The sequence below is a fragment of the Scyliorhinus torazame genome, chromosome 6 (assembly GCF_047496885.1).
Source record: "Scyliorhinus torazame isolate Kashiwa2021f chromosome 6, sScyTor2.1, whole genome shotgun sequence".
Lineage (NCBI taxonomy): Eukaryota > Metazoa > Chordata > Chondrichthyes > Carcharhiniformes > Scyliorhinidae > Scyliorhinus > Scyliorhinus torazame.
In genome coordinates, this window is record NC_092712.1 from 118,445,192 (window position 1) to 119,547,528 (window position 1,102,337).

Below are 1,102,337 nucleotides of genomic sequence, written 5' to 3' on the forward strand. Positions count from 1 at the left end.
CTCACTCCTTGGTTTTATCTGGAAAAGTTGTATCTTTCAACCCTTCACATTCACACAGCAACCATCCTCTGCTACCAATTGTTAGACGTTTTAGTTGCTGTGATATGAAGAGTCTAAAGTTCTGTTCCTTTTTCACAAACACACATTTATTTCATTCCAACAGCCTTTGCACAAAAACTCTAACCATCCATCACCGGACAGAGGCCACCTGAAGCCCCTTTACATATCAATGTCAATTAATGGATACTTAACATAAATGAGACAACTAATTGCAATGTCTCTTAACCCATTACTTAACATCGTCTGCACTCTCCCCGCCAGGGAGAGTGGGAGTGAGCCCCAGCTTTGAAGGTCTCTTCTTACTTCCTCCACCAGGCTGGTCAGGTTCCACTTGTGGATCTGTGTCCAGTCTCTGGCTATCTGGATCCCCCAGGGGGCGGAATCTGTTCTGGGTTGTTTTGAACGGGAGCCCCTCCAGCTCTCTCCCTCTCCTGTTTGGGTTCACTGGGAATGCCTCGCTTTTGCCCAGGTTAAGTTTGTAGCCCGAGAAGGTTCCAAACTCTTTCAGTATTTGTAGTATTGCCTTCAGTCCCTCCTGTGGCTTCGAGACATAGAGGAGCAGGTCATCTGCATAGAGTGAAACTCTGTGCTCTCTGTCTCCTCTCCGGATTCCATTCCAGCTTTTCGAGTCCCGCAGGGCTATCGCCAGGGGTTCGATCGCTAGCACGAACAAGAGTGGGGACAGGGGGCAGCCCTGTCTTGTTCCGCTCTGCAGCTGGAAATATTCAGAGCTGGTGGTGTTAGTTCAGATGCTCGCTTTGGGAGCGTTGTACAGGAGCCTCACCACGGCGGTGAACCCCGCTCCTAGCCCAAACCTTTCCAATACCCCGAGGAGGTATTTCCATTCGACTCAATCAAAGGCCTTTTCTGCGTCCAGGGAGACGATCACCTCTGGTGTTCTCTCCCCGGAGGCAGTCATTATTACGTTCAGCAGCCGCCTGTTGTTCACTGTGAGCTGCCTACCCTTGACAAAGCACGTTTAGTCCTCTGCGACCACCTCTTGTACACCTCCAGCCTTTTGGCCAGGGCCTTTGCAGTATTTTCGCATCCACGTTCAGCAGTGAAATGGGTCTGTATGATCTGCATTCCATCGGGTCTGTATCTTTTTTGGGTATCAGTGAGATTGTGGCCTGCGCTAGCGTGGGGTGCAGGGTGCCCCTTGCCAGTGAGTCCGCGAACATGTCCCTTAAGTGTGGGGCCAGGAGTGGTGCAAATTGTTTGTAGAAGTCCATGGACTGATGCTCTCCATGATTTCTCCCAGGTCTATTGGTGCTTCTAGCTCCCCCTGTCTATCTTCCCCCACAACCGATAGTTCCAGTCCGTCTCGGAACTGTTTCACCCCGCGCCCCCGTTGGGGGGCTCGGAGGCATACAGTCCCCGGTAGAAGCTCTCAAATGCCCGATTGATCTCCTTTGGTTCTGTTACCAGTCTGCCTCTGCTATCCTTTACCTGTGTAATTTCCCTTGTGGTTGCCTGCTTTCTCAGCTGGTGAGCCAATAGGCGGCCAGCCTTGTCTCCGTGTTCATAGAAGGTGCCCCATGTCTGGCGGAGTTGGTTCACTGCTTTCCTAGTGGATAGCAGGTTAAAGTCCATTTGCAGCTTTTTTCTCTCCGCCAGCAGCTCTACAGTCGGGGCCTCGGAGTATTTTCTGTCGACGTCCAGGATGGAGTTGTGGTAGTCACCACTAGTAGTATATTATATGTATGACGGCACTGCCCGTATATTAGAGGTACAAGGGTAAATCCCTGCCTGCTGGCTCCGCCCAGCAGGCAGCGTATAAATGTGTGTGCTCTTCTGTGCTGCAGCCATTCTGGTTCCAGCTACAGGAGGCACAACATCTTGCTCAATAAAGCCTTGATTTTTCCACTATTCTCCTCTTTGTGGTAATTGATAGTGCAGCAATTTATTGAGCAAGATTTTTTAAACAATGGATCCCCGCATCAAGCCTGATTGCCTGCAGCTGAGCCCTCAAGCAGCCACCGCGACGTCCGCCTTTGACCACTGGCTAGCCTGCTTCGAAAGCTACCTCAGGACAGCCGCTGAAGAACCCTCGGACTCGCAGAAGCTCCAAGTCCTCTATTCATGGGTGAACCCTGACATTTTCCCCCTCATCTGGGATGCGCCCACCTACTCCGAAGCGATGGAGCTCCTGAAGGGACATTAAATTCGACCAGTTAATCAAGTATACGCCAGGCACCTCCTGGCCACGAGACAACAACTCTCCGGGGAGTCTCTGGATGATTTCTGGTGTGCCCTGCAGATCCTAGGTAGGAACTGTGACTGCCAGGCAGTTTCAGCAGTCCAGCACACAGAACTTTTAATGAGAGATGCTTACGTCACGGGCATGAAGTCTGTGTACGTCCACCAGCGGCTGCTGGAAGGGGGTACGCTCGATCTTGCGGGAACTAGGCAGCTCGCTAATTCGGTAGAAGTGGCCTCCTGTAACATTCAGTCCTATGCCCCCGACCGTGCAGCACCCTCGTGGGCATCGTGGGCCCCACCAGCTGCCAACACCAGCTCACCGCAAGCCTGCGCCGCGCGGCAGCCAGCCAACTCTGAGGGGCCCAAGTGTTATTTTTGCGGGCAAAAGAAACACCCCAGGCAGCGCTGCCCGGCGCGGAGCGCGACCTGCTACGGGTGTGGGAAGAAATGACACTTCGCTTCTGTTTGCCAGACCCGGTCGGTCGCCGCTGTTTCCAGACCCAGCGTTCCTGCACCAACCACGTGCGACCCAGGGGCGCTGCCATTTTCCCCTTCGCAAGCCACGTGCGGCCCGTGGGCGGCGCCATCTTTGATGCCGCCCGCCATGTGCGCCCCGTGGGCGCCGCCATCTTCGGCGCCATTTTGGACGCCGCCGCCATCTTCTGCGCCATTTTGGACGGCGCCGCAGGACTCCTGCTCGTCTGGCCGTTCATCGCCTGCCACTACCTCCGCCACTGCTGACCAGCCCGGGACCTCACAGCATCTGCCGCAGCTCGCCTCTATCACCCTGGATCAGACCTCGCAACCGCGACGACGATGGTGAAGTTCGATGGGCACGAGACGACCTGCCTTTTTGACTCCAGGAGCACAGAGAGCTTCATCCACCCCCCTACGGTAAGGTGCTGCTCCCTCCCGGTACACCCCGTCACCCAGAAAATCTCCCTGGCCTCCGAATCCCATTCCGTGGAAATCTGGGGGTACTGCATCGCGACCCTCCCCGTCCAAGGCATAGAGTTCAGCAACTTCCGGCTCTACGTCCTCCCTCACCTCTGCGCTGCCCTGTTACTCGGCCTGGATTTTCAGTGCCATCTCCAAAGCCTAACTTTAAAATTCGGCGGAACCCTACCCCCCCTCACCGTCTGCGGCCTCACGACCCTTAAGGTCGATCCACCGCCCCTGTTTGCGAACCTCACCCCGGATCGCAAACCCGTCACCACTAGGAGCAGATGGTACAGTGCCCAGGACGGAGGTCCAACGGCTTCTGCGGGAAGGGGTCATTGAGGCCAGCAACAGCCCCTGGAGAGCTCAAGTGGTGGTAGTGAAGACTGGGGAGAAGCACAGGATGGTCATTGACGACAGTCAGACCATCAACCGGGACACGCAGCTCGACGCGTACCCCCTCCCACGCATATCTGACATGGTCAATCAGATTGCGCAGTATCGAGTCTTTTCCACAGTGGACTTGAAGTCCGCCTACCACCAGCTCCCCATCCGCCCGGAGGACCGCCAATACACTGCGTTCGAAGCAGATGGCCGCCTCTATCACTTCCTTAGGATTCCCTTCGGCGTCACTAATGGGGTCCCGGTCTTCCAGCGAGAGATGGACCGAATGGTTGGCCGGTACGGACTGCGGGCCACCTTCCCGTACCTAGATAACGTCACCATCTGCGGCCACGATCAGCAGGACCACGACGCTAACCTCCAAAAATTAATCCAGACCGTCAAACTCCATAATCTCACATACAATAAGGAGAAATGCGTGTTCCGCACCAACCTCAGCCATGTCGTGGAAAATGGAGTCCTAGGGCCTGACCCCGACCGCATGCGTCCCCTCCTGGAACTCCCTCTCCCCCACTGCCCCAAGGCCCTGAAACGATGCCTGGGGTTTTCCTCCTACTATGCCCAGTGGTCCCTCATTATGTAGACAAGGCCCGCCCACTCATTCAGTCCACAGTTTTCCCCCTGCCGGCTGAGGCCCGCCAGGCCTTCAACCGCATCAAGGCAGACATCGCCAAGACCATGATGCACGTGGTCGACGAGTCCCTCCCCTTTCAGGTGGAGAGCGATGCATCGGACGTAGCTCTGGCCGCCACCCTCAACCAGGCAGGCAGGCCCGTGGCCTTCTTTTCCCGCACCCTCCATGCCTCCGAAATTTGGCACTCCTCTGTCGAAAAGGAGGCCCAAGCCATTGTGGAAGCTGTGCGACATTGGAGGCATTACCTGGCCGGCAGGAGACTCACTCTCCTCACTGACCAACGGCCGGTTGCCTTCATGTTTAATAATACACAGCGGGGCAAGATCAAAAATGACAAGATCTTGAGGTGGAGGATCGAGCTCTCCACCCATAATTACGAGATTTTGTATCGCCCGGGGAAGCTCAACGAGCCCCTGATGCCCTATCCCACGGTACATGTGCCGGCGCACAAGTGGACCGACTCCGGGTCTCCACTATGATCTCTGCCACCCGGGAGTCACCCGGTTCTTCCATTTCATCAAGGCCCGCAATCTGCCCTACTCCATTGAGGAGGTCAGGACCGTCACCAGAGACTGCCAAGTCTGCGCAGAGTGCAAGCCGCACTTCTACCGGCCAGATCGAGCGCACCTGGTGAAGGCCTCCCTCCCCTTTGAACGCCTCAGCGTGGACTTCAAAGGGCCCCTCCCCTCCACCGACCACAACACGTACTTTCTGAACGTGATTGATGAGTACTCCCGGTTCCCTTTCGCCATCCCATGCCCCGACATGATTTCTGCCACAGTAATCAAAGCCCTGCACAGCATCTTCACTCTGTTCAGTTTCCCCACCTACATCCACAGCGATCGGGGATCCTCTTTTATGAGCGATGAGCTGCGTCAGTTCCTGCTCAGCTAGGGCATCGCCTCGAGCAGGACGACCAGCTCGAATCCCCGGGGAAACAGGCAGGTGGAGAGGGAGAACGGGACGGTCTGGAAGGCCGTCCTGCTGGCCCTGTGGTCTAAAAATCTCTTGGTCTCCCGCTGGCAGGAGGTCCTCCCCGTCGCGCTCCACTCCATCCAATCGCTCCTCTGCACCGCGACTAACGAGACCCCTCGCGAACGTGTGTTTGCCTTCCCCAGGAAGTCCACCTCCGGGGTCTCGCTCCCAACATGGCTGACAGTTCCTGGACCCGTCCTCCTCCGGAAGCATGTGCGGACCCATAAGTCGGACCCCTTGGTCGAAAACGTCCACCTCTTACATGCTAACCCGCAGTCCGCCAACGTGGCACACCCCGATGGGCGCCAGGACACAGTCTCCCTCCGGCACCTGGCATCCACTGGATCCCCACCCACGAATCCCGACTTGACACTGTCCCCCCCCCCCCCGGTTGCCTCATTCACCCTTGCGCCACTCCTCCTCCCTCCAGCAAACCTCACCGCAGCCCCCACCCCAGCAGGGTCCGTCCTCCCACTGGATCCATTCAGGGGTGACGAAGACGAAGGCAACACGCTTCCAGAGTCGCAGGTGACCAAGTCGGCGCCCACATCACAACAATGACCGAGGCGATCGCAGAGGAGGGTCAAGGCCCCTGACAGACTTTAACTTGTAATGTTTTCCACCACCACCGCCGGACTCTGTTTTTAACAGGGGGTGAATGTGGTAGTCACCACTAGTAGTACATTATATGTATTACGTCACTGCCCGTTTATTAGAGGTACAAGGGAAAACCCTGTCTGCTGGCTCCACCCAGTAGGCGGAATTCTGTGTCGTCCCAGTTGGGAGCGTACACATTTACCAGTACGACCGGTGCCCCTTCCAGGACACCGCTGACCATGACGTACCGTCCCCCTGGGTCCATAACTATCTTGGTTTCCGTAAACCTCGTCCTCTTGCTAAATAATATTGCCACCCCCCCTAGCCCTCGTCCCACAGCATGAGTGGTATGTCTGTCCCACCCAGCCCTTCCTTACCAGCTGTCAGTCCTTCTCCCTCAGGTGCATCTCTTGTAGGTAGATTATGTCTGCTTTTAGGCTTCTTAGGTGGGTGAAGACTCTGGATCTTTTGACCGGACCGTTGAGTCCCCTTACGTTCCAGGTAACAATTCTGGTGGGGGGGGTTTTCGACCCCCCCGGACCTGCGGGATCACCCATACTTACCTGGTAGACACGCCCCTGCATTCCGGGGTTTCCCTTCGTTAGGGGGCCGTCCCAAATGGCCACGGTCAACGCTCTCGCCATGAGGTCGGGCTCCAGGGTTTCCTTTTGTCCAGGGGGCACCCACCATGGCTGCCAACTGTGTGTATGCCACGTGGCTGCGCCCCTGCACTCCAGGGTCTCCCTCCACCCTGCAGCCCTCCCGAGTGGCTGTTTGTGGCGCCATCTTGGTTCCTCGCCCTGCTCCATGCCCGCCGAGGCCTGTGTTCATGCTGCTTATCTACCTCACCCTTCTCTTTGCTTCTCTTCTGTTCTGCGCTCTCCCCGACTCCCCCCCCCCCCATAGTGCCTGTCCGTCTGCCCCCCCCCCCATGTTCTTCCTCCCCTTCTGTCCTGTTCCCCTGCCCCGTTTTGTGCCAGGCGCTCCCTCTCACCTGAGAGGCGTGCCGCGGCCCTCTTTTCTTCCTGCCCTCCCGTGTTGGCCGTCCTCACTAGCACAGTGGCCCCCCTCCCAGCACTTGCGCTGCTCTGATCCTGTTTTACCTTTTGCTAGCCCTTGTCTCGCCCTCCTGCCTGCCTTTCTCACCCTCGTTCACCTTGCTCCGCCCCCATTGCATTGAAAGATGGAACGAGCCTGGGAACCAGTCAGCACAGTCCCGCACAGTACACTAAACACATGTGTACAGTTCGTGATGGTATTGTCTCTGTTTGCGGTCTGCCCGCTGCTCTTTGTTCCGATTCTTCCTTTCTTTTCCATCCCCGTCGCTTTCATGATGGCCATTGCGGCTGTTCCACCCCCAGTTTGTTCGCTCTAACGAACTCCTCCGCTGCCGCTGGGGTGTTAAAAAACAGCTCCTTCCCCTTGAACGTTACCCAGTTTGTCCAGGAATAACATCCCAAATTTCACATTACTTTTGTAGAGTGCTGGTTTGGCCCTGTTGAATTCAGCCCTTCTTTTGGCCAGGTCCGCCCCAATGTCCCTTATGGTCTTCCCTTCCCACGTGCTCACTTTCGTCTGCCGGGCCCACTTTAGGATTTTTTCCCTGTCTTGGAACCTGTGCAGCTTCACGATAATCGCTCTGGGCTGCTCCCCGGCTTTGGGCCTGGGTCGGAGCGACCTGTGCACCCTGTCGATTTCTGGAGGGTTTGGAAATTTCTCCCTTCCCACTAGCTTGCCCAGCATTTGGGTGACATAGCCTATTGGGTCTCTGCCCTCCATCCCCTCTGGCATACCAACTATTTTAACATTCTGCCGTCTGGACCTATTTCCCTGGTCCTCCACTTTCCCTCTTAGGCTCCCCTGGGTCGTTACCAGCCTTTCCACCTCGGTTTCCCGAGTTACTGTGGTGGTATGCATTAGGGGTATTACGGTACCCTGTGATGCCGAGAGGCAATTGGTGGATAGACGCCGGGTCCCGATTGGATCAGCCGCCTACTGGCTCCACCCAGTAAGGCGGAGTATAAGAGCCTGGGTTCTCCCAGCAGCCGCATTCTTAACTGTGCTGCTGGGGAACAAGTCTGCGTAATAAAGCCATCGATTGACTCCCATCTCATCTTGTCTCGTGAGTGATTGATTGTGCTACAATTTATTACGCAAACTTTAAAGAACATGGAGCTCCGAATCACACCGGAGTGTCTGCGAATCAGCCCCCCACGCGGCAAACTCAGCGGACACTTTTAAACACTGGTTAGCGTGTTTTGAAGGATACCTCCGAACGGCAACCTGCGTACCTACAGAAGACCAGAAAATGCAGGTCCTGCATTCCAGGGTGAGCCTGGAAATCTACACTCTCATAGAGGACATGGACGATTTCCAGTCGGCGATCGCCCTGCTGAGAGGAATCTACGTTCGGCCCATCAACCAGGTCTACGCACGCTACCAGCTCGCGACGAGACAGCAAATCCCCGGGGAATCGCTGGACGAATTCTACAGTGCGCTGTTTCTGCTGGGGAGAAATTGCAACTTCCCACCGGTTTCGGCGAATGAACATACGGAGCTACTAATTCGGGATGCTTTCGTGGCAGGTATGCTCTCATCCCAAATTCGCCAGCGATTGCTGGAAAGAGACTCACTAGGCCTCAAGAAGGCACGGGCCCTCGCTGCCTCGTTCGATGTGGCATCACAGAACGCCCGTGCCTACACCCCCGACTGCGCGGCAGCCCCTTGGGCACCGTGGACCCCCACCGCGACCGACCCCGGGCACCCCCCATCCCCCCGCAGGCCTGTGCTGCCAGAGCGCCAGACCACACGGGTGGGCCCCGCTGCTACTTTTGCAGGCAAACAAAACACCCCCGACTGCGCTGCCCGGCCCGCTCAGCGTTCTGCAAAGGTTGTGGCAAAAAGGGGCACTTTGCAGCGGTGTGCCAGGCCCGGGGGGTCGCCGCAATCTCCGGGGGAGAACCAGGACCCCAACCTCAACCCCCTCCAACGATTCATGTGCGGCCAACGGGTGCCGCCATCTTGGGTCCCGGACTCCATGCTGGAGGGATGGGCGTCGCCATTTTGTGCTCCCCTGGCCATGTGCGATCAATGGGCGGTGCCATCTTGTCCACCCCCGACCGTTTGCGACCCGTGGACGCCGCCATCTTGGCTGACGGCTAAGGACCCTGGAATAGACGGCCCCACGGCGCCTGAGGAAAATGCCCCAATGCAGCAACAGCGACTGGCTTCTGTGACCCTGGACCAGTTGCGGTCCCGAACGCTCCAAACGGCAACAACGACGGTATTCATAAACGGGTACGAGACGCCCTGCCTGATCGACTCTGGGTGCACGGAGAGTTTTATACATCCCAATACGGTAAGACGCTGTTCCCTTCCGATCCACCCGAATAATCAAAAGATTTTCCTGGCAGCAAGATCCCATTCTGTAGAGATCAAAGGGTTCTGCATCGCGAACCTCACGGTGCAGGGGAGGGAGTTCAAGAACTACCGGCTTTACGTCCTCCTACACCTCTGCGCTGCCACACTCCTGGGGTTGGATTTTCAGTGCAACCTCCAGAGTTTAACGTTTAAATTCGGCGGCCCGATACCCCCACTAACTATCTGCTGCCTCGCGACCCTCAAGATCGACCCGCCTTCCCTGTTTGCGAACCTCACCCCGGATTGCAAACCCGTCGCCATCAGGAGCAGACGGTACAGCGCCGAGGACCGAACATTTATCCGGTCAGAAGTCCAGGGGCTGCTGAGGGAAGGCATAATCCAGGTCAGAAATAGTCCCTGGAGAGCTCAGGTGGTGGTTGTAAAGACCGGGGAGAAGCAGAGGATGGTCATAGACTATAGTCAAACCATCAATAGGTACACGCAGCTGGATGCGTACCCTCTCCCCCGCATATCCAACATGGTCAATCGGATTGCACAGTACAGGGTCTTTTCCACGGTGGTACTTAAGTCCGCCTATCACCAGCTCCCCATCCACCCGAGTGACCGCAAATACACTGCTTTTGAAGCAGATGGGCGGCTCTATCACTTCTTAAGCGTTCCATTCGGCGTCACTAACGGAGTCTCGGTCTTCCAACGGGAGATGGACCGAATGGTTGACCGGTACGGTTTGCGGGCCACATTTCCGTACCTCGATAACGTCACCATCTGTGGCCACGACCAGCAGGACCACGATGCCAACCTCCGCAAATTCCTCCAGTCCGCAAATGCCCTGAATCTCACATACAACAGGGAGAAATGCGTGTTTAGCACCGACTGCCTAGCCATCCTCGGCTACGTAGTCGAAATGGAGTAATAGGCCCAGACCGTTGAATAAAAAAAATTATTATTTTGTTTTTGTCTTATCCTCTCCGTGCTCCGACTTTCAGGCAGTTTCTTGTTGCGATCCCCACTCCTCTTCCATGTGCAGCTGCTCCGCTGACCAGGACCAGTCTCACCTCTTTTTCTCTTCAGCTCCGTGGAACGGAACTTTGGCGCCTGGGCAGGGCAAGGGAGGCAGGGCCGATTTCGCGGGGCTTTAATTCTTTTTAAGAACTCGCCAGGAGAACCCCCGAAAAAAGCCACGATTTTGTGGATCTGCGGGAGCCTCTTTGCTGCGGCCGCTCCGTTCGCGAACGCCACTGGAAGTCTGCCTCCTCCCTTTTTGAATAGGGGTGTCACATTGGCAGTTTTTCGATCCTCCAGTACTTCTCCAGAATCCAAGGATTTTAGGAAATTTACAACCAATGTATCCACTATCTCTGTAGCTACTTCTTTTCGGATCCTAGGATGCAAGCCATTCGGTCCAGGGGGCGTACCTGCCTTTAGCCCCATTAGTTTGTCTAATAATCGGTTTCTCTGTTACTTCGGAGCAAGAGTAAGCCATTTGGCCGTTCGAGTCTGCTCTCCCATTCAGTATGATCATGGTTGCTCTAGCCATGGTTTCAGTTCCACCTTCCGATCAGCCTGCCAATCCTTGACTTGTGTTGTCTATCAAAAACCTATCTACCCCGTCTACAATAAATTTAAGCACCTACTTTCTGGGGAAGAGAATGCCACAGACTAATGACCTTTGAGGGAAAAAAATTATTTTCATCTCTGTCTTAAATGGTAGCCTTTTTTCTTTTTTTCAAATAAGGAAACTAAAACTGCACCAGAGTATTCTAGATGTGGTCTCACCAAGGTCTTGTGCAGCTGCAAAAACTTTCCCTACTTTTATATTCCATTCCTCTTGCAAACATTTACCTTCCTAACCACTTGCTGTACCTGCAAACTAACTTTATGTGATTCATGTACCAGGACACCCTGATGCATCTGTACCATCGAGTTCTGGAATCTTTCTCCAATTAACCAGCACACTGCTTTTCTATTCTTCCTGCTAACATGAAGAACTTCACATTTTCCCACAGTATACTCCATCTGTCAAATGTTATAACCTGTCTATATCCCTTTGCAGACTCTCCACCTCTTCTTGACAACTTAATTTCCTACGTTGATGTAATTGGCAGATTTAGCTATGACACAATTGGTCCCGTCATCCAAATCTCTTTGTCCAAGCTCAACACTATCCAGAACAAAGCAGTCCACTTGATTAGCACCCAATCCGCCACCTTCCACATTCACTCCCTCCACCATAGACGAACACTGGCAGCAGTGTGTACCAGCAACAAGATGCACTGCAGCAACTCACCAAGGCTCCTTAGGCAATACCTTCCAAAGCTGCGACTGCTACTATCTAGAATAAGGACAGCAGACACAAAGGAACACCATTACCTGGAAGTTCCACTCCCAACATAAACACCATCCTGACTTTGTGCTGTATTGACGTTCCTTCACTGTGGCTAGGTTGCATAATTGTATGAAGAGCATGGGAATTTTCCTGGTTTCCTTACCAACATTTGATCCGCTATTTTAAAAAGGATTATCTGGTCATTTATCTCAATATTAGTAAGAATGTATTGTGTGAAAATTACCTGCAATGTTTCTTCCTTTACAATAGAGACTGTGGAGTGAATTTTATAGTACCCCACTGACAAATTTGAAGGTGGGGTGGAGGAAGGCATGTAAAACAAAATGGGTAACATGCCTAGAACCTTCCCACCAACCCCCAACCAGTCTCGTATATTAAGGTGAGCGGCTAAGGCAGAGAAGCCCACTCGCCCTTTGTCCAATTGAGCACATTAAGTGGCCAATTAATGGTCACATAAGGACCTCATTCCACGTCCGCCTTTATAATATATGCAGCAGGGGAAGCCAGAAACATGGTGAGCAATCCAATAGATTTCACTGCAAGGCTACTGTTGGGGAGTGAGGTGTAACTCCTTTGGGAGGGGGGGGGGGCTGTAAGTGTCCTCCCCATTGATTTCATTATTTCCCTTCTCTTTATTTTTGCCGTTATTATTTTTGTTCCATGGATGCTTAGTGGGCATGTATCTTTAAGACAAGTAGCAGAAAGAATGAGAAATTCAAGAAGTTGCAACATTTTATTTGGTGTTAGTATTCAAAGAGGAGAACTCAGACTTTGTGGCACCCAAGAGATGGGTGGGACTCGGTTCGATTGGTTGACTGGTGGCCAAGGAATCAGCCAAAAGGCCGTATTCTATTGTACTTTGAGGGGAAGTAGCTGAAGAATTTCTGGAATAGGGGAAGGGGGTGTTGGGTTGCTCACGGTGATCAGGGTTTTTCCTTGTCTCATCTTAAGGGTGGGGCTGGTGGCCATCTTGGGTGGGCCTTGGTATTAGGGATTGGGAAGATGGAGGGGGTAATCCCTCACAGTGGCAATGGCTGACCTGAGGGAGGCAGGGTGGTGAGATCCCTGATCAGACTAGTCACATGAACGTTAGGGGTTTGGGGGGCCCAGTGAATCGAGCAAGAGTTTTTTCTCACTTGAAGAATCTAAGTGTCGATGTGATGCTTTTGCAGGAGACTCACCTGAGGATGAGCATCACACTAGGCTTTGGAAGGGCTGGGTGAGCCGAGTGTTCCACTTGGGCTTTGATAGAGTGCCTGGGGATGGTTTTAATTAATAAAAGAGGCATGTAGGATTGTGGCAGATCAGGGCTGTAGGTATGTCACAGTCATTGGGACACTAGAAGGAAAGTCGGTGGTATTGGTGAATGTGTACGCTCCAAACTGGGATGTTTTAGTATTTATGGTTGGGCACTGCCTTTCATAATCCCAGCTGGCTTTGTCCAATCCCATTAATGTTTTCCAAACATTGTGTTATCACAGTCTTTTATAATAGACTCTAGCATTGTCCCCACTACTGATGCCAGGCTAACTTGTGTGTAATTCTCCATTTTTTCTCTCCCTCCCTTTTTAAATAGTGGGGTTACATATAAATGTTAGTAACACAATAGGTTCTAACTGTTGGTATCAAGTGCTGAAGGGTGCTACAACTCTCTGAGATACATATGCTCCTCTACTGTCCCTTTGAGCATCCCCAATTTTAATTGTTCCATTGTTGGTGCATGGCTATGCCTTCAGGTGCCAGGGCATAAGATGAGGAATTCCCTCTCTAATCCACTCTCTATCTCCTTTTCCTCCTTTGAGACTCTCCTTAAAAGCCACGGGCTGGATTCTCCGATCCCCGACACTGACGAGGCGGATAATTCCCGATGACGCCAAAATCGGAGGCAGTGCTGCTTTTGTGATGCTCTGCCCCCTGAAAAGTATGCCATACACTGTATCTATGGTGTCTGTACGTTGGTGGAGGCCTGCCCCACAAAGCTCCATCCCCGACCAGCCGAGTTCCTGACGGCGTGGGTCACGTGTGGTCTCACCCGTCGGGAACTCAGCGTGGCGGATGCGGACTCCGTCCAGCGGCGCCACAGTCGGAGGATGGCCAATCTGCGGACAGGGATGGACATATTCGGAGCTGGGGGCACTGTGATGGGCCGAAGGGGGGGCGCGCGAGCCGGCCGAAGGGGGGGGCACGATTTTGCAGGCCGGGTCCGTGAGCAGCATCCACCATGAAGTACGGTGCAGCCGCTTAAGGCTGCCGCCGTCGCATGCGCAGCCACGGACCTGTCAATTCTCCAGGCCATATCGGTGGCTAGAGCCTGGTGCTCTACGCTGCCTCCCTGCTAGCCCCCAGCAAAATATGGAATCGGTGACCTTTTTGCACCAGTTTTCTTCACCGTTCCCTCGCTAGCATGGGGACATAGTCTCCAGAATGGAAAACCCAGCCCCTCTTTGTCCGAGCTTTTGGTCATCTGATATAATATCTCCTTATGTGGCTGGGCATCATTTTATTTTAAGAGTTTTGAGTAAGAGTCAAATTGAACTGGAAACGTTAGCTCTCCACAGATGCTGCCAACTCCTGCTGAGTCCCCCCCCCCCCCCACAGCAATTTCTGCTTTCTTACAGATCCCCAGCTTCAGCAGCATTTTGCTCCGATTTCGTTTTATATATTCGATATTATATTCATATTTAATTTCCTGTGAAGCACCTTGTGATGTTTTATTACATGAAAGTCTCTGTAGTTGTTGGGTTATGTTGTTGTTCATTGCCAGCAGCTGATTGTACACAGCATCCTCTCTCCTGCAAGGGCTCCTTGACAACCACACGCGCTGCTGCTCTCACTTCCTGGATACGCAGTGTTGGTTTCGAATGGGACAGGCGAGCGGGCGGGCGCTTGAACCGTTTAATTTTTACATCACAGGCCGTCCCCGGGCTAGGCCGAGCCGTGCGGGCGGTTCTCGGGTGAATAAACAGAGCGGGCCGGGGCCCTGAGCCGGTACCGCCGGCTGCTCCACCGCTGTTCCGATGGCCGACGACGGGCGGCGAGGTGATGAAGGCGAGCGCGGCCCGGGCGCCGCCTATCAAATGTTTGTCACCATGGAGGATCTGCTGGACAAGCTGAAGCTGATGAACTACGAGGAGGATTTGATCCGGAGGAACAACATGAAAGCGCTGTCGAGGTGGGCGCCGGCCCTGGGAGAGGGGAGGCAACTGTACCATGACCATAGGAGGGGGGAGAGAGTCACTCGAAGCTCTCCCTTTGGCCCTGCTTCGTCTCCAAGTCCTCATAACATTCGGAGTCTCACATAGCGAAGCTTTAAATATTAAAAGAAAGCAATCTATATGGGTTAGGCCATAATCTAGTGCATTGTGTCCACCCATTGTAGAAAGGGTCCAGCCAAATAGACTAGGATGAAATGAAATGAAAATCGCTTATTGTCACAAATAGGCTTCAAATGAAGTTACTGTGAAAAGCCCCTAGTCGCCACATTCCGGCGCCTGTTCGGAATGAAAGAAAAGAGATAGCATGTCTTTTTATAACACCTTTAATGTCCTAAAGCCCTTCCCTTTTGAAATGTAAACGAATGCATGAGCCAATTTGTGCACAGCAAAGTTCCACAAATAGCTATTTGTTTTACAATAGCTACAATAGTTTTACGTGTTGGCATTATAGAATTTACAGTGCAGAAGGAAGCCATTTGGCCCATCGTGTCTGCACCGGCCCCTGGGACCCTACCCAAGCCCACACCTTCACTCTGTTGGTTGAGAGATAGATGTGGCCAACTTTGAGAACTCGCCTGCTGTTTGAATGGTGCGTAGGATCTTTTTGCAAAAAAAAAGACAGCTAGGTCTTTTGGTTGAATGTCTCCCCTGGTACCACCCTCAGTGCAACACTCCTAACTGAAGTTTTAGTCTGGAATTATTTGCTGGTGCCTCTGGAGTGAAGCTTGAGTGCACAATCTGCTGGTTTGTACATGAACGCCCATCATTGAGTTAAAACTGACTAGTTGTGGAAAAATAAGTGGGTATCACTGAAATGTTAAAGGAAAATCGAATGGAAGTTTTCAAAGTTGTCAAGATAAATGGTGAAAATATTTGTGGTGGTTCGTAAATCAGTAACAATGGGAATTATCACTAAAATAATAAGGGAATGGGAGAATTATAGACAAATTATTGAGCAATAAAACCATAACTTAAAAAGAATTGGCTAATATTTGTAAAGGCACATAAATTATACTTCAACAAATTAGCTTCGGCTGAAAAACTAGTAGCACAAGTGCAATGGACTGAATGGCCCACTGAATGCTATCCTTGTGTGGACTGAGTTGTCATAATATTACTATAACAATATTATTATCATTATGTTCTTTTTATTTAGTTGTTTGATAGTACAGAACTTGAGTATTGTTGAAAAAATACATTTAGTTGAAGCTTTTCATCTTGCACTCATTGGGACAATTGCAAGAATATCAATGTCAGGGAAGCAACAACTTTATACTGTATGTGATGGAAATGCTGATTGGTTGGCAAGTGGACTCTGATTGATAGAGATGTTGCCATGGAGAATGCTGCAGTGACTGGTAACTGACCGTTAACTGCCAAGCATTGTTTCAAAATTTAAACCAGACAACCTGACTCTGATTGGTAAAGGCATTGCCCTGAGGAATGAATCAAGCTACCTGCTTTAAATTTTCAAACAATGCTTGGCAGTTAACTGTCAGTCACCGTGAACTGGTGCATTCTCCATGACAACACCTCTACCGACCAGAGTCCACTGGCTAACTAATCAGCAGTCTCTTTTTGTACAGTATAAATTTGTTGTTTACATTGACATTGGTATTCTTGCGATTGTCTTGACGAGTCCAGACGAAAGCTTCGATCAAATATCTCTTTTCAGCAATACTCAAGCTCTTTATATTTGCTCTTATCTTTGTTTGACAAGTTCAGTTGAAAATATTTGTGAGGTGATTCCCTGTTTGGTTAAATGCAGGTTTTTCACAATCCGTATTCCAAAAAACAGAAAAACAGTCAACATATTTCAAAAATGCTTGTCATCTTTTATTTCTGTTTATACTTATTTTGAACTTCGAAGCAGCTTCATCTGACTTTATATTTATTTATTTTATTTTAAAAAAATATTTTTTTCAACTTTTTCGGCCATACAAAACTGTACAAAGGTTTTTCCCCTTTTTACAACAGCAAAACAATATAAATAACCGTGACCGTATTTTAACAAATAAATAAATAATATATAAACTAAATGGCAACAGCCATAACAAAAATGATAGCTCTCCCAATTAATAAAATCTGCAATTCAATATACATAACCAAGTACCAATATCTTTACAAAAACACCCCTGAGGACCCACCTGAGCCCTCCACCCCCCCCGCCCCCCCCTTCCCCCTGGGTTGCTGCTGTTACCTTCCCATTTCCTTTATCGTTCTGCGAGGTAGTTAATGAATGGTTGCCACCGCCTGGTGAACCCCTGAGCCGAACCCCTTAGTGCAAACGTTATCCGTTCCAGTTTTATAAACCCTGCCATGTCATTTATCCAGGTCTCCACGCCCGGAGGCTTGGCTTCCTTCCACATAAGCAGTATCCTTCGCCGGGCTACTAGGGACGCAAAGGCCAAAACATCAGCCTCTCTCGCCTCCTGCACTCCCGGCTCTTCTGCAACCCCGAATATAGCCAGCCCCCAGCCTGGCTCGACCCGGACCCCCACCACTTTTGAAAGCACCTTCGCCACCCCCACCCAGAACCCCTGCAGTGCCGGGCATGACCAAAACATGTGGGTGTGGTTTGCTGGGCTTCTCGAGCATCTCCCACACCTATCCTCCACCCCGAAAAATTTACTGAGCCTTGCTCCGGTCATATGTGCCCTGTGCAAAACCTTAAATTGTATTAGGCTAAGCCTGGCGCACGACGACGAAGAGTTTACCCTACGTAGGGCATCTGCCCACAGCCCCTCTTCAATCTCTTCCCCCAGCTCTTCCTCCCATTTTCCCTTCAGCTCATCCACCATGTTCTCCCCCTCGTCTCTCATTTCCCTGTATATATCTGACACCCTACCATCCCCCACCCATGTCCCTGAGATCACTCTATCCTGAATCTCCTGCGTCGGGAGCTGCGGGAATTCCCTCACCTGTTGCCTCGCAAAAGCCCTCAGTTGCATGTATCGAAATTCATTCCCTTGGGGCAACCCATATTTTTCCGTCAGCTATCCCAGACTCGCAAACGTCCCGTCCAAGAACAGATCCCTAAGTTGCACAATCCCAGCTCTCTGCCATGCTCCAAATCCCCCATCTATTCTCCCCGGGACAAACCTATGATTATTTCTTATCAGGGACCGCACCGAGGCTCTTGTCATTCCCCTATGCCGTCTCCACTGCCCCCAAATTTTCAGCGTTGCCACCACCACTGGACTTGTGGTGTATTTCTTCGGGGAGAACGGCAGCAGTGCCGTCACCAGTGCTTGTAGGCTGGTTCCTTTGCAGGACGCCATCTCCAATCTCTTCCACGCCGCTCCCTCCCCTTCTCCCATCCACTTACACACCATTGAAACATTGGCGGCCCAATAGTACTCACTTAAGCTCGGTAGTGCCAGTCCCCCCCCCCCCCCCTCTCCCTGCTACGCTGCAAGAACCCCCTCCTCACTCTCGGGGTCTTCCCAGCCCACACAAAACTCATAACGCTTTTCTCGATCTTCTTAAAAAAAGCCTTCGTGACCATCACCGGGAGGCACTGAAACACAAAAAGGAATCTCGGGAGGACTACCATTTTGACCGCCTGCACCCTCCCCACCAGTGACAGGGGCACCATGTCCCATCTCTTAAAATCCTCCTCCATCTGTTCCACCAATCGTGTTAAATTAAGCCTATGTAAAGTTCCCCAACTCCTGGCTATCTGGATCCCCAAGTACCGGAAATCCCTTGCTACCCTCCTCAGCGGTAAATCCTCTATTCCCCTGCTCTGCTCCCCCGGATGTACCACAAACAACTCACTCTTCCCCATGTTCAATTTGTACCCTGAGAATTCCCCAAACTCCCCGAGCGTCTGCATTATCTCAGGCATCCCCTCCACCGGGTCCGCAACATACAGCAGTAAATCATCTGCATACAATGATACCCGGTGTTCTTCTCCCCTGAGTACTCCCCTCCACTTCCTGGAGCCCCTCAGTGCTATGGCCAGGGGCTCAATTACCAATGCAAACAGTAACGGAGACAGGGGACACCCCTGCTTCGTCCCTCTATAAAGACGGAAGTAGTCAGACCTCTGCCTGTTCGTGATCACACTTGCCACCGGGGCCCTATATAGCAGCTGTACCCATCCAATGAACCCTTCACCGAAACCAAATCGCCTCAACACTTCCCACAAGTAGTCCCACTCGACCCTGTCAAATGCTTTCTCGGCATCCATCGCCACCACTATCTCCACCTCCCCCTCTGGTGGGGGCATCATCATCACCCCTAGCAGCCTCCGTATGTTCGTGTTCAGCTGTCTCCCCTTAACGAACCCAGTTTGATCCTCATGGACCACCCCCGGGACACAATCCTCTATCCTCGTCGCCATTAGCTTGGCCAGGAGCTTAGCATCTACATTCAAAAGGGAAATGGGCCTGTAGGACCCACACTGCAGCGGGTCTTTATCCTTCTTCAAAAGTAACGATATTGTCACCTCCGACATAGTCGGGGGCAACGTCCCCCTTTCCCTGGCCTCATTAAAGGTTCTCGTCAAAAGCGGGGCCAGTAGGTCTATATATTTCCTATAAAATTCCACCGGGAACCCATCCGGTCCCGGGGCCTCCCCGCCTGCATGCTCCCAATCCCCTTTACCACCTCCTCCACATCAATCTGTGCTCCCAGTCCTGCCCTCTCCTGCTCCTCCACCTTCGGGAATTCCAGCTGATCCAGGAAATGCATCATTCTCTCCTTCCCTTCCGGGGGCTGAGCCTTATACAACCTCTCATAGAATGTCTTAAACACCCCATTCACTCTCTCCGCTCCCCGTTCCATCTCTCCCTCCTCATCCCTCACCCCACCTATCTCCCTCGCCGCTCCCCTCTTCCTCAATTGTTGGGCCAGTAACCGACTCGCCTTCTCCATATTCATACTGCACTCCCTGTGCCCTCCACTGTGCCTCTGCCTTACCCGTGGTCAGCATGTCAAATTCCACATGTAACCTTTGTCTTTCCCTGTACAGTCCCTCCTCCAGTGCCTCTGCATATTGCCTGTCCACCCTCAGAAGTTCTCTCAGCAATCGCTCCCTTTCTTTACTGTCTTGCTTCCCTTTGTGTGCCCTTATGGATATCAGTTCCCCTCTGACCACCGCCTTCAACGCCTCCCAGACCACTCCCACCTGAACCTCTCCATTGTCATTAAACTCCAAGTACCTTTCGATACACCCCCTCACCCTTAGACATATCCCCTCATCCGCCAACAGGCCCATATCCATTCTCCAGAGTGGGTGCTGTTCCTTTTCCTCTCCTACGTCCAGATCTACCCAGTGTGGAGCGTGGTCCGAGATGGCTATGGCCGTGTACTCCGTCCCTGTCACCTTCGGATCAGTGCCCTTCCCAGGACAAAAAAGTCTATCCGTGAATATACCTTGTGAACATGGGAGAAGAATGAGAACTCCTTACTCCTAGGTCTGATAAATCTCCAAGTGTCTACTCCTCCCATCTGCTCCATGAAGTCCTTAAGCACCTTGGCCGCTGCCGGCCTCCTCCCGGTCCTGGACCTCGACCGGTCCAGCCCTGGATCAAGCACTATTGAAATCTCCCCCATTACCAACTTTCCCACCTCCAAGTCTGGGATACGCCCCAACATACGCCTCATGAAGTTTGCATCATCCCAGTTCGGGGCGTACATGTTCACCAGAACCACCGCCTCCCCTTGCAGTCTGCCACTCACCATCAAGTATCTACCCCCACTATCCGCCACTATGGTCTTTGCCTCAAACAGTACCCGTTTCCCCACTAAAATAGCCACCCCCCTATTCTTCGCATCCAAACCCGAATGAAACACCTGTCCCACCCATCCTTTACGTAGTCTGACCTGCTCTGTCAATTTCAGGTGCGTCTCCTGCAACATAACCACATCTGCCTTTAATTTCTTGAGGTGTGCGAGTATCCGCGCCCTTTTAATCGGCCCATTCAGCCCTCTCACGTTCCACGTGATCAACCGGGTTGGGGGGCTCTTTACCCCCCCCCCCACTTGTCGACTAGCCATCCCCTTTTTTACCCCAGCTCCTCACCCGGTTCCCACGTGCCCGTATATCCCACCGACGGTGCCCTCCCGCCTCGACCACCCCGCCTCATAACAGCTCCCCCTTTCCCTTAGCAGCAGCAACCCAGTTAGCTCCCTCCCCCCCCCCCCCCCCCTCCGCTAGATCCCCCTCTAGCGTAATTACACCCCCCATGTTGCTCCCGGAAGTCAGCGAACTCTGGCTGACCTCGGCTTCCCCGTTTGCCCTCGGCCTCTCACTGTGCGAGGCCCCCACCTTCCCGCGTCCCCGTTCCCGCCATAATTACCATAGCGCGGGAACGTGGCCCGCGTTTCCCACTCAGCCCCGCTTTCCTACCCACCGGCGCCCACAGTTCCTCATACCCCCCCCCCAAACAAGGGGAAGAGAGAAAATTTACAGGATTAAAGAGTTAACAATTGAAAAATCATTCCCCCCCCCTTCCTCGTCCCACATAGTCACCCCACCACTTTGTCCCAGAAGCTCTTTCTCGCGCCAGACTATTCCAGCTTCTCATCTACTATGAATGTCCACGCCTCTTCTGCCGTCTCAAAGTAGTGGTGCTTCCCTTGGTATGTGACCCACAGTCTTGCCGGTTGCAGCATTCCAAATTTCACCTTTTTGTGAAGCACCGCCTTAGCCCGATTGAAACTTGCCCTCCTTCTCGCCACCTCCGCACTCCAATCCTGGTATACGCGGATCACCGTGTTCTCCCACCTGCATCTCCGAATTTTCTTCGCCCATCTTAGGACCATCTCTCTGTCATTATAGCGGTGAAACCTCACCACTATGGCTCGAGGTATTTCTCCTGCCCTTGGTCTTCGCGCCATAACTCGATAAGCTCCCTCCGATCCCATTAGCGAGTGAAGCATCGTGCTCACATATGCCCCAACGTCCACCCCCTCTGCGCCCTCGGGAAGACCTAAGACTCTTAGATTCTTCCTCCTCGAATTATTCTCCAGGGCTTCCAACCTCTCCACACACCTCTTGTGCTGCGCCTCGTGCGTCTGTCTTCACCACCAGGCCCTGAATTTCATCTTCATTTTCAGCAGCCTTTGCCTTCACGACCCGAAGATCCAGCTCCTGGGTCCTCTGCGCCTCCTTTAGCCCTTCAATCGCCTGTAGCATCGGGGCCAACACCTCCTTCTTCAGCTCTTCCACACAGCGCCGCAGGAACTCTTGTTGCTCCGGGCCCCATATCGAACGGCCATCTGCCAACGCCATCTTGCTTCGAGCTTCCCTTCCTTGCCACTGCTCCGAAGGATCCACTGCAATCCTGCCGCTATCCTCTCCTTTTTCCATCAGTATCCGGGGGGATTCCCTTCTATTTCACCGCACAGTGATTTTGGCCGTTTAAAATTGCCATTGGGGCTCTTATCAAGAGCCCAAAAGTCCGTTCCAACGGGAGCTGCCGACAGGTGCGACTTAGCTGGTCATCACCGCACCCGGAAGTCCTGACTTTATATTTATGCCGTGTAAAGTTTATGTGGTCTGTTGGCAATATTGTGTTTCAGTGGGTTATTACCATTCATTCCATGTTTTATGTTCTCGCATACAGCATTCCCTGCTCCTCCTATCCTCAAATGTTGTCTAAAGCAGATCTGGAGCCGAAGCCATGTACTACCTCCTTGGAATAAACCACTGCAGTAATATACTCAGTTGCTTCCAAAGCTTCAAATGAAATGCTTCATATTTCTGCTTTTGCATAGGTTTGGATCAGGTCGAACAAATTTTCAATGTTCTGGGGAGGGCAGAGGAGATAATAGAGCATATGTGATCTTAAATAGTTGTCATGTTAAATATAATCGATAAGCCTCTGTTGATATATTCTAGTTATCTATTAAATACTTATTTGAACAGACACTACTTTGCTCTCCCCACAAACCCTGGCGAGCAATTCTACATGTTTACATCTCTGGCAGCTTGGTTGTTAAACCAGGCAGGACGCTTTTTTGAACAGCCCCAAGAATATGATGATCCAAATGCAACAATATCAAATATTCTGACAGGACTCCGTGCTTTGGTAAGTGTAAAATATTAAACTCACAATGAGGGCAATGAATTTAACACTGCTTGCTGTAACACTGCTTGCTGTAATAAAATGTTACGCCCACTTTACAAACAACAAATTTGCAAGGAAATATTGTCGTAGAAAGTGCTGAATTTTATTTAACATTACCTCTTATACATGTAATTAAATGTCTAGAACTATCTAAGTCTTTACAATTTTCTGTCAAAAGGAAAAAATGTCCCTTTAGAGAACAACTAAATTAATCTTCTCTTTGATAATCAATAGTGTTACTGTGATGATAAATGGACCAGTTGTAAACTCATGTAGCTTTTGACTTTACTTTCGATCGAACATATGTTTATGTGACCAGAATGTGTATTTTGTTTTTGCAGTAATGTTTCTGAAAAAATATAATTTGGGGGCAGGATTCTCCGGCTTCCTAACCGCATGTTTCCCGGCGGCGGGAGGCGAAGTGTCATTCACTGCCAATGGAATTCTATATTTCTGCCACCGTCAATGGGTTTTCCCAATGAAGCCACCCCATGCCGCCGGAAAACCCGTGGAAGGGGGTGTGCTGCCGGCGGGACCAGAGAGTCCCAGCGAGAGGCCGGAGAATTCAGGCATATATTTAAATTGACTCTTTAGTACTCAAAGTTTATATGTTTCTACTTACTGTTGCTATTTTTCTGAAATTTACAGTTGTACTAAGAATATCAAACAGCAGAAGGTTTTCTCTTAAATACAACAACAACTTGTATTTACGTAGCTTCTTTAACGGAACTGTTTCTCATCTCCACACTGCCCCTCAGCAACATCCAAAAGCACAGTAATAGTTTTCACATGTAAACTGACAACACCCAGCTCCACCTCACCACTACCCCTCTCAACTCCCCCACTGTTGTGAAAATATCATTGCTTATCAGGCTGGATGAGCAGAAATTTCTTCTGATTACATATTGGAGCCTGAAGCCATTGTCTTTGGTCTCTGATCCAAACTCCACACCCCAGGTACTGACTCCATACCTGTCCCTGACAACTGTCCGGAAAGTAACAAAATATTTGGAGAATATGGTAAGAGGAAAAAAAAGGTTGTCAGTAGTCATCATGTCATTAACTAATTCAAATATCGTGGTCTCATAAACTGTAATTAGAAAACATGACTTGAGAATGGGTGTTAGTCTCAATAGATGATGAAAAATTGGGGGAGTTTAGAAGGTTATCTTGCATTGTGACATGAGTAATAATAATCTTGATTGTCACAAGTCAGCTTACATTAACACTGCAATGAAGTTACTGTGAAAATCCTCTGGTCGCCACAATCCGGCGCCTGTTCGGGTACACAGAGGGAGAATTCAGAATGTCCAAATTTCCTAACAGCATGCCTTTCGAGACTTGTGGGAGGAAACCTGAGCACCCGGAGGAACCCCACGCAGACACAGGGAGAACGTGCAGAGTCCACACAGATAGTGACCCAAGCCAGGAATCGAACCTGGGACCCTGGCACTGTGAACAACAGTGCTAACCACTGTGCTACTATGCCGCAATAAGCAGAAATAATAGCAACACAGACTATTCATGACACAGTATAGCAAGCAGGGAGAGGTACTGTGATTTAATTAAACAGCTTAGCATCGAGAGGGAGGTGATGCTGGTGGTTTTAGCGGGCTTAAAAGTGGATAAATCTCCAGGCCCAGATGAGATGTATCCTGGTTGCTGTATGAGACAAGTGAGGAGGTTGCAGGGAATCTGATGCTAATTTTCAAATCCTGTCTGCCACAGATGAGATGCCAGAGCACCAGAGGACAGCTAATATGTTACCATTATTCAAGAAGGGAAATAGGGAAAAAACATGTAATTACAGGTCAGTGGAACTAACATCAGTGGTAGAGAAATTATTGGAAAAAATTCTGAGGAACAGAATTAATCTCCACTTGGAGAGGTAAGGATTAATCTAGGAAAGTCAGCATGGCTTTGTCAAAGAGAGATCATGTCTAACAAATTTTATTGAATTTTTCGAGGAGTTAGCTAGGTATGTAGATGAGGGCAGTGCAGTTGATGTAGTTTACATTCACATGGACTTCACTAAGACATTGGACAAGGTCCCACGTGGGAGACTGGTCAAGAAGACAGAAGACTTGTCAGAACCTATGGGATCCAGGAAAATTTGGCACATTGGATCCAATTTGGCAGGAGGCATAGGATTATGGTTGAAGGTTGATTTGGATTGGATTGGATTTGTTTATTGTCAAGTGTACAGAGGTACAGTGAAAGCAGTTCAAACAGATAATTTAGAACATGAAAATAAAATACATAATAGGGCAACATAAGGTACACAATGTAAATACGTAGACACCGGCATCGGGTGAATTACACCGGAGTGTAGTATTAATCAGGTCAGTCCATAAGAGGGTCGTTACGGAGTCTGATTTTATGACTGGAGACCTGCGTATATGGATCAGCGCTGGGTCCTTTGCTGCTTGAAGTGTACATTAATTTCTTGGCATGAATATGGGAGGTATGGTCAGAAAATTGGTGGTGTGATAAATAACAATGAGGAAAGCCTTAGATTACAGGATGATATTATAAGAGAGGCTAGTCAGTTAGGAAGAATAGCAGTAAATGGAATTTAACCCTGAAAAGTGAGAGGTGATGTATTTTGGGAGGACTAACGAGGCAAAAGATTACAAAATTAATGACAGGATGTTTGGAAGTACAGAGGACCCTTGGGATGCATGTCCAAAGATTCCTGAAGCAGCAGGACTGGAAGATGAGGTGGTTAAGAAGGCATATGCAATAGCTGCGAGTCGGAGCGGAGATTTAAAAAGCGCAGGAGCTGCGAGTCGGAGCGGAGATTTAAAAAGCGCAGGAGCTGCGAGTCGGAGTGGAGATTTAAAAAGAGCGGGAGCTACGAGTCGGAGCGGAGATTTAAAAAGCGCGGGAGCTGCGAGTCGGAGCGGAGATTTAAAAAGCGCAGGAGCTGCGAGTCGGAGCGGAGATTTAAAAAGCGCAGGAGCTGCGAGTCGGAACAGAGATTTACAAAGCGCAGGAGCTGCGAGTCGGAACGGAGATTTAAAAAGCGCGGGAGCTGCGAGTCGGAGCGGAGATTTAAAAAGCGCGGGAGCTGCGAGTCGGAGCGGAGATTTAAAAAGTTCGCGGCCTAGTTTCGGGAGCCGTTCGGAGGAGGAGGAGCAGTCTCTGAGTATAAAAACCTAACAGTAACTTCTTGTTTTCCACTTTTTTTTTTCAAAAGTGACGTCAGAGGGAAGCTGTGATCTGATTGGTTGATAGCAAATCTGCCCCAAATTTTAAAAAAAAACACAGCTAAACTCGTAAACTTAAATTAAACAAATTAATTAATTAGAGATGGCTGGTCAGGTGATGTGCTTGAGCTGTTTGATGTGGGAGCTGGCAGATCCCATTGCGAGCTGCAGCGACCACATCTGCAGTAAGTGTTGGCTGCTCGAAGAGCTCCGAGCTCAGAGTTGATGAGCTGGAGTCTGAGCTTCAAATATCCGGGAGGGGGAGACTTACCTGGACACTGTGTTTCAGGAGGCAGTCACACCTGTCGGAGTAAGTAGTTTAAATCCTGCCAGTAGCCAGGGACAGCAGGGTGTGACTGCAAGCCAGGCAGGTAAAGGGAACCAGCAGTCAGGAACTCCGGAGCATCTGCCCTTGACCCTGTCCAACAGGTACGAGGCACTTGCTCCCTGTGTGGATGGCGAACAGGGCTGCAGGAAGGATGAGTCAGCTGACCAAGGCACCATGGTTCAGCAGGCCATTCAAGGAGAGGGAGTAAATAGGCAAGTTGTAGTTGTAGGGGATTCTATTATCGGGGGATAGATAGTATCCTTTGTAAGCAGGATAAAGAGTCCCGCATAAACTGTTGACTGCCCGGTGCTAGGGTGCGGGACATCTCTGACCGGCTTGAAAGGATACTGGAGAGGGAGGGGGAGGATCCAGTTGTTGTGGTCCATGTCGGTACCAACAACATAGGCAAGTCTAGGAAAGAGGACCTGTTTAGAGATTATAAAGAGCTAGGATTCTAATTAAAAAACAGGTCCTCAAGGGTCATAATCTCTGGATTACTGCCCGAGCCACGTGCAAATTGGCATAGGGAGGCAAGAATAAGAGAAGTTAACACGTGGCTGAAAGAGTAGTGTGGGAAAGCGGGGTTCCTTTTCATGGGACACTGGCATCAGTTTTGGTACAGGGGGGACCTATACCGTTGGGATAGTCTCCACCTGAACCGAGCTGGGACCAGTGTTCTGGCGAAAAGAGTAAATAGGGTGGTCAGTAGGACTTTAAACTAGAGATTGGGGGTGAAAGGAAAGTCAGGGAACCAAGAGGTGAAGTAATCAGTGGGAAGCGTAGCTGCTTAGGAATACAAAAAAGCACAAAAAGACAGAACTCAGGAGAGGTTACGATAGTCCCCATCTCACAAAATATGACACAGTGTATGGAAAGGCTCAGTAAACCAAGGTCCACCACACTAAGAAAACAAAAAGGGACGGTCAATAGAGAATTAAAGGTGCTATATTTAAATGCGCGCAGTGTACGGAACAAGGTAGATGAGTTGTGGCCCAGATTGTGACTGGCAGGTATGGTGTGGTAGGCATCACAGAGACGTGGTTGCAGGGGGTTCAGGACTGGCATTTAAACATCCAGGGATTCACAACCTATCGAAAAGACAGAGGTGGGCAGAGGGGGCGGGGTTGCCTTGTTAATTAGGAATGAAATTAAATCAATAGCACTAAACGACATAGGGTCAGATGATGTGGAGTCTGTGTGGGTAGAGTTGAGGAACCACAAAGGCAAAAAAAACATAATGAGAGTTATGTACAGGCCTCCTAACAGTGGTCAGGATCAGGGGCACAAAATGCACCACAAAATAGAAAGGGCATGTCAGAAAGGCAAGGTCACAGTGATCATGGGGGACTTCAATATGCAGGTGGACTGGGTAAATAATGTTGCCAGTGGACCCAAAGAAAGGGAATTCATTGAATGTTTACAGGAGGGCTTTTTGGAACAGCTTGTGATGGAGCCCACGAGGGAACAGGCCATTCTGGACTTAGTGTTATGTAATGAGCCAGACTTGACAAAATATCTTAAAGTAAGGGAACACTTAGGAGGCAGTGATCATAATATGGTAGAATTCAGTCTGCAATTTGAAAGAAAGAAGGTAGATCAGATGGAAAGGTGTTACAGTTAAATAAAGGTAACTACAGGGGCATGAGGGAGGAACTGACAAAAATCGACTGGGAGCAGAGCCTAGTGGGAAAGACAGTAGAACAGCAATGGCAGGAGTTTCTGGGAGTAATTGAGGACACAGTACAGAGGTTCATCCCAAAGAAAAGAAAGGTTATCAGAGGGGGGATTAGGCAGCCATGGCTGACAAAGGAAGTTAGGGAATGCATCAAAGCAAAACAAAGCCTATAATGTGGCAAAGAGTAGTGGGAAGTCAGAAGATTGGGAAGGCTACAAAAACAAACAGAGGATAACAAAGAGAGAAATAAGGAAGGAGAGGATCAAATATGAAGGTAGGCTAGCCAGTAACATTAAGAATAATAATAAAAGTTTCTTTAAATACATTAAAAACAAACGGGAGGCAAAAGCAGACATTGGGCCGCTCCAAAATGACGCTGGTAATCTAGTGATGGGAGACAAGGAAATAGCTGAAGAACTAAATAAGTACTTTGTGTCAGTCTTCACAGTGGAAGACATGAGTAATATCCCAACAATTCAGGAGAGTCAGGGGGCAGAGTTGAATATGGTAGCCATCACAAAGCAGAAAGTGCTAGAGAAACTAAGAAGTCTAAAAAATTAATAAATCTCCGGGCCCAGATGGGCTATATCCTAGAGTTCTCAAGGAGATAGCTGAAGAAATAGTGGAGGCGTTAGTTATGATCTTTCAAAAGTCACTGGAGTCAGGGAAAGTCCCAGAGGATTGGAAAATTGCTGTTGTAACCCCCCTGTTCAAGAAGGGAACAAGAAAAATGATGGAAATTTATAGGCCAATTAGCCTAACCTCGGTTGTTGGCAAGATTCTAGAATCCATCGTTACGGATGAGATTTCTAAATTCTTGGAAGTGCAGGGTCGAATTAGGACAAGTCAGCATGGATTTAGTAAGGGGAGGTCGTGCCTGACAAACCTGTTAGAGTTCTTTGAAGAGATAAATAGGTTAGACCAAGGAGAGCCAGTGGATGTTATCTATCTTGACTTCCAAAAGGCCTTTGATAAGGTGCCTCACGGGAGACTGCTGAGTTAAATAAGGGCCCATGGTATTCGAGGCAAGGTACTAACCTGGATTGACGATTGGCTGTCAGGCAGAAGACAGAGAGTTGGGATAAAAGGTTCTTTTTCGGAATGGCAACCGGTGAGTGGTGTCCCGCAGGGTTCAGTGTTGGGGCCACAGCTGTTCTCTATATATTAACGATCTAGATGACGGGACTGGGGGCATTCTGGCTAAGTTTGCCGATGATACAAAGATCGGTGGAGGGGCAGGTAGTATTGAGGAGGTGGGGAGGCTGCAGAAAGATTTAGACCGTTTAGGAGAGTGGTCCAAGAAATGGCTGATGAAATTCAACGTGGGCAAGTGCGAGGTCTTGCACTTTGGAAAAAAGAATAGAGGCATGGACTATTTTCTAAACGGTGACAAAATTCATAATGCTGAAGTGCAAAGGGACTTGGGAGTCCTAGTCCAGGATTCTCTAAATTAAACTTGCAGGTTGAGTCCGTAATTAAGAAAGCAAATGCAATATTGTCATTCATCTCAAGAGGCTTGGAATATAAAAGCAGGGATGTACTTCTGAAGTTTTATAAAGCACTAGTTAGGCCCCATTTAGAATACTGTGAGCAATTTTGGGCCCCACATCTCAGGAAGGACATACTGGCACTGGAGCGGGTCCAGCGGAGATTCTCATGGATGATCCCAGGAATGGTAGGCCTAACATACGATGAACGTCTGAGGATCCTGGGATTATATTCATTGGAGTTTAGGAGGTTGAGGGGAGATCTAATAGAAACTTGCAAGATAATGAATGGCTTAGATAGGGTGGTCGTCGGGAAGTTGTTTCCATTAGCAGGGGAGACTAGGACCCGGGGGCACAGCCTTAGAATAGAAGGGAGTTACTTTAGAACAGAGATGAGGAGAAATTTCTTCAGCCCGTGAGTGGTGGGTCTGTGGAATTCATTGCCACAGAGGGCGGTGGAGGCCGGGACGTTGAGTGTCTTTAAGACAGAAGTTGATAAATTCTTGATTTCTCGAGGAATTAAGGGCTATGGAGAGAGAGAGCGGGTAAATGGAGTTGAAATCAGCCATGATTGAATGGTGGAGTGGACTCGATGGGCCGAATGGCCTTACTTCTGCTCCTATGTCTTATGGTCTTATATTCTATGCCTCAACTAATAAAGGTGATGTGGAGATGCTGGCGTTGGATTGGGGTGAGCACAGTAAGAAGTCTTACAACACCAAGTTAAAGTCCAACAGGTTTGTTTTGAATCACTAGCTTTCGGAGCACTGCTCCTTCCTCAGGTGAATCTGATTCACCTGAGGAAGGAGCGGTGCTCCGAAAGCTAGTGATTCAAAACAAACCTGTTGGATTTTAACCTGGTGTTGTAAGACTTCTTACTCAGCTAATAAAGGCAAGAGCAGGGATGTTATGATGGAGTTGTATAAAAGGCTCATTAGGCCACAGCTAAAGTACTGTGTATAGTTCTGGGTACCACACTATAGAAAGGATGTGGTTGCACTAGAAAGGGTGCAGAGGAGATTCACCAGGATGTTGCCGGGCTGGAGCGTTTCAGCTATCGAGAGGCTGGTTAGGCTGGGTTTGTATTTATGCGGGACCTGATTGAGGTGTACAAAATTCTGAGGGACGTAGATACGGAGAAACCTTTCTCTTTAGTAGAGGGGCCAATAACCAGGGGGCATAGATTTAAGGTAAGGGACAGGCGATTTAGATGGGATTTGAGGAAAAACATGTTCAACTAGACGGTGTTGGGAATCTGGAGCTCACTATCCAAAAGGGTGGTAGAGGTGTAAGCCCTCACAACATTTAAGAAACATTTAGATGGGCAGCAATGGATCAAGTACTGGAAAATGCGATTGGAATAGATAGGTGCTTAATGGCTGGCGCAGACACGAAGGGTCTCTTTCTGTGCGGTAAAACTCAAAATGAAAGAAAATATTGACAACATAGAGGGTGTGACTGACACAAAAAGTGGGGAGATATGGATCAACATCCTGGGCACAGTCTCCTTTCAGCAGTGTGTTCTGACAAAGGTTTCGTAATCCAAATCTTAACCTGCCGCCCTCTGTCCAAACGTGTGGCATTGCTTAAAATCTAAATTTATTTGGTTCCCTTAATCGAACTTGAGCAGAGTGCATTTCTGAAAGTAATACACTGCAGATAAATCTGCTAAGTAGCAGAGCACAAATTGATTAATGGGAACTTCTTTTTGTTCTTTGTATCCTGTTTTCCATACAAATGTTTTGCTATTTTCTCCCATATCCTCTACCTCCTGGTGGTATTGATTGCTTGCATTGAGTGTTGACAGGCTATTCAACTATTGAAGCTGCTCTGGCTGAGTACAGTCCTGTATCCCCTCCCCTAACATCCACCTGGCAGTCGGCATCATGTACCCTGCTACTTTTACATTCTTAACCCAAGAGCATTGAAATCAGTTCAAGTGCTTCTACAAATCCCTGAGTGAGATTATCTAACATCACATTTCCAGCATTGAAGCTGGAAACGTCTGCTGCCTATGGCCTTATTACTCACCAGCTAAGACACCTTTGCTATTTTAAAAAAAAATTCTATATTTATGCTTTGAAAGGATTTTCACTTTAATAAATGTTTAAAATTATGGAAATTGTTGTGTGAATTTCTTTCACTATGTTTTTCATTAATGTCAAAAAGATGCTCCAGAATTTAATTCAACAAAATTGGTTAATTTTACTGATTGTGGTTAAACAATCCATAGCAAACATTGATGTATTCTCGGTTGTTGTAAAATTACAGTATTTTTCATTATCCTGGTTATAATCCTCATAATGGCCGCTAATGATCTGCGTTAATTCATATGTTCGTAAAACAACATGTTTCTGTTGAAAGGCCCACTGCACTCTTCAGGAACCTGTTAACAGCTGCAGGCTATAATCAATTTCTGTGTTTCTATTCAAACATTTTAGGGTGGCTCAGTAGATTTCCCTCCCTCCAAACTGAAGCAAGGTTATGGAGAGCAGGTGTGTTATGTTCTGGATCGCTTAGCTGAAGAAGCTCTGAAGCATACTGGCTTTAATTGGAAGAGGTAAGACCTTGATGGAGGTTTGACTTGTGTAGTTCTGTGCAACATGGAGACTGCCACTAAATAAGCATCTAGTTTTCCTTTGCATACTAATTGTTCTCTCCTGGAAATGCATGCTAAGAATCAGGACCAAGTGAAATCTTCAGATCAAACAGTCTTAGAGAGTGTGAATAATTAAGCCATGAAAAGGGTACGATAAGAGAGATGGGGACATGGGAATAGTCTTGGAAGGGAAGTCAAAAAGGATGGGATAGAGCAGAAAGAGAGAAAAAAATTTAATACTGGACTTTCCATCAATGAGGCGTCTAGAGTTGTACTCATGTTGCAGTTCATGTGCATATATTTTATAATGGGAAAGTGCATTGATTTGGCATAAATGTTTTCAATACGTTTCCAAATAGAAGGTGGTGAACCAGATGCATATTATAATATTTCATAGAATTTTGGTGCTCTGGACAAAGCAGCCATTTCCCTGATCTACCCTTATGTTACAGTAAGAAGTCCAACAGGTTTGTTTTGAATCACGCTCGGGGGGTTGCGTAACTATTTAGCATGTGGGAGTCCTGTTCGTTATCAGAATTAACCAGGTGCACAGTTGGTGGAGTGATTCGTGTTATAACCTGCCTGCTTACTATTGGCTGGGGACTAATGACAATCCCACAATCCTGTGGGAGTATGAGCTTCCCCAATGAGGGGGGCGGAAAAATCATTAGCAGACTCCCTGTATAAATAAAGCTAGCCAGTTTGGAACCAGCAGGAAGGAGTAAGCAGCAAGCGAAGTTGCTGCTGCTGTTGTGTATATATGTTATTGTAAATAAATGTTATTTCTTTGTATTATTGAAACTCGTGCTGGATTCTTCGTGGCCCTCACAAAACTGGCGACGAGGGTTAAAGGGAATAGCTGTCTACACTGCTGAAGCCACCTCCTTGGATTTTTGTTGGATACAGGTTGGAAGTTGTTTTCTATTACACCATGCCTCTGTACGGACGTTTGGATGTTTTTGATGCTGCGCTGGAAAGCTGGAACCAGTACGCACAACGGATGCGTTACTAATTCCGGGCAAACAATATCACCGAAAACGAGCGCCAGTTGGTCATATTGCTCACCGCCTGCGGCCCGCATACGTTTGGGTGATTAGGAGCCTTACGTACCCAGCTGCGCCAGACACCAAAACGTTTGATGAACTTGTGAATTTAGTGGTGCAACATTTTAACCCAACCCCATCCACGATAGTCCGTTACCGGTTTAATACCGCTGAGAGGACCCCAGGAGAATCCCTTGCCGACTTTCTATCCAGGCTACGCAGGATTGCGGAGTACTGTGACTATGGTGAGACCTTGTCAGAAATGTTACGCGACCGTTTGGTTTGCAGTATTAACAATGCAGCCACCCAGAGAAAGTTGTTAGCTGAGCCAACATTGACTTTTCAACAGGCCATTCAAATAGTATTGTCCCGATAGAGCGCAGAACGAGGAGTGCAGGAGCTACAGGGAATGGAGGTGCATGCCTTGGGGTGCAACCCCTTCCGTCCGAAAACGTTCTCCGCACTCCTGCGGTACCTTGGGCGAGGCGACGTCCGGATCGACGCCAGTGGCCGTCGAACATTCCTCCCCGAAGGGAACCTTCTTCAGAACCAATGGATGAGGAGCCATGTCCGTGTCAGACTTGTAGGCGCCGACCCCGTTGCGGACGCCGGTCCTGGGGGCGCCAGAGGCGCCGTCGTTCTGACCGGAACTGGGACCAGCCCAGGGGTCGTACCTCCCATGTGGATGAACCTGCGGCGACTACCCCTGAGGACGTGGAGACGGAGGACGACTGCCTGCAGCTGCATTGTGTGGCAGCTCCCCGTGTGGCCCCCATTAAGGTGACAGTATGAGTCAATGGTCACCCGCTCGAGATGGAGTTGGACACTGGCGCAGTGGTCTCCGTGATCGCCCAGACGACATTCGACCGCATCAAGCAGGGTATACAGACCCTTACATTAACCGACACACAGGCCAAGTTGGCCACCTATACGGGGGGAACCATTGGACATTGCAGGAACGACGATGACCCCTGTTGTTTATGGACGCCAGGAGGGGCGTTTCCCACTTATTGTGGTGCACGGCCATGGGCCCAGCCTGTTGGGTCGGGACTGGTTGCGCCATTTACGCTTGCAGTGGCAGCACATCCTCCAAACAGTTTCTGGAGGGTTGACTGAGGTGCTAGGACGATATCCAGATGTATTCCAGCCCGGTTTGGGGAAAATAAAAGTGGCCGTAGCCCGTATCCAAGTCGAACATGGAGCCACGCCACACTATTTCCGGGCGCGCCCGTGCCTTACGCCTTGCTCGAGAAGGTAGAAGGGGAGCTCACTCGTTTGGAGACTTTGGGTATTATCAGGCCCGTCCGTTTCGCTGACTGGGCAGCACTAATTGTACCTGTAATGAAGCCAGATGCCACAGTTCGCTTGTGCGGCGACTATAAACTTCCCGACTCGACCGATATCCAATGCCTCGCATAGAGGATCTCTACGCGAAGCTTGCAGGCGGACTCCCCTTCACAAATTAGAAATGAGTCACGCCTACCTACAGTTGGAGCTGGACCCTGCCTCCCGACCATATGTAACGATTAATACACACCGGGGCCTGTATGAATATACGTTTGCCCTTTGGAGTATCCTCTGCCTGCGCTATTTTTCAACGCGTTATGGAGGGCATTTTGAGAGGTTTACCGCGTGTCGCTGTCTACTTAGATGACGTTTTGATCACAAGGACGTCGGAGCAGGAACATTTGGAAAATCTGGAGGCTGTCCTTAGACGCTTTTCGGAGGCTGGAGTCCGTTTACGTCGCACAAAGTGCATCTTTCAGACGAAGGAAGTAATCTACCTGGGTTATCGGGTGGACCGCGAAGGTTTGCACCCCGTCGCAGAGAAGGTGCGCGCGATTCAACAGGCCCCCGCCCCGACTGACACTTCGCATCTTCGTTCTTTTCTCGGCCTCGTAAACTATTACGGGAAGTTCCTCCCATATCTGGCAACTACGCTGGCCCCGTTGCACCTTCTGCTAAAGAAAAATCACACCTTGGTTTGGGGTCAGCCACAAGAAACCGCTTTCCGGCGGGTAAAACAACAATTGTCGTCGTCTGGGTTACTAACCCACTATGATCCTGGAAAATCTTTGCTCGTCACATGTGATGCATCCCCGTATGGTATTGGGGCTGTCCTGTCCCACAAGATGGAGAACGATAGCTTTCGCCTCCCGCACATTGACTGCAGCGGAAAAAAAGTACGCGCAGATCGAGAAGGAGGGCCTGGCAGTGGTCTTTGCGGTGAAACGTTTCCACCAGTATGTGTATGGCCGCCACTTCACTTTCGTGACTGATCATAAACCTCTGCTGGGACCTTTCAGAGAGGATAAGCCAATACCGCCCATTGCTTCCGCAGGGATCCAGCGCTGGGCTTTGTTGCTCGCTGCATACGAGTATTCTCTGGAGCAACAAACCAGGAACGCAGATAGCGAATGCCGACGCACTGAGCCGATTGCCTTTGTCTATCGGCCCCACGTCGACCCCCACGACCGGTGAGGTGGCTGCAACACTAAATTTTATGGACACCTTGCCTGTCACGGCATCACAGATCCGTGAGTGGACCCAGACGGACCCAAAGGTTCGACACATAGTCCTGTATGGTGGGCAGCACAGACAGCTCCCAGGCGGGTTGCGGGCATTTTCCTCCAAGCTGTCAGAATTCAGCGTGGAAGACGGCATCCTCTTGTGGAGGACGCGTGTGATTGTCCCGGAAAAAGGACAGGAGCTGATACTAAGAGACTTGCACAATGGGCATCCAGGTGTGACCAAAATGAAAATGTTGGCCCGGAGTTATGTTTGGTGGCCAGGCCTCGACGCCGACATTGAGATGGTGGCCCAAAACTGTTCCATTTGCCAGGAGCATCAGAAGCTTCCGCTGGCCGCGCCCCTACATCACTGGGAATGGCCAGGGCGGCCTTGGGCGCGCTTGCATGCGGATTTCGCCGGCCCTTTTCAAGGATCCATGTTCCTTTTATTAATCGACGCCCAGTCTAAACGGCTAGAGGTGCATAAGGTGCTAGGCACAACGTCCTGCGCAACAATTGAGAAGGTGCGTTTGTCTTTTAGTACGCATGGCCTCCCCGAGGTGCTGGTCACGGATAACGGCACTCCATTCACCAGTGAGGAGTTTGCGAGGTTCATGAAGATGAACGGCATAAGCCCATATCCGCACTGCCCCATACCACCCGGCTTCAAATGGGTTGGCGGAGCGAGCAGTGCAGACATTCAAACTAGGCCTAAAGAAGCAGTCTTCCGGGTCACTGGACACGAGACTGGCTCGCTTTTTGTTTTCGTATAGGACCACCCCCCATGCGTTGACTGGGGTAGCTCCCACAGAGCTCCTAATGGGCCGGAGACTTTGCACCCGCCTTAGTATGGTTTTCCCGGATATTGGCGCAAAAGTACGCCGCACACTAGAACGGCAGGGACAGGGTTTTTCTCGGCATCGGCCTAACCGGCAGTTTGCGCCCGGTGACCCAGTGTTCGTTCGCAATTTTGCTGGTGGTGCCCAGTGGGTCCCTGGCGTAATCCTTTGCCAAACGGGCCCTATAACTTACCAGGTGCAAGCCCAGGGTCGTCTCCAGCGCAAACATCTCGACCACGTTCGGTCCAGAAGACGATCCCTTCCAAAGATTCCCCGCCCCCGGAGCTCATTTCTACAGCCACAGAGACCAGAGACAATGGAAAGTAGTCCTCACAATCTTCCTCTGGTGCCTCATGCAACGCCTGCGCAGGTCGTTACAGAACCCCGTGGAGATAGAGACGCCGAGATGACAGAGGCAGCAGACTCCGACTCCGAGATGGAAACACAGGACGCATCAGAAGGGGAATCCTCGGGCCCACGGGCCGTGGATGTTCAACCGTTACGCCGTTCATCGCGGAAGCGCCGGTCTCCGTCTCGTTACACGCCGCCCGATCCAGCGCCTCGTGCAAATGGTGTCTGGCATGCGGCAAAAAGAGTCCGACGCTCTCCTTCACCAGGGTCCTTGGTGGATTCCTTGGACTCTAGGGGGGAGGGATGTTATAACCTGCCTGCTTACTATTGGCTGGGGACTAATGACAATCCCACAATTCTGTGGGAGTATGAGCTTCCCCAATGAGGGGGGCGGAGAAATCATTATCAGACTCCCTGTATAAATAAAGCTGGCCAGTTTGGAACCAGCAGGAGGAGGTAAGCAGCAAGCGAAGTTGCTGCTGCTGCTGTTATGTATATATGTTATTGTAAATAAATGTTATTTCTTTGTATCCTTAAAACTCGTGCTGGATTCTTCGTGGCCCTCACAAAACTTTGTTTGGTTAATTCCGATAACGAACTGAACTCCTACATGCTAAATAGTTACGTGACCCCCGAGCGTGATTCGAAACAAACCTGTTGGACTTTAACCTGGTGAAGACTTCTTACTGTGCCCACCCCAGTCCAACGCCTGCATCGCCACATCTTGCCCTTGTGTTGTACAAGATTACACATTGGGAGCATAGTCATGCCATTTCAGGGCTAATATTCTGAAAGTTGAAAAATCTTTCAGAATTCAGAGAGCTGACATTTGAGTATCAAAGTACAGTTTCTGTACAATTTACAAGTTGTTTTGGAACAGAAATAAGTTACTCTTCAAAACATTTTTGATAAGATTTTATATTGATAAAGCTCACATTCATTATGGGTATATACTGGTTATGCTGTTTGAAAATAGTATAATGTAAAACCTTTGTGGTTAAATGCATAGTATGCGTGACATACTTGGGAATGAGTTCTGTTTTTAATCACAGCTGTATCGATTTAGGCCTGTGTATCCAGCAGAGGAAATGGAAGAGGAAGCATTAATTGAGGATGATGCTGAGTTAACATTGAACAAGCTGGAAGATGAATTGATTGTAAGTTCTGGTAAATAATTTGCAAATTTTCATTATTCTGATGATCCCCACATGGGATCAGAGGTGAGGTGGTAAGATGGATACAGACCTGGCTCGGTCACAGAAGGCAAAGGGTAGCAGAAGAAGGGTGTTTTTCTGAATGGAAGATTGTGACTATGTGATGTTCCACAGGGTTCTGTGCTGGGACTTCTGTTGTTTGTACTATACTTAAACGATTTGGAGGAAAATGTAGCTAGTCTGATTAGTAAGTTCACTGATGACACCAAGGTTGGTGGAGTGGCAGATAGGTGTTGAGGATTGTCAGAGGATACATAGAATTTCATAGAATTTACGGTGCAGAAGGAGGCTGTTCGGTCCATCGGGTCTGCACCGGCCCTTGGAAAGAGCACCCTACAAACCCACACCTCCACCCTAGCCCCATACGAGTAACCCCTCCTAACCTTTTTTGGACACTAAAGGCAATTTTATTAGTGCCAATTCACCTAACCTGCACATCTTTGGACTGTGGGACAGACAGTGACCCAAGCCGGGAATCGAACCTGGGACCCTGGAGCTGTGAAGCAGGACATAGATAGGTTAGAGATAGGTTAGAGACTTGGGCAGAGAAATGGCTAATAGAGTTTAATTCAGACAAATGTGAGGTAATGCATTTTTGTAGGCCTTGCATAGAGGGGAACTTTACAGTAAATGGCAAAGCTCTTAAGAATATAGAAAGTCAGAGCAATCTGGGCATGCAGGTCCGCAGAACTTTGAAAGTGACAACACAAGTGGACAAGGGAGTCAAGAAAGCATACGGAATGCTTGCTTTTTTTTAATAAACATATTTTATTGAGGTATTTTTTGGTTTTACAACAACTACAAAATAAGCAATTTACATAAGGCTATAAACAGAGTGCAAAAAAAGCCTGCTACCTCCCTTGCAGGTCCCACCTTTATTAACCCCCTACTCTAAACTAAACTACCCCCCCCCCCCCCCCCCCCCCCCCTATCTGCTGACGATTAATTTTCCGCGAAGAAGTTGACGAATGGTTGCCACCTCCGGGCGAACCCTAACAGTGACCCTCTCAAGGCGAACTTGATTTTCTCCAGACAGAGAAAGCTAGCCATGTCAGTAAGCCTGGTCTTCGACTTCGGGGGCTTTGAGTCCCTACAAGCTAATAGTAACTGTCTCCGGGCTACCAGGGAAGCAAAGGCCAGAACGTCTCCTTCTTTCTCCTCCTTGATTCCCGGATCTTCCGACACTCGAAAATCGCCACCTCCGGATTCGGTGCCACCCTTGTTTTTAACACCGTGGACATGACGTCTGCAAACCCCTGCCAGAATCCCCTGAGCTTTGGGCATGTCCAGAACATATGGACATGGTTCGCTGGCTACCTTGCACACCTGTCTTCTACACCAAAGAACCTGCTCATCCGGGCTACTGTCATGTGAGCCCGGTGAACGACCTTGAACTGTATCAGGCTGAGCCTGGCACATGTTGTGGACGCATTGATTCTATTCGACGCATCTGCCCAGAGACCATCCTCTATCTCTCCTCCTAACTCCTCCTCCCATTTTCACTTCAGCTCCTCAGTCTGCATGTCCTCTGACCCCATGAGCTCCTTATAGATGTCGGAGACCTTCCGTTCTCCCACCCTCACTCTGGAAAATACCCTATCCCGAATCCCCTTTGGTGGTAGGAGCGGGAAGGTTGAGACCTGTCTATGTAGGAAGTCCCGCGCCTGCAGGTACCTAAATTGTTTCCTCTCGTCAAACCGAATTTCTCCTCCTGCTCCCTCAAGCTAGGAAAGCTCCCTTTTATAAATATATCCACCATCCTCTCAATTCCTGCTCTCTGCCATCTCTGAAATCCCCCGTCCATCTTTCCCAGGGCAAACCGGTGGTTACTGCAGACTGGGGACCAGACCGATGCTCCCTCCGCTCCCACATGCTTCCTCCATTGCCCCCAGAATCTTAGGGCTGCCACCACTACGGGGCTGGTGGAGTACTGTGCCAGCGGGAATGGCAGAGGCACCATTATCAGCGCCCCCAAACTGATGCCCTTACCTGAAGCCGCCTCCATACGCTCCCATGCCGACCCTCCCCCACCACCAACCTCCTGATCATGGCTATATTCGCCGCCCAATAATAGTTACTGAAGTTTGGCAGCGCCAGCCCGCCCTCTCCCCGGCTCCGCTCAATCGTCCCCTTTTTTACTTGTGGGGTCTTGCCCGCCCATACAAAGCCCGTGATAACTTTGTTAATCCGTTTTAAAAAGGAGTGCGGAATAAAGACACTGGAACACAACAGGAATCTCGAAGGACCGTCATTTTCACCGTCTGGACCCTCCCAGCTAGTGACAGCGGGAGCGTGTCCCACCTCCAAAAATCGTCCTTCATTAGATCCACCAGACAGGCCAGATTAAGTTTGTGTAACCGTTCCCAGCCACTTGGATGCCTAGATACCTAAAACCTCCCCCTACCACTCTAAACGGCAGTTCCCCCAATCGCCTCTCCTGTTCCCTTGCCTGGATCACAAGCATTCCGCTTTTCCCCATATTCAGTTTGTACCCCGAGAACCAGCCAAATTCCCCCAGAATCCTCATGATTTCTTCCATCCCACCCCACTGGGTCCGACACAGGAGCGCAGGTTGTCTGCGTAAAGTGCGACTCTGAGTTCCACTCCTCTTCCTCCTCCCCCACCCCTTCCAGCCCCTTGAGGCTCTCAGTGCAATTGCCATCGGCTCTATAGCTGGCGTGAACAACAGTGGGGAGAGGGGGCACCCCTGCCTCGTCCCCCGGTGTAGCCAAAATAGTCGATGTCGTCCTATCCGTCCGTACGCCGTCCTTCTGCTCGCCACAGGAGCCTGATACAGTAACCTGACCCAGTCAATAAAGCCCCGTCCAAATCCGAACCGCCCCAGCACCTCCCACAAATATTCCCATTCAACCCGATCAAATGCCTTCTCTGCGTCCATTGCGACCACGACCTCCACCTCCCTACATTCTGGGGGCATCATGATCGCATTTAGCAACCTTCTTACATTGGACACCAGCTGCCTTCCCTTAACGAGCCCCGTCTGGTCCTCCTCAATCACGTCCGGAACACAATCTTCAATCCTAGAGGACAACATTTTGGCCAGCAGCTTGGCGTCCACATTGAATCGGGATATCAGCCTGGAGGACCCACACAGCTCCGGATCCTTATCCTGCTTCAGAATCGTCAGGGGAAGCACCCCTCTCTCCCTTGCCTCATTGAATGTCCTCATCAACAGCGGCCCCAATAGCCCAGTTTTTGTAGAACTCCGCTGGGTACCCGTCCGGCCCCAGGGCTTTAAGTGACTGCATGGCCTTCAGACCCTCCACTATCTCTTCGATCCCAATTGGGGCCCCCAGCCCTTCTACCAGCTCCCCGTCCACCTTCGGGAAATTCAACCCCCCTAAGAAGTGCCTCATCCCCTCTGGCCCCGGTGGGGGTTCCGACCCATACAGCCTACTATAAAAATCCTTAAATGCCTTATTCACCCCTGCTGAGTCTCCCACCAGGTTCCTGTCTCCATTCTTTACTTTCCCTATCTCCCCGGCTGCCTCCCTCTTTCTAAGCTGCTGTGCAAGCATTCTGCTGGCCTTCTCTCCGTGCTCATAGATCGCCCCCCTGGCCTTTTTGTCAGCTGCTCCACCGCCCTCCCTGTGGTTAACAAGCCGAACTCCGCTTGTAGCCTCCGCCGTTCCCTTAGAAGCCCTGCCTCTGGGATCTCCGCATACCTCCTGTCGACCTGTAGTATCTCCTTTACCAGTCGGTCCATCTCCATCCTGTCTACCTTCTCCCTGTGGGCCCGTATCGAGATCAGCACCCGTCTAACCACCGCCTTCAATGCCTCCCAGACCACTGCTGCTGAAATTTCCCCCGTGTCATTGACCTCCAGGTAATTCTGAATACATTTCCTCAACCGCCCTCACACCTCCTCGTCCGCTAAGAGCCCCACGTCTAACCTCCATGCGGGCGCTGATTACTGTCTTTACTAACCTGTAGGTCAACACAGTGCGGGGCATGGTCTGAGATTGTAATCGCCGAGTACCCCGTGTCCACCACCCCCGTCAGTAAAGCCTTGCTCAGAATGAAGAATTCGATCCGGGAGTACACTTTATGCACGTGTGAGTAGAAGGACCCCCCCCCCCATCTGCTCCATGAACCCTTTTAGCTCCTTAGCCATTGCTGGCACCCTACCCTTTTCTGAGCTTGACCGGTCTAAACCAGGGCCAATAACTGTATTGAAGTCCCCTCCCATGACCAGCTTATGCGAATCCAGGTCCGGTATCTTCCCCGGCATCCTCTTTATAATCTCCACATTGTCCCAGTTTGGCGCGTATACATTTCCTAATACCATTTGCACCCCCTCCAATTTCCCACTGACCATAATGTACCGGCCTCCCCCCATCTGAAACTATTCTACCGCCTCAAACACCACTTGCTTGTTGATCAGGATCGCGACCCCTCTGGCCTTTGAGTCCAGTCCCGAGTGGAAAACCTGTCCGACCCAACTTTTCCTTGACCTAATCTGATCAGCTACTCTGAGGTGCGTCTCCTGCAGCATTACCATGTCCGCCTTCAGTCCCCTCAGATGCGCAAACACGCGTGCCCTCTTGACCGGCCCATTGTGCCCTCTTACATTCCAGTGATCAGTCTAGTTGGGGAGCTCATCGCCCCCCCCCCCCATTCACCGATCAGCCATCCCCTCTCTTGGGCCAGTCACCAGCTCACGCCCCACGCCTCCACTGGTATGCCCCCGACCTCCTCTCTGTCCCTCAGCAACAGTCCCTCCCTCGTCAGCAGAACATTTCCCCTCCCCCCCAGTAACAGCATTAAATAAATCAACCCCTTTGATAAGCCAAACATCTGTTCACCCCCCACTACGCTTCCGGAAGCTAGCCCGCCCAGCTAGCTTGGTGGCCCTGGCGCCAGACAATCTCCCACCTATTGTACCTCCCACCCCCCCCCCACCCCCCCCCGCCCCCTGCTCATACATACATATATAACCAAATGAAAAACAATCCCAACACAAGAGATGAAGAAAAAACCCTAGTTGAACTCAAACAAAGGAAAAGGTCAAGAAAAAGATCCAGCATCTGCACAAACACACCTACATCCCCCAACAGTGCAAATACAAGCTTTTACCTCATTCATCTCTGCAGCTAGTCCGAGATCCATACAGCAGGCATTACAAATAATGTCCGGAAATAAAAATACAAGAAACAAAAAACTTTTTCTTTGCAAAACATAAACGCTACAGCCAAATTCCAAGTTCAAAGTTCTCAGTCCGACGACACCAGTCCTTTTCTTTTCGCGAAGTCCAGCGCTTCCTCTGGCAACTCTAAATAGAAATGTTATTCCTCATATGTGACCCAGAGGCGGGCCGGGTACAACAGCCCGAACTTCACCTTTTTCTTGAAAAGGGTCGACCTGATCTGATTGAATCCCGCTCTTCTCCTGGCCACCTCCGCACTTGGGTCTTGATAGATCCGTAGGATACTGTTGTCCCACTTGCAGCTCCGTGGCTGCTTGGCCCACTGTAAAACACACTCCTAATCCAGATATCTGTGGAATCTCACCACCATTGCCCTCGCAGGGTCTCCCATTCGCAACTTCCTTGCAAGCGCTCTGTGAGCCCTATCCACCTCCAAGGGTCGGGGGAATGCCGCATCCCCCAGCAGCTTCTCGAACATGGCCGCTTTATATGCCCCAGCAACCGCTCCTTCGGATCCCTCCGGGAGCCCAATGATCCTCGGGCTCTGAGGCGGGACCTGTTCTCTAGGTCCTCCACCTTCTCCAGGAGCCTTTTCTGCTTGTCTCTTAACATCCCCACCTCCAACTCCACCGCTGTTTGATGTTCCTCCTGGTCAGCCAGTGCCTTCTCTACTTTCTGGATCGCCCGATCTTGGGCATCCAATCTAAGTTCCAGCCCGAAATTGCCTCTTTAATCGGGTCCAAGCAGTCCTGCTTCTGCTTGGCGAAGCCCTCCTGGATAACTTGCATCAACTGCTCTGTTGACCGCTGGGTCGACAAGCCAGAGATCCTCCGCCATTCTTCCTCCCGGTGCAGCTTCAGCCCAAGCCTTCTCTGACGTTCTGTTCCTGCCTTTGCGAGCACTTCTAGTCCTCCTCTCCATGCACTGATGTGGGAATTCAGTTCACAATTGCCTCTGTCATCAATTTTTCAAATCAAGTCCGGTAAAATCGGGGGGATAAGGGCCAAAAGTCCGACCCGAGCGGGAGCCACCAAATGTGCAACTTGCTCCTTCATAGCTGCCACCGGAAGTCCTCGGAATGCTTGCTTTTATTGAACAGTAGAAAAACTGGCAAGTCATGCTACAGTTGTATTGATACTTGGGAAGGCCGCACTTGGAATATTACGCACAATTCTGGTCGCCACACTACCAGAAGGATGTGGAGGCTTTGGAGAGGGTGCAGAGGGACCACAATGTTGCCTAGTCTGGAGGGTGTTAGCTATGCGGGGAGGCTGAATTGACTCGGACTGTTTTCATTAGAATGACAGAGATTGAGGGGTGACCTGAAAGAGGTCTACAAAATTATGAGGGGCATTAATAGACAAGATTATGAGGAGCATGGATAGGGTGGATGGGCAGGCACTCTTTCCCAGGGTGGAGGGGTCAGTCACAGGGGGCATTGGTTTAAGGTCCGTGGGACAAAGTTTAGAGGAGATGTGCGAGGCAGGTTTTTTACGTAGAGGGTGGTGAGTGCCTGGAACGCGTTGCTAGGGGAAATTGTGGAAGCAGATACAAACATGGCCCTGACATGGTGGACCTCCTGGTGGACCAAGAGGCTAACCCCTTCAGGGAGTTGCCCCCAAAGTCCATTCCCACCACTCCCCCACCATGCAAGATCTGCACACCCTACCAGACACCCTAAATACAAAGACCCAGAAAAGAGACCCTTGCCAGGCAGCCCCCCAAAAAGAGACCCCTGTCAGGCAGCCCCCCCCCACACAATGTAAGACCTGCCCACCCCACCAGAGCCCCACCCCCCAGAAAAGAGACCCTTGTCAGGCAAACCACCCTCCCCCCTCAGAAATGAGGTCCCTCTCTGCCTCAGTCTAGGTTGATCTCTAACTTCCAGACCAGGTGTCTCTATTCTGGGGGGCTGCCTGACAGGGATCCCTTTATTTAGCACAGGGCTAAAGAGCTGGCCTTTAAAGCAGACCAAGGCAGGCCAGCAGCACGGTTCAATTCCGTACCAGCCTCCCCGAACAGGCGCCGGAATGTGGCGACGAGGGGCTTTTCACATTAACTTCATTTGAAGCCTACTTGTGACAATAAGTGATTGCCATTTCATTTTTCATTTCATGTCATTTCTGAGGGGGTCTCGGCAGAGGGGAGGGGTCTCTTTATTTAAGTGGACTCTGTAGGGCGGGGGGTACCCCCGTACTTTGAGAACAGGAAGGGGGGGGACCCAGAACATCTGGAGGTGGGGTGCTAAATTTCAATGTGGGGGAACGGGGGGGGGGGGGGGGGGGGGAGGTTTGGCAGCCGTGGTCCTCGCTATCAGGCCGGCCGCTCGTAATGGCGGCCCAATAGCGCGATTTCCACGTGCATCTGTCACAATTGTCACCATGCATAAATTTGCATGGCTAAGGATTGGGAATCGCTCCCTGATCTGCGCTCCCAGCATGAGAGCAAATCAGTTGCAATTCCACTCTGGCGGGAGAATGTGGGACTGGATTCTCCCAAAATGAGACTATGTCCCCACGCCAGCATAAAAACGCTGAGGTTTTACTCCAGAAATTTCTACCTAAAAGTTGAACGAATTCTCAGCCCTGCAGGGGGCGAGCAGGGACCCAGAGTAAATCTCGCAGCTTTTGCTGCAGATGCGGGCCCCTGAACATCCGGTTCAGAGTCCGCACTTGCGGACGATGGCGACCTCCAGCAGCCACGCTGAGCTCCATGGTGGACTTGGGCAGCGGAGCCAGACAGAAAAAAGAGACCCCACCCCCGCCGATCGGCCTCCCGCCCGAGACTGAAACCGCGCAGATTTATTCTCCGATCGCCTATAAGGGCCGCCGGTCGCCGATAACCCAGCTCCTGACCAGGGCAGCTGCGGACTGAGTCCGCAGCTGCTGTGCCAGCACCCGACTGGCAATAGGTGGTTAGATCCACTCCGTCGGGAATTCGGCCGGTCAGGAGCGGAGGATTGCTGTGCGGGCCTCGGGCAATGACCCAATGACTGCCCGGCCTTGCGGTGTGCTCCGCGGTCACGCCGATTTTCGTGTCCCGGAGAATCGCCAAACCGGTGCCGGGCCGGATTATGATGCGAAATTGGATTCTCCGCCCCCGTAACGGTTGCGATTTAACTGTTCAATAATCAAAAATGGTTACCTTGACAAATAATTATACTATACAACCTTTATATGGCCTGCCTTTTTTGCCATAGTTTTGCAGCCTGTGCTCTTTAATAGATGTGATGGGGGAACGAGAAAAACAGGGTGATGCAGGAGGAGGCTCATTTTCTGAATGACCACAAAACCGCATTTACAAAAAGGCAATAAGGAAAATTGGACAAAAGCAAAATACTATGGATGTGGGAAATCTGAAATAAAAACAGAAAATGCTGATAATATCTCCGTGTCTGGCAGTAATAACAATAATCTTTATTGTCACAAGTAGGCTTACATTAACACTGCAATGAAGTTACTGTGCAAATTCCCTCGTCGCCTCATTATGGCGCCTGTTCGGGTACACGGAGGGAGAATTCAGAATGTCCAAATTATCTAAGAACACATCTTTCAGGACTTTTGGGAGGAAACCGGAGCACCCGGAGGAAACCCATGCAGAGGATGGAAACCGGAGCACCCGGAGGAAACCCGTGCAGACTCTGCACAGACAGTGACCCAAGCCAGGAATCGAACCTGGGAACCTAGCGTTGTGAAGCAACAGTGCTAACCACCGTTCTACCGTGCCACCCACATCTGTGAAGGGGAACATAGATAACGTTTCAAGTCCAATTACTTTTCATCTGGAGATGGGAATGGTGATCCTTTCTCAGTAGGGGCGGGATTCTCCGGCCACATCCTCCCGGCGACTGGAGAATCCTGCCCGAGGTCCATGGACTTCTCCATTGTCCGCAGCTCGCACATGGCATTGTTGCGGCGGGCGGAGTGGAAGAATGCAGCCCAAGCTATTTCAGGGGCCGGGCTTGGTGAATGGAGTCTGCACTCTTTTTGGCCTGTTCTTTCTCCTCTTTCTGATGTAAGGCTACTAACCTGAAACATTGGGGTGGAGTTCTTCCATTTTCAATTGTGGGTGCAGTAATGTGGAGTGTTTCCCGCTGTGGCGGCTGGCGGGAAAACAGGCCAACTCTTCCAACCACAGCCTCATTTATGCACCCGTTTGTTTCATGCTGAATTCTGTTGTCCGGCGGGCCTGGATGGCATGTAGTCTGCCACCATGACCGGGTGCAATATTGAAAAGGCGTCCAATGAAGATAGATCTCTGGGACAACTCTGAGACCGGAAGATGGATTTCCTGAAATATTCTGAGGATGGAAGATGGACCCCCTCCAGGAAACCTAATCTTGAAGTTCCACCAGCAGATGCAACTCTAACCCTGGTGGTCCAGGGTTGCGGGCAGCCGCCATCCTGGTCTCCAGAGGAAGCCCCAGGCATAGTACCGACATCTGCACGCCACGTTGTTCCAACTGTGTTTCACGCTGGCGTTTTTCCTGCTGGCACCATGGATAATCGGGCATGGGTGGGCGAGCCTTTCACATGTATCCATTAACAGGATGCAAATGAGGTTCACGCCATGGCGGGCACCAGCGGAAGATCCGCTCTTAATTCACACTGCAAAACCGATTTATGAAGGTCCCACCACGCCGGGCATTGAACACAGCGGCTGAGGTTTGGGAGAATTCTGCCCATTCTGTTGCTCTTCCTGGGACTGTGGCGCTGAGGACCCGGGTTCGAATCCCGGCCCTGGGTCACTGTCCGTGTGGAGTTTACACATTCTCCCCATGTCTGCATGGGTTTCACCCCCACAACCCAAAGATGTGCAGGATAGGTGGATTGGCCACGCTAAATTGCCCCTTAATTGGAAAAAAAATAATTGGCTACTCTAAATTTAAAAAAAACCTCTGTTGCTCTTCAAGGAAAATTGGAATCCTCTGTGTGACCTTAAATAACTCAGAAATGTTTTTTGCAGAACATTTTTTACAAATTCATTAAGACTTACTGAGGAAAATATCAAGGTAGAAGTACAAAACATCTATCGTTCCCTATCATATTTAATTCTGTAAATATGTGCAATTTTAATTGGTTGTTTAAAACTAAGATAGTTCTAGTTTTATCATGTTTGGTCCAATGCCAGCAATTCTAATTGTTTCGAACAATGTTTGCTTAAAAATCAGGTCTTTCTGTGTTTCGGTCCGATTCTGACCTTGGGTGGCTGTGTAGAGATTGCGCATTCTCCCCGTGACTGCTTGGGTTTCCTCCGGGTGTTCTGGTTTCCTCCCACAGTCCAAAGTTGTACGTGTTAGGTGGATTGGCCATGTGAAATTGCCCTTAAGTGTCCAAAGGTTGGGTGGGGTTACTGGGCCTAGGTTGGGTGGTCTTTTGAAGAGGTGGTGCAGATTTGATGGGCCAAATGGCCTCCCGCACTGTAGAGATTTTGGGATTCTGTTTAAAATCTTCAAATAAAGAAGGAAAAGAACGTTCAAACAACAAAATAGCAACGAATAATAATAATATTTATTAGTTTCACATGTAGGCAATAACACTGCAATGAAGTTACTGTGAAAAACCCCTAGTCACCACAATCCAGCGCCTGTTCGGGTACGCTGGGAGAGAATTCAGAATGTCCAATTCGCCTAACAAGCATGCCTTTCGGGACTTGTGGGACAAAACAGGAGTGCCCAGAGGCAACCCACGCAGACATGGGGAGAACGTGCAGACTCCGCAGACAGTGACCCAAGCCGGGAATTGAACCCCAGTCCCTGGCGCTGTGAAACAACAGTGCTAACCACTGTGCTACTGTGCCACCCAATAGAAAGAGTTGGAACTCACTAATGTCAAAGATCCTGCGCTGGATTCTCCGCCGCGCCATATTTCTGTTTTACCCCGCCGGCGGGATGTTCCGTTACGCCGGCCGGTCAATGGGGTTTCCCATGACGGCAAAACGGAGCATGCCGCCGGCGGAGAATCCAGCCCATTACTTTGGGGGTAAAAGTGCACAGTAAAAATAGCATATTATGTATCCTCTGGATATTCTAATATTCTTCGCAACCTAAGAATTGTATATTCATTTTTCTTCAAACACAGCAGCTGATTAATACAAATTGACAACTGAATGCCATCATTGTCGAATTGTGTGACTACCTAGATGACAAATTTGATACACTTTTTATGTTTACGCCTAGCATTTCTTTGTTCCTGTCTGAAATAGTGTACTACATGAGAAAAATTCAAAAATACATTGAGAAAAACAATTTCAATAACTTTTGACAGAATGTTGAAACTCCATTTTATTGATTTAATTTTTTCCCTGAAATTGGTTTTCAGGAGGAAGCAGAGGACTTTGAAGAAGGTGAGCCTTTCCTAGATCTGGAGGTTTTGAAATCTCAGGGGAAGAAAATGGTGAGTTTTCCTCAGTAAAGATAGGGGCATTATCCATTGAAGAAACAAATATTTTACTGTCAAGCCAGTAAAGTAAATCCTTACTGAAAGTTTTAGTTGTGTTCTGAAAAGTGTGACTTTAAGTGAAACAACTTTAAGCAATGGATTTCTGACATTACAAAGGATTAATCTTAATAATAGGGCCAGTTTTGGTTGTGTCAACAAATTGTTAAATAAAATTAAATCGGTGGTACGATGCAGTGAATCTCCAACACTATATTTTAGAGTGTGGGTTTGCATTCCCATGCGATGAGTAGTTACCACTTGGTGAAGTATTCATTGGAGACCATTCACTTTCCATCCCATAGACAGGAAGCAAAGATCAAACCGAATGTCACTTTGGGCTGTTTTCTCAGATCTTCACAGAATATCACGTGAATGCTTTCGAGTCCAGGTAGAGAAAAATAATTTTATTGTTGCATTTATCAAAATACACATTTAATTTTTAGGAGGGGGTGGAGTCCACAAAACCAGAAGAGATTTTAGAATCAACAACAGATGCTGCTGAGTGGAATCTAGAAGTAGAACGCGTTCTCCCACAGCTTAAAGTTACTATCCGAACTGACAACAAGGTATGTTATTTAAAAGCTAATGTTTTACTATGATAAAAATAAACTAAAATTGGGATTGTTTATACAACAATAATATATCTGGATGTTAGACTATTGAGTGATCAATAAATTTTATGATTTGATGAATCACGTTAGGTTCTTTGCCAATGTAAGGAAAAAATAAAAATTAATTCATGCAATATGTAAAAGTACGAGGCTGGATTCTCCATCCCACCCCGCCACATTTCTGTTTCACCCTGCCGGCGGGATGCTCCGTTACTCAGGCTGGTCAATGGGGTTTCCCATTGTGGGGCAGCCCCACGCCATCAGGAAACCCCCGGCGGGGGCTGCCGACAAAATGGAGCATCCCGCCGGCGGAAAATCCAGCGCATGAAATATGCTGAAAATGAATTTAAGGCAATAATTAAATCTGGGGTCTCTTGCTGTTCTTAACTTGAGAATCACTGTTTCTGTCAGAACCTTTTAACTAATTTTTATATCCTTTAGGTTCCTGCGAGGAACAATCCATTATTGTTCTCTAAATCGATCAAATAGTGTGTCATACAAGTTTAATTTTATATGTAATTGTATAAACTACTTTGCTTTAACAGGATTGGAGAATTCATGTTGACCAAATGCACCAGCATAAAGAGGGAATTGAAACGTCTCTTAAAGAGACAAAGGTACGGCTTTATTCCAACTCAAATATGTCTAAATTCCGAATCCATAAATCACAAATGGCTTTGTTGAATAAACTTCAAGGCTCAAGTTAAGAATCTAAAACATTGTATAGCTCAGTGCTAACGAACTGTTCCACAGTTGGAGAATATTGTGCCCCTGTGTTAAATTCTTCCCATGCTAAATTAGTTGATGTACAATTAAAGCAGATGAAGGGAATAATAATAGGAACTATGACTGTACAATAAATGACTACCTATCCGGTCAAATATATAGTCTCCTAATATCAGGTTCCAGATTGCAACATAGATCCTCCTTGCAATATCACAACTGCAATTTTTCAGCAATATACAGGAGACATCTTACACCAACTCATCAGCAGACCAGTCTAGCCAATGTGACTAGCTTTCTCCATGGAGAATGTTGCCTCCTTACATTGAACTGAATGAGGATGAGCTGCTCTCTAAGAAACACCCCCTTTATCATTCGGCCTGATTAAAGATTATCTGGTTACAAGCGGTCGGACCGTCTTTAGTGGAAGCTCAGTCATTTTAGCTGTGACATGGCAGGGTATACGGCAAATGAACATGTGTGGGGACATTGCAACTTCTGATACTGTAGTTCATTTTGTGAGCTTCATTTTTGAGTCATTCGATCATTTGAACCACTCAGCTAAATTTATATCCCTTTAACTTGCTGCGAATTATCCAGTTTTCTATAAATAATGCATTTAAAATGCTTACTTTCAGGTGAATTCCTCACTATCTTGAAGCAAGCTAGGCTGGCAGCAATGTATTTTGGACTTGTTAAACTTAGTCAGTAGTGATTTTGGAAGTAAAACTAAACAACTTGTCTTTATCAGCACCACATTCTCAGAATGTTCCAAAGCACTTTACAACCAGGTCACTATTTTTATGCTATCAAATGTAATAGACCATTTAGGCACAACAAACATATAGAAATGTATTTAATCAGTTGTCTTTGTGACTCATTTTTGTGAATGTTTGCTGAATTTGTAACATCTTATTCATTTGTCCTCTTCTCCTAACAAGACTGACCTCCTAAAAGGACTGATTTGTACTTGTGTGCATTTTTATACTGTTACAGTATTATTTTGAGCATAGAGTGCTCTTGTAAGCCTTTCTCCTATGTAATTGTTTTACTAGTGTCTGTTGAGGTTCTGAGCATGTGCGGGCTTTGGGCGGACTTCTTTTAGTCTGTAAGAGGGTGACCTATATGCAAGACCTGTTTTACTAGAGCTCCTATTTTCATAGTTATTACTGTTACAACTGTTTGGCTGAGTTACTGTTATTGTTAAACTTCATAATTTATTTATATAAAATTACTTTCAAACACATTCGGCTACCTTCTTTGTGGTCTCAGGTTATCAGATCTGCAGACTTGTATATAGTGTACACTTATTAAAGCTACTCAAGTTCTTGAAAATAATTGTTTCTCAAACTTGACAGAAAATGAAGTCAAACTGTTTCCCCAAATTAGAGTAAAACAAATAAGGTAACTGAATGAATAAATAGAATACTCGTCGATAGCTGTTTTACACAAAAGCACTTGTGTTGCAGCCACCTAATTAGCGAGTAATTTAGTCAAGGTGTGTGGATTCTTTCAAATTATTTTTTGCTTACTAGGATTACACTTGCTTTGTATTTAAGAATTTTTAATCTCTACCTGAGTCATGTTCACCGAATTCTTTTTTTTTTTTGACAGAGTTATTTGGACAAGCTTCAAGATGAGATTAGTCGAACACTAGAAAAGGTCAGCAGCAGAGAGAAATATGTCAACAACCAGTTAGAGAATTTGATTCAGGATTTCCGTGTTGCTCAAGGCCAATTGAATGAGGTAATCTGCTATATTCTTTTTAATGTGGCAGTTCTTGACCTTAATTCTACATAATTTTGTAAATCAGTTTATTTTTGTTGTAGGCCAAAGATCGATACCAGCAAGGAAGTGGGGGTGTAACAGAACGGACTAGACTTCTGTCTGAGGTAGAATTACTGTTAATTGAAAAATTACTTTCAAGTTTATATTTTGATCTAAACATTATTCTCCTCTAGGAAACCGATTCCTAATTGTTTTCATTGATTTAAAAATACCTTATATAGGTCCCCTTCCCTCGTAAGTAAAAAAAATACCCTGGACACGGGATTTTCAAAAATGATAGATTTCATAGAATTTACAGTGCAGAAGGAGGCCATTCGGCCCATCGAGTCTGCGCCGGCTCTTGGAAAGAGCACCATATCCGAGGTCCACACCTCTACCCTATCCCCATAACCCAGTAACCCCACCCAACACTAATGGCAATTTTGGACACTAAGGGCAATTTATCATGGCCAATCCACCTAACCTGCACATCTTTGGACTGTGGGAGGAAACCGGAGCACCCGGAGGAAACCCACGCACACACGGGGAGGATGTGCAGACTCCGCACAGACAGTGACCCAAGCCGGAATCGAACCTGGGACCCTGGAGCTGTGAAGCAATTGTGCTATCCACAAGGCTACCGTGCTGCCCTTGATGGCAAATGATGGCAAAGTGTCAGGTTCTGACTGAAAGCTGGTTGGTTTCTCCCCAGAAACACAGTCAGGTTCTGACTGAAAACCGGTGTGTTTCTCCCCAGAAACAGAGCCAGGTTTTCTGTCCAGATCTTTTGAAATTTTGTCAGAAAAAAAAATCGGTGGCTGTGTTTAACGCTGTCATTCTGGCATGGGAGGCCTCATAGAGTCGGCAAGCCCAGCTACACAGATGGGTGCGCCATGGCGCCATCTTTAAAGGGGACCCCGATCAGCGAAAGCAATGAACTCCCTCCAAACCCCCCATGGTCATAGAAGGCCCCATCCCCCACAAGCTTCAGGGCAAACCACGCCCCCCCACCCCTCCTACCTCCGTTATCGGGACACTCCGTACCCGCTAACATGTGTTCTCCAGTTCACATCCCTCTCCCAGCCCCCACCACACATAAAGGGAAGTCCCCTCCCCCAACGGAGAAGGGTTTGCCCCCTGGCACTACCCAACCTTTGCATTCAAACCCAAGTCGTCCAGGTATCTCCATGCCCAATGTTTGGTCACCATGACTGGTTTTCGATTTCAAAATCTGTAGAGAACATCACATGGAGCTGGAAGGTACAGCATAAAACTGATTATTGACATTGAAATTTCTTTAAATTAATGTAAATCAGGTTCATGCACAAACAGGGCATGAGCCTGATCACTTTACCAGTTGGGGCGGGGAGTGGCGAGGAATATATCAAAGCAAGAACTCACCAACGCAATTCCCATTATGGCCCTCTAGCAATATTTGGTGGCCTTAACGGGCTTTGCATTCAGGTTGAATTGGCCCAGAAACACATGCCCACTGTGGCTGTGGTTTTCAACATTCGTCCGCACATTCGTCGTGGGCACAAACCCCATTATAACCGCTAAATTACGAGAGCGACATAATGGGATTTGTGGTGGTGAGATCTTAGTTTGAAATCTTCTCTGCTGGCGATGTAAAATGGTGTAAAACCGAATACCATGTATTTAAATATCATACAATGGCTTAACACTATTGATTCTTGGATCATTAGATCTCCCCCACAGCTCACTCCCTGCTGTGACGTAAGTCGGCGGGAATCACTACTGATTTTCGAAAACTTAAAACAGTCATGATGGACATGCTGGGAACATGGAGGTACATGGCTGCGCAGTGCCTTGGCACAACCCCCTGAAACTGCCCCCTGGAAGTGCCAATTTAGCACTGCCAGAGGGTGGGGCTTTTAGGGAACCCCACAGGGATTGTTTCTAATATGTGGAGGGGTGATGTTGGGGCAGGAGGTGTTGTGCCTGTTTGGTGGTTGGGGCATGGGCACTAAGCATGGAGGGGAGGGGGGTGCCCCCAATCCTGCCAAGGATGGGGGAGGGGGCCCTGGTCATCCTGTTGCTTGCATGGTGTTTGGGGGAAGGGGTTGACCCGACAATTGAGTCTGGGGTGGACGTTGGCTTTCTGTGTTCGAGGGCAAGGGTTGTTTCCACTTGTCTGCCGATGTTCGGAGGGGGGAAAACGTTAACTTTAGGTACCCCGCTCTCTTAAACTTGCTGATCTCAACGGAACCAGTGGTGTGCGCATCACAAGTTTCTCTCACTGTCCTTAGCTAATGCAAAAAAGAAATCGGATAGGACTTTGAACTCGATCATGACCTAGGCTGGTATTTTCCAGCCCCACCAAGTGCCAGGATCTTCCATGGTGCTGACCTTTGGCTGGCCCACTGCAACCCCGCACGGCGGGTCCTGCATGGCAGGGCTGGAAAAACCTTGCCCTCTTATCACCTGGTGGAAAATGGCTGCATGTGGGATAATACAGTGACAACTGGATTATGTTTGGCTGTATTGTCCCTTATGAAGGACTAGCTGATAGCTTTTCACTTTGTTGCTCATGCGTGAGGAATGGGTGTTATGATGATAACATGAAGAATGCATGATGAATGGATATCTTAAGGAGATGAAGGTGGTAAAAGTAGAGAAAATTGAGGATTTTCATTCCCTCCAGACTAACTAGCATTTTCTACTTCTTCTTTTGATAATTTTGAAAATTAGTCGAGATTTCAGTTATTAAAGATCATTCCATAGGTACCGTTTAAATATTTTGTGTGTAATCCTTTAGATAAGTGAAGAGTTGGAAAAGGTGAAACAAGATATGGAAGAAAAGGGAAGCAGCATGACTGATGGAGGTGAGTAAATGGCAGCAGGATAATCTTTTAAAATGATATCAAAGTTGTGGTAATTCACGGACATGTAATTAATGTGATCACCAAAGGGAGAGGAGAGGTAAGGAGAATTTGTTCCTTTCAGGGGGCTGTTATGTCATGGAATATTTAACAAAAACAAAGGTAAAAGCCAATTTAATTATCTTTAAAAAGTGTAGAAAATAGTTATTTGAGAAAGAAAAAAAATAAAGGTATAAGATATGGCAGTTCAATGGAATTAAATGGATAGCTCTTACAGAGAGCTGATATAGCTCCTGCAAGCAATGTCAGAGAAATTTCTCTTAATTTCTCCTGACATATGAATCAAGAAAACCTTAGACAGGTTGATGATCTTCAGTGTTCAACCCTGACAAATTTGCCTTTCTGCAATCCCATTATCATCTTCAAATGCTCTTTAGCGTATTTTCCCCTTATGTGGGGATTCTTCCTAGCGCATATAGACGAACGTGCCCTCTTATTTCGGCAGGTCTGACAGTGTCTGTGGAGAAAAAAAGGGAGGTAACGTTCGAGTTCGAGACTCAAAACATTAGCTCGCTTTTCTCTCCACAGATGCTGTTAGACCTGCTGAGATTGTCTGGCATTTTCTGTTCTCGTTTCAGATTCCAGCATCTGCAGTAATTTGCTTTTATGCCATCTGCCATATATTAACATTTTGTCTGTTGACATTTATTTGAATGCGCACAATAAATTTATGGTAATGTATGTATACTATATACTTGCATGAAGTTATAAGTCAAATGGATTGACTCAGTATATTGTCACTATTATTTTCAGCTCCATTAGTGAAAATCAAACAAGCATTGACTAAACTGAAGCAAGAGATAACTCAAATGGATATTCGAATTGGAGTTGTGGAGCATACCTTGCTGCAGGCCAAACTCAAAGAGAAGTCAAACATGACAAGAGACATGCATGCTACCAATATTCCCGAAACCACACTAGGTGGTTATTGATACTATGATTGTATTTAAATTATATATTCTTGACCAAATAGTTCCGTATTGAAAGATTACTGAATTCTTGTGATCTAAATGAGGAATCAAAAATTAGCATTTAATAAAAATTTGGATTATTAGAACACTTTCAACAGCAGCAAATCAATAGTTGGATCATTTTCTAGGAGTTATTACAATAAACGTTGGCACACATTTACAGCAAAAATGGATGAGAAACTGATTTAAAGTAGTGCCAGTGCTTCTTTCATTCAAACATAGTATGAGCATTGTGCCGCAATACCTATCACGAGAATCTTGTGCTTCATAATCAATAGGTGTTAAGGCACATAGAAACTCAGAGCAGGAGAAGGTCATTTGGCCCTTCGAGCCTGCTCCTCCATTCAGTATGATCATGGCTGATCTTCTATCTCAATGCCATTTGCGCGCTCCCCATACCTAGTGACTTGGTCTCCACAGCCTTTTGCGGTAAAGGATTCCACAGGTTCACCACCTTCTGTGAAGCGGTTTCTCCTCATGTCAGTCCTAAAATGGCCTAACCTGCATCCTGTGACCCCCTTGTTATAGACCCCCAAGCCAGGGGAAAGAACATACCTGCATCCAGTGTGTCTGTCAGAATTTTATATGTTTAAATGGCATCCCCTCTCATTCTTTTAAACCAGTGAAAACAGACCTAGCCGACCCAATCTCTCCTCATATGACAACCTTGCCATCTTGGGAGTTAGTCTGGGGTTTTTGAATACTAATTTTCCATTTTTATTGAGGGTGGGCCCAATGTTTCTTTGAAGTTTGAAATAGTAAAATATATTTTAACATTTTCAGTAAAGTGTTGCAGCTGTATTAGAAATGTTTATACCTCAAATCTCTTCAATATGTGAGTTATACTTGTATAAAAATCTGTTGCATTTCTAATCACATATGGCTGCACATGCTACCAGCAACCATTAAGAACCAAATCTTAAATACAGTATTTAATGAGTACCGATTTGTTTTGCATAAAATTGAATATCTCAGTGAGTTACAAGGTAGTAATGTAGTCTCTACATTTATTGGCATTAATTCATTGGTCTAGATTTACTCTAATCTTTCTGAGCCTATTGGTACTATTTTTTTCTAACCCACCTAGGGATTGAATGTTCTCTAAAACATATCATTTATATTTACTTTAACACTATCTCTCTGAATTGGTCCTATGAAGTATTCTAAATAGAGTAAATTGTACAATTCATAAGTATGTTGACATATTATTGTGTATAGTTGAATTCCTTGCATGCAATGCAGATATTTTATGTGAGCCTTTTCCAAATGTGCATTTGCAAATTTGTAATTTTGGATAAAATAAACTTTATCGATAATTTTTTGTCCAGTTAAACCGATTCTACATCTGATTTTATACAATAAATTCTGCATTGACATCCTACAAACCAACCTCGCAAAAACATCTTATTAAAATGTGTTTCACTTGTGGAGGAGATCTGCATAATGCTATCATAATTTCATCACTCAAGTTACACAATTGCCTTCATACATGGAATGAACTCCTTTTTTTGTAAGTGACATTGCTTCAATTCTTTGTACCTCTGGATATCCCTCTCACACTTGCCTGCACATCTTACAATGTATCCCTCATGCTGTATGAGTAATTGGATTTTTATGATTCATTACTGCTCACTAGTATATCTGCTTTCTCATTATCTTAAATTCAACAGCTCCGGTTCAGAGATTAATTTTGTCCCTTGCAGAATGAAATTTACACGTGTAATTTTCCTTTGTCGAGGAATGGTAACTTGACTACTCGGTGCTGTAAAGGCTGCTTTACAACAGTGAGTAAGTCATTGCCATCAAATTCGAAGGTTTGTATGGTTCTTTATATTTGTGCGAAGTAGAAATTGATTTTCTCTGCAACCTGCTGAATAGGCTGTGTTCCACCGCTTTGTCCATCTGACAACTCGTGATGGATCTTTGTTATTCCCATTTGTGAGTTACCTTGTTTGTATAAGCACTGATTTCCTTGCAAAGTAGGTTTGAAGAAGTAGAGAGATGGAAGCGAATATAAAATGAGGAAAAAATATTTTTATTGTAGCTAATATGCAATTACACAATTGACATTTTATAAATAACAATTGAAAAGGGATTTGAGAAATGACAGTTTAGTTAGTGGATCAATATCTTTGCTCATTATAGAGGGTATGTAACACAATCGTACAAAATCAAACCATAAAACAAATACAGACTGCATAGCTAATAAAATGTAAGATACAGTACAACTGAATTTAATATTAATCGTAGAGGGTTACAGCCCCAAATTCATTGAGGTTTAACAGGAATTAAGGACGATTATTCTGTGAATGGTTCAAAGCTGGATTTGCTTAGTGTTATAGTGCTTAAGAAAGTACAGGGTGTAGCATATCTAAACATGAAGATATTTAATTTTATTCATCATAATGTATATATAATTTCTTATTTTTTCACCTGGGTTTCTGCATTTTGAATTACTGTAGTACCTGTTTATACAATGAAGACATTTATGAATGCAATTGGGGTGAAATGACATTGATTGTGCTGTTGTGCCCCACCCTACAACTATGACGAAGCGTAACAATATCCAGTCTATTATTCCTTACGAAGTGACCACAGAACCTCATCATTAGCATTTATGTGAAGATAAAGGAAAAGAACCGATTGGAGCAAAATATTTACAGGCATAGCGGATCACGTTGATTTTTGGGTATTTATTTTGAAGAGACGTAATTTGGTCCACTTTATATTATGATATAACTGGAATGAAACTGCAGAACAAAGCAAATCCACAAGAGATGTCAGTCAGAAAACGATGCCAATGTCCATGATAGCCTTACTCCTGCACTCCTCCCAATGCTGTCTCGCCCTGGCGGGAGAACAAAGTGGCTGGCAGTGATAATGCCGTCCGAATTCTCAGAAGGCGTTGCTAGGACACCGAACCACCCAGCGTTCTGAGGAATGTTATTTTTTAAAGAGGAGCAGCAGCTGCTGGAAATGGAGCGAGGCCGGGGCCAGGCGGGATGAAGCGACAGGCCCACCTGGAAAAATGTGGGAGTGGCTCAAATTTATAACCAAGTCGCAGAATGTAACCAGTCAGAAAGTTTTCAAACATGTAATAGCGGTTGTGATAATAGTTGCGGCGCTCGCCTATGTGTCCCTCCTCTCTTCTCAGGTGTCAGGTATGATGTTCGCTGTCAGCATTTTCGTGTTAACCTTTAAGCGTTGTGCTACTGTGGGGACACGCCTCTCGCAGATTTGGGATAGCAAGTGTTGAAAAGGGTACAATGCATGAATTAGAAAGTGCGGGGAGTTTAAACACCGACATAAACCTGCAGAGTATTTCCAGCATTTTCTGTTTTCATTTCAGATTTCCCGCTATATTTTGCCTTTGTACCGACATAAAGATAGGCCTCTGTGTTGTCAAGTTCTGTGTCATTCTGAGGAAAGTTATGTAAAACTGAATGTAACCTGGGAAACAGATATCTGAGTATAAAGAGTCATAACAATTTCATCACAAAGGCTGACTAAATTGTTGGGCATCAATTTTTGGTTGAAAAACCTTCATCAAAATTACATTTTAATCATTTTTTTAAGTACTTCTGAAAAAAGAGAATTGGATGACGGTGTGCCTGAAGGTAACAAGCTCCAGAACAATTACATTTTTGTGGGAGGAAACCAATTTTTAAACTTTTTGTGGGCTACTTATTGTCACTCTCAGCTTTTACTGATAAAGTCCCAGCATTTATACCTAGCAATAATGAAGGAACATATATATATTTCCAAGTCAGGATGGTATCTGAATTGGAAGGTAACTTGCATGTGGTATCTCCCCAAGCATCTGCTTACCTTGTTCATCTAGGTAGTACGTAGAGTATGCAGGTTTGGAAAGTGACGTTGATGGGGCCTTGTGCTGCTGTGCATTTTATCAATCGTACACACTGCTGCTGATGCTACACACCAGTCAGTACTGGAGGGAGTAAATGTTTTAAGGTTGTGGATGGGGTATCAATCAAGCGGGTTGCTTTGTCCTCAATGGTGTTAAGCTTGGTGAATGTTGGAGCTGTGCTTATCCAAGAAAATGGTGAGTATTCCATCACACTCCTGATTTATGCCTTGTAGATGGTGAATCAGTTCTGTGAAATCAGGTGTGTTACTGATGAACACCCAGCCTCAGACCTGCTCTCTGAGCCAAAGTATTTATATGGCTGGTTGAGTTACGTTTCTGATTAATGGCGACCCCATTAATGCTGTTGTTCTGCATTCTGTGTGCATATCCATCAGTCTCTTTCTGTACCATCACACTAACGTCCTCATGTGAGGCATCTATAGCAGAACTTTCTTGTTATCTCAAACTCCTTATGCTGGCACAGTGCTATCCTTGTCTCTGACCCTATCTGCACCCCACTTATGCCCCATGTCTCACGACACGCAGGTCCCACATCTGACCTATCCTCTGAACCATATTCAGTGTCAGTGATGAGCGGTGACTGCAAATGACAAAGTGACGGGGTTGGATTCTCCGCCAGCGGGATGCTACTTTTTGCTGGCAGCCCGGGGGTTTCCTGACGGCGTGGGGCTGCCCCACAATGGGAAATCCCATTGACCAGCTGGTGTAATGGAGCATCCCGCCGGCGTGCTGAAACAGAAATGTGGAGCGGCGGGACAGAGAATCCAGCCCACGATATTTCTTCTTTGTCAGTCAATTATTCTTCCTCCATATCTTGTTCCTACTCCACTGCCAGGGCAGGTAAGAGTTCCTGCTTATTTGAAAAAAGAAAGGTCGAAGGATTGGATGACAGGAATGACCTGGCAATGAAGTGCTGGGTGTTTAGACCATCTGTAGTTTATATATCATAGAATCATTGATCTTTATACCTTGAAAGCAGAGTTAGTGGATGACTTCTTGAAGACGAGCTACCTACTGAAGACATGGGTGATGACATCCAAACTCAAACATTGATGCCTGGGAGAGATATCAAAGCCATCTAACCATTAGAGCTGTTTTCAAACAAGCAATCACAATGATTACGTGCCCAGAGACATCTGGGGATATTATTCAGTGTTCACTGGACCAGATATCTAGAATTACAGTGTTGTACTTCACTTTGAAAATAAAGCAGCAGCGCACACTGGTGATTCAGGAAGAGGATAGGCTGGAGTGCCTCTTTAGAAAAGGAGGGGGAGAGGAATGTGATGTGCCAAAGGTTCCAGCAGCTGCACTCGTAGCTGCCTGGGATGGCCTGATTCTGGTAGAGTGAAGCCGTATAGCTACTTGGCAGCCAAGCTCTGTACATACTTGGCCACTCCCTAACATAAGACAGACCAATCATCAACATTCAACAAATCATCCTTTTCACAGATAACAATTATTCGTGTTTAACTCTTACCTGCCATTTCTTCATGATAGAGAAGGCAACTTGCCAGTCAGCAGGCAAAAATGGGTAAAGGCTCATTCTTGGAGCACAAACTGTCTGTGGATATGGCATGTAACATACAACTGGTAGGTTGTTGATGAAGTGGCAGTCAAAAACGTCGATGTACATTGGCATCTCTGGGGCTTCTCGTTGTAGGGCATGTACTTCTAGGCCAAGTTAAATGAGCCCTAGTGTGATGCTATCTCAAAGCCCCAACTGTGGCTTTACATTCTGATTCACAATGTGGAAATCAAAGTTTCCTTGTACACAAGGGTCGCTACATCCTCGGTATTGATTCTCTGTCCACCATAAGCCACGAGGTCAGACAGCTGGACTGGATCCGGTATCACATCTGGGTCTATCTCCTGTAGATTTTTGTTAGATAGTACATTACACTTTGCCCCAGTATCGATCTTAACCCTAAGCTTGGCTTTATTAGAGACTACATGTAGAGTAGTGAAGATCTTGCCCTTTTCCGTGGCAGATTCCACACCTTCGCAATATAATGATGATGTTGGTGTTGATATTGTTGCTGCTGGTTTCATGACTGTACTGCTTCGGTTGAATTGCAATTGGCCTTAAGCAGGGTGCTCTTTCCAAGGGCCGGTGCAGATTCGATGGGTCGAATAGCCTACTTCTACACTGTAAATTCTATGATTCTATTCTTTTTTTTAAAAATGTATTCTATTACAAACATGTATCAAAACAGGTTACAGCAAATAAACACCCCGGGAAACATACTTCCCAACAACCAACTATACAGTCTATACAGATTTTTCCCCGTTATCACCCTCCCCGCCCCCCCCCCCCTCCCCCACCCCCTGTGATGAACAGCTCCTCAAACACAGTCACAAACATCCCCCATCTTTTCTCAAACCCCCCCTGCTGAGCCCCTTAACTCATACTTTATCTTCTCTAACTGAAGGAAGTCGTACAGGTCACCCAAGCAAGCCGCTACCCCTGGTGGCGATGCCAACCGCCACTCCAGCAAAATTCGCCGCCATGCAATCAGAGAGGTGAAGGCCACAACATCGGCCTTCCTCCTCTCCATGAGCTCCGGCTTCTCTGAAACCCCAAATATTGCCACCAAAGGGTCCAGGTCCACCTCCTCCTCCAGTATCCTGGCTAAGACCGCGAACACTCCTGCCCAGGAACCATCCCAATTTTTTGCAACTCCAAAACACGTGCGTGTGATTGGCTGGCCCCCGCCCACACCTCTCACACTCATCTGCTACCGCCTGAAAGAACCCACTCATTCTCGCCCGAGTCATATGCACCCTGTGCACCACCATTAAACTGTATCAGGCTCATCCTTGCACAAGAGGAGGTCCCGTTTACCCTACGCAGTGCTGCACTCCGTACACCCCAATTGATCTCCCCTCAGGGGCAGCACGGTGGCGCAGTGGGTTAGCACTGCAGCCTCACGGCGCCGAGGTCCCAGGTTCGATCCCGTCTCTGGGTTACTGTCAGTGTGGAGTTTGCACATTCTCCCCCTTTTGCGTGGGTTTCGCCCCCACAACCCAAAAGATGTGCAGTCTAGGTGGATTGGCCACGCTAAATTGCCGCTTAATTGGAAAATTGATCTCCCGTCCCAACTTCTTGATCTTCACCACCCGCTCGCCTCCCTGCTCCCCCAGCCACTTGTATATATCTCCAATTCTTCCCTCCCCTTCCACATCCAGAAGCAGCAGTCGCTCCAGCAGGGTGTATCCCGGTAACCGAGGGAACCCCCTCCAGACCTTTCGCGCAAAGTCCCTAACCTGCAGATACCTGAACTACTCCCCCTCGGCAGCTCTGCCCTCTCTATGATTCTATTCTACTTATGCACCTAGCCCCTGGAGATCGATTAGCAGACGTGCTGCTGTTAACAGGAAAGGGATGTTGTTGCTTGGACCTGCAGCATTTGACAAAGTGGTTCCACTTGCCACATAAATTGGATCTTTTTCAAATACATAGTGTTCTGTCTGGGAGGTGATGGCTGCTGCAGTTGATGTAAGGAGCACCCTTCACTGCAAAAACGTTATTGTCCACCCAAACTGCGCCATTACCTGTCTAAATTCTCTGTTTGATGTTCCAGACTGTTCGCTGAGCATGCACATTTCCACTGCAGACTGTAACGTTAAATCGTTTTGTTGCACTATTTGTTTCCGAACCGCATCAGTTTATTCCACAAACCAACCAACCCCTGGCAAACTCAGCTGTAAAATTTCCAAACCTGCATTTTGTTATTAAGGTTTTCAAAGTGGTAAGATAAGATTGAATAGACTCGTGTTTTTTAGTTGGTGGTACCAAAAATATAGCGATCAAGGATGAGGTTCTTAACTGAAAGACATATGGCTTCAAATTTGTTCAAAATTATCTCAAGGTGTCCTTTCTCATTGTCGGATTGGAAGGGAAATTATCTAAATTTTGCACCTCTTCAGGTCTTGCTAAATTCAGCAACGTATACACCTACACCGCAGAATATGAGCCACTCCTGTTTAAACCTCTTCCAGTTGTCTGCTGCGTTTTCATCGAAGATTAATGAGTCAATAGTTTGAAGTCCTTGCACCATGCTGCCAGCCCTGACACCATGTAATTTTCTCTGGTTCACTGTGGTTCATTGTAACACTGACTGCAACAAGGAAGTAACAGTAAGTTTATTTAACAAATCCTGCAGCTGCAAGAAAACATTTGTGCTTTGCCCAAGGTCCAGGGGAAATCTGGCGTGCTCCCGCCATGTGATGCTAGATGTGACCCCGCCTTCACATAGTCACATGGCGACCCAGCCTGGAGCAGACATGCCCGGAGTGCAGCGTGCGAAGTTGACATTAGAACAGATGCAGCAAAAGTGGAGAATGGGATGCAGTACCAGACTCCACCCCTCTCCACATGACCATCTGTTCCTTGCTGTTCAGTTGCTCCTGTTAACACACTCTGCTATCTTACCTTTTGCCACTATTAGCACTCTTCATCCCTTAATGGCACCATTAACACTCCCCTTCGTCTTACATTCATGACAAATTTGTCAATATCTCCTTTGCCCCAATCTATCCCTGTTCTTCTATTCCGCCCCAACTCCTCAGCCCCTGTCCAACTATATAATTCTGTACATTTCTACCTTTCTTCAGTTCTATAGAAGGGTCATTTTGAACTGAAACGTTAACTTTGTTTGTTTGTCTCGACGGATTGCGCTTAAGTGTTTGGCTTTTCACAGATGCGGGGTGCCATCGACTGCACACCTGTGGCACTCAGATCTCTGGGGCACCAAGCAGGGAACTACATGAACCACAAGTGCTTCCATTCACTGAATGTCCAGCAGGTCTGTGACCACACCAAATGCACGCTTCAAGTGTGTGCTCGATTCCCACGGAGTGTCCACAACTCGTACATTCTGAGCTGCTCCCAGATCCCTGACATGTTTCAGAGTCTGTCATGGGGAGGGGGCGGTTGCCCACAAACCCTACATTCCAGGGGGATGATGACGACTTGCAATGGGGACAGTGCATCAATTCTCACAGAGCTTCTGTGAACACCTGACTCCTGTCTGGCTGATGGCCGTTCGCTTGCTCTCCGTGACTAGGGTCCTATCATGATGAGGCAGCAGGGAAAATTTCACCGCACCTGATCTTACTGTACTCTTGAGGCTCAGTATTACCGGAGGCTGAGGCAGATGGGATGGGGAGTGCAGCTGCACCTGAAGGTTCAGAGAGCGCACATGGACAATGACTGGAATGAGTGATGCTAGCCATAGTTGTGGGAGACATTCTCATTCCCTATGAGATACAGGATGACTGATGCCACCAATGTGCTGGGAAACTTGCACAAAGCACATGGAGGAAGCCCTGGACTGAGCACACTGCCTGTTTCTTGTGCAGGAATCACGTTTTCAGGTCAGAACTACAGGGGCACAGCTCACCAGCGCAAAGAGCGATAGAAAGGGTACAAGTAGTGAGAGCTTATTCACAGAAGTGAACGCTATGTAAAAGTGCTTAACATCTATGCCCATACAGTGCAAAAAGAGCGTCTTAATCTTTCTAACCTTGCTGCTACATCTTGGTGTGTCCCCAACACCCAGAGTGGAGGTCGAGAGAGCGTACTGTCTGTCACGCCCTGTTGTCTGTGATGACCATAAGACCATAAGACATAGGAGCGGAAGTAAGGCCATTCGGCCCATCGAGTCCACTCCACCATTCAATCATGGCTGATTTCAATTCCATTTACCCGCTCTCTCTCCATAGCCCTTAATTCCTCGAGAAATCAAGAATTTATCAACTTCTGTCTTAAAGACACTCAACGTCCCGGCCTTCACCGCCCTCTGTGGCAATGAATTCCACAGACGCACCACTCTCTGGCTGAAGAAATTTCTCCTCATCTCTGTTCTAAAGTGACTCCCTTTTATTCTAAGGCTGTGCCCCCGGGTCCTAGTCTCCCCTGCTAATGGAAACAACTTCCCTACGTCAACCCTATCTAAGCCATTCATTATCTTGTAAGTTTCTATTAGATCTCCCCTCAACCTCCTAAACTCCAATGAATATAATCCCAGGATCCTCAGACGTTCATCGTATGTTAGGCCTACCATTCCTGGGATCATCCGTGTGAATCTCCGCTGGACCCGCTCCAGTGCCAGTATGTCCTTCCTGAGGTGTGGGACCCACAATTGCTCACAGTATTCTAAATGAGGCCTAACTAATGCTTTATAAAGCTTCAGAAGTACATCCCTGCTTTTATATTCCAAGCCTCTTGAGATAAATGACAACATTGCATTTGCTTTCTTAATTACGTACTCAACCTGCAAGTTTACCTTTAGAGAATCCTGGACTAGGACTCCCAAGTCCCTTTGCACTTCAGCATTATGAATTTTGTTACCGTTTAGAAAATAGTCCATGCCTCTATTCTTTTTTCCAAAGTGCAAGACCTCGCATTTGCCCACGTTGAATTTCATCAGCCATTTCTTGGACCACTCTCCTAAACTGTCTAATAAATCTTTCTGCAGCCTCCCCACCTCCTCAATACTATCTGCCCCTCCACCGATCTTTGTATCATCGGCAAACTTAGCCAGAATGCCCCCAGTCCCATCATCTAGATCGTTAATATATAAAGAGAACAGCTGTGGCCCCGACACTGAACCCTGCGGGACACCACTCGTCACCGGTTGCCATTCCGAAAAAGAAAATTTTATCCCAACTCTCTGCCTTCTGCCTGACAGCCAATCGTCAATCCAGGTTAGTACCTTGCCTCGAATACCATGGGCCCTTATTTTACTCAGCAGTCTCCCGTGAGGCACCTTATCAAAGGCATTTTGGAAGTCAAGATAGATAACATCCATTGGCTCTCCTTGGTCTAACCTATTTGTTATCTCTTCAAAGAACTCTAACAGGTTTGTCAGGCATGACCTCCCCTTACTAAATCCATGCTGACTTGTCCTAATCCGACCCTGCACTTCCAAGAATTTAGAAATCTCAACCTTAACAATGGATTCCAGAATCTTGCCAACAACCGAGGTTAGGCTAATTGGCCTATAATTTCCCATCTTTTTCCTTGTTCCCTTCTTGAACAGGGGGGTTACAACAGCAATTTTCCAATCCTCTGGGACTTTCCCTGACTCCAGTGACTTTTGAAAGATCATAACTAACGCCTCCACTATTTCTTCAGCTATCTCCTTTAGAACTCTAGGATGTAGCCCATCTGGGCCCGGAGATTTATACATTTTTAGACCTCTTAGTTGCTCTAGCACTTTCTCCTTTGTGATGGCTACCATATTCAACTCTGCCCCCTGACTCTCCTGAATTGTTGGGATATTACTCATGTCTTCTACTGTGAAGACTGACACAAAGTATTTATTTAGTTCCTCAGCTATTTCCTTGACTCCCATCACTAGATTACCAGCGTCATTATGGAGCGGCCCAATGTCTACTTTTGTCTCCCGTTTGTTTTTAATGTATTTAAACAAACTTTTACTATCATTCCTAATGTTACTGGCTAGCCTACCTTCATATTTGATCCTCTCTTTCCTTATTTCTCTCTTTGTTATCCTCTGTTTGTTTTTGTAGCCTTCCCAATCTTCTAACTTCCCACTACTCTTTGCCACATTATAGGCTTTCTCTTTTGCTTTGATGCATTCCCTAACTTCCTTTGTCAGCCATGGCTGCCTAATCCCCCCTCTGATAACCTTTCTTTTCTTTGGGATGAACCTCTGTACTGTGTCCTCAATTACTCTCAGAAACTCCTGCCATTGCTGTTCTACTGTCTTCCCACTAGGCTCTGCTCCCAGTCAATTTTCGTCAGTTCCTCCCTCATGCCCCTGTAGTTACCTTTATTTAACTGTAACACCTTTACATCTGATTCTACCTTCTTTCTTTCAGATTGCAGATTGAATTCTACCATATTATGATCACTGCCTCCTAAGTGTTCCCTTACTTTAAGATCTTTAATCAAGTCTGGACCTTAGCAGGCGACCTCTGGAGTGTTGAGACCCGGAGGGCCCTGACTTGTTTTCAGTGTCCTGCTACGTGGCAGTGCCGCCTTCCTCGTCCTGTGGAGCTGGAGCTGAAGCGGTCACAGGAAAAGGGGATTCGGTTTGGTGGGACACTCCCGGAGTCACCTGGGTGAATGGTCACTGTGTGTGCACCAGCTAATCTTCTTCCCTGTGGGTGCCCAAAGGCCCCTGGCTTCCTCCTTGAGATAGTGGGGCAGCTGCAGTGAGTTCAAGAAGCCCTGTCGTCCTCTGGTGTTGCCACCAATGGATCCAAACAAGTGCCTGCACCATGGAATCCATGTCCTGGAACAGTGCAGAACAAAATCTTGCACCAAGATCTCCATTCTGGCCACCACCTGAGCTGTGTTGACCTCATTTTATTGCAGTGTCAGCAGAATCACCTCAGACATAAGGTGGATGGACACTTCCATTCTGTCTCTTAATCTGAGGAGTTTAGCTGACAACCGTTCCTGATTTCCCCGAGTTTGCCTTTGGAGCTCCAGCATTTGAAGCATGTCTGAGTGCAGAGGCTCGTCACCTGACTGGGACTCAGCAGATTCCCAGCCTCCACCAATCCTCTGAGTGCCGGCACCCTGGGATGTCCGGTCTCCATCTGCTGTATCTCTGAGAGTGTGATGTGTTCACCAGATTGTGACCCTGAGGCTAGTCTAGAACTAGGTCCCACCAAGTTGTGTGTGTCTGCACTGGTGGATGTGAGCACTGTGATGGTTCTTCAATATTGGGGTCCGTGAATCCCTCCTCTGTGCTGTTGTCAGGGCTGGAGTTGAGGATGTGGCTGGTGGACACCTGGGCTGCTTCCCAGATGTGCCTGTGAAAGAAAGGAGAGGTCATTAGTGCATGGAAAGAGCCTTTAGAAACAGGAGACATGACTCACAGCATTGGTGTCTCATGGGTGTTGCAGTATTGGATCCTCACTTGGTTTATTACTGCCGACCTCACCATCAGCACAGGAGCGGACAATGTCCTCCCCGGCCAGCTGGATGGCTCTGTCCTCGAAGTCCATGAGGACTGGTTCATTCCACTCATCATCCACATCATCAAATGCCTCAACAGCATTGAGAAGTCTCTCCGGGGAGGTGTTAGAGAATTTCAGGATGGATTTCTTGGAAGGCACCTCTTTCTTGTGGCCTGCGAAGTGTGGCTGCTGTGCACTGGGGCGACCTTTGAATGTGGCCCCCCGATGATTGTTGAGGTGGGGCAGGTGATTTACAGGCCCCTCCAGCGACTCGGCGTGAATCCTGTGGCTGAAAATCTTTCGTACCAAGTGCCACGCTATACAGCGGGAATCGCTGCCACTGGCAGGCTCAATGCCGCTTTTCCTGCCCGCCATCTGCAGTTGCCGATTTCTGGGAAAATCTCGCCCCAAGTTTTGAAGTGGAAATTGAGCTGGACTAAGATGGAGCTGCATGAATGGAAATTTGATTTGCAAGGTAAGAGAAGAGCATGAAGTTAACTATTGTATTTCAAAAGGAACATGTACAATTGGAGAAGATCGTAAATTAAATGAAGCAAAGTATTAAGTTTATGTTTATCCAAAAGTGGTGGACATAAAAAAATACAATGAAAGTCTGTACATTCTGAGAAAAAGAATATAAAACAATGGCGTTGAAGGTGAAAGAGTAAAAAAACATTTAAAGAGATGTTGATGACTGCAGGTAGATGTGGTTTGTGGTTATGAGATCCTGAAGTAATGTGTTCTAGAAACAGACCTGTGGAAAATAAGCTGCCATCACCCTCAGAGAAAAATGTTTGTGTCTGCAAAGCTTTGAGACAAGTTTTAGCTTCTCAACATCAGATAAGAGAGAGAGAAAAGCCTGTGTAAGATTTCCCCCATAGCAACAGTGGATTTGTGGTAATACTACTGGAATTTTATAGATTAGAATCTGAGTACTGTTGCCTAAAAGGGATGTTAAACTCTGAGTTAATTAAGTAGAAGTCGTTTTGGGAAATGGTTGTAAAAGTTATGTTAACTGTGTAAATGTATTGTGTCTTTAAGTTTCATTTTTTCTTTTTTTTAAATAAATGTTTACTTTAAAAAAATCTTTACACGTGGCTTGAAATTCTTTCTCCTGACTTCAGATACTTCTCATGAAATACAAATCGCAAATCGTGGTGGTAGATTGTTCAAGTTTCCCTCTGGTATTTGGGCAGCCTGGCACCTACCACCTGATAAAATCAGAATACCACTTCTCAGGAAATGACATGCCATAGGCCACTAAATGTCTACATTACTATTTAATAAGCTGTCTGATCTTTTCTGAATTATACATTTGTGTTCCAATGCGACTTGCTGTATTCAGTAGCTTTTCATTTTTTTAAATTTAAGAAAAGCTAAATGAATCATTCATGCTGTCCATAAATTCTGCTTTAGATGGTAATCTCTATCAGAAAAATTCTGAATGGCATTTACATAAAAGAACGTCAAGATTAAGGAGGGATGATGACAGTATATTACAGGGAATACTCGCCAGTTTACCAGATACATCATCACAAAGTATCTCAACACCCTTTACAGATCAAGTCATTGGTGCAGAAGGAGAAATTGGTAAGGTAAACTTGCATGATAAAGATAATGCTGAATTTTACCACACAGTCTTACCAAAGCATTGAATGAGCAAGTCAAAATATTTGTTATGTTTCTTGTCGGATTCTGGTTACAAATTCACTTAATTCAAATGTACCATAAGTTTGGAACTTCTCAAAGGGACACAACTTGAGAGAATCCTGTAAGACAGGATTGTGTTGAATCATAGAAAGTAGAATCCAGAAGGTTTGCGGCACAGAAGAAGGCTCAGCATGTCTACACTGGCCAAAAATATGAGACAACAAGCCTAATCCCACTTTCCATCATTTGATCCGTAGTCCTGCACGTTACAGCATCTTAAGTTCACATCCATGCATCTTTTGGATGAGATGAGGTTTTCTGCCTCTACCACCCTTTCAGGCAATTAGTTCCAGGCACCCTCCACCCTCTGGGCGAAAAATCTTGGGCAGGACTTTCCGTCCCGCCGCACTCGTTTTCCGGTGCGGTGCGCCCTGCCGGCAGCGGGATTTTCCGTCCCGCCATCCAGCCAATGGGGTTTCCCATTGTGGGCACCCTCACCCCGTCGGGAAATCTGCGGCCGTGAGTGCGCTGCTGGCAAAATGGAAGATCCCGCCGATGGAGAATTCATCCCCTTTCCTCATCTCCCCTCTGAATCCTTCGACCAGACACTTTCAATTTATGTCTCTTTGTCACTGACCTCCCTTTTGCTTAAGCAAACTCTTACTTGTGACAAGTGAACTTCAGGAACCTTGATCTCGGAGCAGACTGAAGAAGCATAAATTAATGATGGACCAAAATGTAATTTTAAAAAAATAGAAAAAATAACTTGCATTAATGTAATAGTTTTTCATATCTTCAGGATACCTTAAAATACTTTGTAACCAATGAAATATTTTTAAAGTGTATTTGTTGTTGTGTAGGTAATTTGCAGTAAGTAACAGGAAATAAAAATAAATGTCAAATACCCTTCAAACTGTACAAGTATCCTTTGGGCGCAATTCTCCCCCAAAATTTCTAAGTTCATTTGTGGCGGGTTTTTCAGGGAGTTTCCCGCCGGTTCTGCCGGCGAATTCCCCACCGCTGTTCAATGACATTTATTCACTTGTTTGGGCCCTGGGGAGTTTCTCACCTGTTTAGACCACACTTAGTGGATGCGATTCTCCGACCTCGTTACGCTCTCGCTCAAGCGAAACGAGGCTGGTGAATAGCGGGGGAGACCAAAAACAAGAACCGCGCCAGGCGCCAAAAAGCTTGCAATGCAACCGGCCCGCTCCCATAGGCGAAATCGGGATCTTGCCGTTGTGTGGCAAGAAACCAATTATCACCACTTAAGCCCAATTTCCATACAATTAACGCCCCATAGGCGTCCTCTGGGGGCCCTGAGGCCGGAGGACGCCGGCACACTTGTCGACGGCATATGCACAGCCGCGCCGGCCTGTCCCGTGTGCTGACTATAAGATGATTAGTATTCCTTTTGAAAAATGTGAACCTGGCAGAAGGGCTTCTGTGTGGAGCCGAGGAGATAAGTTGCCATCTTTGGACAGAGGCAAAGAGCCTGGGGGTGCTGGGATTGACGCCCCTGTGCTCGGTAGGCGGTGGGGGGCCCTCGACAGAGGTAGGCCACCATAAGAGGGTAGGGGGGAGGAGCTGGGGGGAGGGGGTCAGTCGCTTGCTCCACCACCATGCCAACTCATGGATTGTGTCTAACCGTTACGGGGTCTACCCCAATGACCACCCATAACCCCCGCTGACTGCTGAGGCCTCTGGGTGTGTGGCTGAAGGCTATTTCTAATAGGGAATTGGCAGTTGTGATTAAGTGAGGACGTCACACATCCCAAGTGAATTCCCAAGGATGGGCGGGCCATGTAGCATGTGGGAGTCATTGCCGAGCATCTTAATCACACTTTGATGCATGGACACTGCAGCAGCCAACATCCGAACACCCAGGGGATGGGAGTGAGCTCCGGGGACATGTCCACGGCCGGAGGGTGGGTGGGTGCCAAGGAAGAGGGAGATGCCTGGAGAGATGGGCCAAGGTTTGGAGGTTAGCCCGCATTGTGGAAGAAAGTGACAGTGCTTCATAATGGTTGTGCATAAGGGTATTTAATATGTAACACAAGTCCCCACTTGGTGCTGCCCCCACCCTCCCCACTCTCACCTCCCCACCCCCCTAACCCCTAACCTACACCCCCCCCCCCCCCCCCCCCCCCAAACACCTCCCCGGGTGCCCTCAGTGATTCTCAATGTGGTTGGCATACATAGCTCTACCACTAGTTTTGCTCTACCACTATGTCTAGGTGTCTCTCCAGGATGTACGTCTGAGGTGGAGGCAGCCAGCTGCTTACCTCATCCCGTGGCCTTCGATGCCCCTGGCGGACGTCCTCTGGGGGCTCTGAGGCCGGAGGACTCCGGCGCACTTGTCAACGGCATATGCACAGCCGTGCCGGCCTGTCCCATGTGCTGACTATGAGATGCAGCCTCTTCAGAGGGGTGGAACTCGGGGGAGCTGGTGGCCACCGTCGCTACTCCATGGACGCGCCCAGGTTGGCACCCAGCGCCTTTTCCTCCCGTTCGGTGTCCATAGGGCCCTGTGGTTCACCTTGGGATGGAGGGGAAGCTGGTTCGAGCCCCGCCTGCCCCTGCATCATCTGGCTCTGCCAGCCTTGGCGATTCCCATGGTCTGCACCATCGTGTCAATGCCCTCCGCAATGCTCCTCACTGACTGAGCCATGCTCTGCAGTGCCTTGGCAATGCCCACCTGCGCAGTGACTGAGCCATGCTCCGCAGCGGGACATGTCCTGCAGAACCTCATCAAGGTCGGCTTGGTACTGGGTGACATCCCACAGCGAGTTAGACAGGCTGCTGAGACCATGGCCGTCACTGACTGCGCAATGCCTTGGATACCTTCATTAATGGTGCTAACGTCATGCACAGGCTTTCCACTGCAGTAGCAATCCTAGCAGTGTTGGCCTCGGTGCCATGCATTACCAGCGCCATCTCCTGCGCCCGTAGCATTTGGGACTCCTCCAATCGGCTATGGATCTGCTGGAGTGTCGCTGACATCTCCCTCTGAATGTCCCGGATGGTCCCTATCGTCTGCAACAGCTCCAGGAACCTCTGTACCACAGGCTCAGCATCAGGCTGGGACCCAGCTGAGTCCTGGGATCCAGCAACCCCCGACTGCTGTCTCGCCTGGGGGTTCCTGCCTCCATCTGATGTGCATCAGCAGCAGTGTGGTGTTCAGCAGATTGTGCCTCCGAAGCCTGCCCACTAACATTTCCCACTGAGGTGTGTGTATCTGTGCTGGTGGAGGACGGGATGAAAGCTGTACTACGACTATTATGGTGGCATCCTCGGAGCTCTCTTCCAAGTTGGTCTCCTGGGAGACTGGAGTAGGTGCCACCCGAGTTGGGCTGTCGTTGATGGCTGGAGGACCTGCAGGAGAATGGACATGTGGTTAGTGGGAGGGATGGGTCAGTCAGTAAGGCAATAACAACTCACGTTTAACAGGGCGGCATCCGCCAGCCTCCGCGTGGGTGACTGCCCTATCCTCAGCCACCCGTCACTTCCGGGGCACGCTCCTCAAAGGAGGTGAGGATTCCGAAGTCCGGCACCCCTCCACCCGTCTGGGCCCTTTCCTGCTGATTATGGGAGAGCTTTTCCTGAGGAGACACAGAGAGGGCTTCGTTAGCCACACGCGTGGTTCACAGTGGTGGGAGGGTGTGTGTAAATGGATGGTTGGGGGGGTTGAAGGGGAGGGTTGGGATCGCATGGAGAGTTGGGGGATGGATTCTTGTGGGGGTGTACAGGTCTCGGGGGCAGGGGCATTGGTGTCTACTCACTCGTGCTGCCCAGTGTAGGTTCTTGACTTTCTTTTGGCACTGTAGGCCGGGGGCATTGGTGTCTACTCACTCCTGCTGCCCAGTGTAGGTTGCTGGTTTTTTTTTTGGGGCACTGTAGGCCAGTTCTCCTGGTCACATTCCCCGAGCTCACAGCTGCCGCCACCTCATCCCAGGCAGCACTGACTGCCCTATGGCTAACCCTCCTGGACCCTCGGGGGATCACGACATCCCTCCTGGCCTCCACTGCGCCTAGGAGCCTCCCTAGGTCAGCATCCACGAATCTTGGGCCTGGTCTCCTCGGCGCCAATATTGCAAGTTCGCTGGGGTTGGCTGAGTAAGTGCATGATATCTAAGTGCCCTGATATCTAAGTGAGCTTGTTGGTCCCCCACGCCCCCGCCCCCCACACACATGGGCACTACCCAAACCCCCCATGTGAGGACACCCCTCTATGGGGTCCCTGGGGGCCCGCCCTCTTCAGACCACTCCAAGCCCCCTGACAGTACCCCCCCCCCCTTCCAGGACCTCCAGTCTTCAACCCTCCCCCCCAACTTCCCAGAGGCCACTAATTACCTGCCCTGCACACCTCTACCCTTCTAACCCCCCCCCCCCTCCTTTCATGGGCATGGCCACCCCTCAGCGCCTGACCCTTGGCAGTGCCACCTGGGCACCCTTGCTCTGGCATCCAGGCAGTGCTCCAGCCAGCTTGGCAGTGCCACTTGGGCACCTTGTGCCAGATGGGCAGTACCAAGTTGCCCACTTTCCAGGGGAAGGACCGGGTCCACCCTGCACTGTCCCTGACCATCCAGGGGCCTCCAATGGTCCCAATGGCCTCCAGATGTTCTTTTGGACCAGCACTGATCGACGCGAGGAGGCCGGAGAATCGAGGGAGGCTAGTGTATCTCGGGTAGGTAGGTCTTAAGTAAGTTTACAACCTACTTCCGTGAGCGCCGTTCGGTCCACCCTAACCCTTGGATGAGTCTGCACCGGTCCTTACAAAGAGCACCCTACTCAAACCCATGTCTCTACCCTATCCCCATAACCCAGTAACCCCCACTGAACATTTTTAGACACTAAGGGGAATTTAGCATGGCCAATCCACCTAACCCGCACATCTTTGGACTATGGGAGGAAACTGGAGCACTTGGAGGAAACCCATTTTCCAGAGCTTGGTCTGAGGCTTTGTGTGCTGTGGCATTTCAAGTGCTCATCTAAATACTTCTTAAATGTTGTGAGGATTCCCGCTTCTACCACCTTTTCAGGCAGTGAGTTCCAGATTCCAAGCACCCATTGGGTGAAAAAGTTTTCCCTCACACCCCCTCTAAACCTCCTGCCCTTTAACTTAAATCTATACCCCCTGATTATTGGCATCTCTGATAAGGGAAAAGGTTCCTTCTTATCCCCCCTATCTATGTCCCTCATAATTTCAAACATGGCAATCCCCGCTCAGCCTTCTCTCCTCTAAGGAAATTAACCCCAACTTACCCAGTCTCTCTTGATAGCTGAAATACTCCAGCCCAGGCACCATCCTGGTGAATCTCCTATGCACCCTCTTTAGTACAACACTTATTTCCTATAGTGTGCTGTGCAGAACTGCACACTGTACTCTAGCTGTGGCCTAACTTGTGTTTTATACGGCTCCATCATAACCTTCCTGCTCTTGCATTCTATGCCTCGGTTAATAAAGGCAAGTATCACACATGACTTCTTAACCACCTTATCTACCTATCCTGCTGTCTTCAGGGATCTATGGACAAGCACACCAAGGTCTCTCTGGTCGTCTGTACATCCTTGGGTCCTACCATTCATTGTGTAGTCCCTCTAGTGCAGGACGTCTAGTTATTTGTCTGCACTGTTTACCTTGCGAACCCTCAAGGGATTTCAGCCCTTGTAATGCAAGTAGCCTAGGCCTATTTGCAGTATTCAAAAACAAAAATTATCTGAAATGCAAAACAACCCAAGAATTATGTTCTGATGAATTGGTGATCAAGGGTTTTAAACTGAATGTAGTTTTTAATTGGTCTGTGAAGCCTACTTTCTCTGACAAGATCATGAATATATTAAACTAATCATGAATTTAATTTATTTAAATCCTTTATTTCTAGTTGCAGTTTTCTTCCACGTTTACTCTGTAGGCCAGACTCTTCAGTGCCTAACAAAGGAACTCTCATCCCAAAGTCTTGTGGATCCAAAGTTTCAGTGGATTGGTCCAAATGGATTAATTACTAAAGGTATATATTTGTTTTGCAGAAATATCATTCTCATCCTTTATTTTCACTTTCAAATCATCGGCAACTGCTGGAATTGTTTTCCCCAATGTGTAATGGTCAACATTTGCATCCCTGGCTCTTTCTCCAGGATAACTATGTGCATTTTTTGTCAACAGTTTCAAGAAAAGCCTGACAAGTAAAAGCTTTTGGTCGCTTTGTAAATGGAATAAATTAAAGATAGCTGACATTGTGACTCTTTCTGTGCTCAGCGTCAAAGAGGACGGAAAGCCCATCCATCCTTCCCATTTTGCTTCCAAAAGAAAAGTGGTATTAGGTTGAATAAATTATCTGAAATTGCCTTTTTACTATCCAAGTATGCAGCAGCAGCAATGTTTATTTTGGTTTTAAAACTGTACTGGATAAGTAAATGCACCAATTTAAACACTAAAATGCAGCCATCTTCAATTGACAATATTGGCCAGCCAGTCAAGTAGGTTAAATATTACCTTATGGAAATTACACTTTGCCCTAAATATCAGTCAATGAAATCTGTTTCCTCCTGGACTGAATCACCTTTGTACAGACAAATATAGACTATTTGAGGTCACAAAGGTGAAGCTGGCCCTACTATATCTATGTAATTCCATTAGCCAAGCATTGAAGATATCCACAGATCAACTCACTACAGTCATCCCCATAAGAAACAAAGGAGGTTTCAGCTTTGTCATATCTGTACAATACATTAAAATCTTATCTACAGTGCTACATCTTGTTGCCATGCTTTTTCTATACTTCTGTTTCAACTCTTTGCCTGAATAATTCTTACATCCACGTTTATGATTTATACAGCTTTGTGATAGTTATATTGTTGTAGGACCTCAGTTTTTTATCTCCCAACTCCACAGCCTATACTGCAGAAAAATCTTTATGTTCCAACAAACTCTTGTCACTGCTTTCCAAATTGCTATTTTTAAAAAAACATTGAATTATATATAATAAAAAGATACCAAAGTGTGCTATCAAAATAAGGAGAGTGTAATATTTGAAAATGGTTCAATTAACCAGAACCTCAAACCATGCTTGACCTGAAGATTATGTTTCATCTTGAATCCCCATATGCAATTCCACACAGGTTGACGTATTTGCCACGTGATATGTATTTAAGATTTGAATTAAAATGCTACCCCTACAAGATATCTTTAGTAAAACTTATATCTATCGTGCACATAAAAGTACACTTTCAAATTATTTTTATTGTATGAAATGTCTAGTTATCAGCAGAATTTAAAATGCCACTGCTGTAAACTGGGAGGCAGCCATGCAATCCTATCTTGAGGTGGGTATTACACTATTTCATGCTGTATTTGCATTTCACTGTCAAGAATACTTGTAAAGGCATTCAGGGATAAATATTCATCATTGCCAGCTGGGCAGTAATCTGTCACTGGATCACCTGACTGTTGTACAAATTAGCTGATTTTCAAAAATGTAAATGTTGATTCTGTAAAAGACCGACAATCTGCAACCAGGCAATGAAGACTAAAATTTATTCTGTGGCACTAATGTGCTCTGGCAGCATATCTCAGGTGACAGACTTTTAAGTTATTTTAATGTGGATCTCTGCTCTGGTGTTACAGTGTTCTGCTGACTGCAGTCATTGCCAGTCTCTTTTTAAAAATTAAAATCTCATTTCATTTCTGTCTGTTCAAAGATTCAGCAAGTGATGATTTTCCACTTGTTGATTTCTCCATGTCACCGAGTTCCTAATCTTAGCACTGCTGCTATTGGGAAGCATTGCCTACCCACATGAGAGACAATAACACCAGGAGAGTCCATCTGTAGTTATGGTTGCACACTTTCAAGTAACTAGTTCAGGATAGCGTTGGCTGAGGCCTGGAAACCATTCACCTGTTTGTCCTCTGACCCACAGCATGTATGTGGCACAGAGGTACTGGAATCATTGATGAGAAAAATATAATGTTAGTGTAGTTTAGCTGTGATTCATTGCTATAAATCCGAATTCAATTTATAGCGTAGGTTTCTCTGACAAAAAGAATAAGGTACAGAGCGACAATTTTGTTGTATCGCTGCTCATGCACCTGTTATTTCTTCATTGACCATTGTTGATTTAACCGCATGTGTTTGTCTGTTTTGGTTTTATTTAGAATCTCAGCGATTTGTCTTCACAGATAATGGAAACTTGTTGTTTGACACCATTTATGTAGTTGATTCTGGAAATTACACCTGCAACCTCACATACACACTCGATCTGAAACGAATAACAACACTGGTCAGGTATACAGTCTATGGTAGGTTTTTAACTTTTTCATAAATGCAGATATCCTTAATACATTAAACCTTTCTCCCTACTCTACATCACATACTCACTCATGTCTGTTTCAGTCAAATCCAATAGTTTAAATGTTCTGCTGTTTATTTCAGCAGAAGATTGATTTAATTGCTGTAGTCTGACACTTTACTTGAAAACAAGAGTTGAATTACTTCAGGATTGCAATGCAACTTTATACTAATGGCTTAATAACCTCTTGAGAAGTAAATATAAAACTTTTCATGAAATACTTATGTATTGGAAGTCTTGCACTTGCTTGTATGTCCTGTTGCATAATATTCCTGCAACAATCACATCTTTTCTGTTACATTCGTGTTGTGTAATTTCTGATCTTTTTTCCATTGATTTTACTTCCGTTTTGATTGGGTTGTTCACACTTGACCTCACAAATTAGTGGCTGTTGAATCCACGGTAGGCAAAACGCATAGATGAAAGTAGAAATTACAGAACAAGGTTTATTTCAATAGAATAACAATACTCCTACACTCCTCCCCCAGCCTGCAGCTAAGCCAGGGTTTTTATACAATTGGGGCTCTCCTTGTAAAGGGGAAACCCGCCCCCTTAGAGGGGAAGACCTACCTGTCTTAAAGGGGAAGTTCATATTCCGTGGAGGTCACGGGAAATCATATAGTCCTGATCCCGGGACCTCTATTGGGGTTATAACAGTGGCACTGTTGCCTACGTATCTTTGACACCATCCAGCTAAGTCCCTGGTGTAGATAACTAGTCTAGACATTTAACATCATCCAGTAAATAAATGCCTGTTTTGATTTGAAGTTATTTTAAAAATACTTTACAGGCACTTCTTGCAACCACTTGAGTCCTAATCATTACTGTAATTTTTATCATCACCACTTGCTCCATTCACCATCCACCCTTTCTTACCACCTGCTATTCTTCGCCATTCCGTGTGGGATGGATGTAACTCCATGGGCGCGACTCAACAAAAATTTCGAAGTGCCATTTTGGGCATGTTTGGCGGGTGTTTCTCGCTGGCTTTTTGGGTGAGATCCACACCAGAAATCAACCACTCTTTGGGCGCACACTAACGGAAAAGTTTCTAAGTGTCAATTGTGGCAGGTTTTGCTGGGAATTTTCTGTCGGCGAGTTCCTCAGCGCTATCCAAACACACCTAGGGCACTATTCAACTAATTGGGAACAAAGTCCCAAAGCGAGTCGAGAAACACATGGCTAAAAAACGCGACTCGCATTGTATGAGTGGCCTCAGCGGGGAACGCGCGGCTGAAGCTGCACATACCCCCATTTAGTACACTGAAGAGGTACGCTTGCCGGAACGCCCCATGTGTAGCGAGAGCCCAAATGCACTATGGGAGGGACCCTAGACCCCTCCCCCCCCCCCCAAACACCCATGCAGGGCACCCCAGCCTGATCGCGCACATGAACAATTGCCAGCTTGGCAGTGCCAACCTGGCACCCTGGCAGTGCCCATGTCAGCTGGCAGTGCCACCTGGGCACCTAGTCAGTGCCAGGTTGGCACCCAGGCTTGGCAGTGCCAAAGTGCAAGGATGGCACTGCCATGGTGCCATAGAACATAGAACAACACAGCGCAGTACAGGCCCTTCGGCCCACGATGTTGCACCGAAACAAAAGCCATCTAACCTACACTATGCCATAATCATCCATATGTTTATCCAATAAACTTTTAAATGCCCTCGATGTTGGCGATTTCACTACTGTAGCAGGTAGGGCATTCCACGGCCTCACTACTCTTTGCGTAAAGAACCTACCTCTGACCTCTGTCCTATATCTATTACCCCTCAGTTTAAAGTTATGTCCCCTCGTGCCAGCCATATCCATCCGCGGGAGAAGGCTCTCACTGTCCACCCTATCCAACCCCCTGATCATTTTGTATGCCTCTATTAAGTCTCCTCTTAACCTTCTTCTCTCCAACGAAAACAACCTCAAGTCCATCAGCCTTTCCTCATAAGATTTTCCCTCCATACCAGGCAACATCCTGGTAAATCTCCTCTGCACCCGCTCCAAAGCCTCCACGTCCTTCCTATAATGCGGTGACCAGAACTGTACGCAATACTCCAAATGCGGCCGTACCAGAGTTCTGTACAGCTGCAACATGACCTCCCGACTCCGGAACTCAATCCCTCTACCAATAAAGGCCAACACTCCATAGGCCTTCTTCACAACCCTATCAACCTGGGTGGCAACTTTCAGGGATCTATGTACATGGACACCTAGATCCCTCTGCTCATCCACACTTTCAAGAACTTTACCATTAGCCAAATATTCCGCATTCCTGTTATTCCTAACTGGCCATGTTCCAGGAGAAGGGCCAGGGGCTCACCCTGCACTGTTCCTGACCACACAGCGCCCTCCGATGGCCTGCGAGACCTCATGGGTGCCGTTCCACCTGGTCCACATTTGTCTGGACCAGTACTGAATGCTGCCCGGCTTGGGACTCTCTGGGGAGGCCGTTAGATGGCAGTAGATCCCGGGTGAGTAGGCCTCTGTGGGTTTAAAACCTACTTAGGTGTGCACGGTTTGGTCATGCCCATTGTGGACAGGATCCTGATAGCGTTACCTCGTGAGGTCGGGTAGATCTCGCGAGGCATACTGGCTGCCGGGAAGCTGACAGGAGGCTTCTCCCAGCATCCAGAAGCCTCGTTGTGCTCCTGTTTGGGCGTGACGTGGCTGGTAATCGCGCCTAGTCATTTTTCTGGGCCTTGGGGAGTTTATCCCTTGCCAAGCCCACACTTAGTGCGAGATCTAACCAAAAACAAATTAGAGTTCTGGGCTGGATCAGTGGGGTCGTTCCCGACCCGCTATCTAATGGCACTCTTTTGCTATTTCAGGCCCTGGCAGGGACCTCCACCCGAATCCGCACTTCAGTGTCATTTCCGGCAGTGGTACAGGAAGAGATCGGGATGCCATTTTTAAATGGCGCCCGATCTCTCGACCCCCCAACGTCCCAATTCACTTATGAGGGGTTCCTTAGACCCCCTGCCAGTGCCACCTAGGCACCCTGGCAGTGTCAGGCTGGCACCAAGGTGGGACTGTCAGGGTGCCTGAGTGGCACTGCCAGGGTGCCAGGCTGACAGTGCCAAGGTGCCCATGTGGCAACAGCAGTGCCAGGCTGTCTGCAAAGGTGCTGAGTGCATATGTGTGCCCTGACGTATGCCTGACCACTGCTGTTCCAGATTGCAAGAAAGATACATAAATTAAAAAACTGCATTTATAGTGCACCATCACAACCTTAGGATTCCAAAACACTTTACAGCTAATAAACTACCAGTTGAAGTGTAGTTACTGTTGCAGCAGCCAATTTGCAATGGATTGAATGCATTAAATGGTGATAAGGGCAGTATTATCTTGGTTCCCATCCTTTAATCAAGTGGATTAATTATCTTGAGCTGCACATCACATGTATAGCGTTCATGGATGTTTCTCAATATCTAGCAGTGTATTTATGTGATTGACCCTTAAAAGCTGTGTATGTGAATCTTTATTTGTAACATAATGTTCGGGCCCCAAACCATACTTTTGCAGGGGCACCTGCACAGCAAACACCGTCCATTTTCCAAGTCCTGAATCCTGTGGAAAGTGTGTGTCCATGAAGATCAGTAAAAACATAATTGTGCTTGACTGTTGGGTTTGGATTTGTTTTATTGTCACATTTACCGAGGGACAGTGAAAAGTATTATATGGGTAGCACAGTGGTTAGCACTGTTGCTTCACAACGCCAGGATCCCAAGTTCGATTCCCGCTTGGGTCACTGTCTGTGTGGAGTCTGCACGTTCTCCCCGTATCTGCGTGAGTTTCCTCCGGGTGCTCCGGTTTCCTCCCACAAGTCCTGAAAGACGTGCTGTTAGGTAATTTGGACATTCTGAATTCTCCCTCAGAGTACCTGAACAGGCGCCGGAATGTAGCGACTAGAGGCTTTTCCCGATGTGCGGGTTAGGTGAATTGGCCAATGATAAATTGCCCTTAATGTCCAAATTGCCCTTGGTGTTGGGTGGAGGTGTTGAGTTTGGGTAGGGTGCTCTTTCCAAGAGCCGGTGCAGACTCAAAGGGCCGAATGGCCTCCTTCTGCACTGTAAATTCAATGATAATCTATGATTAATCTAGGACAAAGGTTCGGCACAACATCGTGGGCCGAAGGGCCTGTTCTGTGCTGTATTTTCTATGTTCTATGTAATAAAGATTATTATTTTTAAAAATTTAAACGCTGGTCTAGACAGTGACGCCCACATCCCATGAAAGAACTTTTAAAAATCTTCTTTCTGTTTGGTTATGAAAGCCAGTTTACTGTTTGTGCTATGATCAGTTTTTTAACATTTTATTTATTTTGTATTCATTTACGGGAAGCTAGTCTCGCTGGTGGAGTTCTCAGGTATCTGCTGCTCTTGTCCTTCTAGGAGATAGTAGTCGTGGGTTTGGAAGGTGCTGTCTAAGGCGACATTATGTTGCAGCATTGTAATACATTTGTTGTTGCTCATTTGTTTTTCAGTGTATCACAACCCAAAAAAAAGTGTTCGGCTGGAAGCAGATTTCTACACAACTAAATGCAACAATAATGAAATAACCAAGTTTGAGAAACATTTGCAGAAACAGCTTGAAGATGCTGTTCAGGACTTACAGTGTGAAGTGCACCACTGGAATTCAGCCTGTCACAGTATAAAGTCTTTGAAGACACAACTGAGTCATATATTTAATTTCCAATTCATTGGTATGTAAAGTTTATTTAAAATCAATAATCAGACTCACCCATATGCTTTACAAGATTGAACCAAGCCTCAAAGAAATAGATAAATATAGAATTTTTATTGCAATAGTGGCCAGTAATTTTTTCTCATCCAATTTTCTTTTGGTCCCTGTCTCCATCCCTAACATGGGACTCATAAACATTTGTACATACAGTGGCATTGCAGGTTCCTCAATCAATTACCAAACATTACTGTGATCCTTGAGGTTGAACATTAAGCAAGCACTTCAACTTCAGGGTTAGACAGCTGAATTTGTTCATATCCAACATCCACACTCCTCCTCCATCAGGAACGGAACTAATACCAAGTTGGAATTACAAACACTCAATGCAGAGTGGCTTGCAGGTTATTTGGGATATGGAAGGAACAAACAACTCTGGTCTGCAAGTGTATACCTTGCAATGCTGCCTTATTTATATCACAATTCTCCATTTACACCTTTTTTTTAAGAAAAAGGTTAGAATCAAATTTTAGTCATGAGCTTGAAATTTCTGGCGAATTTATTTGGCAATTATTCAGTTAGGGTGAAGAGAGCAATTACATGAAATAAATCATCGTGCAGTGCCAGCAAAACATTGGTTCAATGTGGTTGAATTCCAGCAATTAGTTAACTTTGTGTAAAACAAAATGTGGAGAATGCACTTGTTTCTCAATTTGATACACGGGTAGCGTGAGGACTGAACTGGCATGGATATCCTGTGCCTGCAGTGTCACAGTGCCACTATCATTGAGTAGAAGATTGATCGGGAAGTAATTAAATATTGGAATGGTCTGCATCTTATTTTTGAAATATTTTTTGTATTGTCAATAGTTTATAATATTTGGGATTTGTAATTTTGCAGCTTGTCATAGTCATACAGCATGGAAACAGGCCCTTCGAACCACTGTGTCTATTCTGACCATCAAATATGCCAGCACAGTGGTTAGCACTGTTGCCTCACAGCTCCAGGAGCCAGGGTTCAAATTTGGGTGACTGTGGAGTTTCTCCCCGTCTCCCTGGGTTTCCTCCGGGTGCTCCGGTTTCCTCCCAGTCCAAATATGCAGGCTAGGTGGATTGGCTAAATTGCCCCTTAATGTCCAAAATGTTAGATCTGGGTTATGGGGATAGGGTGGAGGTGTTGACTTAAGTAGGGTGCTCTTTCCAAGGGCAAGTGCAGACTCGATAGGCCGAATGGCCTCCTTCTGCACTGTCGGGATTCAATGATTCTATACTAATCCCATTTCCCCTCCGGTCTTAAACACCTCTGCCATGGGGAATAGATTCTTACAATCCTAGTTATACCTCCCATAATTTTGTATACCTCTATCAGATCTCCCGTCAGCCTCCTCTGCTCCAGGGAAGTCAAACCTACCTATCCAGTCTCTCCACATAGCTGAAACTTTCCAACCCAGGCAACATCCTCGTGCATCCCTTCTGCACCCCCTCCAGCGCAATCACGTCCTTCCGATGGTGTGGCGACCAGAACTGCACACAATATTCCATCTGTGGCTTAACCAATGTTTTATAAAGTTGTACCAAGATTTCCACACTCCTATATTTTATGCCCCAGCTAATGAAGGCAAGCATTCCGTATGGCTTCTTCACCATCCTATCTATCTGTGCTGCCACCTTCAAGGAGCAATGGCCTTGTACATCTAGGTTCATTTGTTCCTCAATACTCCCGCCAGACCTACCGTTCATTGTGTGTATCCTAACCTTATTAGATCACTCAAAATGCATCACCTCACACTTCTCAGTATTACATTCCATCTGCCATTGCTCTGCCCAACTTACCAGCTGATCAATATTAGTCTGAAGCTTAAGACTATCCTCCTCACTATCAACAACATCACCAATTTTTGTGGCATCTGCAAATTACTAATTGTATCTTCTACATTCACATGCAAGTTATTAGTGTATATAACAAACAGCAAGGGTCCGAGCACCGATCCCTGTGTTACACCACTGGTCACAGGCTTCCAATCACAAAAGCAACCCTCCATCTTTGCCTCCTATTAACAAGGCAATTTTGAATCCAATTTGTCAACTTGCCTTAGATCCCATGGGCTCCAACCTTTTGGTAGGATCTTGTCAAAGACCTTACTGAAGTCCATGTAAACCACATCGACTGTGCTCCCCTCATCAATATGTTTAGTTATCTTTTCAAAGTACACAATTAAATTAGTTAGACAGGATCTCCGACCAACAAATCCTTGCTGACTAACCCTGCCTTTTCAAGTGTTGATTAATCCTGTCCCTCAGAATTTTTTCCAATAATTTCCCTTCCGCTGCCATTAGACTAACTGGCCTGTAATTATCTTCCTTATCCCTGCTACGCTTCTAATAATAATAAAAATCTTTATTGTCACAAGTAGGCTTACATTAACACTGCAATGAAGTTATTGTGAAAATCCTCTAGTCGCCACACTCCGGCGCCTGTTCGGATATACTGAGGGAGAATTCAGAACGTCCAATTCACCTAGCAAGCATGTCTCTTGAATAATGGTACCACATTAATTATCCTCCAGTCATCTGGCACTTCACCTGTGGCCAGCGAAGATTTAAATATCTCTGTCAGGGCCCCACCAATCTCCTACCGAATTGGATGACCAGTTTTGAGCTGTTAAATGTTCTGAACCTGACCCATTTTTAAAAATTTAATATATTTTATTCAAATTTTTCGGTCAAACAAAGACAGTACAAACTTTTGCCTTTTTGCAACTTTAAAACAATATGAATAATGATGATGACCGTTTTTTTTTAAAGAATAAATAATATATTAACTAGACGGCAACTGCCAGCAACAAAAATAAAAACTAGCCAATATCCAAAATAATAAAGTCACAAAAACCAATATAAATAACTCGTATACAAACACCTGTACAAAATCCCTGAGGGCCCGGATGGGCCCTTCCATCCCCCCCTCCCCCTCTCCCCCCCTCCCCCCTGGGTTGCTGCTGCTACCTTTCCCAATTCCCTTATCGTTCTGCGAGATAGTCGAGGAACGGTTGCCACCGCCAGGTGAACCCTTGAGCCGAACCTCTTAGTGCGTATTTTATCCGCTCCAATTTTATAAACCCCGCCATGTTGTTTATCCAGGCCTCCACGCCTGGGGGTTTCTTTCCACATAAGTAATATCCTTCGCCGGGCTACTAGGGACGTAAAGGCTAAAACATCAGCCTCTCTCGCCTCCTGCACTCCCGGCTCGTCCGCAACCCCAAATATCGCCAACCCCCAGCCTGGCTCGACCCGGACCCCCACCACCCTTGAAAGCACATTCGCCACCCCCACCCAGAACCCATGCAGTACCGGGCATGACCAAAACATGTGGGTGTGGTTCGCTGGGCTTCCCGCGCATCTCCCGTACCTATCCTCCACTCCAAAAAACCTACTTAACCTTGCTCCAGTCATGTGCGCCCTATGTAGAACCTTGAATTGTATCAGGCTGAGCCTGGCACATGAGGACGAAGAGTTTACCCTACTTAAGGCATCGGCCCACAGCCCCTCCTCAATCTCTTCCCCTAGTTCCTCTTCCCATTTTCCCTTCAGCTCCTCCACCATCGTCTCCCCCTCGTCTCTCATTTCTCTATATATATCTGACACCCTACCATCCCCCACCCATGCCCCCGAAATCACTCTGTCCTGAATCTCTTGTGCCGGGAGCCGCGGAAATTCCCTCACCTGTTGCCTCGCAAAAGCCCTCAGTTGCATATATCGAAATGCATTCCCCGGTGGCAACCCATATTTTTCTGTCAGTGCTCCCAGACTCGCAAACGTCCCGCCTAGGAACAAATCCTTCAATTTCACAATCCCTGCTCTCTGCCAAGCTTTAAATCCCCCAACTATCTTCCCTGGGATGAACCTGTGGTTGTTCCTTATCGGGGACCTGACCGAGGCACCCGTCACTCCCTTATGCCGTCCCCACTGCCTCCAAATTTTCAGCGTTGCCACCACCTCTGGACTTGTGGTGTATTTCTTCGGGGAGAACAGTAAAGGCGCCGTCGCTAATGCTTTTAGGCTGGTTCCCCTACAGGACGCCATCTCTAGTCTTTTCCACGCCACTCCCTCCTCTTCCCCCATCCACTTGCATACCATTGATATGTTGGCGGCCCAATAATAGTCACTTAAACTCGGCAGTGCCAGTCCCCCCCTATCCCTACTACGCTGCAGGAACCCCCTCTTCACTCTTGGGGTCTTCCCAGCCCATACAAAACTCATAATGCTCTTATCCACTTTCTTGAAAAAGGCCTTTGTAATCATCACAGGGAGGCACTGGAACACAAAAAGAAACCGCGGAAGGACCACCATTTTAACCGCCTGCACCCTACCCGCCAGTGACAGGGGCACCATGTCCCATCTCCTAAAGTCCTCTTCCATCTGCTCCACCAATCTTACTAAATTTAGCTTATGCAAGGTTCCCAGTTCCTGGCCATCTGGATCCCTAGGTACCGAAAATCCCTTGTTACTCTCCTCAACGGCAAATCATCTATTCCCCTGCCCTGTTCCCCAGGGTGAATCACAAACAGCTCACTCTTCCCCATATTCAATTTATATCCTGAAAATTCCCCAAACTCCCTGAGTGTCTGCATTATCTCGGGCATCCCCTCCACTGGGTCCGCGACATACAACAACAAATCATCCGCGTATAGTGATACCCGGTGCTCTTCTCCTCCCCTAAGTACTCCCCTCCACTTCCTAGAGCCCCTCAGCGCTATGGCCAGTGGCTCAATTGCCAACGCAAACAGTAACAGGGACAGAGGACATCCCTGTCTTGTCCCTCTGTATAGACGGAAGTGGTCAGATCTCTGCATATTTGTAGTCACACCTGCCACCGGGGCCCTGTATAGAAGCTGAACCCATCCAATAAACCCCTCTCCAAATCCAAATCTCCTCAACACTTCCCACAGGTAATCCCACTCCACTCTATCAAATGCTTTCTCTGCATCCATCGCCACCACTATCTCCGCCTCCCCCTCCGGCGGGGGCATCATCATCACACCCAGCAGCCTCCGTATGTTAGTGTTCAATTGTCTCCCCTTAACAAACCCCGTTTGATCCTCGTGAACCACCCCCGGGACACAATCCTCCATCCTCGTCGCCATCACCTTGGCCAAAAGCTTGGCATCTACATTCAGGAGGGAAATAGGCCTGTAAGACCCGCACTGCAGCGGGTCTTTGTCCCTTTTCAAGAGCAGCGATATCGTCGCCACCGACATCGTCGGGGGCAACGTCCCCCTTTCCCTGGCCTCATTAAAGGTTCTCGTCAGAAGCGGGGCCAGCAGGTCCACGTATTTCCTATAAAATTCCACCGGGAACCCATCCGGTCCCGGGACCTTCCCTGCCTGCATGCTCCCAATCCCTTTTACCACCTCCTCCACCTCAATCTGTGCTCCCAGTCCTGTCCTCTTCTGCTCCTCGACCTTCGGAAATTCCAACTGGTCTAGGAAGTGCATCATCCCCTCCTTCCCTTCCGGGGGCTGAGCCTTATACAGCCTCTCATAAAATGCCTTAAACACCCCGTTCACCCTCTCCGCTCCCCGTTCCATCTCACCCTCCTCGTCCCTAACCCCTCCAATCTCCCTCGCCGCCCCCCTCTTCCTCAGTTGTTGGGCCAGTAACCGGCTCGCCTTCTCTCCGTACTCATACTGCACTCCCTGTGCCTTCCTCCATTGTGCCTCCGCCTTGCCCGTGGTCAACAAATCAAATTCCGTGGGCAACCTTCGTCTTTCCCTGTATAGTCCTTCATCCGGAGCCACCGCATACTGCCTATCCACCCTCAAAATTTCTCTCAACAATCTCTCCCTCTCTTTGCTCTCTTGTTTCCCCTTATGGGCCCTTATGGAAATCAGTTCCCCTCTGACCACCGCCTTCAGTGCTTCCCAGACCACTCCCACCTGAACCTCTCCGTCGTCATTAATCTCCAGATACCTTTCGATACATCTCCTTACCCTTACACACACACCCTCGTCCGCCAACAATCCCATATCTAATCTCCACAGTGGGTGCTGTTCCTTTTCCTCTCCTACTTCCAGATCTACCCAATGTGGGGCATTGTCCGAAATGGCTATAGCCGAGTACTCTGTCCCGGCCACCTTCAGCGCCCTTCCCAGGACAAAGAAGTCTATCCGAGAATACACCTTGTGGACATGGGAGAAGAAGGAGAACTCTTTACTCCTAGGCCTAGTAAATCTCCAGGGATCCACTCCTCCCATCTGCTCCATGAAGTCCTTAAGCACCTTGGCCGCTGCCGGCCTCCTCCCGGTCCTAGACATGGACCGGTCCAGCCCTGGATCCAGCACCGTGTTGAAGTCTCCCCCCATTACCAACTTTCCCGCCTCCAGGTCCGGGATACGCCCCAGCATACGCTTCATGAAGTTGGCATCATCCCAGTTCGGGGCATATACGTTCACCAGAACCACCGCCTCACCTTGCAATCTGCCACTCACCATCACGTATCTACCCCCACTGTCCGCCACTATGGTCCTCGCCTCAAACAATACCCGTTTCCCCACTAATATTGCCACCCCTCTATTTTTCGCATCCAAGCCCGAGTGAAATACCTGTCCCACCCATCCTTTTCGTAATCTGACCTGATCCGCCAGTTTCAGATGCGTCTCCTGCAGCATGACCACATCTGCCTGTAATTTCTTTAGGTGCGCAAGTACCCTTGCCCTCTTAATCAGCCCATTCAGCCCTCTCACGTTCCACGTGATCAACCGGGTTGGGGGGCTCTTTACCGCCCCCCCCCTCGTCGACTAGCCATCCCCTTTTTTAGACCAGCTCCTCACCCGGTTCCCACGCACCCACTTGACCCCCAACGGTGTCCTCCCGTCCCGACCATCCCATCCCGTAGCAGCTCCCCCTTCCCCTTAACAGCAGCAACCCAGTTACCCCCCCCCCCGCTAGATCCCCCTCTAGCGTGATTGCTCCCCCCATGTTGCTTCCAGAAGTCAGCAAAATCTGGCTGACCTCGGCTTCCCCCGTTTATCCTCAGCCTCCCATTGTGTAAGGCCCCCTCCTTCCTGCGCCCCCTTTTCCCGCCACAATTACCATAGCGCGGGAGCAAAGCCCGCGCTTCCCACTCGGCCCCGCCCCTAATGGCGCAGCTCCCTCTCTCCTTCCCCCTCTCCTTCCCCACTGGCGCCCACAGTTCACCATACCCCCCCCCCCCCCCCATCGAGGGGAAAGAGTAAATTTCCCCCCCCCTTCCGATTCCCAGTCCCATGCAATCATACCACTGCTTTATTACAAAAGTTCTTTCTCTCTCCAGTCTTGTCCAGCTTCTCCTCTTCAATGAATGTTCACGCCTCTTCTGCCGTCTCGAAGTAGTGGTGTTTCCCTTGATGTGTAACCCACAGTCTCGCCGGCTGCAGCATACCAAATTTAACTTTCTTTCTATGGAGCACCGCCTTGGCCCGATTGAAACTCGCCCTCCTTCTCGCCACCTCCGCATTCCAATCCTGGTACACGTGGATCACCGCGTTCTCCCACCTGCAGCTCCGTGTCTTTTTCGCCCATCTCAGGACCATCTCCCTGTCTTTATAGCGGTGAAACCTCACCACTATAGCTCGAGGTATTTCTCCAGCCTTCGGTCTTCTCGCAAGGGTTCGATATGCTCCCTCCACTTCCAAGGGGCCCGTCGGGGCCTCCGGTCCCATTAAGGAATGAAGCATCGTGCTCACATATGCCCCGACGTCCACTCCCTCTGCACCTTCGGGAAGACCCAAAACTCTTAGGTTCTTCCTCCTCGAGCTATTTTCCAGGGCTTCCAGCCTCTCCATACACCTCTTATGCAGTGCCTCATGTGTCTCTGTCTTCACCACCAGGCCCTGTATTTCATCCTCATTTTCGGCAGCCTTTGCCTTCACGCCACGAAGCACCAATTCTTGGATCTTCTGCGCCTCCTTTAGCCCCTCAATCGCCTGCAGCATCGGGGCCAGCACCTCCTTCTTTAGCTCCTCAACACATCTCCGAAGGAACTCTTGCTGTTCCGGGCCCCATACCAAACGGCCTCCCTCCGCCGCCATCTTGCTTCGTGCTTCCCTTCCTTGCCGCTGCTCCAGAAGATCCTCTGCAATCCGGCCACTATTATCTCCTTTCTCCATGTACATCCGGGGGGGATTCCCTTCTGTTGCACCGCACAATGGGTTTAGCCGTCAAAAATTGCCGTTGGGGCTCCCAATAAGAGCCCAAAAGTCCGTTCAAACGGGAGGTGCCGAAACGTGCGACCTAGCTGGTCATCGCCGCACCCAGAAGTCGAACCTGACCCATTTAATGTGGTTGTAATTCTGCACAACATTTATGGGGTGCTTGTAGTATCCTCTACAGTAAAGACTGATGCAAAATATATATTTAACTCCTCTGCCATTTCCTTGTTCCCCATAACTGCACCCCCTGTTTCATTCTCTAAAGGGCCAATGATTGCTTTTACTTCTCTCTTCCTTTTAATGTACTAAAGAAAGCCCTTATTATCTGTTCTTATTTTTTTTTTGCTACCTTGTCTTCATAGTTTATTTTTTGCCTCCTGATTATTTTTAGACCATTTTTGCTGCACTCTTCTGGCCTACCATTAACCCTTGCCAGCTTATGTTTCCGCTTTCAATTTAATACCCTCCTTCCTTGTTTATCCATGGTAGGTTCTTCCTCCCCTTTGAGTCTTTCCTCGTCATTGGGATATATTTTTGCTGGGAGTAATGAATTATCTCCCCAAATATCTGCCCTTGTTCATCAATTGTCCAGTGCATTTGACCTGTCCATTTTGGCAATTCCATCCTCATACCTTCATAATTCCCTTTTTTAAGCTTAACACTGATATTTTACTCCCAATATTCTCACACTCAAGCTGAATGCTAAATTCTCTTTTTTGAAGTGTTTTTATTGGTGTTTGCACATTTTGTATTTCACAACTCACATGTTACATTTTACAAAACCGCACTGACCAGAGGGAAACAAAACGAGCAAGAAATAAAAGGAGGTAAAAAGATAGGTAGAAGTCAGTACGGATACTTACATGCAATTGCTTTTCCTTCTGCTGTGGCTGTGACCCCCCCCCCCCCCCTTTGAATGTCCCTCTCGATTTCTTTGAGTGTCCTCGTCCCCTCCTTCCCCCTCCCCCTTATCCTTTGCATCTTTATCCCTCAACTCGCTTGTGTCTCCCCCTCTGCCCCCCCCCCCCCTACTCTAATGGCTGCTGGCTACGAATAGATCTTGGAATTAGTTGGTGAATGGCTTCCACATCCTGTGGAAGACCTCTTCCGACCCTCGGATGACAAATGTTATTTTCTCCAGTTTGGGATATTCCGCCATCTCGACCAGCCAATCTGCAGCCTTGGGTGGTGCTGCTGATCGCCAGCGTAGCAGAATTCTCCAGCAGGCAATCAGGGAGGCAAAGGCCAGGGCGTTGACCCCCCTCCCCAGGAAGAGTACTGGTTGGTTTGAAACCCCGAAGACCGACACTTTTCAGCATGACTCCACCCTCACTCCCACTACCCTGGGCATTGCCTCAAAAAAGGCCGTCCAGTACCCGGCAAGTCTGGGGCAGGCTCAGAACATGTGGGTGTAATTGACCGAGCCTCGCTGGCATCATTCATATTTGTCTTCCACCTCCAGAAAGAACCTACTCATTCAGGTTCTAGTTAGGTGTGCTCTGTGCACCACCTTTAGCTGCGTTAGGGTGAGCCCTGCACATGTGGACAAGTAAGTGAAGCTGAGTCCACAAAAAGATTAGCCTTGATCTTATTGATGGCCTGTGTCTGCTCCTAGTTCTTATATTCTTATTATGTGGAGGTGGAGCTCGCCTTATGTAGTGCTTCGATCCAGAGTCCTCTCTAATTTCTATGCCTCGTTCCTCCTCATATTTTTCCCTTGTCTCGTCCAGGGGGGAGCAAACCTCCTCCAACAGTCGCCCGTATGGGGGTCCCTATAGTTTCCCTTCCCTGGGTTACCCACATCCAGCAGTTCTTCGACTAACAAATGAAATGGGGGTACATCATCGTTTCCTTACGGAGGAAGTTTTTGACCTGTTTGTGTCTTAGCTCATTTCCTTTTGGCAATTGGAATCTCTGTGAGTTCCCCACAGGGTCGCTACTCTGTCATCCATATACATGTCACTAACCGTCAGCGTCCCCATGCCCTTCTCTATCTTTTGAAGGTGGCGTCCATTATTGCGGAAGTAAACCTGTGGTTGTTGCAGATGGGGACCATGGTGGACATTTCGATGAGGCCGAAGTGTTGCTTCATTTGGTACCACGTTCGGAGCGTGGCTACTACCACTGGGCTTCTTGAGTATTTGGTCGGGCAGTGGGGGAAATGCAGTTGTGACTAGGGTTCAGAGGGATGACCCTATGCAGGAACTCTCCTCCATCGTCACCATTCTATTCCTGGTTCCTTCCCCCATCCCCTCACTCTTTCTTCTGTGGCCGCCCGGTGATAGAATGGTAGGTTTGGGAGGGCCAGACCTCCCATGTTTCTTTTCCTTTGTAGGACCTTCTTTTGGATCCTTGGATTGTTTCTCCCCCCGCCCCCCGCCCCCTCAACTCGCCATGGGAGCACTGTACAGTAGTTTCACCCAGGAGGTGAACCCTCATCCGATCCCAAACCGTTTCAGTACCTCTATGAGGTACTTCCACTCGACTCTGTCAAAGGCCTTTTCTGCGTCCAGGGAGATGATTACTTCTGGTGTTCTCTCCTCAGTGGGGTCATTATCATGTTCAGCAGGCGCCTGATGTTCGATGCTAACTGCCCTTGACAAAGCCCATCTGGTTCTGCGACTACCTCTGGCACACAGCTCTCCAGCTGCTTTGCCAGGACCTTTGCCAGGATCTTTGCATCTGCTTTGAGCAGTGAGTTGGGACTTTGGGACCCACATTCCGCGGGTATTTGTCCTTTTTGCGTTTCAGTGAAATTGAGGCTTGTGCCAGTGTCGGTGGCAGGGTGCCCCTAAGTAGCGAGTCTGTGAACATCTCCCGCAGGTGCAGGGCCAATGCGGGCGCAAACCTTTTGCAGAGGTCTGCCCAGAATTCATCTGGCTCAGGTACCTTCCCCGCCTGCATGGAGTTTATACTCTCCATGACTTCTCCCAGTTCTAAAAGTGCTTCCAGGCCCCGTCTCTTCTCTTCCCCACAATCGGCATGTCCAGTCTGTCGAGGAACTGCTTCATCCCCAAGTCCCCCTCCAGGGGCTCGGAGGTATACAGCGCCTGGCAGAAGGTTGCAAAAGCTTTGTCGATATTTTCTGGCGGGTAGCCTGCCGCTTCTGTCTTTGACCTTAGCTATTTCCCTTGTGGCTGCCTGCCTTCTCAGCTGGTAAACCAGCAGATGACTGGCTTTGTCTCCGTGTTCGTAGGAGGTGCCCCGTGTCTGGCGGAGCTGGTGCACTGATTTCCCAGAGGAGAGCAGGTCAGAGGCTATTTGTTGTTTCTTCCTCTCCACCAGTAACTCTACAGCCGGGGTTGAGGAGTACCATTGTTCCACCTCCAGTATGGAGTCGACCAGCTGCTGCCTGGCCCTCTCATTCCTATCCTTGCATGCCTTGTACGCAATAATTTCCCCCCTTTTCACTGCCTTAAGCGCCTCCCAGAAGGTGGAGGGTGGACCTCCCTGTTCTGGTTGTTGGTAACGTCTATGGCCTGTGATACCATTTGGAAATGCCTTGTCGGCAAGGAGGGCCATGTCCAGCCTCCATGGGGGGAGTTGTTCTCGACACATCTCCAACCTCATGTAGTGTGGAGCATGGTCGGATATTACGATTTCTGAGTACTCCTACCACCCCTGGAAGGATAGTTTTCTCCACTACAAGAAGTCAATCCTAGTATATACCCTGTGTACCTCGGAGAAGAAGGAGAACTCCTTTTCCCCTGGGTGTGTGAGCTTCCAAGGGTCCACTGCTCCCATCTGTTCCATGAACACGGCCAATTCCTTTGCCATGTTTGACTTTTTCCCCGATTTGGGGTTTGATCTGCCTGTCCGTGTGTCCTGTAGGCAATTAAACTTCCCCTCCCACCCCATGATAAGTCAGTCTGTGTCTATGGTTTCCTTCATGAATTCTGTATTGTCCCAGTTGGGAGTGGACACATTTACAAGGTCAACTGGTGCAACTTCCAAGACACCACTAACCATGATGTACTGTCCCCCTTGGTCCATAACCGTCTGGGGTTTCCCTTTGCCCAGGGGCCATCCAAGAAGGCCACCACCATTGTGTACACCATGTGGATGTGCTTCTGCACTCCGGGGTTTCCCTTTGTTTGAGTGCCCTCCAAACTGGCTGTTGGGGTGCCTTTGTTTTCCTTGCCGCCATGTGCGATCTGTCTTAGCCAACCGAGTGCCCTTCCCCCCGTCCCTTGGCTTTCCCTCGGACCTTTCTCCAAACCCCTCACCCCAATCCCTAAGAGTTCCCCAGCCTTTCCCCCTCCGTTTACCCCTTTATTACCCCACCATCTAGAATATTCTCTCCCCCGTTGTGCCTTCCCCTCACTCGTATTTCCTTGTGTTAGCTCATCCACTAGCTCGGTGACTCCCAGCCCCCCCTCCCAAGGTCGATCCATACCTCCCCCTGACCGACGCGTGCCTCTTCCCCCCTTTCCTCCTCCTCACCCCCTTCTTCATCCTGTTACTCTCACTCCCTGTTTCCTGGGACTCAATGTCAGACTTGAAGATGAGGTGGTTCAGTCCCGCCCAAATGTTCTCTACTACATTCTTTGTTGTTGGCCGATATGATTAAATGTCTGATTCACTGCTGGTTTTGTTGCCTCCCAGCCCATGCTTGTGCATGGATTTATCTGCTTTTGAGGGTGTGGTGAAATAGTATTCCCTGCCCTGGAAAATCACCCAGAGCTTGGCGGGATACAGCATCCTGAACCACACATTGTTCTTATAAAGGGCTGCTTGGCTTTGTTAAATTCTGCCTGGCACTTGGCCAGGTTGGCCCCAATGTCTTGGCATACCTGGATCGAGTGTCCCTCCTAAGTACAGGACCTTGTGTGTCTTGCTCAGTTCAGGATCTTTTCCCGGTCTTGGTACCGGTGCTTTATCGTAATGATGGCCCACGGCTGCTCCCCGGCCTTAGGCTTTGGCTGGAGTGACCTGTAGGCTCTGTCAATATCTTGAGGTTTGGGGAAGCTTTCCCCTCCAATCATCATCTGGGCCTCTCTAGCATTCCTGCCCTCGGTGCCCTCCGGTAGATCCACAATGTGGAGGTTTTGGCGGTGCAATCAATTTTCTTGGTCTTCAACCTGCCCCCTTAGTGTCCCTTGTGGTGCTACCAACCTTGCCATCTGTTTCCATGAGGCGATCAGATCTCTCTGGTCAGTCGCGGCCTTCTCCAGCTCTCTGATCATCGCCTCCTGCATCTTCAGACACCATCTGTCTTTTCCAGCGCTGCTTGCAAGGTAACCAGTGCTTCTGCTACTGCCACTTTCACCGTCGCCATCATTTCAAGTTTGAGCTCTTGGAGTTCCTGTGTTAGGAATTCCCTCTATTTGTTCATCGAGAGATAGCCCGGCATATGTTCTGGCGGTCCGTCCCGTTCATGTGTGACCAGGACCTTGTCGCCCCGCAAGTTCGACAACACCTCAGTCTCTCCCGGCTTTTACTGCCTCTGCCCTCTCTTTACAAAGAACAACAAAGAACAAAGAAATGTACAGCACAGGAACAGGCCCTTCGGCCCTCCAAGCCCGTGCCGACCATACTGCCCGACTAAACTACAATCTTCTACACTTCCTGGGTCCGTATCCTTCTATTCCCATCCTATTCATATATTTGTCAAGATGCCCCTTAAATGTCCCTATCGTCCCTGCCTCCACTACCTCCTCCGGTAGTGAGTTCCAGGCACCCACTACCCTCTGCGTAAAAAACTTGCCTCGTACATCTACTCTAAACTTTGCCACTCTCACCTTAAACCTATGCCCCCTAGTAATTGACCCCTCTACCCTGGGGAAAAGCCTCTGACTATCCACTCTGTCTATGCCCCTCATAATTTTGTATACCTCTATCAGGTCGCCCCTCAACCTCCTTCGTTCCAGTGAGAACAAACCGAGTTTATTCAATCGCTCCTCATAGCTTATGCCCTCCATACCAGGCAACATTCTGGTAAATCTCTTCTGCACCCTCTCTAAAGCCTCCACATCCTTCTGGTAGTGTGGCGACCAGAATTGAACACTATACTCCAAGTGTGGCCTAACTAAGGTTCTATACAGCTGCAACATGACTTGCCAATTCTTATACTCAATGCCCCGGCCAATGAAGGCAAGCATGCCGTATGCCTTCTTGACTACCTTCTCCACCTGTGTAGCCCCTTTCAGTGATCTGTGGACCTGTACTCCTAGATCTCTTTGACTTTCAATACTCTTGAGGGTTCTACCATTCACTGTATATTCCCTACCTGCATTAGCCCTTCCAAAATGCATTACCTCACATTTGTCCAGGTTAAACTCCATCTGCCATCTCTCCGCCCAAGTCTCCAGACAATCTAAATCCTGCTGTATCCTCAGACAGTCCTCATCGCTATCCGCAATTCCACCAACCTTTGTGTCGTCTGCAAACTTACTAATCAGACCAGTTACATTTTCCTCCAAATCATTTATATATACTACAAAGAGCAAAGGTCCCAGCACTGATCCCTGTGGAACACCACTGGTCACAGCCCTCCAATTAGAAAAGCATCCCTCCATTGCTACCCTCTGCCTTCTATGGCCTAGCCAGTTCTGTATCCACCTTGCCAGTTCACCCCTGATCCCGTGTGACTTCACCTTTTGTACTAGTCTACCATGAGGGACCTTGTCAAAGGCCTTACTGAAGTCCATATAGACAACATCTACTGCCCTACCTGCATCAATCATCTTAGTGACCTCCTCGAAAAACTCGATCAAGTTAGTGAGACACGACCTCCCCTTCACAAAACCGTGCTGCCTCTCACTAATACGTCCATTTGCTTCCAAATGGGAGTAGATCCTGTCTCGAAGAATTCTCTCCAGTAATTTCCCTACCACTGAAGTAAGGCTCACCGGCCTGTAGTTCCCGGGATTATCCCTGCCACCCTTCTTAAACAGAGGAACAACATTGGCTATTCTCCAGTCCTCCGGGACATCCCCTGAAGACAGCGAGGATCCAAAGATTTCTGTCAAGGCCTCAGCAATTTCCTCTCCAGCCTCCTTCAGTATTCTGGGGTAGATCCCATCCGGCCCTGGGGACTTATCTACCTTAATATTTTTTAAGACACCCAACACCTCATCTTTTTGGATCACAATGTGACCCAGGCTATCTACACCCCCTTCTCCAGACTCAACATCTACCAATTCCTTCTCTTTGGTGAATACTGATGCAAAGTATTCATTTAGTACCTCGCCCATTTCCTCTGGCTCCACACATAGATTCCCTTGCCTATCCTTCAGTGGGCCAACCCTTTCCCTGGCTACCCTCTTGCTTTTTATGTAAGTGTAAAAAGCCTTGGGATTTTCCTTAACCCTATTTGCCAATGACTTTTCATGACCCCTTCTAGCCCTCCTGACTCCCTGCTTAAGTTCCTTCCTACTTTCCTTATATGCCACACAGGCTTCGTCTGTTCCCAGCCTTTTAGCCCTGACAAATGCCTCCTTTTTCTTTTTGACGAGGCCTACAATATCATTCGTCATCCAAGGTTCCCGAAAATTGCCGTATTTATCTTTCTTCCTCACAGGAACATGCCTGTCCTGTATTCCTATCAACTGACACTTGAAAGCCTCCCACATGTCAGATGTTGATTTGCCCTCAAACATCCGCCCCCAATCTATGTTCTTCAGTTCCCGCCTAATATTGTTATAATTAGCCTTCCCCTAATTTAGCACATTCATCCTCGGACCACTCTTATCCTTGTCCACCAGTACTTTAAAACTTACTGAATTGTGGTCACAGTTAGCTCCGGTTGTTGTCCTGACATGTTTCTTTCATTGTGGTGGTGTAGGAGGAGGGCGGGGGCGGGGGGGGGGGGGGGGTTCCCTGGGTTTAGTGGGCTAATAGTGGGCTATTTTGGGTTAGAAGTGCCTAATTTCGAGTTTCCAGGAGGAGAGCCCCCTTTTGTGCACCTGCTCAGCACATCCCCGTCACGGGAAGACCTTGCCAAATTTAAATCTGACGGTGTTTTATTAATCTCTCCTGTGAGTACTGTGAAATTCCAGGAGGGATAACTAATTAGTAGTCAGAAGCATGATTTCGAGTTGATTTTTACCCCTCTTCACCTTTCAAAGCCTTTCCTCTGGCAAGAATAGATGTGTGCAAGTTTTTCACTGTTTCTGTTACCTGAATGCAAAATTCAATCATACTGTGATCACTATTCCCCAGGGTATCCTTAACCTTGAGATAATTAATTAAACCTACCTCATTACACATTTCCAGATCCACGATAGCCTGATCCCTAGATGGCTCCATAACATATTGCTCTAAGAAATCACCCGAATGCACTCCATGAATTCATTCTTTTGGCTGCCATTTCCAATTTGTTGAGCCAAACTATTTGAAAATTAAAGTCGCACATTGTTAATGCAGTGCTCTTTTTACATGCATTTGCTATTTATTAATTTAAACTCTTTCCTACACTGTGGCTACTTTTTGTGGGTCTATACAATACAAGCAGCACGGTTGCACAGTGGTAGCACTTGTGCTTCACAGCTCCAGTCCCAGTGTTGTACCCTCAATAATGACGCTTAGAGAGTAAACGGTAAAGAAGGCTTTAATAAGCTAAGAACTAGCCAGATGCGGAGACGGGTGCTTACTGGGTGCCGCCCACAAGGCGGCCCCTTATATACGGCTCCCAGGTGGGCAGAGCCGGAGGCGGAGTCCCCCAGGGTTCCAAGCCCGGTCTTAAAGGGGACATCACCTTACATGATGATAAGGGTACAGTAATACAGTAACCGTTCATCACATTCACCCCCTGTTTTTAAAAAAAAGTCCAGCGGGGGTGAAGTGCCATCATAAGTCCATTCGTTTTGGCGGCCTGATCGTCCTCATCGAATTCCTCAGCTCGAGCGGTGGTGCGGCGGTCATGGGCGTCTTAGTTGAGGGTACGTCCTGGAGCATGGTGGTCGGAGCCTTGGTCCGGGTTGGGGTAAGCGATCGGGGCGCAGGGGGAATAGTTGGGGCTGGGGGTAGCGGTGCGGGCGCCAGCGGCGTGTGTAGAGGGGGTGGCGCGCAAGGGGGCACGTGCAGTAGGTGCCCACCAACGGGGAGTGGGGCCGGGAGGGGGGTGTTGTGGTGGGTGCCGGATCCTGCAGGGGAGCTGTGAGGGAGGGGGCGTCTGTAGTGGAGGAACCAGCGGATGCCAGATCCCGGAGGGAAACCGTATCTTGCCTGCCGTCGGGGTACTCGACGTAGGCGTAACTGGGGTTCGTGTGTAGTAATTGGATCTTCTCGACCAGGGGGTCCGTTTTATGGCTCCTTGCGTGCCTCCGGAGAAGAACAGGTCCCGGAGCCACCAGCCAAGGTGGAAGCGAGACCCCGGAGATGGACCTCCTGGGGAAGATAAACAATCGGTTGTGAGGGGTCTCATTCGTGGCCATGCAGAGGAGCGACCTAATGGAGCGTAGGGCGTTGGGTAGGACCTCCTGCCAGCGGGTGGTTGGGAGACTTCCCGACCGTAGGGCCAGAAAGACAGCCTTCCAAACTGTCGCGTTCTCCCTCTCCAACTGCCCGTTTCCCCGCGGGTTATAACTGGTCGTTCTGCTCGAGGCGATGCCTTTGCTGAGCAGATACTGACGCAGTTCATCACTCGTGAACGATGTACCCCGGTCGCTGTGGATATAAGCGGGGAAACAAAACAGGGTGAAGGTGCTGTGCTGTGCCTTTATCTCGGTGGCTGAGGTCATGTCGGGGCAGGGGATGGCGAATGGGAAAGGGGAGAACTCATCGATAACGGTAAGGAAATAGGCATTGCGGTTGGTGAACAGGAGGGGGCCCTTGAAGTCCACGCTTAGTCGCTCCAAGGGCCCCGAGGCCTTCACCAGCCAAGCCTTGTCTGGCCGGTAGAAGTCCGGTTTGCACTCCACACAGATCTGGCAGGCCCTGGTCATGGTTTTGACCTCCTTGGTTGAGTAAGGTAGGTTGCGGGACTTGATAAAGTGGACGAGCTGGGTAACCCCCGGGTGACAGAGGTCATTGTGGATGGCTTGCAGGCGGTCTTCCTGCGTGTTGGCGCATGTGCCGTGGGACAGGGCATCTGGGGGCTCGTTGAGCTCCCCCGGACGGTACTTGATATTGTACGTGTAGGTGGAGAGTTCGAGCCTCCACCTCAAAATGTTATCGTTTTTTATTTTGCCCCATTGTGCGTTATCGAACATAAAGGCGACCGACCATTGGTCGGCGACGAGGGTGAACCTCCTACCGGCTGGGTAGTGCCTCCAGTGCCGTACAGCTTCCACAATGGCTTGTGCCTCCTTCTCGAATGCAGAGTGCCGAATCTCGGAGGCGGTGAGTGTCCGGGAGAAGAACGCTACTGGTCTGCCTGCCTGGTTGAGGGTAGCAGCCAGGGCGATGTCTGACGCATCGCTCTCTACCTGGAAGGGGATAGTTTCATCCACCGCGCGCATCGCGGTCTTGGTGATGTCAGCCTTGATGTAGTTGAAGGCCGATCGAGCCTCAGCCGACGGGGGAAATATCGTGGTCTTTATGAGTGGGCGGGCTTTGTCCACATATTTGGGGACCCACTGGGTGTAATAGGAGAAGAGCCCCAAGCACCGTTTGAGGGCCTTGAGGCTGCGGGGGGAGGGGGAGTTCCTTTAGGGGGCGCATGCGGTCGGGGTCGGGACCTAGGACCCTGTTTTCCACGAAAAAGCTGAGGATGGCTAGCCGGGTTGTGTGGAAAACGCATTTTTCCTCGTTATAGGTCAGGCTGAGGGCTCGGGAGGTCTGTAGGAACTTTTTGAGGTTTGCGTCATGATCCTGCTGTTCATGGCCACAGATGGTGACATTGTCCAAGTACGGGTATGTCGCGCCGTTGACCTGGACCTTCATCATCGAGTTCTGCAGATGTTTTGGCCGAGTTTGGTCGAGGGTGATCGCTCCCAGTTGCGGGTAGTCCGAGTCCTCAGCTGAGTCTGATTCGTAAAATGGCCGCCGCCATCGGTCGCACGTGTTGGGTCGAGAAGATGGCTGCCGACAAGATGGCCGCCCCCATGATTCGCACGAGGCGGATGACGCGTCAGAAGGGGGTGTGTCGGTTCGATGCGCAGCCGCATTGCGAGGCCTGCGGGCCTGTGAGCCTGGTTTTCGGGCCTGCTGTTCTTTGTGTTTCTGGCCCTTGGGCCTAGCCAGGCAGACCCTCGCAAAATGCCCCTTTTTCCCGCAACTGCTGCAGATGGCGGTGCGGGCTGGGCAGCGTGGGCGTGCATGCTGGCCCTGCCTGCAGAAGTAGCACGGTGTGCCCCCAGTCTGGGCGGGTCGCTGCGCGGCTCAGGCCCGTAACGTTGCCGAGTCTGAGGAAGTCTGAGGGGGGCTCGCAGGGTCCGTGGGGTATGTGCCCAAATTATGTCGGGCCACTTCCAGTGAGGAGGCGAGCGTTCGTGTATCCTGGCGGTCACTTGACTCATTTTCAAGTAGCTGCTGCCGGATGTAGGTCGAGCGGATGCCGGACACGAACACGTCTCTGATGTGCAGGTTCCTAGGGGTTTCCCCTGTCACATCCTGATGGTCACAGTCCCTGGCAAGTGCGGTGAGTTTTTCTACAAATCCGTCTAGCGATTCCCCCGAGCGCTGCCGGCAGGTAGAGAGCAGGTGCCGGGCATGTACCTCGTTGATGGGTTTGACAAACAGCTTGCATAGTAACTCGACCGCCTCTTCATAGGTAGTCGCCTTTTCGAGCATGGCAGAAATTCTGTGACTTACCCGGGCGTGGAGTAGGCGCAACTTGCGTGGCCCCAGGATGGGAGTCTCTGAGGAGTCCAGGTAGGCCTCGAAACATCGGAGCCAGTATTTAAAATGTTCTTTTGCCTCCGGTGTCCGTGCTTCCAGATTGAGCTTCTCTGGTTTTAGGCCTGCGTCCATCCTGATGTAGTTTAGCTTATTAAATTGTTGTACCCTCAATAACGACGCTTAGAGAGTAAACGGTAAAGAAGGCTTTAATAAGCTAAGAACTAGCCTGGTGCCGAGACGGGTGCTTACTGGTGCCGCCCACAAGGCGGCCCCTTATATACGACTCCCAGGTGGGCGGAGCCAGGGGAGGAGTCCCACAGGGTTCCAAGCCCGGTCTTAAAGGGGACATCACCTTACATGATGATAAGGGTACAGTAACCGTTCATCACACCCAGGTTCGATTCCCGGCTTGGGTCACAGTCTGTGTGGAGTCTGAAAGTTCTCCCCGTGTCTGTGAGGGTTTCCTCCCACAGTCCAAAGATGTGGAGGTTAGGTGAATTGGCCATGTTAAATTGCCCTTAGTGTCCAAAAAAAAAGTTAGGTGGGACTATGGAGATAGGATGGAAGCGTGGGCTTGGGCAGGGTACTCTTTCCAAGGGCCGGTGCAGTCTCGATGGGCCGAATAGCCTCCTTCTGTACTGTTTGTTCTATGTTTCTATGATTTCTACCACTCCCTTCCTTTGTCACTTCCACCCGAATCGACTTTACATCCTCTGAGCCCACATCTTCACTCAGAACTGTACTTACTCCCTCTTTTAGTAGCAGTGCTACCCCAGCGTATTTTTCTTCCTACCTGTCTTTTCTAAAACCACATAATCCTGAATATTGATTTCCCAACATTACTCTCTTTTCAACCACATCTCAGTAATGGCTATCATATCAAACCCATTTAACTTTATTTGTGCCGTCAATTTATTTCTCCTGTTTTTCATGCTCCGTGCATTAAGATACAGAATTATTAATTTTGTTTTTCTTTCACTTTTCCTTACACTAAGCCCATCTTTAGGGACAATAGAGCCACTGTTTGTTTTTTGTCTTTTATTTCCATGTCTTCCTCTTTTGCTTTTACTTTTTCTGTCTTTTGTTCCTAACCCAGTTCCAATCTCCTCTAACCCCCCTGCGCAGGTACCCGTCCCTCTGTCATACTAGCTTAAAGCCTCCCCAACAGCACTAACAAACATCCCTGCAAGGATATTGGTCCTGGTCCTCTTGGGGTGTAACCCATCCAGTTTGTATTGGTCCCACCTTCCCCAAAGCCAGTCCCAATGCCTCAGGAATCTGAAACCCATCCTCCTCCACCAACCACCCCTCGAGCCATGCTTTCATCCTGCCTATCCTCCTATTTCTGCTCTCACTACCACTTGGCACTGGGAGTAATCCTGAGGTTGCTGCCTTAGAGGTCCTCTGCTTAATTTATCACCTATCTCCCTGTGGTCATCTTTCAGAACTTAATCCCTTTTTAAAATCCATGTAATTGGTATCAATGTGCACCATCACCGCTGGCCCTTTGCCTCCACCTCCAAAATGTTCTGCAATCACTCTGTGACATACTGGACCCTAGCCCCAGGGAAACAACATACCATCCTGGAATCAATTTTGTGGCCATAGTAATGCCATACAATTGAATCGCTTATCACTATAGCCCTACCCCTCTTTTTCCTCCCTGTCTCTGCAGTTGAGCCACCCGTAGTGTCACAGACTTGGCTTTCACTGCATACCCCTGAGAAGTCATTACCTCCAACAGTATTCAAAGCAGCATACGTGTTTGAGAGGGGTATGACCCAGGGGACTCCTGCATTACCTGCCTCTCTCTACTCTCCTGGCAGTCACCCATTCGCTTTCTGCCTGTGCAGACTTAGTTTTGGGTGTGACCAAATGTCTATCCACGGAAATCTCAGCCTCATGGACGCCAATCCCAGCTGCTGCTCCACGTAGACTGCTCCAAGTTTTCAAGTTGAAGTTAATGGGCACCTGTTCCTGACAGAAACCTGTTGAAAAGGAAGGAGGATCAAATAATCAAGGGCCGCAAGACTGCTGGACACATCCTCTGTACACACTACAAGCCTCAGTATTCCCATTGGACTGGTCATGGCTTAGAAGGCATCATGCCCACAGTCATGACATAAGTACAGGTTAGTCAGTGTCTGGGAGGGTTAAAGTATATGTGTATTGTCTCTAATCAAGACCCTTGTTGTAGATGGTCTCGGAGGTGTAGATGCTCCATCATGGCTGAGGGAGTTGCTCAGCCACCTGTGAACTTCCAGGAAGTTATTAGCCTGCAAAGGGTGGCCTGGGATGCCATGTCTAGTCTCACGGCAGGCCAAGGGCTGGAGATTGGATTCTTGGCTTGGAGAGAGACCATTCAAGGGGAATTAGCAATGATGTCTCAATTCCAGACTCCTACACGACCCTCTTATGAACTGACCTGATTAATACTACACTCCTGTATGCTTCACCTGATGCTGGTGTCTATGTATTTACATTGAAAAGTACTTTTCACTGTACCTTGGTGATAGAAATCAACCTTTTATTATAGGTAAAAGGGGTTAAAGGAAGAAATTATTTCGAGAAATCATATGAACTAAAATTTAAAGCCATATATTAACCATGACAGTAGGAAAAGCTGAGTGCTTGTGAATTGACCGGAAAAGCACATTTTCGCAGACTGTTAGAGTCTGCGCTAGGTCATGCTGAGAAAAGACCCTTTGTCTCACAAAGAACTTGGATGAAATCCTAGTTCCGTTTCAATGGTAACGGTTGGTCAGCTCATAGTGATAATTTCTTGTTGGAAATGTGTTTCACTGGAAAAATACAGACATTTTTTATCTCATAATTTGACAGACACTTCAGCCGAATTAAATGAATTATAGATTAGTTAAACCAATCACAGCTGTAAAAAGGACGAAACTTTAAAGATAATAATCTCCTTAAAAGTTCAGGTATCGGGATGGGAAAGCCATTCCACAATCAATTCAAGCTATCCTCCGAAACCTACTCTATCTGCTTGCTTTGCAAAATTGCTATTTTATTCTATTTTAAACTGCGCAGTCCTTTTGTACTGTGTATCTTGATTTGAAGAAATTACCAGGAGCTATCGTTGTATTTTAAATTCAACAATCTATATTTGTGAAGGACAATCATTCTGATTAGCTTGCTGCAGAGCTAGTTGGAATGTCCTAAATTTTGTACTTGAAAATTGAAGCTTACCATTAGACACTACTAGCTGACAAAATAAAAGTTGCAAATTGCTTTTAACCCAAGAAACCAGTCTTGAATCTCCGTTATTTGATATATGATATGGCGTTACAGGTATACGAATAGACACAGAGATTCTACAATTGGCGTAGTCGAACTGACCTGATTAATACTACACTCCTGTCTGCTTCACCCGGTGCCGGTGTCTCAGTATTTTCATTGTGTACCTTGTGTTGCCCTATTATGGATTTTTTTCTTTTCTTTTCTTTCCATATACTAAATGATCTGTTTGAGCTGTTCGCAGAAAAATACTTTTCACTGTACCTTGGTACACGTGTCAATAAACAAATACAATCCAATCCAATCATCCATTTCCAGCACTCCACTTCTCTGGGTCCCATGAGCGCTAATCACTCCAGCAACCTCCACCCAGGCCAGCATGGAATGTGGTGACTAGGGGCTTTTCACAGTAACTTCATTGCAGTGTTAATGTAAGCCTACTTGTGACAATAAAGATTATTATTATATAGTCAGGTGAGAGGACCTCCTGCTCCCATTCCTTAGAAGGAGGAACTCTTGGGCTGGATTCTCCACCTTGCTGCACCACATTTCTGCCCCAACCCGCCGGCGGGATTCTCCGTTACACCGGCCGCTCAATGGGGTTTCCCATTGTGGGGCAGCCCCACGCCGCAGGGAAACCCCCGGGCGCCGGCATAACAAAGAATCACACTGGCGGAGAATCCCGCCTCTTACTTTTCCTGGATGGCCTGGAGGAAAATATGACCATAAGACATAGGAGCATAATTAGACCACTCGGCCCATCGAGTCTGCTCCGACATTCAATCATGGCTGATATTTTCTCATCCCCATTCTCCTGCCTTCTCCCCATAACCTCTGATCCCCTTATTAATCAAGAACCTATCTATCTCTGTCTTAAAGACACCCAGGGATCACTGAACAAAGGAGCAGAGGGTTTGCTTCACTTTGATGCCACAGTTTTCTTCTTCACCACAACACCTGGCCTGGCATGAGTGAATGTCTGTCTTGATGCCATTTAAATATAGCACCAGGACCTTTAACCCCATGAGGTAATGGCAGGGTAGCTAAGTTCCAGACTGCCCTGCCACAAGATTTGATGAGCTCCTTGCTGATGCATAATTAATAAGCTGAAAAGCGAAGATTCTGCATGTTCAGTCATCCTGTCACGCAGTGGGAATCACGCTGACTTTCCCACCCACCACGAGACTAGTCTCCAGAATGGGAAATTCCACCCAGTAAGTATGACTATGTCAGGTGGTTGCTTGACTAGTCTGTGGGACAGCTCTCCCAATTTTGGCACAAGCCTCAGATGTTAACCAGGAGAAATTTGTAGTGTTGACCATGCTGGGTGTCCCATTGTCATTTCCAGTGCTTGGGCCCATGCTGGCTGGTGGGTCAGGTTCCATTCGTTTTGACTTTCCTGTCGCAATTTGGTACAACTAAGTGGCTTGCATTTCAGAGGACAGATAAGAGTCAACCACATTGGTCTGGAGTACATGTTGGCTAGACTGAATAAGAACAACAAATGTCCTTCCTTTGTGCATTTCTGGAATCCACATTATGTGAGGAATGTGATAGGACACAGAGGAGATTTCCCAGGATGTTGCCAGGGCTGGAAAGTTTTAGTTATGAAGAGAGTTTGGATAGACTTGAATTGTTTTCCTTGGAGCAGAGGAGACTGAGAGGGGAGATAATTGAGACGTATAAAATTATGAGGGGCATACAGTAGACAGGAACAAACTTTTCCCCTTGGTGGAGGGTCAATGACCAGGGGGCGTAGGTGCAAGGAAAGGGACAGGTGATTTAGAGGGGATGTGAGGAAAAACCTTTTCACCCAGAGGGTGGTGTGAGTTTTGAACTCGCTGCCTGAAAGGGTGGTGGAGGCAGAGACTCTCATAACATTTAAGAAGTATTTAGATGTGCACTTGCGATCTCAGGGTATACAAGGCTATGGGCCAAGTGCTGGAAAATGGGATAAGAATGGTTAGGTAGTTTTTGATCAGTGGAGACATAATGGGCCGAAGAGCCTTTTCTGTGCTGTGTGATTCTATGACTCTATGGGCTGGATTCTTTCACCCCGTCCGCCGCAAGATTACCATGGGCGGGTCATGGACAATGTAAAGGTCCATTGATTACGGGTGGGAATTTCCGGTCACCGGGCAGGCGCGAGTGGAGAATCCTGCTCATGACTCTAAAGGGATGTTAGTGAACAAGATGTGTTTTCGTGGCTTTCAATTCTAGATTTATTAACCAGCTTCCGTGAATGAATTTGAAACCATGTGCCCGCAACATTAATAATAATAATAATAATAATAATAATCTTTTTTGTCACAAGTAGACTTGCATTAACACTGCAATTAAGTTACTGTGAAAATTGCCTCGTCGCCACATTCCGGCGTCTGTTCGGGTACACTGAGGAAGAATTCAGATTGCCCAATTCACCTAACAGCACGTCTTTCGGGACTTGTGGGAAGAAACCGGGGCACCCAGAGGAAAACCACGCAGACACGGGAGAACATGCAGACTCCGCACAGACAGTGACCCAAGCGGGAATCGAACCCGGGACCCTGGCGCTTTGAAGCAACAGTGCTAACCACTGTGCTGCTGTTCTGTCCTGGGCCTGGGCCTTTGGATTACAAGTCCAGTAACATTACTACTGTGCCACAGTCCTCCTGTGAAGCACCCTTGGACACTTTAGTATGTTAAAGGTACTATAGAATTGCATGTGAGATATTGAACTAAAGTCCTTTCTGCTTACTCAGGCAGATATAAATGATTCAAAGGTATAAGGAAGAAAATTGGGGAGCTCTCCAAGTGTACTCTCCCATTTTCCTCCCTTAACCAATACCACCAGAATAGATTAGTGCATTTCCTAAGTGCACAAACCTTGCTGCATTTACATTGGTTGCTGTGTTTTCCCCACAAAAATAATGTTGACACTTGTTTCAAAGTACTTCCTGTACTGGAATGTTTTAAGATGCCATAAAATTCAAGTTATTTTAATATTTTCTTTTTTTTTATTAAATATTTTATTGAAAATTTTTGGTCAACCAACACAGTACATTGTGCATCCTTTACACAATATTATAACAACACAAATAACAATGACCTATTTTATAAACAAAAAATGAATAAATAATAAATAACAAAAATGAAAACTAGCCCTAATTGGCAACTGCCTTGTCACAAGTAACACTCTCCAAAAATATAATTTAACTGTCCAATATATAATTATCTGTAGCAACGACCTATACATACTATACAGTATATATTAACAACCCTGAGAGTCCTTCTGGTGCCTCCTCCCCACCCCCCCCCCCCCCCCCACCCCCGATCCTGGGCTGCTGCTGCTGCCTTCTTTTTCCCATTCCGTCTATCTTTCTGCGAGGTATTCGACGAACGGTTGCCACCGCCTGGTGAACCCCTGAGCCGACCCCCTTAGGACGAACTTAATCCGCTCTAGCTTTATAAACCCCGCCATGTCATTTATCCAGGTCTCCACCCCCGGGGGCTTGGCTTCTTTCCACATTAGCAATATCCTGCGCCGGGCTACTAGGGACGCAAAGGCCAAAACATCGGCCTCTCTCGCCTCCTGCACTCCCGGCTCTTGTGCAACCCCAAATATAGCCAACCCCCAGCTTGGTTCGACCCGGACTCCTACTACTTTTGAAAGCACCTTTGTCACCCCCATCCAAAACCCCTGTAGTGCCGGGCATGACCAAAACATATGGGTATGATTCGTTTGGCTTCTCGAGCACCTCGCACACCTATCCTCCACCCCAAAAACTTTACTGAGCCGTGCTCCAGTCATATGTGCCCTGTGTAATACCTTAAACTGAATCAGGCTTAGCCTGGCACACGAGGACGACGAGTTTACCCTGCTTAGGGCATCTGCCCACAGCCCCTCCTCGATCTCCTCCCCCAGCTCTTCTTCCCATTTCCCTTTTAGTTCATCTACCATAGTCTCCCCTTCGTCCCTCATTTCCCTATATATATCTGACACCTTACCATCCCCCACCCATGTCTTTGAGATCACTCAGTCCTGCACCTCTTGTGTCGGGAGCTGCGGGAATTCCCTCACCTGTTTCCTCGCAAAAGCCCTCAGTTGCATATACCTGAATGCATTCCCTTGGGGCAACCCATATTTCTCGGTCAGCGCTCCCAGACTCGCGAACTTCCCATCCACAAACAGATCTTTCAGTTGCGTTATTCCTGCTCTTTGCCACATTCCATATCCCCCATCCATTCCCCCCGGGGCAAACCTATGGTTGTTTCTTATCGGGGACCCCCCCCAAGGCTCCAGTCTTTCCCCTATGCCGTCTCCACTGTCCCCAAATCTTCAGTGTAGCCACCACCACCGGGCTTGTGGTGTAGTTCCTCGGTGAGAACGGCAATGGGGCTGTCACCATAGCCTGTAGGCTAGTCCCCCTACAGGACGCCCTCTCTAATCTCTTCCACGCCGCTCCCTCCTCCTCTCCCATCCACTTACTCACCATTGAAATATTAGCGGCCCAATAATACTCACTTAGGCTCGGTAGTGCCAGCCCCCCCCCTATCCCTGCTACGCTGTAAGAATCCCTTCCTCACTCTCAGGGTCTTCCCGGCCCACACAAAACCCATGATGTTCTTTTCAATCCTTTTAAAAAAAGCCTTCGTGATCACCACCGGGAGGCACTGAAACACAAAGAGGAATCTCGGGAGGACCACCATCTTAACCGCCTGCACCCTCCCTGCCATTGACAGGGATACCATATCCCATCTCTTAAAATCCTCCTCCATCTGTTCCACCAACCGCGTTAAATTTAACCTATGCAATGTGCCCCAATTCTTAGCTAACTGGATCCCCAGGTAACGAAAGTCCCTTGTTACCTTCCTCAACGGTAGGTCCTCTATTTCTCTACTCTGCTCCCCTGGATGCACCACAAACAACTCACTTTTCCCCATGTTCAATTTATACCCTGAAAAATCCCCAAACTCCCCAAGTATCCGCATTATTTCTGGCATCCCCTCCGCCGGGTCCGCCACGTATAGTAGGAAATCGTCCGCATACAAAGATACCCGGTGCTCTTCTCCTCCCCTAAGTACTCCCCTCCACTTCTTGGAACCCCTCAACGCTATCGCCAGGGGCTCAATCGCCAGTGCAAACAATAATGGGGACAGAGGGCATCCCTGCCTTGTCCCTCTATGGAGCCGAAAATATGCAGATCCCCGTCCATTCGTGACCACGCTAGCCACTGGGGCCCTATGCAACAGCTACACCCATCTAACATACCCCTCTCCAAAACCAAATCTCCTCAACACCTCCCACAAATAATCCCACTCCACTCTATCAAATGCTTTCTCGGCATCCATCGCCACTACTATCTCCGTTTCTCCCTCTGGTGGGGCCATCATCATTACCCCTAACAACCTCCGTATATTCGTGTTCAGCTGTCTCCCCTTCACAAACCCAGTTTGGTCCTCGTGGACCACCCCCGGGACACATTCCTCTATTCTCATTGCCATTACCTTGGCCAGGACCTAGGCATCTACATTTAGGAGGGAAATAGGTCTATAGGACCCGCATTGTAGCGGGTCCTTTTCCTTCTTTAAGAGAAGCGATATCGTTGCTTCAGACATAGTCGGGGGCAGTTGTCCCCTTTCCTTTGCCTCATTAAAGGTCCTCGTCAGTACCAGGGCGAGCAAGTCCACATATTTTCTATAGAATTCGACTGGGAATCCATCCGGTCCCGGGGCCTTTCCCGCCTGCATGCTCCTAATTCCTTTCACCACTTCTTCTACCTCGATCTGTGCTCCCAGTCCCACCCTTTCCTGCTCTTCCACCTTGGGAAATTCCAGCCGATCCAAGAAGCCCATCATTCTCTCCCTCCCATCCGGGGGTTGAGCTTCATATAACTTTTTATAAAATGTCTTGAACACTCCATTCACTCTCTCCGCTCCCCGCTCCATCTCTCCTTCCTCATCCCTCACTCCCCCTATTTCCCTCGCTGCTCCCCTTTTCCTCAATTGGTGTGCCAGCAACCTGCTCGCCTTCTCCCCATATTCGTACTGTACACCCTGTGCCTTCCTCCATTGTGCCTCTGCAGTGCCTGTAGTTTGCCACTCACCATCACGTATCTGCCCCCGTTATCCGCCACTATAGTCTTTGCCTCGAACATTACCCGCTTCCCCACTAATATAGTTTTTCGCATCTAGCCCCGAATGGAACACCTGCCCCACCCATCCTTTGCGTAACCTAACCTGGTCTATCAGTTTCAGGTGCGTTTCCTGTAACATAACCACATCTGCCTTAAGTTTCTTAAGGTGTGCGAGTATCCGTGCCCTCTTTATCGGCCCGTTCAGCCCTCTCACGTTCTACGTGATCAGCCGAGTTGGGGGGCTTCCTACCCCCCCCTTGTCGATTAGCCATCACCTTTTTCCAGCTCCTCACCCGGTTCCCACGCAGCTGTATCTCCCCCAGGCGGTGCCCCCCACCGCCCATCCTCTCCCATACCAGCTCCCCCCTCTCCCCAGCAGCAGCAACCCAGTAATTCCCCCCTCCCACCCCCCCCGCTAGATCCCCCGCTAGCGTAATTACTCCCCCCATGTTGCTCCCAGAAGTCAGCAAACTCTGGCTGACCTCGGCTCGCACCGTGCGACGCCCCTTCCTTCCTGCTTCTCTATTCCCGCCATGATTATCATAGCGCGGGAACCAAACCCGCGCTTCTCCCTTGGCCCCGCCCCCAATGGCCAACGCCCCATCTCCTCTACCTCCCCTCCTCCCCCATCACCACCTGTGGGAGAGAGAAAAGTTACCACATCGCAGGATTAGTACATAAAACCCCTCTTTGCCCCCCACATTCGCCCCACCACTTTGTTCGAACGTTCTTTTTAATAACCCGCTCATTCCAGTTTTTCTTCCACAATAAAAGTCCACGCTTCATCCGCCGTCTCAAAGTAGTGGTGCCTCCCTCGATATGTGACCCACAGTCTTGCCGGTTGCAGCATTCCAAATTTTATCTTCTTTTTATGAAGCACCGCCTTGGCCCGATTAAAGCTCGCCCTCCTTCTCGCCACCTCTGCACTCCAGTCTTGATAAACGCGGATCACCGCGTTCTCCCATTTACTGCTCCGAGTTTTCTTCGCCCATCTAAGGACCATTTCTCTATCCTTAAAACGGAGGAATCTCACCACTATGGCTCTGGGAATTTCTCCTGCTCTCGGTCCTCGCGCCATCACTCGGTATGCTCCCTCCACCTCCAACGGACCCGCCGGGGCCTCCGCTCCCATTAACGAGTGCAGCATCGTGCTCACATATGCCCCGACGTCCGCTCCCTCCACACCTTCAGGAAGACCAAGAATCCTCAGGTTGTTCCTCCTTGCGTTGTTTTCCAGTGCCTCCAACCTTTCCACACATCGTTTCTGATGTGCCTCCTGCGTCTCCGTCTTCACCACCAGGCCCTGTATATCGTCCTCATTCTTGGCTGCCTTTGCCTTCACGACCCGAAGCTCCCGCTCCTGGGTCTTTTGTTCCTCCTTTAGCCCTTCGATCGCCTGTAGTATCGGGGCCAACAGCTCTTTCTTCATTTCCTTTTTGATCTCTTCCACACAGCATTTCAAGAACTCTTGTTGTTCAGGGCCCCATGTTAAACTGCCACCTTCCGACGCCATCTTGGTTTTTGCTTGCCTTCCTTGCCGCTGTTCTAAAGGATCCACTGCAATCTGGCCACTCTCTCCTCCTTTTTCCATCCGTATCCAGGGGGGATTCCCTTCTGGTTTACCGCACAGTGGTTTTAGCCGTCAAAATTGCCGTTGGGGCTCCTATCAAGAGCCCAAAAGTCCGTTTCACAGGGAGCTGCCGAAACGTGCGACTCAGCTGGTCATCGCCGCACCCGGAAGTCTTTTAATATTTTCTAATAGTTCTTCTGAAACGTTCTAATAGTTATGGAGCAGAATAACAATATGACTAAATTATTTTTTCCCTGCATGAAACAGCCAAATTTCTGGACTTATTTAAAAGCAGCTGAACATTTCTGGCATCAGCAACTCCTAATAGTAAACTAACTTGAAATGATAGAAGATTTCTAAATGACCATATCTACCAAATGGTTGTTCTTCCATTTTTTTCCCCTCCATTCCGCCCTCACTTGCTGACTTTCCAAAACGTAGCTGAGCTCTGAACTCCCTTTGTGGGAAATGATGGAAACCTGCAACCTCCCATTTAGATCAGTGTTCTTACATTGAATGGTGTCAATGTAATTCAATTGTACTGTTAGATAAAGTAATAGATCTGTGGGAGAAAGTGAAAATATATGGTGAGAGAAACTGTCTTTTCTTTTGCAGTATTTCCATTTGCACTTGGCTGGGCAGATCAGTGTAATGATTCAGAGTGTGACCAACAGTCCGAAGACCGTGTCAAAAAGGTACCATTGTGTCTGGCTGTATTACCATTTAGCACGTTGTACATTCTGAGAATTAGAATGATGTAATTTACCATAATAATCCTATTGTTAATTCGTACACTAAAATCTTTGGATCTAATCCTGGACCTGTACAACGGTAAAAATAACCTGGCTGGGATTCTACCGCAATTGGCAGGACGGCGGCGCCAAGATCGGCATGAACCACTCCGGCGTCGGGCCGCCCGGAAGTTGCGGAATCTTCCGCACTTCCGGGGACTAGGCCAGCGCCGGCGGGGTTGGCGCCGCGCCAACCGGTGCCAAAGGGCCTCCGTGGGCTGGCGCGGGTTGGCGCATGCGCAGAACTGCCGGCGTGTTTCTTGCGCATGCGCAGGGGGTTTCTTCTCCGCACCGGCCTCTGTAAGGCTCTGCCATGGCCGGCGCGGAGGGAAAGAATGCCCCCATGGCACAGGCCCGCCCGCAGATCGGTGGGCCCCGATTGCGGGCCAGGCCACCGGGGCCAGGTACCCCCGCGCCCTCCCGAGGACTCCGGTAGACGGCCTACCAGCCGAGTCCCGCCAGGATGGACCATGTCCATTTCACGCCGGCAGGACTGGCCGAAAACGGGCGGCGCTCGACCCATCGGGGCCCGGATAATTGCCGGGGGGGGCGCTGCCAACGGCCCCCGACCGGCACGCCGTGATCCCCACCCCCACCCAAAAACCGGCGCCGGAGAATTCGGCAGCCGGCGTCGGAGTGGCGGGTTGGGATTCATGCCGCCCCCCCCAGCGATTCTCTGACCCGGCGGGGGGTCGGGAATCCTGCCCTTCAAGAAGCGCCATTGTTACAACTAATAGGCTGTATTTCAACCAATTGTTGTACTCATTCTAAACAAGTTATTTGAAACACAAATGCAGGACAATTGGCGAAAGAAACATTCAAACTTCAAAAGGCTCAGCCTATTCCCTGGAAAGATTAATCAAACAGAATCGGGCAACACAGTGGCGCAGTGGTTAGCACTACTGTATCATGGCACCGAGGTCCCAGGTTCGATCCTGGCCCTGGATCATTATCCGTGTGGAGTTTGCACATTCTCCCTTCTGATAGAGGTCTACAAAATTATGAGGGGCATAGACAGAGTGGATAGTCAGAGACTTTTGCCAGGGTAGAGGGGTCAATTACTAGGGGGCATAGGTTTAAGGTGCGAAGGGCAAGGTTTGAGTAGATGTACAAGGCAAGTTTTTTACACAGAGGGTAGTGGGTGCCTGGAACTCGCTGCCGGAGGAGGTGGTGGAAGCAGGGACGATAGTGACGTTTAAGGGGCATCTTGACAAATACATGAATAGGATGGGAATAGAGAGATATGGACCCCGGAAGTGTAGAAGATTTTAGTTTAGATGGGCAGCATGGTCGGTGCAGGCTTGGAGGGCCGAAGGGCCTGTTCCTGTGCTGTACTTGTCTTTGTTCTTTGTTCTTTGCTTGGGTTTCGCTCCCACAACCCAAAGATGTGCAGGTTAGGTGGATTGGCCACACTAAATTGTCCCTTAATTGGAAAAATGAATTGGGCACTCTAAATTTATTTAAAAAAAGGTTAATCAAGCAGAATCAAAGGATTTAGAAAACAAATGAAGATAAAGTAAAAGGTATAATTCTCCAATTGCATGCTTCTAGCAGGAAGTCATGTCATACTGGTCATACATATTGGAAATTTCCATTTAGATTGGTTATGATTTTCCAGTCAATTAAATTAATGGTCAGAAACAATAATGGTTCTTCGGGACCCAAATTTCCAAAATGCCTCCAAAGCCTGAATTCTGTCAGAGAAGTCTGGCCAAATTTTCATAGAATCACTACAGTGCAGAAGAAGGCCATTCGGCCCATAGAGCCTACAATGTCCCTCTGAAGGAACACTCTACCTAGGACCATGCCCCACCCTATCCCCATAACCCAGTAATCCCAGCTAACCTTTTAGATACTAATTGAAGCTTTCCAAAAGCACTCAAAATATCTTTAGAATGTATTTTTTGCACGTTGCATTAACTTGTAAAGTGGGACGGCACGGTGGCACAGTGGTTAGCACTGCTGCCTCAGGGCGCTGAGGACCCAGGTCTGATCCTGGTCCCATGTCACTGTCCATGTGGAGTTTGCACATTCCCCCCGTTTCTGCGTGGGTCTCACTCCCACAACCTAAAAATGTGAAGGCTAGGTGGATTGACCACACTAAATTTCCCCTCAATTGGATTTTTTACAAAACAAACGTATAAAGATTTGTTAGGAACAGTCTTTCATTCATGTCCCAGTGTTTCTAGATGGGTGAAGTGATATTCCTGCCTGCTATACGGAATCTACAAATCCAATGCAGAAACTGAAAATATGCAGCCTGATAGTACCTTTACAAGATCAACAATTTGCATTTATACCTTAATTTTAACTTGGAAAAATAATCCCAGGTGCTTGACAGTGGCATAACAAACACTGAATCGAAATAAAGTACTTAAGCATAAATAATACAAGTGGCTTAATCTCTAAAGTGGTGCATGTGAAGCTGGACCCGGGCCCTCGGGAGACCATTCGGGATGTCGGACCAGCCGGGGTTGGAAACGGGCAGATGTTGTAGCCTTTGCCTCGTTGATCGCCTGAAAGTGGATCCTGTTGGGATGGAGATCAACCTCTCCATCCTGTGACCTGGCCTGGCAGGGGGAACTGTTGAAATTCTTGACTCTTGAGAAAGCAAAATTTGAACTGAGGGGAAGGATGGAGTGGTTCTACAATTCATGGGCGTTATTCATTCTGCACTTTCGCGAATTGGATTAGATCGAACATTGGGGGGGACGGGGGGGGGGGACGGGGTGGGGGAGTGTATGTGTTAATGGTAAATATGGGTGATTGCTGATTCATAGCACATAGAAAAATACAGCACAGAACAGGCCCTTCGGCCCACGATGATGTGCCGAATCTTTGTCCTAGATTAATCATAGATTATCATAGAATTTACAGTGCAGAAGGAGGCCATTCGGCCCATCGAGTCTGCACCGGCTCTTGGAAAGAGCACCCTACCCAAGGTCAACACCTCCACCCTATCCCCATAACCTAGTAACCCCACCCAACACAAAGGGCAATTTTGGACACGAGGGGCAATTTATCATGGCCAATCCACCTTACCTGCACATCTTTGGACTGTGGGAGGAAATCGGAGCAACCGGAGGAAACCCATGCACACACGGGGAGGATGTGCAGACTCCGCACGGACAGTGACCCAAGCCGAAATCGAACCTGGACCCTGGAGCTGTGAAGCAATTGTGCTATCCACAATGCTACCGTGCTGCCCTTATGAACAAATTAATCTACACTATATCATTCTACCTTAATTCATGTACCTATCCAATAGCTGCTTGAAGGTCCCTAATGTTTCCGACTCAACTACTTCCACAGGCAGTGCATTCCATGCCCCCACAAACTCTCTGGGTAAAGAAACTACCTCTGACATGCCCCCTATATCTTCCACCATTCACCTTAAATTTATGTCCCCTTGTCATGGTTTGTTCCACCCGGGAAAAAGTCTCTGACTGTCTACTCTATCTATTCCCCTGATCATCTAATAAACCTCTATCAAGTCGCCCCTCATCCTTCTCCGTTCTAATGAGAAAAGGCCTAGCACCCTCAACCTTTCCTCGTAAGACCTACTCTCCATTCCAGGCAACATCCTGGTAAATCTCCTTTGCACCTTTTCCAAAGCTTCCACATCCTTCCTAAAATGAGGCAACCAAAACTGTACCTGGTACTCCAAATGTGGCCTTCCCAAGGTTTTGTACAGCTGCATCATCACCTCACGGCTCTTAAATTCGATCCCTCATTTAATGAACTCTAGCACACCATAGGCCTTTTTCGCAGCTCTATCCACTTGATTGGCAACTTTCAAAGATGTATGAACATAGACCCCAAGATCTCTCTGCTCCTCCACATTGCCAAGAACCCTACCGTTAACCCTGTATTCCGCATTCATATTTGTCCTTCCAAAATGGACAACCTCACACTTTTCAGGGTTAAACTCCGTCTGCCACTTCTCAGCCCAGCTCTGCATCCTATCTATGTCTCTTTGCAGCCGACACAGCCCTCCTCACTATCCACAACTCCACCAATCTTCGTATCGTCTGCAAATTTACTAACCCACCCTTCAACTCCCTCATCCAAGTCATTAATGAAAATCACAAACAGCAGAGGACCCAGAACTGATCCCTGTGGTACGCCACTGGTAACTGGGATCCAGGCTGAATATTTGCCATCCACCACCACTCTCTGACTTCTAGCGGTTAGCTAGTTCGTTATCCAACTGGCCAAATTTCCCACTATCCCATGCCTCCTTCCTTTCTGCAGAAGCCTACCATGGGGAACCTTATCAAATGCCTTACTAAAATCCATGTACACTACATCCACTGCTTTACCTTCATCCACATGCTTGGTCACCTCCTCAAAGAATTCAATAAGACTTGTAAGGCAAGACCTACCCCTCACAAATCCGTGCTGACTATCTCTAATCAAGCAGTGTCTTTCCAGATGCTCAGAAATCCTATCCCGCAGTCCCCTTTCCATGACTTTGCCTACCACCGAAGTAAGACTAACTGGCCTGTAATTCCCAGGGTTATCCCTATTCCCTTTTTTGAACAGGGGCATGACATTCGCCACTCTCCAATCCCTTGGTACCCCTGTTGACAGTGAGGACGAAAAGATCATTGCCAACGGCTCTGCAATTTCATCTCTTGCTTCCCATTGAATCCTTGGATATATTCCGTCAGGCCCGGGGGACTTGTCTATCCTCAAGTTTTTCAAAATGCCCACACATCTTCCTTCCCAACAAGTATTTCCTCGAGCTTACCAGTCTGTTTCACACTGTCCTCTCCAACAATATCGCCCCTCTCATTTGTAAATACTTAAGAAAAGTACTCGTTCAAGACCTCTCCTATCTCTTCCGACTCAATCCACAATCTCTTGCTACTATCCTTGATCGGACCTGCCCTTGCTCTATTCATTCTCATATTTCTCACATATGTGTAAAAGGCCTTGGGGGTTTCCTTGATCCTACCCGGCAAAGATTTTTCATGCCCTCTCTTAGCTCTCTAATCCCTTTCTTCAGTTCCCCCCTGGCTATCTTGTATCCCTCCAGCACCCTGTCTGAACCTTGTTTCCTCAGCCTTACATAAGTCTCCTTCGTCCTCTTAACAAGACATTCAACCTCTCTTGTCAACCATGGTTCCCTCACTCGACCATCTCTTCCCTGCCTGACAGGGACATACATATCAAGGACATGTAGTACCTGTTCATTGAACAAGTTCCACATTTCACTTGTGTCCTTCCCTGACAGCATATGTTTCCAACTTATGCACTTCAATTCTTGTCTGACAACATCGTATTTACCCTTCCCCCAATTGTAAACCTTGCCCTGTTGCACGCACCTATCCCTCTCCATTACTGAAGTGAAAGTCACAGAATTGTGGTCACTATCTCCAAAATGCTCCCCCACTAACAAATCTATCACTTGCCCTGGTTCATTACCAAGTACCAAATCCAATATGGCCTCCCCTCTGGTCGGACAATCTACATACTGTGTTGGGGCAGCACGGTAGCCTTGTGGATAGCACAATTGCTTCACAGCTCCAGGGTCCCAGGTTCGATTCCGGCTTGGGTCACTGTCTGTGCGGAGTCTGTACATCCTCCCTGTGTGTGCGTGGGTTTCCTCCGGGTGCTCCGGTTTCCTCCCACAGTCCAAAGATGTGCAGGTTAGGTGGATTGGCCATGATAAATTGCCCTTAGTGTCCAAAATTGCCCTTAGTGTTGGGTGGGGTTACTGGGTTATGGGGATAGGGTGGCGGTGTTGACCTTGGGTAGGGTGCTCTTTCCAAGAGCCGGTGCAGACTCGATGGGCTGAATGGCCTCCTTCTGCACTGTAAATTCTATGAAAAAAGCATCCTGGACACACTGCACAAACACCACCCCATCCAAACTATTTGATCTAAAGAGTTTCCACTCAATGTTTGGAAAGTTGAAGTCACCCATGACGACTACCCTGTGACTTCTACACCTTTCCAAAATCTGTTTCCCAATCTGTTCCTCCACATCTCTGCTACTATTAGGGGGCCTATAGAAAACTCCCCAACAAGGTGACTGCTCCTTTCCTATTACTGACTTCAACCCATACCAACTCAGTAGGCAGATACTCCTTGAACTGCATTTCTGTAGCTGTTATACTATCTCTAATTAACAATGCCACCCCCCCCCCCCCCCCCACCTCTTTTACCACCCTCCCTAATCTTATTGAAACATCTATTACCAGGAACCTCCAACAACCATTTCTGCCCCTCTTCTCTCCAGGTTTCCGGGTGGCCATCACATCGTAGTCCCAAGTACCGATCCATGCCTTAAGTTCACCCACCTTATTCCTGATGCTTCTTGCGTTGAAGTATACACGCTTCAACTCATCTCCGTGCCTGCAAGTACTCTCCTTTGTCAGTGTTCCCTTCCCCACTGCCTCACTACATGCTTTGGCGTCCTGAATATTGGCTACCTTAGTTGCTGGACTACAAATCTGGTTCCCATTCCCCTGCCAAATTACTTTAAACCCTCCCGAAGAGTACTAGAAAACCTCCCTCCCAGGATATTGGTGCCCCTCTGGTTCAGATGCAACCCGTCCTGCTTGTACAGGTCCCACCTTCCCCAGAATGCACTCCAATTATCCAAATACCTGAAGCCCTCCCTCCTACACCATTCCTGCAGCCACGTGTTCAACTGCACTCTCTCCCTATTCCTAGCCTCGCTATCACGTGGCACCGGCAACAAACCAGAGATGACAACTTTGTCTGTCCTGGCTTTAAACTTCCAGTCTAACCCCCTAAACTCGTTTATTACCTCCACACACCTTTTCCTACCTATGTCATTGGTACCAATGTGCACCACGACTTCTGGCTGCTCCCCCTCCCCCTTAAGGATACTGAAGACACGATCAGAGACATCCCTGGCCCTGGCACCCGGGAGGCAACATACCTTCCGGGAGTCTCGCTCGCGACCACAGAATCTCCTATCTATTCCCTAATCATTGAATCACCTATTACTGTTGCTTTTCTATTCTCCCCCCCCTTCCCTTCTGAGCCCCAGAGCCAGACTCAGTGCCAGAGACCTGGCCGCTAGGGCCTTCCCCCGGTATGTCATTCCCCCCAACAGCATTTAAAACGGTATACTTGGACTTCCGGGTGCGGCTATGCAGAGCTAGGTCGCATATTCGGCAGCTCCTGCTTGGAACGGACTTTTGGGCTCTTTTACAGGGCCCCCACGGCATTTGTTTGACATTTCCTGGTGTGGGAAGAAGACTGCAATATTCCCCCGACAGTGTCTCCCAGGAAGGGTATGTCTCTTGGTTGCCAGACACACGCAGAAACAGTAAAAGATTTGGCTGCAACTGCAGGATAAACAGGGCCTCTTCCAGCATGCAGGCGGGGGAAGGGCAAGCTTAAAGCTGCAAGCTGACCTGAGGGCCTGTATCAAAAGTGAATTCTAGCAGCAGAGGGAACAACTGTGAAAAGACCTCATCAAGGCCACTGAAGGGACTTCCGGTTGCGGTGATGCCTAGCTAGCCGCACGCTTCGGCGGCTCCAGCTCCGACGGACCTTCAGGCTCTTTTAAGAGCCCCAACGGGGAATTTTTCGACGACGCAACCCGGTGTGGGGCGTGTGAGAAGGGAGTCCCCCCCAAACGGAGGAGGAAAAAACCGGCGGCGGCGGCTGCAGCGCGAGGAATCGTCGACCAAAGGGTCAGAAAGAGAGAAGTACAAGATGGCGGCGGAGAAAGCGCAGGCGACATGGGGGCCTGAGCATGAAATTGTGAGACGGTGCGTGGAGCTGCTGAAGAGGGAGGTGCTGACCCCGTTGCTACAGGCAATTGAGGGGCTCAAGGAGACATTAAAGACCCAGGAGACAGAGCTCCGTGTGGTGGAGCAGAAGGTGACAGATATTGAGGACGAGATCCTGGGCCTGGCGGTTAAGACACAGACGCACGAGGCACTTCATAAAAAGTGTACTGAAAGGATCGAAGCCCTAGAAAATGGAGCGCGAAGGAAGAACCTTCGGATACTGGGTCTCCCTGAGGGTGTGGAAGGAGTGGACTGTGGAGCGTACGCAAGTACGATGCTGAGCTCACTGATGGGTGCTGAGGCCCCTACGGGCCCCTTGGAGGTGGAGTGGGCAAATCGGATTCCGGCGAGAAGACCAAAAGCGGGAGAACCACCCAGGGCGATAATCGTGCGATTTTACCGCCTTAAGGATAGAGAAGAGGTCCTGAGATGGGCTAAAAAGGTGCAGAGTAGCAGATGGGAGAATGCAGTGGTACGGGTATACCAGGATTGGAGTGCGGAGGTGGCGAGAAGGAGGGCGAGCTTCAACCGAGCCAAAGAGGTGTTGCATAAAAGGAAGGTGAAGTTTGGGATGCTGCAGCCGGCAAGACTATGGGTCACGTATCAGGAGAGACACCATTATTTCGAGACGGCGGAGGAAGCATGGACCTTCATCAAAGAAGAGAAATTGGATTGGAACTGAGGGACTGATGCTGCAGGAAATGTTATTGTTAATGTTACGGTGGAAGTTAATTGAGAAGTAAACAGGGAAGGGGGGAGACATTGGGGAAATGTGGGCGCCGGTGAGGGGGGAAAGACGGGACATAGTTGGAGAATGGGGAAGGGGAGGGGGAGGGGAAAGGGAGCTGCGCCATAAGAGGCGGGTCAGGTAAAGGGATGTTCCCGCACCAGAAAGAATAAGGCGGGAAGACAGGCGCAAGGTGGATGGGAGTTCCCCACATGGGAGGGGTCGAGGAGTGAGCAGGAGTAGCCGGGGTCAGTTGAAGTCAGCTGACTTACGGAAGTAATATGGGGGGAGCAATCATGCTAGAAAGAGATCTAGCGGGGAGGGGGGGAGGGAGGGGAGGGGGGGGGGGGACAACTGGGTTGCTGCTGCGGAAATCCAAAAGGAAATGGCTAAAGAGTGGGTGGGCGGGGATGGTGTGCGACGCTGGGGGAGCGAGCGGGAGCGCGGAGGCGGGATATGGGACTGGCCTAGAGAAGGTAATGGCTAGTCGACACGGGAGGGGGGCAGGTAGCCCCCTAGTGAGGCTGATCACGTGGAACGTGAGAGGCCTGAACGGACCGATAAAAAGGACCAGAGTGCTCGCGCATTTGAAAGGACTAAGGGCAGACGTGGTTATGCTCCAAGAGACGCACCTAAAGGTGGCGGACCAAGTTAGGCTAAGGAAAGGATGGGTGGGACAGGTGTTCCACTCAGGACTGGACGCAAAGAATAGAGGGGTGGCCATTTTGGTGGGGAAACAGGTCGCATTTGAAGCAAAGAACATCGTAGCAGATAGCGGAGGTAGATATGTAATGGTGAGTGGCAGGCTGGAGGGAATGGAGGTCGTGTTGGTTAACGTGTATGCCCCAAACTGGGACGATGCGGGATTTATGAGACGGATGCTGGGGCGTATACCGGACCTGGAGGTAGGAAACTTGATTTTAGGAGGGGACTTTAATACGGTGCTGGACCCGGGGCTAGATAGATCCAGCTCAAGGACCGGAAGAAGGCCGGCAGCGGCCAAGGTACTTAAGGGGTTTATGGACCAAATGGGGGGAGTGGATCCATGGCGATTTCTTAGACCTAGGGCTAGGGAGTTTTCCTTCTTCTCCCATGTCCATAAAGTGTACTCCCGGATAGATTTTTTTGTTTTGGGAAGGTCGTTGATCTCTAGGGTGGAAGAAGCGGAGTACTCAGCCATAGCGGTTTCGGATCATGCCCCACATTGGGTGGACCTGGAATTAGGAGAGGAAAGGGAGCAGAGAACACTCTGGCGATTAGATGTGGGACTGATGGCGGATGAGGGAGTGTGTGCAAGAGTGCGGGGGTGTATTGAGAGATATCTGGAGGTCAATGACGACGGCGAGGTCCCTGTGGGAGTGGTATGGGAAGCACTAAAAGCGGTGGTCAGAGGAGAGCTGATCTCCATTGGGGCCCACAAAAGGAAAACAGAGGCCAAGGAAAGGGAAAGATTACTGGGGGAGATTTTAAGGGTGGATAGGGAATTTGCAGAGACCCCGGAGGAGGAATTGTACAGGGAGAGGAGACGACTCCAGACAGAATTTGACCTTCTGACCACCGGAAAGGCGGAGGTACTGTGGAGGAAGGCACAGGGGAGGAGGTATGAATATGGGGAAAAGGCGAGTCGCCTGTTGGCTCATCAATTGCGAAAGAGGGCAGCAGCGAGGGAGATAGGAGGAATTAGAGACGAAAGGGGAGACACGGTGCGAAGGGCAGGAAAGATAAATGAGGTGTTCAAGACCTTCTATGAGGAACTGTATAGGTCTCAACCCCCAGAGGGAGAGGAGGGGATGCGGCAGTTCCTGGACCAATTGAGGTTCCCGAAAGTGGAGGAGCGGGGGGTGGTAGGCCTGGGGGCACCGATTGGGGTGGACGAGGTTATTAAGGGACTGGGAAGCATGCAAGCAGGGAAGGCCCCAGGACCAGACGGGTTCCCGGTGGAGTATTACAGAAAATATATGGACTTGTTGGCCCCGTTGATGGTGAGGACGTTCAATGAGGCCAGGAAAGGGGGGACTCTACCCCCGACGACGTCGGAGGCGACGATATCGTTAATTTTGAAGAGGGATAAAGATCCGTTGCAGTGCGGGTCCTATAGACCCATTTCATTGTTGAACGTGGACGCCAAATTGTTGGCAAAGGTACTGGCATCGAGGATAGAGGACTGTGTCCCGGGAGTGGTGCACGAAGACCAGACAGGGTTCGTAAAAGGGAGACAACTGAATGTTAACGTGCGACAACTATTAGGGGTGATAATGATGCCCCCAGTGGAGGGGGAGGCAGAGATAGTGGCGGCAATGGACGCAGAGAAGGCATTTGATAGGGTGGAGTGGGAGTATTTATGGGAAGTGTTAAGGAGGTTTGGGTTTGGGAACGGGTTTATTAGCTGGGTTAGACTTCTTTATGGGGCTCCAACGGCAAGCGTAGTTACAGGTCGACATAGATCGGAGTATTTCCGACTATATAGGGGAACAAGACAGGGATGCCCGCTGTCTCCATTGTTGTTCGCATTGGCAATTGAACCTCTGGCCATGGCGTTGAGAGACTCCAGGAAATGGAGAGGGGTGATTAGAGGGGGAGAAGAACACCGAGTCTCGTTATATGCGGATGACCTATTGTTATACGTGTCGGACCCAGCGGGGGGAAATGATAGAGGTTATGCGAATTTTGAGGGGGTTCGGGGATTTCTCGGGGTATAGGCTAAACATGGGGAAGAGTGAATTATTTGTGATACATCCAGGGGACCAGAGTAGAGAGATAGAAGGCTTGCCTCTAAGGAAAGTGGAAAGAAACTTCCGATACCTGGGGATTCAGATCGCTAGGAGCTGGGGAACCTTGCACAGACTTAATCTGACACGGTTGGTAGAACAAATGGAGGAGGACTTCAAGATGTGGGACATGCAGCCTCTATCGCTGGCGGGCAGGGTGCAAGCAATTAAGATGATGGTCCTCCCGAGGTTCTTATTTGTATTTCAATGTCTCCCTATACTAATCACTAAGACCTTTTTTAATAAAATAGACAGGAGCATCACGAGCTTCGTGTGGGCAGGGAAAGTTCCGAGAGTAAGGAGGGGGTTCCTTCAGCGTAGTAGGGACAGAGGAGGATTGGCACTACCGAACTTGGGCGATTACTATTGGGCCGCCAATGTGGCAATGATACGTAAATGGATGATGGAGGGTGAGGGAGCGGCGTGGGAAAGACTGGAGAGAAAGTCCTGTAAAGGGACGAGTTTAGAGGCGCTGGTGACGGCGCCGCTACCGATCTCACCTAAAAAGTTTACCACGAACCCGGTGGTGGCGGCAACATTGAATATCTGGGGACAGTGGAGGCGACAGAGAGGGGTGCGGGGAGCCCTGGTGGGGTCCCCAATCAGGAACAACCATAGGTTCGCCCCAGGAAGAATGGATGGAGGATTTCAGAGCTGGTTCCAGTTGGGAATTAGGAGGGTGGGAGATTTATTTATAGATGGGACTTTTGCGAGCTTGGGAGCATTGGAGGAAAAGTATAAGTTGCCCCGGGGAAATTTCTTGAAATATATGCAGGTGAGGGCATTTACTAGACCACAGGTGAGGGAATTTCCGTTGCTCCCGACACAGGGGATACAGGACAGGGTGCTTTCAGGGGTGTGGGTCGGAGAGGGCAAGGTGTCAGAGATTTACCGAGAGATGAGGGAAGAGGGGGAGGAGTCGGTGGGCGAACTAAAAGGAAAGTGGGAAGAAGAACTAGGGGAGGAGATAGAGGAGGGTATGTGGGCTGATGCCCTAAGCAGGGTAAATTCCTCTTCCTCATGCGCCAGGCTTAGCCTGATTCAATTTAAGGTGCTACATAGAGTACACATAACGGGAGCAAGATTGAGCAGGTTCTTTGGAGTGGAGGACAAATGTGGGAGGTGTGGCGGGAGCCCGGCAAACCACGCACATATGTTTTAGGCATGCCTGGCACTGGAAGGGTATTGGAAGGGAGTGACGGGAGTGATTTCGCGGGTGGTGAAGGCCCGGGTCAAACCAGGCTGGGGGTTAGCTCTATTTGGAGTTGCGGAAGAGCCGGGAGTGCAGGAGGCGAAAGAGGCCGACGTTGTGGCCTTTGCGTCCCTAGTAGCCCGGCGCAGGATCCTACTCGTGTGGAAGGAGGCGAAACCCCCCGGACTGGAGGCCTGGGTAAATGATATGGCGGGGTTCATTAAACTGGAGCAGATAAAGTTTGCCCTGAGAGGATCGGCTCAAGGGTTCACCAGGCGGTGGCAGCCATTTCTCGACTACCTAGGGGAACGTTAGAGGGAAGACAGATGACCAGCAGCAGCAACCCAGGGGGAGGGGGGGGGGGGGTTTAGTTTAGGTCAAAGATAAAGGGGTTTTGTTACTTGTGTATTGTTTAAAATTTCTGTATTGTTATTGTTGCGTTTGCTTTGTAAGAGGGGAAAAATTGTTGTTTGGGAAAAAAATTTCAATAAAATATTTATTAAAAAAAAACAAAAACGGTATACTTGTTTTGAAGGGGAATGGCCACGATGGATCCCTGCACTGTCTGCCTGTTTGTTTTCTTTCCCCTGACTGTAACCCAGCTACTCTTGTCCTGTACCTTGGGTGTGGTTGACTGTAACTCTTCTCTATAACCCCCTCTGCCTCCCGGATGATCCAAAGTTCATCCAGCTCCAGTTCCCTAACACGGTCTCTGAGGAGCTGGAGTTGGGTGTACTTCCCGCAGGTATAGTCAATGGGGACACCGGTGGTATCCCTTACCACCCACATCCTACAGGAGGAGCATGCAACTGGCCTAGCCTCCATCCCCTCTTACCTTACAGAATATAGCTGCCCTATGGACCAACTGGACCTCCGCCTTCCGACTCTGCTCCCAGTCAGCTGCACTCTCTGTAAACTTCTGGCTCCCTTCTCACTCTTTGCGGAAATGTAGGAAACAAAATGAAAGGAGCACCTTACTCCCTCCTCACCTAACTCCCTCAGTCACCAAACTCTCAGTATAGCACTCAAATGCACCAAATTCAGCACTCAGTGCAAACAAAGTCTGCACTGTAGGTGGATCACTTTTATCCTGTGAATCTAGCCTCTGAAAACTGGCCTAATCCAATAAACTAATTAACAAGCTCGAGCTGCAAGTACCTACAAGTAGAACCTTTGTTTAAAGCTGATTGAAAATTCACCTTCTTCTGAAGCAAACAGCAACTTTTAAGTTAATTAACTAACTAAAAGAAAGACTAGACTTTAGATAAAAATGAAGCCTTATACTCCCTCAGTCACCAAACTCTCACTATGGCACTCAAGTGCACCGAATTCAGCACTCTGTGCAAACAAAGTCTGCACTGTATGTGGATCACTTTTATACTGTGAATCTTGCCTCTGAAAACTGGCCTAATCCAATTAACTAATTAACAAGCTCCAGCTGCAAGTACCTACAAGTAGAACCTTTGTTTAAAGCTGATTGAAAATTCACCTTCTTCTAAAGCAAACAGCAACTTTTAAGTTAATTAACTAAATAAAAGAAAGACTAGACTTTAGATAAAAATGAAGCCTTATACTCCCTCAGTCACCAAACTCTCACTATAGCACTCAAATGCACCAAATTCAGCACTCAGTGTTATTTGTTTATATTAACATGCGGGCTGCTGTTTGGGGGTTTAGTGGGAGGATTCCCTGGGGCTCCCTCAACATGTCCAGACTCTCACTCAGGGCACACCCCGACCCAATCACCGCTGCACAAAAAATGCCAGCTTGGCACCTTTGCAGTGCCAGTCTGGCTCCCTGGCTGTGTTATTGATATGGGGATTTACATTGCATTCATTACTGATTATTGTTTACATAAGAACATAAGAACTAGGAACAGGAGTAGGCCATCTGGCCCCTCGAGCCTGCTCTGCCATTTAATGAGATCATGGCTGATCTTTGTGGACTCAGCTCCACTCTCCGGCCCTTACACCACATCCCCGAATCCCTTTATTCTTTAGAAAGGCATCTATCTTTTTCTTAAAAACGTTTAAAGAAGGAGCCTCAACTGCTTCACTGGGCAAGGAATTCCAGAGGTTCACAACCCTTTGGGTGAAGAAGTTCCTCCTACGCTCCGTCCTAAATCTACCTCCCCTTATTTTGAGGCTATGCCCCCTAGTTCTGCTTTCCCCGACCAGTGGAAACAACCTGCCCGCATCTATCCTATCTATTCCCTTCATAATTTTATATGTCTCAATAAGATCCCCCCGCATCCTTCTAAACTCCATTGAGTACAGTCCCAGTCTACTCAACCCCTCGTCATAATCTAATCCCCTCAACTCTGGGATCAACCTAGTGAATCTCCTCTGCACTCCCTCCAGTGCCAATATGTCCTTTCTCAGGTAAGGAGACCAAAACTGAACACAATACTCCAGATGTGGCCTCACCAACACCCTATACAATTGCAGCTTAACCTCCCTAGTCTTGAACTCCATCCCTCTAGCAATGAAAGACAAAACTCGATTAGCCTTTTTAATCACCTGTTGCACCTGCACACCAACTTTTTGCGACTCGTGCACCAGCGCACCCAGGTCCCTCTGCACAGCAGCATGTTTTAACATCCCGTTTAAATAATAATCCATTCTGCTGTTATTCCTCCCAAAATGGATAGCCTCACACTTGGCAACATTGAATTCCATCTGCCAGACCCTAGCCCATTCATCTAACCTATCCAAATCCTTCTGCAGACTTCCGGTATCCTCTGCACTTTTTGCTTTACCACTCATCTTAGTGTCTTTTGTAAAGGCCCCGAAGAATCCAGCACGAGTTTTAAGGATACAAAATAATAAAGTTTATTTACTATAACAATATATACATAGTAGTAGCAGTAACTTCCCTTGCTACCTTCTCCTTCCTCCTGGTTCCTGGACTGGCCAGCTTATTTATAGTAGGAGTTTCTCCGCCCCCCTCATTGGGGAAGTTCATACTCCCATAGGATTGTGGGATAATCATTAGTCCCCAGCCAATCGTCAGTAGGCAGGTTATAACATCCCTCCCCCCCAAAGTCCAAGGAATCCACCGTAGGCCCTGGCGAAGGAAGGCGTCGAACTCGTTTGGCCGCAGGCCGGACACCATTTGCACGCGGCGCTGGATCAGGCGGCGTATAACGAGACGGAGACCGGCGCTTCCGTGATGAACGGCGCGGTTGTACATCCACGGCCTGTGGACCCGAGGATTCCCCCTCTGATTCATCCTGTGTCTCCATCTCGGAGTCAGAGTCTGCTGCCTCCGTCATGTCAGCGTCTCTGTCCCCATTCGGTCCAGTCATGACCTGCGCAGGCTTTGAGTGAGGCACCAGTGGAAGATTTGGAGGACTACCTTCCCTTGTTTCTGGTCTTTGCCGCTGTTGAACTGAGCTCCGGGGGCGGGGAATCTTTTGCGGGGATGATCTTCTGGACCGGACGTGGTCTACATGTTTTCGCTGGAGACGACCCTGGGCTTGCACTTGGTACGATATAGGGCCCGTTTGGCGAAAGATTACCCCAGGAACCCATTGGGCACCACCAGCAAAATTCCGCACGAATACTGGGTCACCGGGTGCAAACTGCCGAATCGGACGATGCTGAGACAATCCCGGTCCCTGCCGTTCTTGTGTGCGGCGTACTTTTGCGCCAATGTCCGGGAAGACCATACTAAGGCGGGTGCGAAGTCTCCGGCCCATTAGGAGTTCTGCGGGAGCTACCCCAGTCACTGTATGGGGGGTGGTCCTGTACGTAAACAAAAACCGAGCCAGTCTCGTGTCCATTGATCCGGAAGACTGCTTCTTTAGGCCTCTTTTGAATGTTTGCACTGCACGCTCTGCCAACCCGTTTGAAGCCGGGTGGTAAGGGGCAGTGCGGATATGGCGGATGCCGTTCATCTTTGTAAACCTAGCAAACTCCTCACTCGTGAATGGAGTGCCATTATCCGTGACCAGCACCTCGGGGAGGCCATGCGTGCTAAATGATAAACGCATTTTTTCAATTGTTGCGCAGGACGTTGTCCCCTGCATCTTATGCACCTCCAGCCATTTGGACTGGGCGTCAATTAGTAGGAGGAACATGGATCCCTGAAAAGGGCCTGCGAAATCTGCATGTAAGCGTGCCCAAGGCCGCCCTGGCCATTCCCAGTGATGTAGGGGCGCGGCCGGCGGAAGCTTCTGATGCTCCTGGCAAATGGAGCATTTTTGGGCCACCTTCTCAGTGTCGGTGTCGAGGCCTGGCCACCAGACATAACTCCGGGCCAACATTTTCATCTTGGTCACGCCCGGATGCCCATTGTGTTGATCTCCAAATTTCTTTCCCTGTCAGTCTGGCCTCAATAAAAGTTGAGACGGATTCGCACGTAAACAGAAGTTATTTATTTAGCTTGCAAGCTTGAATCATCTTACAGAAATGTAACAGGACATCCAGCCTCTTACACTCCAGAAAACGACTGACTAAAAGACAAAGGAATCTCTGCAAAATCAGTTCAAATGGTATCAAGTTTCACATACTCGACAGACATAGGTCAGCCTAGGTCCCTCCTGACCTGTTTAATCTATTCTGATTGGCTCACTTCCAATCCCTTTCTCTGGCCCCTATCAATGCAGCCTCACTCTTATAGACACACCTCTTCCTGCTTTTTCCATGCGGTCTCGAATTCCTTTGTCCCTAACTGCAAGAATCAAAGTGGCTTATTTCTACATTACATTAACTAGTATCTCTAAAGTAACTATTTTATATCACATTCGTCATTCCCTCCTTTTATCATTCCATGATAACCGAACTATCCAATCTATAGCTACGGTTCCTCATCTAAAAAGATTCGTCGCTGCATTTCCAATTACTGTCTTAGCCCCCCTTCATCTGCTTCACCCTCATGGATTTTAACAGTTAAAATTTTTTTTCTCGGTGATTGGGGCGGTGATCTGATCTAGTGCACCCCGCATTCTACCCATCACACATTTAAGGGTGGCCAGGCCCACAAAGATGCAGCCGATAGCTACCACTAGATACATGGCCATATTTATCAACCAGTCCTTCCATCCTCCAGATCCCCAGTTACCCCAAGAGTCAGGATCCTGCATCCCGTCCAAGTGATCCCGTATGCGATCCATAAATGTAGTAATGTTAGCGGTCAAGTCCTGAACACCCATGATCCACTTGCCCTGTACTATGGCGCATACCCCACCCTCACGGGCCAGAAGATAGTCAAGAGCATACCGGTTCTGCATTGCAAACAACCGTAGCTGAGACAACTCCTTGGTTATTGCCCCGAGGGCTCCCAAGGTTTCATTTCCCAAGATGGTAAGGCCGCAAATAAAATAATTCCGATCACTAACAGCCAAGGAACCCCCCACACCTCCCAGTGTCAATACGCTCAGAATGCCCCAACCGGCTGAGTGGCCCCGGTTGGGTGCGAGAACCTGAGGTTTTTTCCAGTTCTCGCAAAATTCAGCAGAGACTGCCCGGCGTGCTAACTGATTATGCAGGTTCCACGCCGAAGGGCAGGGGACTGTGGTAGGGACTAGAGTCCCAATAGCAATTCGGCGGGGAAATGGGGTGACAAAACGTTGGTCGCCGTACCATTAAATAAAAAGTAGTATCCTTGTTCCGTGTGGAGACTAGCATCACAATCAGCATATCGGTTGCGTAAGGACCTCCCAGTAGCCCAGTTTATCCAATTTTGAAATGCCCATTCGGGCCGCCCAGCAATGCGGAAAGCCCTATTCCCGACAGTGATATGAGAGACATTCGCCCAGCCACAAAGGAGCTGGAGGCCAGCGTTCAATGGAACGCAAGTGGTGCTATAACAAACGCATTGGCCAGACGCCTGGGTGATATGGCACCTCCTGTCCGTACAGGTGGGAAACAGACATGTTATATTTGTGTCCACCTCTACCAGCAAACAGCCATATCCTTCACTGCTGAAGCAATTCTCGTACGACCGGGAATCCCTATTGGGAGTGAAGTGGCTAGGTATGTACGCCCTCCACCGTCGCAGCCTATCGTACTGTGAATGGGAATTATCCCGAGGGAGGGGAAGGCAAATAGCCGGTGGTGCTGAATCCGGATCGTAAGGAAGAGTGACGTGCTCGGGCAATGGCTCGGAACGCTGACAATGAACCACCGTTTGGGGAGTGCCCCAAAGCGGTGAAACAGAAAATAACCTAGACACCGCTGCGGGGTTTGGGTAGCAGACAACCCGTCCCTGGCCATACAGACGGTGGTAAATCTGGTAGAAGAGATTCATACTACCAGGGTTTTCCTCAGTTTGGCCTTTAATTAACTTAAGTGCATCTCCCGGTAACCTACGTTCTAGCTGTACTTCCCTTCTCACACGCCCCGTCCTCTCTCTAGTCCCTTTCTCTTTCTCATGGTCTCTTCCTACACTCTTCTGACAGCCTGATGTTACATTTATTGTACCACTTTTAACACATCCAAAATCAAATTTACATGTATTCCAAAAACAAGGCAATGTCCATATAATGTTCCCTTCCCATCGCCGGGACCGGTGCAGCTGCTTCATGACTCCCGCATTCTCCTTAACTTTGATGACCTTCCATGAGTCGATACCATGTCCTCGTATATGGGGGCAGTGAAGAACATCACCTTTGCATAGGTGATGTATCCTTGTAGATTGGTTGGGGCTACACAGATACATAATATTCCCCTTTTCCATGTCCATCGCCAATAACACTCCAAGCGAAGTGAGGCCAAATATCATACAGACGGTGCGTAGCCACTCCATCATGCTCCACACCTGTAAAATAGCACTGGAGAAGGGAGGCAGGTTAGTATCCGACCCTTTACAGTAGTGGAGATGGACTCAATTTACAGTGATGTAGGTGGACCCAAGCACTTCGCCCCTCCACTTTAACTGCTGTGGGGGTGGTAAGGAGAACTTGGAAGGGCCCGTCCCATCGCGGCTCCGACCCCTTCCTAGTCCAATTTTTTGACCATGACATAACTACCGGGCTGGACTGAAAGTGAGCTAGGTACTGGGGGCAATGGCTCGTGAGCCGCGCGGACTTGGCCATGGAGTTCCTTGAGCACTTGCGAAAGGGCTAGAACATAGGTGGTCATTTCTTCAGTCATCTGATGAAACTGAACCCGTCTGGGAACCTGCAGGCTCCAGGGAGTTCTAAGAGGCCTGCCATAGAGAATCTCGGCGGGAGAGAGCCGGGCTGGTCCCGCAGGTGTAACCCGCAGCTGGAAGAGGGCAACGGGGAGCAACTTAAGCCATGTCAGTCCCGTGTCTGCTCTTAAGTTAGCCAATTTAGTTTTGAGGGTCTGATTGTGTCTCTCAACCACCCCGGCTGCCTGCGGTCTGTAAGCACAGTGTAACTGCTGGCGTATGCCCAACTGGGAGCAAAACTCCTTGTTAATTTTTCCAATAAAATGAGGCCCATTATCAGAACTTAACTGAGCTGGTATACCGTACCGGGGAATGATTTCCCTCATCAAGACTTTAACCACAGGAGCAGCTTTACTATAGATAGTCGGATACGCCTCAACCCATCTGCTGAACACATCCACAATGACCAAAACATATTTGTAACATTGACACCTTTCCAACTCAATGTAATCCATTTGGAGCGTCTCAAAGGGACCACTGGGCAACGGGGTTTGCCCCTTCCCACAAGGGATACCTTTTCCGGTGTTATATTGCTGACAAATCAAACACCGATTACTGATACTTTGGGCCAACCCCTGCATTTTAGGGTGCCACCAAGAGTCCAGCAACAAATCACTAGTCCCTCGAGCCCCACAATGAGTTGCAAAGTGTACACATTCGATGACCCATAAAGCCAGTACATCAGACATACAAGTCTGATGTGCAGGCGTGGTCCATAAAGAGGAAACAGAATCATATGTACAACCTAACCGTTTCCACATTTGTTTATCACTCTCAGGAGCGTCCTCCTGTAACCTTATGACGTCTGGCATTGGCTTGTCAGAAGCAGACACATTCATAGTAGATCGTTTAGTCTGACTTAACATTTTAGGCACCATCACTTGCTGAATTTGTGCGGCTGTGCGCGCTGCACAATCTGCTCGTTCATTACCAACGTCAACTGGGGTTGTACCATTCGTGTGGGCAGCGCATTTAATAACGGAAATCTGCGCTGGCAGAAGGAGGGCCTGCAGTAGGTCATTAACTAAACCCCGGTGGGATATTTGACCACACATAATCATGTCAGGTTGTTCTGACGAAATGTCACTCAAATCGCCCCTTTTGTGGTAGTTTCCTGAATCAAGGCTAAACAGTCGTGGCCAGGTGCGTCTTCATGGACAGGGGGACCACTAAGAAAACAGGCTGGATTGATAGTGGTACAGTGTTTAAATGTCAGACGTGGATTGTTCAAAAGGTATATCTCATACCTATTCTGACGAGCTGCGGTAAGATGCTGACCATTCGCCCCATATCCCTGGCATGGTACTGGTCATGGACCTGACGTGTAATATGAGGGCTTACCGAAGCTGACTGTGGCCATAAATGTGGTGATATTGTAACAAAATCGGCTGTACCTTCTTTTCCTGTGACTGTGGCTGTAACCTTGACTGGCCATTCGGTCTCAAGTAATGGCCGGTATTTGTCCTCCAACTCCCTGTTTCGTCCAGTTCTGTCATAGGCCAGGGTAACGTGATGCAGTGATAGTGGCTGTTCAATGTCTAACGTCCACCACTGGGGGGTGATAGAAATATAGCACTGTTGTCTCATCCTCCTCTTCGCTGATCCACCCACCCAAAGTCACTATATTGGAGCTCCTGCTGGTAAACTACCATTTCTGCCGCTTGTTGGGATCGCAGATCATCCTTTTTCATTACATACTCAGTCTTAACCTTTGTAACTGAGCCTCCTTCTTGGCCTACACCCTCCTTCCAGTAAAATCTGACTGCCCTTGCCATCTGGGAAGGGTCGTTCTCTGTCCAATTCATGTTATTACATTTCACAGCAGTAACCACAGAAGGTGGTAGGCAATGCATTAACATAGCACAGTATTGAGGGGAATTCTGACCATTTTGATACAGCAAATCGCCTGACTGCCCCCGGTAGATTTCATTAAAACGCCCCAGACATTCCTATGGCTCGTCAATCTTCCTAGGTTTTAGGTCTAAGATAACAGAAAGATTTATGGGCCTTTGAAATGTGCTATTCAACGCATTCAAGAACTGTGTCCTTCTTTTCTCTATTTGCTCTTTTTTTTTTTAAACTTAAAAATGTTTGAAAATTCAAATTGAATTACTGCAACTTGCAAGCTTAGCTCTGATCTCAACTCAGAACTAAATTTACAATTTGCTTAACACAAACTTGTATAACATTTACAACTTAATTATTTCTTTATCTTAACAATTTTTCTTTTAACAAGTTTTTTTCTGTTACATACACATAAGTATTAGCAAAATCAACTATCATAAGTATTAGCAAAATCAATTATCATCTCCAGATTGACACTTTTTAAAATGGTGTCCATGATCTTCTTTAAGTTTCTATTAATCTCCAGATAAAATGAGATAAACCTTATTTCAAGTAAGTAAAATTTAAGATTCTGGCAATTTCAATCAATTGCTTTCGAAAATAATAACTTTTATCAAAGAGGTGGAGAAACCCACTGGTTTCCTTTAATTAATTCAAAACGTAACTTTGCTGGTGTTCACTGACTCAAAGGAAAGGTATCCGATTACACTGCAGACTGGTGCTGTTATCTCAAGGCCTGAGTGAGAAGCACTGTCTGTTTTCAACTCCGCCTGCTGCTGTTAACCCTTTGAGAGACTTCTGCTTCAACCTCACAATCTCAACTAGACCTCGGAACTTTACAGTCCAAGGAGACAATTTTAGCTTAATCAACTATATATTTAAAACACTCACACATAGAGTTGAACCATCTTCAGATTTAAAAACAGTTATACTGGACTGAACCTTCATTAATTAAGTCACATCAGCCTCTGACCCCTAATAATAGACTGAACCTTTATTATTTAAGTCACATCAGCCTCTGAACCCTAATAATAGACTGAACCTTTATTATTTAAAGTCCCATCAGCCTCTGAACCCTGATAATAGACTGAACCTTTATTATTTAAAGTCCCATCAGCCTCTGAACCCTGATAATAGACTGAACCTTTATTATTTAAAGTCCCATCAGCCCAAAACCCTAACCCAAGCCGAAACAACAATATGAAATCCCATCAATTAAAGTGCTAATCCCCAGACTGACCTGTGATTTCGTCGAGGCGGTCTTTCTGTGCCAACCGCGAGTGACCAGACTAATCAGACGATAAGAAGAGGGGAACAATCAATGCTGGTCGTTTTCCATTTCTACATTGAGGGCCCTTTGTTCCCGTCCTCCTGTTCATAATCAGTCTAATTCTGATTTCGCAGTTGGATCAGGATCGCCCAGAGAAATCCCGGTTTTCGGCACCAAATGTTGATCTCCAAATTTCTTTCCCTGTCAGTCTGGCCTCAATAAAAGTTGAGACGGATTCGCACGTAAACAGAAGTTATTTATTTAGCTTGCAAGCTTGAATCATCTTACAGAAATGTAACAGGACATCCAGCCTCTTACACTCCAGAAAACGACTGACTAAAAGACAAAGGAATCTCTGCAAAATCAGTTCAAATGGTATCAAGTTTCACATACTCGACGGACATAGGTCAGCCTAGGTCCCTCCTGACCTGTTTAATCTATTCTGATTGGCTCACTTCCAATCCCTTTCTCTGGCCCCTATCAATGCAGCCTCACTCTTATAGACACACCTCTTCCTGCTTTTTCCATGCGGTCTCGAATTCCTTTGTCCCTAACTGCAAGAATCAAAGTGGCTTATTTCTACATTACATTAACTAGTATCTCTAAAGTAACTATTTTATATCACATTCGTCAATTGTGCAAGTCTGATAATATCAGCTCCTGGCCTTTTTCCGGGACAACCACACGCGTCCCCCACAAGAGGATGCCGTCTTCCACGCTGAACTCTGACAGCTTGGAGGAAAATGCCCGTAACTCGCCTGGGAGCTGTCTATGCTGCCCACCATACAGGACTATGTGCCGAACCTTTGACAGGACTGGCTCCGTCTGGGTCCACTCACGGATCTGTGATGCCGTGACAGGCAAGGTGTCCATAAAATTTAGGGTTGCGACCACCTCATCGGTCGTGGGGGTCGACATGGGGCCGGTCGATAAAGGCAATCGGCTCAGTGCGTCGGCATTTGCTATCTGCGTACCTGGTTTGTGCTCCAGAGAATACTCATATGCAGCAAGCAACAAAGCCCAGCGCTGGATCCGTGCAGAAGCAATGGGCGGTATCGGCTTATCCTCTCTGAAGAGTCCCAGCAGGGGCTTATGATCAGTCACGATAGTGAAATGGCGGCCGTACACATACTGGTGGAAGCGTTTCACTGCGAAAACCACTGCCAGGCCCTCCTTCTCGATCTGCGCGTACTTCTTCTCCGCTGCAGTCAATGTGCGGGAGGCGAAAGCTATCGGTCGCTCGGCCCCGTTCTCCATCTTGTGGGACAGGACAGCCCCAATACCATACGGGGATGCATCACATGTGACGAGCAAAGGCTTTCCCGGATCATAGTGGGTTAGTAACCCAGACGACGACAATTGTTGCTTTACCCGCCGGAAAGCGGTTTCTTGCGGCTGACCCCAAACCCAGGTGTGATTTTTCTTTAGCAGCAGGTGTAAGGGGGCCAGCGTAGTTGCCAGATTGGGGAGGAACTTCCCGTAATAGTTTACGAGACCGAGAAAAGAACGAAGATGCGAAGTGTCAGTCGGGGTGGGGGCATGTTGAATTGCACGCACCTTCTCTGCGACAGGGTGCAGACCCTCGCGGTCCACCCGATAACCTAGGTAGGCTACTTCTTTTGCCTGAAATACGCACTTTGTGTGACGTAAACGGACTCCAGCCTCCGAAAGGCGTTTAAGGACAGCCTCCAGATTTTCCAAATGCTCTTGCTCCGACGTCCCTGTAATCAACACGTCATCTAGGTAGACAGCCACACGTGGTAAACCTCTCAAAATGCCCTCCATAACACGTTGAAAAATTGCGCAGGCAGAGGATACTCCAAAGGGCAACCGTGTATATTCATACAGGCCCCGGTGTGTGTTAATTGTTACATATAGTCGGGAGGCAGGGTCCAGCTCCAACTGCAGGTAGGCGTGACTCATATCTAATTTTGTGAATGAGAGTCCGCCTGCAAGTTTCGCGTATAGATCCTCTATGCGAGGCATTGGGTATCGGTCGAGTCGGGAAACTGTATTCACTGTAAGTTTATAGTCGCCACACAAGCGAACTGTGGCATCTGGCTTCATTACTGGCACAATTGGTGCTGCCCAGTCAGCAAAACGGACAGGCCTGATAATACCCAAACTCTCCAAACGAGTGAGCTCCCCTTCTACCTTCTCGAGCAAAGCGTAAGGCACTGGGCGCGCCCGGAAATAGCGCGGTGTGGCTCCTGGTTCAACTTGGATACGGGCTACGGCCCCTTTTATTTTCCCCAGACCAGGCTGGAATACCTCTGGGTATCGTCCTAGCACCTCAGTCAACCCTCCAGAAACTGTTTGGAGGATGTGCTGCCATTGCAACCGCAAATGGCGCAACCAGTCCCGACCCAACAGGCTGGGCCCATGGCCACGCACTACGATAAGTGGGAAACGCCCCTCCTGGCGTCCATCGACAACAGGGGTCATTGTAGTTCCTGCAATGTCCAGTGGTTCCCCCGTGTAGGTGGCCAACCTGGCCTGTGAGTCAGTTAGTGTAAGGGTCTGTATACCCTGCTTGATGCGGTCGAATGTCCTCTGGGCGATCACGGAGACCGCTGCGCCAGTATCCAACTCCATCTCAAGCGGGTGACCATTGACCCGTACTGTCACCTTAATGGGGGCCACACGGGGAGCTGCCACACAATGCAGCTGCAGGCAGTCGTCCTCCGTCTCCACGTCCTCAGGAGTGGTCGCCGCAGGTTCATCCACATGGAAGGTACGGCCTCTGGGCTGGTCCCAGTTACGGCCCCTGGGCTGGTCCCAGTTTCGGTCGGAACGACGGCGCCTCTGGCGTCCCCAGGACCGCCGTCCGCGACGGGGTCGGCGCCTACAAGTCTGACACGGACATGGCTCCTCATCCATTGGCTCTGGAGAAGGCTCCCTTCGGGGAGGAATGTCCGATGGCCACTGGCGTCGGTCTGGTCGTTGCCTCGCCCAAGGTACCGCAGGAGTGCGGGGGGACGTTTTTGGGCGGAAAGGGTTTCGCCCCAAGGCATGCACTTCCATTCCCTGTAGCTCCTGTACTCCTCGCTCTGCGCTCTCTCGGGACAAGACAATTTGTATTGCCTGTTGAAAAGTCAATGTTGGCTCCGCTAACAACTTTCTCTGGGTGGCCGCATTGTTAATACCTCAAACCAAACGGTCGCGTAACATTTCTGACAAGGTCTCACCATAGTCACAGTACTCCGCAATCCCGCGTAGCCTGGATAAAAAATCGGCAAGGGATTCTCCAGGGGTCCTCTCAGCGGTATTAAAGCGGTAACGCTGGACTATCGTGGACGGGGTTGGGTTAAAGTGTTGCCCCACTATATTCACAAGTTCGTCAAACGTTTTGGTGTCCGGCGCAGCTGGGTACGTAAGGCTCCTAATCACCCCAAACGTATGCGGCCCGCAGGCGGTGAGCAATATGACCACCTGGCGCTCGTTTTCAGTGATATTGTTTGCCCGGAAATAGTAACGCATCCGTTGCGTGTACTGGTTCCAGCTTTCCAGCGCAGCATCAAAAACATCCAAACGTCCGTACAGAGGCATGGTATAATGGAAAACAACTTCCAACCTGTATCCAACAAAAATCCAGGGAGGTGGCTTCAGCAGTGTAGACAGCTATTCACTTTTACCTTCGTCGCCAGTTTTGTAAAGGCCCCGAAGAATCCAGCACGAGTTTTAAGGATACAAAATAATAAAGTTTATTTACTATAACAATATATACATAGTAGTAGCAGTAACTTCCCTTGCTACCTTCTCCTTCCTCCTGGTTCCTGGACTGGCCAGCTTATTTATAGTAGGAGTTTCTCCGCCCCCCTCATTGGGGAAGTTCATACTCCCATAGGATTGGGGGATAATCATTAGTCCCCAGCCAATCGTCAGTAGGCAGGTTATAACAGTGTCATCTGCAAACTTTGACACATTGCACTTGGTCCCCAACTCCAAATCGTCTATGTAAATTGTGAACAACTGCGGGCCCAACACTGATTCTTGAGGGACCCCACTAGTTACAGGTTGCCGACCAGAGAAACACCCATTTATCCCCACTCTCTGCTTTCTGTTAGTTAACCAATCCTCTACCCATGCTACCACTTTACCCTCAATGCCATGCATCTTTAGTTTATGCAGCAACCTTTTGTGTGGCACCTTGTCAAAAGCTTTCTGGAAATCCAGATATACCACATCCATTGGTTCCCCGTTATCTACTGCACTGGTAACATCCTCAAGAAATTCTACCAAATTAGTCAGACACGACTTACCCTTTGTGAACCCATGCTGCGTCTGCCCAATGGGACAATTTCCCTCCAGGTGCCCTGCTATTTCCTCCTTAATGATAGATTCCAGCATTTCCCTACAACCAAAGTTAAGCTTACCGGTTTATTGTTGGTGGGTGTACATTTGGGAGAAAATGTGAAAAAGGAGAATAAAAATATTTTTTTAAGAAAGCATAATACAAGTGGCTTAATTAAATGTTGCTGGATACCTTGCTACCCAACACTCTAATTACCCAAATAAGGCTTTCCAGTTCACAAAGGAAAATGGATACTAAGTAAGATTGGGAGGAATGGCCAAAATCTTAGCTAAAGACGTGTGCTACAAAGGAAGGACTTAAAAGAAATAGCCCAGAATCAGAAGAATAGAGTGTTGTAGAGGTGATACAGAGATATGAACAAGAGTGTGGCATGGAAAGATTTGAACACCAGGATAAACACCAGCCCCGCTCACTGAAACTCCTCAGTGCAAGGAGAGATCGGGATGCCATTGTTAAATAGCGTCCCGAGCTCTCGAACCTCCCCCCTCCCCCAAGCCCAACTCACTGTAAGGAGTTCCCTGGGGCCCCCTCACCATGCCCCGACTCTCACTCAGGGCACACCCCGACCCAATTACCGCTGCGCAAAAAATGCCAGCTTGGCACCTTTGCAATGCCAATCTGGCACCCTGCCAGTGCCCCGGTCAGCTGGCAGTGCTATCTGGACACCATGGCACCACCAGGGTGCCAGGCTGGCAGTGCCAGGATGCCCATGTGGTACCAGCAGTGCCAGGGTATAACCCTGGCCAGAGGGCATGCACCTGGGGCCCTCCATCCTTTGGGAGACCCCCATGAGTGCTGTTCCATTTGGTTCCTATTTGTGGATACCTGCACTGAATGGCATTCGCCGAGGTCTCCAATGTGAAGGGGATAGATCCCAATGCCTTTGTTACCTCAGGGAACTGCATTTGAGAGTGATACTCACTATCTCACTCTAGTATGCAGATTTGTCAAAACGTGATCCTGCCCACAATGGGTGGGGCTTCACATTGCGACATCGATCTCGCGAAGTATGTTGAGCCGGGTAGATTGCGGATGCGGGGTCTCCCGACATTTACCGACCACGTTGTGTGCTGCTTTTCGGGTGCAGCGTGGCTGGTAAATCGCACCCTTAGAAACTTTTCTGTTAGATTGCATCCTATATGTTTCAATCATTCACCTCTTACTCTTCTAAACTCCAGTGGATACAAGCCTTGCCCGTCCAACCTTTCCTCATAAGACAACCTTCCCAATCAATGCATTAGTTTAGTAAACCTTCTCTGAACTATAGAGCCTGTGGAACAGGCCAAAGATAGCACCTGCAGTCTTCCCATCATTTAGCTGGAAAAAGGTACAGCACACCCAAGGCTAGATGTCAGACAAGCAATCTGATAGCACAGATGCGGTCACAATGTGAGGAGTGAAGAGATAGAATAGAATCATTGAATCCCTACAGCCCGTTGAGTCTGCACCGACCCTCTGAAAGAGCACCCTACCTAGGCCCATTCCCTCATCCTATCCTTGTAATCCACCTAACCTATGGGTCAATTTTATCATGGCCAATCGAACTAACCGGCACATCTTTGGACTGTGGGAGGAAACTGGAGCATCCGGAGAAAACCAACAGAGACAAGGGGAGAAAGTGCAAACTCCGCACAGACAGTCACCCAAGGCTGGAATTGAACCCGTGTCCCTGGCGCTATGAGGCAGCAGTGCTAACCACTGTGGCACCCTGACAGATACAACAGCGTATATGTGGAAGTTGACCCATGACTGCAGACAATGTTGCCAAGTGCCAGCATGTGCATGAGGAAAAGAGAAAGGGCCATGACTGGGTCCTTGGGTAATTCAGAAGTGGTGGTACAGTGGTAGCAAAATAAGCCATTGCTAAGAAGCTCCATTGTGACTGAATAAATAAAATCTGAATTAAATGAGGACAGCTCCATTGACCTGGAAAATTATGAATCGTTAAACAGGCTGGCATGTGAAAGGCTGCCAAGATATCAGATGAGGAGGAAGTGAAGGAGGGTTAATACACCACTGCAATGACAGCAAATGTCATATGTAGTTACATTGTGTACCTTGTGTTGCCCTATTATGTATTTTCTTTTAATGATCTGTTGAGCTGTTCGCAGAAAAATACTTTTCCCTGTACCTTGGTACACGTGACAATAAACAAAACCCAATCCAATCCATTGTCAACTTGGTTAGAACTATTTTGAACCATTTTTGAAAGGATTCAAGCAGGAGGTTGTGGGAGAGATGGGCATGATCTGCTAGGCAATGCATTTTGTGCTAAGAAACCCTTTCATCTCATAGCTGTTAACCATGAGGCAGTAACTACCCTCTTTCCTAGACATCCCTTAATGTGTTGGTCATTATTGTAGTTACTTGAGTCTGCAGTGTCATAATATACACCAGTATACCATGGTGCAGACACACACTGATGGACACGCAGTGGGACCAATCAACGTACACAACACCGCAGCCAATCACCAGTGAGAGCACACGCACTATAAAGACAGGGTTCCCGCTCATTCGAGTAGCAGCTAGCTAGGAGCACAGGGCTCACAGCCTGCAACACAGACATTCACCATGTGCTGAGTGCATCAACTGGTTAGGACAAGGCAAAGATCTTTAGATAAAGCTGGTATCGTATTTACCCACAGTTCAAGTATGTTTAAATAGTTAACCTTTTAATAAAATAGTGTTGCACTACTTCAAGTGTTGGTGACCTGTATGTGATCCAGAATACCCAACACATCATGTAGGACTCTGTTTTGACACTTATGTCATTTAAAGGATATGTTGGATAAAAGCAAATTACTGCGGATGCTGGAATCTGAAACCAAAAGAGAAAATGCTGGAAAATCTCTGCAGGTCTGGCAGCATCTGTAGGGAGAGAAAAGAGCATTTCAAATCCAGATGATCCTTTGTCAAAGCTCCTCAGGATATGTTGGAAATGCCGAAGTAAAGTTTATAATTTACTGCAATAAGACCATAAGACCATAAGACATAGGACGGAAGTAAGGTCATTCGGCCCATCAAGTCCACTCCACCATTCAATCATGGCTGATTTCAACTCCATTTACCCGCTCTCTCTCCATAGCCCTTAATTACTCGAGAAATCAAGAATTTATCAACTTCTGTCTTAAAGACACTCAACGTCCCAGCCTCCACCGCCCTCTGTGGCAATGAATTCCACAGACCCACCACTCTCTGGCTGAAGAAATTTCTCCTCATCTCTGTTCTAAAGTGACTCCCTTCTATTCTAAGGCTGTGCCCCCGGGTCCTAGTCTCCCCTGCTAATGGAAGCAACTTCCCTACGTCCACCTTATCTAAGCCATTCATTATCTTGTAAGTTTCTATTAGATCTCCCCTCAACCTCCTAAACTCCAATGAATATAATCCCAGGATCCTCAGACGTTCATCGTATGTTAGGCCTACCATTCCTGGGATCATCCGTGTGAATCTCCGCTGGACCCGCTCCAGTGCCAGTATGTCCTTCCTGAGGTGTGGGACCCACAATTGCTCACAGTATTCTAAATGAGGCCTAACTAATGCTTTATAAAGCTTCAGAAGTACATCCCTGCTTTTATATTCCAAGCCTCTTGAGATAAATGACAACATTGCATTTGCTTTCTTAATTACGTACTCAACCTGCAAGTTTACCTTTAGAGAATCCTGGACTAGGACTCCCAAGTCTCTTTGCACTTCAGCATTATGAATTTTGTTACCGTTTAGAAAATAGTCCATGCCTCTATTCTTTTTTCCAAAGTGCAAGACCTGGCATTTGCCCACGTTGAATTTCATCAGCCATTTCTTGGACCACTCTCCTAAACTGTCTAATAAATCTTTCTGCAGCCTCCCCACCTCCTCAATACTATCTGCCCCTCCACCGATCTTTGTATCATCGGCAAACTTAGCCAGAATGCCCCCAGTCCCATCATCTAGATCGTTAATATATAAAGAGAACAGCTGTGGCCCCGACACTGAACCCTGCGGGACACCACTCGTCACCGGTTGCCATTCCGAAAAAGCAAATTTTATCCCAACTCTCTGCCTTCTGCCTGACAGCCAATCGTCAATCCAGGTTAGTACCTTGCCTCGAATACCATGGGCCCTTATTTTACTCAGCAGTCTCCCGTGAGGCACCTTATCAAAGGCATTTTGGAAGTCAAGATAGATAACATCCATTGGCTCTCCTTGGTCTAACCTATTTGTTATCTCTTCAAAGAACTCTAACAGGTTTGTCAGGCATGACCTCCCCTTACTAAATCCATGCTGACTTGTCCTAATCCGACCCTGCACTTCCAAGAATTTAGAAATCTCAACCTTAACAATGGATTCCAGAATCTTGCCAACAACCGAGGTTAGGCTAATTGGCCTATAATTTCCCATCTTTTTCCTTGTTCCCTTCTTGAACAGGGGGGTTACAACAGCAATTTTCCAATCCTCTGGGACTTTCCCTGACTCCAGTGACTTTTGAAAGATCATAACTAACGCCTCCACTATTTCTTCAGCTATCTCCTTTAGAACTCTAGGATGTAGCCCATCTGGGCCCGGAGATTTATACATTTTTAGACCTCTTAGTTGCTCTAGCACTTTCTCCTTTGTGATGGCTACCATATTCAACTCTGCCCCCTGACTCTCCTGAATTGTTGGGATATTACTCATGTCTTCTACTGTGAAGACTGACACAAAGTACTTATTTAGTTCCTCAGCTATTTCCTTGACTCCCATCACTAGATTACCAGCGTCATTATGGAGCGGCCCAATGTCTACTTTTGCCTCCCGTTTGTTTTTAATGTATTTAAACAAACTTTTACTATCATTCCTAATGTTACTGGCTAGCCTACCTTCATATTTGATCCTCTCTTTCCTTATTTCTCTCTTTGTTATCCTCTGTTTGTTTTTGTAGCCTTCCCAATCTTCTAACTTCCCACTACTCTTTGCCACATTATAGGCTTTCTCTTTTGCTTTGATGCATTCCCTAACTTCCTTTGTCAGCCATGGCTGCCGAATCCCCCCTCTGATAACCTTTCTTTTCTTTGGGATGAACCTCTGTACTGTGTCCTCAATTGCCTCAGGAAGCCCCTGCCCACGACCCAGGACCCCCGAAACAGCGGAGACTGCGCACGAGGACCCAAACGCGCTGCAAGGTATTCCCGCACCCGCAGAATGCCGGGACCCATCCAGACCGCAAACATGCCCCCCTAGCAACCCCTCTACCTCAACCAGCGCCCGGGACCCTGCCAGACGCGACCCCAGATACGTAAACAGCGCCCTGGTCCTCGCCAGCGCCCTGGACCCCGCCAGACGCAACCACCTACCTTCCACAAGAGCTGACATCTCCCATCAGATCCCAGGATCATCCAGCAGCAGCCGCCGACCGAGGAAGCGAGGGAAATGCAGCGGTCTGCAGGTTAGACTGAAGCAACGCGGTTTCAAGACCCCTCTCCCCAGCATACTCCTGGCAAACGTCCAAGCGATCGAAAACAAGCTGGATGAACTTAACGCCAGACTTACCTCTCAGAGGGAAGTAAGAGACTGCTGTGTGCTCTGTTTCACAGAGACATGGCTCACCCCTGCCTCACCGGACTGTGCCATACAACCTGAAGGCTTCTCAATTCATCGGGCGGACCGCACGGCATCGTCAGGCAAAGCGAAGGGTGGAGGGGTTTGCCTCCTCATCAACTCCTCCTGGTGCTTGGATGTGGCGACTCTGGCGATCTACTGCTCCCAGACCTGGAATACCTGACCGCGAAGTGCCGCCCATATTATCTTCCACACGGGTTCACTTCAGCCATTATCACAGCGGTCTACATCCCACCCCAGGCAGTAGTGAGGAAGGCGCTGAATGAACTATACACAGTAATAAACAACTGTGAAACAGAACACCCGGAGGCCTTGTTCATCATGGCCGGAGACTTCAACAAGGCCAACCTCAAGAGTGTACTGCCAAAATTCCACCAGCACATCTCTGTCCCACCAGGGGCGACAACACTCTTGACCACTGCTACTCAAAAATCAAGGGCGCCTACCGTTCCATCCCCCGACCGCACTTTGGGAAATCAGACCATAAGACGGTGCTCCTTCTCCCGGCATACAAGCAGAAACTCAAGCGGGAGAATCCAGCTAAGAAGGTTGTGCAGTGCTGGTCCGAGGAGACAGAAGAGCTCTTACGTGACTGCTTAGAGACAGTGGACTGGTCCATATTTAAAAACTCAGCGACCAACTTAAATGAGTATGCCACCACCGTCCCAGACTTCATCAGCAAATGTGTGGCTGACTGCGTGCCAAAGGAAGCAGTACGTGCGTTCCCCAACTGGAAACCATGGCTCAATCGTGAGATTGACTCCCTACTGAAGGACAGATCTGAGGCGTTCAAGGCAGACGACCCTGACCTATACAAGAAATCCAGGCACGACCTCCGCAAAGCCATTCGGAATGCCAAGAGAGAATATCAAACCAAGCTAGAGTCACAGACAGACGCTCGGCGGTTGTGGCAAGGACTAAACAACATAACGGGCTACAAAGCGAAGCTGAACAGTATCTCTGGCAGCAGCGCACCACTCCCCGATGAACTCAATGCATTCTATGCTCGGTTCGAGCAGGTAACCAACAATCCGTTGGCGAGTGCCCCAGCAGCCCATAATTCACCCATACCCACCATCACAGCTTCCGAAGTCAGATTGGCCTTCCTGAAAGTGAACCCTCGGAAGGCGACGGGCCCCGACGGGATCCCTGGTCATGCACTCAGAGCCTGCGCAGACCAGCTGGCAGAGGTATTCACGGACATCTTTAACCTGTCCCTACTCCACTCTGAGGTCCCCACCTGCTTCAAGAAGACCACCATCATACCAGTACCAAAGAAGAACCAGGCAACGTGCCTCAATGACTACCGACCAGTGGCCCTGACTTCAGTCGTAATGAAGTGCTTCAAGAGGTTGATCATAAAGCGCATCACCTCCATACTCCCAGAACGCCTTGATCCACTGCAATTCGCATACCGCTGCAACCGGTCCACATCAGACACCATTTCCCTGGCCCTACACTCATCCCTCGAGCATCTCGAAAACAAGGACTCCTACATTAGACTCCTATTTATTGACTACAGCTCCGCCTTCAACACCATAATCCCAACCAAGCTCATATCAAAGCTCCGAAACCTAGCACTTGGCTCCCCACTCTGCAACTGGATCCTCGATTTTCTGACCAACAGGCCACAATCAGTAAGAATGAACAACAACACCTCCTCCACAATAGTCCCAAATCCGGCGCCCCGCAAGGCTGCGTACTTAGCCCCCTACTCTACTCCCTGTACACACACGACTGCGTGGCAAAACTTGGTTCTAACTGACTTCCGGGTGCGGCGATGACCAGCTGAGTCGCACGTTTCGGCAGCTCCCTGTGAAACGGACTTTTGGGCTCTTGATAGGAGCCCCAACGGCAATTTTGACGGCTAAAACCACTGTGCGGTAAACCAGAAGGGAATCCCCCCTGGATACGGATGGAAAAAGGAGGAGAAAGTGGCCAGATTGCAGTGGATCCTTTAGAACAGCGGCAAGGAAGGCAAGCAAAAACCAAGATGGCGTCGGAAGGTGGCAGTTTAACATGGGGCCCTGAACAACAAGAGTTCTTGAAATGCTGTGTGGAAGAGATCAAAAAGGAAATGAAGAAAGAGCTGTTGGCCCCGATACTAAAGGCGATCGAAGGGCTAAAGGAGGAACAAAAGACCCAGGAGCGGGAGCTTCGGGTCGTGAAGGCAAAGGCAGCCGAGAATGAGGACGATATACAGGGCCTGGTGGTGAAGACGGAGACGCAGGAGGCACATCAGAAACGATGTGTGGAAAGGTTGGAGGCACTGGAAAACAACGCAAGGAGGAACAACCTGAGGATTCTTGGTCTTCCTGAAGGTGTGGAGGGAGCGGACGTCGAGGCATATGTGAGCACGATGCTGCACTCGTTAGTGGGAGCGGAGGCCCCGGCGGGTCCGTTGGAGGTGGAGGGAGCATACCGAGTGATGGCGCGAGGACCGAGAGCAGGAGAAATTCCCAGAGCCATAGTGGTGAGATTCCTCCGTTTTAAGGATAGAGAAATGGTCCTTAGATGGGCGAAGAAAACTCGGAGCAGTAAATGGGAGAACGCGGTGATCCGCGTATATCAAGACTGGAGTGCGGAGGTGGCGAGAAGGAGGGCGAGCTTTAATCGGGCCAAGGCGGTGCTTCATAAAAAGAAGATAAAATTTGGAATGCTGCAACCGGCAAGACTGTGGGTCACATATCGAGGGAGGCACCACTACTTTGAGACAGCGGATGAAGCGTGGACTTTTATTGTGGAAGAAAAACTGGAATGAGCGGGTTATTAAAAAGAACGTTCGAACAAAGTGGTGGGGCGAATGTGGGGGGCAAAGAGGGGTTTTATGTACTAATCCTGCGATGTGGTAACTTTTCTCTCTCCCACAGGTGGTGATGGGGGGAGGAGGGGAGGTGGAGGAGATGGGGCGTTGGCCATTGGGGGCGGGGCCAAGGGAGAAGCGCGGGCTTGGTTCCCGCGCTATGATAATCATGGCGGGAATAGAGAAGCAGGAAGGAGGGGGCGTCGCACGGTGCGAGCCAAGGTCACGGGGGGAAGCCGAGGTCAGCCAGAGTTTGCTGACTTCTGGGAGCAACATGGGGGGAGTAATTACGCTAGCGGGGGATCTAGCGGGGGAGGTGGGAGGGGGGAATTACTGGGTTGCTGCTGCTGGGGAGAGGGGGGAGCTGGTATGGGAGAGGATGGGCGGGGGGGCACCGCCTGGGGGAGATACAGCTGCGTGGGAACCGGGTGAGGAGCTGGAAAAAGGTGATGGCTAATCGACAAGGGGGGGGGTAGGAAGCCCCCCAACTCGGCTGATCACGTGGAACGTGAGAGGGCTGAACGGGCCGATAAAGAGGGCACGGGTACTCGCACACCTTAAGAAACTTAAGGCAGATGTGGTTATGTTACAGGAAATGCACCTGAAACTGATAGACCAGGTTAGGCTACGCAAAGGATGGGTGGGGCAGGTGTTCCATTCGGGGCTAGATGCGAAAAACAGGGGGGTTGCTATATTAGTGGGGAAGCGGGTAATGTTCGAGGCAAAGACTATAGTGGCGGATAACGGGGGCAGATACGTGATGGTGAGTGGCAAACTACAGGGGAGACGGTGGTTTTGGTAAACGTATATGCCCCGAACTGGGATGATGCCAATTTTATGAGGCGGATGCTAGGACGCATTCCGGACCTAGAGATGGGAAAGCTGATAATGGGGGGAGATTTTAATACGGTGTTGGAACCAGGGCTGGATAGGTCGAAGTCCAGGACTGGAAGGAGGCCGGCAGCAGCCAAGGTACTTAAAGATTTTATGGAGCAGATGGGAGGTGTAGACCCGTGGAGATTTAGCAGACCTAGGAGTAAGGAGTTCTCGTTTTTCTCCTATGTCCATAAAGTCTACTCGCGAATAGACTTTTTTGTGCTGGGTAGGGCATTGATCCCGAAGGTGAGGGGAACGGAGTATACGGCTATAGCCATTTCGGATCACGCTCCACACTGGGTGGACTTGGAGATAGGGGAGGAAACAGGAGGGCGCCCACCCTGGAGAATGGACATGGGACTAATGGCAGATGAGGGTGTGTGTCTAAGGGTGAGGGGGTGCATTGAAAGGTACTTGGAACTCAATGATAATGGGGAGGTCCAGGTGGGAGTGGTCTGGGAGGCGTTGAAGGCGGTGGTTAGAGGGGAGCTGATATCAATAAGGGCACATAAAGGGAAGCAGGAGAGTAAGGAACGGGAGCGGTTGCTGCAAGAACTTTTGAGGGTGGACAGACAATATGCGGAAGCACCGGAGGAGGGACTGTACAGGGAAAGGCAAAGGCTACATGTAGAATTTGACTTGCTGACTACAGGCACTGCAGAGGCACAATGGAGGAAGGCACAGGGTGTACAGTACGAATATGGGGAGAAGGCGAGCAGGTTGCTGGCACACCAATTGAGGAAAAGGGGAGCAGCGAGGGAAATAGGGGGAGTGAGGGATGAGGAAGGAGAGATGGAGCGTGGAGCGGAGAGAGTGAATGGAGTGTTCAAGACATTTTATAAAAAATTATATGAAGCTCAACCCCCGGATGGGAGGGAGAGAATGATGGGCTTCTTGGATCGGCTGGAAATTCCCAAGGTGGAAGAGCAGGAAAGGGTGGGACTGGGAGCACAGATCGAGGTAGAAGAAGTGGTGAAAGGAATTAGGAGCATGCAGGCGGGAAAGGCCCCGGGACCGGATGGATTCCCAGTCGAATTCTATAGAAAATATGTGGACTTGCTCGCCCTGGTACTGACGAGGACCTTTAATGAGGCAAAGGAAAGGGGACAACTGCCCCCGACTATGTCTGAAGCAACGATATCGCTTCTCTTAAAGAAGGAAAAGGACCCGCTACAATGCGGGTCCGAGAGACCTATTTCCCTCCTAAATGTAGATGCCAAGGTCCTGGCCAAGGTAATGGCAATGAGAATAGAGGAATGTGTCCCGGGGGTGGTCCACGAGGACCAAACTGGGTTTGTGAAGGGGAGACAGCTGAACACGAATATACGGAGGTTGTTAGGAGTAATGATGATGGCCCCACCAGAGGGAGAAATGGAGATAGTAGTGGCGATGGATGCCGAGAAAGCATTTGATAGAGTGGAGTGGGATTATTTGTGGGAGGTGTTGAGATTTGGTTTTGGAGAGGGGTATGTTAGATGGGTGCAGCTGTTGCATAGGGCCCCAGTGGCGAGCGTGGTCACGAATGGACGGGGATCTGCATATTTTCGGCTCCATAGAGGGACAAGGCAGGGATGCCCTCTGTCCCCATTATTGTTTGCACTGGCGATTGAGCCCCTGGCGATTGCGTTGAGGGGTTCCAAGAAGTGGAGGGGAGTACTTAGGGGAGGAGAAGAGCACCGGGTATCTTTGTATGCGGACGATTTGCTACTATACGTGGCGGACCCGGCGGAGGGGATGCCAGAAATAATGCGGATACTTGGGGAGTTTGGGGATTTTTCAGGGTATAAATTGAACATGGGGAAAAGTGAGTTGTTTGTGGTGCATCCAGGGGAGCAGAGTAGAGAAATAGAGGACCTACCGTTGAGGAAGGTAACAAGGGACTTTCGTTACCTGGGGATCCAGATAGCTAAGAATTGGGGCACATTGCATAGGTTAAATTTAACGCGGTTGGTGGAACAGATAGAGGAGGATTTCAAGAGATGGGATATGGTATCCCTGTCAATGGCAGGGAGGGTGCAGGCGGTTAAGATGGTGGTCCTCCCGAGATTCCTCTTTGTGTAATTGTGTTTAAGGTGGTGATCACGAAGGCTTTTTTAAAAAGGATTGAAAAGAGCATCATGGGTTTTGTGTGGGCCGGGAAGACCCCGAGAGTGAGGAAGGGATTCTTACAGCGTAGCAGGGTAGCTGGCACTACCGAGCCTAAGTGAATATTATTGGGCCGCTAATATTTCAATGGTGAGTAAGTGGATGGGAGAGGAGGAGGGAGCGGTGTGGAAGAGATTAGAGAGGGCGTCCTGTAGGGGGACTAGCCTACAGGCTATGGTGACAGCCCCATTGCCGTTCTCACCGAGGAACTACACCACAAGCCCGGTGGTGGTGGCTACACTGAAGATTTGGGGACAGTGGAGACGGCATAGGGGAAAGACTGGAGCCTTGGGGGGGTCCCCGATAAGAAACAACCATAGGTTTGCCCCGGGGGGAATGGATGGGGGTTATGGAATGTGGCAAAGAGCAGGAATAACGCAACTGAAAGATCTGTTTGTGGATGGGAAGTTCGCGAGTCTGGGAGCGCTGACCGAGAAATATGGGTTGCCCCAAGGGAATGCATTCAGGTATATGCAACTGAGGGCTTTTGCGAGGCAACAGGTGAGGGAATTCCCGCAGCTCCCGACACAAGAGGTGCAGGACAGAGTGATCTCAAAGACATGGGTGGGGGATGGTAAGGTGTCAGATATATATAGGGAAATGAGGGACGAAGGGGAGACTATGGTAGATGAACTAAAAGGGAAATGGGAAGAAGAGCTGGGGGAGGAGATCGAGGAGGGGCTGTGGGCAGATGCCCTAAGCAGGGTAAACTCGTCGTCCTCGTGTGCCAGGCTAAGCCTGATTCAGTTTAAGGTATTACACAGGGCACATATGACTGGAGCACGGCTCAGTAAATTTTTTGGGGTGGAGGATAGGTGTGCGAGGTGCTCGAGAAGCCCAGCGAATCATACCCATATGTTTTGGTCATGCCCGGCACTACAGGAGTTTTGGATGGGGGTGACAAAGGTGCTTTCAAAAGTAGTAGGAGTCCGGGTCGAACCAAGCTGGGGGTTGGCTATATTTGGGGTTGCACAAGAGCCGGGAGTGCAGGAGGCGAGAGAGGCCGATGTTTTGGCCTTTGCGTCCCTAGTAGCCCGGCGCAGGATATTGCTAATGTGGAAAGAAGCCAAGCCCCTGGGGGTGGAGACCTGGATAAATGACATGGCGGGGTTTATAAAGCTAGAGCGGATTAAGTTCGTCCTAAGGGAGTCGGCTCAAGGGTTCACCAGGCGGTGGCAACCGTTCGTCGAATACCTCGCAGAAAGATAGACGGAATGGGAAAAAGAAGGCAGCAGCAGCAGCCCAGGATCGGGGGGGGGAGGAGGAACCAGAAGGACTCTCAGGGTTGTTAATATATACTGTATAGTATGTATAGGTCGTTGCTACAGATAATTATATATTGGACTATTAAATTATATTTTTGGAGAGTGTTACTTGTGACAAGGCAGTTGCTAATTAGGGCTAGTTTTCATTTTTGTTATTTATTATTTATTCATTTTTTGTTTATAAAATAGGTCATTGTTATTTGTGTTGTTATAATATTGTGTAAAGGATGCACAATGTACTGTGTTGGTTGACCAAAAATTTTCAATAAAATATTTAATAAAAAAAAATAAAGAAAAATTAAAAAAAAAAAAAAAAAACTTGGTTCCAACTCCATCTACAAGTTTGCTGACGATACGACCATAGTGGGCCGGATCTCAAATAACGATGAATCCGAATACAGGGGGGAGATAGAGAACCTAGTGTAGTGGTGTAGCGACAACAATCTCTCCCTCAATGCCAGCAAAACTAAAGAGCTGGTAATTGACTTCAGGAAGCAAAGTACTGTCCACACCCCTGTCAGCATCAACGGGGCCGAGGTGGAGATGGTTAGCAGTTTCAAATTCCTAGGGGTGCACATCTACAAAAATCTGTCCTGGTCCACCCACGTCGACGCTACCACCAAGAAAGCACAACAGCGCCTATACTTCCTCAGGAAACTAGGGAAATTCGGCATGTCCACATTGACTCTTACCAACTTTTACAGATGCACCATAGAAAGCATCCTATCAGGCTGCATCACAGCCTGGTATGGCAACTGCTCGGCCCAGGACCGCAAGAAACTTCAGAGAGTCGTGAACACCGCCCAGTCCATCACACGAACCTGCCTCCCATCCATTGACTCCATCTACACCTCCCGCTGCCTGGGAAAAGCGGGCAGTATAATCAAAGATCCCTCCCACCCGGCTTACTCACTCTTCCAACTTCTTCTATCGGGCAGGAGATACAGAAGTCTGAGAACACGCACGAACAGACTCAAAAACAGCTTCTTCCCCACTGTCACCAGACTCCTAAATGACCCTCTTATGGACTGATTTCATGAACACTACACCCTGTATGCTTCATCGATGCCAGTGCTTTTGTAGTTACATTGTATATGTTGTGTTGCCCTATTATGTATTTTCTTTTATTCCCTTTTCTTCTCATGTACTTAATAATCTGTTGAGCTGCTCGCAGAAAAATACTTTTCACTGTACCTCGGTACACGTGACAATAAACAATCCAATCCAATCCAAAATTGCTCACAGTATTCTAAATGGGGCCTAACTAATGCTTTATAAAGCTTCAGAAGTACATCCCTGCTTTTATATATTTTATATTTATAATAACGGGTGGGATGCAGGGAAAAGACAAGTTTCTGTTCATCATTGAAGGCTGTACTTCATGGGTGGATTTAAATCAAATAACTGGCAGACTATGAAGATATATCAAAAAATACTGACAAAAATATGTCAAAATCACCTTTTTCATTAACTGATATTCAATGCATCATTGAAAAGGCATGAATTGCAAAAAAGACAAGGAAAATCAGAGGTCTTTTTTAAGAAGATTTAGGCTAGAATCATGTGATCTTTCCTTACCTAGTGTAGAAGACCACAGCTGACTGCATTAATCTGTATTTTTTTGCCCTGTCAAATCAGTTATACTGGGAGCTATTCAGCTAAAGGAGCATTGCCATTACAATGTGTAGTGTTTATGAGTATGTGAATAAACTTGAAATTTGTTGTAATTTACTTATGTTGCCACACCTGAAAATCCTGAAGTGATACAGATTTGTTTAGACTTGGAAATATTTTAGACTTTCCATACTGAACAGAGGAAAAGACCAGAGTGGCTCATAAATGTTACTAACCTTTATTTGCACTTTCTTTGGAAATGAGGGGACAATGACCAAAAGGCAAAAAAACATAACTTCCATACTTAAATATGGAAATATTCTACTATGCTTTCAGGATGATTTAGTGCCAATCCTGCAAGGACTGAGCCACAAAAGATCAGCCATGATCTAATTGAATGGCGGAGCAGGCTCGAAGGACCAGATGGCCTACTCCTGCTCCTAGTTCTTATGTTCTTATGACTCCTTCCAATAAACTCAATACGTACATACAGCAATAATTCATCATGGATCTATGAGCCTATCCTGAATACCAATTGTATCTGGGTAAATAGCTCATGAGTTTGCTGTTTTTTTCTGGGATGAGCATGTCAGCAATGGAGAATGGAATGCTTTTTTAATTTTTGATACTGGCATCAGTGTGAAGCACCTTCAAGTTATGTATAGTTTGCCTAGCAGAGTAACCTTACTGTAAGTTCAACTCTGCACTGTGACATTTCTATGACCCCTCATCGGGCTTTCTTATAACCCCTGAGTAAAACTGCAAAGTAATTTGCAAAAGACAAAGCAAAACCGTGAACCTGCTTATAACAAATAAAGATTTATGATTTTGCTTCACCTACTTCATAAGCATGTTCTTCACCCATGCTAACTTTTGTCTGAGAACTTAAGAGCTCCAGCACTCTAGAAACTGGACAGAGATTGGCTGCTTTACAGAGGATGACTGCAGCTGTTGGAAGAGGAAGGATACTTCATGTCATTCATGTAAATTGAATTCAGACACCGATCTCAGATGTGAAAGTAAACTATACCATGTGATTCCATTACATTTTCATTCCAAACAAAGATATAACAATGAATCATTAATTATAATTGATTTTTCTTACCTGATCTTAAAGTGGATTTAGAAAACAGAGAAAGAACTAGACAACTGAAAAAATGCCAAATCCTTGTAAAACACCAATAAAAAGTATTTAACCAACTGAATCCTGAAACATCCTTGAGGAAAAAGGTAATTTCATGGCCATCTAACACCATAGGCCATAATAGCATGCTGATGCATCATATCTCAACCTCCCCATTTGGAAAACGGTCAAATAATCAGATTACATTCAGTAACTACAGGTAAGTTATAGAATTTAGAATACGTTTTCTCAACTGTCTCAGTCCCCCATGATCTCATCATGAATGGACAAATTTCCTCCAACCAAATATATGGGGACCGAAGCCATTGGGCAGATTCTGGGTCCCGGGATGCCCAGAATGCATCCCCAATGGGATGAAGAGTCAGGCTTCAGGGGGAAATCGGTGCCAGGGGCCGACGCGAATGCGATGCTCCAAACCCCGCCCCCCCCCTCTTCCACCCCCCCCACCGCTGCCGCCGTGCATGAGGTTCACAATGGACGCCGGTGGGGGGGGGGATGCAAAGAAATTAAACTGGGTCTGAATGGCCCATTTGCATCTGTTAAGCATGCCCGGTACCCTATGCTCCGGCCTACCGTGATTCTCTGGTCCCCGGAGCCGGGAATCACGTGGGCGCGGATCACTTATGGTTTTTGCCAGCGTGTCCCTGGCATGATGGACCTCGTAGTGGGCCAAGGGGCCAATGGTTTACGCTTGGCCCACTGTGAGGTCCACCATGCCACAGCCACGCTGGTAGAGATCATCTGAACTCAAACGACGGCCACCCCCCAACAATGCACTGCCTACCCACGCCTCCTCTATTAGACCTCCACCCCACGCATCCCCGACAGGGACTCCAGGAATAAGGGGATCCCCACTCCCCCCAGCACCCCTGTAATAGGGGGACCCCCTACAGGGACTTTTGTGATAGGGGGGATCCCCGCAGGGACCCCTACAATAGGGGGACCCCCCCAGGGAACCCTTTATAGGGAGACTCACCACACGGACCCCCTGCCTAAAGGAACCCCCTCCACAGTCCAGACAGGGGCAGTGGAAAGTATTATAGTTGTACGACTTAACCTTGCAGCTCCACGTCTCCATTCTTCTAAGGAGAGCAACTTGACCTGCATCTGGTTCCCACAGAACCATTAGCATCCAACCATTCATAGCTTTCGCGTAGTGGTCTGTGATTGATAGCTTTTACAAACCATCTGCAGCTTTGATCCATTCATATCCTTTCACACTGCAGTGACCTAATTGGTAAAAAAAAACAATGTTTGTAAACACTGATCACATCAAAGGGAGGTAAGTTCAGTGAAATCGCTTAAGGATTGGAATGCACTTACATCTCTTTGATGTGGTCAGTGCTAGAAGGATCCCTATTGGTGGGTGTCGAGTCACCCCGGTACTTGGAGGTAGAGCGGACACCTAGGCAATCAGGGGGTGGGGGTGCTGCTGTGCAGTGGTGGTGGAGTCAGGGCCAATGAGTGGTGGGGCACGATCGGGGCCGACTTGCAGTGCAGTGGGGGTTGGCCGATCGCGGGACCTCGCTATTGGGCCGCCTGCTCAAGATAGCGGTCCGACAGCGGGATTCCTTGGGAATCCCTCGTATTCCAAGCCATGCGTAAATTTGCATGGCATGGAACACTGAATTGCATCTTGCTTCATGGCCCCAAGGGGATTGTAAAACTGGTGCAATTCAGCTCCAGCAGGACAACATAGTCTCCCAAATGGAACATCCAGCCCATTGCAGTGGGCCAGTGATGCCGACATCTCATGCAATATTTTTAAACCCCCCACCCCCCCCAAATTAGAGATGTTCCCATCTCTGTAATTTCCTCCAGCATTACAACCCTCTAAGAAATCTGTGCTGGCGCAATTCTGGTTCCATGACCACCCCAATTTTAATCATTCAACCATTGCATTTGTGCTTTCAGCTTCCAAGGCTCTAAACTCTGAAGTTCCACCAAACCCATTTACTGCTCTTCCTTTCTTTACTCCGCGAAGATCTTCCTTGAAGCCGACTTCTTTAACCAAGCTTTTTGTCATCTGCCAGGATGTGCACCTCATTGTCAAATGTTGTTTGACACATACTGCTGAGAAGTGTCTGAGGATTCTTTACAATTTTAAAGGCACTATTTAAATACACCTTGTTGTTGTAAGACGTAGTTTACCGCCCAGGACAAAAAAGACGCATAACCTATTACTGTAGGATGTTCAGACTGAGTGACAATTCTATCTAATCACAGAAGTCATAAACATTATTTACCAATATGTAAAAAAAGTTTAATCGTTAAATAGCACAATTTTAGCCTAAGAGATGGCTGCCATACCACATATGGTAAGAAGTTTTACAACACCAGGTTAAAGTCCAACAGGTTTGTTTCGATGTAACTAGCTTTCGGAGCTCTGCTCCTTCACCTGAGGAAGGAGCAGCGCTCCGAAAGCTAGTGACATCGAAACAAACCTGTTGGACTTTAATCTGGTGTTGTAAAACTTCTTACTGTGTTCAACCCAGTCCAACGCCGGCATCTCCACATCATGGATACCACATATGGACAGCCTACCAGGTGCCTAACCACCCGGGGCCTCCGATTGGCTGGGAGACACCCCCACACACATACTGTTACGCCTGGTCGACGTTTGTGGAAACCAGTGCTAAACGGCGCCACGGGGGCGTCTCCTGCGCCTTGGGTAACTCCGGCTAACTACTCACTTGAATATTCAAATCTGGATCACGCCCATTGATGGCAAGATCCAGATCGCGATGCCTCGCAAAATTTCGTTAGATCTCATGAAATGTAACAAGCATTGTAAATCTCGCAAGATACCTCTCGTGAGATTTAATGGCCGGGTTGCTTCCCGAGTTGGGCATGACGAGGTCGATAGATCATGCCCACTGAATTCAAATTAATTATTTTTGATTGCAAGTACATGCACTGCATTCATCCAAGGCCTCACCTCTCCTTGTGTCTGTAACTTCCTTGAGCAGTGTTCCTTTAATGAGTATTGGGTATTCTTATTCTACCCCAGCTACTATTGTATACCCATTTCTTCTACTCCATCTTCCTGCCAGACCTTGAGCTCCATCAGATGCTAAATCTATTCATCTCTCTCTACTCCAACAAAAGCGGTGGAAAATAAAGGAACAACATCATCCATCCACATAAATGATAAACATTATTTGTTCTTCTTTGAACTTGCCTTTGCTCACTTCATCTCAATCCCCTTCTACCACTACACATTCTCCACCCGTGCCTTTATGAAGTGACCTGAGACATATTATCAGATTAAAAGAGCTATACAAAAGCAAGCTGTTATTATTGCCTGACATGTTTAGCTTTGCAGTATTTATCAATAATTTACAGCCCTCCTTCTAAATTTTGTGACTTATGTTTACTGTTTCTTTTACAGTGAACAGAAGTGGTATACAATTGTTTATTACGATTTGTGTTGAAGATTTATTACAGGCAAGGGTTTCTAAGGGAACATGTCTATGGATCTTTTCACAGAATCTTATGTTAGATGCCTACTCTAGTCAACAAGAAAGGAAGAAAATGCGGCAGCAAGGGAATGTCTTATAGAATCAGTAAGGAGAGATCACATGTTTTGGCTTCTAGCAGGAGTCTCAAAGGGACAATCTTCCCTCTGATTTTCCTGGTTGTATATCTGGCCTCTACCCATGATCTGTAGACTCTAATCTTAAATTTGATGAATGATGACTACTATATCTAAAGGTGGGTAATGCATCCTTTTCATTTGTGTTATAAATAATAAAATAGTTATACATCAAGTTTGTTTTGAAGTAATAATGAATCTCCTGTGATGTTACTTGTAAATAAATGATACAGAAAGATTGTGCAGGTAAAGCTGGGCCTCAGGCAAACAGAAGATGTGTGCTTTTATTGTCTTTTTGTCGAATGCTTGTACAATACGTAGACACTAGTGATCTGTACATCTGTACATACATTTGCACATACACCAGGGACTGCAGACAGATGTAACAGCCACAGCATCACTAGAGAGCATCAGAGACTGGTATAAAGGGCCCAGCCCACGGTAGGATCCACCTCTTTCAGAAGCACAGGGCTAGTGAGCAGCAGCACACAGAGAAAGCTCAGCATAGGCAGCTTACCTTAGCTTCGCTGGTCATACCTCTTGACTATTATATCTAGTTAAGCTCTGGAAACAGAACAAACCTACTGAATAAAGTATTTGTGTTAACTGGAAGTCTACAATCTTTATTCAGACTTAGAGAATAACATATGATACCAGGAGTGATTTCAGAAAGCTAGCTAGACACCAGCAAGAGAAGAAAAACTTAAACCGGATATTCAACTGTGGAAGACTTCGCAGCAAATGAATCCTCGACAACTAACTGATTCGATGGAACTTGTTGGAACTCCATGGCAGCTGGAAACAGCCAGTAATTTAAGTTATAACTGGAAAAAGTTTGAACAGCTGTTCCAAATATTTATTACAGCTAATGATTTAAGCACTGCCTCTGACGCAACAAAAATAGCCCTACTACTCTCAACAGGAGGGCATGAAGCTAGAGAAATCTCTAATTGCTTTAATTACTTAGAAGGTGAGGACAACACCAAAATAGAAGTTATGCTCAAAAATTAAATGAACGCTGTAACAGTCTGTCTGGTGAGATGCTGGAAAGTTTTAACTCTTGTCAGAGAAACGGAGGGCCCATCTCTGATTTTATTACAAATCTCAAGTTAATACCACAATGCTGTGATTATACTGATTTCAGAGACACTGTGATAATGCATCAATTAATTTCTGAACTAGCTGATAAAAATTTGAGGGAAGAACTTTCACAAAATAAGTATCTAACTCTAGAAATCGCTATACAAAAATGCCTCGCTTATGAACAAAAGCAAAATCAATACCTTGAGTCTCTACAAACACATAATCATCAGTTAGAAAACAAAATCGGTAAAAATGGCGCGAACACTCACCATGATGCATAGATGGGTTGAATCGGAGGAAGACGGAGGTTCTGAGCGGCGGCTATCTTGAGAAGGGAGCCGCACATGCGCATTTGCACAAAGAGTGCACAGTACAGGAAACTCGGAGTGCGCATGGGCAATCGAGTCCTACACATGATGTCACGAGCGTCATGAAGTCAGAGGACCAGGACTACGCCCACTTAAAAGGGAAATGCACAGAAATTTAAAGCTGCAAAATCCAATTTTCTTGCCTCAAAAGACAGAACAATGCCCAAACTTACACCAGCAATTGAAAATAACTTTCACAGCACCCTGGAACAAGCAGTTAGCACCGCCCTAGAAGATGATATGGTCCTTGTAGACTACGACTCAGACGAAGATTTCATCTTGGGAGATGGCTACCACAGTACCAAATCCGAACCGCAACTAGAGGTGTTGTACCGTGAAGACCCCGACGATGAGTTCTTCGGATTGGGGAATCTTCAGCCCAGCATATATGACATCCCGACTCGTGAGTGCAGGATTGTGCTGCGGCCTGACGCCAAAAAACAGAGAGTGGTCCACGCACCACGAAAGGTCCCAGCCTCCACACAAGAAAATGATTTGTTCATTGAACATGAAGAGAACGATCACAACTCCGAAACAGAAAGCGATGATTTGTCTATCGAACAATACACACAATACTACTCAGACATGGCTGAGTTATTCGGAGATCCTGATCACAGCATCAGCAACACGGTTGAAAAGCTTAATATGACTCTTCTCATGGTAGATGAATCCAATACCATGGTGCCATGGCAGATCGTCTATACATGGGATGACAGCAATACCCAAGATGAAGACGACGCCACACAGAGAGCACAGAACGACTCCGTTGAGAGAGCACAGATCGACTCTACAGTGAGAACACTGCACGACTCCACAAAGAGAGTGATGACAGACTCCACAGAAAGAGCGATGACAGACTCCACAGAGAGAGCGATGAAGGACTCCACAAAGAGAGCGACACAAGTCTCCACAAAGAGAATGACGCAAGCCTCCACAAAGAGAGAGTTGCAAGCCTCCACAGACAGCTCGATGACAGACTCAAAAATGGAAGCAAGCAAACACTCCATAGCGAACGCCATGCATGTACAAGACCATGAAGATCTATCAAGCTTATTTGAGCCACCAGAAGAAGACACTGAATGTCTACCCACTGTATGTGAGACAAGTGACGAAGAAATCACAATTCCCATACAGGATGTGCAGGATCACAGTGAGACTGACGTATCTCAGCTCGTCTGCACAGAAGCACTCAATAATCAGAGGATGGCCACCCATGAGTCCAGAGAGACCACGTCAATAGAAATCTTGAAAATTTTGACTCCAGAAAAGGAGCACCACATCCCACAACAAAATGAAATTGTGAAGATTTTGACTCTAGAAAAGGAGCACAAAGAGATCACAGATGATTCAAATGAACCTGAAATCACTCCAAAAGAGGAGCACGAAGAACTCAATGATAATTCAAGTGAACCTGAAATGACTCCAAAAGAGGAGCACCCAGAAATCAATGATGATTCAAGTGAACCAGAAATGACTCTAGAAGAGGAGCACCAAGTAAGCAAAGAAGAGGAATCGAATCCACCACAAATGACTGATGTCACCAACATCAATGCAACATCAGATCATTCTCACAATTCTCAAGACGAAACGCTCAATGTAGCAGATACCACAAAGGACACTGACACCAACAACTGTGACAATGACTCAAATAATCCACATGGCACACTCAGTGAGCGCAACAAGAACAACAAAAACCACAAGAAGCACAGCAGAAACAAGAACACCAACAAAAACACCATGCAGCGCAACAAGAACGACAAAAGCAACAAGAAGCATCTCAGAAACAACAAGCATGACAAGAAAAAGAACAAGAATAAAAGCGAAAACAACAAAAACAGAATCAACAAGCGTGACAAAATGAACAAGAACGACAACAACAAGAACGCCAACGAAAACAACCAAGACAGAAACAACAAAAACAACAACAAGAATGACAACGAAAACAACAAAGACAGAAACGACAGAAACAATAACAATGAAACAATGACCTGTACAACACGGTACAACTCTGCACGTGAAGGACAATGCCACAGCACACTGCAAAACAATGACAAGACTACAAACATGCCATGGCATGATAAAGAATCTCACGAATTCACATCTGCTCCAGAACAAACTAGCAAAACAGCTTTCACGAACGATGACATACAGAATCAATACCACAAACACAGGAAAAAGTTGAGGTCAGACAACAGTGCGACACAGAATCGCTACCCACAATCAAATGGAACAGGGGAAAAAGGTGTCCACATCATTAAACGGCTCATCAGCAAAGCAGCCGAGTCATGTTCCGACATCAACCTAGCTCTGTTATCGTACCGAGCAACCCCACTGAGCTCAGGACTGTCGCCAGCGCAAATGCTCTTTGGCAGAGGCATCCGGATAACCCCACCGGCAAAGCAATTCCGAGACCCCGGCAACGCACCGGTTCTCGACGACATGCGGGCACTATGTTCCAAACAAAAACTATACTACGATCAACATACAATCCCACTCAAGCCACTGACAATAGGTGACACCATCAGAATCAGGGACCCAGAAGGCAGATGGTCTGAGTCAGCCATGGTGATCAGGCAGGAGGCACCGCGGTCCTACATTGTCAAATCGTCTGCATGAGTACTTTTTCTCCGTAACCGCCGGGATCTATTAGAGATTCGACCTACAGCGCCAGTATTTCCCACACTGGACTTGACCCAGTCCATTTGTCCACAGGACGTTCCTTGCCACACAACACCAGACAGTACTCTTGATGACATAAAACCATCATCCCTACTACCACCATTAAGACGCTCCAGCAGAAGCCGTAAGGCACCCGACCGCTAGATTTGTAACGACACTTCAACACACGCACAAGATGAATATGAACATTTCTCACGATGGACTCACAACACAGTCAATTGTTTCTGTATTACTTTTATCATTTTCACAGTGTGCAGATTTGCATATTCTCACCACTTGTTATGTACAGTTTTATTGAGGCCAGTCTAGAAAACATGTCCAATAAAACGGGAGGGGGGGGGGGAGGATGTAGTGATCTGTACATCTGTACATACATCTGCACACACACCAGTGACTGCAGACAGATGTAACAGCCACAGCATCACTAGAGGGCATCAGAGACGGGTATAAAGGGTCCAGCCCAAGGTAGGATCCGCCTCTTTCAGAAGCACAGGGCTAGTGAGCAGCAGCAGACAGAGACAGCGCAGCATAGGCAGCTTACCTTAGCTTCACTGGTCATACCTCTTGACTGAATTATATCTAGTTAAGCTCTGGAAAGAGAACAAACCTACTGAATAAAGCATTTGTGTTAACTGGAAGTCTACAATCTTTATTCAGACTTAGAGAATAACATAGACACTTACTTTTACACACAATTACAGAGCATACAGAACAGAACAGGCCAACAGTCCATGCTGCCATATATGCTCAACTCAAGCCTCCTTCCATTATTTCTCTAATTCATTCAATCAGCGTACCCCTCTATTATTTTCTCTTGCACATGCTTATCTAGTAAATGCATCTATTTTGTTAGGACTGCAATGTTAGTCCACAGAACAGAGCAGGTTCAGGTGCTGTGTAGGGAACTAGCAGAGAGTCTGGGAGAACGTTGAGGTCTGAGCCTGAAGTCAAGAGATCGATAGTGAGAGTGAGCTGGCACATGGGAAGCTTGTTTCAGAAAGAGAGTGGCTGCAAACATTGTCATTTTCTTTGCTTGCTAACTTGCAGTTCTTCCACTTCAGAATGATAACCTGCCTCCCATCCATTGACTCCATTTATACCTCCCGCTGCCTGGGGAAAGCGGGCAGCATAATCAAAGACCCCTCCCGGCTTATTCACGCTTCCAACTTCTTCCATCGGGCAGGAGATACAAAAATCTGAGAACACGCACGAACAGACTCAAAAACAGCTTCTTCCCCGCTGTACCAGACTCCTAAACGACCCTCTGATGGACTGACCTCATTAACACTACACCCTTGTATGCTTCACCCAATGCCGGTGTTGTGTAGTTACATTGTGTACGTTGTGTTGCCCTATTATGTATTTTCTTTTATTTCCTTTTCTTTTCATGTACTTAATGATCTGTTGAGCTGATCACAGAAAAATACTTTTCACTGTACCTTGGTACACGTGACAATAAACAAAATCCAATCCAAAATCCAAATCAACTCTCTCAAAATTTTTAACTTAATCTTTATTAGGGACAATGTTGTTAATATGGTATTCTTCAAGTGTTCATATTTCATATTTTACAGTGCAGTATTAGCATTTGACTTTTAGATGTTTTGAAATGCCAAGCCCTCTACAATTGGGAGTTTACTAATGTGAAATTTTTTTAAGCTGTTTCCACACACTTGCTAGCATTTGACCATTTTAGAGTAGATTGGCAGTACAAAAAGATATAAAATGACAGATTAGTAAGCTAAATCTTCTGACATAGGACTTGAGCTCTATGTCCAGGTTCTATAAAACGTAGTGGCTATAATTGATTCAGTAATCTAAACAAAAATAAAGCCAGGGCTGCTGTCCAAGTGCAATGAGTGAACCAGACAGAGAATCATTTGAGCAGATGCTCTTAAAGGACTGCTGTGTCATTTTAACTTAGTAGTTCATTTTCTAGATGTAAGAGTAGCTCTGCAAGCATATTAGAACATGCCCCTTCAATGAGAATTACTTTGATAGCCTACTGTAAGAGGGAATCTATACTTGGCATAGAGCATCTTCATTGTAAGATAATACATAAAATAGTGTACAATGTAAAATAACCATTGCAGGAAGTCTATGGGAGACGGTAATGTTGTAGTGCTGTCACTTTATTAATAATCCAGAGACCCATGGTAATGCTCTGGGGACAAGGGTTCGAATCCTACTACAACAAATGCTGAAATTTGAATTCAATAAATATCTGGAATAACATGAAACCATAATTGATTGTCTCAAAACCCATCTGGTTCACTAATGTTCTCTAGTGGCGGGGGGAGGGGGGGATCTGCCATTCTTAACCTGGTCTGGCCTACATGTGATTCCAGACCCACAGCAATGTGGTTGACTCTTAAATGCCCTCTGAAATGGCCTAGCAAGCCAAGTTCATTTCAAGGGCAATTAGGGATGGATATAAATACCAGACAGCGAAGTCCATATCCCATGAAAGAATAAGAAAAGAACAAAAAGCTGGACAAATCCAATGAACACACTATAGAGCTCTATCAATCAACTGCCATCATCAGCACCAGTGACAGAAGGAGTTATTAACAATCACATCACATGATATTTACTCACCAATTGCCTAGTCACCAAAGGTCAATTTGGGTTCTACTTGGGTTGGACCACCCAACTCAGAGCTCATTATAATCTTGGTCCAAACAAGAACTTAAGACTAGGAGAGGGATGAGAGTGACTTCCCTTGAAAACAAAGGGATGCAATGTGTCTTCATGGAACTCTAATAAACTGAAGTCAATGGGGATCGGTGGGACAAACTTTCCACTGACCACACATACATGTCACAAAGGAGATGCATGTGATTGCTGGTAGCTAATAATATCAGTTATGGGAGAATACTGTTGGATTTATTTAGAACAGCATACTAGGATTGGATTGGATATGATTTATTGTCACCGAGGTACAGTGAAAAGTATTGTTCTGCGTATAGTCCAGCCAAATCATTCAGTACATAAAAAAACATAGGACATGGGATAGGTATACAATGTAAATACATAGACACATACATCGGGTGAAGCATATGGAGTGTAGTACTACTCAATAGAGAAAATGTGTGAAAAGATCAGTTCAGTCCAAAAAAGGGTCATTCATGAGTCTGGTAACAGCGGGGAAAAAGCTATTTTTGAACCTATTAGTGCGTGTTCTCAGACTTTTGTATCTCCTGCCCGATGGAAGAAGTTGGAAGAGAGAATAACTCGAGTGGAGGGGTCTTTGATTATGCTGCCCGCTTTCCCAAGGCAGCAGGTGGTGTAGACAGAGTCAATGGATGAGAGGCGGGTTGCATGATGGATTGAGCTATGTTCACGACTCTCTGTAGTGTCTTACGGTCTTGGGCCGAGTAGTTGCCATACCAGGCTGTGATGCAGCCAGATAGGATGCTTTCTATGGTGCATCAGTAAAAATTGGTAAGAGTCAATGTGGACATGCTGGATTTCTTTAGTTTCCTGAGGACATAGAGTCGCTGTTGTGCTTTCTTGGTCGTAGCGTCGATATGGGTGGACCAGGACAGATTGTTGGTGATATACACACCTAGGAATTTGAAGTTGTCAACCATCTCCACCTTGGCACCATTGCTGCAGACAGGGATATGTACGATACTTTGCTTCCTGGAGAAAATGAGCAGCTCCTTAGTTTTGCTGACGTTGAGGGAGAGATTTTTGATGGTAAATCACACCACTTGGTTCTCTATCTCCCTCCTGTACTCTGACTCATCGTTGTTCGAGATCCGACCCACTACAGATAAGTAGTGCAGATAAACTCACTTAACTATGCAAGTCTAGATCCTGCGTGGATCCAGATCGCAATGTTTTGTGGGATCTCATTAGATCTTGCAAGGCGCAACGACCATCGTGAATCCCAGAAGAAGCCTCTTGCGGGATCTATCGCCTGCGTCCCATCCCGATTCTGACGGGACCCGGCTGGTAAATCGCACCCATTAAGTCAAGACATAGTTTTGAAATGTAAACAAAGGAATGCATTGCTGCAGAGTTGACAGCTCACTACTTTTTAAAAAAGGGGCCCTGCCCAGATTCCAAAAGCGCTGGAATATTAAAGACCAGGAAAGTTGACAGAATTCAACTTACACCAGACCTGCAAAAATTAAATAATTGAGAGTTCTTCTCTTAAAAGGTTAGCAAAAGAGTCCCACGATCAGATAACTCAGCTTCCTCTGATGGTTGTAGGAGGAGGGCGGCCCAACCTTTTGGGTCGGGATTGACTACAAAAAATAAACTAGACTGGTCTGAAATATTTCATTTGATGACCGATGGAATTCCAGACCTTTTGAAGAATTATGACAATTATTTTCAGGATGAGTTGGGAAAACTGTTGGGCATGCAAGCTAAAATACACATTGATCCTCAGGCGACACCATGCTTTCTCAAGGCCTGGCCAGTGTCTTACTCCCTCAGAGAAAAAGTGGAAGCAGAGTTGTGTAGGTTGGAAAACCTGGGAATAATTCAGCCTGTTCAGTTTTCTGAGTGGGCCACACCCATCATTCATTGCCCCGCTCTTAAGCGAGAGCAGACCGTACATCTGTGCAGTGACTAAAAGCTGATGATCAACAGAGCAGCAATGTTAGATGAGTACCCCATTGCTCGAATCAATGACTTGTACGGCAAGTTACCAGGAGGCAAGTCATTCACCAAGCTCAATATGAATCATTCCTCTCAACAATTGTAATTGGACAGCACATCAAGGGAGTATGTGACAATCAATACTCAGAGACCTCTATCAGTACATCCACTTGCTTTTTGGAGTTTCATCCACATATGCCATTTTTCAGTGTCCTGCAGGGACTTGCAAATATAGTTGTACACTTAACTGAAGCTGTAGATTTAACCAACCTTGAGGAAATACTGAAAAGATTTATTTGAAGCAAGATAAACACCCCAAACGAGTGTGGCTTAAGACCCTGTGATTGCTGATCTGGAATCTCCCCTGGTAGAGTTACCTTGCTCTCACCTATCCGCAGAGCATCTCACTGACTTCATTTGTAAAAGAGGGGAAGGTAAAGCCGAGAGGCATTGCTAACGTTGTGTAGTTTGTATAAGGAACTTAAGGGAGGAGGAATTGTGGTAATGGGAGTTGTTGCCCATCTCTCCTGTCAATCAACCAGTGGGTGGTCCAGTGCTGTGCTCTGGGTAGTAAGATGACGAAAAGCCTGTAAATATCTCAATGTGTGTTCCCAATAAAGTTTACATTTGTTTGGAGCAAACCAGGTCTTGCTCAAGTTATCACAGAATCTTTCTCTAGTATTACGCACTCCTAACTAAGGTGGGTGGAGGAACATTAGACAGCTAGAGAAGCAGATTGGGAGCGGCCTAAATATTCCAACCAGTTTCCTTTACCTACGCTGGGCATGAGGTTTGCCAAAAGATTGAGCCTGAAAGGGACAGGCAACTAAGTTATAGAAACTTCAAAAGGATCCTCTGGTCTAGAGGTCTTTTGGCTGCTGCTTTTGCACAACTGGCAGACGGTCCTACAGCTGATTACTGTAAGACTCCAGCACCGGCTATATTTGCCCTCCAATTCTAGTTGTAGCTCTCAATTAAGGGGCATATATACGCAGGGGATACATTGGACCTTTAAAAAATGAGCTCAATCCAAAAATCCAGGCATGTCAAAATCATATCAGATCTGCCCCATGTTGGAAGAGCAGAGAGATTGGACACTTTGTGATGTCCATTGTATTTGACAGGTACTTAAAGTACTTATATTGTGTGAATGAATAGAAAATATAGTTTAAAAGCTGGGTTTTAAAAAATCATACAATCCTTTAAAAAATATAGAAAATGTCTTTGACATCAATAGAAACTCTTGTCTTGTTTGCATTGTGTAAATTGATATGTAGTGAAAATTACATATTCATTTTGTACATTGTTCTTCAACAGGCATACACACGAATCAGATCTTTCATTGAGGACTACCCCTTTAAAGGAAAGTTCCAAAATATTCAATACATCGCTAACTCTTTGAATGGTGTGAAAGTAGATCATTGCAAACCAGGATTTGGCAAAAACATCATTACAAGTGATCAATGTGTAGGGTGTTGTGGTAAGTATCAATTCACCAAATACTTGCTACTTATTGTATTCCAACAAGTTATACCTTCCTCAGTTTTCGGCTGAAAATCCAGCATCAGGGATAGTATGTAACTGCTGCTGCTGACTCCACTGAAAGTTGTGATGCCAGGAAAAGGTCATTTCATTTTCATGCGACTAGTGGAGCAGCCTTAGTAGGGAAAGCTCTGAAATTGTGTTGAATTCTGCATATGGTCCCAATCTTTATTGTGTATCTACAGTACTTGGCATTATGACCTTTATATTACTCTGACAAGTACATACTTGATGTGGAGATGCCAGCATTGGACTGGGGTTAGCACTGCAAGAAGTCTTACGACACCAGATCAAAGTCCTATAGGTTTGTATGGAATCACTAGCTTTCGGAGCGCAGCTCCTTCATCAGGTGAGTCGTGATGTAGTATATACTTGGTCAAGTTTGGAGCAGCATACTCATCCTCAAAGCAACGATGCATGCCCAAATATGGTGTGCTGGCTAATAAAAAGGATAGAAATACAATCAGTGTGAGTTGTCTACCTATTTCAAGGCAGGAGACACCTGCATGAGTGATTTAAAATCTATAACCTATTAAAAAAATTCCAGTTTAACAACCTTTGAGAGTAGTAACACAGGCCAGGATTTTCTCTGATATCGACAAAGGCCGATGTTGGGTGTAAAAAGCAGGGTTGTCGGCTTTCTCTGCCATATAGTCTGGCACTTAGAAAAAAAACTTGATGTCACGGGTTCCGTGGTACATCGCTCGGAGGCGGCCTCTGATTCGCCCACCTGACCATCAAATCAGACGTTCGATGATCCAGGCACCATTTTTTAAAGCTGACCCAGCGCACGGCTAGCAAAGCAGGAACAGCCTTCAACAAGGTGCACACTGCCTGAAAACTCATCGTGATATAATGGTTGTGCTGTAATCCACTAGGAGTCTCACTAGTATATAAGTGAATGATAGAGTCAGGTGACCTCAGACTGACAGACTAAGCTAGAGGAATAAAGTATAAATTACTGCACTAGTAATATGGTACATAATTTGGATGGTACTGCTTTTTGAGTATGCTGTTTGGCATAATTTCGGCATCAGAAAATTTTCACCATGCCATGGAGCAGATAGTCGAAGGCATCAAAGGTGTACGTGAGTATGTGTATATGGGGATGATATTACTTGGGGCTCAACCATAGAAGAGCACAATCTGAGGTTGCTTATAGTTCTAACGAGTGTCAGGAAAAATTGGCTGAAGCTCAACAAGCAAAAGTGCCAATTTGGAGTAACTGAGGTTAAATTCCTCGGTGACAAGCTCTCATCACATGGCATTGAACTTGACAAGGACAAAATCCAAGCAATTCTCAACATGTCAAAACTACACGACAAGAAAGCGATCTTAAGAGTGATGGGTATGATCAATTTTATAGGGAAATTCAGTCCAAACTGTCAGCAAAAACAACACATCCATGCGATCTCCTGCACAAGACGACGGATTTCACTTGGACTGAGCAACATGAACAACAGTGGAAGAAGCTCAAGACTTCACTAACTACCGCACCAGTTCTCATATTTTTTGACCCATCTAAGCAGATTAAAATGTCACCAGACACGTCCAAAGATGGTCTGGAAACAATTTTTCTGCAACTCGAGCATAACGATCGGAAACTAGTCGTGTATACATCACGATCCATGACAAAAATGGAGCAGAGGTACGCTCAAATCAAAAAATAATGCCTGGTTTCGTTGTAGGCTTGGAGAAATTCCAAGACTACGTGTATGGGTTTCTAACTTTCACAGCTGAGACAGATCATCATCCTTTGGTTAACATTATCAAGAAAAATCTCAACAAGGTGTCTCCGTGCATTCAAAGGTTGATGATGAAGTTACAATGCTATGACTTCAATCTCATCTACAAGCCAAGCAAATATTTGATCCTCGCAGATGCATTATCGAGAGCACCGATACAAAATATTAGTAGTGTCATGTGAGAGTACTTTTAAGAAATGGGTGTTTAAGAAATGTACCTTTAAGAAATGTTTATCAGTGATGTCAGAGTGTGGATGGAGCTGGGCTGTCTGTCAGCTTTTTACTTTTGTTTTAGGCTGTTTGCTGCAGGGTATGTTTTAGTTTCGTTTTCAGTGTTGGAAATGAAGCCAGACCAAGTAGGGGTACTGCTGTTCTCTCTGCCGTCAAAAGACTATCTCGTGATCATTTGGTGAATTCAGAATTATAGATGTTCTCAGTAGTGAATGTAAACCTAATGTGCTTCTGTTAAAAGGTGTTTCTTGGGTCTTCTGGATGTTGTTTGGGAAGTTATTGAGGATTACTTAGTGTTGTATTCTTTGGGGGTTGTATTTGAATTGATGGTTGCTAAGATGTTCACTGTATGTGTTTAAAAGGTTAACTTGAGTTCATAGAATAAACATTGTTTTGCTTTAAAAAATGCTTTTCCATTTCTGCTGTACCACACCTGTAGAGTGGGCTGTGTGCTCCCCATACCACAATCTATTAAAAGTTGTGGGTCAGGTGAACACCATGATACACTTTGGGGTTCTCTAAACTCAGGCCCATAACAAATTTGAAGCTCGAGGGGGATAAAAGTCTATCTATTGGATTGGCTTAGTGAACTTAAAGACAGTGAGGGGTGAGCATATTGTGGTTGCTTTTCAGGTGTGGTATTTTAGTTTAAGTGGGGAGTGTGTTGTCGACAATGGCTCTTTCAGAGGCTCTGAAGTTTTTGGGGGTGGAGGCAGTCACACGCAGTACCTTACGGACAGAGACTAAAAGCAGACTGTTAGATTTGGCTAAAACATTGCAGTTAACATTACCTGACAATATGCGAAAAGATGAGGTAATTATGGCGGTGGCTAAGCATTTAAAGTTGCCCGAGATACTGTTTGACTCATTGGAAATGGCAAAAATTCAGTTACAAATTAAACAAATGGAACATGAGAAAGAATTAAAGCAGCTTGACTACGAGAAAGAGGAAAAAGAAAGAGAGAAAGAGATGGAGAGGAAAAAGAAAGAGAGAGAGAGGAAAAAGAAAGAGAGCAAAAAGAAAGAGAGAGAGAGGAAAAAGAAAAGGACAGAGAAGAAAGGAGAAAAGAAAGCATAGCCCTAGCAGAACAAAAAGAAAGAGAAAGGGAGATACAGATCAGGAAAAAAGATAAAGAGAGAGAGTTTGAACTTCAGAAAATGGCCATGAAACATAACAGTCAGTTAAAATTGGCAGACGTAAAGGGAAACGTACAGTTGGATGATAGTGAGGAGGATAGTGAGAAAGAGCGTCATAGTCGAAGGCTTGGTGGGGATCTATTTAAATATGTTCAAGCATTGCCAAGATTTGACGAGAAGGAGGTGGAAGCCTTTTTCATTTAATTGAGAAGGTGGCTAAACAAATGAAATGGCCACTGATTCAAACAAAGCTGGTAGGTAGGGCTAGTGAAGTGTTTGCATCACTACCGGAGGAGGTATCTGGGACATATGAGGAGGTGAAAAAATCCATCTTAGGTGCGTATGAACTAGTGCCTGAAGCCCACAGACAAAGTTTTAGAAATTTAAAGAAAGAATTTTGTCAAACATACATGGAATTTGGAAGGCTCAAACAGAGTAATTTTCATCGATGGATAAGGGCTTTGAAAATAGATCAAACCAGAGAAATTATACTTTTGGAGGAGTTTAAAAATTCAATTCCTGATGTAGTGAGAACTTACGTGGAAAAACAGAGGGTTAAAACTGCGAGATTAGCAGCAGAAATGGCAGATGATTATGAATTAGTTCATAAATCAAAGCTTGGTTTCTGACATCAGTTTCAGCCTGTGAGGGATCGAAACTGGGGACATGAGAAATACTCAAGTGGTAGAGGTAAAGGTGATCTGATGGGAAATAATAAGGAGAGTGTACCTCAGATGAAAAAAACAAATCCAGGAGGGTGGAAAAGAAATGAAAAGTTTAAAATGTTTTCACAGTAATAAACTAGGCCATGTAAAGTCACAGTGTTGGTGGTTGAAGAAAAGCACTGGGAAGGCTGATGTGGTAAAACAGGATAAGACAATGGGATTTTTTAAAGTGGTAAAGGAAAGCCCAAGTGAAGAGAAGGAGGTGCAAAAGATTGTACAGCCTGATCAAGAGGTGATTGATAAGAAGGTGCCAGATCTCTTTAAAGAATTTACTTGTGTGGGTAAAGTTTACTCATGTGTATCAGGAGGAGCAGGTAAAGCAGTCACAATTTTAAGAGATACGGGAGCTAGTCAATTTTAATTGTAAGAGATGAGGACTTATGTAGTTTGGGAAGAATGTTGCCAGAAAAGGTGGTAATATGTGGAATTCAGGGTGAGAGGAGTAGTGTTCAATTATATAAGGTAAGGTTGGAAAGTCCAGTGAAGAGTGGTGAAGTGATAATAGGAGTAATAGAGAAACTATCTTGTCCGGGAATACAGTTTATCTTGGGTAATGATATAGCTGGATCGCAGGTGGGAGTGATGCCTACTGTGGTGGATAAGTCAGTAGAGAATCAGACAACTGAAGTGTTGAAGGACGAATACCCTGGGATTTTTCCGGATTGTGTAGTAACAAAGTTGAAAAGTCACAGGTTGAGACAAGAGGAGAAATCAGAGAGTGAAGATGAAGTTGAAGTGCAATTATCAGAAACGATTTGTGATCAGATGTTGAAAAAGAGCAAGAACAGGTGGAGGATGAGGCGGATATTTTTAGTTCAGGAAAATTGGTGGAGTTACAACAGAAAGATGTAGAAATAAAACGGATGTATCAGAAAGCATACACGGAAGAGGAATCTGAGTGGATACCAGAGTGTTATTACCGTAAAGTGATGTCTTGATGAGAAAATGGAGACCTTTACATATGCAGGCGGATGAAAAGTGGGCAGAAGTTCATCAAGTAGTATTGCCGGTAGGGTATAGAAAGGAGGTTTTGCGAGTTGCACATGAGGTACCAGTGGGAGGTAATTTGGGAATAAGGAAAACTCAAGCTAAAATCTAGAAACATTTTTATTGGCCTGGACTACATAAAGATGTAGTTAAATTTTGTCAATCATGTCACACATGCCAAATGGCAGGGAAACCTCAAGCAGTGATAAAACCAGCGCCCTTAATACCCATTCCAGCATTTGAGGAACCTTTTACATGGGTCCTAATTGATTGCATAGGACCGCTTCCTAAAACGAAAAGTGGGAATCAATATCTTTTGACGATAATGGATGTGTCTACTAGGTTTCCAGAGGCCATTCCAGTACATAATATTACAGCTAAAAAGATTGTGGAGTTACTTAAATTCTTTACCAGATATGGACTACCCACAGAAATACAATCGGATCAAGGATCAAATTTTACCTCCAGGTTATTCAAAGAAGTTACGGATAGTTTAGGAATAATACAATTTAAAGCAACTACGTACCATCCAGAATCGCAGGGAGTGTTAGAAAGGTGGCATCAGACATTAAAGACAATGTTGAGGGCTTATTGTCACGATTATCCAGAGGATTGGGATAAAGGAATTCCATTCGTACTGTTTGCAATTAGGGATGCACCTAATGAATCAACCAAATTTAGTCCTTTTGAACTAATTTTGGGTCATGAGGTAAGAGGACCACTTAAATTGATTAAGGAAAAATTGGTGAGTGAGAAATCAGAAATTACATTATTGGATTATGTGTCAAATTTTAGGGAACGATTAAATAGAGCAAGTGAATTGGCTAGTCAACATTTGAAAGTTGCACAAAATGTGATGAAACGGGTAGCGGACAAGAAATCCAAAGTTCATAGTTTTGCCAGTGGAGATAATGTTTTAGTACTGTTACCAGTGGTCGGTGAACCTTTAAAAGCAAGGTTTTGTAGAGCTTATCAGATTGAAAGGAAATTAAGTGAGGTGAATTCTGTGGTAAAAACACCAGATAGAAGGAAGACTCACTGAATGTGTCATGTGAATATGCTTAAAAGGTACTTTGAAAGGGAAGCAGAGAAAAAGGAGGAGGTTTTAATGATTCTAAGTCAAAGTGACGAACCAAATCCAGATGACTGTGAATTTGACATACCTCAAATTAAATTGGAAAACGAGGCTGTTCTTAAAAATTGGGATAAATTGTTGAGTTACCTTCCAGAGGAAAAACGGACTGACCTGAAAGAGTTATTGATATCACATGGGCATATTTGTGGAGATAAATTGGGAAGTACTAAAATGGCTATGCATGATGTAGATGTGGGAAATGCTGTTCCAATCAAACAACATACATATAGACTTAACCCTTTAAAATTGGCACAGGTTAACAAAGAGATTGAGAGTATGCTTAAAAATGGCATAGTGGAAGTGGGTTGCAGCCAATGGAGCTCACCCATAGTGATGATACCAAAACCAGACGGTACCCAATGGTTGTGTATGGACTATAGAAAGGTTAATGCAGTGACAAGAACGGACTCTTATCGTATCCCACGTCTGGAGGATTGCATTGAGAAAGTGGAACAATCAGGTTTTATTTCCAAACTTGGTTTATTTAAAGGTTACTGGCAGGTACCTTTATCCGAAAGGGCGAAGGAGATTTCAGCTTTTGTGACTCCAGATGGTATATACCAATTCAAAGTTATGCCATTTGGCATGAAAAACGCACCAGCCACATTTCAATGGTTAACTAACAAAGTTGTTTCAGGATAACCCAATTGTGCGGTATACATTGACGATCTGGTAATCTTCAGCCAGGCATGGACAGAACATTTGAAACATCTGATGGAGTTATTCGATCGACTTCAGGAGGCTGGTTTGGTGATAAACCTAGCCAAAAGTGAATTTGGAAAAGCCCAAGTCGCTTTCCTTGAGGAGTTTCCGATACCCTCAAGACGAAGGGAAATAATGCGATTTCTTGGCATGAGTGGATTTGATCGAACATTTGTGCAAACGTTTTGCAGCGTGATTGCTCCACTGATAGACTTGCTGAAGAAATGTCGTAAATTTCAATGGACAGCGGAGTTTCAACAGGCATTTGACTGCCTGAAAGCTGTGATAACCAATGCTCATATGTTGGGGAATTACAAGGGACTCTGTGATCAAATTGAACTAATGTATTTGACTTTGAAGAGAAATGCTGAGGCGTAGAGAAATGGATGGATCATGCAGAGACCTTCTTGTCCAAAGAGACTGTCTATCGAGAAGGATTCTAGTTGGAGGAAGAAGAAAAAAAATGGACTATATTATTATACCTGTTTGCGTGTGTTGTTTTTTGAAACGAGAAAGTATATTTACTGTGTGCATTTGTTAAAAGATAGTGAAAAGGTGAAAAATGAATCCATCTTGAAGTTGACGGGTTTTTTTTTCTTGGGGGGAGGTGTCATGTGAGAGTACCTTTAAGAGATGGGTGTTTAAGAAATGTACCTTTAAGAAATGGGTTGTCTGTCAGCTTTTTACTTTCATTTTTGGCTGTTTGCTGCAGGGTGTGTTTTAGTTTTGTTTTCAGTGTTGTAGCTGAAGCCAGACCACGCAGGTGTACTGCTGTTCCCTCTGCCATCAAAAGACTATCTCTTGGACTTCCGGTTGCGGCTATGCGGAGCTAGGTCGCACGTTTGGCAGCTCCCGTCAGAAACAGACTTTTGGGCTCTTTTGAGGGGCCCCAACGGCATTTGTTCGACGGTTCCCAGTGTGGGCAGGTGACAGTACGATTCCCCCGGCACTGTATGGATTGGACCAGGAGTAGAGCGGTGGAAAAAGTGATTTTGGTGCAGCGGAAAGTGCGAGGGTGGAGAAGCAAGATGGCGGCAGATGGCGACCAAGCAGCGTGGGCGCTATGGTCGCAGGAGCAGCAGGAGTTCCTCAAGCGCTGCTTTGCGGTCCTGAAGGCAGAGCTGCTGGAGCTGATGAAGGCGTTGGTTGACAAGCTGGTCGAGACCCAGAAGGCCCAAAGGGCAATGATCCAAGAGGTGCAGCAAAAGGCCTCCGAGAACGAGGATGAGATCTTGGGCCTGGCGGTGAAGGTGGAGGCGCATGAGGCGCTGCACAAGAAGTGGCAGGAAAAGTTTGAGGACATGGAGAATCGGTCGAGGAGGAAGAATCTTCGGATGGGGCTTACCGAGTCCTGGTGAGGAGGCCCAAGGCCAACGAGCCGCCGCGGGCGGTACTGGTGCGGTTCCACCGCTTTGTGGACAGGGAGTGTGTCCTGAGATGGACCAAAAAGGAACGGGGCAGCAGGTGGGAAAACACAGAGATCCGTATATATCAGGACTGGAGCGCGGATGTGGCCAAGAAGAGGGCCGGCTACAACCGGGCTAAGGCGGTTCTGCATCGGAAGGGGGTGAAATTCGGGATGCTGTAGCCGGGGCGATTGTGGGTCATGTTTCAGGATCGGCACCATTACTTCGAGATGCCGGAGGAGGCGTGGACTTTTATCCAAACTGAAAAGTTGGACTTGAACTGAGGGTTTGTTGGGAGGGGGTGCCTAGGGAGGTTACTGTGTTTTGGGGGATGCTCTGTTCTGTTTTTCTTTGATGCTGGGTGTGGTGGGGTGAAATGGTTCGAAGTGGGGGCTGTGTGGGAGTGTGTGCATCGGTTGTTGGAATGATGCGGCCCCGCGGGTCGGGGGTGGGGAGTTGGAGGCCCGGGGTGGGGAAGTTGAGACAAGGCTGCAAAAAGGGAGCTGCGCCAGAGAGGGTGGGGCCAGCATGGTGGGAAAGCGCGGGCTTTTTCCCGCGCAAAGGAAGGAAGGGGGCGGGGCCGGGGCGGAAGGGCGGTGCTGGAGAGGATTGCCAGGAGGATAAGGGGATTCTCACACTGGGGGTCTTTGGAGTGAAGGGAGAAGCCGGGGTCAGCAGGAGTCAACTGACATACGGGAGTGCCATGGGGGGAGCAATACAGCTAGAGGGGGACCCAGCTGGGGGGGGAGTGGGGGGGAGTGGGGCGGGGGGAACTGGGTTGCTGCTGCATTGGCCAAAGGGGAGCTGGTGTTCAGAGAGAGAGTCGGGGCGGGGGTCCGCCGCCTGGGGGAATGGAGGGTGCGGGGGGCGCGGGCACGTGGCTGACCTAGAAAGGGAGATGGCTAGTCGGCGGGGGAGGGGGGGGGATGTTGGGAAGTCCCCTGATCCAGCTGATAACTTGGAATGTGAGAGGCCTGAACAGGCCGGTCAAGAGGGCCCGGGTGTTCGCGCACCTAAAGGGACTGAAGGCAGATGTGGTTATGCTCCAGGAGACGCATTTGAAGGTGGTTGATCAGGTTAGGCTGAGAAAGGGGTGGGTAGGGCAGGTTTTCCATTCGCGGTTGAATGCGAAGAATAGAGGGGTGGCGATTTTGGTGGGGAAGCGGGTGTCGTTGGAGGCGCTGAACATCGTGGCAGATAATGGAGGTCGGTACGTGATGGTGAGTGGTAAGTTGCAGGGGGTGCGTGTGGTACTAGTGCGTGTGGTACTAGTATACGCCCCGAATTGGAACGATGCCGGATTCATGAGGCACATGCTGGGTCGGATTCCGGTCCTGGAGGCAGGGAGCCTGATAATGGGGGGGGACTTCAACACGGTGTTGGACCCAGCACTGGACCGCTCTAGGTCCAGGACGGGTAAGAGGCCGGCGGCCAAGGTGCTTAGGAGGTTTATGGACCAGATGGGGGGAGTGGACTCATGGAGGTTTGCCAGGCCGAGGGCCAGGGAATTTTCCTTTTTTCCCCACGTCCATAAAGCCTACTCCCGGATAGATTTTTTCATTATGAGTAGGGCGCTAATCCCGAGAGTGGAGGGCACGGAATATTCGGCCATAGCTATTTCAGACCATGCCCCGCATTGGATGGAGCTGGAGTTGGGGGAGGAGAGAGACCAGCGCCCGCTGTGGCACCTTGATGTGGGACTGTTGGCGGATGAGGAGGTGTGCGGGCAGATTCGGGGTGTATTGAAAGATACTTAGAGGCCAATGACAATGGGGAGGTGCAGGTGGGGGTAGTCTGGGAGGCGCTGAAGGCGGTGGTCAGGGGAGAGCTAATCTCCACTAGGGCCCATAAGGAGAGGAGAGAGATGGAGAGATTGGTGGGGGAGATATTAAGGGTGGATAGGAGCTATGCAGAGGCCCCCGAGGAGGGACTACTTAAGGAGCGACAAAGCCTCCAGACCGAATTCGACTTGTTGACTACCAGGAAGGCAGAGGTGCAGTGGAGGAAAGCGCAAGGGGCGGTGTACGAGTATGGGAAGAAGGCGAGCCGGATGCTGGCACATCAGCTCCGTAAGCGGGAGGCAGCGAGGGAGATTGGTGGAGTTCGGGATAAAGGGGGGAACACGGTGCGGAGTGCGGTGGGAATAAATGGGGCATTCAGGGACTTTTATGAGGAGCTGTAAAGGTCTGAGCCCCCGATGGGGAGGGGGGATGCGGCGATTTTTAGATTGGCTGAGCTTCCCAAGGGTGGAGGAGGAGCAGGTGGTTGGGTTGGGGGCACCGATTGGGCTGGAGGAGCTGATCAAGGGGCTAGAGAGCATGCAGGTGTGGTGAATGTATAGTGCTAATAATTCACCAGTGCATTTGTATCATTCTGCTGTTGTGTTATGCTGTTAACCCTGTAGGCTCCACCTATGGGCCATTGTGTGGCTTCACCCACAGGGGGATAAGTTGGGGCATATATGGGCCCGCCCATGGCTCCTCCCCTTAAGATGAAGTATAAAGAGCAGCTGACCTGCAGGCAGTTCCCAGTATTGCACCAGTCGCAGGCAGGCACTGTTCTAAGCTGATTAAAACCATGGTTTACTTCTCCTCGTGTCATTGAGTGAATTGATGGTCGCATCAATTTTTTATCAGCTTAAATACAACTATGGAATCAGCCCTCAAACCTGACAGACTGGAACTCGATCCGCAGGCCGCTGAGGCGAAAGACATTTTTTCGCACTGGCTTCGATCCTTCAAGGCCTACCTCGCCATCCGTCACTGATGAACAGAAGCTGAGCCTCCTCCACGCGCGGGTGAGCCAACGCATTTCTGTCCAGTTGTCCTCGCGCTGCTCGATCGCCTCTACATACGGCCTGTGAACGAGGTCTACGTGCGACATGTCTTCACCACTCGCCGCCAGCGCCCCGGGGAGTTGCTAGATGACTACCTACGCAAACTCAAAGCCCTTGCATGCAACTGTAATTACCAGGCCGTTATGGCCACTCAGCACATGGAGCTCGCTGTCCGAGACGTCTACTTGGCGGGAGTCCGGTCGAATTATGTGAGACAGCGCCTGCTCAAAAAAGGGGCCCAGGACCAGGACAAAACGGTAAAGTTGGCCACCTCTCTGGAGGTTTCTTTTCAGAGCCTTACTGCGTTCCCGGCCGACCACGCGACCCCCTCGTGGACCCCCGACCAGAGATTACACCAGGCCTGTGCTGCGCGGCCACCCGCCCATCATGGGGGGCTACCCTGCTATTTTTGCGGCCAGTCCCAACACCCCCGGTAGCACTGCCTGGCCCGCAACGCGAACTGCAACAGCTGCGGGCGAAAAGGACACTTCGCCAAAGTTTGCCTGTCCAGGTCCAAGAACTCTAACTCACAGACCCCGTAGGGTGGCAGCGTGCCTGCATACTCCGCCCCCTGCAGATGCCTCAGCCTCGTGCTATCAGTGGGGCAGCCATCTTCCAGCCCTCACAGCACGTGCGACTCACGGGGGCCGCCATCTTGGCCATCCTCCCCCACGCGGCCGGCCACGTGCAATCCATGGGGGCCGCCATCTTGGATGCCATCTTCCTCACCACCCGCCACGCTCGACCAATGGGGGCCGCCATCTTGGCCACCATCTGCTACGCCACTCGACGCGTACGATCTACACGGACAGTCATCGCGGGGCCGCCGCAGCATCTCCGATCACGCCGCCGGCTACCCGCAACTCAGCGCGGTCACCCTTGTCCAGTCACGACCCAAGCACCTCCGGAGCTCCATGATGGCCGTCCGGGTTAACGGGCACGAGACGCCCTGCCTTTTCGACTCCGGGAGCACAGAGAGCTTCAGTCACCTGGACATGGTAAGATGCTGCTCGCTCCCAATTTTCCCGACGCAACAAACCATCTCCGTCGCCTCTGGGTCACACTAGGTGCAAATCCAAGGGTGCACTACTGCAACCCTAGCGATACAGGGCGTTGAGTACGCTAATTTTAAACTATTTGTGCTCCCAGACCTCTGCGCGCCTCTCCTATTGGGACTCGACTTCCAATGTCACCTCAGGAGCCTTACTCTTAAGTTCAGGGGGCCCCTACCCCCACTCACCATATGCAGCCTTGTGACCCTAAAAGTCGACCCTCCCCCTCTCTTCGCAAACCTCACCGCCGACTGCAAGCCAGTCGCCACCAGAAGCAGGTGGTATAGCATGCAGGACAGGACGTTCATTAGGTCCGAGGTCCAGTGACTGGGACTCGTCGTACATGAGCGACGAACTGCGTCAGTACCTGCTCAGTAAGGGCATTGCCTCGAACAGGATGACCAGTTAAAACCCCAGGGGAAACGGGCAGGTGGAGAGACAGAACGCGACGGTCTGGAAGACCGTCCTACTGACCCTGCGGTCCAGGAATCTCCCAATTTCTCACAGGCAGGAGGTTCTCCCCGATGCGCTCCACTCTATCAGGTCCCTCCTTTGAACGGCCACAAACCAGACTCCCCATGACCGCTTGTTTGTTTTCCCTAGGGGAGGTACCTCAGGGGCCTCGCTTCCGTCCTGGCTGAAGACACCGGGACCAGTCCTCCTCCGAAAACACGTTCGGAGCCGTAAGACCGACCCCCTTTTATAGAGGGTCCAACTCACAATATGCTTATGTCGAACACCCCGATGGCCGACAAGATACCATCTCTCTCCGGGACCTGGCGCCCGCAGGCTCCACCACCACCACCACCACCACCGCAGCCCCCACCTATATCCCGTCCAACCTACCATGTCCAGCGCCCCCACCCCTATGTGTCTCCCGCGCTCCCTCCCACCCACCACACCGGTCCACAGGAACGAAGCTCCAGAAGAGCCGCTCCCGGAGTCCACGCCTGTGCCTGCTCCGGAACCACTTCCACAGCCACCCGGACCGGATGCAACACCAGTGCTTCGACGATAGCAGCGCACGATCCGTGCACCGGACCGGCTGAACCTATGAGCCCGTCACCCCCACTGGACTTCATTTTTTAACAGCGGGTGAATGTGGTGAATGTACAGTGCTAAGAATTCACCAGTGCATTTGTATCATATTCTGCTGTTATGTTGTTAACCCTGTGGACTCCACCTATGGGCCATTGTGTGGCTTCACCCACAGGGGGATATGTTGGGGCATGTACGGGCTCTGCCCATGGCTCCTCCCCTTTAGAGGAAGTATAAAGAGCAGCTGACCTGCAGGCAGTTCTGTACGAGTCGCAGGCAGGCACTGTTCTCAGCTGATTAAAACCATGGTTTACTTCTCCTCATGTCTTTGAGTGAATTGATGGTTGCATCAGCAGGCAGGGAAGGCACCGGGGCCGGATGGGTTCCCGATAGAATTCTATCGGAAGTACATGGACTTGTTGGACCCACTGCTAGTGAGGACTTTCAATGAGGCGAGGGAGGGGGCGGGGCCCTGCCCCCGACAATGTCCAGGGCGCTGATCTCGAAGCGATACAAGGACCCATCACAGTGAGGGTCGTACAGGCCGATCTCGCTCCTCAATGTCGACGCGAAGTTGCTGGCGAAGGTGCTAGCTACAAGAATTGAGGACTGTGTCCCGAGGGTGATTCACGAGGATCAGACAGGATTTGTGAAGGGTAGACAGTTGAACACCAATGTGCGGAGGCTCCTTAATGTAATTATGATGCCTTCAGTGGAGGGGGAAGCAGAGGTAGAGGCGGCTATGGACGCGGAGAAGGCCTTCGATAGGGTGGAGTGGGAGTATCTTTGGGAAGTGCGGTGGAGGTTTGGGTTCGGGGAGGGGTTCATCAGGTGGGTTAGGCTACTTTATAAAGTCCCGGTAGCGAGCGTGGCCACGAACCGGCGGAGGTCGGAGTACTTTTGGCTGTACCGGGGGATGAGGCAGGGGTGTCCCTTATCCCCTTTGTTGTTCGCATTGGCAATTGAGCCTCTGGCCATGGCACTGAGGGAGTCCAGAAACTGGAGGGGATTGGTTCGGGGGGAGAGGAACACCGGGTGTCGCTGTCTGCCGATGACCTGTTATTGTATGTGGCGGACCCAGTGGAGAGGATGTCGGAGGTAATGCGGATCCTCAGGGAGTTTGGGGACCTTTCTGGATATAAGCTTAACGTGGGGAAGAGTGAGCTCTTTGTGGTACACCCAGGGGACCAGGGAAGGGGGACAGACGAGCTTCCACTGAAGAGGGCGGAAAGGAGCTTTCGGTACCTGGGGATCCAGGTGGCTAGGAGTTGGGGGGCCCTGCACAAGCTCAATTTGGCATGGTTGGTGGAGCAGATGGAGGAGGAGTTTAAAAGATGGGATATGTTGCCACTCTCGTTGGCGGGTAGGGTGCAGTCGGTTAAAATGACGGTCCTTCCAAGGTTCCTCTTTGTATTCCAGTGCCTTCCCATTCTGATCCCTAAGGCCTTTTTTAAGCGGGTAAGCAGGAATATAATGGGATTCGTGTGGGCGAATAAGACCCCAGGGGTAAAAAGGGTGTTTCTGGAGCATAGCAGGGACAGAGGAGGGCTGGCGTTTCCGAATCTATGTGTGTACTACTGGGCTGCCAATGTGGCGATGATCCGAAAGTGGGTAATGGAAGGGGAGGGGGTGGCATGGAAGAGGCTGGAGATGGCGTCCTGTGTGGGCACGAGTCTGAGGGCGCTGGTGACGGCACCTTTGCCGCTCCCGCCTACAAGGTACACCATGATTCCGGTGGTGAGAGCGACTCAGAAAATTTGGGGGCAGTGGAGGCGGCACAGGGGCGAGGTGGGGGCCTCGGTTTGGTCCCCGATTCGAGAGAACCATCGGTTCGTCCCGGGAAGAATGTATGGGGGGTTTCTGAGCTGGCTTTGGGCAGGAATGAAAAGAGTGGGGGACCTGTTTATAGATGGGACTTTTGCGAGTCTTGGGGCGCTGGAGGAGAAATTTGGGCTGCCCCCTGGAAACGCCTTCAGGTACATGCAGGTGAGGGTGTTTGTGAGACGGCAGGTGAGGGAATTCCCGCTGCTTCCAGCACGAAGGATTCAGGACAGATGATTTTGGGTATATGGGTTGGAATAGGCAAGGTCTCGGCGATCTATCAGAAGAGGAGGAGGCCTCGGTGGAGGAACTAAAAGGCAAGTGGGAGGAGGAGCTTGGGGAGGAGATGGATGTGGGTCTGTGGGCTGATGCCCTGGGTAGGGTTAATTCTTCCTCCTCTTGCGCCAGGCTCTGCCTGATACAGTTTAAAATTGTTCACAGGGCGCATATGACAGGGGCGAGGTTGAGTAGGTTTTTTGGGGTAGAGGACAGATGTGTGAGGTGCTCGTGGAGCCCGGCAAATCATGGCCATATGTTCTGAGCGTGCCCGGCACTGGAGGGGTTTTGGAGAGGCTGTGCGAGGACTATGTCCAAGGTGGTGGAAACCCGGGTCAAGCCAAGCTGGGGGGTTGGCATTATTTGGGGTATCGGACGAGCCGGGAGTGCAGGAGGCGAAAGAGGCCGGTATGTTTGTTGAAAATCTGTTAAAATTGAAGAAAATTTATTTTTAAAAAAAGACTATCTCTTGATCATTTGGTGAATTCAGAATTATAGATGTTCTCAGTAGTAAATGTAAACCTAATGTGCTTCTGTTAAAGGGTGTTTCTTGGATCTTCTGGATGTTGTTTGGGAAGTTATTAAGGATTACTTAGTGTTGGATTCTTTGGGGGTTGTATTTGAATTGATGGTTGCTAAGATGTTCACTGTATATGTTAAAAAGGTTAACTTGAGTTCATAGAATAAACATTGTTTTGCTTTAATAAATACTTTTCGATTTCTGCTGTACCACACCTGTAGAGTGGGCCGTGTGCTCCCCATACCACAATCTATTAAAAGTTGTGGGTCATGTGAACTCCATGACACACTTTGGGGTTCTCTAAACCCTGGCCCATAACAGTAGTGAGATTGCTGCAGATGTAAATCTGCATGTCAATCTTATTTCCATACTAATACCAGTATTGTCATGATATTCAAGTGAACATCACAGCACCTACACACATACATAATGATGGACAGATCAACGGACCAATTAGCACACACAACACGACAGCCAATCACAGACAAGAGCATACACAGTACAAAACAAGGAACACAACACTTCCTGGGCAGTCCATCAGGAGACGGCTCAGGGCACAGACCTCATTGCCAGCCACTCAGACAGTCACCATGTGCTGAGTACCAGAGTTTACTATATCAATAGTTAAATGAAATAAAACTGTGTTGTACCATTCGCAACCGTGTTGGTCCGTCTATGTCGCAGAGTACCCAACACTTCAAGTATCAGATCGAAACTACGTGAGGAAGGATCAAACTAGTCAAGAGGTGATGAGGAACATCAACTCACACTGGCCCAGAAGTCAATGTATGGAGTCCTACAATATAAGATCTGAACTCAGTATCAAAAATGGAGTGGTACTTCGTTTGAATGCTATAGTTATACCTCAATCTCTCGCAAGGATATACTAAAGAGGATACATGAAGGACATCTCAGAATTGAAAAATGTAAAGGCAGAGCCCGTGACTCTGTTTACTGACCAGGTATAAACCAGGATATTCACAGGATGGTCAGTTGTTGTGACACATGCCAGTCTCATCATTGCAAGCAAACAAGAGAACCTATGCAAGTATCTGATTTACATACGGCACCATGGCTGAAAGTAGTTGTGGATCTCTTTCACCTGCGAGGGAAAGATTATTTAATGATCATAGACTATTTTTCAAACTATCTCGAAATGGCTGTACCGTCAAGCATAACGGCAAGCAGTGTAATACTGCATACCAAGTCAATTGTTGCTGGACACGGAATCCTCAAATCGTCATGAGTGACAACGCACATTGTTTCAGCTGTAAAGAGTGTCAATGCTTCTCAATCACGTATGATTTCAATCACATCACGGCGAGTCTGTTGTGCCTTTAAGCCAATGGAAAAGCCGACAAAGGTGTAAATATTGTTAAGCAATTGTTGAAGAAGGCAATGGACAGCCAATCTGATCTATATCGCGCGCTATTGAGTTACAGAGCATTACCATTGTCACATGATAGATCGCAGCAGAGTTACTCATGAATAGAAGGTTGTGACCACACTTCCATACTTGGAAAAGAAGGAGGAGAATGCAGTGGTACTGAAGGAAATGCAAAACATTAAAGTGAAACAAAAGTAGTTCTGTGATAGAGTGTCCAGAACGTTACCACCTCTGAGTAGTGATGACATTGTGAGAATAGAAGATTCAGGCAATTGGTCGAGAAAAGCCATTGCACTTGAAGAAGAAGCACCTCGTTCCTACAATATACAGACAGAGGGAGGGTTGGTTTTAAGAAGAAATGGTTGCGGGCTCTTGAAATCCAGAGAAGACTTTCACAACAATGTGATGGATGATGAATCTACATCAGAATCAACGTCAGCTACAGTGTCAGATAGTTCAACTGTTCCTGAGCATGAGAATGTTAAAGAGAACATTGAATCTACAAGTTCTGAGCAGCAAGGCCAGACTTGGAGAAGATTAACCAGATTCATAAGAGACCCTGATCGACTCAATTTGTAGATTTAGACTATTTGTACATACTATGCTTGCTGTTCCTATATATATATATTTGTTAAACCAGTTTTTTTAAAAAATAATAATAATACTGTTAGACTCACAGGCTCATGATATCACAAGTAAATATACTGATGATAATGTATTAATTTATTCCTTCAAAGGAAAGGGGATGGAGTGATAACATGGTTGTGTTGTAATTCAACGACTGACCACTAGGAGTCTCACTAATATATAAGTGAATGGTAGAGTCAAGTGACCTCAGACTGGCAGGAGAGCTGGAAAAGAGAGGTTGCTGGTGCATGTTAATACTGCTATCCATTTGTTATTTTGTATATTGTTGACCCATACTTAATGTTAATAAATTGTTTACAACTTTAGCTACAAGTGTTCTTGTTATATAAATCAGGCCATTCGACAAGAACATTACAGCACTATCCTGGCATTAAGCCCGTGCACTACCCCTATCCCCCCGAGCACTGCACTCACCTCCGAGCTCCTACCGGTGTACTGCTCGTCAGGTACATGGCTTCTGAGACCAGACATGCTCCACGCCGTTCTGATATCACGCCGCCGTGGTTAGATTTTTTGACGTGGGAGGATGATTCTGGCGTATGGACCTGATAATTATATGTTGATTTATTATAATTTGGTTCCTGAATATGCAGCCCATCACTGAGCGGGCAATCACTTCCTACTTTGACTTCATTGTGAAATGCAACTTTGTCCTACTCATGATATTTTCCACTTCTGTTGCCAAACCCCCCCCCCCACCCCCCGATCAGAATGGGAGCAGAAAATACCAGCCACGGGTTATATTTGTACTGCTGGAACAAAGAGAGAAGGGAAAGTACATTTCAGCAGCAACTCTCAAGCCTGCAAACTCCACCACCTAGGAACAAGGGCATTGGGTGCAATAGAACTCCATCAGATCCAAGATCCTCTCCAAATCTCACACCTTGGGTTGGATTCTACGGTGGCCGACACCGAAATTGCGTTCAGCCGGCGAATCCAAGTTTTCAACCAAATCGGGACCGGCGCAGCTTTTGCGATACTCGGCCCCCTCCAAAGTGACATACTCAGAGAGTACGCCGCGCCATGTATCGACGGCCTCAGGACATTGCCTGAGGCCCGCCCTCCGATGCTCCGTCCCCGACCGGCCGAGTTCCCGATGACGTGAGTCTCTCATGGTCCCACCCTTCGGGAACTCGGCTTGGCGGTTGCGGACTCAGTCTAGCACTGCCACAGTCGGGGGAGAACTGATCTGCGGCAGGAGGTCATTATTCGAGGCTGGGGGCACTGTGGGGGGGGGGTGGTCCGGGGCACGCGAGGCGGCCAAAGGGCGGGACTATTTTGTGGGCCGGGACCGCGGGCTACGTCCGCCATGAAGCACGGCATGGCCGCTGCAGGCCGCCACTGTACGCATGCGTGGCCACGGACCCGGCAACTCTCCGGGCGCATTGGCAGCTAGAGTGGGTGCTCTACGCTGCCGTCCTGCTAGTTCTCAGCAAAACGGGGAATCGCTGGCTGTTTTGCGCCAGTATTCGTGGCGTACCATTCCCACGCCGGCGTGGGGACATAGCTCCAGAATCGGAGAATCCAGCCCCATATATCACTTATTAACATGACAAAAATCTTACAACTTTCTACATAGGAGTTAGGCGGTGGCATATTGGTATTGTCGCTGGACTAGTAATCCACAGACCCAGGATAATGATCTGGGGACCAGGGTTGGAACCCCACCTCGGCAGGTGATGAAATTTAAACTCACTAAAATATCTGGAATTAAAAGTCTGATGATGACCATGAATCAACTGTCGTAAAAACACATTTGATTCACGAATGCTCTTTAGGGAAGGAAATCTGCCTTCCCTACCTGGTCTGGCCTACATGTGACTCCAGACCAACATCAATGTGGTTGACTCCTAAATGCCCTCTGATATGGCCTAGAAAGCCACTCAGTTGTTTTCAACTGCTACGAAAACACACATAGGAATGACAGACCTCCGGCATCGAACAAGGCACCAGATACAACAACGGCAAACCCAGCCCTGCCGACCCTGTAAGGTCCTCCTTACTAACATCTGGAGGTTGGTACCAAATTTGGGAGAGCTGTCTCACAGACTTGCTAAGCACCAGCCTGACATAGTCATATTCACAGAATCATACCTCCCATGCAATGTTCCAGACAGCACTATCACCATTCATAGGTATGACCTGTCTTACCGTCAGGACTGACCCAGCAGAGGTGGCGGCGGCACAGTGATATACAGTCGGGAGGGAGTTGCCCTGGGAGACCTCAACATCAAGTCTCGACCCCATGAAGTGTCGTGGCTTCAGGTTAAACATGGGCAGGGAAACCGCCTGCTGATTACCACGTACCTGCCACCATCAGCTGATCAATCAGCACTCCTCCTTGTTGAACACCACTTGGAGGAAGAACTGATGGTGGCAAGGGTGAAGAATATTCTCTGGATGGGGGACATCAATGTGCATCATCAAGAGTGGCTCGGTAGTACCACCACTGCCCCGAGCTGGTCAGGTCCGAAAGGATACAGCTGCTAAACTGGGACTGCAGCAGATGGTGAGGGAACCAACAAGAGGGAAACACATACTTGACCTTGTCATATCATGGTGCAGACACACACACTGATGGACACACAGCAAGACCAATCAACACACACAGCACCGCAGCCAATCACCAGTTAGAGCACACTCACTATATAGACAGAGGGCATCAGAGTTCCCGCTCATTCGGGATGCAGCCTCTTAGAAGGACAGAGCTTACAGCGTACAGCACAGATCTTCACCATGTGCTAAGTGCATAGACTGGTTAGGACAGGCATAGGTCTTTAGTTTAATCTAACATCATGTTAACCCACAGTGAAAGTATATTCAATAGTTTCTAACTTAATAAAATAGTGTTGTACTATTCTAAGTGTTGGTGGCCTGTATGTATTCCACGGATCCAGAGCACCCAACACATCATGGTACCAGTAGTTGAGGGATGTTAGAACCTCTTAGGCCTACCTGCAAGTGATCTGCCTTCCACCAGCATACAGCCATCCTGCAAAATGACAGCGCCCGCCCTCCACCGCCGCTCCGCATCACCGGTAACCTAGGGGCCAGCTGGAGGATATTCAAACGCTTCCAGCTCTCCCAAATTTCCAGCTCTCCCAACCTTGAAGCCACAGACCGGGAAGTTGCCTCAGACACCAGGAAGATCGCTCTCTTCCTATCCACGGCCGGGGAACATGCCATTAACATTTTCAATTCTCTCACCTTTGCTGATGGTGAAGATAAATCAAAATTCAAGACGGTCCTCCTTAAGTTTGACAGTCAATGCGACAGCGAGGTGAATGAAAGTTTTGAGCGCCATGTATTCCAACAGCATTTGCAGGGTAAGGATGAACCTTTCCAGTCCTTTCTCACCCACCTCCGCATCCTTGCGCAGTCCTGTAATTACGGGCCCACCTCCGACTCCATGATACGCGACCAGATCGTTTTCGGTGTTCAGCCGAACCCCCTACGCCAGCAGCTCCTCAAGGTAAAGCAGCTCACCCGAGCGATTGCCATCGAGACCTGCATGCCACATGAACACGCTGATGCACGATCAATTACACTCAAGACGAAGTGATTTCATAACTGAAGGCTTTAATCGACTAGAACTTGTTCCCCAGCAGCTTCAATACAGAAAGTGAAGGCTGCTGGGACAGCACCGGTTCGGCGGAGCTACATATCTACAGCCAATGGTAAACTCCTAGGTTTAACCAATGGTCATCAGCCTCTTAGGTACCGCAATACCTGATAATACCACACACGCCACTCGTGGGTATTCCCATATCCAAGTGGCTGAAACGGCGCGGCAAGGTCCCCATGAGGCAGAACGGGTCCAAGCAATCGAGCAACACCAGGGCCTCAGCCTGGATGCAGCACGGTAGCATTGTGGATAGCACAATTGCTTCACAGCGCCAGGGTCCCAGGTTCGATTCCGGCTTGGGTCACTGTCTGTGCGGAGTCTGCACATCCTCCCCGTGTGTGCGTGGGTTTCCTCCGGGTGCTCCGGTTTCCTCCCACAGTCCAAAGATGTGCAGGTTAGGGGGATTGGCCGTGATAAATTGCCTTTAGTGTCCAAAATTGCCCTTAGTGTTGGGTGGGGTTACTGGGTTATGGGGATAGGGTGGAGGTGTTGACCTTAGGTAGGGTGCTCTTTCCAAGAGCTGGTGCAGACTCGATGGGCCGAATGGCCTCCTTCTGCACTGTAAATTCTATGAAATTCTATGAGGGTGGCCATTTCGCGCTTTTCGCGGACTCCCGCGCTTGTGCGCACCGAACGAGGGGACGGCGACGGCGTCGAACGTACTGCGCAGGCGTGCACCACGTACAACCACACCGCGCTTGCGCAGTGGCGCAGCAAACGTACTGACGCTACAACATGCGGCAACTGTGGCTCCGCCCACTTAAAGCGGCAATGTCCTGTCAGATCCCGACAATGCCTGCGATGTGGCAAACTTGGCCACTATGCTGCTTTATGCAGATCAGCTCAGCCTGCCAACTCTCGTCGCTCCAGCTAGCCTTGCAGGAATGTCCGGGCCATTCAACCCACGGTCACCGAACCCGATTCGGACCTGCTACCCGATATTGACACCGAGCACCCGAAGGCGCCTTTTCGAGTCGGTATCATTACAAAAAACAGGGTGTCCCCGAAGCGAAGAATCCAGCCTCTATCGGTATACAGCATCGATCCGGACGATGAGTGGTGTGCCATCCTTACAGTCAACCGGTCCCAATTACAATTCCACCTTGACACTGGTGCCTCCGCCAATCTCATTGTGCGGTCTGACCTCCAAAGCCTTCGTGTCAAACCAGCCATCCTGCCATCAGCCTGCCAGCTGTTAGATTATAATGGCAATGCCATTGCTGCAAGCGGCTCATGTCAACTTGAAGTGACGCACAGGTCACGCAAAGCCATCCTTCCCTTTGAAATTGTGGGCTCCTCGAAAGCCTCCCTGCCTGGCACGCAGGCATGCAAGTTGTTGAACCTAGTTCAGAGAGTTCACTCACTCTCTCCTGCTGACGCATCTGCATTTTAGGACACTGACGTCAGGGCGCAACTAGAAGCCATTATCAACCAGCACCACGGCGTCTTCGAGGGCATGGGCACGCTCCCGTACACCTACAAGATTAAATTAAAACCGAATGCTACGCCTGTGGTGCACGCACCTCGCAGGGTCCCAGCACCCCTTAAGCACCGCTTCAAGCAGCAGCTGCAGGACCTCCAGAACCAAGGAGTGATTTCCCAAGTCACAGAACCGACCGACTGGGTCAGTTCTATGGTATGTGTAAAAATGCCTTCCGGCAAATTGAGAATTTGCATTGATCCCAAGGATCTAAATCATAATATTATGAGAGAGCACGATCCGATTCCCAAGCGCGAAGAACATAAGAACATAAGAACTAGGAACAGGAGTAGGCCATCTGGCCCCTCGAGCCTGCTCCGCCATTTAATGAGATCATGGCTGATCTTTGTGGACTCAGCTCCACTCTCCGGCCCATACACCATATCCCCGAATCCCTTTATTCTTTAGAAAGGTATCTATCTTTTCCTTAAAAACGTTTAAAGAAGGAGCCTCAACTGTTTCACTGGGCAAGGAATTCCAGAGATTCACAACCCTTTGGGTGAAGACATTCCTCCTACACTCCGTCCTAAATCTACTTCCCCTTAGAAAGCCCCCTAGTTCTGCTTTCCCCGACCAGTGGAAACAACCTGCCCGCATCTATCCTATCTATACCCTTCATAATTTTATATGTTTCAATAAGATCCTCCCGCATCCTTCTAACCTCCAATGAGTACAGTCCCAGTCTACTCAACCTCTCGTCATAATCTAATCCCCTCAACTCTGGGATCAACCTAGTGAATCTCCTCTGCACTCCCTCCAGTGCCAATATGTCCTTGGTAAGGAGACCAAAACTGAACACAATACTCCAGATGTGGCCTCACCAACACCCTATACAATTGCAGCATAACCTCCCTAGTCTTGAACTCCATCCCTCTAGCAATGAAAGACAAAACTCGATTAGCCTTCTTAATCACCTGTTGCACCTGCACACCAACATTTTGCGACTCGTGCACCAGCACACCCAGGTCCCTCTGCACAGCAGCATGTTTTAACATCTTACCGTTTAAATAATAATCCATTCTGCTGTTATTCCTCCCAAAATGGATAGCCTCACACTTGGCAACATTGAATTCCATCTGCCAGACCCTAGCCCATTCATCTAACCTATCCAAATCCTTCTGCAGACTTCCGGTATCCTCTGCACTTTTTGCTTTACCACTCATCTTAGTGTCGTCTGCAAACTTTGACACATTGCACTTGGTCCCCAACTCCAAATCGTCTATGTAAATTGTGAACAACTGCGGGCCCAACACTGATCTTTGAGGGACCCCACTAGTTACAGGTTGCCAACCAGAGAAACACCCATTTATCCCCACTCTCTGCTTTCTGTTAGTTAACCAATCCTCTACCTATGCTACCACTTTACCCTCAATGCCATGCATCTTTAGTTTATGCAGCAACCTTTTGTGTGGCACCTTGTCAAAAGCATTCTGGAAATCCAGATATACCACATCCATTGGCTCCCCGTTATCTACTGCACTGGTAACGTCCTCAAAAAATTCTACCAAATTAGTCAGACACGACCTACCCTTTGTGAACCCATGCTGCGTCTGGCCAATGGGACAATTTCCCTCCAGGTGCCCCGCTATTTCCTCCTTAATGATAGATTCCAGCATTTTCCCTACAACCGAAGTTAAGCTTACCGGCCTATAATTACCCGCTTTCTGCCGAACTCCTTTTTTAAACAGTGGTGTCACATTTGCTACTTTCCAATCCTCTGGAACCACCCCAGAGTCTAGTGAATTTTGATAAATTATCACTAGTGCGTTTACAATTTCCCTAGCCATCTCTTTTAACACTCTGGGATGCATCCCATCAGGGCCAGGAGACTTGTCTACTTTTAGCCCCATTAGCTTGCCCAAAACTGCCTCCTTAGTGATTACAATCATCTCAAGGTCCTCACCTATCATATCTTTATTTCCATCAGTCGCTGGCATGTTATTTATGTCCTCCACTGTGAAGACTGACCCAAAAAACCTGTTCAGCTCCTCAGCCATTTCCCCGTCTCCTATTATTAAATCTCCCTTCTCATCTTCCAAAGGACCAATATTTACCTTAGCCACTCTTTTTTGTCATATATTTGTAGAAGCTTTTACTATCTGCTTTTATGTTCTGAGCCAGTTTACTTTCATAGTCTACCTTACTCTTCTTTATAGCTTTTTTAGTAGCTTTCTGTTGTCCCCTAAAGACTTCCCAGTCCTCTAGTCTCCCACTAATTTTTGCCACTTTGTATGTTTTTTCCTTCAATTTGATACTCTCCCTCACCTCCTTAGATATCCACGGTCGATTTTTCCCCTTTCTACCGTCTTTCTTTTTTGTCGGTATGAACCTTTTCTGAACACTGTGAAAGATCGCTCGGAAGGTTCTCCACTGTTCCTCAACTGCTTCACCATGAAGTCTTTGCTCCCAGTCTACCTTAGCTAGTTCTTCTCTCATCCCATTGTAATCGCCTTTGTTGCAGCACAAAACACTTGTGTTTGATTTTACCTTGTCATCCTCCAACTGTATTTTAAATTCCACCATATTGTGGTCGCTCCTTCCAAGAGGATCCCGAACTATGAGATCATTAATCAATCCTGCCTCATTACACAGGACCAGATCTAGGACCGCTTGTTCCCTTGTAGGTTCCATTACATACTGTTCCAGGAAATTATCCCGGGCACATTCTATAAACTCCTCCTCAAGGCTGCCTTTACCAACCTGGTTAAACCAATCGATATGCAGATTAAAATCTCCCATGAAAACCGCTGTACCATTTCTACATGCATCCGTTATCTCTTTGCTTATTGCCTGCCCTACCATCCTGTTACTATTTGGTGGCCTATAGACTACTCCTATCAGTGACCTTTTCGCCTTACTATTCCTGATTTTCACCTAAATTGATTCAACCTTGTCCTCCATAGCACCAATATCATCCCTTACTATTGCCCAGATGCCATCCTTAAACACCAAAGCTACACCACCGCCCTGACCGTCCATTCTATCCTTTCGTATAGTCTGATACCCTTGGATATTTAACTCCCAGTCGTGACCATCTTTTAACCATGTTTCAGTAATGGCCACTAAATCATAGTCATTCATGATGATTTGCGCCATCAACTCATTTACCTTATTTCGTATACTACGAGCATTCAGGTAAAGTACACTTATGCTGTTTTTTATGTCTTTGTTATGAATCCTAACACCTTGATCAGTAACCTTTCGCAATCTATTTTTCCTCTTACCCTTTCTCCTAATTTTCCTTGTCTTTGAACCCATATCTCTACATAATAACCTGTCACATAACCTTCTGCCTTGATCTCCATTAACCATTATACTGTCCATAGCTCTCACATGTGAGATGGCTCGCGCTAAGCTCTTTACCAAACTCAACGCCTCAAAAGGATTCTGGCAAATGCAGCTCGATAAATCCAGCAGGAAACTCTGCACATTTAACACCCCCTTTGGAAGATATTGTTACAACAGGATGCCGTTTGGGATCATCTCTGCATCGGAAGTGTTCCATAGAATTATGGAACAAATTATGGAAGTTATTGAAGGTGTTCGCGTCTATGTCGATGACAATCATTTGGTCCACCACCCTGCAGGAGCATGTTAGTCGCCTCCAGCGCGTATTCAGAAGTATACATGAGCATGGCCTCCGCCTCAACAGGGCCAAATGCTCTTTTGGTCAGACATAACTTAAGTTCCTCGGGGACCACATCTCCCAATTGGATGTGCAGCCGGATGCGGACAAGGTAGCTGCCATCACAGCTATGAAAACACCAGAGGACAAGAAGGCGGTCCTCCGATTTCTGGGCATGGACAATTTTTTAGAGAAATTAATCCCTAACCTCGCCTCTCATACCACGGCTCTCAGGAACCTGGTCAGGAAGACGACAGACTTCCAATGGCTCCCAGCCCACGAGCGCGAATGGAGAGAACTCAAGGCAAAACTGACCATGGCCCCGGCCTTGGCTTTCTTTGATCCAGCAAAGGAGACCAAAATTTCGACCGATGCCAGTCAATCCGGCATTGGGGCAGTGCTCCTTCATCGTGATGAGGCCTCATCATGGGCCCCCGTTGCATATGCGTCACGTGCGATGACCCCCACGGAACAGCGCTACCCGCAGACAGAAAAGGAGTGCCTGGGCCTTCTGGCCGGTGCTGTTAAGTTTCACGATTATGTCTACGGACTTCCTCAATTCACCGTCGAGACCGACCAATGCCCGCTGGTCAATATAATACAGAAAGACTTGAACGACATGACGCCTCGCCTCCAGTGTATTCTTCTCAAGCTCCGGCGATACGACTTCCAGCTGGTATACACCCCAGGCAAGGACCTCATCATTGCTGACGCTCTCTCCAGGGCAGTCAACACTCCATGTGACCCAGCGGGATTTGTCTGCCAGGTTGACGCCCATGTGGCATTCGCGGCCTCCAATCTACCTGCCTCGGATGAACGCCTCGTCCAAATTCGCCGTGAGACGGCGGCTGACCCCTTGCTACAGCATGTCATGCGCCACCTAACGGATGAGTGGCTCAAGGGCCAATGCCCTCAATTCTGTAATGTCAGAGATGATCTGGCAGTAGTAGACGGGTTCTTCTAAAACTGGACCGCATTGTCATCCCGCATAGCATGCGCCAGCTTGTCTTGGAACAACTACACGAGGGCCACCTTGGCGTGGAAAAGTGCCGCTGACGGGTCCGAGAGGCAGTGTACTGGCCCGGCATTAATGAGGACATAGCCAACACAGTACTCAACTGCCCCACTTGTCAGCGCTTTCAGCCGGCCCAACCACGTGAGACCCTGCAGCCCCATGAGTTGGTCACGTCACCATCGACCAAGGTGGGCATCGACCTGTTCCACATGCTGGGTAGAGACTATGTCCTGATCGTGGACTACTTTTCGAATTACCCGGAGGTGATACGGTTGCACGACATCACCTTGTCTGCCGTCATTCGTGCATGTAAAGAAACCTTTGCCCGACATGGCATCCCGCTCATGGTTATGTCGGACAATGGCCCCTGCTTCGCCAGCCAAGAATGGTCCAACTTTGCCAGGCAGTATAATTTTGCCCATGTGACGTCCAGTCCCCTGTACCCACAATCCAATGGCAAAGCAGAGAAGAGAGTACATATCGTCAAACGGCTCCTATGCAAGGCTGCCCGTGCTGGGTCTGATTTCTACCTTACCTTGCTGGCCTATCGCTCCGGTCACTCTGCTATCCCCCTGACTTTGACGCAGTCCAGCCCGCTCCTGAACAGGCGGCTCTCGACCCACCCTTGAGGCAGTCAACCAGAATTCGTCGCCCACCTCAGAGACTAAATATATGAACGTTTCGAATTTATGGACTTTCTGAATTGTTTCGTTGCTTTGTTTGATCGTTTCCCTGGTTTGTATATAGTGTTGATCTCGTTACTCTTTTGCATACTGCTTCTCTGCACCAGGTACCTTCCCATGTAAATAGCTTAGTTCTCATGTACATAGTCCTGTAAATATGCCTTCGCATCCCACACGTAGTTAGGAACATTCTCACCACACATTTTATATTGCCACACGCATACATTTTTTTATAAAAGGGGGGATGTCATAATATACACCAGTATATCATGGTGCAGACACACACACTGATGGACACACAGCAAGACCAATAAACACACACAACACCGCAGCCAATCACCAGTTAGAGCACACTCACTATATAGACAGAGGGCATCAGAGTTCCCGCTCATTCGAGATGCAGCCTCTCAGAAGGACAGAGCTTACAGCTTACAGCACAGATCTTCACCATGTGCTGAGTGCATAGACTGGTTAGGACAGGCATAGGTCTTTAGTTTAATCTAACATTGTGTTAACCCACAGTGAAAGTATGTTCAACAGTTTCTAACTTAATAAAATAGTGTTGCACTATTTTAAGTGTTGGTGGCCTGTGTGTGTTCCACGGATCCAGAGCACCCAACACATCAGACCTCATCCTCACCAATCTGTCTGCTGCAGATGCATCTGCCCATGACAGTATGGTAGAAGTGACCACAGCACAGCCCCTGTGGAGACAAAATCCCATCTTCACATTGAGGATACTCTCCATTGTGTTGTGTGGCACTAACACCGTGTTCAATGGAATAGACATCAAACAGATCTAGTAACCCAAGACGGGGCATCCATGAGCCGCTGTGGGCCATCAGCAGCAGCAGAATTATATTCAGCCATAATCTGCAACCTCATGGTCCGGCATATCCCCCACTCTATCATTACCACCAAGCCAGGGGATCAACCCTGGTTCAATGAAGAGCAGGAGAGCATACCAGGAGCAACACCAGGCATATCGAAAAATTAGGTGTCAAGCTGGTGAAACTACAACACAGGACTACTTGTGTGCCAAACAGCATAATCAGCAAGTAATAGACAGAGCTAAGTGATTCCAAAACAAACACATCAGATCTAAGATCTGCAGTCCTGTCATATCCAGCCGTGAATGGTGGTGGACAATTAAACAACTCACTGGAGGAAGAGGCTCCACAAATATTCCCATCCTCAATGATGGAGGGGCCCAGCACCTATGTGCAAAAGACAAGGCTGAGGCATTCGCAACAACCTTGAGCCAGAAGTGCCGAGTGCAGGTTCCATCTCGGTCTCCTCCGGAGGTCCCCAGCATCACAGATGTCAGTCTTCAGCCAATACGATTCATTTCACGTGATATCAAGAAACGGCTGAAGATACTGGATAGAGCAAACGAATGGGCCCTGACAATATCCAGCTTTGGTACTGAAGACTTGCTCCAGAACGTGCCGCCACTCTGTTTTTGAAAACTCACCACTATTCTTAGAAGTCCCCCTATACCAAAAAGGGCCGACATTCTAAATGGTGAAACAGGGATTCTCACTCCCCGACTCCGGTACAGGCTTCAGTGGGTGCTATTCAGGTCAAACTATATTTTCAAGTTATCCCCCGGTATAACCCGTATCTTCACCAAAGATTTCATCTACTTACCACTTAGTAGCATCGATCCTGGGTCCCGCATTGCTAAGTAAGTAAAGTAGACTAATAACCATCGTTTCAGGTTGAAACTTTAAAGTTTTTTTTTTCTCTTTTTAAAAGATGCAATCACTGTCTTTACGGAAAAGTAAAAAGATCTTGCTTCTGGATCCTTCTGGTTGGTTGAAGGGACCTTCAGGCCCAACTTGACAATCAATCTTCTTTAAAGTCTGGTCTTCTTTAGATGTATTCGCTGATGAGCTTGGTTGCTGTGTCCTATCTTTCCTATGTACAGAGATATGAGAGCGATCTCTCAGCTGACTCTGAGCTGAATCTGCCTACTCTTTAAATTCTAGTCTTCCTTAGATGTATTAGCTATTTTCGCTCTGCTGCTCTGCCCTTTCTCTTTCCCATGGCCAAGCTGACTGTAATATGACTGCTTCTCCCCCTCTCTCTCTCTGAGCTCTGAGTTCTGCTTCTGGTTCTGCCTGCTATCCCCTTTCTTCGGGTTTATATTCTCTTTCTAACAGTTAAGTTTTTATGATGTTATTGTAAAGTAACTCTTTTTTTTTGATTGTAAAAGGTATCTTTGATCTAAACCTTCTAATCCAACTAAGTATTCATTTTGACATGACTTCATCTCATAGATCTGATTACATTGTTTCCTTTGTGATGTTCAAAATGCTTTGACTTCAGGAGGTGTTACTTTTAATTCCTGTCATTTCTAGAGTTTTATTTTCCAATTGTGTCCTCAGCTCAATTTTGACTTTGATTTTGGCTTTGAATTATGTTTCTCGTAGACTGATAGTCTCCAGTTTTCTTTAATTTACCTGGTATTAGCAAATTTTCACACCTAGAATTCTCACCAAATTCAACTGAACCTCATCCTTTCTTTTCCAGATCCTTACTAAGATAGTTAATTTCAATGAAGGTGTGAGCCATTGTTTTTGGCTTCATTCAAAAGCCTGGGCGAAATTCTCCGGAAACGGCGCGATGTCCACCGACTGGCGCCCAAAACGGCGCAAATCAGACGGGCATCGCGCCGCCCCAAAGGTGCGGAATGCTCCGCATCTTTGGGGGCCGAGCCCTAACATTGAGGGGCTGGGCCGGCGCCAGCTGGCGGAAAATGCCTTTGTTGCCCTGCCAGCTGGTGCGGAAATGACATCTCAGGGCGGCGCATGCGCGGGAGCGTCAGCGGCCGCTGACAGCATTCCTGCGCATGCGCAGTGGAAGGAGTCTCTTCCGCCTCCGCCATGGTCTCCACCATGGCGGAGGCGGAAAGGAAAGAGTGCCCCCACGGCACAAGCCCGCCCGCGGATTGGTGGGCCCCAATCGCGGGCCAGGCCACCGTGGGGCACCCCCCGGGATTCACGCCAGCCCCCGGCGATTCTCCGACCCGGCGGGGGGTCGGAGAATCTCGCCCCAGGTTTGTCTTGTTTGCTAAGCCTGCTTGACCAAGGATGTCTGCATTTTACAATCCTTCCCTGGCAGTTGCTGTTAACCCTTTGTGGGATCTTTCCCTGTATCCTCTCATATTTCTCTCAGACCAGATATTGCCAGACTTCCATGTTTCAAATGACACATCTTTCCATATTTTCAATAACAACTCCTAGCCAACTCTTCCAGTATAGCTACAACACTGGCATCTATCCCACAATATAGGAAATTGCCCAGGTATGTCCTGTACACAAGAAACAGGACAAATACAACCCAGCCAATTACCACCCAATCAGTCTGCTCTCCACCATCAATGAAGTGATGGAAGGAGTCATCAACAGTGCTACCAAGCGGCACTTACTCAGCAATAACCTGCTCACGAATGCTTAGTTTGGGTTCCACCAGGGTCACTCAGCTTCTGATATCATTACAACCTTGGTTCAAACATGGACAAAAGTGCTGAATGCTAGAAGTGACATCAAGGCAGCATTTGACAGAGTATGGATCAAGGAGCCCTAGCTAAACTAGAGTCCATGGGAATCAGGGGGAACATTCTCTGTTGGTTGGAGTCATATCTGGCACAAAGGAAAATGGTTGAGATGGTTGGTGGTCAATCATCTCAGCTCCAGGAGTCACATCACTGCAGGAGTTCCTCAAGGTAGTCTCCTTGGCCCAACCGTCATCAGCTGCTTCATCAATGACCTCCCATCCATTATAAGGCCTGAAGTGGGGTTGTTTGCGGATGACTGCCCAATATTCAGTACTATTCACGACTCCTCAGATAATGAAGCAGTCCATGTCCAAATGCAGCAAGACTGGACAATACCGAGACTTAGGATGACAAGTGGCAAGTTACATTCGCGCCACACAAGTGCCAGGCAATGACCATCTACTACAAGAGAGGATCTAATCATCGCCCCCTGATAGTCAATGGCATTACCATCGCTGAATCCCCCATAATCAACATCCTGGGGGTTACTATTGATCAGAAGTTGAACTGGACTAGCCATATTAATATTGTGGCTACCAGGGCAGGGCAAAGGCTAGGAATCCTGCAGCGAGTAACTCACCTCCTGACCCCCCAAAGCCTGTCCACCATCTACAAGGCACATGTCAGGACTGCACTGGCCTGGATGAGTGCAGCTCCAGCAACACTCAAGAAGCTCAACACCATTCAGGACAAAGCAGCCCACTTGATTGCTCCTCCTTCCACAAACATTCAAACCCTCCACCACCGACGAATAGTGGAAGCCGTGTGTACCATCTACAATATGCCCTGCAGTAACTCACCAAGGTTCCTTCGACAGCATCTTCCAAACCCACGGTCACTACCATCTAGAAGGACAAGAGCAGCAGATACCTGGGAAACTCACCCCCTGGATGTTTCCCTCCAAGTCACTCACCACCCTGACTTGGAAATATATAATAATAATCGCTTATTGTCACAAGTAGGCTTCAATTAAGTTACTGTGAAAAGCCCCCAGTCGCCACATTCCGGCGTCTGTTCGGGGAGGCTGTACCCATTCCTTCACTGTCGTTGGAGAAAAATCCTGGAACTCCCTCTCTAACAGCACAGTGGATCTACCTACACCTCAAGGACTGAAGGGGTTCAAGAAGGCAACGCACCACCACCTTCTGAAGGGTGTTCTGTTCTTTGTATTGTTCTTCAGGATGGTAAAGGTGGTAGTGTTGACAAAGAACAGGAAGCAGTGTTAAACAAACAAAGCTAATGTATTACACTGCACTTAATGAGATTTGAACATTTGCTAAGGAATTAGATAAGTAAAGAATATACAATACTAAACTATGCTATCAGCAAACCTATTTCACATCTACTCAGTCTGGCTCACTTCCACTCTCTCACTCTCTCCCAGAAGTCAAGGAGGCATGTGATATTTATATGGTTGCTCTATAGCACCATCTAGTAACTAGAGTAGTAACATTACATTAACACTTTATGTTTGTTACAAGATCCATATATTGTGGCAACTAGGAAAGGGCAATAAATGTTGGTCTAACCAGCGATGCCCACATCCCGTAAATCAATAATAAATAAGTAACAGCTTTATGGAAGTACCTTCATCACATGGACCGTGTGGTTCATAAAGAGGCTGGCTCACTTGCATCTTCTCAAGGGCAACTTGGGATGGGCAGTAAATTCTGGCCTTACATCAATACTGATATTCCGAGATTGAATACAAGCTTTTTGATTTCCTCTTGCAACTGCTTTATTCACAATGACACTGGCATTCTTGTAATTTGAATCTTGAATCAGCATATGAAGAGCAATGCAGTAGTTGAAAATCTAGGGAACTATGTTTTGATGATGATGCCATAAAGATATCCAATATTGTTCATAGCAGTTTCATCAGTACTACAACAGGAACAAATAATCAGACCCAGCATTCATGTGCAGTATTGACTGGAGCTCAATGTGGCACCCTGTATTACATAGGTCTCCTGTATTACTATAGACCAGTGAGCCTTACTTCTGTTGTGGGCAAAATCTTGGAAAGGTTTATGAGAGATAGGATGTATAATCATCTGGAAAGGAATAATTTGATTAGAGATAGTCAACACGGTTTTGTGAAGGGTCGGTCGTGCCTCACAAACCGTATTGAGTTCTTTGAGAAGGTGACCAAACAGGTGGATGAGGGTAAAGCAGTTGATGTGATGTTTATGGATTTCAGTAAAGCGTTTGATAAGGTTCCCCATGATAGGCTACCACAGAAAATACGGAGGCATGGGATTCAGGGTGATTTAGCAGTTTGGATCAGAAATTGGCTAGCTGGAAGAAGACAAAGGGTGGTGGTTGATGGGAAATGTTCAGACTGGAGTCCAGTTACTAGTGGTGTACCACAAGGAAATGTTTTGGGGCCACTGGTGTTTGTCATTTTTATAAATGACTTGGAGCAGGGCGTAGAAGGATGGATGAGTAAATTTGCAGATGACACTAAAGTCGGTGGAGTTGTGGGCAGTGCGGAAGGATGTTACAAGTTACAGAGGGACATAGATAAGCTGCAGCACTGGGCTGAGAGGTGGCAAATGGAGTTTAATGCAGAAAAGTGTGAGGTGATTCATTTTGGAAGGAATAACAGGAAGACAGGGTACTGGGCTAATGTTAAGATTCTTGGCAGTGTGGATGAGCAGAGAGATCTCAGTGTCCATGTACATAGATCCCTGAAAGTTACCACCCAGGTTGAGAGGGTTGTTAAGAAGGCGTACGGTGTGTTACCTTTTATTGGTAGAGGGATGGAGTTTCGGAGCCATGAGGTCATGTTGCAGCTGTACAAAACTCTGGTGCGGCCGCATTTGGAGTATTGCGTGCAATTCTGGTCGCCGCATTATAGGAAGGATGTGGAAGCATTGGAAAGGGTGCAGAGGAGATTTACCAGAATGTTGCCTGGTATGGAGGGAAGATCTTATGAGGAAAGGCTGAGGGACTTGAGGCTGTTTTTGTTAGAGAGAAGAAGGTTAAGAGGTGACTTAATTGAGGCATACAAGATGATCAGAGGATTGGATCGGGTGGACAGTGAGAGCCTTTTTCCTTGGATGGTGATGTCTAGCACGACGGGACATAGCTTTAAATTGAGGGAAGATAGATACAGGACAGATGTCAGAGGTAGGTTCTTTACTCAGAGTAGTAAGGGTGTGGATTGCCCTGCCTGCAACAGTAGTGGACTCGACAACAGTAAGGGCATTCAAATGGTCATTGGATAGACATAAGGGAATAGTGTAGATAGGCTTTAGAGTGGTTTCACAGGTCGGCGCAACATCGAGGGCCGAAGGGCCTGTACTGCGCTGTAATGTTCTATTTTCTATGTTCTCTGTACGAATTGGGAAGACCAAAGCAATTGGACTATTTTGAAATTTACTCCTGTCACTGAAATGGTGGCTTCACACCGTTTTACTTATTTAAACTTGTAGAGTGAAGCACCTGGCCCATGTTAGGCTCCTTTGGTCAATCTGATAACAGTTTTTGTTACCATCAACAGAATCTTATATCTTGCCCTTGCACCTCCCAACCCCATCCTCTTGCAAACAATGTCATTGTATCCGACAGAATACCTCTATTTGAGTTTAATTTGGCTTTGGGCATCAGCATTACCTTATTTTCATTTAATTTTACCATCACCTTACTTTTCTTCCGAGGAACACACATGAGTTTCTTGTCCAAAAATATGGCTTTGAAATCCTTCCATCTGTCATTCATACTTCAGATTTCCCTGCTCAGTATTTCAGCTCTAGTAGTTGCACCCTCCAAGGCAAAGGGTACCCTTTGAGTATTCCAATGAGTCAATCTACAGAACTTGAGACAGGGACACAGGCAACTCATACCCAAGAACAAGTCTCACTGCAGTTCAGTGCCATTAAAAAAGGACACATTTTCTGTCTGTGTTCTTCTTTTGCAATCTTAAGTTCTTAATTTTAGAATGCAAGAATTCTAGTAAGTTCCCATCCATCATCTCAGCATGGGATGACGGGGCGAACTACCACTACTAATGGCGCCACAAAAGAAAACTTTGGCCTGAATCTTAACTGCTAGCAGGTTTCTGGTGGTAACACACATTAATGAGTTAATTGCTCGCCCGTAACAGAATAGACCCTCATATACATGTTGCAGCCAATAGACTAGGTAAACCCTCAGCCTGCTTAGTCTCAATGTTCAAAGGATACTGGCGCGTACTTAAGTGTTGTTTATTTTATTTGAAGTGCCCTATTTGGAAGGACAGTAAAGTGCACAATATTTCAAATGTGATGTTCAACCTATGTGATCGTGCAACTACTACTGCATATTAATATACACTTTTAGGCTGTGATTTCATTACATTAATCAACTGATCATTTTGTCAAATAGTGGCATGTCCACCTGGACATTTCAGTGCGAGACAGGACACAATCTGCACTGCATGTGCCTTTGGGTCATTTAATAAGCATTATGGAATGACTGAATGCACAAACTGCCCACGAGATGAAGCTACTAACAGAAGTGGGGCAACTTCTCAACAGGAATGTCACTGTAAGTTTATTTTGTTAGTATGGTCTCACTGAATGGCAGAACAGATTCAATGGGCTGAATGGCCAACTTCTGCTCTTGTCTTATGGTATTTTTTTCCCTGTGTATCATAATCGTTTGCAACTATCTATGTCAGATATCAGTTGCCATAATGCCCAATTCAGTAATTGCTCAGTTAATAGACATACACATTTTCACGACAAGCAGGCCAATTCTTCCCACTAAAACTTTCATGCACCTTATACCAAGGTTTTGTATTTGAGTCACAGATATGGCATTGTACACATTAAATACACTGCTCTGCCAAAATAATGTTACTGCTGATATGTCCACAGCAGATGTTATTTTCTCAGCAAGCGAGGACAGCACGGTGGCGCAGTGGTTAGCACTGCAGTCTCACCACGCCGGGGTCCCAGGTTCGATGCCGGCTCTGGGTCACTGTCCATGTGGAGTTTGCACATTTTCCCCCACAATACAAAGATGTGCAGGATAGATCGATTTGCCGTGCTAATTTGCCCCTTAATTGGTACTCTAGATTTATTTAAAAAAATAAACAAATACATTTTCTCAGCAAGCCAAATCCCAGTGAGAATCCTTATGGAATCCCTACAGAGCAGAAGGAGGCCAATCGAGTCTACACCGACCCTCTGAAAGAGCACCATACCTAGGGTCAGGCCCCGCCCTATTCCTGTAACCCAGTAACCTCACATAACCTTTTGGATACTAAGGGGCAATCTAGCATGGCCAATCCACCTAACCTGCACATCTTTGGACTGTGGGAGGAGACTGGAGCATTGGGCAGAAACCCACGCAGACACAGGGAGAAAGTGCAAACTCCACACAGGCAGTCACCCGAAGGAGGAATTGAATCCGGGTACCTGGCGCTGTGAGGCAGCAGTGCGAACCATTGCATCGCCAATCCCGAATCTTGTCTTACTGATCATAACCTTATTCTGAAAATGAGGAGAAACCTACTGATTCCAGAAATATAGGGCGGGATTCTCCACTCCCGCGCCGAAGTGGTCGCGCCGTCGTGAACGCCGTCGAGGTTCACGATGGCGCAAAACGGCCCCGATACCGACCGATTCAGGCCCTGACAATGGGTTAGGATCGGGGCCGCGTCATCTACATGCGTAAGTCTACCACGTCAGCCTCTCTCCCCAACTGCACTCCCGGAACCTCCGACACCCCAAATACCGCCACCCTTGGGCTCGGCGTCACCTCCATTCCCATTGACATTACGTTCGCAAACTCTTTCCAGAACCCCTCCAACTTCAGATATTCCCAAAACTTATGAACATGGTGCACCGGGCTCCCTGCACACCGCCCACTCCTATCTTCCACCCCTGGAAAAAAAAATCATCCTAGACCCTATCATTACAGCCCTGTGCACCACAGTATGAGACTCAGTGTTGCACACAATGAAGATGAGTTTATCCTCCGCAGAGCCTCACTACACTTGGGCTTGCATTGCCCCTCACAACTCCTCCCACTTGCACTGGACCTCCTCCATTGGAATGCCCTCCCTCCCCATATATATCTGACACCTTGCACTCGCCTACCTCATCCTTGGACAGAGTTTGTCCATATCGCTGAGGTAGCAGCCGCAGGAACAAACCCAATTCCTTCCTCAAGAAGTCCCTCACCTACAGGTAGCTGAACCCATTCCCCTTTGTCAGCAAGTACACCTCCTCAAGCTCCTCCAATTTCTCAAACTTACCCCCCACAAACAGGACTTGAAAATGCTCTATTCCCAATCGCCCCCACCCCCAAACCCTGCATCCAACCCCGCTGGAACAAACCTGTGGTTACCTCAAATTGGCACCCACAGGGACATGCCTTCCATCCTAGTGCTGCTGACATCCTCATCCTCAACGCTGATATCACCACCTGGCTTATGGAGTACCTGGATGGTGAGAACGGAAGTGGTGCCAACAATAACACCCTCAGACTGGTCACTTTACACAAGGCCACCCTCATCCGTCCCTACACGATCTTTCCTGCACCGCCCACTTCTGTACCATAGCTATGTTCACCACCCAATAATAATTCTGTAGATTCAGCAGCGCCAGCACCCCCCCTCCCGCCTTCCCATCTATTTCCAGAAACACCCCCCTGGTCCGGGGAACCTTGCCTACCCACATGAACCCCAGTACCATCTTAGTCATCCTATGCTGAAAAGACGTGGAAACAAAATTGGGAGATTCTGAAACACGAACAAAATCTTGGGAGCACTGTCATCGTTACCGTTTGGACCCTTCCAGCCAATGAGAAAGACAACACATCTTCATTCCTTCCATCGGTTTTGCCAGATTCAGCTTGTGCAGCAGAGCCCAGCTCTGTGCTACATGTATCGCAAGATACCGAAAGCCCCTCCTACCAACCAAAACGGCAACCTCCCTAAACTTCTCCCCTGTCCCCGGGCATTGATCGGGAATACTTAATTTTCTCCATTCGAGTTTATACCCCGAAAAAAGACTGCACTCCCCCAAGGTCCCCCATAATCCTATCAAAACTTTTAACCGGGTTCGCAACATATAGCAAGAGATCATCAGTGTATCAAGAAACCTGATGCTCCCTGCCCCCCCCCCCCCCCCCCCCCCCCCCCAATGCCCGTCACCACCTCGAAGCCCTTAAGCACCATTGACAATGTTTCAATTGGTAGGGCAAAGAGAAAAGGGGAGAACAGACACTACTGCCTCATCCCCCGATGCAACCCAAAATACTCCGAATTGACACTATTGGTCCGCACATCCGCCTTAGGAGCCCTATACAACAAACTCACCCAGTCGACAAATCCTCCATCCAAACTTGAACTGCCCCAGCACCTCAAATAAGTACGACCACTCCAGACAGTCAAACTCCTTCTCCGTGCCCCGAACATTCCATAAAATCAGCGGGGATGGGGGTTCCGCCCCCCTCATATCTCCGCTTTAACTAGCTTCCCCAAGTCCACACCACGTGCCCCCTTAGGGCCTCCGCAGTATGTCTGCCATCAGCATCCCTTTAGCAACTGCGCCACACCAACTCCGTCCACATCAGCATCCCACTCCTCCTCTCACAATCCCCAACAGAGAACAATACCTCCGCACCCCCCCCCCGCCGTCAACAGATCTATCTCCCATTTCACTCCCATTGACTAGCCTATCCGCTAGCATGGTGGTCCCACTCGAGGCAACTGCATTCCCCAATCCCTCCCCCAATCCCTCACACCCGCTCCTCCACCTTCCCACTTATACCCACAACCCCACATATTCTAAAATATGATACAACATCCAACCAAACTGCAAAACGGCAACACTTCCCCCACTGGTATCACTATAGTCCAAAGTTCTTACAAATCCCCAAGTCTATGGTCTCGCAAAAACCTGCTCGCCTCCTCTAGCGTGTCCATGTAAAATTCTTGGCACAGATACGTGACCCACAACTGGGCTGGGTACAGTTCCCCAAACTTTACTCCTTCCTTGAACAGGACCGCTTTGCACTTTGACCCTGTTAAACCGAGCCCGGCGCTTCGCCAGCTCTGCACCCAGATCCTGGTAGATCTGAATCACATTCCCTTCCCAGCTGCACTTCTTCGTCTCTTCGCCCACTGCAAAATCTTCTCCTTGTCTAGATATCTGTGCAGACTACCACCATCGCCCTCAGCGGCTCATCCGCCTTCAGCCTCCTCCTCAGCGACCTGTGTACTCAATCCACCTCGGGGTCAGTCGAAGGCCCCCTCACCCACCAGCTTCCCAAGCATGTTAGCTACATACTTTGTGAGCTGTGTTCCCTCAATGCCTTCGGGCTATCTCATACTCCGGAGATTTTGACTCCTCGACCAAATCGTCCACTTTCTCCCTCGGCTTTCTTTGGCCCTCCGCCACCAGCATAATCTCTGCCTCCAACGAGGCAAACTGGTCCTCATAGTCCGCCACTGACTCTTCCACTTTTGGAGTAATGCACTATGTGCCTCCAACCTCTGCTCCACTCTCAATAGCTGCCCAAATCGGATCAGCCACCTCAGCAAGGTCTTCTGAGGCCTCCTATCTTTGCTGCCGGAACTTGATCATCAAAAACTCCACCCACTATTCCACGGACCACTAAGCAGGCAACAAAGCCACAGAGCTCTCCGCCATCTTTCCTTCTGTAGCATTCCTCAAAAGCTCCTGGTTTGACTGTTGCTCCTTTACAGTCGCACTCCTTGTTTGATAAGGCTGAGTCATGCCCACCCGAAGGAGAATCCTTTATCTGTTCCTGTACTTTGTACCGGCGGCAATCACCCCCGTGAATGGGTAACAATTCCCCCTCAAGCAGGAGCCACTAAATGTGGGACCACTCGCTCCATGGCCGCCACCAGAGATCCTCTATATTACATTTCATTTGTCATTTACCTGCCCATTCCACCAGCCGGCATATGCCCTCTTAATCTTCCAGATGTTTGAAAAATCTTCACCTGTTTTCTAGAAAGTTGAAAATAGGAATTTGGGCAAATTTCTGTACAATTTTGAAATTTTCAATTTGGCTCGATACTATCGGGCAATCCCATCAAAACAGAAATCGTCAGTCATGGACAATCCAAAATCCTCAGATTTTTACTTGTTTGTTTGATTAATCTTATTCAATATATTGTGCTTTTTAACCTGAATCATTTTTGTCACCCCTAGGGATTGTGTACTCGTGGATATTACCAGTGGCCTCTTCAGTAGGAACTTGCATTTTTTTCATTATCCTTTTGATGTAAGTATCAACCATAACTGATATTGCTAAAATTATTTTTACGGTCTTGACCGCCACCAACACTGCTTTAAAACTGCTGAGTGGAAGTTGCATAAAAACAGACATGGATTGTTTTGCTGATATATCCTACATATGCGTGGAAAGCAACTGTAATAACCCACATGAGGGCCATGGGGCTATACTAATCTATCTTCCCGTGCGACTCGTGAAATATGAGCTTTCCCACTAGTGGGCAGAGGTCCACCCAGCTGGGGCCCATTACCAGACAATGTAAAACTGGTAGTTCCGAAGGGGATGATTGTGTGTATGCAGCTGTGGTTGCCTTTTTCCATGTCTACAATAAACTTGCGATTATTCACCAACAAGAGCCTCCAGGGTCTTCATCAGAACCCATGCAGTGATCCAGCTGATAGTAACTCATTCTGTGATGCTTCATGTTGACGTTACAGTTCATTGTATGTTTTTCTATTCATTTACAGGATCTGGGCGTCACTGATTAGGCCAGCATTTATTGCTCATCCCTATATGCCCTTCAGAAGGTGGTGGTGAGTTGCCTTCTTGAATCCCTGCAGTCCTTGAGGTGGAGGTAGGACTGCAGCGGTTCAAGAAGGCAACTCACTACCACCTTCTGAAGGGCAGCTAGGGATGGGCAATAAATGCTGGCCGAATCAGCGATGCCCACATCCAGTAAATAAATAAAAAATAAAATAACTATCATTGTTAAATAATGCAGCAATGACTTAAATATTTCGTTTATATTAGAAAGTTACACTCTTTGGATTCAAAACCCCAGAGATTCTCAGACTCACAAATTTACAACCTATTTGCCAGCCTTGAGACATAGGAACAGGAACACAGGCCCATTGAACCCCTCAAACCTGTTCAACCATTCAGTGACATAATGATTGATCTGTATCCTGACTCAATTTACCTTTCTTTGGTCCATATTCCAATCCTTAGCTCACAAAAATCTTTTGATATAGATTTTTAATCAAACTACCGCTTAATATTTTGTGGGAGGCAGTTCCACATTTCTACCATCCTTTGTACAAATAAATGTTTCTTAACTTCCCTGCTGAGAACCCTGTGGGTCTGATTTGAAGAGTGTGTCTGCCTGTCCTAGACTGTCCCACAAGAGGAATACATTTCTCCCTACCTACCCTATCAATTCCTTTCAAAATTTTGAACGCGTAAACCAACTCACCCCTTAAACTTCTATATTTCAAAGAATACAAGATATTGGTATGTTACTTATAAACTTGAAAATTAACACCTACCCCCATCAAGGCCAACTACATGAAAGTCAGGGTGCCTTATCTCACTAGTCTGCAAGGACTTTGACTAAGTGCTACTGAAGGATTGGCAACGTCTGTCCAAGACAGGATAGTGTGTAATTGAAAAGGAACTGTGAGGTGTTAGTCTGCTGTCCTTGTCCTTCTATGTCATAGATCTTGGGTTTTGGAGGTGCTGTTCAAGAAAGCTTGTGGAGTTGTGGCAGCACATCTCTTAGATGGTACACATTTCAGTCATAGGGTGCAAGTAGTAGAGGGAATCAATGTGTTTGGTGATGGATGAGGTGCCAACCTAATGTGCTGCTTTGGATGATTGCGAGATTTTTGAGTGTCACTGGAGCTGCACTCATCCACGCAAGTGGAGAGTATTCCATCACACTCCTGATTTGTGCCTTGTAGGTGGTGGAGTCATGAGGTGAGCCACTTTCTGCAAAATACCCGACCTCTGGGTTGATGGGCGAGTGGGACAATGTGAGTTAGGATATGGGCAGCAGAGCTTTTGCCGGGAAGTGTTGGAATAGTCAAGTCTTAGCTGAAGGTTTCAACGGTGGTCGACGATCAGAGTCCGGTGATATTTTGTGGAGATGGAAATAGGTGGGCTCAATTTACATCTGTGTTTGAGGTTGAAAACAGTCTGGTTCAGTGTCAAACAGTTTCCAGGGAAAGAGGTGGAGCATGTAGCTGGGGAACAGAGTTTGTGGTGCAGACTGAAGACAATGACTTCAGTCTTCTCCATATTTGGCTGGAAGCAATCCAGCACTGGATGTTGAAGCAGTACTTTAGCACTGGATGTTGAAGCAGTACTTGAACCAGGATGTGGACAATACACAACTGTGAAACAAAAACAGACCGAGGCGCTTGGTTCAACACAACTCATCAATTTAAAAGTATAAGGAGATATTTGCTTATTTCCCACACGCCTGCTTCACTTCACTTTTTTTTCAATTTTGTAATTTAAATGCCCCAAATTATTTTAGTCTGTGGTAAAGTTTGCACCAGGTGACACGTAGGACAAAAGTATGTGTGAAGTGCAGCCCCGATTACTGCCAGCTGCCATCACCTTATCTTGAGAAGAGAAAATGAAGATATGTTGCAAGAGTTTGATGAGATGTCATCAATGATTGTGTAACATGCTACTGATTTAGAATGTACACCTCTGTGTCATTGAGAGTTAAACCACAACAACTTGTAATTATATGGTGCATTTAACTTTCTAAAATATCCCAAGGCACTTCATAGAAGCATTTTTAAGCAAAATCTAATATGGAGCCAAACAAGGAGACATTAGGGCAAGTGGCCAAAGGAGAAGGAGGTGTTAATAAACATCTTAAAGGAAGAAAGAGAGGTAGTCTATTTATTCACACAAATGTATATATAATTATGTAAATAGATCCAAGATTACCACAAACAGTCCTATAATATGCAATAAAACATTTCACTTACCTAATTACTATAAATCACTAGTACATGGACAAACTCAAAAACAGCTTCTTCCCCGCTGTTACCAGACTCCTGAACGACCCTCTTATGGACTGACCTCATTAACACTACACCCCCGTATGCTTCACCCAATGCCGGTATTATGTAGTTACATTGTGTACCTTGTGTTGCCCTATTATGTATTTAATTTTATTTCCTTTCTTTTCATGTACTTAATGATCTGTTGAGCTGCTCGCAGAAAAATACTTTTCATTGTACCTCGGCACACGTGACAATAAACAAAATCCAATCTAATCCAATCCTAATAATATTTGTCAAGTTTTTGAAGATAAAGTAATCCTCCACACAACATCAAAAGAATGTCCTGTCCAGCATTTGTTTGTCACTCATGCAAGGTGGACTTCACACATTAAAATTGTTGAAACTTATTTCTAAAATAATATCTTTACTGATACAGAGCACAATTCTTGCCAATTTCTATCTGTAAAATGTCAGTATCATTTTCATCCTCTCCTTTCCAAACCACTTGCACCAACAGGGAGGTGTGTAAGTCACTCCTACGCCTATTTATTTATTTATTTAAGCAGTCATAACTTTTCAAGATTAACTGTTCAATACATAGAACATAGAATAGTATAGCACAGTACAGGCCCTTCAATTGTATTGTGAGAATTACAGATATTTGTGTTTTTTGCAGAATATGCCGGAAGTATTGCAAGTCACCAATAAAGGGAAAATACGTTCAGGTGAAAAAGGGAGAAGTAAAACAACAGGTGAAAACACTGGCAAATATTATTACAAGTGTTGACCTACTGGAACAGAAAAGCAAGTTAAGACCATCTGAATGTGTTAGGCATTCACCAAACCACAGAGTTGGATTTTCAGATGATCAATGCATTGGTCTACTTAGTGATACTGACACTGAGACATGTAAGACTTTTGGCTCTTTACAATCTGATGAAACCACATGCCCAGAGAGCAGCTTTGAGGAATGTAGATCTCCATACACATCAGATGAACCTTGCTTTATCTCAAGGAATTCAACTCCACAAAAAGTAGCAACTATCCTCAGGCATGGAAGGTAGCTGTTCTCACTGCTCATTTATTTTGTGCAAAAATCTATATAGATGTGAAATATCACGGTATTAATCTGTAAATTGCAGGCTGTGTTGTATATTAAGCTTCTTTGAGAGTGTTGTTACTGTAGATAATGGTGAAAGAAAAGAAGCTATTTAAGTTTAGTATCATCTTAATGTATTTACTTTAAGACTTTATTTCATCATCATTTAATAAGATAGTTTACATTTTATACATATGGGAACATAAGCATGGAAATAAAGTTTATATGCTCTGGTATAGCAACATTTGTTGTTTGTTAATGTTAACATTATAGTTGATGAGATTTTCCAGTTGCTTAATTGGCGTGAATTAAATTATGGGATGAGGATTGGCAGGAGTGGGGCATCTTGTTTTAAGATTAAAATGTGGACCTTTGATATTCTCAAGAATTTAAGCCATTCTCATTGAAAAAGTCACTGTGAATGTTTGAGCTGGTTATTCCATCGCAGGTTTATAAAACCACCTGTTTTTACAAACCAAAAACGTCTCCTTCTTGGGATGAATGGAAACATCCTGGCCTAAACCATTATAATTAAAAATTCATTAAGTTTCATTATATCATTCACTCGTAATTTCTTATGTAAAACTACTAAGGGCGGCACGGTAGCACAGTGGTTAGCACTGTTGCTTCACAGCGCTCGGGTCCCAGGTTAGATTCCTGGCTTGGGCCACTGTCTGTGTGGAGTCTGCACATTCTCCCGTGTCTGCGTGGGCTTCCTCCGGGTGCTCCAGTTTCCTCCCATAAATCCCGAAAGACGTGCTTGTTAGGTGAATTGAACATTGTGAATTTTCCCTCCGTGTACCCGAACAGGCGCCGGAATGTGGCGACTAGGGGATTTTCACAGTAACTTCATTGCAGTGTTAATGTAAGCCTACTTGTGACACTAATAAAGATTATTATTATTATTATTATTAATATTATTAATGATGACTTCAGTTTACCTAAAGTTTCCAAACCTAATGAAGTATCTTATGAAATATAATACATAATATAACTCTAATCGGCTTGATTTCTTCTCCAAATATATTTGTATGATTTTATGTACAGTGAAACTAATAGAAAAGGAAAATTATGGTATTCATTACATAAACCAAAATAACATCAAAACTGAAAAATGTTTAGGACCTTTCATGCATGATTGAGAACAGACTAATATGGTTAAAAAAAAGGGGCTGGTTTAGCACAGGACTAAATCGCTGGCTTTGAAAGCAGACCAAGGCAGGCCAGCAGCACGGTTCAATTCCTGTACCAGCCTCCCTGAACATGCGCAGGAATGTGGCGACTAGGGTTTTTTCACAGTAACTTCATTTGAAGCCTACTTGTGACAATAAGCGATTTTCATTTCATTTCATTTTCATATGTAACACGGCTGGCCTTGAAAAGTTCAAAGTTTACAAACTAGACATCAATTACTCAGTGCCACACGATAATGAAAAACTACTGTTTTTAATTATTAAAGTTTTTGTCGCCACCACCCGTTAAGCATACCTCTTCCATGTTAAATGAATTCCTGAAAACGGTTGTTTGTTTTCAAGCCTGACAGTACGTCTTGCTCCCAGGTGTATGTGTTGTTCCCTTGGCGGTGGATAAAGTGATGGGTCTGCTGAAAAGATTCCTTGAGAAATAGATTTTAGAAGAGCTTTATTCCTACAACCTTGTTTTCAATTTGCTTCTAAATATGTTTTTAATCTGCAAAATTCAATACTTAATTCTTAAATCAGTATTTTTCTAACACAATTTTACAATGAAATAGCCGTTTATAAACAGTTAAGTATTGCAAATGGAAAGACAATACCTTAATTGAGGTATATACTATTGAAAGTCTTTTATATTGAATAAAAATATTGTATATATATATCTCAGTAATAAATACTTTTTCGTATAGAGTGTTACTCCTTATATAGTGTCAGTATAAATTATTGACATTCTTCAAAGATGGTAGCTTCTTCAATAATTGATATTTTATTAAATGAATTCCATAACTTCAGTCTTTGGCTTTGATTTTTCATTAATTAGGGAACAGTTTAAACAGTATTTGATTATGATGATTATTTTGTAAAGTTATGGGGCCGGGGTATCTGAAAAGTGGCAATGATAGTTGCATTGCTGCTGTGCTCAGAAATTCTGACTCAGTGCTGTTGCGCATTGCTTACGAACCTGGTTTTCACAGAAATGTGCAGCATCCTCGCTCACAGACATTCTCCACCCCCTCAAACAGCCGGCTCATCCTTGATTTTGTCAGATGCGCTCTGTACACAAACTTCAGCTGTCTTTTATATTGGTGACACCTCGCACACAAAGCCGAGGCATTCACCCTCCGCAGCACCTCACCACAATCCCTCCCCCAATGCCGCCCCCATCTTTTCCTCCCACTTAACCGTAACCCCTCCATGGACCCCTTATCTGTCTCAAAATCCTCCCGTAGATCACCAAGACAACTCCCCTCTCCCTGCTACAGCACCACCTCCAGCAACGAGGAGGCAAGCACTATCGGGAATGTCAGGAAGACCTTCCTCGAAAAGCTTCTGCACCTACTTATACTGGACACTCTCCCCCCAACACCAACTACTCATTCAGCTCCTCCAAGCTCGCATACTGCCCTCCCAGAAACAAATCGTTCATTTCCTAATCCCTTTCTCCTCCCAACATCGGAACCTTGCATCCATCCTCCCCGCTCAACTCCAGGATTTCCCCTAAATCACATCACCCCCACCGACCCCGCTCCCAACCTAAAATGCTGCCGAAGCTGCCTCCATATCTTCAGTGTGGCAACCACCAGCAGACTCACCAAATATTTCCTTGGGGCCATTGGGAGCGGTGCCATTGCCAGCACCCGCAACGCCGACCTCAAATGCACCCGCCTCCATCTTTATCCACAAAGCCCCCACTTCCCTAGTCCACCCTTGAACCTTCTCTGGATTCTCCGCCCAACAATAGTACATCAGATTCGGGAGGCCCCACCCACCCCCGGCCGACTGCCATCCCCTTTGCAGCACCACCTTCTTTAGCCTGGCCACCTTGTCGCCCATACAAATGAAGAGATCAGCCTGCCCACCCCCTTAAAAATGCCTGGGCAAAAACACCAGCGGGCACTGAAACAGAAACAAACATCACGGTAAAATGTTTATCTTTACTACCTGTACCCGGCCCGCCAGTGAAATAGTAAGATTAGCCCACCTCAACAAATCTGCCTTCACCCTTGATGCACCGTCAATTACCACAAGACGAGAATGGTGGAACAATCAAGGCTTTATTGAACAAGATGTTGTGTCTCCTGTAGCTGGAACCAGAATGGTTGCAGCACAGAAACCAGAATAGCTGCAGCACAGAAGAGCACACACATTTATACGCCACCTGCTGGGCGGAGCCAGCAGGAAGGGATTTACCCTTGTACCTCTAATATACGGGCAGTGCCATACCACTAGTGGTGACTACCACATTCACCCCCTGATAAAAAAGAGTCCGGCGGGGGTGGTGGAAAGCATTACAAGTTAAGTCTGTCGGGGGCCTTGACCCTCCTCTGCGATCGCCGCTGTCCTGGTGGTAATGTGGGCATCGACTTGGTCACCAGCGACTCTGGGAGTGTGTTGTCCTCGTCTTCGTCACCCCTGAGTGGAACCAGTGGGAGGATGGATCCTGCTGGGGTGGGGGCTGCGGTGAGGTTCGCTGGAGGGAGGGTGGGTGGCAACCGGACGGGGGCGGTGTCAGGTCGGGGGTCGTGGGTGGGGATCCTGCAGGTGCCAGGTCCCGGAGGGAGACTGTGTCTTGGCGCCCGTCGGGGTGTGCCACGTAGGCGGGTTTGTGTGTAAGAGGTGGACTTTTTCGACCAAGGGGTCCGACTTATGGGTCCACGCATGCCTCCGGAGGAGGACGGGGCCAGGACTGTCAGCCATGTTGGGAGCGAGACCCTGGAGGTGGACTTCGTGGGGAAGGCAAACACACGTTTGTGAGGGGTCTCATTAGTCGCGGTGCAGAGGAGCGAACGGATGGAGTGGAGCGCGTCGGGGAAGACGTCCTGCCAGCGGAAGACCGGGAGATTTTTAGACCGCAGGGCCAGCAGGACGTCCTTCCAGACTGTTCCCTTCTCCCTCTCCACCTGGCCGTTTTCCCGGGGGTTGTAGCTGGTCGTCCTGCTCGAGGCGATGCCCTTGCTGAGTAGGAACTGACGCAGCTCATCGCTCATGAAAGAGGATCCCCGATCACTGTGGATATAGGAGGGGAAACTGAACAGAGTAAAGATGCTGTGCAGGGCTTTGGTTACTGTGGCAGAAGTCATTTGGTTTACAGGTGCAACAGGTGATTAAGAAGGCAAATGGAATTTTGTCCTTCATTGCTAGAGGGATGGAGTTTAAGACTAGGGAGGTTATGCTGCAATTGTATAAGGTGTTAGTGAGGACACACCTGGAGTATTGTGTTCAGTTTTGGTCTCCTTACTTGAGAAAGGAAGCACTGGCACTGGAGGGTGTGCAGAGGAGATTCACTAGGTTAATCCCAGAGCTGAAGGGGTTGGATTACGAGGAGAGGTTGAATAGACTGGGACTGTACTCGTAGCAATTTAGACGGGTGAGGGGGGACCTTATAGAAACATATAAAATTATGAAGGGAATAGATAGGATAGATGCGGGCAGGTTGTTTCCACTGGTGGGTGAAAGCAGAACTGGGGGCATAGCCTCAAAATAAGGGGAAGTAGATTTAGGACTGAGTTTAGGAGGAACTTCTTCACCCAAAGGGTTGTGAACCTATGGAATTCCTTGCCCAGTGAAGCAGTAGAGGCTCCTTCATTAAATGTTTTTAAGATAAAGATAGTTTTTTGAAGAATAAAGGGATTAAGGGTTATGGTGTTCGGGCCGGAAAGTGGAGCTGAGTCCACAAAAGATCAGCCATGATCTCATTGAATGGTGGAGCAGGCTCGAGGGGCCAGATGGCCTACTCCTGCTCCTAGTTCTTATGTTCTTATATCGGGGCATGGGATGGCGAAAGGGAACCGGGAGTACTCATCAATCACATTCAGGAAATATGTGTTGCGGTCGGTGGAGGGGAGGGGCCCTTTGAAGTCCATGCTGAGGCATTCAAAGGGGCGGGAGGCCTTCACCAGGTGCGCTCTATCTTGGCCGGTAGAAGTGCGGCTTGCACCCTGCACAGACGGTCCTGACCTCCTCAATGGAGTAGGGCAGGTTGCGGGCCTTGACAAAATGGAAGAACCGGGTGACCCCCCCGGGTGGCAGAGGTCATAGTGGAGAGCCCGGAATCGGTCCACTTGTGCGCTGGCACATGTACCACGGGATAGGGCATCAGGGGGCTCGTTGAGCTTCCCCGGGCGATATAAGATCTCGTAATTATAGGTGGAGAGCTCGATCCTCCACCTCAAAGATCTTGTCATTTTTGATCTTGCCTCGCTATGTATTATTAAACATGAAGGCAACCGGCCGTTGGTCAGTGAGGAGAGTGAATTTCCTGCCGGCCAGGTAATGCCTCCAATGTCGCACAGCTTCCACAATGGCTTGGGCCTCATTTTCGACAGAGGAGTGCCGAATTTCGGAGGCATGGAGGGTGCGGGAAAAGAAGGCCACGGGCCTGCCTGCCTTGTTGAAGGTGGCGGCCAGAGCTACGTTCGATGCATCACTCTCCACCTGAAAGGGGAGGGACTCGACGACCGCGTGCATCGTGGCCTTGGCGATGTCCGCCTTGATGCGGTTGAAGGCCTGGTGGGCCTCAGCCGTCAGGGGAAAAACTGTGGACTGAATGAGTGGACGGACCTTGTCTGCATAATTAGGGACCCACTGGGCGTAATAGGAGAAAAACCCCAGGCATCGTTTCAGGGCCTTGGGGTAGTGGGGGAGAGGGAGTTCCAGGAGGGGGCACATGCGGTCGGGGTCAGGCCCTAGGACTCCATTTTCCACCACATAGCCAAGGATGGCTAAGCGGTTGGTGCGGAACACGCATTTCTCCTTATTGTATGTGAAATTAAGGAGTTTGGCGGTATGGAGGAATTTTTGGAGGTTTGCGTTGTGGTCCTGCTGATCGTGGCCGCAGATGGTGACGTTATCTAGGTACGGGAAGGTGGCCCGTAGTCTGTACCAGTCAGCCATTCAGTCCATCTCTCGCTGGAAGACCGAGACCCCATTAGTGACGGCGAAAGGAACCCTAAGTGATAGAGGCGGCCATCTGCTTCGAACGCAGTGTATTGGCGGTCCTCCGGGTGGATGGGGAGCTGGTGGTAGGCAGACCTCAAGTCCACTGTGGAAAAGACTCGATACTGCGCAATCTGATTGACCATGTCAGATATGCGTGGGAGGGGGTATGCGTCAAGCTGCGTGTACCTGTTGATGGTATGACTGTAGTCAATGACCATCCTGTGCTTCTCCCCAGTCTTCACTACCACTACTTGAGCTTTCCAGGGTCTATTGGTATTCTCAATGACACCCTCTTGCAGAAGGCATTGGACCTCCGACCTGATGAAGGTCCTGCCCTGGGCACTGTACCGTCTGCTTCTTATAGTTCATAGAATTTACAGTGCAGAAGGAGGCCATGCGGCCCATCGAGTCTGCACCGGCTCTGTGGAAAGAGCACCCGACCCAAGCCCACACCTCCACCCCATCCCCGCAACCCCATCCAGGGGTGCCCCACGAAGGACAATAGATTATGGCCAATACACCTAACCCTGCACGTCCTTCGGGACTTGTGGGAGGAAACCAGAGCACCCGGAGGAAACCCACGCGGACACGGGGGAGAACGCGCAGACTCCGCACCGACAGTGACCCCAAGTCGGAAATCGAACCCGGGACCCTGGCGCTGCGAAGCAGCAGTGCCAAGGAGGGGGTAAGAAACAGAGGGGCTGACTGGTCCCTCGGGGGGGGGGGAGGGATCCCATGAGCTCTCGCGATGAGGGGCAAGATGAGCTTTGGTCCCACAAAGAACGAACCGAAAGTGGGCTGACGGGTCACCACCGCGCACCCGGGTCGGGGTAACGCATCGGACCGCTGGAGAAACTCTCAGCTTGCTTCCTGTGAGGGCCAACGTCGGGGTTTCCGAGCGAACCCCACTATAATCAGAGGTTAAGTGGCTCGAAACTGCCGTCCCAACACTCTCCCCAAATGCGTCATTTTAAAACTTTTATAAAAAAATCACAAACTTTCAGACAAATCACAGGGGGCGGAGCGACGGGACAAGTTACCCTGCTATCGTTTAAATAAATACTCAAAAACACTGGTGCAAGAATGTTAAATCAATCTCCCATCTCAGTACCAGGCACAGCAGAATGGAGTGGGGTTTTTTTTCTTTAAAACATTATTTTTATATATATTTCGGCCACCCACGTTAACCGGTCCATCACTGCTAGGCCACAAGACGTCAGTCTCTGTCGCGGGCCTTACTCATTCTCCCCTCTCCACCCTATCCCTATCCGGAGATTCTTACGGCTAAACCCCGGCGGCCGGCTGGGTTTGTGGGCGGGGGGGGGGCGGTGATGTGCGGAGAACTTTGGGAGGCGGCCCAACTTTCTAGTGGCGACAGGTTTGCAGTCCAGGGTGAGATTCGCAAACAGGGAGGGTGGATCGACCTTAAGGGTCCTGAGGCCGCAGACGGTGAGGGGAGGTAGGGGTCCTTACTTTAAAGTAAGGCTTTGGAGGTGGCATTGAAAATCCAGGCCGAGTAACAGGGCAGCGCAGAGGTGGGCGAGGTCGTAGAGCCGGAGGTTGCTGAACTCTACACCTTGGACAGTGAGGGTCGTGATACAGTACCCCCGGATTTCAACAGAATGGGATCCGGAGGCCAGGGAGATTTTCTGGGTGACGGGGTTTACGGGGAGGGAGCAGCGCCTTACCGTAGTGGGGTGGATGAAGCTCTCTGTGCTCCCGGAGTCAAAGAGGCAGGTCGTCTCGTGCCCATTGATCGTCACCGTCGTCGCGCGAGGTTGCAGGGCCGGGACTGATCCAGGGTGATAAGAGGCGAGCTGCGGAAGATGCTGGGAGGTCCCGGGCTGGTCAGCGGTGGTGGAGGTATCAGCAGGCAGAGAATGGCCAGACGAGCAAAGGTCCTGAGGCGCAGTCCAAAATGGTGCCGAAGATGGTGGCGCCCACGGGGCGCACATGGCAGGCGGCACCAAAGATGGCGGCACCCACGGGCCACACGTGGCTTGCGGAGGGGACAATGGCGGCACCCCTGGGTCGCGCGTGGGGGGGGGTGTAGAAACGCCGGGCCTGGAAGCAGCGGCGACCGACCGGGCCTGGCAAACAGAAACAAAGTGCCCGTTCTTCCCACACCTGTTACAGGTCGCGCTCCGCGCCGGGCAGCGCTACCTGGGGTGTTTATTTTGTCCGCAAAAATAACACTTGGGCCCCAGAGTTGGCTGGCTGCCACGCGGCGCAGGCTTGTGGTGAGCTGGAGTTGGCAGCTGGTGGGGCCCACGATGGTGCCGCGTGGTCGGGTGCGTAGGACTGAACGTTACGGATTAGCAAGCTGCCTAGTCATTTTCGACCAAAGATCGACCGTACCCCCTTCCAGTAGCCGCTGGCGGACGTTCGCAGACTTCATGCCTGTGACGTAAGCGTCTCTAGTTAAAAGTTCAGTGTGCTGGACTGCCGAAACTGCCTGGCAGTCACAGTTCCTACCTAGGATCATCAGGGCACGCAGGAAATCATCCAGAGTCTCTCCGGGGAATTGCTGTCTCGTGGCCAGGAGGTGCCTGGTGTACACTTGGTTCACCGGTCTAACGTAATGTCCCTTCAGGAGCTCCATCGCTTCGGAGTTGGTGGGCGCATCCCGGATGAGGGGAAAATGTCAGGGCTCATCTGTGAATAGAGGACTTGGAGCTTCTGCGTGTCCAAGGGTTCTTCAGCGGCTGCTCTGAGGTGGCCTTTGAAGCAGACTAGCCAGTGGTCAAAGGTGGACGTGGCGATGGCTGCTTGAGGGCTCAGCTGCAGGCAATCAGGCTTGAGGCGGAGATCCAGCGTATAAAAAATCTTGTTCAATAAATTGATGCACTGACAATTATCGCAAGACAATTTTTATCGCAAGACGGGAATGGTGGAACAATCGAGGCTTTATTGAACAAGATGTTGTGCCTCCTGTAGCTGGAACCAGAATGGCTGCAGCACAGAAGAGCACACACATTTAGACGCCGCCTACTGGGCGGAGCCAGCTGGCAGGGATTTACCATTGTACCTCTAATATACGGGCAGTGCCGTAATACATATAATATACCACTAGTGGTGACTACCACAACCCTCCCCACCAAGCTAGAGAAATTCAACTTCCAAAGACCTGCCCAGTCCCGGGCCACCTGCACCTTCAGATACATAAAGTGCAATGCTGCCAGGCGGAATGGTAGCCCCCCACCCCAGCTCCCGCCCTTGGAGAAGAAACCACAAAATACTCACTTTTCTCCAAATTCAGCTTATACCTTGAGGACATTCCAAATCTTTGGAGCAAACCCATATATCCCCCACTGAGGAGCTCGGCTCCGAAATGTGTAATAAGTCATCCACGTACAATGACACCTGATGTTCCCCCGTTCCTAACTATCCCCTTCCACAACTCAGCTCCTCAGGCAGTCTACTACTGAACTGCGGGGGAACAGTCACGCTTAATAAAGCCTCATCGACTTCACTCTATTCGTCTCTCGGAGTCTTTGTGCGCTACAATTTATTAAGTGTGACTAAAGGACTATGGAGCTCAGGATCATCCCGGAATGCTTGAGGATCAGCCCCCACGCAGTGAACGCAGCAGCAGCTTTCAAGCATTGGCAGACTTGTTTCGAGGCCTACCTCAGAACGGCCACCGGCCGGGTCACAGAAGACCAAAAACTACAGGTCCTGCACTCGAGGTTAAGCACGGAGATTTTCTCCCTCATCGAAGACGCAGAGGATTTCCAGACGGCGTTCGCAGCACTAAAAGTCTCTATGTTCGCCCAGTAAACCAAATCTACGCTCGCTATCAACTCGCAACGAGACGGCAAAGTCCTGGAGAATCGATAGATGAATTCTACGCCGCGCTACTAATTTTGGGACGGGCCTGCAGCTGCCCGCCGGTGAACACAAATGAACACACGGACATGTTAATGCGCGATGCTTTTGTGGCAGGTATGAACTCCTCCCAAATCCGCCAAAGACTTCTAGAAATAGTCGCTAGGACTCTCAGAGGCACGGGCCCTAGCAGCCTCCCTAGACGTGGCCGCGCGAAATACCCGCGCCTACGGCCCCGACCGCGCGGCAGCCCATTGGGCTCCGTACGCACCCGTCGCGACAAACCCACCCCCCCCCCCAGACACCCCACAGGCTTGCGCGGTTCAAACGCCAAGTCGCACCGGGGGAGCCCGCTGCTATTTCTGCGGCCAGGCGAAACACCCCCAGCAGCGCTGCCCGGCCCGCGCAGCGATCTGTAAGAGCTGCGGGAAAAAGGGCCATTTCGCGGCTGTGTGCTGGTCCCGCAAGGTCGCAGCTGTCCCGGGAGAACAGGGAGCCCTGCACGCCGTTTACGCTCCCCAACCCCCCCCCCCCCCGCGCCCCATGTATGACCCGCCGGCGCTACCACTTTGGGTCCCGGCCACCGCTGTCCCCAAAGAGGGAGCCCTGCGCGTTCCTAACGCTCCCCAACCCCCCCCCAGCGCCCCATGTGCGACCCGCAGGCATTTTGGGTCCCGGCCACCACGAGGGGAGGAAGGGCGCCGCCATCTTGGACCACCCCAGACCTGTGCGACGCATGGGAGTGGCCATTTTGTCCACCCCCGCCGCCATCTTGTGACCCCCCAGCCATGTGCGATGCATGGGGCAGCCATCTTGTTCACCCCCGGCGCCATCTTGCACGGCAACAACGGACACCAGTGTCGACGGCTCCACAGGGTTCGAAGAAGACGCTCAACCATTACAACCACGTCTGGCTTCAATGACGCTGGACCAAGCACGGCCCCGGACGCTCCAGACGACGATGACAACGGTGCTGATAAACGGGCACGAGACATCATGCCTGGTCGACTCCGGGAGCACGGAGAGCTTTATCCACCCCGACACGGTAAGACGCTGTTCTTTGACCATCCGTCCCAGCGCACAAAAGATTTCCCTAGCTGCAGGATCCCACTCCGTACAGATCAAAGGCTTCTGCATAGTTACCCTAACAGTGCAAGGGAGGGAGTTCAAAAACTACAGGCTCTACGTCCTTCCCCAACTCTGCGCCCCCACATTACTGGGATTAGACTTCCAGTGCAATCTACAGAGCCTAACCTTCAAATTTGGCGGCCCAATACCCCCACTCACTATCTGCAGCCTTGCAACCCTCAAGGTGCAACCCCCATCCTTGTTTGCAAACCTCACCCCGGATTGCAAACCCGTCGCCACTAGGAGCAGACGGTACAGCGCCCAGGACCGGACCTTCATTCGGTCCGAAGTCCAGCGGCTACTAAAGGAAGGCATAATCCAGGCCAGCAATAGTCCCTGGAGAGCACAGGTGGTAGTAGTAAAGACAGGGGAGAAGCAAAGGATGGTCATAGACTATAGCCAGACCATCAACAGGTACACACAACTAGACGCATACCCTCTTCCCCGCATATCCGACATGGTCAATCGGATTGCCCAATATAAAGTCTTCTCCACCGTGGACCTCAAGTCCGCCTACCATCAGCTCCCCATCCGCCCAAGTGACCGCAAGTACACAGCCTTCGAGGCAGACGGGCGATTATACCATTTCCTAAGGGTCCCATTTGGCGTCACAAACGGGGTCTCGGTCTTCCACCGAGAGATGGACCGGATGGTTGATCAACACGGGTTACGGGCCACGTTCCCGTATCTCGACAATGTAACCATCTGCGGCCACGATCAGCAGGACCACGACGCCAACCTCCAAAAATTCATCCAGACCGCTAAAGCCTTGAACCTCACGTACAACGAGGACAAGTGCGTTTTTAGCACAAACCGGCTAGCCATCCTGGGCTACGTAGTGCGCAATGGGATAATAGGCCCCGACCCCGAACGTATGCGCGCCCTCATGGAATTTCCCCTCCCGCACTGCTCAAAAGCCCTAAAACGCTGCCTGGGGTTCTTTTCATACTACGCCCAGTGGGTCCCCCAGTACGCAGACAAGGCCCGCCCCCTAATACAGACCACGACCTTCCCTCTGTCGACAGAGGCTTGCCAGGCCTTCAGCCGCATCAAAGCAGATATCGCAAAGGCCACGATGCGCGCCATCGACGAGTCCCTCCCCTTCCAGGTCGAGAGCGACGCCTCCGACGTAGCTCTAGCGGCCACCCTTAACCAAGCGGGCAGACCCGTGGCCTTTTTCTCCCGAACCCTCCACGCTTCAGAAATCCGCCACTCCTCAGTGGAAAAGGAAGCCCAAGCCATAGTGGAAGCTGTGCGACATTGGAGGCATTACCGGGCCGGCAGGAGATTAACTCTCCTCACGGACCAACGGTCGGTAGCCTTCATGTTTGATAATGCACAGCGGGGCAAAATCAAAAACGACAAGATCTTAAGGTGGAGGATCGAGCTCTCCACCTTCAACTACGAGATCTTGTATCGTCCCGGAAAGCTGAACGAGCCGTCCGATGCCCTATCCCGCGGCACATGTGCCAACACACAAATTAACCGCCTCCAAACCCTCCACGAGGACCTCTGCCACCCGGGGGTCACTCGGTTCTACCACTTTATTAAGTCCCGCAACCTCCCATACTCTTTGGAGGAGGTCCGTACAGTCACAAGGAACTGCCACATCTGCACAGAGTGCAAACCGCATTTTTTCAGGCCGGATGGTGCGCACCTGATTAAGGCTTCCCGCCCCTTTGAATGCCTTAGTCTGGATTTCAAAGGACCCCTCCCCTCCACCGACCGCAACATATACTTCCTTAATGTGGTGGACGAGTACTCCCGCTTCCCATTCGCCATCCCCTGCTCTGACATGACCGCGGCCACAGTCATTAAAGCCCTGAACACCATATTCACACTGTTCGGTTGCCCCGCATACGTCCACAGCGACAGGGGGTCCTCCTTCATGAGTGACGAGCTGCGCCAGTTCCTGCTCAGCAACGGTATAGCCTCGAGCAGGACGACCAGCTACAACCCCCGGGGGAACGGGCAAGTAGAGAGGGAGAACGGCACGGTCTGGAAGACCGTCCTACTGGCCCTACGGTCCAGGGACCTCCCAGTTTCACGGTGGCAGGAGGTCCTCCCGGACGCCCTCCACTCCATCCGGTCACTACTCTGTACTAGCACTAACCAAACGCCTCATGAGCGCCTCCTTGTCTTCCCCAGGAAGTCCTCCTCTGGAACGTCGCTGCCGACCTGGCTGGCGGCCCCAGGACCCATCTTGCTCCGAAAACATGTGCGGGCGCACAAGTCGGACCCGTTGGTCAAAAGGGTTCACCTCCTTCACGCGAACCCGCAGTACGCTTACGTGGAGTACCCCGACGGCCGACAGGACACGGTCTCCCTGCGAGACACACACCCCCCCCCGACACCAATCACCCCCTTCCTGCCACCGCCTCACCCCGCGACCGCCCCCTTCCCAGGAGGATCGGTCCTCCTCCCAGGCCTGACCAGGAGTGAAGCCCAAGCTGAAACCGTAAGGCTCCCGGAGACGACAACACCGGAACAAGCACCACCACCACCACCGGGGCCGAGGCGATCGACACGGACGACCAGACCGCCCGACCGACTCGTGGCGTCGATCTAACACTACAATATGTGGACTTTTAACGAGAACATTTTGTCTTTTTTTTCCTGACGATTACTGTAAATAGTTCGAAACAAAAAAAAACCTTGTACATACTGTAATAACATGCGAAAGTTTTCCTCCCAGGACCAGCCTTGTAAACCGTTACCACCATGCAAAGCATCACCCCGCCGGGTTCATTTTTAACAAGGGGTGAATGTGGTAGTATGCATTAGGGGTCATGTGCGACTGTGAAGCCGTGATGTCATTGGCTGACAGATCCCGGGTCCTGGTTGGACGTTGACCTCTAGCTCCGCCCTGAAGGCGGAGTATAAGTACCAGGAGTCCTCCCCCGCAGGCAGTCTACTACTGAACTGCGGGGGAACAGTCACGCTTAATAAAGCCTCATCGACTTCACTCTATTCGTCTCTCGGAGTCTTTGTGCGCTACACGGCCGTACCAAGGTTCTATACAATTGTAGCATGACTTGCCAGCTTTTATACTCGATGCCCCGTCCAATGAAGGCAAGCATTCCATATGCTTTCTTGACTACCTTGTCCACTTGTGTTGTCACTTTCAAAGATCTGTGGATGCCCATATCGCTCTGATTTTCTATATTCCTAAGAGTTTTGCCATATGCTGTATATTTCCCGTTAGACCTGCAAAAATGCAATGTTAGACCTACCTCACATTTGTCCGGATTAAACTCCATTTGCCATTTCTCTGCCCAAGTTGCCAACCTATCTATGTCCTGTTGTATCCTCTGACAATCCTCAACACTATCTACCATTCCACCAACCTTGGTGTCATCCGCAAACTTACTAATCAGACCAGCTACATTTTCCTCCAAATCATTTATGTATACTACAAATAACAGAGGCCCCAACACCTATTTCCTGTGGAACACTACTAGTCACAACCTTCCAATCAGAAAACATCCTTCTACTGCTACCCTCTGCCTTCTATGACCGAGCTAGTTCTGTATCCATCTTGGCACCTCACTTCTGATCCCGTATGACTTCATCTTATGTACCAATCTGCCATGAGGCACCTTGTCAAATACTTTACTGAAGTCCATGTAAACAACATCCACCACCCTTCCCTCATTAATCATCTTAGTCATCTCCTCAGAAAACTCGATCAAGTTAGTGAGCGACGTGACGCTCACCGGCCTATAGTGTCCTGAATTATCCGTGCTACTTCAAGTGAGTGAACTGGTACATGTGTGAGGTGGGTAAGTTGTTAGGTGGGTAGGAGGGCGAGGGGGTAAGGTATGTGGGTGAGCTGGTATGTGTGTGAGTAGATAGTTAAGCTGTGGGATAGTCAGGTTGGGAAGTATTTGGGTGGTCGGGAAGGTGGTGAGGTTGAGTTGTGAGGGTAGTGTGATCGGGTCACGTGTAAAATAGATGGTCGGGTTGGGGAGTAGTCAGGATGGTAGTCAGGTTGTGTGCGAGGGCAGTTGCGTTGGGTTAGGGATTAGCTTGGTGGTTAGGGAGTAGTCGGGTCGGGTCATGGGATAATTGAGCCAGGGTTAATAGGGTCATTGGGGGTCGTGTCAGGTTAGAGAGATAGTTACAGGAGTGCAAAAGGGTGGATTGGTCAGGAAATTGTCAGGTTTGATCAGAAGCTTTATTGGGTGGTCAGGTCAAGGGGTTGTTGGGTCCAGTGGATGGGTAGTCGGGTCTGGTCGGCAGTGTGTTTTGGCACCTGTTAGACTGTGGGGTGGCGGCGGTCTCAACATGCAAGGGGGTGGGGAGGGACGGTTAAAATGGCATTTTGTTGAGTCACAGCATTGGGCTATAACGTCCTGGATCCTCAGCATCACATTAGAGGGCTAATCAATCATGTACTGGGGAATCCAACTGCGCTAGGCTGGGAACCATTTGACAAAGCAATTGAAATCACTAACTTCAGATAGTTCTAGTTTTACTCTCAAACCCTGAAAGTGTTAAAAGGAAAAAAGCACTTCTAACACCAGTGACTATTTTAAAGACCCAGACCAGAGCCACACAGGGCACATCCAGGGGATCCCACAACATCCTCGACCCCATCCTCCTCATGGTCCAACCACCCCTCCCGGGGCTGGTTTAGCTCACTGGGCTAAATCACTGGCTTTTAAAGCAGACCAAGGCAGGCCAGCAGCACGGTTCAATTCCTGTACCAGCCTCCCTGAACAGGCGCCGGAATGTGGTGACTAGGGGCTTTTCACAGTAACTTCATTGAAGCCTACTCCTGACAATAAGTGATTTTCATTTCATTTCGTCACGCCCACCCCAGCAGCTAGTGCCGTACAAATGAGGCATGTCCTCCTTTTCTGTTCTCGATTTACATGATGCTGCTGGAACCGCTTCGCTGTTCCTGTCTCTCTTGGCCTAAGTGAGGAAGGTTGGTTGGGCGAGACAGGGGCTTTGAAATTCCAACGAAGTTAAGTCCTTACGGAGTGACAATCAGCAGGTGATTGCTACTCTGAGGAAGTTATGGGCTATGATCATCTCCGCTAGTTGACTTTCCACTTGCAGTCCTGTTCGAATTACTCAAACACACCCTGGAGTCTCCCAGCAAGTCTCCCAAACTACCCTGGAAATATGGGGCAGCCAACATAAGGGACAATCCCTGAAGATGCAGAACAGTTGGTCACCGTTTGCGAGAGGATTGGGTGCCTGACTGTGTCAAAAACAGCAGAGACACTGGGGAAAACAAGAAGGGATAATACACTATGTTTACAGATAGAGTGTGAGTCCTCAATCGGTGAGGACCGTTTTGGAGCCATGAGCAGGATAGAAGCCGGATGGGAAAGATTCAATCAGTGAGTAGCAGAGCTGTGCATGGGACGCCAGATCACCTAGTCCTGTGTAATCTTTCTGGGACCAAAGGTTGCAATGGCTGCATTATCATCGAGCTGCCAGAAGTTTGAAAGGATCACACTTTCAGACTGGCAGTGCTGGGGTTTGATGGAGTTCCCCGTGTGGCCGCCGCACTGGGACATTACTGCTCAGAGGCTGCAGCAGGAAAACGCGCCCTCAGGATGGACACCGCGCTCCCAGGTGACCGGGTGACCAGTATTGGTGAGCAGTCGGCCAGCTGACCAAGATCCCATCAGCAGCCAGGGGGTGACCGGGGCCGCCGCCATTTCCGGCCTCTTGCTGCGCGCGGCGCTCCCCCAGCTTCCGATGCGGAGGAGGCGGGGAGCCGGCCCCAGCCAGCCATGGTCGATCGTTACTTCAGCCGCTGGTACAAGACAGGTAGGCGGTGCTTCTGGACCGGAGCAGCCGTGCGGTATGGGTTCCGGGTTAGAGACCTCGGGGGAGGGTCTGCGACCCAACAGCGGCCGCCTCAAACTCCGAGGAGGCCGAGAGGGGCAGCGCCTGGGGGGAGGGAGGGAGTGAGGGCAGCGCCTGAGGGAGGGAGGGAGTGAGGGGCAGCGCCTGGGGGGAGGGAGGGAGTGAGGGGCAGCGCCTGGGGGGAGGGAGGGAGTGAGGGGCAGCGACCCTGGGGGGAGGGAGGGAGTGAGGGGCAGCGCCTGGGGGGAGGGAGGGAGTGAGGGGCAGCGCCTGGGGGAGGGAGGGAGGGAGGGAGTGAGGGGCAGCGCCTGGGGGAGGGAGGGAGTGAGGGGCAGCGCCTGGGGGAGGGAGGGAGTGAGGGGCAGCGCCTGGGGGAGGGAGGGAGTGAGGGGCAGCGCCTGGGGGGAGGGAGGGAGTGAGGGGCAGCGCCTGGGGGAGGGAGGGAGTGAGGGCAGCGGCCTGGGGGAGTGAGGGGCAGCGCCTGGGGGAGGGAGGAGTGAGGGGCAGCGCCTGGGGGAGAGGGAGGGAGTGAGGGGCAGCGCCTGGGGGAGGGAGGGAGTGAGGGGCAGCGCCTGGGGGAGGGAGGGAGTGAGGGGCAGCGCCTGGGGGAGGGGAGGGAGTGAGGGGCAGCGCCTGGGGGAGGGAGGGAGTGAGGGGCAGCGCCTGGGGGAGGGAGGGGAGTGAGGGGCAGCGCCTGGGGGAGGGAGGGAGTGAGGGCAGCGCCTGGGGGGAGGGAGGGAGTGAGGGGCAGCGCCTGGGGAGGGAGGGAGTGAGGGGCAGCGCCTGGGGCAGGGAGGAGTGAGGGGCAGCGCCTGGGGCAGGGAGGGAGTGAGGGGCAGCGCCTGGGGCAGGGAGGGAGTGAGGGGCAGCGCCTGGGGCAGGGAGGGAGTGAGGGGCAGCGCCTGGGGCAGGGAGGGAGTGAGGGGCAGCGCCTGGGGCAGGGAGGGAGTGAGGGGCAGCGCCTGGGGCAGGGAGGGAGTGAGGGGCGGCACCTGGGGGAGGGGCAGTGCCTGGGGGGGGGGAGGGAGTGAGTGAGGGGCAGCGCCTGGGAGGTGGGGGTGGGGGGGGAAGGGGGTGAGGGGCAGTGTCTGGGAGGGGTGGGTGGGGGGGGAAGGGGGTGAGGGGCAGTGCCTGGGAGGGGGGGTGGGGGGGAAGGGAGTGAGTGAGGGGCAGCTCCTGGGAGGGGGGGGGAAGGGAGTGAGTGAGGGGCAGCTCCTGGAGGGGGGGCAGCGCCTGGGGGGGGAGAAGGGAGTGAGTGAGGGGGCAGCGCCTGGGAGGGGGGAAGGGGGTGAGGGGCAGTGCCTGGGAGGGGGGGGCGGGGGGGAAGGGGGTGAGGGGCAGCGCCTGGGGGAGGGAGGGAGTGAGGGGCAGCGCCTGGGGGAGGGAGTGAGGGGCAGCGCCTGGGGGAGGGAGGGAGTGAGGGGCAGCGCCTGGGGGAGGGAGGGAGTGAGGGGCAGCGCCTGGGGGAGGGAGGGAGTGAGGGGCAGCGCCTGGGGGAGGGAGGGAGTGAGGGGCAGCGCCTGGGGGAGGGAGGGAGTGAGGGGCAGCGCCTGGGGGAGGGAGGGAGGGAGGGAGTGAGGGGCAGCGCCTGGGGGAGGGAGGAGTGAGGGGCAGCGCCTGGGGCAGGGAGGGAGTGAGGGGCAGCGCCTGGGGCAGGGAGGGAGTGAGGGGCAGCGCCTGGGGCAGGGAGGGGAGTGAGGGGCAGCGCCTGGGCAGGGAGGGAGTGAGGGGGCAGCGCCTGGGCAGGGAGGGAGTGAGGGGCAGTGCCTGGGGCAGGGAGGGAGTGAGGGGCGGCACCTGGGGGAGGGGCAGTGCCTGGGGGGGGGGAGGGGGTGAGGGGCAGTGTCTGGGAGGGGGGGGGTGGGGGGGGAAGGGGGTGAGGGGCAGTGCCTGGGAGGGGGGGGGTGGGGGGGAAGGGAGTGAGTGAGGGGCAGCTCCTGGAGGGGGGGGAAGGGAGTGAGTGAGGGGCAGCTCCTGGGAGGGGGGGGCAGCGCCTGGGGGGGGGGGGGAGAAGGGAGTGAGTGAGGGGCAGTGCCTGGGAGGGGGGGGCAGCGCCTGGGGGGGGGGGGGAGAAGGAGTGAGTGAGGGGCAGCGCCTGGGAGGGGGGGCGGGGGGGGGGAAGGGGTGAGGGGCAGCGCCTGGGAGGGGGGGCGGGGGGGAAGGGGGTGAGGAGCAGCGCCTGGGAGGGGGGGCTGGGGGGGGGGAAGGGGGTGAGGGGCAGCGCCTGGGAGGGGGGGCGGGGGGGGGAAGGGGGTGAGGGGCAGTGCCTGGGAGGGGGGGGTGGGGTGGAAGGGGGTGAGGGGCAGCGCCTGGGAGGGGGTGGGTGGGGGGGAAGGGGGTGAGAGGCAACGCCTGGGAGGGGGGTGGGGGGAAGGGGGTGAGGGGCAGCGCCTGGGAGGGGGGGGGTGAGGGGCAGCGCCTGGGAGGGGGGGAGAAGGGGGTGAGGGGCAGCGCCTGGGGGGTGAGGGGCAGCGCCTGGGGGGTGAGGGGCAGCGCCTGGGGGGAGGGAGGGAGTGAGGGGCAGCGCCTGGGGGAGGGAGGGAGTGAGGGGCAGCGCCTGGGGGAGGGAGGGAGTGAGGGGCAGCGCCTGGGGGAGGGAGGGAGTGAGGGGCAGCGCCTGGGGGAGGGAGGGAGTGAGGGCAGCGCCTGGGGAGGGAGGGAGTGAGGGGCAGCGCCTGGGGGAGGGAGGGAGTGAGGGGCAGCGCCTGGGGGAGGGAGGGAGTGAGGGGCAGCGCCTGGGGGAGGGAGGGAGTGAGGGGCAGCGCCTGGGGGAGGGAGGGAGTGAGGGGCAGCGCCTGGGGGAGGGAGGGAGTGAGGGCAGCGCCTGGGGGAGTGAGGGGCAGCGCCTGGGGGAGGGAGGGAGTGAGGGGCAGCGCCTGGGGGAGGGAGGGAGTGAGGGGCAGCGCCTGGGGGAGGGAGGGAGTGAGGGGCAGCGCCTGGGGAGGGAGGGAGTGAGGGGCAGCGCCTGGGGGAGGGGGGGAGTGAGGGGCAGCGCCTGGGGGAGGGGGGGGAGTGAGGGGCAGCGCCTGGGGGAGGGAGGGAGTGAGGGGCAGCGCCTGGGGGAGGGAGGGAGTGAGGGGCAGCGCCTGGGGGAGGGAGGGGAGTGAGGGGCAGCGCCTGGGGGAGGGAGAGAGTGAGGGGCAGCGCCTGGGGGAGGGAGGGGCAGCCCCTGGGGGCGGCACCTGGGGGAGGGGCAGCGCCTGGGGGGGGGGGGGAGAAGGGAGTGAGTGAGGGGCAGTGCCTGGGAGGGGGGGGGGGAAGGGAGTGAGTGAGGGGCAGCGCCTGGGAGGGGGGCAGCGCCTGGGGGGGGGGGGGGGAGTGAGTGAGGGGCAGCTCCTGGGAGAGGGGGCAGCGCCTGGGGGGGGGGGGGAGAAGGGAGTGAGTGAGGGGCAGCGCCTGGGAGGGGGGGGCGTGGGGGGAAGGGGGTGAGGGGCAGCGCCTGGGAGGCGGGGTGGAAGGGGGTGAGGGACAGCGCCTGGGAGGGGGGGGTGGGGGGGAAGGGGGTGAGGGGCAGCGCCTGGGAAGGGGGGTGGAAGGGGGTGAGGGGCAGCGCCTGGGGGGTGGAAGGGGGTGAGGGCAGCGCCTGGGGGGGAAAGGGGTGAGAGGCAGCGCCTGGGGGGGGAAGGGGGTGAGGGGCAGCGCTGGGGGGGGGGGGGGAGTGAGGGGCAGCGCCATGGGGGAAGGGGGTGAGGGGCAGTGCCTGGGGGGGGGAAGGGGGTGAGGGGCAGCGCCGGGGGGGGGGGGGGGGGGGGAGTGAGGGGCAGCGCCATGGGGGAAGGGGGTGAGGGGCAGTGCCTGGGGGGGGGGAAGGGGGTGAGGGGCAGCGCCTGGGGGGGGGAAGGGGGTGAGGGGCAGCGCCTGGGGGGGGAAGGGGGTGGGGGGCTGCGCCTGGGGGGGGGGCGAAGGGGGGTGAGGGGCAGCGCCTGGGGGGGGGTGGGGAGTGAGGGGCAGCGCCTGGGGGGGAGGGCACGGAGTGAGGGGCAGCGCCTGGGGGGGGGGGAGAAGGGAGTGAGGGGCAGTGCCTGGGGGGGGGGAGGGCGGGGGGGAAGGGGGTGAGGGCAGCGCCTGGGGGGGAAGGGGGTGAGGGGCAGCGCCTGGGGGGGGGGGGGGGGGGAGGGAGAGTGAGGGGCAGCGCCTGGGGGCTGGAGGGCTACTGAGCTTCACTGAGCAGGAATGGGCACGGTCTGAGTGGGGGGGGATGGATGGATGGATTGGGGGGGGGGGGGGTGGCGTTAGGTTTGGCTTAATAATAATATCTTTGAGTGTCACAAGTAGGCTTACATTAACACTGCAATGAAGTTACTGTGCAAAGCCTCTAGTCACCGCTGCCTGTTCAGGTACACGGAGGAGAATTCCGAATGTCCAAATTACCTAACAACACATCTTTCGGGACTTGTGCGAGGAAGCCGGAGCACCCGGAAGAAACCCGTGCAGACACGGGGAGAAAGTGCAGGCTCCGCACAAGACAGTGACCCAAGCCGGGAATTGAATCTGGGACCCTGGTGCTGTGGAGCAACAGTGTTAACCACTGTGCTGCCCCTGTCTTTTGAGTTATGGCACCGCCAGTGTCTGTGATGGTTATCTAATGACCTGAGCGAGGAGATTAGGTTGAGTTTCAATGTCCCCCGTCAGCTCACGGGAAGATTTTAGCTTTGCTTCCTGAAGTGTGTAACCGTAGCCTGAGGAGGATGGATGGAGAAGAAAGGAAAACGTTGAAGAGTAACATTTTAGGAGGGATGCGATTGTCCTGAGTAATAACCAACAAGTTTAATACATTTTTTTAAAAAGCCCTGCCCCCTAAAGGACTTTCTCGCTCTTAAGTGGAAGGACATTTTTTTTGTGGCAATGGTTTCATTGGCTTTAATAGGGTTCTTCATCTGGACATGTCTTGACAAAGCTGAGATTTCCAGACAATGGAGTTTGGATTGGATTGGATTTGTTTATTGTCATGTGTACCGAGGTCCAGTGAAAAGTATCTTTCTGCAAGCAGCTCAACAGATCATTAAGTACATGGGAAGAAAAGAAAATACATAATAGGGCAACACAAGATATACAATGTAATGATATAAGCACCAGCATCGGATGAAGCTGACGGGTGTAGAGTGAGTGAGGTCGGTCCATAAGAGGGTCATTTAGGAGTCTGATAACAGCGGGGAAGAAGCTGTCTTTGAGTCTGTTCGTGTGTGTTCTCAGACTTCTGTATCTCCTGACCGTTGGAAGAGTGAGTAAGCCGTGTGGGAGGGGTCTTTGATTATGCTGCCCGCTTTCCCCAGGCAGCGGAGGTGTAGGTGGAGTCAATGGATGGGAGGCAGGTTCATGTGATGGACTGGGCAGTGTTCACGACTCTCTCAAGTTTCTTGTGGTCCTGGGCCGAGCAGTTGCCATACCAGGCTGCGATGCAGCCAGATAGGATGCTTTCTATGGTGGATCTGTAAAAGTTGGTAACGGTTAATGTGGATATGCCGAATTTCCTTTGTTTCCTGAGGAAGTATAGGTGCTGTTGTGCTTTCTTGGTGGTAGCATTGATGTGGTTGGACCAGGACAAATTTTTGGAGATGTGCAGCCCTAGGAATTTGAAACTGCTAACCATCTCCACCTCGGCCCTGGTGATGCTGACAGGGGTGTGTACAGTACTTTGCTTCCTGAAGTCAATGACCAGCTCTTTAGTTTTGATGGCATTGAGGGAGAGATTGTTGTCGCTGCACCACTCCACTAGGTTCTCTCTCTCCTGTATTCTGACTCGTCGTTATTCGAGATCCGGCCCACTATGGTCGTATTGTCAGCAAACTTGTAAATGGAGTTGGAACCAAATTTTGCCACGCAGTCGTGTGTGTACGAGGTAGTAGAGTAGGGGGCTAAATACGCAGCCTTGCGGGGCCTGGGTATTGAGGACTATTATGGAGGAGGTGGTGGTGTTCATTCTTACTGATTGTGGTATGTTGGTAAGAAAATCGAGGATCCAGTTGCAGAGTGGGGGGCCAAGTCCTAGGTTTTGGAGCTTTCATATGAGCTTGGCTGGGACTATGGTGTTGAAGGCGGAGCTGTAGTCAATAAATAGGAGTCTGATGCAGGAGTCCTTGTTGTCGAGATGCTCTAGGGATGAGTGTAGGGCCAGGGAAATGGCGTCTGCTGTGGACCGGTTGGGACGGTATGTGAAATGAAAAATGAAATGACAATCGTTTATTGTGTTGCTCCTTTTAGCCTTAGTCTATTGCTCTGTTTACATCACCTTTGCTCATGAGTCGCCAGGTATCTTTATGATACAGCCACGTGGTTCAAGTTCAGGTTATGATTAATAATACAGCACACCGCTTAGTAAGGATTAAAACAACGGTCATTTATTATATACAAGCAATATTAATACCCGAATACTACTATTTATATAATAAACCTATCACTACTGGCCAATACTTAACTTAGGAAGAGCCCACCAGGTCAGGGAAATGAATGGCTTGTCCAATCAAATCTGGCCCGCGGGATTCAAAAGGCTGCTACAGGTCGGTGGCTAGGTGTCTCTACCGGATAGCGATCGCTGGATTCAAACTTACTATTGCCGGTGGCTGGTCTTGCGAAGGTCTCAAGCAGGCGAAGAGGAGAGAGAGAGAGAGAGAGAGATCTGAACTTGGATCTTCACTTTTATAGGGCCCAGGGGCTTCCCGCCTCCCGGGGCGGCCCTTGACCCTGAGTCCCAAGTGATTGGATTCTGTCCCCAATCTCTGGGGTTGATGTGTCCAATGGTGAGGCGATTCCTTGATTGGGGGGTGGTCGCTCACCTGTCTTTGTTTCGGCCACTGCAGGCGCCGACAGGTCTGGCCCGGTATTCAATTGCTAATATGTTGCAGTTGTTCCCGGGGATAGCCGATTTAACTGTGGATGTCTGAATAGATGGGCTGCAAACAGTCCTGAATGCAACTGCGAATACCTGGGTTGATGGGCTGTTGATAGCCCTGAGTATCGATCTGGGCTACCTTCCCAGAGCCGAATATGCAAACCTGTCTGCAGCTGCCTGCTTTTCCCAGCAGTCTTTCGGGTTAGCCATTTTAAACTGGGTTTTGGCCAGATTAATCGGAACGCAGCCATTTTACATGGCTACAATTGTCACAAGTCGGCTTCAATGAAGTTACTGTGAAAAGCCCCTAGTCGCCACATTCCGGCGCCTGTTCGGGGAGGCTGGTACGGGAATTGAACCATGCTGCTGGCCTGCCTTGGTCTGCTTTAAAAGCCAGCGATTTAGCCCAGTGAGCTAAACCAGCCCCGATTGTAGTGGATCAAAGCATTCTGGGAGTATGGAGGTGATGCGCTTCACGATCAACCTCTCTAAGCACTTCATTACGACTGAAGTGAGGGTCACTGGACGGTAGTCATTGAGGCACGTTGCCTGGTTCTTCTTTGGCACCAGTATGATGGTGTCTTCTTGAAGCAGGTGGGGACCTCGGAGTGGAGTAGGGATGGATTAAAGATGTCCGCGAACACCTCTGCCAGCTGGTCCGTGCAGGCGTGCACCACCAGGGATCCCGTCCGGGCCCGTCGCCTTCTCAGGGTTCACTTTCAGGAAGGCCGATCTGACTTCTGAAGCTCTGATGGTGGGTATGGGTGAGTTATGGGCTGCTGGGGCACTCTACAGCGGATTGTTGGTTACCTGATTGAACCGAGCATAGAATGCATTGAGTTCATTGGGAGGGATACGCTGCTGCCGGAGATACTGCTCGGCTTTGCTTTGTAGCCCGTTATGTTGTTTAGTCCTTGCCACAACTGCCAAGAGTCTGTCTGTGACTCTAGCTTGTTTTGATATTCTCTCTTGGCATCTCGGATGGCTTTGCGGAGGTCTTACCTGGATTTCTTGTATAGGTCAGGGTCGTCGGACTTAAACGCCTCCGATCTGTCCTTCAGTAGGGAGGCAATCTCGCGATTGAGCCATGGTTTCCGGTTGGGGAACGTACGTACTGCTTTCTTTGGCACACAGTCATCCACACATTTGCTGATCATTTAAGTTGGTCGCTGAGTTCTTAAATATGGACCAGTCCACTGTCTCTAAACAGCTCTTCTGTTTCCTCGGACCAGCACTGCATGACCTTTTTAGCTGGATTCGCCCAGTTGGCTCATGAACAGCTGTTCCTTGTTTTTATTATTGTAAAGAATAACCTTTTTGTATCTGAATGTATGCTTCTACCTCCTTATTGGTTTGGTACCCTTGTGACATTGCTGAATTGGTTAGCAGAAAATAATGGGAAATTTTACAATAAAAGATAGATATTGCAGTCCACCCAAAATTTGAGTGGAAAGAATTCTAACTTTAAAAATTGAAGCTGAAAGTGTAACTAAATGTGATGTAATGAAACACTTCAAAAACAATAAAGTCTTTTGGATACCCCATGAACATGAAAAACACAAAATAAATGAAATTTATTTCTTGTTAACAAAATAGCTAAGTTTCAAATTCTATCTGAAATTTGAACTGAATTTAAAAGCTTTGGCCTGCTCGAGGCCTGGACTAATCTTGCAGAATCAATAGAGTTAACTCAGAAATCTGCTCAATTCCATTGTTCTTAAAAATGTCCGAAGTCTTACAACACCAGGTTAAAGTCCAACAGGTTTGTTTCGATGTCACTAGTTTTCGGAGCGCTGCTCCTTCCTCAGGTGAGGAGGAGCGCTCCGAAACAGGAAGGAGCAGCGCTCCGAAAGCTAGTGACATCGAAACAAACCTGTTGGACTTTAACCTGGTGTTGTAAGACTTCGTACTGTGCTCACCCCAGTCCAACGGCGGCATCTCCACATCATAAAAATGTTAACAGCAGTAAAAGTTCAACTTATACAAAAAACATTTAAGTATTTTTCTTTGAGCTTTTCGCAACACCACGGGAATGGTACAGCTCAGCAAAAATGTCTCAACACACATGGATACAGAGGGGGACAGGCGAACAGCAAGAAGGCTGACTCTTTTCAATTATTAGACTCTACTTGGACACATTAGCACGGTATGCCTTTACAACGAGGATGCAAAGGGAAAGGCTAGTTGCCTCGAGAGACATCAATACTTCCTCTCCAGGGAAGACCCAACTACACAAGGAAAACCACAATGTAAGACCATTGGAGGATGGCGCCTAGCTCCCCCATCAAGCCTATTCCCAAAGAAGGGTTCCAACAAGCAGAGGCATAGCATACAGACTCTCACTTCGACAAATCAAGCCAGGATAAACCAACCACACCCAGGTGCATGCCACCACACATTTCCCCTGTACTCCAATGGCCCAGGAACCCAGTCCTCTCCAGGATCTGTCTGGGCCTTAATAGGAGATGCGCACAGAATCTCAAAATTCTAATTAACAAAAAAGCAAAATAAAATTGAACATGATTAGCTCTAACTGAGGGCTTTCCTCAATCCCAATGCGGGCTTATCTAACCCTACCACCTGCCACTACACCAACTAACCACCCATCACCCTGCCGTGACTCTACTCCTCTTCTCTATAAATGAGATAAGCAGTGTCTAAAATGCACTCTCTCCTCATTAAAAAATGCAAGAATTACAACGCACTTATTTAAAAAGCAAAACTCTGCACAAACCACATCATTTTACCAACTCCCATGGCTCTTGCCAGGACAGAATGGCAGACAACACTCTCCCTCATGCTCCAAGCATCGCACACCCTTGTCAGGAGAAGACAACAATGAGAAATCAACACAATTACAAGGGAATAAGTCCAGGATTATTGATGAACAGCACAAACCACCACTCTCGTCGCTTAGAAAGGTCAAAGCCATGACGGGATCGGCGAGTAACCCTCAGGATCACTGAAAAGTTCCATCGACTGAAGTGGTTGGTGCCTCCAACCTACCCCAAACCTCTGACCAGATCCCTGAAATGCCAACCTTCAAATCGAGATTGTGAAAACATGTCAGGCAATTCTCCAGTTCAGTTGGGTCTCGCCTCCCACTCCTACCAAGAGACCGAGCTCACGAATAGTCCTTGTCTTGACCTTGATCCCGAGTCAGTCAGGATAGATAACACATGATGCAGAAGGATTTCCAAGTATGGAAGGTGGGCACCCACAAGGGAAAGTGCTCTTATTAAATACCAGGATTCTCTTCTGCGCTTCCACCATTTTCTCGAGGACATTTTGCAGTTCATCAAAGTGAGCACCAAAAACCTGCACAACGGAGCCGAGATCATCATCCAAAACATAATTCGCAACATTATTCTGATGCTGACGACACTGCCAAGTGTCGGCTTGCTGTTGCTCTATAATAACGTTGGTGAACCACAAGCCTTCTCTTATATTGATCAAATGACCACACAACCAGTTAGTTCAAAAGATGGTGTATTTATATACACGAGTTATCTTGCAAACACTATCTACTACGAGTTAAACTACACCGATCAGCTACAATAACGTATACTTAACTTCAGGGCGACCAGCAGTAGGCAAATGGATAAGGCCTTTATCTGGATTTCACTTGGCTGGTTCGAAGAAAGTGGCTTTGTCTCTGCTGGGCTCATCCGTGAGGTAGCGATCGTTGGTCTTGAACTTGGTTCGCTGTTCCTGCTACAATTGGGTTGGCACAGGCCGGATACAAAAGAGACTGAACACATGGCTGTGTCCTCTTTTATCCCTCTGGGATTTCGCGCTTTTTGGGGCAGTCCTTAATCTTGGACCCAATAGTTCGACACTCTTCGATTTCGGCCAATAAAGGGATGGGTAGCTGGGCGGGTCCTTAGTGGTCATTGACCTTGGCAGTTGTGCTTTCTGAATAAGGGGAGTGGCGCCGATCAGTCTTTGGCTGTACCGGTTGCTTGATTGGAGTTCTATTGCCCTGGGAAAATGGGCCATTAAAATGCAAACGAGCCGGGGTTTCGATCAGGCCTGGTTACCGGTGTTTCAGATACACATAGGCTCTGAATCTGTCTGAGTCCTGGGTTGGCCATAATTCTCATGGTCCTTTGCAGGTGGCCATCTTAGATGGCTACATCGCTTACTAGCAAAACAGGCATTGCAAGCTCGGCCCCATCCCAGCCCCTCCAACAGCCGCATTCAAATGAAGATTCTCTGATTAAACTCTGCCTATCATCTGGCCAGGATCATCCAGGGCCATGAGACAAGACACATATCCCAAAAAAGGATAATTATGGGATGTGTATTAGGATAAAATAAAGGATTAAGTTCCCTTGCTCCCATCATGTGACCCCCCCCTGCGCAATAATTAAAAAAAAAAAAAAAAAATTTAGAGTACCCAATTCATTTTTTCCAATTAAGGAGCAATTTAGCGTGGCCAATCCACCTACCATGCACATCTTTGCGTTGTGGGGGTGAAACCTACGCAAACACAGGAGAATGTACAAACACCACACGGACAGTGACCCAGAGCCGGGATCGAACTGGGGACCTCTGCGCCATGAGGCAGCAGTGCTATCCACTGCGCCACCGTGTTGCCCCTGCACAATAATTATGAATGCATAGTGACTTCTTCAATGTTTTCTCTTTTAATTATTTCAGTGAGATGAGCAAAAAAACCAACATTTTATTTGATAAACTACACTTTTGATGTCTCTGATAAAGTTCATTAGCTTTCAGCATAATTTCGGGGATACTGCGTGCTTATTGTTGCAAAACCACTCTTGTTACATTAAAGTTAGGAGGGGTGAGCTAACTCCTTTTATACGACACCTGAGCTGAATTTAAAAAAGTGATGTTGCAAATTCATTACATACTTAACTCCTATATCGAGCTATGCTCGGTTAAGCTAACCAGACTCCTTTGGTTATTAAGTAAGGAGTTAGTTCTATGACTGATGTTCGCTCCAGTAAGGATATAGAAACTATTAACTAAAAGGTTGAACATTTTAAACTCTATATAACTCGTTTGACTACTCAACAACCTGATTAGACAGTGCAGAACTTGGCAATCTCACTTATGAAGACCACAACGAAATGGGAAATTGTAAATGTCATATTGATATCATATGGAGTTGTTCTTTTGTGGGAGAGTTTAGTGGCGTAGTTTGAGTGGAGATATCTTTACTCTGGATCTAACTTGTATTATATCTGACCTCAGAATTGTTTTGGTGACATTGGATCCTTAAAATGTGAAATGATCCCTTTCCCAGTGCTAATATTCCTCATCTGTGAGCATCTAAAATAAATAGGAAGGGAACTCCTACGAATCTCTTTGAAAGAGGCGAACTGCATAAAAGACCTAATGAACAATCATAATTTACATATATCTGCCATCTTTTAACGTCGTAAAATGTGCGAAGGAGGAACCGGACACAATTTGAAGACAAGCCACAAAAGATGGCATTAGGATGGGTGGCACAGTGGTTAGCACTGCTGCCTCACAACATCAGGGACCCGGATTCAATTCCAGCCTAGGGTGATTTGGATATGTGGAGGTTGCATTTTCTCCCTCTGCGTGAGTTTCCTCCGGGTGCTCTGGTTTCCTCCCACAGTGCAAAGATGTGCAGGTTAGGTGGATTGGCCATACTAAATTGCCCTTTTAGTTTCCAAAGATGTTCAAGTTAGGTGGGGTTATTGAGCGGAGGGCTTGGGTAGGGTGCTCTAAATGTAAAGAACACATGCACAACTGCCTCGGGCAATACAAAAATAAATAAGCTTTTACAGAGTATAAGAAATTAGGCCAAGTTTTAAAAAAAAAAAAGGTATAGTCAGTATAACTGTTCACGGATTGTTCAAATGCTGGTTCCCAACTAAAGAGAGACTTTCCACAGTGGCTGGTACTTTTGTTTCTCACTGAAGCAATTGCTCCACAATTATGGCTGGAAGATTCTCTTCTCTTGAAGACTGGTACTGAGATGGAATCCACCTAAGTACTCTTGTGTCGTAAACAAATAGATGGGAAGAAACAATCATGATCTCACCTTTTTGCAACTTAATTGCAGCTGTAGCAGGCAGTCTGGATACTTTAACCTAGGTTCTTTAATATTACTACAATAAATACTGGAACATAACTAGGTTGATTCTGGAGTTGAGAGGATTGGCTTATGAGGAGAGACCGAGTAGATTGGAACTGTACTCATTGGAATTAATAATAAGGGGGGGATCTTATTGAAACATATAAAATTATGCAGGAAATAGATGAGATATAAGCAAGGAGGTTGTTTCCACTGGTAGGTGAAACTAGAACTAGGGGCATAGTCCAAAATCTGCTCCCCCTTATTTTGAGGCTGAGTTGAGAAGGAACTTCTTCACCAGTGTTGTGAATCTGTGGAATTCCCTGCCCGTTGAGGCAATCTCATCGAATGTTTTTAAGGCAAAGATAGAGTTTTGAAAAGTAAAGGAATTAAGGGTTATGGTGATCGGGTGAGTAAGTGGAGCTGAGTCCACAAAAAAGATCAGCTATGATATTGAATGGCGGAGCAGGCTCGAGGGGCCAGATGGTTTAGCACACTGGACTAAATAGCTGGCTTGTAATGCAGAACAAGGCAGCAGCGCAATTCCCGTACCAGCCTCCCCTGAACAGGTGCCGGAATGTGGCAAGTAGGGGCTTTTCACAGTAACATCATTGAAGGCTACTTGTGACAAGTGATTTATTATTATTATTACCTTAACCCAAGTGGTGGGGTTTCAAACCACAAACAGGGCTCAGCTTTGTTTTTTAAAAAATATTTCTTTATTCTCCTTCATTTTTTTCACATTTTCTCCCAAATTTACACCCAACAATAATCAGTATTGTCAATCTCCATATCAATAACAACGATCCCATCCTCCCACCCCAAACATTTAGCCCGCATGTTCACATAAACAAATGACAAAAAGGAATCCGGAATCAACCATAGTCACCATCAGCACCCCCCCCCCCCCCCCCCCCCCCCAACTAATGTTCGATATTATCCAGTTTGTGAAAGTGCATGATGAATAATGCCCATGAATTGTACAACCCCTCCATCCTTCCCCTCAGTTCAAACTTAAACCTTCTCAAGAGTCAAGAATTCCAACAAGTCCCCCCGCTACACCAGGGTGGAGAGGTTGCTCTCCATCCCATCAGGATCCGCCTTCGGGCAATCAACGAGGCGAAGGCTACAACATCTGCCTCCGCACCCGTTTCCAACCCTGGCTGGTCTGACTCCCCGAATATGGCCACCCGGGGGCCCGGGTCCAGTTTCACGTGCACCACTTTAGAAATTACCCTAAACACCTCCTTCCAGTAATCCTCTAGGTTTGGATAGGAGCAAAACATATGAACGTGATCAGCGGGTCGTGGCCCCCCGCGACATTCACACCCATTCTTCTACTCCTTCAAAGAATCGGCTCATCCTCACCCTCGTGAGGTGTGCTCTGTCTATCACCTTCAGCTGTATCAGCCCCAACCTCTCTCATGAGTTGGAGGCATTCACTCTCCGGAGCACGTCACACCAGAACCCCTCCTCCATGTCCTCTCCCAACTTTTCCTCCCACTTTGCCTTGATCCCTTCCAGTGGTGCCTTCTCCTCTTCCAAAATAGCTCCGTAAACCGCTGACACTACTCCCTTCTCCAGTCCCCCTGTCGTCAGCACCTCCTCCAGCAACGCGGAGGCCGGTTCCTCCGGGAAGTCCTGTATCTCCTTTCTGGCAAAATCTTGAACCTGCATGTATCTAAACATTTCCCCCTGCTCCAGCCCATGCTTCGCTTCCAGCTCCTTCAATCCTGCAAACCGACCCTTAAGAAATAAATCTTTCAGTGTCTTAATCCCCTTCTCCTCCCATTTCCGCAAATTTCCATCCCACCTCCCTGGCTCAAATCTGTGGTTCCCCGAGTCGGCATTTCCCTTGACCCTGCCCCCAACTCAAAGTGTTGGCGAAACTGCCTCCAAATTCTCAATGAAGCTATTATTACCGGACTCCCTGAATACTTCCCCGGGGATATCTGGAGTGGTGCTGTTTTAGTGCTTTCAATCCCGACCCCCTGCACAAACTCTCCTCCATTCTGACCCACTGGGAATCATCCCCTCTTACCCAGCTCCGCACCTTCTCCACATTCGCCCCCAATAGTAATACATCAGGTTCGGAAGACCCAATCCCCCTGCCTGTCTTCCCCTCTGTAGCAGCACCTTTCTAACTCTGGCCACCTTCCCTCCCCATATGAACGACATAATCCTTCCTTTAATCTGTCTGAAAAAAGCCTTTGGCAGGAAAATCAACAGGCATTGAAAAATAAACAGAAATCGCAGCAACACGTTCATTTTAACCACCTTTACCCAACCAGCCAGTGACAGAGGGAGACCATCCCACCGTGCCAGATCAGCTTTCACTCTCCCCACCAAACTAGAAATGTTGTACTTGCGGAGACCCCCCCCCCCCCCCCACTCCCGGGCAACCTGCACCCCCAGGTACCTAAAGTGAGTCCCTGCCCCCACCCCCGGCCGACACACCACAAAATACTCACTCTTGTCTAGATTTAGTTTGTGCAGATTTAGTTTGTATCCCGAGAAAGACCCAAACACTCGCAGCAGCTCCAATATTCCCCCTATCGACACCCTCTGTTCCGACACGTATAACAGCAAGTCATCGGCATACAAGGACACGCTATGCTCAATCCCCCCCCCCCCCCCCCCTCCCCGCACTATTCCTTTCCATACCCCTGAACCTCTTAATGTGATGGCCAATGGCTCAATCGCGAGTGCAAACAGCAGGGGGGACATAGGACATCCCTGCCTAGTCCCATGGTGGAGAGAAAAGTATCTTGAGTTGATGTTGTTTGTGCGGACACTTTCCTTCGGCTCCTTCTATATTAGCTTTACCCAGTCCACAAATCTTGGTCCAATCCCAAACTGCTCCAGAACTGCCATCAAGTACCCCCATTCTACCCGGTCGAATGCCTTCTCAGCATCCTATGCCATAACCACCTCTGTTTCCTTCCCCTCTGCCGGTGCCATAACGACGTTCAATACCCTTCTAATGTTTGAAAAAAGCTGCCTCCCTCTCACGAACCCCGTCTGATCTTCACCTATCACCTTCGGGACGCACTCCTCCTGAAGACCTTCGCCAATACCTTTGCGCCCACATTCAGAAGGCCTATACAACCCTCACTCCGTCAGATCCTTATCTTTTTTTTTAGCAACAGGGAAATCGATGCCTGCCCCAAAATTTGTGGCAACACCCCCTTCCCTCTTGTTGCTAACTTTTGGTTGGTTCAATTGGCTCTGTTTTATAACCTTTGCTCTAGAGTCGCCAGGTATCTTTATGATACCGCCACGAGGTTCAAGTAATGATCAATAACTCAATACACCAATTAATAAGATTCAAATCAAAGCACATTTATTATACACAGTAAATCACTACTCATGCATAAACTCTACTTTGTAAGCTATTTCTATAACTAACAGGCCTGTACTTAGCTTCGGACTGGCCCACCAGGTCAGGGGAACAAATGGCCTTTTGTTCGGGTTCTGAGTCTGCGGGATCCAAAAGTTGGTATGGACTGGTAGCTAGGAGCGCCTATCTCGTAGCGAGCGTTGACTTGAGACTTACTACTTTGGAGGCAGCAGGACCGGTCACCACTGTCAAGGGTTGGTTCGCGTTGCTGAGTGACCCTGTCAAGAAGGACGATTTGAACTTGGGGGGGCTTTACTTTATAGTCCCCAGGGGCTTCCCGCCTTTCGGGGCGGACCCCGTACCTGATTTCAAGTGATTGGACTTCGTTCCAATCGCTTGGTTTGATTTCTCCAATACTGGAGCTGGTCCCTGATCGTTGGGCGGTCTATATGTGTCCGTTAACCTCTTTTGTGTTGGCTCCTGCTGGCGCCGAGGTGTCTGGCTTGGCCTGGTTTACCTCAAATGTTTCGATTGTTCCCAGGGATCGCTCATTACTATGCAGATGGCTGCTTGTATCGCTGCTGTCTGGGCTTTTGCAGAGTCTAATACACAGTAAACTTGCACCTGCTAGTATTTGCTGGTGTTGGCTGAATTTCCCTTCAGCCTTTGCTGTTCTCCATTTTAAGTCGGGAAGTGGCCAACTCTGGTGGCTACACTCTCGCCTCTTCAAACATCCCCACCATCAGGGGATTCAAGCTTATCCTTGAATTTTTTATAATATTCCACCGGAAACTCATCCTGCCCTGCCACCTTCCCTGACTGCATCTTCCCAACCGCCTATTTATCTCCTGCTCCACTATCACTCCTTCTAATGTAGCCCTGTCCCGCTCCCCTAACCTCGGGCACTCCAACCCATCTAGAAATTCCTGCATCTCACGGTCTCTCCCAGGTGGCTCTGACCTGTACAACCTCTCATAACATTCCTCAAAAACCTTGTTAATCAGATCCGGAGCCACCACCAACTTCCCTGCCCTATCCCTCACCTGCACAATTTCCCTTGCTGCTGCTTCCTTCCGGAACTGACCTGCTAACATACTTATCTCCATGTTCGTAAACTGCACCCCTTACTCGTCTCAGTTGGCGCACTGCCTTCCTGGTAGATAGTCGGTCATAGCTCGCCTGTAGCTCCTTCCTGTTTTCCAGCTTTGCTGGGTCCCCATTCTCTGCGTAACTCCTATCTCCCTCCAACATCTCATCTATTACCCACTGCCGCTCCAACCTCCTCTTTGTCCACCCTGGCCTTAAACTAAATCACCTTCCCCTCACCATCGCCTTCGACACCTCACCCGTACAGTTGAAATCTACATATTCCTTAATTACCTTTTCAATTTTGTCACAGAATACCTGGTCCCCCAAAAGTCCCACATCTAATTTCCACCCCGGCCTCTGCGCTACCCCCTTCTCCACCATATCCACCCAATGCGGAGCATGATCTGACACAGCAATTGCCGAGTATTCCGACCCCTTAACCCCAGCCAGCAAAGCCTTCCCCACCACGAAAAAGTCGATCCGCAAATATACCTTATGGCCTGCTGAGAAAAACGAGTATTCCCGCTCCCTCGGGTGCAGAAACCTCCAAGGGTGCGCCCCTTCCATTTCCACCATTAGCCCAGCCAACGCCTTCGCCGCACCAAGTTCCAGTCTCCTCTCTCCCCCCCCCCCCCCCCCCCCCCCCCCCCCCTATCGGTTTGTGTGTCCAAGTCGGGGATGGCCCCAAACACCTTCTTTGTGAATCCCACATCATCCCAATTGGGGCCATGTACACTTAACAGCACCACTAACCTCCCCTCCAGCGCCACTGTCACAAACACATATCTACCCCCCTGATCTGCCACCACCTTCTCCATCTGGAAGCGTACTCTTTTGCTGACCATTACTGCTACCCGTCGAGCCCTTCTGTCAAGTCCAGAGTGAAATACCTGACTGACCCAGCCCTATTTAAGTCTCACCTGGTCCTTCACCCTCAAGTGAGTCTCCTGCAGCATTGCTACATCAGCTTTCAAACTTTTAAGATGCACAAGCATCCTTGATCCCTTGACTGGACCTCCTAACCCCCTCACGTTCCACGTGACTATCCTAACTGGGGGTCTCTCACTCCCCCCGCCCTTCTTATCCACCATCATTATACCACCGGGCCCTGCCCCATGAGCCTGACCCGCCCTATCCATTATTAACATCAAACTCTTTTCTCCTTTTCCCCCCCCCACACACACACACTTCCTCTCGAAAAAGCATCTTCCCAGCATCAATCCCTCTCCTCCCCCCCCCCCCCCCCCCCCCCCCCCCCCAAACCCCTCGCTCGCCTCGTAGGCCCATCGGAACCTGCTAACCAGGCTCCAATGTCCGCAGCCTTTCTCTCACCTCCCCTCTGTTCAGGTTAGCTAGTGCAGATGGTTTCCCCCCCCCCCAAAGATATACCGTCCCCTCCCACCCAGTCCCAGAGAAAGAAAAAACAAAAACAACAATCAAACCCGTACAATTCACTAAAATAAGATATAACCGTCGCAACACAGAATGCCAATCAACCCAACCAATAACTTGTAACAATGTGAAGAGAAGTAAATTACAATACACGTCAGTGCAAAGAAAGTTATGACATTTATACATTTTCCAGCTCCCCAATCACAGTCCACAGTTTCTCTTCCAGCTCCACGCCTCACCTCTGTCCCAAGCATTCCGCCCTCACGAACGCCACACTGTCTTGAAATAAAAGTCTTTGGCATCATACGTCACCCTCCGCTTCGCCAGGTATACCATACCAGATTGCACCCCACTTTTGTACAGTACCCGCCTTCACTTGCCCGAACGCCGCTCGTCTTTTTGCCAACTCCACCATCAAGTCCTGATAGAAGGGCTCAGCTTTGTTGAGAAACATTTCAGAGCTAGAAGGGTGTACGGTTATTGTCCCTACTTTCCAGTATATTTTACACTCGAGAGTTGGCTATGAACGATGACCTCTGATATCAAACCACCCCTGCAGGCCCATAAACCTTCCCATACATTCCCAACGGATCCGAAACATACAGCAAGAGGTCATCGGCATAAAGCAACACCCGATGCTCCCTCTGTACACTCCTAATCCTTCGCTGACCTCCTGAGAGCCATCATCAACTGCTCTATGGCCAGTGCAAAAAGCAACAGCGAGAGCGGGCAACCCTGCCTTGTACCCCTGTGTAAGTCAAAGCTTCGTTAGCTCATATCATTCGTCTTCCCCCTCGCTCTTGGTGCCACATACAGCAACCGCACCCACAAATCTCAGCCCAAACCCAAAACCTCAACTCTCAGCCCAAACTCCCAAAACCTCGAACAAGTACCGCCACTTCACCCGACCAAATGTCTTCTCCACGTCCATGGACACCACCACCTCTGGTACCAGAGTCCCCGACGGATTCATCACCACATTCAACAGCTGTCTTGTATTATTCGCGAGCTGTCTGCCCTTCACAAAGCCTGTTTGATCTTCTGCAACCACCCGATAGTCCTCCATCCTCCCTGCCAAAAACATAGCCAACACTTTCACACCCGTGTTCAATAGTGATATGGGTCTATACGACTCCCATTCCAGCGGGTCCTTCCCTTTTTCGGGATTAGTGTGATTACTGCCTGCGTCATCATCTCCGGAAACTTCCCCCTTCTCCAGTGCTTCATTAAATGCCCCCAACCGATGTGGTGCCAGGTCCGTCGCGAATTCCTTATAAAATTCCGCCGGGTACCCATCCGGCCCAGGGATCTTCCCCAACTTCATACCCCTGATGCTATCCAGCACCTCCCTCAGCCCCAGGGGCTCCTCCAACACGTGCCTCTTTGCTTCCTCCATCTGGGGAAATTCCAGCTTGTCCAGAAACTGACCCCTGTTCCCCTCCCCCCCACCCCCCCCCCCCCCCCTTCCCGGTCCGCCTCGCAAAGTCCCTGGTAGTACTCCCTAAACGATTATTTTCTCTTCCCTGGCTCCGACACCACATCCCCGGTCTGTATCTTCCAATATTTCCCTGGATGCAGCCTGCTTCCGCAGCTAGTGCACCAGCATGCGGCTCGCCTTCTCCCCATACTCGTATTGCACTCCTCTTGCCCTACGCAGTTGCCCTACTGTCCTCCCTGTTGTCAGCCTGTCAAACTGCCCCTGCTCCGCACGAGCCTTAAACAAAATAATTTACCCCGGATCACTGCCTTCAGTGCTTCCCAAAAATTGGCCGGCAACACCTCCCCATTCTAATTCAACTCCACGTACTCCTTAATAGCCGCCCGCACCCTATCACAAAAACCTCCATCCGCCAACAACCCCGAGTCAAACCTCCACCCCGGCCTCTGCACTCATCCCGTTCTAAACCGAATCTCCAGCCAGTGGGGCGCATAGTCCGAGATAACTAACCCCCGCGTACTTTGCCTCCTCCACTCCAAACAAAATCGCCCGACTCACTACAAAGTAATCAATCCTCGAATACACCTTATGGACATGTGAAAAGAAGGAATACTCCCTTCCCCCTGGGTTCTGAAAACGCCATGGGTCCACCATACACAACCTCTTCGTACCCTACCCATCGACCTGGGGCTTGATCTATCCACCGTTGGCTCCAGTTAAAATCTCCTCCCATGGTCAACTGGTGTGTGGCCAAATCCGGGATCGCTGCCAGAAACCCCCTCATAAAACCCACATCATCCCAAATTGGGGCATATACATTTACCAATACCCCCCGGTGCCCCTTCCAATACACCACTCAGTCACATATCTCCCATCCGGATCCCTCACCTTCGCACACACACATCCCATTTTTTTTTTTTTGCTCGTTAAAATCACCACTCCCATCGATTTCAAATCAAACCCCAAGTGAAAAAACCTACCCGACGCACCCCTTCCTTAACCTAACCTGGTCCTTCACACTGAGGTGCATCTCCTGCAGAAAGACCACCCCCACTTTCAAGCTTCTGAGGTGCGCAAACAGCCGTGACCTTTTAACCGGCCCATTCAGACCCCGGACGTTCCATGTTACCAGCCTTACCAGAGGCTTCCACCTCCAATCCCCTCTACCATCTGTCATCTTCCCCACTTAACTCCCGCCCACTTAATTCCACCCTATACATAGCCCATCCCAGATGGCCCATTCCTCTGCCCCTGACCATGTCATCTGCTCCTCCATCTTTGTCCTCTACGTTTTACACAGGTTCCCTAGGAGCCCCACCTCCGCCTCTAGAGCCACCACATGATCGCTGTGGTCCGAGATCACTCCTTCGATCTCCTGAATCCGTGACCTCTGCACCTCCCAAACACCTCCCCACCCATTCCAGAGAACTCTTCAGGCGTGCCACAGCTCCTTGATGGCTTTTGAGTGATCCTCGAGCATTTCCTTCCTCTGCCGGCAGAATTTGTCTCTAATAAACATCATCAGCTCCAAAACAAAAGGTTAATGCAAATTTTGAAGTGGTGATTACTTCTCACCAGGGCACTTAAAAGACTTGCATCAGCCCTTCCCCTGCCTGCATGCTTATAGTGGCTGCTGCAGCAAAGGCTCCCTCCAACTTTTCAGCCAACTCTCTCACTGTTTTCTGCCGGGTCTGATAGCCAGCAGACCTACCACTCCTCCAACATTCACCTACACCTTTTCATCAAACTTCCACCCATTATCAGGTAAAAAGAGCTCTGTGCCTTTCAGCAGGAGCTGCGATGTGTGACCACTCACTCCATGGTCACAACCGGAAGTCATTAAAGTTTGTTTTTACATAAAATTTACTTTAAAATATGCATCAAATTGGTCAGAGTTGTCATTCCTGGGGTGAAGTATCTTTTCCTCACAGTTTTACAAATTTTTAAAAATTGTTTGGGATTCTTGTTTGGTACCCTAACAAATGTTGGGTCTGGTCCGGTACCCTAACCATTGATACTTTCCTAATCATCATGTTGAGAAAGAGGTCTAAGAATTATTTTTTTTAAGCTGTTAATGCTCATAAACTGCATTTACCTACTTCAAAGCTATTGAATGCAAGTAACTTCGGAATGATTCCTCTGTTGGTGGAAATGCCGTTTCTATCTGCCAATGATAAAATATTTAGAGTAAATATGCTTGTTGGAAGATGTAGACAGGGAATTTTTGAATTATCTTAGATGTGAGTGAGGGGTAAGGAGGGGGAGTTCAGGATTGCACTGAATATATGCAAGCATAATTGATGCAAAGTGTATTATTTATACATGTACACGTTTGCTATTTCTGGTTCTGTGAGAGCAGACTCGTGTACTATGTTTACCTTCTTGCCAAGTCCTAAGACCTCCAGCGTTCTAGGGTTGAAGAGATTGTTGTGTGTGAATAAAGAGCAGATTTTAATAAGGGGAGGAAAAGAAGTAATATTTAGAAGTACTTGGGATCAGATCACAAAGCAGAAGGAATTAGCAAATTTAGCAAGCAGGAAACATCAGTTAAGGAATGGAGAAAAAACTCGACCATGAAATATAGTAATTTTATAGCATGCATTGGTAGGGAGAATGTTTTTTAAATGCAGGTTTCATTAATTCTTTGAAAATAATAAGGACATTTGCAATATTTTTATCTTTGTTCCAGATGTTAAAGGCAAACCCTGTGAAGATCATTGTATTTTACAACATTCTAATAGGTAGGTGCATATGATACATTGTATAAACATTACTACTTTATAATGGAACTTTGAACGCAGTCAGTGTTTTACAGCACAGAAAGCAGCCCTTCGGCCCAATGTATCTCTGGGCCATCAAGCACCTATCTCTGAGCTTACCATAATCATTACAGGCCTCAATAGTGCAAACGTGAAATCAGTAATGACACTTTTTTTGTATCAGTGTTGTTTAATACTAGCCACCTAAATGCTTGTTGGAGTCTTTTATTATCACTAATTTTGAGCCAAATAATAATACGGTGATGTGGTGCCAGATTGCCTGATAGAAAAGCAGTGCAATGTAACCTGATCTTTGAATGCCTTCTTCTTAGGCTGTCCCTCAGGATTGAGGGTGACTTGTTTCCACAATAGGTTGATAGATTCTGAGATGACTGATAAGTCCAATCCGATATCTGTAGTCTCTGCCATGTGGAGAGATGGTGCTTGGCGGGTCAGGTTGGTGAGTTATTTAGAGGTTTGTGCACTCCCTCCATCACCTTGACTTTGCCTGTGCTCATGATGCAGCCTGTCAATGTGTTTAGTGCCTTCCCGAATTAATCTTTTATTGTTGGTCATTAGTCAGAGACTCCCATAAATTGCAGAGATGTCTGACTTGTTGAAGATGTCGCTAAAGCGTTTCCGGTGTCTTGACAGTTGTCTACCGCGATGAGTTCTGAGCAGAGCTGTTGTTTTATGAGTTGGGTGTCAGATATACAAATGACGTGGAACTGGTTTTGAGTGATAAGCGCCTGGATGCTGGGCATGATGGCTTGGGAGGGAACACTGCTTTTGGACCACTTTCTTGATGCCAGATTTGGAGGATCATGCGGAGGCATCACTGGCAGTACTTCCCTAGTGCTTTGAGCTGTAGGTTGTCCAAGTCTCTGAAGAATATAGGAGCTGCGCCCAGTAAGACTCGGGTTGGAGAACAATTACACTTTTCCTCAGTTGATCAAAGTCTGAGCTGGCACAGTGGTGGTGATAAATCTTCTTCTCTTTATCTGCCTCCTTGAAACAGGCTCCCATGAGATGGAAAATAGTCCACATTCTCAGGATCTTGCTTGTTTACCTTTATCTATAGGTAATTGTTGGATTGTGACAGCTGGTTCGAAAAGGACTTTCATTTTTGGGATGTTAAGTGAAAGGCCGATTTAATCAAATTCTTTGGAGAAGTAGTCGACGATGACTGTGTTTCTGAGTGAATGCACACTGGAGCTTAATGACCCAAGTGATTTTGGTTTTGGATTGAAGATGACCCCATCTGTTCTGCAAATTATCATAGGAACACGAGTAGGACATTCAGCCTTTTGAGTGCGCTCCAACATTCAACTAAATCCGTGGCTGTCTACCCTCTCTACCTCCGCCACTCTGTCCTATTATCCCTTGATGTCAGTATCACCATGCTTGAGCGTAGTTAGCTGGGTTGAGGTGTAGGAACGTGGAAAAGAAGTTGGTGTGATGACACCACCTTCTTTGACACCACTCTTCACTGAGGGTCTGTGGTTCCTTTTAGTAAGGATCATGTCCTGCATGTCATCTAGGAGTAGACAGCCAAGGGCGTCACATTTCTGAGGGGAGCAGATTTGAGTATATCCCATATAAGCCTTCATGGTTGGCAGAGTCAAAACCTTCTTAGTAATGTCATCTTTGGCATGCAATAGATGTTGGAGCTGTGTGTTACGGAGGTAGTGGCTAATGTCACCGATTTTAAATGTTGCTTTCTTTTATTTGTAAATCAAGTGGCTGTTGATGTCCCTTGACCTGAAATCAGATTGTTTCACTTAAACTGCTGATTCCCATAAAGATAAATAACAGGGATTTCCTGTAATTTGAGCTAACAGATGTACTTGGTTGGCAATATAGAACATAGAAAAATACAGCACAGAACAGGCCCTTCGGCCCACGATGTTGTGCCAAACCTTTGTCCTAGATTAATCGTAGATTATCATAGAATTTACAGTGCAGAAGGAGGTCATTCGGCCCATTGAGTCTGCACCGGCTCTTGGAAAGAGCACCCTACCCACAGTCAACACCTCCACCCAACACTAAGGGCAATTTATCACGGCCAATCCACCTAACCTGCACATCTTTTGACTGTGGGAGGAAACCGGAGCACCCGGAGGAAACCTACGCAGACACTGGGAGGATGTGCAGACTCCGCACAGACAGTGACCCAAGCCGGAATCGAACCTGGGACCCTGGAGCTGTGAAGCAATTGTGCTATCCACAATGCTACCGTGCTGCCCTGAAGAACAAATAAATCTACACTATATCATTCTACCGTAATCCATGTACCTATCCAATAGCTGCTTGAAGGTCCCTAATGTTTCCGACTCAACTACTTCCACGGGCAGTGCATTCCATGCCCCCACTACTCTCTGGGTAAAGAACCTACCTCTGACATCCCCCCCCCCCCCCCCCATATATCTTTCACCATTCACCTTAAATTTATGTCCCCTTGTAATGGTTTGTTCCACCCGGGGAAAAAGTCTCTGACTGTCTACTCTTATTCCCCTGATCATCTTATAAACCTCTATCAAGTCGCCGCTCATCCTTCTCCGTTCTAATGAGAAAAGGCCTAGCACCCTCAACCTTTCCTCGTAAGACCTACTCTCCATTCCAGGCAACATCCTGGTAAATCTTTGCACCTTTTCCAAAGCTTCCACATCCTTCCTAAAATGAGGCGACCAAAACTGTACATAGTACTCCAACTATGGCCTTACCAAGGTTTTGTACAGCTGCATCATCACCTCACGGCTCTTAAATTCAATCCCTCTGTTAATGAATGCTAGCACACCATAGGCCTACTTCACAGCTCTATCCACTTGAGTGGCAACTTTCAAAGATGTATGAACATAGACCCCAAGATCTCTCTGCTCCTCCACATTGCCAAGAACTCTACCGTTAACCCTGTATTCCGCATTCATATTTGTCCTTCCAAAATGGACAACCTCACACTTTTCAGGGTTAAACTCCATCTGCCACTTCTCAGACCAGCTCTGCATCCTATCTATGTCTCTTTGCAGCCGACAACAGCCCTCCTCACTATCCACAACTCCAATCTTCGTATCGTCTGCAAATTTATTGACCCACCCTTCAACTCCTTCATCCAAGTCATTAATGAAAATCACAAACAGCAGAGGACCCAGAACTGATCCCTGCGGTACGCCACTGGTAACTGGGATCCAGGCTGAATATTTGCCATCAACCACCACTCTCTGACTTCTATCGGTTAGCCAGTTCATTACCCAACTGGCCAAATTTCCCACTATCCCATGCCTCCTTCCTTTCTGCAGAAGCCTACCATGGGGAACCTTATCAAATGCCTTACTAAAATCCATGTACACTACATCCACTGCTTTACCTTCATCCACATGCTTGGTCACCTCCTCAAAGAATTCAATAAGACTTGTAAGGCAAGACCTACCCCTCACAAATCCGTGCTGACTATCCCTAATCAAGCAGTGTCTTTCCAGATGCTCAGAAATCCTATCCTTCAGTACCCTTTCCATGACTTTTCCTACCACGGAAGTAAGACTAACTGGCCTGTAATTCCCAGGGTTATCCCTATTCCCTTTTTTGAACAGGGGCACGACATTCGCCACTCTCCAATCCCCTGGTACCACCCCTGTTGACAGTGAGGACGAAAAGATCATTGCCAACGGCTCTTCAATTTCATCTCTTGCTTCCCATAGAATCCTTGGATATATCCCGTCAGGCCCGGGGGACTTGTCTATCCTCAAGTTATTCAAAATGCCCAACATATCTTCCTTCCTAACAAGTATTTCCTCGAGCTTACCAGTCTGTTTCACACTGTCCTCTCCAACAATATGGCCCCTCTCATTTGTAAATACAGAAGAAAAGTACTTGTTCAAGACCTCTCCTATCTCTTCAGACTCAGTACACAATCTCCCGCTACTGTCCTTGATCGGACCTACCCTCGCTCTAGTCATTCTCATATTTCTCACATATATGTGTAAAAGGCCTTGGGGTTTTCCTTGATCCTACCTGCCAAATATTGTTCATGCCCTCTCTTAGCTCTCCTAATCCCTTTCTTCAGTTCCCTCCTGGCTATCTTGTATCCCTCCAACGCCCTGTCTGAACCTTGTTTCCTCAGCCTTACATAAGTCTCCTTTTTCCTCTTAACAAGACATTCAACCTCTTGTCAACTATGGTTCCCTCACTCGACCATCTCTTGCCTGCCTGACAAGGACATGCATATCAAGGACACGTAGTACCTGTTCCTTGATTCCATTTCACTTGTGTCCTTCCCTGACAGCCTGACAGCCTATGTTCCCAACTTATGCACTTCAATTCTTGTCTGACAACATCGTATTTACCCTTCCCCCAATTGTAAACCTTACCCTGTTGCACGCACCTATCCCTCTCCATTACTAAAGTGAAAGTCACAGAATTGTGGTCACTATCTCCAAAATGCTCCCCCACTTACAAAGCTATCACTTGCCCTGGTTCATTACCAAGTACTAAATCCCCCTCCTCTGGTCAGACAATCTACATACTGTGTTAGAAAAGCTTCCTGGACACACTGCACAAACACCACCCCATCCAAACTATTTGATCTAAAGAGTTTCCACTCCATGTTTGGGAAGTTCAAGTCACCCATGACTACTACCCTGTGACTTCTGCACCTTTCCAAAATCTGTTCCCAATCTGTTCCTCCACATCTCTGCTACTATTGGGGGGCCTATAGAAAACTCCTAACAAGGTGACTGCTCCTTTCCTATTTCTGACTTCAACCCATACTACCTCAGTAGGCTGATACTCTTCGAACTGCCTTTCTGCAGCTGTTATACTATCTCTAATTAACAATGCCACCCACCCACCTCTTTTACCACCCTCCCTAATCTTATTGAAACATCTCTAACCAGGGACCTCCAACAACCATTTTTGTAGATTAGATGAATCCATATCGACAAAATGGAGATTGCTGGGAATGGGTTAATACTGTTTTTCTTTAGTTGTTTGCATGTGTAATATATTTAACTGTATTTATAAAACATGACTTGAAAAGAATTAAGAAGCTTAAAACAGGATTCCAAAATCGCACTGCAGTTATTATGATGTACCGAGATATAAACCAAACGTCAGGCTTACTTTTTTTAATAATCTTTGTATAAATAAGGGAAATCAATCCCACATGAAAATGGTCCAGGAAATTAAAACTAATTAATTTCACATTGTCGGTATGAATTTTAGACCTTCTAAATTAAAAATAAGTTGCAGCTTGGCTTTACCTTTCCAGGGCCTGAGCATATCATTGAAAAAAACACTGCCCTATTGCAATTGTTGTCTTCCAGAGGAGATAGTAAACTGAAGTCATAGCATCATAACAAACAATAGGTTTTCCCAGTGTCCTATTCATGCTTTTCCCACGAACAACACAATCAAGGCAACTGATTAACTAGCCATTCATCTCAGTCATTTTGTGTGAGACCTTGCTGTGTACATTTTTTTGTTAATTTTAGAATACCCAATTCATTTTTTCCAATTAAGGGGCAATTTCGTGTGGCCAATCCACCTAACCTGCACATCTTTTGGGTTGTGTGGGCAGTGCATTCCACGCACCCACCATTCTCTGTGTAAAGAACCTACCTCTGACATCTCCCCTATACCTTCCTCCAATCACCTTAAAATTATGTCCCCTCGTGACAGCCATTTCCGCCCTGGGGAGAAGTCTCTGGCTAAATACTCTATCCATGCCTCTCATCACTTTGTACAATTCTGTCAAGTCACCTCTCTACCTTCTTAGCTCCCTCAACCCTTCTTAATAAGTAATGCCCTCCAGTCCAGGCAGCATCCTGGTAAATCTCTTCTGTACCCTCTCCAAAGCATCCACACACTTCGTATAATGAGGAGACCAGAACTGGACACAATATTCCAAGTGTGGTCTAACCAGGGTTATATAAAGCTGCAGCAAAACCTCGTGGCTCTTAAACTCGATCCCCTGTTAATGAAAGCCAACACACCATACACCTTCTTAACAACCCTATCAACCTGGGTGGAAACCTGAGGGATCTATGTACGTGGACCCCAAGATCCCCCTGTTCCTCCACACTTCCAAGAATCCTGCCTTTAACCCTGTATTCAGCATTCAAGTTCGACCTTCCAAATTGAATTACTTCACATTTATCAAGATTGAACTCCATCTCATCTGGCACTGCTCAGCCCAGCTCTGCAACCTGTCAATGTCCTGTTGTAACCTGCAACAGCCCTCAACATTATCTACAACTCCACCAACCTTCGTGTCATCGGCAAACTTAATAATCCACCCTTCCACTTCCTTATCCAAGTCATTTATAAAAACTACGAAGAGTAGAGGTCCTAGAACAGATCCCTGCGGGACACCACTCGTTGTCACCGACCTCCAGGCAGAATACTTTCCATCCACGACCACTCGCTGTCTTCTTGCGGCCAGCCAATTCTGTATTCAGATAGCCAAATTTCCCTGTATCCCATGCCCCCTAACCTTGAGTTAGCCTACCATGGGGAACCTTATGAAATGCCTTACTGAAATCCATACATCTACTGCCCGACTTTCATCAATGTATCTCGTCACATCTTCAAAGAATTCAATGAGGCTTGTGAGGCATAACCTGCCCCTCAAAGCTATGCTGACTATCTTTAATCAAACTATGATTTTCTAAATAATTGTAAATCATATCTCTCAGAATCCTTTCCAGTATTTTGCTCACCACAGACGTAAGACTGACTGGTCTATAATTTCCAGGGATTTCCCTATTCCCTTCCTTGAACAGGGGAACAACATTCGCATCCCTCCAATCATCCGGTACTCCTCCAGTGGAGAGTGCAGACGCAAAGATCATCGCCAACAGCGCAGCAATCTCCTCCCTCGCATCCCGTAGTAACCTTGGGTATATCCCATCTGGCCCAGGGGACTTGTATATCCTGATGCTTTTCAAAATTTCCAGCACATCCTCCTCAATATCAACCTGTTTGAGTCTTTTAACCTGGTTCATGCTGTTCTCATTAGCAACAAGGTCCCACTCTCTAGTGAATACCGAAGCAAAATATTCATTTAGGGCCTCCCCGATTTCCTCAAACTCTAGGCACAAGTTCTCTCCACTATCCCTGATTGGCCCTACTCTCACTCTGATCATCCTCTTATTTCTCACAAGTGTAGAACACCTTGGGGTTTTCCCTAATCCTTCCCACTGGGGCTTTTTCATGCCCCCTTCTAGCTCTCCTCAGTTCATTTTTGAGTTCCTTCCTGGCTACCTTGTAACCCTCTAGAGCCGTGCCAGATCCTTGCTTCCTCAACCTTACGTAAGCTTCCGTCTTCCTCTTGACTGGAAGCTCCACTTCTCTTGTCATCCAAGGCTCCTTCACCTTACCATTCCTTACTTGTCTCAGTGGGACAAAACTATCCAGCACTTGCAGCAAGTGCTCCTTAAGCAACCCCCACATTACTGTTGTGCATTTCCCAAGAACAACTGTTCCCACTTTATGCTCCTCAGCTCCTGTCTAATAGCAGTATAATTTCCCCTCCCCCAAATAAATACCTTCCCATACTGTCTGTTCCTATCCTTCTCCATGACTATGGTAAAGGTCAAGGAGTTGTGGTCACTATCACCGAAATGCTCCCCCACCGAGACATCTGACACCTGGCCTGTTTCGTTGCCAAGCACCAAATCCAATATGGCCTCCTCCCTAGTCGGCCTATCTAATATTGAGTCAGGAATCCTTCCTGTACACACCTGACAAAATCTGCTCCATCCAAACCATTTGCAGTAAGGAGTTTCCAGTCAATATTGGAGAGATTGAAGTCACCCATGACAACAACTGTTACTTCTACACCTTTCCAAGATCTGCCGGCCAATCTGTTCCTCCATCTCTCTGCTGCTATTGGGGGTGGGGGTGGGGAGAAGGTCTATAGAAAACTCCCAATGATGTGACTGCTCCTTTCTTGTTTCTGACTTCCATCCATACTGACTCTGTAGACAAACCCTCCTCGACTACCTCCTTTTCTGCAGCTGTGGTGCACTCCCTAATTAACAGTGCCCCCACCCCCCCCCCCCTTTCACCTCCCTCCCTATTCTTCTTAAAATATCTAATCCCCGGAACATTTAACAACCGTTCCTGCCCCTGTGAAATCCATGTCTCCGTAATGGCCACAACATCATAGTTCCAAGTACTGATCCATGCTCTTAAGTTCATCTCCCTTATTCCTGACACTCCTTGCATTGAAACAGACACACTTTAACCCATCCCACTGAGTGCATCTTTGCCCCATCAACTGTCTATCCTTCCTCACAGACTTGCTGCATACTATTTCGGCCTGTTCAACAGCTACCCTATCCTCTGATCCATAACTTTGGTTCCCATCCCCCTGCCAAACTAGTTTAAACCCACCCGAAGAGCTCTAGCAAACCTCCCACCCAGAATATTGGTGCCCCTCCAGTTTAGGTGCAATCCGTCCTTCATTGTACAGGTCCCACCTTCCTTCCTCAGAAGGTATCCCAATGATCCACATATCTGAAGCCTTTCTTCCTACACCAGCCCTGTAGCCACATGCTCAGCTGCACTCTCTCTCTGTTCCTTGCCTCACTTGCACGTGGCACCGGTAGCAATGCTGAGATTACTACTCTGCTTGTCCTGCTCTTTAGCTTCCAACCTAACTTCCTAAAATCACTTTTTAGATCCTCATCCCTTTTCTTAGCTATGTCGTTGGTTCCGATGTGCAGAATCCTGTAGACTCGATCCAAGACATCCCGGGAAGCAACATACCGTCCGGGAGTCTCGTTTGCAACCACAGAATCTCCTATCCGTTCCCCTAATATATATATATATATATATTTTTTTTTATATATATTTTTTTATATATATATATATCTGCTACTCTCTCAAGTGAACCCTCTAAAATTGGTGTTTCTGCTTAATGATACAAAGATAGCTTGCTGCCCCCAAAAAACAAAAACAAAAAAAATATGTTGATGCCATGCTTGACTAAATAAATAGCAATAATGACTGCACCTCAGGTTGTGAAGTACTTTGGGACACCCTGAGGACATGGCACGGTGCTAATTAAATGAAAGTTGATTTTCCCTTTTATTTCATAACTATAATGTTTTGCCAAGAATTTATCAGTGATCCATCTTAACCATATTTGATTGGTCCTTATTGATATCTTCAGAGTCCAAGGAATAGTTATGTGATTGCTAATCACACGACTTTAAATGAAAGGTTATCAGCATTCTGACATGTGGTACATGTATTGCTCATGTTGACACTGAAAGTATGGAAGTCTCCCATTTCTTTATGACTTTCTGTAAGGTTCCAATTCAAGCCTTTCTTTTAATTATAATAGGATATGTGTCATCACTCTGGCAGAATCTCACCCTGTGTTACAAAGTGGGAGAAAAATAAAAAACATCAGCTATCAGATCAGTGCCAACTGTAGTCGACTGCAAAACAAGGTCTCCGGAAAATCTAAACGGGTAAGTTTTTTTTTTTTTGGCTCTTTATTTGAACCTCTTACCTCGCCTTCTCTTTCCCCCCTGACTTTGGATATAGAAAATAAAATGAATCCAATAGCTGTCAATGCTGTGTAACTTTACTCTTATTATTCATATTGTTTATGACATTAAAATGGTCATAAGTGTTTTTTGAACATTTTATTTCTTAGATGGAATATTAATTAAGCCCCGACCACGCAATTCAAAAATAACCTGTACGGTAAGCACATGTGCCTATTTCAGATACAGTGGCCTCAATAAGATTCAAAGAAAAGGCTGCTTTATCAATGGTCTCCTGTGTTTCTCAACTTAAACTTGGGATTAAAGGCTGGCTTGTGACAAATGGGAGCAAAGTGACAATTCCATCAAATAAATTTGCAGTCTAATGCAATGTCACTTGGGATCTATGTTGCTTTATACTACAGAAATGCAGCTCCAATTTCCTCCTTTCTGCTTCTGACGGAATGAGTTTTTAAAGATATCTTTTATAGAAAACTTATTTGTTCAAGGAACTGATTCTGTACTTTATCAAACTGTTTTCAGTGTATAGATTAGCTGAAGCTATGTACTAATGGTTTAATTGATCTTTGCACAATAATCCATACACCAATTCCTGACCTATAAATGTTATGAAGTGCATCCATTGTTCAAAGTGCCCTGTTTCTCACCCAATGTTTCTGTGCTAATTATTTTTAAATGATGTATGATTGAAATGAGTTTGATATTTCATCCAGATTCCTCTGAGTTTTTTACATTTCCTGGAATGTGATTTCTGAAATTTGCTGTTCTTTCAATTTTAGCAATACCTTAAGACTCCCAAAAATCTTTTTTTATCAACTTACTTGTCCATTTTAAAAAATCTGCTTTGGGCCATCTAGATGCATATCTTCAGACCCCGTCGGCCACATTTAAATATAAGGAAATTAATTTTAGGATTGGTGCATGCAAAGTAATTTCTAATATTACCAATCAATTAAGCTATCAAATGCTTGAATTTCCTGCTCAATATCTATTTCTGTTTATCTAATGCTTCTTGCTTTGCCTGTTTCTAATTGATATGATTAGTAGTTTCCATAGGTTTGTTCGCGGTGTCTACTCCCTTATTGATGAATTTGAGAATTACTTCCTGTAAAAGCATGCAGCCTTGGCTCACTGGTGGCACGCCAACATCTAAATCAGGAGGTCATAGAACATAGAAAATACAGCACAGAACAGGCCCTTCGGCCCACGATGTTGTGCCGAACCTTTGACCTAGATTAATCATAGATTATCATTGAATCTACAGTGCAGAAGGAGGCCATTCAGAAAGAGCACCCCACCCAAACTCAACACCGCCACCCAACACCAAGGGCAATTTTGGACATTAAGGGCAATTTATCATTGGCCAATTCACCTAACCTGTACATCTTTGGACTGTGGGAGGAAACTGGAGCACCCGGAGGAAACCCACGCAGCCACGGGGAGGACGTGCAGACTCCGCACAGACAGTGACCCAAGCTGGAATCGAACCTGGGACCCTGGATATATATATATATATCTGACACCCTACCATCACCCACCCATGCCCCCAAAATCACTCTGTCCTGGATCTCTTGCGCCGGGAGCTGCGGAAATTCCCTCACCTGTTGCCTCACAAATGCCCTCACTTGCATATAGCGAAATGCATTCCCAGGTGGCAACCCATATTTTTCTGTCAGTGCTCCCAGACTCGCGAACGGCCCATCTAAGAACAAGTCCTTCAATTTCGCAATTCCTGCTTTTTCTGTCAGTGCTCCCAGACTCGCGAATGTCCCATCTAAGAACAAGTCCTTCAATTTCGCAATTCCTGCTCGCAACCAAGATTTAAATCCCCCATCTATCCTTCCCGGGACGAATCTATGGTTGTTCCTTATCGGGGACCACACTGAGGCACCCGTCACTCCCTTATGTCGTCTCCACTGCCCCCAAATTTTCAGAGTTGCCACCACCACTGGGTTTGTGGTGTATTTTTTCGGGGAGAACGGTAACGGCGCCGTCGGCAGTTCTTTTAGACTAGTTCCCCTACAGGACGCCATCTCCAGTCTTTTCCACGCCGCTCCTTCCCCTTCCCTCATCCACTTACATATATCAAAGTCTATAGGAAGATTAAATTATCCCACAATGAGTACATTGCTTTTGTTACAAGCTCCAATAATTCCTTGTTTAAATGCTACTATTAGGGGACCTATAAACTGTTAGATGTTTTAGTTGCTGTGATATGAAAAGTCTAAAGTTCTGTTCCTTTTTCACCAACACGCATTTATTTCAATCCAACAGACTGCACAAAACTCTAACTACACATCACCTAACAGAGGCCACCTGAAGCCCCTTTACATATCAGTGTCAATTAATGGATACTTTACATAAATGAGACAACTAATTGCAATGTCTCTTAACCCATTACTTAAACTACTCCCACCGGTGTTTTTTGAATCTTGCTGAATCTAATTTCTACCCATGCTGATTCTACTTCGGAAGTCAGATCCCTTCCCTTCTGTCTATCTAATGTCATTCTTTGCTTTTTGGGCTACTCCACCGTTGCCATTTCATCTGTCTTTCCAAAATATTATGTACCTTGGAATATTTCTTTCCCAACTTGATTACCTTGTAACCATGTCTCTGTGATGACGATGCAATCTAAATCCTTTACCTCTAATGATTGAAAATGCTTTGTGCATTCAAATAAATAAATTTTTAATTACATTTTCACTTCTGTTCCCTGCAGTAACCTTATTCATTACTGTACAATTTTTGTTAAACTCTCTGTCCCTCTTGTCCCATTCTGCTTGTCTTCACTCACATTGTGAAAATCCTCTGATCCTGGGATCTTTCTCTTTGGACTCCTAAATCTCCCTTCACCCGAACCCCCCCCCCCCCCGCAAACTCCCACTCTACAATTGGACAGGACACTGGTCCCAGCCTGTAGCACATCCCACTACTGAGAGCAGTGCCCTCAAATCAAAATCCCTTCTTTCCACATGTTTCGAGCCATGCATACGTGTGACTCAGGTAACTGCCCAGTCTGCTCATCCAGCATGTCGTCCTTCTCCTCGTCCACACAGGTTGAAAATGCCCCGTACCTGTTGGACAAAGTCAGGCGCCGAGACTCTTCCATCATTACCTGCTGGATCCCATTACCTATCTTCCTGACCCAGACCAGTGATCAACTCCAGATCTGTCTAGCCTCTAGGTTGTGACTGCATCCTGGTACTTACCAGGTAACTTTCCTCCTCCCGGGTGCATCGCAGTATCTACAGCTTGGCCTGAAGATCAATGACTCTGAGCGGAAGCTTATCAAACCACTAATACTTACTCAACGTTTAAGTTCCGAAAGACTTGCTGTTAGGTCATTTGGACATTCTGAATTCTCCCTCCGTGCACCCGAACAGGCACCGGGTGTGGTGACTAGGGGCTTTTCACAGTAACTTCATTGCAGTGTTAATGTAAGCCTACTTGTGACAATAAACGATTATTATTATTATTATATACCTTGCACAGTTTGCATTTGTGACTGTCCTCTGTTGTTAAGCCGATTTCCGAGGAAAATTGATAGAGATAGTTGCTTTGAAAGGTTGACAGCAATAGATTTTTCTTTTCTGGTGAATGCAAATAATTTAATTTTATATGTCTATTTAACTTTGTTTCAGGGTGGACAGTTTCTAACAGAACTTGCCCCATTGTGCAGGATATTGTGTACAGATGGCGAGGAGTACACAATATATAGGCAAGACCGTTCTCTTTATTTTGAAGATTATATATGTAATAATTCTGAATTTCATTAAATGTTGCATTTATTGTAAAGTTTACATAAACTCTGTGCACTCCTGTTGAAATTATGATATTTTTGTGTGCCATATAATCATATTTCCCTTTCACCACTTGTCATGAATCTCTCGCCCTGAAATACCCACTTGTCCATACACATGGTTGAGGTATTGTAATGTCAGATTTAGAGTTGCACGGGTCTCCTGATGGCTTTTAGCCAGGAGTTACAGCAGTATCAGCCATCATCAGTCACAGAGCCTTGATTACCTTTTGTCATGATCTTGTTGCCTAGTCCTAAACGCAGTGTAAATATAGTAAATAGTTATCCATTATCTAGTGGATGGCTCCAGTGAAGGTGATGGTCAGTCTGTAAGCTTCTATGGGTACACTAAGACCTTTTAGTACAATAGTCTGATTGCTACTTCATCTGTACTTGAGGGGTATCTGGCTGCGGTGGGAGTAGATTTGTCAGTGCTTAATTTCCTCATCAAACTTATCTGTTTGTGCTTAGTTCCAGTTTGTTCCCGTGAGGCAAATGGATGGACATCTATAATACTCAACATATATATTTTCAGTGATAACACAGTCAGTGACATGAAATATGTTTTGGGTGCTAGAGAGAGATTCAAATGCCGTTTAAATAACAGAGGTGACAATTTATCATCACAGTGCATCAATGTCCTCCTGTTATGCCAGGTGTGGAACAAGCAGTGTTCATATAGAGTTTGTGCAGGGAATCCTGGAGCAGTAGTGGAAAATAGAAATCATTTAATGGTAGCCACTCATTGCACCAGATAAGTAAAGTGAGCTCCAAAGCAGCATGAATTTTGAAATTGCAAGATAATAGACATTAATTGTGTGGTCTAGGAGATTAAGAAGAATTGTTGGGCGGCCTTATTTCTCACCTGCTATCATTACCCTTATGTATTTGGGTGCCCCTTTCATGGTTTAATTGTACTTTGGTTACTTGGAAGAAGAAATAATCATAGATCATATAATTTACAGTGCAGAAGGAGGCCATTCGGCCCATCGAGTCTGCACCGGCTCTTGGAAAGAGCACCCTACCCAAGGTCCACACCTCCACCCTATCCCCATAACCCAGTAACCCCACCCAACACTAAGGGCAATTTTGGACACTATGGGCAATTTAGTATGGCCAATCCACCTAACCCGCACATCTTTGGACTGTGGGAGGAAACCGGAGCACCCGGAGGAAACCCACGCACACACTGGGAGGGTGTGCAGACTCCGCACAGACAGTAATCCAAGTCAGGAATCGAACCTGGGACCCTGGAGCTGTGAAGCAATTGTGCTATCAACAATGCTACCGTGCTGCCCAAATAATGAACTCTGGGTGTAAGGAAAGTGAGGTATCACAGGAGGGGGCTTCTACCCATGAGCACTTAGCCAATTGAATCTGTTCAACACAACAGGTGTATTTACTCTGTACCAAGTCTTTGTATGCTTTTAGAGACTGGACAGAATTTTCCCAGCCAGGTGGAGGCAGATTCCAGAGTATGTGGGTTGGGAAAATCTCGGAAATTGGCATTAGGTCAGCGTGATCTTGCCCTAGTCTGGTTTTCCATGCGACAGGTTGCAAGTCCACTGGGGAACCTCTGGGTTGATTGGACCACAATTGAGGTCCTTTTAAAAGACAATTGAGAGCCTTTTAAAGCATAGCATCCTTCATTCCCAACAGTGTACAAGTTCCACTCTGTGTCTCCAACTCACCAGCTTGGGGAAGACAACTGCACAGTGGGAACTGATCATAGAATTAAACTAACTTAATGTGAGCAGTATAAAAAGTAAAATTGACAAATCTAGGGTCCACCACAGTGAAAGGTGTCTGCAAATGGGAGCAGCCTAAAATTCACCGATTGTTGGGGGCAGATTCTTTGTGGAACTTGCGTGCTGAATGCCAATTGAGAGTAGTCTCACCTTATTGTGGGTAAAACTTAGACCCCTGGTTACAGGGAACCCCACTTGTTCTGCAGGCATGTTGGACCTCTGAGGAGGAGGAATGACATGCTCCAGCTTAGCAGCTACAGTGATAGGAGTAGCTGCCTTCTCCACCGCCAAATGCAACTGGATGGAACAGAGAGGCTGGTCATAGGGCTGCACTTCAAATGAGATGACACCACCACAGCATCGATAGGCTAATGGGGTCAGCTTCTTGGACATGTCTGAGCAGCATCTGGAAGGTTCTAGATTTGATGGCAGGTGATCACAGGCCTCTGCTGAAGAGGTGCAGTGGCCAGCTGATCGTTCATCCTTTGACAGCTTTGAGTTCAGCAGCTCACTTTCCCTCAGTCACAGCAGGTGGCTCCTGGGAGACGGACTAAATCTAGCTGATCATCCCAGTGAAGGGACCCTGCCACAGTGGAACAGGGAAGAGAAATAGGAGCCATATTATCACCAAGGCTATAATGGAACAAGTAATTGGCTTGCTCAAAATGAGGTTCCACTGCCTTAACGAGTCTGGAAACGCCCTTCGATATACGTGAGAAAAGATGTACAGGATTGTAAAAAAAATACAGTGGATGCTGGAAATTTGAAATCAAATGGAAAGTGCCAGAAAAACTCAGCAGGTCTGGCACACGCGAGAAACAGATTTAACATTTTGAGTCAGATATGACTTCTTCCTTCACCAGCGGCATACACACTCTGGCTTCCAGTTTACACAAAATCGATGAAAACATTGCCTTTGGGTTTGGCATTCAGCCATCAAGGCAGTCAAGTGCACTCCCACTCTTGGTGTTAAGGAAGTACAGGCAGGCCTGAGAGGGAAGAGGGAGATGGAAAGAAGTCAGTGGAGGCTCTTCCCAAGGTGCTCCCATTTCTTGGCCCTTGTTCTCCCCTCTGAAAGAACGTCACCTGGTATGTTCGGCTCCAGTGACTGAGTTTGCTCCTGCACAGATGCAGGAGGTGCAAACTTTGACAGGGTCATGGGCTCCCAAACACCGAGAATGTCCACCGCAGGCATCTTGTGTCATAGCAAGGGAATATATAGCAGAGGCATGAGCAGCCTGCCTGCAGCTCTGTTAAAACCATGGGTAGCACCGAGAATGATGTTCCAGATCTAGAACTAAATTACTGCATTAGCAGTTACAATACTTGTGTGTTCTCTTCCTTTACAATCAATTTTTAATTTTAAAATAGTTCTTTCTCCTCATTCCTGCATTCCTGTTTTGCCATCCTATGTTATCAGTGGCTAGTCATGTCTTCTGAAAGATGCACTCAGGCTGGGGCACTGTTCCTCCCTGTGCAGAAGAGTCAGAATTCCTTGAGAGACGAGCAATGTGCATAATGTTACATCCTAAGAATGGTTCTGCTTGTTTGTGCATGTGCCATATCTTCTATCCCAGCTGCCAGTACTTTTGGGTGCAGCAATAATTTTCAATTTATTTGAGAGACTTTTACTAGAGACTTGAGATGAGACAATGGAACCACCCTGTGGCCATGTGAAAAATATGTCTCTTTGTTACAGTGTTCTGTTTGGAGTAATTTCTTCATCCCAGGCAAAATGGCCAGTACGATACTTTAGGAAATGGGCATAAGTTGTTTGGGAATAGTTCACAAATGATTGACAATGCCAAAAAAAATTGAAGATGGTCCTGGAATGGGATGTAGAGTCATAGAATTCCTGCAGTGGAGAAGGACACCATGTCCATCGAGTCTGCATCAACCCAGGGAAAGAGCACCCTACCTAGGCCCATAATCCCACATAACCGTTGGACACTTCAAGGGCAATTTAGCATGGCCAATCCATCTAAAATGCACATCTTTGGACTGTGGGAGGAAACTGGAGCACCCGGAGGAAACCCACACAGATACGGGGAGAATGTGCAAACACCACACAGTCACCCGAGGTCGAAATCAAACCTAGGTCCCTGGCACTGAGGCAGCAGTGCTAACCGCCATGCCAGGTTAGGTGGATTGGCCATGATAAATTACCCTTAGTGTCCAAAATTGCCCTTAGTGCTGGGTGAGGTTACGGGGATAGGGTGGAGGTGGCTTACCTTGGGTAGGGTGCTCTTTCCAAGAGCCGGTGCAGACTCGATGGGCCGAATGGCTCCTTCTGCACTGTAAATTCTATGATAAACCCTTATTTTTTTTTTTTTTAGATATTGGGAAGTTTAGACCATAAGACATAGCAGAATTGGGCTACTCGGCCCATCGCGTCTGCTCCGCCATTCAATCATAGCTCATATTTTCTCATCCCCATTCTCCTACCTTCTCCCCATAACCCCTGATCCCCTTATTGATCAAAAACCTAGCTATTTCTGTTTTAAAGACACTCAGTGATTTGGCCTCCAGAGCCTTCTGCAACAAAGAGTTCCACAGATTCATCACCCTCTGGCTGAAGAAATTCCTCCTGGAATTTCTTTTACATTTGTTTGAAGCTATTCTTTCTGGTCCCTGCTTCAAAGTCCATTTCATTAGCCACTGATTACTTCCAGAGAACAGGTCGGAGAGGGAAGTTATTTATTTTCATGGTAATATTAACTGTCATGTGTAAAGAAAAGAAATAGGTATTTCACTGTCACCCATTAAGTTCACCCTCCTCTTTTTATAGTTGCATCAGAGGAAGATTATTGGAAGTAAATGAAAGTATTCTACAGGAGCCCAGCCTTCTACAAGAAAAGGTAAAGGAGTATCACAGACTAACTTACTGGGGTTTATTTTATTTCACATACACTAATATGAAATTCTTTCTTTCCCCTCTAGCCCTCTACAGAAGGATATATTGCTGTTGTGTTACCCAAGTTTGAAGAAAGCAAAAGTATAACCCAAGGTTTAATTAACCAGGAGCTGTATCAAGATGTTATTTCAAAGAGACAGAAGGAAGCAGAAGAATTGGGAAATACTGACCTCAAAGGTCTAGGCCCTCCAGCTCTTAACAATTTGAGTAGTCCTTGAGTAGTTGTGAAGGCTCGCTTTTATTTCCAAAAGAAAAGAAAATCAGCAATATGCTTTAAATATAAACTTCTTGTGTTTGGACGGACAGCATACGCAGATGAATCAATGGTGTTTGCCCTTGGATAACTTGGAGTGCTTTTTAAAAGAAAATTTACCTTGCTCAGCCGTTCCTCATTGAAAAGACACTGTTTAAAACATAATTTGAAAAGAAATTGGTGTTGGCCTGTATCACCTGTTTTATTTGCTAGAAATATCAGATTAAAGCTGTTTTTTATATTTAAAACTGACTGGTGGAATCTCTCGCGTGGTTTGAAATAATAAACTCAAGTTTGCAAGTTGTGTGAAGAATTGTTGCTGTTATAGTAGGACATTTAAACGAAAAACACCCATGAAGTAGTAAATATGTCATTCAGAAATAAGGGGCAGGATACCCTGTTTGAGACAAAGTGTTGACGCCAGCACTGAATCGGGAGTATTCCCTGGTCCTGATGGGGGGCGCCAGTCCCGGAGCCATTCAAGACCTGCAAATAGGCCAGCACACTTCCCCACATGAAACTAGTGCAATTCCAACTGACGCCTGATTCGCTGAATGCCACACAAGAGCTTGACAAGCTGGAACTGCATATAAGCACTCCACTCCACACAGTCTCATTCCAGCCAAGAAGATGCAACCCCAAAGAACACCATCCTGCTTTGGGGACGCAGAGCTCCAGATGATGCTGTGGAGGAGAGGTAGGACACCTTGTTCCCCAGGGTGGAAAAGAGGCTGCCACCTGCCGATGTTAACCGGGCCTGGCAGCGGTGGAACAGGCGGTGAGTGCCATGGGCCCCACCGCGAGGACCGGCCAGCAAGGCCACAAGAAGCTGCACGACCTCTTCAGGGCAGCCTGGGTGAGTCACCACCTTTGTGCCCCTGGTGCACCCCTGCCCCCATCAGGCAGAGGGGTAGACAGTGCTTCATGAGGATGGGAAATCCCCCTAGGCCAGTCAGGGTGAGCCACCACCTCTACCTCTGGCACCACTCCTGTCCTGCAATCTGCATGCGCCCCCCCCCCCCCTCCCTTCCCTCCCTCCCCAGGGGACAATCAAACCCCAACTGCCGACAGCCCTTTGCATCCCATCCTGCACCACACGTCAACACCGGGCGGTACAAGTGTTGACGTGTAAAGGGCGGCACATGGCACATTGGGACTGCAGCGCTGAGGACCCGGGTTCGAATCCCAGCCCTGGGTCACTGAAGGATTCCTAATATTATTGGACTACGCCAAATTGAAGGAATTTATAGTATTCCTACTATTCGGTTACCAGCAGCACTTTGCGATTACTGGAACTCAGTAGAAATTTGCAGTTAAAACTTCTCGGGTGCCAAAAGGAATTGTTTTATTTATCTTCTATTGAGTACAATTTGAAAGTCATTTAAAAGGCAATTCGTAGACAATTTGAAGCTTTCAGAGAATCAAAGACATTATCTTCTTGTTTAGGCAGACAGCTCGACAATAACTTTTAAAAGGTCAAAGTCTGAAAATGAAATATGAAAAAGAGAGAGGGAGAACTAAACTAAAACTAAACTCCAACATAACTAAAACACACACACTCCCTAACACAAAACACTCCCTAACACAAAACACTAAAACAAAACAATCCAAAATGGTGGGGTGAAACTTTTCCAGTTATACCCTTTCATGTCTGTCTTAAGTCACCTAATCACACCCCAATATAATCCTAATTGGTTTGGGTTAGACTCAAACACATTTGATTTGACGGCAAGCTGTCCATCTTCAATGTGCAACATTAGTTTTAATAGTTTCATGTTTGAATACTTGTGCATGTTATGGAATGCGATATTCTGCCTTATCTTTTACCAGCAAAATCTGGTCTTCTGCTGACTTGGCTGTTAGCTGCATTGTGAACAATGGTGCCTTCACGTTGCTATGGTGCCTGCTTCGTCCGTTATCTGATTACTGGTACAGCTAATTTCTTAAGGTCAAACTGTCTTTGAAAATATCTTCGTGAAAATGTTGTCTCTATCTCCAATTAGTTTATGCATGTGTCAGGCCTTTTTGTGCCTCTGTTGAAGCTATGTGTTTTGTCATGACCTGAGCTTATGGGTGCTGAAATTCTCATTTTAAATGGGTATTTAAAACTGGGGCTTAATATTTATGCTTAAACAGGTATCTTTTACCTATACTAGTTGTATTAGAAATACCTGGCTTCTACAGTCACTGTCCGTGTGGAGTTTGCAAATTCTCCCTGTCTGCATGGGTTTCACCCCCACAATCCAAAAATGTGCAGATTAGGTGGATTGGCCACGCTAAATTGCTCCTTAATTGGAAAAAAAAATAATTGGGTGCTCTAAATTTAAAAAAAAAAACACTTATACCGTCCTGCACACACAGGCAACCAACCTCCTGTTCAGCTCGCGTCCAAGTGGACCCTGAACTTTGTGGAGCAGAGTGCCTCACATTGTGCATTGTGCATTATCTGTCCCCTCGGGAAATAACAACCTACAACCGCCAGTAGTGGGAAAAGACAGAGGGGCCCACTGGACCTGTGGGCCCTGATCATTGCAGCGCAAAGGGCAATGGACCTGGTTGGGGAGGTGGGAGAGTGGGCAGTCGCCCAGGCGGAGGTTGGCATGGGATAACCAAGTGAGTCCCCAATGAATTGCAATGTCCCTATGGCACATGAGTCACCCCCCACACAATGTCTACCCCAGATCTCATCATGTGTCGCGTCTTTTGTTTTGCAGGATCACCATCAGACATCCATTGTTCACGTGGCGAGACAAAGAGGGACTCCCGTCCGCATCAGGAAGAGAAGGGGGAAAATAATAAATAAATAAAGCGAGGAAGGGAAACCCCCCCCCCCCAAGCAAAAAAAAAAAGGAAACCCGAAGCCTGAGGCAGACCCAGCGAGAGCAGAGGAGAGGGGAAGGAAGAGCAACCTCGGGGTAAGGAACAGCAGTGGGGAGGGACAGACAGATGGCTGGAGGAAAGAAAAACACCAAAGCGAAGGGACAGTGAGACGTAAGCAGCGGCAGCGGTCGCGCAGGCAGGCGGCCCCACCAGGCGAGCTTGAAAGGGAAAACAATAGCACACCAAGCAGCGGAGCGTGAGCAGGACGCAGCGACCAGCAAAAAGGAGGCCCTCTGGTCATAGCTCCAAGCAATGATGAAGGAGACGACGCACAAAATGCAGCAGACCATCGAAGGCCTGGAAAGGGGAGTGAAGGCACAGAAAAAAAGAATTCTGAAAAATACTTGCAAAGGTCCTGGCCAAAAGGGCTGCGTACCAGAGGTGGTCGCAGAGGACCAAACGGGCATTGTCAAGGGTAGGCAGTTCACAGCGAACATCAGGCGGTTGCTGAATGTGATAATGACCCGCCCCCCCCGGGGAGAGAACACCAGAAGTGATTGTCTCGCTGGTCGCAGAAAAGGCCTTCGACAGTCGAATGGAAGTACCTCCTTGAGGTACTGCCACAGTTTGTGCGAGGAGCGGGATTCACCGCCTGGGTGAGGCTCCTGTACAACACTCCCAAAGCGAGTGTCCGAACTAACACCATCAGCTCTGAATACTTTCAGCTACAGAGAGGAACAAGACAGGGCTGCCCCCTGTCCCCACTCTTGTTCGCACTAGCGATCGAACCCCTGACGATAGCCCTGCGGGATGCAAAAAGCTGGAAGGGAATCCGGCGAGGAGACAGAGCACAGAGTTTCACTCTTATTCAGATGACCTGCTCCTCTATGTCTCAAAGCCACAGGAGGGACTGAAGGCAATACTGCAAATACTGAAAGAGTTTGGAACCTTCTCGGGCTACAAATGTAACCTGGGCAAAAGCGAGGCATTCCCAGTGAATGCAAAAGGGGGAGGGACAGAGCAGAAGGGGCTCCCGTTCAAAACCGCCCAGAACAGATTCTGTTACCTGGGGATCCAAATAGCCAGAGACTGAACACAGATCCACAAGTGGAACCTGACCAGCCTGGTGGAGGAAGTACGAAAAGACCTTCAATGGTGGGGCTCACTCCCACTCTCCCTGGCGGGAAGAGTGCAGATGATCATGATGAACGTACTGCCAAGGTTCCTCTTCCTGTTTAGATCCATCCCGATCTTCATCCCCACGGCCTTTTTCCAAAACGTAGACAGTCTAATCATGGCGTTTGTGTGTGTGTGTGTGTGTTGGGGGGTTGGGGGGGTGCGGTGAAGAACGTGAGAATTCCCAAACCGACACTGCAAAGAGGGAAGTCAGAGGAGCCCTGGCTCTACTTAACCTATAATACTACCACTGGGCAGCAACGGCAGAAAGAGTGAGGGGATGGGTACAAGAACCCGACACAGATTGGGTACAAATGGAGGAGGCATCCTGTAAAGGAACAACCCTGCAGGCCCTGGCCACAGCAGCACTCCCATCCTCCTCAACAAGATACACAACAAGCCCAGGGGTAGTGGCCACGCTGAGAACGTGGACCCAGGTGAGACAGCCCTTTGGGATAACCAAAATGTCCCCTATGGCTCCAACCTGCGGCAATCAAAGATTCCCTCCAGCCATGCTAGATACCACCTTCAAAAGATGGAGGTGGGACGGGGGCACACTGACGGTCGGGACTTCTACGTAGGGCACAAGACTGGCAACACTGGACGAACTGACGAGGAAGTGGAAACTAGCAAAACGACAGGAATTGAGACACCTCCACAAAAAGCACTTCCTCTGTAAAGAGACGGAAGGATACCCCAGGGCCCCAGAAAACACGCTACTAGAAGACCTGATAGGCACAAGCAGCGAGAAGGGGGTGCTATGTGGGAAAATAAACGGACAGCTACTGGACAGAGCCTGAACACCACTGGACGGGACCAGACAAAAATGTGAGGACAAGCTGGGGACAGAGGTAGGATGAGGATTCTGGAGCGAAGCACTGAGTAGGGTGAACGCCACCTCTTGCACAAGGCAGCTCAAAGTGGTGCACAGAGCGCACCTGACCAGAATCCAAATGAGCAGGTTCTTCCCGGAGGTGGAGGACAAATGTGAGCGGTGCCAGAGGGGCCCGGCCAACCACACTCATGTTCTGGGCTTGTCCCAAACTTGCTGGGTTCTGGACAGCCTTCTCCGAGGCAATGTCCAAGGTTGTGGGGGTGAGGGTGAAGCCATGCCCAATAGTAACAATCTTCAGGGTATTGGAGCAGCCAGAGTTACACATGGGTAAGGGGGCCAACGCCCTCGCTTTCGCTTCCCTAATCCCACGCTGGAGAATCCTGCTTGGCTGGCAATCGGCAGCACCACCCACAGCTGCAGATTGGCTCGCTGACCTCTTGGAATTTCTCCACCTGGAGAAGATTAAGTACGCCACCTGAGGGTCAGAGGAAGGCTTCCTGGATACTTGGGGCAGTTTGTCGGCCTGCTCCAAAACCTGTTCGAGGCCAGCGATGAGGAGTAAGCCAGGGGGAAAAAAAGATGAAGAACCAAAGGACTGCGCAACCCGGGGGCGTGGGGGAGGGGGTTGAGGGGGGCAGGAAAATGGGGAAACCACAAGAGAAGAGGACGTATGCTGAAACCAGTGGGGTGGGGAGGGAGGGGGGGGGGGGGGGGAAATCATAGACCGCTCCAGAGGGCAGCAAAATATACGTACAGTTAGTCAAATGAAGGACAAAACAAACTTCTCTGTAAAATAAAGCAAATTAGCGCAGGTAAGAAAAATGTAATGTATATAAGCAACAACGGTTTATAAATATGAGAAAAGCCAATAAAAAGATTTTTTTTTTTTTAAAAAAAGGTGTCCATCATTCCCAGCCAAATCCTCGCACCACCCGGAGCAGCAGTCTGGGGAAGACACCAACTTCTCATCACTGCTGTCACCCGCACCCTCCACTATCTCAGAGACTCTCATCTCAGTGGGTAATTATAGTGAAGAAGCTCCCGGGACACAATCTGGTATGCATGTCTCACATGGGGCGGTCGATCTGGTGGAGTTAGGAACACCTGAGGGAGCGGACAGTCGGAGATCGGCCCGACCCGACCCCAGGGACTAGCCACCATCCACACACATCGCGCGCTTCTGGAAAGGACAGCCTCATCCATTCTGGAGATGCAGATGCAGAGCCAGGGACTACAATAGGGGGTGTCCGCAACCTTCCAGCACTTGCAGCTGGACTTGGAGGAGCTCAACCGCCTGCAGGAGCAGGAGGCGTTGTCGCCAATGTGTGCTGCCCAGGCCAACACTGAATGGGTGGCATCCTCAGTGGAAACCTTGGGTATGAGTGTCACGACCATGGATCAGGATGTCCAAAGCCTGGGGCACACTGTGCATGCAGTGCTTGAGGTACAGGACCTGCAGCCCTGTCACAGGCTGCCATGTACCAGGGCCACATGGACATTGCTGCGGCGCTCCAGAGCTTGGCACAATCACAACCACCAATCACCATCATGGCCCAGTCCCTGTGTTTCGTAGCCACGAGCATTGAGACACTGGTTGAGACGAGAGGGCCTCCAGGACCAGCCGCACCCCTGTCCCAAGGAGAAGCCTGCGGCCCATGATGGTGACTCCCACAGGAGAGGTGCTGGAATGCCACAGCGCCTCTGAATTCCCCCCTACCTGTTACTGGTGCATCTGTTGGACAGCAGGCAGACCAAGGTGGCACTCGTCACCAGTGACACCCGAAAGTAGGCCATGTCCATGCAGGTCTGGTCGTTCCAGAGGATAGGTGCCAAAGGGACCCAGGTCACAGGGCAGGATATGCAGCAGACTGCCTCCACATCTGATGTGCCACCTGGTAACCCACCTGGAAGGAGCAAGCATTAGATCATGAATAATTAGAAAGTTAGACACCACACTTCCGGAGGCGGCCATCGAGTGAGTGGTCGCACATTTGGCAGCACCCGCTCGAGACATTTTTTCGGTCCTTTCTCCGTTTGCTGGGCAAATGTTTTTGGTGGAAACAAATATAGAAGAGGTGGAAGAAAGTAAAGCTCCACTGGTGGTGTCATTGGATGGATTCACGGACCAGAAGTGGGTCAAGAAGGAAGGAGCTGTTGGAGCAAGAAATTCTTTGTACGCCCCAGGTGAAGATGGCGGAGGCTAAAGGGTCGACATTACCAGCCAATGGTCTACGGAGGGAAGCCCAGGCGGACCTGGCTACGGTGGTGTAGAACAGCGAAAAGCAGGGCATGATCGGGTGGAGCAGAGGCTGGAGACCCAGAGCTAGGCGATTCAGAAAGTGGAGGAGGTGGTATGGGAGCACGAAGGGCAGCTTACCACCCCCGTCCCCTCCCCAACGTGGCTGGTCATATGGAGCGTGAGGGGGCTGGGACGTGTGTTTGCGCATCTGACGAGCTTGAAGGTGGATGTAGCCTTTTTGTTGCAAGAAATGCACTTGAAGTCTGGGGACCAGACTAGGTTAAAGAAAGGGTGGGTAGAGCAAGTCTTCCACTCAGGATTGATATGAAGATGGGGGGGTGGGGGGGTGCTGATAAACAAGCGGGTAGCATTTGAGGTAGGGAATATAGTGGCAGATTCAGGAGGAGGGTTCGTGATGGTGATTGGGAAACTGGAGGAGATGCCAGTGGTCTTGGTGAATATGCCCCAAACTAGGACGATGTTGAATTCATGGGGCAGGTGCTGGGGAGATCCCGGACCTGGTTACTATGAAAAGCCCCTAGTCGCCACATTCCGGCGCCTGTCCGGGGAGGCTGGTATGGGAATTGAACCATGCTGCTGGCCTGCCTTGGTCTGCTTTCAAAGCCAGCGATTTAGCCCTGTGCTAAACCAGCCCCAGACTGACATGGAGAACCGTTATAACGACACCCATGCAGCATAAGTGAGCGATGGATCGGCATCTTAAAGATGCGGTTCCAATGCCTGGCCTGTTCAAACCAGTTGATTATTGGGGGGACTTTAACATGGTCATTGAACAAGGTTTGGACTGTTCAAGTCCGCGGTTCAGGGAACGCACGGAGGTTTGGGAGACCAATTGGGAAGGACGTTTCGTACTCCCATGTGCACAGGGTGTACCCGCGGATCAAATCCTTTAGTGGATAAGACGCTGCTAGCGGGAGTCATTGACTCGGGTTCTCGGCAACTCTGGTCTCAGACCACGTGCTGCACTGGGTAGGAGGGGGGCAGTGCCCGCAGTGGAGGCTGGATGTGTGGTTGCTAGCAGATAAGGTGGTGGGTGAGGGCCACCATCCGGGAGGTATGTGGAGCTGAATGTGCTGGAGTGGGGGACGGGAGGTGGGTGGCTATTGGTTGGGGGGGGGGGGGGGGGGGTGCGGAGATGGTATGGGTATGGGGAGGTGGGACAGGGTAGCAGGGCTGCCGGGTGGCCAAACCTAGTCGGCGAGCCTGGAGGTGATGAGTTTCCCCCCGACAAATGGAGCCTCCTGTGCCTACCCATGCACGTCTATCCTGGCCACCCTCCTCATCCTCCTCATAGGATGAGGCCTGGCGTGCCTCTTCCTCCTCCTCCTCCAGCATGTCTCCCCTCTGCAGCACGCTGTTGTACAGAACACAGCAGGCCTGCAGGATGTGAGAGACGCTCCTAAGGCTGTCTTGGAGGGCCCCACCAGAACAGTCCAGACATCGGAACCGCATCTTTAAGATGCCGATCCACCGCTCAATTATGCTGCTTGGGTATCGTTATAACGGTTCTCCATGTCAGTCTGGGGCCACCGGACAGGCGTCATTAGTCATGCCCGCAGTGGATAATCCCTGATGCCCAAGAGCCAACCCCTCACCCGGGGGGAGTGTTTCGAAGGTGTCGGGCACCGTTGATTGCACCAGGATAAACGCATTGTGCACGCTGTCTGGCTATCAGGCGCAAACATGCATGATGTGCATCCAGTAGTCACACATCACCTGCAGATTCATAGAATGGCAGCCCTTTCTATTGATGAACGGCACTCCCTCATGTGCCTATGCCTGAGGGGGGCCTTGTGTCCCATCGATAACACCCTGGCCCTAGGGCATGCCAGTGATGGTGGTGAATCCACTGCCAAGGCAACCTGGTGGGCTCGGCCCACATTGAAGTTAATATAGTCCGCTGCCTGGAATAGGGCATCCGTGATGGTGCGGATACACTTGTGTACCAATATCTGCGAGATCCCTGCCAGGTTCCCACAAGGCATCTGGAAGGACCCCGTGGCGAACATGTTCAGGGCAACCGTCACCTTGACAGCCACCCGTAGCAGATGTCCTCCATACCCCTGCAGTTCCAGGTGCGCCATCATTTGGCACAGATGCCACACAGTTTCTCTGGTTAGCCAAAGTCTTTGGCGACACGCTTGGTCCGGGAGGTCCTCCAGGTGTTAATGTGTGGCCTGATATGTCACCTCCTTCTTGGACCATTGGACAGCTGGCCCCTGCTCCATTGGGCAGGTTCCTGTCGTGCAGGGTCTTCCCCAAGTAACACCTGTGCCTGCAGCCTCAGTCGTCCATAAGAACTGCTGTGGCCAGGTAGAAAGCAACCATTCCTAGCTGAACACTGAAGTCCATTCTCCACAGGGGGCAGATATATTAGCATGGTGAGTACTGTGCCCATCATGGTGGCATTCGGTTGCACTGCAGCACCTGCATGCCCCCCACCCCCCTCAATTCCTTGGTTCCATCAGTGTCTGATACTGGGGAGCCTCTAACCCTACCACCCATCCCTGCAGGCAGGGGTACGAGGCTGGCGCTACCCATGTCAGCGATATGCTCTACGTCCTGCAGCCTGCAGTGGGGTCTACTATGGATGTTCTCCTTGGATGGGCCGTGTGATATTCCGCCAGCAGGGTGGTACCGGGTTGGAGTGGAGGGGGTTCATCATGTGCCACCGACAGCCTCCATTCTTGCTGGCATGTCGGCAGGGCCCATGGATGGAGCTGGGCAAGTGGGGGTGGGCACCTGTTTGGACTCTAGCTGTAGTGTGCTGTCAGTCATATGTGCGTCACACAGGTTGTGACATACTGACCTGGGGTAAAGTGGATGGGAGCAGAGGCGCAGGAGGCAGGCATGGCTTGGAGACAGCTGGTGGTCCTGCGGAGTGGGCTAGCTGATACTATCACTGGTGGTATCTCTGCCCTGAGACGGGCAGTGTGCCTGGGAGGGTGCCAATGGCCACGGGGCATGCATCTGCTGTCTGGAGTGCTCATTGCTCATCCCTTGCTTCCCCTGCAATGGGGCTGCACTTCTGATGAGTGAACTAAGGAGCGCTAGCAGCTGGGTAGGCCGCTGGATGTGCATGGTCACGCCCCTCCCATTGATGGGTCCGCTGGGAGTTCCCATGGGGTCGTCGGGTTGGGGTGGGGGCACCCAAACGAGCGGTGGTGCTCTGCACATTTACAGGACACAGTAGGCAGTCGGCGGAGTGCGCAACGAGGTGGCTGCCTTGTAGGCTGCGGCAATGGTGGTCCGTGCCCTGCCACCCCAAACCCATGGCCAGTCTTTGAGTCGATTCCCACCCAGCCAGCACCACGACTGTCAGCCCAATGTTGCAAGTTTGGAAACTTTTCTTACCTCTCTCTCCCCCTGCAGTCACGGCGGCCAACCCCCCCCATTTTTAAATACCACAACTCCACCGGCGTCACTTCTGCCTGGCGGGGGTGGAGCATCGCGGATGCCCGGAGAATACCACATCGACCCGGTAATGATATGCTGACGCATGCAAATACTGGTTTTGCCGACACGGGGCATGGAGCGCGTTGACGCCACCAGTGGGACACCGGAGCGGAAGGTCAGTTTGGCGCCTGGTTCCGAACTCTATTTTTGGCAGACACCCGATTGTGGGGATATTTGTGGAGCCTCCTCCTCCAGTTAATTGTTTAATTGTCCACTACTGATGTGATAAGCTTAGATCTGATTTGTTCATTGTGGAATCACTTGCTGCTTTTGCTGTTTGACATGGGAAGGTGTTGTAGCTGCATTAGTTTGACACCATATTTTTAGGTGTGCTGTGACTGCTTCTGACATGCTGTCCTGCATTCTTCATTGGTTGAGTATAGAACCTCATGGATTCCCAGTTTTGCATTGATCTTTTTGAAATCTATCCCATTTAGTGCGATGGTAATGCCATAACACGAGGGATATTCTCAATGTAAAGACAGGACTTGCTTTCCTCAAGAGCTGTGGTGGTCACTCCTACCAATACTGTCATGAAGAGATACATCTGCGACAAGTAGATTGGCAAAGACAAGATAACGTAGATTTTTCCCACTTAGTTGCCTCACCTTCTGCTGCTGACCTATTCTAGCAGCTACATCCTTTGGGACCCAGCCAGCTGTGGTGTTACAGAACCATTTTTGATCATGGACACTAAAGTCCCCCATCCAGAGTACGTTCTGTGCCCTTACCACCCTCAGTGATTTCTCAGTGTTCAACGTGGAGGAGCTCTCATTCATCAGCTGAGGAAGGGTGGCTCGGTGGTAATCAGCAGGTTTCCTTGCTCATGTTTGACCTGGTGCCATGAGACGTCATGGCATCCAGAGCCCATGTTGAGAACTCCCAGGGCAATTCCTTCCCGACTGTATGGCACTGTGTCTCCATTTTTGGTTGGTCTGTCCTGTCGGTGGGACAGCTCTCCCATTTTTGGCACAAGTGCCCAGAGGACTTTGCAGGGTCGACAGGGCTGGGTTTGCGGTGTCATTTCTGGCGCCTTGGTCAAGGCCCGGTGATCACTCTAGGTTTATTTCTTTTTGTAGACTTTGTAGCAGCTTGCTTGGCCATTTCAGAGGGCAGTTAAGGGATTCCTGCATTGCTGTGGGTCAAAGATGGCAGATTTCCTTCCTCGCAGGGCATTAGTGAACCAGATAGGTCTATTATGACAATCAATAATGGTTTCATGGTCACGATTACCAAGGCTAGCTTTTTAATTCCATATCTAGGGACTGAATTTGAATTCCCCCGACAGCCACGGTGGGATTCAAACCCATGTCCCCAGAGCATTAACTGGTCTCTGGATTACTGGTCCAGGAAGCACAAACTCCATGCGGTAGCTAGTAAGTCTGGTCAGGCTACTACAAGGTCACTAGTCAGATCAGTATAGTGGCGACCCACAGCTGAATATGAACTGCTGTTCATCGAGTTGAATAAAAGTGTTGGATCTTCTCCTGTGTTAGACGTCTGTTTCTAACTTCCCTGCATTGAGTGCGGTCCACATCGAACCAACCTGCCTAACACATCATGATACCAGAGTGATACTGATCTTGACGGACCTACTATTGATCTTGAGTGATCTGATGTGCATTGACAAAGTTTTGTTGTTGAATGCTGGTTTACAAATTAAATTCAAGGGTTGTCACACAAGGTTACTCTACTCGTAATACAGCGACAGTGAATTCAAATCCCACAATAAAAGTTTGAGAATTTGAATTGTTAAAAAATCTGGTATTAGACCATAATTTCGTCAGCAAAACCCCAACTTGTTCATTAATTGAAGCAAAAAAAGAAACCGTCTTGTAATTCCAGACTCATCAACATTGATGACTCTCAGCTGCCCTCTAATGTGGTCTACAAACCATTCTGTTGTATCAAATTAAGAATGTGGACTTTGATGGTGTTAAGTAATGATCAGCTAGAAATGTGATCATGTCATCGATACCAATACCCGAGAATGAAGTTTTGTTCTTAAGATCCAGGCTGAGATTATTGGGCCAGAGCAGTTTTGTTCCAGCCATTCTCTCGCTTTGTTTATGAATAAACTGGGCTGGATTCTCCGAGCCTCCGTGCCAAAAGCGCATTTGGCCCAGGGACGGAGAATGGCCTTTACCCGGAAATCCGGTCCTCGGAGAATCGCTCGGGAATCCCTCGCACGAACTATGCGGCGTGGGTAGGGGGCCATTGACAGAGGTGTCATAATATCCACTCATGTATATAATGAGATGCAGACAGGCAGTGATTGACGCATAGGATGACCAGTAAGCATACAACACAGCGCAGCCAATCACCAGACAGACTCTACCACTATAAAGCCAGAGGGCACTAGGTTTCCCGCTCTCTCGGGACTCAGCTACTGAGACAGTCGGAGTCCACGAGCTAGCAAGCACAAACACCATGCGGTAGGTAGTAAGTCTGGTCAGGCTACTACAAGGTCACTAGTCAGATCAGTATAGTGTTGACCCACAGCTGAAGATGTACAGCAGTTCATAGAGTTGAATAAAACAGTATTGGATCTTCTCCAGTGTTGGACGCCTGCTTCTAACTTCCCTGCATCGAGTGCAGTCCACATCGAACCAGCCTGCCTAACACATCAAGAGCCCCACCCCCCCCCCGATTCTCCACGCAAAACTGGCCAAGTTCCTGACGCCGTGGTTCTAACCGTCTATCGCCCGTTGGGAATGTCGGGTGGCGGCTGCGCACTCAGTCCATGGCCACCCTGGGGGGGGCGGGGAGGTCAATCAGCGGGGGGGGGCTCATGGACGGTCAGGGGAGTGATCGGGCGTCATGGAACCGCGGGTGCGCGTGATCCCGGGGGGGGGGGGCTACAGTTTTGATGCTGCTCCGTGGTCAAGAGTGCGCTACTGGGCGGCCGCTATAGGTCGCTGCCGTACGCATGCGCGGACTCCTGACCGGAAGTGGGGGCCCCCGTATCCTAAGGAATGTCCAGAGTGAAACGCCAGTGTTTTTACGCTGCCGTGGGAACATAGCCCCATTATTGGAGAATCCAGCCCACGGCAACAGCTGGAGAAAGCATTTTTGGAGGGATTTTGGTTTTAGCTTTAAAATACTGTTGGGTGAGATGTGACAGTTAGATGTTCTGTCCAAAATATAACTGTTCTGTGCAAATAATATCAGCTGGATCTTAAGAGCCTCCACTTCTGCAGGGATTCCCACTTTTTGAAATGTGTCAACATCAAGTTCCCTCTTTGCAACCCACACACATGCACACATAGACAGACACCTGCAAGTTATCCATAGATATATACCCACTCCTCTCTCGCACTCTGGTGTGTGCACGCACTCAATACAAGATCTCCGTCAATAAAGTCATCCTTTGAGCTCCCTTCCCACCTTTGTATCCCAAATTAATTTTACTCACCAGTTAAATGCAATATCAGCACTCAAATTCTAATGACTTGTTAATGTTTATTAGAGTACATTACACTAATTTATAAACACAACAGCAGCTAAAGCTACAGTTTGTGTTACATCCTAAACTTCTAATCTTTAACTTTTACATTTTTCACAGCAAAATTGCGCAGCATTGGAATTCTATTTAATGGGACACTGTATCTAACATCTTGCCCATTATTCATAACTGAGCATCTGGGCAGTCAGCACATCCTAAAGCAATATTTAGTTTTACTGTGTATTTAAAGAATGAATTATGCAGATCTTTGCTTGGTCAAAAAATGAAATGACTATGTATTCATATAGGCTTTGATGGCAATCTAGAGGAAAAAGCTTACTTTGAATTTTCTACCAAATTATAATTTACTGATTAGAGATTTGGTCAGATTTATTCCTTATGCTAGTATGAAACACACCAATGCGATGATTTCATTAAAATCTGCTGTGTCGGTTAACACATTGGTATTAACAATAAGTAATTTCGGCCATAAATAGCAATGACCTTTTTAAGTATGACAGATTAAAGCAGAATATGATCATCCATCTTGTAACTTTTTTAATTCTTTGAGGGTTTCACAGAATGAATTGCCCTCGAGCGGGTGGTAGTGAGCCACGTCCTCGAATTGCTGCAGGCCATGTGGTATAGGTACACACCCACATTGCTGTTTGGAAGGGAGTGCCACGATTCTGACCCGTGAAATTGAAGGAATGGAGATTATATTTCCAAGTCAGGGTGGTGTGTGGTTTGCAGGGGAACTTGCAAGGTGGTGGTGTTCCCATGCATCTACTTTCCTCGTCCTGCGAGACAATAGAGATCATGTAATGAGTGTTATGCTGAGCTGGGGCTAATTGATGCTAGCACTGGATAAATTCTGGGCTAGAGCAATACAAATTGAAAAAGTACACGGCCAGTAATTTTATTTGCTATTTCTGATTACATCTTTCACATAATCAAAAGTTACATATTTCAGAATAATTGATTAATATTTAGAAAAAATGAGCTTGTATAAATTTCATATCACGTATGATAAATTACAATTTTTTTTTGCAGCCAGTAATACGTTTGGCCTGAATAGCAGTTGATGCTTATGTTGTAAGTAAGTGTACATGTGTAACAGGCACTGCAGATTGTTTTTTAAAGAAGTTATTAACTTCAAAACTAAATTAACTAAACTGTGGATTAAGCAATTTGAATTGAGCGAGTGAACTCTTCAGGATGTTGTCAGGTAAATTCCTGTAGGTGCAATAAGATTGTGCTAGCACATGGGTGACTTGAGGTGCTGACAGAGGAAAGTTTTGCTGAGAAAAGGGACTGGTTGGACCTGAACAGGAGATAGTTACATGCAAAGTGGGTCAGAATCTTTAGCATTCATGTACTACCTGGTCTTAATGGTGTAGTTTTGAGATGACTTAAGGGGGGCTGTACAAGCACAAAGCAATCAAATGGCAGTCTGTTAAGTACTTGATTGATAAGACTTCTGTAAGGTGAGAGGGGAAGTGAACACAAGGGGCGGGGTTCTCCACTCCCCCGCCGAAATGCCCACGCCGTCGTGAACGCCGGCGGGGTTCACAACGGCGCGAAACGGCCCCAATCCCGAACGTTTCAGGCCCCGACAATGGGCTTGGATCGGGGCAGTGTCATCTACACGCGCAAGCCTTGTCGCCGCGTAAAGGCGGCACCGCATAACTGCTGTGTCACCCGCACATGCACGGGTTGGTCGGCACCAACCCGCGCATGCGTGGTTGCCGTCCTCTCTAAGTCCGCCCCGCAAGAAGATGGCGGACGGATCTTGCGGGGCCGCGGAAGGAAGGAGGTCCTCCTTCAGAGAGGACGGCCCGACGATCGGTGGGCACCGATCGCAGGCCACCCCACATTTGAGGTACCTCCCGGTGCAGGATCCCCCCCCCCCCCGCAGGCCGCCCTAGTGTCTAGTCGTCTTCTATTTCATGGTTTTCCGCTCCAACCCTCACACCCTTTTCACCACAGTATTTATCAGAATTGGACAGCACGGGAATGTGTTGAATGACCATCTTTGCTGCTATATCATAAAATGGTAACATAGAAAGTAGACCACTTGGTACAAAGTCTGTACCAGATCTCTTTCAAAGAGCAAATTAGCCCTACTCCCCTGCTTTTTCACAGACGTATCTATTTCCCTTTTAAAAGCTGCTAATGAAAATCTACATTTACCATCGTACCAAGCAGTGCATTCTACCCTAACCAATTAAAGTACATCATCTCCAGTCTATTAATGTAACATTCTATGAATGATTTTCCTCAAAGTAATTGATGCTATCTTCCACAGCAATCAAGTAGGCATGGATTTCCCAAAGAACTACAGTAGAAAATCTTAGCAGATTTTTGAACTTAACTGCATTTAGAGTCGAGGCGAAAGCTTATTCAGCCACTGCATATTCAATTGGAATGTTATTAGTATCAAACCAAGCAGCACCAACACGTGCTGCATTTCAACACGTTCTGATGTTAAAGATTTTATTGCTTTTAATCTCTCTCCATTCCAATTGTGGGCAGTACCAAGGCAGCTTCAGAACATGTAGCTTGAGCAACGTTCTGCACAATGTACGTACCTCCACAGGATCACGGTATCTTAACTTGAGTAGAAAGTTGCTGAGAGAACTTTCTCCCTCAGTTCAGCCATATTATTTGAGTCATGATTGGATGTTTAATATTAGTACTCTTTTCAACAAATCAAGAATTTTATTGAATGTTGAGGTTTAACATTTCCAAAAATCATGTGATTTAGCAACACAAAGAGGAGGCAGGTGCAAGTGAAGATCCCATAAGACAGATAACTGGAACCAATTCACACAAGGTACATTTAGGTGGTTCACCATAAAAGCAAACATGTGAAAATGAAAAATATCTACCGGCTATAAATATTGCATTGGTAAATTAAAACAAACTTTACAAGGTTACCAAGAACACTGATCAAGTGCAGAAAAACCCTGGAGAAAATTTCAAATATTCTTGTGGCAAACAGTAAATTCTTGCTGACAAGGAAAAAAAATTTTTTTTTACGATTCCTATCCCCTGGTCTTTAATTATAGCTTATATTGAGCGCCTAGATTTTTCAGTGGGTTCAGTAGAACGAAGTAACTCCAATATAGGTTATACCAAATTACACCATGAATGTCAATGAAGCATAAAAGTGGAAACGTTCTGTTGACAAATGAAGATCATGACACATATTAAATCCACATAATTTGTGTTAAGCAAACACAAAGGTGGGCAAAATCCATATAAAATAATTCCTTCATGAGTCAGATGTAAATGTATTAAGGACATCAGAAATTGTGGCATTGGACTGTTATTTATTGGGAGACACATAATGTAAGACAAAGAACAAATCTATTAAAATTTATATTACCAGCATGAAAAGTACTTTGTGTGCAAGAAGTTCATTAAACAATAAACAAAAGTGAAGATTAACGAATTAGAATTTTATTTTAAAAAATATAACTTTACATGTTAATTGTCCGAGAAATGTAAAAAAACTGCCTTTTCAAGTAATACAAATCCAGTAGAAGTTCTCTATACTAAACATTTCCAGTGGTTCATGCACCAACATTCCAACCTCACTGCACTGCATATCAAAATCACCAGAAAAAGAGTGACATTAGGTACAGAGTTCATGGGTGGAGATGGAGGGACAGGACATAATTAAAGATTCTAGTCATTACAACTATCTGCTCTCTTAAATTCTTTGTAGTCTGCTTCATTGCTCTCTCTCTTAAAAGCAAAATACTTAATATTTTCAGAATAAAATATATTCATTATCAAGAACTTTTAATTTGTAGGTAGTAGGGAAAAGACACGAACTTAACATTCTGAATAGGAAAACTTGGAACAAGATCAGTCTCCATTATTCTGGTACAAATTTGACTAGAAGGTAGCCTGGGCTTTTCTCCTGAAAATTACACTTTAGCATTCGGAGGAGCAGGAGGAAGAAGATAGTGATGCACCTCATTTGATTTGAATGCACCCAAGTTATCAAATTTGTTGCAATAGCCTGCCAATATAATAATTTGGTTTAATTACCTTACACAACAATAACATACGCCTGTAATATCCAGTTTATGCTCTTACACATTTTTGACCATAGCAGCATCAAAGGACTAATCGCGTCAGTAAAACATTCACAAATGGATCAAGATAAACAATCAGCAGGCCAAGAAAAAAAAATCCAGCATGAACACATTTCAGAGAAGATATTTAACCAAATTAGCCATTCCATTAGTGTTAATTAAGGTACGACAGAGCTAAAGAAAAAAAACACTGTTTAAAGTAGGAGCCTGAAACCGTCAGATCACTAAGTGGCAGAATCTGTCAGGATAACACTAGTTTTCATCCACATTGAGTACTACAAGTTTTCATCCACATTGAGTACTACAAATGTAACAAACATTAGTTACAGGGACTCTGAGCAGACAACTGAGTTTACAGTACATGTGACAATGATTTTTTTTACATAGTGTTATGCCAACTCTGGGACCTCCTCTGTTATTTGCTTTCCAAGAACGTTAAATTTGCCATGTGCCTTTCCAGAGATTTCACACCAAATGTGTCTGTGTTCTTTCCATCTAAGCTCTCGCCATTGGCAACGGTTTGAAGTTGGTTTCCTCTCCAGCTGTGAGGAGAATCCATAAATGTCTGATCCACTTGACACTGTAAAAGGTTCAAAACAAATTACAGACCCTGGAGGGCCACTAAATGCAAAGAAAACTCCACAATTTACATTATATAAATAAAAACATATTCCGTTAGTTTAACTGCTTTATTATACATTAGTAGGTTTCCTTTTTATAATCAGTTAAATGCCAAATCGATTTAGTGCTGTCAAAGTTCAACTGAATTTTTCAAGTTATAATTCATTTAATCACAAAGTGGAGTTCCTAAAATATCATATATTTGCACAAGGATAGAAAAATTACAGTAGATTTTCCTTAGACCTATACTGGTTGGATCAAGAACAATACCCATTGCTATGTTCACCCAATGCCCTGGGCCAATTTTGTCCTCAAATCGGCACAATAAAAAAACAACAATCGGCTAAATCTTTTGGCCAGCTTTGGAACCAGTAGCCAACGTTGACCAGACAGAAAACTACCGATGGTGTCAAAGCTTCGCAATGCATTAGTGAATAGGTGGCAGGGTGGCAGAGTAGACAGGTGGTCAAGGGGATCAGAGCGGATAGTCAAAGGAGGAATTGGGGGCAGTTATCTTGTTATCCAGCAATTGGACAAGGATTTTTCTTGCTAACATTTCCTAGGTAACTCCATGTAAGTAAGACAGAACTGTCCAAAGTGTGACGAATGGAGGATTTTAGGAATAGTGGCTTCCAATAGTGGGGCAATTTTAAGGGTTAAAAGCCATGGGTTATAGTGTGTTTGACTGCAGTGGGCATGGTTTTTAAAAATAATTATGTTTTGCAGGGCCTGGGAGCTTTTAGGAGTCAGAAAGTAAAATTGACCACAGGAATGTAGTTTTCAGTCTGGACTAATGCACTTTAGTTTGACTGGGGAAAGTCCCTGGGGAGTTAAATGTGCTTTCTGCCTCGAGAGTTAAGTTGTTTTGTAGCTTGGAGGGATGATATCATTGCTGGGTGAAGCTAAAGGTGGCAGAGACATTTTGAAAAAGCTTTGGAGAAGAGTTGAAGTCTGATCTTTCTGAGGCTGAGTCCACAATTCTCTCCCAGTAGGATAGTTAAAAAAAAAAAGAGTAATAATATTTAAAGCAGAGCAGTCTTGTCTGAGGACAAGGAAGAGGGTGAAACACACCAGACATTCAGCCAGAGTCTGAAGGGATTCTAACAGGAGCTAAATCTGTTCTGTAACGCAAATATTACTCTATGCCACACTGATTTTAAGATGGATTGAGAGCTGTATGTTTCTTTTCTTGTTGTTTAATGGGGAATTGAGTAGTAGTGTTTAAGGGGTAAGCTGTTGTTTAATGGGGAATTGAGTAGTAGTGTTTAAGGGGTAAGCTGTTCTTTTTGTAAGTGAAGTTAAAAAGTTTAATACTGTATTCCTAATAAGTTTTGTTTAAAAAAAACAACAAATCCTTATTTCTTCATGCAATTACTCCTGGAGCGAATAATTCTTTCCACACAGTCTTACAAATAAGATAAAATATTGGGGTTTTGGTTCAGTCTCCTAGCCACTGTTGGGGTGTGGGCTGGACTCCGATTATCCAAGACTGGAGGATCTAGGCCAATGAAGTTAATGACCAGCTAATCTGTTTTCTTTGTTATTGGTTGAAGGAGGAAAGGCCACTCCTCACAGCTACCAAATTACATTTGTAGGACACTAATTGTTATGTAGGCAAATGCTGCAGCCAATACATCTATATAACAAGTGACAGCATTTCAAACACACACCAGGTAGCAATGACATGAATGGCCAATGAATCTGTTTTGATGGTGAACAGGTGGTCTGGACTTTGGTTAAAGATAATCTGAATTAAATGGTATTTCTGACAATACGGTACTCCCTCAGCACTGCACTAAAACAATTGGTCATGATTTAGTGCTTAATTCTGTAAAGCAGATTGAACCAACAACATTCTGACACTGAACCAACTTAGTTTCACATAGAATTCCTATTCCAAACAGGTAAATCCTCCCAATTATGAAATAGAAAATGTTGAAAACACTCAACAGATTAGGCATACCTATGGAGAGAAACAGAGTTAATGGGCCAAATTTTCATTCCTACTTTGGGAGTGCACAGTTGGTAAATTTTCCGACTCTGCAAATCTTAATAATCTTTATTATTGTCACAAGTAGGCTTACATTAATAATGCAATGAAGCTACTGTGAAAATCCCCTAGTCGCCACACTCCGGCGCCTGTTCGGGTACACTGAGGGAGAATTCAGAATGACCAATTCACCTAACTGCACGTCTCTCGGGACTTGTGGGAGGAAACTGGAGCACCCGGAGGAATCCCACGCAGTCAAGGGGAGAACATGCAGACTCCACACAGGCAGTGACACAAGACGGGAATTGAACCCAGTTCCCTGGCGCTGTGAAGCAGCAGTGCTAACCACTGTTCTACAGTGACTCAGGAAAAGTGTCTTGCATCTTCGGTTTTATGTTCTGGCGGTGCAGCTGTTAGCACAGGGTTTTGAAAAAATAAATTTAGAGTACCCAATTCTTTTTTTCCAATTAACGGGCAATTTAGTGTGGCCAATCCACCTACCCTGCACACCATTTGGGTTGTGGGGGTGAGACCCACGCAGACATGGGGAGAATGTGCAAACTCCATACGGACAGTAACCCGGGGCCAGGATCTAACCCATAAGACAGCAGTGCTAACCACTACGCCACTGTACCGCCCGAGCCACAGGATTTGCCGTGTGCCAAGGCCGGCTGTTTAAAAGGCCTGCCTTGGTGCTCCAGAACTTAGTCGCAGCTGTAAACAAAAGCAATACAACCAAAATCAACCCTCTAAGCATTCACACCCATAACCCCCTCTGCCCCATCCATGCCAACCCGTATCCCCAACTTCCCATTGAGCCTCATGCCTTCCATTCCAACCTCTGCTCCTTTACCCACCCTCCATGGCCCTTTCCAGCCCGTGCCAACTTAGTGCCAAACTCGAACCAAGTCAAGACTCCCACTCACCATTCTTTAACCTTACACCTACAATTCCATCTAATCCAGTAAGCAACATAGGCATCATGCGAAGATAAAAGTTGTAAGCATCTATTGGTGACTTCCCTGTTTTTAAAAACACCATTCACTCATTAAAGCTCATTCAGTACATTTAAATTACTTCAAGTGAATTTTAATTCAAGTACGTAATCCATTCTGATAAGAAACATTTGTATTCATAGCCCCATATCAAGGAATTTGTAATCACGTGGAGCTGTCAATTAAACTGCAAAGTGACAAGTGGACAGTGATAATGACAGATTATGAAATAAGTCATGTAGCAGTAATCTTATAATGACAAATCTCAGGTTCTCTCAACAGATAGCTGGTTAAATTACAAACATTCTCTTTTGGTCTATAACCCTTCATCAGAATACAGTGTTTCCAGCATTTTCTGTTTTCATTTCAGAATCCAGGACCTACAGGATTTTAACACTTTAGGTGTTGACAACACTGGTTTTGTACAAAGATTCAATCTTTAATTTCTATGTTGAATTGCTTCATTCCTGATAAATAAGCCATGGATCTACCAGAAGCTATTTTTATTTTGTGAAATGATTTGTTTCAAGTTATTATTGTCTTACCTTTTTTAATAGCTTGTAACAAAGAGAAAGAATCTTCATCAGTACAGTCATTACATTCTTCGTTTCTTGAATGGAAGTGTCAACCTAAAAACATACAATAATGTAATACATATTAATTGAAATTGTATTAAAGCTAATATTGGTATTCACTTAATAACTCCTTTACAGAGATTCCTTTGATTGCACATCTACCATATCGAACTGGATTGTAGCTGGAATCAGTACTTTCCTTGGAATTATGAATCAATCCCTTTATCCATAAGTGGTAGAATTTCCTTTGAATTCCCATTAGGGAATGTAAGAAATAGAGGCTAGAGGAGGAATTTGGCCTCTCGGCTCTGCCTTTCAAGAAGGTCAGGGCTGATTTTCTATCTCAACTCCACCTCTTGCATTATCCCTATACTCATTAATTTCTTTAATACCTACAATCAAATTCCCTCTTGAATATTCTCAATGATTTGAGTATACACATCTCTCTGGGATACAGAATTCCAAAGATTCACAACTCATTGAGTGCAGAAAGTTCACTTTATTTCAGTCCTCAATGATCAACCCTTATTGAGACTGTGACCTCATCTTCTACATTCCCCAGCTCGGGAAAACATTTTCTTAGCATCTATCCTGTCAAGTCCCTTAGGTATTTAATATATTACAATTGAATTCCCTCTCATTCCTCTAAATTCCAAGCAATATGGGCAGCACGGTAGCACAGTGGTTAGCACAGTTACTTCACAGTTCCAGGGTCCCAGGTTCAATTCCCAGCTTAGGTCACTGTCTCTGTGGGGTCTGTACGTTCTCCCAGTGTCTTTTCCTTCGGGTGCTCCGGTTTCCTCCCACAGTCCAAAGATGTGCAGGTTAGGTGGATTGGCCATGATAAATTGCCCTTAGTGTCCAAAAAGGTGAGGTGGGGTTACTGGGTTACAGGGATAGGATGGAGGCTTAAGTAGGGTGCTCTTTCTAAGGGCCGGTGCAGACATGATGGGCCGAATGGCCTCCTTCTGCACTGTAAATTCTATGAATATGGGCCTAGTCTATTCAATCTCTCCTCCAAGGCCACTCCCCTCGTCCCAGGAGCCAGTTCAGTTGATCTTACTTGCCCTTTAGGGTGTGCAACACGGTCTTTCTTCAGCTAAGGAGACCAAAACTGCACACAAGACACCAGATGGAGCTTCACCAATTATTTACATAATTGCAAGAATACTTTTTTATTCTTATTGCCTGATCCCTTTCTAACAAAAGCTAGTATCCTATTTGCCTTCCTAATTGCTTGCTGTACTTGCATATTAACTTTGTGATTCATTGTATATTGGCAGCAATGTACTTTTGAGTGTACACATTTCCCAGAGTCACAGCATTCAAATGATATTCTGCTTTTTCATTTACCCTATTGAATTGAATATAATTACACTTGGGTTGCATTGTCTGCCAGGTTCTTGCCACTCACTCAACCTGTCAATATTCCTCTGCAGCCTCTTTTTGTTGTACTTACCATTTACTTTTTAAACTTAACTTTGTACTGTTGGGAAACCTGGATGTGTTGCACCCAATCCCCTCATTCAAATCATTAATATAGATTGTAAATAGCTGATGCCCAAGTAGTGACCCTTGTGGTACCCCACTAGTTACAGCATGTCAACCCAAAGGTGTTCCCTCTCTTTCCTGTCCATTAACCAAATGCCAAGCCATTCTAATATATTACTCAAAGTTTCACAAGCTCTATTTTTGAGCTACAGCTTCTTGTGTGGCACCTTATCAAATGTTTTTTTGAAATTCCAAATGCAAAACATCCACTGGTTCCACTAATCCATCTTCAAAAAAAAAAACAAAAACAGATTGGTCATCAATAAAAACAGAAAATAGTGCAAATCAGCAGCATCTGTGGAGAGAAAAACAGTTAACATTTCAGCTCTGGACTTTCATCTCCACAGATGCTGCCTGACCTGACTATTCCAAACATTGCTGTTTTTCTTTCAGATTTCCAGCATCTGTAGTATTTTGCTTTAACACATTTGTCAATTGCAATTGGTCATACATTTGTGATGGCTTTGCTTGAGAGTTTGGCTGATGATCAATAAATGAGAGTTTGGCTCAAGATGGATTGGAACTTTATAGGAAAAACAAAATGTTAGATAAAGCTTTGTGTGAAGAAATGTCAAGACAGGCTTCCGGTAGCAAAATGTATCACTTGTTTTTGAACCAGACAAATTGCAGTAACGTCCTTGGGAATGGGTGCACTAGGCTTAAAGATAATTATAATTGAGGGGGGCTGAATTATAATTGAGCTGAGAGCACAGATAGGAATGCGAGGGATCTGCCCTCAGAAATTAGCCAAAAACTGTATAAGAACTGCTGTTAGATGTATTGACTTTGGCTTGCTGGTGTAACTCTCAAGGGATACAGTGGTTTTAGTCCCAGCCTAGAAATAAACATGTTAAAGTAACGAGGTGTTCGACTGATCATTTCATCCGGACTGGATGCAAATGAATCCTCATTTGGTGGAGAATGCGGGCATTCAAGGAGCCTCCCTGGAACCTGACGGCGTAACAGATTGATCGCATTCGGACGCTGAGGAGGGAATTGGCCACCAAACGCGAGTACCCTTGTTATCACTTTGGTTTCCCCCTCTGCTGCCCCGAGTGTGGCCACGCCTTGCTGTTCAGCTTCAGTAGAGACTCTGACGAAATCAAAGCAGTCCGGCGAACCCGTTACTAAGAAGGGTTGAAAGGGTTGGAGTCCCAGGAAGGTTGGACCTTCCTAAAGTCCCGGGTTGGAAACCTTGGAAGGTTAGAGTCCTCCCTAAACAGTCCGGGTTGGAGTCCCTGGGAGGTTAAAATCCTTCCTAAAGTCCTGGGTTGGAAACCCTGGGAGGTTAGCGTCCTCCCTAAAAGGTCCAGGGTTGGAGTCCCTGGGAGGTTAAAGTCCTCCCTAAAGTCCCGGGTTGGAAACCTTGGGAGGTTAGAGTCCTCCCTAAACAGTCCGGGTTGGAGTCCCTGGGAGGTTAAAATCCTTCCTAAAGTCCCGGGTTGGAAACCTTGGGAGATTAGAGTCCTCCTTAAATCTCCGGGTAAATGAGTGACGATGATCCTTAGGGTTGCCTAATACCTTAGTGATAAAAGGTGGTTTTCGATAAATAAGTATATCAACCGGTGTCTAGACTTGTTCGACACTTCGGGTTGATCAGATTGAATATTACGGAGAACGGATAACTCTGTCCAAATTATATATTATAAAATTTAAATGGTGGTGCGGATAACACCTAAAGGAAACATAATAAATAGGGCTTGACCGTTGCGTTCCCTGTCGGAACACTCGAACAATTTCTTAAATCTGTTAGTTCTGTCTTTAATTCTCTGAGTCTGTCAGTCTGTTAGTTCTGTCTCTGATTCCCTGAGTCTGTCAGACTGTTTAAATCAGTCCTCTCTCTCTCTCTTTTCATGTTTCATTTCCAGACTTTGACCTTCTAAAAGTCACTTTTGAACAATTTGATTTAGCCTTTTGATTGGGCAATGGGGCAGGATAACCCCGTTTAAATTCTTGATTGAATAGGCGATTTAGGATCGTTACCAAAATTAAGCAGGTAACCACAAGGATCATCTGAGGATAGGAGACGATGGGTAGTACTTCAGATAGCACCTCTGATAGTGGAAGCGCGCTTCAAACTCTTTGTGAACAGTATCCGGAACATTCTCAGCAGCTGCGGCAGTTATCGGGAGAATTGCATAAGAAATTAGGAAAGGGGAAATGGCCCCTGGGAGGATCAAAAGATTTGCCTACGGTTATAGAGGCACAGCAGATTATTTGGCAACATAACCGTAGCTCCACGGCTAAGAAATTGATTGAGTTATGGCGGGAGTACTGCCAAAAATTAAAAGATACAGCTTTATTGGCTAATTGGCAGGCTAACGCTTTAAAATTGGGTATTGAATTAACAGAAGGGGGAATTGTTAAGACTGCGGGGGTTTTGAAAAAGGAATGTGCCCACCATAGAAAAAGACCTAAGTCTGTAAAACCCCCCATTTCTAAATCAGGACCGTATGGTCAAATGGCCGGCCTTGCCTTGACCGAGGGAGACGATGAGGATGACCCTGAAAATTGGCTATATAGGGGACAACCGACCGTTACACCGCCACTACGACCGCCTCCACCTTACATTCCCAGGGTTCTGATTGTAGTTTAAACTGTTCTAAAACAAATGATGTTTCAGACGAAAAAAACCTCTTTATTCCTCTGGTGTGACCATGTTAGAAATTACATTAAAGATGTGTACATTCAAGCCTTTTATCCACCGCTCCCCCCACCACTATCACCACCTCCACTGTCGCAAGGAGGTCCGGCGACTCGCACTCGTTCTAAAACCCATGCTAATCAATTCCCACAGATGAATCAAGAGTTAGTCCCGGGAAAAGAGGGAGCACCAGAGGTAGATTTCCCTGATTACCCAGACGATTATCAACCGCTGTGTCAGTTTCCCGTCCGGCAAGTTCCCAATATAGCATACAACCCTGCCAACCGCAGGGGCCCAACAACAGGCATTTCAAAATAATTATTATAATTAATAAATTAATCAAATTTGATACTACTGATTCAGTATTAATAAATTATACAATATAATACAGTCAAACAGTTGATTGATCAGTAACATTTCAATAATAGTACTTCAGCTCAAATTCATCGATTGGGGGTACAGTTGGAAGATAAATTAGGGTGGATCAAGTTTTTTTGATTTCTTTTTGGATATGTAATGCCAAATCTTTAACTTCTTTAAAGTTATTGGGAATGAAAGTACAACATTCTGCACTTTGACATCTTCTGGATTATACACAAAAGCTTGTTGAAAGGGTTAATTTTCTTGCAGAGACAAAAAGAGGCGTATAGCTTAGAATGATGCCATTCGCATCTCCAAACTAAAAAAAAAAAATAATTGTCACTCGAATGGACTGGGAGTAAAAGTTGGATTGCTGCCAGATTCCCGTTATCAAATGTCCTTGAATGATCTGTTCTTTTTAATCAGAGCTGTTTTGGTTTTTGTAAAACCAGCTTCCATTGTTTGAAGTTTTAATTTCCAGGCTAATTCTAAACATTTATTTTAAAATATCAAACACAATAACTTATTAAACATATAGGTTTTCTGTAGATGAATTTGTCGATTCTATTAAAGAAGGCACTACTAGCAAGATATGTTGGTTTCTTAAAATTAATATAGCAATATTCAGAATAATGACAGTTCTCTTAAGTTGACAGTTCTTGACTATCCCTGTAGAATTCACTAGAGGCACTTATACAGAATCTTATTCGGCAACAAGTTTTGGTTCCGTGTCACTCTCCTTGTAATACTCCAATACTAGCAGTCCCGAAGCCCAGCAAGCCAGATCAATATCGCCTCGTCCAAGATCTGCGCTCAATTAATGCCATTGTGCAACCCCTTCACGCATTGGTCCCAAATCCAGCCCACATTTTAGCCCAAGTCCCAGCGGACGCTACAACATTTTCCCTGGTGGATCTCCAGCATGCCTTTTTCGCCCTCCCCTTGCACCCGGATTCACAGTATCTCTTTGCCTTTACATATCAAAATCAACAATACACATGGACTAGGTTGCCTCAAGGATTTATACACTCGCCTACTCTTTTCTCCCGCTGTCTCCAACAACAATTACAGCCCCTGGAATTAAAAGGGGATCCACCCTCGTACAGTATGTTGACGATTTACTGATCGCAAGCCCGTCAGAACAAAGTTGTAAAGAAGATACGGCTCAATTATTAAATTACCTTTCAATTTTAGGATACGTTTTGTCACCCGCCAAAGTAGTAGTAGCCCAACCAACAGTCCGGTTTCTGGGTATCCTTTTATCCGCCAATGCACGGGCGCTATCACCAAGTCGAGTTCAGCCCATTTGTCAATGCCCTGCATCCACAACGGCTAAGGATGTCCGTAAATGGCTCGGGATGGTTAATTATTGTCGGCAATGGATTTCGAATATCGCCCTAGATACCCGGCTATTGACCCCATACACCAATAACGCTGGAGAGTTCCAGTTAAGTACGGAAGCCCAAGAGGCCTTCCATCGGCTAAAAGACACCTCAATGAGGGCGCCAGCACTAGGACGCCCCCTTTATGATCGACCTTTCCAACTTTATTGTACTGTTTTAGCCGGTTGTGCCACCGCAGTACTTACCCAGAAACATGGGGATCGCCACCGTCCTATAGCTTATTACTCGTCTAAACTTGATCCAGTTGCACTCGGCTATCCTGGATGTACTCAGATTTTAGCCTCTATTTACAACAGTCTCCCGTCAGCGGCTAATCTCACTCGTCAGCAGGATATTGTTATTTATAGTTCACATTCAGTCACAGCCCTGCTCGGTCAACTTCAGACTCAGCACCTAACTATGGCGGTCAAAATAAATATGAGATTTATCTCCTCAATAACCAGAAACTTCAGTTCCGGCACTGCACTACTATTAACCCCGCTAGTTTCCTTTCCGACCCGCCTAACGCCACTGAGTCCCCGACTCATGACTGTCTTTCTCTCTTACAAGACGATGCGTCATTACGCGATGATCTCACTGATTCTCCAATATCAAATGCTGATCTAGACCTATTCACCGATGGTAGTTCATCCATCGGTGAAAGGAGGGATAGATTATCAGGGTATGCAATTGTTAACCAACAAGGAGAAACTCTTGAAGCAGCAGCATTCAAAACTCCCTTTTCCGCCCAACAGGCTGAACTTTTTGCACTTATTCGAGCCTGTGTATTAGGGAAAGATAAAATTGTAAATATCTACACGGATTCCTGATATGCCTTTGGGGTCACACACGATTTTGGTCAATTATGGAAGAACAGGGGATTTCTTACATCTGCAGGCACTCAGATATCCCACAAACAGTTAGTTACACAATTACTACAGGCTTTAATGCTCCCTAAACAAATAGCCGTAATAAAGTGCGCTGCCCATACGACAGGCAAAACCCTGGTGGACGCGGGTAATCGGCAGGCGGACCACCAAGCCAAAGAGGCTTCTCGCTTAAAAGACATGGTGGTACCAAAAATGATGAGCCAGACTAAAAGCTCCAAGGGTCAGTCTCCCTCTGAAAAGCCAATGCCGACCATCACTGACGTCATTCAATTACAGGAGGACGCTCCTGGCTGTGTAAAAAGACTATGGGAAGAATTGGGATGTTGTTATGATCCTGTAAACAAATTGTGGGTCACCCCGGCAGGGCAAACTTGTATGCCCGATGCATTGGCAGCCTGGGTTACCGAATGTGTTCACTTTGCAACTCATTGTGGTGCGCGAGCTACGGGTGATGTATTGCTCAAAACTTGGTGGCATCTGAGACTGCAGGAAATAGCACAAAACATTAGCAGTCGTTGCCTAGTATGTCAGCAGTATAATCCTGGTAAAGCAATACCCTGTGAAATGGGTGAAACCCCGCTACCGGAAGGTCCCTTTGAGACACTCCAGATGGGACTACATTGAGTTGGAAAGATGCCAATGTTATAAACATGTATTGGTTATTGTTGATGTGTTTCGTAAATGGATAGAAGCTTACCCCACTGTAGATAACAAAGCTTCCACGGTAGTAAAAGTTTTGATGCGAGAAATTGTTCCTAGATTTGGAATTCCATATCGATTAAGCTCTGATAATGGACCTCATTTTGTGGGACAGATCAATGAGGAATTTTGTACTCAGCTGGGAATAAAACAACAATTACATTGCGCATACCGACCCCAAGCAGCAGGAATGGTAGAAAGGACTAATCAGACATTAAAAACAAAACTGGCAAAACTACAGACAGAGACTGGAGCCACTTAGCTCAAATTATTGCCTATTGCTCTCTTCCAAATACGAGCAACCCCAGCTGGAAAGACACGACTGAGTCTCGCCGAAATTTTATACGGAAGACCCCTGCGTACTCCTTGGGATCAAGGGAAACATAAGGAAGTACAGTTTCACCACATGACCACGGAAATGGCCAATTACGTTATAGCTCTAACAAAGGTTTTAAAAGGCCTCCACTCGTGGGTCCGAGCAGCCCGTGGGGAGATACCCCCCTTATCCAGTACTGTCACCATTAACTCAGGCGAGTACGTTATGATCCGGAACTGGGTTCGGAAAGGATTAGAACCCCGATGGGAAGGAGCACACCAGGTCCTACTCACTACTCTCACTGCTGTAAAAGTAAAAGGCAGAAATGCCTGGATCCACATCCACCATTGTAAGGTTGTGAAAATGCAATAGAGAATAACCCTCTGTTTCGAGCCCTAGGTAATAACTTCAGCAGCATTCACGGGATGAAGGACAGCCTTATTATCGTAACCCTGCTGGTACTTTTGGAAACTGGAGGAGAGGCCAAGCGAAGAACCTGTGGCCCCAAGGGAAGACGGACTCATCACCTCGGTCGAGGAGACACCTTACAATGCACCAGTCAAGGCCCAGGTGAAGGACCTTGGAACGCGACCCCTGCGAACGGATGTTCAGCCTACGTACAACGATGCAATCGGACCATACTCATCAGCGGAGTGACTAAGGGCAACCTACCCTGTCATCGGGTCAACTGTAAATGGGACTATAGCTGCAGAAACAAAAAAAAAAAAGACTTTACCCTTGGGATGCGTTGACCAAGGGAGGGTAAGGCTGCGGGGAAAAAGGGAATTACATGTAAACACGTATTTGTATATGTCATATGTGTACGCAAAGGATATGAATGTTTCTGGTTGCTGGGTATGTACACATATCCCGACCCATGCTAAGGGAGGGATCCCCCTCAGACCTGTTCCCCTTAACCTGTCAGAAACAGTAGAATGGTATATTTACCAGGATGGTACTCGTCAATCCCCCAGGACTATAAGAATTGCATCAATGGTAAGACACCCAGACGGCGGGGCAGCTTCTAGTTTATCGTTTCTCCCCATATCCCCAAGGCCTTGGAAAGAGGGGGGCTATCCAATGAACAGCTTTGAGATGTGGTACCAACCAAGTTATAACAAATCCCACCAGCCTCCGTTTCTTACCCTCACTAATATCACCAACATGGGAAGACCACTGGGAACAAAATGTTTGGTAAGGAATGTGGTTAAAGGGATATTTGTAGGTGCGAGTCAATGCGAGCACAGATTTGTGGTGGCCAACATATCCGAGGTCTATCCCATATATACGTCTCCTCAGTTTTATGGGTGTACACTGGACGTCCCATACACAAATGGGACAGGTACCTTCAAGTACTCCCTGATGGCCCAAGGGTTTGATGTGGACAAACTCACTTCATACAATGGGACGTATTTTATTTGTGGCCACAAGGCATATCCCTGGCTGCCAGAGAATTGGACGGGATCCTGTTATTTGGGATACGTTGTTCCCTACGTGCACCAGCTCACTAGTTTAAGGAATCACCCTCACCTGAAGCGGCAAAAGAAAGCAGCGATTCTTTGGGATCCTGCTTCCCCTTGTCGGGGATAGCAAAAATCCTGGAAGAGGTAGCAAACGACACCACTGAAACATTGACTAGATAAATAATGAAATGGTGGCAATAAGAACCGCAGCCCTACAAAGCCGAATGGCCCTCGATTACCTCCTTGCAAACAAAGGTGGGACTTGTGCCATGATCGGTTCGGAATGTTGCACCTACATCCCCGATAGTTCGGAGAACATCACCCACCTCGTGGATCATATCCGCAAAGAGGTTAAGAAAATGCATGAAATATCAAGAGATGGGTGGTTAGATTGGTTGTTTGCTGGATCATGGGGGTCTTACCTAGTGCATGGATTGATAATCCTGGTAGTTGTAATATTTGTAATAATTATGCTTAGCTTCCTAATGAAATGCTTGTGTAACAGTGTCAGTGCAGCAGTAATTTCTCAACAGTTAATGCAGCAACATGAAGTGCGCCTTGAAGAGTTAATGGATGTGAAAGAAAGTGCAGAGGAATATGAGGAAATGATCGAAATGTAAATAGAATGGAAAGACTGAGACGATTGACTATGGATTAGAAGTTATCATGAAATGATAAAAGGGGGGAATGAGAGTTTGGCTGATGATCGATAAATGAGAGTTTGGCTCAAGATGGATTGGAACTTTATGGGAAAAACAAAATGTTAGATAAAGCTTTGTGTGAAGAAATGTCAAGACAGGCTTCTGGTAGCAAAATGTATCACTTGTTTTTGAACCAGACAAATTGCAGTAACGTCCTTGGGAATGGGTGTACTAGGCTTAAAGATAATTATAATTGAGGGGGGCTGAATTATAATTGAGCTGAGAGCAGAGCACAGATAGGAATGCGAGGGAGCTGCCCTCAGAAATTAGCCAAAAACTGTATAAGAACTGCTGTTAGATGTATTGACTTTGGCTTGCTGGTGTAACTCTCAAGGGATACAGTGGTTTTAGCCCCGGCTGAGAAATAAACATGTTAAAGTAACGAGGTGTTCGACTGATCATTTCATCCGGACTGGCTGCAAAAGAATCCTCATGCTCAATCAATTTTCTTTAATTCCCATTTTCTCTTTTCCTCCTTTTTTAAGTACAGCAGTTATGTTTGTTATCTTCCAATCCTTGGGAACTGTTCTGGAATTCTGGAAGATCACGGGAGGGGGGGGGGATTCTTTTTTGTCCGACGGCGAAATTGGGAAAGGAGATTGGGCGAGAATCAGTTCCGATGCCAAAATCGCGGTGGGCGGCGATTTCACGCCAAATCGCAATTCTCCGTCGCCTTGACAGCGTTCCAGAACAGAAATACAGAAAAGACCCTTGGCAGATCATTAGTTGGCCCAATCCATCCCCCCCCCCCATGGCCAGCGTAGTCCAGCCCACGCCTCAGCCATCTGACAGAGCACCGAGGCAGGTTGTAACAGTGTTTAATGTGCGCAGATATTTACACGGATACGTACCCTAGCCCTTATAACTAAACTGTGCTCTGCTCCCGTGGCAACTTAACTGGTATCTAACTTTCTGGCCTTAAGGGCCCTAACGCTATGTTCAGGTGGATCCCTAAATGGTGCATCAGGAGTGGAGGCGGCCTGCTGTGATTCCCACCCTGCGACCTGGATCCCTGTTGGCGGGCATCTTCTGTGGAGACCGGGACTGGATGGGCCCGGCTGCTGCCATGGTGTCCCAGGTGGCGTTGTGCCACCCTGTTCTACCCGCTGCCCACCAATGTGCGAAGGACAGGGGAGGGGAGTTCCGAGGCGCTGCGGTGTTTTGGCACCTCCACTGCGGGGGTCACCGGCACTCCCATGCCACATGTGTCAACCCCCCACCCACAAACACTACCCTCACCCCCCCCACCCCATGTACCCCCCTCCGGCCCTATCACCTCCTCCTCCCTCGGAGTGCCCGATGGCCCCCGGGCTATTCCATGGGACAGGGGTGCGAGGGGAGCTATTCCCTGAAGCTGCCCCGCTACCTGATGCTGTCAGTCCTGGAGGCCCACTCTGGTCTCGACCAGGGTCTGCATGCTCACGGCCATAGAGCGCAGGGAGTGGACCATCGCGTGGACTGAGTCACATCACCCATTGACTGTGCCACCACCTTCTGGGTCTGTCACATAATAATAATAATCTTTATTAGTGTCACAAGTAGGCTTACATTAACATTGCAATGAAGTTACTGTGAAAATCCCCTGAAAGCAAATGGGAAAAGGCAGGGGAGTGGCACTAGATGAATTACTCTTGCAGAGAGCGAGAGTAGACATGATAGGTTAAATTACCTCCTCCTGTGCTGTAACCAAAGTGCTGTGGCAGTACTTTGAACAAAGAAAGCCCCTCACAATCGTTGATAATCTCCTGGTTTTTAATGATAGACTAGTCAATCTGAAAGCACTAGCTTGATATTCTTTCAATGACTTCACCAACGTCACTTTTGAGATAACAAAATGTCAAACAAGAGCACAGCAATCAGTTTTGCGGCCAGGCATTAGTTGTTATATTGATTAAATTATTTCAAATTGTCTTACATGTGTGATATGTTGGGTGTTCTGGATCACATACAGGTCACCAACACTTGAAGTAGTGCAACACTATTTTATTAAAAGGTTAACTATTTAAACATACTTCAACAGTGTGTAAATACAATACCAGCTTTATCTAAAGACCTTTGCCTTGTCCGAACCAGTTGATGCACTCAGCACATGGTGAATGTCTGTGTTGCAGGCTGTAAGCTCTGTGCTCCTAGCTAGCTGCTACTCGAATGAGTGGGAACTCTGATGTCCCCTGTCTTTATAGTGCGTGTGCTCTCATTGGTGATTGGCTGTGGTGTTGTATATGTTGATTGGTCCCACTGTGTGTCCATCAGTGTGTGACTGCACCATGATATACTGGTGTATATTATGACAATGTGCGGTGAACAGCCAAGAGCAAAAATAATTAGCGTCACCTTCCACTTTTCCACCAAGGCTGTGGGAATGCTTGGGAATGGATTTATTTGATTTTAAAGGCAAGATATTTCCTACTGTCATTAATTAAGGTGGATTAATGTGACAGATTGCGCAGTAATAGAATGGAAGCAGCTATTCAATCACTGAAGAGAATTTACTCAACACAGCATTTGGACATTACGGTGTCAGACAATGGTCTGCAACTTGCTAATGAATTATTCCAAAATTTGGTGAAGGAATACAGATCAATTCAGGGGACTAATTCATTTCTATATTGTTATGGGCCAGGGTTTAGAGAACTCCAAAGTATATCATGGAGTTCACCTGACCTACAACTGTTTATAGATTTTGGTTATGAGGAGCATAAGGGCCTACCTTTCAGGTGTTATTCAACAGAGGCCTCAAGCACTTTAAATCAAAAACAAAGTTCGATAGTCCTGTCACACATTCAATTGTGAATGATGGTGGCCAATTAAATCACTAACTGGAGGAGGAGGATCCTCAAGTATCCTCAATGATTGGGGATCCCAGCACATCAGTGCAAGAGACAAGGCTGAAGCATTCGAAACAATCTTCAGTCAGAAGTGGTGTGTGAATGATCCATCTCTCCAGATCCGCGACATCACAGATGTCAATTTTATTCACTTCACATAGCATCAAGAAACAGCTGAGCACACTGGATACTGTATAGGCCATGGTCCTGACAACATTCTGGCAATTGTACTGAAGACTTGAGGCTGGATTCTCTGCAGCCCCGCGCCAAAATCACGTTTGGCGTGGGGGTGGAGAATCAACTTTCATGCCAAAATCGGGCCCAGTGATTCTCTGGAACCTGAGAATCACGTGCTCGCAGAGTACTAGCGCGGCTGGGGGCTGATCGCCAGAGGCCCGCCCAGCGATCCTCCGCTCCCAACCGGGCGAGTTCCCGACGGCGTGGTTCTAACCACCTAATGCCGTTCGGGAAGCTTGCGTGGCGGCTGCGGAGTCAGCCCACTGCCACCCTGGTGGTGGGGGGGGGGGGCGGGGGGACTGGACACCAGGGGGGGCTTATGGGCGGCCGGGGGACAGATCAGGCCGGTCGGATCTTCAGGCATGCAGACGATCGGGGAGCGTACATCTTGCAGCTGCCTCCGAGGTCCGAGCCCACCATGGCGCTCGGCGCGGCCGCTGGAGGCCGCCGCCATGCGCATGCGTGGACTCAAAACCAGAAGTGCAGGGGCCCGTATCTGCAGCTAAGGCTGCGTGAATCACTCTGGGTCCCTGCTAGCCTCATGCAAGTGAGAGAATTATCTTCGCTTTTTTAAGGGAACTCCGGAGTGAAACGCCAGCATTTTTACACCGGTGTGGGGACATAGCCCCATTTTGGGAGAATCCATCCCTTGTACTCCAGAACTAGCCCTCCCCCTAACCAAACTGTTACTGTGCGGTTACAACACTGGAAAATTCAAGTATGTTCTGTGCACAAAAAGCAGGGCAAATTCAATCCAGCGAATTACCTCCCATTCAGTCTACTATTGGTTTTCAAAAAGTGCTGAAAGGTTTCGGCAACAGTGCTGTCAACCAGCACTTTGCCAGCAAATACCGTGATCGCTGATGCTCAGTTTGGGTTCTGCCAGGGCCACTTAGCTCCGGACTCTGAAGATTCAAACGGACTGAAAACGCTAATTCTTTCTCTTTCCACAGATGCTGCCAGGCCTGCTAGGTTTTTTTCAGCGTTTTCTATTTTTGTGCCGGACTTCATTACAGTCTTGGTCCAAACATGGACAAAAGAGCTGAACTCAAGAGTCGATGCGAGAGTGACTACCCTTGACATCAAGGCAGCATTTGATCGAGTGTGGCATCAAGGAGTCCTGAAAACTGAAGTCAATGGAAATAATGGAAATGCTCCACTTGTTGGGAGTCATACTTAGCACAAAGGATAGATGATTGTGGTTGTTGGAGGTCATTCATCTCAGCACGAGCTCACTGCAGTAGTTCCTCAGGGCAATGTTCTAGGCCCAACCATCTTCAGTTACATCATCAATGACCTTCCTTCCATTGTAAGGTCAAAGTGAGGATGTTTGCCATTCGCAACTCCTCAGATACTGAAGCAGGCTTGGGATGATAAGTGCAAACAACAATCACGCCAGATAAGTGACAGACAATTGTCACCTCTAATAAGAAAGCGCCTAACCATCTCCCGGTGACATTCAATGGCATTACCATCTCTGAAACCTGTACTAACACACCCTGGATGGACCAACCAACACACACACAACATCACAGCCAATCACCAGTGAGAGCACACGCACTATAAAACAGGGAACACCTCAGTTCCCGCTCATTCTAACAGGAGATAGCTCAGAGCACAGAGCTCACAGCGTGCCACTCAGACATACACCATGTGCTGAGTGCCTCACTAAGATAGTGCTAGGGCTGGGTCCACAGGTTAGCTGGTGAAGTACGAACCACAGCCAGAAGTTAATAGTTATTATTGTACAGAATAATAAAACAGAGTTATACCACCTACAACCATGTTGGTTCGTTTGTGTATCGGAACACCCAACACGACATGGTACCAGGTCTGGAAACTCGCCAGCGACTGTGAGACCTACCTGCACCTCTTCAGAGATCCGCCATCCTGCGCCATGGACACCATCAGCCCGCCGCAGCCGCTCCAAATCACTGGAAATCTCGGCGTCAACTGGAAGCTGTTTAAACAGCGCTTCCAGCTCTTCCTAGAAGCCACAGACAGGGAGAATGCATCGGACACCAGGAAGATCGCCCTCCTCCTCTCCACGTTGGGGCAACACGCCATCCACATCTACAACTCCCTGGCATTCACGGAAGGCGAGGACAAGACAAAGTGCAAGACGGTCCTTCTAAAATTTGAGGAACACTTCAGCGTGTTAATGAGAGCTTCGAGAGGTACCTCTTCCAGCAGCGCCTGCAGGGTAAGGATGAGCCTTTTCAATCTTTCCTGACACACCTCCGTATCCTCGTGCAGTCCTGCGGCTATGAGGCCACCTCCGACTCCATGATTCGGGATCAGATAGTTTTTGGGGTCACCTCGGACACCCTACGCCAGCAGCTCCTCAAAATAAAGCGCCTCACCCTAGCCACTGCAATCGAAACCTGCGTCATTCACGAAAACGCGACCAGCCGGTACTCCCAATTCCAGGCGGCCAAATCGGCACGGCAGGGGTCCTACGAGGCTGAGCGGGTCCAGTCGATCGAGTTCCTCCCGGCCCGCGGCCCGGACGAGGGCGGCCATTTCGCGCGCTTTCCGAGGCCTCCCGCGCTTGTACGCGCCAAAAGAGGGGACGTCGACGCAGAGGGAGGTGATGCGCAGGCGCGCTCTACACAGGACCGCACCGCGCATGCACGGTTGCGCAACGAACGCCATGATGTCACGACATGCGGCAACTGTGGATCCTCACACTTAAAGCGGCAATGTCCAGCTAAAACGCGACAATGCCTCCGCTGTGGCAGGATGGGCCACTACGCTGCCTGTTGTCGAGCAGCTCAACCTACCAACCCTCCGCAATTCAGCCAGCCTCGCAGGGACGTGCAGGCCATTCAGCCCACATACACCGAGTCGTACCCTGACGACGTGCAGACCGGTGACACCGACGACCGGGAACCCTTCCGTGTTGCGGTAATAGACAGGAACTGGATGTCCCTAAGTAGGACCCACCAGCTGATGCCAGTGCACAGCATTAATCCTGGCGATGAATGGTGTGCCACCCTAACGGTCAACCCGAATTCGTCGCCCACCTAATAGACTGGACTTTATGAGCCTGTTTGCACATTGGACTCACTGAATTGTTGTGCAATACTGTTAACGTGTTTCTTTCTTGTCGTTCCAGGAGTTCTCTTTCGATATTTGATGATTGCACTTGTTTTGTTTGTGGTACAACCTCGTTGCTCTGTTGCACCTGACACCTTCCTATGTATATAGTTTAGCCTCATATTGAAGTAAATATTGCACACACATACTCAGATGCACTCAGTACACACCAATATTTATTACCATGTAGGCACATATCGTTGTGAAAGGGGGATGTCATGATATCCACATTAACATATCATGGTGCAATCACAGACACACACTGATGGACAGGTAGATGGACCAACCAACACACACACAACATCACAGCCAATCACCAGTGAGAGCACACACACTATAAAACAGGGAACACCACAGTTCCCGCTCATTCTAACAGGAGATAGCTCAGAGCACAGAGCTCACAGCGTGCCACTCAGACATACACCATATGCTGAGTGCCTCACTAAGATAGTGCTAGGGCTGGGTCCACAGGTTATCTGGTAAAGTACGAACCACAGCCAAAAGTTAATAGTTATTATTTTACAGAATAATAAAACAGAGTTGTACCATCTACAACCGTGTTGGTTCGTTTGTGTATCGGAACACCCAACACGACAGGGACCAGGTTCAATTCCGGCCTCGAGTGACTGTCTGTGTGGAGTCTGCAAGTTCTTCCCGTATGTGTGCGTGGGTTTCCTCTGGGTGCTCCGGTTTCCCCCCCACAGTCCAAAGATGTGAAGATTAGGTGGATTGGCCATGTTAAATTGCCCCTTGTATGCAAAAGGTTAGGTGGATTACTGGGTTATGGGGATGAGTTAGAGGCATGGGCTTAAGTAAGGGTCAGTGCAGACATGATGGGCCGAATGATCACCTTCTACAATGTACATTCTATGATTTAACAGGTCAGAGACCAGGAACACTGTGGCATCTGACTCACTTGACTTCCTCAAAGCCTGTCCACAATCTACAAGGCACAAGTCAGCAGTGTGGTGTTGGAATACTCTCCACTTGCCTGGATGAATGCAACTCCAGCAACACTCAAAAGGCTCTACACCATCCAGGGCAAAGCAGCACTTCATCCACCACCTTCAACATTCACTCCTTCCATCACTGACACACAATAGCAGCAGCTTGGCCCATCTACAAGATGCACTGCAGCAATTCACCAAGCCTCCTTCGACAGCACCTCCCAAACCTGTGTCCTCTACACCTAGGAGGACAGCGCAACACTACCACTCTCACAATTCCCTCCATGCAATACATCATCCTGACTTGGAACCTCATTGCTGTTCCTTCACGATCAATTGGTCAAAATCCTGGAACTCCCTTCTTTTTGTTTTTAATAAACATTTTATTGAGGTATTTCTTTGGCAATGTAACAGCAACAGAATCAACAATGTACAGAACAAGGAAAATATTAATATAGTGCAAATACCACTTCCCTCTCCCACAGGTCCTACCATTATTTACCCCCCTAATCTACGCTAGCCTTACACCCCACTCCCCCTTCTGCTGCCGATTAATTCTCTGCGAAGAAGTCGACGAATGGTTGCCAACTCCGGGCGAATCCTAACAGAGACCCTCTCATGGCAAACTTAATTTTCTCCAGGCAGAGGAAGTCAGAGATATCCGATAGCCAGGTCTCCGATTTTGGGGGCTTCGGGTCCCTCCATGCTAGTAATATTCGCCTCCGGGCTACCAGGGAAGCAATGGCCAGAACATCTGCCTCTTTCTCCTCCTGGATTCCCGGATCCTGCGACACCCCAGAAATCGCCACCTCTGGGCTCATTGTCACCCTTGTATTTAATACCTTGGACATGGTGTCGGCAAACCCCTGGTAAAATCCCCTCAGTTTTGGGCATGCCTAGAACATGGTTCGCTGGGGCCCCCCCCCCCCCCCCCGGCACACTTCGCACACCTGTCCTCCATCCCAAAGAACCTGCTAATCCGGGCCACTGTCATGTGAGCCCGGTGAATGACCTTAAATTGGATCAGGCTGAGCCTGGCGCATGTTGCAGTCGCGTTGACCCTACCCAACGCGTCCGCCCAAAGGCCCTTCTTTATCTCTCCCCTCAACTCCTCCTCCCACTTTTGCTTCAGCTCCTCGGTTTGCGTCTCCTCCGAACCCATAAGCTCTTTATCGATGTCCGAGACGCTCCCCTCTCCTATCCATCCTCTAGAAACCACCCAGTGCTGAATCCCCCTTAGCGCCAGGAGTGGGAAGGTTGGTACCTGCCTCCGCAGAAAGTCCCACACCTGTAGATATCTAAATTCATTTCCCCCCACCAATGCAAACTTCTCCTCCAGAGCCCTCATACTCGGGAAGCTTCCTTCTATAAACATCCTCTCAATCCCTGCTCTCCGCCAAATTTGGAACCTCCCATCCATCCTCCCCGGGGCAAACCGATGGTTATCGCAGATTGGGCACACCACCGACGCCCCCTCTGCTCCCACGTCTCCTCCACTGCCCCCAGACTCTCAGGGCCACCACCACCACTGAACTGGTGGAGTATCGCGCCGGCGGGAACGGCAGGGGTGCTGTTACCAATGCCCCCAGACTGGTACCCTTACAAGAAGCCGCCTCCATGCGCACCCACGCCGGCTCCCCCCCCCCACCAGCCACCTCCTCACCATGGCTATATTAGCCGCCCAGTAATAATTGCTGAAATTCGGCAGCGCCAGCCCACCACCCCACCGGCTCCACTCTAGCATTGCCCTCTTCACTCACGGGGACTTGAACCACTGCAGTCCACATGGTGTAGGTATACCCCAGTGTTGTTAAAAAGGGAGTTCCAGAGTTGGTGGCCAATGTAAGAAGGCTGCTAAATGTGATCATGATGCACCCAGAAGGCAGGGAGATTGAGGTAGTGGTCGCGATGGATGCGGAGAAAGCCTTTGACCGGGTTGAGTGGGATTATTTCTGAACAGCAGTTCCCCCAGTCGCCTCTCCTGACCTCTCGCCTGGACCATAAACATCTCGCTCTTCCCCATATTGAGCTTATACCCCGAAAAACGGGCGAATTCCCCGAAAATTCCCATAGTTTCTTCCATCCCCTCCATTGGGTCGGAGGCATACAGCGAGACCCCGGGCTGCAACCCCCCCCCCCCCAAACCAGCCCCTCCCAGCCCCTATAGGCCCTCAGAGCAATTGCCAGCGGCTCTATCGCCAGCGCAAACAGCAGTGGAGAGAGGGGGCATCCCTGTCTCGTCCCCCGGCGCAGTCTGAAATAGTCCGAAGTTGTCCTGTTTGTCCGTACACTTGCAAACGGAGCCCGGTACAGCAACCTAACCCAGTCAATAAAGCCCCTCCCAAAACCGAACCGCTCCAGCACCTCCCATAAATAATCCCACTCAACCCGGTCAAAGACTTTCTCCGCATCCATCGCGACCACTACCTCAATCTCCCTACCTTCCCGGTGCATCATGATCCCGTTTAGCAGCCTTCTTACATTGGCCACCAACTCTGGAACTCCCTTCTTAACAACACTGGGGTATACCTACACCATGTGGACTGCAGTGGTTCAAAAAGGCAGGTCACCTACCAGCTGCCCAAGGGCAATTAGGGATGGGCAGTAAATTGTGCCCTAGCCAGCAGTGCACACTCCCAGTGAAAAAATACATTTTTAAAAAGTAGCTTTCTGTCAGACTACGATAATATTCATCAGAATATAGTTCCGTTCTTAGTGACCTGGACGCTGAAGTGTTACTTGCCCAATGAAACAAGAAACAGAGTCTGCTCTTTGTTACCTTTTCTGCTCTTGTTTGCTCTGGGTGTTCTGTGAAGTGATGCGAAAACAGGGCCAGCCTTTGGGAGGGCTGCTGCACGATTGTTTTTGAAATTTTCTTGGGGAATCAAATCTGACAGAATGCTAACTGAAGACCTTGGTTTTGCTTAAGAGGAAGTAGGTGATTTTCTCAAAATAACGGAGATGCTGCAAGTCTACCAGTGAGGGTTGAAATGTGCAATCTTGGCTAGCTGGGATGGTGCAGCAACTTCCAAATATGTTCAGCCTTCATCTTAATAAATCTGTTGAAAGAAGGAATTGAAAGAAATGGTGTGTTTTTGGTGCAAAAACAGAAGCTACAGGTGCTTAGTCATAAACCAAAGGTCCATTAAAGGAACTAATGGTTTGTTTGGAAATGGCAGGTGTCAGAGCACGTGCAAGGCAAGAGTCAGCGTGCAGAAGCCAAAGGTAGAGATCTGTCAATTCTTTGCCCTTCCATAGTTTCCAGTCATATCGATTGACAAATTTCTTCAAGAGTAAACTCTCTATTTTTAAAAAAATAAACTGGAGCATGTAGTGATCTGTATATCTGCTGGTATGTAAAGGGTTAACAACTGTATTATAGTGCTGGACAACCACTAGATGGCAGCACCAGATCCAGGTATAAAAACTTTACTCAGAGGATATTCCTGCCTCTTCGTATTAGAAGTGACTAGAGAGCAGAGTGTTAGAGAGATATAGCTGAGTTGGCACGTGTCGTTAAACATTATTTATACTTCTTATTTACTTAATCATCAGTTATAGTTGTAGAAGAATGAACAAACTCATATATATATATTAGTTATTCAATAAATGTGTTTTGCTTAATTTGAAGACTGATAGTTTTATTGAACTACAACCATCAGACCATTCTGGAATTAAGCAAAAGAGTAACAACGTATTACAATCACATAATATAACAGAGCACACTGTCAGAAAAAGAACATTTCAGTTAACAGATTGTCACCACTAAAAGTGTATGCAGCATGCTTCTTTGTGAACAGCTGGATGGCAAAGTCATTTTGAAACTAGTTCCCCTGGCTCTGGCAGCGAATGAGTCAGTCTTGATTGCTGATAGTTTTAAACCTCAAACCTATTTTCAAAGCTTGTGCATCTCTTTTATTAGTACTGCACATATTTAGTATCTTGTGGCAGGTATGGTGAGCTGATCGCCACAAGCTTGGCAAGCATCAGAATCTTATTGGACAACTCTGTCGCTATACATTGAAGTCAAAGACCAGGTTAACCATCAGCCGTAGTGCTGTAAATGCAGTTTACCAGGTTAAACATAGATCAATGACACTTGTGAAGTTTGAATTTACTTGTCCAATGTTAAATTGCAATTTGTAACCCACCCTTCCAACCATCATTCCATAGAAAGAAAGAACAGACCTTGGCAAAAGTTGCAGCTTTTCCATGAACAGGGGTTTTGCTGGTCATCTGCAGCTGCTGACACAACGTAGGAAATCTCTCTGCCTCCACCATCAGAGCTGCTTTTTCATCCTCTTCCAGCTGAGGACAGAAAAAGACATTTGTTTCAGATTTAAATCACTGTCAGAACACATTGCATGGGAATGGTTTAGAAGTGTCCCCATCATTTTTGTAATTAAATATTCTAATATTAAAAATTAAATTAAATGTTCAAGACTTTGAAACATCTTGCCGGTTATTTGTTCACATGGTGTATTTAATGCGTCACAGTCATGCTGAATAAACCTAGCTTCTTCAGATTAGATTTTACACATTAGTTGCATAGCTAATGAAATAAGGCCCAAGAAGATGTCTGTGGTAATTTTATTATTCTTCAACCTTCTGTGGAACATGATGTGCATATAAATAAGAGTGCATCATCAGCACTTTGACCTGCCTCTTGTAGGTATGCTGCGGTAGCGAAAAGAGAAATAACATTGATTTGAAAATAATAGATTGCTATGGATTTAAAATAGAAATTGATGTTCACATGCCACCAAGTGTGTGTGTCTTGTATGAATGCATATGGATGAAATTCCAGAACAAATCAAACTCTCGCCATAGAGAATTAGACCCATAAGGATTTTGAAAAGATGAATAACTTTGCACTGACTTTTATGCCAATTTTCAAGACACACATTTTCTAACATAAAACACCTGAAAAAACTTTTATTGGAAACAGATAGCAGCTGTGTCAGACAAAAGACTGATTAATATTTTGGGCACCGACTCTTCATCAGTAAAGAAAACTTTTGTTTGGTGAAGGGTGCACACCCTTTTTTCTAACTTCAGATTTCCAGCATGTGCATTTATTTATTTTTTTAACAACATTGGATATGAAGCAGACACAAAAATATATTGAAACTCCAAAGCATTGCATAAGTAGTGCGTGTAGTGGTGCAAATCCTGAAGTGTTTTTAGTTCTAGAATGCAAGTCTGGCAATGGTCCTTGGCAGCATACCTGATTTGAGAGAGAATGTAGAGATGCGTGAAATCTAAGACCTTCTTCAGCAAAGATCTGAAACAGAGAAAAGTACAATGAAATAACTACTTCCTTATGCATACAATGTTTCTATTAAATCTGCTCTTCAAATTTGTGGTGTATTCGTACTTCAGTCTGAGAAACACTAAAGGTTACTAAATAGAGGATCCCAGGTATCAAGAGAAACCTTGTTCTTAGGATTTCCTGACAAATGACGATTGGAAAAAAAAAAATCACATAGATTTCACTTTTCATACCAATTTATCATGCTCAGGACTATCACGTGCTATCACGCAGGGAAAGAATGGGTTATTTTAGTCTCATTGCTATTTGTGCTCATAAACTAAACATTGGAGTGGCTGCTCGTCCCACCAGTCCCCATTGCTGCGTTGACATCCATTTCCATTACACATCTCAGTAGCCAGAGCTATCAGAAATAGTCAAGTGTAGTGCCTACTTACAAAAAGAGGGATTTGTGCGGTTGCATTTAGACTCCATTGTCATTTTCATCTCTGCCCAAGTGACTCGCACAAGTTCTTGCTCCCACTCACTGAGCATGGGTGGTACAAGTCAGGAGGCAGCAACTTCATCACAACTTAAAGTGATCCTTGTTATCTGATACATTTTTCCTGGGAAGCTTGGGTACAGCAACTAAAAAAAGAGCCACATTGTGCCACAGAAGAGCAGTATGATGGTGGTCAGATACTCAGTGGCCACTCCTGCTATTTCCGCAGTACTATTACTCCTCACTTAAGTAACAAATCAAATGTGAGTGGCTCAAATCAGATGGACCATAACATTAGTGCAAATATAATATTTTCCTATGCGCACAAAAATTCTACTTCGCCATGACTTACATTCCAAAGCACATCTAAAATTAAATGATTGAGCTAAAATTACATAATCCAAATGCAACAAGGTTATCAGTTTATAAGAAATATCAAACATTGGACAAACACTGCCTGTATAAATAATTAGTCTTCACAACTGTTTCCATTTGAAAAAAAGTCCCATTACTTCAAGCCCATTATGAAGACATAGCAAGCAGTCCACTCACATCTGCCTGGTGAAATAAATCCTGTGTTGTTTTCAAAAGACCTTCTCCTCTGAAATAAAGAGAAAAAGAGTCAAGTTCTTTGGATTCATTTTTGAGTATGATGTTTCAAATTAGATTTTAAAATGACAACGTAGGATGGACAAAATGTACACTCAATACTAACATGGTGAAGCATTGTGTTGCGACATGTGTTATGGGCCAGGGTTTAGAGAACCCCAAAGTGTATCATGGAGTTCACCTGACCCACAACTTTTAATAGATTGTGGTATGGGGAGCACACGGCCCACTCTACAGGTGTGGTGCAGCAGAAATGGAAAAGTATTTTTTAAAGCAAAACAATGTTTATTCTATGAACTCAAGTTAACCTTTTTAAAACATAGTGAACATCTTAGCAACCATTAATTCAATACAACCCCTAAAGAATATAACACTAAGTAATTCTTAAGCTGTCCTTTTAACATCCAGAAGACTTTGAAAAAAACTTTCAGCAGAAGCACATCAGGTTAAAGTCACTACTAAGAGCAGTTATTAGTTTTAAATCACCAAAGGATCGATTTACACTCTTTAGATTAGAGACACACTCTAATACACCTTCTGGCTGTGACTGCAGCTATCCAACTCTGAAAATGAAACTAAAACACACCCTGCAGCAAACAGCCTAAAACGAAAGTAAAAAGCTGACAGACAGCCCAGCTCCACCCACTCGCTGACATCACTGCAGTAATAAACACCCATTTCTTAAAGGTACTCTCACTAGATACTTATGTACTCAGCCATTTATAAACTCCCATTTCTTAAAGGTACCCTCACATGACACATGAATGATGTTATATGACAGTGGTAAGAACAGTCATGGCAAGTTCCCTATCCCAGCTGTTTTCAGGAAGATGCCAAATGAGAGAGAGTCAAGTATTGCCTTGCTGGAGGGGGTTGGGGGTGAATTTGACTTTCTAACGACTGAGGAATGTTGTGTCACACTGGGAGATCCAAACAAAATCTTAAAAAAGAGGCCATCTAGATTTAATGGAAGTACATGAACAGGTAATAAAGATCTTTCTGTTGGGTTCAAATTGAAAAGATTATCCTATTATGTTAGAAATTAAGCTAGATTTTACATTGGGGAAATAAGTATCCTCATTGCATTTTACAATAAATCACAAGATGGGCTATTTAATAACAACAATAACACTATAACATGGGGCACACAAAATATTACTTTACTGCCAGGCTGTAAGTTAAAAGTATTATTTTGTGTAAATGGAACTGTCCTTTTAAGACTCAAGATTTTATCATCCTTTACAGCAATCATAGAGTCAATCAATGACTGCACAGGTCAATTGGACGGCATTTTCTGTTGCTCGAAGTTTCTCAGAAATTAGTAGGAATTAGGTTAAAGTCTTATACATTTTTTTAAAAAGTACAATAAACAAATTTTAAATAAGTGATTAAGCACGATACCTGAAAAGTGTTGGACACATCTTGAAACTTTCTATATATTATATCAACAGAATTCCTGCTTCACTTCTCACCCTAACTCAGGTGATTTGTAAGGAGAGGAATGTTATAGCATGTAGTGCACAGTGTATTATTCTGTGTCATGTGTGTGCATGCTGCATGTCCGAATGAGAGAGACTGACAGAGACCACTGTACAAACATGAGCGTCACAATTTATGGAAAATGCACCTATGTTGAGAAGCTATATTTGGATGCAGGAAGTTTTCTATATTCCAAATACCTTTTTCCACTTAAAAGGCCTGTTGGACAAAATTACATAAAAAATCAAAACAGCTATATGAAATTTGCTTCGGTAAATTTACTTATACTTAATGTGGCAGAGAAATGTGATATAGCAGACAAATGCGATACCAGATTGACCCGAGTGGCTGCTCAGAAAAGGAGAAGAATAGGAAATGCTGCAGGGAGATGGGGGGAGTGGGCTAGGTAATGTGCTCTTTCAGAGTGTTGGTGCAGGCTTGATGGGCCAAATGGCCTTCTCCACCGTAGCGATTCTATAGGCTACACTATAGGAATGTCACAAATTGCACATAGCCTGATGTTTGGGTCAGCTGCTTCGTTCAGCAAGTGATGGATAGCAGGCCACTTGAATCCCTGAATACAAAGCCGAATGGATGACACATTGGGGGTGGGGGCACATCCCCACAGATTGAAGCAATATGTGCTTCTTTTCTGCCAACTCAATAGATTGTGATATCAACATAATGCAGTTGGTTGCCTGATTGGCCAATTCGCACTGACAAATGTATTCAGAGAGCATTGGACTGGTAACCACAGGCCCACAGCCCTAATTGACAATAATTATCTTAAGTAGGCTGAGAATTAGACACAAGTGGGCCTGTGATGTCTGAGTAGTCCCCCCTCTGAACCACACTCCAAGACAGGAGTGCCTGATCTAAGCATCCACCATCTTGTATGGTGTGCCTTGATGTGGCTGTGTAGGTTTTAGGTTTGTACGGCAGGCATTTATGACCACTTAAATTCAAATAGAAAATGTCCAAATTGAGTCATTTCCAACAAAATAATTTTTCCTATATTTACCAGAAGAAATTAACATGAATTTTTTTTAAAGTAAAAAAATCTTTCTGCAAGGTTGATTTTATGGTCACTCTTACCTTGTGAAAAGATACATAGAATACGCCATGCTCGACATGCTCTGTGCTTGACGAAGAATTTCATTGTCTTGGTCCTCCCATCTTTCTGTTTCTGCATCTACATCTGATGTGTGCAAACGCAGTTCCAACCCTAATTTTGCTATCTTTGCCTGTTCCTGTGATAAAAGAAACATTTTCCTTCCAGATGTGATAAGCACAATGCAGGGTGCTTGGGCAGAGCATGTGTAAATATGAAAATAAATTGTCATCTACATCCAACCAGCCAAACTAGCCCATCCCTCCATTATTGTTTACAGAATCATTCAATATAAAAGACAGCCATTTAGCTCATTATGTCTATATTGACTCTTTGAAGTTATCCAATGAGTCTTCCCCACATAGTCTTGCAAATCTATACAAACAATCTTTACAAAGCTCTTACCTCAGCATCTAGTTTGACTGCTTTAACAGTCTTCAAATTTGCAGTGTGTTTCTGTTACAAACCAAAAAAAAAGGACATGCAAGGTAATGAGTTATCCATTTTCACGTAACATGATTCTATTTTACATAACATCATGTTATTTACATAAGAGTTTTTTTATTGCCAATCAGGCATGTAGGAGTCAACCACATTGCTGTGGGTCTGGAGTCACATATAGGCCAGAGCAGGTAAAGGGCATTAGTGAACCAGATGGGCTTTTATGACAATTGACAATGGTTTTGTGGTGATTGTTAGACTTTTAATTCCACATTTCTATTGAATTCCACAGTCCGCCCTGGTGGGATTCGAACCAGGTCCTCAAAGCATTTCCTTGGGTCTCTGGATTTCTAGTCCGATGACAATAATCTTTATTTGTGTCACGAGGAGGCTTACATTAACACTGCATTGAAGTTACTGTGAAAATATCACTACGCCACTTCCTCTCCTTAAGAATGGTAGCTGGTAAGATGTCAAATGGTTTAACCACATTGGAAGAGTTTAAAAAACATCATATTCCTTGTTACATTTAAAATACATTTATTTATGCTAACTTGGTGCAGTGTTATAAACAAAGCTAAAAATGGGTTTATTACATTTTTAATCAGAATGTCCAGCCCACCATCTGTGAGCAACGTAATTTTAAAAAACTGATTTTTTAAAACACACAGAATTAATTTCTAGTCACAACAACATAGTCAGTTTGTTAGCAGAAAACGTTTTAATTTTAAAAAAGTCTACTGGTGTCCTTACGTCTAAACAAACAGCTTGAAAAGCCTCTTTGAAAGCCAACAAACAGGCACAGTTACAAAAATTTGCAATCATGATTAATTTAATCTAGGTCCATGGGCAGTCTTGTGGGTGGGACTCGTTTTCAATGCAATGATTTTTAAATCATGTGCAAATGATTGTGAAATCTCCATTTGCACTGGACACAATTTGCGTTTGGTGTTATTGGTCAATTTTGGGCAACATACACTAAAGGAAAATAGTGCAGCATAGCAGAAAAATAGTGCAGCATAGCAGAAACCCCAGGCCAGTGTGCTTATATTCATTCAAGTTTTCTAAAACTCAGAATCTCCAGTTCTCATCACAACATTTTGTTGTGTGGTTCTACATTACAGGATGCACAGCAGCTCTTTATACCACATTATCTATCCTTCTGTGGCATGGTTCACCTAGTCTGCAGCACAGTTGTAATATTTATCTTCCTTAGGTTCATTGCTCACAAATGCCTTATGGGCAAATGGCATAAATAAATTTGAATTGATTTCAGGACCTAATTATCATTGCTAGAAGCTTCTCTGGTAGGCCATTGTTTTGCGGCCCTCAATAACCTCTCCAGGTTAACACAAGGAACGGAAAAACAGCAGAGTTATTCATTTGTGAATTGCTGCCTTGTTCTAAGTACTACATTTGATGTGCAGCAGATGATCTCAAAATTTATATAAAATGTGTTCTTTGTGCAATGTTGTGTACAATAACAAACTTGAGATATAAAATAAATTTCAGTTTTATTCAGGCTTTTTTAAAAGAATAACAGTTACATTCACATCTGGTTTTTCGGATGGCTGGTGAACATGGTGGGTATCTCACATGATCTCCTGGTGGTCAACATAAATAAGGGCTAACTATTCGTTTTGGACACATTTGACCTCACATGTTGCACATATAAGCACAAAACTGTGCTCACAAATAAATGATTGAACTTGTGGAAATGGTCTCTTCGCTGCAACACAAGATAAAGTGGTTTAGAGGAAAGTCTGAACTCCAAAAGAGGTAATTTTAATTACAATGAGATGTAAAAGGGTTTGCCAATTCATTATCACCCATTTTACATCATTGCATAAAGTCAAAACGAGCCTATAGTTTGTGTTGTTTCAATGTGGGCTTTGAGCTGAAGTTTTAAAATTAAATATATCTGAAAAACTCACCCCTGGTCTAGGTAGGGAAAGGTATGCACGCTTCTCTCCTAGGGGGAACAGATGCAAATAAACCATTTTGAACAAGGGACAAAATGATGAAAGCTGCATTTAAGTGTAATGAATTACAGAAATGTTTCAGTTCTTCTCATTACATCTCAACTTTTAATATCTTAGAATTACTAAGTTACATAGCCACGTATATTGCAATGAGTTATGAGTTTGCAAATATTCTGTATTGACTATCAATATATTTGGGGATAGGAGTTAAATTAATTAAAGTCAAAGCTGCACTAAAATAAATGAGGCAATTTTCACCAAAATTCTTTCAAATATATTTTTCCCATAATCAGGATCTATTTCCTTGAACAATGTGGCTTTGCATACTAACCAAAAATGTAAGTAGCTTTTTTATTAAACATGCCTTGTCAAATATAATCTATCCTCTTAAAATTGCCCTGACATCACCTTACCATATCATAACTTTTGTATCCCTGTTCTTAATTCCTTCCTTCTCACCAAATTGACATGCAACTTCTATGGTCTTGAGTTTGATATATGTGCAAAATTCCTTCCTCGGTTAGTTTAACGGACATGCAAGGCACGATCTAACGGAAAGGTTTTGAAGTGTTATTTGTGGCAGGATTTGCTGGGTGTTTCGCGCCAGCTCTGTCGGCAAGTTCCCCACCCATATCTAACCACACTTAGTCACTTTTATGGGCCCTGGGTAGTATCACCCTGGCCAAGCCCACATTTAAAATTATTTTCATCACTGAGGAGCTGAACTCACTGGCCAGATCGGCTCCTCAGAGATCAGGCTACCATTTTTAAAGAGTGCCCTGATCTCCAAGTGGGCTTGTCGGTCCCATGGGGAATGTCACACCCCACACACACGGGCAGTGCCCCACACCCCGAATGATGGCATGCTGCTATGAGGTGGCTGAAGGCCTTTTTTTAATGTCTTCCCAGGTCCCCTTTGGCCCCACACCCCTTCCAGGACCCCCAACCTTCACCTCCCCAACCTTTCAGAGGTCCATTCATACCCATTCTGACCCCCCCACCCCACAACCCTCCTTTCATGGGCACATCCCCTCAGGCCCCGATCCTTGGCAGTGTCACTCAGGCATCCTGGGAGTGCTCCTACAGGCTTTACGGTGTCAAGGTGCTCATGTTCTAGGGGGAGGTCCAGGGGGCCATCCCACCCCATCCCTGACCACCCATGGGCCTCCAATAGCCCGGGAGACTGCCCAGCTGCCCCGATGCCTGCTCCAAGTTTTTGTGGACCAGTATTAATCGGTGCCCGCGTGACCGCTCACTGGGGAGCCGGTTAGATGATGGGAGGCCCTTAGAAAGGGGGTCCTTCACGTTAATGGTATCGTACCACGCCATGGCGGGATCCAGATCTCGCCAAAGGGAGCGAGCTGATTAGATTGGAAACCAATCAACACATGCACGATTCCTGATTTCGAACTATCTCGCAATGTAACCAGCTCGCTCGGACTCATGCCTGGCACGATTCAGCCGCTAGATGGTGCCCGTAATTAGTTAGATGGGTTCGCACTGTTAAAATTCATCTCAGAGCATACTTTCAAATGGATGAGTTATTGCAGAGCGAATCAATTAACAACGCTCGCCATACTGGACATACAATTGGCTGGCTGCACTTGTTTAAAGTCAGGGGCTGAATTTTCTGTTCCTCAGGCTAAGTGTTGACGCCTGGGCAGCAAAATTGGTGCCGGACCTGGACCGATTAAATTACTGTAGAAGGGCTAGAACCGGCATCACGTGGAACACAATCGATTCCAATGAAAAATGGTGCAGGATTCGCCGGGTCCGTGATTGACATACTCGGGAGGGTGACAAGCTACAGCGGCATATACACATTGCAGACCCCACACACACTCATACCAGCCAATAAAGTGGCACTGGTTGTGCTAGAGCACGCCCATGCAGCTGATGGAGTGGCCTGAGGGGACACCCATACGACCTGTGGCCCTAAGTTCACAGTGCGCTGACAGCGGCGTGCACAGCTGCATGGCTGCCTTTCTGGCTGCAGCAATGGTGTTCCATACCCGCCCACCCCGACCCCACAGCCTACCTCCTGGCCATCCCTTGCCCCCCCCCCCCGGCTAGTGGAACCAACTGTCAGCAAACTATGGCGATGTTGGACACTTTCCGTATCCCCTCTCTTACCCTCAGCAGCCACAGCGTCGGCTTCACGATTTTTAAAAGCACAAGTGATCCACGCCCTCAGGAACTTGGCCCATCGGAGGCAGAGCCTGACGGAGGCCCCGGAGAATACCGGGTCAGGATTGCTAATGATATGCAGACGGTGTATACTGTAGGTGCGTTCTGGACCACATTGATGCCATTATCAAGGTGATGGAGAATTGCGATTTGGCGTCAAATTGGCGCCCGCTGCGATTTTAGCTTCGGAACCTATTCTTCGTTCAATCACATTTCCCGATTTCGGCATCAGCCAATGGAGAATCCCACCCCAGGTCTGTTGAAATTGGAGTTAAAAACATGAGACAGTGGGCAATATACTCCATTTCCAGACAGAAGTGAATCGCACCTGATTTGTGCTCATGGCAAGGATTGCGAAGGAATCCCACCAAAAGATCACCATTTTGGAGCAGCGACCCAGTAGCGAAGCCCCGTGGTTAGCCATCTCCCCCTTCCATTGCAAATCAACCCCCCCCCCCATTCCCTGCTAGAGGGAAGACCAAACTGAGGCAGTGAAACGTATTACTGTTGTGGCACTCACCTGGACATGCACCTGCTAGCTCAGACAGAGGAAGCACCACGTGTCAATCCTGGAAAGAGAAAGCAGTGGCCTGTGTTTGAACCCCTCTGATCCTTGAGCTGCAGCCATTCATTCATTTCCCTTAGTGGGTTATGATTGACAGCTTCCACACATATAGCTTTGACCCTTGTTTCATTCATCTTGTTCATGGTTTAGGAACTCTGAAGTGCTGTAACCACAGTCTTTACAAACATCAACCTCTTCAAAGAGTTAAGTGCATTCCAATCACCTCCCTTCACACTTTGTTTACATAAGTTTAGAGTAGCCAATTATTTTTCTTTTCCATTTAAGGGGCAATTTAGCATGGCCAATCCACCTAGCCAGCTCATCTTTTTGGGGGTGAAACTCCACATGGACAATGACCCAGGGCCGGGATTCAAACCCGGGTTCTCAGCGCCGCAGTCCCAGTGCTAACCACTGCGCCACATGCCGCCCCCCCCTCCCTTCACACTTGAGTGATTTTGAAGTACTGATCTGAAATTGACATCACTTAACCTCGGAGTCAAGTGCTTTCAATTTCCAGCTGAGAATTTCAAAATCACTCAAGTGTGAAGGGAGGTGATTGGAAAGCACTTAATTATGTTTGAAGTGGTCCAGGACCTGTCAATCAAAACTTGATGTTTATAAACATTGTAGTTGGGACACATCAGAGTTACCCAGCCCTGAAGGAAGATGAAGGGAGTAATGCTGGCAACTGTGTGTGTTAAACCTGTCAATCACAGCCAATATCAAAGAGATATAAGTGAATGGCTTGCAGCCCACAGATCTCAAGCATTTAAACAAAGCTGACTGGTTTACTCTTTCCAGGAATTGACACGTGATGCTTCCTGTGTCTGAGTCAGCAGGGGGCAGCACGGTAGCATTGTGGATAGCACAATTGCTTCACAGCTCCAGGGTCCCAGGTTCCATTCCGGCTTGGGACACTATCTGTGCGGAGTCTGCACATCCTCCCCGTGTGTGCGTGGGTTTCCTCCGGGTGCTCCGGTTTCCTCCCAGTCCAAAGATGTGCACGTTAGGTGGATTGGCCATGATAAATTGCTCTTAGTGTCCAAAATTGCCCTTAGTGTTGGGTTGGGTTGGGTGAGGTTACTGGGTTATGGGGATAGGGTGGAGGTGTTGACCGTGGGTAGGGTGCTCTTTCCAAGAGCCGGTGCAGACTCGATGGGCCGAATGGCCTCCTTCTGTACTGTAAATTCTATGTAAACCTCTATGTGTATTGCCCAGGTGAGTGTTAAAATAGTATTTTTTTTCACTGTCGGTCTGTACAGCTCTCTCGCAACCAGATATGTGCCTCTCTTCTGGGGGGCTTCCTGACAGGGATCTCTTTTCTGGTGAGCTTCCTGACAGAGATCTCACTTCTGGGGGTCTCTTTAATTAGGGGGTTGCTGTGGGAGGGTCCTTTTATTTGGGGTCTCTGTGGGGGGCCTTTATTTAGGGGGTCTCTGCACTGCGGGGGTCCCTTTATTTATGGGGTCCCTGTGGGGGCACGTTTATTTTGGGGGGTCTCTTTATTGAGGGTCTCTGGAGGGGTCACTTTATTTAAGGGGTCTCTGATGGGGTTCCTTTTATTTAGGGGTCTCTGGGGTGGTGGGGTACGCACTTTTTACATTGGGAGGGGTGGAGGGTAGCCTTCGATGGACTTTGGGGGAACTCCCTTAATGAATTACCCCCTTTGCCCACCACGAAGTCAACAGCGTCAGGGTCATGTTTGTCAAAAGCAGAAGTCATTCTCGCCTGCATGATTCCTGCCCAGAGGACCTGAGAATTGCGTGGGCCCGGGTAATTGGCACTCGGCCTATTAAATGGGGTGCAAACCCTGATCCCGCAGCCGAAGGGGAGCCGGAGCATCGGAAATGGATTGGCACCCAGCGCCAATCCCGTTTTCTTCACTACTGCGGGATTCTCCGCCTCAGCAGGAATTCCGCAACTGGTGGCGTGAGGTGGAGAATTTCACCCATGATCTCATAGGTAAGATCTCTTGGGAACAGTGAGCAAAACATGATGGAATTTCACATTCCGTTTGAAGGGCCTGAAACTAAATATTTAATAAAGGGAATTACAATGGTATGAAGACTAAATTGACTCAGGTGGACTAGGAAAATAGATTTAAAGATAATATTGTAGATAAGCAGTGACAGACATTTAAGAGGACATTTCATAATTTTCAACAAATAATTTGCATTTAAAATGAAGGACTCTAAGAGAGGAATCAAACTAAAGAAAAAGGAGGAACATAAAAATCATGAAAGTAAACTAGGAGAAGATATAAAAACAGAGTGCAAGAGCTTCTATGAACATATAAAAAGAAAACAATGGCTAAAGTAATTGTTGGTCCCTTAGAAAATGAGACATGAGACTGGGGAATTAATAATGGGAAACAAGGAAATGGCAAAAACCTGGAACAAATATTTTGCAATCATCTTCATAGCAGAAGACACCAAAAGCATCACAATAATAGTAGAAAATCAACAGCCAACCGAGCAGGAGGAACTTGGAACTTTTATCACGGAGGAAAGGTACTATGAAAACTTGTGGGAGCAAAGTTGATGAGGACCCTGGACCTGATGACTTGCAAGCTAATGTCTTTAAAGAAGTAGGGTGCGATTCAACCAAAACATTTCTAAGTGTCATTTTGGGTGGGTTTGGCATGGGTGTTTCTAGTCGGCTTTTTGGATGTGATCCACGCCATTATTCAATCACAGTCATTTTTTGGGGCCTTGGATAGCTTCTTCCAGGTTAAGCCCACAATTAGAAATGTTATCAACACTGGGAAGCTGAACTCGCTGGTGAGACTGGCTCTTCCGAGATCAGGGCACCATGTTGAAAGGATGCCCCGATCTCCAAGTGAGCTTGAGGGTGCCCCACAGCCCCCACACAAAGGCAATGTCACCCCCCACACACATGGGCATTATCCCACACCCCACCAAGTGAGGACCCCGGCTACCAGGTCGCTGAGAGCCCCTCCTTTTTAGGCCTACACACCCACCCCCTTTCGGCCCCCCCTTTCAGGACCCACCCTTCTCTCCCACCCCCCACCCCCAACCTTTTGAAGCCCCTTCATACCCATTCTACACCCATCTGTCCTCCACACCCACTCATCCCTCCTTAAATGGGCATGGCCCCTCAGGCCCAGGGTGGCAGTGCCAAGGTGCTTGGGTGCCAGAGGGAGACCTCGTGTGCTACCCTGCCCTGTCCCCGATCACCCAGGGGTCTCCAATGGCCTGGGAGACCCCCAGGTGCCATTAGGCCTGGTTCACATTTTTTGTGGACCAGTACTAAACGGCACCCTGTCTAGGCCTTGCTGGCAGGCCGTTAGTTCCGGAGTGCTAGGAGAATCTGGCACAGACCAGATCATGGTGTCTCGCACGGTTCGGATGACTCGCGAGGTCCCCGGCCTCGTCACGTCACCAAATCGGGTGCAATGAGGCCAGTAAATCGCACCTGTGGATTCAGATGGCTGCATTGGTTTTAATCTTCCAAACTTCCCTTGATTCTTGAATGGTTCCCGTGGATTCAAATACTGCAAATACAATGCCCCTATTCAAGGAAGGAGGGAGATAGAAAGTGGGGAGCTATAGACCAGTTAGCCTAACTTCTGACTTTGGGAAAATGCTGGAACCCATTACTAAATGAGCAGGAAATTTAGGAAATCATAACGCAATCAAGCAGAGTCAACATGATTTTATGCAAGGGAAATAGTATTTGACATAGATACATAGAACAGTACAGCACAGAACAGGCCCTTCGGCCCTCGATGTTGTGCCGAGCATTGTCCGAAACCAAGATCAAGCTATCCCACTCCCTGTCATTCTGGTGTGCTCCATGTGCCTATCCAATAACCGCTTGAAAGTTCCTAAAGTGTCCGACTCCACTATCACAGCAGGCAGTCCATTCCACACCCTAACCACTCTCTGTGTAAAGAACCTACCTCGGACATCCCTCCTATATCTCCCACCCCGAACCTTATAGTTATGCCTCCTTGTAAAAGCTACATCTACCCGAGGAAATTGTCTCTGAACGTCCACTCTATCTATCCCCCGCATCATCTTATAAGTCGCCTCTATTAAGTCGCCTCTATTCCTCCTTCGCTCCAAAGAGAAAAGCCCTAGCTCCCTCAACCTTTCCTCATAAGACCGATCCTGCAAACCTGGCAGCATCCTGGTAAATCTCCTTTGCACCCTTTCCAATGCTTCCACATCCTTCCTATAATGAGGTGACCAGAACTGCACACAATACTCCAAATGTGGTCTCACCAGGGTCCTGTACAGTTGCAGCTTAACCCCACGGCTCTTAAACTCAAGCCCCCTGTTAATAAACGCGAACATAAATTGACAAATTTATTAGCCTCCTATGAGAATGTAGCAAATAGGGTGGATAAAGATGAACCAACATATTTAGTGTATGAGAATTTCCAAAAGGTATTTGAACAGGTGCCATAATAAAAGGTTAACAAACAAGATAAGCACCCATGTTGGTGGGGGCAATATATTAGCGTGGACAAAGGATTGGTTAATTAACAGGAAACAGAGTTGGGATAAATGGTTGGCAAACTATAAATAGTGGAGTATCACAGGGATCAATGTTGGGGCCTGAACTATTTGCAATCTATATTAGTAACGTGGATGAAACAATGAAATGTATTATAGTCAAATCTGCAGATGTCCAAAAATAGGCAGGAAAGCAAGCTTCAAAGAAGACAGAAGGAGTCTGTAAAAGGGCAGCATGGTGGCACAGTGGTTAGCACTGCTGCCTCACAGCGCCAGGGACCCGGATTCAACTGGAGCCTTGGGCGACTGTCTGTGTGGAGTTTGCCCGTTCTCCCAGTGTCTGCATGGGCTTCTTCCGGGTGCTCCAGTTTCCTCCCACAGTCCAAAAATGTGATTTTGCGGATTGGCCATGTTAAATTGCCCCTTAGTGTCCAGAGATGTGCAGGTGGGGTTACGGGGATTGGGCGGGAGAGTGGACTTGGCTGGAGTGCTCTTATGGAGGGTCAATGCAGACTCGAAGGGGTGAATGGCCCCTTTCTGCGCTGTAGGGGGTCTATGATTCTAGTCAGGTAAAATGAGTGGAAAAAAATCTGTCAGGTGGAGTTTCAAGTGGGAAAATGTGGAGTTATCCACTTCGGCAGGAAGAATGGAAAAGCAGAATGTTATTAAAATGGAACAGGACTACAAAATGCCTACAGTGCAGAGGTATGTCCTGGTTTGGATGTCCTTGAACTTGGCATGCTGGTACAGCAATGAGTCAGGAAGGCAAATGGAATGTTAGGGATGGGGAATAAAAGTAGGAAAGTCTTGCTGCAACTGGCCAGGGCATTGGTGAGATCACACCTCGTGTACGGTTTCAGTGTCTCAAAGAATATACTTGCACTGCAGAAAGTTCAAGAAGACTCACATGGTTGATTCCAGAGATGAAACGAGGAAAAGTTGAACTAATGCTCTTTGGAGTGTAGAAAAGCAAGAGGTGATCTTATTGGAACATACAAGTTTCTGAGGGGGCCTGACAGGATAATGCTGAGAGGATGTTTTCCCTTATGGGACAATCTAGGATTGGGGGCATCATTTCAGAATAAGGGATTGCCCATTTAAGAAAGGAGAGTAATTTCTTCTCTCAAGAGGGCCATGACTCTTTGGTATTGTCTTCAACAGAGAGCTGTGAAGGCTGAATCATTGACTATAAATTCTTGAACTATAGGAAAATCAAGGGTTAGGTGAACAGGCAGGAAAGATCAGCCAAGATCAGAACAGCCACAATATTAAATGGCGGAGCAGGTTCAAGAGGCCATAAGGCCTACTGTTGCTCCTATTTATGCACTCGCATAAATTGTTATGTAGCAGTCAATTTGCATACAGCAAAATCTCACAAACAGCAATGTGACCAGATAATTTGGTTTAATAATGTTGGCTGAGGGATCAATATTGGTCAGTACACAAAGGGAGAAATCTTACTCACCGTCAAAATAATGGGTTATTTTATGTCCACTGGAGGAGGTGGTTTAAATACTTCATCCAAAAAATGGAAATTTCTCCCTTGGTAATGCATGGAAGTATTAGCCTAGTTTCTGTACTAGTCTCTGGAGTGGGACTTGAACCCTCTAACTCAAGAGATGATTAAGCCACCATAGAGCTGCTACTTGAAATGTTAGAAAAGTCTATGAAGACGACAGTTCAGGACAGAAATCATAAAAGCATATAAAATATGAAATAGTATTTGAAATTAGGAAGAACATTTTACAGAGGGATTGGTATTTGACCTTATTTACCAGTTGGGGTAATAGGTTAGGTGGATTGGCCCTTAGTGTCCAAAATTGTCCTTAGTGTTGGGTGGGGTTACTGGGTTATGGGGATAGGGTGGAGGTGTTGACCTTGGGTAGGGTGCTCTTTCCAAGAGCCGGTGCAGACTCGATGGGCCAAATGGCCTCCTTCTGCATTGTAAATTCTATGATAATCTATGATATATGCATTTTAAGGTTGTATAAAATGCAACTGAATGCGGTAGTAGAGGGATCAGTTTTAATGGTCTCAAAGGCTTTCTTTCATACTTGGCTTTTTCATGTTCCTATATTACAACGTTGACCACACTTCAATACTACATTATTGACTGCAAAGCTTTGCAATGCCTTAAGGTCACCAGAGGCGCTGTAGAAATTTAATCTTTCTAATCACCAGGAAAGGCTATTGAAATGGTGCCCAAGGCTACATGATGGCTCCTGGAGAGCGTAGTGATTGAGGTATACAGTCAGAGGTGGTTGCGTGCAGATTAATCAAAAGGGAATTACAGACCTTTGGGGTCTAATGGAGGTAGCCATGTTTGTTAAATGTCTTAATATTCCAAACTGGAAACTCTCAGTTAAGTGATGTTTTTTGTACCAGTAGGTGGAGATGTTGCACCATGAAATATTATTGGTGTTTCAGTCATTTGCTGATCCACTCTTGGCCCCAAGTGTCATCCCTATTTTGTTCACAACAAATGCTGAATCACAGGAAAATATAGCATAACCAGCAGGAGGTTTGTGATGATTACCTTGTTTTTAATCTGGTCACTTTATTCCGTGCCATGTTCAAATGAAACTACGTTAACTGATTAGATTTTAATGAGAGAGAAACACATTTTGGGAGAAGAAAAAATTGTGTGGGGGATGGGGCCCAAATTCAAATTTCTTGTCTTGGTGCACTTGTCTCAGGATGACACGATTTCTGCTATGGGGTGGGAGTTCAGGATGGTTTGGGGCCCACAACCTCCAGACACAGATTAGAGGCTGAGCGACAAGGCAGTCTGGTTTTCTGGGGCTCCGTCCCAATTGTGTTGTTAAATATAAACCCAATCACCTCCAATACTTCCCATACCCAATCCATGCCAACCCATGCTCCCCACCCACCCCAACAGTCCCTTATTGCACCCATGTCAACTTAATGCCAAATCATGTCATCCCATGCCCCCTACCCTTTGCCTTTAAATTCTCCATGCCAACTCATCCAGTATCTAACATGGGCAGACCTCAGGAGCCATGTTGAGATTAAACAAAAGAATGATCCAAGTATCGATTACAGTTTTCATCATAATAAAAACACATTCCCATTCACAAAAATTCATTAAAATCTTTTAAAGGTTCCGTAAATACTTAATCCGTTATCAAAACTCATTTCAAAGACAGCTAATCTTTTAAGAACCGCTTTGAACAGTCAATAAAGCTTCCCCTTCCCTGCTGGGATAGTTAGTAGGGGCTTGGGGAGGGCAGACAGAGTGGAGAGAAATTCAGTTTGTTCTCTTCAAACCCGAGATGCAATCTAAATTCACCTTCGGATCTCAATTAAATGGCATTCAGAGGAGACAGGAATTTGAGAAAATTTTGCATGGAGCTGACAGGTAGGCTAGATCTTCAAAGTTGGGTAGTGGAGAGAGGGCAAGTCGGTCCTCAAATGTGCAGGCAGCATGCCAGGGCTTTTCATAGACCTAAAAGTGCATGCTGTCCTGCTTCTTGAGTCCAAAAAAATAAAGAACAACTTTCTTGGCCCCTATTTTTAAAATTTTTTTTTAAAAAGAGAATTGCTTACAATGGTGCCTTTAAATACAACTGGTTAGACCACAAAGGAGTACATGCACATCCCAGGTTTTCAGGCCTAAATTTGACATTAGGATCCACTACCTGGCATGGAACCCAGATTCATATATTTAAGTTGCCGAATGCTCATTTTAGGCTGGTCCCCTAAGAAATAATTAAACATTTGAGTCAATGGGCGAGATCCTCCATTTGAGAAGCTATGAGCGGAATTCTCCGTCGACCGCGCCGGAATGGGGAAACATGATTGGGCGGAGAATCTCGCATCAGCCAAAAATGGAGGCTGGGGCCGGGTGCCTGACTGAATGCCATGCACCAGTGCCTCGACAGCAGCGTGAATACATTCTGTGCTGCACATACAGTAAACGCTGTTGGTATATCATTAACGGACCTGTTCCAGTATTCTCCGAGGCTCACGCGATGCTCCGCCTCCATCAGGAGGAATTACCGACAGAGAGGTTCACTTGTGGTTTTAATAATCGGGAAACAGGCGCAGTGGCTGTTGAGGGAGAGCGTGGAGGTAGGTCCTGTTCCCAAAGCGAGGCCATGCACTGCCAATACTGCTGCTGGCATGGCTGGCTGAGGAGGCGTCTGCCAGAGCTTGAGCAGCGGAGGTTGGGGGGAAAAGAGTAGCGGAGGTTGACCATGTGATGGGCAGTGGCGTCAGGGTGACCCCTTGCTGCACACTCCATTGACCGCACACCTTGGCCTGTGCTTCGTAGAGGGAAAGCAGCTATATATGTGCACCCACCCCAACCCCTTTCTCCACTCCGCCAACAGCCCTTTCCACCCAGGTGCCACCTGCCAGCAGGCATCACACAGCCGACCCAAAGGCAATTCCCATGATAGCCCCTACAGGAGTGCACTGGTCATGGGCCGCAGGGCCTACGGCGCTCACAGCCTCTGCCACAGTGCACCTGCTGGCAGTAGCCCGTTGGACTTGGTTGGGCACGGGGTACGCACCATGCTTACATGTCTGACTTTGATCCCCTGCAGACAATGGATTTCGGGATCCAACCAGGAATGCCTTGGTGCCGAGCCCTGGAGGATGCATGGAGGCTGTACAAGCAGGCGCTGCTCAGGGAGGATCTTGCAGTAGCAGAGCCTGCTCACCGGAACAGGGACCAGCCGGTGAGGATGGAGAGCCGGCCACCCAACAGAGCGAGGAGGTGGGAAGGAATCGCCGCATTAGGCCTCTTGTGTATCGGCAGCTCCCGTCATTCGAGGACCTGCTGGACCGGGCTAAGACTCTGGCAGAGCAGGAGGACCGTATGGCATATCTGCTGGATTATGGCACAGCTGGAACTATGGGGTATGGGGGAGGACACCCACTCGCGGTGACCTTCAAGGTGACCCCTGAACTTTCTCGCCACGGGGTCCTTCCAGACGCCGAGGGGAGATCAGTACAGGGAACTGGCAAACCTCAGTGCATAGGTGAATCCGTGCTGTCACAAGGCTCTTAATGCCTGGTCGGTACAATATATCAGGTTCAATGTGGACTGAGCCCACCAGGATGCCCGGGCAACAGGGTTTGCAGCCATCGGCGGATGCCCCAGGTCAAAGGGGTGATTGGTGGTATGCATGTCCTCCGACGAGCATCCGCACATGAGCGGGTGGTCTTCACAAACCGAAAGGAGTGCTTCGCAATGAAAATGCAGCTGGTGTGTGACCGTGAGGTACACATCATACATGACTGCGCCCAATACCCGGGTAGTGTGTACGACACCTTCATTCTGGCGCACTCGACGGTTCTCAATATCTTCGAGGCGCAACCCCAGGTGAGAGGTTGGCTCCTCGGTGACAGGGGCTATCCAATGCAGTCGTTGATGCGGCTACAGACGGATGCGGCGACCCTCTGCAATGATGCTTATGCCACGACCAGAGGCGTGATAGAGCGCTGCATCCGCGTCCTGAAGATGCGATTCAGGTGCCTGGAGTGCTCTGGAGGGGCCTTCCTGTGTCAACCCAGGAAGGGTCTCCCACATCGTGGTGACCTGTTGCATCCCCCACAACAGTGTGCAGCAGAGGGGTGACATGCTGGAGGAGGGGGATGAACGCCAGGTCTCGTCCGAAGAGGCGGATGCAGGGGAGGACCAGGATGGGCAGGACATGGGGCCTGGACAGGCACAGGAGCCCGCCAGGATCGGCGCGCAAGGGACACTATGATCGCCTCTAGGTTCGCCAACTGGAAACACTAGCTGATGGCGGCACGAACAGCCCATCCCATCCACACAACCCCCCCCCCCCCCCTCCCCCACTGCCAGCCGAGCACCCCCTCCCATGGCCACTCTCCCTGAACGAACTTCCCCACCCTCTCTACAATTCCTACCTGCCTCACTACGGGGTGCGGGCCCTGGGTTAGCAGTAACAACAGTGGGTCTGGATGGAGGATGATGATAACCTGCTCTGCGATGTGCTCTGGTGCTCTGCATCGTTTGACAATGTCTGACTCCTGGCTATGGTAGCACTTTCCACTGTCCACCTGGGTGATCCCTGCATGCGAGCGGGCCATTCCATTACATGGTCCCACCAAACCCTTAGGGTCACGGAGTTGGGACATCGGTGAGGTGGAGGGCTTGGGGTGGAGAAGGATGGGGTGCGCCGGGTACGGATGCGGAGAGTGGTGGCTGGCCTGGGTGCCCTGGCCTGGGCCCACCTCCAACGGCCACACATCGGTCAAACCCCCCCACCGCCCTCTGCAGCCAGCCCAGCCCACCCCATCCCTCACACCCTCTGACAGAGCACTGAGGCAGGTTGAATCATTTGTGAACAGGTGTTTATTGTGAACAAGTGAAAATGTTTTTACGGGCTTATGCCTTAGCCCCTTACATTATCTTGTGTGCTGCACCTGTGCCAACTTAACTGGTGTCTAACTTTCTGGCCTTACGGGCCCATGTCTAGATGGATCCCAGGTGGTACATCAGGAGTGGAGGTGGCCTGCTGCGAGTTGCGCCCTGAGACCTGGGTCTTCTGGAGCAAACGGACTCAGCAATCACTTGGACGCCCTAGATGGCGTGGTACCACCCTGTACTGCCCGCTGCCCGTCGGATGCATTAGGGGCAGGGGGGAGGGTTCTGAAGTGCTGTGGTGTTCCAGTAACTCACCTGCGGGGGTCACCAGCATGGGCCCCATCACCTCCTCCTCTCTCGGGAAGCGTGAAGGCCCCCGAGCTACTCCTTGGGATGGGATGTGGCTGGAGTAAGCTCTGGGGCCTCCTCTTTCACCTCGCACTGCCAATTCTGGAGGCCCACTCTCGACTCGACCAGGGTCTCAATGCTCAAGGCCATGAAGCACAGGGACTGGGCCACCTCCGTCTGGAACGGTGTCACATCCTCTGTGACTGTGCCCAGTCCATCTGTGACTGTCTAAGGTCATCCAGTGCCAGCCCAATGCTCTCGGCGCCTGCAGCCATGACCCGCTGTGACTGTGACGCCGCTGCAATGCTCAGGTCACTCTGGTATATAGCTGCCTGTGACAGGACAGCCCTGTTGTGGGCCTCAGCCACCATCTGCAAAGAGTGCCCCAGGCCTTGGACATCCTGACCCATGGCTGATACCTTTGCCCCTAGGGGGGCAAGCATGGTCGGCACCACCTCCTGCCCTTGCAGGCGGCTGGACTCCTCCAACTGCACCTCTGGTGCTGGATGGCTGCTGATAACTCCTCCTCATGTAGTCTCAGACTCTGTGTTCGCATCTCCAGCACCGATGGTTCCGCCGCTTCCAGAAGCCCAAGACCCATCTGAACGGCAGCTAGTCCCTGGGGCCCGGGTCGCCCTCTGACCGTCCGCCCTCTCGGGAGTTCCTAACTCAACCTGATGTACCGCAGCATGTGTGTGGATAGTGCCCCAGCATCCTCTTCACTATAGTGGCAATCTAAGGCGAGTGTCTCTGGGATAATGGAGGGCGTTGGAGCCAGCTGTAACGAATAGTCGGAGGCATCACCCGGACTCGTGCTCCGGGGTGTCGCGGGCTGGTGTTTGGAGTCTCGCTTCGCTGTCCGGTCCTGCCGCATCACTCAACATGTCCTGGAGTTGTGGCTGGAGGCGGGGACACCAAATGATCCTGCAAGACACAAGAATTGACGTGCGGTTGGATTGCAGGTTGGGTGGCAGTGTGGAAGTTGTAAAATGTTGTGGTTGGGGTGTGGAGGGGTTGGGGTGTTGTGGTTGGGGTGTGGAGGTGGTGGGGTGTTGTGGTTGGGGTATGGAGGTGATGGGGTGTTGTGGTTGGGGTGTGGAGGTGATGGGGTGTTGTGGTTGGGGTGTGGAGGTGATGGGATGTTGTGGTTGGGGTGTGGAGGTGATGGGGTGTTGTGGTTGGGGTGTGGAGGTGATGGGGTGTTGCGGTTGGGGTGTGGAGGTGGTGGGATGTTGCGGTTGGGGTGTGGAGGTGGTGGGGTGTTGTGGTTGGGGTGTGGAGGTGGTGGGATGTTGCGGTTGGGGTGTGGAGGTGGTGGGGTGTTGTGGTTGGGGTGTGGAGGTGGTGGGATGTTGTGGTTGGGGTGTGGAGGTGGTGGGATGTTGTGGTTGGGGTGTGGAGGTGGTGGGGTGTTGTGGTTGGGGTGTGGAGGTGGTGGGATGTTGTGGTTGGGGTGTGGAGGTGGTGGGATGTTGTGGTTGGGGTGTGGAGGTGGTGGGGTGTTGTGGTTGGGGTGTGGAGGTGGTGGGGTGTTGTGGTTGGGGTGTGGAGGTGGTGGGATGTTGTGGTTGGGGTGTGGAGCTGGTGGGATGTTGTGGTTGGGGTGGTGTGGGGAGGTGGGGTGGAGAGCTGGTGTGGGGGTTGTGCCACACGTGCCATAGGGGCACTACAACTCAGCCAGGGCTCACCTGGTTCCCCGATGTCGACTTCCGCCTTGACAATGGCCCTGTCCCCGGGCCCATGACAATGAGGGTGCACAGGTCTACACTGCCCCCTCCAGTTGTCTCTCTCTCTCCCTGCAGTTGTGAACCGACTTCTCCTGGGCAGTGGGGTGAGGAGACAGAAAATGCAGAGTGTGAGATATTCGGATGCTGGCAGCACACTGGGTGTGCAGCTTGTGGCCTTTGTCAAAGCGGTCGTGGTGGGCAGTAGGGGTGCTGGCATGTGATGCAGGGTGGGTGCGATCAGACTGCTGGCATGTGGGGTTCGGTCACCCTCTGGGTGGGGGGGGGGGGGGGGGGAGACTTACAGGTGTGGGGTGGGGTTGCTGCCAGGCGGCATGGTGCTGGCCTTTCACTTTGGCTGCCCTGAGTAGGTCATGCAGCTTCTTCCAGCACCGCCAACCGGTCCTGGCGGTGGAGCCCATGGAGCTCATGACCTCGCCCAAGGCCTAGTGTACGGCAGTGGGTGTCAGCCTTCTACACATCCCAGGGAACAAGCTGCCCGGCCTCTCCTCCATGGTGTTCAGCAGGGTCTCGAGTTCTGCATCTGCGATCCGGGGTGCCGCTCTTCGGATTGCCATCTTGTTGGCTGGAATGACTGTGTTTGGGGAGTGGAGTGTTTATATGCAGCTGCAGTTTGTCAGCCTCTCGAGTACCAAACCTGACCCCGGCGAATTGGACACCATTTTTCATTGGAATTGCACTAGTTCCACGTGGTGCCGGTGCTAGCCGTTAACTGATTGCTCCGGGACAGACGCCGCCTCTGTGATCGTAGAGCACTAACGATTCAGTCCTGGCATCAGTCTCTGAATCCAGTTTTATGCTCTCCTGCCAGAACGGAATTGCACCTGATTTGTGCTCGCCGATTCCCAACCCTTTTATCCATGGCGAGGTTTGCGTACAAATCACGCTATCGGGCCACCATTTTGAGTCCCGCGGCTGACCACTCTCTCCCCCCCACCCCCCCCTTCCTCACATAGCAATTCACCCCCCACCCCCACAATGCCATTCAGCCCCCCCTCCCATGGATTATCTGGATACGCCCCCCCCACCCCCTGTCTTCACCGTCTTCCCCCCAGTATGGGGGTGGTCCGACAGAATAAAATGCTTTCCATGCACTTCCCTTCACGGTTGAGTGATTTTAATGTGGTCAACTAGAAATTGACATTCTGCTTGAATGGTCCAGATGTCAAAGCTTGATGTTTCTAAACATTGCAGTCAGAGCACTTCAGAATTACTCAACCATGAAGGAAAATTAATGGAACAATGCTGACTGCTGGGTGTGTGTGGAAGCTGTCAATCACAGCCTAGTAAAATCAATATCAAAGAGAAATGAATGAATGACTTGCAGATCAAAGACTGGAGTGCAACATTTACACCATCGAGAAGGAGATCAATTCCAATTTTTCTATTCGCGTTAATGCTAATAGTTATTTAGCTAGGTAAAATATTCACTATTTAGATTCTGCTGTAACACAGTGTCTGCGTCATACCCTTTTTAGTTAATAGAAACCATTCAAATCAAAGTGCCATGCTACAGAAGATGCTTTTATTCTGCCAGGCATCTTAATCCCCTTTATCTTAAACTGACCTGTTCCAATTGTCTCCTAGTCTTTGTTCAATGTATTTGTTCTCTTTTCTGATCCCTGCCCTTCAGGGCAGCGGTTCCCAGCCAGTGTACGACCTTCCAAGTGCACCGTGAAAAACTAACCTTTGTCTTCAGCTCTGTGGTTGGCATCTCCAAGACCTGACAAATCTTGAACCTTCCGCGTATGTGCTGGCTGGGAAGAACGGCACATGCGCGGTTCAGATTTGTTATGTTGGTTAGGCGGATGGGCCTTGGAGCTGAAGACAAAGGCCCATTGCACTCGCACAAAAAGCAAAAACTCAAAAAGGGCACAAAACACCTGGGAGAAGCAGGAGACATAGGGAGAGGTATTTTGTACAGAGGTGTGCCTTGACATACAAAAGGTTGGGAACCACTGCATCAGAGTGTCTATATTCTTGGAATTTCATGCTCTCCAATTGTTTTTTTTTATCCGTTATTTCAGTGTCAATTCTAATCAGCATATAGTATATGGAGAACTCGGTTAATAAGTTTAGAATATGCATGCCTAACAAAAGACCACTGCTGTCCATCTGCCCATTTCTGATGTTCAGAAAATATTATACTATATTTATCTCTTAAACCTCTCAATTTCATATTTTACTAAAATATTTCTTAGCTGCACTCTTTGTCCTCACCTACTTCTTGGGTTCTCTCTGTGAAAGGGGTTATACCTATACAGTCTGTTCATTTTCTCCCTAATGATGTGAGGCCTATGGTCGAAGTTGCACTTTCTTTATGTCAGGTGATTTAGTAGGATTTGGTTTAACTGCAACCCTTCAATCCTTCAATAAATCCCCATAGAGTTTACTTTCCTTCAGTGATAAATCCATAACTGTGTTCTAGCTGTTTCTTGTAGCAATGCTCCAACCTTCCACTTCTGGATAGATTTGTGGCCACTTAAGTCAAAAACTATAATCTTTGACAGGGAGAATTAACTACTTCTTTCTACTGCTCAATTTGTTTGTTGAAGTGGAGAATGGAGATCCCAGACTACCTATATTTGGAATGATGTGAAATATGATACACCCCTGAACACTAAAATGTATCTCTTGTATCAATCTGATTTTTGAGCATGCTTCAAATAAATCGCAGCAGAGAAAAAATATTATTTTTGCGACAGTAAGTGGATAATCTACTGTTCAGAGAAAGTTGTCTGTGCACATCAAAAAAACCTAATATGAATTCCGATAAAACTTACCAACCACAGAAATATCCAAAGGTGTAAGACATCAGGGTGATCCCATTCAAAGGGGAGGACAGCAATTAAAAAATCAAATTGCTACATTCACTATATTATCAAATAAAGTATTCATGACAAGGAAATTAACAGATAAAAGTTGTTTTAAGCTCCTCCTTCTCCACGCCCCCGTAATGGAATTATAATAGTTAACCCATTCAATGCTATATAAAATCAGTGTTTGAACAATATGAACAATTAACTCAAAAATTGTCTGGATCCCTTCTCAGTCTAAGCCTGTCACTCACTTTTGTTTAACTTGTTATTATGTCACCAAATGAGGTAATAAGTTTTCCCTGAATTTCAATGTCTTGTAAATAGATACCCTGGGGCATATTCTTAGATCACTAAAAGGATTTAGCATTTTACAGTTACTATTCCTAACAGCATATTTATTATATGCTATTTGAAATATGTTTCCAGAATTTGTGTGTTTTATGCACTGTAATTTCCTTCTTCGGTTAGAACCCACATATTACACGACCCAACTAACAAGCTATTCTAAATGTAATACAGAGAATACTTAAATCGAAGAGTCAATCTATTCACCTCTTCGCCCTTCAAATACATCATTAATTTCTTTCAGCAGAATGGACATATCGTTTAGTTGTGACTCCCATGCTTCGCAAAAGACATCTAGGTTTTCTTTGGCAATCTTACTGGAAGGGTGAAGAGCCAAGGTCTGTGCGGCAGAAATGATCTGAGAACAAAACAGAATAATTCATGTGGCAATATAAAGGAAGCCTAATATGTACTGGATGTTATTGAAAGTGCACAGATAGGAGACCTTGGAATTGTGAGTATCAAATTTTCTGTGTTTAAAAACGCAGTGAACTGCATTCTAACTGCCATGATATACAAGGGTTATTAAAGACTTGTTTTGTTGCTTGGTACAAAAATTTAAATAAAAGCTAGCACAGTTCCACAATATAATACCATGGAACTATTTGACAAAACCGTCTGTCCCTCCATTGAGTTAATGATTTTAGTCCAATTAGCTAAAAGAAATGTTGAGTGAGTGAGGAAAAAATAGACAATTAAGAAGCTCACCTGCTATTTTGAAGAGAAAAAAACAATTAGTAGGCTATTCAACTTATTAAAAAAGCAGTTGAGTGCAATTTTACATTTCTCACCACATTTTTCGATAGTGAGCTGGGAAAAATATTGGAGGTGATTTACCCTATGTACAAGGAGGTGGCACAAGGGCCGGTGAAAAGGCCTGAAAATGGATCACGGCTGTAAGTAGCAGTAGAGTCTACTGAAGTGGTTGACTGTTGGAAGAATTTATTTCTTCACTGTTTTCAGACTGAGATTACATACAAGGGGAGTGAGGGGAGGCAGGGGCCCTTTCAATGGTGGCTTTAATCGACTTCTGGTTCAAGGCCTAACCCCTCTTGTGCTGGACATTCTGCCGGTTTGGGTGCAGGGACCCTATTCCCAGCACTAATATGTGAGCCTTCTTGCCGAGTGGCTGCTAATTGGTCAGTTGCACTTGATTCATCATGCTGCAAGCAGCGAGTAGACTATATATTAAGTTCTGCCCTGTCATTCTGTCACAAACTGTAAAATCCAGCCCGTTGCGAGTAAAAAGAAATTCTTTTAAAAAAAGATTGAGAGTGAAGTCAATCCATTTCCTTGAAAAATGCTCCATGCACATTTTGGGGGGCTTATTTTTAAAGGTATAACGTATGACAATGAAATACCGTGGGAAAATTATAAGCAGTTCAAAACTTAACCAAACTTCCATACCTGTGGACCAACAACTTGAAATGTTTCTTCTGCATGTAAACAAGTAATCGCTAGGGGTTCTGTTCCTGACACATGTCGCAGTAATCGAGAAGTCTGGAGGGCGGAATAAAACAACACAGGTTTTACAGGGGTCACAAAACATAAATGAGATTTCAATGAACTACAACTGAGACAACCTGAAAATTTTTTCTACTAACTAAAATTTTTCTAGGTTCTATTATTAGTTAAAAACAAAGTAGTTAATTAGCTGATATACACAACATGCATGTTGCAAATGTAATGCAGGCGGTATAATATTGTGGATACAAGACCGGACTGACAAACCTACAAGTCATCATTCAATGCCACAATAGCAGGTTGTGGAATTGAATTTAATAAAGGTCATTTGTGGGTTAGGACCAGAAAAACAATGACTGTGAAAACTGACAGATAACTGTAAATCCCAGTTGATTACAAATGGCTTACACACACGAACAGACTCAAAAACAGCTTCTTCCCCACTGTTACCAGACTTCAAAATGACCCTCTTATGGACTGACCTCATTAACATTACACTCCTGTATGCTTCATCCGATGCTGGTGCTTATGTAGTTACATTATATACCTTGTAGTGCCCTGTTATGTATTTTCTTTAATTCCCTTTTCTTCCCTTGTACTTAATGATCTGTTGAGCTGCTCACAGAAAAATACTTTTCACTGTACCTCGGTACATGTGACAATAAACAAATCCAATCCAATCCAATCCTTACATTAAAGGAACCCATCACTGCAACTCAGCCTGATCTAACAATGGTTGGCACTATGTGGTTTACTCAATACTCTCTCGGTTGGTGCTATATAGTATACTCAATGCCCTCTCAAGTGGCCGAAGCAAGTTGCTCACTTGTGCAAATATTTGTTACAAAGTATAACATGGTATCAATGAGTGGAGGATGCCAATCCCACGGTGGAGTGCCAGTACTTGAGCACCCTGACACCGAAGTTATTGGTGGGCAGAAAAAAGCTGCAAATGGATTTTGAATAGTTATCAATGGGCAAAGTGGTGAGCCTGTTGCGACGCTCAAGGTGGGCATATTATGAGTATGGGGAGAAGGTCAGTTGTTTTTTTTGGCTCACCAGCTGCCCCTTGGGAGATAGTGCAGGTTAGGGATGTGGGTAGTGTCATAATATCCACTCTTGTATATAATGAGATGCAGACAGGCAGTGATTGACACATAGGATGACCAATAAGCATACAACACAGCACAGCCAATCACCAGACAGGACACTACCACTATAAAGCCAGAGGGCACTAGGTTTCCCGCTCTCTCGGGACCCAGCTACTGAGACAGTTGGAGTCCACGAGCTAGCAAGCACAAACACCATGCGGTAGCTAGTAAGTCTGGTCAGGCTACTACAAGGTCACTAGTCAGATCAGTATAGTGTCGACCCACAGCTGAATATGTACAGCAGTTCATCTAGTTGAATAAAACAGTTGGATCTTCTCCAGTGTTAGACGTCTGTTTCTAACTTCCCTGCATCGAGTGCAGTCCACATCGAACCAACCTGCCTAACACATCAGGTAGCAGGTTGATTTCTGCCCCAGAGAAGGTTAATGAGGTGTTTGAGGCCTTCTGTTGTGGGTTGTACGAGTCAGAATCTCCGGAGGAGGGTGCATCAATGAATTAATTTTTGGATGGGTTGATCTTTCCAGAGGGAGAGCAGGAGAGAAGGCAGAAATTGGAGATGCCGAAAGGGCTGGAGGAGATTATAAGCTGTATTCGGTCAATGCAGACGGGTAAAGCTCTGGGTCCGGATGGGTTTCCCATTGAATTTTATGAACAATTTGCGGGTCAGTTGATCCCACTTATGCTGGATATGTTTAATGATTATGTGGGAGTGTTGCTGGCCACATTGGCGCATGCATCGATCAATCTCGATCCTGAAGGAAGACAAGGATCCTAGGGAATGTGGGTCATATTGGCCTATCTCGTTGTTGTACGCTGACGCCAAGTTGCTGGCTAAAGTATTGGCAATGCGTTTGGAGCCCTGCATACCTGGAGCTATCTCTGAGGAGCAGACTGGATTTGTTAAGGGCTGGCAGTTGATGACCAATATTAGCAGATTGTTAAATGTGGTTCTCTCGCCCTCCCTAGGGACGAGCCAGAAGAGATTATTTTGAGGGACGTGGAGTAGGATTTGATAGAGTTGAATGGGTTTCACCTCTCTCAAAGGGGCTTCAGGCCAAAATTTATTTAATGGATTAGGTTTTTGTACAGGGCCCCCACCAAGTGTACGTACTAATTCCCTGAGCTTGGGTTATTCCCAACTGAACTGGGGTACAGGACAAGGGTATCTGTTGTCTCCGCTATTGTTTGCCTTAGCAATTGAGCCGCTGGCCATTGCTCTGAGGTCTCCTACCAGGTGGAGGGGGATAAAGCGCCTGGGGGGGGGGGGGGGGGGGGGGGGGGGGGAAGAGGAGAGAGAGAGAGAGAGAGAGAGAGAGAGCATAGGATGTCTTTATATGCGGACGCATTGTTACTATATGTTACGGACCCACTCTCCAATGTGGGAGAGATAATGGAGTTCTTCAGGAAGTGCCTCCTTTTAGGGGTGCAAGCTGAATCTGGGCAAGAGTGAATATTTTCTGGTGAACCCCCCAGGGAGGGGAGCTGATCTGGGAAGGCTGCCGTTTCATCCGGCTGGGACCATCTGGGAATGCTCCATAATCTTAACTTCTCTGATCTGGTGGAGGGAGTGAAGGCCGATTTGAAAAGCTGGGATGCCCTTCCTCTGACCTGAGCAGGTAGGCTACAGAGAGTGAAGGTGAATATTCCCCGAGGTTTTTTGTTTTTGTTCCAGCGTCTCCCAGTTTTTCTCCCCAAGTCGTTCTTTTGCAGGGTTAATAAATTGATATCTACTTTTGTTTGGGCTGATAAGACTCCTCTGGTTCATAGGACGTTTTTGCAAAGGGATAGGCAGTTAGGGGTAATGTCACTACTAGATAGCAAATATTTATAAGGTGTGGGGATAGTTCGAGCACTCGGACTCTATATGGGGCGGATGGAGGAGGTTTTGTGCATAGGGTCGAGTCGGAGGGCCTTGGTTACTGCAACACTTCCATTTTCCCCTGCTAGATTCTCTTCGAGCCTGGTGGTAATAGCCATTTTGAGGATTTAGAATCAGTTTAGGTAGCATTTTAAACTGGGCTGTGCCACTGCTGGCTTGAATTTTCAGGAACCAAAGGTTTGTGCCATCTGGCTTAGATTCATTATTTAGGGCATGGGAAAGGGAGGGAGTGTAAAGTTTTAGCGACATGTTTCTGAAAGGTAGATTCGCCAGCCTGAACGCGTTGTTAGAGACGTTCCAGCTCCCATGGGGGAATGTATTCAGGTACTTGCAGGTGCGTGAATTTTTAAAGCAAGAACTTCCTTTATTTCCCCTGGGACCATTGTCTTTGCTTTTGGACAGGGTCCTGTCCTTGGAAGAGATAGGGGAGGGCAGGATTTCAAAGGTCTATAAGTAGATGATGGTGACAGAGCAGGCATCATTAGAGGAGGCAAAGATAAAGTGGGAGGGTGAGCTGGATTTGATCTTTGAGGGAGGAATGTGGAGTGAGGCACATCACAGGGTCAACTTCATCTCCATGTGCGAGGTTAAGCCTGATCCAGTTCACAGGGCTCATCTGAGTGGGTTCTTCTCTGGGGTGGAGGATGTGTGAGAGCAGTGCTCTAGGGGCCGGCGGATTACGCACACATGTTTTGGTCTTGCCCCAAGTTCGTTAGTTTTTGGATCTCCTTTTTTGATGCAACGTTGGGATTTTGGGCGTTCAGCTGGTTATGCTGGTTGGTGGCCATTTTTGGAGTTTTGGACTCGCCGGTGCTGCAGATGGCGATGAGGGCAGATGTACTAGCCATCACCTGGCTAATAGCCTGGAGGCAAGTTCTGCTTGGGTGGAGGTGCCCGGTTCCGCCGAAAGCCTCGGTATGGCTGGGGTCCTGATGGAATTTCTGCATCTGGAGAAGATCAAGTGTACCATGAGGGGGTCGGTGGAAGGATTCTAATTCGAGGTGCCAGCCCTTCATCTCCTTGTTCAGGGAACTGGGTATCGTCAGCTGTTCAGGAGGGGGTTCTCTGTATTTTGTTTAAGGTATGGCTTTTTTTTTTCTCATAGGGGGTGAGGTGAGAGGAGGTATGAAGGGATTGAGCGGCTGTTGTATCGTTTTTTGTGTATAATGAAAAGTTTTGTCTGAATAAAATTATTTTAATAATATGGGTACTGTTAGTGTGCACACAGACATTTCACACATGCCCAGACATTCAAGGTGCAAACACATCCACTTTTCTTTCTGCAGTCTGAACACCTATTCAAATCCATGTCAGCCATTGATAAGTTCAATAGAATTCTTATGCTGAGCACTATGGCCACTGCTGAAAGAGCACATTGCTTCACGTGTTGTCTTACAAAAGACCTGTATAACTGCAGCAATACTTTCTTACTCTTATGCTCCAAACCACTTGTAATAAAGGAGAACATACAATATTCCTTCCTCATTACTTGTGGTACATGTGCTGTATGTTAACTTCATGACTTGCACAGGAGGACTGACAATGCCCTCTGCAGCCCACATTTTACAAAACTCTCTTTTTTGAAATCTGCTTTTCCATTTTTCTATTCTACCTCCAAAATTTCACATTTCGTAACATTTGAGACTAAATAGTGCAGCCACTAGATGGCGCAGTAACACACCAAGGCCGTTATGCCCAGTTTTGAAAGCTTATCCTTAAATGGGCAAAATTGCTTAAAATTGAATATTTTGTAAAATTGGTTCGGAGGGTATTACAAAGTGCAATGAAGAATTACAGAATATTTCTTTTTCTGAGTGAGTTCTTCAAATTAACTATAAACTTTGTTCAGAGTAAATTCAAAAAGCCATTCAGGTGGATCAAAATTATCATGGAAACTCCATAAATCTGAAATGTTATCTGAGAACCAAGGACTGAAAAGTATTTTTTTTAAATGAACTGCATTCGCTGATATACACTCTGTTACTTGTACTATGTATTTTATACACAGTAATAACATATGCTCAAATACATACATGACCACACATTTACGACAGCTTTACAATTTCATATCTGTAAAAAGCGTCTTGAAATTTTTAATGTATTAGATGAAGCAAGATGGGAGGTGGCTCATGTGGTGCATATATACCGGCATAGAGCAGTCAAGTCGAATGGTCTGTTTTTAGTGCTGTAAATTTGAAGTAATTCTATGTTGTAAGAGACGCCCTACAATACTTACATCTCTTGAGCACCTGCCACAAACACTGATACACTTCCAGAGCTGTTTTGCAAGTTATCCGACCCTCCTAGAGACCTCCTTGCAAATACTGACAGATCTCCGACACTGTTCATTAACCATTATACACTCAGTCCCAGAGGCCCTTTTAATACTGATTACACTCCCAGGAACCGCTGCTAATATTTACATATGCCTGGAAACCCCTGAAAATATTGACACACTCTGGAAGTATCCCTTACAAATATTTAATCATAGAATTTACAGTGCAGAAGGAAGCCATTCAGCCCATCAAGTCTGCACCAGCTCTTGGAAAGAGCACCCTACTTAAGCCCACACCTCCACCCTATCCCCATAACCCAGTAACGCCAGCTAATTGTTTTTGGACACTAAGGGCAATTTAGCATGGTCAATCCACCTAATCTGCACATCTTTGGACTGTGGGAGGAAACCGGAGCAGCCGGAGGAAACCCACGCAGACACGGAGAGAACGTGCAGACTCCGCACAGACAGTGACCCAAGCTGGAAATCGAACCTGAGACCCTGGAGCTGTGAAGCAACTGTGCTAACCACTGTGCTACCGTGCTGCCCATTCCTCAGGACTGACTATTAATATTAGCATATTTGCAGAGACCTGACCCTGATTTATAAATGTAACAAAGGAAGTCCAAAGAATCCAATGCCATTAGAGCAGAAAATTGTTTCTGCAACATAAGTCAACAATCTATAGAACCCCAAAGATCTAATGAACTGCATGAGATTCCCTTGTAGATTTCCAGAAGAGCAAACACCAGATAGAAGAGTTTCCCACCAAGAGTTAGGTGCTCTTTTGCTCACTTTTAAAGTGTTTCAACCCCTTACCTCAGCCAGTTGTTCCTTATGCTCAGATAATTTACAGGTACACTCAGCTAATGCCTCCAAATTTGCTTCAACCCCAGATACTTTCAGTGCCTTGAGGACCACATGCTCAGTATAGCACCTCAGAAGGTCCCCTGTTGACTCCACCGCTGTATTTTGAAGCTGAAGAACAAAGACAGAAGAATTACTGCACATCACTGCAAGAAAAACACTTTGTATGAATTGGGCCATGAAAGAAGGACTTTTAACTTGTCTGAGATTCCAAAAAGTACTATTCAAATCAGCTCAAACAATCTTTACTGCTGGTGAGAGCAATTACAGATTGCCTAACAGCAAAAGGCTGAGGATGTATCTCATAGAAAGACGTGCGCGAAATTATAATTTTTTAATGCCTTTTGCTTAAATAAAGTTTAAAAAAGTTGCAATTGCTCATTTTTAATTCCAAATGTACATTTGAGTATTGGGTATTGGGGTAGCCCAGAGTGACCTCCATTTGGATTCAGTCTCAAGTTTTGGGACAAAAATCGCTTCTCTCTGTTAGTGGCAAAAGTCTCAAGTGAAATGTGTTGCTGCATGTTTAACCAACTTCAAATCAGATGCAAACCGACAGAATAAAACTGCTGATACTCCAATGCAAATTAGCACTAAATCGTCAATCTTATCCAAAGGAAGATGGGTGGAAAATGAAACACTAAGGTAATAAGCTGAGGGCAAGGAAATTTTTAACCTCTATTTGCATGCTGCAACAGACTGGAAAATACTAGATGCAGATATTTGCGCCTGAACTTTCACAACAGAGAGCCTCTCCATCTTTGTGAAAACAGCAGAAGACGACAAAATATGGTAATTCTGCCCCATGATACCTACCATTCTTGCGAGGACAGGAATAGGCCCGGGTCAGCATTTGCACAAGCATATTTCACGGAGACAGCTGCCCATATAAAACAGCAGCTGCTTCCAGTCGTGTTGGATTTTCATTAGCTATGAGTGGGAAATTTGGCATGTGCATATTAGATTTTGTAGAATAAGGTCTAAACTTTGCTAAGCCATTTGGAGAGATGGGGTATCCTTTGATAAGTAGATTATGCCTCTGGATATGGTGCCAGAATACCTTTGGGGGAAGTCAGGTGCCAAGTGGGATTGTTTTTTTAAATAAATTTAGAGTACCAAATTCATTTCTTTCAAATTAAGGGGAATTTAGCATGTTCAATCCACCTACCTTGCACATCTTTGTATTGTGGGGGCAAAACCCACACAAACACGGGGAGAATGTGCAACTCCACACAGACAGTGATCCAGAGCCGGGATCGAACCTGGGGCCTCGGCACCGTGAGACTTCAGTGCTAACCAAGTGCCACCGTGCTGCCTGTTTTGGGATTGTTAAAAATTAAGAATGTGCATAAAAAGTATTTGAACTCATTGGAACCGTCACAAGGAACCATCAAAAGCAACTGTCAAGCTGCCAGGCAATTAAAACTCCTGCCCTTTAAATCTTTGAAAAAACGGTGTTAACAGAAAACACTACTAGCTATTGCACTCTGTGTACTGACATGGGCATAAGGGTTATCATTACTGTATTTGTGCTGCATGACTAATTTCACAACCTTCCATTATCACAGTGGAGTGCCTTCCACTTCAGAGTTTTATTGACAGTTCCAAATGATTATAGACACTTGGAAGTGGGACTATAAATTCCAATGCTTATTTTCATAAGGGATCAAATACACAAATTGAATATTTGTTCTTAAAAGGCATTATGCTGTTGAAAATTTTTTAATGTAGTGCATGGATTTTTGAGATGGTGTCCTTTTAAAAATTGGTCTGCAATAAACATATAGAACAACATGGCTCCTGAGGTCTGCACATAGTGGATACTGGATATGTTGGTATGGTGGGTGTAAAGTGGGGGAGGGGGAAATGATTTAGCAACAAGTTGACATCGGGGCTATAAAGGACACTGGGAATGGGTAGAGGACCATAGGTTGTCATGCAGGGCATGAGGACGGGGCATGGGGAGTGGGTAAAGGGGTGAAGGGTGTGAGGCGAGAGGGCTGCAGAGCTGTATTTTGTTTTAGTTTAGAAATTATATTTTGGACTTCCGGTGGCTGCTATGTGGTGAGCAGTCGCACACGTGGTGGCTCCCGCCAGGGTACTTTGTTTTTGGCCCTTTTTGCCTGGTTTATGGGTGATTCTTTGGAGGAAATTGGTGTAGTTTGATGGAATAAGATCCCCTCATGAGTAATGTTGGGCAAATATATCACAAGGCAGAAGTTGGGCAAGGGATCATCGTCAGACTCAGAGGTTCTTTGAGGCTCAGCAGGAGGGAACATGACTGAGGCTTCTGCTGTGTTGTTAGCCCCACAGCAGTCGAATGAGATGTCGGTTAGCTTCTTGACCGACAAATTTAAGAAGCAGCGGCAGGCAGTTGCCTTAGGATCTGGAGAAGGTAATGGAGGGCGCTTTGGCCCCAATTTGGGTGGCCATCGACAAGATGGAGGGGCAGATAGAGGTACAAGGGGCGACGATACAGAAGGTGGAAGTGGCATTCTCGGACCATAGTGATCGGATTGTCTCCCTGAAGGGAGAGATGGCGTTGCTGGCTGAGGAGCGTAAAGTACTAATGGCCAAGGTTGACGATCTGGAAAACCGTTCCAGACGCCAAAACATAAGGCTCATTGGGCTGCTGGAGGGCTCAGACTCCACGTTTTTATGTCCACGATGTTCAGAAAGTTGGTGGGGTGAGAGGGTCTTTCCGACCCCTCCCGAGTTGGACCAGGCCCATTGGTCACTGAGACAGAAGTCCAGATCGGAGGAGATACTGCGGGTGATCATAGTCAGGTTTCATGAATACCTGGATAAGAAGCTGGTCTTGAGATGGGCAAAGGACCATCGAGACTGTAAATGGAAGGGCCACACCATCAGAATATACCAAGATGTTGGGGCAGAGCTGGCGAGAAGGTGTGCGGTACAAGAGCAACACAGGTTTGGAGTGGTGTACCCTGTTCATCTTCGGGTAACTTTCAAGGAAAGAGACTATTACTTCAATGCGGTGGAGGATGCAAATGAGTTTGTCAAGAAGCACGGACTGGCGGTGAACTAAACTTTCCAAGGACTATGGAGTTTGTTGTTTTGTTAAGTTAATCTGTATTTGTATTTTTTCTGGGATTTTTGGAATGTGGGGGAGGGCTCGGGGTTGTTTCTGGGCTTGTTGGTGGATGTTTATTCTGGGTGAAGTTGTGGTTTGTATATTGTATTGTTGGAGTATTTCTGGGGAGGAGGGGGGGGGGTTGGGAGTTGATTTTCCTCTAATATTCTGTATTAAAGTTTGGCACAGGCCGGCGGTGGGGCGGGGGTGCGTGTGGCTGGAGCTGATCGCTGATATGCTGTTTAGTTAACACTGATTTCTACCCTGTGTATAGCTAGTTAACAGGAGTGGAGAATGGGAGATGTTTACAGCTTGTTACCATTGGGTGTTATTTTTAGGTTAATGAGGGCAACACGGTGGCGCAGAGGGTTAGCCCTGCAGCATCACGGCGCCAAGGTCCCAGGTCCGATCTGGCTCTGGGTCACTGTCCGTGTGGAGTTTGCATTCTCCCAGTGTTTGTGTGGGTTTCGCCCCCACAACCCAAAGATGTGCAGGCTAGGTAGATTGGCCATGCTAAATTGCCCCTTAATTGGAAAAAATGAATTGGGTATGCTAAATTTATATTAAAAAAACAATTTTTAGGTTTTTTGTTCCTGTTCTGTTTATGTTTGGGGACAGGGAAGGGGGGGGGGGGGGGGGGGGGGGGGGGGATGGAGTTTGTTCTTTTGTTGGTTGATTATTTGGTTCTCAGGGTGGAGTGCAGCTGGGAGGAAGGGAATGGTAGACTGTTGATGGTGAAGATTCCTTTGTTTGTGAACTGGCTCGATGGGGGATGCGGTGGCCATCTTGGGTGGGTCCGGGACTGGTGCAGGTTGGGGCACTGCTGGATATCCTCTAGGTGGGTACAGCTAATCCTTGGTTGGGGTGCGGGTGGTCAGAAGCCCCCTATCCAGTTGATAACTTGGAATGTAATGGGGTTAAATGGCCCAGTAAAAAAGTACAGGGTGTTTGCGCACCTGAGAGGTTTGAAGGTCGATGTGGTTTTTCTACAGGAGACTAATTTGAGAATCAATGATCAAAGAAGGTTGCAGAAAGGATTAGTGGCGCAGGTATATCAGTCATGTTTTATTTGTAGGGCGTGGGGGGACGGTGGCAGCTCTGTTGATTAATAAAAGGGTGTTTTTTTCTGCAGTGAATATATTAGCAGACCCAAGTGGGAGGTACTTAATCATCAGTGGGTCGTTGGCGGGCACACCGGTGGTTTTAGTCAGTGTGTATGCTCCGAACTGGGATGGCACGGCATTCATTAATAAGGTGCTGACATCTAACCCAGATCTTGATTTACATCAGCTAATTATGGGGTGGGGCACTTCAATTGTGTTTTGGATCTTAGGTTGGACAGGTCAAGTCCCAAGTCTCTGAGACCATCGGGATAAGGAGTTTTCTTTTTTTCCCCCCACATCCATAGCGTTTACTCCTGGATTGTTTTATCTGTGGTGGGTAGGTTTCTTCTCCCTGGGGTGAGTGGGGTGAGGGACGGGGTACTCAGCAGATGATCATGGATTAGGCTTTTGTAGAGGGCCCCCACCGTGAGAGTATGTACTAATGCCCTGAGATCGGGTTGAATAGAACATAGAACATACAGTGCAGAAGGAGGCCATTCGGCCCATCGAGCCTGCACCGACCCATTTAAGCCCTCACTTCCATCCTATCCCCGTAACCCAATAATGCCTCCTTTTTGGTCACTAAGGGCAATTTATCATGGCCAATCCACCTAACCTGCACGTCTTTGGACTGTGGGAGGAAACTGGAGCACCCAGAGGAAACCCACGCAGACACAGGGAAAACATGCAGTCTCCGCACAGACAGTGACCCAGTAGGGAATCGAACCTGGGACCCTGGCACTGTGAGGGTGAGGCAGCAGGGCTAACCCACTGCGCCACCGTGCTGCCCGGCAAATTTCGAGACCTGAACACCCAAAGCGACAATCATACCCCTAGACCAACGAGCCCCTTATTATTGGGTTATTTCTACTGGCAGGGGTACAGGACAAGGGTGTTTGTTGTCTCTGCTATTGTTTGCCTTAGCAATTGAGCCGCTGGCCATTCACTAGGTGGAGGAGGATAGGGCGTGGGGGGAGGTGCCATAGGGTGTCCTTATATGAGGATGATTTGTTACTATATGTCATTGACCCACTCTCCAATGTGGGGGAGATAATGGAGTTGCTCAGGAAGTTGGCTCCTTTTCGGGCTATAAACTTAATCTGGGCAAGAGTGAATATTTTACAGTCAACCTCATGGTGAGGGGAGCTGATCTGGGGAGGCTACGGAGAACAAGCTTCCGATATCTGGGAATCCGGGTGGCCCATGACTGGGACCCGTTCCATAAACTTAACTTTTCTAGTCTGTTGGAGGGGGTGAAGGCAGATTTGAAAAGGTGCGATGCTGTCTCTCTGACCTTAGCAGGAAGGGTACAGAGAGTGAAGATGGATATTCTCCCGAGGGTTTTGTTCCAGTGTCTCCCAGTCTCTCTTTTGCAAGGTTAATAAATTGATATCCACTTTTGTTTGGATTGATGAGACTCCTCGGGTTCGTACGATACTTTTGCAAAGGGATAGGCAGTTGGAGGTTTGGCAGTACCTAACCTGTAATGCTAAAACTGAGGGAAAAATATTGATAAGGTGCGGATCCAGACTCTATATGGGACGGATGGAGGAGGTTACATGCATAGGGTCAAGTCTGAGGGCCCTGCTTATTGCACCACTCCCATTTTCCCTGCTGGATTCTCTTCCAGGGGCTGGTTTAGCACAGGGCTAAATCGCTGGCTTTGAAAGCAGACCAAGGCAGGCCAGCAGCACGGTTCAATTCCCATACCAGCCTCCCCGAACAGGCACCGGAATGTGGCGACTAGGGACTTTTCACAGTAACTTCAATTGAAGCCTACTTGTGACAATAAGCGATTTTAATTTCATTCATTTTCATTTTCAAGCCCGGTGGCTTTGGAGATTTGGAATCAGTTTAGGCAGCATTTTAAATTGGGCTCTATGTAACTACTGGCTCCGATTTGCAGGAACCATAGGCTTATGCAGTCTGGCTTAGATTAATTGTTTAGGGCATGGGAGAGGGAGGGGGTGGAGAGGTTTAGGGACATGCTTCTGGAGGGTAGGTTTGCCAGCCTAGATCAGTTGCGAAAGAAGTTCCAGCTCCCAAGAGGATATGTATTCAGGTCCGTTCAGCTGCTCGATTATTTTGCAAGGAGCTTCCATCATTTCCCTTGGTACGGTCGCTTTCGCTTATGGACAGAATCCTGTCAGAGTTAGGGGAAGGTAAGATTTTGATGTCTATGGGAGATGTTGGTGACAGATCAGTCATTGTTGGAGGAAGTGGGAGGGTGAGTTAGGTTTGATCTTTGAGGGGGCAGGCGGGAGAAAAGAGTGTGGAGTGAAGCTCTTCACAGGGTCAACTTCACCTCCTCATGTGTGAGGTTAAGCCTGATCCAATTCAAGGTGGTGGACAGTGTGCACCTGACTAGGGCAAGCCTGAGTGGCTTCTTGTCTGGGGTAGAGGATAGCTTTGAGTGGTGCTCTAGGGGGCCGGTGAATCACATGCACATGTTTTGGTCTTTTCCAAGTTTTTAGTTTCTGGGTCTCCTTTTTTGACACAAAGTCAGGGATTTTGGGTGCTCAGCTGGAGCCGTGTCCATTGGTGGCCATTTTTGGAGTATTGGACTTGCCGGTGCTGCAGACGGGGCGAGGACAGCTGTCACTCACTAATAGCCCGGAGGCAAGCTCTCGTGGAGGTCCCCGGTGTCGCCCAAGGTCTCGGCTTGGTTGGGGGACTTGTTCGAATTTCTGCACCTGGAGAAGATCAAGGACAACATGAGGGAGTCGGTGGAAGGGTTCTACTCGCGTTGACAACCCTTCATCTCCTTGTTCAGTGAACTGAATACCGTCAGCTGTTGCGGGGTGGGGGTTTATTAGAGTTCTGCTTTCTCTATGGGGGGGGGGGGGGTGAGCGGGGAGGGGACTGGGGATTGGGTGAGAGTATCTTTGGTATCTTTAGGGCAGCACGGTAGCATGGTGGTTAGCACAATTGCTTCACAGCTCCAGGGTCCCAGGTTCGATTCCCCGCTGGGTCACTGTCTGTGTGGAGTCTGCACGTTCTCCCTGTGTCTGCGTGGGTTTCCTCCGGGTGCTCCGGTTTCCTCCCACAGTCCAAAGATGTGCAGGTTAGGTGGATTGGCCAAGCTAAATTGCCCTTAGTGTCCAAAATTGCCCTTAGTGCTGGGTGGGGTTACTGGGTTATGGGGATAGGGTGGAGGTGAGGACTTGGGTAGGGTGCTCTTTCCAAGAGCCAGTGCAGATTCGATGGGCCAAATGGCCTCCTTCTGCACTGTAAATTCTAATTCTATGTATAGTATGAGGTCGGCCATTTGTTGTATTGCTGTTGGTTTTTGTTATAATGTAAATCTTGCTTGAATAAACATATTTTAAAAAATGTATCTTTTGTACAGTGCATCAAAATGGGCCTTCCGCCCAGCACCCCCTGCACTCATTCCAGGGTCCCCTGGCTCATTTCCCAGAGGCCCCCGCCACCCTGGAATGAAAATCCCACCTTCTGGGTCACTTCCTCCCAAGTCTGGTTTTGGAGCCGGAAAATGTCCTAATACTGCACTCCCGACTCAGAAGCAAAAACTCAGACCTTGGGTTCCAAAAATTTAATATACTGACTCTTCCTGCCAAACACCCCTCTCTTTAATGAGCACAAAAAGAAAATAAGCAAACAAAAGAAAAACCCACAAAAAATGAAGAGAATTGTCTTCTCTCACACATGGTATTCAAAAAGGTCAATGTGGTATATCCTTATTCCTTGGGGGAGATCTTCCAATTCTTTATACAGCAGGATCCTCTGGCCCCATTGATGGAGGTGTGATCTGCTGCCAATCAACAGCGGCCTCCTGTCCTGCTTTCGAGAAATTTGCTGTAGAGAGGCCAGTGAATTCTGCCCCTTACTTCTATTTTATTTTTAAACAACTAAGAAAGCACTTGCTTAGACAATGGGTCCTGCCTTCACAGGTTAGTTGAAAGTATAGCGTACAAATTGGAAAATGGTACAGATGGATAAGAAAGTGCAGCAACAGTTCATCTGTCTAATTATTAACTGGACAATGCTATAAACAGTAATGTTGAACGATTGTTTACAGCAACGTTTTTAAAAATGCACACGATCAAGCTGATCAAGAAATAAATTTAGCTCAAATTCAAATAGCTAAATGCATAGCTATAAGCCAAAACCCCAACAGTCAGCACCTTTGCATTCTCGTCAACATCTTGATCTCTTTACAACCAATCATTAATTCTGATTGATTTCAGAAATTGGAAAGAACATTTGTTGCTGGCATTTTCAACCACTATCACAAATTGGCTGCAAGGAGGTTACAGCAGAGGCTTTGGATTTATATGCAGAGCTGATTATCTCCCACTGTTTTCAGCTTACACCAGTGATCCAGAACTACATATTACTTACTTCTCTCCTCAGTTCACTCATACATTGCTGAGTCTTAATTATGGCCAGCTCCATATCTTCTGTGGCTTCTTTGGCTTTCAGACATTGCTGTTATGAGAGAATGAGACATGAGAAAAAGCCATAGCAAAAACTAAACTGTACTGCGACACAAAGATTTAGGTACAATGTAAAGGAGGACTCGAAGTTACAAATATTTTATTCACGTGCCAAGTGTTTAGCTGTGAGGAAGTGAACCTATCACAAGTGCTCTATGTTTCCACTTTAGACTTTTCTATGTACGTACTTAGAAGCTCTTTGAACCACTGATAACTTTTCATTCCTTCATTTAAACAATCCAAAACTACTTTGATCACCGAATATGTAATAATTCTCATTCTTCAAACAGAAATCTCACCATAAACAATGATATATAATACAAAGGGTGCACATAAAACATTTTCATGATGCCCCAATTTTAAAAACACGCCCCATTGCTTGGCATTCCAGTTTCCTACACCCTAGCAACATCATTCCACGTCATGTCTGCTTGTTTGACTGGTGGCGGAAACACAACACATTGAGTAACCAAAGATAAATCCTCAGAAATCACAGCAATCTCACGGCAAATCTATATTATTAATAATAATAACCACCTTTTATTGTTACAAGTATGAAGTTACTGTGAAAAGCCCCTAGTCGCCACATTCCGGCGCCTTTTCGGTAAGCTGGTACGGGAATTGAACCCGCGCTGCTGGCCTTGTTCTGCATAACAAACCAGCTGTCTAGCTCACTGAGCTAAACCAGCCCCTGTTGACACAGATTTCAAAATCTTGAACAAAATAGGTAAAACACTTTAAAAACGCAGCCCCAAATTAATGCCTTTGAAAGTTAAAGGCTTCATTTGTTAAATATGCACTTGCAAAATCATAATGATGAATAAACTATCAGCCTACATGCAGAACCTAAATAAACAACGTGCAGAAAAAGCTGGTATTCAATTCCCTGGTGGCGGCATGAAAAAGCACTGCACAAAAAGGGTGAATCATAACAAAACTGACCCACCATTACTTTTTTGCATATCTGAATGACTTTGCCAACAGTTGTACTCTGGCTTTGCGCTTTCTTGCAGACCCATCCAGGAGAAGCACGAGAGCAGGTGGGATCGCGTCAGGTTTGTAACCCAACAGCACTTTTTGGGGACTTAATCCTGCATCTGCACCCAAGCCTACTTCCCCATGGAACCTAAAATTCTGCCCAAAATATAGGAACCTCCATAACTTGAGAATAGTCTGATTTTCCACTTTGCTTATTCTCTTCAAACTTCAAATACTTTCAGTAGAGAGAGAGAAAGAGAGGAAAATTAAGGGTCCAAAGCAACTCTGCCAAGTTGTCTGTACGCAATTGCAACAGGTTTAAAATGAGTCTGCATTGCGGTATAGATCTTGTTGAATGGCCTTTACTTTTTACCGGTAGAAATAGAAAAATTATGCTAATGTTTCTGTTTTCTCAACACGTTTGCCAATATAGCAAAATGATGTATTGGACCTTCTGGAACACAATTCTTTGAGTTATCAAGGCCATCCATGTAACAGAATCTACATTCTCTTTCTGACATTCTGTGGAACAGGATGGAATGATCATCTTTTAAACAGAAATAAATGTGGTGACTAATCTTGGTAGACATTTATGATGAGGCATATATATTGTTCCAATGAGAGTGATAAATGAACAATTTATTGCACTTCAGTGGTCTTTCTTGCAAGGTACAGGCAGAAGAAGAATCTATCACATTAGATAGAGGAGCACTTATGTAAATCTGGTTCAACTCCAAAGTAGAATCAACAAGTGAAGAAATTTTGTTTTCAAGGTTCATTCCATTAACTCCAGATATAAAAGAGTGCACCCTATTAAGCTAAGTAATGACGAGTAAAATCTGGGGACTGAGCCTAATTTGGGACATCCGTCTCACAAATTAGTCAAGCAATAGCCCGACTCAGTTGCACTCCCAGAAACAAGTCTATCAGCCAGCATTCAAAACTCATTCATTGCCATCACTACTCGAGGTCCATCCCAATGATGGAAAGAACAAGTAGTGGGGACATACAATTAGATTGGTGCTGTCCTGGAAGTCCTCAACATAGAATTCAGACATCAAGAGGTCCTGAGGTTTAAGGTTATTCAAAGACCAAGGAAGCCAAGTTACTACCAGACACTGATCCACTCAATAGACAAATCCATACTCCTCCACGTTGAGCACCACTTGAAGAAAGAACAAAGAGTATCAAGGAAGTAAAATGTAGTTTGGATGGGGGTCTTTAACGTAGTACTATTGGCTATATTTCATCCCTTAAGGACATAGCTGCCAGATAGAGTGGAGGAAGAAATGATGAATGTACTTCATCTTGTCTTCATCACCCTGTCAGAGATACATCTATTCTGGTTTGGCATGAGCAATCACCACATAGACCTTCTGAAGACAAAGTCTCACTTTCACATTGAGGACATCCTCCATTGTGTAGTGTGGCACCACTGCTGCCTAAAGGATGGATCCAACCAGCTAAATTTTCCAAGCCAGTATGCCTGATCACTATTCTCTCCTGGTCTCGTTGAAGGAATTATCCAGATACCACTGTTAATGATGCAGTTGCCCAATATTTGAGCCCTCTTTTTTAGTGAGCTGGCTTTGCTGGCTCCGTCAGCATGTTGTCCATCCCTAATTGCCCATCAGAAGGTGGTGGTGAGTTGCCTTCTTGAAATGATGCAGTCCATGTGGTGTAGGTAAACTCTCTGTGCTATTAGGATTTTTATCCAGTGAAGTGAAGGAACAAAGGTACATTTCCAAGTTAGGATGGTGAGTGACTTGGAGAGGAACTACCAGGTGATGATGTTCCCATGTATCTGCTGCCCTTGTCCTTCTAGATGGTAATGGTCATGCTGCCTAAGGAGCCTTTGTGAGTTCCCACGTGCATCTTGTAGATGGTACACACTGCTGCTACTGTCTGTTGAAGGTGGTGGGTGTGAATCTTTGTGGAAGCGGTGCCAATCAAGCGGGATGCTTTACCCTGGATGGTGTCAAGCTTCTCGAATGTGGTTGGAGCTGCACTCATCTAAGGAAGTGGGGAGCATTCCATCACACACCTGACTTGTGCCTTGTAGGTGATGGACAGGCTTTGGGGAATCAGGAGGCGAGTTATTTACCACGGGATTCCTAGCCTCGGATCGGCTCTTGGATGAGAGCACCAAATGATGATGAGGCCAATATTAAATGCGCCTTGGCCAATCCCTTTTCAGGCATAACAGATTATCCCCATCCCTCCCTAGATGTGGTATATAAGACAGTTTTGGAAGAATTTAAGAGTAAACCCAGCACTCCTTGAGCTTAAGTCAGAGCTTTTGTCGAGTTGGCCTCAATCTATGCAAACAACTGGCAATACTGGATAGTTTGTGTTTTCTGATTATTAGTATTCACACCAGAACAAAACAATCCAGAAAATAATCTGCTTCCTTCTCCTGACACTTATACAACTCTATCTTTGTAGAAATAATTGTGATCGATGATGAAAGGATTTTGTATTTTATAAGCCATTTCAGTCTCAGAAGTGGACATTTTCCAAGAACTTTCTTGAGAATTCATCCAAGTTTAACATTGCCTATTAGCCATGATAGAAAGCAAATCCATGTTTTGTACTGCTTTTAAACTGAGAATTAGACAGAAAAATCAAACTACAAAATACATCTTCTATCAACAACAAATTACTGCAACATGCTAAAAATGAATTTAGTACTGATAACAAGAAAGACAATATAAAACAGGTATGTAAGATAATCAATTGCCAATCATATTTAGTGCCTAATTTCTTTATAAATACGATGATAAGGTTTTAAGGATCGATCTTTTGAATAAGGCTTTTTGACCTTGGGAAGACTATAAATTAGACATCATGAGTTAAGAAATATCACTAATTGGCAACAGACAAGTAGGGATTGGGTGGAAATGGAAAGTTGCACTGATTCAGCACTGGCAGTCTTAAGAACATAAGAACTAGGAGCAGGAGTAGGCCACCTGGCCCCTCGAGCCTGCTCCGCCATTCAATGAGATCATGGCTGATCTTTTGTGGACTCAGCTCCACTTTCCGGCCCGAACACCATAACCCTTAATCCTTTTATTCTTCAAAAAACTATCTTTATCTTAAAAACATTTAATGAAGGAGCCTCCACTGCTTCACTGGGCAAGGAATTCCATAGATTCATAACCCTTTGGGTGAAGAAGTTCCTCCTAAACTCAGTCCTAAATCTACTTCCCCTTATTTTGAGGCTATGTCCCCTAGTTCTGCTTTCACCCGCCAGTGGAAACAACCTGCCGCATCTATCCTATCTATTCCCTTCATAATTTTATATGTTTCTATAAGATCCCCCCTCATCCTTCTAAATTCCAACGAGTATAGTCCCAGTCTATTCAACCTCTCCTCGTAATCCAACACCTTCAGCTCTGGGATTAACCTCGTGAATCTCCTCTGCACACCCTCCAGTGCCAGTATGTCCTTTCTCAAGTAAGGAGACCAAAACCGAACACAATACTCCAGGTGTGGCCTCACTAACACCTTATACAATTGCAGCATAACCACCCTCGTCTTGAACTCCATCCCTCTAGCAATTCAGGACAAAATTCCATTTACCTTCTTAATCACCTGTTGCACCTGTAAACTAACTTTTTGCGACTCATGCACTAGCACGCCCAGGTCTCTCTGCACAGCAGCATGTTTTAATATTTTAGCTTTTAAATAATAATCCCTTTTGCTGTTATTCCTACCAAAATGAATAACCTCACATTTGTCAACATTGCATTCCATCTGCCAGACCCCAGCCCATCACTTAGCCGATCCAAATCCCTCTGCAGACTCCCAGTATCCTGTGCACTTTTTGCTTTACCACTCATCTTAGTGTCGTCTGCAAACGTGGACACATTGCCCTTGGTCCCCAACTCCAAATCATCTATGTAAATTGTGAACAATTGTGGGCCCAATACTGATCCCTGAGGGATACCACTAGCTACTGATTGCCAACCAGAGAAACACCCATTAATCCCCACTCTTTGCTTTCTATTAATTAACCAATCCTCTATCCATGCTACTGCTTTACCCTTAATGCCATGCATCTTTATCTTATGCAGCAACCTTTTGTTTGGTACCTTGTTAAAGGCTTTCTGGAAATCCAGATATACCACATCCATTGGCTCCCCGTTATCTACCGCACTGGTAATGTCCTCAAAAAATTCCACTAAATTAGTGAGGCACGACCTGCCCTTTATGAACCCATGTTGCGTCTGCCGTATGGGACAATTTCCATCCAGAAGCCTCGCTATTTCTTCCTTGATGATAGATTCCAGCATCTTCCCTACTACCGATGTTAAGCTTACTGGCCTATAATTACCCACTTTCTGCTTACCTCCTTTTTTAAACAGTGGTGTCACGTTTGCTAATTTCCAATCCGCTGGGACCACCCCAGAGTCTAGTGAATTTTGGTAAATTATCACTGGTGCATTTTCAATTTCCCTAGCCATCTCTTTTAGCACTCTGGGATGCATTTCATCAGGGCCAGGAGACTGGTCTACCTTTAGCACCAATAGCTTGCCCATCACTACCTCCTTAGTGATAACAATCCTCTCAAGGTCCTCACCTGTCACAGCCTAATTTCTATCAGTCACTGGCATGTTATTTGTGTCTTCCACCGTGAAGACCAACCCCAAAAACCCGTTCAGTTCCTCAGCCATTTCTCATCTCCCATTATTAAATGGCCGTGCGGGCAGCACGGTAGCATTGCGGATAGCACAATTGCTTCACAGCTCCAGGGTCCCAGGTTCGATTCCGGCTTGGGTCACTGTCTGTACAGAGTCTGCACGTCCTCCCAGTGTGTGCGTGGGTTTCCTCTGGGTGCACCGGTTTGCTCGCACAGTCCAACTGGGGCTGTTTAGCACAGGGCTAAATCACTGGCTTTGAAAGCAGACCAGGGCAGGCCAGCAGCACGGTTCAATTCCCCTACCAGCCTCCCCGAACAGGCGCCGGAATGTGGCGACTAGGGGCTTTTCACAGTAACTTCATTTGAAGCCTACTTGTGACAATAAGCGATTTTCATTTCATTTTCATTTCAAGATGTGCAGGTTAGATGGATTGGCCGTGATAAATTGCCCTTAGTGTCCAAAAGTACCCTTAGTGTTGGATGGGGTTGCTGGGTTGTGGGGATAGGGTGGAGGTGTTGACCTTGGTGCTCTTTCCAAGAGCCGGTGCAGATTCAATGGGCCGAATGGCCTCCTTCTGCACTGTAAATTCTATGAAAATCTATGATAAATCTCCCTTCTCATCCTCTAAAGGACCAATATTTACTTTAGCCACTCTTTTTTGGTTTATATATTTGTAGAAACTTTTACGATCTGTTTTTATATTCGGAGCAAGTTTACTCTCATAATCTACCTTACTCTTCTTTACAGCTTTTTTAGTAGCTTTCTGTTGCCCCCTAAAGATTTTCCAGTCCTCTAGTCTCCCACTAATCTTTGCCACTTTGTATGCTTTTTCTTTCAATTTGATACTCTCCCTTATTTCCTTAGATATCCATGGTCGATTTTCCCTCTTTCTATCATCCTTTCTTTTTGTTGGTATAAACCTTTGCTGAGCACTGTGAAAAATCGGTTGGAAGGTTCTCCACTGTTCCTGTTTCACCATAAAATCTTTGCTCCCAGTCTACCTTAACTAGTTCTTCTCTCATCCCATTGTAATCTCCTTTGTTTAAGCACAAAACACTAGTGTTTGATATTGCCTTCTCACCCTCCATCTGTATTTTAAATTCCACCATATTGTGATCGCTCCTTCCGAGAGGATCCCTAACTATGAGATCATGAATCAATCTTGTCTCATTACACAGGACCAGATCTAAGACCGCTTGTTCCCTCGTAGGTTCCATTACATACTGTTCTAGGAAACTATTGCGGATACATTCTATAAACTCCTCCTCAAGGCTGCCTTCACCGACCTGGTTAAACCAATCGACATGTAGATTAAAATCCCCCATGATAACTGCTGTACCATTTCTTTTCTTTTTTTAAAATAAATATTTTAATTCAATTTTAGCAAATTTTCAACAAACCCCCTCCCCCCCTACAGAAAAAAAAGCATAAAACACACACTTATATCGCAAATTCCCCCAATGTACAACCCCCCCCCCCCATGAAACGATAATAAACACATACCCGAAACCCCCCCCCCCCCCGGGTTGCTGCTGCTGCTGACCACCTCTTAACGTTCCGCTAGAAAGTCTAGGAACGGTTGCCACAGCCTGAAAAACCCTTGCACAGACCCTCGCAAGGCAAACTTTACCCTCTCCAATTTAATGAACCCTGCCATGTCGCTGATCCAGGCTTCTACGCTTGGGGGCTTCGCATTCTTCCACTGTAGCAGAATCCTCCATGGGCTACCAGGGATGCAAAGGCCAGAATACCGGCCTCTTTCACCTCCTGCACTCCCGGCTCGTCCGATACCCCAAATAATGCTAACCCCCACCTCGGCTTGACCCAGGTGTTCACCACCTTAGACACAGTCTCGCAAAGCCCCTCCAAAACCCATCCAGCGCCGGACATGCCCAGAACATATGGGCGTGGTTTGCTGGGCTCCCCGAGCACCTCACACACCTGTCCTCTACCCCAAAATACCTACTCAACCTCGCCCCTGTCATATGCGCTCTGTGAAGAACCTTAAATTGTATCAGGCTAAGCCTGGCGCAAGAGGAGGAAGAATTAACCCTACCCAAGGCATCAGCCCACAGACCCTCATCTATCAACTCCCCAAGCTCCTCCTCCCATTTACCCTTTAGCTCCTCCACCAAGGTCTCCTCCTCTTCCTGCATCTCCTGATAGACTGCCGAGACCTTGCCTTCTCCAACCCCCCCCCCCCCCCCCCCCCCCGAGAGCACCCTCTCTTGAATCTTACGTGCTGGAAGCAGCGGAAATTCCCTCACCTGCCGTCTCACGAACGCTCTCACCTGCATGTACCTGAAGGCGTTCCCGGGGGCAGCCCAAATTTCTCCTCCAGCGCCCCAAGGCTCGCGAACATCCCATCTATAAACAGGTCCCCCATTCTTTTAATTCCTGCCCGATGCCAGCTCAGAAACCCCCCATCCATTCTTCCCGGGGTGAACTGATGGTTCTCTCGGATCGGGGACCAAACCGAGACCTCTATCTCACCCCTGTGGCGCCTCCACTGCCCCCAAATTTTCAGAGTCGCCGCCACCACCGGACTCGTGGTGTACCTTGTCTACGGGAGTGGCAGCTGTGCCGTCACCAGTGCTCTCAGGCTCGTGCCCACACAGGATGCCATCCCCAGCCTCTTCCACGCCGGTCCCTCCCCCTCCATTATCCACTTACGGATCATCGCCACATTGGCAACCCAGTAGTACCCACATAGATTGGGCAACGCTAGCCCTCCTCTGTCCCTGCTACGCTCCAGAAACACCCTTTTTACCCTCGGGGTACCCTCGCCCACACTAATCCCATGACACTCCTGCTGCCCCATTTAAAAAAGGCCTTAGGGATCAGGATGGGAAGGCACTGGAACACAAAGAGGAACCTCGGAAGGACCGTCATTTTCACCGACTGCACCCTACCCGCCAATGACAGTGGCAACATATCCCACCTTTTAAACTCCTCCCCCATCTGCTCCACCAGCCGTGTCAAATTGAGGTTGTGCAGGGCCCCCCCACCTCCTAGCCACCTGGATCCCCAGGTACCGAAAGCTCCTTTCTGCCCTCTTCAGCGGCAGCTCGTCTATCTCCCTTCCCTGGTGCCCTGGGTGTATCACAAAGAGCTCACTCTTCCCTACGTTAAGCTTATATCCGGAAAAGTTCCCAAATTCCCTGAGGATCTGCATAACCTCCGGCAACCCCACCACTGGGTCCGTCACATACAATAACAGGTCATCGGCATACAGCGACACCCGGTATTCCTCTCCCCCCGAACCAGTCCACTCCAGTTCCTGGACTCCCTCAGTGCCATGGCCAAAGGCTCAATTGCCAATGCGAACAAGGGGGATAGGGGACACCCCTGCCTCGTCCCATGGTACAGCCAAAGGTATTCCGACCTCCGCCGGTTCGTGGCCACACTCGCCACCGGGGCTTCATAAAGTAGCCTAACCCAAACGATGAACCCCTCCCCGAACCCAAACCTCCTCAGCACTTCCCAAAGATACTCCCACTCCACCCTATCGAAGTCCATAGCCGCCACCACTTCCCCCGCCACTGCAGGCATCATAATTACGTTGAGGAGCCTCTGCAAATTTGGTGTTCAACTGCCTACCCTTCACAAATCCCGTCTGGTCCTCGTGAATCACCCCTGGGACACAGTCCTCAATTCTGGTAGCCAGCACCTTCAGCAACAACTTCGCGTCGACGTTGAGGAGCGAGATCGGCCTGTACAAGCCACACTGTAATGGGTCCTTGTCCCGCTTCAGGATCAGCGAGATCAGCGCCCTGGACATTATCTGGGGCAGGGCCCCCCTCCCTCGCCTCATTGAAAGTCCTCACTAGTAGTGGGCCCAACAGGTCCATGTACTTCCGGTAGAATTCCACCGAGAACCCAACCGGCCCCAGGGCCTTCCCTGCCTGCAAGCTCCCCAACCCCTTAACCAGCTCCTCCAGCCCAATCAGTGCCCCTAGCCCAACCACCTGCCCCTCCTCCACCCTCGGGAACCTCAGCCGATCCAAAAATCAGCGCATCCCCCCCCTCCCCGTCAGGGGCTCAGACCTATACAGCTCCTCATAAAAGTCCCTGAATACCCCATTTATTCCCACCGCACTACGCAACGTGTCCCCCCCCTCTATCCCTAACTCCCCCAATCTCCCTCGCTGCCTCCCGCTTCCGAAGCTGATGTGCCAACATCCGGCTCGCCTTCTCCCCATATTCATACACTGCCCCTTGCGCTTTCCTCCACTGCGCCTCTGCCTTCCTGGTAGTCAACAGGTCGAATTCGGCCTGAAGGCTTTGTCGCTCCTTGAGTAATCCCTCCTCGGGGATCTCTGCATACCTCCTATCCACCCTTAATATCTCCCCCACCAATCTCTCCCTCTCTCTGCTCTCCTTATGGGCTCTAGTGGACATTAGCTCTCCCCTGACCACCGCCTTCAGCGCCTCCCAGACCACCCCCACCTGCACCTCCCCATTGTCGTCAGCCTCTAAATATCTTTCAATGCACCCCCAAATCCGCCCACTCACCTCCTCATCCGGCAACAGTCCCACATCGAGGCGCCACAGCGGGCGCTGGTCCTTCTCCTCCCCCAACTCCAGCTCCACCCAATGCGGGGCATGATCTGAGATAGCTATGGCCGAATATTCCGTGCTCTCCACTCTCGGGATTAGTGCCCTACTCATAATGAAGAAATCTATCCGGGAGTAGGCTTTATGGATGTGGGAATTTTTTTCCCACGTCCATAAAGCCTACTCCCGGATAGATTTCTTCATTATGAAAATTCCCTTGCCCCTGGCCTGGCAAACCTCCATGGGTCCACTCCCCCCACCCCCCCCATCTGGTCCATAAACCCCCTAAGCAGCTTGGCTGCCGCCGGCTTTTTACCCGTCCTGGACCTGGAGCGGTCCAATGCTGGGTCCAACACCATGTTGAAGTCATAGAATCATAGAATTCACAGTGCAGAAGGAGGCCATTCGGCCCAGCGAGTCTGCACTGGCTCTTGGAAAGAGCACTCGACCCAAGGTCAACACCTCCACTCTATCCCCACAACCCAGTAACCCCACCCAACACTAAGGGCAATTTTGAACACTAAGGGCAATTTATCATGGCCAATCCACCTAACCTGCACATCTTTGGACTGTGGGAGGAAACCGGAGCACCCGGAGGAAACCCACGCACACACGGGGAGGATGTGCAGACTCCGCACAGACAGTGACCCAACCGGGAATCGAACCTGGGACCCTGGAGCTGTGAAGCAATTGTGCTATCCACAATGCTACCGTGCTGCCCCCCCCCCCCCCCCCCCTCCATTATCAAGCTCCCTGTCTCCAGGTCCGGAATCCGACCCAACATGCGCCTCATGAATCCGGCATCGTCCCAATTCGGGGCGTATACATTCAATGCACCCCCTGCAGCTTACCACTCACCATCACATACCGACCTCCATTATCTGCCACGATGTTCAGCGCCTCAAACGACACACACTTCCCCACCAAGATCGCCACCGCTCAATTTTTGGCGTCCAACCCCGAGTGGAAAACCTGCCCTACCCACCCCTTTCTCAGCCTAACCTGATCTGCCACCTTCAAATGAGTCTCCTGGAGCATAACCACATCTGCCTTCAGTCCCTTCAGGTGCGCGAACACATGGGCCCTCTTGACCGGCCCGTTCAGGCCTCTCACATTCCAAGTTATCAGCCGGATCAGCTCGTCCTCGTTCTCCGAGGCCTTTTGCCGCACCTCCCGGATCGCCGCCCCTTGGGCCTTCTGGGTCTCGACCAGCTTATCAATCGATGCCTTCATCGGCTCCAGCAGCTCTGCCTTCAGGTCTGCAAACAGCGCTTGAGGAACTCCTGATGCTCTTGCGACCATTGCGCCCACGCAGCCTGGTCTCCACCCACCGCCATCTTGTTTCTTCTCCCTCGCACATTTCGCTGCACAAAAATGACTTTTTTCACCACTCCACTCCTGGTCCAATCCATACAGTGCCGGGGGAATCGTACTGTCGCCTTCCCACACTGGGAACCGTCGAACAAATGCCGCTGGGGCCCCTACAAAGAGCCCAGAAGTCAGTTTCTCACGGGAGCTGCCGAATGTGCGACTTAGCTCAGCATAGCCGCAACCGGGCGTCCTGCTGTACCATTTCTACATGCATCCGTTATTTCTTTGTTTATTGCCTGCCCCACCATAATGTTACTATTTGGTGGCCTATAGACTACTCCTTTCAGTGACTTTTTCTCCTTACTATTCCTGATTTCCACCCAAATGGATTCAACCTTTCCTCCATAGCACCGATGTCATCCCTTACTATTGCCCGGATGTCATCCTTAAATAACAGAGCTACACCACCTCCCTTACCATCCACTCTGTCCTTCCGAATAGTTTGATACCTTCGGATATTTAGCTCCCAGTCGTGACCATCCTTTAACCATGTTTCAGTAATGGCCACTAAATCATAGTCATTCACGATGATTTGCGCCATCAACTAATTTACCTTATTCCGAATACTACGAGCATTCAGGTAAAGTACACTAATGTTGGCTTTTTTACCTCTGTTCTGAATCTTAACACCTCGATCAGTGACCTCTCCCAAGTTATATTCTCTCTTAACGTTTCTCCTAATTTTCCTTGTCGTCGAACCCATATCTTCATGTAACAACCTGCCGCGTCGCTTACCATTAATGTTTTCACTTCCAGTTTTATTCCTTTTAGTATTCCTGGTCCTATTCACTGAGCTCCCCTCAGTCACTGTACCTTGTACTGTCGCCCTTTTTGATTTTTGATTATGGCATCTCTGCGTTACACTTTCCCCCTTACTGCCTTTTGTTTCTGTCCCTGTTTTACTAGCTTCAACTTCCTGCATCAGTTCCCATCCCCCTGCCACATTCGTTTAAACCCTCCCCAACAGCTCTAGCAAACCCCCCCCCCCCAGGACATTGGTTCCAGTCCTGCCCAGGTGCAGATCGTCCGGTTTGTACCGGTCCCACCTCCCCCAGAACCGGTTCCAATGCCCCAGGAATTTTGAATCCCTCCCTCTTGCTCCATCTCTTGAGCCATGCATTCATCCTATCTATCCTGACATTCCTACTCGGACTAGCTCGTGGCACTGGTAGCAATCCTGAGATTACTACCTTTGAGGTCCTACTTTTTAGTTTAATTCCTAACTCCCTGAATTCAGCTTGTAGGACCTCGTCCCATTTTTTACCTATATCGTTGGTGCCTATGTGCACCACGACAGCTGGCTGTTCACCCCCCCCCCCCCCAGAATGTCCTGCAGCTGCTCCGAGACATCCTTGACCCTTGCACCAGGGAGGCAACATACCATCCTGGAGTCTCGATTGCGTCCGCAGAACCGCCTGTCTATTCCCCTTACAATTGAGTCCCCTATCACTACAGCCCTGCCATTCTTCTTCCTGCCCAGCTGCGCAGCAGAGCCAGCCATGGTGCCATGAACCTGGCTGCTGCTGCCTTCCCCTGGTGAGCCATCTCCCTCAACAGTATCCAAAGCGGTATATCTGTTTTGCAGGGAGATGACCGCAGGGGACACCTGCACTGCCTTACTACTCTTGCTCTGTCTGTTGTTCACCCATTTTCTATCTCCATCAGTAACTTTCACCTGCGGTGTGACCAACTCGCTAAACGTGCTATCCACGACGTCCTCAGCATCGCGGATGCTACAAAATGAGTCCATCCGTAGCTGCAGAGCCGTCAAGCGGTCTAACAGGAGCTGTAAATGGACACACTTCTTGCACGTGAATGAGACAGGGACAGTGGACGTGTCCCTGAGCTCCCACATCGCACACGAGGAGCATGACGTGTCATAGGCAGCAATGCTAACCACTGTGCCACGTGCCTCCCTAGGTATCTACAATTACGGAACTTCACACGGAAGACGCGGAAAGGCTTCCCCAAGCTGCCAAAGTATGTCCCATTGGAACGGTTGGTGGTTCTGGATGTGAAAGGGGAAGGTAGGATTGGGGACATATATGGATGGTTGGGAGAGCAGGAGGATGTGGGATCAAGGATAAGTGGGAGGAGTTGGAAGGGGAGATACATTGGGGAATGTGGAGTCAGGCATTACGCAGGGTGAACTCGACCTGCTCGTGTGCTAGGATGAGCCTGATGCATAGACGGTGCACAGGGTTCATATGACTCGGGCGACGATGAGTGGGTTCTTTCAGGGGATGGCAGGCGAATGCAAGAAGTGTGATTAATAAGGGGATCAGGGGCTATGGGGAGAAGGCAGGAGAATGGGGATGAGAAAATATCAGCCATGATTGAATGGCGGAGCAGACTCAATGGGCCATGCAGCCTAATTCTGCTCCTATGGACTTACGGGCGAGGAACAGCGAACCACATACCTTTTTGGGGTTGTGAGAAGCTGGAGAGACACTGGGTGGGAGTGTTCGATTGCGGGGGGGGGGGGGGGTAGCTAGATCCTATGGTGGTGATCTTTGAGATATTGGAGAAGCCAGAGCTGACAGAGGGGAGAAAGCCGATGTTATGGCTTTTGCCTCTCTGGTTGTCCGGGGGAGAATTTTATTGGAGAGGTTCATCAGAGGGCTTCGGGACAAGGTGGGGACTGTTCATGGCCATGCTCGTGAAACTGTTCCTTTGGGAGGGGGTGGGCAAAACTGTGAATTGGGGAGAATGTTCCCCGGATTATTTACGTTTTGTAACTGTTTGAATAAGTTTGGACTAAAATACATTTATATTAAAAAAAAAAAAAAAAAGAGTGCCATCCACCAAGCCAGTTGTGCTGGAAAACCTTGCTCTGCACACACTCCCGGCCACAGCAGGAACCCCTGGACCCCAGACCGGGAATTTTAGGTTGTGAGGATATCCCCAGTGCTGAATCCCAGTGTTTGATTGTTGGCTGCTGCCTCTGTGGTGCTGATGCTGCCAGAGTTCAGGCCAAGTGTTCAGGCTTCAAGGTTTGATTGAAGTGCAACACAATAATCATCATCTGAGACACAGCACGTGCACCCACAGGAATCCACTTGAGAATATTTTGTTTATTAAACATTCAACAGTAACAAAGATTTGAAAATAAGTTACGTAACATTCCACATATCACACTAACCATTAAACAACAAGGAAACATCACCGTTCCATATTGGTACCAATACAAAGCTATATCGGCTCACTTCCACAAAAGAAAACAAAAACACAGCATCATCCCTTGCAGGTTCCTCAACAGAAATGGAGGATAAGTCTGAGAAATGTGTCACCATGTTCAAAACTTTGTCGTCATAATTATCTGCCCATCAATGAGTTACTTGTTCCACGTATCAGAGCCATTCTCCATCCAGGAACCGCAGCTGCGCAGGCCCTCCCACACGGCCCAATCTCACCGGAACCAAATCCTACCATTCACATATTGCACCGGTGCTCAAGGTGCAGTTGAACATCTTTGACTTCCAGCGTGTTTAACCCACGGTGACGTGCCAGTTACAAGTAGCACTCACCACACCAGCATCAAAGGCATCAGCAATCTGCAAAAGCATTTCTTCAACAGCCTTAGCAGGTGGACCATTTGGAACAATGTCGGCACACCAGGTCCCGCAGGATCTTCTTGCTTCAAATCGGGTTGCCTTCTGGATTCATACGTCCCCGAGCCCGGCGTTCCAGGACCCAGGTATCAGAGAACAACATTGTCCCTCCTTCCGGCTACAGAAAAGGAAGGAAACAGCAACAGAAGCCTCCAGGTATCTTCAGCCACCAGCAGGAGCAAGCAGCAAATAGAACCTGTGAAGTGTTCTCATAACGAAAAAATCCTTATTAGCAATAGTCTTCAGCTGTGCAGCTGGAGGGTGCTCACAGTCAAAGGGAGTTAAAGTGACCTTCAGCACATAACACTAAAGTGTTTGGTATCATGGACAGGCAGCAGCCGTAGTTGCCACTGTTAGGGGTATCCACAATATTTAAAGATGGTTTGAAAGCCTCACACATGATAAGCTCCTCAGAACCCCTCCCAGTCAAGGGATGACCTCTGACCTGGAACGCTTCAGCCTCCCGACTAAGCCCAACCCCCCTCCCAAGCATTGGGCCAGCAACTCCAGTGTCCTTGAGCTGCATGCCTGAAAATGGAAATGGCTACTCACCTCCTCAGTTCCCCATAGCAGTCATTGCACCAGCTTCACATTTTTAAAAAAGGAGTGCTAAATGATGCCCGCATGATTTCTCGATGGGAGCAAGTTAATTCCCAGGAGGTCATTACATTCGACTTCAATGTCGCTAATGAGATGGGAAATTGGTGCTAATTGCGGTTAACGATGTGCTCGCCACATTCGGGCGAGATCCAGAACTCGCCATCGGGAGCAGGCTGGTTAGGTGGCAAACTAATTTGCGCCCGGAGTGGACCTCAATTTTAGCCTTTCTCATTATTTAACTGGCATGCTCAGATCCCCGCAGGGTGCTTCGCAGTGGTTAAATAAGCTTAAAGAAATATTTTTTCACTCAGCGTTAGGTCTTAGTTTGCGGCTGTTTGTAATTCGGACAGCATGAAAGCAATGAGAACAGAGGAAACGGTTTTCTTGTCGCAGTTGAACTGCTACCAAAAATGAGAGATCATTATGTTCCTTTTAATATTATTCAAGTTGAATACATAAACAGGCAGACCAATACTACTCTCCGTTCATTCGGTACATCAACAGACAAGTACTTGCTTTGCCAAGCATGTACTATAATCTTCAAAGCTGAACGTTGTCGATAAGGTATATTAAGTTGAGCAAAGCTGAGACTATAATGCTACAGTCTTGAACATAATTATGCTAAATTGAATACAATTAATATTTTGTTATGCAAATCATACACCAATGTTCTGTTGGGCTGATTAAGTTGAGCATCACTGTATCCTTGACAACATGGAACTAGCAAAATAAAATGATAGTCAGTGGCATATCAAACTGGGTTACATTAATACCTTACATTTATAAAGATCTTCCATATGAGAAAAGATCACAATGCTTTCCAAAAAGCTTCATTTGGTCCATAGAGCATCATCATTACAAGTTTGTGTCAGAAAATCATTTGTATTTGTGGGTATTAGAAATAAGGCATAGCTTTAACTTTGTTTAATTTTGTGTTTCAATATTTGAAAGGATTAATGACTCCAGGATGGTTCCGATGCCTGCATGATAATGAGGGTTTGCAATGGGAAAGCAAACAGGATTTAAAGAAAAACTAAGCTGCTGCTTAGCAACCAGGGGCCATCCTGGGACAGAAATAATTCTAGCGTTTATTATAAGCTGTAACTAGAAGAAATTGAATGCAGGACAAAGGAGCTGCAGCGATTTTTTCCCCAAATAACAAAAAAGGTCCCAAAAACCAGGGGCGGGATTCTCCTCCACGCCACATTTCTGCCCCGACCTGCCAGCGGGATTCTCCGTTACGCTGGCCGGTCAATTGGGTTTCCCACCCCACAGTCGGGAAATCCCCAGGCGCCAGCAAAATGGAGGATCACGCCGGTGGAGAATCCCGCCCAACGAGTGGGTACAAAAGGAATATCTCAGGAAGATAGTCTAGTCACGGGAACAAAGGATAGGAAGTTGAACAAGATCCTGTTCAGGAGAATTAAAGTAAAAAGGAGAGAAAGGAATTTGACTTAAAGTGACAGTTGCAGGAATCAGATCTGAAGTTGTCAAGGTGAGAAACCAGCCATCAGAGGTAAATCAAAGATTTGGTGACACCTTAACACAGTCTGTGAAGCAGTAGTGTGCTTTTGGCACAGCCGTGTCCCTGAGAGATTGTGTGGAAGCGTGAATGTACTTTGCAATCCGAGGCAAAGGAATACTGATAAGACATTTGAAATCTTGGAAGTGGATCATTGGTGAAGACATCCAAAAGACATAATTGTTTGAGAAAAGATTCCAAGCATGTTTTTCAAGAGTGGAGTTTGGAATCCCGTATGTGGAAGTCAGAGGTCCAGTGAGGCCAGTTCGCTCACAGTGTAATAAGTATCTGGGGGTATTTGATGAGAAGTCCAGAAAAGTTGTTTTGGGTGGCATTTGTCACTTGTTTTCAGAGTTGGCGTGTCAGACCACTTTTCACCTGTTGGCCTTCATGGACTGTGACTTACTTGAGAACATTATAGTACAAGATAAAAGTTGTAGCTTGTTTTCCTGATAAACGTGTATATATATTTGCAAAGGTATAGCTGGGGTGAAGGGGTAATGTATTTTAGTGAATTTTTTCTTGTTTAATAAATGTTTTATTCGTCGTTAAATGTTAATCGGTGGTCCTGCGGCTCTGTTCCTTTATGTCGCTAAACAAAAAGTGAAAGTTACGGTTCCGGGGCCAAAACCGCGGCAGGTGCCGATTTGATGCCACATCGCAATTCTCCGTCACATCGACAGCGGCTACGAAGCGTTCCGGAATGCACATAGCGTAAACACCGTTTGCATGTCATTAGCGGGCCCAACCTGGTATTCTCCAGGCCTCCTCAATTCTCCTCCTCCGATGGGCCGAGTTCCTGACGGCGCAGTTCACCTGTGCCTTTAAACATCATGAAACCGACGTCGTGGCTGAGGAGGAAGAAAGAGGAGGTAGGAGAAAGTGAGGCACTGCCGGGCTGCTGGGCAGGACACTGGCTTGGCTGGCTGGGGTGAGAGGCCCTTGCCAGGACCGGGGGAACGGGCCGAATGGCAGGAATGACCCCCCACCGGATTGAGGCAGTGTCCAGTCATGGACCGCTATTACTGCAGCCTACCATGCAGTCATCTTGCTGCACACCCCACTGCCCACCTTCCAGGCATTGAGTGGGGACCTGTCTGGCATCTCACAGGCCTCGGTATACATATACCTGCCCTAGCCCCTATAACAAAACTGTGCCCTGTACCTGTGCCAACTTTACTGGTGTTAAACTTTCTGGCCTCAAGGGCTCTAACGCTACGTCTAGGTGGTTCGTAAGATGGTACAGTAGGAGTGGAGGTAGCCTGTTGTGATTCCCGCTCTGTGACCTTGGTCCCCCTTGGCGGGTGTCTTCTGGGGGTGACCAAGCCTGGATGGCCCGGCTGCTGCTCGGGTGTCATAGGTGCCGTCGTAGTGCCACCCTGGTCCACCCGCTGCACCAGAGACTTTGGGGGGGGGGGTCCGAGGTGTTGCGGTATTCCACCACCTCCCGTGCGGGAGTCACTGACACGGGCCCCATCACCTCGTCCTCCCTCGGGATGCCCGATGGCCACTAGACTACTCCATAGGATGAGGGTGCGAACTGAGCTATTGCCGGAGGCTCCCCTGCCACCTGGCACTGCCAGTCCCGGAGTCCAATTCTGGTCTCGGCCACCGTCTGCACTCTCGCGGCCTTGGAGCACAGGGAGTGAACCATCTCCATTTGAAACTGCGCTACATTTCGCAGTGACTGTGTCACCACCTTCTGGGTTTCTCTTACATCAGCCAGTGACTGGGCCACCTCCCTCTGGGATTGGGCCATCTCCCTCTGTGTCTGCGTCACATCAGCCAGCACTTGGACAATCCCGTCGACGTTCCCAGTCATGGTCTGCTGTGAGCGCCTCTGCGATTTCCAGGTGGCTCTGGCACATGGCTGCCTGTGAGGTGGCAACCCTGTCCTGGGCCTCGACCAGTGCCTGCACAGAATGCCCCAGGACTTGGACATGCTGATCCATTGCCAAAACCGTCGCCCCCAATGCCTCCACCGCGTATGCCACCCGTGCGGTGTTGGCCTGGGTGGCACGCATTGTCAGCACCACCTCCTGCTGCTGCTCACGGTTGCACCCTTCCACCTCCACCTGCAGGCACTGGATGCTCGCTGCCAACCCCTCATGTAGTCCCTGGTTCTTTGACTGCATCGCCACTATTGATGAGACTGTCCATTCCAGAAGTCTGAAAGCCGTCTGGACGGCAGCTAGCCTCTGGAGTCGGCCTGTCCTCCGACCGTCCTATCTGCATCTGCTGTACCGGATCAGCTGTGTCTTCCACACGAGATCGTGGTCGGGGAGCCTCTTCACTAAAGTGCCCAACTGAGGTGAGTGTCTCTGGGATGGTGGAGAGTGTTGGAGACAGCTGTGACGAGAAATCCGTGTCATTGTCAGACTCGAGCTTCAGGGTCTTCTGAGACTCGGGCGGAGGACTGCCATCCGAGCTGCTCTCGTCACCGCTCAGCTCACGGGAGGCCTCCAGCTGTGGCACTGGCTGGAGGTGGGGGATGCCAGATGGACCCGGCCCATCTCCAGTAGGTCCTGCAAGACTCAAGACAAGACACATGGTTAGACCATGGGCTGGGGGGTGGTGGGTGTGAATGTGTGGGTGGGATTGGTGTAGGGGTGATGTTGGCAGGGAACCGCAACTAAGCGGGGTCTCACTCCCACAGCCGAACTCCACCTCGCCAATCTCCATTTTCTTCAGGCCGCCAACCACATCCAGGGACCTCTGCTCTACTATGGTTAGGGGCTGCAAGTCCGGCGGTCTCTCTCTTGTCTTCCCCCACTCCCAGCGGTTTTGGGCTGCCTTTTCCTAGGGGGAGAGAGGGGCTAGGGTAAAACAGAAAAGGGCAGCATTAAGACAGTCCGATGCCTCAGGGCCAGGGCACCCGGCCATGGCAGCCGGTATGGAGCTGGCACATGGTGCAGGGTAGGGGCTCTGCCACCCTCTGGGTATGTGTGGTGGGGGGGGGGGGGGGGGGTTGGTGCCAGGGGCACAGTGCTGAGGGGGTCATACATTTTGTTTTGGCACTGCTGGCTGGTCCGGACAGTGTTGCCACGGCGCTGACCGCCTCTGCCACCTGCGCCCAGGCACGCGAATGGCTGCGGCTGACAGCCTCCTCCCGGGCCAGGGTACAGGGTCATCTGCCTCTCCTCCATCGCGTCCAGGAGGGTCTCCAACTCAGCGTCAGTGAATCTTGGGGCCGTGCGTCTTTCTGCCAGCTTGTTGGCTGGGATGGCATGCGTGGGACGTGAAGAGTGTATATGCGGCTGCAGCTGGTCAGCCTACTGATTGTCAATCGCAAAACCGGCGAATCCCGCACCGTTTCACATTGGAATCAATTGTGTTCCACCTGCCGCCGATGCTAGCCCCTTAACAGTAGCGGAAGCCAGGTGTGGCGGCAGTTTTGCTGTCGTGGAAATCCACGAATTCTGCGTCGGCGTCAACACTTCTCAGAAACGGAGAATCCCCCCCACGGTCTTCCGAGTGGGAGGTTATCTCTGGGACCTGACTGCCCAGAATTAACATAAGCTGGTATCATAACAACTGGCGAGGACAAATTTGGGTGTAATGAAAAAGGCTAATTAATAATCTGGTTGTAAAAGACTTTTCGGGATCAGTGACCATAATCTGATTGAATTTTATGTGGTGTTTGAAAGTGAGGTAGCTCGCTCTGAAGCTAGGGTGTTAAATTTGAAGAAAGGGAATTATGGAGGTATGAGGGGAAAATTGGCTAAGGTGGATTGGGAAAATACACTAAAAGATAAAGAAGGCAAATGCACATGGGATACAAGCTAACTTCATTGGTGGATTCAAAATTGGCTTAGCTGTAGGAGACAGAGGGTGATGACAGATGGCTGATTTAGGGCTGGATGCCAATGTCCAGTGGCATGCCACAGGGATCTGTGCTGGGTCCCTATTGCTCGTCATTTATATAAGTGGCATAGATGACTATGTGTGGGGTAGGATCAGTAAGTTTGCAGATGACACAAAGATTGGTTGGGTGGTTAACAGTGAGGTTGAGTGTCTTGGGTTATAGGAAGACGGGATGGACAAATGGGCAGAAAAGTGGCTGATGGGATTTAACCCTGAAAAGTGTGAGGTAATACACTTTGGAAGGAGTAATGTGACAAGGAAGTATTCAATGAATGGCCTGACATTGGGAAGTTCCGAGGAACAAAGGGACCTTGGCGTGTCTGCCAACAGACAGGAAAGCAGGAGGGCAGGTTAATAGGGTGGTGAAAACAGCATATTTATCAATCGAGGGATAGATTACAAAAGCATGGAGGTCATGTTGGGCTTGTATAGAACTTTTTAGTGAGTCCACAGCTGGAGTAGTGTGTGCAATTCTAGTTGCAACATTAGAGAAAGGATGTGATTGCACTGGAGGGGGTGAAGTGGCGATTCACCAGGATGTTGCCTGGGATGGAGCATTTAAGTTACGAAGAGAGGTTGGATAGGCTTGGGTTGTTTAATTGGAAAAAAATAATTCGGTACTCCTAAATTTATTTTTTAAAAACCTGTGGCTAACTGTGGGAAGATTGAGGGTAAACAAAAAGGCCCATTATGCTGCCAGAAGTAGTAGTAAACCTGATGATTGAGAGGATTTTAAAATACAACAAAGGAGGACCAAGAAACTGACAGGAAGAATAGAAGATGAATGTAAAAATGGACTGTAAAAGCTTCTCGAAAATATTTGGCCAAGCCAAATGTGGGCCCACCACAAGCAGAGTCAGGAGAATTTATAATGGGGAATAGAGAAATGGCAGAGAAGCTAAATTATTACTTTATGGCTGTCTTCACTGAGGAAGATACAAGAAATCTCCCAGAATTAGATATCCAAGGTACTCGGGAGAATGAGGGACTGAAGGAAATAAGTATCAGTAGAAAGGTTGTATTGGAGAAATTAATGGGGATGAAGGCTGTTAAATCCACGGGACCTGATATTCTACATCCCAGAGTGTTTAAAACGGTTGCTGTGGAGATAGTGGATTCTATAGATTCTGGAATGATTCCCACAGGTTGGAAGATAGCAAATGTCAGTCCACTATTTAAGAAAGGAATCAGAGAGAAAACACCAAACTTACAGGCCCGTTCGCCTTACACAGGTAGTAGGGAAATATTAGAATCTACTATAAAGGATGAGATAAATGATCTGATTAGATATAGTCCGCATGGAGTTATGAATGGGAAATCATGTTTAATGAACCTGTTGTGGTTTTTTGAGGATGCTACTAACAGAGTTGATAAAGGGATGTCAGTGGGAATATTGTACTTGGATTTTTAGAAGGCTTTTGATAAAGTATCGCCCTACAGGAAGTTGGTTAGCAAAATTAAAGCAATGGGATAACAGGTAATATACTAGCATGGATTAAGGATTGATTAACAGGCAGCAAATAGAGTAGGAATAAACGGGCCATACTCACGTTGGCAGGCTGTGACAAGTTGGGAACGGCAGGGATAAGTAGTCAAGGTAAGAACATAGCAGGTGGAATATTATGTGGAAAAATGTGAGGTTATCCACTTTGATATGCGGAACCGATGCACAGAGTATTTCTTAAATGGTATGAGATTCAAAAGTGTAGATGTACAAAAGGATCCAAGTAATCTTATTAATATGTCAATGAAGGCCAACATGTAGGTGCAGCTGACAATTACAAAAGCTAATGGTATGTTGGCATTTATCGAAAGAGGGTTTGAGTACAGAAGTAGCAAAGTCTTGCTTCAGTTCTACAGAACCTTGGTTAGACCGCACCTGGAGTAGTGTGTGCACTTTTGGTCCCCTTACTTTAGGAAGGATATTAATCTCATCGAGGGAGTGCAACAAAGGTTCATCAGACCTGTTCCTGGGATGGCAGGACTGTCTCATGAAGAGAGATTGAGGAATCTGTGCCTGTATTGTCTAGAGCTTCGAAGAATGAGAGGTGATCTCATTGAAGCCTACAAAATAGTCAAAGCGATAGACAGGTATATATGCAGGCAAGATGATTCCCCTGATTGGGGAGTCTAGAACCAGGATACAATTTCAAAATAGGGGGAAAGCCACTTACAACTGAGATGTAGAGAATTGGTTAAAACAGAAACACAGAAAATAGGAGCAGGAGTAGGCTATATGGTGCATCGAGCCAACTAGTGGGTTGTGAATCTGTGGAATTTTCGAACCCAGAAGGCTGTGGAAGCTCAGTACTTGAGTATATTTAGAGCAGAGATTGACAGATTTCTAAATGCCAATGACAAAAGCATATGGGGAGAGTGTGGGAAAGAGGCATTTAAGTGGATGATCAACCATGATCGTATTGAATGGCAGAGCAGATTTGAATGTCGAAACGACCAACTCCTACATCATATTGAGCCAGTCGGGAAGTTCTTCTGGAGTTAACACATTACCATGGAAAATATTCTTCATTTCTTAGCTGAACTGGACATTGAGTGAGAGTGCTTGATGCTCATATCGGGTGCCTGACAAGAAAAGCGATCCATTGTCACCTACAAACTTCCTTTACCACAGATAACACAAAGATGTGTCCAAATATTCCAGGGAACAATTAAGTAAACTGGCCAATCCTATATATGTAGAAATTCGAAGTTAGAATCATGCAATTGATTTCTTATCCTCAACAGCTAATTGATCCATGAATTACTGTAACAAATGTTATGTTCCTATTTAAAAGTTAGACCTTGATGCTAGAGCTTAATTTTTAAAGCAGAGAAAGTGATCATTAATACCATTAAATCTGTGCCTAATATTTGCGAGAGCAATCTATAACTAATCTCGCTGTCCTACTCCGTACTCTATTGCCATGCATTCTCCTCTGCACCAAATATTCATACAACCTTTCTTTAAAAAGACAATAACATTCCTTTCACCCACCCACTCCCTACAGAGAATCATTCCAAGTTCTCCCTAAGATTCCTGCACGAGCAGTTGGGAGACAGCACTTCCTGAGTGAGTCACAATTAGGGTGAATGTGTGTATTTTGGGAACTCAGTGCGGAGGGGAAAGAGATTAAAAAGTTCCTCTTTTACTTTCCAACTCCTTAATCTTCAGAGTGGTCTTTCCCTGTTGTAGGTGTAGGGGCAACAAGGGAGAGAACTGATTGGTAAAGAAAGGTTCAGCATCCCATAGCCGAAATTCCAAAAAATTCTGAATCCCACAAGGCTCTGGGACGTTTCCTGGGCGATCCCAATGCGCGCCGCACATGCACAGTTCCAACGTGCTGATACACATTATATTCCAAAATCCGAAAAATTCCAAAATCCGATACATACTCGGCCCCAAGCATTTCAGATAAGGGATGCTCAACCTGTAGTGGGTAAGTTGCTTTTCTCGCATTTAAAGCTATATTAAGGAATGGTAAGAGTTTTAGCTTTTTTTTAAAATAGCTTAAATAATTTTCTAATTGGCATAAATTTGGGTTGGGGAGCTCAGTCCTGTGTTTTGCACGGCCTGCAGAATATGGAAATTTCTAGACGGTCCGTGCAGGCTTTCGACCACATTTACAGGAAGTGCCACCGGTTTGACCAGGTTTCGGAGCTTGAATGTCAGCTGGAGGCATACCCGTGGCGGAGGAGTTTGCGGATACCATGGTTTTAGATGTTTTCACCCCATAGCTTAACAGATCCTGGACCACTTCAAACAGAATTAAGTGCTTTCCAATCACCTCCCTTCCCCCTTGAATGATTTTGAAGTGATCCATGTTTACAAACATTGTGGTTAGAGCACAGCAGAGTGACTCTCCGTCGGGACTGCTCTCAAGCTTCCAGACAGGGGGTCTCTCTTCTGGACGGTTCCAGACAGGGGGTCTTCTCTTCCGGGGGGCTTCCACACAGGGGGTCTCTCTTTTGGGGGGCTTCCACACAGGAGGGTCTCTCTTCTGGGGGGATTCCAGACAGGGGTCTCTCTTATTAGGGGTCTCTATATGTAGGGGGTCTCTGGTGGTGGGCTCTTTAATTAGGGGGTCTCTGGTGCTGGTGTCTGGTGGGGTGGGAAGGTCTTGCAACATGTGGGGGGGCGGTGGAGGGTGACCCACCGATGGACCTTGGGTCAACTTCCTTAAAGAGTTACCCCCTTGGTCCACCACGAGGCCCACTCCATCAGGGCCAGCCTTGTCAAGATTTGCACCAACTCCTGTCAACATGATTCCTGGCCCAGAGGACCGTAGAATTGCACAGGCGCAGAGAATATGGTGCCCGGCCCATTGATGGGGTGAAAATGGTTCTCAATTACACATTCGCATCATTCCACTGGCGCAAGGCGTGAACCTCACCCCAGATCCCAATGGGGGACCGAAGCATTGAAACAGGATCACCAGTTTTCTGCCGACGCTGGATTCTCCATTGCCCGCAGCGGAGTTCCCGATGTGGCGGAGAATCCAGCCCAAGGATTCTGAATTGGGGGAAGGCCAATTTTAATAGGATAAGAACGAGGTGCTGGTCAAGAGGCTGCTAAATAAGATAAGAGCCCATGATGTTAGGGGTAAGGTACTGGCATGGATAGAGGATTGGCAGGCTAGCACAAAGCAGAGAGTGGGGATAAAGGGCTCCTTTTCAGGATGGCAGCCGGTGACTAGTGGTGTTCCGCAGGAGTCAGTTGGGACCACAGCTATTCACAATACACATTAACGATCTGAAGGAAGGCACTGAGGGCATTGTTGCTAATTTTGAAGATGATACAAAGATATGTAGGGGAAGTTGAGGAAGCAGGCAGGCTGCAGAAGGACCTGGACAGGCTAGAAGAGTGGGTAAAGAAGTGGCAGATGGAATACAATGTAGAAAAATGTCAGGTTGTGCACTTTGGTAGGAAGATTAGAGGCATAGAATACTTTCTAAATGGGAAAAGGCTTTTGAAATCAGAAGCATAAAGGGACTTAGAAGTCCAAGTTCAGGATTATCTTAAGGTTAACGTGCAAGTTCAGTCGGCAGTTTGGAAGGCAAATGCAATGTTAGCATTCATGTCGAGAGGACTGGAATACAAGAGCAGGGATGTACTTCTGAGGCTGTATAAGGCTCTGGTCAGACCCCATTTGGAATACAGTGAGCAGTTTTGGGCCCCGTATCTAAGGAAGGATGTGCTGGCCTTGGAGAGGGTCCACAGAAGGTTCACAAGAATGATCCCTGGAATGAAGGACTTGTCATATGAGGAGCGGTTGAGGACTCTGGATCTGTACTCAATGGAGTTTAGAGGGACAAGATGGGGAATCTCATTGAAACTTACAGAATACCGAGGGGCCTAGATAGAGTGAAAGTGGAGAGGATGTTTTCACTTGTAGGAGAAAATAGAACCCGAGGGCACAGCCTCAGACGATCCTTTAAAACAGATTAGGAGGAATTCCTTCAGCTAGAGGGTGGTGGATCTGTGGAACTCATTGCAGAAGGCTATGGAGGTCAAATCACCGAGTGTTTTTAAGACAGAGATAGATAGTTCTTGATTAATAATGGGATCTGGGTTATGGGGAGAAGGCAGGAGAATGGGGATGAGAAAAATATCAGCCATGATTGAATGGCAGAGCAGACACCTAGAAACCATACCTTTCTCGTAGCGAGCTGTGATCCTAATGTTTACAATCAATCAACCATATCAAAGAGCAGTAAGTGCATTGCAATCACATGTTTGAGTGGTTGGAATGCACCGAGCAGTCGGAATGCACCGAGTGGGCGGAATGCACTTACCTCTCTTTAATGTGGTTGATGTTTGTAAACATTGGGGTTTCATCACTTAAGAGTCATTCATCCATGAAGGGAGATGAATGAATCAAAGCTGCAGCTGGTTTGTGGAAGCTGGCAATCACAGCCCACTACTAGAAAGGAATTAATGTCTTGCAGCTAATGGATGGGAGGGGTTAAAACACTAGTCACAACTGTTCTTCAAGGAATGGACACGTGGAGCTTCCAGCTAAGTGTTACAGCTGTAATCATTTTCACTGCTCTCTAGCTTCCAGGTGGGGTCTCTTTAGTTAAGGGGTCTCTGTGGGGGGGGGGGGGGGGGCTTCTTCAGTTAGGGCATCTCTGTGGGGAGGTTCCTTCAGTTAGGGGGTCAATGGGGGGGGGGTCTCCCTATTAAGGAGGGTCTGGATGAGGGGGGTGTTCTCCCTATTAAACGGGGTGCCTTGGGGATTATGTGGCAGAGGAGGGATATGCAAGTAGTGCATTGTGGGAGGGGGAGGGAGGGTGGCCCTCAGATGGACTTTGGTAGCAACTTCCCTAAGGAGTTACCCTCTTGGCCAATCACGAGGTCCACGACGTCAGGGACATACTGGGAAATATCAGAAGTGATCCGTGCCACGTGATTCCGGCCCAGGGTATTGGAGAACCACAGAAGGCCCGAGAATAGGGTGCCAGGCCCGCTAATGGATGCAAGTGGGTGTCCCGATATGAAGAACCTAGCCCAATGTTTCAAAGTCTCTGCTCATAACTAAAGCTTCCTTTTCATCATCACCATCTTTCTTTTGAATCTAGACTCTAAGCGTTTCTTTTTTTGTCTTTTCTGTAATTGAGTACCCCAAAACGCCACATTTTAATCATTGTACTTTATGGAAGTTATACACCTATTAAATAATAAGTTATATTTAAGACCAAATTATATTTTAAAACATTCTAGATTTATATACAAAACAAACTAAATCTTACTGCTTGTTTCCATACGGTAACCAGCTGCTCCAGTTCTAATTTGGCCTGGCGGGATAGTTCTAAGATACATTCTCGATGTTCATGACTTGTGTATGCAGAATCTGTGAAGTCTTCTGTATGCTCCAGGATTAACTCGAGCATTGTCACGAGGTTATCCTTAGAAATTCCATGCAAGTTGTCTCGTAAGCCTTCAACCTTCATCTGAATTATCAGAAAAGCAATATCAATTCTTAGACAGAATTTTTAATTGGAACTTTCAAGCAATTATCTTATGTCAAGTAATTCACAGAAAACATTGAATCTGTCATATTCACTGGCAATTCAGTGGCAAGTGACTTTGACCAGTTGGAATTCAATGGAATCTCAGCCAGTATGCCAATCAAAGCTCATCGTATTTCAATAATTATCCATGCTTACTTATTTACCTTGACTGTTGTAATTATTCATCATCGTTTTATCATGTTTCCTGTCCATGTACTACTTCCACCATTGACAGTCAAAGAGGTGCGAAACAAAGGTTTAGTGAGAACTAATTTGGCTGCAAAATTGAGCTTCTGATTGCCGCTGATTTCAGGAGCCTGGAGGAGATTTAAAAATGGCGGGGCATCCGCAACCAGCATTTTCCAGCTTGGCCTACACAAACCATCATGCTTAGAAGGACGTTAGTGCAGGCGTGCTGGGCGCGCAACTGAAGCATGCAGATTCGGCAGATTGTGATATTCAGTCAGTGCCTAATGTTATTTTGGCATTAGACCCGTCATTTTGGTCCTTGCAGCCCCGCTAACATAAAAGCAAAAGCAATTCTGATGATTGGATTCAAACCATTGACTGCTTCTCTCCCCATAGACCTGCTGGGTTTTTCCAGCACTTTGTTTTTATTTTGGGTCCTGTTAACGACCCCTCATTTCAACACGCATTTGGCTGCACGAGTGATATTTAAAAGTATCAGTATGGGGCTTTCAGATCTCTGTCATGCAGAGTTAATGGAAGTACTGATTACGGTGTTGTTTCAGGAACTGTACGTCTGTGTGGAGTTTGCACGTTCTTCCCGTGTCTGCGTGATTTCCTCCAGATGCTCCGGTTTCCTCCCACAGATGTGGTTAGTGGACTTGCCATGTTAAATTGCCCCCAAGTATGCCCAAAAAAGGTTCAGTCGGGTTACGGGGGTAGGGCACTCTTTCGGAGGGTCGGTGCAGATTCAATGGCCGAATGGCCTCCATCTGCACTGTTGGATTCTATGATTCTATGAAGCAGGGAGTGGTTCTTGGTCTTTGCAGGAGCTGAGTGAATTTTAAAGATTAATCAGAAAGCTTGCTCTCAGTCATGGGGTCTATAGTGGCAGACAACTTGGGTTGCAACACAACAGGGAGATGGAAAACAGGCATCAGAGAGACTAAATTGTGCAGCGGGGTGGGGGTGGGGGCAGGGAGAGGGAGGGCAGCAATTAATAAAAGCCCATACACCCACCTGGGATCTTCAGAGAGCAATTCTCCTATCTCCACCCGTGTCTGGGGCAGATACAACTTACCAGTGCAAGGGAAGGATGGCACTATTAGTGGCCACCAAAAAAGGACTTGCATTTATATAATGCTTTCATAACCAACCTAATCCCAAAATGCTTTACAGCCCATGAAGGATTTTCAAATGTAGCCAATGTTGTAACATAGGAATGGTCACTGTTACCCTCAGTTTGTACACCTCAGAAAAACTCCAGCCTGAAGCCAGCAACATTGCCAATGCATCAGGGAAGTCACCAACGCACTGTGTGCAGAGATGTGTTGGAGGAGTGGGTAAGTAGCTTTTCAGGGTAGTGGGATTCCCAATGGTGCACAGAGCCATTGACGGTATGCACATGGTTCTGAGGGATCCAGATCTCAATAGGGTGATGGACTGAAATGTTAAAACATTCCATTCCCCAATCATGCACTGCGGGAAGCCCCCTCAACTAAGCTGGAAGGTCCATTCCCCAATCTTGCAGTGCGGGAAGCCCCCTCAACCAAGCTGGAAGGTCCATTCCCCAATCTTGCAGTGCGGGAAGCCCCCTCAACCAAGCTGGAAGGTCCATTCCCCAATCTTGCAGTGGGGGAAGCCCCCTCAACCAAGCTGGAAGGTCCATTCCCCAATCATGCAGTGCGGGATGCCCCCTCAACCAAGCTGGAAGGTCCATTCCCCAATCATGCAGTGGGGGAAGCCCCCTCAACCAAGCTGGAAGGTCCATTCCCCAATTATGCAGTGGGGAAAGCTGCCTCAACCAAGCTGAAAGGTGACTCCAAATTTCTAATGATCTGCTGCATTCTACACACACCTTTGGTAAGCCGCACAGAAAGAGTAAGTAGAGGAGAAAAAGGTAGAAGGGGGGCAGCTGATAGATCATCACTCCAGACGGGCTGTACATGAGCAGTTCATCACACTCCCTGAAACACCCCACATCAACATTGCTGAACAATTACCCACTTTTCCATCTGCCTCCCATCCATTGACTCTATCTACACCTCCCACTGCGGAAAGCAGGCAGCATAATGAAAGACTCTCCCACCCGGGTTATTCTCTCTTCCAACCTCTTCTATCGGGCAGGAGATACAAAAGTCTGAGAACACGCACTAACAGAGCTTCTTCTCTGCTGTAACCAGATTCCTGAATGACCCTCTTATGGACTGAACTGATCTCTTCACACATAGAACATAACAGCGCAGTACAGGCTCTTCGGCCTTCGATGTTGCGCCAACCTGTGAAACCACTCTAAAGCCCATCTACACTATTCCCTTATCGTCCATATGTCTATCCAATGACCATTTGAATGTCCTTAGTGTTGGCGAGTCCACTACTGTTGCAGGCAGGGCATTCCACTCCCTTACTACTTTCTGAGTAAAGAACCTATCTCTGACATCTGTCCTATATCTATCTCCCCTCAATTTAAAGGTATGTCCCCTCGTGCTAGACATCACCATCCGAGGAAAAAGGCTCTCACTGTCCACCCGATCCAATCCACTGATCATCTTGTTTGCCTCAAGTAAGTCACCTCTTAACCTTCTTCTTTCTAACGAAAACAGCCTCCGGTCCCTCAGCCTTTCCTCATAAGATCTTCCCTCGATACCAGGCAACATTCTGGTAAATCTCCTCTGCACCCTTTCCAATGCTTCCACATCCTTCCTATAATGCAGCGACCAGAATTGCACACAATACTCCAAATGCGGCCGCACCAGAGTTTTGTAAGCTGCAACATGACCTCATGGCTCCGAAACTCAATCCCTCTTCCAATAAAAGCTAACACACCGTACGCCTTCTTAACAACCCTCTCAACCTGGGTAGCAACTTTCAGGGATCTATGTACATGGACACCGAGATCTCTCTGCTCATCCACACTGCCAAGAATCTTACCATTAGCTCAGTACTCAGTCTTCCTGTTATTCCTTCCAAAATGAATCACCTCACACTTTTCTGCATTAAACTCCATTTGCCACCTCTCAGCCCAGCGCTGCAGCTTATCTATGTCCCTCTGTAACTTGTAACATCCTTCCACACTGTCCACAACTCCACCGACTTTAGTGTCATCTGCAAATTTACTCACCCATCCTTCTACGCCCTCCTCCAGGTCATTTACAAAAATGACAAAGAGCAGTGGCCCCAAAATAGATCCTTGTGGTGCACCACTAGTAACTGGACTCCAGTCTGAACATTTCCCATCAACCACCACCCTTTGTCTTCTTCCAGCTAGCCAATTTCTGATCCAAACTGCTAAATCAGCATGAATTCCATGCCTCCGTATTTTCTGCAGTAGCCTACCATGGGGAACCTTATCAAACGCTTTACTGAAATCCATATACACCACATCAACTGCTTTACCCTCATCCACCTGTTTGGTCACCTTCTCAAAGAACTCAATAAGGTTTGTGAGGCACGACCTGCTCTTCACAAACCGTGTTGACTATCTCTAATCAAATTATTCCTTTCCAGATGATTATACATCCTATCTCTTATAACCTTTCCAAGATTTTGCCCACAACAGAAGTGAGGCTCACTGGTCTATAGTTACCGGGGTTCTCTCTACTCCCCTTCTTGAACAAGGGGACAACATTTGCTATCCTCCAGTCTTCTGGCAATATTCCTGTGGACAAAGATGACTTAAAGATCAAGGCCAAAGGCTCAGCAATCTCCTCCCTAGCTTCCCAGAGAATCCTAGGATAAATCCCATCCGGCCCAAGTGACTTAGCAATTCTGGAAAGTGTGAAAATAGATAACACCTCCTCCTTATGAACCTCAAGCCCTTCTAGTTTAGTATCCTGAATCTCAGTATTCTCCTCGACAACATTGTCTTTTACCTGTGTGAATACTGATGAAAAATATTCATTTAGCACCTCTCCTATCTCCTCGGACTCCAAGCACAACTTCCCACTACTGTCCTTGACTGGCCCTACTCTTACCCTCGCCATTCTTTTATTCCTGACATATCTATAGATCTATACATCTTCTGTACTGAGTAATACTACAGTCTGTATGCTTCATCCGATGTCTATGTATTGACATTATGTATCTATTGCATGTCCTATGTTTTTCATGTATGGAACAATCTGTCTGGACTGTATGCAGAATACTTTTCACTGTCCCTTGGTACACGTGACAACAAACCCAAACCCAAATCATGCCAGGTGTTGCCCCCCTCCCTGTCAGCAGCACATTGAGCACTGTGCGGCACACCACAATCATAGAGATGAGCAAGTAGCACAAAGTATGCATGTTGCCTGCATCACTTCCATTGGACATGAAACAATAACATATCTGAATTCCCTCCATCCATGAACAGGCCACATGAAATTCACTTGCCCTCATTTTTAACCGTTTCACTGCCATTTGACAATTTTACAAGAATGATCCGGCTAAAAATGGCAATCTCTCAGTGTAGGAATATTAATTGAAAACACAAATCTTTCATTTTGCAGCCATCATCTTAATATACCAAATATATTATGTTGCAAGCTTCCCATAAAAAGTAACAATAATGTTCCATTCTATTCTTAAACAACATAGTACAGTTTTCTGGAAATTGCCTGGGACAATTGTCTTGCATACTACCCTTGCATAACCAGAAGTGCAATCCAGTCTAGGTTTGATAGATTAATCAAATCAATGCATCTTCTCTCAATTACTAAGAGGTCGCTACAAAAATGTTTTTTTTTTACAAATAGATTTGGACAATTTCAACCTAATGTTCTGTGAATATAGACGCGCACATTAAACTGCTGATAATTTGGCATTGAATTAGCAGTTTCAGTCAAAAAAGTCAAAAATTACTGATGTGAGAAATGTAAAAATCTGTATTAATGTAATTGAGAGGTGCTCCTGAGAATGACCGATTCTATGCCTGGCAACCCAGATATGTCATTGATGTTGTTCATGGAAAGTGATAACTGTTCCATGACACCCACCCCCAAACCCCCCCTCAATTGGATGTATATAATATATATTAAAAATTCAGCAAAAATAATTGTGTATCTTGTATATTTCCTCACCGCTTTAGGCCTATCAGCTCACTATCAGTCAGAATTCAGTTACAAAACTAAACCATCAGCATCTCTCATACTTGAATCTTGGACTGCTACAGCACAGGAACACATTGTTCAGCCCATGAAGTGAATGCAATTGTTTTTCTTCATGACTCATTTAATCTAATCCTACGCTTTTGCTCACTCCCCCGTGCAATTTAAAAAAAAACTAGGTCAAATTATTTTTCAAAACAGTTTATCCCCTTTTTAGAAACGTTTTAACAATGGTTTGAGGCAAACAATTCCATTTTCTAACCACTCATTGTGCAATTTTCTTTCCCTTAAATTCCTTTTGCTAATTTTGGTAAACTTGTGACTTCTTAATACTTACATTCTTCACAATCAACTAAAACAATCCATCAGTACTCAACTTTACATCATTAACTTGAAGGTCTCTTGTTTTAAAAGCAACACCACATACCAGCACAAGGAGGCAGGCCTTCCTTGCAATATAACTGAAAGTCAAGATGAAGTGCAGTTGGGAAACAGCACAATGGGTCTCTGAACATTTTCTCCCCGAGCGTCCCAGATCTATGCACACTTTGAAGTGCCCAAAGGCAAATCAAAATATGGCAATTTACCAATAGCAGAAGAAAGACTAACCATCTCATCTCCAGGTCACCAACCTGAAACATTAACTTTGCTTTCACTCTCCATGGATACTGACTGATCTGCTGAGTATTTCCAGCATTTTCTGTTTTTATTGATAATCAAGATCCATTGAGTCACTTAATTTAATAATAATCTTCATTGGCTATGTTATGCTTATCTCCGTGGGTTCCACAATCCCAAATCTACCCACCCTCTGTGGAAACAGAGGCAAAGTACTTATTGAAGTCATTATTACCCCTACCATTTCCTCATACTCCACTGTTCAATCCATTCTAGTGGCTATAGTCTACCTGGGCTATCTTGTTACTGCTATGTGTCTATGTGAAAGCCTTTTTTCTCCATTCATGGACTTTTTTGTCGAACCTTCTCAAACTGCCTCTTAACTTTACGCCATGAGGGAACATAAAATTGGTGCTAGCCCAGTTAAGGGAAAAAGTCAGAAGATACTTATTCACACAAGGTAGTAGAATCCTAGAATTTCCTCCCCCCAAAGGCTGTAACTGGTGGAACAATTGGAGTTTTCAAGGCTGGGATAGTTGGAATTTTGCTGGATAAGGATATCAAAGGATTTGAAGCAAATTTGGGTAAATGGAGTTGCTGAGGAACAGATCAGCCATGATCTAACGGAATGGTAAAGGAAGGTTTAAGGGGCTGCCTGGCCTACTCCTGTTCCTACATTTTTGCGTTATTTATATCTGTGTTAGCTTCCTATTTAATTATCTATCCTGGAATCCTGAAAGTGCAAAATGATTTTTTTTTAAGTTTCAAAATCAATCTCATCTCCCTGAACTCAAAACTTTAGTTATACATTTGTTCCCCATACGGGAACATTTTCTGCCCAGATAATTAGCTTTGCTGATCAAAAAGTCTCTTTCCCAAATTGTCCTTCCATTTAATCTAGATAAATACTCCAATTAATCTTGCTAAATTTTACTCCGTTTCAGACAATCACCTCATTTCATACTCTATCTACCCACTTTCAGTGTATTTCCAAATCATTACATTCTCTTGCAATTATGAGTCTATTGGTTATGCTTATCGCTTGAATTTGTATGTATATTTTATTCACTGTGCCTTTTCATTGCTCAGCAGTCTATATTATACACCCAGTAGCAATATTGAGTGCATGTTCCACTTAACACTACAAAATTAATAAGTAGTAAGAATGTGAATGCGCCATTTTTACTTTGTGACATTTAGTGTGATTATGTTTATGCTTGATAACTCAACTGCTGCATATTCATCACCTGTTGTATCATCTGTTTGGAAAATAGCTTCAAATCAGAATATAAATACAGAATTGATAGCTGATGAAAAAGTTCTAGGTTGCATTTCTAATCAGTGTGTCCTCCCTCCCATGACAAGCGATCCCAGCAGCAATTAGCTGAGCCTATCTCGGAGGTATCCATGTGTTGCCATGAATCAGTGTTTGTAGATTTTACTGTGAAGCAAACCACACACTAAGGGCTATTTATAAATGCAGAGCGGTAGATTAATCTATCAGATCTGTTGCCACAGCAATGTTTAAAACAGAACTGTGGCAGATTTCATGTTTTAACAATTTAAATCAATTTTGGGCAAAACAAAAAGGCTTAATGTCCTCAAATGACATTCAACGTCTGCTATTAGATGAGAGGGTCAACCCCTTTAGGAAGACTGTGTTTACACCTGGTGAAATCAATGCTCAGAAAATAGCCGTACAAATGAAAAATGAAAATCGCTTATTGTCACAAGTAGGCTTCAATGAAGTTACTGTGAAAAGCCCCTAGTTGCCACATTCCGGCGCCTGTTCGGGGAGGCTGATACGGGAATTGAACCGTGCTGCTGGCCTGCCTTGGTCTGCTTTAAAAGCCAGCGATTTAGCCCAGTGTGCTAAACCAGTCCCTGGTATGTAAAATCTTCACCTGGTAAGGCCAGCATCAGGAATCTTTACACTGTTAGAGCTATGGTATATGTAGCTAAAATAACAAACCTGTAATATTTAATTTCTGGTTTACTTAATTCCCCCTCCTCCTTTCTTACTTTAAATTCTTTGATGTCAGCATAGATACTGTTGGGATGGATTTCATTGTCACCGTTTTGTCTCGAATCCGTGACAATCTCTATCACCTGATCTAAAGCCAACCTCATGCGGTGGAAAACGCCTCCCTTGTTTATTCGTGCTGATTCGCAGTCTGGATGCCGAAGACAAGTCTAGAAAACATAACACTGCATTAGTATCATAATATTCATCCCTGTTATTGTGAATAACAGTGCTCCAGATACAATTCAGAATCTAACTGCATGCATCTCCAGACTGCAGGCACAACTGTACGTCTGAACACGGAAATCAGGTTGAAATATTTTCATACAATATTATTTTATAATTCCACTGCGCTCATGTGATTCACACATCAGCTTGAAATGGCAGTGTTCTCTTGTTTAATTTACATTTCTTATGTCTTCTACTTTGTGAAGTGTCTCAGTAATTTTCTATTTTACAGATGTAATTTTGTTTCCATTCTTAATTGCACACAACAAATGAGTGACCCCAATTTGCACCTTTATAGAGGTTGACAAATTCCCCTGTTTTACTCCATGTAGTAGTTGGCTGTGTCATTGGAGGCAGAAAGCGATCTTACCATAAATACTGTGCAAAACATCTCATAGGATTTTAACATCTTTCTGGAAAAAACTGGAGTATCCGGGTTCTGAATGCAGGATGCTTGCAGGTTAAACATCCTAATATAATCACAGAATGGTTACAGGATATCATTGGCCCACCGTGTCACTCTGTAGGAACTTACCTACTCCTAATCTCCTGGCTTTGCCCTGCAGCCCTACAATTTTTTTCTTTACAGGTAATCATCGATCTGTTTTGAAGGCCTTGATTGAATATCTTCACCAAACGTTTAGGTACTACTTTCCAGGTCCTAATCACTGCGCAAGGATGATTTTCCTCATGTCGCCATTGATGTTTTGCAAATCGTCTTAAAACGGTGCCGCATGGTTCCCAATCCTTCCACTAACAGAATCAATTTCTCCCCAGCTACTCTGTCTGGACCCTAAATCGTTTAGTACACTTCAATCAAATCACCTCTTAAATCTTCTCTTCTCCAAAGAGAACAGGCCCAGCTTCTCCTATCTTTCCATGCAGCTGAAGTTCCTCATCACTGGAACCATTTTCCTAAATATTTTCTGCACCCTCTCTAATGTCTTCACATCCTTCTTAAAATGCGGTTCTCAGAAATGGCCAAAAGACTCCAGTTGAGACCAAACCAGAATTTTACACAGATCATAGGTATTGTACTCTGTGTACCTATTGAAAGATCCCAGGATCGTGTATGCTTTATTAACCACTTTCTCAACCTGTCCTGCCACCTTCAATAATTTGAAAACATAGAAATATAGATCTTCCTCACCGTACACAATACTTCCCAAGTTTTGTGTCATTTGCAAATTTTGAATCTGTACCTTGTACACCCAAGCCTGTGACATTAATAGCATAAAGAAGAGCAAAGGTCCTAATACGGACTCCTGGGAAAGCCTCTGTAACTTACAGTCCGAAAAGCAATCGTTCATCACTTCGCGGTTTCCTGTCACTCAGCCAATTTTGTATGCATGCTGCTAAGGTGCCTTTTGTTTCACATGGTCTAACCTTGCTGACAAACCTACTGTGACACTTTCTCAAATGCCTTTTGGTAGTCCATGTACACCATGTCAACTGCAAATTCCTCATAAACCCTCCCTGCTACCTCATCAAAATCTCGATCAGCTTAGTTAAATATATGATCTTACTCTTAGCAAATCTGTGGGAGGAGGGGGGAAGGCGAAATCAAGATATTGAATTTGATGATCAGCCATAATCATAATGAATGATGGAGCAGGCTCGAAGGGCCAAATGGCCTATTCCTACTTCTGTTTTCTATGTATCTTTCTATGTAAACACAAAAACCAGTGAAGAGTTACCACCAGCTTGATACAAAGGCTTCACGCTTGCAAGTGTTTTTTTTCTCAGTGAATTCCTGAGCATTCATGTAATGCTGCTGACCAAACTCAAATCTCTTACCGAGACACCCAAAAACTGTACTCTACCCTCAAAGAGAAATTGTGTTCCCTAAACTTAGTCTTCTAGCAGCAAATCCACTAAACTGATCAGTCTTACAACTGATTATTTAGTTAACTAATGTCCCACCAGCCTTGCAGATTTTCTTGGGGAGCTTAAAACCCCAGTCTTCTCTCTCTGACCCACACTGAACTCTCCCCTTCAATTTGTGCCTTTTCTGTGTCTATGCCACTGGATCACTCTCGCTAAGCAGCAGTAAAGCTTCTCCACTTTGTGTCATTTTTTCCAGAACCACTGACATTTCAACCCCTTATAATCCATCTATTTCAGCAAATTACTGCAGATGCTGGAATCTGAAACAAAAACTGAAAATGTTGGACAAACCCAGCAAGTCTGACAGCAGCTGTGGAAAGGTAATGGAGCTCACGTTTCAGGTCTAGGTGACATTTTGTCAAAGCTGTGCCCTGGAAGACTCTCAAGGGGCCGTTCCAATTGGTTTGCATGCAGGCCAGTAGATACTGGGTAAGTAGGTCTTAAGAAAGTTTAAGGCCTACTTACGCGAGCGCGACTTGATCCCTCCCCATTGTGGGCGGGTTCCTGATCCCGACACCTCATGGGACCTGGGTAGTTCCTGCGAGACATTGTGGCTGCTGGGAAGAGGTGGGAGGTTTCCCCCAGTATCCATCGGCCACGCCGTCCTCCCATTGGGGCGCGACATGGCAGTAGGTCGCGCCTCAAGTGTTGACACCGGGACTGGATCAGTGGTGTTCACCGGTCCCGATGGGGCGCCACTGCCGGAGCCATTCAGGACATGGTAATGGGCCAGCACTCTCACCACGCGAAACCAATGTAATTCAAACTGATGCCGGCGTGGGGTTCGCTGGGGTCTCATTCCAATCAAGAAGATGGCACCTCGAAGAACAGCACCATGCTTCGCGAACGCAGAGCTCGAGACGTTATTGGACCCCGTGGGCAGAGGGGGTGGGGTACTGTGTTCCCCAGGGTGGGAAGGAGGCTGCCACCCGCCGAGGTCAACTGGGCCTGGGCGGAGGTGGCAGAAACGGTGAGGGTCGTGGGCCCCACCGCCAGCAGCTCCAAAAGACACTGCACAACCTCCTCTAGGTGGCCTGGGGGAGTCACCATCTCCATGCACCTGACATCGTTCTCGTCCCACACACCTGCAGCGGATAACCCTGGTCACCCAGGAGCCAACTCCTCACCCAAGGGAGCGCCTCAAAGGTGTTAGGCACTGTCGAGTGCATCAGGACAAATGTGTCATGCACGCTGCCTGACTATCAGGCGCAGATGTGCATGATGTGCAGCCAGTAGTCACACACCAAATGCACATTCATGGAGTGGAAGCCCTTCCTGTTGATGAAGGGCACCCCCTCATGTGCCGGTGGCCATGTGTCCCACCGATCAACCCCGGACTTCGGGCATGCCAGTGATGGCGGCAAATCCCGCCGCCGAGGTAACCTGGTGGGTTCGGTCCGCATTGAAGTTAATATAGTCCGCTGCCCGGTAATACAGGACATCTGTGGTGGTGCGAATGCACCTGTGCACTGACGTCTGAGAGATCCCGGACAGGTCCCCGCTCGCCACCTGGAAGGACCCTGTGGCGAAGAAGTTCAAGGCGACCGTCACATTGATGGCAACCGGGAGCAGTTATCCTGCCCCATATACCCCCAAGGGAGCAGTTATCCTCCCCCATATATCCCCAGGGGAGCAGTTATCCTCCCCCATATATCCCCAAGGTTTCATGTGCACCATTATTTGGGACAGATGCCACATGATCTCCCTGGTCAGCCAGAATCTTCAGTGACACACTCGGTCTGGTAGGTCCTCGAAGTACAGGCGCCGATGGTATACACATGGCCTGGCGAGTCACCTCCTTCACACCTCCTCCTCAGCTGGTTGGATGGCCAGTTCTCAAGCCTCACCGGTTGGCCTCTGCTCCTATTGGGCAGGTTCACGTTCTGCAGGTTCCTGCTCAAGCAGTTCCTGTGTGAGTAGTCTCAGTGCATCTGCAAAGGCTGCTGCGGCCAGGCAGAAGGTAACCATTGCTGGCTGAATACCCAAGTCCATTCTCCGCAGGGGGATAAGGGCAGACGTGTTAGCATGGTGCCCCTCCAGGACCAGTGGCTATACAGTGGCCCTGGGTTGCACCTTAGCTCCAGCCTCCACATATCCCCCCCCTTCAAATCCCACCACCCCATCTGTCGGCCGTACCCCCCGACACTTTGCCTTCCAGACCGCATCCAGAGCCCCATCGGTGCCTTGCATGTGGCCTGGGATGGGGCGTGGGGCACGTTGACGCCACCATCGGTGCACTGGAGCATGGCGGCTGGTTCGACACCCGGCGCCAAACTCGATTTTCAGCTGACGCTCAATTCTCCACCTGATCGCGATTTGGGTGTCGCGAAGCGGAGAATCCAGCCCACAGTCTTTTCACCTTGAAACGATTTAGAAAACAAATGGAAATTGTTAGAATGCAATTCTAATGCAAGATCCTCCCAAATATTTAAACAAGGTGAATATAGATCTTATAAGGATTTGTTCAATGTCAACTGTTATTGTGTTTTCTAATTAAGTTGAAGTAGTTTTCTTTGTGTCAAAAGCATTCCTAGGTCATCTGATATGCAAAAACAATGGCATCAAGTTTAATTCCGTCAATGCTATTTTGATTTCAGTTGGAAAGGTTCCCATCCTCTTTCAAGATCACAAATAAACAGTAACTGTGTCAAGGCCAGCCTCAGGTTTTGAAGAACACATAGCTATCGATACATTTGAAGCAGTGAGCAGTTCCAGGACAAAGAAAATGACTTGCAAGTTTTATCACCACAAAATGTCCCAGAGAATTAAAAAACAATTTTAATTTTTTTTTTTTTTTTTAATAAGAGTACCCAATTCATTTTTTACAATAAGGGGCAATTTAGCGTGGTCAATCCACCTACACTGCACATCTTTGGGTTTGGGGGCGAAACGCACGCAAACACAGGGAGAATGTGCAAACTCCACATGGACAGTGACCCAGGGCCGGGATCAAACCTGGGACCTTGGCGCCATGAGGCAGCAGTGCTACTCAGGGCACCACCGTGCTGCCCTGTCCCAGAGTATTTTACAGTCAAAGTGCTTTTGAAGCCAGTTATTGTGGCAAAGTAGGATATAATTCAATGTTAGAGCCACAAAAGCCGTATCTTGGCTTCCATACCAGTAGTTCCACCTTCTACTCTTGGAAGTAATGGCTAATGCCAGGATGCACTACCACTGCTGTCCAAATATCCTCCTTTGTTTGAAAACTCAGCAGTCTATTCAGATCCCTAGAGCAATTATTAAAAGCAAAATTTGTTGATTTTTCTCTCTCGAACCCAAGAACAATGAGCCAATTATAATGTTAAATGTAAAATCAAGGCTCTCTTTCTTTCGCTGAAACAAGACATTAAGTTAACCCGGGGCAGGAAGTTAGGAAAGTGGATAGATGTACCAAAGACAAAGGCTGCCCCCAACCAAATAATAAATTTGATTACTATATTTGGTTTGGTCTTTAATCATAAAAATAACAGCACAGAAGAGGGCTATTAGACCTCTTGTGCCTGCATCAACTCTGGTAGAGCTACACTATATAATTAGTCCCTTGCTTTTTCTCCATAGGTTTGTATTTCTCCCCCATTCAAGTGTTTATTCAATCCTCTTTTTAAAGTTACTACTACAGCTGCTTCCACCACAGTTTCAGCCTATGCACCCAGATCACAAAACTGGCTGTATAATGAGTATTTTTGCACATCACCTAAGGTTCCTTTTGCGAAACACTTCAAATCTGTGTCCCCTGGTTACAGACCCTTTCTGCCACTGGAAACAATTCTTATTACCCTTTCAAAACTCAATATTTAAACAACTCTATCAAAACGCCTCAACCTCATTAAGCCCGTCTCTCTAGTCTCATCACATAACTGATTTCCCCCATCTTTGTGCCATTCTTGTGAATTTCATCCATACCATTTCCAAAGCCGTGACATCGTTCCTAACCTATGGTGCCCAGAATTGGCCACAATACTCCAACTGAGGCCCAAGCAGTGTTTTATAAAGGTTCAGCATATTTTCCTTGCTTTCGTACAGTACTATATGCCTCTTAATAAGTCTCATATTACTGCTCCTCATTCTTCCTACCAAAATCTATTGTAATAATAATCAAAGCCTAATTTTAAGGCTGATTAAATTGGATATCTTAAATTAAAGAATGGGCACTTTAAAAACCACAGTCTGCAGAAGCCTGCAGAATCCGAATATACAGAACTCAAGACAAGCGGTCAGGGTCTGTCTGAAGCAGCCCCTGAATAGCCCATCAAGTAATTATCATTACTACTTGAGATTCACTGGCCTATTTTCCACAGTTCCTGATATCCCATCAACTGATAGTCAGTCGCTCCTACTTAAGATGTAGTGGCCTATTGTTCACAGTTCCTATAACCCATCAAGCAATCATCGTTCCTCCCAAGACAGGCTCAGGTGCCCTGTCAACAGCTCATCAACCAGACCATTGGGCACTGAGACCCGGCCTCCTGAGACTCCATTGGCTGAAGGCCAAGGGCAAGTGGAGAAAGGAGGTGGGTGGCGACAGGGGGATAAAAAGATAGGCATTTTCCAGACATCTGGAGAGAAAGGCCTGGAAGTTAAGACTGGAAACAAAAGACTGGAAGCAAAAGACTCAAAGCAACAGACTCAAAGCTTGGTGTGTGAGGTGACCTTGACCAGACCAGAAGGAAGGAAGCACGCAAGCAACAGCCAGCAAGGATCACCTTCGCAAAACGAACCAGAGGGACTCAGGGATCGGATCTGTAGCTTACCAAATCACCTTTATGGGAAGTATAGTAGAATACTGGGCGTTTCTTGTATGTATAGTCGGTAATTTATGGGGTAACTATATTTAATAAAGTGTGTTGCATTATATCGGTGTCCTACTTGTTCTCCTCATAAATAAAGGCACCTGGGTAAACTTTAATTAAAGAGCTGTTTGAAGTTCTGAATTGGACAGATACAACACTCTCACTTCACATTTCTCTGGCCAAATTTACATCTGTCATTTTTCAATCTATTTCACCCATGCCCTCCTGAAGTCTGTCAGTATCCTCCTCATTGTTAATACATTCTCATTTTATCTGTAAACTTAGAAATATGCCTGTATACCCAAATCCAGGTCATTAATTATTTCAACTAGTCCAGTAGTTCCAACAATAAATCCTGGGAAACACCACCCTCCAGTCTGACAACCAGCATTCACTACTACTACTCTACTTTCTGAACCTTTGCCAGACTGGTATTTCTGCTGCCACTGTACCTTTAATCCATTGGGCTTTAATTTTGCCAAGTCTGCTAGCAGGTACTTTGTCAGACGTCTTTTGAAATTCGAAATGAACAATATTAACCACACCATCCTCATCGATCCTGTCTGTTGCTTCAAAGGACATGCGAGATCAAGGTCAAGTTTGTCAAATATGATTTGTCTTTAACAAATTTGCACTGGCAGTCATTGATTAGCCCACATTTTTCCAAGTGGTCATTCATTTTGTTCCCTATTTTTGCTTCCTAAAGATCCCCAATTACCAATATTAGGTTGACTGATTTGTGGTCACCTGGATTCTTCTTTTTCATACTTTGGAATAGGGCGTAACATTTGCACTGTTCCAATCTAATGGCACCAGCCCCCATATCCAAGGAGAACTGGAAGATTGTTGGCAGAGACTCGGCAATGATCCCCTTTAATTCTCTTGAGTAATCCAGGATGCATCCCATCCGGAGGAGGTGACTTTTTCCACTTGGAGTACTGCCAACCATTTAAGCACTTTCTCATTATCTATTTTTATCCTCTCAAATATTACCACTGCCTCCTCTTTTCACATAATCACTGTACTCCTTTTCCACGTTGCATTAGCCATTTGAAGCATGTGCTTAAAATAATAGATTAGAAGATTACTTGACAAGCATTGAAGCAATTAACAGAGCAAATCCGGGTGATGGTATATCACAACAGTGTTACAGTCAGTGCTGCCTTTCATGTTCTGATGCATCAAAAGGGCTCTTGTGAACTGGTTAAATGTGAGTGATCAGAGTAACTGAACAGAGCTAATACATTTCAACCACAGCTAAATTCTTATCTGAAGATTCTTGTCGAGGCTGTCTCTCAAGAGCAGACACTCTGAAAATATTTTAGATAAGTCAATTTATACTTTTAAAATTTAACTAGAGTTGCATATAAATAGATTTCATCCTTTCACAATACACAAGGCCAGATATTGCTACGAACTTGTCTGTAAGCATGAAACGCAAAGCATTCCATGCTTTACTGATATACATTATCCATCTACTCTGCACATCTTTGGATTGTGGGGGGGTGGGACCCACGCAGACGAGGGGAAAATGTCCAAACTCCACAAGGACAGTGACCCAGGGCCAGGATCGAACCCGGGTCCTCGGCGCCGTGAGGCACCAGTGCCAACGACTGCGCCAACCTGCCGCCTATACATTAAAGATTTGACAAAATATTTTGATTACATCATGTATATCTGCATCTGTCTAAACTAATTTTAGAGGCAGCACACTTTTATTTCATATTTTCTTCAAAATTATGCTGTCTGATACAGGGAATTGTGCAAACAAAGTCTTTATTCCAAGATATAAACCGTAACCATATAGCTAATATATTAATACCAAAGAAATGTTTGATCAGTTAAGTAAATGTATGCCACAAGCAATGATCCCTCTGACTTCTGTTTGCTACCGCCATAATATTGTCACTTCCTCCTACAAGTACCCATCTCAAATTGAGCATTGTGCACAACCTCTCTGTTCCATATGTATCACATTCCTGATTGCTGCGCAGCTTAGAGGAAACATTAGCCAGAAGTGCAGATAGTGTGCAGGCTAGAGCTATAATGTATATGGTGAAGGCAACAGAAAATAATTCAAATCTCAACATCCAATAATACTAACAAGAGTAATTCAAATCCATTTTCTGCCATTTTTATTTCACCTTGAGAATAAAACTTGTGTCAAGATCATAATTAGATAATTGGTCTCAAAAGCTTGGGGAAATTGCGAGTGGAAGGAAAAAGAGAACAATAGAGCAAACCCAAACCACTATCTGGTGAAGCCGGCTGGAAAGTGTGTGTTAGTGAATTGGGACAGTTAAGAAGTGGAGGCAAAGTACTGGAGGCGTGTTCACACCCATTAAATAACCACCTTCATTTGAGAAAGAAAAGCTGGAAAGGAAATTGAGAGGGGATGGCGGCAGGGGTGATGATCATTAATAACATCAGAAAAGGCTTATAATAACAAGAGCTGTTCAGTGAGTGGATTTTGATGCATCAGTTACGTGGATGTTGGTGACCTAGAATCATTTAACCTATGGCTTGCAGTTCTCAAATTAATTATACAGAGAGCATTCACTCTCTTATTTATATTGTCGGCGTTAGCCCTCACACATCCAGCAATATGATACAATCAACAGTTACAATATGCATAAACAGTATCACTAGGATGTTTTAACTCCAGGAGGGACAGGAAACATAACCCCCAACCTGCAATGTCTACTTTCAATTTAACCAGAACAAATTGGGGATTGGGCGAATAGGTCTGTCGTCAAGAGAAAGGTGAGACAATATAACATTTAAGTGAGATTGCGCAACTTTGTTTTTAGCAAACGTGTGGATTTAACAATTCATGTCAGGTTTCCCATGCTCGGGAAATCTGACAGTTAAAGAGACCCAAGAAGTGGTGGATCCAGCGAGCAAGTGCTTTTCCAGCACGGTTTGTGGGTCAGGAACAGGAGGATTGCTTCTTCCCCGACCCCCAGATCCCAAGCTTACCTTCCGCATTTGGCACTTCACCTTCTCCACAATGCGTAGTTCAACACCTTCCTTCACCCGAGGACGGTCTCCTGCTCCTTTTTCTCCTGAGCCCACCTTTGGCCTTCTAGTACAGGCCTTCCTAGTAGCTAACAGGCCAGCCTCTCAATCTGGCCAGTTGTTGGATGGGCAAGAGAGAGAAAAATTCAAACAAGGTCCAGCTGTTTGCAAACGGTGTGTTCCCCATATATCTGGGTTTCTCAGCACTAAGTGTCACCTCTGTTCCTTCCCCACCTGTCCTTCAAGATGTTTAAAAATAAATGAAACTAACAGCTTTACCTTGGGGCAAAAATGGCACAGTGGTAATATTAGGGCAGGGCAGCACGGTAGCCTTGTGGATAGCACAATTGCTTCACAGCTCCAGGGTCCCAGGTTCGATTCCCGGCTTGGGTCACTGTCTGTGCGGAGTCTGCACATCCTCCCCATGTGTGCGTGGGTTTCCTCCGGTTTCCTCCCACAGTCCAAAGATGTGCAGGTTAGGTGGATTGGCCATGATAAATTGCCCTTGGTGTCCAAAATTGCCCTTAGTGTTGGGTGGGGTTACTGGGTTATGGGGATCGGGTGGAGGTGTTGACCTTGGGTAGGGTGCTCTTTCAAAGAGCTGGTGCAGACTCGATGGGCCGAATGGCCTCCTTCTGCACTGTAAATTCTATGATAATTACTGGACCAGTAATTCCAGGGGTCCAGACTGATGCTCCAGAGACGTGACTTCAAATCTGTAGAGCAATTTTGGTACAATTGAATGGCTTGCTAGGTCACTTCAGAGAACAGTCAAGAATCAATCACATTGTCTGAGTCTGGAGTCGCAAGTAGGCCAGGCCGAGTAACGATGGAAGATTTCCATATATAATGGATATAAAATCCCACCTTCGCATCTAATTAATAAATCTGAAATAAAAGGATAGTCTCAGTAATGGCGATGAATCATAGAATCATAGAATCATAGAATTTACAGTGCAGAAGGAGGCCATTCGGCCCATCGAGTCTGCACCGGCTCTTGGAAAGAGCACCCTACCCAAGGTCAACACCGCCACCCTATCCCCATAACCCAGTAACCCCATAACCCAGTAACCCCACCCAACACTAAGGGCAATTTTGGACACTAAGGGCAATTTATCATGGCCAATCCACCTAACCTGCACATCTTTGGACTGTGGGAGGAAACCGGAGCACCCGGAGGAAACCCACGCACACACGGGGAGGATGTGCAGACTCCGCACAGACAGTGACCCAAGCCGGGAATCGAACCTGGGACCCTGGAGCTGTGAAGCAATTGTGCTATCCACAAGGCTACCGTGCTGCCCTGCCCTAATATTACCACTGTGCCTTTTTTGCCCCAAGGTAAAGCTGTTAGTTTCATTTATTTTTAAACATCTTGAAGGACAGGTGGGGAAGGAACAGAGGTGACACTTAGTGCTGAGACACTTAGTGATGAAGAAACTACCCTCGTGTCATAAAAGAAATTTCTGGTTCACTAACTTCTTTCAGGAGAGGAAATCTATTGTTTTTAGCTAGTCTGACCTACAATGCAACTCCAAACCCACAGAAATATGTTTGACTTTTAACGAGGGTGACCAGATTTTTGGGTCCATGGGTGACCAATCCAGGAGTCGGGGGTGGGGCAGCTGAATGTAGAAAGTCATGTGTTAATCACGCAGAATTCTAGTGCAGCTAGAATTAGCAAACCTAATTAGACCCTAATTACTGAACACAGCAGCCATGAGCCATAGACTTTTATTTCAATTACATTTCTGCCTCATTTTCTTAAACAAACTGAACCAAAGCTATTGGTCACAAGATCCCAGAATCTTCTATTCCATTCTAAATTTACTGCGAAATGCACAATGATCAGACCCTGATTTTATACTGAGTTCTACCAATAGACATTTCCAGTTGGAAGCTGAATTTTAAATGAGCAAACCTGCCTCAAATGTGGAAGATTTTGTTGCACCCAGAGCCACAAGCAGAAAGGTACACAATATTTCAATGCGAAGTTTGGTTGAATGAACTTTGCCTGCCACTTTCCTTATCATGATTGGCAGTTTATCAACGGATGCCATCCAACTATCACTTCAAGTGTGTCTTACAGACTCCGCTGTCAATCTTCTGTTGTCCCCCAAAGGAGATTCCCTCCTCCTGACAGAACTCCTATAAATTCCCCTCTAAATCCCACCAGTAACTCCTATCAAGTAACTGCAAGACCTCCTAGGAATTAACCCAGTGCCTCCTCAAAACACGACCAAAATCTCTACCCCCAATTATTTCACAAATAGTTCACGTCCAGAGTGATTTTCTTTTCAGAGCTTTCCCCCGAATCAGAGAGCGCGATCTTCATACAGGTTGGTAAAAGGCGATTTATTTTTAATCAAACAAATTCTTTCAAACAGGAACCTCCATTCCAAAGCAACACATTGAAACGGAGCACATCCATGGCACATCCCGATTAACCAATTTTGGCATTTTGCCAGCAGGACCACTTCGGGCACTGAAATGCGACCAATCAAGGCAGTGAAAAGCTGTCCCATTGAAGATCATTTTGGGAGAAAAAAAATGCTCCCAGCCAAGTTCTGGATGTAGTCGTGAAGGATTTCTGCACATGCAGAGAGTCTTAGAGCAGCTAGTTAATAGTTAGCCAGTGATTCCCAGAGCATGTGCAAGAGGAGAGTTTTTTCTGGCTTTGCCAACAGTAATTTGGAATGCGGGCGGTGTGGCAAAGCGGAAGGGACTCGGGAGAGGCAGTGAAGAGACACTGATGCCGTGCAAATGGTGAAGTACTGACAGCAATCTCAGATATGGAATGCGATTTGTGGCCTCCTCAGCAAGGCCTGGGCTGGGCGCCATTTAGTACTGGTCCACGCAACCAGACCTAAACAGCACCTGAGGGATTTCCCAGGCTTTTGGAAACCGCTGGGTGGTTGGGCACAGGGCAGGGTGGCCCCCTGGCACTCCTCCTGTCACTCAGGCACCTTAGCACTGCCACCCTGACACTGCCAGGGTGCCCAGGTGCCTGTGCCAGGGGTTGGGACCGAGGGGTCCATGCCCATGAAAGGGGTGATGAGATGGGATATGAAGTTGGAAGGGGTGAAGATCGGGTATGAAATGGCTTCATAAAGGTTGGGTGGGAAGGCGGTGGTATATTGTCACTGGACTAGTAAACCAGAGACACACGGCAGATGGTGACATTTGAATTCAATAAAAATCTGGAATTAAAAGTCTAATGATGACAATGAAACTATTGTCGATTGTCGTAAAAACCCATCTGCTTCACTAATGTCCTTTAGGGAAGGAAATCTGTCATTCTTACCTGGTCTGGTCTACATGTGACTCCAGCACCACAGCAATGTGGTTGACTCTTAAATGCCCCCTCAAGGGCAATTAGGGATGGGCAATAAATGCTGGCACAGACTGTGATGCTCACGTACCATGAACAAATTTCTTAAAAATTGCCAATGCAAAACGTTAAGGTGAAAGTGAGCATCCCTGCCTTGTACCCCTGTGCAAACTAAAATACCCCAAATTTATTGTGTTCATGCGAACAGTAGCCGTGGGGGTCATATACAACAGCCTAATCCCGACAATGACCCCATGTCCAAACCCAAACCACTGCAATACCTTGAAAAGATACTCCCCATTAAACCTGGTCGAACACTTTCTACGTGTCCATGGAAATTATTATCTCCGATGCCGTACCCAATGGGGATGACATCACTACATTCAGTAACCTCCTTATATTGGTCGACAGTTGTTAGCCCTTCACAAACAGTCTGATCCTCAGTTATGACCCCCAACAAACAATCCTCCAAGTGAGTCGCGAATGTCTTAGCCAGTAACCTTGCATGGCATTTAACAGTGATATAGGCCGACGAGACCCATACTCCTCTGTATCCTTAGCCCTTTTTCAGGATTAGAGAGATCGAAGCTTGTGCCAATGTGGGCGACAGTTCCCCTCAGGCCAACGAGTCAGTGAACATTTCCATTAGATGAGGCCCCAGCCCCATTGCAAAATTTTAATAAAATTCCACTGGTAACCCATCTGGGTCTGGAATCCTCCCAGACTGAACAAAGAACAAAGAAAAGTATAGCACAGGAACAGGCCCTTCGGCCCTCCAAGCCTGCGCCGACCATGCTGCCCATCTAAACTAAAATCTTCTACACTTCCGGGGTCCGTATCCCTCTATTCCCATCCAATTCATGTATTTGTCAAGATGCCCCTTAAACGTCACTATCATCCCTGCTTCCACCACCTCCTCCGGCAGCGAGTTCCAGGCACCCACTATCCTCTGTGCAAAACACTTGCCTCGTACATCTCCTCTAAATCTTGCCCCTCGCACCTTAAACCTATGCCCCCTAGTAATTGACCCTCTACCCTGGGAAAAAGTCTCTGACTACCCACTCTGTCTATGCCCCTCATAATTTTGTAGACCTCTGGTCGCCCCTCAACCTCCTTCGTTCCGGGCAGCACGGTGGCGCAGTGGGTTAGCCCTGTTACCTCACAGTGCCGAGGTCCCAGGTTCGATCCCGGCTCTGGGTCACTGTCCGTGTGGAGTTTGCACATCCTCCCCATGTTTGCGTGGGTTTCGCTCCCACAACCCAAAGATGTGCAGGCTAGGTGGATTGGCCATGCTAAAATTGCCCCTTAATTGGAAAAAATGAATTGGGTATTCTCAAATTTAAAAAAAAAAACTCCTTTGTTCCAGTGAGAACAAACCAAGTTTATTCAACCTCCCCTCATATCTAATGCCCTCTATACCAGCATCCTGATAAACCAGGCAACATCCTGGTAAAAGGATGCATGGAACCAACTCACCTTATTTCGTTCCTCCACTATCAGGAAATCTAAATCATCCGGGAACTGTATCATGTCTGAGTCCCACTCCAGGGGCTCAGGTCTCAAACACCTCATTCACCTTACCTGGGTCAGAGACCACCCGCCCCCAAAGTCCTTTATTTGCCCAATCTCTCTCAAAGCCACCTGCTGGCTCAGCTGGTGCGTCAACAACCTATTGGCCTCCTCCCTGTGCTTATAAACACCCCTCATACCCGACGCAACTGGCCAACTGCTTTCCCCATAATCAGTTTGATCGCCATTTGCAGCTTCTTCCTCTATTTCAACTTCTCCTCTGGGGTCGAATACTGCCGATCCTCTGCCAGAAAGGCCTCCACCAACCTCTGACTTTCCATCCTCCCAACCATCTCCTTGTGCGCCTTGATCTAAATCAGTTCCCTAATTACCACCTTTAACCCCTCGTAGAATGTGGAGGGAGAAACCTCCTTGTTATTTCTGAATTCCACGTACGTGCCCATAGCCACACCAATCCTCTCACATGCTCCCTTATCTGCCAACAGTGCCGCATCTAACCTCCATGGCAGTCGCTGGGTGCACCCCTTCTCCACGCACAGATCCACATAGTGCGGCGCATGGTCTGACAATTGTAGAGTATTCCGAGCCTACTGGAAGCAGTGCTTTACCCATATAAAAAAGTCAATATGGGAGTAAACTGTGTACATGCAAGGAAAAGGAAAATCCTTCTCACTCTGCTGCCCGAGCTTCTACGGATCCACACTGCCCATCCGTTCCATGAATCTAAGCAACTCCTTCACCACCCACAAAATCTTCAGGGATTTGGGGCATGACCAATCCAGCCTGGGACAAGCGCACAGTTAAAATCCTGCCCCATAATCAACTGATGTGTATCTAAATCCAGAATCTTCTTAATGAACTCCACATCATCCCAGTTAGGAGCGTACACATTCATTAACACCACAGGAACTCCCTCCCACCTTCCACTCATGATCACATATCTTCCCCTCAGATCCCTCACTATGTTACCTACCAAAATAGCCACCCTCTTATTAATAAGCACTGCGGCTCTCCTCGTCTCTGTATCGAGCCCCGAATGGAACACTTGTCCCACCCAGCCTTTCCGCAACCTCGTTTGATCCCTAATCCTCAGGTGAGTTTCCTGTAAAATGACCATGTCTGCCCTCAAACCTTTTAAATGGGTGAACACCCGAGGTCTTTTAATCGGTCCATTCAGTCCCCTCCCATTCCATGAGAACAGTCTGGTCCTTGGGGGGGTGGGGGGGTCTCCAGTTCAGGACAGAGTAGGTGGGGAGAAACCGTACCCACTCGTGAAAAGATCAAAAGCGAAAGAGCAGATTTAAAGTCATTGGCAAAAGGAGCAAAGGTGATACGAGAAAAACCTTTTCATACAGCGAGTAGTTAGGGTTTGGAATGCATCGTCTGTGAGTGTTAGAGGGTGGTTCGCGGTTGAATCGAGGTATCCAAAAGGAATTAACTGATGATTTAAAAAGAAATGGGGACAAGACAGGAGAATGGCACCTGGTGAAATGCTTGTTTGGAGGGCTGGTGCAGACATGATGGGCCAAATGGCCTCCTTCTGTGCTGTAACTATTGTGTGAGCAACCTACGGACGTACTCTGAAAAAATATCAAAATCGATAAGCATTGAAGTGATATTTGGGTTCTCCTGCCCCTCTAAATTCCACTTCAAGGATATGAGACAGAGGTTATGTCCTTTATTCTGTGGTTAAGGGAGTTTACAGTAGTATTCTACTGCATTGTGATCGCTATGTACTCTTCATGATGATAAAGAAACGTCAGTGGCAATTTATTATCAATAACTAGCATTTCAGCAAACTGCCATAGATTCTTACATGGCAGCCAAACAATGTGACTGAAATTATTAAACCCACCCCATTGGCTCCATCATTCAGAACTTGGTTTGTCAGCAATACCTATCCAAAGGTTGTGTGCCTTTACTCTTTAATAAATTACAAATTTACCCATTCTTCAAAAGCTTTAACCAAATCATTTAGTTATTAAAATAAAAGCAAAATATTGTGGATGCTGGCGATCTGAAATAAAAACAGAAAAATGTTAGAAAAACCTCAGGTTTCGCAGCACCTGTGGACAGAGAAGTAGATGTAATGTTTCAAGTCCAATGTACCAAAATATGACCGGTTCTAAAGAGTCATATTGGACTCAAAACATTAACTTTAGGTTTCTCTCTCCACTGATGCTGTCTGATCAGCTGGGTTTTTACAGCATTTTTCTTTTCTTAATTTAACTCTTTGTTATAGTGGTTCAAAGTCAATTCATAGTTAGGCTCCTGCACAGGTTCAGCTTCAACATGGGTTCAACTCATAGCTTCTTACTCATAGGTTCTTTAATTTACAATGATGTTGCTTCGTTAACCTCTTCCACAAATATTTTCCTATATCCACTGCAATTACTCTTTTATTACCGCAGGTTTTAGGCAAATCCCACACCTAGGGCGGGATTCTCCCCTACCCGGCGGGGCGGGGGGTTCCGGCGCAATGGAATGGCGGGAACCACTCCGGCGTCAGGCCGCCCCAAAGGTGCGGAAGTCTCTGCAACTTGAGGGGCCAAGCCCTCACCTTGAGTGGTTTGCGTTCCATCGGCTGGCGGGAAAGGCGCCTCGCCAGCCGGGCCGAAAGGTCTTCGCCGGGTGACGCATGCGTGGGAGCGTCAGCGGCTGCTGACGTCATCCCCGCGCATGCGTAGGGGAGGGGGTCTCTTCCGCCTCTGCCATAGTGAAGACCATGGCGAAGGTGTAAGAAAAAGAGTGCCCCCACGGCACAGGCCCACCTGCGGATCGGTGGGCCCCGATCGCGGGCCAGGCCACCGTGGAGGCACCCCCCGGGGCCAGATCGCCCCGCACCCCCCCCCCAGGTACCCCGGAGCCTGCCCGCGCCGCCTTGTCCCGCCGTTCAAAAGGTGGTTTAATCCACGCTGGTGGGACAGGCATTCCAGCAGCGGGACTTCGGCCCATCGCGGGCAGGAGAATCGGCGGGGGTGGGCCCGCTGACAGGCGCGGTGCGATTCCCGCCCCCGCCAGCCGGCGGTGCGCGATTCCCGCCCCTGCCGAATCTCTGGTGGCGGGGACTTCGGGACACGGCGGGGGCGGGATTCACGCCAGCCCCCGGCGATTCTCCGACCCGGTGTGGGGTCAGAGAATCCCGCCCCTAATCTTTTATCTAGCAACTTAGCCTTCCTGCATAGCTCACTCATTTTAAAGGCTGATTAATTTTTTAAAGGCTGATTACTTTTTTGTTTCCGATCTAGTATCAAATTATTTTGCAGAAATTACATCAAATACGTGGTTAGTAATGTTTTGTGACGTGTCAATATTTCCTTAGAATTTACACTGATACATTCAGCCATTTATTTGCCTTTGCATCTTCTGCCATGGGCTGAAACAACATTTCAATGTTTTGTAATCTATGACACTCATCTTATTTAACAAGAAACACTGGGTTATATAACCTTATTCACTGTATTTGTTCTGGCACATATCACTTTATATTTCTCAATATTAAATCCCAAGAGTTTCCAGATCTCTGAATGTTAACATTTCCCATTGAATATTTAGCTTTTGCATGAAGCTTTACATCTGTGAACGCAGACATTCTGTTTGTAATACGTTAATTAACGAGGCAAGAGTTTCTCAAATCAGAAGATGATAATGGGATCCAACAAGGTTGTCCCTTGTTATATCAACCCCATCTGCCCAGCCAAATGACATCCTTCAATCCACTTTCTCTCTGGAATCAAACCAACATTTATCTAAACTTTATTGTCCCTTTCACATTTCAGGTGGTAGAGTTCTAGCAGACTTCCAAGACAAATAGCAGAGTTTTCTTATTACTGTTTTTAGGGTTTTCTTTTGGCCTAATATTGGGGGAAGGAAATGCAACAACAACAAATATTTATATAAAACTATATAATACGTCTTGGGAAAAGCTGTGAAGGGATTTGAAAATAGGATGAGAATTTTTAAATGAAAACGGTGCCCGTCAGGGAGACAAATACAAGCGAGCAGAGGGATGATGAGGGAGTGGGACTTACTGCAAATGAAGACACAGACATCCAGGGCACAATTCAGTGGAATTGAGTTAAAGTCCGCTGAAATGTGGGTTTAGCTGGGTGCTTCTCGATGGCTGCGGCACCAAGACCCATCCAGTTATTCAACGGCACTTTGCCGGGTTTTTTTTGGCCTCAGGGAGATTCTCTCTATCAAGGTCATACTTAAGAGGGATTTTCTACCGGCGAGCTTCATCTCGCCAGCAGGAAAGGCTCCTCGCAGATCGGGGCACCATTTTGGAAGACTGCCCCCCCCCCGTTTTAGACCGTCCCCCTAATCTTGGGGAGGCCCTTGGGTACCGCCCCTCTCTACATGGTAAGGCCCTCCCATCGGGCCCGATCCCTGGCACCTGGGAACCCTGACAGTGTCACCCCAGTGTCCAGGCAGCACTACCAAAGTGCCAGGCTGGCAGTGCCAAGGTGCCCGGATGCCAGAGGGAGAACCAGGGTACCACCCCTGCCCTGTTCCTGACCATCCGAGGGTTTCTAATTGTCTGGCAGCCCCCCCCCCCCCATGTTTGTGTGGACTAGTAGCAAATGTTTCCCTGACGAGGTCTCCCAGGCATGGCTGCTCCAGTGGCCGGGTGAATCTGACAAAAGCATATTTAAATTAGCTCTACAGCTCATTTAAAAACACGGATCTAGATTACGCAGAGTGAGGGCATCCCCGCAAAATGGAGATCTGTGCTGTTGCTGATTCGGGCACCATATTCCGGTACCTCGTTGGTGTCAATAACAAGGTTTGCGCCCCATGCCAGTGGCTGCATGCTAAACTGGCATTTGCATGCATTTATCGGTCATTTGCAGGTTGGGCCACGTGCTCCGCCTCTCTCAAGCAGATGTCTCGCAGGCGTGAATTACGACAAGTATTTACAAACGTGGACTGGGCGCCATGGCTGGGGAGCCGAGTATGAGGCTAAAAACAACAGAAAAAAACATGAAAACTGTTGGGCTTGCTGGGGGTGGCTGCCCGGGCTGGGAGCAGTAGCGGGTAGTGATTTGGTGCCAAGTCTGTGGACTTGGGGTGCCCCCCTCTGGATTGGGGTGGTCTGGTTCAGACCACCATTGCTGCAGTCTGTATTTTAAACACAACTCTTTGGTGCTATTTAATGGACCCTGGCTGTTCATACTGCTGAGTATTGCCTGTGGCCTTTTAAATGCTCAGAAAGCCCCATGTCATCTGGGAGCCCACCCAGGCCTTCCCCCTGGACACCCTCATATCCCAGCTGTATCACCAAAGGCCAAGCTCAGTCAGGAGCCCACCAGATGTTGGCACTCAACAGAAGCACTGTCCCATTGCAGAGGAAGCAGGGCATTAGCAGAGCTCACCAGGGGACACCTGTAAGTGGCATTTGAAACCCTCCCCGGTTCTCTGCCCCTCTCAGAGCAGAGCTCCAGTGACCCCCACCTCTCCTGGTCACCAGCCATCCCTCCTGGTGAGACTGGCAGCACTGACTGTGGGGGGGGGGGGGGGGGGGGGGGGGGGGGGGGGAGGGTCCTCCCCAAGGTTGGGGAGGGTATGGGGGGATGGTGTCAAAAATGGGAGTGTGTCTGAAAGGGGGGCGGGGGGCGGGGGGGGGGGGGGGGAGAGAAATGATCAAAAGATCGGGGTATGGTTTCCAATATAACGCCTCAATCTGTGAGGAGCCTTTCCTAAGCTCCCCAGCAGGAAATCCCTCCAAGTGCAGTCATGGCGGAGAGAAACACCTGAGGCTTAAAAAAAGCCAAAGTGTTGTAGAATAGCTGGGTCATCAGGGCCTCTGATCTGGTCAGAGACAGAGTCTTGAAACTGCTGTGGAAAATATGCTGCCCTCCTGGGCATAATTTCTCAACATCAGCAGTTAGATAAAGCAGGGCTGTGTCCTGACACCAACTCTCCCTGGCATATTTTTCTCCATGTTGTTAATGTATGCTTTTGGTGACTCAGATGATGGCATCTCCTTACATGTCAGATTTGATGGCAAGCTGTTCAACTTGGCAAGACTCTGCACCTAGACCAAAGTCTGTATTGTCCAAGTCCGTGAGTTGCTGTTGGCCGATTATGCCGTGCTGGCACCCCATACTGAAGTTCACTTGCAACAGCTTGTAAATCTGTTCTCCCGGGCCTCCAAGAAGTTTGGACTGACAATCAGTGTCTGGAAGGTCAAAGTTATGGGCCAGGATGGAGAAACTCCCCTTTCCATCAAAATTGAGAACTTCACTCTAAAGTTCATCAACAGTCCCATGTATCTTCGATCAACAATTACCAGAGACCTGTCCTTGGTGCCGGAATCATAGTAGCATTTCCAAGGCTTGGTAAAGGTTTGGCAAAGGTGAGAAGTTAAGTGTTTACCAGCAGAGAATAAAAAACTCAGTGTACGTGTGCAGCACGGCATGCAGTGGTTAGCACTGCTGCCTCATGGCGCCGAGGTCCCAGATTCGATCCCGGCTCTGGGTCACTGTCCGTGTGGAGTTTGCATATTCTCCCCGTGTTTGCGTGGGATTCGGCCCCACAACCCAAAGATGTGCAAGGTAGGTGGATTGGTCACGCTAAATTGCTCCTTAATTGGAAAAAAATGAATTGGGTATTCTAAAGTTATTTTTTTAAACCTTCAGTGTACCAGGCTCGTGTTCCAGAACCCTCCTTTACTGTATTGAGGCACGGACAACGTATGCAAGCCCAGAATAATGGCTGAATAGCTTCCACCTCCTAGATAGACAGAGTGCTGAACAGGGAAGTACACCAGCGTGCAGAGATCTCCAGCATGTTCGCCCTCTTGAATCAGCAGTGACTCTATTGGCTGGGTTATGTGAGCTGAATAGATGATGGCTGAATCCCTAAAGACATGCTCGATGGGTGAGCTTGCTATTGGCAAGAGACCAGCAGGTTGCGAGTGTCTACGATACAAGAATGTCGGCAAGTAAGGCCTCAATTTGATCGGCATCAGCATCAACGCAAGGCCAGTCCTCACTGCTGACCAGAGTAGAGACAACAGTCAGGAAGGGTGTGGGATAAACAGAGGATGAAAGAAATGACCAGTTGGTGGAAGAGAGAGCACACTGGAAGAAAAAAATATCCGTTGATCTCAGGCCAACACCATTCACCTCCGCCAGCTGCGGAACGAACGGTCACTCACGAACTGGGCTCTATAGCGACAACAGATGATGCTCAATACAGAAGTGACGTACACCCTGGGCACAGTCCATTATTCTCCAAAACAGATGATGCCTAAAACATCACTTATTTTTCCCAACTCCCACATTCCATTTGGAGTTAATTTCTGAAGGCAGTTTTTAATTTAATCCTAAATCATTTTACAATCTCTCAACTCCATAATTATTTGAATAAACATGCTTCCCTTAGTTTTATTTTTAACTTCCTTCTTTATCCACTAGCCATCCTTACCTCATCTATATTGTATGTAATTAATTTCAACCTTCGCAGATAACGGTCTAAATTCCTTCTATTTTTATATGGTTTTTAATCCTCTAGTACTTGTCAATTTTTTTTGAATTTCACTACCACAACTTTTGAGTCTTGCTCAAACTGGGTCGCCAAAAATAGAGAGTAACACCCATATTATATACCATGATTTAAAGGTCAAATACATACCAGTAGCTCTGAAGGCACCGGATATAGTAACGGTAATGAGCACTGACAACATCCCAGCTAGAATTCTTAAGGACTAGCCAAGTCTTTCACTGAACTGCTCCAGTACAGCTGCAACACCTGCTTCACCCGGACTGTGGAAAATTACCCAGTTATTTCATAGAATTTTACAGAATCATAGAATTTACAGTGCAGAAGGAGGACATTCGGCCCATTGAATCTGCACTGGTCCTTGGAAAGAGCACACTACTTAAGCCCATGCCTCCGTCATATCGCCGTAACCCTTTTGGACACCAAGGGGCAATTTAGCAAGACCAATCCACCTAACCATCACATCTTTGGACTGTGGAAGGAAACCGGAACACCCGGAGGAAACCCACGCAGACACGGGAAGAAAGTGCAAACTCCACAAACAGTGGAGTTGAAACCAGGTCCCTGGAGCTGTAAGTCAGCAGTGATAACCACTGTGCCGTCCCACATGTCATCCTGTCTATAAAATCTGGACAAATCTAAATGCAAAAGTTACCACTCCATCAGCTAAGCGATGGAAATTTTTGTCAATAGTCCTTTCTTACACAGCAACAACTTGTTCACCAAATCTTCAGTGAGGGCCCACGCAGCTTCAGCCCCTAATACAACCTTGGTTCAAACATGTAAAAAAAAAAAGAACTGAACACGTGAAGTGAAGTGAGAGTGATTGTTTTAGACATCAAGACAGCATTCATCAAGGAGCTCTAGAAAAATTGAAGTCAACAGGAATCGGGGGAAAACTCGCCAGTAGTTGGAGTCTAGCCACAACTATCATAAACAAAGATGATTCAGGTCGTTGGACTCCTATCATCTCAATTCCAGGAGTTCATCAGGAGAAGTGCCCTAGGTCTACCATGATCAGCTGTTTCATAAGATCAGAATCTAGGGGAGGCACTGGTGTAATGCTTTTTTACTGGACTAGTAATCTAGAGATCCAAGTATTGCTCTGGGGACCCGGGTTCGAATCCCACCATGGCAGATGGTGGAATTAAAAATCTAATGATAATCATGAAACCATTGACAATTGACATAAATACCCATCTAGTTCACTAACTTTGTTTAGGGAACGTCATCGATGGTCCGAGTGGCCTAATTCTGCTCCGATGTCTTATGGTATTATGGGAAGCAAATATACCATCCTTACCTCATCTGACGTACATGTGACTCCAGATCCACAGCAATGTGGATGACTCTTCTCTGCCCTCTGAAATGGCCAAGCAAGCCACTCAGTTTAAGGGTGATTAGGGATGGGCAACAATTGTTGGTCCAACCAGAGCTGCCCACATCCCAAGAATGAATAAAAAAGTTGGGATGTAAACTGATGATTACACAACTCTCACTACCATTCCCGAGGCCTCAGATATTGAAGCAGTCCATGCCTACATGCAATGGGGCCTGGACAACATTCAGGCTTGGGCTGATAAAAATGGCCACACAAGTGCATGGCAATAATGAGGGAATCTAACCATCTTTCCTTGACATTCACTAGAATTGGAGTCCACTATACCTAAAAGTGGAGCCATCTCGACTTTGGGGGTTTGAGATACCCTCAATTACGACTCAGGAGAGGAGTTCGATAATACAAAGACTTTAATAACCAGAAAACCAGACAGCTGCCGAGAAGTGTGCTCACTGCAGTCCTCCAAGGGCTGTTGCTAGCCTCTATGACCCTTTCTTTTAGGAGCCTCTGACCCTCTGACTTGATGAAAGTCATGTCTTGGGCACTGTACCGCCGACTCCTGGTGGCGACGGGCTTACAGTTGGGAGTGAGTGAGGTTCGCGAAGAGAGGGGGGGGGGGGGGGGGGGGTGGTGCAACTTTGAATGTCGCCACGCTACATACCGTGAGCGGGGACAGTGGTCCGCCGAACTTCAGGGTCAGGCTTCGGTGGCTGCACTGAAAGTCCAGACCGAGCAGCAGGGGGGCGCAGAGGTGAGGGAGGACATAAAGTTTAAAACGGGCGTATGTGGCGTCTTGGATAGCGAAGTTAGCGACACAATACCCCGTGATTTGGACCGAATGAGACCCGGATGCGAGAGCGATAATTTGGGAGGCGGGATAGGTGCACAGGGAGCAGCGTCTTACCATGTCTGGATGGATAAAACCCTCCGTGCTCCCGGAGTCAAAAAGGCAGGGGGGTGTCGCGGCCGTTGATTTGAACCTGCATCATTGAGTTTCGCAGGTGCTTCGGCCGAGATTGATCGAGCGTGATCGCTCCTAGTTGCGGGCAGTCAGAGTCCTCGGTTGAATCGGACTCGCAAAATGGCCGCCACCGTCGGTCGCACGTTTTGAGTTTTGAAGTTGGCCGCCGCCAAGATGGCCGCGCCCATGACTCGCACGAGGCTGATGACGCGTCGGAAGTAGGCATGTCTGGCCGCCACACGGCCGCGCTGCGGGGCCTGTGGTCCCGGGAGTTCGATTTCTGGGCCCGATGAGACTTTTGTTTCTGGCCTTTGGGCCCAGCCAGGCAGACCTTCACGAAGTGCCCCTTCTATCCGCATTCGCCGCAGATAGCGGAGCGGGCCGGGCAAAGCTGGCGTGAGTGCTGGCCTTGCCCACAGAAATAGCATTGGGGGCCCCCGGTGTGAGCGGGTCGTCGCGCGGCGCAGGCCTGAAGCGTGGCTGAGTCTGGAGGGGATCGAGAGGGGTTCGCAAGGTCCGTGGAGATTATGGTGGGCCGCTTCCAGGGAAGAGGCGAGCGTTACCGTGCCTTGGAGGTCCTTCGCTCCGTCTTCTAGGAGCCGCTGCCGGATGTACGTGGATCGGATACCGGACACAAAAGCACCACGAATGTATAAGTTCACGTGGACTTCTGCCGTCACCTCTTTATGGTCGCAGTTCCTGGCGAGCACGGTGAGTCTCTCCAAGTATTCATCTAGCGTTTCCCCGGATCGTTGGCGGCAGGTCGAGAGCAAATGTCTGGCGTGTACCTTGTTTAACGGCTTTACGAAGCGCTTCTGTAGGATTTTGACCGCCGTTCCGTACGTCGTAGCTTTCTCGATCACGGAGGATAGTCGGTGGCCCACCCGGGCATGTAGTAAGCTCAGCTTGCGAGGTCCGTCAACTTCAGTCTCTGAGGAATTCAGATAGGCCTCAAAACACCGGAGCCAGTATTTAAAAATTTCAGTGGCTTCCGGCGACAGAGCGTCCAAATTGAGCTTCTCCGGCTTTAGACCGCTGTCCATCTTGATGTAGTCTGGTTATTAAATTGAGATCTGGTTATTAAATTACAACTCAGGAGAGGAGTTCGATAATACAAAGGCTTTAATAACCAGAAAACCAGACAGCTGCCGAGAAGTGTGTTCACTGCACGCTGCCTACTGAACGTAACCTTATATAGAGCTTCGCCCCCCCAGGGTTCCAAACCCGGTCTCAAAGGGGCCTACGCATTAAGGGTACATATGTATACAGATATCATTCACCACAGGGTTAACAGATAGAAAGGCAAGGGCCATAAAACAACAGGTGGTCTTACATAGGAGAGCTAAAGATGTGATGTCCACACGGCAGTCCAGAGAATGTTTTAAAAGCATTCAGTGAACACTGAAATGCTACGTTGTCATGGAGATGAATGGAGCTTAATGAGGTTCTCAGGTTTCAATTTATCTGTGTTTGCTGGGAGCAGGGAAAGAAACTATACTGAAAGGATGCTGCTGTTAGCAAGCTTCGGGCAGTGAGGGCTCGAAGAAGCCCAGGGAGCCATTTATAGCTTGGTGCTTGCACAAGTCTAGAGTTTGGAGAAGCTCAGGGGGTAGCGCCAACCCGGAATCTAGCAGTCTGCTAATAAATTGGATTTCAGCTTTGTAAATCCCATGGAGCGCAGTCTCAGGGGAAAAGATTTAACCATGGAAAGATGAGCAGCTGTTGAGGCAGTCTGAGTTGGAGCAGCTTTTGAGGAGATTCAGGAGGCTAGATCTTCCAAAGTGAAGAGTTGAAATCTTTCCTGAGGGAGGCAGAGTTAAAGAGATGTTGTGACTCTATGTTTACTGACATCTGGATGAGTTGCTGAGAAATCTGTGGGATCTGTCCTGGCCTGCCATTTCACATACAAGTGTGGTGTGTTCAGCCACAGTTGGCCTGTTAATTCATATTTACCTCATGTTAATTATGAATGTTAGAGTACAAGATATATATCTATATCTATGAATACATGGAGGACAGGATTCTCTGGCCATGTCCACCCGGCGATCAGAGAATTCTGACCAAGATCAACGGAGTTCTCCATTGTCCGCAACTCGCCCGTGGCGTTCTTGCAGCGGGCAGAATCCAGTTATTACACAAATAAATATTGTCTGTTCACCCAAAAATGTTATCATTGATCTTCAAAAGGTCCCCTCAACATTGACGGACATGTGCTGTGTGTGCTCTTGATGAAATTAGTAAATGTCTGGAGATCATTTTTAAAAAATATTCGGTCTTGGGATGTAAACATTACTGGAATTTGTTGTCCACTCCAATTATTTTTTAGAAGTTGGTATTAAGCTGCCTGATGGGCTCTGTGGTGTGTGTGGTGTAGGTACACCTATACTGTTGTTAGGAAAGGAGTTCCAAGATTTTGACCCAGCAATGGTGAAAGAATGGTGATATAATTCTGGCTATCAAGAATCATACTGGTACTAGTGGTTCTTAAAGCAATTATCCAGGCATTTGTAGAGTCTGTGGAGTTCAAGTAAACTAAAAATCTGGTAAGATTACTCTCCAATAAGGTTGCAAATTTCATAATGTTCAAGGAAAACCCACATGTTGTTTGCAGCAACTTTTCAAAGACTTTCAACCTAGTGCTACGCCCATGTCATGTAAAGTTGAAAGCATGTGGGCTACATGACCAAGTCTTGGATACTATCCAGGACATGCACTCCACCTCCAATATAATCACATTCTTTAATGTCTTCAGCAACTGCTCCTTTTCCCAGGCAGTCTCTCTGGTCCAATAATGACTTGTCACCTCTCTGGTTCAATGGACAAATCCAATATGCAGATGTTGTCACATGCTGGACAGATGGTTCTTGAAGGGCGAGGCATTTGGATGTTTTGAGGTTTGTGAACTATCTGATACGTCAATTTTGCCTTTGCATGCTCCTGAAGATGTTGCTCAATGCATTCAGTGCGTTCCTGAATAAATCATCTCTACTTTGGCCGGTCATAAGCCAAGGATTCCCATGAGTCGGTGAGTATGTTTGAACTCTTCAGGAATGCTTTGAGGATACCTCAAAAGTGTTTTCCTCTGTCCTCCAGGGAGTCTATGTGTTGGATTGCAGCATTATGGAGTGTCTGCTACATGCATTTCTAAAAGTATTATAGTGCCCTATTTCAGGTGTGTTGCCATCTGTTCAAATGTAGTTATTTTTTTCTGGAAAATGTTTTATTGAAGCATTTGAAATTTTCAGTTTAACACATTAACATCTCTTAAACAACCGTGCGGGCCGATACACGCAGAGAAAGAAAAAAGAACCAACAGAACACCCCCTACTCCCACCTGGAGGTACCGAAACCCGTTCCCGCCCGGCAACTCAAACTCCTCCTCTAATGCCTCCAAGGTCGGGAAACCCTCCTGAATGAATAGGTCCCAAAATCTCTCAATCCCTGCCCGCCGCCATCCCTTATAGCCCCCATCCAGAAACTGGTGATTGTTACAAATCGGTGACCACACTGACACCCCCATGTGCTGCCTCCATTGCTCCCACACCCCAAGGGCTGCCATCACCCCAGGGTTCGTAGAGTACCGAGCCGGCGAAAACGGCAGGGGCGCCGTCAGTAAAGCCTCCAAACTCGTGCACTTACAGGATGCCGCTTCCACTCGCTCCCACACCGACCCCTCCCCCACTACCCACTTCCTGACCATTCAAATGTAGTTCTAAGTGCTCTACAACCTCATGGAATTAAAACAATTTAAGGGAGAAAATCACACCATAATTGAACAAATACAGGCCATCAATTGTTTAGACAAAGGACAGAATTTTCCCAAAATTGCAGAGTGCTGAATCAGGCGAGCAAAGCTGTGTGAAACTAGTCAGCTTCACAGGCCTTTTCTAGTTTGAGTAAATGGCATGCTGGCACTCCCCACTCCCTACCCCACTCATAGGCATCGCCCCCCCCCTAATATACATCAGTGCGGCTCCCTTCAGTGGCTCTGCCCCCATACCCTTCACACGCTTTGGCCCACGCCCCACTCCCCCTCCCCCCAGCATTGAGGCGCCTGTCCTCACTTCCAGGATCAGGACAACGTACACCAAAACCTCCACCCCACCCCCACAGGATTGGGGCACAGCCTCTCCTTCCCAGGCACCCCGCCCCATACAAGGGGAACCCCCCCCAATGGGGCTCCCCAGAGTGCCCACCGGGGTGTCAGGGGTCAGTCCATGTCCCACATCACCTGGGGGATATACATCACTGAACGCCCTCAATGTTGCCATCAGAACTGGTTTTGTTTTTGAAAACAGCAGTGATTCACGCTGGCTCCAGGTGGGTGGGAGGATTAGGCGTGGGCAGATGTTACGGTGTCAAGGCCAGTAAGTATACGTTAATGTATTAAAAATTATGGAAATCAGTGCGACATGGTGGCACAGTGGCTAGCACTGCTGCCTCACACCACCGAGGACCTGGGTCACTGTCCATGTTGAGTTTGCACATTCTCCCCGTGTCTGCATGGGTCTCACCCCCACAACCCAAAGATGCGCATGGTAAAACATTATGGAAATCAGGTTTATAACCTTTGTGGGCATTAATCTCATAATGTCACTGATGGGGGGGTGGGGGGCAGGGAAGATCTCAAACTGAGACCTTGCCGGGGCAAATCCCCCTTTTGAAGGAGATTTAGCAGCCGTTATAGGATTTGTGCCCACGGCTAACGGAGCTGCTAGATCACGGCCAAAGTATTACTGTTCTTAGAACGGGAATGTGTTAACTTTCATTTGCAAGTAATGATACTTCAGTAACAATAACTGAAAGGTGGGTACTTAAATTGGGTCTATCATTTACTTTCAGATAATGACCAACATTTTTTGCTTGCCAACATTCTTGTTTTTATCTCGTACTGTATTCAAGTAGATTTTCAGCAAGGTAACGTTGAAAGATGGATAGCAAACAAAATTTGGAAGTAATTTTTGTGGGTTTTCAGTATGATTGCCAACGGGACTAGAAGGAAAGGGTTAGTGGACCTGTTACCAGTTCAGAGCAATGCAGTTATGTGGAAACCAGATGGGTGCGATAAATTCAGTGATGCTGCTGAATTGAACAGAACAATTTGAATTGAATAGAACTGTAAATCACGGCAAACTGGTTGAAATCAGTGGAGGCTGACCAAAACCAAACAGGTAATAACAGCAGAACAGGAAGAAATCCATATATGAGCCAATGGAAGACAGCTCAGGAAGACACTGAACAAGGTGTCTTATAGGTTTAAGTTGGAAGGGGCAAGGTTTAGAGGAGATGTACGAGGCAAGTGTTTTGCACAGAGGGTAGTGGGTGCCTGGAACTCGCTGCTGGAGGAGGCGGTGGAAGCAGGGGTGATAGTGACGTTTAAGGAACATCTTGACAAATACATGAATAGGATGGGAATAGAGGGATACGAGCCCCGGAAGTGTAGAAGATTTTAGATTAGACGGGCAGCATGGTCGGCGCAGGCTTGGAGGGCCAAAGGGCCTGTTCCTGTGCTGTACGTTTCTTTGTTCTTTGAGACCCAACTAATCAATCCGCATCCTGAAGAGGCTGGTGCATGGGATTTGGCAGCAACTTTACTCTTATGTAATCTCCTGAAAATGTCCTTCACAGAAGCACCCAAACAGAGACACAGACGGCGCCTACGGATGAGGAACATTCTAAGAAAGAAAACTTTAGATATGTATTGATGGGAAGAATCCTGGTGAACCCAAGCAGGAAGATTTCAGGTAAAGATCACTCCTAAGGAACCTACTGTCATCTCAGATTGGCCACCCGAGGTGGGTAGCTGTGTGATTTAATTGAAATAGTTTTGTTTAAAATTCTGAATAAAGGATTCCGAGAGAGATTGTGTCAATCGTAATTATTGGTCTCTGAATTTCAGGATGAGGTAAAATCACTTACAGACAACAAATTGTGCAATATTGTTGATACATTTTTGCAACGAGGAAAGGTGCCAAGTGAAATGGCACCATAGACTGAGTCACAATTATAGTTACAGGATTGGAAGCTTCCTGCCAAAATGATTTGGATACTGCATTTCATCAGTCTCTTCCATTTTATAACCACAGATTAACAGTGACTTCCGCTACACTTGAAAGCACCAAAATAGTAGAGTGTTAATATTGTTCTGCTATAGACTCTCTAACTATTTAAAAAATAATCAAAAGTATAAAGTAGAAATGAAAACAAAGCTGGAGATGGGCTGATTTTATGCAGTGGATAGTTACCTTTGATGCTGTGAGAAGCATCATAGTGCATTTCTCTAGTATTGCCCTGGCAGCCGCCATCCTCGCCTTCTTCTTTTCATCTTTCAGATCCTATAAAAATAGAACAAAGCAACTTTTACACATCATTACCTCAATTAATTGGTTAGATGCAGCCCTGAGATAGCATCGTGCATTCTGAAAGACATTGCAATATTCTGTTCGGGTCCAATGCTGTGAATCCTTACTCAATAGAACCTTTCTAAGCTCGAATAAAATGACTGAAGTACTTTGATTTACAAAATTGTCAAAAAGTAGAAATGATTCCCTCTATTTTTTGTAAATTACCCATTTGTGGATGCAAGAACCAAGGCAGCATTATTTCCCAATCCGAGATATAATAGGGCAGCTTTCTAGGCCATTTTAGAGGACAATTAAGAGTCAATCATACTGTTGTGGAACAAGAGTCACATACAGGTCAAACTGGGCAAGGACACTGGGTCTCCTTCCCTAAAAGGGCATTCGTGATCATCAAGTTGGTGGTTTCACAGGAATCCAACCACTCATCATCAATTTTTTTAAACCAGCTTCCCCCCCCCCCCCAGTTTTTTGTGTCATAAACTGAATTCAAATTCTCAAAGTGCTAGGGGAGGATTTGAATTCATGTTTCTGTATTAATAGCACAGATATCTAGCATATTAGCCCAGCTACAGAACCAATACATTACCACCCCTTTATTGCACTGTTCAAAATACATTTCTCTCTTCTACATTTCTCTTTTGTACTTCACTCAGTGAAATGTAGCCTTTCATCGGTATTGATGGGCAATAACACAAAACAGTTTGATTGGTCCTTCAGTATATTGATTTTAGATCATTTTCAGCTTAATCCTACTCAAGGTTAAACGTTTGCCAATGAATCCATTAATAAAGCAAGTTTTTTGTAATTGTGAAAGAATACAAGTAGGTTTATTACAGTGTGTGTAAAGAAATTCCAAGTTTCAGAGCAGATGGAAATACTCATCAAGGAGATTTGAAATAAGGAGCAAACCAAGACTGCCATTATTAGGAGTGTATTATGTGTTTGCTTCACCTTCACCAGTTTTCCGCAAATTTATTTTTCTCCCTTGTTGCAGTTTGCACCAGATACCATTTGGTGCCTATGTTAATCATATGTGAACATTGGAACTGAGCTATCTAAACAGCTTAATCACATCAACATGAATGTGCACATCCATGCACACAGACTCCCAGCAAGACTGTAAGTTAATTTACCCCTTCTAACACGCAGCACTGAAACCAGTGACTTTCCTACTTCTGACCTGGCTGAGATGAGCTAAATCTGCAGTGAATAAGGATCAAACCTGGAAAACTACGGCATATAGCTCAGGTACACGTTGGGTTAACTCACTTTATTATTTCAAGTACCTTTTTTTCTGCTTATAGATTTAACAAAATTACAGACTGTGCTGACAAGTAGCTACTTAATTACTTAAGAATCACTCTGGTCTAAATTCAAATACAGCGAATAAAAATTAATTATCTCACCAAATAACACATTAAGAATGATTCTACTTTAAGTAAGTTGCTTGTAGAGCTTCCAGTGGCGGATATGGAGGAGTAAGTCGCACATTTGGTGGCTCCAGCTCGGGTCGGACTTTTGGACCTTTTCCCCCGATTTTCTACCGGACTTGAATTGTAAAACTGAAGACAAGAGGCAATTGTGTACTGAATTCCCACATCAGTGCATGGAGAGAAGGACTAGAAGTGCTCGTAAAGGCAGAAACAGAAAGACAGAGAAGGCTTGGGCTGAAGCTGCAGCGGGAGACAGCATGACGGAGGACCGGACCTCTGGTTTGTCGACCCAGCGGTCAACAGAGCAGCTTATGCAAGTTATTCAGGAAGGCTTTGTTAAGCAGAAACGGGACTGCTTGGACCCGATAAGAGTCAATTGAATGGCTGGGGCTTAGATTAGACGCCCAAGATCGGGCGATCCAGAAGGTAGAGAAGGTGCTGGCTGAGCAGGAGGAACATCAAACTGCGATGGAGTTGGAGGTGGGGATGCTGAGAGACCAGCAGAAGAAGCTCCTGGAGAAGGTGGAGGACCTAGAGAATAGGTCCCACCGGCAGAACTTTTTGTGGAAACTGTTTTTAATGCCTTCTGTATTGATTTGGGACCAGTGGCAGAGCTGAGTGAGTTAAGGTTTTCATTTGCACTGTTGAACTTAGAGCTTGGATTACTACTTGGAACTATGATGTTGTTGCCATTACAGAGACCTGGTTGAGGGAAGGGCAGGATTGGCAGCTAAACGTTCCAGGATTTAGATGTTTCAGGCGGGATAGAGGGGGATGTAAAAGGGGAGGCGGAGTTGCGCTACTTGTTCAGGAGAGTATCACAGCTATACAGCGAGAGGACACCTCAGAGGGCAGTGAGGCTATATGGGTAGAGATCAGGAATAAGAAGGGTGCAGTCACAATGTTGGGGGTATACTACAGGCCTCCCAACAGCCAGCGGGAGATAGAGGAGCAGATAGGTAGACAGATTTTGGAAAAGAGTAAAAACAACAGGGTTGTGGTGATGGGAGACTTCAACTTCCCCAATATTGACTGGGACTCACTTAGTGCCAGGGGCTTAGACGGGGCAGAGTTTGTAAGGAGCATCCAGGAGGGCTTCTTAAAACAATATGTAAACAGTCCAACTAGGGAAGGGGCGGTACTGGACCTGGTATTGGGGAATGAGCCCGGCCAGGTGGTAGATGTTTCAGTAGGGGAGCATTTCGGTAACAGTGACCACAATTCAGTAAGTTTTAAAGTACTGGTGGACAAGGATAAGAGTGGTCCGAGGATGAATGTGCTAAATTGGGGGAAGGCTAATTATAACAATATTAGGCGGGAACTGAAGAACATAGATTGGGGGCGGATGTTTGAGGGCAAATCAACATCTGACATGTGGGAGGCTTTCAAGTGTCAGTTGAAAGGAATACAGGACAGGCATGTTCCTGTGAGGAAGAAAGATAAATACGGCAATTTTCGGGAACCTTGGATGACGAGTGATATTGTAGGCCTCGTCAAAAAGAAAAAGGAGGCATTTGTCAGGGCTAAAAGGCTGGGAACAGACGAAGCCTGTGTGGCATATAAGGAAAGTAGGAAGGAACTTAAGCAAGGAGTCAGGAGGGCTAGAAGGGGTCATGAAAAGTCATTGGCAAATAGGGTTAAGGAAAATCCCAAGGCTTTTTACACTTACATAAAAAGCAAGAGGGTAGCCAGGGAAAGGGTTGGCCCACTGAAGGATAGGCAAGGGAATCTATGTGTGGAGCCAGAGGAAATGGGCGAGGTACTAAATGAATACTTTGCATCAGTATTCACCAAAGAGAAGGAATTGGTAGATGTTGAGTCTGGAGAAGGGGGTGTAGATAGCCTGGGTCACATTGTGACCCAAAAAGACGAGGTGTTGGGTGTCTTAAAAAATATTAAGGTAGATAAGTCCCCAGGGCCGGATGGGATCTACCCCAGAATACTGAAGGAGGCTGGAGAGGAAATTGCTGAGGCCTTGACAGAAATCTTTGGATCCTCGCTGTCTTCAGGGGATGTCCCGGAGGACTGGAGAATAGCCAATGTTGTTCCTCTGTTTAAGAAGGGTGGCAGGGATAATCCCGGGAACTACAGGCCGGTGAGCCTTACTTCAGTGGTAGGGAAATTACTGGAGAGAATTCTTCGAGACAGGATCTACTCCCATTTGGAAGCAAATGGACGTATTAGTGAGAGGCAGCACGGTTTTGTGAAGGGGAGGTCGTGTCTCACTAACTTGATAGAGTTTTTCGAGGAGGTCACTAAGATGATTGATGCAGGTAGGGCAGTAGATGTTGTCTATATGGACTTCAGTAAGGCCTTTGACAAGGTCCCTCATGGTAGACTAATACAAAAGGTGAAGTCACACGGGATCAGGGGTGAACTGGCAAGGTGGATACAGAACTGGCTAGGCCATAGAAGGCAGAGGGTAGCAATGGAGGGATGCTTTTCTAATTGGAGGGCTGTGACCAGTGGTGTTCCACAGGGATCAGTGCTGGGACCTTTGCTCTTTGTAGTATATATAAATGATTTGGAGGAAAATGTAACTGGTCTGATTAGTAAGTTTGCAGACGACACAAAGGTTGGTGGAATTGCGGATAGCGATGAGGACTGTCTGAGGATACAGCAGGATTTAGATTGTCTGGAGACTTGGGCGGAGAGATGGCAGATGGAGTTTAACCTGGACAAATGTGAGGTAATGCATTTTGGAAGGGCTAATGCAGGTAGGGAATATACAGTGAATGGTAGAACCCTCAAGAGTATTGAAAGTCAAAGAGATCTAGGAGTACAGGTCCACAGATCACTGAAAGGGGCTACACAGGTGGAGAAGGTAGTCAAGAAGGCATACGGCATGCTTGCCTTCATTGGCCGGGGCATTGAGTATAAGAATTGGCAAGTCATGTTGCAGCTGTATAGAGCCTTAGTTAGGCCACACTTGGAGTATAGTGTTCAATTCTGGTCGCCACACTACCAGAAGGATGTGGAGGCTTTAGAGAGGGTGCAGAAGAGATTTACCAGAATGTTGCCTGGTATGGAGGGCATAAGCTATGAGGAGCGGTTGAATAAACTCGGTTTGTTCTCACTGGAACGAAGGAGGTTGAGGGGCGACCTGATAGAGGTATACAAAATTATGAGGGGCATAGACAGAGTGGATAGTCAGAGGCTTTTCCCCAGGGTAGAGGGGTCAATTACTAGGGGGCATAGGTTTAAGGTGAGAGGGGCAAAGTTTAGAGTAGATGTACGAGGCAAGTTTTTTACGCAGAGGGTAGTGGGTGCCTGGAACTCACTACCGGAGGAGGTAGTGGAGGCAGGGACGATAGGGACATTTAAGGGGCATCTTGACAAATATATGAATAGGATGGGAATAGAAGGATACGGACCCAGGAAGTGTAGAAGATTGTAGTTTAGTCGGGCAGTATGGTCGTCACGGGCTTGGAGGGCCGAAGGGCCTGTTCCTGTGCTGTACATTTCTTTGTTCTTTGTTTTGTTCTTTTTGTTGGGGGCTGGAGGTGTGCTTGTTTAGATTTTGGTGGTTTTCTGTCGGGCAATTGTGTGGGGACTGTTTGATGTTGGAGTATATTTGTATGTGGGTGGGGAGGGAATAATAGGTGGGAGACTATCCGGCGCCAGGTCTTAGGGGCCACCAAGCTAGCTGGGCGGGCTAGCTCACGGAAGCGTAGTGGGGGTTGTGCATATGTTCGGTTTATTAAAGGGGTTGGGTTACAGAGCGTTGTGACTAGGGGGGAGGGGGGGGGGGAAATGCTCTGCTGACGAGGGAGGGACTTGGACTAAGGGCAGAGAGGAGGTTGGGGGTGGTGGCTGCCTGGGGGCAGGCCAGTGGAGGCACGGAGCATGAGCTGGAGGCGAGCCCAAAAATGGGGATGGTCGATCGGCGAAGGGGGGCAGTGAGCCCCCCCGCAACTAGGCTGATCACCTGGAATGTTCGAGGGTTAAATGTGCCGGTCAAGAGGGCGCGTGTGTTCGCACATCTTAGGGGACTGAAGGTGGACATGGTAATGTTGCAGGAGACACACCTTAGAGGTGCTCTTTCCAAGAGCCGGTGCAGACTCGATGGGCCGAATGGCCTCCTTCTGCACTGTAAAAAAAAAAATCTATGTAACTGACCAGATTAGATTGAGGAAAGGCTGGGTCAGTCAGGTCTTTCACTCGGGACTAGATTCAAACACTAGAGGGGTCGCGATCCTGATCAATAAGCAGGTGGTGTTTGAGGCGGGTAGAATAGTCTCGGATGTGGGAGGTCGGTACATTAAGGTCAGTGGGAAACTGGAGGGGGTGCAGGTGGTATTAGTAAATGTGTATGTGCCAAATTGGGATGATGTGGAGTTTCTAAAGAGGATGCTGGGGAAGATACCGGGCCTGGACTTGCACATGTTGGTCATGGGAGGGGACTTCAACAGAGTTATTGACCCTGGCTTGGACCGGTCAAGCTCAAAAACGGGCAGGATGCCAGCAATGGCAAAGGAAGTAAAAGAGTTCATGGTGTAGATGGGTGGGTGGATCCATGGAGATTTGGGCAGCCGAAGGTGAAGGAGTTCTCCTTCTACTCACACGTGCATAAAGTGTACTCCCGGATTAATTTCTTTATTTTGAGCAGGGCCTTACTGTCAGGGGTGGTGGACACAGGGTATTCGGCGATCACAATCTTTGACCATGCTCCGCACTAGGTTGACCTGCAGGTTAGTAAAGACAGTAACCAGCGCCCGCACTGGAGGTTAAATGGAGGACTTTTGGCTGACGAAGGGCGAGCGGCTGAAGAAATGGATTCAGAGCTACCTGCAGGTCAATGACACGGTAGAAATTTCAGCAGCGGTGGTCTGGGAAGCACTGAAGGCGGTGGTCAGAGGGGAGCTGGTCTCGATACGGGCCAATAAGGAGAAGGTGGACAGGGCAGAGACGGACCGACTGGTAAAGGAGATACTACAGATTGATAGGAGGTATGCGGAGACCCCAGAGGCAGGGCTTCTAAGGGAACGGCGGAGGCTACAGGCGGCGTTCGGTTTGTTAACCACAGGGAGGGTGGCGGAGCAGCTAAGAAAGGCGAGAGGGACGATGTATGAGTATGGAGAGAAGGCCAGCAGAATGCTTGCATAGCAGCTTAGAAAGAGGGAGGCAGCCAGGGAGATAGGGAAAGTAAATGACAGAGATGGGAATCTGGTTGGAGATTCAGCAGGGGTGAATAAGGCATTTAGAGATTTCTACAGTTGGCTGTATAGGTCGGAACCCCCTACGGGGCCGGAGGGGATGAGGCACTTCTTGGAGGGGCTGAATTTCCCCAAAGGTGACGGGGAGCTGGTAGAAGGGCTGGGGGCCCCGATCAGGTTGGAAGAGATAGTGGAGGGGCTGAAGGCCATGCAGTCGGGTACCGGGGCTGGACGGGTACCAAGTGGAGTTTTATAAAAAGTTCTCTGGGATATTGGGGCTGGTGTTGATGAGGATGTTCAATGAGGCAAGGGAAAGAGGGGTGCTGCCCCCCGACGATGTCATAGGCCATGATTTTGCTGATTCTGAAGCGGGACAAGAACCCGGAGCTGTGTGGGTCCTACACGCCGATATCCCTGTTGAATGTGGACGCCAAACTGCTGGCCAAAATTTGTCCTCCAGGAGTGAGGATTGTGTTCCGGACGTTATTGGGGAGGACCAGACGGGGTTTGTTCAGGGTAGGCAGTGGGTGGCCAATATAAGGTGGTTGTTAAACGTGATCATGATGCCCCCGGAAGGTAGGGAGGTGGAGGTAGTGATCGAAATGGATGCAGAAAAGGCTTTTGATCGGGTAGAATGGGATTATCTGTGGGAGGTACTGGGATGGTTCGGATGTGGGCGGGGCTTTATTGACTGGGTCAGGTTGCTGTATCAGGCCCGTGGCAAGCGTGCGGACGAATAGGACAACTTCAGACTGCACCGGGGACGAGACAGGGATGCCCCCTTTCCCCACTGTTGTTCGCACTATCTATAGAGCCGTTGGCAATTGCTCCGAGAGCCTCAAGGGGCTGGTCCGGGGTGGTGGGGGAGGAGGAGGAGGAGGAGAAGAGAGAGCACAGAGTCTCTCTCTATGCAGACGACCTGCTTCTGTATGTATCGGACCCAATAGAGGGGATGGAAGAAATCATGAGGATTCTAGGGAAATTTGGCCAGTTTTCGGGGTATAAGCTAAATATGGGGAAAAGTGAGATGTTTGCGTTCCAGGTGAGGGGACAGGAGAGGCGATTGGGGGAGCTGCTGTTTAGATTAGTAGATGGAAGCTTTAGGTACCTAGGCATTCAAGTGGCGCAGGAATGGGACCGGCTGCATAAATTAAATCTGGCCCGACTAGTGGACCAAATGAAGGACGATTTTCGGAGATGGGACGCTCTCCCGTTGTCATTAGCTGGGAGGGTGCAGACGGTGAAGATGACAGTCCTCCTGAGATTACTGTTCGTGTTTCAATGTCTCCCCATCTTTATTCCTTTTTTAAACTAGTCAACAAAGTGATCACTGGCTTTGTTTGGGCGGGCAAGACCCTGCGAGTAAGGAAGGTAGTGCTTAAGCGGAGTCGGGGAGAGGTCGGGCTGGCGCTGCCAAATTTTAGTAACTATTTCTGAACGGCGAATATAGCCATGATGAGGAAGTGGGTGGTGGGGGAGGGGTCGGCATGGGAGCGTATGGAGGCGGCTTCATGCAAGGGCACCAGTCTGGGGGCATTGGTAACTGCGCCTCTGCCGTTCCCGCCGGCACGGTACTCCACCAGCCCCGTGGTGGTGGCGGCCCTGAGAGTCTGGGGGCAATGGAGGAGACATGTGGGAGCAGAGGGAGCATCGGTCTGGTCCCCAATCTGTAATAATCACCGGATTACCGGGAAGTATGAAGGGGGTTTCCGGATATGGCGGAGAGCAGGAATTGAGAGGATGAGGGATATGTTTATAAAGGGGAGCTTTCCGAGTATGAGGGCGCTGGAGGAGAAGTTTGGGTTGTCGAGGGGAAATGAATTCAGGTATTTGCAGATGCGGGACTTCCTACGTAAACAGGGGATTCAGGACAGGGTAGTTTCCAGAGGGTGGGTAGGAGAAGGGAGCGTCTCTGACATTTACAAGGAACTTATGGGGTCAGAGGAGACTCAGACCGAGGAGCTCAAGCGCAAGTGGGAGGAGGAGCTGGGAGGAGAGATAGAGGATGGTCTAGGGGCGGACGCGTTGAGTAGAGTCAACGCATCCGCAACATGTGCCAGTCTCAGCCTGGTACAATTCAAGGTCGTTCACGGGCTCACATGACAGTGGCCCGGATGAGCAGATTCTTTGGGGTGGAAGGCAGGTGTGCAAAGTGTGCGGACCAGCGAACCATGTCCACATGTTCTGGGCATGTCCGGAGCTTAGGGCATTTTGGCAGGGGTTTGAAGATGTCATGTCCACGGTGTTAAAAACAAGAGTGGCCCTGAGTCCAGAGGTGGCGATATTCGGGGTGTCGGAAGACCCGGGAATCCAGGAGGAGAAAGAGGCAGACGTTCCGGCCTTTGCTTCCCTGGTAGCCCAGTGACGGATACTATTAGTTTGAAAGGACTCAAAGCCCCCGAAGTCAGAGACCTGGCTAGCTTTCTCTGTTTGGAGAAAATCAAGTTCGCCTTGAGAGGGTCATTGTTAGGGTTCACCCGGAGGTGGCAACTGTCGATTTCTTCGCGGAAAATTAATCGTCAGCAGAAGGGGGGGGGGTTTAGTTTAGTTTAGAGTAGGGGGTTAATAAAGGTGGGACCTGTAAGGGAGGGAGACTGCTTTTGCACTATGTTTATAGTTTCATGTACTAGGTTTATTTTGTTGTTGTAATGCCAAAAATACCTCAATAAAATGTTTATTTTTTTTAAAGTGTGTTGCTTGTACACTTCCTATTAATCCAGTGGAGTATGAGAGGGAGAGAGCTGTTCAAATTCATGCCAGGACGTAGCAAAATCCTGAAGTGTGATAGAATCAAGTGTTTTTTCAGTGTCAGACTCGATGCAGTCTCACTAGAGCTGAGCAACCAAATTGCAGTGAAACTAATGGTGGTAATAAATACTGTATGGAAAATCCATGTACAACTTGTCACATGAAGCACCAAGCAGACTGACCATGGAAATCAAAAGATTAGATTTGCATTATGAGCCACATTTAATATAAAATTTACAATTTAAGCTAACATGGCAGTAGACGGTGGAGAGAGGAAAAACAAGGTTCATGGAACACTGGGAGAGACAGCACTAAAGAAAAAATACCAAATTAAGAGGTGGGGTTTGAGTAAGGGAGTAAGTAATAAAGTCTAAATTAGCATGTATGTGAATGCATGGAGAGTGTTAAATTGAATCAGTGAGGTAGAGCTGCAGATTGTCATGTGAAAAAACAATGTTGTGGCAAGAACAAAGACCTGGTTCAAAGGAGGGTAGGACTGGATGTTAAATATTCCGAGATACAAGGGGCGCGATTCTCCGCTCCCGTGCTCGTTTGGAGAATCGCCTGGGTCGCCAAATTTTCCCGCGATGCCGGTCCGACGCCCTCCCGCGATTCACGGAAGCGGCCAGATCGGCACAATCACGTTTTGCGCGGCGCGGTCCAGTGAATCGCCCGAGACAGCCAAAATGGCGATTCACTGGTACCCCTGCGATTCTCAGTGCCGGATGGGCTGTGCGGCCTGCCCAAAACGGCCTGTTCCCCCCGGCGCTGTCCACACCTGGTCGCTGCTGGCGGGAACAGCGCGGGAACGCAGGGGGGGGCGGCCTGCGGGGGGAGGGGGGTCCTGCACCGGAGGGGGCCTCAAATGGGGTCTGGCCCGTAATCGGTGCCCACCGATTGTCAGGCAGTCCTCTCTGAAGGAGGACCTCCTTTCTTCCGCAGCCCCGCAAGATCCGTCGGACATCTTCTTGCGGGGCGAACTCGGGGAGGACGGCAACCACGCATGCGCGGGTTGGTGCCGGCCAACCCGCGCATGCGTGGGTGACGCAAGTGATGCAGCGACGGCCACGTTATGTATGCGGCGCCGCCTTTACGCGGCGCCAAGGCCTGGCGCGTGTAAATGACGCGGCGCCGCTCCTAGCCCATTTTCGGACCCTGAATCGGTCGGGATAGGGGCCGTTTCGTGCCGTCGTGAAACTCGACGGCGCAAACACTCTTGTCTCCATTTCAGAGAATCGAGAATCGCGCCCAAGGTGTTCAGGAAAGATAGGATAAGAAGAATAGGGGGAAGAGGTGTGCGGTATTTGTTAAGGAGAACATTGCAGTACAGGGGCAAGAGGACTCAAGGACAGAATTTGTTTGTTGAGATCCAATGAACAAAAAATGTGCAAATACATTGCTTGGAGGAGTCTCCAGGCCACCAACTAGTGGGAAGGATGTAGAGGAACAAACTTACAAGGAAATCACAGAGACTTTCAACAATTATGGAGTAATTATAATGGGGGACTTTCATTATTCAAATTTAGACTTGGATAAGGGAAAAGGGAAGCAAGAATTGTGTGTGGGTGTTCTGTATAATTTTCTATAGCTGTCTGTTTCCAGTTCAATGAGAAAGGAAGCACTGGTTTTAAGGAAAAGGAAGATTGAATGCATCAAGTGTCATTAGAAATTTTAAAAGGGACTTCTAGTGGTTGCACACAGGGCAGCTCTGACCCAAAGGTGTTGGTTTGAGCTCTTTTTACCTAAAAGTGGGGTAACTTCGATCGAAAAGTGTAGCTGAAGGTGTGGAGAAGATCCCCCCCCCACCGAGTGACATGCCTGTTGGTTACCAGACCCGGCAGAAAAAGGTTAAGGACCTGGCCAAGGAATTGGAGGAGACTTGTGGCGCAGTAGCAATTGTGAAGATGGAGGAGGGGGAAGGGTGATCGCAAGTTGGAAAACCCCAGATGGAGCAGTTGATGACATTTATTAGAGAAGAGTTCTGCCAGCAGCAAAAGAAGATCCACGAGGATCGGTCGAAGGCCATTGAAGGAGCGGTAGCACCTTGAAAGGCTTGATGGAGAGAGTCGATAAGTGCCTGGAGGTACAGGGGCACAGATCCGGGAGATGGAGAAGGTGATGTCCGACCATGGTGATCGGGTAGTGGCACTGGAGGCCTCCAATGCTCCTGCGGGACCTTTGCAAGTCATTAAGGGTGAAAGAGCAGGAGAACAGGTCCCAAAAGCAGAACCTGCGTATCGTCGGCCTGCCTGACAGTGTGGAACGTTCAAGTACCACAAGATATGTCTCAAGGATGCTGGCAGGGCTGGTGGCTGATGGGGTGCTGGTCACAGCCCCAGAGGTGGACAGGGCGCACAGGTGCCTAAGGCAGAAGCCAAGAGACGAGGAGCAGACGGTGATTGTGAGGCTGCACAAGTTTGTGGAGAAGGAGAAGATCCTGCCTTCGGCCAGTGAGAAGCAAAACTGTGAAAAGGAGGGAAACAGGGTCCGAATCTTTCAAGATATCGGAGCAGAGCTGGTGAAGAGGCGTGCCGGATTTAACGAGGCCAAAGCAGTTCTATACCGAAGGCAGATTCAGTTTGGAGTATTATACCCGTCGAAGTTGTGGGTGACTTGTGATGGCCGGCAGTGCTATTTTGAAACACTAGAGGAGGCCAATGACTTCATCAGAGACCATAAATTGGGGAGAACTGAATGTTGATGGGAGACGGAGGAGCTGGACAACAGAGATCGGAAGATGCAGGGAAGGACAGGGGGAGGGGTAAGTAGGAGGAGCCTTCGGGCAGGAGCTGCCACGCTGGCAGGTAATGCTGCTGAATGGAAGTGAGGTGGTGGAGGATGGCCAATTGGGGGTGGAGGGATGTGACATGGCAGTGTTGGAGACTGAGTGTGGTCATGGGTGGAGAAGGGGGTTATCTTGGATGGGCCTGGTTCAGGGTGAAATCAAAAGAGGTAAAATTGGAAGAGGATGATGGTGGACAGTAGAGGTGAGTGGATGTCTAAGCCTCTGGTGAGGTTCATAAAATGGAATGTATGGGGACTGAACGGGCCGGTGAAGAGGTCTCAGGTCTCGGTGCACTTGAGGAGCTTGAAGGCAGAAGTGGTTGTCTTTCTGCAGGAGATGCAGGTGAAGAATCAGGTCAGGTTGAGAAAGGGATGGGTGGGTCAGGTATTCAACTCGGAGTTTGATTCAAAGCTGAGGGAGGTGGCCATCTTGCTGAGCAAAAGGACGGGGTTTGTCGGGGCCAAGGAAGTGTGGGACCCGGGTGGGAGGTATGCGATAGTGAGCTGGGTGTTGGAGGGGGCACTGGTAGTGCTATGAGGCGATGGTGAGGCGATGCTTAGGGTAAATTCAACCTCCTCGTTTGCGAGGATGAGTTTGATTCAATTTAAGGTGGTGCATCGGGTGCATCTGACTCAGGCGAGGATGAGTGGGTTCTTCCGGGGTGACAATGGAGTGTGAGAGGTGTGGACAAGGACTAGCAAATCATGCACATATGTTTTGGAGCTGCGAGAAGTTGGAAAGATACTGGAAGGGGGTATTTGGGACGCTATCGAAGATTGTGGGGGTAAAGGCTGGGCCGGCCCTTATGGTGGCGATCTTTGGGGCATCGGAAATGCCGGAGCCGATGGAGGGGAGGAGGGCAGATGTTGTGGCCTTTGCCTCTCATTTCCCGGCAAAGTATTTTGTTGGATTGGCGATCGGCAATGCCACCGGGGGTGGCGGCCTAGCTGGGAACCTGTACGATTTCCCCCAGCTGAAAAAGATCAACTTCAAGTTGAGGGGATCAGCGGTGGCTTTTGAGACACAGTGGGGACTGTTCCTGACCATGTTTGAGTAACACCTGCCGCTTTACCTCTTCCATGCTTAACATCCCAGGCCCAAAACACTCATTCTAGGTTACGCAGCGTTTCACTTGCACATTTTTCAATTTGGTTTATTGCATTTGTAGCTCCCAACGTGGTCTCTTCTATATCGGAGAGACCAAACGCAGACTGGGCGATCGCTTTACTGAGCACCTTCGGTCTGTGCGCATTCAGGACCCTGACCTTCCCGTTGCCTGCCCACATGTCTGTTTCGCTGTCTCGCTTTAACATGTAGATTTGCTAAAAAGTGATGCCGCCAACAATTGCAATGTCTCGTGAGTTCGTGTTAGATATCACGAGGCGTTGTGAGCCAGGTAGATCCCGGGTGAGGGGTCTGCGTCTTCTATCGGCCACGCTGCGCTGCGGCAAGCTGCTTTTCGGCGCAGCGTGACCGTTGGATCATGCCTGTGGTATTGGACAGGATGCCTGTACTAAGTGGATAACCTTAGGAAGGATATATTGGCCTTGGGAGTGAGTGCAACATAGGTTTACAAAAATGATACCTGGATTACAGGGGTTAAGTTACAAGGGAGATACACAAATTAGGCGTGTTTACACTAGAATTAAGGAGGTTTTAGGCGATCTGATCGATGTATTCAAGATATTAATAGGGAAAGACAGGATAGATAAAGATAAACTATTGGCACTGGTTGATGTTTCTAAAACTAGGGGGCATAAGGCGCGATTATGTCCGGAAAGACTTCCATAAGACATAGGAGCGGAAGTAAGGCCATTCGGCCCATCGAGTCCACTCCACCATTCAATCATGGCTGATTTCAACTCCATTTACCCGCTCTCTCTCCATAGCCCTTAATTCCTCAAGAAATCAAGAATTCATCAACTTCTGTCTTAAAGACACTCAACGTCCCGGCCTCCACCGCCCTCTGTGGCAATGAATTCCACAGACCCACCACTCTCTGGCTGAAGAAATTTCTCCTCATCTCTGTTCTAAAGTGACTCCCTTTTATTCTAAGGCTGTGCCCCTGGGTCCTAGTCTCCCCTGCTAATGGAAACAACTTCCCTACATCCACCTTCGCTAAGCCATTCATTATCTTGTAAGTTTCTATTAGATCTCCCCTCAACCTCCTAAACTCCAATGAATATAATCCCAGGATCCTCAGACGTTCATCGTATATTAGGCCTACCATTCCTGGGATCATCCGTGTGAATCTCCGCTGGACCCGCTCCAGTGCCAGTATGTCCTTCCTGAGGTGTGGGGCCCAAAATTGCTCACAGTATTCTAAATGGGGCCTAACTAATGCTTTATAAAGCTTCAGAAGTACATCCCTGCTTTTATATTCCAAGCCTCTTGAGATGAATGACAACATTGCATTTGCTTTCTTAATTACGGACTCAACCTGCAAGTTTACCTTTAGAGAATCCTGGACTAGGACTCCCAAGTCCCTTTGCACTTCAGCATTATGAATTTTGTCACCGTTTAGAAAATAGTCCATGCCTCTATTCTTTTTTCCAAAGTGCAAGACCTCGCACTTGCCCACGTTGAATTTCAACAGCCATTTCTTGGACCACTCTCCTAAACTGTCTAAATCTTTCTGCAGCCTCCCCACTGTCATGATATTCAAACACACACATCATGATAGACACACCAACAGACAAATCAGAGCACACAACACCACAACCAATCACACACAAGGACACCAACCACATAAAAGCACGACACCTAGTGGACAGTAGGTCTGGGGACAAAGACACGGACAAGACCTGTTACAAGATCACAAACAGGGAATCCCCACGTGCAGAGTATCAAGACAAAACTGTACATAGTAAGTTTAAATAAAATAGCGTTGTACCATATACAACCGTGTTGGCTCATCTGTGTGTCAGAACGCCCAACACCACACCCACCTCCTCCATACTACCTGCCCCTCCACCTATCTTTGTATCATCGGCAAACTTAGCCAGAATGCCCCCAGTCCCGTCATCTAGATCGTTAATATACAAGGAGAACAGCTGTGACCCCAACACTGAACCCTGCGGGACACCACTCGTCACCGGTTGCCATTCCGAAAAAGAACCTTTTATCCCAACTCTCTGCCTTCTGCCTGACAGCCAATCGTCAATCCATGTTAGTACCTTGCCTCGAATACCATGGGCCCTTATTTTACTCAGCAGTCTCCCGTGAGGCACCTTATCAAAGGCCTTTTGGAAGTCAAGATAGATAACATCCATTGGCTCTCCTTGGTCTAACCTAGTGTGAATGTGGAGTGTTCCCCGCTCCTGGTGTGAATGTGGGATGTTCCCCGCTCCTGGTGTGAATGTGGGATGTTCCCCGCTCCTGGTGTGAATGTGGGATGTTCCCCGCTCCTGGTGTAAATGTGGGATGTTCCCCGCTCCTGGTGAATGTGGGGTGTTGCCTGCTCCTGGTGAATGCGGGATGTTGCCCGCTCCTGGTGAATGTGGGGTGTTCCCCGCTCCTGGTGAATGCGGGGTGTTCCCCGCTCCTGGCGAATGCGGGATGTTGCCCGCTCCTGGTGAATGTGGGGTGTTGCCTGCTCCTGGTGAATGTGGGATGTTGCCCGCTCCTGGTGAATATGGGATGTTGCCTGCTCCTGGTGAATGTGGGGTGTTGCCTGCTCCTGGTGAATGTGGGATGTTGCCTGCTCCTGGTGAATGTGGGGTGTTGCCTGCTTACCCGCTTGCTCCAGTTGCCGCACTCTCTGCTGCAGTGAAGATATCTTAACGGAATGAGAACTGCTGCGAGCTTCCCGGCGCTCGGCCCAAGCGAGGCCGGCATCGCTATTCAATATTAATTGGTCCACTTAATGAGGCCTAGGGGCTTCTCGCCGCAAATGAAGGCTCGCCAGCTGATTCACCAGGATCGCGCTCGCCAGCCCTCGGTTAACAAGGTCGAGCAGCACTTAAACAACACTTGCATAGCCAGCCCCACTCAGCTCGCAACCATGACACCAAGATGTCCGGTCCAAGATTCTGCGATGCAGACCCGAGGAGGATCCTCGATGCAGTGGAGGCCAGGAAGGATGTCCTGTTTCCCTCCCCCCCCCCGAGGGTACTGGAGGGTGCACCACAGGGCAGCCAGTGCTGCATGGGATGAGGTGGTGGCGGCTGTAAGCTTGGGGAGTGTGACCAGGAGGACTGGCCTTAAGTGACTAAAGGTCAAGACCTACACCAGGCGATGTCTTTTCTCTCCCTACAGCTGCTGCCAGACCTGCTGAGATTTTCCAGCATTTTCTTTTTCGTTTCACCGCTGCTGTGTCAGGTTGTGGAGAACAGAACGGACCACCACAAAGAAGGCGACTCTCCGGGCGGTATACTGCAGGGCACCACTGGAGCGGTCAAGGCATTAGAACTGCATTCTGAGCAGACCGATGCACCGCTCAATGACAGACCGGTTGGCCACATGGGCCTCGTTGCATTGGGTCTCCGGCCTCCATATTAGCGTCATTAGCCAAGTCCTCAGTAGGTACCCCTTATCCCCCAAGAGCCAGCCACCCATCCTGGGGTTGTCCTCGAAAAGGCTGGGGATGACCAACAGCCCCATGATGTAGCTGCCATGGACACTCTCTGGGACGCGTGCACACATGTGCATGATCTTCATGTGGTGGTCGCACATGAGCTGTATATTTAGGGAGTGGAACCCTTTTCTGTTAACATAGGGAACTCCCAGATGGCCCGGTGAACGCAAGGCAACATGCAGGCAGTCTGTCAGCCCATGGACCTGGTGCATCCTGACGATGGTGGAGAATCCAGCTGCCCGGGCACCTTGTTGGGCTTGGTCCATGTCAAAGTTTATACAAGTTTCCACCCGGGCAAACAGGGCATCCGTGACCTGTCAGCCACACAGATTCCCGCTCGAGCCCTGGAAGGATCCTGAGGTTTTAAAGTTCAGAGCTGCAGTGACCTTGATGGCCCCTGGGAGCGGGTGTCCTCCTCCTCCACATGGTGCCAAGTCTGCAAGGACATGGCATAGGTGCTGCCGCACCATCTCCTTGTTGAGGCGGAGCCTCCTGCGGCACGCGCTGCCCATCATTTGTTCAAACGACCAGCAATGCCTGTACACCCTGGGCAGTCACGTTCCTCCCACCCCGAGTGAGAGCAAGAGCGACACAAGGCCTGAGAATCGCCCTAAAGATTATGGCAAGACCATTCAGGAGAGAGGTTAGGAAGCACATCTTCACGAAAAGGGTCGTGGAAGTTTGCAACTGTCTCCCTCAAACAGCAGTTGAAACTAGAACAGTTGTTGATTTTTGTTAAGCAAAGATATTAAGGGATATGGGCCAAAGGTAGGTATAATAATAACCTTTTATTGTCACAAGTATGAAGTTACTGTGAAAAGCCCCTAGTCGCCATATTCCGGTGCCTGTTTGGGTAAGCTGGTACGGGAATTGAACCGTGCTGCTGGCCTTGTTCTGCATCACAAACCAGCTGTCTAGCCCACTGAGCTAAACCAGCCCTTGGAGTTAGGTCACAGGTCAGCCATTGAATGTTGGACAAGGCTCGAGGGGTTGCATGGCCTCCTCCCGTTCCCATGTTCCTATAAGACACTAGGACTGGATGAGATGCATCCAAAGAAACTGAAGGAAGGTAGAGTGGAAATTGTGGAGGCATGAATTATTATTTTTCAGTTCCCATAAACTCAGAGGCCGTAGAGGACTGGAAAATTGTAAACATGTTCAAAAGTGGGTGTGAAGATGAGCCCAGAAACTTCTAAAACAACAATAATTCTGGACAAAATAGTCACTTGGGCAAAAGCAGATGAATTAAGGAAAGCCAGCATGGATTTCTTCAGGGACAATCATGTTCAACTAACTTTCTGGAGTTTTTGTTTTGAAAAGGTAACAGAGAGGGCTGATGAGGGGAATCCCGTTGATGTGTCATACGTGGACTTCCAAACGGCATCTGAGACAGTGCCGCACAACAGAGCTGTGAGCAAAATTATAGTTCATGGAATTAAAGAGACAGTCAAAACGTGGCCACACAATTTATTGACTGACATGATACAGAGAATAGTGGGTCATGGATGTCTTTTGGGCTTGAGGTAGGTGTATAATGGAATTCCCTGGGGTTGATGTTCCTTGCTTTTCCTGATATATATTAGTGAACTAGACCTTGGTGTACAGGGCACAATTTTGAGATACGAAGCTTGGAAGCATTGTCAAATGTGAGGAGGATAATGTAGAACTTATAAATGACAATTTGGTGAAATGGGTGGACATGTGGCAGATGAAGTTCAATGCAGAAAAGTGTGAAGTGGTTCCTTTTGACATGTATATGTACATAAGTCATTGCATGTAGCAGGATAGATTGAGAGAGCAGTTAATAAAGCATACATTATCTTGGGCTTTATTAATAGAGTTATAGACTACAAGAGCAAGGACGTTATATGTTGAACTTGTACAAGGCACTAGTTCAGCCTTAGCTGGATTATTGTGTCCATTTCTGGGTGCTGTACTTTAGGATATATGTGAAGGCATTGGAGAGAGTGCAGAAAAGATTCAAGAGATTTGTTCCAGGGATTGTGGTGATATGCATCACTGAATACACATGGGGTTAATGTAGGTACTCTACAACTAAATAAACACTAGAAGGAGCACCAGAGACATCATGACACACAGACATTCAACCAATAGGGCAGTAAGATAGGACACGACCAATGGGCAGTCAAGACACACCCAGAGGTGACACTACCACAAGAGTGCTACCCATATAAAAGGACAGGGTACACATGCTCTTTCTCTTTCCATAGGCAACACTTAGAGACACGGGCAGATCAGGAAGCATCACACCCACCACATGGATTAGAGCAGACTGGTTAGTTAGATCGAGTTACTATAGTAAGATTAGCAGGAGAGTCGAACCCAAGGAGGAGAATTGTTAACTGTTCAATAAATGTGTTAAACCTATCTCCAAGTCTGAACCTTCCTTTGTCAAAGTATACATCAAGGAAGCAGCTTATGCTACGTGAAGAAGAATAACACAACATGGTACCAGTTAGTGACCTGTTGAATCCCTATAGTTCAATTCAACAAATCCGTGACAACCAGCAACAGCACCCAGGCAAGATGTTCGAGATTTCGGTTCCACAGCAGCTCAGGTACCAGGGCAATCTCAGTGCAAACTGGCGTGCGTTCAGGCAGAGTTTCAAGATCTAACTGGTAGCGTCTGACCTAGATGGCGTGGCTGATGCAGAGAAAGTACAGCTGCTACTCACCATCGCGGGTGCAAGAGCAGCAGAAATCTTCGAGACGTTCAAGTACTCCAGTGGGCAAGAAAAGAGCGACTTCCAGGCAGTCCATGACAAGTTTCAAGAATTCTGCGAGGAAAGCACAAGAGAGAACGGTAAAAGAGGCGCCAATACTCACCACGAGGCGAAGGTAGGCCTGCAAATGCAGAAAACGGCAATTTTGATTGGCAGCCACCTTGGGAAAGGAGCCGCAGATGCGCAATTCCCCAAAAGAAGCGCACCGGCAAAACAGTGTTTTGCGCATGCGCGAGAAGCCGCACATGCGCAGTTGCGCAAAGAGCACACAGAACAGGAAGGTCCGTTTGCGCATACGCGAGAAACCACACGTGCGCAGTTGCGCAAAGTAAAGGAAAAGCGATCTGCGCATGTGCAATCCATTCCTACGCTATACGTCACAAGCGCCATGGCATGAGTGGCCCCGGACCACGCCCACTTAAAGGGGAAATATCCTAAAACAGTTTTTTTTTTAAAGTAAAGCCGGAAAACACAATTCTTTCACCTGGAGCGACAACAGAATGCCTGAACTTCGACCAGTAGCTGAAAGTAACCTCCGCAGAACCCTGCGACAAGCAGTTAGCACCACCCTAAGAGATGATTTAGTCCTCGACGACTACGACTCAGACGTTGACTACTTCTTTGGACATCGTGAGCACAATGACAGCTCTGACACAAAAAGTGATGATATGATCCTTGAAGACTATGACTCAGATGAAGATTTCATCTTTGGAGATGGCGACCCCAGTACCAAATCCGAACCGCAACGCGATGTGTTGTACAGTGAAGAGTCCGACACAGATATGGACGAGTTCTTCGGATTTGAGGATCGCCAGCCCAGCATATGACATCCCGATTTGTGAGTGCAGGATTATGCCGCGGCCTGATGCCAAGAGACAGAGAGCAGTACAAGCCCACAGAGAGCGGCCTGCTGCCGCACAGAGAGTGGTCCACGCACCACGAAGGGTCCCAGCCTCCACGCAAGAAGTGCTGACAGTCTCCACAGTGAGACCAATGCACGATTCCACACAGGGAACGCTGCAAGAATCCAGAGAGAGAGTGACTGGTATGACATGGTACAACTCTGCACATGCAAGACAATATAACAGCACAGCTCCTAACACTGGCAAGAGTACAGCCATACCATGGCGTGACAGCAAATCTCACCGATCCATCTTTGCTCCACTTTGAACAAGCAAGCCAGCTTTCGACATAGATTACATCCTGCATCGCTACCACAAGCATAGAAAAAAAAAGTCCACATCAGACAACAAAGTGATTTGACCACTTCTTGGTTCCTTAAGCATAGGGACACTGACACCATTCACAAGGACATGCCACCATCAACGTCACCACTTCACCAACAAAACAAGAAAGCCACTCAACCATATTAATGAATGAACTTTGGACTCATACATATTATTTGGACTTATTGTGTCATCATCACTCATCATGATTTGTACATGTGTTCACTTATCTACCTATTTTGTTCAATTTTCTTTAACGTAGTACAGAAAATATGTAACACAAAAAAGGGGGGGATGTGGGGATATGCATCACTGTAAATACACAAGGGTTAATGTAGGTACAGTACAACTAAATAAACACTATAGGGAGCACCAGAGGCATCATGACACACAGACATTCAACCAATAGGGCAGGAAGATAGGACACGACCAATGGGCAGTCAAGACACACCCAGAGGTGACACTACCACAAGGGGGCTACCCATATAAAAGGACAGGGCACACATGCTCTTTCTCTTTCCATAGGCGACACTCAGAGACACAGGGGCAGATCAGGAAGCATCACACCCACCGCATGGATTAGAGCAGTTAGATTGAGTTACTATAGTAAGATTAGCAGGAGAGTCGAACCCAAGTAGGAGAATTGTTAACTGTTCAATAAATGTGTTAAACTTATCTCCAAGTCTGAACCTTCCGTTGTCAGAGTATACAGCAAGGAAGCAGCTTATGCTACGTGAAGAAGCATAACACAACAGGGATAAGTAACTTAAATTGTAAGGTAAATTAGAAAAGCTGGGACTGTTTTACTCAGAGAAAAGAAGACAGAGGAGATTTGATTAAGATATTCAAAATCATGTGGGGTCTGGACAGAGTAGAGGAGGAGAAACTGTGCCCATTCGTGAAAGGGTCAAGAATGAGAGGGCACAGTTTTAAAATAATTGGCAAAAGAAGAAAAAGCCACATCAGAGAAAAACGTATTCATGCAGCGATTGACTAAGGTGTGGTGGAGGCAGGTTCAATCAAAGCATTCAAGAGGGATATATACTGTAATCTGAAAAGGGAGAATGTGCAGGATCCCAGGGAGAAAGCAGGAGAATGGCACTAGATGAATTGCTCATTCTGAGAGCTAGTGCAGATACGGTGGGCAGACTGGCCTTCTGCACTGTAACAGTTCTGTGATATCTGGTTTTCAAATTTTGTAGACTCGACAAAATAAGGTTAAGACTTAAAATGAACAATGTATTATTGAGTATAATTGTTTTAAAATCTTGATAATCGAAAACAAGCTGTCAAAATATTGATGACAGTACTCCTAATAAGATTAAGTTTGCAGCTCAGTATGTGGTCTTACAGCTTGTTATATAAAGGTCAACTTTGGCATTTGAAAATGAAATAAAATGGTACGGCTGACTGAAGTCTGGATATGTGCAAAGTAACACATTCATACTGAAAACACAAACAAATACATCCTTGGCTAAGGTGAGAAAGAATTCGGGCCTAATTACTGTCTTCTCGATAAAATTTGTGTTGCAGTTTCACAAGTGCGAAGCTATAAGCCAAATTTATAAGTACAATTACCACTAGTGGTAATATATTGTACAATTGTGGATACTCTACCTTCAAAATGACATGTATACATTAAAAGAAGTGGGAGAAAAATGAAAAAGGAAACATACTTCAAGCACCGTCTTGAACTGCTTTTCATTTGCAGTTACAACTTTAATATAGTGAAAATATGGATGCAAGATTATTTAATGTGAACTGATTGAAAGACACAAATGCAAAATAAGCTAGCTTTGAAGAATTGACATGATTAAATGGTTTATTTTTTTGCCACACTGCAAGCAGTTCTGATTATTTCTTCTAAAAGTGAGTCAAATATGTTGAATTTAACTGCTAATAGTAGTGATGTGGACTGTAACAATAGATTAATATTCTAAAGGTTGACTAGATTATGTTAAATTTAAGATAAAACAGGATTTTAGCTTGGCAGATATATAGCTATTACTCTATCTCAGGAGGTTAATAAAGTAGAAGAGCGTCCACAATGGTTTGGAAGAATGGGTTATATGGGCTACATTGTAACGATTTATAGCCCAACATTAGATTATATTCCAAAATTGTAGTTATCATCTCGCAAAGCTTGTTAAATGCTAAAAGATAACATCAAATTTGGATACATGCCCAACTGCTGCTTGACCTTTCTATCGATCAAAAGGTGTCTTAAATTGGAAAATTTAACAAGTAAGAAAAAAAATCAATACTTGACAACATAAAAAAAAACTGAATCACTACTTGACTTTGAAAACAGATCAACTCTATTTTTATTCAAAACTTTTCTTTTGTTAACTTTTAATCCAATTGCCTGTTAAATTTGTCTTTGAACTCAGACTTTACCACAGCATGGCGGGGTGGGGTGGGGTGCAGTTGATAGGCAAGCACGAAGGGATAGGCGGAATCCAAGGAAGATCTTTTTCACTTATTTTTCACGGGGTGCGGTCGCCTTTGGCTAGGCTGGTATTTATTGCCCACCCCTAATTGCCGTGAGCAGGAGGTGCTGAGCCACCTTCTTGAACCACTGCAGTGCCTGTGGTGTAGTACACTCACAGTGCCATTAGGAAGTCATCCTCCTAATGCTCTCCTCCTGCATTTCTTTTTACCCCTCAAGCCCGGTGAACAGATTGTTTACAAACCAAGCATGCACATGCAAAGCGGAACAAACATGGAAAGGAGGAAATAAAGACAGAAAACGCTGGATAAACTCAACAGAGAAACAGAGTTAACGTTTCAGGGTCTAAATGACCTTTCTATGGAACTGAAGAAAGGTAGAAATGTAAAGAATTATATAGTTGGAAAGACAGTAAACTTCCCCCTCCCCTATTTGTAGTTTGTTGTTATTTGTTTTCCAGCTCCCTGGCCTGCCAAAGCACAACCTACCCCCTCCTCCACATGGCCTCATGTCCCTAGTTGTTCAATTGCCCCCATTAACACATTCTACTATCTCACCTTTTGCCACGATTAGCACTCTTCATCCCTTAATGCCACTATTAACACTCCCCTTTGTCTCAATGTTTCAATCTCTCCTTTGCTTTGACCTATCCCTGTCCTTCTATTCTGCCCCATCTCCTCCATCCCCTTTCCAACTATATTATTATTTACATCTCCATCTTTCTTCAGTTCAGTAAGGGTCACTTTGACCTGAAATGTTCACTCTGTTTCTCTGCTGAGTTTATCCAACATTTTCTCTCCACAGATGCTGCCATACTGCTGACTTTATCCAACATTTTCGGTTTATATCTCAGATTTCCAGCATGCGCAGTATTTTGCATGTATTACGAAAGGAAGAAAATTGTTTTTTTTTTTAAATATAAAAACCCAACTTGGAGCCGCAAGTACTTGAATTGGTTTACTAAACTACTGTTTATCACACCATCTTTAATCCTCAATATGTTTTTAAGCAGAGCAAAACACATTCCATTTTTATGAGCAGCTATAAACCAAACTCTGGATATCAATTTTCATGATCATTACAAGCCAGGAAATAAATTACTCCACTTGGACCAACTGACACAGCAGCATAAAAATGCGACATGGCTATGTACCTTTTCACTCACAACAGGGTGTTATACCAGTTAAATTTATTCCATTTTGTTTTGTTCTTTATTTCCTTTTTTAAAAATACCCTGAAGAGTAATTTTATAAAGCATTATTGGAAAACAAGCAGTCACGCAGGATACTTCACAACCATGTCAGAGCTGAATGGGCAAATTAATCAATCTGAAGAGTTACAAACAGGACTTTAATTTCCTTTTCCTCGACAAACAGGTGCAGCCAGTTATGAATGAGAGTTTCTTTCTGAAGATGCCAAATCAATCATCTTACAATGTCACAAAATAAATCAGTATCAATACGTTGGAAGCCTTCTAATGCACAATTCATCAATTACTTCAACTGTCCTGGCTTAATAATAGAGGTTTGCACTCATACATAATTCATGATTCTGTATTATTGCACAAGTAACGTTAGTTCCCAAGCATTTTATTTTAAATCTTTTGTCTTTTTTGTAATTTGTCTCTCTGCAATAATTGTTCAAGCAGTTGCCATGCAACGTGTATATTTAGATCTTGTTAAATGAGAATTATAGATACAAATATGAAGCAGGAAATGCAAACATGAGAATGCAGGAAAGAAATGCCAGCTTTTTTGTGTCATGCAAGGTCTGTTTGACAATCTAATATGGTTGTATTGTTTCCCAATTGCCTCCCCATTACACTTTCCTCCATTCTCTCTGAATCAGTGTTCAGTCTAATTATATTTTGAATGCTTTAACAAAGTTAGAAACTTGCCTTTTTTGTCTAAATATTATGCCCAAATATTGTTCTTGAATTTGTGACGAATGTAAGAAATTGCCATATATATTGTATTTTATGCATCCGCTGCAATTTGTTTTAAAAATCCTGGTTTAAAAGAAAGATAGACACTGTGGCTGCAGACGATGCAATTAGGGTGTCCTAAAAGGGTGATCATTCTTATTTCAAACCATGCTTGTGTTTACATGGAAAGACCTAGAGGGTTTTGGTTATGATTTTTGGGGAGTAGATAATTAAAGATATTGGGTGCGATTTAACAGAAACATTTCTAAGTGCCATTTTGGCTGTGATTGGCAGGGTGTTTCTCGACAGCCAGGGTGACAAAATCACAGCCCGTATTTAATTGCACTTAGTGTTGGAAATTAACCCCTTCGGGTTTCTTGCCATTACTGCCTGTATCGCCGTCTGATTCACCAGACTCATGCCTCAGCGCCTCACTGCTAACAAAGGGGAGCTAGGTTTAAGTGTTCTCTCACCACTCACTCTCGGATAACACACAAGCATGGCAGCGCGCAGACCTGCTCCTCGCTTTGGGGATGCCAACCTGGTCAGGATTCTCAATGTCCTCAAAGAGGGAGAGGGCATCCTGATCCCCCGAGGAGTCAGAGGGCCAGCTATAGGGCCACCAATATCACCTGTGAGGCAGTGGCCGGGCAGCAGCTGTCAGTGCGGGCATCATGATCAGGAGGACTGGTGCCCAATGTCGGAACAAGGTCAACAATCTCCACGGAGCTGCTCCAGAAATCATAACAAAAACCCATTAGGTCTTTCCATGAAAACACAAGCATGGTTTGAAACAAGAATAATCTCACTTTTAGGACTCCTTAATTGCATCTTCCTGACATCAGTTTCACCTGCCACCCCTCAAATTCCCAACCTCAACCACCCCTCCCCCCCCCCCAAACCACTGGCTGACACCTTACAAAATCCGATCTTCCTGCTTATCAGAACCCCATGGCACGCATCAGAAATCCCCTTTGTGTCCAATTGAGGTGCCACCTGCTATAGGCCCCCTAATCTATCAAACGCACAGCTCACAAAGCCCTCTCTTTGGAGGAGAAGATAGCCCATAATGAATGGGAAAGGGCCAAGACGGATGATGGAGTACCAGAGATCTGAGTCCTCACCCCCCAATAAAGACCAGGTTGTGGAAATTGCAGGGTTGTCCGAGGAGAGAACACTCACCGACAGTTGGTCTGTGCCGCAGAGGTGAGGATCCACTGCCCCTTCACCCAGATGATCTAACTCAAGTGAGTCATGTCAGGCACAATGATCCTTCCCTTTCACAAACCACATGTCCATAGGATCTCTATGTGATGGGGGCCGGGCCATCCGTAGTCATCCCGTCGCACCACCCAAGCGACCACCTCAGAGGAGAGCTCCAAGAAGATTACCATTGAGGCGTCACAGCTAATACCCCGCCCACCTTCCACCAGTGCAGAGACACAAACACCAGTGGGCGACATTAGTGGACAGACTTCTGGGGCACAAAATGGTCAGCACCACATATTTCCTGTTGCACATCAATTGGAGGCAGGAAATTCCAAGGGAATCAGCAGTCAGAGGTCTGCTGGATCCCATGGCTCTACTGAGTCCCAGTCAGATGCCGAACCTCTGGGCAAGATTCTCCTAGAGCTGATGCAGATGCTAGGACATGGCCGTGAGATTTAGGAGGGGATGTCAGTGACATTCCAGCAAGTGCATAGCCGTTTGGAGGAGTCCCAAAGGCTATGGGCAAAGGAGATGATGCCGACAACGGTTGGCACCGAGGCCAACACGGTTAGGGTGGCAACCGCAGTGGAAAGCCTGGGCAAAAGGTTAGCGGTTTCAGTGGTGGTGTCCAAGGCATGGCACAGTCGGTGATGACCATGGCTGAGGGCCTCGACAGCATGCCCCAGTCAATGAGGGACATGTCACAGACACAGCTGGACATTGGCGAGGCACTCCAGAGCATGGCCCAATTACTGAGGAGCATTGCTGCGGGTGTCGACATCATGGTGCAGACAATGGGGAGCCGCCATGACTGGCAGAGCCAGGTGACGCAGCTGCCTCTGCAGCTCACTCCAATGCCCCCTCCATCCCATGGAGACCCCCTGGGCCCTCTGGGCACCATCAGGGAGGAGGAATGAACCAGTAGCATAGAATTTCAGGCTGCAGTAACCTTCACGGCCACCGGGAGCAGAGTGCCAAGTCCGTGAGGAGGTCTTTGTTCAGATGGAGTGTTCTTATTTTTTTTAAAAAATCTTTTTATTGGCTTTTCTCATATTTATAAACCGTTGTTGCTTATATACATTACGTTTTTCTCGCCCGTGCTAATTTGCTTTATTTTACAGAGAAGTTTGTTTCGTCTTTCATTTGACTAACTATGTACATTTTTCTGCCCTCTGGATCGGTCTATGATATCCCCCCTTTCTTTCCCCCCATTGGTTTCAGCAGCCTTCCTCTTCTCTTGTGGTCTCTCCACCCCCCCCCCCCCCCCCCCCCCGCCGCCGCCGCCGTCGGGTTGCGCAGTCCTTTGGTTCTTCATCTTTTTTTTTTCCTGGTTTACGCCTCGCTGCTGGCCTCGAACAGGTTTTGGAACAGGCCGACGAACTGCCCCAAGTATCCAGGGAGCCTTCCTCTGACCCTCGGATGGCATACTTAATCTTCTCCAGGTGGAGAAACTCCAAAAGGTCAGCGAGCCAGACTGCAGCTGTGGGTGGTGCTGCCGATCGCCAGCCGAGCAGGATTCTCCGGCGTGCGATTAGGGAGCGAAAGCAAGGGCGTTGGCCCCCTTCCCCATGTGTAGCTCTGGCTGCTCCGATACCCCGGAGATTACTACTATTGGGCATGGCTTCACTCTCACCTCCACAACCTTGGACATTGCCTCGGAGAAAGCCTCAGAGAAGACTGTCCAGAACCCAGCAAGCTTGGGGCAAGCACAAAACATGTGGGTGTGGTTGGCCGGGCTCCTCTGGCACCGCTCACATTTGTCCTCCGCTTCCGGGAAGAACCTGCTCATTCGGGTTCTGGTCAGGTGCGCTCTGTGCACCACTTTGAACTGCATTAGGCTTAGCCTTGTGCAGGAGGAGGTGGAGCCCACCCTGCTCAGTGCTTCGCTCCAGAGTCCCCATCCTACCTCTGTCCCCAGCTCGTCCTCACATTTTTGTCTGGTCCTGTCCAGTGGTGTTCAGGCTCTGTCCAGTAGCTGTCCGTATATTTTCCCACATAGCACCCCCTTCTCGCTGCTTGTGCCTATCAGGCTCTCTAGTAGTGTGCGTTCTGGGGCCCCGGGGTACCCCACTGTCTCTTTGCGGAGGAAGTGCTTTATTTGGAGGTGTCCCCATTCCTGTCCTGTTGATAGTTTCCACTTCCTTGTCAGTTCGTCTAGTGTCGCCAGTCTGCGCCCCACGTAGAAGTTCCCGACCGTCAGTGTGCCCCCGTCCCGCCTCCATCTTTTGAAGGTGGTATCTAGCATGGCTGGGGGGAATCTTTGGTTGCCGCAGATGGGGACCATAAGAGACGTTTTGGTTATCCCAAAGTGCTGTCTCAACTGGGTCCACGTTCTCAACGTGGCCGCTACCCCTGGGCTTGTTGTGTATCTTGTTGAGGAGGATGGGAGTGCTGCTGTGGCCAGGGCCTGCAGGGTTGTTCCTTTACAGGATGCCTCCTCCATTTGTACCCAATCTGTGTCGGGTTCTTGTACCCATCCCCTCACTTTTTCTGCTGTTGCTGCCCAGTGGTAGTATTGTAGGTTCGGTAGAGCCAGGCCCCCTCTGACTTTCCCTCTTTGCAGTGTCGGTTTGGGAATTCTCGGGTTCTTGCCCCCCCCCCCACATAAACGCCATGATTAGCCTGTCTACGTTTTGAAAAAAGGCCTTGGGGATGAAGATTGGGATGGATCTAAACAGGAAGAGGAACCTTGGCAGTACGTTCATCTTGATCGTCTGCACTCTCCCCGCCAGGGAGAGTGGGAGTGAGCCCCACCGTTGAAGGTCTTTTCTTACTTCCTCCACCAGGCTGGTCATGTTCCACTTGTGGATCTGTGTCCAGTCTCTGGCTATCTGGATCCCCAAGTAACGGAATCTGTTCTGGGCCGTTTTGAACGGGAGCCCCTTCAGTTCTGTCCCTCCCCCTTTTGGGTTCACTGGGAATGTCTCACTTTTGCCCAGGTTAAGTTTGTAGCCCGAGAAGGTTCCAAACTCTTTCAGTATTTGCAGTATCACCTTCAGTCCCTCCTGTGGCTTCGAGACATAGAGGAGCAAGTCACCTGCATCGAGTGAGACACTTGTGCTCTCGGTCTCCTCTCCGGATTCCCTTCCAGCTTTTTGAGACCCGCAGGGCTATCGCCAGGGCTTCGATCGCTAGCGCGAACAAGAGTGGGGACAGGGGGCAGCCCTGTCTTCTTCCTCTCTGTAGCTGAAAGTATTCAGAGCTTGTGGTGTTAGTTCGGACACTCGCTTTGGGAGCGTTGTACAGGAGCCTCACCCAGGCGGTGAACCCCGTTCCTAGCCGAAACCGTTCCAGCACCTCAAGGAGGTAGCTCCATTCGACTCTGTCGAAGGCCTTTTCTGCATCCAGGGAGATGATCACCTCGGTGTTCTCTCCCCAGGGGGGGTCATTATCACATTCAGCAGCCGCCTGATGTTCGTTGTGAGCTGCCTACCCTTGACAAAGCACGTTTGGTCCTCTGCGACCACCTCTGGTACACAGCCCTCCAGCCTTTTGGCCAGGATCTTTGCGAGTATTTTCGCATCGATGTTCAGCAGTGAAATGGGCCTGTATGATCCACATTTTTTGTGTATTAGCGAGATTGTGGCCTGCGCTAGCTTTGGGGGCAGGGTGGCCCCTGCCAGTGAGTCCGTGAACATGTCCCTTAGATGTGGGGCCAGGACTGGTGCAAATTTTTTGTAGAAGTCCGCCGGGAACCTGTCGGGTCCCGGTGCCTTCCCCGCCTGCATGGAGCTGATGCTTTCCATGATTTCTCCCAGGTCTATTGGTACTTCCAGCTCCCCCCGTCTCTCTTCTCCCACCACTGGCAGTTCCAGTCTGTCTAGAAACTGTTTCATTCCCGCATCCCCGTTGGGGGGCTCGGAGGTGTACAGTCCCCGGTAGAAGGTCTCAAATGCCCGATTGACCTCCTTTGGCTCTGTTACCAGTCTGCCTCTGCTATCCTTTACCTGCGCTATTTCCCTCGTGGCTGCCTGCTTTCTCAGCTGGTGAGCCAATAGGCGGCCAGCCTTGTCTCCGTGTTCGGAGAAGGTCCCCCATGTCTGACGGAGTTGGTACACTGCTTTCCTAGTGGATAGCAGGTTAAAGTCCATTTGCAGCTTGTTCCTCTCCGCCAGCAGCCATACGGTCGGGGCCTCGGAGTATTTTCTGTCGACTTTCAGAATGGAGTCCACTAGTCGCTGCCTGGCCACCCTCTCTTCCCTATCTCTGCTTGCCTTGTAGGCTATGATCTCTCCTCTAATCACGGCCTTCAGTGCCTCCCAGAACGTGGAGGGTGAGACCTCCCCATTTTGGTCGTTACTAACGTAATCGCCGATGGCCTGCGATGTTTTCTGACAGAAGGCCTTGTCGGCCAGGAGGTCAGTGACCAGTCTCCATGTGGGGCGCTGGGCCCGGCCTGTCTCCAACCTCACATCCATATAATGTGGAGCGTGGTCGGAGAGAACGATCGCGGAGTACTCCGCTCCCATGATCCCTGGAAGCACCGATTTCCCCATTGCAAAGAAGTCAATACGAGTGTATACCTTGTGCACCTGCGAGAAGAACGAGAACTCCTTTTCCCCCGGGTGCAGTAACCTCCATGGGTCCACCGCCCACATCTGTTCCATGAAGGCTCCTAGCTCCCTAGCCATGCCAGACTTTTCTCCGTTCTGGGGTTTGATCGATTGGTCAGTGGGTCCAGCACGCAGTTAAAGTCGCCCCCATAATCAGTCAGTGTGTGTCAATGTTGGGGATTTCCGCAATGGTCTTTATGAATTCTGAGTCATCCCAGTTGGGAGTGTACACATTTACCAGTACAACAGGTGCCCCTTCCACGACACCGCTGACCATGACATACCTTCCCCCTGGGTCCGTAACTGCCTTGGTTCCTGTAAACCTTGTCCTTTTGCTAATTAATATTGCTAGCCCTCGACCCATAACATGAGTGGTACGTCTGTCCCACTGAGCCCTTCCTTACCAGCAGTCGGTTCTTCTCCCTCAGGTGCGTCTCTTGTAGGTAGATTATGATTGCTTTTAGGCTTCTTAGGTGGGCGAACACTGTGGATCTTTTCACTGGGCCGTTGAGTCCCCTTACATTCCAGGTAACAATCCTGGTGGGGGGTTTCTGACCCCCCGGTCCTGTGGGGTCACCCATACTTACCTGGTGGACGCGCCCCTGCACTCCGGGGTTTCCCTTTGCTAGGGGGCCGTCCAAAATGGCCAGGGTCACCGCTCTCGCCATGGGGTCGAGCCCCAGCGCTCAGCGGTTTCCCTTTGCCCAGGGGGCACCCAATGTGGCCACGAGCTGTGTGTACGCCACACGGGTGCGCCCCTACGCTCCGGGGTCTCCCTCCGCCCCGATGCCCTCTCGAGTGGCTGTTTGCGGCACCCTCTTAGTTCCTCGCCCTGTTCCCTGCCTGCCGAGGCCCATGTCTGTACTGCTGCGCTATCTCACCCTTCTCTTTTGTTCTGCATTCTCCCCCAGACTCCTCCCCACCCACAGCCCCTGTCCCTTTGTCCCTCGCCCCCACCCACAGCCCCTGTCCCTTTTTCCCTCCCCCCATGCGTTCTCTCCCCCCCCCCCCCTCCTTGTGCCAGATGCTCCCCCTCTCCTGAGAGGAGCGCCGCGGCACTCCTTCCTTCCTGTCCTCCCGTGCTGGCCCTCCTCGCTAGTACAGTGGCCCTCCTCCCAGTATTTGCCCAGTTCTGGCCCTGTTTAACCTTTCTCCTACTGGCCCTTGTCTTGCCCTCCTGTTTGCTTTCCTCACCCTCATTTCCCTCGCTCCACTCCCCCTCCATTGCATTGAGCGAGCAGACACGCTCTGAGACAAGACAGCACACCCCCGCGCAAGGCATAACACAGATGTGCACAGTTCATGAGTTCATTGTCCTTGTTTGCGGTCTGTCCTCCGCTCTTTGTTCTGGTTTTCCCGTCCTTTTCCATCCCCATGTCTTTCATCCCGGTTGCGTGTGCTCCTCCCCCAGTTTGTTCGATCTGACGAACTCATCAGCCACCGCTGGAGTGTTAAAGTACAGCTCTTTCCCCTCAAATGTTACCCAGAGTTTGGCCGGGAATAACATCTCAAATTTTACCTTGCTTTTGTGGCGTGCTGATTTCGCCTTGTTGAATTCAGCCCTTTTTTTGGCCAGGTCCGCCTCAATGTCCTGATACACCCCTATGGTCTTCCCTTCCCACGTGCTCGGTTTAGTTTGCCGGGCCCACTTTAGGATTCTCTCCCGGTCTTGGAACTGGTGCAACTTCGCAACAATTGCTCTGGGCTGGTCCCCGGCTTTGGGCTTGGGTCGGAGCGACCTTTGCGCCCTGTCTATTTCCGGTGGGTTTGGGAACACCTCCTTTCCCACCAGCTTACCCATCATTTGGGTGATGGAGCCGGTTGGGTCTCTGCCCCCTATCCCCTCTGGCAGATCCACTATTTTAATGTTCTTCCGTCTGGACCTATTTTCCTGGTCCTCCACTTTCCCCCTTAGGCTCCCCTGGGCCGTTACTAACCTTTTGACCTCGGCTTCTAGGGTTATCACCCTGTCGCTCTGGTCCGAGGCGGCCCTCTCCAACTCCAGAATTATTTTTTTCTGCGCCTTCACTTCCCTTTCCAGGCCTTCGATGGTCTGCTGCATTTTTGCGTCGTCTCCTTCATCATTGCTTGGAGCTACGACCAGAGCGCCTCCTTTATGCTGGTCGCTGCGTCCTGCTCCCGCTCCGCTGCTTGGTGCGCTATTATTTTCCCTTTCAGGCTCGCCTGATCCTCCGTCTCGGCTTGTGGGGCCGCCTGCCTGCGCGTCCGCCGCTCATGCACCTTACCCTCGCTGCTGCTGCTTGCGTCTCGCTGTCCCTTCGCCTTGGTGTTTTTCTTTCCTCCATCTGTCCGTCGTCTCAAAAAATCAATGACACCTGTACACCTTGGGCCGTCACTGGTGTCCCCTCTGGGTTTCCCCATGACCTGAAGGGCAGCTGGGTCTTCAGGGTGTGCAGCAGCTCCTTGCACATGTGGTGCCGCCTCCAGCCAGCAGAGACGCTGCTGCCTTCTCCGGCATCTGGCCACCTGGGTTTCCACCAGCATTGCGAGGGCATCCTTCACAGGATTGACATCACCAACTATTTTGGTCTCTGTAAGGAATTGACGAAGGAGATAGACTGGCAGTCAGTTAGGGCTTCCACCCCAGGCTGTAAAATCTCACTCTGCGCACTCACCCCCAGCCACAGCCAGAGCCCCTAGGCCGTGGGCAGTTACCCTCCCTGATCCACACACCCTCTTATTGTGTTGATATCCCCAGTGTTGAAGCCCAGTTCTTGAGTGCTTGATTGTTGGTTGCTACCTCTATGGTGCTGACACTTCGAGGTCAGGCAAACTGTTCAGTCTTCACAACTCAATAGAAATGTGATGTAATAATCCTAATCTGAAACATGGTACGTGTACCCATGAGAAGCCACTTAAGAATATTTTGTTTAGTAAACGGTCAACAGTACCTGTATACGAAGAGTTGAAAACCAACTACTTAACAATCCATATATCACACCAACTATTAATCAACAACACCGTGCCATATACACACACACAAAGTACCTTTTTGCTACAGAATATCGGTACAAACACAAAACTACAACAGTTCATTTGTACAAAGAACACCAAACACAATGTATCACACGTCACAGGTCCTCAACAAAATGGAGGATCCTTGCCGTTCAGTCATTTTAAGCATCAGTCTCTGTCCATGAGCCTCCATTGTACAGGCCTTCTTGTACGGCCTCATTTCATCGGAACCAAAGCTCAGTACCCACATGTTCCACTGGCGTTCAAAGTGCCGAAAAACAGCCTCGACATCCAGTGTGTTTGACTCGGAGCAACGTGCTAGTCAACATGCAGCACTCAAAAGTAAAATCACCAGCAATCTGCAAAAGCAATTCTTCAACACCTTCATCAAGTTGCTCATTCGGATCAATCCGCCTCTCTCGCTCTCCCTCCCGTAGCTCCCAGCAGTAGACATCTCAGCAGGGGAAAATCGCACTGACGCAGAGCATGCAAGAAGAGAGGAATAGCTCCACTTCCCTTTCTCCAGCTCTGGCAGCAGGTCATCTTACCATCCTCCCGTTCCTTACTCCAGACCACAAAAGCAAAGAGACGGTAGCAAACGCAGCTCCTGGCCAGCTGCAGCTGCAAGCAGCAACAGGCAGAATATGCAGCTCATTCAGATCAACCTGTCTCTATCCCCCTCTTGCAGCTCCCAGCAGTAGAAAACTCAAATTGGCCCAGAGCAGGCCAGAAGAGAGAAAGAGCTCCCTCTTGCCTTCTCCAGCTCAGGCATCAGATCATCTTCCCATCCTCCCGTTCCTTACTCCCAGCTACAGAAAAGGACGGAAACAGCAGCAGCAGCAGCCTCCAGGAATTAGGTGCCACAAGCAGCAGCAGCAAACATAACCTGCAGCACGACTTGAGAATATTTTGTTTGCTAAATGGTCAACAGGAACAAAGATTTGAAAATCAACAATGTAACATTCCACATATCACACTAACCATGAAACAACAAGGAAACGTCACAGTTCCATATTGATACAAAGCTAAATCAGCTAATTTTCAGAAAGAAAAACCCATACGTATCACGCCTCAACAGAAACGGAGGAGAAGCCAGAGAATGTGTTATCATGTCCAGAACTTTGTTGTAACTTGTTCCACGTATCAGTGCCATTCTCCATCCAGCAGCCACAGTTGTGCAGGCCCTCCCATACGGCCCAATCTCACCAGAACCAAATCCCGACATCCACATTTTCCACCTGCACTCAAAGCGCAGTGATGTGCCAGTTACATGCAGCACTCACCACACCAGCAGCAAAGGTATCAGTAATCAGCGAAAGCATTTTTTCAAAGGCGCCATCACGTGGCCCATTTGGATCAACGTCGCGCACCAGGTCCACCGAGTCTTCTTGCTTCAAAACGGATTGCCTTCTGGACTCAAAAGTGCCCCTGAGTTTGGTGTTTCAGGACCCAGGTATCTTAGAAAGTTTTGTCCTTCTTTACAGCTTCAGAAAAGGAAGGAAACAGCAATTGCAGCCTCCAGGCAGTTGCAGCCACAAGCAGCAAACACAACCTGCCGCTGTGAAGTGCTCTCACAACTAACAAGGCCAATTCCTTATTAGCAATAGCCTTCAGCTGCAAAGCTGCTCACAGTCAAAGGGAGTTCAGCATATAAATAAGCACAGGGCTCTTTTCTAGAAGCCTTTGGCTGTACCGGACAGACAGACAGCAGTAGTTGCCCCTGTTATGGCTGTCTACAATATTTAAAGATGGTTTGAATGCCTCACAGACAAAAAGTCCCTCAGCAGCCATCCCTCGAGTACTGAGCCAACAGCTCCAGTACCCTTGTGCTGCATAGCATACCAAAACTGGAAATGGCTACTCACCTCCTCAGTTCCTCTCAGCAGCCATTGTGCCAGCTTCATGATTTTAAAAAGAAATACCAAACAATGGTAGCGCATTTCTCATTGGGGAGTTGGTTAATTCCTGTGAGCCTAATATATTCAACTTCAATCTCGCTAATGAGATGGAAATTAATACAAATTGGGGTTAATGGTATGTTGCCATATTTGGGCAAGATCCGGAACTCGCTATCGGGAGCAGGCCAGTTAGATGGCAAACTGAAATCGGGCCCATCCCGCTATTTAACCAGCATTCACAGATCCTGGCCAGGTGCAATATGGTGGTTAAATTTTGCCCATTGTGCTTAAACCTAAGTAATTAAGTCCTGGGATTTGTGTCGTATGGGGATGATGTAATTAATAGGAGGAGCCAGGGCCGAAGCAGTCAGGTTTGAGTTGAGACAGTTTTGGCTGGGAGCTGAACGGTAGCTTCTGCACAACACTGTCATGTTAAGCAATAGCCTGACACGGACAAGAATCTGCGGGCTGTTTCCTGACACGATTTCTCTTCAGGTCTTCCAAAGTAATTCTTTATCCAAAGATAGGCAAGTAATCCTATGTTTGCCAACTGTATTTAAAAGGCTTTTTTGAGCGTGATGGATTTTGCTTGATTGGAGATAACAAAAAAGATATCAGCTAATGTTAAAGTGGTTCCTTTTATTGTTCAGCATTATTTAACTGGTTAATGGAAGCTAAATTTCTGTGATGTTAAGGTTGTACAATGCTGTATTAAAGCAAGTGTTCTTCCATTTTATTCCCCTTATTTCACTTTGTTTTATATTGCCACTCTTATTTTGATCCATGGATGATTAATGGACATGTCTCTTTAAGGCAAGCAGCCTGTATCTTTAATTCAAGTGGAAGAATCCAGAAGTTACAGGAGAAATCAGTTTGCTAGCCTGTGCTAGTTTGAACAGGAGACCACAAACGTGTTGACACCAGTGAAAGAGTTGGATTGGGATTTGGTTTGATTGATTGGCTGGTGGCCATTGAATTGGCCCAAAGGGCCATACTCTGCCTTGTAAAAGGTGGCGATTGGATTATATCCCAGTGGAATGCTTTTCTTTTTTAAAATAAATTTAGAGGACCCAATTAATTTTTTCCAATTATGGGGCAATTTTAGCGTGGCCAATCCACCTAGCCTGCACATTTTTGGGTTGTGGGGGCGAAACCCATGCAAACACGGGGCGAATGTGCAAACTCCACATGGACAGTGACCCAGAGCCAGGATCGAACCTGGGACCTCGGCGCCGTGGGGCAACAGAGCTAACCCACTGCGCCACCGTGCTGCGTTCTGGAATGCTTTTCTGGCAGCCCAGGGGCAAGAACCTGCAAACTCTCCTCAGGAAAGCTGCCGTAAGTGCTATCTCTCTCTCTCTCTCCAGAAAGACAGCAAGAAGTCTTACAACACCAGGTTAAAGTCCAACAGGTTTGTTTCGATGTCACTAGCTTTCGGAGCGCTGCTCCTTCTTCAGGTGAATGAAGAGGTATGTTCCAGAAACATATATATATATCAAAGATGCCAGACAATGCTTGGAATACGAGCATTACCAGGTGATTAAATCTTTGCAGATCCAGAGATGGGGTATTCATGTCGCATTACATTCATCTCCCACCATCTGGCCTGCGAAATCCTACCAACTGTCCTGGCTTGACACAATTCACACCTCTTTAACCTGGGGTTACCCCATCTCTGGATCTGTAAAGATTTAATCACCTGCTAATGCTCGTATTCCAAGCATTGTCTGGCATCTTTGAATCTGTCTATTTACATGTTTCTGGAACATACCTCTTCATTCACCTGAGGAAGGAGCAGCGATGCTCCGAAAACTAGTGACATCGAAACAAACCTGTTGGACTTTAACCTGGTGTTGTAAGACTTCTTACTGTGCTCACCCCAGTCCAACGCTGGCATCTCCACATCCAGAAAGACAGAGGAAGAACCAATTATATCTCTCTCCAGAAAGACTGCTGTGAGTGCTGTATTCCTGAAACTACAGAGGACTGAATACAAACCTCGAACTGAAAGCAAAGTTTGAAGAGAAGCAAGGCGTCTCTCCAGAAATGCTGCGAGTACTGCATTTCTAACCTGAACGAATGAATGATTCTACAGAGAAGACCGGTACAGCCTGCAAACTGAGACTTTAACCTGCAAGGTTGCTGTGACGGAAGGTGTGCTGAGAAACCATCATCTGAAACAAAGACTCCTTTTGCTTATTTTTTAAACCCCTTTCCACTCCTCTGTGTTTGTTTGTCTTGTGTGTGTATATAGAGGGTGGGAGGCAAGTTACAGTGGGGAGTTAGGAATTAGTTAATAGTTAACCAGTTGTGTTTGCTGCATAGTTCTTGTTATAAATAAACAGCAATTGTATTTAAACTTACTAACCTGTTGATCGTAATTATTGCGCTGACCATTATTGGTAAATTCAATTGTGTTGTGACTCCGGGACAAGTGGGGCTGGAATTAACCACACACTAGCCCAGGGTGTCATAACAATAATGTTTATTTTAATATATCCCTGTTTTTGAGTAGAATCAGTCCTGGAGCAAGCTATCCTTTCCTCAGTTTTACAAATTAAATTGGGGTTCCTGGCTGGTCAGAGGGAATACAGCAGTACTAAGTTTCAGGAGAGGAAGACAATGCTGAATGGCCTCTACATTAATGCCCGGAGTATTACAGGTAAAACAGAAGTGTTATGGATGAGGGTTGACACGTAGAATTATGATATAGTAGCCATCACGGAGAAGTGGTTGAGGGAGGGACAGGCTTGTCAGCTTAAGATCCCAGGATACAGAATCTTCAGGAGAGAGGGCAAAAGAGGGGAGGGGCATTGCACTATTAGTTAAGGAGTCAATTACTGCAGTAAGGAGAGATGATATCTTGGGGGCAGTGTTAAATGAAGCTGTGTGGATAGAACTTAGGAATACAAAAGGGACAGCCACATTGCTAGGTGTTTATTATAGACCCCCAAATAGTCAGAGGGAAATTGAGGAGCAAATTTGTGTCCAAATTGTATAAATGTGTAGAAATAATAATAGGGTAATAAAAGTTGATGATTTCAACTTTCCCAATATTAACTGGGATAGTTATTGTGTTAGGGCTTAGAGGAGCAGAGTTCATAAAATGTATACAAAAGAACTTTTTGGCTCACGATTTGAAGGGTCCAACAAGGGATGGTGCAGTGCTGGACCTAATTCTGGGGAATGAAGCCGGACAGGTGGTTGATGTGTTGGTGGGGGAGCATTTTAGTGATAGCGACCACAACATGGTACAATTTAAGTTTGTTATGGACAAGGAAAGAGACAAATTGTAGAAAAAGGTTTTGGATTGGGGGAAGAGCAGACTTTAGTAAAATAAGGCAGGATCTGGCCAAGGTAGATTGGAATAAGTTAGTGTTGGGGAGATCTACAGAAGAGCAGTGAGGGGTGTTCAAAGAGGAAATGGGGAGGGTACAGCCCAGGAAGGAGTAACAAGCCCAGAGAACCATGGATGACCAGAGATTTTCAGGATACAATGAGGAGGAAGAGAGAGGTTTTTAATAAGTACAAGGGGAGCAAAATAACCGAGGCATTAGTGGAGTACAGAAAATAATAATCTAATCTTTTTAATATGGTCACAAGTAGGGTTACATTAACACTGCAATGAAGTTACTGTTAAAAGCACCTAGTCGCCACACTCTGGTGCCTGTTCGGGTACATGGAGGGAGAATTCAGAATGTTCAATTCACCTAACAAGCGCGTCTTTCGGGACTTGTGGGAGGAAACCGGAGCACCTGGAGGAAACTCAGGCAGACACGGGGAGAACGTGCAGACTCCGCGCAGACAGTAACTCAAGTGGGAATCAAACTCGGGATCCTAGCGCTGTGAAGCAACAGTGCTACCCACTGTGCTACCGTGCCACTGCAGGATTGAGCTTAAGAAAGCAATTAGGAGAGCAAAGAATGAGGAGGCAGATATGGAATTTGGCGAGAGAGACTGAGGTTATTAAGCAAGTTGTCATAGGGAAGGACAAGGTATTGGAGGTTTTGGCAGGCTGAAAAGTGGAGAAATCTCCAGGTCCGCATGAATTGTGCCCCAGATTGCTCTGGGAGGTGAAGGAGGAGATTGCACGTGCCCTGATCCAAATTAATTACATAGTTACACAGAAGATAGGAGCAGGAGGCGGCGTTTTGGCCATTCGAGCCTGCTCCACCGCCATTCATCACGATCATGGCTGATCATCCAATTCAATAGCCTAATCCTGCTTTCTCCCCATAGCCTTTGATCCCATTCTCCCCAAGTGCTATATCTAGCCGCCTCTTGAGTATATTCTTCTCTGGCCACGGGAGAGGTGCTGGAGGGCTGGAGAACCGCAAATGTGGTACCACTATTTAAGAAAGGCTGTAGGGATAAGCCAGGTAACTACAGACCAGTGAGTCTCACGTCAGTGGTGGGGAAACTAATGGAGAAATTTCTGGAGGAGAGAATCTATCTCCACTTGGAGATGCAAGGTTTGATCAGGAATAGTCAGCATGGGTTTGTCAGAGGGAGGTCATGCCTCACAAATTTGATTGAATTTTTTGAGCACGTGACTAAGTGTGTAAATGAGGGTAGTGCAGTTGATGTAGTTTACATGGATTTCAGCAAAGCATTTGACATGGTCCGAAATGGTAGACTTATAAAGAAGGCAAATGCACAGGGGGTACAGGGAAACTTGATGAGGTGGATTCAAAGCTGGCTGAGCTGTAGGTGAGCTTCAGTGACTGGAAGCCAGGATCCAGTGGCAGACCTCAGGGATCTGTGCTGGGTCCCCTATTATGCGTCATTTATATAAATGACTTAGATGACTATGTAGGGGATAGGATCAGTAAATTTGTGGACTCACACATAGGTAGGCCGGCTGCTGAGAGTCTTGGGTTGCAGGAAGATATAGACGGGATGGCCAAATGGGCAGATGGAATTTAATCCTGAATACTGTGAAGTGTTTCACTTGGAAGGAGCAATTTTACAAGTAAATATTCAATGAATGGCACCACACTGGGAAGTACTGAGGAACAAAGAGACCTTGGTGTGTTTGTAAATAGATCTCTGAAAGTAGAAGGGCAGGTTAACAGGGTGGTGAAAAAGGCATATGGTACACTTGCCTTTAAATCGTGGCATAGATTACAAAAGCAAGGAAGTCAAGTTGGAGTTATACAGAACATTGGTGAGGCCACAGCTGGAGTACTGTGTGCAATTCTGGTCGCCACATTGTAGGAATGATGTGATTGCACTGGAGAGGGTGTAGAGGTGATTCACCAGGATGCTGACTGGGATGGAGCATTTAAATTACGAAGAGAGGTTGGATAGGCTTGGGTTGTTTTCACTGGAGCACCAAAGACTGAGGGGCGACCTGATCGAGATGTACAAGATTATGAGGGGCATGAATAGGGTGGATAGGGAACAGCTGTTCCCCTTAGTTGAAGGGTTGGTTACGAGGGGAAACAAGTTCAAGATCAGGGACAGGAGTTTCAGGGGGGATTTGAGGAAAAACTCTTTTACCCAGAGGGTGGCAGCAGTCTGGAACGCACTGCCTGGGAGGTTAGTAGAGGCAGGTTACCTCACATCTTTTAAAAAACACCTGGAAGAGTACTTGGCACATCATAACATTCGAGGCTATGGGCCACGTGCTGGAAAATGGGATTAAGATTGACAGATCAGGTACCTTTCATGCGGCGGTGCAGACTCGATGGGCTGAGGGGCCTTTTCTGCACTGTATTTTTCTGTGATTCTGTGGTATGCTGGCAAATGTTGCCGCCTGGTCCGGAATCGTAATAAATTACAATGCACAGCTCTCTTTTTAGTATGAGACTAATGACACCAGATGCTCACTGCAATGTTGCTCCTGTGATATCAAATGTGTGTGAGCCCAAATCAGCTCCTGAACATGATGCAAGCCGTTATTTTGAAGTATCCTGAATATATTCTGCAAATCAACCGCTAGAGATTGCATTATAGAGGCACACTGGTTCCTAATTGGTATAAATGCTCACTTAAAAGACTAAACCAATGTGCACTGTTCACCTACTATTAGACTATGGGCAGGAATCCCTGGTTTTCGCACGGCATGTTTCTTGATGGCAGGAGGCGGCCTGCCTTGGGTCGGTGGTGGGATCTTCTGGTCCCACCACTGTCAATGGGATTTCCCATTGACTCCACTCAGCGACAGGCGTTCGCTGTCGGCAGGACCGGAAGATTCAGCCGGCGTGATAAGCTGATCATCTCGCCGTCTCTGTACACATGCATTAGTTGACTAGTATATTGGCATCAGTTTAAAAAGATGCCTCTTAAGAGCAATTCTTGTACAAATCAGCACTGTTTTGGGATACAGTGAATGATTCTGCATGTTCTGTAATGGAAAAAAATCAGAATTAACTAAAGCATGAATCAAGATCTGATTGCTCATTTAGCAGGAGTTCTCAAATGCCAGCATAGACACAAGCAGATAAATCCAGATGAATTTAACGGGAAGGTTAGTTAAGTGTATGAAGGAGAAAGAAATGGAATCTTATTCCAATAAATTGAGATGAAGTAAACAAATTGGGTGAAAGCTCATGTGCATCATATGCAGGCACAGATGGCCTGATTTTGTTTTGTAAATTCTATGTAATCATTACAGTTTTGGTAAGTTGTTTGAAACAACCCAAGGTTCTTTAAATAACATTTTGTGACCCACCTTTTCAATTCCCAACACACAAACTAAGTGCAGGCTTATTGTGGGCCACCAGATCTATAGCAATCTATCTGAATTGTATTCAACATTCAATTTTCTCCCCATCCCCATAAGATGTTGACTCCTTGCTGGGGATTAATTCTGAAGGCATGAGGTATATTTTAATATTTCCGTACAAGTGGCCATTATTAGAACATAGAACATACAGTGCAGAAGGAGGCCATTCGGCCCATCGAGTCTGCACCGACCTATTTAAGCCCTCACTTCCACACTATCCCGTAACCCAATAACCCCTCCTAACCTTTTTGGTCACTAAGGGCAAATTATCATGGCCAATCCACCTAACCTGCGCGTCTTTGGACTGTGGGAAGAAACCGGAGGACCCGGAGGAAACCCACGCAGACACGGGGAGAACGTGCCGACTGCGTACAGACAGCGACCCAGCGGGGAATCGAACCTGGGACCCTAGCGCTGTGAAGCCACAGTGCTATCCACTTGTGCTACCGTGCTGCCCGATTAAGTCATTACAGCATTTACATCATTAACAATGAGTCAGGAGATTCTTCACTTGCAGTTCTCCAAATGAGCCTAATTTCTGCCTTCAATAGACAACCACACTTGCAGGCATTACCATACAGTGAACATTTGCCAAATATTTCCCATCTTGAACTGGTTTCACTACTGGGGAAAGCAAAAATATTAACTATAGGAAAGTTGTTTAAAAAAAAAAATCAACAGATTTAATCACCCAAATCAGATCCTCTTTTTGGAAGAATTGTTAGGAAGGTAGTTTTAAGAGATTTATATTTGTATTGATAAACATGAGAAATAAGGAATAGTTTAGGTGGGTTTAATTTAATGTTTCTGTGCCTGGAAGGGATCGATAGTTAGATTCATGCTAGACAAAGGTATGCGTGTGTGTGTGGGTAGGGGGGGTGGGGGGGAGGCGCGCGCGAGGGGCTTGGTTTCATCTCCAGCTGGGATTCTATTGTGATAGAGAGAGAGATACGGTGTTAAGAATAAATATAGTTGCCGAGCAACTAGAGGCCCGTGTGAGGAAAAACATTGTTCTTTTGTTCTAACTGAAAGCTGCAGCAGGTGGTGATAGGCAGCCGGAGAGGGTACATCTCTCTCAGCTTTGCTAGCAAAAACTCCATAAAATGGAGTCATGGTTTAAAAAAGCTAATATCAGATATCTCAAGGACAGCTACTTAAGGAATTAGAAAAATGAAGAAGAATTTCTAGGGAGCCTGAAGTTAATGGATCAACGAGGAAGTGGGAGCAGAACAGGTACAGTTCATTTTAAGTCACAGAACTGTAAAGGAGCTAGCTTGCGAAAAACCAGAAATATATTTGAAGTGGTTGGAAGGTTTACAAAGAACAAGGAAATGTTCAGCACAGGAACAGGCCCTTCGGCCCTCCAAGCCCGTGCCGACCATGCTGCCCGACTAAACTACAATCTTCTACATTTCCTGGGTCCGTATCCCTCTATTCCCATCCTATTCATGTATTTGTCAAGATTCCCCTTAAATGTCACTATCGTCCCTGCTTCCACCACCTCCTCCGGTAGCGAGTTCCAGGCACCCACTACCCTCTGCGTAAAAAACCTGCCTCGTACATCTACTCTAAACCTTGCCCCTCGCACCTTAAACCTATGCCCCCTAGTAATTGACCCCTCTACCCTGGGGAAAAGCCTCTGACTATCCACTCTGTCTATGCCCCTCATAATTTTGTAGACCTCTATCAGGTCGCCCCTCAACCTCCGTCGTTCCAGTGAGAACAAACCAAGTTTATTCAACCGCTCCTCATAGCTAATGCCCTCCATACCAGGCAACATTCTGGTAAATCTCTTCTGCACCCTCTCTAAAGCCTCCACATCCTTCTGGTAGTGTGGCGACCAGAATTGAACACTATACTCCAAGTGTGGCCCAACTAAGGTTCTATACAGCTGCAACATGACTTGCCAATTCTTATACTCAATGCCCCGGCCAATGAAGGCAAGCATGCCAATGCCTTCTTGACTACCTTCTCCACCTATGTTGCCCCTTTCAGTGACCTGTGGACCTGTACACCTAGATCTCTCTGACTTTCAATACTCTTGAGGGTTCTACCATTCACTGTATATTCCCTACCTGCATTAGACCTTCCAAAATGCATTACCTCACGTTTGTCCGGATTAAACTCCATCTGCCATCTCTCCGCCCAAGTCTCCAAACAATTTAAATCCTGCTGTATCCTCTGACAGACCTCATCGCTATCCGCAATTCCACTAACCTTTGTGTCGTCTGCAAACTTACTAATCAGACCAGTTACATTTTCCTCCAAATCATTTTATATACTACAAACAGCAAAGGTCCCAGCACTGATCCCTGCGGAACACCACTGGTCACAGCCCTCCAATTAGAAAAGCATCTTTCCATCGCTACTCTCTGCCTTCTATGACCTAGCCAGTTCTGTATCCACCTTGCCAGCTCACACCTGATCCCATGTGACTTCACCTTTTGTACTAGTCTACCATGAGGGACCTTGTCAAAGGCCTTACTGAAATCCATATAGACAACATCTATATTTGTGATATCGCACTACAGTTTGAGGGGTGTTAACTGAAATAATTGTCAAACATTCGGTGGCTGGATACTGGAAATTGTTTGTGTAAAAGACATCCTAATGGGCTTGGTGTTAAACCCGAAGTGGATTTTCCAGTTGAAGTGAAGGGGAAGCACTGTTCAAAAAAGTCCTTTGAAAAATATGGCGTTGATTTTGGAATACAACCTGCTAATGGAAAGCCTTATTGCGTGAGAAGGTTTGAAAGTGCATTTTTGGGAGCAGAGTTTGGAAACTCTCTTCTGGGTGAATTCTGAGGAGAAAACCACAGACACCAAATTGAGTTCAAAGTGGAGTATGTGTTTGACCACAGCCAATCTGTGTTTAACAAAAAAGTACATTGTGTGCTAATGAGACCATTATAGTTTCAAATGTACTGTGTCGTCCGTATAAATCTTAAAACCTGTGTGTAATTGGTAACCTAAGGAGGGGGAGGTATTGTATTATAATCAATTTTTCATGTTTAATAAAAAAAAATTTTGTTAAAACTAATTAGCGGTCCTGTGACTCTGTTCCTCCACGTTTGAGAAAGAAAAGCAAGAGTTACAGTCTTTCAAGCCAGGGTTCCATCTGGAATCTTCCCGTTCAGTTACAAAATCAACTGGGATCATAACAGCATGAATACAATCAACTGCAACATTTTTGCCTTTTCATGTACAAGGCCTAAATTGCTCTATACTCTAGAAAACAGGAACTAAATGTTGCAGCCCAATGTCATTGCACTTCCAAAGTTTTTGTTCCATCTGAACATGTTGGTATTCATGAATGGCACGTTTACACTTATGATGTACCTAACTTGCCAAGCAAACAGCAAAGGTTACAAATATTTCACTTATTAACTATGGATTGTAACAAACAATAGGATTTTCCCATCTTGACAGCAGCAGGCAACATGGCAGGCAGGACCGAAAAATTTGGAGTGTGGCCAAAATTCACCTGCCAGCCTTTGTTATTCCACTCCCTACTCCCGCAGCGGGTTGGATAGCCTGCCACGCAATGTTGGGAAATACATTTGCGTACCTTTGAATACCCTGACCCCCCAACACAAGGATGAAATGGTTCCTCTAGCATCAAGTTAGATGGTGTGAATCAGATCTGGATAGAAGTGCATGCACCTGGTGAATTGCACTTCACTCGACCTCAAGGTCTGTGCGCTCCTACCTTTCACTGCACTGCACTATCTGCTGCTCCGACTCCATGTAATGACTGCTCAGGCAAACCCAGTTGGAAGGTGAGGTGGGAGAGGTGCTGCAAGACAAAGGCTTGACTGGAGGGGATAGGGGTTGGAGAACAAGACAGAGGCAAGGGGGGGGGGAGACTGGAAGCCAAAGGTTTGACTGGTAGGGGGAGGAAGGGGGTGGACATACCCACGTGACTGGGAGATTAATTGGGGAAGGGTACACAGAGACACATGGTTGGTGGGTTGGGGGCATGGAAAAAGAGTGGTGGGCAGGGGGAGCGGTTGGAGAAGTTATTCAGGGCCACAAAGCTTAGACTGCCCTGGGCAGGGTCAGGGGAGGCATCTGCAACCTGTGGATGGGGAACAGGTAACAGAGCAGGAGCCACTAAATGGTCTGGGGGTGGGGTCTCAGTATGTCACTGTGCCTCAAGATGGGAGGAGGTCAGATCTCCATTAACATCAAAAGATTTGGGGGTTGGTCAGGGATATCAACCACAATCACGATGGGATCTAGGGTTAGAAGGGGAGGAAGGAGAGTGATTTTTTAAAAAATATTTTAATTTGCCTCCTTTTTCACATTTTCTCCCAAATTTACACCCACCAACAATAAACAGCTACAATTATGTCAATCCCCATATCAATAACAACGATCCCATCCCCCCACCAAACCCCAAACATTAGCCCGCATGTTCACATAAACAAATGACAAAAAGGAATCAGGAATCACCCATAGTCACCGTTAACACACACCGACCCCCCCTCCCCCCAGCCCTCCCAACAACCACCCCCCTTAATGTTCAATGTTATCCAATTCTTGAAAGTGCATAATGAATAACGCCCATGAATTGTAGAACTTCTCCAAGCCTTCCCCTCAGTTCAAACTTGACCTTCTCAAGAGTCAAGAATTCCAACCGGTGCCCCCGCCACGCCAGGGCACAGGGTGGAGAGGTGGCTCTCCATCCCATCAGGATCTGCCTTTGGGCGATCAACGAGGCGAAGACTACAACATCTGCCTCCGCCTCCATTTCCAACCCCGGCTGGTCCAACATCCCGAATATGGCCTCCCGAGGGCCCGGGTCCAGTTTCACGTGCACCACTTCAGAGATTACCCTAAACACCTCCTTCCAATAATCCTCCAGCTTTGGACAGGACCAAAACATATGAACGTGGTTTGCGGGCCCCTCCCCCCCGCAACATTCACACACATCTTCTACCCCTTCAAAGAATCGAGAAGGAGAGTGATTAGAGGGAGAGAATCCTGCACATGATGCTCTTCCAGCACAATGGGAGGGACTTTAAGGGTGGGGTGGTCGGAAGGTGGTCTCATAATAAAACCGAAGTACCACCATTTTATAGGCAACCCAATAACGCAGTTCAAAAATAAGCAATACAAAAAATAAATCACCAGAGGAGGGATCAAAAGGCTTGTGGGAGGAATCGAATAATGCATTTCTGTGCTGAGTGAGGGGGCATCCTACTAATTTGCGCTTCACCAAATGGGAATCACTGCACAGCTGAGACACGCGAGGAAGACAGTTTTCAAGAAGTAGTTTGATATAGCTCTTCAGGCTAAAGGGATCAAACGATATGGAGGGAGAGAGGGAACAGGATACTGCGTTGGATGATCAACGAATGGCGGATCAGGCTCGATGGGCTGAATGGCATACTCCTGCTCCTATTTTCTATGTTTCAATGAAGTCAAATGCCTACTGAAGAGTTTGACACTATAGTCCAAAAACGAGCAGCTTAGGTGGATTGGCCATGCTAAATTGTCCCTTCGGGTGGTGTTGCAGAAATAGGGTGGGCTTTCAAAGGGTCAGTGCAAACTCGATGGGCTGAATGGCCTCCTTCTGCACTTTAGGTATTCTATGATTCTATGAATTTATGCTGCGCCGTCTTGCGAGATAGCATTCCACCCTAGGGCCAGGTTTGGGCTTGGATTGTATTTCCATGACCATTTGTCCCTCTCATCGGAAAATCGCTTCCATTGATGCTCAAGGCTGTGCTGCAGCTGCAAGGGACAACTTGGGAATAGAATGCCTGGAATGAGGACCATTCAAGGGCTTCAGAATAGCTGGAAGGGCTTCACAACAACTGGAAGGTGGTCATTGCAGGACTATGCTCAATCATGTATCTGTTCAATTTATCCGCAGAGATGAGGAGTGGAAAAAGGTTGCAGCAGGCAACATCGCCGCCTAGCACTCAGGTAACGGAGGAGGATAAGAAGGGCCTGTCACAATCAGGCAGGGAAAAGGGAAGAGCCTCACCCTGAGGAGCATGGGCCAGTGGGGCCCCATAACACCCAGATGCCAAGGCTGACAGAGCCATTCCACAGAGGTGTTTGGCACAATCAAAAGTGTACCGAAGACACCTCACATATCCACAGATGAGAGAGAGAAACAGACAGACACAGACAGTGTCTTATGATGCCTTCGCTTGTCAAGGTATGTGATGGATCACATATGCATTGTCAAGAGCAGTATTACGGTGGCGGAGAGAATGCTAGATGGGGACTCTTCTTCCGAGGTAGTATGGGCTGAAGTTAGAAACAGGAAAGGAGAGGTCACCCTGTTGGGAGTTTTTTTATAGGCCTCCTAATAGTTCTAGGGATGTAGAGGAAAGGATGGCGAAGATGATTCTGGATATGAGCGAAAGTAACAGGGTAGTTATTATGGGAGACTTTAACTTTCCAAATATTGACTGGAAAAGATATAGTTAGAGTACAATAGATGGGTCGTTTTTTGTACAGTGTGTGCAGGAGGGTTTCCTGAAACAATATGTTGACAGGCCAACAAGAGGCGAGGCCATGTTGGATTTGGTTTTGGGTAATGAACCAGGCCAGGTGTTGGATTTGGAGGTAGGAGAGCACTTTGGGGACAGTGACCACAATTCGGTGACGTTTACGTTAATGATGGAAAGGGATAAGTATACACCGCAGGGCAAGAGTTACAGCTGGGGGAAGGGCAATTATAATGCCATTAGACGTGACTTGGGGGGTTAAGGTAAAGAAGTAGGCTGCAAGTGTTGGGCACACTGGATAAGTGGGGCTTGTTCAAGGATCAGCTACTGCGTGTTCTTGATAAGTATGTACCGGTCAGACAGGGAGGAAGGCGTCGAGCGAGGGAACCGTGGTTTACCAAGGAAGTGGAATCTCTTGTGAAGAGGAAGAAGGAGGCCTATGTGAAGATGAAGTGTGAAGTTTCGGTTGGGGTGATGGATAGTTACAAGGTAGCGAGGAAGGATCTAAAGAGAGAGCTAAGATGAGCAAGGAGGGGACATGAGAAGTATTTGGCAGGAAGGATCAAGGAAAACCCAAAAGCTTTCTATAGGTATGTCAGGAATAAGCGAATGACTAGGGAAAGAGTAGGACCAGTCAAGGACAGGGATGGGAAATTGTGTGTGGAGTCTGAAGAGATAGGCGAGATACTAAATGAATATTTTTCGTCAGTATTCACTCAGGAAAAAGATAATACATAGATATACATAGAATTTACAGTGCAGAAGGAGGCCATTCGGCCCATCGAGACTGCACCGGCTCTTGGAAAGAGCACCCTACCCAAGGTCAACACCTCCACCCGATTCCCATAACCCAGTAACCCCACCCAACACTAAGGGCAATTTTGGACACTGAGGGCAATTTATCATGGCCAATCCACCTAACCTGCACATCTTTGGACTGTGGGAGGAAACCGGAGCACCCGGAGGAAACCCACGCACACACGGGGAGGATGTGCAGACTCCGCACAGACAGTGACCCAAGCAGGAATCGAACCTGGGACCCTGGAGCTGTGAAGCAATTGTACTAACCACCATGCTACCGTGCTGCCCATGTGTTGTGGAGGAGAATGCTGAGTCCCAGGCTAATAGAATAGATGGCATTGAGGTACGTAGGGAAGAGGTGTTGGCAATTCTGGACAGGCTGAAAATAGATAAGTCCCCGGGACCTGATGGGATTTATCCTAGGATTCTCTGGGAGGCCAGGGAAGAGATTGCTGGACCTTTGGCTTTGATTTTTATGTCATCATTGGCTACAGGAATAGTGCCAGAGGACTGGAGGACAGCAAATGTGGTCCCTTTGTTCAAAAACGGGAGCAGACAACCCCGGCAACTATAGACCGGTGAGCCTCACGTCTGTAGTGGGTAAAGTCTTGGAGGGGATTATAAGAGACAAGATTTATAATCATCTAGATAGGAATAATATGATCAGGGATAGTCAGCATGGCTTTGTGAAGGGTAGGTCATGCCTCACAAACCTTATTGAGTTCTTTGAGAAGGTGACTGAACAGGTAGACGAGGGTAGAGCAGTTGATGTGGTGTATATGGATTTCAGCAAAGCGTTTGATAAGGTTCCCCACGGTAGGCTATTGCAAAAAATACGGAGGCTGGGGATTGAGGGTGATTTAGAGATGTGGATCAGAAATTGGCTAGCTGAAAGAAGACAGAGGGTGGTGGTTGATGGGAAATGTTCAGAATGGAGTACAGTCACAAGTGGAGTACTACAAGGATCTGTTCTGGGGCCGTTGCTGTTTGTCATTTTTATCAATGACCTAGAGGAAGGCGCAGAAGGGTGGGTGAGTAAATTTGCAGACGATACTAAAGTCGGTGGTGTTGTCGATAGTGTGGAAGGATGTAGCAGGTTACAGAGGGATATAGATAAGCTGCAGAGCTGGGCTGAGAGGTGGCAAATGGAGTTTAATGTAGAGAAGTGTGAGGTGATTCACTTTGGAAGGAATAACAGGAATGCGGAATATTTGGCTAATGGTAAAGTTCTTGAAAGTGTGGATGAGCAGAGGGATCTAGGTGTCCATGTACATAGATCCCTGAAAGTTGCCACCCAGGTTGATAGGGTTGTGAAGAAGGCCTATGGAGTGTTGGCCTTTATTGGTAGAGGGATTGAGTTCCGGAGTCGGGAGGTCATGTTGCAGCTGTACAGAACTCTGGTACGGCCGCATTTGGAGTATTGCGTACAGTTCTGGTCACCGCATTATAGGAAGGACGTGGAGGCTTTGGAGCGGGTGCAGGGGAGATTTACCAGGATGTTGCCTGGTATGGAGGGAAAATCTTATGAGGAAAGGCTGATGGACTTGCGGTTGTTTTCGTTGGAGAGAAGAAGGTTAAGAGGAGACTTAATAGAGGCATACAAAATGATCAGGGGGTTGGATAGGGTGGACAGTGAGAGCCTTCTCCCGCGGATGGATATGGCTGGCACGAGGGGACATAACTTTAAACTGAGGGGTAATAGATATAGGACAGAGGTCAGGGGTAGGTTCTTTACGCAAAGAGTAGTGAGGCCGTGGAATGCCCTACCTGCTACAGTAGTGAACTCGCCAACATTGAGGGCATTTAAAAGTTTATTGGATAAACATATGGGTGATAATGGCATAGTGTAGGTTAGATGGCTTTTGTTTCGGTGCAACATCGTGGGCCGAAGGGCCTGTACTGCGCTGTATCGTTCTATGTTCTATGCATTATTCTTTGGAATCGGCTTTCTCCGCAGTGACGAGGAAGCCATCCATGGCCGGTGGCTCTAAAGGTGACCGCCGCACTGAACGTTTTTGTGATTGGCTCATTCCAGGGCTCCACTAGGGAGCTCTGTGGCATATCTTAAGCATCTGCCTGTAAATGCATCCGATAGGTTATCTACGGCCTATTTAGTAAGAGACACAATTACGTCCTGTATGACCTGAATGAAGCTAGCCAGGGTGCTACAGCTGTGGGGTTTGCAATGATCTCTGACTTCACACAGGTGCAAGGTGCTTTCGACTACACACGTTGCTTGAAGAGCTCCTTGGCAACAGCCACTATGATTCACGAACAGAAGAGGCTTCCACTCTCTGTGCTCAGCTGGTCTATAACCACTGGAAGCAGATTATGCAGGTCTGTGCAAGATGCCCTGGAGCTGTCATGACTCATACATCTCGAGTCACTTGCAGATGCCACAGATCTTTTAAGGGCCCTGAGCACATCCAGAGTTGGTTCGCGATTCACAAAAGATATCGCTAATCAAGCCCACTCAGCAGCCAGAGTGCTTCAGCGAAGAAGTCCAATGTGCTCATTCTGCGACACGCTCCTTGATTCAGCACACTATTGGCAGGCTGATGATGTATTTCAGATGTCTGGACCAGTCAGGCAGTGCTCTCCCCCAGAGGGTCTCCCGCATCTGTATGGCTTGATACGCTCTGCACAGCCTAGTGCCACAAAGGGGGGAACGACTTGCTAGATCGCGAGATGGAGGAACTGCACGTCTCCTCCCATGAGGACAACTTTGAGAGGACCGAGCTTGATGATGGCAAGGAAGCTGGGGCTCCAGAAGAGGCCACATCATGGGCCGGGTGTGGCGGACGTGCCTATCAGGTGATTATAGCCACAAGGTTCCAGGGCGATGATGATAGCAAGCTCATATGAGCCTCTTTCAGCCGTGCCCTCCATGCTGCCTCGACATTAACACCTCTGTTGCTAACTTTAGCATCCCAATGGAGGACAAGAATTACACAATTAGTTACAACCTTGCCTCATCCTTGCTAGAAAGTCTCTGAAGCATATGGCCTTTCTGCCATCAGATTGTAACTCGACCAGCAGCACTGTGAACAAAGTAGACATGGTGCTGACTCAGTGTGTCGTGTCAACATTTCACTGCTATGGCAGCCTTGAAGAAGTAGGAGCAGTATTACCATCCTCTGTGCATTTGTGACAGTATGCCTAGAGTGTTGCTAGGCGCCTCAAGGACGACAATCATCACTCACTAGTTCTCATTTTGATGTCTGAGGTCTAATTTGAATTTGGACTGTGGCATCTCTCCACAGGCAATCCCTCATGCAAGATTGATGTTCAAGCCTGTCAGCAAACTGAGTCCACAGCATGAGGTTGTTCTTTAGAATGCAGTGATCTGTCAATCTCAATAATGCAGGCGAGCCTGCAAGTCTGGTCACCTTTGTGTGCACTGAAAGAGCTGCAGCAGCAGCATTGCCTGCCTGCCTGACCATTGACAACCACTCATAACCATGCCTTAGTCTGGAGTATCCCAAATTCCCATGCAACCTAGCCTTTGATATCTCATGCCACAGATGCAAACACTGTATTTCAACGTGAATTAGTGAATTCCTTTATTATAAAGAGCACACATCAGATGTTGTGGATCTTAGCTCTAATTCCATTTGAGGCCTTCACATTTTAATTCCAGATGTCCCAAATATCCACACGGAAAGCAGGCACATTGATGGCATTCTAATGATTTGATAACTAGTTTGATGCCTATGAGAGAGCTGCCTCAGGAATTCAGGCATGCCACATTTGCCAGATCTTCAGGTCCAGAGAAACATCTTCCCATATGATCTGGGGCTGAGAGGCTGGCAGTGTTGCTCCTCCTTTTCTTGCTGCTGCCCCTGATAGAGAGAAAAGTATTGCTTGGCTGGATGGTCACCAACATTAAAGAGCACAATTTAAGTGGGTGGGAAACGATTAGTGAATGAGGCTTCACAGGCTTGTCGGGATGTTGAACTCGCCTTCGATGCAGGCACAATCTTTGTCCTCGCCTCCAGTTTTGCCACAGGCATTTCAAAAGCGGCGAGTCGCCCAGGCTCCAGAAACCACCCTCCGGGCTGGGATCTCTCCCTGTTGCTGTGGTCAAGCTATTCCTGCATAATGACAGATGGACAGACTCTGAGCAGAACAGGTGTCAAAGCAAATGATAAGCTCATTTCGCTTTGGTGTGTGCTGAGCTGAAGGCACAATTTGTGTAGAAGGTGACAAGAGATAACAAAAATGTGGGTGAGAGAGAATCCATGATACCTCTCGTGTGTGGAATCCTTGCGGGCTATGATGCTGTGAATGCCGGATGGCCAAATGAGAGTGACAGCTGAGACTGAGGAGAAGTTTAACTTACCCTGGTGGAGCAGATGAGATCATTCATCCTCCTCCTGCACTGGATAGTGGTCCCTCTTTTGCAGAGCATTGACACAAGCAGCACTGGTGACTTCCTCCCAAGCCTTGGTAGTGAGGTTGATGGACCTCCAGCTCTCATCATGGAGGTTTAGGATCAAGTACTTGACTTTCTGGAGGAATGCCACCAGCACCTTGCTGCTGAACTTGGGTCCACAGGTTTGTCTCTTCTCGAGGCCATCATCTGTCAAGACAAGTCTTGTGCTGCATAGAACGAATGTGCGCCAGTGTTAAATATGGTGCCCAAATATATGAGCTGATGAGAAATGGCGTGCTGCACATTTATGCATACGTAATTGGCTAAAAGACCATGCCACCTTTATCACATACCACCACATTTCGTGTCGGGAGCGGAGAATTCCACCCAAAGGTTTCACAAATCTTATTTTATATTTCGAGAAATAGCAGTCCCTCTTGATGACGTAATTGATATGCAGAGGAAGCCTGTGGGTTGGGGGCCACTTGATAGTTATGTATAATGTTTCAACAAATATTGGTGGATTTCAGGGAGTTGCAACAACTTCCATGATTAATCCTAATCCAACTCTGTCCAGTAGTTATACATTGGAATGAACTCACTTTATAGTCACTCACTCTTATGAGAGAAAGGATAAAAATATGCAAGTGGTGACATTTTAGGTATCAGATATTTTTAAAGATCTGAATGAAATTTATATTAACCGATGTCATGGCCAGGGACAAAGCACGCCATGGTTCTCCCCCCCCCTCCCCCACCCCTAGCAGAGATCTGCTGTGCATTCTAACGTGGGCATAAAGGACAGAAAGATGTAGGACAGGGAATAGAAGTCGCACCCACAGAATGTCAAAACTGACAGAAGATACACCCACAGGTTTTTTTTTTTTTTTTAATTGTCATTTTACAACGTTATATGCATGTGAACAGGACTCAAGTCATATAAATGCAGAGTAAAAATTTGAACATTTTTTAAAAAATGTCAGATAAAAGCAGAATGAATTTAAAAGGCCAACTTTGAAGATAATGTCATGATATTCAGGTAAACATCATGGTGCAAACATACATACATACTGATGGCCAGATCAACGGACCAATCAATACACACACAACACCACAGCCAATCACAGGCAAGAGCATACACACTATAAAACGGGGAACACGACACTTCCCGCGGATTCCAGCAGGACACAGCTCAGGGCACAGAGCTCACAGCAAGCCACTCAGCCATCCGCCATGTGCTGAGTGCCACTCCAAGATAGTGTTAGGAATAGGTCCACAGATTCAAGGGTTTTGATCGAACCACAGTAACCAGTTTACCACTGTAAATATATATTAGTAATAAAACTGAGTTGTACCATCCGCAACCGTGTTGGTTCGTCTGTGTAGCAGAGCACCCAACACATCAGATAACATTTCAAGAAGTCACCTGATCAATGATATCAGGATCATGTTAAATGATTATAGAAATCGTTTAAGAAGTTAGATAGAATCTCAGAATCTTGTCAAGTAGGTTGATACATTTGATGAGTGGACATCCATTTTGAAAGTCAAATCATCCTTGCAGGTGCAGGGACGGGCGAGGAGAGGGGCCGGGGAGGGCGGAAGGAATGTCATAACTTTAGGGCCTAGGCAACTGCAGGCACAGCCACTCATAGTGGAGCAATTGAAATGGAGGATGTGCAAGAGGCCAAATTTAGAGAAGCACATATCTCAAAGGGTTTGGGCTTGGAGGAGATTCTAGAGGGTAGAGTGAGGCTATGGAGGGATTTGAAAACATGGATGAGAATTTTGAAAGCAAGATGCTGCTTCACCCAGAACGAATGTGGGTCAATGAGCACAAAGGTGATCAAGGAATGAGACCTGGGGCACAGATTTTAAATGAGATCAGTTAGCTGACTGCCACTGCAATAGGATTTCAGTGGCAGATCGAGCGAAGGTGGGCGCAAAGTTGAATGATGTCACGGAAGTCTTAGTTTCTTAAAATTAATTTACGGCATTTATTGTACATCCTTAATTGCCCTTGAACTGAGTGGCTTGCTGTGCCATCTCAGGGTCAACCACATTGCTGTGGGGCTGGAGTCTTTTGTACCCCGACCAGGTAAGGACGGCAAATCTCCTCCCCTAAAGGAGGAGAGTGAATCAGAAGGGCTTTTGTGACAATCAACAATGGTTTAATTGCCAGCATTAGTTGGTGGCCATCATTAGACTTCTAATTCCAGATTTTTATTCTGGATTTCACCAGAAAGGCATTGGAGGAGGATGATATGGTCAACTGTGTCAAAGCAGACGTCCGGTGACGGGGATGTACTGAGCAGTCGCACATCAGGTGGCTCTTCTCCATAATACAGTAAATTAGGCACTTTTAGACAAATTTAGCCCGAAAATTCAGACTTATTTCACCCACAAGAAAGAAAGGGAGAGGAAAGGTGCAGTACGCCAGCGAGGAGGTGATGACAGAGGAGATTAAAGTGAAGATCCAGGTGGCGGTGACATTGGTCACCATGCAGATGGTGGTAGACGAAATGGGGAAGAAACTGGAAGCTCGGGGGTAGACAAACCTAGAGTTTAAAAAGGCGACAGGATTGTTGCTCTGGAGGCTGAAATAAAAAAGGTTGATGGCGACCCAGGAGAGCCTGAAGGGGAAAGTCGAGCGTCAGGAGAATCAGTCTCAGCACCAGAATATCCGGATCATGGGCCTGCCAGAGGGGACCGAGGGCAGGGACCCCACAGATTATGTGGTCCAGATACTGGGCAACTTAGTTGGGAGGGACAGCTTCCCCGAGCTGCCGGAGATCGACAGGGCACACAGATTGGTCCGACCGAAGCCCAAGACAGGGCGCAGCCAAGGGCAATAATTGCCAAAAACTACACAGATACCAGGATCGGGAGAAGATCCTGCGGTGGGCGAGGCAGACAAAGACCAGCAGCTGCAAAGGACATAGAATACGAGGACATTGGAGCAGACTTGGCAAAGCGCCAGGCGAATTCTGCCCTGTGCAAAAGTGGAGTAAAATTCGGAATGCTATTCCCAGCCAGGCTATGGGTTACATTCCAAAACAAGGAGCACTATTTTAACACCCCGGCAGAAGCAGACTAGTTCATGCAGACGAATGGGCTGGACAAGGGGCAGACAAGGCAACTTTGAGGATGAAGCAGAGAAAGAAAAGAGAAAAGAACTGTGATGGACTTTTACAATGTTTGCATGGGGCAGTACTTTAAAGGACTCACAAGGACTTTAAACTAGCAAGTTGGGGGGAAGGGAAGGGTAAAGCTATGGACAGTATAATGGTTAATGGAGAGCAAGGCAGCAGGTTACGTGACAGGTTATTATGTAGAGATATGGGTTCAAAGACAAGGAAAATTAGGAGAAAGGGTAAGAGGAAAAATAATTAGCAAAAAGGTACTGATCAAGGTGTTAGGATTCATAACAAAGACATAAAAAACAGCATAAGTGTACGTTACCTGAATGCTCGTAGTATACGGAATAAGGTGAATTAGTTGATGGTGCAAATCATCGTGAATGACTATGATTTAGTGGCCATTACTGAAACATGGTTAAAAGATGGTCACGACTGGGAGTTAAATATCCAAGGGTATCAAACTATACGAAAGGATAGAATGGACGGTAAGGGCGGTGGTGTAGCTTTATTGTTTAAGGATGGCATCCGGACAATAGTAAGGGATGATATTGGTGCTATGGAGGACAAGGTTGAACCAATTTGGGTGGAAATCAGGAATAGGAAGGCGAAAAGGTCATTGATAGGAGTAGTCTATAGGCCACCAAATAGTAACAGGATGGTAGGGCAGGCAATAAGCAAAGAAATAACGGATGCATGTAGAAATGGTACAGCGGTTATCATGGGAGATTTTAATCTGCATGTCGATTGGTTTAACCAGGTTGGTAAAGGCAGCCTTGAGGAGGAGTTTATAGAATGTGTCCGGGATAATTTCCTGGAACAGTATGTAATGGAACCTACAAGGGAACAAGCGGCCCTAGATCTGGTCCTGTGTAATGAGGCAGGATTGATTCAGGATCTCATAGTTCGGGATCCTCTTGGAAGGAGCGACCACAATATGGTGGAATTTAAAATACAGTTGGAGGATGACAAGGTAAAATCAAACACTAGTGTTTTGTGCTTAAACAAAGGCGATTACAATGGGATGAGAGAAGAACTAGCTAAGGTAGACTGGGAGCAAAGACTTCATGGTGAAGCAGTTGAGGAACAGTGGAGAACATTCCGAGCGATCTTTCACAGTGTTCAGAAAAGGTTCATACCGACAAAAAAGATAGACGGTAGCAAAAGGAAAAATCGTCCGTAGATATCTAAGGAGGTGAAGGAGAGTATCAAATTGAAGGAAAAAACATACAAAGTGGCAAAAATTAGTGGGAGACTAGAGGACTGGGAAATCTTTAGGGGACAACAGAAAGCTACTAAAAAAGCCATAAAGAAGAGTAAGGTAGACTATGAAAGTAAACTGGCTCAGAACATAAAAGCAGATAGTAAAAGCTTCTACAAATATATAAGACAAAAAAAGGAGTGGCTAAGGTAAATATTGGTCCTTTGGAAGATGAGAAGGGAGATTTAATAATAGGAGACGGGGAAATGGCTGAGGAGCTGAACAGGCTTTTTGGGTCAGTCTTCACAGTTGAAGACACAAATAACATGCCAGTGACTGATGGAAATAAAGATATGATAGGTGAGGATCTTGCGATGACTGTAATCACTAAGGAGGCAGTATTGGGCAAGCTAATGGGGCTAAAGGTAGACAAGTCTCCTGGCCCTGATGGGATGCATCCCAGAGTGTTAAAAGAGATGGCTAGGGAAATTGTAAACGCACTAGTGATAATTTATCAAAATTCACTAGACTCTGGGGTGGTCCCAGAGGATTGGAAAGTAGCAAACGTGACACCACTGTTTAAAAAAGGTCGGCAGAAAGCGGGTAATTATAGGCCGGTAAGCTTAACTTCGGTTGTAGGGAAAATGCTGGAATCTATCATTAAGGAGGAAATAGCTGGGCACCTGGAGGGAAATTGTCCCATTGGGCAGACACAGCATGGGTTCATAAAGGGTAGGTCGTGTCTGACTAATTTGGTAGAATTTTTTGAGGACGTTACCAGTGCAGTAGATAACGGGGAGCCAACGGGGATGTGGTATATCTGGATTTCCAGAAAGCTTTTGACAAGGTGCCACACAAAAGGTTGCTGCATAAACTAGAGATACATGGCATTGAGGGTAAAGTGGTAGCATGGGTAGAGGATTGGTTAACTAACAGAAAGCAGAGAGTGGGGATAAATGGGTGTTTCTCTGGTTGGCAACCTGTAACTAGTGGGGTCCCTCAAGGATCAGTGTTGGGCCCGCAGTTGTTCACAATCTACATAGATGATTTGGAGTTGGGGACCAAGTGCAGTGTGTCAAAGTTTGCAGACGACACTAAGATGAGTGGTAAAGCAAAAAGTGCAGAGGATCCCGGAAGTCTGCAGAAGGATTTGGATAGGTTAGGTGAATGGGCTAGGGTCTGGCAGATGGAATTCAATGTTGCCAAGTGTGAGGCTATCCATTTTGGGAGGAATAACAGCAGAATGGATTATTATTTAAACGTTAAGATGTTAAAACATGCTGCTGTGCAGAGGGACCTGGGTGTGTTGGTGTACGAGTCGCAAAATGTTGGAGTGCAGGTGCAACAGGTGATTAAGAAGGCTAATCGCGTTTTGTCTTTCATTGCTAGAGGGATGGAGCTCAAGACGAGGGAGGTTAAGCTGCAATTGTATAAGGTGTTGGTGAGGCCACATCTGGAGTATTGTGTTCAGTTTTGGTCTCCTTACCTGAGAAAGGACATATTGGCACTGGAGGGAGTGCAGAGGGGATTCACTAGGTTAATCCCAGAGTTGAGGGGATTAGATTATGACGAGAGGTTGAGTAGACTGGGACTATACTCATTGGAGTTTAGAAGGATGCGGGGGGGATCTTATTGAAACATATAAAATTATGAAGGGAATAGATTAAAGGATAGATGCGGGCAGGTTGTTTCCACTGGTCGGGGAAAGCAAAACTAGGGGGCATAGCCTCAAAATAAGGGGAAGTAGATTTAGGACCGAGTTTAGGAGGAACTTCTTCACCCAAAGGGTTGTGAATCTCTGGAATTCCTTGCCCAGTGAAGCAGTTGAGGCTCCTTCTTTAAACGTTTTTAAGAAAAAGATAGATACCTTTCTAAAGAATAAAGGGATTCGGGGATATGGTGTACGGGCCGGAGAGTGGAGCTGAGTCCACAAAGATCAGTCATGATCTCATTAAATGGCGGAGCAGGCTCGAGTGGCCAGATGGCCTACTCCTGTTCCTTGTTCTTATGTTCTTAAAAACAGCATAACACAGGAATGGAGCACAGGAGAGGGTGAGGTGGAGACAGAGAGAACAGCTATCCATCGGGCATAGGCAAGGGGAAAGATCAGCCCCGGGAGGGGGGCCAACACACTAGTAAGGAAAGCTAACGCCAGGAAGCATGAAAGCAAGGGGGACTGCGCACACCTCCTGGTGGGAAGGGGGAGTCAGGCCGGGGAGGGGGGGGGGGGGGGGGGCACCACAGGGCAGGGATGGGGAATGTAAGGGGGGAAATATGGAGGGGACACAGCCACGAGGGGAATACATGGATAAGGAAGGGATGGGTTTCAGATTGGCTTCAGTAGGTAAGGTGCAGGTGGATGGAACAAGATTGCCCCCCAAGCAGCCACTTTGGAGGGTCTGAAACAACGGAAATGCCGGAGTGCAGGGGTGCACCCACGTGGCAAGCACACAGTTGGCAGCCATGTGGGTGCCCCCTGGACAAGGGGAAACGCCGGAGCGCAGGGGCCTGGCCTTGTGGTGAGAACAGCAACCACAACCATTTTGGATGACCCCCTAACAAAGGGAACCCCCAGAGTGCAGGGGCGTGTCCACCAGGTAGGTATGGTTGATCTTGCAGGAAGGGGGCGGGGGGGTTGACAAAACCCTCCCAACCAGGATTATCACCTTGAACGTCAAGGGACTTAACGGCTCAGTGAAAAGATCCATTTGAGAAGTTTGAAAGCCAAAATAGTCTTTCTCCAAGAGACGCACCTGAGGGAAAAGGACTGATTGTGGGTAAGGAAGTGTTGGATGAGATAGACCAACCATTCCTGCTATGGGATGGGGGCTGGGGGGGGGGTAGCTATTTTAATCAGCAAGAGGACAGTGTTTACAGCAACAAAAACGGTTACGGACCAAGGGGGACGGTACGTCATGGTCAGCAATATTCTGGACGGGGCACCCGTGGTCCTGGTAAATGTGTACGTGCCCAACTGGGACGACATTGATTTTATAAAGAAGACCATGGTGGAAATCACCGACATCAACACACACTGACTGATCATTGGGGCAGGGGACACACACGACACTTCAACTGCTTACATTGATGGACCAATCAAACCCCAGAATGGGGAAAAAGACAGATATGGCTAGGGAATTGGGAACGTTCATGGAGTAGATGGGGGCAGTGGACCCAGGGCGGTTCCTGCATCCAGGTGAGAAGGAATTCTCATTCTTCTCACCAATACACAAGGTATTCACCCGCAATGACTTTGCAGTGGGGCAATCGGTGCTTGCAGAAATAGTCAGAACAGAATACTCTGCGATAGTTATCTCCGACCATGCTCCACACTACATGGATGTGAGGTTGGAGATGGACCATGCCAAACTTCCCACATGGAGGTTGGACACGGACCTCTTGGCCGACGAGGTCTTCTGCCAGAAAACATCACAGGCCATAGGCGAGTACATCACTAACACCCAGAATGGGGAAGTCTCACCTTCCACATTCTGGGAGGCACTGAAGGCTGTGACTAGGAGAGAGATTATAGCCTACAAGGCAGGGAAGAGAGGGCAGCTAGGCAGCAACTGATCAACTCCATCACGGAGGTTGACAGAAGATACTCTGAGGCCCTGACCGTAGAGCTTCTGGAGGAGGAAAAAGCAACAAATGGACTTTAATCTGCTATCCACCAAGAAAGGAGTGCACCAGCTCCGTTAGACACGGGGGACCTTTTATGAGCATGGAGAGAAGGCTAACCGCCTGTTAGCTCACCCGTTGGGAAAGCAGGCAGCCACGAGGGAGATAGCCCAGGTAAAGTACAGCAGAGGTGGACTGGCAGCCGAAGCAAAAAAGATCAACCAAGCATTTGAGGCCTTTTGCCGGGGACTGTACACCTCCAAGCCCCCCGACAGGGACTTGGGGATGAAATGGTTCCTCGATGGACTGGACATATAGGTCTGGGTGAGGTCATGGAGAGTATCAGCTCCCTGCAGGCGGGGAAGGCGCTGGGACAGGATGGGTTCCCGACGGACTTCTACAAAATATTTGCACCATCTCTTGCCCCGCACCTACGGGAGATGTTCTCCGATTCGCTAGCACTGCCTCCTATGCTAACACAGGCCACTATATCGCCGATAACTAAAAAATACAAAGACCCGTCAGAATGCAGACTATACAGACCCATTTTGTTGAACGTTGATGCAAAGATAGTCGCTAACATCCTGGCCAAGAGATTGGAGAACTGCATACCAGTGTTGGTCACAGAGGACCAGATGAGCTTTGTCAAGGGTAGACAGCTATCTGCGAACATCAAATGACTAGTGAATGCAACACTGGCCCCATCCGAGGAGAGAATATCAGAAGTGATAGTCTCCCTGGACACAGAAAAGGTCTCCGACAGATTCGAATGGAAGTACCTCATTGAGGTACTGGAGCGGTTTGCGGTGGGGATGGGGTTCACCTCCTGGGTGAAACTTGTACAATGCCCCAAGGTGAGCTTTCGGACCAATACCACCAGCTCTGAATACTTCCAGCTGCACAGAGGCACAAGGCAGGGATGCCCGCTCTACCCGCTCCTGTTCGCCCTAGCAATTGAACCCCTGGCAATCGCCGTGCGAGGTGCAAGAGGCTGGAAGGGTATCCGAAGAGGAGGCAGAGAGTACAGAGTCTCACTCCATGCAGATGATCTGCTTCTCTACATCTTGGACCCGCAGAATGGCTTAAAGGAAATCATGAAGCCCCTGGAAGATTTTGGGGCCTTCTCGGGCTACAAACTCAACCTGGGCAAAAGTGATGTTTTCCCGGTGCAACCGAACGGAGGAGGGACAGAGCTAGAGGCACTACCATTCAAACTGGACCAAACCAAATTCTTCTACCGGTGGATACAGATAGCCCATGACTGGACATGGATCCACAAGTGGAATCGAACCACTCTGACGGAGGAATTTAAATAGGACCTGCAGAGATAGGGCGCAGACGATCAAGATGAACGTACTGCCAAGGTTCCTCTTCCTGTTTAGATCTATACCTATCTTCATCCCCAAGGCCTTTTTTCAAGGATGATCATTATGGGGCGGAAATCCAAGTACGTCTAAGACAACACTGCAGAGGAGAAGAAGCATGGGCGGCCTTGTCCTTCCGAACTTGTAATACTACCACTGGGCAGCCACAGCCGAGAGTGAGGGGGGGATGGGTAAGGGATCCGAGCATGGAATGGATGAAGTTGGAGGAGTCCACCTGCATGGGAACGACCCTCCGAGCCCTCGCCACGACAGCGCTCCCATCCCTGCCGGCAAAACACACATCCAGTCCAGTGACGGTCGCAACACTAAGTACTTGGAACCAGATGAGACAACACTTTGGTTTAACGGCGATGTCCACCATCTGTGACAACCAGAGGTTCCCACCAGCTGTGCTCGATGCCATCTTTAAGAGTTGGAGAGAAGATGGGGGGACACTAGCAATTAGGGACTTCTACATGGGGGAAACAGGCTTGTAACTTTAGAAGAGCTGATGGGGAGACTGGAACGACCGAACGGACAAGAACTCTGCCATTTACAAGTCAAAACCTTTGTCCGCAAGGAGACGGCGAGGTACCTTAGAGCCCCAAGAGACACAATGTTGGAGGAGCTACTGCACACAGGTTGTATGGAAAAAGGGAGCTGCGGGGTCATATACGGACAACTTTTAAAAAGGGCGAGAGCACCACTGGACGGAGCAAGGCAAATGTGGGAGGATGAACTCAGGGCTGAAGTAAGGTGGGGACTCTGGAGCGAAGCACTCTTAAAGTCCTCTTTCATTTGTTCTACGAGCCGGGACAGGTTTAACTTGTGCAGTGCCTCCCATTCCTGGGCCACCTGGATTCCCAGATAGCGAAAGCTCCTTCCTATCATTCTACACGGCAGCTCTCCCAGTCTCTTCTCCTGCCCTCTTGCCTGGATCGCGAACATCTCACTTTTCCCCATGTTCAATTTATACCCCGAAAAATTACCAAATTCCCCAAGGATCCGCATAACTTCCCCAATGGGTCTGAAATATACAAGAGCGGGTCATCTGCATAAAGTGAGACCCGGTGCTCCACCCCCTCCACTCTCCCTCCAAACCAGCCCTTTCCAGTTCCTAGAGGCTCTTCACGCCATGGCCAGTGGCTCTATGGCCAGAGCAAACAGTAGCGGGTCCCTCGGTGTAGTTTAAAATACCCCGACCTCAGCCGGTTCGTACGCACACTCGCTACTGGTGCCTGATAGAGCAACCGCACCCAGTCAAGGAAGCCCTCGCCAAACAAGCCTTCCCAGCACCTCACACAGGTAATCCCACTCCACTCAATCAAAAGCCTTCTCTGCATCCATCGCTAGCACCACCTCCATCTCCCCTCCTTCTGAGGGCATCATAACAACATTTAAAAGCCTTCGAACATTGGCAGTGAGTTGCCTGCCCTTTTCAAACTCTGTCTGGTCTTCCCCTATCACCCCCGGGACACAATCCATTATCTTTGTGACCAGTATCTTAGCCAGCAGTTTGACGTTCACATTCAGTAGAGAAATTGGACTGTATGACCTGCATTGCTCCGGATCCTTCTCCAGTTTCAGGATCAATGAAATCGAGGCCTGCAACATTGTTGGGGGGAGGACTCCCTTCTCTCTTGCTTCATTAAATGTCCTCACCAGCAGTGGGCTAAATATCTCTGAAAACTTCTTATAGAATTCCACTGGGTAGCCGTCCGGCCCCGGGGCCTTGCCCGACTGCAAGCCCTCCAGCCCTTCAATTATTTCCTCAATTTCAATTGGGGCTCCCAGCCCTTCCACCATATCCTCATCCACCCTCGGGAACCTCAACTGATCCAAAAACTGCCTCAACCCCCCCACCCCAGCCGGGGGTTCCGACTCATAATTTGCTGTAAAAGTCCTTAAACACCTCATTCACCCCCACTGGGTTCAGGACCGTAATCCCATCTCTACTCTTTACTCTCCCTGTGTCCCTGGCCGCCTCCCTTTTTCTGAGCTGATGCGCTAACATTCTGCTTGCCTTTTCCCCATACTCATAAATCGCTTCCCTTGCCTTCCTCAGCTGATCGACCGCTTTCCCTGTAGTCAACAGCCCAAACGCCACCTGTAACCTTCGCCGCTCCCTCAGTAGCCCTGTGTCCGGGCCTCCGAGTATCTCCTGTCCACCTGGAGTGTCTCCTAAACTAACCTATCCCTCCCAGTCCGTTCCGCCTTTTCTCTGTGGGCCCGTATCGAGATTAATTCCACTCTGACCACTGCCTTCAAAGCTTCCCAAACCGTTGCTGCAGAGACCTCCCCCGTATCATTTGTTTCCAGGTAGTTTTGGATGGACTGCTTCACCTACCCACAGATCACTTTGTCCGCTAACAACCCCACATCGAGCCTCCATAGCGGGCGTTGTCCTCTCTCCAAACTAACCCGTAGATCCACGCAATGTGGGGCATGATCCGACACAGCGATTGCCGAGTACTCGGTATCCACCACCCCCGGTATGAGAGCCCTGCTCAGAACAAAAAAAGTCGATGCGAGAGTATACCTTGTGGGCATGGGTGGAAAAAGAAAACTCCTTCGCCCTTGGCCGTGCAAACCTCCATGGGTCTACTCCCTCATGAATCTGTTCCATAAACCTCTTCAATTCCTTTGCCGTGGCCGGCCTCCTCCCTGTCCTGGATTTTGACCGGTCCAATTCCGGATCAATGGCTGTGTTAAAATCTCCCCCATGATCAAGTTATGTGACTCGAAGTCTGGGATCTTAAATTCCACATCGTCCCAATTCGGAGCATATACGTTCACGAGTACCACCCGCACCTCCTCCAGTTTCCCACTCATCAATATGTACCTACCCCTCCCCGCTCCCGTGTCTGACACGATTCTCCCTGCCTCGAATGCCACCCGTTTATTGATCAAAATCGCTACCCCTCTGGTCTTTGAGTCCAGCCCAGAGTGGAATACTTGGCCAACCCACCCCTTTCTCAATCTAGTCTGGTCTATAGCCTTTAGGTGTGTCTCTTGTAACATTGCCACGTCCGCCTTCAGCCCCCTCAAATGTGCAAACACGCGAGCCCTCTTGACCAGCCATATAAAGATGGAACTACAAGAGCAGATCAGAAGCTAGGAATTCTGTAACGAGAAACTCTTATCCAGAGTCCCCAAAGCCTGTCCACCATTTACAAGGCAAGTCAGCAGTATGCTAGAATGATCCTTGTCCCCCTGTTTTTTCCCTCATCTCAATGCTACATCTGCAACAACACCATGGCCAGGATTCTCCGCCGGCGGGATTCTGTATTTTGCCGTCGCCCGGGAGTTTCCGACGGCGTGGGGCTGCCCCACAATAGAAAACCCCATTGACCGGCCGGCATAACGGAGAATCCCACCAACGGGTCGAGGCAGAGATGTGGCGCAGCGGAGAATCCAGCCCCATTTGTCAAGTCATCATTAGTGTTTATATCTACATTGAAGGCTCCCAGCACCATCTCTCCCAAATTCTCCACTGTTAACAAAGAATCTGCTTGTTGACTTCCAGTACAGGATGAATAGAAATTCCCTACAATTAAGATTTAAATCGGTACTTCAGTCCATGTTACAACCTCTATTACCAAACTACTGAATCCGTTCCTTTCCCTGATAACTGTCTGAGGCTGAACCGACCTTGATGTCGGGCGCGATGTAACGCAAAAATTTCAAGTCTCATTTTGGGCGCGATTGGTGGGGTATTTCTCGACGGTTGCACGGCGAGATCGTGACCAGTATTTAACAGCATTTAGTGCTGGAAATGAGCCCCCACGAGCTTCTCATCATTACTGGCTGTCTCACCATCTGATTCGCCAGACTCACATCTCAGCATCTCGCCGCTAACAAGACACAGCTGCTTTTAAATGATCCCTAACCACTCCAATCAACACACAAGCATGGCAGCGCGTGGACCTGCTCCTCGCTTTAGTGGTGCCGACCTGGTCAGGCTTCTGGATACTGTGGATGCGAGGCAGGACATCCTGTTCCCAAAGGGGGTTGGAGCATCAGCAGCAGGGTCACCAATACCACCTGGGAGCAGCTGTCAGTGCAGGCAACCTGACCAGGAGCTCTAACCTCCAATGTTGGAAGACCAACGACCTCCACTGAGCTGCAGAGTCCCAGGCAGATGCCGAGCCTCTGTACAAGGTTATGCCAGAGCTGATGCAGGTGCTAGGACATGGCCGTAAGATTTAGGAGGGGGTGTCAACATGATTCCAACCAGTGCATAGCCGATTGGAGGAGTCTCAAAGGCTACAGGTGCAGGAGATGATGCCGAAAATGTTTGGCATGAGGCCAACACTGCTAGGATGGCGACCGCAGTGGAAAACCTACAGCACAAGGTCAGCGTTTTGAATTGTGGTGTCCAAGGTGTGGCTCAGTCTGTGATGACCATGGGTGAGGGCCTCGACATTATGTCCCAGGTGCAGGTGGACTGTAGAGCGTGGCCCAGTCACAGAGGAGCATCACTGAGGGCATTGACACCATGGTTCAGATAACAGGGAGGTACCAGAACTGGCAGACCCAGATGACGCAGAGGCCTTTGGAGCTCACTCCAGTTGCCCCTCCATCCCACTGGGGTCCCCAGGGCCCTAAGATCACCGTTAGGGAGGAGGAAGCACTGGAGACCAACCCTGGGCCTGCCGGACCGGGTGGTGGTGGGGGGGGGGGGGGGGGGGTCACAATCTGTAGCTCGGGGGAATGGAAATGTACCAATGTTCACTATTAAAACATGTTGCACCAGATACATGTCAAGCCTCTGTAACGGTAACCTTCAGAGTGTGCCTGCCTGTACCCCTACTCAATGTTGCCCTCTACCCCCACCCCTGCCCCCAGGACACAGTGGTCTGAGATCAAACGTCCCCGATGCAGACCCCATTGAGAGGGTAGGTATGAGTACGCTGTCAGCAGAAAAACAGGAATTAAACTTAGCTCACAGAGAGTGATCATCACCCTTGTACATTGACCTGCTAACAGTACCGACACAGGCCCATCACCCTGGGGTGATGTTACATGGACCCCAAGAGGGATGAACAGCATAGTGGGGGTGGAGGGTGGGGAAAGGAGGAGAATAAGGAGGAGGGGTTGGGGGGGGGGTGAATTGACCGTCAAAGCTTCGCCCTATGAGAAGCAGGTGAGGATGATAGCCTCCCTGGCCACTGGGCATACCAGACCCTTGCCGCCGTTGTGCTCCACCCTCCAGCTCCTTCTGCAGCTCCTCCCCAGGCTCGTCCACCATCTCCTCCTTCTCAGACAAAGCCACATGTCCCTCCTCCACCAGCAGAGCGGTCCAGGCATCAGAACCGCATTTTGAACAGCCTGATGCACCTCTCAATGACAGCACAGATGGTAAGATGTGGCTCATTAGAAGGGCTCCAGCCTCTGCAAGGCGTCAACAGCAAGGATCTCAGCGGGCCTGACGTTATCCTGCGGTGGTCCTCGAAGATGCCAGGGATTCCCGAGTGTCCCAGCATATAGCGGTCATGCACTCTCCCTGGGAAGCATGCACACGTCACATTCCACATATCACACTAACCATTAAACAACAAGGAAACATCACCATTCCATATTGGTACCAATACAAATCTATATCAGCTCATCTTCACACACAAAAACCCCACATAGTATCACCCCTCGCAGGTTCCTCAACAGAAATGGGGGATAAGACAGAGAATGTGTTATCATGTCCAGAACCTTGTCGTAGAAATGATCTATCCATTAATGTGTGATTTGTTCCACGTATCAGAGCCATTTTCCGTCCAAGAGCCGCAGCTGTGCAAGTCCCTCCCACAAGGCCCAAATATCACCCGAACCAAATCCTGGCATCCACATATTCCACTGGCGCTCAAGGTGCAGTTGAACATCTTTGACTCCCAGCATGTTTAACCCACAGTGAAGTGCCAGTTACATGCAGCACTCACCACACCAGCACCAAAAGCATCAGCAATCTGCAAAAGCATTTCTTCAACGGCGTCATCAGGTGGTTCACTTGGATTAATGCCGCGCACCAGGTCCAGCAGCGTCTTCTTGCCTCAAACTGCATTGCCTTCCGGACTCGTACATCCCCCACTGAGCCCGGTGTTCCAGGACCCAGGTACCTTTGAAAGAATTGTCCTTCTTTCCGTTTACATAAAAGGAAGGAAACAGCAACAGCAGCCTCCAGGCATCGGCAGCCACAAGCAGCAGAAAGGGGTACTAAACTAATGAGATGGAAATTAATGCAAATTGGGATCAATGATATGCTCGCTATATTTGGGTGAAATCCGAAACTCGGCATCAGGAGCAGGCCGGTTAGATAGCAAACTAATGCACGCCTGGCATGAATATAGATTCTGGCGTTTACCGCTATTTAACCAGTGCACTCAGGTCCATGCCAGCGCTACGCGGTGGTTAAATCGCACCTGCCATATTTGACCAAGATAAGCCTTTGACCAGATAACCACATCATTACTAAGACTGCCTATTTCAGTCTTCATAGTATTTCCTGACTTCATCCTGCCTCAGCTCATCTGCTGCTGAAACTCTCATCCATGTCTTTCTTCTCATTCCTAAGCATTCCTGGGTGGCCCTCCAACCTTCTGTAAAGTTGAGATCAACTCTGGATCTGTAAAGATTTAATCACCTGCTAATGCTCGTATTCCAAGCATTGTCTGGCATCTTTGAATCTGTCTATTTACATGTTTCTGGAACATACCTCTTCATTCACCTGAGGAAGGAGCAGTGCTCCGAAAGCTAGTGACATCGAAACAAACCTGTTGGACTTTAACCTGGTGTTGTAAGACTTCTTACTGAGGTCAACCAAAACACTGCTTTCCCTTTCCTTACTTGCAGTCACCCATCACACACTGTCCGCACCAATCAACATTGTTTCCCAGGCAAGCAATGCCTCCATTTTAAAATACGTATGGACGTTTTCAAGTCCCACCATGGCCTTGCCTGTCCTTATCTTATTAATCTCCTCCAACTCCACAATCCTCATAGAAATCTGCACTCTGGCCTCTGCACTCTGTTATCTGGCCTCTTAAGCACCCCAATTTTAAAGGCAGCACTATTCGTGGCCATGCCTTCAGCTGCCTCGGACCTAAACCTGGGGTGGGATTCTCCGCAAACTGGCGCTATGTCCGCTACCCGGCGCCAAAAACGGCGCGGATCTGTCCGGCGTCGGGCCGCCCCAAAGGTGCGGAGCCAAGCCCTCACCTTGAGGGGCTAGGCCCGCGCCGGAGTAGTTTCCGCTCCGCCGGCTGGCGGGAAAGGCCTTTGGTGCCACGCCAGCCGGCGCCGAAAGAACTTCGCCGGGCGACGCATGCGCGGGAGCGTCAGCGGCTGCTGACTTCATCCCCAAATATGACGTCCCCCCGCCAGCTGGAGGGGGTTGGCAGCGGCGGGACTTCGGCCCATCGCGGGCGGGAGAATCGCCGGGGGTGGGCCCGCCGACCGGCGCGATACCCGCCCCCACCGTGTCCCGAATTCTCTGCCATCAGATTCGGCGTGGGCGGGATTCACGGCAGCCCCCGGCGATTCTCCGACCCAGTGGGGGGTCGGAGAATCGTGCCCCTGGATTTTGATCCCTACACCTCTCCAATTGCCCTTCCTTCATTAAAACATTCATAACATCTACCTTTTTTTAAACAAGTAATATGGCCATGTACCCTGATATTACCTCATGTGGCTCAGTGTCAAATTTTGGTTGAAACTTCTCCTGTAGAGCACTTGAGTGTTTTATTATGTTTAAAGCACCATATAAGTACAAGTTGGTGCTCATCCATAGCAATTTCAACACTATTCTAGGAATGCATGTCATTGTTTTTACTTCTCATGTGTGGCACTTTACATTTGTCTGCATTAAGTTTCATCTGTTGTTGTTCCGCCTACTCTCTTATCCAGCTGGAGCTATAACATCAGCTGGAGCTATAATATCTGCATATTGCCTGGCACAGCTGCCAACATCTTGTGAACTTGAAAAAAAAAATGCTTTACACTTCTGGCTGTTGAGATTTGCTTTTCTTTTTGGGCTTTCAGCTCAACTCCCACAGTTGGCTTGGCGACTGATAGATTGAAACTTAAGGCTTTGGGCTTGGTCCAAGCTTCCCATTTCCCTCAGTCACTTTAGAAGTTGGGGCTCAGGCCCTGCATGCTGCTCCTCACCGTGCTTCCCTGTCACTGGCAGAATATTTACATCAAAAGTGCCAACTTCTTTCCTCAGATGCTATCCCCACTCCTCCCAAGTGTTACCAGCATTTTCTAATTTTGATTCAAGCAAAGTAAGTTTTCACTTATGATAATTTGAATAAAATAAATAACTTGTATTTATGTGGTGTCTTTGGCGTCACGGTGGCAGTGGTTAGCACTTTTGCTTCACAGTGCCAGGGGCCTGGGTTCGATTCCCGGTTTGGGTTATTGTCTGTGCGGAGCCTGCACGTTCTCCCTGTGTCTGTGTGGGTTTCCTCCGGGTGCTCTGGTTTCCTCCCACAAGTCCCGAAAGACGCACTTGTTAGGTGAATTGAGCATTCTGAATTCTCCCTCCGTGTACCTGAACAGGCGCCGGAGTGTGGCGACTAGGGGATTTTCAACTTCATTGCAGTGTAAATGTAAGTCTGCTTGTGACACTAATAAAGATCATCATCTCACAACCTCAAAGCACTTTACAGCCAATTAAATTATTTTAAAGTGCGCCTCTGTTGTAATACACAAATGTCCAATTTGTGGGAAAAAAAATTACTTTTGATAATGCAAATAAGTTCAAACAGAATGTTGGCACAGAAAAGTCCCACAAACAGCCATGTGATAATGACTCGATATTTGTGATGTTGGCTGCAAGATAAATATTGGCCAAATCACCAGGAAGAACTCTCCTGCTCTCATTTAAAATAGTGCATTGGAATCTTCCACAGCTATCAAAGAGGGTAGGTGAGGCTTTTGGTTCAATGTCTCAATCAAAAGAAAGAGTAACAGTGCAGACCTCCCTCAGCAGTGTGTCTAGAATTTGTTGAATAGGATTGGAATAAGGGGATTGGATAGGGGCAGCATGGCGGGACAGTGATTAGCACTGCTGCCTCACAGCGCCAGGGATGCAGGTTCGATTCCCGGCTTGTGTGGAGTCTTCAAGCTCTCCCTGTGCCTGCGTGGGTTTTCACCGGGTGCTCCGGTTTCCTTCCACAGTCCAAAGATGTGCAGGATAGGTGGGTTCTGTAGAATCATGGAATTCGTACAGTGCAGAAGGAGGCCATTCGGCCCATCGAGTCTTGGAAAGAGCACCCTACTTAAGCCCATGCCTCCACCCTATCCCTGTAACTCGGTAACCCCACCTAACCATTTGGACACTAAGGGGCAATTTATCATGGCCAATCCACCTAACCTGCACATCTTTGGACTGTGGGGGGAAACCGGAGCACCCGGAGGAAACCCACGGGGAGAAAGTGCAAACCCAAGGCGAGAATTGAACCCGGGTCCCTGGAGCTGTGAGGCAGTATTGCTAACCACTGTGCCACCATGACGCCCTACAGACAAAATGAGTTACAGTGAGGCAGCTCAAAACAAAGTTCATAAGGTAAAACTATCACGTGACTTCCTATCTCTTGCCGAACGTCTCAACCAGACAACTGGCTTTTCCAGACTTGAGGGGTCTCAGTCTGTAGTAAGGGCAGGTCAATTGGCAGAATCCGAAGAAGGGGCAATACTGAATCCCTTTATACCTTGTCAACTCATTCTGTGACCCCTGATGATTCCCCTTGAGGCTATCTCTGTCCTAATGCCACCGACTCGGAAGGTGGTAACGAGTTGCTGGGATAGGGTCCATCGGCCCAATTGCGGGCGAAAGTTATTATAATAATCTTCATTATTGTCACAAGTAGGCTTACATTAACACTGCAATGAAGTTACTGTGAAAAGCCCCCAGTCGCGACATTCCGGCGCCTGTTCGTGTACACAGAAGGAGAATTCAGAATGTCCAATTCACCTAACAGCACGTCTGTCTCTCCTTCTCAACTGATCAACATTGTTTTCTAGCTTCATGGCCCTGTAGGTCTATGACCAGAGGATACTGGCCCAGTTCTGGCACCAACTCTCCCAGGTAACCATTCTGGAACAAAATGCTTTATTCAGCATTTTCAGAAGTCGCTTGAGCCAACTCAACCACTTTAACCAAGGATATCATGGTTTCTGCCAGCAACGTCTTCAGAATAATGAAGTTGTTGATCCTGCAAATCAACCGGTCACGCAGCATGTTGCTGTGAGGGAGGGACCAAATTCACAATGTTCCGACGTTTGTCAAAGTCTGGCTACAAAAGCAGATACTGTTTCTCCAGAACCTCTAAAGGCTGTATCAAATTTATAGTGCTGCATAATGTAGGAAAGTCAGGGATTATAATGATCCCTCACTAGCTGCACCAATTGATCAGAGGCCTTCCAGGGCCTCCGGAGATGTTAAGCTTCGCATGAGATTATATGTTTGTGGGCCGCAAACTGTAAGTAATATTACTTTGTTTGCCTTCTACTGTGATTTCATTGGCAGCGAAAAAGTATCAAAGTATTTCAAAATATCGGTCCCAACTTTCTACCTCCTGATCAAACGGATCAATTTTCCCAAATGGTTGCATCACTTTTCAACTGCTGACGATCTTTTACCTTTTTGAGATCACTCCCCACACCACCCCCTCCGATTTTCAACAAGTTACTTTCGACTGGATTGATTTATTCTCATCGCTAATGTGCGAGGCAAGCAGCGAGGCAGTGTTAAATCACAATGGTGATGTTTTTTAACGAAGAAGAACTTTATGTACAGAACAGTACAACGACTACACAGATCTAGTCCCCCGACTCACATGCCAACTCTGACCAAACCTCAACAGCCAGGTCCACGCCCAAACACCTGACAGGCTAACGTTTGTTTGCTCCGTCTCTATAGGCTCTGGGCCCTCACGTGGCCCGTGCAGGATCGCCCCTTAAAGGGGCCATGCTACCACAGTTAGTTTGGTCCTCGCTTCTTTCAAGGAAGTCAGATCTAATCTTTTTCTTTTTGGCTGCACTTCTTCTTCTTCCGGCCCAGGTGGACTGTATTTTATCCTGTTGTGGACCGGGGTTTGTTGTGCTCTCCTTCAGGGGAGAATTGGTCATTTAACCTGAATTGTATCTCCCTCTTTGACTGTTCTTCTGCTGTCAGAATGTTTGAGTGAGGTCGGCTTTAATATCATTTACTTTTGGTGGTAGGTGATGTGTTTGGTGGGATGGTTCTTCTCAGGAGTGTTTCTTTAGGTGCTGTGTCTTGGAAGGAAATGGATGGGCCTTGCCTTGCGGGGGGAGCAAGGATATAGGAGGTCATGGTAGTCCTAGAGACCATTATATCAAGTCTTTATTTTTGTGGCAGTGCTGGGCTAGGCCAGGTGCAGTGTTGCGGTCATTATCTTGTTGCTCCCAAGCAATGGCACCTCCTGTTGAGGCTGCCGTGGTTGGTCCAGTCCCGATATGTGTGGTCCACATTCGGAGAGATGTTGAATTGGGGTATGTCTGAGGGTAGGGTAGTCTTTGTCGTTGGTTAAAACTTCCTAAGAGTTAGACAGACCCACTTGGTGGTTGATTGGCGGGTTTTGCAGTAATATGATGGATCCAAGGGGTTGGTTCTGACTGTTCGTACTATTCTTCTTCCTCAGTTGTTTCGGATTTGGCAAGGTGATGGGGCGTTACCGATATACCTTTTATTTTGAAGCCCATAAAGGCTAGTGGTGGTGGTGTTGGACGACGGGTCATGATGGCACGGACAGCAGATATAGATTTTTGTTGGCTAATGGGAGGCCGAATCTTTTCCTTTTTTTGGTGGTCCTACAATTCAAGGAGTGGTGGGGAGGGGGGGGTGGGGGGGGGGGGGGGGGGGAGAAATGGTCTGTCCCTCCCTCCCAGGGCGACCCTCCAATTTGGGGGCTGTTTTGACAGTCCCCCCATCCTGGTGTGGATTTCCACCGTCTCTTCGACTGGGACCAGGGTATTTTTTGTCTCTTGGATCTTGACCTCACGGTTGCCACTTCCCCTTTTGGGGGCAGTTTGGGTGTTGGTGGTTCAATTATCTTTTTTGTCCTTGGACCTGGGGCTGGCAGTTGGGTTTGTGGGAGCTCAGGATTCACTCTCGACTCTGCTTCACTTTTTACTTTTTGTATGAGGCACCCTGGGTTGTTTTTCCACAGAATTCCTACAAGGCAAAGGAGGCCTTTCAGCCCATCGAGTTTGCACTGACCCTCTGAAAGAGCACCCTACCATGGGTTTGGTTGTACCCAGTCCTCTCCTTGAATCTGTCTTTGTCCATCTCAACGTGGCTGCCTGATCTGGTCTGGGACTGGAGAAGAGTTCAAATTCTGCTGCAAGTGTTAGCCAAATTCTCCTTGGTACTGGGGATCTTGGGGCATTGTTTTCTTCTTCTGTCATTCTGGTTTTAAGCTATGGGTGTGATGCAGGTTTAAATTGTTTGCTCCATCTTGTTTGGGTGCAGATTAATCGGAGGGTGGAACGTTTTGTGAATTTCAGTCTTGTTGTTCCTAATACTGTTGAGACTGTTGTTTTCGGCTGAACCCACTCTACATTGACAGCTGTAGCTGTCCTTTTGTTTGTTTTGTGCGAATTTGTCTAAAAATGGAAAAACTCCAATAGTCTAAAAAAAAAACTCAACATACTACCAGGTGCTGCAGTCAGCAAAAAAAAACAAAAAAAAAAAACAGCTTTACCATGTACACAATGGTGATGAGCAATTTGCGCGCAGTGGAAAAGCACAGGTATACTGCCTGAGATGTTGCCCGCTATCAGCATGTAGTCAGGAAATTTTACTCAATATGAAGAGCTCTCCATAGAATAGATGCAGTCCACAACTCACCATCTAAGGACAAATAATACTAGAGACTGGAAATAAATGCATAACAGTTCTGTGCGATATAACAGAACAAATGGGAGCATGGAAAAAAGTGCCAACATTTTCAGTCGCAGAGTTAATTCAATACTATGAGCTAATCTGATGCACAGTTCAAATGGAAGCCATTACATTTCTCAATGCCATGCCACTCTAGAAAGTTTCCGAAGAAGAATTCATGAGCATATTATGCAAAGCATTCTCAATAGCAGCATGCGAAAGAACAATTTATGATGTCATCAAGATACAAGTAATAGAAAGCTAAAAAAACAAGATTAAAAAGCTAAAGGAATATAAAACTACCATCTGTATTAAGTGTAGCATCTGAGCACACATCACAGAACAGGCAGAATTACATGTGCAATAAATTTACATCACAACTGTCATGTGAAAGTACCTTTAAGAAATGGGTGTTTATAAATGGGTGTGTATATAAATATCTGTAGTGAGAGTATCTTTAAGAAATGGGTGTTTACTACTGCAGTGATGTCAGAGAGTGGGTGGAGCTGGGCTGTCTGTCAGCTTTTTACTTTCGTTTTTGAGCAGGCTGCAGTGTGTGTTTTAGTTTTGTTTTCAGTGTTGGAGCTGAAGCCAGACCAAGCAGGTGTACTGCTGTTCTCTCTGCCATCAAAAGACTATCTCTTGATCATTTGGTGAATTCAGAATTATAAATGTTTTCAGTAGTGACTTTAACATGATGTGCTTCTGTTAAAGTTCTTTTTTTTTTTTTTAAAGTTGTATGGATGTTAAAAGGAAAGCTTAAAGGATTACCTAGTGTTGTACTTTTTGGGGGTTGTATTTGAATTAATGGTTGCTAAGATGTTCACTGTATGTTTTAAAAAGGTTAACTTGAGTTCATAGAATAAATATTGTTTTGCTGTTAAAAAATGTTTTTCCATTTCTGCTGTACCACACCTGTAGATTGGGCCGTGTGCTCCCCATACCACAATCTATTAAAAGTAGTGGATCAGGGGAACTCCATGATACACTTTGGGGTTCTCTAAACCCTGGCCCATAACAAATTGGGGGCTCAAGGGGGATAAAAGTCTATCTATTGGATTAGCATAGTGAACTTAAAGACAGTGAGGGGTGAGCATATTGTGGTTGCTTTTCAGGTTTGGTATTCTAGTTTAAGTAGGGAGTGTGTTGTGGACAATGGCTCTTTCAGAGGCTCAGAAGTTTTTGGGGGTGGAGACGGTCACACGCACTACCTTACGGACAGAGACTAAAAGCAGACTGTTAGATTTGGCAAAAACATTGCAGTTACCATTACCTGACAAAATGTGAAAGGATGAGGTAATTATTGCGGTGGCTAAGCATTTAAAGTTGCCTGAGGCAGTTTGACTCATTGGAAATGGCAAAAATTCAGTTGCAAATTAAACAAATGGAACATGAGAAAGAATTAAAGCAGTTTGAATACGAAAGAGATAGAGAGGAAAAAGAGAGAGAGGAAAAAGAAAAGGAGAGAGAAGAAAGAAGAAAAGAATAGCCCTAGCAGAACAGAACAAAAGAGAAAGGGAGATATAGATCAGGGAAAAAGATAAAGAGAGAGTTTGAACTTCAGAAAATGGCCATGAAACTTGACAGGACAGTTAAAATTGGCAGACGTAAAATTGGGAAATGTACAGTTGGATGATAGTGATAAGGATAGTGAGAAAGAGCGTCAAAGTCGAAGGCTTGGTGGGAATCTATTTAAATATGTCCAAGCATTGCCAAGGTTTGATGAGAAGGAGGTCGAAGCCATTTTCATTTCATTTGAGAAGGTAGCTAAACAAATGAAATGGCCACTGGACATGTGGGTATTCCTGATTCAAACAAAGCTGGTAGGTAGAGCTAGTGAAGTGTTTGCATCACTACCGGAGGAGGTATCTGGAACGTATGAGGAGGTGAAGAAATCCACCTTAAGTGCATATGAGCTAGTGCCTGAAGCTTACAGATAAAGGTTTAGAGATTTAAGGAAAGAATTTGGTCAAACATACATGGAGTTTGAAAGGCTCAGAGTAATTTTGATAGGTGGATAAGGGCTTTGAAAATAGACCAAACGTTTGAAACTCTCAGAGAAATTATACTTTTGGAGGAGTTTAAAAATTCAATTCCTGATGTAGTGAGAACTCATGTGGAAGAACATAGGGTTAAAACTTCGAGATTAGCAGCAGAAATGGCAGATGATTATGAATTAGTTCATAAACCAAAGCTTGGTTTCCGACATCAGTTTCAGCCTGTGAGGGATAGAAACTGGGGACATGAGTAATACTCAAGTGGTAGAGGCAAAGGTGATCTGATGGGAGATAATAATGTACCTCAGATTAAAAAAAAAAACCCAGGACGTCCGGGTGCGGCGATGACCAGCTGAGTCGCACGTTTCGGCAACTCCCGGTGAAACGGACTTTTGGGCTCTTGATAGGAGCCCCAACGGCAATTTTGACGGCTAAAAACACTGTGCGGTAAACCAGAAGGGAATCCGCCCTGGATACGGATGAAAAAAGGAGGAGAAAGTGGCCGGATTGCAGTGGATCCTTTAGAACAGTGGCAAGGAAGGCAAGCAAAAACCAAGATGGCGTCGGAAGGTGGCAGTTTAACATGGGGCCCTGAACAACAAGAGTTCTTGAAATGCTGTGTGGAAGAGCTCAAAAAGGAAATGAAGAAAGAGCTGTTGGCCCCGATACTACAGGCGATCGAAGGGCTAAAGGAGGAACAAAAGACCCAGGAGCGGGAGCTTCGGGTCGTGAAGGCAAAGGCAGCCGAGAATGAAGACGACATACAGGGCCTGGTGGTGAAGACGGAGACGCATGAGGCACATCAGAAACGATGTGTGGAAAGGTTGGAGGCACTGGAGAACAACGCAAGGAGGAACAACCTGAGGATTCTTGGTCTTCCTGAAGGTGCGGAGGGAGCGGACGTCGGGGCATATGTGCGCACGATGCTGCACTCGTTAATGGGAGCGGAGGCCCCGGCGGGTCCGTTGGAAGTGGAGGGAGCATACCGAGTGATGGCGCGAGGACCGAGGGCAGGATAAATTCCCAGAGCCATAGTGGTGAGATTCCTCTGTTTTAAGGATAGAGGAATGGTCCTTAGATGGGCAAAGAAAACTCGGAGCAGAAAATGGGAGAACGCGGTGATCCGCGTTTATCAAGACTGGAGTGCGGAGGTGGCGAGAAGGAGGGCGAGCTTTAATCAGGCCAAGGCGGTGCTTCGTAAAAAGAAGATAAAATTTGGAATGCTGCAACCGGCAAGACTTGTGGGTCACATATCGAGGGAGGCACCACTACTTTGAGACGGCGGATGAAGCGTGGACTTTTATTGTGGAAGAGAAACTGGAATGAGCGGGTTATTAAAAAGAACGTTTGAACAAAGTGGTGGGGCGAATGTGGGGGGCGAAGAGGGGGGTTAAAAAGGGGGGAAAAGAGGAGTTTTATGTACTAATCCTGCGATGTGGTAACTTTTCTCTCTTCCACAGGTGGTGATGGTGGGAGGAGGGGAGGTGGAGGAGATGGGGCGTTGGCCATTGGGGGCGGGGCCAAGGGAGAAGCGCGGGCTTGGTTCCCGCGCTATGATAATCATGGCGGGAATAGAGAAGCAGGAAGGAGGGGGCGTCGCACGGTGCGAGCCGAGGTCACGGGGGGAAGCCTAGGGCGGCCAGAGTTTGCTGACTTTTGGGAGCAACATGGGGGGAGTAATTACGCTAGCGGGGGATCTAGCGGGGGGGGGGGGGGGGGGGGGGGGGGGGGGAATTACTGGGTTGCTGCTGCTGGGGAGAGGGGGGAGCTGGTATGGGAGGGGATGGGCGGGGGGGGCACCGCCTGAGGGAGATACAGCTGCGTGGGAACCGGGTGAGGAGCTGGAAAAAGGGGATGGCTAATCGACAAGGGGGGGGGGGGGGTAGGAAGCCCCCCAACTCGGCTGATCACGTGGAACGTGAGAGGGCTGAACGGGCCGATAAAGAGGGCACGGGTACTCGCACACCTTAAGAAACTTAAGGCAGATGTGGTTATGTTACAGGAAACGCACCTGAAACTGATAGACCAGGTTAGGCTACGCAAAGGATGGGTGGGGCAGGTGTTCCATTCGGGGCTAGATGCGAAAAACAGGGGGGTGGCTATATTAGTGGGGAAGCGGGTAATGTTCGAGGCAAAGACTATAGTGGCGGATAACGGGGGCAGATACGTGATGGTGAGTGGCAAACTACAGGGGGAGACGGTGGTTTTGGTAAACGTATATGCCCCGAACTGGGATGATGCCAATTTTATGAGGCGGATGCTAGGACGCATTCCGGACCTAGAGATGGGAAAGCTGATAATGGGGGGAGATTTTAATACGGTGTTGGAACCAGGGCTGGATAGGTCGAAGTCCAGGACTGGAAGGAGGCCGGCAGCAGCCAAGGTACTTAAAGATTTTATGGAGCAGATGGGAGGTGTAGACCCGTGGAGATTTAGCAGACCTAGGAGTAAGGAGTTCTCGTTTTTCTCCTATGTCCATAAAGTCTACTCGCGAATAGGCTTTTTCGTGCTGGGAAGGGCGTTGATCCCGAAGGTGAGGGGAACGGAGTATACGGCTATAGCCATTTCGGATCACGCTCCACACTGGGTAGACTTGGAGATAGGGGAGGAAACAGGAGGGCGCCCACCCTGGAGAATGGACATGGGACTAATGGCAGATGAGGGGGTGTGTCTAAGGGTGAGGGGGTGCATTGAAAAGTACTTGGAACTCAATGATAATGGGGAGGTCCAGGTGGGAGTGGTCTGGGAGGCGTTGAAGGCGGTGGTTAGAGGGGAGCTGATATCAATAAGGGCACATAAAGGGAAGCAGGAGAGTAAGGAACGGGAGCGGTTGCTGCAAGAACTTTTGAGGGTGGACACACAATATGCGGAAGCACCGGAGGAGGGACTGTACAGGGAAAGGCAAAGGCTACATGTAGAATTTGACTTGCTGACTACGGGCACTGCAGAGGCACAATGGAGGAAGGCACAGGGTGTACAGTACGAATATGGGGAGAAGGCGAGCAGGTTGCTGGCACACCAATTGAGGAAAAGGGGAGCAGCGAGGGAAATGGGGGGAGTGAGGGATGAGGAAGGAGAGATGGAGCGGGGAGCGGAGAGAGTGAATGGAGTGTTCAAGACATTTTATAAAAAATTATATGAAGCTCAACCCCCGGATGGGAGGGAGAGAATGATGGGCTTCTTGGATCGGCTGGAATTTCCCAAGGTGGAAGAGCAGGAAAGGGTGGGACTGGGAGCACAGATCGAAGTAGAAGAAGTGGTGAAAGGAATTAGGAGCATGCAGGCGGGAAAGGCCCCGGGACCAGATGGATTCCCAGTCGAATTCTATAGAAAATATGTGGACTTGCTCGCCCCGGTATTGACGAGGACCTTTAATGAGGCAAAGGAAAGGGGACAACTGCCCCCGACTATGTCTGAAGCAATGATATCGCTTCTCTTAAAGAACAAAGAACAAAGAAATGTACAGCACAGGAACAGGCCCTTCGGCCCTCCAAGCCCGTGCCGACCATACTGCTCGACTAAACTACAATCTTCTACACTTCCTGGGTCCGTATCCTTCTATTCCCATCCTATTCATATATTTGTCAAGATGCCCCTTAAATGTCCCTATCGTCCCTGCCTCCACTACCTCCTCCGGTAGTGAGTTCCAGGCACCCACTACCCTCTGCGTAAAAAACTTGCCTCGTACATCTACTCTAAACTTTGCCCCTCTCACCTTAAACCTATGCCCCCTAGTAATTGACCCCTCTACCCTGGGGAAAAGCCTCTGACTATCCACTCTGTCTATGCCCCTCATAATTTTGTATACCTCTATCAGGTCGCCCCTCAACCTCCTTCGTTCCAGTGAGAACAAACCGAGTTTATTCAATCGCTCCTCATAGCTTATGCCCTCCATACCAGGCAACATTCTGGTAAATCTCTTCTGCACCCTCTCTAAAGCCTCCACATCCTTCTGGTAGTGTGGCGACCAGAATTGAACACTATACTCCAAGTGTGGCCTAACTAACTAAGAAGGAAAAGGACCCGCTACAATGCGGGTCCTATAGACCTATTTCCCTCCTAAATGTAGATGCCAAGATCCTGGCCAAGGTAATGGCAATGAAAATAGAGGAATGTGTCCCGGGGGTGGTCCACGAGGACCAAACTGGGTTTGTGAAGGGGAGACAGCTGAACACGAATATACGGAGGCTGTTAGGGGTAATGATGATGGCCCCACCAGAGGGGGAAACGGAGATAGTAGTGGCGATGGATGCCGAGAAAGCATTTGATAGAGTGGAGTGGGATTATTTGTGGGAGGTGCTGAGGAGATTTGGTTTTGGAGAGGGGTATGTTAGATGGGTGCAGCTGTTGTATAGGGCCCCGATGGCGAGCGTGGTCACGAATGGACGGGGATCTGCATATTTTCGGCTCCATAGAGGGACAAGGCAGGGATGCCCTCTGTCCCCATTATTGTTTGCACTGGCGATTGAGCCCCTGGCGATAGCGTTGAGGGGTTCCAAGAAGTGGAGGGGAGTACTTAGAGGAGAAGAACACCGGGTATCTTTGTATGCGGACGATTTGCTACTATACGTGGCAGACCCGGCGGAGGGGATGCCAGAAATAATGCGGATACTTGGGGAGTTTGGGGATTTTTCAGGGTATAAATTGAACATGGGGAAAAGTGAGTTGTTTGTGGTGCATCCAGGGGAGCAGAGTAGAGAAATAGAGGACCTACCGTTGAGGAAGGTAACAAGGGGCTTTCGTTACCTGGGGATCCAGATAGCCAAGAATTGGGGCACATTGCATAGGTTAAATTTAACGCGGTTGGTGGAACAAATGGAGGAGGATTTCAAGAGATGGGATATGGTATCCCTGTCACTGGCAGGGAGGGTGCAGGCGGTTAAGATGGTGGTCCTCCCAAGATTCCACTTTGTGTTTCAGTGCCTCCCGGTGGTGATCACAAAGGCTTTTTTTAAAAAGGATTGAAAAGAGCATCATGGGTTTTGTGTGGGCCGGGAAGACCCCGAGAGTGAGGAAGGGATTCTTACAACGTAGCAGGGATAGGGGGGGGGCTGGCACTACCGAGCCTAAGTGAGTATTATTGGGCCGCTAATATTTCAATGGTGAGTAAGTGGATGGGAGAGGAGGAGGGAGCGGCGTGGAAGAGATTAGAGAGGGCGTCCTGTAGGGGGACTATCCTACAGGCTATGGTGACAGCCCCATTGCCGTTCTCACCGAGGAACTACACCACAAGCCCGGTGGTGGTGGCTACACTGAAGATTTGGGGACAGTGGAGACGGCATAGGGGAAAGACTGGAGCCTTGGGGGGGTCCCCGTTAAGAAACAACCATAGGTTTGCCCCGGGGGGAATGGATGTGGGATATGGAATTTGGCAAAGAGCAGGAATAACGCAACTGAAAGATCTGTTTGTGGATGGGAAGTTCGCGAGTCTGGGAGCGCTGACCGAGAAATCTGGGTTGCCCCAAGGGAATGCATTCAGGTATATGCAACTGAGGGCTTTTGCGAGGCAACAGGTGAGGGAATTCCCGCAGCTCCCGACACAGGAGGTGCAGGACAGAGTGATCTCAAAGACATGGGTGGGGGATGGTAAGGTGTCAGATATATATAGGGAAATGAGGGACGAAGGGGAGACTATGGTAGATGAAGTAAAAGGGAAATGGGAAGAAGAGCTGGGGGAGGAGATCGAGGAGGGGCTGTGGGCAGATGCCCTAAGCAGGGTAAACTCGTCGTCCTTGTGTGCCAGGCTAAGCCTGATTCAGTTTAAGGTATTACACAGGGCGCATATGACTGGAGCACGGCTCAGTAAATTTTTTGGGGTGGAGGATAGGTGTGCGAGGTGCTCGAGAAGCCCAGCGAATCATACCCATATGTTTTGGTCACGCCCGGCACTACAGGGGTTTTGGATGGGGGTGACAAAGGTGCTTTTAAAAGTAGTGGGGGTCCGGGTCGAACCAAGCTGGGGGTTGGCTATATTCGGGGTTGCACAAGAGCCGGGAGTGCAGGAGGCGAGAGAGGCCGATGTTTTGGCCTTTGCGTCCCTAGCAGCCCGGCGCAGGATATTGTTAATGTGGAAAGAAGCCAAGCCCCCGGGGGTGGAGACCTGGATAAATGACATGGCAGGGTTTATAAAGCTAGAGCGGATTAAGTTCGTTCTAAGGGGGTCGGCTCAAGGGTTCACCAGGCGGTGGCAACCGTTCGTCGAATACCTCGCAGAAAGATAGATGGAATGGAAAAAAGAAGGCAGCAGCAGCAGCCCAGGATCGGTGGGGGGGGGGGGGAGGAACCAGAAGGACTCTCAGGGTTGTTAATATATACTGTATAATATGTATAGGTTGTTGCGACAGATAATTATATATTGGACTGTTAAATTATATTTTTGGAGACTGTTACTTGTGATCAGGCAGTTGCCAATTAGGGTTAGTTTTCATTTTTGTTATTTATTATTTATTCATTTTTTGTTTATAAAATAGGTCATTGTTATTTGTGTTGTTATAATATTGTGTAAAGGATGCACAATGTACTGTGTTGGTTGACCAAAAATTTTCAATAAAATATTTATTAAAAAAAAAAGAACCCAGGAGGGTGGAAAAGAAATGAAAAATTTCAAATGTTTTCACTGTAATAAACTGGGCTATGTAAAGTCACAGTGTTGGTGGTTGAAGAAAAGCACTGGGAAGGCTGATGTAGTAAAACAGGATAAGAAAGTGGGGTTTATTAAAGTGGTAATGGAAAGCCCAAGTGAAGCGAAGGAGGTGCAAAAGATTGTACAGCCTGATCAAGAGGTGATTGATAAGAAGGTGCCAGATTTCTTTAAAGAAGTTACTTTTGTGGGTAAAGTTTACTCATGTGTATCAGGAGGAGCAGGTAAAGCAGTCACAATTTTAAGAGATACGGGAGCTAGTCAATTTTAATTGTAAGAGATGAGGAGTTATGTAGTCTGGGAAAAATGTTGCCAGAAAAGGTGGTAATATGTGAAATTCAGGGCGAGAGGAGTAGTGTTCAATTATATAAAGTAAGGTTGGAAAGTCCAGTGAAGCGTGGTGAAGTGGTAGTAGGAGTAATAGAGAAACTATCTTGTCCAGGAATATAGTTTATCTTGGATAATGATATAGCTGGATCGCAGGTGGGAGTGATGCCACCTGTGTTGATAAGCCAGTGAAAATCAGACAACTGAAGTGTTGAAGGACGAATATCCTGGGATTTTTCCGGATTGTGTAGTAACAAGGTCGCAAAGTCACAGGTTAAGACAAGAGGAGAAATCAAAGAGTGAAGATGAAGTTGAAGTACAATTATCAGAAACGATTTTTGATCAGATGGTTGAAAAAGAACAAGAACAGGTGGAGAATGAAGCGGATATTTTTAGTTCAGGAAAATTGGCGGAGTTACAACAGAAAGATGTAGAAATAAAATAAAACAGATGTATCAGAAAGCATACACAGAAGAGGAATCTGAGTGTATACCAGAGTGTTATTACTGTAAAAGTGATGTCTTGATGAGAAAATGGAGACCTTTACATATGCAGGCGGATGAAAAGTGGGCAGAAGTTCATCAAGTAGTATTGCCGGTAGGGTAAAGAAAGGAGGTGTCGCGAGTTGCACATGAGGTACCAGTGGGAGGTCATTTGGGAATAAGGAAAACTCAAGCTAAAATCCAGAAACATTTTTATTGGCCTGGACTCCATAAAGATGTAGTTACATTTTGTCAATCATGTCACACATGTCAAATGATAGGGAAACCTCAAGCAGTGATAAAACCAGCGCCCTTAATACCCATTCCAGCATTTGAGGAACCTTTTACAAGGGTCCTAATTGATTGCATAGGATCGCTTCCGAAAACGAAAAGTGGGAATCAATATCTTTTCACTATAATGGATGTGTCTACTAGGTTTCCAGAGGCATTCCAGTACGTAATATTACAGCTAAAATGATTGTGGATGAGTTACTTAAATTCTTTACTGGATATGGACTACACACAGAAATACAATCGGATCAAGGATCGAATTTTACCTCGAGGTTATTCAAAGAAGTTATGGATAGCTTAGGAATAAAACAATTTAAATCAACTGCGTACCATCCAGAATCGCAGGGAGCATTAGAAAGGTGGCATTAGACATTAAAGGCAATGTGGAGGACTTATTGTCAAGATTATCCAAAGGATTGGGATAAAGGAATTCCATTCGTACGGTTTGCAATTAGGGATGCACCTAATGAGTCAACCAAATTCAGTCCTTTTGAACTAAGTTTTGGTCATGAGGTAAGAGGACCTCTTAAATTGATTAAGGAAAAATTGGTGACTGAGAGATCGGAAATTACGTTATTGGATTACCTGTTAAATTTTAGGGAACGATTAAATAGAGCAGGTGAATTGGCTAGACAACATTTAAAAGTTGCACAAAATGTGATGAAATGGGTAGCGGACAGGAAATCCAAAGTTCGTAGTTTTGCCAGTGGAGATAAAGTTTTAGTGTTGTTACCAGTGGTAGGTGAACCTTTAAAATCTAGGTTTTGTGGACCTTATCAGATTGAAAAGAAATTAAGTGAGGTGAATTATGTGGTAAAAACACCAGATAGAAGGAAAACTCACCGAGTGTGTCATGTGAATATGCTTAAAAGGTACTTTGAAAGGGAAGGAGAAAAAGGAGGTTTTAATGACTCTAACTCAAAGTGACGAACCAAATCCAGATGACTGTGAATTTGACATACCTCAAATTAAATTGGAAGACGAGGGTGTTCTTACAAATTGGGATAAATTATTGAGTTACCTTCCAGAGGAAAAATGGACTGACCTGAAAGAGTTATTGATATCACATGGGCATATTTGTGGAGATAAATTGGGAAGTACTAAAATGGCTATACATGATGTAGATGTGGGAAATGCTGTTCCAATCAAACAACATCTATATAGACTTAACCCTTTAAAATTGGCACAGGTTAACAAAGAGATTGAGAGTATGCTTAAAAATGGCATAATTGAAGTGGGTTGCAGCCAATGGAGCTTACCCATAGTGATCGTATCTAAACCAGATGGTACCCAACGGTTGTGAGTGGACTATAGAAAGGTTAATGCAGTTACAAGAACGGACTCTCATCCTATCCCACGTTTGGAGGATTGCATTGAAAAAAATGGGACAGTCAGCTTTTATTTCCAAATTGGATTTACTTAAAGGTTACTGGCAGGTACCTTTAACCGAAAGGGCGAAGGAGATTTCAGCTTTTGTGACTCCAGATGGTATATACCAATTCAAAGTTATGCCATTTGTCATGAAAAACGCCCCAGCCACATTTCAACGGTTAACTAACAAAGTTGTTTTAGGATTACCCAATTGTGCGGTATACATCAACGATCTGGTAATTTTCAGCCAGACATGGAAAGAACATTTAAAACATCTGATGGAGTTATTTGATTGACTTCAGGAGGCGGGTTTGGTGATAAACCTAGCCAAAAGTGAATTTGGAAAAGCCCAAGTCACTTTCCTTGAGGAGTTTCCGATACCCTCCAGACGAAGGGAAATAATGCGATTTCTTGGCATGAGTGGATTTGATCAAACATTTGTGCAAAGGTTTTGTAGCGTGATTTGTCCACTGATGGACTTACTGAAGAAACGTCGAAAATTTCAATGGGCAGCGGACTTTCAATAGGCATTTGACTGCCTGAAAGCTGTGATAACCAATGCTCCCGTGTTGGAGAATTACAAGGGACTCTGTGATCAGATTGAACTAAAGTATCTGACTTTAAAGAGAAATGCTGAGGCGTAGAGCAATGGACGGATCGTGCAGAGACCTTCTTGTTCAAAGAGACTGTCAATCGAGACGGATTTCAGTTTGAGGAAGAAGAACAAAAATGGTCTATATTATTGTATCTGTTTGCGTGTGTTTTTTTTTTAAACAATAACGTATATTTACTGTGTGCATTTCTTAAAGGATAGTGAAAAGGTAAAAAATGAAACCATCTTGAAGCTGATGGTTTTTTTTTCTTGGGGCGAGGTGTCATGTGAGAGTACCTTTAAGAAATGGGTGTTTACTACTGCAGTGATGTCAGAGAGTGGGTGGAGCTGGGCTGTCTGTCAGCTTTTTACTTTCGTTTTTGAGCAGGCTGCAGGGTGTGTTTTAGTTTTGTTTTGGGTGAGTTGTGGGTCAGGGGAACTCCATGATACACTTTGGGGTTCTCTAAACGGTGGCCCATAACACAACTTCCCCTGAGAATACTGCACTGAAAGCCATTTCTACTTGAAAACTTAATGTCTCCCTGCTTTCATTGCTAGATAAGGTGAGCACGTTTTCGATGTGTCGCAGGTGGGAAAACTACATCTCTCTCAAAAATTGCAATCCAGTTCTGAGATTTTGAGCCGAACAGTGTTAAAAATGAAAACAAGATACATTACGGTGATAAATTGGCCAGTGTCTAAGGCATTTGGCCGTACAGCAAAGGATACAAAAAGCTAATGAAAACAATAGAAATTCTGAATTTTGCCAAGGTTATGGTATAAACAACAATTTTCACTTTCAGAGTGCTTTGAATGCAGTATGTTCGAAAGCAAGTGAAAAAGGACAAAATGACATGCATCAGTGAATTTATTTCCTTTATCTTTGCAGTTCATCTATAACCTACATTTTGTCTGTCTCCTGTCAAATGGGCAAATTCTACCATCTCGTTTCCAAATTGACTGAAGATTTGTACAAACTCCTGAAAGCTGCTGACTTTTTCTAAGTGCTCCAAAGTTGCAAGAACCTAAAAAAAAAAAACAAATTTAAAAAAACACTTTACTGGAAAAAGTCGATACAGCATGATAAAATTAAAGCAAAATCAGAAAATTGCCCAATTACCCAAAGCCGAACTAATAATCCCGTAAAGCGTCAGCTAGTTCTTTTAGCTCCTCGGCTCCAAATCACCACTAAGAAAACAGCCCTACCTTCATAGTGGGGCACCCATTAATGAAAACCACAAGACATTAAAGTTCAATGATCAATTCAATACCTTAATGAAGCGTTGAAAAGCAGTAAACTAACTTTTCTGTTCCCCTTTGCCTTAACATTGAAAAGGAAGCTGGGAGCGAAAAATTGAACGAAATTCTACCTTCCCAAAATTCTACTCAAAGCGTCTGTGGCACAGAGATTGGGAGCCCATACTTCAAACAGGAAGGCAATGTACACTATTTCCCACCATTTTGGCTTGCAGAACATGCATTAAACGTATCCATATGAACTGGACAGTATGGGTTATTAAGTGACAGTAAGCATATGGAGGTTACGGAAAAGACAAAGTACCAGATGTGCTTCAGCTTTGTTAAATATTTTTCTACATGATGGGTTTAAGGTCACCTGAACGTTGTTGAAGGTTTATCTACTTTCCTTTTTTTGCTGCTTGCACCGACTAGCGAAAATGAAAATCCCCCTAACGTGTTTGAACGTGTCTCAAAGGCGGGACAGTAAGAGAAACAGCAAATAAGGCTGGGCAACTGATGCCCTGTTCCCATCCACTGGTAAACAATCTGGAACGGTGAACATGCTTTACTTTGGCAGACGAGTACAGGTTGAAGATCCTCTTTTCCAGAGAAAAGGAGGAAAAACATAATGATAGCAGTAACATATGGTAATGCCTGACTAATAGTAATGTTGGACTAAGAACAAAAAATGCTGGAAACAATCACCACCATGTCAGGTACTGAAAGAGAAAGAAAGAGTTTCAGGTCACCAAAAATTGAAAAAAATATCATTGCTTCGAGCAAGTAGGGAAAAGGTGGGCCAGATTGTGGGAACGATAAGAGGGAAGGTCTGCAATAGGATGGAAGGCAGCAGAGATTAAATGATAAAAATGGATGATGGTGCAAAGCTAAAGGAGATGGTAACTAGACAAGTGAAGGAACAAAAGATGGGTCTAAAGGGGCAAATCTGAAAAAATGTGGGCAGAACTAAAATAATTGAACTTGTTGAAACTGGAAAACTATAAAGTACCTAATTGAAAGAGGTGCTGTTCCCCGAGCATCAGTGGAATAACGTAGGAGACCAAGGACAGAGAGGTCAGATTGGGAGTGGGTAGAAATGAAAACACAAAAGTAATCAATCAGCATTTGATCACAGAGGAGACTGCATCATAAGAGTGTTGTGTTGGGAGCTCTGCTACATAGACAAACCAACACGGTTGCGGATGGTACAACTCAGTTTTATTACTAACAATAACAACATCTGTAAACTGGTTACTGTGGTTCATTCATTACCCTCTAACCTGTGGACCTAGCCCTAACACTATCTTCGAGAAGTACTCAAGCACATGGTGAATGTCTGAGTGGCTTGCTGTGAGCTCTGTGCCCTGAGCTGTCTCCTGCTGGAATCCGCGGGAAGTGTCGTGTTCCCCGTTTTAGTGTGTGTGCTCTTGCCTGTGATTGGCTGTGATGTTATGTGTGTATTGATTGGTCCGTTGATCTGTCCATCAGTGTGTATGTATGTTTGCACCATGATGTTTATCTGAATATCATGACAAAGAGCACAATAAATGCAATGTACAAGTAAATTGCTGTTTCACCCAAGAGGAGTGGCAGGTACGGAGGAGGTGAAAAGGCAGGTGTATATTCACGAGGCGGCTAAATATAGCAATTGGGGAGAATGGGATCAAAGGCTATGGGGAGAAAGCAGGATTAGGCTATTGAGTTGGATGATCAGCCATGATCATGATTTTATTTTTAAAATTTAAAATAAATTTAGAGTACCCAATTCATTTTTTTCAAATTAAGGGGCAATTTAACGTGTTCAATCCACCTACCTTGCACATCTTTGTGTTGTGGGGGCAAAACCCACGCAAACATGGGGAGAATGTGCAAACTCCACACGGACAGTGACCCAGAGCCAGGATCGAACCTGGGACCTCAGAGCCATGATCACGATGAATGGCGGAGCAGGCTTGGAGGGCCAGAAGGCGTCCTCCTGCTCCTATCTTCTATTTATGTGTCTTCTATTTATGTATGCATGTGTCTTCTGGGCATGCATGGGAAGTTGCTGTCAGACGGGGAAAGGATTGTGGACTTGATCGAGTCGTCAACTGGGGTATTGCAGAAGAAATGGTCCCTTCGAAAGGCTGAAAGGGAAGGGGAGGGAATGATTTGTTTAATGGTGTCAACACACGTCAGGTGACAGAAATGGCACAGAATGGATCTGTTGAACTTGAAGGCTGGTGGAGTGGAAAGTGAGGATAAGGCGAACCCTATTATATTTCTGGGGGAGAGGGGAAGGGGTGAGACAGAAGTATGAGAAATAGAACATACAAGTGTATGAGAAGTGTATGAACATAGAACATACAGTGCAGAAGGAGGCCATTCCGCCCATCGAGTCTGCACTGATCCACTTAAGCCCTCACTTCCTCCCTATCCCCGTAACCCAATAACCCCTCCTACCTTTTTGGACACCAAAGGCAATTTAGCATGGCCAATCCACCTAACCTGCACGTCTTTGGACTGTGGGAAGAAACCGGAGCAACCGGAGAACGTGCAGACTCCACACAGACAGTGCGGGGAATCGAACCTGGGACCCTGGTGCTGTGAAGCCACAGTGCTAGCAACTTGTGCTACCGTGCTGCCCGCATGATGGAGATAGTGATGATGGCATAGTGGTATTAGCATTGGACTAGTAAACCAGAGGCCCAGAGTAATGCTCTGGAGACGCAGGTTCAAATCCTGCCTCCACAGGTGGTGAAATTTGAATTTAATAAAAATCTGGAATTACAAGTCTAATGATGACCATGAAACCACTGTCGATTGTCGTAAAAATCTATGGAATTACCGGTATTGAAATTGGCATTGTCAGAACAGATTCAACAGAAGAGGAGAACGTGGCGAATCAGTACCTATTAGGAGCAGGGTGCGAAGAACATAGGAAATTAAATGAAAAGGAAATGAAAATCGCTTATTGTCACAAGTAGGCTTCAAATGAAGTTACTGTGAAAAGCCCCTAGTCGCCACATTCCGGCACCTGTTCAGGGAGGCTGCTACGGGAATTGAACCCGCGCTGCTGGCCTGGTTCTGCTTTACAAGCCAGCTGTTTAGAGGTGATTTACCAGCTGTGTCCCGCTGGAATCGGGACGGGACGGGATACAGCTGATAGATCACGCGAGAGGTCTCCTCCAGTATTCCTGTTGGTCATTGCGCCCGTGAGATCTAACAAATTCTCTCGAGATGTCGCAAACCCATCCATTGTGGACGGGATCCAGACTTGCACAGTTAAGTGAGCTTAACTGCTGGCCCTGGGCACCTGTCTGCTCATAGTTAGGATCAATGGAGATGTACTGCTAAGTTGCCTGCGAGAAGGATACATGACCTGAAACATTCCATGCATGCTGATCTTTGGGGATGGTGATATGAAGTGGTTCGGTGAATGACCTTTCTCACAACTAATTTCATGTAGTATCATCTCCATTTCAGCTGCATGGTTAAGTGTTGAATGCTTCATCACTGGTCCTGTATTTTTAGTCCATTGTACTTTTAACTTTGGAAAAAAACAATGGGTTGCAATGCCTTTTTAGGCGCGGTAAACAATATGTCACCTTATTTCAACGTTGCTCTTTAACTGCTCCTGTCATTTAATTTCTCTTCCACTTAATTTCCTGCCTCCAACTCTTCCGTGCTTCCCACATCCATCCAAATCTACAACTAAAGGAATTTGGTGCAAAGAAAAAGCCCAATTCCAGTCTAAAACATTCCTGTTCTGGCATAAACAAAAGCAAGGACAAACATGTTGGTATCTCTCAAAATATAATTTTACCAGTTTTAAGTAATCTGATTGAATTCTGTAAACTGAAAACAAAACAGTTGTTAAAAAGATAAAAATAACTTGCCAGAATAGTGCATCTAGACCAGTTCTCTGAATCTAATATCTGACACCACGATTCATCAACCAATCCACCCTCAAAACATTAAATCAGTTTCTCTTTTTGCATGGATTTATGGACCAAAATGATGCTTCCCCGTCATCAACCAACAAATCACAGAGTTATTACAGTACAGAAGGAGACCATTTGGGCCATCAAGTCTATGCCAGCTCGAATGAGCAATTTACTTCATGCCATTCCTTTGCCTTCACCACGTAATCCTACACATTCCCTATTGAATGCCTCGATTGAACCTGCCTACCCTACAATGTCAAGCTGTGTATTCCCGATCTTAACCACTCTGTGCGTCTCCATTGTTTCTTTTGCCAGTTACCCTAAATCGGTGTCCTTTTGTTCTCGAAATTTCTACCAATGGGAACAGTTTCTCCCTATTTACTCTCCCGAGACCCTAGACTCTAGACAAAGGGTCACCTGGACTCGAAGCATTAGCTCTTTTCTCTCCTTACAGATGCTGGCAGATCTGCTGAGATTTTCCAGCATTTTCTCTTTTGTTGTTAAAATTTCAAGTGGATGTCACATGTCACCATTTTTTTTAAGAACCTGCACTCTCTGAGCAGTGCAGTCTCTGATATAGAAGTGAAAATTTTAATCCATTGTCTCAAATCATCACAGATAATCACTGGTGATTATCCCGCTCTCCAATTGCTCTGTTTGGACCGGTAAAGACTTAATTACCTGCAAAGACTCGCATTCAAAGTATCGTCTTGCATCTTTGACTTTGTCTATATATATATATATATATATATATATATATATATAAACATTACCTGGACAATCACATTAAATTGTTAGAATAGTTAGGAGAATTTTCTTTCCCTTTCATTTAGCTACTATATCTGCCACTATAATTTACTCATTTTAACAGACAGATGATTGTTTTTATGCTTAATTAGTGACTCGCCACCAAAACAAAAATACGCATCATTTTAAAACAGGGGGATTCTGTCTATAGCCAATTAGCTTCAATCATGACAGGGGAGCAGTGAATCAGAGAAGCTGCAATAATCAGCAGTTCACACTGCTCAAGCAGCTAAACAGGAAATTAAATAGTTTAAATCTTAATTAGCTCAGCAATCCAACTGTTCACTGCACAAACCCAGAGAACAATATCTGAATGTCAAAACATCATGCAGGCAATAATGGAATACACAATAGAGTGTTCCTTTTAGCATCTACACTACAATGGTGAATAGGTGGGAGGTGATGTTAACTGCACACACAAATTCCTAATCTGGGAAACAGTGAGCAAGAAAATGTATATGATCTTAAAAAGCAGCAAGTATTCTACTGTAAAAACAAAAAAGCAATGTAAATGTTCAAGGCAGATAAATGTAATTGCCAGCTGTGATTATGAGGGAACTGTTACTCACAGTGTGAAATGGAAAATCAATGAAGAACATCACAAATGACTACAAATGGCAGATGGAACTTAATTTCAGTAAACGTGAGGCGCTACTTTTTGTTAAAAGAAAATTAGCAATTACAGTCAGACCGGAAGTAGGTTTGGTGCTGTTGTTACATTGAGGGATTTGGGCGCAGGTTGACAGCACATGAAGTGCAGCAACCTTCAAGTTGACTCCTGATACTGGGTGATCATTGTGGTCACCTCGCCTGCTGCTGCCAGGAAACCAGAAACTAAGCAAGGTATGGACATACTTTTAGGGCCCAGAGGAGCAAAAGGGCACTCCCAAGCCTCATAAGATTTTCTGGGTGTCTACTGCCTGGGAACAATAAAGCTCTCCCCCTCACCTCTCCCCACTTGCAAAACCCTAGCTCCCCTCCTCGACTTATCTGGTTCCTGGTTCCAATTTTCACTGTTTCCAACCAGATGGCTGCTTCTTTCTGCTGAAAGAAGCAAAGCAGCCGACATGTTACATTCTAGTTCAGACTCTGCTCCCATGTGAAATCTCCACCACTCCCGCTGGCTACCCACCTGGCATTAAAATCGGTCTGACGTAGTTTCAGGAAGTGACATTTTAAGCAGGTCACATTTTGTGAAGAAAATGTTATAATTTAAGCTTAATCTAAGCTTAAGCAAATAAAGGCTGCATTTTTCTTAATTGAATCTTAGTTTTAATTGGAGTGATTAGTGCTTTTATTTCATTAAATCTGTGAAATAAATTTTGGACAACAGGGCCACCATGTGCTAAAATCTGCTTTAGTGTTTGCTCTACTTCCAGATTTAACCCTAAAATTAGCACCAAAATCTTAACCACATCTGGAAAAATCTTAATTTGAACTGCCTCATGACGGATTTGATTTGACACATGTACCGAAGTACAATGAAAGGCATTTTTCTACGGCCAAGAGAACATACACATTACATACTGAGTAGACAAAAAGAATAATCAACAGAGTACATTGACAAATGGTACATCAACAAATAGTGATTGGTTACAGTGTGGAACAAGGGGCCAAACAAAGCAAATACATGAGCAAGAGCAACATAGGGCGTCGTGAATCGTGTTCTTATAGGGAACAGATCCGTCCGAGGGAGTCATTGAGGAGTCTAGTAGCTGTGGGGAAGAAGCTGTTCCTATGTCTGGATGTGCGGGTCTTAAAACTTTTGTATCTTCTGCTTGATGGAAGGGTCTGGAAGAGGGCAAAGCCTGGGTGGGAGGGGTCTCTGACAATGCTGACTCCCTTCCTGAGGCAGCGGGCGGTGTAGACAGAATAAATGTGTGAATGGAAAGCTTGTGTGATGCATTGGGCTGTTTCTTGCAATCTTGGGCTGGTCAGTTGCCATTCCAAGCTGTGATGCAGCCGGTTAGGATGCTCTCTAATATAATAATAATAATCGTTTATTGTCACAAGTAGGCTTCAATGAAGTTACCGTGAAAAGCCCCTAGTCGCCACATTCCAGTGCCTGTTCGGGGAGCCCGGTAGAGGAATTGAACCCATGCTGCTGGCATTGTTCTGCATTACAAGCCAGCTGTTTAGCCCACTGTGCTAAACCAGCCCCTCTATGGTACATCTGTAGAAGTTTGAGAGAATTGATGCAGACATTCCAAATTTCTTTAGCTTCCATAGAAAGTAGACACATTGTTAGGCTTTCTTTTTTTAAATAAATTTAGTGCACCCAATTCATTTTTTTCCAATTAAGGGGCAATTTCGCATGGCCAATCCACCTACTCTGCACGTCTTTGGGTTGTGGGGGCGAAACCCACGCAAACACGGGGAGAACGTCCAAACTCCACACGGACAGTGACCCAGAGCCGGGATCGAACCTGGGACCTCGGCGCCATGAGGCAACAGGACTAACCCACTGCACCACCGTGCTGCCCTATTGTTGGGCTTTCTTGACTGTTGCATCAACGGAAGTGGACCAAGACAGACTTTCACATTCTTGACCATTAGTGAGTTGCACTGGTGACTGCACTAAGTGGGGATCTATCATTTTGGTTGTTCACTTCAACAGGACATAAGCAGACTGGTGAAATGGACAGACAAATTTAATACGGTTAAGTATGAAGTGATGTACTTTGAGAGAAACAACATGGGAGCTCCAAATGACACTTTTTGAGGGAGTTGTAGGAACCGGGGGGTATGCATATTCACAAGTACTTCAAGCTGACAGGTCAAGTTGACAAGGCAGTTAAGAAAGTGCATCAGTAATCTGGCTTCATAATAGGAGCACCGAATACAAAAACAAGGAAGCCACTGGTTAGGCCTCAGCTGGAAGTATGTACAATTTTGGACATTAGACTTTTAAAAAGATGTCAAGATCTTGGAGAGGATGCAGAGGACATTTTAGGGGATGATGCCATGAATGAGCAATTTCAGTTATATGGAGAGATTAGAGAAGCTACAATTGTTCTCCTTAGAGCAGAGATTAGAGAGAGATCTAGTAGGGATTTTCAAAATCATGAGAAGTTCTGATAGAGCATGCAGGAACAAACAAACTATTTCCTCTGGCTGGTGGGTCTAAAAGCAGAGGTTGTTGGTGAATTGAAGGTGAGAAAAAATAATAGTGAGGGTAGTTAAGATCTGAAAAGCAGGACTTGAAAGTGTGGGGAGGGGATTTCATGGGAACTTTAAAAAGGCAATTGGGCATATACTTAAGGAAGAATAATTTAAGAGCTCTGATGAAAAAGTTGCCCTGTAGGACTAAATTCAACAACTGTTTCAAAGAGTTGGCTACGGTTTGATGGAGCATATATTGAAGATTCTAGTCTTACGATACAAAATGCCAAAGCTGATTTAATGAGTTGAAAATGAAGCACAAATCAGAGTGTGTGTCGGAGTGTAATTTCATGTGCTTCCCTCGCCCATGGATTTTCTAATCTCAACTGTTTTACTGCAAGAGGCACTGAGTGGTGCATGTGAAATGGAGAAATTAATTCAGATACACATATGTGCTCCTCTGCAACAAAAGAGAATGGATGACTGTCATGTTGCTTCTTAGCAGCATGGTTCACATGGAAGCCTGCTGACAAAAGGTCTTTTCACCACAATGTACAATCTCAAGAGTAGCAATGAGATGTGAAAAGATGAGGATACATAAGTTCTCAGAGGTGGTTGCATCCTCAGGAAACTGCCAAAATATAATGTACCAATCATGAATTATTGTATATTCCATTTGTCTTTAGAATCAACAATGACTAACCTTCAAAAGTGATTGGGTCATTCTGTGGTTGTGAAATTCACTATCTAAATGCAAGTCCTTTCTTTCTAATAAATCATTTGGCAGAATGGTAATGAAAAACCCATGAAAAATGCATGTTCTACATATTAGTCTGAATGTCTAAACTCTAGCACTAACATTATTATTGGTTTGCCTCAACAATAAAAGTCAAATGGGTTCCAAACAAAAATCAACTTTCTGCTCTCTATTTTTGACAATAATGTGTCCATATAATTAATATAATTAACTTCCACTGGGAACTTGTCTCAAAGATTTGCAAGTTTCCCCTGACGTTCTTGAAACACAGACTCAGAAAGTAGGCTTGACTGTAAATGAAACAAGATCGGAATTCAGGCACTGCCCTGAATGCATTCAACAGGAGAGCTACAGAAGGTCAACCAGATGTCTTTATGTAACTCACTTGTTGGGATTTACCAATGATGTGCAGCTTTTGTTCCACCAGGGTTACTCAGCACTTGACCTTATTACAACCTTGGTTCAGATATGGACAAAAGAGCCAAATTCCAGAGGCGAGGTGAAAATGACTGACATTGACATCAAGGCAGCAGTTGACTAACTGTAGCATCAAGGAGCCCCAGTAAAACAAAAATCAATGAGAATCGGGGTGGGGGCAGCTCTCCACTGGTTGGAGTCATATCTAGCACAAAAGAAGATGGTTGGAGGTCAGTCATCTCAGTTCCAGGACAGGAGTTCCTCAGGGTAGTATCATAGGCCCAACAATCTTCAGCTGCTTCATCGATGACCTTTCCTCCATCATAAGGTCAGAAGTGGGGAATGTGCGCTAATGATTGAAAAATGTTCAGCTCCATTTGCAACTCTACAAATACGGAGACATTCCATGTCCAAATGTAGCAAGACCTGGACAATATTCAGGCTTGAGCTGACAAGTGGCAAGTGACATTCACACTACACAAGTACCAGGCAATGACTATCTCGAACAAAAGAGAATCTAACCTCTGCCCCTTGACATTTAATGGCATTACCATTGCTGTATCCCTTACTATTAACATTGTGGGGGTTATCTTGACGAGAAACTGACTGGACTGGCCCTATAAATACTGCGGTTACAAGAGTCAAAGGCTAGGAATTCTACAGAGTAACTCATCTCCTGATGCCCTAAGCCAGTTCATCATCTACAAGGCACAAGTCAGGAGTGTAATGGAATACTCTCCATTTGCCTGAATGAGTGAAGCTCCAACAATACTCAAGAAGCTCGACACCATCCAGGAAAAAGCAGTCAGCTGAATGGCACCTCTTCCACAAACATTCCCACTTCCCCCACCACCGACAAACAGTGGCAGTAGGGTGTACAATCTACAAGATGCACTGCAGGAACTCACCAAACCTCCTCCGACAGCACCTTTCAAACCCACAACTATCTAGAAGGACAAGGGAAGCAAATACTCGGGAGAACATCACCACGTTGAAGTTCCTCTCCAAGTCACCCACAACTAGACTTGGAAATATATCACCGTTCCTTCATTGTCTTTGTTCAGCACTTCGGGTGTATCTACACTGGTCTGCATTAGTTCAAGGGGGCAGCTGACCACCACATTGTCAAGAACAATTAAAAATGAGCCAACAAATACTGGCCTAGCTCGTGGCATCCACATCCCATGAGTGAAGTTTTCAAAAATGACTTCTCATGGCTTTGGAGAAATTGAATTTGCCCTTGGATGTTTTCTGAACAAATAATTACTGGTCAAAACTTGGAACAATTAGGCAGAGTATTAATGGCACAAACGCTAGCCATTAGCACATGAATTTCTGTTTGGGTCATACACAGTTTTCAAATCCTCATTTACATACACAGGCACCCTGTGCAATTAAGGTCAGTGGTTTTCAACGTGGCAACAGACAGCTCCAATGTTTAATTTGTTTACCCTTGCTTCATTTTACACATTAAAAGCTGGTGAAATAATGTTGAATTTTTCTAGGTTTCAAATCTGCAGTAGTTAGGAGGAAATGCTTCAGCGTAAGAGTTTAGCCTTTACAATGCCATATCTTTTTATACTATGACACAGAGGGAAGGATTAAGCACTGAATATACAACTTGTCTTTTCATTTAGTTGCGGGCTGTAAAATATTGGAAGGCAGCTGCCCACGGGTTTTTCAGTTCTTATCAGCAGTACCATGCAACTCCAAGAGTTTGTTATTTTGTTCCATCAGCCTTGCTGTGAAGAAAAATCCAGAAAAATTCAACAAATTTTCAAACTCACCATGCTAGTGCAATTCAAAACTGTTTTAATTCCCCAATCATTTACAACATCTGCAACATCACAGAGCAATGACACATTCTTCCCTCGCACACACCTGTCCTAAATTTTCACAAGGACTGGGAGAAACAGAACAACCTGATTAGTAATGGCAATGAAGTGTTCTGGAATGTATTTTGGGCAGATTCTAGAACATGCTTCAGTGTTGAAGGGAACAGATCATGTTAGATTTAGTGATAAGTAATGTACAACAATTAGTTGTCAAGCTGGAAACAATGGAATATTTATTTTGCAAATCATGACCATAATAGGCTTGAGCTTTTGTCAGGTTTCGGACAGAGAAGGGAGATTAAATTCAAGTCAAGGTTTTAAATTGCTGTTACTGATTGATAAAAACAAATCTCCCTGCTGGACTGTGATGACTGACAGGCCAGCCAATGTAGCATCTGTTTGAGAAGTTTCAGAAGAGTTCTTTGTTGATATTTCCTGACTGTCTCTTTATTCTGAATACTTGGCCAAGTTTCAAAAGATCCAATTATCTAGCAGCAGAGTTCACAATTTGATTGATACTTTAAAAAGGCTCTTAAAAAGTGTTAGGTGTATGAAGAAAAGTTGATTTGCTCTGAATAAGAGATTAACCACTTAAGGGTTTTAAAAGCGTTGATGTTTTAAAGAATGGGAGTTTTTTGGCTACTCTCAAGTCTGTATAGTGAGAGCTGCATTATATTTTTTAAAGTTTATTTTATTTTACCTCCACATCGCTCCTGAGGTCTGCCCCTGATGGAGACTGGTTCCAGGATTTACCACACCCTCTCGCAGTGGGCATGTTGGCGATGCAACAGGAAAATATCACAAGACCCTAGATGCGATACCAGTGGCATAAATGCAGGCCGAGATTGTCCCCTCCCAGTCAGTGGCAGGCCATGTTTCATGTAGTCCAATGTTGGGAACTTTCTAATAATAAATTTGCATGTCATTATAGTGCCCTCATGCCAGAAACATTCCCCTACTCAAATTTAAATCCCATGGCAACATGTACGAAATTATGAGGGGAAGTGATAGAAGGAACATGATAAAATTGTTTCCCTTGGTGAAGAATTCTAGAATCGGAGATCTAGATTCTAGAACCAGGGAACATAGATTCGAGATAAGTGGCAGAAGGTGTAGAGGGAACATCAGAAAGAACTTTCTTTTTATACAGATGGTAGTGGGAGTCTGGAATTCGTTGCCCGAGTGGTGGTGGATGCAGAGACCCTAAACTCTTTTAAAAAGTAGCTGGATTTGCACCTTATGGACTGGGAGCAGGAAGGTGTGGTTAGAAAAGGCATGAACAAGATGGGCAAATGGCCTCCTCCTGTGCTACAACGTTTCTAAGATTCTATGCTTTCAAAACAGCAAGAATCACAACTGTCTTTGAAAGGCGTGAACTGACGGGCTGAACCTTGAGAGGAACTCGGAGAGGAATGCACTGAACATAGTTGCACTGACGTCACCATGATTGGAGTTTGGCTTCTGGAGCAATTATGCCCACTCAAGCAACACAAGTTCCTGAGTGTGTCAATGATTGCTCCTGCAGTATTAGCCCTGATTATGCAGACTTCAAAATCAGTATTGAGAGACTGCAAAACCATTCGCGCCTGGACAAGATTGAGGACGTTCTGATGACAGCTGGACAGGGATCACTCACAAAGGGTGACACTCGGAACACCCAGCATTATAGTTATATAGGCAAGGAACATTAACCCGCATGGCCTAAGCCAACCACTTTGTCTGGGAGTGCAAGTTGGGCCAATGCCTACACTTGTGCTGAGAGCACAGGATGCAATTGAGTGGCCAAAGCTGCAACCACTCAGTCATGTGGAGTGAAGCAGATGTTGGTGGGGTTTTTGTCAGGCATCAATCAAACAAAAGACTGGGCATCCATTTGGGAGCCAGGACTATCGGGGAGCTTCCCATCACTTGGAGTGCCAGCTCTGTGTAGCGGCACCTGGGCTATTGAAGCTCTAAGAGCATGGGGGGAGGGGGAGCGAATCAGAAGCAAATCATGCCTCCTAATTTTTCACACTATGCCACACAATATGGTAGAAAAACCTCCTGTTGGCATCGGTGGATTCAATTCCCCATCTGGTATCAGGCTTTGCCGATTTCTGGGACGATTCGGCCCAGGGTGAGTGGTTATAGAGAATATGAGGTGCCATGGGGGAAGATGGCAACATGGTTGGCATTGGGATATGAGGGGACATGGGGAATGGGTGGTGGAGGTGAGGGTTAAGGGTTAAAGCACCTAAAATCTTATAAAATTGGAACGAGGACTCAGAGAATCAAGGTAGGCCTTCTAACCAGCCCATTTCAGCACTTATCTGCCCCTGTGGCCACCTATGCTCTGGTTCTGGGTTCAGCAGACCAGAGTCTGTCCTGCACCTGCCTCCCCAACCCCTGCCCAGAACAAAAAAAAAAACTCAGGATTCAGGACATTTCTACCAAGGCAGATCCAGCAAATTGGGAAATTTCCAGACTCATACTACCTTCCTCGGTAGCCAAAATCCGGTCTAATATCAAGTTAAAAGACAAAGCTCATACAAAGCACAGAAAAGCTTCAATCTTGCAGACTGGAAGAACTAGAAACAATAAAAGGATACAAAGTAATACGGGATGCAAAGTAATATGAAAAAAATGAAAAAATATTAAAGGTAAAAGCATTTAAAAAATATATGAAGAGAAATAGAGTGGCAAAGATAGTTGCGAAGACATTAAAGATGAATGCAATGAAATTATAATCAGTAATTAGGAAACAACAGGCTTGTTAAAGAAATGCTTTGTATTCATTTTCACAGTAGAGGAATACAAGAAAATACCAGTAATACAAGGAAACATGCAAACATACGAATTAAGAGTAAGTAGGCCACTTGCCCCTCGGACTGCTCTACCATTCAATAAGATCATGGCTGATCTGATTCTAACCTAAACTCCACATTCCCACCTAGCCCACATTCCCACCTACCTGCAATAACATTTCATCCCCTTGCTCATCAAGAATCTACCTCCCTTTACCTTAAAAATATTCAAATAAATCTAAAAATAAATCAAGAGAAGGAACCTAACTGCTTTAATGTATTAAATGTATTAAAATTTAATGTATTTAAATTTTTAATGTATTAAAAATTAGTAACAGAGATAATAATGATACTTAAGATACAACAATCGCCAGCATATATTAGTTTTCACCCCTTGTATTAAAATAAATAAGTGTAGAAGTTGCAGATAAGTTCATGATTTTCCCAAACTCTCTAGATTGAAAAACTGTGCTTTTGGATTGGAAATTGCAACTGGTAGTCCATTATTTAAGAAGGGAAAGTGAGAGACACCAAGCAGCTACAGACCCATCAGTTTAACGCCCATGTTTATGAAAAATTACTGAAATCTAAAAGAGGTCAAACGACCAAGTACCTGAGCAAGTATTAGTTAAATCAGAGATTCAGTTTGGATTTTGGAAGGCAATGCATGCCTGGCCTAGTTGATTGTTTAGAGGCAGCCATTAACATGTTAGATAGGGGTATATTACATATCCTGTGTGGACTTCCAGATAGCATTTGTTCAGGTTCTACACGAGATTGTTTACATAAATGAAAGAGCCCTGAATTGCAGGTGATCTTGTATCATTAGCCAGAGGGATGCAACAAGCGTATTCCATAGAGTTCTACAAGAGGACAGGTTCCAGAAATTTAATTTATATCCCTTGAAAAGGTCGATTAATCTAACTGATGGATTGTAAATAATAAAAGGATGATGGGGTATATGGGGAAAAAACTACTTCCTCAATTGGAGAAATCCAGATCAAAGAGGACTTTTGGAGTGAAATCAAGAAGCACTTTCATCCCCACACAAGAACATTAGTGAAACTGCTGAATTATTTCCCATGAAAGTATCCGGAGTCAATTGAAATTTACAGAATTGAGATTGAAGGCTATTTGTTCAACACTGGTTATTAAGGGGTATGGAACAATGTCAAATCCAGTTGTGTTACCTCTGCAATGATATAACTGAATGGCAGAATGAGTTTGAGGTGTTGAATGGTCTGTTTCCAATTGCCAATGTACATTTTCTTTGACTTGCACTTTTTCCAGAGTTTTGTGAAAAGGTACAAGTAGCTGACCTCTGCTGTATTCAGTGATTGGTATTCTATGTATTTTGTCAAACCATTTTCCCATCCAAAAATTGCCACTGAAAACGCAGAATATTGTAACTATCACTTTGTTTTTCTTTGTACATTGTAACCACAATTGAAAATGAAATGAAATGAAAATCGCGTATTGTCACAAGTAGGCTTCAAATGGAGTTACTGTGAAAAGCCCCTAGTCGCCACATTCCGGCGCCTGTTCGGGGAGGCTGTTACGGGAATTGTTGAGCTAAGGTAATTAATGAGGGAAAAATACATCGAGCTTACAGACATTGAAGTTTGCAAGTTCATAATTCCAAAAGGAATTAGGTTAAATGTCTAATTTCATATTCCTTGGCAGCCACATTTCCAAACAAAGTATCCATCCACACTTGTGCTATGTTGCTCTACATTCCAACTATAGAAGAAGCAATTGCTTCTCTTCATTCAACAAGAAAATGCATTATACAAGGCTATAATTATAAAAGCCCATTTATGTTCTTCAATACCAGATTGTATTTTGCAGAATAATCTATTTATGGGGATGTAAAGCAGACTTAGTTACTAGTTTCTCCTAGGTTAATACAAGTACAATGGAATGTTAGTCATCACACTGGTTTTCTGATCTAAAACTTGCTATTTCAGTTTGTGTACGTTTCATACACTGTAATGTTTCTTTTTAATGTATACTTTTTGATGTAAATTTCTTGTTAATTCAAATAGTTACCTACCTTGCTTCTGGAGTTGATGATTTGCTTTATGACTACCCTGTCTGCCAACACCAGTACTTTTGTAACAGAGGACAGTAGTAACCGTGCAGCTTTTATCATTCCAGTTTTATCTGTGTAAACTGTTGCCCTTGTATCTGATTCTGGTTGGTCAAAGGCGCCCACATCAGTCAACTGTGCAATGCACTCTCCTGGATAGCAACACAGATCAATAAAACAAAGCATACATTAAACATGGTTAAATACATTAAGAGTTAGAATAGCAAATTCTGAAAACCTCCAAGGAGAAATACATATTTGCTTAATGCAAAAATTCTCTGATAAACTGAAATGTATTGTCATTTACAAACAAAATTTGTCATTTACAAAGCAAAAACAAAAGATGTGGTGATATATTTGTGACCACCTGGTACTCAGAGGAAAGAAGATAATGTGAATGCAAAGTTACTGTTAAATTATTAAAGTACTGTTTTTATTGCAAGTAAGTTTTAAGGTTATTTCTCATTACCTTTGTACTAAACACAACATTTATCAAAACATTTCCATAGGACAACAGCATTTCTTTCATCCCAAACAATAGATGACACATCAAATAATAAACAGGAAGGTAAAAAATTATGGAAACAACTGGGAGACACAAAACGTGGGCAGCACAGTAGCACAGTGGTTAGCACTGTTGCTTCACTGCGCCAGGGACCCGGGTTCGATTTCCGGCTTGCGGAGTATGAACGTTCTCCCAGTGTCTGCGTGGGTTTCCTCCGGGTGCTCCGGTTTCCTCCCACAAGTCCCGAAAGACATGCTTGTTAGGTGAATTGGACATTCTGAATTCTCCCTCCGTGTACCTGAACAGGCGCCAGGGTGTGGCGACTAGGGGATTTTCACAGTAACTTCATTGCAGTATTAATGTAAGCCGACATGTGACACCAATAAAGATTAGTACAACTCATGGCATAAACATACTTCATTAAGGACAAATATTTATCTGAATTCTGGTAAATTCATTTCTGAATAATTAATTTTCAATGCTATTATTTTTGCGTTGAATGAAGATAACCCACATTTCTCCAGTTTTTATTAAAATAATTGTACTTCCTCATACCAGGCGACAACACACAGATTTTGCACCATATCCTCTCTATCGTATCAAATCCTTCCTATAATTTGGAGTCCAGAATTGCCACAATGTTTAACCTTATAAAAAGGTTTATATAGATTCATTATTACAATCCAGAATTTATATTTTATATCTTAGTACAATTTTTCATTCACCTTTTCTGGCCTGATACATTATGATGATGTTTATGGAAAGCTAAATGGCACAGAAATAGGCCATTTGGCCCAACCAATCCATGCTGCCAATTATGCTCCATTCAGAACTAATTCCATTCTTCCTCCTCCAAATATATCCTCATAGCCCTCTATCCTCCCCTTAAACACATCTATACTATTCATTTTAACCAATGCCCTGTACAACTAATAATAATCTTTTATTGTCACAAGTATGAAGTTACTGTGAAAAGCCCCTGAAGCATAAGCTCCCTACTTATGTAATCAATTTCCTTCACAATAAACAATAACATTCTATTAGCTTTCCTAATTGTTGTAACTCTATATTGGCTTTTAGTGAGTCATACACAAGGACACCCAGATCCCTATGCAATATTTCACCATTTAGATATGATGCTTCTTTTTCATTGTTCCTGCCAAAATGGACAATATCACGATTGCCCACATTATATACCAGATGTTTGCGCACTCACCTAACACACTTTGTAGCATCCTTACACACTCTTCACAATTTAATTTCCTACCTTTGTGCCGTCAGCAAATTTAGCAATAATACCTTCAGTCCCTTCACCCAAGTCATTTATACAAATTGTATAAAGTTAAGGCCCCAGCACTGATCCCTGTGACACACCACTCATCACATTTGCAAACCAGAAAAAGACCCATTTAGGAGTACCTTAGTATGAAGACCACAAGAGGCCCTGGTAAGTTAATAAATGGGAGTTCATGGCAGTCATAGTATACAGCCACAAAGGCGGCATACACACAATTAGTCACTGCCAGAGTGGCTGTCCAGGCTGGCTTTTAATAAAATCCAGTAATGAGCCCCAGCGAGGAGAGCCTCAATTGTCACGGGAAGATAGATTAGGGGAGGTTTTTCAAAGCGCGGGATGCAACCTGCGGGCGGGTGCCGGAACGGTTCCAGAGCAATCAGTCACAGCCTTCCTGCAGTGGTCCCGATTGCAAGAGAAGTGTCTAACGGCCACTACCGACATTCTTATTTTAAAGAAGGAAATGATGCTATGTGGAGTCTTCAGGTCAGAAGCGCAGCAGAGAGCAGGTCATATGCACGTACACATGGCACCAAATCACAGAGGAGAGCTTCTTCCATTTTCTACCTGCTGGCAAGCAAGGCACGAGGACTATGAAGATTAATCATTTTCTTACAAGAGACAGCCAGAGACACAAATAGGCAGTGTACCTACTGGCCATGATCTCACAACTGAATCTGAAGGGGAGAGCTGTTGAGCAAAGTCCAGGGCAAGACAGAGCAATGCTAGTGTTGGCTCTGTCCAGAGCTTCAGACCCTCTGGTTAACAGCCTACAAAGAAACTTAACTCTGGAATAAAGCAGTACAAAAATGATTTGTTGAATTATGGTTTTGTTAATTGTGCCAATGCAAATAAGGATCCAAGTCCCATGTGCGTTGTATGCAAGGAAGCACTGGCCAAGTAAATTTCAGATTTTGAAAGAAAAGTGGTGGGTGAAAAATTCCTTTTGAGGCTGAGACCCCAGAGTCAGTTATTAACTTACAGATGACTCAAAATGAAAAGACTATGCTGTTGTACCTGACCTGCAATAGCAGATTTAAAACATGCCAAAACCCATGCGGTTGTCAGCATTCTGGAGTAGCATCTCCCAGGAGTATCCAGTGGAGTAAAACAAGCATTTCCGTTGCTATTGCCCTTCACAACAACCTACATATGAGGGTTGGATCTTCCATTCTCACAAAGATGAAGACGGCACAAAATTGGCTGAAGTCTGCACTTGATATGCGCATAGCCTTATCCTGCGAACCTGATTGGAGTGAAATTGTGAGGCCCAAAGCAGGCTCCCCTGTCGCATTAACGGTAATCAAATGTGTTGTGGGTCATGAAGGCCGCTAGCATGGGTCGCGAATGTGGGTCCCGGGGAATAAAAAAGTTTGAAAAACACTGGATTAAGAGTATCCCCGAGTATGTCGCAAGGGCTATTAAGCCTAGTTTCCTGTTAGCTAGTCAATCTTCAATCCATGCCAATATGTTACTGCTACATCATGAGCTTTTATATTTCACAATAACCTTTGATGTGGCACCTTATCAAATGCCTTCTGGAAATCCAGTACAATACATCCACTGGTTCTCCTTCACTCACAGCACTCCAATAAATTGGTTACATATAATTCCCTTTCCCAAAACCATGTTGATTCTGCCAAATTGTTTTGAATTTTTCCAAGTGCCCTGCCATTACATCTTTAATAATGGCTTCTAATATATTCCCTCTGACAGATGTTAGGTTAACTGGCCTATTTGCATGCCTGAAGTGCAAAGGCCGCCAAATTGTTGGCTGGCACCTTCCATAGGCCCAAGATCCTGCCTTTCAATATGCCAATCAGAACCCCAAACCCAAATTCAGTGAAGTCTTTTCTTCCAAGAATACAAAAAAAATACCACTGGAGGCCACCAAAAAGAGTAATTTTGTGTCTTTTTATTACACTAATGTGGAGTCAGGAGGAACAAGCGTGGTGTTCCTACCTGGATCAGCCAAATGGCACAAACAGCTAGCAATACCATGCTCTATTGGCATTATGCAAATGAAACCCACTTTCCAACACCCCATGGTTTCTATCTCTAGCTACCAGAATTATATGCAGATACCTATGCATATATCTATGATGGATTTGCGAAGAAAAAGAACTTCCAGGACTGCAAGAATGCGATAATTGGAACCATCTTCAAGAAGGTCGGCAAGTCATGCTGTGGAAAATAACGAGGTATTTCTCCCTTATCCAGACAAAATCCTGACACGCATTCTCCCGAATCTACTTCCTGTAGCTGAGAAAATTCACTCAGAGACAGAATGCGGCTTTAGATCTTCCAGTGGACCCCTGATAGGGTCTTTGTTCCTGTCTGACTAATCCAGAAAGATGTTAAGAACACCAGGTACTCTTCACTGCCTTCTTTGACCCGATCAACACATTTAACTCAGTAAATTATGAGGCTCTGTGGAAAATGCTCCAAAGATTTAGATGTCCAAGAAAGCTCATCCAAGGGCGATGTATGAGGATATGAAACAGATGGTTCACAAATAGGGATCAGGGTCACGCACATCTGTGTGATGGTGCAATACTATTTACAATTGGCTTGACATGGGCTATTCACCTTAAACTTTTGACGTCCCTCTGGTGTCAGTATTAAATACTGCTGAGAAGGAAAACTAATTAAACCAACCAAGTCATGTTGCAGCTGTATAGAACCTTAGTTGGGCCACACTTGGAGTATAGTGTTCAATTCTGGTCGCCACACTACCAGAAGGATGTGGAGGCTTTAGAGAGGGTGCAGAAGAGATTTACCAGGATGTTGCCTGGTATGGAGGGCATTAGCTATGAGGAACGGTTGAATAAACTCTGCTTGTTCTCACTGGAACGAAGGAGGTTGAGGGGAGACCTGATAGAGGTCTACAAAATTATGAGGGGCATAGACAGAGTGGATAGTCAGAGGCTTTTCCCCAAGGTAGAGGGGTCAATTACTAGGGGGCGTAGGTTTAAGGTGAGAGGGGCAAGGTTTAGAGTAGATGCACGAGGCAAGTTTTTTTTAAATTTTTTTACAGAGGGTAGTGGGTGCCTGGAACTCGCCACCGGAGGAGGTGGTGGAAGCAGGGATGATAGTGACATTTAAGGGGCATCTTGACAAATACATGAATAGGATGGGAATAGAGGGATACGGACCCAGGAAGTGTAGAAGATTGTAGTTTAGTCGGGCAGCATGGTCGGCACGGGCTTGGAGGCCGAAGGTCCTGTTCCTGTGCTGTACATTACTTTGTTCTACCATCATAGGCATACATAATCAACGGTTTTCAGATGACCACAGTGTATTTGTCCACTCTGCACCGAATTGCAAGCCACTCCAGATTTCTTCAATTCCGCATACAAAAAAACTTGGCTGTCCTGGAGTTTTGCCAAAACGGAACATCTCAACAGCTCAGCCCTGTACTCCAAATCCCATATTATTTGAAGGAAACACTCTGGAATATTTTAAGGACTTCCCACATCCTGGTAGCCACCTATCTTAAAAGGCCCCCATTGACTAGAAGATCCAACGCAGGATCAACTATGCCAGCTCAAACATATACAGACTACGGCATGAAATGAAAATGAAATGAAAAGAAAATCGCTTATTGTCACAAGTAGGCTTCATTGAAGTTACGGTGAAAAGCCCCTAGTCGCCACATTCCGGTGCGCATGGAGTGCTGGACAACAAAAACTATCAGAGGTCAACAAAACTTGAGTGTGCAATACAGCTGTGATCACCACCCTTCTGCATTGCGGTTGAGACCTGGAGTTCGCATCAGTGACACCCAAAAATAAGAGAAATTCCATCAGCAAAGCTTTCGCTACATCTTCCAAATTCAACGGGAGGACTGCCAGACAACTGCTAGTAGTCCTTCTTGAAGGTAGCTCTACACGCTTTCATCCCAAACTCCTGGAAAATCAACTTTGATGGACAATAAGGGAATAGTGTAGATGGGCTTTAGGGTGGTTTCACAGGTCGGCGCAACATGGAGGGCCGAAGGGCCTGTACTGCGCTGTAATGTTCTATGTTCTCTGGACACTGCATCCGGATAGCTGAAAAGCATCTCCCCCAAGGTCTTGTTTTCTCAACCCTCAAATGGCCAGCCTTCCAGGGCGGGGTCAAAGGCACTGTCATGTGAGAGTACTTTTAAGACATGGATGTTTAAGCAATGTACCTTTAAGAAAACAGTGATGTCAGAGAGTGGGTGGGGCTGAGGTCAGGTCAGCCATTTTGCAGTTTAGTTTTGCAGGTTTAGTTTTCAGTTTTGAAAAGAGCTGGGTGTGTGTCTGTGTTTTGCAGTGAACTGGATATCTGCCATGAAAGACTATCTCTGGATCATTTGTGTGATTTAAACTTATAACAGTGAAGCCGTTAACCTGATGTGATTTTGTTTAAAGGTGTTAAGTCTCTTGGAAGTTTGAAGGAACATTTTAAAGAATTATTTACTATTGCAATATTTTCTGAGTTATCTTTGAAGTAAGGGGTGTTAAGAGATCCAATGTTTATTCAAGATGTTAAGTTGAGTTCATGGAATAAACAGTGTTTTGTGTTTAAAAACCCACGTGTCCATAATTGTAATCCCACACCTAGGGAAAGGCCGTGTGCTAGGAAAAGCGACTAATCCATTAAAGGGAGAGGTTGGTTGAACTCCAGGATACATTTTGGTGTTATGAAAGCGCCTCGCCCATAACAGCACTTTGAAACGTGGCAGCATTGACATTAATGACTGCAAGAACTTGGTACCAATCATTCAAAATGGTGAAAACTCGTCCATCAAGCTTAATCACACATCGGGTTAATGATGAGGCACAACGGCAGCTGAAAAGGAAAGATAAGGAAGGAAATCCTGCTCTCCAGATCCCACTACCTCATGGGACATCCTGCCCCATGTTTCCAACGAACTGCGCCTTGAAAATTGTCCTGCTCAGTATCATGGTGACCCATGGCAAAAGCTGGTGAACCTGAGTACACATCACTCTCGAATCAAGGGACAGCCAATGGTGATGCAGCTTATCTTTTCTCCCAGTTCCCTTCAAAAATGTAATTTGCCCAAAACTCTCCAGACAATTCCCCAAGCAAATGTAAGCTGGTATTTTATAACAAGGGCATCGTCGTTTCTTTGTTCATTGCTTCTCAGAATTTTTCTATTATTAAACGGGTTTATTTTCTATTCTGCTTTAACCTAAATACATAGTTCACATTGGCACTGAAATTCGGGGCGGGATTCTGTGATCCTGAGGCTAAGTGTTGACGCCGTCGGTAACACAGTCGCATTTCTCAACGGCGTCAACATGGCCTCAGGATCGGCAATTCTGGCCCCTACAGGGGGCCAGTACGGCACTGGAGTGGTTCATGCCGCTCCAGCTGCTGATCCCGGCATCAAATGGGCGCCGCAGGATCCGCGCATGCACAGTGGCACTGGAGCCAACGCGTGCATGCGCAGTGGCTTCCTTCAATGCATGGCCGCGGCGCAATATGGCGCAAGACTACAGGGGCCGACGTGGAAGAAAGGAGGCCACCAGCCAGAGAGGCCGGCCCGCCAATCGGTGGGCCCCGATTGCGGGCCAGGCTACATCGGAGGCCCTCCCCAGTGTCGGACCCCCCCCCTTCCCCCGACAGGCCGCTCTCCCGACCCTTCCACGACGAGTACTCGCCGGCTGAGAGCAGGTGTGGACGGCGCCGACGGGACTCTGCGTTTTTACGACGGCCGTTCGGCCCATCCTGGGCCAAGAATCGGCAGGCCGGACACGTAGAGCAGCGCCCAACCGGTGCCACGTCAACCATGCAAATGGCACCGATTCTCCAGCGTCGGTGCGGCGTGGCGCGATTCGCACTGGTCGCGGTGATTCTCTGGCCCGGCCAGAGAGAATCCCGCCCCTGGTGTATGGTAAATAAAGCTTTAGATCCTCAAACTCAAAAATTTCAAGTCATGTGGGGTCTTCACATTGAAAACGCAGATGTTGAGTATTTCTTCTAGTTCACAAAATCAATCTAAAGTTCCCAAAGTTGGATGCCCAAGTCTTCTTAATTGAAAAGAAATTAACATTTTCAAGGACAGCAAAAATGCTTCAGCGGGGATTTGTCATTAAATCAAAGAAACTGTAAAAGGATTACATAATTTAGAGATACTAAGCAGAATAAACTGGTCTGGTTTTCGGCATGATTAATTGTCTCTCAATTGGACAGTAACATAATAAATATTATAGATTAAAAAACCATAACATTGAAATCACATCAGAGAATAAAGGCAAAAAAAGGTTACAATTCTATTGTTCTTACCAACTTTTGTTCTTTTACCCCATATAAAGATACCAAGATGAATTCCTAATGTAGCTCTAAGCTGAAGACAAAACCACATGGGAAGTTTTCACTTGTTTGCACTAATATTAACCATGCAAAATAGGTGAAATTGGCCAAATCACCACAAATGATGGGGAAATTCAAACATACGTTCTGTCAAACATATAGGGTGCGATTCTCCGCTCCCGCGCTGGTTTGGAGAATCGCCTGGGTCGCCAAATTTTCCCGCCACGCCGGTCCGACGCCCTCCCGTGATTCACGGAAGCGGCCAGATCGGCACAAACGCGTTTTGCGCGGCGCGGTCCAGTGAATCGCCCGAGACAGCCAAAATGGCGATTCACCGGTACCCCCGCGATTCTCAGTGCCGGATGGGCCAAGCAGCCTGCCCAAAACGGCGGGTTCCCCATGGCGCCGTCCACACCTGGTCGCTGCCGGCGGGAACAGCGCAGGAATGCTGGGGGGGGGGGGGGGCGGTCTGCGGGGGAGTGCTCAAATGGGGTCTGGCCCACGATCGGTGCCCACCGATCGTCGGGCCGTCCTCTCTGAAGGAGGACCTCCTTTCTTCCGCAGCCCCGCAAGATCCGGACATCTTCTTGTGGGGCGGACTCGGGGAGGATGGCAACCACGCATGCGCGGGTGACGCCAGTTATGCGGCGCCGGCCGCGTCATGTATGCGGCGCCAAGGCCTGGCGCGCGTAAATGGCGCGGTGCCGCTCCTAGCCCATTTTCGGGCCCTGAATCGGTCGGGATAGGGGCCGTTTCACGCCGTCGTGAACCTCAACGGCGTTCACGACGGCACGAACACTCTGTCTCCATTTCAGAGAATCGCGCCCATACTGTTTCTGTTGGTTGTGTCTGTTTGCAGCTATTTTAGTGCTTCACTTCATGCTCAGTTATTTCTTTAGACAAAGTCACTGATAGGTACCTTTTAAATGTTTAAATATTTAATTCACTGAGAAATGTACGAATGTGCACCAATGAAACTAATAAATGGTTCAGTCCATGTTTTTGTAACAGCAATGTGATGTTACTTCAAATCATGTTACTCAGGTGGAGAACTAAACACTCATTAGAAATGCTTATTTTCGGTGACAGTCATTTTAATCTGCAGGAATGAAACTGATCAAAACTGCATCAGGCTACCAATTGTAAATGTATCAGTTTTTCTTCATACAAAAAAGAACGATTACAATGCTACTGTACTGATCAATTGAACTGGTTTACCAAAGATTTTACCATTGTGATTATGCTCAGCAGTTTGGATGGAAACTTGAACCATTAATTCACTTCAAATACAATTTCAAGCACAGTTTGCACTTGTGCAGAACCACTTACATATTTATTGATGGATATGTGCCTAATAACTTTAATGTGCCTCATAATATTTGCAATGGCGTTCTGTAGTTGTGAACTAAGAGCTGTTTAAAAATGCAACGGTAGACAAGATTAAAGGCATTAATGATCATTTGCTTATTTTCAGACTCTTGTACCTTTTTACGTTGTATAACCTCATATTATTCTGGTTTCCAATGGAAAAATTATACTGTAGGGCTGATTCAGCAATAAACTGTATTACTATCACAAGTAGGCTTACATTAACACTGCAATGAAGTTGCTGTGAAAAGCCCCTATTCGCCACACTGTGGCGCTTGTTCAGGTACGCGGAGGGAGAATTCAGAATGTTCAAGTTTCCTTTCGGGATTTGTGGGAGGAAACCGGAGCAGCCGGGGGAAACCCATGCAGACACGGGGAAAATGAGCAGACTCCGCAGACAGAGATCGAAGCCGGGAATCAAACCTGGGACCCTGGTGCTGTGAAGCAATAGTGCTAACCACTATGCTACCGTGCCACCAATCGCAACCATATCGCCCTGCCCAAGAATTCTGGATGAACAGATGCTCCAAAGTCATCAATTTGCTTTTACTGTACTGAGATTGCATGAATATCACATTTTCAGATATCACCCAAAAATCACATTTTCTAGCTTTTTCAGATGATTCAGAGAACAAGATAATAAGACCAACAGAAAATTGTGTCAGTTGGAGCGATTGCTATTTGTTCTTCAGCCACCATTCATCCAATTCAAGGTCCAATTTTATTTATGTCCCCTCCCCGCCAAGTAAATTAAAAGTAGAACGTCATTCACATCTGAACTTCATCTACATGATATTAGAAAAAAGGGCATCTTGCATATTGTACCTAAAAACAAGGCAGTAGTTAGCAGTGTTGCTTCACACCTCCAGGGTCTTAGGGTTCGATTCCCGGCTTGGGTTACTGTCTGTGCAGAGTCTGCATGTTCTCTCCGATGCTGCGTAGGTTTCCTCTGAATGCTCTGGTTTCCTCCCACAAGTCCCGAAAGTTGTGCTGCAAGGTGAATTGGACACTCTGCATTCTCCCTCACTGTACCCGAACAAGTGCCCGAGTGTGGCGACTAGAGGATTTTCACAGTAACTTCATTACAGTGTTAATGTAAGCCTACTTGTGACGCTATATAAAAATTATTATTACTAAAGATTTAGAGAAGGCTGGTTGCGTTGGCTTATTGCTATTTCAGCATCTCTCCCCATTTTCAGATACCGGCATCTGAGCAGCCGGAGTTCGTACTGGAAACAGATGGGAGCCTCAAATGTATGTGTACACTACTGTCATGATACGATTACAATTTCCAATGCTAGTTCTGTCTCTTTCTGCACCCATATTAGCAATATAAAAAGGATGGAGCTTTTGGAAACATCTTTCTGACACCTGCCTGTGGATTTTGCACTAATAAATCGGAAACATTATACAACAAAAAAAGAGAAAACTCTGGAAACACCCAGCAGGTCAGGCAGCCCTTAGTGAGAGAAACAGTGTTAACACTTCAATTCAATGACATTTCATCAGAATTGGAAAATATTATAGACTTAAACAGCTTTGAAGCATGCACAGCCAGGGAAAAGTGGGAAATGGTTGATAAAGAACAAAGGTCTGTGATGGAGTGGACTGATTTAATAACAAAAGGGATGATCGGGCAATAATTATGAGTCCAGGTGACAGTCACACCCCTTAAACTCTAGGTGTTTCAGATTTGGTCCATGGTCAGAAACTGGTGGATTTGATGCCGTGTGGCAGGTATAGGGATCCAGAGTCATTGGAACAGGTTTGTGTATCTTTCCATTTGTGTAGACAAGAGCAGGCACTGCAGGAACCATTAACAAACTGATCACAGCACCGTGTTGTAGGTTTCCTTTCAATAAGGGGGATCACAAATCCCAAAGGCTGCAATGCCAGCAGGTTACTTCATCAGGGCTGGAGAGGAGCTTGGGAGTGGAAAGGAAAGGATCCAGTTGTCATGGTCTACACTGGTACCAACGATATAGGCAGGAGTAAGAAAGAGGTTCTGCTGAGGGAGCAGGTAGGCACTCAATTAAAAAGCAGAACGAAAGGTAATAATCTCTGGATTATTACTGGAGACACAAGGAAATAGGGTAAATAATATCAGCGAGTCGAACGTAGGGCTCAAAGATTGGTGTCGGAGAAATCGGTTTCAAATCATGGGGCACTGACACCAGCATTGGGGGAAAAAAGGAGCTGTATCACTAACAGCCTTCACCTGAACCACACTGGTACTTGTGTATTGGCATATCATCTAACTCGGAATGAAGAGTTGGCTTTAAACTAATAAATTAATGCGTGCACGCACCAAAACTGTCTCAAAAAGGCTTGGTTACTGAAAGGATTGCAGTGAAGTCAAGACTTTTTTCGTCTTCTCTCCCCGAAATCAAATGAACAAAATTAAAATTGGGTTCTGACAATCTTATTGTATTACTGGGAATTAACCATAACTTTTACCTCCCCAAAATAATTGGAGTGTGGTAAAGGAAGATGTTTATTAAAAAATAGACTACCATGTTAAAAGCGTAACATTACACCTTATTTTTGAGAGTGAGAGACTGAGAGAGTGTGTACTCAGTCACCTTCCCCTCCTGTGAGAATAGATGAGTACATGATGGCATGTGGGGGTGAATGAAAACCCTGATACGGGGAGTGTGCCAGATTTATGGACGTTCTTCCTCCCTGCGCCCTCCCCACTCACCTCCACCCCCCTCCGCCCTCACATACACAGACCCCCTATGCCCTCTCCCTCACACCCCCCCCCCACATATACCCAACGCCCCCTCCTTCACACACCCGCACGCACGCACACACGCACACACTCCCATAACAGCCTCCCCGAACAGGTGACGGAATGTGGCGACTAGGGGCTTTTCACAGTAACTTCATTGAAGCCTACTTGTGACAATAAGCGATTTTCATTTCACACACACACCCTCACTCTCCCTCACACACCATCTCCGTCTCCCTCGCACACACTCACCAGTCACTCACTTACTCATATGCCTAATTGTCACCTCTACGGCTGCCTCACACCACTCCACAGCGGGCTTATTAGCAGCAAATCGGGAGAGAACCGGCCTGTGATTGGTAAAGCACCTCTATGCAGAATCGCCCATTCAAATTTACCCATTTGATGGGTACTTTGAAAACTGGCTCCAGGGGTTGCAAAGTGGGGCTTCACAGGCCTGGATCATATGTTGGACATGCGTGATGTGTCTAGTTCATTTAAATAGAGCTATTTGCCAACGTATATACACTCAACCCCCAAGTGCCATCTGTGGGGGGTTTCGCTGGGATCTGGGTAGATCCCGCGAGGCGTAGTGGCTACCAGAAAGATCACAGAGGCTTCACCCAGTATCTACTGACGACACTGCACTCCCAGTCGGGTGTGAGGTGGCTGGTTGATCGCGCCCACAATCTTTGTTACTGAACAGATTTAATAATCCAATTAAAAGATGTTTTACAGTCATTCAAAAACAAATGAGAAAAAAGTATGTTAGGTGTGGATTAAAGCATCACATTGGTTTTTATTAGTTTAAATGAATTTTGAGACTTACAACAGGCTAAAGATGTATAAAGGTCAGTGCTTTAGACCTCACTAGCACAAAGATAGCCAACATTGATCAAAACAACCCAAAAGCAACAGTTGGATGTGCTCGGTGTCATGCTTGGTAAAGACATGTCCTTTTGATAACTTTAACAAAGTCCGTGCTTAAGTTCAAGAATTGTCCTACTGAAAGTGGACACTGATGAACTGTTAAGATGGCTGCCTTGTAGTCATAGGATCTTTGCCCATTCAATACTGACCATCAAGCTTCCAGAAATTTCACACTGGGTGGGGAACTACCCCCATGACAACATATCATGACAACACACCTCTGTGGCATTCATGTTTGCCACTGTTCATAGCTTACTCGAAACAATTGACTCCTGGACGTTATGTCTCCAGTTTAGTAATTAATTAACAAAATAAAATTTACAGGACCAGTTATCCACAAGTGTGAAAAATCACCATATATCTCTTTATTATGTAGTGATAGGCTTCTAAATCACTGGTTGGGCAATGCTATTATTAATCATGTGATCGAAACTGGCTTGAGGTAATGAGTTTTATCCAAAGACTCGAGACCAGGGCAGTTTGCAGAAAATCACTGAAGAGACAGTGATTGTAGAAAACGCAGCATCATCAATCATCAAGCAGCCAAAGTACTTTAAAAACATTTTTTTTTTAAAAAAGAGTACCCAATTCTTTTTTCCCCCCAATTAAGGGGCAATTTAGGAGTCCAATCATCTACCAAGCACATCTTTGGGTTGTGGGAGTTAGAGCCACGCAGACACGGGGCCAGTCAAAGTACTTAACCTGTTCCAGTTTCAAAGTTCACCTGAGAACCAAACCTTCTAGATACTCGACTGACAAAACGTCACAACCTGCTGCGAACCCGTTGCTTTACAAGACCCGCACTTCAACTTTAAATGATCAAATTCACTTAAAGAAACCACAGGCCTGCTATATGGGAGATTATAAATCAGAGACTGAATTAACTGTAATCTGAAAAAATGTACCATCTTTATCTGTATCCACTGCATGCATGCATGCGTGAGACTGTGATGTTGCATTAATTCGGAGGGTGGTGAGAATAAATAACCTTTTATTTAAAAAAACTCATGAAAGCTTGCTGTTAAATTATTTAATTTGAATACACACTCCAAAACGAAGGTACATCCCTTTCCATACAAAACAAGTTGATTATGGGAAGTAAGCCAGCAAATACATTTTGTCTGCGACACAGAGTAAAAATGTATGAAATTTTGCTATTTGCGATTTGAAAAATAACATTTGATTTTTCTACTGCTTGGAACATATGAAGTGTCACAAAATGACATTATGATGCTCATTAGCAGTGAGAATGAACTGCGCATTAGCTGCGGTCCTACAGGGCTGCACTCCCACAAACAGATCACAGTTTGAATCACAATCTTCACTGACATTTGAATGCAGGATTCTTCGAGAAGGATAAAGTCCTGCCAATCTTCGCCAGACCATCTGAAGTAGGGAATGGCCCTTTGTGGCTCACACAAGCATGCCTACTGGCAGAATGACCAAGGAAAAGTGCAGATGTCAGTGGCTGTTTGTGAATATGGTTACCCTACCTTTCTACTAACATAAAAAACAGGCCATGCTGGGCAGTATGGTGTTTACATGGAGAAAACTGGTGAAAACAATAAGTTGAACAAAAGATTTTAAGCGAGTAGATTGTGTATAGGAAGAATCAGTCATCAGTTTCATTATATTTCCATAAATAGATGGCATTGTAACCCAGGAGGCTAAATCCTAATGACTGAAATGAAACAGTACAAATATAGTAAAACAATAATATTTCAGGCAGGAGCAAACATTTGGGCCATTAGCTCATCCATCCATAAAATCACCTGGTGCATTCTAATATTCTTGAATCCTGTTTGTTGGCAAGAATCTGTCTACTTCTCTCCTGAAATCCATTAATGTTGAATTTCAATATCTGTGCTGGTAACCAGTTCCACATTCTTAACCATATCAATTTTTTTTAAAAAGTTCCATCTGTGGGTTTTTTTTCCGCCCAATTTGTAACAGGTGGGATTGACATACGTAGAGTGCTCATTTGATGGGTCGGTGCAGACTCAATGGGCTGAATGGCCTCCTTCTGCACTGTAGTGATTCTAATCAGCTTTCATAACTTCAGGACATCCAATAATACTTTTACATGCAGTGAAGTAGTCACAGATATAAAGTAGGGAAAAGTGACAACCAATGTGCATACAACAAGGTCCCACAGACAGGAATAAAATACATGACCAGATAGTCTGTCTTAATGATGCTGTTAGAGGGATAAATGTTGATGGGACGTTAGGAGAATAAAACTACCCTACTTTGAGCAGTGCATGGGCTTTTTTAGGGCAGCACGGTAGCATTGTGGATAGCACAATTGCTTCACAGCTCCAGGTTCCCAGGTTCGATTCCGGCTTGGGTCACTGTCTGTGCGGAGTCTGCACATCCTCCCAGTGTGTGTGCGTGGGTTTCCTCCGGGTGCTCCGGTTTCCTCCCACAGTCCAAAGATGTGCAGGTTAGGTGGATTGGCCATGATAAATTGCCCTTGGTGTCCAAAATTGCCCTTAGTGTTGGGTGGGGTTACTGGGTTATGGGGATCGGGTGGAGGTGTTGACCTTGGGTAGGGTGCTCTTTCAAAGAGCTGGTGCAGACTCAATGGGCTGAATGGCCTCCTTCTGCACTGTAAATTCTGTAAATTCTATCTACAGCCACCTGATGGGATTGCTTTTTTTTTTTTAAATATCCCGTTTGAAAGCTGGCACTTCAGGCTATCTCGAGTCTGCACCGACCCACTTAAACCCTCACTTCCACCCGATCCCCGTAACCCAATAACCCCTCCTAACCTTTTTGGTCACTAAGGGCAATTTATCATGGCCAAACCACCTAACCTGCACATCTTTGGACTGCGGGAGGAAACCGGAGCACCCGAAGGAAACCCACACACACACACGGGGAGAACGTGCAGACTCCGCACAGACAGTGACCCAGCGGGAAATTGAACCTGGGACCCTGGCGCTGTGAAGCCACAGTGCTATCCACTTGTGCTACCGTGCTTAGACCAGAGCAGGAATGAAAAACGGTGCAGCATGGTGGCGCAGTGGTTAGCACTGCTGCATCACGGCGCCGAGGTCCCAGGTTCGATCCCGGCTCTGGTTCACTGTCCGTGTGGAGTTTGCACATTCTCCCCATGTTTGCGTGGGTTTCACCCACACAACCCAAAGATGTGCAGGGTAGGTGGATTGGCTACGCTAAATTGCCCTTTAATTAGAAAAAATGAATTGGTACTCAAAGGAAGAAAAACAAAAATAAAAAAGCATTTTATAATATTCTGAAATTAGGAGGGACAGAGTTAATCTAAAGATAGCAGATTGGTGAAAAGTTAATAGGGGGAAAGGTGCAGGTTTAACTATCAATATTCCATAGGTTATCCAACTTAATGATTTGACTGAAACAGAGAATGTTCCCAGTAACTTCGGGAGCTGCAAGTGGTCTGTGTTCAATGGGAAGAGAATAGCGCTTCCTTCCAGCTGATGGAACAGTTTTTATTACACCTAAAACAAACATTATAATCTCAAAAGTGAAAAAAATGAACACGTGCTTGCATAAAAATGTTTCAAGTGACATATTGATCCTATAACTGGTAACCACAGCAACAGTTCACAAAAACAGAGATTAGCGGCTGCCAGGAAAAGGAACCCTTTGGGTCGGACCTTAATTTAAAATTCTTTTTTTAAAATGGGCAAGAGAGCAAGCTACATGTTTGCTCTACTGAGAAGTGTAGCCAAAGTAACACTAGAGTACTTCAGTCCTGGAGTCTCATTCAGAATACACCGTCTTCAAGGACTGGAATACAGGGCACAACTTAACACAAAAAACTGGCAGAGAAGAGGTTTCAAAAAGGCAATTATCTATCTCATGCAGTGACAATTGCACTTTCAGAGCTTCCTATAAAGCACAAAAATTAAGATCAAATGAGTAAGATATAATATAGCCCTCTTCTAATGAGATGACAGAATTTGATTGACATGTTTATCTTGGGCAGTCTATACAAATAAATAAAACACTGTTATACATCAAAAACAAAAATCTCTTTGAATCAGTTAACAATGCCAGTAGCTTCCCAAAAGACCAGTAAGCAGCTTTGGTTTAATTTACAGTGAAAGCTATAATGGGGGCCGTCGGTGAATGTTATCTCTCCAGTTCCCGTTTATAAAATTGCAATAATGTCAACACCTACCTTGTCAAATTTCTCAAACAATACTGCAGCAAAGCTACCAAGCATATCAAAATAGCCTTGAATAGGTTCTAAATTAAGCTTGATGAATACTTCATCATTTAGGTCAATTTTACTTCTCAGAGGGAAACTGACCACCTGGTTTTAGCCGCTGAGCCTCATTACTGTGTCATTAGTCTGCTTCCCCCCTCTTGCTCCAGGCCTAACAAAGTTTAAAAGCTTACCTTTTAGTGGCTCTTCACATCCCAATCCTATTCTAACTTGCCTCTGTCTGGCAGGATAGCTGTAGCAGTTTCCCCTATTCACGACTGAGCTAAAATGGATCCGACTGATGTCACTGGACTCCATGAGCATAGTTTGAAGAATTACCCCCTCAGTTTCAGGCAGGTGCCTGAGCTGCCTGTTCAGGAGAACACATTAAAAATCAAGCAAAGGCGGATCCACGTAGCTTTGCAGTGGGCGAGTAAACCAAAGAATTTCAATAGCCCTCATCTCTAAACCGGAGAGGCATAAATATCCTGGCCGCGAGGTTTGCTAGTGTCACACGGGAGGGTTTAAACTAGTATGGCAGGGGGGTGGGCACGGGAGCAATAGGTCAGAAGGTGAGAGCATTGAGGGAGAACTAGGGAATAGGGACAGTGTGGCTCTGAGGCAGAGCAGGCAGGGAGAAGTTGCTGAACACAGCGGGTCTGGAGGCCTGAAGTGCATATGTTTTAATGCAAGAAGTATTACGGGTAAGGCAGATGAACTTAGAGCTTGGATTAGTACTTGGAACTATGATGATGTTGCCATTACAGAGACCTGGTTGAGGGAAGGGCAGGATTGGCAGCTAAACGTTCCAGGATTTAGATGTTTCAGGTGGGATAGAGGGGGATGTAAAAGGGGAGGCGGAGTTGCGCTACTGGTTCGGGAGAATATCACAGCTGTACTGCGGGAGGACACCTCAGAGGGCAGTGAGGCTATATGGGTAGAGATCAGGAATAAGAAGGGTGCAGTCACAATGTTGGGGGTTTACTACAGGCCTCCCAACAGCCAGCGGGAGATAGAGGAGCAGATAGGTAGACAGATTTTGGAAAAGAGTAAAAACAACAGCGTCGTGGTGATGAGAGACTTCAACTACCCCAATATTGACTGGGACTCACTTAGTGCCAGGGGCTTAGACGGGGTGGAGTTTGTAAGGAGCATCCAGGAGGGCTTCTTAAAACAATATGTGGACAGTCCAACTAGGGAAGGGGCGGTACTGGACCTGGTATTGGGGAATGAGCCCGGCCAGATGGTAGATGTTTCAGTAGGGGAGCATTTCGGTAACAGTGACCACAATTCAGTAAGTTTTAAAGTACTGGTGGACAAGGATAAGAGTGGTCCTAGGATGAATGTGCTAAATTGGGGGAAGGCTAATTATAACAATATTAGGCGGGAACTGAAGAACATAGATTGGGGGCGGATGTTTGAGGGCAAATCAACATCTGACATGTGGGAGGCTTTCAAGTGGCAGTTGAAAGGAATTCAGGACCGGCATGTTCCTGTGAGGAAGAAGGATAAATTCGGCAATTTTCGGGAACCTTGGATGACGAGATATATTGTAGGCCTCGTCAAAAAGAAAAAGGAGGCATTTGTCAGGGCTAAAAGGCTGGGAACAGACGAAGCCTGTGTGGAATATAAGGAAAGTAGGAAGGAACTTAAGCAAGGAGTCAGGAGGGCTAGAAGGGGTCACGAAAAGTCATTGGCAAATAGGGTTAAGTAAAATCCCAAGGCTTTTTACACGTACATAAAAAGCAAGAGGGTAGCCAGGGAAAGGGTTGGCCCACTGAAGGATAGGCAAGGGAATCTATGTGTGGAGCCAGAGGAAATGGGCGAGGTACTAAATGAATACTTTGCATCAGTATTCACCAAAGAGAAGAAATTGGTAGATGTTGAGTCTGGAGAAGGGTGTGTAGATAGCCTGGGTCACATTGAAATCCAAAAAGACGAGGTGTTGGATGTCTTAAAAAATATTAAGGTAGATAAGTCCCCAGGGCCTGATGGGATCTACCCCAGAATACTGAAGGAGGCTGGAGAGGAAATTGCTGAGGCCTTGACAGAAATCTTTGGATCCTCGCTGTCTTCAGGGGATGTCCCGGAGGACTGGAGAATAGCCAATGTGGTTCCTCTGTTTAAGAAGGGTAGCAAGGATAATCCCGGGAAATACAGGCCGGTGAGCCTTACTTCAGTGGTAGGGAAATTACTGGAGAGAATTCTTCGAGACAGGATCTACTCCCATTTGGAAGCAAATGGACGTATTAGTGAGAGGCAGCACTAACTTGATAGAGTTTTTCGAGGAGGTCACTAAGATGATTGATGCAGGTAGGGCAGTGGATGTTGTCTATATGGACTTCAGTAAGGCCTTTGACAAGGTCCCTCATGGTAGACTAGTACAAAAGGTGAAGTCACATGGGATCAGGTGTGAGCTGGCAAGGTGGATACAGAACTGGCTAGCTCATAGAAGGCAGAGAGTAGCAATGGAAAGATGCTTTTCTAATTGGAGGGCTGTGACCAGTGGTGTTCCACAGGGATCAGTGCTGGGACCTTTGCTCTTTGTAGTATATATAAATGATTTGGAGGAAAATGTAACTGGTCTGATTAGTAAGTTTGCAGACAACACAAAGGTTGGTGGAATTGCGGATAGCGATGAGGACTGTCGGAGGATACAGCAGGATTTAGATTGTTTGGAGACTTGGGCGGAGAGATGGCAGATGGAGTTTAATCTGGACAAATGTGAGGTAATGCATTTTGGAAGGTCTAATGCAGGTAGGGAATATACAGTGAATGGTAGAACCCTCAAGAGTATTGAAAGTCAAAGAGATCTAGGAGTACAGGTCCACAGGTCATTGAAAGGGGCAACACAGGTGGAGAAGGTAGTCAAGAAGGCATACGGCATACTTGCCTTCATTGGCCGTGGCATTGAGTATAAGAATTGGCAAGTCATGTTGCAGCTGTATAGAACCTTAGTTAGGCCACACTTGGAGTATAGTGTTCAATTCTGGTCGCCACACTACCAGAAGGATGTGGAGGCTTTAGAGAGGGTGCAGAAGAGATTGACCAGAATGTTGCCTGGTATGGAGGGCATTAGCTATGAGGAGCGGTTGAATAAACTCGGTTTGTTCTCACTGGAACGAAGGAGGTTGAGGGGAGACCTGATAGAGGTATACAAAATTATGAGGGGCATAGACAGAGTGGATAGTCAGAGACTTTTCCCCAGGGTAGAGGGGTCAATTACTAGGGGGCATAGGTTTAAGGTGAGAGGGGCAGGGTTTAGAGTAGATGTACGAGGCAAGTTTTTTTACGCAGAGGGTAGTGGGAGCCTGGAACTCGCTACCGGAGGAGGTAGTGGAAGCAGGGATGATAGTGACATTTAAGGGGCATCTTGACAAATACATGAATAGGATGGGAATAGAGGGCTGGAACCCAGGAAGTGTAGAAGATTGTAGTTTAGTCGGGCAGCATGGTCGGCACGGGCTTGGAGGGCCGAAGGGCCTGTTCCTGTGCTGTACATTTCTTTGTTCTTTGTTGTTCTTGTTGCCACAGAGTGGGGAGCATTAAAATTCTCCCGTTTGTTTCATTTCTCATTAAAGCTAGCACCTATTCAGTAAATACGTCCATCTTTCAGCCATAACAAGGCAACCACATGCACTTCTATTGTAGAATTTGAATAAATCTTAAGGTGCATAATTTTAAATTTTAACATGTAAATGCAGTGTGCTTTGTATTGATCTTTCCAGTAACTCAGAATTATTGCAGAGATTCAAATGCCTAAGGAAATACAAGATCATTGGTTGCTATTTCATTCAAAAATTAAAAGTTTGAACCGATATTCCCCTTGTACCCTCACTGGTATCGTCAGGTGACTAATAACACCAGTTACTTCTTTCAAATGTTGCTCAAACCTTCATTAATGTTAATCAGGTCTTTGCGGTCCAGTGACTCCCCCATCACTGATGCTTCCGAAAATCAATTTCATTGCAGCACAGCTGATCTGCTCAGCTACACATAATCTCAACAAAGTTCGCTCTGAAATATCTGCTTTGATCAACAATTCAAAACAAATTATAATTGTGGATATGCTGAAAGGTCATTTCCCATCGCAGGTGACATTATCTGTGTCCAACTGAGCACAGTTGTTTACGGCGGAAACTGCAAATTGCATTCACAGACATTAAAGGCTAGGAGTGATTTAAGGCAGCAGCAACAAAGCAGAATTTTATTTTGAAAGAATTTGTATCATCAATCACATCAACATCAAAGTTAGATACATGGGATACAAGTCAGATACGTAGTCCAAAAATGTTATTAATTGTGGATCCAGGTGGAAACAAAATTAGAAGTGCAGTGATTAGTGCTCTACCATTGCAACAGCCATGTTGTTTGTTCATTTCTGAAGTCACTGGAGCTAACATTGGTGGGAATGCAAAAACAGTGGAATCACCTTCGTCACCTATTTTGCCTTAAGCCTAATGTTCGGTCAGTATTTGAGAGAAAACCTCAGTCTGAGTGATTAATGGCTCTCCAGCATTTTCAATTAAATCAGATACATTGCTAATTTCAATTAGAGTCGGTAATACCAACAGCCTAAACTTCCTTTATATTTGTGCTGATTAATATCAATGCAAAATCTTTGAGTGCGTACGTGTTCACTTTTCAGTGACACAAGAATAAATAGGCTTCAAAACCAGCATGGCATGAGCTGTGACAACTAGGCACTCAGAACCAAATTACTACAGGGAAAAAATCATATTTGATAAAGAATTTATATTTATCGAGTGTCTTTTACTTGTCCAAACGTATAAACCAATAAATCATTGAGAGATATGCGATTACTAATCTCAAAAACTCCCATCACGATCACTTGCAGTGACAGGGCCATCAGTGCAGTGACATCACACAAGTGTTACTAATTCAAATTATTGCAGACAAACCAGAATTTGGAATGACAAAATGTTGGATCAAATTATTTACCACAATTCAAGGGAACTTAATAGAGGTAGTTTTCCGATGCTGAGTTTATTACATAAAGTCTCACTTGAGTCAAGTGCAATATTAAGACCAAAGCTCACTGGAAATGGAGCCACACAAAATTATTCAAAATGTGTCAAGGGTGTTGCATTTCAAAGTGTCCACAACACTGCAATATGTAAGGCAAGCAAAGTGCTTCAACTGATATAGTCTAGCAAGATAACTGCGATACCCTGACAGACGACCAAGTTGATTAATGAATAGCGGTTTATTAAAGTAGTGACTATATAGAGAAAGCGAAGTAAAAGGCGACCATATTCCAAGATTCCAAGCTTGAAAATCCGATGGAAGGGCAGCACGGTGGCGCAGTGGGTTAACCCTGCTGCCTCACGGCGCCGAGGTCCCAGGTTCGATCCCGGCTCTGGGTCACTGTTCGTGTGGAGTTTGCACATTCTCCCCGTGTTTGCGTGGGTTTTGCCCCCACAACACAAAGATGTTCTATGTGCAGGATAGGTGGATTAAACATGCTAAATTGCCCCTTAATTGGAAAAAAATGAATTGGGTACTCTAAATTTATTTTAAAAAAACAACAACAAAAACTTGGAAACCCGCGCTCCAGTCCGATTGGATCACATGATCCCCTGGGAACTCACCCCCTTTAAGGGGAACACTACCACAGCACTCCCCCTTAAGTTCTTGATTAACAGATTTAAATAGCAATGGGACTATTTACAATAATATACAACAAATGGATCTCAACACAGTCTCTTATAAGGTATGTCAGTCAGGGGACTTCTTGATCCAGTATTAGCGTCATAATTCGCTAACTGGTGCTTCAGCAATAGAGGTATCTCCAGTTTTAACCTCAGTGGGTTGACTCCCGATTTGCAGAGATGCATCTGTGCAGATCGTTTCCTCAGTTCCCTTGTGGAACATTTCTGGGTTCTTCTTCAGGGTAGCTTGCTGCAGCATTACTTTCATCCGTAGCAATCTCATTGACAAGCTTACTAGGGCCAAGCTGTCCCACTGGACTGTGTGCAGTTCTCTTCTTCTCAAATGGCCCAGGCGTTATTTTTTACCCTTTTTCTTTGAACATCATCTGATAAGACACTGGACTTGTTTTGGCCATGACCATTTCTGGAGTCCAATTTGGGCCAGCTCAAAATTCTTCATCTGTACCAAATGGTCCACTTCAAAATGTTCTCCCAGTTTTCTTTGAATCAATTTCTTATGCGTGTTCGGTTTAGCCTCCACCTTCCCTGCCAACTTTGGAAATACAAGATCCAACCGTGTCCTAATGGGTCTGCCTGTTAGCAACTCAGCGGATGTAACATCTGTGGAGAGATGAGATGTAGTTCAATAGGGGAGCAGGAAACAGGCCACTCGAGTTGGAGAGTAAGATGTCTTACAACACCAGGTTAAAGTCCATCAGGTTTGTGTCGAATCACTAGGTTTCGGAGCGCAGCTCCTTCATCAGGTGAATGAAGAGGTGGGTTCCACAACCACGTATATAGACAGTCAATGATGCAAGATGATACTTTGAATGAGAGTCTTTGGAGGTAATTAAATCTTTACAGGTCCAGATGGAAAGGGATAATCACAGGTTAAAGAGGTGTGAATTGTCTCAAGCCAGGACAGTTGGTAGGATTTCGCAAGCCCAGGCCAGATGGTGAGGGGTGAATATAATGAGACATGAATCCAAGGTCCCTGTTGAGGCCTACTCACGTGGACGGAACGTGGCTCGAGTTGGAGGGCTGAGGACTGTTTCTTCATGGCAGATGGTAGGGAGCAATTTGAATAGCTTGGGTTCTCATAAAATGTTGGAATTTCTCACGAGTAAAAGCAATTCCATTGTCTGAGACCAGAACCTCGGGCAATCCGTGGGTTGCAAATGTTGGTTGCAATTTTTCCCTTGCGGTTTATGAGATCATGGACTTCATTTTGTGTATGTCCAACCACTTAGAATGAGCAAGAAAATGGAGCCCATAAATGGGCCCACAAAATTGATGTGTAGTCTCACCCAAGGTCGACGTGATCACTTCTAAGCGTGTATTTAGGCCATGGACAGTACATTTTGCTGCATTTGACATTGACCACATTGTTTGACCAGATTCTCTATGTTGATATCCATCTCTGGCCACCACATGTAACTGCGTGCAAGCATCTTCGTCTTTGACATCCCAGGATGGGCTTAGTGTAGCAGGAATGAGAATGACCACCCTTGCTCACCATAATAATATGCCATCTTCACAACTTAACTCATCTTTTCTTAACTGAACTCCTCAGGCCTGTTACCATAATGCCAGCCGTGAATGACCATGCGCTTGATTCAAGATTATAAGGGGTCCTTTTGGGTCCAAACCTGACCTGACGTGCCCATGTATCTAGAAAGTGCAAAGCAATCGCAATTTCCTGTGGTTCTGGTGGAGGCAGTATGGCATCACTTAGGGAAAGTTGGCTCAAAGTGACTGTATTTGTGTAATGTGGGTGCCCGGCCTATGTTGAAATGTGTACTCGTAGAGTGCTAACATTGGACCCCACCTGAAGCTATAGAGGGTTTGGGGGTATGGCTTTATCCTCCCGAAATAATCCCAACAGAGGTTTGCAGTTGGCAATAACTATGAAATGTTATCCATAGACTTATTGATGGAACATTTTTACTCCAAATATTAGGGCTATTTCCACCTCTTTGATTTGAGAGCAAGCTTATTCAGCACTGGTCAGAGTCAGAACACCACGGTAGCACAGTGGTTAGCCCTGTTGTTTCACAGCTCCAGGGTCCCAGGTTAGAATCCCTGGCTTGGTATTCTCAGGTGCGATAGATTGATCTGACAAGTGGGGACTTTACAGGGCATGCAAAGATTGACAAATCTGCTCTGCAAAAAAGAGATTATAGTGTGGCGGTGTCCACCCTTATTAAAAGCTGATCAGAATTGATTCTATATTAAATCATGTATTTAACCCTATATTAAAAATTCATGACTGATGAAGTCATATATCTCTTGTAAACCATTACTTATCGCAATAATGTTTTTCAACAAGTATTACAGACATTATCTTTGTAAAAGTCCAGATGCAGTGAGCGCATTAAGTGTAGTGGCCTTGTCTGGAAATAAGCTTTGCCAACTAAGGGAGGTTATTGCTTGTCTAGTGGCCTTGCCACTAAGGGAAGCTACTGCTTGGCAAGAGGCCTTGCCAACTAGGGAGAATGGTGTTTTCTGGAGCTAGCTACCGGAGGGATCAACCTAGTATCTTTAGGAACAGGTGCCCTGCTAGACCTCCTTGAAACTAATGGGCTTGCCAACCAAGAGAGACTGTTCTTTGTCTTGAAATAACTGGGGAGTCTATCTATTTTTCAGAAGCAGGTGCTCTGCAAAAAACTCCCTAGAACTCCCTAAGTAAGAAAACCCTATATAAATGTTTAAGCACAGGCTGCAAAAGGTAGAGTTTCGCTTGGAGAGCTGTTTAGGAGATTGTTGGGTGTTTATTTGACCAAGCTGCTATCTCGACTCGTAGAGTTCTGCTCATTGATTGAGCATCGAATTCCGAGGCTACTAGTCGATGTAAGTATGAAATGTTCATAGCTTAAACAAACATGTAGTTAAGAAGCTCACAGGCTAACTCACCATATATTCTGTATTTGTCAAACTGTATCATTTACCAAAAATATTTGTATTACCCTTTTTCTTTAAATAAATTGCGTCTATATTTTACCATACAGATCCGTGTCGATTTTAATAAATAAGAGTGACATTTAACTAAGGCTCATCATATTCTCACCCTTTGAAGCTATTGGAAGGGTCACTTACCTATGCCCAGCACTCAAGAATTAGAAATATTTAGCTGAAGTTAAGGAAAAGATAGCCATCTAAGTCATAGTCTATCCTGTACACTGAAGGTAGTGACAGCAAGGCACATTGTGAATACCATACTTCGAACTCCCAAATAGCGAGCCTTACTTTAGATATTCACAAGACCTTGTCTGGTAGCTTACACCCTCGACTAATCGGGAAGATCTTAGATAGAATACTCAGCGACTGTCACAATAGGTGAAATCATCCAAGCAGATGGAAACTCCACTTTATGGAGCAAAAGGAGATCAACTCCTGGTCATTGGCATGACCCTTGAACCACTGAGGTATGGCACCAACAGAGCCAATGTATATTGTCCGAAATCAACCTTTCTCTCTTCTAAGCAGGATTACCTGCATAGTCCCAAATCTCTCCCAGATGGCAGAAGAAGCAAAGATTACCACCGTTGCTAGCCGGCCACAACAGCATAGTCCTGATTTTGATTTCACCTGTAATATCTTTTTTGCATCGCACATTTGTCAATCTTTGCAGGCCCTGTAAAGTCCCCACTTGTCACACCCGAGAATAGCAGAGCACTTCTGCGGAATGGTGCCAGAATAGGATCGATGGTCTGAGGAGCCCCTACCTCCAACTACGATGATGGCGCAGGTGTGTGGTCACAGTAACTTCCAGCCAGTGTTCCAGTACCACAGGGATGCCCAGACCTCATAGCAGCCTTGAACCATCAACACCAAAAATTCAAGGTGAGCATGCTACTCAACTCTGAGCTTCCAACAGCCCAAACGGAAAAAGAAAAGACACCGCCAAACAGATAAAGACCATTTTAATTCACCCACAAGAAACAATTTAGAACAACAACAACCATGCACCACCAAATCAGTCAGGTCAATCAGACATGGTTTAACATCAAGCAATGGACAAAACAGATGGAACCATGTCAAAATGCCAGTCCAATCTTCAAGCCAACAAGAATCAGAATTACCAGAGCCTACCACTCTTCCGACAGAACGCTGAACGAGATGTGGAAGGGTTATAAGGATTCCAGACTGCCTGAAACATGACTTTAAGAGGGAAGATGGGGCAATCATAATGTTGTTAATATTAACACTGCAGGAAGAATAATGTTGGAATAGCATTAAGGTTCGAAAGAAAGACGTATAACAATTTACGACTTCAGTAACTCGATATCTATTTGATCAAGATATCAGGCAGCACGGTAGCACAAGTGGATAGCACTGTGGCTTCACAGCGCCAGGGCCCCAGGTTCGATTCCCTGCTGGGTCACTCTCTGTGCGGAGTCTGTACGTTCTCCCCGTGTCTGCATGGGTTTCCTCTGGGTGCTCCGGTTTCCTCCCACAGTCCAAAGGCGTGCAGATTAGGTGGATTGGCCATGCTAAATTGCCCTTATTGTCCAAAAAAGTTAGGAGGGATTATTGGGTTACGGGGATAGGGTGGAAGTGAGGGCTTAAGTGGGTCGGTGCAGACTCGATGGGCCGAATGGCCTCCTTCTGCACTGTATGTTCTATGTATATGGGGGTAGGGGGTGGCTAGGGTCTGGTACATACAGGGTTAATGTGTGACTGAGTGCTGTACTGCCCACACAGTGATGTAAGAAGGCACATGATCCAGAGTCAGGGTCAGTCTAGAGGTGGAGATGTGTAAAGACCGAAGATGGGGTCAGATCCATACCTGTACCTATAGGTATGAGTTGTTAATAAAGTCTTGCTGTTAATATACTCAAGTCTATGAAGCCTGCTTCAGGGAATCCAAAGCAGCGTTCTTCAATCCCCTTATAGCCCCCATGCCAATCCAATCATAACAACCTTTTATTATCACAAGTATGAACTTACTTTGAAAAGCCCCTTGTCACCGCATTCCGGCACCTGTTCGGGTAAGCTGTTACGGGAATTGAACCCACGCTGCTGGCCTTGTTCTGCATCACAAACCAGCTGTCTAGCCCACTGAGCTAAACCAACGCTTGGCTGTTAAACCCTATACGCCAACTCACCTAGTATCCACCATGGGAAGACTTCAGAAGCCATGCGAAGATGAAATAAAGTTCTAAATATCAATTTCAGTCCTCACGGTATTAAACGTCACTGTACTATTGACAAAAGCCCAGTCAATACATTTAAATTCTTCCACATTCTAATTCCTTATATTAAAAAAATAAACATTTTGTGTTCATTTTCCATTTCAAAGATAGCTAATCCCTTAATATCCTGTTGGAGCTGAAAAAGAAAATGTGACATGACAGACTGCCCACTATCATATGCAGAAGCAGTCAAGTAGTAATGAGAGCCATTAGGGTTTTGTCAACAGACAGGTATTGAAATTGCAAACACCTATTTTTGTTCAACTTTCAAGACATAGCAGGCAGTCTTAATTTCAAAATTAAAGAGCAGCAGGTTTAAATAACTTGACAGCTCCACTCATATCTACCTTTTACACACATTCACATCTTAAAAATCATAAGTCATGCACTGCAGCAAAACGACCTCGCTCCAGCAAATTTCCGTCGGTGATCCGGTTTCCCCCATGCGCAAATCACCTCCCATCTCCTTTCCTCCCACTGCCCCCAGGAAATATGATCTGTTGGAAATGGGGGCGGGATTTCCAGATCCAGAATCCCAGTGCTATTTTGGCAGAGATGCAGAGTCACCATGACTGCGTGAAAATCCAGGACAGTGTGTTTATATTTCAAATTAAACAAAAATTATTCCATGAAATCACTATGTGCTTACAAATATAAAGAGCAGGAAAAGACCATTAGACTCGTGATGAATGTAGGAAACTTATAATATATATTGTGTTATATGTCTGTTGCAGTAATGTTATTAAAATAACTTAGATTTAGGTACATAGCTTATATGTCTGCTAAAGCTGTTATTAAGGGGTTAACAGCAGGGCAGGCTGTGATGTCGCTAATGGGAGGGGCTGCATCTGTTTTGTAGTTTCTTTTTTCAGCCCTGCCCCTTGTCTGCTGCTTTTAGTTTAATTTAATTTTTAGAGTTCTGCTCTGGGTTCTGAGGAAAGGAGTTGTGCATCTCAGACTGACTTCTGAAAGCTTCTCTCCAAAGGACTTTGTGAATAGATCTGTAAGCCACTTGTATTAACTTTATTTTCTAAGTAGCATTTGACCTATACGTGGATTTTGCTTTCCCTGAAATTTTAGACGTAGATGGCAAAGTTAGCACAAAGGCCTTGCTTCATTTTTTTTCCAGGAACTGTTTAACTGTTAATTGAAAAGCTGTTTTTTCTTTGGATTTTATGGGTTTAATCCTGTGTTAATAATATTTGTTTTAATACAAAAATCTCTATTTGTCAGCGAAATCACTCCGGTGGGCGAAACATCCTTTCCTCTCAGTTTACAAATTGAAAAATTGTTGGGGTTTCTCATATGGTTTCCCAATATAAATTAGGCGCCTGGTCCAGTACTGTAACAGAACCACCAAAACTACTTCAACCAAACATGGTGTAACCATGCGTGCTGAACCATTCTTGACCATGCTTTTGCAGAGGCAAAAATAAACCTCAGAGTGGGAAAGAAGAAAGACTTCAAAAAAAGTGACCGTAGGAGGAAAAAAGTCAAACATCACCTTGAAAACAGGTGAACAGAAGGAATAGGTACAATAGAAAGATTGAGAGGCGCAGAAGGTAGGAAAGCAGAGTTAAGGTTCTAAAAACATTCACATAGCCGCATTTTAAGTATTTTACACTCAAAAGAACAAGTTGCATTTGTACAGAAGCTTTCACAACCCCAGGATGTCCCAAAGTGCTTTATAGCCAAATAAGCACTAGTGTACCCACTGTTATTATGTCGGAAAGTAATCTGTGCACTGCAAATAGCATGACAGTGGCCAGATAACTTGTTTTTTTATGATGTTGATTGGGAGATAAATATTGGTCAGCATGCCAGAGATAGTTTCCCCAGTGCTTCTTGAATGAATTAAAAGATTCCACAGCACTATTTCCAAGGGAGCAGAATGGTTTAATGACTCATTGGAAAGATTGCACTCTTGCAGAAGAGCATTGGACATCTGCGACCTTGGTAAACAATGGGACAAACACTGTGGGCGAGATCTACTGGCCGCGCTACGCCCAAAAGGCAGCTCAGCATGGCCAGTAGATGGTGGGTGATCCCTCTTCCGGGATCTGCACGGCTCGCCAGGCCTTGCGAGACATCGCGTGGGAATTCTGCCAACGTTTTAGCAAATCTGCATATTAGAGTGAGGCAGCTACTCTCACTCTAATATGCACTGCCATGATCTACCCAAGGGGTAGGATCTAACCCCCTCGCCTTGGAGGTCTTGGGCAACCGCCATTCAGTTCTGGTCTCCATAAACAGGGACCCGACGGAATGGCACTTTAAGTGGTCTCTCAGGGGATTGGAGGCCCCCGGGAGCTTGCCCTCTGGGCAGGGTGGCACCCTAGCACTGCTGGTGGCACCCAGGCACGGTGGCACTGCCAGGGTGCCAGGCTGGCACTGTCAAGGTGTCAGGACAGCATTTTTCTCGCCCTGTGGATCGGGTCTGGGTGTACCCTGCCCGCCCTTATAGGATAGTTGGCGCTTGGGGTGGTTTGGGGGTTGGCTGGGGGAGACGTCGATAGGTCAGGACAGCATCCTGCACTGAGGAGTTCCGGCAAGGGGCGCTCCTCAGTGCAGGAAACATGTTCCCCGGTGAGGCCCCCGATCTACCTGAATGGCTGTTTGATAGTGTGTTGTTTCGCGGCGCTCCGAATGCAGGGAACACCTGGCTAATTGTGCGTGTTACGGGACTCTGTCCCCATTTGGGTAGATCACGCCCTGCATCTTCTTAACTAGTTTTGAAAATCGAGACTGAGGTGAGCAAGAGGAAAGACTAAAAATGAAGGTGAATTAGATTGGATGAATTCAAAGACAAATCAATACCCCCTCTCAATTTCTCTTAGTGCAAGAAAGATGGGATTAGGAGAGGGAAAACGTATACAGAAAAGAAAAGGATTCATTTTTTAAATCTCAAGAAATAGATCACAACCTGATAGACCAAGAAACCACAACAGCGCCTATACTTCCTCAGGAAACTATATCGGCATGTCCACATTGGCTCTTACCAACTTTTACAGATGCACCATCAAAAGCATGCCATCTGGCTGCATCACAGCCTGGTATGGCAGCTGCTCGGCTCAAGACAGTAAGAAACTACAGAGAGTCATGAACACCACCCAGTCCATCACACAAACCTGCCTCCCATCCACTGACTGTCTACACCTCCCGCTGCCTTAAAAAGCGGGCAGCATAATCAAAGACCCCTCCCACCCGGCTTACTCACTCTTCCAACTTCTTCCATTGGGCAGGAGATACAAAAGTCTGAGAACACGCACCAACTGATTCAAAAACAGCTTCTTCCTCGCTGTTACCAGACTCCTAAATGACCCTCTTATGGACTGATCTGATCTCTTCACACAAAATACTACACCCGATGTTGGTGTCTATGTGTGTATTTTATGTTTGCTCTACTATGTATTTTCTTTTCATGTATGGAATGATCTGTCTGAGTTGCACACAGAACAGTACTTCTCACTGTACCTCGATACACGTGACAATAAACAAAACCAGAATGAGAAGCCTCACTGTTATTATTTAAATTTTAGGCTAGAGAGCTTGATTGGCAGTCATCAACAATCATTACATTAAAAGGGCACTTATGCTAATAACTACTGGACATAAAAAACTTGGTGGTAAATTTAGTGGGTAATTAATGTGAAAACGTGGTAACTTCGTGAAGATCATGGTTAGGTCATGAAAATCATGGGAAAGTAAAGCCAAGATTTTGATTTTGTGAAACCAACAGGTATCTCTTCCTGCCACATGTTGCCATTCAAACAGGTATCTCTTCCTGCCACATGTTGCCATTCAAACAGGTATCTCTTCCCGCCACATGTTGCCATTCAATTTTTACATTATTGGTGGCATACGAAGTTCACACACCATTAATTTTTCAGCACAAATCATTTGTAATGCATCACAAGTCAGAACCTACCTGCTCTCCGTGCCTCCTGGCAAGCAAAGTACATTTCTTCTTTTAACTCTTCATTTTCATTAGCTATTGCTTCGCCAACAGTGACAAATCTTCCAACAGCCAGACTCACTGCTTGCCCTACCCGTTGAATTGCTCGCAGTGTTTTCTCAGACTTCTTTGGTTTCTCCTTATGATTGATCAGTGTTGTAATCTACAGCCAAGGGAAAAAAGTTCAGACGATTAAGTTTTAAAATATTTTTTCAGTTGTACAATTTGTTCTAAAAACTTGCCTGGATGAATGATCAGCCGGGTAAAAATTGAATTAGAGCAGATTTTTAAAAAAATATTGCTACAGATGCCCAGGTTGTTTGAAGGGATACTTTACTCTGATGCGTCCAAAGCACCAACTCATTTACTATGTTCGAGTGAATTTCACTGGTACGCAAAAGATTAGTTGCAGAACAGAAACACCTTGATGGTGTGATGTAGCATGGATAGACAGTAGTGAGGACAACTGTACACTTAATAGACAGCCAAACAATGTAGTTCAAGTCCTTAATCACCCCATTTATATTCCTTTTGTCTTTCTGCCCACAAGATCTTTGTCAATCCCCACCTATCGCTGGCCCCATATCCAGCCCAGTCGCTCCACACCCCACTACAAATCTGACCCTCTTTCCAGTTCTCTCCAGCTTTGACAAAGAGTCATCTAAGCTCCAAACATTAGCTTCCTTCTCTCTCTACAGATACTGTCAGACCTGCTGAGATTTCCAGTATTTTCTATTTTAGTTAGGAGTCACTGCAGGGACCCAATTCCGTACTGCAAAAGACTTTTTCAAACTTATGCTTATTTCATCCATACATTAGGAGGTGTGCGCCATTTGGCTCCATGAGCATCAACTTTACTTTATATTCCACCACCTTCACCCTTTCACTCCCTTGTCAACCAATAATCTATGAGTATAGCCTTCAAAATATTCAATGAACTTGTCTCCACTCTGGGGAAGATAATTCCACTGACCAACGACCCTCAGAGATGCCTGTACAACTGTAACAGAAATTACCTACTTTAATATTTCCTTGCCCTTGCAATAAACAACAACAATATTCCATTTGCCTTCCTAGTCAATTACTGTACCTGGAAAGTAACTGATTTATGTACAAGGACACCCAAATCTTTCTGTGCCACAGAATTCTGCAATCTCTCTCCATTCAAAAGTTCACATTGTAATTAATAGCAGAAGTACCCTTTTAATCTAATGATTGCTAATGGCTGCCAATTAACCTCTCTGGCTCAAAACTTAAATACTAAAAGTGAGGCTTTTAATTCCATCTGGTTGTTAACAGCTATTGGAGACTGTAAAAAATTTGATAATTCTAATTTTTTAGGTTTGTTGTTCGTCTGTAACATCTATGAATGTTATTCTTCAACCACACTCTAAATTAAATAGCTCAGTTTGAATTGCTAATGGGACAATGGACAGTTAAGGCAATTTAGATATTTTGCAACTATTGCTTGTGAGAAACTAATTATTTTACAACTCAGCTCGAGTCTAGACTTCGAGCAGCTAAATGCTGCCTTAATTGACCACAATCAAAGTTGAATGAATGTTTAAAAGTAGTTTGAACTGGATGACCATCCTGAAACAAAACCCATGCATTGATTTCATTGATTAAATCTTTTTGTCGAGCAGAAAAGCTATATTTTCTTTTTTGACATTATGATAGGAAGATTTTTAACATCCTTCTTAATGGTTTTAGTATTTGTGGGAATGGGTTAAAATATGGTCATGTGAATGTTTACGATAGGTACCTTATTGACAAGAGAATGTGATTTTGTTACTGTTCTGTATCTGAAGGAAAGGTGTTCTGTTTCTATAGGAAATTTATTTGTTTGCAATAGAATGCAAATTCTGGTGGTGGGGGGGGGGGGGGGGTGCAAGGCAAGGAAAAAAGAATAAACATTTGTCTTTATTCTATATGATTCTAGTTAAAGAGATGGTGTGACACAAAATGATTCACAGCCGCAGCCAATGAACAGGTGAATTTGGACTATTTTCAAAAGAAGGGATTCTAGAATAAGAAGTAGGGTAAAAGGTGGAAAATCATAACCTTTGTTGGCACGGTGTTACCACGGCTTCCGGGGCATGACTCTTCTCGATGCAGCTCAATCTCACTTTAAAGACAGAGACGGGAAAGATAGCCTATGCCGGCAACGTTCAAGGAATTCTAGGATTTGAAGGTTGAGTAACTTGTATGTTGTCTTCACTGTTTAATGTTCAGTATAAATAAAATATTGCTTCATAAATTATACTCTATTCCTAATTAGTTATTTGTACATGGTTACATCAAGCACAGCTGAGGATCCTAGTGTTAAATTAAGAATTTGGAATGTAGCAATTTAAATAAAAGGTTTTACATCTCAAAACCTTAAAACCTTACATGATTTAAAACATTTATTATTTTCCTTTCTATATATTTTTTCTTATTAAATTCCAGCTGCCAAATCTTTGCCCTCTCACTTTAAGCTATCTACAGTATCCCTTTGAAGGCTTTTTGTGTCCTCTTCACGACTAACACTCGGACCTATATTTGGGTCATCAGCAGATTAAGTAACAGTGCACTCAATCCTTTCATCTAAGTCATTGATATAGATTGAAAATGTTGAGAACCCACCCAGCACTGATCCCTGTAGCACTCCACTAGTTGGAACTTGACAACCCAGAAAATTATCCATTTATCCCTACTCTTAGTTTCATATTATCTAACCAATTCTCTATCCACCCGGCTCTAGCTGCCGACATGGCCCGTAGAATTACCGGGACCGTGGCCGCGCATGCGCACGGTGGTGGCCTGCAGCAGCCGCGCAGTGCAACATGGTGCCGGCCGCTCGTGGACCCGGCCTGCAAAATAGTGCCCCCCCCCCTTTGGCCAGCTCACGCACCCCGGACCACCACCCAACAGTGCCCCTGATAAAGTCCCGCGGATCGGCCCGACTGTGGCAGCGCAGTCTGCAGCCGCCACGCTGAGTTCCTGACGGGTGAGACCATGAGAGACCCATGCCGTTGGGAACACAGCCAGCCAGGGATGGAGCATCGGGGGGCAGGCCTCACCTCAGGCAACGTCCCGAGACCATCAAAACGTCACGCGGCATACTCCAAAAAGTACACCGCCTTTACCGCCCCCGATTTGGTCGGGAATTTTGATACTCCGTCTGATCGCCGAACGAGATTTTGGCATCGGCGACCAGAGAATTCAGCCCTTAGTATTTAATTGACAACTACTGAAATTCTTCATTTTGACACAAAAAGCACATCTCAATACTTCCCAATTTAACGCAGCAAATGTCACTCAAGCTGTTCAAAGGAATACAGCAGGAAGATGCAAGAGAAGAGATGAAATAAATAAAAGAAAGAAAGACTTATATTTATATAGCACTTTCCATGGCAGTCCTATGTGCTTTACAACCAATGAAGTACTTTTGAAGAGGAATTATTATTATGATATAGGAAATGCAACAGTCAGTTTTCACACAGCAAACTCCCACAAACGGTAATGTCCAAATCATCTGTTCTGGCGATCGATTGAAGAATAAATATTAACCAAGACATCAGGGATAACTCTCCTGCTTACTTCAAAGAAGTGCCACTGTATTCTGTTACATACACCTGAGGGGGCAGGTTTAACATCTCACCAGCACTGTCCTGCACTGAAGTGTCAGACTACATTGTTATGAGAGAACTTGAAACGTTTTCTTGCACTTGAAATGTTTTTTTTTTTAAGTTAGTGAGTTCAGAAAGGGAGAATCATAAAATTATCAAAATTATCAAAACCAAGGACATAATGTTATGATCGGGCGAGTGGTAATTGCTGTACAAACCAAATCCCAAAGAGGAACTTGGCAAGCTTATCACAACTCATTTATTTCTGTATTTTGATCATGAGAAGGTAAGAAAGTCAAAAGCCACAAATGTCAGAAGCACTTATGGGGGTTTTAAATATGGAATTAAAACATTAACAAAAGAAAACTTGCATATACACAATTAGTAATTTTAACTGTGTAAATGTCTTGCACAACATTTCCCCCCAAAAAAGATTTTCTACTCGGTTAGAGTCACAAAATAAACACCCTTTTAGGCAACAACCCTTTATGTTCAGCTATAAAAATCTAGTAATATTATCACAAGGCAAACCCACTGTTGCTGTCGGGAAGGTACACGGCTTCTGTAAGATTTTGAGAATTCTACTAATTCTTAAGAAACTGTCATATCTATGCATTTTATTCGGTAACCACAATTATAATTAAATGGTTCAGTTTTGGCTTGTTGGGCAATTAACAGTCAAGATAGTTGGGGAAACGGGTAAAACAGATGTTTGTAAAGAAACAAACTTTTTTTATTGTTTTATGACGGAGCTCATTTGTGTTGAGCTGAAGCTGTCTTAATGGCCAAGATACGATTAAGCGTTTGTTTTTAAAGCAGCTTGAAGGAATGGCGAAAATGGTGCGAACGTAGGATGACACATTATGTTAAACAAATCAGGCATGTTTTAATTGATCTGTACCAAAGGGAAAATCAATGATTCTCTGATATTATGACAGGAAGTGGTCTTAACTGTTGATGTTAACAGCTTTAGTGTGACTTGGATAAAGATATGGGGCGGGATTCTCCGCAATCGGTGCAATGTCCGCCGACCAGCGCCAGAAACACCGCGAATCAGTCCGGCATCGCGCCGCCCCAAAGGTGCGGAATCTTCCGCATCTTGAGGGGCCGAGCCCTAACCTTGAGGGGCTAGGCCCGCGCCGGACTGATTTCCGCTAAGGCCTTTGGTGCCCCGCCAGCTGGTGCGAAACTGACTTTGCCGTGCGGCGCATGCGCAGGAGCGTCAGCGGGCGCTCACGGCATCCCCGCGCATGCACAGTGGAGGGGGTCTCTTCCGCCTCCGCCATAGTGGAGACCATGGCGAAGGCGGAAGGAAAAGAGTGCCCCCACGGCACAGGCCCGCCCGCGGATCGGTGGGCCCCGATCGCCCCGTGCCCCCCCCCAGGACCCCGGAGCCCGCCCGCGCCGCCTTGTCCCGCCGGTAAGAGGTGGTTTGATTCTCGCCGGCGGGACAGGCATTCCAGCAGCGGGACTTCGGCCCATCGCAGGCCGGAGAATCGCCGGGGGGGGGGGGGGGCGCCAACCGGAGCGGCGCGATTCCCACCCCCGCCGAATATCCGGTGCCGGAGAATCAGGCAACCGGCGGGGGCGGGATTCCCGCCAGCCCCCGGCGATTCTCCGACCCGGTGGCAACAGAATGTGACTATTTATGGCTTCTCTGTATCTGGAAGGAAATATGCAAGGTGGAGAGTGTCATGGATAGCAAATATAGAGAGGTGGTCACGGTGCAGGCTCACACCCCACAGACAGGAAAGGAATGGGTGACCACCAGGCAGAGCAAGAGAGCTCGGCAGGTAGTGCAGGAATTGCCTGCAAAACAGATATATCGTTTTGGATACTGTTGAGGGGAGTGACCCCTCAGGGGAAAGCAGCAACAGGCAAATTCATTGCACAATGGTTGGTTTTGTTACAGAAGGGAGAAGTAAACAGTGGGAATACAATAGTTAGCGGGGATTTAACTGTAAGGGGAATATATAGGAGTTTCTGTGGCTGGAAACAAGCCTCCAGGATGGTATGTTACCTCGCTGATGCTAGGATCAAGGATGTCTCGGAGCGGACACAGGACATTCTGGAGGGGGAGGGTGAACAGCCAGCGGTCATGGTACACATCAGTACAAACGACATAGGTTAAAAAAAAAAGGGGATGAGGTCCTAAAAGCAGAATACCTGGGCAGGACTGGGACTGATGTCCGAGGAGAGTATTTGCAAGAGTGGCTGGGGAAGGTTTAAATTAAAATGGCAAGGAATGGGGGCCTATGCAAGGAGTCAGAGGAGGACACAAGGACAAAAACAAAAGACAGAAAGGGGAAGAAGAAAAGTGATAGGCAGAGAAACCAAGGGCCAAATTCAATCAGGGCCACAGTGAAAAATATTGGGAGAGAGACAAGTAATGTTAAAAAGACAAGCTTAAACGCTTTGTGGCCTCAACACGTGAAGCATTCGCAAAACAGTGGATGAACTAATCGCGCAAATAGATAGGATATAATTAGGATTACGGAGACATGGCTGCAGGGTGACCAGGGATGGGAACGGAATGCCCATCTAGGGGTATTCAGTATTTAGGAAGGATAGACAAAAAGGAAAAGACGACTTGAGTGACCGTTCTGGTTAAGGAGGAAATTAACTCAATAGTGAGGGAGGATATTAGCTCCGATAATACGGAATCTGTATGGGTAGAGTTGAGAAACACCAAGAGGCATAAACCTTAGTGGACTTCTTGTACAGAGCCCCAAACTGCAGTGGTGATGTTGGGAATGGCATTAAACAGGAAATTAGAGACGCATGATCGAAAGGAACATCTGTAATTATGGGGGATTTTAATCTGCATATAAATTGGCCAAATCAAATTAGCCACAATACATAAGAGGAAGAACTCCTGGAGTGTATGCGGGATGGATTTCTGGACCAATATGTCGAGGAACCAACTAGATAACTGGCCATCCTAGACTGGTGACTGTGTAATGAGAATGGAATGATTGGCAATATAGTTGTGCAAGATCCCTTGGAGATGAGCGAACATATGATACAATTTTTCATCAAGGTGGAGGGTGAAGTAGTTGATTCTGAGACTAGGATCCTGATTATTATAAAGGAAACTATGATGATATGAGGCGTTAAGTTGGCTATGATCGATTGGTGAACGTTACTTAAAGGATAGTGGATAGGCAATGGCAATGGTAAACATTCAAGGAACGCATGGGGGAACTGCATCAATTGTTTATTCCTGTCTGGCACAAAAGTAAAACAGGAAAGGTGGCCAATCCATGGCTTACAAGGGAAATTAGAGATCGTATTCGATCCAAGGAAGAAGTGTACAAATTGGCCAAGAAAAACAATAGGTCTGAGGATTGGGAGCTGTTTAGAATTCAGCAAAGAAGGACCAAGGGATTGACGAAGGAGGAGAAAATAAAGTACGAGTGTAAGCTTGCAAGGAATATAAAAACTGACTATAAAAGTTTCTATAGGTAAGTGAAGAGAAAATTATTGGTGGAGACAAATGTAGGTCCCTTACAGTTAGAAACAGGGGAAGGTATAAGAGGAGATAAATAAATGGACGAGCAACTAAATACATACTTTGGTTCTGTCTTCACAAATGAGGACACATAGCAGATAGCAGAAACGTTGGTGAATGCAGGGTTTAGTGAGAGGGAGCAGCTGAAGGAGATCAATATTTGTAGAGAAATGGTGTTGGGGAAATTGATGGGATTGAAAGCTGATAATTTGCATCCCAGAGATGGATAGAAAACTGGTTCGTAGACAAGAAACAGAGTAGGAATTAATGGGTCTTTTTCAAATTGGCAGGTAGTAACTAGTGGGGCACCGCAGGGATCAATGCTAGGACCCCAGCTATTCACGAACTATATTAATGATTTAGTTGTGGGAACAAAATGTAATATATCCAAATTTGCAGATGGCACCAAGTTGGGTGGGAGGGCGAGCTGCCAGGAGGATGCAAACATACTTCAGTGTGATTTGGACAGGTTGAGTGAGTGGGCACCTGAATGGCAATGCAGTATAATTTGAAGAAATGAGAGGCTATCCACTTTGTTAGCAAAAATGAAGATAAGCATGCAGGTGCAGCAGGCAGTAAAGAAGGCAAATGGTATGCTGGCCTTCATTGCGAAAGGATTAGAGTACAGGAGCAAGGATGTCTTGCTGCAATTATACAGGGCCTTGGTGAGGACACACCTGGAATAGCGTGTGCAGCTTTGGTCTCCTTATGCAAGGATATTCTTGCTACAGAGGGAGTGCAGCGAAGGTTTACCAGGCAGAGAAAAACAGAGTTAACATTTCACTGTGATGAATTTATTTAAAGTCAAAATTTGTAGTAGTTGGAGATATAACAAGCTTTAAGCAAGTGGCAAGGAAAATGGGAGGGGAGTGAAGAACCAGAGGGAAGGTTGCACTTCAAGTGCATACCTAAGGATTTTGAAAAATAAATGTGGTAGGGGTTCTGCCTCTACCGCACTTCCAGATACTCCTCCACCACTCTCCCCCATGGAAAGAATTCTCTTCAACTCCCCTCAGATTCTTCTACCAATTAAACTAAAATCAATATCCCCTGGTTAGTGACCTCACTGCCAAGGGGAGCAGGTCCTTCCTACTCACCCTTTCTAGGCTCCTTAATTTTCTGTGCCTCGATTAATATACCCCTTAGTCGCCTCAATTTCAATGAGAACACCTCTAGCCTAGCCAGATGTTACAACCTGCCCAGATTCTATTGGCTGGGGACAACTGGTTACGCTATGTTGAACTAATTAGAAGAACAGAAATTAACTGAGGGATAAATTAAAAGGGGTCACTCCTAAAACAAATGGAGCACAGCCCAAAAAGAACAAAGAGGAATGGAAACTTAAAAAAACATCAAATCAAAATGTGAAAACTGGGGTCAATGATACAGTCCAACCCCTGCAGTGTGGTTACCCTATGTTCCTTGGAGAATATGAGCTTCCCCAATGGGGGTCAGGCAATCATTAGCTGTGCAGCTGCAAAAATAAAGCTGCCTAGTGTGGTACCAGCTAGAGGGGGAACCAGTAGTGAACTATTGGTACTTTGTACATATTGTTGTAAATAAAGTTACTTTCTGTTTGACTCTATAAACTCATGCTGGATTCTTCTTCTTCATGGCCCTCACAAAACCACTCCTGGTAGTCTCTTCCTAAATCTCCTCTCTACTCACTCCAGTGCAATCACATTTTATGTATTCCACAAGGACGGTGGACATGCGTTTACAAAATTTCTTGCCCTCTAATAATGTTGTGTCCAACCTCCATGGTGGACGCTGGGAGGGACCCGACTCTAGTGCCAAATCAACAAAGTGGGGAGCATGGTCCGAAATCACATTTGCTGAGTGACCAGCTGCCATTGAAGGGAGGACAGACCTATCCACCATTTAAAAAAAATCGATCCACAAGTATACCTGATGCGAATGTGAGAAAAATTAAAACTCTTCTTCATTTGGGTGCTAAAAATGCCGAGGATCGCCCCCCCCCCCCCCCCCCCCCCCCCCGAACTGTTCCATGAAAAACAACAAAACTCTGGCACCCCCGATGGAGTCAGAGATTTGGGCTTGGACCAATCCAGGCTGGGGTTCAGAACACAATTTCAAGTCCCCACCCAAAATAAGCTGATGAGAATCCAAATCGAGGAGGGAGGCCAGAATATTATTCATACAATTCATAGTCTTCCAGTTTGAAGCACAGATATTAACCCGCACCAGCCTCCCCGAACAGGCGCCAGAATGTGGCGACTAGGGGCTTTTCACAGTAACTTCATTGAAGCCTACTTGTGACAATAAGCGATTATTATTATTAACCGGAGTGCCTGCCAGAGAGCCACAGACAATGACACGTCTGCCATTGAGCTCAGCCAAGATTTTAGTGGCAGAAAACGCAACCCTTTTATTAATTAACATTTCCGCATCCCAGGCCCTACCATCAAAGTCCAAATGAAAGACCTATCCCACCAACCCCTTCTGCAGCCTAGTCTGGTCTTTAACGGGCAAAAACACCATGGGCGCGATTCTCCAACCCCCCGCCGGGTCGGAGAATCGCCGGGGCTGACGTGAATCCCGCCCCCGCCGGTTCCCAAATTCTCCGGCACCGGATATTCAGCGGGGGCGGGAATCGCGCTGCACCGGTCGGCGCCCTCCCCCCCCCCGGCCCGCGATGGGCTGACGTCCCGCTGCTGGAACGCCTGCCCCGCCGGCGAGAATCAAACCACCTCTCATACCGGCGGGTCTAGGTGGTGCAGGCGGGCTCTGGGGTCCTTGGGGGGTCGCGGGGCGATCTGGCCCCGGGGGATGCCCCCACAGTGACCTGGCCCGCGATCGGGGCCCACTGATCCGCGGGCGGGCCTGTGCTGTGGTGGCAGTCTTTTCCCTCCGCCTCGGCCACGGTCTTCACCATGGCCGACGCGTAAGAGACAACCCCCCCCCTGCGCATGCGCGGAGATGATGTCAGCCCCGGCTGGCATGGTGCCAAAGGCCTTTCCCGCCGGTCGGCGGCGCGTCAACCACTCCGGTGCAGGGCTAGCACATCAAGGTGAGGGCTTGGCCCCTAAAGGTGCGGAGAAATCCGCACCTTTGGGGTGGCCCGACGCCAGAGTGGTTCACGCCACTCTATCCCGCCGGGACCCCCTGCCCCATCGGGTAGGGGAGAATCCCGGCCCATGTCAAGATTTGAACTCTCAAGTGAGCAAATACTCTATCTTTTCACTGGACTATTGAACCTCCTGATAGTCCATGTGACATTCCAGGTGACCAAACAAATTGGGGAGTTAAGCACCCCCCCCTGCCATTGTCCTCACCCTTGGATTCCACCAGACCCAAATATACATACAAATAGAAGCAGGGTGAACACAAACAACTAAAATCTACTTCGAACAAACCAAAACCTAAAAAGAACACTAAGCCAATGATCTGAAAAATTACTATAATGAGCTGCAGTCAACCCTTCAACACCACTTTCATTAGCTAGCTCTCAGGTTAGCAGGGAGGCTCCCAACTAGAGTGAAGAATAATGGTTACAAACAACAAAATACTAAAACCCTATAAACCACTGCCTGTTTCTAAGCATTGTGGTTAGCATCAAAGCAAGGTAATGAAGATGCATTCAAGCATGATGGGAAAGATAAATAAATAATCCACTCGTGTCTGGACCAAACTGTCAATCACCGCCACTGAAATGTATTGCTGTGTGTAACTGAATGGGAGTTTTGCATTTCAACGGCTGTCAGCGGATTTTAAGCCCTTTCAAGCATACTTGGCTATCAAGGGAGTCTCTGACGCTTGTAACAGCTACTGCTTTCAAGACTTTTGTCTGAAGCGGTAGATGTTAGGGAAGGGCAAGTAAAATGCAGTCACTGTATTGCCTGGACTGCCCTTCAGCTTTCAGGCAGGGGTGACTGACTTTGGAGCGGGGAGGAGGAATGAGGATGATCTGATGGGGTTCGGTCACCCTTATGCTTGAGTGTTGTGTAGGGGTGACCATTATTGCAGTGGGGGGGGGGGGGGGGAATCCCCTCCTTGTCAGCAAAGGGGGCAGGGTTACCATTGTAGAGGGGAAGGGGGGCCTTCCGCCGGTCCTCGGGATTGGGCTGCCTGCTCATAATGGCGGCCCGATACCAGGAGACTGAAGATATCCAGCAACCTCTCCACCATGCAGATATTTGCATGATACTGGAGCGAGACCCACTCTCAACGCCAGTGGAAGCCAGTCCCAATTATCTGCCGGCAGGAGCACTTGGGCTCCAGAACGGAAAATCCCGGCCATAATCTTCACTGTCCATTGAATCCAAGAACCATGCAATGAAACAGCACCAACTGCTCTGCATGGCCTTTCTTGATCTCACTAGCCTTTGACTCGGTCAACCATGAAGGATTATGGAATATCCTTCTCAAATTTGACTGTTCTCAGAAATTTGGCACCATCCTCCACCTGTGATCTTCACTAATGGAAATATCACAGACCCCATCTCAGTGAAGACTGGGGTCAAAGTTGCATCATCGCACGAACCCTCGTGTCCATCTTTCTCACAGCAATACTACATCTCTCCTCAAGCACATTACTCACAGGTGTGAGAATAATTTACAGAACAGGCAGGGAACGGTTCAACTTATGCTGCCTTTAATTCAAAATCTAAGTCACTCCAACTTCAATACGCAGATGACTTGTGTGGGGGCTCATTCAGAACCCAAGTTACAGGTCATTGTCATCTCCTTTGAAGCATATGAGAAAATGGACAAAGGTCATGGCTTGCCAGGCACCAGTGACCCGTGTTCCCTTGTACTTCAGAGACTTGAATATTCTACAGCAGACACCTCAAAGCACTGGAGATGTACCATGAGCAGTGCCTTCATAAGATTCTTCAATCTGGTGGGAAGAAAGGTGGTCCAACAGCATTCCCCCCCCCTCCAACGCCCAAGCCACATTTCCAAAATCGAGACTCAAATCATAAAACTAGCTCTGCTGCGCTGGACATGTCATTTGTATGCCTCAAAACCAGATGCAGTACAACACAGACTCCCAGCAGAAATGCTTTGGAATGTCCTCAAAGCATCACTGAAGAATTCAAGCATCCCCATCGATTCTTTTTTTTTCAAATTTAGAGTACCCAATTCAATTTTTCCAATTAAGGGGCAATTTAGCGTGTCCAATCCACCTTTTAGGTTGTTGGGGTGAAACCCCGCAAACACAGGGAGAATGTGCAAACTGCTCACGGAAGGTGACCCAGAGCCGGAATCGAACCTGGGACCTCGGTGCCGTGAGGCAGCAGTGCTTACCACTGTGCCACCTGTCATAATATACACCAATATATCATGGTGCAGACACACACTGATGGACACACAGTGGGACCAATCAACACACACAACACTGCAGCCAATCACCAGTGAGAGCACACGCACTATAAAGACAAGGGGCATCAGAGTTCCCGCTCATTCGAGTTGCAGCTAGCTAGGATGACAGAGCTCACAGCCTGTAACACAGACATTCACCATGTGCTGAGTGCATCGATTGGTTAGGACAAGGCAAAGGTCTTTAGTTAAAGCTAGTATCGTATTAACCCACAGTCTGAGTATGTTTAAACAGTTAATGATTCAATAAAATAGTGTTGCACTATTTCAAGTGTTGGTAACCTGTATGTGATCCAGAACACCCAACACATCACCACCGTGCTGCCCTTCCCATCGACTCGTAAGAGTCCTTGATGTGACTGACCAAAATGGAGTAGGTTCACATAGGAAGGCACCAAATAGAGGCTTCATCGGGAACACGAAGAGCCACGGTCAAGGCATTGAAGACAGCACACAAACCTCCCAACAACTCATCTATCTGTCCCTTAGCAGAACCAATCTCAGAACCTATCTCACCAGAGAGAAATCAAGTCATATACGATTCCAAGGGACTACCCAAGAAGAATCTGTGTCTTCTTAAATGATGAATTATGCTGCTCTCAGAATTTTTCCATTTGTGTGTGCACATTCATCAGCGTGTCGTCCTTCCCAATTTCCCCTTGCCTTTGGTTCTTTTTTAAAAATAAATTTAGAGTCCCCAATTCATTTCTTCCAATTAAGGGGCAATTTAGTGTGACCAACCCACCTACCCTGCACACCTTTAGGTTGTGGGGGCGAAACTCACGCAAACATGGGGAGAATGTGCAAACTCCACACGGACAGGTCCAGGATCGAACCTGGGACCTCAGTGCCGTGAGGCAATGCTAACCACTGCGCCACAGTGCTGCCCTGCCTTTGGTTTTTTTTTAAATAAAAGAGATTGTTAATCCGTAACATCTTCAAGTTAAGCCAGATGACCTACCCCAAAGCATTAGTTTATTCACTCCATTGATTCTGACTGAACTATAAAGAGTTCCAAGTATTTTCTGATTTTTGTCTCAAGTTCGCAGCAAACACAAGTTTAGTTTTGTTTTTACTTTGTCTTGCGCTGATTCTGCTCTTCCAACATTGTATTGGCATATACAATGACATATTATTCAGATCATTACTATGTTAATTTGCTACATGTTTTATTGACTGGAAACTTGTAAAGAAAAATGCCTCCATCACAATACTGTAACTCTTTGTTAACTGATTTGCACAACGCCACACCAACACCACTCTGAATGAGGTTCAACCAACCCTATATCAAGCAGACCAAGAACATCAAAGATGAAATATCCAATCTAAAATTTAAAAATTGAAGTACAGAAGTCTGGCTTTTTCTTTAAAGTGGATTGTAGCACTGAGTCAACCACAAAAAAAAAGTAGAAATAATTTTGTCAAAGGGGATGGATAGAGTGCAACAACATGTGTGGGAGGCAGTGAAAGGAGTCAATAGGCTTTGCACAGAGCTCTTTCCCTTCTCGGAGTATAGTGAAGGGACAGATATTGTTCAATGAAACTGAAAGACCCATTTTCTTTTGTCGACATCACCTCCAGCTCTAGAAAACAAAGATCAACAAGATGTGCCTGGGGTGCAGGAATGGAATGGGGCTGGGAAGTAATACATCTGCAGGAAAAGCTTTGCGCTGCCTCAGAATGCAGTTGAATGAAAATCTGACACAAATTACTTCAAGCATCTTCTTTAACGAGATGTTGCCCTAACAACCAGACAGGCCCAAAATTTGAACTGACAGCTGCGAAGACAGTGGAATGCGACACCACAGAAACAAAGCAAACAAAACATGGAAAATATTGGGGATGCCCGTTCCTCTGGCTCTTCAACCTATCCCTACATTTGGAAAACAGCCAAAATGCCTTAATGTTGTGGAATCCTTCAAATGCAGATTTGAAAAATCAACTCAGACTTCCGACAGATAAGAAGTGCTAAGATATCCTTTATTAAAAAAAAACAAATTACGCATTCTGGAGCACATTATCTAGATAGTTTAAATTCCGTAATTCAACAAACATTTGCAGGCATTAAACGGAGGAGGGATATATAGCTTACCCGGAGTTTAATTATCTTTATAGTAATTGCACACAACACTACATTAATTATTCTGCTAAACATTAACATTTAACCTTAGCGGCCTGATATTAGTGGAAAACAAGTTTTGATATGACTTATTGCATTAACTTTTAAGGCCTTAATTTGCACCAGAAAGACACTTGATAACTTTCTTTGCAAATATGTACAATCTAGATTTAATTTAGTTCTATTCAGTATTTTTTGAAATATTTTGTTTACAGTTTCTGAAGGCTGTTCCGCTGACAAAGGGGAATGAAGCTTCTGGCATTTTTGTACACAAGCCCTGCATTAGGCAGCCCTCAGTTAAAAATATTCAGTCAATTCCACTAACAATAAGCATTACCCTTAAATTTCTGAACAGCAGCCCTGACAGCAGAAGTAAGGCATTTTTCATTTCCACCATCATGCTCATGGGTTCTCTTAGCGCAATTCACATATTGATGCAAATAGAAAGGTTTCAATAATAACAAAGAACAGAAAATTACAGCACAGGATCAGGCCCTTCGGCCCTCCCAGCCTGCGCCGATCCAGTTCCTTTATCTAAACTTTTATCAGTCAATAATTTATCAGTATAATAATAATAATCTTTATTAATGTCACAAGTAGACTTACATTAACACTGCAATGAAGTTACTGTGAAAGGCCCCTGGTCACCACACTATGGCACCTGTTCAGGTACACGGAGGGAGAATTCAGAATGTCCAATTCACCTAACAATATACCAAAGGAAAAGTACATCTGTCGGAAATAAACTCATGATGGAAAAAAATAAGTATCAACAGTTTATAATTCCCTAAATTACATCAACTGTTACCAGCACAGCCAGTTTGAATGCATTGATTATGCAACAACCAGCAGTTTATCCTCCTTTCCCCTATATGGCACCAAATATACTGAACACAATGCGGTTGGATTTCTTTTCTGCAATTATTGTACAAATATTTTACTTCAAATGGCGGTATGGTCGTATTGTGTCTTTGTTACTCGACTGATAATAGAGACTGTATTGACTAAAAGTGCCCATCAAACGGTCATTAAGCCGAACTGCTTCACTCATATGCTTCAAGAATGCAAACATATTGTTCTTAACTGTTTGGGTCTGTCTGTGGCTGCAGCCCCAAACCAATGTGAAACTGCTATCTGAAGTGGCCTATTTGATTGCATCAATCAATGGCAAACAATCTGGTGCATTTCAAAAAGACTACCGTTTAAGGATGGGGAATAAATGCTGCCTTAAGCATTAATGCCAACATTCCTTTTTTTTTAAAAAGTCCAGGACAGATCAGAAGTCAAAAGTAACTAAGTGGGACAGAACGTAGCTGGGAGTTTTTTGGGAAGTGGAGGGTGGGGAGGGTTAGTGGGCTGACGATGACTAGTGGCAGGGCTGGGTCCTGCAAGCTGGGCGAGGCCAGGAGGGGCGGGTAAGACCCCCTTGGTCCGTATGGTGGTGTGGAACATGCAAGGGCTGGGGGTGAAGCGAGCGAGAGATTTCTCTCATTTGAAGAGCTTGAAAGCTGATGTGATGCTGCTGCAAGAGACCCACCTAAGGGTGAAGAACCAGGTGAGGTTTTGGAACGGCTGGGTAAGTCAGGTGTTCCGCTCGGGCTTTGATCGTAGGGCTCGTGGAAATAGCGATATTGGTGGGTAAGAGAGGGAGGTTTCCGATGGATATGTTGGTGACTGACCAGGGGGGTAGGCTGCCATATGGAATTTGGATAAGCACCAGTTAATACTGGGCAATGGTTTCGGGGGGGGGGGGGGGGGGGGGGGGGAGGTGGAGGAAGAGAAAGAGGCTGGATTACAATGCTGAATCTGCGGGACAGGGGGTATTTGTTCTTTTCGGCAGTACACCAAGGGCGGAATTCTTCCCCCCCCCCCCCACGCCGGGTGGGGGGACGGCCTGTGGGGGTGGAGGGGGGACGGGACTCAAAAGGGGTCTGGCCCGCGATTGGTGTCCACCGATCGGCGGGCTGGCCTCGCTGAAGAAGGACCTCCTTTCCTCCGCCGCCCCGCAAGTTCCATCCAACATCTTCTTGCGGGGCGGCCGCGGGGAGGACGGCAACCGCGCATGCGCCGGTTGGCGCCCGTCAACCTATGCATGCGTGGATGACGTCATTTATGCGGCGCCGCTTTTATGCGGCGCCAAGACCTGGCGCGCGTAAATGACGCGGCGCCGCTCCTAGCCCCCCGGGGCGGGAGAATAGGGGGCTGGGAGCGGCCTCCGACGCCGGAGTGAAACACTCCTGTTTTCACTCCGGCGTCGGGACTTAGTCTCCCGATGGGAGAATTGCCCAATGTGTCTTCAAGGATCGACTTTTTTATTATGGGGACGCTGCTGTTGGCAGGGGTGAGGAAAGCGGACTTCTCGCCGATTGTTATATTGGACCATGCTCCGCATTTGGTGGGCGGTCCTGGTGAAGGGACTGGCACAAAGGCTTGCATGAAGGGTGGACATGAGGCTGCTGGTGGATTCAAACTTTTGTGCAAAGGTGGGACAGGCGATTGAGGATTAGGTTTAATAGGAACGGGTAAGTTTCGCCATCAGTGATGTAAGAGCGACGTTCAGGTGGCCAGGGAGGCAACAGAGGAGTGGCAAGCGTTGGTAGAGGAGATTTTGGAAGTGGAATGGAAGGTATGCGGAGGATCCTACTCCAGATATTCTGGTGAGGGGAAGGAATTACAAGCAAGGTTTGACCTCTTGTCCACAGGAAAGGCGGTTCGGCAGTTACGCAGACGAAGGGAGCTGTATACGAGTATGGGAGCAGGCCGGTTGCTTTCTGGCGAGCCGGTTCCGCCGGCAGGGAGTTAAGAGAGAGACCGGGTCCGGGATGGGGTAGGGGAGTCGATGGTGACACGGGGTAGGTGAACAAGACATTTGAAGAGTTTTATAAAAGGTTGTATAGGTCGGAGCCCCAGAGGATGAGCCGGACATGAGGGATTTCTGGGGGCAGTTGGAATGCCCTCTAATGTCGGAGAGAGTAGGGCTGGAAGAGACAGTGGGCATGAAAGAGATTCGGGAGGCGATAGTGATAATGCAGACGGGTAAGGCACCAGATGGCTTTCCCGATGGAGCCTTTGTCCATACCGCTGAAGGGCTCGGATAAATGGAAGGGAAAAGTGAGGGGTGGTGGAGCATAGAGTGTCTCTGTATGCCGTGATCAGCAGTTGTAAATTTCCAACCTGGCTTCTTTGATGGGGATATAAAGGGACTGCTTAGAAGATTTGGGGGTCTTTTCAGGTTACAAGTTGAATCTGAAAAAGAGTGTTTTGTGATGCCTTCTCCAGGGATGGGTGGGGTTGTCATTTCGGGTGGTAATGGGTGAGACAGTTGATCAGGTCATTTTTGTGGGCAGGTAAGGTAGCGAGGATTAGGAAGACTGTCCCTTCAAAACCTGTTGCACTATTATTGGGTGGCGAACGTGGAGAAGATGCGGGGCTGGAGCAGCGAGTCAGAGACATTGTGGGTGAAGATGGAGGCAGGCTCTTGTAAGGGATGCCGCCGCACCTGTTTACCCCAGGGAAATATTCAGGGAATCTGGTGTGGTGGCCACTTTGAAGATATGGAGGTAGTTTTGACGATACTTTTGGGTCAGCGTGGATGCCAATCCGAGGGAATCATGGGTTTGAGCCAGCGAGGTTGGATGCTAGGTTTCGGAGATAGGAGTGAGGGAAATGAAGGACTTATTCCTCGATATGCAGTTTATGAGTTTGGAGGAGCTGGGGGAGAAGCTTGGAATCCCACGGGTGAGGTTTATAGGTATGTGCAGGATTTCATGAAAGAGGTTTATCTACTTTTCTGATGGCCCTGCCCTCCTCGCTGTTGGGGCTGGTGGGGGGGGGGGGGTGGGGTCTCTGTCATCGACGGGAGGAATTGAGGAGGATGGAGCGTCTCTGGAGGGGGCTACGGCCAAGTGGGGGGGGGGAAGAGCTGTGGATAGCACTGGAGGAGGGGTTGTGGTGTGTGGTGCTGTGGAAGGTGAATGCCTCAACCTCGTGTGCAAGGCTGGGGTTGATATAGTTAAAGATGGTACATAGGGCACACCTGACGAAATTGAGGATGAGCCGGTTGTTTAAGGGGGGTGGAGGACATTTGTGAATGGTGTGGGAGGGGCCCAGCCAATCATGTAAATATGTTCTGGTCCTGCTCGAAGTTGGGGAAATTCTAGAGGCCCTTCTTCAGCACCATGTCGGCAATCTTGCACGTGGATTTGGAATCGCATGGGATACAAGTATTCCCCAGCATGGTGGACCTCGTGGTGGACCAAGGGGGTAACTCCTTCGGGGAGTTGCCCCAAAGTCCATCTGAGGATAACCCTCCTGTGACATTATACAAATATACAGCATGTGAAGAGTTAGTGCTATGTTAAGTCTAACCACCAGAGGGAGCTAAAGGACAGTACTATAAATTGCACTGACTCTTCTGCTAAGGGGAGGAGATTAGACTGCAGCTGACGAAGAAAAGATTTATAGTGTATTGCAGAGTTAGTTAAGATATAATAGTTATAATTAATAGATAGAGAGGGTGTTAACGAGTGTAGTTTAATTCTTACATGTATGTCTGCTATTCAGAATAAGTATCGAACTCAAATTTAGTAGTGTTAATAAAATTACTTTAGTTCTTCAAAAGAGCTTTGTGTATCTTTGTGATCACTACGCCTTCCATCCTGAAAACCCCTCAAAGATCACCATACTTCCCTCCCCACAATGCAAGACCTGCCCACCCAACCCCCAGCAGAACACTCTTGCTTCACATTTCAGTAACTCTCAAGTGCTCTCGCCTCAATGTTTATAAACATCAACCACACCACTTCAAAGAGAGTTGTGTATTCCAATCGCCCTCTTCACGCCCGAGTGATTTTGAAGTGCTGCAGCTGGAAATTGACAGCACTTAACTCTGAATGAAGCAAGGCTGACAGCTATGTGTACGTGTGGAAGCTCTGGAAGAAGCAAGGCTGACAGCTGTGTGTGTGTGGAAGCTCTGGAAGAAGCAAGGCTGACAGCTGTGTGTGTGTGGAAGCTCTGAATGAAGCAAGGCTGACAGCTGTGTGTGTGTGGAAGCTCTGAATGAAGCAAGGCTGACAGCTGTGTGTGTGTGGAAGCTCTGAATGAAGCAAGGCTGACAGCTGTGTGTGTGTGGGTGTGTGTGGAAGCTCTGAATGAAGCAAGGCTGACAGCTGTGTGTGTGTGGGTGTGTGTGGAAGCTCTGAATGAAGCAAGCCTCGCTAACGGTCAGCCCACTCAAAATGGAGGCCTGATGGCGGGATTCCTTCGCAATCCTCGCCATGCATGCCGAAGGATTGGGAATTGCTCCCGAGGAGCACAAATCATTAGCAATTCAACTCCGGCAGGAGAACATAGTCTGTAGGAGTTGATAGTAAGTAAATTGACTAGCACGCTTCCCACCTTACACTTGCAATTGACTGTCAAGTACTTTGGGGGGGGTATCCGGAGGTCATGAGAGAAACTATATCCTTCCATATTACTAGTATTCTTGAGGCTAATTTCTCCATTCCTCCACTCTATTCTGAATTTGACCATTCGGGGAATACTTCCTTACACTCCTCTTCCTTCCCAATTTGGTTGGCCACTCAGGTAACCTGCGGCAAAGTAATTAAAAGCAGCAATCTGCATTAATATGTTTTTCATTATCTTGGAGAATTATTAATAACATAGCATGTTTTTATTATACTAATTAACAGTGCATTAAGTAGCAGTAACTCCATGAGGTATGTTTTTTTTAAAACCCATTCAAATGGCAGCGATTCAACTTCACACACTGCTCGGGCTATTAAGTGAGCCATTAAGTTAGTCTGGTGTCCATAAGACCATAAGATATAGGAGCAGAATTAGGCCACTCGGCCCATCGAGTCTGCTCCACCATTCAATCATGGCTGCATATTTTTCTCATCCACATTCTCCTGCCTTCTCCCTACCTCTTCACTTACCTTTTCTACTAGAAAGGCTCTGTTTTGGCTTCTGCTCCTAACATGTTCTAAGCGTTACACGTCAGTTCCATTTAAAGCAGCACAGTCTTTATTTTTGAGGGGCTATTCAAAGGAACTGAGCCAAAAGTGGCATGCACCACAAGCTATGTAACAATGGATTGACACAGGTCATTGCAAAGTGAGCTCGGAAAGATAGAGAAAAACATTTTCCAAAATATTGTTCATGAAGACATAAACACTTTAAGGATACAACCCTCTTGACACAGCCTATTAAAATGCCCTTTTTAGGGCACAGGTCTTCTCTCAAGATCGACACACACAACTTTCAAAATTCTACCACAGACAAGCTTTTTAAAATTCTTGCACTATACTGTGTAAGGAGAGCCAGTGCATATTGGTTACAGCCCAAGACAGAAGCACACTTTATAGAATATTACTCAAATGTATTCATTTTGGGAATTTAAAAATTTACAAAATTAATTATGTTGCACAGTGGCGAAAGAAGTTACTCATGATAACTGTGGCAGCTTGCCAGGCTGTCAATCAGGATTGGCAGGTCAAAAAATACTTCAGCGAACAGATTAATTCAGTTAACTGGACTTTAGAACAATTCTCACAACCACTTTTCTGGCCTTTAAATAGTTAGGAGAAATAGAAGAACAGTATATTGTATATTTATCATTAACACATATTCTAACACTTTAGTTTGTGAAAATCAAAAGCTCTAACAATTTACATACTTCTCATGGCAGCTTGCCATTCTCATTACAACTTGCACAGAGATGTAGATTTCAATTCGCTGATCATTCATCACATTGCTTATGAAGACCAACAACAAATAGCTTCATAGGAAAGAGTCTCCTACTTCAATTGTTTCTCATTCATTCCTGTCTAATTTATTTGTAGTACATTCTCGTGTTCCACATGGTATAGCTGCAACATGTATTTGTCATAGTGTTAGCTACCTATCCCTCTATTTGTCCCTGGCTCCATTTCTTTTTTTTGTGCAATTGGGAGATGGAAGGGGGGAGAAGAGTGGCTGTGGAGGCAGGAGTGGAGGCCGCTGGGGAGTGGGGTGCATGAGGCGGAGCGGGAGGTAATGGAAGGAGTATGCGGAGAGGGAGGGTGTTGGATTACACACCATGGGATAGGTTGGGAGGGTGTGCGCAGGAGGAAATGAAAATATTGGCAGACAGGAATCAAACTGAACTCCAGCAAGAGATTAGGAGAGTGTGACCACTGGCGTCATAGATGTGGGAAGGCCTCAAAGACCCTACGGTTCAAAACCCAGGTGAAGGATCCAAATTTGGGGAACAGAGCAGAAATAAACTCGATGCCTTTGAGAAATAGGGCAAGTTTCTGAAGGAAATTTACGTATTAGGTGAAGACAGTGATTTAGATAAGGTTTCTGATATCCCTGTCCCCAAACCCCACTCTAGAATTATTACATAATAGCAGAGAGTCAACTTGCCTGCAAAAAGAACTTAAACTTTAGCATGGTGATTAATTCAATTTTCATCTGAATGGAATCTTTAAAAGACGGAGTTGATTTTCATAGATTATCATAGAATTTACAGTGCAGAAGGAGGCCATTCGGCCCATCGAGTCTGCACCGGCTCTTGGAAAGAGCACCCTACCCAAGGTCAACACCGCCACCCTATCCCCATAACCCAGTAACCCCACCCAACACTAAGGGCAATTTTGGACACTAAGGGCAATTTATCATGGCCAATCCACCTAACCTGCACATCTTTGGACTGTGGGAGGAAACCGGAGCACCCGGAGGAAACCCACGCACACACGGGGAGGATGTGCAGACTCCGCACAGACAGTGACCCAAGCCGGAATCGAACCTGGGACCCTGGAGCTGTGAAGCAATTGTGCTATCCACAAGGCTACCGTGCTGCCCATTTTGACTGTCGTATTTGAAGTCATTGGTTTATTGTGATTTGCACTTTTTAAAAAATCGATTTAACATAGAACATACAGTGCAGAAGGAGGCCATTTGGCCCATCGAGTCTGCATCGACCCATTTAAGCCCTCACTTCCACCCTATCCCCGTAGCCCAATAACCCCTCCTAACCTTTGTTTTGGTGAATAAGGGCAATTTATCATGGCCAATCCACCTAACCTGCACATCTTTGGACTGTGGGAGGAAACCGGAGGAAACCCACACACACACAAGGGGAGAACGTGCAGACTCTGCACAGACAGTGACCCAGCGGGGAATCGAACCTGGGACCCTGGCACTGTGAAGTCAGTGTTATCCACTTGTGCTACCGTGCTGCCCACTCGTATAATATTCTTACAAAGAATGATGAACTCACAAAAAGGGGGAAACCTCTATGCAAAACATGAATTTTAAAACGTTTTGTGAAATGTCCCAACATTTGAAAGAATTTACATCATGTATTGTTTATCTTGAGTGTCCTTTTCAATGTCAAGTTTAAATTAGAGTTAAACCAGTAATCAATTACCACATCCAGGGAGAACCAGCAGCAACAGTCCCAGTTCGGAATAGTGGTCCGATAGTTTAAATCATTATTTTTAAATAAACCTGCCATAAAATAATACATCATTAATTATGACAATCAGGTACAAGTTGATAAGCCAGAAATGTATGCAAGCTAAGAGATGTGGGCTTGTAGCAGAGCCAAGTGTACGAGGGTGTGATGAAGCTATCAATGTTAGGGACAAGTCATACTTGATAGAAAATGTTGGAAGGTGAGGGATGCAGGGGCCGAGGGGTGGATTGGAGAGTGGTGATGGGTGTGGAGCAGTGTGTGAGGCTCATTTGCCGGGGTTTGGCATTTGAAGATGCACTTACTGACCTTGATCACTCAAGTGAGGTTGATACACTTCTTCCTGCACTGTGCACAAGTCTTCAGACTACACTGCCATCTGTTCATTCTCCATGCCTGTCTGAAGGGCCTCCTATGGGTAGATGACCTCTCTTCTGCCCACCTCATAGAACAAGGCCGTCAATGCTGGTTTAGAAAACCTTAGGGCCACTCTCTGCCCTGTTTCACTCTTCTTCTTGCTCAGACACTTGCACAAACAGTTGAACACGTGCTGCAGTCAGATTTCACCTTTCCATTTACTTTCTTGTCAAATACAAATAATTTAGCCAAGGCAAAAAGTTTATTCAAATTAGTTTTCATCTCCTCCTAGCTTAATCCAAATTAACAGCAGTGCTCTCAACATTACTTGTGCATGTATATAACAGACACTGTAAAAGTTTTTTTGTTTGCTGCTCAAATTACTTCCACGGTTTGGTTCTACCGTAAATCCCTTCCAAGTTAATGTTTCAATTATCCCCTATCCTTTGATCCAACAGTAAAAATAGTTGAGGGATTACACAGATGTGATCATTCTGAACAGATTCAAAATGGTGGTGCAAGCAAACCTGCCAAGTGTTGCTGATTGTAATCAACAATCGCTTTCTCGGTTTAAAATCAACCCCCTTCTGACAAAAAACATTTTACTCAATGAAGAGAGACCTATGTGTATAATGTCTGTCGCTCTTGCCGATCATATGTCTCTTAATATTTCCCTTAGGTTGAGAATGCCGATGTTTGTTGCAAATGGACTTCCACAAATAACAAATAATGTATAATGATGACACTAAGAAATGTGACCAATTTAGTTACACATTCCAACAAGGCATTTACAATGTGTAGCTTATATAAAATATCTTTGCATCTTAGCTGCAATCACTAAATGTCAAAACTGTCACGTTCGAGCTCATGACTTCAAAACAATCTTATAAACTTGCAGTAATGTTTATTTAGGAAAAAATACACCATCTTCACAAAGTCCTGACACAACAATCCCGGAATCCAAATTCCAAGCAGCAGGGTCATGCATCCTTTTTAGGTTTAACACAATAGATTTGCTATTTTGTTCATCACGTTTGATACACTTGGGACAACAGGAGGATAAATGCAGACAAGAATGGATAGGTGTGTGGCAAGTATCATTTAATGTTGAAATATTGAAGGTAGTCCATTTTGTGAAAAGAATTCTTCAAACAGTAAATCTTGGCAGTGCAATGAATTAACAATGAAATTTAGCTGTGCAGATATATGAACTCTTAAAATCATTCAACAATCTAAACAGAAGCCATAAAAAAGGGAATGTGGTTTACTAACTGAGGAATCGATCACAAAGGCAAGGAGGTCAAGACGACTTCGTAAAGTTAGGAGTCTGCTGCACGTCATGCATTTTGGGTTCCCCTCACATTCTGGAAAATGCACGTTTGGAAGGGCAGCATGGTGGCAAGCACTGCAGCCTCACAGCGCGAGAGACCCCGGTTCCATTCCAGCTTTGAGTAACTGTCTGTATGGAGCTTTCACGCTCTCCCCATGTCTGCGTGGGTTTCCTCTGGCTGCTCCGATTTCCTCCCACAATCCACAGATGTACAGATTAGGTGGATTGGCCATGATAAATTGCCCCTTAGTGACCAAAGATTAGGTGGAGTAATGGGGGTTATGGGGAGTGGGACTGGATGGGGTGCTCTTTTGGAGGGTCAGTGCAGACTCTATGGACCGAATGGTCGCTTCTGCACTGTAGGGTCTATGATTTAGCAGGATAACACAAGGCATGAGAAGTAAAGCAAAGACTGAAATGAAGGCTGTATTCTCTCTAGCTGAAAAGGACAAGAGGAGATTTTGGAAGAAGCTCTCCTTCTGGCTCCACTGCAGCTCTGAAAACTGCTGCTCTTTCACAGCCCTCTCGGTATCTCTGTCCTCTCCCTCTCTCAATTGCATCCCTCAAGAACCCCACCTCATCACACTCCTCCCAACCTAGGAGCGCCAACCGGGGGAACCACTTTACCAGTGAGTGATGTGAAGGGACCCAGCAACACCAATCTAAGTGAGTCCTAGAACCATTGTTGGGGTGGGCCTTTGCCCTACTAGTTGTGTCTGGATTATTCTTCATGACCAATAAGCACTGGCAGCCCAGAATAAACCAATTTCTCTGCCCTTGTCTTGAATTAAAGTGGTTCTTCAAATGATGGGATTTTTAGCATCCAGTTGAAGGAGGAACAAATGGACTTGGTCTTAAGGTTCCTTGCAAAATGAGATGCCAAGGATACATCTGAGACAGTGTAAATGAAAATTGTTCAGCTGTTTATCCTGCCTGACATATGTTGTCCAGGTCTCACAACTGTAGAGGAGTACACCAAGCATGCAGGCTTGATAGATTCACAGTTTGGTGTTTTCAATCCGGTTGCTTTTGTTCCACACTTTCACTCTGATTGGACACAACGCTGCAGTTTTTGCAATTTGTGTTGATTTCAGCACCAAGTGACAGAGTGCTGGTCATTCATAGAATCACTATAGTGCAGAAGGAAGCCATTTGGCCCATCGAGTCTGCATCAACCCAGGGAAAGAGGACCCTACCCAAGCCCAACCCCTCACCTAACATTTTAAACATTAAGGGGCAATTGATCAAGGCCAATCCACACCCAACCCAACCCAAGCGTGGGTTTCCTCCGGGTGCTCCGGTTTCCTCCCACAGTCCAAAGATGTGCAGGTTAGGTGGATTGGCCATGATAAATTGCCCTTAGTGTCCAAAATTGCCCTTGGTGTTGGGTGGGGTTACTGGGTTATGGGGATAGGGTGGCGGTGTTGACCTTGGGTGGGGGGCTCTTTCCAAGAGCCGGTGCAGACTCGATGGGCCGAATGGCCTCCTTCTGCACTGTAAATTCTATGATAATCTATGAACCCGCACATTTTTGGGCTTTGGGAGGAAACCGGAGCACCCAGAGGAAACCCACACACACACAAGGAGAAAGTGCAAACTCCACACCAACAGTTACCAGAGGTCGGACTCGAACCCAAGTCCCTGGCACTGTGAGGCAGTGCTAACCACTGTGCCACCATGTCACCCTCGAGGAGTTGAGATATGTGAAGCTACTAACGACCTCCAGTAACACATGGTCAATGCTGATAGATGGCAGAACGGCAAAATCGTGGATGGTGGCATGTGTCTGTCAGATGTTGATGGTCAAACCAAACTCTGCAGGCATGAGAGAGTCTGCCCATTTGCCGCTGAAGGTTTTCCTCGATATGGAATACAAGGGCAGTGTAGAACAATGATGTTGACTTAATGCACCCGTTTCCAGGATATTACGTGAGCATGGCTGAATAGCTCTGGTATGCTGGTGGGCACTCTGTAGAGGATATAAATGCATGCAGTAGCAAAGAAAAGAATACACCCGAAGTGTCAGTGCCAAAACACACTTTAACCCCATTGTGGATCTTAAACGGTTTTGATATTGACCTGTCATAGCTGGCCTTGCACATCATGTTGTCATGGAAGGAAAGGATTACGTTGAGCAACTTCGACAGGCAGCTAGTGTTCTCCACAAACTTGAATAACCAACACCGTTTGAATGCCATGGTGAGATCAATGAAGGAAATACATGTTGGGCTCCTTTGTTCATGACATTCTCTTACTACTGCCAGACTGAGAATATCATGTCAAGTGTAGATCTTCTGATTCTGATAGATGCCGGTAGCCAAGATCTACAGTCCGACAAGGGAAACGTGGGCAAATATTTTTCCTATGATTTGGATTTATTGTCACGTGTACCGAGGTACAGTGAAAAGTATTGTTCTGTGTACAGTCCAGACAGATCGTTCCATACATGAAAAACCGAGGACATACAATAAAGACACAATGTAAATAAATAGACAGACATTGGGTGAAGCATATGGAGTGTAGTGCTTAGTAGAGAAGATGCGTGGAGAGATCAGTTCAGTCCATAAGAGGGTCATTCAGGAGTCTGATAGCAGCGAGGAAGAAGCTGTTTTCGAATCTGTAAGTGCATGTTTTCAGACTTTTGTATCGCCTGCCCGATGGAAGGAGTTGGAAGAGAGAGAGTAACCCGGGTGGGAGGGGTCTTTGATTATGCTGCCCTCTTTCCCAAGGCAGCGGGAGGTGTAGACAGAGTCAATGGATGGGAGGCGGGTTCGCATGATGGACTGGGCTGTGTTCATGGCTCTGTAGTTTCTTATGGTATTGGGCCGAGCAGTTGCTATACCAGGCTATGATGCATCCAGATAGGATGCTTTCTATGGTGCATCTGTAAAAGTTGGTAAGAGTCAATGTGGACATGCCGAATTTTCTTAGTTTCCTGAGGAAGTATAGGCGCTGCTGTGCTTTCTTGGTCGTAGCTTCGATGTGGGCGGACCAGGACAGATTTTTGGTGATGTGCACACCTCGGAATTTGAAGCTGTCAACTATCTCCATTTCGGTACCATTTATGCAGACAGGGATGTGTACGATACTTCGCTTCCTGAAGTCAATGATCAGCTCCTTAATTTTGCTGACATTGAGGGAGAGATTGATATTCAACAGGGAGATGTCTCAAATCCTTTTTGCAATCACTGCAGTCATTCGTGTTCTTGTACACGGTCACAATCTTTGCATCATGGATATGCTGGGGCGTTTACCCTCCCTCCAGCAGAGACAGAGAAGATGTGGCAGGAGTACAGGTTTTTTGTGGTTGATGAGTTCAGGTATGAGCATTGAAGCTTTGCCCATAGATAGGCAACAGCTTTGCTAAACTCATCACACTGTGGCTTTGACAATTCAAGATAGTTTCACCCATTTCTCCAACTGTTTATTGCAATCAGTGGGTTTCCTCCAGATGCTCCAGTTTCCTCCCACAAGTCCCGAAAGACATGCTGGTAAGGTAATTTGGACATTCTGAATTCTCCCTCTGTGTACCCGTACAGGCGCCGGAATGTGGCGACGAGGGACTTTTCACAGTAACTTCATTGCTGTTTAATGCAAGCCTACTTGTGACAATAAAGATTATTATTATTATTACCTCCATGCCTTCCTTTAACATGCAATGCTTTTCTTTGCCAATAGGCCTGTTGTCTCTTTGATCCCTTTCAAAGGCATTTGGATATTCTGGCAAAGTTGTAACTAATAGTGATTGGGACAATCTGTTGGACTTTAGTGTGAGCGGCTCTTCGTGCATCTTCTCGCTCAGACTCGTCTTGAAATTAATGAGCTGCCCGCCTGAATTCAGTGATAGGTCCCATCAGAGTAATGTTAGTCTCACACTAGTCAGCATTTATCTGCTCTTGCTTCCAATATGTCAAATGTTCGGTATTGGAAAGGGTGTTTTGAAGTATGCTCCAGTTTGCTTTTGCACTGTTTGGCATTTCGGATTTGAATGAAAAAACTTGTTGCATCCTCATCCTGGTCCAGTATCACAGTCAATGCTACAGTAGCTACATTTGTTGAGAATGTTGTTCAAAGAGTCACATCTGATGATGTTCAGATTCAGCTGGTGCCAATGCCCTGATCTTGGACACCTCCAGGACATCTTGTGACATATGAAGGCCATTCGGTCCATCGAGTCTGCACCGGCCCTCTGAAAGGGTACCCCACCTAGGGTGAGGCCCACACCCTATCCCTTAACCCAGTAACACCAACTAACCTAACCTCTAACCTTTTGGACACGAAGGGGCAATTGATCATGGCCAAACCACCTAACCTGCACATTTTTGGACTGTGGGAGGAAACCGGAACACCCGGAGAAACTCCACACAGACAGTCATCCGAGGCGGGAATTGAACCCTGGTCCCTGGAGCTGTGAGGCAGCAGTGCTAACCACTGTTACCATACCACCCTGAATGGAGGCATCAGTTACGCAAAGGGTGTGGTAACATCATAGCTCAAGTAGTGTCCGTCTATTCTCATTCATCTTTCTAAAATCTTTATCACTGAGACTTGAGTGCCATTCCCCTTGGTCTTTGCCCACTCTTGGTTGAAATCCCCTAGTAATTAAAAATATGCTGACTTGAGATTCTGCTGATAGCATCAAGTTCCTCACTGAACTCTGCTTTTCTCTCTGTAGTGGAGCACAGTATTGCAGCGCAGGGCGTTATTATAGCAGTGGTTAGCACTGTTGCTTCACAGCACCAGGGACCCGGGTTCGATTCCCGGCTTGGGTCACTGTCTGTGCGGAGTTTGCACATTCTCTCCGTGTATGTGTGGATTTTCTCCGGGTGCTCCGGTTTCCTCCCACAAGTCCCGAAAAACGTGCTTGTAGGGTGAATTGGACATTCTGAATTCTCCCTCAGTGTACCCGAACAGGTGCCCGAGTGAAGCGACTAGGGTATTTTCACAGTAACTTCATTGCAGTGTTAATGTCAGCCAAGTTGTGACACTAATAAAGATTATTATCATCACCAAGAGTATCTGGCCCTGTTTGAGTTGAGGCGGATGGAGAGAACACTGTACTCTTTGTGCGGGGTTCTATCATTCAGTGCAGCGAGTTCCTGACTGGGGACCTACACTCATGCATTTCATCTTCTGAACACTTTACAATTCATCTGGCAAGGGATGTTTTTCTTAGTTGTCCCACATTTGGCATGCCTAGTCCCTTGCTGGCATGTTCAGCTTATCAAGTTTCATGTTGATCACAGCTCGTCTTGTGCATGTAACCGACAAGCAGCAAGTTGTCTGGCAGTCCTGTGTGCATGGTTCTAATGTTCCAACTTGCCAAATCGAAGAGTTGGCATCTTCAATCTTTTTGTTTGTTTGCCTGGTGCGATGGATTCCATGCCCATATTGAGCAGTGACACTAAGCTCCAAGCATCCATTTAAGCACATGGGCTGTGGTGGGTCAACAGCTCACTAGTCAGCGGCTGCCCGAATTGAGGTTGGCAGTGACTGACATGTGGAAGACACTGTTCCCTCCCCACACTTGTAGATAGCCAATAGCACCTATTATCTGTCCCTACTGAGTTGGGCTTATCATTTGTAACTGTTGTCTCTTATAACTGCTGTCTCCCGTGCAGTTTTAAAGTTCTGCAACAAAACTGTTGCATCCTCTCCAGGGTATAGAGACCATGGGCTTCCTAAATGTCAGGGTCCCCCTCTTGACCTCCCTGGTTAGTCCAAAGGTGTGCAAAGCACTTTGTTTGGCACCGGCTTGGTTCTGGAGTTATCAGAAAGATAACACATTTTGACTTTTGTCCGCCGTGGGGTTGCACTCGATTTTGTGTCAGGGTTTAGTTCCTTAGTCTTCCATTCTGCAGAACTATCCACAAGGAAGTGGAGTAATTCGCCAAAACTGAGAGATTGGTTCACGAGTGCTAGGATATTTCAGAGGGCTAAAGTTCCTCAGAGTTTCAGCATGAGGCTATACATTACCATGTGTCGCCACAAGGAGGCACAGCTGTGGACTTGCTGATGGAAAGGTTGTGCACAGGCAGGGAGAGACTTGTACAATTGGCTCTATTTTTCACATTGCTGCTAGCCAGCAATGTGGGCTGGGGATGAGAAGCAAACCAGCACACAAAAGCGAAAAGCATGCTAACTCTCTTCACCCACATACCAGAAGTGTCACATCCACCCAACGAACCCATATTTACATAGAATTTACAAAACCGAAAAAGGCTATTTGGCCCATACAGTATACACCAGCATTTATGCTTCAAGGAAGCTTCATCGCAGCCATCTTCATCTAAACTTCTATTTCAAACTTCCTTATCTAGCCTCCCCCTTATCTGGCCTCCCTTAAAAGTGCATCTATATTATTCACCTATTCCATGTCCATGCCCTCCATGTCTGTAATCTCCTTCAGCTTCACTACGAGGAGAGATTGAATAAACAGAGATTGTTTGCCCCAGAGTGACGGAGGCTGAGGGGCGACCTGATGGAAGTTTATAAAATTATTAGGGGTATAGATAGGGTGAACAGTTGGAGGCTTTTTCCCAGGGCGGTAATGATAATTACAAGGGGGCACAAGTTCAACGTGAGGGGGGAAAGGTTCAGTGGAGATGTGCGGGGCAAGTCTTTTACACAAGAGGGTGGTAGTGGCCTGGAATTCACTGCCAAGTGAGGTGGTTGAGGCAGATACGTTAGCGACCGTTAAGACTTATCTGGATAGGCACGTGAATAGATGGGCTATTGAAGGGTACAAGCGGTTGGTCTAGATAGGACACGTGATTGGCGCAGCTTGGAGGGCCGAAGGGCCTGTTCCGGTGCTGTATTGTTCTTTGTTCATAATGCTGCAAGATATTTGCACTCCTCTAGTTCTAATCTTTTGAGCATGCCCAATTTTAATTGCCCGTCATTTGGTGGTTGTGCATTCAGCTGCTGAGGCCCAAAGCTCTGAAATTGCCTCCCTTAAGTTCTCTGCCTATGTTATATTACACTTTGTGGTAATATGTCATTATTCTTTGCCTTGTGATCCAGAATGGTCTGATGAGTTGATGATAAAGAAACCACCAATCTTTAGATTGAACCAAAACTAGTTTATTGAATAACAATTAATTGAATAAAGTTTGCATACACTACTGAGCTATAACTACTAATAAAGTAAGGTTGAATTTGTTAAACAGTAATCTATAATCCAGTATTAACTAATTATGACCTTGTGTTAACTCTCTCGCTAATCTAAACTACTGCTCATGTTGTGATTAATACTTCTCCTTTGCTAAATACACAGCATTCCCCGAGGTCTGATATTTATACTGGGAACTGGTGGTGCCCTCTAGTGTTTGAGTTACACGGAGATGTAATAACTAATCCTTTACTGGCGTACCTATATACATATCATTACAGCCTCTACCTCACTTCTTTCCTTTCAGACATCTTAGTTCAAATTATTCATCATCTCCAACTTTTCTCCAGCCCCCAGGTGGGCTTGGAAGTGGGGAACTGGCACAATAGAGATGAGCCAGTAAAATAGAGGGCAGCCGCATTGGGATGATTCCCCAACAGTCCCACGGCCAGGGATTTTCTAAGTGGGGTCTGGCCTCCTGTTTCATGAAAATCTCTCTATAGGCCCATATGATGAAGCCAGAGCAATTTGCCAATGGTTGAGGCATTCCCTTGCATATCAGGAGCTCAATTAATTTCATAGAGGCACCCTCCTTGTGGCAGTCTGGTGGCCATCAGGGCCAGGGGCTCCATCGACTAAAGAGTGCGAGTCATACAGAGAAGATTTCCTCTGTCACTAATGGTCACGCTGGACAGGCACTCCCTTGACTGCCTGAATTTTTAATTTGCTATCATGGCGGGACTGCTGAGGTTACAGGCCTCTTTGTTCTCTTGCTGGGCCGGCAACATCAAGAACCTGGCCGCTATCAACTTAATCGGACGGTTTGCCTACAAGCCATCAATTAGGAAGTTGCCTATGGGAAAATGACCGAATCAACAAGACCTCCCCCCAGATGCCAGGGTCCCAATTGCTGTGGAAATATTTAGCCGTATTTGGCTCCGTATCATATTTTGTTTTGGTTAATGCTCATGGGAAGGACTTTGTTATTTTGCCAAATTAATTTAAGTTCCATTATGAACTACATCATTGACGGCCTTTTAGAAATCTGGATATAACTCTCGTATTACACTTAACTAATATCTGTTATCCTATTAAATAATTCACTGAGTTTGGTCAAGCAAGATACTTTTGAATTCCATGAATTGTTATTTTAAGTTTTTAGATTTTTCCTATCTCCTTTGGAATTCAATTATTTTCCCTCACACTGTTCATAAATCTAGACATAACACGAGGACTCTCGTTACCTGCCATGTCACCTTTTTTTTTTTTAAACAAATTAAGTGTAATGGTGTCTCTGCTATTTCTTCTCTAGATTCTTGTAAAATAAATGAATGCAAAAACCAGAGATTTTATCTTGTTCAAGTCTGCTTTTTAATATTTTTCTAATAATGTGGTTATACAATTTCTAATATCGTCTGATATCATGTGCACTGGATCTGTCTCGGGTATTCTTTAATATTTTTGTAATTTTGTTAACAATGCTCGTGATGTTATCTTGTTCATCCTTTAGTGACTCTATTCCCATCTCAACTTTCTTTCATTTTTTAATTCACGTGCCTGCTGAATATTTTACTATTTTGTTTTGTTCCATGGTAATTTAGTTTCCTAATTGTTTTGTTTGATTTCTCTCCAGAAATCTTTATATTCTGAAGGTATGGTTGCTGAATTTGCTGATGACAAAGATAGGTAGGAAAGTAAGTTGTGAATATGACATAAATGGGCTATAGAGGGATATAGACAGGTTAAGTAAGTGGGTAAAGGATCTAGCAAATGGATATAATCTGGAAAAAATGTGAAATTGTCCATTTTGGCAGGAAGAATAAAAAATAAGTTATCTAAATGGTTGAGAGATTGCAGAACTTGAGATGCAGAGGGATCTGGTGTCCTAGTGCATGAATCTCAAAAGGTTAGTATGCGGGTACAGCAAGTAATTCCGAAAGCTAATGGTATTTGATGGTTTACTGTGAGGGGAATGGATAACAAAGTAGGAGGTTTATGCTGAATTGTACAGGGCAGTGGCGAGACCACATCTGAAGTAGTGTGCGCAGTAATAGTTTCCTTATTTACTTATTTTTTTTTATTTCCTTATTTTCCCGTACCAGCCTCCCGAAACAGGCGCCGGAATGTGGCGACTAGGGGCTTTTCACAGTAATTTCATTTGAAGCCTACTTGTGACAATAAGCGATTTTCATTTTCATTTCATTATTAAGGATACAAATGCATTTCAAGCAGTTCAGAAAAGGTTTGCTAGACTAATACCTGGAATGTGAGGGTTAGCTCAGGGAGAAAGGTTGGACAGGCTAGGCTTACACCCACTGGAGTTTAGAAGAGTAAAAGGCGACTTTGTCAACAGAGGTTGAACTGGAAAGATGTTTCCTCTTCTAGGAGAATCTAGAACTAGGGTTCACCGTTTAAAAAGAGATTAGGTGGCAGTGCGTCTTTGGAATTCTCCATCAAATGGTAGGGAAGCAGGTCTTTGAATACTTTTAAGGCAGGGGTGGATAGTTTCTTGAGAAGCAAGGGGTGAAAGATTATCAGGGGTCAGAAAATGTGGAATTGGAGGTTACAACCAGATCAATGTCCCAAGAACTAATTCTATTGTACTTCGAGAGGATTACGGCGTGAAGAATAAATAGATCTACCAGGGGTTGCTTAGCAACTGGAGACCCTTGTAACAATAAAAAACAAGCTTTTAAGTTTTAGTTTTAGCTGAATTTGTTAGCAGTTGAAGAAAGGACCTTGGGAAAGAAAATCTTTCAACTCTGCCAGAAGAGAGACTGGACAGGGCGGGCGCTGCAAAGTGTCAGGCTTCCTAAAGTACAAATTACAGTCCAGATAACCAGGGAATTAGCACAAAAAGAATGTTAAAATGACTGGAGTTAAGTGAACGGAGACAAAGGTATTGTTCAGAAGAATTCAAGGAAGAATAAACCAAGTGTTCAGAGTTAAAGAGACAATTGCAATAACCAGATTTGAAGTGGGACAGCAACCTTCAAAAGGTAAATCAAATGTCTGATGCCATTTTAATACATTTTGGGAATCAAGAGTTGAAGCAATTGTGAGCAGTAAAGACAAAGAAATCTTAAAGGGTAAAATCCTAGACTGGATTTGCTGTTAAGCAGTTGAGCAAAAGTCTTGTTTAAAAGTGTCATTTGGAATACCTGGTCTGGATTTCAGAATGCAAACCACGAAAAGGAAAGCACAATTATGAGAGAAGATTTTAAAGTATGTTTTTGGCAATGGAGTTTGGGAATTCTCACATGACAATTGTCTGGGGAGATTCTGCGGCGATATCCATAAATATTCACTTGGGGTTCTCTTATAATGGGAGCGGTTCAGCGGCCTCGTCACGCCCAACTTGGTGTCATTCGACTCAAGCGTCTCACCCTCACTGGGAGTAATCCAGACCAGCATATTTAAATGAGAAATATAAGCTCGCTGGATTCACCTGGTGCCTGGGACACGGCCACACACGGGCGACCTAGCCAGGCTGCCATTTAGCACGAAAGAGAAAATGCTGGAAAATCTCAGCAAGTCTGGCAGCATCTGTAGGCCATTTAGTACTGGTCCGCACAATCGTGGACCAGTCGTAACAGCACATGTGGGGAGTGGGGGGGGGGGGGGTTTAGGGCATCTCCCAGGCTATTGGGGTCCTCCACGCAGTCGGTAACAAGGTAGGATGGTGCCCTGGCTCTCCCCTTGGCACACAAGCACCTCGGCACTTCCTGGGGTGGTGCCAGGGTGGCAGTACCAAGGTACTCAGGAGCCGGGTTGGTGCTGTCAGGGATCAGGCCCGGATAGAGTGGTGGTGGTGGTGGTGGGTCCCCTGAAGGCCTCCCCAATATTGGGAGTTTAGGGGATGGGTTAACAACAGGGGCAGCCTGAAAGGGGGACAGGGATGGGAGCTTCAGCTCACCAACTGGAAATCCCTCTAAGTGCGGCCTCGTTGGAGAGAATCTTCCTCGAATGCCATTGAATAGCGGGATGTTTAAGTGCTGAGAAACACCACGCAAAACGTGCCATTCAGCAGACTTTAACTCCAGTCCGCTGAATCATGCCCAATGTCTTCCAATGCAATGTTGGTAAAACAGAAGGGATGGTATTTAGTTCCACATACATGTATGTGGAATGAAGGCCTAGCTTCCATCCTCAATTTGGATGTCATGAAGCTTCTTCTTTATTTAATCTCTACATTCTTACATTCTCCTTCTCATTCAAAATTTAATTTATGCTTTTACCACCTCAAATGGATTTCTTCCATAGTTCCTTTTTGGTTTTTCCATCACTACTCTACATGAACTGTGTTCTGAACAAGTACATCCATCTACCCAGTTCCCACTGGATCCCAACCTTACAAAGCGGTGACTTCAAATGACCACCCTCACCATCAAATACGTCAATGGCTATGTATGGTCTTCCTATTATTCTTCACTCATGTGTTTCATGTATTCGCAATTCATTCAAAATCTGGTTTCCTGTCATTTTATACTCCCACCACTTGTCAATGGACACCAATCCTTCAGTCAATATACCTTAACTCCATTTTGTAACCTCCTACCTTAAAATGCCTGCTAAAGCACCTCCTATTTAACTATGTCTTCAGTCTTCCCTAAACCTCCTGTTCAAAATCCACATATCATCTATAGTTTTGAGCTGCCATCTTGTACAAGGGGCATGGTAACAAATGTAAGCAGTTACAGATAATCTTCAATGTTGTCAGGCAGTGTAATGGTGAGCATGCCAACATTTCAAGTTGTGTTCACGTGGACTATTAAAAATACCCAAGAGCACCATGGCATATTCAGGTCTTCCAAATATCATACATGGATGAGATCACTTTTAACCAAATGTAGGTGAAGAGACAGAATGCCAATATGCAGATCAGCTCCTCCAATCTCTAATCCCACTTCCCCAAGGCGTTATTGATTTCATTCCCTCTTAACAGGCATCATTAATTCGGCCTCAATTATTATTTCTACATCCATATTCTATACCCTAATAAACCTGTGTGAAAAATTATGTTGAACGCTGCTCTCTCTATTTAGTATTACTCCCAATCACACACAAACACCATCATGTACACATAAATACGCACATGCACCCATAAACACATCCCTGACTGATCAGTGACACTGATTTGCATAATTTACTTCCCGGTGGGAACCACAGAAAATTAGAACAAGATGTTGGACTGAACGTTAGTTAATAGAAACAGAGGATGCTGGAATACGCAGGTTAGGCAGAACAGTTCTGACAAAAGGTCATCGACCCAAAACATTAACTTCATTTTCCTCACCACAGATGCTGCCAGACCTGCATAGAATTTTCAGCATTTTCTATTGGGATTTCAGTTTTTCAGTCCCCACATTATTTAGCTTCTGCAGATAAAGTCCATCAATTTGACAAATTTAACTAGTGAGGTTATGTTGTGGACTTATTAATCTATGCAATCTATCTACTTTCTTTTAACAAGTATAAATTCATAATCTGTGAAAGGCTAGCAACAGGTTTTAGCAAACCTACTTAAAAGGTTGCCATTATACAGTAAAAAGCTCAACTGTTACAGAAATATTTGTATCTATATTTCTGTTCATACAGACTTCAAAAAAACTATTCCCACTGCATCAATCCGAGAAGATTTCTGTATTGTATCAGACCACAATGATCCAAAGTCAAATGCTTTTAATTCTGACAATGACATTAGTTGTTTCAGTTTCTAAGTTATGAGAGGTCTTTCACCTTTGATCGTGAAAATTTGAATATCATTCAAGCAATAATTGCCCTCAGAACTTGGCTGGGGAAATGCATGTTTCAGAATTGTTGATTTTGGGAATGGTCCAGAGAAATACAGGCTTGGATTTGTCATATAAAAACAGGATTAGACATAAACAATTAATAACAAAAAGGGTTAAAAAGTTAAATGCTTCGGTATAAACTACAAAACAAAATGTAAATCTTCTTCCATTACTACGATCATGCTTCTTTCAATCAGAAATCTCATTGTTGTACTTCCTTTGATAAACAGGATGGTGATAGGTTGGAAGGTGGAAAGCAATCATTCGCCGAACCCCCGCCCCCGCCCCCCCACTATCAAAACATGCCATCAAGAAAGTGCATTTCTAAACCCTGCTCAGAATTTTATGCACTTGGTTGCACTGCCACAGAAGTTCAACAACAAAAAATAACCTCAAATGAAGGAATGTGAATGGATAAGCTAAAAGCAAGTTAGGGACTGCTTATATCTCAACTACATCTCCCCTCCCATAGCTTTAGTTCATTCTGGTTTGGCAACACCAGCAATCTGGTACAGAAGCTGCTGGAGAAAGAAAATCTAATCTGCGTGACTGATGGTGGAATTTCTGGAATCTTAAGCCATCCTATGTTTAATGCTTTGTAAATGCCAGTTTGCATGTTTTACTGCCAAATAAAAGGACTAAATTAATACAGTAATTTCCAGTCCAAATATGTTTTCCCCCCACTATTAATAGCTAGGGATTAAGTTGAAATTTATATTGGTCTATTAGCAAACATGGCATACTATTCGATTCTAAATGGAGGTTCTGACTCCATATCCTCTCCATTGCAAAGGATGTGTATTTCTACCTACCTCTAACACTGCCTACCAACAAAGCTCCTTCAGCTCATCTATTGCTTCAACTCTCACATGACTCATCTCCAGACTGAATTACCCTATTACGTTTTTTAATGGCCACCTCTCCTCTTTTAAAATAAAACACATCCAAAAATCCGTTGCTTATATCTAATCTAAGTCCCTATCACTCTTACTCCAGTTCTTGCTGACCAAAGAGATCCATAGTCTCCCAACAACTGAAATTAAGTGTGCGATTTTCTGGCCCCGCCAGCAGCAGGCATAGACATGAGCGGGACAGGAAAGTTTTACCCACCCCACCTACGACGATGTCTGCAGCTGGCGTGGCCAGAAAATCCTGGCCTATTTTGCTGGTCTTTTGAATTTATGCATGGCTTTATCCCTTCCCAAATTTGTAATCTCCTCAGTCCTTTTCATCGAAACAATCTTTACAACCACTTAGTTATCATTCACTCCCTTTGCCCCAAACTGACAGCCATGGCTTCACCTGCTGAGACTCATCTCTTTGGCATTCCCTGCAAAAACACTCACCTCCCTCTCTTCCGTATAGACGCTCCTTAAAACCCAGCTCTTTGACAAGACTTTTAGTTACTCCTGCAAGTCGCCTCTTTGGCTCAGTGTCCATCTGTCTAAAGCTAATGACATCCTGTGCAACTGTGATCATGGTAAACAAATCTTCCTTCTTCTTCTGACCGGCCTGCAGCGTTTGGCACAACTGTCTGTTCATCCTCCTGGTTATATTCCAGAGTGTCAGTTGATGAAGGATAGACTGGAATCAATCTTTTACACAATTTTATAAGCATTTAGTTACACATTACACGACTTACACTTCCTAACCCAACAGTTTCAGTCTGTGTCAGATTATACCTCTTTTGGGATGTGCCTATTAATAAAGGAACAAATGAATTCCCAATTGAGCCCACCAGCTGCATAAAATGAAATACAATTAATATACAATGAATACTTCAACTCCATTCCGCTATCATCCAGCTGGGTGGAACTGCACTTGCCTACTGCTATTCATGTTTATTTAGTCATTGCCAAAAATACTCCTGCATTGATACCTCTTCCCTGTTCACCACTATTACATCTCATGTTTCCCAAGTATCTACTCTTGACCCCCTGCTATATTCCACCTATATGATACCCCTCAGCAACATCAGCGGGAAACAGGTCAGATCCACAGATGACACCCAGCCCTTCCTCACCACCAGCTCTCTCAAACTTTCAACTGTCTGAATTGTCAGGCTACTTGTTCAACATCAAGTACTGAATGAGCAGAAATGTCCTCTAATTTAATATTGGGGATATTGAAACCATTGTGTTGGAGAACCAACAAAGACCTTCAAATGGAGCCGACTCCCCACAAACTCGACCACGGCTTGCAAAAGGCACTGTAAACCTGAACAGCGCGAATAGAGGAAAATCCCAGGCAAACATTACAAGTCGGATCTGCATTTCAGAAGTGCACAGATCAGATTTTCTGAGTCCACTGGAAAATCTGCCCCATTATCTGCAATTTGAGATACTATTGTCAAAAACACATTGATGATTTGGGCATAGTTTAAACAAGAGGGCAAAAAAAGAGTATTACACTTACGATGTTGAACTTGAAGAAACATAAAGAAGACATTTATATTTATAAAGTACCTTTCACAATTTCAGAGCATCCCAAAGCACATCACAGCCAATGAAGTACTTTTGGATTATAGTCACTGCCACCATGTTGAGAAAATTGGTAGCCACAAGTCCAACAAATAGGAATGAAATGAACAACCAATTAAACTGTTAAATGTTGGTCAAATCACTGCAAGTACAGCCTGCTCTTCTTCAAATAATGCTATGGACCCTTTTATAGCCACCTGAAAAAGGTATTATTTATGCCTTTAGTATCGACTCTAAATTTCTGCCTGATTCATTTTTAACCAATTCTCTGACCATTGGCAAAGTTTTCCCTACTTTAGTCCGAGCTTTGTATAGCTTTGGGACACCAATTTTTAAAAATGGGAAGAATGTTCATCCCGATAACGTTACCTGATACGATAGAATGCAGAAATAGGAGGAGTAGCCCAATCCTTGACCTTGCTCCACCATTCAATATCACAGATGATCTGATGTGGTTTTAACTTAACTTTCAGTCTGTCCTCCATCACCCTCCTTTGTTATGGGCAGTCTAATTCAGCCCTGGATGTATAAAATGACCCCACATCGTGGTGTTCCATCCTGCTGTCTGAGGGTAAGGGGGAGGGGAGGCCAAGTGGGAGGCTCCCTCCATGCGAGCCCTCCACTTTTCAATCTGGGATTTGGTGTTGGGGGTGTTGCATGCAGCAGTCCCATGCAATAAAAGGTTAAAATCGTGCACAAATTCCCCGGTCAACTGTAATTTCTGCCACCCTGAGGAGTCAGTGTTCCGTGATTATATAGCTTGTTCAAGGTTGTAGACCCTTTTCCACTATTAGTCGGGGCTGCTCCTCTGTTTGCACTTCAGCCCTATGGTCCTGATCTTTGCCCACCTAGTGGAGTAAGGGGCTGGCAGATTGGAAGACCTCCTCATCAGCCAGCTCTGGCCTGGCCAAGGTTGCCATGAAGAGGACTAAGCAGTCATCGACTCAACTGTCTATGCATCTTTATTGTGGTTACATCCAAGCCTGGGTGTCCTTGGAAGGGGAGAACATGGGGGTGTGCACGAGTCTTTCCACAACCAGTGGGCTGGAGTGCATCATCTCTCCTCAAAACATTTACCTATATTAGATAAGGTTTGGTTTTATTATACTGTCCCTTTAAAGGAACTGTCAATTTGGTTATTAGTTCATTTGTTTATTTGATTTTACTCAAGAATGTGAAATGAGCAGCCTCCACTGCTTCTTGTGCAAGAGAATTCCAAACACGAATGACTCTCAGGGAAGAAAGTTCTTATCTCCATCTTAAACCCCTCATTTTTAAACTGTTCTCCCCTAGTTCTAGACTCCTCCACGAAGGGAAACATCTTCCCAGCAATCTGTAAAGCCCCTTCAGAATCTGAAGTGCTTCAATAAGATCACACCTCATTCTTCTCGACGCCAATGAGCACAGGTCCCATCTGCTCAAACTTTAGACAACTCCTTCTTCCCAGGAATCTATAGAGTGAATCTTTTCTGACCAACTATACATCTTCTACGTTTGGCCTGATTCTCAACTGTATTAGCCACCTGACATCAACCAGAAGCACACTTTGTTTGTTTCATCTCATCTCGATCTCTTTCAGCATCCAAGAAGCTCTGGATTTGCTTGGCCCGCCTTGCTCTCCATGAAATGAAAAAATGAAATGAAAATCACTTGTCACAAGTAGGCTTCAAATGAAATAACTGTGAAAAGCCCCTAATCGCCTCATTCCGGCGCCTGTTCCCATACCAGCCTCCTCAAACAGGGGCTTTTCACAGTAACTTCATTTGAAGCCTACTTGTCCAATAAGCGATTTTCTTTTCATTTTTTCATTTCATGGAGGGCAAGGAAGCAAATCGTGGGGCACACATTGCAGGCATGTTTGTGAAGCTGCTGGGCATGATGCATTCTCCCAGCCCTTGGAGGTGGATAGGGCTCACAGAGCACTCATAAGAACATAAGAACTAGGAGCAGGAGTAGGCCATCTGGCCCCTCGAGCCTGTTCCACCATTCAATGGGATCATGGCTGATCTTTTGTGGGCTCAGCTTCACTTTCCTGCCCGAACACCATAACCCTTAATCTCTTTATTCTTCAAAAAACTATCTATCTTTATCTTAAAAACATTTAATGAAGGAGCCTCTACTGCTTCACTGGGCAAGGAATTCCATAGATTCGCAACCCTTTGGGTGAAGAAGTTCCTCCTAAACTCAGTCCTAAATCTACTTCCCCTTATTTTGAGGCTATGCCCCCTAGTTCTGCTTTCACCCGCCAGTGGAAACAACCTGCCAGCATCTATCCTATCTATTCCCTTCATAATTTTATATGTTTCTATAAGATCGCCCCCCATCCTTCTAAATTCCAACGAGTACAGTCCCAGTCTACTCAACCCCTGCTCGGAATCTAACCCTTTCAGATCTGGGATTAACCTAGTGAATCTCCTCTGCACACCCTCCAGTGCCAGTACGTCCTTTCTCAAGTAAGGAGACCAAAACTGAACACAATACTCCAGGTGCGGCCTCACTAACACCTTATACAATTGCAGCATAACCTCACTAGTCTTAAACTCCATCCCTCTAGCAATGAAGGGCAAAATTCCATTTGCCTTCTTAATCACCTGTTACACCTGTAAACCAACTTTTTGTGACTCACGCACTAGCACACTCTGGTCTCTCTGCACAGCAGCATGTTTTAATATTTTATCATTTAAATAATAATCCCTTTTGCTGTTATTCCTACCAAAATGGATAACCTCACATTTGTCAACATTGTATTTCATCTGCTAGACCCTAGCCCATTCACTTAACCTATCCAAATCCCTCTGCAGACTTCCGGTATCCTCTGCACTTTTTGCTTCACCACTCATCTTAGTGTCGTCTGCAAACTTGGACACATTGCCCTTGGTCCCCAACTCCAAATCATTTATGTAAATTGTGAACAATTGTGGGCCCAACACTGATCCCCGAGGGACACCACTAGCTACTGATTGCCAACCAGAGAAACACCCATTAATCCCCACTCTTTGCTTTGTATTAATTAACCAATCCTCTATCCATGCTATTACTTTCCCCTTAATGCCATGCATCTTTATCTTATGCAGAAACTTTTTGTGTGGCACCTTGTCAAAGGCTTTCTGGAAATCCAGATATACCACATCCATTGGCTCCCCGTTATCTACCGCACTGGTAATGTCCTCAAATAATTCCACTAAATTAGTTAGGCATGACCTGCCCTTTATGAACCCATGCCGCGTCAGCCCAATGGGAGAATTTCCATCCAGATGCCTCACTATTTCTTCTCGATGATAGATTCCAGCATCTTCCCTACTACCGAAGTTACGGTCACTGGCCTATAATTACCCGCTTTCTGCCTACCTCCTTTTTTAAACAGTGGTGTCACATTTGCTAATTTCCAATCCGCCAGGACCACCCCAGAGTCTAGTGAATTTTGGGAAATTATCACTAGTGCATTTGCAATTTCCCTAGCCATCTCTTTTAGCACTCTGGGATGCATTCCATCAGGGCCAGGAGACTTGTCTACCTTCAGCCCCATTAGCTTGCCCATCACTATCTCCTTAGTGATAACAATCCTCTCAAGGTCCTCACCTGTCATAGCCGCATTTCCATCAGTCACTGGCATGTTATTAGGGTCTTCCACTGTGACGACCGACCCAAAAAACCTGTTCAGTTCCTCAGTCATTTCCTCATCTCCCATTATTAAACCTCCCTTCTCATCCTCTAAAGGACCAATATTTACCTTAGCCACTCTTTTTTGTTTTATACATTTGTAGAAACTTTTACTATCTGTTTTTATATTCTGAGCAAGTTTACTCTCATAATCTATCTTACTGTTCTTTATAGCTTTTTTAGTAGCTTTCTGTTGCCCCCTAAAGATTTCCCAGTCCTCTAGTCGCCCACTGATCTTTGCTACTTTGTATGTTTTTTCCTTCAATTTGATACTCTCCCTTATTTCCTTAGATATCCACGGTCTATTTTCCCTCTTTCTACCGTCCTTTTTTGTTGGTATAAAGCTTTGCTGAGCACTGTGAAAAATCACTTGGAAGGTTCCCCACTGTTCCTCAACTGTTTCACCATAAAGTCTTTGCTCCCAGTCCACCTTAGCTAGTTCTTCTCTCATCCCATTGTAATCTCCTTTGTTTAAGCACAAAATACTAGTGTTTGATTTTAACTTCTCACACTCCATCAGTATTTTAAATTCCACCATATTGTGATCGCTCCTTCCAAGAGGATCCCTAACTATGAGATCCTGAATCAATCCTGTCTCATTACACAGCACCAGATCTAGGACCGCTTGTTCCCTCATAGTTTCCTAGAACAGTATGTAATGGAACCTATCGTGAATACATTCTATAAACTCCTCCTCAAGGCTGCCTTGACCGACCTGGTTAAACCAATCGAAATGTAGATTAAAATCCCCCATGATAACTGCTGTACCATTTCTACATGCATCAGTTATTTCTTTGTTTATTGCCTGCCCCACCATAATGTTAATATTTGGTGGCCTATAGACTCCTCCTAGCAGTGACTTTTTCTCCTTACTATTCCTGATTTCCACCCAAATCGATTCAACCTTATCCTCCATAGCACCGATGTCATCCCTTACTATTGCCCGGATGTCATCCTTAAATAACAGAGCTACACCACCTCCCTTACCATCCACTCTGTCCTTCCGAATAGTTTGATACCATTGGATATTTAACTCCCAGTCGTGACCATCCTTTAACCATGTTTCAGTAATGGCCACTAAATCATAGTCATTCACGATGATTTGCGCCATCAATTAATTTACCTTATTCAAAATACTACGAGCATTCAGGTAAAGTACACTTATGTTGGCTTTTTTACCTCTGTTCTGAATCTTAACACCTCGATCAGTAACCCTCCTAAGTTATATTTCCTCTCAGCTTTTCTCCTAATTTTCCTTGTCGTTGAACCCATATCTTCATGTAACAACCTGCCACGTCGCTTACCATTAATGTTTTTACTTCCCATTATTATTCCTTTTAGTATTCCTGGTCCTATTCACTGAGCTCCCCTCAGTCACTGTACCTTGTACTGTCGCCCTTTTTGATTTTTGACTATGGCTTCTCTGCCTTACACTTTCCCCCTTACTGCCTTTTGTTTCTGTCCCTGTATTACACTTTCCCCCTTACTACCTTTTGTTTCTGTCCCTGTATTCCACTTTCCCCCTTACTACCTTTTGTTTCTGTCCCTGTTTTACTACCTTCCAACTTCCTGCATCGGTTCCCATCCCCCTGTCACATTAGTTTAAACTCTCCCCAACAGCTCTAGCAAACACCCCCCCCCCCCCCCCCCCAGGACATCGGTTCCAATCCTGCCCAGGTGCAGACCTTCCGCTTTGTACTGGTCCCACCTCCCCCAGAACCGGTTCCAATGCCCCAAGAATTTGAATCCCTCCCTCTTGCACCATCTCACGAGCCACGCATTCATCCAATCTATCCTGACATTCCTACTCGGACTAGCTCGTGGCACTGGTAGCAATCCTGAGATTACTACCTTTGAGGTCCTACTTTTTAGTTTAACTCCTAACTCCCTGAATTCAGCTTGTAGGACCTCGTCCCGTTTTTTTACCTATATCGTTGGTGCCTATGCGCACCACGATAGCTGGCTGTTCAACCCCCCCCCCCCCTCCCCCGCCAGAATGTCCTGCAGCCGCTCCGAGACATCCTTGACCCTTGCACCAGGGAGGCAACATACCATCCTGGAGTCTCGATTGCGTCCGCAGAACCGCCTGTCTATTCCCCTTACGATTAAGTCCCCTATCACTATAGCCCTGCCATTCTTCTTCCTGCCCAGCTGCGCAGCAGAGCCAGCCACGGTGCCATGAACCTGGCCGCTGCTGCCTTCCCCTGGTGAGCCATCTTCCTCAACAGTATCCAAAGCGGCATATCGGTTTTGCAGGGAGAAGACCGCAGGGGACACCTGCACTGCCTTCCTACTCTTGCTCTGTCTTTTGGTCACCCATTTTCTATCTCCCTCAGTACCTTTCACCTGTGGTGTGACCAACTCGCTAAACGTGCTATCCACGACATCCTCAGCATCGCGGACGCTCCAAAGTGAGTCCATCCGCAGCTCCAGAGCCGTCAAGCGGTCTAACAGGAGCTGCAACTGGGGACACTTCTTGCACGTGAAGGAGCCAGGGACAGTGGACGTGTCCCTGAGCTCCCACATCGCACACGAGGAGCATGACACGGGTCTGAGATCTCCTGCCAGTTCTTAAACCTTCGGTTAACTTCAACAACTACAATTTCCAACAAAAAAAAACAAAAAAGAAAAAATAAATAAATATACCAATGAAAAGAAAAAGAAAACAGAAAAACTACTTACCAGTCACTTACCAGGGATAAAAAGCACTTCCTCCACCCCAAGCTTCGAATTCCCACCTAGATTCAAAGTCCCAAACTCATTCTTTGCTGTCTCACTCTGGCTGTGTCTGCTCTGGCTCACTGGGAGAACACACTGGGTGTGAGTTACAAGTTGCTCTTTCTAAATTGGCCTGAGTTGATTCCCCTCCCCCACCTGCTTTTAGATCAAGGTAGATTTAAAGTGACTGACACTTAACTGCCAACAAGTTATGTGAGTGGGTGGGGCAGCCCTTGTTAACCTACACTGCACAATTCTAGATTAATTTAAATTAATTTAAACTCCTGAAAATTAAAAGGAGCTGACTTACTGATTTGATTTGACACAATTCCCACTTAGATTCAAATTCCCAAACCCACTCTTTGCTGCGAGGTAGCTGCGAATGGGAGAACACCCCAAATGAGGGCAATGCTGGTGAGATTCCACAGGTTCTCGGATAAGGAGCGCATTCTACAGTGGGCCAAGCAGACACGGAGCTGTAAATGGGACAATAGCATCCTGCGGGTTTACCAGGACCTAAGTGTAGAGGTGGCCAGGAGGAGAGCAGGCTTCAACCAGATCAGGTCGATCCTTTTTAAGAAAAAGGTGAAGTTTGGACTGTTATACCCAGCCCGTCTCTGGGTCACACGAGGATCATCACTTCTACTTCGAGTCGCCCGAGGACGCGTTGGACTTTGCGAAAAAAAAAAGGGCTAATGATGGATTGAGAACTTTTGAACTTGGCTGCAACTTTCATGTTTTTGTTTTTTCTTTTCGTTTCTCGGTTTTTATAAAACGTTTCTCGTTTTGCGTTTCATGGAAGATGTTTGTGATGCCGTTTGCATTGATTTGGAACCAGCAGTGTGGCTGAGTGAGTAAAGATTTTCATTTGCACTGTTGGGGGATGGAGGTGTGCTTGTTTTGATCTTGGTGTTTTTCTGTTGGGCAATTGTGTGGGGATTGTTTGATGTTAGAGTTTATTTGTATGAGCGGGGGGGGGGGGGGGGGGGGGGTGGAACAATAGGTGGGAGACTATCTGGCGCCGGGGATGGGGGCCGCCAAGCTAGCTGGGTGAGCTAGATCTCGGAAGTGCAGTGGGGGAGGGGGCGGGGGTGTATGTTTGGTTTAGTAAAGGGGTTGGGTTACAGGGTGTTGTTACTGGGGGTGGGGGAGGGGGGTGAAAGTTCTGCTGACGAGGGAGGAACTTGGGCAGAGGGACAGAGAGGAGGTTGGGGGCGGGGGTTACCTGGGGATGGACCGGTGGAGGCACAGAGCACGGGCTGGAGGCGGGCTTAAAAAAGGGGATGGCTGATCGCGGGGGGAGGGGGGGGGGGGAAAAATGAGCCCCCCAACTAGGTTGATCACCTGGAACGTTTGAGAGTTAAATGGGCCGGTCAAAAGGGCACGTGTGTTTGCGCATCTTAGGGGATTGAAGGCGGACGTGGTAATGTTGCAGGAGACGCACCTTAGAGTAACGGAGCACGTTAGACTGAGGAAAGGCTGGGTCAGTCAGGTCTTTCACTCGGAACTAGATTCAAAGACTGGAGGGGTCGCGATCTTGATCAATAAATGGGTGGTGTTTGAGGCGGGTAGAATTGTCTCGGATGTGGGAGGTCGGTACATTATGGTCAGTGGGAAGCTGGAGGGGGTGCAGGTGGTATTAGTAAATGTGTATGCGCCAAATTGGGATGAAGTGGAGTTTATAAAGAGGATGCTGGGGAAGATACCGGGCCTGGACTTGCACATGTTGGTCATGGGAGGGGACTTCAACACAGTTATGGACCCTGGCTTGGACCGGTCAAGCTCAAAAACGGGCAGTGTGCCAGCAATGGCAAAGGAACTAAGAGGGTTCATGGAGCAGATGGGGGTGGATCCATGGAGATTTGGGCAGCCGAGGGTGAAGGAGTTCTCCTTCTACTCACACGTGCATAAAGTGTACTCCCGGATTAATTTCTTTATTTTGAGCAGGGCCTTGCTGGCTGGGGTGTTGGACACTGGGTACTCGGCGATCACAATCTCAGACCATGCTCCGCACTGGGTTGACCTGCAGGTTAGTAAAGACAGTAACCAGAGTTCCAATGTACTATTTTATACTTCCATCATATGCTTTTATTTTACGTAACAAATGCATTTTTATGAAGAGAAATAACAATTCAAACAATGACAAATTTTAAATTTAACATGATGATTACGTCAGTTCAGGCAAGGAAAGTATCTTTTTGCTTTTATTATTCTCGATAAGCCATTGGGGATGGAGAAACTCCAATCTATAGCACTGATAAATCTAGCATATATTCTTTAAGATCCAAACAGTGCAGGTTAAATCCGCACATTTTATTTTGTGGAGTTACTTATTGGATGCCCTTTATTGTAATACATTTTAAACCAGTTCACTTCAATTTTTGTTGCTGCTCTCACCGAGTTGCTTTGGAACCGGCTAATCAACATTTTGTATTTTGCTGAGACACAAGATCGATGGCATTTTTTTTTTTTCATTCTGTCACCTACGCAACTACCTGATGGAATTTGTATTTCAGATTTCTGTGGAATGGGAACAAACACACAAGCAGCATTCTTAAGCCATATTTTAGATGTGTTGCAACATTTCTGTCTTTATGCCAGGTGAATCAGGAATTTTCAGCAACAGGCAGGCAATTTACCCACTCTCCCAGCTAATAATAGTCCTAATAATAACTTACAATGTAATAGCACAGGTTTGTAAATCAGTTAGTTAGCTTATTCAGATCCTCATTCGTGACCCAATTTAACCATGTCACGTAGCCAAATATTTGCTTGTCTGGAAAGTTTAATCTACATTGAAGCTGGTTGGGCGGGGGGGGGGGGAAAGAGTAGCACTCAGCCTCCGAGTCAGTTGGTTGACAGTGTGAGTCCCACTCCAGTGACTTGAAAACAAACTCTTGGGTGATAATTATTATTATGTTCTCCAGTACAGTACTGAGAGAGTGCTGCACTGTCAGAGGTGCCATTTCTTTTCTGGAGCAGCTCATTCTATTGAGAATTAGTCCCATGACCAACTCATCCCTTCCTCCAGAGCAGGTTTTAGGCCCCAGTGCAGTTACTGTGAACAAGCCCTTACTAACTCCACAAACACCAAGGATGGTTTCACTGCAAGCTCGTTTCTCTTATAGATCTTTCTTCAGCCTATATTACACGTGGAAACATGGACTATTGCTCAAACTATCCCTGCTGCTGCCGCCATGTATCAAACTACTCCAGTTGCTGCGGACAATCCTGAGCAAAAGGTTGAAGGTCAGCACTCCCAAAAAGACTCAACAACGGTCACCCACAGGATCTGGCTGACACCAATAGTTTTCACATCTATATAAATGACATGCCCACTACATCATCACAAGAACGTATTTACGCTGATGATAGCGCATAAGCGCCTAGACAATGCAGCTCAGTTTAGCATGGCTTCCATATCCTGGGTCCTCTGCTCCACTGAAGTGAGGGGCCACAGGTCCGGCGGTCCCCCTCTCGGCTTCTCCCACTCTCTGCGGTTATGGGCGTCCTTCTCCTGGGGTGACGGTGGAGCCCTTCCACCGGGTGGGGGGGGCTGAAGTTACAGGTGTGTGGGACGGAGGTTGGTGCTAGGGGCACAGTGTTGCCTACTCACCCTGGCTGTCCAGAGGAAGTTGTGCAGCTTTTGTTCTGCACTGCTGGCCAGCTCAGACAGTGTTGCCCATGGTGATGACCACCTCTGCCATCTGTGTCCAGGCCCGGTGAACGACGACAGCTGGCAACCTCCTTCCTGGCACAGATACATGGCCGCCCACCTCTCCTCCACAGCGTCCAGCAGGGTCTCGACCTCGGCATCCGTGAAATGGGGTACCAGTCTCCTTGCTGCCATCATTTGGCTGGGATTGTGTGTGAGGAGTAAAGTGTGTATATGCGGCTGCAGCTCATCAGCCTCCTGAGTGTCAATCGCGAACCCCCCTATGAACAGGAATCAAATATTTAGATCTCCATAACACTGTTGAAACCGGAGACGGAAAACACCCCAATCCTTCCCGCCCAAATGAACACATTGGAGGCCATTTGGCCTCCAATTTCGTTTGAAATACCTTGCCCGAACCAGGACGCGACGGGGTCATTAAATTTTGTGCCGGGCCTTTTGTGAGATTTACGACACTCGTTATGCCTCCCGTCCTCAATGGGAAGGATCCAGGATTGGATGGAAGGATTTGTATATGTAAGCGAGTATTTAGTCTTCCTATGTGGCACAGTAACTTCAATTACTTGTATTGGATTGTCCGAGAGCTGGGTTTTTCAAACTGCGGGTCGCGGCCTGTGGAGCGATTGGCTTTTAAGAATGCCGGCCATGACCAGCTTTTAAATGTGAAACATACAGTTTTCCCACCAGAAGCAGCGGCATTGAGCAGTATCAGAATACCACAGATAAAATTACTTGATTAGACTTATTCACAAAAAGAAATAAAGACATTTATAGAATAACACATTCTGGTACAACAATCTGGTCTTTTTAAAGATATGCCTGTAAATATTTGGTACAACAATCTGGTCTTTTTAAAGATATGCCTGCAAATATTTGCTGTCTTTTATTTTAACCACGTGTCAATAAACTTCCCCAGCTCAAGCTTTTGGCTCTTCTCCTTCCCACACTCTGGCTCTTGTAATTCAATTCTTCTTCGAGTCTCACAAGCAAGGGTTTACTAAGTAACACGTATGCTGTCCTTTTACACCCAAAAGACTTAACAAACCTTTAAACAGGAGCACATCAGAGTTTACATTCAATACTGAAAACATTTATAATTCTGAATTCACCAAATGATTAAGAGGCAGTCCTTCATGGCAGAGAGATCAACAATACAGCTGCTTTGTCTGACTTCAGCTGCAACACCCTGAAAAACGAAAGCAAAAAGACAGCCACACCCAAGCTTTTCTCAAAGTGAAACTGAAAAGCAGAACCAGAGCTCAGCTCCACCCACTCTGACATCACTGCAGTAACATGAGCAGCTAACCATTTCTTAAAGCGACATTCTCATGACAATACCGTAAAACTATTTGAAAATGGAGGACAAAAGTCAACTTTCCAAATGCTACAAAATCTCAAACCAGACACCCACCAGAAAGCCCAGTTTGCCTTTGCTTCAAGTTTATACGGAACACAGCTAACATATTGGCAGAGTAATCGGTGTGTTAAGATCTAATTTTCTAAATTGAAAAGACCATCGAGTTAATCACAAATGCGTGAGAATATAAAGCGAACATAAAGCAGCTGTCACAAATAGTCTCAATTTTGGAAGCAAGTTGAGTCAAAGTCAAAGCTTTATAGCACACCATCGTGTCCGTGTGGGCCACCAAGCACCTATCTTTTCTAACCTCATTTATTTACATCCCTCTTTCTCCTTGGTTTGTCTTGTGTGTGTATAGAAGGTGGGGAAGTTAAAGAGATATAAAAAGTCAAAGGTACTGCTCCTTTTACAAACACCTTTATTCCCCTTTAACAGACTCTGCACAAAACTTTATCTTCACATCACCTGACACAAAGGCCACCTGAAGCTCCTTTACATATCAGTGTCAATTATTGGATACTTAACATAAGTGAGACAACTAATTGGAATGTCTCTTAACCCATTACTTAACAAGAGGGGGTTAGAAATTAGATAGTAGTTAACCAGATGTATCCAAGGGCAGCACCGTGGCACAGTTGTTAGCATTGCTGCCTCACAGCGCTGAGGACCCATGTTCGATCCCAGCCCCGGGTCACTGTCCATGTGGCGTTTGCACATTCTCCCCGTGTCTGCGTGGGTCTCGCCCCCACAACCCAGGTAAATTGACCACGCTAAATTGCCCCTTAATTGGAAAAAAAAAATTGGGTACTCAAACACAGTTGTAGCTGTTGCCTATTTAATTATAGTTAATGTTAACGATAAAAGTTAATTGTGCTTAAATTTACAAACCTGGTGACTGCAGTTATTGGGCAGCCAATGACCAAAAGCTTCAGATATTTTTAAAATTAGAAGTTAATTTCAACTGTGTTGTGACTCTGGGTCAAGTGGGGTTGGAATTGACCATGCACTGGCCCAAGGTGTCGCAACAGTAAGTCTTGCATGCTGTGGAATTTTAAGTGCTCGTCTAAATGCTTCTTAAATGTTGAGGGTTCCTGTCTCCACCACTCTTTCAGGCAGTGAATTCCAGATTCCCATGACACTTGGTGAAAAAGCTTTTCCTCAATTTCCTGCGCGTTACCTTAAATCTGTGCCCCTTGGTTACTGACCCCTCAACTAAGGGGAAAAGATTCTTCCTATCTCCCCTAACTATGTTTTCACAAGATTAGAAATTGGACAGGTGGGTGCATGAATAGAGAGTGAAGGAATAGGAGAACACAGTGGGGTTATGTATTTAGGGTACATACTAGTCTATTAATGGATAGTGAAATGGCCTATTTCCATGTCGCAACCTCCGTAATAGTGCTCAAGCTAGATTCAGTAGTGGACAGTTTAACCAGTTGTACATCCGTGCTCCCTATTCTATAAAACTAAAATTTGAGTCCATGGAGGTTTTTGCTTTATGGGGTAATGATTATGGCAGGAAACAATAAAAAATGTAATAAGGGGCAAGAATCTGAAAAGTAGAGGTAATAGAGGCAACTGCAAAGCGGTGATTTTAAATTAGAATCCTGAAAATAGCCAATATGAAAGCAATACGCCTTCCTTCACAGTTCACCCAGCGACCTAATTAATATTTGCTGTATTACATTGATGCTGAAGCAGCAAATTATTTTTAGATGTATCCATTATATGTTCAGATGCCATCATTGCTGGACTGAACTTTAAACCAAAAGCATAAAAAATTTAAATGCATAACATTTCACATGGATAGGTGGATAAATAGATAGATAGATAGAGACTGAGCAGCTCAGATTTGGAAGATGTAGTAAATCCAAAATGTTGGCATTATTTGTAGACAAAATGTCCCCGTTTGGTATCTTCATTCAAGCAACACAAAACAATTTCTCCATGTTAGCATTCTGAATGTGGGAGGTGGTGGAGCACAGGAATTCTAAATGACACAAGAAACCACCAAGAATCTCTACTCAGAATACTCTTGGAACTCAAGACTCTATTCCATTAGATGTGAAAACTCCAGGTCCCCTCATAAGTGACCCCATGGCTGCCCTCAACACCAATTGGTCGGTGTTCTTGACAATACTACATGGTATAATAACCATATTCTTAAAGCTTCCAACTCGTGTCAAGCAATAATAGTTTAAAATAAACTTGGAAAGCACTCAGAAAATTAATGACATGAAAGCAATGAACGAGAGAGACTGTGCAAAAAGGAAAACAAAACTGAAAACACATGCTACTTCTCAGCATGTCCAGGCCAATGGTCAGATTGCTGCTGCGATTGAAAATTACCCCAACTCGACGCTGCTACATATTTCATCCAGGGTCTTCTGCTTTCAGCTTTCACAGAGAAGCACAGCGCTGCATCATTCGAGGAACTTTGTTGGAGTGCAGTAGAGTTAGAGGAAGACAGAACAGTATACGAGTTGCCATGAGGAATGTTCAAAAGTGTTGTCCTGGAATGTTAGTGGATGAATGAGTAGAGCAGATAGGTGAGGGAGGTGGCTAGGGAATTGGTACTGGTTGGTAGATAGTCGAGCTGGGACAAGAGGGTCGGTATTCAGTTACTTGGGGGTAGCATGTGACTGAGGGTCAGCTCTCTCAGGACCCAAGTGTTGGGCTAGGTTTTCATCTAACATTTCCTGGTAACTACCCAGCTAAGTTCCATGAAACAGAGAGAGGGGGTGGGGCGCAGTGGGGAAAGAAAGAGAAAAAGACGTTAGCATTGTGGTAATGTCATTGGATCAGTGATCCCCAGGCTTGTACTCTGGGGACATGGATTCAAATCCCATCATGACAATGGGTGGAATTTATATCCAATTAATAATCTGAAAATAAACGCTTGTTTCAATATGTGACCATGAAACTATTCTCAATTGTCCGGTTCTCTGATGCCCTTTAGGAAGGAAATCTGCCGGCCATACCTGCTCTGACCTACATACAACTCAATGTCCCCCAAAATGGCCTAAAAATTCACTTCTTTATATCAATCAAACCGCTCTGAAGTCTAAAAGGAAGGAAGCCGGATGGACCATCTGGCATCAACCTAGTCACCAGAAACAACAACGGCAAACTCATCCCCATCAGCCCTGCCAAATACTCCATACTAACATCTGGAGACTGTTGCTAAAATTAGGAAAGTTGTTCTACGGGCCAGTCAAGCAACAGCCGGATACAGTAATATTCACAAAGCAACTTGCTTGATTGGCATCCCAACCACCACTTTAAACATTCAATTTCTCTACCATCAACACAGTAGCAACACTGTACAGTCGACAAGAAACACTGCAGCAATTCACCAAGACTCCTGAGATAGCACCTTCTAAACCTGTGACCTCCATCACCTAGAAGGACAAGGGCAGTGAATGCAGGATGCTTGGGAATATCACCAACTCAAGCTCCCCTTCAAGACACACACCATCTTGATTTGATACTATTGCCATTCTTTCACTATCGCTGGGTCAAAATCTCAGAATTCCCTTCCCAACAGCACTGTTGGTTTACCTAAAGTCGATCAACAGCAGTTCAAGAAAGTGGCTCCACCACCACCTTCCCACAGATAGTTAGGGATGAGCAATAAATGCTGCCCTAGCCAACAATGGCCACATCCAAAGAACAAATTTTTAAAAACTGCCCAAAGTCTCCAACTCTATCTCAAGCCATAGACCTTTGCAGAAGGTCCTGGGCAGCATCGGGCGTTTCAACTGCTCAGGAAATTCCTACATGGGTCCACGGTCAGGATATCCACAGCGGCCCCGAAACACATCCTCAGTTGGAGATTCATTCTCCAACAATCCACATCCCGGGAGATTTGGTCCATTGAAAATGTTTGATGTCCATCGTAAAGTGGATGATTAACATCTTGCTTTTTCTTTAAATTAAGGTGTGCATTTGTTCAAAGGATAAGAAAATTACTATCAAGTTACATAGGGTATAGGGCACAGAAACAGGCCAATTGACCGAACCATTCCATGAAAAGGATTATGCTCCACCAGAGCCTTCTCCCGTCATTCTCATCTAAATCTACTAACTACAGCAAAATGTCTGTTATCTGGTATACTATGGTGGAGCCAGTTCATCAAAAATACTGGTTATTGGGAAACACTTTGATCGCTGTTTAGAAAGTTAACGATTTATGTCTATCTATGTCCCAATGCACAGCTCTCTCTCACCATCCCACATGGTGTGTGAGATATTTAGTAGTCTGGAGTGCTGTGCATAAGAGGCGCCCTGTTATGGCCACCGCTGCTTCAGAGTTCCAACATTCTATTACATCAATCTCTGACTCCACAGACAGCAGTTTCGGGACTACAAAGAGCTCAAAACTCCGAAGAGTGGGAGACCTAGAGGGATCTTGATCTGGCGTCAGACTGGCACATTTATTTCTTTTTGAAACTGGCTCAATAGCTTCGAGTGGAGTCTCTGAAAAGAGGAAGATTTGAGGCAGGTCCATGGTGCAAATTCTGGTACAAGAATTCTGGCTGATACAGTGCCAGATAACTGTGTTCCCTTCTCCCTCATGCTGGTCCAGTTGCTGGTTAAATGAAGATGTACTATTCACGTCAGCTACTCCTACCACTCAGGATTTTTCTGAATTCCCAACTGGATTTCTTTGTGACCATCTAGGAACATAGTAAATAGGTGCAGGACTGGGCCATTCAGCGCCTCAAATCTGCTCCACCATTTAACTAAATAATGGCTGATCTTTTACCTCAATGTCACTTTCCCACACAATCCACTTATCATACATACAATTTACAGTGCAGGAGGGCCATTCGGCCCACCAAGACATCACCGGCCTCTGAGAAAGCACCCTACCTAAGCCCACACCTCCACTCTATCCCATAACCCAATAACCCCACCTAACCTTTGGACACTAAGGGGCAATATAGCATGGCCAATCCACCTAACCTGCACATCCTTTGGACTATGGGGGGAAACTGGAGCACCCGGAGGAAACCCATGATGACACGGGGGAGACACAGTCACCGGAGGCCAGAAGTGAACCCGGGTCCCTGGAGGTGTGAGGCAGCAATGCTAACCACTGTGCCACCGTGCTGCCCAAATTCCTTGATATCTTTAATAACTAGAAATCTATCCATCTCTGTCATGAACATTCTTGATGACAGAGCTGCCACAGAACCCTGGGATAGAGAATTCCAAAGATTCATCAACCTCTGCATGAAGAAATTCTGCCTCATCTCAGTCCTAAATGGCCATCCTCTTACTCAGAGACTGTATGCCCTGGTTCAAGATCCTCGAGCCAGGGTGAACACCCTTCCTACATCTACCCTGTTAGGCCTTGTATGAATTTTGTATGCCTCAATGAGTTAGTCCCTCATTCTTATAAACTTTAGACAATATAGTCTTAGTCTCCTCAATCTCTCCTTACAGGACAATCCGCCCATTCTAGGAATCAGTCTGGTGAATCTTTGCTGCACTCCCTCCCTCAATGGAAAGTATATCCTTCCTTGGATAAACAGGCCAAAAATGCACACAAACTCCAGGTACAATTTCGCCACAGTGCTGTACAACAGCAACAAACTTCTTTAGTCCTGTAGTCAAATTCTGTTGCAATGCAGACCATGTAATTTGCCTTTCTAATTGCTTGCTACACCTGAATGTTAGCTTTCATTGATTTACGTACTAACCAAGGTCACTTCAAACATCAGCACTTCTCAATCTCCCACCATGTGAGAAACACACTTCATTCCTGTTTTTAATCTTATAATAATCTTTATTAATGGCGCAAGTAGACTTACATTAACACTAACAAATTTACGATGAAAATCCCCTTGTCGCCACATTCCCGCGCCGGTTCAGGTACACTGAGAATTCAGAATGATCAATTCACCTAACAAACACGTCTTTCGGGACTGTGGGAGGAAACTGGAGCGCCCAGCGGAAACCTACACTGATACGGAGAACATGCAGACTCTGCACAGTGATCCAAGCCGGGAATCGTACCCGGGTCTCTGGCACTGTGAAGCAACAGTGCTAACTCGTGCTACCCTGACACCTATTTTCCCCATTATATTCCATCTGCCATGTTCTCACGCACTCGGCCTAAATCCCCTTGAAGCCCCTTTGCATTCCCCTCACACATCACGTTCCCACCTGGTTTTGAGTCATCAGCAATTTTGGAAATACATTTGGTCCACACATCCAAATCACGTTTACCTGGGGCCCAAGCTATGATCTTGTGGCAACCCACGAGTCACAGTCTGCCGATCTGAGAATGACCCATTTGATCCTCCGCTGTCTTTTAACTAATTCTCAATCCATGTCAGTACATTATCGCCAATCCTATGACTTTTGATTTTGCTTACTCTTGTGTGCAATGTCATCAAAATCATTCTGAAAATCCAAATACACCACATGCAATGGTTCTCCCTCAACTATTCTGCTCATTGCATCCTCAAAAAACTCAGGTTTGTCAAACATGATTTTCCTTTCTTCAACCATGTTGACTGCGTACTCTGACCATTATTTTCTAAGTGTCCGGTTATCACATCCTTTATAGTAGATTCTATCATTGTCCCAATTTATGATGTCAGGTGTAATTCCCTGATTTTTCTCTCCATCCTTTCATAAATAGTGGGATTACATTTGCTATCTTCCAATCTGCAGGAACCACAAGGCATAGTAGCAGAAGTAGGCCATTCAGTCCATCGACTCTGCTCCATCATTCTATGAGACCCTGACTGATCTGCTGTGATAATCCTCAACTCCATTTTCCCTCCTTATCCCCGTAACCCTTGGTTCCCTTACTGATTAAAAATCTGACTATCTCAGCCTTGACCATACTTAACGACCCAGCCTCTACAGTAAAGAATTCCACAGATTCATTACCCTCAGAAGAAATTACTCCTCATCTGTCTTAAATTGGTGACCGCTTACCCTGAAATTGTGCGCTCTGGTTCTAGACTCTCTCACAAAGGGAAACAACCTCTCAGCATCTACCCTGTCAACTACCCCCTCCCCCCCAAAAAAAAAATCTTAGATGTCTCACTAAGGTCACCTCTCATTCTTCTAAACTTCAAAGGGTTCAGGTCTAAGATGTGCGATAGAGAGCATCCTATCTTGCTGCATCATAGCTTGGTATGGCAACTGCTCAGTTCAAGATCGGAAGGAACTGCAGTGTGGGGAACTCAGCCCAACGCATCACACAAGCTTGCCACCCTCACATTGATTCTGTCCACATCTCCCGCTGCCTCAGGAAGGCAGACAGCATTATCAGAGACCCCTTCCACCCAGACATTGCCTTCTTCCAGACCCTTCCATCAGGCAGAAGGTACAGATGTCTGAACACCGCACATCCAGACATAGGAGCAGCTTCTGCCCCACAGCTACTAGACTCCTCAACGACTCCCCCCTTGGATTGATCTGTTCCCTGTAAGAACACTATTCACAATGCCCTATGGTGCTATTGCTCATGTATTTGCTTTGTTTGGCCCCTTGTTCCGCACTGTAACCAATCACTGTTTGTCGATGTACCATCTGTCAATGTACTCTGTTGATTATTCTTTTTGTCTACGATGTACGTACGGTGTATGTTCCCTCGGCTGCAAAAAAATACTTTTCATTGTACTTCCGTATATGTGACAATAAATCAAATCAAAATCTAACCTACTCATGTCTCCTCATAAGAAAATCCCTCCATACCCGGGATCAACTGAGTGAACCTTCCCTGAACTGCCAATATATTTTTGTTAGATAAGGGTACCAAAACTGTTCACAGTATCCAAGTATGGTCAAATGCCATTGTATAGTTTGAGCAAGATTTCCCCATTTATATACTCCATTCCCTTTGAAATAAAGCCCAACATTCTATTGGCTTTCCCTAGTATCTGAACTTGCATGCTAGCTTTTTGTGCTGCAGCTTTCTGCATTTAAATAATATTCAGCTACTTTATTCCTCTTCCTAAAGTGCATAACTTCACATTTGCCTACATTATATTCAATCAATGGAATCTTGAAAGATGGCCACCAATGCATCAACTATATCTACAGCCACCTCCTTCAACACACTAGAACGTAGATAATGAGGTCCAGATGATTTATCATCTTTCAGCCATTCTTCGCCTTTGAACTGCTCTGGTAACCACAATATTAATATGGCTAGTGCAGTTCAGCATCTGATAAATGATAACCCCCAGTTTCACTCCTGTGTGTTTTTGTAGCAGTTGAATACAACCTAGAGGCTTGCTGGGCCATTTCAGAGGGCATTTAAGAGTCAACCTCATTGCTGTGGGTCTGGAGTCACATGTAGGCCAGACCAGGACTTCCGGGTGCGGCGATGACCAGCTGAGTCGCACGTTTCGGCAGCTCCCTGTGAAACGGACTTTTGGGCTCTTGATAGGAGCCCCAACGGCAATTTTGACGGCTAAAAACACTGTGCAGTAAACCAGAAGGGAATCCCCCCTGGATACGGATGGAAAAAGGAGGAGAAAGTGGCCAGATTGCAGTGGATCCTTTAGAACAGCGGCAAGGCAGGCAAGCAAAAACCAAGATGGCGTCGGAAGGTGGCAGTTTAACATGGGGCCCTGAACAACAAGAGTTCTTGAAATGCTGTGTGGAAGAGATCAAAAAGGAAATGAAGAAAGAGCTGTTGGCCCCGATACTACAGGCGATCGAAGGGCTAAAGGAGGAACAAAAGACCCAGGAGCGGGAACTTCGGGTCGTGAAGGCAAAGGCAGCCGAGAATGAGGACGACATACAGGGCCTGGTGGTGAAGACGGAGACGCAGGAGGCACATCAGAAACGATGTGTGGAAAGGTTGGAGGCACTGGAAAACAACGCAAGGAGGAACAACCTGAGGATTCTTGGTCTTCCTGAAGGTGTGGAGGGAGCGGACGTCGGGGCATATGTGAGCACGATGCTGCACTCGTTAATGGGAGCGGAGGCCCCGGCGGGTCCGTTGGAGGTGGAGGGAGCATACCGAGTGATGGCGCGAGGACCGAGAGCAGGAGAAATTCCCAGAGCCAGTGTGGTGAGATTCCTCCGTTTTAAGGATAGAGAAATGGTCCTTAGATGGGCGAAGAAAACTCGGAGCAGTAAATGGGAGAACGCGGTGATCCGCGTTTATCAAGACTGGAGTGCGGAGGTGGCGAGAAGGAGGGCGAGCTTTAATCGGGCCAAGGCGGTGCTTCATAAAAAGATAAAATTTGGAATGCTGCAACCGGCAAGACTGTGGGTCACATATCGAGGGAGGCACCACTACTTTGAGACGTCGGATGAAGCGTGGACTTTTATTGTGGAAGAAAAACTGGAATGAACGGGTTATTAAAAAGAACGTTCGAACAAAGTGGTGGGGCGAATGTGGGGGGCAAAGAAGGGTTTTATGTACTAATCCTGCGATGTGGTAACTTTTCTCTCTCCCACAGGTGGTGATGGGGGGGGGGGGGGGGGGGGAGGGGAGGGGGAGGAGATGGGGCGTTGGCCATTGGGGGCGGGGCCAAGGGAGAAGCGCGGGCTTGGTTCCCGCGCTATGATAATCATGGCGGGAAGAGAGAAGCAGGAAGGAGGGGGCGTCGCACGGTGCGAGCCGAGGTCACGGGGGGAAGCCGAGGTCAGCCAGAGTTTGCTGACTTCTGGGAGCAACATGGGGGGAGTAATTACGCTAGCGGGGAATCTAGCGGGGGGGGGGGTGGGAGGGGGGAAATTACTGGGTTGCTGCTGCTGGGGCGAGGGGGGAGCTGGTATGGGAGAGGATGGGCGGGGGTGCACCGCCTGGGGGAGATACAGCTGCGTGGGAACCGGGTGAGGAGCTGGAAAAAGGGGATGGCTAATCGACAAGGGGGGGGTGGGGTAGGAAGCCCCCCAACCCGGCTGATCACGTGGAACGTGAGAGGGCTGAACGGGCCGATAAAGAGGGCACGGGTACTCGCACACCTTAAGAAACTTAAGGCAGATGTGGTTATGTTACAGGAAACGCACCTGAAACTGATAGACCAGGTTAGGCTACGCAAAGGATGGGTGGGGCAGGTGTTCCATTCGGGGCTAGATGCGAAAAACAGGGGGGTGGCTATATTAGTGGGGAAGCGGGTAATGTTCGAGGCAAAGACTATAGTGGCGGATAACGGGGGCAGATACGTGATGGTGAGTGGCAAACTACAGGGGGAGACGGTGGTTTTGGTAAACGTATATGCCCCGAACTGGGATGATGCCAATTTTATGAGGCGGATGCTAGGACGCATTCCGGACCTAGAGATGGGAAAGCTGATAATGGGGGGAGATTTTAATACGGTGTTGGAACCAGGGCTGGATAGGTCGAAGTCCAGGACTGGAAGGAGGCCGGCAGCAGCCAAGGTACTTAAAGATTTTATGGAGCAGATGGGAGGTGTAGACGAGTGGAGATTTAGCAGACCTAGGAGTAAGGAGTTCTCATTTTTCTCCTATGTCCATAAAGTCTACTCGCGAATAGACTTTTTTGTGCTGGGTAGGGCATTGATCCCGAAGGTGAGGGGAACGGAGTATACGGCTATAGCCATTTCGGATCACGCTCCACACTGGGTGGACTTGGAGATAGGGGAGGAAACAGGAGGGCGCCCACCCTGGAGAATGGACATGGGACTAATGGCAGATGAGGGGGTGTGTCTAAGGGTGAGGGGGTGCATTGAAAAGTACTTGGAACTCAATGATAATGAGGAGGTCCAGGTGGGAGTGGTCTGGGAGGCGTTGAAGGCGGTGGTTAGAGGGGAGCTGATATCAATAAGGGCACATAAAGGGAAGCAGGAGAGTAAGGAACGGGAGCGGTTGCTGCAAGAACTTTTGAGGGTGGACAGACAATATGCGGAAGCACCGGAGGAGGGACTGTACAGGGAAAGGCAAAGGCTACATGTAGAATTTGACTTGCTGACTACAGGCACTGCAGAGGCACAATGGAGGAAGGCACAGGGTGTACAGTACGAATATGGGGAGAAGGCGAGCAGGTTGCTGGCACACCAATTGAGGAAAAGGGGAGCAGCGAGGGAAATAGGGGGAGTGAGGGATGAGGAAGGAGAGATGGAGCGGGGAGCGGAGAGAGTGAATGGAGTGTTCAAGACATTTTATAAAAAATTATATGAAGCTCAACCCCCGGATGGGAGGGAGAGAATGATGGGCTTCTTGGATCGGCTGGAATTTCCCAAGGTGGAAGAGCAGGAAAGGGTGGGACTGGGAGCACAGATCGAGGTAGAAGAAGTGGTGAAAGGAATTAGGAGCATGCAGGCGGGAAAGGCCCCGGGACCGGATGGATTCCCAGTCGAATTCTATAGAAAATATGTGGACTTGCTCGCCCCGGTACTGACGAGGACCTTTAATGAGGCAAAGGAAAGGGGACAACTGCCCCCGACTATGTCTGAAGCAACGATATCGCTTCTCTTAAAGAAGGAAAAGGACCCGCTACAATGCGGGTCCTATAGACCTATTTCCCTCCTAAATGTAGATGCCAAGGTCCTGGCCAAGGTAATGGCAATGAGAATAGAGGAATGTGTCCCGGGGGTGGTCCACGAGGACCAAACTGGGTTTGTGAAGGGGAGACAGCTGAACACGAATATACGGAGGTTGTTAGGGGTAATGATGATGGCCCCACCAGAGGGAGAAACGGAGATAGTAGTGGCGATGGATGCCGAGAAAGCATTTGATAGAGTAGAGTGGGATTATTTGTGGGAGGTGTTGAGGAGATTTGGTTTTGGAGAGGGGTATGTTAGATGGGTGCAGCTGTTGTATAGGGCCCCAGTGGCGAGCGTGGTCACGAATGGACGGGGATCTGCATATTTTCGGCTCCATAGAGGGACAAGGCAGGGATGCCCTCTGTCCCCATTATTGTTTGCACTGGCGATTGAGCCCCTGGCGATAGCGTTGAGGGGTTCCAAGAAGTGGAGGGGAGTACTTAGAGGAGGAGAAGAACACCGGGTATCTTTGGATGCGGACGATTTGCTACTATACGTGGCGGACCCGGCGGAGGGGATGCCAGAAATAATGCGGATACTTGGAGTTTGGGGATTTTTCAGGGTATAAATTGAACATGGGGAAAAGTGAGTTGTTTGTGGTGCATCCAGGGGAGCAGAGTAGAGAAATAGAGGACCCACCGTTGAGGAAGGTAACTAGGGACTTTCGTTACCTGGGGATCCAGATAGCTAAGTATTGGGGCACATTGCATAGGTTAAATTTAACGCGGTTGGTGGAACAGATGGAGGAGGATTTCAAGAGATGGGATATGGTATCCCTGTCACTGGCAGGGAGGGTGCAGGCGGTTAAGATGGTGGTCCTCCCGAGATTCCTCTTTGTGTTTCAGTGCTTCCCGGTGGTGATCACGAAGGTTTTTTTTTTTTTAAAAGGATTGAAAAGAGCATCATGGGTTTTGTGTGGGCCGGGAAGACCCCGAGAGTGAGGAAGGGATTCTTACAGTGTAGCAGGGATAGAGGGGGGGCTGGCACTACCGAGCCTAAGTGAGTATTATTGGGCCGCTAATATTTCAATGGTGAGTAAGTGGATGGGAGAGGAGGACGGAGCGGCGTGGAAGAGATTAGAGAGGGCGTCCTGTAGGGGGACTAGCCTACAGGCTATGGTGACAGCCCCATTGCCGTTCTCACCGAGGAACTACACCACAAGCCCGGTGGTGGTGGCTACACTGAAGATTTGGGGACAGTGGAGATGGCATAGGGGAAAGACTGGAGCCTTGGGGGGGGTCCCCGATAAGAAACAATCATAGGTTTGCCCCGGGGGGAATGGATGGGGGATAATGGAATGTGGCAAAGAGCAGGAATAACGCAACTGAAAGATCTGTTTGTGGATGGGAAGTTCGCGAGTCTGGGAGCGCTGACCGAGAAATATGGGTTGCCCCAAGGGAATGCATTCAGGTATATGCAACTGAGGGCTTTTGCGAGGCAACAGGTGAGGGAATTCCCGCAGCTCCCGACACAAGAGGTGCAGGACAGAGTGATCTCAAAGACATGGGTGGGGGATGGTAAGGTGTCAGATATATATAGGGAAATGAGGGACGAAGGGGAGACTATGGTAGATGAACTAAAAGGGAAATGGGAAGAAGAGCTGGGGGAGGAGATCGAGGAGGGCTGTGGGCAGATGCCCTAAGCAGGGTAAACTCGTCGTCCTCGTGTGCCAGGCTAAGCCTGATTCAGTTTAAGGTATTACACAGGGCACATATGACTGGAGCACGGCTCAGTAAATTTTTTGGGGTGGAGGATAGGTGTGTGAGGTGCTCGAGAAGCCCAGCGAATCATACCCATATGTTTTGGTCATGCCCGGCACTACAGGGGTTTTGGATTGGGGTGACAAAGGTGCTTTCAAAAGTAGTAGGAGTCCGGGTCGAACCAAGCTGGGGGTTGGCTATATTTGGGGTTGCACAAGAGCCGGGAGTGCAGGAGGCGAGAGAGGCCGATGTTTTGGTCTTTGCGTCCCTAGTAGCCCGGCGCAGGATATTGCTAATGTGGAAAGAAGCCAAGCCCCCGGGGGTGGAGACCTGGATAAATGACATGGCGGGGTTTATAAAGCTAGAGCGGATTAAGTTTGTCCTGAGGGGGTCGGCTCAAGGGTTCACCAGGCGGTGGCAACCGTTCGTCGATTACCTCGCAGAAAGATAGACGGAATGGGAAAAAGAAGGCAGCAGCAGCAGCCCAGGATCGGGGGGGGGGGGGGGGGGGGGGGGGAGAGGAGGAACCAGAAGGACTCTCAGGGTTGTTAATATATACTGTATACTATGTATAGGTCGTCGCTACAGATAATTATATATTGGACTGTTAAATTATATTTTTGGAGAGTGTTACTTGTGACAAGGCAGTTGCCAATTAGGGCTAGTTTTCATTTTTGTTATTTATTATTTATTCATTTTTTGTTTATAAATTAGGTCATTGTTATTTGTGTTGTTATAATAATGTGTAAAGGATGCACAATGTACTGTGTTGGTTGACCAAAAATTTTCAATAAAATATTTTTTTTTTAAAAAATGTAGGCCAGACCAAGTATGGCCGGCAGATTTCCTTCCCTAAAGGACATTAGTGAACCAGGTGGGGTTTTACGACAATTGACAATGGTTTCACGGTCATCATTCGACTTTCAATTCCAGATATTTTATTGAGTTTAAATTCCACCACCTGCCATGTTGGGATTCAAATCATGGCACGCAAACCATTACCCTGGGTCTCTGGATTACTCATCCAGCAACAATACCACTGCACCACTGCCTCCCCCTCTAGTTTCTCTATCAGTTTCTCAATCCACCTTTGCTGAAATCGAAAACGATCCCAATCCCCTGGCTTACTACTTTTTATTCCAACTTTATAGGCCTCTTCCTTTGATCTAATAAATCCTTAACTTCTCTTGTTGGGGATGGCTGGTCAGGTCACTTTCCTGCTGATGCCTCCAAAGCAACTGTGTATTGAATACTTGAAAGTTAACCATAGCCTGTCTACCATCATAATATCTTTTGCAGTTTCCCCATCTACCACAGCCAACTTGCCCACCATACCTTTTTAGTTTATTTTCTTTAGGTTCAGTCATACCCTTTGTAGTTTCTTTCCTTTGAGTTCAGTCATACTCTTCCTCACTTCATCTAAAGCTTCCATAATTTTAACACGTAGTCTATCAGTCACCTCTCAGACTTGTTTTTCCAAGAGAGAAGAAACCTAGCCTGCAATTCGTTTCATGATAACAACATGTTTTCAGACACAATGGAATAAATCTTCGGCACTGGTTTGTGGCTGGGATTTTCCGTTGCCGCCAAGAGTGAATGGAGTTTTGGCTGGAACACCAAATTTTCCATTCTTGCTCGCAACAGGCCTCTGCCACAGAGGGGATCGGAGAATCCTGCCCAATGCTTTTCAAATGTATTTTAAAACAGTGCAGCTCCTTTAGTATTGCTTGCAGTAAACGTAAAAGTTTAAGAATATGGCTACTATGTCAAATAGTAATTCCAAGAACATTTCGGAGGGACGGTAGCACAGTGATTAGCACAGTTGCTTCACAGCTCCAGGGTCCCAGGATCAATTCCAAGCTTAGGTCACTGTCCGTGTGGAGTCTTCACGTTCTCCCAGTGTCTGCGTGGATTTCCTCAGGTGTTCAGGTTTCCTCCCACAGTCCAAAGATGTGCAGGATAGACGGATTGGCCATGATAAATTGCCCCTTAGTGTCCAAAAAAGTTTAAGTGGAGTTACTGGGTTACGGGAATTGAGTGGGGGTGTGGACTTGGGTAGGGTGCTCTTTCTAAGGGCCAGTGCAGACTCGATTGGCTGAATGACCTCCTTCTGCACTGTAAATTCTATGATACTATGATACTGACTTTTTAGCGTTGGGGGCAACCATGGATTACTTAGCAGGAGACCTGGAGTCCAAAAGTACTATGACCAAGTCTAAGGCAGGGGTTCCCAAACTATGTGGCGTAGCCCCCTGTGGGGTTGCAAGATTATTATTTGGGGCTGAGCTCTGAGGCACCAATAGCAGCCATAGAGCTCAGACTGAGTCTTGACAGCTGTCAGGCCACTTTAAATGGTTCGTTTTTTTCTATTGGTGGGTATGGCTTAATGGCATGTACTTTGTGGCCCAATTGGTGCTAGAACTAGTCTATTAAAAAGGTGGGTCTTCACTTTTTCCAGCAAAGCCAGCAGATTTAACCACCCCTTACTGATGAGCCACTTGTCAACAACATCCCCTCTTCCCAGCCACTTGCCAACAACATCCCCTCTTCCCAGCCACTTGCCAACAACATCCCCTCTTCCCTCCCCACTACCCGACAACTCTCCAACTCTGTAATCACCCCACCCACCCCCATGTTTTCCCTTTGGGGTCACACAAAGTCAGAAACATTAATATGGGGTCGCATCAATAAAAGGTAGGGGAAGCACTGGTCTAACCATCCCAACAATACTCTAAGTGGAGATTCTCATGACTCAAAGACTGGGAAGCTTATGAGGTATGATGGTTCTGGGAACACAGAAGACAGGTTCGTGGAATTACAAGGGAAAGTTTAAGAATTACTGGGAGATGGTGCTAAAATCTAGGAGGATTGGTGAGGCAAGTCTCAGGATCTGGGAGCAATGGCCACAAGAAATATACCTGTAGGATTTGAGAGCACTGAAAAGGGCTGAATATGTCGACAATTGGGAAGGAGGGGGCTGGCAACAAAGGGGGGGGGGGGAATAAAAGTCTGAGAAGAGTTTGTTGAATTCAAGAGGTCTGAAGAGCAGATTTAAAAACATTAGATGGAAATTTGTGTGCGGTTCCTGGTATTTTGGTGCTGAACACCTTTATGAGGGAAAGGGGACACAGAACTCACATCCACTCACAGAAGCAGTAAACTTATGCTTTTGTACACTATTTATTTGCAAAGTGTTTAACAGACACTTACAGAATCACCTGATTATTTCAAGAATTCATTATAGCTGCAGTTTCTCAGTTTTCATGAAAGAAATCTTCATCCCCAAAATGGTTCAGAAGACAGAATATTTAAAAATATAAATATGCAAATCAAAATATAGACAAGCAATTAAAAATGAAATCCATTCTATAAAATGTTTTCCTTGGGAGTATCTCAGAGAGTTGTGGGGCTGGAGGAGATTACATGAGCAGGGAGTGCCACGTCAATGGAATGACTGGAAAACGAGGAGAAGAATTTGTTTTGCAAAACACAGAGGGGTTCTTTATCTGGGAGACAATGTAGGTCAGTGAGCATGATAGCCATGAATGAACGGACGTGGCACAGTTAGGCCACAGGCAGAGGTGTGGATGAGCTTGGGTTTATGGAGGGTAGAACATGGTAGCCAGTTAGGAGTGCATTGAAATAGTTATTCTTTCTTTCGTGGGAAGTGAACATCACTGGCAAGGCCAACATTTGTCATCATCTATCCAGAACAAAGACATAACAGTTGAGGATTTCAGTAGGAGCTAAGTGGATGTAGTGGGAAGGGACATTCAATTGCATTTCTATATGACCTTTACCATTGCAAAAGATCTTGGGTTATGGTGTATATCAGTCATTTCCAAAGTGGAGGTCACGCGCGGCACCCCTGATTGCGGGAATTAATGCACCATGGCTGCAGCAGCCGGCTGCGACTGGCTTTAAAAATGACATCTGCGACCACCTTTCAGAATGCGGGTGTGCTGCTCATGCGTGCCTGCTCATCAGTGCGTTTGCCCAGAGCCCAGTGAGAAACACCGCCTCCTCCTGACATCAGTGCGCTGACCCAGGAGAAAATGTTTCTTTAAATTCAATGCAGTCTTCCTGCCTCAAGGGCCGACAGAGAGCAGGTCATGCGCCCCAAACACTGACGGCACGTGCTCTGGGTGCAATTGCGACTGTGATTCCTCCATTTTGTCAGCAGCAAACAAGCAACAGGACTAAAGAAAGAGAGGGCCAGAGACACAACCAGGCCAGGATTTCGCAACTAAACCTGCTGCAGAGTGGCTCAGGAGAATCCAGAGCAGGACAGGGCAGTGCTGATGTGAGCTCCAGGGCCTCTTATGAATAACCCATACAGAAACGTAACTTTGAATGACAAAGCAAATGAGATCGTGAGGACCAAGCAGGCTCACCTGTCACATTAAAGGTAAGCGAAAATGGTGGGCTACAAAGTTCATGCATGCAGTGCGGGTTGCGAAGGTCAGCCAACATGGGTCGGGAAGTTCGGCCGGCGTGAGTGGTGACGGTCGGTCGGCGTGGGTACCGAAGGTTGCCAGTTGGTAAAAATGGGTCGCCGGAAAAAAAGTTTGAAAATCACTGGTGTAGATAAGTGATCAGCAGCTCATCTCAGCATGTAAAATGACACCAGCCTACAAGTTCAGCCTTAGATTCTCCAGTTTCTAGGGATCAAAGACAATGTAAGTACTTTGTGATCATCCAGTATTGGATGTCAGACAGACAGTTTGAAAACTTAGAGACACCTTAGTGGTTGAGAGGGGTGGTGAGGATCTGGGTGTCACAAATCATATCGAATATGACAGTAAAACTTAAGTCAGTCGTAGATACAGGATGAAAAACCTTTGACACTAAATGAAGCCCATTTAAAATATTGTACCACCAACTGAAATAGTGCAGAGGTTGTCAGATGAGATGGCAGCTCCAGTTGCTTCTCATGTCCGAGTCACTCCAAGTCTTGACCATATAACTAAAGCCAACATTCCACTTTTGTACTGAGGGAATACCACATTGCAAGCAGTGTTGTCTTGTTTGCATTGAACAACCAAAATTCCCTCAATCACCACCATTAGGGTTAACTGGTCATTCAACTCAATGATGTCAATGGGAACTTCTCGTGCACAAAATGACTGTTGTATTCACCTACATAACAATGAGTCCTCTTTAATGTACTTTATTGTCTCCAAAGTGCATGAACCATTTGACTGAAATGTGCTAAGGCACTTCTTGTTCCGAACTCTGCCCAAAGGCAGGTCCGAGCCATGACACCACAACTTCCGGCACGGCAAGGCGGCAGATCCCAATCCACGCCAGCAGCAATGGAGATCAAACTCTGTTCAGTTGGCCGCAATCTGATCCACACTGGCCATCGGCCAACTAGCCTTCTAATGAGTCAGAATTAGTGGGAAGCACTGTTGCTTCACAGCTCCAGGATTCCAGGTTCGATTCCTGGCTTGAGTCACTGTCTGTGTGGATTCTGCACTTTCTCCCAGTGTCTGCGTGGGTTTCCTCTGCGTGCTCAGATTTCCTCCCACAAGTCCGGAAAGATAATTTGGACATGGTGTACTCGAATAGGCGCCGGAATGTGGCGACTAGGGGCTTTTCACAGCAGCTTCATTGCAGTGTTAACGTAAGCCTACTTGTGACAATAAAGATTATTATTTAAAAAGAAAATTGCTGTGGCAATGAACATGTTGCTGTCCTGGAGGTTCCAATTTTTTTTTCCAATTCATGGCTGACCAGAAATTTCTCCTGCTCTCACAGCCTGCCATTGACCACGTTATGAACATGCCCCAGAGTGGAACTCGAACCCAGAGCTTCTGGCTCAGGCAGCAACACTACCCATGATGGTGCCACAAGACCTCCATAAGGCACTACAGAAACACAAGGTGTTCCCTTCCTAATTTTAAGAACATTGTGATCTCACAATAATGCATTTAATAATGCAAACCCAGTTAATAAAATTAGTCAATAAAAAATTAATTAAACTCACTTTGCACAGATGTACAATGATTATGCAGGATAAATATCCTTAAACAGATTTTCTTTAATAGGTAAGCACCATCAGGAAGCGTTACTTCAACTGTAAGATATTCATAGCACAGATGTTTGATACTGTTAATCGTCATTTTAAAGCTCTTATAAACAGTACACTGGGTGTGTTGGATGCAATTTCAAGAACAATTTCTAGCCAAGAATTCTTAATTGGATCACTGCCCATTTTAAATTTGAATTTAATTGTCACAGCAGTTCTTTAAATTTTGCTTTAACGGTACTTTTCCTTCTTGTGACTCAAGTGTTCTTACTCGTTTCATGCATTGCTGTAGGGAGGATATTAAAAGCGGCAACATACATTCCACATTCCAAACTCAAGGAGAAGTATTTTGATATGCATTAGCTTCAGCTGCTTATCAAAGTATTGTATTACGTTACACTTTCCTTTCATGGGATTATTTGTAATTCAAAGTATATCCTTACTTGGCATCCATCAAACAACTTATTAACCTCATTTCAACTGGTCAGTTTCTGAACCAAGGTACATGAAAAATCACTTAACATGAAATTTTCACATCAGTTTCAGTTACATATCCAATTGGTCACGATGGAGCAGCAGTGCAATGTTGTTCGATCAGCAAAATAAAAAACATCCATACTTTAAGCAACAAATTATCTGGTTTTATAATTTTCACTCTCAAACGGCCAACTGGATAAGAAGTTATATAATAAAAATGAAAGCTGGGACTCCAGATCAATCAGCGATAAGAATCCTTGGAACCTAGTTTGGATAGGTCAGCATGCTATGTGAAAATACAGTATTTACACAAATATAGCTTACTTCATCTGTACTTGGAGTCCTGTATGATCAGATTTTTCTGAATGTAATGTAATAAACCATACTACTGAATACATGCAGCACTGAGACCCAGAAGTAAGAGTGTACTGCAAATAAAGTATTGCAAATGCAATAAAATCATTTTTAAAAGCACAGTTCAATTGACTGTATTATATTGCCAAAGTAATGCACAGCAAGTTGTCAGTAAATGAAAAGAATCTTACTGCAGCAGATTTGAAAGCTAATGTATCTATAGTAAACATCAGAAATTTGTTGCAAGACGACAGGATTCATAAATTTCAAAAAGCTTCCCAATGAGGACTACGTTATGAGTAACAAGATGATCTGATGTACTGATCCAGATCACCTCAGTCATATTTCAAATTGAAATGCTTGTAAGATATATTTGGCTCTTCCCAACACTCTGAGTTACATTGGCTCACAACCCAAATCAAAAATACACAGGCTGGTTCAGGTTTCATCCCAAGTTCCGGAATGGTATTCATAGTTTATAATGTGATCTGTAAAAACTATCATCCCAGTAACAAAAATATTCTTCCAGGAAGGGGAAGGTGATGTCTACTGTCACCTCCCACATCATTTAACCAAGTGACTGCAGTAGTAAAATGATGCTCCGCTAGGCCTTGGAACTGGTTTGTGAGTTATACATACATTTCTTTATTAGTATGTAATAATCAATGCTACATGATTTCTACCACCTCCTTGGACTATATGCATTTCCGTATTAAAAACATTCAATAAAAGTCAAATTTTAAAGCGCAAATTAAATGTATTTGATATCCGTAATCTTAATCCCATAAGACATATATGGTGTTTCTGAAGTGGTATTAGTTGTAACCCTTTAAAGAGGTGTTTTGCTGTGCTTTTGCATAATCGTCCCACTGTTTGACAAGAACTGGATTTGTTGGGTCATACCTTTCACTTCTGATAACTTTTGCATGGATTTTTTACACATCCTTTCCTATGAATATTCCTTCCCAAATATATATAAGTGAAGTGTCATGAACCACCATTGAATCGTTCATCCTCTAGTCTGAACTGTTGTCTCATGGACAGACACGCTAAAGTGCAATGTCACCAAATGTACTGGAAAAATTCTAGCAATTGATCTACAACAAATATGATTGTATTTCAGCACTAAGGACATGTCAGCACTAAGGACATGTTAATCCAAATACATACTTAGGTCAGAACAAATATTGCTTTGGATTCAGGAAGGAATATTTACAAGAAAATAATATGCGTAAAATCCACTCAACGTTGCTGCTGAAATTAAGACAGAAATAGATGCTGCGACAGGATAAACACTGGTTTCTTCTTTCGATATGAAACTTAATCTGGCACACTTGATTGTTCTTGAACATTATTTCATATATACTTTGTATTAAACGTTTGCACAAATTACATCCTGCTCCAACAAAAAGAAACATTTTTCATTGTTCCCTCGAGATGCTGCTGGTCATGAAACACCACTGACAATGTTAGTGAAATTGAATTGTTTTTATTGCGGGTAAGAAAAAGGTTTGGACTCACGGAGACATTTTATGATTATCTCATTCTAAATAAAGATTTGAGGATAACGTGATTTTGAAATAATGTATTAAAATCTCATTGTCTGATTATTTGAGATCTTACCTATCTGAGAGCCAAAACTCCACATATCGAATCAAGCTTTTGGTCACCTCTAACTCTCCATTTGTTTACTTTCCAACCCCAACTTTTGACATTAAAAAGGTGTCATTCTACATGCAATTTGTGATAATAGTATTTTGCACCATGATGTAATAGCATCATGATGTAATAGAAGAGGCTCCCTTTGGACAGCTTTCTTTCATAAGCTAAATAAGCTAAGAGCTTCGAAGACAAAAAAAAGAGCTTCAGTCACTGAAGATGAAAAGAATCACAAAGTAATCATCCATGGTAGGCAAAATAACACTCGATTCATAAGCAATTCCGTGGTCCAGCTTAGTCAACAATGACATACACTGACCTAAACAAGGCCTATTCAGGCAAACCCCACAGAATGTGGCACCTTGGGAGAGCGCGGTGCAGAACAAACTTCAGTAAAAGATAGTGGTTATATAACGCACACGGGTCTCAAGGGGTAGGGATAATCCACTACCCTGTGGAGCTTGCAGACTACGAGCTCCCTTGATAAGGGGCAGGAGACCCTTAGTTGGCTAGTCAGGCACCGACTAGAGAAGACCCAGTAGGGAACTACTGGAGCCCTGGATAATAGTTAATGTGTTCAATAAATAAATTTGTTTTTTTCTACAACTTGCGTGTGGACTGGTAACAAGGATAAAGACCTGTTCTCCATCGATGCTGCTGAGCCACCTCCCCATGTCTCTTGGATACAGGTTGGGGGGATTTTGTTCCATCATTCCTCTTTTTGGGCGTGTTTAATTCGGGATTGTAAGTTGGAATCTGCACACATAGCAGATGCAGTACTTTTTTAGGGCCAATAATCATAGAATTTACAGTGCAGAAGGAGGCCATTCGACCCATGGAGTCTGCACCGTCTCTTGGAAAGAGCACCCTACCCAAGGTCAACATCTCCACCCTACCCCATAACCCAGTAACCCCACCCAACACTAAGGGCAATTTTGGACACTAAGGGCAATTTATCATGGCCAATCCACCTAACCTGCACATCTTTGGACTGTGAGAGGAAACCAGAGCACCCGGAGGAAACCCACGCACACATGGGGAGGATGGTGGAGAACGATACCACATAGTCATTTTGCTCACAGCCTATAATGCACATATGTTCGGAGTGATATGAAACTTTACCTACCCAGCAGCTCCAGACACTAAACTTTAGATGAGTTTATGGAGGTAGTGGGGCAACGGTTTAATCTGACCCAGTGATAGTGCAGCGGTACCTACCAGTTTAATACACTGAAAGAACTCCCGAGTGAGTCCATCACAGAGTTTTTAAAATCGAGGTTGTGAAAAATTGCTGCCTTCTGTGCATATGTCACCGCCTTGTCTGAAATGCTGCGTGACCGCTTGGTTTGCGGCATAAACAATGAGGCTGGTAAAACCTCCCCTAACTTTGCAACAGGCCATTTAAAATATGTGCTCTCCCACGAAAGCACAGAAGGAAGGATGCAGGAGATGCAAGGAATGGACATAAAACGCCTTAACGCACGCCTCCTCCTGTCCTGGGCCCCTCCCCACCCCACCGCCTTGCCCTAGATCGAACGTCGTAAAGGCTCACCCCAGTGGCAAAACAATGAGCTTTCCTGGCGGGAGTCTTCCCCGGAGTCCATAGAAGGGGAGCCACCTCATTGTGGGGCTTGTGGTCGCCAATCCCAGCACGAGTGCAGGCCACAGGTGCACCAGAGGTTTGGGCGCCCCGATAGAGGCGGCCGCCAGCCCAGGGCCCAGATTTTCCAATTAAATGAGCCAGAGGAGGATGACAACTGCTACAGTTGCATTGTGCAGCATCCCTCCCAAGTGGCCCCCATTAAGGTTGTGGTGCGTGTGAATGGACACCTGCTCAACATGTTGTTGGACACCAGCGCAGTGGTTTCCATGATCCATCAGCACACTTTTGACCACATTAAGATGGGAATTCAGACTCTGGATTTGGCAAGTACCCAGGGGCTACCTACAAGGGGGAGCCACTTGTGGGTGCTACTATGACCCCAGTGGTTTATGGGAATCAGTCAGCGTGCCTCCTGCTCATCGTGGTAAAAGGGCACATGCCCATCTTGTTGGACCACGACTGACTTTGTCACCTACAGCTGCAGTGGCAGCACAGTCTCCAGAGAAGTTCCTTTGGTCTGGTCGAGGTGCTGGGGAAATACCATGAGGTTTTCCAACCTCATGAGGGAGGATAAAAGGGGCAGTGGCCTGCTTTAAGGCCAACCCAGAGGCCTCGCCCAGTTCGCTATGATTGCTTGAGAAGTGGAGACAGAGCTCAGAGGTCAAGAGTCCTTGGGTATCAACAGGCCCGTCCATTTCGTTGATTGGGCAATGCCAGTCATGGAGCTGGACAAAATGGTTCATTTATGCGGGAACTACAAGTTAACAGTGAACACAGCTTTGCGGTTGGACCATTACTCATATCCCACATTGAGAATCTCTCCACAAAGCTTGCGGAGGGACATTCGCTTGTGAAGCTCAAAATGAGCTATGCCTATTTGCAGCTCGAGTTGGATCCTGTCTCTCGCAAGTAGGTCACTATTAACACATAACGGTGCCTATAAGAGTATATGCGATTGCCTTTTGGAGTGTCCTTCCCCGGTGTTATTTTTCAGCGTGTGATGGAGGGCATCCTGCAGGGACTACCATATGTGGCCGTTTACTTCAATGACGTGCTGGTCATGGGTGCCAGCACCTTGACCATTGGGTCGAGGGGAAGTTCCTCGTCCTCAAGAAACAACTTCTAAAACCGCACCTGTTGCCTGATCAAGTCACGGCGGAACCTAGTCTTTGGTAACCTTTTCCAGAATCGCATCGGAGGGCCTCCATGGGATTCCAAAGAGGTCAGGACGCTGAGATGACGGAGGTAATCGACTTGAACTCGGGAGATGGAAACGGAGGCGATTTACGATGGGAAGCGGTCGGATCCACAGCCTCTGGATCTGCAGCCACTGCAACGTTCATGCCAGAGGCGGCAGTCGCCCTAGAGATATATGCCACTTGAGGATCCAGCGCACTCCTTCCCCATGGTCTTGGGTTTCTTCAGACATTGGGATGGGGGGTGTAATAACCCCCACATGTTTCACAGGGTAGGGATGATCCACTACCTCATGGAGCTTGCAGAATACAAGCTCTACTGATAAAGGGCTGGGGACCCATAGAGTCGGCCAGTCAGGAACTGACTATAGTAAACCTATAAAGGGAACTACTGGAGCTGTACATAATAGTTAAATAAATAAGATTGTTTTTCTCCAGAACTCACTGTGGACTTCTTTTGTTGCCCCTTACAAAAACAGACCCCAAGATTAAATGGATGGTATTATCTTAATTCTTCTTAGACCTCAGGTGCAAGGGTGGGAAAGGCACAAGGGAATGAGGGGCAGGGCAGATAAGCCAGTAAAGGTTGTGGGATGCGTGAAATGTGGCATGCATGGAGAACGATTAGTTATGAAGATACTTTCACTTTGATTATTTCAACTACATTATCGATAACCTCAGTCGTGGCCACTCCAATGTAGGCAACCACTCTCTCCCATTGTGATATGCAGATGAAACCATGTCTGCCATATGGCTGATTATGCGCTAATCCCTTTAGTTATGCATCACCTTGTCTTACAAGAAAGATGTGTTTGTGTGATGCCCGTCATAGTTTAAAAGCTGGCAATGTCCAAGCTGTGACACGTGGGCGTGAGGCTTGCAGCAATTCTCATTATATGAGGATGATATGAAGCTAATGCATGTTCACTAGGCCTGACTGATTGGTAGGAGAATGATAGGTGTGTGGCTTAATGAGCAGTATGTGAAGCATGCAGTTGGTGGGAAATGGCAATGAAGATACATTCACTAGTCACATTCACTAATCTTGACCAAGACCATTCAAATACATTCACTGGTCTTGATCAAGACCATTCAAATTAGATCATTAAACCTCTCAAGTCACTGCATTCAGAACCTTGTGGCTAGACAACAGATGTTATCTAGTAGCACTGCCTTTAAAAAGTTCATCCCAACGGCCTACTGGTCTCATTATTCAAAGTGGGCAATCTTCCAGCTTCTTCCCCTACATTTCATGTGGCGAATGAAGTTAGCTTTTTTCTCAGTGCAGGCCAAACTAACCACCATTTATTTTGGCCATCTTCACTCGCGAGCTATGCCACACACAAGTTGCAACTAAAAAAACTCTTTCAGCAAACACCCAGATTAATTGAAACCAGGGAATCTCCCCAAGCTCCACCCATCTCCATGACAACATGACACACTGTTCCACAGTAGAAATGCAAATTAACTACCTTTTAAATCCAAAGTTTTCCTTCATTCAGGGAAATCCCATGAATAACTCAGCATTCGACTGGAACAACTGCAGAAGGCATGTCTCCATTTATACCTTTCTAGATGTTAACCTCTTAAGTCAACATGACCCTGACTCCAAGCTTGTTTGAATTGCATTTACTTCAGGATAACTATCAGTTTCTCCTTCATTTGCTCCCATATTTCCATTAATTATTTCAACTTCCAACCTAAAAGTTACTGCTCTGAAACATATAAAATATGAAACGAATATTCTTGACAACAGGGAGGAATTAAAAAGGGCAGGTGTTGCATCTCCTGTCCTTGCATAGGAAGCTGCTGTGGGAAAGCGAGGGGGTGTTCAGAGTAATTGAGGAGTGGACCAGGGTGTCACAGAAAGAACATGCACTTCAGAATGATTAAATGGGAGATGAGGGAAAGATGTGTTTTATGATGGCATCACATTTGAGGTCGCAAAACAGCAGGGGATCTTCTGTTGAATGTGGAAGCTGGCAGGGTGGAAAGCGAGAACAAGATTAAATCTATCATGGTTCTGGGAGGGAGGCAAAGAGGTTGAGGGCAAAAGAGTGGGAAATGTGGAGTTGCGCATTCTCCCGTGTCGGCGTGGGTTTCACCCCCACAACCCAAAAGATGTGCAGGTTAGGTGGACTGGCCAAGCTAAATTCCCCTTAATTGGAAAAACAAAATAATTGGGTACTCTAAATTTATATATATTTTTTTTAAAGAGTGGGAAATGAAACTGACATGATCAAGAAAGCCCCATCAAATATGATGGTGGGAAATCCTCAATTGAGGAAAAACGAAGACAGAATGGAAGCATTTGCTTAGAATGTAGCATCGTCAAAACAGGTGCAGCAGATGGAGGTGCGATTCTCCCAAAATGGAACAAAGTCCGCCGGCTAGCACATTTACCCGCATGTTTCCCGGCAGTTTCAACGCGACTCGTGTTTAGAATAAGGGGCCTGAACATGAAATGCGTGGCTGAGGCCGCACATAGCCCCGTTTTGTATGGTGGGGAGCTCCGCTCACTGGAACGTCCCATTATCGAGAGCGGTCTGGACACTATTTTAATAGGCCCCCCGATCTCAGGAGGCCTTCAAAACAATCCCTCACCACCCCCCCAGCCCGAACACAATATGGAAGGTTCATCGGCACCCCCCTTCGAACAGCCATGCCGGGCTACCCCGGCCCGACCGCACACACGTGCAGAAAATGCCAGCTTGGTACCTTGGCAGTGCCAGGCTGGCATCCAGGTGGCACTGTGCCAGGCTGGTGCTGCCAGGATACCCAGATAGCACCAGTGCCAGGGCACCATCCTGCCTAAAGGGCATGCACCTGGGGGCCTCTGATCCACTGGGAGACCCCCATGAGTGTTGTTCAGTCTGGTCCCTCTTTGTGGGGGCCAGTGCTGAATGGTGTTCGCCCGAGGTCTCTGAGGCGAAGGGGTTGAATCCCAAAGTCTCAGGTACCTCAGGAACTATGCATTAGAGTTAGGCTTATTGCCTCGCTCTAATATACAGATTTGTAAAAAGTGATCCCGCCCATTGTGGGCAGGATTCACATCGCATCGCGAGATTCGGCATTGCGAGCTGGGTAGATGATGGGAGCGTGGTCTACCTGCTTTCAACGGCCTCGCTGTGCCAAAGCGAGCTGCTTTTTGGGCACAGCGTGGCCGTTGGATCACACCCAGAGAAACTGGAGAATGGAAATGAGTTCTTAGAGGAACAGAGAATGGCTGCAGGTTTGAGGAATGTCTGTTCTGTGGATCGATTGGAGAAGCTAGAGTTGATATCCTGGAGGAGATTTGATAAGACAAGGTTGAGAGGAGATTTGACAGAGGTGTTCAGAATCATAATCAATCTGGACAGAGAAGATCGAGCTAAATGATGCCCATTAGCAAAATGTCGAGAACCAATGTGCATTGAACTAAGGTGACAAAAGAACCAACGGTGACACGCAGAGAAACATTTTTACACAATGAATGGTCAAGATCTGGAATGCATTGAGTGTATGGTCAAGGTAGATTAAACCGTGGTTTTCAAAACAGAATTGTTAAGCATCTGAAGTGAATTTGCAGAGCTGGAGACATCTGACACAGTCTGGCCAAATGGTCTCCTTCCATGCTATAACCATTCTATGATTTTATTCAGCAGCTATTGAAATCAGTGGGCTTATAGTGAATGCATTCACTGTTTACAATGCAGTCTTCACAATATTGGGGAGATCAAATGCAGTTAGGTAACCAGTTGGAAAACACATCTGTTCAGTTCACCAGTGTAATCCTGAGCATCATAAATTTTTGTCCCATTCCCACTCAGACCTCTCTTTCCTCTTCCTCCTACACTATTCCACTGAAGCTCAATGCAAGTTAATTTCCCATGAAGCACTTTACAGCCTCCTGGGCTCAGCACGGAATTCAATAATTTCAGCTCATAATCTGACCCTCATTTATTTTCAGATGGTAGCTTTTGGTGCTGATTCAGTTATTCCCCTTTCTACCTTCTCAAGACCCTTTTATTTCCAATTGTTGCATTATCACTGCCTTTTGCATTACATTGTCATCCCTTAATTCTGTTAAACTATATCCTGCTACAACCATAAATTTTCCCAGGGTGGCAAGGGCAACATGGTGGCGCTGTGGTTAGCACTGCTGCCTCATGGCACCAAGAGCCCGGGTTCAATCCCAGCCCCGGGTCACTGTCCGTGTGGAGTTTGCACATTTTCCCCAGTGTCTGCGAGGGTCTCACCCCCACAACCCAAAGATGTGCAGGGAGTGGCCACAATAAATTGTACCTTAATTGGAAAAAGATAATTGGATACTCTAAATTAAAGAAAAAAACATAACTTTCCCAGTTATGAGGAAATATCATTGACCTGGGTTGTAAACTCTGTTTCTCTCCACTGGTATTACCAGACCTGCTGAGTGTTTTCAACTCTGCTTGGTTTTTAAAAATGAAATGAGCAATTTCCTATTAATATTGCATCAATTCGCACCATAACTAATGGAGAATGTTGAATGAGACCTGCAATTAAGGGGAATGCAGCAATGAAAGCAAATAACACTTACCAATAGAGGCGCAAATGAGTCCTGGTGAGTGCTAACTTTTTTCTTTTGTCCTCTGAAAGCTCATTACAGAGTTCCTGCTAAACCCATTAATTTTAAAAGCGATACAGTCCTTTGCTGTGAAAGGGGGAACTGTTTTTAGGCTCGTTTGTTCGGAAGACAAACTATTATTTAATTAATTTTACCTTTTGAAGGGGGAATAGTACACTTGTTAGTTCAGTTTTGAGAGAAGCCAAAAGCTCAGTGTAACCTTTGAGGACTGCATGATGGCTATGAGGATCTGTCTTTGTTTCATAGAAACAGAGAAAAAATTGGAGCAGGAGGAGGCCATTTGGCCCTTCAAGCCCGCTCCACCATTCATTAATGATCATGGTTGATCAACCAACTCAATAGCTTAATCCCACTTTCCATCCCTTCGCCCTAACTGCTTCTTGAAACCACACAATGTTTTGAACTGAACTACTTCCTGCGGTAATGCATTCCACAGGCTCACCACCCTCCGGGTGAAGAAATGTCTCCTCATTTCTGTCCTAAATGGCCTACTATGTATCCTCAGACTGTGACTCCTAGCTCTGGACACACCGAGCATTGGGAACATCCTTCCTGCATCAACCCCGTCCAGTCGGAATTTTATAGGTTTCGATGAGATCCCCCCTCATTCTTCTGAACTCCAGTGAATACAATCCTAACCGACTCAATCTGTCCTCGTAAGGCAGTACCTCCATCCCAGGAATCAGTCTGGTAAACCTTTGCTGCACTCCTTCTATAGCTCGAACATCCTTCCTCAGATAAGGAGTCCAAAACTGCACACAATATTCCAGGTGTAACCTCACCAAGGTCCTGTATAATTGCAGCAAGATATCCCTGCTCCTTTACTTGAATATTCTCTCTAGGAAGGCCAGCATGCCATTTGCCTTCTTTCCCGCCTGCTGCACCTGCTTACCTTCATGTACAATGACGACCAGGTCTTGTTGCATGTTCCCCTCTCCTAATTTATGCCCAGTCATATAATAGCCTGCCTTCTTGTTTTTGCTACCAAAGTGGATAACCATGCATTTATCCAAATTATACTGCACCTACCATTCATTTGACCACTCACTCCGCTCACTCAACTTGCCCAAATCACACTGAATGATCTCTGCTCATTCCTGCTCACAGCTCACCCTCCCACCCAACTTGCAACCCATCTGCAATCTAGAGATATGACATATTGTTCCCTCATCTAAATCATTAATATATAGTGAATAGGTGAGGTCCTACTGCTGATACCTGCGGTACCCCACTAGTCACGGACTGCCAATTTGAAAAAGTCCCATGAATTCCTATTCTTTGTTTCCTGTCTGCCAACCAGTTTTCTGTCCATCTCAATACACTACCCCCAATCTCATGCGCTTTAATTTTACACGCGTATATTTTATGCGGGACTTTGTCAAAAGCTTTCTGAAAGTCCAAATACACCACATCCACTGGCTCCCCTTCATCCTCGAAGAATTTCAGTAGATCACAAAAATCTCTATCTTTGGAGGGAACTTCTGTCATTTCCTAGTTTAACAACTAAATCCTAAATGAATATTTCTCATCGGTATTTACTGTTGAGTAAGACATGGATGTTAGGGAACTTGGGGAAATAAATAGTGATGTCTTGAGGAGTGCAGGTATTACAAAGAAGGAGGTGCTGGAAGTCTTAAAGTGCATCAAGGTAGTTAAATCCCAGGGACCTGATGAAATGTATCCCAGGACGTTATGGGAAGCTAGGGAAGAAATTGCGGGTCCCCCAGCAGAGATATTTGAATCGTCGACAGCCACAGGTGCGGTGCCTGAAGATTGTAGGGTAGAAATGTTGTGCCTTTGTTTAAGAAGGGCAACAGGGAAAAGCCTGAGAACTCTGGACCAGTGAGCTGAACATCTGTGGTGCGGTTGTTAGAAGGTATTCTGAGAGACAGGATCTAAACGCATTTAGAGATGCAAGCATTGATTAGGGACAGTCAGCATGGCTTCGAGAGTGGAAAATCATGTCTCAAGAATTTGATTGAGTTTTTTGAAGGGGTAACCAAGAAGATAGTGCAGTCAATGTTACCTACATGGACTTCAGCAAGGTCTTTGACAAGGGACCGCATGGTAGGTTGTTGCATGAATCTCACGGGATCCAGGGTAAGGTAGCCAATTGGATACAAAATTGGTTTGATGACAGAAAACAAAAGATGGTTGGAGAGGTTTATTTTTCAAACTGGAGGCCTGTGACCAGCAGTGTGCCTCAGGGATCAACACTGAGCCCACTGTTATTTGTTATACATATTAATGATTTGGATGAGAATTTAGGGGACATGGTTAGTAAGTTTACAGATGACACTAAGAGTGGTGGCATTGTGGATAGCGAAGAAGGTTATCTAGGATTGCAACAGGATCTTGATCAATTGGGCCAGTGGGCCTATGAATGGCAGATGGAGGTTAATTTAGATAAATGTGAAGTGATGCATTTTGGTAGATCGAATCAGGGAAGGACCTACTCAAGTTAATGGTAGGGAGTTGGGAAGAGTTACAGAACAAAGAGATCTAGGAGTACAGGTTCATAACTCCTTAAAAGTGGAGTCACAGGTGGACAGGGTGGTGAAGAAGGCATTCGGCATGCTTGGTTTCATTGTTCAGAACATTGAATATGTTGTGCAAAACATTAGTAAGGCCATACTTGGAATACTGGCATTAGTAAGGCCACACTTGAAATACTGTGTACAATTCTGGCCATCCTATTATAGAAATGATATTATTAAACTAGAAAGAGTGCAGAAAAGATTTACTAGGGTGCTACTGGGACTTGATGGTTTGAGTTATAAGGAGAGGCTGGGACTTTTTTCCCTGGAGAGTAGGAGGCTTAGGGGTGATCTTATTGAGGTCTATAAAATAATGAGGGGCACTCACCTGATGAAGGAGCTACGCTCGAAAAGCTAGTGATTTCAAATAAACCTGTTGGACTTTAACTTGGTGTTGTAAGACTTCTTTCTGGGCATAGATAAGGTAGATGGTCAACATCTTTTCCCAAAAGTAGGGGAGTCTAAAACAAGAGGGCATAGGTTTAAGGTGAGAGGGGAGAGATACAAAAGGGTCCAGAGGGGCATTTTTTCTCCATACAGAGGGTGGTGAGTGTCTGGAACGAGCTGCCAAGGGCAGTAGTAGAGGCGGGTACAATTTTATCTTTTAAAAAGCATTTAGACAGTTATGTGGGCAAGATGGGTATATATAGGCCAAATGCAGGCAATTGGGACCAGCTTAGTGGTTACAACTGGGTGGCATGAACAAATTGGGCCAAAGGGCCTTTTTTCATGCTGTAAATGTCTATGACTCGAACTAAAAATGGCAGAAATTGTTATCAAAAGGAAGATGGATTGATACAGAAGTGAAAGGGAAAGAGTTGGAATGTCTTTTCTTTGTCAGCACTCTTTAATTAGGTCCAAATTGGTTTGCCAGATGTTTCAAGCTCGTGCCTGCAACCACATCAATCCTGCTCATCTCTGTGACCATATCCAGCCGTACATCCTCAAAGAACACATATTCCTCCAACTTGTGGCCTCTGCAGGCCCCATCTCATTTCACCTTACCATTAGTATCTGCATCTTCAGCAACCCTTTACAGGCAGCACAGTGGCACAGTGGTTAGTACCGCTGCCTCACAGCTCCAGGGACCCGTGTTCAATTCCGGTCTTGGGTGACGGTGTGGAGTTTACACTTTCTACCTGTGTCGGTGTGAGTTTCCTCCGGCTGCTCCAGTTTCCTCCCACGGTCCAAAGATGTACAGGTTAGGTGGATTGGCCATCTAAATTGCCCCTTAGGTGTCCAAAAGATTAGGTGTGGTTACACGTATAGGGTAGCGGTGCGGGCTTAAGTAGGTGCTCTTTCCAAGGGCCAGTGAAGACTTGATGGGCTGAATGGCCGCTTTCTGCACTGTAAGGATTCTATGGTTCCAAGAACCTAGTGTGAACTGTATGGCATTCCTCCTCTGATTTTTCCTTCTCTTTCTTTAAGACCCTCCTTAAAATGTCAGCTCTTTAATAAAGCTTTTAATCACCTCTCTCAATATCACCTTTGGTTTTGTCAATTTTCATCTGGTTCTGAAGCATCATTGGATGCGTTATGGTGCAGATACTGTATAAATGCAAATTGATTCCATGTTAATAACTGCAGGTTGAGACAATATAGTTGGCTTAAAGTATAAAGAAAGATTAAACATGAAAATTCACCTCCATGATATTACCCAAAACTGGGAACAGTCAGTGATAGCTAATTAAATTTAACGCTGGATGGCTGGATCTCCCAGAATTTGTAAAGAAAGGCCTGAGCTCCCATACCTAGCTGTTAAGTGCTCTCTGAAGCCACGAAAAGCAGCAGTGCTACCCCGTGCCTTTCAAGTAACCCTGTTTCTGCATCCTTCTCAGTGATTCAATGACAGCGCCTCCCACAATGCCTGCAATCTACAGATGCTCCCACTAAGATCATTGCCTAACACTGGAAATTGACTATAACTGTTGCTGACTACCACCCGTCCTCAAGCCAGCCTCTCAATCTCGGCCACTGCCAGGTGGGAACCAGAGTTATCACAAGCTAAAAGTCGTCCTACCATTAACTGCACCCCCCACCCCCAACTCCTGCCGAACACATGCGCCCACTCTGTCCCCATCTCTGCATAAATCAGGACCACTATGCTGGATGCAGAAATTGTCATCGCAATCAATTGATAGAAGTTAAACATACTGTTATGTCACCTACTTGTCCACCTTTGCTTCAGCGTTATCTTCAGATAATGTTTAAATTATGTGAGCTGCAAAGTCTGACAACCTTGCTTTTCTCTGTCAGTCTAGAGGGATGAACGCAGGAGTCAATGAAGGCCTGTTGACTCAAATCCTAGTTGTATAAGGGATTGTTCTTTGTCCGATAGCAACAATATCCATATGATTTTTCTTAACAATGAAGTTGTTCTTAGTTGGGTGCATGGGCAGAAAGCATGCCCTTCATTGCTTTATGTTTAAAAACAGACTTTGAATGAAGAACTGAATCCCCTGGAGTCTAACGGCTGTCATGTAGTATATAGTCTTTGCCTTCGCTTATGGGGTATGGCTAATGACTCATCAGTTATTTCCTCCCGAAAGGATTAAACCATGACAATATTATCTGGGTGGCTGCAGGGAATGCTTTTCATTAGATTGTTTATAAATACATTTATGGTTCAATCTATGAGGGGTAGAATACTTACCTTTGCGGGCACGTTAGTCCCATAATGACGCAGTGATAATTGAAAATTGGAACCAAGCCAAACCACTGATTGCAGGCTTCATAATCAAATACCTGAAACAGGAAATATTGCAGTATTCCATGAAAATACTGCTGATTGACTCATTAAAATAGCCAAGAGAGATAGGAGAATCATTGTGGACCGCGATTCTTTCCACACAACTCTAATGCCTTACCGGGCAGCATGGTAGCACACGTGGCTAGCACTGTGGCTTCACAGCACCAGGGTCCCAGGTTCGCTTCCCTGCTGGGTCACTGTCTGTGCGGAGTCTGCACGTTCTCCCCGTGGGTGCGTGGGTTTCCTCCGGCAGCTCTGGTTTCCTCCCACAGTCCAAAGACGTGCAGGTTAGGTGGATTGGCCATGCTAAATTGCCCTTAGTGTCCAAAAAGGTTAGGAGGGGTTATTGGGTTATGGGGATAGGGTGGAAATGAGGGCTTAAGTGGGTCGGTGCAGACTCGATGGGCCAAATGGCCTCCTTCTGCACTGTATGTTCTATGTTGTTCTTTTTAAAAATAAATTTAGAGTACCCAATTCAGTTTTTTCAATTAAGGGACAATTTAGCGTGGCCACTCCACCTACCTGCACATCTTTGGGTTGGGGGGGGGGGGGGGCGAAACCCACGCAAACACGGGGAGAATGTGCAAACTCCACACGGATTGTGACCCAGAGCCGGGATCGAACCTGGGACCTCGGCGCCGTGAGGCATCAGGGCTAACCCACTGCGCCACCGTGCTGCCCCCGTTCTATGTTGTTCTAATAAGTTCGCAGTAATGGCTGCCATTTTGCAGGGACAGCAATGACTTCGGCTGGGCAAGGTAACTGGTTCTAGATTTTTCTGTCACTGGCTTCTTTCAAGATGCTGCTGGAGATAAGCATCATCTCTCACTTTGCAGTCCACTGCAATATAATGGATACCACTGAGGGTCTGTATACCAAGAGAAACACATTCATCTTCATTAGGGCAGCATGGCGGCACAGTGGTTATCACTGCTGCCTCAGCACCAGGGACCTGGGTTCAATTCTGACCTGGGCGGACTGTCTGTGTCTGTGTGGGTTTCCTCCGGGTGCTCTGGTTACCTCCCACAGTGCAGGTTAGCTGGAATACTGGATTACGGGGAATAGGACGGGGGTGTCAGAGAGTTGGAGCAGACAAGATGGGCCGAATGGCCTCCTTCTGCACTGTAGGGATTCTATGGTTTAATGACATCATATTTCCTCTTGGCAGAGTCAAGCAAAGGGGGGAAAGTGTAAGGTTACGCACAGACTGCTCTTCCTAAAGATGCAAGGTTCCACTGTCTCCATGCACACCGCCTTAAATACTTCGATTTCATTCTCTGAAGGTGGAGCTGGTCTGCAACCTTGGTGCTGCATAATGCCATTTGGAATGGAAAATATCAAGTAATACACGAGTGGCAGGTCATGACCATGTCCAACAAGACAACATTTAGTCACCGCCCCTTGACATTCAGTGGGATTACCATCACTTACACTCCTACCTTCAACATCGTAGGGATCACTATTGAGCAGAAATTAATTAGGTGATATGGCATGTCCTTCACTGAATCCCCCACTAGCAACTCCCTAGGGGTTACCATTGACCAGAACTGAATTAAACATACAAATACCGTGGCTACCAGAGCAGGTCAAAGGCTAGGAATCCTGTGGCAAGTAATTCATTCACCTCCTGACACCCCAAGCTTGTTCACCATCTATAAGGCACAATAATAATAATCGCTTATTGTCACAAGTAGGCTTCGATGAAGTTACTGTGAAATGAGTGTAGCTCAACACCTTCCAGGACAGAGCAGCCAGTTAATTGCTCCCCCTTCCACAAACTTTCGACCTTATAACAGTGACTACACTTCAAAATTAATTCATTGGCTGTACTGCACTTTGAGACATTCAGTGGTCACGATCGGCACAAAATATATGCATGTCTTGCAAGTCTTCCTTTTTTTGTAAAATGGGACCTTGAAATCCTGACTGGAAGCCTTTGCAGAACTAGGATGTGATCTAGTCTTCTGGAGAGTTGGTATCTGCTCTCCTCTTTTTCCTTTCCCCGATCAGGGCTCCTCCACACTTGTCCAGTGCTCACTGTGCAGATCCCTCCTTCAGCCTAACTTCTAAAGTTTGCACAGCGTTGCTGTCCGAAATGGTATCTACAGGTATAAGACCGAATGATGGCATCTTTGTATCATCATGGTCTTATTGCTCTTCCTCACCTGACTAAGTATCTGAAGTGAAAAGGAAACAGAAATTAGCGTGGAGAGGAGAGAGCAAGAAGTGAGTGTTTACAACATCTGCAGCTCATCAGTCAGAAGAGAATGTGAATTAGAAGGTAGTGAGAAGAGAGAGCTCGGTCAGTTATGTATGCCAAGACCCTGTTCATTGATCCCTCGAGTGCCACCATAAGCCACAGCAATGCCTCTTCCCATGATGACCAGCACCATCTCCTCCATGGGAATTAAAACATGCAGGTGCACTTGTCCGCCTGCAGTTTCTTATAGATGCCTCCTGTTTTGTGCTACCTTGTCCTGCAATACGTTTTGGTGATGTGGTTGTCGTGGTTGAATAGCTTTCACTTGTGGGGGTGTCTTACAACAGTGATCAATGTGTGAGGGTGAAGTAAACCACATGAACTGAACACTTAAATATCGATTGATGGAGATTGTTGGTAGGTGGGGTGATGGGAGTTTTGTGAATCAAATAGTGGATGGGGCGAACTGTGCAGTTGGTAGGATATGCCATTGGAAGTCTGAACTCATTTACCTAATGATCTCATATCAATTCATTAAATTTCCTCCTCCACTACATCCATTTTCTTGAACCCGAATGCCTGGTATTGACCTTCATTACCATGTCCTCCCACTACCTCCTGAACACAGGGCTCCAGGCTGCCTTGCCTCCCTGCAGGTAAGTCTCTTTCTCTTCAGCACTTCCGCCACGATTCTGGTGCATTATCTGAAAATCTTGGTGTGTGCTCTCTCACAGGTTGAGCCACCTTGACAAACTTCTTGAAAAATCAATTCATCTCCTGACACCCACCTCCAGCAATCACAATGTGGATTCCCTTTAAAGACACTTAGGCTAACTTTAAATAGTGGCAGCCATTCAACTAAGTAATGGCATTTGCGCTGTCTACTGACTTGCATGGATTACAGCAGGTAGCCAACGCCAACTGCATTAACCATTGGTTACAGATGGAAATCAGAAAGCAGCATAAATTTAAGGTTGTGTTTGATGCCAATGCTGTGAATGCAGAGCCCCCATCTTTATAGGAGGCAACGTGTAATCGGTTACATGTGTGGTGATCACTGGCTCTGGAATTGCAAATATTACAGCATCGGCAGCAGTTTTCTTTATTCCATTTGATTTCCTTAACATTTTCCCCCCATTCTTTTAAGTGGGCACCTATCTTCCACTAAACCATCTCGTCATAGCAGTAGGTCTCAGTAGTACAGAAGGGATGGTGTGTAATTAAGCCTGTATTCCATCATCTGCCTGCTAATTGGTATTAAACGTGTTGTGTTAGGAGAAACTTGTCCCAGAGCTGTAAACGGAATTGGAGCCATCACTGGATGGATCAGAAGATCATCCTCCCCATCCCAATTCCCAGAAACCACAGGGGTGCCACATCCTGACTGCCACCCAGCGCCGGGCTCAGAAGCTGAGTGAACAACTTCCAACCGGGACTTTGTCTCCCTCAAATGACATAGGATTCTGCGCATATGCAGACTGGTAATGGTTGCCATCTTGCTCCGCCATCTTGTTTTGGCAGGAGACGGTGGTAAATATAACACCCTGCCTGCACTGAACAGCACATGTTAATCATCCACTGCGATATCTGTTTTCTGTGCTGATCCAATTTTTAAAAAACAATCCTTGCCCAAGTCAGTACTGGTGAACTGTTTTAAGCCAGTTAAACTCCAGTAGTTCCTTTGCACACGTTTGGGGCTCCGCAAACCTGGACACTGCCAACTTGCACCCAAGTTCTCGACACTTGGGAAAAGTGTTATATTTCCCATTGCATCTCAGCAAACAAAAATCCCGTGGATTTACATTTCTCAGGTCATTCAATTTGGAAACTTGGGAATATCTAGGAAATCCAACAAACCAACTAAGTGCTGTGGAAAGTCAATTTGAAAGTTGTGTAGTTTTTTTACCATGCAACATAAATAACTGTCTTTTGCAAAGAACTATGCCACTGAAATGCAGACTTAGCTAGAGACCCAACACCAATGTTCTCAAGTATCTTCAGTGTTTTTGCAAAATTGCTTTGCAATAGTGCTTTGATCACAAATAACTGTGCTCGAACAAAGGCTTCCAGAGTTTCAGGTTTTCTATACTTAAGAAAATAGAGACAGTTTATAAGATCCTCTAAAACCCAAATTAATGCTTCAAGATTAAAACTGAAAATATTCAGCAGTTCCAGCAACATATCCAGAGAGGGGAAGGTAGGGTTAACATTTCAGGTTTATGGATGCTCACCGGAATCATTCTGGCAAAAGGACATTATGTTAGTGTACCTCCTTTCTCCACAGATGGTGCCTAATCTAATCTGCTGAGTGTTGACTGCAATTTCAGTTTTAATTTCACATCTTCATCACGTGTGGTTATTTTTTGTTTAACTCAAGATTGCCGAGCAATTCTAAAAAGTGTGCTTTTAAAAAGAAACCCAAACTTATTCATCTGCTGTAAAAGCAGGAAAAACTGAAAGACTCAGCAGGTCTTTCAGGATCTGTGGAGAGAACAGAGTTAATGTTTTGTGTCCTTATGACTCTTCTTAACAACACCATCCTCATATGTTTCTTCTTTACAAAACTAGACTGCTCAATCACTCGACACCTTAGTACACTGAAACAAAAAAAAATTTGAGTCTTAATGGCTTTGATCTTTATTGTGGATCATTACATTTTTCAAGCTAGCGTTATTATTTCCTACTTCATTTTGATGTGTCCAATTGATAAATGCATCTTGACCCAAAGACAGATCATAACCAGATCCAGATCGTACACTTGAATTTTTGAAAACTAAATCCCCAGTAAAATGGATTCTAAGTTTTTAGAATCATGTCTATAAACTTAAGTTTGATGTTAACATGGACACCACTCTCCCCCCTGCTCAATAATCAAATAAAGCACGTCAGAATTCTCCTTCCGTTGTCAAAGACAATGCTCTCATTATTGAGCGAATTATAACTTCTTAAAGACTAAGTTGCTCAGTTTAAAAGTTCTTCCGCTAAATTTAATGAAATTAAATGGTTTCTGGGTTACACAGCTGGCCAGCTTTCAGAATTTCCTTTCAGTAATTCCTTCCTGATTAAATTTATTCACATTCCCGCACATTGGTCTCAGATTCAAGGCATGCAAATTTCAAAGCTTGTAGTTAAGGTGTAAAATCCTCCCATTAATAAGATTTTGTTACAAGGCAGATCATTAAACTCCATATTCTCATTTAAAAGAGTTTGCAAGCTCCTCCTCCACAACCACCACCTCACCCTGTCCCCACCACTACCAACTCTCCAAGTCACTCACCACCTCGACTTAGAAATATATTGCTGTTCCTTCACTGTCGGATCAAAATCCTGGAACTCCCTTCCCAACAGCACTATGGGTGTACCTACACCTCAGGAACTGTAGTGGTTCTAGAAGGCAGCTCACCATCACCGTCTGAAGAACTGGGCAATAATTGCTGGTCTAGTCAGCGACAACGACATACCGTAAATTTTTAAAAAAAAAAATTTTTTTACTCACCAAGTGGACGTTACTATGCTTCACAAAGTAATATTTTGCAGTGTATTTCATAACATCTGGATATTCTAAAGTGCTTTACAGCAAATAGCATATAATTCAAGTGTGTTCACTGCTGTAATATGTGCAGCATTATAACCAATTTGAACACAAATAGAAATGGGATAATGACCAGATAATGTGTTTATGGAGGTGGTGGACAAGAATTATTATTTGTTTCATCCCTATAGTGCAAAAGGAGGCCCTTTGGACCATCAAGTCTGCACCGACCCTCTGAAAGAACAGCCTACCTAGGCCATTCCCCCACCCGATCCCTGTAATCCCACCTAACTTGCACATCTTTGGACCATGGGAGGAAAAGGAGCACCCGGATGAAACCCATGCAGACATAGAGAGAATGTGGAAACTCCATACAGTCAACCCAGGGTCAGAATTGAACAGGAGTCCCTGGCGCAGTGGGACAGCAGTGCTAACCACTGTGGCACTGCATCAAAATGTTGCTCAGGACATGGAGAAATGCGCTGTTCCAAGTATTACTTTTCTTACATTCGGCCGAGATAGATGGGCCTCTGATTCATCAATGTTACAATGCCTAAAATATGTACTCAACTGCCTCACTAGGACTCAAACTCACAACCTTCTGACTCAGGAGGTGAAGGCATTTCCATTGATTCACACTGACTAATTCAGTTGTAATAGCCTTCATGATTAATTGCCCAGTAATCACCACCATCATGCTCATAAAATGGCTATTTAAAGTACTAGAGAACCACAATCATCCATGGAACAATATCTCAGCACAATGTGCCACTTCATAATCTCTATGAGGTGCCACTTAGACTGAAAGGATGGAGCAGCAAAGACTGACAGCAGAAATTCATATGTAACTGCTCTCTCTAAAGAGAGATTAACATGCCACGAAGTTTGAAATCCACAAACTAGGTCCAAATTAAAAGACCCTTCAGTTTTCTCAAGGTAATTTTTATCCCCAATAAGGAGCCTCGGTAACAGAGCACATATCAGAAGCTCAGGCGCTTTGGTGCATGATATTCTGGTTATTTAAATGAAAGTCAGGAAATTCATATTGAATATGCACTCCAGCAGTTAAGGCATCTCAGAGATTTTGAAGTCTGAATATTACCCTGCAATCTCAACCTGCTTAATGGTCCCAACTTCTTATTACAGCGATTTGCTTTCTTAGATGAGTAAAAGCACCTTGTTCTAATCCTCTGTGGAAAAAAATACTTTGCAAACTGTGTTCTAACCTCGTCTTTTACCAATATTCAGACATATGAAATGAAATGAAAACCGCGTATTGTCACAAGTAGGCTTCAAATTAAGTTACTGTGAAAAGCCTCTAGTCACCACATTCCGGCACCTGTTCGGGGAGGCTGGTACGGGAATTGAGCCAGTGCTGCTGGCCTGCCTTGGTCTGCTTTAAAAGCCAGCTATTTAGCCCTGTGCTAAGCCAGCCCAGTATACAGGGATGCAGCAACATTTTATATTGAATTCTTGCGATGTACAAATCATGCTGAATCTTGAAAAAGTATTGTGAGTAGCTAAGTAAGAAAATGAATCTGCAAATACAAAGATACTCAAGAAGGAGTCATTCAGATGTGAAGACAATAACCCCTTTTGCTTATTTGAATTGTCACTAGAGACAGAAAGTGCAGATCTAAGATGGTGGTTATATAAAAATTATTTTTTAAATGCAATAGTTCTTTCATGTTACAAACTAAATAATTGGGTCTTGGGGTTTTATGGTTTAAACAATCAAGTGACTAGATAAATACCTCTGGTTTTATATTAGTCAAGCTTGGACGGAGGAATCTGTTGAAACATCACCAGTGTAGGATTTCACTCATTTTGGATACAAGCAGAAATCCATGATTTCTAATGCATGCATTTATGAAAGGAAGAAAGATTGGAGTGAAAGGAAACAACTCTCAATATTTACAGAAACGCAATGCATGGTGTATAGTGAAATAAAGACAGAAATAAAGACAGAAAATGATGAAAGGTCATCGACTGGAAACGTTAAATCGGTTTCTCTCACCACAGATTCTTCATGATCTACTGAGTATTTCCAACATTTTCTCTTTTCATAACTCTCAATGTCCGAATGATATCTGAATCACTTGTTTTTAAAGCTACCACAAAAATTGTATTTCAGCAAAACACTTTTTTAAAAATAAATTTAGAGTACCCAATTAATTTTTTCCAATTAAGGGGCAATTTAGCGTGTCCAATCCACCTAGCCTGCACATCTTTGGGTTGTGGGGGCGAAACCCATGTAAACACAGGGAGAATGTGCAAACTCCACATGGACATAGGGCCGGGATTGAACCAAGTGCTATCCACTGCGCCACCGTGCTGCCCTATATTTCAGCAAAACACTTGACAGTGATTCGCTCATCACTGCCAGATAATAAATTCACAGAAACATCCAGTTAAGTTTTGCGGATCTTGTGAACAATAAAAATTCATTGTATTTAGAATTAAGTGTTCGGAATGGCTTTATAGATCCCATTGTGAAAACAGTGTTTTCCTGGCATTCGAGCCGACATGGCTTCTTCAATAAACCAACAACATGAACCTGAATTCATCAGTTGCTATTTATAGGTTACACTAACCTATGTAACATTTTGTGTGAGCTGCACTTCAGTTTTTCTTTGGAAACCCATGGAAACAGCAATTGCAAGATAAGACTTTTTCTTTCGAACATTGTACCACACTAATTTAAATATCAAATATTTAAAAATGAACTGAGCTCAGCTCTTCTGCTTTTCGAGATATTTTAAAACCCAACAATTAATTGATCAGATATTGTGCTATACAGACCATGTCGTAGTATTTTACAATTTAAACTTCTCTGTAAATTCATACAAAATTAAAAGATTTGAAAGGTATTTTCTCATCTCCACAATCCCAGGTCAAGTACTAGCCTTTTACTGGAGTACTGTCAGTGCTACTGTCCATACTTAAGGGCTCCAGATATTCAAAACAATACATCAGTACAACAGTAACTGCGCCTTCTAAAAGAAGCACAGCAACATCAAAGAATTGCCTCTAGCAACCTCTGGTCTTCTGAAATTGCCCCAATTCACAAGTAATGTAAAACAAATTGAAGAGAAGAAAATAAGATTCACCGTACGGTTAAACAAGCTACATTGTTTAAACAAGCACACAAAAATTGAATTTACTTGAACTCCATTAAAGTGTCAACAAAATGCATTCAAGTAGTGATTCACAGTGGGGGAAAAGAAGCACATGGGCCTTGGCTACAGTAAAAGGTGGGAGTAAAAAAAGTCAACAAACAGTTTCGGCAATGGTCAATTAAACCTTTTGATTGCTCCTCACTGATGTTTGCCATTTGGCATGTACAAAGTAAACAGATTAGACCCTACTCCTAGCTTAAAATTGAAGTTATCCCTCTTTACAAGCAATGGTTTCAATTAATTCTTAAAACAGTTGATGCTTTCCTCCCTGCACAACCAACCCACTCAGCAGGTTGAATGTCCGGACAGCACAGGACCCCTGCTACACAATTAATCAAACTCATATTTAAGCCACTGTGGGTCAGATTAGAACATCCATGAGGAAAAACATATCAGGCAGGGCCATTACCAAAAATGCTCAAGCAGTTAAATTAACATTCTTAATTGGATTGTCTAGTATGTTTGTGTAGTGTGATACAGGCATATCATCATCATTAGAGTACAAATATTAAAGATTTAGATGTCCTTTCTGGAGGATTAGATTGGCAAAACACATGATCCGTGGTATTGTTACAGTACCCAGTTTGCGTCAGCAGGGGTTGCTAGAATATTTAACTTAGCTCAGTACAGCTTACTTTTACAACAGCATTGGACACAGAAAACATCCCAGAGCACCTTATAGCGTAAGGGATTAAGTTTGGGAAGGGAAAGATTGGGAAGAATTTTCAGAAGGCTCTTTAAAAATTGGAGTGGGAATAGACTGTAATTGGAGATTGACAGGTGATCAAGATGGTTGAAAGCTCTGCCACCATCAGAGGGGCAAAAAGGTGGATCGACAGAAGTGTACCGTTTGAAGTCCCAAGCTGCAGGAGGGAATTGCAAGACTAAAAGTAAGGTGCAACTATTAGGTAGGTGAGTTAGTGAAGTGATGCAAGGTGAGAGATGAGGCATTTGAATTTGATACATTGGGGTACTGGCAGCCCATGTAGAGTGGAAGGGTGAGACAGGCAAGAAGATTAGAGAATAAGTCTTAGTGACAAAAATGGGTGGCTTCAATGAGTGTTGGCAGGTCTAGCTGAGGCACATAATGGAGCAAGCAGCTGGCAGGAGGCTTTGTTCAGAAAGAAATGACCACATTTAACCAGGTCTCCCTTGGTTACAGTGGATGAGGTGAGCAGGAGGGGAAGGAAATTAGTGAAGTTGAACACCAGGAGAGTAAGCTACAACACTTTATTCTCAGTCACAGGCCAGCTCTAGCACAGGGTACCAAAAGTGTGTTGGAATATCCGAGTAGAAGGGGGGCCATAAACCTAGGTTGGGGGTGTTAGCAACAGAAGAGCAGGCTGACTGAGGAATAATGTTGTATGTGAGCGAGGATCTCAGAAGCCATGGTGGTGGGGATGTGGGAGGTGGAGGGGACATGTTTGGTTAAGGCATAGAGGAGGAAAGAGCAACCTGGGGATGACAAAAGCAAGGAAAAAGTGAACGTCGTGAACTCAAGCTAATAGATCAGGACACCAAGGAGGCTTTACATTATGTGGATCAACGTTAAAAATTTAGGTTAATCTGGGATGGGGAGGTGCCGATTAAGGAAAGAGTACCTGGTCCACTGTCTCTCAGTCAACACTTCAATACAACAACAGTGCCACTGACATCAGCCAAACCGCAGACTAAAGGTAAACCGTCACCACAAGTACATATCATGTTACCATTACAAGGGGCAGCACGATGGTGCAGTGAGTAGCACTGCTGCCTCACGGCGCCGAGGTCCCAGGTTCGATCCCGGCTCTGGGTCACTGTCTGTGTGGAGTTTGCACATTCTCCCAGTGTCTGCGTGGATTTCACCCCCACAACCCAAAGATGTGCAGGTTAGGTGGATTGGCCATGCTAAATTGCCCCTTAATTGGAAAAAATGAATTGGGTACTCTAAATTATTATTATTTTTTTTTTTAAGTTACCATTACAGACTCGATTACCTTAAAAAGCTGTTTTGGTGGACTTAAAAATTTCCTATGGTGAGGGTGTTTAAATATTGATTATAAGGTGTATTGTTTTGGGAGAAAGTGTTCAGAATGTGTTGTTATATAGACATTAATAAAAACATGTGAAGCATCATACATGCTGGTCCCAGATTCAGTACCCACTCTGCTGATTTAGGCACTACTGATCACAACATTCCTGGGCGAAGAGGGAAAAGAAAGTCAGAACTCCTATTCCTGATCATTGGCCAATAGCCTATATTGAAAAAAATGCATAAACGTACGTCAGAAGAGGATATAATTGGGCTTGGCTATAACACTCCCCCATGGTCATCTTTCAGCAATTGTGATCACATACAATGATGGACACTCCCATGAATAACTAGTTGACAGCAGACTCCATGAATCTGAATCTTAACTCAGTATTGACTCTCAGGGAGGAAGAAGAAAGCTGATAACATTTAAGTCTGTTTCGTAAATGTGAACCATCTGCACTTTATATTCAACAGTATTGTCATTTTTACTGGCTACTTTTGTACCAAACACCCACTTACATCTAATGTGACAAGACTTCGTAAACGTGGATGCATTGTATTCATGTTAAATGTTACAGAATTACTATCTCTGACCTTGAAACAAATGTATTAATTACATTTGTAGATTGCTACCAGCATCATACATTGCACAATGGAAACAATGACTAAAATAATCAAGTAATTTAAGCCAATTATCCTTGGTAAATGACTCATGCTATTGTGTTGTAGTGTGCAAATTGTGTTACAAATGAAAGGAGCTTTGTTCTTCAGTTATATTGTACGTTCTGATCCAGTTACGTACTTGCTTAAATTTTACATGGAGTCTCAGGTCCAATGCTACACTGTTCCATCTGAAACCAGCTGTTTGATGGCTTTTATTTTCTGATGTGACAAATTAAAGTTGGTTCTTAAGAATTCATTAATTTAAATAAGGTGGCAAATATTTCTGACAAATGTTAAAGCTTCTACCAGGCAAAGAAATTATAATTATAATCAATTCAGTCTCTACATGGCGAGCCAAAACTGAATACTCAAATATCTTGCATAATAGAACTAGGGTACTGCTGTAAACTAACAGATAGTTAGTTCCAAAATGTATGGCCACAGATTTGGGTCCTTGCCAATACAACTATCAAATCCATCAGTCAAAATTCTAAAATGTTGGTCAGCTTCTCTCCCATGTGCTATATTTTTCAGGGAACGGGCAGGAAGAGAAACAAGAGTTCACAAAGTGATTTTAAAAGGTTGAGCATTTTAATTTCAGGTAGGTGGCCTACCCATATCCTTTAAGCCTGATGAAGAGCAAGCAATAGATAAGACATCCAAGGCTTGGACTGCATAATTATCTCACGTGAAGTAAAATATAGATGGGAAATTCCCCCCCCCCCCCACCCCCACCACACCGTCCATCCTTTTGACCCTTTTTTTTCTTTCTTTAATTCTCAGGATGTGGGCATCACTACCAAAGTCAGCATTAATTGCATCCTTCCTTGCAGGTTGTGTTTGATCAAACCTTCTTGAATTGCAGTGAAAGTGTTTTCATAATGCGGTTAGGTAGGGAGTTCCATAATTCTGATCCCATGACGATGTAGGGTCACCTCCAAGACAGAATGGTGTGAGATTCAGAGCAGTATTTGAAAGTGATGGTATTCCCATGCACTTGCTACTGCAAGTTTGCGAACTGCTACCAAAGATGCCTTGGTGAGTTGCTGCAGTGCATTCTGTAAATAGCACACACCGCATGCGGCAAGGCCTGGATCTGGTCGCATCCGGATATCAAACAGGACTCCGTAAACCAGCAATGCACCACTGGGGAGTAAACATTTTTAAATAATAGGATAGAAGAAAGAAACATTTCAAATTTAACAAAAGCAATCTCAGCACCTAAATCTGTAGGACAGACTATGTTTAAATATTGTCCTACCATTTAGTTATTTGACATTGAGAAATAATCCTAAATCAATAATTTTTTTTAAAACATTTTATTAAGGAATTTATGGTTTTATTACAACAAAAGATACAAATACATAATTCAGAACATAAACCCCCCCCCCAAACAACACACAGAATTCCCAAGTCCCTCCATCTCCTCTTGCTGATCCCGCCTAAACTAAACTAAACTATTTCCCCCAACCGCCCTCATTCCCGACCCCCCCCCCCCCCACCCTTATTGTACCTGTTGGCAGTTTAGTTTTCCCCGAAGAAGTCGATAAATGGTTGCCACCTCCAGACGAACCCCGACATTGATCCTCTCAGGGCGAACTTAATTTTCTCAAGCCTGAGAAACCCATATTGTTAACCCCACCGCCGAATTCGGGGGCTCCGAGTCCCTCCAGGATATTAGGATCAGTCTCCGGGCAACCAAGGAGGCAAAGGCCAAAACGTCAGCCTCTCTCACCCCCTGAATTCCAAGGTCTTCAGACACTCAAAAAAATCTCCACCTCTGGACTCGGCGCCACCCTCGTTTTAGCACCATGGACATGACATCGGCAAATCCCTGCCAGAATTCCCCGGGCTTCGGACATGCCCAAAACATGTGGACGTGATTTGTTGGCCCTCCTGCACACCTCACACACCGGTCCTCCATCCCAAAAAACCTGCTCATCCGGGCCACCGTCATGTGTGCCCGATGGACCACCTTAAATTGTATCAGGCTGAGCCTGGCACATGATGCGGACATGTCGACTCTACTCAGAGCATCCTCCCACAGACCTGCCTCTAGCTCCTTACCCAGCTCATCTTCCCACTTGCGCTTTACCTACGCTATCTGGGTTCCCTCCCACTCCATAAGCTCTTTATAAATTTCCGAGACCTTCTCCTCCCCCATCCCCGTTTTAGAAACTACCTTATCCTGTAGCCCCTGTGGCGGTAGAAGCGGAAAGGTCGAAACCTGCCATCGAACAAAGTCCCACACCTGCAGATAACGAAACCCATTCCCACCCGGCAATTCAAACTCCTCTTCCAAATCCTCCAAACAAGGAAAGCTCCCGTCAATAAACAGATCCCCCAGTCTCTCAATACCTGCTCTCTGCCACCTCTGAAACCCCCATTCAACCTCCCCGGGACAAACCGGCGATTGCCACAAATTGGAGCCCACACCGACACTCCCTCCACTCCCATATGCTCTCGCCACTGTCCCCAAACTCTCAAGCCGCCACCATCACCGGGCTTGTAGAGTACCGGGCCGGCGTGAACGGCAGAGGAGCAGTTACAAATGCCCCCAAATGTGCCCTTACATGATGCTGCCTCCACCCACTCCCACACCGATCCCTCCCCACTACCCACTTCCTGATCATGGCTATATTTGCCACCCAGTAATAAGTCCCAAAGTTCGGTCGGGCCAAGCTTCCCTCGGCTCCGCTCCACCAGCACTTTCCTTAGTCGCGCGGTTTTACCCACCTACACAAACCCAGAGATCACCGCATTCACCCGCTTAAAAAAGGCCTTTGGTATAAAAATAGGGAGACAGTGGAAAACAAACAAAAATCTCGGGAGAACCCTCATCTTTACAGTCTGTGCCCTCCCTGCCAGTGACAACGGGAGCATGTCCCACCTCCAAAAGTCGTCCTTCATTTGCTCAACTAACCGGGCCAGATTTAATTTATGTAACTGCTTCCATCCCCTTGCCACCTGGATTGTATCGAAAACTCCCTCCCACCACCTTAAACATCAACACCCCAGCCTCCTCTCCTGCCCCCTCGCCTGGATCACAGAAACCTCACTTTTTCCCCATATCCAATTTGTACGAGAACCGGCCAAATTCCTCCAAGATCTGCATAATCTCTCCCATCCCCCCTAACGGGTCAGAAATGTACAGGAGTAGGTCGTCCGCATACAACGAGACACTGTGTTCCACCCCCACACCCCCCGCCCACACCCAAAACTAGCCCTGTCCAGTCCTTTGATGCTCTCAGCGCCATCGCCAGTGGCTCTATAATCAAGGCAAACAACAGTGGGAAGAGTGGACATTCCTGCCTCGCCCCCCGGCTCAGTCTGAAATATTCCAAGCTCACTCGGTTCGTCCGCAAACATGCCACCGGTGCCTGGTACAGCAACCAGACCCAGTCTACAAAACCCTGCCAAACCCAAACTGCCCCAGGACCTCCCCAAATATTTCCACTCCACCCAGTCACCGGCCTTCTCCACGTCCATAGCGACCACCACCTCCACTTCCCTCCCCTCCCCTCGGGAGGGCATCATGATGACATTTAAGAGCCTTCTAACGTTGGGCATTAGCTGCCTTCCTTTACAAATCCCGCCTGGTCCTCCCCTATCACCCCCGGAACACAATCCTCTATTCTAGAGGCCAAAATCTTGGCCAGCAATTTGGCACCAGGTTTAGTAGGGAGATTGGTCTATATGACTTGCATTGTTCTGGGTCCTTCTCCCGCTTCAGGATCAAGAGATCAAAGCCTGTGACATTGTTCGGGGAAGGACACCCCGTTCCCTAGCCTCATTAAATGCCCTCACAAGCAGCAGACCCAGCACTCCAGAAAACCTCTTATAAAATTCCACTGGATATCCATCCAGTCCTGGGGCCTTGCCCGACTGCACGGTCTCCAATCCCTCTACTACTTCCACAATCCCGATCGGGGCTCCCAGCCCCTCCACCAACCCTTCCTCCACCTCCGGAAACTCCAAACCCTCCAAGAATTGCCTCATCCCCTCCATCCCAGCTGGGCGCTCCGACTTACAGCCGACTGTAAAATTCCTTGAACACCCCATTCACCCCCGCTGCGTCCAAAATCTCTTCACTCTTCCTATCACCCTGGCCCCTTTTTCCTGAGCTGCTTTGCCAGCATCCTACTGACCTTCTTCCCATACTCATGTACTGCCCCTCTCACCTTCCCTGTAGCTATCAGTTCAAGCTCCATCTGCAGCTTCTGCCGCTCCTTCAACAATCTCGCCTCCGGGGCTTCCGAGTATCTTCGATCTACTGTGGAGGATCTCCCTAACTAGCCTATCCATCTCTTCCCACTCCACCTTCTCCCTATGAGCCCGTACTGAGATCAGCTTCCCCCTAACGACTGCCTTCAGTGCCTCCCATACGTTGCTGCCGAAACCTCCCGTGTCATTTATCTCCAAATAATTCTGGATGGCTTCCCTCACCCACCCGCACACTTCCTCATGCGCTAACAGTCCTACACCCAATCTCCATTGCGGGTGCTGACCCCCCTCCTTGCTCACCCGTAAATCCACCCAGTGTGGGGCATAATCCGACACAACAATCGCCGAATACTCGGCATCTACCACCCCCATCACCGAGTCCAGTCCGGAATCTTCCCTAACACTCGCCTCAAACTCCGCGTCATCCCAGTTTGGTGCGCAAATATTTACTAATACCACCGGCATCCCCTCCAGCTTTCCACTCACAATAAAGTAGCTACCCCTAGAATCCGCCACTATGCTCCCTACATCAAATGTCACCCGCTTACTAATCAAGATCGCTACCCTCCTAGTTTTAGAGTCTAGCCCCAAATGAAATATCACCCCTTCCTCGGCTTAGTCTGATCCACTACCCTCAGGTGCATATCCTGTAACATTGCCACGTACGCCTTCAAACTCTTCAAATGCACGAACACGTGAGCCCTTTTGACCAGCCCATTCAGTACTCTCACGTTCCATGTGATCAGCCCCCCCCCCCCCGCCGATCAACCATAACCCTTAGGCCAGTCTCCAGCCTGCATCCCGCACCTCCTCAGGCCCGCCCTCGGTCGCCCACCGTCATCGACCCCTAATCTGTCTCCGAGCGCCAGTCCTCCCCCCCCATAAGAAAATAACACCAACCCCCCTCAACAAACTGATCACCTGCTCGCCCCCCACTGCGCTTCAGTGAGCTAGTCCACCCAGCAAGCCTGGTAGCCCCCGCCATGGCGCCAAGCATCCTACCCCCCACTGATCTTCCCCCCCCCCCGAACATACATATGTAAAACAAAACATTCCCCAACAAACACGAAGAAGAAAATTCCACCCACCATCTCCCATTAAGAACAAAGTTAACCCGCAAACAAAACGGAGCAATGGCCCCAAACTCAGTGGAAAACAATACATACAAAACTCAAAGAGAAAAGAAACTTAGCAGCATATCTATAACACAACTCCTCGCCCCCAAGTTCAATGTCCTCCATCACCTGCCAGTCCCCTATCCTTAACAAAGTTCATTGCCTCATCTGTTCCTGGCCCTCAAGTGACCCACAGACGGGCTGGGTACAGCATGCAGAACCTTACCCGCTTATTAAAGATGAACGATTTCACCTTCTTGAAACTCACCCTTCTTTTGGCCAGTTCTGCACCCAAGTCCTGGTAAATACACAGCTCGTTGCCTTCCCATATGCAGCTAGTCTGCCTGGCCCACCTCAAGATCTGTTCCTTGTCCAGGAACCAGTGCATTCGTACCACCATCGCCCTCAGCGGTTCATTCCTCAGCAGCTTTCTCATCAACGCTGTGTGTGCCCTGTCCACCTCCAAAGGTCAAGCAAACATGCCTTCCCCCAGCAGCTTCTCTAACATACACGCCACATATGTCTCTGCATTCAACCCCTCTATGCCCTCCAGAACGCCAACAATCCTCAAGTTCTGCCTGCGCAACCTGTTCTCCAAGTCCTCCACTTTCTCTTGCAGCCTCTTCGGGTGGTTCGTCATCAACCCCATCTCCACTGCCATCACGGCTATCTGCTGCTCATGCCCAGCAACCGCCTCTTCCACTTTCTGGATCACCTGGCCCTAGGCTTGCAATCTCTGCTCCACGTGATCAATCCCAGTCTTAAATTGGACCAAGGCATTCCTTTCTTTGCTGAGCAAAGCTCTCCTGGAGAAAGACCATCAGCTGCTCCGTTGACCATTGGGCCGGCAGTTTTGGTCCCTGTCCCTCCGCCATATTCTCCTGTGCTGCAGACTCCACTACCTTCTTCAACCAACAATCTCCTTTTCAGACCACTTCTGGTCCACAAATCCATACACTGGTGGAGAATCCTTCTTCTCTACTTCACCAGTCTCCTGTTTTGTCAGTCAAATCCACCATAAACCGAGGAAAAAGGTGCCAAAGGTCCACCACGAGCGGGAGCGGTGCCAAAGGTCCACCACGAGCGGGAGCTACCAAATAAGCAACCACTCACTCCATGGCTGCCACCGGAAGTCTGAAATCAATAATTTAAAATATTTTGATTTGTTTGTCTAAACTCATCCGTTTATCTTTACCGTCCAAGAACCAGAGTAACATTTTTTGGACAGTTAAAGATATGTCTTTGTGCTTGCAGATCAGCTTGCCAATCCAGGAAAGAAGTTGCATGCAAACAGAATATCATTTTTCCATTTCACATTCTAAACCTCCCCCTCTTGTGCCTCTGTTCCATCCTCAAGCTACTGATTGACCAATGTCATTTGCCAGTATCAGGATTCAACACTGCCACCATGTTGTGATTATTCTGTACAGTGGCAACACAGTTTCAATACTTTTTTAAAAAAGACTAATGCTCTTCCGATGCAACATTCGCTTCCTTCTTTTGGATGGAGAGCAAGAAGAACCTTTGTTCTGGCACTGGATGCGGGGTGACCCAGAGAACAAAGTGAAACCACAAAAGAAATTTGTTTACTTGCATACAAACAAAGAGTTTTCATGGCTTGCTTACAAATTAGTAAAACTGCACTGAAAGTGATGTGATCGGTTTGAAAATTCTTTACCGAGAAGCACTATACGAACAACTGAGTTACATAAAAGTGAGCACCACCACACAAGACTTTTATCACGATCCAGTCATTTTAACTTCCATCCATATGTAATTATTACAGTCCGAATAGCCCTTCAATAATATTTCACGCTCGTAATTGCCTTTCATAATTTATTTGCAGTGTTAATTAAAATCTTAATGGCAAACTTGAAGCTAATCATTTACCTTTGTAATTTACAAATTCACCAAGTTACTGGAACATATGGCTGAAATGTACATTTCTGAGAATGAGATTTCTTTAGGGCAAATGAGCATCTTCCTAATTTAAAAAGTATTCATTCACTACGTTCTTCCAGAGTATTACATTTGAAATAGGAATTGTATATTTTGAAACCAAATTTAAAAATATGCCACCAGTTAAGATAAATCGACGCTACACATATCTTGGCACGGATTACAGGCTTTACTTTCATTAACCGTCAAGTGCAATTTTTGGACACACAGGATATGAAGTTTTTAAAACAGGAATGAATGGAACACAAATGTTGCCAGCATCTAAGGCACAGCTCTATATTTAAGTCAGCAATACAAAGGACTCTATTGTAACTGCACCTCAAGCATGCGTGTTAATCCAAAAAAGAAAACTGCACAGAATTCTTATGGCATTTCTGTGATCTCTGGAACTCAAGAGGTTGTGCACATTTGGAACACAATCACTTGCGGGGGGCGGGGGGGGGATGTCCAAACACTATTAACTTTCAATTTGCTGAACCGGTGTTGTTGAGCGTCAGGACAACAGGAAAATTCTGTCTTGCCCATCGGTACCCAGTGCAGACTTCCCTGACTTTTCATAACTCTACCAAGATAAACATGAAAACCCCTTAGATTTCCCCCCCAGTCATACAGAGAGATTCATGGGTAACAACAGCAACAAGCTATGGTGGATTTAGAATTAGTATCTCTCCCTCCCCCCCCCCCCCCCCCCCCCCCACCCCTACCACCTATAAGGGAAGCAGAAAAGCAACTGGTAAAAATGATTTAAAACAAACTGACAAACCAAGTGACCAGGGAAACAGAGGTCGAATAGAAGGCATGGGAATAACATGGGGAAATGAAGCTCGGCCCGTGTTTCCTTTACTCTAAGTGCACAAATAATTCAAAATCTGGGATGGGAGAAGATTTCCATCAGCGCCACTCTGAAGACATCCTGTCAACAGCTGGAATTCATTACTAAAACAATCTAACCAACCCACTAACTCTGTAACCAAACGATGAAAGGCAAGTAGTTAAATCTCTTGGGAGAAGAAATTATTTATAAATGTGTACAGGGACGACTATCTTAATACATTATTTGCCATGAGTTACAGTATCCAGGTCCTAATCCTGCAAGTGCACCATTCAGTGCAGCATCCCACTAAGGTGCAGATGTTGTTTCTTTACAATACTTAATTGTGTTTTTCTACAAAGTAAAAGAGCTGCAAAATAGGATTTTAAGCGACTTGCTGGTGAATCATGCTTTTTACCAGACGGTGAATTAAGTCATAAATTCTTGCATTTGACGGGCACAAAATCACACAATTACAAAACTCTTAAACCACTAGCAAGCAAACTTATTTCCCATTATATCAGAAATTTTAAAATAGATATTCCTTAACTTCGACAACTGAAGGTGGTACAGTGGCGCAGTGATTAGCACTGCTGCCTCATGGCACTGAGGACTCGGGTTCGATCCCGGCCCCAGGCCACTGTCCGTGTGGAGTTTGCACATTCTCCCCGTGTTTGTGTGGGTTTTACCCTCACAACCCAAAGCTGTGCAGGCTGGGTGGATTGGCCACGCTAAATTGCCCCTTGATAAAAGAAATTGGGCACTCTAAATTAATTTTGAAAAAAAGAAAAACCTTTGACAATTGCAATTTAATGCACAACATTCAAAAAGGTGAAATAATCACAACAAATGTATTGTGCAAGATGGAGTTCCAAACATCCTGGACATGAGAATCCAAAAGGTAGTGGCCATTTGGTGATTTCTATTAAGCTAGAAAAAGCAAAAGGACAACTTCAGAAATGGTGGAGCGTTCCAGAAATACGCCGAAAAAACTAAGCCTTTCAGCAGAGGATGGAAGCTTGATTTTGCTCAGCATCTGCTCCAATAAATACATTTTTTTTTTAAAAACACAAGTGTTTTTCTAGCTACAGTCACAAATCTAATCAATGTCACCCTGGCTGATTTCATATGTACTTCTATTCAGGCCATATCGTACAATAAGAGACTTCTTTAATTTTCAGAAGAAGTTAGCAAGAACGACATACAGATATAGTAATAGGATGGTAAAATTCATGGACAGCTCGTTGATTGGTACAGCATTTTGTAAACTGCTTGTTGGTGCAATGCCCAAAAGGTTGACGAATACTAGCAGATGGCTTTAGGGGCGTTCACTGGGATGAAGTATGAATATGGTTAAATTGTGTTTTGAATACCATGTTGGATCGGTCTAGGCTGAAGCTGTTGGCCGCCTTGGGGGTAGCAAAGGTATTGACGTGTGTATGAGCAAGATGGGTGGAAAAGATCCATGGCGGTTTTTGAATCCTGGGGTCTGGAATTCTCCTTTGTTTCTCTGGTGCATCACATGTATTCACGCATCAACCTTTTCATGATAGGGCGGTCTCTGCTGATAGGGCGGTCGGGCGGTCTCTGCTGATAGGGGTGAGAAAAACGGAATATTCCACAATAATTATTTCAGATCATGCTCCCCACTTTGTAAATGTGGTTTTGGACACAGGACTGGTTCAGCAGCCAGCATGAAGTTTGTGTGTGAAGATGGCAAAGGTGATTGAGAAGCAAGTGGGGTTTAACAAAATGGGGAGGTTTTGTCCTCGGTACTGTGGGAGGCTCTGAAGGTGGTGGAGAGATGGGGGCGGGGGTGTGGCGATAATCTTGCATAAGGCACAGATGGGTGGGGAAGCAAGGGATGAACGCCACGGTTGGTGGATGAGATCTTGGAGGTAGATGGTATGTATTCGAGTGACCCTACTCCAGAGCTCCTGGCTAGTAGGAACAAGCTACAGATGCAGTTTGACTTATTATCCACTGATAAGGCAGTGCACCAGTTGCAGCGCTCGAGAGGGGTAACGTACAAACATGGAAAGAAGGCCAGTCATCTTTTGGCTGGTCAGTTGAGGTGAAAAGCAGCCCCCCCGAGAGATTGTTCAGGTTCATGATTCGGGTGGTGGATTAGTATCTGCACTGGATAAAGTTTGAAGAGTTGGGGAGGAGTCAGATATGGTGGGGTTGCTGGAGGAGGATTGGGAATGGATGGAAGGGTCCGAACCATCCAGGTCCGAACAGCTATTTGGCGAATGCATTTGGGTAAGACGCCAGGGCAGGATGGATTCCCAGTGGAATTTTATAAAAGGTATGCTGATTGGCTGGTACCATTATTGATGGAAATGTTTGAGGATCCAGAAACATGGAGTTCTCTTCCAGAGACAATGATGCAAGCATCCATCGCGCTTCGATTAAAAAAGGATAAGGACCCGGTGGAGTGTGGGTTGTACCGCCCAATTTCCTTATTTTCTAAATATATATAAAAATTTAGAGTACCCAATTTTTTTTTCAACTAAGGGACAATTTAGCATAGCAAATTCTGCATATCTTTGGGTTGTGGGGATGAGATCCACGCAGACACAGGGAGAATGGGCAAACTTCACACGGACAGTGACCCGGGGCCAGGATCGACTCCGGGTCCTCAAAGCCGTGAGGCAGCAGTGCTAAGCACTGCCGTCACCATGCCCCCTGATTTCCTTCCTAAATGTGGATGCTAAGATTTCGCATCAAAACAGAGAACCAGTTTCAAACTGGGTATCTGGGACAACACAAGAGGTTTCTAGTGGTGACATTGTCAAGAACGATCGCATTTTGTAAGACAGTAAGATGCCGTTTGGTTCATCACACCTGTGCCTATGCTCCGAAAGATCTGTTACTGCAGCCAATTCTCCTGTCTTTTCGTAATTTTCTTTTCATTTACCCACACCCCTTTGAACAACAATCAACTATTCAGCACTTATTCTGGTAGGGCATCCCATACCATAACCATATGCAAGATAAATTCTTCTCAACTGGCCATTCTTCTGGTGCTTTTGTCGTAACCTGTCGTGAAGACGTGTTTTATTTCAAATAATAATTTTTAATCCACTGGAAATCGGAATTGTTTGTTAGGTCCCCTATTATTTGTCATTCATGTAAACAACATAGATGACTAGGTAGGATCGGTAGGTTTGCGGATGACACAGATTGGCAAGGTGGATAACAATGAGGTTGAGTGTATCAAGTTACAGGACGATATAGACGGGATGGTCAAATCGGCAGAAAACTGGCAGATGGAATTTAACTCTGAAAAGTGTGAGGCGATACTTTGGAAGGAATAATGTGACAAGGAAGTATTCAGTGAATGGCCTGACACTGGGAAGTTCTGAGGAACAAAGGGACCATGGCGTGTTTGGCCATAGATCTCTGAAAGCAGAAGAGCAGGTTCATAGGGTGGTGGAAGAAAGCATATGGGACACTTGCCTTTATCAATTGAGGTATAGATTAGAAAAGCAGGGAGGTCATGTTGGAGTTGTATAGAACTTTGGTGAGGCCACAGCTGGAGTAATGCGCGCAATTCTGGTCACCATATTATAGGAAAGATGTGATTGCACTGGAGGGGCTGCAGAGGCAACTCACTAGGATGTTGCCGAGGACGGAACATTAAGTTATAAAGAGAGGTTGAATAGGCTTGGGTTGTTTTCACTAGGGCAGAGAAGACTGAGGGACGACCTGACCTGATCACGATGTGCAAGATTATGAGGGGCATGGACAGGGAGCAGCTGTTTACCTTAGTTGAAGGGTCAGTAATGAGGGGACTCAAATTCAAGGTGAGGGGCAGGAGATTAAGGGGGATTTGAGGAAAATCGTTTTTACCCAGAGGGTAGTGACAGTCTGGTACACGCTGCCTGGGAGGGTGATGGGGCCGGGTTGCCTCACACCTTTAGAAAGTATGTGGATGAGCACTTGGCACTTCATAACATTCAAGGTTAAGGGCCAAGTGCTGACAAATGGGATTAGGCAGACAGGTCAGATGTTTTTCATGCGTCGGTGCAGACTCAATGGGTCGAAGAATCGCTTCTGCGCTATAGTACTCTGTGCACTGCTAAAAATTGACTTTTTAAAAACATGACTAAAAGGGATTTGAGATCGCAAGATGGCTACTGCAATTTACACAACTATACTATTCACATTCTAGTCCAATTGGAATGGAGACAGCCTGTCTGCAACACCCAACAAAGACAGTGACCTGCTGGGTAACGTGAAGGACTTGCATCTCTCTGCCCCATTAACGAGGCACAAAGGCAATCACCTGAGGTATTCAACTGTTGCAGATGGACCATTAAGACTAATAACTTGGACAATCATAGAATTTACAGTGCAGCAAGAGGCCATTCAGCCCATCGTGTCCCCACCGGCCCTTGGAAAGAGCACCCCACTTAAGCCCATGCCTCCACCCTATCCCCATAACCTAGTAACCCCACCTGACCTTTGGACATGAAGGAACAATTTAGCATGGTCAATTCATCTGGGGCTGTTTAGCACAGGGCTAAATCGCTGGCTTTGAAAGCAGACCAAGGCAGGCCAGCAGCATGGTTCAATTCCCATAACAGCCTCCTCGAACAGGCGCCGGAATGTGGCGACTAGGGGCTTTTCACAGTAACTTCATTGACGCCTATTTGTGACAATAAGCGATTTTCACTTCATTTCACCTAACCTGCACATCTTTGGACTGTGGGAGGAAACCGGAGTACCCGGAGGAAACCCACGCAGCCACGAGGAGAAGTGCAAACTCCACACACAGTCACCCTAGGCTGGATATGAACCTGGGTCCCTCAAGCAGTGAAGCAGCAGTGCTAACCACCATGCCACTGTGCCGCTCCCACTGTCACTGTGCCTGGCTAAAAGATAGCTTGCTGGGCAAGAGTTAAATCAAGTTACCCTTGGAATACTTGGACAATGACCTTACTTCGAGCCCCCTGGCAGTTGGAGACGGTCACATGACAAACTAACTCATTCCATGTTTTAAAAATTTTCAAAGAAGAACTGGGAATGGATAGCTGAGAGAAGACCCAAGTAGAAGTCCCTCCTGCTTCTCTCTTGCACCAACCCACCTGGCAAACATGAAGCCCTGGTTGTTGACTGTGACCATCCCAGGACACCCCTTCTGGTAAAAGAAATTCAGCCCAGCACCTCCATCTCCAGAAGAATAATCAAATCAACTGGCTATACCCTTAATAAAACAGAAGCATTGGGACCACCAAAGTCTGAAGCCAGTCGAGTCACCAAATTACAGACTGTATATTTCTTTCACCTTTTAAATGGACTCTTAATTTGGCCAACCTAACCTTCCCCACTACATTTGTATTGTTGTGTATGTATGAACTTTGAGGATGTGCTCATGCAAAGTAGGAGCATACTTTATTAGTTTACTTTGATTGGATTAAGCATCATAAAGGTTTCCTTGTTAAACTCTCAACTTGTCCGATTAGTTCTTTTATGATCACTGTGCATACACAGTCATGTATTTATGAAATACTCACTGGGGCAGGAGGGGTGGTGAAGAACGGTGTTGTCATGCTCATGCACATGGTAGCATGGTGGTTAGCACGGTTGCTTCCCAGCAGCCGGACCTGGGTTCAATACCTAGTTTGGGTCACTGGCTGTGTGGAGTCTGCACGTTCTCCTCTTGTCTGCTTGGATTCCTTCCGGGTGTTTCAGTTTACTCCCACAAGTCCCAAAAGACATGCTTGTTAGGTGAATTGGACATTCTGAATTCTCCCTCCGTGTACCTGAACAGGCACCGGAGTGTAGCGACTCGGGGATTTTCGCAGTAACTTCATTGCAGTGTTAATGCAAGCCGAAGCTCTCCAAGCCTGTACCGGTTGCCAAAACCCTCAGCACTGTTTGCCAAGATGGCTTTTGAACGCCGTTAATGTATCTGCTTCCGCAACCACCTCTGGCAATGCGTTCCAGGCATTCACCACCCTCTGTGTAAAAAAACCAGCCTGCCTCGCACATCTCCTCTAAACTTTGTCCTTAAACCTATGCCCCCTGGTGACTGACACCTCCACCCTGGAAAAGAGTGCCAGCCTATCCACTTTATCCATGCCCCTCATAATCATGTAGGCCTCTATCAGGTCACCCCTCAACCTCCTACGTTCTAATTAAAACTGACCGCGTCTATTCAGCCTCTCCGCATAGCTAACCCCCTCCAGACTAGGCAACATCCTGATAAAAGCTAACACCCTCCAGACCAGGCAACATCCTGGTAAAAGTGCTCAGTCTATCTCCAATTACCCTGAAGGGTAAGATGTCTCAAAAAATATTTGAGCGACAGGGGGTGCTAATATGCTGCAGCAATGAGTGGTAATCTCCACCAGCAGAATGCTGCCATCTAGCCAAGACGACATTCTGCCTACCACACAAATTTGCTGGTTTAGCACAGTGGGCTAAATAACTGGCTTGTAAAGCAGAACAAGACCAGCAGCACGGGTTCAATTCCCGTGCTGGCCTCCCCGAACAGGCGCGGAATGTGACGACTAGGGGCTATTCACAGTAACTTCATTGAAGCCTACTCGTGACTATAAGTGATTATTATGGGGCAGCACGGTAGCATTGTGGATGGCACAAATGCTTCACAGCTCCAGGGTCCCAGGTTCGATTCCGGCTTGGGTCACTGTCTGTGCGGAGTCTGCACATCCTCCCCGTGTGTGCGTGGGTTTCCTCCGGGTGTTCCGGTTTCCTCCCACAGTCCAAAGATGTGCGGGTTAGGTGGATTGGCCATGCTAAATTGCCCATAGTGTCCAAAATTGCCCTTAGTGTAGGGTGGGGTTACTGGGTTATGGGGATAGGGTGGCGGTGTGGACCTTGGGTAGGGTGCTCTTTCCAAGAGCCGGTGCAGACTCGATGGGCCGAATGGCCTCCTTCTGCACTGTAAATTCTATGATTCTATGATTCTATGAAAATGTGGCAAATGAATTTCAGTGAGATGTGTTGCTAGGTATGTAGGCTGCATACCCCAGTGAGTCGTGGAGCATATCAACCAGCATGTCCTTTGGTACTCAATCAATCCATGCTTGCAAAACTCAGAACATATATAGTGTCCAACATTAGCTGCGATTTTGTTGATTAAGCGGCACGTACAAAACAATCCCAACTGTGCTAAGATTACACTAACAATAAATTTACAAATGATCAGTTGGGCTCAGTGTGTAACTTATTTAGCATGTTAGAAGCTACATATAGTCACACACCGGGCACCCTGTCCTTTGAGAACAGAAAGAACAGGAATTGTGAATGTTCCAACTAAATAAAAGTTTGGGAGGGCAGCCATTCCTTGGTTCATTCCTCGTAGCCATGTTTTGACCAGAATTGCAGAATCACATCTAAGGCAACATGCCTGGTTTGAATTCAAACAATAGCTTGGCAATTATGGATTCCCTGATAGTCTCTATGACAACGCCTCTACCAATTATACGACGCCTCTATCAATTATACAGTCTACCGGCCAACCAATCAGCACCGTCATCTCATGCAGTAAAAATTGTTGTTGACTTTGAGATTTGATATTCTTGTGATTCCGTACAGAACGTTTAAATCCTCACAGACTGTGACCCGGGGCCAGGATTGAACCCGGATCCTCGATGCCTTGAGGCAACAGTGCTAACCACTGCGCCACCATGCCACCCCTTTGATTCCGCACTAATGACTGCAAAACAAAAAGCTTTGGCCACATGTTACTTTTTCCAACAATACTCAAGAACAGGATGATGTTGCTGCTCAACAAGATACTGATGCAGGCCTATTTACCACTCTTTACCTACAGTGTTTGCAAACACGCAAACAGGTGATAATGGCTTTATGCAATGCTCTGGGCTAAATGCATTTCCATTATACTTAAGAGTGTAAATAATCAGCACTTGTTGATTTGTTTATTCCTCCACTGTTGATTCAAGAAGTTCACACTGTAGAAAGTAATACCTTATTTACATATTCGGTTTACAGCTGACTGCACTTCCACTGTCTGCAGCCCACTGTGAATGTAAACAAAGCAGCACTTTAATGTCAAGAGACAGTCAGCACCACCAAAATAGGAAATTGCAAGTCAACGACAGTAGAACTATGGAAACCATTTGCAACGCCAACAGAATAGCCAGTATTAGCAATTTCGGAACTTTGCATGCATCATTGCTTATAACTGATCGAGCTGCCACATAAGTCAACAATTTACACCTCTATGGTTCCTTCAATATAACAAAACAAGGCATTGGAGTGAGGTGAGGAGGGAATTTATAAGAGATTTATGCATAGTGAAGCATTTCAGAGAAAAGTAATGTGAAAAGGCCAATGGTAAAACTGAAAATACAAGCAAATTATTGCAGATGCTGGAATCTGAAACAAAAACAGAAAATACTGGACAATCAAAGCAGGTCTGGCAGCATCTGTGGAGAGAAAACGGAGCTAATGTTTTAAGTCTGGATGATCCTTTTGTCAAAGCTGGAGAGAACTGGAAATATGTTGTGGACAAAAAGACAGAGAATGTAAAATTTAAGAGGTTGGTTACGAAAAAGATTTTAAACCTGAAAAGAGCTATATTGTTGGCAAAATAGAGGTTAAAAGAGATACTTAGTGCTGGCTGAATTTTCGGTCACTGATTAGGAAGGTGAAGTTTGGACTACAGCTGAACTGGAACAAGTAAATATATTAAATAAGCTGGGTTCAGGTTGGTTTCAATAGCAGAATCAGCGGTTGTATTTGGAGAATTTATTTTAGAAGGAACGCTTCAACATAAATGCAGCAAATAACATTCTGATTCAAAGTACAAATATCATCAGGATTTAGAAAGACCAATGAGAGGATTTGTTTCACTATTCTGAAAAATTTGCTTTATTGTCAATGATTAATTAAGTAAACAGCATATTTGCCTACAACAGGATTAGTTACTTGTAAGAATTTCCCATTCCCTCTCTCCTTAATTGTCACTGGCCCAACCTTTTAATCCCAATTAAAAGGGAAGAAAAGTTTTGTTTCATATTTCTTACGTTAGGAAGGAGGGAGTAAGTGCTTGGTTGTAATGCTTCAGCCATCATAATATTGGACCAGAATCCTGTCCACCAATTTTGTAAGTTCATTGAACCACAGATGCTTTACCCTTTGTGCTCAATAGTCAGGTATATAAAATGATAACCATCTTTAACACTCACATTCATGTGTAGTTACTTAGATGAACAGTTTATTTTAATTGCTGATCAATCCTCATTTATTACCTAAGTCTTCAATTGTTGCCAAGTGTAGAAAAAGCAAAAATGTTAGAAAGTAACAGAACAGATCATGCTAATGAGGGTGTTAATTTTAATTTCCTGACCACAAGGGTGAAACAGAAAAGACTTTAGCAGGCTCTGTAGTTCCTTTACCCAATTCCACTTTAACATACAAAGCAATAAAGGTGCACCACAAGAAACCGGTGTCAACTAACTTACCAGAGATTGTTACTAAAGAGCTTTCTGAAAACAACGGAAAGTATTTTGGGCTGCTTCTTTGCGAGATCAGTTCATGTATTGTGGAAGCTCAACCAATGTACTCTCACTGATGCGTGTCATCATTTTGTTTCTGTGTTACTTCTGCCATTCATAAATCTGACTAATCGTTTCTGCCTGTACAAATTAGTCTGTTATAATGTTAGTTTCTGCCTTTGGAAACAAATGGAGAACATGCTGTGCATTTCACATCATTTCAGTTTGCGTTAGATTTGGCATAAATTTTCTGACCACTGGCTTTGTATACTAACTCATACACAGCAGTGAATGAGGATAGAAGTCTAATCATGAACACAAGAAGCAGTGTTCAAGAAAGGTTTAAACCCTAATACACTGCAGGAATGAAACAACACAGCTGAATGAAAAGCCGAGATCAAGTTGGAGCAGTAATTTCCCTCATGCCCACCTGTGCTTCATTTTAGTTTGGCTGGTCCGTATAGTTCTAAATAAGTATTCCTTAATACATGTCAGAATTTAGGGATTGTTACTATGCACTTATTCTTGCCAGAAGTTGTTCTTAGCCAACTATGGCCATGGGCTTGTGACTGTAGCAGGGCACCTACCAGAATGCAACATTAGTTAGGTTTGCCCTTGCATTTCTTTTATTTATTTACGGGATGTGGGCGTTGTCGTGTTAGGTACACTGGTCTAACACTGGCTGCAACTGGCTGCAGTTTAGATCAGAAAGATACTCCAGACCTTGAAGTTAGTTCAATCAGGTTTATTGAACTAATAGCGCAGTTAGCACAGTGTTCGACTCTCTGCTAACTTAAGTGTGGTTACTCTGTCTGACTGAACCAGACTAGCTCTTAGCCATGTGGTGGGGGTGTGAGATTGTAACAACACCCTTGACTGACTCTACAGATGTTCATCAGTGGAAAGAGGCAGAGTGTGAGTGCCTCGTGTCTTTTATAGTCAGATCCCACCCGAGTGTCATGCCTGCTTATTGGTCATGTCCTGTTCTCGGTGTGCATTAGCTGCTTGTCTGCAGATCATTGTGTGTGTGCGCGCGCGCCTGCATATCATGACATCTCCCTTTTTTAAAATGTTTGGATGACATATGTGAGCGTATTTACAAGAATAGGCCAATATTAACATATATACATTGTGAACATATGTACATGTGAAAACAGCAGTCTAATGCGAGAACACAGAACATAGCAAACAGAACAAATTTTCATTCAGTCTCTGTGGTTTGCGGCTGATCCTGCTCGACCGCCAGAGAGGTGGTGGTGGGGACAACAGCGCCTTGATGGGCGGGATTGAAGCCTGACTGGTGGCCTCGTGAGTCGAGGTATCAGAAGGTGGCAAAACAACAGAAGGAAACGGAGAAGAATGTGGTTGCGGGCAGGCAACTTTGCGCAGTGCCCATCGCACAACAGAAGCATCAGCCAGACGCACAACATACGAGCAGGGGGCAGCCTGTCGAACAACGACAGCTGGAGCTGACCAGCCTCCATCAGGGACCTGGACCCAAACAGTGCCCGACGGGGATAACACTGGCAAATCCGTGGCATGAGCATCATAGCTCTGTTTTTTTCCGGTCTTGGAAGTTGCTGCACCTCCTGCAGCACTGGGAGGTGATCCAGGTTGGGCACATGTATGGCTGGAAGTGTCGTTCGCAGGTCCCGTTCATCAGGAGTTGAGCCGGCGACATGACAGTGGACAGTGGGGTCGCCCTGTACGCTAGCAGCGCAAGGCGAATGTCAGACGCAGGGTCTGCGGCCTTGCAGATGAGCTGCTTCACTATGTGCACCCCTTTCTCAACTTTTCCCTTTGACTGCGGATAGTGTGGACTGGAAGTGACGTGTTTGAACTGATACGACTGGGCAAACAGAAACCATTCATGGCTGCTGAAGCACGGGCCATTGTCACTCATGACAGTGAGTGCGATACCATGCCTGGAGAACGTCTCCTTGCAGGCCTTGATGACGGTCCGAGATGGGAGGTCTGAGAGCTTCACGACTTCAGGGTAATTGGAAAAGTAATCAATGATTAACACGTAATCACGACCATTTGCATGAAAGAGGACGATGCCAACCTTGGCCTCAGAGAGGTTTCGAGTTCATGCTGCTGAAGTATCTCCTTACTCTGCGCTGGCTGAAAGGGTTGACAGGTTGCACAGTTAAGGACCATGTTCACGATGTCCTGGCTGATCCCGGGCCCGTAGACACCCTGCCTGGCTCTGCGTCTGCACTTTTCCACACCCAGGTGGCCCTCATGGATTTGACGGAGCACCAAGCTCTGGAGACTCTGTGGAATTACAATCCGGTCCAGTTTGAGGAGGATACCATCAACCACCGTCAGGTCGTCCTTTACATTGAAAAATTGAAGGCACTGCCCTTTTTGCCAGCCATTGGCTCGGTGTTGCATAACACGCTGCAAGAGGGGGTCTTTGGCCATCTCCTCAAGGATACGAATCACCCTCTCATCAGATGCCGGGAGGGTGCTAGCACACAGCTGCACCTGTGACTCAATTTGCAGGATGACGTTCGATGGTTCACTAGCCACGGTGATGGAGCAGGACAGTGTATCGACAATGATGAGCTCCTTGCCAGGCGTGTAGACCAGGTCAAAGTCATACCTTCTGAGTTTGAGGAGGATGCGCTGCAACCGAGGCGTCATGTCATTAAGGTTCTTGTGGATAATGTGGACCAGGGGCCTGTGATCCGTCCCAACTGTGAATGTCGGCAGGCCGTACACATAGTCGTGAAACTGGAGAATGCCAGTGAGAAGGCCCAGGCATTCCTTCTCGATTTGTGCTTACCTTTGTTCGGTGGGCGTCATTGCCCTTGATGCGTAGGCAACCGGTGCCCAGGATGCAGCAGGACCGCACCAATGCCATCCTGGCTCGCATCCGTCGAGATTTTAGTTTCCCTGTCTGGGTCGAAAAATGCCAATATGGGTGCAGTGGTGAGCTTGGCTTTCAGCTCCAACCACTCTGCCTGATGGGCCGCCTTCCACTTGAAGGCAGTGGACTTCTTCACTAGGTTTCGTAGGGCTGAGGCCATGTTTGGGATGAACTTGCCCAGAAAATTGACCATGCCCAGGAAGCGCAATACCGCCTTCTTGTGTTCCGGGACCTTCATGGCTGCGATGGCCTTGACCTTGTCTGTGTCAGGGCACACGCACTGCTGGGAGATCTGGTCTCCTAGGAACTTCAGTGTCGTCATAGCAAAGCAACATTTGGCCCTGTTCAGCTTCAGGCCATTGGCATGGACACGGCGGAATACCTGCTGGAGATGGGAAACATGCTCCTCAGGGGTCGTGGACCATATGATGACGTCGTGCACGTACACACAAATATCTCCGATGCCGAATGGCATACGGTTATAGCAGTACTTGCCAAACGGTGTGTTGAAGGTGCATAGCCTTCTGCTGGACTCATCCAGCTGGATTTGTCACAATCCATGTGACGCATCTAACTTCGTGAAAAACCATGCCTGTGCAATCTCACTGGTGAGTTCGTCCCACTTCAGGATGGGGTAGTGTTCACGCATCATATTCTGGTTGAGATCCTTGGGATCAATGCAGATGCGCAGGTCTACAGAGGTTTTTTTTAAACCATCGAGCTGACCCAGTCAGTCGGTTCGGTTACCCTGGAAATGATCCCCTGCTGCTGCAGCTCCTTCAGCTGTTCCTTCAGGCGCTCCTTCAGCGGAGCCGGGACTCAGCGTGGTGCATGGACCACTGGCTTGGCATCAGGTCGCAGTAGGGTCTTGTACCGATATGGCAAAGTGCCCATCCTGTCAAACACATCTGGATACGAGCGAGGATGTTGTCAATGCCAGCTTGAAGATCCACGCTGGAGGATGTCGTCGAATAAACCCGCTGCACCAGGTTTAGCTTTTTGCAGGCATGCACGCCCAGTAGGGATGCCCTGTCCGGCTTGACAATTTCGAACCTCAGCCGTGCGTGGGTACTCCGGTTGGAGACTAGTAGATGGCGGGACCCCAGTGCCATGATGGCATTACCGTCATAGTCCAGGAGCTGGCAGGACCTTGGGGGGCTTCTTGATGCGTTTGAATTCTGCCTGTGCCCAGCTTGAACTGGATGGAGCAGCGGTTGACCAGCATCACCGCACGCCATTCGTCCTCTGAATCCACAGCGAGGATGGACCGAATGAGAGATGAGTTAGGTGTGGCATGTTCACGTGTAGTAATGATGCCCACTTGGTAGGCGGACTCCAGGCACTCGTCTTCTGGATCCATGTATTGCCAGGATCAGAATCCTGTAATCGTCGTTGCATATTCTGGACACGCTGTCGTCGGAATTGGGAGCACTGGCCTCGGACTGGTGGTGCAGACCTGCACAAGGCTGCATAGTGTCCAGGCTTCCCCACAGTTTCAACATCACCTGCTTCTTGCAGTGCCACAGTTTGGGCATGTCATGACGTCGGCGTCGTGACGCGGTGTACGTCGTCGCACATGCGCAGTTTAAGTTAGCAGAGAGTCGAACTCAGAGAACTGCGCAATGGGGGTGTCGGCCGCTTCGTTATCCCGTTCGCATCGCGCATGCGTGGGGCTCCGGGAAAAGCGCGCGAGATGGCTGCTGTCTTCAATGCTGAGGCGCTGCATCCGGGAGATGGCCTGCACACTCTCTGCCTCGTGGAAGGCAAGTTTCTCATTTTCAGCCGATTTGTATTGGGAATACCGATTTTTTGCGTGCTCATGCACCGTACATGTTTCAATCGCGACTGGCAGGGTCATATGCTTGAATTTTAAGAGCTTCTCTCAGAGGATCAGAGTGAACTCCAAACCCAATTTGGTCTCTGATCATGAAGTCAGCAATATCACCAAAGTTGCAGGACAGCGCTAGCAAGCGGAGGTTAGTTAAGAAGGCATTGAAGGATTTATCTTTACCTTGAAGACGTCGTTTGAATATGTAGCACTCGAAGATTTTGTTGGTGTCCACTTCACAGTGACTATCGAACATGTCCAGGATGGTCTGAAACTTTGTCTTGTCCTGGCCTTCGGTGAAGTTAAACGAGTTGAAGAGTTCGATGGCTTGATCACCCGCTGTTGAGAGGATAAACGCAATCTTTCTTTCATCAGATGCACCCTCAAGATCTGAGGCTTCGATGTACAGCAGAAACATTTGCTTGAATATCCGCCAGTTGGCACTGAGATTGCCTGAGGTCCTGAGCTGGTGATGAGCCTGAATCTTCTCTATGGTGCCGGGATACATTTGCTGGTCGTCACGAAACGGACTGAGGTAAGCCACCTTAAATTAGTAGTCTCCTGCTACGTTATTGTGTTAGGTACACTGGTCTAACACTGGCTGCAACTAGATGCAGCTTAGATCAGAAAGATACTCCAGACCTTGAAGTTAGTTCAATCAGGTTTATTGAACTAATAGCACAGTTCTCTATGAGTTTGCCTCTCTGCTAACTTAAGTGTGGTTACTCTTCTGACTGAACCAGACTAGCTCTTAGCCACGTGGTGGAGGTGTGAGATTGTAACAACACCCTTGACTGACTCTCTAGATGTTCATCAGTGGAAAGATGCGGAGTGTGAATGCCTCGTGTCTTTTATAGTGAGATCCCACACCCCGAGTGTCCTGCCTGCTTATTGGTCATGTTCTATTCTCTGTGTGCATTCGCTGCTTGTCTGTATATTATGTGTGTGTGGGTGTGTGTGTGCGCACGCGCGCGCATGCATATCATGACAGGCGTCACTGGTTAGACCAGTATTTATTGCCCATTCCTAGTTGCCCTTCAGAAGGTGGTGGTGAGTTGCCTTCTTGAACCACTGCAGTTCTTGAGGTGTAGGTACACTCACTGTGCTGTTACTGAATTCCAGGATTGTGCCCCAGCGACAGTGGAGGAATGGCGATATATTTCCAAGTCAGGGTGGAGTGTGACTTGGATGGGAACCTCCAGGTGATGGGGTTCCCAGGTATCTACTGCTCTTGTCTTTCTGGATGGTAGTAAGTGTGGGTTTGGAAAGTGCTGTCTAAGGAACCTTGGTGAGTTACTGCAGTGCATCTTGTAGATGGTACACACGGCTGCCACTGTTAGTCAGTGGTGGGGGGTTTTAATGTTTTGTGGAAGGGGAAGCAATCAAGCAGGCTGTTTTGTTTTGGATGGTGTCGAGCTTCTCGAATGTTGTTGGAGCTGCACTCATCCAGGCAAGTGGAGAGTATTCCGTCACACTCCTGACTTGCGCCTTGTAGATGGTGGACAGGCTTTGTTGGGAGGGGGGGGGGGGGGGGGTCAGGCAGTGAGTTACTCGCTGTAGGATTCCTAGCCTTTGACCAGCCCTGGCAGCCACAGTATTAATATGGCGAGTTCAGTTCAATTACTGATAATGGTAACCCTCAGAAAGTTGATTATGGGGGATTCAGCAATGGTAATGCCATTGAATGTCAATGGACGATGGTTAGATCCTCTCTTGCAGGAGATGGCCATTGCCTGGCACTTGTGTGGCACGAATGTAACTTGACACTCGTCAGCCCAAGCCTGGATATTATCCAGGTCTTGCTGCTTGTACATGGACTGCTTAAATATCTGAGGAGGCGTGAAATGTGCTGAACATTGTGCAGTCATCCGCAATCATCCCCACTTCTGACCTTATGATGGAAGATGAAACAGCTGAAGATGGTTGGGCCGAGGATACTACCCTGAGGAACTACTGCATGGTTAACCACAAGAGGCATTTTGTGCCGTAAGTTGCTGAAAGCAAGAGTAGATAAATATCTCTGCAAGGGAAACCAGGCACCTTGCACTGGAGTAAATAGGGCAATCAGGCAAGCAGCCTGAAGGATTAGGAGATTTACAGCAAAACAACATAGATGAAAACATAATTTAGATAGACAAATTCAACACCAAATCAAGTACATAAAAATTAGGGAAGGGAATGAGCGAATTAGATTGTGAGAAAAAATTATTTTTAACCTTTTCGTTTTTAAAATTCCCAACAAGGAAAACCTGAAGGGACTCTGCACTTGGAATAGACGATTTCCAGTGCCAAATATTGTCTGACAGGAATAAACACTTGTCACTTCATTAAACAGGTACTTAAGACACAAATTGACTTGGCTTAATTTTTTTATGGAAAGTTTAGTTTGTACCTACCAGTAACTACAGCAATTTTACACCAACGTATTTCATTGGCAAGTTGGGCAGCAAGATGTCATTTTTGCATAGTTACTGGCAGAGCAGCAACTTTCAGATTTCCAAGCTTAACTTAACATCTGCCCTCACCTGAAACAGTTGCATTATTTGCGCATAAACAAGTGTCCTTAGCCTTTCCATAATTTTAACAGCAAATTAGGGCCACAAATTTAAATGTTTTCCACAACAAGAGGCCACAATATATAACTTGCACTCACGTCATTGGCCACATATTTTCTAAGAAAACAAAGCTGATAAGATGACACTCTCATCAGTGAGGAAACAGGTATCAAAACAGTGGAAGCGGCACCAACCTATGTGGATGCTAGATCATAATATGACTAGGTTTAGAGACTTATTTTTATAATAGACATTTCATAGAAATTCAAAGTACGTCAATCTGTACAAGTTTCTGAATCGTTCTATGATTTTCTTAAATTGAAATATTTAAGTTCCTCATTCTAATCTACAAATAATTGCAATTAAAGGTAGCTTCTGGCTCGTTTTATAACATACTGTCGGTGAACAAGTAATTTATTGTACAATTATACAGTAAAATTATATTTTAATATGCCCCAGTTCCATTATGTATAGAACAACAGGCATCCGGAGCACGTCACATAGCTGTAACTCAATACTATAAGGTGGAGTTGAAATTATAAGCAGTAACAATGGAACAGAAGACACATATGAACATTATCTCAACACTTGAACAATGTAACTTACTCCCAAACATTTAGTTTATGTAAAACAATATAATTTAAAGAAAAGGCTTCTTGCCAGTCTGCATCACATATACAATGAGTGATTGTAAGGTTCACGGAGAATCCGCGGTATAAATTCCAATTGCTGTACAGAACCTGAAGAAGTGTCCAGAATCACAATAGAATCAGGTCTTGTACATTGTTTAATTGAGCGGCTTTATTTTTATAAAGCTACAGTAAGCTTTGCTTTTGTAACTTATGCAACTGCACTGAGAATTAAATGCAATATTTCTCAACTGTTAAGCATTCAGCAACCACTCTGGATTTTGATTTTCTTTCACCACCAACCCAAAAACATTTTTCCAAGTCAAATGAGAAATCACAAACAATACAAGATTAGACAGTTTTCACTTTCCTGTGTTGTGAATAATTGAAATGGACTGCCAAGTAGAGCAGTTAATACTGTATTGATTAACATGTTGTAAAACAGTTGTGAAAATCTGATCATGAATATAATGAATTCTTGCATTCCTTAGTTGCTAGTACTTGTGTCATGCTAAGGAAATCAATCGCTGAAGAATACAGTGGACTTAAAAATTGGAGCTAGCAAGATCCAGAGTCCCCATCCATCTAAGATATATGAAGGCTGACATAGGTATGTCTCTTGGAGGAAGTCAGAGAGCAGGACCGAAAGGGCTGGGTGGGACAAATCTACCATTCCTGCTATGGGACGAGGGCCAGGGGGGTGGCAATACTAATCAGCAAGAGGATGATGTTTCAGGCAACAAAGACGTTGATGGACCCAGGGGGACATGGTCAGTGGGGCCCGAGAGGGGGCACCGGTTGTACTAGTTAACGTGTACGCGCCCAACTGGGATCACGAGCTTCATCAAATAGACCATGGCAGAAATCCCTGACATAGCGACACACTGACTAATCATGAGGGGGGGGGGGGGGAGACACGACTTCAACTGTGTACAGGATCCAACGACTGGCAGATCAAGCCCCAAAACGGGGAAAACCTCAAGTGTGGCAAGGGAACTCTTTGTGGAACAGATGGGAGCGGTGGCCCCTGGAGGTTCACCCACCCAGGGGAGAGGAGTTCTCTATCTTCTCCAGAGAAATTGCATAAATCTGGAATACTAGAGGCATATTAGAAACAGAACCAGAAAAGATCAACAAAACCTTCAAGGCCTTCTACCAAGGGCTGTATACCTCAGAGCCCCCAATGGGGGAGTCTGGGATGAAACGGGTCCTTGATGGACTGGACATACCAGCCGTGGGAGAGGGCAGAAAACAGGGTTTGGAAGCACCACTAGCACTGGGAGAGATCATGGATAGCATTAGCTCCATGCAGGCGGGGAAGGCGCCGGGATCAGACGGGTTCCCGGTGGACTTCTACAAAACATTTGCAACAGCACTGGCACCGCACCTGCAGGAGATGTTCACAGACTCGCTAGCTCGGGGCACACTGGATCACCCATGCTAGCACAGGCCTCAATCTCGCTGATACCTAAGAGAAGATAAAGACCCAACGGAATGTGGGTCATACAGACAGCGAGATTGATAGCCAAAAGGCTAGAAGACTGCGTACCAGAGGTGGTCGCAGAGGACCAGACAGACTTTGTCAAAGGTAGACAGCTTTCCTCGAACATCAGGCGCCTGCTGAACGTGATAATGACCCCATCCGGGGAGAGAGTACCAGAGGTGATCGTCTCCAGAGACGCAGAAAAGGCCTTCGACAGGGTCGAATGGAAATACCTCAGAGGTACTGGTGCGGTTCGGGCTTGGAACAGGGTTCATCTCCTGGGTAAAGCTCCTATACAACGCACCCATGGCGAGTGTACGGCCCAACAACACCAACTCCCAATACTTCCAGCTGCACAGGGGCACCAGACAAGGATGCCCACTGTCCCCGCTGCTGTTCGCCCTAGCGATCGAGCCACTAGCAATTGTGCTCAGAGCAGCAAAAAGCTGGAGGAGGATCCGAAGGGACGGCAGAGAGCCTCACTCTATGCAGATGACCTTCTCCTCTACATTTTGGACCCACAGAGCAGCATGGACGGAATGATCGCGCTCCTTAAAAGAGTTTGGCGCCTTCTTGGGCTACAAACTCAACATGAGCAAAAGCGAGATCTTCCCGGTGCACCCACAAGTAGGGGGGGGGGGGGGGTGCAGCACTAACAGGACTGCTGTTTCAACAAGCCCGACACAAATTCCACTACCTGGGGATCCAAATAGCCCATGACTGGAAAGCTATTACATGAAATGAAACCTCACCAGTCTGACAGAGGAAGTAAAAAAGGACCTGCAAAGATGGAACACACTCCCACTCTCCCTCGTGGGGGGGGGGGGGGGGGGGGGGGGGGGGGGGGGGGGGGGGAAGAGTCCAGATGATCACAATGAACGTACTACCCAGGTACCTCTTCCTACTTAGATCCATTCCAATCTACATCCCCAAGGCCTTTATCAAAGCACTAGACAAACGAATAATGGCATTCGTATGATGAGGGGGGGGGGGGGGGGAAAGAGAATGCTAGGATCCCAAAGAAGGTCCTACAAAAAACTAAATCCAGAGGGGGGCTAGCCCTCCCAAACCTACAATTCTACCACTGGGCGGCGACGGCCGAGCGAATAAGGGGATGGATCAAGGAGCCAGAAGCCAAGTGGGTGCGCGCGGAAGAGGCCTCCTGCATGGGGACCTCCCTCCGGGCCCTCGCCACGGCAGCACTCCCATCCCCACCCAAAAAACATTCCAGCAGCCCGGTGGTGATAGCAACCCTCCAGTCCTGGAACCAACTACGGCAGCAATTTGGCCTGACCAAAATGTTGGACAAAGCTCCCATCTACAACAACCATAGGTTCACACCAGCACTGACTGATGCCACCTTTAAAAAGTGGGGACAGGACGGAGGGACACCGACAGTCAGGGACCTAGATACGGACGGCAGGATCGCAACACTGGACAAACTGACAGAGAAATCCAAGCTAGCCAGGGGGAACGAGCTAAGGTACCTGCAACTCAAAAACTTCCTACGAAAGGAGACAAGGACGTACCCACAACCGCCACGACAGACACTACTGGAAGAACTACTGAACGCAAGCATACTAGATAAAGAAAACTGTGACGACATGTATGACCGACTGGTAGAAAGGGCCAACACCGTACTGGACACAACAAGAAAGAAATGGGAGGGCCACCTGGGGATTGAAATAGGGTGGGGACTCTGGAGCGAAGAACTGCATAGGGTCAACTCCACCTCCATGTGCGTAAGGCTCAGCCTGACACAACTAAAAGTGGTACATAGAACCCACTTAACAAGAACCCGTATGAGTAGGTTCTTCCCGGAGGTGGAGGATAGATGTGAACGGTGCCAAGGAGGCCCAGCCAACCACGCCCACATGTTCTGGTCTTGCCCCAGACTTGCGGGATACTGGACAGCCTTCTTCGAGGTAATGTCCAAAGTGGTGGGGATGAGGGTTGAGCCATGCCCGAAAGTGGCGGTCTTCGGCGTTTCAGACCAGCCAGATCTATTCCTGGGGAGGAGGGCGGACGCCCTTGCCTTTGCCTCCCTGATCGCCCGCCGTAGAATCCTGTTCGGCTGGCGGTCAGCAGCACCACCCAAAGCTGCAGACTGGCTGTCCAACCTCTCGGAATCTCTCCAAATGGAGAAAATCAAATTCGCCATCCGAGGGTCAGACAACGGCTTCCACAGAATGTGAGAGCCATTCACCCAATTGTTCCGGGACCTGTCTGTGGCCAACAAACAAGCAGAAGAATAGCCAGGTAGCCAAGAATCAGGGGAAAGTAGCCAAGGCATGAGAGGGAGAGATAGACCTGTGGGGGGGGGGGGGGGGGAAAGAGAGAGAAACAGCTAAACCTAAGGGGAAGAAAGGCAAACCACAAGAGGGGGGGGGGGGGAGAAAAGAGGGAAGAGACAGGGAACAATAGAGGAGAACCAGGGAGGTGAGAGGGGGAGGCAGGGAAATGATCGCCGGAAGGAGGGCACGGGAAATAACAAACTTGGCGGAGGTGAGCTATACACACACACACACACGCACACACATAAAATATTCTGTGTACATAACGGTAAATATACCTTGTTCACAAACCCAATAAAAAACTTTTCTTTTTTTTTTAAAAAAAAAGTTGCAACTATCCAGAAATTAAATAGGCTTGCTAGAGTACTTTGTTATGGAAAATTGATATAAATAGAATTAAACCAGCCATTTTGAATTTGTTTTGTTAAAAAAAAAACATGCTGCATATAAAAGGTCGGTGACAGACAGACAAGCTTGAACTCCAGCAGCAGTGCTATGTACAAGGTGTTTTTAACATGCCAGTCCATCTTAGGAGGTGTTTTCTTCCCCCCCCCCCCCTTCCTGCTAATATCTGAAATCAACACCAACCACCAGTAAACAGACAGATGTGCTTCCATTTTGTTCTGGCTGTGAACAGATTGAGATACGAGGGGTGACTGGCTTTTTGTTTGCACCTTACTTTTTTAAAACCAAACAAAATTAATGAGCCAAATTACGTCATGAATTGGAGACAACTGTTCTTGTGTAAGTTCAGAATTTTTAAGTTGCAACACAAGGAGGCAAATTCTGAAGAGCAGCAAGCTGAAACACATTTACAGAACCACTTCCAGTGCACAATATATGTGAAGCAATGTTCAGAGCTTAATTTGAAAGCCTCCAAACATACAGCACTTTACAATCAATTTAATGATCTTTCAGTAAATTGAGTCCTGCCTTCATCAGCCGTTTCTTTCCAATAATTCTTCCAGTAGATGGTTGTTGGTAGATGCATACAGATTAAACCATTGACATCTAGAAAAGACTTTTAACATCTTCTCCCACAAGATTTATTTCATTCAAAAAATTACTGTTAACAACTTCTTTGCTCAATCCATGCTGCTTGGTGTTGGATTTTAAATAAACTTGCAGATTCCATCTGGGAAGCAATCTAATCATTAGTGCTGCATTATTCCAGAGATGCAGAACTAGGTTTACCAGGACATAGCGCCTTCTGAATCAATATGAACTACATAACCACTTGGTTATTGCCATTCTATCATGGGTGTTGATAGTTACAGTAATGGAAATTTGATTTATGGTCACCTATGCAGTAGCATAGTACATCCTTCACAGAATGGTGTATCCATTAGTGCATACACTTTATGGCTGCCTGCATAAAAGCAAATAAAACACATTGCGTGTTCTTCATAATCACCATATAAAATGTTTTAAGCACAATTTACGGAATACAAAATGGATTGTAACATTATAATTCCCATAGGACATTTTTGGATGCAGATTAGGTTCTTGCTGCACAAGAATAACAGCAGAGCAAATGTTACATACAGGTTTAGAACCATACATCGGTCAGGACAAACCATCTACTGCAACTATTTCTTAACTTTCTTCAGTCTAGCTTTCGCAGAAGAAGAAATACTTTGGTAATTACATGAAACAGATAGACATAAACACAAGTTTCAGTAATCCAGAAAGCACTCCCAGTTAGGTGTAATTATTAGTCCATGGTAAGGTGCATGAATGACATACAGAGGGACTCTGATGATTTCTGTAATCAAAGTGTAACCCAACCCTATCCTGAAAGAGCTTTCTATCTATTATTATAGATTGTAAATACGGAGGCCCCAGCACCAATCCTTGCAGCAACCCACCAGGAACAGCCTGCCATTATTAATTTATTCCTACTTGGTTTTCTGTCCTTTAGCCAATCTGCTGTCCATGCTAATATATTACCCCCAACCCAATGAAGCCTTATTCTGCACCAACATTTCAAGCGGTTCCTTATTAACTTGCATCCAAACGTCAACAGCAGTGGCCAAAGGTTCTGGTACTGGACGATGGAACAATTGGCCATGAGTTGAAACCCTATCATGATAAATTATGAAACTGGATTCAATAAATCAGATAATAAATAAAGAAAAGTCCCAAAATGTTGGAATAAACCCAATAAATGTTCTTCAGGAAGAATTTTCTGTATCAGCCCCGTGTAGCCAACATATCAATGATTTACATAAGGGAACAAAACTGTAATATCTCCAGATTTGCAATGACACAAAGCTGGGTGGGAAGGTGAGCTGCGAGGCAGATGCAGAGATGCTTCAGTGTGATTTGGGCAAGTTGAGTGAGGGGGCAAATGAATGGCAGATGCAGTAAAATTTGGATAAATGCGAGGTTATATATCCACTTTGGTAACAAAAACAAGGCAGACAGACTATTATCTGAATGGCCATAAATTAGGAGGGGGGGGGGGGGGGGATGTGCAACGAGACCTGGGCATCCTCGTGCAGCAGTCACTGAAGGTAAGCATGCAGGTACAGCAAGCGATAAAATCTTTAAAAATAATTTTTATTACGGTTTTCACAGAATATCAATAACAAAATGAAAAAGGAACCCAACAGGGTTAAATGCAGAACATAGTCAAAAAACAACCCTCCATACCCCCTTCCCCCTGTATAAAAATAATAAATTAACACCCCGACTTAACACAGACAACATAGCAAATATATGCACCCCTTCAGATCCCCCACTGTAAATAAACATAAATAAGGTAAATCCCATCCCCCCGAGTTGCTGCTGCCATTGACCAATGTCTACCGTTCTGCCAGAAAGTCTAAGAACGGTTGCCACCGCCTAAAGAACCCTTGTACCGACCCTCTCAAGGCGAATTTCACCCTCTCCAACTTAATAAACCCCGCCAGATTGTTGATCCAGGATTCCACGCTTGGGGGCCTCGCATCCTTCCACTGAAGAAGAATCCTCCGCCGGGCTACCAGGGATGCAAAGGCCAGAATACCGACCTCTGCCACCCCAAATATTGCGAGCCCCCAGCCCGATTTAACCCTGGATCCTACCACCCTCGACACTGTCCTCGCTACGCCCTTCCAAAATTCCTCCAGCGCTGGGCATGCCCAGAACGTATAGGTGTGGTTTGCTGGGCTCCCGGAGCACCTAACACACCTGTCCTCACCCCCAAAAAATCGGCTCATCCTTGTCCCGGTCATGTGTGCCCTATGCAGCACCTTAAACTAGATGAGGCTGAGCCTCGCGCACGAAGGTGAAGAGTTCACCCTCCCTAGGGCATCTGCCCACGTCCCTTCCTCGATCTCCTCTCCCAACTCCTCCTCCCACTTCTCCTGCATCACCTGGTAAGTTCCCCCCCCCCCCCCCCCCCCCCCCCCCCCCACGAGAGCACCCTGTCACCCTGTCCTGTACTGTGCGTGGCAACAGCCGCGGGAATTCCACCACCTGCCGCCTGGCAAATGCCCTTACCTGTAATTGCCTGAAGGTGTTCCCTGGGGGGAGCCCGTACTTCTCCTCCAACTCACCCAGGCTCGCGAACTTCCCGTCCACAAACAGGTCTCCCAACCTTCGTATCTCTGCCCTGTGCCCCACCCCGAAAACCCTCCATCTATCCTCCCTGGGACGAACCGGTGGTCCCCCGTATTGGGGTCCATACCGAGGCCCCAACTTCCCCCCTGTGCCGCCTCCACTGCCCCCAGATTTTGAAGGCAGCCGCCACTACCAGGCTCATGGCATACCTCCTTGGAGGGAGCAGCAGCAGCGCCATTGTCAGCGTCTCCAAACTCGTACCCTCACAAGACGCCGTCTCCAGCCTCTTCCATGCAGCCCCCTCCCCTTCCATCCCCCACTTGCGCACCATCGTCGCATTGGCGGCCCAGTAGGCCACAGGGGTTGGGCAGCGCCAGTCTCCCCCTATCTCTACTCCGCTCCAGGAACACTCTTCTCACCCTCCGAGTCACTCGCGCCCAGACAAACCCCGTTATGCTCCTGTTGACCCACCTAAAAAAGGCCTTCGGGATAAACACGGGGAGGCACTGGAACAGGAACAAAAACCTTGGGAGCACCGTCATTTTGACTGACTGCACCCTACCCGCCAAGGACAGCGGCAACGCGTCCCACCTCTTGAACTCCTCCTCCATTTGCTCCACCAGCCTTGTGAAATTAAGTCTATGCAGGGCCCCCAAGCTCCTGGCCACCTGGATACCCAAATACCTGAAGATCCACTCCGCCCTTTTTAGTGGGAGCTCGCCAATCCCCCTCTCCTGGTCCCCTGGGTGAACCACAAACAGCTCGCTCTTCCCCATGTTGAGCTTGTACCCAGAGAAATCCCCGAATTGACTGAGGATCCTCATTACCTCCGGCATTCCCCCCATCGGGTCCGCCACATATAGCAGCAAGTCGTCCGCATAAAGCGGCACCCTATACTCCTCCCACCCTGCACCAACCCCCTCCAGTTCCTCGACTCCCTCAGTGCCATAGCCAGGGGTTCAATTGCCAGCGTGAAGAGCAGGGGGACAGGGGACACCCCTGCCTCGTCCCTCGGTGCAGCCGAAAGTACTCAGACCTCCTCCTGTTCGTGGCCACACTCGCCATCGGGACTTCATACAACAGCCTTACCCACCTGAAAAACCCCTCCCCAAACCCTTGAACCTGGCATGCCCTCTTGCACTCCTTATTGAAGCAGGGTTAATCCCTTAGCTTGGTGGTAATGGTAGAGTGAGGGATATGCCGGACCATGGGTTACAGATGGCAGTCAAGTACAATTCTGATGACCTACAACACCTCATGGATGCGCAGTCTGGAATTGTCAGATCTGTTCAAAGTGTATCCCATTTAGCACAGTGGCTGTGCCACACAACATTTCAAACGCTGAAATTGATTCTACAACCTAGTTTTAACATCTTTTTATCATTGGTTGCAAAACCTAGTTTCAATATTTCTTGTAAACACACAAAAAGTAAAGTACAAGAGTTTAATCTTGTTCTTGATCTAGATGGCATGTTCGGTTGCAATTATCCTGGATCTAATCTAAGCAAAGGTGTAGCATATCCAAGAGTCTGTCGAATCTTGCAATGTACGGCATGGCTTTTATCTACACAATATTTGATCTCCAATTTATTGTCTTCAATAACACGAAGTGATAATGATATGGAACCTAAATATGATATAACAGCAGCTCTTAAAAACTTCCAAACATTCCAAGCATGTAATGTGCATTGTCCTTCATCCACCTTCTGGCTGAACTTAGGTTTATCAGACAGAAGAAAGTAGTAAAGGCACAACATCATCCAATCTCGAACAGGAGGATTCATTCCAAATAAAGAGTTCGGGGGGCGGGGGGGGGGGGGTATGCAGAAAGAGATGATGGCTTGGAACTCATTGCCGACAAGGGTGACAGATGCAGAAACAATGATTTAAATCAAAAATTGGATGTGCACTTGAAGGAAATAAATTTGTACATCTGAGATGACCGAGCAGGGGAGCGGGTCTGACTGGATTGCTCTGCAGGGAGCCAGCATGGGGCCAAAGGGTCTCCTTCTATGATGTAAATAACTGAATACACTGTATTTGTCACAAATCTGGTTTGGAGATAATGAACATTTTTATATCTCAGTATTTTTTAGCAGTGTATAAGTTTTAAATGAATGGTGTGAAACATTACAAAACGAGTGTTAATCGTTGTTCCTCGGTTTCATTATTATTAAATTGCCTAATTTGCATGTGCGCTTATTATGTCGCCGCTATCTTCTGTATTTGCAAAACCAATATGCAATTTTATTTTTATACAACAGCACAAAAAAGCTTGGTCAGACAAGGGTTAACTAAGAAAGTACTTTTGAGCTGTGTCGTTAGATTTCCTTCTATAAAGGGAGCCACAGCTATTATTAAAATATTGTTTTCTGACAAATCTCATTGACACCATCTTCATAAGGAAGATGATTTTTGAAACGTGTGAAATGATACACCATGTGAAATGGATGTTCAAATTATATTACTAGAAATTTAAAAGCTTCAAATTGTGAAGTTTTCATATGACTGTACTTCAAAGTCTATAAATTATTCAAGACCATGCAATATCTGGTGGAAGACAGCATACAACTCAAAAACTACAGTACGAGTTGGACAAAGTATGTATAATGGCAGACCAAATTTAATTAAGCTACGTGCAAACCAGATGGAAAAGTAAACAGTATATGTATATGAAATAGCTGAAAGTGAAGTAGGAGACACAAACGTCGGAGTGCACTCAACATGTACAACCAGTGCACAATCAACACAAATAGTTTTAAGGTATCATGACATAACTGTACCGTGTTCTCGTCAGAGAACAGCTCTGAGTACTGGTCACCAAAACGGATTCAGTTTTGGTTACAAATAAAGCAGGGACCTTCATTCAAAGCAGACTGATACGCAGAGGAAAACATTAAAGTGCAATCTCAGGTTTTAAGAAGGTATCCATAGATAGACACAATCCATATGCAGAATTAATCGTGCTATTGTGAAATTTACAATTTCTGTTTACATTATGTTTCTCACATTATGAGAAAACTAATGGGGGAAATGTTGATTTAAACAAAAAATTGAATGCTTTATCTAATCCTTGCTAAGAAACTTACAAATGATTGAATCAAAATTAATAACATTTGCAGTTACTAGGATTTAATTCCATACATTTGAATACATTACTCTCAGATCTCCAGTGGCATTACTCACTATGGTTTTTCTTTCTTTAAACAAGTGCATTCTCACACAAATGTTACAGCACAGAACGAGGACATTTGACCCATCTTGTCTGTACCGACTCTCCAAATGAGCATTATGACTTAGTGCCACTCCCTTGCCTTTCCACATACCCCTGCACAATCATCTATTGCCCTCTTGAATGCCTCGGTTGAACCTGCCTCTACCACGCTTTCAGGAAGTGCACTCCAAACCCGGACAACTCATTGTGTGAAGAAATTTTTTCTCATATCATATTTGCTCTATAAGTCGATGCTCTCTTGATCCTTTTACAAGCACAAACATTTTCCCCCCCATCTACTCTGTTCATGATTTTGAACATCTCTATTGAATCTCCTCTTATTAGCCTTCTTTCCCAGGAGAACAGTCCCAACCTCTCCAATCTATCCTCATAACTGAAGTTTCGCATCCCCGAATCCATTCTTGTAAACCTCCTCTGAACCCTCTCCAATGTGTTAACATCCTTCCCTATAGTGTGGCTCCCAGAACTGTACACCATCCAGCTGAGGTTTAACTAGTGTCCTGTATAAGTTCACCATAACCTCCTTGCTCTTGTATTCAATGCTCCTATTAATAAACCCAGTATACTAGATGCCTTATTACCGTGCAGCATGGTAGCACTGTGGTTAGCACTGTTACTTCATACCGCCAGGGTGGCAGGTTTGATTCCCGGCTTGGGTCACTGTCTGCACGTTCTCCCAGTGTCTGCGTGGGTTTCCTCAGAGTGCTCCGGTTTCCTCCCACAAGTCCCAAAAGACATGCTTGTTAGGTGAATTGGACATTCGGAATTCTCCATCCGTGTACCCGAACAGGCGCCAGAGTGTGAAGACTAGAGGATTTTCACAGTAACTTCATTGCAGTGTTAATATAAGCCTACTTGTGACAATTCGAAGTATTATTATTAACTGCTCCACCCACCTGGCCTGCTACCTTCAACAATCTATGCATTGATACACCAAGGTCGCTTTGTTCCTGCACCTCAAGAATTTAACCCCTTATTTTGTATTGTCTCCCTACGTTCTTCTTACTAAAATGCATCACTGTACACTCCGTTGCATTGAGCTGCATTCAACTTCATCTGCTACCTGCTACCCATCTGCCCATTTCACCGACTTGTCTCAGTCCTTTTGAGGTTTTACCGCCTCACAGGTTACCATACTTCCAAGTTTATATCATCTGCAAACTTTTAAACTGTCCCCTGCACAATGGGGTCTTGTCAGGAAAGCCAAGGGTCCCAATATGGACATCTGGGGAACACCACTACAAAACCTTACTCCAGCCAAAAAATATCTATTGACCATTACTCTCTGCTTCCTATTATTCAGCCAATTCTGTATCTGCGTTGCTACTGTCCCTTTTATTCTATGAGCTATGACTTTTCTCATAAGCTACACAGTGTCGCTGATTCGGTTATTGTTCATACTCCCGTGAAAACCATAAATCAATAGTCCTTTAACATTGTTTCATTGCTTTTTTGTATTTAATGTTGGTCTCATTTTTCATAACCCTAGTTACATAGCAAGGTGACAGGAAATTGAAGTTGGATATGCATAGTTCAGTAATAGAAACTGATGCACAATCAATGACCACTAAAGCGAGGTTGTAGTCCAACTGAAGGCTTTAATAAGCTAGATGTTTCCCCCAGCAACTCAGGTACAGAATGAAGGCTGCTGGGGCGGCATGGGCTCTTATACCCCACCTAGCAGGCGGAGCTACCATACAGCTTGACCAATAGGAAGCATAATATCTACCAATGGTGTTCCAGCATTACCAGGTATCATAATACCTCTACACAGACTACCACAGAAACATAAGAATTAGGAGCAGGAATAGGCCACCTGGCCCCTCGAGCCGGTTCCGCCCTTCAATAAGATCATGGTTGATCTTTTTGTGGACCCAGCTCCACTTACCCGCCCGCTCACCATATCCATTAATCCCTTTACTGTTCAAAAATCTATCCATCTTGGCCTTAAAAACATCCAACGAGGTAGCTTCAACTGCTTCAATGGGCAGGGAATTCCACAGATTTACAATCCTTTGGGTGAAGAAGTTCCTCCTCAACTTAGTCCTTATTTTGAGACTATGCCCCTTAGTTCTAGTTTCACCCGCCAATGGAAACAACCTCCCTGCTTCTACCTTATCTATTTCCTTATAATTTTATATGTGCCTATCTGATCCCCCCATATTCTTCTAAATTGCAATGAGCATAGTCCCAGTCTACTCAGTCTCTCCTCATAAGGGCAGCACGGTAGCATTGTGGATAGCACAATTGCTTCACAGCTCCAGGGTCCCAGGTTCGATTCCGGCTTGGGTCACTGTCTGTGCGGAGTCTGCACATCCTCCCAGTGTGTGCGTGGGTTTCCTCCGGGTGCTCCGGTTTCCTCCCACAGTCCAAAGATGTGCAGGTTAGGTGGATTGGCCATAATAAATTGCCCTTATTGTCCAAAATTGCCCTTGGTGTTGGGTGGGGTTACTGGCTTATGGGAATAGGGTGGAGGTGTTGACCTTGGGTAGGGTGCTCTTTCCAAGAGCCGGTGCAGACTCAATGGGCCGAATGGCCTCCTTCTGCACTGTAAATTCTATGATAATTTATGACCAATCCTCTCAACTCTGGAATCGCAATGTGAAGCTCCATTTACTGAGTTACTAGACCATTTAGGGATAACGTCAGGAAGCACTTCTTTAGTGTAGTGGAAGTCAGGAACTCACTCCTCTAACAGACTAGTTAAAGCTAGATAAATTGAAATTTTTTAATTTTTTTTTTTTTTAAATTGACTTTTTTTTAAAATGCAAGGGTATTAAGGGACATTGAACCTAAGCGGAGTCCATGGAATTAAGAAGACAAGCTCAATTAACACCAGGACAGGCTGAAGTGGCTATATAGCCTACTGCTCCCCCCAAGAGTCAATCCTAGCATTTGGCGGCATTGCAGGAGGCAACAAAGTCTGTAAAGACTGAAGGTCAAGTATCCCAGGCTGTGTCAACATAGTGGAGGATGCCAGCATCTAGGACACTAGGTTTCGGTATCTAAGTCAAAGCTATGGCGATCCTTCTTCCAGAATCTATTCAAGACCAGAGGACAAAACAAAGGGGTTTGAAGGCCTGATCGGCTACAAGTCTGACTAGAAACTTTTTGTTAACACTGCAGTGTGCATTACAGTAACTGTTTTGAACAATCATGACTGAAAATTCATCACTGCAAAGATTGATATCCAATTGAAATGGTTATCACATCTTATAAATTTCTCCGCTGCAAATGGTTAGTTTCAAAGGAAAAGGGAATTTTGCACATTATAATATCATTAAAATTTAACAAAAATAAACAGATTTTGCTTTACAACATACCTAAAAACAGCAAACTAATGCATTCTATTTCTAGGCAGCCATTAGAAATTTCAATTACATCCATTTATGTGTAATGGTTTAAGTTAAAATCAATTCATCATTAAAGTGATACGAAACATTAATTAAAATGTGAAAAATGCACAGGAGGAAAAACAATCCCTGGCATGCGTGAGGTCTCAGTGTTCTCTACTTAAGTTAGGCCCTTTTGTTTGGGATGGGTGACCCTGAAAGTCATGCAATGTTGGAGAAGGTTCCAGCGTGTGTTGAGCAACTCGGGCTCATTTGAGAAACAGGCCTTCAGAAAGGCCCCTTTGAGAGGTAGGCTGTGCACAGTCAAATCCCTGTGCTTCAGAGTGCTTTGTATAGCCATGTAAAGTGCACGCTTGCCGTCATTCCTAGCTGGTGGTATACGTGACCTATCTTCCCGCAACAGACTGTAGGCTCACTGTCACTTGCTTTAAACTGGTTTATTAACACTAGATATATGATGGGTTACATAGCAAGTATATCTCGGGTTACATAGTAAGTATATCTCTCCCAAGTTCAGTGGGTTTCAACCATCCTCAATCCTCTCTCTTATCTCGCACATGATTGCTGATGTCACTAATCCATCGTCTCCACTCATCAGCATATCTATCGACCCATGACAGTACACCTCCTCCTTTATCAATGTTTAACAATATGAAACAATATTTTTTTAAACTGTTAAACTTCATTTCTGTAACTCTATTCATTCTACAGATTACGGTAGCATAGTGGTTAGCACTATGGCTTCACAGATCCAGGGTCCCAGGTTCGATTCCCGGCTTGGGTCACTGTCTGTGCAGAGTCTGCACGTTCTACCCATATGTCTGCGTGGGTTTCCTCCGGGTGCTCCGGTTTCGTCCCAAAAGAAGTGTTATTAGGTAATTCGGACATTCTGAATTCTCCCTCTGTGTACCCGAACAGGCGCTGGAATGTGGCGACTAGGGGCTTTTCACAGTAACTTCATTGCAGTGTTAATGTAAGCCTACTTGTGACAATGAAGATTATTATTATTCTACCCAATTCCTATTACCACTCTTGCCCTGCCTCAAGTTACTGTTATGAGGGATTCGGCCTCCCCACAGCATTCTTGGCACTTAAGGAGAAATGAGAATGCTCTCCTTTTCCTTGGAGGACATCTATCATGAGTAAAATGGGACAGCAACTTTGCAGGACTGCTGGTGATCGGAGTGCAGACTTCAGGACTGCTAAATTGCAAGGAGAAGAACCCTTTGCCAAGAGATCGAAAACTGAAAGACATCAACCCTTGAACTCTCGAACTAGAAGAGAAAAAATTAGGATACTGAGGAATGGTCTGTTTCCTGAACGCACACTGGAGAAAAATGTGAAAGACAAATGATCTTCAACTCCAATGTCGACTCTTACAGCCATATCATTCACTGCTGCATGAAAGACAGAGAAGGTATTGAAGATCAAAGATCAAATCTGGACAATGAAAAGAAAAATGACAAAGCGGCAGACATTTCACAAAACTAAGAGATGACGACAGATTTCATATGGCGCATCTGTCAATTGGAATGGTGGACCAACCTCTAGCACCTCATCCAACAGATCATTCTGTACCACAATGACCTCTTCCTCATCACTTTCTTCATGAAAAGGCCAACCTTTTTCTTCAGTCCAAAAGGCCTTCATACAGAGATGGCCACCATGCCTCTGGCCTAGTTTCATAATGAACCGAGAGATACAGAACCTCAATATCATTCCAGTGGATGATTCCTGTGATGGGAAGGAAATTATTGATTGAATAAACCTGCTCTGCTATTGAAGGCTGAAGTTCAACTGGTTCTACATAAAACTTCTGAAGATTGTTCCATGAAAGGCATTGTCCAAATGCTGGTCAGCATCTGTTTTTTTCCCCCAGAATTCAGCAGTACACCAACATCTCCACTCAATAAGGATGTGCATTGACTGCAATCTGTTGCCCCTTGTAATAAAGAGTAATTGTTCTGCCTTTGATTGGAAGATTTGTGCCAACTGGACTTTGCAATTTGATTTCTAATAAATGAAGGGGTATTGGCTGAAACTAGTCTAGATCATCTGTTAATACATTCATGCCAGAATCATACTTGAAAGGTGGCAGTGTCTTGGTACTGTTACTGACCAATAGTCTGGTCTTAAATCCCTAAAAATTCTAATTTAGTCTTTATCTTGATTTACTATTTCTTGGATGGAGTGTATCTCGTAAATATTCTTGCCTCATTCCTCACTTAAAGTTGTTTGGTTTGCAAAAAGCTCAATGTCTTAGTCTTCCTGCACTAGAAGCATTCTGCAGCTTCTGCTGGGCAGTCTTGGTATCGGTGTTGTTTCTTTTTTGAAGAATATATTTATTAAAATTTTTCACACAATTTTTCACCCTGACAAACAAACTCCCCCCCTTCGTAACAAATAGAAAGAAAACACACATAGCAAGACATAAACATGGTAAAACGATGTTACAGAACTTTGTACATTGGATTCCTCCCGTACATGCCAGTTTTCCAGATCCTTCATGTATTATCTTGTCCAAATACGCCCCCCCAGACAGACCCCCCTTCCCACTCCCTCTCCCCCCCTTCCCCCTCCCTCTCCCTCTCCCCCCCTTCCCCCTCCCTCTCCCTCTCCCCCCTCCCCCCTCCCTCTCCCCCCCTTCCCCCTCCCTCTCCCCCCTCCCTCTCCCCCCTCCCCCCTCCCTCTCCCCCCCTTCCCCCTCCCTCTCCCCCTCCCTCACCCCCCCTTCCCCCTCCCTCTTCCCCCCCCTTCCCCCTCCCTCTCCCCCCCCTTCCCCCTCCCTCTCCCCCCCCTTCCCCCTCCCTCTCCCCCCCTTCCCCCTCCCTCTCCCCCCCTTCCCCCTCCCCCTCCCTCTCCCCCCCTCTCCCCCTCCCTCTCCCCCCCCTCCCCCTCCCTCTCCCCCCCCTCCCCCTCCCTCCCCTCTCTCCCCCCCCTTCCCCCTCCCTCTCCCCCCCTTCCCCCTCCCTCTCCCCCCCTTCCCCCTCCCTCTCCCCCCCCTTCCCCCTCCCTCTCCCCCCCCCTTCCCCCTCCCTCTCCCCCCCCTTCCCCCTCCCTCTCCCCCCCCTTCCCCCTCCCTCTCCCCCCCCTTCCCCCTCCCTCTCCCCCCCCTTCCCCCTCCCTCTCCCTCTCCCTCTCCTACCCTTCGCCTCCTTCCACATTAGCAAGATCCTTCGCCGGGCTACTAGGGACGCAAAGGCCAGAATGCCGGCCTCTTTCGCCTCCTGCACTTCCGGCTCGTCCACTGCTCCAAATATTGCTAGCCCCCAGCTTGGCTTGACCCGGACTTTCACCACCTTAGATATTGTTCCCGCCACTCCCCTCCAGAACCCTCCAGTGCCAGGCATGACCAAAACATATGGACATGGTTCGCCGGACTTCCTGAGCACCTCCCACATCTGTCCTCTACCCCAAAGAACCTACTCAACCTCGCCCCCGTCATGTGCGCTCTGTGGACCACCTTAAATTGTATCAGGCTAAGCCTGGAACACGAGGAAGAGGAAATAACCCTACCTACGGCATCAGCCCATAGCCCCTCCTCAATCTCCTCCCCCAGCTCCTCCTCCCATTTACCCTTCAGCTCCTTGACCAACGCCTCCCCCTCTTCTTTCACCTCCTGGTATATCGCCGACACCTTGCCCTCTCCAACCCATACACCCGAGATCACCCTGTCTTGAATTTCCTGTGCCGGGAGCAACGGGAATTCCCTCACCTGCCGCCTCACAAACGCCCTCACCTGCATGTATCTGAAAGCATTTCCCGGGGGTAGCCCAAACTTCTCCTCTAGTGCCCCTAGGCTCGCAAACGTCCCATCAATGAACAGGTCCCCCATTCTTCTAATCCCCGCCCGATGCCAGCTCTGAAACCCCCCGTCCATCCTCCCCGGGACAAACCGATGGTTACCCCTGATCGGGGGCCACACCGAGGCTCCCATTGCACCCGTGCCGTCTCCACTGGCCCCAGATCTTTAGCGTTGCCGCCACCGCCGGACTCGTGCTGTACCTTGTTGACGAGAGCAGCAGCGGTGCCGTCACCAGCGCCCCCAGGCTAGTTCCTTTGCAGGACGCCATCTCCAACCTCTTCCATGCCGCCCCCTCTCCCTCCATCACCCACTTACAGATCATCGCCACATTTGCTGCCCAGTAGTAGCCCCCCAGATTCGGCAGCGCCAACCCTCCTCGGTCCCTACTGCGCTCCAGAAACCCTCTCCTTACCCTTGGGGTCTTATTCGCCCACACAAACCCCATAATGCTCTTGCCTACCCTCTTAAAAAAGGCCTTGGTGATCACGATGGGAAGGCACTGGAACACAAAAAGAAACCTCGGGAGGACCACCATGTTGACCGACTGCACTCTACCCGCTAGCGAGAGCGGTAACATGTCCCATCTTTTGAAGTCCTCCTCCATCTGCTCCACCAGCCTCGTCAGATTCAGTTTATGTAGGGCCCCCCAACTCCTAGCTATTTGAATCCCGAGGTACTGAAAGCTCCTTTCCGCCCTCCTCAGCGGTAGATCGTCTATCCCCCTTTCCTGGTCTCCTGCCTGTACTACAAACAGCTCACTCTTCCCTACATTAAGCTTATAGCCCGAAAAATCCCCAAACTCCCTTAGACTCCTGCACTGGATCCACCACATACAGCAACAGGTCATCTGCATAAAGCGACACTCGATGCTCCTCTCCCCCTCGGACCACCCCCCTCCATTTCCTAGACTCCCTTAATGACATGGCCAAGGGTTCAATTTCTAATGCAAACAACAGGGGGACAGGGGGCACCCCTGCCTCGTCCCACGGTACAGACGAAATACTCCGACCTCCGCCAATTCGTAACCACACTCGCCACCGGGGCTCTGTAAAGGAGCTTAACCCAACTAATAAACCCTCCCCCGAACCCAAACCTACGCAGCACTTCCCAGAGGTACTCCCACTCTACTCGGTCAAAGGCCTTCTCCGCGTCCATAGCTGCCACTATCTCCGCCTCTCCCTCCACCGATGGCATCATTATCACGTTTAGGAGCCGCCGCAAATTGGTGTTTAGCTGCCTGCCCTTTACAAATCCCGTCTGGTCCTCGTGAATCACCCCCGGGACACAGTCCTCGATCCCCGTGGCCAGCACTTTTGCCAGCAACTTAGCATCCACGTTGAGGAGAGAGATCGGCCTGTACGACCCACATTGCAGTGGGTCCTTGTCCCGCTTCAGGATCAAAGAGATCGTCGCCTCCGACATTGTCGGGGGCAGGGTCCCTCCCTCCCTTGCCTCATTAAAAGTCCTCACTAGCAGCAGGGTCAACAGGTCTACATACTTCCTGTAGAACTCAACCGGGAACCCATCCGGTCCCGGGGCCTTCCCTGCCTGCATACTCCCCAAACCTTTGCTCAGCTCCTCCAACCCAATTGGTGCCCCAAACCAGCCACCTCCTGCTCCTCCACCCTCGGGAACCTCAGTTGGTCCAGGAATCGTCTCATCCCCTCTTCCCTCGCTGGGGGCTGGGATCTGTACAGCTCCTCATAGAAGGCCTTGAATGCCTCATTTACTTTCGTCGCACTCCGCACCGTAGCTCCCCTTCCATCCTTGACTCCACCCATTTCCCTCGCTGCCATCCTCTGACGGAGCTGGTGTGCCAGCATCCGACTTGCCTTCTCCCCATACTCGTACGTCACCCCCTGCGCTTTCCTCCACTGTGCCTCTGCCTTCCCTGTGGTCATCAGGTCAAACTCCGTCTGGAGACGTAGTCTTTCCCTAAGTAATTCCTCTTCAGGGGCCTCTGCGTATCTCCTGTCACTCTCAAAATCTCCCCCACTAACCTCTCCCTTTCCATGCCCTCTATCTTCTCCCTATGAGCCCTGATGGAGAGTAGCTCTCCCCTGATCACCGCCTTCAGCGCCTCCCATACCACCCCACCCGCACCTCCCCGTTGTCGTTGGCCTCCAAGTAGCTTTCGCTACACCCCCTCACCCTCCCACACACCGCCTCATCTGCCAGCAGTCCCACATCCAACCGCCACAACGGGCATTGGTCCCTCTCCTCTCCCAACCCCAGTTCCACCCAGTGCGGGGCGTGATCTGAAATGGTTGTGGCCGAATACTCCGTTCCCTCCACTTTTGGGATCAGCGCCCTGCCCAGAACAAAAAAAAATCTATCCGGGAGTAGGCTTTGTGCACGTGGGCGAAAAAAGAAAATTCCCTGGCCTGCGGCCTGGCAAACCTCCACAGGTCCACTCCCCCCATCTGATCCATAAACCCCCTAAGCACCTTGGCCGCCGCCGGCCTCTTTCCGGTCCTAGATCTGAAGCGATCCAGTGCTGGGTCCAACACCGTATTAAAATCCCCACCCATTATCAAGCTTCCTACCTCCAGGTCCGGAATGCGCCCCAACATGCGCTTCATGAATCCGGCATCGTCCCAGTTCGGGACGTATACATTTACCAATACCACCCACGTCCCTTGCAACTTACCGCTCACCATCACGTATCGACCTCCATTGTCCACTACGATATTCTTGGCCTCAAACGACACCCGCTTCCCCACCAATATTGCCACCCCTCTTTCTTCGCGTCCAGCCCCGAATGGAATACCTGTCCTACCCATCCCTTTCTTAACCGGACCTGATCCGCCACCTTCAAAATGTGTCTCCTGGAGCAGTGTTGTTTCTTGACACCATCGCGTACACATCTCAAAATGTTTGCTATGGGGTTTCCTGACATTTTGCCCTTATGCACGACTTGTGGTTGGGGGCGCTGCCCTTGGGCCTACCCAGTTAACAGAATCATCTAGCACCTTGGACACGTGAGAAATTTTAGCCTCACTTGTCTCAGAGTCCTGCCTGTCTCACATATAGGGCTGCTTAATCTGAAGTGAGGTTGTCTTTGATCTGTAGAAAGTCAGCTTTTCATCACGTACATCAATCTCCATGCAGTCGCAGATAAACCTGTCTTTCAGCACTCAATGTCAACTGATTCCCCCTGATCTTTGGTTAAAATGTCCATAGTCTATCAACAGATTTTGCTTTGGCGAAAATATGTCAAAGGCTTTGAGAATAGTAGCTGCATTGGGCGATCCCAACCCTTCCCTCAGGAGAACATAGCCTGCTACCAGACCCACACCGTAAAGAAACAAACTGACTTGATACTTTGCCTCCTTAGCCTGATGCTGCTCAATATTGGAGGAAGTGCCTCTTCCATAACTCCCACTTATGGCCTCACTGCTGGCCACGAGACGTTCAAGCAGATGGGATAAGGGTAGTGACTAATCACCGGGTTAAGAAATTGTTATCCTTCTCTAGTTTGCCCCCTCCTTCTGTAGGGTTGTAATTGTCGAGTTGCTACCAACTTCTAACAAGAGAAAATACTGGAAAATCTCAGCAGGTCTGGCAGCATCTGTAGGGAGAGAAGAGAGCTAACGTTTCGAGACCAGGTGACCCTTTGTCAAAGCTTTGGACTCGAAACATTAGCTCTTTTCCCATTTTAGAGGGTTTAAGTCAGCTACATTGCTGTGCATCTGGAGTCACATGTAGGTCCAGGTATACCCAGAGTATGCACCCAGGTATGGATGTCAAATTTCTTTCCCTAAAAAGGACAGTAATGAACCAGGTGGGTTTTAATAACAATCAAAAACAGTTTCATGGTCATATTTAGACTTTTAATTGAATTCAAATTTCACTATCTGCTGTGGTGGGATTCGAACCCAAGTCCCCAGATCATTACGCTGGGTGTCTGGATTACTAGTCCAATGACAATACCACCACTGCCACAATGCTCTATGCACTCTTTTGGCATGGGTTCCTGGCTGATGGCATTCATGACCCATCTCCCATAGAAAACGGTGTCTTATTCTGGTACTTTATACTGGTTTATTAACATGAGGCATGTTACAGAGCACGTCTCTCCTGAGTGGTGTTCCAACCTCTCGGAGAGTTTTAAAATGCTGATGTCATAGATACATCCTTGACTACATCACTCATCAGCATATCTATTCTATTAATCCATTACACGACATGGAGGAGACATCAAGTGTCTCTGCAAATGTTATCCAATTGTTAGTTTACCCCAAAACAGATGGGCCATCAGGGATTTCCTTGGAAGAAAATTGCCATTGTTGTTGGCTATTCAGTGTATTGTAGTGAAGCACTGAAAGCATGGAGTGCAATCTTGGTACTACTACCTGAAAAGGATGGTCTGCATGATGCCAACTAGCTGCCATGCCTCAGCAGATGAATGGTGAACAGTGCAATGATCATTACCCCATCCACTTGCTCTATTGACATCCATCTACCCGGATGTGGAAGACAGTTGACACTTGACCAGGTCCCTCACATTTTCACACCCTCATGGCTTTAACAGTGTGACAAAGAGGAGGGAAAGTGGTCACTGAGGACAGCATGCTGTCTTGGAAGTGACAGCCGCAACATCAATGGCACCATTTGGGCCGAGCCATTTCTCCTTCGCACCTTTACAGTACTCATTGATGTAAAGAATTTCACAAAAGCATCGTACTCTGAATGATTCACAGCCCCTTTGGATTGATAGAATGTCCCCACTGAGGAGATGTGTATACTCTGGTTTCTCTTCAGATGATATAATTATTTAGCCTTTTACTAAAGATTTCCTATACTTACCTAGCAGGGGTGAAACCATGATCAAGAAGGGACTCTGATCATGCTTCCCTCTGCATTTGTGAGAGTGTTGATTACTGCGGGTTTCAGTTCTTTAATCCAGGGGGTTTCAGCTGAGGTTTTTTGTCCTCTTGCCCATTGCTGTTGGAAGCTCTTTAGTGATTGTTTGTTCTCCTTGAAGGGGCATCAGTGCCCAATATCAGGAACTTAGGAGGTGATGGCTACAACCAGTCGAGCCTTAAAACAGAGGGTACATAACACCATTAGGATGGCGGTGAAAAACAGCAAAGGAGGTACACCCATTGACCATGCTTTCTTCATTAAGGAGAATCCTTCTCGATTCCTGTGGATTCGAAGCTGCTGACAGCCACAGTCTGCAGGACTTCCCCAGCACTGGATACTTTGTGTGACCTTCAAGAATGATGCTGCCCCTCTTCACTTTGCCGTCTGAACGAGACCGAGTGGTGACTGTGTACCTCTACAACCCACAAGTACGATCGTAGATTTGCTCACCTTCCTTGCCAGGTATATCGACAAGGTTGGCAATTACTCAAGAGGTTAAGGATGCCTTCAGAATCTGGATCAGCAAAGGTCAGGTCCAAGCTGACACTCAATACTGATGGTAAGGGAGTAATCCTTCATCCTCCCCTCCCTCCCCCCTCCAGCTTCACGATCAGGGAAAGCCACAACTATCTCATCTACTCCAGGCTGCCCAAAATTTGTCGCTCCTGCAGAAAATCGGCCACATGGAGCACTCTCATTTGCAAGAATTGCAAGTAGGAAGGACATCCGACAAAGGGCTGAAAGCAGACTAAATGCTGCAACCTGTATGGCGGAGCAGGTCATCTCTACAAGACCTGCCCAAAACGTGCCCTTACTTATGCACAGGCATCGAAAGCCAAGGAAGGTCAAGCAGACAATACGGCCAGCTTGGCTACCACCAAGGAGACATGCAAACCTCCAACCAGCAAAGCCTCCAGCCAGCTGAATGGGACAAAGGAGCACAAAGCAGAAGACAGGGAGAAAGGAAAGAGGGAGGCAGGCAGACCGGCAAACAACATCACAGCACCCCCCACCCCCGCCTCTCAGTGGACCGAACCAATGGATGAGAAACCAGAGGGCCAGTCAGCAGAGGCTTGGCAGCTGGTTGGGAGGAGCCAGAAGAAGGGGGAAAAGAACAAAGCCAGCCCCAAGTGAGCAGGAAGACACCCATCCACAGACAGGGGCAGCCGTACTTCGTACAACGATGAAAATGGGCATCTACAGAAGAAGCGACACAACTCTAGGGAGTTGGAGGAGGAGACATCCATGCTCCATGGCATCGGAAACAATGCTGTAATTAGCACACCTGACTTCCAAACCCAAGTGAGGAGACCTCACATGCCAGCTCCGGGTGTCCCAGGAGGGGGGTGAATGGGAGATACTGTTCCAACAGAGGAAGTTCCCGTACCAGCCTCCCCAAACAGGCGCCGGAATGTGGCGACTAGGTTCTTTTCACAGTAACTTCATTGAAGCCTACTTGTGACAATAAGCGATTATTATTATTAATTGACACCACCGGGATGGAATAATCCCCATGGGGGGGGGGGGGGGAGAAAGAGTTTCAGGACAGTTTCCTCAGTCCATCCAATGTCAAGACAATTTACAGATGCTTGTGCACTGGAGCTTGCTGGAATTAGAAAACCAAAATGGTGAAACAGTCTCTAAAGGGGATGTAGTACGTGAGTGAACAGGGCAAGCAACCGTGTATCACTTTAGCCAAATCAGATTGAAGAATGTTTACTGAAGTGCACCAAGTCTGAACAAGGACACACAGAGGAGTTGTTTGGCAATGATTAAGATTTAACATGACACAAAAAATTTACAAAACAGAGAATGGTTCTATGGTGAGAAATCTCAATGATAAAGACACACTGGACACTGGAGAGGTGAGTTCCCTGGAGAGTTGGGAAGATTTGATGAAGGTATTCAAAATTACGAGGCATCTGGACAAAACAGTGTTATGGGCCAAGGTTTAGAGAACCCCAAAGTGCATCATGGAGTTCACCTGACCCACAACTTTTACTAGATTGTGGTATAGGGAGCACACGGCCCACTCGACAGGTGTGGTAGAGCAGAAATGGAAAAGTATTTTTTAAAGCAAAACAATGTTTATTCTATGAACTCAAGTTAACCTTCTTAAAACATACAGTGAACATCTTAGCAACCATTAATTCAAATACAACCCCCAAAGAATACAACATTAAATAATCCTTAATAACTTCCCAAACAACACCCAGAAGACAGAAGAAACACCTTTTAACAGAAGCACATCAGGTTTACATTCACTACTGGAACATTTATAATTCTGAATTCACCAAATGATCAAGAGATAGTCTTTTGATGGCAGAGAGAACAACAGTACACCTGCTCTGTCTGGCTTCAGCTACAACACTGAAAACAAAACTAAATCACACCCTGCAGCAAACAGCCTAAAATGAAAGTAAAAAGCTGGCAGACAGCCCAGCTCCACCCACACTCTGACATCACTGCAGTAATATGAGCAGCCAAACATTTATCATGACAGTATATAGGGAAAAACTGTTTCCACTTGTAAACAGAATAGAGAACCAGGGAGCACAGATTTAAAGTAATTAGAAAGAGATAGGAGAAAGAAAATGTAGTTACGCAACAAATGTTTAGGGTTTGGAATTCACTGCCTGAGTGTGTGATGGAGGCAGGTTTAATCAAGGCATTTAAAAGGGAATTAGACTGTTATTTGAAAAAGAAGAATGTGCAAGGTTGCAGAGAACAGTAGCACAGTGGATAGCACTGTTGTTTCACAGTTCCAGGGTCCCAGGTTCGATTCCCAGCTTGGGTCACTGTGTAATCATGGGTTTCCTCTGGTGCTCCGGTTTTCTCCCACAAGTCCCAAAAGAAATGCTCTTAGCTAATTTGGACATTCTGAATTCTCCCTCTGTGTATCTGAACAGACGCCGGAATGTGGTGACTAGGGTTTTTTCCACAGTAACTTCATTGCAATGTAAGTTTACTTGTGACAATAAAGATTATTATTATATTCCACAATTCCCGAGATTCTAGCATCTCCTCATGGATTGGAGTACAACAATTTAATTCAATGAGATAAAAGGGCACTTAGAAGATCATAACTATGCTGGGCAGAGTCAGCAGTGTTTTCTGTCCATTAACCAAAAAGGACAGGATAAGTGAGTCAGTTTCATGAGAGTAGTAACTAGCGGGTACCACAAAGAACTAGCAGGTACCACAAAGAACTAGCGAGGACCACAAAGTTCAATAAATAGTCCTCAGCTATTTACAATCGATATGAGGGAACCAAGTGAACTGTATCCAAGCTTACTGATAATGCAAAGGTAAGTGAGAAAGTAAGGTGCAAGGAAAATGTAAGAGATCTGCAAAAGCATTTCGACAGGCAAAGCAATTGGCCAAGAATGTGACATAGAATATCATGTGGAGAAACGTAAAGTTTAAATGATGAGATACTGGGAAAGATGGTATTCATGAGGAACCTGGAGTACTGTGTACAGTTTTTGCTTCAGTCTTGTTATAGAATCAGCAGATTGCCCTATGAGTAAAGCTCGAGTCAATTACATACATTAATATTCCTTAGAAGTAAGCAAAATGAGAGGAAATCTCATTGAAACATAAAATTCTTAAAGGGCTTGACAAGGTAGATGCCAAGAAAGATGCTTCTCCTGGCTGGGAAATGTGGAACATGGGGTCACTGTTTCAGAATAAGGGGATGGCAGTTTAGGACCGACTTGGAGAAATTTTATCACAATAGAATTCTTAACTCCAGAGCGTGTCCAAGCATTGGGTATATTCAAGACAGCAATCAATAGATTTTTGGACTCAAAAGGAAATTTTGTGGAATATGGGGCTAGTGTGAGGAGGTGAGATTGAGGTAAATATCAGCTGCAATCTTACTGAATGACAGAGGAAGGTCCAAGGAGCCATATAGCCTACTCCTGCTCCTAGTTACTGCTTTATGTCCGATTCAAAATTCATTCACGTTTAATCATCCCGCTAATTGACTAGCAACTTAACAGATAAGACTTAATTTCATTCAATCGGTCACAAAATTTCACCCTACAGATTTGCAGCTGAGTCAATGCAATGAATTCCCACTCTATAGGCAAACAATTTAATTGTCTGGCGTTTAATTGTCTTAGCTTTGAATCTAAACTGCATGCTGCTTAGAAAGGAGGTCACAAAATATGAAAGGCATTATGTACAAAGAACATCAAAATATAACGGAGCGTAGGTTTGGTAAGGCCAAGCCCCCTTTGATTTTCCTTCTTTGCAGTGTCTGTTTTGGGATTCTCGGGTTCTTACCACCCCCCCCCCCCCCCCCACCCCCCCCCCACTCAAACGCCATGATTAGACTGTCTACATTTTGGAAAAAGGCCTTGGGGATGAAGATCGGAATGGATCTAAACAGGAAGAGGAACCTTGGCAGTACGTTCATCTTGATCGTCTGCACTCTCCCCGCCAGGGAGAGCGGGAGTGAGCCCCACCTTTGAAGGTGTCTTCTTACTTCCTCCACCAGGCTGGTCAGGTTCCACTTGTGGATCTGTGTCCAGTCTCTGGCTATCTGGATCCCCAGGTAGCGGAGTCTGTTCTGGGCTGTTTTGAACGGGAGCCCCTCCAGCTCTCTCCCTCCCCCGTTTGGGTTCACTGGGAATGCCTCGCTTTTGCCCAGGTTAAGTTTGTAGCCCGAGAAGGTTCCAAGCTTTTTCAGCATTTGCAGTATTGCCTTCAGTCCCTCCTGTGGCTTCGAGACATAAAAGAGGAGCAGGTCATCTGCATAGAGTGAGACTCTGTCTCCTCTCCAGATTCCCTTCCAGCTTTTCACGTCCCGCAGGTCTATCGCCAGGGGTTCGATGGCTAGCGCGAATAAGAGTGGGGACAGAGGGCAGCCTGGTCTTGTTCCTCTCTGCAGCTGGAAGTATTTAGAGCTGGTGGTGTTAGTTCGGACGCTCGCTTTGGGAGCGTTGTACAAGAGCCTCAAGAGCAGAGTGAGGGGATGGGTACAAGAACCTGACACAGATTGGGTACAAATGGAGGAGGCATCCTGGAAAGGAACGACCCTCTGGGCCCTGGCTACAGCAGCACTCCCATCCCCCTCAACAAGATACACAACAAGCCCAGTGGTAGCGGCCACACTGAGAACATGGACCCAGCTCAGACAACACTTCAGGATAACTAAAATGTCCCCCATGGCCCCCATCTGCGGCAATCACAGATTCCCCCCAGCCATGCTAGATACCACCTTCAAAAGATGGAGGCGGGACGGGGGCACATTGACGGTCGGGGACTTCTACGTAGGGCACAGACTGGCGACACTAGACGAACTGACGAGGAAGTGGAGGCTAGCAAAAGGACAGTAAATGAGACACCTCCAAATAAAACACTTCCTCTGCAAAGAGACAGTGGGGTACCCTGGGGCCCCAGAAAGCACACTACTAGAGGACCTGATAGGCACAAGCAACGAGAAGGGGGTGCTATGTGGGAAAATATACGGACAGCTACTGGACAGAGCCCTGACTTCACTGGCCGAGACCAGACAAAAATGGGAGGACGAACTGGGGACAGAGGTAGGATGGGGACTCTGGAGCGAAGCACTGAGCAGGGTGAGCTCCACCTCCTCCTGCGCAAGGCTAAGCCTAATGCAGCTCAAAGAGCGCACCTGACCAGAACCCAAATGAGCAGGTTCTTCCCAGAGGTGGAGGACAAATGTGAGCGGTGCCAGAGGGGCCCGGCCAACCACACCCACATGTTTTGTGCTTGCCCCAAACTTGCTGGGTTCTGGACAGCCTTCTCTGAGGCAATGTCCAAGGTTGTGGGGGTGAGGGTGAAGCCATGCCTAATAGTGGCAATCTTCGGGGTATATATACCCAAAGATGTGCTGGATTGGCCACGCTAAATTGCCCCTTAATTGGAAAAAAAGAATTGGACACTTTAAATTTATAAATAAATAAAAAAAAAATATATATATATATATATATATTAATATTATAGAACTGAGAATAAGTATGGATCACACAAATCCAAAATTGAAGCATCAACACTAGATTAATTCTATTGAGCTCCCTCAAATCAAAAAGGATTACAATGGCTCCATACTGCATTTAGGATTTCATTAGCACCAGGCACAAGCATGCTGCAAAAAAAAAAAAAACATTTTGCTAAGATGGAGTGGTAAAGAAAAAATAGAAAATAGCCCAATTGCTGACAAAATCAATTGCTAAAATAACTGAAGCATCCATAACAGTGATACTTGCATGCAAACATTTTTGATCATTGTTCACTCCAATATCTGGCTTCCGACCTATTAAACACTTTCAGGGCTTTTGCTTTACAAAAGGTCTAGACTGATAATGGTTCCTATCTCTACCATCTGTAAATTGATTTTTACAGAACTATTTGTAGCAGCCTTAACTTCTAAAGATATGTAATTATAACACAAATTACCGGTAACCTGGAATCAAATTAGCAAACTCATTTAGTCAGTGGGTACTATTAGGACATAAGTATTTAAACATGGTGCAGTGAGGTCGTCTTCCGAGTTTGGATTTGAGAACATCTGAACTGAATTTGCTAATCTTAACCAGGCCAACAGTCACAACAATACACACATTGGGCCAGTTTTGGGGAGGCACAAGGAGTCTAGTGGTTTGCTTAATTTGTTTGTTTGTTTGGGGGGGGGGGGGGGGGGGGAGGGGAATGCGCTAGCAGAGGCAGCAGGTAGTCTGCAAGCCTCGCAGTGACAAGGACATTTTCGTGGACTTACCCTTGGGGTGGGGCCGGTGGCCATTTTAACCAATAAAAGGGTCTGCTTTTAGGCGGGGAAGGTCCTTTGGGACGACTTAAAGTTTATAAGGCAGTTTGTTGGCCGCAATACCAGATCTCGACACTCAGCAACTGATGTGGGAGGGAGGGGGGGTCATCATCTCTGACCATGCTCCATGTTTGGTAGATTTAGTGTTGGAGGTGGCCCCGGCACAACGCATGGGGTGGAGGTTGGATGCAGGGCCTTTGTCAGACAATGGGTTTTGCGTGATGGTTTTGAGAGTCATATAGAGTTTTAATGAGAATGGGAGTGTCTTGTCCTCGACTCTGTAGGAAGCATTGAAGACGGCGATGAGACGTAAAATCATATCATATAGGGCACACATGGACAGAGGCCAAGATGAAGCTAGTGGCTGAGATCCTAGAAGCTAATCGGGGTATGCGAATGATGCAACTATTGGCACAAAGAAAAAGCTGCAATGCAGTTTGATCTGTTGTCTATGGACAGGGCAGTGTACCAGTTGAGGCATTTGAGGGGGATCGTGTACAAGTATGGGGAGAAGGCCAGCTGTCTCTTGGCTCACCAGCTATGGTGGCAGGACGCTCCTAGAGAGATCTTCCAGGTTATGGATTTGGAGGGTAAGCTGGTTTCCATCCTGAAAAAGATGAATGGGGCATTTTGAGCCTTTTAGGAGAAGCTTTATAGGTCGGAGCCGCCAGAGGATGAGCGGGGAATGGCAGAGTTTATAAGCAGCACAGTAGCATCGTGGGCAGCACGGTAGCACAGTGGTTAGCACTGCTGCTTCACAGCAGCAGGGAGCCGGGTTCGATTCCCGGCTTGGGTCAGTGTTTGTGCGGAGTCTGAAAGTTCTCCCTATGTCTGCGTGGGTTTCCTCCCACAAGTCCCAAAGATGAGCTTGTTAGGTGGATTGGCCACACTAAACTGTCCCTTAATTGGAAAAAAATAGTTGGGTACTCTAAATTAAAAAAAAAAAATTCTGACTGAAGATTGTTGTGAATAATAATAGCTTGTCACAAGTAGGCTTCAATGAAGTTACTGTGAGAAGCCGCTACTTCCTGGCTTCTCACAGTAACTTCATTGAAGTCTACTTGTGACAAGCTATTATTATTATTCGCATATCCCGGCGCCTGTTCAGGGAGGCCGGTACGGGAATTGAACCCGCGCTGCTGGCATTGTTCCGCATTACAAGTCAGCTGTTTAGCCCACTGTGCTAAACCCTTAGCCATGTCTTTTTGTACAAGTGCTGGACTCCTCCATCTTTAAGGATGGGGATATTTTTGGAACCCCCTCCTCCAATGAGTTATTTAATTGTCCACCACCATTCACGGCTGGATGTGGCAGGACCGCAGAGCTTAGATCTGATGCGTTAGTTGTGAAATCATTTGGCTCGGTCTATTACTTGCGGCTTGTGCTGTTTGGCATGCATACAAGTAGTCCTGTGTTGTAGCTTCATGAGGGTGACACCTCATTTTCAGTATGCGTGGTGATGCTCCTGGCATGCTCTCCTGCACTCTTCATTGAGCCAGCATTGATCCCCTGGCTTGGTGATAATGGTAGCGTGGGGAATATGCCGGGCCATGAGGTTACAGAATATGGTTGATTACAATTCTGATGCTGCTGATGGCCCACAGCGGCTCATGGATGCCCAGTCCTGAGTTGCTAGATCTGTTCTAAGTCTATTGTCATCCTGTGCGAGGCTGAGCCTGAACCAGCTCGAGGTAGTGTTTAGGATGCACCATACTACGACAGGGCGAGTCATTTCTTTGCGGGGATTGAGGATAGGTGCGAGCACTGTTTGAGGGGGGCCTGTGAATCATTTCTGGTCCTGTCCCAGGCTGGAGTTTCTTTTCTCAACACCATATCGGCAATTCTGAATATTGAACTGGAGCCCTGTCCGTTAGTGGCTATATTTCGGTATCGGAGCTGGGGACGGGGGCTTCGCTGATTATTTGGAGGCGAATCCTGATGATGCCATCTGATGCTTCGGCGTGACTGGGTAACGTTTTCTTTAAATGGTTTTATTCTCCTTTTCTTCCAAATTTATACGCACCAAACAATAAACAGTGACGAATACATTGTCAATCTCCTTATCAACAACAATCCCACCCTCCCACCAAACTCCCAAGCAACAGCCCGCATGTTTCTGCCGTTTCCGCGCGGCCGCTCGGCCCATCTGGGCCGGAGAGTCGGCGGCCCGGCCTCGTACAACGGCCCGCGACCAGTGGCACGCCAAATGCACTGGTGCCGATTCTCCGCACCTCGGAGAATCACGCGCCGGCGTCGGGCCGCGGTTGCGGCGATTCTCTGGCCTGCCGCGGGGCTCAGAGAATCACGGCCCAGGGGTCACCCATGGTCACCATTAACACACACAGTCCCCCTCCCCCAAACCCCCTGCAACATTCACACATCTTCTACCCCTTCAAAGAGACGGCTCACCCTCACCCTTCTATGTGTGCCCAATATACTATCTTCAGCTGTATCAGTCCCAACCTCATGCACGAGTTGGAGACATTCACTCTCCGGAGCACCTCACACCAGAACCCTTCCTCAATATCCTCTCCCAACTCTTCCTCCCACTTTGCTTTGATCCCATCCAGCGGAGCCTTCTGCCCCCAAAAAATAGCCCTGTAAACCGCTGACACTACACCAGCTCCACCGGGAAGCTCTGTATCTCCTTCCTAGCAAAGTCTCGGATCTGCATGGATCTAAACATTTCCCCCTATCCAGCCCATATTTCACTCCCAGCTCCTTCAATCCTGCAAATTGACCCCCAAAAACAAATATTTTAGTGTCTTAATTCCTTTCTCCTCCCATCTCAGAATAGATCCATCCCACTTTCCTGGTTCAAATCTGTGGTTCCCCCGAATCGGTATTTCCCTTGACCCTGCCCCCAACCCAAAGTGCTGCCGAAACTGCCTCCAAATTCACAACAAAGCTATCACTCCCGCACTCCCTGAGTATTTCCCCGGGGCCATCGGGAGCGGCGCTGTTGCTAGTGCTTTCAATCCCCTACACAAACTCTCCTCCATTCTGACCTTCTCCACATTCGCCGCCCAGTAATAATACATCAGGTTTGGAAGACCAAAACCCCTGCCTGCCTTCCCCGCTGTAGCAACACCTTTCCATTCTGGCCACCTTCCCTCCCCATATGAAGGTGGTAATCATTCCTTCAATCTCTCAAAACAAATACCTTTGCTTTTCAATGCCTGCCGATTTTCCTGCCAAACAGAAATTGGAGCAACACGTTCATTTTTCTTTTAATTTAGAGTACCCAATTTTTTATTTTTCCCCCAATTAAGGGGCAATTTAGCGTGGCCAATCCACCTAACCAGGACATCTTTGGGCTGTGGGGGTGAAACCCACGCAGACTTGGGGAGAATGTGCAAACTCCACGCGGACAGTGACCCAGGGCCGGGATTCGAACCCGGGTCTTCAGTGCCGCAGTCCCAGTGCTAACCACTGCGCCACTTGCTGCCCTGAACGCATTCATTTTAACTGCCTGTACCCGACCCGCCAGTGACAGAGGGTGACCATCCCACCGTGCCAGATCAGTTTTCACCTCCCCACCAAACTAGTAATATTGTACCTATCCCAAACAATCTACACCCCCAGGTATCTAAAGTTGAGTCCCTGCCCTTCGGAATGGCAGCCCCCGCCCCGCCTGAGACACCACAAAATACTCTAGTCTAGATTTTACTTGTACCCAGAGAAAGATCCAAACACCTGAAGGAGCTCCAACATTCCCCCTATTGACACACTCGGTTCCGGCATGTATAGCAAGTCATCGGCATATAAGGTCACCCTCTTCTCTATCCCCACCCCAGACTATCCCTTCCCATACCCTCGAACTTCTTAGCGTGATGGCCAACGGCTCAATCGTGAGTGCAAACAGCAAGGGGCACATAGGACGTCCCTGTCTAGTGTTATGGGCCAGGGTTTAGAGAACGCCAAAGTGTATCATGGGAGTTCACCTGACCCACAACTTTTACTAGATTCTGGTATGGGAAGCACACGGCCCACTCTACAGGTGTGGTACAGCAGAAATGGAAAAGTATTTTTTAAGCAAAACAATGTTTATGCTATGAACTCAAGTTAATCTTACAGTGAACACCTTAGCAACCATTAATTCAAATACAACCCCCAAAGACTACAACACTTAAGTAAACCTTTAAGCTTTCCTTTTTAACACCCATACGACTGAAAAACAAAACCTTTATCAGAAGCACATCAGGTTAAAGTCACTACTGAAAACATTTATAATTCTGAATTCACCAAATGATCAAGAGATAGTCTTTTGATGGCAGAGAGAACAGCAGTACACCTGCTTGGTCTGGCTTCAGTTCCAACACTGAAAACAAAACTAAAACACACCCTGCAGCCTGCTCAAAAACGAAAGTAAAAAGCTGACAAGACAGCCCAGCTCCACCCACTCTGACATCACTGCAATAGTAAACACCCATTTCTTAAAGGTACTCTCACTACAGATATTTATATACATACCCATTTATAAACACCAATTTCTTAACGGTACTCTCATATGACACTTGTCCCACGGTGGAGAGAAAAGTATTCCGAGCTGACGTTATTAGTGCGGAGCATAAGACCATAAGACATAGGTGCAGAATTAGGCCACACGGCCCATCGAGTCTGCTCCGTCATTCAGTCATGGCTGATATTTTTTTTCATCCCCATTCTCCTGCCTTCTCCCCATAACCCCTGATCCCCTTATTAAATCAAGAACCTATCTATCTCCGTCTTAAAGACACTCAGATTTGGCCTCCACAGCCTTCTGCAGCAAAGAGTTCCACAGATTCACCATCCTCTGGCTGAAGAGATTCCTCCTCATCTCTGTTTTAAAGGATTGTCCCTTTAGTCTGAAATGGTGTCCTCTGGTTCTAGGTTTTCCTACAAATGGAAATATCCTCTCCACGTCCACTCTATCCAGGCCTTGCAGTATCCTGTAAGTTTCAATAAGATCCTCATTCTTCTAGATATCAACGAGTACAGACCCAAGAGTCCTCAACCGTTCATCATACGACAAGTTCTTCACTCCAGGGGTCATTCTGGTGAACCTCCTCTGGACCATTTCCAAGGCCAGCACATCCTTCCTTAGATACGGGGCCCAAAACTGCTCACAATGCTCCAAATGGGGTGTGACCAGAGCCTTATACAGCCGCAGAAGTACATCCCTGGTCTTGTATTTTAGCCCTCTTGACATGAATGCTAACATTGCATTTACCTTCTTAACTGCCGGCTGAACCTGCACGTTAACCTTAGGAGAATCATGAACAAGGACTCCCAAGTCCCTTTGTGCTTCTGATTTCCTACGCATTTCCCCATTTAGAAAATAGTCTATGCCTAAATTCCTCCTTCCAAAGTGCATAACCTCACACTTTCCCATATTGCATTTCATTTGCCACTTCACTGCCCACTCTCCTAGCTTGTTGAAATCCTTCTGAAGCCCCCTTGCTTCCTCAATACTACCTGTCCCTCTACAGATATTTGTATCATCTGCAAAGCAACAGTGCCTTCAGTTCCTTCTTCTAGATCATTAATGTATATTATGAAAAGTGGTGGTCCCAGCACAGACCCCTGAGGCGCACCACTAGTCACCGACTGCCATCCTGAAAAAGTCCTTTATCCCCATTCTCTGCCTTCTGCCAGTCAGCCAATCCTCTATCCATGCCAGGATCTTACCCTTAACACAATGGGCTTTTAACGTATTTAACAGTTCCCTATGCGGCACCTTGTCAAAGTCCTTCTGGAAATCTAAATAAATCATGTCCACTGATTCTCCTTTGTCTAACTTCCTTGTTACCTCTTTAAAGAACTCTAACAGATTTGTCAGACATTTGACAAAGCCGTGCTGACTCCCATGCACTTCCAAGTACTTCGCGATCTCATCTTTAATAACAGACTAAAACCTTACCAATGGCCGAAGTCAGGCTAACCGGCCTACAATTTCTCGTCTTCTGCCTCCCTCCCTTCTTAAACAGTGGTGTTACATTAGCCACTTTCCAGTCCTCTGGGACCCTTCCTGCCTCCAGTGATTCCTGAAAGATCACCACCAATGCCTCCACAATTTCCTCAGCTATCTCTTTTAGGACCCTGGGGTGTAGTCTATCCAGTCCAGGTGACTTATCCACCTTCAGGCCTTTCAGTTTCCCCAGAACCTTCTCCTTCATGATGGCCACTGCACTCACCTCTGCCCCTTGATTCTCCTGGAGCTCTGGCATCCCACTGGTGTCTTCCACCGTGAAGACTGATGCAAAGTAACTGTTCAGTTCCTCTGCCATTTCTTTGTTTCCTATTACTACTTCTCCAGCCATGTTATTTTTGCCTCTCTCTTACCTTTTATATATTGAAAGAAACTCTTCCTATCTTCTTTTATATTACTAGCTAACTTGCACTCATATTTCATCTTCTCTCCCCTTATTGCTTTTTTTAGTTGTTCTCTGCTCGCTTGTAAAGGCTTCCCAGTCATCCTTGCCACTTTGTATGTTTTTTCTTTTGCTTTCATGCGGTCCTCGACTTCCCTCGTCAACCATGGATGCCTTGACACTTGCCCGCGGCTCCTTATACAGTCCACAAATCATGGCCCAATCCCAAACCGCTCCAGAACTGCCATCAAGTATTCCCATTCTACCCGGTCAAACGCTTTCTCGATGTCCAATGCCACAACTACCTTGTTTCCTTCCCCTCCGCCAGTGCCATAACCATGTTCAATACCCTCCTAATGTTCGAAAAGAGCTGCATCCCCCTCACAAACCCTGTCTGATCTTCACCCATCACCTTTGGGATGCACTCCTCCAGCCTACCCGCCAATACTTTTGCATCCACGTTTAAAAGCGATATGGGCCTAGACGACCCACACTCCATCGGATCCTTATCTTTTTCAAGCAACAGGGAAATTGTGCCTGCCCCAAGGTTAACACCCCTTTCCCATCCGGCCCTGCTACCTTCCCTGACAGCATCCTCCCAATAGCATCTTTTATCTCCTGCTCCACCAATTGCCCCTTCTAATGTAGCCCTGTCCCGCTCCCCTAACCTCGGGTACTCCAGCCCATCTAGAAATTCCTGCAACTCCCAATCTCCCCCAGGTGGTTCTGACCTGTACAACCTCTCACAGAATTCCTTAAAGACCTTGTTAATCTGATCCGGAGTCACCACCAACTTCCCTGCCCTGTCCCGCACCCGAATAATTTCACTTGCAGCACCTCCCTCTGAAGCTGACCCGCTAACATACTCCTTCTCTCCAAGCTCAGACACTGCACCCTTGCTCGCCTCAATTGGCATACCGTCTTCCTGGTAGATAGTTGGTCAAAGCTCATCTGTAGTTCCTGCTTGTTTTCCAACTTTATTGGGTCCCCATCTTCTGCACAACTCCTAGCTACCTCCAACATCTCATCTGTTACCCTCTGATGCTCCAACCTCTCCTCTTGGTCCACCCTATCCTTAAACGAGATCACTTCGCCCCTCACCAACGCCTTTAGAGCTTCCCAGACAACCGCCTTCAACACCAGTTGAAACCTACATTATTCCTCAATTACTTTTTCAATTTTACGTGGTATTTATGGAAGCAGATAATAACTGCTCTTGGTGGCTCATTTACTTTGGGTTTCAGCCTTAATGACTGGTCAGCTCGGTCCAGTTCATACCGGGAGGGTCCTCACCCTCCCCCCTCAACTCCGCCAGCATCTTAGCAAAACACTCGGTTGGCCTCGAGCCTTCTGCACCTTCGGGCAGGCCCACAATTCTCCAATTGTGCTGCCTCGAGCGGTTCTCCAAATCTTTGAGCTTTGCTCAAAGCACTCTGTTGCCTCCTCCACCAATGATCTCAGTGCGACCGCCATCTCCTTCCTCCACTTCTCCATGTCCCTCGCAAACTGCTTCTCCAGCTCCACAGCCATCACCTCGGTCATCTTTTCCATCGTAAGCAGTGCGGACCCACCATGCGGTCCGGCACCTGCCATCACCTTTGCTGGCCTTCACACTCGACGGCAAACCCTTATTTCCTTCCTTCTTTCCAGCTGCTCCTCACAGCCCTTATCGCATTCTTTAGCGGCTTATTATTCTCCTTTCTTCAATCCTCCAAAAGTTACCCCCGGTACCGGACTTCAAATCTCTTAAAAATACATCTCAAACAGGAGCCACCGAATGTACGACTTCCTCTCTACATGCCGCCACCGGAAGCCAACGTGACTGGGTGACTTAATGGAGTTTTTGCACCTCGAAGGTCAAATCCACCATGAACGGGTCAATTGAAGGGTTCCACTGAAGATGGCATCCGTTTATATTGGACACGATGTTACGGCCATGCCTAAAAAGCAGCTCGCTGCAGCGCAGCTGACCAAGAGAAGCCAGGAGACCTCGCTCCTGGGATCTACCCAGCTTGCAATGCCTTGCGAGATCCAACTTGATTTTGTGATACATTGCGATGTGAATCCTGCCCAATATGGGCAGGATTACTTTTGACAAAGCTGCTCATCACTGTGAGGCAGCTAGTCTTGCTGTAGTGTGCAGTTTCCTGAGGCATCAGAGGCATTGGGATAAATCTACTTCGCCTTGGATACATTGGGCAAGCTTCATTCAGTATTGGGCTCCACAAATGGAGACCAGACATAATGGCACATGTGGGGGTCTCCCAGGGGATCGGAGGCCCCCCAAGGTGCATGCCCTTTGGGCAAGGTGGCACCCTGGCACTGCTGGTGCCACCTGGGCATCCCAACACTATCAATGTGCCCAGGTGGCACTGCCAGCTGGCAGGGGCACTGCCAGGTGCCAAGCTAGCATTTTGTTGCATGGTGGCAAACGGGCCGGGCGGGTGCAGGGATTGGGATGCCATTTTTAAATGGCACCCGATCTCTCTCTGTACAGTGAGGAGTTCCGGCAAGCAGAGCTCAGTGCACAAAACGAGGTTGTGCGGCCTCGGTCACCAATTCCCTGCTGGGGCCTGTTTTAAAGCGTTGCGTTTCTCGGCGCTGCGAGCGGCAGGAAATACGCAGTTAAGCTCGCTCGCTATGGGACTTTGTTCCCTATTAGTTAAATCCCGCCTATTATATTTTGAGGAACTGGTCGCTGTTGGCTGTTAAGAGGTGGGGAGCAATGGGGGGGGGGGGGGGGGGGTTATTATTTTTGTTCTTTTAGTTTATTGTTGTTGTTTGGATATTTTGTATAGTGTGTAATATTTGGCATAAAATGACAAACTTTTAATATTAAAAAAAAATGTTTCCACAGTAACAGCAGTACAAGATAGCTGGGGTGGAAGGCTTGCCTACTTGGATAAATGTCCAGTACTTTGAATGGTGCATAATGCATTCACGAATATCAGGCTAGGACTGACCAGGCCCATGCTCAAGCAGTTTGCGAAGAATGGCATCTGGTTTGAAAAAAAATCAATCACTCGGACACAATTACTGGAAGAAAATCAGTGTACCGCAGTATGAACCAGTGCTTTGTATAAAGATAGAAGTAAAATAGGAAGAGAAATACAAACAATTTACTACTGAACATATATATCATGTTTGTGAATTCCTGGTAATAACAGCTCCTGTCCTGTGCTAGAGAGTTTTGCACAATCTTGATAGATTGACGGTCTATAATTTTACACTTTAATCTCATTCATCTTAAATACTAGCTTTCAGTTTTCAAAATACTGCAAATATGTCCATGTAGAAATTGAGATTACATTACAAAGGAGAGAGACCTTAAAACAAAATGTAGCCTCAGTAAGCTTGATGGAGTAAATGGCTGGCTCGATTTGAAATTATCAAATTATCAGCACTGATCCAAAGAACATTTGAAAAGACCGGTTCCCTACACCTGCAGGTTGAATACAAACCTGAAGCTAATTGCACATTTCACTGAAGACGACTGCAATTATGAGACTTAACTATTTTGTCTAGTTAATTAAATGAATTATTTTAAAGAAAAGAATCAGGAAGTTCACAGATTGAAGCACTTAATGCCAAGGTACAATATTTGTTATTGACAACTATATAACACTATGACTACAAAGTATGGAATGAGAAAAGGTCAGTTGGGTTAAGCAGTTATTCGTTCTGTTTTAACAGGAATGCTACTCGATTTGGTTCACGGGGAGTGAATCAGAACATTGGAATTGTTTACAATGTAAAACATGGTATCATTTTAAATCAGGTTCCGTCGTGTACTGAATAACCCTGTAATTTACTGCAACATCAGCCAACTTGGCGCATGTCACATGACAGCATAATCCCTCAAACTATGTTACAAAAGGTTAGGAGAACTTGGATCTTACAAAAATATTCAACTCAGCAAGAGAAACAGCACTTGTATTAACAAAGCATATATGCTCAATTATATCTCATCAAAGTCAGTAGTGACTCATTGGATGCTGGTTTATTGCAACCTTTATTTAAGTAAATGAACAGCTGGAAATGGCCCTCTCCTAATATCAATGTCAATCAAACCACTTGACCAGCCTTGTAATTTCCTCTTAAATATCTATTATTACCTGCAAGGTGTTGGTGTTAGTCTTCGACAAGTGGTAACATTTGGTTCCTCAAAGTCAGAAGGTTCCAGGTTAAAGTCCCAGTCTGGCTAAGGTCCTGGTGAGGGTACTCGACGGGAGAGGGGGTCAGTAGTATAGCTACCAGGAGTTAAAACTGCGTACTATTCTGCCAAGAATGTGAAAACCATCCAAAGTCTCTGGCTTTAAAATCAGAGTTTTGGAGAGTTTCAGACGCAGGTCCAATGGAAGTTGAAACTTCCTAGGCAATTCCTGTGCAGTCCTTGGCTGGGACTTTTGAGGGGTTCCCCAGTGCATCTTCTGGTTTACATTTAGGGTACTACCCTCTGGAGAACGAAGATCTGAGGCATTACATTGTACTAAGCCGTATTTTGGCACAGATGCAACGTTTAACAAATGACATGCTAAATTCACCTAATTACAGTCGTTCACCTCAGTGTAATACTGGCACACTTGGAAAACAATAGGTGATCATGCAATCAATTAGAAATGCAGATATAGGACTTCCGGTGGCGGCTAGGAAGGAGCAAGTCGCACATTTGGTGGCTCCCGCTCTGGTCGGACTTTTGAACCTTTCCCCCGGACTTCTTTCCGGTTTTAAACGGTGAATTCGAAGGCTGAGGTAATTGGGCACTGTTTCCACCTATCGGTGTATGGAGAAAGGAGAAAAGAAAGAGAAGTGCATGAAAAGGCAGAAAAAGGAAGATAGACAAGAGCTGTGCTGAAGCTGCAGCAGGAGACAGCATGGCCGAGGACCGGACCCCTGGGGTGTCGGCCCAGCGATCAACGGAGCAGTTGATGCAGATCATCCAGGACGGCTTTGCCAAGCAGAAACGGGACTGTCTGGACCCGATTAAAGAATCGATTGGTCGGCTGGAGCACAGATTGGACGCCCAGGATCGGGCGATCCAGAAGGTTGAGAAGGTGCTGGCTGAGCAGGAGGAGCATCAAACTGCGGTGGAGCTGGAGGTGGGGATGTTGTGGGACCAGCAGAAAAGGCTTCTGGAGAAGGTGGAGGACCTAGAGAATAGGTCCCGCCGGCAGAACTTAAGAATTGTCGGGCTCCCGGAGGGGGCTGAGGGAGCGGATGCTAGGGCATACGTAGCAGGTATGTTCGAAAAGCTGCTAGGGGAGGGGGTATTCTCCCGACCCTTAGAGGTGGACAGGACATATAGAGTGCTTGAGAGGAGGCTGCGAGTGGGGGACCTCCGAGGGCAATGGTGGTGAGATTCCACAGGTTCCTGGACAAGGAATATATTCTTCAGTGGGCCAAGCGAACGCGGAGCTGTAAGTGGGACAACAGTATCCTGCGGATGTACCAGGACCCGAGTGTGGCGGTAGCTAGGAAAAGGGCAGGTTTCAACGAAGTTAAGTCAATCTTCTTCACAAAACAGGTGAAGTTTGGATTGCTGTATCCAGCTTGTCTTTGGGTCACAGATGAGGATCAGCATCATTATTTTGAGTCGCCCGAAGATGCGCTGGACTTTGCTAAAAGAAAAGGACTGGTGGAGGGCTGAGAACTCGAACTTTTGAGGCAACTTGTTGGCGTATATTGGGCCCCTTTCTTTTTTTTAAAATTGGTTTTTTCTCCTCTTATTTTTCCTCTTCTGTTTTTGAGTTCTGTTTAAGGGGGGGGGAAAGTTTTTTCGTTTTCGGGTTTTCTTTTTGGTGGATGTTGTCAATGTCTTTTTCATTGATGTGCACTTTTGTGGGGTGGAGACGTGCTTGTTTGAGTTTCGGTGGATGGTGTTTTTTTTTTGCAGCTGGGTGATTGTGTGGGGATTGTTAGAGGAGGGAATTTGTTTGTACGGGGGGGGGGGGGAGAAAGCGAGGGAACAATAGGTGGGAGACCTTTGGTGTCGGGGGCCACCAAGCTAGCTGGGTGAGCTCGCTCACGGAAGAGCAGTTGGGGGTGTGCATATGTTTAGTTTACTATATGGGTACAGTTTTAGAGTAGTGTTGCTAGGGGGTTGGGGTGAGGGGGGCGTGGTTCTGCTGACGAGGGAGGGACTTCGGTGAAGGGACAGTGAGGAGGTCGGCGGCGGGGGCCACCGGGGGGCGGGCCAGAGGAGGCGCGGCGCAGGGGCTGGAGGCGGGGCCAAGAAAGGGGATGGCTGATCGGTGGAGGTGGGGGCACGTTGCCCCCCCAACTAGGCTGGTCACCTGGAATGTTGAGGGTTAAATGGGCCGGTTAAGAGGGCACGTGTGTTCGCACATCTTAGGGGACTGAAGGCGGATGTGGTAATGTTGCAGGAGACACACCCTAGAGACTAGTGGACCAGGTTAGATTGAGGAAAGGTTGGGTCAGTCACGTTTTCCACTTAGGGCTGGATACAAAGATTAGAGGGGTTGCGATCTTGATTAATAAGCGGGCGATATTTGAGGTGGGTAGAATAGTTTCGGATGTGGGTGGGTCGATATATTATGGTTAGTGGTAAGCTGGAGGGGGTGAAGGTAGTGCTGGTTAATGTATATGCGCCAAATTGGGATGATGTGGAATTTATAAAGAGGATGTTAGGGAAGATACCAGACCTGGACTCGCACAAACTAATCTAGGAGAGGACTTTAATACAGTTATTGATCCCGGCCTGGATCGGTCATGCTCGAAAACGGGCAGGGTGCCAACAATGGCAAAGGAACTGAAAGGGTTCATGGAGCAGATGGCGGGGTGGATCCATGGAGATTTAGGCAGCTGAGGGTGAAGGAATTTTCCTTCTACTCCCACGTACACAAGGAATACTCTCGGATCGATTTCTTTGTTTTGGGTAGGGCCTTGCTGGCAGGGGTTGTAGACACGGGGTATTCGGCAATTATGATCTCGGACCATGCTCCACACTGGGTTCACCTGCAGATTCGTACAGAGAGCAATCAGCGCCCGCAATGGAGGTTGGATGTAGGGCTATTGGCGGACAAAGCGGTGTGCGAGAGGCTGAGGAAATACATGCTGAATTATCTGCAGGTAAATGATATGGGGGGAGGTCTCAGCAGCGGTGGTCTGGGAAGCACTGATGGCAGTGGTGAGAGGAGAGCTGATCTCGATCCGGGTTCACAGGGACAGGACGGGCAGGGCAGAGATGAACCGACTGGTAAAGGAGATTCTACAAGCCGACAGGAGGTATGCGAAGACTCCAGAGATAGGGCTTTTAAGGGAACGGTGGAGGCTACAGGCGGAGTTTGACTTGTTAACCACAGGGAGGGCAGTGGAACAGCTCAAAGGCGAGGGATGCAATATACGAGCATGGTGAGAAGGCCAGCAGGATGCTTGCACAGCAGCTCAGAAAGAGGGAGGCAGTTAGAGAAATAGGGAAAGTTATCGACAGGGATGGGAACTTAGTTGGGGACTCGGCAGGGGGAGTAAGGCGTTTCAGGATTTTTACAGCAGGTTGTACAGGCCGGAACCCCCTGCGGGGCCGGAGGGGATGAGGCACTTCCTGGAATGGCTGACTTTCCCGAAGGTGGACGGGGAGCTGGTAGAAGGGCTAGGGACCCCAATCGGGTTGGAAGAAATAGTGGAGGGCTTGAAGGCCATGCAGTTGGGTAAGGCCCCGGGACAGGACGGGTACCCAGCAGAGTTCTATAAAAAATTCTCTAGGATATTGGGACCGGTGCTGATGGTGTTTGCCGAGGCAAGGGAAAGGGGGGTTCTGCCCCAGACGATGTCACAGGCCACGATTTCGCTTATCCTGAAGCGGGACAAGAATCCGGAGCTATGTGGGTCTAACAGGCCGATTTCCCTGTTGAACGTAGATGCCAAACTGCTGGCATCATTGTGGAGGTTCAGACGGGGTTCGATAAGGGCAGGCAGCTGGTGGCCAACGTAAGAAGGCTGTTAAACGTGATCATGATGCCCCCGGAGAGTAGGGAGGTGGAGGTAGTGGTCGTGATGGATGTGGAGAAAGCTTTTGACCGGGTTGGAGATTCTGGAGTGGTTCGGATTTGGGAGGGGCTTTATTGACTGGGTCAGGTTGCTGTACCAGGCGCCTGTAGCAAGTGTACAGACGAACAGGACGACTTCGGACTATTTCAGACTGCACCGGGGGACGACAGATGCCCACTCTCCCCACTGCTGTTTGCGCTGGTGATAGAGCCGCTAGCAATTGCTATGAGGCCTCAAGGGGCTGGTCCGGGGGAGAGGGGTGGGGGTGGAGCACAGAGTCTCGCTGTATGCGGACGACCTGCTTATTTATGTTTTGGATCCAATTGAGGGGATGGAAGAAATTATGGGCATTTTAGGGGAATTCGGCCGGTTTTCGGGGTATAAGCTTAATATGGGTAAGAGCGAGAGGTTTGTGGTCCAGGCGAGGGGTCAGGAGAGGCGACTGGGGGAATTGCCATGTAGATTGGTAGGGGACAGTTTCAGGTACCTAGGTATCCAAGTGCCGCGGGATTGGGACCGGCTACATAAATTGAACTTGGCCCGGTTGGTGGACCAGATGAAGGAAGATTTCCGGAGATGGCATGCGCTCCCATTGTCTCTGGCGGGCAGAGTTCAAACGGTGAAAATGACGGTCCTCCCGAGATTCCTGTTCGTTTTTCAACGCCCCCCCATCTTCATTCCACGGTCCTTTTTTAAGCGGGTCAATAAAGTTACAACAGGCTTTGTATTTGGGGGGGGGGGGGGGGGCAAGTCCCCGCGAGTGAGGAGGGTAATGCTTGAGCGGAGTCAGAGGGACAGCAGGCTGGTGCTGCCGAACTTTAGCAATTATTACTGGGCGGCTAATATAGCCAAGGTTATGAAGTGGCTGGTGGAGGGGGGGGCGGGGGGGGTCGGCATGGGTGCGTATGGAGGCGGCTTCTTGCAGGGGCACAAGTCTGGGGGCGCTGGTAACTGCACCTCTGCCGTTCCTGCCGGCGCGGTACTCCACCAGCCCCGTGGTAGTGGCGGCTTTGAGAGTCTGGGGGCAGTGGAGGAGACATGTGGGAGCATCGGTCTGGTCCCCAATCTGCGATAATCATCGGTTTGCCCCGGGGAGAATGGACAGGGCATTCCGAATTTGGCGGAGAGCGGGGATTGAGAGGATGGGGGACTTGTTGAAAGAGGGGAGCTTTCTGAGCATGAGGGCTCTGGAGGAGAAGTTTGCATTGGCAGGGGTAAACTTATTTCGATAACTGCAGGTGCGGGACAGGTACCAACCTTCCCACTCCTGCCGCCAAGGGGGATTCAGGAGGGTGGTTTTTAGAGGTTGGATAAGAGAGGGAATTTCTGACATTTATAAGGTGCTTATGGGATCAGAGGAGACGCAAACCGAGGAGCTGAAGCGAAAGTAGGAGGAGGAGCTGGGGGGAGAGATAGAGGAGGACCTTTGGCGGACACGTTGAGTAGAGTCAATGCGACCGTGACGTGTGCCAGGCTCAGCCTGATTCAATTCAAGGTCGTGCACCGGGCTCACATGACAGTGGCCCGGATGAGCAGATTTTTTGGGGTGGAGGACATGTGTGCAAAATGCGCGGGAGGACCGGCGTCCCATGTCCACATGTTTTGGACATGTCCAAAGCTTAGGGGATTTTAGCAGGGGTTAGCAGATATTATGTCCAAGGTATTAAATACAAGGGTGGCATTGAGTCCAGAGGTGGCGATTTTCGGGGTGTCACAGGATCCGGGCGGGAATCCAGGAGGAGAAAGAGGCAGACATTCTGGCCTTTGCTTCCCTGGTAGCCCAGAGGCGGATATTACTAGCATGGAGGGACTCAAGGACCCGAAGTCGGAGACCTGGCTATCAGACATGGCTGGCTTCCTCTGCCTGGAGAAAATTAAGTTCGCCAAGAGAGGGCCATTGTTAGGGTTCACCTGGAGGTGGCAATCATTCATCGACTTCTTCGCAGAGAATTCATAGTCAGCAGAAAGTGGGGGGGGGGGGGGGGGGGGGGGGAAGAGATTAGCGCAGAGTAGGGGGTTAAGTAATGGTGGGACCTGCGGGAGAGGGAGGTGGTATTTGCACTATGTTTATATTTTTATGTACATTGTTTATATTGCTGCTGTTACAATGCCAAAAAAATACCTCAATAAAATTTTTTTTTTTTTTTTTAAAATGCAGATATAGGTGTATCATTTAAGCTGTTAACACAGCAGCCATATGCTAATTATTATGCACCCACATACACCCACCCCCCCCCCAACCTAACTTTTTCTACATGCAGGCTATTCTGTGCAAAACATCCTTCACAGATGTTAGCCACTTCTACATCACAAGATGCATGTGAAAAAACTGCCCATTTAGCACTGGGCTAAATCGCTGGCTTTGAATGTGGCGACTAGGGGCTTTTCACAGTAACTTCTTTGAAGCCTACTTGTGACAATAAACGATTTACATTTCATTTCATTACCACTGGCCTTACATAAAAAAATTAACCTTATAAACCAAGGTTAATTTGCAGCATTCATACAATAGCTTGAATGTTATTAATTCTCTTTACCACACTGTACTGTGCACCACAAATTACTTTCATGAAAGCAAAAGTTCTTTCTGACCATAGACAAATAATAATTAACAGCATCATAATAATCGGCATCTGTGGCGAGAAACAGATTTAACTTCTCAGGTCAATGACTCATCAGAATTGATGAAAGGGCATAGACCTGGAACAATAACTCTGCTTCTTTCCATAGATGCTGCCTGACCTGCTGAGTATTTCTAGATTGTGTTTTTATTCATTGAAAGAGCACAATGTTCAGAAATTAAATACTAGGCAAGTTTTGCTAAATCCTCGTTCACAGCCTCAAACCTCAGACTGTAATGCAGCCCGACTACAAAGCAAATCTTGGTTCATGCTCCAGGCAACTAATTTGAATCATATTAAGTAATATTTAGGAGGGGCATGACATTCTCTTTTAATGTTTTCTCTGAATAGCACTAAAGAAAAGAAATTAGCCAGTCCTGAGGCTGATTTAACATTAGCTCTCTGGTACGATCTTCAATACTGGAAATGATTATTCAGGAAAAAAAAAGTATTATATTGAATTCTTCCTTCATTGATTAAAAATCTGACTAGAATGGGACCTTAAATCTCAATTATTTTCCCTAAAAAGCATGCAGCTATTATATACAGCTTTGAAACTGAACTACCCAGTATTTTATTGTAGTTATTCAGATTTAAAATCTTAATACACTAAACATAATAAATTTTTCATATTAAAAAGGGACCAGTCATGTCAAAAAGATATCCAGTTTCACCAACTGCCCATTTTATCAAATGTTGAAAACCCATGCATGCCACTCAAGCTAACTCTCGGGAATTGTAAATGCCTCTCTCATCACTTCTGATCTTCTCACCAGCTGGGATTGATCTGCTGCTAAAACTTTGTCAATACTGCTCTGAGCTCACTCAGGTGGAGTACAGGGGGGCCTGCATGGAAGCCAACAACTATTCCACCCATCCCCACCCCATCCTCCAACGAGGAGAAACATTTTCACCCATCAAAGCAGCAGAGGTGGCAAATTATAAAGTCAAGTAGCTAAAGTTGTCTCACATGCAGCATTCAAAATTACACCCCAAACATGCTTCATCTCTTAGTCTAACTTTATTTATCCTTCAGTGGAGACAATAGTGTAGATGGAAGCATGCAATTACAAGGATAGTTAACAATGGATCATTAATAATAAAGATCCGGCGGATTGGAAATTAGCAAACGTGACACCACGAGGATGCTACCAGGACTTGATGGTCTGAGCTATATGGTAGCATTGTGGATAGCACAATTTCTTCACAGCTCCAGGGTCCCAGGTTCGATTCCGGCTTGGGTCACTGTCTGTGCGGAGTCTGCACATCCTCCCAGTGTGTGCGTGGGTTTCCTCCGGGTGCTCCGGTCTCCTCCCACAGTCCAAAGATGTGCAGGTTAGGTGGATTGGCCATGGTAAATTGCCCTTAGTGTCCAAAATTGCCCTTAGTGTTGGGTGGGGTTACTGGGATTGGGTGGAGGTGTTGACCTTGGGCAGGGTGCTCTTTCCAAGAGCCGGTGCAGACTCGATGGGCCGAATGGCCTCCTTCTGCACTGTAAATTCTATGTAAATAAGGAAAGGCTGGGACTTTTTTCCCTAGGCGTGATTTTTTCGAGGTCTAAAATAATGAGGGGCATAGATAAGGTAGATAGTCAACATCTTTTTCCAACAGTAGAGGAGCCCAGAACTGGAGGGCATAGGTTTATGGTGACAGGGGAGAGACACAAAAGAGACCAGAGGGGAAATTTCTTCACAGAGGGTGGTGAGCATCTGGAATGCACTGCCAGAGGCAGTAGTAGAGGTGGGTACAATTTTTTCCTTTAAAAACGTTAGACAGTTACATGGGCAGGGTGGGTATCGAGGGATATGGGCCAAATGCAGGCAAGTGCGACTAGCTTAGTGATAGAAACTGGGCGGCATGGACAAACTGGACCAAAGGGCCTGTTTCCATGCTGTAAACATCTATGAGCACATGACCCAAAAATGAGCGCATTCTTCCAGAAACAGATTTTGATCCTGAATGGGTATTTTAGTCTTCTGAAACAGAATTAACGTAAAGAACATTTACAATCTTGAAGAAGAGTATGGCAATTGGATGGATTATGACTGAATTTATTGGTTTTCAGTGATCTGTGCCCAATTTCTTTGTTCCTCACACCAAAACATTTAATTTTTATTGTGACGGGTAAAAATATCATGGAAGGAGTATCTCCTCTGTTCACTATGGAGAGATTGTCTGAAGTCTAGCCTGTTGTCCACACACAGGCCCTGAGACCTGGCAAGTCCAGTTCAATACACATTAATAAAGAATTGGAAAATTAACTTTGACATAGTTAAGTATAAAATAATCCATTAAGGTAGGAAGAATAGTATGGCCACATGTTCTTCAGGCAACGCATGCCCAAATATCTAAAAGGAGTAGAGGACCATAAGGATTTAAGTGAACAAGGACACAAATTGCTAAAAAAATAGCAACACAGGTTAATAAAATCATAAACAAAACCACTGGGGTTCAGCCCAAGGATAGAATTGAAAAGCAGAGAAGTTGTGTGAAATTTGTATAGAACTTTGGTTATAACATCGAGAACTGTGAACAGTACTGGTCTCTGTATTACAAAAAGGATATAGAGACACTGGAGAAGGTGTAAAAAAGATTACTAGAATTAAACCAAAAGTGAGATGATATACCCATCAAGAAAGATTGATTAACCTAGGATTTCTCTCTCTCTAGAAAAGAGAAGTTTGAAGGTGACCAAATAGAAGTCTTCAAGATTATGAAGAGTTCAATAAGATGGACGTAATGTTGATGTTTCCACCAGGTGCTCCAGTTTCCTCCCACAAGTCCCGAAAGACGTGCTGTTAGGTAATTTGGACATTCTGAATTCTCCCTCTGTGTACACGAACAGGCGCCGGAATGTGGCGACTAAGGATTTTCACAGTAGCTTCATTGTAGTGTTAATGTAAGCCTACTTGTGACAATAATAATAATTATTATTATTATTATTAAACTTCCACTTCATGCTTTCCCCTCTCCCCACAACCTTGCACTTCGGTTTTCTCTTTTCAGATATCCAAGAGCTGCAAGTAATGGTAGAAAAGCAAGACGACAGTGAATAAAGAGAATCACTGCCACTTGTCCATTCCTTCACAGCAAGCAGCTCAGATACTGACACCGTAGTTTAGAGGCATGAGGAAGGATCTGATGGGGAGGACCTTTCTCACCATCAGCCAAACTATGCCTTGATCCTGATTTGTGCTCGTGAGAGGCATTTTGGAATGACATTGATAACCTGCTCAGGGAACCATTCAACAGGATCCACCATCTCCTTTCCCCGTAGGACCTCAAGATCCTAATGGACCTGTAGCAACAGTGTTTTTCCCCACATAAACCTCTCCCTGGGATAGTTAGCACATCACGACCCAACTGAATGGAATGTTCCACAGCAGCATGGCCAGACCAGTCCTTCACATCACCAGGGACCAATAGAAGTTCAACTTGTCCTGACACTTGGTGTTTGCATACTGAGCATCTACACATAGCTGGATGGAGGCACATACACAGATGTCATCAAGATGAGGGCAATGTTGAATACATTCAGCCTGTTCATCCTTTTAATACACTTCTGGCATCATCCTCTCTGCAACCACTACATTGCTCCCAGATCCAGTTTATAAAATAGCACCAGAATAGCGTGCAGTTCTTGAAGTGTGGTCTTTTTAAAATTATTTCATGGAATGTGGACGTCACAGTCTCGGCCACCATTAATTGCCTTGAAGAGAAAATTAAGAGTAAGCCACAGATTTCCTTCCCTGAAAAGACATTAATGAACCAGATGTGGTTTTTTTTTACGACAATTAACAGTGATATCATGGTCATCATTATACTTCCGAATTTCAGGTTTTATTTCAATACAAATGTCACCATCTGCCATGGTGCTATCTGAACCTGGGTCCCTAGATCATTATCCTGGTCTCTGGAATACTGGGCTCTTGACAATAGGGCAGCACGGTAGCACAAGTGGATAGCACTGTGGCTTCACAGCGCCAGGGTCCCAGGTTCGATTCCCTGCTGGGTCACTGTCTGTGCTGAGTCTGCACGTTCTCCCAGTGTCTGCGTGGGTTTTCTCCGGGTGCTCCGGTTTCCTCCCACAGTCCAGAAATTGCAGGTTAGGTGGGTTGGCCATGATAAATTGCCCTTAGTGACCAAAAAGGTTAGGTGGGGTTATTGGGTTACGGGGATAGGGTGGAAGTGACGGCTTAAGTGGGTTGGTGCAGACTCGATGGGCCCCAAATGCCTCCTTCTGCACTGTATGTCTGTGTACTATGTACTATGGCACTGCCTCCCTCTAACCAAGGTTCAATCCAGGTTTAGTATTGCTTCTATACTTATCTATTCCTCTGTAAATAAAGTCCAGTACTTATTTGCTGGTTTATAGCCTTGCTAATCCGTGGAACAACCTTTAGTGATTGGCATATTTGTACTCCATGATGCCTTGGTTTCTCTACCTCACGTTCCAAAAAGCACACTCACGTTTCTCTGTTAAACTGCTTTTGCCAATTATTTATTCATTCTGAAAGTTGTTTGATGTCCTCCTGTAATTTGTTACCACCGCCTCAATATTATCCCCCAATTTGGCGTCATCAGTAAATGTCGAAGTTGCATTTTTGATTCCAAGACCAAACTGTGAATGTAAATTGTGAATAGCACAGACCCCAGCACCGATTTTTTTCGTAATACCACTTTCCATCTTCTGCCACTCGTTTGCTCCCATCCTCTGCTCGCCCCCTTAAAGCCATCCAGCAATCCACTCTGGCACTTGTCCCCTGACTCCACATTCTTTGACCTTATTATTCATTGGTCTATTATGGGGCACTTTATTAGGTCTTTGAAAATCCAAATAAATTACATTCATTGCATTGCCATCATCTACTCTTTTTCTTACTGCCTCTAAAAGAAGGAGGTTATGCTGGCTGCCTTTTCTCTTCCTCCTACTCCTTAGTTGGTCAATGAATGACTGTTGGCAAGGGCTGTGCCTTCATGATGGTAAGATTGTAGTCTGCTGCACATTGCACAATGAATCTTGATGCACTTCACAAAGCACTGCAGGCTCCTCCAGAGGTCCAGGCAGTGGACGCTTTATTTAAAACACAAAAGCTGCTTGCACTTATTATTAGGTGCAAGGGTGGAGTGGCAAGGAAGAAGGATTTAAGGAAACAATTAGGAGGGAAAAGAAAACTAGGACTGTCTTGGTTTGCCAGAATCTTCCAAGAGTAATAGGCAGTTTTGACAGACGATTACAAGGCCCAATTGAGCCTCATGCCGTCCAGCTAAGTCAGCTGTGTGCTATGCCACTCGTTAACATCTCAAACTTGAGATGAAAACAATGGGAATCCGAAGAAGCACTGGACGGGAGATTGGGAAGGGTTTACTTATGATGAGGGTATCCAAGTAATTTAACAGCTCAGAGTTAATGTGGTGAATAGAAGAAAAAAGGTTAGGTCATTGGGAGTTTGAGAGTACATTAGCAAATATTTTGGAGCAAGTGCTTTTTCCAGGCGTGGATACGAAATGAAGGGAGATTGAAATAAGTTTGGGGAGGTGGATGGTGAAGGAACTGAGCAGCCATGGCAAAGCCAAAACAAGTGGCTATGAACTTTGGTTGGAAACTTTAGATGCAGAAAGAATTTAGGGTGTGAATTTGAAGATCAGAAATCAACTAAGGAAAGGGCGACAAGGGACGAAGAGTTACTCAGGTAGAGGCTGAAGAGGTAGAGGCTGAAGAGGAAGAGAAGATAATTTAGCTCGATGAGAAACTAGACTTAAGGGGTTGTGAGCGATTATTGCATTGAGTAAATTGGGTGCCTGAAGGAGGACGTACCATGAGGTTTGCAAGATTGTTATGTTTTGGGAAAGTCTCTGGAGTAAAATGGAACAATGAAGGGGATCATGTGACCTGTTCTGAAAGCTGTCCAATGAGCTTAGGTCATCCGGCTTTCAAAGGTTTAAGGAGGGCTCAAGTGCCTTACTGGAAAGAAGGTGAAATATATTTACCCCTGTAACAATGACACAAGCATCTGTGCTGACACTGGATAAACGATTTGTATTAAAGTCCTGGGGAGGCGTTAGGAACGTCAGGGTTTGTAAATCTTAATATACCTTAAACTGTCTATCCAATTTCAAGATAAAATGGAGTTGGGGTCTAGAGGATAGCTGGTTAGCATTTCTACCTGGATACAAGGTCAATGTCATTCACATTGCCATGGAGAAGAGTTTTGAAAGGGGAGGAATCCATTGTAGGATTCGGTTGCAGATTTTCCTAAAAATATTATTGAACAGTGGCACTGGTCCAATTCCCAAACTGGCTGAGGTTATTGATGAAGGCCCACTTCTCAACCTTGCCCCTCGTCTGAGGTGTGTGTGATGCTCAGGTTAAATCACCACCAGTCAGCTCTCCCCCGAAGGGGAAGGCAGCCAAGGCACCTTTCACTTTTATTTGTGTACGAAAAGAACTTGACACTTGCAGACAGGCAGACAACGCCAACCACCTGTGATAGGCTCAGTCCATGATGGAATCAAATAGAGAGCATGAAATAGATTTCAAGTTTCACTTCCCATCAGAGTTTTCCAGAGTGCTACCACTCCTCACCTCCAAGCTGATACACTGAAATCCTTCCATTACAGTTCCAGCTCACAGCCTGGACGCCTCGCATCTTTCTCCTCCTCCACATTACTGCTTAATGTTTTCAGTAAAATAGAAATGTGTTCTCAGAAGGAGGATGAGCACAATCAAATTTAATGGACAGCCATTCTGCACTGTTCTTTCAAACTACATTTTAAAAAGTGGGACAAACAGAACATAGATTATACCAACTTAATGGGCCCGATCTAACCCCAAAAACTAGTTTGTTCTGGCAGGACTAGCGGGGTTGTTTCCGGTGCTATAAAACCCGCTATTTAACAGCAGTCTGCTGATATTTTGGCCACCCCCCCACCGCACTTTTGCATAATTTCCTGCACGGAGGAGCTTCGACATGGACAGCATTTTTAAATGGCGCCCCAATCGCCTGCCCCCCCCCCCCCCCCCCATCCCCCCAACCCCTGGTCACAACCCTCGGACACCATCAATGTCCCAACCCACCTATAAGGGGGTCCTTGGCCCCTCACTCCTCACCTCACATGGGCAGGGTACCACAAAATGCCAGCTTGGCTCCCTGACGGTGGCCAGGTGCCACCCTGCCCGGAGGCCAGTCCCCCGGGGGCCTCCGATCAATGCCAGTATGCGGAACTGGAGTCAGCTCGGTGAAGCCGATAAATGACGGGTGGCTGTTCGATCCGACATCAGCACGGCTAAGTGGGTTTTTAAAACCACCTGTGTCTCGGTTAGATCTTTCAAGATGTGACGGCCATCTGGAATCCCGGGGAATGCCTCACCCAGGATCTACTGGCCGCATCCCGCTCTGATTTTGGCAGCATGCAGCTGGTAAGTCGTGGCCAATATTTTTATATTTATTGATAAGGTTAGGCCACAGCCAGAGTACTGTGCACTTCTGGAATCCACATTATAGGATGGATTTGGATTTTGTTTATTATCACATGTACTGAGGGAAAAGTATTTTTCGAAGATGGTTGTCCTTCCGAGACTACTTTTCTTTTTTCAGTGTCTCCCGATTTTTGTCCAAAGGCTTTTTTCAGACGCAGACGCATGAATGTGGCGATAGAGGTTTATATGGCAGGTAAAAACTCCCGAGAGTAAAGAGGACACTCCTTGAACGGGCCCGCGGGGAAGGGGGATTGGCTCTTCCGAGCTTTATTAACTATTACTTGGCTGCCAACATATCGATGGTCAGGAAGTGGGTAGTGGGGGAGGGGTTGGTCTGGGAGTGGATGGAGGCAGCGTCCTGCAAAGGTACGAGTCTGGAGGCTTTACCAACGGAGCCCCTGCCGTTCTCGCCAGCTCAATACTCCACAAGTCCAGTGGTGGTGGCAGCTTCAAGGGTGTGTGGGCAATGGAGGCAGCATATGAGACTGGAGGGGGCGTCAGTGTGGTCACCGATCTGTGACAATCACCGGTTTGTCCAGGAGGGCTGGATGGGGCTTTAAGGTATGGCAGCGGACAGGGATTGAGGGGTTTCGGGATCTATTCATCCAGGAGGGCTCTCTTTCTCCCCCCCCCCCCCCAATGAAGGGGACTACAGGATAAAGTGCTGTCAAAAACGGGTTGGGGGTGGGAAGGTTTTGGACATATACAGGGAATTGTTAGAGTGGGAAGGGGCCCCTATCAGAGAGGTGAAGACGAAGTGGGAAGAGGAGCTGGAGGGGAGCTGGAAACTGAACTATGGGAAAAAGGCCTTGAAAAGGGTAAATGCATCCTTGTCCTATGCTGGACTGAAGCTTGATTCAGTTCAAGGTAGTCCATATGGCCTACATGACAGTAGCTCGGATGAGTAGGTTCTTCGAGGAGATGGAGGACAGATGTGCACCGGAAACAACCCCGCTAGTCCTGCCCAGAACAAAGTGGGGGTAGCCCAGCCAACCATGTTCATATGTTTTGGGCATGTCCGAAACTGAGGGAATTCTGGCAGGGACTTGCAGATGTTATGTCAGAAGTCCTGAAAGATAGGGTAACAGAATTAGCAATATTTGGGTGTCGGAAGATCCGGGGGCAAAGGGGGGGGGGGGGGGGGGGGGCGGGAGGAGGCCGATATTCTGGCCTTCTCCTCCCTAATGGCCCAGAGACGGATCTTGCTGAGATAGAGGGAATCGGAGCCCCCAAAATCAGGAGTATAGGTCAGCAATATGGTAGAGTTCCTCAGTCTGGAAAAAATCAAGTTCGCTCTAAGAGGATTAATACAAGGATTCGCCCGGAGTTGGCGACCGTTCATCGATTTCTTTAACAAAAACTGAATGGCAGCAATAAGGGGGGGAAAGGGAAAAAGTGGGGGGTGGGGGAGGGGTGATAGGAGGCATGGTAATGTTAAATAAGGACAGGGAATTTAGTATACGGGTAATTGGGGATAGGGCGGGGGAAGTGGGGTATGTGGTCTATTTGTTTGTTGTTATTTTAGGGGGTATTTTGTGCATCGACCCGCGCAGTTGTTTTAGAAATGCCAATATGTTAAATTGTGAAAATTACAAATGCTTCAATACAATAGTTTCTATAAAAAGAAGAAAAAAGAAAAGTATTTTTCTGCGAGCAGCTCAACACAGTGCATGAAAAGAAAAGAAAAGACATAATAGGGCAACACAAGGTACACAATGTAACTACATAAACACCACCATCGGGTGAAGCATACAGGGGTGTAGTGTGAATCAGGTCAGTCTATAAGAGGGTCATTTAGGAGTTTACCAGAATGTTGCCTGGGGCAGAGTGTTTTAGTTTTAGTTATGAAGAGAGACTGGATAGACTTGGATTGTTTTCCTTGGAGCAGAGGAGACTGAGGGCACATGATTGACTGTATAAAATTATGAGGGGCATAGATAGAATAAAGACAGGAAGAAACATTTCCCATTGGTGGAGAGATCAATGGCTGGCATAGATTTCAGGTAAGGGGCAGGAGGGGATGTGAGGGAAAACCTTTTCACCCAGAGGGTGGTGAGAGTCTAGATCTCACTGCATGAAAGGGTGGTGGAAGCAGAGACCCTCATAACATTTAAGAAGTATTTAGATGTGCACTTGCGATGCCAAGGCATACAAGGCTATGGGCCAAGTGCTTGAAAATGGGATTAGAATAGTTAGATGGTTGTTTTTGACCGGCACAGGGTCTTTCCTGTACTCGATGGGAAAGACACTTTACATAACTGGAGTAATTGAACTCAAATCAATAAGCTTTCTCACTTGTATAACAAACTAGACATAACGCTTACCCATGATGCATCTTCCACATGCCCAAAGTAGTGATTTTTTTCCATATATTTAAAGTTAATTCAATGGCTGTTCTCCAAAATTCCTGATTTAAAACTGTAATCAGCAATGAGTTGCTCTGTAAAGAACTGGCAGTAAATATTTCCATAGTACAATTATTAAAGCTTTTACTAGAAAAATCTTGCACATCGTAAATTGACAAGTGCAAATGCACTTTCATTATTGCTTACACAGAGAGAAAATTCACGAGTTTGTAAATAAGGCTGCATTGGTTGATAATTGAAAAGTAGCTGGAGATTCTTAAATCATGAACATTAACATTCAGTGTTCTGAATATGGTCTAAAATCTGCACTGAACGTGTTTGAGTAGGACAAGGCCACTCAGCTCGTCAATCCTACTCCACCGTTCTTTGAAGAGATAACAAATAGGTTAGACCAAGGAGAACCAATGGATGTTATCTATCTTGACTTCCAAAAGGCCTTTGATAAGATGCCTCACGGGAGACTGCTGAGTAAAATAAGGGCCCATGGTATTCGAGGCAAGGTACTAACATGGATTGACGATTGGCTGTCAGGCAGAAGGCAGAGAGTTGGGATAAAAGGTTCTTTTTCGGAATGGCAACCGGTGACGAGTGGTGTCCCGCAGGGTTCAGTGTTGGGGTCACAGCTGTTCTCCTTATATATTAACGATCTAGATGACGGGACTGGGGGCATTCTGGCTAAGTTTGCCGATGATACAAAGATAGGTGGAGGGGCAGGTAGTATGGAGGAGGTGAGGAGGCTGCAGAAAGATTTAGACAGTTTAGGAGAGTGGTCCAAGAAATGGCTGATGAAATTCAACGTGGGCAAGTGCGAGGTCTTGCACTTTGGAAAAAAGAGTAGAGGCATGGACTATTTTCTAAACGGTGACAAAATTCATAATGCTGAAGTGCAAAGGGACTTGGGAGTCCTAGTCCAGGATTCTCTAAAGGTAAACTTGCAGGTTGAGTCCGTAATTAAGAAAGCAAATGCAATGTTGTCATTTATCTCAAGAGGCTTGGAATATAAAAGCAGGGATGTATTTCTGAAGCTTTATAAAGCATTAGTTAGGCCCCATTTAGAATACTGTGAGCAATTTTGGGCCCCACACCTCAGGAAGGACATACTGGCACTGGAGCGGGTCCAGCGGAGATTCACACGGATGATCCCAGGAATGGTAGGCCTAACATACGATGAACGTCTGAGGATCCTGGGATTATATTCATTGGAGTTTAGGAGGTTGAGGGGAGATCTAATAGAAACTTACAAGATAATGAATGGCTTAGATAGGGTGGACGTAGGGAAGTTGTTTCCATTAGCAGGGGAGACTAGGACCCGGGGGCACAGCCTTAGAATAAAAGGGAGTCACTTTAGAACAGAGATGAGGAGAAATTTCTTCAGCCAGAGAGTGGTGGGTCTGTGGAATTCATTGCCACAGAGGGCGGTGGAGGCCGGGACGTGGAGTGTCTTTCAGACAGAAGTTGATAAATTCTTGATTTCTCGAGGAATTAAGGGCTATGGAGAGAGAGAGCGGGTAAATGGAGTTGAAATCAGCCATGATTGAATGGTGGAGTGGACTCGATGGGCCGAATGGCCTTACTTCCGCTCCTATGTCTTATGGTCTTATGGAAATAACATCATAGCTGATCTGATTGTAACCTCAACTCCACACCCCAGCCGACCCGAGATTCACCTCTTGGCTCATCAAGAATCTATTTACCTCTACCTTAAAAATATTCAAAGATTGTGCTTCCATTGCCTTTTGAGGAAAAGAGTTCCAAAGGCTCACAACCCTCAGAAAAAAATTATTCTAATCTTGGTCTTAAATAGGTGTCCTTTTATTTTTAAACAGTGACCCCTCGTTCTCGGTTCACCCACAAAGGGAAGTATCCTTTCCACATCCACCCTGTCAAGACCCTTCATGATCTTACATATTTTAGACCCTTCATGATCTTACATATTTTAATCAAGTTGTCTCTTACATTCACTGGAGTTTAGAAGAGTAAGCCTAGCCTGTCCAACCTTTCTCACAAGACAACCTGCATGTTCCAAGTATTAATCGCAGACCTTCTCCGAACTGCTTCCAACGTATTTACATCCTTTCTTAAATAAGACGACCAATACTGTACACCATACATCAGATATGGTCTCATCAATTCCTTGTATAATTCAGCAGAACCTCACTACCTTTGTAATCAATTCCCCTCACAATAAATAATAATGTCCTCTTATCTTTTCTAATGACTTGCTGTACCTGCATACCAACCTTCTGCAATTCATGCACGAGGATACCAAGATCCCTCTGCATCTTCTCACTATTTAGACAATATGCTTCTGTTCTATTCTTTCTGCCATTCCAAAATGGACAATTTCACATTTTTCCATATTACACTCTTTTTGCCAAATCTTTGCCCACTCACTTAACCGATCAATATCCTTTTGCAGCCTCCTTCAGTCACAACTTGCTTTCCTACCTATCTTTGTGTAATCAGCAAATTTAGCAACCATACCTTCATTCAACTCCTTTAAATAGGAGATAATTTGACCCAACTGGTCTTTCATGGTGTTTATGCTCCACATTAGCCTCGTCCCACTTTATTTACTTCATCTCATGCTATCAGCACATCCTATTTCTTTCCCCCTAAAGTACATATCTAGCTTTCTTTAAATGAATTGATACTATTTACCTCAACTAGTCCAAGTGGCAGCGAGTTCCATAAGCTCACCATAATGTCTAAATTATAGTGACATTTTGTATCAATGCATTGCATCATATATTGATTAAGAAGTATGCTTTTGTACATGAGTTTCAGAAATTTTGAATAGCTGATCCAACCAGGCATTAAGCAAAACATACATTTACTTTTAATTTAACCAGCTTCATGATTGGGTTGTTTTTTTAAAAAAGTCAATGAGTGGCATACTTCTTTGGGTACCTCCAAAGCTTGTTCCGGAACATATTTGCATTTGTTGGAAAAGTCAAGCAACACATTACAACCGAGACATATTGCACTGTGTGGGAGAAAAGGGTGGAGGAAGAAGAAACAGTACATTTTGTAAAGACAACTCTTACAAAACGTCTTAGCATTTGATTTTGTTTACCTTTTTATTGTACTGAAATCCTCAAATTATTTGGAATCCTTTGAAAAAGAAAAATATTAAAGCCACAATTGTAGTTGTCGTGATAGTACTTAGTGGATCCATCCTTTACCTTCAATCATCCAATGACAAATGTGTCTGGTTTGAGAATCCATGGGAGTGTTCTCTATATCTGTTGGGAAATCATCCCAAGAAAACCTAACTAAATGTTCATGATTGTCTCAGAGGAGTGTGTTCCATTTCACCGAAGTTAAATCATCTACACAAAACTTACCACGGCCTGTACAGGAAATAACTCGGTGTTCTTACTTAATATATGGATTTTCTAGTGATTAACCAAAAGTCTTCAAATGCTACCTAGAAACATTGTCACATTTGTGATTTGTTAATTTCTTCATTGAATTGTGAAAAAAAAATTGCATGAGAAACTAATCGCATTATCCACTGAAGTGCCCAAACAAAATGGCTATCTAAATAGTGGGCATTTGTTACTGCAAGTTCTTGGCTGAAGTATGCAGAAAACTAGCCAAATTATCATCCATTGATGCAAGTGCCAAGTATGAAAATATTTATTGCTCCTTCTACTAAAGAAAGCTAAGAACACCTACTCTATGTTTCACTGCTTATTCCGAATGGAAAAATGGTATAATACAAGCAAACACATTTCTCCATTTACTGGCAAGAGCTCGTGGCAAATGTTAAATACTGGGTCCAAACAGCAGACCAAAAAAGCCAAACATAAATGATACAAAATATCATTGCAAATGTTAAGGGTGCGATTTTAACTAGCAACAAGACCAGGGGTGGGGAGCAGGGGCACCATAAATCAGCAGTATTATGTAATACCAGTTTGTGACTTCACATCCTGACACAGAGTGCATAGACAGAGTGGATAGTCAGAGACTTTTTCCCAGGGTGGGATGGTCAATTACTAGGGGGCATAGGTTTAAGGTGAGAGGGGCAAGATTTAGAGGAGATGTACGAGGCAAGTTTTTTGTTTACACAGAGGGTAATGGGTGCCTGGAATTCACTGCCGGAGGAGGTGGTGGAAGCAGGGACGATAGTGACGTTTTAAGGAGTATCTTGACAAATACATGAATAGGATGGGAATAGAGGGATACGGACCCAGGAAGTGTAGAAGATTGTAGTTTAGTCGGGCAGCATGGTCGGCGCAGGCTTGGAGGGCCGAAGGGCCTGTTCCTGTGCTGTACTTTTCTTTGTTCATTGTTCATTCCATCACAGTTATTAATTTCTGATTCAATGTGAAATGTAAAAAGGGTGCGAGAGAAGCAGCACCAGACATATCTTCGAATGCAAAGTCAACCTATGGCAGTAACTATACAAGGCTTCAAGCATGTTAAATCCCAGGATCGGCAAACAATAAAGAGAATTAAGCTCAGAACATCAGAGCAAATCTCTCTGGTCTATAATGTCTAGTCAAGAATGATAACGGACCTAATCACTAATTAAGATCAGGAAACTCCTCGAAATATCTATAGTGGAACCCAGCCCGCCACTACATGTGAGAGAGGACACGTGCTTGCAAGCATCTTCAGCAAAAAATATCAATAGATGATCATACGTGGCCACTTTTGTGGTCCCCACAGTATTGATATCAGTATCTAGCCAACTCAATTGGCTCCACATAACATTTAAGAAACTGCTGAATGCACTGGTCACAACAAAGACTTTGGCCTCACAACATTCTGATGGTGGGAGTGAAAATCTTTGTAACAGCGAGTCATTATCCAAGTCAGGCTACTTCAGGACAAATACAGCACTGGGGCCTATCCAGGCATGTGTTATCCACCAAAAACAGACCAAATCTAACCTGACAATTACTGCTCCATTAATCTCCACTAATCCATCAGTGAAAATCATGGAAGCCATAAATAGTTTATCAAGCAACATTTACTCATCAATAGTCTGCTAACTAATACTTGGTTCCGTTTCCATCAGAACCATTTGACTCCAGGCTTTATTACAACTTTGATCTCAGCATGAACGCAAGAGCTAAATGACAAAGTGAATGAGAAGTGTAAAGGCAGTAGGCAATTGAGTTAGTCGCCAAAGAACCCAAGGAAAACTAGGTTTTCTGCAGATTAAAAAGGAGTAAATCTTTCAGAAAATGGAGCCATATCTGGCACAAAGGTGGATGTGGTTATTAGAAGTCAACTATCAAAACATTGATGCCAGAGACAACCCCAGCTGCTTCAATGGCCTTTAATGAGGTTGGTATTGGGGCAGCTGGCGAATGATTTCAGTGTGCAGCTCCATTCACAACTCCCCCCCTATTTATAATACTGTCCTACAGTGGGACTTGGATAATAGCTAGACAGAGATTCACATGTGGCAGGTAATGGTCATCTCTTCCTGTTCTTCAATACAGTACGAAGTTTTACAACACCAGGTTAAAGTCCAACAGGTTTGTTTCGATGTCACTAGCTTTCGGAGTGCTGCTCCTTCCTCAGGTGAATGAAGAGGTATGCTCCAGAAACATATAGATATAGACAAATTCAAAGATGCCAGACAATGCTTGGAATGTGAGCATTAGCAGGTGATTAAATCTTTACAGATCCAGAGATGGGGTAACCCCAGGTTAAAGAGGTGTGAATTGTGTCAAGCCAGGACAGTTGGTAGGATTTCGCAGGCCAGATGGTGGGGGATGAATGTAATGCGACATGAATCCCAGGTCCCGGTTGAGGCCGCACTCATGTGTGCGGGACTTGGCTATAAGCTTCTGCTCGGCGATTCTGCGCTGTCGCGCGTCCTGAAGGCCGCCTTGGAGAACTCTTACCCGGAGATCAGAGGCTGAATGCCCTTGACTGCTGAAGTGTTCCCCGACTGGAAGGGAACATTCCTGCCTGGTGATTGTCGCACGATGTCCGTTCATTCATTGTCGCAGCGTCTGCATGGTCTCGCCAATGTACCACGCTTCGGGACATCCTTTCCTGCAGCGTATGAGGTAGACAACATTGGCCGAGTCGCACGAGTATGTACCGCGTATCTGGTGGGTGGTGTTCTCACGTGTAATGGTGGTATCCATGTCGATGATCTGGCACGTCTTGCAGAGATTGCCATGGCAGGGTTGCGTGGTGTCGTGGTCACTGTTCTGAAGGCTGAGTAGTTTGCTGCAAACAATGGTTTGTTTGAGGTTGCGCGGTTGTTTGAAGGCAAGTAGTGGGGGTGTGGGGATGACCTTTGCAAGATGTTCATCTTCATCGATGACGTGTTGAAGACTGTGAAGAAGAGGTCGTAGTTTCTCCGCTCCGGGAAAGTACTGGACGACGAAGGGTATTAGAACATAGAACATAGAACGATACAGCGCAGTACAGGCCCTTCGGCCCACGATGTTGCACCGACATGGGAAATCAAAAAACAAAAGTCATCTAACCTACACTATGCCATTAGCATCCATATGCTTATCCAATAAACTTTTAAATGCCCTCAATGTTGGCGAGTTCACTACTGTTGCAGGTAGGGCATTCCACGGCCTCACCACTCTTTAGAATCATAGAAGTTTACATAGAATCATAGAAGTTTACAGCATGGAAACAGGCCCTTCGGCCCAACCAGTCCATGCCGCCCAGTTTTTACCATTAAGCTAGTCCCAGTTGCCCGCGTAAAGAACCTACCTCTGTCCTATATCTATTACCCCTCAGTTTAAGGCTATGTCCCCTCGTGCTAGCCATTTCCATCCATGGGAGAAGGCTCTCACTGTCCACCCTATCTAACCCCCTGATCATTTTATATGCCTCTATTAAATCTCCTCTTAACCTTCTTCTCTCTAACGAAAACAACCTCAAGTCCATCAGCCTTTCCTCATAAGATTTTCTCTCCATACCAGGCAACATCCTGGTAAATCTCCTCTGCACCCGCTCCAAAGCTTCCACGTCCTTCCTATAATGAGGTGACCAGAACTGTACGCAATACTCCAAATGCGGCCGTACCAGAGTTTTGTACAGCTGCAACATGACCTCATGACTCCGGAACTCAATCCCTCTACCAATAAAGGCCAACACTCCATAGGCCTTCTTCGCAACCCTATCAACCTGGGTGGCAACTTTCAGGGATCTATGTACATGGACACCGAGATCCCTCTGCTCATCCACACTTCCAAGAACTTTACCATTAGCCAAATATTCCGCATTCCTGTTATTCCTTCCAAAGTGAATCACCTCACACTTCTCTACATTAAACTCCATTTGCCACCTCTCAGCCCAGCTCTGCAGCTTATCTATGTCCCTCTGTAACCTGCAACATCCTTCCGCACTGTCGACAACACCACTTTCTGTCGGTTGTGTCCCATGTTTGTCTTCTGAGGAGGTCAGTGCGTTTTTTTGCTGTTGGCGTTGGAACTGTCGATCGATGAGTCGAACGCCATATCCCGTTCGTACGAGGGCATCTTTCAACGTCTGTAGATGTCTGTTACGCTGTGTGTGTGGGGGGGGGGGGGGGGGGGGGGGGCAGAGAGCACAAGAATGTCACGCTATGTGGATGACCTGCTCCTCTACATCTCAGAACCACAGGAAGACTTGAGAGCAATCATGCAGCTCCTGAAAGAGTTTGGAACCTTCTCAGGTTACAAACATAATCTGGGCCAAGAGCAAGGCATTCCCGATGAAGCCAGACGAGGGTGGGACAGAGCTGCAGGATCTCCCATTCAAACTAGCCCAAAACAAATTCCGCCACCTGGGGCTCCAGATAGCCCGGGACTGGACACAGATCCACAAGTGGAGCCTAACCAGCCTGGCGGAGGAAGTTTAAAAAGGACCGACAGATATGGATCATACTCCCGCTCTCCTTGGCGGGGAGGATGCAGGCGATCAAAATGAATGTACTGCCGAGGTTCCTCTTCCTGTTCAGATCCATATCGATCTTCATTCCCAAGGCCTTCTTCCAAAGCAAAGATAAAATGATCATGGTGTGCGTGTGTGTGTTGGGTGGGGGTTAATAATCCAAGGATCCCTAAATCAACACTGCAAAGGAGAAAAGTCAAAGTAATGGTGGTTGGGCACTACCGAATCTACAATACTACCACTGGGCAGCAAAGGCAGAGTGAGGGCATGGAGACATGAATCTGTCGTGGAATGGGTGAGGATGGAGGAGCCTTCCTGCAAGGGAATGCCCCTCCGGGCCCTCACCATGGCAGCACTCCTATCCTCCCAACAAAATACACATCCTGCCCAGTGGTGTTAGCCACACTAAAGACATGGAATCGGATGAGGCAACATTTTGGTCGGACCACGATATCCCCCATGGCCCCCATCTGCGGAAAACACAAATTCCCACCAGCCATGCTCAACATCACTTTCAAAAAATGGAGACAGGACAGGGGGATGCTAACAGTCACTGACTTTTACATGGGAGGCAGACTAGCGACGCTGAGCGTGCTGACGGAAGACACAGAACGGTCGACAGGACAGGAACTTCGGCACCTTCAGGGAAAGGATTTTCTCCGCAAGGAGATGGTAGGATACCACAGGGCCCGAAGAATCACACTATTACAGGACCTGAAAAACCCAGACAGTAGGGAAGGGTGGAACTGCGATAACATCTACGGACTGCTACTGGTCAGGCCAGACGAAATTGGGGGATGAAAGTGGGCTGCGAACTCTGTAGCAAATCACTGAGCAGGGCCAACGCCACCTCCTCCTGCACAAGGTTCAGCTTCATGCAATTGAAAGTGGTGCACAGACGGGCAACAGGGTATGGCAGTGGTTAGCACTGCTGCCTCACGGCACCAAGGTCCCAGATTCGATTCAGACTCTGGGTCACTATCCATTCTCCCAGGGTTTGCGCGAGTTTCACCTACACAACCCAAAGATGTGCAGGGTTGGTGGATTGGCCATACTAAATTGCCCCTTATATTGGAAAACGAATTGGGTACCCGAAATTTTAAAAAGAAGTGGTGCCCAGAACACACCTACCAAGAACCCAAATGAACAGGCTTTTCCCAGAGGTGGAAGATAAATGTGAACGGTGCCAGGGAGGCCGGGCCAGCCACACCCACATGTTCTGGGCTTGCCCCAAACTTGTAGGGTTCTGGACAGCCTTCTTCGAGGCAACGTTCAAGGTTGTGGGCGTGAGGGTGGAGCCATGCCAAGAGTGACAATCTTCGGGGTATCTGAACAGAGCTACACATGGGGAAGAGGACCGATGCCCTTGCTTTTGCATCCCTAATCACATGCCGGAGAATCCTGCTCGACTGGCGATCATCAGCACCACCCACAGCTGCAGACTGGCTGGCAGACCTCGCCGAATTTCTCCATCTGGAGAAGATCAAGTACACCATCAGAGGCTGGAAAAAGGCTTCCTCAAAGCATTGGGGCAATTTTTCGGTCTGTTCAAGGCCAAGAGTGACCAGGGAAAGAGGGAAAGACGGGGAGAGCAGACAAAAACACACAACACAAAGAGGTACAATCAGGGAAGGGGAGGAAATGAGGACAAAACATAGGGGAACCACAGGAAGAAGCATGGAGTAGGGGGTGCAGGAAGCCCCTCCCCTCTGAAGCAAAAACCACAGAAGGAAAGGGGGGGGGGAAAGAGGAAAAGGAGAGAACAGGAGCTCAGGGATAGAACTTGCAGAGCAGAAGAGGTGGGGTACCAAGGAAGGGTCCCCGGGGGAGGAAGAGAAGATGATATATCAAGAAAATTGCGTGTACATAAGAAGTATATAAATTGTAAATATCAAACGCAAAGTTTCACTATGTAAAGTGGAAAATGCCTATAAAATTACTTTAAAACAAAAGGAAAAAATCCGAGACAGAGCAGAGAACAAAGGCGACCGGGTATCAGAGCAAGGTAGGCAGAAAATACAGAGCAATGGAGAGAGGTGAGTGTGCAAGTGAGGGGAGTTTGTGTATGTGGGAGAGTGAATTTGAGCAAAAGAAGCAGCATCACTCCTCCCGTTAAAAGGGACAAAAGTGACTTAAGTATTCATTGAATAAGAATGTTTAATTATAACAAATATAATAACAATAATAATAGCTTATTGTCACAAGTAAGTTACTGTGAAAAGCTCCTAGTCACCACATTCTGGCGCCTGTCGAAATAGAAAATACTTTTATAAATTTGTTTTTGTATGAATTTGTTTTTGTATGTTTGTACCTATTGTGCAAAAATAATCAACTTCGTGTAGTGCAACTTTCAACATAAGAATGTTTCTCAATGGTTCAGTCAGTATTCTTGGTAGATCAAAAGGCTTCACTGGAAAGGTTGGGAAGCTGCTAAGTTAAACATTTTCATTTACTGTTTTACCATCAGTGTTCAAAAGCATGTGCATAATCAGTAAATAAAAATTAATAGAGAAAAGGAGGCGGTCAGTGGGCTAAAATATGTCAATTAGTTTTAACTTTATTGAAGTGATATACTCAACCCATTAATCATGTTTTCTTGTACATTAATGTCTAATGCTGCCATCTTCAATTGGAACCCAGAGACCGATTAAAAACTCACTTATCAAATGATGAAAATCTAACCTTGAAAAGGATACTTGAATTTACACTGTATCTTATCACTCACCATTACTGAAGCGATGCAACTTTGAGGCAAATGGGGAGCATCTATCTAGATTGCAATATTTCACTAAAACAACATGAATGACCAGTTAATCGTTTTTTCTAGTGCTCTTCTTCGAATCATGCCTGGGGATCTTTAACATTAACAAGTAGCCCGGATCTCAGTTTAATGTCTAACGGGCAGAATTTCTAACAATACAGGGCTCCTCCAGGATGCTGAGCATGAGCCTAGATTCAGATTGGGTTGAAAGCCATACTAATCTGACTGGGAGGCAAGCATGTTATCATCTGAGCAACGCTGATGATCAACACACAGAAGCCACATAGCAAAGATGATACAAAAGGAGAAATAAACTCTGGCGCTTTGTTACAATACCTTTCGTGGATACATTTGCAGTAGACAGAAAGATGGTAGTTAATACCACAGTTGATATTAATTCAGCTGTTAATGTTACAGAACAATGAAAGATAGTATTTTTTCCAAGAATTTCATCAAAAGATACAAAGAGAAATGAGTTACAAAAATAATAGATACCAGGAATAAAATGCTACAATACTCAGCAGTATAAAAATCAGTATCATGGCAAGAAATATTTTCATACAAGTGACTACAACATGGAATACTTTGTAACAAGAATCTATTTAGGCAAAGGGTGAGAAATTATGTTTGGTAGTGCCCAATTGTTTTGAGGTGCTACAAGTGTTGATAGGAATTCAAAATACCAATAAGGGCACTGCATTTCCAAGCAACAACAACATTAATTGATATACTTATTGTCACATGTACTAAAGTACCCTGAAAAGTATTTTTAAGCGGCCGAGGGAACGTACACAGTATGTACATAGTAGACAAAAGAATAATCGAGAGTACATTGACAATGGTACATCAACAAATAGTGATTGGTTACAGTGCGGAACAAGGGCCAAACAAGAGCCTCAAACCTGTAAGAAAATGTTGAAGAGTGTTATTAGTAACTCTATAGGAAGTGGAAAAGCGTTTTAGTAGGTCAGAACAGTGATAAGAGATAAAAGAAAGGGGTCTGGTTGAGAGAGCTGGCAAAGAGTCACGGCATCTTGAATCCAAAATAAATAAATTTCCAAGCAATGGTAATATCAAGGGGAGGTGGTTGGATTCTCTTCTTGGAAATGGTTACTGCCTGGCACATATGTTGCTTTGCACATATTGGAAATCAAGAGGTATTTAATTCCCTCAATGTGCAACTGGTGTGTGGCCATAGCCAAGTCATCATGCAGGTCAATGTCTGGCATCCTGGTAGCAGTTATCATGCCTGCATTATACAGCAGTGCTCTATACCAACTGCACTTAACCACCATGAAAATTAAAAGTTTGGCTTCCAGGCGATGAAGGCAATCTGAAGACACAGCTCATTACTCCAGTTCAGAACCTATGCATTCAAATCAGCCATTCTGAGCAGACTTGGAGAACACAAACAACAATTTCACTGCCTGGACCACTCGAGGACCTGACAAGATTCAGCTGAGCAGATCAAAATTTATGGTGGCATTCGGAATACTGCACAAACTTGCCATCAAAAAGGAAGAGCGCTCGCCATCAGTCACCAGGGGGGAAGATGGTGAAAGGTTAAGTAGAAATTAGGTTTCAACTTATAGTCAGCCCTTCTGCACAGGATGCATATGAAGAGCTAATTCAAGAGTGTCAACAGTATGGGGAAGCGGTGGTATTGTCACTGGACTAGTAATCCAGAGACCCAGAGTAATGCCTAGGGACCCAGGTTCAAATCCCACCACGGCAGATGGTGGAATTTGAATTCAGTAAAATATCTGGAATTAAAAGTCTAATGATGACCACAAAACCATGATCAATTGTTGTAAAATACCATCTGGTTCACTAATGTCCTTTAGGGAAGGAAATCTGCCATCTTTACCTGGTCTGGCCTACAGACCAACAGCAACTTTTAATTGCCCTTCTCAAATGCAATTAGAGATGTGCAATAAATGATGGCCAACACATGCTGGCCCAGCCTGTGATGCCCACATCCCATGAACGAATAATAATAAGTAAAAATATTGACTGCAATTCCCCATTCACGAACACATCTTGAGTGATCTAATGGCCTCGCGCAAGGGTGGGTATGAAGGGACCTCAAAGGGTGGGGGTCCTGAAAGGGGGGGCCCCTCAGCGCCCCCAGAGCATTTGGGGGTGGGCTTAATGCCGATCACACCCCTGTCTGCATCAATGGTGTCCCAAAAGACGTGCTTGTTCGGTGAATTGGACATTCTGAATTCTCTCAGTGTACCCAAACAGGTGCCGGAATGTGGCGACTAGGAGCTTTTCACAATAACTTCATTGTAGTGTTAATGTTAAGCCTACTTGTGACAATAATAAAGATTATTATTATGGTGCTGAGGTGAAGATGGTTGACAGCTTCAAAAAACCTAAGTGTGCACATCATCAACAATCTGTCCTGGTCCACCCACGTTGACACTATGACCAAGAAAAAACAACAGAGCCTATACGTCCTCTGGAAATTCGGCATGCCCACATTGACTCTTAACTAATTTTTACAGGACTTCCGGTTGCGGTGATGCCTTGCTAGCCGCACGTTTCGGCGGCTCCAGCTCAGACGGACCTTCGGGCTCTTTTAAGAGCCCCAACGGGAAATATTTGGGCGACGCAACCCGGTGTGGGGTGAGTGAGAAGGGAGTCCCCCCCCCAACGAAGGAGGAAAAAACCGGCGGCGGCGGCTGCAGCGCGAGGAATCGTCGACCAAAGAGACAGAAAGGGAGAAGCACAAGATGGCGGCGGAGAAAGCGCAGGCGACATAGGGGCCCGAGCAGGATGAATTTTTGAGACGGTGCGTGGAGCTAGTAAAGAGGGAGGTGCTGACCCCGATGCTACAGGCAATTGAGGGGCTCAAGGAGACACAAAAGACCCAGGAGACAGAGCTCCGCGTGGTGGAGCAGAAGGTGACGGATAATGAGGGCGAGATCCTGGGCCTGGCGGTTAAAACACAAATGCACGAGGCACTTCATAAAAAGTGTACTGAAAGGATCGAGGCCCTAGAAAACGGAGCGCGAAGGAAGAACCTTCAGATACTGGGTCTCCCTGAGGGTGTGGAAGGAGTGGACTGTGGAGCTTATGCAAGTACGATGCTGAGCTCACTGATGGGTGCTGAGGCCCCTACGGGCCCCTTGGAGGTGGAGTGGGCACATCGGATCCCGGCGAGAAGACCAAAAGCGGGAGAACCACCCAGGGCGATAATCATGCGATTTCACCGCCTTAAGAATAGAGAAGAAGTCCTGAGATGGGCTAAAAAGGTGCGGAGTAGCAGATGGGAGAATGCAGTGGTGCGGGTGTACCAGGATTGGAGTGCGGAGGTGGCGAGAAGAAGGGCGAGTTTTAACCGAGCCAAGGAGGTGTTGCATAAAAAGACGGTGAAGTTCGGGATGCTGCAGCCAGCAAGACTATGGGTCACGTATCAGGAGAGACACCATTATTTCGAGACGGCAGAGGAAGCAAGGACCTTTATTAAAGAGGAAAAATTGGATCGGAACTGAGGGACTGATGCTGCAGGAAATGTTATTGTTAATGTTATGGTTGAAGTTAATAGAGAAGTAAATTGGGATGGGGGGAGACATTGGGAAATGTGGGCGCCGGTGAGGGGGGAAAGACGGGACATAGATGGAGAATGAGGAAGGGGAGGGGAAAGGGAGCTGTGCCACAAGAGGCGGGTCAGGTAAAGGGATGTTCCCGCGCCAGAAAGAATATGGCGGGAAGACAGGCGCAAGGGAGTTCCCCACACGGGGGGGGGGGGGTCGAGGAGTGAGCAGGAGTAGCCGGGGTCAGTTGAAGTCAGCTGACTTACGGAAATAATATGGGGGGAGCAATCACGCAAGAAAGAGATCTAGCGAGGGGGGGGGGACAAGCTGCTGCGGAAATCCAAAAGGAAATGGCTAAAGAGTGGGTGGACGGGGATGGTATGCGACGCTGGGGGAGCGAGTGGGAGCGCGGAGGCGGGATATGGGACTGGCCTAGAGAAGGTAATGGCTAGTCGACATGGGAGGGGGGCAGGTAGCCCCCTAGTGAGGCTGATCACGTGGAACGTGAGAGGCCTGAACGGACCGATAAAAAGGGCCCGAGTGCTCACGCATTTGAAAGGACTAAGGGCAGACGTGGTTATGCTCCAAGAGACGCACCATAAGGTGGCGGACCAAGTTAGGTTAAGGAAAGGATGGGTGGGACAGGTGTTCCACTCAGGACTAGATGCAAAGAACAGAGGGGTGGCCATATTGGTGGGGAAACGGGTAGCATTTGAAGCAAAGAACGTCGTAGCAGATAGCGGAGGTAGATATGTAATGGTGAGTGGCAGGCTGGAGGGAATGGAGGTCGTGTTGGTTAATGTATATGCCCCGAACTGGGACGATGCGGGATTAATGAGACGGATGCTGGGGCGTATACCGGACCTGGAGGTAGGAAACTTGATTTTAGGAGGGGACTTTAATACTGTGCTGGACCCGGGGCTAGATAGATCCAGCTCAAGGACCGGAAGAAGGCTGGCAGCGGCCAAGGTGCTTAAGGGGTTTATGGACCAAATGGGGGGAGTGGATCCATGGCGATTTCTTAGACCTAGGGCTAGGGAGTTCGCCTTCTTCTCCCATGTCCATAAAGTGTACTCCTGGATAGATTTTTTTGTTTTGGGAAGGTCGTTGATCTCTAGGGTGGAAGAAGCTGAGTATTCAGCCATAGCGGTTTCGGACCATGCCCCACATTGGGTGGACCTGGAATTAGGAGAGGAAAGGGAGCAGAGAGCACTCTGGCGATTAGATGTGGGATTGATGGTGGATGAGGGAGTGTGTGCAAGAGTGCAGGGGTGTATTGAGAGATACCTGGAGGTCAATGACGACGGCGAGGTCCCTGTGGGAGTGGTATGGGAAGCACGAAAAGCGGTGGTCATGGCTGATCTCCATGGGGGCCCACAAAAGGAAAACAGAGGCCAAGGAAAGGGAAAGATTACTGGGGGAGATTTTAATGGTGGATAGGGAATTTGCAGAGACCCCGGAGGAGGGACTGTACAGGGAGAGGAGACGACTCCAGACGGAGTTTGACCTTCTGACCACCAGAAAGGCGGAGGTGCTGTGGAGGAAGGCACAGGGGAGGAGGTATGAATATGGGGAAAAGGCTAGTCGCCTGCTGGCTCATCAATTGCGAAGGAGGACAGCAGCGAGGGAGATAGGAGGAATTAGAGACGGAAAGGGAGACACGGTGCGAAGAGCAGGAAAGATAAATGAGGTGTTCAAGACCTTTTATGAGGGGCTGTATAGGTCTCAACCCCCAGAGGGAGAGGAGGGGATGCGGCAGTTCCTGGATCAATTGAGGTTCCCGAGGGTGGAGGAGCAGGAGGTGGCAGGCCTGGGGGCACCGATTGGGGTGGACGAGGTTATTAAGGGACTGGGAAGCATGCAAGCAGGGAAGGCTCCGGGACCAGAAGGGTTCCCGGTGGAATTTTACAGAAAATATGTGGACTTGTTGGCCCCGTTGATGGTGAGGACGTTCAATGAGGCCAGGGAAGGAGGGGCTTTACCCCCGACAATGTCGGAGGCGACGATATCGCTAATTTTGAAGAGGGATAAAGATCCGTTGCAGTGCAGGTCCTATAGACCTATTTCATTATTGAACGTGGACGCCAAATTGCTGGCAAAGGTACTGGCATCGAGGATAGAGGACTGTGTCCCGGGGGTGGTGCACGAAGACCAGACAGGGTTCGTAAAAGGGAGACAACTGAATGTTAACGTGCGACGACTATTAGGGGTGATAATGATGCCCCCAGTGGAGGGGGAGGCAGAGATAGTGGCGGCAATGGATGCAGAGAAGGCATTTGATAGGGTGGAGTGGGAGTATTTATGGGAGGTGTTAAGGAGGTTTTGGTTCGGGAACGGGTTTATTAGCTGGGTCAAACTTCTTTATGGGGCCCCAACGGCAAGTGTAGTTACGGGTCGACAAAGATCGGAGTATTTCCGACTATATAGGGGAACAAGACAGGGATGCCTGCTGTCTCCATTGTTGTTCGCGTTGACAATTGAACCTCTGGCCATGGCGTTGAGAGACTCCAGGAAATGGAGAGGGGTGATTAGAGGGGGAGAAGAACACCGAGTCTCGCTATACGCAGATGACCTATTGTTATACGTGTCGGACCCAGCGGGGGGGGATGATAGAGGTTATGCGAATGTTGAGGGAGTTCGGGGATTTCTCGGGGTATAGGCTAAACATGGGGAAGAGTGAATTATTTGTGATACATCCAGGGGACCAGAGTAGAGAGATAGAAGGCCTGCCTCTAAGGAAAGTGGAAAGAAACTTCCGATATCTGGGGATTCAGATCGCTAGGAGCTGGGGAACCTTGCACAGACTTAATTTGACACGGCTGGTGGAACAAATGGAGGAGGACTTTAAGAGCTGGGACATGCAGCCTCTGTCGCTGGCGGGCAGGGTGCAGGCAATTAAGATGGTCCTCCCGAGGTTCTTATTTGTATTTCAATGTCTCCCTATACTAATCACGAAGACCTTTTTCAATAAAATAGACAGGAGCATCACGAGCTTCGTGTGGGCAGGGAAAGCTCCGTGAGTAAGGAGGGGGTTCCTTCAGCGTAGCAGGGACAGAGGAGGATTGGCACTACCGAACTTGGGCGATTACTATTGGGCCGCCAATGTGGCAATGATACGTAAATGGATGATGGATTGTGAGGGAGCGGCGTGGAAAAGACTGGAGAGAAAGTCCTGTAAAGGGACGAGTTTAGAGGCGCTGGTGACGGCGCCACTACCGTTCTCGCAAAAAAAGTTTACCACGAACCCGGTGGTGGCGGCAACATTGAATATCTGGGGACAGTGGAGGCGACAGAGAGGGGTGCAGGGAGCCCTGGTGGGGTCCCCAATTAGGAACAACCATAGGTTCGCCCCAGGAAGAATGGATGGAGGATTTCAGAGCTGGCACCAGTTGGGAATTAGGAGGGTGGGAGATTTATTTATAGATGGGACTTTTGCGAGCTTGGGAGCATTGGAGGAAAAGTATAAGTTGCCCCGGGGAAACTTCCTGAGATATATGCAGGTGAGGGCGTTTACTAGACAACAGGTGAGGGAATTTCCGCTGCTCCCGACACAGGGGACTCAGGACAGAGTGCTTTCAGGGGTGTGGGTCGGAGAGGGCAAGGTGTCAGAGATATACCGAGAGATGAGGGAAGAGGGGGAGGAGTCGGTGGGCGAACTAAAAGGAAAGTGGGAAGAGGAGCTAGGGGAGGAGATTGAGGAAAGTATGTGGGCTGATGCCCTAAGCAGGGTAAATTCCTCTTCCTCGTGCGCCAGGCTTAGCCTGATTCAATTTAAGGTGCTACATAGAGCACACATAACGGGAGCAAGATCGAGCAGGTTCTTTGGAGTGGAGGACAAATGTGGGAGGTGCGGCGGAAGCCCAGCATACCACGCACATATGTTTTGGGCGTGCCCGGCACTGGAGGGGTATTGGAAGGGAGTGACGGGAGTGATTTCGAAGGTGGTGAAGGCCCGGGTCAAACCAGGCTGGGGGCTAGCTCTATTTGGAGTTGCGGATGAGCCGGGAGTGCAGGAGGCGAAAGAGGCCAATGTCGTGGCCTTTGCGTCCCTCGTAGCCCGGCGCAGGATCCTACTCATGTGGAAGGAGGCGAAACCCCCCGGACTGGAGGCCTGGGTAAACGATATGGCGGGGTTTATTAAACTGGAGCAGATAAAGTTTGCCCTGAGAGGATCGGCTCAAGGGTTCACCAGGCGGTGGCAGCCATTTCTCGACTACCTAGGGGAACGATAGAGGGAAGACAGATGACCAGCAGCAGCAACCCAGGGGGGAGGGGGGGGGGTTTAGTTTAGTTTATGTCAAACGATTATGGGGTTTAGTTATTTGTGTATTGTTAAAAATTTCTTTACTGTTACGTTTGCTTTGTAAGAGGGAAAAAATTGTTTGGGAAAAAAATTTCAATAAAATATATTTTTTTAAAAAACTACTAATTTTTACAGATGCACCATAGAAAGCATCCTTTTTTAAAATAAATTTAGATTACCCAATTATTTTTTTCCAATTAAGGGGCAATTTAGCATGGCCAATTCACCTACCCTACACATCGTTTAGGTTGTGGGGGTGAGACCTACGCAAACACGGGGAGAATGTGCAAACTCCACACAGACAGTGACCTGGGGCCGGGATCGAACCTGGGTCCTCGGCGTCGTGAGGCAGCAGCGCTAACCACTTCTCTACCGTGCCGCCCATATAAAGCATCCTATCTGGCTGCATCACAGCCTGGTATGGCAATTGCTCGGCCCAAGACTGTAAGAAACTACAGAGTCATGAACACAGCCCAGTCCATCCACAAAACCCTCTCCCATCCATTGACTGTCTACACCTCCCACTGCCTTGGGAAAGACTCCTCCTTCCCGAGTTATTCTCTCTCCCATCGGACAGGAGATACAAATGTCTGAGAACACACACTAACAGGTTCAAAAACAGCTTCCTCCCAGCTGTCACTAGACTCCTGAATGACCCTCTTATGGACTGAACTGATCTCTCCACACACCTTCTCTACTGAGTAGTACTACACTCCGTATGCTTCACCCAATGCCTGTGTCTATGTAATTACATTGTGTATTTATTGTATGTCCTATGTTTTTTCATGTATGGAACGATCTGTCTGGACAATCCTTTTCATTGTACCTCGGTACACATGGCAGTAAATCAAATCAAACCTTTCACCGTCACTGATCAAACAATCGTCCTCTTGGCCACAATGAAAAATAAAATAAACAACCAAACTAAATTTGTCAATAGAACTGTGCCATATTGTGCACAATAAAACTGTGCCATATTGTGCACAATCTTACAGCTAATCACCCTTTTGCATTCCCTTAATGTCCATCGTCTGCATGCTTTTGCCTAATCTGGTGCCACTATGCTGAATTACCGAAGTTGGCTGTAGCCAGTGAAAGACTGTTGACTTTCAGTGGAAGAGACCAGATCATAGAAAGAGAAGCATGAAAGGAAGCCATTCAGTTCACCATGTCTGCACCAGCTGACAAGGAGCCATTCAACCCAACTTTCCAGCTCTTGGTCCATAGCATTGTAGATTACTTTCAAATGCATATCCAGGTATATTATGAGGGTTTCTGCCTCTACCACTCTTCCAAACAGAGTTTCACAACCCCCACTGTCAGGATGAAAACATTTTCCCCCAAATCCCCTCTAAACCACTTAGTATGAATATATACCTAATGCATTAACTCCAGATTTAACTCCATTTTGCCACTATTCCATCCATGTGATTAGTACAATAATATCTTCCTGCAGTCTACAATTTTATTAATTATCAACCACACTGTCCATTTTGGTTTTTCTGCAAAATTCTTTAATATACCCTCTACATTGAGATTACCAACATATGCCACTAAAAGGTAAAAGGCCCAGTATTGAGCTCGATAGAATGCCACTGGAAACAGACTTCTAGTCACTAAAAGACCATTGCTTCACTTTTCTGAGCCAATCTTAGATCCAATTTGGCATTTTCTCTTTGATCCCATGCCAGGGAATGTATCCACTTTCAAAGGTGTGAAAGTTCTTAGTACTTCCACCCAACGTTAATTTCACGTAACATTGCAAACCCCTCCTCCTGGATCACATATCTGTATTGTCCCCCTCTAAATGCCTGGATTTACAGAGGTTCCACAGTGAATTTAAATGGCTCTGGGAACCCTGCTCCAGAGTACCCACCCCCAATTCCACCAAATCATTTTTTTGCCAGTAGAAATATGGGGTGAATGAGATTCACACCTGGGGGGAAAACCGGAACTCAACAGGGGCACTTGAACTTGGTGTAGAGTTCAAACAGACCCCATTTTCACTGGAATGAGGGCATTATTCCGCACAAATGTTTAGAGTAGATGTAATTGCTCATGGAGGGTGAATAAGGGCAGTGGAACTGTCAAGATATTTAAAAAGTCTGCCCTTTAAATTTTGGGAGAAAAGAAATTCTGTCTGCCAATTGAAAAAAATCTGTGCTTTCAGTTCAAGGGCTGTTTGTTGTCATAACCAAAAGTGCTATCATGATAGCATTATTATTGCTTGACTGTTTCCACAGCCTATTATTAAAATGTGGGGCTGTGAGTTCACAGTTTGCATTACGGCACCAAGAGGTTACTAAAAGGTAATTAAAGCTAATTTTGGTCTATGACTACAAATGTTTATTTTATTGGGTATTTAGTGCTTATGGGGAGTTAAATGTAATGAATCGGCTTTTATGAATGAGAGTTTATTTCAATATACCAATGTCTGTAGTGGATTCTTTGAATGTTATTCTATTTCATCTTTATAATATAAAAGTAAATTGCTGCAGATATGGAATCTGAAACAATAACAGAAAATAATGGGCAATCACAGCAGATCTAACAGCATCTGTGGAGGGGGAAAGGAGCTAATATTTCGAGTCTGAAAGACTTTGTCAAAGCTGGAGAGAACTGGAAATATGTTCATATTTATACTGTTGTGGGGGGGGGGGTGCTTGGAGCAGTAGGGCTGGATAGAGGGTCAGCGATAAGTGGAGATTGACAAAGATGTTGTGGTCGGAAAGACAAAAGGAATGTTTATGCGGATGATTAAGACCAAGAGGGGTGCTGATACTGGCACATGAGATGCGAATGTCTTTAAATGGAAGAAGAAAGATGAGCAATGTATCAAAGGGCAACTAGGAACAGGTGGCCCAATAGGGTGGGGAGGAAAACAGATCAATGGAAGAAATGAAAATAAATTGATAGAAATAAAAATGGGGTGAAGGTGGAGAGAGAGTTCACAGTCTGAAGTTGTTGAACTCAAACGTCAAGTCTGGAAGGCTGTAACATGCCTTTTCATCTTAACTGGCTTCTGACGTCTGTACACGATGGATGCTGGCCGGGTTTGCATAGATGTTGTGAGGTAAAAGGGATTTCATAGGTTCACACCGACTTGGAATAGGGGCTAAGCTGGCATGGAGGGAAAGAAGAGTAATTGAGGGTGGGTGGGGCATGGGTTGGCAATAGTTAACTGAGGGGATAAGGGTAGAGGGCGTAATATTCAACAACATATCTGTGACAACGTCCCAGCAAAAAAACGAGCGCACTCACACACCACCCCCACCCCCTGTTCTCCTTTGAACAATGGCATTTACAACCATGATGGCACCCAGCTGACAGTGTATGACTTCTGTCTGAGCTTTCACAGCAATACGCAAATGTTTGGTGGAAGATGCCTGTGCTGCAATAGAAACTGAGACACTGGGCATCAAATTCTGCTTCATGGTTGTGTCCACGGGTTTCCTGATGGAGATGGTCACCAGTTCTGTGCTGTAAAGTATGGTTCAAACGCCTGCGCCAAATTGGTTCTATACTCCCACGTTTCTTTGCACCACACACAGGCATTCTGGCAGGCTTCTCAAAGCCCCAAGCATTTTGTTGTATACACCCATCAGCATCTGGTCCGAAAGTGTTCTCTGCAGCAGAACATGTGTGACCTGGTCGCCCGTCCCGGAGATCTTGCACCTGCACTTATCTTTTTGCCCTGCCCTGGTTGCCGCACACTTGTACCTCATGTCTCACCGTGTGCAGTTCTGGCATCTATGCTATCCTCCAAATTATATAGTCTGTCAGAGTTATGATCCCAGACTAGACCCCAACAGTGGCTAGGATACTGGACTGAAATCCCAATATTTTAGTTTAAGGCTGTGCATAAAGAATGAATGATTCGCTCCAGGATGATAGCATGAAAAAACAAAAAATAGGATTTTGATATTTCTGAAACAAAACTTTATTCTAAATACCATAATAAAGTTTTAACTTTAGACCCCAAAAGCTTACAATTACCCTTTAACACTACTATTCAATTTCCCATTAACAAGAAAAGAAACATACAACTTTCAATCCACCTTAAAAATCAGCAGAGCATAGATTAATATGCAGTACAGAACAGATTCCAGCTCTGGTTAGAACCCCTTCAGACTATTTTGGTTGAATGTCTTCAAATAGCTGCTTCAACTGGGTTAATTCAGCCTCTTCCTCGTCTTCAGACAGGGCTGATCTGCTTTTAAAATACTCGGGGAAATTAAACTGCCTTTACTTGTGGTCTCAAGAAAAACGAGGGTTGTCAGATCAGATATCAGACTTCACTTCCAAAAGCCTTTCTCCAAAGTCTGTCTACGTAACAGCTTTCTACAAAATCTCAAAATGTCTTTCTGCCTTCCTTGGCTCCACCCAGCAATAACCTCATCTGCCCAAGCTAAAAAACACATCAATTCCCCAGGCAAACTACTTTGCATTAGTACAAACTGAAAAAAACATATTCCTTTGTCAATTTCACCTGCTGGCTGTTAAAATCACCCAGGCCCTGTAACACGTTCAAACCGGAGGCTTTTAATCCAATTGCCCACTACATTTATAATCCAATATTTCTAACATCTTCCAATCGTCACAGAATTAAAGCTGGTAGCTGCAAGTGTGAAACCTTCTTGATCTTCTTCCACAACGTAGTAAACTAAGACCATAGTCACTGCTATTCACCTCAGCAGATCCAGTTTTCCTTGCGGCAAACACGCTGAGAAGAAATCATATCCTTGGAGACAGACTGGACCGCAACCTTACGTACTCTGAACACCCAAAACATGTCAAAGAAAAGACTAAGACCAGAATAAACATACTCTAGAAACTAGCAGACACCAACTGGGAATCCAACAAAACAGGCCGAGTGACAGAAAACAACCTTTTTTTGGGTTGGACAAAGGTTTACAGTGGGGCACTCCAGGGATTGGTGTTCAGACCCCTACTCTCCCTGATATATATCAATGACCTCAAGCTCAGTGTACAGGGCACAATTTCAAAATCTGAAGATAGGAAGTGCCATGAACCATGAGGAGCATAGTGTACATCTTTTAAAAGAACAGAGGAAGGTTGATTGAATGTGCAGATAGCGGCAGATGAAATGTAAGGCAGAGAACTGTAAAGTAGGAAGAACATGGAAAGACAATATAAAATAAAGGGTCAATTCTGAAGGGGGCGCAGGAGCAGAGGAACACAATGTATAAAGGCACAAGTCATTTAAGGTGGCAGGGCAGGTTGGGAGAGAAGTTAATAAAAGCATACCTATTCAAGGCTTTATCAGTGGGGCGCAGAGTATAAAAATATTGGTTCAGCCTCAACTGGAGAATTGCATTCAGTTCGGAGGACCAAGCCTTAGGAAGGTTGCAAAAGCATTAGAGGGGGTACAGAAACAGTTCATGAAAAATGGTTCCAGAGATGAACAGTTATGAACTGGAGAGGTTGTGGCGGCTCTTTCCTTGGAGAAGAGAAGAGTTGATTTGGTATAGAGATATTCAAAATCATGAGGGTGTCTAGACAAAGCAGACAAGGAGAAACTGTTTCCATTGGTGAAAGGATCAAGAACAAAAAGACACATATTAAGGTAATTGACAAAAGAAAAACATTTTTTTTTGGCTGGGATCTTGAATGCACCGCCCAAGTGTGTGAAGGAGACAAATGCAACCGAAGCATTCAAAAAGGGACTTCGATCAATTTCTGAAATGGAAAAATGTACAGGGCTATAGAGAATAAGGTGGGGTAGGGTTACCAGGTGATTGCTCCTGCAGAGGAGCAGCATGAACAGAATGGACCAAATGGCCATTCTAGGATGCAATGCAAAAACTTTCATTCTGCTAGGTCTTGCCCTAGTGTACTCATCTTCAGAATACTTCTTTCCGTTGTGAAAGAGAGCACCCACATAGAAAAGTTTGGATATTGTCCGCAACATACTATCAGTGAGACATTAAAACAGCCTTGATATCTCCTCTCATTACCCATCTGTAAACAGAAAGGTATTCTTGATTTCCCCCTCTATAAGCGGTGCTGTGTTTTTCCCCAAATCTTAAAATTTGGAATGTTCCATTCCTCTACCAATATCAGGCACAGCAAAGCAGTGGTCAGATAAAATAAAACGGCTGTTGTATTGCTCACATACAAAATTTGGGAAAGGGGTCTCACAACACTGACCCTTGTACACTCATGCAATTAGAAATAAAAAAGGATTAGGACAAGAAACGGTGTTCATAGAAAGACCACAATAAAATTTAAGAGGTCTGGTTTTACCCGAGTACAGTGCATTCTTTCCAAGGGTAGTTGATTGACAGTTGCACAGTGATCCGTCTTTCCAGAAGTGAGTACTTCCACAATGGGAGAAGGCACAAAGAATTGAATTAGTCTTGAAGGTGCCAATATCATGTTCCAGCAGATCACAGTGTAGATGAGTGACAGGTTTATTTTTCTACTGCACCTGCTCGATATCAAGATGGTAGACAGATACAGGCTGTTTGCCCGAAATACTGTTTCTCTTCAGAGGTGAAACAGCGACTGGCAACAACATACAACAGGATTTCAGACAGCGCGATCATGTGACAGGTGGTTTCCGGTGGTTCACTAACAAATCGCCAGGTTGAGACCCTTTGTGTTTTGGAATAGTTAATGGTTGGGCCATTAACACCGCATGGGTGATTAGGAATCACAAGCAGTTGCCTTTGTCCATAGCTGGCTGGAACAGACACAGAATCACTGGTGGCTGGAGCTCTGCATTAGAAATTTAAAGAGGCGACTTCCGGTGGCGGCTATGGAGGAGAAAGTCGCACATTTGGTGGCTCCCACTGTGGTCGGACATTTGGACCTTTCCCCCAGACTTTTTTCCGGTTTTAAACGGAAAATTTGTGTTGAGGCAGCTGGGCACTGTTTCCTCGCATTGGTTTATGGAAAAAAGGATCAGAAGTGTGCGAAAGGGCAGAAACAAGAAGCCAGCAGCGAGCGGTGTTGAAGCTGCAACGGGAGACAGTATGGCCGAGGGACGGACTCCTGGGGTGGCAGTGCAGCGTTCAATGGACCCAGTGATGCAGGCCATTCAGGATGGTTTCGCCAGACAGAAGCGGGAATGCCTGGACCCGATCAAGGAATCAATATATCGCCTAGAGAGCAGACTGGACGCCCAGGAACGAGCGATTCAGAAGGTGTAGACGGTGCTGCTGGAACAAGAGGAGCACCAAACAGCAGTGGAGCTGGAGGTGGGGATGCTTCAGGAACAGCAGAAAAGGCTCTTGGAGAAGGTGGAGGACCTTGAGAACCGGCCCCGCCGGCAGAACCCAAGAATTGTCGGGCTCCCGGAGGGAGTAGATGCTGGAGCATACGTGGCGGGTATGTTCAAAATGCTGCTGGGGGAGGGGGCATTCTCCCGACCACTGGAGGTGTACAGGGCGTACCGGGCGCTTGCCAGGAAGCCGCAGGCGGGGGTCCCTCCGAGGGCGATGGTGGTGATATTCCACAGGTTCCTGGACAAGGAATGTATTCTGCAGTTGGCCAAGCGCACGCAGAATTGCAAGTGGGAGAATAGCATCCTGCGGGTGTACCAGGACCTTTTCTTTAAGAAGCAGGTGAAGTTTGGTTTGCTGTACCCGGCGCGTCTGTGGGTTATGTATGAAGACCAGCATCATTATTTTGAGTCGCCCGACAAGGCTTTGGACATTGCAAAAAGAAAAGGACTGGTGTGAGTTTGAGAACTTTTTGGACTCAAGTGTCAATATGTTGGCCTATATTGGGCTCTTTTTCCTTTTCTGTTTTTCTCTGGGGGGGGTTTTGTTTGTTTTTCTTTTCTCCCCCTTGGTTTTTCTTTTCTCCCCCATGATTTGTTGATGGGGTTTCGGTTGTTTTTTTCTTTGTTGTTAAAATTGGCTCTGCCTTCTCGTATTGTTTTGTATCAGCCTTTTTTTGAGCTCTTTAGGGGAAAAGGAGGGGGGGGGGGGAAAGAGTGGAGTTGATTTTCCGTTTTTTTTTATGGTTCTTTTTCGGGGTAGATGTTGGTAATGTTCCTTTTGTGTTTTATCTTGGGTGTTTATACTGTTGTGCACTTTGGTGGGATGGAGACGTGCCTGTCTGGGATTTGGTGGGTGGTGCTTTTGTTCTTTTGTGTTTTCTTGCTGCTGGGTGTTTGTTTGGAGATTGTTGGATAAGGGAACTTGTTTAGGAGTGGGGGGGGGGGGGGGGGGGGTGGCGAGGGAACAATGGGTGGGAGACATTTAGGCACCAGAGGTGGGTGTCACCAAGCTAGCTGGGTGAGCTAGCTCACGGAAGCACAGTGCGGGGGGGGCTGTATATACTGAGTTTATTAGCTGGGTTGGGATTTAGAGTAGTGTCGCTCAGAGGGGGGGGGGGGGGGGAAATGGGTTCTGCTGACGTGGGAGGGACTTCGATGGAAGGTCACTGAGGGGGTCCGGGGAGGGGGGCGCCCTGGGGCGGAGGAGGTGCGGCGCATGGACTAGAGACGGGCCCAATAAAGGGGATGGCTGACCGGCCGGAGGGGGGGGGCACCAAGCCCTCAACTCGGCTGGTCACCTTGAATGTCCGGGGCTAAATGGGCCGGTAAAGAGGGCACATGGGTTTGCGCACCCGAGGAGACTGAAGGCGGACGTGGTGATGCTGCAGGAGACACATCTTAAAGTAGTGAATAAGGTCAGGTTGAGAAAAGATTGCGTTAGTCAGGTTTTCCACTCGGGGCTGGATTCAAAGACAAGAGGGGCTGCGATTCTGATTAACAAGCGGGTGGCATTTGAGGTGGGGAGGATAATCTCGGATGTGGGAGGTCGATATATCATGGTTAGTGGCAAGCTGCAGGGGATGAAGGTAGTGCTGGCCAACTTATATGCGCCACATTGGGACGATGGGGATTTTTTTTAAAGAGGGTGCTGGGGAGGATTCCGGACCTGGATTCGCACAGGATGATTATGGGTGGGGATTTCAACACGGTTATTGATCCAGGCCTGGACCGGTCATGCTCGAGAACGGGCAAGGTGCCAGCAATGACAAAGGAGCTGAAGGGTTCATGGAGCAGATGGGGTGGGTGGATCCATGGAGATTTAGGCAGCCGAGGGTCAAGGAATTTTCTTTTTTCTCCCACATTCACAAGGTGTATTCCCAGATAGATTTCTTTGTCTTGGTAGGGCCCTGTTGGTGTGGTGGTGGACACGGGATATTCGGTGATTACAATCTCGGACCATGTTCCGTACTGGGTGGACCTGCAGGTCAGTATGGATAGCAAGCAGCGCCCGCAATGGAGGTTGGATGTGGGGCTGTTGGCGGACGAAGCGGTGTGCTAGAGGTTGAGGAAGTGCATGCTGAATTACCTGCAGGTAAATGACACGGGGGAGGTCTTAGCAGCGGTGGTCTGGGAAGAGCTGAAGGCAATGGTGAGAGGAGGGCTGATCTCGATCCGGGCTCACAGGGACAGGACGGAAAGGGCAGAAATGGACCGACTGATAAAAGAGATTCTACGAGTGGAGATTCTACGAGTGGATAGGAGGTATGCGGAGACTCCAGAGGCAGGGCTGTTAAGGGAATGTCGGAGGCTGCAGGTGGAATTTAGTTTGTTAACTACAGGAAGGGCAGTGGAGCAGCTCAGAAAGGTGAAGGGGGCGATTTACGAGCACGGTGGAGCAGAGTCTCGCTGTATGCGGATGAATTACTGTCTCAGACCCAATGGAGGGGATGGGGGAAAATTATGGGAATTCGGCCGGTTTTCGGGATACAAGCTTAATATGGGGAACAGCGAGTTGTTTGTGGTTCAGGCGAGAGGTCAGGAGAGGCGACTGGGGGAACTGCCGTTCAGAGTGGTAGGGGACAGTTTTAGGTACTTGGGTATCCAGGTGGCGAGGGATTGGGACAGGCTACACAAATTGAACCTGGCCCGGTTGGTGGATCAGATGAACGAGGATTTCCGGAGATGGGATGCGCTCCCGTTGTCTCTGGCAGGTAGGGTGCAGTCGGTAAAAATGACGGCCCTCCCGAGGTTCCTTTTCCTTTTCCAGTGCCTCCCCATCTTCATCCCACGGTCCTTTTTTAAGCAGATCAATAGGATTATCGTGGGCTGTGTGTGGGAGGGCAAACCCCCGTGGGTGAAGAGGGCAATGCTCGAGCGGAGTCGGAGAGATGGTGGGCTGGTCCTGCCGAATTTCAGTAATTATTACTGGGCGGCTAACATAGCCATGGTTAGGAGGTGGCTGGTGGGGGGTGAGCCGGCATGGGTGCGCATGAGGCGGCTTCATGTAAGGGCACAAGTTTAGGGGCACTGGTGACGGCGCCCCTGCCGTTCCCGCCGGCGCGGTACTCCACCAGTCCAGTGGTGGTGGCGGCCCTGAGAGTCTGGGGGCAGTGGAGGAGACATGTGGGAGCAGAGGGGGCATCGGTATGTTCCCAATCTGCGACAATCATAGGTTTGCCCCGGGGAGGATGGACGGGTGGTTCCGGATTTGGCGGAGAGCGGAGATTGAGAGGATGGGTGACTTGTTCATAGAAGGAAACTTCCCGAGTATCAGGGCGCTGGAGGAGAAGTTTGCATTGGTGGGGGGGAAATGAATTCTGATATTTACAGGTACGGGACATTTTTGCGGAAGCAGGTACCAACCTTCCCACTCCTGCCGCTAAGAGGGATTCAGGACTGGGTGGTTTCTAGAGGATGGATAGGAGAGAGGAGCGTCTCGGACATATATAAAGAGCTTATGGGTTCGGAGGAGACGCAAACCGAGGAGCTGAAGCGAAAGTGGGAGGAGGAGCTGGGGAGTGAGATAGAGGAGGGCCTCTGGGCAGACGCGTTAGGAAGGGTCATGCTACTGCAACATGTGCCAGGCTCAGCCTGATCCAATTTAAGGTGGTTCACCGGACTCACATGGCAGTGGCCCGGATTAGCAGGTTCTTTGTGGTGGAGGACAGTTGTGCGAACCATGTCCACGTGTTCTGGGTATGTCCAAAACTGAGGGGGTTTTGGCAGGGGTTTGCCGACACCATGTCCACAGTATTAAATATGAGGGGGGCAATGAGTCCGGAGGTGGCGATATTTGGGGTATCGCAGGACCCGGGAATCCAAGAGGAGAGAGAGGCGGAGGTTCTGGCCTTTGCTTCCCTGGCAGCCTGGCGGCGTATATTGCTGGCGTGGAGGGGGGCCTCAAAGCCCCCGAAATCGAAGACCTGGCTTTCAGACATGGCAGGCTTCCTCTGCCTGGAGAAAATTAAGTTCGCCATGAGAGGGTCTCAGCTGGGGTTCGCCCGGAGGTGGCAACCATTTGTCGACTTCCTCGCAGAGAACTAATCGTCAGCAGAAGGGGGGGGGGGGGGCATGGGGTTAGGTTAGCGTAGGTTAGGGGGGTAAGTAACGGCAAGACCTGCGGGAGAGGGTGGTGGAATTTGCACTATGTACATATTTTTCTTGTTATGTATATTGTTGTATTGTTGATTTTGTTGTGTCAAAATGCCAAAGAAATACAGCTTATTAAAAAAAAAAGGAAATTTAAAGGAAATCACAGGTAGTGGCATGAGTGCCTTTTTTTTTAAAAAGTAAAGGAGATAAAGAGATTGTTGTTTGTCTGAAGGTTAGAAATTCTTCTGGTAGGAGTCATTTTCTCAGTTAATAATTTTTAGAGTAGCCAGGTTGACAGGAATACCTATTTTTTATTCTTCCGGCTCATCTGGGACAACTGAAATGAACACCTCTGTAACAGCTCCCAGTCTAATTTCTAATTTGAATGGCAAAAACACTTAAGTGGTTGACCACAATGAAGACAACACAGCATTGCTAATCCATTAAGATCGTCAAAACCTACCAACTATGCGACTCAAATCACACATACCTTTCTGGAACTGGTGCTTTGAGCGATGCAGATTTTGACAAAAGAACAAATAGCACAACCTCTGGACTGACCAGAATATTGCCTCAGAAGATCTGGTGAGTGATCAGAGATAGAGCCTCAAGGTATCAACCTCCCTCAAAACCATTCAACAGGATCTGCATCCAAGAATGCAAGGACATCATACCTCCTGCTCTAATGAAAGTTCAAGGAGAGCCCAGCATACAACTGTGATTATCTGGATCAGGCTGTTCCCAGTATGGCGACAGAAATTTGACACAGGATTCATTGCAAACAATAGTCCTGGCACTTGGCTATCCAACTGGACGTGTAAAGCTGCGCACCTTCATAAACGTTGAAGACAATCATGAAGTGAAGGATCTGGGAAAGTTAAAAAGGCGTATGCTTACACCTTCTGAAGCTCGTAACATGGAAGCAATTGAGGGATGAGGGGGGAAAAGTGGAATGTAAAAGGGGGATTAAGGAGGAGGAAACCATTACCCAGTGCATTCAGCCTGCCAGTGATCTAACCTCAGCAACGTCTCTCCTGAACAATGGGCACCATCTCTCTCCTCCCCCACCATGGAGCTAGAGAATTCAAGCGCATCTCCCTCCGCTTGTTATTTTCTGTTGCTTGTGTGTATGTGTGAGAGAGCGAGGGAGACATCAGTGATTGTTTTACACTATGTTTGGGTGATGTGACTGTCATGCTGGCAGTCTGTGGGAATCTATGAAATGTGGGTACGAAGCTTGCAACAGTGCTTCATATGTGAAGGCGGGATGCAGCATATGACTGTTAGATACGAGTCCTAATTAACAGATATTGTAGAATCATAGAATTTACAGTGCAGAAGGAGGCCATTCGGCCCATCGAGTATGCACCGGCCCTTGGAAAGGGCACCCTACACAAGCCCACACATTAACCCTATCCCCATAACCTAATAACCCCACCCAACCATTTTGGACATTAAGGGTAATTTAGCAAGTCCAATCCACCTAACCTGCACATCTTTGGACTGTGGGAGGAAACCGGAGCACCCAGAGGAAACCCACGCAGACACGGGGAGAACATGCAGACTCCGCACAGACAGTGACCCAGCGGAATTCGAACTTGGGACCCTGGTGCTGTGAAGCAACTGTGCGAACCACTATGCTACCGTGCAGCCTGAGGTAGTTGGTAGATGAGTGACAGGCACGAGTGACATGAGCACAGCTTTAAACTGGTGATGCAGCTGGTGAGATATGTCATTTCAAGATGCATTTTCTGACCTTCAATTACTTGAGTAAGGTCACTAAACTATCTCCAGGATCTGGGGACTGCATCCTGACACTGACCTCCCTCGCTATGTCCTCCTGCTGCCTTCCCATCATGTGCCAGGAGGACATCTTGATGCACAATGGATATATGACCTCGCTCTTCCTTGCCACCTCATTCATCAAATCATTCAGTGCAGTGTTGGAAAACCCGCGTGCCCACTCCCAATGTTCAAATATTCGTTCAAACGTTCCACACGCAAGGGTACAGCTTCAACCAGGATCTTGGATTCATGTCTCACTACATTTAATCCCCCACCATCTGACCTGGGCTTGTGAAATCCTACCAACTGTCCTGGTTTGAGACAATTCACACCTCTGTAACCTGCGATTATCTCTCCCTCCAGTCGCATAGTCTGGACCTGTAAAGGCTTAATTACCTGCAAAGACTCGCATTCAAAGTATGATCAAAGATAGAACATTACAGCGCAGTACAGGCCCTTCGGCCCTTGATGTTGCGCCGACCTGTGAAACCACTCTAAAGCCCATCTAACACTACTCCCTCATCGTCCATATGTCTATCCAATGACCATGAATGCCCTTAGTGTTGGCGTGTCCACTACTGTTGCAGGCAGGGCATTCCACGCCCTTACTACTCTCGGAGTAAAGAACCTACCTCTGACATCTGTCCTATATCTATCTCCCCTCAATTTAAAGCGATGTCCCCTCGTGCTAGACATCAACATCCGAGGAAAAAGGCTCTCACTGTCCACCCTATCCAATCCTCTGATCATCCTGTATGCCTCAATTACATAGAATTTACAGTGCAGAAGGAGGCCATTCGGCCCATCGCGTCTTCACCGACCCAAGATAGGGGTTTGTGAGGCATGACCTACCCTTCACAAAACCGTGTTGACTATCTCTAATCAAATTATTCCTTTCCAGATGATTATACATCCTATCTCTTACAAACCTTTCCAAGATTTTGCCCACAACAGAAGTAAGGCTCATTGGTCTATAGTTATCGGGGTTGTCTCTACTTCCCTTCTTGAACAAGGGGACAACATTTGCTATCCTCCAGTCTTCTGGCACTATTCCTGCAGACAAAGGTGACTTAAAGATCAAAGCCAAAGGCTCAGCAATCTCCTCCCTAGCTTCCCAGAGAATCCGAGGATAAATCCCATCCGGCCCAGGGGACTTATCTATTTTCACACTTTGCTAACACCTCCTCCTGATGAACCTCAAGCCCTTCTAGTCTAGTAGCCCGAATCTCAGTATTCTCCTCGACAACATTGTATTTTTCCTGTGTGAATACTGACGAAAAATATTCATTTAGCACCTCTCCTATCTCCTCAGACTCAAAGCACAACTTCCCACTACTTCCCAGGTCCTTGACTGGCCCTACTCTTACCCGAGTCATTCTTTTATTCCTGACATATCTATAGAAAGCTTTAGGGTTATCCTTGATCCTACCTGTCAAAGACTTCTCGTGTCCCCTTCTGGCTCTTCTTAGCTCTCTCTTTAGGTCCTTCCTAGCTAACTTGTAACTCTTGAGCGCCCTAACTGAACCTTCATGACTCGTCTTTACATAAGCCTCCTTCTTCCTCTTGACAAGTGTGTCGACTGCTTAATTAAACCACGGTTCCCTTGCTCGACCACTTCCTCCCTGTCTGACAGGTACATACTTATCAAGGACACGCAGTAGCTGTTCCTTGAACAAGCCCCACGTTTCCATTGTGCCCATCCCCTGCAGTTTTCCTCTCCATCCGATGCATCCTAAGTCTTGCCTCATCGCATCAGAATTGCCTTTCCCCAGATACAACTCTTGCCCTGCGGTATATACCTATCCCTTTCCATCACTAAAGTAAACGTAATCGAATTGTGGTCACCATCACCAAAGTGCTCACCTACCTCCAAATCTAACACCTGTCCTGGTTCATTACTCAGTACCAAATGCAACATGGCCTCGCCTCTCGTTGGCCGTGTACATACTGTGTCAGGAAACCCTCCTGCACACATTGTACAAAAAACGACCCATCTAAAGTACTCGAACTATAGCGTTTCCAGTCAATATTTGGAAAGTTAAAGTCCCCCATAACAACTACCCTGTTGCTTTCGCTCCTATCCAGAATCATCTTTGCAATCCTTTCCTCTACATCTCTGGAACTTTTTGGATGCCTATAGAAAACCCCTAACAGGGTGACCTCTCCTTTCCTGTTTCTAATCTCAGCCCATACTACCTCAGTAGACGAGTCCTCATCAAACATCCTTTCTGCCACCGTAATACTGTCCTTGACTAACAATGCTATCCCTCCCCATCTTTTACCACCTTCCCTGCACTCACTGAAATATCTAAACCCCGGCACCTGCAACAACCATTCCTGTCCCTGCTCTATCCATGTCTCCGAAATGGCCACAACATCGAAGTCCCAGGTACCAACCCATGCCGCAAGTTCACCCACCTTATTCCGGATGCTCCTGGCATTGAAGACACACTTTAAACCACCTTCCTGCCTGCACACACCTGCAACTTTGAAACCTTACTCATGACCTCACTACTCTCAACCTCCTGTATACTGGAGCTACAATTCAGGTTCCCAAGCTCCTGCTGAACTAGTTTAAACCCTCCCGAAGAGCAGTAGCAAATTCCCCCCCCCCAGGATATTGGTACCCCTCTGGTCCAGGTGTAGACCATCCTGTTTGTAGAGGTCCCACCAACCCCAGAATGAGCCCCAATTATCCAGAAATCTGAAACCCTCCCTCCTGCACCATCCCTGTAGCCACGTGTGCAACTCCTCTCTCTCCCTATTCCTCGTCTCGCTATCACGTGGCATGGGTAACAACCCAGAGATAATAACTCGGTTTGTCCTAGATCTAAGTTTCCAGCCTAGCTCCCTGAATTCCTGCCTTACATCCCGATCCCTTTTCCTACCTATGTCGTTGGTACCTATATGTGGATCATTGGCATTGGCTGTTTTTGTGTAACCTATCTCTTCACTCACCTGATGAAGGAGCTATGCTCCGAAAGCTTATGATTTCAAATGAACCTGTTGGACTTTAACCTGGTGTTGTAAGACTTCTTATTGTGTATTATATAATCATGATAATGACAGGCAAGCACTTAGATATTGCACTTCCTACATTACATTAAATTGACACAGGTGAACTGCGTATTACAATCCCAAGTCATTTTTCAGGGGCTCGCCACTTGAGCCACCAGAGATTTTTATGTAATTAAACAGGAATTGGATAAGTATTTGGAAAAGGAGGAATATAAATAAGAATGTACATTTACACAGACCTTTTCACATCCTCTGGACATAGTGTACAGAAAGACCAGAAAACTAAAATTAAACTATTTAATGGTGTTGCTCGTTTTAGCCTTTGTTTATTTGCTCTAATTCTGTCACCTTTGCTCATGAGTCGCCAGGTATCTTTCTGATACGGCCACGTGGTTCAAGTCCAAGTAATGATTAATAATGCAACACACCGCTTAGTAAGAGTTAAATCAACGTTCATTTATTATATACAGCAATTAATACTTATACAATAATTCTACTTCTAGACTACTACCTACAACTAACAAGCCAATACTTAACTTTGGAAATGGCCCACCAGGTCAGGGAAACGAATGGTCTTTCGAATTGGTTATGAGCCTGCGGGATTCAAAAGCTGGTACAAGTCGATAGTCAGGGGTGCCTATCTGGTAGCGATCGCTGGAGTAAAACTTACGTTCTCTTGTAGAAGGGTCTCGAAGGTTGCGGGCAGGAGAAGGGTCGAGTTGAACTTGGCCCCTATTCTTATAGTCCCCAGGGGCCTCCCGCCTCTCGGGGCGGACCTTGTACCTGGTTCCAAGTGATTGAACTTGGTCCCAATCACTTGGTTCGATATGCTCCAATACTGGAGCGATTCCTTGATCGAGGGGTGGTCGTTTACCTTTCTTTGTGTCAGCTCCTGCTGGCGCCGAAAGGTCTGGGTCAGCTTGGAGTTGCTAATTTGTAGCAATTGTTCCCGGGGATGGCTGCTTAATATGCAGATGGCTGGGTTGTTGTGATGTTGATGGCTGCAGGTATCGGTCTGGACTGACTTCCCCAGACGCGAATACACTGTTTTACCTGCAGCTGTCCGTTTGAGTCCTCTTGTCTGATTTTCCCATCAGCCTCTTCCGTTCGCCATTTTAGATCGGGGTTTGACCATTCTAATCGGGTGTCAGCCATTTTACATGGCTACAATGGACCATTAAATAAGCTAGCATTTACATGGAAATTACAGCATAGAAGGAGGCCCATAAATCTTCAAGTACTTTTTTCAACACAGAATTCACTATTCCCTCACCAATATAGCCTTAAACTGTTGATATTCATGAAAAGGTTGAAATTTTAGTTACCACACCTAATTTTTCCTCAAATAGCTTCCACTTGTTCTGCATGGTAAATACAGCTAAGTGGACTGAGGTATCAACACTCTCACCATGAATTTGAGAAATGTTGAAATAAGTGATTATTTGAAGAACAGCACGGAGCACCAAGGTCCTATATTTCTCGCTTTTTCCTTTCCACTTCCTAATATGTATCAAATTGAATAATCAGCATGCAACATAAAAGATAAACCAGGATATTTATCATGTACGAGTTTCAAACAGCTGAAATGATTACTTACCACTTGACAACATCTTGTGACCAGCTGACTTGATATGAATGATACATTTTGCAGCTTCATTAAAGAAACTTACACGTCTTAATAATTGCTGTTTGATTTAAAATGCAACCATTTATTATGCAACCAGTGAGCTAGGAGAGTAGTAACATCAGCCCAATAATAATCTGCGTATTCAGGCTCTGCCAGAAACACTACTCCATACCTCATCACAGCCTTGACATGGGCACAGGACACAGATGCTTCCTTTGCTGTCAGCCTCATGTTGTTATTCCATTAATATTTCCGGTGGTGATTAGGCATTCCAACCCTTCAGCACAAATAACATGTCCAAAAGAACGCCATTTGTCTTCTTTTGCTCTTCTGTCCTCATTGAATACTTCTTAGTTAATTCTTCCCTCCATCCAGTTTATCCTTAGGATCTTTCTTATGCATCACATTTCAAAGCTGTTCTTCCTCTTTGCCAATGCATATCCATAATTTATTACTGACAAGAAAGAATACAACAACAAATTCTTGTTTCAAGAGTCAAGGTGGCGTTTCTTATAATTTTGTGAAAATATTATTGACAATACGGCTTTTGACCTTTTGTTTCCATGTTTCCTAGACAGCTGAATCGATTGACATGCTCCAACTTATTTGCACTTTTGATGATGTTGCATATTGGAATGTCCTTTTTACATCATCCATATCTCACATAACCTGCTCAGCTAAGACTAAATACAACCACCTATCTACTCTCCAGGGAATCTCCAGCAATCATAACAATGTTCCATTAGCATTTGCTTTCTATTTGTAAACAAGTAAACGGCTAGAATCAATCATGATCTCACATTTTACAACTTCTTAATTCAGCTTTAACACAGTCTGAATACCTTAACCTAGGTTCTTCATTATTACTGTAACAAATATGAACCTTAACCCAGGCTTTTAATAGCATTACTGCCACAAACATAAGATACTGCGACATTCATTTCAGTTTAACAATCCCAAGTTAGAAGTTCTTGTAAAAAGTATTATGAAGCCAAAGATTTGACCTATACAGAGCATAGATCCTATTATAAGATCCAGTTGTTGACAGTGCACCTATTAGTCTTCAGTAAAACAGTGTGAAAACCTTACACGATGTAACATTACTGTTGGAGAAAAATCAACAACATCTGATGCAAATCTTAATCCTTTTTTGACAAGGCAATATTTAAATTAAAATATATACACTGGAATAAGAGGAGCATTTAAAAATAAAATATTATGAAACTTCACATATATTACAAATTCAGAAACAACTCAGTATATCCAAGTCAATCTTCAGATTTCCTAAAAAGTTTTAATTTTTGACAAACATATTTTTACTTATTCCAAATAACCGATGTGGTTTATTTAGGGCAAGGAGGAATTTCTTCACTTTCTCTACCCAATAGGGCTGTTAAGGTACAGTCATTTGGTATGTTCAAGACCAAGATTGGTAGACTTCTAGATTGTAAAGATATCAAAGGATATGTGGATAGTGCAGGAAAATGGGGCTGTTTAGCGCAGGGCTAAATCGCTGGCTTTGAAAGCAGACCAAGGCATGCCAGCAGCACGGTTCAATTCCCGTACCAGCCTCCCCGAACAGGCACCGGAATGTGGTGACTAGGGGCTTTTCACAGTAACTTCATTTGAAGCCTACTTGTGACAATAAGCAATTTTCATTTTCAAATGGTGCTGAGGTAGAAGATCAGCCACGATCTAATTGAATGGAGGAGTAGGTTTGAACAGCTAAATTAAATGCTCATATTTCCATGTTCCTAAAATAAAAAGAGCTCCAGGGCAGCATGGTGGAGCAGTGGGTAGCACTGCTGCCTCAGGGCACAGAGGTCCCGGTTCAATCCTGGCTCTGGGTCACTTTCCATGTGGAGTTTGCACATTCCCCGTGTTTCCGTGGGTTTCGCCCCCACAACCCAAAGATGTGCAGGGTAGGTGGATTGGCCATGCTAAATTGACCCTTATTTTGAATTGGGCACTAAATTTATAGCAAAATTTTTTATTTTTAAAAAAAAAATAAATAAAAAGACCTCCACCAAGATTTACTGTGGAAATCTTTGAACCGAACCATGAGGCGCTTTTGCTGTGCTCACATCTGATCTCTGGCTCAATCAAAAAATCCAAAATTCTAACAATGTATTGACTATTAGTCAGGTCTTAACCCCATGGATGACCATAACGCAGCCACAATTCTTTCAATTCAATTTGCAACACAAGGGTAAATATGGAGACGGGTGAGTTTATTCACTTTGGCACGAAGAGGAGAAATCAACTTTTTTTTTTTTTAAATAGAAGATTTTCAGAAAGGTTCGGGTGTGCTTATAGGAAGAAAGCAGAACGTTAGCAGGCAAATACGACAAACAATTAAAAAGGCAAAATGGTATGTTGGGCCTTAGTGCAAGGAGATTGTACAAGAAAGAAAGTCTTGCTACAATTGTATTTCTGAGCCCTGTGCACAGCTTTAGCCTTCGTACTAAGGAAGGATATACTTTTCACAGCATTCCTACAGTGCAGAAGGAAGTCATTCAGCCCATCAAGTCTGCAAAGACCCTCTGAAAGAGCACCCCATCCATGCCCATTCCCTGCCCTATCCCCGTAACTCCAGCTCACCTATACATCCCATCCCTGGACACCATGGGGCAATTTTAGCATAGCCAATCCACTTAACCTGCACATCTCGAGGCTGTGGGAAGAAACTGGAGAAACCAGAGCACAGACACGGAGAGAAAGTACAAGCTCCACACAGCCACTCAAGACCCAAATTGAACCTTGGCCCCTGGTGCTGTGAGGCAGCAGAGCTAACCACTGTGTCTTGGAGGCAAGAGTTCACATGAAGGTTGTCCTATGATGAGAGGGAAGAGTTCACATGAGGGTTGTCCTAGGATAAGAGGTTGAGTAAACTGGGCCTACACTCCCGAGGGTTCATTGAAACTTACAAGATTCTGAGATTGGGGGGGGTGGGGAGTTACAAAACAGACACTGGGTTGTTTCCCCAGTCTGGCAATTTTAAAACTAGCTGCTATAGTTTCGGGATAAGCGGTTGCTCATTTAAGACAAGAATTTCTTCTTGGAGAAGGTTTCAAATCTTTGAATTCGTGACCCCAGAGGGCTATGGATGCTCAGACATTGTTGAGATAGAATCTTTGGACTCAAATAAAGCAAGGAATATATCGGGCAGGAAAGTGAAATCGAAGGTCATTGATCAGCCATGATCTTATTCAATGGACCAAATGGCTTCCTTCTGTGCTATACAATTGTGTATGTATGTATTCAATTCCATTGAATAAACTAAAATATCAGATTGCAATTTTCCACTGACATCAATGAATCAGGTCAGAAAGCTGCAGCTGTAAACATACCAACAGATTATCTACAATAAGCAAATAACTAGAGGAAAGCACATCAGATTCAGGGTTATGGCAATTTGGCCCATCCGGTTTTTGCTGGTTCTTTTGAAAGGCTAGCCAGCTAATCACATTTCCCTGCTTTTTAAACTTTGGTCCGACAATTATTTTAAGGTATTATCCAATTCTTTTTTGAAAGTTACCATGGAATTGGCTCCCACCACTTGTTCAGGCAGGGAAATCCAAATCATAATGACATGCTGCACAAAACTTAAATCCCCACCTCCCCAAGAGGATTATATCAATGCAGAGTATTCCCTCAAAAGTAGTTTATACGGGGCTCCTTGATTCGGGAACAAATGCAGATTTAAATCAAAATTACATTACAATAGGTCAATATGAAACACTGATCACTCAATTCGAGAAACACTTACAGGATTTTAATTTTGTGCCCTCTGATTATCTGTGTAAATGTTGTTGGTAATGAAACTCATTGGAAGGGGGGAAGGAGGCCAGTGAGTCAAGTTTATAAAAGATCAACATTTGGAATTAAAATGGGTTCCACTGTAACCTGCAAAAATAATTTACTGGGGTATGGAATCGAATAGCAATAATGCATGATGTATGCATTCGGAAAGGGTTTACTTTGCCAATATGAAAAGCACATATTCACGCTAACAATCCAAATTGGAGCACTCATTTTTGTTTCTGTTTAAATGAAAAAGGTCTTTGGGATTAATCTTGTCAAACGGATAATCAAGTCTAAAACTGTCACCAAGTTCACCTCAGGAACTGCTAGCAGTGTTAATACAGAAAGAACTATCATGACAATGTTCAATGTTCCTAGGCAACATTGGCATCTGTTCATCATTTTCAATACTAGGGCATAATGAGTACATTACACCACAAATCTGATCATCAGGCCTTATTGTGCATCTTAAAACAACAAGATGTCCTGCAGCAGCTAGTGGCAAAATGCTGTAAACCAGAAGGCTGTATTATGCAAGAGTCAAGCCAAGCCTGGTTATGTGGAAAACCAACCTCAACAAAAACTTTTTAAAAACTGAATGCAAAGAAAAATACTGCTTGCTTGAACATGCTTTTGTGAATAGATTTATGATAGAGTTAATAATGACAACAGTGATAAAAATCACTAATGGTTTTACAAAACACAGCAGCTGAAAGGCAACTATATTAAAAAACTGACCAAAAGAAAAGCACAGAAATCACTCCGAAAGGTCAAACATTTCACAAAACATCACAAATCCCAAACTCCAAGTGATAAATGTTCGTTTTTCCTTCACTGACCGACCCCCCGACCCCCCACCACCCCTCCACAATCCAACACTATCAAACAGTCACAGAAATTCATCAAAGTAACCAAAGAACCGGGAATGTGGTCCCACTATTTAAAAAGCGGTTAACCTGCACAGAATCACAGTCCAAAGATGTGCAAGTTAGGTGGATTGGCCATCCTAAATTGCCCTTAGTGTCCAAAAGGGTAGGTGGGGTTACTGGGATAAGGTGGAAGCGTGGGCTTGAGTAGGGTTCTCTTTCCAAGGACCGGTACAGACTTGATGGGCCGAATGGCCACCTTCTGCACTGCAAATTCTATGAGTCTCATATCAGTGGTGGGGAAACTAATGGAGAAAATTCTGAAGGAGATAATCTATCTCCACTTGGAGAGGCAAGGTTTGATCAGGAATAGTCAGCATGGCTGTGTCAGGGGGAGGTCATGCCTAACAAATTTGATTGAAATTTTTGAGCATGTGACTAACTGTAGATGAGGGTATTGCAATTGATGTAGCTTACAAGGACTTCAGCAAAGCATTTGATAAGTTCCCACATGGGAGACTTGTAAAGAACGCAAATGCACACGGAATGCAGGGGAACATGATACAGTGGTTTCAAAGCTGGCTGTGCTGTAGGAAACAGAGGGTGATGACAAATGACTACTTTAGTGACTGGAAGCCAGTGTCCAATGGCGTACCACAGGGATCTGCACTGGGTCCCCTATTATTCGTCAGTTATATAAATGACTTAGATGACAATGCTGGGGGTAGGATCAGTAAGTTTGCGGATGGCACAAAGACAGACCAGGTGGTTAACAGTGAGGCTGAGAGTCTTGGGTTACAGGAAGGTACAGGTGGAAAAGTGGCTGATGGAATTTAATCCTGAAAAGTGTGATGCGTTACTCTTTGGAAGGAGCAATTTGACAAGGAAATATTCAATGAATGGCACCACACTGGGAAGTACTGTGGAACAAAGAGACCTTGGCATGTTTGTAAATAGATCTTTGAAGGCAGAAGGGCAGGTTAATAGGGTATTGAAAAAGGCATATACTTGCCTTATCAATCGTGGCATAGATTACAAAAGCACAGGAGTCATGTTGGAGTTATATAGAACATTGGTGAGGACACAGCTGGAGCACTGTGTGCAGTTCTGGTCGCCACATCATAGGAAGGATGTGATTGCAGTGGAGAGGGTGCAGAGGCAATTCACAAGGATGCTGCCTGGGATGGAACATTTAAGTTACGAAGAGAGGTTGGATAGGCTTGGGTTGTTTTCGCCAGAGCACCGAAGACTGAGGGGTGACCTGAACGAGATATACAAGATTATGAGGGGCATGAGCAGGGTGGATAGGGAACAGCTGTTCCCCTTAGTTGAAAGGTCGGTTACGAGGGGACACAAAGTTCAAGGTGAGGGGCGGGAGGATATGAGGAAAATCATTTTTACTTACCCAGAGTGGTGACAGTCTGGAAGCATTGCGTGGGAGGGTGGCAACAACGGTTTGCCTCACCTGTAACTGGATGAGCACTTGGTATGTCTTAACATTCGAGGCTATGGGCCAAGTGCTGGCAAATGGCAGATCAGGTGCCTTTCATGGGCAATGCAGACTCAATGGGCCGAAGAGACTTTACTACACTGTATTTTTCCGTGATTCTGTGAAATACCTTTCCTCTAAAATTAACCCAAAAGGTTGCAGAACTATATGCGCACAGTATGTTCTGCCACATTGGGATACATTTTGCTGCACCAGGGCACTTAACGATTACCATTACTTTTTTTTCCCCCACAGGACTTGGGTGTCACTGACAAGGAAAGATTTTTTAGTGCTCATACCTAACTGAGAAGATAGTGGTGAGCTGCCTTCATGACAGGGGCAGCACGGTAGCGTTGTGGATAGCACAATCGCTTCACAGCTCCAGGGTCCCAGGTTCGATTCCGACTTGGGTCGCTGTCTGTGCGGAGTCTGCACATCCTCCCCGTGTGTGCGTGGGTTTCCTCCGGGTGCTCCGGTTTCCTCCCACAGTCCAAAGATGTGCAGGTTAGGTGGATTGGCCACGGTAAATTGCCCTTAGTGTCCAAAATTGTCCTTAGCGTTGGGTGGGGTTACTGGGTTATGGGGATAGGGTGGCGGTGTTGACCCTGGGTAGGGTGCTCTTTCCAAGAGCCGGTGCAGACTCGATGGGCCAAACGGCCTCCTTCTGCACTGTAAATTCTATGAAAAAAAAACTTGGTAGAGAGTGCTATTTCAATGCATCTGTTGCCCTTGTCCTTCTAGTTCTCAGGTTTAAAAGCTACTGTCAAAAGAACCTTGGTGAGATACTGCAGTGCATCTTGCAGATGGTACACACTGCTGTCACTGTGCATTGGAGGTGGTGGGAGTGGACATTGAATATGGTGGATGGGGTGTCAATCAAGCAGGCTGCTTTGTCCTGAATGGAGTCAAGCTTCTTGATGTTGGAGCTGCAGTCATCTAGGCACGTGGAGAGTATTCCAAAACTCCTGATCTGTGCCTTGTAGATGGTGGACAGGCTTTGGAGAGTCAGTAGGAGAGTTACTCGCTGCAGAATTTCCACCATCTGCCCTGTTCCTATAGCCACAGTATATTGATAGTGGGGGGATTCAATGATGATAATGCCATTGAATATCAAGGGGCGATGATGGTTAAAGACTTTCTTTTGTTGGAGATGGTTATTGCCTGAACATTACTTGCCAATTATCAACCCCATGCCTGAAAATTGTCTAGGTCTTGCTGCAATTAGATATGGACTGCTTCAGTATCAGAGTTGCCACAAATTTTGCTGAACATTCTGCAATCATGACTGATCATTCTGACCTTATGTTCAAAGGTCATTGATGAAGCAGCTACCCTAAGGAACCCCTGCAGTGGTGTTCTAGGACTGAGATGATTGACCTCCAACACACACAACCATCATTCTTTGTGATGGTATGACTCCAAAGTGGAGCGCTTACTCCCCATTTCCCATGGTCTTAAGTTTTGCTAGGGCTCCTTACTGCCGCACTTGGTCAAATGCTGCCTTGATGTCAAGGGCAGTCACTCTCACTCTCACCCATGTTCAGCTCTTTTGTCCATGTTTGGACCAAGGCCGAGAGCGGAGTGTCCCTGGCAGAACCCAAACTGAGCGTCAGTCAATAACTAAGAGTCACTTGATAGTACTGTTGATTACCCCTTCCATCTAATGTGGCAGGGGGATGGGAACCGATGCAGGAAGTTGGAAAGTAGTAAAACAGGGACAGAAACAAAAGGCAGTAAGGGGGAAAGTGTAAGGCAGAGAAGCCATAGTCAAAAATCGAAAAGGGCGACAGTACAAGGTACAGTGACTGAGGGGAGCTCAGTGAATAGGACCAGGAATACTAAAAAGAATAAAACGGGAAGTAAAAACATTAATGGTAAGCGACGTGGCAGGTTGCTACATGAAGATATGGGTTCAACAACAAGGAAAATTAGGAGAAACGTTAAGAGGAAATATAATTTAGGAGAGGTTACTGATCGAGGTGTTAAGATTCAGAACAGAGGTAAAAAAAAAAAACCACATAAGTGTACTTTACCTGAATGCCCGTAGTATTCGGAATAAGGTAAATGAGTTGGTGACGCAAATCATCATGAATGACTATGATTTAGTGGCCATTACTGAAACATGGTTAAAGGATGGTCATGACTGGGAGTTAAATATCCGAGGGTATCAAACTATTCGGAAGGACAGAGTGGATGGTAAGGGAGGTGGTGTAGCTCTGTTATTTAAGGATGACATCCGGGCAACAGCAAGGGAATGACATCGGTGCTATGGAGGATAAGGTTGAATCCATTTGGGTGGAAATCAGGAATAGTAAGGCGAAAAAGTCACTGATAGGAGTAATCTATAGGCCACCAAATAGTAACATTATGGTGGGGCAGGCAATAAACAAAGAAATAACTGATGCATGTAGAAATGGTACAGCAGTTAACATGGGGGATTTTAACCTACATGTCGATTGTTTAACCAGGTCGGTCAAGGCAGCCTTGGAGGAGGAGTTTATAGAATGTATTCACGATAGTTTCCTAGAACAGTATGTAATGGAACCTACAAGGGAACAAGCGGTCTTAGATCTGGTCCTGTGTAATGAGACAGGATTGATTCAGGATCTCATAGTTAAGGGATCCTCTTGGAAGGAGCGATCACAATATGGTGGAATTTAAAATACAGATGGAGGGCGAGAAGGTAAAATCAAACACTAGTATTTTGTGCTTAAACAAAGGAGATTACAATGGGATGAGAGAAGAACTAGCTAAGGTAGACTGGTAGCAAAGACTTTATGGTGAAACAGTTGAGGAACAGTGGAGAACCTTCAAAGCGATTTTTCAGTGCTCAGCAAAGGTTTATACCAACAAAAAGGACGGTAGAAGGAGGGAAAATCGACCGTGGATATCTAAGGAAATAAGGGAGAGTATCAAATTGAAGGAAAAGGCAGCATACAGAGTAGCAAAGATTAGTGGGAGACTAGAGGACTGGGAAAACTTTAGGGGGCAACAGAAAGCTACTAAAAAAGCTATAAAGAACAGTAAGATAGATTATGAGAGTGAGCGAGTAAACTTGCTCAGAATATAAAAACAGATAGTAAAAGTTTCTACAAATATATAAAACAAAAAAAGAGTGGCTAAGGTAAATATTGGTCCTTTAGAGGATGAGAAGGGAGATTTAATAATGGGGGATGAGAAACTGGCTGAGGAACTGAACAGGTTTTTTGGGTCGGTCTTCACAGTGGAAGACACAAATAACATCCCAGTGACTGATGGAAATGAGGCTATGACAGGTGAGGACCTTGAGAGGATTGTTATCACTAAGGAGGTAGTGATGGGCAAGCTAATGGGGCTAAAGGTAGACAAGTCTCCTGGCCCTGATGGAATGCATCCCAGAGTGCTAAAAGAGATGGCTAGGGAAATTGCAAATGCACTAGTGATAATTTACCAAAATTCACTAGACTCTGGGGTGGTCCCGGCGATTGGAAATAAGCAAACGTGATACCACGGTTTAAAAAAGGAGGTAGGCAGAAAGCGGGTAATTATAGGCCAGTGAGCTTAACTTCGGTAGTAGGGAAGATGCTGGAATCTATCATCAAGGAAGAAATAGCGAGGCATCTGGATGGAAATTGTCCCATTGGGCAGACACAGCATGGTTTCATAAAGGGCAGGTCGTGCCTAACTAATTTAGTGGAATTTTTTGAGGACATTACCAGTGTGGTAGATAACGGGGAGCCAATGGATGTGGTATATATGGATTTCCAGAAAGCCTTTGACAAGGTGCCACACAAAAGGTTGCTGCATAAGATAAAGATGCATGGCATTAAGGGGAAAGTAGTAGCATGGATAGAGGATTACTAGAAAGCAAAGAGTGGGGGTTAATGGGTGTTTCTCCGGTTGGCAATCAGTAGCTAGTGGTGTCCCTCAGGGATCAGTGTTGGGCCCACAATTGTTCACAATTTACATAGATGATTTGGAGTTGGGGACCAAGGGTAATGTGTCCAAGTTTACAGACGACACTAAGATGAGTGGTAAAGCAAAAAGTGCAGAGGATACTGGAAGTCTGCAGAGGGATTTGGATAGGCTAAGTGAATGGGCTAGGGTCTGGCAGATGGAATACAATTTTGACAAATGTGAGGTTATCCATTTTGGTAGGAATAACAGCAAAGGGGATTATTATTTAAATGATAACATATTAAAACATGCTGCTGTGCAGAGAGACCTGGGTGTGCTAGTGCATGAGTCGCAAAAAGTTGGTTTACAGGTGATTAAGAAGGCAAATGGAATTTTGTCCTTCATTGCTAGAGGGATGGATTTTAAGACTAGGGAGGTTATGCTGCAATTGTATAAAGGTGTCAGTGAGGCCACACCTGGATTATTGTGTTCAGTTTTGGTCTCCTTACTTGAGAAAGGACGCACTGGCACTGGAGGGTGTGCAGAGGAGATTCACTAAATTAATCCCAGAGCTGAAGGGGTTGGATTACGAGGAGAGGTTGAGTAGACTGGGACTGCACTCGTTGGAATTTAGAAGGATGAGGGGGGATCTTATAGAAAGAAGGATGAGGGAGGATCTTATAGAAACATATAAAATTATGAAGGGAATAGATAGGATAGATGCGGGCAGGTTGTTTCCACTGGCGGACTAGGGGACATAGCCTCAAAATAAGGGGAAGTAGATTTAGGACTGAGTTTAGGAGGAACTTCTTCACCCAAAGGGTTGTGAAGCTATGAAATTCCTTGCCCAGTGAAGCAATAGAGGCTCCTTCATTAAATGTTTTTAAGATAAAGATTATAGTTTTTTGAAAAATGAAGGGATTAAGGATTATGACGTTCAGGCCGGAAAGTGGAGCTGAGTCCACAAAAGATCAGCCATGATCTCATTGAATGGTGGAGCAGGCCCAAAGGGGCCAGATGGCCTATTCCTGCTCCTAGTTCTTATGTTTTTATCACTTAGCTGGGAATAGAGAGTAGACAAATGGAGAGGTAATTGGCCAGGTTGGATTTTGTCCTCTTTCCTGCGTACAGGACACACCTGGGCAATTTGCCACATGGCTGGGCAAATACCAGTGTTGTAGCTGTACTGAAACATTTTGGCTAGTGGCATGGCAATTCCTGGAGCTCAAGACTTTAGCGCTATTGCTGCTATATTTTCAGAGCCCACATCCATTGCAGTATTCAGTGCCTTCAGGCCTTACAGCCTCCGTTGGCACAGGTTCACCAGCCGATGGAACCAGACCTTCTCCTCTGTCACATGGAGTGACTTGATTTGGCCGGAGGCTGTGAGACACTGGGGACCTCAGGAGGCAGCCAGGGTGGATCTTCCACTCTCCACTTCAAGCTCAAGATTGTTGCAAATGAACTTGTCACCTGCCAAGACTTGCTCTTGCACAACTAGGCATTTGAATTTTTTGCAAAGCCAATTGCTGAAAGTGCGAGCTGACAACCTTGCAGCAAGGAAACCCAGACATCTGGGACCTGAGTGAACAAGGCAAGCAGCTGCTTTTCATTTTAACCAATCATATAAGATTATGAAATTATTAACACAAGGATTAAGAAGGAAGTGCAAATTAGAGTGGGGAAAATGTAAATTAAATGCAGTAAAATAAACAAGAGCGGGAAAGAAAAAATGTACTGAGATAGAAACTCAAAAAGGAATTGAATATTTTTTTTTTTTAAAACAACATTTAAATCCGGACTGAAACTCTACATGTAACCGCCCGTTTTCAGTGCTGGAGAAATTGACGAGACGCGATTAACACTTACCACGTCATGAAATAGTCACTCACACTGAAATGGACAACTTTCGGCATTCAGTTTACTTTCTATCTGCTACACATTGGAGTATCTTGTGCTATTTGAGCCAGATGGCGAAATGATGCTTCCATGAAGCTAACAGCGGTTCGGCGCATCTTAAACAGCAACTTTTGAACTTGCACAATTAACTGCGCCTTTAGTATCACCGTTTAAGTTGACAGCAAATCATGGACCAACAACCATTATTTTTCAGAAACCTTAGTTTATAAAACCAAATAAAACTTTACAGCCATTGAAAACATTGTGCAGGTATTGAATATACTTTTCACAGCCCATGTTTAAAAAAAATGTGATCAACTTCGCTAGGTCCGCTCTCAGAGGTGTGCTGTTGAAATGCATATTCCTTCAAGCAGCATCAGAAACATTAGAGATGACCAATAATTCAGAATTCAAAAGCATGTCAAAACACTGGGAATAGTTTGATACATTTCTAAGCGAGACATTTTTTTGTTCTCCAAATGTTCTAACACCCAGCTGCATCTCCTTGCCTAATTATATAAACTATTTAGACAAACATAACCGTTGGATTGTCCAAGTTGCTGAAACACAAACGCCAAGAAAAAGGAAGACTAGACAAATGCCCAACTTGTAAGACAGGCGTTATGAATACTTATTCACTACTTAGAGCAGTTGCTGAGACGAGCAATCAGGGGTCTATAAAAAAAACTTACATCCATCACTTTTAGTATTGCGCTTGTCGATGTTAAAGCGCGACATCACCTGACCACCGACGAATGAAAAATCAGGGGGAAAAAAAACCCTGACTTCAACATACAATGGTTTGTGAGCGGTGAGTATAAACTCGGGTCATTTGGAATTAAGAAGCTCTGTTCCGGTTGGGAGTAAGGCAGGAAACAAAGCGACCGGTTTCCCGGTTAAAGGCAGACTGCCCTCTCCGAAAGTTAGAGTTCGAACTTTTGCAGCAAAATACAGGCTCCGTTCTGCCAACTGCACGACTCGCTCTACTTTTCCCTTTTTCGGTTAAGAGTCTGAATCTCCCTGAGGGGCGGCAATAAACCCACGCGTGTGGCCTCTCCCTCCCTCTCCCGCCTGCTGCAGTGTGCTGTCAGAGCGGGTAAAACAAGGGCACATTCCTCTCCTTGCTGGATACGGAATTCTCAAACAACCTGCAGGCCGGCCCTGGCGTGGGGACAATGGGAAAAGGGACTGACATTCAGCACAGGGCATGGACGCTGCACTTTACCCCCATCACTCTCCTTCGCCACCTTGTGCTGGGGGGGGGGGGGGGGGTTATTGACAAGTTTTACCCTCCCCGGCCCCTGGGTCTCGGGATGGTGAAAGATGCCTACTGTCCCATTTCACACGTTACCCCATTCTGGGGGGGGGGGGGGGGGGCGCGCAGGACTTCCACTTTCCCTTGCCTCCGAGAGTCACTCAGATCCTTTTACATGGGTCTCCAGACTCATGTTTTCTGGTCATCTCAAATCTGCGGGGGTCTCCCATTTCTACCTCTGGGGGTGGGTGGGGGGAAGGTGGTTCCTCTGAGCAGACCCCACTCTGTTCATTCCCCCGGAGGGGATCTCCTGCCTGAGGTTTTGCTCTGCGTTTCCCCGAGACCCCTTCCTTTTGCTCCGTATGTCTCTCAACCCCACTCTTGTGCTTCTCGCTCTCCCACCAAACATACCTGGGTCACCAGGGGGATGAGGGTCTGCTCCACCGACCGAGTTTTGATCTCCAGCCCGGCGTCGGTGTTGTAGTGAGAAGAAGCCATGATGCCGGTGCAAGCTGTGCTTGGAGAGCCCGTCTCTTTCTCTCCCGCTCCCTCTCCAGGAGTGACTGAGAGGCGGGTGGGAGGGAGTTGCGTCTTTTTCCGGCGGTGGGAGGAGTTCTGGAATGTGTGTGTGTGGGAGGGTGAGATTGTAATGCTGTGATCGCCCCTTTCACTCGCGCTCTGGTTTCCAGCGCGTGTTTTCTCATTAAAACCTGTTTGGAAGACGAATCCCATTGAGTTGACTGCCTCCTGACTATCTGCAGAGGGGAGGGGGGGGGGCGGCGGAGGGAAGGCGCCACTGGCGGTCACACTGAGAGGAGAGCGCGCGAGCTGGCCTGGCCCCAGTCCGGCAGGGGCTGACCATCTTCTCAACTTCCACACCGGGTTAGGGTGATACGACCACCGCGAAGAAAACGTGCAGGACGAAACAAAAAGCAAACGTGAGCATTTCTGCTCTTTGCTTCACCCACGGTCGGTCGGCGGGTCACTGCGATAGAACCTTCCTCACTGACCATTCATCCCCCCCACCCCGGCTCCCCCTCACAAATCGACTTTCTTGCCAAAGATTGGCAACTTCAAAAATACTCGACTCTTTGGCGGGGGGCGGGGGGGTTGGGATGTGGGCTGGTTTCGGGATATATGTGTTCCAGTTTGTATTTTTGAGTTAAAAGTTTGTTTGTAAACACAGCCGTCCGCAATCTGTTTCCACGCTTTGAGGCTGGCTGTCACCCACCACATGCCGGGCTCCTATTTACACAATTTTAGCTTGGCGTGTTTTTTTAAACTGCATTTTAACTCCACAATGGAATTGTAACAATTGCAGTAATATCTCATCTATTTTTGTGCTTTTAAGAAATCCGCCCCAGACCGACATATGCAACTCTTTTGAGAGCTTGGCGGCCAACAGTGTTCAGTTTTTGAAAGGTGTAAATTAAGTTTGCTGCGCCGTGTTATCAACATTTCAGTATCACACTCAAAATAGTGTAGGTCCCCCTCCCAATCCTAAATTACAGTTGGATTTAAACTGATCATATTCAAGGTGATTCACATTCAAAAATCGAGAAAGCTTTATTGAGTCTGAAAAGGAAACCGTGAACCAAAAAATAAGTTAAACAAAGATGAAAGTATGCACAAGAAAGACAGATTGAATGTAGTACAAGTCAATGTAAAATGCCACACAGTAAATAAAAATGAGTGGAACAAGTATGGCACGAATAATGTGAGAATGACTAAGGATGTAGCAGAAAGGATGACTGATGGAAGGTCACAGACGTGAAAAGTAAACTGTTTTGCCACAGTTGCTGCCAGGTCTTTTCTGAAAGAGAGCCAATGTTTTTAGTAGATTTAGCACTCAGAACAGTAATCACTGTGAAACAGCAACCATAGAAACGCAAACATAGGGCAGCACGGTAGCACAAGTGGATAGCACTGTGGCTTCACAGCGCCAGGCTCCCAGGTTCGATTCCCCGCTGGGTCACCGTCTGTGCGGAGTCTGCACGTTCTCCCCGTGTCTGCGTGGGTTTCCTCCAGGTTCTCCGGTTTCCTCCCACAGTCCAAAGACGTGCAGGTTAGGTGGATTGGCCATGATAAATTGCCCTTAGTGACCAAAAAGGTTAGGAGGGGTTATGGGGATATGGTGGGAATGAGTGCTTAAGTGGGTCGGTGCAGACTCGATGGGCCGAATGGCCTCCTTCTGCACTGTATTTTCTGTGTTCTAAAGTTGGAGCAGGAGTAGGTTATTCGGCCCTTCGAGCCAGTTCCGCCATTCACTATGATCAAGGCTGATCCTCTATCTTAAGGATATGCTCCCTTGCTCTCCCCATACCCCTTGACACCTTTAGGGTCTAGAAATCTGTTTCCTTCTTAAATCTATTCATTGACTTGGCTTCCACAGCCTTCTGCGGTAGAGAATTCCACAGGTTCACCATTCTCTGAAGTTTCTCCTCATCTCAGTCCTAAATGTCCTACCTCTTATCCTGAGACTGTGACCCCTTTTTCGAGACACATCAGCTGAAGGAAATAACATCCAGTCTGTCCAGCCCTGTCAGAATTGTATATCTTTCAATCAGATCCCCTTTCATTCTTCTAAATTGCAGTGAATACAGGCCCGGTCGACATAATCTCTCCTCATACGACAATCCCAGGAATCAGTCCAGTGAACCTTTGCTGCGCTCCCTCTGTGGCAAATATATCCTTTCTTAGATAAGGAGACAAAGCCTGCATACACTGCTCCAAATGTGATCTCACCAAAGCCCTGTACAGCTGCAATAAGACATCCTTGTTCCTGTACTCAAGTCCTTGCACAATGAAGGCCAACATACCATTTGCCTTCCATCTGCTTGCTGGACCTGCATATTTTCTTTCAGTGACTGGTGTACAAGGACATCCAAGTTCCTTTGTACATCAACATTTCCTAATCTATCACCATTTAAATAATACTCTGCCATTCTGTTTCTCCGTACAAAGTCTTACAACACCAGGTTAAAGTCCAACAGGTTTGTTTCGATGTCACTAGCTTTCGGAGCGCTGCTCCTTCCTCAGGTGAATGAAGAGGTATGTTCCAGAAACACATATATAGACAAATTCAAAGATGCCAAACAATGCTTGGAATGCGACCATTAGCAGGTGATTAAATCTTTACAGATCCAGAGATGGGGTAACCCCAGGTTAAAGAGGTGTGAATTGCATCAAGCCAGGACAGTTGGTAGGATTTCGCAGGCCAGATGGTGGGGGATGAATGTAATGTGACATGAATCCCAGGTCCCGGTTGAGGCCGCACTCATGTGTGCGGAACTTGGCTATAAGTTTCTGCTCGGCGATTCTGCGTTGTTGCGCGTCCTGAAGGCCGCCTTGGAGAACGCTTACCCGGAGATCAGAGGCTGAATGCCCTTGACTGCTGAAGTGTTCGCCGACTGGAAGGGAACATTCCTGCCTGGTGATTGTTGCGCGATGTCCGTTCATTCGTTGTCGCAGCGTCTGCATGGTCTCGCCAATGTACCACGCTTCGGGACATCCTTTCCTGCAGCGTATGAGGTAGACAACGTTGGCCGAGTCGCACGAGTACGTACCACGTACCTGGTGGGTGGTGTTCTCGCGTGTAATAGTGGTATCCATGTCAATGATCTGGCACGTCTTGCAGAGATTGCCATGGCAGGGTTGTGTGGTGTCGTGGTCACTGTTCTGAAGACTGGGTAGTTTGCTGCAAACAATGGTTCGTTTGAGGTTGCGCGGTTGTTTGAAGGCAAGTATTGGGGGTGTGGGGATGACCTTGGCAAGATGTTCATCGTCATCAATGACGTGTTGAAGACTGTGAAGAAGAGGTCGTAGTTTCTCCGCTCCGGGAAAGTACTGGACGACGAAGGGTATTAGAACATAGAACATAGAACGATACAGCGCAGTACAGGCCCTTCGGCCCACGATGTTGCACCGACATGGGAAATCAAAAAACAAAAGTCATCTAACCTACACTATGCCATTAGCAAACCATTGTTTGCAGCAAACTACCCAGTCTTCAGAACAGTGACCACGACACCACACAATGCCATGGCAATCTCTGCAAGACGTGCCAGATCATTGACATGGATACCACTATTACACGCGAGAACACCACCCACCAGGTACGTGGTACGTACTCGTGCGACTCGGCCAACGTTGTCTACCTCATACGCTGCAGGAAAGGATGTCCCGAAGCGTGGTACATTGGCGAGACCATGCAGACGCTGCGACAACGAATGAACGGACATCGCGCAACAATCACCAGGCAGGAATGTTCCCTTCCAGTCGGCGAACACTTCAGCAGTCAAGGGCATTCAGCCTCTGATCTCCGGGTAAGCGTTCTCCAAGGCGGCCTTCAGGACGCGCAACAACGCAGAATCGCCGAGCAGAAACTTATAGCCAAGTTCCGCACACATGAGTGCGGCCTCAACCGGGACCTGGGATTCATGTCACATTACATTCATCCCCCACCATCTGGCCTGCGAAATCCTACCAACTGTCCTGGCTTGATGCAATTCACACCTCTTTAACCTGGGGTTACCCCATCTCTGGATCTGTAAAGATTTAATCACCTGCTAATGGTCGCATTCCAAGCATTGTTTGGCATCTTTGAATTTGTCTATATATGTGTTTCTGGAACATACCTCTTCATTCACCTGAGGAAGGAGCAGCGCTCCGAAAGCTAGTGACATCGAAACAAACCTGTTGGACTTTAACCTGGTGTTGTAAGACTTCGTACTGTGCTCACCCCAGTCCAACGCCGGCACCTCCACATTCTGTTTCTCCATCCACGTTATATTGCATCTGCCATATATTTGCCCACTATTTTAATTTGTCTAAAACATCATGAAGCTTCTTAACATCCTCCTCACCAATTAAATTCCCACCAAGTTTTGTGTTGTCAGCTAACCTGGACATATTACACTTGGTTCTCTCATCCAAATTATTAATGTTTGTTGTGAAAACTGGGCTCAAGCACTGATTCCTGTGGGACCCTACTAGTCACTTTGAAAAAGATCCATTTATTCCTACTCTCTGTTTCGTGTCTGCTAACCAATTCTCAATCCATGCCAATATAACCTACCCTCAATCCCATGTGCTTCAATTTTTCACATCAACCTCAAAGAACAATACAGCACAGGAACAGGCCGTTCGGCCCTCCAAGCCTGGACCAGTCATGATACCACCCTTGGCCAAACCCTCAGCACTTCCTTCTGCCATATCCCTCTATGCCCATCCTATCCATGTATTTGTCAAGATGCCTTTTGCATGCCGTTAAAGTATCTGCTTCCACAACTGCCCTTGGCAACACGTTCCAGGCACTCACCACCCTCTATGTAAAAAAATCTGTCTCGTACTTCTCCTCTAAACTTTACCCTACGGTCCTTAAATCTATGTCCCCTTGTGACTGACCCCTCCACCCTGGGAAAGAGTGCCATCCCATCCACTCTATCCATGCCCCTCATAATCTTGTAGACCTCTATCAGGTCACCCCTCAACCTCCATTGTTCTAATGAAAACAGTCCGAGTCTATTCAGCCTCCCCGCATAACTAACACCCTCCAGACCAGGCAATATCCTAGGAAACCTCCTCTGCACCCTCTCCAAAGCCTCCACATCCTTCAGGTAGTGTGGTGACTTTGTAAAAAGGTTTCTGAAAATCCAAATATACTACATCCACTGGTTCACCCTTATCTATTCTTCCAGTTATGTCTTTAAAAAGCTCCAGGAGGTTTGACAAACATTTCCCTTTCATTAATCCATGTTGACTTTGTCTAATCCACTCATTTTAAAAGTCAGGGTTGCGACCTGCAGGTCGGTTGTGGGCAGATGTCGGGAGGGTCATGGGTCATCGGTTGTGACGTTCCCAATCGTGGGAAGCAGTGCCCGACCGGCTCTTACAAATGCCGGCCGTGACCGGTTTTCAAAATTTTGTCTGTCCCGCGCCTGTGTGCCACTTCAGCAATCTGCAGGCCTGGAGCCCAGCGAGGCACACCTCCTAATGTCAATGCGCTGACCCAGGAGCAGATTCTCTTTAAAAAAAATTAATGGCGCCTTCTCTCCAGAAGCGGCGGCAGAGAACAGGTCACGAGCCCCACACACTAACATCACATGCTCTGGGCACGAGACAGATTCCTCCATTTTGTAGCTGCCAGCAGTGCTGGTGTGAGCTCCAGGGCCTCTGGTGACCAACCCATGAAGAAGAAGTTGACAACAGAAACAAAGCAGTATAAAGATGATTTATTTTGGTATGGGTTTATTAACTGTGCCACTGCAAATCAGGATGTAAAGTTCTTGTGTGTTATATATAGGGAAGTACTGGCAGATGAAAGATTAAAACCCTCAAAACTTCAAAGGCATTTCAAACTAAGCCTGGAGGACTAAGTTGGAGGACAAACCTCTTGATTTCTTTCAACGGATGCAGTGGGATCTTAAATCATCAGCTGAAGTCCTCAGCAGAAATGTAACACTAAATGACAAAGCAAGTGAGATCATGAGGACCAAGCAGGCTCATCTGTCACATTAAAGGTAAGTGAAAATGGTAGGTCCCGAAGTTCGGGTGGTGTGGATCGCAAAGTATGGGCAGCATGGGTTGCGGAGGCGGGCGGGCAGGGGTCCCAGAGGTGAAGGGTCAGTTACGAGGGGACTGAGGGGTGGGAGATTTAGAGGGGATTTGAGTAAAAAACATTTTTACGAGAGTGGTGCGCTCTGGAATGCACTGCCTGGGAGGGTGGTAGAGGCGGGAGTTCTCACATCCTTTGTAAAGTACCTGGATACGAACTTGGTACCATAAAAATCAAGGCTGTGGCCAAGTGCTGGCAAGTGGGATTAGGTGGGCAGGTCAGGGACTTTCATGTGTTGGTGCAGACTCGATGGGCTGAAGGGCCTCTTCTGCACTGTAGTATTCTGTGACCAGCAGCGTATGAGCCTGCCCCTAAAATAGATCGATGAGCCACAGAGGTGTGTGTCATATCCCGCACAGGACTTATGGGGTGGGAATGATTATCTTCCCAGTGGTTCTCGCAGAGTACGGGCTCCCACACTGAGGGACGGGGGATCTCCATTCAGCTATGTATAAAAGGTTGGCCAGTATGCACTGATCGTGAAGAGACCTGGCAGGGAGTTGTAGATAACGTAACTGCAAATAAACCAAAGTTCTTTATTTTTACTCTTACTGTGGACTCCCCGTGTCCTTATTAAAGTGTGTGTCTGGGTTGGCAGAGGTTGCTGATGAATGCTGTGACACAGTTGAGAAGTCGCTCTTGTCCTCTTCTTTGACCTCCTGCGGTCTGAGGCTAACTTCAGGTGTTGGGGCTGGCCTCACCCTCTTCCTGGTGCATCTACAAAGGAGAGAGGAGAGAATAAGTGACTGCTAGAGACCACTTGACTGATGCCCCATCCAGCACCCTCAACATTTACCTCTTCTACCACCGGCACATAGTGGCAGCAGTGTTAACCATGTATAAGATGCATTGCAGCAGCTCAGCAAACCTCCTGGAACAGCACCTTCCAAACCTGCAAGCTCTACCACCTAGAAGGACAAAGACAGCTGCAGCACCTAAGTTGCCCATTGTGCCTTCACTATGGCTGGGTGAAAACCCTGCAGTTCTTTGCAAATAGCACAGCACATGGACTGTGGATGTTCAATAAAGCAGCAGCCCATCACTTTGCCAAGGGCATTTAGGAATGCGCAAGAGAAATACTGCCCTTGCCAGTGACCGTCAGGTTCCGTGAGACAAACACAGATGTGGTGACGTGGGTTGAAGGTTCACTTATGCCAGCGGCACAAATTAAATAGCCCTTTAGGTGGCCCTCTTCTGCACCCATCTGCCATTGATCACCCTGGCTACCTCCTCCCAGGCTACAGTGGTCAGCTGGGATTCTGCCCATTGTTATAAAGGTGGAAGTAGCAAGTCTTAGTGATTATGCAGATATGCAATCGGAAGCTCAACTTGGAGCCAAGTGTGGCATTAAGATTATGAATGGTCGGATCCTGGCCCTGGCTCACTGTCCGTGTGGAATTTGCACATTCTCCCCATGTCTGCATGGTTTCACCCCCACAACCCAAAAGATGTGCAGGTTAGGTGGATTGGCCACGCTACATTTCCCCTTAATTGGAAAAAAAAATAATTGGGTGCTCTAAATTTAAAAAAAAGATTATGAATGGTCTCCCATATCCCCCTCTTGTTTGCATTAGCGATAGAACCATTGCGCCGAGGTGTTTGGATAAGTGGAAGGGGGTGTGGAGCACAAGGTGCCCCTATATGCCGACAACCTTTTGTTGTATATTTCTAACCCAGGTCCCACAGTGGGGGATATAATGTGGCTGCTCAAGAGGTTTGAGGCTTTTTCGGGATATAAACTGAATTTGGAAAAGAGTGAGTGCTTTTTGATTTCTTCTCCGGGGGCAGGGGCTGACTTGGGGGGGGATTTTGTGTGGCAACTACTCACCTCAGGTATTTAAAGGTGCAGGTGGCTCAGGACTCGGCCTGGACATCTATTTGTGGTAACCACCAGTTTGCACCGGGGGGGCTTATGGGATTTTCAGAGGTGGCAGCGAGCTGGGATCGAGCGGTTTGGGGACTTGTTTATCGACGGCAGCTTTCCGTGCTTGGAGGAGGAGTTTGAGCTGCCCTGGGGGAATGGGTTCCACTATTTGTAGGCGAGGGACTTTGCACGGAGGCGGTTATTTACCTTTCCGCGCCTGCTGCCCCAGAGGATACAGGACAAGGTCGTGTCGAAAACGGGAGTGGGGGAGCGGAAGGTGTCAAGAGCTCATGAAATGGGAGGGGGAGGTGAAGCGAAAGTGGGAAGAGGAATTGGGCATGGAGTTAGAGGCGGGGTTGTGGGAGGATGCCCTGCGTAGAGTCAACGTGTTCTCATCGAGTGCCAGGCTTAGCCTGATACAATTTAAGGTGGTCCACAGGGCGCACATAACTGTGGCCGACATGAGCAGATTCTTTGAAGGGGTGGAGGATAGGTGTGGGTGGTGTGCAGGAGGACCTGCAAATCATGTCCGTACGTTTTGGGCATGTCCAAGGTTTAGGGGATTTTGGCAGTGATTTGCCAATGTCATGTCCGCAGTATTGAAGGTACGGGTGATTCTTAGTCCAGAGGTGGTTCTTAGTCCAGAGGTGGCAATTTGTGGTGTGCCAGAAGACCAGGGAGTCCAGGGGGTGAGAGAGGCTGATGTTTTGTCCTTTGCCTCCCTGATAGCCCGGAGATGGATCTTATTGGCGTGGAGGAACTCGGAACCCCCAAAATGGGAGTATGGGTCAGTGACATGGCCGGGTTTCTTAGGCTTGAGAAGATCAAGTTTGCCCTGAGGAGATCGATACTAGGGTTCGCCTGAAGGTGGCAGCCGTTTATCGACTTCTTGGGAGAAAATTAAGCTGTCAGCAGAAAAGGGTGGGGTAAAGGGAAAGAGGGAGGCATGGGGGGCTGGTTGAGGTGGGAAATAGTTAATGGGAAAGGTGGATTGGGGAATTGTATGCGTAAGCCATGTTGGCTGGGGTTGGTTGGGTGTTATTTGGTTTGTTGTTTTTTCCTCTTGAAAATTGTTAAAATTATATATGCCTTAATAAAAATATTTTTTATAAAGGTGAATATCTTGCCACAGTTTTAATTTTTATTCTAGTGCTTACTGCCCTTTTTGCCGAAGGTGTTTTTATAGGGGCGAAATGGTTGATTTTGTCATTTATACGGGGGGGGGGGGGTTGCTGCTCCCATTTACCCCAGGGACATACTCGAGAGTCCGGTGGTGGTGGGCAGGCTGAAGGTATGGAGGCAGCTTCGGCAGCATTTTAAGTTGGGGCAGAGCCAAAGCTGATGCCAGTCCGAGAGAATCATATGTTTGAGCCGGCGAGGCTGGATGCTAGGTTTCAGGGTTGGGAGGAGTGGAAATGAAGGACTTATTTTTGGAATGGCGGTTTGCGAGTTTGGAGCAATTGCTGGAGAAGTTTGGTATTCCGTCAGAGGAGGCCTTCAGGTATATGCAGGTGCAGGACTTTGCAAGAAAGGTTTTCCAGATATTTCTGGTGACACCGCCCTCCTCATTGTTGGAGGGGTGTTGTCAGTGATGGAGTTGAAGGGAGGGGTCATCTCAGTGATTTCTGGGAGGACTTTAGAGAAGGTTATGGCATTGCTGGAGGGGGTTAAGTCCAAGTGGGAGAGGGATTGGGGGTGGTGCTGGAAGGTGAATGAGGAGATGTTGTGTGAGGTATTGCAGAGGGTGAAAGCCTCAATCTCATGTGCGAGGCTGGGGTTAATAGAGTTAAAGGTGGTGCATAGGGCGCACTTGATGAGGTCAAGGATGAGCCGGTTGTTTGAGGGCAAGAAGGACATTTGCGAACGGTGTGGGAGACGTCAGCCAATCATCTACATATGTTCTGTTCCTGCCCAATGTTGGAGACATTTTGGAGGGTTTTTTCCAGCACCAGTGCCCTGAAGGTAATATTTGGGGTGTCGGATTTGGCAGAGCTACGGACGGGAGCAGGGGCAGATAGCCTTCGCCTTGTTGATTGTTCGCAGACGGGTCCTGTTGGGGTGGAGGTCAGTTTCTCCGCTCTGTGTGGCTAAGGGTCCTGGTGGAGTTTCTGTATTTGGAGAAGATGAAGTTTGCTTTCAGGGGACGATTGAGGGGTTCCACAAGAGATGGAGTCTGTTTATTCTACACTTTAAAGAGGTGGTTGAGATGGGTGGTTAGCTGTGGGGGGGGGGGGGGGGGGGTGCTTTGCGTTATTAGGGTGTTGGCTGGTGAAGGGGGGTTTCTGTTGCTTTTGCATGATTTTGTTTTATGTTTAAAATGTTAAAAACCCAATCAAAATTTTTTTTATAAAAGATTGTGAATGGCCTGGTTCAGTCTCAGACAGGTGCCAGAAAGTCTTCAGTCAGAGAATGGACCTAAAATAATAGCTTCAGTTATCACAATATTTAATTTCCATTATTTCAACTAAGGCTGAATACGACAGAAGCATAATTTCATTGCATTGTATTCCAGTCTCATTGACATAAAGGTTAATATTCCATTAACCTTTTTCAATTTTGTACCTCTGGTCTAGCTTTTAGTCATTTGTGTACTTAATGTACACCCAAAGCCCTTTACTGTGCCACACGTCATCGTCTCTCATCATTCAGAAAATATTCAGATTTGTCTTTCTTGGATTGAAAGTAAATTACCTCATACTTCTGTCCATTGAATTCATTATGCCATAGCTTTACCCATTCACCCAATCTGTCTAAATTCCATAGTAACTTCCTGTTCCCATCTACAAAAGTAATTATGCCTCCTAACTTGGTGTAATTTACCAACTTGAATATCTAACACTCTATTCCTTTATTCAAGTCAATTATACCTGTGGTGAAAATTGTAGCCCTAGTACAGATCTCCGAGGAACACCATTTGTCACATCCTGCCAACAAAGAAAGTAAAATGCTGAACTGCTAAACTAAAATGTTAAAGTTCATGTTCGGAAATAATGTTTAAACTGGTCAGACCAGCTCTTGAGGGATGTGATTGAGACGCAAGCTGTGCAGGCAATTCAAAGAATGATCACAAGACTGCTCCCTCACATCAGAGACAGGAGTTATAAGGAAATGCAATGGCTTGTGCAGATACAGTCACCGAGATGGGTCTTTGCACGAGGTTAGATAGTGTGGACTGGGTGCTGAGCATGGCCCTTGTATACAGGAGGAGGTGCCAGAGGCTGAGTCACATTGGAGGATGGAAGACAGATGGACAGTTGGGAATGGATGTAAGGCCTCAGGAGTCACAGGCACAGAGACTGTAACTAGACCAGCATTGACAGAAGTGTTCCCAAGTCAGAGTTCCCTGTGGCAGATTGGAGTCATGGGCTGAGAATGGAGAAGTCTATTAAGCTTATGCGCATAACTATGACTCAGGGGTTTAAGTGACTCAGGGATTTGAGAGAGTGGCCAACCTCTGAGTGTAATATGCAGCAGCTCTCAGATCACATTTATGAACTGAGCACTGGATTCACGGATTGGATTATACGCTCAATGGCTCAGAGATGTTTGAAGGCAATGCCAGTTGTGCACTAGCTGATCTTTCCTTCCAGCCATCCAGTGCACCATCCCTCATGAGGCATATCATAATCGACCTCCATGGTCCTTCCAACAGAGTGAGCATCTGTGCAACTTCCATGTGCATCTCAGCCGAAGGTGAGCAGGCTGCCTCCAATTCCTCAGAGGCCACAGGGGAGAACTGCGTAGATGTGGCTGAACACTGAGTGGGTCACTGGAGGGTTTTCAGTTGTACCTGTGCACCCTTTTTCTTTATGAGCAACATATAAAGACTGCCACATGAAGCCAGACCAGTGAGCCTCCTTCTTATTCATGGTGGAACAAGAAATAGGTATGAAATGATGAGGGCAACAGCAAGGGTTTGTCTACGGTGCAGGTGAATATGCTAAGCAGATTGCTTCCTTCATCGGCAGTAATAGTTTACATACTCCAGGCTGTGTCTTCATTGGAACCCTCAGCACAGGCAGATCAGTGTGAACAAAGAACAAAGAAAAGTACAGCACAGGAACAGGCCCTACGGCCCTCCAAGCCCGTGCCGACCATGCTGCCCGACTAAACTACAATCTTCTACACTTCCTGGGTCCGTATCCCTCTATTCCCATCCTATTCATGTATTTGTCAAGATGCCCCTTAAATGTCACTATCGTCCCTGCTTCCACCACCTCCTCCGGCAGCGAGTTCCAGGCACCCACTGCCCTCTGCGTAAAAAAAACTTGCCTCGTACATCTACTCTAAACCTTGCCCCTCGCACCTTAAACCTATGCCCCCTAGTAATTGATCCCTCTACCCTGGGAAAAGCCTCTGACTATCCACTCTGTCTATGCCCTTCATAATTTTGTAGACCTCTATCAGGTCGCCCCTCAACCTCCGTCGTTCCAGTGAGAACAAACCGAGTTTATTCAACTGCTCCTCATAGCTAATGCCCTCCATACCAGGCAACATTCTGGTAAATCTCTTCTGCACCCTCTCTAAAGCCTCCACATCCTTCTGGTAGTGTGGCGATCACAAGGTGAGTTTCACACCATGCCATTCCTCAATTGTCAGAGGGACTTGGCTGAAACTTGTCTGGATCTGATTATCCCTGATATTGATGGAATCCTGACAAAGTACATTAAACTTGCGCCAGGCCTGGCACCTCATTGTGCAGCTGGGTTACCTCGGTGTTCGGTATCTTCCCCCTTCACCTCCTCTGCCTCATCCTTTCGCATGCCAGCCAGGTCTCAGTTGCGAGTACGGAAACCTTTAAATCACAAGGTTCCTGGTTCAATTCTCACTCCTGGGCTTGAGCACAAAAGTCAAGGCTGATGCTTCAATGCAATACCGACGGAATGCTGCACTCTTGGAGGTGTCATCTTTCAGATGATTGGATTGGATTGGATTTGTTTATTGTCATGTGTACCGAAGTACGGTGAAAAGTATTTTGCTGCAAGCAGCTCAACAGATCATTAATTACATGAAAAGAAAAGGAAATAAAAGAAAATACATAATAGGGCAACACAAGGTACACAATGTAACAACATAAACACCGGTGATACACTAAACGGAGGTCCCACCTGCCTATTTGGGTGGCCACAAAAGATATGACATATTTCAAAGAAAAACAGGTGAGTTATCCCCATTGTCTGCCAGTTCCCTTAAAGCCCCTCATTTCCCTTATTTGCCCTCCTGAGGAATGGGGTTCTTCCCACCCTGTGGAGGGTGTTGCCATTGCCATTGGACCCAAAATATGAGAGTCACACCCCAATTGCCAACTGCCTCATTCCTTGTGCTGATGTCACTCTCCACCCCCCACCCCAACCTGTGTTTGGCAACTTTGCCCCCTCCTATTTTTCCCCTGAAGACCAGGAGGGTTTCGACCTCCGACAAGCACTTACTACCTAGCCTCCCCACAACCTGCATGGACCTAATGGCACCTGCATTGCTTTCACTTTCATAGGACCTATCTAATTCCCTCAGCCAGGAGATTGAACTGGCTGTCACCGGTACTTTTGTTTCCTGGATACTTCTTCTCCCATATTAGTGGGATTATGGGCAGCACAATAGCGCAGTGGCTAACACTGTTGCATCACAGCGCCAGTGAGCTAGGTTCAATTCCAATCTTGGGTGACTGTCTTTGGGGAGTTTGCATGTTCTCCCCATGCCTGTGTAAGTTTCCTTCAAGTGCTCCAGTTTCCTCCCACAGTCCAAAGATGTGCGGGTTATGTGGGGTTACGGAAATGGAGTGGGGTGGGGTGGGAAGTGGGCATGGGTGGAGTGCTCTTTCAGAGTGTGTGTGTAGACGCGATGGGCTGAATGGACCCACACTGTGGACTGGCACCAAAGAGATAGCCCCCCCCCCCCCCCCGAGGTTGCGCGCGCCCGCAGATCGGTGGCCCCCGATCGATAGCCTGGCCGCCTGTGAGGCCCCCCCCCCCCGGTGAAGCATCCCCCCGCCCACCACCATGGCGGTCGCGGACCGTGTCCACAGCCGCAACGCCGAGTTCCCGATGGGTGGGTCCATGAGAGACCCACACAGTCGGGAACTCGGCCAGTTACACTTGGAGGATCGCTGCGGGGGCCTCTGTCAATGGCCCCCTACCGTTGGCCCTGCGTTGACCGCGCCCGCGCGATTTGCGGCGATTCTCCGTGGACTGTTGGATTTTGGCGTCAATGCCCATTTTCCGATCGCGATTTCGGCGGGGAGGCTCAGAGAATCCAGCCCATGGTGTGTAAACATTCAGTGGGTCTATTCTTTTCTGCATTTTATTCCATCTTTATGTTTTATTGTGGGTGGAGTGGAGAGTCCCTGAATGTTCTTGGCGGCTGGAGCCACAAGAATTTTTAATCCGCCTTTGAACATGATGGAAGGGGATTAGGATTTTACAGGATGAATGAGCTAAATGGGCTTCCTTATCTGTCTTTAACTTGGCCTTAAAATGGCAGACCTTTTGGGAGAATGATTCTGCAATTTTATGCATTCCCTTTGGCTGTTATCGCTCCTCCACCCATTTATTTCAATATGTTTAATTTCTATTTTTAGTACCTGAAAGTATTAATCTTTTTCATTCCTAACAATGCAAAATATTTTCAAAGTTATTTTTGTAAATAATTGTATTTTAAATAGCCACTTCTTCTGAAGCCATGAAATATATATAATTGCATATAAAAATCTCTGAAATTAGTCCTTTGTGAAATGTTATTATATAAGTATTCTACTATATCTACATATACAATACATATTTGTGCGGCCTTTCGTATCTATAACTTCATTTATTTGACAACCTGTCGACGAAAAGTAAATCTAAAATACCCAAAGCTCCAAGGACTTTAGTAAGTAAAGTAAATTGAAGGAAATAGAATTTTTCTCATCTCTTTATAATAAAGATTTCCTGTTTACATTGAGTCACTCACCTACTTCGTTATTACATTTAACTTTTGTTATTGACCGAGTGTTTGACACTGTGTATTTTTCTCCCTTCTGAATTTACTTTTCCATTGTTATGCTTCGAATCAGATGCTTTTCTTGGTCCGACAACACAAAAATTAGTTCAAATAAGCAAGCACTTTTATTCCATATGATCTGAAAAATGACCTTGCACATAACAAATCTAGGAATCACACCACTGGCCTTAATATCTTTAAATTTATATGTAGGATTTACACCACGGATCTGTATCATTCTTGAGGAAGATTCACATTAGTCACTCAGATATTTTCATGTCAGATTAAATTACAAAACAAAATCATTCACAGTAACAGTTGTCAAAGTTAGCACAAATAACTCAATAGTTTTCAGCCAGTTCATTAAAGATTCAAATGGACAAACCAATCAATTAAATCCTATTGAATAATCTTTCTTGGTAATAAGTAGTGGCTAACACCCCAATTTATGTTAGCTGCGGTCATATTTGAAACTGTATAGGTAATCTAAACCAGTGAATTTACATTTTGCTTCCACATTCATAGTGACTTGGAGAATATTGCAATGTGCAAAGTGCTATAGAAATGCAAGTTATTAAACTTGAAATTAATTTTTTAATTGTAATTGTTCAGTGCAGCCAGCACTTTAGCATTTTCTGGAAAACAACATCTTTCCAGCCATTCAACATATGGTGCTATAGCAACTGAATGTATCAGACAAATCTGTGGTCTTTAGAATATTTGCAGTGTCAGTGTGAAGTAGGATTAATGGGTTGGAAAAAGACATGATGGTATCAAAGGCAAAAAAATGACAAAAAAAGGTGATCTGGCAGTTAAATGATGGCTGTAAGTATGTGCATAAGCACATGTATGTGCTTAAGCAGCATGGACAGAGTTGACATTAAACATAAAGTAAGTGGTTAGTCACTTACCAAATAAAATGAATAATTCAGCACAAATTTTCTAAACTGACAATTTTTTTTTTCAATCACATTTCATTTTCTATTGGCCTTTGCCACATATATGTAATGGAAAAAAATGAGGAAACATATTTTTCCTTTGTACTTACTCGTCCAGCAGTAAAACAACATACCACAAGGAGAATAACTCCGTTATAATAGTACAGTAGTGACGTATTTCAATTGAACAAAATAATTATTAAGTTAATTTTCTCTAATAATAAAAGTAATCAATTGTGGGACAAATAATAAAATGAACAAATCACATTGATATAAATTTAATGTTTTAATATGTAGACTTTTACTCTGTGGGTTTCTGTATCATATCAGGTTCCCAGTGTACTCCTCAATTCAATTGATAAATTCAAATTATCTGGCAAGCAGCTAGTAATGATATAAAATCAAATTATGGTCCAAAAATAGGTCCAGAATGTATGACTTTAGAACAGGAACTAAATTATGTTTGTGTGCAGTGATCGAATTATACCCCACACTATAACTGCTCTTTCCCTGAACACAATACTTGGTCTTCGTTCCTTGTCAGAGGAAATTAACTGATTTTTTTTTTTTTGCTCTGATTTTACACCATTTCTCCATTAATTCATTCTGGGTTGGAATTGATTGAGCTATTTTGAAACTAAATTACAATTCATTGTTGAATAATGCTCAATTAAATTATTTATTCCGGGTTATTTTTGTTGTGTTCCTGTTTTCAGTGCGCTTGGGGATAAATGCAGATATCTTTTAAAGCCTAATCTGGTTGAATCTCTCTGGTTTGGGAGGATCATTTCAAAGCAGATATAATTTATCTCAACTCATCCCTTCTATCTTCTTAGTTTATTGTCCAGCCCATTAACTCTTCCTTCCACATATACTCTCAGACGCATGGCCACATCCCCCGTTCTGACCATCTTACATGGCCTCTCTATTCTCATTGTCTCAATCACTGAGCACTTTCTGGTATCCCCTACCACGCATCCTCATTCCCACTTCCTTCTGCACAAATCCCGGAACAAAGATACCGCGTAACTCAAAGTTGCTCTTTTAAACTTTCAGCTGTCAGGCCTTTGATCCTTTACTCACCAGCTCTGCAGCTTTTGTTCTTGCCATTCACTCCCTAACCTCTGCCTTAATACCCTTGTCTTGCTCTGTCCCAACCTGGTTATTTCTCCTGATATGGGCCTCTTTCACTCTCAAGTTGAAAGAGCATAGATATGAACATATCTAATGCACAACTAGATTAGACATTCATCAGTTTTGCCAAAACTTTCGCTATTCCAGCTGTAGTGATCATCTCTGTATGTAGAAATACATGATCAAGTAATGTTAAGCAAGTACAGGCAAATGATCACTAGATGGCCACACTACCAAGACCTATAAAAAGGTTTTCCCGCTCTTTCTTCAAGGAGAGTGTGTTAGGAGTGTGGAGAGGACAGCAGGGAAACAGCTAGAGAGAAGAAGTTAACTGATCTCAGTATATAGCATTATCTTATTTGATAGTTTAATCTATAGTTATTTGTTTGTTTAATAGTTCAGTATTGAAGTAAAAAGAACTCACTAGTTTATTTCATATTACTCATTAAATTATTGTGTCATCATTGGAAGACTACTCCTATATTTCAGCAACTCGGCTAGACAAAAAGAGTAATGTATATATCACAAAATCATAATATAGCACCAGCATCATTCTGAAATGAAGAGGAGTTCATAGAATGCTTTCGAGTCAGTTTCTTAGAGCAGCACATTGTGGAACCAACCAGAGAGCGATATTGCACAAATTGATGTAGCTGCAGGCTGACATATCTCCGGGTCATGATAAAAATCATCCTAGGATCTTAAAAGAGGTACTTAATGAGGTAATAGTGTGTTGGTGTTAATTTTCAAAATTCACTAGATTCTGGAAAGGTTCCATCAGACTGCAAGGTAGCAAATGTGACTTCTCTATTCACGAAGGGAGGGAGGCAGAGGATTTCCGATAATGGTCATGGAGTGAGTGGTCGTATATTTGGTGGCTTCTGCTCGAGACGGAATTACTTTGCCCTTTTTCATCTGATTCAGGGAGCGTGAGGTGCGTGAGCACTGAGAGATAGAAGTATTCCCCCAGTGGCGCCGGTTTATCGCTTATCAGACGAGGAGCGTAATGAGCAAGAGGCAGCAGTCTGACTGGGAGGTTTGTCAAACTGCGACGGAAGGAAAGATGGCAGAGGACTCTGGGTCATCGCTGCCTGCCCAGTGGTCTCCTGAGCAGTTCGTGGACTTCCTGAATGCTAAGTTCCAGCAGTAGAGGCATGAGGGTTCAGAGGACCTGGCTAAGGTGGTGGAGCCGATCAGGGCGGCTATTGAGAGAGTGGAGCTGAGGCTGGAGGTGCAGATTTCAGTGCTCCAGAAGGTGGAGGAGTCAATGGAGGGACTTGAGAACCAGCTAGCCTCATTGGAGGCAGAGATGGTGCTCCTGGCGGAGGGCCAGAAGCAGCTTAGTGAGAAGACGGAGGACATGGAGAATCGCTCCAGGAGGCAGAATCTCCAGATTGTGGGGCTGCCTGAAGGGATTGAGGGAACGCAGTCCATAAAGTATGTGGCAAATATGTTTGAGAAGTTAATGGGAGAGGGGGTCTTTGACCACCCCCTGAGGTGGATCGAGGGCACAGTGAGTTGAGGAGGAGACTGAAGGTGGTGAGCAGCTGAGGGAGATGGTGGTGTGGTTGCATCGTTTTCTCGATATGGAGAAGATTCTGATGTGGGTGAAGGAGATGAAAAAGTATACCTCGGTAGGCCTTTGGTGCAGAGTTGTCCAAGAGGCGAGATGGGTTCAATCGGATGAATAACAATAATCTTTCTTAGTGTAACAAGTGGGCTTACATTAACACTGCAATGAAGTTACTGTGAAAACCCCCTAGTCACTACACTCCGGCGCCTGTTCGGGCACACAGAGGGAGAATTCAGAATGTCCAATTCACCTAACAGCACGTCTTTCGGGACTTGTGGGATGAAACCGGAGCACCCGGAGGAAACCCACACACACACGGGGAGAACATGCAGGCTCCGCACAGACAGTGACCCAAGCCGGGAATCGAACCTGGGACCCTGGAGCTGTGAAGCGACATGCGTGAGAAAAAAAATCAGCCCTCACCGATTCCAGGACCGGTGAGGCAGTGGCGCCGGGTGAAACTCCTGACTCCCGGGCCTAAAACGGCCGGGTCCCTGGCCGTACATGCACATGGCGATGACCTGCAGCAGTCGCGCCTTACAACATGGCGCCTGCCGTGCGCGGACCTGACCCGCCATCCTCGACCCCATAGGCCACCCGCCTGGCCTCCTCCTACCAGTCCCCCAGCCCTCGAGGAAGCCCCCAGGGGAAGAGGCACGGATCCCAGCCGAGTGTGGCGACGCTGGACACAGTCCGCAGCCGCCATGCCGGGTTCCCGACTGCTAAGACCACACGTGTCCCGTGTGGTCGGGAACTCGGCTCATCCATGGCGGAGCATTGCTGGAGCGCCTGCCAATGACGCGCCAACGCTATTGCAATGGTGTGCGATGCGATGGCGCCATTTCAAAGTGGGTGAAGACTCACAAACCGGCATCAAACAGGCGGCGGCCCTGATGCCGGCATCAGAATCGATTCTCCGCCCGATCACAGATTACGATTTCGGCGTCAGGCTACGGAGAATACCGCCCCACGTGTTTTCGCGCATTTAAGGGGTTTGAAGGCAGATGTTGTGTTTCTTCAGGAGATGCACCTGATGTTGGGGGACCAGACGAGGCTGAGGAAGGGTTAGGTGGGGCAGGTGTTCCATTCGGGGTTGGATATTGTTATAACCTGCCTGCTTACCATTGGCTGGGGACTAATGACAATCCCACAATCCTGTGGGAGTATGAGCTTCCCCAATGAGGGGGGCGGAGAAACCATTAGTAAACTCCATGTATAAATAAAGCTGGCCAGTTTGGAACCAGCAGGAAGGAGTGTGCAGCAAGGGAAGTTGCTGCTGCTGTTATATATATATATATATATATATATATATATATTTATATGTGTTATTGTAAATAAATGTGATTACTTTGTATCCTTAAAACTCGTGCTGGATTCTTCGTGGCCCTCACAAAACTGGCGACGAGGGTTAAAGTGAATAGCTGTCTACACTGCTGAAGCCACCTCCCTGGATTTTTGTTGGATACAGGTTGGAAGTTGTTTTCCATTATACCATGCCTCTGTACTGACATTTGGATGTTTTTGATGCTGCGCTGGAAAGCTGGAACCAGTACACAATGGATGCGTTACTATTTCCAGGCAAACAATATCGCCAAAAAAGAGCGGCAGGTGGTCATATTGCTCACCACCTGCGGCCCGCATACGTTTGGGGTGATTAGGAGCCTTACGTACCCAGCTGCGCCAGACACCAAAACGTTTGATGAACTTGTGAATTTAGTGGGGCGTCATTTTAACCCAGCCCGTCCACGATAGTCTAGCGTTACTGGTTTAATACTGCTGAGAGGACCCCAGGAGAATCCCTTGCCGACTTTCTATCCAGGCTACGCAGGATTGCGGAGTACTGTGACTATGGTGAGACCTTGTCAGAAATGTTACGTGACCGTTTGGTTTGCGGTATTAACAATGCAGCCACCCAGAGAAAGTTGTTAGCTGAGCCAACATTGACTTTTCAACAGGCCATTCAAATAGTATTGTCCCGAGAGAGCGCAGAACGAGGAATGCAGGAGCTACAGGGAATGGAGCTGCATGCCTTGGGGCGCAACCCCTTCCGTCCGAAAAGTCCCCCTGCACTCCTGTGGTACTTTGGGCGAGACGACGTCCGGATCGACGCCAGTGGCCATCGGACATTCCTCCCCGAAGGGAGCCTTCTCCAGAACCAATGGATGAGGAGCCATGTCCGTGTCAGACTTGTAGGCGCCGACCCCGTCGCGGACGCCAGTCCTGGGGGCGCCAGAGGCACCGTCGTTCCGACCGAAACTGGGACCAGCCCAGGGGCCGTACCTTCCATGTGGATGAACCTGCGGCAACTACTCCTGAGGACGTGGAGACGGAGGATGACTGCCTGCAGCTGCATTGTGTGGCAGCTCCCCGTGTGGCCCCCATTAAGGTGACAGTACGGGTCAATGGTCACCCGCTTGAGATGGAGTTGGACACTGGCGCAGCGGTCTCCGTGATCACCCAGAGGACATTCGACCGCATCAAGCAGGGTATACAGACCCTTACATTAACCGACTCACAGGCCAGGTTGGCCACCTACACGGGGGGGGACCACTGGACATTGCAGGAACTACAATGACCCCTGTTGTTTATGGACGCCAGGAGGGGCGTTTCCCACTTATCGTGGTGCGCGGCCATGGGCCCAGCCTGTTGGGTCGGGACTGGTTGCGCCATTTACGGTTGCAATGGCAGCACATCCTCCAAACAGTTTCTGGAGGGTTGACTGAGGTGCTAGGATGATATCCAGATGTATTCCAGCCTGGTGTGGGGAAAATTAAAGGGGCCGTAGCCCGCATCCAAGTCGAACCAGGAACCACGGCGCGCTATTTCCGGGCGTGCCCGGTGCCTTACGCCTTGCTCGAGAAGGTAGAAGGGGAGCTCACTCGTTTGGAGAGTTTGGGTATTATCAGGCCCGTCCGTTTCGCTGGCTGGGCAGCACCAATTGTACCTGTAATGAAGCCAGATGCCACAGTTCGCTTGTGTGGCGACTATAAACTTACAGTGAATACGGCTTCCCGACTCGACCGATATCCAATGCCTCACTTAGAGGATCTCTACGCGAAGCTTGCAGGCGGACTCTCATTCACAAAATTAGATATGAGTCACGCCTACCTACAGTTGGAGCTGGACCCTGCGTCCTGACCATCTGTAACGATTAATACACACCAGGGCCTGTATGAATATACACGTTTGCCCTTTGGAGTATCCTCTGCCTGCGCTATTTTTCAACGTGTTATGGAGGGCATTTTGAGAGGTTTACCGCGTGTCGCTGTCTACTTAGATGACGTTTTGATTACAGGGACATCGGAGCAGGAACATTTGAAAAATCTGGAGGCTGTCCTTGGACGCTTTTCGGAGGCTGGAGTCCGTTTACGTCGCACAAAGTGAGTATTTCAGGCAAAGGAAGTAGTCGACCTCGGTTATCGGGTGGACCGCGAAGGTTTGCACCCCGTCGCAGAGAAGGTGCGTGCAATTCAACATGCCCCCGCCCCGATTGACACTTCGCATCTTCGTTCTTTTCTCGGTCTCGTAAACTATTACGGGAAGTTCCTCCCCAATCTGGCAACTACGCTGGCCCCGTTGCACCTTCTGCTAAAGAAAAATCACACCTGGGTTTGGGGTCAGCCGCAAGAAACCGCTTTCCGGCGGGTAAAGCAACAATTGTCGTCGTCTGGGTTACTAACCCACTATGATCCTGGAAAGCCTTTGCTCGTCACATGTGATGCATCGCCGTATGGTATTGGGGCCGTCCTGTCCCACGAGAACGGGGCCGAGCGGCCAATAGCTTTCGCTTCCCGCACATTGACTGCAGCGGAGAAAAAGTACGCGCAGATCGAGAAGGAGGGCCTGGCAGTGGTTTTTGCGGTGAAACGCTTCCACCAGTACGTGTATGGCCACCATTTCACTATCGTGACTGATCATAAGCCTCTGCTGGGACTTTTCAGAGAGGATAAGCCAATACCGCCCATTGCTTCCGCACAGATCCAGCGCTGGGCTTTGTTGCTTACTGCATCCGAGTATTCTCTGGAGCACAAACCAGGAATGCAGATAGCAAATGCCGACACACTGAGCCGATTGCCTTTATCAACCGGCCCCATGTCGACCCCCACGACCGGTGAGGTGGTTGCAACCCTAAATTTTATGGACACCTTGCCTGTCACGGCATCACAGATCCGTGAGTGGACCCAGACGGAGCCTGTCCTGTCAAAGGTTCGGCACATAGTCCTGTATGGTGGGCAGCATAGACAGCTCCCAGGCGAGTTGCGGGCATTTTCCTCCAAGCTGTCAGAATTCAGCGTGGAAGACGGCATCCTCTTGTGGAGGACGCGTGTGATTGTCCCGGAAAAAGGACAGGAGCTGATACTAAGAGACTTGCACAATGGGCATCCAGGTGTGACCAAAATGAAAATGTTGGCCCGGAGTTATGTCTGGTGGCCAGGCCTCGACACCGACATTGAGAAGGTGGCCCAAAACTACTCCATTTGCCAGGAGCATCAGAAGCTTCCGCCAGCCGCGCCCCTACATCACTGGGAATGGCCAGTGACTTGCATGCGGATTTTGCAGGCCCTTTTCAAGGATCCATGTTCCTCCTATTAATCAACACCCAGTCTAAATGGCTAGAGGTGCATAAGATGCTAGGCACAATGTCCTGCGCAACAATTGAGAAGATGCGTTTGTCTTTTAGTACGCATGGCCTCCCCGAGGTGCTGGTCACTGATAACGGCACTCCATTCACGAGTGAGGAGTTTGCGAGGTTCATGAAGATGAACCCCTTACCACCCGGCTTCAAATGGGTTGACGGAGCGCGCAGTGCAGACATTCAAACGAGGCCTAAAGAAGCGGTCTTCCGGATCAATGGACACGAGACTGGCTCGCTTTTTGTTTTCGTATAAGACCACCCCCCATCCGGTGACTGGGGTAGCTCCCGCAGAACTCCTAATGGGCCGGAGACTTCGCACCCGCCTTAGTATGGTTTTCCCGGACATTGGCGCAAAGGTACGGCGCACACAAGAACGGCAGGGTCAGGGTTTTTCTCGGCATCGGCCGATTCGGCAGTTTGTGCCCGGTGACCCAGTGTTCGTTCGGAATTTTGCTGGTGGTGCCCAGTGGGTTCCTGGCGTAATCTTTCGCCAAACGGTCCCTATATCTTACCAGGTGCAAGCCCAGGGTCGTCTCCAGCGCAAACATGTAGACCACGTTCGGTCCAGAAGACTATCCCTTCCAAAGATTCCCGGCCCCCGGAGCTCATTTCTACAGCCGCAGAGACCAGAGACAAGGGAAGGTAGTCCTCACAATCTTCCTCTGGTGCCTCACTCAAAGCCTGCGCAGGTCGTTACAGAACCGCGCGGAGATAGAGACGCCGAGATGGATACACAGGACGCATCAGAGGGGGAATCCTCGGGCCCACGGGCCGTGGAGTACAACCGTTACGCCGTTCATCACGGAAGCGCCGGTCTCCGTCTCGTTACACGCCGCCTGATCCAGTGCCGCGTGCAAATTTGCCTGTGGCAAAACGAGTCCGACGCCCTCCTTCGCCAGGGTCTTCGGTGGATTCCTTGGACTTTGGGGGGGAGGGATGTTATAACCTGCTTGATTACCATTGGCTGGGGACTAATGACAATCCCACAATCCTCTGGGAGTATGAGCTTCCCCAATGAGGGGGGCGGAGAAACCGTTAGTAAACTCCATGTATAAATAAAGCTGGCCAGTTTGGAACCAGCAGGAAGAAGTGTGTAGCAAGGGAAGTTGCTGCTGCTGTTTTATATATATATATATATATATATATATATATTATTGTAAATAAATGTTATTACTTTGCATCCTTAAAACTCGTGTTGGATTCTTCGTGGCTCTCACAAAAGATATGAAGACAAGGGGGGTGATGGTGTTGATCAATAAGAGGGTGGCTTTTGAGATGGGGGTTATTATGTCGGACCTGGGTGGGGGGTGCTCGGGGGTAGGTTTGTGCTAGTGAGTGGGAAGTTGGAAGGGGCGCCTGTGGTGCTGGTAAATGTATATGCCCCAAATTGGGATGATGTGCAATTTCTGAGGTTGGGTTTTAGCAAATCGTCTGGACCTAGACACGCACTGGTATATTAATGGGGGGGGGGGGGGGATTTTAATACAGTGCTGGATCCTAGGTTGGACCGGTTCCTGCCCTAGGTCCCTGAAGGTTTCGGCCACAGCAAAGGAGCTGCTGGCGTTTATGGAACGTATGGGGGGGCGCGGACTCGCAGCGGTTTGAGAGGCCGAAGGCGAAGGAGTTTTCGTATTTTCACACGTGCACCGGCTGTTCTCCCAGATTGATTTTGTTGTCTTAGATAAGACGCTGTTGGCGGGTTGGCTGGATCGGAGTATTCGATGATTGTGGTGTTGGACCATGCGCCACATTGGGTGGACTTGCAGGCGGCCGCAGTGAAGGTTGGATGTGGGGTTATTGGAGGATAAGGGGGTTTGCAAAAGGGTGAAAGCGGCCCTCCAGAACTATGTGGAACTGTATAAGACTGGGGAGGTTTCCACCTCCACGCTGTGGGAGATGCTGAAGGTGGTGGTAAGGGGTAGCTTATTTCAATTTGGGCGCAGGGAGAAGGTGGAGCAGGCTGAGAGGTTGAGGTTGGTGGAGGCCATTCTGAGGGTGGACCAGAGGTACTCGGCGGTGCCTGAGGAGGTACTCCAGGAGAGGAAGAGGAGATGGTTAGGGCTGGTGTCCACGGGAAAGGCAGTGGGGCAATTGCGTAGAGCCAGAGGGGCGGTATATGAGTACGTGGAGAAAGCCAGCAGGATACTTGCGCATTAGCTGAGGAAGCAGGCGGTGGTGAGGATGAGAGACGATAGGAGTACATTGGTATCGGAGCCAGATGGGGTGAATGAGGTTTTTGAGGCTTTTTACCGGAAATTGTATAGTTCAGAGCCTCCAGTGGGGGGTGAAGGGATGAGGCGGTTTTTGGATGGACTGGAGTTTCCAAGGGTGGAGGAGGCAACGGTGCGGGGACTGGGGGCCCGATCGGGTTGAGAGAAGTGATGGATTACTTGGGGTCGATGCAGACGGGGAAGGCCTGGGTCCGATGGGTTTCCAGTTGAGTTCTATAAAACGTTTGGGTCTGAGCTGGGACCCCTGCTAGTCGAGATGTATAATGAGATGTATAATGAGTTGATGGAGAGGGGAGACTTCGATATTGCTTATTTTAAAGACAGACAAGAACCTCGAGCAGTGTGGATCACACTGCCCGATTACATTGTTGAATGTAGATGAGAAGTTGTTGGTAAAGGTGCTGGCGACGCAGATAGAGGATTGTGTGCCAGGGGTGATAGGTGAGTATCAGACAGGATTTGTGAAGGGGTGGCAGCTCACAGCAAATGTATGGGGGTTACTTAATGTAATTATGATGCCATCGGAAGGCTGAGACGTTGAAGTGGTTGTGGCGATGGACGCGGAGAAGGCTTCCGATTAGGTGGATTGGGTGTACTTATTCAAGGAGCTGGGCGGTTCGGGTTTGGGCAGCGATTTGTGGACTGGGTTCGGCTGCTTCATAAGGTGCCTAAGGCGAGTGTTCAGACTAATAAGGTCAGATTGGAATACTTTGGGTTGCACCAGGGGACACGGCAAGGGTTACCGCTCTCCCCATTGCTCCATGCCCTGCCGATTGGCAATGGTACTTAGGGGCTCTCGAGGGGGTGGAGGGGTATTGAGCGGGAGCGAGAGTCAAGCACTGACTTTCTTTAAATGCGGATGATCTCCTGCTGGACATTTCTGACCCGATCGGGTGCTTCGACATGATCATCGGGATTTTGGGGGAGTTTGGCCACTTTTCGGGGTACAAGCTTAACATGGGGAAAAGTGAGATATTCCCAGTTCATGCTCGGGGAGAGGAGAGGAGGTTGGGGAAACTGGCGCTCAGGTTGGTGGGGATGTTGGTTGTTACCTCAGGATACAGGTGGCGTGGAGTTAGGCCCAGCTGCATAAGTTGAGCTTGGTGCAGTTGGTGGAGGGAATGAAGGTGGACTTTAAGAGGTGGGATGTGCTGCCATTGTCATTGGCTGGTCGGGTCCAGATGGTAAAGATGACGTTGTTGCCAACGTTTCTGTTTGTGTTCCAGAACCTCCTGATTTTTATGCCCAAGTGCATTTTTGGGAAGGTTAATGGGATAATTTTGAGATTCGTGTGGACGGGGAAGGCTACGCAGGATTAGGTGGGTGTTCTTAAAGAAGGATCGACAGGAGGGGTTGGAGGGGTGATTAGCGTTGCACAGCTTGCTAAACCACTATTGAATGAAATGAAATGAAAATCGCTTATTGTCACAAGTAGGCTTCAAATGAAGTTACTGTGAAAAGCCCCTAGTCGCCACATTCCGGCGCCTGTTCGGGGAGGCTGGTACGGGAACTGAACCGTGCTGCTGGCCTGCCTTGGTCTGCTTTCAAAGCCAGCGATTTAGCCCTGTGCTGGGCGGCAAACATTGCAATGGTTAGGAAATGGGAGGTGGAAGAACGGTCGGTTTGGGGGCGGATGGAGGTGGTCTTGTTAAGGGACTAATTTGAGGGCACTGTTGTTGGCGCCCCTTCCGTTCTCGCCAGCCAGGTACTCCACGAGCCCGGTGATGGTATCAGTACTGAGGGCGTGGAACTAGTGTGGGCAGCAATTTGGTATGGAAGGTAAGGGGCAGCACAGTGGTGCAGGGGTTAGCACTGCTGCCTCACAGCGCTGAGAACCCGGGTTTGATCCGGGCCCCGGGTCACTGTCCTTCCGGAGTTTGCACATTCTCCCAATGTCTGTATGGGTCTCACCCCCACAACCAAAAGATATGCAGGGTAGGTGAATTGGCCACGCAAAATTGCCCCTTACTTGGAAAAAAAAAGAATTGGGTACTCTAAAAAATTGTATGGAAGATATGTCCTCGTGGGCACCGATTTGCGATAATCATAGGTTTGCACCAATGGGGTTGGATGCAAGGTTCTAGGGTGGTGGCAGGTGGGGATAGAATATTTTAGAGATTTGTTTGTTGGAGGGATGTTTGCAGACTTGGAGGAGCTGGAGGGGGTGTACCAGTTGCGAAGGAGAATGGGATCAGGGGTCTGCAGGTTTGGGACTCCATGAGGAAGGAGATGTCGTCTTTTCCGATGCTGCCGCCCCCGGTGCTGCAGGATAAACTCCGGTCTGAGGAGGAAATAGGGGAGGGCAATTTTGTCGATATATATGGGGAGCTGTTGGAGAGAGAGAGTGCTCCAGTGGAGGAGGTCAGGCGTAAGTGGAAGGAGGAGCTGCAGCATACGCTGGGGCCTGGAGTATGGTGTGGTGCTTTGCGGAGGGTTAATGCGTCCCTCACCCAGTTTAAAGTGGTGCGCGGCCCACATGATGCCCACATGATGGTGTCCAGGATGAGTCCGTTTTTCTCGGAGGTGGTAGATAGGTGTGGGTGGAGTGGGGGGGGGGTGGCGCTGCAAATCATGTCTATATGTTTTGGGCGTGTCCGAGGTTGAGGGGGTTTTGGACAGGATGTACAGACATAATATCAAAGCTTTTGGGGGCGGAGGTAGCCCCGAGCCCAAAGTGATGACAGGTGGAAAGAGAGGCCAACATATTGGCCTTTGCCTCTCTGACAGCCCGGAGACAGATTTTGTTGTGCTGGCAGGATTCGGAGCCGCCAAAGGCAGGGGTATGAGTGAGCAATTTGGCAGAGTTTTTGCATTTGGAGAAGATCAAGTTCGCCATTCGAGGTGGGGAGGAGGGATTCACCTCGAGGTGCGGAGGAGGGCTTCACCTCGAGGTCTGGAGGAGGGGTTCACCTTGAGGTGCGAAGGACGGGTTCACCTCGAGGTGGAAGCTTTTCATTGTCTTCTTTAAGGAGTATTGAGCTGTCGGGGGGGCAGCGGGCAGGGAAAGTGTTTTTCTGGTTGGGCTGGGGGCATTGAATGAAAAACTAGAAAAAGGGGGGTGGCAATGGGAGAGTGGGGGTGTTTGTTGGAGAGGGTGTTGCCACGTTGTTTTTTGTGTTTCTTTGTGATGTATATACTTGAAAATGCCTTCAGTAAAATGTTTTTTTTTAAAAGGAGGGAGGCAGAAAACAGGAAACTACAGGCCACCTAGCTTGATATCTGTTGTGGGAAGCTGCCAGAATCGATCATTAAGGAGGAATAGCTGGGCACTTAGAAAAACTCAAAGTAATCGTGAAGAATCAGCATGGTTTTGTGAAAGGAAAATCATGGGCTCGATTCTGCTGTGTTATGCTTCTTCATGAAGCGTAAGCTGCTTCCTTGATGTATACCCTGACAACGGAAGGTTCAGACTTGGAGATGGGTTTAACACATTTATTGAACAGTTAACAATTCTCCTACTTGACTTCGACTCTCCTGCTGATCTTGCTATAGTAACTCTATCTAACTAACCAGTCTCCTCTAATCCATGCGGTGGGTGTGATGCTTCCTGATCTGCCCCTGTCTCTCTCTGAGTGTTGCCTGTGGAAAAGAGAGCAAGAGCATGTGTGCCCTGTCCTTTTATATGGGTAGCCCCCTTGTGGTAGTGCCCCCTCTGGGTGTCCTGACTGCCCATTGGTTGTGTCCTATCTTACTGACCTATTGGTTGAATGTCTGTGTGTCATGATGTCTCTGGTGCTCCCTCTAGTGTTTACTCAGTCCTAGTGTATCTACATTAACCCCTTGTGTATTTACAGTGATGCATATCACCACATTCCCCCTTTTTTCGAGTTACATATTTTCTGTACAGTGTCAAAGAAAATTGAACAAAATAGGTAGATAAGTGATGACATGTACAAATCATGATGACAGTGATGATTATACAATACCAAATAATAGGTATGAGTCCAAAGTTCATGAATTTATGGTTTAGCACACTGGGCTAAATCGCTGGCTTTGAAAGCAGAACAAAGCAGGCCAGCAGCACGGTTCAATTCCCGTACCAGCCTCGCCAAACAGGCACCGGAATGTAGTGACTAGGGGTTTTTCACAGTAACTTCATTGAAGCCTACTTGTGACAATAAGCAATTTTCTTTTTCTTTTCTTTCTATATGGTCAAGTGGCTTTCTTGTTGTGTTGGTGAAGTGGTGATGTTGATGGTGGGCATTTCCTTGTGAACACCGTCAGTGTTCCTGTGCTTAAGGAACCAAGAAGTGATCCCCGGTCAAAACCATGGGTGTGATCCAACGGCCACGTTGTGCCTGCAAAGCAGCTCTCGCCGTGCCACAGCGTGGTTGATAAAAGCTGGGAGACCCTACTCCCAGGTTAAAAATTTAAAAATGAAAATGAAATTGAAATGAAATGAAAATCGCTTATTGTCACAAGTAAACTTCAAATGAAGTTCCTGTGAAAAGCCCCTGGTCGCCACATTCCGGCGCCTGTTCGGATCTACCCTGCTCACAATGCCTCGCGAGATCCAACTAGATCTTATGAGACGTTGCGATGTAAACCTGCCCTCTGGGGGCCTGATCACTTTTTGGCATATCTGCATATTCGAGCGGGACAGTTAGGGCACGATTCTCCCGAAACATTTCTTAGTATATTTGTGGCGGGCTTTTCAGGAAATTTCCTGCTGGCTCTGCCGGCGAGTTCCCCACCGCTGTTCAATGACACGTCAGCACTTTTTTGGGTCCTGGGGAGTTTCTCACCTGTTTAGCCCACACTTCACATTTTTTAGCAGTGGGGAGCTGAACTCAGAGATTGGACTGCCATTTTCAGCCCCTCAACCTTCCGGGGGGCCCTATTTACCTGCCATGCACCCCCCTACCCTTCAAACCCCTCTTCCACCCTCCTTTCATGGGCATGCCCCCCATGAATCCTTGGCAGTGCCACCCTGGCACTTGGGCAGTCCTCCTGCCAATTTGGCAGTGCCAACTGGGCAACTTGGCAGTGCCAAGGTGGCAGGTTTCAAGTTGTCTGCTAGGCAGTGCCAAGGTGCCGACGTTCCAGGGGTGTATCCTGCAATATCCCTGACCATGCAGGGGTCTCCCATAGCGGAGACCCGCCTGGGCACCGTTCAGCACTGGTCCACATTTGTGTGGAATAGTACTGAATGGTGTCTGGCTGCGGCCTCGCTGGGGAGGCCAGTGGATCCTGCGATGCCGGTGGATAGCGGGTAGGTTCGCCAAAGTCAGTTTAAAACCGGCTTTGTCGCTCGCCGTTTGATCCCACATGGGGTGCGTATGGAAATGGATGGAATCCCCAGGTAGGATGGTGACCAGTGCCGTATGTGCACTACCCGAGCGTAGCTGACCAGATGGGGGTCCTCAGGCAGGGCGGGGACCAGTGCCGTTACTCCACTGCCTGAGCGACCAGACAAGAACGGAAAGAATTTGTGTTCACCGTGGATGTTGCCTCTTGTGATTACCTTCGAATCAGAAGAGTAGCTGTGATCGGTTGTCTGCCGACAAATTAGTTCCTTTAACTGCCAGTGGGCGTAAAAAAAGAGTGGTGGCATGGGGCCATGAAAACTTTAAATGAACAAACAACATTCAACATGTACAGTAACAAACATTTAAAGCAACAAACTAACATAACAAAAATCGTGCAAGTTCTCAGAAAGGACACTGTAAATCTCCATCGGTTGCTTTTTACCATCATCTGAACACCTTATTGCTCTATAGAGAACAGAGTCGCAAAGGGGCCCGTCTGGTGGGAGTCAGACTCTAAGTCATCAACTTCTCCCGGTTGCCACACTCGTGACTGGAGTAGCTGTGCCAAAGCTGCTTAGGGCGAATTGGGGTCCATCTCATCATTCCGGATGAGCCTGTACGAATTGTCTCGGTGCCAGTGTTTCGTGTCGAGGTTGGAGGTGGTAGGGGGCAATCCATAGTCGTCAGGCGGTGGGTCTGGATCAGGGGCTTTAATGTACATGGTCTCAAAGGGGTCGCTCGAATCTTGTTCGGAGTCATAGATTATCATAGAATTTACAGTGCAGAATCGCTGGGAGTGGGTCCTGGTGCAGGGGTGTAATCGTGTCGCGTGTTATGGGGCTGGCACTGTCGCTGCTGGTCGAACGAAGGGAGAGGCGGGGCCATGCCTCTGGAGGTGGAGTCGAAGTAGTGTCTGAGGATGGGCTGGACTGGTTGGGGGAGGGTAGGAATAGGTCGTCCATGGGCGGGGCGTGTTCATCTGCTGCTGCAAGTGAGATGTGGTGTGAATGGTTGTTCTGTGTGCCATAAGCCTTCAGCTGGTTTATGTGAAACCATGCAGACTTGCCATTGGGATAAGTAATTTTATATATGAAGGGGCTGACTTTATCAGAAATGGAGTACGGTCCTGCAAATTTGGGGGAGAGGAATGAGCTGGGGTTGTATAGGGATAGCATGACCTGCTTCCCTACTACAAATTCTGTGGCGTGTACTGTTTTGTCGAAGCAAGCTTTACTTTGCTTCTTCTGTGTCCCAAGCCTAACAGCTGCTGCGAGCTGGGCTGCTTTTATATTCTCGACAATCTGCTGAACTGCTTTCTCATGGGTGAGGGCGGTGACTGTGGGGCTGGCCAAATCGAGTCCTAACAAATATTCTGTCCCCTTCATGGGTCGTCCGGTCATGAGGGTGTGGGGGGTGTATCCTGTCGACGTGGATACCGTGTTCCTTATGAACATTAGTGCAAAGGGGAGAACTGTGTCCCAGGTGCTATTGTGCTGTTGCACCATTTTCCTTAGGGTTGCTTTGAGAGTCCTATTCATTCTCTCAACCATTCCGCTTGATTGGGGGTGATATGCAATGTGGAATTTTTGTTTGATTCCGAAAATTGCGAGGACGTTTTTCATCACTCGTCCTGTAAAATGTGAGCCTTGGTCGGAATCTATGCTGCGGGGAAGACCCATCTTGTAAAGATGTGCTGAGTAAGGATCTTGGCTGTCGCTTTAGCCATGTTGGTTCTGGATGACAAAGCTTCCACCCATTTTGTGAAGGTTTCGATGACCACCAACACATACTTAAAACCATTCTTGCAGGGGGGTATGAGTCCTATATAATCAATCTGCAAATTCGTCCAAGGGCCATTAACGGGGCGGGTGTGACTAAGCTGACCTTTCCTTGCATATCTGTCCGGATTGTTCTGGGCGCAGATTAAACAGTTTTCAATGTAGTGCGTTACATTGGATTTTAAATTGGGCCACCAGCAGAGAGGTCTGAGGGTTTCTATGCCTTGATGTCCATGGTTGTCATGGAATTGACAAATAATTTGGTTTCTGTCCTGAGTGGGGACCACATAAATACCTTCTTTTAAAACTATACCGTCATGTGGCGTCAATGTGTTCTTGTATTTATCGTAGGGGGCTGGGAAGTTGCCTTTTAAAACTTCCCTGAGCTGTTCATCTTTTTGGGCCTGTGCTAAATCCTGAATGTTGGTCTGTGAGACCTGAACCGCGTGTACTGGGGCACACTCGGGAGGATTCCAAAAGTGACCGTGTCTGGAACCTGCCTTAGCTAGGGCATCTGCCTTAACATTACCACAGGGGGAAGAACGATGGTGGCTACGAACTTTAATAATACCATATTTCCGATCTTTAGCTGTCCTTAGAATATGCTGGAGTAATGGGGCTGAGGGTAGGGGTTTTCCATCTGCGGAAACGAAACCTCTAGATTCCCACAGGGGTAGGAATTCTGTTAAACTATTACAGACATATACACTGTCGGAATATATGTCGGCTGGGGTCGGGAACGAGTCGGGGTGTTCTACAATATACGCTACGGCTGCTAGTTCTGCTGCCTGTGAGCCTAAATGTCCGGGCAATTTCAAAGATATCTCCTCTAACGCGTGTCCCTGCGCATCCTCTACATATATACTGCAACCGGTAATCCTTTTATCGTTCAAAACTGTGGAGGAGCCATCCACATAAATCTTTAGGGGTGCGCCTATGTCTGTGGGCTGGGGTCTCTGGGGTGGAGTACCTGTTTTTGGGGGAGTTGACTTTGGTACAAAGGGTCCTGTGTTGCGTTTGGTGGAGATGATTTCACATTCATGTGGGGTGCCGGCATAGTGTAAATTGTCTGCGAGGAAAGTGCGTGTCTTGTCCTCCTCACTGTTATGCCCCGTCCCTGTAAGAGAAGGGTTGTTCGGGTGGCGCGAATTTGGCTGACTGTGCCGTACTACCATCCAGGAGAAGTTGTGTTCCGGTGTGCTCAGTTAAAATGGTGATGGGGTTGAGTCCTGTTATGTAGGCGAAGTATTGAACTGCCCAAAAAACTGCGAGCAGGTGCATTTCGCAGGCAGAAAATCGTCGCTCAACTGTATTAAGTACTCGTGAGGCGTATGCTACGGGGCCTAAATGATCGTGATTTTCTTGGAGGAGCACGGCCGAAAGGGTTCGGTCAGTGATTGCAACCTCAATTGCATATGGGGAGAGTGGATCTGAGACCTGTAACGCGGGGGCTTGCTTCTTTAGGAGTTCGGAGAGGGGGCGCTGCCTTTGTGGCAAAACCGTCGATGTGATTCCTACAGTAGCCAACCAGTCCCAGAAATGACCAGAGGGCTGTGGCATTATGGGACAGGGGTAATTTGACAATGGAGTCGATTCGTTTCTGCTCGATCTCGCGTTTGTCATGAGTGATAACTGTTCCTAAATAAATTACCTTTTCTTGTAGAATCTGGGCCTTTCTGGGGGTTCACTTTACATCCAATCTGTTGAAGGAGTCCGAATAGTTTGGCGAGAAGTGAAATGTGCTCTCCCTTAGTGTCTGTCTGCAGTAGCAAGTCGTCTACATACCGGACAAGGCAATCGGGTCGGGAAAAGTTGGATAATCCATTTGCCAGCTGTCGGTGGAAAATGGAGGGGGAGTTGTGGAAGCCTTGTGGAAGGCACGTCCACGTGTATTACTGTCCCTGGAAGATGAAAGCAAATTTATATTGGATCGCTTTATCCAATGGAATGGACCAAAGGCCATTGCTAATATCCAAAACCGAAAAACATTTTGACTGGAGTCCCATGTTTTAGCATTGTCTCGGGACTCATGGCTACGGTGGGGGCTGCTACTAGGGTCACTTTGTTTAGTTCCTGGTAATCGATGGTCAGTGGCCATGATCCATCGGGTTTCCTGATGGTCCAAATTGGGCCATTGTTCATTGAGGCTACTGAACGGAGTACGCCTTGGTCAAGCAAACTCTGGATAACCTTTGAGATTTCTCCCTCTGCTTCTTGGGGAAACTGTACTGCTTTTGGGGTTTGGGGCTGGGACCTGTAATGTTCACTCAGCCAGCGGTCTTGCCACAGTTGTGCTTCTGCTGGGCAAAGGCTGCTTTGTGTTGCTGCAAAACGTCTCTAACCTCTCTGTCCTGACTAATGGATCGAGGGTCGAACCAGAAGTCTCCTACTGCGCTAATTCTGTTTTCGTAGTCTCCAACTGTGAGCATGGCAGGGGCTCATGCTGCCTTTGCCATTCTCCACACACATTTGTTTACGGGGTCGAACGAAAGATTGTGGGAGCTCATAAAATCTATACCTAAAATGTGTTCGGCTGTCTGGGGTAGATCGACTAGAACTATGGGGTGTTTAACTTTAATGTTCCCTATCTGAATCGCTACAGGGGCTGTAATGTGTCCCTGCTGCTAGTGCCTGTAAAACCGCTGAGAGTAATGGTGTCTGTGGTGGGCCATGTGTTTTGTTGAAACATTGTGGAGGAGTTGAGCGTGGTGAGGAACCCTCCTGTGTCCCAAAGAAAGTCTACGGGGTGTCCCTGGACTGTGCCTGCCACTACCGGTCTTCCGGACTTGTCCCAAAGGGTGTCGCAGACCCAAGTTGGGGAGTCCGAACACCATCAATCGGTGCTGTTCATATCTGTGTTCTCGGAACGGGCGCTAACACTGGATTGGCCTGGCCCTATTCTTATTCAGGGTGCCTGCCTGCTGGTTGCGCTGCTGCTTCTGGGGGGCTTGACATTTTCATGCATGATATCCTAATTGGCTGCAATTATTACATTCTTGGGATTTAGGCTGCTGTGGCCTGTTTCTTCTCTCATTTACCCATACGGGGTTCTGGTGTGTCATAATTGGATGCATGTTAGTATCTGCCTGCTCTTCCTCTGCTTTACCGTAAGCTGATTTTCCCTGAACGGACTGTTCCCAAGCTCAGGACAATCTCTTTAGTACCCGTTTCTCATTGTGGGCCTCATCTGAGGGGCCGTAATTTGTGCAAGCTCTCTGTCCTGCTTCTGTCAAATCCATTCGGATTCAAATCCATTTGGCCATATTGTCTGGTGTCAAATGGGCGCGGGCTTATTCTCTGAATACTGCTGTGAAATGAATCCACAGGCGTCCAGCAAACGCTGTGCAGTGCTCGGTCTTTTTCTGCTTACATTTGTTTAGGCCTTCTATGGGGTCTCCTTTGTTGTAGCCGATCGCATCTAGGATCGCTGCATGCATTTCTTGGAGGGTGCCTCCTGCTACATGTTGTGGGTTGGGAAGGGCTGCCATGACTGAGGGGTCGAGGCTCAAAACTGTGAGCTTCACTTGCTCCTTTTCATCCAGGCCGTACATGGTCGCCTGTTGTTTTACTCTTGCGAAATAATGGAGTGGGTCCGATGTGGGTAGGAACGGTATTATTTTATCGCACACGTCCCTTAATTGAGTGACGGTTAATGGGGTGGTGTACAGAAAATCTGGGTCTCCGTCTGTTGTGGCCCTGCGCTGTGTGGTGACAGGGTACATATGGTTGTGCTCTGCCTGTGCAGTCGGGGGTGGGGGTGCTTTTCTTTTCTGAGGTTTGTCCTGAGTACATGTGCCATGTACATATCGATGGGCAGTTTCATTTATCTCCTGCCAATCGGGGCCATTTTCTTGGTCTAATTGGAGTCCAAACGTGTCCTGGAATCCATTTTGTACAGAAAGCAGAGATTACAGGTCTACAATTTGCTTTCGGCATTTGGCGTGATCTACTAAGCTCTGCCTTTGTTCTGTCGTGGAACTGTGAAGTGCTCGTCGGGCTGCTTTTAAATCGTTACATTGTTTCTGTAATTGCTCGACTTGGTGTTCTGTTTCCTCTCCTACCAACACCGCGCGTTGCGTGTCTTGGTCGGCCTTATCATATTGCGACTGAAAGCTGCTTAAATGGGAGAGACAAGATTGGTGTGCCCGTTTGACATCCGCCATCTCCTTGTCCTTCGCGGCTAACTGCTCTCTCAGTTCCCTGTTAACTTTCTCGTACTCACTCACGTCACCCTCATTATTCTTATCTCTCTCTTCAATCTCTCTGCGGAGCATCCTCACGACCTCCTCTGTGCCTCGCAATTGTGCCAAGCAGGACACGATTGCCATCGGCTTACGAGCTTTCCCTAAGGTCTTCTTATGGATCCCACCAAGTATGCCCTATCCTTTCTTGACCTGTTTCATCGTTCGCACAAAATTCACTCCAAAGGGGCCATCCTTTCCCTTTGAGATATTTTCTGATTTCCTCTTCCCATACGGGACACTGTCCAACTCTACTGGTCACTGCGACCTCGAATTCCTGGGGGTTCATAAGGCGTTCCATTGCCTTCATTGCCATTTCTATCGCTATCTCTGGGATTTCTACCGAATTTGGAACAGGGGGGAATAAAGTGGTGATGTAAACACGGGTACGGCTTACGCTATTTTCCGGCCTACAAAACTTCCGACAGTTTTACGCAACAAAATCTCTCAGGTTTACCTTGTATCCCTGTTAGTACGTATGCAAATAACACACTTCCGAATCTTGGAGGTTTGATCGGTATTGGTCTTACGCTTGTGGTTTTTCTTTTTCCAATTGGATTTCTAATTCAAATTTGGGTTCTCTCGGAGTGACAAAGCCACTTCTAGGTCGAGTCCCACCAGAGTCGCCAGTAATGTTGCTCTGTTTATCTGGCTATAAATATGGCGGTCAATATGGTCGCCTTTCTTAATCCTAATTATCTTTCTACTTTCAGAGTCGCCAGGTTTCTCTCGATACCGCCACAAGATTCAACCCAAATACCAATCAAAGAGCCAATACACCAGTTAGTTAGTTCAAAGTCAATACTTTCTGTTTACACACACAGTAAGATCTACTCATGCACAACAGTACTACAAACTAAACTACCTCTAACGCTAACGCCTATACTTAACTTCGGGTGCCCACTTAGTCAGAGGAACAATGGCCGTTGTTCGGATCGGAGGCTGTTGGGTTCAAAGAGATACAGGAGAACAGCTGAGGTCGTCCGTCTAGTAGCGAGCGTTGACCTTGAACTTACTTGCTTCTGGTGATGCTGGTGGATGGGTCTCTGCCTGAGAGCCAAATCCAAGAGAGTGAATCTCTCGTGGGGGTTCTTTCTTATACTTGGAGGGGCTTCGCACGCTTTTAGGTGGGCCTTAAACTTGGTCTCAATTAATTGCGCAGCTTCTTGATCATTGTTATCGATCTTAACCAATAAAGGGGTGGATGCCCTGATGGCTGGGCATGTCTTAGGTGGCCGTTGGCCTTCCTTTGTTTGTGTCTTTCTGGTGCCGGGATGTCTTTAACAGTATTAACTACCTGAGTGTTAGTCCTTTGTGCCTCGAGATGGGCCATCAATATGCTAATTGACCCAGAGTTTCGATTCCGTCTGGTAACTGCTTCCCAAATATACATTCAGGCACTGTGCCTGCTTGTTGTCTAGCATTGTCCACATTTCCCTACATTCTTTGTGAGCGTCCATTTTGTATTCTGGAAGTGGCCATCCCAGATGGCTACAACACGGACAGTGACCCAGAGCTGGGATCGAACCTGGGACCTCAGTGCCATGAGGCAGCAATGCTAACAACTGTGCCACCATGTTGCCCCCTCTCAAGATTTCTTTAGCCTCGCCGCACCTCCAGGCCAGGCATGACAAGGCCGTTAAATCGCGCACCAATTTTACCCGAATTATGAGAGTTCTTTGATATAATAACATGCACTTTGGATAAAGAGGAGGCTGTAGATGTATTGTACATGGATTTCCAGAATGCATTTGATAAGGTGTCACGTCAAAGGTTATTGTGGAAAATAAAAGTTCATGGTGTCTGGGTAACATATTGGCATGAATTGAAGATTCGCTAGCTGGCAGAAAACAGTATGCATAACCGGGTCTATTTTCTAATTGGCAGGATGTGATGAGTGGAGTCCTGCAGAGGTCTGTGCTGGGGCCACAATCTTTTACGATTTATATCAATGACTTGGATGAGGAGAGTGAAAGCATAGTAGCTAAATTTGCAGATAATACAAAGATGCAAAGTTGTTTTTGCAGGACGAACAAAAAGACAGAATATTACTTAAACGGAGAACAGCTGCAGAATTCTGAGATGCAGAGGAATCTAGGTGTTCCAGTGCATGAGTCTCAACATGTTAGTATGCAGGAGCAGCAAGTAATTAAGAAGGCTAATGGATTGGTATCCTTTATTACGAGAGGAAATGAACATAAAAGTAAGGGTATTGTGTTTCAGTCATACAGGGCATTGGTGAGACCACATCTTGAATAATGTGTGCAATTTTGGTCTCCTTAATTAAGGAAGAATGTGAGCACATTGGATATAGTTCAGAGGATATTTACATTGTTTACCTTCTGCTGCCCTATTATGTATTTTCTTTTTATTTTATTTTCTTTTCATGTACTTAATCATCTGTTTGTGCTTCTCGCAGAAAAATACTTTTCACTGTACCTCGGTACACATGACAATAAAGAAATCCAATCCAATCCAGTGCACAGAATTACATTGAATTTACAGCACATGCCATTTAACTTAACTGATCTATGCCAATGTTTACGCTGCATACAAGCTTCTTCTCCCCCACTTCATCTAATTCTATCAACATAACCTTTTTTCTTCCTTCACGTACTTATCTAGCTTTTTCTAAATTCAATCACGGGATGTGGGCATCACTGGCTGGGCCAGCATTTATTGTCCATCTCTAAAAAGAGTCAACCACATTGCTGTAGACCCAGAGTCACATGTAGGTCAGACCAGGTAGGCACAGCAGATTTCCTTCCCTAAAAGACATTAGTGAACCAGATAGATTTTTATGATTGACAATGGTTTCACGGCCATTATTCGACTTTTCATACATTATTTTGTTTAGTTGGTCAAAAGCAACAGAACCTGAAAAAACACGACAGAACACAACATGGAGGAAGATACAGAGGTGGAGGGAATATATTGCAAACAAAAGAAAATGCCACCAAAGGAAGTCAACAGAAATAGATACAAATATCAACACTAAAAGCAAATGTGCATTAAAAGAGAAATGTAAGAGACAAGAATTAATCAATGTGCTTTAATCTTTACTCACCATGACTAGTTCAATGAGGAGTGCAGGAGAACATGCCAGCAGCAGTAATAGGCATGCTTAAAAATGAGGAGCTCACCTGGTGAAGCTACAATACAGGACAACATAAATGCCAAACAACAGAAGCAGCATGTGACAGGCAGATCAGCATGATCCTACACCCACCAAATCAGACTAAAGTTCTGCATTCCTACCACACTGAGTTGTGAATGGTGGTGGTCAATTAAACAACTAACCAAAGAAGGATGCTCCACAAACATCCCCATCCTCAATGATTCCCATATTAGTGCAAAAGCCAAAACTGAAGCATTTGCAACTATCTTCAGCCAGAAGTGCCAAGTAGATGATCCATTGTAGCCTCTTCCTGATGTACCCAACATCACAGCTGCCAGTATTCAACCAATTCAATTCATGTGATATCATGAAACGGTTGGAGCCACTGGATACCGCAAAGGTTATGGTCCCTGACAACATTCTGGCTGCAATATTGAAGACTTGTGCCCCAGATCTAACTGCATCCCAAGCCAAGCTGTTCCAATACATCTACAACACTGAATCTACCCAACAATGTTGAAAACTGCTCATATATGCCCTGTCCACGGAAAGCAGGACTACCATCTTATTTTGTGCTAGTTATGTTGGCTGATGTAGTACACGGACTTCAAAAATACATTTGATAAAATGCCATATAACAGGCTTTACAAGAAGATCTATAGTTGGGTTCCCGAGAGGCTGCTGTTAAAATCTCTGCTCTACTAGATCTATGTCAATGACTTTGATGTGGATATGCAGAGCATAATTTCAAAGTTTGCGAATGAATCGAAACTTGGAAATATTGTGAATTATGAGGAAGATAGTGATTCAAGAAAACATAGAAAGGCTGGTCAAATGGTTGACAGCATGGCAGATGAAATTTAATGCAGAGAATTGTGAAGTGATATGTTTTGGTCAGAAGAGCAAGGAAAATCAATATAAAATAAAGGAGACAGTTCTACAAGAGGGTACAGGAGCATTGGAACCCAGGAGGATATGTACACAAATCCAATGGTGTTGTGTGAAATTTTGAGGTGCTATTACTGTCTACTATTATGTTGTTTTCCCATGTATTAATTATTATAATCTCCAAATATCAGTAGAACCATGCTTTTTAAAGTGAAAATATTAATGCCAGGAGGCATTTTATTTCAAATGATGTGGTATTTTGAGAAATTAGCCTTTAGCGTCGCTAGAATTTCGTTATGCAACAGCTTAATTATTTAATTCAATCCTATTAAAAACATGAATTACAGAAGACTTTACTTCTGCCTGGGGGATGGTATATGAAGGGATCACTGCTTTCCTTGATTTATATTTATAACCTAGACTTGGGTGCACAGGGCACAATTTCTAGACTTCAAGAGGATATAGACAGGCAGGAGAAATGGGCAGACCTGTGGCAGATGAAATTTAATGTAGAGAAGTGTGAAGTGATACATTTTGGTCAGAAGAACAAGGAGAGTTGACAGAAAACAAAGGGTACAATTCTAAAGGAAATGCAGGAGCGGAGTCACCTGGGTATATATGTGCATAAATTGTTGAAGTGACAGGACAGGTTGAGGAAGCAGCTCATAAATAATTTTGCTGAATCCTGCATTTTATGCATAGGGGCACAGAGTACAAAAGTAAATACGTTATGAACCTTCATAAAACATTAATTGAGCCTCAATGGGAACACTGTGAAGGTTTTAGAAAGGGTGCTGAAGAAATTGACAAGAATGGTTGGACGGCACGGTGGCACAGTGTTTAGCACTGCTGCTTCACAACTCCAGGGACCCAGGTCAATTCCTGCCTTGGGTGGCTGTGTGGAGTTTGCACTTTCTCCCCTTGTCTGTGTGGGTTTCCTCCCACAGTCCATGCAGGTTAAGTGGATTCGCCATGCTAAAATTGCCCCTTAGTTGCTAATTGCAAGTTAGATAGGTTACGGGGATAGGGTGGGGAAGTGGCCCTAGGTAGGGTGCTTTTTCATTGGTGCAGACCTGATGGGCCAAATGGCCTCCTCCTGAACTGGAGGGGTTCAATGGTTCTATGGTTCCGAGGATGAGAAACTTTTGTTATGTAGATAGATTGGTGAAGCTGGGACTGTTCTCCTGGAAGAAGAAAAGGTTGAGAGGAGATGGTTGACTGACCACTGCACCGTGGTACAGGAAGCCATTCAAGAGGGGGGAGCAAAAAGACAAGTGGTAGTTGTAGGCGATTCTATAATTAGGGGGATTGATGGCATCCTTTGTAAGCCAGATCGAGAGTCCCGCATGGTATGTTGCCTGCCCGGTGTCAGGGTGAGGGACATCTCTGATCGGCTTGAAAGGATTTTGGAGAGGGAGGGGGAGGATCCAGTTGTTGTGGTCCACGTTGGGACTAACAACATAGGTAAGACTAGGAAAGAGGACCTGTTTAGGGATTATCAAACACTAGGGACTAAATTAAAGAGCAGGTCCTCCAGGGTTATAATCTATGGATTACTACCCGAGCCACGTGCCAATTGGCATAGGGTTGAGAAAATTAGAGAAGTTAACACGTGGCTAAAGGAGTGGTGCGGGAAAGAGGGATTCCATTTCATGGGGCAATGGCATCAGTACTGGGGCAGGAGGGACCTGTACCGTTGGGACGGTCTTCACCTGAACCATTCTGGGACCAGTGTTCTAGCGAATAGGATAAATAGGTAGGTCACAAGGACTTTAAACGAGCAGGTTGGGGGGAAGGGAAGTGTAAAACTATGGACAGTATAATGGTTAATGGAAATCAAGGCAGCAGGTTACGTGACAGGTTATTATGTCGAGATATGGGTTCAAAGACAAGGAAAATTAAGAGAAAGGGTAAGAGGAAAAATAAATTGCGAAAAGTTACTGATCAAGGTGTTAGGATTCATAACAAAGACATAAAAAACAGCATAAGTGTACTTTACCTGAATGCTCGTAGTATACGAAATAAGGTAAATGAGTTGATGGCGCAAATCATCGTGGGCAGCAGACTTTGGGCAGCATGGTAGCATAGTGGATAGCACAATTGCTTCACAGCTCCAGGGTCCCCCAGGTTCGATTCCGGCTTGGGTCACTGTCTGTGCGGAGTCTGCACATCCTCCCCGTGTGTGCGTGGGTTTCCTCCGGGTGCTCCGGTTTCCTCCCACAGCCCAAAGATGTGCAGGTTAGGTGGATTGGCCATGCTAAATTGCCCTTAGTGTCCAAAATTGCCCTTAGTGTTGGATGGGGTTACTGGGTTATGGGGATAGGGTGGAGGTGTTGACCTTGGGTAGGTTGCTCTTTCCAAGAGCCGGTGCAGACTCGATGGGCCGAATGGCCTCCTTCTGCACTGTAAATTCTATGAATCTATGAATCGTGAATGACTATGATTTAGTGGCCATTACTGAAACATGGTTAAAAGATGGTCACGACTGGGAGCTAAATATCCAAGGGTATCAGACTATATGAAAGGATAGAATGGACGGTAAGGGCGGTGGTGTAGCTTTGTTGTTTAAGGATGGCATCCGAGCAATAGTAAGGGATGATATTGGTGCTATGGAGGACAAGGTTGAATCAATTTGGGTGGAAATCAGGAATAGTAAGGCGAAAAGGTCACTGATAGGAGTAGTCTATAGGCCACCAAATAGTAACATTATTGTGGGGCAGGCAATAAGCAAAGAAATAACGGATGCATGTAGAAATGGTACAGCGGTTATCATGGGAGATTTTAATCTGCATATCGATTGGTTTAACCAGGTTGGTAAAGGCAGCCTTGAGGAGGAGTTTATGGAATGTGCCCGGGATAATTTCCTGGAACAGTATGTAATGGAACGTACAAGGGAACAAGCGGTCCTAGATCTGGTCCTGTGTAATGAGGCAGGATTGATTAATGATCTCATAGTTCGGGATCCTCTTGGAAGGAGTGACCACAATATGGTGGAATTTAAAATACAGTTGGAGGATGTCAAGGTGAAATCAAACACTAGTGTTTTGTGCTTAAACAAAGGCGATTACAATGGGGTGAGAGAAGAACTAGCTAAGGTAGACTGGGAGCAAAGACTTCATGGTGAAGCAGTTGAGGAACAGTGGAGAACCTTCCGAGCGATCTTTCACAGTGTTCAGAAAAGGTTCATACCGACAAAAAAGAAAGACGGTAGAAAGGGGAAAAATCGACCGTGGATATCTAAGGAGGTGAGGGAGAGTATCAAATTGAAGGAAAAAACATACAAAGTGGCAAAAATTAGTGGGAGACTAGAGGACTGGGAAGTCTTTAGGGGACAACAGAAAGCTACTAAAAAAGCCATAAAGAAGAGTAAGGTAGACTATGAAAGTAAATTGGCTCAGAACATAAAAGCAGATAGTAAAAGCTTCTACAAATATATAAGACAAAAAAGAGTGGCTAAGGTAAATATTGGTCCTTTGGAAGATGAGAAGGGAGATTTAATAATAGGAGACGGGGAAATGGCTGAGGATCTGAACAGGTTTTTTGGGTCAGTCTTCACAGTGGAGGACACAAATAACATGTCAGTAACTGATGGAAATAAAGATATGATAGGTGAGGACCTTGAGATGATTGTTATCACTAAGGAGGCAGTATTGGGCAAGCTAATGGGGCTAAAAGTAGACATGTCTCCTGGCCCTGATGGGATGCATCCCAGAGTGTTAAAAGAGATGGCTAGGGAAATTGTAAACGCACTAGTGATAATTTATCAAAATTCACTAGACTCTGGGGTGGTCCCAGAGGATTGGAAAGTAGCAAACGTGACACCACTGTTTAAAAAAAGGAGGTCGGCAGAAAGCGGGTAATTATAGGCCGGTAAGCTTAACTTCGGTTGTAGGGAAAATGCTGGAATCTATCATTAAGGAGGAAATAGCGGGGCACCTGGAGGGAAATTGTCCCATTGGGCAGACGCAGCATGGGTTCACAAAGGGTAGGTTGTGTCTGACTAAATTGGTAGAATTTTTTGAGGCCGTTACCAGTGCAGTAGATAACGGGGAGCCAATGGATGTGGTATATCTGGATTTCCAGAAAGCTTTTGACAAGGTGCCACACAAAAGGTTGCTGCATAAACTAAAGATACATGGCATTGAGGGTAAAGTGGTAGCATGGGTAGAGGATTGGTTAACTAACAGAAAGCAGAGAGTGGGGATAAATGGGTGTTTCTCTGGTTGACAATCTGTAACTAGTGGGGTCCCTCAAGGATCAGTGTTGGGCCCACAGTTGTTCACAATTTACATAGACGATTTGGAGTTGGGGACCAAGTGCAATGTGTCAAAGTTTGCAGACGACACTAAGATGAGTGGTAAAGCAAAAAGTGCAGAGGATACCGGAAGTCTGCAGAAGGATTTGGATAGGTTAGGTGAATGGGCTAGGGTCTGGCAGATGGAATTCAATGTTGCCAAGTGCGAGGCTATCCATTTTGGGAGGAATAACAGCAGAATGGATTATTATTTAAACGGTAAGATGTTAAAACATGCTGCTGTGCAGAGGGACCTGGGTGTGCTGGTGCATGAGTCGCAAAAAGTTGGTGTGCAGGTGCAACAGGTGATTAAGAAGGCGAATCGAGTTTTGTCTTTCATTGCTAGAGGGATGGAGTTCAAGACTAGTGAGGTTATGCTGCAATTATATAGGGTGTTGGTGAGGCCGCATCTGGAGTATTGTGTTCAGTTTTGGTCTCCTTACCTGAGAAAGGACATATTGGCACTGGAGGGAGTGCAGAGGAGATTCACTAGGTTGATCCCAGAGTTGAGGGGATTAGATTATGACGAGAGGTTGAGTAGACTGGGACTGTACTCAATGGAGTTTAGAAGGATGCGGGGGGATCTTATTGAGACATATAAAATTATGAAGGGAATAGATAGGATAGATGCGGGCAGGTTGTTTCCACTGGACGTGGAAAGCAGAACTAGGGGGCATAGCCTCAAAATAAGGGGAGGTAGATTTAGGATGGAGTGTAGGAGGAACTTCTTCACCCAAAGGGTTATGAATCTCTGGAATTCCTTGCCCAGTGAAGCAGTTGAGGCTCCTTCTTTAAATGTTTTTAAGAAAAAGATAGATGCCTTTCTAAAGAATAAAGGGATTCGGGGATATGGTGTACGGGCCGGAGAGTGGAGCTGAGTCCACAAAGATCAGCCATGATCTCATTAAATGGCGGAGCAGGCTCGAGGGGCCAGATGGCCTACTCCTGTTCCTAATTCTTATGTTCTTATGTGTTCAAAATCATGTTGGTGTCTCGAGAGTACAACTGCGGAGAAACTGTTCCCATTGGCAGAACTCAAAAGTGATTAAGAAAAGAACCAGAGGCGACATTAGGAAAAACCTCTTTTTGCAACAAGTGGTTTGGATCTGGAATGCACTGCCCTAAGCATGTGATGGAGGCAGATTCAACTGTGGTTTTCAAAAGGGAACTGAATAATTATCTGAAGAGAAAGGATTTTACTGAGATACGGCAAAAGGTCGAGGAATTGGACTAACTGAATTGCTGTTGCAGAGAATTGACGCAAAGACAATAAATTGAATGGCCTCCCTCTGTGCTGTAGCCACTCTATGATTCTAGTACATATACGTTCAAGGAACTTGTTAAACACATGAGGAAGAAAGAAGCTGAAGGTTACCCTGATAGTGTGATCAAGAAGCGTGGGAGGAGGCTTGTGAGGAACATAAACATCAACATAGATAGGGTAGGCCAAATGGCCTGTTACTGTACTGTAAATCTAATGTAAAGCTGCCAAAAGAGAATACAAACAGTAAACATGTCTCACATTATCATGCCATCACAGCCAACAATCACTCTGCTGCACCTTGCCTGGGTCCTGCACCACTGCTTCAGCTGCCTTGCCTGGGCCCCACTGCTTCAGTTGCCTTGCCTGGGCCCTGCTCAAGCCCTAGAATGGGACATAAATCTGGAACCTTGTGACTCAGACGTGGTAGTGTTATCAACTGAGCCATAGCTGACATCTCAAGAAGAGTAACAATGTGGGAAAACCTTTTTTACTCAACGGCTCTTTAAGATCTGGGGCGAAATTCTCCCCAAACGGCGCGATGTCCGCTGACTGGCGCCCAAACGGCGCCAATCGTACGGGCATCGCGCCGGCCCAAAGGTGCGGAATGCTCCGCATCTTTGGGGGCCGAGCCCCAACATTGAGGGGCTAGGCCGGCGCCGGAGGTATTTCCACCCCGCCAGCTGGCGGAAACGGCCTTTGTTGCCCCGCCAGCTGGCACGGAAATGACATGTCGGGGCGGCGCATGCGCGGGAGCGTCAGCGGCCGCTGACAGTTTCCCGCGCATTTGCAGTGGGGAGAGTCTCTTCCGCCTCAGCCATGGTGGAGACCGTGGTGGAGGCGGAAGGGAAAGAGTGCCCCCATGGCACAGGCCCGCCCGTGGATCGGTGGGCCCCGATCGCGGGCCAGGCCACCGTGGGGGCACACCCCCGGGGTCAGATCACCCCGCGCCCCCCCCAGGACCCCAGAGCCCGCCCACGCCGCCTTGTCCCGCCGGTAAATAGGTACTTTAATTTACGCCGGCGGGACAGGCAATTTATCGTCGGGACTTCGGCCCATCCGGGCCGGAGAATCGAGCGGGGGGGGCCCGCCAACCGGCGCGGCCCGATTCCCGCCCTGCCGAATATCCGGTACCGGAGACTTCGGCAACCGGCGGGGGCAGAGAATGACGCCCCAGAAATCCATTGCCCGGAAGTGTGATGGCGGCAGATTCAATTGTGGCTTTCAAAGGAAATGATTGAGATCTAACTTAAAAAAAACAATTGCAGGGCTATGGGGAAATGGTGGGGAGTGGGTCTAGTTGATCTTCTCTTGCATAGAGCTGGCAAAGACACAACAGGATGAGTAGCCTCCTCCTTGTCGGTACATGTGACAATAAACAAATCCAAATCCATTTGATGGCTCTATGATTCAATGAAAGACCAAGCAGCAAAGTGATAGAAGGTGTCATTAACAGCACAATCAAGTGGCAATTACTAAGCAATAATCTGCGCACTGATACTCTGGTTTGGTTTCTGCCAGGGTTATTTAACTCCAAACCTCACTGTAGATTTGCTGCAAACATGGACAAAAGAACTGAATACAAGAGGTGAGGTGATGGTGACTGCCATTGACATCAAGGCAGCATTTGACTGAGTTTAGCATCAAGGAGCCCAAAACCCAACCAAAATTGAAGTTAATGGAAATCATAGAGAAAACTCCTCGCTGGCTGGAGTCATCCCGAGCACAAAGGAAGATGGATGTGGTCATTCTAAGCCTATTATGTCAGCTCCAGGACATTGGTGAAGGAGTTCCATTAGATAATGTCTGAGGTCAAAGCATCTTCAGCAGCTTCATCAATGACCTTTCCTCATTTATGAGGTCAGACGTAGGGGTTCTTGTTAATAATTACAGTGTTCAGTCCAGTTCACAATTCCTCAGGTTTTGAGGCAGTCGATGCGCACATGCAGCAAGACCTGGCAACATTCGGGCTTGGGCTAATAAGTGGCAAATAACATTCATGCCACACAACTGCCAGACAATAGCAAATCTCCAACAAGGGCGATTCTAAAAAAATTTCCTTTGAAATTCAATGACATTACCGTCACTGAATTCCCCACCATCAACATCCTAATGACAGAGAACTGGACTAGCCATATAAATACTGTCACCACAAGAGAAAGTCAGAGGCTTGTTATTTTGTGACGAGTAACTCACCTCCTGATTCCCCAGAGACTGTTCCATCATCTGCAAAGCATGAGTCATGGAATGTTTTTCACTTACCTGGATGCGTGCAGCTCCAATAACACTGAAGAAATTTGATACCATCCAAGACAAAGCAGCCCACTTAATTGCTATCCACTCCACCACCTTAAACATTCACACCACCCACCACTGGCAAAAGGTGGCACCAGTGTGTACCAGATGCACTGTAGCAACTTGCCAAACCTCCTCCATTAGCAACATCCAAACTCATGACCTCCAGGGCAATGGCAGCAGACTCACTGGACCACCACCTTCTGGGAACTACCTCTGATGCCACCCACCATCCTGACTTGGAACTATATCACCATTCCTTCATTGTCGCTGAGTCAAAAACCTGCAACTCCCTTCTTAACAGCACGGTGGGTGTCACCACTGCACATGAACTGCAATGGTTCAAGAAGATTGTTCACCACAACCTTCTTGAGGGCATTTTAAAATGGGCAATAAGTGATGGCTTTATCAGTAATGTTCATATCCCATGAAAAAATAATAAAAAAGCTTTAACTCCATACCAAAATAGGGGGTTTACATTGGAGTGGAACAGTATTAATAGTACAAGAGACTGAAAGCAAGGCAAATAAGTAAAATATTTTACTAATGTAAAAGAATGTTAACTACAAAGTATCCTGAGGAAGTGGGCTGGCAGGGTAAGGGGGCTGGCTATTGAAGTATGACATCCGATAAACCAGATATACACATTTCTTTATGGGTTTCATATTAAATAAGTTTATAATGAACCAATATAAAATTTTACTACCTTGTATTTGTACAAACCAAACATGTCCAAGGCCTTTTGTGTTGGCAAATCTAAATTTGAATTGACAGATTGCAAAGAGGTCAATAAAAATCTGTAAACAGTGCAGTAAAACGGAATTCTGTAATTCTAACACACACTCCTTTCACCAGTTACATGAGATGATTGGTCAGTACCATTGTTTTGCGACAGCTGGTCTCCTTTCCCATTCATATGGATAATATCATGTATCTCATTGAGCTCATTTTCACAAAAACACTTCAAATAATTAAACAGCTTGAAAATCAACCTTCTTGGTACAAGCTTTTGGATTTAGTTTTAATATGAATTGTCAATTAATTTGGACCGAATTTGAATTTAAAATGTCACTATTATGCAACTGCTTGCATTAATTCAGACAATATAACTGAATAATTTATCATAAAGGTGTTTTGGTTACTGTTCAGCATAAAATACCTGTTTATGCACCCTGATGCTTTATGATAACACCTTATTTAACCAAGATTTGCAACTCTTATTTTTCCACAGACTTATTAAAGCAGGTTATATTTTATTTATCCTTTGCCTTTTATAGTCACTGAACTGAACTAATGCTGTTTCGTCTGGAATTGGCAGGCCAGTGAATCTTCTCCAGATCAGATTGCTAATCCAGCTGCGTTAGTCAACAACTCGGAGACAGGGATCGACTTGGGCATCAAGGCCTTTAAATAACTCAAGTTATCATATACACAGGGTCAAAAATTCCACTTGACTGAGGTCATAGAATCATGATTTTAGGGTATGGAGCAAATGAAAAGACCCCTTTGAAATTCAATACACCAATGGATGCTTTCAGTACAGTGATTTAATACCCCATTCGTATTGCATGTTGCGGTTAGTGCAGCACAATCTTTTGCACCACAAACATCCACATCCAGTGCCAAATACACTGTATGGCCGCTGCTGATATCACAGAAATCTGAAGCTCTGCACCAGTAGCAATGACACTTAAATGAGTCTGCAGTCATGTAGGTCACTGAAAAAGCAGCCTTTTAAAGTGTAAAGAAAACACAGACAGTCTGCTAACTTATTATTTCATTGCCAAATATTAAAAAGAGCTGCAGAGAGCTTCCCAATCACATGCTCAGTTCATGCAGTGAGATATAAAGATTGGGGTTAGAATTTCTGCAGGAGTTCCCTGATCTCCCACAGTTACTTTGGTGGAATATTGGCAGGGATCCCGAAGAAACAGCATTGCCTGTCATTTTGCTGGGATTTCCAATAATATTCTGCTGAAATTAGTGGGAGAGATTGAAAGGCCCCCACAAACATTCCAGGTGTGGGAAGATATTGGACGCGATTCACCCGAAAAATGACCCAGGGCTGGATTCTTCGGCCGTGCCAGGGCAAAAATCGCTACGGGCAGGGCGCAGACCATGTAAAGCTCCATTTCCGGTCACCGGGACAAGTGTGGCCGGAGAATCCCGCAGTAAGTGCCATTTTGGGCGGGTTTGGCGGGCGTTTTGCATCAGTTGTAATGGTGCAATCACGACATGTATTCACCCGCACTTAGTGCAAAATACGAACCCCCACGTGAAACCTCCAATGCAGTTTCCTGTCGTGTGGTTTGCCTAACTCCCACCTCAGCTGCTTGCCATTAACAAGAGGGAGCTGCTTTCAAACGCTCGCTCAGCTCTGAAGACAAGAGGCTGGCAGCACCTCATTTTGGGGATGCTGACCTGGCCAGGCTTCTCAATGCAGTGGATGAGAGGTGGGCCATACTGTTCCAATGAGAGGGTTGGAGATCCAGCAGCACAGTGAGCAATGCTGCCTGGGAGGCAGTGGCAGCTGCAGTGAGTACAGGCAGCATGACCAGGAGGACTACCATCCAATGTAGGAAGAAGATGAACGACCTCCTACGAGCTGCAAGGATAAGTTACCACTTCTCTCCTGTCATCAGTTCCTCCTGTTACCCTTCAATTCCCCCCCGCCCCCCAATCCACTGGCTGATACTTCATGCCCTCCCAACATCCAACCTCCATTCTTGTTCCTCAGAACACTGGCACCTCGCCACATAACACCTTCATGTCTAGGCAAGGTACCCACACATGCCACCTGCTACAGAACCGTAGCGGGTGGCTCACAATGTCCTCTCTTTGCCCTCACAGGAGAAGATAGCCCATTATAAGAGAGAAGGGACAAAGAATGGGGGCGGAATCCCAGAGATCTGAGTCCGCACTCCCGATAAGGAAAGGGCATTGGAGATTGCGGGATTGCCCGAGGAGAGAGTAGTGACTGACAGCGTGGTTGGCCTGCTCCAGAGAAGTGAGGATCCACCGCCTCTTCATCCAGGTGACCTCTCTCTAGTGAGTTGTTGATGTTCCAGACAATTATCCTTCCCTTTCACTGAAATCATGTCCATTGTCTTGCAGGCTCAGCATCTGATGACGCCAGGGCATCCGGAGTCGCTGTTACCCCAGCCAACCAAGAGAACACCCAGCTCTGAGGATAACACCGGCGATGCGTGACAACATTCACCCGCACCTTCCACCATCGCAGGGGCACACATCTCATGGGTGACATTAACAGACAGGCTTTGGGGACACTATCTGGTGAGCACCATACAGCCACTGATGCAGGTGGAGGCAGGAACATCCAAGGACGACAACAGGCGGAGGTCTGCTTGACCCTAGGACTCAGCTGGATCCCAACCAGGTGCCTGGACAAGGTTCTCCCAGAGCTGATGTAGATAAACATAGATACATAGAAAATAGGAACAGAAGGAGGTCCTTTGGCCCCTGGAGCCTGCTCCGCCATTTATCACAATCATGGCTGATCATCCAACTTAATAGCCTAATCCTGCTTTCTCCTCATAACCCTTGATCCCATCATATCTAGCCGCGTCTTGAATATATTCAATGTTTTAGCATCAACTACTTCCTGTGGTAATGAATTCCACAGACTCACCACTCTGTGTGAAGAAATGTCTCCTTATCTCCGTCCGAAATGGTTTACCCTGAATCCTCAGACTGTGACCCCTGGTTCTGGACACGCCCATCATCGGGAACATCTTCCCTGCATCTATCCTGTCGAGTCCTGTTAGAATTTTATCAGTCTCTATGAGATCCCCCTCATTCCATAAGACCAGAAGACATAGGAGCAGAATTAGGCTACTCGGCCCATTGAGTCTGCTCCGCCATTCAATCATGGCTGATATTTTTTCATCCCCATTCTCCTGCCTTCTCCCCATAACCCCTGATCCCCTTATTAATCATGAACCTATCTATCTCTGTCTTAAAGACACTGAGTGATTTGGCCTCCACAGCCTTCTGAACTCCAGCGAGAATAATCCTAACCTAGTCAATCTCTCCTCATATGATAGTCCCGCCATCCCTGGAATCAGTCTGGTAAACCTTTGCTGCACTCCCTCGACAGCAAGAACATCCTTCCTCAGAAAAGGAGACCAAAACTGTACACAATATTCTAGGTGTGGCCTCACCAAGGCCCTGTATAATTGCAACCTGCTCCTGCTCCTGTACTTGAAACCTCTCGCAATAAAGGCCAACATACCATTAGCCTTCTTTACAGCCTGCTGCACCTGCTTGCTTACCTTCAGTGACTGGTGCACAAGGACACTCAGGTCTCGCTGCACACTCCCCTCTCCCAATTTACAACCATTCAGGTAGTAATCTGCCTTCCTGGTTTTGCTTCCAAAGTGAATAATCTCACAATTATCCAAATTATACTGCATCTGCCATTGATTTGGCCCACTTGACCTACCTGTCCAGATCATGCTGTAGGATCTTTGCATCTGCGTCACAGTTCATCCTCCCACCCAACTTGCAAACTTCGAGATGTAACATTTTGTTCCCTCATCCAAATCATTAATATATATTGTGAATAGCTGGGGTCCCAGTGCCGATCCCTGTGGCACCCCACTAGTTACTGCCTGTCAATTTGAAAAGGACCCATTAATTCCTACTCTTTGTTTCCTCTCTGCCAACCAGTTTTCTATCCACCTCAATACACTTCCCATGTGCTTTAATTTTGCACAATAATCTCTCATGCGGGACTTTGTCAAACGCCTTCTGAAAGTCCAAATATACCACATCGACTGGCTCCCCCTTGTCAACTGTAGTAGTTACATCTTCAAAAATTCCAGCAGAGTTGTCAAGCATGATTTCCCCTTCATAAATCCATGCTGACTCTGACTGATCCTGCCACTACTTTCTAAATGTTCCGCTATAACGTCCTTGATAATGGATTCAAGAATGATCCCCACTGCCGATGTTAGGTTTACTGGTCTATAATTCCCTGTTTTCTCTCTACCTCCCTTTTTGAATATTGGAATGACATTAGCTACCCCCCAATCTGCAGGGACTGCTCCAGAGTCTATAGAATCCCAGATGATGACCACTATTTCCAGAGTCACCTCCTTAAGCACTCTGGGATGCAGATTCTCAGGCCCTGGGGATTTATCCACCTTCAATCCCATCAATTTTCCTAGCACCATTTCTCTACTAATATTGATCTCCCTCAGTTCTTCCCTCTCACTAAGCTTTTCATTCTCCAACATTTCTGGTAAGTGATTTGTGTCCTCTTATGTGAAGACAGAAGCAAAGTATGTATTCAATTGCTCAGCCATTTCTTTTTGGGAAAATTTAGAAAACTCAATTCATTTTTTCCAATTAAGGGGCAATTTAGCATGGCCAATCCACCTACCCTGCACACCTTTGGGTTGTGGGGGCAAAACCCATGCAAACACAGGGTGAATGTGCAAACTCCACAGGGACAGTGACCCCGAGCCAGGATTTCAGCGCTGTGCTCAGCCATTTCTTTGTACCTAATTCCTTTATCATACAGGATAGGTCATTGTGACAATCAGGAAGGAGTCTCAGCGACACTCCAGCAAATGCAAGGCTGATTTGAGGAGTGCCAAAGCCTTCAGGCGCAGAAGATGGTACCAGCATTGCGTGGTACCCAGGCCAACACTGCTAGGGTGCCGACTGCAGTGGAAGGCCTGGATCACAATGTCCGTGCCATGAGTGGTGGTGTCCAAGGCAAGGCTGGGCGCCACGACATCATGTCCCAGTCACTGAGGGACATTGCCGAGGCACTCCAGAGCGTGGCCCAGTCACTGAGGGCCATCTCTGAGGGTGCCAACACCATGGTGCAGACAGTGGACAGTCCCCAGGACAGGCAGCTCCAGATGACTCAGAGGATTCTGGAGTTCCAGCTGCCATTGTGGAGTCATCCAGGCCCCTTTGGGCACCCTCAGCCAGGAGGAAGCTCTGCAGCCCAATCCGGGGCCTTCCACCAAGGAGACTAAGGTGGTCTCCAGTTCTTCGGAATCCCCCCTCCTGACACTGGTGCATCTCCAGGGCGGCAGGCAGGGTGGCACAGACACCAGTAAGACACCCTCCAACTCCAGGTCCTCCAGAGGAGATGTGCGAGGGAAATATTTTACACAGAGGGTAGTGGGTGCCTGGAACTCACTGCCGGAGGAGGTGGTGAAGGCAGGGCCGATAGTGACGTTTAAGGGACATCTTGACAAATACATGAATAGAGGGATACAGAGCCTGGAAATGTAAAAAGTTTTAGGTTAGAAGGGCAGCATGGTCAGCGCTGACCTGCAGGACTGAAGGGCCTGTTCCTGTGCTGTACCTTTCTTTGTTCTTTGTCTCTGCAGTTTCAAAAATACAAGAGCTTTTCTGGAGAAAACATGAGGGGGAGCAAGAGAGCAGGGCCGGGATTCTCCCCGACCCGGCGGGGCAGGGGATCCCGGCGGGATTGAGTGGCGCGAACCACTCCGGCGTCAGGCTGCCCCAAAGGTGCAGATTTCTCCGCACCTTTAGGGGCCAAGCACTCACTGTGAGGTGCTAGGCCTGCACCGGAGTGGTTTCCGCTCCACCAGCTGGTGTGAAAGGCCTTTGGCGCCACGCCAGCTGGGGCCGAAAGGACTTCGCCGGGCGGCGGAAGTCTGCGCATGCGCGGGAGCGTCAGCGGCCACTGAACTCATCCCCGTGCATGCGCAGGTGGGGTGTCTCTTACACGTCAGCCATCGTGGAGGCTGTGGCCGAAGCGGAGGGAAAAAAGTGGCCCTACGGCACAGGCCCGCCCGCGGATTGGTGGGCCCGATCGTGGGCCAGGCCGCCGTGGGGGTACCCCCCGTGGCCAGATCGTCCCGTGCCCCCCCCCCCACCCCCCCAGGACCACAGAGACCGCCCGCACCGCCTAGTCCCGATGGTAAGAGAGGTGATTCTCGCCGGCGGGACAGGCATGACAGCAGTGGGACTTCGGCCCATCGTGGGCCAGAGAATCGCCGGGGGGGGGGGGGGGGGGGGGGCGCCAACTGGCACGGCGCGATTCCCGCCCCCGCCGAATATCCGTTGCCGGAGAATTCGGCAACCGGCGGGTGCGGGATTCACACCAGCTCCTGGCGATTCTCCGACCCGGCGCGGGGTCGGAGAATCCCGCCCCAGGTCTCCAACTATGTTTCCCTTGCTCTCTGAAAATCATCCCCCTCAGGCAGAACCCAATCACAGCCTGTTACCAGGCAGAATATGGCCTTTTGGTCAATTTATTGGCCACCAGCCAACCAATCAAACCGAGTCTCACTAATCTCTTGGGTGCTGAAAAGTCTGAGTTTTGATGTCCAGAGCTCGCACAGTGCATTATATTGTAACTTTCAAGTTCTTAATTTCCCCTGCTCGACTTAAAGATATATGTCCATTAAAGATCCATGGATCAAAATGATAACACCAAAAATAAAGAATGGGAAAAAAGGGTATCAACAGGAAGGACAATTACAATTTGTTCACCGAGGTCCCTTTGTCCTGCACCTCCTTTAGAGTTTCTCTCTTTACTTTGTACTCTAGCTCCGTATTCTTCCTGCAAAAATGAATCACCTCACAGTTCCCTGCATTCAACTTCATCTGCCATTTGTCTTTCCAATCCACCAACATGTCCATGTCCTTTTGAAGTTCAAGACTATCCCCATCATAGTTGACAAAATTTAAAATCTTTGTATCACCTGCAAATTTTGAAATAATGCCTGAACACCGTAATCTAGGTAAGTAATATAAATCAAGAAGAGCAAGGATCCCAACAGATCCCTGGGGAACTCCACTACAAATGTTACACGAATCTGAAAGACAACCATTTATCACTACTCAGCCAATTTCTCATCCAGGTGCCTATTGTATCTTTTATTCCATGAGCCAGAATCTTTCTCACAAGTAGGTTGTGTGGTAATCTAGCAAATGCCTTTTGAAAATCCTTATACATCAGATCAACAGCATTGCCCTTATAAACCTTGCCATGTTACCTCCTCAAAAAACTCCAACCAGTTAGTTGAAAAAAAAATTTAGAGTCCCCAATTCATTTTTTCCAATGAAGAGGCAATTTAACGTGGCCAATCCACCTACCCTGCACATCTTTGGGTTGTGGGGGCGAAACCCATGCAAACACGAGGAGAATGTGCAAACTTCACACGGACAATGACCCAGAGCCAGGATCAAACCTGGGACCTCGGCGCCGTGGGGCAGCAGTGCTAACCACTGTGCCACCATGCTGCCCTCGAGCCAGTTAGGTCAACATGATTTTGACTTAATGAATGCTGGCTTTCCTTAATTATCCTGCACTTGTCGACTTCTGATTTTGTTCTGTAGTATAGTTTCCAGAAGTTTCCCTACCACGGAAGTCAAACTGACTGGTACTGGCTTTATCCTCATGCCCCTTTTTGAACAAGGGTGCAACATTTGCAATTCTTCAGCCCTCTGTGTCTAAGGAAGACTGGAAGATTGTCACTTCTGTCTCTACAATTTCCACTCTCACTTCCCTTGGATGCATCTTGTCCAGTCCTATCAATTTAAAATACAGACAGCCTTTCGAACACCTTCTCCTGCACTATTATAAATTCTTCTAGTGCATCAATTACCTCCTCTCTCTCTTCAGTCTGGGTAGCACCTTATTCCTTTGAAAAGACAGATGCACAGTACTCATTTAATACCTCTGCTATTTCTCTTGCCTCCACATGCAAGTCCCCCTTTTATATCCCTAATCGGCTCTGTTCTTTCTTTTATCACACGTTTTTTATTTATCTGCTTATAGAAAACCCTAAGATTCCCTTTTATGTTAGCTGCCAATCAACTTTCATGCTCTCTCCTTGCTTTTCTTCTTACTTTTTTCACGTCCCCTCTGGTCCTTCTTTATTCAGTAATCTCATTAACCCCACTCTGTGCATTCACATATAAGGACATTAACCCTGATTTCCCGTACCGGCCTCCCCGACCAGGTGCCGGAATGTGGCGACTAGGGGCTTTTCACAGTAACTTCATTTGAAGCCTACTTGTGACAATAAGCGATTATTATTATATTATTATAATTTAGGCTTTTTTCACTTTCCGCTAATTCTGGCCTCGTCTAATAATTTACTATTGCCTACTCTAATTCTTTCAAACTCTCCAAGAATTCTTATTACCTTGATACTATTTCAGGGCTGTTGTACCCTCAATAACGACGCTTAGAGAGTAAAACGGTAAAGAAGGCTTTAATAAGCTAAGAACTAGCCTGGTGCCGAGACGGGTGCTAACTGGGTGCCGCCCACAAGGCGGCCCCTTATATACGGCTCCCAGGTGGGCAGAGGCAGAGTCCCCCAGGGTTCCATGCCCGGTCTTAAAGGAGACATCACCTTACATGATGATAAGGGTACAGTAATACAGTAACCGTTCATCACATTCACCCCCTGTTTTAAAAAAAAAAGTCCGGCGGGGGTGAAGTGCCATCACAAGTCCATTCGTCTCGGTGGCCTGATCGTCCTGATCGATCTCCTCAGCTGGGGTGGTGGTGCGGCGGTCCCGGGCGTCTTAGTTGAGAGTACGTCTGTGAGCACGGTGGTCAGAGCCTTGGTCTGGGTCGGGGTAGGGGACCGGGGCACAGGGGACATAGTTGGGGCTGGGGGTAGCGGGGCCGGCGCCGGTGGGGTGTGTAGAGGGGGGGCTAGGGGGCGCGCGCGGTAGGTGCCCACAAACGGGGAGTGGGGCCGGGAGGGGGGGGTGTTGTAGTGAGTGCCGGATCCTGCAGGGGTGCTGCGAGGGAGGGGGCGTCTGTATTGGGGGATCCAGCGGGTGCCAGATCCCGGAGGGAAACCGTATCTTGCCTGCCATCGGGGTACTCGATATGGGCGTAACTGGGGTTGGCATGGAGTAATCGGACCTTCTCGACCAGAGGGCCCGTTTTATGGCTCCTCGTGTGCCTCCGGAGAAGAACAGGTCCCGGAGCCGTCAGCCAAGGTGGAAGCAAGACCCCGGAGGTAGACTTCCTGGGGAAGACAAACAATCGGTTGTGAGGGGTCTCATCCGTGGCCGTGCAGAGGAGCGAACTAATGGAGTGTAGGGCGCGGGTACGACCTCCTGCCAGCGGGTGGTTGGGAGATTTCTCGACCATAGGGCCAGAAGGACAGCCTTCCAAACTGTCGCGTTCTCCCTCTCCATCTGCCCGTTTCCCCGTGGATTATAACTGGTCGTTCTGCTCGAGGCAATGCCTTTGCTGAGCAGATACTGAAGCAGTTCATCGATCATGAACGATGTACCCCACTGTGGATATAAGCGGGGAAACCGGACAGGGTGAAGATGCTGTGCAGTGCTTTTATCACGGTGGCAGAGGTCATGTGGGGGCAGGGAATGGCGAACGGGAAACGTGAGAACTCATCGATAACGGTGAAGAAATAGGCATTGCGGTTGTTGGATGGGAGGGGGCCCTTGAAGTCCACGCTTAGTCGCTCAAAGGGCCCTGAGGCATTCATGAGCCGGGCCTTGTCGGGCCGGTAGAAGTGAGGTTTACACTCCGCACAGATCTGGCAGGCCCTGGTCATGGCCTTGACCTCCTTGGTTGAGTAAGGTAGGTTGCGGGACTTGATAAATTGAACGAGCCGGGTAACCACCGGATGGCAGAGGTCATTGTGGATGGCTTGCAGGCGGTCCTCCTGTGCGTTGGCGCACGTGCCGCGGGACAGGGCATCTGGGGGCTCGTTGATATCGTACGTGTAGGTGGAGAGTTCAGTCCTCCACCTGAAAATGTTATCGTTTTTTATTTTGCCCCGTTGTGCATTATCGAACATAAAGGCGACCGACCGTTGGTTGGTGATGAGGGTGAACCTCTTACCGGTTAGGTAGTGCCTCCAGTGTCGTCCAGCCTCCACAATGGCTTGTGCCTCCTTCTCGACTGCAGAGTGCCGAATCTTGGAGGCGGTGAGTGTCCGGGAGAAGAACGCGACTGGTCTGTCTGCCTGGTTGAGGGTAGCAGCCAGGGCGATGTCTGACATATTGCTCTCTACCTGGAAGGGGATAGTTTCATCCACCGTGCGCATTGCGGCCTTGGTGATATCGGCGTTGATGCGGTTGAAGGCCAATCGAGCCTCAGCCGACGGGGGGAATATCGTGGTCTTTATGAGTGGGCGGGCTTTGTCCGCATATTGGGGGACCCACTGGGCATAATAGGAGAAGAGTCCCAAGCACCGTTTCAGGGCCTTGAGGCTGCGGGGAAGGGGGAGTTCTTTAGGGGGCGCATGCGGTCGGGACCGGGACCTAGGATCCCGTTTTCCATGACATAGCTGAGGATGGCTAGCCGGGTTGTGTGGAAAACGCATTTTTCCTCGTTATCGGTCAGGTTGAGGGCTCGGGCAGTCTGGAGGAACTTTTCGAGGTTTGTGTCATGGTCCTGCTGGTCATGGCCACAGATGGTGACATTGTCCAAGTACGGGTATTTAGCCCGCAAACCGTACTGGTCCACCATTTGGTCCATCGCCCTTTGGAAGACAGAAACCCCATTTATGACGCCGAAGGGGACCCTGAGGAAGTGGAAGAGCCGGCCGGCTGCTTCGAAGGCAGTATGGGGCCGTCTTTTGGTCAGATGGGGAGCTGGTGGTAGGCGAATTTGAGATCGACCGTGGAAAATACTCGGTATTGGGCGATCCGATTTACCATTTCTGCTATGCGGGGAAGGGGGTACGCATCGAGCTGCATTAAGCGGTTTATGGTCTGGCTATAATCCACGACCATCCGTTTCTTATCCCCGGACCAGACTACCACCACTTGTGCTCTCCAGGGGCTGTTGCTAGCCTCGATGACCCCCTCTCCCAGTAAACGCTGGACCTCTGACTTGATAAAAGTCATGTCTTGGGCACTGTACCGCCAGCTCCTGGTGGCGACGGGCTTACAGTCGGGAGTGAGGTTCGCGACTAGAGAGGGGGGTGCGACTTTCAGTGTAAATGGGTGCAGAGAGTACAACAGAGGCCAAAATTGGCTTTATACCATGTTGGAAGAAATATAGGGATGATATGCAGTTTAAGCAATCCACATTGGCATTTATATGTAGCAGTTTGGCCCTTACCTTCTTGCTGTCTAGTTCAATTCTAAGCAAAGTGTGAAGTATGCCTGGCATCGTTTAGAGACTTTGCACAAAGATCTGTAATCATTCTGCTCTCTGAACACTATTGATCAATACTGATATTCTCAGTTGCTCTACACACTAAAATATAAATTGATTAGTTCATGCAAGGGCATCAGTGGTTTGCTAAGCTTAACAAATTTCAATTGAATGTCATGGTTAGATGTGCAAAAAAAATGGTGCTGCTTCAATCAGCAGCCCCCTACCCCCCAATCTAATGACCACAGTAGAATAGATGCAACTTAAATAAAAACTTGCAAAAATGTAAAAAAATTGAACTTTCTGGGACATATGTGCCTATGGTGAAGTTTGCTGGTGCAATTATGGAGTGCTTAAACTCATTTGGCAGAGGGCTGGGATGGGCTATATCGGACGAGGAAACAGGTTCTAGTTAGGAAGTATGGACAACTAATAATGGGGAACTGGGTCAAGCAAAGCTATAATGTGTCTGCATGGGTTTCCTCCGGGTGCTCCGGTTTCCTCCCACAGTCCAAAGATGTACAGGTTTAGTGGATTGGCCATGCTAAATTGCCCTTAGTGTCCAGAAAAAGGTGAGGTGGGGTTACTGGGTTATGGGGATGGGGTGGAGATGTGGGCTTAAGTAGGGTCCCCTTTCCAAGGGCCGGTGCAGACTCGCTGGGCCGAATAGCCTCCTTTTGCACTGTAAATTCTATGATTCTATTTGGCATGGTCTTCACTTGAACAGTGCTGGTACCAGTGTTCTGGCAAGTCATATGACCAAGGAAGTAGAGAGGGCTTTAAACTAAAATACTGGTGAGAGATCACATGAGGGAGGTTTTGTTACATTACTGGGAAAGGAAAAAGCAATGGAGCAAGATAACACTAAGGGTAATGGTAATCAGAGATTCACAGGAAGGGACAGTACATACAAATGTAAGAATGTAATAATAATAATCTTTATTATTGTCACAAGTAGGCTTACATTAACACTGCAATGAAGTTACTTTGAAAATCCCCTAGTTGCTACACTCCGGCACCTGTTTGGGTACACAGAGGGAGACTTCAGAATGCCCAAATTACCTAACAGCACGTCTTTCGGGACTTGTGGGAGGAAACCGGAGCACCTGTAGGAATCCCACGCAGACACGGGGAGAACGTGCAGAATCCACACAGACAGTGTCCCAAGCCGGGAATTGAACCTTAGATCTTGGCGCTGTGAAGCAACAGTGCTAACCACTGTGCTTCCGTGTGCTAGCCAGAGTTTGAAAAAATAGTAAAAAGACCAAACTAAAGGCTCTTTATCTGAATGCGCACAGCATTTGGATGAATTGACAGCCGAAATAGAAATAAATAGGTACCTTAAGCCATTACAGAGATGTGGTTGGACGGTGACCAAAGATGGGAACTGAATATTCAAAGTCGCTTGACATTTCAAAAGGATAGGAAGCTAGGAAAGATGGTGGGTAGCAGTGCTAATTAAGGATGATATTAGTACAATAGTGAGAGCTGATCTTAACTCTAAAAATCAAGATATAAAATTAGTTGGGTAGAGATTAGAAATAACAAAGGAAAGAAGTCACTGGTGAGAGTAGTTTATAGGCCCCATAGTAGAACAGAGTATACAGAAAGAAATAATGGGGGCTTTTAAGAAAGGTACCACAACAATCATGGGTTATTTTAATCTACATATAGACTGGATGAGTCAGGTTGGCAAAGGTAGCCTGGAAAATGAATTCATTGAGTGTATTCAGGATAATTCCTTGGAGCAGCATGTTTGAGAGCCAACCACAGGGCAGACTATTATTGACCTGGTAATGTGCAACAAGACAGGATTAATTAATGACCTCATGAAGGAGCATTGTGGTAGCAGTGAACACAATATGATTGAATATTGTGTTGAGTTTGAGGATGAGAAGTGTAGACCTGATACTAGTGTTTCAAACTTGAATAAAATCAATTACAAGGGCTTGAAGACAAAGCTCGCCAAAATGAATTGGTAAATTAGACTGATACACAAGAGATGCAGTGTCAGACATGTAAGGAGATACTTTGTTACACTCAGCAAAGAAACATTCAATGAGAAAGAAAGAATCCAGGAGAAGGACACATCATCCAAGGATAGTACCAAATTGAAAGAAACATTCAAAATCTGCAAAGGTAATCAGTAGATAGGAAGATTATCAGATTTTAAGAACCAGCAAAGAATGACTAGAACGTAGAACATACAGTGCAGAAGGAGGCCATTTGGCTCATTGAGTCTGCACCGACCCACTTAAGCCCTCACTTCCACCCTATCCCCGCAACCCAATAACCCACCTAACCTTTTTTGGTCACTAAGGGCAATTTATCATGGCCAATCCACCTAACCTGCACGTCTTTGGACTGTGGGAGGAAACAGGAGCACCCGGAGGAAAACCACACAGACACGGGGAGAACGTGTAGACTCCGCACAGACAGTGACCCAGCGGGACTAGAAAAATAAATAAAGTGGAAATAATTAGAATATGAGCGAAAGCTAGCTAGAAAGATAAAATGCAGATAGTAAGAGTTTCTACTAGTACTTAAAAAGGAAAACAGTAACTAAAGTGAATGTTGGTCTTCTGAAGAGTGAGTCTGGGGAATTAGTAATGGGAAAATAATAAATGGCGGAAGTATTGAACCAATTTTTTTTGTCTGTATTCACTGCAGAAGATACATATAACACCCCAGAAATACTTATCAATCAAGAAGCGAAAGGGAGGAGGAATCTAAAACAATTACAATCATTAGGGAAAGAGTACTATCAGAACTAAAGACTGGAATTCCCCAGGACCTGGTGGTTTGTATCGTAGGGTGTCAAAATAAGAGGCTGTTGAGAGAGTAGAGGAATTGGTTTGAATTTTCTGAAATTTCTGGGAAACTTGCGGGCAGCTGCAGTTTCTCTCCAACACCAGGAGCGCACGGTAGAATTCTTCCAGTGATTCCTCAGGGATTTGTCGCCTCGTCACTAGCAGATGTCGGGCATAGACCTGGTTTACAGGGCGAATATAATGTCCTTTCAGTAGCTCCATTGCTGCGTCGAAATCGTCCGCATCTTCGATGAGGGTATAGATTTCTGGGCTCACCCTCGAGTGCAGGACTTGAAGTTTCTGTTCCCCTGTGGGTGTGTTTTCGGCCGCTCCGAGGTATCCGTTGAAACACGCCAGCCAGTGCTTGAAGGTTGCCACTGAGTTTGCCGCGTGGGGGCTGAGTTGCAGACACTCCGGCTTGATTCAGAGTTCCATTCTTTTAAATCTAGCGTATTAAATTGATGCGCGATCAATAACCTCAGAAACAAGATTGGAGACAATTGAAGGCTTTAATATGCTAGATGTTTCCCCCAGCAGCGCAGGTACAGAAGAAAACTGCTGTGGCAGCATGGGCTCTTATACCCCGCCTTGCAGGGCCAGGCTAACATACAAGCTTATCCAACAGGCACAAGTACATTCTCCACCAATGGTATTCCGACATTACTAGGTACCGTAATGTGGGCACCCTCCCACAATCTATCATTCGATCCAGTAAATAAATGTGTGTGGAGAATGGCAAAGGCAGCACAAGCCCCCTCCATGCTCACAGTTATGGAGACTATGAAAATAGAATTAGCACAGTAGGAGACATCTGGTTCGACCCCCAAGCCATTAGTCAGAACAAAGAAGTTAGGGAAGTCCTGCAGTGACACAAAGCAGCATTTGCACAGCACAAGCACGACTGTGGCAAAATCACTGGCTTGGTGAACATTACAGGTCCCGACCCCAGACCCCAAAAGCAGCACAGTTTTCCCCAAGAAGCAGAGGGAGAAATCTCAAAAGTTATACAGAGTCTGCTTGATCCAGGCGTACTTTGATCAGTAGCCTCCACGAACAATGCCCCAATTTGGCCCATCAGGAAACCCGATGGATCATGGCGACTGACCATTGATTATTGGGAACTGAACAAAGTAACCCCAGTAGCAGCCCTCACCATAGCTACGAGTCCCAAGACCATGCTCAAACAGGGACTAACATCAAATTTGTTTTTGATTTTGGACATTAGCAATGGCTTTTGGTCCATTCCATTGGATAAAGCATGCCAATATAAATTTGCTTCACCTTCCAGGGACAGCAACATACGTGGACGTGCCTTCCACAAGGCTTCCACAATTCCCCCTCCATTTTCCACCGGCAGCTGGCAAATGGTATAGCAAAATTTTCCTGACCCGATTGTCTGGTCCAATATTTAGATGATTTGCTTTTACAGATGGGCACAAAGGGAGAGCACATTTCACTTCCCGTCGAACTATTAGGACTCCTACAACTAATTGGCTGTAAAGTGAACCCCAAGAAGGCCCAGATTTTACAGGAAAAAGTGATTTACTTAGGGACAGAAATCACACATTGCAAACGCGAGATCGAGCAGAAACGAATCGACTTGATTGTCAAATTACCCCTGCCCCATAATGTCACAGCCCTTCGGTCATTTCTCGGACTGGTTGGCTGCTGTAGAAACCACATCGACGGTTTTGCCACAAAAGCAGCGCCCCTATCCGAAATTCTCAAGAAGCAGGCACCTTGGGAATGGCTTCCACAGCACACGGATGCATTGGATGCATTAAAAAGAGCCCTCAGCACAGCCCCCGCATTACAGGTCCCAGATCCACTCTCCCCGTACGCAATTGAAGTTGCAACCACCGACCGAACCCTTTCGGCCGTGCTTCTCCAAGAACGCCAAGATCGATTATGCCCCATGGCATATGCCTCACGTGCATTAGATCCAGTAGAGCAAGGATTTTCTGCCTGCGAAAGGCACCTGCTCGCAGTTTTTTGGGCAGTACAATACTTCGCCTACATTACAGGACTCAACCCCATCACCATTTTAACTGAGCAGACCCCAACACAACTCCTACCTGATGGTAGACTGAAGGATGGCACAGCTTTCCAGATCCGCGCAGCCCGTTGGACCCTTCTCTTACAGGGGCGGGACATAACAGTTAAGAGGACAAAAACCCACACTTTCCTCCCTGACAATTTACGCTATGCAGGCACTCCACATGAGTGTGAAATAATATCTACCAAGCACAATACAGGACACTTTGTACCAAAGTCAGCTCCCCCGAAACCAGGTACTACACCTCAGAGACCCCCCAGCCCACAGACACATACGCACCCCTTATGATCTATGTGGATGGCTCCTCCACAGTTTTAAACGGAAAAAGGATTACCGTTGCGATATTTATGTAGAGGACGCGCAGGGTCGCGCCCCAGAAGAGATATTGTTAAAATAGCCATATTGTTAATTTAGGCTCACAGGCAGCAGAGCTATCAGCCATAGCTTACATTATAGAACACCCCGATTTGTTCCCGACCCCAGCCGACATATATTCTGACAGTTTATATGTCTGCAACAGTTTGACCGAATTCCTACCCCAGTGGGAATCCAGAGGATTTGTTTCTGCAGACGGAAAGCCCCCACCCTCAGTCCCATTACTCCAGCATATCCTAAAGACAGCCAAAGATAGGAAATATGGCATTATTAAAGTTCATAGCCACCATTGTTCTTCTCCCCCTGGTAACGTTAAGGCAGATGCCCTAGCAAAGGCAGATTCAAGACATGGTCACTTTTGGAACCCCCCCAAGAGTGCCCCAGTACTCGCCGTTCAGGTCTCACAGACCAACATTCAGGATTTAGCAAAGGCCCAAAAAGAAGACACACAGCTTAGAGAAGTTTTAAAAGGCAACTTCCCAGCCCCCTATGATAAATACAAAAACGCGTTGACAACACATGACAGTGTTATTTTAAAAGACGGAATTTATGCAGTCCCCAGCCAGGACAGGAATCAAATTATTTGCCAATTCCATGACATCCATGGACATCAAGGCATAGAAGCCACCCTAGCCCACCTCAGACCTCTCTGCTGGTGGCCCGATTTAAAAGCCAATGTGACACACTACATTGAGAACTGCTTAATCTGTGCCCAGAACAATCTGAACAGATACGCAAAGAAAGATCAGCTAAGTCACACCCGCTCCGTTAATGACCCCTGGACGAACTTGCAAATTGATTATATAGAACCCCTACCCCCCTGCAGGAATGGTTTCAAGTATGTGTTGGTGGTCAACGACACCTTCACAAAATGGTTGGAAGCCTTTCCATCCAGAACAAACACAGCCAAAATCCTCACTCAGCACATCTTTACAAGATGGGGACTTCCACGCAGCATAGAGTCCAATCAAGGCTCCTAATTTACAGGACAAGTGATGAAAAATGTCCTTACAATTTTCAGAATCAAACAAAAATTCCATATTGCATACCACCCTCAATCAAGCGGCATAGTAGAAAGAATGAACAGGACTTTAAAAGCGACCCTCAGGAAAATGGTGCAACAACACAAGAGCATCTGGGACTCAGTTCTCCCCTTTGCACTAATGTCCGTAAGAAACACGGTATCCACATCGACAGGATACACCCCACAACTCATGACCGGACGTCCCATGAAAGGGACAGAATATTTGTTAGGACTGGATTTGGCCAGCCCCACAATCACTGCCCTCACCCAAGAGAAAGCAGTTCAAGAGATTTTAGAGAATGTGAAAGCAGCTCAGCTTGCAGCAGCTGTTAGACTTGGGACACGCAAGAAGCAAAGCAAAGTTTGCTTTGATAAGACAGTACACGCCACAGAGTTTGTAGTAGGGCAGCAAGTCATGCTATCCCTATACAACCCCAGTTCATTCGTTGACCCCAAATTTGCCGGACATATCCTAATGGCAAGTCTGCGTGGTTCCACATAAACCAGCTTAAGGCTTATGGCTCGCAGAACAACCATGCAAACCACACCTCGCTTGCAGCAGCAAATGAGCACGCCCCGCCCACGAACGACTATTCCTACCCTCCCCCAACCTGTCCAGCCCATCCTCAGACACGACTACGACTCCACCCTCAGAGGCACGACTCCGCCTCTCCCTTCCTCCAAGCGACAGCGATAGCGACAGCGAAAGCGACAGCCCCAGCACACCACACTACGATTACACCCCTGCACCAGGACCCACTCCCAGCGACTCCGAACAAGATTCCAGCAACCCCTTTGAGATCACATACATTAAAGCCCCTGATCCAGACCCACCGCCTGGCGATTACGGATTGCCCCCTAGCAGCTCCAACCTCGCTACGAAACACTGGCACTGAGACAATTCGTTCAGACTCATCCGGAACGATGAGATGGACCCCTATTCGCCCCTAGCAGCTTTGGTACAACTACTCCAGTCACGAGTATGGCAACCGGGAGAAGAGTCTGACTCCCACCAAACAAGCCCCTTTGCGACTCTGTTCGCTATAGAGCAATGAGGTGTCCAGATTATGGTGAAAAGGAACCGATGGAGAGTTGCGGTGTCCTTTCTGATGGAACTTGCACAAATTTTGTTATGTTTGTGCGTTACAGTAAATGTTTGTTACTGTGTATGTTAAATGTTGTTTGTGCGCTTGAAGTTTACCCTTTTGATGCCAAATGGCTGTTAGAGGAACTAGTTTGTCCGCTGACAACCGATCACAAAAGGCAACCCCCACGACGACCACAAATTCTTACCGTTCTTGCCCGGTCACTCAGGCAGTGGAGAAACGGCACTGGTCCCCGCCCTGCCTGAGGACTCCCATCCAGTCAGCTACACTCGGGTAGAGCGCATACGGCACTGGTCACTGTCCTACCTGGGGTTTCTACCCATTCTTGCCCCGCCGCAGCCTATAAGCACCCCATTTGGAACTTTTGGTTTAAAACTCTTTTGTTTGTTTTACGGCTACCCTTAGGTTGCTTTCCATATGCTATTTACATCCTCAAACACTGGGATGGTACATTCACCGCATCGCCCACACAGGCTGCGAGATGGCTCGCGCTGTGTCAGTATTTTTTTTCTCGGATGTCTTGTCCCAAATATTTGGTTTTAAAAAAATAAAAAATGAGGGGGTCACAGATGGTGACCAATTATAATGGGTAATTGGCAATAAACGGACAGACAGACAGACATACGAGATCTTAAACAAGATAATAACAGAAATTATGCTTGTGTCCACAGAACTCCGGAACCACAGAAGCCTCAGGAAGATTACGAAAGAAAGAAGAAGAACATGAAGACAACCATCATAGTCTACATTTGGATCTTCGCGGGATCACTACAGTTGCGCATGGACGCGACCCCCCTAACCCCTACCACACAGGCCGTGAATGTTTCCTATCCCTGCCATACACTGTACCCAGAGATAGCAACCGATCCACCAACCTGGTGTGACAAGTTCATTACTTGGTGTTCCCTGTCCTACGTTGTAGAAACACTATTAGTCATTGCAATAATCTGCAGTGTTGTTCAGACACTAAAGCTTAGGAAATGGCAGAGGAAAGCCTCCCGCACTCCGGTATACACATTCAGATCCCCTATTTTCGGACTTCAACAAACCCCCCACTCTCTTTAATTGAATTAAAGTGCATCGACCGTTTTCTTTTGTGTTTGTTTGTTCTAATAAAAATGTAAATCTCTGTGCTTGACTGCCAAGCCACAGAAACATGTGTTGCTGCTATTGTATAGTTTAAAATGTTGTACATGCTTTTCATTGATTAAGGGTAGTTTAGTTAAGGATAGTTTGAGTCGATTTCGGCGGGAGAACAGTTGGTGAGTCAGTTTCAGCGGGAGCAGTGCGGAAGTGGCTGCTGGGAGGTAAGTCTGTCCTTTAAAAGCACTTGTCTTTGCAGGGGCAGGCCAGTCGATTTCGGCGGGAGTGGAGCTGGCTGGTTAGTCAATTTCAGCAGGAGCTGAGAATTTAAAAAAAAAAAAATTTTTAATTAGTGTTTTAGGCGGGAACAGGAAGTCGACCCGCGGACGTCTGGGAAGACCCTCACCAATAAATTCTGGTGGAGAGGAAACCCGAGACACTACACGTGTAGTGTCTCCCACCCACCCTCCTCCTCTAACCTAATAATAAAACCCATTGGTCTGAGGTAAGTACCATATTTTATTATATTATTATTATTTTTTATAAAAAATTTAATTTAGTTGTTAGCCAGATCTTGGTAGAAAGTTAGAGGAATGGCAGGGAAGGGAGTGCAATGTTCCTCCTGCAGGATGTTTGAGGTGAGGGATGCAGTTAGTGTCCCTGCTGATTTTACCTGCAGGAAGTGCTGCCATCTCCAGCTCCTCCAAGACTGAGTTAGGGAACTGGAGCAGGAGTTGGAAGAACTTCGGATCATTCGGGAGGCAGAAGGGGTCATAGATAGCAGCTTCAGGGAATTAGTTACACCAAAGATTGGAGATAGGTGGGTAACTGTAAGAGGGACTGGGAAAAAGCAGTCAGTGCAGGGATCCCCTGCGGTCGTTCCCCTGAGAAACAAGTATACCGCTTTGGATACTTGTGGGGGGGGGGGGGGACTTACCAGGGGTAAGCCATGGGGTACGGGCCTCTGGCACGGAGTCTGTCCCTGTTGCTCAGAAGGGAAGGGGGGAGAGGAGCAGAGCATTAGTAATTGGGGACTCTATAGTCAGGGGCACAGATAGGAGATTTTGTGGGAGCGTGAGAGACTCACGTTTGGTATGTTGCCTCCCAGGTGCAAGGGTACGTGATGTCTCGGATCGTGTTTTCCGGGTCCTTAGGGGGGAGGGGGAGCAGCCCCAAGTCGTGGTCCACATTGGCACTAACGACATAGGTAGGAAAGGGGACAAGGATGTCAGGCAGGCTTTCAGGGAGCTCGGATGGAAGCTCAGAACTAGAACAAACAGAGTTGTTATCTCTGGGTTGTTGCCCGTGCCATGTGATAGTGAGATGAGGAATAGGGAGAGAGAGCATTTAAACACGTGGCTACAGGGATGGTGCAGGCGGGAGGGATTCAGATTTCTGGATAACTGGGGCTCTTTCTGGGGAAGGTGGGACCTCTACAGACAGGATGGTCTACATCTGAACCTGAGGGGCACAAATATCCTGGGGGGGAGATTTGTTAGTGTTCTTTGGGAGGGTTTAAACTAATGCAGCAGGGGCTTGGGAACCTGGATTGTAGTTTTAGGGTCAGGGAGAATGAGAGTATAGAGGACAGGAGCACAGATTTGACGTCGCAGGAGGGGGCCAGTGTTCAGGTAGGTGGTTTGAAGTGTGTCTACTTCAATGCCAGGAGTATACGAAACAAGGTAGGGGAACTGGCAGCATGGGTTGGTACCTGGGACTTTGATGTTGTGGCCATTTCGGAGACATGGATAGAGCAGGGACAGGAATGGATGTTGCAGGTTCCGGGGTTTAGGTGTTTTAGTAAGCTCAGAGAAGGAGGCAAAAGAGGGGGAGGTGTGGCGCTGCTAGTCAAGAGCAGTATTACGGTGGCGGAGAGGATGCTAGATGGGGACTCTTCTTCCGAGGTAGTATTGGCTGAAGTTAGAAACAGGAAAGGAGAGGTCACCCTGTTGGGAGTTTTTTATAGGCCTCCTAATGGTTCTAGGGATGTAGAGGAAAGGATGGCGAAGGTGATTCTGGATAAGAGCGAAAGTAACAGGGTAGTTATTATGGGAGACTTTAACTTTCCAAATATTGACTGGAAAAGATATAGTTCGAGTACAATAGATGGGTCGTTTTTTGTACAGTGTGTGCAGGAGGGTTTCCTGAAACAATATGTTGACAGGCCAACAAGAGGCAAGGCCACGTTGGATTTGGTTTTGGGTAATGAACCAGGCCAGGTGTTGGATTTGGCGGTAGGAGAGCACTTTGGGGACAGTAACCACAATTCGGTGACGTTTACGTTAATGATGGAAAGGGATAAGTATACACCGCAGGGCAAGAGTTATAGCTGGGGGAAGGGCAATTATGATGCCATTAGATGTGACTTGGGGGGGATAAGGTGGAGAAGTAGGCTGCAAGTGTTGGGCACACTGGATAAGTGGGGCTTGTTCAAGGATCAGCTACTGCGTGTTCTTGATAAGTATGTACCGGTCAGGCAGGGAGGAAGGCGTCGAGCGAGAGGACCGTGGTTTACCAAGGAAGTGGAATCTCTTGTTAAGAGGAAGAAGGAGGCCTATGTGAAGATGAGGTGTGAAGTTTCAGTTGGGGCGATGGATAGTTACAAGGTAGCGAGGAAGGATCTAAAGAGAGAGCTAAGACGAGCAAGGAGGGGACATGAGAAGTATTTGGCAGGAAGGATCAAGGAAAACCCAAAAGCTTTCTATAGGTATGTCAGGAATAAGCGAATGACTAGGGAAAGAGTAGGACCAGTCAAGGACAGGGATGGGAAATTGTGTGTGGAGTCTGAAGAGATAGGCGAGATACTAAATGAATATTTTTCGTCAGTATTCACTCAGGAAAAAGATAATGTTGTGGAGGAGAATGCTGAGTCCCACGCTAATAGAATAGATGGCATTGAGGTACGTAGGGAAGAGGTGTTGGCAATTCTGCACAGGCTGAAAAGTCCCCGGGACCTGATGGGATTTATCCTAGGATTCTCTGGGAGGCCAGGGAAGAGATTGCTGGACCTTTGGCTTTGATTTTTATGTCATCATTGGCTACAGGAATAGTGCCAGAGGACTGGAGGACAGCAAATGTGGTCCCTTTGTTCAAAAAGGGGAGCAGAGACAACCCCGGCAACTATAGACCGGTGAGCCTCACGTCTGTAGTGGGTAAAGTCTTGGAGGGGATTATAAGAGACAAGATTTATAATCATCTAGATAGGAATAATATGATCAGGGATAGTCAGCATGGCTTTGTGAAGGGTAGGTCATGCCTCACAAACCTTATTGAGTTCTTTGAGAAGGTGACTGAACAGGTAGATGAGGGTAGAGCAGTTGACGTGGTGTATATGGATTTCAGCAAAGGTTCCCCACGGTAGGCTATTGCAGAAAATACGGAGGCTGGGGATTGAGGGTGATTTAGAGATGTGGATCAGAAATTGGCTAGCTGAAAGAAGACTGAGGGTGGTGGTTGATGGGAAATGTTCAGAATGGAGTACAGTCACAAGTGGAGTACCACAAGGATCTGTTCTGGGGCCGTTGCTGTTTGTCATTTTTATCAATGACCTAGAGGAAGGCGCAGAAGGGTGGGTGAGTAAATTTGCAGACGATACTAAAGTCGGTGGTGTTGTCGATAGTGTGGAAGGATGTAGCAGGTTACAGAGGGATATAGATAAGCTGCAGAGCTGGGCTGAGAGGTGGCAAATGGAGTTTAATGTAGAGAAGTGTGAGGTGATTCACTTTGGAAGGAATAACAGGAATGCGGAATATTTGGCGAATGGTAAAGTTCTTGGAAGTGTGGATGAGCAGAGGGATCTAGGTGTCCATGTACATAGATCCCTGAAAGTTGCCACCCAGGTTGATAGGGTTGTGAAGAAGGCCTATGGAGTGTTGGCCTTTATTGGTAGAGGGATTGTTCCGGAGTCGGGAGGTCATGTTGCAGCTGTACAGAACTCTGGTACGGCCGCATTTGGAGTATTGCGTACAGTTCTGGTCACCGCATTATAGGAAGGACGTGGAGGCTTTGGAGCGGGTGCAGAGGAGATTTACCAGGATGTTGCCTGGTATGGAGGGAAAATCTTATGAGGAAAGGCTGATGGACTTGAGGTTGTTTTCGTTGGAGAGAAGAAGGTTAAGAGGAGACTTAATAGAGGCATACAAAATGATCAGGGGGTTGGATAGGGTGGACAGTGAGAGCCTTCTCCCGCGGATGGAAATGGCTGGCACGAGGGGACATAGCTTTAAACTGAGGGGTAACAGGTATAGGACAGAGGTCAGAGGTAGGTTCTTTACGCAAAGAGTAGTGAGGCCGTGGAATGCCCTACCTGCTACAGTAGTGAACTCGCCAACATTGAGGGCATTTAAAAGTTTATTGGATAAACATATGGATGATAATGGCATAGTGTAGGTTAGATGGCTTTTGTTTCGGTGCAACATCGTGGGCCGAAGGGCCTGTGCTGCGCTGTATTGTTCTATGTTCTATGTTCCCGTGTTTTTATTTTGTAATGCATGCCTGAATGTCATAGCGCCCCGTAGAAATTTATAATGATGTGTGTACATAAAAGTAATTTAGGTAAAAGTTCCAATGCATAGGACAGAGTAGTGTAGAGCCTATCCTTGCTTATGGGTGCCCGACTTAGGAGGAGAACAAAGAAGACGCAGTAATATGATCCTTCACGCTTCACATTGCGGATCAAAAGGAGGGTGTGTAGCTATCTGGGATGGCCACTTCCAGAATACAAAATGGACGCTCGCAAAGACTGTAGGGAACTGTGGACAATGTTCAGAAAGCAAGCAGGCACAGAGCCTGTATGCATATTGGAGAGACAGGTCCCAGACGGAACTGAAACTATAGATCAATTAACATATTGATGGCCCATCTCTGGGAACAAAGGAAAGACACTCAAGCAACCAATACTGCTCCAGACATCCCGGCGCCAGTTCCCCAAACCGACAGCACAAACAAAGCCAGGCCAACGGCCATCAAAGACACGCCAAGCCATCAGGGCACCCTCCTCTTTATTGGTCAAGATCAATACCAGTGATCAAGAAGCGGCCCAATTAATTGGGGCCAAGTTTAAGGCCCGCGTAAAAGAGCGCGAAGCCCCCCGGGTATAAGAAGGCACCCCCACGAAAGAATCACTCTCTTGGATTTAGCTCTCAAAGCGGAGAGACCCGTCCACCAGCTGTACCAGAAGCAAGTAAGTCCAAGGTCAACGCTCACTGCCAGACGGACGACCTCAGCTGTCCTCCTGTACCATTTTGAACCCAACAACCTCAGATCCGAACAACGGCCATTGTTCCTCTGACTGAGTGGGCACCCGAAGCTAAGTATAGGCGTTAGTGTTAGAGATAGTTTAGTTTGTAGTACTTTGTTCATGTGTTGATTTTACTGTGTGTGTAAATAAATAGTATTGACGTTGAACTAACTAACTGGTGTATTGGCTCTTTGATCAGTATTCGGGTTTGAACCTTGTGGCGGTATCGAGAGATAACTGGCGACTCTAAAGCAAACATAAATAGGATTAAGGAAGGCAACCATATTGACTGTCATATTTCTAACCAGATAAACAGAGCAACACCCTGTAACCCAGTAATCCCACCCAGCCTTTTTTGGACACTAAGGGGCAATTTAGCATGGCCAATCCACCTAACCAGCACATCTTAGGACTGTGGAAGGAAACCGGAGCACCCAGAGGAAACCCACGCAGACACGGGGAGAAAGTGAAACTCCACCCAGACAATCACCCGAGGCCGGAATTGAACCCGGTTTCCTGGAGCTGTGAGGCAGCAGTGCTAACCACTGTGCTACTGTGCAATTATTAATGGTGGAGCACTAGGTCTTTGATGAAGTGACAAGCAATGTGGACAAAGGGAACCCTGTAGATGTGTTATACTTGGATTTCCAAAAGATATTTCTTTTTTAAAATAAATTTAGAGTACCCAATTCATTTTTTCTGATTAACTGGCAATTTAGCATGACCAATCCACCTACCTTTGGGTTGTGGGGGTAAAACCCACGCACACACGAGGCAAACTTCACACGGACAGTGACCCAGAGCAGGGATCGAACCTGGGACCTCGGCGCCGTGAGGCTAACCACTGCGCCACGTGCTGCCCCTCAAAAGATATTTCTTAAGGTATCACATCAGAGGTTACTACACAAAATAAGACCTCATGGTGTAGGATGTAACATATTAGCATGGTTGGACAAAAAGCAAAGGGTAGGTATAAAGGGTCATTTTCAGGTTGACACGATGTAACTCATGAAGTGTCACAGGGATCAGTGCTAGGGCCTCAATTATTTACAATTTATATCAATGACTTAGATGAAGGGACCAAATATGTGGTTGCTAAATTATCTGATGACACAAAGATAGGTGGGAAAGTAATTTTGGAAGTGGACATAAAGGATGAAGATAGATTAAGTGGGCAAAATTTTGGAAGATGGAGTATAATGTGGAAAAATGTGACCTAGTCCACTTTGGCAGGAAGAATAGAAAAGCAATATACTGTTTAAATGGAGAGAAATTGCAGAACTTGGTGGTATAGGCAGGTTGATCCTGTATCTATGGAATTTGGAGGTGATCTTATTTAAACATGTAAGATACTGAAGAGAAATCCCCTTCTGGGGGAGACTAGAAATCGGGGACATAGTTTAAGAATAAGGGCTGGGATTCTCCTGGAATTGGCGGGGCGGCCCGTACCGGCGCCAAGAGGGGCGTGAACCACTCCTGCGTTGGGCCGCCCGGAAGTTGCGGAATCCTCAGGCTGGCGCTGGAGGGGTTGGCGCCACGCCAACCACCGCCGGAGGGCCGCCGCCAACTGGCACAAGTTGGCGCATGCGCAGGACTGCTGCTGTGTTCTGGCGCATGTGCAGAACCGCCGGTGTGTTTCCTGCGCATGCGCAGGGGATTTCTTCTCCGCGCCGGCCATCGTGGAGCCTTACAGAGGCCGGCGCGGAGAGAAAGAGTGCCCCCACGGCACAGGCCCGCCTGCAGATCGGTGGACCCCGATCGCGGGCCAGGCCACTGTGGGCCCCCCCCCGGGGCCGGATTCCCCCGCGCCCCACTGAGGACCCCGCTAGATGGCTGACAAGACAGGTCCCGCCGGGATCGACCATGTCCATTTCACGCCGGCGGAACTGGCCAGGAAGGCGCGGCCGCTCGGCCCATTGGGGCCCGGAGAATTGCCGGGGGGGGCGCTGCCAAAGGCCCCCGACCGGTGCAACATGATCCCCGCCGCCGCCCGAAAACCGGCGGCGGAGAATTCAGCAGCCAGCGTCGGAGCGGTGGGGCGGGTTTCATGCCGACCCCCCGGCGATTTTCCGACCCGGCGGGGGTCAATCGACGTCAACGCAGAGGGATGTGATGCGCAGGTGCGATCGACGCAAGACCGAACTGCGCATGCGCGGTGGCGCAACGAACGCCATGACATCACGATGTGCGGCAACTGTGGAGCCACACATTTAAAGCGGCAATGTCCGGCAGAAAACCGACAATGCCTCCGCTGTGGCAAGATGGGCCACTACGCTGCCTGCTGTCGAGCAGCTCAACCTGATAATGCTCCCCAATTCCGACAACCTCGCAGGGACGTGCGGACCATTCAGACTCCGTACTACGAGTCGTGCCCAGACGACATCCAAACCAGTGACACAGACGACCGGGACGCCTTCTGTGTTGCGGTCATTGATAGGAACCGGATGTCTCCAGGCAGGACCCACCAGCCGATGCCAGTGAACAGTGTCAATCTGGGTGATGAATGGTGTGCCACCCTAACGGTCAACCGATCACCGATAACATTCCGTTTGGACACTGGTGCCTCCGCCAACCTAATAGCATGGTCAGCCTTCTACGCCTTGAAGATCAGACCACCAATTCGGCCATCCCGTTGCAAGATGGTCGACTACAATGGAAACGTTATCCCGGCCATGGAATCCTGCCAGCACCAGGTGACACACAATACATACACGGCCACACTGTCCTTCGAAATAGTCGGATCATCAAAGGCCTCCCTGCTCGGCGCACAGGCATGCAAGGTTCTCCACCTCGTGCAGCGGGGCCACGCTCTATCTCCAGAAGGCACATCAGACTTCCCGGATGCAGAATTTAGGGCACAGCTTCAATCGTTCCTCGCCCACAACCAGGAGGCATTCGAGGGCATGGGCACACTGTCCTATACCTACAGAATACGACTCAAACCGGACGCCACCCCGGTCATTCACGCACCTCGCAGGGGCCCAGCGCCACTCAAAGACCGCCTCAAGCAGCAGCTGCAGGATCTCCAGGACCAAGGGGTGCTATCCCGGGTCACGGAGCCCACGCCATGGGTTAGCTCCATGGTGTGTGTTAAGAAGCCCTCTGGCGAACTCCGGATCTGCATTGACCCGAAAGACCTAAACAACAACATAATGAGGGAACACTACCCTGGAAATGGCCCGGGCTAAAATCTTTACAAAGCTGGATGCCTCAAAGGGTTTTTGGCAGATCCAACTGGACCAGTCCAGCAGGAAGCTGTGCCCTTCAACACTCCTTTCGGCAGGTTCTGCTATAACAGAATGCCATTTGGCATTATCTCGGCATCCAAGGTCTTTCACAGGATCATGGAGCAGATGATGGAGGGCATCGAAGAGGTGCACGTCTACGTTGACGACGTCATCATCTGGTCCACCACACCACAGGAGCACATGAATCGTCTCCAGCGCGTCTTTGCACGGATACAGGAAAACGGCCTGCGCCTCAACCGAGCCAAGTGATCTTTCGGCCAAACAGAGCTAAAGTTTCTGGGGGACCACATATCCCGGTCAGGAGTGCGCCTGGATGCAGACAAAGTGAGCGCCATTACAGCCATGCCGCAGCCGGCAGACAAGAAAGCAGTGCTACGCTTTCTAGGCATGGTCAACTTCCTGGGGAAGTTCATTCCCAACCTTGCCTCCCACACAACGGCTCTTCGCCACCTAGTAAAGAAGTCCACGGAGTTCCAGTGGCTGCCCGCACACCAGAAGGAATGGGAGGAGCTCAAAATTAAGCTCACCACAGCCCCGGTATTGGCATTTTTCAACACATCTCGTGACACTAAAATTTCGACTGATGCCAGCCAGTCCGGCATTGGGGCGGTACTCCTACAGCGGGATGACACTGCGTCATGGGCCCCGGTCACCTATGCCTTGCGGGCCATGACCCGCACAGAACAGCGCTACGCGCAGATCGAAAAGGAGTGCCTGGGTTTGCTAACCAGAATAGACAAGTTCCATGACTATGTGTATGGTCTCCCCCAGTTCACCGTTGAGACTGACCATCGCCCCCTGGTCAGCATCATACATAAGGACCAAAACGAGATGACCCCTTGCCTCCAGCGCATCCTACTCAAATTCAGGAGATACGACTGCCAACTGGTCTACACCCCAGGAAAGGACCTTATCATTGCGGATGCCCTATCTAGAGCAGTGAGCACACCGCCCGACTTGGAGGGGTTCGTCTGTTAGGTCGAAGCGCAGGTGGCCTTCACATCGGCAAATCTGCCAGCCGATGTCTCCAGTCTGGCCCGTATTCGCCCGGAGACTGCGGCTGACCCCCTTCTACAATGTGTGATGCGCCACATGACGGGAGGGTGGCTCAAAGGACAGTGCCCGCAGTTCTACAATGTCCGGGACGACTTGGTCGTCATTGATGGTGTCCTCCTAAAGCTGGACCGGATTGTGATTCCACACAGCAAGCACAAGCTGGTCCTCGACCAACTACACGAAGGCCATCTGGGGGTTGAGAAATGCAGACGGAGGGCCCGAGAGGCAGTATACTGGCCGGGCATCAGTGATGACATTGCCATTATGGTGCTCAACTGCCCCACCTGCCAAAGGTTTCAGCCGGCGCAACCTCCTGAGACGCTTCAGCCCCATGAGCTGGTGACGTCCCCCTGGGCGAAGGTGGGTGTGGACCTTTTTCACGCGCTCGGCAAGGACTATGTAATCGTCATTGATTACTTTTCCAACTATCCAGAGGTCATACGTCTGCACGATTTGACATTGTCCGCTGTCATAAGACACACCATTCCGATAACTGTCATGTCGGACAATGGGCCCTGTTTTGCCAGCCAGGAATGGTCTTCCTTTGCTGCTTCGTATGGCTTCACAGACGTGATGTCCAGCCCTCTGCATCCCCAGTCCAATGGAAAGGCGGAGAAGGGCGTTCACATCGTCAAGCGGCTCCTCTGCAAGGCTGCTGCTGCCGGATCGGATTTCTGCCTAGCCCTGCTGGCCTATCGCTCGGCCCCACTAGCCACTGGCCTTTCACCAGCCCAGCTGTTGATGGGTCACGCCCTCAGAACCACTGTGCCATCCATTCTGGTCCCCACAACCAACCATGCTCCAGTACTGCACAGGATGCGACAGGAGCGCGTTCACCAGAAGGTGGCACATGACACACGGGCAACTGATCTTCCCGCCCTGGCGCCTGGGGACGACGTCCGCATCCACCTATCAGAAGGTGGCTGGTCAGCACCTGCCGAAGTTCTCTGCCGAGGCTCCCCGCTCGTTCCTGGTTCGCATGCCTGATGGCTCCATTTGCAGGCGCAATCACTGGGCTCTTTGCCTGCTTCCACACTCGCTACGGGAACTTACACCGGTGCCACGCCCTCCTGTTGTTCCTGATGTCGACTTCATGGAGCTTCCTGCCACCATGCCCATTCCGTCATTGCCCGTGGCCAGGCACATTCCTCAGCCGGTGAATCCTGACCCACCCTTGAGGCGGTCAAACCGAATTCGTCGCCCACCTCCTAGGCTGGACTTATGAGCCTGTTTGAACATTGAACTCACTGATGTATCATACCACTGTGTTAATATGTTTCTCTTTTTCCTTGTCGGTACAGGAGTTCATTTTGACGTTTAACATTTCCACGTGTTTTGTTTATGGTACAACCTCGTTGCTATGTCGCACCTGACATCGCCCCATGTATATAGTTTATCCTCATGTACATGCTGTAGATATTGCACACACACACATTCAGCTGCACTCAGTACACATATCTATTTGTAACCACGTAGGCACATGTTCTTGTAAAAAAGGGGGATGTCATGATATTCAGGTAAACATCATGGTGCAAACATACATACATACTGATGGACTGATCAACGGACCAATCAATACACACACAACACCACAGCCAATCACAGGCAAGAGCATACACACTATAAAACAGGGAACACAACACTTCCCGCTCATTCCAGCAGGAGACAGCTCAGGGCACAGAGCTCACAGCAAGCCATTCAGACATCCACCATGTGCTGAGTGCCACTCCAAGATAGTGTTAGGGATAGGTCCACAGATTCAAGGGGAATGAACGAACCACAGTAACCAGTTTACCATTGTAAATATTGTTAGTAATAAAACTGAGTTGTACCATCCGCAACGGTGTTGTTTCGTCTGTGTAGCAGAGCACCCAACACGACAGGGAGAACATGCAAACTCGCACAGACAGTGACCCAGTGGGGAATCGAACCTGGGACCCTGGCGCTGTGAAGCCACAGTGCTATCCACTTGTGCTACCATGCTGCCCACACAAAGGAAACAAAGGAGAATAAAAAACAAAGAGCACCTCTTTCCGCCCTGCAGCAAATCCCCACTCTGCTTCAAATTCCCACGTTTAAAGCTTGAAGCTCACTCTGCTTGTGGCCTCATTCCTGGATGTGACCTCTCTCCCACTGCTCGTGTACAAAGCTCACATAGAACTGAGACTGTCTGAGTTGTGTCACACAGCAGTATACCTCCAAATGATGTAATCAACATCTCTTTTCTGCTATTCAGGCTTCAGGAGATTGACTGAAAACTGCTACTCAGCTCTTTGGGGCAGCTCCTTATTAAATCTTATTAACCTTTTAACTGAATAACTAAACTTATAGAAAATGAAACTTGTAGAAAATGAATATGAATAGGCTTACCAATTCAATCCCCACTCTGCTTCAAATTCCCAAGTTTAAAGCTTGTGGTCTCACTCCGGATGTGGCCTCTCTCCCACTGCTCATGAACAAAGCTCACTGTGGAGCCCTGTGATGAATACCCAAAAATAAATCTTACCTTGAGTTTGAATCAGTAGTCAGAGGCTGGAAACTCCAGTTCCCAGTGGACCTTGGGAGCAGTTCATTTTTATTTCAGTTTTCAGGTCTTCTATGCTTGAAGCTGTCCATGTCAAAATGCAGCAAGACCTAGACAATATCCAGGCTTGGGTTGACAAGTGGCAAGTTACATTCGTGCCACACAAGTGCCAGAAAATGACTATCTCCTACAAGAGAGGATCTAACCTCCATCCCTTGACATTCAATGGCATTACCTTCGCTGAATCCCCCACAATCAACATCCTGGGTCTTAACTAAACTGGAGTAGCCACATTAATACCATGGCTACCAGGGCAGGTCAAAGGCTACGAGTCCTACGGCGAGCAACTCACCTCCTATCCCCCCAAAGTCTGTCCACATCTACAAGGCACAAGAATGCTGCACTATTCGAAAGAGTGTAATGAAATACTCTCCATTTGCCTGGATGAGTGCAGCTTCAACAACACTCAAGAAGCTCGACATCATCCAGGACAAAGCAGCCCATTTGATTTCTATCCTTTCCACAAACATTCAAATCCTCCACCACTGACGAGCAGTGGCAGCCATGTGTACCATCTACAAAATGCCCTGCAGTAACTCACCAAGATTCCTTAGACAACACATTCGAAACCAGCGACCATTACCATTTAGAAGGACAAGAGTAGGAGATACCTGGGAATCTCACCAGCCAGAGATTCCCCTCCAAGTCACACACCACCCTGACTTGGAAATATATCACTGTTCCTTCACTGTCGCTGGGACAACATCCCGAACAGCACAGTGGGTCTACCTACACCTCAAGGACTGCAGCGGTTTAAGAAGGCAATTCACCACCACATTCTGAAGAGCAACTAGGGATGGCCACTAAATGCTGGCCTAACCAGGCAAGAGCATACACATTCATCCCGTAAATGAATTTTTAACAAGCTGGCTGGAGAATGGCCTCCCATGCGCAGTTGGTGGATTCCGCCCCCCTTCAGGCTGGAAAACACATGCGCAGTTCATTGCTTTTTATTTCTTCAAATACAAAACTAGCTTGAAACGGGAGGTCAGGTGACCAGAGGTGCAGCGCGATTCGAAAGAAACGGGAAACATGAGGGAAACAGGGAAAATGTCTCAAACTAAGAAGAAGTCCCAAAGCAGGGAATGGAACAGAAAGAGGTCCCAGAGCGACGTCTAAGTTAAGGGACAATGATAGGAATCTGAAACAGGTCCTGTCAAGTAAACTTGAGAGAAAGGAGATGAGCAATTAGCTCTGAGTTAAAGAGAAATGCACGGGGCAGACTTGGAGCAAAGTAGGCTTGAGAGAACCTGGAAGATCTGACGAGACTGCTGGATATTGGTGACTCATGACTGTAGCACTTTGGAGCAGTGCTTTTCTGCTTGAATGTCAGAATATTCTAAAGTGTACTTGGAAGGTGAAGCTTGAGTGTATGTGGAGATCCAAGGAAAATGAATTTCAAAACCCTGGAAGTAGATCCTTGGTGAAGTTATCCGAGTGGAAGCAAAATTTGACAGAGAATTCCAAGGCGAGCTCTTCGAGTCTGGAGATTGACAGAGTTTCCTTGAGACCAGTTGGCTCACAGTGTAACAAGCATCTGGGAGTGGGGGCAGGTGCTGTGGTAGATGAGAAATCTTGGAATAGTTTTGCTGCCATTTGTCACTCGTTTTGGAGTGTTGTGTGTCCGATCACGGTTCGCCTATTAGTTCACATGTACCACATACTTATTCTGAATATCAATATGAGATGGATTTAGTGAATTGTGTTATCTTTTTGAATTTGTATGGGCGGAATTCTCCGACCCCCCCCCGTCGGGTCGGAGAATCGCTGGGGGTCAGCGTGAATCCCGCCCCCGCCGTCCTCCTATTTCTCCGGCCCCCCAAAAATCGGCCTGGCGTGAGTCGCGCCGCCTGCCTCGGAGAATGGCGGGGTCCAGCGCGACTCAATGGGCGCCGGGGCTGCCCGAATTCTCTGGCCCGCGATGGGCCGAAGTCCCGCCCGTCTTTTGCCAGTCCCGCCGGTGTAAATTGGAGTAGGTCCCTTACTGGCGGGACCTGGCGGCGCGGGCGGGCTCCGAGGTTCTTGGGGGGGCAGGGGGGATCTAGCCCCGGGAGGTGCCCCCACGGTGGCCTGGCCCACGATCAGGGCCCACCGATCCACGAGCGGGCCTGTGCCGTGGGGACTCTCTATCCTTCCGCACTGGAGGTTGTATCGGTCCACCATTCCCGGTGCAGAAACAAAGCCCTCTGTTATGCACGGGGATGACACCAGCATGCGCTGATGCTCCCCTGCATGCGCCAACTTGCACCATCCGGCGGAGGCCCTTCGGCGCCAGTTGGTGTGGCGCCAAGGCCCTTTCCCACTGGCCGGCGGGTTGCAAACCACTCCGGGACAGCCTAGCCCCTGGTGCAGAAGATTCCACACCTTTGGGGCGGCCTGACGCTGGAGCGGTTCACGCCACTCCGTCCCGCCGGGACCCCCCGCCCCGCCGGGTAGGGGAGAATCCTGCCCCATATATCTGTAGAGGTATAGCTCAAGGTGAAGGAATATTGTGATTTGTTTCATTTGTTGATGTTTGTCCTGAAATCTTTCCAACCTTCTTGTCTAGTTTATTTTTCTTGTTTAATAAATATTTCATTTTTTATGTTAAAACGTACACTAGCAGACTCCTATGAATATGTTCAGTAACTACCCTCCATGGTTTCTAAAAAATAAAGTTTGGATCTATCAAGCCAGGTCTCACTGTGGGATCTGACATTTCCAGTAATAACATCAGTTGGGTATTTTTCTGACTAGAAATAATATGAAGTGGGGTCCCCATGGACTGGTATTGGGACCATTGTTTTTCTTGTTGTATAAAAATGAGCCAGACTTGTGCAGAGGGATGACAATTTTGAAGTTTGCTGTTTTTTTTTAAATGATTGTGTCATCATAACTCCGACTTCATGATTCACAACACCTATTGCTTCAAATTAGTTAGGAATCTGAGAGCATGATGATGCGGGGTTGCAATATAGTTTGCTGAAACTGTGCAAAGTGGTTTGCATTTAAATGTTACAGAAAACTCCAGCTGCTAATGGTTTAATTAACCCTCTCCCACTGAGAATGGCTGAAAATGGTTATAACATTCGTCCCAAAGAACAGTCACAGATGGCTTCCAACAGGTTTCGTTTGTAATTTTTGTAACCAATTACAAAGTAGTTTCAATATGACATTACTAGAAGCCTGTACACTGGCTATTAAAATTAAGTACTGTGATTTGGCCGTTTTTGTTTTTAGTACTGCAATTGAGCAGTTTATTGTAGGTTCTGAACAAGGATTTAATAATCCACATTGTCAAATAACATGATGGACAAAGTTAAAGAAAGAGTATGGATGAAAAATCTATCTTTGTTAATGCTGTTTTTTTGGGGCACTGCAGATCCTCCTAAAGCTTAAAATGACATCCTTAGCTTATATTCACATTTATGGGTTGGATTTTGCCGGCCACAATATTGATGAAGGTTTTGGCATGTCTGTCATGAATTCAAAACAGGCTGATCAGGGCATCAATAAGTGTGTAGCCGTGGTTTATCACTGTACCTGACCAGGTGCCGGAGTGTGGTGACTAGGGGATTTTCACAGTAACTTCATTGCAGTGTTAATGTAAGCCCACGTGTGACAATAATAAAGATTATTATTATTAATGCCAGCTGTGCCATTCTGGAGCTCCATATCCTCTCTCAACCTCGCAGAGCTGCAGAGGTGGTCAGAAGCAGGAAGGTTTCCTCACACTTCCCTCCCTCTTTACATCAGAGGTTCCTTCAATAAAACACAGTATAATGTTAACAATCACAATTTACAATATGAACAATTAACAAACATAACAGTCAATAAGTTAGACGTCTCGGAGGACGTTGATTCCTGTATGGTTGTCGTGTTGACTGTAAGTTCTGGTGTTTTTGGTTGAGTTTGGACATTGTCCGTTGTTGCCTCAATTGGAGTTGACGTAGGATTTGGAGGTTGACTCAGTGTTGAAATATCCTCTCAACTGAGATACTGTCTTCCACAGTTGTTTCTGGTATTGTCAGGTTCTCAGGTGTGTACAGGTCTTCACTTGGCACAGTTTGTTGCGCACTCTCGGTTGACTCCGTCCCTGGCAAATTAGTTCTGGTTGCCAAAAGTTGATCGGCGTGTCTTATTCACACAACATCGTCCCGAGTTTGAATGGCATAAGAGACCGGTCCTGTCCATGCCAGAACGATGGAAAGTATCCACTTCTTACTGGTGGTATAGTTCCTTGCCAATACTTCCTGACCTTTCTGAAAAACATAGCATTTAGCCCTGTCCTCATGTCGCAAAACCCGATTTGGCTGCTTTTTTAGAGCTTTCTCTTCAAAGGCTATGAACTTCAATTTGCACTGCTGAGTATGGTACACCCGGGATAAATCTTAGCTGGAGTGAGGTGGAGCAGGCGTTCTGTGGGTTTTGGAGTTCTCTGATTTTGCTCAAGCTCCATTTTCAGCCTCTATAGTTCTTGCCTCAGGCTACCAATTTGATTTTTCATTGCCAACCGCTGCCCCTCCAGACTGCATAACTGAGCCACCTTCACCTGAATCTCGTGGTGCAGCCTCTGCGATTCCTTCTTCAGATTGTGATGTGCCTCCATAATACCCTGCGTCTTTCCCCTTGAGGTCACATTCTCGCTGCATTCACCCTCATGGTTTAAGTCTTGTATCTAGAATGCAATTTCTCACCTCTACAGCTGAAGCTGATGCCCCTGAGGATTCCCAACAGGCTTCTCCCCCTTTAAGAACATATAAAATGTCATCTTTAGGGTTGGTTTGTTAAGCAAAGTCAGGTTATGGTAATTCTTCTTGCTATAAGTTTGTTCAATGGACTTCAGATGCTACTGTACAGTGTAAAATAGGAAAGGAATATTGGTGTTGCAGACTGTACTCTGAGCAGCTCCAACTCTTTTCCTTTGGTCATGTGGAGCAACTCCCATCCAAACATTCTTCATGAGCTTCTGTGCCGGCTCCATTTAAATCAATAAATAAAATAAATAACCTTTCATTGTCGCAAGTAGGCTTACATTAACACTGCAATGAAGTTACTGTGAAATGCCCCTTGTCACCACATTCCGGCGCCTGTTTGGGTACACAGAGGGAGAATTCAGAATTCTCAGCTGGTACGGGAATTGAACCCTCGCTGCTGGCCTTGTTCTGCATCACAAACCAGCTGTCGAGCCTACTTTGTTGCCGTTGTTTACGATCGGCGATCTTTTTATTCTTGTTGACCATTGATGCATGAAGGAAGTCAGCAACTCTTTTCCAAGCTGAATGTTCTCTCCAATGAACTTGAGAGTTTTCTTATGATTAGGCATTTTGAGATGCGCCTTAATTTCTTGTTCCTCTGTGGTTTGGAATTTACAAAGGGAACATGTAAATGCATTCCGGACATCCTCGCCAAATTTTTCACCATACTCTTGACCTTCATTTCTGTGAAAGCATTAAAATACATGTGCTATAAGTTCGTCCACCTTTGTTTCTTGATCCTAAACCACATTTGTTACAGTATGCTGTTTGTCTTGGTCCCAGCATTGCCAGTCTGAACCTTGGCCACAGATGCTTTTAGAGCTTTTTCAGCAGCTGTTACTTTCTATTCCTTTAGGCCTTTGGTTGGGCCTGCTTCAGACTCTGACATGAGATTCACCTCGGCCCAGTTTTAGCTTGATTCTCTCCAGCCAGGTTCTCCCCATTAGGGATGGATAGTTACCTTTAACGACGTGCAGGGACAAGTCTGCGGTCTGACCGTTTAGCTGCACATTCACCTCGAGATGGCCCGGTAACTGGACCACTTTCCCAGTATAGGTTTTAAGTGTTATCTTTGAGGGTTTAAAGGTGATATGTCATAGTTTCTATTGGTAAACAGTTTCCTATACCAATGAAATGGTTGCACCAGTGTCCACCTCCATTTTCACCAGTTGTCCATCTATAATGGAATGAGCCAGTAAAGGTTGGTTATACCAGCAATGGCCAGTACTCTCAATGACAGTTCATCATCTCACTGTGACTCGGGTCCTTTTTCACGCTCTTTTGTATCACATGGATATTTTTCCCTCTATTTTATTTTTCACAGATGTATTTGATTCTTGCTTTTTATAATTCTTGTTTGAAACTTATTTCTTCCTCCAACACGCACATTCGATATACCCCTTTTTACCACAGTTCCTGCATTTTGCATCTTTCCTGCGGAAATCTGCTGCTGTGCGCCCAGTTTTTGCACATCAGTGGTAATATGGTCTGGTCTCAACCGATATCGTATGGACTTTAATGCTCAAGCTTAATTGTTGGGCTTCCTTAGCTGCTATTTCCATGGAGATCGTGACTTCTAAAGCCTTCTTTATGTCTAAGTTGCTTTCTTTCCAGATAGCTTCGCTTTTTGTCTCTAATGATATCATTCAAGACATCTCCAAATTCACAGTATTCAACTAATTTGATCAAAGTAGCTGTGAATTGTGTGATTGATTCACCAACTTGTTGGTTATGTTTGTGGTACCTGAACCTCTCGCAATGATCAAGGGTTCAGATGAGAAATGACCTTGCAATATCGTCACAACCTCACCATTAGTTTTCAAGTCTGATTTGTCTGGTTACACTAGACTTCCCAGGAGGTTGAAAGGTTTTGCCCCTCATTGTGCTCAGGAAGGTCGGGATTCCTATTTCCTCCGCAACCGTGTTCACCTGGACAAAGTATTTGAATAATTTCAGTGTATGAGCTCGGGCACTCTGTGCTTTCATCATACTGTCGCTTGATGTAAAACACCCCTGCCATTTTACTATGGGAAGGTTTGCGTAAGCACAAATGTGCCATGACGTTTTCAGCACATTCTCGCTTCTTTTTTCTCATTTCAAACAAAGTAACCCAGAGCTCAACCTGTTCCTTTCCCAGTTTTTTAAGGAGTGTCACAAAACTCCCCTGGCTCTCACTTAATTGTTGCAGAGTATTTGTTACTTTACTTGCTACTCACAGTAGAGAAAGCACTGTTCTAGAACTTTCCAGGCAGATCATGTGGCAAGCTTCTTTTGAAATCTTTGTTTGAATTTTGCTGCTATTATTTGGCACTCCGCCATTACCAGCTTTGGTGCAGCAATGTTTTTATCTTCTTAAACCTTTTTGGAAGGCTACAGCATATGTCAATGATTTTTCTCACTCCACCAGATTTCTGCAGTTCTTTTTTGAGTGTTTGCTGTGTGGATCAACTACCTCGTCGCCCATTTCTTTGTGGTATTTTTAAAGGATAAGCCTGCAGATCACATAAGCACAAACAAACAAGCGCTTTATTGGAAAGGTGTCATCTCCAAAGGCTGCTAGAATAGACTGACAATTATGTCATCAATACATCTTGTGACCAAACTCTTAAATTGACCTTGTTCCAACTGGGAACAAACATGAATATGCAACAGTCACACTGCTGGCTAGGACTCCACAGACAGGAGGGGAATGGGTGACCACCAGGCAGAGCTAGAGGACGAGGCAGGCAGTGCAGGAATCTCCTGTGACCATTCCCTGCAAAACAGCTATAAGGCTTTGGATACTGTTGAGTGGAATGGCCTCTCAGCAGAAAGCAGCAAGAGCCAAATTTGTTACATCACGGTTGTCTCTGTTGTGTTGGGAAAGTGTAAAAAGTGTGGGAATACAATAGGTATAGGGGATTCAATCGTAAGGGGAATAGATAGGCATTTCTGTAAGCACAAATGAGACTCCAGGGTGGTATATTGTCTCCCTGGTACGAGACTCAAATATGTCTCAGAGCGACTACAGGACATTTTGGAGGGGGAGGATGAATAGCCAGTGGCCGTGGTTTACATTGGTACAAATGTCATAGGTAAAAAAGGGATGAGGTCCTCTAAAAGCAGCATAGTGGGAGTTAGGAAGTAAACTGAAAAGTAGGACCGCAAAGGTAGTGATCTCTGGATTATTACCAGTAGCACATGCTAGTTAGAGCAGAAATAACAGGATGTATCAGATGAATACATGGCTAAAGAGATGGTGCGAAGGGAAGGGTTTCAGATTACTACAACATTGGGACTAAATACATACTTTCGGGGAGGTATGATCAGTACAAACTGGACAGGTTGCACCTGGGCAGGGCCTGGACTGATGTTCCACAGTGAGTATTTGCTAGAGTGGTTGGGGAGGGTTTAAACTAAAATGGCAGGGGACTGGGAACCTATGTAAGGAGTCAGAGGAGGGAAAAATGGACAAGAACAAAAAATAGAAAGGGGAGTAAGAAAAGTGATAACAGAGAAATCAAGGGCCAGAAACAAACAGGGCCACAGTGAAAAACAATGAGAATGGGACAAGCAATGTTAAAAAATTAAAGCCTTAAGGCTTAGTGTCTTAATGTGCAGAGAATTTCCAATAAAGTGGTGAAGCAATTGCACAAATAGATGTAAACTAGTATGATATAGGTGGGATTACAGAGACATGGGTGCAGGGTGACTAAGGATGGGAATTGAACATTCAGGGATATTCAGTATTTAGGAAGGACAGACAAATAGGAAAAGATGGTGTGGGTTATATTTCTGGTTCAAGAGGAAATTAACACAGTGGAAAAGAAGGATATTAGCTCCGACAATATGGAATTTGTATGGGTAGAGCTGAGAAATACCAAGGGGCAAAAAACATTAGTGGGAGTTGTATATAGACCCCCAAACTGTAGCGGTGATGCTCGGAATGGTATAAAACAGGAAATTAGAGATACATTTGATAAAGGAACATCTGTAATTATGGGTGACTTTAATCTGCATATAGATTGGACAAATCAAATTAGTAACAATACCATAGAGGAGGAATTCCTGGAATGTATACTGGAATTTATGGACCAATATGTTGAGAATCTAACCAGAGAACAGGCCATCCTCAACCGGATATTGTGTAGTGAAAAAGGAATAATTGGCAATCTAATTGTGCGAGGCCTGTTTAGGATGAACGTCCATAATATGATAGAATTCTTCATCAAGATGGAGAGTAACATAGTTGATTCTGAGACTATGATCCTGAATCTAAATAAAGGAAACTATGATGATATGAGACGTGAGTTGGATATGATGGATTGGGGAACGTTACTTAAAGGGATGACAGTGGATAGGCAATGGCAAACATTCAAAGAGCGCAACAATTGTGCATTCCTGTCTGGCTTACAAGGGAAATTAGAGATAGTATTAGATCCAAGGAAGAGACATTCAAATTAGCCAGAAAAAAACATGCACACTTGAGGATTGGGAACAGTTTAGAATTCAGCAAAGAAAGACAAAGAGATTGATCAAGGAGGGGGAAATAGAGGACGAGAGTAAGCTTGCGGGGTACATAAAAACTGACTGGAAACACTTTTACAGTTATGTGAAGAGAAATAGATTGATGAAGACAATGTAGGTCCTTTACAGTCAGAAACAGGGGAATTTATATTGTGGAATAAAGAAATGACTGACCAACTAAATACATACTTTGGTTCTGTCTTCACGAAGGAGGACACAAGTTACATCACAGAAATTTGGGAAAGGCAGGGGGCGCTATTCTCCCCCCCCCACGCTGGGTGGGAGAATCGCCAGGGCACCGCGCGAATCGCGCCACGCCGCCCCGACCCCCGCATGCAATTCTCCCACTACCCGGGAACCAGCGGCACGCGATTCGCACCGGGCCGCTCGGAGAACCGGCGAGCAGCGATCCTCCGGCCGGATGGGCCGAGCGCCCGCTATGACACAAAAGGTTCCCGCCGGCGTCATCCACCCCTGGTCGCTGCCGTCGGGAACTCTGTTGGAACGCTGGGGGGGGGGGGGGGGCCTGTGGGGGGGGGGAGGGGGGCTCCTTCACCGGGGTGGCCTCCGATGGGGTCTGGCCCACGATCGGGGCCCACCGATCGGCGGGCCGGCCTCTCCACCCCCGGGCCTACCTCCTTCCGCGCGCGGCCCCAGAACACCGGCTCCATGTTGGTGAAGGGCCGGCGTGCGTAAGACGTTCCCCACGCATGTGCATGATGGCGCGGCCCAACTGCTCATGCGCAGGATTGGGCTGCCCTAACTGCACATGCGCGGGTTGGCGCGGTGCCCATTTGGCGCCACGTAAGGACGTTGGAGCGGCGTGAACCGCTCCAGCGCCACGCTGGCCCTCTGTGGGGGCCAGAATAGGTCATGTCCAGGCCCTGTTTGCGCCGTCATGAAACGTGACGGCGTTCACGATGGTGCGAACACTTGGCCTCAATATCGGAGAGTTGCCCCCAGGGTTTGGTGAGAGGGAACTGAAGGAAATCAGTATTAGTAAGGAAATGGTGTTGAGGGAAATTGATGGGATTGAAGGTTCATAGATTTCTCGAGCCTGATACTCTACATCCCAGCGTACTTAAGGAAGTGGCCTTAGAAATAACGGATGCATTGGTGGTCATTTTCCAAGATTCTATATACTCTCGAACAGTTCCAACTGATTGGGCCGTAGCTAATGTAACCCCACTTTTTTAAAATGGGGGGGTGGGGTGGAGAGAAAATAGGGAATTATAGACACATAGAGTTGGAGCTAGTGGATGTGGTTTATTTGGACTTTTAGAAAGCTTCACAGACGAGATTAACATTTAAAATTAAAGCTCATAGAACTGAAGGTAGTTAGAGTTAGGGTTAGATGGATAGAAAGCAGACAGGAAACAAAGAGTAGGAACAAGTGGGTCTTTTTCCAAATGGCAGGCATTGACTAGTGGGCACCACAAGGTTCAATGCTAGGACCCCAGCTATTTATAATGTATATTATTGATCTAGATGAGGATCGTATGATCCCAGACCAGATCCCAACATTTTCTAGGATACCAGACAGGAATCCCAATACTTTGGATTTGGATTTAGATTTTATTGTCACGTGTACCGAGGTACAGTGAAAAGTATTTTTATGTGTACAGTCCAGACAGATCATTCCATACACGAACCAATAACATAAGGCAAGGATAAATACACAATGTAACGACATAGACACAGGCATCGGATGAGACATACAAAACTGTGAGGAAAAGATGCTTCACTCCAGATGTGGGGATAGGGTATATTAAAACAAATGTTATTATTATCCCAATATTGAACTACCTTAACATCACAGAAATATAGCTTACAATTACCAGGTAAACAATGCTCAACAATAAAAGAAACACTTTAACTTCTAATTATCTCCAATCAAGCAAAACCCACCACAGGTCAAAACCATCTTTGAACAGAGTTATCAAACACATGGGCCGGGATTCTCCCTTCTGGGGACTAAGTCCCCACGCCGACAGGAAAACCGCTGCCAACGACACTGGCGTCAGCGGGCCCCCAAGGTGAGGAATTTTCACCTGTCTCGGGGGCTAGGTGGACGCCGGAGTGGTTGGCGCTGCTCCAGCCGGCGGCAAAGGGACGGCACGAGTTCGCGCATGCGCCAAAAGGCCGGCATGATCTCACGCATGCGCGGAACCGCCGGCGTGTTTTAGCGCATGCGCAGGGGATTTCTCTTCTCCGCGCCGGTCATGGCGGAGCCCTACAGGGGCTGGCGTGGAAGGAAGAATTGCCCCCATGGCACAGGCCTACCCGCAGATTGGTGGGCCCCGATCGTGGGCCAGGCCACCATGGGGGCTCCCCCCGGGGTCAGTTCCCCCGCGACCCCCCGAGGACCACCCCAGCCGACTTACCTGCCAGGTCCCGCCGTGTGGGACCATACGTAACCCACGCCAGTTGGACTGGCCAAAAACGGACAGCCGCTCGGCCCATAGGGGCCCGGAGAATTGCCAGGGGGCCGCTGCCAATGACCCCCGACCGGCGTGGCGTGAACCCTCCCCGCCCAAAAAATGGCGTCGGAGAATACGGCAGCCGGCGTCGGGGTGGCGGGGCGGGATTCGCGCTGCCCCCCGGGGGTTCTCCGACCCAGCGGGAGGTTGAAGAATCCCGCCCATGATTACTTGCCAATCATTGGGGCGAGAGATCTTTTGAGAGACTGTTTAAAGACAGAGAGAGATCCTGTCAGATTAATGTTGAACCTCTGACAGCCTTCTGCAGGAGCTGCTGTTCAGCTCACAGCCAAATCTAAACTAAAACTCTGCCTGCTACAACCCTGGCTCCTCCCCAAAACAGGAAGACAGATTATTACCGAAATGACTATAGATTGAGGGAGGGGAATTTGCAATGAGACCTGGGTGTGCTTGTACACCAGTCGCTGAAAATAAGCATGCAGCTGCAGCAGCTGGTAAAGAAGGCAAATGGTATGTTGACGTTGATAGTGAGTGGATTTGTGTATTGGAGCAGGGATGCCTTGCTGCAATTATAGGGCCTTGGTGAGACCACACCTGGAAGATTATGTGCAGTTTAGGTCTTCATATTTGAGGAATGATGTTCTTGTTAGAGGGGGAGCGCAGTGAAGGTTTGACAGATTGACCTCTGGGATGGCAGGACTGACGTATGAGACGAGATTGACTTGGTTAGAATTATATTCACTGGAGTGTAGAAGAATGAGTGGAGATCTCATAGAAACATAAAATTCAACAGGATTAAACAGGGTAGATGGAGGAAGGATGTTCCAAATTGCCAGGGGACCAGAACCAAGAGTCACAGTCTAAGGATATCGAGTAAGCCATTTAGGACAGAGATTAGGAGTAATGTGTTCACCCAGAGACTGGTGATCAAGTGGAATTCACTACAACAGAAAGCACTTAAGGCAAAAACATTGTATGCTTTCAAGAAGGTTTTAGATATAGCTCTTGGGGCTAAAGGGATCAAAGGATATGGGAAAAAAGTGAGAATAGGTCACTGAGTTGGATGATCAGCTATGACATGATGAATGGTGGAGCAGGCTCAAAGGGCTGAATGGCGTCCTCTCACTCCAATTTTCTATATTTCTTTGTTTCCATTTCAGAGGCCTATTAAGAGTCAACCATGTTGATGTGGATCTGGATTCACATGTAGGCCAGATCAGATAAAAACAGGAAATGTATTTCCCCCGAGGGGCAATAGTGAACCAGATGGGTTTTACAACAATGATTTCATGGTCACCATTGCTGAAACTAGATTTATATTCCATATTTATTACGTTTATTTAAATTCCACCAGAGCGTTTAGCCTGAATTTTTGGATTACCAGTCCAGTGACAATACCACTACTCCACCGTTTCCATTTTGCTGACTTGTTGGGTCTGCATATGTCAGTTTCTCCCAGGTATTGGTGCACTAGTAGACATAGCCCTTGGAATACAGTTTGATTTGATGAATGAGCAAAGAAAATGCAGAACAGGACAAGCTGCTGGAAGAGGGAGGGGGCGGAAACAACCTAGACAGCCCTTTGTGCAGGGGCTGAATATGGCAGATGAAGATGTAGTCTCTGACCTTGACCAGACCCTTGAGGTCATTGAACTATTTGAAGCACTGTATCCAGGTACTCAAGAGGACCTCCCACAGCTATGTATTCTCACTGCCTTTGACTCTGTGTTTGAAGAGCCATCTGCTCTTTGTGAATACAGCCCCATGAGCTATATCTAAATCCTTCTTGAAAGCGCACAATGTTTTGGCTTCAACTACTCCTCCACCAAGGCACCATTGTAGCATCTAAAAATATGAGATATAGCATGAAGAGAACCCCCTACAGATGCTGCCAGACCTGCTGAGATTTTCCAGCATTTTCTATTTTGGTTTCAGATTCCAGCATCCGCAGTAATTTTCTTTTATCCAGTGCTCTTTTCCCTGTTCCTTACTACCTTCGAAATGAGATTCTCGTCAACCATGACCCCCAGTACCTGTTCCAGCCACAATGTGCCCCTCCTTTAAGAGATACAGGTTAGTTTTAAACAGGCCAGCGTTAAGTTCTGTCAGCCAGTCACAATATTGACTTCTTCACATGGTGTCTATCCAATGAGTAATGCAGATAATGTTGGATGTACGCAGAGATCATTGAAATGACCCCAACAAACAAAGTCGGCATTCTGCCACATTGCAATCAATGGGCACAATTTTATCATGCAGCACAATCCCCTTGCCCTTTTTGAGGTTATTCAATTTAGCCCCCTTAATTTTTCTATTTCTCTGTTCAGTCCGTGAACAATCTAATTTCCAAAACATGAGGGTTCTGCTAACTTCCACCTTGTATAAAATATATCCTGAACAATCTAATTCATATGTCATAAACATCTCAACAACTTTTACTACATTGCATACACAACTTAATTTCACGCAAGATCATTTCTTGCATCTGATGTTCCACCCTACCACAGTACATGCAGGAGAAATATACCAGGCATATTTGTCTGAATTGATTCTGAGAATGGTTTTAATAAATGTTGCTTTCAATTGTACAATTTGTTGCCATTCTTTATTATGTCACTGAGAAGTAAAGTACAGGAGAATATACACGGAGGTTACGGCTACCAACAGACTTATTTTTAGATGTAGGAAATTAAATTTAATCTTTAATATATTGCATTTTTCAGAAAATCAGTTAGTAACTGAAGCATAAAACATGTGAAAGAAACCTTGTCTGAATATAATTTATTGTGAATTGAATACAAGCTAAATAAGGAAATTGTAGTTGTATTTTATATTAAAAATATCAGGACATAATTAACATAAACTCATCACCTTTTATAGAATATATCCTATCCTTACTATTTATAAATGTATATTTATATTTAAAATATTAGATTCAGTTCACCATTTGCTCTGTTTAGTCTTTGTTATAATCCAGTGACATGTTTAATTATGTCAATCATATGACCTTGTTCTATTAATCTTCTAGTGATTTAATTGGTCCTGGAGAATCATGTGACCCATATTTCTCACAGATGCAGTAATCTGACTAGTCGTGGGCAGCGCCTGTGGAGTTACTGCAGGGAGTGTCGACCCTGCCTTTGCAAGACCCAAGCCCAGCACTTGGTCAGGGCACCTGCTCAGGGATACGGGTCGCATTGCCTTGTGGGTGTCTCGGGAGGGACTCAGGCTAAAGGTGTAAGGGAAAGTAAAGGTAAAATCACCATTGTACAGGTGACCCAAGGCTGCTTTCCCTTTGAGGGGGAGAGCTGACTGGTGGTGATTTAACCTGATGATCACCTCACCTCAGGCGAGGGACAAGTTTGAAAAGGCAGGGCTTTAATGAATAAAGGAGTAAACCATTACAGAAAATCCAGAGTGGAGCCTGGTAAGGCAGTCAAGTGTTATTTTTGGAATATTCTTGCCAGCTTCTGCAGCCAAACTGGTGACAAACATTGTGCTCTGCATTCCTTCGGACCACACCATCAAGGCCGAGATGCTTGGGCAGCCTAAAACCCCCATATATTCCACCCAAGCATGCACCATGGAGAGGTCATTCCATAGTTGCCTCACAGTGACCAAATCAACTTGGGAGGCAGCAATTATGGGTTATAAGCCCAGCTCAATTGGTTCTGAGAACCTTCAACAGTGGGAGAGATTATCACATCTCATCAAACAGCTACCATCTGCATCCAACCAGGAAGGTGCCATCCTGCCACAGTCCACCTGCTCCAATGGATGCTTGGAGCTTAAGGTCATTGCCCGACAAATGGACTGTAACATCGCACTGCAACAACATGACAAAAAAAAGGAAAGAAAGAAGGTACCAGCCCATCGTTTTGGAATGTTAGAACCATGTGTGTGGGCATGTCAGAAGATCTCACACAGATCAACGACTCTCAGAAGATCACCATTACCAACAATGAACTGAATAGACTTAATGTAGACATTACAGTACTTCGTGAGACATGCCTGCCTGAAAGCAGATAACTTAGGTGTGCCTAAGTGTGTGGCTAATCACCTAGGTGTGCCTAATCACCTAGGTGTGCCCATCACTAACAATTTGTCCTGGCCCACCCAAGCTGATGCTATGATCAAGAAAGCACAACAGCGTCTAGACTTCCTCAGGAAACTAAGGAAATTCTGCATGTCCACATTGACTCTTAACAATTTTTACAGATGCACTATAGAAAGCATCATATCTGGCTGCATCACAGCCTGGTATGGCAACTGCTCAGCCCAAGACAGCAAGAAACTATAGAGGGTCATGAACACAACCCAGTCCATCACGCAAAACTGCTTCCCATCCATTGACTCCATTTATACCTCCCATTGCCTTGGGAAAGCAGGCAGCATAATCAAAGACCCTCCCACCTTTCTTCCAACCTCTTCCATTGGGCAGAAGATACAAATGTCTGAGAACACACACTAACAGATTCAAAAACAGCTTCTTCCCAGCTGTTACCAGACTCCTGAATGACCCTCTTATGAACTGAACTGATCTCTCCACACATCTTCTCTACTGAGTAGTACTGCATTCCGTATGTGTCACCCGATGCCTGTGTCTATGTATTTATATTGTGTATAGTCAGCTTGTGTATCGTGGATAGTCAGAGGCTTTTGGATAGTCAGAGGCTTTTCCCCAGGGTAGAGGGGTCAATTACTAGGGGGCATAGGTTTAAGGTGAGAGGGGCAAGGTTTAGAGTAGATGTACGAGGCAAGTTTTTTACGCAGAGGGTAGTGGGTGCCTGGAACTCACTACCGGAGGAGGTAGTGGAAGCAGGGACGATAGGGACATTTAAGGGGCATCTTGACAAATATATGAATAGGATGGGAATAGAAGGATACGGACCCAGGAAGTGTAGAAGATTGTAGTTTAGTCGGGCAGTATGGTCGGCACGGGCTTGGAGGGCCGAAGGGCCTGTTCCTGTGCTGTACATTTCTTTGTTCTTTGTTGTTCTTTGTTATCTATCGTATGTCCAATGTTTGTTCATGCAAGGGACGAACTGGCTGGACTGTACGCAGAACAATACTTTTCACTGTACCTTGGTACATGTGACAATAAGCCTAAATCCAATATCCAATCCAAAACAGGGAGCAATAATACTCTTTTTACTGGTAGAGTTGAGACCCAAAAGAGCCAAGGCAGCATGAAGTGGGTTTTGTAATAGAAATTCCTTGCTCAGTATGGTAGAGCCACCCACAAATGTCTGGGAACGCATACTGTCCGTCCGACTGTCTGACGTCCCTAGACCAGTGCACCTGCTCAGCATCTATGCCCAACACTCTGCTCCTCACCTGAAGTTAAGACCAGTTCTACAAGCAGCTGCACAACAACATCAGCAGCATCTCTAACTCCAAACAGCATGGTTGGGGCTGACCATGGTTCATGGCCCTCCTGTCTCGGCAACATGGCATTGGAAGGATGAACAAGAACGGACAGAGACTGCTGGATTTGTCTGTTTACCACAGCCTCTGCATTACCAACTTGCTCTTTCAGACTAAGGCCTGTCACCTGGTTTCATGGAGACATCCAAGATCATGCCTGTGGCGCCAGCTGGAGCTCATCATCACCAGGAGAGCCTTTATTTTTTTTTAGAAAATATTTTATTGAGGCATTTATAATTTTAACATTTTCACATTTTGACCAACAGAGATCCATCACACAGAAAAACCTCACAGTAACATACCTAACTTCCCCCAGCCCTAAAATCCAAACTACCCATACATTAGATTCCCTGCCCTTATTCTTCACTACCATGCCTCCACCAGCCCCCCCCCACCCCCCCTGCTGATGGTCATTTTCCTTGAAGAACTCGATGAACAGCTGCAAACCCCTGTAATGAATCCCTTAAGGCAAACTTAATCTTCTCTAGCCTGAGAAACCCTGCCATGTCACTGGGCCAAACCCCCGACTTTGGAGGCTCTGAGTCCCTCCATCTCAGCAAAATCTGTCTCCGGGCCACCAGGAAGGCAAAGCCTGGCACACAATGAGGATGCATTGACTCTCCTCAGGGCCTTCTTCCATAACCTGACTTCCAAGTCTCCTCCCAGATCTTTCTCCCACTTCCCCTTCACCTCCCCAATTGGGACCCCTTCCCAATCCTTCAGTTCCTTATATATTCCTGAGACCCTCCCCTCCACAACCCCTGTTTTAGACATCACCTTATCCTGTAGCCCCCTTAGTGGGAGGCGAGGGAAGCTGGGGACCTGCCTCCAGACAAAATCCCATACCTGCAGGTACCGGAACCCGTTCCCATCCGGCAACTCAAACTCCTCCTCTAGCTCCTCCAGACTCGGGAAACCCTCCTCAACGAAGAGATCCCCAAATCTCACAATCCCTGCCCGCTGCCACCTCCTGAAGCCCACGTCCAGCCCTCCCGGAACGAACCGGTGACCACACCGATGCCCCCTCCAGTCTCATATACTGACTCCATTGCCCCATACTCTTAGTGCTGCCACTCCCACTGGGCTTGTGGAGTACCGAGCCGGCGAGAATGGCAGAGGTGCCGTTAACAAAGCCTTCAGACTCGTGCCCTTACCAGATGCCGCCTCCACTCGCTCCCACACCGTCCCCTCCCCCTCTACCCATTGCCTAACCATCTTATACTGGCCGCCCAGTAGTAATTAATAATGTTCGGAAGGGCCAAGCCCCCCTCCCCGCGCCCCCGCTCAAGAAGGACCTTCTTCACCCTCGGGGCTTTCCCGCCCCATATAAAACCTGATTAATCTTCCTAAAAAATGCCTTGGTGATGAATATTGGAACACATTGAAACACAAACAACAATCTCGGGAGGACTGTCATTTTCAGTCTGTACCTTCCCCACCAATGACAGCGGGAGCACGTCCCACCTACGGAAGTCCCCTTTCATTTGCTCAATCAACCTGCCCAAATTTAGTTTATGAAGCTGACCCCAGTCCCTTGCCACTTGAATCCCCGGGTATCTAAAACTCCCTCCCACCACTTTGAACGGCATCTCCCAGGAGAGCCTTTATAAACAGTGTTCTAATCACATGCAGCTTCCACAGTGTGGACTGTGACACCGATCACACCCTGCTGTGCAGCAAAGTTAGACTCCAACCAAAGCAGGTACATAATTCCAAGCAAAATGGTCACCCGCATGACAACACTACCAAAGTTTTTCACCCACCGCTGTTGCAGGAGTTTCTCAATTCCCTTGACCAAGTCCTTCAAACACCCCTGTAGGGGATGCGGAAACCAGGTGGGCCCACGTTAGAGAAGTAATTGGCAATGACCACCTTTGGCAAGCGCGAGAAGTAGAAAGTATACTGGTTTCAAGCCCATGTTGAAGTGATGGAACCAGCCGTAGTCACCAAGCATACTGCACTTATGAACCACCAGCAAGCCCCCAGATAGAAAACCTTGTTAGCACACAAAGAACAGCTAGGCATTGTGCAAGCCACTGCTGGCAACATCTATACAGTTGTATCTGGCTGGCCTCTGACACCAAAAATATCAGAGAAATGTATGATGGCATCAAGAAAGCTTTTGGGCCAACCATCAAGAAGACCAACCAAGTCTAAATCCAGGGAAACAATTGCTGCGCAAAGCAAGCAAATTAACCGCTGGGTGAAGCAATACCTCAAACTGTACTCCAGGGGAAACATTTTCACTGTTGCCACCCTTAATGCAATTCAGCCTCTGCCTATCATGGACGAGCTAGATGAACAACCAATGCAACCAAAACTTAGCAACGTCATTGGTTCTCGAACCAGCAGAAAGGCACCTGGAAAGGATGGCATTACACCTGAAATAATTAAGTGTGCCAAGCCAGCTATAGTCTCAAAACTCTACAAAATGCTTTGCCAGCACTGGGATAAGGGAGCAGTACCACAGGATGTGGTAGTATGTATTGGGGGTCATGTGGGACTGGAAGCCCTAATGTCATTGGCTGACAGATCCCGGGTCCTGGTTGGCCGTTGACCTCTAGCTCCGCCCTGAAGGCGGAGTATAAGAAGCCGGAGTCCTCCCCTGCAGGCCAGTCTACTATTGAGCTGTGGGGGAACAGACACGCTTAATAAAGCCTCATCGACTTCACTCTATTCGTCTCACGGAGTCTTTGTGCGCTACAATTTATTAAGCGTGCCTAAAAAGGACTATGGAGCTCAGGATCATTCCGGAATGCCTGAGGATCAGCCCCCACGCAGTGAACGCGGCAGCAGCCTTCAAGCACTGGCAGACTTGTTTCGAGGCCTACCTCAGAACGGCCACCGGCCGGGTCACAGAAGACCAAAAACTACAGGTCCTGCACTCAAGGGTGAGCACGGAGATTTTCTCCCTCATCGAAGACTCGGAGGATTTCCAGACAGCGTTCGCAGCACTGAAAAGTCTCTATGTCCGCCCAGTTAACCAAATCTACGCTCGCTACCAGCTCGCGACGAGACGGCAAGCTCCCGGAGAATAGATGGATGAATTCTACGCCGCGCTGCTGATTTTGGGACGAGCCTGCAGCTGCCCGTCGGTGAACGCAAACGAACACACGGACATGTTAATGCGCGATGCTTTTGTGGCAGGTATGCAATCCTCCCAAATCCGCCAAAGACTTCTAGAAAAAGAGTCGCAAGGACTCTCAGAGGCACGGGCCCTAGCAGCCTCCCGAGACGTGGCCGCGCGTAATACCCGCGCCTACGGCCCCGACCGTGGGGCAACCCATTGGGCCCCATACGTACCCGTCGCGGCAAACCCCCTACGCCCCCCCCGCACACCCCACATGCTTGCACCGGCGCTACCAACTTGGGTCCCGACCACCGCTGTCCCCGGAGAGGAGGGAGCCCCGCGCGGTCCTAACGCTCCCCAACCCCCCCAGCGCCCCATGTGCGATCTGCAGACGCCGCCATTTTGGGTCCCGGCCACCACGAGGGGAGGAAGGGCGCCGCCATCTTGGACCACCCCAAACCTCTACGGCGCGTGGGGGTGGCCATTTTGTCCACCCCCGCCGCCATCTTGTGACCCCCCAGCCACGTGCGATGTATGGGGGCGGCCATTTTGTTCATCCCCGACGCCATCTTGGACGGCAACAACGGACCCCACTCCACTACTACAACCACGTCTCGCTTCAATTACGCTCGATCAAGCTCGGCCCCGGACACTCCAGACGACGACGACAACGGTGCTAATAAACGGCCACGAGACGCCATGCCTAGTCGACTCCGGGAGCACGGAGAGCTTTATCCACCCCGACACGGTAAGACGCTGTTCCTTGACCACCTATCCCAGCGCACAAAAGATTTCCCTAGCTGCAGGATCCCACTCCGTACAGATCCAAGGATTCTGCATAGTTACCCTAATGGTGCAGGGGAGGGAGTTCAAAAACTACAAACTAAACGTCCTTCCCCAACTCTGTGCCCCCACCTTGCTGGGATTAGATTTTCAATGCAACCTACAGAGCCTTACGTTCAAATTCGGCGGCCCAATACCCCCACTCACTATCTGCGGCCTCGCAACCCTCAAGGTGCAACCCCCGTCCTTGTTTGCGAACCTCACCCCGGATTGCAAACCCGTCGCCACTAGGAGCAGACGGTACAGCGCCCAGGACCGGACCTTTATTCGGTCCGAAGTCCAGCGGCTACTAAAGGAAGGCATAATCCAGGCCAGCAATAGTCCCTGGAGAGCGCAGGTGGTAGTAGTGAAGACAGGGGAGAAACAAAGGATGGTCATAGACTATAGCCAGACCATCAACAGGTACACACAACTAGACGCGTACCCTCTCCCCCGCATATCCGACATGGTCAATCGGATTGCCCAATATAAAGTCTTCTCCACCGTGGACCTCAAGTCCGCCTACCATCAGCTCCCCATCCGCCCAAGTGACCGCAAGTACACAGCCTTCGAGGCAGACGGGCGATTATACCATTTCCTAAGGGTCCCTTTTGGCGTCACAAACGGGGTCTCGGTCTTCCAACGGGAGATGGACCGAATGGTTGATCAACATGGGTTGCGGGCCACGTTCCCGTATCTCGACAATGTAACCATCTGCGGCCACGACCAGCAGGACCACGACGCCAACCTCCAAAAATTCCTCCAGACCGCCAAAGCCTTGAACCTCACGTACAACGAGGACAAGTGCGTTTTTAGCACCTCTCGGCTAGCCATTCTGGGCTACGTAGTGCGCAATGGGATAATAGGCCCCGACCCCGAACGTATGCGTGCCCTCATGGAATTTCCCCTCCCGCACTGCTCAAAAGCCCTGAAACGCTTCCTGGGGTTCTTTTCATACTACGCCCAGTGGGTCCCCCAGTACGCAGACAAGGCCCGCCCCCTAATACAGACCACGACCTTCCCTCTGTCGCCAGAGGCTTGCCAGGCCTTCAGCCGTATCAAAGCGGGTATCGCAAAGACCACGATGCGCGCCATCGACGAGTCCCTCCCCTTCCAGGTCGAGAGCGACGCCTCCGACGTAGCTCGAGCGGCCACCCTTAACCAAGCGGGCAGACCCGTGGCCTTTTTCTCCCGGACCCTCCACGCCTCAGAAATCCGCCATTCCTCAGTGGAAAAGGAAGCCCAAGCCATAGTGGAAGCTGTGCAACATTGGAGGCATTACCTGGCCGGCAGGAGATTCACTCTCCTCACGGACCAACGGTCGGTAGCCTTCATGTTCGATAATGCACAGTGGGGCAAAATCAAAAACGACAAGATCTTAAGGTGGAGGATCGGGCTCTCCACCTTCAACTATGAGATTTTGTATCGTCCCGGAAAGCTGAACGAGCCGTCCGATGCCCTATCCCGCGGCACGTGCCAACGCACAAATTAACCGCCTCCAAACCCTCCACGAGGACCTCTGCCACCCGGGGGTCACTCGGTTTTTCCACTTCATCAAGTCCTGCAATCTCCCATACTCTTTAGAGGAGGTCTGTACAGTCACAAGGGACTGCCACATCTGCGCGGAATGCAAACCGCATTTTTTCAGGCCAGATGGAGCGCACCTGATTAAGGCTTCCCGCCCCTTTGAACGCCTCAGTCTCGATTTCAAAGAGCCCCTCCCCTCCACCGACCGCAACGCATATTTTCTTAATGTGGTGAACGAATACTCCCGCTTCCTTTTTGCCATTCCCTGCTCTGACATGACCGCGGCCACAGTCATTAAAGCCCTGAACAGCATCTTCACACTGTTCGGTTACCCCGCATACGTCCACAGCGACAGGGGGTCCTCTTTCATGAGTGACGAGCTGCGCCAGTTCCTGCTCAGTAAGGGCATAGCCTCAAGCAGGACGACCAGCTACAACCCCCGGGGGAACGGGCAAGTAGAGAGGGAGAACGGCACGGTCTGGAAGGCCGTCCTACTGGCCCTACGGTCCAGGGATCTCCCAGTTTCACGGTTGGAGGAGGTCCTCCCGGACGCTCTCCACTCCATCCAGTCGTTATTATGTACGAGCACTAATCAAACGCCTCATGAGCGTCTCCTTGTCTTCCCTAGGAGGTCCTCCTCTGGAACATCGCTGCCGACCTGGCTGGCGGCCCCAGGACCCATCTTGCTCCGAAAGCATGTGCGGGCACATAAGGCGGACCCGTTGGTCGAAAGGGTTCGCCTCTTCCACGCGAACCCGCAGTATGTTTACGTGGAGTACCCCGACGGCCGACAGGACACAGTCTCCCTGCGGGATCTGGTGCCCGCCGGCAACACACACACACCCCCGACACCATTCACCCCCCCCCCTTCTTGCCACCGCCGCACCCCACGACCACCCCCTTCCCAGGAGGATCGGTTCCCCTCCCCTCAGGCCCGACCAAGAATAAAGTCCAAGCTGAAACCGTAAGGCTCCCGGAGACGACAGCACCGATACAAGCACCACCACCACCACCGGGGCCGAGGCAATCGACACAGACGACCAGACCGCCCGACCGACTCGTGGCGTCGATCTAAATCAATATATGGACTTTTCACAAGAACATTTTGCTTTTCTCTCTATACCCTCTGTAAATAGTTGAAACAGGACAAAATTGTACAATATTGTATTGCCATGTGATTTTTTGACAAGGGGTGAATGTGGTAGTATGTATTGGGGGTCATGTGGGACTGGAAGCCCTAATGTCATTGGCTGACAGATCCCGGGTCCTGGTTGGCCGTTGACCTCTAGCTCCTCCCTGAAGGCGGAGTATAAGAAGTATAAGAAGCCGGAGTCCTCCCCCGCAGGCCAGTCTACTATTGAGCTGTGGGGGAACAGACACGCTTAATAAAGCTTAATAAAGCCTCATCGACTTCACTCTATTCGTCTCACGGAGTCTTTGAGCGCTACACAGGACATGTGCGATGCCAACATCATCACCCTCTATAATAACAAGGGTGAACGTGACATGTTAGGATACTGGACTTAAATCCCAATTTATGTTAGGTTACCGGATGAGAAACTATAACAATTTGCACTTTGTAAAACTGTGAGAACATAGAACATACAGTAGAGAAGGAGGCCATTCGGCCCATCAAGTCTGCACCGACCCACTTAAGTCCTCACTTCCACCCTATGCCCCTAACCCAATAACCCCCTCCAAACCTTTATGGACACTAAGGGCAATTTAGCATGGCCAATCCACCTAACCTGCACATCTTTGGGCTGTGGGAGGAAACCAGAGCACCCGGAGGAAACCCACGCAGACACGGTGAGAACATGCAGACTTTTGTTAAGGGCCAGGGTTTAGAGAACCCTAAAGTGTATCATGGAGTTCACCTGACCCACAACTTTTAATAGATTGTGGTATGGGGAGCACACGGCCCACTCTACAGGTGTGGTACAGCAGAAATGGAAAAGTGTTTTCTGAAGCAAAACAATGTTTATTCTATGAACTCAAGTTAACCTTTTTAAAACATACAGTGAACATCTTAGCAGTCATTAATTCAAATACAACCCCCAAAGAATACAACACTAAGTAATCCTTTAAGCTTTCCTTTTAACATCCATAAGACTTAAAACACCTTTTACCAGAAGCAAATCAGGTTAAAGTCACTACTGTTATTAGTTTTAAATCACCAGGATCGATTTACAATCTTTAGATTACAGAGAGAGATTCTAATACGCCTTCTGGCTTTGACTGCAGCTATCCAGGTCTGAAAACGAAACTAAAACACACCCTGCAGCAAACAGCCGAAAGCAAAAGTAAAAAGCTGACAGACAGCCCAGCTCCACCCATTCTCTGACATCACTGCAGTAATAAATACCCATTTCTTAAAGGTACTGTCACTACAGATACTTATATACACACCCATTTATAAACACCCATTTCTTAAAGGTACTCTCACATCACACTTCACAGACAGTGACCCAGCAGGAAATCGAACCTGGGACCCTGGCGTTGTGAAGCCACAGTGCTAACCACTGTGCTACCATGATGAGGAAAGGGTACCACCCCAGTAGTGATTCCACTGACAAGTAGAGATCTTTCAGGTTAAATCAAAATGCCGTGAACAATGGATGCCCCTTTATGTTGCCTTCCTGGAACTTATCAAAGCCTTTGACCTCGTCAGCAAACATGGCCTCTTCAATTTATTAGCAAAGATCGGATATCCACCAAAGCTACTGAGCTTCATCACTTCGTTCCTTAAGAATATGAAACACAGTCCTGTACAATGGCATCTGATTAGCCCCCTTCCTGATCTTGAGTGGTGTGAAATAGGGCTGTGTTCTCGCACCCACATTGTTTGGAATTTTCTTCTCATTGCTGCTTTCTCATGTATTTAAGTCTCTAGAAGAAGAAATTTTCCTTCACACAAGATCAAATGGCAGCCTGTTCATCCTTTCCCGTCTTAGAGCAAAGAAAAAAGTATGAAAAGTTCTCATCAGGGAATTTCTCAATGCTGATGATACTGCATTAACATCTCACATGGAGGAGTATCTGCAGAGGCTTATCGGCGGGCGTGTGGCTACTTGTAACAAATATGGCTTAACCATCAGTCTCAAGAAAACAAACATCATGAGACAGAACGTTAGAAATGCTATGTCCATCAACATTGATGACCACACTCTGGAAGTGGTCCAAGAGTTTATTTACTTCGGCTCAGCCATTACTAGCAACCTGTCTTGCGACACAGAAATCAAAAGTCGCATTGGAAAGGCATCTGCTATGTGCAGACTGACCAAGAAGGAGTGGCAAAATGGTGTACTCACACAGAACATAAATGTTTGAGGGTTTCAAGCCTGTGTCCTCAGTATCCTGCTTTACAGCAGTAAGGTCTGGACAATGTATGCCAGCCAAGAACGATGCCTCCACGTATTCCACCTTCGCTGCCTCCGACGAATCCTCGGCATCAGGTGGCAGGACTGCATCCCCAACATAGAAGTCCTCAAGGTAGCTAACACCCCCAACATGTACACCATACTGAGCTACTGACACTCGAGATGGTTTTGACATTTGAGCCACATGGAGGATGGCAGGATCCTCAAGGACGTATTGTACAGCAAGGTCACCACTGGCACCAGACCCACTTGCTGCCCATCCTTTCGCAAAAGGACGTCTGCAAATGTGACATGAAGTCATGTGGCATGGACCACAAGCATTGAGAGCAAGCTGCCAGCAATCAGCAGAGCTGGTGGACAGAAGTGAAGGATAAAGTGACAAGAGGTGAAGGGAAGAGATGCAGTAGCTGGCAAGACACAAGACAACACCACAAAGAGAGAGCCAGATGCTGCCAAACCAATTAGTGACTCACTGGCAAACACCCATTGGCTCTGATCGGTCCATGTGGACATTGACTTGTTCTTAAGTATGTCAGAAATTTGTCAGCCATTAACGGTCACTAGCTTGTTTCCTTTTACTATTTATTTCTACAGTAGAGAATAGTGAGAATGGAAAAACCTGCAAGTCGTCAAACAAATATTTCCTGTAACTTTGGCAAGAGTTATGTGGAGGAGACAGGAAACAGGCCAGATCCTGGAAGCTTGGGTTCTGGACTTCACTGGACGGTTCCAGGAATCTTGGTTTGTAAAGAACAACTATCCATCCCAAACATAAGGGAGAGAGAAGGTAGTCTTTGATTGGATTGGTTTATTGTCAAGTGTACTGAGGTACAGTGAAAAGTATTTTTTTGCGAGCAACTCAACAGATCATTAAATACATGAAAATAAAAGAAAATACATAATAGAGCAACACAAGGTACACAATGTAATTACATAAACACCGGCATCAGGTGAAGCATGGCAGGGGTGTAGTGTTAATCAGGTCAGTCCATAAGCGGGTCGTTTAGGAGTCTGGTGACAGTGGGGAAGAAGCTGTTTTTGAGTCTGTTCGTGCATGTTCTCAGACTTTTGTATCTCCTGCCCGATGGAAGAAGTTGGAAAAGTGAGTAAGCCGGGTGGGAGGGGTCTTTGATTATGCTGCCCACTTTCCCCAGGCAGCGGCAGGTCGAAGGAGTCAATGGATGGGAGGCAGGTTTGTGTGATGGACTGGGCATTGTTCATGACTCTGTGAAGTTACTTGCGGTCTTGGGCCGAGCTGTTGCCATACCAGGCTGTGATGCAGCCAGATAGGATGCTTTCTATGGTGCATCTGTAAAAGTTGGTAAGGGTTAATGTGGACACGCCGAATTTCCTTAGTACCCTGAGGAAGTATAGACGCTGTTGTGCTTTCTTGGTGGTCGTGTCGCAGGACAGATTTTTGGTAATGTGTACCCCGAGGAATTTGAAGCTGCTAACCACCTCCACCTCGACCCCGTTGATGCTGACGGGGGTATGTACAGTACTTTGCTTCCTAAAGTCAATGACCAGCTCTTTAGTTTTGCTGGCATTGAGGGATAGATTGTTGTTGCTGCACCATTCCACTAGGTTCTCTATCTCTCTCCTGTATTCTGACTCATTGTTAATTGAGATCCAGCCCACTATAGTGGAACCGTCAGCAAATTTGTAGATGGCGTTGGAACCACATTTTGCCACGCAGTCGTTTTTGGAGCTTTGATATGAGCATGGCTGAGATAATGGTGTTGACGGCGGAGCTGTAGTCAATGAATAGGAGTCTGATGTAGGAGTCCTTGTTGTCGAGATGCTCTAGGGATGAGTGTAGGGCTAGGGGTCTGCTTTGGCCGGTTGCGGCAGTATGCGAATTGCAGTGGAACAAGGCGTTTTGGGAGTTTGGAGGTGATGCGCTTCATGACCAACCTCTCAAAGCACTTCATCACGATTGAAGTCAGGGCCACTGGACAGTAGTCATTGAGGCACGTTGCCTGGTTCTTCTTTGGCATCGGAATGATGGTGATCTTCTTGGAGCAGGTGGGAACCTCGGAGCGGAGTAGGGACAGGTTAAAAATGTCTGCGAACACATCTGCCAGCTGGTCCGTGCAGGCTCTGAGTGCACAACCAAGGGTCCCGTCTGGACCCGTTGTCTGCTGAGGGTTCACTTTCAGCAAGGCCAATCTGACTTCGGAAGCTGTGATGGTGGGTATGGGTGTGTTATAGGCTGCTGGAGCACTCAACAGCGGATCGTTGGTTTCCTGCTCGAACCAAGCATAGAATGCATTGAGCTCCCAGAGGTGCGACTGTGGGCTGCCAGTCCTGGGGAGAGTAGTCAAAGTGACATGGGGATGGGCGTGGCATCTGGGTGACCCCTGGACCAGGGTATCCGGGCACAGACCGCCATTGCTGCAGCCTGCAAGGTAGGCACCTGGCTGTGCACCCCACTGATCGCCCACCATGGCCGGTGGTTGTGTTGAGCGACACCAACCTTATGGGCAGGCAGCCCTGTCCTCTGCCTCAGCCACCGCCCGCACAAAATGCTGCAGGCCATGGACACCCTGACCCATGGCCTATACCTTCGCCCCCAAGGCCTCCACCTTGGACGCCACTCATGTGGTGTTGGCCTGATTGGACATGCATGTTCGGCACTGCCTCCTGCACCTGCAGGTGCTGGATGGTTGCTTACAACTGCTCATGTAGTACCCAGCTCTGTGTCTGTATCTCCAGCATCTAAGGGACTGCTGTTTCTGGTTGGGGTAGTGTGGGGAGGTGGGATGGTGGGTCTGGGATGGTGTGGAGGAGGTGGGGTGGTGGGTTGGTGTGGGACGGTATGGGGTTTGTACGACGCGTGCCAGAGGGACACAGCAACTCCGCGGGGGCTCACTTGATCCCTTGATGCTGACATCCGCCTGAGCGACTGCCACCTCCCTGGGCCCACCGACCAGGTCCTTTGACCGCCGCTATGGTGTGGAGCCTCAGGTCCGGCACGCTCCCTCCAGTCTTCTCTCACTCCCTGCGGTTGTGCACTGCCTTCTCCAGGGGGTGGCAGGGAAACAGAAAATCGACAGTGTTAGTTAGTTGGATGCGGAATCAGAGGGGGTGGGCTGCTGGTGGCCTTTGTGAACTGGGCACCTGGCCTTGGCGAGCAGTATAGGTGCTGGCATGTGTTGCAGGATGGGGTTCGAACAGACTGCTGGTGGGTGGGGTTCAGTTGTCCTCCAGGTAGGGCGGGGTGGTTACTGTTGTGTGGGAGGGGAGTTGATGCCAGGGGCATGGTGCTGGCTACTCACCCTGAGCGCCCTGAGGAGGTTGTGCAGCTTTTTCTGGCACTGCTGGCTGGTCCTGGCAGTGGGACCCACAGCGCTCACAGCCTCTGCCACCTGCGTCCAGGCGGCAGGTGCAACCTCCTTCCCACCTCGTGGAATAGCGTGCCCCGCCTCTCCTCCACGGCATCCAGCAGTGTCTCGAGCTCCACCTCTGTGAACTGGGGTGCCGTTCTTCGGGTTGCCATCTTGATGGCTGGAACGACTGTGTTTGGGGAGTGGAGTGCTTACATGCGGCTGCAGCTCGAGTGCCAAACCTGACCCCAGCGAATCGGATACTATTTTTCATTGGAATCGCTCTAGTTCCATGTGGTGCCGGTACTAGCCCATTAATGGATCCTGAATTGTTCTGGAATTGGCACACTTCCGTGGTCGTACAATACCACCGATTCAGTCCTGGCGTCAACACTTAGGGCTGGATTCTCCGATCCTGCGGCTATGTCCGCAGTATCCATCTAGTCTTACAACCAGAAAGTTGGCGCTGCCCCCGCACTGATACTTCAGTGGGGGGGCAAGCAGCCACGCAGCGCAAATCCCCTGATTTTACTTGCGGGTACGGCCACAGAATGGGCGGGTCCGTGACCACACATGCGCACTGTGGCGGCCGTGCTGTACTAATGACGCCGGCCGTGCATAGACCCAGTCTGCCAAAAACTGCACCCCTGTAACCTCCCTCGCCACCCCCGGACCACCCCCACCAGTCCCTCCCCAGCTCCCGCTAAAGCCCTCCCTTCCAGAGGAACGGCCCCACACCCCCCCCCCCCCCCCCCAACCCCCCCCCCCAACTGTGCCGGTGTTGGACACAGTCCGCAGTCGCCACACGAGGTTACCAAACGGTGTGAGCACGCGCGAGCGACGCCATCGGGGACTCGGCCCATCAGGGGCGGAGCATCAGGGAAGGGCCTCAGGAGACGCCCTGAGGCCAGCCTGACGGCATGCTCTTTGAATACGCCGTTTTTGAGGGGGCAGAGCATCATAAAAAAGGCGCCGCCCCCAATTCCAGCGTAAAAGTGGATTCTCTGGCCGATAGCCGAACGCGATTTCAGCGTCAGCAATCGGAGAATCCAGCCCTTAGTCTCTGAAACAGAGAATCCAGCCTGCGATATTTCTGTTTTAGGACAATTATTTACCGCAAGTGAACCAGCAGGCATGCTATCCTCACTGAATGTTTAACTCCAACCTCATTGTTTTAGTTTATAGAACATAGAACAGTACAGCACAGAACAGTCCCTTCGGCCCTCGATGTTGTGCCGAGCATTGTCAGAAACCAAGATCAAGCTATCCCACTCCCTGTCATTCTGGTGTGCTCCATGTGCCTATCCAATAACCGCTTGAAAGTTCTTAAAGTGTCCGACTCCACTATCACAGCTGGCAGTCCATTCCACACCCTAACCACTCTCTGAGTAAAGAACCTACCTCCCACCCTGAACGTTATAGTTATGCCTCCTTGTAAAAGCTACATCCACCCGAGGAAATTGTCCCTGAATGTCCACTCTATCTATCCCCCTCATCATCTTATAAACCTCTATTAAGTCACCTCTCAGCCTCCTCCACTCCAAAGAGAAAAGCCCTAGCTCCCTCAACCTTTCCGCATAAGACCTACCCTCCAATCCAGGCAGCATCCTGGTAAATCTCCTTTGCACCCTTTCCAATGCTCCCACATCCTTCCTATAGTGAGGTGACCAGAACTGAACACAATACTCCAAATGTGATCTCACCAGAGTCATGTATAATTGCAGCATAACCCCGCGGCTCTTAAACTCAAGCCCCTTGTTAATAAACGCTAACACACTATAGGCCTTCTTCACGGCTCTATCCACTTGAGTGGCAACCTTCAGAGATCTGTGGATATGAACCCCAAGATCTCTCTGTTCCTCCACATTCCTCAGAACCCTGCCGTTGACCCTGTAATCCGCATTCAAATTTTTTCTACCAAAATGAATCACCTCACACTTATCAGGGTTAAACTCCATCTGCCATTTTTCAGCCCAGCTCTGAATCCTATCAATGTCTCTTTGCAGCCTACAACAGCCCTCCACCTCGTCCACTACTCCACCAATCTTGGTGTCATCAGCAAATTTACTGACCCACCCTTCAGCCCCCTCCTCCAAGTCATTGATAAAAATCACAAATAGCAGAGGACCCAGCACTGATCCCTGTGGTACACCGCTGGTAACTGGTCTCCAGTCTGAAAATTTTCCATCCACCACCACCCTCTGTCTTCAATGTGATAGCCAGTTACTTATCCAATTGGCCAAATTTCCCTCTATCCCACACCTCCTTACTTTCTTCATAAGCCAACCATGGGGAACCTTATCAAACGCCTTACTAAAATCCATGTATACGACATCAACTGCTCTACCTTCATCTACACACTTAGTTACCTCCTCAAAGAATTCAATCAAATTTGTGAGGCAAGACTTACCCTTCACGAATCCGTGTTGACTATCCTGGATTAAGCTGCATCTTTGCAAATGGTCATAAATCCTATCCTTCAGGACCTTTTCTATTAACTTACCGACCACCGAAGTAAGACTAACCGGCCTATAATTACCTGGGTCATTCCTATTCCCTTTCTTAAACAGGGGAACAACATTTGCCACTCTCCAGTCCTCTGGCACAATCCCCTTGGACAGTGAGGGCACAAAGATCAAAGCCAAAGGCTTTGCAATCTCATCCCTTGCCTCCCAAAGAATCCTTGGATATATCCCATCTGGCCCAGGGGACTTGCCAACCCTAAGGGTTTTCAAAATTGCTAATACATCCTTCCTCAGAACATCTACCTCCTCCAGCCTACCCGCCTGTATCACGCTCTCATCCTCAAAAACATGGCCCCTCTCCTTGGTGAACACTGAAGAAAAGTATTCATTCAACGCCTCTCCTATTTCTTCTGACTCCATGCACAAGTTCCCACTACTATCCTTCTAACCTCACCCTGGTCATTCTTTTATTTCTCACGTAAGAGTAAAGAGCCTTGGGCTTTTCCTTGATCTGACCCGCCAAGGACTTCTCATGCTCCCTCCTAGCTCTCCTAAGCCCTTTTTTTTTTTAGCTCATTCCTTGCTACCTTGTAACCCACAAGCGACCCAACTGAACCTTGTTTTCTCATCCTTACATACGCTTCCTTTTTCCTCTTGACAAGACATTCAACCTCTTTTGTGAACCATGGTACCCTCACAAGGCCATTTCCTCCCTGCCTGACAGGGACATACATAGAACACAGAACATAGAACATAGAACATTACAGCGCAGTACAGGCCCTTCGGCCCTCGATGTTGCGCCGACCTGAGAAACCACTCTAAAGCCCATCTACACTATTCCCTTATCGTCCATATGTCTATCCAAAGACCATTTGAATGCCCTTAATGTTGGCGAGTCCACTACTGTTGCAGGCAGGACATTCCACGCCCTTACTACTCTCTGACTAAAGAACCTACCTGTGACATCTGTCCTATATCTATCTCCCCTCAATTTAAAGCTAAGTCCCCTCATGCTAGACATCACCATCCAAGGAAAATGGCTCTCACTGTCCACCCTATCCAATCCTCTGATCATCTTGTATGCCTCAATTAAGTCACCTCTTAACCTTCTTCTCTCTAACAAAAACAGCCTCAAGTCCCTCAGCCTTTCCTCATAAGATCTTTCCTCCATACCAGGCAACATTCTGGTAAATCTCCTCTGCACCCTTTCCAATGCTTCCACATCCTTCCTATAATGCGGCGACCAGAACTGCACGCAATACTCCAAATGCGGCCGCACCAGAGTTTTGTACAGCTGCAACATGACCTCATGGCTCCGAAACTCAATTCCTCTACCAATAAAAGCTAACACACCGTATGCCTTCTTAACAACCCTCTCAACCTGGATGGAAACTTTCAGGGATCTATGTACATGGACACCGAGATCTCTCTGCTCACCCACACTGCCAAGAATCTTACCATTAGCCCAGTACTCTTCCTGTTATTCCTTCCAAAATTAATTACCTCACACGTTTCTGCATTAAACTCCATTTGCCACCTCTCAGCCCAGTGCTGCAGCTTATCTATGTCCCTCTGTAACTTGTAACATCCGTCCGCACTGTCCACAACTCCACCGACTTTATAGAGTCATCTGCAAATTTACTCACCCGTCCTTCTACGCCCTCCTCCAAGTCATTTATAAAAATGACAAACTGCAGTGCCCCCAAAACAGATCCTTATGGTACACCACTAGTAACTGGACTCCAGTCTGAACATTTCCCATCAACCACCACTCTTTGTCTTCTTCCAGTTAGCCAATTTCTGATCCAAACTGCTAAATCACCCTGAATCCCATGCCTCCGTATTTTCTGCAGTAGCCTACTGTGGGGAACCTTATCAAACGCTTTACTGAAATCCATATACACCACATCAACTGCTTTACCCTCATTCACCTGTTTGGTCACCTTCTCAAAGAACTCAATAAGGTTTGTGAGGCACGACCTACCCTTCACAAAACCGTGTTGACTATCTCTAATCAAATTATTCCTTTCCAGATGATTATACATCCTATCTCTTACAAACATTTCCAAGATTTTGCCCACAACAGAAGTAAGGCTCATTGGTCTATAGTTACCGGGGTTGTCTCTACTTCCCTTCTTGAACAAGGGGACATCATTTGCTATCCTCCAGTCTTCTGGCACTATTCCTGCAGACAAAGATGACTAAAAGATCAAAGCCAAAGGTTCAGCAATCTCCTCCCTAGCTTCCCAGAGAATCCTAGGATAAATCCCATCCGGCCCAGGGGACTTATCTATTTTCACACTTTCCAGAATTGCTAACACCTCCTCCTTATGAACCTCAAGCCCTTCTAGTCTAGTAGCCTGAATCTCAGTATTCTCCTCGACAACATTGTCTTTTTCCTGTGTGAATACTGACGAAAAATATTCATTTAGCACCTCTCCTATCTCCTCGGACTCCAAGCACAACTTCCCACTACTGTCCTTGACTGGTCCTACTCTTACCCTAGTCATTCATTTATTCCTGACATATCTATAGAAAGCTTTAGGGTTATCCTTGATCCTACCTGCCAAAGACTTCTCATGTCCCCTCCTGGCTCTTCTTAGCTCTCTCTTTAGGTCCTTCCTAATTAACTTGTAACTCTGAGTGTCCTAACTGAACCTTCATGTCATAAGCCTCCTTCTCCCACTTGACAAGTGTTTTGACTGCTTTAGTAAACCACGGTTCCCTTGCTCGACCACTTCCTCCCTGCCTGACAGGTACATACTTATCAAGGATACGCAGTAGTTGTTCCTTGAACAAGCTCCACATTTCCATTGTGCCCATCCCCTGCAGTTTTCCTGTCCATCCGATGTATCCTAAGTCTTGCCTCATCGCATCATAATTGCCTTTCCCCCAGATATAACTCTTGCCCTGCGGTATGTACCTATCCCTTTCCATCACTAAAGTAAACTTAATCGAATTGTGGTCACTATCACCAACGTGCTCACCTACCTCCAAATCTAACACCTGTCCTGGTTCATTACCCAGTACCAAATCCAATATGGCCTCGCCTCTCGTTGGCCTATCGACATACTGTGTCAGGAACCCCTCCTGCACACATTGGACAAAAACAGACCCATCTAAAGTACTTGAACTATCGCGTTTCCAATCAATATTTGGAAAGTTAAAGTCCCCCATAACAACTACCCTGTTGCTTTCGCTCCTATCCAGAATCATCTTTGCAATCCTTTCCTCTACATCTCTGGAACTTTTCGGAGGCCTATAGAAAACCCCTAACAGGGTGACCTTTCCTTTCCTGTTTCTAACCTCAGCCCATACTACCTCAGTAGACGAGTCCTCATCAAACGTCCTTTCTGCCACCGTAATACTGTCCTTGACTAATAATGCCACCCCTCCCCCTCTTTTACCACCTTCCCTGAGCTTACTGAAATATCCAAACCCCGGCACCTGCAACAACCATTCCTGTCCCTGCTCTATCCATGTCTCTGAAATGGCCACAACATCGAAGTCCCAGGTACCAACCCATGCCGCACATTCACCCACCTTATTCCGGATGCTCCTGGCATTGAAGAAGACACACTTTAAACCACCTTCCTGCCTGCCGGTACACTCCTGCAACTTTGAAAGCTTACTCATGACCTCACTACTCTCAACCTCCTGTATACTGGAGCTACAATTCAGGTTCCCAAGCCCCTGCTGAACTAGTTTAAACCCTCCCGAAGAGCATTAGCAAATTTCCCCCCCAGGATATTGGCACCCCTCTGGTCCAGGTGTAGACCATCCCGTTTGTAGAGGTCCCACCGACCCCAGAATGAGCCCCAATTATCCAGAAACCTGAAACCCTCCCTCCTGCACCATCCCCGTAGCCACGTGTTCAATCCTCTCTCTCCCTATTCCTCGTCTCGCTATCACGTGGCACGGGTAACAACCCAGAGATAATAACTCTGTTTGTCCTAGATCTAAGTTTCCACCCTAGCTCCCTGAATTCCTGCCTTACATCCCTATCCCTTTTCCTATCTATGTCGTTGGTACCTATGTGGACCACGACTTGGGGCTGCTCCCTCTCCCCCTTAAGGATCCCGAAAATACGATCCGAGACATCACGCACCCTGGCACCTGGGAGGCAACACACCAACCGCGAGTCTCTCTTGTTCCCACAGAATCTCCCATCTATACCCCTAACTATGGAGTCTCCAATGACTAATGCTCTACTCCTCTCCCCCCTTCACTTGTGAGCAACAGGGACAGACTCCGTGCCAGAGACCTGTCCCCCATGGCTTACCCCTGGTAAGCCCCTCCCCCCAACAGTATCCAAAGCGGTATACTTGTCACTAAGGGGAACGACCACAGGGGATCCCTGTACTGACTACTTCCTCCCAGCCCCTCTCACCGTCACCCATCTATCTTCATTCTTCGGAGTAACTACATCCCTGAAGCTTCTATCTATGACCACCTCTGCCTCCTGAATGATCCTAAGTTCATCCAGCTCCAGCTCCAGTTCCCTAACGCGGTTTCTGAGGAGCTGGAGATAGGTGCACTTCCCACAGATGAAATCAGCAGGGAAACTGACGGCGTCCCTCACCTCAAACATTCTGCAGGAGGAACATTGCACTACCTTCCCTGCCATCCCCTCTAGATAAAAAAAGAAAAAGAACGAAAGAGCTTACCTGTTATTCACTCCCCTTCTCAGCAAGCACTCACTCAGCAAGCTCTGCGCCCCGCACGATAACATCTGAGGGAAAATAAAAGAAAAACTACTTACCAGTCACCAGCCAGTCCCTTACCTGCAGGCTGTGACGTCACGGTTCAACTTCTTTCGACTTCTACCTGCCCTCGACCCTTCCTCTTGATCTTTACAGCGGTCAAGGATACCTATCAAGGACACGCAGTATTTGATCCTTGAACAAGCTCCACTTTTCATTTGTGCCTTTCCCTGACAGTTTCTGTTCCCATCTTATGCTCCCTAATTCTTGCCTAATCACATCATAATTACCCCTCCCCCAATTATAAACCTTGCCCTGCCGTATGGCCCTATCCCTCTCCATTGCAATAGTGAAAGACACCGAGTTGTGGTCACTATCTTCAAAGTGCTCTCCCACAAACAAATCTAACACTTAACCCAGTTCATTACCCAGTACCAAATCCAATGTGGCCCTCCCTCTTGTCGGCCGATCCACATATTGTGTCAGGAAACCCTCCTGCACACACTGTACAAAAACTGCCCCATCTGAACTGTTCGACCTATAGAGGTTCCAATCAATATTTGGAAAGTTAAAGTCATCCATGACAACTACCCTGAGACCTCAACACCTATCCATAATCTGTTTTGCAATTTCTTCCTCCACATCTCTATTACTATTTGGGGGTCCATAGAAAACTCCTAACAACGTGACCGCTCCTTTCCTATTTCTAACTTCGGCCCATATTACCTCAGTAGGCAGATCCCCTTCGAACTGCCTTTCTGCAGCAGTTAAACTAGCCTTGATTAACAATCCTATTCCTCCACTTCTTTTACCACCTTCCCTACTCTTACTGAAACATCTATACCCCGGAACTTCCAACAACCATTCCTGTCCCTGTTCTAACCATGTCTCCGTAATGGCCACAACATCGTAGTCCCAAGTACCAATCCACACTCCAAGTTCACCCACCTTATTCCGGATGCTCCTTGCATTGAAGTAGACACACTTCAACCCACCTTTCTGTCTGCCGGTACACTCCTGCGACCTTGATACCCTCCTCAGTACCTCACTACTCTCAACACTGGCTTCTGGACTACAGCTCATTTTCCCATCCCCCTGACAAATTAGTTTAAACACCCCCCCCGAAGAGCCGTAGCAAATTTCTCTCCCAGGATATTGGTGCCCCTCTGGTTCAGGTGCAAACCATCCTGTCTGTACAGGTCCCACCTTCCCCAGAATGTGCTCCAATTATCCACGTAACTGAAACCCTCCCTCCTACACCATCCCTGCAACCACATTTTTTGTCTGCACTCTCTCCCTGTTCCTCACCTCACTAGCAAGTGGCACCGGCAACAAACCAGAGATGACAACATGGTTTGTCCTGGCTCTCAGCTTCCACCCTAGCTCCCTAAATTCCTGTTTTAAATCCCCGACCCTTCTCTTACCTATGTCGTTGGTACCGATGTGTACCACGACTTGTGACTGTTCCCCCTCCCCCTTGAGGATTCTGAAAACACGGTTCGAGACGTCACGGACCCTGGCACCCGGGAGGCAACATACCATTTGTGAGTTTCTTTCGTTGCCACAGAACTGTCTATCTGCCCCTCTAACTATCGAGTCCCCAATAACCATTGCTCTCCTGCTCTCCCTCCTTCCCTTCTGAGCCACAGGGACGGACTCAGTGCTGGAGATCCGTTCACCGTGGCTTACCCCTGGTAGGTCGTCCCCCTCAACAGTATCCAAAGTGGTATACTTGTTACTGAGGGGAACGGCCACAGAGGATCCCTGCACTGACTGCTTCCTCCCAGCCCCTCTCACCGTCACCCATCTATCTTGATTCTTTGGAGAAGTGACCTTCAATATCTATCAATATATTTATTTCTTTGAGATTTCTATTCCAGACATTTATTATCCTGCAATTATTTTAATACATAATTTGTTACTTTTTTACACAAGGCGTATTCAAACATTTTTTTAAATGTACATCACTCCGGGAGCTATTTTAAAAAGATTCGGAGGCAGATTAGACTTCCGATTTTAAAAAGTCCAGCCAGTATTTATTTCTTGTGGACAGCAACGTTTGTGGTGATTTTCCCACTTATTCATCAATATGTTATTTATTTATATGCTGTGGTCAAACATAAAGCTCCAGCAGTTATAAGTCGCAAGCAAATTTATTTGCTGACAAAAAATTATTTATTTCTTACATGAGGTGAAATCAATATGTTCCTTTTTTTCAGGGCAGACAATCATCTACAGCAGTAGAGAAAGACATTTTTGTTCAAACAGTACCATGGAAGATCAGTTAGTTATAGGAATGATTAAAATAAATTCAAGGCACGCATTACAACATGTAGCAGAGGGAGGCCTGTGATAACATATGTAATAGAAATTGTATACTTGCAAACTGAAAGAATATTAATACCTTTTTTAGATGCAAGACAAATCAGTGTTGACTCTGTTTATTTGCAGCAGGTGCATGCAGAAATTGCTCAAGAACAGGAACGCCAAAACTGACAAGCGTGTACGAAGTGTGACAGAAATGTACCCTGCAAAAAAAAAAAATCAGTTTGGGATAAATTTCCAAATGAATCAGCAGCTCCCCGACCATAACTTCAGCAAAATTTTGGAGGAAAAAGGGGCTGGATTCTCCGCACCCCGACGGCGGAATTGTGGCCGGCGCCGGGGCGGAGATCCATTTTGGCGCACAAAGTCGGGATGGGTGCCAGTTCCCCAATTCTCCAGGCCCTGAAAAGCGGCATACTCCGAGCCGCATATCGCCTATCTGTGGCCATTGTTGGAGGCCCGCCCCGACATTCTCCGCCCTTGGCCGGCTGAAGTCCCGACGGCATGGATCTAACATGGTCCTGCCGGTCGGGATACTAGCGTGGCGGCTGCGGACTCAGTGCACGGCCGCCTGGGTCGGGGGGTGGGCCGATCGGAGGGCGAGGGGGCCTTATACGCGGCTGGATAATGTTTGGGCAGGCGGTCTGGGTCGGGTGCGTGGCCGATTGGGGGGGTCTATTTTTAATATCCAGCTCCGCGGTCTGAGTCCGCCACGGAGCACGGAGCGGCTGCTGGAGGCTGCCGCCGGGTGCAAGTGTGGCCTCCGACACGGAAGTGCGGGGGCCTGTATCTGCAGCAAAAGCTGCTAGTTTTACGCCGGGTCCCTGCTCGCCCCCTGCAAGACTAGGAATATGTGGCCCTTTCACACCAGTTTTTCTGGCATGAAAGTCCACAGTTTTTAAGATGGCGTGGGCCATAGTCCCAAAAACAGAGAATCCAGCCCACGGTTTCTGCCAAAATCAGCACAACAGAGCAGGAAAAGCTCAGATAAAAATGCTGAGACATTTTTCCATTGAAAGCCAAACTTAAAAAAAAAAAAATCTTAGAGTACCAATTCATTTTTTCCAATTAATGGGCAATTTAGCATGGCCAATCCACCTAGCCTGCACATCTTTGGGTTGTGGGGGCGAAACCCACGCAAACATAGGGAGAATGTGCAAACTCCACATTGACAGTGACCCAGAGCCGGGATCGAACCTGGAACCTCGGCGCCGTGAGGCAACAGGGCGAACCCACTGCGCCACCGTGCTGGCTTAGCAAAAGCCAAGCTTAACAAATATAGTTTTGCTTCTCCCACTTCAATTTTGTGACGTTATAGATTCGTATAAAATTTCTTAGGTCTGTACACACCATGGGAATGGGCACCTCTAAAAGAGTGGCAGGCAATGGCTAAACAGCCTGATCAATCCAGTTGTCATGGATTTTTCTTCCTTATCAAGGTAAAGAGGAATGTCCAAGAGAAATGTCATCAATTTCCTGTGTGGAATGGTTGCAGAGTCAAAAATAGAAAGATAATGGGAGCTAAATTAGATAGCCCCGTTGTTAGATAACAGATGTGGGAACACAATGTGTGGTTAACCCCTGATAAAATGAAGGCAGCGTGCCAATTTTGTGCTGTTCGCTCATTGTTATGATTTCTGCATGCAGCCAGCATTAGCTGCTTCATTCATTGTCTGCAGATGTTAGCAGGGGACCCAAAATCATGATTTCCTAGGACCTCTTACTACTACCCTTCCAAGGCTTACAGCTAGCCCTTGCCTCCTAAAAGAGTGCAGCAATATGGATGCAACAGGTACTCAGAAATGAATAGGTAGTGCTTGGCATTTAGGAAACTGAGGAATAGTACAACATGACACAGTACCAATTCCAAAGTTTTCAGACACTGCCTGGTGTCTTGGTGCAGGTGGGGGCCAGGAAGATGTCACATCCTAAAACAGTGAGAGCAAATATCATGATCAACGCCAGGAGTCAAGCTCCAAGCCTGGACATGGTTCTGTAAGAAGAGCAATGATCTTGAATGTAGTCAAAGTCATGAATGCATTTTGTTTCTTCATTTTTGGGATGTGGGCTTCACTGGTTAGACCAGCATATATTGCCCATCCTTAATTTCCCTTGAGAAGGTAGGGGAGGGGAAGCATGGTGGCACAGTGGTTAGCACTGCTGCCTCACAGCGCCTAGGATCTGGGATCGATCCCGGCCTCGGGTCACTGTCCGTGTGGAGTTTGCACATTCTCCCCGTGTCTGCGTGGGTCTCACCCCCACAACCCAAAGATGTGCAGGGTAGATGGATTGGCACCACTAAATTGCCCCGTAATTGAAAAAAATTGAATTGGGAGAGACAGTAGCTATAGTAAACATTGGTATCCTAGTGGACGAGACTGGGTAATTAATAATGGGAAGCAAGGAAATGATAGAGACTGTGAACAAGTATTTTGTATTTGTCTTTGTAGTCGGATCCCAAGAACAGCAGAAAATCAAGGGCAAAAGGGAGAAAGGAACTTAAAATAATCACTACTACGAGTGAGAAAGTACAAGCGCACCAACGAGACTGCCACATTGCCTTGACATTCCACAATGTAGAAGATTAGACAGATTCATTTTTATTAAATTTAAGATATTCCCCAATGACGGAGGACATACCCTTGCAAAATCTTTTGTCTGCCAACAACATTGTATCGTTGTATCTCGACCGTTGGGAGGGACCTGACTCTAGCATCAAATCCACAAAATGTGGATCATGATCTGAAATCACAATCACCGAATACCCCGCCCTCTTCACCCAAGGGAGGACAGACCTAACTACCACAAAAAAGTCAATACATGAGTAAGCCTGATAGACATGGGAAAAGAAAGAAAAATCTTTATCCCTCGGGTGCAAAAATCACCACGGATCTGTCCATCAGCTCACCCATATGCTCCATGAGAGCCAACTTTGCTTTTCCCACACCTGATGGAATCAGAGATTTAGGCCTGGATCGATCCAACCTCTGATCTAGAACACAGTTTGAATCACCCCCCAAGATTAGCTGATGTAAACCCAAATCAAGAATGGAGGCTCGCAACTTGTTAATAAAACCCATATCATCCCAATTCAGCACATAGACATTAACCAGGACTATTGAGGTGCCTGCCAAGGACCCTCGAACAATCACATGCCTGCCATTAAGACCTGCCAAAATCTTATAATAACAAGTCATCGGCATATAAGGACACCCTATTCTCCATCCCCCCCCCCCCCCCCCCCCCGGCACTTTCCCTTTCCATACCCCCAAACTTCTTAACGCGATGGCCAATGGCTCAATCGTGAGTGCAAACAGCAGGGGGGACATAGGACATCCCTGCCTAGTCCCACGGTGGAAAGTATTCTGAGCTGATGTTATTTGTGCGGACAGTGGCCTCGGCTTCTTATATAGTAGCTTTACCCAGTTCACAAATCTGGATCTAATTCCAAACCGCCCTAGAACTGCCATCAAGTACCCCCATTCTACCAGGTCAAATGCTTTCTCAGCGTCCAATGCCACAACCACCTCTGTTTCCTTCCCCTCCGCTGGTACCATTACCACGTTCAAAACCCTCCTAATGTTCGAAAAGAGCTGCCTCCCTCTCACAAACCCCGTCTGATCTTCATCTATCACCTTCGGGAGGCACTCTTCTAGCCTACCTGCCAGTACCTTCACCAATATCTTTGCGTCTACGTTTAAAAGTGATATGGGCCTATACGACCCACACTCTGTCGGATCCCTATCTTTCTCAAGTAACAGGGAAATTGATGCCTGCCCCAAAGTTTGTGGCAACACCCCCTTCCCTATCGTCTCCTCAAACATTCCCACCATCAGCAGTACCAGCTTATTTTTGAATTTTTTATAATATTCCACCGGAAACCCATCTGGCCCTGCCACCTTCCCCGACTGCATCCTCCCAATCGCATCTTTTATCTCCTGCTCCACTACCGTCCCCTTTAAAGTAGCCCTGTCCCCCTCCCCTAACCTCGGGTACTCCAGCCCATCTAGAAATTCCTGCATCTCCCGGCCTCCCCCAGGTGGCTCTGACCTGTACAACCTCGCATTGAATTCCTTAAAGACCTTGTTAATCTGATCTGGAGCTACCAACAACTTCCCTGCCCTGTCCCGCACCTGGACAATTTCCCTTGCCGCAACCTCCCTACGGAGCTGACCTGCCTTCTCTCCATGCTCGTAAACTGCCCGCCTTGCTCTCCTCAATTGGCGTACCACCTTCCTGGTAGATAGTCAGTCAAAGCTCGCCTAGAGTTCCTTCCTCGTTTCCAACTGCGCTGGATCCCTATCTTCTGCATACCTCCTGTCTACCTACAGCATCTTATCTATTACCCTCTGACGTTCCAACCTCTCCTCTTTGTCTAGCCTAGCCTTGAACGAGATCACCTCACCCCTTACCACCGCCTTTAGAGCCTCCCAGACAACCGCCTTCAACACCTCACCCATGCAGTTAAAACCTACATATTCCTCGATTACTTTTTCAATTTTGTCGCAGAACCTTCGGTCCCCCAATAGTCCCACATCTAACTTCCACCCTGGCCTCTGTACCATCTCCTTCTCCAGTATCCTATCCACCCAATGTGGAACATGATCTGATATTGCAATTGCTGAGTACTCCGACCCTTTAACCCCAGCCAGCAGCGCTTTCCCCACCATGAAAAAGTCAATCCGCGAATACATCTTATGGACCGCTGAGAAAAACGAGTACTCTCGCTCCCTCGGGTGCAGAAACCTCCAAGGGTCCACCACTCCCATTTTCACCATTCGCCCAGCCAGCGCCTTCGCCCCCCCCTGACGGGACTAGCGAGCGCGGCCGTGATCTGTCCAATCTTGGTCCTGCACCAAGTTCCAACTGCCCCCATTATCAGTTTGTGTGTCCCCAAGTCGGGAATGGCCCCACACGCCTTCTTCGCGAATCCCACTTCGTCCCAATTGGGACCATATACACTTACCAGCGCCACTAGCCTCCCCTCCAGCGTCCCTGTCACAATCACATACCTACCCCCCTGATCTGCAACCACATTCTCCATTTGGAGCCATACCCTTTTGCTGACTATTACCGCTACCCCGCGAGCCCTTCCGTCAAATCCAGAATGAAACACCTGATTAAACTAGCTCTTTTAAGTCTCACCTGGTCCTTCACCCACAAGTGAGTCTCCTGCAGCATTGCTACATCAGCTTTCAAACTTTTAAGATGCGCAAGCACCCTTGACCTCTTGACTGGGCCTCCCAACCCCCTCACGTTCCACGTGACTATCCTAACTGGGGGTCTCTCACCTCCCCCTCCTTCTTATCCACCATCATCATACCACCGGGCCCTGCCCCAAGGGCCTGACCTGTCCCTTTCCAGAATTCCCCCTGCACTTCCCCTCGAAAAAATCTCACCCAGTATCAATCCTCTCTCCCCTAACTTGCTCGCCTCCTAGGCCTGTCGAAACCTGCTAACCAGGCTCCAATGTCTGCAGCCCTCCTCTCACCTCACCTCCGTTCACTAGCCGACTTTAGTTAGCTAGCGCGGGTGGTCCCCCCCCCTCCAAAAAAGCATACTGTCCCCTCCCACCCAGTCCCAGAAGAAAAAGAAAAACAATCTAACCCATGCAATTCAATGAAATAATATATAACCGTTGCAACAAAAAAAAGGAACAAAAATGCCAATCAAATCAAACAATAGCTTAAACTCTATAACAATGTGAAGGCAAGTAAGTTACAATATAGGTCAGTGAAAAGAAAGTTATAAAATTTATACATTTTCCAGCTCCCCAATCACAGTCCACGATCCCTCTTCCAGCTCCACTCCTCACTTCTGTCCCAAGTCTTCTTCCTTCATGAACGCCTCAGCCGCCTCCACCGTTTCAAAATAAAAATCTTTGGCATTGTACGTCACCCTCAGCTTCGCCGGGTATACCATACCAAATCGCAGTCCCTTGCTGTACAGTGCCCGCCTTCACTCAGCTGAACGCCGCTCGTCTCTTTGCTAACTCCACCTTCAAGTCCTGGTAAATCCGAACTCCAGCACCATCCCACTGCACCTCCCGCTTCTGCTTCGCCCAGTTTAACACCTCCTCCTTTATGTGGTATTTATGGAAGCAGATAATTACTGCTCTCGGCGGCTCGTTTACTTTGGGTTTCGACCTTAACCACCGATGAGCTCGGTCCCGTTCATACCGGGAGGGGTCTTCACCCTCCCAAATCAACTCCGGCAGCATCTGAGCAAAATTGGCCTTGAGCCCTCTGCCCCTTCAGGCAAGCCCACAATTCTCAGATTTTACCGCCTCGAGCGGTCTCCAAGTCCTCGAGCTTTGCTCGGAGTCCTCTGTTGACCTCCAGCACCCTCCGCAGTTCATCCCCCATCAAGGTGAGCTGGTCACTGTACTGCGACATGGCCTCCTCCATTTCCTTCATCTTTTCACCTTGGCTGATGTCTTTGCCACTTCCACCCTCAACGGGGATATTGCCTCCTGCACTAATGATCTCAGTGCGACCGCCATCTCCATCCTCAACGCCTCCATGTGCCTCGCAAACTGCTTCTCCAGCTCCACAGCCATCACCTCGGTCATCCTTTCCACTGTAAGTAGTGCGGCCCCACCACACGGTCCGGCATCTGCCACCTTGTCAGCACTTTTACTGGTCCTCTCCTTTGGCGGCGAATCCGCGTTTCCTCTCTTCTTCACAGCTGTTTTGGCATCCCTTAACCACTTAGTATTTTTCTCCCTCTTTCTTCAATCTTGAGATAAATAAATAAATAATAAAATAAATAAATAAAATATTATACTAATATAATATAATTTATAATATAAAATAAATAATTTGAAAATCAAAGTTCAAAAAATCTCTTCTCCTGGGACCGGACTTCAAACATCCCAAACATTAATTTTCAGCAGGGGGGCCTCCCGGTGTGCGCTGCTCCTTCTCTACATCTGTGCTGGATTCAGGCCTCGCCTCAGGCCACGCGCCTCCCCCGCCGCTTGTTTCGGGCTCGATGCCCCAGCTTCTCCGGTCACGCGGGTCCCCACCAGCTCCAAACTGGCCCGACCCGGCGCCCGTCCCTCAGGCCCCAATGGCCGAAGACATTGTGACCAGCGAAACGACAGGGAAACCCCCGGAAAACGGCAAAATGCCACGGACCGGTGGGAGCCTCTCTCAACGCGACCGCTCCGCTCGCACGCGCCACCAGAAGTCACCCTGCAGAATCTCTTTAGCCACGTGTTCAACTGTACTATCTCCCTGTTCCACGCCTCACTGTGATACGAGGAGTAATCCTGAGATTAATACCCCAGAGGTCCTGCATTTTAGCTCTTGACCTTACTCCCTGAATTGTCTTTGAAGGACCTCTTCCCTCTTCCTGCCTAAGTCATTAATACCAATGTGGACAATGACATCTGTCTGTTTACCCTCCTTTTTCAGGATGCCCTGTTGCTGTTCATAGACATCCAGGACCCTGGCACCAGGCAGGCAACACACCATCCTAGAGTCCCATTTGCGGCCACAGAAATGCCTATCTGGACCTTGCCTGTCAGGTCTCCAACCACTGTCACTGACTCGGACTTAGCCCGACCCTGTTCTACAGCAGAACCAGTTGTGGTGCCACAGGCCTTGCTGCTGTTGGTATTTTCCCCGAAGGGGGCTATTGCCCCCCCCCTCTCACCCCCACCCCCAATAGTATCCAAAATGGTACACATGTTTGCGAGGGGAATAGCCACAGGAGGCTCCGGCCTTACCTGCCTTATCTGCCTGCCTCTTCTGGCGGTCACCCATCTACCTGTCTGAACCTGTGGTGTGACCACTTCCCTGAAGCTAGTGTCTATCACACACTCTGCCCCCTGTATGCTCCGCAATGAGTCCAGCTGCTGCTCCAACCAAACTACGTGGTCTGTGAGGAGATGCAGCTGGTCACCCTTCCCGCAGACCTAATCGTCAGGGACACTAGAAAGCTCCCTGATCTCCCACATCTGGCAGGAGGAGAATATCACTGCCCTAACTGCCACCTCTGCCCTTGTACACTTAAGAAAGATAAGACCTTGCTTGTCCTCTTCACAGTGCCTTATTTTTTGGTTAGAGGAGGAGGGAGGGAGGGAAACACGAATTTGTTATTTTGGGCTTAATCACTCCTTGACACCAGTTCTTCGGCTACCCACAGTACAGTCGAGGTGACTGATTTTGACTTCTCCCAGAATCCTCTTCTGCCACCTCAGCTGGATGATGACCTTTGCTAAATCTTTATTAGAAGTGTATAACGGGAAAGTTCCAAACCCTTATTCCTCAAGGGACAGGAATATTTGAGGGCAGCTCATCAGCAATGATACTCTACAGCATCTGGGTCTTCCTCACTGTTAGTACCCGAACCCAAGACATTCACTTTCGGACAAAATCCTTAGCCTGGCCACCTACGTTGACGCTACCACTAAGAAAGCACAACAGCCTATACTCTCTCAGGAAACTAAGGAAGTTCGGCATGTCCACACTGACTCTTACCAACTTTTACAGATGCACCATAGAAAGCATCCTACCTGGCTGCATCACAGCCTGGTATGGCAACTGCTTGGCTGTCTCCTGAGATAACAGGGAATGGCTTGGAGGGCTGGGTGAGGTATTTCCAGAAGACCTCACTTAACTTTACTTCTCTTGGAACTTGTCAGTAATTAAAGTATCACTGGCACATCCTTCTTCTATGGCATCAGCACGCTCACACTGTCCCTCAGCAGCCCCCTGGGCTTCCTGCACCTCCTCATCTTCACCTTCCGATGAGCTCACATCCTCCTCCAGTTCACTCTCTGGCAAAGGTTCACCTCTTTGCAAAGCCAGATTGTGAAGGGCACAGCAAACTGTGATCATGCGGGATAGCCTCTCTGGTGTGTATTGCAGAGAGCCACCTGAGTGGTCCAGGCATCTGAAGTGAATTTTCAGAAGTCCTATGGTCTGCTCCAAAAGGGAGCATGTGGAGCTGCAGACAGAATTATACCTTTCCTCACAGAGGTTTCAGGGTGACGCACTGGAGTCATCAAAAAGTTCTTAAGTGGGTAGCCCTTGTTTCCCAGCAGCCATCTCTGCAGACATTCTGGCCACTCAAAAATCCAAGGCATCTGGGTGTGATTGAAGATGTAGGAGTCATGGTGACTTTCAGGGTAACGTGCACACACATGATGGCCACACATGATTTGCACATTGATGGAATGGTAGCCTTTTCAGTTTAGAAACATGAGGGGCTGCTGCCAGGAAGCGTGTATAGCCACATGGGTGAGTCTATTGCATCCTCCACTCTTGGGAAGCTTGAGATGGCTGCAAAGCTGCTGAAACGTTGAACCTGGCTATCCTCGTTCATATCAAACCTGACATAACCTTCCTGAAAAGGGCATCATGCACCTCCTTTATGCGGCGATGTGTTACAGACTGAGAGATGCCACACAGATCCCCTGTTGATCCCTGGAAAGACCCAGAGGCAAAAAAAGTCAGTGCTGCCATTCCCACTGGCAGGGGGAAGCCTCCAACCCCACTTGGCATCAGGTCTTTATGAAGAACGTGGCATATCTGATGTATGAAATATCTGGACAATCACAAACATGCCCAGCTCTGCCTCTCACTCATTTGTAAATAGGTGACTCTTCAATGATAAACCCTCGGTGTGGTGAGTTGCCTCCACTGACTGGGGGTCTCTTACTCACCCTCCATTTCATGCTCAAGCTCCCCTTCGCCATGTCCCCAGGTAATGCCTCCTGCAGGAGCTACACATGCCAATGCCTCTCCCTCTTGCAACTCCTCCATTGAATGAAAACTCTGAGAAATGCAGCATTGAGCCCTGAGCCATGAATCCATTTACCTTCTCTCAGTGGTAATTCTCTCAGGCAACAATGGTTAAACCATACAAAAAGGAAGGTGTAATTGAGAGGCGTTTTAGGGTAAGTGGGTGCCTTAATTGCATTATACCCTGATGCAGACTTACCCAAGATGTGGGCTCGCACATAGAGGTGAGCAACATTCCATTCCAGAGTTGTGACATAGGGGGTGGGATTCTCCAAACCCCACCAGGTCGGAGAATCGCTGGGGGGCGGTGTGAACCCCGCCCTGCCACTCCGATGCTGGCTGCCAAATTCTCCGGTGCCGGTTTTTGGGCGGGGCGGTGATCGTGCTGTGCTGGTTGGGGGCATTGGCAGCGGCCCCCCCCGGCAATTCTCTCGGCCCTGATGGACCGAGCGGCCGCCCATTTTTGGCCAGTCCCACCGGCGTGAAATGGACATGGTCCATCCCGGCGGGACCTGGCTTGTCGGCCGTCTAGCGGTGTCCTCGGGGGGGGGGGGGGGGGGGGCGCAGGGGAATCCACGGTGGCCTGGCCCGCGATCGGGGCCCACCGATCTGCGGGCAGGCCTGTGCCATAGGGGCACTCTTTCCCTCCGCGCCGGCCTCTGTAAGGCTCTGCCATGGCCAGCGCGGAGAAGAAACCCCCTGCGCATGCGCAGGAAACACGCCAGCAGTCCTGCGCATGCGCCAACTCGCGCCAGCCGGCGGCGGCCCTTCGGCGGCGCCAACCCCTCCAGCGCCGGCCTATCCCCCGGAAGTGCGGAGGATTCCGCAACTTCCGGGCGGCCCAACGCCGGAGTGGTTTGTGCCGCACTTGGCGCCGGTACAGGCTGCCCCGCCGATTGCAGGACAATCCTTCTCCTGGAGTCCTCAGGGGGTTGATAAAGTATGAATGAAATGATTAAAACAAAGTACCACCCACCCCATCTGGAGGCTGCGTGCACAGTAATGTAAGGGGAGGCAGTGATGTAGTGGTATTGTCGCTGAACTAGAGACCCAGAGTCATGCTCTGGAAACCCGGGTACGAATCCTGCCATGGCTGATGGTAAAATTTGAATTCAATTTTTAAAATCTGCAGCGTGTGGGGATCAAAAGATTTTGAGATCTGTTTATAGAACATAGAATATACAGTGCAGAAGGAGGCTATTCGGCCCATCGAGTCTGCACCGACCCACCTGAGCCCTCACTTCCACCCTCGCCCAATAACTCCTCCTAACCTTTTGTTTTGGACACTAAGGGCAATTTAGCATGGTCAATCCTCCTAACCTGCACGTCTTTGGACTGTGGGAGGAAACCGGAGCACCCGGAGGAAACCCACGCACACACGGGCAAAATGTACAGATTCCGCACAGACAGTGACCCAGCAGGGAATAGAACCTGGGACCCGGGAGCTGTGAAGCCACAGTGCTAACCACTATTCTACCTTGCTGTCCTAAATGATAGATTCATGGTCATGATTAGCTTCCTGTTAGGTGAATTTAAATTCCACCAGCTGCCAGTGTGGGATTTGAACCTATGCCCCCAAGAGCATCCTACCCCTGGATTACTAATTCAATGACATTGCCACAACGCCACTGTCTAATGACTTATTGATGAGGGTTTCCTGAGCTGCACGAGGAGTTTGAGTTGCCAGGTGGGAATGGGTTCCAATATTTACAAATGAGGGATTATGTGTGGAGGCAGGGTTCGACCTTCCCGCACCTGACGTACAGGGGACTGCAGGATAAGGTGTTGTTGAGAACAGGAGTAGGAGAGGGGAAGGTCTCAGAGATCTATAAGGAGCTGATGAAGTGGGAGGTAGCCCCGATAGGGGAGGCGAAGAGAAGGTGGGAAGAAGAGTTGGGTGGGGAGTTGGAGGCCGGATTATGGGAAGAGGCCCTGAGGCGAGTTAATGAATCCTCGTTGTGTGCCAGGCTCAGCCTGTAACAATTTATGGTGGTCCACAGGGCACATATGACGGTAACCCGTATGAGCAGGTTCTTTGAGGGGGTGGAGGATAGGTGTGGGCGCTGTGCAGGGGGTCCTGTGAACCATGTCCATCTGATATGGGCATGTCCGAGGCTGAGGGGTTTTTGACAGGGGTTTGCTGACGTCATGTCAGAGGTATGAAAAGTAAGGGTGGTACCGAGTCCAGAGACGGCGATCTTAGGCGTGTCGGAAAATCCGGGAGCCCAGGGGGTGAGAGAGGCCGATGTCCTGGCCTATGCCTCCCTCGTGGCCCGGAGACGGATCCTACTAGGATGGAGGGACTCGGAGCCCCCGAAGTCGGGGGTATGGGTTAGCGACATGGCGGGGTATCTCAGACTCAAGAAAATTAAATTCGCTTTGAGGGGATCGCTGTAGGGGTTTGCCCGGAGGTGGCAGCCGTTCATCGACTTCTTCGAGAAAAATTAAGCTGATAGCAGAGGCAAGGGGTGGGGGGAAGGAAGGGGAGGCATGGGTGGGCGAGTAAGGGCAGGAGAACCAACGGGGGAGGGGGGGCAGCTGGGGATGGTGACACTGTTTATGTAAGCCATGTTGGCTGGGGATTGTTATTGGTGGGTTTGTTGGTTATATTGTTGTGTTTCTATTCTTGTTGAAATTTGATGTTTAAACTTGTTAAAATTATAAATGCCTCAATAAAATATTTTCTAAAAAAAAAAAATCTGGAATTAAAAATCTAAAGATTACCATGAAACCATAGTCGATTGTCGTAAAACCCATCTGGTTCTCTAATGCCCTTTAGGGAAGGAAATCTGTTGTCCTTATCTGTTCTGGCCCACATGTGACTTCAGACCCACAGCAATGTGGTTGACTCTTAAATGGCTCAGGTTTGGGCAATAAATGCCGGCCCAGCCTACGACACCCACATACCATGAACAAATAGAACAAAACGTACAGAGATGAAACCGGTAGCCCCCAAGAGAGCTTCACACTCTGCCCTGTCTCCTGCCTTCTTGTATTATGTCTTCTCTAACAACAGGCTGCAGATGCCCCCAGTGACCATCACTATTCCCTCGGCAGCCCAATACAGATCCCATCAAGCCTAGGGATATTGACTGGAAGAACAGCCCTGCACATCAAGCTGTGCTGTGCATTTCTCCTGTGGAGAACACAGCCCCAGCACCTCCCTGCAGCAGGTGAACACCATGCTTCCAATGATTGCTTCTGCTGTATCCTTTCCATTTCTCAGGTGGAATCTCTGAACTCCGTGATTCCTGTCTGTAAGGTTCGGAACTAAAACGGAAACTTTTACATGTTTCTCCTTTCCAAAGAGGACGAAGGACAACAGTGACCCTCCCAAACAACACCATCCCCAACTTCAGAGTGTTGGCACAAGCCATCCCTAATGTGCCACACTCATTCCACTTCACCCCACCCCCATTCCGGAGTCTGCATGCATTGCAGTGAATAATGTGGTATTCCTTTGACACCCCTTGTTTGTCAGTGTTTCATGTACCCTTGTCAGGATACAGCTTCCCTCCCCTTGGTCTTCCCTGTGCCTTCCATTGTTTGTCATCCTCCTCCACCTCCCTGTCCCTTTGACTTCCATCATGCCCCTTGCCCTTCACATCATCCCTGCCCTTACACAGCCCTCTCTCCCTCCCATTTGCTCCCCTTGTGTTCATCAGCCCCATCCTCACCTCGCACCCATCCCTGGTCGAACTTCAAGTGCTCTAAATGGAAGATGCATGAATCGGCAGCACAGTGCTGTCTATACAGGCAACAGTGGCAGGCACTGGGAGTAGAGGACTCCTGCAGTCCACAATACCAGGCACAGCACTGGTCAGAGTCAGTCCAAGTGGAGGGCCCATGAGTCCCAAAGCACAGTGCTGTCCATAAAGATGAACTCAGCATGAAGCATGAGGACATGAACGGTCTGCCCCAGCAGAGAGGCATTCAGCCCAGCAGCAGCATTGCGCTATGGCAGGCAGACTATGTATCTTGCACTCACCACAAAGTCTCGAGTGAACTTAGGTCCACCTTCTGCGTGTCACTCTTTTTCAACGGGTTTCAAGCCGACGCAATTTCTTGCCGGCGTGATAGACGTTTGGATGGGAGCAGCTGTTTTAATGAGCATTCAGGAGATGTAAATGAATGCAAATTACTTTCACATCACCAGGCAGCGGGAAAATTGACCGAACATCAAACTGCCATTGGCAGAATTGCAACATGTTTTTACACCAACTAGTTTCTGACTTTTTAGCTCCGACTAGATTTTCTGCTCCGGCCCGCCACCAAACCTGATTGCAGGTGGAATAGGAGACTTCCGCCAATGAGTGTGCAAAGGATATAGATATATTAAGTGAGTGGGCAAAAAATTGAAAGGTGGAGTATAATGTTGCAAAATGTGAGGGTGTCCACTTTGGTATGATGAAAAAAAAACGGAATATTGGGCGCGATTCAACTAATTGGGAATAAAGTCCCTTAGCAAGTGCGCTTAGCCACTCGCATTATATAAGGGGCCTCAGCAGGGAACATGCGGCCAAGGCTTCACATTGCCCCATTTTGTACAGAGTGTAGCAAGAGATTGGTATGCCATTTTAAAATTGTGACCCAATCTCCGAGGCCCCCAAAGCAACCCCTGACCCAAAAGCAATTTGGGTGAGGCCCCCCTTGACAGTGCTAACCTGGCAGTACCCATGCCAGGCTCACACTCACATGGCACTGCCAGGGTGTCCAGGTGGCACCAGCAGTGTCAGGGCACCAGCCTGCCCAAAATGCATGCAGCTCATGGAATCCAATCCTCTGGGAGACCACAACGAGTGCTGTTCCATCTGGTCCCGGTTTGGTGGAGACCAGTACCAAACAGCACTCACTTGAGGTCTCCAACCCAAATGCGATAGACCCCAAACCCTCAGGTACCTTGGAAATCTGCATATTAAAGTGAGACTAGCTGTCTCGCTTTAAGATGTAGATTTGCCAAAAAGTGATCCCGCCCACAATGGGCAGAATTTACTTCATAAAAAATATTTTATTGAGGCATTTATATATTTACACATCAAACACAACCAGAAAACAAAACAAGCCAACTAGGCTGCAAATAATCAAATTAACTAAATATCTAACACCCCACCATCCCGCCTCCTGCTCCCCAACCCCTCTAACTCCTTTTTTTTTTACCCCACTGCTAACATCTTAACTGTTCTCAAAGAAGTCGATGAACGGCTGCCATCTCCAGGCAAACCCCTCCACAGACCCTCTCAAAGCCTAAGGAACTCTGCCAGGTCACTCACCCACACCCCTGGTTTCGGTGGCCTCAAGTCCCTCCATTCCAATAAGATCCGTCTCTGGGCTACCAGGGAGGCAAAGGCCAAGGCATCGGTCGTTCTCGCCCCCTGGATTCCTGGGTCTTCTGACTCAGGACCACCTACACCTTCAAGACCTCTGACATAACTTCGGCAAACCCCTGCCAGAATCCTCCAAGCTTCGGACAGGCCCAAAACACGTGGACATGATTCTCGGACCCACCCACGCAACGCCCAGACCTATCCTCCACCCCTTCAAAAATCCTGCTCATCCTGGCCACAGTCATATGTGTCCTGTGGACCACCTTGAACTGAATAAAGCAAAGCCTAATGCATGACGAGGATGCGTTCACTCTCCTCAACGCCTCCTCCCACACCCCAGCCTCCACCTCCCTCCTCAACGCTTCCTCCTACGTACACTTCACTGCCCCTATCGGGGCTCCCTCCCAATCCATCAACTCCTTATACATTTCTGACAAAATAAATACCGGAACCCATTCCTCCACCAACCCCTCCAAGCTTGAGAAGCTGCCTCCAACAAATAGGTCCCCAAACCGCTCAATCCCTGTCATTGTGACCCCCAAAAGTCCCCATCCACACCCCCCAGAACAAACCTATGTTTCCCATAGATCGGTGCCCAAACCGAGGTCCCCTCCAGCCTCAGGTGTTGCCGCCACTGTCCCCACACCCTCAGGGCCGCCACCACTACCGGGTTTATGGAGTACCTGGCTGGCAAGAACGGGAAAGGCACCGTAAACAGTGCCCCCAAACTCAAGTCTTTACAAGAGGCTGCCTCCATCCGCTCCCAAACTGACCCTTCCCCCACTACCTACTTTCTACCCATGGCTATATTCGTCGCGGTAATTCATCAAATTTGTATGAGCCAACCCGTCCCGTCCCCTTGACCCCGCTCCAGCAGCACCTTCTTTGCCCACGGGGTGAAATAAACCCCAAAATCAGTGCATTCACCCTCCTTAAAAAAGCCTTAGGGATGAAGATCGGGAGATTCTGGAACACAAACAAGAACCTCGGGTGAACCGTCATCTTCACCAACTGCACCCGTCCCGTCAGAAACAGTGGGAGCACATCCCACCTCCTGAAATCCCCTTTGATCTGTTCCACCAACCGGGCCAAATTCATCTTATGCAGCTACTCCCACACCCAAGCCACCTGAATGCCCAAATCCCAAATACCGAAAGCTCGCCCCCACTACTCTAAATGGCAACTACCCCAGCCTCTTCTCCTGCTCCCCCCGCTTGAATCGGAAAAACCTCGCTCTTCTCCATAGTCCAGCCAAATTCCTCCAATATATCCATAATCCCTCCAATATCTTCCAAAGGGTTTGATATATAAAGCAGCAGATCATCCACGTACAACGAGACCCTATGCTCAACCACCCCTTGGCACCATCCCCTGCTGGTCCCTTGATGCTGTCAGTTCCATTGCCAATGGCTGATTTGCCAAGGCAAAGAGCAAAGAGGAGATTGGACATCTCCGTCTCGCCCCCCGATGCAGCCTGAAATATTCAGAACTCACCTAGTTCATTTGCACACTCACCACTGGAGCCCGGTACAACAGCCACGAACCCCTGCCCAAACCCAAACCGCCCAGCACCTCCCACAGATAGTCCCACTCCACCCGGTCGAAGGCCTTCTCCGCAACCATGGTGACCACCACCTTAATACTTCATCCCTCCAGGGGCATCATTATAACATTTAAGAGCCGCCAGATGTTAGCCGACAAATGCCTCCCCTTAACAAACCCCATCTGGTCCTCCCCTATCACATTGGCCAATTCATAAGGCCAAGATCTTGGCCAACAACTAAGCATCCATATTTAATAATGAAATCGGCCTGTATGACCCATACTGCTCTGGATCCTTATCCCTCTTCAACAAAGGAGATTGAGGCCTGCGACAGTGAATGGGGGAGTGCCCCCTGCTCTCCCGCCTCATTAAACGGCCTTCCCAGCAGGGGCCCAAGTCCCCCAAAACCTTTTATAAAATTCCACCAGGAACCAGTCCGGGCCTGGGGCCTTCCCCGCCTTCATCGCCCCCATACTCTCCACCACATCCACCAGCCCAATGGGAGTGCCCAATCCCCCTATCAGGTCCTCCTCTACCCTAGGGAACTGCAACCCCTCCAAAAAACACCACGGGCGCGATTCTCTGAAATGGAGATAGAGTGTTCGCGCTGTCGTGAATGCCGTCGAAGTTCACGGCGGCGCGAAACGGCTCTTATCCCGACCGATTCAGGGCCCGAAAATGGGCTAGGAGCGGTGCCGCGTCATTTACGCGTAAAGGCGGCGCCGCATACATGACGCAGCCTGCGCTGCATAACTGGCGTCATCCGCGCATGCGTGGTTGCCGTCCTCCTCGAGTCCGCCCCGCAAGAAGATGTCCGATGGATCTTGCGGGGCTGCGGAAGAAAGGAGTTCCTCCGTCAGAGAAGCCGGCCCAACGATCGGTGGGCACCGATCGCGGGCCAGAGCCCATTTGAGGCCCCCCGCCGGTGCAGGATTCCCCCCCCCCCCGCAGGCCGTACCCCCCCCCCCCAGCGTTCCCGCGCTGCTACCGCCGGCAGCGACCAGGTGTGGACGGCGCCGGGGGGAACCCGCCGTTTTGGCCAGGCCGCTCGGCCCATCCGGCACTGAGAATCGCAGGGGGACCGGTGAATCGCCATTTTGGCTGTCTCGGGCCATTCACTGGACCGTGCTGCGCAAAACGTGATTGTGCCGATCTGGCCGCTTCCGTGAATCGCGGGAGGGCGTCGGACCGGCGTCGCAGGAAAATCTGGCGCCCCAGGCGATTCTCCCAAATGGCGCGGCATCGGAGAATCGCACCCCACATTCTCTCCACCCAGGCCAGGGGCTCCGACTCATACAGTCACTTATAAAAGTCCCCGAACACTCCATTCATCCCACCGGATCCAAGACGGTGTTCCCCACCCCCCATATCCTTCACCTTTCCGATCTCCCTCGCCTCCTCCTGCTTCCTCAATTGATGCGGCAACATCCTACTTGCCTTTTCGCCGTATTCATAGACCGTCCCTTTAGCTCTCCTCAACTGCCCTACCGCCTTACCCATGGATATCAGCCCAAACTCCAACTGAAGTTTCTGTCACTCCCTCAACAAACCTGCCTCCAGGGCCTCTGAATATCTCCTATCCACCTGCAAAATCTCCTCCACTAACCTTGCCATCTCCGCCCGCTCCGTCTTATCTCTGTGTGCCCGTATTGAAATAAACTCTCCCCTTATCACTGCCTTCAGTGCCTCCCACAACGTAGTGGCCGAAAACTCACCAGTGTCATTCAGCTCCACATATCCCCGAATAGCAGCCCTCACCCGCTCAGAAGCCTCCTCATCCCCGACCGCGGGTTTGGCCGATCCAATTTCGGCTCCAGAACCGTGTTAAAATCCGCCCCCCCCCCATTTTCAATCGATGTATGTCCAGGTCCGGGACCTTCCTCAGGACCCGCCTCATGAACTCTACATTGTCCCAGTATGTGGCATAGACATTCACCAACACCACCGGCATCCACTCCAATTTCCCACTCGCCATAACAAACATCCCCGGAGTCCGCCACTATGCGCCCCACTTCAAAAGCTACCTGTATATGTATCAAGACCGCCACCCCTTCATCTTCAAATCCAGTCCTGAATGAAAGACCTGCCCTACCCACCCTTTCCTGAGCCTAGTCTGATCCCTGATCTTTAGATGCATTTTCTGTAAGAATCTCACATCCGCCTTTAAGCTCCTCAGATACGCGATCCCTCTTGACCGGACCATTCAACCCTCTCACATTCCATCTGATCAGCTTGGTCCTCCCCCCCACTCCTACGATCAACCATAGCCCCTCCTGGGCCAACCTCCAGTTGCATCCCGCACCGCCTCAGGCCAGCCCTCGGATGCCCACCGTCATCGACCCCCCTCATTCCACATTTCAAAAACCTCTCCCCTGTCAGCAGTCTCCCCCACCCCCCCAAAACAACAATTCCAACCCCCATCAACATTCTAACCACCTGCTCACCCCCACTGCGCTTCCGTGAACTAGCCCGCCCACCTAGCCTGGCAGCCACCGCCCATGGCGACTAGCATCCTACCCCCCCACTGATTCCTCCCGCCCCCCCCCACCCCCACACAAACACTCTCCTGGTGCAAACAACAATATCAACATTCAAAGACCAAAAGAGAAAAGAACAACCCCCCAACCCCCACAGAAGAACAAAGGACAATGGCTCCCAGAGAAAATAAAGCACCTCCTCCAAAGTACAATGTCCTTCTTCTCCTGCCATTCCATTGTCTCTCACAAACTCCATCGCTTCCTCCGGCATCCCAAAATAGCATTCTCGCCCATTGTAGGTCATCCAGAGGCAAGCCGCATACAACATCCCAAACTTCACTCTCTTCTTCAGGAGGGCAGCCTTCACTTTGTTTTAGCCCGCTCTCATCTTGGCCAGGTCCTGGTATACTCGAAGTTCCCAGGTACACCGCCTCATCTTCCTGGCCCACCTCAGATCCGCTCTTTGTCCAGAAACCGGTGCAACCGCACCACCATCGCCCTCGGCCGCTCGTTACCCTGCGGCTTCCTCATCAGCTCCCTGTGTGCCCGGTCCACCTCCAGAGGCCATTCGATGACCCACTCTCCCAGGAACGTCTCCAACATCTTGGCCATTTACGAGCCAGTGTCTGCTCCCTCAATGCCCTCTATCAACCCCACGATCCTCAGGTTCTGTCTCCGGGAGTGGTTTGCCAGATCCTCCACCTTCTCCTGAACCTGCTTCTGGATATCATACATCACCCCCATCTCGGCCACCAATGAAATAAGCTGCTCCACATGCTCCCCCACCGTCTCTTCCACCTTCTGGATCACTTGGCTTTGAAACTCCAACTGCATCGCCACACGGTTGCCTTAAGCAGATCCACCGTCCTCGCCAGGCCTTCCAGAGACTGTGCTTGTCATATGTTTTGTTTTATTATGAAAGAATGCCTTTTACGATTTTGTTCCTTATCAACAAGTCTTTGAAAATATGATAAAGATCCAAGATGAAGATATTTGGTAGTTACTTGGGAAGTGTTTTTAAAAATTATTATTGATGCGCACAAAGAAAAAACTTGTAACACTGACAATGTCAGAAATCATATACATAAGGAATGCATTTCTCCAGGTGATAACATTGTATTTATCATCTTAGTAACTGCAAAACATTGCTTCTTTGCTTTTGTGATGATAAAATCATGACAAAACAGCATACCCTTACCAACTTTTACAGATGCACCATAGAAAGCATCCTATCTGGCTGCATCACAGCCTGGTATGGCAACTGCTCGGCCCAGGACCGCAAGAAACTTCAGAGAGCCATGAACACAGCCCAGTCCATCACACTAACCTGCCTCCCATCCATTGACTCCATCTACACCTCCCGCTGCCTGGGGAAAGTGGGCAGCATAATCAAAAGGCCCTCCCACCTGGCTTCCTCACTCTTCCAACTTCTTCCATCGGGCAGGAGATACAGAAGTCTGAGAACACGCACGAACAGACTCAAAAACAGCTTCTTCCCCGCTGTTACCAGACTCGTAAATGACCCTCTTATGGACTGACCTCATTAACACTACACCCCTGTATCTTCATCCGAAGCCGGTGCTTATGTAGTTACATTGTGTACCTTGTGTTGCCCTACTTTGTATTTTCTTTTATTCCCTTTTCTTTCCATGTACTTAATGATCTGTTGAGCTGCTAGCAGAAAATTATTTTTCTCTGTACCTCGGTACACGTAACAATAAACAAATCCAACCCAATGCAATCCGATACTGTTTTTATCTCTGAATTAAAAATAATTTTACTGTTTAAGAACAGTTGAGTTTTTTAAAAGGTTTGATAGGCTTGACTACATAAAAATGAGGACAGAATAATACAAAATAGAGAAGGCTGGAATTAGACAGGATATAATTTAAGCAATTCAAATGAAATACAAAGTGGCTGAATGACTATCTGAAAATAGAACTATGCAATTTACTCAAACAAAACACTACACTAATATTATAATACCCTAGATAAGAGAATTTCACTTTGGCAATGTCCCGGAATATCTTCCTATTTGGAAAGAAATAGTAGATACAATCTCACAGATATGTAAGCTAAGAATAAAAATAGCTCCAAACTGCATCATGGGTAAAATATTTGATAAAATATTGGTGTGTACATACTGAGGGACAATTTTATCTTTCATGGAAACAATCCTATTATGTCATCAAGGTGATCCCTTTATTTCTTGTGGAATGTTGAAAATGTAACACTCAAAATGTTATATAGGAATGGCATTGCATGGGTATCCTCTGTATTGCTCTGAAGAACATCCGATATGTCCTGTGTCTGATCATACTCCAAGACCTTCTGCTTCAATTTATTATTTTACGGATGCGGGCATCACAGGTTAGACCAGAATTTATGACCCATTCCTAATTCCCCTTCAGATGACAGTGGTGAACCGCCTATTCGAACCACTGCAATCCATGTGGTGTAGGTTCATCCACAGTGCTTTTTCCTGGATTTTCACGCAATAACAGTGAAGGAACAGTAATATAATTCCAAGTCAGGATGGTGTGTGGCTTGGGGGGGGGGAGTGGGGGGGGGGGGGGGGGTGTGGGGGGGGGGGGGCTTACAGGTTGTGGTGTTCCCAAGCATCTGATTCCCTTCACCTTCTAGGTGGAAGAGGTCACTGGTTTGAAAGGAGCTTCGTGAGTTGCAAAAATCAACCTTGTTGGTAGTATAGAGTGCTGCTATTGTGCGCCAGTGATGGAGGGAATGATTATTTAAGTTGGTGAATGGGATGCCAGTCAAGCAGGCCGCTTTGTCTTGGAATGAGCATTTTCAATGTTCTTGGAACTGCACTCTTCCAGGCTAGTGGAGAGTATTCCATTACACTCCTGACATGTATATGGAGGATCAGGAGAATTCCCAGCCTCTGATTTAGTAGCCATTGTATTTATCTGGCTCCTCCAGTTCAGTTTCTGGGCAATGGAAACTCCCTGAATATTGATAGTAAGAGATTTGGCAATGGTAATGCCATTGAATGTCAAGGGAAGATGGTTAGATTCTCTGTTGTTGGAGATGGTGTCATGGGAGTGTCCCTTTAAGAAATGTTTTTGTCTTATCACATGGCTTCAGTGATGTCATTGTGTGTGTGGAGCTGGGCTGTGGCTCTATGAGTGTTTTACTTTTGGTTTGAGTTTGGACTGGTTTTGAACTAAACAGGTTGAAAGAAGTGTCTCTCTATCTTCATTTTAAAAGCTGTTTTCAGACTACTTGATAACTTAAAAAAGATAATTGCTTTCTGGAAAGAATTCAAACCTGCTGTTTGGAAAGGGGAACAAGAGTATCAATAACAAGGCTTATACCAATAGGAATGCCGTGTGTTGGGCCACACCTTTGAAAAGGGGTTTCTGGTTCTACTTGGATTTTGTTCTTGAATTGGAACAGTTGAGGGGGAATTCATTAAGGATTACTGTAGCTGTGTGGGGCTTTATGTTTGTAGTTGATAAAAATTCTTATTGTGTGTCTTTATACAAATATTAACTAAATTCTTGGAATAAAACTTGTTTTTTTGATTAAAAGCGCCTAAGAATCTGTTACATAACACATGAAAGGCAGCTCTTGTGCTCATCGTAACCAAAATCAATAAACAGTTAAAGGTCAGGTGAACTCCATAATATACTTTAGAGATTTCTAAACCCTGGCCCATAACAATGGTCATTACCTCGCACCTGTGTGGCTATTTTTTCGTCCAAGCCAGAATGTTGTCCAGGTCTTACTGCATATGGACACGAACTGCCTCGGCATTGAGGAGGTCTGAAAGCTGTTGAACAGTGTGCAACCATCAGCAAACTTCTCAACTTTGACCTTATGTTGGAGGAAAGATCTTTGATGAGCATTAATATAAAAGCAAAATATTGCAGATGCTGAAATTGAAATAAAAACAGAGAATTTGGAAAAGTCAGCAGGTTTTAAGGTAAGGGGCAGGAGGTTGTTAGGGGATGTGAGGAAAATGGTTTTCGCCCAGAAGGTGGTTGGAGTCTGGAACTCAGTGACTGCCTGAAAGGATGGTGAAGGCAGAGATCCTCATAACATTCAAGAACTATTTAGATGTGTACTTGTGATGCAAAGGCATAAAAGGCTGGCTACGGCCCAAGTGCTGGCAAATGGGATTAGAATAGTTGGGTGGTTGTTTTTGACTGGCGCAGACTCGATGGATCGATGGGCCTTTTCTGTGCTGTAGATCTCGATGACTCTATGTCTGGCAGCATTTGTGAAGAGAGAAACAAAGTTTGCATATGACACTTTAGTGCTGTTGGCGTTGTTGGATCTGTCGTGGTGGGTTGCAATTCGTGCCAGAGGCCACTGGGAAACCAATTTGTATCTCTTTAATGGGATGCAGATTAAGGCCCAGATTGTATCCCCCCCACTCCCCCCTGCCCGATCGTCTATGTTTCCAGCAGGAAATCACGCCGGTTCAGAACATGTCAGGACCAACATAATGTGCACTTATTGCCACTTACCTGAAGAAGGTAAGAATGTTCCTGGAGGTCCATCTTCCATCTTCTGGGTCAGTTAAACATAAAACATAGAACATAGAACATACAGGAGGCCATTCGGCCCATCGAGACTGGACCGACCCACTTAATAAAAATACTAACAATCGCTTATTGTCACAAGTAGGCTTCAATGAAGTTACTGTGAAAAGCCCCTAGTCGCCACATTCCGGTGCCTGTTCGGGGAGGCCGGTATGGGAATTGAACCTGCGCTGCTGCCTTGTTCTGCATTACAAACCAGCTATTTAGCTCACTGTGCTAAACCAGACACTTCCACCCTGTCCCCGTAACCCAATAACCCCTCCAAACCTTTTTGGCCAATCCACCTAACCTGCACGTCTTTGGACTGTGGGAGGAAACCGCAGCACCCGGAGGAAACCCACACACACACGGGGAGAACGTGCAGACTCCGCACAGACAGTGACCCAGCGGGGAATCGAACCTGAGACCCTGGCGCTGTGAATCCACAGTGCTATCCATTTGTGCTACTAAGCTGCCCTCACATGTCCGGACACCTTTTAAACATAGTGCATGGATGTGATGGTCACCCAGCCTGTCCCATAAAACATTGCAAAAGGCACCAATGCATATTTAATGAGGCCAGGGTTGCACAATATTAATTCACATCAGTCTCCACAGTGGGAAACACTCCCTGTCCCCAACATTACCCATGCCATGGGACTTAGTCTGCGGACAGAAAATTCTACCCTATGTTTTCCACCTTTTTAGAATCTTTTACATTGCGATGTATTTATCCACTTAAAAGTATATGTTCATAAATTTGCAAGTAAGTTAGTAAACTCTGTCTCAGATAGTATTCTGTATACAATGTTAAAGAACCCCTTCCACTTCATTCTCCTAAGATACACTTTTGGAAAAAGACCCCAGTCCCTTACAATAGCCGGTTAATAATAACCTGATAATTATTAAAAAGGCCATCTGGAAGAAGGTAATATCTCTTGATGATTATTTTCCTTGAGGGAGAAGTAATTCATTTGCTCAAACCCAAAATAAATGTTTGCAGAAGGTGGCTATTTTAAACTCAAGTGAAGGTGATTAAGGGAGTTTTCCTGATCTGGGATAGCCCTGAAAGGAGTTATGGTTATCATCCACTTCAATGTCTCAGGTAATTGCTCTCATATATTTGGATGGGTAGCTGTGGAGAGAATGGGAGTGAGAAAATAATGTAAGTCTGATTTTGAAAGGAGAGCTCCGCAGTTACACAATGCATATGTTGATAGAGGGTGAGACTCACAGAGCATTGCACTTGATAATAATGCATATATACATTTGCTGCCTCATTTGAATTTCATTTCCAATTCGTTCATTCGATGTGGGCATCACTGGCAAGGGCAGGATTTATTGCTGTTAGTGGTGAATTGCCTACTTCAACTTTTGCAGTCCTTCTGGAGTAGTACACCTACAGTAGGAGGGCATTCCAGGATTTTGACCCAGAGATAATGTAAGGAGAGCATTTTGTGCATGCCAGTGCTAGTTCTTCAAGGGGTACTATTTAATCCAAATTTCCCTGAAACTCTTATTCAATTGCATTTCAAATGATGTCATGGTTCCAGTATCAATAGCTCTTTTGTGGTGTAGCACCTACTATTCTGTTCATATGTAAAAGAAACCTCTCCGAATTTCCTCCCTCAATCTTCTTGTGACAATAGTGAATCTATGAGGATCATCATGCCCCCAGAGGTTTACTTTACCAACAATGAATACAACTCTATATAGCTGTTAAATATGTTTCAGAATCTTGAAACCTGTATGAGGTCTTGCTTAAGCTCTTTTGTAAAACAAGATATTTTTCATAATTGCAACTTTTTCTTGCTAATATTGTAGTCAATCTTCACAAAATGTTTGCTTAGGTTTATGTAAGTGTCAGGAGCTGAATGAAAATTTTCAACTTCAGCCTAACTAATGTTCTGTAGAAATTCATTTTGAGTTCCTTAAATATATTTAATACATTTTTTCACAAAAGGGAAGATGAGGAGAAGCCCCTTGCAGTGAGGGGAGAGAGATCATGGGGGAGGGAAAGAGATCACAGAGGAAAGAGATGGCATGGGTGGGATAACCGGAGATGGCGGAGGGAAACCCCCAGCCAAGAGATGGCAGGGAGACCCCAAGTAATGCCATGATCCCTACCCCCATGAGATGGCATGCCCCCCTTCCCACTGAAAGATGGCAGACGCCGCTCTCTCTGAGTGCTATGATGTTGTGGCTATCACAGAAACATTGTTAAAGGAAGGGCAGCTGAACGTTGCAGAATATACAAGCTTCAGGAGAGATTGAGGGTGATGTAAAAGGAGTGGGGGAGTAGCATTAAGGAAAATATTATTGCCCTACTGCGCAAGGCCACCTTGTAGGGCTCATACAATGAGGCAACAGGAAGGGAGCAATCACAATGTTGGGGGTTTATTACAGGCCCCCCAACTGCCAGCGAGAGATAGAGGAGCAGATAGGCCGAGAGATTTTGGATAGGTGCAAAAGTAACAGGGTTGTTGTGTTAGGGGATTTTAATTTCCCCTTTATTGACTGGGACTCATGAAATGAAATGAAATGAAAATCGCTTATTGTCACAAGTAGGCTTCAATGAAGTTACTGTGAAAAGCCCCTAGTCGCCACATTCCAGTGCCTGTTCGGGGAGGCTGGTACGGGAATTAACCATGCTGCTGGCCTGCCTTGGTCTGCTTTAAAAGCCAGCAATTTAGCCCTGTGCTAAACCAGCCCACTACTCATTTAGTGCTAGGGGCTTGGAAGGTGTATCCAGAAAGGCTTCTTGATGCAATATGTAGCTAGCCCAACTAGGGAAGGGGCAGTACTGGACCTGGTATTGGGGAATGAGCCTGGATAGGTGGTTGAGGTTTCAGTCGGGGAATATTTTGGGAATAGTGACCACAATTCCGTAAGTTTTAGGGTACTTTTGGATAGGAATGAGGGTAACTCTCGGGTTAAGGTGCAAAACTGGGGAAAGGTAAATTACGATAACATTAGACAGGAATTGAAGAATTTGGATTGGGTGCGGCTGTTGGAGGGTCAATCAACATCGGACATGTGGGAGTCTTTCAAGCGACAGTTGATTAGGATTCAGGAAAGTCACTTTCCCGAGAGAACGAAGGATAAGTATGGGAAGTTTAGGGAGTCTTGGATAATGAGGGATAAGGTGAACCTCGTCAAAGAGAAAAAGGAGGCTAGAAGGGTGGGGACAGTCAAAACCCTTGAGGAGTATAAGGAAAGTAGGAAAGTACTGAAGTAGGAAATTAGGAGGGCTAGGAGGGGTCATGAAAAGTTCCTGGCAAGTAGGATTAAGGTGAATCCCAAAGCTTTATATTCATATGTAAAAAGCATGAGGGTGGCCAGGGAAAGGATTGGACCACTTAAGGACAGTGGGGGAAATCTATGTGTTAAGCCAGAGGAAATGGGCAAGGTACTAAATGAGTACTTTGCATCAGTGCTCACCAAAGAAAAGGACTTTGTGGAAGATGATTCTTGGGTAGGGTGTGTGGATAGTTTGGGTCATGTTGACATCAAAAAGGAAGTAATGTGTGTTTTAAAAGACATTAAGGTAGAAAAGTCTCCTGGGCCTGATGGGATTTACCCCCAGGATACTGAGGGAAGCAAGGGAGGAAATTGCTGGGGCCTTGATTGACATCTTTATATCCTCATTGGCTACAAGTGAGGTCCCAGAGGACTGGAGAATAGCTAATGTGGTACCGCTGTTTAAGTAAGGTAGCAGGTATAATCCAGGAAACTATAGGCCGGTGAGCCTCACATCGGTAGTAGATAAAGTATTGGAGAGAATTCTCAGGGACAGACTTTATACCCATTTGGAAACAAATGGACTCATTAGCGATAGACAGCATGATTCTGTGAAAGGAGGTCATGTCTCACTAACTTGATTGAGTTTTTTGAGGAGGTGACAAAGACGATTGATGAGGGGAGGGCAGTGGATGTTGTTTACATGGACTTCAGCAAAGCCTTTGACAAGGTGCCTCATGGCAAACTGGTACCAAAGGTGAAGTCACATGGAATTAGAGGTGAGGTGGCAAGATGGATATAGAACTGGCTCGGTCACAGAAGACAGAGGGTAGCAGTAGAAGGGTGTTTTTCTGAATGGAAGATTGTGACTAGAGGTGTTCCACAGGGATTGGTGCTGGGGCCTCTGTTGTTTGTAGTATACATAAATGAATTGGAGGAAAATGTAGCTGATCTGATTAATAAGTTCGCGGATGACACCAATGTTGGTGGAGTGGCAGTGGCAGATGGTGTTGATGATTGTCAGAGGATACAGCAGGACAGAGATAGGTTGGAGACGTGGGCAGAGAAATGGCAAATGGAGTTTAATCGAGACAAATGTGAGGTAATGCATTTTGGTAGGTCTAACATAGAGGGGAAATATACAGTAAATGGCAAAACTCTTACGAATATAGAAACTCAGAGAGATTTGGGCATACAGGTCCACAGATGTTTGAAAGTGGCAACACAAGTGGACAAGGTAGTCAAGAAAGCAAACGGAATGTTTGCCTTCATTGGATGGGGCATCAAGTATAAAAACTGGCAAGTCATGCTACAGTTGTATCAAACCTTGGCAAAGCCACACTTGGAATATTGCGCACAATTCTGTCACCACTCTACTAGAAGGATGTGAAGGATTTGGAGAGGGTGCAGAGGAAGTTTACCAGTATGGTGCCTGGTCTGGAGGGTGTCAGCTATGCAGACAGGCTGAATAGACACGGACTGTTTTCATTAGAATGACAGAGGTCGAGGGGCAACAGGATAGTGGTCTACAAGATTATGAGAGGCATGGTAGAGTGGATGGGCGGTCACTCTTTCCCAGGGTGTAAGGGTCAGTCACTAAGAGTGATAGGTTTAAGGTTCATGGTGCAGATGTGCAAGACAGGTTTTATACACAGAGTGGTGAGTGCCTGGAACACGCTACCAGGGGAGGTTGTAGAAGAAGGTACATTAAAGGAGTTCAAAAGGCACCTCGACAAATACATGGATAGGATGGGTATAGAGGAGACTGATGTGTTAAGTAAGTTGGTTCAACGTTGACTGCAATTGGATGCAATGAAACTAGAAACAGGCTTCTGACACAGGAGATGGTCCAACACTGTTTTATTGAACTTCCTGATTGCTGTAAATAGTCTGCTGTGAGTTGACACTCTGTCAATCTCCTACTGGCTTGACAAGACTAACCCTCTACCTCATCTATCTCAGTAGCTGTGTCCTGTAGAGAGAGAGAGAGTCTTAATGCCCTGTGTGCTTTATAGTGGTGGTGTCATAGAACATAGAACATAGAAAATACAGCACAGAACAGGCCCTTCGGCCCACGATGTTGTGCCGAACCTTTGTCCTAGATTAATCATAGATTATCATTGAATTTACAGTGCAGAAGGAGGCCATTCGGCCCCCTGAGTCTGCACCGGCTCTTGGAAAGAGCACCCCACCCAAACTCAACACCTCCACCCAACACAAAGGGCAATTTTGGACACTAAGGGCAATTTATCATGGCCAATCCACCTACCCTGCACATCTTTGGACTGTGAGAGGAAACCGGAGCACCCGGAGGAAACCCACGCAGACACGGGGAGGACGTGCAGACTCCGCACAGACAGTGACCCAAGCCGGAATCGAACCTGGGACCCTGGAGCTGTGAAGCAATTGTGCTATCCACAATGCTACCGTGCTGCCCTTAAGAACAAATAAATCTACACTATATCATTTTACCTATCCAATAGCTGCTTGAAGGTCCCTAATGTTTCCGACTCAACTACTTCCACAGGCAGTGCATTCCATGCCCCCACAACTCTCCGGGTAAAGAACCTACCTCTGATATCCCTCCTATATCTTCCACCTTTCACCTTAAATTTATGTCCCCTTGTAATGGTTTGTTCCACCCGTGGAAAAAGTCTCTGACTGTCTACTCTATCTATTCCCCATATCATCTTATAAACCTCTATCAAGTCGCCCCTCATCCTTCTCCGTTCTAATGAGAAAAGGCCTAGCACCCTCAACCTTTCCTCGTAAGACCTACTCTTCATTCCAGGTAACATCCTGGTAAATCTTCTTTGCACCTTTTCCAAAGCTTCCACATCCTTCCTAAAATGAGGTGACCAGAACTGTACACAGTACTCCAAATGTGGCCTTACCAAAGTTTTGTACAGCTGCATCATCACCTCACGGCTCTTAAATTCAATCCCTCTGTTAATGAACGTGAGCACACCATAGGCCTTCTTCACAGCTCTATCCACTTGAGTGGCAACTTTCAAAGATGTATGAACACAGACCCCAAGATCTCTCTGCTCCTCCACATTGCCAAGAACTCTACCATTAATCCTGTATTCCGCATTCATATTTGTCCTTCCAAAATGGACAACCTCACACTTTTCAGGGTTAAACTCCATCTGCCACTTCTCAGCCCAGCTCTGCATCCTATCTATGTCTCTTGGCAGCCGACAACAGCCCTCCTTACTATCCACAACTCCACCAATCTTCGTATCGTCTGCAAATTTACTGACCCACCCTTCAACTCCCTCATCCAAGTCATTAATGAAAATCACAAACAGCAGAGGACCCAGAACTGATCCCTGCGGTACGCCACTGGTAACTGGGATCCAGGCTGAATATTTGCCATCCACCACCACTCTCTGACTTCTATCGGTTAGCCAGTTCGTTATCCAACTGGCCAAATTTCCCACTATCCCATGCCTCCTTACTTTCTGCAGAAGCCTACCATGGGGAACCTTATCAAATGCCTTACTAAAATCCATGTACGCTACATCCACTGCTTTACCTTCATCCACATGCTTGGTCACCTCCTCAAAGAATTCAATAAGATTTATAAGGCAAGACCTACCCCTCACAAATCCGTGCTGACTATCCCTAATCAAGCAGTGTCTTTCCAGATGCTCAGAAATCCTATCCTTCAGTACGCTTTCCATTACTTTGCCTACCACCGAAGTAAGACTAACTGGCCTGTAATTCCCAGGGTTATCCCTAGTCCCTTTTTTGAACAGGGGCACGACATTCGCCACTCTCCAATCCCCTGGTACCACCCCTGTTGACAGTGAGGACGAAAAGATCATTGCCAACGGCTCTGCAATTTCATCTCTTGCTTCCCATAGAATCCTTGGATATATCCCGTCAGGCCCGGGGGACTTGTCTATCCTCAAGTTTTTCAAACTGCCCAACACATCTTCCTTCCTAACAAGTATTTCCTCGAGCTTACCAGTCTGTTTCACACTGTCCTCTCCAACAATATCGCCCCTCTCATTTGTAAATACAGAAGAAAAGTACTCGTTCAAGACCTCTCCTATCTCTTCAGACTCAATAAACAATCTCCCGCTACTGTCCTTGGTCGGACCTACCCTCGCTCTAGTCATTCTCATATTTCTCACATATGTGTAAAAGGCCTTGGGGTTTTCCTTGATCCTACCCGCCAAAGATTATTCATGCCCTCTCTTAGCTCTCCTAATCCCTTTCTTCAGTTCCCTCCTGGCTATCTTGTATCCCTCCAATGCCCTGTCTGAACCTTGTTTCCTCAGCCTTACATAAGTCTCCTTTTTCCTCTTAACAAGACATTCAACCTCTCTTGTCAACCATGGTTCCCTCACTCGACCATCTCTTCCCTGCCTGACAGGGACATACATATCAAGGACACGTAGTACCTGTTCCTTGAACAAGTTCCACATTTCACTTGTGTCCTTCCCTGACAGCCTATGTTCCCAACTTATGCACTTCAATTCTTGTCTGACAACATCGTATTTACCCTTCCCCCAATTGTAAACCTTGCCCTGTTGCACACACCTATCCCTCTCCATTACTAAAGTGAAAGTCACAGAATTGTGGTCACTATCTCCAAAATGTTCCCCCACTAACAAATCTATCACTTGCCCTGGTTCATTACCAAGTATTAAATCCAATATTGCCCCTCCTCTGGTCGGACAATCTACATACTATGTTAGAAAAGCTTCCTGGACACACTGCACAAACACCACCCCATCCAAACTATTTGATCTAAAGAGTTTCCACTCAATATTTGGGAAGTTAAAGTCACCCATGACTACTACCCTGTGACTTCTGCACCTTTCCAAAATCTGTTTCCCAATCTGTTCCTCCACATCTCTGCTACTATTGGGGGGCCTATAGAAAACTCCTAACAAGGTGACTGCTCCTTTCCTATTTCTGACTTCAACCCATACGACCTCATTAGGGTGATACTCCTCGAACTGCCTTTCTGCAGCTGTTATACTATCTCTAATTAACAATGCCACCCCCCCCACCTCTTTTACCACCCTCCCTAATCGTATTGAAACATCTATAACCAGGGACCTCCAACAACCATTTCTGCCCCTCTTCTATCCAAGTTTCCGTGATGGCCACCACATCGTAGTCCCAAGTATCGATCCATGCCTTAAGTTCACCCACCTTATTCCTGATGCTTCTTGCGTTGAAGTATACACACTTCAACCCATCTCCGTGCCTGCAAGTACTCTCCTTTGTCAGTTTTCCCTTCCCCACTGCCTCATTACACGCTTTAGCGTCCTGAATATCGGCTATCTTAGTTGCTGGACTACAAATCCGGTTCCCATTCCCCTGCCAAATTAGTTTAAACCCTCCCGAAGAGTACTAGAAAACCTCCCTCCCAGGATATTGGTGCCCCTCTGGTTCAGCTGCAACCCGTCCTGCTTGTACAGGTCCCACCTTCCCCAGAATGCGCTCCAATTATCCAAATACCTGAAGCCCTCCCTCCTACACCATTCCTGCAGCCACGTGTTCAACTGCACTCTCCCCCTATTTCTAGCCTCGCTATCACGTGGCACCGGCAACAAACCATAGATGACAACTCTGTCTGTCCTGGCTTTTAACTTCCAGCCTAACTCCCTAAACGTGTTTATTACCACCACACACCTTTTCCTACCTATGTCGTTGGTACCAATGTGCACCACGACTTCTGGCTGCTCGCCCTCCCCCTTAAGGATCCTGAAGACACGATCCGAGACATCCCTGACCCTGGCACCCGGGAGGCAACATACCTTCCGGGAGTCTCGCTCGCGACCACAGAATCTCCTATCTATTCCCCTAACCATTGAATCTCCTACAACTATTGCTTTTCTATTCTCCCCCTTCCCTTCTGAGCCCCAGAGCCAGACTCAGTGCCAGAGACCTGGCCGCTAGGGCCTTCCCCCGGTAAGTCATCCCCCCCAACAGCATCCAAAACGGTATACTTGTTTTGAAGGGGAATGGCCACGAGGGATCCCTGCACTGTCTGCCTGTTTGTTTTTTTCCCCCTGACGGTAACCCAGCTATTTTTGTCCTGTACCTTGGGTGTGGTTACCTCCCTGTAACTCTTCTCAATCACCCCCTCTGCCTCCCGGATGATCCGAAGTTCATCCATCTTCAGCTCCAGTTCCCTAACACAGTCTTTGAGGAGCTGAAGTTGGGTGCACTTCCCGCAGGTATAGTCAGCGGGGACGCCGGTGGTATCCCTCACCACCCACATCCTACAGGAGGAGCATGCAACTGGCCTAGCCCCCATCCCCTCTTACCTGACAGAATATAGCTGCCCTGTGGACTAACTAGATCTCCGCCCTCCGACTCTGCTCCCAGTCAGCTACACTTTCTGTAGACTCCTGGCTCTCTTCTCACTCTTTGCGGAAATGTCGGAAACAAAATGAAAGGAGCACCTTACTCCCTCCTCACCTCACTCCCTCGGTCACCAAACTCTTACTATAGCACTCAAAATGCACCAAATTCAGCACTCAGTGCAAAAACCTGTCTGGTGATTGGTTGTTATGTGTCGTGTGTGTTCATTGGTTATCCTGTGTGTCAATCACTGTCTGTCTGCATCTCATTATATACATGAGTGGCTATTGTGACATCTCCCCTTTTTGAAGTAAATTCTAGAACGTGGCGATATATATACATGCATGATTATATACAAGTGGTGAGTGAATGAACATATGTACATGGGAAGGTGTCTATCGTGCAGATACAGAGCAAACTGAACAAAATTTACAAGATTTAAGGCTATAGATTCAGTCTTTGTGGCGGGCGACAAATTCTTGTCGATCGCCTCAGAGGTGGAGGGGGGGACGCCGGCACTTGGACAGGCGGGATTGCTGCCATGTCGGTGGCCTCATGGACAGGCGGGATCGCTGCCAGATCGGTGGCCTCGTGTTGCGAGATGTCCGGAGGAGGCACGATGACAGGCGGAGAAGTGCGGCCAGGCGGTGGGCAGGGAACTTTTCATAGTGCCCTCCTGTTGCGCCATAGAATGGAGCCATCAACCATTTGGACAACGAAGGACCTGGGGGAAGCCTGCCTGACGACTATAGCTGGGGCTGACCAACCTCCCTCAGGCAACTGGACATGAACAACATCGTCTGGAGCCAGCACAGGTAGATTCTTGGCATGAGCATCATACGTGATCTTCTGCTGGTCCCTGGATTGCTGCTCTTTCTGCAGCACCGTGAAGCAGTCAAGGTCTGGAACATGGATGGCTGGAACAGTCGTCCTCAGGTTGCGGTTCATGAGCTGCTGCGCCGGAGACAAACCAGTCGACAGAGGGGTTGCCCTGTATGCCAACAGTGCCAGGTTGAAGTCCGAGGCTGAGTCTGCAGCCTGGCACAGCAACCGCTTGACAATATGGACACCTTTTTCGGCCTTCCCGTTTGATTGCGGGTAATGGGGACTGGATGTGATGTGACTGAAGTGGTAGGATCGTGCAAAGTCGGACCACTCTTGGCTGTAGAAACATGGGCCGTTGTCACTCATTACTGTGAGTGGTATGCCGTGCCTGGCAAACGTCTCTTTGCAGGCTTTAATCACTGACTTGGACGTGAGGTCCGACAGTTTCACCACTTCCGGGTAGCTGGAGAAGTAGTCGACCAAGAGCACGTAATCACACGCATTTGTGTGAAAGAGGTCTATCCCCACTTTGGACCACGGAGAAGTCACGATCTCGTGCTGTTGCAGTGTTTCCTTGGGCTGAGCTGGTTGAACCTTCTGGCATGTTGTGCAGTTGAGGGCTGTGTTGGCAATGTCCTGGCTGATGCCAGGCCAGTAGACTGCCTGCCGAGCTGTGCGTCGACATTTTTCGACGTCGAGGTGACCCTCATGGAGCACCATGGCTTGCATGCTTTGGGGAATGACGATTCTATCTAGTTTAAGAAGGATCCCCTCGACAACCGTTAACTCGTCCTTAACGTTGAAGAACTAGGGGCACTGCCCCTTTTGCCAGCCATGGGCAAGATGTTGCATCACGTGCTGCAGTAGAGGATCTTTGGCAGTTTCTTCGCATATCTAGACAACTCATTCATCAGTGGCTGGGAGGTTGCTGGCACACAATTGCACCTGTGCCTCGATGTGGCGAATGAAGTCACCCGGTTCACACGGCGTGGTGATGGATCGGGATAGGGCATCCGCGATGATCAGCTCCTTACCCAGTGTGTAGATGAGTTTGAAGTCATATCGGCGGAGACAAAGAATAATTCGCTGCAGTCGAGGTGTCATGTCATTTAAATCCTTCTGGATTATGTGGACTAAAGACCTGTGGTCTGTTTCCACCGTGAACTTCGGCAGAGCGTATACGTAGTCATGAAACTTGACTATTCCTGTCAGGAGACCCAGACACTCCTTTTTGATCTGGGCATACCGTTGTTCAGTCGGAGTCATGGCCCTGGAGGCACATGCCACTGGAGCCCAGGACGAGGAATCGTCTCACTGGAGGAGCACCGCCCCAATGCCGTCCTGGCTTGTGTCTGTGGATATCTTGGTATCCTTGGTTGGGTCAAAGAACGGCAGTACTGGGGCTGTGGTGAGCTTCGCCTTCAGCTCAAGCCACTCCGCTTGATGTGCGGAAAGCCACTGGAACACTGTCGACTTTTTAACGAGATGCCAGAGGGCCGTGGTGTGGGATGCCATGGTGGGAATGAATTTTCCGAGAAAATTTACCATCCCGAGGAAGCGGAGGACCGCCTTTTTGTCCTCTGGTGTCTTCATGGCATTGATTGCCAGCACCTTGTCGGCGTCAGGTTGCACACCCTCCTGTGAAATGTGGTCACCTAAAAACCTGATAGTGGACCGCCCAAACGAGCATTTGGCCCTGTTGAGCTGGAGGCCATTTTCATGAATCCTCTGGAAAACCTGTTTGAGGCGAGCAATGTGATCCTCAGGCGTCGTGGGCCAGATGATCACGTCGTCCACATAGACTCGCACCCCCTCGATGCCCTCCATCATTTGCTCCATTATGCGATGAAATACTTCGGAAGCAGATATGATACCAAAAGGCATGCGGTTGTAGCAAAACCTGCCGAACGGAGTATTAAAAGTGCACAGCTTCCGACTGGACTCGTCCAGTTGAATTTGTCAGAAGCCACGAGAGGCGTCCAGCTTGGTAAAGAATTTGGCGTGAGCCATCTCACAGGTCAATTCTTCACGCTTCGGGATTGGGTAATGCTCTTGCATGATGTTGCGATTCAGGTCTTTGGGATCAATGCAAATGCGGAGTTCGCCAGAGGGTTTCTTGACGCAGACATGGAGCTGACCCAGTCTGTGGTTTCCGTGACCTTTGAGATGATGCCCTGGTCTTGGAGCTCTCGTAGCTGCGTTTTCAGACGATCCTTGAGAGGAACTGTCACCCGGCGTGGTGCATGGATGACTGGGGTGGCATTCGGCTTGAGCAATATCTTGTAGCGATATGGGAGCGTGCCCAACCCATCAAACACACTGTGGTATTGTGTGTGACTGTCGTCTATCTCAGCCTGGAGATTCGCATTGGGCGAGGCCGTCGCCGGTGTCGAGGACATGGCATGAACTCGCTGTACCAGATTTAGGAGTTTGCATGCACGAGCACAGAGCAGGGATGCCTTGTCAGACCGGACGATCTCGAATCTCAAAGTCGCCTTGACTTCCTTGTGAGAGACACCTAGCTGACACGACCCACTAACAGCTATGGCATTACCATTCTAGTCAAGGAGTTGGCAGGCTGGTGGAAGAATGCTAGGTTTGTGTCAGATGCTGTCGAGGTCCGACTGTGATATGAGGTCCGCAGACCCGCCAGTGTCCAATTTAAACCGGATGCGAGACTGGTTGACCGTGATGACGGCACACCACTCGTCACCAGGATCCACATTGAGCCTCGAAAGATGGTTGGCAGGCACGGTAGAGACCCACTCGCGTGTGGTGATGATGCCCACCCGATATGGAGACTCGAGGCAGTCAGCATCGGGGTCTGTTGGGTGTCTGGATCAGAATCCTGCATGCCTTGTTGTATGCAGCGGACACGTCTGCGCTGCAGCTGGGATCGCTGGCTGTTGTTCGGTGGAGCGGACCTGCAGAAGGCCGCCTAGTGGCCAGGCTTTCCACACTGTAGACTTCGCCTGCCTTTGGCTGGACATCACCGCTTTAAATGGGTGATTTGGACATGTCATGATGCTGATGTCAGCACGTTCCGTGCGCCATCGTGCATGCGCAGATTTTGGGGAGCTGCTCCTGCAGGGCGTCGGACTGGACCCCGAAAACGATCTGATCCCGGTTCATGGAATCAGTCGTTGAGTCATAATTACATGACTGCGCTAGGATGTGGAGATGGGTCAAGAAGGACTGAAAAGGTTCATCCTTACCCTGAAGCCTCTGTTGGAAGATGTACCGTTCACCTCAATGTCGCAGTGGCTGTCAAATTTCAGCAGAACTGTCTTGAACTTTGTCTTGTCTTCGCCATCGGCAAACTTAAGTGAGTTATAGATGTGGATGGCGTGATCCCCCACAGTCGACAGGAACAGCACGATCTTTCTGGCATCCGATGCTGCCTCGAGGTCGGAGGCCTCGATGTACAGGAGGAACTTTTGTTTGAAGACTTTCCAGTTGGCGCCGAGGTTGCCGAAGATCTGGAGTTGCGAAGGAGGCTGGATCCTTTCCATGCCGATGGATGGCTGCTTGCTGGTCGTTGCAGATGCACTCGAAATGAAATGAATGAAATGAAAAGAAAATCGCTTATTGTCACAAGTAGGCTTCAATGAAGTTACTGTGAAAAGCCCCTAGTCGCCACATTCCGGCGCCTGTTCAGAGAGGCTGTTACGGGAATTGAACCATGCTGCTGGCCTGCCTTGGATGCTTTCAAAGCCAGCAATTTAGTCCTGGTTCGTTAGGATTAATAGCACTCTGGTACCATGATGTGTTAAGTAAGTTGGTTCAACGTCGACTGCAACTGGATGCAGTGAAACTAGAAACAGGCTTCTGACACAGGAGATGGTCCAACACTGTTTTATTGAACTTGCTGATTGCTGTACATAGTCTGCTGTGAGGTGACACTCTATCAATCTAACTGATAACCTCCTACTGGCTTGACCAGACTAACTCTCTACCTCATTTATCTCAGTAGCTGTGTCCTGTGAGAGAGAGAGAGTCTTGATGCCCTGTGTGCTTTATAGTGGTGGCGTCCTGTCTGGAGATTGGTTGTTATGTGTCGTGTGTGTTCATTGCTTATCCTGTGTGTCAATCACTGCCTGTCTGCATCTCATTATATACATGAGTGGATATTATGACAGAGACAGCACTGGGAAGTACTGTTTTATTTTTGCCCAGGGTGGTATCATGGCCGATACAGGTTGTAATGCCGAAGGGCCTGTTCCTGTGCTGTATTGTTCTTTGTTCTAAACAAGAAGTACGAGGGTTTGCAGCAGGCTAAAGTCAAGGTTTCCATTTTCTCATTTATTCTTGCTGCTCTTGGTGGGGCTACTGCTAATGTGATGATCAAGTGGAAATAAAAGTTAATATTCTTTAAATGAAACAGTAATCCTAATAAACTAAAATATATTAGCTGCCTGTAGACTTTTATTATTCATCTTCAACCATTGGATTTGACAGAACAAACTCTTTGCATATTTTATGGATTTGGCAATCATCAGATGTTCACATGAAAATTGTTTCTTGGGGCGATATTTAATGGAGGTGAAGGGAGTCTCGCTTGCAGCTTGGACAGCTGGCCAGAGCTCCACATCTCCTCTTTTTGTGATGGCCTGTGGTGGTAAATTGGAGGTGAGACGGGGTTGTGTGCAACTCACCCGCTAGCAGTGGGGAGGTAATTAGGCTCATTAATGAGCCTGTTCAAGCAATTTAAAAGTGAATGCACTGCAAGTTAGATAATTAAATGCTGATCTAACAGATTTCCAGTGCAGGCTGAATTCTACCAAGTGAAACCTGGTGACGTCTAAATGATTTGGATTCTGGAGTTTGGGGCTGACCTGCATTATAAATTCCATGGGCTGGATTTTCCGCAGCTCCACGCTGAAATCGTGTTCGGCCTGGGGGTGAAGAATCCAATTTCACGAGAATCGGAGTGATCCAGAGGCCCGCCCAGCGATCCTCTGCTCCCGACCGGCCGAGTTCCCGACGCCTTGGAACTAACCTGGTATTGCCGGTCGGGATGCTGGCGTGACGGCTGTGGACTCAGTCCGCGGCCGCCCTTGTAGGGGGCGGGGAGATTGGACACTGGGGGGGGGGGGGGGGGCTTATAGGCGGCCAGGGGTTAGATCCGCATGTTCAGATGCTCGGGCGCGCGACCGATCGGGGAGGTCTAATTTTTATGTCTGCCTCCACGGTCCGAGTCCGCCATGGAGCTCGGCGCGACGGCTGGAGGCCGCCGTCGTGCGAATGCACGGACTCAAAACGGGAAGTGCGGGGGCCCGTATCTGCAGCTAAAGCTGCGTGAATTACTCTGGGTCCCTGCTATCCCCCTGTAGGGCATTGAGTTAGTTGTACTTTTTTCCAGGAATCTCCAGAGTAAAACTCCAGCGTTTTTACGCCAGTGTGGGGACATAGCCCCATTTTGGGAGAATCCAGCCTCATAGCTCCGAGTTTGTTTCCAGGGAGAATGTGCAGGTCGCAAAGGCTAACTGAGGTGTGGGGGATCAATGGCGCTCCTCATGGGAAGCTTTATGCATCAGAGGGCGAGGCCCTTAAAGTGGCTATGTTCGCAGGGATGGCAGTGATCCAGCTTTTTAAAAATTCATTTACGGGATGTGGGCATCACCGGTTAGAATAACATTTGTTGCCCGTCGCTAGTTGCCTTTGAGAAGGTGGTGGTGAGTTGCCTTCTTGAGCTGCTGCAGTCTCTGAAGTATAGGTCCATCCACTGTGCTGTTAGTGAGGGAGTTCCAGGATTTTGACCCAGCGACAATGAAAGAACGGCGATGTTTTTCTTTTTTTTAAATATGTTTTTATTAAGAATTTTTCAACAATATTTTCCACCTTACAAACAAAACAAACAAACCCCCCCCCCACAACAAAGAAAAGAAAGAGAACTCGCGTGGCAAGCCATGAACATGGCAAGTCAATACGATACAGAACTTTGTACATTGGATTAATTCCGTACATGTCAGTTTCCGGATCATTCATGTGTTTTCTTGCTCAAATGCCCCCAAAGAAACCCCCTCCCCCCCCCCACCCCCTCCACGAACGATGTCCCCCCCCCCCTCCCCCTGGGTTGCTGCTGCTGCTGTCCGACCTTCATCTAACGCTCCGCGAGATGGTCTAGGAACGGTTGCCACCGCCTGAAGAACCCCTGTGCAGACCCTCTCAAGGCAAACTTTATCCTTTCCAACTTGAAAAACCCAGCCATACCATTTATCCAGGCCTCCACGCTGGGGGGCTTCGCCTCCTTCCAAATTAGCAAGATCCTTCGCCGGGCTACTAGGGACACAAAGGCCAGAATGCCGGCCTCTTTCGCCTCCTGCACTCCCGGCTCGTCCACTACTCCAAATATTGCTAGCCCCCAGCCTGGCTTGACCCGGACTTTCACCACCTTAGATACTTTTCCCACAACTCCCCTCCAGAACCAAAACATATGGACATGGTTCGCCGGACTTCCTGAGCACCTCCCACATCTGTCCTCCACCCCAAAGAACTTACTCAGCCTTGCCCCCGCCATATGTGCTCTATGAACCGCCTTAAATTGTATCAGGCTAAGCCTGGCACACGAGGAAGAGGTATTAACCCTACTTAGGGCATCAACCCATAGCCCCTCCTCAATCTCCTCCCCCAACTCCTCCTCCCATTTACCTTTCAGCTCCTCTACCAAAGCCTCCCCCTCTTCTTTCATCTCCTGGTATATCGCCGACACCTTGCCCTCTCCAACCCATACGCCTGAAATCACCCTATCTTGAACCCCCTGTGCTGGGAGTAGCGGAAATTCTCTCACCTGCCGCCTCACAAACGCCCTCACCTGCATGTGCCTGAAAGCGTTTCCCGGGGGTAGCCCAAACCTCTCCTCCAGCGCCCCTAAGCTCGCAAACGTCCCGTCAATGAACAGGTCCCCCATTCTTCTAATCCCTGCCCGATACCAGCTCTGAAACCCCCCGTCCATCCTTCCTGGGACAAACCGACGGTTGTCTCTGATCGGGGACCACACCGAGGCTCCCGTCGCACCCCTGTGTCGTCTCCACTGCCCCCAGATCTTTAGCGTTGCCGCCACCACCGGGCCCGTGGTGTACCTTGTCGGCAAGAGTGGCAGCGGTGCCGTCACCAGCGCCCCCAGGCTCGTTCCTTTGCAGGACGCCATCTCCAACCTCTTCCACGCCGCCCCTCTCCCTCCATCACCCACTTACGAATCATTGCCACGTTGGCTGCCCAATAGTAGCCACCCAAATTCGGCAGCGCCAACCCTCCTCTATCTCTGCTATGCTCCAGGAACCCCCTCCTTACCCTCGGGGTCTTGCTCGCCCACACAAATCCCATGATGCTCCTGTTAACCTCTTAAAGAAGGCCTTAGTAATCACAATTGGGAGGCATTGGAATACAAAAAGAAACCTCGGGAGGACCACCATTTTAACCGACTGTACGCTACCCACCAGCGAGAGTGGCAACATGTCCCACCTTTTAAAATCCTCCTCCATCTGTTCCACCAGCCGCGTCAAATTAAGTTTGTGCAGTGCCCCCCAGAACCTAGCTGCCTGAATCCCCAAGTATCGAAAGCTCCTTTCCACCCTCCTCAACGGTGGGTCGTCTATCCCCCTTCCCTGGTCCCCTGGCTGGATCACAAAGAGCTCACTCTTTCCCACATTGAGCTTATCGCCCGAAAAGTCTCCAAACTCCCGTAGGGCCTGCATTACCTCAACCATCCCCTCCACTGGCTCCGTCACATACAGCAACAGGTCGTCTGCGTACAGCGACACTCGATGTTCCTCTCCCCCTCGAACCACCCCCTTCCATTTCCCCGACTCCCTTAACGCCATGGCCAAAGGTTCAATTGCTAATGCGAACAGCAGAGGGGACAGGGGGCACCCCTGCCTCGTCCCTCGCTACAGCCGGAAATATTCCGACCTCCGCCGGTTCGTGACCACACTCGCCACCGGGGCTTTATACAGGAGCTTAACCCAACTAATAAACCCTCCCCCGAACCCAAACCTCCTCAACACTTCCCAGAGATACTCCCACTCTACCCGATCAAAGGCCTTCTCCGCGTCCATGGCTGTCACTATCTCCGCTTCTCCCTCCACCGATGGCATCATTATCACATTTAGGAGCCTTCGCACATTGGTGTTTAGTTGCCTACCCTTTACGAATCCCGCCTGGTCCTCGTGAATCACCCCCGGGACACAGTCCTCAATCCTCGTGGCCATCAGTTTTGCCAGCAACTTAGCATCTACGTTAAGGAGCGAGATCAGTCTATATGACCCACATTGCAGTGGGTCCTTATCCCGCTTCAAGATCAAAGAGATCGTCGCCTCCGACATTGTCGGGGTCCTCCCCTCCCTTGCTTCATTGGAAGGTCCTTACCAGCAACGGGGCTAACAGGTCTACGTACTTCCTATAAAACTCCACCGGGAACCCATCCGGCCCCGGGGCCTTCCCTGCCTGCATGTTCCCCAGTCCTTTGACCAGCTCTTCCACCCCAATTGGCGCCCCCAAACCAGCCACCTCCTGCTCTTCCACCCTTGGGAACCTCAATTGGTTCAAGAATCTCCGCATCTCCTCTTTTCCCCCTGGGGGCTGGGACCTATACAGCTCCTCGTAAAAGGCATTAAAAGCCTCATTCACTTTCCCCGCACTCCACACCGTAGTTCCCCTGCCATCTCTTTGATTCCGCCTATTTCCCTCGCTGCCATCCTCTTACGGAGCTGATGTGCCAGCATCCGACTCGCCTTCTCCCCATATTCATATATCGCCCCTGTGCCTTCCTCCACTGTGCCTCTGCCTTCCCTGTGGTCAGCAGGTCGAACTCCGTCTGGAGACTTCGTCTCTTCCTGAGTAGTCCCTCATCTGGAGCCTCTTCATAGCTCCTGTCCACCCTTAGAATCTCCCCCACTAACCTCTCCCTTTCCGTGCCCTCTCTCTTCACCCTATGAGCCCTGATGGAGATTAACTCTCCCCTGACCACCGCCTTCAGCACCTCCCATACTACTCCCACCCCCGCACCCTCCCGCACACTTCCTCGTCTGCCAGCAGTCCCACATCCAACCTCCACAACGGGCGTTGGTCCCTCTCCTCCCCCAGCCCTAGCTCCACCCAGTGCGGGGCATGGTCTGAAATGGCTATGGCCAAATACTCCGTTCCCTCCACTTTCGGGATCAATGCCCTGCCCAGAACAAAAAAAATCTATCCGGGAGTAGGCCTTATGGACGTGGGAGAAAAAAGAAAATTCTCTGGCCAAAGGCCTGGCAAATCTCCACGGATCTACTCCCCCCATCTGGTCCATAAACCCCCTAAGCACCTTGGCCGCAGCCGGCCTCTTCCCCGTCCTAGATCTAGAGCGATCTAATGCTGGGTCCAGCACCGTATTAAAATCCCGCCCCATTATCAAGCTCCCTACCTCCAGGTCTGGAATACGCCCCAACATCCGTTTCATGAATCCAGCATCGTCCCAGTTCAGGGCATATACATTCACCAGTACCACCTCCGTCCCCTGCAACCTACCACTCACCATCACGTATCTGCCTCTCTTGTCCGCTACTATGTTCTTGGCCTCAAAAGACACCCGCTTTCCCACCAGTATTGCCACCCCTCTATTCTTCGCATCCAGCCCTGAATGGAACACCTGTCCTACCCATCCCTTCCATAAACTGACCTGATCTGCTACCTTCAGATGTGTCTCCTGAAGCATGGACACGTCTGCCTTCAGTCCCTTTAGGTGCGCGAACACACGGGGCCTCTTAACCGGCCCGTTTAGGCCTCTCACATTCCACGTGATCAGCCGGATTGGGGGGTTACCCCCCGCCCCCCCCCCCCCGCCGACTAGCCATCTCCTATCTTCGGCCAGTCCCGTGCTCGCGCCTCGCGCACCCTCCTGTCCCCCAGGCGGGGAACCCCCGTCCCGACCACCTCTTCCATTTTCAGTTCCCCCTCGGACAGTGCAGCAGCAACCCTAAAATCCCCCCCTTTCCCCCCCTTCCCTCCCCCCCCTTTTTTTGGCACGCGTAAAAGCCCGTGCTTTCCTGAAAAAGCCCCACCCCCTGTGGCGCAGCTCCTGTTGCGGCCCTTATCCCAGTTCCCTCATCCCCGAGTCTCACCTCCCTCTAGCACCGACGCCCATATTCTCCATCACCATCATCTCGTCTACAGAAAAAAAAAAGGAAATTTTAGGAATTTTAACCAGAACTCTACCCACATCCCCATCCATCATCCCACGCATGAAGTATTCTTTGCCCATATATACAACCCCATATATGACCGACATCTCCCCCTGCAACAACATCCCCTCAGTTCGAGTCCAGTTTTTCCGTCTGAATAAAGGTCCAAGCCTCTTCTGGCGTTTCAAAATAATGGTGTCGGCCCTGATAAGTGATCCACAGTCACGCAGGCTGCAGCATGCCGAACCTGACTCTTTTTTTATGCAGCACCGCCTTGGCCCGGTTGAAGCTAGCTCTCCTGCTTGCCACCTCCGTGCTCCAATCCTGGTAAACACGGATCACCGTGTTCCCCTCGTTTTGGTCTCTGCTCCAGGGCCTCTTTTCTCGTCGTTCCACCGCTGATCTCGGCCATAAATCGTAAGGGGGGACCTTACTGCACCTTCCCACTCGGGATTAATTCAAAAAAGCTCCGTTGGGGCTCCTCTGGAGAGCCCGAAAGTCCGTTGTCGCGGGAGCTGCCGAAACCTGCGGCTTAGCTCCGCATCGCCGCAACCGGAAGTCTAACGGCGATATTTTTCTAAGTCAGAATGGTGAGTGTCTTGGAGAGGAATCTCCAGGTAGTGGGGCTTCTCATCTATCTGCTGCTCTTGTCCTTCTAGGTGGTAGTGGTCGGGGATTTGTAAGGAGCTGCCTAAGGAACCTTGGTAAGCTCCTGCAGGACACCTTGTAGATGGTACACAAGGCTGTCACTGTTACCCGGTGGTGGAGGGATTGAACGTTTGTGGAAGGGGTAGCAATCAAGCAGGCAGTTGTTGGAAGTGCACTCATCCAGGCAAATGGAGAGTATTCCAGTACACTCCAGGACTTGTGAGAATGAGGCTGAAGACAATGCTGTGGAGGAACAAAGGCATCTAGTGCACCCTAGAGTCTACCGCACGAGGATGACCAACCTTCAAATGGTGGAGAGGCAATGCGAGAAGAGATTCTGCCTTTCACGGGAGACATTGACGAACTTATGTGGCCTAATGCAGGATATGCATTCGGGCGATGGGCTCTGGTGGAAACTCAAGGGCAGAAGCACTTAAAGTGACAGCAGCACTACATTTCTACACCATAGGTTCATACCAAGAGACATCAGGGGACCTGTGTAGGACCTGTCAGGCAGCCACCAGGAAATCATCAGAACTCTCAGAAGGAGGCGGGTGACTTTATTAAATTCTGGATGGATGAAGCCAGATCAGGAGAGTCCACTGAGTTCATGACTGTGACTGGTTTTACATGAATTCAGGATGTGATTGCCTGCACACATGTTGCCATTAGCGAACCGTCAGATTAACCAGCGGCATTCATCAATAGGAAGGGATTCTATTTGTTATTTTGTGATTTTATGTGACCCTTGTAAACTGATTCTGCAGGTGTGTGCCAGAAATCCAGGAAGCAGCCATGGCATCCACATACTTTGACACTCCCAGGTGCCACACCTGTTCACTATCTGGCTGCAATTGAATGGATAGATCCCGAGTGACCAGGGCTACACTTTTTGGACCTAGGCCATAACACTATGAGGAACTGTCATACAGATGCAGAGGAAAGCTATAACATCGGTCCTGGCTCCCCAAAGGCCATCATCGAGAAGGCTATTGGTCAACTCAAAATGTGTTTCCATTGACTGGATGATTCAGAGGAGTTCTTCACTACGATCCAGTGAGGGTCTCAGTGAGAGTCTTATATAGTCTGGCCAAGCAAAGGGGGGACCTGATGAGAAAGAGGCAACAAAAGCCTCATCTGACAAGGACAATGGGGAAGAGGATCCAACCCAGGAAGAAGTACCAGAACATCCATGGCTACACATGTCAGAGCGATGAAGGTCCATGCATGGAAGGCGAGAGGATATCTAAGCCTCTCTGAATTTCAGTGATCTGGTATACAATGGGGGCCAGCTAAACAAAGGTTTTTCTCTGTGACCATTGGACTAAAATGTCATTCAGTTCAAAATTTCTCTTCAACCATTCACATTTTCGTGGGCTGATGCTCACACTCATTGAAACTGCAAAACATCATGTCCATTGCACACCCGTTGAAGACTACTTTCACTCTTTCCCTGCCTAATATCAGCACACCCTCAATGACTGTTGCATACAACACTGATAAACCATAAAACGTTTAATGCAACATTAATTGAATAATATTTGCAAAATCATAGAAGCCCCAGTGCAGTATGTCTCTGTAAACCCAGAAGGAAGATTGTGTCCTTCATAGGAGGCCCTTCATTAGCCTTGGGTGCCACACCTGTCAGTGGGCTAGCCTTCGTCATCTGTGTCCACGCTGTCATGGAATGTCACTTTAAGAAATGTTTGTCTGCTCAAGTGACTGTAGTGATGTCAGACTGTGGGTGGAGCTGAGCTCTGGCTCTGCTTTTTAGTTTTGCTTTGAGGAAAAGCTTGGCTTTAGTTTAGTTTTAGTTTTGGAGAAGCTGCAATCACAACAGGATGTGTGTGAATCTCTGCAAGCTTATGAATGTCCATTTGGTGATTTCAACGTGGTAACTGTTCTCAGTAGTGAAGTTAAGCCTGATGTCTTTCTGTACAAAGGGTTCCGTTGTCTTAAAAGGAAAGTTTAAGTATTACTTAGAATGTTGTATTCTTTGGGGGTTGTATTTGAACTGATGGTTGCAAAGATGTTCACTGTATGTTTTAAAAAGGTTAACTGAGTTCAGAGAATAAACATTGTTTTGCTTTAAAAATTACTTTTAAATTTCTGCTGCACCACACGTGTAGAGTGGGCCGTGTGCTCCCCATACCACAATCTAGTAAAAGTTGTGGGTCAGGTAAACTCCATGATACACTTTGGGGTTCTCTAAGCCCTGGCCTATAACAACTCAACAGTGAGGTGCTCACCCGAGTGGGACCCAGTGCCAAAACATGTACATTTGCCATCTCTCCTGCCTCCTGGGCTGTGTTTAATTACACTGAAGGTTGGATTAGGGAAAAGATGCCATGTTGTACACTTTGAGGCTAGAACATTTTCGTCCTCAGAGGAAATGACAAGAGCCTCGCTAACAGCTTCCCCCAGCACAAATTCATGTGGCGTTGCTGCAAAGGAAAGACACATACAATCGAGTCTTGAGATAATAAACTCTCACAGACCAATTATGGGTGCAGCGCGCTCCCTTTTCCATGCATGCTAATTGCAAAGCATTCATGGTCATCGAGACCGAAGAGTTAGGAGCAGGAGTTGACCAATCAGCCCTTTGAGACTGCTCTGCCATTCCAATAAGACTATTACTGGCTGTGGACTCAACTCCGCTTTTCTGTCTGTCCCCACAATCCTTGACTCTCTTTCCAATTAAAAGTCTACCTAATTCAGCCTTGAAGATATTCAATGACCCAGCCTTCACTGCGTTCTGGGGAACACATACTAAGAACCCCTGAAAGAGGAAAAACTTCTCATCTCCATCTTAAATGGAAACCTCTTAGTTCTAGTCTTCTCTACAAGATGAAACACCCTCCTGGTATCCACCCTATCAAGTCCCTCAAGTTCTTATATTACGATCACCGTTCATTCTTCTAAACTCCAATGGGTGTGGGCTGAATCTTTCTTCATGAGAACAAGTCTTTCATCGCAAAAATGAGTCAAGTCAACCTTCTCTGAACCGCTTCTAGCGCAATGGGCTGGTTTAGCACAGTAGGCTAAATAGCTGGCTTGTAATGCACAACAATGCCAGCAGCGCAGGTTCAATTCCCGTATCGGCCTCCCCGAACAGGCGCTGGAATGTGGCGACTAGGGGCTTTTCACAGTAGCTTCATTGAAGCCTACTTGTGACAATAAGCGATTATTATTATATCCTATATCAATTCAGAAGACCAGAGCCGTACACCATATTCCAGATATGGTCTTATCAGGGCCTGTAAAGCTGCAGTAAAACCTCCCTACTTTTATATTCCATTTTCTTTACAAAAAATATGAACATTCCACTTGCCTCCCTAATCACTTGCTTCACTAACTTTTTGTCATTCGTGTTCCAGGACACTCCAATCCCTCTGTACCACCATGTTCTGCAATCTTGCTCTATTTAAATAGTAAACTGCTTTTCTATTCTTCCTGCCAAAGTGGACGAGTTCATATTTTCCTCTGATATGTGTGCCAAATTTTTGCCCACTTACCTAACCTATCTATGTCCGCTTTCAGGCACGCTGGGTGCGATTTAATAATGATCTTTATTGTCACAAGTAGGCTTACATTGCAATGAAGTTACTGTGAAAAGCCTCTAATTGCCACACTCCGGCGCCTGTTCGGGTACACAGAAGGAGAATTCAGAATGTCCAAATTACCGAACAGCACGTCTTTCGGCACTTGTGGGAGGAAACCGGATGGCACCTGGAGGAAAGCCACACAGAAATGTGGAGAACGTGCAGACTCGGCACAGACAGCGACCAAGCCGGGAATTGAACTGGGACCATGGCGCTGTGAAGCCACAATGCTAACCACTGTGCTACCGTGCTGTCCCTGTTTAATGAGACAAAAAGAATCCCGCTTTGGGCGCGTTTCGCGGGGTGTTTCTTAATGCCTGCGGTGCTGAGAAAGACACTGCTATTTAACACTGCAGAGGAGAAAAGTCATTGGTGGCCTGGTATGAAAAAATCTACAATAGTACTGGGCAGCAACGGCAGAGAGAGTGAGGGAATGGATACGCGAACCAACCACGGAATGGGTGCAGATGGAGGAGTCTTCCTGCAAGAGAACGACCCTACAGGCCTTCGCCACGGCAGTGCTCCCATCCCCCCGACGAAACACACATCCTTCCCAGTGGTGGTAGCTACACTAAGGACATGGAACCAGATGAGGCAACATTGCGGTTTGACTGAGATATCCCCCATGGGCCCCCATCTGCGGAAACCATAAGTTCCCACCAGCCATGCTCAACACCACTTTCAAGAAATGGAGACAGGACAGGAGGACGCTAACAGTCAGGGACTTTTACATGGGAGGCAGACGAGCGACACTGAGCTAACTGATAGAGGACCTGGAACTATGACAGGACAGGAACTTAGACACCTCCAGGTAAAGCATTTCTCTGCAAGGAGACAGTAGGATACCCCAGGGCCTGAGGTACCACATTACTGGAGGACCTGATAAACACGGACAGTAAGGAAGGGGGAAACTTTGGGAAAATCTACGGATAGCTACTGGACAGGGCGAGACTGCCATTGGATGAAGCCAGCCGAAAATGAGATTAACTGTGGATAGATGTGGACTGGGGACTCTGGGGCAAAGCATTGAGCAGGGCCAACTCCACCTCACCTCAGCTTCATGCTGTTCAAAGTGGTGCACAGAGCGCACCTAACCAGAACTCAAATGAACAGGTTCTTCCCGGAGGTGGAAGATAAATGTGAATGGTGCCAGAGAGGCCGGGCCAACCACATCCACATGTTCTGGGCTTGTCCCAAACTTGTAGGGTTCTGGACAGCCTTCTTCGAGGCAATGTTCAAGGTTGTGGGGGTGAGGATGGAGCCATACCCGAGAGTGGCAATCTTCGGAGTATCAGAACAGCCAGAGCTACACATGGGGAAGGGGGCCAATGCCCTAGCTTTCGCTTCCCTAATCGCATGCCAGAGAATCCTGCTTGGCTGGCGACCAGCAGCACCACCCACACCTGCAGACTGGCTGGCAGACCTAGCGGAATTTCTCCATTTGGCGAAGATCAAGTACACCATCCGAGGGTCGGAAGAAGTCTTCCTCAAAGCATGGGGGCAGTTTGTCGGCCTGTTCCAAGACCTGTTCGAAGCCAATGGCGACGAGGGAAAAAGCGAGAAATGGGAGAAAGCAGACAAAGATACACAACTCTAAGGGGAAGTGGGGAGGAAGAGAGGAGGAAACTCAGAGGAAATACAGGGAGAAGCCCACAAGGCCTGCAACAGAAATAAAGGAAAGGGGGAGGGGCAAAGGGGAGAATAGGAGCTTGGGGACAGAACACCCTGAACGAAAGAGGGGGATGCCAAGGAGGGGTCAGGGAGAGTGGAAGGGGGAGAGGAAACAGCAAGAACAATTGTATGTACTCAAGAGCTCCACGAGCTGTAAATATTGGACGCAAAGTTTTACTATGTATAATTGAAAATGCCAATAAAAATAGTCCCAAAAAAAAATGTGAATCTGGATCTCGTCCAGATCGTGGTGTCTCGTGAGATCTTGTGAAATATTGCAAGGAGTTTCGGGCGTCCGGAATCTCACACGAGTCCTAGTTGGGGGGGTGGGGGGTGGGGGGGGGGGGGGGGGGAGGGCGATAGATCGGGGAGGGCTATCAAAATGGCGCCCCAATCCGCGAATACTCTTCCTACACCCGTGAGCTGAGCTCGTCAGAGCAGAAAATGAGATAAGTGTGGCCTGGGCCAGGCCCCGCAGGCATTCCTCGGAGAAGGAAAAAAGGCAAAGAACATTAAACAGCGGGGTTGTTCACGCCCGTTATTTCTATTCATCTATACAATGTAAGACCGCCTCTGTATTGGACGTCTATTCCTTTTTGGTAGATTTCAGTGTTCTTGAACTTGGCTATTTGTGTCCTCATTCCTTTCTGTAGATGGCACCTCTTGAGTTGTCACTCTGCTATCTGCCACTATAGGCATTGAAAAGTCCTCAGAAGCAGTATCTGAACTCGTTGCTGTCTCTGGTCTCTGTTCCAAAGTATAGCTTTCCAGATCTTCTAAAGGTAAAACCTCACTTCATGCAGCAAGTAACTGATCAGCATGATGTCGCCAAACTCTCATCATCCGCCTGAAAGGTGTATGATATTGGACCTGTCTTTGCTAGGATCATAGCTGGTACCCATTTCTTGTTAGTCGTGTAATTCCTAGTTAACACACTCTCCCTGGTTAAATACTCGTCTTTTTGAGATTTTCAACCTCGTACCAATTTGTGTTTGTTGTGAATCTCTGAAGTATTAGGTGGAATTAACAAATTAAACTGTGTTCGTAGTTTCCTCTTGAACAACAGCGTTGCCAGTGAACTTTGCATGTGTTCCGCTAAAACACTAAAAATTTGTTTACTCTTCTTCATAATGGTCCCTGGTCCTTCGATGCTTTAATAGAATGCCTTAACGATAGCACAAAGCATTTGGTCAAACCATTTGTTGCTGGAGGATATGGACCTGACTTGGCAGCACGGTAGCATAGTGGTTAGCACAGTTGCTTCACAGCTCCAGGATCCCAGGTTCGATTCCCGGCTTGGGTCACTGTCTGTGTGGAGTCTGCATGTTGTCCCCGTGTGTGCGTGGGTTTCCTCCGGGTGCTCCGGTTTCCTCCCACAGTCCAAAGATGTGCAGATTAGGTGGATTGGCATTTCTAATTTGCCCATAGTATCCAAAAAGGTTAGGTGGGGTTACAGGGATAAAGGATCTAGGGTGGAGGCATGGGGCTTAAGTAGCTCTTTCCAAGGGCCGGTGCAGACTCGATGGGCTGAATGGCCTCCTTCTGCACTGTAAATTCTATGAAATGCTCTATGGTGTATACCATTCCCTTTCAAGTAGTCAAAGAAGAACAAAGAACAATGCAGCACAGAAACAGGACCTTCGGCCCTCCAGGCCTGTACCGGTCATGATACCACCCATGGCCCAAACCTTCAGCACTTCCTTGTGCCGTGTTCCTCTATACCCACCCTATCCATGTATTTGTCGAATGCCTTTTGGACGTTAATGTAGCTGCTTCCACAACCTTCACTGGCAACGCGTCCAGGCACTCACCATCCTCTGTGTAAAACCTCTGTCTCGCACATCTCCTCTAAAATATACCTGACGGACCTTAAACCCTGGTGACTGACCCCTACACCCTGAGAAAGTGTGCCTGCTCACCCACTCCATCCATGCCCCTCATAATCTTGTAGACCTCAATCAGGTCACCCCTCAACCTCCATCGTTCTGATGAAAACAGTCCGAGTCAATTCAGCCTCTCTGCATAGCTAACACCCTGCAAACCAGGCAACATACTGGTAAACCTCCTCTGCACACACTCCAAAGCCTCCAAATCCTTCTGGTAGTGTGGCGACCAGAATTGCGCACAGTATTCCAAGTGCGGCCTTACCAAGGTTCTATACAACTGTAGCATGACTTGCCAGTTTTTATACTCGATGCTCCGTCCAATGAAGGCAAACATTCCGTATGCTTTCTTGACTACCTTGTCCAATTGTGTTGGCACTTTCAAAGATCTGTGGAACTGCACGCCCAGGTCTCTCTGACTTCTTATACTCCTAAGAGTTTTGACATTTATGGTATATTTCCCCTCTATGTTAGGCCTACCAAAATGCATTACCTCGCATTTGTCCGGATTAAACTCCATTTGCCATTTCTCTGCCCAAGTCTCCAACCTATCTATGTCCTGCTGCATCCTCTGTTTATCCTCAGCACTATCTGGCACTCCACCAACCTTGGTGTCATCCACGAACTTACTAATCAGATCAGCTATATTTTCCTCCAAATCGTTTATGGATACTACAAATAACAGAGGCCCCAGCACTGATCCCTGTGGAACGCCACTAATCACAACCTACCATTCATAAAAACACCCTTCTACTGCTACCCTCTGCCTTCTGTGTCCCGGCCAGTTCTGTATCTATCTTGCCACCTCACCTCTGATTCTGTGTGGCTTCACCTTGTGTTCCAGTCTGCCATGAGGCATCTTGTCAAAGGCTTTACTGAAGTCCATATTAACAACATCCACCGCCCTCCACTCATCAATTATCTTTGTCACCTCCTCAAAAAACCCAATCCAAGTTAGTGAGGCATGACCTCCCCTTCACAAAATCGCAAACTCTTTCAAAGCAAACTGCGTACAATTACCACTGACAATCTGCTCTGGTGTTCAGAATCTTACAAATACCGTATCTAGTTTCTCAGTGGTCTGCTCAATTGTCCTGCACTTCATTACTGCGACTTCTAGCCATTTCGAGTGTGCGTCCACAATCACCAAGAACATGTGACCGTCCAGTAGACCAGCATAATCGATTTGTATTCTCTGCCATGGCTGTGTCAGCCTTTCCCATGCATATAATGGTTGTACTGGTGGAGTGTTCCTTAGTTTTGCAGAAGATTGGCATTATCCACTCTTCAATTTGAGTGCTAATCCTGCCCACCAAACAACTGCATGCTAATTCCTTCTTTCTTACCACCAAGATTTCCCTCATGTAGTTGGTCATGGGCTCTACTACGTAAGCACGGAGGAATAACCACACAGATTCCCTACAATAGAACTTCATTCTGTACTGTCAACTCAAGTCTTTGTGTGATGTAGGACTTGAGATCTGGATTTTTCTTACGAACTTCTGACAGCATTCTTTTTTGGACCAAGTCCATCACCTTCCCCATCACAGGATCAGTTCTTGTATATCTTTGAACTTGAGATGAAGTCACAGATACACTATCCATGTGTGAAAAATACAAAACCTTGACAAAATATTCTTCAGGGTCATGTTTGACTTGTAACGGCAGTTGTGATAAAGCATCAGGATTTGCATGCTACTCTGACTTGTGACACTGGATATCGGAAGTGTGCACCAACAATATTAATGAACAAATTTGCAATCTACTAGCTGCCAAAGAATGTATATCTTTATGTGGACCAAAGATTGGAGTCAAGGGTTGATAATCCGTCAAAAGGGTAAAATAATGCCCATAAAAGGTAATGGTGGAACCTTCTTACAGCGAAAATGATGCTCAAAGCTTCTTTTTCGAGCTGAGTGTAATTCATTTCTGCACTCGTAGTAGTGCATGAAGCAAATGCTATCGGTCGTTCCTCTCCTGAAGGCATAATGTGCGAGATAACTGCATCAACCTCATAGGGTGAGGCATCGCAAGCTAATTGCAACTTCATTTTTGAAAAATAGTGAACCAACAGCTCTGATTTTAGTAAAGCTGCTTTCATTTCATTGTATGCATTCTCACATTCTTCTGACCAGTACGTTGCCTGTTTGACACGCAGCAAAGTGCGTAAAGACTTCAATCATGTTGCTACATTCAGCAGGAATTTGCCATAATAATTGACCAGTCCTAAAAGCAACCGTAATTGTGTCACATTTTTCGTCAGTATTCACACAGGAAAAAGACAATGTTGTCGAGGAGAATACTGAGATTCAGGCTAAAAGGGCTTGAGGTTCATCAGGAGGAGGTGTTAGCAATTCTGGAAAGTGTGAAAATAGATAAGTCCCCTGGGCCGGATGGGATTTATCCTAGGATTCTCTGAGAAGCTAGGGAGGAGATTGCTGAGACTTTGGCTTTGATCTTTAAGTCATCTTTGTCTACAGGAATAGTGCCAGAAGACTGGAGGATAGCAAATGTTGTCCCCTTGTTCAAGATGGGGAGTAGAGACAACCCCGATAACTATAGACCAGTGAGCCTTACTTCTGTTGTGGGCAAAATCTTGGAAAGGTTTATAAGAGATAGGATGTATAATCATCTGGAAAGGAATAATTTGATTAGAGATAGTCAACACGGTTTTGTGAAGGGTAGGTCGTGCCTCGCAAACCTTATTGAGTTCTTTGAGAAGGTGACCAAACAGGTGGATGAGGGTAAAGCAGTTGATGTGGTGTATATGGATTTCAGTAAAGCGTTTGATAAGGTTCCCCACGGTAGGCTACTGCAGAAAATACGGAGGCATGGGATTCAGGGTGATTTAGCAGTTTGGATCAGAAATTGGCTAGCTGGAAGAAGACAAAGGGTTTGGTTGATGGGAAATGGTCAGGCTGGAGTCCAGGTACTAGTGGTGTACCACAAGGATCTGTTTTGGGGCCAATGCTGTTTGTCATTTCTATGAATGACCTGGAGGAGGGCGTAGAAGGATGGATGAGTAAATTTGCAGATGACACTAAAGCCAGTGGAGTTGTGGACAGTGCGGAAGGCTGTTACAAGTTACAGAGGGACATAGATAAGCTGCAGCGCTGGCCTGAGAGGTGGCAAATGGAGTTTAATGCAGAAAAGTGTGAGGTGATTCATTTTGGAAGGAATAACAGGAAGAGAGAGTACTGGGCTAATGATAAGATTCTTGGCAGTGTGGATGAGCAGAGAGATCTCGTTGTCCATGTACATAGATCCCTGAAAGTTGCCACCCAGGTTGAGAGGGCTGTTAAGAAGGCGTACGGTGTGTTAGCTTTTATTGGCAGAGGGATTGAGTTTTGGAGCCATGAGGTCATGTTGCAGCTGTACAAAACTCTGGTGCGGCTGCATTTGGAGTATTGCGTGCAATTCTGGTTGCCGCATTGTAGGAAGGATGTGGAAGCATTGGAAAGGGTGCAGAGGAGATTTACCAGAATGTTGCCTGGTATGGAGGGAAGATCTTATGTGAAAAGGCTGAGGGACTTGAGGCTGTTTTTGTTAGAGAGAAGAAGCTTTCGTTAGAGAGAGGAAGCTTAAGAGGTGACTTAATTGAGGCATACAAGATAATCAGAGGATTGGATAGGGTGGACAGTGAGAGGCTTTTTCCTTGGATGGTGATGTCTAGCATGAGGGGACATAGGTTTAAATTGAGGGGAGATAGATATAGGACAGATATCAGAGGTAGGTTCTTTACTCAGAGAGTAGTAATGGCGTGGAATGCCCTGCCTGCAACAGTAGTGGACTCGCCAACACTAAGGGCATTCAAATGGTCATTGGATAGACATCTGGACGATAAGGGAATAGTGTTGATGGGCTTTAGAGTGGTTTCACAGGTCGGCGCAACATCGAGGACCGAAGGGCCTGTACTGCGCTGTAATGTTCTATGTTCATTCTAAGGTTGCTGACATTTGGTTTGGTTCGTTGTGTAAACTGCCTTTGTCAATATTATAGTTAAGGTAATTGATGGATGACTTGAAAAAGTCACACTTTTCCTTTTTAACTCACAGATTATGGATCTGTAAACGCTTCAGTGTAGCTTCCAAATTCATCGAGTGTTCCTGTTCACTCAAAATGGTGATGAGTATGTCATCTAAATAACATTACACTCCATTCAACCCACTTAGAATTTAGTCCATGGACCTTTGAAAAAAAGTAGGCGGAGTTGTTATTCCAAAAGGAAGTCTTCTGTATTAATATACTTTTGTGCATCACTACAGTAAGTAGTGGCTGTGATTTGGCAGCCACATTCATCTGTAGATATGCGTGTGAAAGATCAATTTTACTGAATTTCCGTCCTCCAGAAAGTCCAGCAAACAAGTCTTCAATCAGCAGCATTGGATAATAAGCTATGCATAAAACTGGGTTAATACTAGTTTAAAAATAGAACATAGAACATAGAACGATACAGCGCAGTACAGGCCCTTCAGCCCACGATGTTGCACCGACATGGGAAGTCAAAAAACAAAAGCCCTCTAACCTACACTATGCATTCCACGGCCTCACCACTCTTTGCGTAAAGAACCTACCTCTGACCTCTGTCCTATATCTATTACCCCTCAGTTTAAGGCTATGTCCCCTCATGCTAGCCATTTCCATCCGCGGGAGAAGGCTCTCACTGTCCTCCCTATCTAACCCTCTGATCATTTTGTATGCCTCTATTAAGTCTCCTCTTAACCTTCTTCTCTCTAACGAAAACAACCTCAAGTCCATCAGCCTTTCCTCATAAGATTTTCCCTCCATACCAGGCAACATCCTGGTAAATCTCCTCTGCACCCATTCCAAAGCTTCCACGTCCTTCCTATAATGAGGTGACCAGAACTGTACGCAATACTCCAAATGCGGCCGTACCAGAGTTTTGTACAGCTGCAACATGACCTCATGACTCCGGAACTCAATCCCTCTACCAATAAAGGCCAACACACCATAGGCCTTCTTCACAACCCTATCAACCTGGGTGGCAACTTTCAGGGATCTATGTACATGGACACAGAGATCCCTCTGCTCATCCACACTTCCAAGAATTTTATCATTAGCCAAATATTCCGCATTCCTGTTATTCCTTCCAAAGTGAATCACCTCACACTTCTCTACATTAAACTCCATTTGCCACCTCTCAGCCCAGCTCTGCAGCTTATCTATGTCCCTCTGTAACCTGCAACATCCTTCCGCACTGTCGACAACACCACCGACTTTAGTGTCGTCTGCAAATTTACTCAACCACCCTTCTGCGCCCTCCTCTAGGTCATTCATAAAAATGACAAACAGCAACGGCTCCAGAACAGATCCTTGTGGTACGCCACTTGTAACTGAACTCCATTCTGAACATTTCCCATCAACCACCACCCTCTGTCTTCTTTCAGCTTGCCAATTTCTGATCCACATCTCTAAATCACCCACAATCCCCAGCCTCCGCATTTTCTGCAATAGCCTACCGTGGGGAACCTTATCAAATGCTTTACTGAAATCCATATACACCACATCAACTGCTCTACCCTCGTCTACCTGTTCAGTCACCTTCTCAAAGAACTCGATAAGGTTTGTGAGGCATGACCTACCCTTCACAAAGCCATGCTGACTATCCCTAATCATATTATTCCTATCTAGATGATTATAAATCTTGTCTCTTATAATCCCCTCCAAGACCTTACCCACAACAGACGTGAGGCTCACCGGTCTATAGTTGCCGTGGTTGTCTCTACTCCCCTTCTTGAACAAAGGGACCACATTTGCTATCCTCCAGTCCTCTGGCACTATTTCTGTAGCCAATGTGACATAAAAATCAAAGCCAAAGGCTCAGCAATCTATTCCCTGGCTTCCCAGAGAATCCGAGGATAAATCCCATCAGGCCCCGGGGACTTATCTATTTTCAGCCTGTCCAGAATTGCCAACACCTCTTCCCTACGTACCTCAATGCCATCTATTCTAATAGCCTGGGTCTCAGCATTCTCCTCCACAACATTCTCTTTTTCCTGAGTGAATACTGACGAAAAATATTCATTTAATATCTCGCCTATCTCTTCAGACTCCACACACAACGTCCCATCCCTGTCCTTGACTGGCCCTACTCTTACCCCAGTCATTCTTTTATTCCTGACATACCTATAGAAAGCTTTTGGGTTTTCCTTGATCCTACCTGCCAAATACCTCTCATGTCCCTCCTTGCTCGTCTTAGCTCTTTAGATCCTTCCTCGCTACCTTGTAACTATCAAGTGCCCCAACTGAAACTTCACACCTCATCTTCACATAGGCCTCCTTCTTCCTCTTAACAAGAGATTCCACTTCTTTGGTAAACCACAGTTCCCTCGCTCGACGCCTTCCTCCCTGCCTGACCGGTACGTACTTATCAAGAACACGCAGTAGCTGTTCCTTGAACAAGCTCCACATATCCAGTGTGCCCAACACTTGCAACCTACTTCTCCAACCTACCCCTCCCAAGTCATGTCTAATGGCATCATAATTGCCCTTCCCCCAGCTATAACTCTTGCCCTGCGGGGTATACTTATCCCTTTCCATCACTAACGTAAACGTCACCGAATTGTGGTCACTGTCCCCAAAGTGCTCACCTACCTCCAAATCTAACACCTGGCCTCGTTCATTACCCAAAACCAAATCCAATGTGGCCTCGCCTATTGTTGGCCTGTCAACATATTGTGTCAGGAAACCCTCCTGCACACATTGTACAAAAAACGACCCATCTAATGTACTCGAACTATATCTTTTCCAGTCAATATTTGGAAAGTTAAAGTCTCCCATAATAACTACCCTGTTACTTTCGCTCTTATCCAGAATCATCTTCGCCATCCTTTCCTCTACATCCCTAGAACTATTAGAAGGCCTATAGAAAACTCTCAACAGGGTGACCTCTCCTTTCCTGTTTCTAACCTCAGCCCATACTACCTCGGAAGAAGAGTCCCCATCTAGCATCCTCTCCGCCACCGTAATACTGTTCTTGACTAGCAGCGCCACACCTCCCCCTCTTTTGCCTCCTTCTCTGAGCTTACTAAAACACCTAAACCCCGGAACCTGCAACAACCATTCCTGTCCCTGCTCTATCCATGTCTCCGAAATGGCCACAACATCGAAGTCCCAGGTACCAACCCATGCTGCCAGTTCCCCTGCCTTATTTCGTATACTCCTGGCATTGAAGTAGACACACTTCAAACCACCTACCTGAGCACTGGCCCCCTCCTGCGAAGTCAAATCTGTGCTCCTGGCCTCTATACTCTCAATCTCCCGTACCCTAAAACTACAATCCAGGTTCCCATGCCCCTGCTGCATTAGTTTAAACCCCCCCAAAGAGCACTAACAAATCTCCCCCCCAGGATATTTGTGCCCGTCAGGTTCAGATGTAGACCATCAAGTCTGTAGAGATCCCACCTTCCCCAGAAAGAGCCCCAGTTATCCAGAAATCTGAATCCCTCCCGCCTGCACCATCCCTGTAGCCACGTGTTTAATTGCTCTCTCACCCTATTCCTCATCTCATTATCACGTGTCACGGGCAACAACCCAGAGATAACAACTCTGTTTGTTCTCGTTCTGAGCTTCCATCCTAGCTCCCTGAAAGCCTGCCTGACATCCTTGTCCCTTTTCCTACCTATGTCGTTAGTGCCAATGTGGACCACGACTTGGGGCTGCTCCCCCTCCCCCTTAAGGGCCCGGAAAACACGATCCGAGACATCACGTACCCTTGCACCTGGGAGGCAACATACCAAACGTGAGTCTCTCTCGCTCCCACAAAATCTCCTATCTGTGCCCCTGACTATTGAGTCACCAATTACTAATGCTCTGCTCCTCTCCCCCCTTCCCTTCTGAGCAACAGGGACAGACTCCGTGCCAGAGGCCCGTACCCCATGGCTTACCCCTGGTAAGTCGTCCCCCCCACAAGTATCCAAAGTGGTATACTTGTTACTCAGGGGAACGACCACAGGGATCCCTGCACTGACTGCTTCTTCCCAGTCCCTCTTACAGTTACCCACCTATCTCCAATCTTTGGTGTAACTAATTCCCTGAAGCTGCTATCTATGACCACCTCTGCCTCCCGAATGATCCGAAGTTCATCCAACTCCAGCTCCAGTTACCTAACTCGGTCTTGGAGGAGCTGGAGATGGCTGCACTTCCTGCAGGTAAAATCAGCAAGGACACTAACGGCATCCCTCACCTCAAACATCCTGCAGGAGGAACATTGCACTGCCTTCCCTGCCATCCCTCTAACTTCCAACCAAGTTCTGGTTAATAAATAAATAAATAAATAATATAATATGGCACTTACCTCACACCAAAGGGTCTTATTATTAGGTTAGAGGAGGAGGGCGGGTGGGAGACACTACACGTGTAGTGTCTCGGGATTCCTCTCCACCAGAATTTATTGGTTGGGGGGGGGGAACCTTCCCAGAAGTCCGCGGGTCGAACTTCCGGTTCCCGACTTATATTAAAAAAAATAAAAAATAAAACAGAAAAGAAGAACAGAATCGGGACCAGGTAAGTGTATTTTAAATCAAAAACTTACCTCCCGACAGTCCCCTGCACCCTGCTCCAGCCGAAGTTCTGAGGACTGCTCCTGTAAGGTAAGTGTTTTTAAATCAAAAACTTACCCCCCGACAGGCCCCTGCACTCTGCTCCAGCCGAAGTTCTGAGGACTGCTCCTGTAAGGTAAGTGTTTTTAAATCAAAAACTTACCCCCCGACAGGCCCCTGCACTCTGCTCCCGCCGAAATTCTGAGGACTGCTCCTGTAAGGTAAGTGTTTTCAAATCAAAAACTTACCCCCCGACAGGCCCCTGCACTCTGCTCCCGCCGAAATTCTGAGGACTGCTCCTGTAAGGTAAGTGTTTTTAAATCAAAAAATTACCTCCCGACAGGCCCCTGCACTCTGCTCCCGCCGAAATTCTGAGGACTGCTCCTGTAAGGCAAGTGTTTTTAAATCAAAAAATTACCTCCCGACAGGCCCCTGCACTCTGCTCCCGCCGAAATTCTGAGGACTGCTCCTGTAAGGTAAGTGTTTTTAAATCAAGAACTTACATCCCGACAGGCCCCTGCACTCTGCTCCCGCCGAAATTCTGAGGACTGCTCCTGTAAGGCAAGTGTTTTTAAATCAAACACTTACCTCCCGACAGGCCCCTGCACTCTGCGCCCGCCGTAGGTCTGAGGACTGCTCCTGTAAGGCAAGTGTTTTTAAATCAAAAACTTACCTCCCGACAGGCCCCTGCACTCTGCTCCCGCTGAAACTCTGAGGACTGCTCCTGTAAGGCAAGTGTTTTTGAATCAAAAAGTTACCTCCCGACAGGCCCCTGCACTCTGCGCCCGCCGTAAGTCTGAGGACTGCTCCTGTAAGGTAAGTGTTTTTAAATCAAACACTTACCTCCCGACAGGCCCCTGCACTCTGCTCCCGCCGAAATTCAGCGGACTGCTCCTGTAAGGCAAGTGTTTTTAAATCAAACACTTACCTCCCGACAGGCCCCTGCACTCTGCTCCCGCCGTAATTCTGAGGACTGATCCTGTAAGGTAAGTGTTTTTGAATCAAAAATGTACCTCCCGACAGGCCCCTGAACTCTGCTCCCGCCGAAATTCTGAGGACTGCCCCTGTAAGGCAAGTGTTTTTAAATCAAACACTTACCTCCCGACAGGCCCCTGCACTCTGCTCCCGCCGAAATTCTGAGGACTGATCCTGTAAGGCAAGTGTTTTTAAATCAAAAACTTACCCCCCGACAGGCCCCTGCACTCTGCTCCCGCCGAAATTCTGAGGACTGCCCCTGTAAGGCAAGTGTTTTTAAATCAAACACTTACCTCCCGACAGGCCCCTGCACTCTGCTCCCGCCGTAATTCTGAGGACTGATCCTGTAAGGTAAGTGTTTTTAAATCAAAAACGTACCTCCCGACAGGCCCCTGCACTCTGCTCCCGCTGAAATTCTGAGGACTGATCCTGTAAGGCAAGTGTTTTTGAACCAAAAACTTACCTCCCGACAGGCCCCTGAACTCTGCTCCCGCCGAATTTCTGAGGACTGCCCCTGTAAGGCAAGTGTTTTTAAATCAAACACTTACCTCCCGACAGGCCCCTGCACTCTGCTCCCGCCGTTATTCTGAGGACTGCTCCTGTAAGGTAAGTGTTTTTAAATCAAACACTTACCTCCCGACAGGCCCCTGCACTCTGCTCCCGCCGAAATTCTGAGGACTGCTCCTGTAAGGTAAGTGTTTTTAAATCAAAAACTTACCTCCCGACAGGCCCCTGCACTCTGCTCCCGCCGAAATTCTGAGGACTGATCCTGTAAGGTAAGTGTTTTTAAATCAAAAACGTACCTCACAACAGGCCCCTGAACTCTGCTCCCGCCGAAATTCTGAGGACTGATCCTGTAAGGCAAATGATTTTAAATTAAAAACTCACCTCCCGACAGGCCCCTGCACTCTGCTCCCGCCGAGAGGACTCCTCCTGTAAGGCAAGTGTTTTTAAATCAAAAACTTACCTCCCAACAGGCCCCTGCACTCTGCTCCCGCCGAAATTCTGAGGACAGAATTCTGAGGAAATTCTCCACAAATTCCCACTGAGCCATCCAATTTTAATGCAGGAATGATTGGTGTCGCCAAATCTCTTGTACCAGCAGGTTTGATAACTCCTGTCCTTCAAAATTTGTCAAAAGCTTCTTTAACTTTAGGCTTGATGGCGTATGGTTCTGGTTCTACCTTTGAGACCTTCGTATCAGCTGGCTAACTTGATTTTTAGATGTACTTCAACTCCAGTCATAGAGCCCAGTGAATCTTCAAACACTTTCTCTTGCTGCTTCAGAAGTTATTGCAAGTTGCTCTTTGAATCCACAAAACGATTGATTCTTTCTCAGTTAAGCCTAATCTTACCCAACCATGCTCTGCCAAATAGAGCAGAGCAGGAAAGTTTACAGGGTCAACGTGAAGCCGCAACTTCGCCATCTGTCCATTTGCTTCTAATTTCACTACAATGCATCTGTTTAATAGTACATCCGCTTCAATTTACATCTTAGGATCATATCTGATTGTTTTAAAGGAAATGCTTCAACTTTTGATGATTGTCTCAGGTATTAGCGATACTTATGCACCTGTCTCCCCTTCCATTTTAATTTCATGACCTTCAAGTTTTGGATATACCCAAAAATGTTGTTGACCCCCAGCATTGACAAGACACCTAGTTTAGCTCTTGCTGTTGCCCGGTTTCACTGTCTGTTGAGTGATTTTGAACTTCATCCACTAGATTGTTGACAGGACTAGATTGTTTATTTGTATTGTTCTTCTTGCATTTCTTGGTTCAGAAGACGTTTTCAGAGCCCAGCACCCTTTGGCAATGTGACCCTTCTTACCACAGTTCTTGCATGTATCAGATTTACCGGTGTTCAACCTGTGTACAATGGTAACATGTTTGCACCTTAGCAGCCTCATTCCATGAGGTATCCTTGAGGTATCCCAGATGGACAGTGTCACTCTACAGAACCATGGACCCCGGAGGGCGGTCAGTGGAGTGCACAGCAGGGTGGCAGTCCATGCCGGGACACCTCGGTCCCACGGCCAGCCCCATGATCATCCCTCTTTCCCCCCCGACCCCTGCCAGCCCAGCCAATGTCAGAGCTGGCAGGCCAAGGTCACGCCTCTCCGTGTCCTACCTCTTCTCTCTCCTTCATCAGCCACAGCATCTGTTTCCCGAATTTTATAACCACAAGTCAGCCTCGCCATCGGGAATTCCTTCCCAGTGGAGGAGGAGAATCGTGGAGACCCAAGAGAATAGCGGGTCGGGCCTGCTGATGATATGCGAACGCTGTTTACTGTATGTAGTGATTTGAAGTGTATTTGTTTCAATGCCAGACGTATAGCTAGGGATATTGTGAACGTCGTCAAAAAGAAAAAGAAGGCTTTTGTATGGTCTAGATGAGTGGGGACAGTCAAAACTCTTGAAGAGAGGGGCAGCGAGGTAGCACAGTGGGTAACACTGTTGCTTCACAGCTCCAGGGTCCGAGGTTTGATTCCCGGCTTGAGTCACTGTCTGTGTGGAGTCTGCACTTTCTCCCCGTGTCTGCGTGGGTTTCCTCCGGGTGCTCCGGTTTCCCCCCACAAGTCCCAAAAGACGTGCTGTTAGATAATTTGGACATTCTGAATTCTCCCTCTGTGGACCAAACAGATGCCGGAATGTGGCGACTCGAGACTTTTCACAGTAACTTCATTGCCGTGTTAATGTAAGCCTACTTGTGACAATAAAGATTATTATTATATATGTATAAATAGAGTGGAAAGGAACGTACATAAGCGGGAAATTAGATGAGGTTAGTGTTCACCAAACAAGAGGACTTTGTGGAAGATGATTCTTGGGTAGGGTATGTGGACAGCCTGGGTCATGTTGTCATCAAAAAGGAGGAGATATTGGGTCTCTAAAAATAAATTAGGGTAGATAAGTCTCCTGGGCCGGATGGGATTTACCTCCAGGATACTGAGGGAAGCAAGGGAGGAAATTGCTGGAGCCTTAACTGACATCTTTGTGTCCTCATTGGCTACAGTTGAGATCCCAGAGGACTGGAGATTAGCTAATGTGGTACTGCTGTTTAAGAAAGGTAGCAGGGATAATCCAGGAAACTATAGGCTGGTGAGCCTCATGCCGGAGAGAATTCTCAGGGACAGGATTTATACTCATTTGGCAATGAATGGATATCATTAGCGATAGAGAGCATGGTTTTGTGAAGGGAAGATCATGCCTCACTAACTTGATTGTGAGATTTTTGAGGAGGTGACAAAGATGATTGATGAGTGGAGGGCGGTGGATGTTGTTTACATGGACTTCAGTAAAGCCTTTGACAAGGTGCCTCATGGTAGACTGGTACAAAAGGTAAAGTCACACGGAATCAGAGGTGAGGTGGCAAGATAGATACAGAACTGGCCCACATATAGAAGGCAAAGGATAGCAGTAGAAGGGTGTTTTTATGGATGGAAGTTTGTGACTAGTGGTGTTCCACAGGTATCTGTGCTGCGGCCGCTGTTGTTTGTAGTAACATAAATGATTTGTGGGAAAATGTAGTTGGTCTGATTAGTAAGTTTGTGGATGACACCAAGGTTGGTGGAGTGGCAGATAGGGTTGAGGATTGTCAAAGGATACAGCGGGACATAGATAGGTTGGAGACGTGGGCAGAGAAATGGCAAATGGAGTACAATCCAGACAAATATGAGGTAAGCATTTTGGTAGGTGTAACATAGAGTCTTTACATATACCATAAATTGTAAAACTCTTAGGAATATAGAAAGTCAGACAGATATTGGCGTGCAGGTCCACAGATCTTTGAAAGTGGCAACACAAGTAGACAAAAGAGTCAAGAAGGTATACGGAATGCTTGCCTTCATTGGACAGGGCATCAAGTATAAAAACTGACAAGTCATGCTACAGTTGTATAGAAACTTGGTAAGGCCACACTTGGAATATCGTGCTCAATTCTGGTCGCCACACTACCAGAAGGATGTGGAGACCTGGAGGGTGTTAGCTATGCGAAGAGGCTGAATAGACTCAGACTGTTTTCATTAGAACAACGGAGGTTGAGGGTTGGCCTAATAGAGGTCTAAAAGATTATGAGGGGCATGGATAGAGTGGATGGGCAGGCACCCTTTCCCAGGATGGAGGGGTCAGTCACCAGGAGGCATAGGTTTAAGGTCTGTGGGGCAAAGTTTAGAGGAGATGTGCAAGGCAGGATTTTTTACACAGAGGGTGGTGAGTGCCTGGAGCGCGTTGCCTGGGGAGGTTGTGGAAGCAAATACATTAACAGCATTCAAAAGGCATTTGACAAATACACGGATATTGGTGTAGAGGGGTGCGGGACTAGGAAATGCTGAGGGTTTTGGACAAGGGTGGTATCATGACCGGTACAGGCTTGGAAGGCTGAAGAGCCTGTTCCTGTGCTATATTGTTCTTTGAATGGAGTGGAATGCATTGACGCCGCTGTCAAATTGCGATTTGCCATGAACCCAGCGCGGCCACTATTTCGGCGTCAAGACTGATTCTCCGCCCAATCCCCTTTCCCGCTTTGGGTGTCAGCCAATGGAGCATCCTGCCCCGAAGCCCTTAGCCGCCAGATTTGCAAATTTAAACACAGTTACGTTTATTAACAACAATAATTAACCTTAAATATGCAGCAAATACAATTGGTTAACTATTATCTTAGTCCTAATCCCCCACTTTAAACTTGCCTCCACCCTCTACACCTCTTCTTGGACAGTCCCTCAGCATCAAGGATGACTGATTCCACTCTGGGAAGGTGAGTTCTACAGTGGCTGAAATGTCTGATCCTGGATCCGCAGACTGTGCCACAGGTTTAGCAGGTGGTGTTTGGAGAGCTGGGTGGGTGGGACCTCTGGATTCGGCGCTCTCCTTCCGCTGTTTACACTTGGCCTCCGCATGCTCCACCCTACGATGCTCAAGATGATTGGCACCTTTGTGGATGCTTCCTCTCCAGTTTGTGCGTTCTAAGGCAAGCGATTCCCTCATGTCGATGGAGATGTTGCATTAATTTAGGGAGGATTTCAGAGTGTCCTTGTACCATTTCCTCTGCCCTCCCAGTGATCACTTGCCATTGCGGAGCTCGGAGTAGAGCACTTCTTTTGGGAAGCTTATGTCGGGCATGCGGGCAATGTGGTACCCCCATCGCAGCTGGTCGAGCGTGACCAGTGCCTCAATAATAGAGATATTGGCCTGGGAGAGGACGCTCAAGTCGGTACGCCTATCCTGCCAGTGGATTGGCCGGATATTCCGGAGGCAGCATTGGTGATATCTCTCCAGGGGCTTGGTGTATGCTGTACATGTTTCTGATGCATACAGGAGGGCAGGAACCACGGCTGCTCTGTACACCATGAGCTTGGTGCTGGGTTTGAGGTCTCTGTCTTCAAACAATTTGTTCCTCAGGCATCCGAAGGCTGCACTGGCGCATTGGAGTCGATATTGGATTTCGTTGTCAATGTCTATTCACACCAATAGGAAGCTCCCGAGGTATGGGAAATGATCCACATTGTCCAAGAGCTCACCATTGATCTTGATGGTTGGGGGTGGTTTTGTGTGGCAGGAGCGGGCTGGTAGAGAACCTTTGTTTTCCGGATGTATAGTCTGAGGTCCATTTTCTCATATGCCTCGCTGAATGCGCCAATGATGGTTTGTAGCTCGGCCTCGGAGTGTGCGCACACAGAGGCATTGTCTGCATACTACAGCTCGATGACAGAGGTTGGGGTGATCTTGGTTCTGGCCTGGAGGCGTCAGAAGTTGAACAGTTTTCCGCTTGTTCGGTAAGTTAGCTTCACTCCAGCGGGGAGCTTCAGAGTGACGGGGTGGAGTGTTGCTGCAAGGAAGATGGAGAAAAGTGTTGGTGCAATGACGCAGCCCTGTTTGACCCCAGTTTGCATACGTATTGGGTCAGCGGGGGTTCCATTGGTGAGGATCACGGCTTGCATGTCATCGTGGAGCAGGTGGAAAATGGTGACAAATTTCTGTGGGCAGCCATATTTGAAGAGGATGCTCCACAATCTCTCACAGTTCACAGAGCCTTTGCAAAATGAAGAAGGCCATGTACAGAGGTTTATGCTGCTCCCTGCACTTTCCTGGATATGTCGTGCACTGAAGACCAAGTCCATTGGGCCTCTTGATGAGACTCAGGGAGGAGCTCTTCAGCCACTGGGAGGAGGCGGCTGAGGAATATTCTCGCAATGACCGTTGCATAGAGTAGGGAAATTCCTCTGTAATTTCTGCAGTCGGACCAATCTCCTTCTAGCAGATGGTCACAATGAAAGCATCTCTGGGATCACCCGGCATGCTCTCGTCCTTCCAGACAAGGTTGATGAGGTTGTGGATTCTTGTCAAGAGTGCCTCTCTGCCGTATTTGAGTCCTTCTACGGGGATTCCATCTGCGCCAGAGTCCTTATTGTTTTTCAGCTGTCAGATGGCTTTTTCGACCTCACGGAAAGCTGGGGTTGCGCTGAGATGGCGGAGGGTAGTGTGTTGCGAGATGGTGTCAAGGACGTTTGTGTCTAAAGCTGTGCCTTGTTTGGGGAGGTCCTCAAAGTGCTCTCTCCAGTGGGCATTGACTGCCTCTGTCTTTGATGAGTGCCTATCCGCTTTTGGCTCTCAGTGGGGAGGGTCCTTGGGTACTTGGACCATAGGAGAAACCATGCACATCGTGGTTGTCGGTGAGTTGCTGAGTCTCCTGCATTCTTTCTACCCACCTTCTGTTCTTTAGGTCGCAAGTTCTTTGTTGCACCTCAGCCTTCAGTTGTCTGTAGGCTTGTTTCCTCTCACTTGTGTTTTGGTGGAGCTGCCAGTTCAGGAACGCCTTGCGCTTGTGATCTTGGAGATCCAGGATCTCCTGATCATTTTCCTTGAACCAGTTTTGGTGTTTCCTGGTCGATAGCATCTCCTAACACAGGTCCTTACTATGGTGGCTTTTAAAATGGACCGGGCGATGCGGGCATTCTGCTCGTTGGTTATCGCCAGCTTAGCTGTGAAGCAACAGCTGTGTAGCTCTTTCTTCTTGGGGTTGAAATTAATAAATAATTCTTAGAAAACACCCAAAGTCTCTGGCCTTTGTTGCCCAATAACTACAGTCACCAGGTTTGCAAATTTAAACACAATTAAGTTTATTGACAGCGATTATAATATTTAAATATGCAGCAAATACGACTGGTTAAATATTACCTCATTCTTAATACCCCACTTTAACTTGCCCCCACCCTTTATACAAACACACACCATACAAATAACACAGAGGGGAAGAGAGGGGTGGTACTGTTACTTCACAGCTCCAGGGTCTTTCTTCATATGAATTCCGTGTTTCTTAATTCTCGTCAAACAAACCCACGGTGCCTGGTATTCCTGCCATTTTTGGCTCCTGGCTCCTAGGGTCTACACTTCCTCCCTTCCAACTGTGTTGGCAAGAATGGCACAAACAATCCCATGAACAAGCAATGAGGAAATCTTTCCTCTATGCCTGAGAATTTTGACTTTTCTACCGACTGTTGGCCCGTGCAGAGTCGGCAGATTTTGAAATCCCCTTTCCCAGCAGCCCGATTAGCTTTACCACATGCATGGTCCATGCAGCCCAGGCCCAACTCACTTCAACACAATATCAGACCAAGCTAGAGTCACAGACTAGCGTTACAGACTCTCGTCGATTGTGGCAAGGCCTAAACATAATGGCCTACAAAGCGGAGCCAAGTAGAAACTCCGGCAGCAGCTCACCCCTCCCCAATGAACTCAATGCATTCTATGCTCGGTTCGAGCAGGAAATCATCAAACCACTGTCGACTGCCGCAGCAGCCTGGGACACACCCATACCCACTGTCACAGCTTCCAAAGTCAGATTGGCCTTTTTGAAAGTGAACCCTTGGAAGGTGGGTCCGGACGGATCGACCAGCTGGCAGAGGTATTCGTGGACATCTTCAACCTCTTCCTACTCCATTCCGAGGTCCCCACCTGCTTCAAGAAGACCACCATCATACCGGTGCCAAAGAAGAACCAGGCAATGTGCCTCAATGACTATCGTCTGGTGGCCTTCACATCGAACGTAATGAAGTGCTTCGAGAGGTTGGTCATGAGGCACATCAACTCCATACTCCCAGAGTGCCTAGATCCACTGCAATTCGCATACCGCCCCAACCGGTACACAGCAAATGCCATCTCCCTGACCCTACACTCATCCCTGGTGCATCTCGACAACAAGGGCTCCTACATCAGACTCCTATTTATTGACTATAGCGCCACCTTTAACACCATAATCCCAGCCAAGCTCATATTAAAGCTCCAAACCTCGGGCTTGGCTCCTCACTCTGCAATGGGGCAGCATGGTAGCACAATGGTTAGCACTGTTGCTTCATAGCACCAGGGTCCCAGTTCGATTCCGGGCTTGGGTCACTGTCAGTGTGGAGTCTGCACGTTCTCTCTGTGTCTGCGTGGGTTTCCTCCGGGTGCTCTGGTTTCCTCCGATAAGTCCCGAAAGACGTGCTTGTTAGGTGAATTGGACATTCTGAATTCTCACTCTGTGTATCTAAACAGGCACCGGAGTGTGACTAGGGGAATTTCACAGTAACTTCATTACAGTGTTAATGTAAGCCTACTTGTGACAATAATAAAGATTATTATTATTTTTTGAACTGGATCCTCGACTTTCTGATCCATGGACCACAATCAAAAAGGATAAACAACAACACCTCCTCCACAATAGTCCTCAATACTGGGGCACCGCAAGGCTGTGTATTTAGCACCCAACTATACTCCCTGTACACACACACGACCACGTGGCAGAATTTTGCTGCAACTCCATCTACAAGTTTGCTGACGACACGACTGTCGTGGGTTGGATCTCGAACAACGATGAGTCAGAATACGGGAGGGAGATACAGAACCCAGTGGAGTGATGTAACGACAACAATCTCTCCCTCAATGTCAGCAAATCTAAAGAGATGGTCATTGACTTCAGGAAGCAAAGTATTGTACACACCCCTGTCTTCATCAATGGTGCCGAGGTGGAGATGGTTGACAGCTTCAAATTCCTCAGTGTGCACATCACCAAATATCTGTTCTGGTCCACCCAAGCGACGCTACGACCAAGAAAGCACAAAAACGCCTATACTTCCTTAGGAAACTAAGGAAATTTGGCATGTCCACATTGACTCTTACCAATTTTTACAAATGCACCATAGAAAGCATCCTATCAGGCTGCATCACAGCCTGGCACGGCAACTGCTCGGCCCAAGACCTTTAGAAACGACAGAGGATTGTCAACATCACCCAGTCCATCACGAGAAACCACCTCCCATTCATTGACTTTCTCTACACCTCCCGCTGCCTTGGGAAAGCGGGCAGCATAATCAAAGACCCCTCCCACCCGAGTTATTCGCTCTTCCAACTTCTTCCATTGGGCAGGAGAAACAAATGTCTGAGAACACGTGGGTCGAGTGGAGTGGACGCGATGGGCCGAATGGCCTTACTTCCACTCCTATGTCTTATGGCTTAACACGAATGAACAGACTCAAAAACATCTTCTTCCCCGCTGTTACCAGACTCCTAAACGACCGTCTTATGGGCTGATCTGATCTCTTCACACATCTTCTCTGGCGAGTAGTACAACACTCCTGATGCGAGCTTCACCCGATGCCTGTGTCTATGATTTTACATTGAGTATTTTATGTTTGCTCTTTAATGTATATTCTTCTCATACACGGAATGATCTGTCTGAGCTGCACATAGAACAATACTTTTCACTGTGCCTCGGTACACGTGGCAATAAACAAATCAATCCAAATCCAATTCAATCCCTCAGAAATTGAATGACCATTCTTTCCAAGTCCACATTTCATCCACATGACTCACATTCACTCAGTTTCACCCATGAGGTTTAGGGTAGGTCATTCATCCTTTTCTGACACTGGAACCAATTCTACTGCTGTACACCTCTGCTGCTCACCTCGCCACAACCTGTGTCCAGGCCTCCATGATCATGTTTGCGGGCCTTCTCTGCCCAAATGAAGGGAGTAGAATATATCTCCGCATCTTCCTGCCTGCAAGAGGTCAATAACTGAGGCAGTGCTGAAACGTGGAGCTATCCTTTGCCCAGGCTCTGCCATCTCTTCAGCATAAACCGTAAAGTCAAAATTGGGATTTGCGTGCAACAGAGTGCTATTGATGGATTAGAACCATTTTTGCTCCACAATTGTGACCTTGCTAATGCAGCTCTTCTTCCATCTACAGGAGCCTTCCGTTTCAATGCCTTTTTGTACATTAAGTGCTGGTCCGGCTGCCTTTTACAGCTGACGCCAGTTCCAGGCCTCATGTCAGCTGGCGTGCGGCATTCCCGACACGTGATCGGGCAGCCTGCCTGGACACTCCAGCTAATTGGCCAGCTGACGAAAGCGGCCCCAGCAAACCCGTACTATATTGCAGGAGCCTTCCTGAATCAGGACCACGACCTGCTGTATAATTAATTCAGTAATGTCCAATATTTAAATTCCATTAATACATTTCAATCGATTTATAGCTGTCCCTCGTCCTGCAGCTGGAAAATTATTTTTTTTGAATAAATATTTCTGACCCATTCTAGCAAGCTGTATAATTAATTTAGTAATGCATTCTCCCTTTATTTCATGAATACGTGTAGACAAATCATGTTGGATCTGTCACGTTTATTTAATTAAAACATTTTATGGGGCATCCTTTTGGATCCAATGGCTGCTATTGTTATTTAATTAATACATTTGTGCATATGCACTCTATTAACTAGCTAACCCCTCATTTCAAATGGCTGTTGCTTTCAAATTATAAAGCTTTGATAAAATGCATTCCTTTAATTGGACCGGATTTCTATGCACTTTATATATTTTAGTGGGAACTAAATGCATTAAACAGCCACTACTTTTATTTAATTGATAGTTTTTCTGTGACATCACTCGATTCCTCCAACTTGCAGTTAGCAAGATATCTACTAGTATGTGCAATATATACTGTTGTTTTTAAATGCAAGCAGAAATTTGTATTTGAAAAAACTGACACATATCACTTAATATTAGCACTGATGAAGAGTCAGCCAGACTCAAAATGTTAACTCTCTTCTCTCTCCGCAGATGCTATCAGACGTCCTCACAGTGCCAGGGACCCGGGTTCGATTGCGACATTGGAAGACTGTGTGGAGTCTCTACGTTCTCCCCGTGTCTGCGTGGTTTCCTCTGGGTGCTTGGTTTCCCCCCACAGTCCAAAGATGTGCAGGTTAGGTGGGTTGGCCATGCTAAATTGCCCTTTAGTGTCCATTACGTGGATAGAGCAGAGGAATGGGCATAGGTAAGATGCTTTTACAGAGGGTGGGTGCAGACCCGATGGGCTGAAGTCTCCTTCTACACTTGTATGATTCTATATAGTACCTTTAACATAAGAAAATATCCAAAAGCAGTTTTCAGTTGGAAGAAATAAGCAGAAATGCAATAGAGACCACGAGAGATGACAAAAGACAGTTAAAAAGAGCAGAGTTTTAAGAAGGAAATTGAAGGTGCGAGAGTTCAGAAGAGTTCTGAATCAGCCTGATTGGGGAGAATCTTGAGGAAGCAATTGGGATCAAAGCTTCTTTTCAAGAAGGCCCATCGCATTTTCAGCCACTCTGATACTTAACAGGCCAGCGGCAGGCCTCCTCCAGGATCAAAGATTCTGGGGACCACCACCCACCGAGAGTTGGCAGCTAATCAGAGGTTGGCAGCTCTTCTGTAATCAGCTGAATCAGTGGAGAGGCAGTGGTTGCAGTTGATACTTCACAAATCAAAGACTTCAGACGTAGCGGGACACAGCCACCGGTGAGTGATGATAGGAAGGGGTGTTGTGATATTGCTGTATGCCATTGTAATGTAAAGGTGCTTGGTAGAGCCAGGGTTAATGTGGGACAGATAATAAACTCTGAGAGAACACTCTTTAAGCCTACCTGCATGGGAGAAACAGCTCACGCATGACAATATTTTTTATTTTTCATTTTTTTTTCATTTCACTTTCATTTCATTTCATTCAATATATGGGATATGTAAATAGTTAAATATTAATAATAAATCTTTCATGTTAAAACATACAAGTCTCAAGAGCCCTCCCATCGATAAGCCACCAGAGATGAACCATATCAGGACTTCTAAAATATATTATATCAGCAGTGATACAAAAGGTGGCATTTTAAATGGTGAACCCAGAATAGTATTGTAAGATATGAAAAACTAAAAGCAGCTGAAGCCTCACCAGTGAGGCATGCATTGAAGTAGAAACATCAAAGAAACAATTGAAGAAGCTTCGCTACAGACATAGGAGTTGAGGAATCCACCAGAATGAGTGGAAGTCCATTGCAATACCCTCGAGTGATGCAGAGTGAAAAAGAAAAAACTTAGTCAGACCACAAAGATGGGTGAGTGGCACTATAAAAAGAAATGGCAATCGCCTAACCGACGCTGTGTTAAGGCACTTAGTTAGATTACACAACAGTGAGCAAGACATGAAAATTTGCAAAACCCTGGGTGATGCAGAGTTAAAGTACCTGGGTCATTCACAAAACGGTGAGCAAAAGTTATAAAAACAGAAGCTGTTATATATTATAGAATAGGTGGCAGCCCCATGGCTCAGTATATCATAGAATCCCTGGAATCATAGAATTACTACAATGCAGAAGGAGGCCATTCGGCACATCAAGGCTGCACCAACCTTCTGAAAGAGCAATCTACCCAGGTACATTGTTGCACCCCACCCCACCCCGCTCACCCAGCCCTATCCCCATAACCTAACCTGTACATCCCTGGACACTGGCAAATCCACCTAACCTGCACATCTATGGACTGTGGAAGGAAACCAGAGCACCCATAGGAAACCCACGCAGACCTGGGGAGAGCGTGCAAACTCCACACAGACAGTGACCCAAGTTGGGAATAGAACCCGAGTCCCTGGCGCTGTGAGGCAGCAGTACTAACCACTTGTAGTGCACAAAGACTCCGTGAGACGAATAGAGTGACGTCGATGAGGCTTTATTAAGCGTGTCTGTTCCCCCGCAGCTCGGTAGTAGAATGGCCTGCGGGGGAGGACTCCGGCTTCTTATACTCCGCCTTCAGGGCGGAGCTAGAGGTCAACGGCCAACCAGGACCCGGGATCTGTCAGCCAATGACATTAGGGCTTCCAGTCCCACATGACCCCCAATACATACTACCACATTCACCCATTGTCAAAAATGAACCCGGCGGGGTGATGCTTCGTATGGTGGTAAGAGTTTACAGGGCTGGTCCTGGGAGGAAAAAAAACATTCACATGGCAATACAGTATTGTACAATTTTGTCCTGTTTCAACTATTTACAGAGGGTATAGGGAGAAAAGCAAAATGTTCTTGTGAAAAGTCCATATTTTGATTTAGATCGACGCCACGAGTCGGTCGGGCGGTCTGGTCGTCCGTGTCGATCGCCTCGGCCCTGGTGGTGGTGGTGGTGCTTGTACCGGTGTTGTCGTCTCCGGGAGCCTTACGGTTTCAGCTTGGGCTTTATTCCTGGTCGGGCCTGAGGGGAGGGGAACCGATCCTCCTGGGAAGGGGGCGGTCGCGGGGTGCGGCGGTGGCAGGAAGGGGGGGGTTGGGTGAATGGTGTCGGGGGGGTGTGTGTGTTGCCGGCGGGCGCCAGATCCCGCAGGGAGACCGTGTCCTGTCGGCCGTCGGGGTACTCCACGTAAGCGTACTGCGGGTTCGCGCAGAGGAGGTGAACCCTTTCGACCAACGGGTCCGCCTTATGTGCCCGCACATGCTTTCGGAGCAAGATGGGTCCTGGGGCCGCCAGCCAGGTCGGCAGCGACGTTCCAGAGGAGGACCTCCTAGGGAAGACAAGGAGACGCTCATGAGGCGTTTGATTAGTGCTCGTACATAATAACGACCGGATGGAGTGGAGAGCGTCCGGGGGGACCTCCTGCCACCGTGAAACTGGGAGGTCCCTGGACTGTAGGGCCAGTAGGACGGTCTTCCAGACCGTGCCGTTCTCCCTCTCTACTTGCCCGTTCCCCCGGGGGTTGTAGCTGGTCGTCCTGCTTGAGGCTATGCCCTTACTGAGCAGGAACTGGCGCAGCTCGTCACTCATGAAAGAGGACCCCCTGTCGCTGTGGACGTATGCGGGGCAACCGAACAGTGTGAAGATGGTGTTCAGGGCTTTAATGACTGTGGCCACGGTCATGTCAGAGCAGGGAATGGCGAATGGGAAGCGGGAGTATTCGTCCACCACATTAAGAAAATATGTGTTGCGGTCGGTGGAGGGGAGGGGCCTTTTGAAATCGAGACTAAGGCGTTCAAAGGGGCGGGAAGCCTTAATCAGGTGGGCACCAACCGGCCTGAAAAAATGCGGTTTGCATTCCGCGCAGATGTGGCAGTCCCTTGTGACTGTACGGACCTCCTCTAAAGAGTATGGGAGATTGCGGGACTTGATGAAGTGGAAAAACCGAGTGACCCCCGGGTGGCAGAGGTCCTCGTGGAGGGTTTGGAGGCGGTTAATTTGTGCGTTGGCACATGTGCCGCGGGGTAGGGCATCGGACGGCTCGTTCAGCTTTCCGGGACGATACAAAATCTCGTAGTTGAAGGTGGAGAGCTCGATCCTCCACCTTAAGATCTTGTCGTTTTTGATTTTGCCCCGCAGTGCATTATCGAACATGAAGGCTACCGACCGTTGGTCAGTGAGGAGGGTGAATCTCCTGCCGGCCAGGTAATGCCTCCAATGTCGCACAGCTTCCACTATGGCTTGGGCTTCCTTTTCCACTGAGGAGTGGCGGATTTCTGAGGCTTGGAGTGTCCGGGAGAAAAAGGCCACAGGTCTGCCCGCTTGGTTAAGGGTGGCCGCTAGAGCTACGTCGGAGGCGTCGCTCTCAACCTGGAAGGGGAGGGACTCGTCGATGGCGCGCATCGTGGCCTTTGCGATATCCGCTTTGATGCGGCTGAAGGCCTGGCAAGCCTCTGTCGACAGAGGGAAGGTCGTGGTCTGTATTAGGGGGCGGGCCTTGTCTGCGTACTGGGGGACCCACTGGGCGTAGTATGAAAAGAACCCCAGGCAGCGTTTCAGGGCTTTTGGGCAGTGCGGGAGGGGGAATTCCATGAGGGCGCGCATACGTTCGGGGTCGGGGCCTATTATCCCATTGCGCACTACGTAGCCCAGAATGGCTAGCCGATTGGTGCTAAAAACGCACTTGTCCTCGTTGTACGTGAGGTTCAAGGCTTTGGCGGTCTGGAGGAATTTTTGGAGGTTGGCGTCGTGGTCTTGCTGGTCGTGGCCGCAGATGGTTACATTGTCGAGATACGGGAACGTGGCCCGCAACCCATGTTGATCAACCATTCGGTCCATCTCCCGTTGGAAGACCGAGACCCCGTTTGTGACGCCAAATGGGACCCTTAGGAAATGGTAAAATCGCCCGTCTGCCTCGAAGGCTATGTACTTGCGGTCACTTGGGCGGATGGGGAGCTGATGGTAGGCGGACTTAAGGTCCACGGTGGAGAAGACTTTATATTGGGCAATCCGATTGGCCATGTCGGATATGCAGGGGAGAGGGTACGCGTCTAGTTGTGTGTACCTATTGATGGTCTGGCTATAGTCTATGACCATTCTTTGTTTCTCCCCTGTCTTCACTACTACCACCTGCGCTCTCCAGGGACTATTGCTGGCCTGGATTATGCCCTCCTTTAGTAGCCGCTGGACTTCGGACCGAGTGAAGGTCCGGTCCTGGGCGCTGTACCGTCTGCTCCTAGTGGCGACGGGTTTACAATCCGGGGTGAGGTTCGCAAGCAAGGACGGGGGTTGCACCTTGAGGGTTGCGAGGCCGCAGTTAGTGAGTGGGGGTATTGGGCCGCCGAATTTGAACGTAAGACTCTATAGATTGCATCGGAAATCTAATCCCAGTAAGGAGGGGGCGCAGAGTTGGGGAAGGATGTTTAGTTTGTAGTTTTTGAACTCCCTCCCCTGCACCGTTAGGGTAACTATGCAGAATCCTTGGATCTGTACGGAGTGGGATCCTGCAGCTAGGGAAATCTTTTGTGCGCTGGGGTAGGTGGTCAAGGAACAGCGTCTTACCATGTCGGGGTGTATAAAGCTCTCCGTGCTCCCGGAGTCGACTAGGCATGGTGTCTCGTGGCCGTTTATTAGCACCGTTGTCGTCGTCGTCTGGAGTGTCCGGGGCCGAGCTTGATCGAGCGTAATTGAAGCGAGACGTGGTTGTAGTAGTGGAGTGGGGTCCGTTGTTGCCGTCCAAGATGGCGTCGGGGATGAACAAAATGGCCGCCCCCATACATCGCACGTGGCTGGGGGGTCACAAGATGGCGGCGGGGGTGGACAAAATGGCCGCCCCCACGCGCCGTAGAGGTTTGGGGTGGTCCAAGATGGCGGCGCCCTTCCTCCCCTCGTGGTGGCCGGGACCCAAAATGGCGGCGTCTGCAGATCGCACATGGGGCGCTGGGGGGGTTGGGGAGCGTTAGGACCGCACGGGGCTCCCTCCTCTCCGGGGACAGCGGTGGTCGGGACCCAAGTTGGTAGCGCCGGCGGGTCAGACGTGGAGCGCGGGGCTGGGGGGTTAGGGGGGCGTTAGAGACGGCCAGAACTCCCTCTTCTCCGTGGGGAGTGGTGGTCGGGACCCAAAGTGGTAGCGCCGGCGGGTCATACATGGGGTGCGGAGGGGGGTTTGGGGAGCGTAAGCGGTGTGCAGGGCTCCCTGTTCTCCCGGGACCGCGGTGGTCGGGACCCAGAGCGGCTGCGCCAGCGGGTGGGGAGCGTAAACGGCTTGCAGGGCTCCCTGTTCTCCCGGGACAGCGGCGACCTCGCGGGACCGGCACACAATCGCGAAATGGCCCTTTTTCCCGCAGCTCTTGCAGATTGCTGCGCGGGCCGGGCAGCGCTGCCAGGGGTGTTTCGCCTGGCCGCAGAAATAGCAGCAGGCGCCCCCGGTGCGACTTGGCGTCTGAACCGCGCAAGCCTGTGGGGTGTCCGGGGGGGGGGTGGGTTTGTCGCGACGGGTACGTACGGAGCCCAATGGGCTGCCGCGCGGTCGGGGCCGTAGGCGCGGGTATTACGCGCGGCCACGTCTAGGGAGGCTGCTAGGGCCCGGGCCTCTGAGAGTCCTAGCGACTCTCTTTCTAGAAGTCTTTGGCGGATTTGGGAGGAATTCATACCTGCCACAAAAGCATCGCGCATTAACATGTCCGTGTGTTCATTTACGTTCACCGAAGGGCAGCTGCAGGCTCGTCCCAAAATCAGCAGCGCGGCGTAGAATTCGTCCATCGATTCTCCGGGACCTTGCCGTCTCGTCGCGAGCTAGTAGCGAGCGTAGATTTGGTTAACTGGGCGGACATAGAGACTTTTCAGTGCTGCGAACGCCGTCTGGAAATCCTCCGAGTCTTCGATGAGGGAGAAGATCTCCGTGCTCACCCTCGAGTGCAGGACCTGTAGTTTTTGGTCTTCTGTGACCCGGCCGGTGGCCGTTCTGAGGTAGGCCTCGAAGCAAGTCTGCCAGTGCTTGAAGGCTGCTGCCGCGTTCACTGCGTGGGGGCTGATCCTCAGGCATTCCGGAATGATCCTGAGCTCCATAGTCCTTTTTAGGCACGCTTAATAAATTGTAGCGCACAAAGACTCCGTGAGACGAATAGAGTGAAGTCGATGAGGCTTTATTAAGCGTGTCTGTTCCCCCGCAGCTCGATAGTAGAATGGCCTGCGGGGGAGGACTCCGGCTTCTTATACTCCGCCTTCAGGGCGGAGCTAGAGGTCAACGGCCAACCAGGACCCGGGATCTGTCAGCCAATGACATTAGGGCTTCCAGTCCCACATGACCCCCAATACATACTACCACACCACTGTGTTGCCCATAAATATTCAGAGGGCAGCTTGAGGAAAGCTGCAATGCAAGCTGGCACCATATTACACAAGGTGGCTGAGCTGACGTAAAAAACAAAATGTTGAAAAGAAGAATCTGCAGAATAAAAAACAGAAACCTACAGAGTTTAAGAATTGCTGCACCATTTTTAAATTATAAAAAGGGGCCCGATCAGATTACAAGTCCACCAAAACTCTTAAAGTAAGGGACGTCCAACATCAAAGGTCCTGCACAGTTGGAAAAAAGTCAAAAGAAACTGCTGTTTTAAAACATTTTAAAAGAAAAGTGTTAAAACAGGGCCCATGATTGCAGGCATCATGAAAAAAGCGCAGAAAAAACACAGCATGAAACTGACAGGTTGCCGACAGGGCTAGTGAAAAAAAATGGTTACTGCACTGACAGTCTTAAAGGGGCAATGATATTTAAAATTGTAACTACAATATGGGGGGAGCAATCAAGCTAGATAGGGATCTAGCGGGGAGGGGGGGGGGAAGGGGACAACTGGGTTGCTGCTGCGGAAATCCAAAAGGAAATGGCTAAAGAGAAGGTGGTCGGGGGCGGAATGCGACGCTGGGGGAGCGAGCGGGAGCGCGGAGGCGGGATATGGGACTGGCCTAGAGAAGGTAATGGCTAGTCGACACGGGAGGGGGGCAGGTAGCCCCCCAGTGAGGCTGATCACGTGGAACGTGAGAGGCCTGAATGGGCCGATAAAAAGGGCCCGAGCGCTCGCGCATTTGAAAGGACTAAGGGCAGACGTGGTTATGCTCCAAGAGATGCACCTAAAGGTGGCGGACCAAGTTAGGCTAAGGAAAGGATGGGTGGGACAGGTGTTCCACTCAGGACTGGACGCAAAGAACAGAGGGGTGGCCATTTTGGTGGGGAAACGGGTAGCATTTGAAGCAAAGAACATCGTAGCAGATAGTGGAGGTAGATATGTAATGGTGAGTGGTAGGCTGGAGGGAATGGAGGTCGTGTTGGTTAATGTGTATGCCCCAAATTGGGACAATGCGGGGTTCATGAGACGGATGCTGGGGCGTATTCCGGACCTGGAGGCAGGAAATTTGATTTTAGGAGGGGACTTCAATACGGTGCTGGACCCGGGGCTAGATAGATCCAGCTCAAGGACTGGAAGAAGGCCGGCAGCGGCCAAGGTACTTAAGGGGTTTATGGACCAAATGGGGGGAGTGGATCCATGGCGATTTCTTAGACCCAGGGCTAGGGAGTATTCCTTCTTCTCCCACGTCCATAAAGTGTACTCCCGGATAGATTTTTTTGTTCTAGGAAGGTCGTTGATCTCTAGGGTGGAAGAAGCTGAATACTCAGCCATAGCGGTTTCGGATCATGCCCCACATTGGGTGGACCTGGAAGTAGGAGAGGACAGGGAGCAGAGAACACTCTGGCGATTAGATGTGGGACTGATGGCGGATGAGGGAGTGTGTGCAAGAGTGAGGGGGTGTATCGAGAGATACCTGGAGGTCAATGATGACGGCGAGGTCCCTGTGGGAGTGGTCTGGGAAGCACTAAAAGCGGTGGTCAGAGGAGAGCTGATTTCTATTGGGGCCCACAAAAGGAAAACAGAGGCCAAGGAAAGGGATAGATTACTGGGGGAGATTTTAAGGGTGGACAGGGAATTTGCAGAGACCCCGGAGGAGGAGCTGTACAGGGAGAGGAGACGACTCCAGACCGAGTTTGACCTTCTGACCACCAGAAAGGCGGAGGTACTGTGGAGGAAGGCACAGGGGAGGAGGTATGAATATGGGGAAAAGGCTAGTCGCCTGTTGGCGCACCAACTGCGAAAGAGGGCAGCAGCGAGGGAGATAGGAGGAATTAGGGATGAAAGGGGAGACACCGTGCGAAGGGCAGGAAAGATAAATGAGGTGTTTAAGACCTTTTATGAAGAACTGTATAGGTCTCAGCCCCCAGAGGGAGAGGAGGGGATGCGGCAGTTCCTGGACCAGTTGAGGTTCCCGAAAGTGGAGGAGCAGGCGGTGGCAGGCCTGGGGGCGCCGATTGAGGTGGACGAGGTTATTAAGGGACTGGGAAGCATGCAAGCAGGGAAGGCCCCAGGGCCAGACGGGTTCCCGGTGGAGTATTACAGAAAATATGTGGACTTGTTGGCCCCGTTGTTGGCGAGGACGTTCAATGAGGCCAGGGAAGGGGGGACACTACCCCCGACAATGTCTGAGGCGACGATATCGCTAATTTTGAAGAGGGACAAAGATCCGATGCAGTGTGGGTCCTATAGACCTATTTCACTATTGAACGTGGACGCCAAACTGCTAGCAAAGGTGCTGGCATCGAGGATAGAGGACTGTGTCCCAGGGGTGGTGCACGAAGACCAGACAGGGTTCGTAAAAGGGAGACAATTGAATGTTAACGTGCGACAGCTATTAGGGGTGATAATGATGCCCTCAGTGGAGGGGGAGGCAGAGATAGTGGCGGCAATGGACGCAGAGAAGGCATTTGATAGGGTGGAGTGGGAGTATTTATGGGAAGTGTTAAGGAGGTTTGGGTTTGGGAACGGATTTATTCGCTGGGTTAGACTACTTTATGGGGCACCAACGGCAAGCGTAGTTACAGGTCGACATAGATCGGAGTATTTCCGATTATATAGGGGAACAAGACAGGGATGCCCGCTGTCTCCATTGTTGTTGCGCTGGCAATTGAACCTCTGGCCATGGCGCTGAGAGACTCCAGGAAATGGAGAGGGGTGACTAGAGGGGGAGAAGAACACCGAGTCTCGTTATACGCGGATGACCTATTGCTATACGTGTCGGACCCAGCGGGGGGGATGATAGAGGTTATGCGAATCTTGAGGAGGTTCGGGGAATTTTCGGGGTATAGGTTAAACATGGGGAAGAGTGAATTATATGTGATACATCCAGGGGACCAGAGTAGAGAGATAGAAGGCTTACCGCTAAGGAAAGTGGAAAGAAACTTCCGATACTTGGGGATTCAGATCGCTAGGAGCTGGGGAACCTTGCACAGACTTAATCTGACACGGCTGGTAGAACAAATGGAGGAGGACTTTAAGAGGTGGGACATGCAGCCTTTATCGCTGGCGGGCAGGGTGCAAGCAATTAAGATGATGGTCCTCCCGAGGTTCTTATTTGTATTTCAATGTCTCCCTATTTTAATCACCAGGACCTTTTTTAATAAAATAGATAGGAGCATTACGAGCTTTGTGTGGGCAGGGAAAGTTCCGAGAGTAAGGAGGGGGTTCCTTCAGCGCAGTAGGGACAGAGGAGGATTGGCACTACTGAACTTGGGAGATTATTATTGGGCCGCCAATGTGGCAATGATACGTAGATGGATGATGGAGGGTGAGGGAGCGGCGTGGAAAAGGCTGGAGAGAAGGTCCTGTAAAGGGACGAGTCTAGAGGCGCTGGTGACGGCGCCGCTACCGTTCTCACCGAAAAAGTACACCACGAACCCGGTGGTGGCGGCAACACTGAACATATGGGGACAGTGGAGGCGACAGAGAGGGGTGCGGGGAGCCGTGGTGGGGTCCCCTATCAGGAACAACCATAGGTTCGCCCCAGGAAGAATGGATGGAGGATTTCAGAGCTGGTACCAGTTGGGAATTAGGAAGGTGGGAGATTTATTCATAGATGGGACTTTTGCGAGCTTGGGAGCACTGGAGGAAAAGTATAAGTTACCCCGGGGGAATTTCTTGAGATATATGCAGGTGAGGGCGTTTACTAGACAACTGGTGAGGGAATTTCCGCGGCTCCCGACACAGGGGATACAGGACAGGGTGCTTTCAGGGGTGTGGGTCGGAGAGGGCAAGGTGTCAGAGATTTATAGAGAGATGAGGGAAGAGGGGGAGGAGTCGGTGGGCGAACTAAAAAGAAAGTGGGAAGAAGAATTAGGGGAGGAGATAGAGGAGGGTATGTGGGCTGATGCCCTAAGCAGGGTAAATTCCTCTTCCTCATGCGCCAGGCTTAGCCTGATTCAATTTAAGGTGCTACATAGAGCACACATAACGGGGGCAAGATTGAGCAGGTTCTTTGGAGTGGAGGACAAATGTGGCGGGAGCCCGGCAAACCACGCACATATGTTTTGGGCGTGCCCGGCACTGGAAGGGTATTGGAAGGGAGTGACGGGAGTGATTTCGCAGGTGGTGAAGGCCCGGGTCAAACCAGGCTGGGGGTTAGCTCTATTTGGAGTTGCGGAAGAGCCGGGAGTGCAGGAGGCGAAAGAGGCCGATGTCGTGGCCTTTGCGTCCCTCGTAGCCCGGCGCAGGATCCTACTCATGTGGAAGGAGGCGAAACCCCCCGGACTGGAGGCCTGGGTAAACGATATGGCGGGGTTTATTAAACTGGAGCAGATAAAGTTTGCCCTGAGAGGATCGGCTCAAGGGTTCACCAGGCGGTGGCAGCCATTTCTCGACTACCTAGGGGAACGTTAGAGGGAAGACGGATGACCAGCAGCAGCAATCCAGTGGGGGGGGGGGGGGGGGGGTGGAGGGGGAGGGGAGGAGGCAGTTGAGTATAGGTCAATAGAGTACGAGGTTTTGTTACTTGTATATTATTACTACTATTATTATTATTGTTAAAAAGTTTAAAAATTTCTGTTTTGCTGCTGTTATCGTTTCGCTTGTTTTGTAAGCGGGAAAAATGTTGCTCAGGGAAAAAAATTTCAATAAAATATATTTAAAAAAAAAAAAAATTGTAACTACAAAATTAAAATCAGTCATAAGAACATAAGAACTAGGAGCAGGAGTAGGCCATCTGGCCCCTCGAGCCTGCTCGCCATTCAATGAGATCATGGTTGATCTTTTGTGCACTCAGCTCCACTTTCCGGCCTGAACACCATAACCCTTAATCCCTTTATTCTATCTATCTTTATCTTAAAAACATTTAATGAAGGAGCCTCAACTGCTTTACTGGGCAAGGAATTCCATAGATTCACAACCCTTTGGGTGAAGAAGTTCCTCCTAAACTCAGTCCTAAATCTACTTCCCCTTAGTTTGAGGCTGTGCCCCCTAGTTCTGTTTTCACCCGCCAGTGGAAACAACCTGCCCACATCTATCCTATCTATTCCCTTCATAATTTTATATGTTTCTATAAGATCCCCCCTCATCCTTCTAAATTCCAACGAGTACAGTCCCAGTCTACTCAGTCATGGTCAGAAAATTAGGAGACACTCCAGAAGAAGGGCAACTCCCAATAAAGCACCAAGGGCAACAAGGAACCCAAGAGGGAGAGAAAGAAAATACCCCAGAGAGATAAAACCAAAAGATCCCAGAGAGCGGAAGACAATACCTAAGTAAATCAGAAGATGGTTGCCAGCCATGCCAGTGCAAAGAAATGCACGGGCCTCAGAGTTGAGGGCAGAAGAAAGAAATGGCTGAGAATTAGCTGAAAGGCTGAAAAATAGAGCTCATTAAAAATGCTGACGCAGTACCCAAACTATAACAGCAGATGGCAGTGTGGAGTGCACAGATGCCCTTGAAATGCTTCCTGATATAACTCAAATGCAGCAAAATGTGCAAAAAGTAAATTAAGTTGTTCTACAGGAAAATGTTCACATCAGGGCAGAACTACAAGATTTGAAGTTCAAGATTCAAGCTGAGTCAATGAGACAATGCACTAAAACTCCGAGCAAGTTGGCGAGAGATCAACAAGAAAATAAGCAGTTGGAAGAAAAATTGATTCATCCTTCGAGATCAAATTAAAAAGGAATGCTGGTGACAGCCATGGAGTAGGAGGTCGCAATTTGGTAGCTCCCGCTTGTGACAAAACTTTTGGACCTTTTCTCCCGTTTTTTTCGGAATTTTACTGGATAAATCGGTGGAGAGTGCGACAGCGAGGAGGAATCCCCCACCAGTGTACGGAGCAGTGGACTAGAAGGGGCCGTGTAAGGAAACATAGTCAAGCAAGGAAGACGCATGCATAGCCAACAGTGCAGGAAAACATGGCGGAGGTGCAGGATCCTGGGGTGGTGGTACAATGGTCTACGGTACAGCTAGTGAAGTTCTTTGAGGAGAGCTTCGCTAAGCTAAAGAAAGATACGCTGGACCCGATTAAGGCATAGATTGATCGGGTGGAACAGCGGCTAGAAACCCACGGATGGGCGATTCAGAAGGTGGAGGAAAAGGTGTCCGAGCAAGAGGACCATTTAACCGCTTTGTAGGCCGAGGTGGGTCTGATGAAGGACCACCAGAAAAGGTTGCAGGAGAAGTTGGAGGACTTGGAGAACAGGTCCAGAAGACAGAACCTGAGGATCGTCGGCCTCCCTGAGGGCAGTGAGGGTTTGGACGCGAGGGCATATGTGGCAAGTATGCTGGAAAAGCTGATGGGAGATGGGGTGTTTACACGGCCCTTGGAGGTGGACAGAGCGCATAGAGCTCTTCAAGGAAGCCGCAAGTTAATGAACCGCCGAGGGCGATGGTGTAGCGAATGCACTGGTTTCTGGACAAGGAACAGATTTTGCGGTGGGCCAAGCAGGTATAGAGCTGCGTGTGGGAGAACTGTGAGTTGCGCTTCTACCAGGTCCTGGACGCGGAACTGGCCTAAAGGCGAGCCGCATTTAATAGGGCAAAATCGTCCCTTTTCAAGAATGGGGTGAAGTTTGGGATATTGTATCCAGCAGGTCTTTGGGTCACGTTTGAGGGCCAGGAACTTTATTTTGAATCACTGGACGAAGTTGTGAACTTTATCAAGGACAAAAGGCGAGCAGGGGATTAAGGTCACTGAACCCTGGGGGTGGGCATTGCGGTGGCGATTTGGTCAAAATCACTTCTGTGTTGTTTTGAATATGCAGTGCTCTCTCTAACAAGGGGTTATTCTTGTTTCTTGTTCCCTTATTTTTCCCTTTGTTGCTTTTGCCCCTTCCTTTTTTCTTTGGTTTTCGTTGTGACAAGATGTTTGAGCAGCTGCTCAGAAATGTAAAGTTTACTCTGTTCCATTGGAAGTTGGATGGAGGGATTTTTTTCTACTGTTTGTTTACTGGAGACTGTGATCCTTTGAATATGTATGTGCAAGTGGGGGGGGGGGAGGAGGGAAGGAGAACAATGGGGAGATAGGATGTCTGATGCCATGGGCGGGAGCAACCAGGCTAGCTAGGTTAGCTAGCTCACGGAAGTGCAGTGGGGGGTGTTATTGGAGCGAAGTCGGAGTGGGGGGGGGGGGGGTGGTTTGGCGTTGCCGAACTTTTGCAACTGCTCCTGGGCGGCTAATATAGCCATGGTTAGGAAGTGGGAAGTGGGAGGGAAGGGGGGGGGGTGTCGGTGTGGGAGCGAGTGGAGGCGGCATCGTGTAAGGACACAAGGACATCGTGGGGGCACTGATAACGGCACCTCTGCCGTTCTCGCCGGCCCGGTACTCCACAAGTCCGGTGGTAGTGGCGGCTCTGAGAATCTGGGGGCAGTGGAGGAGATAATGGAGAGCGGAGGGAGCATCGGTCTGGACCCCGATTTACAACCATCCATGTGCCGGGAAGGCTGGATGGAGGGTTTCGGAGAATGGCAGAGAGCAGGAATTGAGTGGTTGGGAGATCTATTTATAGACGGGAACTTCCCTAGCTTGAAGGATTTGGAGGAGAAATTTGAACTGCTGGCAGGAAATGGGTTTAGATATCTGCAGGTACCGGGATTTTCTGAGAAGGCAGGTTCCGACATTCCCGCTCCTGCCACCACGGGGGATACAGGTCAGCGTAGTTTCGAGAACATGGGTGGGAGAGGGGAAGGTATCTATAAAGAACTTATGCAGTTGGCGAAAACTCAGATAGAGGAACCAAAGGGTAAGTGAGAAGATGAGCTAGGGGGAGAGATAGAGGCGGGTCAGTGGGCGGATGCCTTAAGAAGGGTTAACACATCCTCATCATGTGCCAGGCTTAGCCTGATACCATTTAAGGTAGTCCACCGGGCACACATGACGGTGGCCCGGATGAGCAAGTTCTTTGGGGTAGAGGACAGTTGTGCGAGGTGCGTGGGAGGTCCAGCAAACCATGTCCATATGTCAAACCATTCATCAACTTCCTCGCAGAGAACTAATCGTCAGCAGAACGGGGGGGTGGGGGGGGGGAGGTGAGTGGTGGGGGGGTTAGGCTAGAGTAGGTTAGGGGGGTAAGTAATGGCAAGACCTGCGGGAGAGGGTGGTGGAATTTGCACTATGTATATATTTCTCTTGTTATTTATATTGTTGACTCTGTTGCTGTTAAAATGCCAAAGAAAATACCTCAATAAAACGTTTATGAAAAAAAACGAAATGTGAATAAAAATATTTATGAAGCTTTTTCTGCCTCTCATTCAAAAAGGTGCAAAGTTTGTGTGCATACAGGTGAAGAGCTAAAAAGAAAAGTCATGCTACCCACCATGTCAGAGCTAAAATATCCAAGATTAAAGACGGAGATTTGGTACTGGCTTGTCAAAGGCATGCTATTTATTTCAAGGATGATTAATGTCAAGGCTTCATGAATAATGTTCAACAAAGCAGACATTCAATAACAAGAAATTCATCCTACTTCAAAACCACTGTCAAAAAAGCCAATTCCTCCAACAAAGAAGACCGTTCAATGTTGTGACAATTCGAACAGTTTAGGAATATTGGCTTCTAAATATTGGGACAATTTAAGGGTTAAATGCCTGGGGTTAGAATGTGTTGTTTTCAGTGGTCAGAGTTTTAAAAATAATTCTGATCTGCAGAGTCTGGGTAGTTTTAGCAGTCTGCATGTGAATTTGACCCAGGAATGTGTTTTTCAGTCTGGGCTAATGCCCAATGGTTTGCCTGGGGAATTAATGAGCTTTGCAACCTGCAGAGATAATTTGTTTTTTTTTAGCTTGGGGAGATGAGGTCATTGCTGCGTGTGGCCAAGGAATGCAGAGAGACATTTTTTTGTGAAGCTATGGAGAGAGGCAGATTTTGGAGAAAGCTGTGGAGAGAATTGTTTGGGAGAAAAGGCTTTTGGAAGTGAAGTCTGATCTGGCAACCCTTGCGTTTTAGACCAGAGATAAAGGGAGTTTTATTTTCCAATATGATAGGGAAAAAAGATTAATAATATTTTAAAGCAGAGCAGTCTCATCTGAAGACAAGGAAGAGGATGAAACAACCCAGTTGAAGCAGCCAGAATCTGAAGTGGTTCTAACAAGAGCCAGAGTCTGCTCTGTAAAGCAGGTATTACTGCACGCCATGCTGGTTTAAGCTGGATTGAGAGCTGTATGGTTCTTTTCTTGTTGTTTAATGGGAAATAGTACAGTAGTGTTCAGGGGTAATTGTAAGCTTCTTTTTCTGGCGTAAAGTTAAAAGTTTAATATTGTATTTATAAAAAAGGTTTTATTTAGATATACCAAAGCCCAGTTTTTTTCAGCATTCTCCCCTGGAGTAAATAATTATTTCCAAACAGTCTTAAAAAAAACAAAAAGGACTTCCGGTTGCGGCGATGCGGAGCTAAGCCGCACATTTCGGCGGCTCCCGCTAGAACGGACTTTTGGGCTCTCCAGAGGAGCCCCAATGGAAATTTCTCGACGACTTCCCATGTGGGTAGGTGAGAGCATGGTCTCCCTTCCATAGTATATGGAGTGGACCAGAAGTGGAGCGGTAAGAAAAAGCGGCTTTGGAGCAGCGAAAGAAACGAGGGTGGAAAAACAAGATGGCGGAGGGTGGAGGTCGAGCAGCATGGGGGCCGGAGCAGCAGGAGTTTCTCAGGCACTGCGTGGAGGAGCTTAAGAAAGAGGTGCTGGCGCCACTGCTGACGGCGATCGAGGGGCTGAAGGAGACCCAGAAGGCCCAAGGGGTAGAGATCCGAGAGGTGCGGGAAAAAGCCACCGAGAACGAGGACGAGATCTTGGGCCTGGCGTGAAGATGGAGGCGCACGAGGCGCTGCACAAGAGATGGGCCGAAAGATTCAAGGACCTGGAGAACAGGTCGAGGAGGAAGAATCTTCGGATACTGGGTCTCCCTGAAGGGGTGGAGGGGGCCGATGCCGGGGCATATGTGAGCACAATGCTCCATTCGCTGATGGGTGCGGAGGCCTCTCCGAGTCCCCTGGAGCTAGATGGGGCTCATCGGACCCTGGCGAGGAGACCCAAGGCCAGCGAGCCGCCAAGGGCGGTAGTGGTGAGGTTTCATCGTTTCGTGGACAGAGATTGTGTCCTGAGATGGGCCAAGAAGGAACGGAGCAGCAGGTGGGAGAATGCGGTGATCCGAATCTATCAGGACTGGAGTGCAGAGGTGGCAAAAAAGACAGCTGGTCTTAATCGGGCCAAGGCGGTGCTGCATAGGAAGGGGGTGAGATTCGGAATGCTGCAGCCAGCGCGATTGTGGGTCATATTTCAGGATCGACACCACTACTTTGAAACGCCTGAAGAGGCTTGGACCTTTATACAAACTGAAAAGTTGGACTCAAACTGAGGGTCTATGGTTGTGGGGGGGATGTCGGTTGTAAACAGGGTTTTAAATATGCGTAAGGAATGTTCCACGGGTGGGGCTGGGGGAAGAGATCTGATGGGGAGACTGTGGGGAATGTGGGCGCCGGTTCTGTAGGGAGGGGAGGCCCGGGGATGGGGGAATTGGGATAAGGCTGGAACAGGAGCTGCGCCAGAGGGGGCGGGGCTGGCTCAGGAAAGTGCGGCTTTTTCCCGTGTTAGGGAAGGACGGAGGGGGGGGAAGGAGGAGCGCACACCGATTGCTGGGGAGGAGGGATATCCACACGGGGGGGGTCAACGGGAAGGCGGGGGAAGCCGGGGTCAGCAGGTGTCAGCTGACTTACGGGAGTGTTATGGGGGGAGCAAAAGAGCTAGATACGGATCTAGCGGGTGGAGGGGGAAGGGAGGGGAGGGGGGGAGAGGGGGGGAAATAGGGTTGCTGCTGCATTGGCCGAGGGGGAACTGAAAACAGAAGAGGTTGTCGGGGTGGGGGTCCCCCGTCTGGGGGACTGGAGGGTGCCGGAGGCGCGGGCACGGGACTGGCCTAAAACAGGAGATGGCTAGTCGGTTGGGGGGGGGGGGGGGGGGGAGCCCCCCAATCCGGCTGATAACGTGGAATATGGGGGGCCTGAATGGGCCGGTTAAGAGGGCCCGAGTGTTCGCGCACTTAAAGGGACTGAAGGCAGACGTGGTCATGCTTCAGGAGACACATTTGAAGGTGGCAGACCAGGTCAGGTTAAGAAAGGGATGGGTAGGACAGGTATTCCATTCGGGGCTGGATGCGAAGAATAGAGGGGTGGCAATACTGGTGGGGAGGCGCGTGTCGTTTGAAGCCAAGAATATAGTAGTGGACAATGGAGGTCGATACGTCATGGTGAGCGGTAGGCTGCAGGGGGCGTGGGTGGTATTGGTAAACGTATACGCCCCGAACTGGGACGATGCTGGATTTATGAAGCGCATGTTGGGGCGCATTCCGGACCTGGAGGTAGGAAGCTTGATAATGGGTGGGGATTTTAACACGGTGTTGGACCCAGCGTTAGATCGTTCCAGACCTAGACGGGGAAGAGGCCGGCTGCGGCCAAGGTGCTTAGGGGGTTTATGGACCAGATGGGGGGAGTGGATCCGTGGAGATATGCCAGGCCCCTGGCCAGAGAATTTTCTTTTTTCTTCCACGTACACAAAGCCTACTCCAGGATATATGTTTTTGTTCTGAGCAGGGCGCTGATACCGAAGGTGGAGGGAACGGAGTATTCGGCCATAGCCATCTCAGACCACGCCCCGCACTGGATGGAACTGGAGTTGGGAGAGGAGAGGGACCAACGCCCGCTGTGGCGTTTGGATGTGGGATTACTGGCAGATGAGGAGGTGTGCGGGAGGGTACGGGAGTGCATTGAAAGGTATTTGGAGGCCAAGGACAATGGGGAGGTGCAGGTGGGGGTAGTATGGGAGGTGCTGAAGGTGGTGGTCAGGGGAGAGTTAATCTCCATCAGGGCTCACAGGGAGAAGAGAGAGGGCAGGGAACAGGAGAGGTTAGTGGGGGAGATTTTACGGGTGGACAGGAGATTTGCAGAGGCCCCTGAAGAGGGACTACTCAGGGAGAGGCGAAGTCTCCAGATGGAATTCGACCTGTTGACCACAGGGAAGGCAGAGGCACAGTGGAGGAAAGCACAGGGGGTGACGTATGAGTATGGGGAGAAGGCGAGCCGGATGCTGGCACATCAGCTCCATAAGAGGATGGCAGCGAGGGAGATAGGTGGAATCAAGGATGGCAGGGGAACTACGGTGCGGAGTGCGGTGAAAGTAAATGAGGCATTTAAGGCCTTCTATGAGGAGCTGTACAGATCTCAGCCCCCAGCGGGGGAAGAGGGGATGCGACGATTTCTGGACCAACTCAGGTTCCTGAGGGTGGAGGAGCAGGAGGTGGCTGGTCTGGGGGCGCCAATTGGGTTGGAGGAGCTGATTAAAGGACTGGGGAGCATGCAGGCGGGGAAGGCCCCGGGACCAGATGGGTTCCCGGTTGAGGTTTACAGGAAGTACGCGGACCTGTTAGCCCCGTTGCTGGTGAGGGCTTTCAATGAGGCAAGGGAGGGGGGGACCCTGCCCCCGACAGTGTCTGGGGCGATGATCTCTTTGATTCTGAAGCGGGATAAGGACCCACTGCAATGTGGGTCCTATCGGCCGATTTCGCTCATTAATGTGGATGCTAAGTTGCTGGCAAAAGTGCTGGCTACGCGGATTGAGGACTGTGTCCCAGGGGTGATTCACGAGGACCAGACCCGATTTGTAAAGGGCAGGCAGCTAAACACCAATGTGCGGAGGCTCCTAAACGTGATTATAATGCCACCGGTGGAGGGAGAGGCAGAGATAGTGGCAGCTATGGACGCGGAGAAGGCCTTTGACCGGGTGGAGTGGGAGTATCTCTGGGAAGTGTTGCGGAGGTTTGGGTTTGGGGAGGGGTTTTTCAGTTGGGTTAAGCTCCTATATAGAGCCCCGATGGCGAGTGTGGTTACGAATCGGCGGAGGTCGGAGTATTTTCGGCTGTATCGAGGGACGAGGCAGGGGTGCCACCTGTTGGTTGCATTAGCAATTGAACCTTTGGCCATGGCATTAAGGGAGTCCAGGAAATGGAGGGGGGTGGTCCGAGGGGGAGAGAAGCATCGAGTGTCGCTGTATGCAGACGACCTGTTGCTGTATGTGGCAGATCCAGTGGAGGGGATGGTGAAGGTCATTGTAGCGCACAAAGACTCACGAGAGACGAATAGAGATGAAGTCGATGAGGCTTTATTAAGCGTGACTTGTTCCCTGCAGTTCAGTAGCAGACTGGCCTGCGGGGGAGAACTCCTGGTTCTTATACTCCGCCTTCAGGGCGGAGCTAGAGGTCAACAGCCAACCAGGACCCGGGATCTGTCAGTCAATGACATCACGGCTTCACAGTCCCACATGACCCCTAATGCATACTACCACAGTCATGCAGATCCTCAGGGAGTTTGGGGACTTCTCGGGCTATAAGCTCAATGTAGGGAAAAGTGAGCTCTTCGTGGTGCATCCAGGGGACCAGGGAAGAGGGATAGACGATCTACCGTTGAGGAGGGCGGAAAGGAGCTTTCGGTACTTGGGGATCCATGTAGCTAGGAGTTGGGGGGCACTGCATAAACTTAATTTGACGCGGCTGGTGGAGCAGATGGAGGAGGACTTCAAACGATGGGATATGTTGCCACTCTCGCTAGCGGGCAGGGTACAGTCGATTAAAATGATGGTCCTCCCGAGGTTTCTTTTTGCGTTCCAGTACCTTCCTATTATGATCACCAAGGCCTTTTTTCAGAGGGTAGGCAGGAGCATCATGGGTTTTGTGTGGGCAAACAAGATCCCGAGGGTAAGGAGGGGGTTTCTGGAGCGTAGTAGGGACAGAGGAGGGCTGGCGTTGCCGAATCTGGGTGGCTACTATTGGGCAGCCAACGTGGCGATGATCCGAAAGTGGGTGATGGAGGAAGAGGGGGCGGCATGGAAGAGGTTGGAGATGGCGTCCTGCAAAGGAACGAGCCTGGGGGCGCTGGTGACGGCACCGCTGCCGCTCTCGCCGACAAGGTACACCACGAGTCCGGTGGTGGCGGCAACGCTAAAGATCTGGGGGCAGTGGAGATGACACAGGGGTGCGATGGGAGCCTCGGTGTGGTCCCCGATCAGAGGTGACCATTGGTTTGTCCCAGGAAGGATGCACGGGGGGGTTCAGAGCTGGTATCGGGCAGGGATTAGTAGAATGGGGGACCTGGTCATCGATGGGACGTTTGTGAACCTAGGGGCGCTGGAGGAGAAGTTTGGGCTACCCCCGCGAAACGCTTTCAGGTACATGCAAGTGAGGGCGACAGGTGAGGGAATTCCCGTTGCTTCCAGCACAGGGGATTCAGGACAGGGTGATTTCGGGAGTATGGGTCGGAGAGGGCAAGGTGTCGGCGATCTATCAGGAGATGAAAGAAGAGGAGGAGGCTTTGGTAGAGGAGCTGAAGGGCAAATGGAAGGAGGAGTTGGGGGAGGAGATTGAAGAGGGGCTGTGGGCTGATGCCCTAAGTAGGGCTAATTCCTCTTCCTCGTGTGCCAGGCTTAACCTGATACAGTTTAATGTTATTCACAGAGCGCATATGACAGGGGCGAGGCTGAGTAGGTTCTTTGGGGTGGAGGACAGATGTGGGAGGTGCTCAGGAAGCCCGGCGAATCACGCCCATATGTTCTGGTCGTGCCCGGCACTGGATGGGTTCTGGAGGGGTGTTGCGAGGACTATGTCCAAGGTGGTGAAAGTCCAGGTCAAGTTGGGGGCTAGCATTATTTGGAGTGACGGACGAGCCGGGAGTGCAGGAGACGAAAGAGGCCGGCATCCTGGCGTTTGCGTCCCTGGTAGCCCGGCGGAGGATCTTGCTATTGTGGAAAGACGCAAAGCCCCCCAGTGTGGAAGCCTGGATAAATGACATGGCAGGGTTCATTAAGCTGGAGAGGATAAAGTTTGCCTTGAGAGGGTCTGCGCAGGGGTTCTTCAGGCGGTGGCAACCTTTCCTTGACTATCTCGCGGAGCGCTAGAAGGAGCTCGGTCAGCAGCAGCAGCAACCCAGGGAGGGGAGGAGGGGAGGGGGGGCTGTCTCTTTCGGGAGGGGGGTATATGGGTGGGTGGGGAAGGGGGTTTTCCTAGGGGCACTTGAAAAAGGAAAAACATAAACATATGGGAAAGTCAATATGTGCGGGAGGAACCCATTGTACAAGTTCTGTATTATGTTGGATTGATATGTTTATGTCCTGTTCTGTTACTTTTCTTTTCTTTTTTTTGTTACGGGGGGGGGTTTGAATGGTTGAAAATTTTTGTTGAAAAATTCTGAATAAACATATTTAAAAAATAAAAATAAAAAATAAAAATATTGGGGTTTTGGTCCAGGATCCTCGGCATTGTTGGGGCCTAATCTGGGATCATAATAAAATAAATCTACTAGAATGTCTTTTAAATATTTCTCATCAGGGAAAACTAAAGATCAAGAAAAACGTTAACTTGTTAATTATGAAACAAATCACCATATTAAATGCTGCCATATAAATAGTCAGAATGACATTGCATTTATAAAGTTGACGTAGGTGCAAATTTTTAACTTTCAAGAAGAGAAATACCAAAGAACCTTTTACAAATTTTAGAATACAGGCAGTCAGCTAGGTAATTGATAAAGGAAGTATTTAGAATTGCATGAGCTTAGAGCATATGTTTGACGAAGATAGTATTATGAAGGATATGCACAAATTTTGAGTTATTGACAGCAGTAGCTCCAGTATATTTCAATACTGATAACCATTAAACATAAAAACAATGAAGTGATGAAGAATTTTTATAAATCATTGATTAAACATCGAACATACAGTGCAGAAGGCGGCCATTCACCCCATCAAGTCTGCACCGACCCACTTACCTAAACCCAATTCCTAACCTTTTTTTTGGTCACTGAGGGCAATTTACCATGGCCAATCCATCTAACCTGCAAGTCTTTGGACTGTGGGAGGAAACCGGAGCACCCGGAGGAAACCCACGCAGACAACGTGCAGACTCCGCACAGACAGTGACCCAGCGGGGAATCGAACCTGGGACCCTGGCGCTGCGAAGTCACAGTGCTATCCACTTGTGCTACCGTGCTGCCCAAAATAAAAAACACAGTTAGTACTGTACACAGTTCTGAGGAACCCACTAAAGGAAAGGTATAGCCATGAAAAAGGGACAGTAAGTAATACCAAGTACCAAAATTATGAAGAATGACTGAAAAAATGTTAGCTTTTCACAGTAAAATAGAAATGTTGAGGCTCCCTCCTGCTTTTGCCACACTCCCTGCCCTGCAGTGGGGGGTCCTACCACCTTCCCGCCTCCAGTCTGATTAAGCATGTGGCAAGAAGGCCCTTGGCAACTTTCCACCCCTGCTGCCAATTTAGGGTCTAATCTCACTACTGCTGGCATTAACCCACCAGCGTACTGGGGATTCATCATGCAGGATGCACAACAAGCAAACCCTGGCATGTTTACGTGTGGGCTCCTGGGGTAGGAGGTTGGGGAGGTTCTTTGTTGAAAGGCCCTAAGATCCTGATCAAGGGACCCGACATTGGAAAGGTAAGTCAGCTGAAAGCCCCCCTCCCCTGCTGATTAAAATGGGTTCTTTAGATGCCTCAATGATGACATCTTGAGACGTACACATTTAAACATGAATGGTTTATTGTTAGCCTTTAACTATTTACAGATCCCAGACATTATCAATCTGCTTCTCCATGCAGATAGGCTTCCAGGGTGTTCTCTCTGAGTTTATAACCATGTGACTCTGTACATCATACCATGTGACTCTGCACATCATACCATGGACAGTACTATTCTCCATCCAGTCCCACATCTGAGCAATTTTACATTACAATGGCATGCACACAATATCACGGAATATTACAGTATAATCTTTGCTTGCGATCCATTCTCCCCCATCTTCAGTCACTCACTTCATAAATTCACATGGTCTTGAGTATTGATAGTTCTCATCTGTCACATTTGGAGGAGTAATAGTGGGCGGGATTCTCTGACAGCCAATGCCGAAATCGGGCAAGGTGATTGGGTGGAGAATTGGTTTTGATGCCAAAATCGTGGCAGATGCCGGGTTCACGCCAAATCGCAATTCTCCGGTGTCTCGACAGTAGCGTCAATGCATTCTACTCAGCAAGTACAGTAAACACCGTTTGCATATCAATAGTGGCCTCACCCAGTATTCTCTGGAACCTCCGCGATTCTCCGCCTCCACTGGGGGGAATTCCGGATGGCGAGGTTCACTTCTGCTTTTAAAAACCGAGAAACAGGCGCCATGGCTGATGAGTGAGGTAGAGGAGGGGTAGGACACGGAGAGTTGTGCCGGGCTGGCTGGGGTTGGGGGGGGGGGTCCCTGTCAGGGCTCGGGGGGGGGGAGGGAGGGGGAGACCGGGGATATGCCGTGAGCTGGGGTGACCCCCCATATGTCTGGGGCGGTGTCCAGGCTCAGACCGCTATTTCTGGTACTTGATTAACTAATTTTATTTGCTTTTTGCGCTCCTTTCAGTTGCATTTTTCTTTGTTAATAATGCAACAGGTTTATTTGGACACTGTAGGTTTGTCCTATTCCTCCCAAAGGGATTGTGCACTCTGTGGTGTCCGTCATGTTCTTGCTGGACGTATACACTTTGCGAATGGAACCTTCATTTCCACTTGATTCACAATCTCAGCCAAACATTTGTTTGCCTTTTCATTCTCAAATTGCCTCGCAAGCTTATGCCATTCAGCTCAACTTTTTCTTCTTCTAGTTCCTCGCGCTTCAGTGTCGGATATACATTTCACAGTCTACTTTCTCTCTTTTCTTTCGCTGTCTGCAGCTTGGAAAGGTGAACAGCTTTTACTTTCAATGCCTCCTCTTTCCAATCCAACTGCTTCTTCAGCTCTTCAGCTTGTTTCTTTGAGCTTTTGGCTTCCTCCTGGAACATGGGACATTGCTGATTCTTCTCTGCCAATTGGTTCTTCAGTTTGTTCAGAGTGTTGTTCAATTCAGCTTGCTTCTCTTCATAATCTTCCAGTTGAACAGACTTTGATTTGTGATGCACGATCAATTGTACAAAGACTCAGATTGGGTACAACTGTGGCTTTATTGCAGTAAGATGCGTGGCCTCCTACAGCAGCTGGCGAAATGGCAGCTGAATACAGGACACGCATATTTATACTCCTCCTCCTGGGCGGAGCCAGCAGGCAGGGGCTACTGACGAACCTGTAGCACAGGTCCTACCTTACATCCCCTAATACAGGTGTACAGTGGTTCACCACATTCACCCCCTGTTAAAAATGAGCCTCGTGGGGTGATGTAGAACTATATACAGTATTGAAAATTATGTACAGTGTTTTATTATTTTTTAAAATATATATATTTTTTAATTAAAGGTTTGCAAAGTTTTTCATAATAAATAGTAATAATCCTAACACAGCAAAATAGAGTGAACATTAACATAGTGCAAAAAGAGAATATACAATAGCAATTGACTAGACATGACTCCACGTGCCTCAGTCTTCTCACACCCTCCCAAAGGAGCACTCACCCCCACTCCCCTATGGGTCGCTGCTGCTGCTGACATTTTAATTTTCCCTGAGACATCATCGAACGGTATTATGCCCCCGCTCAACAGCAGCAGCTCTGTATACTTGGCAAAATTATTTACACACATAAGTAGGCATCTGTTCGTGGTGTTGGCGTCCCTTGCTTCTCCAGACGGAGTTCGCTGCCGTTGTCGTCTCGTGCGCACTTCCGCTTCTGCGGCCCTCCGGTCTTCCCCGTTTTCTCTGTTCCTGTGGCCGTTATGTTTGTTAACGTTTCCCTGCCTCCCCGTCCCCCTCCCTGGCTCTCCTCTATTGTTCCCTGTCTCCTTCCCTCTACCCCCCCTCTCCCCATTCCTGCCCTCCCCCCTGCTCTGTGGCTCGCCTTTCCTTCCACTTAGATTTAGCTGTTCCCCCCCCTCTCCCGGTCTATCTCTCCCTCTCATGCTTTGGCTGCTTTCCCCTGTTTCTTGGCTACCTGACTATTCTTCTGCTTGTTTGTTGGCCACAAACAGGTCTCGGAACAATTGCGTTTTATTAAAAGGAAGTGAGGGAACAAAAATGTCCTCTTGAGAGTCCGGTGCCAGGTAGAGGTTCAACCGGTCTGGTGCCTTGACGTTCCGCTGGGAGCGACGTAACGGTGGCGGCAATGTCGATGATGGCGACGTCGGTGTCGGCCTGATGTTGGATGACCCCGGGAGCGTGCCGAAATCCTCTTTGTCCTCTTGCGTGGGCAGGGGAGGAGGGATGGACCTGGTGGGGTTAATGTTGGAAGCGCCGGGGAGTGGGAGGATGGTGCCTGGACGGGGAGTGGGTATGGGTGGAACCTGCTGGTGCTAGGTCCCTGAGGGAGACAGTATCTTGGCAGCCGTCGGGGTACGCCACATAGGCATACTGGGGGTTGGCATGGAGCAAGTGTACCCTATCGACCAACGGGTCCGCCTTGTGGAGTCGGACGTGTCTACGGAGCAGGACAAGTCCTGGAGCTGTGAGCCAAGTCGGGAGCAACACCCCGGATGTGGACTTCCGTATCCGGGAGAATGAAGCTTTCGGTGCTCCCGGAGTGCAGCAGGCAAGAGATCGCGTGGCCGTTGATTTTCACCGTAGTCGAAGCGGTGGCCAGGTTGTGTGGACGAGACTGGTCTAGCGTCATCGAGGCGAGCTGCGGTTGATCGTCACTGGTGGCAGCGTGGAATGTCGTCTGCGTCCATGCTCCATGGGGAAGACAAGGAGGCGGCGACTGAAGATCCTGTGGGGGACAAAATGGTAGTACCCATGGGCCGCACGTGGACTGAGGGGGGGAGATGGCGGCGCCGATGGCTGGTCGCGGCCCCGGGCGGTGAAGATGGCGGCACCCACTGGCGTGCTTGGCCCCGGGAGGTGAAGATGGCGGTGCCCTCTGGCTGCGCGAGGTCCGGGGGAGTGAGAGCGGGTGGCGAGTACGTGCCTGGCGAAGAGTGTGTTCGCTTTCTGCGCGTCGTTCTCTTTGAGGAGCGCCATGGCTTCCGCGCAGGTCGGGGCGTCCTGGATCAGCGGAAACACGCTTGAGCTCAATCTGGAGTACAGGACCTGTATCTTCTGAGCCTCCGTCGGTGAGGTGTTCGCTGAGTTTATGTACGCCTCGAAGCAAGCTAGCCAGTGATTAAGGTCTTTCCTGGCGTCGGTCAATTGTGGATCCAGCTGCAAGCGATCTGGTTTGATTCAGATGTCCATCTTGTAGAAATCTTACTGCAATAAATTGATGCACGATCAATTGTACAAAGACTCAGACTGGGTACAACTGTGGCTTTATTGCAGTAAGATGCGTGGCCTCCTACAGCAGCTGGTGAAATGGCAGCTGAATGGAGGACACGCATATTTAGACTCCTCCTCCTGAGCGGAGCCTGCAGGCAGGGGCTACCGACGAACCTGCAGTACAGGCCCTACCTTACATCCCCTAATACAGGTGTACAGTGGTTCACCACAACCTGAGAAATTCTAGTAGAGTGTGGAGGTCATAATCACATTGAGCAACCTTGTTACATTGGCTCCCAGCTGCCTACCCTTAACAAACCCTGTCTGATCCTCCCCTATAACGTCCGGTATACAGTCCTCAATCCGAGAGGCCAGAATTTTGGCCAGGAGTTTGGCATCAACGTTCAACAAGGATATCGGCCTATAAGAATCGCACAGCTCCGGGTCCTTGTCCCTTTTCAAGATGAGCGAGTTCATGGCCTGTGACATTGTCTGGGGTAAAAAAAAACTTTCCTTGGCCTTGTTAAAGACTTTCAGCACTACCGGTCCCAATATTCCAGAGAATCTTTAATAGAACTCGACTGGGTACCCGTCCGGCTCCAGAGCCTTCCCCGACTGCATGGCCTTCAGCCCCTCCACTATCTTCTCCAGCCCGACCGGGGCCCCCAGCCCTTCTACCAGCTCCCCATCCACCTTCGGGAAAGTCAGCCCATCCAAGAAGTGCTTCATCCCCTCCGGCCCCCCAGGGGGTTCCGATCTATACAACCTACTATAAAAGTCCCGAAAAATCTTGCTCACCCCCTCTGAGTCCCCAACTAAGTTCCCATCCCCGCCAACCACTTTCCCTATTTTCCTTGCTGCCTGCCTCTTTCTGAGCTGCTGTGCAAGCATCCTACTGGCCTTTTCCCCGTGCTCGTAGATCGCTCCCTCCACCTCCCTGAGTTGCTCCACTGCCCTTCCTGGAGTTAACAAACCAAATTCCGCCTGCAGCCTCCGACATTCCCTTAACAGCCCTGCCTCTGGAGCCTCCGCATATTTCCTATCCACTCGTAGAATCTCCACTCGTAGGATCTCTCTGACCAGTCGGTCCGTTTCTGCCCATTCCGTCCTGTCCCTGTGAGCCCGGATCGAGATCAGCTCTCCTTTCACCATTGCCTTCAGCTCTTCCCAGACCACCGCTGCTAAGACCTCCCCCGTGTCGTTTACCTGCAGGTAATTCAACATGCACTTCCTCAACCTCTAGCACACCGCTTCGTCCGCCAACAGCCCCACATCCAATCTCCATTGCGGGCGCTGCTTGCTATCCATACTGACCTGCAGGTCCACCCAGTGCGGAGCATGATCCAAGATCGTAATCACCGAATAACCCGTGTCCACCACCCCCGCCAATAGGGCCGTGCCCACAACAAAGAAATCTATCCGGGAATACACCTTGTGAACGTGGGAGAAGAAAGAAAATTCCTTGTCTCTCGGCTGCCTAAATCTCCATGGATCCACCCCCCCCCCCCATCTGCTCCATGAACCCTTTCAGCTCCTTTGCCATTGCTGGCACCTTGCCCATTCTCGAGCATGACCGGTCCAGGCCTGGATCAATAACCGTGTTGAAACCCCCACCCATAATCATCCTGTGCGAATCCAGGTCCGGAATCCGGAATCAGCATCCTCTTTATAAAATCCCCATCATCCCAATTTGGGGCGTATAGGTTGACCAGCACTACCTTCATCCCCTGCAGCCTGCCACTAAACATGATAAATCTACCTCCCACATCCGAGGCTATCCTCCCTGCCTCAAACGCCACCCGCTTGTTGATCAAAATTGCAGCCCCCCTTGCCTTTGAGTCCAGCCCCGAGTGGAAAACCTGACTAACCCAACCTTTCCTCAACCTGACCTTATCCACTCCTTTAAGATGTGTCTCCTGCAGCATCACCACGTCCGCCTTCAGTCTCCTCAGGTGCGCAAACACACGAGCCCTCTTCAACGGCCCATTTAGCTCTGGACATTCCAGGTGACCAGCCTAGTTGGGGGGGGGAAAAGTGCCCCCCCCCACCCCGCCGATCAGCCATCACCTTTCTTGGGCACGCTTCTAGCCCATGCGCGCACCCCCTCCAGACTGCCCCGGGGCGGCCCCCACCCCCGACCCCCTCAGTGACCTTCCATCGAAGTCTCTCCCACGTCAGCAGAACCCATCCCCCTCCCCCCTCCTAGCGACACTACTCTAAATCCCAACCCAGCCAATAAACTAAGCATATACACCCCCGCCCCAATGTGCTTCTGTGAGTTAGCTCACCCAGCTAGCTTGGTGACCCCCGCCTCTGGCGCCAAGAAGTCCCCCACCCATTGTTCCCTCGCTCCCCTCCCCCCACTCCTGTAAACAAGTTCCCTCATCCAACAATCCCCAAACAAACACCCAGCAGCAAGAAAACACAAAGAACAAAAGCACCACCCACTGAAACCCAGACAGGCACGTCTCCATCCCACCAAAGTGCACAACAGTATAAACACACAAGATAAAACACAAAAGGAACGATACCAACATCTACCCCCCAAAAAAAGGGGAACCAAAAACAAAACGGAAAATCAATTCTCCCCCCGCCCTCTTCCCTCTCCCCTAAACAGAGCTCCAAAAAGAGACTGATACAAAGCAATATGAGAAAACATAGCCAATTTTAACAACAGAAAGAAAAAAAACCCAACCCAAACCCCACCAACATTCCAAGGGGGAGAGAAGAAAAACAAATAAACAAAAAAAACCCAGAGAAAAACAGAAAAAGAAAAAGGGCCCAATATAGGCCAACCTATTGTCACTGAGTCCAAAAGTCCTCAAACTCCCACCAGTCCTTTTCTTTTTGCACAGACCAACGCCTCATCGGGCGACTCAAAATAATGATGTTGGTCTTCGTGCGCAACCCACAGGCGTGCCGGGTATAGCAGACAAAACTTCGCCTCCTTCTTAAAGAAAATCACCTTGACTTGATTGAAGCCTGCCCTCTTCCTCACCACCTCCATGCTCAGATCCTGGTACAACCGTAGGATGCTGTTATCCCACTTGCAACTCCGCGTGCGCTTGGCCCACCGTAGAATACATTCCTTGTCCAGGGGCCTGTGGAATCTCACCACCATGGCCCTTGGAGGGACCCCTGCCCGCGGCATCCTGGCAAGCACCCGATACGCCCTGTCCACCTCCAGCGGTCGGGGGAATGCCCCCTCCCCCAGCAGCTTTTCGAACGTACCCGCCAAGTATGCTCCAGCATCTGCTCCCTCAGCTCCCTCCGGAAGCCCGACAATTCTTAGGTTCTGTCGGCGGGACCGGTTTTTATTCACAGTTCTGTTAGAAATGTATCTGCAGTGTTGTGGTGTTTTACAAAAATTCAAAATTTGATTTCCATGGTTTCCTGCCTTGCTATTCCCACTGTATCTGTAAAATACCTTGAGGTTGCTTTTGGCAATTTGTAATTATTCTACATTTGTAATTATTTCACATTTGAAACTTACACTGTCTTGTAAACAGGAGACCCAGAGTTCAAATCTTGGCGGTGCCTTCCTGCGTTTAGGTCAAATCAGCTTTCTTGAGCACAAATGCTCGCAATTTCATGATGAAAGCAGAAACTGTTGGCAAGATCTCTATCACACATACCTTCAAGTTTGCTTTTCCTTGTGTTCTGTCAGTGAGCATTCCCAGTGAGTCAGAGAAGACACATCCAGAGTGAGACACATCAAAGAGTGATGTTGGGAGCTGGGAATTTGAAGCTAGAGGAGAATTTGAGGCTGGGTGGGAGGTGGTGCTTTTTATCCTTTGATTTATTACACTCAAATTTCCAGTGAGTGGCCTTGCCCTGCTGCAGGTGACTACAAGGGAGAGAGCTGGTTGGTGAGTAGCAGGTTAGGCTGGTACGTCTGTGGTGGTATGTATTAGGGGTAATACGGTACACCACGTGTCGACAGGCTATTGGTGGAGGGATGCCAGGTCCTGATAGGATCTGCCACCTACTGGACTCCACCCAGAAATGCCGGTATAAGAACCCAGTTTTTCCCTCCATTTCCCTCAGCAGCTGCATTCTGTAACCACGCTGCTGGGGATAAAGTTCTGCTTAATAAAGCCTTCAATTGACATTACCTCAACTTGCCTCGCGTCATATTGACGGTGCTACAATTTATTAAGCAGAATTTAAATTGAAGAAAACGACGTGGGAACATGGAGCTCCGAATCACCCCGGAGTGCCTGCGCATCGCACCCCAAGCAGCTAACTCGGCCTCTATCTTCAAGCACTGGATGGCATGCTTTGAGGACTACCTCCGAACGGCCCACGGCACACTGACAGACGAACAAAAGATGCAGGTCTTCTATTCCAGGGTGAGTCCTGACGTCTACTCCCTTTTTTAAAAAAAAATATTTTATTGAAAATTTTTGGTCAACCATCACAGTACATTGTGTATCCTTTACACAATAATATAACAGTATAAGTAACAATGACCTGTTTTATAAACAAAGAATAAATAATATATAACAAAAACGAAAACTAAAACTAAATGGCAACTGCCTTGTCCCAGATAAACACTCTCCAAAAATATGATTTAACAGTCCAATATACAATTATTTATAGCAATGACCTATACATATTATAAATATATATTAACAACCCTGAGAGTCCTTCTGGTTCCTCTCCCCCCCCCCCCTCTCTCTCTCTCTCTCTCTCTCCCCCCCCCCCTCCCCCCCCCCCCCCCCCCCCCCCCCCCGGGCTGCTGCTGCTGCCTTCTTCTTTTCCATTCCCTCTATCTTTCTGTGAGGTATTCGACGAACGGTTGCCACCGCCTGGTGAACCCTTGAGCCGATCCCCTTAGGACGAACTTAATCCGTTCCAGCTTTATAAACCCTGCCATGTCATTTATCCAGGTCTCCACCCCCGGGGGCTTGGCTTCCTTCCACATCAACAGTATCCTGCGCCGGGCTACTAGGGACGCAAAGGCCAAAACATTGGCCTCTCTCGCCTCCTGCACTCCCGGCTCTTGTGCAACCCCAAATATAGCCAACCCCCAGCTTGGTTCGACCTGGACCCCCACTACTTTCGAAAGCACCTTTGTCACCCCCACCCAGAACCCCTGTCGTGCCGGACATGACCAGAACATGTGGGTGTGATTCGCTGGGCTTCTCGAGCATCTCGCACACCTATCCTCTACCCCAAAAAATTTACTGAGCCGTGCTCCAGTCATATGCGCCCTGTGTAAAACCTTAAATTGAATCAGGCTTAGCCTGGCACACGAGGACGATGAGTTTACCCTACTTAGGGCATCCGCCCACAGCCCCTCCTCAATCTCCTCCCCCAGCTCTTCTTCCCATTTCCCTTTCAGCTCATCTACCATAATCTCCCCCTTGTCCCTCATTTCCCTATATATATATCTGACACCTTACCGTCCCCCACCCATGTCTTTGAGATCACTCTGTCCTGCACCTCATGCGTCGGGTGCTGCGGGAATTCCCTCACCTGTTGCCTCGCAAAAGCCCTCAGTTGCATATACCGGAATGCATTCCCTTGGGGCAACCCATATTTCTCGGTCAGCGCTCCCAGACTTGCGAACTTCCCATCCACAAACAGATCTTTCAGTTGCGTTACTCCTGCTCTTTGCCATATTCCAAATCCCCCATCCATTCTCCCCGGGGCAAACCTATGGTTATTTCTTATCGGGAACCCCACCAAGGCTCCCGTCTTTCCCCTATGCCGTCTACTGTCCCCAAATTTTCAAAGTCGCCACCACCACCGGGCTTGTGGTGTATTTCTTCGGTGAGAACGGCAATGGGGCCATCACCATAGCTTGTAGGCTAGTCCCCCTACAGGACGCCCTCTCCAATCTCTTCCACGCCGCTCTCTCCTCTTCTCCCATCCACTTACTCACCATTGAGATATTGGCGGCCCAGTAGTACTCACTTAGGCTCGGTAGTGCCAGCCCCCCCCATCCCTACTACGCTGTACGAATCCCTTCCTCACTCTCGGGGTCTTCCCGGCCCACACAAAACTCATGATACTCTTTTCGATCCTTTTGAAAAAAGCCTTCGTGATCACCACCGGGAGGCACTGAAACACAAAGAGGAATCTCGGGAGGACTACCATTTTAACCGCCTGCACCCTCCCTGCCAGTGACAGGGATACCATGTCCCATCTCTTGAAGTCCTCCTCCATTTGTTCCACCAATCGCGTTAAATTTAACCTATGCAATGTACCCCAATTCTTGGCTATCTGGATCCCCAAGTAACGAAAGTCCCTCGTTACCTTCCTCAGCGGAAAGTCCTCTATTTCTCTGCTCTGCTCCCCTGGATGCACCGCAAACAACTCACTTTTCCCCATGTTCAGTTTATATCCTGAGAATTCTCCAAACTCCCGAAGTGTCCGCATTATCTCTGGCATCCCCTCCGCCGGGTCCGCTACATATAACAACAAGTCATCCGCATACAGAGATACCCGGTGTTCTTCTCCTCCTCTAAGTACTCCCCTCCACTTCTTGGAACCCCTCAGTGCTATTGCCAGGGGCTCAATCGCCAGTGCAAACAATAATGGGGACAGAGGGCATCCCTGCCTTGTCCCTCTATGGAGCCGAAAGTATGCAGATCCCCGTCCATTCATGACCACACTCGCCACTGGGGCCCTATACAACAGCTGCACCCATCCAACATACTCATCTCCAAAACCAAATCTCCTCAGCACCTCCCACAAATAATCCCACTCCACTCTATCAAATGCTTTCTCGGCATCCATCGCCACCACTATCTCCGCTTCCCCCTCTGGTGGGGGCATCATCATTACCCCTAGCAGCCTCCGTATATTCGTATTCAGCTGTCTCCCCTTCACAAACCCAGTTAGGTCCTCATGGACCACCCTCGGGACACAATCCTCTATCCTCATTGCCATTACCTTGGCCAGAATCTTAGCGTCTACATTTAGGAGGGAAATAGGTCGATAGGACCCGCATTGCAGCGGGTCCTTTTCCTTCTTTAGGAGTAGCGATATTGTTGCCTCAGACATAGTCGGGGGCAGCTGTCCCCTTTCCTTTGCCTCATTAAAGGTCCTCATCAGTAGCGGGGCGAGCAAGTCCACATATTTTCTGTAAAATTCAACTGGGAATCCATCTGGTCCCGGAGCCTTCCCCGCCTGCATGCTCCTAATTCCTTTCACTACTTCCTCTATTTCAATCTGTGCTCCCAGTCCCACCCTTTCCTGCTCCTCCACCTTGGGAAATTCCAGCCGGTCCAGAAAGCCCATCATTCTCTCCCTCCCATCCAGGGGTTGAGCTTCGTATAATTTTTTATAAAATGCCTTGAACACTCCATTCACTCTCTCCGCTCCCCGCTCCATCTCTCCTTCCTCATCCCTCACTCCCCCTATTTCCCTCGCTGCTCCCCTTTTCCTCAATTGGTGGGCCAGCAACCTGCTCGCCTTCTCCCCATATTCGTACTGTACACCCTGTGCCTTCCTCCACTGTGCCTCTGCAGTACCCGTTGTCAGCAAGTCAAATTCTACGTGTAGCCTTTGCTTTTCCCTGTACAGTCCCTCCTCCGGTGCCTCCGCATATTGCCTGTCCACCCTCAGAAGTTCTTGCAGCAACCGCTCCCGTTCCCTACTCTCCTGCTTTCCTTTATGTGCCCTTATTGATATCAGCTCCCCTCTAACCACTGCCTTCAGCGCCTCCCAGACCACTCCCACCTGAACCTCCCCATTATCATTGAGTTCCAAGTACTTTTCAATGCACCCCCTCACCCTTAGACACACCCCCTCATCTGCCATTAGTCCCATGTCCATTCGCCAGGGTGGGCGCCCTTCTGTTTCCTCCCCTATCTCCAAGTCCACCCAATGTGGAGCGTGATCCGAAATGGCTATAGCCGTATACTCCGTTCCCCTCACCTTCGGGATCAACGCCCTTCCCAAAACAAAAAAGTCTATCCGCGAATAGACTTTGTGCACATAGGAGAAAAACGAAAACTCCTTACTCCTAGGTCTGCTAAATCTCCACGGGTCTACTCCTCCCATCTGCTCCATAAAATCTTTCAGCACCTTGGCTGCTGCCGGCCTCCTTCCAGTCCTGGACCTCGACCTGTCCAGCCCTGGTTCCAACACCGTATTGCAATCTCCCCCCATTACCAACTTTCCCACCTCTAGGTCCGGGATGCGTCCTAGCATCCGCGTCAGAAAATTGGCATCATCCCAGTTCGGGGCATATACGTTTACCAAAACCACCGTCTCCCCCTGTAGTTTGCCACTCACCATCACGTATCTGCCCCCGCTATCCGCCACTATAGTCTTTGCCTCAAACATTACCCGCTTCCCCACTAATATAGCCACCCCCCTGTTTTTCGCATCTAGCCCCGAATGGAACACCTGCCCCACCCAACCTTTGCGTAGTCTCACCTGGTCTATCAGTTTCAAGTGCGTTTCCTGTAACATAACCACATCTGCCTTAAGTTTCTTAAGGTGTGCGAGTACCCGTGCCCTCTTTATCGGCCCGTTCAGCCCTCTCACGTTCCACGTGATCAGCCGGGTTGGGGGGCTTTTTACCCCCCCCTTGTCGATTAGCCATCCCCTTTTTCCAGCTCCTCACCCGGTTCCCACGCAGCTGTGTCCCCCCCAGACGGTGCCCCCCCGCCCATCCCACCCCATACCAGCTCCCCCCTCTCCCCAGCAGCAGCAGCCCAGTAATTCGCCCCTCCCACCCCCCCCGCTAGATCCCCCACTAGCGTAGTTACACCCCCCATGTTGCTCCCAGAAGTCAGCAAACTCTGGCCGACCTCGGCTTCCCCCCGTGACCTCGGCTCACACCGTGCAACGCCCCCTCCTTCCTGCTTCCCTATTCCCGCCATGATTATCATAGCGTGGGAACCGAGCCCGCGCTTCCCCCTTGGCCCCGCCCCCAATGGCCAACGCCCCATCTCCCCCACCTCCTTTCCTCCCCCCACCACCTCCTGTGGAAAGAGAAAAGTTACCACATCGCAGGATTAATAACATAAAACTCCTCTTTCCCCCCTTTTTACCCCCCTCTTCGCCCCCCCATACTCGCCCCACCACTTTGTTTCAAATGTTCTTTTTTAAAAATTATTATTAAATAACCCGCTCATTCCAATTTTTCTTCCACGATAAAAGTCCACGCCTCATCCGCCGTCTCAAAGTAGTGGTGCCTCCCTTGACATGTGACCCACATTCTTGCCGGTTGCAGCATTCCGAATTTTATCTTCTTTTTGTGAAGCACCGCCTTGGACCGATTAAAGCTCGCCCTCCTTCTCGCCACCTCCGCACTCCAGTCTTGATATACGCGGATCACCGCGTTCTCCCATTTACTGCTCCGAGTTTTCTTTGCCCATCTAAGGACCATCTCTCTATCCTTAAAACGGAGGAATCTCACCACTATAGCTCTAGGAATTTCTCCTGCTCTCGGTCCTCATGCCATCACTCGGTATGCTCCCTCCACCTCCAGCGGACCCGCCGGGGCCTCCGCTCCCATTAGCGAGTGCAGCATCGTGCTCATTATACCCCGACGTCCGCTCCCTCCGCACCTTCAGGAAGACCAAGAATCCTTATGTTGTTCCTCCTCGCGTTGTTCTCCAGCGCCTCCAGCCTTTCCACACATCGTTTATGGTGTGCCTCGTGCATCTCCGTCTTCACCACCAGGCCCTGTATGTCGTCCTCATTCTCGGCAGCCTTTGCCTTCACGACCCGAAGCTGCCGTTCCTGGGTCTTTTGCTCCTCCTTTAGCCCTTCGATCGCCTGTAATATCGGGGCCAACAGCTCCTTCTTCATTTCCTTTTTGAGTTCTTCCACGCAGCGTTTCAAGAACTCGTGTTGTTCAGGGCCCTATATTAAACTGCCACCTTCCGACGCCATCTTGGTTTTTGCTTGCCTTCCTTGCCGCTGCTCTAAAGGATCCACTGCAATCCGGCCACCTTCCTCTCCTTTTTTCATCCGTATCCAGGGGGGATTCCCTTCTGGTTCGCCGCACAGTACTTTTAGCCGTTAAAATTGCCGTTGGGGCTCTTATTAAGAGCCCAAAAGTCCGTTCCACCGGGAGCTGCCGAAACGTGCGACTCAGCTGGTCATCGCCGCAACCGGAAGTCCCTGACGTCTACTCCCTTATCGAGGACAAGGACGGTTTCACCGGTGCCATCGCCGCGCTGAAGGATATCTACATCCGGCCTGTCAACCAGGTTTTTGCTCGCTACCAGCTCGCCACACGACGGCAATTTCCGGGGGAATCGCTGGACGAGTTTTATAACGCCCTGCAGATCCTGGGTCGAAACTGCAACTGCCCGGCGGTAACAGCGAGTGAACACACAGAGCTCCTGGTCCGCGATGCGTATGTGGCAGGTTTGGCCTCTTCCCAGATCCGCCAGAGGCTTCTGGAGAAAGAATCTCTGGGACTTACAGAAGCTCGGGCCCTGGCGGCATCCCTCGATGTGGCCTCGTGTAACGCCCACGCCTACGCCCCCAACCGCACTACAGCCCCTTGGGCTCCGTGGACCCCCGGGTGCTACAACATCCTTCATATTGGGAGCGGAGCTGAGCTGAGCAGGAGAAATCTGGAGTGCTGTCTTGGAAGGTAATTGGTAGTTATGTCTGTGTCTCTCTGTGTTTTCAAATTGTGGAGGGGGAAAACTGAGAAGTGATGCCACAGTAAAGCTGTGACCTGATTGGCTGGTAAGAATCTGTGTTAAATTTGAAAAAGAACACTGAAAAAACTAATTTAAACTAATTACTTAAATAGGTAAAGCAGTAACTGAACCTGAGGGCAGAGATTAGTATTTAGTATTTAATTTTACAATAAAAATCTAGTGCCAGAGACCATATAGTTAATTGTAACTTAATCCAATAACGATTGAAGTATTTATTTTCAATTAATTAACTGCTGCTTAAATGTCACTCAGCGGGGTGCAGTGCTCTAACTGTGAGATGTGGGAGATCTGTGACGATTCCAGCATTCCGGTCGACTATGTCTGCAGGACATGTAACCAATGGCAGCTCCTCACAGACAGCGTAGTTCGGTTGGAGCATCAGTTGGATGCACTCAGGAGCATGCAGGTGGCGGAAAACATCATAGATCGGAGTTATAGAGATGTGGTTACACCCAAGGTGCAGTCAGACAGATGGGTGACCGCAAGAAAGGGCAGGCAGTCAGTGCAGGAATCCCCTGCGGCCGTCCCCTCTCTAACAAGTATACCATTTTGGATACTGTTGGAGGGGATAGCCTATCAAGGGAAAACAACAGCAGTCAGCACAGTGGCACAACAACTGGCTCTGTTGCTCAGCAGGGGAGGGCAAAGTGCAGGAGCGCAATGGCTATGGGGCACAGATAGGCGCTTCTGTGGACGTGAAAAAGACTCCAGGATGGTATGTTGCCTGCCTGGTGCAACGTAGGCAGGAAGAGTGATGAAGTCCTGCAGAAGGAGTTCAGGGGGTTAGGCAGTAAGCTAAAAAGCAGGACCTCTAGTGTTGTAATCTCAGGATTACTCCTTGTGCCACGTATCAGTGAGGCTAGAAATAGGAGGATAGTGCAGCTAAATACATGGCTAAACTAATGGTGAAGAAGGGAAGGTTTCAGATTTCTGGACCACTGGGATCTCTTCCGGGGCAGGTGTGACCTGTACAAGAAGGACGAATTGCATCAAAACCGGAGGGGCACCAATATCCTAGCTGGGAGCTTTGTTAAAGTCACTCAGGAGGATTTAAACTAATATGGCAAGGGGTTGGGAACCAGAGCGCTAGCTTAGAAGGTGTAATAACTGAAGGGAAAATAGAGAACAAAAATAAGAGAACAACATCACTCTGTCTGCTCAAACGTAGTGGTTTGAAGTGTCCTTGAGACCTAAACCAAAGGTGAATGAGCCGCCAAGACCGGTGACTATTTGTTTCCATAGGTACCATGTGAATGAGCTGGTATACGTATATACCAGGACTTAACTGTGGAGTTGTCAAGGGGGCGGGCGGCCTTTGGCCGAGTGAAGACGGCTCTGTATAACAGCAGTGTGTGGTTCAATGTAGTGTACCCAGCTAGGTTGAGGGTGACTACAACTCCAAAGACTTACTTTTAGATGGTGGAAGTGGCGGAGACATTTGTCAAGGCAGAAGGACTGGGGCAGAAGTGAGGAATGGGACTGAGGATTGGTCTTGGACCGAGGGTAGGGGGGATGGAAGATTGTATATAGTTCTATTTTCTATTTTATGTTGTTATATAATATTATTATAATATTATTATTATATGTGTTAAATGGGCTGAAGTAGCCTATTTGGGTAAGGTAGGAGGTGTTTTTTGTTGTTGCAATGGTGGTTTTCTGGGGTTTGTGTTTTTGCACTGGGTTTGTTTGTTTGAAGGGGATTTCTTTGTTTTCCTGGGATTGGGTGGGGGTGGGGATTGGAGGGGAGTGGGGCCTGGGCAGGGGCCATCACACTAGCAAGGTCAAGTTGCCTAGTGAATGGGAGTGTGGTGAGGGGAGGGGCTGCGGTCATTGAAACCTGGTCAAACAGGTTTTGATGGGCCAAGGAGGTGTGAAAAGTGGGGGGAGGGGACTGTTACTGGGGAGGTTCTTTTGAGAGGAAGTGGATGGGGGGATTCTGGGAAGGGTGGGAGGGGTTTGATGGTAACAAAGGGATGGGGTGGGCGAAGCCCAGTGGGCAGGGCCCGGAGTTATGACGGCGGATAGGAGGGGTGGGGGAGTGAGAGACCCCCCCGGTCAGGATAATTACGTGGAACGTGAGAGGTTTGGGGGGGGCCAGTGAAGAGGTGGAGGGTATTTGCACACCTAAAAAGTTTAAAGGCCGAAGTTATCATGCTACAATGAATTCATCTGAAGGTAAAAGACTAGGTGGTGTGGGCGGGGGCCAGCGAATCATGCGCACATGTTTTGGAGTTATGAAAAATTGGGAAGATTCCGGGCGGGAATCTTTGTGGTCTTAGCCAGGATAGTGGAGGAGGAGGTGGACCCGGACCTTTTGGTGGTTATATTTGGGACTTCAGAGAAGCCGGAGCTCATGGAGAGGAGGAAGGCCGATGTTGTGGCCTTTTTCTCTCTCATTGCACGGCGGCAAAATTTGCTGGAGTGGCGGGTGGCATCACCACCGGGAGTTGAGGCATGGTTGGGTGACCTGTATGACTTCCTGCAGTTGGAGAAGATAAAGTATGAGTTAAGGGGCTCAGCAGGGGTGTTTGAGAAAAAGATGGGGGATGTTTGTGACCGTGTTTGAGGAGCTGTTCGTCGTAGGGGGGTGGGGGGGGGGAGGAGGGGAGGGGGGGAGGGTGAAAAAGGGGAAACATCTGTACAGACTATGTAGTTGATTGTTGGGAAGTATGTTTCCCAGGGTGTTTCCAAATGGAGAAGGTGGTGATGGACAGGGGGGTAGATATGTGATAGTAACCGGGGAATTGGAGGGGAAGTTGGTGGTGTTGGAAGTGTGTGTGGCCTGAACCGGGATGATGCAGGATTTGTGAGGACGGTAATTGGGGTCATTCTGGACCTGGATTCGCACAAGCTAATAGTGAGAGGGGATTGGAATTTGGTGCAAGAAACAAGGGTGGATAGGTGACAGTCCTGCTCGCTTGCGCAGTTGGGGGGGGGGGGGGGGGCGCGAAGGCACTGACTGGGCTTATGAGGGGAATGGGAGGGGTGGACCTGTGCAGGTTCTTGCACCCGAGGGAACGGGAGTAAGTATTCATTTTTCTCCGAGGTTCATAAGGTTTATTCGACGATTGACTTTTTGTAGTAGGGAAGGCATTGCTGGCGGGGGTATTGGATTCGGGTTAGAGTATTCGGCGATAGCGATCTCTAATCATGCGCTGCATTGGGTGGACATGGTCCTCGAGAAGGGGGTGGCAAGGGTGGAGAATGGATGCGGAGTTGCTGGGGGACCGAAGTTTCTGTGAGAAGATCGGGATGGTGACTGAGGAGTATGTGGGCTGTAACCGTACAGGGGAAGTATTGCAGGTGGTGGTTTGGGAGGCCCTGAAGGCGGTTGTGAGGGGCGAGATAATATCGTTTAAGGCTAAGGTGGATAAAAAGGAGAGGGAATAGTGTCAAAGGCTTACAGAGGAGATGTTGGAGGTGGACAGGAGGTACGCAGGGGATGCAGCTCTAGCCCTTTTGGATAGAAGGAGGGAGCTAAAGGCTAGCTTTGATCGGTTGTCCATGGGGAAGGCGGTGCGCCAACTGAGGTGGGCGAGGGGAGCAATTTATGAGTATGGGGAGAGAGTGGTGTTGGAAGTGTGTGTGGCCTGAACCGGGATGATGCAGGATTTGTGAGGACGGTAATTGGGGTCACTCTGGACCCGGATTCGCACAAGCTAATAATGAGAGGGGATTGGATGTTGGAGGAGGTAAAAGAGGCAATTGGGATGATGCAATCGGGGAAGGTGGCAGGGTCAGTTGAATTTCCAGTGGAGTATTACAAGAAATGTAAGGACAAATTGGCGCTGCTTGTGGTGGGAATGTTTGAGGAGGCGATAGGGAAGGGGGTGCTACCACAAACATTGGGGCAGGCCTCAATCTCCTTGCTGTTAAAGAAAGATAAGGACCCGAGTGTGGGTTGTACAGGCCTATATCGCTACTGAATGTTGATGCAAAGATACTGCTGAAGGTATTGGCGGATAGGTTGGAGGGGTGCCTCCCGAAGGTGACAGGGGTGGACCAGGCAGAATTTGGGAAAGGAAGGCAGGTATTCTCAAATATTAGGAGGTTATTAAATGTAATCATGACGCTGGCTGAGGGAAAAGAGACTGAGGTGGTGGTTGCGTTTGACGCGGAAAAGGCATTTGATCGAGTAGAATGGGGGTAATTGATTGCGGTTCTTGAGAGGTTTGGGATCGGGCCGAGATTACCGAGTTGGTGGTGGGGGTGGGGGGGGGGGGGGCTCCAGATACAATTTCACTCGCTTGGTGGGAGGATGAACGCGGATTTGGCAAGGTGGGATAGTCTCCCTCTGTCACTGGCAGGTCGGGTACATGGGATTAAAATGAATGTGTTGCTGTGATTTCTGTCTCTATTTCAGTGCCTGCTGGTCTTTTTACTGAAGGCATTCTTTAAGGAAGTGGACAAGTCGGTCACTTCATTTATTTGCGAAGGGGGGGGGGGGCTGCGGAGGTAGCCAGGGTTAGGAAGGTGGTCCTGCAGAGTGGGCAGCAGGCGGGGGAGGGATTGGGCCTCCCAAATTTATTGTATTACTATTGGGCAGTGAATGCCGAAAAGGTGAGGAGTTGGGTTGGAATCATAGGTTATCATAGAATTTACAGTGCAGAAGGAGGCCATTCGGCCCATCGAGTCTGCACCGGCTCTTGGAAAGAGCACCCTACCCAAGGTCCACACCTCCACCCTATCCCCATAACCCAGTAACCCCACCCTACACTAAGGGCAATTTTGGACACTATGGGCAATTTAGCATGGCCAATCCACCTAACCCGCACATCTTTGGACTGTGGGAGGAAACCAGAGCGCCCGGAGGAAACCCACGCAGACACAGGGAGGATGTGCAGACTCCGCACAGACAGTGACCCAAGCCGGAATCGAACCTGGGACCCTGGAGCTGTGAAGCATTTGTGCTATCCACAATGCTACCGTGCTGCCCTGGAGGAGGGTCTGTGTAGGTCGTCATGGTTGAGGGCGCTGGTAACAGCGCCGCTCCTGATGGCCCCGGGCAAGTACTCTGGGAGTTCGGTGGTAGTGGCAACAGTGAAGATTTGGAGGCAGTTGAGGCAGCATTTTAAACTGGGGACTGGGTCGAGGGAGATTTCGATTAGGGGGAAACCATAGGTTTGAGCCAGTGAGGCTGGACAGGTTTCGGAGCTGGCAGGAGAGGAGGCTCAGGGTATGAAAAGACCTGTTCCTGGGAGGACGTTTTGCGAGGTTGAAAGAATTGGGGGATAAATATGGACTGGGGCAAGGGGAAAGGATTAGGTACCTGCAGCTCTGAGTCTTTGCTAGGAAGGAGCTCCAGAGCTTCCCGATAGCGCCAACCCCCTCATTGTTGGAAGAGGTAAAATGCAAATGGAATGTTAGTGTTTATTGCAAAAGCTGGTGTTGTAAGACATCTTACTGTGCCCACTCCAGTCCAACGCCAGCATTTCCACATCATATAAAATAATGAGGAGCATAGATAAGGTAGATAGTCAACATCTTTTTCCAAAGGTAGAGGAGCCTAGAACTAGAGGGCATAGGTTTAAGGTGAGAGGGGAGAAATACAAAAGAGACCAGAGGGGAAATTCCTTCACACAGAGGGTGGTGAACATCTGGAACGGGCTGCCAGAGGCAGTGGTAGAGGCGAGTACAATTTTGTCTTTTAAAAAGCAGTCAGACAGTTACGTGGGCAGGGTGGTGTCATGTGAGAGTACCTTTAAGACATGGATGTTTAAGCAATATACCTTTAAGAAAACAGTGATGTCAGAGAGTGGGTGGAGCTGAGGTCAGTTCCGCCATTTTGCAGTTTAGTTTTGCAGTTTGTAAAAGCAGCTTGTGTGTGTCTGTGTGTTTCCAGAGAGCTGCAGTTTGTAAAAGTAGCTTGTGTGTGTCTGTGTGTTTCCAGAGAGCTGGATCTCTGCCATGAAAGACTATCTCTGGATCATTTGGGTGATTTAAACTCATAATAGTAAAGCCTTTAACCTGATGTGATTCTGTTTAAAGGTGTTAAGTCTCTTGGAAGTTTGCAGGAACATTTTGAGGAATTATTTACTGTTGCAATATTTTCTGAGTTATCTTTGAAGTAAGGGGTGTTAAGAGATCCAATGTTTATTTAAGATGTTAAGTTGAATTCATGGATTAAACATTGTTTTGTATTTAAAAACCCACGTGTCCATAATTGTAATCCCACTCCTAGGGAACAAGCCGTGTGCTAGGAAAAGCAACAAATACATTAAAGGGAGAGGTTGGTTGAACTCCATTATACATTTTGGGGTTCTGAAAATGCCTCCCCGTAACAGTGGGTATAGAGAGAAATGGGCCAAATGAGGGTAAGAGGGTAAGCTTAGTGATAGTAACTGGGTGGCATGGTAAAGCTGGGCCGAAGGGCCTTTTGCCATGCTGTAAATATCTATGACTCTGTAAGGGCTGGAGTATAAAAGTAGAGAAGTGTTATACGGGGTATTGGTGAGACCACATCTGGAGTATTGTGTCCAGTCTTGCCTCCTGATTTCAGGAAGGATGTGGTGGCATTGGAGGCAGTTCAGGGGAGGTTCACCAGATTGATTGCGGGGATGAAGGAATTGACGTATGAGGAGAGATTAAACAGTTTTGACTGAGACTCGCTGGAGTTTAGAAGAATGGTATGGGATCTGTTTGAGGTATATAAAATACTAAGAGGGATTGATATAGTAAACTTAGACCAAATATTCCCCCTTGTGGGGCAATCTAGAGTGAGAGGTCACAGATATAGGTTGAGAGGTGATAGAATCATAGAATCCATACAGTGCAGAAGGAGGCCTTTTGGTCTATCGAGTCGGCACCAACCCTCTGAAAGAGCACGCCACCCAAGCCCCATCCCAATAACCCTTTAACCTAACCTATACATCTTTGGACACAAAGGAGCAATTTATCATGGCGAATCCACCAAACCTGCACATCTTTGGACTGTGGGAGGCAACCAGAGCACCCGGAGGAAGCCCACGCAGACACGGGGAGAAAATTCAAACTCCACACAGGTAGTCACCCGAGGTCGGAATTGAACCGGGTCGCTGGTGCTGTGAGGCAGCCGTGCTGCCCAGGTAGATTTAGAACTGAGCTAAGGAGGAACTATTTATGGCAGAGGGTGGTGAATTTGTGGAACATGCTGCCCCATACTGCTGTGGAATCTGAGTCATTAAATAGTTTCAAGAAGGAGATAGATATATTTCTGATTTTAAATATGGGCTAAAGGGATATGGGGAACCGTAGGGAGGTGGATTTGAGACCAGGAAGAGATCAGCCATGATCTGATTGAATGGCGGAGCAGGCTCGAGAGGCTGAATTACCTACTTCTGCTCCTAATTCTTATGTCCTATGTTCCTATGATTGTAAGGTGCTTCCAGTCATTTTAATCAATTTTTTTCTCTTTACACCTTGTACACTTTGGAGCCATGTCTCTGTAATCCCAATTATATCATACCCCTTTACATCTATCTGCGCAACTAATTCAACCATTTTATTTCGAATGATCCACATGTTCAGGTGCAAAACCTTAAGGCTAGTCCTTTTAACATTCCTTGTCCCGTCGCTGCTATTTTTTAATGTTATTATCTGATACTGGCCCTTTATTTCTCTGCCTATCACTTTTCTTATTCTCCTTCACAGAATTATAGAATCACAGAATAATAGAGTGCAGAAGAGGCCCTTCGGCCCATAGTGTCTGCATGGACACATGAAAAGCACCTGACCTGCCTATCTAAACCCATTTGCTAGTACTTGGCCCATAACTTTGAATGTTATGACATGCCAAGTGCTCATCCAGGTACTTTTCAAAGGTTTTCAGGCAACCCGCCTCTACCACCTTCCCAGGCAGTGCGTTCCAGACCATCACAACCCTCTGGGTAAAAAGGTTTTTACTCAAATCTCCCCTAAACCTCTGACCCCTCACCTTGACCTTGTGTCCCTTTGTAACTGACTCTTCTGATCAGGTCATCCCTCAGTCTTCTCTGCTCCAGCAAAAACAACCCAAGCCTATCCAACCTCTCTTTAACTTAAATGTTCCATCCCTGCAACACCCTGGTGAATCGCCTCTGCACCCCCTCAATGCAATCACACCCTTCCTATAATGTGACCAGAATTGCACACACTACTCCAGCTGTGGCCTCACCAAAGTTCTATATAACTCCAACATGACCTCCCTGCTTTCATAATCTATGCCCCAATTAATAAAGGCAAGTGTTCGATATGCTTTTTCCACCACTCTATTAACCAGCTCTTCTGTTTTCAGAGATCAATGGACCAACACGCCAAGGCCCCTTTGTTCCTTGGAACTTCCCAGTGTCATGCCATTCATTGAATACTTCCTTGTCACATTACTCCTTCCAAAGTATCGCCTCACATTTTACAGGGTTAAATTCCAATTGCCACTTTTCTGCCCATTTGACCATCCTGTCTTTATCTTCCTATAACCCAATACACTCAATCTTATTGTTATCACCTGCCGAATCTTTGTGTCATCCGCAAACTTACTGATCTACCCCACACATAGTTATCTATGTTGTTTATATAAATGACAAACAATAGAGGACCCAGCTCAGATACCTGGAGCAGATAGACCAGACTGGCGGCGACCAGGTGTATCTAACGCTGAGCTCAATCTGCAGAGTTGCTGAAGTCATTTTGCAGCTTGACATCTTTTACTGTTTCCATCAGGGATCTGGACGTGGCATCCACTCTACTGTCAGTCCTAATGAAGGATACTATTTAAAGGAGGAATGATAGCCACAACTGTGGGAAACTATCATTCTATATCCCAATAAATATTTAAAAATTCTTGTATTGTTTTGTATCTTTGTTTTCTTGTTTTCAACTCCTGCATTTACTCGATAATCCTCAGCTCAAAAACTATAAATACCACATGAATCCAGAGAGTTCCTGAATGATTCGATATAGAATCTTTTAAATCGTAAGTCAGAGGAGCAGAATTAGGCCACTCGCTACACGGTAGCACGGTAGCATTGTGGATAGCACAATTGCTTCACAGTGCCAGGGTCCCAGGTTCGATTCCGACTTGGGTCTCTGTCTGTGTGGAGTCTGCACATCCTCCCCGTGTGCGCGTGGGTTTCCTCCGGGTGCTCCGGTTTCCTCCCACAGTCCAAAGATGTGCAGGTTAGGTGGATTGGCCATGGTAAATTGCCCTTAGTGTCCAAAATTGCCCTTAGTGTTGGGTGGGGTTTACTGGGTTATGGGGATAGGGTGGAGGTGTTGACCTTGGGTAGGGCGCTCTTTCCAAGAGCCGGTGCAGACTCGATGGGCCGAATGGCCTCCTTCTGCACTGTAAATTCTATGTATCTATGTACATCGAGTCTGCTCCACCATTCAATCATGGCTTTTATTTTTCTCATCCCCATTCTCCTGCCTTTTCCCCATAACCCCTGATCCATTTATTAATCAAGAATCTATCTATCTCAGTCTTAAAGACACTTAATGATTTGGCCTCCACAGCCTTCTGCGGTAAAGAGTTCCACAGATTCACCACCCTCTGGTTGACGAAATTCCTCCTCATCGCAGTTTTCAAGGATCGTCCCTTTAGTCTGAGATTGTGTCCTCTGGTTCTCGCTTTTCTGACCAGTGGAAACATCCTCTCCACGTCCACTCTATCCAGGCAGTGCAGTATAATAATAGTAACAATAATAATCTTTATTGTCACAAGTAGGCTTACATTAACACCGCAATGAAGTTACTGTGAAAAGCCCTAGTCGCCACATACCAGCGCCTGTTCAGGTACACAGAGGGAGAATTCATAATGTCCAATTCATCTAATAGCATGTCTTTTGGGATTTGTGGGAGGAAACTGGAGCACCCGGAGGAAACCCACGCAGACACAGGGAGAACGTGCAGACTCCACACAGACAGTGACCCAAGCTGGGAATCGCACCTGGAACCCTGGAGCTGTGACGCAACAGTGCTACCCACTATGCTACCGTGCTGCCCTATTTGTAACTTTCAATAAGATCCCTCTCATCCTTCTAAACTCCAACGAGTACAGACACAGAGTCCTCAACCGTTCCTCATACGACAAGCTCTTCTTTCCTGGGATCATTCTTGTTAACCTCCTCTGGACCCTTTATAAGGTGAGCACATCCTTCCATAGATACAGGGCCCAAAACCGCTCAGAATGCTCCAAATGGGGTCTGACCAGAACCTTATACAGCCTCAAAAGTACATACCCGGGGCGAAATTCTCCAGAAATGGTGCGATGTCCGCCGACTGGCGCCCAAAACGGCGCCAATCAGACGGGCATCGCGCCGCCCCAAAGGTGCGGAATACTCCGCATCTTTGGGGGCCGAGCCCCAACATTGAGGGGCTAGGCCGACGCTGGAGGAATTTCCGCCCCGCCAGCTGGCGGAAACGGCCTTTGTTGCCCCGCCAGCTGGCGTGGAAATGACATCTCCGGGCGGCGCATGCGCAGGAGCGTCAGCGGCCGCTGACAGTTTCCCACGCATGCGCAGTGGAGGGAGTCTCTTCCACCTCCACCATGGTGGAGACCGTGGCGGAGGCGGAAGGGAAAGAGTGCCCCCACGGAACAGGCCCGCCCGCGGATCGGTGGGCCCCGATCGCGGGCCAGGCCACCGTGGGGGCACCCCCCGGGGCCAGATCGCCCCGCCCCAGGACACCTGAGCCCGCCCGCGCCACCTTGTCCCGCCGGTAAGGTAGGTGATTTAATTTACGCCGGCGGGACAGGCAATTTATCGGCGGGACTTCGGCCCATCTGGGCCGGAGAATCGAGCGGGGGGCCCACCAACCGGCGCGGCGCGATTCCCACCCCCGCCGAATATCCGGTGCCGGAGACTTCGGCAACCGGCGGGGGCGGGATTCATGCCAGCCCCCAGCGATTCTCCGACCCGGCGGGGGGTCGGAGAATGTCGCCCCTGGTCTTGTATTCTAGCCCTCTCGACATGAATGCTAACATTGCATTTGCTTTCCTAACTGCCGACTGAACCTGCATGTTAACCTTAAGAGAATCATGAACAAGGACTCCCAAATCCCTTTGTGCTTCTAATTTCCTAAGCATTTCCCCATTTAGAAAAGTCTATGTCTCCATTCCTCCTTCCAAAGTGCATAACCTCACACTTTCCATATTGTATTCCATCTGCCCCACTTCTTTGCCCATTCTCCTAGCCTGTCCAAGTCCTTCTGCAGCCCCCCTGCTTCCCCAATACTACCTGTCCCTCTAAATAACTCAGTATCATCTGCAAATTCAGCACCAGTGCCTTCAGTTCCTTCTTCCAATTCGTTAATGTATGTTGTGAAAAGTGTGGTCCCAGCACCGACCCCTGAGGCACATCACTAGTCAGTGGCTGACATCTTGAAAAAGACGCCTTTATAGGGCAGCACGGTAGCAATAGGGCAACACGGTAGCAGAAGTGGCTAGCACTGTGGCTTCACAGCCAGGGTTCAGGTTTGATTCCCCGCTGTTAAATAAGTTAAGAGACCATGGTGTTCAGGATAAGATCCTGGCATGGATAGAGGGTTAGCTGACTGGCAGAAGCCAGAGAATGGGGATAGAGCATAGAACAGACAGAGCAGAAGGAGGCCATTTGGCCCATCGAGTCTGCACTGACCCACTTAAGCCCTCACTTCCACCCTATCCCCGTAACCCAATAACCCCTCCTAACTGTCACTAATAGCTGGCTTTTAAAGCAGACCAAGGCAGGCCAGCAGCACGGTTCAATTCCCGTACCAGCTTCCCCGAACAGGCGCCGGAATGTGGCGACTAGGGGCTTTTCACAGTAACTTCATTGAAGCCTACTTGTGACAATAGGCGATTTTCATTTCATTTTTCATTTCATTCATGGCCAATCCACCTAACCTGCACATCTTTGGACTGTGGGAGGAAACCGGATCACCTGGAGGAAACTCATGCAGACATGGGGAGAATGTGCAGACTCCACACCGACATGACCCAAGCCGGGAATTGAACCTGGGACCCTGGAACTGTGAAGCAACAGTGCTACCCACTGTGCTACTGTGCTGCCCACTCTTCAGCTATCTCCTTCAGAACCCTGGGGTGTATTCCATCCGGTCCAGGTGATTTATCCACCTACAAACCTTTCCGTTTTCCCAGAACCTTCTGTAGGAGCGGTTTCAAGACCTGTGTATTCAGTCAGCTTCCACGTGGGATTCTTCCCTGTGGCTCAACTCAGTACAGAGAGCAAAAGACACATCAGCAATCTGGATAAGATGGCTTATTTATTAATCCAAGCTTGGCACGTGCACATGGAGATAAGATCTGGATAATGCCAAAATCTATCTGCCAAACATTGATAAAAACACATCAATTATACAATTTCCAAAAATCAATAGCACACCCCAGTTGGACTTGATCCAATCCCTGAAGCTGTCATGGTTAAACTTTATCCAATAAAATTGCGATCAACTCATGATTGAACTTCATCCCGTTAGCTGTGTTTACAAAAAGGCTTGACATCAATGTTAGCAAGCCAAGTTATTTTTTCCCCATCTCAGCATTCTGCTCACCCATTGGTCATGAGAGCCAGGATGGCAGAACTGGCATCCTCTTTACTCCCTGGATCGTTTCAGAAAGCCAGGATATCAAAAGTGACTTCCTTTTCGCTTCCAGAGGATATTGGAGGCCACTGATGAAAACTTGCTTACTGCGTAATTTGCTGATCACACATCTCGTGTGTCTCAAAAACATGGTCAAGTTAGCTAGCCTAAATCCCATCATGCCACTGCTTGTAGCCAGAGTTTGATTACTTATTACTGCTATGTCCTAAAAATACATGTTTTTAAGTTGTGTTTAAGTACACTTTCTATAATTAATCTTAATCCTTAATAAACTAACTTATGTAAAACTACTCTAATGGGATCCTAACTATTCAGTTTTAAGAGGTCTTACCGCTGTATCCCCCCTTCAATCACCCCTTATGGCCCTTGGCTAGCTAAAGAATAGGCAATTAAATAGACATACTGAACTTGTTGGAGTCTGGCCTAGGTGTGGAATGGTCAACAGGTAAGAGCTGTCACAGTTCCTTTTTATCTCGAAGGCAACTGTCTTTCTGACATTCCCTAATGCAGCATCTTAGGCAACAGAGCGTAATAAAAAAGCCGAGCAATATAAACAGCTGCAAAATTACAACAATGTGTGATATGATACGTATCCATGGATGGATATTGGTATTCAGTCCCTGATGGATCTCTGTATCTATTCGGAACCCTGGATATGTATTATCCCTTCTCAGTTCCCAAATGACAGAGACTCCAGACTGCGATATTGGTAAAGTTATTTGAAACTTTCTTTTTGTCAGCTTGTAGTGTCTACTGGTAAAGTCAATTTCTGGTACAAAATTTTAGGAAATTCTGACTAGCCCTGCAGCAAGCTAGTCAGATCAATTGTCTTTCACAAATACAGATAGTTGAATTGAGTATAAAATACAATTATAGTTCATGGTAATTTCTTCAAATCAGGATGCACAGTACAAAATGAAACAAGAGAAAAAAAATGGCGATTTGCAAAGCAAGCAAAAGAATAGATTTCAGAGATTAGGTAAGAATGATTCCGGAATGAGGTCCCATCCAGACAACTGATCTTTTTAAGGAGATTGCTATCTTTAAAGTTTTGTCCTCTTCACAGCTGTGATTGATTTTAACTAATTTATAATTCACTTAATTCGACCGAAGTGTCTGTCTGTTAAATTTAAGAGATAAACGATTTGCTGTAATTTTCCATGATGGTCTGAGCGAAACACATTTCCCACCAGAAATGATCACTACGGGCTGACTCGCCGTTACCATCGAAACGGAACTGGGATGTCAGCCCAGTTTTCCATAACACAAAGGGTCTTTTCTGCTATTTGGCCTTGCACTCGCTAGCAGTCTTCAAACAACTTGCAAAATGTGAACATTGAGTCTTTTCTGATTAATTCCCAAGTATTCAGCTTTTTTCTCACTCTCATGGTTAATATATTTTGATTTAGTTAATTACTCTTAAGGATTTAAGGAATTTTCCAACCAGGATTTCTTCATTAAACATTTTATCTATCTTATCTATAGCTAACCAGAAAATCTGATTTCTATCAGTCCCCAATTCCATATTCTAGGGAAAACGTTCTGTGATTTAAACAGTTCCTCAGCCTTCGCGGCGAGTGTTGATGAGCTCACGCTCCTTGTTCCAGAGGTGGTCAATCTGCGTTGAATCCTTAGTAACTGCTTCCCAGTCGGCCCGCAAGTGCGGGATGTATGGAAGTCCCTTCTGGATGTATCGGTGAATCCATTGGTCATCGTCAGTTCGCTTGAGGTCATCTGCTTCCACAATGGCCACATTCCTGTATGGAGTTAGTTCATGACGGCCAATGATAATAGACTCAGACAAATTGGTTAGAACAACATTATGCCCAGGCAATTCACACACAATGCCTCGCTTGGTATAGTTGTTATACGACGTAACTCATTAATTGTTGTCTGATATGGCTGCAACTGTTTAAGTGCCTTCCACACGAGCTGATTGACCTGCTGGCTAAGGTCTGTAGCCATTTCGGCATCCTCGCATGGGTCCTTAACTGCAGTTCTCATTTGCCCTTTCATAACCTCAATCTCTTCATGCATCTCCGCAATGTCAAGGGCGTTGACAGTCGAAACTCCTGCCCCATATCCTCCAACCGCCAGTTCCACTATGTCTCTCTGTTGTCGCTTACGTGTTTTCAATCCATTCCCATCCAAAATCTCCCTCCCCAAGGCTACAAAAAATCCTTGACCATAGCAATAGACTGGTAAGTGTAGGTTGGCGAAATTAATCATAACTCTTATATGTTCATATCCAGGTACTATCATCACTGATTCATCAGTGGGGGTCAGAACTAATCCGTGTCCCAGTGTGGCTAGTGATATCCTCATCACATTCGGGCTTGGGCCTTGTCCTTGTACTCGTGGTTGTAAACGAGCCGGAGCTCGCCGGTGTCACAGTGGTGGTGGTTGGCTTCTGCCTAGTCCCCACTCTTATCCCGTGGGGTCCTTGCTTCCTACAATATCCCACCCGATTCTCAGCCTCCTATGCTGATTAGATGCCTACCTTACTTTCCCGATACCAAACTGTTAATCTATCACATATCATCTCAGGATTGTCAGTATGGTTAGGTGCCTGGCAGCGATCCATACAGTGAATTTCCAGACGGTCCACCATAACTTTATATTTCACAATCGGGCAATTTGGGCCATCAATGGCATTTAACGTTCTCTGATCAGTCATTTTAAAAAACAATATCATCTTGCCGGGGGCAAAGGTCCTGCGTTCCAGCTTTCCGTATCACCTGTAATTCCCTTGACCCTGGGTTCACAACTGATATAGGGCCTAGGTATTTCGGAATTGCAAGTAATTCGCATAAACTGCCCCGCAGGGACGTATAGAGTCCCGTTTTTGTATACATCCTGAGTCCCATCATATTAAAAACCTAAAACACTCCTGTCCTTTGCATCTCTCATAACATTTACAGCATCCCGACGCACCCACGTGACATTAGTATACATGCGATCATTGGTCTTTGTTTCAGCAATGTCCGGCTCCTTCCGTGTCCATGGCGAGGCGGTCGATGTTGATGGCTACAACCAGAGATGAAGTGGGGCCCCAAAGTGTGCTAGCAATAGAAACCTGTGGGTATAAACAAACACCTTCCAGCGCTCAATTAGTATTATATCATTCACATCATCTCCTTCGAATACATCCTCTCTGTGCCTTAGTCCCATATCCTGAGCCACTCTGGTGGCCAATCTACAAATCCAGATAATTCCTATTACAAATGCAGCAGCTGCCAATGCGATGGCTACCCCCTGCTCCTTGCGTTCGCTGACCCACCGGAGGGTGCTCTCAATCCTTGTGACTATGGGACTACTCATGAGGGTATGGTTTCAACTGCGTCCAGTGCTGCCACCGCGGACTGGGTTTCTCGTCTATTAAGGCACATGTTTGCCCAGCAATGATTATTCCATAGGGTCCCTCCCATTGAACCCCGAGTCCCTTTTTACCTGTCATGAGTTTGACCATTACCCTATCCCCTGGTGTTGGTAGTTTTGGGGTATCCTTTCCAGTCAGTTTGGTCCAATCTCTATGCTGTTTCTGTGCAATTACCTGACCTTAAGGACATGCAGGCGGTTTACCAGATTTTTCATGCATTGGAGTACACTTCTTTTGCTTATGTCAAGTTCTGCCCCTCCAGTTATCACATCATCCAGGAGGTGCATCGCTCTTCCTGTCATAAACTCAAAAGGGACTAGACCTGTTCCCCGGGTGGGGGTGGCTCTTTGTCGCAACAATATTGTAGGCAGGGCCCATACCCAATTATTCCCTTCCTGAATATAACATTGGCTAGGCTGTTTTTAAGGTTTGGTTCATCCGCTCTACCATTCCCGAGCTTTGAGGATGGTATGAGATGTGGAATCTTTGCTGGATTCCCAAAATCTTCCAAGCCTCCTTCATGACTTTTCCTGTGATATGGGCCCCTTGGTCAGAATCCAGTTGGAGGGGCACCCCCCCACCTTGGTATTATTTCATTAGCCAATATCAAAGCCACGGTACTAGCGGTGGCGTCCTTACACGGGAATGCTTCCACCCACCAGGTGAATTGATCTACAATCACCAAGCAGTATGTTTTACCCTGTACCCGAGGCAAAGGCCCAGTAAAATCTAGTTACAAATGTATGGTCCCTTGGGCCGGGGCTGACTTCCCATCTTTATCTTGCAGGGACAGCCTGGTTCCACCAGGACGCACTGAATGCATCGCTGGCAAAATTTGGCCACATCCCTGCCCATTCCCTTCCACCACCAACATTCTTTTAATAGTTTGATCATATTGTCTCTCCCTGTGTGCACTTGTCCATGTTATATGTCTAACAGGGATTGTTGCACGGCTATTATCTTTCACTCTCTCCTCCATGTTCCATTATGGCCTATCCGTCCCCTGTTATTACTCCACCCCCCTTTTCCTCCACGAGTGTTCGTTCTTGCTCCTGCCTTACATCAATATCAGCATTGCCTGCGGCCTTCATGGCTGCTATTCCTGGAGTCTGCATCCCCACCCGTTCCTGCTCTAATAGGTCTTTCACTGCCTGATCGGCCCAACTATTACTTTGCTGCGCATAATTCTCAATTCTCCGAAAGGCTTGGACCTTAATCACGGCTGCTTCGAAGGGCTGTCGGGCAGCCAGGATAAAGTCCTTGATTAAATTCTCATGCTGTATGTGTCCTCCACTGGAGGCCACAAACCCTCGCCTACTCCAAGCTGTCATATAAGCATGAACCACGCCAAAAGCGTACCTACTGTCAGTGTACACATTGATTCGCTTTCCTTTGCCCCATTCCAGAGCCTTTGTTAAAGCTATTAATTCAGCTATTGGTGCTGAGTGGTACCCGGGGATCTGTTCTCTTGCAATCAGCTCACCTTCACTATCCACTACAGCCCATGCCATACAGGGCTCTCTTCCTATATACTTCCTTGCTCCATCCACATATAAGTTGCTCGCCCCCTCTCCCACCAGTGGCTCTTCTGCCAAGCCTCCACCAGTGTCCTCCTCTACTTCCACAACGCATTCATGCTCCATTCCTTGTATTGTTAACCCTATCGTGGGATTTTCCCTCATATCTTTACAGATTTCCACATGTCTGTCCCCAGGTAAAATATTAGCTTCCCACTTTGAGCGTCTACGATCCAAGACACCCTTCAGTCTTCCAGCCTCAAACAGTTGAACAATAATATGAGGGCTGTGGAGGGTTATCTTACCCATCAGGATGATGGGTTCTCTTGCATGTATTGCCCATGAAGCGCACGCTAAGGCCCGCACACATCGGCGCATGCCTGTGGCTACTGCATCCATTTGGGCGGAGCAATATCACACTGGTCTTAATTTAACCCCATGCCTCTGGGCTACTACAGCAGCCTGCATTCCACTATCCTCCTAGCAGAAGCTGTGGAATGGCTTACTAAGGTCCGGTAACTCCAGGGCGGGCGCCTTCCCCATTGCTTGTTTTAGATTGGAAAAGCCTGCATCTCCTCCCCGCACTCTATTTTGTCTTTGCTAGCCCTTCCCCCCCTGTACTAAATCTTGTTGGGGTTTTGCAAGTGTTGCTTACCCTTCCACTAGATTTTAAATCATGCCGGCTATTGCTGCACTATTGAAAGTCACTTACAAATCTCAACTTCTCGAAGCTACTGCAAATCTTATTCCACTTGCAGTTACCTAGAAAGTAAAACGCAAAAGATCCTTTCTTCTTGGGGCAAAATGGATTAATTAGTCTGGACATATCTGACAATTCAAAGTTAAAATTCTCAATCCCTGTAAAAAAAAGCATCTTCAGCTGAGAACAGGCAAGGGTTAATTAGTCTGGACATACCTGACAATTCAATGTTAAAATTCTCAATTCCTGTTAAAAAAAACCATCTTCAGCTGACAATTCAAAGTTAAAATTCCCAATTCATGGGCAGCACGGTAGCATTGTGGATAGCACAATTGCTTCACAGCTCCAGGGTCCCAGGTTCGATTCCAGCTTGGGTCACTGTCTGTGCGGAGTCTGCACATCCTCCCCGTGTGTGCGTGGGTTTCCTCTGGGTGCTCCGGTTTCCTCCTACAGTCCAAAGATGTGCAGGTTAGGTGGATTGGCCATGATAAATTGCCCTTAGTGTCCAAAATTGCCCTTAGTGTTGGGTGGGGTTACTGGGTTATGGGGATAGGGTGGAGGTGTTGACCTTGGGTAGGGTGCTCTTTCCAAGAGCCGGTGCAGACTCAATGGGCCGAATGGCCTTCTTCTGCACTGTAAATTCTATGATAATCTGTGATAATTCCTGTAAAAAAAAAATCTTCAGCTGTTAACAGGCAAGGATTGATTAACAGGTGAAGGTTAATTATCTGCTGTATGAAGAGTGGTGGGGTAAAAGTTTTCAACTGGACGTCATTACATCACCACCCTGTTTTGTTTGACTTAACCAGAAACATGATGAGGGATTGTCATTAATCCCTCCACCCATTTTTTCCCCCTCAAAATTTGGTTCCTTTCTTCCTAGTTGTATCAGTTGTGTCAGGAATAATTATTTTTCAACCTGACCCAGTTTTAACACAAAATCAATCCAATACAGGATCAGCCATAATCAATTTTGATATCCCAACTCCAATCAATCCTATTCAATTAAAATGGTCTCATTCTTACATGTGTGAATTTGTATCCGGATTAAAATTCCCACATGTTGTTCAAAAATATCCTGAAGTCATGCCTCTGGCCAGAAAACATGACTGCAGGTTTTCGTCAACTGTTTGGACTTAAATCACTTCAGTGATTACTTCAAAAATCGCAACTTCAGACAGCAAGTGTTTTGAAACGAAAAAAACCAACATAAATGTGTCTGCATGTTCTTCTCTACCCTTCTGGCATCTGCAATTTAAAAAAACTCAAGGTTAATTCCCAGAAAGATAAACATTAACAATAACATTACTCTACGAATCTCCCCAAAACAAACAAAACACAATACTTCTGCTCGTAAAGTTCACAGATATTCAGCAGCCTTTTTGTTTGCTGCACTGCAAGCTGAGACTCTTTTGGTTAACCTAATGAACAAGGTTCACTACCCTTTTTCATTATAAGACTTAAACTATTTATTTGATTCATTTATCTTTTTTTTCTCCATTTAATCCAATCCTCAACGCCTGGTTTCATAGGCATCACCTATCCTTTAGTAAATTTAAATCTCAAAGGTATTTCACTCAAACACATTATGAGCTACCAAATCTTTGTTCCCTCACGGGTGTGATGCATGCTTAAAATTTCTACTTTTAACTGGTGCTATTGAATTTTCATACATCCACAATTTAATCTTGTATCAAGTAATTTACACACATGTTTCGGGGCAATTTAAAAACCAATCAATAGCATGCTGAAACAGTTAGCTTTTGTGCTCCAATTTATGTTCCTTTGTCGTTTTTTCCCTCTAAACCAATTCAAATTCTGTTACTTCACCATAAGAAATCTAATCAGTTCACTTTTCTCCACAGCTGTCCTAAGCAATGGGGTGTTAAATCTTGTTGTACATACAATCTCAAACTGATGACACCAGCTTTGTCTGACTTGTCACTTACTCTGAGCCCCTCTGGCGGTTCCCTGTTTTGGCCTCCATCGAATTGTCGTGGGGCCATATCCTTTCCAATCTTTTTAATGCGTGGCGGTTTATCCTGCACTGCTCTTCGGCGTGGTACAAAAGTCCGTCTTTGCCCACCCAACATTAGCGCGTTCTCAGTGTTGCATATGTCTGCCGTTACCTTTCGCAACTTTCACCCCTTGTTCGGGTCGCGCAACTTATGGATCCGGCCGTCTGATATGCTACTCCTCTATCTAATAGGTGGTAAATGAAAATGTATTCACCCGTATGGAGGCGTATTATTCTGCCAGAATCCTGTGGACGCCCATGCTCGCAGAGCACCCAAAATTGTAGGAGTGGTTTCAAGACCTGTGTATTGAGTCAGCTTTCACGTGGGATTCTTCCCTGTGGCTCAACTCAGTATAGAGAGCAAAAGTCACATCAGCAATCTGGATAAGATGGCTTATTTATTAATCCAAGCTTGGTTATGTGTGCATGGAGATAAGATCTGGATAATGCCAAAATCTATCTACCAAACATTGATAAAAACACATCAATTATACAATTTCCAAAAACCAATAGCACACCCCAGTTGGACTCGATCCAATTCCTGAAGCTGTCATGGTTAAACTTTATCCAATAAAATTGCGATCAACTCATGATTGTATTTCATCCTGTTAGCTGTGTTTACAAAAAGGCTTGAAGTCAATGTTAGCATCCTAAGTTATTTTTCCCCCATCTCAGCATTCTGCTCACCCATTGTTCATGAGAGCCAGGATGGCAGAACTGGCATCCTCTTTACTCCCTGGATCGTTTCAGAAAGCCAGGATATCAAAAGTGACTTCCTTTTCGCTTCCAGAGGATATTGGAGACCACTGATAAAAACTTGTTTACTATGTAATTTGCTGATCACTGTTGCTAACTTGCTGGTGTCTCTTAATTTGGCTCTGTTTAATTACGTTTGCTCAAGAGTCGCCAGGTATCTTTCGATACCGCCACAAGTTTCAAAACCGAATACTGATCAAAGACTCGATACACCAGTTAGTAAGTTCAAAAGCAATGCTCATTTATTTACAGTCAAATATACTCATGCATAAAACTCCACAACCTAAACTATCACTATTACTAAAAGCCTATACTTAGCTTCGGGTGCCCACTCAGTCAGAGGAACAATGGCCGTTGCTCGGTTTTGAGGCTGCTGTGTTGAGCTGTTTACAGGATAGCAACTAGGAGCATCTATCTCGTAGCATGCATTGACTTGAAACTTACTTGGTCTGATGCAGCTGCTAGGCTGGTCTCTCCTCGCTGAGAGCCAAAGCCAAAGAAGGCCGATTCTCTCTTGGGGAGTACTTTTTATATCCAAAAGGGCCTTGTGCGCTTTTGGGCAGGCCTTTAACTTGGCCTCAATTAATTGGGCCTTTCCCAATCATTCTCATCGATCTTCCTCCAATAGAGAGGTGGGTTCCCTCATTGCTGGGCGTGTCCTAGGTGACCGTTGGTCTGCTTTGTTGTAGTCTCCTCTGGCGCCGGGGTGTCTGTCTTAGCATTGTTTACCTAAATGTTTCCCTTTTGTCCCCGGAGATGGCTCATTAGTATGTAGATGGTTTTGCAGTTTCGGTCTTGTCTGAGAGCCACTGCTCTAATCAACAGACAGACCTTGCACCTGCTTGCTTTTCGGTATTGTCCAATTTTCCCTGCATTCTTTGCAAAGTGTCCATTTTGTAATCGGGACGTGGCCATCCCAGATGGCTACACTCCCTCCTTGTGATCCTCAACACGAAGCGTCAAGGATCACATTACCGCGTCGTCTTCGTTCTCTGACCAAACGGGGCACCCATAATTAGGCTCTACTCTGTCCTATCCTATGCAACACAATTTTACCTAAATCATTTTAAATACATACCTTATTATAAAACTCTACGGGGCGCTTTGACATTAATGCATGCATTACAGAAAAATAAAAAAACTGGAACCTCTAACTATCCTCAATAAACTATCCTTATTCAAACAATCCAAAAATAATTTATACATCTTAAACTGTACAAAATAGCAGCGCACAGATTTCTCTGGCCTGTCAGTCAGACACAGAGGTTTACAACTCTTTATTTCACAGAATACATAAAGAAAAAATGGATGCACTTTAATTCATGTGACGGGGTTCGGTGGTTTGGTGTAATCCAAAAATAGGGGACCTAATCCTGTATACCGGGGTGCGAGAGCGGTAGGCTCTCTTTCGCCATTTCCTGACTCTAAATGTCTGCACGACACTGCAAAGTATCGCCAGTACTAAGAGGGCTTCTACTACATACGATAGTACCAGGTGCTAAACGTATCACACCAGGTCGGGTATTGTTAGCTGTTGTGGGGCTAGCTATCTCGGGGCTCTGTGTATTGCAGGGGTGGGAATCATTCACGGCTTGTGTGGTAGGAGTCAGGGGGGTAGCGTCCGCGCGCATCTTAAGGGATCCCGCTAAGATCCAGGTGAACAAGATGTAGGTCGTCTTCATCTTTCTGTCGTTCTGTCTTCTTCGTCTTCCTCAAGGGGTTCCTGAGGTTGCGGAGTTCTGTGAACACAAGCATATTATCTGTTAATATCTTGCTTAAGATCTCGTATGCCTGTCTGTCTGTCCCTTGTTGCCAATCTCCCTTTATAATTGGTCACCATCTGTGACTCCCTCATATTTTATTTTTTTAAACCAAATATTTGGGACAAGACATCCGAGAAAATACTGATCGCAGCCTGTACGATCTACCATCCTAGTGTTTGAGGATGTAAATAGCATACGGAAGCAAACTAAGGGTTGTCAAAACCAAACAAAAAAATTTCGAACTAAAAGTGCCAAAATGGGGTGCTTATGGGCCGCGGTGGGTAAGAAATGGGTGGAATTCCCGGGTAGGACGGTGATCAATGCTGTTTGTGCTCTACCCGAGCGTAGCTGACCAGAGGGGGGGTCCTCAGGCAGGGCAGGGACCAGTACCGTTTCTCCACTGCCTGAGCAACCGGCAAGAACGGGTAAGAATGTGGTCGTCGTGGGGGCTTCCTCTCGTGATCGAATCAGGAGAGTAGCTATGAGTAGTGTCTGTCGACAAACTAGTTCCTCTGAACGACTGTCTGTCGACCAACTTGTACCTCTAAAACTGGTTTCTGTTGACAAACTAGTTCCTCTGAACTGTTGTCTGCCGACAAACTTGTTCCGTTAACAGGCATTGGGCGTCAAAGGAGTGGTGACGTGGGGCCGTGAAAACTTTTGAGTTTACGAACAACACTTAACATTAACACTAACGAACATACAACAAACATGGTGCAGGTTCAATCAGAAAGGACACCGTATCTCTCCATCGGTTCCTTTTTCCCCATCATCTGGACACCTCACTGCTCAATAGCGAACAGGGTCGCAAAGGGATTTGTTTGGTGGGAGTCAGACTCTATGTCATCATCTTCTCCTGGCTGCCAAACTCTTGACTGTAGTAACCGTGCTAAAGCTGCTTGGGGCGAATTGGGATCCATCTCATCATTCCGGATGAGCCTGAACGAATTGTCTCGGTGCCAGAATCGTGTGTCGAGGTTGGAGCTACTAGGTTTCAATCCGTAATCGTCGGCCGGTGGGTCTGGGTCAGGGGCTTTGATATATGTAATCTCGAAGGGGTCAGTGGAATCATGCTCGGATTCGCTGGTAGTGGGGTCTGGTACAGGGGGATAATCATAACGTGGTGTGCTGTGGCTATCGTCATCGTGATCGCTATCACTGTTGCTGTCAGTTGAAGGGAGAGGCGGAGTTGTGCCTCTGGGGGTGGAGTTGAAGTTGTGTCTGAGGACGGGCTGGACTGGTTGGGGGAGGGTAGGAAAACATCATCTGTGCTCATCTGCTGCTGCGAGCAGGATGTGGTGTGTGTGGTTATTCTGCGAGCCATAAGCCTTGAGCTGGTTTATGTGAAACCACGCAGACTTACCATTGGGATATGTAATTTTGTATACCGAGGGGCTGACTTTGTCCGAAATGGAGTACGGTCCGTAGAATTTAGGGGAAAGGAATGAACTAGGGTTGTAAAGGGAAAGCATCACTTGCTGCCCTACTGCAAACTCAGCGGCGTGTACTGTTTTGTCGAAACAAGCCTTGCTCTGTTTCTTCCTGGTTCCACGTCTCACAGCTGCTGCGAGTTGTGCTGCCTTTATGTTCTCTAACAATTGTTGTACAGCATTTTCATGCGTGAGGGCTGTGACTGCGGGGCTGGCCAAATCCAGTCCTAATAAATACTCTGTCCCTTTCATGGGGCGTCCGGTCATGAGGGTGTGGGGGGTTGTATCCTGTGGACGTGGACACCGTGTTCCTTATAAACATTAAAGCAAATGGGAGAACTGAATCCCAAGTGCTGTTATTCTGCTGGACCATTTTCCTGAGGGTCGCTATGGAAATGCTTCCACCCATTTTGTGAAGGTGTCTATGACCACCAACACATACTTATAACCATTTCTGCAAGTGGGTATGGGTCCTATCTGGAGATTTGACCAGGATCCATTAACGGGGTGGGTATGACTAAGTTGAGCCTTTTTTGCATATCTGTCTGGATTGTTCTGGGCACAGATCAAGCAATTCTCTATGTAGTGCGCGACATCGGCTTTTAAATCAGGCCACCAGCAGAGCGGTCTGAGGTGGGCTAGGGTGGGTTCAATGCCTTGGTGTCCATGATTGTCATGGAACTGACAAATGATCTGGTTCCTGTCCTGGTTGGGAACTATATAAAAGCCATCCTTTAAAATCACACCGTCATGTGTGGTTATTGCATTTTTGTATTTATCATACGGGGCTGGGAAGGTACCCTTTAAAACTTCCCTGAGTTTCTCACCCTCTTTCTGTGCCTTCGCTAGACCCTGAATATTGGTCTGTGAGACCTGAACTGCGTGTACTGGGGTGCTTTTGGGGGCGGGGGGGGGGGGGGTCCAAAAATAACCATGCCTGGAGCCTGCCTTTGCTAGGGTGTCTGCTTTAACGTTTCCTGGGGGGGGGGGTAAGAACGGTGATGACTGAACCTTAATTATTCCATATTTTCTATCCTTCGCTGTCTCTAAGATATGGCGGAGTAATGGGGCTGAGGGTAGGGGTTTACTGTCTGAAGAAACAAATCCTCTTGTTTCCCACAGGGGTAGGAATTCCGTCAAACTATTACATACATACAAGCTGTCCGAATAGATGTCTGCTGTGGTCGGGAAAAAGTCGGGGTGGCCTACAATATAAGCGATTGCTGCCAGCTCTGCTGCCTGCGAGCCTAAGTGTCCTGGCAACTTTAATGCAATCTCATCTAGGGCACGTCCCTGCGTGTGCTCTACGTAAATACCGCAACCGGTGATTCTCTTCCCATGTAACACTGTGGAGGAGTCATCCACATAAATCTTCAGGGGTGCGCACGTGTCTGGGGGCTGGGGTCTCTGGGGTGTACTACCTGTTTTCCTGGGAGGTGTTTTGGGAATAAATGGGCCTGTGTTCTGTTTTGTGGTGATGATCTCACACTCATGAGGGGTGCCTGCATACTGCAAATTATCGGCAAGGAAGGTGTGGGTCTTGGTTCTTTTTACTGTAATGTCCCGTCCCTGTAAAAGAAGGGTCCAACGGGCTGCGCGGATTTGGCTGACTGTGCCATCCTTAAGTCAGCCGTCTGACAATAGTTGTGTTCGGGAGTGTTCTGTGAGAATGGTGATGGGGTTGAGTCCTGTAATGTAGGCGAAGTATTGTACTGCCCAAAAGACTGCGAGCAGGTGGCTTTCACAGGCAGAAAATCCTTGCTCTACGGGGTCTAACACGCGTGAGGCGTATGCTACGGGGTGTAATTGGTCATGGCGTTCCTAGAGCAGCATTGCCGAAAGTGTTTGGTCGGTGCTTGCTACTTCGATAGCGTACGGGGAAAGTGGATCTGGGACCTGTAGTGCTCTTTTTAAAGCGTCCACGGCATCTGTATGCTGTGGAAGCCATTCCCAAGGTGCCTGCTTCTTGAGAAGTTCGGAAAGGGCCACTGCTTTGATGGCGAAACCGTCAATATGGTTTCGGCAGTAGCCAACCAGTCCTAAAAATGACCGGAGGGCTGAGACATTATGGGGAAGGGGCAATTTGACGATCGAGTTAATTCTCTTTTGCTCGATCTCACGTTTACCATGTGAGATCACTGTTCCCAAGTAAATCACTTTCTCTTTCAAAATCTGGGCCTTTTTGGGGTTGACTTTATAACCAATTTCTTTTAGGAGTTCGGCGAGAAGCAAAATGTGCTCTCCCTTTGTGTCTGTCTGTAGTAACAAGTCGTCTACATACTGGACCAGACAATCGGGGCGGGTAAATTTTGCTAATCCATTTGCCAGCTGTCGGTGGAAAATGGAGGGGGAGTTGTGGGAGCCTTGTGGAAGGCACGTCCACGTGTACTGTTGCCCTTGGAATGTAAAGGCAAATTTGTACTGGCACGCTTTAACCAATGGAATGGACCAAAAGCCGTTACTAATGTCCAAAACCGAAAGAAAAATTGACTGGAGTCCCTGTTTGAGCATGGTCTCAGGACTCGTGGCTATGGTGGGGGCTGCTGCTGGGGTTACTTTGTTCAGTTCCCGGTAATCAATGGTCAGTCGCCATGATCTATCCGGTTTCCTGACGGGCCAAATCGGTGCGTTGTTTGTGGAGGCTACTGATCTGAGTACGCTTTGATCCAACAAACTCTCTATTACTTTGGAGATTTCTCCCTCTGCTTCCTGGGGAAATCCGTACTGCTTCTGGGGTTTAGGGTCGGGACCTGTAATGTTCACAAAGCCAGCCAATTTGCCACAGCCGTGCTTGTGCTGTGCAAATGCCGCTTTGTGTTCCTGCAGGACTGCCCTAACCTGTTTGTCTGCACTAATGGCTCGAGGGTCGAACCAGAACTCTCCTACTGAGTTAATCCTGTTTACGTACTCTCCTACTGTGAGCGTGGCGGGGGCTCGTGCTGCCTTTGCCATTTTCCAAACACACTTGTTAACTGGGTCAAAAGAAAGTTTATGGGAGCTCATGAAATCGATCACAAGGATATGTTCTGCTGTCTGGGGCAGATCAACCAAAACTACGGGGTGCATAATTGTTGTGATGTTCCCTATTTGTATTGCTGCAGGGGCTGTGATGTGTCCCTGTTGTAAATGCCCTGTCAAGCCGCTGAGTGTGATGGTGTCTGTTGTGGACCACGTGTGTCATTGAAACATCGTGGAGGAATTGAGTGTGGTGCGGGACCCTCCTATGACCCAAAGGAATTCTACGTGGTGTCCCCGAACTTTGCCTGCCACTACCGGTCTACCGGACTTGTCCCAAAGGGTGTCGCAGACCCAAGTTGGGGAGCCCGAACACCGTCAGTCGGTGCAGTTCATGTCTGCATTCTCTGAACGGGCGCTAATGCTATGAATCGGCTTTGCCCTATTCCTGTTTAGGGTGCCTGTCTGTTGGTTTCTCTGCTGCTTTTGGGCCACGTTACACTCTCGTGCAAAGTGTCCTTCATGTCCACAATTGTAACATTCTTGAGATTTGGGCTGGGGTGGGCTGTTCCTGCCCTCATTTACCCATGCGGGGTTCTGGTGCGTTTTAACTGGATTCATGTCTGCATGCTCTTCATCGGGTTTTATAAATGCGGTTTTGCTTTGGACTGATTGCTCCCAAGCGCGGGACAATCTCTTCAAAACCCATTTTTCATTGTGGGCCTCGTCTGAGGGGTTGTAATTTGTGCAAGCTTTCTGTCCTGCGCCTGTCGCGTGAGAGACCAGGATTCGAGTCCATTTGGCCATATTATCTGGGGACAAATGGGCGCGGGCTAACTCTCCGAAAACTGCTGTGAAATGTATGCACAAGCATCCAGCAAACGCTGTGGGTGCTCTGTCTTCTTTTGCCTACACTTATTTAGGCCTTCTATGGGGTCTCCTCTGTTATAGCCGATCGCATCAAGGATCGCTGTGTGCATCTCTTGGAGTGTGCCTCCTCCTACATTCTGTGGGTCGGGAAGGGCTGCCACGACTGAAGGGTCGAGGCATAAAACTGTGAGCTTCACTTGCTCCTTCTCGTCCAGGCCGTACATGATAGCCTGCTGTTTGACTTACGCGAAAAATTGGTGGGGGTCTGATGTGGGAAGGAACGGTGTAATTTTTCCACATGCATCCTGTAATTGGGTCACGGTTAACGGGGTTGTATAAAGGAAATCTGCGTCTCCTTCTGCTGTGGCCCTGCGGTGTGTGGTTATAGGGTTCATGGGGGTGTGTTCTGCCTGTTCAGTTGGGGCGCTTTCCTTTTCTGGATTTTTTCCTGCGTACATGTCCCATGTACGTATCTATGGGCAGTCTCATTCAATTCCTGCCAATCGGGGCCGTTTTCCTGATCTAACTGGGGTCCGAATGTGCTTTGAAACCCATTCTGAACGGAAAGCAGAGATTGCAATTCTGCAATTTGCTTCCGGCACTTTGCGTGGTCTACGGAGCTCTGCCTTTGTTCTGTCATGGAAGTATGGAGTGCTCGTAGGGCTGCTTTTAAATCATTGCACTGTTTCTGCAATTTCTCAACTTGTTGTTTGGTCTCTTGTCTTACCAAGACCGCATGTTGCGTGTCCTAGTAGGCCTTATCATATTGCGTTTGGAAACTACTCAAATGTGCGAGACAAGACTGGTGTGCCCTCTTGGCATCATCCACCTCTCTGTCCCTTGCTGCTAACTGCTCTCTCAAATCTCTATTCTCCTTCTCTACTTCGCTCACGTCTATCTCGCTACTTCTGTCTCTCTCCTCTATCTCTCTACGGAGCATCCTAAAGACCGCCTCTGTGCCTCGCAATTGTGCCAAACAGGACACGATTGCCATCGGCTTGTGAGCTTTCCCTAACCTCTTCTTGTGTATCTCTGACAGGTTCTCCCACCAAGTATGTCCTATACTCCCGGGACCTGTATCGTCATTGGCGCAGAATTCACTCCAAAGGGGCCATTCTTTCCCTTTGAGATATCTCCTGATCTCATCTTCCCAAATGGGACACTGTCCTATTCTACTGGTCGCTGCAACCTCAAATTCCTGGGGGTTCATAATGCGTTCCATTGCATTCATCGCCATTTTCTCTATCTAGGTTCTCTACTGAATTTGGAACAGGGGGTGATAAAGTGGTGATGTAAACACGGATACGGCTTACGCTAATTTCCGGCCTACAAAACTCCCGACAGTTTTACGCAACAAAATCTCTCAGGTTTATCTTATATCCCTGTTAGTACGCATGCATTAACACACTTCCGAATCTCGGAGGCTTGATCAGTACTATTCTTACACTTGTGGTTTTTCTGTTTCTAATTGGATTCTCAATTCAAATTTTGGGTTCTCTCGGAGTGGTTAGGCCACTTCTAAATCGAGTCCCATCAGATGTCGCCAGTAAATGTTGCTAACTTGCTGGTGTCTCTTAATTTGGCTCTGTTTAATTGCGTTTGCTCAAGAGTCGCCAGGTATCTTTTGATACCGCCACAAGGTTCAAAACCAAATACTGATCAAAGACTCGATACACCAGTTAGTAAGTTCAAAAGCAATGCTCATTTATTTACACACAGTCAACTATACTCATGCATAAAACTCTACAACCTAAACTATCACTATTACTAAAAGCTTATACTTAGCTTCGGGTGCCCATTCAGTCAGAGGAACAATGGCCGTTGCTCGGTTCTGAGGCTGCTGGGTTAAGCTGTTTACAGGATAGCAACTAGGAGCGTCTATCTCATAGCGTGCATTGACTTGGAACTTACTTGGTCTGATGCAGCTGCTAGGCTGGTCTCTCCTCACTGAGAGCCAAAGCCAAAGAAGGCCGATTCTCTCTTGGGGAGTACTTTTTATACCCAAAAGGGCTTCACGCGCTTTTGGGCGGGCATTGAACTTGGCCTCAATTAATTGGGCCTTTTCCAATCATTCTCATCGATCTTCCTCCAATAGAGAGGTGGGTACCCTGATTCTGGGTGTGTCCTAGGTGACCGTTGGTCTGCTTTGTTTTAGTCTCCTCTGGCGCCGGGGTGTCTGTCTTAGCATTGTTTACCTAAATGTTTCCCTTTTGTCCCCAGAGATGGCTCATTAGTATGTAGATGGTTTTGCAGTTTTGGTCTTGTCTGAGAGTCACTGCTCTAATCAACAGACAGACCTTGCACCTGCTTGCTTTTCGGTATTGTCCAATTTTCTCTGCATTCTTTGCAAAGTGTCCATTTTGTAATCGGGACGTGGCCATCCCAGATGGCTATACTACACATCTCATGTGTCTCAAGAATATATTCAAGTTAGCTAGCCTAAATCCCATCATGCATTGTGGCCACTGCTTGTAGCCAGAGTTGGATTACTTATTACTGCTATGTCCTGAAAATACATGTTTAATGGTTAATAATGATTACTCAGTACACTTTCTATAATTAATCTTAATCCTTAATAAACTAACTTATGTAAAACTACTCTAGTGACATCCTAGCTATTCAGTTTTAAGAGATCTCACCGCTGGACCCCCCCTTCACCTTCTCCTTAGTGATGGCCCCTACAGTCACCTGTGCCCCCTGATTCTCCTGGAGCTCTAGCATCTCACTGGTGTCTTCCACTGTGAAGACTGATGCAGAATAATTGTTCAGTTCCTCTGCTATTTCTTTGTTTTCTATTATTACTTCTCCGGCCTCATTTTGCAGTGGTCCAATGTCTATTTTTGCCTCTCTCTTACCTTTTATGTATTGCAAAATCTCTTCCCATCTTCTTTTATATTACTAGCTAGCTTACACTCATATTTCATCTTCTCCCCTCTTATTGCTTTTTTTAGTTGTCCTCTACTCACTTTAAAAAGACTTCCCAATCCCCTGGCTTCCCACTAAATCTCGCCACTTTGTATGCTTTTTCTTTTGCTTTTATGCTGTCCTTGACTTCCCTCATCAGCCATGGATGCCTTGTCCTCCCCTTAGCATGTTTCCTCCTCCTTGGGAGTTCCTCCCGAATAACCCCCAAAAAGTCCTGCCATTGCTGTTCCACTGTCTTCTCTACTAGGCTCCCGTTCCAATGAACTCTGGCCAACTCCTCCCTCATGTCTTTGTAGTTACCCTTATTTAATTGTAATACCGTTACATCTGATTGCAGTTTCCCCCTCTCAAACGGCAGGGTAAATTCTATCATATTGTGGTCACTGCTCCCTAAGGGTTCCTTCACCTTAAGTTCCCTAATCAAGTCTGCCTCATTACTCATTTTTCTGACAATTTTCTCAGCTTTACACAGATGACCAAGCCACACTACGGATCTTATTTCCAAGGATATGTCTGCCAAGTGAATACTGTGTTCAATAATGCATTTTCGTGTAACTACCAGGTAATCCTGTGCTGACTACTTTCAACTTTTCACACTACAAATATTACCATTAACAAACATGTGAAATAAATTGGAACTAATATTCAATTTTATACATTGAGTGCAGTAACACTAATTCACTGTTCATGAATCATTTGAGAACAGTAACTTCTGAAGGGTCATAGTGCTACCTGCAGGCTTTTCTGTGTTACTGTATGTGAAATCTAAAGGAAAGGGAGGAGAAATTAATTTGTGTTTTTTTGTGTTGAACATAGAATTTACAGTGCAGAAGGAGGCCATTCGGCCCATCGAGTCTGCACCAGCTCTTAGAAAGAGCACCCTACTTGGGCCCACGCCGCCACCCTATCCCTGTAACCCAGTAACCCCACCTAACCTTTTTTTGGACACTAAGGGCAATTTATCATGGCCAATCCATCTAACCTGCACATCTTTGAAATGTGGGAGGAAACCGGAGCACCACGGAGGAAACCCACGCAGACACAGGGAGAATGTGCAGACTCCGCACAGACAGTGACCCAAGCCGGGAATCGAACCTGGGACCCTGGAACTGTGAAGCAACTGTGCTAACCACTGTGCTGTCATGCTGCCCTTTTTTAAAATTTACAAGGAAACCTGTCTCCATATGCCTTTTACAGCTTGAATCAATGTTACAATCGGTCACAAACTGAGCCAGCACCGAATTTGTCCAGCTGTAACGCTGGTAATGTGGAAAACTACCCAGGTATGCCATGTCCACAAAAAGCAGAGAAAATCCAATCCAGCCAATCAGTCTACTCGCGATCATGAACAAAGTGCTGTCAAGCAACGCTTATTCATAAACTATTTGTTCACTGGCTCTCGATTTGGGTTCCGCCGGTGCCACTCAGCACTTTTCCTCACTGCAACCTTAGTTAAAACATGGACAAAAAAGATGAAATTAAGAGGGAAGGTGAGAGTGCTGATATGGTGGTTAACACTGCTGCTTCACAGCGCCAGGGACCTGAATTTGATTCCAGCCTTGGGTGACTCTGTGGAATTTGCACGTTCTCTCTATGTCTGCGTGGGTTTCCTCCCATAGTCCAAAGATGTGCAGGTTAGGTGGATAGGCCATGATCGATGTGCGGGGGAGTGGCCTAGGTAGAGTTCTCTTTCGGGGACTTGATGGGCTGAATGGCCTCCTTGTGCACTGTAGGAATTCTATGAGAGAGTGACACCAAAGCCACGTTTGACCGAGTGGAACATCAAGGAATCCTAAGAAAACTGGAGTCAATGGGAATCAGGGGAAATCACTCCGCCGGCTGGAGCCATACCTTGCACAAAGGAAAATGGTTTGATAGATGGCGGTAAACCATCACAGTGCTAGAACATCACTGCAGGAATTCCTCAGGGTAGTTTCCTCGGTCCAAACATCTTCAACTGCTTCATCAGTAACCTTCTCGTCCGCATAAAATAAGAAATGGGAATGTTGACTGATAATTGCACAACGTTGAACACCATTCGCGACTTCTCAGATACTGAAGCAGTCCATGTCCATATGCAGCAAGACTGGGACAGGATTCAGGTTTGGGCTGATGTGTGGTGTGAATATTACTTGCCACTGAATTCCAGGCAATCATCATCTCCAAAAAGAGAGAATCCAACCATCTCCCCTCGACATTCAATGGCATTACAATTGTTAATTCCCCATTATCAACATCCTGAGGGCTTACCATGGACCAGAAACGGAATCGGACTAGCCATATAAATACTGTGGCTACAAGAGAAGGTCAGAGGCTGAGAATTCTACAGAGAATACCTCACCTCCTGATTCCCCAAGCCTTTCCACCATATAAAAGGCACACGTCAGGAATGTGACAGAATACTCTCTGCTTGCCTTGATGAGAGCAGCTCTTACAACACCCAAGAAGCTCAACACCATCCAGGAAAAGCAGCCTGCTTGATTGGCATCCCATTCACCAACTTCAACATTCATTACCTCTGGCGCTGACGGACAGTAGCATCAATGTTGATCATCTACAAGATTAATTGCAGGAACTCACAAAGACTCCTTCAACAGCACCTTCCAAACTCATGACCTAGAAGGACCTAGAAGGACAACAGCACCTAGAAGGACAAGGGCAGCAGATACGTGGGAACACCAATACTTGGAGATTCCCCTCTAATTCGAACACCATCCTAACTTGGAACTATATCACCGTTCCTTCAGTGTTGCTGGGTCAAAATTCTGGAACTCCTTTCCCAATAGCATTGTGGGTGCACCTACACCACATGGACTGCAGTGATTCAAGAAGGCAGCTCACCACCATCTTCTCCTATGGCAGACTTTGCCATTCTAGAATCAGCTTGTTCAGCCATCAAATGAAGTGCAGAAAATGATTTCTGACCTCACCAACATTCTGAGGCTGCATTCCCATCATCTCTTAACATAGAACATAGAAAATACAGCACAGAACAGGCCCTTCGGCCCACGATGTTGTGCCGAACCTTTGTCCTACATTAATCACAGGTTATCATTGAATTTATAGTGCAGAAGGAGGCCATTCGGCCCCCTGAGACTGCACCGGCTCTTGGAAAGAGCACCCTACCCAAACTCAACACCTCCACCCAACACCAAGGGCAATTTTGGACACTAAAGGCAATTTATCATGGCCAATCCACCTACCCTGCACATCTTTGGACTGTGGGAGGAAACCGGAGCACCCGGAGGAAACCCGCGCAGACACGGGGAGGACGTGCAGACTCCGCACAGACAGTGACCCAAGCCGGAATCGAACCTGGGACCCTGGAGCTGTGAAGCAATTGTGCTAACCACAATGCTACCGTGCTGCCTTTAAGAACAAATAAATCTACACTATATCATTTTACCGTAATCCATGTACCTATCCAATAGCTGCTTGAAGGTCCCTAATGTTTCCGACTCAACTACTTCCACAGGCAGTGCATTCCATGCCCCCACTACTCTCTGGGTAAAGAACCTACCTCTGATATCCCTCCTATATCTTCCACCTTTCACCTTAAATTTATGTCCCCTTGTAATGGTTTGTTCCACCCGGGGAAATAGTCTCTGTCTACTCTATCTATTCCCCTGATCATCTTATAAACCTCTCTCAAGTCGCCCCTCATCCTTCTCCGTTCTAATGAGAAAAGGCCTAGCACCCTCAACCTTTCCTCGTAAGACCTACTCTCCATTCCAGGTAACATCCTGGTAAATCTTCTTTGCACCTTTTCCAAAGCTTCCACATCCTTCCTAAAATGAGGTGACCAGAACTGTACACAGTACTCCAAATGTGGCCTTACCAAAGTTTTGTACAGCTGCATCATCACCTCACGGCTCTTAAATTCAATCCCTCTGTTAATGAACGCGAGCACACCATAGGCCTTCTTCACAGCTCTATCCACTTGAGTGGCAACTTTCAAAGATGTATGAACATAGACCCCAAGATCTCTCTGCTCCTCCACATTGCCAAGAACTCTACCGTTAACCCTGTATTCCGCATTCATATTTGTCCTTCCAAAATGGACAACCTCACACTTTTCAGGGTTAAACTCCATCTGCCACTTCTCAGCCCAGCTCTGCATCCTATCTGTGTCTCTTTGCAGCCGACAACAGCCCTCCTTACTATCCACAACTCCACCAATCTTCGTATCATCTGCAAATTTACTGACCCACCCTTCAACTCCCTCATCCAAGTCATTAATGAAAATCACAAACAGCAGAGGACCCAGAACTGATCCCTGCGGTACGCCACTGGGAACTGGGATCCAGGCTGAATATTTGCCATCCACCACCACTCTCTGACTTCTATCGGTTAGCCAGTTCGTTATCCAACTGGCCAAATTTCCCACTATCCCATGCCTCCTTACTTTCTGCAGAAGCCTACCATGGGGAACCTTATCAAATGCCTTACTAAAATCCATGTACACTACATCCACTGCTTTACCTTCATCCACATGCTTGGTCACCTCCTCAAAGAATTCAATAAGATTTGTAAGGCAAGACCTACCCCTCACAAATCCGTGCTGACTATCCCTAATCAAGCAGTGTCTTTCCAGATGCTCAGAAATCCTATCCTTCAGTACCCTTTCCATTACTTTGCCTACCACCGAAGTAAGACTAACTGGCCTGTAATTCCCAGGGTTATCCCTAGTCCCTTTTTTGAACAGGGGCACGACATTCGCCACTCTCCAATCCCCTGGTACCACCCCTGTTGACAGTGAGGACGAAAAGATCATTGCCAACGGCTCTGCAATTTCATCTCTTGCTTCCCATAGAATCCTTGGCTATATCCCGTCTGGCCCGGGGGACTTGTCTATCCTCAGGTTTTTCAAAATGCCCAACACATCTTCCTTCCTTCTCTTGCAGATGGAAGAATGCTAATCAATGTAGAGAATAGAAAAGACTACAACCCCAAATTCAACCTTTCATTTAAAACTAAGACACAATCATAATTTCTGCTTCAAAGATGCTAATGTATTTTTACAATAAACAAAAAAGCTCAGTGCAAACATTTTTATCATAGAATCTATCAAACATAATGTTGAATAGTAAGTGAATCTTGTTTTCTGGGTGGATTGTTTTGCATACTTATTGAACAGTCATTTCATATTCTATCACACATACAACTGTGGGCAAGAAACAAGAATATCAACTATGAAAACATGATTTCACAAAATGACAAAAATTGAAGGCAATTTTCTATTATCAATACAAAAGCATGTGCTTGTATACTCATAGAGATACTAGGCACAGTATAATGAGCCTAATGTGCCCTTCTTGTTTTGCAGGCTGGAAAGAAGTGTGAAAAGGTGAGTACAAGAGCATTCTAATAATTATTCTATGACATTTCTTCCTGTCTAGAAAAGTGGAGTTGCTGCTGCATTAAAATTACAGAAGTTTTACAGTGCAGAAGGAGGCTATTTAGTCTATCATATCTGCATCAGCTCTCTAAATGAGCAATCCACTTGGTACCATTCTCCGCTGCCTTCTTCCTTAAAAGGGGCGGTAAGACGGCACATGTGGTCAGCACTGCTGCCTCACAGCACCAGGGACCCGGGTTCGATTCCGACCTCAGATGACTGTCTGTGTGGAGTTTGCACATTCTTCCCGTGTCTGTGTGGGTTTTCTCTAGGCGCTCCGGTTTCCTCCCACAGTCCAAAAGATGTGCAGGTTAGGTGGATTGGCTATGCTAAATTGCCCCGAGGTAGGATTGCGGGGATAGGGCAGGGGAGTGGGTCTGTGCAGGGTGCTCTTTCAGAGAATTTATGCTGACTCAATGGGCCAAATGTCCTTCTTCTGCACTGTAGGGATTCTATAAACCCTGCACATCCTTTCTTTTCAGATTACAATACGATTTCTATTTGAATGCTATAATTGAAACTGCCTCCACCAATCTCTAGCAGTGCATTCCAGAACCTAACCACACGGTATGTGAAAAAGTTTTTTCTCATATCACTTTTGCTTCTTTTGCCAATAAATTAAAATCTGTACCCGCTTTGTGATTATTTCATGAGTGGGAACAGTTTCTTCATAGCTACTCTGTCCAGGGCCCTATTGATTTTGAATACCCTGACCAAATCTCCTCCCAGCTGCTTTTTTTCTCCAATATCATTGTCACAACTAAAGTTTCTGATTCTTGGAAACATTCCCATGAGTCTTTTCTGCACTTTCTCCAATGCCTTCACATCCTTCCTAAAGTGCGGCATCCAAAACTAAATGTAATATTCCAGCTCACGCTGAGCTTGTCTTATACAAGTTGAACATAACCTCCATCCTTGTGTATTCTATGGCCCTATTAATAAATAGTGTATACTTTATTATCATTCTCTTGACTTGACCTACCACCTTCAATGACTTCTGAATATATACACTGAGTACCTACCCTCTGCTCCTGTACCCCCTTTAGAATTGTACTTTTTAAAATATTGTCTCTCCATGTTCATCCTACCAAAATAAATAATTTCACATTGCTCCACATTGTACTTCATCTGCCACCTGTCTGCCCATTCCACCAATTTGTCTCTGTAACTCTTAATATTATAAACTGCTGGTATATAGAAATACAGTTAATATGAACTGGAAGTGTGCTGTGTGCACAAGATTTTTAATATATTAGTCAATCTCCAATTGTATTCTATACAGGCAGTCAAGGCCAAGTATAGCCTTCAAGTAGGGTAAGGGACAAGGAATAATTGGACCATAGCATGACGACATATTTCAGTTGCCACTGTAAAGAAGGAGTAGTATACGATAGCAACAAGGCTATGGACAAATTGCTTGAAGATAGGTCTTGATGGCCGGAATAGACACGATGAGGCATAGGGCTCCTTTCTGTGCTCTGACTCTAGCCCTGTTGCTTTTGATTAAGTTTCAGGTGGATTAAACCACAGATGAGATGACCAGAGCAGGACATGGTCACAAGCAGAAAATTAACGAACCTATTGCTTTAATATAATTCTCAGAATATCAGAAATAAAATGTTAGCGACAGTCATAGCTACAGGGGAGGCGGATGCATAGTGTACTGTCAGTGGACTAGTAAACAAGAGACCCAGAGTAATGCTCTGGGGACCCAGGTTTAAATCCCACCATTGCAGGTGGTGAAATTTGAATTAAATAAAAATCTGGAATCAAAAGACTAATGATTACCATGAAACCATTCAATTGTCGTAAATACCCATCTGATTTACTAATGCCCTTTAGGGATGGAAATCTGCTGTCCTTACCTGGTCTGACCTACATTCAAATTCACAGCAACGTGGTTGACTCATAACTGCCAGCTCAAGGGCAATTAGGGGTGGGCAATAAATGCCGACCCAGCCTGCGGCCCTCTTGTCCCATGAACGAATAAAACAAATCGCTAAAACCAAAATAGTAGTCGTATATAGCTATGAAGGATTTTATAAGGACATGGGGAGTCCACACCAAGTAAAATATGAACAAAGTTTTATTTACATAAATGGTTTTTACACTACCCAGTAGATCCTTCCCGGGTTCCTCTCTCTGTCGGCACCTTACTGGCCGACTTTATATACATTGGGTAATTGAGATATCCTGCCCCTAACTGGGAAGTTCGTACAGCGCAAGGAGCACGGAGAAGACCCACCATGTAGGTCCCATGCGGGATCTTACATTCCTCACCCTCAACATCTGAAGGCCTTCTTGACGAGCGATGAGATGGAGGAGGAGCAGGCGAAGAAAGTCGGAGTCTCTTCGGCTCCGGCTAGTCCTTATGGAGCTAATATGCCGGATCTGTCAGCGCATGCCTCGCTGATGAACGCCATCTGCGGTGGGAATGATATGGAGGACGGTCGTCAGGAGGTGAATGAACTACTGAGTCAGGGTCTGATACCGCTGAAGTCTGCATCTCCATTTCGGAGTCGAACATCCGGCATGTTGGCATCGAGAGGAACTGGAGGCATCACATTGGTTCGGCAATGGAGCCGGAGGATCCAGGACAGGCTTCTTTCGAGGCACTTCATGAAGCAACATCTGTGAGTGAACATGATCCTGGTACCACTTCACTCGTTGCCCCAGGCCCGAACTTGGTAAGAGACTAGTCCCGTTTGACAGATGACAATCGCAGAGAGCCAGCGAGCACCGTCGTTCAAGTTACGAACGAACACCGCATTGTCATGTGCGGTATTTAGATCATTACACTTGTGTTGGGTCTTTGAAACAGCTATCCAAGTAGTCCCAATACCTTCCCTTTCTCTATAACCCTTGCAAATATTTCCTACTTCCAAGTATATATACAATTTGTTTTTGAATGTTATTCGTAAATCTACTTACTTACACCAAACACCCTTTCACACAGTGCATTCCAAATCATAACAAACTCACTGCTTAAAAAAATTCTCATTCCACTTATCGTTCTTTTGCCAATTGTCTTAAATCTGTGCCCTTTGGTTCCAGACTATTCCACCACTGGAAACAATTTCTCCTTAATTCCTGTGTCAAAATCCTTCATGATTTTGAACATCTCGATCATATCTCCCCTTAAATTTCTCTTCTCTGAGCAGAACAACCCCAATTTCTCTTCACTTAAAAAGGAAAGCGCAAATAATTTTGATAAGTATTATGCAGAGTAAACTGGATTAATACATTATCAAAATCAACAAGCTCCAACTAAACAAGAACTATGGAATGGTTACAGCAAAAAGGAGGGAATTCAGCCCAATGAGTCCATGTCAACTCTTTGAAAGGGCAATTCGACTATCTTACCCCTCTGCCCTTTTGCTATAACACTACAATTGTAAAAAAAACTATTCCCTTTTGAAAGCCATAGTTGGATATGCCTCCACCACTCTCTCAGCCAGTGCATTCCAGATCCTTGTCAACATGAGAGCTAAGTGGGCAGCACGGTAGCACAAGTGGATAGCACTGTGGCTTCACAGCGCCAGGGTCCCAGGTTCGATTCCCCGCTGGGTCACTGTCTGTGCGGAGTCTGCACGTTCTCCCCGTTCATCTACAGCCCAACACATGTTTGCATTTCAAGTAAACATCCAATGTATTGAATCTGCTTCCACTACCTAGGTTAGGTGGATTCGCCATGATAAATTGCCCTTAGTAACCAAAAGGGTTAGAGGGATTATTGAGTTACGGGGATAGGGTGGAAGTGAGGGCTTAGAACATAGAACATTACAGCGCAGTACAGACCCTTCGGCCCTCGATGTTGCGCCGACCTGTGAAACCACTCTAAAGCCCATCTACACTATTCCCTTATCATCCATATGTCTATCCAATGACCATTTGAATGCCCTTAATGTTGGCGAGTCCACTACTGTTGCAGGCAGGGCATTCCACGCCCTTACCACTCTCTGAGTAAAGAACCTGGGCGCGATTCTCCAGTCCCGCGACAAAGTGCCTACGCCGTCGAGGTTCACGACGGCGCGAAACGGCCCCGATCCCGACCGATTCAGGGTCCGAAAATGGGCTAGGATCGGGGCCGCGAGAAACTCAGGGGGGGGCATGTCACGAAAGCCGCGTCGTCACTGCGCGACGCCCGAATGACGCGGCGGTGCGTCACAAATGGCGCGATCCACGCACAGAGGACCCGGAGGAGAAGAGAGAGGAAGAGATGGCTGAGCCCCGTCGAGCCGCACCGAGGTTCCCGGACACGGACCTGGACACCCTGCTGGATGAGGTCGAGCAGAGAAGGGACACCCTCTGCCCAAGACGTGGGCATCGCCAGCCATCCAGCATGGTGAGGCGCGGTTGGCGTGAGGTTGGCACCGCTGTGAGTGCTGTGGGGTAGACCCCCTGGACAGGGGAGCAGTGTCGGAAGAAGCTGCACGACCTCACTCAGGCTGCGAGGGTAAGTGCCATGAGGGTTCCCCCAGCCCCCCCCCCACGAGGGGGGGAAGTGGGGTGATGGGTGTCAGGGGGGGTTGGGGGTGTCAGGGGGTGTTGGGGCATCAGGGGGGGTTGCGGCATCAGGGGGGGGTTGCGGCATCAGGGGGAGTTTGGGGGGGTCAGAGCATCAGGGTGGGTTTGGGGGTTCAGGGGGGCGTTGGGGCAACAGGGGTTGATTGGGGCATCAGGGGGGTTTGGGAGGCATCAGGGGGGTTTGGGAGGGGTCAGGGGGTTTAGGGGGGTCAGGGGGCGTTGGGGCATCAGAGGGGGTTTGGGGGGGTCGGGGGGTTGGAGCATCAGGAGGGGTTTGGGGGGGTTGGGGCATCAGGGGGGTCAGGGAGGTGTTGGGGCATCAGGGGTTGATTGGGGCATCGGAGGGGGGTTGTGGCATCGGGGGGGTTTCGGCGGGTCAGGGGGGGTTGGTGCATCAGGGGGGGTTTGGGGGGGTCAGGGTGCTCAACGATTTACTCGACCCACATGAGCCCTGGGACCCCCCCCCCCCCCCCCCCCCCCCCGCCCCGGGAGTGATGCCATGGTGTGCTGTCTCCTGAACTAGCAAAAATGTAGTTTATATCTGGGCGCCCTGATGATACCCGCCTAATTGTGATGCTTTATCCAACGCACCCCCCCCCCCCACTCCCATGACACGACAGCTCACAACCAGCGTGAGCGTATGAGAACCGGAGGGGGTTCTCCTGTGCTGCACCCCATAAACATTCACGAGCAGAGGGCCCTGGACCTCACTGGGGGATCCGCCACCCGGGAGGTCGCAACATGCCAGCTCGGAGGCGCAGAAGCAAATGAGACAACCCTGCATGTCCTCACCCCCCCACAACCCGTCATCGTCTCCCTCACACATTGCCCATTGCAGCCTCGATCCCCCCCCCCCCCCCTCACACTCATGCCACTGCACCCTCGCTCCCTTCCCCCCTCACACTGTACACCTACCACCACCATGCACCCGGGCCACCGTGTCTAACGAACCCCGAATCTTTATGTTCCCCAGGGCCAGCCGCCGAACGTCCAGGGACGTCTTGGCCAAGAGACAGCGGAACATCGCCAACCACAAGTGCACCCAGGGACGCACGCCAGAGCTTGGCAGTCGGTCGGACAGGAGGGCAAACCTTTCAGTATGGGACGCAGGACCGGGACGCTCACACCACCGGGAGAGACAATAGTGAGGGGCACAGGGCAGACATTGAAGATGAATTGCACATCACGGCCACACACTCGGTGGAATCACCTGGAGGTCAGCACGACATGGCCGGCATGGAGCTTGCGCCGGTCCATGAGTGGGAGGAGAACAGACCAGAATTCCTAATGGCCGATGACCTCGAGTTTGCGGCACTGCTGTCTCCCACACCATACACCATCACAGAGACACTCACCTCGGTTGGGCATATAAGTGATTAGGCTCCCGGGTCACGGTCTGGTGCACACCCCAGAGCCGAGCCGGTACAGCAGGTGGAGTTTGGAGCAGCCGAGGGGCTAGACGGTCGGAGGGCAGCCCAGGCCCAGCAAACAGCTGCCACCCAGAAGGTTCCCGGGTTCCGGGATGTACTTTTTAAAAAATATATATATTTTATTGAAATTTTTTTTCCCTGAGCAACATTTTTCCCGCTGACAAAACAAGCGAAACGATAACAATAACAAAACAGAAATGTTTTAACTTTTTAACAATAATAATAATATACAAGTAACAAAACCTCATACTCTATTGACCTATACTCAACGAAGCCTCCTCCCCCCCCCCCCCCCCCCCGGGTTGCTGCTGCTGGTCATCTGTCTTCCCTCTAACGTTCCCCTAGGTAGTCGAGAAATGGCTGCCACCGCCTGGTGAACCCTTGAGCCGATCCTCTCAGGGCAAACTTTATCTGCTCCAGTTTAATAAACCCCGCCATATTGTTTACCCAGGCCTCCAGTCCGGGGGGTTTCGCCTCCTTCCACATGAGTAGGATCCTGCGCCGGGCTACGAGGGACGCAAAGGCCACGACATCGGCCTCTTTCGCCTCCTGCACTCCCGGCTCTTCCGCAACTCCAAATAGAGCTAACCCCCAGCCTGGTTTGACCCGGGCCTTCACCACCTGCGAAATCACTCCCGTCACTCCCTTCCAATACCCTTCCAGTGCCGGGCACGCCCAAAACATATGTGCGTGTTTTCCGGGCTCCCGCCACACCTCCCACATTTGTCCTCCACTCCAAAGAACCTGCTCAATCTTGCCCCCGTTATGTGTGCTCTATGTAGCACCTTAAATTGAATCAGGCTAAGCCTGGCGCATGAGGAAGAGGAATTTACCCTGCTTAGGGCATCAGCCCACATACCCTCCTCTATCTCCTCCCCTAATTCTTCTTCCCACTTTCCTTTTAGTTCGCCCACCGACTCCTCCCCCTCTTCCCTCATCTCTCTATAAATCTCTGACACCTTGCCCTCTCCGACCCACACCCCTGAAAGCATCCTGTCCTGTATCCCCTGTGTCGGGAGTGCGGAAATTCCCTCACCTGTTGTCTAGTAAACGCCCTCACCTGCATATATCTCAAGAAATTCCCCCGGGGTAACTTATATTTTTCCTCCAGTGCTCCCAAGCTCGCAAAAGTCCCATCTATGAATAAATCTCCCACCTTCCTAATTCCCAACTGGTACCAGCTCTGAAATCCTCCATCCATTCTTCCTGGGGCGAACCTATGGTTGTTCCTGATAGGGGACCCCACCAGGGCTCCCCGCACCCCTCTCTGTCGCCTCCACTGTCCCCATATGTTCAGTGTTGCCGCCACCACCGGGTTCGTGGTGTACTTTTTCGGTGAGAACGGTAGCGGCGCCGTCACCAGCGCCTCTAGACTCGTCCCTTTACAGGACCTTCTCTCCAGCCTTTTCCACGCCGCTCCCTCACCCTCCATCATCCATCTACGTATCATTGCCACATTGGCGGCCCAATAATAATCTCCCAAGTTCAGTAGTGCCAGTCCTCCTCTGTCCCTACTGCGCTGAAGGAACCCCCTCCTTACTCTCGGAACTTTCCCTGCCCACACAAAGCTCGTAATGCTCCTATCTATTTTATTAAAAAAGGTCCTGGTGATTAAAATAGGGAGACATTGAAATACAAATAAGAACCTCGGGAGGACCATCATCTTAATTGCTTGCACCCTGCCCGCCAGCGATAAAGGCTGCATGTCCCACCTCTTAAAGTCCTCCTCCATTTGTTCTACCAGCCGTGTCAGATTAAGTCTGTGCAAGGTTCCCCAGCTCCTAGCGATCTGAATCCCCAAGTATCGGAAGTTTCTTTCCACTTTCCTTAGCGGTAAGCCTTCTATCTCTCTACTCTGGTCCCCTGGATGTATCACATATAATTCACTCTTCCCCATGTTTAACCTAAACCCCGAAAATTCCCCGAACCTCCTCAAGATTCGCATAACCTCTATCATCCCCCCCGCTGGGTCCGACACGTATAGCAATAGGTCATCCGCGTATAACGAGACTCGGTGTTCTTCTCCCCCTCTAGTCACCCCTCTCCATTTCCTGGAGTCTCTCAGCGCCATGGCCAGAGGTTCAATTGCCAGCGTAAACAACAATGGAGACAGCGGGCATCCCTGTCTTGTTCCCCTATATAATCGGAAATACTCCGATCTATGTCGACCTGTAACTACGCTTGCCATCGGTGCCCCATAAAGTAGTCTAACCAGCGAATAAATCCGTTCCCAAACCCAAACCTCCTTAACACTTCCCATAAATACTCCCACTCCACCCTATCAAATGCCTTCTCTGCGTCCATTGCCGCCACTATCTCTGCCTCCCCCTCCACTGAGGGCATCATTATCACCCCTAATAGCCGTCGCACGTTAACATTCAATTGTCTCCCTTTTACGAACCCTGTCTGGTCTTCGTGCACCACCCCTGGGACACAGTCCTCTATCCTCGATGCCAGCACCATTGCTAGCAGTTTGGCGTCCACGTTCAATAGTGAAATAGGTTTATAGGACCCACACTGCATCGGATCTTTGTCCCTCTTCAAAATTAGCGATATCATCGCCTCCGACATTGTCGGGGGTAGTGTCCCCCCTTCCCCGGCCTCATTGAACGTCCTCGCCAACAACGGGGCCAACAAGTCCACATATTTTCTGTAGAATTCCACCGGGAACCCGTCTGGCCCCGGGGCCTTCCCTGCTTCCCAGTCCCTTAATAACCTCGTCCACCTCAATCGGCGCCCCCAGGCCTGCCACCGCCTGCTCCTCCACTTTCGGGAACCTCAACTGGTCCAGGAACTGCCGCATCCCCTCATCTCCCTCTGGGGGCTGAGACCTATACAGTTCTTCATAAAAGGTCTTAAACACCTCATTTATCTTTCCTGCCCTTCGCACAGTGTCTCCCCTTTCATCCCTAATTCCTCCTATCTCCCTCGCTGCTTCCCTCTTTCGCAGTTGGTGCGCCAACAGGCGACTAGCCTTTTCCCCATATTCATACCTCCTCCCCTGTGCCTTCCTCCACAGTACCTCCGCCTTTCTGGTGGTCAGAAGGTCAAACTCGGTCTGGAGTCGTCTCCTCTCCCTGTACAGCTCCTCCTCCGGGGTCTCTGCAAATTCCCTGTCCACCCTTAAAATCTCCCCCAGTAATCTATCCCTTTCCTTGGCCTCTCTTTTCCTTTTGTGGGCCCCAATAGAAATCAGCTCTCCTCTGACCACCGCTTTTAGTGCTTCCCAGACCACTCCCACAGGGACCTCGCCGTCGTCATTGACCTCCAGGTATCTCTCAATACACCCCCTCACTCTTGCACACACTCCCTCATCCGCCATCAGTCCCACATCTAATCGCCAGAGTGTTCTCTGCTCCCTGTCCTCTCCTACTTCCAGGTCCACCCAATGTGGGGCATGATCCGAAACCGCTATGGCTGAGTATTCAGCTTCTTCCACCCTAGAGATCAACGACCTTCCTAAAACAAAAAAATCTATCCGGGAGTACACTTTATGGACGTGGGAGAAGAAGGAATACTCCCTAGCCCTGGGTCTAAGAAATCGCCATGGATCCACTCCCCCCATTTGGTCCATAAACCCCTTAAGTACCTTGGCCGCTGTCGGCCTTCTTCCAGTCCTTGAGCTGGATCTATCTAGCCCCGGGTCCAGCACCGTATTGAAGTCCCCTCCTAAAATCAAATTTCCTGCCTCCAGGTCCGGAATACGCCCCAGCATCCGTCTCATGAACCCCGCATCGTCCCAATTTGGGGCATACACATTAACCAACACGACCTCCATTCCCTCCAGCCTACCACTCACCATTACATATCTACCTCCACTATCTGCTACGATGTTCTTTGCTTCAAATGCTACCCGTTTCCCCACCAAAATGGCCACCCCTCTGTTCTTTGCGTCCAGTCCTGAGTGGAACACCTGTCCCACCCATCCTTTCCTTAGCCTAACTTGGTCTGCCACCTTTAGGTGCGTCTCTTGGAGCATAACCACGTCTGCCCTTAGTCCTTTCAAATGCGCGAGCGCTCGGGCCCTTTTTATCGGTCCATTCAGGCCTCTCACATTCCACGTGATCAGCCTCACTGGGGGGCTACCTGCCCCCCTCCCGTGTCGACTAGCCATTACCTTCTTTAGGCCAGTCCCATATCCCGCCTCCGCGCTCCCGCTCGCTCCCCCAGCGCCGCATTCCGCCCCCGACCACCCTCTCTTTAGCCATTTCCTTTTGGATTTCCGCAGCACAACCCAGTTGTCCCCTTCACCCCCCCCCCCCCCCCCCCCGTTGCCCCCCGCTAGATCCCTATCTAGCTTGATTGCTCCCCCCATATCACTTCCGTAAGTCAGCTGACTTCAACTGACCCCGGCGACTCCTGCTCGCTCCTCGACCCCCCCGGTGTGAGGGAACTCCCATCCGCCTTGCGCCTGTTTTCCCGCCTTATTCTTTCTGGCGCGGGAACATCCCTTTACCTGACCCACCTCTTATGGCGCAGCTCCCTTTCCCCTCCCCCTCTCCTTCCCCATTCTCCGACTATGTCCCGCCTCTCCCCCCTCACCGGCGCCCACATTTCCCCAGTGTCCCCCCCCTTCCCTGTTTACTTCTCGCTTAACTTTCACCATCCCATTAACAAAAACAATAATAACAACAATAACAGTTTCCTGCAGCATCAGTCCCTCAGTTCCGGTCCAGTTTCTCTTCATTGATGAAGGACCATGCTTCCTCCGCCGTCTCGAAATAATAGTGTCTCTCCTGATGCGTGACCCATCGTCTTGCCGGCTGCAGCATCCCAAACTTCACCTTCCTTTTGTGCAAAACCTCTTTGGCTCGGTTGAAGCTCGCCCTCCTTCTTGCCACCTCCGCACTCCAATCCTGGTAGATCCTTACCACCGCATTCTCCCATCTGCTACTCCGCACCTTTTTAGCCCATCTCAGGACCCCTTCTCTGTCCTTAAGGCGGTAGAATTGCACGATTATCGCCCTCGGTGGTTCTCCCGCTTTTGGTCTTCTCGCCGGGATCCGATTTGCCCACTCCACCTCCATGGGGCCCGCAGGGGCCTCAGCACCCATCAGTGAGCTCAGCATCTTACTTGCGTACGCTCCACAGTCCACTCCTTCCACACCCTCCGGGAGACCTAGTATCCTAAGGTTCTTCCTTCGCGCTCCATTTTCAAGGGCCTCAATCCTGTCAGCACACTTTTTATGAAGTGCCTCGTGCGTCTGAGTCTTGACCGCCAGGCCCAGGACCTCGTCCTCAATACCTGACACCTTCTGCTCCACCACGCAAAGTTCAGTCTCCTGGGTCTTTAAAGTCTCCTTAAGCCCCTCAATTGCCTGTAACAACGGGGTCATTACCTCCTTCTTCAGCAGGTCCACGCACCGTCTCACCACCTCGTCCTGCTCAGGCCCCCTTTTCACCTGTGGTTTCTCCGCCGCCATTTTGTTCCACTCCCTCTGACCTTCTGGTTGCAGATTCTTCGGGCTGCAGCCGCCGCCGCCGGTTTTTCCCTCCGTCATTCGGGGGGGACTCCCTTCCCTCGCGCCTCGCACCGGGTTTTTCGGCCGTCAAAGTCCCCGTTGGGGCTCTTAAAAGAGCCGAGGTTCCGTCGGAGCTGGAGCCGACGAAACGTGCGGCTAGCTCATCCCTGCCGCAACCGGAAGTTCTTCCTGGATGTACTTGACCCAACCGGACAACCGATGCATGTGGACACCCAGGGACTGAATAACGGGATGAGGGCCATCTTCCAGGACCTGCACACGCAGTTGGAGGAGTCCATCCGCGTTTAGGAGCAGGGAGTGGTGCCGCTCATCGCAGCCACCCAGGCCGACACCGCACGGGTGCCGTCCGCGGTGGAGGCAATGGGTGAAAGGGTTTCGGCCATGGGTCAGGTTCTGCAAGGCTTTGGGCTTAACGTGCACGCGTCATCCATGGCCCAGGAGAGGGCTGCCCTCTCACAGGTAGCCATGCGCCAGAGCCAACGCGACATTGCCGCCGCTCTCCGGGCCCTGGCCGAGTCTCACCAAGCGATGGCACAGTCCCAGCAGTCAGTCGCGGAGAGCATAGACTGCCTGTCGCACGTGATGGATGGCGTGGCGCAGTCACAGGTTGAGATCGCACAGTCCTTGGCAGGAATGTCGCACTCCCTGGGCTCCGTCTCGGCGAACATTCGGACCGTGGTCGATCCCGCTGCAGGCCTCCAGGACTGGCAGCGCCAGGTGTCGGTGGTGCGACAGGGCATGTCTCCGATCGCATCTCCGTCCCACAGTGAGGCCCGGGGCCACCGGGCTCCCCGAGGGAGGAGGAGGTTCTGGGGCCCGTCCCGGTAGCTCCATCAAGGGATGTCCCGGGACACTCGGCCTCCCCCCGTTCCGTCCCTGGCGCATCTGGTGGGCAGCGGGCAGGTCAGGGTGGCACAACGCCATCCAGCACGCCCACCGAGCAGCCTGGCCCATCGAAGCTGGGCCGCCCCAGGAAACGCATGCCGACGGGGAGCCATGTCGAAGGGCGTGATTCTCAGCAGTCCGCCTCCACTCCTGCTGTACCATCTGGGAACACACCTAGACGTAGTGGTAGGGCCCGTAAGGCAAAGTTAGGCACGTATGAAGTTGGCACGGGTGCAGGGCACAGTTTAGTTGTAGGGGGTAGGGCACCTATGTTAATCACACAAATAAACTCACTGTTGAATTTGACTTGTACGACTCTGTGCAATGTCCGGTGCCAGGGGGCTCGTGAGGGTGACCGAGTGGCGTAGTGGTATACGAGCGGTTCAAGGTCTGTTCCGGATGTGCTGACCGTTTCCCCCCTGCCTCCCATAATTGGACACCGGCACACCAATGCCAGCCACCCCACACGGGCATGTGGTGAAATATCCGTCACGAAGGCTCTGACCACCGGAGTGCATGGTCCAGCTATAGCCATGAGTCAGACCTCGGCTGGCGAATCTGAGCACACAGCTCATCGAAGAGCGGGCTGTCATCATTCAACATGGCACTGATCACACCCGCTTACCCAATCATCACTGTTGTGCAATCCCGTCGTGCCGCAATGGTAAGGCGATGTGGAATTGGTGTCGTGAACGCGGTGCGGGGATGCCGGGGTGGGGTGGGGGGGTGGTGCTGTGCGACCGACCCTATCGGGCCGGTACTGCAGGGCCCCTCCGAAGCGGCCCAGGCATCTGAATCGCATCTTCAGCAGGCCGAAGCACCGCTCCACCACACCTCTGGTTGCTGCATGGGCCTCGTTGTATAGGCTCTCCGCGTTGGTCTGAGGCCTCCGTATTGGCGTCATCAGCCATGACCTCAACGGATAGCCCTTGTTGCCCAGCAACCAGGCCCTCAGCCGGGGGGGGCATCCATCGAAATTGCGGGGATGAATAACTGTGCCAGAATGTAGGCGTCATGCACACTCCTGGGGTACTTTGCACACACGTGCATGATCTTCATGTGGGGGTCGCACACCACCTGAATGTTCATGGAGTATGCGCCCTTTCTGTTCATAAACACTTCCCTATTGTCTGCAGGTGGGCACATGGGGACCTGGACCATCGGTATCCCGGCCACCTTGGCGAATCCACGTGCCCGTGCTTCCTGCTGTGCTCGGTCCTCGGGGAACTTTATGTACCTGTCCGCGATGGCGTACAAGGCGTCGGTGGTGGCCCTGATGCACCTGTGGACCGATGCCTGAGATATCCCAGAGAGGTCCCCGCTCGGCGCCTGGAAGGAACCGGTCGCATAAAAGTTTAGGGCCACCGTCACCTTGACAGAGGCTGCTATCGCGTGTCCCCTAACCCTAACCAGTTCCAAGTGGTGCGAGGTGCGCCACGAGGTGGTATATATGTGCGACCGTCTCCCTGCTGAACCGTAGTCTCCTCCTGCATACGATTTCCGGTAGGGCCTCGAACGACATTCTGTCACGGTACACCCTCGGCCTTGTTGGACGCCTGTGGTGCCCTGGCACCACCATCAGTGGATCCTCCTGCTCCTCCTCCTGCTCCCCCCAAGCACTTCCTCTGCATTCCTCGCCGTCAGGGAGTCAATGTTCCCCTCAGCATCACCCTGTACATTTGGGTCCTGAGCACCTGCGGCCTGCGCGGCGACAACGGGCCACTCCGCGGCCATCCCCTCTGCTGCACCGGCAACCGCTGCATGTGCAGCCACTGTGGGCCGTCTGACTCTACGCTGCCGGATGGCAAACTCCAGAGCTGCGGCTCCAACCACGGCAGTAAACATCGCTGTCTGGTTGGCATACATGGTGACCTGCAGGAGGGTGGTGGGGGGCAGAGAAACGACATGTTACATGGAGGTTCTTCCATACCTCGCCAGCCGGGTTGCATGGGATACCTGTGTGCCCCGGTGGGATGGTCGCGCTACAGATACGCACCCAGCCTAACATCTGGTCACTGTCTGCGTCCAACGGTCAGTTCACACCATACTCCTCACCAGTGTGCCAGTCACCTGTGCCCATCAGCCACACGGCAACCTGCGGCCGTGTCCTCGTCACCGTCCTGCCATATCAGGGCGGCTGACATGTTGAATCCGCGGATGGACGAAACCATCCACACTCTCCCTCATCCCCCTCCCACCTGCACACTCTCCCTCATTCCCCCTCCTACCTGCACATTCTCCCTCATCCCCCCTCCCACCTGCACACTTGTCCCTCATCCCCCCTCCCACCTGCACACTGTCCCTCATCCCCCCTCCCACCTGCACACTCTCCCTCATCCCCCCTCCCACCTGCACACTCTCCCTCATCCCCCCTCCCACCTGCACACTCTCCCTCACCCCCCCTCCCACCTGCACATTCTCCCTCATCCCCCCTCCCACCTGCACACTCTCCCTCATCCCCCCTCCCACCTGCACACTCTCCCTCATCCCCCCTCCCACCTGCACACTCTCCCTCATCTCCCCGCTGGCCACAGCCTTCTCGGGGAAGCCGACGCGGTCTCCAGGAGCTGCGGAACAGTCCGCTCACCTCCTCACTGGTCAGCGTCAGCCAGCACGACTGGCTGACGACTTTAAATAGCAGGTGTGAACGGTTACCCCAGTTCATGCCATCCGGGCCTGAGAATAGCGGGGGTGCCGGTGAATCGCCAATTTGGGTGTCTCGGGCGATTCTCCTGCCTGAGCCGCCCGGAACTTGACGGGGCCGTTCTCGCCGCTTGGGCGAATTGCGGGAGGGCGTCGGACCGGTGTCGCGGGAAAATTTGGCGACCCAGGCGATTCTCCCAACCGGCGCGGGAGCGGAGAATCGCGCCCCCTACCTCTGACATCTGTCCTATATCTATTTCCCCTCAATTTAAAGCTATGTCGCCTCGTGCTAGACATCACCATCCGAGGAAAAAGGCTCTCACTGTCCACCCTATCCAATCCTCTGATCATCTTGTATGCCTCAATTAAGTCACCTCTTAACCTTCTTCTCTCTAACGAAAACAGCCTCAAGTCCCTCAGCCTTTCCTCATATGACGTTCCCTCCATACCAGGCAACATTCTGGTAAATCTCCTCTGCACCCTTTCCAATGCTTCCACATCCTTCCTATAATGCGGCGACCAGAATTGCACGCAATACTCCAAATGCGGCCACACCAAAGTTTTGTACAGCTGCAACATGACCTCATGGCTCCGAAACTCAATCCCTCTGCCAATAAATGCTAACAAACCATACGCCTTCTTAACAACCCTCTCAACCTGGGTGGCAACTTTCAGGGATCTATGTACATGGACACCGAGATCTCTCTGCTCATCCACACTGCCAAGAATCTTACCATTAGCCCAGTACTCTGTCTTCCTGTTATTCCTTCCAAAATGAATCACCTCACTTTTCTGCATTAAACTCCATTTGCCACCTCTCAGCCCAGCGCTGCAGCTTATCTATGTCCCTCTGTAACTTGTAACATCCTTCCGCACTGTCCATAACTCCACCGACTTTAGTGTCATCTGCAAATTTACTCACCCATCCTTCTACGCCCTCCTCCAGGTCATTTATAAAAATTACAAACAGCAGTGGCCCCAAAACAGATCCTTGTGGTACACCACTAGTAACTGGACTCCAGTCTGAACATTTCCCATCAACCACCACCCTTTGTCTTCTTCCAGCTAGCCAATTTCTGATCCAAACTGCTAAATCACCCTGAATCCCATGCCTCCGTATTTTCTGCAGTAGCCTACCATGGGGAACCTTATCAAACGCTTTACTGAAATCCATATACACCACATCAACTGCTTTACCCTCATCCACCTGTTTGGTTACCTTCTCAAAGAACTCAATAAGGTTTGTGAGGCACGACCTACCCTTCACAAACCGTGTTGACTATCTCTAGTCAAATTATTCCTTTCCAGATGATTATACATCCTATCTCTTATAAACCTTTCCAAGATTTTGCCCACTACATAAGTAAGGCTCACTGGTCTATAGTTACCGGGGTTGTCTCTACTTCCCTTCTTGAACAAGGGGACAACATTTGCCTGTACTGCGCTGTAATGTTCTATGTTCTATTAACCTCAAAGAAAGTCATCAGACATTGACCTTCATCCATAGAATCCCTACAGAAGAAGGCCATTCAGCCATTGAGTTTGCACTGACCCTCTGAAAAAGACTCTACCTAGGCCCACTCCCCCGCCCTATCTCCGTATCATGGTCAATCCACCTAACCTGCACATCTTTGGACACTGAGGGGCAATTTAGCATGGCCAATCCACCTAACCTACACTTTGGACGGTGGAAGGAAATCGGAGAACCCGGAGAAACCCACGCAGGCACAAGGAGAACATGCAAACTCCACAGTTGCCCAATGTTCGGAATCAAACCTAGGTCTCTGGTGCGGTGTGGGCAGCAGTGCTAACCACTGTGCAACCATGCCGCCCATGTATTTCAATTGATTGTATTCTGAGTTTGGAGAAGTCCTATCATCATCTGTGTCCCTGAATCCACAAAGAGTGTTAATTATTCTGCCAGGTGGAACCGTCAATGGGGAAAGGGGCAACATTAGGATTGAGTGTCAAAGTGTAGGTTGCTTCTGACACCAATGGTCAAATGAATTGACTGCGGTGAGCCACGTATGGCTACTTAAGGCTGTGGTATATATGTTCTACTGTTCTATTAGTATTGTTATCTCCACTGTTGTATATACTTATTGTTATTGCTGTTCTGTTATTGGTTGTTGCTGTTGTACTGTTGGAATGTTATTATTGGTGCTGCTGTTGGCTCCGCCTGCAGCTCCGCCCAGCTGTGGAGGTATAAAGTCTGTTGACCTGGGTCAGCCCTGCAGTGCAGGAGGAGCTACAGGTCGGCATATATTTAGCTTATTAAAGTATCGGTTCACTGCTTTTCAGCGTCTCGTCTGAATTGATGTCTATCATTGACCGACTCGATCTTTCCTATAAGCACCACTGCTACAGTGTGGCTACCATGCACCATAATACTGTGGGCGAAGTAGAGGTCAATATCGTATGTACCACACAAACTCACCAATTTCCTTTCACAATAGGCATAAAAACATTCCAACCCTGTCACTATGTAGTAGGCGTTTTACCTTCAGGTAGGCAGTTAAGCTGGCTTTTAATTTCAACAATGTTTTGCTGAGAATGTTGAGCTTTAATGCAACTATGAAATCAAGCTGTACTATAAGCAATACAAAATGGCCACACCCACATGGAAACAGGCTTCCAGACACCAGAGGGAGATAACTTACAGACACAGAGGGATAACACCAAATTACTAACAGATCATTTTAAAATCGATACCATGATGTTCTTTTACATGAGAAAAAAATTCCAAATAAAATACTTACATTTATATAGCACCTTGCACAATCTCAGCACATCCCAAAGTGCTTCACAGCCAATGAAATATTGTTTTTTTAATAAACATTTTATTGAGGTATTTTTTGATATTATAACAACAACACAATAAACATAGTACATGAAATTATAAACATAGTGCAAAAGCCGTCTCCCTCCCTTACAGGTCCCACCTTTATTAACCCCCTACTCTAACCTAAACTAACCCCCCCCCCCCCCCCCCCCCCTCTTCTGCTGACGATTAATTTTCCGCGAAGAAGTCGACGAACGGTTGCCACCTCCGGGCGAACCCCAACAATGGCCCTCTCAAGGCGAACTTGATTTTCTCCTAACAGAGAAAACTAGCCATGTCCGATAGCCAGGTCTCTGACTTCGGGGGCTTTGAGTCCCTCCAAGCTAATAGAACCCGTCTCTGGGTTACCAGGGAAGCAAAGGCCATTCTCCGCCTGGATTCCTGGGTCTTCTGACACCCTGAAAATCGCCACCTCTGGACTCAGCGCCACTCTTGTTTTTAACACCGTGGACGTGACATCTTCAAACCCCTGCCAAAATCCCCTAAGCTTCGGACATGCCCAGAACATGTGGACATGCCCAGAACATGTGTACATGATTCGCTGGTTCTCCCGCACATTTTGCACACCTGTCTTCCACCCCAAGGAATCTGCTCATCCGGGCCACTGTCATGTGAGCCCGGTGAACGACCTTAAATTGTATCAGGCTGAGCCTGGCACATGTTGCGAATGCGTTGATTCTAATCAACGCGTCTGCCCATAGACCATCCTCTATCTCTCCTCCCAGCTCCTCCTCCCACTTGCGCTTCAGCTCCTCGGTATGTGTCTCCTCTGACCCCATAAGTTCCTTGTAAATGTCTGAGACGCTCCCTTCTCCTACCCACCCTCTGGAAACTACCCTGTCCTGAATCCCCCTTGGCGATAGGAACGGGAAGGTTGACACCTGTTCACATAGGAAGTCCCGCACCTGCAGATACCTGAATTTGTTTCCCCTCGCCAATCCAAACTTCTCCTCCAGTGCTCTCATATTCGGAAAGCTCCCCTCTATAAACATATCCCCCATCCTCTCAACCCCTGCTCTCCGCCATATCCGGAACCCCCCATCCATACTTCCCGGGGCAAACCGGTGATTATTACAGATTGGGGACCAGACCGATGCTCCCTCTGCTCCCACATGTCTCCTCCATTGCACCCAGACTCTCAGGACCGCCACCACCACGGGGCTGGTGCAGTACCATGCCAGCGGGAACGGTAGAGGCACAGTTACCAATGCCCACAAACTGGTGCCCTTGCATGAAGCCGCCTCCATACGCTCCCATGCCTCCCCCTCCCCTACCACCCACTTCCTGATCTTGGCTATATTCGCCGCCCAGTAATAGTTACTAACATTTGGCAGCGCCAGCCCGCCCTCTCCCCGACTCCGCTCAAGCATTACCTTTCTTACTCGCGGGGTCTTACCCGTCCAAACAAAGCCAGAGATCACTTTGTTGACTCGTTTAAAAAAGGACTGCGGGATAAAGATGGGAAGACATTGAAACACGAACAGGTATCTCGGGAGGGCCGTCATCTTCACCGTCTGCACCCTCCCAGCTAATGACAACAGGAGAGCGTCCCATCTCCGAAAATTGTCCTTCATTTGGTCTACTAGCCGGGCCAGATTTAATTTATGCAGCCGGTCCCATTCCCGCGCCACTTGAATGTCTAGGTACCTAAAGCTTTCCCCTATTAATCTAAACGGCAGCTCCCCCAATCGACTCTCCTGTCCCCTCGCCTGGAACGCAAACATCTCACTTTTCCCCATATTTAGCTTATACCCCGAAAACCGGCCAAATTCCCCATGAATCCTCATGATTTCTTCCATCCCCTCTAATGGGTCCGATACATACAGAAGCAGGAGGTCTGCATAGAGTGAGACTCTATGGACTCTGAGGACTTGGCTAATGACGCTAATATGGAGGCCGGAGACCCAATGCAACGAGGCCCATGTGGCCAACCGGTCTGTCATTGAGCGGTGCATCGGTCTGCTCAGAATGCAGTTCTAATGCCTTGACCGCTCCAGTGGTGCCCTGCAGTATACCGCCCGGAGAGTCGCCTTCTTTGTGGTGGTCCGTTCTGTTCTCCACAACCTGACACAGTAGCGGTGAAACGAAAAAGAAAATGCTGGAAAATCTCAGCAGGTCTGGCAGCAGCTGTAGGGAGAGAAAATACATCGCCTGGTGTAGGTCTTGACCTTTAGTCACTTAAGGCCAGTCCTCCTGGTCACACTCCCCAAGTTTACAGCCGCCACCACCTCATCCCATGCAGCACTGGCTGCCCTGTGGTGCACCCTCCAGTACCCTTGGGGGGGAACAGGACATCCTTCCTCGCCTCCACTGCATCGAGGATCCTCCTCGGGTCTGCATCGCAGAATCTTGGACCGGACATCTTGGTGTCATGGTTGCGAGCTGAGTGGGGCTGGCTATGCAAGTGTTGTTTAAGTGCTGCTCGACCTTGTTAACCGAGGGCTGGCGAGCGCGATCCTGGTGAATCAGCTGGCGAGCCTTCATTTGCGGCGAGAAGCCCCTAGGCCTCATTAAGTGGACCAATTAATATTGAATAACGATGCCGGCCTCGCTTGAGCCGAGAAGCTCGCAGCAGTTCTCATTCCGGAAGTCTTTCCGGCCATAATCGCGCCTTATGCCCCCTAGTTTTAGAAACATCAACCAGTGCCAATAGTTTATCTTTATCTATCCTGTCTTTCCCTATTAATATCTTGAATACATCGATCAGATCGCCTAAAACCTCCTTAATTCTAGTGTAAACACGCCTAATTTGTGTATCTCCCTTGTAACTTAACCCCTGTAATCCAGGTATCATTTTTGTAAACCTATGTTGCACTCACTCCCAAGGCCAATATATCCTTCCTAAGGTTATCCACTTAGTACAGGCATCCTGTCCAATACCACAGGCATGATCCAACGGTCACGCTGCGCCGAAAAGCAGCTTGCCGCAGCGCAGCGTGGCCGATAGAAGACGCAGACCCCTCACCCGGGATCTACCTGGCTCACAACGCCTCGTGATATCTAACACGATCTCACGAGACATTGCAATTGTTGGCGGCATCACTTTTTAGCAAATCTACATGTTAAAGCGAGACAGCGAAACAGACATGTGGGCAAGCAACGGGAAGGTCAGGGTCCTGAATGCGCACAGACCGAAGGTGCTCAGTAAAGCGATCGCCCAGTCTGCGTTTGGTCTCTCCGATATAGAAGAGACCACGTTGGGAGCTACGAATGCAATAAACCAAATTGAAAGAGGTGCAAGTGAAACGCTGCGTAACCTAGAATGAGTGTTTTGGGCCTGGGATGTTAAGCATGGAAGAGGTAAAGCGGCAGGTGTTACTCAAACATGGTCATGAACAGTCCCCACCGTGTCTCAAAAGCCACCGCTGATCCCCTCAACTTGAAGTTGATCTTTTTCAGCTGGGGGAAATCGTACAGGTTCCCAGCTAGGCCGCCACCCCCGGTGGCATTGCCGATCGCCAATCCAACAAAATACTTTACCGGGAAATGAGAGGCAAAGGCCACAACATCTGCCCTCCTCCCCTCCATTGGCTCCGGCATTTCCGATACGCCAAAGATCGCCACCATAAGGGCCGGCCCAGCCTTTACCCCCACAATCTTCGATAGCGTCCCAAATACCCCCTTCCAGTATCTTTCCAACTTCTCGCAGCTCCAAAACATATGTGCATGATTTGCTAGTCCTTGCCCACACCTCTCACTCTCAGTTGTCACCCCGGAAGAACCCACTCATCCTCGCCTGAGTCATATGCACCCGATGCACCACCTTAAATTGAATCAAACTCATCCTCGCAAATGAGGAGGTCGAATTTACCCTAAGCATCGCCTCACCATCGCCTCATAGCACTACCAGCGCCCCCTCCAACACCCAGCTCACTATCGCATGCCTCCCACCCGGGTCCCACACTTCCTTGGCCCCGACAAACCCCGTCCTTTTGCTCAGCAAGATGGCCACCTCCCTCAGCTTTGAATCAAACTCCGAGTTGAATACCTGACCCACCCATCCCTTTCGCAACCTGACCTGATTCTTCACCTGCATCTCCTGCAGAAAGACAACCACTTCTGCCTTCAAGCTCCTCAAGTGCACCGAGACCTGAGACCTCTTCACCGGCCCGTTCAGTCCCCATACATTCCATTTTATGAACCTCACCAGAGGCTTAGACATCCACTCACCTCTACTGTCCACCATCATCCTCTTCCAATTTTACCTCTTTTGATTTCACCCTGAACCAGGCCCATCCAAGATAACCCCCTTCTCCACCCATGACCACACTCAGTCTCCAACACTGCCATGTCACATCCCTCCACCCCCAATTGGCCATCCTCCGCAGCCACCTCCGCCATCTCACTTCCATTCAGCAGCATTACCTGCCAGTGTGGCAGCTCCTGCCCGAAGGCTCCTCCTACTTACCCCTCCCCCTGTCCTTCCCTCCTTGGTCTGTGCAAACGGCTCCCTGTGGACTCCACCCTTCCCTGCATAAACAAAGACAGAATCAAAGCCACAGGCCACCCCCTCCAAAAAGAAAAACACCACAGGCGGTGGGGTGGGGGTGGAGGGGGCAGTTGCTCCCTCACAAACTTATTGCCCCCCTAACAAATGACCACAGTGACAGAATCACCGAACCGAAAGAAAGCCACCCACGCACCCTCCGGCCGCCACAATACCTGCATCTTCCGATCTCTGTTGTTCAGCTCCTCCGTCTCCCATCAACATTCAGTTCTCCCCAATTTATGGTCTCTGATGAAGTCATTGGCCTCCTCTAGGGTTTCAAAATAGCACTCCCGGCCATCACAAGTCACCCACAACTTCGACGGGTATAGTACTCCAAACTGAATCTGCCTTTGGTATAGAACTGCTTTGGCCTTGTTAAATCCGGCACGCCTCTTCACCAGCTCCGCTCCGATATCTTGAAAGATTCGGACCCTGTTTCCCTCCTTTTCACAGTTTTGCTTCTCACTGGCCGAAGGCAGGATCTTCTCCTTCTCCACAAACTTGTGCAGCCTCACAATCACCGTCTGCTCCTCGTCTCTTGGCTTCTGCCTTAGGCACCTGTGCGCCCTGTCCACCTCTGGGGCTGTGACCAGCACCCCATCAGCCACCAGCCCTGCCAGCATCCTTGAGACATATCTTGTGGTACTTGAACCTTCCACGCTGTCAGGCAGGCCGACGATACGCAGGTTCTGCTTTTGGGACCTGTTTTCCTGCTCTTTCACCTTTGCCCTTAATGACTTGCAACGGTCCCGCAGGAGCATTGGAGGCCTCCAATGCCATTACCCGATCACCATGGTCGGACATCACCTTCTCCATCTCCCGGATCTGTGCCACTGTACCTCCAGGCACTTATCGACTCTCTCCATCAAGCCTTTCAAGGTGCTACCGCTCCTTCGATGGCCTTCGACTGATCCTCGTGCATCTTCTTTTGCTGCTGGCAGAACTCTTCTCTTATAAATGTCATCAACTGCTCCATCTGGGGTTTTCCAACTTGCGATCACCCTTCCCCCTCCTCCATCTTCACAATTGCTACTGCGCCACAAGTCTCCTCCAATTCCTCGGCCAGGTCCTTAACCTTTTTCTGCCGGGTCTGGTAACCAACAGGCATGTCACTCGGTGGGCGGGGGGGATCTTCTCCACACCTTTAGCTACACTTTTCTATCGAAGTTACCCCACTTTTGTGTAAAAAGAGCTCAAACCAACACCTTCGGGTCAGAGCTGCCCTGTGTGCAACCACTCACTCCATGGCCACCACTCGAAGTCCCTTTTAAATTTTCTAATGACGCTTGATGCATTCAATCTTCCTTTTCCTTAAAACCAGTGCTTCCTTTCTCATTGAACTGGAAACAGACAGCTATAGAAAATTATACAGAACACCCACACACAATTCTTGCTTCCCTTTTCCCTTATCCAAGTCTAAATTTGAATAATGAAAGTCCCCCATTATAATTACTCCATAATTGTTGAAAGTCTCTGTGATTTCCTTGTAAGTTTGTTCCTCTACATCCTTCCCACTAGTTGGTGGCCTGGAGACTCCTCCAAGCAATGTATTTGCACATTTTTTGTTCATTGGATCTAAACAAACAAATTCTGTCCTTGAGTCCTCTTGCCCCTGTACTGCAATGTTCTCCTTAACAAATACCACACACCTCTTCCCCCTATTCTTCTTATCCTATCTTTGCTGAACACCTTGGGCGCGATTCTCGATTCTCTGAAATGGAGACAAGAGTGTTTGCGCCGTCGAGTTTCACGATGGCGCGAAACGGCCCCTATCCCCACCGATTCAGGGTCCGAAAATGGGCTAGGAGTGGCGCCGCGTCATTTACACGCGCCAGGCCTTGGCGCCGCGTAAAGGCGGTGCCGCATACATAACGTGGCCGGCGCTGCATAACTAGCGTCACCCGCGCATGCGCGGGTTGGCCGGCACCAACCCGCGCATGCGTGGTTGCCGTCCTCCCCGAGTTCGCCCCGCAAGAAGATGTCCGACGGATCTTGCGGGACTGCGGAAGAAAGGAGGTCCTCCTTCAGAGTGGACGGCCCGACAATCGGTGGGCACCGATTGCGGGCCAGACCCCATTTGAGGCCCCCTCCGGTGCAGGATCCCCCCTCGCCCCCCCCGCAGGCCACCCGCCCCTGCGTTCCCGCGCTGTTCCCGCCAGCAGCGACCAGGTGTGGACAGCGCCGGGGGGAACCGGCCGTTTTGGGCAGGCCGCACAGCCCATCCGGCACTGAGAATCGCAGGGGTACCAGTGAATCGCCATTTTGGCTGTCTCGGGCGATTCACTGGACCGCGCCGCGCAAAACGTGATTATGCCGATCTGGCCGCTTCCGTGAATCACGGGAGGGCGTTGGACCGGCGTCGCGGGAAAATTTGGCGACCCAGGCGATTCTCCAAACGGGCACGGGAGCGGAGAATCGCGCCCATTGTATCTAGGAGTATTTAACATCCAGTCCTACCCTCCTTTGAACCAGGTCTCTGTTCTTGCCACAACATTGTTTTTTCACATGACAATCTGCAGCTCTACCTCACTGATTCAATTTAACACTCTGCATGCATTCACATACATGCTAATTTAGACTTTATTACTTGCTCCCCCACTCAAACCCCACCTCTTAATTTGGTATTTTTTCTTTAGTGCTGTCTCTCCCAGTGTTCCATGAACTTTATTTTTCCTCTCTCCACCGTCTACTGCCATGTTAGCTTAAATTGTAAATTTTATATTAAATGTGGCTCATAATGCAAATCTAATCTTTTGATTTCCATGGTCAGTCTGCTTGGTGCTTCATGTGACAAGTTGTACATGGATTTTCCATGCAGTATTTATTACCACCATTAGTTTCACTGCAATTTGGTTGCTCAGCTCTAGTGAGACTGCATCGAGTCTGACACTGAAAAAGCACTTGATTCTATCACACTTCAGGATTTTGCTACGTCCTGGCATGAATTTGAACAGCTCTCTCCCTCTCATACTCCACTGGATTAATAGGAAGTGTACAAGCAACACACTTTTAAAAAAATAAACATTTTATTGAGGTATTTTTGGTATTACAACAACAAAATAAACATAGTACATGAAACTATAAACATAGTGCAAAAGCAGTCTCCCTCCCTTACAGGTCCCGCCTTTATTAACCCCCCTACTCTAAGCTAAACTAACCCCCCCCCCCCCTTCTGCTGATGATTAATTTTCCGCGAAGAAATCGACAAACAGTTGCCACCTCCGGGCGAACCCTAACAATGACCCTCTCAAGGCGAACTTGATTTTCTCCAAACAGAGAAAGCTAGCCAGGTCTCTGACTTCGGGGGCTTTGAGTCCTTTCAAACTAATAGTATCCGTCTCTGGGCTACCAGGGAAGCAAAGGCCGGAACGTCTGCCTCTTTCTCCTCCTGGATTCCCGGGTCTTCCGACACCCCGAATATCGCCACCTCTGGACTCAGGGCCACTCTTGTTTTTAACACCGTGGACATGACATCTTCAAACCCCTGCCAAAATGCCCTAAGCTCCGGACATGCCCAGAACATGTGGACATGGTTCGCTGGTCCTCCCGCACATTTTGCACACCTGCCTTCCACCCCAAAGAATCTGCTCATCCGGGCCACTGTCATGTGAGCCCGTGAACGACCTTGAATTGTACCAGGCTGAGCCTGGCACATGTTGCGGACGCGTTGACTCTACTCAACGCGTCCGCCCCTAGACCATCCTCTATCTCTCCTCCCAGCTCCTCCTCCCACTTGCGCTTGAGCTCCTCGGTCCGAGTCTCCTCTGACCCCATAAGTTCCTTGTAAATGTCAGAGACGCTCCCTTCTCCTACCCACCCTCTGGAAACTACCCTGTCCTGAATCCCCTGTTTACGTAGGAAGCCCCGCATCTGCAAATACCTGAATTCATTTCCCCTCGACAACCCAAACTTCTCCTCCAGCGCCCTCATACTCTGGAAGCTCCCCTTTATAAACATATCCCTCATCCTCTCAATTCCTGCTCTCCGCCATATCAGGAAAACCCCCATTCATACTTCCCGGCAATCCGGTGATTATTACAGATTGGGGACCAGACCGATGCTCCCTCTGCTCCCACATGTCTCCTCCATTGCCCCCAGACTCTCAGGGCTGCCACCACCACGGGGCTGGTGTAGTACCGTGCCGGCGAGAACGGCAGAGGCGCAGTTACTAATGCCCCCAGACTGGTGCCCTTGCATGAAGCCGCCTCCATACGCTCCCATGCCGACCCCTCCCCCACCACCCACTTCCTCATCATGGCTACATTCGCCGTCCAGAAATAGTTACTAAAATTTGGCAGCGCCAACCCGCCCTCTCCCCGACTCCGCTTAAGCACTACCTTCCTTACTCGCAGGGTCTTGCCCGCCCAAACAAAGCCAGTGATCACTTTGTTGACCCGTTTAAAAAAGGACCGCGGAATAAAGATGGGGAGACATTGAAACATGAACAGTAATCTCAGGAGGACTGTCATCTTCACCGTCTGCACTCTCCCAGCTAATGACAACGGGAGAGCGTCCCATCTCCAAAAATCGTCCTTCATTTGGTCCACTAGTCGGGCCAGATTTAATTTATGTAGCCGGTCCCATTCCTGCGTCACTTGAATGCCAAGGTACCTAAAGCTTCCACTTATTAATCTAAACGGCAGCTCCCCCAATCGCCTCTCCTGTCCCCTCGCCTGGAACGTAAACATCTCACTTTTCCCCATATTTAGCTTATACCCCGAAAACTGGCCAAATTTCCCTAGAATCCTCATGATTTCTTCCATCCCCTCTATTGGGTCCGATACATACAGAAGCAGGTCGTCTGCATCGAGCGAGACTCTGTGCTCTCTCTCCTCCACCTCCCCCCCCCCCCCCCCCCCACCCACCCCGGACCAGCCCCTTGAGGCTCTCAGAGCAATTGCCAACGGCTCTATAGCTAGCGCGAACAACAGTGGGGAGAGGGGGCATCTCTGTCTCGTCCCCCGGTGCAGTCTAAAATAGTCCGATGTTATCCTATTCGTCCGTACACTTCCCACAGGAGCCTGATACAGCAACCTGACCCAGTCGATAAAGCCCCGCCCAAATCCGAACCATCCCAGTCCCATCCACAGATAATCCCTTTCCACCCGATCAAAAGCCTTTTCTGCATCCATTGCGATCACTACCTCCACCACCCTACATTCCAGGGGCATCATGATCACATTTAACAACCTTCTTACATTGGCCACCAACTGCCTACCATTAGCAAACCCTGTCTGGTCCTCCCCAATAACGTCCGGAACACAATCCTCAATCCTGGAGGACAAGATTTTAGCCAGCCGTTTGACATCCACATTCAACAGGGATATCGGCCTGTAGTACCCACACAGCTCCGGGTTCTTGTCCCGCTTCAGAATCAGCGAAATCGTGGCCTGTGACATCGTCGGAGGCAGCACCCCTCTTTCCCTTGCCTTATTGAACATCCTCATCAACACCGGCCCCAATATCCCAGAGAAATAAAACTCTACTGGGTACCCGTCCGGCCCCGGGGCTTTACCCGCCTGCATGGCCTTCAGACCCTGCACAATCTCTTCCAACCCGATTGGGGCCCCCAGCCCTTCTACCAGCGCCCTTCCACCTTTGGGAAATTCAGCCCCCCCAAGAAATGCCTCATCCCCTCCGACCCCGTAGGGGTTTCCGACCTATACAGCCTACTGTAGAAATCCCTAAACGCCTTATTCACCCCTTCTGAATCTCCAACCAGGTTCCCATCTCCGTCATTTACTTTCCCGATCTCCCTGGCTGCCTCCCTCTTTCTAAGCTGCTGGGCAATCATTCCGCTGACCTTCTCTCCATACTCATAGATTGCCCCCCTCGCCTTTCTCAGCTGCTCTACCGCCCTCCCTGTGGTTAAAAAGCTGAACTTCGCCTGTAGCTTCCGCCATTGCCTTAAAAGCCCTGCCTCTGGGGTCTCCGTATACCTCCTATCGATCAGTAGTATCTCCTTTACCAGTCAGTCCGTTTCTGCCCTGTCCACCTTCTCCCTATGGGCCCGTATCGAGATCAGCTCCCCTCTGACCACCGCCTTCAGTGCTTCCCAGACCATCGCTGCTGAAATTTCCCCCGTGTCGTTGACCTGCAGGTAGTTCTGAATACATTTCCTCAGCCGCTTGCACATCCCTTCGTCAGCTAAAAGTCCCACATCTAACCTCCAGTGCAGGCGCTGGTTACTGTCTTTACTAACCTGCAGGTCAACCCAGTGTGGAGCATGGTCTGAGATTGTGATCACCGAGTACCCCGTGTCCACCAGGGCCCTGCTCAAAATGAAGAAATCGATCCGGGAGTACACTTTATGCACATTTGAGTAGAAGGAGAACTCCTTCACCCTCAGCTGCCCAAATCTCCATGGATCCCCCCCCCCCACCGCCCCCCCATCTGCTCCATGAACCCTTTTAGTTCCTTTGCCATTGCTGGCACCCTGCCCGTTTTTGAGCTTGACCAGTCCAAGCCAGGGTCAATAACTGTGTTGAAGTCACCTCCCATGACCAACCTGTACGAGTCCAGGTCCGGTATCTTCCCAGCATCCTCTTTATAAACTCCACATCATCCCAATTTGGCGCATACACATTTACTAATACCACCTGCACCCCCTCCAGTTTCCCACTGACCATAATGTACCGACCTCCCACATCCGAGACTATTCTACCCGCCTCAAACACCACCCGCTTATTGATCAGGATCGCGACCCCTCTAGTGTTTGAATCCAGTCCCACGTGAAAGACCTGACTGACCCAGCCTTTCCTCAATCTAATCTGGTCAGTTACTCGAAGGTGCGTCTCCTGCAACATTACCACGTCTGCCTTCAGTCTCCTAAGATGCGCGAACTCACGTGCCCTCTTGACCGACCCATTTAACCCTCGAACATTCCAGGTGATCAGCCTAGTTGGGGGCTCATTGCCCCCCCCCCTTCGCCGATCAGCCATCCCCTTTTTTGGGCCCGCCTCCAGCCCATGCTCCTCACCTCCACCGACCCGCCCCCAAGCGGCCTCCGCCCCCAACCTCCTCTCTGTCCCTTGGCCCAAGTTCCTCCCTCGTCAGCAGGAACATTTTCCGCCCCTCCCCCCTCAGTAACAACACTGTAACCCAACCCCTTTGATAAACCGAACATATGCACCCCCCCACTGCGCTTCGGTGAGCTAGCCCGCCTTGCTAGCTTGGTGGCCCCCATCCCTGGTGCCGGATAGTCTCCCACCTATTGTTCCCTCCCCACCCCCCTCGTTCATACAACATACTCCAACATCAAACAATCCCCACACAATTGCCCGACAAAAAAACACCAAAATCTAAACAAGCACACCTCCATCCCCCAACAGTGCAAATGAAAACCTTAACTCACTCAGCTCTGCCACTGGTCCCAAATCAATACAGAAGGCATTACAAACAGATTCCACAAAACGAAAAACGAGAATTTAAAAAAAAAAGAACAGAGAAACAAAACTAAATTAAAAAAACCATGAACGTTGCAGCAAAGTTCCAAAGTTCTCAGTCCACCACCAGTCCTTTCCTTTTCACAAAGTCCAGCGTGTCCTTAGGCGACTCAAAATAAAAGTGCTGTTCCTCGTACGTGACCCAGAGACGGGTCGGATACAACAGTTCGAACTTCACCTTTTTCTTATAAAGGATCGACCTAATCTGGTTGAAGCCTGATCTTCTCCTGGCCACCTCCACTCAGGTCTTGGTCGACCCGCAGGACACCATTGTCCCACTTACAGCTCCGTGTCTGCTTGGCCCACTGTAGAATGTGCTCCTTATCCAAGTCCCTGTGGAATCTCACCACCATTGTCCTCGGGGGGGGGGGGGGGTCTCCTGTTCGGGGCTTCCTCACGAGTGCTCTGTGAAACCTGCCCACCTCCAAGGGTCGGGAGAATGCCCCATCCCCCAGCAGCATCTCAAACATATCTGCGATATATGCCCCAGCGTCCGCTCCTTCGGACCTCTCCTCCGGGGGCCCAACAATTCTCAAGTTCTGCTGGCGGGACCTATTCTCTAGGTCCTCCACCTTCTCCAGGAGCTTATGCCAGCAACGCGGAAGGATGGTAGAAAGAGGGAAAATCGACCGTGGATATCTAAGGAAATAAGGGAGAGTATCAAATTGAAGGAAAAAGCATACAAAGTGGCAAATATTAGTGAGAGACTAGAGGACTAGGAAATCTTTAGGGGGCAACAGAAAGCTACTAAAAAAGCTGTAAAGAAGAGTAAGATAAATTATGAGAGTAAACTTGCTCCGAATATAAAAACAGATAGTAAAAGTTTCTGTAAAAGTTTCTATAAAGATATAAAACAAAAAAGAGTGGCTAAGGTAAATATTGGTCCTTTAGAGGATGAGAAGGGAGTTTTAATAATGGGAGATGAGGAAATGGCTGAGGAACTGAACAGGTTTTTTGGGTCGGTCTTCACAGTGGAAGACACACATAACATGCCAGTGACTGATGGAAATGAGGCTATGACAGGTGAGGACCTTGAGATGATTGTTATCACTAAGGAAGTAGTGATGGGCAAGCTAATGGGGCTAAAGCTAGACAAGTCTCTTGGCCCTGATGGAATGCATCCCAGAGTGCTAAAAGAGATGGCTAGGGAAATTGCAAATGCACTAGTGACAATTCACCAAAATTCACTAGACTCTGGGGTAGTCCCGGCGGATGAAAATTAGCAAACGTGACACCACTGTTTAAAAAAGTAGGCAGAAAGCGGGTAATAATAGGCCAGTTAGCTTAACTTCGGTAGTAGGGAAGATGCTGGAATCTATCATCAAGGAAGAAGTAGCGAGGCATCTGGATGGAAATTGTCCCATTGGGCAGACGCAGCATGGGTTCATAAAGGGCAGGTCGTGCCTAACTAATTTAGTGGAATTTTTTGAGGACATTACCAGTGTGGTAGATAACGGGGAGCCAATGGATGTGGTATATCTGGATTTCCGGAAAGCTTTTGACAAGGTGCCACACAAAAGATTGCTGCATAAGATAAAGCTGCATGGCATTAAGGGTAAAGTAGTAGCATGGATAGAGGATTGGTTAATGAATAGAAAGCAAAGAGTGGGGATTAATGGGTGTTTCTCGGGTTGGAAATCAGTAGCTAGTGGTGTCCCTCAGGGATCAGTGTTAGGCCCACAATTGTTCACAATTTACATAGATGATTTGGAGTTAGGGACCAAGGGCAATGTGTCCAAGTTTGCAGACGACACGAAGATGAATGGTAAAGCAAAAAGTGCAGAGGATACCGGAAGTCAGCAGAGGGATTTGGATAAGTGAATGGGCTAGGGTCTGGCAGATGGAAAACAATGTTGACAAATGTGAGGTTAGCCATTTTGGTAGGAATAATAGCAAAAGGGATTATTATTTAAATGATAAAATATTAAAACATGCTGCTGTGCAGAGAGACCTGGGTGTGCTGGTGCATGAGTCACAAAAAGTTGGTTTACAGGTGCAACAGGTGATTAAGAAGGCAAATGGAGTTTTGTCCTTCATTGCTAAAGGGATGGAGTTTAAGACTAGGCAGGTTATGCTGCAATTGTATAAGGTGTTAGTGAGGCCACACCTGGAGTATTGTGTTCAGTATTGGTCTCCTTACCTGAGAAAGGACGTACTGGCGCTGGAGGGTGTGCAGAGGAGATTCACTAGGTTAATCCCAGAGCTGAAGGGGTTGGATTACGAGGAGAGGTTGAGTAGACTGGGACTGTACTCGTTGGAATTTAGAAGGATGCGGGGGAATCTTACAGAAACATATAAAATTATGAAGGGAATAGATAGAATAGATGGTGGCAGGTTGTTCCCACTGGCGGGTGAAAGCAGAACTAGGGGGCATAGCCTCAAAACAAGGGGAAGTAGATTTAGGACTGAGTTTAGGAGGAACTTCTTCACCCAAAGGGTTGTGAATCTATGGAATTCCTTTCCCAGTGAAGCAGTTGAGATTCCTTCATTAAATGTTTTTAAGATAAAGATAGATAGTTTTTTGAAGAATAAAGGGTTATGGTATTCGGGCCGGAAAATGGAGCCGAGTCCAAAAAAGATCAGCCATGATCTCATTGAATGGCGGAGGAGGCTCGAGGGGCCAGATGGCCTACTCCTGCTCCTAGTTCTTATGTTCTTATCTTATGTTCTTCTGCTGGTCTCTCAGCATCCCCACCTCCAACTCCACCGCAGTTTGATGTTCCTCCTGCTCAGCCAGCGCCTTCTCCACCTTCTGGATCGCCCGATCTCGGACGTCCAATCTAAGCTCCAGCCGCTCAATCGACTCTTTTATCGGGTCCAAGCAGTCCCGTTTCTGCTTAGCAAAGCCTTCCTGAATAACCTGCATCAGCTGGGTCGACAAACCAGAGGTCCGGTCCTCCGCCATGCTGTCTCCCGTTGCAGCTTCAGCCCAAGCCTTCTCTGTCTTTCTGTTTCTGCCTTTACGAGCACTTCTAGGCCTTCTCTCCATGCACCGACGTGGGAATTCAGTGCACAATTGCCTCTGTCTTCAGTTTTACAGTTCAAGTCCGGTAGAATATCGGGGGAAAAGGTCCAAAAGTCCTACCCGAGCGGGAGCCACCAAATGTGCGACTTACTCCTTCATAGCCGCCACCGGAAGATCCCAATGAAATATTGTTGGAATGTAAGAAACATGGCAGCGAATTTGTACACAGCAAGGTTCCACAAACAGCAATGTGAGAATGATCACGTAATCTGTTTCATGTGATGTTGATTGGGGATAAATGTTGATCAGGCCACCAAAGATAACTCTCCTGCTTGTCTTTGAAATGGCATTGTGTTCTTTTAAGTTGTTTCAAGTGATGTTCCACAGGGCTCTGTGTTGGGACCCTTATTGTTTGTGTTCTATATTAACGATTTGGCTTGGGGGTGTCGCACGATTGGGAAATTTGCAGACGACACAAAGATTGGCCGAGTCGTGGATAGTGTAGAGGATAGCTATAATCTCCAAAACGATATTGATGGATTGGTGCAGTGGACGGTAAGCGCCAGATAGATTTTAACACAGCGACATTTGAGGTCATGCATTTAGGGAGGTCAAACAGTTATAGGAACACTGATACTTCACAGTGCCAGGTCCTGGGTTTGCTTGCTGCTTGGGCCACTGTCTGTGCGGCGTCTGCACGTTCTTCCCGTGTCAGCGTGGGTTTCCTCCAGGTGCTTCGGATTCCTCCCACAAGTCCCGAAAGTCGTGCTTGTTAGGTGCATTGGACATTCTGAATTCTCCCTCAGTGTACCCGAACTGGCGTCGTAGTGTGGCGACGAGGGGATTTTCACAGTAACTTACTGCATTATTATGTAAGCCTACTTGTGATACTAATAAAGATTATTACGACAATAAATGGGAATATACTAAGAGGGCAGATGAAGTGAGATCTTGGTGTACAAGTACACAGGCCCCTAAAGGCAGCAGTTCAAGTAGACAAGGTTGTAAAGAAGGCATATGGAGTGCTCTGCTTCATTGCCAGAGGAATAGAATATAAAAATAAGGATATAATGTCGGAATTGTACAACACTGCTGAAGCCACAACTGGAGTATTGTGTGCAGTTCTGGTCAGCACATTACAGGAAGGACATAATTGTTCTGGAGAAAGAGCAGACGAGGTTTACAATAATGTTGCTCGGGCTACAAAATGAAATGAAATGAAATGAAAATCACTTGTCACAAGTAGGCTTCAAATGAAGTTATTGTGAAAAGTGTAGCTACGAGGAGAGATTGATTAGGTTGGGGCTATTTTCCTTGGAACGAAGATGGCTGAGGGGTGACTTGATTGGTGTGCACAAAATTATGAGGGGAAGAGACAAAGTGGACAGGATAAAATTGTTTCCCTTCGCAGAGAATTCTAGAACTGGGGACATAGTTCCAAGATAAGTTGCAGAAAGTGTAATGGGGACACGAGGAAGAACTTTTTTTACACAGAGGGTAGTGGGTGGCTGGAATTTGCTGCCCGAGGTGGTGGTGGAGGCAGAGACCCTGAACTCTTTTAAACGGTACCTGGGTCTGAACCTTAAGTGCTATAAACTCCAGGGCTAAGGGCCGGGTGCAGGAAGGTGGGATTAGAAAGGGCACCTGGGTGTCCTCGAGTTGGCACAGACACAATGGGTCAAAAAGCCTCCTTCTGTGTTGTAACTTTTCTATGGTTCTAAGTCCACCTGAAAGAGCAGCCATGGCCCTCGACTTGATGCCACATCCAGAAGCCAACATTTACCAACAGTTGTCACTTGATAGAGCAGTACTGTAAGGCAAGATTCCTGCAATTATTTCAGAGGATCTATTTGGAATTACAATAGAATAGAACATTACAGCGCAGTACAGGCCCATCAGCCCTCGATGTTGCGCCGACCTGTGAAACCAATCCAAAGCCCTACACTATTCCATTATCATCCATATGTTTATCCAATGACCATTTAAATGCCCTTAATGTTGGCGAGTCCACTACTGTTGCAGGCAGGGCATTCCACACCCTTACTACTCTCTGAGTAAAGAACCTACCTCTGACATCTGTCCTATATCTATCTCCCCTCAATTTAAAGTGATGTCCCCCTCGTGCTAGCCATCACTATCCGAGGAAAAAGGCTCTCACTGTCCACCCTATCTAATCCTCTGATCATCTTGTATGCCTCTATTAAGTCACCTCTTAACATTCTCGCTAACGAAAACAGTCTCAAGTCCCTTAGCCTTTCCTCGTAAGATCTTCCTTCCATACCAGGCAATGTCCTGGTAAATCTCCTCTGCACCCTTTCCAACGCTTCCACATCCTTCCTATAATGCGGCGACCAGAACTGCATGCAATACTCCAAATGCGGCCGCACCAGAGTTTTGTACAGCTGCAACATGACCTCATGACCCCGAAATTCAATCCCTCTACCAATAAAAGCTAACATACCGTACGCCTTCTTAACAACTGTTGCTCGTTTTAGCCTTAGTTTACTTATTCTTATTCTGTCACCTTTGCTCAAGAGTCGCCAGGTATCTTTCTGATACCGCCATGTGGTTCAAGTCCAAGTAATGATTAATAATGCAACACACCGCTTAGTAAGAGTGAAATCAACGCTCATTTATTATATACAGCAATTAATACTTATACAATAATCCTACTTCTAGACTACTACCTACCACTAAAGGCCAATACTTAACTTTGGAAATGGCCCACCAGGTCAGGGAAACGAATGGTCTTTCGAATTGGTTCTGAGCCTGCGGGATTCAAAAGCTGGTACAAGTCGATAGTCAGGAGTGCCTATCTGGTAGCGATCGCTGGAGTAAAACTTACGGTTTCTTGTAGAAGGGTCTCGAAGGTTGCGAGCAGGAAAAGAAGGGTCGAGTTGAACTTGGCCCTATTCTTATAGTCCCCAGGGGCATCCCGCCTCTCGGGGCGGACCTTGTACCTGGTCCCAAGTGATTGGACTTGGTCCCAATCACTTGGTTCGATATGCTCCAATACTGGAGCGATTCCTTGATCGGGGGGGTGGTCGTTTACCTTTCTTTGTGTCAGCCCCTGCTGGCGCCGAAAGGTCTGGTTCGGCTTTGAGTTGCTAATTTGTAGCAATTGTTCCCGGGGATGGCTGATTAAAATGCAGATGGCTGGGTTGTTGTGATGTTGATGGCTGCAGGTGTCGGTCTGGACTGACTTCCCCAGAGGCGAATACACTGTTTTACCTGCAGCTGTCCATTTGAGTCCTGTTGGCTGATTTTCCCATCAGCCTCTTCCGTTCGCCATTTTAAATTGGGGTTTGACCATTCTAATCGGGAGTCAGCCATTTTACATGGCTATACAACCCAATCGACCCGGGTGGCAACTTTCAGGGATCTATGTACATGCACATCGAGACCTCTCTGCTCATCCACACTACCAAGAATCTTACCATTAGCCCAGTACTCTGTATTCCTGTTACTCCTTCCAAAATGAATCACCTCACACTTTTCTGCATTAAACTCAAACTCCATTTACCACTTCTTAGCCCAGCTCTGCAGCTTATCTATGTCCCTCTGTAACCTGCAACAGCCTTCCGCACTGTCCACAGCTCCACCGACTTTAGTGTCATCCGCAAATTTACTCACCCATCCTTCTACGCCCTCCTCCAGGTCATTTATAAAAATAACAAACAGCAGTGGCCCCAAAACAGATCCTTGTGGTACGCCACTAGTAACTAAACTCCAGGCTGAACATTTCCCATCAACCACCACCTTCTGTCTTCTTACAGCTAGCCAATTTCTGATCCAACCCGCTAAATCACCCTCAATCCCATGCCACCGTATTTTCTGCAATAGCCTACCGTGGGGAACCTTATCAAATGATTTACTGAAATCCATATACACCACATCAACTGCTTTACCCTCGTCCACCTGTTGGTCACCTTCTCAAAAAACTCAATAAGGTTTGTGAGGCACGACCTACCCTTCACAAAACAGTGTTGACTATCCCTAATCAAATTATTCCTTTCTAGATGATTATAAATCCTATCTCTTATAATTCTTTCCAAGACTTTGCCCACAACAGAAGTAAGGCTCACTGGTCTATAGTTACCAGGGTTGTCTCTCCTCCCCTTCTTGAACAAGGGGACAACATTTGCTATCCTCCAGTCTTCTGACACTATTCCTATGGACAATGACGACATAAAGATCAAAGCCAAAGGCTCTGCAATCAGCTCCCTAGCTTCCCAGAGACTCCTAGGATAAATCTCATTCAGCCCAGCGGACTTATCTATTTTCACACTTTACAGAATTGCTAACACCTCCTCCTTATGAACCTCAATTCCGTCTAGTCTAGTAGCCTGTATCTCAGTATTCTCTTCGACAACATTATCTGTTTCCTGTGTGAATACGGCCGGAAAATATTCATTTAACGCCTCTCCTATCTCCTCGGACTTGAAGCACAACTTCCCACTACTGTCCTTACTGGCCCTACTCTTACCCTAGTCATTCTTTTATTCCTGACATACCTATAGAAAGCTTTAGGGTTATCCTTGATCCTACCTGCCAAGGACTTCTCATGTACCCTCCTGGCTCTTCTTAGCTCTCTCTTTAGATCCTTCCTGATGTGTTAGGCAGGTTGGTTCGATGTGGACTGCACTCAATGCAGGGAAGTTAGAAACAGACGTCTAACACAGAAGATCCAGCAGTTTATTTCAACTAGATGAACTGCTGTACATATTCAGCTGTGGGTCGACACTATAATGATCTGTCTAGTGACCTTGTAGTAGCCTGACCAGACTTACTAGCTACCGCATGGTGTTTGTGCTTGCTAGCTCGTGGACTCTGACTGTCTCAGTAGCTGGGTCCCGAGAGAGCGGGAAACCTAGTGTCCCAGGTTCCAGCGGCCTTCATTTTTCGGAGCGGGATCGAGAGAGGGAGCCGGAGCGCAGTGAGTGCAGCTTGGGATTCAGGTACATGTTTAAACTTGCCCCCAGGTTCCTGCGGCCTTCATTTCCGGAAGCGGGAGAGAGAGAGGGAGCCAGAGCGCAGCGAGTGCAGCTCGGGATTCAGGAGAAGCGGCCTTCAGATTGTCGGCGGGAGCAGTGGCCACGGGTCTGTCGGGAAGGTAAGTAGCTGGGAGAAATTTAACTCTTCCTGGGTTGGGAAGTATTGTGATTGGTAAGTAAAATCCTTATTCCTTTCACTTATTCATTATTTGATATTATATTTGTAATCAGATAAGGTAAAGTGTAAAAATGGCAGGAGATCCCAGACCCGTGTTATGCTCCTCGTGCTCAATGTGGGAGTTCAGGGACGCGGCCGATGCCCCTGACTCCTTCATGTGCGGGAAGTGTGTCCAGCTGCAACGCCTGTTAGACCGCATGACGGCTCTGGGGCTGCAGATGGACTCACTTTGGAGCATCCGCAATGCTGAGGAGCTTGTGGATAGCACGTTCAGTGAGTTGGTCACACCGCAGATTAGGGTTGGTGAGGGAGACAGGGAATGGGTGATCAGGCAGAGAAAGAGCAGGAAGGCAGTGCAGGTGTCCCCTGCGGTCATCTCCCTCCAAAACAGGTATACCGTTTTGGATACTGTTGGGGGAGATGACTCACCAGGGGAGGGCAGTAGTAGCCAGGCTCATGGCACCGCAGCTAGCTCTGCTGCACAGAAGGGCGGGAAAAAGTCTGTCAGGGCTATAATCATAGGGGATTCAATCGTAAGGGGAGTAGACAGGCGTTTCTGTGGTTGAAAACGAGACTCCCGAATGGTATGTTGTCTCCCGGGTGCATGGGTCAGGGATGTTTCAGATCAGCTGCAGGACATACTGAAGGGGGAGGGTGAACAGCAAGTTGTCGTGGTGCATAGAGGCACCAACGATATAAGTAAAACACGGGATGAAGTCCTACAATCAGAATTTAGGGAGTGAGGAGATAAGTTAAAAAGTAGGACCTCAAAGGTAGTAATCTCAGGATTGCTACCAGTGCCACGAGACAGTCAGAGTAGAAATTCAAGAATAGTCAGAATGAATACGTGGCTTGAGAGATGGTGCAGGAGGGAGGGATTTCGATTTTTGGGACCTTGCAACCCGTTCTGGGGCGGTGGGACTATTACAAATCGGATGGTCTACACCTGGGTAGGACTGGAACCAATGTCCTAGTGGGTGCTTTTGCGAACACTGTTGGGGAGGTTTTAAACTAATGTGGCAGGGGGATGGGAACCAGATTAGGAAGTTAGAAGTCAGTAAAGAGGCAGCAACTAAAGCCAGTAAGGTACTAGATAATAAACTCAATGTGACTAAGGGGAAGAGTAGACAGGGAAGAGATGATGAACGCAAAGGGACAGGTGGTCTGAGGTGCATTTGTTTCAATGCGAGAAGAGTAGCAGATAAGGCAGATGAATTTAGGGCTTGGATTAGGACCTGGGAATATGATGTTATTGGTATTACAGAGACTTGGTTGAGGGAAGGGCAAGATTGGCAACTAAATATCCCAGGGTATAGATGCTTCAGGAGGGATAGAGAGGGAGGTAAAAGGGGTGGAGGAGTTGCATTACTGGTCAGAGATGATATAACAGCTATGATTAAGGAGGGCACGATGGAGGATTCGAGCACTGAGCCAATATGGGTAGAGCTAAGAAATAGGAAGAGTGCAGTAACATTGTTGGGACTTTACTACAGGCCTCCCAAAAGCGAGTGTGAAGTAGAGGTACAAATATGTAGACAGATTATAGAAAAATGTAGGAGCAATAGGGTGGTCGTGATGGGAGATTTTAACTTCCCCAGCATTGAATGGGACTCATGTAGTGTTGGAGGTGTAGATGGAGCAGAATTTGTAAGGAGCATCCAGGAGAGTTTTTTAGAGCAGTATGTAAATAGTCCAACTCGGGAAGGGGCCATACTGGATCTGGTATTGGGGAATGTTCCCGGCCAGGTGGTTGAAGTTTCAGTCGGTGATTACTTTGGGAATAGCGATCACAATTCCGTAAGTTTTAGAAAACTCATGGACAAAGACGAGAATGGTCCTCAAGAAAGAGTGCTAAATTGGGGAAAGGCCAAGTATATCAAAATTCAGCAGGAGCTAGGGAATGTGGATTGGGAGCAGCTCTTTAAAGGTAAATCCACATTTGAAATGTGGGAGTCTTTTGAGGAAAGCTTGATTAGAGTGCAGGACAGTCATGTCCCTGTGAAAATGAGGGATAGAAATGGCAAGATTAGGGAACCATGGATGACGGGTGGAATTCTGAGACTAGCTAAGATGAAAAAGGAAGCATACATAAGATCTAGGCGACTTAAATCTGATGAAGCTTTGGAGGAATATCGGGAAAGTAGGACAAATCTCAAATGCGGAATAGAGGGCTAAAAGGGGTCATGAAATATCTTTGGCTAACAGGGTTAAGGAAAATCCCAAAGCCTTTTATTCGTATATAAGGAGCAAGAGGGTGACTAGATAAAGGATTGGCCCACTCAAAGACAAAAGAGGGAATTTATGCGTGGAGTCAGAGGAAATGGGTGAGATTCTTAATGAGTACTTTGCATTGGTATTCACCAAGGAGAGGGACATGACGGATGTTGAGGCTAAGGATGGATATTTAAATACTCTAGGTCAAGTCGGCATAAGGAAGGGGGAAGTTTTGCGTATTCTAAAAGGCATTAAGGTGGACAAGTCCCCAGGTCCGGATGGGATCTATCCCAGGTTACTGAGGGAAGCGAGGGAAGAACTAGCTGGGGCCTTAACAGATATCTTTGCAGCATCCTTGAGCATGGGTGAGGTCCCAGAGGACGGGAGAATTGCGAATGTTGTCCCTTTGTTTAAGAAGGGTAGCAGGGATAATCCAGAGAATGATAGACCTGTGAGTTTGACGTCAGCGGTAGGCAAACTGTTGGAGAAGATACTGAGGGATAGGATCTATTCACATTTGGAAGAAAATAGACTTATCAGTGATAGGTAGCATGGTTTTGTGCAGGGAAAGTCATGTTTTACAAACCTAATAGAATTCTTTGAGGAAGTGACAACGTTAATTGATGAGGGAAGGGCTATAGATGTCATATACATGGACTTCAGTAAGGCGTTTGATAAAGTTTCCCATGGAAGGTTGATGGAAAAAGTGAAGTCGTATGGGGTTCAGGGTGTATTAGCTAGATGGATAAAGAACTGGCTGGGCAACAGGAGACAGAGAGTAGTGGTGGAAGGGAGTGTCTCAAAATGGAGCAAGGTGACTAGTGGTGTTTTACAGGGATCCGTGCTCGGACCACTGTTGTTTGTGATATACATAAATGATCTGCACGAAGGTATAGGTGGCCTGATTAGCAAGTTTGCAGGTGATACTAAGATTGCAGATAGCGAGGAGGACTTTCAGAGAATACAGCAAAATATAAATAGATTGGAGAGTTGGGCAGAGAAATGGCAGATGGAGTTCAATCCAGGCAAATGCGAGGTTATGCATTTTGGATGATCAATTCAAGAGCAATGGAAGAGTCCTGGGGAAAATTGATGTACAGAGAGATCTGGGAGTTCAGGTCCATTGTACCCTGAAGGTGGCAACGCAGGTCGATAGAGTGGTCAAGAAGGCATGGAGCATGCTTCCCTTCATCGGAAGGGGTATTGAGTACAAGAGTTGGCAGGTCATGTTACAGTTGTATAGGCCTTTGGTTAGGCCACATTTGGAATACTGCATGCAGTTCTGGTCGCCACATTACCAGAAGGATGTGGATGCTTTAGAGAGGGTGCAGAGGAGGTTCACCAGGGTGTTGCCTGGTGTGGAGGGTGCTAGCTATGAAGAAAGGTTGAGTAGATTAGGATTGTTTTTGTTGGAAAGACGGAGGTTGAGGGGGGACCTGATTGAGGTCTACAAAATTATGAGAGGTATGGATAGGGTGGATAGCAACAAGCTTTTTCCAAGAGTGGGGATGTCAATTACAAGGGGTCACGATTTCAAGGTGAGAGGGGGAACGTTTAAGGGAGATGTGCGTGGAAAGTTTTTTTACACAGAGGGTGGTGGGTGCCTGGAACGCTTTGCCAGTGGAGGTGGTAGA

The 1,102,337-nt window shown here is 47.3% G+C and overlaps 4 protein-coding genes and 2 long non-coding RNA genes across 11 annotated transcripts; 4 read left to right on the forward strand and 2 right to left on the reverse strand.

Annotated features, from left to right (window-relative positions):
- The first annotated feature begins 14,410 nt into the window (after positions 1-14,410).
- ift57 (intraflagellar transport 57 homolog (Chlamydomonas)) lies at positions 14,411-58,003 on the forward strand. The gene is made up of 11 exons (XM_072508721.1): positions 14,411-14,709; positions 22,632-22,794; positions 31,974-32,092; positions 37,941-38,031; positions 49,576-49,650; positions 50,139-50,261; positions 50,852-50,923; positions 52,644-52,775; positions 52,859-52,921; positions 55,576-55,642; positions 56,453-58,003. Exons 1-11 carry the CDS (start codon positions 14,555-14,557, stop codon positions 56,629-56,631), a joined length of 1,239 nt encoding a protein of 412 aa, XP_072364822.1. The 5' UTR covers positions 14,411-14,554; the 3' UTR covers positions 56,632-58,003.
- Positions 58,004-59,653: 1,650 nt separating this feature from the next.
- On the forward strand, positions 59,654-218,793 carry LOC140424981 (zona pellucida-binding protein 2-like). 2 transcript variants are annotated; one of them, XM_072508722.1, is made up of 10 exons: positions 59,654-59,831; positions 70,916-71,089; positions 77,035-77,160; positions 79,305-79,448; positions 83,973-84,191; positions 115,636-115,715; positions 171,920-172,082; positions 208,149-208,310; positions 212,957-213,029; positions 216,459-218,793. In XM_072508722.1, exons 1-10 carry the CDS (start codon positions 59,699-59,701, stop codon positions 216,844-216,846), a joined length of 1,662 nt encoding a protein of 553 aa, XP_072364823.1. In that variant the 5' UTR covers positions 59,654-59,698; the 3' UTR covers positions 216,847-218,793. The 2 variants fall into 2 exon arrangements, with proteins under 2 accessions (XP_072364823.1, XP_072364824.1); XM_072508723.1 differs by having other exon boundaries at positions 79,329-79,448.
- On the reverse strand, positions 172,316-233,480 carry LOC140424983 (uncharacterized). Its single transcript, XR_011947736.1, has 4 exons — positions 233,362-233,480; positions 218,370-218,496; positions 190,205-190,335; positions 172,316-172,583 (listed from the first exon to the last, which is right to left on the reverse strand). It is a non-coding gene; the product is annotated as an uncharacterized lncRNA (long non-coding RNA).
- abitram (actin binding transcription modulator) lies at positions 233,441-275,203 on the forward strand. The gene is given in 7 exon segments (XM_072508724.1): positions 233,441-233,761; positions 256,654-256,705; positions 266,070-266,199; positions 269,883-269,959; positions 274,577-274,646; positions 274,729-274,860; positions 274,862-275,203. Coding segments are annotated over 7 exon segments (522 nt in total). The 5' UTR covers positions 233,441-233,724; the 3' UTR covers positions 274,886-275,203.
- A 17,187-nt stretch (positions 275,204-292,390) lies between these two features.
- On the reverse strand, positions 292,391-794,280 carry ctnnal1 (catenin (cadherin-associated protein), alpha-like 1). Of its 4 annotated transcripts, XM_072508729.1 has the most exons (20): positions 794,002-794,276; positions 580,121-580,218; positions 564,901-565,090; positions 532,744-532,931; positions 516,730-516,849; positions 427,738-427,827; positions 396,902-397,072; positions 388,728-388,928; positions 360,737-360,823; positions 352,130-352,288; positions 345,988-346,080; positions 344,788-344,938; positions 325,682-325,719; positions 323,712-323,762; positions 323,291-323,445; positions 320,660-320,708; positions 319,582-319,638; positions 318,543-318,662; positions 297,208-297,291; positions 292,391-293,636 (listed from the first exon to the last, which is right to left on the reverse strand). In XM_072508729.1, exons 3-20 carry the CDS (start codon positions 564,932-564,934, stop codon positions 293,472-293,474), a joined length of 2,013 nt encoding a protein of 670 aa, XP_072364830.1. In that variant the 5' UTR covers positions 564,935-565,090; positions 580,121-580,218; positions 794,002-794,276; the 3' UTR covers positions 292,391-293,471. The 4 variants fall into 4 exon arrangements, with proteins under 4 accessions (XP_072364830.1, XP_072364826.1, XP_072364829.1 ...); XM_072508725.1 differs by lacking the exon at positions 580,121-580,218 and having other exon boundaries at positions 794,002-794,277; XM_072508728.1 differs by lacking the exons at positions 388,728-388,928; positions 580,121-580,218 and having other exon boundaries at positions 794,002-794,280.
- On the forward strand, positions 793,039-863,306 carry LOC140424985 (uncharacterized). Of its 2 annotated transcripts, none has more exons than XR_011947737.1 (3): positions 793,039-793,146; positions 799,895-800,111; positions 862,833-863,306. It is a non-coding gene; the product is annotated as an uncharacterized lncRNA (long non-coding RNA). The 2 variants fall into 2 exon arrangements; XR_011947738.1 differs by lacking the exon at positions 793,039-793,146 and adding an exon at positions 794,400-794,528.
- The last annotated feature ends 239,031 nt before the right edge of the window (positions 863,307-1,102,337 follow it).

Excerpts from the sequence above, each read along its gene's own strand:
- ctnnal1 (XM_072508725.1), bottom strand. The coding sequence starts at position 794,088 with ATGGCTTCTTCTCACTACAACACCGACGCCGGGCTGGAGATCAAAACT. Across the intron at positions 360,824-388,727 it reads TTACCGTATGGAAACAAGCA|CAATGTCTGAAAGCCAAAGA; the intron begins GTAAGATTTAGT and ends CTCTCATAACAG. Across the intron at positions 318,663-319,581 it reads TACATTCTCTCTCAAATCAG|CTGGAAGAGGATGAAAAAGC; the intron begins GTATGCTGCCAA and ends TTCTGTCCTCAG.
- ift57 (XM_072508721.1), top strand. The coding sequence starts at position 14,555 with ATGGCCGACGACGGGCGGCGAGGTGATGAAGGCGAGCGCGGCCCGGGC. Across the intron at positions 22,795-31,973 it reads TGACAGGACTCCGTGCTTTG|GGTGGCTCAGTAGATTTCCC; the intron begins GTAAGTGTAAAA and ends CAAACATTTTAG. Across the intron at positions 55,643-56,452 it reads AAGCAGCATGACTGATGGAG|CTCCATTAGTGAAAATCAAA; the intron begins GTGAGTAAATGG and ends TATTATTTTCAG.
- LOC140424981 (XM_072508722.1), top strand. The coding sequence starts at position 59,699 with ATGTGGGAGTGGCTCAAATTTATAACCAAGTCGCAGAATGTAACCAGT. Across the intron at positions 59,832-70,915 it reads CCTCTCTTCTCAGGTGTCAG|ATGGTAATCTCTATCAGAAA; the intron begins GTATGATGTTCG and ends ATTCTGCTTTAG. Across the intron at positions 71,090-77,034 it reads TGGTGCAGAAGGAGAAATTG|TTGCAGTTTTCTTCCACGTT; the intron begins GTAAGGTAAACT and ends CTTTATTTCTAG.